This window comes from Triturus cristatus, chromosome 2_1, assembly GCF_964204655.1.
Source record: "Triturus cristatus chromosome 2_1, aTriCri1.1, whole genome shotgun sequence".
Classification (NCBI taxonomy): Eukaryota; Metazoa; Chordata; class Amphibia; order Caudata; family Salamandridae; genus Triturus; species Triturus cristatus.
In genome coordinates, this window is record NC_140581.1 from 412,361,023 (window position 1) to 413,446,779 (window position 1,085,757).

The 1,085,757-nt window shown below is 45.2% G+C and overlaps 2 protein-coding genes and 1 long non-coding RNA gene across 4 annotated transcripts; all 3 read left to right on the forward strand.

Annotated features, from left to right (window-relative positions):
- The first annotated feature begins 336 nt into the window (after positions 1-336).
- On the forward strand, positions 337-655,986 carry RGS7BP (regulator of G protein signaling 7 binding protein). The gene is made up of 6 exons (XM_085631636.1): positions 337-626; positions 44,728-44,894; positions 425,250-425,380; positions 466,722-466,869; positions 517,719-517,789; positions 654,366-655,986. Exons 1-6 carry the CDS (start codon positions 474-476, stop codon positions 654,455-654,457), a joined length of 762 nt encoding a protein of 253 aa, XP_085487762.1. The 5' UTR covers positions 337-473; the 3' UTR covers positions 654,458-655,986.
- A 52,242-nt stretch (positions 655,987-708,228) lies between these two features.
- SHISAL2B (shisa like 2B) lies at positions 708,229-906,878 on the forward strand. Of its 2 annotated transcripts, XM_085631644.1 has the most exons (5): positions 708,229-708,497; positions 843,803-843,960; positions 883,800-883,865; positions 906,212-906,275; positions 906,789-906,878. In XM_085631644.1, the coding sequence occupies exons 1-5, from the start codon at positions 708,304-708,306 to the stop codon at positions 906,793-906,795; spliced, it is 489 nt and encodes a 162-aa protein (XP_085487770.1). In that variant the 5' UTR covers positions 708,229-708,303; the 3' UTR covers positions 906,796-906,878. The 2 variants fall into 2 exon arrangements, with proteins under 2 accessions (XP_085487770.1, XP_085487779.1); XM_085631653.1 differs by lacking the exons at positions 906,212-906,275; positions 906,789-906,878 and having other exon boundaries at positions 708,232-708,497; positions 883,800-885,494.
- Positions 723,665-724,614, forward strand: LOC146865386 (uncharacterized). Its single transcript, XR_014970109.1, has 4 exons — positions 723,665-723,771; positions 723,879-723,943; positions 724,035-724,152; positions 724,512-724,614. It is a non-coding gene; the product is annotated as an uncharacterized LOC146865386 (long non-coding RNA).
- Positions 906,879-1,085,757: the final 178,879 nt, after the last annotated feature.

A 1,085,757-nucleotide genomic window follows, 5' to 3' on the forward strand; every position in this document is an offset into this window, starting at 1 on the left:
GAAGCCGCAGCCGGAGCTCCGGGCATCCAGGCACACGGAGACCTGCGAGTCTTGGCTCTGAAAGCCTTCCAGTTCTGAATGGAAACTCTCAGTTACAAGACATGGCTGTGTGTGTTTCCATGCCTTAAAATCGATGTGCTGAGGAAGGCTCGTCAGCATGACAGCATTGGGATATTTCTGCAGGCACTGAGATGCTGCTGAAGAGAAGTTGACCTGGTTTTTTCATTTTGGTTCACGTTTAGGCGAGCGTTTTGTTGGCACTGGAAAGCGATGCTGCAAGGCAGGGCAGCCGCCTCTTTTCAGCCCTCTCTCCTTCAAGCTGAAGGTTACCAGCAACCGCTCCAGCCGGCCCCGGCTCTGTGAACGCAGCGTGTGGAGCGCCCCGGCCCCGGGCTCCTTGCTGCGGCTCTCCGCCCCGCCCGCCCTTGCTCTGCTGTCTCGGCGTAGCCTTGGTTTTTGGTGGATGTGTCTGCATGAGTTCTGCACCGAATGGGCGCAAAACCCGCCCCCGCTCGGCCGGATCTCTCTTCCAGATCAGCGGCAAAGCCTTCCCCCGAGACACTGAGCGCCGGGGGAGCTCCGAGAGCGGCCACCGGACTCTGCGAGCCCTGGACGTCTGCAAGATGGTGGGTACCGAGCATTCAAGCCCTGCGCCTGGCGTGCATGTCTAGAAACGCTGCTCTGCGCCGCGGCCACTCCCCCCGCAGATTTACTATTCCCCTCACGTGCGGATGCACTATTTTTAAATCTGCAGTCCCCCTCGCCCAGTTCTTAATGACTGGGGAGAGGCGATGATAGGCAATTAAATCCGGCGCTCGCGAGGCTGGTGGGTGTCTCGAAGGTGGTACCCGTACGTGTTTGTGAGGTGGCTGGTAGCAGGCGGACGCATACGTGTGGTAAATGAATGCTAACTAAACTGAAGTTGAAGCGCATCAGAAATACACTAATCATTGGAGCATGTGTCTGGGAAATGGAGCGGGTCGTTTATTCTGTATATTAACTAATTCATGCTGGGCGGTCTCAAGTTGAAAGGCACATTCCTTGAAGAACTTCGAATCAACTGTGTTTTATTTGCTATCTGGCATAGGGGGACCGGTACTTTAAGGCCCGAGTCCTTCCTCTGCCTGCTATTCAGAGAGGGAGAGCGTCGGCTGTATCCTCCTCCCAGTAGTAGTACTCCCTCCTGCCCGTTCTCTTACAGGTAGCACGGCCACAGTCAAGAACGTCAGTCTGTTTCGCAAGGGCTTCATTGGACTCGAACCGTAGATCCCTTCTTTAGTTAGAACCACATCTAATCAAGGTCAGAGGAGAGCTCCAACACAGTAACGGATTGCCCACACGGCAGCTTCGCCTGGTACCCTCAATAGGAACTTCTTTGGCTTGTTCCACTCTATTGCCTTCCAGCATATGACTCCTTCTCCCAGAGCTCCTCCCTGTGCCTCCCTCTGCCCTGTCTCCTAGGTTACAAGGCTCCTAAGTAATGTGCTGAGGTTCATAGATATTAACTGTTTGCCAGCCAGACAGCTGTATCAAAGTGCTTTTGCATAGAGATACCCAGACTCCCATTTCAGTCACTGGCGTTCTGAACACTTGATGTGAGACAAAAGTGCCCACAGTTTAACATGACTGTTCGATTCACGACAATGTGCCTCATACTTTATTGTAGCTTATTCATAGCCTGTATAATGAGAATCTTCAAGACGCGCTCATGTTTAGAGCGAAGCATCATACTTTGGGTTCCTAATACTTGAAACACTTACGTGGAGTTTGTGTCATGGGCCGCTTAGTGCTAATACATTGAAGTGGTGTTGTTTCTCATTGTCACTGTAGTCTCCTGGCCGGTAAATTGTATATTATCTTTTATATATACATCCTAAAGACATTTGGAACCAATCTGTTGGTTAGAAAAGTATGTCCATTTAGTCAATTACACGAAGTAGCTTACCTGCCAAAAATATACTAACAACAAACATACATGGCCGAAGGTCAAATGTTCAAGCGTGCAATAGGTTTAAATCTGCTACGAAGCAGCTCAATACAATTATATTAAAAACCTTCTCACTTTTAAAGCTAGAGAAGAACATCTGTTATGAACCTGCATGGTATGGAATGTAGTAACAAGTACACAATCTAATATGTCATGTACTATGCATTGACAACGCTCTTTCTTCTACTCTCCTCCTTTGTGTGTGCTGAATCAACAGGATGAGCCATACAGTCACTCAGACAGGCAATGCATACCACTAGTCTCGGATGTTGATGGAGACCATGGGTCAAGTGTTGGTCCTGTATGTGATGCGTCTGCACCATACCTCCCATGGAGTCCAACTTACAAAATGTCAGATCTTGTTTGCAAAAAATCCTTTTTTAATGCACACCACATACACAGGATCCAATGAATTTTGATCACCAGCGCTCTTTTCAAAACATTCCCATAATGCATGTGCCATGCTAGCATCCCCTTGGATATTCTAACTATGAGCTTGTTACATTCCCCAATGAGGCTGACATTAGTTACTTGTACTTTCTTTTTCATATAACAGCAAATAGCTGATAACACGATGAAGCAGCCCTTTTACTGTAGATTCCATTGTGAGTACAGAGGTTTGTCTGACATTTCTTTTGCTGAATGCAAGCTTTTATACACCTCTAGCAAAAAGTTAGAGGTGCATAAAAGCTTGGATTCAGCAAAAAAATGTTTTTCACTATTTTAAAAAGAAGTACTGTTGTGAGGAAATCAACGGCCCAGTTACAAAGTAAAAATATGTTTTTGGCTTCTGTTTACCACATCTTATCTATGTTATTCCTGCATCTATTTCTTCACAGATATTGGTATATTAAGTCTTTCCATGGTGTCCTTGGATGCTTACCCAAACTCTGGGTTTAATGTGTAAGAGGTGTTACAGGAAACAGCATAAATAATGCACAATAGGTACAAAAATTAAATAACATAACCAGAGAATGGGATTTCAAAAAACTCTTCCTTTTTCTTTCATTTGAATAATTCTAAATCTAAAATAAGTAGCACTGCAGAGGCAGGGGTAAAACAGTGATAACCCTACCTAGGTTTTTATGGATACAGTTTTATTGATACAGTCCTAGAATAGATGAAGACCTGTTAAAGTCTGTGGTATTTGCAAGAAACTCACCTGACAAACTGAGAGGCAGGTGGTAAATTATTTTTGTAAATTCTTTATGACAAAAGCTGCTACAAAACTTTTGTCAGGAATGCCACGCAGCTGCAGAGCAGACAAATCGTTAACTCTCTCCTGTCTCCTTCTTAGGCAGTATAGGTCAAGTTCAAGACTTACTCTGGGGGCACACAGTACTCACTGAAGGCCACAATGGTCCCTCGATCTGGCAAGCTGCAGTTAAGTTGTTTACAAGGGATTAGGCTACCCAAAAAGGTTCTTGCAAAATAAAAAACGATTGTGCAAACAACTTGTATGAAACTTTCATCCTTAAAGAAATCCACTCAAATTTCCAGGCGTGATGACTGTCAACTTGGCATACTTCAGTGGATTGTTTCTTTGGTGAACAATCCAGTGATGTATGTGTTAGGCATGTCAGCCTTAGGATGGTCTTCCCCTAAACCCTTTGCCTTCCTCCTCCATTTTTCCTGATCTCGTTTTTGCTGCCCATAGGTCTCAGCTTACTTTACCACTACTAACCAGTGCTAAAGTGCCTGTAGTCCCTGCTTAAAACATGGTAATATTGGCTTATACCTAATTAGCATATTGGATTTACTTTTAAGTCCCAGTAAAGTGGTGCTAAATGTGCACAGGGCCTGTAAATTGCATGCTACTAGTGGGCCTGCAGCACTGATTGTGCCACCCCCTTATGTAGCCCTTTAAACATGTCTCAGGCCAGCTGTTGCAGCCTGCGTGGGTGCAGTTTTAAAATGTAATTTCAACTTGACCAAGTAACCCTTTTACCAGGTCCAAACTTCCCTTTTAATACATATAACTCACCCTTAGGGTAGGCCCTGGAAAGCCCAGAGGACAAGGTGCAATGTATTTAATGAGTAGGACATGCCCTCTCTAAGTTTTACATGTCCTGGTAGAGAAAACCCTTACATTAGTTTTTCACTACTGAAAGGCCTACCTCTCCCATCTGATAACATTCGTTCCCTTATTACATTTAATAAGGGACTTTCCAAATGAGAAGAGGTAACCAATTCATGTTTTGTGTCCCTGGAATCCCAATTTAAAATTCAAATTTAAAGTAAAATCAGATTTTCAATTACAATTCTTAAAATCTTCAACATTAGTTGCCATGTTCCTGCCTAAGCCATTTAGTGTCTGTGGCCTGTTTCTAGTCACATGACTGTGTGTAGCTGACAATTGAGATTTGTGTATTCATCCTAGACAACCACACACTGTAGGGAGCATAGGTGTGCCTGAATGGGCCATCTCTGGAAGGATGGGAGGGAGGAGCCGGGCACAGCCCCACTTACACCTTAATAGGCCATGCCCTGCCTCCACACAAAGGGCTGCGTATGCCCTTTAGTTAGTCTGGAGCCAGGACAGGTAAGGCAGGACTCCCAGGGACTTCATAGGGAAGCCTCTAGAATCTTCTCCCCCACTTCAAAGGCAAAACTGGGTACACATACTGGATCTCAGAAATCACTACTTTAGTACACTCCTGGACCTTTGGATACTCTGCCAAGAAGAAGGACTGCTGAGCTGTTGAAAAACTGTCACTCTGCCAGACTGCTGCCCTGCTGGACTCCTGCCTTGCTACTCTGACCTGCTGCCCTCCAGCCTGGGTAAGAGGGGTTGGACCTGCATCTCTTGAACCCAGAACCCCAGAGTGACTTGAAAGGCTAGTTGACTGGCCCCCTGACTTGAGCTTCAATATCAGAAGGCTCCAACACCCTTGTTAATTCACCTGGGCTCTGCCATTTGTGAGTCCACCCTGTCAAGTGGTGCCACCCCAGTCCTGGACCCTTGGAAGTGAGCCTAATGTGCTCTGACAGCCTCTGTGGATCCAGCAGAACCAGTGCATCGCTTCTGCGTGACGCAACCCCATGCAGAACATACGCATTGCTGCTGCTGTGTGGATCAGAACCGGCGCAAAGACCCTCATTGCAGCCCATCGCCACATTGGAACCGCCACAGTGCGAAGCATCCTCAGCACAGGTCCTCGCATCTCATTACAACTCCGGGCTCCACATTGCAGCCTCGCAACCAATGGATCGCTTTGACTGCGTGAATCATCCCCGACTTCAGGCTTCGCAAATGCAAGCCCATGTCAACAGGATATTTGACAATGCAGCAGGAACTCGCACTGCAGCTTCGCCACATCTCGGAACCAATGCATCTCTTCGGCTGCGGAACGCATCTTCGATGCAGATCCTTGCAATGCTCCGCAAACCAGGATTTAAGATACTTTGTCCAGCAGGCCTAACTGGGTCCCTGTAGCCGGCCCGCACTACATTGCGGTCACCCTGAACTTGTGACTTTGTCCTGGTCCGGCATGACCAGATATCTACAGTTGGCACTTAACGCCTTCAGGCACTATTTTTATCAACAATTTTTAAATTGAATATCTCCGATTCTACTGATTGGATTTTTGTTGTTTTGGTCTTGTTTTATTTATAAAAAAAACGACTCTATGTTTCTACATTTGTTGTGGGCTCTTTTTGTGGTGTGTTTATAGTGTACTGTTTGAAATGTTGCACGAATACTTTACACATTGACTGAATTAAGCCTGACTGCTCTGTGCCAAGCTACCCGAGGGTTGAGCACAGGTTAACTTAGGGTTTACTTGTGACTTCATCCTGAGAAGAATTGTGATTGTTGCTTGAAAAGGGTTTCAACCCCCCTCAACCAATAAAGTATTTGCTTTCAGTGTGCATGACAGAAAAGTGTAAATTTGCACTTTTTTGTTACCCATTGTGGATTTTGTTTCTCTCTTGAGAAATTTCAACCCCCCTACACCAATTTAAGTTTGTACATTTTTCTTTCCTTCCCTGGAAAATGTATTCACTCCAGATTTTCACAGGAAAACATTTGTGTCTGTTTTTCAGGGTAAGAAGCAGTGTATTAACTCTTTGTGAATAATGGCAGAGCCTCTTGGAATTCCCACTAGTTCGCCTGAGCACCCATAATTATGACTGGTGGCAGATGATTGAGGCGGCACTGAATTCTCTGAATTGTCATCAGGGAATTTCTTGCAAATATATCCGTTTTTACACTTTGTTTCCACATATGTATACACAAATGCATGTGAATCAGAGCCTATGTCTCTAGGCTCTGTTCAGTGGGATCTGGACCAAAATAAAGCTGCCTTGCAGGTGTAGATGGTCACATAGGGCTTGGAAGTCTGACCATTGTACAAAGGTAGGGCTTCGAGCCTCATTTAGAGTTGGGCAGAAGTGAGATATTTGCCAGAAAAACAATAGGTGTCTTCTCCTCCACCTCTGTATCCCTTCAGCTGATTTATATTGTGAGAGGAAAGGTAGCATTTAAACCACCCGCTCTTCCTTCGAGGACCACCTGCATGTGGGTCTTCTGCTGACAGGAAAAGCATAGGAGACGCTACAGAGTTAAGTGTGTCCCATCTAGCATAATTCCCACTGGCAGACCTAAAGCCCATGACTGCCATTGAAACCAAGATGGTCTTAGACAGAAAAAAAATGTAATGGGCCTTCTTTACTGATTGTTAACTCCCATCATTTAGGGGCATTAATTATGTGAGCTTGGACTCTGCTTTGGAAAGATAGGAGATGTGACTCTACAGTACCAAAGCTTCAGTCGCTATTTTTCCCCAGGGGATCTGCACACACTAGACACGTTGCAGTAGTGAAGAAGGTTAAATATAATCACACAAAGTTCCAGGTAGGGATATGTCTCTGAGAGGCCTGTGCTTTGTGCAAAGTCTACGGAAGTAATGAGCAGCTATATTCGGTCACATTTTCTTTCGTTTTGTTTACAGATTTTTGTTTACTCACCAGTGGGCAAGGAGCCCCGAGTTTAGTATGAACATCTCAACAAGGTGAAATCCGACTTGTGAGAGCGTATGTACAGAGCTGGGCGATGTGCTAGTGAAACACTTTTTGGCCGTATTTAGAGTTTGGTAAACAGGGTACTTAATCAAAACTTGGCAAATGTCTCCTGTGCCATATTTACAGTGCCATTGCCTATAATGCGCTTGTAATGCAGCGCACAAGACATCTGCCACGCTTGTGGCGTAGTACCCTGTCTTCCAAACTATAAATAAGGGGCCATGTTTTTATTGGTCTGGTGCATAAAGTTCTATGTTTATAGTGGGATGGATTTAGGGCTTGGTGGGCCTGAAGACTGCTAACCACGTTACTGTTGTTATGGCTTAATCAGCGTTAGTTCCTGCGAATCAGGCAGCTCTTCTGGGTAAATGCCTTTCTCTCTCTTTATGTATACTGGCAGTCACAGGACTCAGGTAACTATACATTTGTTTCTACTGTTGGGAGTCATAGTTCTCAATAACAAACCCATCAAAGGGTGGTTTGAGTTGCAGAGCAGAGGTGGTCTCTAGAATTTTGTCGGGCAAGTGGTAAACGTTTGTGAGATTTCACAGAGCTCAATACATTTCTTGGTGTTGTGCAACTGGACAGAATTTTGCAGGATGGATAGATTATTTCTTTGTGACATGGGGAAGTCATGGTAAATAATCTTTTCAATGCACCATAAGTGAGTGACTTTGAAAACTGCAGAATTTAAATATAGTTTTGCAGAACGATAAAGAACCGTCTCATAGCATTCTTGGGAAAACGAATGAAAAATACTGCATTTTAAAACACACCAGGTCAGGAACATTGGTGAAACCGAACAAAAAGTATATATCTTTTACAATGGTTTTCTGTGTTTTGCCCCACCCTTGTCCCCAAGAAAGGTATGAGAAAGCACGTGGCAGGTGGTGCTCCTTTGGTTTGAAACATCTTTATTGTGGTTTATAAACAGTACATTTCACATTAAATAATGGCATATAACATTTCCGGACAATAGGCTGCTAGATATCATTAACAGAATGCGCTTCAGGCTTCTCATATCAGAAAGACAATTGAAGAGTACCGAGGCAAATCAGGGATTTCAGTTCTTTGTTGTTTCTATCCATGTAGTTCACAGATGGCCCACCTTTAGGTTACACTTTTTAATGATCCTCATTGTAAAACCTCTTATTTGTTCCGATGCCAATATATTCCATATTTTGTTTAACCACATGAGCTCTGAAGGGCTTCATTCCTTACCCCAAAAGCTTGATATAACCATTTTTTGTCATCAGAAGTTGCCTCTGATTTCCACAAGGTTAAATTCTGTTTTGTACACATGTTTTCAATCTAAAGTACCTCTCATGCATTGCTTCCCGTTCTTTATCTGTTATTTTCGTCTTCTAGTTATATCCCTATTACCTTCCAGTCCTAATACTTAAAAAAATTGTTCTTGGTCCAAGACCAGTGCAGTGATAGAGATCTGTAGGTCCCACACTGGAAGTATGATGTCATCCATGAAAAGACTTACCCTGTTCTCTTCTCCCCAACTAAATTCCATGTGTAGCTTTGTATCCGTTATATTTGCAGCTAGCATTTCAACTCCAAAAGTAAGTAGTAACGGGTTTAAGGAGCATCCCTGTCTTGTCCCCCTTAGAACCTTATTTTCGTAGAGATAGATTTTGATTGACAGTAGGCATCATTTTCCAAGATCTATTTGCAATTACAAGTTGCAGTTATTGCATACACCATTATCTTTCCATGTACGCCAGTCTGTACGATCAAGTCCGTTTTGGGTCCAGGGAGAGCAGCTTAGCTGACTCCCTTGTTCACTTTTTGTGGTATTTTAAATGGGCAGGCTGTCCTTTAGAGGTGTAGCCCAACTGCTCTGCCTCTATCTGTCTCTTTAAGATGTGATGTGATAGTATATTGTCTAGTATTGAGATTAGTATTTGAATGAAAATCTTGGTATACAAATTGATCAGCATGATGGGTCTGTGAATGAGAAATGGCCATTTTGGGTATAGTAGTTATTTACACTTCTGACACGGTAGAGTTTATTTTCTCAGTAACAAATAAGGCATTATACAACACTTCCCTACGTCCTAGGATTGTATTTTCCATGTGCTATGGAATAGGTCTATCATACTGGTCCTGTGGATTTGTGTATTTTCAGTGTCCAAGGGTGTGGAATTTAATAAAATATCTACTTGTCCATGGGGCAGGTTGCTTCATAAATATTCTTGTCCTGTAACAAAATCCACTTGTCCCTTTGGTGCCATGTAGTGCAGCGAAAAATTATGGCAGCAATCTCATTATATAAGAGCACAGAAAGAACAACAAAGTTCAACAAACAATGAAGAAATGTTGGTTTAATTCAAAAGATGTTTTCATCAGTACAAAGGGCGCCAGCCGACACGTGTTTCGTCAACAGTAGACACGTGTTTCGTCAACAGTAGAACAACTGTGACTCTACCTTATTTTTAGAATTATTCTGTCACCTAATTAACCGTGCTCTTTGATTGTTTTGATCATAATTGCGTTTATGTTTTGTCACCACCATGTTGAATTCTATTGTCACTCCTCTCCTTTTGCTTTTGGCATTTTTTTGATCTATTATCATATTGTTTCCCAGCACTGAAGAGTCACAGTTGTTCTACTGTTGACGAAACACGTGTCTACTGTTGACGAAACACGTGTCGGCTGGCGCCCTTTGTACTGATGAAAACATCTTTTGAATTAAAACAATATTTCTTCATTGTTTGTTGAACTTTGTTGTTCTTTCTGTGATCTTATTATCAAAATTGTCACATGTGCACAGGATTTGCTTACAATTGTTCTGGCATGGGCTCTCGTCCACACCTTATACAGGGGTTTTGGGTATCCCCCTGACCTGTTTGCACCGTAAAGCATTGGTTCTTTGTTCTTCTTACTTCATCTGTCCGTTTACCTGCCTGAGCGCCATTTATCCTGTTTTCAAAAACCCTCTCTGGTCTATACTCATTATATAAGAGCTGTGATATAGCCTCTCTGATTATGCCAGGGCTCATACCATAGTAGTGTTTGAATACTTGCAATCCCCTTATGTTGCCACGTTTCCGCAGATCTACATACTGGGGCTGAAGGTAGTGGTAAGCAAGAGTTCCAGAGTTAGAATGCCCTTTTGAGTCTTTGCAAACATACTAACTTTCATGTTTTAAGGGTTTTCAACAACTCTTCTCTAATCTTTTCCCATACTGAGAAATGTTGGAAATGTACTCCTGACAATGGCAGACTTAAACCTTTTTCCAGAGTTGGGAAAAAAAGTAGTTGGAGCGAAAGTGAACTTGCAAACACTCAGATTTTTACATGACCAAATCTACACATGCATATTTGCTCATACTAAAATGCAGTTCACAAATATTTTCTAGGAGTACTATCTCTTGTTCTACTTCTGTAAATTCTTGGGAATTCATGAAAGCCGTAAAGCTGCACTTAATGCAAGGAAATATACCATGAGTCCACTTTTGAGACTTTATTTAATAAATGGGCCCCTAATTTGGTCTGGCATTGACCATGACTTTTTACGTTTATTAAAATTCTGTCTCTTTCTCTGTATCGGCTGGCTTCACTGTGAGTAACGGCTCTTTCACAAGGAGCATATCGGCACACAAAGTAGTTTTGTTCAATGCCAGTAACTACTGTGGCAGTATATGATTTTTGAGACCAAAAATAATTTTTTCTTTTGCCAATGTTTGTTATAGTGGTGAGGACCCATCAGCTTCCACACCAATAAGGTTTAACAAAAACCATGGCAAAGCAATTCACACATTGAGAAAACTAAAAAGCTGACCACCAATTTCAGACCTACTGACTTTGTCAATGCTTGTTTATTTTTGTTAGCCATAATTTTTATCGAAACTGGTTACACTGATTTTCCATTATCAATATTTTTGGGAAATACTAGCATGCATCAACAAATGTTACTAAATGATGCTGCAAAGAAATGGTAACAGAAATTTTACAGTAGTTTAGCATAATGTTTTTTTTTTCCTGCTTTCATTTTTGTATGAACATTTTATTTTGAAAGCAAAGATTCATCAATCTTTCTTTCAAGCTTCTGCAAATATTTGCATCAAATCAGAGAACATTCTGGGAGCATTATACATAGCCTCATATTGCTAAACTTTGAAAACGTGTGTACACTTTTTTATACTGGAACCATTGTCAGTAGTTCAGTCAGAGCTTACAACATTTTCTTAGAGCATTCACCCTAATAATAAAGGCTTTCAATTAAAGAACCATAAATACAAGTTTGAACATCATTCACATATAGACAAAAATATTACCTTAAGTGCAGACAGTGCCCTTCCCTGATCCATAATGCGGTATTGCAAATTGGCAGTCAAAGGGTTTGTGCTACAGGGGGTTGGGCCTACTTGTCCAAAGGACAAAATGAACATGAATACATGTTGCCCTGGACTCCAAACAATATGTTCTGGGTGCCAAGCTGTAGGAATTGCACATCCCTGAGTGTCTTAATTGTCATCAATATTATATCTTTCATGATGCGGATTTCAATGTCTTCCCTCAGATGAGTAGGTATCACCAGCACTCGTGTGATCATCATATTTAAATTGATGTTGATTATCATTGTCATCCTTGTATTGTGCCTGTTTGAAATTGTGAAAGATCGCAGTTTTCGCTCCATCTGTTTCTTCCAAAGAACCTATTGTGTCAGTAAGTATAGTAATGTGTGATTTCAGTTTTTTTCACTTAGCTTGGATGCCAAGGTACCAGTGCTGCTGGAACAATTTTCAGAGTGAGGGTGCAGCCATCAGAGTTACATTAATAAAGTCATAGGGAATGTGAAAAATCAGAGGTTTCACAAATAGCAAGCATAGCAATGAGCCATGCCAATTCAGCTACAGAGTGCTGGAGGTGTAGTACGTGGCTAGTGGCGTAATTTGGAGCTCACTGTTACAAATATATTACTGAAACATGGTGTGGTAGGAACACTGTCATTTCTGGACAGCACGGTGTCCATTGAAATGGCAACACAATTCGTAATGCCATGCGGTTCTTCTGATACATTTATATAGCACTCAAACAATATATGGAAATTGGATTTCTGCAAATATTTATAATTTTCACATCGCCAAGTATTGTCTCTTAATTTGTTTTGATCCTTTTAAAATCTTTGTTTCTGTCACACTTCAGAATTACAAAAAATGTGTATCATTTGCACTTTCTTATTCACTGATATATCTTGAAATATTTGTTAAGTTAATTTACAGGTGTTAAAATGTTACTGTGTGTTAGAAAAAAATTGAAGTCCTACAGCCTTTCCTTTCACACTTCCTGTACGACAGCAAGATTCTCAGGTAGTTTACTTTACAAAATTCTTTGACTTTGCAGTGTTTGAAAGAAAAGTAAACACCAATCTCCATATTAAAGGAGGAAGCAGCCAATTTGTCAGAAGACCTAGCTTGACATTTGACCTTTGTCTATGAACACAGCAGATATGACGAGATTAAAGCAAAATGTAAAGACGTCTTTATTGCTCATTCATCTTTGGAGCTCCAGCCTGGTTATTGGGGGAGGGGGGGCTCCACCCTACCTACTTCTGTTGCCCATGCAAGGTCCTGTCCAGCAGGTTATAAACAAGAGACAGAAATGTATTTTAACTCTCTTGAATGTATAGAAATAAAATGGGGACTTTGTCTCTTTCTAATCCCTTATGCTCCTGTTGTACGCTATCGAGTAAAACTGTATAGCATTTTCATTTTATAACCTGTTGTTATTACATTACCTCTTTCCCTCTGCTTTTAACACATCCCACACCCCCTTATTATTTATCTTAAACTTTTATGTGGCTTTAATTCTACTGTTACCTGGGCATGTTCTCGGGTTTGTTAAATTGCCAAGTTCTGAAACATTAATGCCTCTGGCTGCTTCTGTGGGACTAAAGTTGAGATCTATCCTTGTATAAGGCCAATGTATGTGTGAGTATAAGGATTAATCTCTCCTCATTGGGTGAATTGGCCTCCATAATTCAAGAAGGCACAATCCCTCCTATGGGTTACACCAGCAGGCTGAAGCCCGATTGAAGAACCATCTACATCCGCAAACATTGTCAAGTTCATGTTTCCTCCTTTCTGTATATTTTTGTATGCTATCCTCCTTGATTCCTTCATTGTCTCTTGTATGAAGTGTGCCTGTTTCTAATTGAGACAATGACCGAGGCAGTCGTCATCATTAATGTTTCTGTTTCTCCATTTTATTTTATATGACGCGTCTTTCTCTTTGTGATTACATCCACTGATTGGGAAAGACATCAATAATAACATAGCAACTCCTCACATTTTAGTATCTTGTTAAAGAAGTACTGCTGGCTTTTGTACAGTAAACATGCTTCTTGTTGGCAGATTATACCACTTATCGGGTTATTCATCAGATTCTAGGCACCTGTTTTCTTCTTAGAGGCATTCAACCCCTTCATATTAAGTGTAGCTATATGCACAATTGTACACCCAGATCCAGTAGAACATACTTATCTCTATTGCATTTGTGTTCACCTCTTCAAACCTTCAGCCTGTTGCGTTAACCCCTCCCACAAGACCCTTGAATGCCCTCTTTGAATTTAGAAACCATAATTAATTAGGTATTTCTGAAGTTAAAACATTCCAAGCAATACCTCAAAACGCTGGTGTAAATGATAATAATAGGCTGTCTGCTCATCCTTTCTCCCTGTCAACTCAAGCAAGTTAATAAACCTCATCTACATACCCAACGTCTTAGATCCCATATTATAGCCAAAATGCACCTCTCCCCAGCAGCGGCCAGTACATATAGGCTGAGGGGCCACCACCCCGTCCCCTTTTCACAGGCAAGAAGAGTGTATGTCAGGTTTAACAAAGGTCAGCTTAGCAGACAGTCTTGTTCAGATCAGGCAGCCAGGAGCTAGACATGTACTAACTACACAGGCTCCTGGCTGCCTGAGCTGAACTTTGCCAGGCTGAGGATTTCACAGCCCTGTGGGAGTGAACTCTTCAGCCTGGCAAAAGTGCCTCAAGGCCCTCCTCCTCGTGATGAGGGGGAGCGTTACCCATTGCCTCGGACCTGGGTGCTTCAATTTTAAGCCTTGAAGTGCCCAGGGTCAAGTGTCAATCAGTAACACCTCGTCACAGAGTGGGGTAGGGTCAGCAATCTCACTTATCTCATTGGCTGACCTGGGGCCAGCCAATGAGGGAAGGCAGCAGTCCCAACCCTCCTGAGATCTCCAAAGCTTGGGACTGCTGCCTTCACACTTTGGCTGACCTAACGTGAGCCAATGAGGAAAGTCAGCAGTTCCTACTCTCCTGGGACCTCCAAGACTTTCCTCTCAGAGATCTACATGTAAGATAAGTTGTATGTGTTTTTTTTTATGTTTGGTGCACTTGTGCCTGCTTGTATGACTGTATGTGTATCTATTAGTGAGTGTTGTGAATGGGTGTATGGCCATGTGTAAATGCATGGGTGTGAGTGATGTGTATGTGAGTGTGTGTGTGCCCCCCAACAGGTAAAATTACCATCTGCCACTGCCTCTCCTCTCTTCCAATCTTTTACCAACAAAATCAGTCATCATCTTGTCTGTTGCTCCTCCGATGTCTTTCCATTATATTTTTGTGTGTTGCTTTCTTTACATATATCTTGGGCATTATTGCTTCCAAGACCATTTCACCTCTGGGAACTACCCTGTCATGAGTCTGGCTCATCTTGTGAATTCAGTTTCAATATTCTTTTCCCTTATTCCTCATTGAGACTTGGTCGGATTTAACACCTATTTCAAAATTCAAGCCAGAGGTAAAAATCAACTCGACTATATCAACTAGAGGGGGAAATGTTTTGGAAGAAATAAAATATGAAAACCTGGTGCCACAGCAGACAACAGCAGAGAGCGTCACTCAGCTATACAAGGTGAAAGAGCAGTACAGGTCAAGAATTCATGCTGCTATAAAAAGAGGTGAAGGGTTCACTTGAGAGCACAATGCATAACCTGTAAGGTCATAGTTAAAGGAAAACCTGCATTTGACAAGCTGAAAGGAATTTATGGCCTTAGCACACTGGCACATATTCTGTGTTTTCAATAGATTGAAACATGATTAGGCAATGGAAGCAGGAGACTGAATTAGCCAAGAACACATGGAATCTGATAAGAGGTCTTAGGAGCACAGTGATAAAGGACACACACAAATAAATATGCATTCAACCCCAAATACACATGCATGCAAAAGTAGAAGAATAGTTGGTTTGTTAAGCATTGTTAGAACTGCAATAAAGGATGTGTAGTGAATTAGGTTAAAGTATAGGGGCACAGGTGACCTCATGTTTTTCTATACCTAATGTGTACCAATATGTAACTGCCTAGTAATTCATTGTTTAAACTTTTGAAACCGGCATTGTTTAACTGGATATAAAAATAGCTGCCAGTGAAGCAGCAAACTGAGAATGGCTGTTTACTTGTGTGAAGACGTATGTCTCCCTGTCGCGATAGTAAAGTGCTGTTTTTACATTGCCAAGAGGAGCCTGCCTTTTTCTTCATTATGAAGTTACTCTGCTGCAGGTTTCTTGCTTGAGACTTCTCCCAATAGCATACAGCTATGGTGGGAAAAGCTACGAAGAGTCTTGCTACAAGGTGGTAGGCTCGGCAGAGGTCCTCCATGATTAGAATTTACTGCACATAGTTGCTATGCTCAGAGCCTGTCTGCCACCAAACACATCGTCGTCTACATCCCAGGCTTGCCCTTTATTCAACATCTCAGACATTTGGACAATATTCTGCAGGAGACCTCAATTGCTGGGAAGTCTCAGGTGTCATGACCTTGAGAAACCTATTTTATGTGATGGCCACTTGTTGTCCATTGCTTCCCTAGAAGACCAATTCAACATTCATAGAGGACAGTTTCTAATATACAGAGCCCTGGCCCATATTTTACAGGCAACATGGTCCATCACTGACGTAAAGCCTGTCGTGCACTCCTCATTCAAACCTTTTTGGTGAAGGGAAATGTTAGAAATACCATGAGATGGCTATATGATGCTTTCCAGCACCACACACACATATGCTTACGGCTTCTCTGCAACGCGAGTGGTCCATGACAAGGAATAGGAAAATATAGTTGAATATCCCCAGTCTGGTTCACAAAATGCGAAATGAATATTAATTCCAATTCCACATCTTACATAGGGCTTACCTATCCCGTCATAATTAACAAATTTACCCTGATGCTAATGCCTCCTGTGCATGCTGCACTACAGTCTAAGTTGACCTCTGCAACAATCTCTGGACCTGCGTGTCAGTAATGCCCTTCTGGTCAGAAATCCTGGTTACACTAATGCACCCGAGGGAAGTCATGGTTAAGCTACGACTACGCTTGATGCAATACAAGATCTTGCATAGAGTATACTTTGTCAGGGCGTGCCTTCATACCATAGGAGAGCAGACCCACCCAGTTGCCTGAGAGGTAAAACCCAACGTGGCACATACATACACACATCATGGGAATGTCTTCTTATAGAGATCTATTGGGACCAGATAGTGGGGGAGCTGAGCGCGATACTGGAGGCACAACTCCACAGGGAGGCCAAACATGTGCTGCTGGGAGTCTCCACAGAAATTGATCTACCTTGTTCTAAACTTTTATTATGCGACCTGGGACTGGTAGTGGCCAAAAGACACGTTACTAGATACTGGGGAGCTCCTGATCTCCACACACTCGTAGAATGGAGGGCAGTATGGATTTATATATGATCGCAGAAAGGGTGACATATAAAGCCCGGGGCTTCACCAAAAAGTTCCCCAAGATCTGGACCCCATGGCTGAGACACTATAGTCTAGAGATAGGAAATGATGACCGTGACAACAGTCGCACACCGGATTGAGTCAGAGGCACGAGACGGAGGGGGACCAGTGGTTACTCCCCCAGGCCGAAACCCACACGCTGGGGAGAGGGTGGGTGGGAGGCACTCTGTCCCTGTATCCCTCCTGGGAACAACCTGTGAAAAAGTGTGCTGTCAACCACTGCCGCTCACTAATTCTTTAATTTGTATCAGTAATTCAAATCTACTATGTGCAATGTATCTGTTTCAGTGTACTGGCAACCTTGGTATTATTAAAAACAGTTCTAAAAAAAAAAAAGAAATCCTGACTACACTGAGGAACATTAACGGGTTGGTAAACATAGTATCTCGGGAAGCCTGCACCCTGGGTTTATATAAAAGGCCCCAACAAAAAGTAACATCCATGCTTGCTTCCTAGACCTTAGCTTACTGGCAGCTGAACAGGTGATTACAATGCAATAGAAGGCTGTGCAACACCCCCCGACCCTCTCTCAAGAGTTGGCGCTAAGCTACCAAAAAATGGGTTGAGACAGAAAGCAGGACCTTACATAAAGAAGAATCCAGAGGCCTGTAGAAGTGCCCAATTGCCAACGTCTGGGATGCCCTTCTACTGACCCTTAAATGTGGCCTCAAAATGGCACTTTACAGCCCTGAACTACTGGGGTCAGCTGACTCCTTCAGGTCCAAGCGTAGATATACACTCCAAATTGTGACAGTACTTTCTTCCCCACCTTCCGCAGAAAAGGCTTCCTCTCAATAACATATTCTTTAATTGCCTTACTCACTGTAATGGATCACATGGATCTTACATCTCCCTTGCCAAACCTCTCCTTTCCCTTATGGCTGGCTCCTCGACCCTTGCTTGACCCTATACTAGTTATTGTTCCCTATCTTTTTGTTCACATCCCAATCACGAACATTATACCACAATTCCATTTGATTTCATAAATACTTTATAGGGCAGCTTGTGTAGCAATTGGCGCCAACCCTTGGGATGGACCCTCCCCTGAGTTTAAGATCCATGTTACTCCCTCAGTAATGACCTATCTAGTAATCTTGTTGTTACGCCAAAGTATTGTTCTGAATGCTATTTGCACAAATGTTAAAAGGCCATTAAAGATGGTTGGAAAAAAAATTGAGATGACAAGAATTCACACACTGAGAAGAAGTAAAAACAATCTTGTGAGACATACTGTAGATGCACCCCTTCTCACTAAAGTAAAGACTAGACACAACATTCAGCTATCAGAAGAACTTCTAGTTACAATGTCAAAGAATCCTCCTTCTATAAAACATATGAACGATCACACTGAACAGAAGGAAAAAGACAAGATCAAAGAGTCCAAGGTTACATATGATTTAGATTTTTTCAACTTCTGGGTCTAAACCTTGATATTCACTTGGCACTAGGTTAGGTATGTTGCCCTGAATATCTACTATTCGAGTTGGTGTCCTATCTACAAACTTCTCTCCCGCCTTGGAACCAAACCTTCTACAACATGCTAAAACTAATTAGATAGTACAATATTCAACTAGTAGGACCACAATAACTGGCAACAAGGCTTTCACCAGTCCCGACATCCAGGGTGGCAGAAAAGAAAAACATCTGGTGAATCAGTTATCTGGGGCACCTCCTTTATCTACCATTCAATTCTGTAGATTGTGGAAAGTTTGTATAGCCTCTGACAGTGTTCCATTATCCGCATTGTTTGCTGGGATGAAATTACAACAAGCTGTTCCTATCCTGGCACATACCCTTCCTTGCATGGCTGTCATCAGGTCAAGTACATTACAGTGCTGCATTATCATCATTCTCATAGCACACAGCAGCTCTTCCTTTATGGCACTGAATCTATCTTTTGTACTATTGATGCACTTGAGGAGCTCCCCTCAAGTTATCTGTAATGATTCAGCTGTTGCCTGAGCCTCAACAAACTGCAGAATTCTCCCAAAGAACAGCTGTGCATCATTAAACAACTAATATTCTTCAGAAATATCATTCCACGTGGTAGTGTCATAATAAGCTGCAGTTCTCTTCCTTTGATGATGATGTACCAAAGTTGTTGAACAGTTCATGGTCTTTTCATGTAGAGTTGATATCTTAATTTCAGGAATTACCAAGTCAGGGGCGTGCAAGTTGACCAATGTGCTGAGGCCACCCCAGTTCAGTGGTAATTGGGCGTAAAGTAGTGCCCTACACTGCTATTAATAGTCCATGAGGCTGGAGGTGCCCCCCTGCATGTTGGTGTTATCTATTGTGGCTCTACATTTGGTATTGCGTCCTACATTAACAGTGCCATTTCTTCTGAAACACAAAAGAAAGAGCTGTTAGTCTCATGACTGTCTGAGGTCTATATTATCTATCCAAATGTAACACGCAATGTTGTTGTCCCAAATATGCACACATTTTTTTACTGCATCCTAACATCAGTACCATTCCATAAAGACATGACTCTACAGAAGAATTTGATATCAGAATGCCATTGATTATGGGCAAAAACTGATCCAGTGACTCTACATCCTGGCCTACAAACACAATCTGGGGGAAAGGATTTACTAAGTAACTATTACACTACGTGAGCGTGTGTGTAACTCCTAAAAACCATAAGTCTAAAACCATCTTGATCCCGTCTACAGTAGTAGGAGGACCTCTCAGGCAGGTCTCTGTCATGTTGGCGGGACCGCTTCCATTAATTTTTATTCCCTCCTTACATTCAGGGATATTGTCCTACTGGGACCAAGCCTGTTTTGGTCTGGGTGATGTAACTGAGGTAACACTCAAAGGATACAATTCACAAAAATGTGTGTTTAGGATTTTAAATCAGAATCTAAGATAGCTATAGGCCTGTAGGAGGCTGGGTCTGTGGGGGATCCTCACAGGATTGAGTATAGAAACTAAATGGGACTCACAAAGGGTTGGTCACAGTTGTCCCTCAGCGATTGCCATTTCATACATGAAGGCTACATTGGGTGTTAAGATATTAGCAAAAGTTTTTTAGAGCTGTATCTGGAATCCATCCATCCTCAGGGTTTTGCCACTAGTCAATTCTCGTATGTCTTCGTTTATGTTTTATGGTGTGATGGGACCGTCTATATTTCCTGCTGTCTAGGGAGGTGTAAGTCTTGTAGGAGGGTTCATATTGATAGATTTTCTACGCTAGTTCTGCTTTTATATAGGTGCAATAGTAATAACAAGCCATATGGATGGCCTGCTGAGAGTGGATAACTATATCCCTGTGAAGTTGAAAGTTCCATACTGCTGGTTTGCTAGCCATGCTAGCAATCTACTAATCTTATCCCCTTCAGTATGAGCTCCTGTGAAACAGGTGGCGTAATCGAGGCTTCCATCAGCATAGCCTTATCCTCCGTCAAAGCCAGGAGGAGATCCTGAAGCTACTTGCTGTCTCTCAAGCCATACAAAGAAGTCTTATCAACTCTTGGAAAGGATCGTTGTTATGCATGCTGTAGTCATCAATCACTTATTGTATTAGCTAAGACAATAATTGACTGATGACTACAGCATGCACAACAATGCTCCTTTCCAAGAGGTGATAATGTTTTGATGACCAGGTCTGAGTGGCGGTGGGACCTGGGAGAGTAGAGCGTTACAGACACGGGACTTTGGTTTGAAAACATTTCTAATACATTCCACCAGTGCGCACATGTGTGGAGCCCTCATCGCCTTCAGGAAGGAAACATTGCATACAAAGTAGTCCTCTGCCATCTTAAAGTCTCTCTCTTTGGTCCCCCTAAAACTGACTACAGAATACAGACTACAGAGTGTATACAATGGGTCTGCAAAATCACTTTAAAAGCCTCCCATTCAACAGATGGAGCGAAAACCAAGTCATCATTGTTATCAAAGTATTCCTGCATTCTCCATGCAATGGTTCTACGGAAGGCCCTGTTCTCCAGCATGGGCCCTGAAGGGCACCATGATGGGATGGGGTTGGGTTTATAGCCTAGTTAAGGGTAAGTAATAAAGGGTTGAGGTCAGATACATCTCTAGGTAATCGGAAGAGGAGAGGAGTGAGGCTGTGTGTACTGAATATATAAACCTATGCAGACTTACAAAGGGATCATGGGGAGGGGAGTAAAAAGAGTAAAGCCAGACATCTGAGGTATGATGTTGCCATATGTCTGTGAGGGACAAGTGCTGAAGCTAGCATGATAATATCAGACATGCTGGAGAGGTGGATGTGACCTATCAAGAGAGATGTCTAGGACGCAATTAAAATCACCCCTAAGATGCATGGGACGAATCTGCCCAACTAGTCTGACAGGCGGTTAAGAAATGCCAGCTGCCATGTAGGGGGACGTTAATGCTACATATACCTACTGGGTCTCCATGTAATGTGCCCTCTACAAGACCAAATCTTTCATCTTGGTCTGCAATGACCATACCTACATAAAAGTGACACCTGCTCTCAACCAACTGAGAGCTTCCCTATTGTATGTTTAAAAATTAGTTGTGACCACCTAACCTCACCATTCCTTTTGAAGTTTGGCCACTCTATGTGCCTGTTATGGGATTTTTGGAGCAAGGCTAGGTGAACTCCTTTCCGCTTTCGAAGAAAGTGTGTTTTGTACCGCTTACATATTGTGTGAAACCCCCTAATATTCCAAGTTATTAGTGAGAGCCCATAAAAGCATGCCATATAAGAAAGGGTGATAAATGTGTTCTAGTCTTACTGAATCTGTTAGTGCTATCATAATTTGTGGGTATATATGTTCCTCCCTCCACCCACCCTGCAGGAAGCAAGCATGAGTCCTTGACCCAAAAGAAAATTGAATAGCAATAAGCTGAACCACAAACTTGAGCACAGAAGGCAAAAGGTCCAACATCCATATACATACATCAAGTTCTTTGCAGGGTGCATGCTAATAGGCCCTTCTAAAACTTGGGGTCCCAGCCTGGCGCTTCCCGAATTCCAAAGAGAATTTTAGTGAAAATAGTGTCGAAAAGCACAAAGTGCCAAGTGTGGGTATCTGGTTGCACCGGACCAGGACATTGTCACAAGTTCAGGCTGGCCGTGATGGAGTGTTGGCCGGCTACAGGGACCCAGTTAGGCCAGCTGAACAAAGTACCTTAAATCCTGGGCTGCAACGCGGTGTGTGGATCCATGTCAAAGGTGCGTTGTGCAGCCGAAGCAATGTGTCAGTTCTGAGATGTAGCAAGGCGGCAGTGTGATTTCCTGTTGCATCATCGTCAAGGATCCCGTCGTCGGGGCTTGTAATGCAAATTTCGGTGTCAAGATGTTCCTTATCAGCTGCGAGGCTGCAATGCCGAGTCCGGCATCATTATCGAGGCAGCCATCGGCGAGAGATGCAAGGGCCTGTACCGAGGCTGTGTTGTGCAGCGGCAGTTCTGAAGGCGATGCAGGCTGCGCCAGCGATCCAAGCCCTTGTGACAGGTCCAACGCACACAGCAGTGGTGATGCATCGGTTCTGTTTGGGGATGCGCTGCTCAGCAGAGAAGATGCGTCTGTTCTGCTCGGTAATGCGCCACTCAGCAGAGAAGATGCATCAGTTCTGCTAGGGGATGGGCCGCAGAGCAGATCCATCAGTTCTGCTTGGGGATGCACCGCACAGAAGAGAAGGTGCGTTGGTCCCAACGGCAAGCACCGTAGGCTCCAGGAGTAGGGTTGCACCACTTCGCAGGGTAGACTCACTGATGGCAGAGTCTAGGTGTAGGTGCAAGGTTGTTGGAAGCCTGTTATATCCCTGAGGCTTCAGATTAGGAGGTAAGCCAGTTAGCCCTTGGGGTTTAAGAGATGCAGGTCCAGTCCTAGGTCAACACATCAGGGCAGCAGTTCCTTCGGAGCAGCAGCCCAGCAGAGTGGCAGTCCTTTCAGCAGCACAGCAGTCCTTCCTGGCAAACTATCTGCAGGTCCAGAAGTGTATTGCAGAGTTATTGTCTAAGGTCCTTCTTTTATTCCCTGGTGCCCTGGTTCTGGGAAATGGGAGAAGCTTCTAGACAGTAGCTCTGAAGAGCACTGATGACTTGCCTTCCCCGCCCTGTCTCCAAGCTGGCTGAAGTGACAATGCAGAATTGTAGGCCCTTTGTGTGAAGACAGGACACTGCGTATTCAAGTGTAAGTGAGCTTGGCCCAGCTCCTTTTCACATCCAGCCAGTGATGGCCCTACCAGTTACACCTAAACTCCCATTGTGTGTGGCAGTCTAGGAGGAATACACAAAGCCCAACTGCCACTACACTCAGTCATGTGACCAGAGATAGGCTGCAGGCACAAAGTGGCTAAGAGAACAAGGAGTGTGCGGTTCCTATGTGGGGATCTAGGTCTTATAATGTGGTGAATCAAGGGGAGTTCTGCTTTTAAGAGCAAGTGCTCTCACACACCCCTTGTTGTGTCATGCTTCATCATCAGGCAGCTCCTCATTGGGCCAGCGCTGCAATGCCCAACGGGCCCCTCGGGGGGGGCTCTTTACCGGAGTTCTTTTCTTTTTTGCTGATATGGAGTGTGAGGGTGGGTGAATATATGTGAGAAGAATGGGTAAGGAAGGTGTGTATTAAAAATGATTAAGGGGATCCAAAGATAATTTAATTGTTGTGTCCCTTTTTCAGAGCCCGGTGTAGGTCGGAAGCCTGAATTGCGCTGCGACAACTGTCCTTCGGCACGCACAATCGCGTCTGCCCTGACCGGTCCGACTGGTGCCCCATGTTTTGACATGCTTTATTGACATGGTAGAGTGCCCATGACCAAACATGGCCTGCCCAATAAAAATCTTAGCAGCAACTGCCAAACATGCCACTGCCATATTCTTAGGCCACCATTCATTCCATTGCATAACAAGTGGCATCACAATTTACATAACATTTAAAAGTATACATGCAATGTAATTAAATTAAATGTCATATTACAACACCTTCTCCCTTGCACAACTAAAAATAAAAATAAAATGAAAGTAAATTGGAATTAACTAAAATAAAATTAATACATAAACTAGTCATTGAATCTGCTTGGCATCTTGACGACTCGTGAACCAACTTTTCTCACCACACTTGGAGGCTCATTCCCTGCTTGATCTGAGCCACTGGACGTTGGATAACAGTCTCCGCTATTTTAGTATTTCTCACACCTTCTGACTGTACCCAACAGACCAATCAGAAGCAGTATTTTTCCTCTGCCTAATAATGTTCGTTTATTCAGGGAAAGTTTGACAAGCTGCCTTCTATTCCACCAACCGTTGCCCTCTATAAAAATGGAACTTTCAGTGACTTTTTCAACTCGAACTGGCAAAGAAAACTTAGACTCTCCCCTTTTTTACTTTTTTTGGATTCTTGATTACCCTCTGTCCACGATGCAAACATTGTTGTCAAGAGAATGATGTTTCTCATCAAAATATATTTCCATACCAGCTTGTTTCAATGCTACAGTGGCAGAACCTTCATCACTCCCACAAGAATGTTGCAAACCTTCTTGCTCAGCTTTGTTCCTTAACCAATTAGGGAAAAAATAAGTGTGCACCTTACGTCTTCTTAACAATGTCAGTTGGGCTTCCTCCGAAGTACTATGAGGAATCACATTTTAATCACACTCTAAAAAGAAAGGGATGGGAGGATCACGCTTTCCCCAGTCCTCTCTAAGTTATACATCTAACACACACAAAAGGAAAAGCTATCATATTAATCATTTTGTCGCAATCTGTGTTAGGGAAACCTTAAGGGTTTATTAATACTGCCCTTACCCACTAGTTAGTGGCATGCTTCATCATTGGGTATTTTTTTAAAAAACACACTAGGGATCCATTTTGGTGAAGCAGTAATCAAAATAAAACGATCTAGGAGGGTATCCTCTCTTTTCCATTTATTCCTGGGTCATTCCTGATAGGGTTAAAAATATATGTTTCGGGTGTACTTAGGGAATTAGCATCCCTGTCACCCTCTCTGCTTTTATCGACATGTTTCTGCCAAATTCTATAGCCCACTAGGGGTCATTGCCATTGCTCAGGATCTAGATCAAATTAAAAATATTCAGGAAAAAATGAAATGACAGCATTGGCACTTAGAGAATCCATTAAAGACATTTTTTTTCTTCGAGTAATAGGCAATCAACAGGATCAAATACCTCATGTTGTGCTGAAGTAACGAACATGAGGTATTTGATCTTGTTGATTGCCTCAGACAGCATCAGGAAAAGATACCAAATGCAAAGGAGTTTCTCTGGTCTTCCAATGCTTAGCTGAAAGAAGACATTTGGGGAATGTATCAATAATATGCTTAATATTAGCATCCAGTGAAGGCCACCAATAAAATAGTTTCAACCTCTGGTAGGTCTTAGAAATTCCTAAATGTCTGTGATGGACCAACAACACAGGTTCATCTGTCAAACTCTCAGGTGACACAAGCAACTCACCATGCATAACCATTGACCATTGTCAATACTTCTGAATTCTGAGCAAATGTTTTTAAATCCCCAAATAAACATCTACTCTTAGGCCAACTGTTCATTACAAATTGCATTATTTGCTGCACATTTTCATCACGCTGACATGCCCCAGACCACTTTTTGCCGAAATCTTATCACACTCACGGATGGCATCCAGGGCCGCATCCATGCACATAGTATCATCCATAACATCCTCACCATCATTTTCCAAGGTCGTACAACATAAGCAATTTGCTTGAAAGGTTTTACCACTAGGAAGATGTTTAACTTCAAAAGTGCACTTTTGAAGCTTTGAAAACAGCCTTATTAAATTGGCAGATGCATTGCTGGAAACTTTCAAACTGAGAATGTGTACCAACAGCTTGTGTTCAGTATATAAATCAAACTGACACCCACAAATGTACATTCTGAACTTATGTACTGCCATATACATGCCTGTGCTACTCTTTCAGTGGTGCTGTAGTATGTTTCTGATTGCTTAAGTGATCTCGAAGCAAATCCCACTGTTTTTTCCTTGCCTATCCACTGACTGAGGACTGGCCCAAACCAGTTAAACTGGCTCAACCGTGATCATGCACCTGCTACCTGCTTTGTAAGCATTTAAAGTTGGAGCTTCCGCAGTAAGTTCTTTCATTTAAAAAAAATACTTCCTCCAATTTCTTCGAGCAAGTAAACTTTACCCCCTTTCTAAGTAGGTTGGGTTGTTAATGGTTCCACAACCTGGGCATAACCTTGCACAAACCGGCATAATATCCATCTTACACAAGAAAAAATCTGAGACAGTCTCTGTCCTTAGGTGCCTCCGCTTCCTTTATGGCTTTTATGAGACAAAATATAGGTTTTATGCCAGAAGACGAAATCCTGTGACCTAAATATTCCAGCTCCTGCACACCAAATTGACACTTGTTTTGTCTGATAGCCATCCCAGTCTGTGCCAAAACCTTCAAGATATTCCTTAAAATCCAATTGTGAGTTTCTTTGTCTTTTGCAAAAGTCAAGATATCATCTTGAGATGCCTGTATGCCCTGCATGTGACCAAATAACTCATCCATCAATTTTTGAAACATCGCTTGCCGGTGAAGCTCAACAAAATGGATGCCTGAGGTATTTGTATGCCCAAAAGACGTCAGAAATGTGGTAAGATCTTGTGATTCGGGCATCAGTGTAATTTGGTAATATGCAGAACACAAATCAATTATAGAAAACATTTTGGCATCACCTAAGTTATCCAGAAATGCATGTATTTTGGGAACAGGATGACAATCTATAAGTATGTTTTTGTTCAATGTGCACAAGTCATCGCACAATCTTATCTCACCTGAACTTTTGCTAGCTACCACAATAGGAGAAGACTCAGGTGACTCAATAATACCTTCAGAACACATAGCCTTCAACAAATTCTCCAACTCCTCCTTAACACTAAGTGGAACATTCCTCACCTTGTGGGCTGCAGGTTGTGCACTTAGTTAAAGTTTAATGTGGTGTTCGAACTCTTTAACCACACCCACTTGTTACCTAAAGAAATTCCCAAAGTCCGTCAAAATGTTCTCAGCATCAAGAATAGCCTTATCTACACAAGCAATGGGTAATTGCACCTGCACATCTTCTTCAACTTAGCCTTTGGATAAATCCCCTACAGCTGCTGGAGTTTGAGCTCTAGGTACAAACCCATTTTTGCCAAATCTTGTTAGCCAATTATGTTCCTCCCTTTCATAGCTACGTACACTTTAGTAGGACTCATTCTTCCTAAACACTCTACCCTTGATCACATCAGACAAGCTTACGTTATCTTGCGCTCTACTTCACTTTGCTAAATATTCGTTCCACCGTATTGTGCATCATACGGTGGTGGATAGGGACTAGGCTGATACAGGAGCACTCCAAACTGTCTTGAGTTTAAATTTACCCAAAGTGACCATTCTCATATAGATTGTGCGGTGTGTATTTTCATCTTGGTAGTTGGTAGAAGATATGTAGGCAGCTAATGTGCTGCTATTCTCGCCTGCTGTTCTCCCTTCAAAGAACCCCTTACTTCTTCTGACAGCAGATAAAATAGGTAAAGAGGTCTGAGTCAAATGGTGCACCTTTTTACAAACTGAACATTCTTGGCAATAGATGAACTTCATAGGAACCGAGAGGCCACACTGCTTGAAATATTGACAGTAGGCTGCAGCGTTCAGTACTGTCCCTTACAGCTGAACTGCTGGAGTTAGCACCGCCTAGGCAAACAATACTAAAGATGCTACAAGTTGGGTCTTTAAATTGCATAGTATATTTACGAATGTCTGCGCAGAAATAGTACACCCTGCTCATAGTTATGGCAGGCTGATTTAGAAATGACTATAGTCAAACATCGTTGGCATTATGTGTAGAAGGAATGCATCTACTATTGACACAAACATGTGCATTTTAAACTTCTACATCAGATTAACTTTATTCCAACCCACTTACATAAATTCGATCCTGAGACAGTGTCAGACTGGGACAAAATTAAGCCCAGATACCAAAATAAAAGTGGGCCCCATTGTAGAACAAGATAACTAAATAAGTGACCCACATTTCCAAATCAGGGCAGTTTTGAATTTGTAAAGGTCCGCTGTATAGGTATTTTGTAAGGAATGGGAGACTGCATGGATTTGTGCCTGCTGTAGGCAGTGTTTGTAGTGTTATCAGAGAGAGCAAGAGTAAAAACTGGCCCACCTGGCCAGGAAACCAGGACACATACTACTAACAAACTGGGCTACACTGACCTGCCTGACCAGCCTTTTGGGTACTGCCAGATTGCCCTATAGGCCAGTCAGACCCTGTCCCGCAGTAAGCTCTGCCTGCAATCCTACGTGAAGATTTCATTCATCTACCTCAATATTGCCTGAGCATTCCGCATTTTGGAAAAATGGTGATAGAAATGATACATGATTGCTCAACTTTCCCCATGGCCCCTAGACGTGGGTATTGCTACTGGGATATGCAGAAGTCTGCGGTCTAGTCTAAGGCTCACAACTGGCCAACCAATCAATGGTGATGTCCAGGTGGGGCCCTCTTCAAAGATAAAAGAATGGGTAACATTTGCGGACTTCTACAATGACAGTGTTGGTATGCTCGACTTTACAGCCTTTAACAGCACTTTCACCTGATATTTGCAGAACTTTACCAGCCTATCCCGAAACAGTACAGTAAGCAGTCATTTGCATATCTGTTTAAAACTTGTATCATAATGTATGTTTGCTTGTAATAACCCTATGAAAATAGGTCGTAACATCTGAGTAAGTATATTTGTGGTGTTGGACTGGGCTTTTCTGGTTACTGCTAGAATGAGCTAGTTACTGCACATCCGTTTTCTTGCTTTCTTTTTAGGTCTCGCCTGGCGAAAGCAGAGCCTGCGCTGCTCTCGTCAGAGAGACCTTTTGGAATCGATTCTCCGCTGTGGGCTCATGCACGCGTCTGCATGGACAAAGATGGCTGCTCTCGCCATCTGTCCAATGCAGACAGCATGCGCGTGTCTGTGGGACAGTGGACAGTCCCACGCCATTTTGTCGTCCCATCGTACACACTCACGCGCATGGCAGCGTGCATTTAAATAGCGCGGCCTTAGCGAGATCGCTTTCACTTTCGCGCCGCCGCGATCCCTTTCATTTTCGCGCGGCCGCGCAGTATCCTCCTTCTCCCAACGACTGTCTTGTCTCTCTTGGCAGTGTCCATCACTCTCTTGTACAGGGTCTATCTTTCCTCCTGGTTCTTGTTGTTATGGGTCTCTGCTACAGTGTCCACTTTATAAGCTATGTTGGCACTATCGGCCCATTAACAGTGGCTTGCACAAAGATCACATCAGAGGCATTAGCAGACTTACTGGAAATATTGAACACACTAGCACTGTTCCTATATACTAAGTGTGATTTGTGCATTGACTCAACATAGTTCACCGAGATTTCTGCATTTGAACATTCACCCACTGAACTAACTAGCTGACACTTTGCGTGTGTTTTATTGGAAGGAACCTATGACCTGCAAGGGTACTCGCAGCTCTGTGCTGCTGGTGCATTAGCCCACTGTCGCTTTTCCGCACGCTCCCGCTATTAGCATAGTATGTCCGTTTGAAAACTGTGAGTGTCAGGGTTCTGCGAATCTTTGCATCTGTAGCGTTAGCCCATTGTTTTATTTCCGCACGCCTCCGCCATTTGCACATTTTCGTGGACCCTTTAAGCTGCAGGTTACACATATTTACAGCTGGTGTTATTAGCCCAGTCCTCCACCTATTCACGCTCCCACCATTGATATGGTTACTGGGGTTTGACCTTTACCCTTCAGAGGACATGTCAAATATGCTGTCGGAAGAACAGGTAAGGTTGCAGAGGTTATGACCTGTGCGGTTGCTGCAAACTGGCATTCCAATTGCTGGATTTCACATCACAAACTTTACACCCTTAGCAGTGAGCCATAAACTTTCCCGTACACATTTCCTATAATATGCCGGAGTTCATTTTCCTAACTACTGTTTACTAGGCTTCAATTTAGGCCTGGCAGCCATGATTTAAAACAAGCATTGGCATAGCCAATAGGTTTTCGCCTTTGGGACCCTATAAGTATTTAGTTATGCAGCACAATATCCTTACTGCAACAACATTAACTGTTGCATGGCTAAACACTTATAAGGTCCCAAAGGTGAGACCTATTGGCTATTCCAATGCTTGTTATTGATTAGACATGGTTGTTTTGTGGGGTCGTGGGCGCAGTATTATAGTTTTGATTTTGTTGTGCCTGGGCTGACAATTAATATGTTATCTTCCAATGTTTTGTTCAAAAGCCTATAAACAAAGTGATCTCTCCAAAATAAAAGTAAAACAAACAAATACAACTTTAGGGGTTTATGAGACGGTAGTCAAAACATTGTCATCAGAGATTCCTGCCATTGAATCAAACACTCAATGCGCGATGTTTGGATAGTGACATATGATAGCCACAAATGTTCCTTCTAACATTGTAGGCAGCAGCCAGGCTCGCCACAGTAATAGCCGTGCCAGTGTGACTTCAAAACTAATGCAAAGCGACGTCTTGTTCCACTGCCGAGTGTCCTTGCACTTGTTCCAGATGGCTTTTCCTCTAAATGCAGCATACCATTGAAGTAACCGGATAATATCGTTATTTTGAAAAAATGCCCTACCCAGTTAAGAGTGACTCTTACCACTTAATCACTTTATGAATGCCCCTAATATTCCACCCAATTAAAATATTGTAATTATTTATTAATTATGGCATTGATGTAGTGCAACCTAGCCAGAAGGCAGCAGTGTGCTTCAGAAACAACCAGTAAGAACAGAGAAAATGAACCCTAGGTGACGTCACGCATGTTGAGTTCAGTCAACAGCCAATTTATCCTTAAAGGAAGACGTGAATGTTTTTAACGTAATTAGTAAGTGATCCTCACTTAGAAGTGAGTTCCAGGATTTTGGGAACTGTTAGTGAAAGCTCTTCCTCTATACAACCAGCACATCTGGGCAACTGCTAACAAATGTACTTGTTTGTGGGCGTCCCATGCTAATTAATATTGTTGCTAGCGTCCAATTAAAAATGCCGAATTGTCTTGCAAAACTCAAATTGCAATTCAAAGTAGAAAGCAATTTCCCAACACCCTCAATCAACAGTTTTGGTGGCTCGACCTATTTCCGCAGTCGAAATAAATTTACTTATGTGCTACATAGCAATAATTTGATTACTGTTTTCTGGGTGAAAATGGACCGAGACTAACTTTGAATGCGCAAAGACGAATAGTTTTTTATTGTTCTTGGACTTTCAGGGTAATCTTGTCTTGGAATGGCCAATTCCTCCAACTATTATATTTGCTCACTTGAAACCAGGCAAGTAGATAATTTTATTGGAATAAAACCATATGTTTGCACAAACAGCTTTGTGAATCGCGTCCCCTTTATTCTAACTTAAACTTCGTCTGTTTACATTCATCCTGGGGGTTCGTGAAAAACCATGACTTCGTTATGACTCAAGTGTGGATCTTACTTTAGACCTTGGAAATTATGGTTTCTGCCTTCCATTATTTTGCATGGAGCTGGACAAATAAACACGTTTGTGTTGCTGCTAACATAATATCTTCTTCACATTGCTACCTGTAGGTTAAAAGTTCTTAGCAATCATTATAGTTTAACGGCGTTGCATTTGTAGGCCTCGGGGACCAAATGAAGCAATCAAAGTATGACCAATCTAAGTCCTCTTTCAGTCATAAAGGTTTCCATTGACATGCCAGGGTGGCATCTGTTTTCATAAACTGTCTCCCGACATTTTCAGGGAGATCCACAACCAATGTACTGCAATCACGAAGAAGTGAAAAGTGCCTTCCCAACTTCAGCCCTATGCTCCAAGGCAATAGCCCCGTTCAATAAATCTAATACCTGCATCTTCAAATAATCCACATTCGATTCTGCTTTGATCTCCATATGTCTGGCTTATAAAAGTGTCCTAATCGCTTCCAGCAGATTGACATCCAAAGCACTTATTATTTTTTTCCTCCAGTGGCACCACTTTAAGTTTATAAGAGGCGTTCCTCATTAGGTGCATTGCAGTTCTCTGCTTCATTCTTGGATATCTGGTTGAGCTTGCTTTGAAGACTGGATTTGCTTGACCTATGTTATTCATGACAGACTTACTGCACGACTCTGTTGTTGACCCCAGATATTACAACCAAGAGTGAGCTTGATTGTACCCAAAGAACTCTAAAAACCAATAGTCACCCACACTGTTACCGGCCATAACTCACCTAATAGTGAATCCTCCAGCCTGTATACTCCAGTGTGTCTAGGCATGACATCCTCATAGGCTCATTTACCTCAAAAACGTCTCTTTATCGTTTTATTTGTATTGCTTTATACCAAATGATGTTGATATTATGGGTTATTTCCGAGGTGTCCTCCTGCATTGGCAGCAGTAGTTATAACAGGTCACAGGCTTGACAAAACAAAGTGGTCTTACTGATTTATACATAGCTCTTGTGCCTCTAAGATGTCCTTTGACCCAAGCAATGGTCCAAAGCTAGGGATGGGTTGTATGACTTTACAATGTGTGCCTTTACCACACATGCCTTTACTATGCAGCCTTTACCACACACGCACTTACCATGCAGATGCCTTTACCACACATGATTTGCAGAACAGCCTCCACTAATTTGACAAAAACGCTCGGGGAGTGTTTGTACAATTTATTATCCTCCTGGGATCTCACCTGTTTCAGTTAACAACGTAGTCCAAATGTAGCCGGGTTGCAGCTGAAACACGTTCAATTATGTAATTTCAGATGTTTTAATCAAATGGGGGAGAGAGAGAAGCTATGATCCATTCAGCTGTTGCAGTGATTTTATTAGTGATGTCAGAGAACATGTCATGAGTGATGTAATATTTGAGAATATAAGGTGAGGGTGAGACTAATAGTTACTTTACGGCACGATTTATAGTTACTTGATATAACTATAAGTGGTGAATTTCAGTTGTTTTTTAAATTTTAAAATGGTATTAACTGACGGCTTTAATTGACATTTTCCCCTAACTATAAAATCCTTTTAACTTTTGTTTTTTTAAGTGAATTCCTAAGGTTTTTTATGCAGATTAAGATATTATTACCATACCTAACTATAACGTCTGTTGAACCTTTGCTTGTTTTAGTGAATTTCTAGGACTTTTCTTAACATAAACTAATATTTTATTACCATATGTAATGCCAACCCCATGCCTTTTTCTGTGCCTGGTCCCTGCATCCTATGCCTGCAGGCAGCCAACCCTATGCCCTGCATGGCCTCACGGGCAGGCAACCCTATGCTTCATTTGGCATCTGACTGTGGCCAACGTGGGGCTGGCCGGGGGCCGTACCTGTGTACAGGCCCTGTGTCAAACCCCTTGTGGGCAGGCAACCCCACGTCACGCACAGTCGTCACCCATGCTGGGTGTGGAGTTGGTTGCGCGCCACGCCTTGTGCCAAACTCCCACTGGAGCCTAACCCCCGCTGCACATGAGCTATGTGCAGCAGGGGCTTGTGCTCTGGGCCTAGCGCCCAAACACCCGCAGGCACGCATGACTGAATGTAAAGGGTGTCATTTTAAGTAAGGCATAGCTACTGACTTTATCAAAGTGTCAAGACGCCAAAATATAAAAAGTGTGACTATTGGCTTTATGAAGGGTGCAGAATAATAACATACTTAAAGCACATATACTGTCTTTCTCTAAATGACCAAAAATTAAATTCACACAGTTCAATGTTTAATAAAATTGAGCGTCATTAAAAAATGTAATGAAGCTGGCACTGTGTAAAATGGGGTGGGTGATCCCAATCACTCTCGGGTCTGCATTGTGGGAGTCCAGAATGGCACAACGCTCCAACCAGTACTACAATGTACCAGCGTACCAGGTCCCAGCAGTCTACCAGAGCCCCCTCCTCCATTTTGGCAATTCCCACCATAACAACATGGGCCGCCACAGTTCTTCCATAATAGCAACACCCCTTTTTTAGACAGAGGTTGGGGCAGAGGAAGAGGGCACAACAGAAGAGGATCTCAGAAGCAGGTCCAATGACAAGACCAACCGGCTCACAATATAGAGACCCACAGCAAAACACGAGGCAAGAGAAACTAGTGGTTAACCTCTCCCATCGTTCATTGACAAAGCAAGAGCAATCAGTGCTAGAGATGGGCTTAGAATTTGTCCCTACCCCTAGGGTGGACAAATTTAGACACCACTGCGAGGTACAAAATCTATTTAGAGAGATATGGCTTAAAACTTACTTCCAAGACAGGCCCTTTGAATGAACAGGATGATTCAGGGTTGAGGAACCCTTCTACCTTTACCCCAAAAAACAGCATGGTACCCGTGGAGGTTTTAGCATTTGAAAAAGCTGTGCTTAAAGAACTAGCCCTACCCCAGAGCCAGACCCCCTTTCACAACCTCTCTAAGTCTGAGCTGAAAGCGGCAACAAGCCTCGCTGAGGATACAACGATTACAATCAAACAGGCTGACAAAGGTGGGGCCACTGTAATTCAATCGACTGTCGACTACGATGCAGAATGCAATCGTCAACTCCAAAACGACAGATACTACACCCCCATCACAGTGGACCCCACCACGCGCCTTACCACTACGATCTCCACAATGGTTTACGAGGCTGAAACCAATGAATGGATCAGCCAAAAGGAGGCGGATTTTTTGACAACCAAGGAACCGAGGGTACCATACTTCTATACCATCCCTAAAATACACAAGGGTACTACCCTGGTTCCAGGCTGCCCTATAGTCTCTGGAATTGGCTCACTACTGGAGCCACTCTCTAAATTCTGTGACTACTTCCTACAGCCAATAGTGAGACTCCCGCTTTTGTAAGAGACACCACAGACATCCTCAGAATTATTGAGGAGACCAACATCACTGATGAAATAGATCTACTCGTCACACTTGACGTGGAGGCTCTATATACTAATATCCCCCAGAGAGCTACACTATCAGTCGTAGAGACTGCACTGAATGCATTGGAATAGACGTCGCCAACCCCTGTGTCCTTCATCATTCACCCCTGGTTCAACCAGAATCAAGAAAATCATTCTAAAACATTGGGCGATTCTAGGTATAGGTGACTTATGTGTTCCTAGGCCTAGGTTTGTATATAAGAGGACACGCAATCTCAAGGACATCCTGATACACACGAGACCCACACAAGCTAGATCAACTACACAAAGAACCCTGTGGGGACTCCCTCCAGTAACAGGGCACCATCCGTGTGGCTCCTGTGCAGTATGTAAACTCACCTATGCGGTTAAGGAGATCTCTCTCTCTGCCACCTTCAAATGGACATTAACCCAACATACCAATTGCAACACCACACAGTGTATCTACATGGTCACTTGCCCGTGTGGCTTGAAATACATAAGGTTGACAATGCAAACAGTCAAGACCAGGATAACAGAACATAAAAGCAACATACGTTGTCAAAGGGTCACCATTAGACTATACACACACTTCAAAGATGCCAAACACCCCCCTTATTCACTTTGGTGGGTTGTCTTGGAAACACACACGCAGATATTGCAGTCAACTCTGTTTAGAATAGAGCAGAGATGGGTCCACAGACTTTCAACGCATTGCGAAGGGCTCAAAGATGATATCCCATGGGGTTCACTGACCTAGATTGTACCCCCATATTCTGGACTGCCTAAACTGTATATGTGCCAAGAATTACCATGCATGTACCGATACCTGTCTAGTATAAATTATCCCCATATATTAGTCTAATCTGATGTGTGCCAATATGTACCATGCATTGACCAGTATTTGCGTAGTGTTTTTACGGCATTGCTTTCCAATCTGAACACCAATTGTGATATTCTGCACAGGATATACATATAACACCTTCGGGCACTGATGGCGACCTATATGACCACCACTGAGACATTGACCCTTTGATTCGATGATGCGAGTTTCAACTAGCATCAGTCATCAGTAGGCGCCGACTTGCCCATTAGCCACAGTCTCCCTACACATTCAGTCCCCCACACTAGCTCGGCCACATATTGTTCGGTGTGGTGACCGGCTACTTGAGTAATTCAACCTCCCACTAATTACGGGGGCCAACGAGGTTACATGACACCACTGTATTAATTCTGTGTGTAACTAAATGCAGTATGTAACCTGACTTGACACACCAAGATGGCCACGTCAGTTACTGCAGACTACTCTTGTCTCGGTCAGCATTAATAACAATTTGTAATTTTCATTTGTTACTTTTTGTAAACTGCTCGATTTTTTTAACCCACCTTCATCACAATACTGATGGGACACCACCACGTCATTAAATTCATACTTCCACAGACACGATTACTCCAATGCCTGAGTATGCGTCTCCTTTTTGACTAACTTAAGATGGCCGCGCCATGTACCACTGGCTCGGACCTCCTTCCATCCTCTAACCCAAGTCTCGCGAGTACCCCTAGACACACGAGATTGTTCCCGTACCGCCGGTGATTGGGAAGTATATCTGCGCCCCAGACACGGCGCAGTTCACCATCCCGGTTCCGGTGGCAGGGTAGATGACGAGATGAGCGTTTACCGAACGCTGGTGAGTAGAAACCTCTTTTTCTCACATCCTGGATACCCATGACGCAATGGACTATTACATAGGTGAGTTCACACAGGGGGGGTGAGTTGAGGTACCGTGTCGCACCCTTAAACTTCCCTTTGGGCCATCTGCCCGTGTTTTACCATCCATCGTGTTTGCAGCCCTTGTTGCTTTGACTTTTCGGTGGTGTTTACTTCCTGCCACCTTTTGCCAGCACTCGTACCGTCTTTTGAGTGACACAGCGCATAGCCCCATTCTACCTGGTACACACGGGACTCCGGTTGACAGCATGGGGCAGGTCAGTCACGACTGGATCTTCGGCACCTCCCACCTGTTAACTGCCCATCGAACGTTACTGTCGCCTAGGCACTCTTGGCTTGTTCATTATGGGGTGTTTTTTAACTGCATTCAGCTTTCTCTTGCCTTACCTTACCCATATAGGACACAAATTGGTGTCCTTTACGACCACTGGGTACTGTTGCAGTCTACCTTAGACAACAGTTGTGGTGAGCATCAGTTCTGCCTTATCTGTTATTTTAACCTTCACTAGATTGACCTATATCCTATACACTTGGGATTTTTAATACATTACCAGTGCATGAGTTTTTATCCTAAAGCTTCACCACGAGCACGTTGTGGAGCATGTGTGTATGACTGTATAATACACCCAGTACACATACATCTATGTTGTTTTTTGAACAGATTAATGAGATACTTGATACGTGTGTTGCTTACATCTACTTTTTGTCCCTACCTTTAGGTTATTTACCTGAAAACGTGGTATGTAGTAATTCCCTTATCACGTTGTGTAGATAGCGTTTTCCTGGTCCTGAAGAAGTGCCTTGATCCTCCTGACACCCAGGGCACGAAACATGTAGACCGACTGAGAGTAGAGCGTACATAGCTAGATACATAGCCTCTAGTTTACCGCCACTCTCCATGTTTTTAATCAGGCAGTTTACCTTCCTGAATAAATCACTGTTAGGACTAACTGACCTGTTTTAATCCACTCCCTTCACATCTACATACACTAGGCCTCTTACCCCCACTGCACTCAACGGCAGGAACAAAAGATCCCCGCTAAAGAGCCCCGTACTGGGTGCCGGTCGGGTATTGCAGCGCCGACCTGATGAAGGGCAGGCTCATATGATGAAGCATGACACCTAACTTGCTAGGTGTGTGAGAGCCCTAGTTCCGAAAGGGGAATTCCCTCCCCTTCCTTGTGATTACTGTGGGATCATCATCCCTTGCTCTGATCCCACCCTCTGTATCTCACTGTTCATTAACTTTGACTCAGAGGAACTCCATACCCTTCTTGCTCACTATACCCTTGGGTCATGTATGCTGGACCTCTATAAACATGCCCCTCCGTCTCTCTTATTGGAAACATAGTCCAGAATGTTGGCAGAACTGCGTGGGGTGTAAGGACACCAACAGTGAGACACGTTAAGCATCATAAAGCTCAGGGACTTGTGAAATGAAGCAGGATGGCTGCCCTTCAATTTAATTTAATTAAAGCTTATAACGCACACTAATCACCCCCAAAGGGGTATATCCGCGCTAGAGCAGTACAAGAGCAGAGCCAGCAGACAGTTAAACAGCAAAAGTTTTAAGAAGTTTCCTAAAGATCATCACATCTTCGAAATGTATGGGGCAGTTACTTCCATAACAAAGGGGCCATATAGGAAAAAGCTTTGCTTCCTGTACAGGATTTCTGTATGTGTGGCAAAAAACTCACTTTTGTTATTTGACAGTTTCCATCCTAAAGCCTTGCGTCAAAATTTGCCCTTCGGGCATTTTTTACGCATCAGGAGCAACTGTTCAACGATGGATAAATACCATGAACACGCTAAAGTATTATCAAATCAGCTTGTTACCAGACACTATCCTAAGAAATTGGTGAAACAATCTCTGAAACGTGCGGCGAACAACAACAGGGCTGCGTTGCTGGAACTTAACAGCCCAAAGGAGGCGATGAATAGGCTTACCTGTGTCAACACTTTTTGCAGTTTCTCTAATCAGATCAAGAAATGCATTTTGACAAACTGGAAGATATTGAACATCGGAACAACACCTTTGCCATGCCCCCTTTTTGCTTTTAAACGAAGCACCAACATCAGAGATAGACTTATACATACTAGCCGACGTGAGACCACTAAACACCATCAAGATACATTGTGGGGTCTGCCAGCTGTACGTGGTCATTTCCCTTGCGGTAGTTGCACCGCATGTGCACATACTGCACACACTACAGAAATTGACATTGGTACACCGAGACCGTGGATTCTGACTGATCACACAAACTGTAACAGCAGTAATTTGATTTATCTCATCACTTACCCTTGTTTACTCCGGTATGTTGGGATGACGACACGGAGAGTTAAGACACGCATTTTAGAACATAAGAGTACTGTCTGTTGCAGAAAAGTCTCTACCAAACTGACTCAGCACTTTGTGACGGCACGCCATACTCCTCAAGATCTAAGATGGACTGTGTTAGAACATCCTTTCATTCCCTCACATGTGACAGACATTTCCTCTTTTCTGTTCAAAAAGGAAAAGGGTTGGGTTTATAAACTAGATACTCACCAGTCTGGTCTCAACAATGACATTCCTTGGGTATCCCAATAGAATTCTAGTCCTATATGGAACCATGTCCAACAGCTACCCCACAGTCGTTGTGACTGCGAATGGAAGATTATTTTGCTATAGCCTGTTCTCGTATTCTAGTCCCTTTAGGGCCATTTATTTTCATGTGGGGCTCTCTGGCTATGAGACAAGGCGCTTCTGATAGAATTCTAGTTCTATATGGAACCCTGTTCAGTAACTACCCTACAGTTGTTGTGACTCCTAATGAAGAATATTTTGCTATGGCCTGTTCTCGTATTCTAGTCCCTTTAGGGCCATTCATTTACCTGTGGGGCTTCCTAGCTATGAGACAAGGCGCTGCTGATTACAGAGATATTTTGCTTGCATTGCCTGGCTAGGCTTGTGGTGTATGCGCTTTTCAAGTAAACTGTATGTTATTCATATGTACAGCGTTTCTGTCTTGCCTTTGTGGAACATGCGCTTATTGTGGCTTTCTCACTATGTACAGGAGTATTGACATTTGTATCATTGATCAAGTGCGATGGAGCGTCTTGACACACATGACCTTCCGTTCGCATTTTTCGCGAGCAGTTTTTAGTTGCACCTCTGCTCCCCTGGAAATTGTTCATTGCTATGTGGGTACTTGTATGAGATGAGCCTCTTTGTTGTCCGTGGTGATTTGTCTGTTGGGATGTTTTGCTCACACCGCCGTGTCGGACTTACAACAGCATACGCCTTTCACTTGAACCATACACTTCATATGCGTATATGCGCAGTATCTTCGGTTTTGCCCATTGTAGGTTGGCCAATAAGACGCATGCGCTGTATGTAGTAGTCTCGCTCCGCGCATGCGCACTAGTGTCATCGTTACTGCGCATGCGCGGCCAAGAACCTGGAACATCACCGGTTGCCGTTTAAGATTGATTGAGAGGGGTATTTAAGAGCGCGGTTCTTGGCCGTTACTTACCTCCGGCAGCAGGCTCTCCAGGTCTAGTGGTACCGACGGATAGGTGAGTGGGTTGGTACCCTTCTGCTTCAAGCCCTAAGAAAAATCGCGTTTGTTTGGGGACTTTTGTTTAATTTGCTGTGCTAAACCGCCAGGCACTTACCACACGGTTTCTGTTTGTTTTGCATTCATGATACAACATGAAGTTTAGTATTAGCCCTTATTTTGAGGTGAACTAGGTGTTTGCCAACCATTAGTAGTATAGCTATGATGGTGTTTTTATTCCTGTCACTTATGAGTGGGGCGAAGGGCTGTGTGAGTAGCAGTCTTTTGATCTTTGCTCCTTCATACTAAACTTATTGTGGTAAATATTGAACACTGATATTTCTATGGGTGAACCCCTCCTATTGTTCTAGTTAACAGCTCTACACACTAAGTACATTTTGAATGATCAATACAAGTAGTTATTCTTTACTACTAGACGATCAATGTCTTTTGAGCTTTTACTTATTCATATTCGCACTCTACATACTTCAAAATGTATTTTTTGTAGAGCGGTGCTGCCTTCCTGAGCGGTTGCCAGGTAGAGGTGAGGTCCTGTACCCAGCCTTGGCGGGTAAGATGTTGACTTCTTTTAATTATTGGGTGTGCAGATCATTTTCAGTGCGTATTCACATTGCTGAGACATATTCATGTATACCTATATGTGTCATCTCCTTTTCCATTACAGGTATCAGCAGTTATTGATAGAGGCCAATGACAGTGCTCTAGCCCCATATCCTTGCAAGTTTTTCTTTCTTCACTTTATTATTGGCAGTAGCTTTGATGTTAGGTCCTGACGAAAGCCTGATCCAGTTTGGGTCTTCTAGGGCTGAAACATGTTGACCACCTAAACCTACACCATAGCGGTTTAGATCCATACTGCAGGTGTACTGCTTTTTTAACCCTGACAGTAGGCATCTTTTGATTAAAGTATGGTTGTGATGCCTCCTAGCCAGTTTTAATTATCACCGCTTTTCACACATTCACAATTTCTTTTTTGCGCTGCATCCTTACTCATACATTTTTGCTCATCATATGTGGATTTAGTCGATCCTCAACTATCTAAAAACAAAACATCCCTGAGCTCCTCCCTCTCAGTGAGGGGGTTGTAGCCCCCAAAGGAACTAGGTTTTCCTTTGGGAGGAGAGTCCCTATGATGAAGCATGTCACCATTGGTGAGCGAGGGATTTCGTCCTGAAAGGGATCTGCCCTTAGTAACACCTTGATTATTCATTCTAACCAATTAGGTCGACCACTACCCCACTGGTTTAGGTCACAACTTGGAGGTAGTTTTCTTTTGCTTTGTTGTATTTATTTTTTGTTACTAGCACTGCTGGTATGTGTGCAGACCCTAGGATTTCTACGTTTGTTGAACCTATTTAGCAGCCTAGAGGGTGCCCCCAGAAATATGTGAAGATATGGGGCCGATGGAAGGAACATGAGGAGGAGTGAAATGGGGCTGTCAAGACCCCGGTGCCAGTTCTTTGAGTGACACCTGGGGTTATGTATGGTAAATTTGAGATGCTTACTGAGAGAGGTACCACAATGCGTTGATTCTATGTTGATCTCTGCTCTGACACTCAGTGTCCACAGACGTTGATATATACTCCTGCAACACGTGCTTTCTCGCTGCTGTACCCCGGATGGATGTGATCATTGTTTATGTACTGTTATAGATGTTACAAAGCACTCAATAAAAGAATATTTAAAAAAATATATAATACAGCTTTATTTAAAAAAAAAAAAAAAACATTAAAATGTTTCATTTTAACATTTTTCAAGCTACATAGAGTAGCCATGTAACCAACTACAAGGGGGGGGGGGGCTGAACACCAGCTGAAGAGCATAGAGCTCCAGTTATAAGCGCTTTACAAAATATGATAAGCTCTCTTGGGGTCATGGATTTAATGACTTAGGAGACTTACTGTTTTTTTAAAAAATTTTAATGTTGCTGAGGGCTGCTGCACTTCCTGCACCCCCCCAAAGTTTTTGTTTATTTTACTGCTGAATCGCTATTCCACCGCAAATTTGCGGTAACATAAAAAAAATATATATAAATAGTAAAAACAACCCCTGACCCAGTGTTTCGCTCTACTTAGAGCTCTTCAGAGAGGTATAGCTTTGACCAGACACAAGGGAGCACCCAGTAAAAATCAAAACAATACCCAGGATTTATGGCGGATTTATTTCCAGGTGGTGACTGCCATGCATGGCAGTCACCATCTGAAAATAAATCCGCCATAAATCCTGAAATCGAGAGAGTGCTTCTTTCTTCGCTGAATAGCGAAAGCCTGTTTATATGTACCGGCGTGGCTCTGCCGGATGAGAACGCACCACCCCTGAACCAAAGAGCGCCAACGTCGACCTGTGAGCCAGCCGGGGATATATATATATATAAATATATATATATATATATATATATATATATATATATATATATAACTTGGATTCCGTTACTGCTGCAGTTTTTCTTCCACCAACAAAACGGTTACAGACCACGGTATGCGTGCAGAAATTAGTTTATTCGTTTCGGCTTTTCCAAGCCTTGTTCACATGACATCCGCTACGTCAGTTACTAATACTTTTAAAGTGACTGGTGCAGGGTGAAAACGTGCAAAATACGCAAACATAGACAACATATAATGTATACATACTCCTGTATAGTCTTTCTTTTCTACGGCAACGCTTAGTGACTCCACGTTTTAATAATCGGTCCATTGTTACAGGAGACGAAACGCGTCGGCTATGGCTTTCTTTTGCTATCAAGACTGTGACATTCCATACCTGTGATATGATGTAATAAAGAGAAGAATTATTTAGAAAATCAAAGTGACTTCTTGGAAATTCCTTTAAATATTATGGACTCTCTTTAAATAGTGCTGAACCCATTTGCATGTAGGTCCATTGTTACACTCTATATTGGTTTTTTGAGTATGCTATAAACTTGGATATTTATCCTATTTTGATTCTGATGAGTCACTGGGTTAGACGGTTTGGAAAATGCTTTGATATTATGAAGCTAGCAAAACATTGGTCATATATGGAAGTGTGGAAGAGGTGTGGCGCCGCGGCCAGGGTGACTGACTCCGGAATCTGGGGATCACGGTTCGATCCCCGGCGCCGGAGGCAGATTAGCCCAGCACCATGTGACTCTGGGCAATAGCTTGCTTAATCTTCCCGACGGCCCCCAGCGCCTGATTGTTCGCGCTTTACAAATGTGGATTATTATATATATGACCTATACATTTAAATATCATGTATACAATCAATAAGACCGCTATAAATATCAATATAAATATATATGTGAATATGAACTTCAAAGTTAAAATCAATATAAATGTATAAATATCTGTATAAATAAATTTTAAAATCTCATGTAAAATACAATCACAATCTTGCTAAAATGGCATCATTGTCTAAAATCCAAGCCGTTTGGAGTCTTAGTCTTGTGTTGCGTTTTACTAAAGTGCAGGTGTGAAATACTGTGGTTATCTGTGATCATCGCAATACCGGTGCACACTTTGTAATTTGTTGTATATGTTTTTTGCTGTATTTTTTTGTCTGATCTTTCTCTTTACTTTTCTTTCCTTTTGTTGTTCCTGGTTTTAATTGTAACCCCTTATGAATTATTGCACCCTCATGTATTGCCTCACATAACCTAAAGTGCTATGTGCCAGAGTGATAAACTCAAATTTTGCTTTAAAACCAATTTATAAAATATTTCATGGTTTAAAATTCCATTGATAAAATGTTTTGTCTTCACCATGACCAATATTCACGTGATAATTAGATTAATATGTGTTTGGCGGCTAAGTTTTCAGTTCAAGGTATATATATATATATGTTTTTACACCATGATTCTGCTTTCTTTGTTTGAACATTACTTATTGTTGGTGGTGTTTCACTATTAACATGTGATAAAGACAGGAGTGCCAAAACGTGGCAGAGTTTGTGTCACATTAAAATTACTGAATCACAACCTTCTTGAGTGAGCACTTTTGTTTGCGCTGTAAAATATATGTATCTTACATATGCCTACCATGCGTGGTAAAGATATGCGTGGTAAAGGCTGTTTACCCTAGGGTTGTCGATCATTCTACTCTTGCCATCCCTTACATCAGCACCTGCAGCACGAGGGTACTTCACTTCGAATGTGCTGCCCTCTAACAACTGAGCACGAATCACATATTCACCAGCATAGTTACCCAGCGTCCTGCCTTTAATAAAACCTATTGCTCTTCTGTGGTTCTCTGTGTTCTACTTTCAAACGTTTCTCGGATACCAAACTAGGAATTATTGCGACAAGTTCAACATATATAAAACGGCTTTAAAGTCATAGAAATGTACAATTATATATTTAAACTTTTGACCCAGTGACAGCATCACACATTATACCTCTTCAGTTTATATAAATCTCAGATTATAATTGATGATGTTATGTGACAAGCACTGGTACATTCGTCTCACTCATTGCTCACAGCAGTCTCTATTAACAAGTGTACATTTTCTACCTTTACCCAGCTTCAAAAGACTTTGGGTCTGATTCCGATCTTGGCAGATGGGATCTCCGCGGATATTCCGCCTGCTGTATTACTAGTTCCGTAGGACAGAATGGAATTATAGTCAGGCGGACGGGATATCCGTCACGAGTAACGCTATCCGCCAAGATCGGAATCGGGCCCTTCATATTTGAACTTTCAGACAGCGCCAGGAATGTATCTATGTTGTATAGGAATACTATATATGACAAACACATACTAAATGATACAGCTGCCAGAGGGTTTATCTGAAAATAAAGGGGTTGTTTGTTTTTCAGCTTGTCCAGGATTTCAATACACAAGTGGCTCTGTACCGTGAGTTGGTTATCTCCATCGGGGATGTGTCTATGAGTTGCCCCTCTCTGCGGGCGGAGATGCATAAGACTCGGACCAGAGGCTGCGAGATGGCTCTGCAGGCCCACCAGAAACTTGCTGCTATCTCCGGGTAGGGTTAGCTCTTCTGAAATACTTTCTAATTGTGTAAATGAATTGTTTTTTTTTTTTTTAGGTTAAACAGCCTGAGCATTATGCAGGCTCATTACGTTTTCGCGACATGTTCTATGTGCTATGCAAAAGTAACTCACACTTTTCGAAGGGTCAAATTGTGGTGTTTTCTGCAAGCCTTTTATTTTCTGTTACAAATTCATGGTAAAACTTGTATGGATCTCATATTCTCTGATTCAAATAGAATGTGCCATAGGAGCATCACAAAGGCTTAACTCTCATTTCAGATTACCCTGAAATCTGAAATATAACTATTTCAAGTAGCTTACAGCATTATACAGGCCACAAGTTGAGTTCAGATGACTCCCTACTGTTGACATAGACGGGCTGAGTCACACGGAGGAGTAGAGGATGTATGTTTTATTGTGAACTCTGGGATTTAAGTAGGCAGATGCTCCATCCACCAACTTTGTTTTTCACCCCTCCCCAGCCTCCCCATTTAGTGCTGAGGAACCTCAAAATTACTTCCTGTGATTCCTAAGCAGACCCTTCTGACTGCCCTCCTAGATCCTCCGGCCTGTCAATCATAGGACTGCCAGGTGATGGTTGAGGTGCCCCCATTCACTGCAAGGCTACCACCTGTGACTGCCATGCTAGGCTTCATATTTCTAAGCAGGAAAAAAAACAGTGACCTGGCATGCAGGGAGTAATTAATTGTTTATACTTTACAAACTTCCACTCTGGGAGATTGTTTGGAAACACAAACAATTGATTCTGAGAGGCCCTAAAAGATATGGCACTTAACTCACCTTAACTGCATCTGCCAAACCTGTGCATGCATTTAAGGCAGATAAATCCCTGGGAGCAGGCAGAAATCAGTAAGGCGGGCGATCTGCCTTCTCTAGAGAGCCTAGTTCTCTGTTGGTCTGGTGGGCTGCATAGGGAAACACCCACTTTTTACTCATTGTGCGGTAACAGTGATTCTAGTAAGTTCAGGAACACACTTCCACGCTTTGACACTGGCTTAAGAACGCGGGTAGGATTTAAACACAACACCAGCCATTATTTCCTACAGGATATACACCCAGCATATTTTACATATCTACTGAAAATGGTGGGTATCGAATATATGTAGCACGAACCAAACATGGTGCCACGTTTAGTCATTTTTGGTTGGACTTTTTGTGGTTTTATGTGATGAAATCCCCAAATGTTTTTTTTTTATGTCTAGAAATATTTATTGCATTTACTAAGCTACATCAGATCACTCCTTGAGATGGATTTGTATCCATGTAGCCCGCTAAACTAGTGTAGTGTCTCACTCAATGAATAAAAACATGATTTAAAACTTCATATACCGTGTCATAGTTTTAGTCTATCGTAAATAATTGCGCTTGATTTCATGTTTCATATCTTATGTCAAAATCATCTGCAGTTTGGAATGTGAAGAATAGCAGACTAAAAGTGCATATTTACTTAAAGAAATGTTCAGTTTCTTAATTTATATTCAATTGTTCAGCATGCATGTAGATTTGTACTTTTTTATTTCATACCAAACAAATTATTAAATATTTATAAACGTAAGCATCAGTAAGCTACTATAAACCAAAGGCACCGAGGTATTGAAACAAACTCTGGGGGGTCCCTAGAGCTGCAGGGATCGGATTTCTGATTCACTTACTCAAGGACTTAGTTCAATCAATCAGATATGAATTAAAAGGCCAGTTGGACTGCAGCGCTGACACTAACCAGCTAAGAAATCCTGTGCAGGAAGTGCTTTCAGGTTACTATCAGTGACTCCAAACAAGTTCAGGGACACAGTGGCAATTCAAACAAGCTCATTCATTTAAGAATAACACTCAAAGATAGCACTTAGAAATGGGGATATGTAGTTTAAAATGTTTATTTTAAAAACCTTAGTCTAGTGTATAAAATATCTACAGTAACCACACAGAATTCGAAAATGACAGGAGTTAAGGATGTAACAGTCAGCGAGAACAAGGTACATTTTTCTAACATTGGTAGCAAGTTTCTGACATCCTAAAAGCTTAATGCTTTTCCTAAATGCTATGCTAAACCTCAGCTACAGCATTAAATAGCTAAACCTCCCTTGACAATTTCATGGACCTTTGAATAGGATGCCTCCAGCACAGCTTCTGGAATCAACTCTATGACATAGAGGGGGCTCTGGCAATCTGGTGTGATCTCTGGCGATAGTACTGGCGTGAAGACCTCTCCTGGCCAAATCCTGGAAATTTTATACTATTTGACCACTGATTGCATGTGATATGTACAAAATAAAACAGGTATTAGAGACATTAAGCCTACTAACATTGGGCAAAATGTGTCCGCTGGATCCACATGTTGATATCAGGCGTCCATATTTGTAAATAATAAGCTTACACTTTAAGGGGCCATCTTGTAATGACTACACCCATTAATATAAACAAAAACTTCAACGAACAATGTTGTTGTCTATGATGATATCAGCATAACTGCACATCTACTATCAGGGCTCGAAAGATCCACTCATCCCCGCACACTATAGCAAGCCAGATTTAATCAGGATTAGCTATTTTTAGGGCCTATGTGCCCTTTCTGGCAAGGAGGAAGACAAACTGACTTTTGACATTACGGTTAGGTTGAATAGGTTTTTCAAGTTACTAGACCTGCAGGTCTAGTAACATTTTCAGGATATTTCGAGCCCTGTAATTAATAATAAAAGAATAGCTAACAGCACATATGGAATAAAAAGAGGCTAAAAGAGTTAGCACTGTCATACGAAAAGTATTGAACATTATAAATATTTTGCTCAACGTTATCATGTAAAATAGCATATAAACATATTTGAATGAAGCATTAAATTGGATAACACATTGTAGTACATCATTTTAGAATGATATGCGATTAAATGCTTAAAAGGATGACATTTAAAAAACACTTTGAAAATATATGTGTTGATAAAAAGCAAACTAGGCCACATATTTGGTTGCAAATTAATGCGAATGGGTGCAAAAATATAAGAAGGGTACACACTGTCTGTTTTATTATGTCTTACCATGTTATCTTTGAAGAGCTCAAACAGTTATTTTCTTTTCTTTTGGCTGGCAAATGATTGGGGATGTTGGTTACTTTCTCCCCATTGGTGATGGTGTCTGGTAATCAGCTGAGTATCCGGGGGTTTTTGCCACAGTGCTCAGTATGTTTGCATAGAAGCGTTCAGCTGAAAAGCTAATTTTATGCTTTGATTTGCATTCACCTGCTGTGGACCAAGGCACTGAAAATGATCCTGAATACTCAGAGTACCTAGGGATGATGCCATCGCAAGTACCTCGATTCTGGTTAGATCAGTGTCTCTAGCATCTAAGTGGTTGTTGCTGAATCAGACATTAGGACTTGTCTGTCATATTAATTACACTTCACGATTGGCAGATGCAATGCATAGCAATAAGCTTGGTGTAGCTTCAGCAGTTTCAGAAGTCGTTTCATGTTGATCGATGTCATGGGGGCACCTCCAATAGTAGTTGAAGTACTGAATCTTGCAGGCAATATATGCACCCGCAAACCAGTCTCACTTGAGGAGCCCTCCTATTATGAACGATGAGAGTCTAGTACTCACTCACCACCGATAGCCATTCAAAGCCAAGATAAAATTCCAGGGTTGCATGACATTTTCTTTTCATTGGATAACCAAATTTCATGTTGTCTGTTGTACTGGCTTATTTATTTACTAGAAAGATGAAAAGGATTGCAGGAAATCCGCTCAATGAACTGCAGTATTGAGGATGGAATAATGAAAGAACTAGTTTTTAAAACCAGTCGATATGCCACATCCAGCAGTTTCGGAAAAGGTGTCTCATGTCTGTGTTATTGAAAGAGCTAAAGATCATGTGCACAAAGTCTTCAAAATGGGTAGAATACTGGGTCTGCAAGAGTCTCTGAATCTCTGAAGCAGGATGGGCTTTTTGTAAGTCAATATTTTCTGCCACTGAGGTTAAAGGACCCTCTTTTTGTATCAGAACTACAACTAGTTTATTCACTATGGTTGGCTTTTGGCCATTCCACAACACATTTCATTGGTTAATATTAAATAAGAACCATTGTTCAAAAGTGTGTGTTGGTGTGATTGAAACAGATGCAACTGATGGTGTACAGTTCAGACCTGGCTTCAAAATGGGTTCAAATCCCTTATAAAGTGATTGAATTGCACACGAGTGAGTGATGTAGAGAGTTTGAGCATCCAGATGTCCTTATGAATACTTGATTCTCCTGAGTTAGGCAGAAGAATTCAAACCGTAACTCCCACATGTGGTGAAGAAAGGATTATGCTTTTTTTATACCAACCTCAACGCTCGTATTTCTGCCACTCATCAAAGTGAAATAATGTTATGGGAAGGGAGATTACTCCATGCAGGAGCCATGCGATAGGTGTGTTATGTGCTACAGAAAATGGGCTTCTTCTATATGCTCTATGCGTAAGGGGTATAAGTAGCTTCTCTTTTTGACATGGTCTTTTGAGTTAAAACCAATTTATATGGTTCAAACAGGCACTTTATTTTGGGAATCTGCTGAAGTACTTTTCTAGAACATAATGTCTGTAATGTCCAACTTCGCTGTATAATTGCACACAGCTCCGTCTTTCTATGTTGCATAAGACTTAAGTCCTCTTTTAGAAGATCATGAGGTGAAGATAATATATTATTTATTATAATAACTAGGTTTGTTTTGTTATCCCAAGTCTGAAAATATTTTGTCTCTAACATTTCTACTTCTAGTTCATGCAAGATAGCTGTGTGTTTTTCTGTCCATTGTTTTTCAGAATACATTGAAAAAATCAAAGCATATAGGGTCTTAACTTGCTCTGCATAGTGCGACAAGTAAGTCCTCCCGAAGTTAAGAAACTCCCCAAGGCCTTCTAAATGTCTTAATGTGTTTGGAGGTTTGAAGTTAGCACACTTCCGCAAGAAGTCTTGTGCAAGAGCCTTGGCCTCATTAGATAATTCAAAAATTGAAAATCACTTTCAAGTAAGCAATTTGGGATTTTTACAATTCATTTTGCAATCGTGTCTGGTCATTATTGGAGAAGGCAGTTAGATACTTGCTTTCAGGCTCTATGTTTTGACTGAAAACCCATTGGATTGGAAATGTCCAGTGTTGTTTTATATTCTTTTCTTACAAAGTTTGTCATGAGTCAGTGGAGTCAACGTTTTGTACAACGTAAGTGCATTTATGTGAGTTTAAGTATTGATAGTCTAACAGACTCCTATAGCATCCATCTGGTTTTAAGACGGGAAGAAAGGGGTGATCATTGTTAAACTATAAGGTATTATACTGTGTTGATATTGTAATTGATCTAAAAATGGCTTTCATATTGCGCTTTGCTTTTGGCTTCAAAGGATAGCGAGTCTGCATTTGGGGATCACTCCTTAAAGGAATGGCATGTGGAATAGGATCTTTATCTTAACCTTCATGCTTTCTATACAAGGATGACGACTCTCTCAAAGCCCAGTCCCTGTATATATTTCCCTGATATCTTTAGGTACTAAGGAGAGAAATGCTACTTGTATTATCGCCCCACCTCGAGTTGCATTCCTAAAAAGTACTGGAGGATAATATTCCCCGGTAAAAAGGATGTTGTAAGAATAAGGCAAATGGGCCAGAATCCTGCTTTAATTGTACCCGGTATGGTTTATATTTACATTACGAATTTTGTCTGGAGGAATTAAATGTCTATCTGGAGTTTGAGCTTTTATATATTCATCATTCGGACTCGCCATCCAAAACTCTTGGAGAGTCTAATTAACACTTCTTCTTTGCTGACTAGAAGTTCTGTCACCCATGTCCCATTCCGCAGAAGTATATGTAGTTTGAACGGCATGTTTTTTAGCTAGCCTGCTGCTTTTTTGTGTTTGGAGTGCGTCTTGAAGTCTGAACCTTTCTTTTCCTTTTTGACTCTAACCTCGGCTTCACGTCCTGATTCATCTTTAGGCTTGCTATGTTCTTCTTTTCTGTGATACTGAGCCCGTCCACTTCTTTCTGTCCTTGTACTCTTAGAGGCCAGAAACTTATTTTTGAAAGAATGCTGATACTGCTCCAGTGTTTTAATTTTATCACAGTCCCTCAGGTTGTAACCACTCTGGCTGAACTCTTGAGTTGGTGGAGATCCTGTCCATTGTTTCTGTTTCTTTTTAATTTCAGGTGTAGTTTTTTCCTGTTCACGCTTAGGAACGGAAAAGATTGGTTTATAGCCAAAGCCCCTGTTTCTCGACGAGTGTTGCTGTGAATGATTGAAGAAACTGTTTCAAAATTCACCATTAATTTCAACCCTAAATGCAGAGTTGGCGCAGCTCTGTGTTCATTCTGTTACTTGTTTCGATACATCTGGAAGAACCGCTAATGAGGGTGTACTGTGCGTAGGAGTGTAAATACACACAAATATACTTAACCAGGTGTTGTACTCCACTACAGGAGGTATACTTTCAAGGGGAAGGCACCCTGTCAGAAATCTATGCTTGTTTTTGGATGGTGTGTGAGGATAGACAGCTGGTTGATCTTGTCAGAGGTCCAGAAGGCAATTTCATTGCGCTTCACGGAAACCTTTCCCTTGATAGCGTTTATAGTCTGTGGACTAATTGTATCTACAGCAACCTGCGCCTGTGGCACAGTTCCTACAGGAACTGCCCTGCCTGTCCAATTCTGCAGTGCATGCTGTCTGCACAGAGATACTATTTAATGTAATAATCTAGCAACTTCCCTAGCCTGTAACTGTTGTGGATTAGGAAGAGGCGTGTATCCCGCCAGTACATAAGAGGTAACCCCTTCATGACTGGGAACACCCAGTCTGACATTCTAATTTGTATGTGGCAATTGACCAGCAAGCCAATTTTGTTTTTCCTGGTAAGTCAAAGGATTTTCAGGGACTTAAATGCCCTATATTGGGCAGGCACAGCTGCCGGTGTATATGTGTGCAAATGCCCTGTTGCGGTATCCTAGCGAAACAAAATCTCAAAGGCATATGCAGCATGTGCATTGTCCACAAATGTTACTTAATTTATATAGTTTTACATAGCGCTAGCCAGACCCGTGGGTATCAGAGCGCTTTACATACACAAATGGACATGAGGATGCATAAAGATAAAAGCAAAGACATAATACTTATGTATCCAGTGAGGGGAGAAGGACACAGGACACAGTCAGAAAACCACCATCCTTGAAGGTCAAAGTGAGGGGGGAGTCCACTAGGTTATTGATGCCTAGGCAGGTTGCCTTGGTCGATAAAGAATTGGTTGAGGAGAAAGAGTTTTAGGTCCTTTTTGAAGCAAGAGAAGGAGGAGTTGCATCTGAGGTCAATAGAGAGTGGGTTCCACATCATGGGTATGTTGCCAGAGAAGGACCGGCACTGGGTTGTTTTATTTTTCAGTTTCGGAGGGATGAGAAGAAGAGAGTTGGTGCTTCTCAGAGTTCTGGATTTTCCTGCTTTTACTAATTTGCTGTTTAGGTAGTTTGAGGATTGGGTTAGAAGGGCCTTGTGAGTGATGCAGGCCAGTTTGAAAATACATCTACCTTCCATGGGAAGCCAGTTGAGTGCGTTGAGGGTTGGTGAGATGTGTTCAAATCTTTTTACACCAGTTATGAGTCGGGCTGCCATGTTAAGGACTGACCTTAGTGGGGCTAGGGGAGCCTTTGGTGACCCTGTTAGGATGGCATTTCCATAGTATAGTTTAGAAAGGTCTAGGGATTGTACAATTGTCTTTAGATCATCTTGAGGAATGAAAGGTTTAATTTTCTTGAGGTGTTTTAGAGAGTAAAGCGCACTTTTTGCAGAGTTCTTGATGTGGTCCTTTATTGACAAGTTCTTGTCCAGGGTAGTGCCAAGTGACTTTACTGAGCCGGGTAGGATGAGGTAGCAGTTTGGAGCATCAAGCTCCTTGAGTCAGACTTGAATTGGTTGGTGGTTACTTTTCGGAGAGAACAGTATTAATTCCGTTTTGTCTGTGTTCAGTTTTAAGTGGTTTGCGTTAAACCAGGTTTGGATCTTCGTTAGCGTGACATTGAGGTGTCGGACGTCACTGGGTGATTTGATTTTGTAGTATATTTGTGTGTCATCAGCATATAGGTGGTAATGAACCCCTGCTTGTTTCAAAATAATTGCAAGGGGTTCCATGAAGAGATTGAAGAGGGATGGTGAGAGGATCGATCCTTGAGGGACTCCAAGTTTGACTCGTGTTGGTACAGAGAGGCAGGAGTTGATTTTAATCTGTTGCGAACAGTGCTGAAGAAAAGAAGTGAACCATTCTAGTACTGTTACTGTACTCCCATTATTAGGCACACCTCTGTCTTTCAGATTTTTTGTAACTGCTGCCCTGTAATTTACTCCTATTGCAACAGGAGCCACATTTTAAATGTAAAGATTCAAAAACATGAAAGTCAAATAGTAGAAACCACAGATTGTGGAAAAACCCCTTATAAGAGTCAAGGTTGACAAACCTACATAAAACAAGGAGGGGTCCTGTGGTAACCAATATTAGCATTATGTCATTATAAAGGTTCCTACTATAGCGAAAGGGTTGGATAGTGAGTAGGAATCATACATCAGCAGGTACATTTGAGATAGGAGGAAGCATCGTTCAATAGCTGTATCATAAGCAAGACTCGGGTATCATACAGCATAAGGCATATTTGAGTAGAAAGCTCAGCACTTTACCAGTGGGACAAGCGTAATGTTTGCAGCAGATGGTGGAGTTTCGCTAATAATGACTGAATAGCAAAACTTTAGGAATAAAGAAGCAACCGATGCACACTGTGTGCCAAATGATACAACATCTCCAGAGCTACAGGTTTGGATTTCTAACCTACCAACAAAAGACGTGTTTCAGTGAGGGAGAAATGAATTAGAAAGCCAGTTGGACCGCAGTCCTGGCAGTAACCCCCCACTGAAGCAGTGTTTTCAAGTTACTATCAGTCCCTTCAAACAAGTTCACCATGGCAATCTAAACAATCTTTTGTTTATGTATAAGACATTCAAAGATAGCTCTAGATGTGTCTGAAGCCTAAGGTACAACTGGAAGGTTCTGATTTAACTGCGGCAAAGAGTGTAGTAAAGATTTCCAGTCACTCAGACTTGAAAAGGGGATAAAGGATGAAGGGACATGTTAGAGAAAATATTCTTAAGTGAGAGAAGAAGGAGTTTCTAAAGGTAATGTAGTAATATGTACGTTTCCTATGCCCAAACTGATGTATTTTTACATGCAATCACAAAGTACAAAAACCTACTGCTGAAACAACTGTTATAGGTGTATTTTGTAGAGTACACATCCACTACTGTTCCTTATTGCAGTCATAAGATACTCTTGTTTGAGAAGGGAAAGTTGATACACTTGTTTGAGAAGGGGTGAGGACTCCTTATAGGCATAACTTAAGAACAGATGTAGATGTAATTTAAGAGAGTCATGCCAGTTTTGTGAATAGGGTATTTAGAATTTGATTTGCAAAGAGCGTTTTCTGACTTAGGACTGACTTACACCCGTAAAAAGGAGCATCTCAAACTTTCAAAATCTACACCATATTCCCAAAAGTTTAAAAAAGAATGTGTTTAAACAGTAAATGAAGTCTTTTCCTAACTTAGCATGCTTAAGTTTACTCTTAAATTTCACTTGAGGGCTTATGTCAGGGGAGTGGTTAGGTAAAATCCCGTATACCCTAGTGGTGGGAAAAGTGTCTTAGGGCCTGATTTAGATCTTGGCGGAAGGGTTACTCCGTCACGATGGTGATGGATATCCAGTACGCCGAAATATAAATCCCATAGGTTATATTGGGATTTATATTTCGGCAGACGAGATATTCGTCACCATAGAGATGGAGTAAATTGTCCGCCAAGATCTAATTCAGGAACTACATCTGTCCAATGTGTTATATGTGTAATTTTCACAAAAATTCTCTCTGCCTGTGAGGGAAAAAAATATCTTACATCTGTTTTTATGAATCTGGTCCTTGATGGATTTTGTTTTTTTAGTAACAAATTTTATTGGCATTTTCTGAATATATTAAACAGTCACAGTGATAAGTAAGGAGTGTGACCTGGACTCGTGCATCTTACACAGTGAAACAAGACAAATAACAGCCTATCTGGTTTATAATCTAGGAGATATCATGCAAACAAAAATGTATGATATCCATATGAGTGATAGAAAGAAGTACGAAAAGTGAGTTCCAAATATCTAGGGCAATCATGACCTAACGGAAAGGAGCAAAAAGGGGGTGGGAGGGGGGGGGGGGGGTCAGCTGAACAAACAAACAATAGGATGAATATAGGGTGTACTGGAATGCGGTATTTAGTTGGAAGAGCGGTAAAGCGGAAGAGGGCATGCGGTTGACGGGGCAGGCGCATTATATACTGGAGCTCCGCTGGCGTATCGTTATGTGAAGTTGCAGCGTATGTTGGATGAAGAAACCCTAAACAGACAGAGATGACTCAATTCTCACCAGACAGGGCCTCGCCGGGAGTGGGAAGTAGGCGCCCATCCACAGCTATCATTGGGCTATCCTTACACAACAGGTCTCACACCTGCACATGTTCTGGACTACATCCGCCCTTTTGTATTTCCAGCTTCATAGCAGCACTCCCACATTCCATCCAGTTGGATAGCTCCAGCCTCCATTCCAAGAGAGAGGGCCCGACAGGGGACTTTCAAGCCATAACGATGTACCGATGCACCAGAACAAAGGTAATGTCTGTGAACTTAGACATGATAAGCCCAGCACAGGGTCTGGGGAACTAACCCAGCAGGCACACAACTGGTGTGCTTTCGAGGGTTCAACCCATAGTGACATTGACGATGGCTTTTGCTGTCTTCCAGAATGGGGTAAGAGTCGGTCAGTCCTATGCCTTTTGAATTAAGTCCAACCTCTAGTTGCCACTTGGGGCATGCCGCCTGGTTCCCCGGAAACATCCTTTTGAGTCGACTAGGAGTCAGGTACACCCTTTTCAAGTAATAATATTGAATCAGTTTAAAGCGGGCATTGCGGGAAGTCTGAGGAGTATAACACAGCACTTTTGCCAAGTCCCTATCTGTCAGCTCCCGGCCCAAGTTCATGGCCCAGTTATCCCGCAAAGGGAGGGGTCGCACTTGGTCTTAATGAGCAGAGAGTGATACAGCAGCATGATCGCGTGGGCCTGGCCCGTTGTGGTGCAAATGGTCTTCAGACACGCATGTTCAATAGGGTACAGTCCCTCGACGCACCAGACCTGCCGAACAGTAGCCGCTACTGCACCATATAGGAGAAACTGATGAAGGGGAATAACAAACTCAGCAATGAAGTCCTGGAAGCAGGGTAGTTGGCCATTCACGTACCAGACAACGAGTCAATCCCCGACGCTCCCTCTCACACAGACCAGCCCAATTCCCCATTTGTGCGGGAGGTAAGGCAGTATTGCTGATGGGAGATCTCTGGCGTAAGGAAGTTTTGTCTTTGTATGCTGGAGTGCTCGGGCCCAGGAGAAGAAAAGGGTAGACAGCATAGGACCCCCGCCTCCCTATGATGGCAAGGATGCAAGGCTAGGAAGACAGTCGCCAGGATGACACGGGTAGAAGTGGTCGGCGGGCTCCACCAGCCCCAGCAAGTAGATGGATACAGAGTACAAGTGTGTGATTTATATACGAACACAGACACATCCTTGAACATATATTCATAAAAAATACATATTGCATGAAGAAAAAAATGGAGTACCTCCCATCTTTCAGAAAACTACTTGAAAAGCATTGTTTAAAACCTTAAAAAGACTCACATTGGCAGAAAATGGTTGGCTGAGCAAACCATATTTCACATACCACCACACAGTTCTCATGCCTGCATTCAACATCACAATTGACATTTCAATCACAGCATTGATGATATCATTGATTACATATGACAAAATACATTTTATCATCACTGACATCCATGTATAAGCATAAGCTAATATGTTGTGACTAGTGGGTGCAAGAAAAGAAAGGATAGAAAATTACTGAAGACTGCGCCCTGTATGTTCAGTCTGCTAAGCATGACCTCAGGCCATATCCAGTTGGTACTGGGGTAAAGTTTGAGAGGGCAGAACAGAGTTAAAGTGCATACCTTCTGCAGAGAAAGGATCTAAATGAGTCAGTTGTGCTTGTAGGTAAAGTTCATTGGCTACTGGTGACTTGGAAGAGCTGAGTACCTTCAGAGGGTGCTGGGATTAGAATATCTGTACAGAGTGTAGTTAGAAGGCTATGCCTTGTGTCTATCACCTGTTGAATATGTCCTCAGTCTGCGTTAAATGGGAGCAGGCAGTATGGAGTGGGTTCTGAGGGTGTGAAAATTTGACCTAGAAGTAAATAGGGGTGCACAGGGCATGGCAAAAAATCTGCAGTGTGCTGGGGAAGTAATAGAGTGTGTAGGGCTTGGCTGAAAGCCACATACTGATTCTACTATTGATTGAGCACTGTGATAATGTGAATTATTATTTGGGAAGAATTTGCATCCCCACCAAGTAATAACGTCACAATAACGTACCAGGTCCAGTTAGGTCTCAATAATTTACATCTATGCCCAACCCTTGGTGGTTGTAGATCAAAGCAGACAAGCTTAATTTAGGAGAAATGTGTAAAGTATTTATCATTACCAAAACAGTCAAAATATTAAAAACGCAATGGTATAAAAATCTCTCCCAGTTTATAAACATAGAGAATATTTTAATGAACAGAATAAGACCAAAACTACAAAAATCCAAAAGAATGAACAAGAGACAAGAATTTTGTGTTTTAATTATGTTTTAGCACTAAAAAGCACAAAGCCCCAACCTCAAGCAAATGATTGTGCTAGACCAGGTTAAAGTGAAAAGTTAAGGCCGACTATGATGGAGGACGGGTTGAACCAGGTTTGAGCAGATCAGAATTTTTACCTTCTGACTTGGCTTGTGAAATGGTAGACAAAAAACTTCAGTGGGACAATGCAGTAGGCTGCGGCCGAGATGAGTTCCATGAGGCCAGATAGCCGTCAGACGAAGAGGCAGGGAAACCTTTGACTTTTGCCTAGAAAGCCCTCAGCTGAAGAAATTAAAATTTCGAGCCGAAGGAAGGTCCCTTGTCAGCCGGATAATTTTGACGAATTCGGCTTCGGATTAAGTCACTTTTTTGCATTAATGTAACAGGGTAAGGGTGTATGCTGTAGCTGAAAAGAGCTCCATGAGGCTAGATACCTTCTCTGTGATGTCTCGCTCAAATGGATTTGCTGGTGCAAAAAAACTCAGAGCGAGACCAACCTGAATTTTTGACCCAGTGGCAACGCACCTTGATATGACTGACTTAGCAGGTTTCTCCCGGTCTTCAGGCAACCATTCTTTAAAAAATGTTCTGATTGCCAGGGCCTTGGGGTCTAAAATTTGGAGATCAGAACTCACTCCAGAAAAAGCCACCAGCAGGGTCCAGGGCAGGTCCGGTTGGAATTGGCCAGTTGTGCTCTTCAAGAAGGTGGGCTTAATGTAGCTTTTGTGTCCATGATGCTTAAAAGCTAACTGACCCAGTCCACTTTTTTCTCTTGGGTACAAGGGAGATCAGGTCCAACCCTTTGGGGCTCTCTCTAGTCCTGCTACCTTCCACAGGTCCAGATGTTTTCTGAGGATGCCACTGTTATGCCCAGAGACAGGCAGCCTGTGGGTGATGGAAACTCTCTAACCGTTGGGGAAAATGTTCTTGGGGGTGCCCCTACCCACTTCGACAGCACTTCCTGTGTGATTTACTGTAAACTATCTTCACAGTGCCCCTCTGAACCCAACAAGGCAGAAACTATTGTGTAGAGCTCCCTGTGCCCACCCAGAGGTGTGGCTATAATAATCAGTCAGCTCACTGTCATTTCTGTGGCCTGCCCCTTTTCCACTGGGATTGGTGCCTGGCTGGCTAGCAGGACAATGAAGGGGGCAGGCCTAGGTGTGAACTACATCTGCCTGTGACAGTGTAGGTACCTTCTCAAGTTAATTAAGTTTATGGGCACAGCCCAGATGGCCTTCATGTCGGGGGGAAGCATCTCTCCTCTCACAAGCCCTTTGTCCACTCTGTGGGAGCAAAATACATCACATCACAGGAGAGCCATTAGCAGTCAGGTGACACTGATTATTGTCAAAAAGGCACATTTGTCTTAAGCAAGAACATGTAAGATTTCTTAAAGTGGCATTTTCAAAATTGTTATGTTAAATCCGACTTGACCATTAGATTGCTATTAAAATATGCTTTAATACTTTTTCTAGCTAGTCTGAAACTGAAACATTGTATTATACGGTTTTATAATATAAACCAGTGCTTTTCTATGAGAGAGTCAGCCTTGCCATAGTGAAAAATGATTTTGAGAATTTTTCAGCGCTTGGGGACATGTAAAACGTAAGTACACGCCGTACCTTTTAATCACTACGCATTCTGCCCTGTGGGCATGCAGGGCCTTTTTTAGGGGTGATTTACAAGTATTAATAAGAAAGTTTGAAATCTGGGAAAAGAGTTATTTTGCCAGGTTGAAGTGACAGTTTTAAAACTACACAATTAGGCTTCTGGGGCAGGCCTAGGGTTATGTTGTACATGGTCACTTTAGTGCTGGTGACACAATAAGTGTTGCAGTTCACTAGTGCCATTAAGCTTATATGCCCTCGGTAGCCGGGGTAACATGTACTAGGGACTTATAGTATAGGTAAGTTAAATCTGCCAATCAGGGTTTTTAACCAATTCTACAATTGTTTAAGGGGTCAGAGCACATATGCTGGGGCCTGGTTTGCAAAGTAACAGTGTACAGAGTTCAAAAACCAGCCGCATCAGTTAAAGAAAAATGAGGGTGATCATTGGTAAAAGAGGCGTTTACTTACCAGAGGCTATGCCTACAATGTGGTTAGAGAGACAGAGTGTAGACTGTGGCGATGATATCCTGTGCCAATTTGTGGTTGGTTAGTAGGAGACAATGCAGGGTGTGGTCCAAGTTCACACTCTAAGCATCACATCCACATGAAAGGGTTGTATGCAGGATGTGGCATACAGAGTACTGCATATTTAATTCATTTAAAGTCAAAGGACCTTATCAAGTGCATGGTTAGCCAACAAGCTTCTCAGCACTAAGGTATGTTAGGCACAACACTGAGGTTTGAAGCAAATAGATGGGTCCTAAGTTGTTCCCTAAAGCTAAGTAAGTTGTCATTTGATCTGAGAGTAGGAGACAAGGCATTCCACAGCTTGGGGGCAAGAAAAGCAAAGGGGTTCCCTCCGCACCTGTCCTTTTGCACCCTAGCAATGCAAAGCAGGTGCAGGCTGCTAGACCTGAGTGCTCTATTTGAATGATAGGGGCTGATCAGCTGATTGACAATGCGAGATCCCGTCTTATGTCTCGCGTAATGAACTACACACAGAGCTTTAAACTGAAATCTCTTGCTAATGGGTATCCAGTGCAGAGTGGTGAGTGCTGGTGAGGCCGCCTTCTGAATTACCTGAAGTCTTTTGATGACTCAGAGGGAACTTCCCTAATAGAGGGAGTTTCCGTAGTGAAGGCGAGATAGACTTAGGCCTTGAACCACTACTCTTGGGATGGCAACAGGTAGCCAGCTAAGCATTTTCCGCATGGCTCGTAATAGGCCAAAACAGCTAGAAGATAACTTCCAGGCCTAGGCACCCTTGGTTATTGTACCATCAAGTGTGACACCCACGCTTTTTACTTTTGCCTTGGAGGAGGGGTGATTGCCCAAAAAGGATGGCCAGCTAAGCAGGTTCCAGAGCGATGGGTTGTTGCCAACCACCAAGTCCTCTGTTTTATCGAGATTTAGGTTCAAACAGCTGGCAGCCATTCAATCAGCAACTTGCTTTAGGCAGATATTAAGTTGTTGGGAGACAATTGGTCTGTTGGGAGTTAAAGAGACAATAATCTGTGTTGTCCTCATAGGACACCATAGAAAAACCTAATGGTGCAGATTATGTCTGATGGAGGTCGGACATGCAGACTATAAAAGCAACGGGCTCAAAGAGGAGTCTTGCGGAACACCAAACTTCAAATGATGGGTGACAGAAAGAAATGGCCCTTCATTGACTTGAAAACTACAATTGTTTAAACAGGAGGAGAGCCGTTTTAATGCTGTCCCCATAATCCCTGCCTCTCCCAACCTCTGCATTCAGATTGGATATGAGACGGTGTCAAATGCTGCACTTAGATTGAGGAGGATGACGGCAGCTGACCCACCATGGCTAAGGTCCATTTTTAGCTCCTCTGTCACAGCAAATATCACAGTTTCCACGCAACATTCTGGTTGGAATCCAGTTTGAGCACAGTGTAAAATGTCATGAGCTTCCAGGAATGTCAAAAGATTATTGTTAATTACTTGTTTCAGGATTTTGCTGACTCCAGGGAGGAGAGAGATAGGCCTATACCTCTCGGCTTACTCTGGGTTAAATGATGGTCTCTTTAACATAGGTCTAATGATTGTGTACTTCCATGAGTCTGGTATGCTGCCACTGTCCAGGGACAGGTTACAAATGTCAGTTAGTACTGAGATAATAGTACCCCTGCCTTTCAGCAAAATGTTAAGGGGGAAGGGTCCAGGGGGGACCCTGCTTTTATGGTTTTGAGTATGTTAGTAATTTCCACCAAGCTGACCTGTGGAAACATAGTAAGTTCTACTTTGGTACAAACAGCTGAGATCTTATCACTGATCTTGTCTCTAAGATCTGAAGTCCCAGCAAGGTGATCATAGATGATATTTGCTTTTGTAAGAAAGTAGTTCTGAGTAGCTTCCCCCCCAGGCTGGGGAGGGTGCTACAACTGGCGAGGAGTTAGGGGATAAGAAACCCGAAGATTAACCGTGTTCTCCCAGAATGTTTGCTGTGGTCCAGCAAACTGCTTGTGCGTGCCGAGTGTGCCTCAGTCGACGCTTGACGTATGTGGAGTCAAAATGCAACTCCAGCTTTGTAAAGTAGTTGAAGATAATGAAAGCTTCACTGAGAAATATACACATCGTTGGCCAAAACCACAATCTAAAGCTATACAATTTAAGGAGTGATAACGCTAAAGGTGGATACAACCGGCTTTTGAAAGAGCAGCAAATTGCAAGATATTGCTGCAAACAGAAGTGCTGAGAGGCAGAGATCAACCAAGTGTCAGACAGTTCAAAGAGACGCCTAAATGCAAAGCAAGTCAAATACAAGAAATGGTCACCTGCTTACCAGAACTGAGTAAAGAGGGTTATCATACCACAGCCTTGGTGGAAGTGGCCCCAGAAGACATGCCTGGGGTTGTAATTACAGACCGGGTCCATCCGTGAAGTGGTACACCACAAAAGCTGCAGAGTGGGGCTCAGAACAACTCCAGAGGTCTTAAAAAATCAAAAGGCCGAGAGTGGCAATCGGAATAGTTAAAGTTTGTTTTCCCAGTGGAGACCAAGAAAGAGTCCACGTTTCCTGTAATTATCCAAGATGACCCAGAGGTCAGCACATTGCAAGGCCTCAGAGATGGTGTGCATAAACAAGATCACTAAGCAGCATTGGAAAGAGCACTACTTTCCATGTCAGTAAGTTTCACCAATGGTTACAATGCCGCTGCCTTCCTGAAACCACCACCACCCTTCAATACTGCCAATAAGCAAAAATATTGGTGACAGATTAGACTGGAGGAGGGTGACTTTCCTGGTTTTATGAAAGAGACAGTCCCTTAACTAAAATGGACACTTAAGTCTTTACCTATAGACAGACGATTGTACACGTAGGCTGAGTGTTCACTAACTCCCTCCAGCCGCAGAGGATATATTGGCCTGAAGACCCTGTAATCCTCGTAGTAAGACATTTGTCTGACAATTGATTACAGTGCTACCATGGACTGAAATATCGCGAGACCCTTCATCTCTATTGTGACAAGTATTGTTCAGATGTGTGTAATGAATCAGGGGCATGTACTGGACTAGGAGAATGTAATGTTATCTGTTTATGTAAGTAATAGGTAGGCCCGCCGTCGACATGTGCTGGAACACTTCAGGGACACCTATCCCTTACCCTATATATCGTTTTCCTCCACTTTTGTTGCTAGGGGATTCTATAACCAGTAATATAACTGCATACACTTTACCTTTAGCTTCAAGCCTTCCACTTGCAATGACTAGACACCAAAATATACGATAGAGAATGCTGATGCATATATTTGGTACCAGATCGAACCGGGCCCCTGGCCCCATCCAGCTCTTATTAGTCCGCAGGTAAAAGTTTGCTGCGAAAGGTTTGGGACTTCTGAGAATCGGCTTCTGCAGCCAGTGCACCATCGATATAGTTCCTAGGCCCTAGTAAGGAAGTTGCAAACCTCCACGGCACCCCTTGTCATCCATTATTTCTCACTTATCCCTGTTCTTCCTCTGTGTGACAAATAAAGGAACCTTCAAAACACTGCAACACGTTTCCAAAAAAACCAACTTTTCGACTACCACAATGGCACAAAAGAGATGTTTCCTGAAATCACTCCCAGTGATATCCCTAAATATAAATGGTATGGCTAGTATACGAAATGGAGAAAAAAAACTACCATATATATGCTTGAAAGATGCGCACATGGCACTCATCAAGAGATGCACCTGCCAAATGCTGAATCAATCAACTAAAACGAGGAGGGGTGGGAGTGGTGATAAGTAGTAGCTGCTCGGAAGGAGCCGCTGCCCACACACAAGACACCACCCCCTCCCACACCTAAGAGGTGGGGAACTGTAAAGCTAATAAAGACATTTCTCCACACGTGATACTGCAACAAGACAAACAAGGCAGATTTGCCCTTGTAAACTTTAAAATAATGAACACAACAGTAATTGTAGGCTTTCTATATGCGCCAAATACTAATTAAAGAGAATATACCTTACAGTTATCTAGACTTCTGGTAGAATTTGGTGCAACAGGACTCGTCTAAGTTGGGGACTGGCATTTGCAACTGGACCCACACATAGACAAAACAAATAGGATGGCCTGGAGACATGACAACGATGGAGCCATCTTAAAAGACGTTCAGTGGGCCTTTTGCCTTGCAAGTGTTTGGAGATTATACCATCCTACCGACCAAGAATACACATTCTCATCTGAAGTACATAATACTTCATCACGTAATGATTAATTTCTGTGACAGGTATGACTTCTCGATGACATTGATTCATGAGATATGTTAGAGACTGAGAATTTCTAACCACAATCCAATACTCATAGAACTAAAACTAGGCCACTATATGACACTCTTCTCATTGTGGAGGATACTGGCAACATGTCCAAATACATGGACAACAAAAAAACATAGGCCACACTTTAGCACACACAGACTTAACAATCTGACATCAGTCTCATGCACAAATGCTGGGAGATGGGGGGTAAGACCAGCTGGCAGGGGCAAATGATTAGCGACTCTGCTCTGGCCAAAAAGTATTCCTTATATGAAAAAAGCGACTAAAATCCTTCATAAGTACCCTCACAGTGCAGTGCCATGTGAATCTAACCACTGAACACCTCTGCCAGCTGGAAGAAGAGAAGCTCGCACTCAGCCCACAACAGATTTAAAAAAATAGACCAAACCGGCAAAATTCCAATTAATAGAACCATAGATATTGGATTTTAAAATGTTTAGTGAAAATAGTGCCCAAAAGCACAAACCACCAACTGGGGATATCAGGTTGCACCAAACCGGGGCAAAGTTATAAATTAGGCCGAACACGATGGAGCGCGGGTCGGCTATAGGGACCCAGTTAGACCCAATGTACAGAGTACCTTACATCCTAGTTGCGGATCATTTTGTGAATTAACGTTGAAGATGCACCACGCAGCTGAAGTGATGCAGCGGTTCCGTGAAGTGGCGAGGCTGCTGTGCGAGGTCCTGTTGTGTCGTCATCTGGCATCCGGTTAATGTGGCATGCATTGAGAATTCTGGCATTGGTGTAGCCGAGCGCAGCAGGCAATACGCAGGTTCTGAGTAGCTACGAAGCTGCAATGCAAAGTTTCTTGTCACTGTTGAGGCTGCCATAACGACCAGGGCTGTGGATGCACCGGTATTTGCGACATATCCAATCCACGCAACAGCAGTGAAGTGTCGTTTCTGCTCAGGGATGCGCCGCTCAGTAGAAGAGATGAGGCTGTTCTGCTCATGGATGCGTCAATCAGCAGAAAAAAAGCTTTGGTTCCACTGGTAAGCACCATATGCCTTCTTCCAAGTGTCCAGGTATGGGGTGGCACCTGAGTCGAAGTGCAGGTGCAAGGTTATTAGGCGCCTGTTATGTCCCTGAGACTTCAGATTAAAAGGCCAGTCAATTAGCGCTTGGGTCACTTTGAGTTCTGGTTTAAAGTGATGTTGGCCCAGTCCTTCTCACCCAGGCAAGAAGGAAGCATGCAGCAGGTCAGTGCAGCAGACCAGCAGAGTGGCAGTTACTTAGCAGCACAGCAGCCCTTCCTGGCATAGAATCCACATGTCCAAAAGTGTACTCAAGTGGTAGTGTCTGAGGTCATTCTTTTATACACAGTTGTGCCTTTGAAGTAGGGATAAGCTTTTAGAGGCATGCCTTTGCATGCCTCGCCTTCCTGCCCTGGCTTCAGTCTAGGTACAGGGGGTATGCAGCCCTTTGTGTGGAGACTGGACACAGCCTATTCAGATGTAAGTGAGGCTTGGCCCAGTTCCTTCCTCCCATCCAGCCAGGGATGGCCCACTCACTCACACCTAAGCTCCCATTGTGGAATACACAAAGCCCAATTGCCAGCTACACCCAGTCATGTGACCAGAGACAGACTGCAGGCACCAAATGGCTAGACAAGAAAATGCCAACTTCCTACAAGTGGCATTTTCAGAATTATAATTTAAAATCCAACTTTACTATATGTTATGATTTTAAGTTGTCAGTCCAGAGACACCAAATTTGAAGGGGTAACTCTTCCAATTTGGAAATTACACATATAAAATGTAATAAGGCAACTCCAATGTTATTCTATGGGAGAGATAGGCCTTGCAGTAGTGAAAAACTATTGTAAGAGTTTTTCACTAACAGGACATGTAAAACTTTAAAAGTACATGTCCTGCTTTTAAATACATTGCACCCTACCCTCTGGGCTGTCCAGGGCCTACCCAAGAGGTGACTTGTATGTATTGAAAAGGAAGGATTGAGCCTCGCAAAATGTTTATTTTGCCAGGTCGACATGGCAGTTTGAATTGCACTCACAGGCACTTCAATGGCAGGCCTGAGACATGTTTAACGGGCTACTTAAGTGGATGGCTTAATCAGTGCTGCTGGCCCACTAGTAGCATTTAAATTACAGATCCTGGGCACATGTAGTGTGCTGTACTAGGGACATATAAGTAAATTATGTATGCCAATTGAGTATGAGCCAATAGTACCATGTTAAGAGGACAGAGCACATGCACATTAGCGCTGGTTAGCAGTGGTAAAGTGATCAAAGCCCTAAGGCCAACAAAAACGAGGTCAGAAAAATGTAGGAGGAAGGCAAAAAGTTGGGGGGATGACCACCCTAAGGCCGAAAGGTCTAACAAGGAGAAAACACTGGCAGACTTCATGCATGCCAATTACATCATGGGGAATCACAAATAGTTGTTGCAGCTGCATGAAGCGAGAATGGTCCTTTGCTGACAAACCCAATGGATATTTCAAATGCCTTTGCCTTATACTATAGATCCCTGTATTATTTGGACCACACACACCACAATAGCTGAAGAGAACTTTGCAAGAGTCCTACATCTGCTCACTCTCATACCAAAAGGGTGGGAATTGATAGAGGGCGAAATCACCAAAGAAGAGATAGCACAATCCAATGCTGACCTCCCGAAATGTATACCCCCAGGGGGAAACAGTGCCACTAATTAATTTTACAAAGCCAGATATGACTTGCTAGTATCAATGCTATATGATGCATTCAAAGAAATTTAAACAACAGGAAACTAAGGTCACATTTGTAATAAGGTCATAGTATTGCTTACACCAAAGGAGGGTATTGTGCTCCAAAAATGTATTAATTACTGCCCAATCGCTATGCTCAATACTGACATAAAGATCATAGCAAAGATTCTTACAACGCAAATCTGCAAAGAAATATTGTTCCTCATACACAAATCGCAGATGGGATTGGTTCGAGGCTGTTCATACCTTAATTACATGAGAGCATTCTGACACCTACTCTGGAATGTTTGAAACAGCCTGCAGGAAACACTATCAGTCTCTTTAGATGCTGAAAAGACATTTGACTTGGTGGAATGGGCTGCCTTTTTACAACCATGACAAAACAAGCTTGGATCAGGACGTCATTTCGAAGTTCAAGTGTCTCTAGTCTATACTAATACGACGGCCAGGTTAACAGTGGTGGGTTTAGATCGCATACATTTCCCATCACTTGTTGCACTCGGAAGGGGATCCCCCCTCCTGTTCATACTACCCTTGAAGCCCTCATCAGTGGTTTTATAACGATACCCCTAAATTAAGGAAATTCAAACTTCATGTGGTCAAGTCAAAGCATTTTTATGCACAGAAAATATACTATTCACGATTACTGAGCCTGACACAACCCTTCAAAACCTCATGACAGTAATCTAAACATTTTAGTCCTTCTCAGACTGTAAGATTAACTGAGGGAAATGTGAAACTCTTCCAATGTCCTGCATCACCACAAAAGGCTGCTGGGCTTCAAGGGATCTCAAATGTTTAGGTAAACACATAAACAGAGGTCTAGACCAAATTAAAGTAGACAATTTGAATGCACGTATTGGTAACACAACACCCCTGGAATAAGATCTACTATTTTGGCAAGAAATTACAAAGATATGTGGGGACCCATGCGCTCTAGATTAAAGCCTCGAAATCTTCATGTGAGTACCACATCGGTGGCCACCAATGCACTCCAGATTAAAGCCAGAAAATCATCATGTGCATACCACATAAGATGGCCGGCACATGCCACATATATCACTTAGCACACATGTTGTCACATATGGTAAATTACTACCTGACACAGACCTCCATCAGCTTTGGGTCCTCTTGAAAAAATCTGCTTTAAAGGGACCACAAGGCCTGATACCTTTATAATGTGCACAATCTCTCCTAATAAAACAAGCATTTGCAATGCAAATAGGTCTCGCATTTTTGAGTTAGAGCTATTGACATTGTAAATGGCAATGTTTTTTACCTACACGTTTTATTTTTGGAGTGAAAGTATGTAATGTGAAAAATCCCTTGGAAAGGTCCTGCACTTTGTAATAAATATATTAAAAAAAAGACGCAAAGTGTGGATTGTGTCAACAATTGTTTGGCACGTACCTCATGGGTGAAGTATTGCCACACATGCACACCGTGGTGCTTTACTAATGCGAAACTCATTGAAAAAAGTAGTGCTTACAGACTAACCAACACGATCGGGATCGGAGCATGTGAATCCGAATCCCGGCTTCTCTTTCAATTTCTAGACTATTTGACTCACTCTCCTGTGTCTTGGTTATCCCCCAAACACGGGGTGGCAATTAAGTTTGCCAAGGGGGCAGGGGGGCTTTGGGGGTACATGAAAATGTATTCATTTCCTAGTTGTCAAAGGTCGCCCGGTGCTATTAGTTAAAAGTGTGCAGATTTCATTAAGTAATTAAGAGTACTTTACTCGCATCTATGAGAAAATCGACATTAACTAAACAAAATGCCAGAATGCATGTTAGTTTTCACAGTGTTTTAGATACTACTGGTTGCTTAGTTTCATTGCATTAATTTTTGTATTTACTCTTTTACACAGCATAGTTACCTAACCCTAAAGCCCCGAGTTGTTAAATGACCCATAGAAGGGAGTGTTTTACAGTTGAGCATATGTGTCCAAATGTAAATTTGGTAGTGCCATGGTATTTAACTACACGTTCAAAACGTACGGTATTGTGGCTGTTGTTTGTTTGTAAACAACCACCTCTCTGAATGTGTTTTTTAACACAGAGCTTAATCTACTAGACAGTGCTCACAGTCGGGTGACTAAAGCACAGAACAAAATGTGTTCATTTATCCTGAGTGTGCAGGCACCCGGAAGGTTTAGGTGCCTGCCCGGAGAGGCTAGGGATCCCAGCGCTTCTACAGACTCTGCCGTGCTCCTCTGCACCAGCATGGCACAGCTCAGAATCTGCCGCTTCTGCTAAGAATATGTGAGGGGGATGAGGTTGGGGCATGTGGGAGTTGCCGGCAGATTTCCAGGTTATTGAAAGTGATGATTCTGATGTGAGGCAATGGAGATTGACTTTGTCTGTTGGTCTGCATCAGTCTATTTCTCTACCATCTACCGGCCTCACTGTCATTTATCCATTCATCTCTCTTTGTTAGAGGTGCGCGAGCCAATATATTAATTAACAGGTAGAGCCAGCCGGAGACGAGCCAAGCATATAGGAGCCAGTGGACAAGCCGTGAAAATGATCGGCATGTTAATTATACAGTAAACATGATGTAAATGTGCGATAATGCCTCTTCAGGATTCACAAAAGTGCATTTCTTTAGCGCGTCACCTCAGTACACAAGATTATAGCACTGAATTGAGAGGAAGTTATTAAAAGTGCTTGTTTTAAGCATGAGTTAAAACACTGCCGCTCCTCCCACCCGACAACAATGCCATTTGTGAACTAAGAGGCGTCAGTTGCCATGCATACCCCGAATGTTGCCTAGAGTCATATTATATTTAGACTAACATTAAAATCTAGTTCATTAAACACGAGAGGTTTTTGTACAGCACGCATTTTGAACTCGCATATTTCAAGGTGGCAATAATAAAGATGAAAACGGAAGTGCCGGCAGGCAAGAAAACACGAACGGGAGTGGAGGGGCGGGGAAGGTTGAGAAGTCACAGACTGAGGGAGGGGGCGGTGGGGTGGGAAGACAGGGAAGAAAATAGTGTTAGGAGTAAAGGGGCCAATAGCCATGGAAGGATACAAATGATGAATGAGGAGGGACTAACAACCCTCAAACCAATCGGAAGGCAGCATTTAAGACAAAAGTCAATGGGCAGAGAGTGGGCGGAGTTTCCACGAAGCTTCCATACTACAGTATATACTGCATGTCTCGCAAAGCGATGGCAGCGCATTCGTGCTGCAACGCTAGGTGAGACCTGAAAGAAAATAGTGTCAGTAGTAAAGGGGCCAATAGCCATGGAAGGATACAAATGATGAATGAGGAGGGACTAACAACCCTCAAACCAATCGGAAGGCAGCATTTAAGACAAAAGTCAATGGGCAGAGAGTGGGCGGAGTTTCCACGAAGCTTCCATACTACAGTATATACTGCATGCCTCGCAAAGCTTTGGCAGCGCATTCACACTGCAACGCTAGGCGAGACCTAATGAAAACAAGCCGATAAAGACCTGGGTATACGCCATCTTGTACACTCCATGCTGACCCTGTGATATAGGAGGTACCAGTTTCCAGCAGCCCCACTGCAAACAAGTGTGGATTGCATGTATAGAACACATGATTCTGGACAGTAAACTAAAAACATTTAATGAACTTCGTACAGAATTGTCATTGTTAACGACAGTGTATTGGCAATACCTCCAGTTGAAACACTGTCTAGATGGCAGGTTCAGGGGACAGCTAATCAGCTTACCCACAGTGCATTTAACATTTATTACATACAAACTTGAGGATAGTGCCAATAGTGATGTCTGGCATCTACAACCTCATAATGTGACTTTTTTTTCTCCTTACGGACGTTAATGCAGGCTCCACTACACAAGGATTAGGCAGAGGCAGTCTGGGAAGATTTACTGAATAATCATGGCAGATAATTAAAGAAAGCCAATCCAAATTTCTGTATTTCAGGGTAGTCCACGTATGGTACTGGACCCCATGTAGGCTTCACAAAGCAGAGTTGTTAATCTACTACAACTGTTGGCGCTGCAGGGCCCTTGGTTGTTACTTATCACACGCTTTGTGCATCGTCTGACTTTGACTCATTCTAGACTAACATATGGGGTGCCTCTGAAATGCAAGCCTCGGTGCACCTGGGCCTGCTTCACGACGTAGGTGCCCTGCTAGGTAGGTCGCTCCCCCCCCCCCCGCTGCAGCTCCACCTGCGCTCCAAGTGTCCTGTGCCCTTGGCTCCTCTGTACTCCGCTGCCGATTTTTCTTTTGTCTTCCCCGCTCCTGTGTGCCTTTGTTCCCTGGTGCCCCGCTGCCCATTTTCTCTTCTGTTTCCCCGCTCCTGTGTGCCGCTGTTCCCCGGTGCCCCGCTGCCCATTTTCTTTTTGTTTCCCCCGCTCCTGTGTGCCTTTGTTCCCCGGTGCCCGCTGCCCATTTTTCTTCTGTGCATTCCAGCCTCTGCATCCCCTGCGGCCCCACCCTCCGTGCCCATTCGCTGCCCCATGCCACCTGCCTCCCGCCACCCAGCTGCCCCTCCCTCGCACCTCCCCTTAAAATGGCGGCTGCGGCGCTGGAGCGGCGCTGGCGCACTTAAGGCAAGCCCGTCTGCGCGCGTCCGCGCCTGGACCGCGCCCAGCGCCAGAACCTCTGGCCCCCACACCAGCCATGAAGACCGCCTCCGATACGAGGCCAGCACCCTCATCGCTCTCATCCCAGGGCGGACCCCCACCTGCTGCAGGCCACCCCGAAGCGCACCCACAGTCCCTTCGCATGCCGAAACTGCAGCTTCTCCTGCATCAAAGACGCAGAGACACCCGCCACGACAAAACACAACCAGCTGCGATGCATCCTGATCAACACCCGCTCCGCACGCAAGCACGCCGTCGAGCTCTGGGACCTACTCGACACCGTAGCACCAGACGTCGCCTTCCTGACCGATACCTGGATAAACGAAGCCTCCTCTCCAGACATCGCCATAGTCATTCCCGACGGATACAAGATCGCCCGCAGAGACCGCACCAATAGAGCCGGAGGAGGAATCGCCATCCTCCACAAGAAGACCATCAGGGTCTCAACTAACACCGACGACACTCTCAGCACTGCCAAACACATGCACTTCCAGATCGGCACGGACCCCCAGACCACGCTAAGAGGCACCCTTGTATACAGACCACCCGGACGCCGACCACAATTCTGCGACGCCATCGCCGACTTCATCAGCACACACGCACTGACCTCCACCAACTACATCCTCCTCGGAGACCTGAACTTCCATCTGGAGAACAACAACGACAGAAACTCCTCCACCCTGATAGACAACCTCGCCAACCTCGGACTGGAACAGCTCGTCACAACGCCGACCGACATCACCGGACACACGCTCAACGCCATCTTCTCCTCAAGCCCCCACGTCTCCTTCAGCCACGTCTCCAAACCCACCTGGACCGACCACCACTGCATCCACTTCACCTTTCGGAAACCCGTCGCACATCACCACATCCTACAGATCCCCCGTCGCTGCTGGGGCAAGATCACCGAAGTACAACTACAGACAAACCTCGCACTCAACCCACCGACCAACCCCTCCAACCCCGACGATGGTGCGCGCACCCTCAGACGATGGATGGACGACTGCGCCAACACCTTAGCCCCGCTGAAAAAACAAACCCTCAAAGACACCAGCAAGAGAGCCAACTTGTTCACCACGGAACTCCTAGCGTCAAAGCGCACCTGCTGGAAGTTGGAGAACATATGGCACAGCGAGAAGTCGCCAGGCAGCCGCGCAGCCCACAAAGACGCCATCCGCAACCACCACCACCTCATCAAGATCGCCGACATCCACGATAGCTTCAACCCCCGGACGACCCTAACAAGCCCCAACGCGCCGGAACCACCACCACCCACCGAAGACCTGACAACCTGGGCCAACGTGAGCACCGAAGACACAATCAAGACCATGGGCACAATTCACTCCGGCTCGCCGTCTGACCCTTTTCCACACCACATCTTCAACAAAGCCGGAAGCTCCATCGCACCCCACCTGCGCAACATCATCAACCTCTCCTTCGAGACCGCGACCTACCCTGAAAGCTGGAAACACGCCGAGATCAATGCCCTACTGAAGAAACCCAAGGCGGACCCGAGCGAACTCAAAAACTTCCGGCCCATTTTCCTGCTTCCGTTCCCAGCTAAGGTCATCGAGAAGATAGTCAACATCCAGCTCACCCGCTACCTCGAAGACAACAGCATCCTGGACCCCTCCCAGTCAGGATTCCGCAGCAACACAGCACCGAGACCACCCTCATCACCGCCACAGACGAAATCAGGATCCTACCGGACAACGGTGAGACAGCGGCCCTCATCCTTCTGGACCTCTCCGCCGCCTTCGACACCGTCTGCCACCGCACACTACGCACACGACTCCATGATGCAGGGATCTGAGACGAGTCCCTGGACTGGACCTCCTCCTTCCTCTCTGCAGGAACCCAGAGAGTCTGCCTCCCCCCGTTCCGATCCGAAGCCTCCAAAATCATCTGCGGCGTCCCGCAGGGATCCTCCCTCAGCCCGACGCTGTTCAACGTCTACATGGCACCTCTCACATGCATCGTCCGACACCATGACCTCAACATAATCTCCTACGCCGACGACACGCAACTGATCCTCTCCCTCACCAAGGACCCCCTCACCGCCAAATCCAACCTCCACCAGGGAATGAAGGCCGTCGCTGACTGGATGGAGGATAGCCGCCTTAAGCTGAACACAGACAAGACGGAGATCCTCATCCTCGGGCCCAACCCCTCAGCATGGGACGACTCCTTGTGGCCCGCATCGCTGGAGACACCCCCCGCACCCACCAACCATGCACGCAACCTGGGAGTCATCCTCGACTCGAAACTCACCATGACCAGACAAGTCAACGCTGTCTCCTCCACCTGCTTCAACACCCTCTGTATGCTCCACAAGATCTACAGATGGATCCTGACAAACACAAGGAAAACAGTCACCCATGCCCTAGTCAGCAGCAGACTCGACTACGGAAACGCCCTCTATGCCGGAGCCCCGACCAAGCTCATCAACAGACTGCAAAGAATCCAGAATGCCTCCGCACGCCTGATCCTCGACATCCCGCGCCGCGACCACATCACCCCCCACCTGAGGAACCTGCACTGGCTCCCTGTCGACAAAAGAATCTCCTTCAAGCTCCTGATCCACACACACAAGGCACTCCACAAGACCGGCCCAGCTTATCTCAACAGTCGCCTCTCCTTCTACGTGCCCACAGGAAACTCTGCTCCGCAGACCTCTCCCTGGCTACCGTCCCACGCATCCGTAGAACCACAGCTGGAGGCAAATCCTTCTCCCACCGCGCCGCCAAGACCTGGAACACCCTCCCCCTCATCCTACGACAAACTGAAGACCTGCTAGCCTTCAGGAGACAACTCAAGACCTGGCTGTTCGACCAGTAGCATCAGCTCCCCCCCTCTCCCCTCCCTCAGCGCCTTGAAACCCTTGCGGGGGATGTAGTGCGCTTTACAAATTATTGATTGATTGATTGAGAACGGACAATTTATGGCTGCCCATGGCTTTGGCGATAGCAAAACTTTATATCTTGCGACACTGGAGACAAAGCCACTACATCTCGTATCGAGTAGACTTATTGACTCTCCCAATGATTTTTGCCAGTACTGTTCCCCATCAGCAAAAAAGGAAGAAAAATGTTTTTTGCCAGTGTTGTGATGCATGGGCAAAAAAAGGCTTGATAACGTGTGTGTGTGTGTGTGTGTGTCATTGTGCATACTCCTAGGTTCCATGACCCTACATGAGCCCACTTTGATGACATCATGATGCGTGTGCGCGTATACGGCATGAAGTAGCTGTCATTTTGAATTATTTCTTTACTTTCCATTCCAAGATGGTGAATGCCAATCTGGGAGCAGTAAATAAATAAACGTTAAATGTACAGGGCAACGGCCTGTAAGCATACTGCATCTGCCGGATGTGCCAGGAATATAATTAAACAAGCATTGGCATAGCCAATAGGTCTCGCCTTTAGGACCTTATAAGTGTTTAGCCATGAAACAGTTGCATAACTAAACACTTATAAGGTCCCAAAAGCGAGACCTATTGGCTATGCCAATGCTTGTTTTAACTGCTGCAATCTATTGAAGCCTCACGGAGAACATCAAAGCGGCCGTGGGGCCGCGAAAGTGATCGCGATCACGATCTAACATCAAAGCGGCCGTGCGGCCGTGAAAGTGAAAGTAATACCGGTCAAGCGCGGCGTGCGCGCCCGCGCACATGCACTGTAGCTCTAGGCTGGCCTGGTAGCACTTTTTGGAGCCCTCACAAAGGGCCATATGTAGGAAGCCTAATACCGGTCGGTAACGGCCGATTTTCGGTAAATATCCCGTTACCGACCGGTATTTAGGCTTTTGGTATGTAGGGGGCACATTTCAGGATTCGGTAATTTACCGAATCGGTAAAATTACCGAATCGGTAATTTTACCGATTCGGTAAATACCGAATCCTGAAATGAGATGTAGGGGGAGTGTGTCGTTGGTGTGGGGATTCGTTATTTACCACCAACTAAAAGTTGATGGTAAATGACGAATAGCTGTGAAAAAGTGTTTTTGTGCACTTTGAAGTGTGCAATGTGGCAGACATACATGCCCTTAGGGCATGTATGTGCGCCACATGTGCACACATGGACGAATCAGGGGTGCCACAGGGTGTCAATGTGACACCCTGCCACCCATGATGATGCCTCCCCCATTACCGATTCGGTATTTACCGATTCGGTAATGGCTACTGGCTTCCCATTCAATCCTATGGGCCTCCAGGCCCATAGGAATGAATGGGAACCCAGTAGCCATTACCGAATCGGTAAATACCGATTCTAAAATACCGACACTTACCGATTCGGTAATATTTTACCTACATTACATTTACCGATTCATAAATACCGAATCGGTAAAATTCGGTATTTAAGAATCGGTAAATGTAATTTACCTACATATGGCCCAAAATGTCTCGCCAGATCAGCGCATGCGCTGGGTCAGGCGAGACCTAAAAACTAATTATGAAAGTGGCAAAAGGGCCGAAAAGTGGGTGAAATAAAATGCTTGTGGAGTAATGGTGAGTGCAAAGAGGTGGAAGCAATGGAGGAGCTTGAAACGAGTGAGTTGGGGGTAGGAGGATCTACACCAAGCAGAGTAGAGGAGAGGTATTTGCGAGGAAAGCAGTATACCAGGGTGAGAGCAAGAAAATACATACACTACTATCGAGTACTAAAAGAGAAAGAAATGTGTGAATGTGAGCATTAGAAGGATACAAGTCATCCAATCAAAAGTATAGTAAATAATCAATACTCCAGGGGGTGTACAGACACAGGAAGAGGACAGGAAGCATTTGAATAAGAAGCACGCAAATGTGATTCTCCAGAAATGCAACCTGTGGTAAGGAATGGGTTGAAAGCTGTCTGTTGGGGAGACTCAACAATTAAACATAGCAGTGACTGGTCCTTTTGAAGTGGTATTGTGTACAGTGATTACGTGCTGTGCCAGTCCAAGATGGCGGACACTTCTAAATGAGGAGTTAATCATGGAAAGGTAAAACAATCATACACTATGGGCTTATACATTTCTAGATGGCTACCGGGTTTAAAAGTAGTGGCTATGCTTTATTGGAATGCAGTGCAGTGCAAATGAAATGAGTAGTAGAGGATCAGCCCAGTAACATTGTCTAGGAATAAAACAAGCATTTGCAATGCAATAGGTCTCGCAATTGCGAGTTTTTGAGCTATTGGCATTGTACATGGCAATGCCTTTTATAAAAAATTAAAAGGTATTTTCATTTACAATACCAAAAGCAACACGTATTGCATTGCAGAGTGCGGTTGTCCGTGAAGCGGGCGCCGCGCTCATTAAAGTAAAAAAAAAAAAGAGCACGGTGTCCCTGAAGCAGGCGCCGCTCTCATTACTAAAGTTAACAAGAAGGGGCCCTGCCCAGCCGCCTCCTGCCACCAAGCACCTTCGATCCTGCAGCTCTACTCATTTAAATCAAAGAAAAGCAGCAATTTGATTTTGGGCAAGCTGCGGCGGCCCGTCCTCTGGGTGCGTGTGGCACATTGTGAAAGTTGCATAGTTACCCAAAAAAACAGCTGCCATTGAGAGAATAGCTTGTAGCACAGCGCCAGAGCTGCTGACTTTGAGCTGGGGATTTAGGGTTCGAACCTTGGTGTTGGCTCAATGACCTGCATTTTTTTCCAAATTATGTAATTGCACAGCTCTTCTAATTTATATTAAAGAAAAGGAGCGATCCCATAGCTCTACTCATTTAAATTAAAGAAAAGAAGTGATCTGATTTTGGGCACGCTGCGGCGGCCTGTCCCGTGGGTGCGTGTGGCACATTGTGAAAGTTCCAAAGTTACCAAAAAAACACGGCTGCCATTGCTAAAGCTGGCCTTCCACTAGTGGTCTTTTGATTGATTAACCAAAGAGTTCTCCCGAAGGGCTTATGTGAGCAATATAGTAAGGACACGGGTAAATGGCCCAGTCCTTATAGGCGGTAACAAATTGAGACAAAGCGGAACCAATGAGGAACTAACAAGCCTCATAATGAATCGGAAGCTAGCGTTTACGGATGACAATGACAAAAGCCAATTAAAAATATGGGCGGCTAGTGGGCGGGGCTTCAAAGCCATACTCCATTACTGCATGCCTCGCAGAGCAAGTAGTGAATGCGCGCTGCCGCTAAGCTAGACCTAAAAAGAGAAGAAAATTAAAAAATGCCCCACTAAAAGATAAAATGCAAAACTAAAGTGATTGGCTCTGAAGCACACTGTTTTGCAGGCAGGTATGTCCTTGTGATAATGCAGAATGCTGTAACTCAGAGAGCAATAGAAACAGTGCTGAAAGCAGGCGCAGCTTTTGACCCATGCTATATGCTGTCTTGGGTGAAAGTAGAATTTGAGTGGCACTCAAACAGATCAATCTATTAAGAGGGCTGACTCAAAGTTTCTCTATGTATGCATGTATTTTTACAATATTTATTTTATAACAAGAGCCCGGAAGACAGCTAAAACTTGCAGTCTGTATCTAAAAAGTACCTTAATACACACATTGCAAAACCCTACACCTAAAATTACAAACATGTATGAAGTTACAGTTAGCAAAACAATATACACCCTCTAATAAGAGGCCTAACAAGGATTATACAAGTCCTTTTACTGGCCTGTTACAGTAATCTCTCTGATTCCATGTGGTAACATTTCTGTCTACAGGTTTTGACACAGTGTGATAACAATCTAGATATCTTTAACATCTGTATTTCGCTATTGTTAAGCCAGCCGTGCCCCTTTACAGTAACTTGTCATAATAAACAGATAAGGCTATGCTATGAGAATTTTTTTCTCAATGAAGCAATCCTAGATACAAGATTGGCTCACGAACCTGGATGCCATAAATTGCTCTCTTACACTATCCAACTCTGTAAAGTCCTTGGGCATCACTCTGGACAAAAACCTTTCTTTGAAGGACCACGTCAACAACTCTGCCAACGTAGCGTTGTACACTCTTAAACATCTCAAGAAAATCAAACATTTTATTCTGCCCGATGATTTTAAGCCGGGAGTGCAGTCTCTAGTCCTCTCAAAATTGGATTATGGCAACGCCATCCTCACAGGAACTCAGAAATCCCACCTTACCCCCTAACAACAGTTCTCATCACAGCTGCCCAGCTGCTAACAGGTTTGAAACTATTTCAGCACATCTGACCGGCCCTCAAGAAACTCAATTGGCTTCCCAGCAAAGGACGATGTATCTACAAAACTTCTTGCATTACACATAAAGCCCTTCACACTCACAACCCAATCTACCTTGGTTCTAAACTTTCCAAAGCAGGAAGAGCCATGGCTCTGAGAAGCTCCAACTCACTTCTTCTCATTCCTCCCAAACTGAAAAAGAAATCTTCACAGACTCGCTCTTTCTCTGGAAATGCTCCTAGGATCTGGAACTCACTCCCTAGAGATCTCTGCCGCAACCAATCCTTTTCATGCTTCAAACGGGACCTTAAATACCTACTGCTAAACAAATTCTTTAATACTCAAACAATCTGAGTTATGTTCCCAAAGATCACTCCCAATGCTTCCAGACCCTTTAAGGAGATCTTTTGATTGTTTAGTCTTCTTCTATGTCTTTCTCACCATTAACATAAGCTGTGCAAATTGTCCTCATATTCTATCTACCTTGACTGCACAAAGCTTTTTGTGGTCTGGATATATGAATTTACTTCAATTGAACGATCTTCATCATATGTAAAGCGCTCTGATATCTTCGGGTCTAGCTAGCGCTATATAAACCGTTTAAATAAATAAATATACCTTATCATTGGTGTGTCACTGCTACCGACTTAGGTCTGTAGTAATGAGCATATATTTCTCAATAAGACAGCCTTCAGAAATACAGTCATAACATTGCAAATATGTAAAGATTACATTTGTCAAATATATATATATATCCCCTGCTAAAAGGGCCTAACAAGAAATAGCACAGTGCAAATCTTCTACTCTCAAAGTTTCTCAGACAGAGTGAGCAACACCAAAACCCTTGCTTATTACTGTCGTTTTCCATGTCACATAATACCGGTCTACAGGCTTCAAAGCTGTGTAATAATAAGCTACCCTTAAAAGACTATTGCCTTTAACAAATGCTAACACAATAATTTTCATGCCTCCTGCCATCCTAGCATTTCATAATAAACATATCTGAGTTATGGCATCTGATGTAATATTCCTCAATCAAGCAATCAGGGCTAGAGCCTTTGTCAGTGTATTGAGCCTAAGCTTTCCAATAAAGCAATTATCAGGCAGAAGAGATAAAATTACAAACGTGTACAAAAAATAGTTGGCAAAAAATATTGAACCCCTTTGAAAAGGGCCTAACAAGGAGCAGCACAGGGTATTGAAAAAATCTTCCACAAGAGGGATAGTCATAGGATGAAAGCAACACAAAATCTCTTGCTTACTACAGTAATCCTTAAATTCCACATTTTTGTGAAAATCATGTGTTAAAGTCAAGAGACCTTAAAGGTGGATTGATATTACACATGCTAAAGCTGGGAAACAGGTACTTTGTCACTTAGAATCTTAGAGATTACTGTAGTAAACAAGAGATTTTGTGTTGCATTCGCCCTATGACAAGCCCTTGAGGTAGAAGATTTTCACTATGCACTGTGATACCGCTTGTTAGGCCCTTTTCAGAGTGTAGCTAGTTACCTACCCTCAAGGCGTTAGCTTTATTAACCTCTTCATCCATGCTGTCTATTTAAGTGTCTTAAACCAACATTCAAGAGGTAGCTTCGGGACTGTTGGGAGGCATTTAGGAGATTTTAAGACCCCAGATAGGCCTATGGTCTTGATCAGTGACTCGTAACCTGCTATTGTCAGAATGGTTGACTGGACTCCCAGAAGACTACACTGCTGCTACCCGAGGACTACCCAGCTGTTTGAAGGCCTGCCTTGCTGCTTGAAGGAGAACTGGACCATCTTCTTGAACCCAGTACCACCAGGCGTGAGTCCAAGGGCTATTTGACTGGCCTCCTATGTGAGCTACAGGGACATAATAAGCTCTTTGGGCCTTGAACCCTGCACCTGGTCTTTGCTGGAGTGAGTCCTAACTCCCCTAGTGCTACCCCCCAGATCCTGAACCCTTGGTTGTAGTGGTGGTGGTACTTCTCCAAAAACTTGGGGCTTAGAAACTTTTTCATCAAAAAGTGCCCTGAGAACCGACAGAAGACCCGGACCTACATGCAAGCTGATACACCAAAGATGCATCACTGGTCTGCCTGACTTCGCAGTAGCTCCCACTATGTTCTTCTCTGTAGCAGCAAATCCTGATCAATAGGACCTCTCAGCAAAGGTATCCTGCCTCGCGGAGCCCTCGATGGCTACAGCTTCACCCCTCTGGAGATTTTAAACTTCCAAAAAAGTGACCAAATCCAAAGGTAAACATTTTTCACAGTGACTCCATCCAGTGGCTCCCCGGTGACGATGCCTCCTCCATGAACACTGTCTGCTACCTTGCCCCGCTGAACACTACTTTCTCAGGAACGTTTCTTCAACATTTCTTCTTGGTCTGAAGGTACATCGAGACCGGGACAAATCCACCTTGTGTATCCGACCTGCACTTCATTACAGTCGGCCTTAACTTTTGACTTTGCCTCAATCTCGTGCGACCAGATACTTGCCGTTGGTGCTTGATCTTTTAGAAGCTATTTGGCACTAAAAACGTTAAATATCAATAACTCCAGTTCTACTGATTGGATTTAATTTGCTTTGTTGTCTTTTTATTATTTAAATTGTACTCCTGATTTCCAAATTTGTGGTGTTTTCCCTTTATTATTTTGTGTGTTATGCAAAAATACTTTACACATTGCCTCTAAGTTCAGCTGATCTGCTTTTGTACCAAGCTACCAGAGGGTTAAGCACAGGTTAATTTAGTGACTTTTGTGGTTCAACCTGACAAGGATTTTAATCCAATGTCAATTAATAATTGTGAGGTATGAGAATATCAGGGCCATTAATCAGCGGCAGTGGGGCTCCATTATTTTGCGTTAAGCTACTGGGGGCCCTAAGGATTTCCCAACTCAAAGGATGTGGGCAAAACATTTTGGTAAACTGTGCCAGTGACAATGGATTGAATTTCAAGACAGCGTTACATGGGGTGTTTGGAGACTCTGTGGTGAGTACGAAAATCACACCATAGCAGTTGTGCTACTGCAGATAAGGACATTACTGTTTTAAATAAGTGTAACATTTAACTCTGAGTCTCTTCGGTATTTAATAAGCTGAACTGAGTTTTAGCCATGCGCTCAAGAGCTAAGCGTCCTGGTAAGATCACGGCTCTCAAAATGGGCTTCACTTTGAGGATCAACATTCGCATTCTTTGTTTCGCTATGCAAACGTCTCCTGCTATAATACATGATTGTCAGGTTGCCCCAGCCATGGTTTGTGATTTAATTCACCACTGCATTCTGGTAGTTGTAGACTTCATACACTTGATCTACTCAAACTGTATTGAGACAGGGGAGATGAATTATTTATAAAAGAAAAGGCTAGCATCAGAAATACACTCCCAGCAAACAGACCCACTTTCCAGCCCAGCTTTTCCTTCTCGAATGACTGTTTTCAGATGAGTTAGTCCACGTGCTTCAATTAATGTGCAGCAAGACAACAACACCCAGAATGCACCGATTTGTTAAATGGAAGCCTAAGACTGGAAAAGTGGTGCCTCCAGCAAGCACTGGTCTAGCAATGCTCCTGTTAGTACAAAGTGTTTGATATAAAAAAAGACCCAGCTGATCAAAGACAAAAGAAGGAGTCTCCAAAAGTTGTTGAGACAGAGCTCTTAAGATTTCTGAATTCCTCTGTGCTTAGTTTAAAGATTCTGTCACTTGTATTCCTGATGATCTCATTATAAATTCAGGACTTCAAGTTATGTTATGTTAAAAATACTTATAGAGCGCTTGTACATACAAGGGTTTCTTGGAGTTGTGATAACCAGGAGGGAAAGGAGAGAAGGATGAGGCTAATCAAAAGCTTGCTTAAACAGCCAGGCCTTCAAAAGCTTTTTGAACCTCAGGAAGTTAGTTTCGACTGTAACCGAGGAAGGGATGCGGACTGAGAAGCTGGGGGGTCCTCGTGTGGTTGACAAAGGAGGATCTTGGAGCTGGAGTAAGAACAAATCTCTTAATTCTGCTTACTGCAAAGGCTAGAGCCTAGTCAAGAGTGAATTTGTGAATAATACAAGCCATTTTAAAAAGAGGTGTCTGAGGGGGAGCCAGCAAAGCATTATTAAGCCAGGAGAGATATGTGCATGTCTTTATAGTTTACAAGTAATTCTCGCTGCTGTATTTTGAATGATTTTTAACTTGTGTAAAGATGTTGCAAGGAGACCCAAATACAGGGAGTTCGCATAGTCCAAGTAGGACACAATTACTGCTGCAATAGCTGCTTTTAAAGGCATAGGTGACAGCAAGGAGCGACCTTCTTAGTAGATTTCAATAGACTGAAGCACTTCACTGTGAGTGCAGTGATCTAGGGGAGCAGGGACAGTTGCTTGTCTACCACGATGAGCAGGCTCTTGGCAGAGGCCGCTGGGACAGGAGGGGCATAGGGCCAGTAGGTGTTGGCCCAGAGGTCCATCTTGTGATTGAGGTTAACCAGCTCAGTCTTATCCGTGCTTAGCTTGAATGAGTTAGTGCCCACCCAGCTCCAAATGAACTTCAGGGTCGATTGAAATCCCTGATGGGACTGGGAAGTACCCACAAGCCGGAAGATGAGTACCAGCAGCAAATGGAAAAGCGAACTGACTGGGATATTCACTTATGAATTTGGTAAACTCTGTCAAGTCAATGGGTATACCTCTTCATAGACTTTTTCAAACAATCCGATATTACTGAAAACGTGGGCAATTTGTATGGACCCAAAATGATTTGCAGAAATAAGAAAGAAGCAGGCTGTAGGCACACAAAACACTACTGCTTCAGATCGCGTTAGTATGCATGTAGTACTTTCCTTACTCCCTTAGAGGTAGCATGGACAGCTACAACAATACTCTCATGTTTTCATGGCCCATGTATGAATATCTGATCCAAGTTTTTCCTTTGCATGGCTTTTGTATCCGTGTTCTTAAAACTATATTAACATTAAAGTCATGGAATGCAAAAGAAAAGCTTGGACTGGGTCCGTTCCCACGCAAAAAAATGGGAAACATGAGAGTTCTGCAAAAGGGGAGCCAGGGAAATGGGAAATATGCTGGAACTAAATATAAAGCATGCCCTCCTCATTCTTCCAACCACAGCAACCTTAGTAAGATTGGAGGGTAGGGCAGGTATCTCAATTAGCTGGTGTGAAAGGTTGGGTAGAGTTGCTCACGTTTAGTATATGTCCAGACTCGACTATATGACATGTCACTGACTCCCCGCCACCCCTACTGGCCTTTCTGGTTCAGAGGCCTGCCAATAAGTTTCCTGATTTTGGACACATCCACGATTGGCAGCACAAGTTAAGGAAAGCGGATGGCTTACTGCATAGCTGCATGTCACTGCTGATCACAGTGCATCTGGCCCCATTGCCATTGCACAGTGCTGTGCACGTTGTGTATTCCTGCAAGTTACAGTGAAAGGGAGCTGCGCGGGGATATGTCGCTTTCATGGGTATTGAAAGGGAACGCTTCGATGCTTTGTCTGGACGGCATTCAGTGGGTACCTACTGCTGAGGGCAGTCAGTCATCATTAGAGCACTGGAAGCAGTGCACACTGGGAGCAGGCAGCATTCCCAGGGCCCGTTAAGCCACCCTCAATATCCATCTTACACTGTGATACCTTTTGCATTATTGTCCGCGAGGAGTTGTAATGCTAAAGCGACTCGAATGCTGGGAAGGGCGGCTCTCCTGTGCAGCTCTCCCTCACTGCGTTTGCTTGCATGTGGAAGGAGGTCTGTGCCTCATTAACATTAATGAGACGGGCCTTGCATGCCTCACTACACGCAGCTCCTTTGTGCAGTGAAGAATGACTAAAGGCTTGCTTCTCAAAGGGTGAGGCTGCTAATCGGCCCTATCTGAAACTCCCTGCACCTTCATACAAGGTTTGCTTCCGTGATCAAATAATTAGTGTTAGCAGCAAATGGCTTCTCAGTATTTCCACTGCACTCCTCACCAGCAGGCACTGAAAATTCCGCCTTATATGAGACGGTGTTAAACATGCAACTGCATTTAGTGAGTACGTGATTTCATAGCTGTATACCATACAGGGGACATACAGGGGACACAGATGAGTCAGTAGCTTATAGAGGTTCTTCTCCGTTTCTTCTAAGACATTTGAAACACGAAAGATATCGAAATCTGCTATCTTCATCCAACAGACCATTTCATTTCTTTTTAGGAAACGTTTTATTGATTTTATAATGAAAAATGATCAAACGTATCAAGAAAATCAAAATCAGCAGCCACTTTGGAGCAAGTATGACTCCTCCCCGTCGAACTCTCCCATCACCCTCTTCCCCCGTTGGGTACAAAGGGTATTAACCATAACATAGATACGACAATATCCCTCTGGATTTCAACAGGCTATCCCTCCCTTCCTTTAGTTCAAGGATTGTCCCCACTGTTTCCTGTTCAGCCACCACCCAACACCTTGCTACCCTTCCGCTCTAATGCTGAGAGGCCGGTGCAATAAGATCGCATTGTTTAAAGCCAGTACTGGGCGGAGTCTTGTGCTCACCCATAGAGTGGTTCTTGGTGTTAGTAGCTTTTCCTACCCAGATTCCCGAGTCAGTATACACATATAGATATGACTGTGGCAGTGACCGGGGAGTGTGGGGGACTTGGTGGCAGTTTCCCTCCTAGAGTACGACGTGTAGGTATCTCCTTTGTCTTAGTATCTCCTGATTCATCCGAAACGCAGGGTTCGTCCGCAGGGTGTATGTCCACTCATATATATGTACTTCATAGTATTTCCAAATGTTTGGGAGGGCAATGCCCGCCTCATATACAGATCTATGTAGTCTGAAGAAGGTGTCAGGGATTGCGAAGAGGCTGTTTTGCAAAGATGTAAGTGAATCTGGGTAGTGCACTTATCTTAAATAAAGTCGCTCTTCCCATGAGTGAGAGTAGTATGGTTTGTCGGTATTTATGTCAGTCCCCAGCCTCTTCAACAGTGGAGCTCTGTTTTCCGCTTAATGCATATGTTCCTCTCTAGAGATCCACAGACCCCAGTATTTAAAGTGTTGAGTTGCCAATTTCAAAAGAAGGTATAGTGTGTCCCCAGCCATCCAGCTTCCTCAGGAATATCAGTGATGTCTCCTAGTTAATCCCCTACCCAGAGTAAGAGACATAGATAGTGAATATTTCCTCAAGACGTCTTGTTCCGCTTATAAAGCGGGATATCGTCTGCGTACAGCAAAATTCGGTCCTCCCATGATTCACTCCAGCCCCATACCTGGGCGTCGACCTCGATCCATTTAATGAGTGCCTCTATGGTATGGCTAACAGCATCGGCGACAGGTGGCATTCCTGTCACGTGACCTTCTAGATGGGGAATTCCCAGGACAGGGTTCCATTCACCTTGTGTCTGGCCCTGGGCTGTGTATACAGAAGTCAGATCCATTTCAAATATTTGGGCCCGAATCACATTTTCTCCATAATGGTGAACAAAAACGACTACTGTATGGAATCAAATGCTTAGTTCGCTTCCAGGGACACGATTGCCAGTGGGATCACCAATTTATCCTCCACTACTAAGCCATGTCGGAGGTTCAGTTTGGTTGACCTGTGGGATATGAACCCGTTTTGGTCAGGGTAGACCAGGTCCGAGATCAAGCCCTGTAGTCTGTTCACCAAGGCCTTGGCTACAAATTTGGTATTTGTGTTAAAAAGAGAGATTGATCTATATAAGTTCCAGCGTTCTTGAGTTTTGCCTGCCTTAGGGATTAAAACAAAACAGTGGTTGCGGTTCAGAGGTCTCTTGGCAGCTCCCCCCCTTTATATGCTGCAGTATACATATTGTGCAGTGGGCCTTTCTATCCACCTGCCGTTCTTTTGAAAAATTCTGCTGGGAGCCTGTTTGGACCTGGAGTCCTCCCAGAATGGAGCTGCGTGAGTGATGGGAGTATTTCATCTTGTGTGAGGTCAGTCTCTAGTTCTAGAGCAGCTGTTCTCTCAAGCCGCCTACTAGGACACTCCATTGGGAATTTCCCCAGGTCCAATTCCAGGACTGTCAACTTACTGTCATAGAAGTTCTGCATATATTCTGACATTGTGTCTGCTATGTCCTTTCTGCCCATGACGGTCAAGCCATTCAGTGCAATAATGCCTCCAATATGGCTTCTTTCCTGGTCGCCCTGACTCAGTCATACCAGATGTTTCCCCGCCTTCCCCCCTAGGACATATATACGTTTCTGCTTAGCGATATGTGCCCATTTAACTTCTTCTGTGACCAGAGAGTAGAATTCTTCCATTTTGGTCAGGATGCATAGCCCTGTGGTGATTGATGGTCTTGAGTGGTACTCATAAGTTCTTGTTCTAAATCTGTCCCTTCTTTCTCCTATCTCGTCTGCTATGATTATCTCCCAGATGGTGGCTTTGTAAGCCTCCCATCTGATTAGTGTGCCTGTCTGTCTCAGGATTTTCTTTGAAATAGTGCTCCAAGGCTTTGTCAAAGCATACCACTACCTTCTCATTTGACAGGCGCTACAATGCTATTCTCCAATCTGTCCTGCCTTGCAGTTTTGTTGTTGTCAATGTGATGCTCAGCAGTGAATTGTCTGATATCCCCTGTGCCTTACATTCTGCCTCGGTGAACCTGTGGAGTTTGGTCAGTAGTGTAAGGGAGTAGTCTATCCGCAAATGGGTGTTATTTGCCCCGGAGTAGTAAGAGTATCCTCTGTTTGTCCCATGGAGTGATCTCCATAAATCCTCCAGTCGCATTGCCTTCGCAAAGTCATCCAGTTTCCCGGTGTGAGGGTTACGGGTCTGAGTGGGGGTAGTCCTATCTAATTGTGGGTGCATTGTCATGTTGAAGTTTCCCCCTATTATAGTCACCATCTGGGGCAGATCCCATAGTAGTTGTCCCAGGTGATGCAGGGTATTACTATCTTGCTCAAAACAAAGGGGATAGAGGAACCTCTCCTAATCCGTCCTCCCTAAATCACTAAACACACAGACAAAAGGAAAAGGAGGAAATGAAAATATCTGGTCAGAATATCACAAAAGAAAAACACAAGGTTTGTTAAAAATTGCCATCACCAACTAATAGTGGCATGCTTCATTATAGGGCTTGCTGACAACATCCCTGCGTAGAGCAACACCTGGGTTGGAGCAAAGGGATATGGGGAAGACAATACATACATTTATATAGAGGGGACTATTGTGCAGAACTACAACAAAGACTGTGATTAATACTGACTCAGGAATGTCCTCAATTACCTTTAACCATGGACTCCTTGGATATGATTAAAAGATTAAGGACTGTGATAAAAAAAGGGGGGTTATTATTGCCCCTTCATCTCTTCTTTCTAATGGTTGTTGACATGTTTCTGCCCACTGCAAACTGCCCACAATGGTCGTGCTGCCTTCCTCTGGACTAAAGATCACAAATAATGGTACAACTCTTCCTGAAACTTCTGGTTAGGGAGGTATAACCAATTCTAGTTTTATAAGTAACCACACTGCACATACTTAAAATTTCAATGTTCTATCCTCTGAAACTAGTGTGCAATTGGGAGCATCTCCCTATAGTCACACAAACCTCAAGGGCACAACAGTGCTCATAGGCGCCACTCGTATAATTATTCACTTTATTGCTGTTTGGGTGCTGCATAAATACTTTACACATTGCCTCTAAGCTAAGCCTGACTGCCTTTGTGCATTTATGCTTGTGTGGATTTTTTAATTAGGATCGTGACCCCTCTGGATCCTGATGCGTAACCCAAGTGACTTGCCACTGTGTATTGTGCCCTGCCCAGGGGGCCTCAGTTGGATCCCTTTAGGTGTGTTTCTTGTAGGAACACTACAATCATGGCGTAACATGGCATTGCTTGGGTCATCCTTCCCACTTAATTTTGCTGCCCAACCCCTTAACATTCCATTTGTGCAGCCTAAGGACATTTGTTTTGAAAGTGTGGCCTATTGTTCTCCTTGTCGTGGGTATGGTATCTGCCCAGGTAGGGTGTTTCGTTTCCCTGTCCTGTATACTCTACTATGGCTGTAAGCTGGTTAATGGTAACCTTAACAATATCCCAACTCCTCTCCCTCCCTACCTTACCCAGCTGGGGTCTTCGAACTGACCACCCCCCCAACACATGCTATGTCCATCTCCCAACAGAATCAAAGATTTGGAGTGTTAGCATCAGCGATTGTTGCCCTCACACTCCAGTGCTTATCTAGGGGTGGTCCCCCGCCAGCCCACGGGTTGCACATCAGTGTACTGTCTCTTGACCACGGTCTGCAACGGTTACACTCAGACGATCTTCTCTGAGGTCATCGGGGTGGCTTTTGAGGGGTGATCAAAGTTCTCTGTCAAATTTGTCGTCTGGGTTTATTTCCGATGATCCCCCATGGTCATTCTCAAGGGCTTCCCTTTTATTGGTAGTGTCCAGGGAGTGTTGGTATCCATTTGTGCTTGTACTGTGGTCGATGCCGTTGGTGACTGCTACCGTTGTGCCGTGAGGCGTTTTTTGTGTTCTTGCATTTACAGTACCTGGTATCTCTCTGTCGTTGTCTCGGGTGCAATACCCCCTTCCCACCAACCAGTTCCAGACATCCTCTCCTGCTGTGAAGAACTGCGTTTCACACTGATATAGTATACGGAGCTTCTCTTGAAAGAGAAGAGCGTAGCGGATGTCCAGTTTATGGAGGTGTTGTTTGACTGTTCAGAAGCATTCTCTTTTTAATTGGACTATAGTTGTATAGTTAGGGAAGATGTTTACCTTAGCTCCCTCCATCGCATCCGTGTGCCCATGCCGCTTGTAGAATGGCATCCCTGTCCTGAAAATTCAGCAGCCTGGCCACCATGGCCTGCGGTGGGGCTCCAGGGGACAGTGGCCACCCGGGGTCCCTGTGGGCCCATTCGACTGTGAACCACTTTGAGGTTTTCCCCTTCAGGACCACCGATGCGAGCCACTCTGCCAGGTAGAGTTCGAGACTTGGGCGCTGGAGTCTTCCCAGGATCTCAACTAGCAAGATATTGTTGCAGCAGGATCAGCCTTCGGCATCATTCAACTTGTTTGCCAAGGTGGCTACTTCTCTCTCCATTGCCCGTAAATGGGCAGTGTTCTCCGACACTGTTGGGTGGACCCCTGCCATCGTTCTTTCTGCGTCCATTGCTCTGTACGCTTTCTTCTTATGGTCAGCCCTTAGTAGGTGAGTCAATGTTGTGTTCCAGAGCCATCTTGGACCTCTTTTATCGCCATCATTATGGGTTTTGCATGCATTTCAGGCCCTTTTCTGCAAGTAGAGGCATTTGTTCTTTGCCCCGAGTTTCTGTGCATGTAGTACGTTCCCCGCTGGTTTGATCATTTTGGGGTGGACCATGGGGTTTCTCTCCTGTGTCGGTCGCGCTTTGCTGAGTGTCTAGGTATGACGCCCAGACGCAGTCACCTAGGCCCTCTGTGAGCCACCACTGGTGGGCGCTGCAGTCTTGTTATCGTGGGAGGGCTGCCTCCCCGGCCCCTCTCAGTCTATTTGGGGTAATGGGCCCGAATAGTTGTGTGGTGGGAACAAGCCCTCCTAGCTTTCCGCCATACTTGTACATGTTGGTTGGTGTCCCATGCAGGTGGCCTATCTGTTGACAGGTCTGTGTCTGACTCTCTGTCGCAGGGAGCCTGTCCAATCTCCTGGCTCCTCGGCGACAACACGGGTGCTTTGTTTTCTTGCCTACCAGGCGATTCCCCTCTGGTCGTGGTGGCAAGACAAGGTGGGGTTAACACCCACCCCGTGTTTGGCAATCAGGAGGCCGAATGCCCAATTTCAATAATCAGGCCCAGGGGATCCCCTGTGTTGGGAGCCTCGGCCGCGTATTGGGACACGCCTCTTGCTCTGGCTTTCCCCTTTGCCTTCGCCGCTGCCCGGAGGTTTCCAACCACTGCTGTGTTGAGTGTGTGGGAGGTGGAGCGTGAACTCTCCCCTCCGGCTGCTACTTCTTGCCCCGCTCCCCCTCATATGGGTGGCGGTGCTGGGCTCGCGCAGTTGGATAAGATGGCGGCCACCCTTCCTTGAGTCATCCCATGCCCTGCTTGCCAGTCACCTCCCGCTCCACCTCGACCTTTCCAGTGGTTGTCTAGTTCACTAGAAGAAAACACAGGGCAGGCAAGAGAAAGTTAAACTAAGATAGGTGCCACAGAGTACCCAGCCATGCATAGATATGTTTATCCATATTGGACATTGTTTCAATTTCTGAAGGATAGGAGAGTTTGACACTTCACTTCTGGAGGGGGGCTTGAAGAGAGTTCCACAGAAAAACCCCTGAGACTGAGAAAGAGAGACCTTCCTTGCTGGAATTGCAAAATAAAACTTAGAGGAAAGAAACAACAAATTGCTGGGTACCTTTAGAATCCAGTGTGCAGAATGAAGAAAAGTTTAATGGAAGGTGCAGGGAATGTTCCAAAGGTTTTTGAATTTGGTTAGTTTGTTTACTGGCAGCCAATTGTGAGCTTGGATGGTTTGATAATCATATCCCCATGCAGCTCTGCTGAGCAGGAGATCAGCAGCACTTTTAATAAGTGGATTTGGGAGAAGCTATAACCTCCAAATGAATGCTACCACAATATTCTAGTCATCAGGAGCAAAAGGCATTTATGATGATTAAACTGTGCAAGAAGCAAAGAGAAATGGTAAGAATATTTACGTAGTTTTAACGTCCAAGAAGCAGTGTTGAAATATTAGTAATACCAGATGGACAGTTAAGACATTTCCCTCTACCATGTCTTCTAGGTCACAGGCAAAGGTAGCATGAGTCAGCAAGGTTCCAAAGACAAAGGCTCAAGGGATTTACTCCAAAAGTTAAGGTGGTCGTTTATACATTACTGAGAACCTAAAGACTAGAGGCCTGATTCTCAAACGTAAACGTACAAGTTTGTGCAAGTTTACTCTATTTCGGTATTCACAAAACTGCAATTTAATAGTAAATCTACGATTGCAGAGAGTCCTCTGTTCGGGTGGAGAACTTCCCACATAAAAAGATAGGACAGGCCTTTGTTTTCCAATAATATACACACACACTCATGCTATTTAGGATGTGCTATGATTTAATGAAATGGGAGTAGAACTCCACACATAAAAAGATAGGACTGGCCTATATTTTTATGTGCAGAGTTCTCTGCCCGACTGCAGAGCCTCTGTAGTCGTAAGGTTACTATTAAATTGCAGTTTTGTGAATACTGAAAAAGAGTAAACTTACACAAATGTGTAAATGTACCTTTGTGAATCAGGTCCTCGTTGCTATAGGACAGAATGGAATTCTCCCAATTCATCAAATTCTAGCGCATCCTATATATAGTAGGACTGTATGTGCATTATTGGAAGTCAGAGGATTTAATATGTCATCTAACAGACACATATAGAGAATAATCAAATAAGGTTAAAGAAAAAAGTAGGAAGGCCACAGCTTTCTGTAGTAATATGACTGCAAATGGATTTAACATTGTCCTAACCTAAAGAACGGTTCCAATGACTTCTTGAGTAATGTGAAGAATACATCACATTTCACAACAAACCTAATCACCTGTAGCGAGAGGTGTCAATGAACTCCAGTAAAACAGGAGTGAGAGTAAGTGCTGGAGACTGCAGGATTCTTATCCATGGTGAAGCAGAGAGAGGCTGAGCATTAGCTTTTGGAAGGAGTTTAGAGAGCTTTGTAGCAGAAAGAATTTGGAAAGTATGGGGATTTGGAGCCATCTATTGGAAGTACATTTAGAGTCAGGGTGAAGAAGAAAGGGTATGCCCTGGCAAAGGCAGTAGCAAAGTAACATATATTCCGAAAAATATTTTTGAAAGATTGGGTGCGCTGATGGCAGAATTGTTGTGACGGGGCTAAATGAAGTTATACTGACTGTTTCAAAATCCTGACTCATGAGAGATTGTAAATATGCCTGTGCCGTAGGGTGTCATGAACTAATCCAAATAAAATGTAATGCATACATTGATTTTTTTCCTCAATGTGTTTTGTGTATTCTCATCTATTTCCTGTACAGTATCCCAGGAGCTGCTGAAAATAAGCCTGGTTTGTCTGATGATGCAGCTGAAACCATTTTAAATTATCGCACATCACCATGTATCACTAATTAAACAATCACCTCCTCTCCTTCAGTGTTAGCACGTTGCCACTTATAACTGCATTTGATGTTACTCAGAGGGTGCTGACTTAATTTGTCACAATAATTTAAATGTGTTAGTCTTTAAGGGATCTTGGTTATTTTCCACGTATTGTCCCATATTGTCACTTTTTTCTAGTATTTCTGTGACGGTTCGACTTGTACACCGTCCTATAAGCCATGATAATACTTTTATACAATGGATTACTTTTTTTTATTACTTCTATGTGTTATCTTCACTCCGACACCGAAAGTATAAATAAAGAGGTTTATTCGTAACTAACCAGCTACAATGGTCCAGCAACTCCTGTTACAAACCTTCAGGCACTGCAGTTATCCTTTAACATTACCCAACATTCGAATCCAATATTCTGGACCCCAACGCCACTAGAAAACACTTACCGAAACTCGGTTGATCAAACGATGTTAACATACATCCCCCTTTTTAAAGAAAACAAATTAACTGAAAAGAACAAAAATTAAACTTGAAATAACAATAGACATACATAAGTGCAAATAACTGTGAACATATTAGAAATCCCAACATTTGTTTACATACAAAATCCTGTAAATACTTAGAAGGCTTTAAAGTTCTACTAGATTTTCTGACAAAATCAGGTAGCGACCTACAACTATTGCTTGACTCAGAAACAGAATAACAACCTTCAAATGTACTTGAAACCATATCTCAAACATTCGTCCCATTGGTCAGTTCCACACTCGACTCTTGATTAAAATCACTACTACCTGCAAGTTCATTACAAGTATCAACAATACCTTCATGCACATGATTTAATTTAGAATCATTCCCTGAATCATTGCCCAAATTCACATTCATTCTCAAGCTTGAATCTTCACTCATGCACTTTTGCCACATTCCTTGCTTCTACATCATTCCTCTTGAACCACCATTATCCATTCTCAACATGAACAGACTTTTTTTTTCAAATAAATGATATGCATCTCAATTGAAACATTTGGATTGAATCTTCCTTACATTACCATGTTTTAAAACCATGACCAAATCCCTAATGTAGAATTTTAGATTTTTAACATGACATGTGGAATCATATTGATTCATACTTTTAACTAGGCCTGGACAAAAATGTCGTTCCGTTCGCGGAAATTGCGATAATTTGACATTTTCGCGTTCCGCGGAGAGCGCGAAAATGTCAAAATTTCCGCTTTCCGCAGCTTGGCGATAATTTGTTTCTTGCTTGCGCTGTAAAATAATACATTCTCGCGCGCGCGCGATCGCCTTACCTGAATCCCTGCGTTCGCCGACAAGTTTTCTTGATCCGGTCGCGTTCTCCATGAGATGTTGGATTGTTTTTAGCCATTTGCGCTGTCTCGCGACAGTTCACGCCCGCAGTGATGTCATGCGTCGCGCGATCACGTCTTTCTTCTCGCGATCCTGCACCGCGAGACAACTCAAAACAAGATAGACGCGCCCGCGAGCAACCACATGGGTAAGTTGGCGACCCGCAACCAGGCAGAAAATCTCGCGAACATGCGGGGAAAAAAATTCTGCATCTTCGCGATATTTCCGCTTGTTTGCGATAATTTGCGAAAGTGGATTTCGCAAATTCCGCCCACCCCTACTTTTAACCTGGATTTCCTTTATCTTATTATGCACATCATCCATTTTAGTGGAATTCTCCTTGCTTAGCCAATCTCAAATATACAATGGAGAAAGCTTAGGCACAAGATCTTTGAGCCTAAGAATTTTATAAGGACTAACTCCTTTGGTGGAATGTGATGTTATAAGGTAATGCTTAAATCGTTCCATCAAAGCAATACTCGCATCTAGTTTAGCACTGACAGCTAGCTGCAAGGTATCCTTAACAATTCTGTTCACTCCGTCTACCATTCTGTTAAGTTGTAGATTATAAAAAGACACTTTGATATGTTGGATACCCATAGTAGCCAACTTTTGTTATATTTCACATAAAACTAACTAAGTGCCATTATCTGAAACCTCAAACCTAGGGTATCACTCCAAACAATGTGCATTTTCCAGAAAATCAATGACAGATTTAGTATTTGGAGTCCCAATCTATTTATGATAAATCCATTTTGAATGCAAATTCACCAACATTATTATGCAATTCTCACCTACAGGTATACCAGCAATCGGGCCAACAAAGTGAATGACCAGTTTCTCTCATGCTTTTTATGGGTATGCTGTGAAAATGAGTGGTGATACACAAACCATAACACTATTGTCTGCATTTCTACATACCCAAGAAGAATCATTGAAAATTTCAATTGAAGAATCCATGGATGGCCACCAATAATGCTCTCTCAACCTTTATTTGTAGATGTTATCCTCTTTATTTCTATTATTTTCTTGTCCCTTTCCGATTCCTGTAATCAACATTCTTTATAAATCATACCATTTACTACTGAGACACCACCAATCAATCCAATTACACAATCCACTTCAAGGATAATTCTAAACATTTTTGGCTATTTTGATAAAAGATCTGCCCTTGCATTCTCTTGCCAGGTATGTGAATAATCTGAAAATAGAACTCTTGTAAAATAGATAGAAGATGTACCAATCTGGGAGAGGCCTTACCTAATCCTTTCCCACCAAGCAAATACTGCAAAGGTTTGTGATCAGTACAAACAAAAAGAACGCCTTTGAAAGAAATATTGTCCATTGGCCAAATTGATTTACAGGGAAACTCTAAAAGAACTTCATAAATCTATGAGGGTTGCTAGAAGAGACTACTTTGTAAATCGAATTAATTCAGCGGAGAGCTCCTGTAAAGAAATTTTTAGGCTAGTTAGCTCTTTCACTAAGTCAATAGTCCTTGAGAGAGTAAGATATCCCCGTCACCGTCATTGTGTGCAAAACTGTCAGACTTCTTAGAGGATAAAATCCAGAAGGTTTATGATGCCTTCATGACTAGAATGGAAACAACTGAATCAGAAGATGTGGAAACCCATGAGGAGGAGATTTCCTTCTCAGAATTTCCCCCATCTCAGAACAGGAATCCCTGGTAGAGATCCTGAATTTCGTGCCCCCCTAAACTGTGGAGAGCACTGGCTCACCTTATCAATCCCACCTTGAACCACCTATAAAACATATCACCAGCAACTGGCACTTTTCCCGAGTCTTGGAAGCATGCTATGCTACTGTCTCTCATGAAGAAGCCCAATGTTGACCTGGGTGAGTTCCAAAACTATCGCCCGATCTCACTACTTCCAGCACCAGCTAAGATGCTGGAAAAATTGGTTCAACTTCAATTGACCAATTTCATTGACAGGTGCGGCATTTTACATGAGACGAAGTCTGGATTTCGGGGTGGCTTCAGCACAGAGACAGCTTTGCAGGAGGTGGCAGAGTCTATTAGAATGACTGCAGACACTGGGGTCTCAGCCATGCTAGTGCTCCTGGAACTGTCCGCAGCTTTCGATATGGTGGATCACCTAATCCTACTTACCAGGCTTAAATGTGCGGGAGGGAAGGGGCAGCTCTTTTCTGGCTACAGTCCTATCTTACTGGCTGCAACCAAAGGGTCACTCTTTATCCTTTTAAGTCAGAAGCCAAACCTCTACGGTGTGGGGTACCGCAGGCATCGGCCCTGAGCCCTTTACTCTTTAATGTATATTTGGCTCTCCTCTTCTCGCTCATTGCCAAATGGAAAATCAAAGTTATTTCCTATGCGGACAATATCAAGTTGGTATTCTCCTTCAAGGACCACTCAGTTAACTCCTTCTGAAGATTCAGAGGCTGTCTAAAGGACATCGCCTGCTGGATGAACAATAATAAATTAAAGCTCAACGCAGAGAAAACTGAGGTCCTGTTTTTTAGCAAGTCAGCCCCCCCGTCGGCCAGACTGTGGTGGCTGGATGAAATGGGACTTCCCTCCTTCCCCTCAACCGCTGCAAAAAACCTATGCGTAAAATTGGAATCCGACCTTACGTTCACAACTCAAGTACGGCATATTACATCCTTGTGCTTTGGTATATTGAGAAGCCTGAGAAAACCTTTACATTTATTACCAGAGAGTTGCTGCAGAATCATTGTTCATGCCTCAGTGACATCGAGGCTGGATTATGCAAATAGCCTCTACCCGGGGCTGACTGCATATCTGATCAAGAGATTGCAGATGGCGCAAAATGCAGCTGCAAGATTGATCAGAAGAGTACCTTTTCAACAATACATCTCCCCGCATATTAAACAGCTTCACTGGCTACCTGTAGCAAAATGGATAGAATTCAAGGCCCTGACTGTAGCTTTCAGGGTCCTGAGAGGCAATTGTCCCAGCTACAGAAGAAAACAAATTTGCCCCTATCAACAAAAACGTTCATTAAGATCGAACTCCCAGAATTTGCTTTACATACCTAGATATGCAAAGGCAGGCATTGAGGTAGATCTTTTACTGTGGTTATGACCAGATTATGGAATTATGGAACTCTCTCCCGGTTAAACTTCGCCTAATCCAATCTGAATTGGAGTTCAGGAAAGCTTTGAAGACCTGGCTATTTAGCCAGAATTAGCCCCTGGCAGATTTTCTCTCCTTCTTGCCTGCTATAGCGTCGGGACACCTCTGCTGGAGGTAGCTGTTGCACTTTACAAATGTATTATTATAATTATTATTAAAGTACAAACCTACAACTCCAAATATACCTAAATGTTCAGTAGCCCATACACAAACTAAAGCCTCACATTCCATTGTACTGTACTTTAATTCAGAACCCCTCAAATGCCTAGAAGTGAAAGTAATAGTGTTTTCTTTTATTCCTAACTTCTGACTGAAAGCAGCACTAATCCCATTCGAACTAGCATCAACTGTAACAATGCATGGCAAACCGTCTTGAAAAGGTTTCAGTGCTGGTGCTTCTACAATCATCTTCTTAGTTTTTTAAAATTATATATTATGCTCCTCTCACCAATCACATTTTACTCTTTTTCTAATTAACTTTTTAGGGGTTCAGTTACCTCTGCAAATCCTTCTACAAACTGTGAATAATACTCACACACTTAACTTGTTCCACATTTTCTGGGATATGCGTTTCACTTATACCGAAAGAAAAACCACTCTTGGTTGTAATACCTTTTGATGAAAGGTGAAGACCTGAACATTTCACATCTTCATTAAAAAAACTTGCTCTTGCAATTTAACTGTCATACCATGTTCATCTAAAACCTTCAAAACCTGATCAATTACTCTATTGAGTGCTTCTTTTGTGTTAGCATGAATGAGGATATAATCTTGGAATACATGCACCCCCCGCATCCCATTAAATATGTTAAACATAAGTTTCTGGAAAGCAGAAGCAGCTGATGCTAAGCCATACAGCATTCTTTAAAAACCCATATGCTCCATATGGTGTAATGAATGTGGTAAGTGATCTAAAATCCTCAGTCAATTCAATTAGATGGTATGCTGATCTTAAATAAATTGTTGAAAAAGATTTAGCATCACAGAGCTGTGCAATAATCTCAAGAATCTTGGAAAGAGGATGACAAAAATATGGATTATTTTATTCAACGGTCTAAGATCAGCACACAATCAAATCTCACCAATTTCTTTTTCCGCCACAGCAATTGGTGTAACCCATTGTGTTGAATCCAAAGGTTCAATTACTCCATCTTTCTTCAGTTGTTTAAAATGCTCAAATACTTGTGATCTAATACTCAATGGAATACTCTGAACATTGTGTCTGACCGGAATTGCAGACTCCTTCAGAATAGTTGAGTGTGAAAACCCTGTAACACAACCAAGTCTTAGTTCAAACACACATTTGTGAGAATCCAAAATATCGTGTAACTCTTTGTTCATCAAAGATATCAACGAAATAGCACATGAAGGACCAGGGATATACCATTCAAAAACTGCCTTATCCTTCCATCCTAAAATGTTGTATCTGTTTTTTACAGCATAAACCTTAGTATAAATATTTCCATCTTTATATGCAACACTTCCCAAAAGTACCCCAGCATGTCAGTTTTAGTTAGGCTTAAAGCTGCTCCACGACGCTGAAATAAAATATAAAAGGATGACAGGACTAAAAGCTGAACAATGACGTTGAGATAACTATGTAGACAGGCGGGTGTCTCAGCAGAAATACAAAAATATATGAGAAAAAGAATAGCTCAGTCCCACACATTGTTTTTCCGTCCAAACAACACTATGTTTAGACATCAATCTCTCAAACAGTTCACAATTCCGCACATCCATAGGGAAAATCTCTTGACTAACACGTAAAAAATATGCAATGAGAATGCAAGCAATTACACCAGTTCACCGACAGGCAGCCAACCTTTATGTCAGTATTGACTGTTTCACTGATCATATCAGCATGATGAATGGCACTAACCCAATGGTAAATCTTCATACGTCCACAGTGAAAGGATGCTGCGTGTTCAATGGTACACTTGTTTACATTTACATCAGTGACAACTTGACTATGAAACCAACAGCGTGACCATGCAGAGATGTCCATTACCCACTTGCCTGACTTATAAGTCATGCAATTTCCTACAAGCATATCGAATACCTTCAGTGTGGGAATCACCATAAACTGAAGAATTCTTTTCTGATACGCAGCCCACAATGGTGGCAGGAAGTGACATGAGTCTAGTGATCAAAGATCTTAAATGCCGATCCTGCTCATGGTCTCTGTAACGAAAGTCGAAACAAACGGATGCCTGTCCTCAGGTGAGTTCAGTTCATCGCCAAATCGTTATGTTCACTTCGACACAGAGCTTATAAATAAAGAGGTTTATTTCTAAATAACAAAACGCAAACCAGCAAGGAGAATCCACTGCACCGGCTACAATGGTCCTGCAACTGCTGTTTCAAATCTCCAGCAACTGCTGTTATTCTTATACATTACCCAACATTCTTACCCTACATTCTGGATCACACAGAAAACATACCAAGACTAGGTTGATCAAAGGATGTAACACTATGCTGTTGCCTTATTCTAATAAAATGTTCTAAGATCATTTTAATCATAATGCAGGGAAGGAATTTAACTTACTGGTCATTGCATATTCACATCCACCATTTTTCTTTACCTACATATGACCTTGGTAATACTCCTTACTGCACAAGTTCTGCTGAAAATTTGCAGACTTCCCAGCACCCTAGCTTTGTATGATTAACTCAGATTTTGTCCCTCTTTTCTGAACTATCACTGTAAAGCAAAGAAACCAAAAACCAACCTGGTCCCTAAACCCCTGGTGCCCGCCTCAGTTCCCTCTTCTTCCATCTCTATTTTGGATTTTCCTGGGGCACTGGAAGCCTTTCAAGCAGTGATGACTAGCTTACTGGATTTAAAACTGGGCCCCATTGTGGAGAGGTTGACTCGGATTGAGACTACCTTAGTATCCCGGAACACTATTGACTCATCTCCTTTGCAAGAAGGGTTAAAGCCTAACATGAGTCATAGTATTGGAAGGGACCCCGGTGCACGGACAAATACGATGAATACCAATGTGGACCAGGGACAAACTCATCCTCAGATACAGTCTGTAGCACAGTCTGTAACACAAGGGGGGCTTGGAGCAAGGACTAAAGGCACACGTGAGAGAAGGGATACTCCTGCACTGGCAAAGGTCACGGATGAAAGTCAGTGTCCAAGGCCCCAGTTGTTTGGTTGTAGAGAGGCTCAGCCACCGAGATTTCCAGTTATCGATCTGCCACCTGAATCCACCCCGTATGTAGTAGTGTTGGGGAATGTTCCATCTCTGCCTAGTGGGATTAATGAGGATTATGGCCAGTTAAAAAATAAAGTTCTGCACTGGCTATCTGACAACAGCGTCCTGGGTGCACGGGTGGCTAACAATATTCTCATGGTGCGTAGGGTCAGCTGGATTGGAAGCTCATGTAAACTGGGTTTGGGCGATTGTGTTATCATTAATTTTGACAGTCCACATCTTGCTGGTAGGATTTTGTCTAGGGATACATACCCTGCTTTATCAAATGTTGGATCGGTTATCAGGGCCTTACCACTGTTTTTTTTTTATAAACCTGAATCTATCGGGGATATTAGGGAAGTTCATCAAGATGGGAGGTTCTAAAGCATTTGTGCAACTGCCGAAATCTTTAGCTAAAGTCACATTGTTGCCAGGCTGCCAATATATCGCCCCTCCCTATGCGGAGCTCAGTAATAGATTCGCCTCATTGGCAGGGATGGAGAGTGCGATGGATTTAGGAGCCTCGATCCCTATAGTAATGAGCTTATTCTCAATAAACAGCACTCCCTAGTGGTAGCCGAGGGGGGCCCATGCGTATCTGTTAATGAGTTTGATCATAACAAAGTGCATTCCCTAGTGGAAGCCGAGGGGGCCCCTAACGTATCTGTTAATGAGCCTGATTCCAACAATATGCATTTCCGAGTGGTAGCCGAGGGGGTCCCTTGCGTATCTGTAAATAACATCATATCGTGAAATATTGCAGGCTTGGCCAACAAGTTTCATGACCCTTGTGATTTGTTTACAAGAAACGTGGTTGGTGGATTGTGATTATTCCTGGAGGGATACAAGGCTTTTTTTGTGCCAGCCTCACCCTCGGTGGGTGGAAGACCTAAGGGTGGCCTTGTTATTTATATATCTCTGGCGGTTGACTGCCAGATCAAGGTTGTGCCGTCTCTAAGTCCAGGGATACAGGCGCTGACACTAAAAAGGGGCGCAATGGGACTGGGTCTCATTAATTTTTACAACTCTGTGTCATGCCTATCAGGCGTCTGTCATATTACTGCCCTGGGCTCTTTCTTAAGGCAGTCTTTTGGTCCTAATTTACATAACTTAGTGGTTTTGGGTGATTTTAACATCCATCCTTGTGGAGAACTATCACTGTCATATGTATTTCTTCCCAATATAAGCCTCCCAGAACTTTCAACTATTAAATACCTTATTTGACACCTTTTCAAACTCATGTTCATTCAAGGCTCTTCCTCTCCCACAGATAAAAAGTTAGAGATTACTGGATGTAGGGCATTGAGGAGCCAATGCTGCATGTTTACAAGCAAAAAATTCTAGATACTCTCCAATAACATTTCTTATATGTCAGTCACATTTACATTGCCAAGCTGATACCTAGTTTCTGTATTTCTCAGATAGGTGTACATGAGGAGATTATGTTGCAGTGGTTGCTCGCCCATTGGGATATGAGTGGCCTGCCAGAGACCCCAGGTGTCATTCACTGTCCCATGCTGGAGGTAGTACCACTTACATACAGTACTTGTGAATGACTGGAAGCAATTGTAGCACAACAGCTTATGTATGTTGGATCGAGCAGTTCACCACAGAGGCATTGTTTAGGTTTGATTGGTGTGTAGGAGAATCAAAGTGCTTAAAGAGGGCTGAAGTCTACACTACTACCCACAGTGCTCAACCAGAGTGCACTGCATCCTCGCCCAAAACAATGCTGTAGATAATTGTATGCTATATGGTGAGTAGCTGCATATTCCACTTCTAAGTGAATGAGCGCAGAGCCTGCCATTGAGGAGGTGGGGATGCCTTTCTTTCTTCCTGAGCCCCTGCAGGTCCAATCTGGCTTTGGCTGCTGACATGGGCTTATAAGGTAGGAGGAAACAGGGGTGGAGGTTAGGCACAGTAGATGGGATCTTGTGGCACAACCAGGTAAGTACCTTTGTTAGTGTTGGGTAGGGTGAGTTTACAGCTTTGTGTGCACATGAGTGAGTGTGTGCTCGTGTCTGTTTGAGTGCAGGTCTATCTGTCTGTGTGTGCCACATGCCCAGACAAACAGATCTATCGGACTTCCCTTCAAAGCCCTCTTCACATCTTATCCTGTATGAGAGGGTTTCCAAACCTGTTTTATAAAATGCCTATGTGTCTGTAAAATACACCCACTTGTTTAGCAAGCACATTGAAAATGGCACCGCCAAAAATCTATTCTTACACAACAATAGTGATTTTTGCAAAGCGTGCTGCTTAGGTCATATGTTTGTGTTTATTTTAGTATTTTTAGGACACCATTGGAACTAGAGAGTCATCAGTTTATTGGCTGGGTATGATGTTTAGTTTTACAAACCCGTATAAATCCACTAGCGCAGGGGGTGGGGGTGGCTGGCCAAGCAAGAGGGTGTTTGAGGAATTGCAGCGCTCCCACTCAACACCCTCTATTCTGCAATTCCTGCCCCAAAATTGACAACTGTAGTTTCCACCAGATGCTATACCACTGATGACCTCTAGCCCTTTTCAATATTTAGGTTTCCACATTTCCCATTACCATGGTTCTCGACCTCAATATAGCTCCTTTCCTGAAGTGCATGCACAGTGATTGTGAGGCTAAGGCTTAACTGCCGTTCAATTTGATGTGGAGGGGGATACAAGATGGTGATACTTTTTTTTGACACCAAGACGAATTTCCTATTGGTTCTCCCATCCCTCTTCTTTCTGGACTGGCAGAGTCCCCAGGATATTGTATACCAAATGCACCCTTACTGCGTGCGAGGGTGTCTTGGGCGTCCTGCATCTAAAATTACACTATTGGGTAATGCAGATGATGCCAATAAGTGACCGGTTATTTGGTGGCAGAGAGGACTCCACTTGGAGACTGGAGCTTGAGGCGCTCAAGAGATTTAGGAAATTTACTGTATTACATGGTGACCGACCCCTTGCACAACTCTATACCACATTAAATCCATGGGCAAGCTCACCGCCCAGACGCCTCTGTGGCTTGATACCCGACTAAAAAGAGTGGTGGAGCCACCAGCTTTCCAACCATGGAACTTAATTGGTATTTCAAGATTGGGAGACATGTGGGAGCAGGGTCATATTAAGTGCTTTGAGGTTTTGATTATAGAATTTGGTCTATTCAAATAACAATTGTTCTGGTATCTCCAAATCTGCCCTACACTTGACATATTTACGGCAGACTGTGTTGGATACTAGATTTCAACCCACTTGAGCGAAAGTTAATAATGTCACTGCTTGGTAGGAAAGGAATATCAAGGCTGTACAGATTACTGTTATTTAATGACCCTTACTCCATGCATGGTCTTAGATCTCCATAGGAGACTGACTTGAGGGAAATTGAGGACATTTAATGACAAGAAGACAAGATGTCCAATGGCTTATTATCCCACCAAACCTCAGATGAATTCACTTCCGGTACTTCCATAGGGTTTGTTGTTGCCTGGTCAGACTATGGAAGGTGGGCAGGGCCCCTAACTCTGAATGCATGTACTGCAGAGATCCTGGGGGCACTTTGTGTCATGTCACCCGGGTCTGCCCCACTCTAAGATGTTTTTGACAACACATATATAGGGACTTATCCAACATCATTGTCATACCTTGCGTTACAGAGCCAAATGTCTCCTGTTGGGAATACTGCTAGAGGGATGGTGTGACTTTAATAGTCAAAGTACCCTGGCAGCCATATGATTCCTCATTGCCTTGAAGGATATCATGGCTTTAGAGGAAATCAGAACCCTCCCCCTTCCCTCACTGCCCCCTAAACCTTTGGCATAAGAGCATGGATTTTTGTGCGAGAGTAGAAAAAGATATTCATAAATGGAGGTGATGCGAATGTAAAACATCAAAAGAACTGGGGTCTATGGCTGGATAGAGGTATTAGCCCCACGTGAATGAATGGACTGTTTTTTTAGCAATTGTGGTACCTTACAATTTATATCAGCCGTAAGAATATTACTTGTAGGTATGCTGATGAACCAAGCTTATTTTTCTGTACTGCCACTAATTTCGTACCTTGGAAAACAAATAAACAGATATGTGAGCAAGACTGCATGACAGTCGAAACGCATAACAGGATAAAACATCGACCATTGGATTTACCACCCTGAGTGATCGTCTTCTTTTGCCTTGTTTGAGATTTGAAGTCCGGCACGCTCTGCTGGCTTGAGCGATCCTCTCCCCGCCTTTATATATATATTATATATATATATATATATATATATATATCCCTCTCCACTTCGAAAAGTACGGAACAGCACTCACGTTGGTTTTAATCCACGTTAGGATGTATTGCGTGCATTGAATTCCTAACAAACAGATGCGTTTCAGCATAAGCCTTCGGACACTGACGAAGGTTTATGCTGCAACACATATGTTTGTTTTGAATTCTATGCGTGCAATAAATCCTAACGTAGATTAAAACCAACGTGAGTGCTGGTCTGTACTTTTCGAAGTGGAGCAGGAGATGTAGCTGTTTGCCACCGCAGGGACCGAGCACCCGTGCAAGAGTGCAGATACACTTGCCAGCAACGTGGAGCAAGTATATATATTTATATAAATCTATATATATATATATTCACTTAAAAACCATAGGTTTCACACATGTTATAGTTAGGTGGATATTTCACTCATAAAAAACCAATGAAATTCCCCCGTTATAGTTAGTTCAGATAACTATAACTCGCGCACCCGCAATCCACTGCTCATGACGTCACATATTACATCACTCATGACATGGTCAGTGGCATCACTCATGACATCACTGATGACATCATCCTTGTGATAGAGTGGCGGTCGCGCGAGTTATAGTTATCTGAGCTAACTATAACGGGGGAATTTCCGTTTTTTAAGTTGGGAGATTAAGTCCCTTTGAATCCTGAGGTCCCTAGGGGCAAAATAGCCCACTAGGTATGTCCAGTAAGTGCCATTGCAGAGAGGTGTAAAAAGGGGCACGGCCTGCACCACCTCTCTGCAACGCAGAGCAGTGGCGCTTACTGGAAGCACCTGGTGGGCTAGTTGGCCCCCAGGGTCCCTCAGGATTGAAAGGGAATTATTTCCCCAACTTAAAATGCGCCATAGGGCGTGTTTGCACACGTCACCTCAGGCCCCGTCCCCTCCCTTCACCACTGTGTAAACTCGCCCTGTGGCCGTTCTAAGTTGAGAGATTAAGTCCCCTTGAATCCTAAGGGTCCCTAGGGTCAAACTAGCCCACTAGGTACCTCCAGTAAGCGCCACAGAGCTGCGTTGCATAGAGGTGTAAAAAGGGGCGTGGCCTCAGAACACCTGTCTGCAACGCAGCTCGCTGGCACATACTGGAGATACCTGTTGGGCTAGTGGGCCCTCAGGGACCCTCAATATTGAACGGGAATTAATTCCCCAACTTACAACTGGCCAGGGGGCGCGTTTGCAGAGTGCTGCAAGGAGGGGGCGTGGCCTCCAGCGCGATGCCGGTCTTTTATTTATTTTATTTTTTTAAGAAGGAGGGCTGTGTGGCCCCCCTTCTTTTTCTAATTTATTGGCCCTGGGGACCCCATCCCCCAGGGCCCGCACCCTAATTTTTTTTGTTGAAAAAAATTAATTTGGCCCTCCCAAGGCCTTAATCGGCCCCGGGGACCCCAACCCCCGGGTCATGGCCTTTTTTTTTTTATTTAAAAAAAAAATATATTTATAGAAACACCTAGGACATGCTGGACAAACCGTATGTACCTATCACCATGACGATTTGTGTGATATTCATTAAAAGGCAAGTATGCATACAATGAATCCACGTGGAATGTATTTACACCGCTAGTGAAGCTCTGACGTGCCCTACCGTGCCTAATCCCGGCGCCCCCGACGGTGGGTACTCTCCAAGTAGACACCCTTGTCGTTTATTTATACAAACATGGGTAGCTGTTGACGGGCACATTTAATACACATGCACACCAAGCCATTCAAAGGAGATTCGACAAAAATTCGACCAAACTATGCAAGAAACCCCCCTCACGGTTAATAAAACACACATCCACCGCCGGATGTGTAATACTTTTTATTTTACTCTCTGGAAAGGAGACGAACCTCACTTGAGAGTCACAGCGTGCTCCTGGCTGAGCCCAATGCTGTGTTACACCCACCAGTGCCCGCCGAGTGCCACACACCTCTGTGTTGTATTCCACCAGCTAGTGCGTATGCTATGACACCCTCTAGCCCATGTGCACTGTAACACCACCCCGTGAATATGTCATGCCACACTTGCCTTCGCACAGGTTATATTGCCCCATCTAACGTGCCTTCCTCGATGCCTATGTTATAACGCACAGCGCTATGCCATACATATTACAATCTGGGATCCATATCTTTGTCACAGTGCATATGCAACGTTACACTCCCCAGCAAATATTTTATATTACAACTTTAGAGACTAGTTAGGTTACACAACACTGCCCTGTGCATATTACACTCCAAGGCGCATATCGCATAGCACGCGCTAGTGCCTGTGCTATCTTGCGCTCTACAATGAATCTGTCATTGCGCACAATGTATTGCATATTATATTTCACGCCCCGGTTCATCTTATATCACACTTTTTGGTGCATAGTTTATACCATATACTATATCTAGTTTTCATTTTCAATCGTGCTCTCAGGACTATGTTCTATATAACACTGCGTCCACCTACCCCTTTCACGGGCATTACATTTTGCGATGGGGGGTGGAGGGTCAGGGGGTGTTTCTGCCAAGTGAGCCCGGACTCACAGTCACAAACATCCTCTTCTTCCTGAATAAACGTGAGATTATGCTGCATACTTGTTCATATTTTAAGTAGTTCGCACAGACACACATTTTAAAAACAATAAAGTTCCTAATACCCACCTTCTCTGAACAGTTTGCTTGCTGCCCCATCCACCTCCTCCCTATCCTCCGTTGTCTGAATCCATGGACTAGCTCCCTCCCTCCTGCAATGCATGGTCTGATGTGCTGCCACTGCCCTCCATTTAGCATGATGTACCAGTCCACTCCTCCTGCCCTCCATTGCCCAATTCTATTGCCCATCATTGACCTCCTGCTTAGCCTCTGTGCTTAGCTTGCTGGCCCTATTCTCCTTCCCCCTGCCCTCCAATGTCTTTGTGCATGCCCCTGCTCCATCCTTTTTGCCCACCATGTTCCATGGACCTGCCACTCCTATCTACTCTGAGTGTTCTGTTGAGCTGCCACTCCCCTCCCACCTGCCCAGCATTGTCAGATGACTGTAACCTGTCCCTACCACCTCCACCCTGCCTGTCCACATGCCATGCCCCTATCCCCTGCCTCCTGTCCTCCATGGTCCATTTTACTGCCACACCCTTTTGCCCTCCCTGGTCTGTTTTGCTGCAACTGCTCCTCCTGCCTGCCCCGCGCGGTCTGTTGTGAGGCCTCTTCCCCTGAACTCTCTTGTCTGTGCCCAGGTCCTGACCCTCCATTCAATCCTCCATGGTCCTTTGTGCATGCCCTGCACCCTCCTTTTTGCCCATCATAGCCATTGTGCTGCCACTAACCCTCCCGCTTGCCATGCATGGTCTTCTGTGCTGCCATGGCCCCTTCCACCTTCCCTGTGTGGTCAGCTAGCTGCCCCTGACTCCCTCCCACCGTCCCTCCATGGTCTGTGTGTATGCCATCATAGTCTCACTGTTGCTCTCCATGGTGTGTCTTGTTTCTAGTGCCCATCCTGCCTGACCTCCATGGTCATCTTGCTGCTCCTGCCCTGCCCCCTTCCCCCCAGCCCTCTGTTTCCATGTGCAGACCCCTATTCCCTCCCTCCTGGCTTGTCTGTTTCATTGAAATGCCCCTGATACGTCCCTCCTGCCCTTTATGGTCTGTTATACTGCAGCTTTCTCTCCTGTCTGTCCATTATGGTCAACTAGCTACCATTGCCTCTTTCCCCTCTGTTCTCTGTTGTCCATGTGCATGGTCCTGTCCCCTCCCTATTGCTTTCTATGGATTGTTGTGCTGCACTCCCGTCCTGCATGCCCTGTGTGGTGTATTGTGCTGCTGCAAACCCTGATGCCTGCCCTGCAGGGTCAGCTTGGTGCACCTCTCCATGTCCCTCCTGTCCTCTGTTAACCGAGTCCATGTCCCTACCCCAATTCCTCCTGCCTACCATGATCCAATGTACCATACTTGCGAACATTTTGAACTTGGTAAGAGGGAGATTTTGAAAAAAAACTGGGGTATTGATTTTCCCCTTTGAGTTACATTGAAAAAGAGGAGATTGTAGACAGGAGACAGATCAAATAAAGCCCATTTGAGGTTAAAAACATTGGACGTTTCCTGGCTGAAACGGGTCTGTTGGCATGTATGGTTGTACTACAGCTGCCTCTTCCTTCTGCCCACAATGGCCTATTATATTGCTACAGCCTCTCTTGCCAGTCCTGTATTGTTGGTTTGTTGCCCCTGCCCCCCTTTCCACTGCTCTCCATAGTCTGTTGTGCTGCCACTGCCCTTCCTGCCTGCCCAGTGTGGTCAAATTGTTGCCTCTGCACTCTCCTACCTGCCTTCAATTTTCAGAGTCCGTGCCCCTGGCCACTGCCTCTCAACAGTATCCCAATGAACAACTAGATTGCTAACATTCTATATTTATTACAAAAGTCTGGAACGCCTGACGTCATCTTGATGTAATCAATACTGTAATCCCTAGAGCATTTCCTTTAGAAATTACATATATGAGAGCGTCTTATTTGCTTCAAAATTATGGTTAGTGCTCTAAAAAACTAAAATGAGAACATATTTTCTGAGTTTTCAAATAGCGACAAAGAACTTTTACATTATTTGTAATCTTTATGTTTTTTTATCCAGTTGACCACTTGGTTAAATGTTGCACCTAGGGGAGAGGATGTGGTGTTACTTCCAGAGCTGCAGACTTTGCAACTGGGGAACCAGGTTGGAGTTTGTCCTTCAGCTCAACATTCTGCGATTCTGGTCAAATCACTTAATCTCCCCATGTCTACAACCAAAATGAATTTGATCTTGTGTGGTGTAACCAATGCTCATGTAAAGCACTCCAATACCTGACAAGTCTGGGTGATATTTGTGCTGCATTTGGGCTCTTTTGTCTCTGGTGGCCATCTTGGGAGATTTATTTGTTATGAAGTTTCCTAATTTCCTCATTTACTGCAGTCTACTCAGCAGGAAATGCTTTCAGTTTTTTACTTTGATTCCATCAAGAAGGTATTCAGATATGTCACACATTGCCATAAATTCTGATTGTTAGCACTCTAGTTGCTCATTAGATCACTGTAGTAAAGCTACTGCTCACCACAGAAGTCTGCTGCTGGTATTAAAAGTTCATGTTTCAGTCTGCATATCAGAATTTTTTAATGAAATAGAAGAGGATTTGAGAAGTCACTCAAAATGTGCCCTAAGTTTTCTTTCTTCAGCATTAATCATAATTTCTATGGCAAAATGAACCCCCTCATTGTGTTCCTTTTTAAATTAAATGTTTTAAGTGTTACCAGTTTATTCCAATCAAGATGGCTTCGGGTGTTCCATACTTTTGTCATATGTAAGACAGTAAGCGCTCTAGTTGTTCTTAAGAAGACTCTGGGACATTCTGTCATTGGGCTATACTTGGGCTACATCTGGGTGATATTTGGGCTACATTTGGGCTCTTTTGTCTCTGGTGGCCATCTTGGGAGATTTATTTGTTATGAAGTTTCCTAATTTCCTCATTTACTGCAGTCTCCTCAGTGGGAATACTTTCAGTTTTTTATTTTGGTTCCATCAAGAAGGCATTCAGATGTGTCACACATTTGCCATAAATTCAGAATGTTAGCACTCTAGTTGCTCATTAGATCACTGTAGTAAAGCTACTGCTCACCACAGAAGTCTGCTGCTGGTATTAAAAGTTCATGTTTCAGTCTGCATATCAGAATTTTTTAATGAAATAGAAGAGGATTTGAGAAGTCACTCAAAATGTGCCCTAAGTTTTCTTTCTTCAGCATTAATCATAATTTCTATGGCAAAATGAACCCCCTCATTGTGTTCCTTTTTAAATTAAATGTTTTAAGTGTTACCAGTTTATTCCAATCAAGATGGCTTCGGGTGTTCCATACTTTTGTCATATGTAAGACAGTAAGCGCTCTAGTTGTTCTTAAGAAGACTCTGGGACATTCTGTCATTGGGCTATACTTGGGCTACATCTGGGTGATATTTGGGCTACATTTGGGCTCTTTTGTCTCTGGTGGCCATCTTGGGAGATTTATTTGTTATGAAGTTTCCTAATTTCCTCATTTACTGCAGTCTCCTCAGTGGGAATACTTTCAGTTTTTTATTTTGGTTCCATCAAGAAGGCATTCAGATGTGTCACACATTTGCCATAAATTCAGAATGTTAGCACTCTAGTTGCTCATTAGATCACTGTAGTAAAGCTACTGCTCACCAGGGAAGTCTGCTGCTGGTATTCAAAGTGCATGTTTCAGTCTGCATGTCAGAATTTTTTTATGAAATAGAAGAGGATTTAAAAAGTCAAAATGTGCCCTAATTTTTCTTTCTGCAGCACGAATCATAATTTCTATGGCAAAATAAACCCCCTAATTTTGTTCCTTTTTAAAATAAATGTTTTAAGAGTTACCACTTTATTCCAATCAAGATGGCTTCAGGTGTGCAATATGTTTGTCATAAGTAGGACTGTTAGCGCGCTAGTTGTTCTTTGAAACACTCTGGAAAGCTGCAGTAGAACACAAAGGAATCAACTGACAGTCTCTGCCCTTGTTGGATGTACATGTTTTACTGAGAATGTCAGACTTCATTCTCACATGACTAAGAAATGTAATGTGAATTTACAGAAAATATGCTCTCAGTTTAGCTTATAGATCACCTTCTAAACGTCTGTGGGAAAAGCATGTGAAAATAGTTTTCTCTCAAACATGATTCATGATATCCCAGCAGAAGGCTTTTTCACATGGTAAAATCACCTTAGAACATAACACAATTCCTAAAATGAGTATGGTACCATCAACAAATGATTTATAATGTAACTAAAGTCTTAAAACCTTCTATTAACTGCAATGCTTTTTAATGAGGTGCTATCATGTATATTGGTCCCAAGATGGCTGCCAACACTTCTTGGATGAAGTGCTGACAGCCAATCAGATCTCACGATGAGATGTGTGGTTAGGCTCCGCCCAGATATATATGTGATTTTACTTTTGATTTTCTCAGGAACTACTGAGCGGATTTACACCTTTTAAGTAAAAGGCACAACTCTGAACCAAAGTCTACCTTTCTGCCAAATTTGGTGTAATTCCGTTCAGCAGTTCGAGCTGTAGCTGCGTCAACAGGTCCTATGGGAAATTGCATGGGGAAAACGCGTTTTGAGACCCCGCTTTTTTCTCAGCCCCCGCTTGACGAATCACCACGAAACTTTCAGGATAGGAGCGGACTGGAGCTGGCCAAAAGTTTGGAAAATTTTGCGAAGATTCGTCAACCGACGCCAGACTTATGGGGAATAGAATGTTGCGGATTTCCTATGGAAAATAGGTCCTAAATATAACTACCTACTGGTGACCGCCAGTAGGTAATATATATATATATATGTATATATATATATATATATATATATATATATATATATATATATATTCACTGAAAAAACCATAGGTTTCACACATGTTATAGTTAGCGGAAATTTTACTGATAAAAAACCAATGAAATTGCCCCGTTATAGTTAGTGCTGGCAACTATAACTCACGCGACCGCAATCCTCTGCTGATGCTAATACTGTATTTAGACACTTATTTGCCCATGTCTTCTTCCATACATTTTTAGCTATACATATATTACAAATATTTTTTTTTATAAAGACACATATGTCATCAGCAGAAGATTGCGGTCGCGTGAGTTATAGTTGCCAGCACTAACTATAACGGGGCAATTTCATTGGTTTTTTATCAGTAAAATTTCCGCTAACTATAACATGTGTGAAACCTATGGTTTTTTCAGTGAATTTGCAAGGTTTTTTAAATGCTAATTCCTAACTATAACGTGTATGAAACCTATGGTTTTTTCAGTGAATTTGTACGGTTTTTTAAATGCTAAGTTACTTTACGCCATTCGAGGCGTGCGCGCCCACTTAACGCAGTGCGTTCCGTGCACGGTTTTTATCAACTTTAATAAGCCCTGTACATTTGGTGGCCTTCGGCCACCAAAAGCACAGGGGGTGGGGTCAATGTGGATAGTGTTTTTTTTATTTCGATTTTATAATTTCATGTTGCCAAAATATAGTTTTTTTACTGATGTAATAAGCCCTGTACATTTGGTGGCCTACGGCCACCAAAAGCACAGGGGGTGGGGTAAGTGTGGATAGTGTTTTTTTTATTTCTATTTTTTACCGTACGCTTACGGTAAGCGTACGGTAAGCGTACTCTGCGAAATTGCCGAAAAAAAAATAAAACCGTTTTTGCTCTTGGGGGATGTTTGGGGACTCCCTCAACATGACTATGTGGGAGGGAGTTGTCAAAACAGCCCCGTAACATGTTTTTGGGCATCATGTTTGATAAATAACACTCAGTGCGAGAGACAAAATGGCGGACGCCGCTTCCTGGTTTCGGCCGATTCGAATGTTTACTAAGATCTAAGAGCCAATCAGAATCGCGCTCGCGCACGCCACCGTACGCTTACCGTACGCGTACGGTAAGCGTACCGTAAGCGGGCTCAGATATATATATTGATTTAAAGGCTATTTTCTCAGAATCTACTGAACAGATTTACACCAAACCTACAAAAGGCACTTCCTTGACCTACGGACTACCTCTCTGCCAAATTTCTAGTAATTCTGTTCAGCCGTTCGGGCTGTAGCTCGTTCTAAAGGTCCTATGGAATAATGCATGGGAAAAACGCGTTTTGGGACCCCCCTTTTATCTCAGCCCCCGCTTGACGAATCCCCCCGAGACTTTCAGGGTAGGAGCGGAGCGTAGCGCCCCACCTATTTTGAGAAATTCGCGAGGATTCATCGACCGGCGCCAAAGTTATTCAAAATAGAATGTTGCGGATTTCCTATGGAAAAGGGGTCCTAACTATAACTACCTACTGGCGACTGCCAGTAGGTAATATACATATATATATATATATATATGTTTACACTTTTCCCTAAAACTGCCTTTGTGTTTTCCAACATATGCCAAAGGCAAAAATGGAACTGGTCCAATCATTTCTGTCCACAGATTGACAAAGCAAGAAAGCACGTCAACAAATCTGTTTCTGCTTTCCTCCGTGACTATGGTATGGGTGCCATTTTCCACAACAACTTGCGTTATGACATGCAAGACATTTATAGAGGAGATGGTGTGCACTTCAATGATGAAGGGAACAGAGTCTTCCTCTTGAACCTTAGACTCTGCATCGGTACTTACTTGTAGGTACCACTTAAAAAATGACTTCATAAACACAACAGCTCTTTTTAGAGCTCCCTAATATCTAAACTCTTAAATCTGCTTTTCATTTATTTTTTTTTATTTATTTTTTACCGTACGCTTACCGTAAGCTTACCGTACGCGTACCCCGTGATTTTTTTTAAAATCAATAAATGTTTTTTTTGTACTTTCTGTCCTTCTTTGACCCCCTTACAAATGTTTGGGGGTCTGTAACTCTCCTCATTGCCCCCTTTCCTTGTTTTCACTCTTTTTTTTCAGAGTGAAATACACAAAATGGCGGCCGCTGCTTCCTGGTTTCGACCGATTCGAATGTTTACTAAGATCTAAGAGCCAATCAGAATCGCGCTCGCGCACGCCACCGTACGCTTACCGTAAGCGTACGGTAAGCGTACCGTAAGCGGGCTCAGATATATATATTGATTTAAAGGCTATTTTCTCAGAATCTACTGAACAGATTTACACCAAACCTACAAAAGGCACTTCCTTGACCTAGGGACTACCTCTCTGCCAAATTTTGAGTAATTCTGTTCAGCCGTTCGGGCTGTAGCTCGTTCTAAAGGTCCTATGGAAAAATGCATGGGAAAAACGCGTTTTGGGACCCCCCTTTTATCTCAGCCCCCGCTTGACGGATCCCCCCGAGACTTTCAGGGTAGGAGCGGAGCGTAGCGCCCCACCTATTTTGAGAAATTCGCGAGGATTCGTCAACCGGCGCCAAAGTTATTCAAAATAGAATGTTGAGGTTTTCCTATGGAAACGTGGTCCTAACTATAACTACCTACTGGCGACCGCCAGTAGGTAATATATATATATATATATATATATATATAACATATTTAAACTTTACAGAAACACACAGTCACTGGATGATGTCATCAGTGATGTCATCAGTGATGTCCTTAGAGATGTCATCCGTGATGTCACTGACCATGCCATGAATGATGTAATATGTGACATCATCAGCAGTGCATTGCGGGGGCACGAGTTATAGTTAGCTCAACTAACTATAACGGCTGAATTTCTCTGGTTTTGTATGAGTGAAATGTCCAACTAACTATAACGTCCCTGAAACCTGTAGTTTTTTCAGTGAATATCTAAGGTTTTCTATATGCTAATTTCTAACTATAACGTGCCTGAAACCTATGGTTTTTTTGAGCGAATTTCAAAGATTTTTTAAATTCTAATTTCTAACTATAACGTCCCTGAAACCTATGGTTTTGTCAGTGAATATATATATATATATATATAAATATATATATATATATATAAATATATATATATATCCCCTAACACTATAGCGGCTTGCAGTTTTCGTTGCCATTCATTTATTCCCATGGAGGCTAAGGACACTTTGGATTTCACAACGCAGTCTTCTTTGCCGTCTGTCAATGAAAATGATGTGCAAGAAAGCACTACATATCATTTGTGAGTTTTTTTGTCTATGGGAGAGTGGAGGAGGCATGACTATGTACCTAACGTAGGTAGAGGGCTTTATAAAAACCAAGACATGTTTTTGAACAATGCATTGCTGTATATGTTTTGTCGTGTCACAGTGTATCATTTGCTTTTACTCTGCTTTAGAGCTGAAAAGATGTGATGTGCCACTGTACCTCTACCTCGGTTTTACCTTTTGATAATGTTAATTTTGTAGCGCTTTGACAGTGGCATGTTTTGTAGCAATACTTGAGAGGGCAAGTAGGACAGGCTGGCCAAGGCAACCTCTGCTGCTTATACTGTGACAAAACTGTGGCGTCATCAAAGCATCTCATCACAATGCTCCTTCTGACAGAATGAAATAGTGATTTTTTTTTTTTAATTCTTTTAATTGATTACAGGTTCAACCTGTGACAATACGGTTACAAAATAAAGGATTGTTATACAATTATGCTTCCCATTACATTTTGACCCTTCCGTTGTAGCTATACAGTTATTACAGTGAATAGTGATTCTTTTGATGCGTATGAATGCATTGCCCTCTTCGGACATGAGGTCCTGCTTACCCGTAGGACCTTAGATCACAGCTTTTGTCTTAGAACCTCTTTATGGGGGTGGAGGGATGATAATTCACCACCCCTCTGTCAGCGAGTAGAATATGCATGAATGACCCTAACAGTTCCCCTCTCAGATGCCTGCCTGTCACAGTAGTGTACCCCTTAAAGTCCCCAAGTTGCTTTACTCCCCATGGCCATCCAGCCGCTTTTGTCACTGCTATCGTTCCGCTCTCTATGCAGCCTGTCGGCTTGGTGGTCTCAAGATGAATGTAGCTGTTCCTGGTTCCCTGTGTACTTTGGCATTGGAGCCTTCTTGAGTTATTGTACCCAGTGATTTGTCCTGCAGTGAGGCATTAAGTTCTATGACTACTTCTTAGGTTTCGCCTGCACAGCACTTGCCCTGTGCTTGTGAAATCTCATGTAATAGAAAACAAAATCTTAACAGGGACTTAGAGCGGCCCATTACTTACCCTTGGTTGGCTCCCACGTCACTCTTGTTTCCTGTCTTCTAATTGATCAGCAGCACCTCTTAGCCTCTGGCTTCTGAGTTTTCATCCATGTCGCAGAACATGCACCAAGTTCTGCTTCTAGTGGCCAGTGTCCTTCCACTGGCTGCAGGGACTCTTTTTTAAACAGAAAATTCTACCTGGACTCCAGGGCCGGACTGGGAACCAAAACCAGCCCTGGCAAAGTGCTCGGCCGCCCTCCCCCCCCACTCCCCCGGGGCTTGGGGGTGCCGCCGAGCTCTTTGCCAGGGCCGATTTTCGGCCGATTTTGTTACAGGGCCGATTTTGCAGCTATGCTGCAAAAACGGCCCTGTTACAAAAACGGCACCTAGGGGCCCAAAACCGGCCCCCACCCGTGCGGCACACCGGGGGATTGCCCGGTGCCCGCTACGGCCAGTCCGGCCCTGCTGGACTCTTAGAGAAAGCACATGCCTGCAGTTCTCTCTTCACCCCAGCCCACTCCTCCTGCTCCCTGTGATTTCCCCTGCACCCCCGCCTCTCACTCTATTTGACTCAAAGGTGTTGAAGCGCTTTACATGAGCATCAGTTACATTACACAAAGAAACATTAATTTGTTTTTTTGATCGTTTTTTTTTAGCTAGGGCAGAATATGTGATTTTCCAAGAATCACAGGCTGTTGAGTCGACACCGAGACTCAAACCTGCTCCCCAGTTCCATAGTTGCAGCACTGGCTGTTATGTTACATCTTCTTCTCTCACATTCTCACACACATTCAGAGCCTCTTTCTCAAACATGCAACAGCCCCTCTCTCACACAGGGGTAAATGTAAGAAGCCCTCTCTGACAGTCTCACATATACACACACACAGCCTCTCTCTCACAAACAACCTTTCACGCAAACACAAGCGCACTGCCTCTCTTCTACTCACTGGCACAGTGGTGTAACAATGGTCCCCCGCAGCCCCTGTGGAGCGAGGGAGCCCCAAGCTCCAGGGGTCCCCCTCAGCACAATACCCTGGCGTGACAGTTCCTAACTGAGTCCAGAGGGGGGAGCCTCAATGTAGTTTGAAGGGGGGGTCCACTCAAGTTTTGTTACGCTAGTGCACTGTCAGTGTATTTATAAGTTACCTTCTCTCAGAGTCTCTTAACACACTGGGTGCAGTCGCTGGCCGAAACTCTCTCCCAGCTCTCTCTCTCTTCGCAACCCAGTGGGTGAAAATTCTGCTCCACTGGCGGAGTTTGCGGAGCTTTGCCTAATCTGCGCTCCGCTTGGATCGCAGTGTTTCGGCAAAACTCCACCAACTGCAGCGTGTTAAGAGTTTTTTCTCATGCATGGGTGGTCGCAGCAGGTCGCAACCATTTGCATTGAGAAAGCTGCTGCTCGAGTAGAAAATCTACTCAAGCAAAAGGAAGATGCAGCGCTCTCTGGCATGCTGCGTGTTGCTGTTTGTGCTGAAATTACAGTGCGGAACAAGCTCCTGGCGATAAAAAATAAGCGTGAGCAGCACTATGTGCGGAATTCCAAAACAGCAGAATCCATTTTTTTCGGAAGAGAAAATAGTCTGTTTATTTACCCGCTCTGTAATAATTCCGATTGTAAAAAAAAAACAGAAAGCAAAAGGAGAAAAGAAACATCCTCCCTGTGCCAGTGTGTTTCCTTGGTTATTTTTGGCTTGCTGTAAATAGCTTGGATGCTGAAAGTCTGCGCGTCAAATTAACGTAGATTAAACAGATTTATGTTATGTACATGACATTCGATAAACACATCCGTTACACTGTGCCAGTCACCTCACACCTAATAGTTACGTTTAGTAACAACGGCAGAATCCTTTTAATTAAACTTGCACCCTTTGCCTCTACGGAACAGTGCGTGGGTGAAACTTCTACCTCTGAATCTAAACCTCCAAGGATTAGGATAACTCGCCCTGCAAATAAACATTTGACCTGTCATAAAGCCAAGGCTCTGCAATAAACGTGTGTTGTTTCATTGTTTCTGAGAAAGCACTGCACCATATTTGTATCTCAAATTGTATAATTCTAAAAATATAAATAAGTAAACCCAATCCATCGGCCATCCACCTGTCCTTCCATTTCTGTCGCTCTGCGGCACACTTATGCGCGCAAGCACGCACGGACAAGCGCACATATGCATACTTTCATATGTAAAAGCAACTTCAATCGTCAATCAGTAACTGCATTTTGTGTGCCTATCGCTTCAACCCTCATTCTACAGTGCCAGTAAAGCCCGCTCTTATAAAGTATGTTGCGCTTGTACTGGCAGCCTCGTACTGCTATTATTTTCTTGACTTTCAGACATGTTGCACATCAGCCTGCCCTGCTGTGAAACATGTCTAAAAACATCTTTCTAGGAGTAGAAAAGGAAAGTACAGCTCCATATTTCATTGAGAGAGGGTTTGTCGATAGAAAGACATATTTCTTCTGGGGAATAGTAACTTTGCAAATGCACTTGTCGTCGTTTGCTCGCAGTAATTATCCATCTGTTCCTAGAGAAAAAGCTTCCTACATTTTGTGAAGTTGGACTACTGGAAATCTGTGATTGTCATAGGTTTGTAGGAGTTCTCATGTCATTCCTTGAGAATCACCTGAAAAGTCAGAAATTTCCAAGTGTACAGGAGAACTTTTGGAATAGATAAGTGAGTGGATTATGTAAATCGGGCATAAAATTATAAGTAAGGAGCTGTTCGTGAAGTAAACTCGTAAGATGCACTTTCGACAAACAGCTGTTCATATCCGTTTTTTTTCACCACCGAAGCCCCCTGAACACGAATGTCAGTTATGGATATGCATCAGTCTGCGGCTGAAGACAGACGGTCTGAAGATAGGCGAGTGACACACAGGGGAGAAATGTGCCTGTGATTATCTCTGGCTTTCTGCTTCTAAGTCCAGCATACTCCAGTGTCCCCCTTTTATAGGGTCGCTACAGTGCCTGGAAGGATGTGGAGCTCAGAACAATCTAGGAAATAGCAAGGCCTCTAATCAATGTTTACGAGTGCACATATATCGGTAAATCGTGGATATTTCCAGTGGTTAGAACATTCTCAGCAGCGTTGTATGAATGCTGGAAGTCAAAGGCTAATCACGTCATTGCACCCAGGAGGCCCTGTTGTTAGCATGATTGGTAATAGTGTTCCATTATACCCCATCAAGTACAGCTGATGTCTGTTTTATGGATCCCTGGGTGCTAGGGCATAAAATGTTGATCTTTGGCCGTCATAGGTTTGCTGTAATGGATCCAGTGTCTGTTCCTGTAATAGAAACCTGTGCACTCCAAGAGATGATTTCGAGCTGCAGTGTGTGTGAGCATGAGTCATTTGTGCATTACTCTCGCTTTTCGAAGAGATAGGAATAGTACCAAATGTAGCCCGCTGGCAACTGAAGGCCCAAGTGTGGCCACGAATCTGGGGTTAGAAGGATTGAGTCTAGTGCGGGAGATCCATCATGTGTTGTGATTCTCTTATGAACTTATCCTGTTGGTGTTCTCTAGTTGTCACATCACAGGCAAGCCAAGGCCGCATGATCCCAAAGTTCAGTTTTAGCTCTTAACCTTTTCAAGTAGATGCAAACTCCTATTCCGTCAAGAATTGTTTTGATCACTGTGGTTTTTATTTCTTAAATCGGATCTGTTTACCTCTCTCTGTGATCTGACTTGCCTGTACTCATCAGACATAGGGTCGCTGTAATTGATGTCTTATGGTTTTCGTAACTGAGCTGCATGTAACCATTCCTCTTAGCTAATGTGTGCGTGGGTGTGTGTGGGTGCCAGATGCACGACTCGCTTCTATCTCTTTTATATTATTCTTTATTCTCTCAATCAAGACTAATCATTGTGCTATTCTGCTTCCAATCAGATTCGGCATATGTTTAACAAGAATGCAATATAATATTAAATTAGAATACGTTTGCAGCACTTTCCTTTATCAAACACGAGCAAGAATGCCATGTCTTTCTCTTTTCTCCTGTTTTTTCCTTGCTTGGTTTTGGACTACTATTGGATTACTTCACCCTTCCTATTTATGCTGAATTTTGTTTTGTTAGCTTTAGGACTCTGTGCACTTTAGCACTGCCAACCAGTGCTAAAGTGCTTATACTCACTTCCTAAAACATGGGAACATTGGCTTACACCTGATTGGCATATTTAATTTACTTATAAGTCCCTAGTAAAGTGGTATACCATATGCCCAGGGCCTGTAAAGTAAAGGCTTACTAGGGGGCCTACAGCCATTATTTTGCCACCCACATAAGTAGCCCCTTAAAACATGTCCCAGGTCTGCCATCACAAACTACATGCAGTTTTAAACTGCCAGTTGGATTTGGCAATATTACCCCCTTGCCAAGCCTTCAACTCCCCTTTTATTGCATATTTCACCGCTAAAATAGGCCCTTAGTAACCCATAGGGCAGGGTGCACTGTAATTAAAAGGTTGGACATGTACTTCTACATTTTACATGTCCAGGTAGTGAAAAACTCCTAAATTAAGTTTTTTTATTTTATATTTAAACCCCTCCGTCACCACAGGTGCCGCGCCCTCGACAGGGAGTTGCTGCAACGGTTCCGACAAGATGAAAATTATGGACTTAGACCAGTTTATTTGATACCCTGAATAGCTGCCGAAGAGATCAAAAAGTGTCAGTATTTTGGCCTCCGAGAAGTATGGTTGTGAGATGTACAAGAGAACGTCATCAGTATAGAGGGAAACATGCTCGACCCAGACTTCGTCTTCCCTGATTCCCCATATCAGTGGGTCCTGGTGAATCCTGGCCACAAGTGGTTTGAGTGCCAGGGCAAAATTCATGGGCGAGAGAGGACACACCTGTTAAGTTTCTTTTTTCAGGGTGATGGCACGAGATGTTGTCTCGTTGACACGCACTCAGGCCAAGGGGGCCTGGTAGAGAAGCCTAGCCCACCCCCAGAATTTCGGTCCAAATCCCAGTCTGGTCCATGTGGCAAAGATGTATGGCCATTCTAATCTATCAAACACCATTTTAATATCTAGGGCCATCAGCACCGCCTGTTCTGCATGGGGCAGGCCAGTCAGCATGGGGCAGGCCAGTCATCTGGAGCACACCGTAAAGATGGCTCAAGTTATTGGAGGATGTGTCATAATGCTGGATTGTTCTGGATGTACGATGTTAGTGATGACTTTGCATAGATGTGTCGGCAGGGCCTGTGCTAGCACCTTGGCCTCTACATTTAGTAAGGATATAGGCCTGTAGGAGCCATAGTCCGTTGGGGTTTCCTATTTTTGTGTATAACCACAATTTTGTCTGTTCGTTGATCCTCTGGCAGATAGCCGTTTTCACGGGCCGCCCGAAACATCTCAAGCACTGGTTGGGTTATCTTATTCGCCAGTCCCTTATATGACTCTATAGGCAGGCTGTGGGCCTACCGCCTTTCCACACTGAAGGCGCTATCAGTTTCTCTTCTGTCAGGTCCACCTCTAGGGCCTCTCTCACATCACCCATGTTTGAAGGTCAAGTTCCCTTAGAAACTCTTCGCCCTCTGCATCTGTCCTGTCGCTCATGTGGGTGTATAGGTCCTAGTAATAGGCCGCGAAGGTGTCTGCTATGGCCGCATTGGACTATTGCATTTTACTGATCCCGTCCAGAATAACCAACGCCCAGGACTGGTCCCTGTCTCTCATCTCTAGTCAAGCAAGAAGTTTGTTGGCCTTGTCTCCCTCATCGTATAACCAACGCTGCGAAGCCAGTGCATGCTGCACACCACATTTTCAGCAAAGGCCCATAAGTCCTCCTGTTGTAGGTGTAGCTGGCAGCACAAGTCAGTTCATCCCTCTATCAATACCTTGCTTTCTATGGCTGCTATATCTTTCTCTATGGCCTCACATTCAATCTTGTTTTCTTTTCTTTTCTCCCCCATCCCAGCCTGTCCCCGGATAACTGTCTTGAACGCTTCCCATGGAACACATGTGAATGTTAAAATCCCCTGATTCACTTGTAAGTAGAAATCTGTATCTGGTTCTGGGCTTCTCTTTAATATCCCTATCTCGGAGAAACCAAGGGTCAAGTCTTGGAATTAAGGTAGCATCACACGCTGGCCACGCAGCAGGGCTCCAACTAGGAATCAGAGACCCCCCGTGCATAGTGTGTGGCTGTTCTGAAGGCAGCCATCTGCGTGTGGTGGGTAAAAATTTGATCAAGTCAGGAGAAGCTTCCGCAAGTAGCTGAGAAGTACATGCATTGTTTAAGCTGTGGGTCATGTTCTGTCCTCAAATCTGTCAGTCCCAATACCAACACGAAGGGCAGCAGCAGTTCCTCATTGACCTGTGTGGGGGCACTGCTCCTTCTGTCTGACTTGGGCTCCATGACTGCATTCATATCTCCCCCAAGTATAAGGGTACCCTTTGGCATTTCTGGGAGTAGGGCACTGGCTCTTGTTAGAGTCGTGGAGTGGAGCATTAGCGGCGCACAGAGGGAGCAAAAATTTAGCATGATGCCCTCCCAGGTTCCAGACAGGGCTACATAACAACTTTGAGTATTGTGCCAAGTGTGTAACGGGGTGAGTGGCGGATACTTTCTTGCCAGTATACCTGTGCCTCTTGAGTCTGTCATGTAGCCCACATGTGCCAGTATTTATTGAACCAAAGCGGTCCAGGACTTTGTAGTGGTTACCCCGGAAGCGCGTTTCCTCCAAAGTATTAGGTCGGGAGCATGCCGTCACAAATATTGAAGGATGAGCGTGCGTTTACCGTTGACATTCCATGTCCAGGTGTTTAATTACAGTTAGTGTTCCCTGCAATTGGCATGTTGGTATAGTGTGAGTGGATTCATATCTTCTGAGGGAGGTAGTATTATGATCAGACCCCATGCCTAGCCTACGTTGAGGCATCCCTCTCCCTTGCCCTATGTTAGATGTAGGTCGATGTAGATGAGCCAATAAACTAAGTGACAAAATTCAATATTTGGACCCCCTTAATTCCCCCCTCCCTGCGTCCCTGGATCGTGAGTTTAAAACCACCCACAGTCCCAACTTGCAGAGTGCCTGTCGCCCCAATATACATATCTAACAGTGAGGGTACGCTGCACCTGTCAATGTGAATGGGTTCAGGATTGATGTAGTCAGCATTACATCCCCTTAGACTGTGAACGTATAACAGCTAAGTAATTTCTATGTGTCCTGCGCCCTATAGTGACCTCTCATAGGCCAGTCGTACCAGACGAAGCGCATATGTGCCAGTGTCTAAGATCAGTAATGGGGATTCATACCCTTTCGCCTCGCACAACATGCCACCATTTCACCAGTTTCGTATGACCATGGAGGTATTTGCTTATGGGTCCGCGGGGTGGTCTCGGGCCTACAGCACAGTCTGGTCGGGGCACTTCGGGATCAATGTCCAAGGGTGTGGTCCTACGTTCTTTACCCTCTTACTGACCAGCCACTCTCCAGGCTTCTATCCAGTCCTAAGCCTCCTTCAGGGAAGCTAAGTGCAGCATCTTGCCATCTGCAATTACTCAGCGTGACTGGATTCAATATCATATATCTGATCCCTTTGTCTCAAAGTGTTTTTTTAACTGACTCAAAGTTTCGCCAATGTCGCTGCACCTGGAGGGTGAAGTCGGGGAAGAAATGAATAACTGGGTTATCAAAGTGAAGATCGCTGTGGGTGCAAGCTGCTTGCAGGATCTCATCTCATCCCTATAATTGAATACTTGGGCTATGATTGTGTACGGGGGCGCTTTGGCAGGGTGGGGTGCCCAGTTCTCTGTGCGCCTCTTAAATCAAAAATTATTTGGACAGTCTCTTAGAGCGGAGTGTCCTCTAGGAAGAGATGAGCACTCAGCCCCACTATCCCCTCAGGGACACCCACAATGGATGTTATTGCACCTGGCTCGCCCCCGTCTGGTCCTCCAGTCGGGCTGTGGTTATGGCGTACTGTTTCGTGAGCTTATAAACTTGTTCTTCCAGTCCCTTTGTTCTAGAAAGCAGACCATTGATGTGTGTTTTGGCCACAGTTATTTTTTCTGCAATATTTCAGACATCTTCTCGCAGCAGGTTAACGTCCACTGTGACAGTATCTAGTTTAGGTTCCAGCATGCCTCGAAGTTCCTTTATGGCAGCCATAAGTTCATGCAGGGAAGGTTCGGGTAAGGCGTGGGCCTTTTGGCCGATGTTAGCACTCGTCTCCTCTCCCTCCGTGCTACCAGCCGCTGTCATGATGACTGTGTATTTGTCAAGGCTGTTGGTCTGTGTAGGTCTAGGGCCCCAATTCCTTACCGTGTCCCTGGGAGCTCCATGGAGAGCCAATATTTCCTTAGCTTCCCCCTCACTACGGCCATTTATGGGGCCCTCTTCCTTTTCAAGGCCACTAGGGCTCTGTGGCTCCCCCAGCAGGGGTCTTCCGCTACATTCTGTCCCCGTTCTTGTGCCACAGCCATTGTTGTTGTAGCCCCTGTCTTCCGTCACACCGGGACCTGCAGTCGGGGGAGCAGAGGAGGTGCAGGGCGAAGCCGGCATTAGTCTCCCTTGATGAGATGAGGGTACCCCGATTTGTCACCTGCAGGGCTGGCCGTCAAGCAGAGGAGGAAAGTTGCTGGGTCTGTCATCGCGGGCACCCCAAGTCACACCCGCTGGGTGTCTCCACTGGGGGCAGGGTCCACGTAGGGCCAATCCTGTTTCTCCAGGGGCCCTAGGATATTTGTGGTCTGGCAATCGGACATGGTCGTATCGCAGCTGGGGAGATGAGCAGGAACAGCCGCTTTGCTGGTCTCAGCCTACACCTCTCGAGGGCCTGATTACTTCAATGGGCCAAGGGCCCAGGTGTCGTCTAAAGCTTCAGGTCTCTGCCGCGGCTCCCTGACAGCAGGTAGCTGGCAGGGTGCGATAGGCCTGGCTGCCAGTCCCGGCTCGGCTCTCCACTGTCTACTGGGCGGGCTCCGTCTCAGCTGGGGAGGTGCAGTTGCAACTGCTCCTCCGGTCATGATTTCCCTCCCCCAAGTGCCCACTTACTTCAATGGGCTGAGGGCTCAGGTGTCGATGGAACCGCAAGGCCATGTCCGAGACTTTACATTGACTCCAAACATATCACAGCCACGACTTCTACTGCCTACGGGGTTCAATCGACGGCTGATCAATGGCAGACCTCGCCTCAGGCCTGCGGTATATCAGTCGGGTCGCACAGCGCCCGGGCCGTGAGCCTTTTCTCCGCTTCCACGTTGTCTCCGACAATCGGATGGCACGTAGCAGCATGCTGGGCCACCACCTCAACAGACAGATAGTTATTTTTGGGTTGGATGTGTGTCGCTCACTCAGCGTGTGGCTATCTTGGTTGGCAGTTAGCCAACCACCCCCCCACTTGAAGTTTTTTCTGTTTCATGTCATTTTATTTACTAAAAGAAACTGGTTGGAGTTTTTCTTGTGGTGTATTTTCACTTTACTACTGCTTGAGTGCTACATACATTCTTTACTACACATTACCTCCAAGCAAAGCCTGACTGCTTTTCTGCCAAGCTACCAGGAGATTAAGCACATGTTTATTGTGTGAGTTTTGTGGTTCACCCTGACAAGGTTTGTGTTTATTATTTGAGTGGGTCTTACACTCCTCTCAACTAATTACCCAATATCTTACACTGAATATCAACATTTTTAAGTGTTATATTGCAACATCAAGATAATCATATTCATTTAGTGGCTAAACTGCAAGAATGTGAAAACACCCAGCTTTCCTTTCTCTCAAATCCGAGCAAAGGGTTCAATAAAAGAAGGAAACTGGAGAAAGAGAGGACAAATCCTTGTCACATTCAGGGCACGGGGCTCTCGGAGCAAAAAAAAAACTCTGTTGGAATATGATTGATCCCAGATGAGTTGCTTCTGCTTCTACTCTAATGATGTGTGAGTGAGTGTTTCTATTGGACCAAAGGTTCCAATAAATTATTTTTTGGGAAACGGTCAAGCAGTGACACATGACTTTTCGGTCATGGTCCACAGTTCAAAGTGGGATGGTGAGGCTGTTTGTCAATAGTCCGACATCTTTGGGTTGATGTTTAGAGGAATGTCAGATGGTATGACCCACTTAAGTCTGGGTATTTATTCTCCAATGCATGTCTCCTCCTGCCTGTTGATGGTCTGGGTCCCAAATGACTAATCAGCTTTGTCATGATTAATGCTAAGGGGGGAACGTGGCTTGACGCCGATGTGAGGGGAAGCGGACTCCGGAGCTCCGTCTGCGGCTTCCCTCCACCTTCAATGATCCTGGAATGCTGAGGTGGCCCCTTACCACACAACTGGGTGTGGAAATCCTGGTGCCCATGTCAGATCACTGCTGAGGGGCATTGGTGCAGCTAAGGGGGTGAAAAAGCAGCTGAATCCCCTGATGGAGCTCCTGGCGCGGCACAGCTAAGATGGCGGCCAAGTGCTGAGACGGAGACTCTCATCGGCTGTGGCAGCGGGAGATCTGCACTCTGTTTACGAGCGGCTGCACAGTACGCCAGAGCACAGACCGCAGCGGAATACTGCAGTGGCGACCACCCAGGTGGAGCGAACTGGAGTGGCGAGATCGCTTGAATCTCCCGGTGCTGTCTTGCGCCCCCAAGATGGTGGCTGAGTAACATGGAGAGGAGACCTGGCACCGGAGGAGGCGAAGAGCAGCCTGAGGCGGTGAAGCGGAGAGGTGTTGCTTGCGGGAGAGAATACTGGCCACTGGGATGCGCGCCTCTAGCCCGGAACCCCAGCATTGGGCCGTGAGATAGCGGAGAACATTGGGCAGTGGCACTGAGGACAGAGGCTGTTGGAAGACAGAGCGGCTGGGAGGTGCTCAGAGGCATAGAACTACAGCGCAACACTACAGGGATGGCGATCCTGAGGGGGACGACTGGGGAGGCGAGGAAATCGCAGGAGCCTTCCTGCATTGCGTTGCCCTCCCAAGATGGTGGCTGTGGGCCACGGATCGAAGACCTGATGCCGGCGGTGGTGCACAGCAAGATGAGGTGGTGCAGTGAGGAGATAGCTGATCACTGGAGGGCCTGCTGGTTGTTGAGACATGCACCTGGTGCTGGGATCCACAACATTGGGAGGTGAGGTGGTGACAGACCGGTCCCGCTGCGCAGCGACAGAGTGCAAGTACTTCCTTCGTTCACATCTACATCCTCAGGGCAGCCACAGGTCACCCCTAATCCTCTCGCCGCGAAACTGTGCATATTGGTGAAATTGTTCGTAAGCACTCCTGTGGTCACGTGCAAGCTAATCACGATGTGGAGAGTATCCAGCAAGAAGGGGCTTGTGGTCCTGCGCATAGAGGGAGCAGAACAACATACTGATGACGACAAAGATGTGCCAGAGAGGCGGACAGAAAGTGCTCCTGGGGACCCTACCCTAGCTGACATTATGCAGGCCATCACCTCATCAAGAGAAGCGATGGAGACAAAGATAGACTCAACAGGAGCAGATCTCACCCTGCGGAAAGATGACCACCGTAAACTTAAAGAGAGAGTGACCCTCAATGAGAAAACTATGGAGGAAATCCCGGTGGCGGTTTCTACGTTACAGTGTGCTCTGAAAGCTGTGGAAACCAGGCTCAAGGTGTTGAAGCTAAGGGCGGAGGACAGTGAGGGGCGCTCCCGTAGGAATAACCTGCGTATAGTGGGGATTCTGGAACGAGAAGACGGGGCTGATGCGTTGCAGTTCCTGGAGGCTTGGCTTAAGGCGGAGGTAGCCCCGGAGGGTCTCTCCCCCTTCTATGCGCTTGAACACGCCCACAGAGTTCCAGCTCGGCCGCCCAAGCCTGGAGCCCCTCCCCGCCCGCTGGTTGCGAGGCTGCTTCACTATCGGGATCGAGACCATATACTGCGACAAGCACGAGAGAAACAGGACTTGCAGATTGGAAATAGTAAAGTGATGATCTTCCCGGATTTCACAAGAGAGGTGCAACGCCAGGGAGCTTCCGACCTGTCCGTCAAGCGGAAACTACGCCAGTTGCAACTCCCCTATGCCATGCTGTTCCTGCCACGCCTCTGGGTGATTGATAACTCAGAAACGCATTTCTTTACTACCCCGCATGATGCATGGGAATGGCTATCGATCACTCCTCCGCCTCTTCTGAGAGCTCTTTCACCGCAGGGGCGTAGACTGGAGCTGGACAGAGCGGTGCAAGTGGTGGTGGAAATTAGCCATGGAGACACTAGCCAGAACAGGAATATCAGTGGGACGGACAGATCTGAGGGCTCACGGTCGAGCTGCGTACATGGGGAATCGAATGCCAAACTCCCGGACATTACCCCTCAAACTGCGGACGGCATAATCTGAAGCATGCCCATCAGGTTGCATGAAAAGGGGATTCCTGCTGTTGGGAGATGACTTTTGCTAAGACCTGCGCCTAAGGATGGCAGCCTGGGGGCACTGCTGTAGAAGTTGGGGTTACCACCTGAACTAAGAGAGTGGGTGGGAGGCCTGGGGGAGATCTGGGTCGAACAGGGTTAGTTTACGCCCGCCACCCTTTGTGAATAACTGTTCACGTGCAGTAGTTTGGATGGGAACTTGTTTGTTTGTACCTGTCCTGGGGAGGGGGAGTTGGGGAGTTCTTATTGTTGAGGGGATTTGGTTTGGGACCAGGCATGTCGCTTTGGGGGGACTACTTCAAGTTAGGACATGGCTCGCACAGTGGGACCTGCCATAGGTATTAAATGTATATCTTGGAACGTTAGGGAGATGCACACCCTGATCCGGTGTCATAAAATACATTCCTGATTAGGAGAGGGGTACAGAGTGCCCTATTGCAGGAAACCCATTTATCGCAGAAAGAAGGAGCTGCATCGCAGTGACGATGGAGGGGGCAGGTGTTTTATACTACGGACTCTGGTCTGGGTGCGGGCGGGAGTCCCTTTTCAGTTTGTTAGGCAAATAATAGACCCAGAGGGAAGATTCGTAGTGGTCTCAGTGAGATTGGATGGACGGGATATAGCGATAGGGAGTATCTATGCCCCTAATATAGATCAGCCTGCATTTTTAGCGCAACTTTTACAGACACTAGCATCGGTGTAAACTGGATCAGTGCTGTTAGGGGGGACTTTAACAGTATTACTGATGTCAGTTTGGACCGATCCCACCCGCCACTTCCTACGCTCCCACACACAGAATTGCTGAGGCTAGACGAGACTGGCAGCGCCACTGGGGGTTGACGGACACCTGGAGAGTCCAACACCCGGGGGAGAGAGATTATTCCTACTTTTCTGCCCTACACGAGTTACACGTTCACTTAGACTCGATCCTGAGCTCCCCGGATGTTCATGGAGGGATCAGTCTGAGTGAATACTTGACTAGGACAATTTCTGATCACAATCCCCTGCTGGTATCCTTGGACTGGGTACGGATTAGGACTAAAATCCCTAGTTGGCGTTTAAACCGGAAGCATTGGAGGGTTCGGTGTTTCGGGCCACGATAAGCACCACTATTGAGGATTATTTCCTCGCTAATGCCAATACAGCGACAAGCCCACTCATTGAATGGGATGCTTTTAAAACCGTTATTAGGGGCCGTTGCATTGGAGATGTAGTGGGGGTGCGGAAGGTTCTCCTGCATGATGTACAATACGCGGAACAGCGACTTAGGGAGGTAGAGAAGGATAGACCGGAGAGAGTGGATAGGCAAGCTGACGTCCTTGCAGCCAGAGAAATATTGGCGACACAAGTAGACAAGTTGTGTTGTTTCGATTATAGGGCCAATATTGCTCGGGCCTATGATGAGAGAGATAAGTCTGGAGCGTTCCTGGCTTGGCTGGCCGACCCAGCACGCAGAGGGACGACAATACTGGAACTGCGAGGGTGGGACGACGAGGTCTGTTATAGCCAGTGGGATATTAATCTTCAGTTTTGAGAATATTATACTGACCTGTACCATAGTAGGCTTAACCCAGCAGTGCTAGATGAGGTGGGATTTCTAGAGGATTTAGAACTTCCTCAGATTGATGCTGAGGCTGCAGAGACCCTAGGTAGAGAAGTTGAAATTGTAGAGGTACGGGGCGGCATCAAACACATGGCCAGGAATAAGACACCGGGGACTGATGGGCCCCTGATTGAGTTTTATTGGACGTACGTAGACATATTGGCTCCCCAATTGGTGGCCCTATATAATAGAGTGAAATGTGACAGCTATCTACCCGCTTCAACGAGGGAAGCGGTAATCATTCAGCTTTTAAAGCCTGGCAAACCATCTTGGGTCCGCACTGCGTATTGGCCCCTCACCATGCTCAACTTGGACTATACGATCTTAAGTCTCATATTGGCAAGCCGACTGCTAGTCCACATGTCGACAATCATACATGTGGACCAGGCCGGCTTTATTCCGTCTAGGAATACAACGATGAATATACGTAGACTTCTACGAATTTTGGATGTGAACATGTACAACAAAGAGGAGGCATGCATTTTATCAATCGATATTGAGAAGGCTGGAGTGGCCATATCTGAGAGCGTTCGGGTTGGGAGACAGCTTTGTAGCTTGGACGCCAATCCTATAGAAGAATTCTACCGCTAGAGTTAGAACAGGAGGGCTGATTTTGGATGCCTGCTTGGTGGGCATGGGAATGAGACAAGGTTGCCCGTTGTCTCCCCTCTTGTTTGCGCTGGCGGTGGAACCTTTGGTCATGCACGCTAGATCAGGCCGCCACTATCAGGGACTAGAAGTGGTGGGACAGCTCCAATATAGAGCACTATATGTGGACGATCTCTTGATGTTTCTAGCTAACTCTGAAGATGCTTTACGAGGAGCCAAAGATCAGTTGGGTAGACTGGGAAGAGTTGCGGGTCTTAAGGTAAACTGGACCAAGACTTGCTTTTTCCCTGCTATTGCAGAGAGGGCTGGTCCACTAGAAACAGAAGGTGTGCTGTGGGAAAACGGATGCCTGACTTATCTGGGTGTTAAAATATATCACAACCCTGTTGATTTACTGAAAGGCAACATAGGGAGATCAGTACGAAGCGTCAAAAGTAATTTTGAGTTTTGGGGGTCCCTCCTGCTGTCAGTGGCAGGTAGGGTAGTGCTACTAAAGATGGTCACGCTGCCTACACTGCTCTATTATTTTGGATCGCTGCCACTCTGGATCCCGCACATACTTTTTGCCCAGCTCAACACCCTGATCACGAGGTTTCTGTGGGGCACCGGAAGGCGGAGAGTAGCGCTTATCACTATAATGAGGCCCAGGGCAGAGGGGGGATTTGCCTATTTTCATGCAGCTCAATGGCAGTGGTTCACGAAATGGATGGCGGGACGTCTCCCGAATGTAGAGCACCCTGGAGATTCAGACCTGAGTTTGCAGCTCCTATCCCGTGTGTTGTTGCGCCCCCTCTTGAGGGATGGGGCGGCTCCTTCGGATCTACGGGCAGTGCACCAGTGTTGGAATCGGTCCTGTGGACGGGCGCAGATAAGATCCCCTTATGCGCCAGAGATTCCGTTGTTGGTCTGCAAGGCACTGCCCCATGGTAGGGACTGGCATAGGCTACGGACATGGGGGGAGGCGGAGATCTCTACTATCGGAGATTTATATGAGGACAATACCTTGCTCCCTTTTAATGATCTATTAGAGCGGTACGACCTCCCAAGAGGGGATTTCCTTCTACATGCTGCCCTGACGGCAGCTATCTGGAAACATTGGCGGGAGGGACTGGTGGAACCTCAGACCTCCCTGGTTTGTCAGTATATAGTGATTTAAGCAGTCACTTGCCTTTACCGACGCCTCACTCAGGAGACACGACGACCCCTGACAGCCCTATGTCTCAAATGGGAAGCGAACTTAGGCAAGACCATCGACGAGAAACCATGGGGAGAACTGGTGGAAAGGGCTTGGAGAAGTTCTAGAAATGCTCGCTTCCAGCTGATTCACTACTTTGTCCTCCACAGAGCGTACCTTACCCCGTGTAAGATTAATGAATATTTTGGGGCCCGATACACTTGCCTGAGGTGTAACCTGGAGGATGCATGGTTTTTACATATGTTTTGGGACTGGCCGCTTTTGGGAGAGTTCTGGAGAGAGGTGACAACCAGGTTAGCGGACACGATGGAGCTTGACATAGCGCTGACACCAGGGTGCTGCCTCCTACATTGGTTCCTCACACTGCCAGGAACAAGGTCACTAGCAAGTTTATAGACCTGGGGTTGGTGTTGGCCAAAAGGGAACTCACAAGCCATTGGAAGGTGAAAAATGCCCGTAACATGCTGAGGTGGACAAGGGAGCTTATAAGATGGGCAGACTGTGAAGGGATCTGCCGACTACAAATGGCCCAAAGAACTGGGAGCAAAAACACATTGGAGGCGGCGAGGGCATGGGTGGCATTAGTGGAGGTATTGAAACAGCCGTGCGACGACAATGATGTACACCCTGACGATGCAGTCCCTGTTGTGGGGGATTGAGCGCTTGATTTATTGGGCGACCCGGACTGATGCCCATGGGCTTGGACTGCCCAGTGAAGCTACTGAGCAGTGTGACCCCACTGTGGAACTACAGTACCGAGAATAATATGCCCTTTGCACTATTGGACTGACCAGCATTATCATGCAGGGAATCCGGTGACTAAGTGACATGCCTGGGGGCGGGGAGGGTGGATTTTTGGGGGGGAGTGGTTTTCTTTTTTGGATTGTTAGGGGTCAATTGAGGAGCAGAATACTGTGATGATACCTACCAAATAAGTGCGGTACTGAGCACTACAGAACTGGAGAATTTAGGCTGCATTAGGTGCACCACAATTTCCTTGCGCTGGAGCAGGAATAATGCCTCCTTGCGGAAAGACAACCTGAGATTAGTATGCATAACTATAGTAGGATGTACACTGGTATCACAAATTAATAAAAATCTGTTTGGAAAAAAAAATGATTAATGCTATTTTGCCTTCTAAATAACATTTGAATTTCTCTCAGTGGGCCCTCGGAACATGCTGGTTTATGTTTATTTTAATTTAGATACCTTAAAACCTCTGTTTTCGCTATTAATAATTCGAAAGCCAAATAGTTGTCCAGCGTTTATGCATCTAAAGGAACTTAATCTAAACAAAATTCCTCAATAAAGACTGAATCTTTCCAACATTTTCTATTTCTTCTTTTTTGCATTCCTTTACCTTTGGTCTTATCTAAAATGTACCTTTTTGGGCGTGCCTTTAAAGGCACCTATCAAAACAATGTCTGCAGCAAGTGGTTTTCTGTGCCTATCTCAAAATCTCTAGAAGTGTCCTTTTAGCAGCTACAAACTTGGAATTTGACCACTAATAAAGGAACTATGGGAATCATATAGGAAGGTTTTATGTGCTTACTTTGCTTCCATTAAGTAAATTGATTTCCCTTCTGCTTGGTTTATGTCTAGTATTGCCTGTCAGAAAGCACTAATCTTGTAGTCCAGATCCAGCATGAGCAATGAATATCCCTGCACCTTTCTGTATCCACAGCCAACCCCACGCATTAACAATGTGTTTGTTAACTGGAGACCCAGGGAATCGGGAATCGAATAAGACAAAAAAGGGACAGTGGATATCTCCACTCTGACTCTGCACTTGCAGGGTACTGATGTCTGTGTAGTGGATATTTAAAGAGAAGATGTATGTCTTTAGTACGTGTTGATTAAATTGAACCATCTATCACTTTCTATAGAAATAATATAACTTCAGAATAACTCAATGTTTCAGACTATGTGTTTCAAGTGAAAACACTGTGTTTGACTTGGCCCTTTTTGCACGGCTATCCTCAAACCCTCTGCTTCTTCCTCCTATTTTTTCCTGACCTGTTGTTGTTGGTTTTAGGACTCTGGGCACTTTACCACTGCTAATCAGTGCTAAAGTGAACATGCTCTCTGTGTAAATTGTGAACATGATTGATTATTCATGATTGGCATATTTGACTTGCTGGTCAGTCCCTGGTAAAGTGCATTAAGTGTGCTAGGGCTGGTAAATCAAATGCTACTAGTGGGCCTGTAGCACTGATTGTGCCATCCACATGAGTAGCTCAGACCTGCCACTGCAGTGTCTGTGCGCAGTTGTTAACTGCAAAACACACAAGATGATGGACGGAATGTTGCACGTTGGCAAAACATTCACCCCCAGTCACAGATCTGGGTTTAATCCATCGTTATTTTGCTCACCATGCCATCCTAGGACCGGAATCAAGCATCCTAGGACCGGTTGCAGGGTTTCACCCCTCTTCAGCCAGGATAGCTTGACTTCAGTGGCGTAGTGAGCACTTGACCCACGTCTGGGCATACCCTTCCCACATAGGGCGAACAGCAAAACACACAAGATGATGGACGGAATGTTGCACATTGGCAAAACATTCACCCCCAGTCACAGATCTGGGTTTAATCCATCGTTATTTTACTCACCATGCCACCCTAGTTCAGGCGTGGCCATATGCAAATCGGTCTCGACCCTGTGCCTCATGGGAACAGTCCAGCCCGAACTGCCAAGCCATGTCTTCCCTGGACCGGAATCAAGCATCCTAGGCACGGTTTCGGGGTTTCACCCCTCTTCAGCCAGGATAGCTTAACTCCAGTTCGGGCTGGACTGTTCCCATGAGGCACAGGGTCAAGACTGATTTGCATAAGGCCATGTTTGAACTGGGGTGGCATGGCAGTTCGGGCTGGACTGGTCTCATGAGGAACAGGGTCAAGACTGATTTGCATATGGCCATGTCTGAACTGGGGTGGCATGGTGAGCAAAATAACGATGGATTAAACCCAGATCTGTGACTGGGGTGAATGTTTTGCCAATGTGCAACATTCTGTCCATCATCTTGTGTGTTTTACAGTTGTTAACTGCCATGTCAACTTGGCAAGTGCACCCACTTGCCAGGCCCTAACCTTCCCTTTTCTTACATGTTAGTCACTCCTAAAGTAGGCACAAGGTACCCCTGTGATCAGGGCTCAGTGTATGTGAAAAGTAGGACATGCCCTGATGTGTGTGGTATGTCCTGATAGTGAAATACTGCCAATTTCGTTTTTCACTATTGAAAGGCTATCTTGCCCCATAGCACAGAATGGGGAATGCTTTGTAACAATTTACAAGCATATCTTCCCATAGGGGTAAGATTGAAAAATAACGTTTAGGCTCTCTGAACTCAGAATTTAATATCATATCTTTTACTAAAGATGGTTTTTAAATTGTGGGTTTAAAAATGGCACTTTTAGAAAGTAGGCATGTTCTTGTTTAACCATTCTGTGTGGCTCTGCCTGTTTGTGTATTGACTGTCTGGTTTTGGAGTGACAGGGGCTGGGGAGGTGCATTCTCTCAGAAAGCCACCGGGGGAGGGGATTGATGTGTTCCCTGCTTTTCCTGAATGAGTCAGGCTGGGCTGAATAGACCTGGGGTGCATTCAGAGTAGTACTCACTAGCACCTGAGTAGGCCCGGTCTGCATTTAGAGTGGTGGGAGGAGATTTCCCTTGCAGCACCTGAATAGGGCCTGTCTGCCTTACACAATGCTGCCTCCACCTCCTGCCGGGCAGCTGCACAAGAGAGGACAGAATTGGTTTAGACTGAGCTCAGAGACTCTTGCACAAAGAGAACAAAGACATTTTGGGGTATAAGTATTAGACCTAAAACCCCTGAACCTTAGACTACTTCTGGAATCAAGAGGAACCTTTGCTGGAGAAACTGTGAAGTACTGCCTTGCTGTGCGTCTGGGATTGGCCTGCAGTTGCTGTTTTCTGCCATGGAAAGGAGAAGGACTTTGCTGTATGCTGTGTCCCTTGCTTGAGGAAAGTCTCCAAGAGCTTGAGTAGAGCTTGCCTCCTGTTTTGAAGTCTCAGGAACACAAAGACTTCACTCCCAGCTTCCCTAAACTTCCTTGCTGGGAGTTCTGACCTGCCGAGAGCTGCCTGTGACTGTCTTGGGCCTCTGGAGGTTGTTTCTGCTGTGTGAAGCTGGAAAAGCAACGCAACGACAAGGAAATCGCGCATTGCTCTTCTTGGGACAGTTTTTCCAACGCAAAGCCATGATGCGAGAAGAATCTCCACGCATCGCCACGACGCTGCCGAAACCAACGCAGCCCTAGTCGCCGTGGCAAGAATCGGCGCATCGAGAGATCACGGCTGAAAAGGTAAACGCAGCGCCGTTTACTGCATCATCCGCCTCCGCATCCTGGATTTCCACGCATCATCCCGGTGCATCAAGTTTTCCCCTACGCATCACCCGCGGATCGGAGTAGTCTCAGAATCGATGCATCGCTTCCCCCTACAGACCGAACCCAATGCATCGCTCCCCTGTGTACAGCGGAACTGTTGCATCACATCCACGATAGTCTCAGGAACTACACATCTCTTTGTTTTTCGATGCTTCTCATCGCTGCAGCTTGGTGAATTTTGTCACAACAGGTACTATGCAAGAAATTATGCATCCAAAGTTTTCTATGGACTCAGTTGCTAAAACCTTTTGAAAGTCATTTTTCTTAATACTTTTATGTTGGATTTTTGTCGTTTTGGTCTTGTTAACTTTAGATAAAGATACTTTATTTTTCTAAACTGGTGTGGTGTCCATTTGTGGTGTTATCACTGTGTTTCTGTGAGTGTTGGTACAAATACTTTACACATTGCCTTTGGGACAAGCCTGTCTGCTCATGCCAAGCTATCAAGGGGGTGAACAGGGGTTATCTAGAGTGTGTATCCCCCTTACACTGACTAGAAGTAAGGGTCCCTAGTTGGACAAAGGTACCTACCTCTCTCAACTAGAGACCCCCATTTCTAACACACTGATATTCCTGAAACCAGAACAAACCAGAATGAATATGTGACTAATTATTGTCACTCTGGCCTTTGATATAAATATCACTCTCCTTTCTGACAAGGTAACTACCATCAGCTTTAAAGTCAGGGTAGAGAGGAATGGCGAAGGCAATAGCAAAGAAATATATAGTTAGAAATGTATCCATGAATGACTGGGTATGTTTATTGGAGAACCGTTGGGAAGGGATTGATTTAAATTATGCTGACGGTTTAGAAATCATGACATGAGAGATTGTCAATATACCTTTGCCGTATGGTCTTATGAACTAACCCAAATATAATATAATGCATACACTGATTTTTTTCACAATCTGTTTTGTGCATTGTCGTTTGTTTCCTATACTGTATCTCAGAAGCAGCAGAAAAGAAGTACCTGGTTTGTCTGATGATGAAGACAATGCAGCTGAAACCATTACCATTGTGACTAAATACACACCATCATGTATCACTAATTAGACAATAATCTCGTTCCATGTTTGCACTTTCCACTTACAAGTGCTTTTGATGTTGCACCGAGGCTGCTGATTTAAATTGGCACAATAATTTACATTCTTTATTTCTAATGCGATATTGGTTATTTTCCACATATTTTACTATATTACCTGAAAATATACACTCTTCATGTAGACAGCCTTTACAGACAGAGTTTCTGATGTTCTTTTGCTTGTTCTTTCATTAGGCTGGCAAGGCCTTGCAGTGGGCATGGTTTGTTAGCCCATTTGACCTTTCTGTATTTACTTGACCAGCTGTCGCTGTGTAAGTCAAAGGTTGTGATACATTTTATATAAGGTTTGACGCCCATGTTTCTCCCAAACAGTTTGATATGCCTCAATTGAACTGAACTTGGTCTTGATGTTTGTCATGTGAACGCCCATTGAGCCAATGCACAGCTGTTCTTTACGATTCTTGATGCTAAAAGCTGTCTTCCCCATTGCAATTATGTGAGCATGTCGTGTGAGTGAACTGCAGGCACTGTCAGTATACTGCCCTACATCACCTTCTTTCCAGACAGATTGATAGTGAGGGTTGGGCGGCTTTCCTACACAAAGTTGTGACTCCCTTTAACGCTGGCCAATTGATTACTCTGCCAGTGTGTTTTTCTCCTCCTTACCTCGGAAGATCAGGAGAGACTCCATTGACTTCACCCTAAGAGTGCTTTTACAGCAACTGCACAAAAGACCATTGCATGGATGATCAGCTCTTTGTGGGTTTTATTTGGGTAAAATAAATTCTGCACATAAGAGAACCTTGTTGAGGTGGATATTCTGCTGCACTGAGAATGTGTTCTCATCTATCCAAAAAGCAGCCCCCTGAGGTTGATTCCACCAGGGCCAAAGCCATGGCTTTGGCTCAAAGGCTGCCTATTCTAGACATCTACCAGGCTGCAACATGGGCGTTGATGCATATGTCCACCAAAGACTCCTGCCTTGACAATCAAGTCTGTTGTGAAGATCACATCAGCTGCTCGGTTTTGCAGGACAGTTTAATCTGAGTGTGCTCCCCAGGCCCCCTACCTTTGAAAGGTACTGCTTTGGTATCTATCCTAAAGATGAGGAATGTGCGGCTAGAAGTATCCATCAGAAGAACACGTTACTTCAGTAGTGCTCTACTCTTTCTGGTGAATACTCTATCTAACTGCATATTTCTCACCTCCCTCCGACCTCGCATATCACAGAGTGGCCTCTTTACCAACTAAAAAGGTTCTAAGTTAAGAATTCAGAACACTGTCTCAATTTCTTCTGCGCTCCACGTCTGAGGGTGCAGCTAGATAAAGTTACAAGAAACTGACATTAGAGTGCAGGGGTGATGCTTAGGTGTGACTACTCTGTAACTTCTGGCACAATGTGGAGTCACCGTCGAGCACTACAATGCCTCTATTGGCATGCAGTAGCATTACTGGAAAATGATCTGAAGTCAAATGGCTGGGGATATTTTAAAGGTGAGGAATCTGTGGTTAGATAGAATATCTTTAAAACAAGGGAGTGGGCCGCACACAACAAGGGGACAGAGCACTGTATCAAACAGTAAAATCTAACCCCCCTTTGGAAAATCACCATACTGCATACATATACTTCACACACTTTTTCAAACCCCCTACAGGCAAATGTCACACCATAATTTTTCCAAGCAAAACCAATACCACAACAATATAAAGAAGCACAAAGCTTAAATGGCATGTTTATGGTGCGACATTAGCTTGTTGGGTGTTTTCTTGCTATGTTGCTTCACTTTCAGTGAGTTTTTTTGACTAACCACCTTGGAGGAGCATCTCTTCAAATGGCTGGACTAAGTGAAGTAGGAAAAGTCTCCCAGTAACAGGCTGTTGTATCCAGGCTTACATTATCAGGAATATGCGGGTGAAGGTTAGGTAGATTGAGAGGCTTTCAAAGTTGGGTAATGTGTTGGAAGGGAGAGAATGATGGAGAGCGCAAGTTTGTTGATGATAATGGCCTGAATGCCTATTTAGAGTTTGCCAAAGATATCACATGATGTTTGTGTGAACCGATTTTTAATAATGTGGAGTATGGTAGTTTTGTATTGAGTGAGATTACAATGTCAGTGGCATTTCAGTTAAAGAGCAGAAGGGAGCGGTGTTATTGTAGGTACATGTCTTAGTGACTGTTAGGCTCACCATAGTTTGGTTTGCAAGTGCACTTAAACCTGCCTTTTTAGGTCTCGCCTGACCCAGCGCATGCGCTGGTCTGGCGAAACTTATTGAGAGGGCTCCAAAAAGTGCTACCAGGCCAGCCTAGAGCTACAGTGCATGTGCGCGGGCGCGCGCGCGACTTTTACCGCGATTACTTTCACTTTAGCAGCCGCACGGCCGCTTTGATGTTTGATCGCTATCGCGATCACTTTCACTTTTGCGGCCGCATGGCCGCTTGGCATAGCCAATAGGTCTCGCTTTTGGGACCTTATAAGTGTTTAGTTATTCAACTGTTGCATGGCTAAACACTTATAAGGTCCCAAAGGCGAGACCTATTGGCTATGCCAATGCTTGTTTACTGTGTCGCCTAGCAACCCAGCAAGGCCACTAATACTGTTAATGCATTTATGCCTAGCAATCGAATGCACCCCACTCTTGCTCTAAGTATACCAATGTTGGCAAAAGGTGTTGCTGCTTATGAGTGGTGGTTTGTAGGCTATGAAACTCACCAGTGGCAATCCTGCCAAATCCATGCTACAGTACAGCACAAGGACGACCTCTGAATACCCATGGGGAACTGCTTCTGATTCAATTTAGCAGTGCTGGCAGCTATGCAGAGGATATGTTAATGTATTGCAGGCAGTTACACAGAAGATAATTAAACAGAAAGTTTGTTCATGAAGATTTGGCACACATTAGCAGGTATGTGGTCTGAGATAGAAACATTAGGCAGAGTTTTGGTGTGGTAAAGAGGATATCGAAGCAGGAAATGAATAGTAAGATTCTGCAAATGGTTCACACCATTAAGGCTGTCTTTCTCCAGGGTATGATCCACTCAGAAAGGTCAGGATTGAGACATTGAGTTCCTAGGTCCAATAACAGTGTGTTTGACAAGGTTTTTTACAGCACATGTGAAAGTTTTGCCATGGGCTTCAAGGGTTTGTGTTTCTTGATTCTTTCAATATGTGGCAATGTTGCTGCAAAGATCTCTTTGCGACCTTAGATGGCCAGTAGGTTCACTTGAAGGATTATTGTGTAAGGTGGACAGCTTTATAGGTAAAGCAGCACATTGTGAATTTGATTCTAGCCTTGATGGGTAGCCATTGTGGGTTGGTCAGAATTGGGGAAATATAAAATATTTTAGTGAAAGATGTGCATCTGGCTGTGTATATTGTGCAAACACAAGGAGATGATGGACGAAGCACTGGAACTTTTCAAAGACTCACCCCCAGTCACAAATCTGGATTGAATCCATCATCTTTCTTTAGCTCACTTCGCCACCCCAGTTCAGACACAGCTATATTTAAATCAGTCTTGACCCTGTGCCTCATAGGAACAGTCCAGCCCGTACTGCCAAGCCATGTCTTCCCTGGACTGGAAACAAGCATCTTGGGACCGGTTTCGGGCTAACAGTTCTCATCAGCCAGGCTAGCTTGAATCCAGTGGCAAAGTGAGCAAGGGACCCATGTCTGGGCATACCCTGCCAACTTAGGGCGATCAAAGCAAACACAAGGAGATGATGGACGGAGTGCTGAAACTTTTCAGACACTCACCCCCAATCACAGATCTGGGTTCAATTCATCATCGCTCTTTAGCTCACTTCGCCACCCTAGTTCAGAAACAGCTATATGCAAATCAGTCTTGACCCTGTGCTCATGGGAACAGTCCAGCCCGAACTACCATGCCATGTCTTCCCTGGACCAGAAACAAGCATCCTGGGACCGGGGCGTTGTGACAGTGTTCTTGTCTTGGATCTCAGTCTCACTACATATCACCCATGTGATCCGATGTAACCATTTGAGGTTATTTAGTTAGATCAGAGGCAAACTTGCTCAGGACTTTGTCTCAAACCAATGCAGTTTTTAGGCATTGGTCCTCAACCTTTGGTGAGCTATGTGCAGCATGTGAGTGTCACAACAAATAGTGAACAGCATCTGGACCACAAAAATACTTATTGATGTAGAACTATTGGCAAATTGATTGATTCATCAATTAATACTGAAAGAAACTTCTACCGACATATTATATTGAATTATATATTGAGAAATATAGTAGTTAATGCATTTTAAAACATATTACAGGCCGTTAACACTGATCAAAATGCGATTTAAAGACCAGTATAAGGGAGCTGGAGGTTATTTCCATAGATGTGTTTTTTCAAAGTGAATGGCAAACTGTACATTTTAAGGCACATATAGCCTTAAAAGACATTTAAAAAACTATATAGGCTTTGTGATTTTGGATTCTCCTTCAAAGGGATTTTGGGATAATCAAGTGCCAGATGGTCTCTGTCGAAGCACATTAGACAGCAAGTCAGAAACAATTGCAAGGATATAAAGAACACTTTAGAAATGCTGATGATGTCCTTCCGACTGCCAAGTATTTTTTGGAGAACTTTAGCCCCAACGTTTGCTTTTTAAATTACTTTTTGACAGCAACATTGATAAACCTTGTTAGGATTTAAATATAAAATCTTTTTTGAAGTTCTCTTTCAGTGAAGGTTTGGAAACGTTTGTGGCAGATGATGCACTTTTAAAGCACTGTTAGACCTGGCACCTTGGCGTGGGTCTACCTTCCATTTTTTGCTGTTGCCTCATGTTTTTTTGCTGGTGTTAGATGCTTTGGGCACTGTGCCACTGCTGTCCAGTGCCACAGTGCAAGTGCTCCCCATTGTAAATTAATTTATGAATTAGTGATTCCATGATTGGTTGGTTTGGTTTACCTGTCAGACCCTAGTACAGTGCACCAGGAGTGCCCAGGGCTGGTAATCCAAATACTGCAGGTGGGTTTGCAGCACTGGTTGTGCCACCCACAGAAGCAGCCTGTAAAAGTGTATCTAAGGCCTGCCATTGCTTTTTTTTTTTTTTATTTCACGTTTACTGCCCGCTCTGCCCCTTTACTGCTCTGCCCGCTGCTTCCTCGTCCGCTTGCCTCTCTACTGCCCACTCTTCCCGTGCCTGCTCCCCTTCTCCTCAGCCCCCGGCAGACTCCCCTCTCTTACCCCAGTCCTCCTGCCTCCCCTGCCGGAGCTCTCTGCCTCTGCGCCCGGCCTCGGCACTGAGCACCTTTGGAGCACCGCCCCCATTGCAGAGTCTGCGTGCAGTCTGGTACTGTCATGCTGACTGGGCAAGTGCACCCACTTGCCAGTCCCTAAACCTTCACTTTTCTTCATATCAGACACCCCTATGGTAGGCCCAAGGGCAGGGTGCATTGTAAGTATAAGGTAGGACATGCCCTGGTGTGTGTGGCATGTTCGAATAGTGAATTACAGCCATTTTCGTTTTTCACTATTGCAAGGCTATCTGTTCTCCATAGGTCCGAATGGGCAGTTTGATTATTACATCTTATAATCCTAACTGACTCAGGGAACATGGTAGAAATTCGAATTTAGTATGCCTGAACTCAGAATGATAAAATACATCTTTTAGTGAAGTTGGTTTTAATATTCTGTGTTTGAAAATACCACTTTTAGAAAGTAGGTATTTTCATGTCTAACCATCCAAACCTGCCTCTGCTAGGCTGTGTATTCCTTGTCTGGATTTTGAGTGACAGGGCTGGGGGATTCCAGGAGACAGGGTGAGTCAGCACAGGGCTGAATAGAGAGATATGCACCTAGATGGGTGGGAGAAGTTGCACCTGGGACCTGAATAGGGCTGTGCCTTCCCTCCACAATGCTGGCTCCACCTCCTGTGTCTGATGTCTCTGCCCTGCACTCCGAAAGGAAGGAAGGAAGGAGTCATGTAAACAAAGTGCTCCAGGAGTGACCAGAACGGGTTGGGACTAGGCAAAGGCCTCTCTGCCTTCAGAGAACAAAGAGAAACTTGATATAAATATTGGGGCCCAAACCCAAGAACTTTAGATCACTTTGGAAAACAAGAAGAAACCTTTGCTGAGGAGTGGAACCAGAAGAAACTGAGGAGAGACTATCCCTAAGCTGAAGTGCTGCTTGGGGGATTGGCCTGCAGTGGTTGCCCGACTGCCAAAGAAAGGAGAAAGGACTTTGTGTGCATTTTCATTCAACTTGTGAAGGATCTCCAAGGGCTTGGAAAAGAGCTTGCCTCCTGCTGAAGTCTCAGGGACAACAGACTTTACCCACCAGCTCCCCAAGAGTTCTCTTGAAGTGCCTGCAGCTGTGTTGGACTTTTTGAGGACTTGCATGTCGCAAGGAGCTGGAAGCGCGACTCAAGAAACAGAAGCGTGTCGCCGAATTGCCGCTTCACAATACAAAGCGCCTCGCATCGCCAGAGAAGAGAATCGACGTCGCCGCAGACGCCGCCGCATCTCTGGGAAGTGGGTCGCAGAAGAATCGTTGAGTCAACGCAGGTCCACTGAAACACCTCTCATCGCCAGGAGAGAGGATCGATGTTGCCGCAGACGCCACCGTATCCCTGAGAAGCGTGTCGCAGGGCCTGTCGCGGCTCATCACCAGAGAAGAGGATCGACGTCACCGCATACTCCGCCGCATCTCCGGGAAGCGTGTCGCAGGGCCTGTCATGGCTCATCACCAGAGAAGAAGATCGATGTCGCCGCAGACGCCGCCACATCACCGGGAAGAGTGGCACAGGGCCTGTCACGGCTCGCATCGTTGTGGAAGCAACTCACATCACCAGGGGAGAGGATCGACGTCGCCGCAGATGCCGCCGCATCACTGGGAAGCGTGTTGCAAGGCCTGTCGCGGCTCGCATTGTGAGAAAACATCTCGCATCACCAGAGAAGATGTCGCATCTAAGGTACATTGAAGTCTGAGTGCCGCATTTACCATCTTAAGAGAACTAAGCTAAATTCTACCATTTTAAAGTAACAGTATTGTGGATGTTTGTCGGTTATGGTATTGTGGTAAATCTATATAAAGAATACTTATTTTTTATATCAAACTTGTGTGGTGTCCATCTGTAGTGTTTTCACTTGATTACTATATGTGTTCACAAATGCTTTACATACTGGCTCTGAGATAAGCCTGTCTGCTAGTGCCAAGCTACCAAGGGGGTGAGCAGGTTTTTTTTTAGGAATGTACCCCTTTACCCTGACTAGACGCAAGGATCCCTATTTGTCACAGGTACCTACCTATGCCAACTAGAGACCCCCAAATCTAACAAGCACATTTGCCAAACCTTGGTAGGATTTAAATGTATGTATATGTTGGTATTTATACTATGTGAACTTAGCTGGAACGACACGGAGCACTATCTATTAATGTGGATTGCTCAGGGACAACACCAGATCATATTCATAAATTGGGATTCCACATGTTTGAATTGTGTAGTGACATTACATTTCACATATATTTTCTATTGAATAGATGTTCACAATTAGTTACAATTTTACCCACATGCAAATTAAGTGATTTGCCCAGCATCACACGATTTCTAGTCAAGGACCTGGACTGGAATTAGATCCCAGCTCCACAGGTTCCAAAGTGAGCAGCTTAACCATGAAACCACAAGGCTCTATTGTGGCAAGTAGGGAAGCCATAAACCAATTCTGCCCAAACTTTCAAGGTACTGCTTTTCATGTCTCATGAGTTAGCATACTCTACTCTGCAAGTTTTCTTAATGCTTCCAGTGTGCACACTTACCAAACTCAAAAGGGGGAAGACCCCGGCACTCAGCTGATTTATACACAATACACATTCGATTTGAAATTAATCATACGTACTGCAAGTACCAAATCGTAGAGAGAAGAACCAATTCCCATGGGGAGTTTTTCCCCACTAGCTGAATCAAATAGTCTAAGTGATTGTGCGACTCATTATCCACCACTACCTTGTGTATGAACTAGACTTACCAAACTCACTAGTTTGCCAGTTAGCACTTTCCATTATGGTTGTTAGCACACATATGTTTCCATAATTATCCAACTAACAGACTTTGCAGTTTTAATATAATGCCTATGTATCACTTTACAGTTTTACACAATTCTGTAGCAAGTGCACATTAGAAACTTCCTTAAGGTCGAATAGCAAATTCCATAAAACCCAATTAGCATATGTTCAGTTTTATAATGTATCAGCTAGCCCAATTTGGTATTTTCCAAAAAGCCTCAGCAATGCAGCCATTGCAAATGCCATGATGCTGTAGTTAGCCGAATTCTTGATATTGTCCTTGCCATGGCTAGCGGGATCATTCTTCACTATATGCTCCAATAGAACCCACCCTAGATGTGGTAAACCAGTGGATGATGAGAGAGAGAGACACAGGATAATTGAGTACTACACCTCAGTCAGTTCTATACAAGATTACATAAAATCAATCTGTGTCAATGGTTTTCTCTTGGCTACACCATAATTTGAATCTTCTCTATATAAAAATGAAAGGGAACCACACAATCTCATTGTCTCCCAAGTAAGTATCATACTGAATCTTAGACTTCAGTGGGAGCTTGTGTTTCTCTTTAAGAGGTCATACTCCATCTGTAATGGTGTTGCAACAACATTGCCTCAAACCCTGGGGTCATGAAAGATTTGTGTTTCTGCCTCAGCTTACCCCCGGGGAATAGTTGTTAAAGTACCCACTGTAAGTACAGAATCTGGAAATGCTCCATGTGATACCCTTCACAACAAAAAAATGTTAATGCTGTGTAACACTAAAAAGAATTTAAATGATATATAAAGCTACTGGCAAGCAACATTTTATGACCTTGATTTTTAAAGTGGATCTGCAGCACCTCGTCAGAGGGGTCACGGACTCATATGTTATGTTACATTTATTTCTGAAGCTCACGTATACCCGGTGGTGTCTGGGCGCTATCTCAACTGAAACCTCAACCTGAGATACTCACTGGGACATGAAAAGCCATGTTTTGAGAGCTTTCCTAAATGGGAGCAAGTTATTCATGGAGTTGATGTGAAGGGGCAAAGAGTCCCAAGTTTTGGATGCACAAATCACAAAACTTCTTCCACCCTAGGAAGTGAGTTTGAATTTTGAGATCATTGCATTCTTGCTTTCAGTGGAATGTAGCATTGTAGGTGGTAGATACCATTTGAATTTATTTTTCAGGTAGTCAGGTCCTATTTTGTGTAGTGCTTCGAAAATGATGCAGAGGGCCTTAAAAAAATCTGTCTAACTGGTAGCCTTTGTAGCTGCTTGAGTGCCATGGAAGCAGATTTAAACGTAGAAATTCCTAGCAGCAGTCGAGCAGCTGCGTTTTGCAGTGTTTGCAATTTATTCATATGTAGCTGTTGCACGTTAGTGTAGAGGCCATTAGAGTAGTCAGTTCTCCAAAGAAACATGGATGTAATCACTGTTTTCTGAAGATATAAAGGAATGTAGGGGAGAATCTTCTTTAGAGCCCTAAGAGTATAAAAAAGAAGCGGATGTAACTGCATTTACCTGAGCACCACAGGTAAGTTTATCATCAACTATTACTCCCAGTTTCCGGATTTTTCTTACTGGGGTCGGAAGGATACCCAGTTCCTGAGGCCACCACGAAGAGGACCAGAGGGAGATTTGGTTACTGAACAAGATGACCTCCGTTTCTCCAGAGTTTAGTTTCAGGCATTTTTTTGCATCCCTTCGCTGACTTCCTGCTTACAATCGTTGAATTTAGTGCCCGTGTTCTGCTCATCCTGAGTCAGATAAACCATGATCTGAGTATAGTCGGCATAGGACGCAAGTGAGAACCCGAATGATCTAATGAGATCGCCCAAGTTTGTGACATCATTGTTAAATAAGGTGGGGAAAGACTTGTGGAACCCCACAAGGAAAAGAAAAACGTTCAGAAGTAAATTCGTTAAGTGCCACCGATTGTTGAAGAAAGGATCTCAGAAGGTAAAGGGTGATTCCTCATATTCTGATATTCTGGGGGCGGTGAATCAACAGTTTGTGGTTGACAGTATCTAAAGCTGTAACTGGTTGCAAACATATGTTTGAAAATATCAGTTAAAATGGCAGCAATGGTGTTAGGTGCTAATTTGACCACCGACGGAGGACACGGAAGCAAAGGGGACCCAGACTTCATAGTTTTAATAAGCAGTGTAACCTGTTCAGTTGTGGGTTTCAAGAATTTCACGAAGGAACCAAGCTTGGGAGCAGTTGTGGGTGGAGTTGTTTCCTCTAACAAAGATGTTTTAGTGGAAGAGAATCTATTGTATTCTACTTTGTTTTGAAGAAACTGGCTAAGTCGTTACAGAATGATTGGCTGCTGGTTGCTGGATTGCTGCTGGGAGTGGAGGTTAACTTGTTAACGGTTCAATAAAGTTCTTTCACCAAATTTTTTGCAGCCAAAATATTTTGAGAAAAGTTGGAGGATTTTTCTCTTTCACGCTGTGTTTTATACTCGGCCATATACTGCTTGTAAATTTATTTCTCAGACAGAAGGTGGTCTTTTCTCCACTTACGTTCGTGCCTTCTGCATTTTTTTTTTTTAGTTCTAAGATTTTCATTAAACCATGGTGTGAATGTTTTTTGTCTCTTGGGACAGGATATCGATGTGTTCACTGCAGCACAGATCCATGCTGAATAATTTTTGACCAAGGTATCTACATCCTCTGTCAACATAGTCTTAGACTGCGTCAAGACCTGATGAAGTTGGTCTGGTAGTATCTTGTGTGAGGGGCAAGTAGTTTGTTCATTAAGAAGGCTTTTCCCTGTTTGTGATTCTGGCCGAAGAAATATATTAAACATTACTGCCTGGTGTTATCAGCAGGATGCTGATGTTCATTAGCCAGAGATTATGTGTGAAAATCCCATCTAAACAATGGCCTGCAGAGTGGGTTGGACCTACAGCTGTCTGATTGAGGCCCGAGCTGGACGTCAGATCAAGTACAGCTTTTGTGTCTTTGTCTGTGGGGTCTTCTAGATAATAATTGAAGTCTCCTAATAGGGTAACATCATTGGCAAGTGTCCCTGATTCTGTAGTGTAGTTCCTATATTCCTGATAGGCCCTGCACATCGGAATAATATACACTATAGTTTTGACATAGGACTGAGGTCAGTATGTCTCTATCGAGTACATTAAACTTAATTACTTGTGTGTGCCAGCTAACTCAGAGGTCACTAGAAACTTCTCGAATAAACAAGAAGGAATTAGTTTCTCACAACCGCATAAACATGACAACTTTGTTTCCCTTAGAATCGGAACAATCTCAGAATCGTGGAAACAATAGATAACAGTTTCACTCAGTCAATCGTGCTTGCTTCGTTTCTACAGAGTTACACAGAAATAGATAGACGGGCGTTTCAATAAAAAGGGTTTATTGAACAGTCTTTTTTCTCGTGCAAGAGATATGAACTGCTATAATCGTAAGACAGAATGCGAAGTAAAATATGTACAGTGTTAGCAGTAAGATAAAATAATACTGCACTAGCATGGTTTATAGCTCTGACAGATATTCATAAAAATACATACATAAATAACACAGGCTAAAATGGTAATACTCATCTGATGCTTCTAGCTAGTTCTACCCCAGTGTACCTAACTCAAGTGTAGTACGAGGTAAGAAGTAGGTGCTGTTTGTCCATAGTCTAGTTTAGCTATAGTTGCCAAGATTTGCCAAAAGTCCCTCTAGGTTCTAGTCCGCTCCATACCTTAGAATGAGTGAGGTTGTAATCTCTTTCCGAGTCTTAATCTCTAACACCCCGCAAGGGGAGTCAGAAACACTGGAGCTGGATTCTCTGCGAGGAGGATGACAGCGTCTGGTCAGTGCGTCAGGCGGGGACTTGACTTCCTTCCGAACTTGCCGTGGCGAGCCGCGTCGTACAAGTAGGCAGTCGAACCGTGGTTTGCCATGGTAAGTGAAGGTATATTTATACCTTGAAGGTGTTTAGGAATGCCAGTATTGACGTAAAAGTCGGGCAGAAGAATGTCATGAATGAACCCCTAATGAATAGATGTTTATGCATAATAAATGAGTTCTTGGAGAAATCAATATCCAAGCAAGGGGAAGTCCTAAAGGCTTAAGAGTCTGGTTTTCCAAGATCTCGTGACGTAGATGAACGGATGTAGGTGGCCAGGCCTGTATTTGGTTAGCATGGATAATGCCTAAATAAGGGTAGGATTTCTATGCCTAAATATGGGCAATGCGAATTGTGCCTATATAAGGACATAAATCGGGAAACCTGTATACGGTATCTAAGTCGACACACAACAATTCCATTATAGTACTCAAGGCCTGCATGAATGTATGTCTAGAGTAAGGAAGATGATAGATAAGAACCCTATTAAAAGATTGCAAATTAGTAATTTCTATAGAGAAGGAGAGTGCTTCACAGTGCAAAAGTAATACTGGCTGGAAGATTGCTGACATATTCATATAATAAATAATGACTAGCCCGCTGCCGCTTCTCTCGGGTCTGTCAGCTCTGTAGATTACATATCCAATATCCAACCGGAGTGGCTATATCCATGTCTGAGCCAGACGTCAGGTCTGCCCATGTCTCTGTCACAAACCGAATGGCTAATTTATGTGCAGCGTTGTGGGTGGCTAATGGGAGAGAGCCTGGCTGCCTGTTCCTGCTTCCTGTTCCTGCCGGAGGCAGGAGAGCAGAAGCAAAGGAAGACACGGGATCCAGCCGGCAGAAAGGTATGTTTAATTATATATTTTTTGTATTATTAAATTAACACCCCGCGTGACCCACCCCTCCCCGCGTGACCCCGACCCGCCACCCGCAAGTCATGCCGGCTGCGGGTGACTCCATGTCATCCACTGATCAATGGCTCTGAGGCAACTGAAGATTTTTGAGTTTCCAGTTTCTCTAGAGCTTTCCAGTTAATGTATTTGTGTGTCATCTGCATAGTTACAGCAAGTGAGCTGAAAATAATTGATCATTGCTGGTAATGACTTCATTAGATGTTGAAAAGCATGGGTGAGATGATAGAGCCTTGGGGACCACTACTTTTGTAGAGTACAGTTTGGATGAGAAAGGTGGGGGGGTAAGGATGCCATTTGTTCGGTTTTGAAAGTAGGATGTGATCAAGTTGAGAGCAGTCCCCTCTATGCTGGCTTCGTAGAGTGTTTGGATTAGAGTGTCATGATGAACTGTGTCGAAGGCAGCTGAAAGTTCCAAGAGAAGTAGTTCAGCAACCCAGTTCTGGTCTACTGTATATTTAAGGTCATCCCAGATTGCATTGAGGGCAACGCCTTTGCCTCTTACTGGATGGAGTTCTGTCTGGAAGTCTGATAGTATGGAGTCGTCTTCAGTGAATTGTGACATCAGGGTGAATGCTGCTTTTTCTATCAGTTTGCTATGGAAAGGTCCATCTATATCTGTCTGTAGTTGTTTGGGTCATGTGGGGTGAGTTTTGTTTTCTTCAATAATGGACATATGTACACCTTTTTAGGTCTTCTGGACAGACTTCTGTAATTAAAGAATTATTGATGATTGCTCTGACTGGTGTGGCAGCAGAGATAGTTAAAAGAACGTTCTTGAAGATTTGTGGTGGACAAGGGCCAGAAGGGCAGCCTGCTTGCTTTGATAAGATACATAAATTCAGTTTCAGTTAAAGAAATGTAGAGACTGGGTTAGCCTACCTTTGGAAGGGTTTGTTATAAATGGGTAAGTCCTGATGGTTTTCCTTTGTTTTTAATAGGAGTCCAACATAAGTGCTTTGGTTGTGTAATGATTTGCCAGTTTGTCAGTAAATCTTTGAGAAATGGGATGAGTTCCTTCTGTGCATTTAGATTTACGGAATTTTGTGAGAATTTTATTTAAAAAAAATATTTGCACATATTTATTTAGTTTTTTCAATTATCTTTGAATAGTATCTTTTTTTAGCTTTTTGAATTGTGGACTTGTATATGCTTTTAAGTCTGAGTAGGTGAAGATTGTATTGATTGTGATTTGTTTAGAGGCAGGCGCATTGCAGCTTTGCAATTTGTTGTTTTATCTTTTTTAGTTCTGCATTCATCCAAGGTGCTTGTTTTCTTTTGTCCTGTTTTGCTATTTTTACTAGTAATAGGATATCAACAGCTTCCTAGAGCCACTGATAGTTTTTTAACTGAATTTGTTGTGTCTAGATCTGTGTTGGATGTTAGTTGTATTTTTAAGTATTCAAGATTGAGTTTGTTCCACGGTCGATATGTGGTTTCAGGTAAGGTTGCCTTAAGTTGATTTGTGGTGTGTTGTGTTGGAATGCTACCAGATTGTAGTCAGACCATGTGGCTGGAGTAATTCTTTGAAAGGTAACTAGTTCTGGATTTGCTAAAATAGCATCTAGGATGTGTTCAACGATGTGTGTGAATGATCTGACGTAGGTTCAGTGTGTCTAGGCCACTGATGATAGTTCTTGGATGGGGCATATTGGGTTTGTCAAACCATATGCTTAGGCCACCAAGGATGCATAGGGTGGTGTGAAGTGTCATAAGGTTTGAAACTGTGTCTAGAAATGTGTCTGGAAATGTTGCATTGCTAGGTGGTGGTCTGTAGAGAAGGAGGCAGTTACAGGCTTGAAGTAGATGTAGGGTTGCATTTGGTGATGATGACCTCACAACCTTTTATGGAAATGTAATCAGCTTTGGTGAGATTTATTATGTCTTTGACTATAACAGCTAGTCCACCTCCTCTTTTGCCTATGCGATTTTATGTGACAGTTTGATACCCTGGAGGAAAAGCTTAATGCAATACTGGAGCCATGTCATCTCCCAATCATGATTGAGTTTTGAAGAGTAAGTCAAGTTGTGTGTCAGTGTGTAGGTTGTAGATGTAATGTTTGTTGTTAGAGAGTGATCGAGCATTTATTAAACGGCAGTCTACAGATTGTGTTTTGGTGGTGGTGTGACCTTGTTTTCTAGAAAAAAAAAGTGAGTAGTATTCTTTGAACTAGTAGCAGGTGTATTATTATTGTTTGTATTATCTTTATCAAGATAGCAATAGTGTTGTTTGTCAATATTGTAATCGTCTTCCAGCAGGCTTAGAAGACATTTTGTTGGGTCTGTGTGTGCAGATGGTGGAGATGGTGATACGAGTGAGTTGGTGGGCTGTGTTGTTTTTGTGGAGTAGGCTTGTTGTGTAATAGACATAGAGATACAAAGTTGTGAAGAATGGTATGTTGTTTATTTAATTTGCGTTTCTTTGGGGTGGAAGGTGAATGGGTTGGGATGGTGGTGGAGCAAGTCGGTTATATTTTAAGGTTCTTAATTGTTCAATGGAAGAGAGGTTGGTAAATTAGTGCCGTTGTGTTGGGGAGTATTTGGGAGTAAAGTTGGTTTAGAATCATCAGTATTTGTGTAGTCATGAGGGTAGGAGTGGGTGTTTGTTTCTATTTTGTGACAGACTGTAGTATGAAACATTGTGTGTGTGTGAGAGAGAGAGTTTTTGATGTGCTGGTTTGTGTGTTATGTTTTGTTTTTGTGGAATAGTGAGAGGAGATATGGATGTAGTGAATTTTTGTGACGGATTTTAATGTAAAGTACTGTTGGTGAATGAACGTTGAATGTTCAAAGGGGGTGGTGCTTTGCATTGGAAGAGAGTATATGTGATGTGTGAGAGGAGATGGACAGGGGTTATGAGTGTTTCCATTAGATTTGGTAGCAGACAGAGGTAGTATTTGTGGTGGAGTGGAGTGTAAGGAATGTTTGGTTGTGTGTTTTTGGTAAAAAGAGGAGGGTGTTGTTGGTAGATCTGAGAGAGGGTTGAGTATAGTGTTGGTTGTGAGGGAAAGGTGCCTGTTAGGAGTCAGTAGAGGGTAGAGCTGGTGTGTTGTAAGAACAGAGAGTGTGGGTTTGAAGGCATTAAGGTTATGTATAATTTGGGTTTGTGTTGTGTTGGTGATGTGTGGATTTGATAGTGGTGTAGGACAGAGTGGTGGTTTGTATGAGAGTGAAGGTACCATTGTGTGGCAGTAAGGGTAGAAAGGGTGTATATAAGTGGTTTGTGGGGTTTTGTAGTAGTTGTTGAGACATTGAAATGTGGTTAGAGTTGATTTGTTGTAAATGAGCAGTGTGTGTTTGCTGAGACTGTGTTTGTATATTTGAGGATGTGGCTTAAGGTAGTTGCAGTTAAGTGGAAAAAGATCATCATCTCTGGCCCTAGGTCTGACCCAGCCCAAACAGGCAACTATCCTTGTCCTTTCTACTTTTAGCCTCGACCCCTGGGTTGAGACAACCCGAGCCTTAACGTTAAATAGCCCTAGATCAAGTGACCTTGCTGCAATAGGAACCCTAGCCCTAACTCTAGCCATAAACATTAAAGCCCTAGATCCAATAGAAAGCCTAGTTTTAGGAACCAATCAGAACATAGATGTAACAACCAATAGGAAATCCATTTAAAGAGCACGTTATCTTAAAACTTAAGGGCCTGTGCAGGTGTGGGGGGGGCCTGCTTAGATGCCTGAGGCCCAATCACTAAAGAGCAAACTGGTATGTAGGGGGCAAGGAGGTGGTCCTATAGTCAGAATCTCTAAAGTCAGAAAATAGGTGTTATATGGTGGGAGCATTAGTATTCCCATATATCCACACCTGTTTTTTTAATACAATCCCAGGCTTACTAAAAGCAGTAAACCTGGGTATGCGCAAAATGGCGCGCCTACCCAAGAGAGGTGCAACAGGAGAAATATCTTAATTTTTCTTTGTGACTTCCTCTTTCTGCAGCATACATACAACGAGAAATAGGCCTCTGATTAGTGTTTTTGGGCAGGAAGGTATCCCTTCCTGAACAAACAAAAATCATGCCCACAATCAGAAGCGCAACTAGAGCCAAATTTCAGGGGGGGCTGACTCTTGCAGCAATATGCAGAGTGGAGATGCAGAGGCTCCAAGAAGGGGTGAAAAACAACAAAGCCTCGTTAACAAGTAAATGGTCTTTTAAAGACCTGTGAAGTACTCGGGTACGGCTGTGTGAGTGCCCAGTAACCTGTCTCAGCCGGGCTGACACACACGTGGGGGGGGGGGGTCTGAAGCCCTTTGAGCCCAATGAGCGTTGCGCGCCTGCCCACAATGCAGGCACCCTTGCAGGTACCTGAGGACCTATGCATGTTGTGAAATAGATATTAAGTTGTAGGTCATTATTATATGGAGCAGCTCAACCGCAGCCTAACTGTGCTCTACACAGGCACACAGGTGGCAACCTGTTCGAAAAGGTTTTAAATGCATGCAGCGGGTGCTGTGAAATCTTAGCCTAGGTGCTGCATCATTTCACAATCTTGAGGGCCGCCAGGGATTCAGCCTGTAAATTGGAAAAGTAGCTCTTAGTTTGATCTCCACGTCAGACTAATATTCATGAAACAGCTGCTCGAGGGTGGCAGCATAGATTGTTTGAAGTGGAATAGAAACAGAGAGTCCTGCTACTCTGTGTTTTTTAGGTCACCATAAAAAGACTGGATATGAAGGAAATTACATCTGAATGCCAGTCACACTTACTTTCTGTTCGCTATTGCTTGATGTTAATCTGTTGTTCCGTTTTAAAAAACACCATTCATTGCACTGATGCAATCTGCCTGTACAGAAAACGGTGTTGTGTTTTGCATCGCTGCCAAAGATTTATATATTATGAGTACGGGGCATGCTAGTGCTGGGTAACAGTTTTCTTTAATGAACAAGCTGCATAACTTTTTTTGGGGGGTTTCAGAATCCTCTTCACAAATGTGCGTTTGGACGACTCATCTTCACTGCAGATGTTTTAGCTTCAGCGAAGGCCCCTTCCCTCCCACATGCCTATTTCCAGAGTATGTGCAGCAGTCGACTCAGGGACGCAGCAGACTTTTGTTTGATTGATGCAGTTTGATGAATGATAATACTTAGTTTTATTCATGGTCCTGTGTAGAAAGCTCCACTGAAAGCTTCCTGGCTCAGACAGCCTTGGGAGCAATTGTATTCACAGCTTGAACGTGCAGCGTCATGTGTGGAGGGCTCCTGGTCTGGAGAGGTTGTTCGTGTGTTCAGCACTCTATGCGTAGGAACCAGTATCAGGAGGATACTCCTGTGGAGGGGAGTGGAGTGGGCAAGTTTCTTTGCCGCCTTGTGCAGTTCCTGAAGAATGAGAGCAAGGGGGCCAGTGAAAAGGTCCAAAGGATTTCTGGCATAGGGATCATTACGGTCAGCAAAATAATCCTGTGTTTACTTACCGGTCCTTCTCTCGCCATGATAAATCACATAGTGAGGCCACTGTGCCTCCAATCGCACCAATTTCCAAAAATATAAAATTCCCTCCTTCTTGCCCATACCAAGCCCAAACACCACACGGTTGGACTGGAGGAAAAATGCCGTGAGGGATGGCCAGATTGATCACCGCAAGAGAACACAGTAATGCTATTACCAGAATGTAAGACCAGCTTTTCCCCTTCGTTCCTCTCGTCGTGATGAATCACATATTGAGATGTACCCAAGCCAAGAAGTGGACCAGGACAACTGCACAGAATATGCAAACACACATTTAACGCATAGGCAAAAAACTGTTTACAACAGAGAAGCCAGAACCTTGGAACCCAACAAATCTGGAACCTCGGGACCCTGGACCACCAGATAATGAGTTACAAAGGTAGAAGGAACATCCCAAGTGGAAGCCTTCCAGACCTGCTACGAAGCATCCTGCACCGCATCCATGGAAGCAGACATGCCCCTAGAAGACCGCCCTTGTATCCCCAGGGGAGAAGATAGACCATACTGCTTATATGCCAGCAGATTCACAGGCTTGATTCACCTGCTCACCGTCTGCGTCGAAGGCTTACCCACCCTTCCAGGCGGGACCGAAATTCACAAATAATGCAGAGAAGACCCGGAACTCCTTCCCCCGGGCCAGGTAGATCAAAACCACCCTCCGCAAATCAAGCGAATGAAGTGCCACCTCCTCAGGAGACTGAGGATCAGGAAAGAAAACCGCGAGAATCACTTCCTGCTGAAGATGAAACATAGAATTCATTTTGGGCACAAATCTTGTAACCAACTGAAGAATAGTCCTGTCCTCAAGCACCCGAAAGAAAGAAGACAAACAAGACAGACAGCCTAGATTGCCAAGGTGGTAGGCCGAAGTTATGGCCACCAGAAAAAAACCTTCACGGTCAAAAGACATAACCTCACAGAAGAGGATACTGAAGAGCCTGCAGTGCAAACTGCAGATCCCAGGAATGACATACAACCCACTGAACTTTAAGAGTGGTACGGCTAAGACCCAGCTGAAAACCACCCTGGAGAAACTCCCAACACCTAAGGAAGAGAAACAGAAAGTGGAACCAAAATCTCCAAGCCGTCACCTTGAATTTCACAAACAACTGTACCTGGAGACATGGAAACTTCAGGGGGAACGGGACCAATGGAAACCGCCACTCCAACCTCACCTTAATATCCATTAGAAGAGGAAATCAGATAGAGCGGGTCCATGCCAAAGCCAACAGAGCAACCTGAGCCCTCTCCCTCTGTGTCCGGATCAGAAACCTCTGGATCAAAGGAAATGGAGTGAAAGCAAACATCAGGCCCCCCTGGCCAAGGACACAAGAGGGTTTGACAGCTCAGAACTCCTTGACTAAAGATGGCCCTGAGACACCCCACAGACGACTTAGTGCATCTGAACATGTGATCCGCAATTGCAGATAAAGGCAGAGCTCTTGTTCCTCCCTGTTGATTGATATAGGTCTTGGCAGTGTCGTTGTCCATCTGAATGATGATGTCTTTGCCCCTCAGTGAAGGAGGGCCACCCGAATCGCCTCCAGTTGGAAGATCGAGCACTCTGGAAGACTTACTGTGGGCCATTGACCTGGAGAGCCTCCGACCAGGCCCTCAAACCACGCTCGCTGGCATCTGTAGTGATGATCACCGGTCTGGAAGGAATAAGGAAACCCCCTTCAGGATGTAAGAAGTCACCAGCCACCAGCAGCCGCCCTCCGGATCTCCTCTGTCCTAGGCAGAAGACATGACAAATCCTGTACCTTCGGAACCCAGTGCCTTAGAATGAACCTCATGAGGACATTGAGATGCCACCGTGCACAGGGCACCAAGAATACGTCTGGCAGCCAGAGAGTCCTGCACCTTCATCCAGAGCAAGACCTCCTGAACAGGTGCCGACAACAGATCATCCAGATGCGACTGAATCTTTAACACCCTTGAGTCTGGCAATGTCACAATGCCCAGATCCTTCCGGAACTGGTCCCCAATGAAAACAAGATCTTGAGTCAGAGCCAGCTGATAGTTCTTCACATTCACTAAGAAGCCATGAGATGACAGAAGAGCCAGCACTGTCCTCACATGAAAACAGGTAAGGGGAAGAGACAGCCCCCCTGACCAAAAAGTTGTCTAGCTAAGGGGAGATGGATATTCCCTGCAGATGTAGAACGCTATCAAGGGTGCCAATACTTTGGTAAACACTTGAGGAGCAGACTTCAGTCCGAACGGAAGAACCTGGAACTGGAAATGCTGTGACCCCCACAGCAAACCTCAGAAACTTCTGATGACTTGGATGAACAGGAATGTGGAGATACCCATCCTGAAGATCGATTGCTACCATGAAGTCTCGAGGAGACACCAGAGGAACGAGCTGCTGTAAGGACAGTAGCTTAAAAGGTATGGACACCACCCATTTGTTAAGGTGTTTTAGATCCAACACCGTCCAAAACTCTCCTGATACCTTCGGTACCAGGAAGAGGGTAAAATAGACCCCCTGGCTGACCTGATCTAGTGGCACTGGGATCATTTCCCTATTTTCCAACAAGGTCAAGATACCAGCCAGCAGGGCTTCCTTCTTCACAAGATTCTTTGGAACTGGAGTAGTGATGTAGCCTGTATCGGGAGGAGAAGTGGCAAATTCATTGAGATAGTGGTGCCGCGCAGTGCTACTCACCCATTTGTCTGAGACAGAAAGCACCCATGCTGGAAGAAATTCTGCCAACCATCCACCTACAGGCCTAATGTCTACTAGACTTTCGTAGTCAGGGCTTCTGATTTGAGGGCTTCACCTTGAAAGGAACATCCTGCTCTCGTAGGTTGTAACCTCTTCCTCCGGAACGAGTATAATCGGTTGTCCTTATGAGGAAAATTCCCCGTCTCCATGGCATCTGAGTGATTCCAAGTCTTAGACAACTTGTTGGAAGAGTATCTGTGTGACCAGGTGTGCTTCTGATCTTCAACAATCTCCCTTTCAAACCATCTAGATGATCACCGAACAGCTTGCCCCCATCAAATGGCAACTTAAGAAAAGCAGACTTCGCTGCCAAATCCGCCTTCCAATCCGGCAACCACAGGTTATGTCTAGCCATGATAGCCAATGAGGAAGCCACAGACGCGGCCTTGATTATACCTGCTGAAAAATCAGACAGGAATTTATCCTGTTGTTCCATATGTACAAGGACATCCGTTACACTGAAAACCTCCTGCATAGCCTCCCGCAAGACCTCAAAATGCTTCACCAAGGACTGAACTGTTAATGCCCCATACAATGCTGCTCTGAGCACCAGATTAGAGGCAGTGAAAGTCTCCTTAAGTCCACCATCCACTTTGCGGTCTATATGATACGAAGAAAAACAGTCATCATGATTTAAAGAGGAATGATCAAGGAGAGGGGCCAGGATAGAATCCACCTTGACAGAATGTGGCAACGGCTTAACCCCTTCTTCGAAGGCATAGGACTTTTGAAGAAAACAGGAAATATGGCTTTGTTCAGGCTCTTCCCAGGACTTGAAAATCTCCTCCTTAATCTTAAAAAGCAGTGGCAAAGCCAGTGCCGCAGGCATGGCAAATTGCAGAAAAAGATCTCAGCAGCCCCCTCCACAGGAGGTGGCACCATGCCCAGATTGTCTCTGGTATGTGACAGAATGTCTGCCAATTCTTCCCTGAATTTTAACTTTCCACCAGGTACCACATGTCTCTCTGGCTCAGAAACAAAAGAAGAATCGGAATCCTCATCATCAAGTATGGACGAAGTACGCTTAGCCTTACGTTTGGAGAACAAGGGTTTGGTAACTGCACATCAGTCATGGCCTGTACTGCCTATGCCGACAGGGATATTGAAACCTCTTGCTGGTACATTCTGATGACAGCTGCGGCCGGTCCACGTATGCGCGGATTGGCGGGGATAGGCGCTGCGGGGGTTGTCAAAAGACAACAGAAGAAGGCAAATTAAATAAATAAATAACTCCTATTCCGTCGTCTGCCGACTCCCCCCCTCGCCCCCTCCCCCCCTACCCCCCCACCCTCCCCCGCAGCACCCGGCGCTTACCTGCACCGGCCAGTGTTGTCTGATGATAATCACTCCCCTCTGAATCAGGGGACTGTGACCTTCTCCTCTTCTCACTACACTTCTCCAATACAACTATTACTGTAAGCTAAAGCCTCAATACCCAAAAATAAATAAATGGCAGGCATGTGGAATTCCTATAGTCCGACACCCAGGACATATTGTTTGGGGACAAGGGCAACACTTTTTCATGTGTATCTTGTCCTTTGGACAGGTAGGCCCAACCTCCTGCAGCACAAACCCTTTGGCTGCCAGTTTGTGGTACTACATTATGGATCAGGGAAGGTGTAGATTAATTGTAGTATATCTCCAGACAAGGATGATAGAATATAAGCTTCTTTATTTCTGCACACAGGAAACAGGTGTGTCTCTTCCAGCAGCAATAACAGTACTGACTGGAATACTAACATCACCTGGCAACATTACAATACATTCCATTACTGTGGCAACTTACAATACATTCCAATACCTCAATGAGTTCTAATAAAGAATACAGATATAACAGAAGGGCACTGTCTGCAGTTAAGGTAATATTTTTGTCCATATGCTAATGCTGTTCAAACTTGTATTTTTGGTTCATTAATTGAAAGCCTTTATTATTAAGGTGAGCACTCTGAGTAAATGTTGTAAGCTCTGACTGCACTACTGACAGTGGTTCCAGTATAAAAATGTGTACACACGTTTTCAAAGATTAGCAATATGAGGCTATGTATAATGCCCACAGAACGCTCTCTTTGCAGAAGATTGAAAGCAAGATTGATGATTCTTTGCCTTCAAAATAAAATGTTCATAAAAAAATGAAAGTAGGAAAAATAACATTTCTCTAAACTACTGTAAGATTTCTGGTGCCATTTCTTTGCAGCATCATTTAGTAATATGTGTTAATGCATGTTAGTATTTCCCCAAAAATATTGATAATGGAGAATCAGTGTAAGCAGTTTCAATAAGATTATGCGAAACAAAAATAAACAAGCATTGGCAAAGCCAGTGGATCTTTTAAATTGGTGGTCAGATTTTTAGTTTTGTCAATATGTGAATTTTTGGCATGGTTTTTGTAAAACCTTATTGGTATGGGAGCTGCCAGGCCCTCATCATTATAGCAAAAATTGTTTTTGGTCTCAAAAAGCACACACTGCCAAAATAGTTACTGGCACGAAACAAAACTACTTTGTGTGCCGATATGCTGAGCCGAGCAGAATGCTGTCACTCACAGTGAAGCCAGCCGATACAGAGCGAGAGAGACAGAATTTTAATACACCCAAAAGGTCATGGTCAACGCCAGACCAAATTAGGGGCCCATTTATTAAAGAAAGTCTCAAAAGTGCACCCATGGTATATGTCCTTGCATTAAGTGCAGCCATATGGCTTTCGTGAATTCCCAAGAATTTACAAAAGTAAGACAAGAAACAGTACTTCTAGAAAATATTTGTGAACTGCATTTTAGCATGAGCAAGTATGCATGTGTAGATTTGCTCTTGCAAAAATCTGAGTGTTTGCAAGTTCACTTTCCCTCCTACCACATTTTTCCCAACTCTGGAAGAAGGTTTACGTCTGCCATTGGCAGGAGTACATTTCCAACATTTCTCAGGATGGAAAAAGATTAGAGAAGAGTTATTTAAAACCCTTAAAAATGCAAATGGTAGGTTTGCACAGACTCAAAAGGGCATTCTAACCCTGGAAATTGCTTACTACTACCTTCAGCCCCAGTATGTAGATCTGTGGAAACGTGGCAACATAAGGGGATTGCCAAGTATTCAAACACTACTATGGTATTAGCACTAACATAATCAGAGAGGCTATATCAGAGCTCTTAAATAATGAGATTGCTGTGATAATTTGTTGCCGCAGTACATGGCAAGTGGATTTTCTTACAGGGTCCTCTGTTCTTGGCAGCCAGGCCAATGCTGGTGCTCCAGGCTCCTGTGCATGTGATCTTGATTCTCCTAGATGATGTCCCTCAACTACCAGGGAGACCAACAGACCTGGGTCAGCAGTCCTTGTCACAACAGGCAGACGTTGTGCTGAGTTTCTCCACTCTGATGTACTGATACAGTTCGACAAATTTGGGAGGCTCGAGCTTATCTTTACATTCCGTTTCCAGACACAAATGTGATTGAGTGTCGTAGTCTTTGAAGTTTGTGTTGTGGGGGTCGTCCACTTTGAAGTGCCCACTCCTCTGCCCTGTCCTTTGTCCGGGAAGCAGTCTGTCACAGCAGGAACGACTACAAACTTGATAGTGCCACAACACTAGTCTAGAATCATACCTGGATGTCATTCTCACTGATATATGTTTATCAAAAGGTTATCAGGGCCTTCACCTCAAATATTTATAAATCTCTTATCAGCCTCATTTCCTTCCTGAGATGTGCCCGAGCCTCACTGACCAGTGACCATTTCAAAATCAAAGAACCTTTCTGAAATGCACAAGACAACCTGGCTTACCCTTCCTCCAGTGTGTGTGCCTCACCAAGCTCTCTGGAATGCAGGAAATCCGCAAATCTGTCTGGGATGGCTCCTCCACATGCCTTTCCAAGGCCCTGAGCTTTCAATATGGAATTCAGAGGCCTCGATGTATTGTACCATACATAGGCACATATAGATTAAAGCACTCACACGAAATCACAAACGCACTGCATAGCTCTACATACTAATATGATGTAGGCCAAGTACCCAGCAGTAGAGTGATGTGAACTGTTAGGCCTAACTTCAGTGACAAGAACAGTATGCTGCCACTATTGCGCTTGTGCTACTTAAATCCTGGTTAATGCATAGCCTTTTACCAGTTACAGAGTAATGCTTTGTGCGCCCCTCCGAGTCCGTGAGTCAGACCAAAGAAATGGTGCACACACATGATCCATGGCCGCCCTTGATGAAAAAACAGTCCCAGTGATCCGGATATCGCTGGGGCACTTAGGGATGGGGTGCTTGTCCATCACCATGCAGGGAACTTTTCCATGCCAACATCAAGCTTCTTCTGTCAATGGTTTGTTCAAGTTTTATTCATGTTCTGCTTCTGCCAATGACAGGATACAGCAGGCACAATGGATCAGCTCATTTCAACCACTGATTTAATTTCCCTGTAAGTGACAGCATTTTGCTTGATCACATGTGCAAATCTCCTGAAAATGTGACCCAGTCCTCCAGTTTTCAATGTTCTCTTTTTATAGGTCCAATTTAATTTATTTCCTTCTCCTTTATTTTTATTTGCACAGAACAGGAAGGTTGGTGGCAGAACCCAGCACGCCATAAGGCATGTCAATCCTGAACTACTTCTTTGTTCTTCCATTGAACCCCAGGAGTGTCTAAAAAAGAGTCATTGGCAAAACAAGCAGCTTTTTCCAAGATGGTGGTCTATAGAAGGATGTTTGAGTTTCCCAATCCAAGATGTTCTAAAGTCTTTATCTGAGATGTCAGTTATTATTTACATTTTTTTCTTTTTTTATTCTAGGATAGAAACAATGTAAAACACTGAACACAACAGAATCCGGTGACTCTATTTCCAGACCTCTTTTCCTGTTATATGATAACACCAGAATCGAAAGAGCACACTAAATACGCTGAAGATGGGGACAAAAACAAAAAAGGAAGGATAAATGGAGGAAACAAATTTATACAATCCAGGGAAGAGTTTTTAAGTGAAAGTAAGTGCTTAAAGGAATTTTGTAGGGAGGGTCGATCACCTCATGTTCTAAGCTTCTCTTTCAATAGACATCAAAGCATCTAGTCACCTACACCCATGTAGCCATGAATGTGGCAACAAGAGAGCATCAGGTGGCACACTGTGGAGCACAAGTCTCAAAATGTTGACACCATTAGCTCCGTACTTCCCGTTGGGATGCTTTTAGTCTTTCAGGGTACAACTAGAAAGCTTACACACTCTAAAACACATAGGTTTTATCTTTGTGTCAGACTCTTAGTGTTGCTGGATTCCACACCACCACTGTTGCCTTTATACCCAGCTCCAAGAGATTTTTAGTTTCTTTCTCCTCTGAAGAGCCAGCACACTGAAGTCAGGAAATAGGAAAACCTGTTGACCGTCTCTTTTTAAAAACATTTTTTTATCGTATTTGTTTTGAATAGCCTAGTAGGGCGAGTAGGGGGTCCGAGGAAATTGGTGTTTCTGCAATATCACTCAATTCCTGAAATATCAGTCTCCAGCATTTAGCAACCACTGGACTTAACCAGGCCACATGTAAAAAATCTGTACTCACTCTACACCTGTCACACTCAGTTGTTTCACGCAGTCCATATCTATGCAGACGGGTAGGTGTGTAGTAGACCCTTTGTAAGTATTTAAAGTGAATTAGCCAATGACAACCGTTTAAGGAGACCCACCACGTCGCCTCACAGCAGTATCTCCAGGTGTCATCATTAATGATCATATCCAAGTCAGTTTGCCACTCCAATCACGACTTAGTGTAAAGGTTTTTGCGATAGTTTTGTATTGTTCCGTAGATGCTAGATACCAGCCTGCAGGGAGACTCCGATTTTAAAATCAATATGAAGGGAGCTACTTCCGGTGGCTCCGCCATATCGTCTCCTATGAGCTCACGCATGGCATGACGCATCCTATGAAAATGAAATTGCACTAATGGTGTGACCTCCTGACCTACAGCCTCAATGTCAGCCCACTTACGCACACTGCCCTCCAGGAAGAGGTCACCAACTTTAGTCATATTGATAGTCTTTAATGGCTTAATTACTGCACGGTCTCCGCTCATGGGCAGCCAACCTCACCACTCCATCGGAGTCATTGGAGAATATAATTTTGTGCTCGCCTGTCTCTTCATCAGATCATGCCACGCATGCACTATGGCAGAAATTGAGTCCAGGACGCCAGTTCGGCGATCGAGAGCACGGAATATGCTGGAGGGGAGATTGGTTGGGCCTACGGCCATCTCTCTATGTGCAGATGAGGAGGGTCCAATTGCTCATGTATCCAATGGTATGCATGCGACCTTTGTGCTACTCTATAATAAAGGTCCATATCCGGGGCTCCCAGTCTGCCTAGATTGTAGGAATGGGTAAGGACCTTCTATTGTACCCGTGGCTGCTTTCCCGCCTGTGCCAGTTTCGTCAGTATTGATGTAATAGTTGTTTAAAAAGTGTGCTGGAAGGACCATGGGTATATTTAAAAACAGAAACAGGAACCTTTGGAGGACCACCATCTCCATCAGTGATATTCGCCCAAGCAAAGAGATAGGAAGACGTGCCCAACGGTCCATCCTCCTCGAACTTAGTGACTGCCCTACCATAGTTTTCCCTGAATATTATCTCCGGGTCAGTGTGGATCTGTATACCCAGATAGCGTACCGGGTCAGTAGACCAAGTCAGAGGGAAGTCCAATTCGAAGGGAGAAGGGAGTGTGGTCAATGGGAATATTGTGGACTTATTCCAATTTATTTTTAATCCAGAAAGTTCCCCAAATCGGACAACTTCTCTAAGCATAGGAGGCAAATTAGTCTCTGGATTTCGAATATAGAGGCGAGTGTCGTCAGCGTACGATGATATTATTAAATTATAATTATGAAATCGGATTCCTCGCGGTCCATGGTATTCCATGAGTGCACAGGCAAGGGGCTCCACAACTATAGCGTATAGGAGAGGGGATAGTAGGCAACATTGTATAGTGCCTCTAGATATTTTAACAGGAGCAGTGACCATATCCCCAATCCTTATTCTTGCAGTAGGAGAGGTGTACAGAACAGCTACCAGTTTAATAAATATTTCGCCAACCCCCATTTTCCTCAGCGCCGCCCCCATGAACTCCCATTCTACGGAGTCAAACGCTTTTTCTGCGTCTAGGAAAACTGCAGCCGCCTTGATCTCTGGGTTAACATGTTGTACTGCTCCGAAGAAAGTACACAGATTGTATGTTAAGTTACGCCCCGGAAAAATCCCACCTGCTCCGTGTTGGTCAGTTTCTGAACCAGCCGTGCGAGTCGGTTGGTGAGAATCTTAGCGTATATTTTGGTATATACATTCAATAGCGACAATGGACGGAACGAGGAGCACTCGTCCAGAGGCTTACCAGGTTTCAAGGTAGTGACTATCAAAGCCTCTCTCATTGATGGGGGCATCTCTCCTGATTTGCTAATTTCTTCAAATAGTGTTACCAAATGAGGGACTAGTAGATCTCTGAACTCTTGGTAGATGGCCACTGTTAGGCCGTCTTGCCCCGGGGTGTTTCCCAAGCGCATACGTTTTAGGGCCTCATGAATTTCCCAAGCCTCCAGCGGTCTCATCAGGTATTCACAATGCTCATTCGTGAGACAAGGCAGCTTTATGTGCTCAAGGTAGTCCAGAGTACTACTTTCATCTGCATTAGTGCGAGAGCGATATAATTCAGTATAATACTGGCCAAATTGGTTTGCAATACTTTCGGGATCAGTCAGCGTCTCCCCCTCATCTGTCCAAATTGCAGTAATTGCAGAGGACTCTCTCCTATGGTGCAGCAGCACTGCCAACGGAGCCCACGGGCGCTCCCCTTCCTCATAGACCCTAGCCACAGCATATTTACCCATATGTTTGACTTCACTGTCGGCCGCTTCGTGGTACTCCTCCAATGTCTTTTTTAGCTCTTCTACACTATTAGCTGCCCCTCCACATCACAATCTCAATTCTAGATCAATCATGCGTTTTTCCAGGCTATCTAGTCGACCTCTGATGGCACGCTGCACCCCCGAATGTTTAAAAATTACAATGTCTCTGATGTAAACTTTGAAAGCTTCCCAGACTGTGGAGAACTTAGGTACTGACCGAATATTGTTTGTAAAAAAATCTTCTGTAGCTTAGGCTATGTCTGTTTTGAATGCACTATCGAGCAGGGAATACGGGGGAACCTCCATGTGAACAGGGCAGGTCTCTTCTGTGGGCTGAGCAGTACCAGTAGTATTGGTGCATGGTCTGATAGGGTACGGGGGTGTACCGTGCATTCCCTAACCGATGGGTATAACGCCCTTGCCAGTAGCCAGTATTCTATTCTCGTATGGAGCTCAAGTGGGGCAGAGAATTGTGTAACCCCCCTTGTTCACCGTCTATTTATGTATCAATTCCGTTTATTTACTTTAAGTCACAGTGCCATTTGTTAATACACAGCTGAATGCCTACAACCACCCAGGGGCCGGCGGCGATCAGCAAACATGAAAATCAGTGTTTATACAGTTTGTTGCCTATAACCCTGGGTTCGGCAGTGTTGCTGAGGCAATTTAACAATAAGAAACAAAAATCATCCCGCCACTTTCCCCCCATAGTCCTTCATATGGTACAGCTAAGTGGTTGGTCATATAGAAGTGCGGTATCAGAGGTTTTAATGGCTTGAAGCTTGGAAATCAAGAGGTCTGCTCAGGGTTGTCTACCTGTGAGGGTTCTGGCAGATGGAGCAGTCGGAGTAGTTTGAGATAGGTCGTGCATGTCAGTTTGTTAAATTCAGATGAGAGGATGCAGATAAGGGGTGCCCGTTGATGAGGGTAGGTATCACTCTTCTATTCTAGTGCTAGGGACAGTTTTTCCATACCCAGTATAAACCATGGATTGTGTATCCAGGATGAGCATTCCGGATTCTTGTCCTTGCCCCAAAGGTTGAGGATGACCTGGTGTGCCACTCCTAGCGCAAGCACCATTTGTTTGCCCCTCCATAATCGAAGTGGGAATGTCTGATGATTGGGCAGGCTTAGAATAGTATAGGCAGAGAGCCGTAGGATTGAAGTGTCAAAAGCACAATCAATGTCATTAAGAATATGTTCCCAAAAATGGGTGAGCTTTCCGCAATGACATAGAAGGTGTAGTAGCGTGCCCGTCCCTCCACAACCACTCCATCATTCCTTGGCGCGCCCAAGGTTCTAAGCGCAAAGCCCCGCAGGGGTCAAGTACCAGTAGCATATTATCTTATAAGCCATCTCAGTGCTAGTCATAATATGTGCTGTATGCCGGGTTCGATAAAAGATGCCCTCCCATTCGGCATCTGAAAGCATCCTGCCCAATTCGACCTCCCATCTCAACTGCCCCACGGTTTTAGTGGATGTCCCCCTTGACCAAGCAAGGTGTATAACTCAGTGATGAGGCGTTTGTCAGCTTTCTTTTCGGATTAGCCATTTTTCGACTGGTGTGAGGGGCCTGCAGCGAACGACCTAATAGAGGGCTGCATCACCCAATGTCGAACTTAAAGGTGTTGGATACGATTGGCCTCATCAAGATTGTAATCTGATTTTAGTTTATCGAAGAGAATGATCCCTTGATGGTCAAACATGCAACCTATGCTTTTGCATCCACACTCTTGCCACTGTTGGAATCTGTCTAGTTGCATCCCTGGAGTGATGTCTGGATTGGTTAAGATTGGGGTAATTGGAGAAGGAATGGAAGTGAAGCCAGCTTTAAGTGCTACTGTGGCCCAAACCCGGTAAAACGTTCAGTAACCGGTGAAGAGTAGAGACCCTTGGCCCTGTGTTTCCGGGGAAGCCAGGGTTCCTTCAAAATTTGAGATCCCACCACCGCCTGATCCATGAAGCACAAGTGCTTCTCAGTGAATGGGCAATTCAATTCAACCAGGAAAAGCAATTGTGAGACCTGTCAATATCATGTTAGAAAGGGTACTGCAAGTCCACTTTTACTTGTTGGGCGATATATGGGATGTTTTTGAAGGTGTGTTTTTTCTCCTTCCCGTATAAATGTATTTATTTCAGTTTGCAGTGAACCAAGTGTGGAGGTCAGTGGGAGGGTCTGAAATACGAGGGAGGATATTCATTTTAATGGCAGCAACACTCCAGAACCATTAAAAGTGTAATCGGGACAAATTATTTATATCAGTCCTTATTTGGGTGGTGAGGGCTGCATAGTTTTGTGTAATGGTTTTAGGGACGGAATAAGCTAGTTTAATCCCAAGGTAAGAGATGGAGTCCCCCGCCCAATCAAACTGGAATTGGGCGCTCAGTTGATTTTCATGTGGTGGGGTAACTTATAAATTGAGTATCTGGGATTTTTGCTTATTGACTTTAAAACTGAAGATGTTTTCAAAGTTTTGGAGCTCGGTGACCAGAGCTTGGAAAGATGTAAAAGAGTTTGTAATGGCCAGAATCAAGTCATCGGCATAAAGGCTAATAAGATGTTAGTTTCCTCCTAATCGAATCCCATAAATGTCTGGATGAGAAGGTAGTTGTTGGGCTAAGGGTGCCATGTATAGGGAAAAAAGGTGGGGAAGGGGACATCAGTTAACTTGGACTGTAGCCGTGGGTGTGTTGTATATACTACGGAACCACGTTCAGAACCGATTGCCAAATCCAAAGAGCCCTAGGATCTTAAAGAGATAGGACCAATGGATCCGTTTAAAAGCCTTCTCAGCATTTGTTGAAAGCAAAAGGGCCCCTTTTTGTTTTTGAGTAGTTTTGTTTAGCAAATGAAAGATACACCTAGTATTATCTTTGCATTGGCGTGCAGGCTATGAAACCAGCTTGGTCTGGTTCAGTTCTCCCTGGCATCATGGGGTTAATGCGGTGGCCCAGAATACTAGTAAATATTTTAGCGTCGATGTTTAGAAGGGATATGGGTCTATAGTACCCGCAGAGTGCCGGGTCCTTGCCGGATGACTGAAATCGAGACTTTCAACATGGATTTTGTGAGGGAGCCTGTGGTAGCGAAGAAATTGACTAGGCATATGAGGACCAGAGCTAGTTTGGGGAAAAATGTTTTATAAAATTATGTGGGGAAGCCGTCGGGGTCTGGGGATTTCAACAGTTTCAGGTGGGCTATGGCCGAGACGACTTCTTCAATACAAATGGGTTTATCTAGCGAGTCTGCGTCGTGAGTGGTGAGGTGGTTAAATGGGTCATCTATGGGAAAGTCCTCAAACTCAATTGTAGCATCACCTGAGGCTGTGTAAACGGTGCTATAAAATTTTGTAAATACAGACGCAATTTGTGGGTATGTTCTTCTGTGGACGTGCTGGTACCGATCGCTTGGACCGATCTGGTGTGGATTTCGACCCATAGAGGCAACATAGGTTGAAGCATGTCGACTGACATTTTTCAAGGTGTATTGGATCCATAATCATCCAATCAAGCACCACCTGCCTTTTTAATCATATCCCTCTTCTGTGAAAATAAAGACAATCTACACAAGAAAGATTATATATATATTTTTTAATTATTTTTATTGTGCACACTTCCCATTCACAATTGTTGCATACCAGACAGTCTCCCTTCTTGTGGAGGATGATGAACACCTGGAGTACAGGACACTCAATTAATTCATCCCACTTAATCAAATAAGTGGAGAACCAAGATATACCGCTGTCGTGACAGTGCGGTGAGGCTCTTTACCGCAATTTTTCCAAGAGACTCAGGAAAACAAACTTTGTGATCCATAAATTTTGATTATTTAATATCAAGTCCTAAAGGGCCTGAATGTCTGATTTGACTGAGTCGAATAGAGAGGTGAGGAAGTCCCTGGTAAATGGTGCCAGGTCTGAGTCAGAGTTCCCTTCTGAAATGGAATGAGTGTCGGATTGAGAACCGGTAGCCGAGTCCTTAGCAGAGGCCAGTGTAGATTGGGTAAGCATCTCTGGAACCGACTGATCCCGATTGGTCTTAGAGGTCGTCATCGTGGGTGGAGGTTAAAGGGAGCTCGGTTATGTCAGATTCTTCAATGGGTCCAGGGAGTCCCACCGCAGCGCTTCCAGGTGCGACGGAGCAGTCTTGCTATATAAGAATAAACGTACTCCCAAGTTCAGTAGGATGAGTTGAGCAATGTCTCCCAGTCTAGGATTCAGCGCGCTGGAGGGTTTCTTTGAGGCGGCACAAAGAAAGAAGTACAAGCCCCAAAGTAACCAGGTAGGGCTTTTCTTATCTGTGTGCGTCGAAGTGCAGGTGGGCAAAGGCAGGCTGCAAGAGTCTTCTAGGTTTCTGTTTATGTTGGCTCCAGGATGCGTCCCCGGTCTGCCTGCACCAGACCAGCAGCGGGCTTCAGAAACAGTCAGATGTCTCATTATGGTATTAGTGCTGAGATGCTACGCTAGGCTCCAGGAATGAGATCTAAGAGGCCCGTTGTCCTCCCTCGGTCAGGTCTATTCTGCCGTAGATCTGCCGCACCATCCTACCAGGCCAGAATCCCCAAGGATGACCAGGGGGCCGGGACCAACCAAGGGTGTACTGCTCTTCACCCTGGTGTTCTATTCCTGTCGACATGCACACTTGCACAGGCCTTCTGTGTAAAGAGAGAGGTGCTACGCTGCCATGGGGCCCTTCCACACACTAACCAATGTATGCATTCAACTGGAGCAAAGAATCAGGAGGGTAAAACAGAGACAGACTTGGCTAGACAGAGGGGTAGGACCAATTCCCTTAATGGCGTTATAGTCCAGGCAGATATTTCCAAACTAAAAGCATCTCTCTGAATAGGCAGTTAGTGTTGAGTGGGTAGGAGATGTTCGACAGAGGTCCTTTGAAAAAGATTGAGGACAACGCAAGCCTCCGTAATATGAACTACATGCAGTCTGTTCAAATGACAAGCAGGGAGACTGGAGTAAAGGGAGTTGGAATAATCAATTTGTGCAGAAATCAAAGCCTGGACTGTAGTTTTCCATACAGACATGGGCAGATATGGAAGGGTTTAACAGATGAATTTAAGTACAACAAAATATTTGGATGGCACCATTGTGATTTTCAGAGTAAATGGTATCCCAGAATCAAACACCTAGATTTCTAACATAAAACATAGGAGATGGTTAAGGCCCCAGGTCCTGAGCCCATCAAAAAGAACACCAGCTGAAACAGCAGGATCTCTGTCTAGTTTGAATTCAGTTTCAGAAGGCTTGCATTCATTCATTGTACTAAAGCCCTCATACATGTAGAGAAACGTTTTACACAACGGCAATCTAGGTGTCATCAGCAATTATCATGTTGAAGAAGCCAAATGATCTAATCAGAGTTGCCGGAGGGGCTATATAAATGTTAAAGAGTGTCGGACTAAGCCATGATCCATAAGGTATGCCTGCCGCAAGTGAAGCTGAAATCGTCCGATTAAAATGGAGCTATAAGATCTTTCTGAGTAAAGGGCTTAATCCAGTCCAAGGCACGATCAGAGACTCTAATGCTCGTAATCTGTTCAATAAGTACAGAATGTGCCACCATGTTGAAAGCTGCAGAGAAGTCTGAAAGGACTACCATGGCGGAGCCGCCTGGGTCCAAAATGGCTCTAATGTCCTCCACTACAGGAAGAAGAGCTGTTTCAGTGCTGAGCTGATCTAAAACCAGACTTCACTACATCTAATAGCTAGTTCTCTTCCAAATAAGATGTCAACTGAGCACTGGCATAACCTTCTTAGTTTGGAAAGGGAATAAAGAGACAGGCAAAAAGTTGGAAAGGACAGTTATGTCCACAGATGTTTATTTGGGTAGTGGCACTGTACAAGCGTATTTTCAGCTCTGTGTACGTTTTGCAACAGTCAAAGACTGATTGCAGATTGTCAGGAGATTAGGTGCTAAAATATCTTTATCAGAGGCTAAAATCCGAGTGGGGGAGGGTGGAGGGGGGGGGGGGGTTGTCAGGATCTGAGAGTGAGCCCGATTTTATCATATTCGTTAAGGATCTTAAAGTGTTGATGTACATAAGAAGGAATTCTGCCAAGCGAATCCCGGGGAAGTATCATACAGTATCAGTACTCAGTACTCTGTATATCAGTCCCAGACAGAAACAGTTTATTATTATTTTATTGCTACAAGATAGCTAACGCTTTTCTTTCAAACATAGTAGCCATGTAGGAACTTTAAAAACAGTTGCTGCAATGTAAAATCTTATTTTTTATTGTCTGCATGTGATTGTAATATTTAGGAAGCAGACTCATGTTGTCTTTTTTCGACATTTTCTTTTATTTTAATTTATTTTGCATATGCTTGTTGAGCGTTAGTGCATGAGTTTATTATGGATGGGTAAGTGGGTGAATGAACGGATGCATGACTGCGAGGATGAGTGACTGTATCCTTCTGTGATGAATTAGTGCTTGCCTAAATGAACCAGCGATTGAAGAGGCGCTTTCATTTATAAGAAAGACCTATTGACATTGGCAATGTTTGTTTTCATGGTGGAGTCATCTTTTACTTTGGTCGAGCACACTAGACATCGACATCGCATGGGCTGTAAGTTTCAAGATGTATTTTAGCTTACCAACTACAAAGAGGAGCTTACCATTCGTTGGATTTCTTATCACACATATTTACCTGCTTCTTAATAATGTCTCCGCTTGTCAGTATTGTGATTGCCCCCAACAGTGCGTTGCATCTTTACCGTTGCTTTCATTGGTGGCATCCCTGTTTCTACTGCTTGCTTTTCAAGCACTACTTTTCCTCCTGTGTTAAGCACTCCATGAGCGTGCATGAGTTTTCAAGCTGGCTCCCTCATGTACATCTCTTTCCGAACACTCTGTTTTGCCCTCTGTCGCCTGAGTATTTCTCCCCGCCCCACCACCCCCCGGTTGTTCACCTGTGTACATCTCCCTGTACCCCCGTGTTGCTCGGCTCACCTGCACCCTCTGTGTTGCTTTCCCATCCCTCCCGCCTTCCCCATGTTGCTTTGGCTCCCCCTCACTCCCCTGTGCTGCTTTAGCTATATGCTCCCCTCCCTACCCTGTGTCACTTGCCTTCCTGCCCTCCCCCGTGTGGCTTTGCCTCTCCTTCCACCGTTGCTTCTATTTCCCCACCCCCAGTGTAAATAAAAATTCGTATTGGTAACTAGAACAAAAGAAAATGCTAGAATGTATTTATTTATAAAGTTTTATATAGCGCGAACGTGACCCACGAGGGTATCATACAGTATAAGAACATAAATGGTTGAGGTGGTATACACGCATTCAAATGTGTCAATTTGTACAAAAGAAATATAAAATTTATGAATAACAAACATAGAGGACCGTGATTCTGCAGGACGTTGTACAATAGACAGTTAATGAACATAAGGTGATTGTGCTAGCAAACATACATATTATAACTTCTATCGATTCACAGTTGATATAAAATGTATAGCTGACCAGGGGGACCCACAGCCAACTAAGCTTTAGACTACATACAATTATTGAGCAAAAAGGGCTGTGATATAAGTCTTACATACAGTAGACTCGACCAATCCATCTGAGATAGGCAATGGTAATAGGATCTTAAAGATGACTTGGTGACATCCTATAATTAAAACTTAGGAGTTTAATTTTTTACTTCCTTTTTGAATGCAGTAAAGGAAGTGATTCCACGCACTAGTGGAGGTAAAGAGTTCCAAATCTTTGGTGCAATCCCTGAGAAAGCTCTACAACCAGTTCTCCTCTTATGGAAGGATTGAGGTTTCAGAAGGAAAGTGCTCGCACTTCGTAGTTGTCTGCAGCCTCCAGACCTTTCCAGCTTTAGAGCCAAGTAACTGGGTGTATTGTTGTGACTAGAATAATTTTGGAGGCGCATGCATGATTGGTGCGTGCACCTACTAACTGGAGAAACAGCACTCGTTTCGAAGGCTTAAAAAAAATGTCAGGCTACTCAGCTTCAGGGATGCTGTGCAGCATGGTTAAAAACCATTGGCAAATCCAATAGGTCACAAAGGAGAGAGTAAGTTTTGCTAGTGTTTTTTTTGTTTTTTATTTTAACCATCTGTAATTTTTTTTTTTTTTTTTTACGTTAACAACATCACAATATGCAGGCCAGCACATGCCAGCCAAAATAACACAGTGATGCAAGCAGTAATCCCACCGCTGCCTTATAAGTATGTTGTACAATCTTGATCGGATCAAGAGGGACAGGTTCTGTACAGATTAGAAACAGAGAACTAATTTGAACAACAAGCCATATTAGCAGCAGTCGGCCAACGAACTCCGCAAGGTAGTGAGTGGAGCTTCCTCTGCAGCCCCGCAATAGGGACGCCCTTTGCAACCCCTACATTGGTATAGCCAGGGCTCGAGTCGGGGATACACGCAGGTACACGGTGTCCACCCACTATTTTCACAGGGTGGACGCCGTCCCCCCTGCCAGGAAGTTGCGCCCCACAGAAATATGTTGAACTTGTCCCAGTGTAAGACACCGGGACAGGTTCAGCACCACCTGCACGTTGCCTGCTTTCCATTTCCAGCAGCAACGTGCAGACAGCAAGTGGGCTTTTTCACCTTAAGCCAGGCCAAAGTTAACGGGGAATCAGGCCTCCTTTTAAAAAAATATATATATATCTTGACTGGAGGCGTCCTGGATCCTAACACTCAAATGTAAATGCACTGGAGGGGGAAACAAAGACACACAGCTTGCTATCTCTTCACAGGTACTTAAGGGAGGCATGCTTTTGCCTTTGTTCTGTACCTGTATATAAGTTCAAGACTGTAAAACTGTCAGATTGGGTGGTCTGTCCCAGTATTTCCACAAATAATTTCAATAGCATTCATTTCTTTCTTTCAAAGCGCTACGTCGTGACGTCATGGCATGCGTCATGAGGTCACTTGCATAGTGTCTGACTTGGTCAGTCCCTCCACTTCTTTTTAATGGACTTGTGCCCTGGGTATAACAGGTCATTGAAGAGGTGGGTAATATAATGGAAAGCAGGCTCGGAGACAGCTTGATATTTTGTAGAAAACTTCAGTTAACTTTATTGAAGAAAAGGAGCCCACCTCCTGACGATCCTCTCTCCATCAGTTCCCAGCACCAACTGGTTGAGTTGGAGTTGGCAACCATGGTGAAGGAACACAGAACATGGATCTAAGTACAAACAAATACAGTGTGCATGCTAGGTAACAGCTAGCATGCACATGCATGTGAAAGAAGGATATGAAAGAAAGACTAACCAACACTACAGTCAAATAGCAGAGTATGCAAGTGTGCCAGTGCTTTTAAACCATGAATTTTGTTTATCCTTTTCGACTGCACAGAGCAAATCATTTTCCCCTGGCCACCTCCTCAGGCATCAGCAAGAGAATTCGGGTTTCTCGTCCTGTGGGGTGATAGTTGCCAGAGGGGAGTACGCAGCTAAGAGTTGTCAGCTGGGAAGGAAGTCAGCGCTGGTCTCAGGGGCGTTGTTTGCCAGCAGCTTTACCCTCCTAATGGTTATGTGAATGTTTTAAGCAGAAATATGTCATAATTACCGGCCACTTTAAAAGTAAAAAAAGTAAAGCGAAGAAAAGCTTTCTAACGTTCAATCGGGTTTAGCTTTTAGCCGAAATATAGTGTTGCATGCGGGAACATGAACAGTCGTCTGCGATGTCCTCGTTTGCTTTCTCTGACGAGAACGATTTTCTCGTTTGCTTTATCTGACTCAGGAAGCTTCAAATCCCAGAAAGCAGAGTGCACAGAGATTGCATCTAGCTAACGTCTCGGATTGCGGCGTTTTCTGTCACTTCCTGTACTGTAGAGATCACAACAGCAGCTGTCTTCCGGAGGCCAGCTCCAGGCAACTCGTTCCCTGGTCAGTGATATAAAGCCGACGAATGTCTTCAAACTCCAGGCACTGCAGGCCATTTTGTAACGTTCCCATCAAATATGCAAGAGGTCTAGCATTTGTTAAAGTTAGAGCTGTTGGCGTTGAAAATGACAATGTTTTTTTACTTTTATTTTTTTATTTGCAATGGAGTTAGTATATTTGCATAGCGCTATTGCCATTGCTATAAAAAAGCAAAAGTAAAAAAACATAGTCATTGTCAAAGCCAACAACCCTAACATTAACAAATTCTTGAACTGTAAGGAACAAAAACGTGAGGGGAGAGGGGCATAAAAGGACGAGAGAAAGCGGTTAAGGAAAAAAACAACAGATTAAGAAGATAGTGGGGAGTAGAGGCAAGGGAAAAGAGAAGAAAGAAGGGCAAAACAATAAAGAAACGGGAAGGAGAGGGGAGCGAGAGAAAGAAAAAGTGGTGTGAAGAAAAAGGAGAAAATAAACAGGTTGAGGAATTAGTGGAGAGAAATATTAAAGGGGTGAAAGACCAACAAGCATTGAAAATGCAATAGGTCTCGCCTTTGATTAAGTTAAAGCCATTTGCTTTGCTAATGGTAATCTATAGCAAAGTAAATGGCTTTAAATTAATCCAAGGCGAGACCTATTGCATTTTTAATGCTTGTTGGTAGGGAGATTAAGTGATTTCCCCAGGATCACGGGATGTTGAGGCAACGCCGATGCTCGATCATTGTTCCCCAACTCTGGCCGTTAGGCCACATCCTCAAATTCTGGGAGTTCAGACTAGATTAATTTCAGCTGAAGCAAATCGGCATCTTAAAACAATGTAAGAGTGGGGAACATGAAGTTATCCGGTGATCTTAAATACAAAGTGCCCCGTTTTGGCCGCCCAGCCTTAGATTGTCTCAAGCGCATATTTAGCTTAACTGCTGCCTTCGATTGACTCTGACCGGCAGGCATTACTAATCAATCAATCAATCAATAAGGACTGTGGTAATCTAACTAATACAAGAAACAAACCAGCAAACGCTCGCCTCTGTTGTTGGCCGGAGGGGACACCTCGTCCTCCGAGGGAACACTTCTTACAACGTTGGGGATGGCCATGCTGCACTATGAGAACCATGCCCTACTCGAAAGAGTCAGCCAGCTGGAAAGGTCACGTCACCCGCAGGGGGGTGTTTACAGAAGACAGCCCCTTGATGTTTCCCCCACTGTCCGGGAAGAAAAGTCTTTTTTCAGGTAGGGTAACAATTTCCTAAAATGTTATCACACCTTTATCCTTTCCCTTAATCCGCTGGGAAAGTTACTTGGTTTAAATTATTCAGTGGCCATTTGGCCCCTCAGGCTAGCCACAGTCAGCGCGAGATCTCTTACCCCATCCCCCCCGGAGCGATATCTAGTCCTGGATAAAGTTGGGTATTCACGAGGGCTCACTCGCCTGGTCATCCTTGGTTTCTGACTAGTTTTTATTCCACCTCATATCTATTTTTCTAAACACCCTACACTTTAAGTGGCCATTGCTCACTCACTCTAGAAGTTCTAGAGAAAAACACTTTCCCAACGCCAGATTATTTGTTAAAGAGTCATAGAGCCGCACATCCCAGCCATGATACCCTGCGTTGCCCGTAATTTTGGTAAATAATGCCCCCACCTAAAGCTGCACTCCGTGTCTTGACGTTTGTGCAGGCACAGGCCCCCGACTCGACCCTGCCCAGTGCGCTGACCGTCACTTAGTTTACAGGCTGTTCTCGACTGTGTTAAATTGTTAAAACGGTCACTGTCTATCCATCTACGTAAAACACTCCAAAGTAAAAAAAAACACAAAGGTGTTTGGGGACGGCCCTTTGGCTTTGTTTTCAAAAGTATGTATTTGTTTAGGCCTAGATTGCTCCCCAGAGAAGATGTGTAATGCGATCTGAACTCTGTTCCTAGATGCGTGTCCTCCGTCGAAATCCACGCTTAAGATTCTCTGTGGCTAAAAATACACAGTTATGACTGTTTACTCGTTTAATTGATTGCTTTTGGTATAAAAGTATGGTATTGCTTTCTATAACTTACTACAAAGTCCATTTTGAAGTCATAATCCTTTTGGACTCTGGTGTAAGAACTGTGAATACCACGTGACTCAATGGCGTCAGTGTTTTCATGTCTTCGGTTCCCATTCAGCAGCCCTGTGCATTTTTTTGTTGTTGCATATTTATATAGCGCGAACTCGACCCGGAGGTATTGGAGTGCTTTACATGAGCACCAGTTGCATTACACAAGGACACACTCCTTTTTGGTAGGGAGATTAAGTGATTTGCCCAGAATCACGGGACGTCGAGCCAACGCCGAGGCTCGATCCTTGTTCCCCACTCTGGCCGTTAGGCCACATCCTCCAATTCTAGGAGTTCAGACTAGATTAATTTCAGCTGAAACAAATCGGCATCTTAAAACAATGTAAGAGTGGGGAACATGAAGTTATCCGGTGACCTTAAATACAAAGTGCCCCGTTTTGGCCACCCAGCCTTAGATTGTCTCAAGCCCATATTTATCTTTACCGTTGCCTTCGATTGACTCTGACCGGCAGGCATTACTAATCAATCAAATGCTCGATATGGACTGTGGTAATCTCATACAAGAAACAAACCAGCAAACGCTCGCCTCTGTTGTTGGTCGGAGGGGACACCTCGTCCTCCGAGGGAACACCTCTTACAACGTCGGGGGTGGCCTTGCTGCACTATGAGAACCATGCACTACTCGAAAGAGCCAGCCAGCTGGAAAGGCCACGTCACCCGCAGGAGGGTGTTTACAGAAGACAGCCCCTTGATGTTTCCCCCACTGTCCGGGAAGAAAAGTCTTTTTTCAGGGAGGGTAACAATTTCCTAAAATGTTATCACACCTTTATCCTTTCCCTTAATTCGCTGGGAAAGTTACTTTGTTTAAATAAAAAAAGGGGGAGAGACGTCCCCACCCCTACAAACCAGGCTAAACGGCCCCTTGATAATTATTCCCGGGTCAGGCTTTAGCGGGGCATTACGGCCCGCCGGAGCGTGTGATATTCGCTTTGAGTTTTCGGGCTGTATGTTTTTTGCTGCTTGTTTTGTTTGGGGGGCTACTTTGAGTTTCCAATGACGGGCGTTGAAGCGCCCCTGGACAGGGGTGAACAGCAGCTCGTCCTGGGAGGGGGCCGTGTGTGTGTTGTTTTCACCCTCTTTCCTCCCTTTGTTTGGGCCTGCGTCTACCCAGCCGCCTTGGAGCAGTTGTATCAGCACGTGGCGTAGGACCCCCATGGGCTGGTGCACGCTCCGGAGCCTTTGAAGGGCCTGCCAGGCTTGTGCTGGGGTGCTGTGGTCGAGGGAGGAGGAGACGTAGGGTGTTTGATTGTGAAGCTCAAGCGCAACAAGCCACGCCAGAGAAATTAAAGTTGCTCTTGCAGGACAACGCGATCATTTATTTTCTAACTTTAACACTGAGGAGGGGGGGGAGGGGAGGGAGGACTCCATCATACGGGAAGGCACCTTTACATCTCATTCCTTATTTCAGTTTGGAAAGGAAACGTTACAGAGATATGACTTTTGCTGAATCAGTGAGTGAGAACCAAATGCGCAAAAAACAAAAAGTGAAGCCGTGGGGTTCGCGCCTCACTGCACCGCATTTTCCGAATGGCCGGGGTGAAAGTCGACAAGGACGCCCAGGATGGAGTTTGCTGCGCGTGCCTGTCCTCGACAGAGACTTTTCTCTTTTGGAGCCGTTCCACTTGGACGGACTGCCCTGCTGGCGTAAAAGGTTTATTATCTTCTTTATGGGGCCATCTGTTTCGCCCCATAAAGAAGATAAGAAACCTTTTACGCCAGCAGGAAGTCAGACAAGCCAGTCCAACTGGGACGGCTCTATAAGAGAAAAGTGTATGTCACTGGAAGCTCTTTTCCAATGGCTGGCCACCGTTTAGCATAAACAGTGACGCCAGCCAATGTAAAAGAGGGGCGGGGCTTAAACCCCGCTAGTGAAAGCTACCCAAAAACGTAAAATCTTGCCAGCGATATTGCGCATGTGCGCAGCCTACGCTAGCCGAGACCTAAAAAGGAACAGGAAAAAGATAGACCTTGGGGAAAAAGGAGCAGAAGGGGAAAGACATAAGGGGAATGGGAAGGAGACAGAAACGGAATGTCTTATTATAAAACAATATGAAGGGTGGTCTGAGAAAGAAGACTTAATAAATGCATGTCTCCTCGCCTTGCCAGTAAACTTGCCCTTGGCCCCGTCTCCAGTCCACAGCTCAATAAGGTGAGTACTGGTTCTTATTTCTCTCCACCAAAAACACTGACTTCAAGTGATGGTTCTTCTCAGGTAACATCAGCAGTAGGGATGTTACATCACAGAAAAGTGCATCTTCAGTGTTTACATCACAGGTATGTGGGTCACATTTCTTTTTGTAATGCACAAACTCAGCCTGGCCCTCAAGAAGAGATCATAAGAGCAGCAAGTGGTGATAACAAAAATATGAAGGGGTAAGAGAGAGACACAGGAATAAGGAGTTAGAGTAACAGCACTCAGTGGCAGCAGTGACAGTTACACATTAACAGTGGCTTCATAGCGGGCTCTGAACATATGCCCTAAGAGCAAAGGCTCAGTTTGGAAGAGAGATCTGCGTGTGGGCTGACAGAAAGTCTCTCATCTACTGGCTTCATGCGTTGCAAATTCATTGTACTGCATTGGATTGAACTTTACCTGGAGCGCCCCCAAATTTCCTAAGACATCACACGTTGGGGTAAGTCGCTTTTCTAGTGTTGTTTGCCTCAGAAAAGCAAAACTGCACATGTATCAATGTTAAAGGTTCCCCCGCCAGACATTTAACTACTTGAGATCTCCCCCACACACAAACGCCTCTAAACTTCTCCCCAATCATCTATTACATAGAATGTCCGAGGGTCCCTACAACAGTTAAAAAGCATTGCAAAGTACATCTGTATTTTACACCGACAGTGTATTCAAGTCCAGATGACAAAATAGATGGGTTGAGGCATAATAGGATCTTTCTGTACGCTGCTGGAAGACTGGGTGTCCCAGCAATGTGACTTTGGTGCCAAGTTGGAAGTTAAGGAGGGAGCTCGGGAGACTAGGAGGAAGCAGCAGCAGGATGAGCCATGGACAGGAAGATCTGCAGGACAGTACGCTCTTATATGGCTAGGTACTTTATTTTAGTACCCCACGGCTTCTGGTGCTGTAAAACCATAAGTAATCCAACTTCAAATGAAAAACGCAGCAATGTTCCTGTCTGTGGAACATGTGATACTATGGGTTATTGTGACAGATTTGCAGATCACATGCTATGCTTCTTAAATCACAGCCCCTGTATACCTTGCTAGCAGAATACATATCTTTCAAAAAGGACAACCTGCCAATGAAAACTTGTATTTTACACCCTTTGCAAACAACCCCTTTGAAGCAGCACACTTGTGTAGCTTTACTGACGAGTTCACATTCTCAGTACAACAAAGTAGAGAAACCATGAGCTATTGGCGTTGAAACTATGCCTGGACACACTTGCCGCAACATTAAACACAACACCATATTAACTCCATGCTCACAGAACCAGAACAAGAATCAGATTTTTAGCCCATATTTAAAATGATAACAACTAAACTAAAAGTCCCAGAATGCAGTATAGTTGTTGGTTAACTGTCAACATATGACATGAGGTCACTTGGCAGCTATACTCACCTGCGGTAGCACAGCAAGCAAGAACTCACCTGATTTCAGTACAACAGTCAGTTTCAGTGGCATGGTTGGAGGCACTGGGGGTATAGTTAGACACACAAGGGGGCAAGGTGACTCGCCAGAGAAACAACAAGCCAGTGTCAAAGCTAGAATTTTGGCACTAATGTGTTTGGGTGTGAATAAAACCATTCTGGCCACTTTGCGACCACTTTGTCTTGCTTTATTTAGTGAATTATTTATTTTTTGTACTGTGAACATTTTGTTTCTCCCCATCCAGAGGCTGCATTTCGTAACAGGAAGGGTCAGCGCTGCAATACCCGACGGGCACCCAATGAGGGGCTTTTTAGCGGAGATCTTTTGTTCCTGCCGTTTGGTGCAGTGGGGGTGAGGGGCTTAGCTAGTGTGGATGTAGTGCAAGGGTGAAGGAAGTGATTAAAATAGGTCAGTTAATACTGGAACAAATTTTATTCTGGTAGGTGAACTGCCTGATTATAAACTAAGGAGTGGCGGATATCTAGGGACTATGTGTCTAGATGTCTGCGCCCTTCTCGCGCATTCAATGGAGTGCTGGACACTAACTTGTGGTGTCTATTATCCCGCCGGATACTGATGAGGCAAAGCCCTTTAGGCATTTAGGTTCCTCAACTTCTGTGGGTACTTACCTACAGTGTTACGACGTGGGAGGTAGGTTCCCCTTACCACGATGTGTAGATAGTATTTATAATTTTTTGGTCCTGAAGAAATGCCACTGATCCTCCTGACACCCAAGGCAAGAAACAGGCAAGAAACATATAGACCTATTGAGAGTAAGGCGCAGACATCTAGACACATAGTCCCTAGATATCTGCCACTCCTTAGTTTTTAATCAGGCAGTTTACCTACCAGAATAACATTTGTTCCAGGACTAACTGACCTGTTTTAATAGCTAGGCCCCTTACCCCCACTGGACCAAACGGCATGCACAAAAGATCTCCGCTAAAGAGCTCCTCATTGGGTGCCTGTTGGGTATTGCAGCGCCGACCCGACGAGGAGCAGGCTCAATGATGAAGCATGACACCTAGCTGGCCGGGTGTCTGAGGGCCCTAGTTCTAAAGGGAGGAATACCCCTCCCTCCTTTCTCTGTGGGGCACCCCTGCCCCTCTGAGTAAATTAAGTGCACCTCTCTATCCTTGTCTCTCACTCCCCATAGGAACTGCATACCCTCTTACTACTGGAGTCTTAGCATGGTCCCTGCCACATGCTAATGAACGTAGGTAGAAGGGGAGCAGATCATGTGCTTTAGAAATCTGAAAAAAATTGTGAGTTACGCATAGCATATTTCTCTTTGAGGATTTTAAACAGCAGCGGCCCGTGCAGGTAAGAGCGTGGGGGATTTCGACAGACGACGATGAGGGATAATAATTATTTATTTAATTTTCTCTCGTGGACTTCTGTCGAATCCCGCCACGCCCCCACCCAACTCAGCCACACCGCTCTTACCTGCAGGGGCCGCTCCTGGTTTTAAACAATTTCATGAAGCCTCCTTCTCACACCTCCTCTAACATGGAAATAGCAATGTTTTCCCAGCCCTTGAAGTCAAGAAATTTGTCGGAGCAGGGGAGCCAATTTCTCAACCATAGTGGAGTTTCATGTGTACATTTCTTAACCACCCAATATGTTTCAGTGCATTCTGCCATGGATGTACTGTAGCTTTCTTTATCTCCAGGAGGGAGTCAGGAATGCTACTGTTTTAACAAGCATTAAGTGCACCTCGTCTCCAAGCCTGTCTAATTCCAGCCGATGAGCTGGGTGGTCCCTTTTGCTAAATTTCCAATCATTAATAGCGAGTAAATGTGCCACTCTGATATCTCTGAACCAAAGCTGTAATCACCTTGGCTAACAGGTTGGCCAGGATCTTTGTAAGTATCCTGGCAGTGGCGGCTGGTAGGAAACGGTGGCGGAGGGGAGAGGCATAATGGACGGGGTAGTTAGGAAATAAGAAAATAAAACTTACCTGGTGTGTGCTATCGCCAGCCGCCGCCTTTCCTCCAGCAGGAACCAGGAAAAGCACACAGCCTCTCAGAATCCCTTGACTAATCACAATGCTGCCTTACAGCAGTGCTGTGATTGATCTGAAAACTGCGGTTCAGCGCTCAGATAGGGACTGGGAGGCTGTGCATGTTCTCCACCCAGGCTGTACAATACAGCCTGTGGAGAACATGCAAAGTGCGCATGGCGGTTTGGCCGGCCAAACCATCATACCGCACTTAAGATGCAGCCACCATTCCTCCTCCCACATCGTCAGAGGAACCCGGCCCGCCCGCCCTAACAACCTGGCTGCAGTGCAACTGCATAAACAAACGATAATAACGTTCCGTTATTATCATTTTATTTTTCCTTTGCACTGCTTTAAAGCATTGGGGCGAAGCTCCTCTGCATTAGCGGAGTAGCCGCCCCTGTCTTGCTCTAAATATGGATTAGAAAGATGGGTCGATGGTATGGGTCCGGAACTCTCCCCAGGTTTGGAATCATAAAAATCATGACTCTGCAGAGATTATATGTGAGCTGATAGCTTTAGCTCGCCTCATTGAAAAATGATATTAAGTACTGACTTGTAATTGAAACAACCATTTTAATGAACTTCACTGGAGGGGGGTAGGGGAATACAAGCTAAGAAAGGATCTCCTGTGTCCATGAATGGAACCCATTACCAGAATGTACCTGCCCAGAAGGTCTGTCAAGGTCTGCTCCATGATCAGGGGGAAGGATTTATGGAGGAGGATTGCCACCCACTTAGAATTGGTGGAAATGCCGGAGTAGAACACCCTATAGAAACTGCCTGTCCAGAAAGGTGCAGTTGTTCCCCAGAAGGTATGATTCCTGTACACGCACGGTATTAGGGGAATGGCATTTAATGAAGTGTATGGTTGCCCCCTTGTAATTCTTTTGTTCATCTCATTGACGTTCCAGGACAGGATCTTATATGTAATAGAAGTTGCCTCTTATGTACAGTTGATCATTTGGGGCGTATAAGTAATTAGTGAGAGGAAATCACGTCTGCAACATAAAACCTAAAAGAGCTATAAATAAAACTGATCCCCACCACCAACTCTTGCTCCCCCCTACACTTCTATCCCAGACACATCTGTTGTCCTGTATTAAAACCCTCCAGTAACCATTAATTAACTTGTACTTTAGCAGACAGGCATAGAGGCGGATGGCCTTTCTTTCATGCCCATTTTGATGGCATTAGTGTGCTCTCCTTTAGCGCCCCTGGCCCAGCACCCTCCCCTACCCAACTAGGCTCCAATTCTTAGCTTGTTGTGCATGGCACATCTTTGAGAGGACCAGCTACAAACAGTGGCATATATATACATGAAGTCTGTTACAGCTAGGATTGATTTTCATCCTTTGGGTCAGACGGGCTGTTCAGCCATGCAATCTCTATTGCTTCATCTACACTTTTAGGCCTGCAACTCCCAGTGCTCTGTGACCCCTCCTAATCTTCTTTGCATAGGATCACAGTCTGAATAGTTTACTTGTATGTTCCTTCTGTTGCTCAATGCCTCGTGCCTCCTGTTTTTCTTCCTAGGTGTGGATTGCTGTATTTGTGTGTGCCTTTAGTCATTCGATCCGGCCACACTAACTCCATTATGATGTATCTGTCTAGGATCCCAGCTCTGGCCTCCCTCTGGCCATCTCTTCTCAAACCATGACCAGACCTGATCAAGAAAGCCTCAATAAACAATGTTTCCTTGGAATATAATCTCAGACTTGGAGGGCAAAAGCAACATGTACTTGAGACCTGTATCTGTCAATTTCTGTTTAAACTAGTCAAAAGTTTTTTGAAGACATAGCCTCTGTCTGTATAGTTAGGGATGATAATGATTCACCATGACTCTAATTGGACCTTGTCTCTAGCTCCTCTGAGGGTTATATCTCTATCCCGGAAATTCAGAAACCGAGCTTTCATTGATGTGGGTGGTGCACCAGGCTGGGGCCGAGGACCCAACGCCCAGTGTGCCCTATTGGTGATGAAGCAGATTGAAAATTTGTCTTCAGCTGCAAAAGTTTTCCATCCCCTCCAGAAACTCCATGAAGCATATATTGTTCCTTCTGAAGTAGCCCTCTGCATCGGCTACTCGCTCAATTCGGTTTTTAGAAGACCAGGTAAGCTGTGTTAGGGTATTGAACCTCTGGTGTTCTCCAGGTCACGCCTTTGCCCCAGGCACCCTCTCCTACTTTCCGCAGGTCATGTCTCAGGAGGAAGACTTAATTTCCTACTTCACCTATTTAAGTCTTATTGACGTTCCTTGTATATTGTATCACCTGAATCGATAAGTCTGTTGAAAGGGGTGAAGGTGCCAAGCTGTACAGCTGTGGCACCCTGGCGATTAGCCACATCGTTGTTGACCCCCTTACCACCATACATCACCTTGGTGTATTTGTCCACTTTCCGCTGCTTGGCAGACAGGACATGTTGGTTTCTTGAAATAGGTGAAATGGAAGTGCCTCTTGTGCCAAGAGAGCCAGAAGTGATGTGACAATGGTGTGCCTCACTACAACTGGCCAGCAGGGCCAGCTCCGGCCAGGCCTGGCCATTGACATGACTCCCCCCACCCTCAAAACGACTATATATCCTAGATTCAATAGGCAGGGGTTGTCCACAGCTAGCCCCCAACACAGATGTAAACTCTGGGCTCTCGCAGATTCTAGGCCAAGCAAGGGCACTCAGGGGATCAACAATAGTCAATACATCATCCAGGACTGAGGACCAAGGCTGTCATATAGTGTAAGGCCCCCAATAATTCAGTTGCACCCATCCCACAGCAAATGATCAATCACTATCCTCTCCCTGAGGCTGTCCAGCACACAGGGCCCTACAGGTCAGGAGGCTGATCCAAGCACACAATCTCCTCACCCTTTCCAATAGGATTTTAGAGTAGGTAGCCGGGGGCAGCCAAGGAGTCGAATGAGCCATCTCAAGGTTTCTCTCTAACTCCAGCTCTTCACTTCCGTCAAAGGGTCCCCTTCATCCACAGGGTCAGGGACGAGGGTACGCAGAAACTATCATGGGGGAAGCCTACTCTCGCCTCACCAGGCCACCCCTGGGAGGCACCAAAAACATGCTGCATTCCTAACTTCACCTGCCTGCTTGCCTCACTAGCTCTTCAGCCTACCTGTCAGCGATATGAGCAGCCAGAAGCACTGCCAACTTCCATCGACAAACAGAAGACTGGGGGAGGGGAGGTGAGCCGCAACATTGCCATGAACCCTCCACTCCCTAGCCTGAGCACCGCTACATCCCAACACAAGGAAATCTACTGAAGGACTCAATAGCCCCCCTGCTGCACCTAGATGGAACCTATAGCTTAGATCCACCAGAGCCAGTGCTGCAGTCCTCACTCCACCTTCTATCCAATGGGTGAGACTGCCAGTTCCACATAACTACCAGGGCTCCATCTCCTCGCCCGCCTCAGGCCTGCATGGAACTTGTGAAGTCGTGAGGGGATGGGGGCTTTGTGCGACACAGCAACCCGCAGGCAAACACCACATCATTGGCCCACTCAGCTGTGTGGGGGATGGTGCGTGGCCTTACCGTTGCAGATTAGCCCATTCTCACATTTTGAAGAGGCATAGGGAGATGAAGTGATTTGTCTAGAATCATGGCCAAAACTGAGTTTGGGACGCTAGTCTGCTTGATCCAAGGACAAAAAAGATTTTGTCCTTGGCCACAAATAGAGAAGCTTCAGCATCCATACCTTCATAGCGACCCCCCTTGAGACTTAAAAAGGTGGACGTCTCCCTTGTTTGTCTACAGATGATTCGTGGAATCTATTAAATCATGCCACCTGTCTTGAGTGAGCCACAAATGCGGGGAGTGTTTGTCCCAGTACGGGTAATTCCCTTCCACATGCAGCACGAATCACTACAAACACTCTTCCCCTGAAGTTGGATATTTTTAGGTCTCGGCTGCGAAGGCTGCGCTTGCGCAGTCTCACTCCGAGATTTAATGACTTGGAGAAGAGGGGCTTGAACCCGCCCCTCTTCTCCCCTGTTCTCCATTGGCTGGCCTCTTGAATGCTGGCCAGCCATTGGAGAAGAGGTCAGTCATTCAGATTAGGCCCCGTCCTTTTCGGATCGGGGGGCGTGTTTTTTGCAAGAAGTCTCAAGGAGGAGACAACAGCAAAACACGCCCCCGAATCCGAAAAGGACGCTGCCTTTCTCCGCGGGAATTCTGCTCTGCCTCGGAGAAAGGCGGTGGTGTCTCTTAGGTAGAAGTCACTTCCACCTTTCTACCAGGGCAGACAATTACACACAATACAGGCCTAACACCGTGCCTCTAATGTCTAGGCTAGGGAGACGAGGAGTCCCGGATTTGCCGGGGGAGTCTGGTGGTTCTTCAACATCTGCCCTGGCAATTCTTGCATATTTAGCACCCGTCCCGGTGTTCACAGGGGGTTGGCCGAGCAGAGGGGGCGGGATGTATGTGTTACATTCAGTGCAGGATTAGTTAACAGGCCTCATCGGATGATGTCGTGTCTAAAAGCTGCATGCAATGTTCCTTGTTTGTTATCTGCGTTTTCTATGGCGGTGAGGACTGCCGATTAGGTCTTTCCGTGCCTCACTTTCAAAGCAAAAGGGTAGTCCCACGTCTATGAGTGCACTGTCCCGCTTTTCAATGCTGAAAATCTGGCCACTCTACATCATCGTCCCAAAAGTGTACAATAGCCTCAGGACCTATCCAGCAGCACTGAAGAGGTTAAAAAGTCGTGTCCCGGCCTCTGCCGTTGTCTCTGTTCAGGGCAGCAACGCGCATGCCCCGTCTGAATAAAAATACATCCCGACTTACTCTGCAGCTTGCTCCCTCCCCCTCCCGCATCAGCTTCATGTGACACCTTATCCCGGAACCTCTTCCATATCACGAGCACTCGTTGACAACAGCGGTGGAGCTCTGCATTTAATCTCCGCTACCCTGGGACGCGGACAGCCCGGAGGAGAGACGGAGAACTTGTATTTTGTCGCGGTCTTGAGTTGCGCAATGTTTTCCTTTCTTTGCCGCTCATAGTGGCAGGGCAGGCGCGCGTGAATCTGCTCCAAGGAACACCTGCATAGACGAAAGTACCCACCAGATGTTTGCCCCCCTTCCTGACACGCAACAAAATCAACGACATACATTTTGTTGTAACACTCGTGCCAAAAATAGCCTCCCCAAATGGCTTTTCAAGCTCTACCACCGTGACCCCACCCACTTTCCTCTGCCACACCTTGACCCCAATTTATGGGTTCCAGGAGTACATTTTTCCAGTTCCATCACTGGGGATCACCTTTCTAAATATTATTCCTCCCCCTCATTCGAGAGCTATCAGGTGCGATACTTGACGCCCAAGCCCCTATAGGAGCCATGTGACAAAGGACACATTTAAACACTTCAGCAGCAGTAAAACGCGCAGACAGGCGACCCTCTAGGACGGAATAGGTGTGCAACGAGGAGCGATCAAGCAGACTGGCCCACGTGGAGATTTGGGAATTACCACGGCGGACAGTGACTGAAAGGGGGGTAGCACAACTGGCACAGCCAATTGGGCGTCACGCGTGACTGATTGCCCCTCCCCCGGAAGAATTGCCAGTAGCCCACCTGTTGAGCCAGTTTGCTTTCTTTCTCGTGCACTGTGTATATAGGGGAAATGCTACTTCGGAGCAAACAGTCTGTTCTGCAACATCCTGCTTGAATCAGACTCCATTGTTCAAGGAGCTGCACTTTTCACAAGTTGTCAGGTGGTAGGATCCGGTTTGCCGCCACCACACCTACCCTTTGTAGAAGGCAAGATTAACCAGTCCAGCGCCCTCGGCTGCATTTCTCAAGAAAAGCTCAGCTTTCTTGACACGCGGATTTAAAACGTCAGGGCAGAGAACGAGCATAGCTAAAGCTGTTCTGGTGGTCCAAGTCTCAGAAAAAGTACGACATTTACGCGAGTCCCGTGGGTTTTCCTTCTACGCCTGGAGTACATTTCCAGAGTTTCTTGAATTTGCAGAGGAGCTCAGCAATGCCCTGGGGTGCTGGGACAGTTGCAGTTTATATTGAGTTCACCCGTAATCCTTTTGCAATAAATAATGACACCCATGTGAAACTTTTACACGTATGTAATTCTATGCAGCAGTAGTGCAACTGTATTTAAAACGTATTTTCCTTTTTGTTTCTCCTTGAGGAAAACATTTTCACCACAGAGAAACCCAATTCCCTACATTCCAACTCATTCCAGAGGTGTTCCTCCGTCATTTATACTCTTGACACGGATTCGATCCTCCCCTTGACAGAAGTAAATATCAGGTCATGTCCAGAGTGGGAACAGCTATAGAAACGTTGGTGAACGCCAGCAATCGCTTGTGAGTGTGCACACACTTCCCAGACCATTCCTTGTCTACGATGCCCACTTCCCTCACGCTGGAGAAAATGTACAGAGAAGTGAGAGTGCATGTAATTAAAGATGTACATTCAAGGTTTGAAAACCCCAAATACAGGGCTACGTCACCCACAGACAGGGCTTTAAGTGGGATGAAAAAACTGGAGGGTCTCTCAAAGGGGCGTGGTCAATATAATTAAGGGCGTGGCTTAAAAACACAAACTAAAAGTCAGTATTTAACACAGTGTGCCGCCCGACTTGTATTTTGCTGTTCCTGTCATTGCGTCCAGATCTATGATACAACAAGTCACATCATACCTACAAGTCAGGACTACTGGCTTTGTCAATGGTTGTTAGTTTCATAAGATAAATAAGCAGCAACTATGGCTTGTATATAATATTGAAAAAACGTCCACTTAAAGCCCTGGTGACACCAGGACAATGTTGTTGCTCTTGACTTTCAAAAAGAGAAGGGAAATCCTGAGAGAAAATGACTCTCTTTAATGGATTTCCCTTCCCCTATAACGCTCACCACACGCACATTAAGTTCCTGCTGTCACTGCAGTCCATAAAAAACAAGCATTTACAATGCAATGGTCTCGGCATTGGTAAAGTTAGAGCTATTGGCATTGCTCATGACAATGCCGTTTCTTTAAATGTTTTAAAAACAAAAACATAAATAAAAACAAGCATTTACAATGCAATGGTCTCGGCATTGGTAAAGTTAGAGCTATTGCCATTGCTCATGACATTATTTTTGTTTATGTTTTTGTTTTTAAAACATTTAACCCCTTCAGTGCCACGCCCTTTCCCCCTCCTGTGCCGGGCGTTGCACTAGTGGGTGGGGTTCATGACGAGATAGTCTCGTCATGGGCACAGCGCAACCGTGCTCCATGACGAGACTATCTCGTCATGGGCACTGAAGAGGTTAAAGAAACGGCATTGTTATTTACAATGTCAATAGCTTAATCACTCTCAAATGCGAGACCTATTGCATTTGCACCCACACACAGAGCCACCTACACACACACTGATTAACCTCTTCAGCGCTGCGCGGATTCCCGCGCAGTGCTGAAAGATTTGAGCGCGGGCGGGGCCATGACGGAACGGTTCCGTCATAAGCACAGCCCAACCGGCGTGCATGACGGAACCGTTCCGTCATCGGCATCGAAGAGGTTAAGCTATTGACATTGTAAATAACAATGCCGTTTCTTTACATGTTTTAAAAACAAAAACATAAACAAAAAAAATGTCATGAGCAATGCCAATAGCTCTAACTTTAACAATGCCGAGACCGTTGCATTGTAAATGCTTGTTGCGAATTGAAGCTGGTGTAGGCGAGACCAGGCTCTCCTTGAATTCCGAGTCACTTCCTGTCTGCCTCTAGGGATTCGGAATGGCAAGTGTCCAACCTCTCCCCCCGCCCCCACCCCCCCCCCCCCCCCCCCCCCCCCGCACTCCCAGTAGAACGAGGATCAAACTGTGCCGGGACCGCAGGCTGCTCATCTAATGAGCGATGCCTTTGGCAGGGGCATGCTTTGCGAGACATCTATTTATATTGATAATTATTTATTTTCCTTTCGGATGCTGCTATGCGATGTGCCTTTCAAACCTCACGCGAAGGCTGCCGTCGCTTAACTCAGTTTGGCAGCACATTCCAATTGTCAGCTATGAATCAAAAGAATTCTCTCTCTGCGCCTCTTACTTGTGACAACACACAGTTTAAGGATGTGGGTTTTCCGAAGCGAATTCCCATTTATTTGCTTGTTGCAAAATGCTTTCTCAAATAAGGCTCATTCACAGACGTTCGCACTCCACAGGCGACATATTTCTATTTTAGTTGATTTGTCGTAAGATGTTAATACCCCTCAACAAGGATCACTGTAGAAAGCAGCCGAATGGAAACATGTTTTAAAACTAACTAAAAGCAGAGAAACGTAAGTCAGAATTTTGTATTTGCCTTGAAAAATAATGTTATAGTACATTGCTTTGTGAGTGAATTCAGTAATAGAGGTGCACTTCTACAATCAGTGAGGACAAAGCATATTTAGTGTAGGCAGCGGTTTAATGAAAAAAACGCAGTATCTATGTGAATTCGTTGAATTGGCATAATTCTCTAGTCAGAATAGCGATTTCGTAACATATTACACATTTGTGTGTGGGGTCTAAATTTCCGGACAATAAAACGAGTCCAAATATACTAGTATATTTTCTCTCTCTGGGTTAGGCTTATGTCATATTGTTAATTAGATTTTACTATTTGTGAACCTAATTAATGCTTTATTACAAAATCCTATAATATATTTTGGCACAAGATCGATCACTTGTTTAGTAGAAGTTGAAAGGCAGAATATTTCTAAATCCTGACCTTGGTCAGAAGAGAGGCTTCTTGTTGCATGAATGTACCACCAGCACAAGGACAAACAGGACATCAGCTACACATGAATAAGACAATTCCAGTAAATTCTTCCATTTCCCCGTAGATGCTTTCTCTGAATCGTATGTTATTCTTTTTCAACATTTTTATTCAGAATTTGTTTACTCAATTAGACATAAGTGTTCCTGTTTCTTCTTTCTTAAAAAAGAAAAACCAAACGTGTGAAACATTCATTTTTCTGTGGAAAATGTGCTTTCGTTTATTTAAATTCACTGCATCTTAATTCTCCTGTTCAATTTTTTATTTTGCTACTGTAGTGTTTGTAATTAATGCCATTTCACCCCTTTTTCGTAAAATTGCTCAACTTTTTTCAATTTAACATCCCATCTCAGCATTCACCAGATGAGAAACAAAATTGAGCAATTAACCCACTTAATTGTGCATTTGCTTGACAGAATATTGCAAAAAGATAAAACATTTCATTGTTTTAACGTTCAGTGGCGGCGGCATCTACGGGTAGAGGAAGGGCAGGCGCACGTGTGAAAAGAATATAAAATAACACTTACCTGAAGACGAACACGGCATCCTTTTCTCCAGGCCTCTTCTTACAGGAACTGGATGCTGCAACCCCCTTGACCAATCCTGGCAGTGCTCTCATGCAGCATGAGAGTAGCGCCCTGATTGGAGAGAGTGGCCCACTCGGGGCTCCACAGCACTCTTGAGGCCTGCCTTTGCTCTAACCCAGCTGTCTTAAGACGACAGCTGGGTTAGAGATGTTCAAAGTGTATATGTGTGGCTGGCCGTCCCAAGACAGCCGGCCAAAAAGACATGCACACTTTATTCAGTGCAGACATAGACAGCCCACCCTCCTCCATGCTGCTGTCACTCAGCAGCTGTTACAGCAAACAAATGATGGACGGAATGTAGAGAATGCAAACATTCTCCCCCAGTCAAACGATCTGGGTTAAATCCATCGTTCTTTTGCCCACAACACCACCCCAGTTTGGACTCAGCCATATGCAAATCAGTTTTGACCCTGTGCCCCATGGGAACAGTCCAGACCGAACTGCCAGGCCAGGTCCTCCCTGGACCGGTTCCAGGGTATGTCACCCTTCTTCAGCCAGGATAGCTTGAATCTAGTGGCACAGGTAGCAAGGGACCCACGTCTGGGCATACCCATCCCACTTAGGGCAAAAAGTGTTGCAGCAAACAAATGATGGACGGAATGCTGACAATGCAAACATTCTCCCCCAGTCAAAAGATCTGAGTTAAATCCATCGTTCTTTTGCCCCCTACACCACCCCAGTTTGGACTCAGCCATATGCAAATCAGTCTTAACCCTGTGCCCCATGGGAACAGTCCAGACCCAACTGCCAGTCCAGGTCCTCCCTGGACCGTAAACAAGCATCCTGGGACCGATTTCAGGGTATGTCACCCTTCTTCAGCCAGGCTAGCTTGAATCCAGTGGCACAGTGAGCAAGGGACCCACGTCTGGGCATACCCATCCCACTTAGGGCAAAAAGTGTTACAGCAAACAAATGATGTACGGAATGCTGACAATGCAAACGTGGGTCCTGTGCTCTCCATGCCACTGGACTCAATGTATCCTGGCTGTAGAGGGGTGAAACCCCGAAATCGGTCTTAGGATGCTTGTTTCCAGTCCAGAGAGGACCAGGCTTGGCAGTTTGGGCTGGACTGTTCCCATGAGGCACAGGGTCAAGACTGATTTGCATATGGCTGGGTTGAAACTGGAATGGCATGGTGAGCAAACAAACGATGGATTTAGGCCCAGATCTCTGTACTGGGATGAATGTATGACATTGTTCTGCATCCTGTCCATCAGCTGTTGTTTTTGCATTTGTCACCCTGAGTGGGACGGGTATGCCAAGACGTGGGTCCTGTGCTCTCCATGCCACTCGACTCAAGCTATCCTGGCTGAAGAGGGGTAACCCCGAAACCGGTCCTATGATGCTTGTTTCCAGTCCAGGGAGGACCAGACTTGGCAGTTCGGGCTGGACTGTTCCCATGAGGCACAGGGTCAAGACTGATTTGCATATGGCTGCGTTCAAACTGGAATGGCATGGTGAGCAAAAAACGATGGATTTAGGCCCAGATCTCTGTACTGGGGTGAATGTATGACATTGTTCTGCATCCTGTCCATCAACTGTTGTTTTTGCATTTGTCACCCTGAGTGGGAAGGGTATGCCCAGACGTGGGTCCTGTGCCCCCCATGCCACTGGACTCAAGCTATCCTGGCTGAAGAGGGGTGAAACCCCGAAACCAGTCCTAGGATGCTTGTTTCCAGTCCAGGGAAGACCTTGCTTGGCAGTTCGGGCTGGACTGTTCCCATGAGGCACAGGGTCAAGACTGATTTGCATATGGCTGGGTTGAAACTGGAATGGCATGGTGAGCAAACAAACAATGGATTTAGGCCCAGATCTCTGTAGTGGGATGAATGTATGACATTGTTCTGCATCCTGTCCATCAGCTGTTGTTTTTGCATTTGTCACCCTGAGTGGGACGGGTATGCCAAGACGTGGGTCCTGTGCTCTCCATGCCACTCGACTCAAGCTATCCTGGCTGAAGAGGGGTAACCCCAAAACCGGTCCTATGATGCTTGTTTCCAGTCCAGGGAGGACCAGATTTGGCAGTTCGGGCTGGACTGTTCCCATGAGGCACAGGGTCAAGACTGATTTGCATATGGCTGCGTTCAAACTGGAATGGCATGGTGAGCAAAAAACAATGGATTTAGGCCCAGATCTCTGTACTGGGGTGAATGTATGACATTGTTCTGCATCCTGTCCATCAACTGTTGTTTTTGCATTTGTCACCCTGAGTGGGAAGGGTATGCCCAGACGTGGGTCCTGTGCCCTCCATGCCACTGGACTCAAGCTATCCTGGCTGAAGAGGGGTGAAACCCCGAAACCAGTCCTAGGATGCTTGTTTCCAGTGCAGGGAGGACCTTGCTTGGCAGTTCGGGCTGGACTGTTCCCATGAGGCACAGGGTCAAGACTGATTTGCATATGGCTGTGTTCAAACTGGAATGGCATGGTGAGCAAAAAAACTATGGATTTAGACCCAGATCTCTGTACTGGAGTGAATGTATGACATTGTTCTGCATTCTGTCCATCAACTGTTGTTTTTGCATTTGTCACCCTGAGTGGGACGGGTATGCCCAGACGTGGGTCCTGTACTCTCCATACCACTGGACTCAAGCTATCCTGGCTGAAGAGGGGTGAAACCCCGAAACCAGTCCTAGGATGCTTGTTTCTAGTCCAGGAGGACCTGGCTTGGCAGTTTGGGTTGGACTGTTCCCATGAGGCACAGAGTCAAAACTGATTTGCATATGGCTGGGTTCAAACTGGAATGACATGGTGAGCAAAAAAACAATGGATTTGGGCCCAGATCTCTGTACTGGGTGAATGTATGACATTGTTCTGCATCTTGTCCATCAACTGTTGTTTTTGCATTTGTCACTCAGCAGCAGCCCATCCCCGTCCTGACGCTCTTTTTCATCACTGGGGTTTTGAGGGGATTTTAATTGGGGAGACGCTCCTCTGTTCCAATGGAGGAGCTGCCCCTATTAACGTTTTCTGTTTTAAATGATTTTCCTCGAAAATATTACCATAAATTGTTTATTGTTTATCAAGAACGTCTGAGGTAGAGAGTTGTCACTTTGGATGTAGCTTTATTGGCTTTGGCCAGGCATAAAACTCTGTAAACCAGTGCCTTCTCTGGCAAAGCTTGGCAAATCTATCAGTGGACCTGGAACAAATTGATTTTTAAGTTTCTCATGAGCGGATACTAACTCAGTTCAGTAAATAAATAAGGAAAATGTAGGTATACGGTAGGGTTGCATTTTGCCTCATATGATATACTTTTATATTGAATCACTTCCTAAGGCAGAGTGTGGGTATTTTAGTGGAACAATATGTGTCTGAGATGGCCAATCAAATTTAGCAATCATCATCTGGTTGCAAAAAGACCTCCAAAACATTTAGCTATAGTGCATGAATATTGTGAGTTTGAAATAAAAACATTAAATACAGCTAAGACAAAAATTCGCCCTTTAAGAGTGTACAATACAAAGGAGTTTTATGGTGGAATAGAAAAACTTTGAGGCAGTAAAATAATATTTCATCGAATAACCCTACAAGATAGCAGCCTTAGGCCTGCCATGCTCAAAGGGTTGAGGCTCGGGCATACACCAAAGTCAGAGGACCTATCAAAATGTATTATACATTTACGGGTATAATACTCATAGCTGAGTAGATGTTATCCACTTTCAAAGTACAGATTGCAATAATGTATGACCATGAAGCCTGGGGCCTTTATAAAGCATAAACGTTTGAAAAATTGCTGATCTATCTGTCACCGATACTCCAAGAAAATCAACTCCTGGCTTGGGCTTGTGCAATTGCCACTTATTAGCATTTCATCCATCTCCAAGCAGCTCTTGAATCCACTTTTTACTGCTGTTTACATCACGGGTGATTAAGCTCAGACGATATCTACATTCTACCTCTGTTTACATTACCGCAGAGTAAGCTAGGATCACCACCAATAATAGCCCTTCATGGATAGTTCCTACAAATAACTACAAGCTCTCAAGTCCTCATCCAACTTCCCTTTCTTAGATGCCTCACCATGGCTCAATCCCCTATATTTCTCCAAATGGATAAACTCAGAAAAGGGAGTCCCAGCTCATGAACAATAATCTTCCTCTCAAACCTTTCTATGAATGCTCTGAAGAACTTCAAACATAAACTCATATGAGAATTACTGGAGGCACTATTCTTTGACCAATACTACTGTGGTAGTAAATGTTGCTTAAAGACGGATCTCCTTCTCTTCACTCATCTCCCCTTGCTCTAGAAAGAAATTTTCTTCAAAGAACTGCCTGTGGCCCAAAAAATCCACATGGGGAATAAACTTGTTATCCTGTCTCCCAGTACTCCCAGTGGAAAACTGTCTGTTTCACTCATCAACAACGATAAGATAATGAGTCTGTCATCAGATAAACTCCTGGCTTTCTTTGATTACAAGTTCAACTCACTCAGACACTCTTTTGTTTCTTTATCCACTCCCTCTTCCCTCCTCTCAGAACTCTTCATCCCCCTCCTCACATTCCACCTCTAAAACCTATCCCATTCCCATTTCTCCTCTCCCTGGACTCCTCATTGCCCCCACACTCCTCCCTGAAAGCTATTCTCACCCTTGCCCACTTCTTCCCCTAATGTCACCCTCGCCCCACCTCTCCCTCACCAGGGTATCATCCCCTTTATGTCTTCTCCTTGACTGAACAACCCTCTGCCCTAGATACACTACTCGCACATCCTCTACTCATACACCAGCACAGCAATAGAATCCCTCTCTATAACTCTACCCTATTCTGAATGATCTCACAATCCGAGTTAGGCGGAGCTCTGCCATTTCAAAACCTCATGCCAACCATACATTTCTCCCATTGCCACAGAACAGAACAAAGTAAACTCTTTACTCTCTGAGATGAAATCTTTATCATCCTCCAATCTTCTCCTGTTACAGGCCTTGAATTCCCTGGGTCTCACTCTCAGGTCCAAACTTATCTCCCTGAACCCCAACAACTCCTCTTGAGAATCCCAAGATAACCTCTTCATGACCAATAAAACCTTCCTCACCCCAGGTACTGCAAAAGTTGACTACACTTATCGTTTTAATGTGGACACATAGTCCATCATATGTACCACCCCTCCTAGTTCATGCTCAGCTTCCACTGAGGATAAGATCCTCCACCCACTCAAACCATCACCATCCTCACTTGATAGAAACCGTAACATAGCTCCGCACAGCAGTCCTCACCTCCACGCTACTCACACTTCTGTCAACTTCTCCGGGCCCTCCTCCTGCCATTCCAACCATCAAGTTAGATAGAAATCCAACGTGACTGAGAAATACCCAACTGAACCTCCTACATCTTGTTCATGTTCCCATCAATTTGACACCTGTTTGTAATTCTGTGCCTTGCACCTTCAAATGCCTCCTCCAAAACTGGAGATCAACAGCCAATCACTCCATTTAAGTTGCCAAACTAATACTTTCCAACAACCTCAACATTCTATTCCTAACAGAAGCTTTACCGTCTGCCTGTGATATTCCATAATATTTATCAGTGTCAAAAGCACAACCATCTCTTTGTCGAACAACTGATCAAGTTAATTACTGTAAGATCAACAATCATTGGTAATAACATTTTCCCTGGAGATTTCAATTTACACTGGGGTGACCTATCCGACTCAGCAGTGTCTTACCTAACTCCTTTCTTGAACAACAATAATCTCAAATAATTCTATTGCACTCCCCACCCACATGAAAGGTTCCATCCTTGACCTCATCATCAATAACAATTATCTCATTGAATAGCTAGTGGACTGGTTTGACCACTTCCTTGTCTTCTTTTCCCTCCTTTGCACAAAGACCTCTTGTTGCGGTCAATTTAAGAAACTGAGGACATAGATTAGGGCTTTAGCAACGTGAACCAATCCCACATAGGCTCCAAAATAATCAAAAAAATCTGACCTTCAGAAACATCCAGTGACAGGAAAAACCTAGTAGAGAACCATAACACCATTAGGACAGAAGTCGCAAATGAACTTGCCCTTCTCAAACGCAAAAAACTCCTAAACACTCCCTCATCACAATCGTCCTCCAAACAACTCCTAGGTGAACAAAAGATCCTCATTACTATTAAACAATGAATGTGACAAAACCCCTCAAATGAATTCCTAGAAGTTCTTAAACTTAAGTGTTAAAAATACAACTAGCACACCTTAGAATTAAAAGTGGAATGCTACTGAAGGAAATCAGCACAGTCAAAAATAAACCCGATTAGTTCTTTGACATTGTCAGGGAGTCCACCTCCCTTCGGCCTCATCCTAATCTCCCATCCAACAAAGAAAATTGTGACTACTTTTCTAATTTTTCATGAATAAAATATAGAAAAGTGAGCTATCCATTCCAAAGGCCACTCACACTCTTCCTCTAAAAAAAATGTCTTGCAAATCCAAAGAAGAATGGTCCTGCTTTGACCTTCTAACGGAATACACACTTGAAAACACAGTATCTTCAATAGAGCTCTCCTTTCACTTCGCTGCCAAAATGATCAAAAACATTCCCCCATACCTCATCTAACACAAATAGTCAACTCCTTCTTCAGCTAAGGTGTAATGCTCATTTGCCTAAAAACAGGCCAGGCCACCCTTCTGCTAAAGAAACTGATCTCAACAACTTCCGCCATATCCCCATTCCTAGCCAAACTACTGGAAAGCTGTGTGGTGCACCAGCTCAACAAATACATAACGAAAAACAACCTCTTCGATGACCACCAATCAGGTTTAAGATCCAGCTGCTGCACTTAGACCACAATGTTCAAAATAATTGATGATGCCCTATGCATAATGAATAATGGCGACTCCTGTCTACTAATTCTGTTTGATCTATCTTCAGCATTTGCCACAGTCAACCACTCATCCCTCAAAAGAATTTTAGACGATTGAATGGGACTCAAAGGTCCTGTACTAAGCTGGTTCAAGTCCTACCTATCAAATCACTCCCAACAGGTCAAGCTTCCTAACTCTATCTTCAATTCCGTTCCTGTTTGCCAAGAAGTACCCCAAGGCTCGATGCTTTCAGCAACACTATTTAACCACTAGAGGGAACCCCTTAGCTCTCGCCTAGAATATTAAGAAAATTATTTTCATCGCTATACATATGACACCCAGCTATACTTAATAGTGTAATCTGCCTAGGATCTTACACACGTGTCAGGAACCCTCAGAGATCTACAGTTATGGATGTCATTCCACTATCTCAAACTTAACACTTGGAAAACAGAGTTCCTTCATATCTCTTCACTACACTGCAACTCACCTGCAAAGGCCTGGATAGGCTCCTCAGACCTATTTGGCGCTAATCCATTGCTTGTAAAAAAAAGGTAAAATCCTTGGCCTTTACACTTGACACTAACCTTCATCTACATGCCCATATCAGCGCCATAGCAATGGATGCACAATCCCAAATCAAGCTTCTCAGAGGGATCAAACTGTTAATTCCAGCTGATGGCTCCAAAACGGTAGTGCAATCGAGGGTCCTCTCAAAGTACAGCAGCTCACTTCTAACAGCCATTCACAAAATCCACCTAGCCTCTCTGAAAGCAGCCCTTATTTCTGCTGCCCGCTTAGTCTCTCGAACAAGGTGATCTGATCTCATCTCCCCTGAGCTTCAGGATGCAAGCAGGCTGCTTTTTTCCCAGATATGGGCCCTGTATCTCCCTGGTCCTGCCACTGAGGAAAGCACCTCTTTAGCTGTTGTGATGTGAAGGGCAGCAGAGGTCACGCTTTAGAAGTAAAGACTAATGTCGTCACAGAAGCACTTCGACTTGGTCAGGCCCCCCAGAGCCACTATTACTATTTTAATGAGGCCCTTACGGATACCCTTTTGGTTACTTGTATGAAACTTTGCTCATGTCTGCCAATTAACAAGCAGGTTGTGTGTCACCATTGCACTGCACAACGTGACCCTCCTTTTCTCACTCAACACCTGACGCCAGAGAGTTTGGCATACAGCAATATTAATGTCAATGCTTTTCCTACTACTCCGCCTGATTGCAAATCCAAATGCATAGAGTCATTTGAGAAACTTACTTTTTTATCTACCAGCCTGGCCCACAGATCTGTGAATGCTAGCTGTCTTCTGGATTGGACACGAACAACTGTTGAGGGCAAGCAATGGACACTAGTGTGGCCCTTCAGTGCAGTGCCTTGATGAGGTCTACGGACATCTCGGTGGATGTCCAGGCATCCTCATTGAACATACTATTTGACAGATTATACTTTTTCGGTAGACTCACCATTAGAAAGTTTCAAGGATAGCAGAGCCACAGCATGTCCTTTGACCTTTGTACACCCACAAAACAATTTAACCTGCAATTTTTCCATGTCTGTGGCTACGTTAGAGGGTTTCCATTTCACCAATGGCAGACTCCTCCTCCAACTGTGCAGGTCTGTCTGCCTTTCTCCATGTCGCCTGGGAATGCCCTGTAGTTTCCGACTATTGGGATGGGGTCTTTGAAACTATTCAAGCAGTTACCGGCCAGCCCATAGATCGCTCTCCCCTAGTGATGCTTCTGGGATATGTAGAACAGTCACTCCCGGAATCCCGTCGTTTGACAGCTATGATGCTAGTTCTTGCGAGACGTCGCCTCTTTAAGAGCCCCGATGGTCAAAGACTGGCTACATGACATTACATATTGTCAGGAGCAATTGACACTCTACTGGGACCTTATGCCCTTGGCGTCCAGACCCAAAGACATCTGGGAGCCCTTTAACGTTTGGCTACGGGCCAGTGATACAACACTAGCTTCCACTGAACCCCCACACACTACTGCAGAACCCCTCTTCGATGGGACATCAGCTTAAATATGTTTCTTATTACATATATTGCTTTAGCAGTATTTGGATATGCTTACTTGTACTTGTACCTGATGTATAGGACCAAAGCATGCCTCGTATAATATGGTCTTTTTGTTCTTTCAGGATATTATGTTAATCACCCTACTGTATACACAATGCATACCTGTCTCTCAGTGTCGTCAAGAGCATATGCATAATATTGTAAGATCTATGCCCCTAGTGAACTGTATTGACCATATCCCTGACGGTAATTCCCACCATATATTTGTTTAAGTCTGTTTCTTGCTGTCTCAAAAAAAGCATAAATAAATTAAAAAAAAAAAAAACTGTGCAGGTCTGTCACCCTTTCATGGCTGGGGCCACGGCTCTCAGAGACAACATTCAGAACAGCAGGGACAACATGAAGCTCTATCTTCCTGCCCCATCAGCAGCCACAAAACCTTTTAAGCGAGTCCTTACGGCATACAGCCAACCTGTCAGATGCAGGATCCAATTGTTCCTTCAAGGGTGACAGGCCATCACTTCAGACAAGTGAGTCCTCAAATTTGTCTTGTCAGGGCTATGCCTTCCCATTTCTTTCCACTTCACTGCACCTTCTTCAGCCATCAGGGTGGCTGATGGAGGCCCACCTGTCCGGCTTGCAGCCAGAAGTGCAGGCCCTTTTTTGCCAAAAGCGCCCACTGAAATGATTCTGCCTTGGAAGTAAGAACTGGGTTTTATGCTGTTTCCTGATGTCGAAGAAAAATGGAGGCCTTGGTCCTATTTTAGATCTTTGCCCTTCCAAATGTCTTCATGCAAAAGGAAACATTCAGGATACTGCTACTTGTCCAGGTCCAGTCTACACAAGACCACAGAGACTGTAAGGTGGTGTTGGACCCGCAGGATGCTTATTTTCATATTCCCGTTCGGGAGGCCCACAACCTCTACCCCCGATTCACGGTGGGCAAAAAGCATTCTTAGTTTGCCCTTTTAGGCTCATCAGTGCCCTTTGGGTGCTCAGGAAAGAGACGGCAGTGTTCTCAGCATACCTTTGGAGTTTGGGGTACCAGTCTTCCGCTACCTCGAGGACTGGCAGCTGAAGGTGGGCACATCCCAAGCAGGCGGGAACCACCTCCAGAGAGTGGGCAAACTCCTAACATTGTTGGGGTTCACTATCAATATGCAAAGTCACATGTGACACATTCGCAGCCACTTTTTTTCACCCGAGCTATTCAGGATATGGCAGGGTTTTGTGCCAGGACAAGAGTCCAGACTATTTGGTCTGTGATACCAATATTTAGCTTCTGTCTTAGATCTCAGTGCTTATGGCTATGCCACTCTTGGGTTTGTTGGCCTACTGTATCCTGCTGATCACACATACTAGAAGGCACATGCTGGTTCTGCTGTGAAGCCTCAAATTCCAGTGGGCGCAATCTTAGGGCAATCTGTTGGATTATATTCAAATTTCTTATGAGACTGCAAAAGATCTGCGGTATTGGCTAACGGGCCGACATTGGATAAATGACAGGCCCTTCTCCTTAACCAACACTGAATCTTGCAAAGTTGGCTGAAATTGAGCAATGTTTTTTTTTTTTGTTAAAATTTTTATTAGAAACCGTTGGTACACAATAAAATACAGACAAGGGCCTACAACCACCAGGGCCGGCCGCTATGGAGCCCGAGGGCCCGCAGTGCAACACCACACATTCAAATGAACCAGAGGCAAAGCTCCCGGCAGTTCGTGAGCACATGTAACAGGCCGCGGCCATAGGCCAGTAGCAATCAGAATAAACAGTTTCATTTATTAAATATAAAACACACTCAAGGCAATGAGAGTCCGAAATAGCAGCGTGCTCTTCCCAGGACGGGGAACAACGTGAAATTGAGCAATGTTAAGGGCAACTTGTTAGGTCTTTTTTTGCAGTTGTCGGATCAGCCCTCATTATACAAATCACTGGGTGGTAAGAATTTTGGGGATCCCCAGATTACGGAAGTTTCTATCACAGAAATGTGTAAGAAAATGTGTGATTTTATGAATGTGTGAGGTTAGCAGGGCTTGAGACCAACTTTATCCACACTCCTGCTTTTTCACTCAGAATTTTATTATATTCATATTTCTTTCACGCGAGTAGAGAGAGGGTGTTCTCATCTAAGTTTTGGATGTGTGTTAAATCCAGTTGTTTGAATTTGTGTTCGAGTTTCAGTAGTAAGGCGTTATTTGTTTTTATTTTTCTGCTTGTCAGAGTGCCTCTCGATGTTGCTTTGAGAGCATCCCAAAGTGTCTGAATGTTTATGTCTGGTGAAATGTTGTCCAGGATCTAATTTGATACACTTTCTTCGATTTTCTTTAAATTATTTGGGTTGGATAGAACGTCATTATTGAAACGCAATAATTTGGTTGTGGGTTTGGAGTTGGTCCCGGCAAGGAGACTGCATATGCAAGAAGGGTTGGAGAGCAATCTTGGGGATATGCATGTGTGATCTATTAAGTGTGAATAAGATCTGGAGATGAGAATGTAATCAATTCTTGTATAGGACTTGTTTGGTGGTGAGAAGAAAGTATAATACCTGTAGTCAGGATGTTACTTTCTCCCTCCAGGTGTCTTTGAGATTGAATTTAGAGCATATTTTTTGTAGGATTTTGTGTGACTTAAGTGGATGGTAGTAACAGGTGTAGGATGGTGTCAAGTGGTAGGTTTAACTCCCCGCCTACAATAATAAGGTAATTGGAGGTTAGGCACCCAATATTTTCAGATATTTTGTTCCAGAAGGGAGTGTCATCATTATTAGGGCCATATATATTGACTAGATGGAACAGAGAATCCCCATCACGTAAGGTGGTTATGGTCCATCTACCATCCTCATCTATGGAGCAGGACTTCGTTATTTTTTTAAGGGAATACGTTTCTTTGTCAGTGATTCTCATCTTTTGGAGAGGGATAATGTCTCCTTTAGATTTATAGCGGTAGTCCATTATATTTCCATCTTTTTTACTGGATGGTTCAATCCTTTGACGTTCAAGGAGACAATATTAAGATTGTCTGTAAGCGTCGGATCAGCCATGAGTCTGGTGGGAGTGATGATGAGTCAGAGCACTAAGTATATTAGGATGGCCTAGTTGGAACTGCTTGCATCTATCTCGATGTTGGAGAAGTAAAAGATATCTCCGTGTGTGTAAGCTAGCTGTGGAGTGTATTAGAGGACATAGTCTACGAGTATGAAATGTAATGAAAAGAAAAAGAGATTTATAAAGCGCAATATAATTACCTGAAGGTGCCAAGGCGCTAGCTAATCCAGTATGAAGTGCCGTAGGGTCTTAATTCAGAGACAGAGATTAAACAGCCATGTTTTTAGCGCTTTTCAGAAAGCCAACAAGTGAGTTTTACGTTTTAACCTCTGGGGGAGAGAGTTACAAAGTCTGGTCGTACCGACCAGAAAGCCTCTCCTGCCCCAGGAACTTTTCCTGAACCTAGGGATCACCAAATTCTGGGACTCAGCTGAGCGTAAATGGCGCGTAGGAACGTACTGACGGAGGTTCTGTTTGAAAAAGACTAGTCCTATGTCATGGGTAGACTTGAATGCTATGCAATGTGCCTTGAACTCAATACGTCTCTTTACTGGTAGCCAGTGTAATTGTTTTAGCGCAGCAGAAGCAGATTTGTGCTTGGGAATATCCAGCAGGATGTGCATAGCAGGGTTTTGCACAATCTGTAGTTTATTCAAGCATTTTGTCCTGAGGTTGATGAAGAGACCATTGCAGGGATTGGCTCTGGACAAAACCAGCGCGGAGATCACCAGCATGCGTAGTTTGACAGGAATGAATGGAAGGATTTCCCTGAGTAGTTTTAATGTATAAAAAGATACAGAGGTAACCTGATTCACTAGGCTTTCAAATGTGAGCTTGGAATCAAAGGTGACTCCTAGGTTTTTTACTTTAATTGTAGGGACCGGCAAAGAGCCCCGTTCCGCTGGCCAGAGAGCTAGGGACCAAAAAGTGTTGTTGCTACCAAAGAGTAGGACTTCAGTTTTGTTAGAATTCAACTTCAGTCAGTTGGTGGCCATCCATTCGCCAACTTGACGGAGGCATGTAAAGAACTGTGACGCTGTGTCCGAATGCGAGCCTGTCCCTGATACCACAATTTGGGTATCATCAGCATAGGAAATTGCTGAAAAGCCCAGAGATCTAATCAGCTGTGCCAGGGGCGCAACATAGATGTTAGAAAGAGTCGGGCTCAATGATGAGCCCTTGGGTACCCCTCACAACAATGTATAACTGGTTGATTAGAATTCAGAGAGAGCTACGAACTGTTCTCTGTCAGACTAAAAAGATCTAAGTAAGATGAAAGCTTTTCCTTTTATGCCTATTCTCTCAAGGCATTCCAGTAGTTTTGTATGACTTACAGTGTTGTGTTGAATGTGGCAGAGAGGTCAAGCTGCACAAGTGCTGCATTGCCCCCTGCATTAACTGTCTGCCTGATCTGTTGTGATGCTGAGATCAATGCCAGTTTCGTGCTATGTGGCTTTGTAAAGCCTAACTGAGTGGCGTCCAGGAAAGCATATTTTCTGATGTAGTCCGTCATTGTTACATTCATGGCCTTCTCAACCATTTTGGCGGGCAGGGGGAGTCTTGAGATAGGACGGTAGTTGTAAGGATCTACCCCATCTAAGTTAGTCTTCTTTAGAAGAGGGAGGACTGATGCTAATTTCCAGTTGGTGGGTAATATGCCTGAGGAAAACATTTGATTAAATATAAATATATAGTATGGAAACAAAGAAGACGTGCTGCAATTTTCTCATGTGGTATTAGGACCATAATTGCGGTAGCGATATTGGTACGACCTTTCGATTTTTTGCCATTGGTAAGGTAAAGCAACAATAATGAAGAGACACTATTAAGTGAAAACAACATACAAAACAAAATATGAGAAGAAAAAAAGGAATAGAAACCCCCCTCCCCTACTGCCTTGTCCCACCCCGTCTAGCTCCCATTCCATCCCCATAACATCGATAGAGAGGATGTGAGGACGAAGTGTGTCCATCCCCCCGAAATGAGCAGAAAACTCATACAGAAACATGCTCTATTTCTGAGCCAAATGAAGCTCAGATAAAACTCGGATACAACTCAACAATTCAACAAGGGAGACCATGTGCGAAGCAGGGTTGAGTATGGCTTCTCGATTGGGTTGTAGCTACATAAGAGAAAGTTGTACTATGGTGGATCGTAGGCTCGTGACAATAACAATGTCTGGTAAACAGTGGGTAAGAGCTCAAGCAATGCATTTAGACCCATACAGAGTGGTGATTGATGACAACCAGCTGCATGAGACCGCATCAGAGAATGAACAACCAGGCAATCAATCTAAGTGGGTGTGGAACCGAATAGGGATAGTATACTCATCTGAATGTTACATATGTTAGCGTATACCAGTAACGTTCAGGATCTATAGAGGCAACGAAACGTCCAAAGTGCCATTCATGGTTTCCTCTTGTTGTTGGCAGATCTAGAGCTTTCTAGCACATGGTCAGTGATCGCTTCCAGAAAGTTTGATATGTTTTTGGGGTCCTCAAATGAGTGAAACTTGCCTTTGACTATGACTCTGAATTGTGCTGGGCCTGAAAAAGAAAATTGGAGATTCATGTTTCTTAATCTATCACGTAAAGCCAGAAATCCTTTTCTGGTCTTGGCTGTTGTTTTGGAGTAGTCTTGTGAAATATGTATTTTGCAGCCATTCCAGCTAATGTGGTTGTTCCAGCATGTATGTTAAAAAATCTGTGTGTTGAAAACATATAATTTGCATGCCATTGATCTAGTTGAGTTTCTAGTGTACAGCTTGAAAGTTGGAACCCTGTGGGCCCTCTCCAGTTCGAATTCTTTGGTAAATTTCAAACCAGTGACATGTTGGAGGCAGGTCTTGAGAAAGGATAAGCAGGAGTGTCATGAGTCTTTTGAGCCCTTGGTAATACCAAAGATTCTTAGAGTCTCACTTCTATTCCGGTCTTCCAGTTCGGCAAGGTCTTTTTTCATGTTTTTTGTTGAGAAGTGGAGTGATTGCAGATCTTTGATTGTCTGGTTGGTCAAATCCTCCACTGCACTAATCCTCTGTTGTGCATCCGTTATCTTATTGTTTATAGTATTGATGTCTTCTCCCATTGCTGTCATCTCCATTTGCATGGAGTCCATGTTTTATTTTGTGGATTTTGTGAGATCGTGTACCTCTGCCAGCATTTTTAATATCATGTCCATTTTGCAGAAGTCGATAAATGTGTCAAAGTTTGCCTAGCTGTGTATATCTCACAAGAGGCTACTTCAGTAAGTAACATTTTTATTGTTTTTGATTAATTAAAACCATTACAAAAATGCACTTTGGTAAAAGTCTTATATGTTAAAAGAAAGTAGAAATACATTTCTAAAAGCTGGAAGATTTCCGGTATAAGAGAGGCCTTTGTTCACATTGTACTGGGGACAATCCAATGTCTATACACAGGTTACAGTTTTTGTACTTGCTCAGGGTATCGCTGATTCTTGCTTAGATGCTGCTAATGACAGGAACTTTACTAACTTCCCATTTAGCTGTTGGTCCTTAGGATCGAAACAGGCAATCACGGCCTGTCTCCGGGTTCGAATCCCTAGTTCGTTGAAATGGGTTTTAAGTAGGCCTACCCTTTCCTCTTTAAATTTGGTGCAAGACCATATTAGGTGTTCTATGTCCTCAGTTCCGTCCCCGCATAACCTGCATGTGTTCCCATGCTTCTCTCTCAGCCAGGGTAGAAGGTGCGGTATGACTGGCAGGATTCCTAACCTATATTTTAAAAATCTCTCTTTGATCTTCCTTGAACATCCTAATTTAAAATATGCCTGTGGACCAAGTAGTTTGTTGCTGCTCGATGTCACCCATGCATCGCTCCTGCTGGCAAAGGCGGCTTTGTCTTCAAAGAGAGAGAGCTTCTTGATGATCTTGTTTACTACGTGCTTAAAGTGCGAGTGGGTAGTTTGAGTTTCTCATAAATCGACTAATCTAGTAATGGCCAGTGATTCCTCCAAGTATTTTTTTGGCTGGCGAGGTGGATGCGCTGCACAATTCTTGCCAGAGCGGATGGTTCAATGTATTCCTGGTAGAGTTCTTAATTTTGTGCCAACACTTGATGTAAGAACCTCGCCTTGCAAGAAGTTGTGTGGTTAGGCCGAACTCAAGTCGAATCTGTGCAGGCGAAGTGTAAGACGGGAGGCTTAGCACGACTCTATATGCTTTCGCCTGGGTGGTATCCAGCAGTTTTGTGTGCCTACCCCTCAGGGCTTCGCTGCCGTAAGTGATCGACGGTGGAATTTTTGCTTGCACTACCCGAAGCAAGGGGGAAAATATGGGTCCAGTAAGTTTTGATTTAAGTTGCCTTAGTGTTGTCGCTTTCGCCATCCCTTTCCTCTTGATAGCCTCAAGTTGGTTGGCAAATTGGCCACCTTTGTCAATGATTACCCCTAGATATTTGTACTCTGAGGTGTTCGCAATTGGGTTTTTTCCAAAACCAGGAGTGAGACCGTTGTTTGCCATTGACTGTCAGGGTTTTTGTTTTCATAATATTTACTTCTAGGTGGTTTTCAACTGCATATTCATGCATCTTATTGAGTAACCGTTGTAGACCAACTTGAGTATGGCTTGCCAGGACAACATCATCCGCATATGACATACTGGAGATGGTTTTACCACCTAGTCGAGGCTACTTAAAAGCAGGACTTACTCGTTACGATGTTTATCCCGGCCGCCATTTTGCAATCCGGCAATGTAGGTGGCATGTTTAGGAGAAACACGATGAAGCAGTCTTCATGTATATATGCCGTTGCAACGAAGTTCCTGCTAAGATATAAATGAGGTATTTAATTTTTTTTATGGAAGTCAATAGTCTTCCTCAGTTCAGTACAGGGCCCTTTAGCCTGTGAAGTCTTCATAGAGTTGCATACTCGATTTTCAAAGTCCCACTGAATCTTTGAGGTTTTGTGACAAACTCTCTAAACAGAACAGACTTGAAAATGGAGCTTGCAAAGTCCTCTCATAACAGGGATCACTTTGCCGCCTTTTCTCACTCTCAGATTTTACTTTCACTTATTATCACTTTTTTGAGCTTGTAAATTCACATGAGGGGCAATGCGGAATGCTTCTACTAGTGACTACTAACTACTGCATTGGTAATCCCCTCTAACTTCAGCCTAAAAATATGTGGAATAACATCACTGCTAAAATAAGACAGGTAACTTTCAGTTGCTTTAAATTGTTCAAAAGCTTTTTATCTAACGATTCAAGGGAATTTAAATCCAGGTGTTGGCTGCTTGGATAGAAAACCGTCTTCCTCTTTAAAGTAAATTTTGAAAAGGGTGCTATTAGAAGCAGCTCCTTTACGGTTCTTAGAGATCATACAAGTCTATTTGAAGGAAGTGCAGTCACACGGTTGGTGGGGTGCCAGGTTATGCTGCTAAGATTTAAATGCTAAGCACGCAAGTTTATCTAGAGTGTTATCTATCAGGAGTCAATGCAAGGCAGGCCTGATTGTATAAATGAGTTCCCACTTCCTCATGCTAAAGATCTGTCTAACGTCTGCCTTCTGCACCAACTCCTGCCAAATTATTGCAGTAGATGGAAAGCATGCATATACCGCAATGCAGTAATGTAGATGGGAGTTTATTTCTGATCCTGGACAAGGCTGCGATGAATGAAAAAGGAGAGGGCAGCTGTGACTTATCAATAGAAAATCACTCTTTAACTACACTACAGGATTTGTGTCATATATATATAAACAAGTGGACACTGGTCCTTCTTCAATGTTTTAGTCACGTTTTAAATAAGCTAGCGAACCCTCCCCTGCATTGTTGCATATGATTAAGAGGTTTCTTACCTCGAAACGCGTCATGCTGTGTCTGCCAAAATAAAAGAAATTTAACAGCACGATGGAGTGGCCTGTGTTACGCAGCTGAAGGGTGCGTGTGTCGTTTGTGATTTACAAGGTGTCTGACACACCTGAGACGGGCCCCTACTCGAGAGGCTGTGGCGCTTTTCCTTTGTCAGAAAAGCTTCGTTTGGATTTCTATATAGGAGCGCCCGCCGGCTGAATCATTTGACATTGAAAAGGATTGACTGGCAGGGCCACACTGGGGCCCGCCTCACCTGGGAGATGAACTTTAAAATAGCCAGAGTCTGCTGGAGGATTTGTCCCAAAGCACGCCGTGCTGATGAACTCTTACGTTGAAGGCAAGTGACAATTAACAGAAACCGGGGTGGTCGTGGAATCTTCCCTTGTTACTCGGACCATCGGATGCAGCCACAGTAAGGCACTAAACCCAGTGAAGGCTTTGTAAGCATTTGGTACCGTGTAAATATAAGGTGAAATTTCGCCGAGATCTACATTGAAGAAATTAAGAACTTTGTATACAAGAGAGGCATTCTGGGGATCGCAGTCCTAATCCTTAGGGGCACAATAATGAAAGCATTGAAATTGCACATGTGAAACTTATAATTATGCAATCTCCTGAGAACACTTTACACAAGAAATAAGGGAAATATGTTCCATGCATTATGTGAAATTTGAAAAATACAAATATGAACTGCCTCTTTAACAAACAAGTGGACACTGGTCCTTCTTCAATGTTTTAGTCACGTTTTAAATAAGCTAGCGAACCCTCCCCTGCATTGTTGCATATGATTAAGAGGTCTCTTACCTCGAAACGCGTCATGCTGTGTCTGCCAAAATAAAAGAAATTTAACAGCACGATGGAGTGGCCTGTGTTACGCAGCTGAAGGGTGCGTGTGTCGTTTGTGATTTACAAGGTGTCTGACACACCTGAGATGGGCCCCGACTCGAGAGGCTGTGGCGCTTTTCCTTTGTCAGAAAAGCTTCGTTTGGATTTCTATATACGAGCGCCCGCCGGCTGAATCATTTGACATTGAAAAGGATTGACTGGCAGGGCCACACTGAGGCCCGCCTCACCTGGGAGATGAACTTTGAAATAGCCAGAGTCTGCTGGAGGATTTGTCCCAAAGCACGCCGTGCTGATGAACTCTTACGTTGAAGGCAAGTGACAATTAACAGAAACTGGGGTGGTCGTGGAATCTTCCCTTGTTACTCGGACCATCGGATGCAGCCACAGTAAGGCACTAAACCCAGTGAAGGCTTTGTAAGCATTTGGTACCGTGTAAATATAAGGTGAAATTTCGCCATAATCTACATTGAAGAAATTAAGAACTTTTTATACAAGAGAGGCATTCTGGGGATTGCAGTCCTAATCCTTAGGGGCACAATAATGAAAGCATTGAAATTGCACATGTGAAACTTATAATTATGCAATCTCCTGAGAAGACTTTACACAAGAAATAAGGGAAATATGTTCCATGCATTATGTGAAATTTGAAAAATACAAATATGAACTGCCTCTTTAACAAACAAGTGGACACTGGTCCTTCTTCAATGTTTTAGTCACGTTTTAAAAAAGCTAGCGAACCCTCCCCTGCATTGTTGCATATGATTAAGAGGTTTCTTACCTCGAAACGTGTCATGCTGTGTCTGCCAAAATAAAAGAAATTTAACAGCACGATGGAGTGGCCTGTGTTACGCAGCTGAAGGGTGCGTGTGTCGTTTGTGATATATATATATATATCCAGCAGGCTTCTTAGTTTTCACCGAGCACGAGCCACACCAATACAAATTCGTGAAGATATTTTTATTTTACCGGGCAAAAAAGACGCGTTTTGAGCTATCCAGCTCTTGGTCACAGGACAATATCCTAGGAGTAAAGATCATGTTAGGCCTAAGTACAAAGGGGTCTCCTGTTTTATCTGATGCTTCTAGCCAGGAGAGAGATCTGTAAGCATTTGACTGATTCATTACCTCCTATTGCGGTGGACTGGCTCAAAGCTGTAAGACAAAATTGCTGTATGGATATTGAGCCTAAACCCGGAGGGGCTAATGGAAATAAGATCAAGGCCGGTTTACAAAGATGAAGTGTTATGATGGCCACGATACCAAATCAATGAGGGGTCCTATGATTATGATTATTCCAAGGCGCAGCCAGAAACTGGGCATCTCAGAACTGGTGCTATGCGACACTTTTCTCGGAACAAGCTCCTTGCTTCTCTTGTCGTCTCAACAACGACGCCGAAACTCAGCATTGCAGCGTCCGCGATCATCAGAATCAATGCATCACCTCAGCTGCGCCTCTTATCCTTGACACCAGACTTTGCATCGCAAGCTCCGTCAACAGAATCCTCAAAGTCGACGTATCAGGACCTCTCACTGCAGCCTTGTCGCATCTCGTAACCTATGCATCGCCTATGCTGTGTGGCGCATCTTCGACGCGGATTCATTCAACCCTTCAGAACCAGGATTTAAGGTACTTTACTCAACGGTCCTAACTGGGTCCCTGTAGCCAGCCTGTACTCCATCGCGGTCACCCTGAACTTCTGACTTTGTCCCGGTCCAATGTGATCAAATATCCCCAATAGCGCTTTGTGCTATTTGGTGCTATTTTTCACTATAAACGTTAAAAATCAATATTTCAAAATAGAAAATGCGTATTATCTACCCTCCAAGCTTAGAGCGTTATGACTTTTTGAAGATGCCATACTCCCGTCGGACCCCAATAGGCTCCTTGAGTAACCAGACCAGCCCTCTACGGCAAGCCTCAAGATATGTGCTGCGCGCATATACCCGTCCGCCCACCTAGCCGCTTTTGTTGCTGTATACTTCCTTTTTTCTCTTCTTCCCTCTTCTTCCGACCCTTTTCTGTCCCTTCACTACTATCCACTTTAGATGGGCCTCTTGCCCGTGTTCTTACTGTTCTTGATGTTACACCAAAAAGGTCCTGAGACTTCACACACCACTCTAATATTGCTATATATGCAATGTCACGCAGCCGGTCCACCAAGGGTTGTAGGCGACAAGCTGTGTTTTCAACTGTCTTTTAATGTCTCTACATATTCTTGGAGAGCCTTGGGTGAAACACGGCCGGCCCTAAATGGGTTGTAGGCTTAACGCTGTGTCAGTTTGGACCTCTGTTCTACTTTGTTTGTAGAAAATAAAAACAGATCTTTTTAAAAAAATCAATATTTCTAATTGGATTTTTGTTGTTTTGGTCTTGTTATATTTATTAAAGTCAGGATCTATTTTTCTACGTTGGTGTGAAATTAGTTTGTGATGCGCTTTCACTGTTTTAAGTGTTGCATTAAGACTTTACACACTGCTTCTAAGTTAAGCCTGACTCCTCTGTGCCAGGCTACCAGAAGGTGACCAGAGGTTGATTGAAGGGTTTGCCTGCCTCTTACCCCGATTAATATTGTGGTGTCTGCTTGACCAGGGCTCATACCCCAGTCAACCAGTAACCCAATTTCCAACATTTCACTGTGTGATTTTTTTTTTAATGATATGGTTGCAAGACCCAGTGTGCCATGCATGAAACATGTTGCCACTCAATGTACAGCAAAGTTGTAAGTGGAGTGATCACCCCATGCACTGCAAGTCATAAAAGAGTAAAATATGCATTCTCAGACAAGGACTTACTTATCTCAGGAATCCTTTATAGCCACATTGCCCCTGTAGTAACATGGGGACGGGGGAAGGACCAAACCTGTAAATAAAGAACAATGTTTGGCAGACAGGAAAAAACATTAGGGAAATACAGGACATCCTGGGTTAAATCAAAGTCGAGGGGTCATCAGCAAAAAGGAAAATCACTTACTTTGTCATGGGTAACATGCTTGTATTGGCCATACTTTCTGTCCCATATCTCCAACCGACTTCTCAGCTAGTTGGAGACTTGTTTCCTGTTTTTGTGTACCTCGCTGGTTGCTAAACTTGGCTCCGTGCGCATGCGCAATGAGGTAGGAACCACGCGTATAACTCTAGAATGATAGGAACTGAAGTTCCCAGGAGTTGTGTTTTCTTTCTAATGGGGAAGGGCATCTGTAACACGGGCGCTCTTTAGGAAACACTGGAACTGTAGTTTCCGGGGATCGTGTCTCCTATTCAAACAGATAAGGACTTTGTCGGATTTCTTTGTCACCAGCATGGCCAAAAATACCTCTATTTGTGCTCACAATTAGATTGGGCAAGGAACAGGATGACTAAGGCAATGAAAAAGTCAGCACTGCAATGCAAATCCATGATAATAATGCAGTGTGTCTAAAAATGAGACCTTTGTCATTCTGTATGCTACTACAGAGTTCTAATCCGAAATAGCCCAAAGGACTAAGTGTGCATTTATGCCACAAAGGGGATAGGGATGATCGTCTGGGGGAACCTGATATTATAAGTCAACTCATGACAATGAGTTAAGTTGGTTCCTGAGGAATGTCATAATTGAAGCCAAATGCATGAGTCCCCAGCCTATATACCCATCATTGTTTACACTTTGCCTACCACCAATTTTTCACAGTTTTTCCAAGATTTTGCAAAGTACTGATAATATGGTGATGGTGATGGCCTGTAGCTATTGGCAGTGTTTGGGTCCAAATCTGTTTTTTCAATTTAGGAGTCCCTATACCATATTTAAGTTAAGGAGGAAGTATTCCTGCTCAGAAGGCCTTATTTATTTGGCTCTGAACCAATCGCGCAAGAATGTTTGTATGCTGCTCGAGAATCCTGGTTGGATCAGTGGGTAGGTTAGTGGTTATCAATTAGGTCAATAATTCTGTGACTGCCTGCAATGGAAGTAGCTCCAAAGAAATCGAAGAGGTGGGGATACTTTGGACCAACTCCTTGAGGTATTAGTGTTTCTGGGTGAAATTGTTTGGTCTGATAAGTGATATAAGGTTTTTCTAATTAAATGCACAACTAGCATTACCACGATAAAAGAAAATTAACATGCATTTGAAACAAAGACATTGTTTCAAGGAAAACCTGCTTATGCTAACGTTAGTCAATGTAGGCCTCTAATTCAACATAGCAGACCTGCCTTGCAGCCATCTGTAAGCACACAGTCATCTTTTCATTCCTATCTCTCTCTACACACAGATGATTCATGTAACTAGTATCTTGTAAACAATGTTTTGAGATGTAATCCACTTTCCCAGGCCGAGACTTATGTTTATTTCCTTACGACTCTGTAACACACTGTCTTACTAAGAGCTATTGTTCCCAAGGCCTCACCTATTCGGACCATGGTGTGATTCTCATGAGAACTTGAGCTTTGTATATCAAGTAACAATACTTGTACTAACTAATGAGGGGTCTAGAGGGAACCAGGGATGGGAACTGAATTTTGTGAATAATGTGATTTCGGGACTGTATTGTTCTTTCTTCAACCTGATTGGTCCAATTCAGGTAATATTATTTTGATTGCATTCATCTTGGTTTGCATTGTATTTTGCATTATAAAAGAAGCCCACTCTTGAGGGTGTTGAGCTCACTTTTCCCTGGTCTTTTCGAGGTAACACCTCCTCTGATTTATGACCTGTTATTTGAGCTGAACTGTACTTTAGCTATTTTTATTATTTTCACGTTATTCTATGCTACATGCTATCTCTTGATTGGATTTAACAAATTGACTGATTCTAACGTTTTATTTGCCTATGGGTTAAAACCTTTAAAAAACCTTCTTTGTTCTATTTTATTATTTGTCTACTTTTTATTGTAAAGCCTACTGTGCTTTAAAGTTTACATTGTAATTTGCATTGAAATTTGTTGGTCCGATCCAGATGAGGAGCAGCAAAATCCTTAGGGGATTGATACTGCTACTGGTCCGTCAGAAGTACTTTAAATTGGACATTAGTAGAAAAAATGCCACCACAAGCATCTGACTCTAGCTAGAACAGTGATTTTGTTTTGCATGTGACTTAATTGATTACAGACTCCCAGTACTCTTGTTTGGCAAGCATAATCCAGCCTTTATACAGAACCACACAGTGTATGTGCTTGGTTTGATCTTTAGGAAGACTATTAGGCATAATCACGCACATCCCTCTAACTACTGCACTAGGCTTCCAGCACGCCCCCCCCATCCACTGTGATCAATCTCGGTTTCTCCTGACCCTAGATGGAAAACTTCACCCCACACTAACAACCCCTTTTGGCCCATTAGACAAATGATCCACTGTCTGACAAGGATATTCGCTCCCTACTACTCTCATATGATCCAACGTACTCCGCTAACACAGATAATATGTGTCAAATCAAGACAATCCATGCGGACCCACACAGAGAACCTAGGGTCAACTCCAGATCCTTAAACAACCTCACACAGGTCACTACCATGCAAACTACCATGTTTGACACCAAGCCTAAGCTTAAATGCATGCTTCACAAGTGCAGATCAGCAGTAAGTCAAGCAACAGACATTGCTGCCCTTATCCTCGCACACGATCCTGCTGACTGAAACCTGGCTAAACGACTCATCTGCACCTATCCTTGACATATTACATCATTAGATTAGACAGATCTAGTGGGCAAGGTGGAGGTATCACCTGTATACACTGTAACAATCAATCAGTCAATGCGAATACCTTTGCATCGAAGTTGCATGTAACAGGCAAGTACGCAAATTCCACACGCTCTACCACCCTCCATGAGCCAAAATTTCCTTCATAGAACAAATCATGAAAATCATCTCAACTAACGCAGAGTTTCACGGCACCCAGATCTTCCTTAGAGATTTTAACCTCCACTGGAATGACATGAATGGCCTGGCAGTCAATAGCCTTAAAACCTTTCTAGTGGACCTCAACCTAATCCACATATGCAACTGCCCTACTCACGTCAAGGCAGCAACCTTATATCTAGTCACCAGTAAGGTGAACTCCATTCAGCTTGAATCTGTCGTCCCTTGTGACTGACCACTGCAACACCTTCCTCATCACAGAATCTGTGAGAACCAATAAAGTCAGCTAAAAAAAAACCACTGGCATAGAAGCCTGCGAAACATTAACTTGAATGATCTGACATCCCTCAGTAATAACATCTTGCCCCCTCCTCTGGACATTTCCGATGTCCATAACCTTACAGAGCACTACAACCACTCCATGACGAACATTTTAGACTCGATTGAGCTTTTTCAGAATGTCCTCCAAAGTCTCCAAACCTTGGTACAATGGAAGTTTAATTGCAGAAAGACGAAATCTGAGACTAACGGAACAATTGTGGAGATCTTTTCTGTCCCTCAAACATCTCAGTTATCTGAGATCATTGAGGAACATCTATAACAAATGCATTAGATGTTCTAAAGCTAATTACTTCAGAAACCAACTAAAACAAGCTAAAAATCGACCAATTGTTTGAACTCATCAAGCTTCAATCAAATAACCAACATAACCTTTCCCCAGTGGGAGCCAGTCCACAGCCAAACTGTTCGGAATCTGCTGCCTTCTTCCTTGAAAAGACAACATAGATCGAATATGATTTGCAGTCTGCATTGGAGCAACTGCAGATCACACCACCTATCAGCCTCCCTCCTCCTCGGTTTGTTGTGCCCCCACTCGCTCCGGTTCTCACCCCCAAAAACAATGCTTCTTGGAGCTTATTCAAAACTTTGGATGAAAGCACTATTCTTAAAACTCTTGCAGCACTGAGACCCTCAAACCACTTCAGTGACCCTCTGCCATCGAACTTCTTCAGTGAGATCAAATCACCCTTACTCCCACTTAGGACTAAGATAGTCAGTGCCTCACTACTTCAAGGTTCTATTCCAGATTGCCTATACACTGGGCAGGTCACCCCTATTCTAATAAAACGACTGCAGATCACATTGACATAGACAACCTTCCATCATTTTCAGCATTCCGACTCTGGCGAACCTCCTCTGGAAATGTGTCCACGTCAGGCTATGTAACCACATAGAACAACTGTGGGGTGTCAGTGATAATTAATGAATAGTAACTCTTAAAAGCTCGTTGGTAGTTGGAGATTCTGTTTTCTTGCTGGTGGTAGTAGACATATTCCAAGGCAACTATAAGCAAAAGATGAACTGACCAAATGACTTCCGTTACAGGGTGTAGGGTGATCAAGCTATGAGAAGACAATATGATGTGTACTGTATGTCCATTGACTGTTTACCCCAGTGATGAGAAATCCGTGTCTGATGTTGCTCTGTAGCCCTACTGGTCTGGATTGTCTACTTTGTCAATGTTCCCTTGATTAGCATCACTCATTAGAGAGCAGTAAGATGACTTGACAGCAGTGAGACCTGATGGGATCTAGTAGGTCTTGTAAAATGTGTAGATTACGACTCGGAGATCTACTGATTAAATGACAGTTAAAGGTATAATTGGCAAATTATATGTCTAATTATTCACAACTGTGTCATGATGCTTGGTCCTTTGTCACAAATGTATATAACGTGATTCGCCAAATAATGGCAACCCCATTTCCAATTGTATTGATTCTATCCTCATGGTAGATGTTGGATCCTGGAGGTCTGAATGATGGGATTAGGGACAGGTTTCAATAAATGTTATTGTGCCCAAATTGGCACCAGATATGCAGCCATAGGTTTCTATGACATGTTTAACTGCAGATAGTGTTTAGAAGGTATCAATGTGCTGCATTGTGATCTTTGTGCATTGTGTTAGAGGAGGGCTGCAAACTGTGAGTAGGCTTCACATTCGCAGCTCTGCGAGGCATGCTGTATTCAGGTAGGGACTTGAAGCTCCGCCAACTTCCCACTCATCTTTTCAATTGGCTCCTGTTACTGTCCTTTCTAAATCGTTGCATTTGATTCATGAATAGGCTTAGTAGTCTCTCCTTGGTACCGCCTTGTCTGCATTTGTAACCTCCCATTAGGACCGGACTTTTTACTTGTGTTGTTACACGGTCTGCTTTATCTAGTCGGTGAGCACTATTTTCTTTAATGATTTTCCCCTATTCTACCCACGATGTGCTTTCCTACAATGCACCATTGTTGTCTTCACCGCCTCTGCTGCATTAGAGATACAGCATGACGAGGAACAGGCCCCTCCTTTAAAACCGATGTAATGTCCATACCCTGCCTGGAAGAGACATTAAACTGTCTCCCACTATGAAACTGAGAACTGTCATTAAAATGACAGCTCCTGGGAGAAATAGAACTGCTCATATCAGTCTCTTACCTTTTCCCTAGATCCTCCTTGATTAGACAAGGCCAGATGATGTTCCAGGGATTAAAGAGGAACCTCGGGGAGCAGCCAGTGAGCATGTTGTCATTTTAACAATCCTAGCTGGTTAAGAGTTTGTTATTATTGTTTATAGCCCTAGATGGTTAAACCTGGTGTCGGTGTTTATGACCCTAGGTGGTTAAGCATATTTTTTCATCATTTAAAGCCATAGGTGCTTCACAGTGTGTCAGTGTTTATAGTTCTGGTTGTTTAAGAGTGTGTTGACATTCATTTTATTCTCACAGCTGGGATATTATGGTGCAAATTACAGTTAGTAGTTTAGAAATTCGAAGCAGCACCCCCAAAGGAGTGAGATGATAGAGTACTTATAATAATGGAATTACTACTCGTAATTGTTTGCTGGTGCAGTGCAACAGAGAGAAAAGTGCTATGTAATGGCTCGAGCGGTCCCCTCGGGAGTCCTGCTCTCACATCTAGCTGGGACCAGGTGCACCGCAGACATGAGCCAGTCAGCGTTCAGCTGTTGTCGCCAGCCGTCCTGAGCTCCCAGATCCCTCCATGGTTGATCGCGGCGCTATACTGGGCCCTCTGAGAGGCAGGGTAGGCACTCTCAGGAACCGTGCAGGATTGCATCTATTATGCTGTGAACATGTTACCCGTTCAATTGTCTCATTCATACGCACATTTTATGCTCTTGCTGACTTTTATCTTTGCTGGAAATCTAATAAACACATTTTAAAAATAAAAAAGCACTGTTCCAGTTTAGGAAAAAGTTAAAGACAACCTTATCTCTTTAAAGACCACTACATTACAAAGCATTATTAGTCGACACAGCAGCTCCCTCTCTGGTCATTCGTTGACTTTGGGCTTCCCTTTGACCCTGTCCAGCACTTCACTGCTTTTTGGCTACTTTTGTGCTAAAGAAATACCACAATTACACACACACAGTTGTACTATTGAATATCAACATCGATAGTATTGAAGAATATCAAGGATGGCATATCGAGGGACAAAATATTGAAAGGTAAGGGCATATAGGGAAGTATAGATTTACCATTCCTAACTCCACATGTGCATATCTTGAAGATATATGTACCACGTATGTACACATAGATTGAGATAGGTATACAAAATGCAGACATACCTGTCAAAAATGTTTCTGATATGTTGTCCACAATATTCTGTCCCACTGATATTGTGGGTTACGATATGCAGGGTGCACACCCACACATACAGCAAGGGTGTTGTTAAATGTTGCATTGTGACCATTTTTCCTGCGATCCTTTCCATACTATTAGGAGGTGCTGCAGCACCTCCTGCACCACGAGTTCCAGCGCCACTGAGCCAATGTTTCTAGGTTACGAAGGCTAAAATCATCAATATGAGCCATACCTTACATACCTTCAAGGTAAAGAAGGATGTGAGTTTATGCAATTGTGCTGCATCCTGATGTGTGCCGATGTTTTGTGCGGCTTCTTTTTATTATTGCTCTATCAGTAGGGACTATGCTCCTGTATAGTCGATAGAGCCCTTGAGGTGGGTCTGTGTGATAGTGCTGGACCCCATGGGATATCTAGACTATTTGTTCTCTGTTTTTGGGTTTGTCATGTATGGCGCTTTCACCATTCTTAGCACGCATATTGTATTTTATACTTACTTTAAGGGGCTTTGGGTCAGCCTCTCTCACCCATTAGCTTCCTTTGCTCAGAAACCTCCCGCCATCGTCTTAAGACATTGTCAATATATAATTAACAATAGTGACTCCTCTAAGGTATGATTGACCGCATTCAGTGTGGTGCCAGTGTTACTCAGAGAAATGGTGTCTAATCGTTTATAACAGAAAGTATTTCAGTTCCTTCAAGGAAGCACATATAAGTGGCAATCCTACATTAGAGCCAAAGACATTAAAAATCATGGAAAATAAATCCAGAATACGTTTTGTGGCCACTTACATGTAGTTGATGACTTTTGACCCATGAGAATATCAGCAGAGGGCTATCCTTGTGAGCATCTGAAGCAGTATAAAAATGGGAGGCCCAAAAGGATCCTGACACTTACCCTTCAATGGATAGGCGATATCTAGATCACAATGAAGAATGGATCCACAAAGGTTACCACAAGATTGTGATAGGAAGAGCCAGATAGCAGTTGGATAACACATCAGCAATAATGTTCCCAACCTGTATTAATTGATGTCAGCCAAAGCCCTGATAGATTAGCGTCACATTGGGGCAAAACAATCGAATTTTCCCTGCCACATTTCCAAAGAAATGTCTGTGTTATTGCAAAATGTTATGGAGTCAAAGTCTGATCTCAGTATAGCTTTTACTAATGTCCGATATATATATAAGGACCACAAGTGGTTGTTACAGGATCCCAACAGGCACTAATGCAATGTAGATACCTACCTCCCCCCTCCGCTGACCTGCCCATTCGTCCCATATTACAAACGACATTACTCGGACTTAAATGATACCCGTTAAATCTGTTGTGGTGCTAACTAGCATTTCCAATATAACAAGTACTAGACCACGCAATTAGTGTATATCAGCTCCAAACACATACAACAAACGTCTGCATCTTGATTCATGCACCTTTCTCAGTGAGTTGGTGTGTGTGTTGCCATGCTTAGCTGCGAGTATACTTGAATATCCAGGCCTGATACACCAAGCTTTTTTTGTGTGGAGTTTTAGCGCGAACTAGACCCGAAGGTATCAGAGCGCTTTACATTAGCACCAGTCCAGTTACGTTACAGACTGACACATTCATTTTTCTTAGTCGGGGGAGATTGTCATTAAGTGTTTTTAGGTCGAGCCTATAGCGGCAGCGCGCATGCGCTACTCGCTTTGCAAGATATGCAGTAATGGAGTGGATGCTCTGTGGAAGCTCAGACCACACTAGTATGTGCGCTGATACCTGCACTTCAGTGGCTACCCCACTTTTTAGTCACTTTTTACCTTCACTATATCCCGCCTATGTTTTTAACCATGTCCTAAGACCCTTTTATTAAACTGTTATACAAGGGCCTTTCTTAGTGACATTTTTAACATTCAGTCACTTCACACATAGCACTCACCTCAGATCACAATACCCGCTCTGCTGTAATCAGGCGTTGAAGCACAGGGACCCCAATGATGAAGCATGGTTGGTTGGTTGAACTAGGTTGGTGGGTGAGGGGTCTTCTGAAACATCCACTGGATGTCTGTGCTCCTATACTAATTTACGTGTCACTTTAAGTGACCACATCCCTTTGTGGGCTTGTCCACGTTGTTTATTGCTTAACTCGGGGAAGAGGACGTAGCCCAATTTAACCCTTTCCTCACTCTCTTGTTGTTTATTATTTATCAAGACTATAAACCACAACTATTCGTAGAAGAAGCGCTATATATCGGACTCCAGGTGCTATGTCTGGGTTTTTGGGGCTGATGTACATACATTGCCTAGGGTGGGGTGGGGGTGGTACTCAATTTTAGTCTTAGGACTGTGCTAGCATTCTGAAGTAGTTATTTATTGCAGTCGACTACAAGCAATATAAATCCAGTTTACACTGAAATGTGCATTGTGAAACGGCGATTCGTTATTTGTTGCAGACCCATGTTAGGTTCGTTGCTTCATTTTACTAAATGCATGTATCAGAACTAAAAGAGAAATATTTATTTCACCACTTTAGTTGCATAGAAAACAAGTAATATTTACTAACAGCTGGAAAAAATGTTTTGCGTTTAGGTCCAAGGTACAGCAGAAATAAAAGGGAACCATGTTATTAACTAGTGGCGTGTTAAGTAAGCCACATTTGTAGCACTCTGATGTTTTCCGAGGTTTTAATATTTTGCAGAATGCATTGTGTAAAAGGGGTAAAGAAAATAATTTACTTCGTGTTCGCCTCTCTACCCTCTTTGCACACTCAATAATAACTGCGCGGTGAAATTGGCCTCTCAAGCGTATGACGTGTTCTCTTTAAGCTGACACCAACAGACATTTATCTGGCTTCATTTAGCAATAACCATCCTGCAGTTCTGTCTGTTGGAGTTAGTCCAGGAAACAATGCACTCTGAGCTTTACATTGCATTCTCCCTCTTCCACGACGGTGCGCGTGTGGAAAACAGAATTGAAATAGTTTAGCTGCATCATTCTACATTTTAATGGCCAAATAAACCGTGTGCTCCTGCAGGTCCTTTTGGTGAGACGGAAAAATCTCAAAGTCCACTCGGAAAAGACTAAAGTATAAGCCGGTTACAGAGCTATAAGGACTGTGAGGCTTTGCGGTGCTAAACATTCGGTGCTGAACGGGTCAGTATAGAGCAGAGCTCTTCAAACTTTTGTAGGTTGAGCCCCCCCAGCTCAATTTTTGTAGCTGGTGGCCCCCCCCCCCAAAACCTGACAGAAATTTCTGGAATCTGGTACATTACATAATCGACCGCCGCTCACATATCCTGGGCCATATCCAGCAAATAATGTTCAACACAATAAGAGTGTTTAGTAAAGTGCAGGTTTGTGAGTGGGTGTGCTGAAATGACAGATTATTACGCAGCTCAATCCACCATTACCTAGATAAAATATGCGCAAATTGTTTTTACTAGGATGCTTTGTTTTACACATGACATTGATTGATAACACCACCAACATATATGTGACGGGTGTGCCTGTTTTTCGCCACAGACGGTCAATCTGTGGATGGATTTTTGCTACTGCAGTCCTCAGGTTGTGCTCCACATCCAGGGGCAGATCTACAAGGCACTTCCGAAGCACCGGGATGCGACATATTTACAAGAATATGACGCATCTCTGTGCTTCCCCTTGCGCTGGCGCACAAACTGCAGCCATGCGCTAGCCTAGGCATTCTTGCACCATGGTGTAAGGATGCCTGTGTCGTGGGGAGATTGTTTTTGTGCAGGAAGGGGCACATTCCTAAACATAAACAATCACTACAGGCATTTCCCTCTTTCAATGCATGCTGTAGAATGCAGCACGCATTGAAAGAGGGAAAAACGAGTAGAAATGAAAACATTTCTCCTCGTTGCGCCTCGCTAAGCCACATCTAGGGTGGCGTAGCATTCAGACGCATTTCCAGATTTCCGATTCCTCATAAATCTGGAGATGTCTTGCTCCATGGGTGTTGCGTGGGAACACCCACAGCAATACCCATGGAGCAACCCTTCAACACAAAGTGCTGCGTGTGAAGGGGCCGTATTTACAGGGAGAGGAAAAGTCACGCAGGGTGGCTTTTCCCGTCCTTGTAAATATGGAGGAGCCCCCTGCACCACCAGTACATCACGAAAAGTGACGTACTGGTGGCACAGGGCGCTTGTAAATCTGCCCCCTAGTCTTTAATACTGCAAGTGCTGAGAACCCAATCTCACATAAATAGGACGAGCTGAAAAGCAAGAGAGTTTTGATAGCATTTTCTCTCAAAGCTGAATATTCTGCAGACGTTTTCAGCCAAGACAGGGACTGTAAGGGAGACAGTGTTGTCAGATTTTTCGAGCACTCCCTAACTCAGAGCTGGTACACGAGAAACACATCTTCTCTAGAAATCATTAACAAACGTTTTAGGCAGCATTATAATGGGATAATTGCCCACCAACCTGTTATGGACCCGAAGACAAAGTTGAAAGTCCACAGAGAGGGCGTTGAACGAACACCTAATTGAGAATTCCTAAGTAGTACGATAAGATGCTTGCCTGAAGCAGTTGGGGTTAAGGACACGTCGGGCTTATGTTTAAAAAAATAGAACTAATAATAAATGAATGATGTCTATTTTACTTCAGAGCAATGTTATCTGACAAACTTTCGGGTGGCAGGGACATGTTAAGGATTTTGGGTGCCCTGGGCCAAAACTATTTTGGGGGCCCCTGTTCAGTACAGCGTTGAGTCTAAATGATTTACTTTCAGCTCTGCCTTACCCTCTTTAGCCAGGCTACTAACGGTGCACAGGCACTATGGTTGAAATTCTAAAAGCGTTTACAACTAATATTCATAGATAGTGATGTGTGTTTTCACTGTTGTAACAAAGCAGCAGCCCACTAATTTTACAGCGAATAATATCTGTGACATCCTTCAATTTCTCATATGTGAGGACCCGCTTGGATCTAGAATAAACTTTTTTATGGTTGTTGCTTGAAACAAACATTTCTCTGCAAATAGTAATAGACTTGTTACATCAATCACATTAAAAAAAAAATTAAACAAAACGGTATTTACACAAATCTGTTTAGGAATTATTCCAGGCCATCAGGGCAAAAACAGAGCTGTCTATCAAGTGGCCCCTGGAAAGCTGGATTGCAGTGCATGTAAATGTGTCCTTTTGTAGTTTAGGACGAAAATCTTGATGGGGCACAACATGCCCATACTCGTGTACAGGGGCGCAACTAGACCCGAACTTCGGGTGGGGGCTAACACTCCCAGCCAGGGCTGGCCCAAGCACTTGTTGCGCACAGTGCTTGTGCCCCCTCCCACATTTCCTCCTTCTCCATGAATTCCCTCACTACCACTCACCAACGATGCACATCATCTCTCTTCATTTTGTTATAGCGCTACTAATTGTTTACTCACTCAGTTCTGTGATCTGCATGGTACACATTCTATGAAGCAGGCACATTAACCCTCTGTTTAGTTTAGTTTAAAGGAGCTTGTAAAGCGCCTGGTGACGCCTCTCGGCGTGTCCCCGCTGTGCTGTGTGGGTGGCAGGAGTGCTCATGTGAGTGCACGGGGAGCCATGCGACAGTATGCGAGTAGGGTAAGAGGAGTGACTGCAGGGTGAGCGAGGTGACCATATGAATTTGGGTGCAGATATAAGTGCAGAGTGGGACGAATGAATGTATGGTTAGTGGTGGGCTTATTTGAGTGAGACTGCAGATTGAGCAATGAGGGAGACAGGTGAGTGAAGTGTCACTTGAGTGCAGTTTGAGTAGTGTGCTCGTGTGATTGCAGGGTGAGGTACAGGGTGAACAGTGCAAGTGAATTGTGAGTGCAGAGTGATCACTGTGAGTGCAGGGTAAGTGTGTGAATGGTGTGAGTGCATGAGGATCAGTGTGAGTGCAAGGTGAGCGTGAAAGTGAAGGGCGAGAATGAGGAGCGAGTTGTCTGAATGCAAGGTGCATTCCCCGACATTTGAAGTAACTCAGAATGTTTTTGACGGCAGTGTGGGGTTTCAAAAGTATTATAAACTATTGCTAATATGGCAGTAACCAGGGATCAGTGTGGAGGAAATAAATAATGTGGTAATCCTGCAAAAAACTCCCAGTCTTGTGATTAGGGTTGCCAGCTCATTATTTTGATGTCCCAGGCAGTGCAAAAACAAGCAGTCACCTAAAGCTGTATTGTCAGTACTTGTCCATGCATACTTTGGAACAGCAAAATAGAAATAACTTTTACTTGTTTTCTAGCACTGCCTGAATATTCTATGGCTGGTAATAAAAGGGAACATGCTTCTTTATTTACAGACCAGCAATTTTCAGTCTGTTTAAAAGAACACATGGCTGCAAGGGGTGCGCCCCATACATATCGTCTTCCATTTCAATTGGTAGGATCAGACAGTATATTATGAATGAAGTCGGAGGGGCAAAGCGAACACACTATACTGAAGTAGACCTGCATTTTATTGGGCTATTTTTGGGAAGTATATATTAATATATAGGGCGGGGCAATGGGCAGTCTCAGTGAGACCGACTTGAATGTAGGTGAACTCAGGGTATCACTTCTAACCACAGAAAGCGAGCTTCATAGACTCGTCCTAAGGGGGAAACGCAGTGCCCGAAGGGCTAGTCTGCCAGGTCAGTGTGTGGGCCTGTTTTATGGCTGTTTGTGGACCTGCTTTATGGCCTGGTGGGCCGATTTTACAATTGATTTCCCTGATATAACAAACACAAATGCATGCAGTCTACCATACCTTGCAGTCACTTAAACAGCGTGTCTTTACATGTTTAAACTGCTCCAGTTTGTTAACATGGGCCAGTGTTTAGCTATCGAATTCACTAATGAGGGCCACTTCTATGTTGGTGCTCAGGACTATTTTCTGTCCTAGACCGACCCTGAGCACCATGCAGTCCTTCTACCCTAAGCAGAGTAATTTTTATCTAGCCTCTTATGGAGAATATATTAGGAATATGTTGGCAGAAGAATTAACTAAGCGGTCTGTTCTTCGGCAAATGGAGACATTACCTTTTACAAGGCCTCATGGCTTAGGCTTGGCCGCCAGCGGACGAATTAACCACCATCATCAGCAGGTGGAATGTTTTATATAGTAAGGACCATTGTCTTTCCTTGAGCTTAGCAAGGTAAAGAAACTGGTGCACCACACCCTGAATGGTCATGAGACTGGTATCTTCTGGTATCATTTGGTCCAGTTAGGCCCGGAGAGTAGCACTGCCATTTTACATGCACGTTTTGCTAAGTTGCCTTCTCCTTCACACAATGACTTTTGACACACATTTGCTTGCGTGACAGTGCAGGATTAGTTTCAATTAAACCAGTGCTAAATTTGAGCCGGTGGTTTCCGGTGCTCTGGACCGGCACTTAATAGGTTTCCGTTGCTTGGGAACCAGCACTTAATTGACAACAGCACACATATGACAGTCTGCTACATGGTGGCGCTGCTCATCTAATTTAGAGATGTGCAGAAGAGCGGTTGTTCATGAATACAAAATAAATTAAAAATTACTTATACCGACCTGACCAGCCATTCCTTTAATTATTGAGAGCCCTCGAATAAACTGAACTGTTGCACTTGCAAGCAAAAGATTTGTTTTGGTACCGTTATTGGCAGCAATGACACGGGCAATAGGTGGTGCAAGTTGCAGTTGCCTCCTGGCCAGGTCCCTGGAACTTATTATTTTACAAACTAAGCACTGCATGAAACTACATTTGCTTACAAATTCCTCTTCATAAGAACACTATCACAACACTTTGAACATTCTGTACAAGGCCTGAACATACATTGTACAAATGTGATTGTTTGTTGTTCATCCATCCGCCGACGCAGCTATCAATAGATCATAAACAATGTTGGCCTGACTAAGGTCTTGGCTGGGGGCAAGGATGCTTTTTGTTATAAACAAACAAGCATTTCCGGGTTGGGGCAGAGGAGCACTTGCTGTCATTGTGAGATCACTACACACTAAAACCTCAGCCTAGCTGCTTGCTGATCCCTCTTCAAGGAGGGATGTCCAACCAGTGACCAAGACGGGGACTTACCTACTTTCCTTTCAGGTAATGGGGGTTGGATCATCCAATACGGGATTCTTGGCAGAATGCTTATAAACACCACAGGCATCTAAGTTAGGAAACGCATAGTAGGAGTATGCTATATACTGTTTTATATTCTTACATATACACATTGATTTAGCAAGATGGTGGGACTATATATCTTGTTCACTGTCCTTATTCTGCTAATTACTCTTATCTGCTTCTGTCTATTGATCATTTCAGTACATATATTCTATACAAGAATCATGATGACTCAATAAATATTGAAAATGCCCCTCTGTGTATTCTTTGTATATTTCTCTGAGAGAGAGCACGAGTGACTGAGCGAAAGGGTTTGAGATCCCTGGGGGAGTCTGGGTTGTCATGTTCTCTGGTAGGCAAAACCATTTGCTACCTGTCTGGGTTATGCGGTGCTTCTGGTCACACTGTGAGCTAGCTGGTCTATAGAACAACTTATTGTACGGGGTACTCGGAACCTGTCTGGCCCCATCCCGACGCTTATATTGCCTAACAAAGGCAAAGTTCCTACTGGAAAGTGGAAACTACACAACACTGGATGCAGCAGTACTTAACACTCCGGAAAGTCGCACGTTGTAGTGTTACTCCATTGCAGGTGCTGGATTCATTGCACTAGCTTCTAACAAAAGTCTAACTCCCAGCAAGAGTGGAGCCCACAGGGATGTGCATGGAAAGGCGCTAGTGCAAGGGACACATTACCCCCAGGTCCCTCCGTCCTCGACACCGTCATGGACAAGTGAGATCTACTATCTCACTGACAGAAAAAAGAACGAAGGAATGCTGGACCTACCCTCCCCCTCCCACTGGGAGTACTTAAGGAGTACCGTCCCAGCATTCCTCCTGTTCTTTTTTCTGTCATCCTGACAGTGTGAGGACGCGGCAGGAGCGTGGGCGCTCCTGCCTTCTTTCTGGATATTGCGTTGTGGCTGCTGGGTCTTACCTGGTGCCGGCGGCCCTTCGCTGTTGGCCTCTCCCTCCCTGCTGGGCTTGGGGGGAGTGGCGCGGGCCTCTTCGTTTTCCGGACCTCGCGGCGGTGTAATACCGCGTTGGTTCTCTCCTGGCCCGATGGCCGCCTCTCCCGGCCTGCTGGGCTTGCTGGGGGGCGCGGCCGCACTGCTCCTCTGGATTGGTTGGAGCTGATTCCCCGGCCGGATGTGGTCATGCCTGACTTCCGGTTTTTGAGCGTGGGGACGGAAGTCAGGCGCCTCGAGGTTGCCGGCTTTGGGGAAACTCGTTTAAAACGAGCGTTTGGGGTGAGTACCGCATAGCGGTTGTTATCTCTGGCGATTTTGCTGTTGTTGGTGTGTTCTTTATGATGGGAAAGCATTCCAGGAAAAGACATCACCGGGAGAGGTCTTCCTCTTCCTCTAGTGCTTCCAGGTCTCCCTCACCTGCCAGGTCCAGGCGCCGTGATACTGGTGCTGATGCGCATATTAAGCGCTTGATCAGGGAGACTTTGACTGAGATGGGTGATGCTGGATCCCGTCGCAGGTGTCCTGCTCCTGTTTCTTCGGACTCTAGTGGCGATGAGTCTGCGGGTTTGGGAGATGAGGAGTTAAAGGGCAAATATGTGGACAAGGAGACTAGGACCACGATTGTGCAGCATGTTAAAGAGAACATGGGGTTCCCTGACGGAGACGCGCCTAGTACCTCTAGGGGCCCTTTGTTGCGACAATTTCAGAGTGCTGCCACTGTCGATGTACCTGTCCATCCCTTCATCAGGGATGTTTTGAAGCGCGAGTGGGCTGACCCGGATCGCATCCTGATTCCGCGATTCATGACTAAACTCTATCCTCTGCAGGATATGGCTACTGAACTGCCTGATTCAATTCCTATTGACTCGTTTGTGGCTAGTTTGGTGGGGCGTACTTCCATTGCTGAGGATGCTGTACTAAAGGATCCGGTTGACAAGAAGGCGGATGTGGCGCTCCGTAAAGTGTATTCTGGTTCCCACCTGGCCTTACGGGCAGGCATCTACGGGACTTATGTGTCGCAGTCACTGTTGTCTGACCTGAAGTCCCTCTATCAGTCTATGGATAATGCCACGGACTGTTCTGGTTTACTGGAGCAGATTGAGCGTCAGGTGGAACTACTATCTGATGTCTCCTTTGACGTTGTGCGTGCTTCGGCTCTTTCCGGGGGAGCTTGTGTGGCTGCACGTCGCAGTCTTGTCCTTAAGGACTGGAAGACTGACTCTGCGCAGAAAGCATGCGCTTTGAGGTTGCCCTTTCAGGGTACTATGTTGTTTGGGGGGGAGTTGGAGGCGAAGTTACACAAATTGTTTAAGGAAAAGAAGCATTCCTCTTCCTTTAAGGTCTCTGCTACTGCTCCTGTCCCTTCTAAACCCAAATCTTTCTTTCGCCCTGCTTCTCGTAGACAGTTTGTGAGAGGCCAGGGTAGGTTTGCTTCTGGCCGTGGTCGGGACCGTAAGGCTAAATCCCCTCCTCCTGCCAAGCCGCGTTCCTGACTCTTTGGCGGTGGTTCCCGGGTTGTTGGTTGGAGGGCGGCTGCGCTTCTTCCTGGCTGCCTGGGTTCAGTCTTGTTTCGACGTCTGGGTGTTGGACATCATTCGCCAGGGTTATGTTCTGGAGTTTACGACTCCACCTCCAGACTCGGGTGTTCGGCCGACTCCTTGGCCTTCGAGTCGCGTAAAGCGGTCTCATCTCTCTCTCGGGATTCTGGACCTTCTTCGAAAAGGTGCCATTCAGAAGGTTCCCCCGTTGGAGACGGGGTTGGGTTTCTATTCCCTGGTCTTTCTAGTTCCGAAGAACACAGGGGGTTTCCGCTTAATTTTGGATCTGCGGGTTATGAACAAATGGGTGGCCAAGATTCCTTTCCGCATGGAGACTTTACAAAGGGTAATTCCGTTGGTACTGCCGGGGCACTTCATGTGTACCCTCGATCTTCAGGATGCGTACTACCATGTCTCGATCCATCCTCGGTCCCGCAGGTTTCTGAGGTTTTGTGTTCAGGGACGTCATTTCCAGTTCATGGTCTTGCCGTTCGGTCTCCGGTCGGCGCCAAGGGTGTTTACAAAGGTGGTGGCGCCTTTGGTCGCGTGGCTTCATCTCCAAGGGGTGATGGTATACCCCTATTTAGACGACTGGTTGATCCATGCTCCATCTCGGGTCCTGTTGCTGGAGGCCAGGGAGGTGGTGTGCTCGGCATTGCGGGCCCATGGTTTCCTGATCAACTTGCCCAAGTGTCAACTGACTCCGTCTCAGGACATGGTTTTTATTGGGGCCCGATTCCGTTCGGATCTGAACCGTGTGTTCCTCCCCGAGCCTCGGGTGACGACGTTGGTGTCCCTTGCTCATCGTTTCTGGTTGGGGGGAGCCTTTCCGGTGCGCCTTTGGTTGCGTCTTATGGGTCTGATGGCGGCGACTGTTTTTACAGTAGCGTGGGCGCGGTTTCATCTGCGCCCCCTTTGGGTGTACCTTCTGTCTCTTTGGGATCCCCGGTCCCTCGCTTTGGAGATTCTCATTCCTGTGTCTCCAGTGGTCCTCCCGGTTCTTCTTTGGTGGTCTGTGAGGGATCATCTGTCTTTAGGTCTGCCCCTGCAGTCTTCTCCTTCTCTGGTCTTGACTTCGGATGCCAGCGCCTTGGGTTGGGGAGCGACCTTGGGGTCTCGCTCCCTTCAGGGTCGTTGGTCCCTCCTGGAGAGCCGCCGGTCATCCAACTGGAGAGAGCTCACGGCGGTGTCCCGGGCTGTGATGGGTTTCCGAGCTCTGTTGCTCGATCGGAACGTGTTGGTGCGGTCCGACAATATGGTGATGGTGGCCTATCTGAATCATCAAGGGGGGATTCGTTCGGCGTCTTTGAATGCGGTAGTGGTGCCCCTGTTTTGTTGGGCGGAGGGCCATCTGCTGTCTCTGACGGCGGTTCATCTTCGGGGAGTGGACAACTTTGTGGCGGATGCCCTGAGTCGGTGCTTTCCGGATTCTCTGGAGTTGTCTCTCACCCCGGTTGCGTTTCGGCTTGTGTGCGGGAGGTTTGGGCGTCCCTTTCTGGACCTCTTTGCCTCCCGGCACAATGCTCAGCTCCCTCGGTTTTGCTCCCGGTTTCTGCAGGAGGGTTGCTGGGGGGTGGACGCTCTGTCTCTCCCGTGGCCGTCGCGTCTCCTCTATGCCTTCCCCCCCCTGGCGCTGGTTCCCAGGTTTCTGGCCCGGTTGTGTCAGGAGGATCGGGAGGTGGTGGCGGTGCTACCGTTTTGGCCTCGGAGGTCTTGGTTTCCGACGGTGCGGCTTTTGGCGGTGCAGGGTCCTTGGTTTCTTCCCCTGTCTCCGTCTCCTCTGCGGTCTTCCCCGTGCCTGTCTCTTCTCCGGTTGCGGTTGTCGGTGTGGAGGTTGAAAGGCAGGGTTGGCGAAGGCACAGTTTCCCGGAACATTTAGCGATGGCTCTTCAGCGTTCCCGACGGCCTTCTACCCTTAAGGCTTATGATCGGCATTGGGGTAATTTTGATCGTTGGTGTTCTGCGTTGGGTGTCTCCCCTTTGTTCTGTTCCGTGCCGGTTGTCCTTCAATTTTTGTGGGAAGGTTTCGAGAAGGGTTTGGCTGTTTCTACGCTGCGTGCCCAGTGGGCCGCTGTTCGGGCTTTTCGTTCCCCATGGGGGAATCTTTCGGATGTTGAGGATTTGGTTTCTCGTCTTCTTCGCAGTTTTACTGTTTCCCGGCCTGTGCCTCGCCCTTCTTTTCCCCTGTGGGACTTGCCTTTGGTCCTGCGGGTTTTGATCGGTCCTCCTTTTGAGCCCTTGGATACGGTAGATTTAAAGTTTCTCACCCTCAAGGTGGTTTTCCTGGTGGCTGTCACCTCTGCTCGACGTCTTGGGGAGTTGGGGGCCTTGATGGCACGTGCTCTCTTTCTGTCTTTCACGGAGGGTGGGGTAGTCCTCCGCCTGGATTCTTCCTTTGTGCCGAAGGTTTCTTCGCAATTTCACAGGTGCCAGGAGTTGGTGTTGCCCTCCCTGGGCTCTGTCTTGGATTCTCCCGGTGGTCCCCGGTGGTCTTTGTTGGATGTGTGCAGGGCTCTGCGCATTTATCTTGACCGCACTGCGGGATTTCGCAAGTCGGACTCCCTTTTTGTCTCCTTTGGTGCGACTTCTCTGGGGTGTAAGGCTTCTTCTGTGTCCATCGGCCGTTGGCTGAAGCACGCCATTTCCTTGGCCTACTCTCTGTCTGGTTCTCCTCCTCCTTTGGGGGTTCAGGGTCGTTCTACGAGAGGGGTGGCTGCTTCTTGGGCGGAGGTTCGGGGTGTTCCTCTCTCTGAGATTTGCAGGGCTGCCACGTGGGCCTCTTCTAATACCTTCATCAGGCATTATCGACTCCTCAATCTTTTGGGGGATGATGGAGGTTTTGCATTGGGGGTGTTGAGCTCTGTTCGCTCCTAAATGTTTTTTTCTGCTTTATTTCCAATAAATCTCTGGGTTTGTTTGCTATCCTAGTGGTTTGTTGTGTTTTCTGGTATGAATGCCGGTGTTTGCTTTGGTATTTCTCACTTGTCCATGACGGTGTCGAGGACGGAGGGACCTGGGGGTAATGTCCTATTACTTACCGGTAATCTTCATTACTCCGGGTCCCGTAGTCCTCGACACCGTCATGACTTCCCTCCCTCCCTCCCTGTCTGCCGGCCTTCATTGGTGCTTGGTATTTCAGGAGGAATGCTGGGACGGTACTCCTTAAGTACTCCCAGTGGGAGGGGGAGGGTAGGTCCAGCATTCCTTCGTTCTTTTTTCTGTCAGTGAGATAGTAGATCTCACTTGTCCATGACGGTGTCGAGGACTACGGGACCCGGAGTAATGAAGATTACCGGTAAGTAATAGGACATTAGCCATGCGTGTCCTAACTCATGAATGGCGTTCAGTTCTGTCAGTGCTTAGACACAAACCATAAGTCAGCTTGGAGAAACTACGCCGTTGAAGGCCTAAGGTGAAGCATCCTCTAAATGTCTCCTATTTACAGCGCATACTAGTTGTGTTAATCAAAATTAAAAGGAATTTAACGCGGATAAAATAAGCGAAGATGTGCCAAGTCATCACTTAGGCTGAGATATATTTGTTATCTTCACAGTTTTTAGAGAACCTGTGAAAAGAACTGTTTGACTGGATTAATTAAAGCCATGTGTGGAAACATCTTCTCTACATTACACTTTCGTGCCCCAAAAAAGATGAAAGGCTCTTGCGATTGTTCCTTCTTCGTTAGCAGCGAGCAGTCCTGAAGATGGAGCCATGCATAGTGCAGTGCTAACACTTCTCTTCAACGCATGCGCTGTCAGGTAATGTTTGTGAGGACATCCCCTGGCTCTGCACTGGCATCGCTAGCAGTACAGATCCTGGGCAAATGGCAGCACGTCGGAATGATGGCAGCAGGGCAGGCCACATTTCATTCTGTTTAAACACAGTCCTCGTGATTTATGTTCTACACACACTTTCAGCTGAGGATGTGTCCATGCTTTACAGCAATCACCTGTACACACCATCTTTTCATACACATGACAATACAATAGAATATATTTACATTTTATATTTACATGAAAAGCAGAGCATTGTGCGTGTGTGCTTTTAACTGTTAAGCCATAAGTTTGGTCCAAATTGGTTTTATAAATTGACCGTTCCATGCTACATGTCTCATTTGTGTTTCATGCACTTATTCGATTTTTTATAAATATATTTTTGTTTTTTAGCATCAAATTTATTACATTTTTCGTACCCAAAAAAGCTAGAGTTGTAAGGTTACTGGTTATTAGCATAGATTTATCCTCTGGACCAGTGTTTCACAAACCTTTTAGAAGCATGACCCAGTTTTTAGAACGACACATATTTGTGACCTTCCCAGCATTAATGGATACGAGGCGGGCATTTTTTAAATGTAGATATACATGGTAGTGCACTGTCATTTACAGACAGCACATTTTCCATTGAAATGGCCACTAAATTTGCACAGAAATACAGTTTTACTGATAAAACTATATTGCACACAAATAATTCTTTGTAAAAATTGTATTTCAGTGATAATGTATCATTTGTGCACCACCAAGTAAAGTGTCTTGATTTGTTTTGATCCAATTAAAATCTATGATTCCATCACACTTAAGAATTACAAAAAAATGTTCTTCATGTGTGCTATCCTTAATGCTGAATGTGTACAGTTCATTTACAGATTTTCACATATTGTTATCTGTCACAAAAAATGACATCCTACAGCCTATACTTTCACACACCTGTATCTCAGCAAGATTGCCACATAATTCACTTTACTTTTCTTTTTCTGAGTGCAAGAGGAGAGAAGTTTGTAAACACAAATCCCCTTGTTAAAAAAGCAGCCATTATGCGAAGGAAATACTAATGTCGTACTTTGCAAAATGTTTAATAAAAATTGTTTAAAAAAAAATAAATAATAATAAGCAGCCATTTGTTAGGAGACATAGCCTGAAATTGGAACTCTTTGTTTGAAGCACAGCAACAAATGTGAGAAGAAAAATACAAAATTTAAAGACATGCTTTTTTATTGCTTGGACCTTGGGACCCACCAAATATCGGTCAGGACCCACAGTTGAAGAAAACCTGTGCTAAAAAGAAGGTTCGCTAATGTGTTTTACAAGCACAGTCATTTTTTGGGACTTTAAAAATTGTACTTCCTGAAGAAAATACCCCCACTAACAGTTGTGGAGGCTAACACTGATGTGAAACGGACCCTGTAAGCCATTTCCTCTAAAATTATTAATTGCCTTTCATATCAAAGTGTTTGACCATATCTCATTCAAATGTTGATCATGTAAACAGATTCCATAACGTTTCTAAGATCAAGATTGTCCCTCAGTCTCAGAAGTGTCACATGGTTTATTTACATGTGTGGCAAAGCATCTGAAACACCAGGGGAGATGTAATGCAGTGGCGAAGCTGAGGGGGGGTGCAGGACGGTCCGCCTTGGGCGTCACTTTTTTGGGAGCGGTGGCGAGCCACGAGTGCAAGGTAAAATTTGATTTTTCTTTATTCTCCCTAGCCAGCATCGCTAACCCCCCCCGCTCATTGTCGTCTGTCACCCCCCTCACTCGTCATGGTCTTTAACCAGCACCCCACTCCCATACCCTCCCCCACTCTGAATGGCACTAGGTGGCAAACTAAGGGGTCGCCCCGGACATCAAAAGCCCTAGCTACGCCACTGATGTAATGCGTGACCTGTGCTTAGAAGTTATTATTCTGGGAGAGGATATACATAATAGAGGTCTTTGGAATAGAACAAGCTGTCCCAATCAATAATTTTGTTTTCCTCTATCATTCGTCTACATTTACTTTTTTTAAATAATTTTTTGAAACTAACTTTGTTGTCTGCGATTTTTCAGTTCATTTGAAAAAAACGAGAATAACATATATTCATACACAAATGCCATTTGCTTATATTTTCAGTTACATCACGGATACTAAGCCAATATCGGCTGTTTGCACCCTCCCTACTTAATTCAGAACAAAGTGCCTTTGCAAGGCCCATAATGGGCTTTACACCATTCTGTCAGGGAAAAAGGTTTGTACTTAAGGTGCGTGAAGATTTCTAAAATCCTGCTGGTACTTTGTAGTATGGATAACATAAAAAAAGCCAAGCTCTATTTAACATCTCCAAGGCTGTGATGTTTAAGCATGGCATTAGAATATGAGCTGACTTAATCTCAGTTTAGTTTTCAATGAAAGGGTTTCCAGAGCAGGTGCCAGATCCTTGTAAAGTGTGCTGTCTCGTTGGCCTTCCTATTGCCAGTGGTTGTAATTTGCTTGGCAGATGACAATCATAAACTCGCACAATGTTTCAAATCCATGTAAACTAACCTATGTTGACTAGAAAACATTGCATACATTTAATTTATCAATGTACTCCCTATTCCAGATGACCCATGTGAGTTTACTGGAAGATTTCAATATAGAAAACTCATAAATACAAATTTTGAGATAGGAACCATGAACAATGAATGTTGCTTTCCTCCTTTATTCATAGAAACTCACATGGCCTTTCTCTAGTTCAAGAAGAAACATGAGGATTCTTTAGAATTAGAGTGGGTACAAGGCTTAAGTAAGGTAAATGAAAATTGAAAATCACCCCTGCTTTAGACAGAGAAGACCACTCACTCAGAAAAATTCTAAATCTAAAATTATTTTTTTCAGGGATAAAAAAAAGTGCAGTTTAGATGACCCCAAGTATCTTCCTCATACTGAGATGCAGAATTAGCATTTTGCACAATAGACTTCAAGTCTGGTTAAAAGAGAGAACCTCTCCTCCGACTGCCTGGTAAATGGTGAAATGGCAGATATGAATAAAGTTTGTTCTAAAAAAGGCAACTTGCTGTCTGTTTCTGAAATTTTGATGTTGAGGTAATCAGATGTATTCTCACAGAATATAACGTTTCCACCAATCATAAATTTAGTTTTTTAACTTTCTCATTACCCTAAAACTGGAATCTTTATTTGTGTTCCATTCATCTCAGTTCCTTTAAGAGAAAGGACTTATAATGTTTCATCTCAAGTAATGAGTGCTTGACAGTTAGAGATTTCGAAGCTCTACGAAGATGAGCCTTTTGGGATATTCCTGAGGATGTTATAGATCATAGTTGAATCTTTATCATCATCTTGGGAGAGAATTTCCTTTAGGCAATAATGCAGAATTGCCTGGATTGAAGAGACGTTCCTAATGATTGGTATTTTTGCCTTTGAGTTAGTGCCAGATATGTGTTTGGCTGCTACACCCCAGGATTACAAAAAACAATATCTCAAAAATGCTAATTTACCAAGAGGTCACCTGGCCACTCTCTTTGTTGTCCTTTAAAATATCCTCAAAAGAACACCAATTTTTTGTATTATATAGGGTATCATTCATTATCGCACGCCAATATCAAACTGTGTTTTTCTGATTATGGCAGCATTATACTAATAACTAGTAAATATATGTCACAATTACTGAAAAAGCGTGCAGCTACACGTTAAAGCATGAAGTGGTGTACTTCCCAGATTATTAGAACTGATGCCTCATTCTTCATCTTCTGTAATGCCATCTTCAACGAAAATATTTACATCATTTATGGTAGGTAGGCATTAAAGGCATCCACTAAAATAATGAGTGGATGACATTTTTGGCTTTCAGATTCCCCATGTTCGTATAGTAGTCTATTAAGTGGCAATAACATAGTGGATATTTCCTCCACCAACCACTTCACAAAGTATTTCCTGCTCAATCGTTGCCTCAGTGACAGTTTTCATTCCTCCTGCTTCTCTTAAAAGTTTGTACTGTTTAGTTCTGGGGAAAATGGCATTTGGCTTTACACTGAGCTTTACTGGCTTGACACTTTTTTATCAGTCCTATCCTTTACCAGAAAAATCCCACATTCTTCTTTGACAACATGTCTTAAATCCATTGGTAATCGCCGTTAGTCAACACTGGGATGTAATATTAAACACAAATTTTCATCTTGGGTTTCAAGTACAATGCCATCCGATGTGCAGTAAGGCACACAGTTCATCTTGCACAACAAATAACTGCCCAAAATATTCACAGGTCTTGAATCATATAGACTGAACAGATGATTATTTTCCATTGGCCCTATTTGAGCTGAGACATCTGATGTAACTTAACAATTTGTCTATTACTGATCCCTATTACTTGGACGTCTCTTCCCGAGGTTGTTAGAGTTGGGACTTCTCCTGAACGAACAAGTGGCTCCCTTGACTTTTAAAAAAGAAACGGGATGGCCATTAAATTCACCACCAATATATGTGCCACTTTCATCTACATCCAGGACTGCTCCAAGTCGGCATTCCTCCTCCCCCTCAGGAACTGACATTGTGAATTATTTCCGGAGAAAACTGAGGAAATTCTTCGGAGGGGGCTGTGGGTCCCTTGGAAGAAGAGGGCAGGGCAGAGGCCTTTGCTGCTCCGCGAGGGGCAGCCATAGCAGTGCGTTTGCGCCTAGTTCAGTTTAAGTACCTACATATGGCCTACTAAACACGAGTACGTTTGTTGAGGGCAGTGTTGATAGCCACTCCTGTGTCCCTTAGATGTAATCAGGAGGAGGGTATGCTGGTGCGCACGGTTTGGCAGTGTCTCTCCCTAGATCGTTTTTGGAGGGGGGTTCACACCTGCTAATTGGAGGCTCTGGGTTGGGACCTTCCCCGCTCACCGAAACTGGCCCTGTTACATGTCATGGGCGGGATAGGTGGCAACATCTACAAAATACATTTACTGCTGTTGGGTCTTACATTGGCAAAGAGGGACATAGCGAGGGCGTGGAAAGCACAGAGGCCCCCTTCAGTGGCTGCGTGGAAGAAGGGTTTGGATTTTTGCATGGGCCTAGCGAAACCGATCTTCAAGGCCAGGGGGTGCCCCCACAAACATTTTAAAATATGGAAAAGATGGGCTGACTATCGGGGGTTGCTGCTGGAGCCGGTTCCATTGGCACGGGACCCTCATCTATAGAGATTAGGTTTCTCTTGGGAGGATCCAGGGTGTGGGGCGTGATTTGGAACTCCAGCGGATAGCTCCAATGTAATATCAAAATGGCTCTGTCTAGGGTGGGAGTTTAGTGCGATCGGGGGGGGGGTTTGGGGTTGGGGGGAGTTAGATTTTATTTGTATTGCTCTTCATTTTTGCTCTTGCGTTTCAATATGAAAATGTCAAAGTCAATATAACATGCTCTGATTGTGCAGACGCCTCTGGGTTACAGGGCCCTGTTGTATATTTGCCAATTTACAAATAAAATCTGTTCTAAAAAAAAAAACGGAGGAAATTCATTCCTCAGCATCAGTGAATTCTCTTGATGCCCTGGACTATATGGCATTTTGGTTTTTAATGTTTTGCTGCAACACTGGGGCTTAGGCATACTCATTCGAAACGATTTCTGATTATGCACACTCTGCACAGAAGCCAGTTAGACTGTATGTCTCTCTGCGCGTGGGGTCCAAATTCATTCTGGATTCTATTGACATTCTCATTTCCAATGCCTGATTTTACCAGAAATGCCAAGCACTGCTCTTTTTCAACTCATTAATGTTTGAATTCATTCCAGGATCATTCACCATCCCTCTACCACAAAATTGCATCTGCATCATTCCATTTCCCATTCTTACATCTTGCATCAGAGGCATTTCATTCACTACAGCATTTTCAGATTGAACATAACCCAAATTTGAACCTATCAACTGATTTCGGGCACTCCTCTCAACTTGCTTAGTCTGGCAAACATCAGTTTCTCAATGATTTTTCTTTTAATTTGCAACAAACCAATCACTACTTGTTGGACTTGGCCCTTTTTGCAGGGTCATCCCTGAACTTTTTGCATTCCTCCTGTATTTTGTCTGACCTGTTTTCGTTGGTTTTACGTCTCTGGGCACTTTACCACTGCTGATCAGTGCTAAAGTGCATATGCTCTCCCTATGTTAAATTGATGTATTAATTAGTGACTCCATGATTGGGTTATTTGATTTACTTGTCAGACCAGTACAGTGCACTATGTGTGCCCAGGGCTTGTAAATCAAATGCTGCTGGTGGGCTTGCAGCACTGGTTGTGCCATCCACAGAAACAGCTTGTAAAGTGTGTCTCAGGCCTGCCACTGCAGAGCCTGTGTGCAGTCTCTGACTGCCATGTTGACTGGCCAAGTGCACCCACTTACCAGTCCCTAAACCTTCCCTTTTCTTCATATCAGACACCCCTATGGTAGGCCCAAGGGCAGGGTGCATTGAAAGTATAAGGTAGGACATGCCCTCGTGTGTATGGCATGTCCTAATAGTCAATTACAGCCATTTTTGTTTTTCGCTATTGCAAGGCTACCTGTTCCCCATAGGCCAGAATGGGCAGTTTGATTATTACATCCTATAATCCTAACTGACTCAGGGAACATGGTAGAAATTGGAGTTTAGTATGCCTGAACACAGAATGATAAAATACATCTTTTTAGGAAAGTTGGTTTTAACATTCTGTGTTTGAAAATACCACTTTTAGAAAGTAGGTATTTTCTTGCTTAACTGTCCAAGCCTGCCTCTGCTAGGTTGTGTATTGTGTGTCTGGTTCTGTGAGTGACAGGGGCTGGGGGATTCCAGGAGAGAGGGTGAGTCAGCACAGGGCTGAATAGAAAGATCTGCATGTAGATGGGTGGGAGGAGTTGCACCTGGGACCTGAATAGGGCTGTGCCTTCCCTCCACAATGCTGGCTCCACCTCCTGTGGTGTGTCTGATGTCTCTGCCCTGCACTGTGAAAGGAAAGAAGGAGTCTTGTCAACAAAGTGCTCCAGGACTGACCAGAACTGGTTTGGACTAGGCACAGGCCTCTCTGCCTTCAGAGAGCAAAGAGAAAAGTAGTATAAATATGGGGACCCAGACCCCAAGACTTTAGATCACTTCTGGAACAACAAGACAAACCTCTGCCAAGGAGAAGAACCAAAGGAAGCTGTAGGAGTTGTACTGCCCCCCTGCCAGAGTGCTGTGTTGCTGGGTTGGCCTACAGTGGTGTCTTCAGTGCCAAGGAGAGGAGAAGGAACTTTCAAAGGACTTTCATCATCTTACAGAATATTACTCCAAGGGCTTGAACTTGTGCTTGCCTCCTGCTGAAGTCTCAGGGACAAAAGACTTCACCATCAGCTCCCCTCTGAATTTCCTTAATGGGAATACTATCTTCAGAAGCCTGCGTGTCGCTGGGAGCTGGAAGCGCGACGCAACGAGAAGAAGCGTGTCGCCGCCGCAGCTGTTGTCGCATCGCCGGAGAAGTGTGTCGCCGCAGCATCTCCCCAGAAGCGCGTCTTCATCGCAGCTGTCTGATCACCGGAGAAGCGTGACGCCACCGTGAGGGTCGCTGTCGCATCATCAGAGAAGCGTGTCGCAGGGTCTGTCGTGGCTCCAAAGTACAGAGTCGCCGCAAGGCTGCCAGGGAATGTACGCATCATCTTCACATTGTCGCATCAAGGGCGCCATCTTATCACATCGCACCGGATTGTCGCATCGCATCGAGGTGCCATCTTGCCGCATTGCAACCGGGCCGCAGCACGAGAATCTACGCATCACCTCCTCTCCGGTAAGGATCAAGACGCATCCCCTACTCTGCGCAAGCACGGAGGCACGACACATCGTCTCCCCCGAAGCCAGAAACCGACGAATCTCCAACGCTGCGAGCCTTTTGTTTATTTTGCATTACGCATCCAGATACTTTTGTGAGAACTGTGTCGCATTTACCAACAACTTGGACTAAGTTAATTCTACCATCTTTAAGTCAATTGTGAGTACAGTATTGTGGATATTTGTTCTTTGTGGTCTTGTGTTAAGTCTATATAAAGAATACTTATTTTTATAAAACCTGTGTGGTGTCCATCTGTAGTGTTTCCACTGTATTACTGTATGTGTTCACAAATGCTTAACACACTGCCTCTGAGATAAGCCTGTCTGCATGTGTCAAGCCACCAAGGGGGTGAGCAGGGGTTATCCAGTAGTGTAATCCCCTTTCCCTGACATAGAAGCAAGGGTCCCTATTTGGTGAAAGGTACCTACCTCTGCCAACTAGAGACCCCCAGTTCTAACACTACTGTATTTGGTGAGATTTAAAATGTTATATACACTCTGTCTGCCAGCACATCTCACTTTGCTGTATGTGAGTACTAAGCTCCGGATGCAAATGCATGAAAATACAGAGCTGAAACCCATAGCACCAACTTTCTAAGGCTCTTCGACTCTGCTGTCCTCTTAAAAATCTGGATAAGCTTCTGCTAATTAGCATGCACTGACTCCTTTGGCTCCTGGAAATTTTTCTAATTTTTTTTCTCAAAAATTGTTAATCAACCCAATGAACATCATTGCACCATTTCTCAGGTTCTTCTGGCAACTTTGTAAAATTTGTTGTAAAAACATAATGATCAGCTCTCAACTATGGCACATGCGCACGATTCCCTCCATATACCTGCCTCAATGGAAATTCTGTCACCATCTTTATTTTTGAATTACTACTGGACTCGCTCATTTTTTTCAATTAAATCTTTAATGTGAGCTCTTAAATTCATTAAACCCAATTCCTTATTTCATCCTGGGTTGAATCCATTTTGTAATTTCTTCTCACATTCTTCATTTGTCAGATATTGACCTCGCTGTCCTCATACAATTTTTCTAGCTCATCATTTGCCTCATTTGCACTTCTAGCTGCTTCCCTGATCAAGTATCACATCTTGTAAACATTGTATGACAACAGTCTATTCAGTCAATTGTTCCTTGTAACATTTCTCCAAAGTCTATTTTTAAAAGACCAACATTAATAGTTCTCTCTGTAGGAGTATCTTCGACCACAACCATAGTAATAGGTGGATAAATTTGAATTTGAGTAACAGCTAGTTTATCACTGCTAATACTTGACAATGCTGTCATTGCAGTCTCAAGTGGGGCACTCATTGTTGTGATGCTGCACCTATATCTGGTACTGCAACAGCATCAGGACCAGGCTCTTGACTCTGTATCCCATCAGTATATGGAGGAGGTCTGGAATTCAAAAGACCATTAAAAAAGTTATGCTCCTCATGTGAATCTTATCTTGATTCTGTCTTTCTTTCTTACCCTCACTGGTTTTCTTTTATCTGTTGTTTATTTTACTTTTGCAGGACAAATTCTCACTCCTTCTATCATTTTCTCCCTCTGCGATCTGTCCTGTCAATACTAATTACTCTCAAGCCATTGTTTGAAGGAGCCCTTCACATGCTTGGTCATTTTATTTCAATACTTCTCTGTGGCCATTCAATCCCATTTGTTCAGTGCCCCAAACTGTGCAGGTCTAGGTAACAGCTTTCTGTCATTCATTGTCTGTCTCAGGAAATCTAGCTTTCTATGGTTAAAGGTACCCTCTAAAGTAAATTGCAAGTTTTTATCAGAAGCAATTCAGAAAATCCTGGTGCACGTATAAAACTCAATGTCCGTTATCAGTTTGTATGCAGACGTTCTCTCTGCAGTTAGATTCTGACCCTCAGTAGGAAGTGCAACAGAAACTTTATGCTGTTTCAGGAAAAAATCCATTATTTTGATACAAAACACTCTCAAACAGTCCAAAATCAATCAATCAACCAAAAGAATCAGCAATCGCCCAATGACAGCATGGCTTTGTGGCGACATCTCAATGAATTTACACTAAATAAACAAAATAAACATTTTCTGTTCAACCTAAATAGGAAGAAATAAGCAAGTTAAAGTAAGACAAGTTTCTCAAACCATAGAAAACTAGAGTAGCACTATCACGGTATTGTTTTAGATCACTTTTCACATTAGGCAGACCTGGTCCAGTGGCAATCTACCCTGGCTATGCACTTACTCACGTGCACCTAGGAGCAAAGGACATCAACCTATATTAGACATACAACCTCTTAGAAAGGAAAACTCCATAATTCAGAAAGCCCTAACTGTGTGCATGAGGCACCTCATAAAATACACTACCTTGTGCAGACAGGTTAACCACAATATTTCATGATCTTGGATTTCCACAAATCGATAACCAATAATAAAACAAGACTGTTTTAAAAGCAAAATCACAAATAGGAAGAGTTCATCAAAACAACAGTAATCAAACTGTAATTGAACCAAAAATCTGCATCACATAACAAAATACCTCACACATAGCATAATAATCCAACTCACATTTGAAACCTCAGCAACACGGCAAGATGGCGATCGCACGCCCGGGTGTGCTGGACGTGTGAGCTAAACCTCTCGCTTACCGAGACCACAGGACACCAGGACACGGAGTAGCTGATAACCCGTCTTTCATCGGTCCCTTTTCGGTTGTTGGGAGCCTGCTTATGGCTTATACACGGCTTGTGGCTTTCATTTGAAAATGTGTTAAGGAGTGAAAATCTTTTTCATCTAAAGAAACCGGAAAAAAAAGAACAAAAGGCTCCATGGTGAAAATACCTGCATGCAGCTGCGGCGCTGTCGCTGTCGAAACTCCATAGAGAACGAACACAGGAAATGGAGCAGCTGATAACTCTGTTTTCGTAGTCTGCTGTTCTTTGGAAAATTATCAAGGAGGAAGAATCTTTTGAGAAAAATCAAGCTGATGCAATTTTGAACTCGGGGAAAACAGAAAACGGTGAAAATATCTCCATGCTGGAAGCAGTTACGGCATTATTGAAACTCCGTAGAGCCTGGTGGGCGGTAACCCGCACAGGTGCAGCAGGCTGGGCTCGAAACAAGCAACTGCAGCATAACGTGGATCGTGATCGCCTGGAAGATCGGCTGAATTATACGATGGCTCCTAAAACCACCCGCAAGCAACGCGGACAGGAATTAGCAACAGATTGTGAAATACCAGCGTTAAATCTCGATCAAGGTGAGAGCACTTTAAACAATATTGTCACCGTTACAAAGAAAAATGGGAAGGGGACTCCTGTTAGAGTGAAGCAGACGATATCTGCCTTATTTACTGCTTCAGAACAAAAACAAAAAGGGAAAGCTTCTAAGGCTCGGCAAGAATCTCAGCTGATAGATACAGCACCGCAGAAGGATGTTAATGTTAATGTCTCCAATTTATTGATACAAAATATTGATAGTCATTGTGCTAATCCAGAAGGACAGTACGATACTGTGGAGAGAGGCTCTGTGTTAAATTCGGATGAAACAATCTTGATGAAGAAATCCTTCCCTGGGGCACCGGCTAACGTAATCTCCGCAGAGGTTGAATCTGCTGATTTCTTCTCAGTGTCAGAAAACTCAACCTCTTCGTGTGAAGATTTAGTAGTGCAGTACTCCAAACAGCTATGCATGGAGGGGCCAGAGAGCGAATATGATGAGAATGAACCTGCTGATTTTTTAGAGGAGGAGAGTCCCGTTACAGTTAGAGCTGGGAGTGATATACATGCGCAAGGTGGAACAGAAGATGTATCGGATAATATTACGCTGACTACGATTTATCAGACTATTCTGAGTCACATGGATAAAACTGCACTAGAGAGCCATAAAATCCAAAATTCATGTCGGAAACTGCAAGGCTCTATCCGGAAGTTAGCCAAGGCACAGTCTGACTTTGGAGAAAGATTTACAGAAGTTGAAACTAGGATTTCTAATATTGAGGACGAGCTGGTGAAACAGAAATCGATAACTGAAACCTTGAGCGCCAACAAGGAGGATATACTATGGAAGATGGCGGATTTTGAAAACCGCGCTCGTCGTAATAACTTAAGACTGATGCAGATTCCGGAAGGGAAAGAAGGCCAAGACCCACGTAAATATATAGTGGAACTTTTTCAACAGGCTTTTCCGTCTTTGAATAAATGGGATTGGGAGCGAGAAATTGATCGTGCCCATAGGTTTCCTTTCAATCTCCGATCTGGTCAAATTCCAACCAAACCTAGACCTTTTATTGTAGCTTTCAACAGCTTCCGTGCTAGAGAAGATGTATACATGAGCACCCAACCAAATAAGAAATCTATGGCAGAGGGATTCTCCTTTTTTGCTACACCGGATTATTCCAAATATACAATGGACAATCGCTGGCAATTGCGCCAGTTGGTGCATCTATTTCAAACAAAAGGCGCCCAAGCCTATATTATGAACCCAGCAAAACTTAAAGTGATTCATAAGGAGAAAACTCGCTTTTTCACAAATGTAGGTGAAGCGAAAGAATATTTACAGTCATTGAACGACTCCTAAGTTTATTTAGGTTTATGAAAACTGGAAATTCGGTTAACCGAGATCTATTTAGGTGTAATTCTGGAATTACCTAGGTTATTCTAAAAGTTTTTCTTTCTCTTCTAAATTTCTTTTTAATTTTGACATTCCGGTATGTAGATGGGATAGTAATAATTTTTTGTGTCCTGTGGCGAAGTCAGAGGGCCCATTTAGCTCGGCACCATCGTTAGGACCATAAGTCCTAAAGCCTCGATACAGGGGGGTTTGGGGGGGATGTCTTCTGAGGGAGGGGGGAAGCTTTGGAAGGGAAGGTGGGAGGGGTGGGCCAAAAGGGAAAAAACCATGGTAATTTTCGGTGGCAATAATGTAATGGAAATGTATAAATATAAATATATCAGCTTATGTCGAATACTGAGATTAATATCTATTATGAGTTATTTTGATTTGAGAATTTTGAAATCAACACTGTATGGTGCGAAACACTAAAATATGTTCATTTAATGTATCCGGGCTTAACCACTTTAATAAAAGAAGGAGAATTGCAGCTGAAATCCGCTTTATTCAACCCGACATCCTTTGCTTACAAGAAACCCATCTAGCATGGCATAATAGGAAACTTATAGCAGACTTGGGGTATGCTCTAATTTCTGCCACTCAACAAACCAATAACACCAGAGGGGTAATGATTTTGTCAAAACCTGGTTATTGTGAGATAGTTCATAGTGTAGCAGATAAGTGGGGTAGATGGGCGATCTCTGAATTAAAAGTGGGAAAAGGTTTTTTTACTTTATGCTCTGTTTATGGATCTAATACTGATGAAGCAGAGGTTTTAGAACACTTGAATACAGAACTCGCTAAATGGAGATCCCCTTTAATTATATGTGGCGATCTTAATATTAATTTAAATAATGTGGAACTCGCTGCTGGTTTAGAAAATTATAGGGGTCGTAAACCACGAGTTTTTAAAGCCTTATACGATTTAGTGGCTGATCATGGCCTGGTGGATATTTGGAGTAAAAACTATCCGACGTCCCCAGGGTATACTTATTACTCTGCTCCACACAAGAAATTTGTCCGTCTGGACTATTTTTTCATGTCTACATCTATCCATATCGGGACTAAGATTCAGTTATTCCCCAGAGTTTCATCTGATCACTCCCCTTTGCTAATTGAGATCTCAACTTCAGAAGAGATATATAGATTAAGAAATTTTTCTTATGACCGGAAATTGTGTCTTGATGAACAATATAGAATCCATATGAGCAAGTGGATATTAGATTTTCTCAATATTAATATTGGGTCGGCTAGTATTCTAAACGTATGGGACACTTTTAAGGCCTGTTTTAGAGGAGAGACTATAAGTTATGGCTTGTATCATCAAAACAAACTACGATCTCAAATGAGAGAACTATACAACAATTTAAGGGCTGCGGAGGCAGAGCTGATTAAGGTAATAGGGAAGGAGAATAACTTAGTTATTTTACACGAGGCTGAAGCCAAAATCGCACAATGTCGCGCGAGTATAACCGGAATTTGGACCCAAGAGATTGCACAGAAATACTTAGTACATAAACGCCAGATTTATGAATATGGGGAAGCTATAGGCCGGTCTTTGGCTTTACGCTTAAAAATGAAATCTACCTCCCGCTTAATTGTTAAATTACAGGATCAGGATGGGGTGATTCACGAGGATCAAGGGGAAATATTAAATATATTTCAACAATTTTATACGGACTTATATACTCACCAACCCAACTCTGCTGAAGATCAAGAGTGGGAAGAGGGGATGTTCAACAAGCTAAATAATATTGACTCGGAATTCTTGGATACCCCCTTTTCCATGGAAGAATTAGAGGTAGCCGTTAAGAGTATACCTTTCGGAAAAGCGGCAGGTCCTGATCTAATTCCAGGGGAAGTGTATAAATGTTTTTTTGAATCACTAAAAAAGGTTATGTTAGAGATTTTTAGAATGGCGCAAAAAGGGACCGCTCCAAATACATGGAATGAAGCCTCAATCGTGGTATTCAGTAAAAAAGGGAAGTCACCGGAGCTACCTGGGTCGTATCGGCCAATATCCTTGCTTAACTGTGATAGTAAGATCTACTCAAAGATGATTGCAAATCGGTTATCTAAGGTTATAACCCCGCTTGTATCGACAAATCAACATGGTTTTATTCCTAAAAGAGGCACGGTTACTCATATAAATAGTTATCACTTTATTTGATATTGCAGAGGGGGAACATAGGGATTTAGCATTAATATTACTCGACGCTGAGAAAGCTTTTGATCGGGTGGAGTGGTCATATTTATGGGAAATAATGGAAAGGATGGGGTTTGGGAAGGCTTTCTTAACTTCAATTCAAGCTTTATACAAAACACCTAATGCTAGAATAACCGCTATGGGTTTAAAATCGGAAAAGATTATTATAACAAGAGGGACACGGCAAGGATGTCCGTGTTCTCCTCTGCTTTTTGCTTTATTTATTAATCCGTTTATCAATAGTCTTCAGAAATCGCCCCATATTAAACCATTTATAGTAAAGGATATAGCTTATTCAGTCTTTGCATATGCGGATGATATCGCAATAGTAACGACTGATCCAGGAGAGGCAATCACTGAGATTGAACGTTTAGCTAGAGACTTTGGTGGCAGGTCTGGATACAAATTAAACTCCGCAAAAACCCAAATATTGTGTACACAAAAAATTCAGTTTAAAGATTCACGGGTTACCAATGTAGTTACATATCTAGGTATAAAAATTACATCCCATATGCAAGAGATAGTAGATAAAAACTGGCAAGAGACAACTTTACAAATTAAGCAATCACTGGATAGATGGAGACGACTGCAAATATCTATAATTGGTAAAGGAAACATCATTAAAATGAAGGTTCTTGCTAAAATATTATATCTATTTCGGAGTATGCCATTGCAATTTCCACTTAAATATATATCGAAACTTCAGATTGTTTGTGGGGAATTTTTTGGGGCTCCAGGAAAAGTACGTCGAGCCATGAAATGGCTAACGTTACCTGAAGAAAGGGGTGGACGCGGGTTACCGGATTTTTTACTTTATTACTATGTGTGTTTTTTACAAAGAATGAGATATATGTTGACAGGCGAACCTATGGAGGATGAAGCGGAATCACCCTCGATATTTTTTTCGTTATTAGGAGAACAAGCTAAAGGGTGTCTATTAAAAGAACTTGAGGGTAATTATTACAAGCATACCCGTTTTAAGGTATTGATTTCAGCTTTTCAAGTCTGGAGAAGTGTTAGGAAATTAATGCATTTTGGCAGAATTACTTTTTATACTCCTTTCAGTGCTGACAAAATTCTCCCCTCCGTTTTCTGGGATAATGTTGCTAAGAGTTGGTCAAGAAAGGGTCTTTCAAGAATTGGAGACTTATATAACGGAAATGGAATATTTGCCACATTTATAGCATTATCAGCTAAATATCAATTGCCTCAATATTCCTTTTTTAAATATCTCCAAGTTAGAAATTTTTGTTCAAAAAAACAAATTATACCCTTATCTAATAAATTAGTGGAGGAGATTCGATCTAATTCAAGGATTGGTTCACTTTATTCGATATTGTTGGAGTTTAGAGAGGATGATATGATAAAATACAACATTTACTGGCAAGGTCAGCTAGGAATACCGGAACTGGAGGTTCAGGATACTTTATCCATGTTATGTTATGTTATGTTATTTACTTTTATTACGCGCACAGATACTCGAAGAGTGTCCCGGCGCGATTCAGGGATGACAAAAATAAAACTCGACCCTACGAGAAGAGGTAAGTTTTAAGTAGTTTTTTAAAAGCCCCAGAGTCTTCAACCGATCGGAGAGAAAGGGGGAGCTCGTTCCAGGCGCGTGCCGCAAACAAAACCAGGGAGGCGCCACCTAATCTATGACGCTGGAAACGCGGCACCTTCATAAGCCTGAGGGAAGAAGACCTCAAGATACGCTCCGGCACGTAGAACGAGAACCTTTTCTGAAGGTATCCTGGCCCCTGCCTGTGGAGGGCACGATGTGCAAGGGTAAGAGATTTAAAGACAATCCGGGCTCTGATCGGAAGCCAGTGGAGGGAGCGACGGTAGCCCTGAACACTCTGTCTGGGACCCAGCCCCCCAGCAGGCGGACAGCCGCATTCTGGGTAACTTGAAGCTTATTGAGAGCATAGGCTGGGAGTCCAGCATAGAGGGCATTGGCATAGTCCAAGCGGGACAAAATAAGAGCCCGAACCACAGATTCCCTAGCCGCTTGAGGCAGCAACGGAAGAAATCTTCTCAAAATTTTGAGAAGACCGAAACAACAACCTGTCAGACGAGTAACCTGGCTAGAAAAGGAAAGGTTATTGTCGAAAAAAATGCCCAGGTTCTTAACGGTCTGGCTGTTAGACACAGGTGGTGGGAACTCAGGTGGCCAAATAGCCTCCCTGAATCCAGAGGGGAAGTCACCAAACATCAACACCTCGGATTTGTCCTCATTGCATTTTAAATGAGCCGACGCCATCCAAGCAAAGACCGAGGAGAGACACCTCTGTACAAGGGCCACTGAGGACCCTTGTTTGTCCCAGGTGAACAGAAGTTGCGTATCGTCGGCATATGCAATGACCTTAGCCCCCAGCCCCTCTGCTAAAAAGACCAGAGGAGTGAGATAGATATTGAACAAGAGGGGGCTAAGGGACGAGCCCTGGGGAACACCTGTACCAACTAAAAGTGGTGTTGAAGCCGCCGGGGGTAACCAGACTTGCTGGTAGCGGCCATCCAAGAAGGATTTGATCCAATCCCAGACCGGGCCCGACACACCAATCTTCGAGAGTCTGTCCAGCAACAACGAATGGGGGACAGTATCAAAGGCTGCCGACAGGTCGAGCAGCACAAGGGCAGCCTTCCCGCCGGCATCTAGACAGTCCCGAATTGCTTCAGAGATTTCCAGAAGAGCACCTTCCGTACTGAAGGAAGGCCGGAAACCCGATTGTGCAGGATGAAGGAGATTCGCTCTTTCGACAAACTCAGACAACTGTCTGTTCACTATCTTCTCACAGACTTTAGACAGACTAGGGAGAAGAGAAATGGGTCTGTAGTTTCCTGGTACTGAAGGATCGAGAGTCGATTTCTTCAGTAAAGGGAGGATTTTGGCCTGCTTCCAACGACTAGGGACCCTGCCCTCCTGCAAGGATAGGTTAATAATAAAATTCACTTCCTCATTGACTGTTTCTGCTACCGAGGCCAGGAGTCTTGCAGAGCAAGGATCGTCCGGAGAGCCAGACTTCAGACCCTGAAGAATTCTCAGAGAGCCCGGGAGATCCACCGGGGAAAAGTTGGAGAAGGAGTGAATAGTAGGCAGAATCACTGGAGCAGAGAGAGAGGAGACAGAAGGAGCCATAGGCCCAGTAGAAGCCAGCGAGGCAGAGAAGCTGTTTTGTATCTTTAAAATCTTGTCTCGAAAGAAAGTAGAGAGCGTCTCGCACCAATCAGTTGTTGCCGGAAGGATGCAGCTCTGCGCCACAGGGGACAGAAAGCTTTGGACGATGGAAAAAATTTCTTTCGAGTTGTTCTTGGCTTGAATAATCCGACTGGCGAAGAAAGCCCTTTTAGCAGAAGAAATCGCTTTATAGTAAGTCTTTTGACCTAGCCTGAGTAGCTTCTTCGCTAGCGGACAATAATTACCAAGACGCCAGGCCAGACGCCATCACTAAAGAGATATGTTTAGCCGCAAATCTGAAAGCTCAAGTATACAAAACAGTTTTTTGCTTATATTATACCCCTAAACGAATGGCAAAGTGGGGTAGTAAATATGATGGGAAATGCTTTAGATGCGGGGACTTTGATGCAGATATGTCACATATATTTTTTCAATGTAATAAGTTGTCGCCTTTTTTGACTGCTATTGAGGAATTTATGACAGCAGTATTACATCATCCGTTTAGGATATCTTCAGTATTGATGTTAATGGGAGTTGAACCAAATTTAACTGTTCTAAAGGAGCATAAGAATTTTATTTTTCTAGCTATGACTGTGGCACGTTTATGTATTGCAACAGATTGGTTATCCCCCGATGCACCGAAATTTGAATTTTGGAGAAATAAACTATATAGTATTTATGAGTTAGAATGGAGTTTGTATGCACTGAAGGGAGCTAGAAAAAAACGTATTGGATCATTAACTTGGGGTGTTCTGTCAGATTATCTTACGATATGAAGTATTCCACGGTATCTAGTCATTTTTTATATTTTGTTTGTGCTTCAAAATTTAAAATTGTTAGTGGCTGATTATCAGGTCTATGTATAATTTGTAACGATGCCATATAATGTCCAATGCTTGTGTTTCAAAATCTAAAATCTTCAGAGTCTGATCATAAGGTCTATATATAATATGTAATGATGTAATGTAATTTGTACTGTCACCGAAATTATTGTGGGAATCAATAAAAAAAAAATAAAAAAAAATGAAACCTCAGCAACACACTGTAAACACACTAAAATCACTCTCAGTCATTGAAATCATTCCATCCTATCCATACTTACACTCCAAATCGCTCTGAAACAGTACTGCAAGTCTGGTTTCTTTGCAAAATCCTGATCTGGAAGGATTTAGGACAACCAGGATAAACCACACTGAAAATCCACCATTTCAATTTGGGATGGAAAAAGGAACCCCTATAGAAAAAGGATGTGCTCTTTAACGTGCAGCCATGCTCTGCTACCAAACGTTTTGGGAGCAAAAGGGTACTTCAAAATTGAGACACCCCAAAATTTACCTCAATCACTCTTCCCACAATTTACTGGATCGGAGACGGTGTAACCCTCAATTTCATAAGGCAATGTGTCCCGTGTTAAGGCACCTACAAAAATATAAAAATAAATTAAAATACATTAATTAAGCTGGACCCACTCAATAATTTAATTCACTTTTAGATCAATGGAAAGTTAAAAGGTTTTATTACAAAATTAAAATAATAACCGGAATGGAGACAATGCCATGAAGATTTTTAATTGCAGAGTTAAACAGAGTACGTAAAAATCTGAAAATATTTAAAGTCTTAAAGGTCAGCAAAATCAGAAAAGAATCGGACAGCATCCGTAGTAGAATAAGAAAATATTCTGGGTCACCCCAAAAATTGAGAGGTCTTATAGTCTATTTTTGCATATCAAATCAACATTTCTGCAGATTCATTGTGGTGTAAGCAAATATATGATTTCTTTAGCAAATCAGAGGACAAGAAAAATAAATGTCATTATCTTAACATCTAAGCACTAGCATATTATTTAAATAATTATTCAGCACCCTCTACGCTAATATCATCCGGAAATGTTCTGACAAAATAAGATACATGTCGGAGGCAGAAGCGAGGAGGCCGTATGGGATCTATACTGTGAGATTTATTAAGGTTGTGGAGCAAATTAACATCAGGATGGGGGGGGGGTAAAACGGAAAAAGAAAAAGTCTGTGGATTTTGGCACAGAGGCAACAAAATGACTTTTTGGAATGACAGGATCCAGCAGGGGATGTAGTCCTTCCAGGCCACGAAGTCTGCTTTACTCTGATGGGGCTGGTCGGGTCCCGAAGTTCTCTCAAGAAAGAAAACAAAAGGTGGCGGTCAGTGTATGTGTTCATGGTGATTACTTCTACTTCCACTTTAGTGAGGAGTTAAAAGAAGTAGCGAGGGAACACCCAAAGAAAAGAAGAGAAACCCGGTAAAAGAACGAAAGGGTAGCTGATCAACGTCTCAGCGCGGATAACGGAAAATGCTGAAGAACTAGGGTAACATGCTCAAGTGAGAGTGATTAGGACGTTGGACGTGCGTTGGGGTTTCCTTATGGGTGTCCAAGGCAGTGGGGAAACAGTCCCTTGGTCTACCCCTTTTCCACCCCTTCCTTCTGTCCTCCCTCCGCCCAAATCACGTACCGCTCCCTGCCGCAACTCTCCTGAGTTGCGGCGGCTCATCCGCCTCCTCCGGGATCCATCAGTCTTCAGACCAAACGTCTGGGTTTTCCGGGTCTCCGTCTCTTCCGTCTCCGTTCCCCACAATGATCTCTGGTTTCTCCTCCGCGTCTTCCTCCGATTCGCCAGTGCTTCCTCTGCTCTCCCTTGTTCTCCGACTCCCAGCAGCTGACGGACTCGACACGCCTCCTTCCTCCTTTTTCAGCCACTCCTGTATACTGTCAGTCCTTTCTGATTGGATGTCTCGGATTTTCGTTCCGCCCCTCCAGGGGTGGACCGCTTCCGGGTTATCCTCACCAAGCTGTGTGTTGAAGGAAAAACCCTTGGTTACTGGGGAAGTCCCTTCCAGGTTTTCGTAGTCCTCTTCCTGATTATAGCGGTAAGGCACCCAGGGGTATTTTAATACAGACACCTCGTTAATAGGGAAGGTGTTCGCGGGGGCTTCCTCACAATACTTTTACAGTCTCTCTCTGTGAATGAATAGGTCTTATTGAAGAAGCAGAGGACCTGGCAACATGTTTCCAGTTACATCCGAGGTAGAAAAAGTTCAACAAGAACAGAGCAAGAATTTGTGGGGAGAAGATGGGTGCGGGGGGGAAGCACAGAGTAAGTAACAGAAATTACTTCCATCCTAGTTGGCTTTTTACACAGCTATGTAGCCTAACTACAACATAGATGAAAAAACACTTTTACTCATCATAGAAAAATAATTTTAAAAGCATTTGTAATAAATCTGTTTCAAGATATGAAATTGTGTGTGTAAACGCATAGTACACATTGTTAATGACACACAAAAATGTAAATCTATAAAATTCATTTATCACACTTCTCAAGGTGCGCATTTTTTCCATGACAAAACCTATTGTTGAGGAAAAATGGCAAAACCTCTTCCATTTTTCTGTACTTCCCAGACCCTTCGCTGCTCCCCTTTAATCTCCATTAGCCCTGTTTTTCATTTCTTATTGCCATTTCTCTTCTCTCTCTTCCTTCAATTTACTCATTGTGTTTCAGTATCTTCTTCGCCTCTTGCCTTTCACATCTTACACTGTTTTAAGAAAATATATATTTTATTGAATTTTTAAACCATGACCAAATGCAATCCACTTGTTTTGCGTGTACAGAGCATATTAAGGGGTACTTGTCTCTCATTATACAATAAAGTATCGATCTTTGTCGCTGATACGTTAACGAAAACTTTACACCATTTATAACACATTCCAAAATATCATAGTAAAACACACATATTCTCCTTATATACCCATTACTCACTGACATCTGAGATTGATTCTGCCCGTGGGGGTTCACATATGTTTCCTCTAAATGCATTCCATTTACCCCATATCCTAGGCCACTTCCTGGGGCATCCTCCATGCATATAGACCGCTCTTACCGCCACCATTGCACTGTCCATGTCGCATCACCATTGTCGGTATGTGGGGAGCAGCCCCGTACCCCAGTTCCGGGCTATGTTACGTTTTTCAATTGTCTTCCTGTACCGCAGTTCCGGGCTATGTTACGTTTTTCAGTTGTCATCCCCAGCGCCGCCCAGTCCTGCATCTTAAAGTTCAAATCCGTAGGCTCCCAAATATTAAGGAGGCACCGTTTTCGTTCCGGCGGGACATCTGCCCCTCCCACCCGTGAGATCACACTCATAACTTTTTGCCAGTAGGGTTCGATCTGCGGGCATTGCCATTTAATGTGATAGAATGTACCCGGCAGACCACATTGCCGTAAGCATAGGGGGTCGGGCGTTTGGCCCAGTCGATGCATTGTAATGCGTGTGTAATATATGCGATGGAGGACTTTCAGCTGTATTAGTTTGAGTTTAGAGGAGATCGCCACCTCTCGTGGAGATGCTAATGCCTCCTGCCAATCCGAGTCATCCAGCTCGCCTACATCTGCCTGCCAATATTCCCGTAGGGTCGCCGTGGGGTCTGGTTGATTGTTTATTAGTTTGCGATAAGTTTGGGAAATGGCCTTTTTACTCATGTGATCGGTAAGGATCCTATCTTCTAATGGTGAGGCCTCCGGTAGCTGTGTTCCTGGTGGGATGGTGCCCATCAGTGCGTGTCTGATCTGCATGTATCTGAACAGTTCAGTTGGTGCCAGGCTGTACGTGTCCTGCAAGTGAGCAAAGGTAATGACCTCCCCTTTCACCCAAAGGTCTCCTATTTTGGAGATACCGATGAGGTGCCACTGTTTGAATCCCTTGGTGTTGTGTAGCTTACCTAGCCTTTGGGTTTCCCAGAGCGGTGTAGCCTGCGTTAATGTACCATCCTACCCCAGTGCCAGTGATGTGCAGTGTGCCATATTTTGACCGTATGAGCCGTCAGACCCGTGAGGGTGTTCTTCCTTGTGTTAGTGTATAGGGCTCTCAGAATGCGATCTGTTGGAAGGACATTTCTGTCCATTCGGAAAGCAGACTCTTCCTGCGATGCATGTAACCATTGGTTTATAATCATGAGTTGTGAGGCCCAATAGTACAGTTTTATGTTAGGCAAAGCGATCCCCCCCATCGTACCAGCTCCAAACTAGTTTGCGCATCGCTACATGTGCAGACTTCCCATCCTTGAGTAGATTAGTAACTTCAGCGTCAATCGCTTTAAAGTATGCAGGGGGGAACCGGGAATGGAGTGTTTTGCAGGGCATACAGGAATCTGGGTAATGCCATCATTTTAAAGAGGGCGGCTCTACCCAGTAACGTCAGCGGTAAAGACCTCCAATGTTTCACAACGCGGCGGAATTTTGTTAGTGGTTCCATGACGTTTTCCTCAATGAAATGCGCAGGTTGGGGCGTGATGTATAGCCCCAAATATCTGAATCTCCCGGTTGCAATTTGCAGCTTACAGCCCGGCGGTTGCTTCGGGGTGGGGCCGTGTAGGACGCATAGGAGTGACTTCGCCCAATTTATAGTGTACCCGGAGACCTTCCCGTATGCGGTACAGATGTCCAATAGGCTAACAATGGAACGCGCCGGGGACGTCATATAGCGAGATGCGGCACATCTTACACTGTTGCTAGTGTTTCCATTCTCTTCTCTTTATCACCCCCTTCTCTGCTCTCCAGGCTGCCTATTTCTATCTTTTTGGCCCTTATTTCTCACACCTTCCCCTTATGCATTCATTACATTCTCAAGTTTCCCTGTTTATCTGCCCCCACACGGATCTGTTTATCTCCTAACCTGATCTGCTTCCCCTCTCAAGTAAGAAATAAGACAGCTGACACCTACCTGAAAGACTAGTGTTCCTCTTTTCATTTCTACAGACTGGCTCCATTGTGAATTTCTTTTTGTGGGATGCTTGGAACTCAGTGCCTTACCATTGTTGAGCTTTATAAACTAAGAGAGAAATGCTGGTCTGGTACATGAATTCAGATATATACCACATGATAGTTATAAAAAGCAGATTTTCCCTCATAAGGACTCTTATAAGGAAGAGTAGAAATCCGTCTAATGAGGATTACCAGGAAGTAACTGAAACAGTATGCTTGTTGATTTGTTCAATTTTTAGAGGCCCTTTCAAGGTTTGTGAAATCTGTTTTATTTAATATAAATCTTAAAAGGAGCTTACATACTGCCTTCAGTTTTCATTTGTTTCTTTCGGTTGCCACTCACTTTTTCACTGATTCTATTGGTTGTAGCATATCGGCTCCTATTGTTCTTTGTGTGTTCTTATCAGTGTCCCAAGGCCGAAGTACTCCTATCCATCTGCTTCGAATTTCTTTGTTATTTTTTTAGGAGCGAGCACACCCTCTGCACTACCGCCCTCCTCCCGCTCTCTGCTGTGTGACATTTCCTCCTGTCCAAAATGGTTCCTCTACTTGCGATAATCATATTTTTTCTGAAAGCCTCTGAGCCGCCCCCCATTTCCCCACCTGCCCTACACACATCAGCGGTTAAATTGCATACCTTGCTTTGGTTTCAGGGGCCTCCGTACTGTTATTTAGTTCCTCAATGTGTCTTGCTGCCCTCAGCTGTGATTCATAACTGAGCCTTTTAATTATTCATTGTTCTTTCTCTGTGTCTTGATTTTTGCATGCCCTGTCTTGAGAGCATCATAGTGTCACTGATTCACCACTTGTTTTGACAGAGGAGGGGCTGCGGCCACAATCTGTTGCTACAGTGCAAACCACACCCATCTTTTTTTCAGAACATGCAGAACGGGATAGACCGGTTCATCAACCTATTTTACCATCTCCCATGGGGGTGGGAGGAGATCCCCAGGGCCGGGAATTCAAAGCCTTTTACTTTTTGGCGCAATAACCCACCACCCTCACCCTCATTTCTTCATATTTTACTTTTCGTGCTCTCCCTCCCTCCTTCTCTTTAGCCCACTCAACTTCTCAGCGTGACAGACCCCCTCCCCCACTCCCTTTAAGTAATTTTTTCGTGCAGGCTTATATTTTACTTTTCGGCGCTCCCCCTTCTCTTTAACCCACTAGTTGTCTTTTTATTTTAGTCAATGTTCCCTCTCCGTCTTCCCAATTCCACTCTCGGCATCTGTTGTCATGCTGTCTCCTCCAGAGTACCACCATCCCATGTCGTTTGCTGACCCTCTCCTCCCTCCTGCATCGTTTGCTGCTCTGTATTGTTGATCACAATGAGCACAAGATGTCAGGGCAGTAATTGCCTGAATTCACTAGAAGCTGATATGCGACGTTAACCTGAAAACGATATACCCTACTGACCCCCCCACCCTTCTCTTCATATTTTATTCTTCTGCGCTTCCCTTCCCGTTTCTCTTTAGCCCACTCAGCTTTTCAGCGTGACCCCCCACCTCCACCCTCTGTAGCTTATATTTTACGTTTTGACGCTCCCCCTCCTGTGATTACGGACAAATCTCTTAATCTTCCCGCGCCTACAATACATCAATGTGTCTTTCGTAGTGTAACAAGTGCTCCAATACCTTCGGGTCGAGTTTGTTCTATATAAAACTGCAACAACAAAAAACTGTTGTATGCAAGCAATGATTCTTCATATGCGTTCTTGTAAAACATGAAAGGTCTTGAAATATGTTTCTTTCTATAGGCCCTCATCATAGAATTTAGAAATTAATCTCAAGTACATGTGAAAACTCCTCAGTAAAATAGTCATTTCATATATCAGCACACTACCTATTTTTGTTCTTAATGTACAATATTTCGACTCATTTATTATCATGAGATGATCAGATTTCTGCTGTTGTTTCTTTCACCTTGCTTGTAGAAGGGTTCGCTCCAGTGCCAATACACTTCTCAGACTAGTTTTTTAATTTGATTAATGCCTCTTTGATGTGTCTGCAAATGTTATCTCTCCTTTCCAATCAAAAACACAGCAGAGTGGGCCATCTACTGGGCATGCCTTGGGCTGATTTCCCTCAGCAGATTGTTTTCAAAGTGACAGTTTGCAGCATTCGTGCATTCTTCTTCGTCCTTTGTTAAATATTTCACAGTGGTGAGGTTTTTTTTAATGAATTACAAAAATTGTACAATCGAGTGTGAATGGGCGCAGTCAACCCAAAGTGACATTTTTCAAAAAGTGATACATTATGTGATGCCAATGACATTCAAACAATTCGCCACAAGAGCTTTTTGAAGTTAAATATTTTAATGGAACTTAGACCCATGTGAATAATAAAAAAGAATACTTTGCCTGATCCAATGTCTACACCCAAAAAGACCAAAACTATGAAGCAATAGAAACTAATACCTTTAATGTTTTCATAGTTTGCTCTCGAAGGGGCTATTTCAATAGGTGTCATACCAAAAAGTTGAGAAATGTCGACACTGTTGCTTACAACAGAGGGAATGTCAGTTCCAAAAATGATGAAAGCATGCCTAGGAGTACGTGGATATACATGGTACACCTTGCGACCTGAATGCATCCAAGTTGCTCACAATTTCTTGCAGATAAGGGAAGCAGGCTCAGAACAGTTATGTAAGTTGCCCAACATCACAAGTGAGTAGGTATTCTTTTTGCCGTAGAACAGAAACTTCACTTGGGTGTTTTCAGCGAACTCCCTCCTATTTGCCATTGTTTTCAAGCAACCCTCAGCCCACGATTGTGCATTAGGATTGTCTTATCCCCCTCCCTTTTTTTAGGTCTCGCCTAGGAAACGCATGCGCTGTCTTGCTGAGACATGCTGTATCTCATTTATGGACTTCAAATACGCTCACTATTTTCATTGGTTCTTTTTTCTGCCAGTTGGAAATCCTTGCATTTTAGTGGCGCATTGGCTTTATTTGTCCCTCCTTTGGGTGTGTTTATCACTTCATGGTTACTGCTCCTCTTACATGTCCACCTACTCTTTTGTTTATTTATGTCTTTTTCTGCACACTCTTTTTTTCTTTAGGCATGTTCTTTGGTGTGGGTCAGAATGTGTAATTTTTTCTTTGATGGGGCCTTTTCTTCCTAGAGATCAGCATTTGTAATTTTGTTTCTATTTGCCATTGTTTATTTAATTTTATTTGTTCCGATCGACATATTTTTGTAGGCACGGGGAGAGCCGAAGCCAAGATTAAAACCCGGTTTCCCAGTCCCAAAATCGGCAGCTCTGTACATTACACTACACCCTCTCAGGCCGCTAAGTTGTTTAGATTTGACAGTGTTTATACACTACAGAAGCACATGCGAACTTGACAACCAGTAGGCATGCCCCAATTCTGGGCAGCACACATTGATTGGCTGTGGTAATACAATCTCATAACACAGTGGTTCTTTGTAACGCATTCCTTTGGTTCAACCTGGAAGAGCACAGCTTTATTCTTCTATTACCTTATGCAGTGGTAGCTCTCGCTTTTGTTTGCATCTTAAGCATTTAATACTTAAAGCTTCGGGTGCAAAGCTCCAACTTGTCTCTTGGCAACGACGCTGAAGCTGCAGGAGGAAGGGGTTTGGGCTGGCAGATTCCAATAGTAGGGCTTGTCTCAGAAGCCTGTGCAACCCGTAGCATCTGAGAAGACTTTGGTCTGTGCACTCGGGCTATCCCCCTCCCTCACAACCGGCTGGGTTTAGACACTGGAGCGCTTACAGCAGTGTAATTGCAAATAGGGGGAAGGAGCAATGTGTACATGGGAGAGGACTCCCTGCTTCTTTGCTGAGGGGTGAGTACATTCGTAGCTGTCATGATAACACAAGAATGGTTTTTCATGGGGCGTGTAGCCTCAGGGAAGTGTTGGTGATTGCACGCTTGTTTATGCCACCATGTCCTCGGTGAATACGCACTCACGCAGATCAACTTTCTCTTTGGTGTTAGTGTGCGTTTTTTGCCCGGGTTCCCATGACATGACTTTTTTGGTCCGGGACATTGGCCAGCATGTTCTCAGATCCCATAGTGCTGCTACTTTATGAAACTCATCTGACCTTCTTAATCCTTTTCTACGGTAAAACATTGTTTACAACAATGTTTATACATCACATACCATTACAGCGAAAGTCGTTACAACAACTTGCTGTAGGGGGCAGAAGGTGTTGGGTTTTAAATTCAACACCTTTCCTACTGTTGCACAGACTGGAGTTGTAATAGTAAATTATACTATTCCAAAATCCAGCGCCCCACCTACAGCAAGTCATTCTAGTGACTTGTGTTGTAATTGTATGCGGCGTAACAATGCGGTTGTTGTAATGACCATGTTGTAATGGCATGCATTGTAAAGGCATGCGTTGTAACGTGGCCTATTCTTTTCTATGCACAGGCATGACTCTAATATGTCTTCAGCTAAGAACAGGACGCCTGTCTCAGATGGCATGGGATTGTTTCATTTTAATGAGGGTCGAGTCAATGCGTACATTTTGGGGGTGCCATATAAGGGTAACTTGTACTTTCTTCTTGTTTCAAGAAAACGGACGGATTTATGGCCCTCCAGCAAGCAAACAATCTACAGTCATGAACGAAACGGGACGTGATATTTCGTATTTTTCATAAATTATTTGGTTCCAATAACTATCCCTTCGTCTTGGGGAAGGTGCAACACAACCTGCGGCTTTTAATATTTTTTCGTCCAGCTGTGTGGTTAAGTCAGCGAGAATGAGCACTTCCCTCAGTAGGTCAGACAGCTGGTGGGCCACACACACGATTGGTTGCTACGACCATGATGTAACCATCACTCGACACTGGAGTAATGTAAAGGGAACTCTCATCAACTAACATGCTTTTGTTTGTTTACATTGTCTCTGGGCTATATGCTGGTCTCCCCGGCTGAAGTGCCTTGGGCTCACTTGTAAATCATGATTCTTGCAGGATGCGCTTATTTTTTGGGGCAACCATTGATCTTTCTTAAAGAATTCCAGTTAGAACTGTTAATGACCTTAAATGATTACAACATGGCCCGTGTCCCAATACGTAATTTCACATTCAGCCCGGGTTATCAGTTTACCCAATAACACCTTGGATACTATAATTTGTAGTCTTGCTTTCATGTTGCATCTTTGAGCCGCGTAACTGTTTGTAATAGTTCCATTTGGTATTTTACTACTTAACTAAAATAAATGTATAGTTTTTCACTGTGTGGAGTCCAGTGCCAAACGACCCACACTGTTACTGGATTTTACAGGAACCCGTTCTAACTATCCAATGCAATTTCACATATGCATTACAAGTAACTCAGAGGGTAAATTCAGACCATTTCCTATTAAGTGTGTTATTTTCTCAACACGAAGGCTGATTGTAGTTTATGGAACAAGCTCTGAGTAAGAGCGAATGTAACCGAGGATGGAAATAGGTGGTTTGAGGTGACAAATTCAGCAACCTTTGTTGCACTGCATGCACTCCTTTTCTGCTGCGTTGCAGTCAACACGTCTCAAATATTATTAAAGGGGGATTTGGCTCAGGTCTACTTCTTTGCAGCATTACTGCAAAGTTTCAGAAGCCTAGCAAGGACGGCTTATGTCCTTTAGTCACACTCCCTCTCTCTCTCGTACACCTCTCTCCCGCTCTCTCATGCACACTTCCTGCCTCTCTCATATTGATTCACTTCCGGTCTTCAAGCACGGTTTCTTCCCCGTTCCTTTTCAAGATTTCCATCCCTCAGACTCACCACACTCTTCTCCTCTTCTTAGGTTGTCTTCTGCTTACTGAGGCACACCCTCTTTATGAGTCTGTGGCCTACTCTTCCCTTCTTTCTCTTTCTCACACACTCTTTCTGCTCCTCTGTCTAGAGTTCATTCACCACTTCGTGCACGAACTACCTATCCCTCTGTATCTTCGTTTCTATCTATAGTGTGCAGCTGTCACCCCTATCTATTCTTCATGCCGCATAATTCTACTACACCAATACACTCCACTCCACACAATTCCACCCCAAATAATTCCACAACTAACAATTCTAGTTCAACCCACATAATTCCACTCCAAACCATATACATCCACTCCACTCCACTCCAAACCAAAACACATGGGTAAAAGGCATTGCCATTTACAACACCAGTAGCTCTAATTCTCGCAAATGTGACACCGATTGGAATGCAAATGATTGTTTTTTTTTTTTACAGGTAGCACATCAGCACGGACTACTGTGCAGGCTTAAAGGGAAAAAACTCTACACTGTGGTTAAGGCTTGCCACGTCATCGTACTTTGTTTTTTGTTTTAGTTTTTACCTGCCGTGCAACTTGTAAGAAAGGATTGACAAAGCCAATTCCGCATAGGCGAAACCTATTGGCTTTGCCAGTGCTTGTTTTATTTGGGAGCCAGTCTATCAATCCCATCATAGTGGCCCTCTGAGAGCCTTCAATTATGAGCACTCTGCGAGCAAAGTAGGCGCCAGAAAGGTACAGTGAAGCGTTGCCATTTGTTCAGTCTGAAAATTAAATGAGTTTGCTGTTTTGCAGAGTCGGTAGTTTATGTTACAGGGCATTCATCACACACTCATGCACTGCACTTTAATAATTGAGTCGGGCAGAAACAAAAGCTTCATTTATATTTAAAAGATCAGAGTGAAGAAGAAACCTCTTTAATTCTCATAATGAACATTGCAATTGTGACTCCTGGCGACACGTGTTAATATTTGGCTCTTACATGGGAGGCTCCAAGGCTCAAGTAAAAATCTGTTATTTTTGCGACAAAAAGAAGGCAGTCATAACTTGGTATGAGACTCCTATCTCCACTCGTTATCTACTTGTGTGCTCTGTTCACAAACATTTCGGCTTGTACATCAGTCACGCATCCATAACTTATCCATAGTGAAAAATTCAAATAGTTACGTTATGTTTGGGATTCACAAAGAAGTTTATACATGTTTAAATCACCTAACTCATATGTAACTTCCTCTTTTAGGGCCATATGTATCAAGGCGAATTGCGATCGCAAACGCTGAAATTCGCACAATTTGTGATTCGCAATTAAGGAATATGTAGGATTCGCAAAATGTTTTGCAAATCCTACATACATAGCATTTTGCGATTCTCAAATAGCGAATTTTTGAGAATCGCTATTTGAGATTCGCAAGATGCTATGTATGTAGGATTTGCAATAAATTTTGCGAATCCTACATATTCCTTAATTGCAAATCGCAAATTGCGATTCGCAATTAAGGAATACCTCCCCATTCATTCCTATGGGCCTAGAGGCCCGTAGGAGTTAATGGGAAGACATTCTCAATTTGCGATTCCCAATTAGAGAATTGCAAATCGAGAATGCAATTTTAAGTGTGCCAGGGTGTCAAAATGACACCCTGTTGCACCCCTGAAATAAGCATGCGTGCACATGTGGCGCACATACATCCTAAGGGCATGTGTGTGCGCCACATGCCACTTTGAAAAATGCAGAAATGTAAATTTTTCAAAGAAATCGCAAATTAACACCAACTTGTAGTTGGCGGTAATTTGCGATTCCTTATGCCATATTCGCACAACTTGGGTGCTTCATACATTGCATTTAAGGAATCACAATTTGCGATTCCTTAAATGCATTCGCCAAATAAGGAATCGCCAATTTTGCGATTCCTTAATTTGCAAAACAGTTGTGCTTTCATACATAGCATAACATTCGCCGAATTTCAGCGTTTGCGATAGCAATTCGCCTTGATACATATGGCCCTTTTTTTTGCTTAAATATAGGTGAACATTAGTAGGGTGGCGAAGATTACAAAATATAATCTATTTCTTTTCTTTCCTTCATATGCCCTGCCAGAACAATTTTTCCACACACCAGCCCATGCGATAAACCCCTTTATGAATTCCGTATTGATTCATACATTGCACCCCTTTCCTTCCAAATTAACTAAATTATTGCTGGGTACCAGTTACGCATTTCCAGCCCTGTCTGTCATGGTATGCTCATACCTCCCAGCTCAGAACTTGACTCTTCTGCTTCTGACAACTGCTTCACAAATTGGTTTCTTCCACAATCACTTCACCACTAGTATGATTCAAGTGACATTTTCACTGTCCATGAATTCATGAAACTAATTACAGCGGTCAATCACACATTGTAAAAAGACTTATATAAATCATCTAATTTTACTCTGCTCCACAGCTGAAAATGTCACACGTGTATTCATACCGGCCAAGCTGGATTCTCCCCTGAAGACTTTCCCTAATCACTAAAACTGCCATGCCCAGGAGTAGGCTCAGTGAGCTGACCTGCAACCTGCTCGCTGTCTTCCTCCCTGAAGACTTTCCCTAATTACTAACCTTCATAGTGCCATTATCAGCAACTTCCCCCCACCCACAGTCTGAGCATGCATGAATAAATAAATACACAAGACCACTTTTATTATGGGAAATATTGCTGCAGGTTTATTCCATAGAAAAGTATGCAAAATGGTGGGTTATCTGACGGGCGATCCAAGGGCAGGCAGCTGTACCAACCTATGCTGCCCCGCCCGCCTGATGAGCCAGCACTGTGGGACACCCAATCATTGCTACACCTTTTTGTGATCCTCCTCCTCCGGATCACGTGACACGTTGGTCTCTTATTACTCACGCCCTTTTCAGGGCAGAGCGTAGCAGGGCAAACCCCCGGTTGGTCAGGCCCCCAACCGCCCGAAGGACTAACGGGGCGCCATCGCGGTTTTCCAGGAACCTGCCCTGAGGCTCCTGGTCTTTGGCTCTGGCACCCCTACTGTGCCACGCAGAGGTACCCTTACTGTACCCGTCTGTTTTCAGATCGCCCTGTAACTCCGCCACAGCTCTGGAGGCGGCCCCCATCGCCACCAGAGCCCCCTCCCAAAACAGCTCATTTGTGACCTGCAAACTGCTTTTAAGGGCCTCGTGCATGTCCAGTGGAAAGTATCCATGCCCACCTGTGACAAATTCACCGCATGTTTGTCAACCTAACCTAGGCATACGCCTGGATGGCAGTGGTGACAATGGACCCCATCTTTAGCAAAGTAGCCTTTAACATTAGCCTGAATCAGATCGTGTCTGATGAAACCCAGACCCCTCTGGTCTGCGAACTTACGCCATGAACTGTTCCCTCTAACAGGGATTTTCAACGGCCTCCTCTGACTTAGATCCGTGCCACCTCTGCGAGGGATCATCTCAGACACCAGAGTTCACACTGACCCATGTAGTTGCTGATCTCACCAAAACAGCACATTTCACACATGCGACCGCTCATTTCCAGGCCTCCTGCAAATCTAAAGGAAGAGAACACTCCCTATTGGTGATGGATGAACCCCATCTATATCACAATAGCCCTTGACGTTAGCCTGGATCAGCTAGTGTCTGATGAAACCAAACAACCTTCTGGCCTGTGAACCTGTGCCAAGAACTGTTCAACCTCCTGCGGGAAAGCTCCACTGCCTCACATGACCTAGCCCCGTGCCAACTCTGGGCGACGATTTCAGACACCAAGGCTCACATTGCCCCATCTATTTGCTGATCCCACCTAGCTGTCGTCCTTCTAGCACCGTGTGCGCCTGAACCCCTGTGTTCCCCATTAATGGGACAGCAGCCCACTTGTTAGGTAACCGCTCCCACCCCCGCCTGCCTACTTGGCTATTCGGGCAAGGAGGATTATCCTTAACCTTTGCAGTCCCTTTGCTTTCTAAATCATGACGCACAGGAATGTTCATAACTAGAAGCATGTGACAATGAGCAAGGGTGCCCTCCTGCCCTTGCCATGCATTCCTTATTCCTTATGGGAATTCCGCCAGCGTAGCTCCCTCTGTGGTGAAACCCCCTAGGCATACCAGCTAAGAGAATCTGTCTGATTTAATACAGTGCGCACTGAGTGATATGGTGCCTAACCTTAAGGATTGACTAAGTCCTACCTAACCCCCCTCCTAGAATATTCCCGAAAAGGGGGGCAGAGGCGTTCACACTGCCCACCCTTGGGCAACCCCATAGGTGGAAAATTACCTACTCTGTTAAATTTTGATCATTGTTGATCACTGGACGTGCCAAATGTTCTTTAACATAGTAGCCTTTTGTGCTTGACACCTTGTTTCCCCATTTCTTGGGACAACAGCACACTATGTTGGCTGACAGCGTCACCACCCAGCGAGGCTACCATAGCTAACCGGGCGGGCATTTGAGCTTAACTGCAGGAACATGTCACCTACCCTTGGTTCTGGGGTGCACCTACTTCCCCCGTTGACCAGACGGTTGCACAAACCTCTTTGATTGCTAAACCATGGTGAACACCTTAATGGTATCAAAGCTGGTTTGAAACAATACATATCTTGTGCCCACTATTGGAGACACCTCACTCTTTCGTGCAATTACACTTACGCAGGGCACCCCGCTTGCCTAACTGCCGTCGGATCACATCTGCACAGTACCTATTGTCCATCTCCGACCCTGGATGCTTTAAACTTGTGATGGAAACCAAGAGATCCAGGTCCCTGTTTAGCTGCAGTACACCTTCAGTGGATCCGCTAGGAGATACCACAAACCGCATTGGTCATGTAAACCTTAAATACACAATTTTCACCTGGGTGTACCTCTAAATGAGACAGGCTCCACACAGCTGTAAGGCCAGAGACACACATATATGTATTGTGCTCACTATTGGAGACAACTCACCCCTTCGTGGAGTGACAACTACACAGGTGCCTACACAAATCCCCCAACAGACAAGTTGGCCCTGACTACCTTGTGTTCTGGTGCCAGATTTGGATAGAGACTTGACTCCACTTGCTGCTCCCTGGGAAACACCCAATGCCCGTGCTCTGGCAACAACGCGGCCATGCCCTCGTGTAGCATCGAACCCCTGGTCAACTAAGAGTGCCACTCCAACTGCTTAAACCTACACCTTGACCATGGGTGGAGTCTAGCTCTCCCCAAACTTCTGCTGGTGTAACCCACGGACACGCCTCCGGTTCAGTTCAATTTAGTAATTCATGGCACTGACAACCGCAAGGGCCTACTGCTGGGCTGTGTAAGTGCGGCCCAGGGTGACTTTAAACAATCAGCTTGGTGTGGATGGGTGCTAACATTACCTGGCTTAAGTGCAATCCCTTTGACAATCACTCCTGACAAGATGTGCCAATGCAGGTAGAAGCAAGAGTTAACCAGCCCGCCTTACTTCCTGTCCCAGTTATCTGAGTAAATTAGTGAAAGATACACGTTTGAACTGGCAGCTGATACTGTTACTTATGCCTGCAAATGCTCTGCTCGGAGCAGCCCGCTAGACGATGGCTTCCATTGAAAGGCGGTGCCAACAGCCCTTCAAGCACTTAAGGCGGTACCTCTGAGTAGGGCTCTAATCTAACAGATGCCCCTTGCATCGGATGCCCCTAGGTGGCTAGGCAGAGACTTTGCTTATCCCAGAGGCAGTGTAAATTTAATGTGCCAACCACACTCCCACAGTGGCACACTACAGAAGAGACTCTATACCAGTTTATTTTAATTACCCTTCATATCGTCCATACAGGAGAGACTTGGTACCATCTGCCCCTATTACCCTGTGCTACCAAACCTCGTCATGACAAGCCAATATCACCAGAGTCAGTGCAACCACCTTAAGCCATCACTGTCGATGGTAGGCATGCCCAGCCGGTGAGACCACTCTACATGGACAACGGTTGTCTCACACAAGGCCTGTGTTGCCTCAGCCTCAGTCCGCCGGCAGCACAGTGCCCCACAGGCTACCTCCTGGTTGCGCGGTCAATGCAATCTGGGCATGGCTGACCCATACGCTGGCATTTAGTACTAAGCTTAGTGTGCCGCTGGCTGGTATTTTGCGGCTTCTGTTATTGCCTCCGGATATATACTACCAAACCCCACTACACCTACAACACTCCAGTACCATTGGCTTTAACTATGCTAGTTAGTTGTATAAGATAACTGAAGCCACAATTCTGGCTTCGCTGCGTAGCATATTGAAATTGCTTCCATTCTGAAATGGTGGGACTGTCACCTTTATGTGTTGAACATTGCATTAAATGTCTCCCTTCAATGAATAGCAAGCTCAACCGCAAATGGGACCATTACACTAAGCAACACCACCAAGCAACGGAAATCAACCATACCCCCCTGTAAAACAGGTAAAATGTGTGTGAAACTCAGCCATAGCCAGATGAAACCATAGAAGCAGTTTATCTGGGGCATTGTAGAGACGTAACCAATACTAGACAACCTGTCCCTTCTATCTGAAATTCGATAATCATTAACAGAATGCCAAGTGACTTAAAAAGCGGCATATCAACTGTAACAGCTCCCTGCGGTGCAAAGGCTCTTGCTATAAGAGGGAACCTCAAATAAGGTGCTTTTATTACCTGCCTTCGCATAATCTGCGGTCATGTGACCTTGGCTAGTGGCGAGCTATACCTGAACATAACGGAAAATGAAAAACTCTGGAACTGCAGCCATGAAAGCTAATTAAATGAAGACCACTGAACCGAGGCAATTCCTCAGGAGTTTATCCTCGCAAAGCTGAAGTCATGAGACAATCCACACCTTTAGGGGTACCAGAGCATGTTGAAAAGGATCCCTTAATAGCCTTCTTGAATGCTTTAAGCGTATGATGCATAAGGATGCTTTGACCACCTTTGGAATTGCCTACATTTATGAATGGTCCCTTGATTTTCTGTTAGCCACCGACTGGTTAGCCAAATCCATGTGCATGCGAAAAACACAGTCCCTTATCAAATTGGCACCAACCAAGAACAAGTTCTTTTTATTCTTCTCAACCTGTGGGAGCAAAACTAACATCAACGGTCGCACTACCGACCCACAACGCACCGATTACCGACGCCTACCTGCAAGGCTTCACCATGCGCCTCTTGGGCCATGTGTTCCACACTTACAACATCACTAAAAGGTTTCTTTTAGCTCAAAACAGAACCTCCTATATGCTAAGTGGTAGAGTCACCTATTATTTTCAGTAATATTAGTAAGCTGCTGCTGTGTTACCGTATTGAAAACAAGTCACCATCCCCGAATATTGTATGCAAACACATTTAGAAATTGGAAGAGTGTGTCCGTGCACTGTCAGTAACTTTCCCAAAGTGGGCATAAAAGAGCTGGACTGTATCAAATTCAATGCTGTTCCAAACAGGGACCCCCAAATAAGTTTCTACCAAGGGCAGTTGCTAATACTACAGCATGTGCTGTTGTGCAGGAGTATGCACTCCTGACCTCAAACCTTCAAAATGCCGTGTTAAACGCGCAAGAGCCCCCCACGCATCCTGAAGAAGGCTGTGCATTGGCAACAGAGAGAAGGTATTAATCAATCAATGTGCGCCCGGCAACATCAGGCACGTCTTTGTTTCCTCAGCCGACCATCAACATTTGCTGTAATACGATAACTAAACATCAAAAGCCCATCAGAGGCAGTAACCCCAAAACCTTCTCTCCTCCATAACGAGGGTAAAGGGTATGGCTATCCCATGCAAGCAAAATTCTTTGCATAGCATGTTGTGTCGCCCAACTAGTATATTGCTGTTTCTGCCCTTGCATTCCAGGTATATGATACAGCAAGAACATCATACCTGCAAAATGTCAGGGTTCTTGGCTTTGTCACAGGTTGTTAGTTGCCTAAGGTAAATAAGCAGCACTGTGGCTTGTATATTATATTGAAAAGCTTTCACTTAACGCCGCTGACACCATGATAATGTTGCTGAACTGCCCTAAACATCATTCTCAACAGAACAATGCAGCGAAGGACTCGATGTGCTTCCCTTGAAATGTGCGCATTTCCAATTTCCAAAGGACAAAGCTCTGTATTTACCGTTTTCATAACCACCACAATAATACAGAAGCAGTGGGAAGATAAAGCCACCAGAGACCCGCAGCCCCTCTCGTTCTCACATTGAAGATCACACGTGCCAAGGAAACACAATTTATCACAGTATAAATTACACGGCGGCTCCTCTGCCCCGCAGACGTGAAGGGGTGTAGGACATATCTGGGGCAGGCGCGGGTGAACATCGCAGCTAGCCAGTTGTAATTTCCAAACAGATTTGTAAACACTTTCCCTACTCGATAAACCTGTTTAGTAAATACAAAATTGTGTTTTAATGATCAAGTCCTCTGTTTTAAGAAATCAAAGGGTTTCCAACCTGGTCCCAATCCTACATAATATCCGATTCTTAGATATGCAGCACAGCAAACAAAAACAAACGAGCATATACACAAACTCACATACACGAGAACGAGTGGTGTGAAACAAGCATGTGTTTTCACACATAAGTGAATTTGTGAATCGTAGACCAGCCATGTGGCTGTTTACATGAGTCTGTAAAGAGCTACAAACCTGGGGTCAGCACTCGATTTCTGTATTTGTACACCGGCGCCTGTCTAAAGAACAGGAGAGTTCAAAGACACAAAAAAGGCTTGAGATCAGAATGACAGCGATGTGTCTCACTCTGATGCTAACCATGTACCGATACCAGATGTAACACAACATACCGCGGAATTTGTTTCTCTGCAGAAGCAAACATGTAAACTTAAACAAGATGCAACAGTATGTGTTTCCGCTCAGTCTGTTATACTTAAATATTTGCATCATGCTTTTGAAAATGAACATTTAAGCACGCAGAAGGGCTGGATTCTGTTTGCTTAACAGGGCATTTAATCATGGCTAGGGAAAAGAACAGGTAAAATGCTCGACTCCTTGTTAACATCCATGTTAACCTTGTTAACATTCCAGGTGCCCGTGACCAAGCCTGCGGCTCGCCTCAGGCCAGACCGGGAAACATTGTGCCTTATCGCACCACCCCGCCCACCCAAGGCCACACATACGTGCCCGTGCGACCTGTGACTTGGACTTGTGGCAGGCACAACAACACCACAACAGAAGGGGCCGGTCAGCGCCACAACACATCCACCACCACACGAAGGAGGATGCCCGTGGATGCAACCACCAAACCGCCGACTGCAGACAAGCACCTCAGTTTTGCTGTGTAACTTGCAGTGAGAGCCAAAAGTTCAGAAGCTGGGGGGTGGAGACACATCCTCACGACTAATCTACAACTGGACCGTTACGGGGCGAGCCACCTTATACAGGGTGGATCAAAAGTACACCGCGACCCCCGTGGAGCTCCGGAACTGGAAGACGTCGAGAGAGGCGCCACCAAGCCGCAAACCACCCAAGCTGTGCTCTTGTGCCTTGGACCGCCTCCTACAAGACAACTCCTAGCCACCCCCTCCACCTGGCAGTAACCGGTCTGGCCCGCTTGAAAGCACCGCCAGGTTGCCCCCTTCACCCCATTAGCTAGTGTTAAGAAAGAGGAGGGGGAGGTTGATATGTGGAGAGGCTGTTTTCGACCCCTAGACTCGACCCAAAACAATGTCTAAGTCGGGGAGGAAAAATGCCATAAGGGCACGGACTCACCGCCGAAAACTCTGCCTCCTGACACGGTGCGCAGCAAGGCTCAGCCTTAGAGGCATGCACGTGGCCGCTTTGGCACAAACCCGGAGGCCCAGGGACCTTGAGCAGCTGCCCAGTGCGCCACCGGCATTATTTCGGCGCCCCCCCCCATGGCCCGCAGCTCTTTTCGCAAGTCCCCCCTCAACCCCCACTTAAAAACTCAGCGGCCGCATAGATATCTTGCAGTCAGTGCTGGGACTAAGCCTCTCAGAGAAGACTGTCTACCCGCAGCGGACCAAAACCAGATCTGCTGGCGGTCAAAATATGCCGGGAGGTGTGGTGCGGGGGAGGGGCTTATAAGTGGTGGCCCATGCCAACACAGTCGGGACCACATCCACAAACAACCTCATATCCGGGGAAAATGCTCCACAGGCCTCCATAACACAAACCCCACGGTCACCGCTACGCTCGGGGTAGATGACAACCCCGCTGAAACAATGGCTGAACGCAGATGCACGAGCCTTGCAGCACAGCATTTTCAGTACTGTATTGTTTCCGGTTATCAGCCCTTCAAAGCCTGCTCCTGCTGTTCCGACACAATACGTTTCACGGGGCACCAGCCAGGCGAAATCAAAATGGAATGCCTCTCCATCCCCACCCCCTCCGCGCCTGACTGGTTCCCGGACACACCAATACCATTGGGGTCACCACCGGGGTCTTTCGCGCCACGCCACCACGGCCAATACACAGTACAGCCTAACGCCACAACAGCCGGAGCTACACCGAGAGAGGCAGGGGCGTCACAGAAACCCTGACTCACCTTAATAACCCAGACGGAAAAGCCGGCACGACGATAACACCGGCAAGCTTGGACACTGTGTCCAGACGGCGTGTCGGTGTCTGGCGCAAAGCGCATGCCAGAATGCCGCTGCCCGCGTCCCAAGCAGTGGGACATCAGCAGGGCAGCATGGTAGTGGCCGCCCGTCGGAGCCTTCCCCTTTGCTGCCTCGCGCGCGAGGCTACGCCCACCAAGGTATGACTCCCTATAGTTTGGAGCTGGAGGCGGGCCGTTGGGGGCGGGGGGCGCGGCTTGCCCCCCCCCTACTTAGGAGGCCCGCTCGCCCAGTTCCTCCTCTGTTTCCTGCGCGCCGCTCCAGCCTGGACACGCGATTTCGGGAGGTCGTCGTCCTCGCGGTCGCCGTCCTCGTGTGCGCCGTCCTCGTGTGCGTGGGATGTGCTGCCGTTCGCCTTGCGGCGTGTCGTCGTCGGGTCCGGCTGTTTGTGGTGAGTACGGGCCACTGCCGAGTGCTGCCTTCCTCACTCTTGGTGCTCTGAGTTGAGTGTTTGTGTCGTGACTGTAACGCACGGTCCGGCTGCTGACTGACTCGGTGATACACTCAGTGCTGGTTACTCACCTCATCCCAAGGCGGTGTGTGCCTAACGCCTTCAGGGTTCTCACGGACTGTACCTCGCGCCGGGGCACGCAGACCTGAGCCGGAAGAAGGTCCGTGCATGATATGTGCCTGGCGACACTGAGCGCGCGCTCTGGGAGTGCTTCTCACAAGTGGGGGGGGCTGATCCTCGGGGTATAGAGCTCATTCGGGCGCACATCACACAAGGGTAGGGACGTCACACAGATGCATATCTCATCCGTTTCAGGGTTGTTTCGGCCAGCCTTCGCAGGAGCACAGCGCAGCCCGCCTTAAGCCCCTTCCCCCCCCCCCCCCACCTGGTCTCTGCTATTTTATGCGGTGATACGGGATGCAGAGTTGCGATGCCACTGAGTTTTTCCCTGTTCCCCATGCCCCGCGCACCGATTCTGGCACACTAGGCTGCGGGCCTGAGCTACGCGCTCCGAGCCCCCTTCGCCGCACTTCGCTCAGTCACACCTTGCGTAGCACGTCGTCTCAAGTGTATCAATGTATCTATAAGTGGTCCAAAACTCAACAGGACAACAAAACTGAGGCATGCAGTCGCCAATCTACCTGAAATTATGTTGGTTAGTAAATAATTGTGTGGTCGTTCCTGTGATTTTAAATGTATTTTAAACCTGCATTTCACACTGCTCGCTGATTGTAATTGGTCTAAACCATGGCTCTTACTTGTTTGCTATGTCCCTTACCTCCTAATCTTTTGTTCACGGGAGTTTTATCAGGGGTGTTTCTCCTTTCGGGGCCCGCTCTGAATTTGAATGTGCCCTGAATTTGAATTGTTGTTATTTTCTGTAGCGACACTGCTGAATTCAACATGGCGCAGTGGATCGAAATTCTAACAGCACTAATTCAGAAAAGGTGGTGTTTTAATTTTGTATTATGTTGTAATGATTGTGTTTTTAGCTCCCGCTTCAGGGAGCGTTATGTAAATTTCGGGTCATACTTTTGAAACGAAGCAGGCCGTACCGGCCTTCCATGCTTCTGAGGTAGATAAAAGAAATTATTTTGCACCTTAACGTGTAACATGTTTTGTATTGCGATGTTTGGTGTGGGCACAAATTGCTCATCATTCCTAGTTTCGTAACTTTGAGTGGAGGATAACACGCTGATTGTGTATTTTTTCCATTGTCCGAGGTATCCCAATGCAAAACGTCTGATGTATATACCTGCGAGCTTGCGTCGCGTATCACTTAGGGTTTGGATCTGGGGGGGGCACGCGGCTGTTGCGGGCTCACGGCAAGCGGAATGTGATGCGGGGCCGCCCCTTTTAGTTGTGGTTGTTGGGCGCGCTTGCCAGCGGCGTGGGAGGTTGTCGCGGGATTTGTGTGAATCTCCGGAGATATCTTGGGGGGGCCCCGGCCGTCTCCCGGACACGCTGCGGTTGTTCCCCCGCTGTACCTGGTGGTCTCGCGCCGGCCGGCGCGGTTTCTTCACTCCCCCCCGCTTCATACGCGATGTTTGCGGCACTCTCTCGGCCTGCATGTTTCCGGGCCAGGGGGTCATCGGCATGCGCGGTGAGTTTTGGGGGGGGCAGGGAAGTTCTTTCGGGTCTTGTTGGGCCAAGAGCATTGGTGATTGTATTGCGGGCGCCTTGTTCATGATGATTACTGCGCCAGTGTGAAAAGGAAGAGCGGCTTCCTTCATAATGCCCTGCCCCGCCGCATGTGTGAGATCGCGGGTTCAACCGCTCGTTCGCCTTGGGCAGCTTGTCGTCGGTCGTGTCTGCCGCGTGCCCGGCATGGCGTTCATTTTCCGGTGAGTGGGGCCTCTGGGGGCCGGTTGCCACTGATACTGTGGTTCCTGTATCAGCGCTGTTAGGGCATGTCAGCGCTAGGTAGAGCACAGTTGCTGTGTACCTGTCAGGCAAGTCTTGGCCACATCCCCGTGTCGGGCAGTTGCTGGGCCTTCAGTCTGGCTTTTGTTTGGAGCGAGGCCGGGGGACAGGGAAGTGGCGGTGCGGGGTGCCTGAGAACAGGAATGGCCTCAGTGTTTGTGCGGTTGCGGGCTTTGCACTGCGGTGGATCCACGGCCGTCGGATGTATTATTGGGTATGTTCCTGGGGAAGGATCAGCAGTGTGTACAGTTGAGGTTTTGATTTTGAACAACAGTTGGATATGCGAATAAATATGGCTTAGATGCATCGATAATACGCGCATGTTATAGACGTGTGATGATCCCCGGTGAACATTATGTTCCAATTGCAGTCTGGTCTGTTCCCATATTGTTGATTTCATGTACCCATAGAAAGCACGAAGGGCAGGGTAAGAAAGGCGGCGCACTATTTGAATCGGGGAAATTTGCCTGCACACCATGAGACACAGCATTAGTGGGGTGGTTTTGGGTTCCGGCTGGGGATAGATATATGCCGCCTGGCGGACACTATGGGGATGGTTCTATTACTCGACACGCAATGAGTGTCAGTAAAATTGCTGATGACGCGGGCCATGTCTAATTTATATGGCTCCTCCCATCAAACTCTCGGTCGATCCTGGCCCAATATATGAACTCTGGGTCAGTAATTAACATTCAACGGAGGGGCGAGCCCAGATGGCAGGGGCGTCATTTGTTTTCGTAGCAGCAACGTAAACGGTACAAATTCCGGGCGCTTGTAGTGCAGGGATGTTTACGATGTGGTCTAAAGCATTCTATTTATCTGAAATGCACTGTGTGGTCAAGAGAGATTGAAATTTTCGGGACAAACGCCGAGCACCTTTGTTTCAGACGCATGTTCACAATTTGGTCTACGCCGCCCTGTTTTCGGGACATGCATTGTTTTTGGGTTGTTTAATTGTTGCAGATACGCTCGCAGATAGAGTTCGCGCTATATAAATAGGCAACAACAAAGCAGATTTAACAGCCAGGAGGGGGGAAAGCATATGCCAGAATGTGTAATGTAAATACGGTGCTACGCAAAGCGCTCCATACCTTCGGGTCGAGTTCGCGCTATATAAATATGCAACAATTTTCAGCCGTAAGCGCATAGAATATCTGCTGTGTTCGCCCCGTGTCGCTGTGCTTTGCTGTCATGGGCCTGAGACTGGCAGAGTAGCGTAGGGGCCAGCTGCAGTGTGTCCCAAGCCTGACAACCTGATGATAGTTCTATTAAGCCCCCAGAATGGAACACGAGTGATAATAATATCAGCTTATTTGTTATATAGCGCATCTAATCAGAGCCCAACACTACTTACAACGCGCTGTACATAACAAGTTCTATTAAGGCGCAATTGAATGGTACTCAATTTATCGGGCGCCAAAGGATGTAAGGTCATAGTGTCATCCCAGATGTGATCAGGAAGTGCCAGATTCTTAAGGCTCACAACGGATTATTTGATAAAATAAGAGGTTTCTTTTTTCAAGCCACTATGTCGGTGCCACGAGTCAGGATAACTCGTGCGATTCGTTACCATCCTGGTGAAAGATCAAGAATTTGTATAGTGGAGGTTTTGACTTCAGTGTAGTGTGCAGACGGTTAAATAGGCCCGCTGCAAAGAACGTGTGCCAAGTAGATTTTCAGAGGGTGTATGATGTATAGAGGTCAGCAGGTTACTGTGTTCAAAGGAGGCACCCCTTTTGTCACTTGCAATGTAGATCTTACAGCCCTAATAGTCAACCGTGTGCTACGAACGTTCATCCTAGGGCTGCATTCACACCACTAAGCAGACATCATTAGAACATTGATTAGTGTTGCAAAGAGGGTTAATTTGGCTGACTCGACCGAGCTTGTGCTTCTCCACGCCAAGCAGCCTTAAACTATACTGCCTGCCAGTGGGGAAGGCCATGAATTGCCTACACTTTGAGTCCTTTGGCTTAGGTCACCTTTCCTATACACTGACTCATATGCATATGATTGATTGGCTCGGCGGATTTTGTGTGAGATGCAAAGTCGCGGACACCCTACACGGGTAGGAGTGGCGCTATATAACTAATTAAATGCATCTGAGAGTGGTCATGGAAACGTCGTCATCAGTAACTTCTGGTATTTCTTGCCCTGCGCAATTCAGTTCGTTTCTCTCCAGTTCCCTGGGAAAGGTTTGGGGGGGCCAGGGGGATCTATGACGGGTCTGTACTCATTACGGTTTATGGTAAGCGTTTTGAGAAACATATGGTATAGTTTTTTACTAGTTTAGCTCTTGGCCAATGGTAGTTTTCGTCAGCCAGATTCGGAATAGCTGGTATTGCAGGACACTAGAGGCGGTTGTGTGTATGCCCAAGTTGGGGAATGGCAGGCTTTGCAGATTAATTGCTTAAATGAATAAAGTCGCAGGTTCCAGCTCGAACAGAGCAACTGTTACTAATCGCAATGACATGGGTTCACACGCACTCGAGAGCCCCCCCCTTTGCATTTATTCCCTGGTATCTTTGTCCCAAAATGCAGCATTGATTAGGATTATCCGGTACTAGGGGGGAATCTCGTTGGCATTAGTTCCATGCCGGTGGGTACGAATGGACAAAGTTGTGTCCCAAGTGGTGCAACAGGATAAGGGCAGGTCTATAGGTAGATATATGTTCCCTGGCAGCAGGTGTACAAATATGTCAAGGTTCAGCCTAAATCCCAGTCTCAACCATGATGCACTGGTCAGCTTGTGGAAAGGTGTAACACAGAAATTGAGCGACCACTGTTATTAATGTAAGTTCAACGCTTGAGTCAGGAGATGCTGCTGTCTCTCATCTTCGCCTTGCTATTTAAAAAACAGCTGGGGTAAGGATTCTCTCAAATTAGTCATAGTGACGGCTTAGCGTATATAGAAAAGTCAGCAGCCTGTGCGGTGTTGAGGCAAGTTGTGGGCTTGGGTTTGTGTATCATACATAACATCTTGAAGGTATTGTGTAGTTCCACGCTTAAGTCAAGAGTTGCGGCGGCCTTTCATCCTTAGCCTTGCTTTAGGAAACAGCTGGTGTGATATTTTCTGCAACTCAGTCATAGTGGCAGCTTAGTCTATACAGGAAGGCAGCAGCATGAGCCGTTTTGAGACAGGCGGAAGGCCTGGGTTTGTCTATCATACTTAACATCTTTGAGGTTATTCTCCCTGTTCCACAGGGAGGCCAGGGAAAGCACGGAGTAACATGGGTGACCGAGACTTGGCCTGGCCAGGGAAAGCACGGAGTGACATGGTTGACCGAGACTTAGCCTGGCTTGCCGCTTCTGCGACCTTGTGAGGTTTGTTTATGTATTGCATGAAGGTGACAGAGGCGGTCACTGTGGTTTGATAGGCGCCAGGGCCAGATGAAGGTTCAGTGCAAGGCCACAGTTGGGGGGGCAATTCCAGGCGAAAGCATTAAACCAGACAGCCCTGGGAATTAGGCAGGCGTATGATTAGCTAAGATTTTTGTCAAACTGAGGGAGAACATATCCACCACAAATAATTGGGGAACCAGATATCGCTTTACAAAGCAATGCTGTAGATTTCCGGTAGAATGCTGTATGGATAAGGCCGTGACCTTCCTGGAAGGGGCATTCTTCTTCGACCTGTGTCGAACTGGGAAAGGAAGTAAGGAGGGCAGGATAACTCTTTATTCTACCTGCGTTGGCACATCTTGCCAGGAGTGATGGTCAAAGGTTTTGCCTTCAGCCAGCCCAGGCAACACCCATCCACTCCAAGCTAATTGTTCATGGTGGTTTTGGGCCGCATTTGCACAGCCCAGTATTTGGCCCCTGGGGTTGTCAGTGTTGTGAACTACTAAATTTCACTGAACTGGAGGTGGGCCGGGTTTTACACGAGCAGAAGTTTGGGAGTGCAAGCCTCCACCTAGGGGGTGGCTGGCTGAATCTGATGAACTACTTCAAACGGTTCACAGCACTGCACGTGGGAGAGTGTCAATGACCTGTGCATACTTCAACCAGACACCCGTGTATGGCATGCCCTCAGCCCATAGTAATAATTGAGAGAGCAGAGAGCGACCGGGAGCATGACCAGAGACGTGCTGCTCTCCACAGACATTTGACAGGTTAATGGGCAAGGCTAGCGGAAAAGCCAGATGTAATGTCGTCATTTAAGGCAGACGTGCCCCAGGTATTGGCAAGATAGAGACACTGTCAACTATGATGATATGAACGATATCATAACTGGGGCTCACAACAAATCATTTGATAAAATATGACGTTTCATTTTCAAGCCACTATGGCGGCACCACGGATTACCTATAGCACAGCAACACCGGTATAACAAGGACGGTAGGCAAACCTATTGACCCTTTCCAGCAGCAATAAAGTCCGAAAGCTAGCTCCTATTCATCAAGCGAGGCAATTGTATACGCTGTCCCAGTGGAGAGCAAGAAATGATTGGGATGGACAGCGGGACTAGTATACGACTCTATCGTCCAATTTAATGTAACTTAATTTGCAAATAGAAAGGCTAAAACGAGGAGACGTTGCTAAGATATGGGTCAGTTTGCAGTAAACAATAGGATAATACCTTGTGAAAGGAAGCAAATTTATATACCCGGATGTCAGCTTGCGTTTATATACGTAGGTAAAGTGGCTGAATCACACGCCACCTTTACCCTGCTTGCTGTGCTGTTGGGAACACAATGACGCCAGGAAGGCACTTAATTTGGCCAACTGGAAATCCCAATAGGATTGTAGGTCCATAGTGCCTAATTCACCTATGCCTTGTTATCAATGCCATATTTCCCAGCCTGAGAAACAGATTTAGGTGTTGCTTTTCCCGCTCAGCCTTTCTTGGAGCCAGGGAGTTGGGAAACATTCACATATTTGGGTCCCCGAGCTGAGAGATGTATTCCTCGGCAGCTCAGTCAGTCAAATTGGCTTTATCCGGAGTCATGATAAACGGCGTCCGATTAGCAGTTGCGTTAAAAATGTTTTGCCCAGCCGACAAATCATGCAATCCTCGCAGTAGCAACTCAGGAACCATGACGCTATCAATACATCACCTTTGTAGATAGAGTGGAAATTAAAACCGCGACGGCGCCCCGTTAGTCCTTCGGGCGGTTGGGGGGCCTGACCAACCGGGGGTGTGCCACAACACGCTCCGCCCCTGTCGGAAGGGGCGGGAGTAGGAGACAGATCACGTGACCCAGTGGATGATCTGTAAATAATTATGTGCCACACTGCCGGGCATCGACCCACCGTGTGTGCTGGCTCACCAGGCGGGCGGAGCAGCAAGGGGCTGCCTGCCCTGGATCGCCCGTAAGATAACCCAATTTTATTATCATACTGTGTTGTATGAAATAAACCTGCAGCAGTTCTTCACCCACAAATAAAGTGTCAGTGTAATCTTTGGGTGACGTCTGTGTATGCGTGTTGACTGAAGCGGATGACGGTGTGGTCACTATGCCGCTGCCCGCGTCCCAAGCAGTGGGACATCAGCAGGGCAGCATGTTAGGGGCCGCCCGTCGGAGCCTTCCCCTTTGCTGCCTCGCGCGCGAGGCTACGCCCACCAAGGTATGACTCCCTATAGTTTGGAGCTGGAGGCGGGCCGTTGGGGGCGGGGGGCGCGGCTTGCCCCCCCCTACTTAGGAGGCCCGCTCGCCCAGTTCCTCCTCTGTTTCCTGCGCGCCGCTCCAGCCTGGACACGCGATTTCCCACCCTTTCCACTTACCCCACGTGTCAGGCACAGCGCGTTAGTTGGAATGTTTTAATGTTTTCTTTTGCGTTGCAGGCGGAGTTACAGGGCGATCTGGATGCAGACGGGTACAGTAAGGGTACCTCTGCGACAGGCGGTACAGTAAGGGTACCCCTGTCCGGCACAGTAAGGGTGCCCGAGCCAAGGTCCAGGAGCCGAAGGGGGTTCTGGGAAGACCGCGACGGCGCCCCGTTAGTCCTTCGGGCGGTTGGGGGGCCTGACCAACCGGGGGTGTGCCACAACACGCTCCGCCCCTGTCGGAAGGGGCGGGAGTAGGAGACAGATCACGTGACCCAGTGGATGATCTGTAAATAATTATGTGCCACACTGCCGGGCATCGACCCACCGTGTGTGCTGGCTCACCAGGCGGGCGGAGCAGCAAGGGGCTGCCTGCCCTGGATCGCCCGTAAGATAACCCAATTTTATTATCATACTGTGTTGTATGAAATAAACCTGCAGCAGTTCTTCACCCACAAATAAAGTGTCAGTGTAATCTTTGGGTGACGTCTGTGTATGCGTGTTGACTGAAGCGGATGACGGTGTGGTCACTAAGGTGGGGGGAGGAATAAGGACCCTCCCCTGAGCTCTATCCGCCGGAAGTGACACGCCCAGTGTGCCAAGGCGAAGGACTCCTTCCTGAGTCTAACCCTTGGCCAGTAGGGTGGCGTTTGTGCCCGAATGGCACTAAAGGGCCACCCGTTGGAATGTCCCCCTGCTGGGGCCGCAGACAGCCTCATTCCCATGCCTCACTGAGCTGACCTGTACCTTCTGACCCCTTCCCGAGCACCCCTCCCTTGATCCCCTCCAGTTTGGCTCCGCAGGCACAGCGCCGATCAGGCTGCACTCTGCTCCCGTGGCTGCCTCTCACAGGCCTAGAACTTCCAGAAGCTCTCAGCCTGGAAGCCTCCCGGCCCCTCCACCTCACGCTTAAAAGTATAATAATCGGAGAAACAGAGACTCAGGGTGCAGTCTGAGGTTGCGTGTCTGCCAAGGCGTGCTCACTGGGGCCTGCACATCGCTCACCTGTCACCCTGCTATTACCCCGTCACCCCCACAGGGCTGCAAAGAAAGGTTTTTAATGCATGCAGCCTGCTTTCTGAAATAATCGACATTCTGTGGTTTGGTAACCCTGGATCTTTCTCTCGGAAGCTGGGAATGAGCTCAGTGGGAGAGCAATGTCCACCGGCTCGGAGGAGAGGAGTCTGAAACTCACTGCCCACTGTCTCTTTAAATGTAGAGCACAAAGCAAACATATAAAGGATTAATTGTTGCACCTGAACCATTTCTGCTCCCACTCCCTGGCAACCTCAATGTTCAGAACCATTTAGTTTAGCATGCACAGCGGAACATGTGGGGCCCATAAAGACAGCGTCCCTTCAGCAAAGATGGAACACTTGTTGCATGACCCACATTTGGGGTCCACTGACACTACTTATCGGAAGGTGTAGGGTGCTCACCCAGCTCCCAGGCAACAGTACAGTAATTCACAGCTCAGCACAATAGTTTTCCATCCCATAACTGAGATCTTATCTGTAAATCAACCAAACTGGCCAGCGCACCTCTGGCTATATTTATTTTTTGCAATAGCCAGGTCAAGTGCCTCACATTTGCGTTTCCACTTCCCTTTCAGCTTTTTGTCCATCTCTCTCTCCTCCAATCTTACCTATACCCCTTATTTTTTCTATCTCTTTCTCTCTCTCAACGCTCTCCTCCTTTTGTCTACCTCCTCCCCTCTCACCCCTTCTCCCATTGTCTCCCTCCTTCCCTCTCTTTCTTCCTCCTCCTATTTCTCTTCTTCCTTCTCATCCCTCTCCCTCCACCTTTTACAAATGTATACATATGTAGTCTGCAGTTAATGGCATGTGATGTCTTAATGAACAGCTTGTAATCTACGACATGTGCAAAACACTACAGTATGGTATGCGATGTCACTGTCCTTGTGACTTCAGTGCTAAAAGAATGAGAATAGCTAATGGGCAACTGGCTGACAGCCGTGGTTAGTGCTGTGACCAGGTGTGTGTGTTTCTGTCTCCTCCTTTACGTTTGCGGTTTATTTCTCAAAACCGCCGGGGGTAATTTAAAACAGGTTTCTGACAATCATAAGCTGTTGGCTATGTTGTATGGGAGATTATGCGCCGGCCTCAGCCTGTGACTGGATAATGTAAAATGGTCCTCGGCAGCCTGTCTGCGCGCGAATCAGCTGAGAGTGTGACACTTAGACAGCTGAAATGCCTCAGTGTGTAACTTGTTCACGTTGGGGCTTACACATCCTTCCTGTTGGGCCGGGTCCCACATGGACAGAGAGAACATTTCTGGTGCTTTACAGCAGTTTTATGATGTTCCTGGAGTTTATTGTTGCTCAAATGGGTGTAATTTCTGATATTTATATGTGTCCCTCATCTTCATTGCTTGATTTTGCACGTGAGAAAGTGTCACTCATAGTCATTGAAATGTCACTCATAATTACACAGAAATTATGAAAATGTCACACATAGCAATCTGAAACCTTGGCAGCTATGTAAAGGGTGTCGTTCTACATTATCGCCATAACACATTTCATATTTCACTTCTGCGTTTGTGATTGAAAGAGGCCCACTCCGCCTTTCATTCCAATGAGGCAGACAAAAGAACACTTTCAAATATGGAAAATATATTCAAAATAAATTAACACTAGTGGATCATGCAGCCATGCCAGGACACTACCAAACTTCTGAGCTTCAGTGAGTTCTGTACACGACTGGAACCCACTGACTGCAGACAGCTGCCGATCACGCGCTGCCTAAAGGAATTATTTAATCACACAGTAGGGCGGCTGCATTTCACCACTTTCTCACTTACTTCTCTGCCAGTAATTCTTGCAGCGACTCTGCTCTGCGAGGTGGGCTCAGGCGGCAGGCCTCCAGCCACCATGGGAATTACCGTTTGCCGCCTGCCTCCTCAGTCCTGTGAGCCAGGACAGTCAGGTCCAGTGACAGTCCTGGTCACTCCTGCGGCAACGGTCACTCCAGTTTGGCTCTCTTTGCCAATCAAAATCACCGCGGGCGACGCAGCTGGGGCTCAAATATTTACTGCAGCTCCGGCTGAGTAGCTGAGCCACGCTGCGGCTTTTAGTGCCCCCAGACAGCGCTGCTGCACCATGATGATTTGACGCAAAGTAGCCCAGCAGATCTCACAAGTTAACTCCCAGCAGGACCTGATGTTCCGTCCTCACTGCACACAAGTCAGTGTTTCACTTTCTGCTATTAGTAACTCAGCCAGCGGAGCAAGCCCCAAGCATGAAATGGGAGCAGTGTACGCTGTCAGTTGCCACTCCATTTTAACAGTTTTAGGCAGCGCTAACAGCTTGAGTTACAGCTGTGGTGCTATGCCTAAATGCGTGACAATACATTTCAGTGCGGTGATGCGTGATACTTGGCAGGACTGTTCTTGTGTAACACTGTCACTTGCGCATTTTTCATTTTCCTTTTTGTAGCTTCCTCCCCAGGCTGGGATCATACAAATGAACACGCCACACACAGAGCTTTGCAACAGACATCTTTATTCCTCAGCATACAGTCACACACTGTGCGCATTGCATCATAACTTTCATAACCACCCCTTAAAAGGTTCCAGCAGACTACGTATTGCCTGTTTAGAGTCTGCACAGAACCAAAAGTGTCTTGGCGTACATAATGTTAAAGACACTACAATTTTCACAGCATACAAACACAGGGGTGGCTGCTCTGCTATGGCGGAAGAGCGTAGCCCACTGCCGAAAGGCAGCAGATTATAAATAAAATGATAGTGAAAATATTTTATTATCATTTTATTTTAAACTTTCTCCCCAGTCCGCTGAGTCGAGTGCGGGCCAACCTCTCTATCCCAGCGTCGTCAGCTAGAGAGGAGGAGTGGTAGGTGCACTTTGAGTGCTCATGTCTGTTTGGCCGCCATTTTAGGCCAGCCAAACAGACATGCATGCTTAGCATTTCTCCACCTGGTTGTGTTGCACAGCTGGTGGAGAACCAGTGTAGACTCCCAGGCCCTAACTGGGCAGCATTTCAACCTGCTCAGTACAATCACGACTCTGTTCTCATGTGAGAGCAGCGTTGTGATTGGGTGGGGACAGGAGAAGAGAAGCATTGAGGGGCTGGAGCAGAGGAGCACAGAGGCAGCAGCCGGCAGCGGCAGGTAAGTTCTTTTATGATTATTTAATTACTACCCCCTCCCCACCAAGTGTTATTGGCAGTAGCTGCTACTATACAAACAGCACATTTAAACACAGTGATATTGATCTGCATCTGGCACCCACTTAACACCTGCAATGGATTTCACGGTAGTCATAACCCTATTCTTAGCAGTCCTGAACACCGAATCTAACAAGAGCAGGTCATTCACACAATTGTCCCATGCTTTTTCCTGGCAAGGTTCAACACATGAGCCATCCAATTCCACAAAGGGTTTGAGAAGTAACATATGCTGGCTTAATTACTGTCATGGAAGTAGAAAGTAACTTCTTGTTAAATCAACTGGTTGTTTAAGATTGTCACAATTAAAGTATGTGCCCGTGCAACTGCCGTATACTACGTTTCCCTTTCGGTATTACGTGTGTGCTTATCTTTCTTCTGAAGCATTGAAAGTACAAATAGAACTGGACATGTTTCCACAGTGAGTCAATGTGAAAGGAGAAGCTTGCGATCTATTTAAGTGCATTAGATATGCAAGATATATGCAATAAATGAGTCCATGGCAGTAAGTACAGTACCAATCTCATGCATCCAAGCCTGACCAAAGTCCTATCTGAAAACCTTTGTAATTTCATGCGCATAGTGTAGCAAGCTGGTGAAGCAAATGGGCACATCCTACTTGAAGATTAGTTCTTATCCCAAAAATGTACTCGCACACCTTTCCAAATATGTTTGCATTTGTTGTAGAGTCAGTTATAAAAAGGGAACTTTGAACCCAGCTGACCTGTTGAGTGGTCATTATGGTATGAGGCTATATCCCATGGACAAGGAGATCATTGGATCGCTGTGCATTGTACTTGCCATATTGGATACTGCCAAATTTGGAAACACAAGTTTTTTTTCTTCAGACTTAACTATTTTTCTACAGGAGATTGTGTTGTAGTATGCTTTATGATTCAGCACTCCGTAGGTTCGTGTGTGTATTTTGGTTTTGTTGTGATTGTGAGTAAATACTTCTTTTTGAGTGATCCCCTAATTGAATGATTGTTTTTACCTGGCATATTGTCTTTGCACTATGATACTACCATACACTGATAGAGTTCTTGTGCTCTGTTCCAGTAAGGCCAAGGTAAATTGGCACAGCAATTTGCACCAGGAGTGTGGAAGTTAAATCTTGCATGTTGGCTGCCATATATATTTACAATCCCCACATGTATGACCAAACAAAGTGTGACTTCAAGTAAACCATTCTGGCTATCTAGCTGCAGGTTCTGTTCTGCCTGTTGTGGGTTTGGCATCCCACATCATGCTTCTGTCCACTATGTATGTTGGATTTTTGTCATTTTGGCCTTGTTTGGTTCAGATAAAAATACTTTATTTTTCAAAATTGGTATGGTGTCCATTTATAGTGTTTTCACTGTGTTACTGTGTGTCTTGGTGCAAACACTTTACACATTGCCTTTGGGATAAGCCTGTCTGCTCATGCCAAGCTACCAAGGGGTTGAGCAGGTGTTATCTAAAGTGTCTAACTCCCTTGTCCTGACTAGAAACAAAAGTCCCTACTTGGACAAGGTGCATACCTCTGCCAACTAGAGACCCCCATTTCTAACAAGATACATATGTTGTTTTGTATTTTCAAATGATGCTTATTTTTCAGCATTTTTTGTTTATTTTAATATGGCAATTTGTTATTTGTATTATTAGTTTGGTAGTGTGCCTTTAGTTTATAGGTACACATATTCATATAACAAAAAGTGTTTTTACATAGAACTAGTTGAATTGCTTGTGTTATATGGGAGAGAATTCTCATTTATTTTCTCATGTTACAACATTAATCACACACACAAGCTATTTCTCATGATCCTTGTGGAATTTCATATAAAACCAGAATCTTAAATTTTCTCGGTGAGTGAGGAGTATTTACAACTTTGAGGGAACTTAGTGTCTCTTCATCAAGATTTCTAACTGAGAACACACTGGCTACTCATAAAGAAATCTTGTCCTTGTGAGTGCCTCGTTGCCTTACCTCAGCTTTCAGGCATGCAACAAATGTTGTGCACATGTCATTAGGGCTGAGCTTTTAGTGCTAACGATTATTAGTCAGCACTCAGTAAGAAAGGAATTCCTATAATATAATATGCGGTCTGCTTTTTCATTATTTACTCTGATCATTAATGATCAATGAATTGCCAATCTGCTTTAAAAATCTGCTATAATATTTTTGCATATACTCTACACTAGAATTGTTTCTAACAAAATCTTATAAAATGCAAGCCCAGATTTCTTGTGCATGATATCTTAGGAGAATGGGTACCCACTTAAGCCTGTGTCTCTGAGAGGTACTTTTATGTTGTTAAAGCAAACTCTCTCTGGGTAATTTCATTGGAACTTCATGGGACATAACTTTTCTGTTTTCCAATTCTGAATGGTGAGCTGGTATACCCGTACTTCCTTAGGACTAAGGAAAATCTTCTAGGTGTGATGAGGATTTACTCTTTCACGCTGCATGCCAAGTAGAAAAATCTACTTTTATAGATTAGAAAAATCACCTACAACTGCCGTGCCATACAGCTCACTGGGTGAGGTACTTAGTTTTAACAAATGGAGTATGCTTGATATTAACTGATGCTTTTCTACGGATAGGCTGGGTAGAGACTAAAACTCTGAATTTTCAAATTTTGGGCTGGGAAATGCAAGAAATTGGATTAAAAGTTCCTTTTTATGATTTATCAGAAACCTAGTTGAGTGTTTAAGGTAGATTATGATTTGCAACTTTTAAAAATCGTACTTCGTGTCTGGAAGCCTGGCCATAATAAACAAATCTGACTGGGTTTCCTTTCCCTCCAGTGACAGTATCCAGCATTCTAATGAGGCATAAAAAGGTCAGAGGAGCTTTGTTTGGTAGTCACTGCACATATACCTTGATTTTACAATTTTGGAGAGGGCAGGGCTAGGTAGTATCACAGAGTTCTTGAGTGGAGGCCTCGCTTTTGACTTGCAGATGCAAAAGAGGGCCTGTTCTTCCGAAGCCTTTCATCAGGGGAACCTTCTCTGACAATCGTCTCTGCCATGGTGAAGCCTGTTACCAGATCAGGAAGAGGGCGCGTTTCCCTATTTTCATAGAGATAGATCTGTAAGGGGACTGTAAGCTCCTGAAAGGGGAGCGTGGCCTCTGCCATTTTTAATAGAGGGTTCTGTGAATGTTTACAGTTGGACGCTTCCATGAATATGTATAGTCAAATAAGACTCGAAGTGCAGAAAAGGCTAAATTGGATTTTGTGGGATTTCTGCATTGATTAGCTTAGAGAAATATCACCAATGTGCAAGGACCATGGTGGGACAGCAAATTCATTCTAGTGGTGAGCTGACCAAAGACCAAGGACCCTGATGAGGCAACAAATTCATCCTAGTGTTGAGCTGACTTAATTAGGTATGAATGGCAGCTTTGTCCCTCTCAGATCTTTTGTGACCAAAACTGAAGCCTTCAGTGGGATTTCAGCGACACTAGGGTTACCAATTTTCCCTTAGAAAAATACTCTAAGAGAAATACTGGTCAAGTCTTCCGATTTTTCAAAAACCCAGACATGATGCCAAAATATAGATTTATAGAAAATTGGATGTGTTTATTTTTAATATGGCTTTTCTGTCTCTATCTACTTTAATTATCAGTCAGTGATTATGAAGTCCATATTTGTGACATTTTGATTTCAAAAAAATTCTCACGGATTGATTGTGAACTTTTATTGTGTTTTTTTTAACTTTATTGCTCTGTGGCACCTATCATGCATTTCTGTGTGGAAAACCCTGGTGCTTGTGCTGAAGGTCAGTCGTTACATCGTGTGTAATAACATTGCCGTAGATTACATTGTGGTAATCATATTGTGATTACCTTTACACTGTGATGTTTTACCTTGTGTTACATTCTTTACTACAGTTTAAATGGTAAGTATTATATTATTTGTAAACCTCTCTAAGCGTGAATGTATATATAAATGTGTATATGTATATATTTATATATATATATATGCACTTAAAAATCCAAAGGTTACAGGGACATTATAATTAGGAAATAGAATTTAAAAAACCTTAGAAATTCCCGATTCAGATGGCCACGGAGGGGTTCAGATACCTTGGAATCTTTATCTCCACAGATGTGGTGACTCGCTATGAGAAGAATCTCCTACCACCTCTACAGAGGTTCAAGAGGGACACCGCCATTTGGAAGAGGCTCCCGCTGTCCCTGCTGGGTCGGGCAGCTCTATTCAAAATGATGGCACTGCCGCGTTTCTTGTATGCCTTGCAAAATTACCCCGATTTAGTCCCACAAAAATACTTTGCAGATATCGAGGCCACTCAGAGAGATCTATTATGGGCTGGAACACCGCGCATACCGCTTCGAAAACTCACACTGGGGTGGTATGATGGGGGTATAGCGCTTCTGGACATTCGTAAATATTATTGGGCAGCGCATCTCTCAGCCATAAACCAGGGCACGTATAGTGGCGGAGACGACCCCGGATACGGTATGGACAGGTGGCTCCTCCCGGGGGGCAACTTCGAGGCGGCGCTCTACTCTAAACCTAATAAGTATCCACTCACAGGCCCTACAAAACACTCGGTCCAGCTTTGGCACATTGTGAGCCGCAGTCTGGGATGGGCTAACAAACTTACATTGGCCACCCCGCTCTGGTTTTCCGAAAGGCTGGGTACGTTGGGGCGCACAAAAGGGTTCCATAAATGGGATCTGATAGGGATCTCCTGTATAAAAGATCTATGGGGACCCAAAGGGATGGTGACTTTTGCCTCACTACAGCAAGCCTATGACTTAGTGCACACGGAGTACTTTCGATACCTGCAGGTCAGGCACTCACTCCAGTCTAACATTCCACCTGGTACGATGCTCCCGGAGTCCTCCCCCCTAGAGGACAGACTGCTTGACGGTCATTTACCGGAGAAAGCTATCTCCCTCACATACAAAAACTCATACACCACACCCCAGATCCCTTGTTGACACTTAGAAGGAAATGGGAGGCCGACGGCCTAGAGATTGAGGATGAGGAATGGAGAGAGGCTCTTTCCTCCCCCAAAGAAGTAGCGATATCGGCGAAACTGAGACTGATACAACTGAAAATACTACACCGAGTTTATGTCTCAGGTACACGATTAATACTGATTGGGAGGAGTGCAGACGGGCTATGTAGGAGACAGTGTGGGGAGGTGGGGACGTATCTCCATATAATTTGGGAGTGCCCTGTAATACAGGCATACTGGAAGTGGGTGCATGACTGTATGCGTACAGTCTGGAAGGTTGACTTGCGACCCGAAGTTAAAAGGTGCCTTTTGAACATCTGGGAGCCCACGGACCTATCAGCAAAGGGCAAACTATGGGCGACGCTCGGACAAGTAATTGCAAAGTGCAATATAGCGCGCTTATGGGGAGCGTGCACACCGTCAACGCTCAGTGAGTGGAAAAAAGATATGGACTGGTGTATGCTACAGGAGAAGACAGTTTATGTGGCCCGGGGTTGTCCCCGGAAATGGATGGCAGTTTGGTCAAAATGGAATGAATACCATGGAAACTTGTGTGAACCCCCGTGATCCCCTCCCTTGATGAACCATTAACGCCGTAAGGACCTCTGTATTGTTCATAGCAGGTGTTATATGAGATCTAAAGTGATCTGTTTTGTATAAGAATCTGTGACTGCCACAATGTACAAAATGTGACTGTATATGTGTAAGGACCAACAAGTTGATTTTTTGTGAATAAAAAGAATTATAAAAAAAAAAAACCTTAGAAATTAACTGGAAAAAACAAAGGTTACTGCGACATTATAGTTAGGCTCAGATTTCACTCATACAAAACCAGTGAAGTCCAGCAGTTATAGTTACCTTACGCCCCGCAATGCACTGCTTATGACTTCACATATTACATCACTCATGACATGGTCAGTGACATGATACCCTTGGATTTTGCTTTGAGCCCCGTTGGCTCCTCAGCGACATTAGTAAGAGCACCTCAGGTTAATCTGCCTGCCCTGGGGTTGAGTCCACCCTGGCCGTACCATCTTAGCAGGGTGGGACGATGTGGCAAATGATGAAGCATATCACATTACGTGATTGAGCCATCCTTGTCCAATGCTTGGAAGTGCCTGGCAACCAGGATTGTAGGAGGTAGCAAAAATAGGAAATTAGTAAGGTCCTCTTCCTTATCTTGCTGAGGAGCCAATCCAAGGGTATCATGCTATTTTGGGGTTTATTGTGTGAATTAGGACAGGCATGAGTCCAAGAATGCCCTGAACCTCTCCCCTTTTTGTGATATAGTAATGGCCAGTGACATCACTGATGACATCACAAATTACATCCTTGATGATGCGGGCCTCCCCCGTACTAATTTAATAAATATCCCGGGGTAGTGGTGGTCCCTTGGGTTTGCCCCAGGGAGGTGTTGGACCCAGTGCATGGACATGCACCGAACGTTTATTAAACACTAACCCCCGGATTTGGCCCACCTAGAGGATTCATGAAAAAGACGCCCGGGAGCCCGTACGTCTTTTCTTTTTTCAATTTTGCTGCGGGTCCACCCGTGAATTTGCAGCAAAATGTTATAAAAAAAAGTCCCTATAAGACCCCCCACCATATCTGGGGGTTCAGGGTATTCCTACCCTGCCACCTTTTCTTATGTTTAAATATCTTTGACACTACTGAATGGATTCACACCAAATCACAAAAAGCACACTTTCTGGACCAACCTCTAGCTTTCTGCCAAATTTGGTGTAATTCCGTTCAGCGGTTTGGGCTGTAGTCGTGTTCAAAAAATGAAAAATCCTCATAGACATAACATGGGGGAAAATGCCTTTTGTGGCCCTCCTTTTTCCTCGGGCCCTGCTTGACGGATCACCCTGAAACTTTAGACGCAGCAGCTGAATCAAAAAGGAGACTTTTTTTACCATTTTGAGAAAATTCGTCAAGCGGCGCCAAAGTTAATGGGAAAACAAAAAAAGCTTTTCCTATGGAAACTTTGGTCTTAACTATAACTGCCTACTGGCTATTGGCCGGAGCGTCAGTTTCACTCTATTTCAAAGAGTAAAGTGCATCCAACTGCAGCTTTGTATGGGGGCAGCTTTTCCTCTATTGGCGCAGAGTTAAGAGTTTAACGCTTACATCAGAGCGACTGCCTGGAGCTGAACACCCGCATTGCGGGTAAGGACAGCCTCGACCAAGGTATTTTTTTTAGATACGTCCCAGCGGGTTAAAGGCATACTTTGCCCTATATATCCAGGGGAGTACTGTCCCAAGGCCCTATGAGCATCTGAATTCTTGGTTCTTTTGGGACTTATATACAATTCCCTGGGTTTGCCCCAGAATCCTATTTGCCACCTATCTTACAGGATCCATTAGCATCCTTTTCGATAATATGGAGGACTCTGAAGAGTATATGAAGGAGGAAGACATTACTTACCTCCCTATTGATGACCAATTCTGCCAGGTCATGGACGCCTCCATTTTTAAGGCAGTATCCCAAGTTGTGGCACCCTTGAAGAAGAAAATTATGACCTCCTAACACCTCTGATAGGGACGGTGACCCTAGCAGACTTTGGCGTCTATCTGGTAACCCCTTCCCCTCTGAGAGCGACCCTAGTGCAGATGCTGCTCCCCAAGTCCTAGGCTCCGACTCGGATGACCACTTACACCATGCTCTGCTGAAAGGTTCCCAGCACCCAAGGTGGCCTCCTCTATAGAGGGTTGGTTGCAAAAACATCTAGATAAAGAAGTACAGCGTTGTCTCCGGGCCGAGTGCCCTAGGCCTTCCTTAGAGAGCAAAGTTGACTTCACTCCTGAGATAGATGCCAAGATGGTGACTTTCCCAGTGGAGTTGGTTGTGATCCCAAGAAAGGAATAGATCGCTCCTGGTGCTCATGCAAGGACATGTTGCTGGACGAGCCAGGACCTCTATCCAAGATACTGGATATGGCCGAAGATGCTAAGGCTTCCGGATCCCTAGTTTCCCCAAAGGCCCTATCAAGCTGGGCTCAAAGAGCCGTAATGTTTCTAGGAAACGCCAACTGTGTGATTGCTACAGAATGGCGTAAATCCCTCTTGATTAAAATAGACCTGAAACTGGAGTAATTACGTACATTAGAGGCAGGTCTCATAGCTCAGGGAAGTCTCTTTGGGGATCCATTTATCTGTAAGTTGGGTAAATTTGCATTTACATCTAATTCTCTTGTTAAGGCCCAAACATCCATTAGGAGAATTTTTACACCCCATGTTTTTGCCAGAGCCGGTCTTAATAGGGTGCGCTCTGCTGGCTGTGTCTTTCGTCAAGCATCCACAAGGGGTTCTGACTCCCGCCAAGTACAGTGGCAGGACTCTTCAAAATTCAGCAATTTTTATCCAGTCAGAAGCTATCCCCGTTGCGGGGTGCGATAGGAGGTTCCAGAGGCAATGGCGCCTACAATAACTCCGAAGGTGAGTGTACAAAATTCTGAGGAGTTAAAACTGGAGGGCAGGTTGGTGGACTTTTTGCACAATTGGAAGGCTCTTTCCTCAGATGCTTGGGTTCTTCACACCGTCAAAGGGTTTGAAAAACAAACTCTATGGTTTCCCCTCTCAGTCGCAAAGACCAAAACCCCTCTTTTTTTCTCAACAGAGTTGGTGGACCAAGAGATTGCGCAAGTCTTGGAGAAGGACACGATTGTCCCAACCATTTTACATCCCAGTAGCTTTTTTCAGCAATTTTTTCCTGGTGGAAAAGAGGGATTGAGGTCCAAGCCTCGTCATCAATCTCAGGGAATTCAATGAATGGTTGGTTTACCACCACTTCAAGATGGTGGGTATTCATCTTCTCACAGACTTATTGCAGGTAAACTACTGGATGGTCCACCTGGACTTAAAAAACGCCTACCTCACGATCTCCATCTTTCTCCCTCATAGACGTTTCTGGCCGTTTCAATGGAAGTTACAGATATTCAAATTCACTTCCCTTCCTCTCGGCCTATCATCCACTCCATGGTGCTTCACCAAGCTGTTGAAACGGGTGGTCAAACACTTGAGAGCTCGGGGTTTCAGATGGATTGTGTATCTAGACGATATTCTTATCATGAACCAATGCCCAGTACCCCTGTCAAATCATCTACAGATGACTATGACTGTTGGATTCTTTCGGCTTTGTGCTCAACGAGAAGAAGTCTTCTCTGATTCCATCCCAGACCTTGCAATTTATGGGGTTTGTGGTAGACTCTGTCAAAGCCATTCTGAGACTTCCATCTCGCAAACTTACCAGATTAAAGCACAAGCTCAGGAAAACTCTGTCTAGACCTTCGATCTCACTGCACCAGCTAACCTGCATCATGGGTCTTCTCTCCTCATCCATACAATCTATTTTTCCAGGCCCCCTCCACTATCGGACGTTACAACGTCTGAAAGATTTTCCATCTTCATCAGGGTCTTACCTATTCCCAATCTTTTCCTCTCTCGGTAGAGGCGAAGGAGGAACTGCAATGGTGGGTTTCCCATATGGACGCCTGGACTGGTCGAGCAATTTTTGATCCCCAACGTGATCTCGAGATAGAATCGGATGCCAGTGGCTTTGGGTTGGGAAGCACGCTGAGGAGAGTACTGGTCATGTCATGATTGATGTAATATGTGAGCTCATAAGCAGTGCATTGCGGGGGCGTAAGTTACAGTTAGTTCAGGTAACTATAACTGCCAAATTTCACTGGTTTCATACAAGTAAAATCTGAGCCTAACTATAACGTCCCTCAAAACTTTTTTCAGTGAATTTTAAGTTTTTTTAAATTCTATTTCCTAACTATAGCCACCTTGTAACCTTTAGTCTTTTCAGTGAATTTCTAAATATATATACATAAAAACACACTCCCAACCTCGTGGGAGACGCACATTCTAGTTCATTAAATCCAGTATCCAGCGTGCTGTGTCGAAATTGATATATTATAGTGCAAAACAATGTGCATAGACACAAACCCAATGGGTTTCGGCGTTCAACACGCCTTCATCACAGGAAAAGTCACTGTGAAACAGTACCCAACAGAAATTGAGAGTGTACATTAACCTACAGGACGGGGCAAAAACTGGGCTGAATCAATAAAAACCATTCAGCCATCTTGACAAAGTGTAATGCTTGAGAAATATAAATACAAATGCATGATAAATAAACATTTCCTCAAACAATTACTTAGGGTTCCGGAAAGCCTGACACACATTATGATAGAATCCACTTAATGCATATATGATGGACAGACGTAGTATGAACATGAACTCGTACATTGGTATGGTACAGTACAGTGGTAGGCTGGTGAATCTGGTAGAGTTGCAGCCCCAATATGCCTTGTGTCGGTAACCGATTCAATCAAAACAAAACAAATCTCATCACATAAAATACAATTGCATTTATGCCCCAGTGGGCTAATAGAGGCATGTGTCCAAAAAGAGAATCAAGTGACCACGAGAGCATTTACATATCCTAATGCATTAATCATAATATACATACAAAAATACAAATGCCAGAAAAGAAACCATGCTCACATGATACTCTGTTAACGCTGGTTGCAATTTTGGCCCAAATGAGCTAAAGACGTATAAGGGTCCAGATGGAAATGCATATTTATACAGCTTTATTAAAAGTGAAGGAAATTATACAAAACTTATATAACAACCCTCAACAGCCTCAGGCCCCCAATAAGAAACTCCAAATATAACCACAAAACACATCACAGCATAATCAAGAAATATGTTAAAGGGGATGAAATAAAAAGATCTGTCTTAGCTCACTTGCGTTGAAAACACCCTTGGACAGCCATCGGGCAGCCATAAGTGAAATATATAATAGCACTCTTGCCATATCAGGATGAGGGTCCTGTCCCTATATAAACATAAAAACACAAAACAACAAATTGTTAAAACCAAATGTATTAGATGCAGTAACAGAACCTCTTAAAGAAGAATCATGTACAGTAGTTATCAGAAAATAAAAGGTAACCACAAGAACATAGGCTCCAAAGGGAGAGTCAGTACCCAAGATGAACATACAGCTCCTCATCTGTATTCAAACCAGTGTGGATTTTGGTGTCTAAATGCAGAATATATTTTGATTCCAACTGTCTCAAAATATGCGTTCTGTTACCCCCGTGCCGTTATTGAAACTCTGTCAATGGCGAAGAACTTGAGAAAATAACTTTTACCTTTATGGTGTATACCAAAATGGCGAGCTACAGGATATTGTCGATCAGGATTTTTGATAGCTTGCATATGTTCTAAAACCCATTTTTTTATGGGATGAATAGTACTGCCTACATAGTTATTATCACAGGGGCAGACCAACAGGTACACACAACAGTCAGAATAGCAACCCATAAGCTTGTTGATTGTCCTAGTCCTTCTTAAGAGGGGAGAGAACTATTGCCTGACATTGTGGATAAATCTACAAGCGTTACATTTACCACATCTTTGGAAACCCCTAGTATTGTTGACAGGATTTTTTACAATATCTTTTACCTCATTCCCACTCAGTCTGTCTCTCAGGGACACTCCTCTTCTGTAGGTAATACTTGGGCGATCATTCAATATGTCAGTTAGAGATTTCTCCATAGCCAGAACACCCCAGTGCTTATTCATAATATCCCTAATTGCCCTACTCTTCTGATTGAAGGTAGACATAAACCTGACCTTCTTGTCAGCTTGTGTGTTCAAACCCTCGTTGGGACCAGCATCTCTTCCATACATACTTTCTAGGCTTTAGTAGTAGCAACTTCCAATACCACTTTTCTGTATCCATTCTCCTTGAATCTAGCCATTTCCGTTTGACATTCAAGATGGAACACCTCCGAGCTTCAGTTTCTGTGAGCTTGCAGAAATTCCCCATAGGTAATACTGTTGATGAGGCTTTTATGATGACTATTCTGTGCATGCAGTCCGGTATTTTGCCTGCTGTACTTTTCTTTCCTATGTAGTTTAGAAACCAGCATCTTATCCACAACCTCTACCTTAACATCCAGAAATTCCACACTGTTGTTGCTGACCCATCAAACTTTAAGTTCAACTCATTCTTATTCATGTTGTCATTAAACACTAAGGCCTACTCCCTTCTCCCATTTCAGATCAGGAACAGGTCGTCAATGTGCCTGGCCTACAACACAACATGAGAGTTGAAATCATGTACTGCCATGAACATCTGGTGTTCCCATCACCCAGTTAAAAGGGTGGCGTAGCTGGGAGCAAAGCAAGTGCTCATCGTAGTACCCGGGGTCTGTCTGTAAATCTTGTTGTTAAACCAGAATGTATTTTCTAAGCAAAAATGAATCATGCTAACATCTTATCAAGCAGGGTTTAGGCTGCGCACAAGCATGGTCGATCAAGTCTTCAGACTTTTGTGCATCTTGTGGAAGTATACCAAAATAAAGGGAGGTCATATTTACATTTCTTTCATTGATCAAAGGGCAGCATTCGATCTCAACCCAGCGCACCCTTGCGGGCCTCGTTAAAGAACCAATGTGTACCTTAGGACATTTTGAGTCAGATAAGTAGGTTACATAATTTCAGTTATGCGAGAGTCCGTTGGGGTATGAATGGCGAACTCAAAGAATCGGTCCCCATCAATAGAGGAGTGATGCAGGGATGTGTGCTTGCACCCACCCTGTTCTCACTTGATATTAATGAAGTGGTTGATCATCTTAACAAATCTAAGCACGAGTCCCCAAAACTGCTGAACCCCTATTCCTGCATTATTATTGGCAAACAATACTATCTTGATCTCCCAGACGCCAAAGGGTCTCCACATTTATTGGATGATTTCAAATTATATTGGAATGAAAAGGGCTTAGAAATAAATTTTGGGGGAAAAAAAATGGCCATAAAACCTCATAAGATCTTAAGAAGGAATATCAAGGTCAGTGAACAAAACCTAGAGCATGTATCAAATTTTGCTTGATTCGAGGTTGTTACGGAACATGCAAATAAGCCACTATAAAATGGGCCTCACTCAAGGGCCCAGGACTATTGTAAGTAAATATAATCCATCCACAGCCAAAATGATTACACTGACTAGAGATCTATAAACATAAAGCGTAGGCGGCTGCCTTATACGGGTCTGAGCTGTGGCGTATTGGTAATGCCAAACAACTTGTATCCGACAAGAATACATTTGTGAGAAAGATACTAGGTCTACCAGTGGCGACAACTCTTATTCCTATGTTCCATGATTTAAACATTAAATGGATAGGGCATGTTGCAATTCTGCATCCAATACTTTACTGTATTAGATTATGGACAACTTTGGAGCTGGTAGATTACAGACAGGGCATTAAGGAAATACTGGAACTTGATAGGTCTTATCTTTCCCCTGGTTCCGACATGTCCAGAAATAGCTCAACGAGCTTGGCCTTTATTCCTATTGCATAGCGCCACAATCACTCAAATATACTGGGAATATGTCCTGAATGCTCTCCATCAAAATCTAAACCTAGGTAGACTGACGTTGCAATATCTCATCGTGTAGCCTATACCATGCTTGATACAGTCAAACCTCACTTGGCAAGAATTTTCTACATGAAATTTCGATATGAAGCTCTTCAAGTCAAGCCCTATATTACGAAATGGAAGTTGCAAGATGAAGCAACCTGTACTTTATGCACTTTAGGCCAAATTGAAGACATTGCACATATTTTGTTCTTTTGCATGGCAGACGATAAGATGAGGGAGACATGGATCCATTCATTATGTAAAAGGTAGGAGTTTAGGAAGTATCAAGAAGCCCTAAGAATAATGAAATGGGCTACAATGCGAACATACTTTTTAGCCTGTGTAAGTATTTATTAGCATTTGGATTTGAACATGGTAAAATGGCTTTGAAATTGTAATGCAAAGATGAATATTTTAATATCTGATTTTTAAGAATTAAGTATCTCACTAAGGTTATTTTAATGTAAATACTGTACATAAGCTGTTGTTTTAAGTGAACAAAGTATGAACTGTGAATTTTTGTGTGTGTACTTTTAATGTTTTTTAACAAAAATAATAAATACATCGAGGAATCATGGTAAGAATCATTTCCGTGTGGATTAATAGAGACAGAGATCTTGTCCTCAGAAAATGCTTGTAGGCCTGGATGCCAACAGTGTGCCTGATACTGGTATAGAGACTATTCACGTCTAATGTAATAAGGAGAAAGTCATCCTCCCAGGGAACATCATATATCCTACAGAAAAGGTCCAAGCTATCTTGGATATATGTGGGTTGAGACGATACAAATGAGTGAAGGAAATGGGCTCTATACCTAGATGCATTCTTCAAAAAGGAGCCCCTAGAGAAAACAATAGGTCTCCCTGGAGGGTTACTGGTATCCTTATGAATTTTTGGTATTAGATGGAGGGTTACTGGTATCCTTATGAATTTTTGGTATTAGATATAGAATGGGAATGTTTGGAAACGTATTGTATAAAAATTCATACACCACCCATTCAATCAACCCTTAGTCCCTCCAGTCAATCAACAAATCACCAAATTTAGCATTTGACTTCTCAATATCTTTTTGTGGAAAGAATTTCATAATATTCACTGTTACTTAACCCCTCTTTTAAATAGGCGTCAGCAGAGAGAACCACAACACTGCCGTCCTTATCCTCCTGCCTGATGACAATGCCATGGTCTGTCTTCCTGCAATGCTTTGACAGCATCTCTTTCGATTTCTAGGTCACAAGACTTTTTCAATGAAATTGTGTCTTTTGATTTTGCTCAGATTGTCAGATTTCCACCTATGTTTTTTTGCTACTTTATTAAGATCACTGATAACTAATGCCTCAAAGGTGTCAATGGCATCATATGAGAGAGTCGGATTAAAGATGGACTTGGACTTAAAATCACTCGGGCAACTTTGTCCTGGTTCAGGCCCAAAATTGTCCAAATTCAAAAACCTTTCCTCACTGTTATCACTTCTAGGATCCAAGTTAGCTACAGTAAATAGCAGGTGTTCTCTTTTTATAACATTGGGTCTAGTGTCACTTTTTAAAGCAAAACACATGACGTTTTAATTTTTTGATAAAATGAAACAAGTCAATCCTGCTTTGAGCATGGTTGAAATCATTCACCGGACAGAAAGATAGCCCCAATTTCAAAACCTTCAATTTCAATCACAGATAATGGATGTTGTGAAAGATTTACCCAATTACTAGATATCTCCATCACTGTCTGATTTTCTGGCCCCTTGTTGATATTTCCATGGGAGTTACTGCTGTTCTTGTCATGTCCTCATCTCCTGACTTTTATCTTTCTAGTGATCTTTTTATTGAAACCATGCTCACTACAGAAGGACTTGCATCAGGGCATGTTGAATATCATAATACATACATGACATACGGCAGAGGATAGTACTGCAAAGCAAAAAAGCAATCAGAACTGCAAGGGTGGTTTTAGGGCCCATCAACAAGACCAAAACCCCTAAGCCGTCCTCCCCCCACTGACACAGTCAGGAACCCTCCCTCGCCTAAACAGACCCTGTCAGAACCCCCTGTAAGTCTGCCATGCTCCCCAAATCTTCTCCCACTTCTTTGGGCAACCCCGGCTTTGAAAGACCACTTTTGCTGCTCTCAGGCATCAGCCTAAGTCTGTTTTCCAGTCATGGAGCCTGTTAGGATCTGCCAAACCCGATGCCCTTGCTACGTTCCATTTGGCCCCCCCCGCCGCTAACCCTCACCAGATTTCTGGATAGTTAGGCCAGACTTCTTCCCCCGAGATCATTAGCAAGAGCCACTTTGCATCTATGGGAGCCTCCTAGGCCAGCACCTTGGACATTATCTGTGCCCCCCCAGCCCCCAGTATGCTTGTATTGCTGAGCAGTCCCATATAATATGGAAGAAGATACCTTCCTCGCTACATCCTCGCAGACAGGACGATGTGGACGACCTCCCAATTTTGGCTTGCCTGGTCCTAGAGTAATAGGAGTAATGACGAATACGGAGCTGAACTAGGTGAAATCTAATACGTATGACCACCTCACGAGGCCTTTGCACGACCTCCTGCCACTCATCATTATCTAAGCCATTGAGATCCTCCCCCCAGGCCTCCCTCAATGCCATCAATGGATCGGGCGAGTTATTTACCAGATTTCGATATATATTGGATATAGCGTTGCTGGGGATATGGTCATTAAGTAGATTGTCCTCCAGGAGAGAAGCCTCCAACTGCTTCTCTCCCTCTCGCAGATGTCGTGCAAGGGCGTGCCCCAACTGGAGATAACGGAAGCTCTGTGTTTCGCACAGCTTAAATTCTTGGCTTAAGATTCAAATGTAATGTAGGCCTCATCATGCCTGACATCTCCCAGGTGTTCTATCCCCAGTAGTTCCCACTTTGAAAAACCTTGTAGGCCACCCACTTCACAGAGCAAGTCGCTGCACCATAAGGGTGTCATGTTTGTTAGTCCCCCCCTCCAACCCAAGAATCCCGTGGCCTCTAGCCATGCCCTGACCACTGTCTGCGACAACCCCTTCTCTCCTTCTCTCTCTTCCTCTGATTGAGGAGTGCCTCATGGCTCCCTCGCCCCATTGCCTGACTATCAAACCTATATGCTGGTTCCTTACAATTCACAAAGACCCATTCTTGTATTATGAGCAGTCCATTAATATTTTGCAATGTCCGGTATCACCCTTATAGACCCCATGCTGCAGCTTAGCAAGCGCTATGCAAAACATCCCACTCTGCCACAACAGTCTGCGCACATCGCCCTCAATCTTCTGTAAAAACTCCTTGGGGACTTGATATGGGTCATTTTGGAGCATGTAGTTCAACTGCAGTAGCATCATCATTTTATATAACGCTGCCTTACCCACCAGGGATAGTGGAAGCATGTCCCAAAGTTTGACTTCCCCTTACAATCTCTCCAGCTGCGGCAGGAGATTTTTATCAAAATATTCCCGGGAGTCTCTAGTTATATGGATCCCAAGATACTCAAAGCTACCCACACACAGTTGCGTTTGACAGGATCGAGGAAGTCTCACTTTGCCTCCCGCAAGAACGAAGATCAATGACTTCAACCTATTAATGCGATATCCGGAATAGCTGCAAAAGAGGACACATATGTCCAGTACCCTGCCGATTGAGGAGGTCAGATTAGTCAAATACAGCACTATATCATCTACATACAACGATATATGCTCCTCCTAGTCTCACCCTCCCTCGTTAGCGGCTGATGATACAGAAGCTGAACCCAGCCTCAGATTGTTGGCCCAAAGCAAAACCTTGACAGGGTGGCAAATAGATAATTCCATTCAATACAGTTGAAAGCTTCCTTGGAGGCTTACCTTTATTATGTATGACCACTATCAAGGCAGTCGTCTGATCTGGTGACAAACACCCCTCCTCCCGTTGTTGCAGGGATTCTGCACAAATGCAGAACTATGCACAGGAAATGGGACCTTGGTGTATAGCATGGGTGCTCACAAACTTTCTCTCGGGGGCCAAATTTACAGTGTGGTTTGTGCCCGAGGGCCGCACTGGTGGGGGCGGGGTCAGAGGGGGAGGGGCGGGGCTAAAGCAAAAAAAAATTGTGACCATGAGGTTGAACACAGGTCCCTGCAGCAGACGCCTTCGTCCACTGAGCCACAAGACCCAGCATACACAGATCTCTCTCTCTCTCTCTCCCTCTCCCCCTCCCTCCCCCTCCCTCTCCCTCCCTCTCTCTCCCTCTCTCCCCCTGTCTCTCTCCCCCTGTCTCTCTCCCCCTGTCTCTCTCCCCCTGTCTCTCCCCCTGTCTCTCCCCCTCCATTGCCCTCCCTCCGTCACCCTCCCTCTGTCGCCCTCCTCCCTCTGTCGCCCTCCTCCCTCTGTCGCCCTCCTCCCTCTGTCACCCTCCGTCTCCCTCCCTGTCTCCATCCCTCTCCCTCTGTCTCCCTGTTTCCCTCTGTCTCCCTCCATCTCTCTCCGTCTCCCTCCCTCCGTCTCTCTCCGTCTCCCTCCCTCTGCCTCCCTCCCTCCGTCTCCCTCCCTCCGTCTCCCTCCCTCCCTCCGTCTCCCTCCCTCCCTCTCCCTCCCTCTCTCTCCCTCCCTCTGTCTCCCTCCATCTCCCTCCCTCCCTCTGTCTCCCTCCCTCTCCCTCTGTCTCCCTCCCTCTCCCTCTGTCTGTCTCCCTCTCCCTCCCTCTGTCTCTCTCCCTCCCTCCGTCTCCCTCCCTCCGTCTCCCTCCCTCCCTCTCCCTCCCTCCCTCTGTCTCCCTCCATCTCCCTCCCTCCGTCTCCCTTCCTCCATCTCCCTCCCTCTGTCTCTCTCCCTCTGTCTCTCTCCCTCCCTCTGTCTCCCTCCCTCTCCCTCCTTCCGTCCCCCTCCCTCTCCCTCCTTCCGTCCCCCTCCCTCTCCCTCCTTCCATCCCCCTCTGTCTCCCTCCCTCTGTCTCCCTCCCTCTGTCTCCCTCCCTCTGTCTCCCTCCCTCTGTCTCTCTCCCTCTGTGTCCCTCCCTCTGTCTATCTCTCTCTGTCTCCCTCCCTCTATCTCTCCCTGTCTCTCCCTCCCTCTGTCTCCCTCCCTCTCCCTCTGTCTCCCTCCCTCTCCCTCTGTCTCCCTCTCTCTCCCTCTGTCTCCCTCTCTCTCCCTCTGTCTCCCTCTGTCATCTCACCCGTGTGTGTGTCAGCCCTCAGCCTGGGCTGAGACAGCATCCCAGCGCGCACACACAGCCGCCCTGAGACAGCTTCCCAGCACTCACACACAGCCACACCCGAGTACTTCACAGGTCTTTAAAAGACCATTTACATGTTAATAAAGCTTTGTTGTATTTCACCTCTTAGGCCCCTGCATCTCCACTTTGACAATCACTGGAATCCCCCGGCCCCCACAGAGCAGAGTCTCAGAGTCCGGGCTGCTGCATCCGGCAGTGTTTGCTAACACTATTTAATTTTTTGTTAAAACACACGTAGGATGTCTGCAAGGTCCGTGGGCCGCCGAGGAAGGCTTGCCGGGCCGCTGGCGGCCCGCGGGCCGTACTATGAGGAACCCTGGTGTATAGGGACTGAGTCTTCCCACCACCTTTGTACCCACGGACCCAGGACCGACTAGCTATAGTGTCTCACTTGCTCTCCTACTCACTCCCAGAGAAACAAATGATTAGACACCCCAGAACCCAACACCCCCAGACAGTGGCGGCTGGTGACATTTGAAAGTGTTGAGGTGTAAAATGATTGTCGTACTGCACTGCGTCTGCGAGCCTGAACAACCTACGGTAGATTCTCCCCCCGATAAAATTTTGAAAAAAGACTGGACAAATGGTGCATTTGCAAGCAAATTTGAGGAAGCAGGAAGGTTAATAAAGCAATATGATTGAATTATTTATCATTTAAGAAACTGACAATTTTCTATGCGCTATAGAGAACAATCTTTGCATATGCTGATGTAAATGTGCACAGCTGTTTACATAGGTGTGTCTGGGATTCTAAACACAGGTGACCGGAAGAAGAAAAGGTGGGAAGATTGGTGGCAGCCAGCATGTCTCAACATATGCAGAATTGTACTCGGCTGCCAATCCGTTCATGTTCCCACATGCTCGGTGACAGACACTGAAAACAGTTATTTGGATAACACAGAAAAATGCAGTACGTGGAATTAGATTGGCATTTACCTTTAAACACACTTATGAGCATTGTTGGAAAGATAAGCGTTGAGACAACTTTAAACATTTCTTTAGAAGATGTAATTTTGTTGCTCATTTCACTGTTATAAGTTCTGAGGTGTGAGCCGTGAAAAGACATTATATTTAAAAGTAGAGGACATAAACGGGAAGGGCATAAGAAGAGGTGTGTGCATGTAGGGGGCCAGAAGATGGTAGAGGTCAGTGCTTAATTTGACCCTGTGGTTGTAGGTGGGATCCACCGGCACACACTTAAGGTGACTGGCACTTATTTTCCACATCAGACTTTGACCCAGAGCGAGCGAAAAACACATAAGGGGAAAAGAGGAGGAAGAAAGGGTGATTCCTGTTACTAGAGAGATGAATGTACACAAAGGAGGTAAAAGATTAGGACAGGAAGCATAACAGAAGGATGTGAAATGGTTGTAATGAGTGGAAAAAGAATGCCCTCAAATCTCACAGAATACTTTTTACCCAAATAATCACCAGAACTAGTATTCCTTTTTCAAAGCATCTGAATGTGAACATGTAATAAGGCATAACATCCAGAAGTGGTATGTGTTGTGCCAAATCTTATGTGTTTTGCCCCATTTTTCGAGCCTTTCCTGCCCGCCCCCTCAAGCGTTGGTAGCTTTGACCTGTTGGAATCTTTCAGATGAAAACAGTGGCGGGGAAATAATAATTTTACTTGAAACACCGATCTCCGTGCTAACTGTTGCTGTCTAGGGATGGAATGGGAATTGTGTTACTTTTTCTTAACTCAATGCGTCCTTTTCCACCGTGAAAGACGCTTTAAATGAAATTGAGATCTGCTGCTGAGCATTGTTTCCCGATTACGGGCAGCTGTGGCATAGCTTGCGCTTTTGACTCGAACTTAGCCATCATTGGTGCAGCAGGTGCAGTAGCACCAGGGTTCAGAAATGTGAGGGGTCTACTGAACGTCAATTACAACTACTTTTGTACTAGCCGACCCGGGGGCATGGACTACTGCCCTGGTGAGCATCGGAGCCCTGGGCACCTTTGCCCTTGGCACCTATGCCTGTGGAAAACGTGTAATATTTTACTTGGCATAAGCTGCAGACATTTTCTTTCCTTTGTAATTCTCCCGTTGTCTGTTGCTCGTCTTTTTCTGCCTGTTTGCTGCAACATTAAGGCCCAATAATAGTATAAAAGATTAGGAACTGCCACCACCCCCCCATCTTGCAGTACCGTATTAGGTGCCCTATTTATCCTACACTTAATAAACCTCAGGATGACTGCATCCTATTAGATCATCCCCCACCCCGTATAAATTCCCCACTCCAAGTGCCCCTGAGGATGAGGTTTTTGAAAAGGAGCATTTGTGTTCAGAAGAAAATGATAAAGATAAGCAAATTGGGCGGCAGACTCGGGAAGAGAAAGATAACTTGTGGGATATTGCTAGAGAGGAAGCATGTCGGACTTCTACAGCAATGGCCCTCACAGTTACAGTTCAGACTTGGGAAGACACCAAACAGTTTTATTTTTGTAGAAAAATTCACTTGGGAGGTAATATATGGTTAGCGGCATATTTCTAATGCAACAGAACCAGATGATATAAGTACTGATTATAAACAGTTAGGAGAAGGGACTTCCTTTTTTTCGAACCTACGTGATATGATTAGACGGGTGGTCAAATTACGAGATGACACATTGTGTTTGCGAAAGGAGCAAGAATTAGCTAGGAAAAATAAAGTTGCAGAAGCAGTTCAATCTCAGGTAATGAAAGTAGATGCTTTGGTGGATGCGAATAAACCTAGTAGTAGTGAGTCTGCTATGAAACCTATGGGTGAAGCTGCACCCCTGTATGTTCCTCCGAGGGTGCGGGAACCAATAATGATAAAACTTTGAATGATGCAAAGGGATATTTTATATATAATTGGGTTTACAGTCCTTGGAGTAGAGCTGATGTGATGGCTCTTAAAGCTGCTTTGCCCGACCTCCAGAAAAATCCTGCTGCCTTCTATGAGGAGGTGGAAGGAACCATTAGCTCCTGCATTATGACCTTGCCAGATATTGATATGTTCTTTGGGCTTATTTTGCCTCTTGATATGTGGAGAGCAATACGTAAAATAGATGACAAAGCGGCATTTGGTGACATCTGGGTGGAATTAGAAAGAATAGATGCGGAAAGGGAACCTGCGCAGAAACCTCAGAAGGAGATATTAGATCTTCCTAAAGCGATTGTGACTAAGTTAAAGACTCCCTAAGAAAATAGATTGGCCCACGTTAGCATCCTGTAAACAGAAAAAGAATGAGTCAATTTCTGATCTCTTTTCAAGATTTGAGGAGACATTCCATGATTTTAGTGGTCAGTCATTGGCCGATGATATGGGTAAACATTTGTTTGTTGATAAATTTGTTGCTAATATGTTACCAGAAATAGCTAGTCGCTTAAAGGCCAGTGAGAGTTCTTAGACCGCGGCTTCCCCAGTTTTCCTTTTGTGCATGGCCCAATATTATGAGCAAAAACCAAAGGAAATGATGGACGGAGTGTTGAACATTGCAAGCACTCACCCCCAGTCAACTGATCTGGGTTTAGTCCATCACCGTTCTTTAGCCCACTCTGCCACCCCAGTTCAGACATGGCCATATGCAAATCAGTCTGACCCTGTGGCTCATGGGAACAGTCCAGCCCGAAATGCCAAGCCATGTCTTCCCTGGACCGGTTTCTGGCATTTCAGCCGTCTTCAGCCAGGCTTGCTTGAATCCAGTGGCAAAGTGAGCAAGGGACTCACGTCTGAGCATACCCTGCCAACTTATGGCAAACAAAGCAAAAACCAAAGGAAATGATGGACGGAGTGTTGAGGCACAGGGTCAGACTGATTTGCATATGGCCATGTCTGAACTGGGGTGGCAGAGTGGGCTAAAGAACGGTGATGGATTAAACCCAGATCAGTTGACTGGGGGTGAGTGCCTGCAATGTTCAACACTCCGTCCATCATTTCCTTTGGTTTTTGCTTTGTTCGCCATAAGTTGGCAGGGTATGCTCAGACGTGAGCCCCTTGCTCACTTTGCCACCTGATTCAAGCAAGCCTGGCTGAAGACGGCTGAAATGCCAGAAACCGGTCCTAGGAAGCTTGTTTCCGGTCCAGGGAAGACTTGGCTTGGCAGTTCGGGCTGGACTGTTCCCATGAGGCACAGGGTCAGACTGATTTGCATATGGCCATGTTTAACACTCCGTCCATCATTTCCTTTGGTTTTTCCAATATTATGAGCAACAGGAACAGGAAGCAAAAGGCAGGGAGGATAAGAAGGTTAAAGAATTAAGGACAAAAGTTATGTTGGCTCAAGTATATGGTCCACCATTTAGGGGAGGTGGAAGAGGCAGACGTGCAATGTATACACCTGGAGTGCCCCCTTTTGTGAGGTCAGCAGTATCAGCAGGGAAGGGGAAGTATGAGAGGACGCCCAGGGAATTCAGGAAACCGAGAAGGTACAGGAGCTCGCCCCAGATATGAAGCAGTTGAACAAGGACCAAAGTACTCTAATACTTTTGATAGACGAAATCAATATCAAATGTCTGATTATTCTGCTGATGCTCTAGCAGATTCCGATTATGCATACGGCTGCCTAGGATGGGGTAAGGGACTGGTTGAGGTGCCAGTAGATCAAATGGGTCCTTATGTTGATGCAAACGTCTTGGGATCTACTGACCGGTTTCTGGTTGATACAGGGGCTACTCGTAGTGCTCTGTCTAAAAAATTGCTTCCTAGGGCTCTCCTGTCCAGCACAATGATAACGTCGATAGGATTCGATGGGACACCTACACTTAGCCCACTTTCACAGCCACTTGAATTCAGACTTGATCAATTTATTGCAGCAGGTCCATTTTTGCTTTCCCCTAACACACCGGACAACATTGTGGATATCGAAATGCTTAAATATTTTCGTGCCACAATACGTTGTTCTCCAGAAGGTGTGCGTGTTATATTAAATAACAATTATCCAATGGTTGAGAGATTCAGTCTTATCAATGAGGATGCCGCTCTGGTGTCCTTACCTATTGTGAAGAAGGAACACTGTTATTGTTATCATTTCTTGCCTCCCATCATCACAAAGTCTTGTAAAAGAAATTGCAATATTGTAGACAGCAGGTTACCTATTTAGGTCACCTCCTGTTTAAGGGGGGGCGTGCACTCACACCAAACCGCATTCAGACCATTCTAGACACTCCTGTACCTCGCACTCAGAAGGATGTTTGTGCACTGACTGGCCTCAACATTGTTTTGTAGGCAGTTTTTCACACATTATTAAACCTTTGTTGGCTCTTTTTTGCCCCTCGCATGGACTGCTGAGTGCCAGAGCACCTTCCAACAGTTACGCCAAGCCCTTTGTTCTGCACCAGTATTATATGCCCCAGACATGTTGATGAGTGACTATTTGTACCAGTTAATTGACAGCTTATCTTCTGTTTATCAGCAGGTGCGGGAAGCACTTCCTTTGTGAGCCCTGCTGTGTTGACAGACCACCGTGACATCCTGGTCACCGAGAAAGGACGGGCTGTGTCACCTGGAGGACCTGAGGAAGTCTTCCCGGACTACACAATCCCTGGTACATCTAGATATCTGCTTCGATACAGGAAGAAAGACATTTCAGCACAGAAAGAGACTGTTTGAGCCACTGTCCTGGGTGGTTAAAGACTGACTACAAAGGGGGGTAGCTTATTAGTGACTACTCGTCTCAATGTTAGAGAAGAAACTAACGCCTGCCCAGGACCTAAGGGCACCATCTGTTTTGTTGTTTGCCGATAAAAATGAGCTTGCCTAAGAAGAAGGAGATCGCTGCGACAATGTGCAACCGCTGTACAATCTGCATCCTTGGTCTGACTTTGACTGTTGCCATCTTCGCTACTGTAATGTGGTTAGTGGAGGAAGTAATGCCTGGAGCCTCCTAACCTAACATTACTGTTACATCACTTGCTGCAAAAGAGCACCATCATTTTGATTTGCCGCAACATGAACAGGGATACCGGCAAAATCTGAGAAACAATTAATTTCTGCAAATGTTGCATCAGACACACCAGCTAAGCAATGCTACTAACTGTTGGGTTTGTGGCAAGATTCCTCCTCATTAGAACATAAAAGGAATCCCGTTGTCACCACTGCGATTCTCTCACAATGGCTCATGCCCAGCTTGGTTCAAACTTCTATATGTCTCTAATTAACAAAGTCTGTTACCCCGATGAGAAAGGGGACCCACAAGCCAAAGGAACTGTATGGGAAATGGAGGAGTATCGCAGAGGAAATTCCTCCACACATTATGTTTTCCCCAAAACTCGAATGACCAAGGGCAACGGGCCTTTTGTCATCGCTGTTACTAGAGCCCGAGCAAATCTTTGTGTGAGCAGTTTTGGTAGTATCCCAGTGGGAAAAAGTGACTGTACCACAGTAATGAACATTACTGGAACGAACAATAGCAGTTTTCTATCCTCACATAACACTTATTTAATTTTTGGGAGTAAAGGCTACTATCATCTACCAATCGGATGGTCCGGAACATGCTACGTGTCCTTCTTGCTTCCTCCTGTGTTCCTAGCACCTGCATCTTAACATAAAGATAAAAAAAAACTGTTTAATGGCATTTCCTTGAACCGATTCAAAATCACTATAAATAATGATGAAGTGGATCAAACCGACACTGCATTACAGCAATATGTTGACTTTAATTTAGGACTCTTTTTCTTTGTTGGTGCGACTTTGAATAGCAGGGAAATTAGGCACTTACAAATGTCCAAAATGTAAATGGTTGTTTAGCAATAGACCGAGAAGTCAGCGATATGATGTTGATCGATATACATGAAATCTATCGTACCCCTTTTAAAGCATAAGAAAATGTCTTAGCTTATGCCAAAAGGGCCATCTGTGGAAAACGTGTAATATTTTACTTGGCATAAGCTGCAGCCATTTTGGCTGTGGTGTCGATTTCCTTTCCTTCGTATTTCTCCCACCCTCTGTTGCTCATCTTTTTCTGCCTGTGCTGTCTATTTTAGTTTACTTCCTGACTCAGCTAAAAGCAATGTACGTGGTGAGAGTTTGTAGCTGCCAGTACACCTGTTAACTGTCAATCATTTCTGCTGCCATAAGCACTCCTGCTCCCACTTTGCTGACCAAGTGGTTATTCATCTGCCCTTGTTTGTTGAAAACTATTTCAAAAATGTGTCCTTCCTATTTCTGTTCACAGGCTTACACTGCAGAAAAACCTGTATAAAAGCCCTGTGTTCTGTGACTTCAGTGTACTAACTCAGGCAGCACTTGAGAGTGCAGTGTGGACGTGGTCCCACTCATGAGTGATTAATAAACTTGTTATTTATTCCTACTCCAGTGCTGATCTCTACTTTGTTGGTTTTTGAACTCGTGGACAAAAGGGTGACCCTGTACCCCTAAAAAGGTATATTTCCACATGCCAATGTCTTGCCGTGTGGTGTCTGCGCACCGTCCAGCCGTAAGCCTGCTATAGCCTGTCATGGTTCAAACTACGAGTGATGCACTGAGGCAGGGGTTGAGCAAACAAGCGGGTCGCAGTGGCATCCCTGCTAATAGTCCGTGTGGTCTCCGGCTGGGGGTCAAAGGCGGACTCGAACACTGACTGCTTCTGTACACCTCTGAGTGGCTGCTTCGCTTGAAGTGGCCGGCCAAGAGCCCCAGACTGACCCCGATGCAGATGCCTCGTGTATCTAACTAAAGGTCAAACACACAAACCGAGAGCCATTAGGCACACTGGAATGCTTCTAGTGGCTCCTGCAGGAGACACTGATAAGTCTGCGGTGTTGCTAAGAGACATCACCATTAAAACCTCTCCGGGTCAGAAGCAGCTGATTATAACAGTTTGAGAAACGCAGATGAACTTATGACGGCGGCGCCCATACAGCAGTCAGAACTGACTGCTATCAAGGTGCAGTGCTGGCCTACATAATTTGGAGGACGCGGACAAAGAAGGGTACTGTACACGAATGCAGCAAACGGATTTGGGGACATGGCCAAGCGAGGGCACGTCCCCCAAATTCAGTTGCGGCCGGCATGACGGGTGGGGGGGTCGTGCAGGTTCGCGGGGGGTGAGAGGGTAGCGGGATGGTAATTAAAATTTGAAAAAACATACTTTCCCCGGGTCACCCGCCGCCACCTCAGCTCCTGCTGCTCCTGGCAGGTTCCCTCATGAGGAAGCAGGCTTCCTCCAGCCACTCCTCAAGCCAATCACAATGCTGCAATGGCAGCGTTGTGATTGGTGCAGACGGCGCCCAGCCGGGCGCCTAAAGGGAGGCTATTATTCTATGTAGGCTGCATAGCCTACATAGAGAAAAAGGGAGAGTGTGCATGACTGGTTTGGTTGGCCCCAGGGGGCCGACCAAACAGTCAGGGCCCACAACAGTGGGCAAGCCACTCCCCCCCAGCCCTCGAGCAGGACCGCCTGCCTCCAACCAGGCACTTCTGCTTTCTCGCAGTGCGAGAAGCAGAAACATAAAATGGTAGCTTTACCATGTTATGTTTCTGCTTCTCGCACAGCGAGAAAGCAGTGGGGCGACGCCCCCACGCCCCAATGGATGAGCCGCTGCTGCTCCCAGATCTCTCAGGAATTGCGGTAACAAGACACACCTTTTTGCTCACTCTCTTGTACTCGTCCACAATAAGGTCTGATGGAGACACTAAACAGTTTAAAATATGTAATTTAACTAACGTGCCCTAACATGCAGTATACATGCCACAACAAGCAGCAAAATGCATAATACAAATATAGTCAGCATAGCAGTCAGTCTATAAATCCTGAAGGGAGATGTCATCATAAAAAGAAAATGGAGAAAGGACTATAATGCATAACCTCCCTCCCCATGCTTAGAAGAAGTATTATTATAAAATAGAAGACCTCTGGGCTTTGTCAGCAGACCCCATACCTTAGCCTATAGATGGTAGATCTACATCATGGGTGCTCGTCTCCCTGGAAAGGTCCCTCTCCAAGTGTGTGTTACCTATTCATGCACCCCTCTAAAAACCCAAGTACGCTGTCCAAACAACAGCTGCATCTGTATGTTTTGTCTAAGGCCTAAAGACTGGCCAGAACAAAATAACAAGGGGCATTGTTGTTCGACCTTGCACATAATGTTTAGTAAAAATCCCAGGAACATGCAGAGAACGAACACAGCGATGAGTTCTCATGTGAAAGCAGTCTTTAAAAATATTGCTAAAAAATAAAGATATGTAGTAACATGTGTAAAGCAGCAGGCAAGCTGCAACAAGCTCATGCTAGGCTAGTGAAAAACGGCAGTGTCCTTATGGGCCACGTGACACTGCGCCACATTGAACATGGCTAGCATATGCCGCACCACCTTCTCAATCATCCCTATGAACAGTTCTACCATAGCGCTCACCTCTGGGAGGGTAGCAGCATAAAGTCGCTGCAGGACATCCAATGAGCAGTTATTAAGAGTGTGCCCTGCCTCCCCCTCCCATACTCCCGATCTAACCACAAAGTGGCCCCCAGGGTCCTGCCATGTCAGGCGAATTACGAAGAGCACTGACTGCTTAAGTAAGATCTTCACCCCTCTGGAGTTGGTTGTGTACCCAGCATGGGCGATCAGTTTATAACCGAACCTGTTTAGAGCTCTATACTAATTACCCCTAAGGTGTGTTTCCTGGAGTAGGACGAGGTCTGGGGAGTGCCTAAGCAAATATGCCGCTGAAGTCAAGCTAGCCTGGCTGATGGGGGGTGATGCCCCGAAACCAAACCCATGGTGCTTGTTTCCAGTCCAGGGAGGACTTGGCCTGGCAGTTTGGGCTGGACTGTTCCCAGGGTGGACAGAGTCAAGACTGATTTGCATATAGCTGGGTCTGAACTGGAATGGCATGGGGAGCAAAAATATGATGGATTTAGGCCCAAATCTCTGTACTGAGGTGAAGGTTTGACATTGTGCAGCATTCTGTCCATCAATTGTTCTTTTTGCATTTGTCACCCCGAGTGAGATGGGTATGCCCAGATGTGGGTCTCGTGCTTTCCATGCCCCTGGAGTCAAGCTTGCCTGGCTGATGCGGGGTGATGCCCCGAAACCGGTTCCAGGGCGCTTGTTTCCAGTCCAGGGAGGACCTGGCCTGGCAGTTCGGGCTGGGCTGTTTCCCTGGGGAACAGGTTCAAGACTGATTTGACTTTGGCTGGATCTGACCTGTAATATCATGAGGATCAAAGAAACTATGGATTTATGCCCAGATACCTGTACTGAGGTGAATGTTTGACATTGTGCAGCATTCTGTCCATCAATTGTTCTTGTTGCATTATGCAAATATTGAAGCACTAATGTCTGCTTTATCTTGTTCCCCGGACCATTAACATTCCAGGTCCAAATGTTGAATCCATACCACCCACTACCAACCATGGATGAAGATTCTGTCTCTCTCGGGCTACCGGTCTCCTCATAGCCCGTCCCGTGTTTCCATTTTCCCCCAGCACATATCGACAATCTCCAGAGCATTCGTACCCTCTGCAGATGAGCAAGCAAATCTGGGCAAATAGCAAAGTGAATAGGCATAATCCAACATACTCCCCTCGACGTAAGGATGTTTGATGGTTGAACAAACACATGTGATGTCAGGATTGAAAACGTAACACCCCAAACCCTCCTGTCCCTGCATCCCTGCATTGTGAGCTCAGAATTGCCCTCAACGCCGACTCGCAGAGTGCCTGTTGCCCAAAAATTAACAACTGGAAACGTGGGTGGGCCACACTGCCACATTGTGCTTAGATGACAGAATGTCCTTCCATAAAAACCCTCATCACAAAAAGGGCCTGAGCTATCTAATGTCATCATCCCAAAGGGACAACACCCAATGTCCAGCCGGACCCGGTCTGTATCTCTTTCAATTACCCAATCATCAGCATTTCCACCCTGAGCATGGTATGAATCCCATCAGGAACCTCCCCACCCTTAAGACATTGGGCCCCCCTTCCCGGATTATGCTCAGGAGTCCGAATAAGATGCTTGAAGCTGCCGCCGATCTGGAGAGGCACGATGGTCCGCGTTTCGATCAGTCTCCTGATGCCCAGTTTTTGCTCCTTTCTGCCGCACCACACGCCAGCTGTCAATCCAGTTCCATGCCTCCAAAAGGGGAGTCAAACTTACACATCTTGCCTTCCGAGATGACACGAAGCCTGGCCAGATAGAGCATTATGTATTTAATCTCTTTGTATCTCAATGCTCATTTGACTCTTTCAAAACTGCATCTGGATCTGGATAGTGAAGTCCGGAAAGAGTCTTATGGCCTTGTTGTTGACATGTAGGTCTCCATGCACTCGAGCCGCTTGAAGGATTGCATCTTGATCCCTGTAATTGAAAATTCACGCAATAATAGGGCGTGGGGGTGCTCCTGGTTTTTCTCTGGGGCCCAGTGCTCGATGGGCCCTCTCAATCAAGAAGAACTTAGACAAGCGATTGGGATGAAGGGTATTGAGAATCAAGTCTTCCGAAAAATGATAAATACTGGGCCCCTCTGCCCCTTCTAGGACCCGCACCACTCAAATGTTGTTTCTCCTGGACAGCCCTTGCTGGTCCTCTAGCTGAGCCGCCATGTTGGCATTTTATTTAGTCAGGTATTGGACTTGTTCCTTTAGTCTTACTGTTGTGGACTGTAGTCCACCAATCTGGGAATCTTCCGTCCTCACCTTTTCGGAAATATTGCTAAAGTCTGCCCTCAACAGGCTGACATCTGTAATGACAGTAACTTACTTTGGCTCCATTGTGTTCCGGAGCGCTTGGATTGCGGCCATTAGTTCCCTCAGGGAGGGCTCTTGTGCAGACTGATCTGCTGGCCCGCCGGAGCGTCATCCCCGATGGCACCCTGTGGGGCTCCACCCGTGGGAGGCATTACTACAGTGTACTTACCAATGTTATGGAACTGCATGGGTTTAGGCCCACAATTCCGGACTGTGTCCCCTTCTTCCACTCCGGTAGGCCACGTCCGCCGTACAGCGCCCTATAGTAGGTGGTTGTGAGGCTGTAAAGCTTCCTATGGGCTGCAAGGGCAAGGAGTGTCAGTCCAGTCAACGGGCCAGCAGCGCGCCTTAGGCCCCCTCCTGCACCAGCCAGAGTCGGCCTCAATCTGTTGCCCTGCACGTTTCAGTAGTGGCTTTACAATCTCGCGGGGCCCTCAGCAGCCCAGGCCCCAAGCCAGCCGCTTGCTTTCCACACAATTTCTAGGCCAAACCTCCTACTCCGCCAGCTGATGGAGTTTTCACGGTCCTGCTGCTTTGCGCCAGGGGCCACAGGTCACCAGGCACTCCAGGGGCATCCCAACTGCTGTAAAGTGATATGTGGCTCACAGTGCACAGGCCCCCGGATGCAGTGCTGGGCTCCTCCACATCTCTCTCTCCACTCAAGAGTAATGCAGGCCTCGCACACCGGGCTAAAGGATCTGGGCCAGGCTGCCCTCCCTCCGGGCTCAGCTACTCCCACTCACCGCCTCCTCTGTGCGGCTTCTCCTCATCCACTTGACCGGCATGTTCGTCAGGGACCCCGGCAGGGAGGCCCCCCGTCTTCATCTCGGGGCACATCGCGGGAGCCTCACTCGCCGTATCCCTCGTCCTCCACAGTGCACTGCGGCTTAGTCAGTCTGCTTCTCACAGCCACGAGGCCTCCGGATCTTCGCCGCCGGCACACATCCCATCTACCATCCAATACCAGAATCAGTCGCAGATCTCTTTTTGGGCTCACAACAAACCCAGAACGGCTACCTACTTTAGCACTTTGCGGATTGTGATTAATGGGTAAGGAATTAGTCGCCGACAGCTATGGAGCTGTCTTAATGTGCGGCCATGGCTAATAGCAGTTAGCCATGCCCCCCCCCCGACTTTTCCATGCCGCTGCCTCTACCGCAATTCTTCTTCCAATTCTGCTGGCAGCTCGGATCAGGTATTCCATCTTAAATGTCTAACAATGATGACTAGATTGAAGAAGAGATGCCATTCAATGCTAATTACCCCACATATTACATCAGTCGTGACTTCTTCAATGATATTATTGATATGACTGCAACATTTGCAGTGATGAGAAAACAGTGCATGGCATTCAGTAAATTTCTACATTTTATTAAATTCTATTGCCTAACTTTAATGTCCTGTAACCTTTTGTCAGCGAAAAAAAATAATATACATATATATATATATATATATATGACAGTGATGTCATCAGTGATGTCACTGACCATGTCATGAATGATGTAATATGTGACGTCATCAGCAGTGCATTGCGGGGGCGCGAGTTATAGTTAGGTCAACTAACTATAACAGGGGAATTTCTATGGTTTTCTATGAGTGAAATGTCCAACTAACTATAACATCCTTGAAACCTATGTTTTTTTCAGTGAATTTCAAAGGTTTTTTAAATGCTAATTTCTAACTATAACGTGCCTGAAACCTATGTTTTTTCAGTGAATTTCAAAGATTTTTTAAATGCTGATTTCTAATTATAATGTTCATTAAACCTATCTTTTTTTCTGTTTTTTAATTATCAACCCATTTTCAACTTGGTGAAAACTGCAAATCTCACCACTCTTCCATCGATACCTTATGCCAACAAAATCACCACAAACGAGAGCCACAACTAATGCTAATGAAATGCAAAATAAGCGTTCCCGTGCAAAAAAAACCGAAAATGCCACTTCCCCATATTTTCAACGACCAGCCAAATCTGCAATGCGATCCAAAAAGCAGGCGATAACCGAGTTACCAGTAACAAATTAACATCAACCTTTAACTGGTGTAAGGAGGTCGACTATCTACTTCGACCCAACTCAAAGCCACATCTAAAGACCAACACTTGATAGAGCTACTTATCATGCAGGTCCGACACGCAATAAGGCCACAACACCCAGCGCCACCACCACCAGAACCTCCCCCCCGCACCACCCCCCTACTACCACCAAGGCAGCGCAAAACAGGACAACAGACCTTCCAAAAACACCATGCCCCTTAGCCACGCAATAGCTGAATGTTGGGAGATGTGGCAACCAACTATATATGAAGGAGGCAAGTCACCCTTAACCATTAAAGCACACAATGCCAAGTGTAACACTGATGTGCTGCACAGACCTCACTATGCAAAGCACAAACCTCTCCATGTGGAGATATACTGTTGATACTTGTAGTGTAGTGCACAGTGGACGCAACCATGTTACCTCAGGCAGTGGGGAAGATCACAGTCATGTAGCTGTGTTGTCCCCCCCTGGAAGCGGAAGCGGAGTGGGCTGCTCCAACGTACGCCACTCCAGCATATGAGTATGAATAAATAGGCCAGGCCCTAGGCGTGGTTCACTTGAGGGAAGACCAACGAGTCTGTCACAGCGGCAGCCCTCACCCTGGCACGTGGCTGTCGTCATAACCACGGGTCTCCTCGACACAGGCCCCCTGTGAACCCAGCGGCACAGCACCGCAGACTTATGTCTGTACCGACTACTACCTTCGATCTACATTGCGGACAGCAGCACTCACAATTCAGATGCAGTGGCGATTGCAGATGTCGCAGTCCAGTTCGCAAGACACTTTGCTTCCAGTGCGGCCCGCTCAGACCACGCATCATCGCACGGTGCGCACACGCTGTGTGCTTCAGGTGCTACTAACTCACTGGACCATAAATCATCGCCACATAGCTGTGCGCCCATCCTGACCGCTGCCTCCGCCCTACACTGGGGTTACACGGTTCACAATTCAAGATTAGTAGCGACGCAAATTGTGTAAGACACTGTAATGGGTTAAGAAGACAACATGCTCCCAATCTGTGCAGCTCAAGTCAACGTCACCTGCCTTTGTGCCTTGGCTGACCGCTGCCTCCGGCCTACACTGTGGAAGACCGACGACAAGTGGTGCCAACTAACCCTGTTCAACACAAGCCGATCCCACAGCTGTAAGTGTGTCCTGAGTCCTGAATTGCAGCGACCACAGCACCAGACTCCCTTCGATCAGTGAGGGGTATTTCCATATGGAAGGCCGGTGACACGTGGTGCCACTGAACCTGCACTACGCAGGCCGGTGTGGCCACCAAAGTATGCACGTGGCTGTGGGCCCTTACTCACCGCTGTCTCTGGCCTACACTGTGGAAGACCGGCGACAAATGGTGCCACTAATCGTCTTCAACACAAGCCGATTCCACATGTGGAACTGTTTCCTAAGTCCTGAATGGTAGTGACCCTAACTCCGTGAGACAACCACAGCCCCAGACTCCCTTTGATCGGTGAGGCATATTTCCATATGCAATGGCGGCAACACGTGGTGCCAATAACTCTGTTCAACACAAGCCGAAAAATCCCACATGTGGAACTGTGTCCTGAGTCCTGAATGGCAGTGACCCCAAGTCCATGGCAGCGACCACAGCAGCATACTCCCTCTGATTAGTTAGGCATATTTCCATATGCAACGGTGACGACACTTGGTGCCAATAACTCTGTTTAACACAAGCCGATCCAACATGTGTAACTGTGTCCTGAGTCCTGAATGGTAGTCACCCCAAGTCCGGGGCAGCGACCACAGCACCACACACCCTTCGATCAGTGAGGCATATTTCGATATGCAAGGCCGGCAACACGTAGTCCCATTAACCCTCTTTAACACAAGCCTATCCCACATGTGTAACTGTGTCCTGAGTCCTGAATAGCAGTCACCCCAAGTCTGTGGCAGCGACCACAGCACCGCACTCCCTTTGATCAGTGAGGGGTATTTCCATATGCAACTTCAGACTCCAGTAGGCAACTATCACAGCCCTACACCCTACATATTATCCTATTAGTATCCTCGCTTCAAGATTTTTTTTTTATATCAGTTATAGCTTTACTACAATGACCAAATTAATCTTCAAATGCAAACTAACATGGAATAGCAGTCTACACTACAGGCAGTACAGCTCGCAATTCCAATTTTTAAATGCTAATTTCTAACAAGATTATACTCAGAAAATACAACACTTCGTCAATGTATTCTATACTTATTTCATCTTTTCATCATACGCCTACACTGCACTCAGTAGGGCTCACAATGAAAATTATTTCTTCATTCATTAACTACAGAGTCCACTAGGCAAGTAACTATTACAGGCCTCACATCTACATAATATCCTTTTAGTATTCTTTCTTCTTGAACAGTTTTTAAATCAGTTATAGCTTTAGTACAATGACCAAATTCATTTTCAAGTACAAATGAACACTCAGCAGTCTACACTGTGGGCAGCAGACCTCACAATTAGAATTTTGGACACGTGGTGCCAACTAACACTGTCCAACAAAAGCCGATCCAACATGTGTAACTGTGTCCTGAGTCCTGAATGGCAGTGACCCCAAGTCCATGGCAGCGACCACAGCACCAGAATCCCTTCGATCAGTGAGGCATATTTCGATATGCAAGGCCAGTGACACGTAGTCCCACTAACCCTCTTTAATACAAGCCGATCCCACTTGTGTAACTGTGTCCTGAGTCCTGAATGGCAGTGACCCCATGTCTGTAGCAGCGACCACAGCAGCAGAATCCCTTCGATCAGTTAGACATATTTCCATATGCAAGGCCGGCGACACGTAGTCCCACTAACCCTCTTTAACACAAACTGACCCGAACTTCGTAACAGCGACCACAGCACCACACTCCCTTCGATTAGTGAGGGGTATTTGCATATGGGAGGCCGGCGACACGTGGTGCCACTGAACCACCACCACGCAGGCCTGTGGGGCCACCAACGTATGCATGTGGCTGTGGGCCCTTGCTCACCGCTACCTCTGGCCTACACTACGGTCAGCACGCCTCACAATTCAGATAGAGCCCTGATTCCACATGACGCAGTCCAGTAGTCAAGACAGATTGCTCCCAATGCGGCCCGTCCACACCAAGCATCATCACAGGCTCATACAGTCTCAATACTTCTGGTGCCACTAACCCTCTTTAACACAAGCCGATCCCACATGTGTAACTGTGTCCTAAGTCCTGAATGGCAGTGACCCCAAGTCCGTGGCACTGACCAAAGCACCACACTCCCTTCGATCAGTGACGCATATTTCGATATGCAAGGCCGGCGACACGTAGTCCCACTAACCCTTTTTAACACAAGCTGAGTCCTGAAGGGCAGTGACCCCAACTTCGTGGCAGCGACCACAGCACCAGACTCCCTTCAGTCTTATTTGTTGTTCTTTTCTTTAAATAATTTTTTTTATATGTAATTCTATACATGACTAAGATTCTTCTTTGTCCAACCGCACAGGGACACTTCCAGGCCCAAGAGGGTTGTTGGGGGTATGATGGTAATGTGGGAAGAGGGTGCTTTACCTGCTGATGTGGGGAGAGACAGCGTCAAAGGGGTATCTATCACTGAAAGAACTCCGATATGTTTTCACAAATGCCTTGGACAAATGCCAGCTGACGGACTGAATCACAAAATGGTTTTTCAATGCTTATGTAGTGTGAGTTATAAACAGTTCGCACCCAGGCTCGTAGAGGGCCAGCTGCGGCCTGTCTGCTCGACTCACAGATGCAGTACTATGAGCCGTCCGCATTATTGTAGCTATCCCTGCCCTGTTCCGTCGTATGCCACTTCACTCCACTGCGATTACGTTCCGACGTTGGCCCCACATAGCTACCTGTCGCAGGCGTACTCGCTGTTGGTGTGCAGGTCAGTGGTCTAGTTCTCAACATCTCACAGCCACTCCCTCAGGGCAGGTTTGCACACACACCACACCCATCCGGCACATGCGTCACAGGCCATGTGACCACGCAAATATAATAGATCGACAACGTCACATCCTTTATTGCCGGTGCTGACTAGATGGCGGATGCTCCACGTGTCTCAACCATAAAGAGTCTTTGAAAAGTTGCGCAGAAGGTTAGTCGCACCCTGATCTGTATAGCCATCAGGGGCCTACCACCCCCTTGGCGCGGACTTCAGATGCACAGGGTTAGTACGACCCAAACCTCATATGGCCATCAGGGGCCTACCACCACGTGCACACACTTAAGTTCCACAGGCTTAGCGGCCCCAAAAGCTGATGTGGTCTCCGCCATCGATGACTCAGGACTCAGCGACATGTGTGAGATCTGCCGGACCGCAGAGAAGCTGATGTGGTCTCCGCCATTGATGACTCAGGACTCAGTGACATGTGTGAGATCTGCCGGGACGTGGAGAAGATGATGTGGTCTCCGCCATTCATGACTCAGCGACATCTGTGAGATCCGCAGAGAAGCTGATGTTGTCTCCGCCATTCATGACTCAGGACTCAGCGACATATCTGGGATGCGCGGAGTTTTGACGGGCATGTGGAGTGCCCACTGCTGCACACTCCGGTGGCACCAGGTAATTATTTGCTCATGGATGCGCAGAGGCCGCAGTGCCTCCCTCTCTCTCTCTCTCTCTCTCTCTCTCTCTCTCTCTCTCTCTCTCTCTCTCTCTCTCTTCCTTCTTTTCTTTCTATCTCTCTAACTCTCTATCTTCCTTCCCCCTTTCTCACTCCCTTTCTTTCTTTCCCTCTCTTTTTCTCTCTGGATTTTTTTTCCTTCTCTGTTTCTCTGTACTTCTCTCCTTTAATATGCCCATTACACACGTCCTTATTTTGTGCTTTATTTTCCAGGCTCTGTCGTCGACATCCATGGTCCCCACAGGAGTGTTCCGCCTTCTTGTTTTGTATTATTTTTGTTACATTTTGTTTATTAGTTTATCATTTATATATATGTTAATAAAAAAACAAATTTTGCAAATAGTTTTTCGTTTATCGTTTACATATATATTTATAAAAAAATAAAGTAAAAAAAAAATTATAACGTTTTTGGTTGTTCTCTTCACTGCTGTGTGACTCTTTCTTGTTCTTATTACTGTTATTTGATGGAGCCCACCATGGTGTTAAAGTTTGGGGCACGTATTGTGGGAATACTGGTGATGTCTGCAGTTTACACCAACTTCTGAATAGTGTGTTAGATTTATCTCAACTTTACTTCCATTAAAGTGCTGATAATGAAATGAAAAATAGCCGTTCCCGTACAAAAAGACACAAGGTGCACCTTTCCGATTTATTCTAAATACTATAATTCTGTATTGAATTGCACTGAGGTAGTGGCTGCACTTACAGTGTACACACAAAATCAGTTAAGAACACTCATTGTATTTATATTGATTGGGAATAGTGCGTCAAGTGCTGGATCTTGAAGAGATACACTGCTCAGTTCGTATATTGTTCTGCACACGAAAAAAATCACATCAGAACTTTCACACCAACTGCAATGCGAAACAAATTCCATCGATAAGCCACGTTAGCACCAGGTATTTTACACCTGCTTTCTGCTGGTGTTAAGCAGGACGACTACCTGCACCATGAAACGGAACACAGCCAAGAGCCACACCAGAACACCCACAGGTGCCATAAAATCAAGGAGCATGATGCAGGGATACCCACGAGGGCCACAAGACTCATCGCAACAACTCCAGGACTGCCAACGCTCCCCAAACCCGCATCTGAGCAAGTGTGTCCCTGTGGTCATTGTCTTAGCATGATAGGCACGAGCCCTGCAACATAACAGTGTGCTGTCACCTCAGCGTTGGCAGTGAGCCTGGACATGTAGCTACGCACCCATCCTCCTGCATGCACAACCGGCATGTGCTGGTCCGGAGTACACAGGTCAGCGCAGGGGTGTTCCTATCCGGCAAGGGGAACAGGGTGTCTCGGACATGTCTGTGTACAGGAAGTGCGGTAAGTGTGTCTCTGTGTTCTGGTGTGGCCTGCCACAAGGCCGCAGCACTCGATGTTGTAAAGTACCATGCACCACCTCCAAACGGCACTGTGATGGTGTAGTTTGAATGTAGCAGGACATGCGCGAATAGGCATTACAATGGTGTGCCGTACGTGTGCACGAGATACAACAGCGCACCGTAGAAAAGTGTGGTGGCTCGTGGGAGGGCGAAGCAGCCGTTTGGAAATGTAACACACAGTGAACTCACCCATGTGCCACGTGCTGGGCATCTCATCCATGATAACCACGGTCGCAGACATCCCACAACACCAACCACCGGCCTTTGTACACATCCTGTATGAATGCAGCGTGGTTTTCACTTCTATGGTGTGATGTTGGCGGGTTGTGTGACGTGTGCTCCTTGTTGGTGTGTTTCATTTTGGCCATTGTTTGTCTATACTTGTGCTGTACTTAATTGTGCATGTGTGCCATTCTACCCATCTCCCCCGTCCCCCCACTCCCTGTTTCTTCCTCTTCCTGGTGCTGTTGTGTCTATAATTGTGTTGCTCCACACATAAACACATGAAAAGAACAAATTAGAATAGTTCCTAGATACTTTTAGGTTTCAAAACTTCTTTCTATTGGTTTCTTTTTAATTTTCCATATAAACCGTTTTTTAATATTCAACAACACATAGAAGTCAGAAGTGCAACGTATTCTATCAACACACTTTCTATAACATTCTACAACACGTGCAGGTTAAAAGTTCATCAAATTTTTTAAACTTAACGATATTTTTTTGTTGCAACATTTTCTCTAACATTTAACGGCACGTGCAGGTTAAAAGTTCACGATTGTTTTAAGTTCAAACAGTGCCTTCCAAATGCAAGTAGCAGCTGTGGTTCAGTTGAGCAAATTTTATCCTATGATATGTACTCCACGTTGAAACTGCTTTTTCTTAACCAATCACAAAGATGCTTTTCCACAAAACGAATGTGCACCCTACTTTTAAAAAAGAATGCTTTATAACTCCCAATCACGTATCATTTTGTATGGCAAAAAAAAGTACTTCCCCCATCTTTAAACATATCTCTTATTCTACCAAGGAACTGCATGAGCTACAGACATCTTTCCATACCTTCCAACCATACCTTCAAAATGCTAGTGTGGATCGTAGGACATAGCTATATTTTCAGGTGCAAGAGGTATGCAGAACACAGACGTATTGACTTAGACCTAGGTTTACAAAATGTGGACATTAAATGGTTTACACAGAGAAGATTGAAGTTGCACCAATTGCTACCTTTGGTTAAAACCTCTTTGCATCTTCCACACCCTGACCTCATGAATGTGCATTGTGGTGGAAATGACCTAGGCACATTGACTGGGATAGGTTTGGAAATGCTTATGAAGGACACCTTTGAACACCTCAGCTCAGCACCATGTGACTCTGGGCAAAAGCTCACTTAATAGCTCACATAATTTCCACGTCGGCCTCGAGGGCTTTCAGACCCATAAGTGTGAGTAGTTTGCGCTTTACAAATACCGTTTTGATTTGATACGCGCAAATTTACCTTCGCACTCCCTTTATAACACCCCCTAAGCACCATACACAAGTTACAATGTTCAAAACAAAAGTCCCTCCGAGTAGGTATAACTACATGCTGACACTACTTGACAGATGTGGCACAGCGGCCAGAGCACATGACTTCCCAGCATATGACACACAGTTTGGACTCACGCTTTCATCCCCGACTCCGGCAGCACCTCAGCTTAGCACCATGGGACTCTAGACAATACCTCACATATTTTCCGTACCCCAAGACTTTCAAACCAGTAGGAGTCAGTAGTTCGTCCTAGTAGGTATAAACACATGCTGACACTACTTCCACAGGTGTGCTGCAGTAGCCAGGGCACATGACTTCACACCATAAGACACACAGTTTAGGCTCATGCTTTCATCCCGACTCCCGCAGCAGCTCACCTTAGCAGCATCAAACTATGCAATACCTCACCTAATTTCCGTGCCCAGCACTTTCAGACCGGTAGGTATGAGTAGTTCGGTATCCAAAGATTCGGGTTTAAAGTCTGCAGGAAGAAATGGCGCTGGTATGAGTAGTTCGCTTCGCACCCCCTCTATAGCACACCCTAAACACCACACAGAGGTTACAGTGCTCCTACCCTCCTCTTTCCCACATTTTTCAACTTTTTCCCCCTTACTCGCTTCAACGGAATCACAAAATGGCGGCCAACACTTCCTAGTTGCAAACGCTCGCAGCGCTCGCAGCCAATCAATAGCAAGCTTGTGCTCGTAACGCCTCAGCCAATCAGATGGCAGAATTCCCAAATATCGATATCTGTAAATTTCGATATTTCTCAAAAACTATTGAACGGATTTACACCAAATAAACAAAAGCGTTCTTTCTAGACCAGGACCCTTCTCCCTGCCAAATTTGGGGTAATTCCGTTCACCCGTTCGACCTGTAGCCTTGTCTAAAGTTTCCTATGGAAATTAACATTGAAAAAACACGTTTTGGGACCCCCCTTTTCAGCCCCCCTTGACGAATCACCCCCAAACTTTCAACATAGGAGCTGATCTCAACAAAGAATTTTCACGAAGATTCATCAATCGGCGCCAAAGTTATTGCAAATAGAATGTTGCCATTTTCTTATAGTAACTAGGTCCTAACTATAACTACCTACTGGCGACCGTCAGTAGGTAATATATATACTGTAGCGAGAGAGAAAGCGTGAAAAATGCACCACTAGGCTTTGTTTTAACACAAACTTCGATATGAGATAAGGCCTTACCCTATACTCTGCTGTAGAAAGGGTTTTTCAAATTTGATAAAATCACTGGTATAAACACCAAGATTTTTCAAATTCCTTATGATTTTAGTGAGCAGATGCCACAAGCTAGCACTTCACTCTGAAAAGTGTTCCAGCTACAGTGCAGTTCACCATCTGCTACCTTTATGTGCAGATCACTATCTTGGCCACAGTCCGATAAACACATATCAAAGTGTGTGGTCAAGGTTGTGCATTTAGAACAAATGCTGTTAGAGAGGAATGCAAAACATTGTAAAGAGAATGTTCTTTTGCTCAATAATAGCATTTTTAAAGCATATCTACTATTACATCAAATAATTTTCCCCCGCCTCATGTCCATTAAAGCTAGCTGGGGTGCAAAAATGTGTCTTTGTAAAAATTGGGTTGTGGTACTAAATATGTTAAGAAACACTGCCCTACAGAGAACTAATGGTCAAACAAATTAATTTATTTTAACTTTTTAAAAATACGTATAAATGTAATTAAATGTTAAAACTATATAGAAATAAATAATATATATGTTCTAATTATTTTAGTAACCTTTTTTATAATTTGAAAATAAAATATGAATTTAATTCATAATTAAGTTAATAGTGCTGTAGATTTGTTTATTTTGCTCTACAGTTAAAATATATATATAAAATGGAAAAAAAAGTTTTACGTTTAATATTTCTTCTTTACTTTTCCCCATACTATACCGGCGGGAGCTCTCTTCCATGTGAAAAGTTACTAATAGTAACTTTACTATTGTAAACTAGGCTCCACCCCCTGAATTAAGGACATGTAAGTCTCTACTTTCTAGTAAATTTAAATGATGAATAGCCAAAAGTAGTACATTTGCTACACATGTCGGTCGTAAAGCCTCCGACCTTAGGTCAGAGGCTTTATGACCGACATCGTCGATTTCAATTCCGACCGGCAGATTATGATACAGCCGGTCGCAATTGAAATCAGACAGTCATTCTGGCTGGCTTCTGATGGACTCAGTGAGCCCGTCGGCCAGTCGGAACCTCCCCATAATCCATATGGACGGCAGTTTACGCCGAATCATGCATGTGTAAATCAGTCTATTGGAATTGTTACATATGACAATGTGTAAGAATAAGAATTGCAAGTCACCCATACTAGTAGGCAGCATATTTTAAGAGTGTTTGGTCTGAAAAGTACAAACTTCAAGGTACCACAGTGGTTGGGTTGGCTTTACTAATAAGAATGTATTTTTACCTAAACAAACCATTTTTAGCAACATTAAAATAAGGAAAGGCTAGGGAAGAAAATATAACTTTCAAACCTATACCATGCAGTTTGCATGTAGCTCGTTGATGACAGTTCATAGGTCACTGTGCTGTAGTAGGATTGTAAATTATGAACTGTCAGTAACGTAAGGCTTTCTATGACAAAAGCAGTTACCCGCTGAGCTTTCCGCATAAAATACAGTGCTGTGATCTGCAAGGTATACGTCCTTTGCAGCAGGCATATTTACCCTCTGTGCTACTTTATGATGAGTCAAAACTGCCAACAGACAAAACTCTGATCTCTCTCCAGCAGGAATATTAATCACCAGAGTTATCATGACATTGTTATTGTTGTCTGAAAACTGCTGTACACATAGGCAACTCTGTAGCAGGTGCTTTTAAACCCATAAGTTATTTCTAAACACAGCACCAGGTGCAGCTGCACGGGCGCACTGCCTTGGAGCCGGCACTGTGTGTCATTCTCACAAGACCTATTTAATTAAATTGTGTCTCACTGACTGCCTGTTAATATCTTTGTTCATAATTTCAACACAAGAAAAAAACAGCATGCCTTGAACCACATAGTCAAATAACTGGGTAATATCTGTTGATGGGTGCTTCCATGCTGCTTAAGTATCCCAAACAAAGCATGGTGCATCACACTGGCTCAGGCAACCAAGCCCTTTAAACAATTTCTGTACTGCACCCACCTGTTAGACATGTCGGCCTTAGGGTAGTCTTCCCTCAAACTTTGTCCTGCACTTTTTGCTGAAATTCATTTTTGTTGGCTCTAGGACTCAGTGTAATTTACCGCTGCTAACCAGTGCTAAAGTGCTTATATTCTCTCCTTTAAACATGATGGGGCAGATTTACTACTTCTGGCGCATCTCTGCTAATCAGCAGGGATGCGCCAGAAGAGTTGCGACGCATCTGCCCACCCGTGCGCCACTACTGATGCACCACATTTACAATGCGACGCACTGTGGCGCACAGATGGGCAGATGCGTGTCGCATCCCCCCCACGAAAAGGATGCGCATTGCTGAAGTTGCGCCGCAAGCGCGACGCAGCTCCAGCAAGGCTCGGGGTGCCCCTATACTTAACATGCTGCGTCAATCCTTACGCCTGCTTCAAGCAGGCGCAGGGTTTTGACGCAGCATTGCCGTAAAAGTGACTGAGTGAAATCTTGTATATTTCACTCAGCAACTTTTCGGAGGCGTTCCTTCGCCAGAACGCCCCCCCGTGCAGGAACGCCCACATGTGGCGCAGGGCTTTACAACGTGACGCATCTCCCTAGATGCATCACATTGTAAATAGCCCTCGGGCCTGCAACACTTATTGTTCCACCCACTGTAGCATCTTAAAACATGCCCCAGGTCTGCCATTGCGGCTAGCCTGAATGCAGTTTTAAACTGCCAATTCAACTTGGCAATATAACCCCCCCTGCCAAGCACCAACTTCCCGTTTAATAAATATAAGTAGGCCTTAGGTAGCCCATAGGGTAGGGTGCATTGGTATTAAAGAGGCTGGTCATGTACTTTTAAGTTTTACATGCCTTGGTAGTGAAAACCACCTACATTTGATTTTAATAAGTGCTAACTTTTGATTGGGAGCAGGCAACGTTACATCTTTGGTGTCTGAGAAATTGGAGTTAAAAGTCCATTTTAATGGTAAACTCATATTTTAAGTAACAATTGTGAAAATGCCACTTTTAGAAATGTAGCATTTTCCTGCCCTAAATATTTGGTACCTCCAGCCTGTCCAAGGTCACATGACCTAGTTTAGTTGGCATTTGGACATTGCTTATGCCTCCCACACAGCTGCACAGTTGAAGGTTTAGGTGTGCCTGAATGTCCCATTCAGTGGCAAAATGTGATGGGGCAGAGCTTGGCTGTGCACTGTCTTCACACAGAGGACGTTTCATCGCTTCATTGTTTTTTTAATTTTTTTATATAGATTTCTTTATTAGGTTTTCCTCCAAATCAGCAGACAGTGTACAAAAACAGCCATACATCTCGACCACCTGAGCCGGGGTGGTGAGCGCATCAACAATGATATATTTCATCAAGTGGGCCTAAAATCGTGTATATAGAGGATTCTCCGTCCTCACTGTTCTCTTCATTTTTATGAACGTCATTATAACTCAACTGTAGTTAAACTCCCCCCTACCCTTCCAACCCCCCCCGAAGCCCCCTGTCAATACCCCCCATCCCTCCCCCCCTGCCGGGTCTGGATAACTGAGGTCTATGCATCTTATCGGTTTTGCTGGGTCTCCTTGTGTCTCTCCCCTGTGGTCGGGGGCCGTCCCCCCTATGGAAGGCACCGGCTCTGAGTTTTCTTGTGTGGATTGTGAGGTCTGTCCTGTTATCTCCTGAATCATCGCCCCCCACGCCAGTAGCACCTCGGGCAGTTTGTTATCTCTTCTGGTGTCATGCATATGCCCTTCTTCCGCCAGTGCCCACTCCCTCAGATCTGCCCTCCATTTCGCTAGTAGCGGCCCCTGTTGGGTTAACCAAAGGATCGCGATACGCCTCTTGGCTATAACGAGGCCCAGAACCGGAAACCGCCTACTAGTCTTGCGTTTAGGATCCCGCGGAATCAGGCCCAAGAGATAGGCTCGCGGGTACAGTGCAATTGTCCACCCTGTAATCCTGGTCAGGTCCTCTAGGACCGCCGTCCAGTACGTCCGGATCGTTGGGCATGTCCACACGATATGCGGAAAATCCGCCTGCGCGCTACGGCATCTAGGGCAGTGTGGATCCCTGGAACCATCAATGGCCTGAAGCCATCTGGGTGAAAGGTAGGTCATATGTATTATGTTATACCGGATTTGTTTGAAGCGATTTGCATACCGACACCTTCGGCACACTTTTGTGTATCTCTTCCCAGTCTAGTGTTGTGATCTCCTGTGGACACACCCGCTGCCAATTGTCTTCTATTTTTAAGGTGGCATTCTTTTTATCTTCTCTTAACGCCCTGTAGAGGTGAGTAACAAACTTCCGCCCCCCTGCCATGGTGATCATAGTAACCAGGGTGTGGGGGTGCCCAGGAGCGTCTGGAAACGAGGGCCACAAGTGCCGTGCAGTTGCTGCTATTTTAGCATATTGCAGAAACTGCCCCTATCCCAGCTCAAAGTTGTTCACCGCCTCCTGATAAGTGATACATTTATTGTCCGTGTAGAGGTCAGACAGCATCAGGCAGCCTCCATCTCTCCATTTGTCCGTCGACATAATCTGGTCTATTTGAGCAAAATATTGCTTCATTGGTCATGCAGCCAGCTTGGAGCCAGGGCAGGGGAGTGAGGAAACCTCAAGCACTTCAAAGGGAATTCAGTAGAAACTTCTATTTCAAAGAAGGCATCAGGTATAAAAATTGAACCCTCAGACCCACTCTTCGGACGTGCATATGGTCAGAGGACTGCCTGCTGCTGCGGCCTGCTGTTCTCTCCACAAGACTACTTTGCTGCACCTAGAAATACTTTTTTTGCTGCCTGAAGCCTGCCTTGTACTCTCAGAGACCTGCCCTGCTTCTTGAGCCCTGGTTCATCACTTGAACCCAGAACTACCAGAGTGACTTCAAGCGTTAGTTGGCTGGCCTCCTGATCAGAGCCTCAGGGACAGAAAAGGTTCCAATCATCTTGAACCCACACACTGGACCCAACATTAGTGAGTTAACCCCCCTAAGTGGTTACCCTCCAGTCCTGGACCATTGGTGGGGGTGCTAAAAGTGCAGAGACAACCAAAATCCCAAACTTAAAATGTTTGGCTAAAAATTGCTGTGAGAACCAAGGGTACAAACCTGCTCGTCTCTTCCCCCAAGGTGCATTGCCAGTCAGTCTGACTATGTTCTCTGCAGCAGCAAATCTTGTTTAGCAGTCCTTTACCTAAGGGTTATCCAGCCTTGTGGAACTCTCGTCGGCTGCAGTATGCTGCCCCGTCCTGCTTAAGCTGTTCAGCTTCCAAAAAAAGAGACTAAGTCCAAACCTAGAAATCTTCACCGCTACTTCGTCCAACAGCTCCCAGACGACAACGCTTTCTCCACGGCCACCTCCTGTAGTTTTGTCTCACTGAATTTTACCTTCTCAGAACATTTTCTTTAACATTTCTACAGACCCCGAGGTAAGCGTTGACCGGGCTCAATCCACCTCTTGCATCCAATTCGTGCTCCATTGCGATCTGCCATATTTTTCGACTTTAATCCGGTCTCGCGTGACTCGATGTCTGCTAATGGCGGGTTGATCTTTTAGGCACTATTTCTTACCTTAAAGTTTCAAAATGATTAATTCAAGTTCGACTGATTGGATTTTTGTCGTTTTGGTATAAAGTAATTTATTAAAATGTACTCTGTTTTTCTGAATTGGTGTGCGATTTTCTTTGTGTTGTGTTTTCACTGTATGACTATGTGCTTCATAAATGCTTTACACATTGCCTCTAAGTTAAGCCTGACTGCTGTTATGGCAAGCTACCAGGGGTTAAGCACAGGTTAATTTAGTGACTTTTGTGGTTCATCCTGACAGGGGTTCACACTCCACTCAATCAACAACTCAGTTTCTCACACCACCCATGTACGTCGTTAAAATATTTAACATTTACCTTATTACTGTTGTATGTTGTATGTTTAGTCTTTCATTTTGCCTTCTTTTAGCTTGAATATGTGGCTGTATGTAAACAGACAGATTTTTTTTTGATCAGTGTTTGGTCGCCTACCTCAGTTGACAAACTAATTGGAGTTGGGTTTTAGTTGAGTTTCCTTTTTGTGCTTTTCCACGCCGTGTCAGCAATTGACTATTGTTAGTTTGCTAAATCAGTGTTTGGTCTCTGCAGTCCCAAATCTTTTGCTGATTACACCAGGTGCTTGCTTCTTCTGTGAGTTCACTCTCTGGATTGAGCTCTGTGCATCCTATGAAAGGAAAATAGGTCTATTACCTTGATGTGGTAATTAATGTTTTGAATCGAAGTTACTCTTGCTTCGAAGTTACTCTTGTAAAAATGGTTTCAGTTTTTGTATTTGAAAAGTACGTATTCTTTTGATTTTTTAGCATATTTTCAATGTTAGGGTAATTATCTTGCCAGTGACTCTTCAGCTGAAGATTTATATTTCTTTGATAAAACCTAAAATGTTCAGGGCAAAAAACTACCAAATGTGCCCTTTTTTGAGATCTTATAGAAGAGGTCTTTGATTATTCAGGGTATCAATTGATCCACTTGACTGATCTCCCAGGATGCCTCCTACACTTTAAAGTGAGTAAACAATAATGTGTATCATGTTTCTACCTGTTTACCATTATCTTGGTACAACAGAATTATATTACTACAATGCATCCCAAGACAGTTGAACACATCATTGATTTTAATTAAACACACCTACTCAGCTTGAACATCCTGCTACATTGTGCAGTGGAGTGCGCCAGGGGATGTGAAAAACATTTTGAGGTAGGCTGCAATGTTGCGAAAAGGCCTTTTAAACTTGGATGCCTATGTAACACAAACAAGACTCCCGACATCTTCCATTGTATATCGGTAGCAATCTGTACATTTGCAGTGAAAAGTGTAAACTCAAAGCCAAAACAACTGCTTACTTTCCTTGGGTCTGACTCACCCAAAACATTTCTATCTCTAATTTATAGAAATTATGAGTTTCTGATTAATACTATTGCATTGAAATCAAGATTTGAATGTTATGTTTCATGCATTTTATTAAATTAAAATCAAATCAGTGAATGTAGGAAATTCCAGACTCATATATATATATATGTGTGAATCATCTGTTCTTCAGTGCAAAAATCTTTGCATAATTGCTCCTTCATGTTTTTATTATAGTAGACTAACTCATTCTGCCACCCCCTATATCCAAATTATCCCCCACAGCGTGTTCTCCATTCGCAAACCCCAGAATTTCTCTAAGCTTTTGAGATTGGACTCATAATACAGAACAAGGACCTTAATATAAATATATCAGAAAAGCAATTATGACCATGGTAATGTTATTTGTGTGCTGCAATTGTGAAGACTAATTAGTATGTGGTAACAGCAAGTTGAGTCTTCCCAGTGTGTTGAAACATAGGGTAATTCAGCTTGCTCATGCTGGTTATATTGGTAGAACTGTGACCAAGAAAACGTTACCTCATATGTTTTGGCTGCCATGCATAGATTCGGAACTGCATACTTATTTGTAGGGATTTGAGGTTTGTGCTATTTTAGACAAGTCACTGGCACCCTTGATTCCTCTTGATTCTCATCGTGAGATCTTGGCATACATTAGGAATTGATTTTCTAGGTCAATTTTCAAGATTTGAGCCTAAATTGAAATACATAATTCTGTCACTGACTACTGGACCAAATTGTTTGAATGGTCATTTATTAATGATGCGACTACAGAAAACGTGATTGAATTTTTACAAGGTGTGTTTGTAAGGGAAGATTGTCCTGCTGCGATTATTATAGATAATGGGGTCCAAAATATTTCATATAGAATGAGATCTTTTTATAACCCTTGTATTGATCACATTCAAACTTCCTTCTATCACCCCAAGCCAGTGGCATGGCAGAGAGGATCAATCATGTTATCAAAGATTGTATGAAGTGGGCTATTGCGTCCAGTGCTAAGGTTACCAAAGCATGATCTGGGCTCACAGAAACAACCCTCATCCAGTAGCCAAAGAATCACTGTTCTTTCTGCTGGGAAAGAGACGTTTCTTGACCTCTGTGTGTGGAATGGATGCCAAAGTTTTTTAAGGACAATTTTGAAGATAGCTAGAATAATGAAATTGTCATAGAAAGAATAAAGTTGAGTCAAGAAAAATAAACATGTTACCGTGATAATAAACCAGGTGTGATCAAGGTTAGTGTCAAACTGAGAGACTGCTTCAAAAAAGGAAACTCATTTTGCAAGTCAAAGGAGCCTCAGAGTGTTCTATATCTAACAAGGTGCTTAAAGTTGGTAAAAACATTGTTTGTTTGGAAGACAGAAGGTGGTGGAATGTAAACAGATTGTGTAAACTGTCCAAGGTGTCTGATTGTAGTCTGTCCATTTCCTAGACTGGGGGGTTTGATTTCATGGATGATCGTACGCCATTGGGACATTTGTCAATCTCTTACGTACATGAGGAAATGAGAATGAGTTTGGTGCAAATGGGTGTGGTGGTACTTCAAACAGGAATATTAACACTAGAATTGCTTGAGGTGGTAGGTGAGTTTGGGTACCAGAAAGGTTCCATTACTTTGTTTTTTATTAAAAGTCACATCTCTTTTTGTTTCTCCTCTAAATTGCTCATCCTTCATATCCATATGTTAAATGTGGGATGCTTCACATTTCATATTCAAATGTCCATATGTATGACTTTTGTGGTAAGAAGGGAGAAATGTTGTCATGACTTTAGAACATTGTAATGTTCCCTGTGCTTGGTCATTAGTATGTCATTGTTATATATATGTCTGAGCTGAAACATTTGAGGCAGTTGTTTAATGCACACCACCCGCAGCTGTGCTCTCTATACATTCAAAGATTTGGTTCATCAATAATTTATCTACTGTTGCATTGTCTCTTTAGTTATTTATGACTCTCACTAAGAGCCACTATCATCAGTATGAGATTCTAAATCATCTTATTCACTGCTGTGATGAAGCAACATTGGGAAGCAAAAGTTTGTATGTGTTTACATCTGGAACTTGGAGGAGAGGCCTTGTTAAGATTGGCCCCAACACTACTCAAAATCAAATTCAGATGATTTTGGAGGCCATTCCATTTCATTGTCTATTTGATGTCACTCAGAAACCCCCTTGTTCACTGTTCCCCCTCTATAATTCTTACATTCAAAGCTTGAATACAAGATTCTAAATCTTGTTATTCACTGCTGTGATGTAACAACATTCCTAGCAGCATGGATGCTTTCCTACATATTTTTTTCCGCATGCACATTCATGGGATTCTTGAGGCAATTCTCTAGCTTCATGGTTTTTTTTTGCTTTCTGCCTTGTTTTTTAAAAATTTAGTTTTAATTGCAAATTCCATATTTTAGTTCCTTTACCCTTAATTAAGTAAACTCCTGGGTTTGGACCATGTTTAATCTTCTCTATTTTGCAGTATCTGTCCAATACTAGGTATAAAGGGTTCCAAGTCACACACTGTCAAAAGAAACTGCTAAATGATGAGCTTCTGCTGGAATTATATTTGTATGTTTTTCCTATTAATCAATTTTTATTGATCCTACCCAAGTGTGATCTTTTATATTTTAAATACTGGCGAGATATCATGAAGCAAATGTATTAAAGCCAGTGATTGTATCAGTAAAACAATAACTAATACAATGGGTTTCTTTATGCTTTTTCTACAGGGAAGAGAGAGCTAAATTTTTCAATTTTTGATCAATATTCAGGGTAACTGTACCAATAAAAAAAGAAAAAAGAACTATCAGCTCATTCAACAGTCAGGCATATTGCTTTAATTTTTCAGTACCTTTTCATATTTTTATGCTGCCATTATTAACCCAATATGACTTTGGAAGTCATGAGATAAAACGAAGAAAGCGCTCTCACGGAACACATTCATCTTTGCCAATTAATGCAGGGATATAAATATGTTTCTGTTGCTTTGTTCTCTGTGTGAAGCATGAATTACGGTACTCTATCGATTCCATAAGATTTGCCCGATTAATCCAGGCCCCCTGATAAACCTCTGTAAAATAATTGTTGTCCAGAGATTTTCATTTTTGATTGATGTTTTGGAGTCTTGAGAGAAGTAATTAAGCTCGGGTAGACATTGTTGATCCGGGCCGAATTTTTCTGGATGACATTTTTAAAAATGGCGGATGTATTGCAGTGATAATGTAATATTTCAGGAACCATGAGACCTATATACTTCATTTTGGTGTCAAAATATACGTTTTAAAGGCCAGGTAGTCTTATAGAGAAAGAAAATAACTCTTCAGAGCAACTCTTAGCTAATTTCCAAAATGGCAGCTATAATAGAGGAAGAAGAGACATATGTAGAAATAAAACAAATAATAATGGTTTTTAATCCTTTTATGTATACACCAAACAAGGTTTATGATCTGAATATGAAAAAATATAATGCTTATCCCTCCTGTTTTAGACACATTTTCATAGTTCACTTTATTTGTTTTGGTAATCGCTCACGGTTCATTTGCAGAATGTTGTACATTTGAGAAGAGCATATTGACCAGGACATCTTTTTTGTAGGACAGGTTTTGCAAGTACATGAACGTGTAAATTCTGTGGGTAGCGGATTTAGAATTTCATAGGTTTTAGCACCCCATCAATATCTTCCCAACCAAAATTCATACGGATCTTTCTCTACATATGCATGATCCAAAACATTTACACATCTTCCGATCAAGTAGAACTCTCTTTTAATGTGTTCACGTACAGAATATGGAGTTGGTGGATGGTTATTTAATAGGACTGATCTCTTGAATTCTCTGTACCGAAGATTGTCAAATGTGTGACAGTCAGAACTCATTTTCCACACACACACAAGGTATTTTTCTACGTCTTTAAAGTCATATTCTTCTTCTGTCTCAGCAAATCCTATTAGAAACTTCATAGGTTCAAATGTTAAAGCTCCACGCTTTGTTCCAGTGTTGCTAATAGAGTGTCATCACCCGTAAGAATATGATCCTTGATAAGAACAATGGGTATCTGTGGGTCAAGTTTCTTGTACAGAATATGAGGCGGTATTAAATGTCTTTTCTCACCTGTTCCATAACGTATCCATAACTCTGACAATCCTTGACTTCTGAACATTGCAACAAATCTAAGTAGCACAGTAATAACATCTGTGTCATTTGACAGTACAAAGACTTGATTGGAACTATTTTGAACAGCCCACTCAACATTTGGCACAACATGAAGGTCATCTTCCTCCAATCTGTTGTTAAGTTCTTGAACAATATGGCCCTTACCTTTAGAATATATCTCTGCAGGCACCAACTCCTCATTGACAATCATTCCACTTGCAATAATTGGAAATTCAGTGTTTACTGACGCATCAGCAATGTTTTGGCGAGTTAACATCATCAAGTTCATCTTATTCGATGTTGATTTTCCAGAATGTATCAAGTTGCTCAGGTAAAGGTGTCGAATTTTTAGTGCAGGCAAGGTCAGTTGTTCCACTTGTAGACATTTGTCTGATTCTTTCACATTCTTTGACTGATAGTTCAAGCTAACTGTCAAAGACAATGTACAGTTCTTGCAAGGTGCACACTGACTTTTATATCTGTAGAACAGTCTGAACGACTTTACCGAAGTTTTGCATGGATTAAATCTTGACCATTCGCAATTGTGACCTTTAGTCCACAATGGCAGCAGTTTTCAATTAGGACACCTTTATGAATTGAAATTCTTCAGGTGAAAGTTTTTTTTTATAGCTCTTGTACGAGTTTTTGCTTCACTAATTTTGTTGCAGCATCTCCATCAAATAATGTGTTTGTTGGAAAAAGATCATGCAACAGAATGTCCTTGATAAATTCACCCCTTTCTTTTGCTACGTCCATCTCTATGTGCTTGCGAAAGTTGATTTTTCGTAACCTGTTTCGTAGTGGCTGGTTGGACGAAACTCTTACTATGACAATTTAAGCGTGAAAGTGTAGCTTTAGTGATTATGTCAGACTCCTTTATCTCTTTCAATACAAATCTTTCCTGCTTCAGTTCTGCATATAATTTCGATCCATGTCGAAGGGCCTCTAGTAGACGTGCCTTTATATTGTTATCCATATATTGTTTGGTCAACAGTTGTGTAGTCACACAGGCTCAGTAATTTCAAAGGGGTTTCCTTGCTGCTGCATGAAATGAAGAAGGCTGTCAACATGTGTTTTGAAATGTTCCCCTGTCATTCCTACAAGTTTGTAGTGAGGAAAAGTTTAACGATGATCCATTAATTTTTTTAATTTGCAATTTCTCTAAAAACATTGCAAATAGAAAGGACTTCATTGTAAACTAGCTGCCATTGAGCAACATATTCACTTTTACATGTCTGACCAACAATTCCCTTGGAGCTTTTCCGTGATCTCTGAATCGTCTGTTCAAGTTTCATATCTGGAGCCGCAGCATTGAACCTTCCCTCTCTGTCTTTCACCACAAAGGGCCATATGTATGAAGCTGTTTTGCGATTGCAAACACTGCGAATTGCAAAAAAATGGTGTTTGGGATTGCAAAGCAGAGAATCCCTATGTAGAAGAGCCATCCTGAGTGCAAAATTGCTATAGGCATAGATTCTGCAAATATTTTTGCTAACTCGCAATCTGCGACACGTCAATTGCGAAAATCGCAATTAAGGTGTTCTCAAATTGCGAATTCGCAAAATCAGATGCATGAAGAAATCGCAGTTTGCGATTTCGCGAAATTCGCAATTTTGCTAATCGCAATTACCACCAAGTCTGAGCAGGTGGTAACCAGGTGCAACCTATTTAAAGAGGCCCACAATGCCACAGGGGTTTTCCACAATGGCTGGGCTGTATGTAACAGCCAGGAGGCTGCGAATCAGAGATGCTGCAAAGAGAAGGCGACGCAAGGAAAGGATCTTCAGAGCGCACATAACCCTATTCCAGCGAATTGTGGAGGAGATCCATGTGAACTACAGGCTGGACGAAGACAGCATCCTGGACCTAATAGCGGAGCTCAAACCCATACTAGAACACCCCACACACAGGACACGCACCATCCCCACCCATGTACAGGTCTTGTGCTCACTGCACTTACTGGCATCAGGGAGTTTTCAGGGGCTGATAGCCACAGCAGGAGGGGTCTCTCAGAGTGCACTGTCGCGCTTCTTCCATGCTTTCCTTGATGCAATGGTACAGAGGCTGCATCACCACATCCAATTCCCCAGCACACAACAGGCACTAGACCAGACCAAGCAGGATTTCTAACAGATAGCCCAATTTTCGCACGTAATTGGCTGCATAGATGTCACTATTCTCCCCCTCACAGAATGGGTATGTGTTCAGGAATCGCAAGTCCTACCATTCCCTGAACATACAGGTAGTGTGCAATGCCAAACATATCATCACTGACATAGTAGCGAAATACCCAGGCAGCACCCACAGCACCCATGACTCATTCATCTTTCTCCACATTGGTATTCACCAGCGACTCACAAATGGGGAGTTTGGTGAGGGCTACCTGCTAGGTAAATGCATTGGTCACAAGGACACACCAGTAAAGCACAGAAGTGGCAGGAAAGTGTTTAACCTTATTCTTCTCACCATGCAGGTGACAGTGCGTATGCTGTCCGTGACTTCATCCTGACTCCGTACCTCAATCCAGCCACCGCTGGGGAGCGAAGGTACAACAGTGCCCACAGAGCCACCCGCTGTTCCATTGAGAGGACATTTGGAATACTCAAGAGCCGTTTCCGCTGCCTACATAAGAGTGGAGGAGCACTACAGTACAGCCCGAGACTTGTTGCAAAATCGTGGTCGCGTGTGCCATGCTACACAACATTGCCACCAGGAAAGGCACCACAGTGGAGCTCACAGATTCAGACTCATCAGATGAGGAAGGGCCAGCTCCACGATGCAGGCCGGCCGGTGGTATTGGTGCGGCTGCCGGCCGCCAGAGGCGAGATGAGATCACACAGAACTATTTTTAGGTGAGTAATGATGACACAATGCAACAGATTGGTGCAAAACTGTGTTTTTATTTCCTTCAGTGCAGGAAAGTTTCCGTCACACAGCCTGACGTGCACACTATGTTAGTCCAAAATGCTTACACATGTTCAACACACAGTGCAAGTTTTTTAACAAACATGAGTTAAGATGCAATGGGTTCCCTCACCCATTGCCATGTGCCACTCATGGCTCTTCACCGTATGCGTGCACGGCTTGTTGCTCCTTGCTCAGGGTGTCCACTACCCTCCCCTGAGGCATCGGCTGATCTCCCCTGACGAGCACTATGACGTCTGTCCTGTGGGATGGGTGGAGTGATGCTGCTCCTGCTGGATTGTCCATCATCCTCCAGTGAGCTGGGGGGTCCTGTGCCACCTGTGGCTGCTGCCCGCAGCTGGTCCACAGCATGTGTAACTTGCACCAGGCCCCTGGCTACATCATGGCAGCAGTGTGCCATCTCATGCTGCATGCTGACACAGAGACGTGCCAGCACTGATGTGGCAGTGGACAGCTGGTTTACAGCCTTTGTGTAAATGTCCAGGCGGGTGTGGAGGTGCTGTCTCTCCCTGCTCCTGGCTGCACGGTCTCTCCGCATCTCTGAGCACAGTGCTTCCAGATCACCAGTCATGCCCATGAAGCCCTCTCTCATTTGGGTCATGTGGTTATTGTGCGCAGAAAATTGGCGCTGTATTGATTTCAATGCCTTTGCTTGCAGGCGCTGTACCTTTAGCATGTTGCCTTCAAGCCCTGCAAATACCGTGCCTTCGCCTACGTCAGCTGTGCTGGTGGACGGCTGTGCCCTGGGCCTGGATGACATTCCTGGAGTAGGACGGGCAGGGTACTGTGCTGTGTGAAGTGAGGCACGCTGGCCCTCGACTTGCTGATTCTCTCCACATGTGTCCAGTGGATCTACCTCCAGTGGTGGCAGTGGTGGTACTACGAGGCGCCGTCTGCGTGTCACCGGGATTACTGGGCTGCCTTCCTCCTGCTCCTCTTGCCCTGACTGTTCTTCGGTGTGGAATGCATCCTCTCCTGCTGCCGTAGGTTCCTGTGTTTTTGGTGGTGCTGTGAATGTAAATGCACACATTAATTTGGTGTTCTACCTCACATTGGTTATGGAATTAATATTTCAGTTTGGAGTTACATGGGTCCTATCTGTCTGTTTTTTGCCTTTCCTGATACACACATTCTGATTGTACCATGCTGGGTGTCACTGCTCCACTGTTTGGTGCATGTGACTACAACTCCCATAATGCATTGCTGGGTGTACTTGTGTGCATGCACTGGAGTTGCATTCATGTTTGGTGCCTGGGACTTTCCTGGGTGTGTGGGTGATGTGGTGATGTATCAGGGGAGTGTTAGCATGCTTCTTACCTTGTCTGGTGTCTTGGGGGTCGGAGCTGTCCAGGTCAGCCACGCCACTGATTCTCTCCGGCAGCAGAGTGCCCTCAACCAACGCCTCCAAAGGCGTAGAAGCAGTAGCAGTGGACGTCCCACCACCGGTCTTCCTTGCCTCAGCCAGCCTTGTAGCCACCTTTTCTTTGAATCTCTTGCGCATATCCCTGGGACCACTGCCTGCCCTTAAAAAAGTATTTTGCATGCATTTGCAAAGGGGAAGTGGTCCCCTGGGAACCCCTTCCCCGTTGCAAGTCCATTACCACCTACTTGAAGTAGGTGGTAATTGCAAGTGTTTTGCGACCGCAATTGCGGTCACAAAACATTAGTACATTGTTTTGAGACTCACAATTTGGAAGGGAATGCCCCTTCCAAAAAGCGAGTCACAAAACATATTTAGAGAGTCGTAAAAAAATTGTGACTCGCTAAATGGGCTATGTACATTGCCCAATATGTTTTTGCGTGTGCAAACAGGTTCGCAAACACGTTCGCGCATGCAAAAACGGGTCGTACATCTGGCCCCATACCTTGTAACGAACTAACATAATGGGTGCCACTCAATACTGACTGGACAGTTTTGCTTCCAAAGATTTCAGCCTCAATAAGTGCATCATCTATGCCACATCTACTGAGATAACTTCCTGCACACCGCAACACAACATTTTGTCATGTTCAAAATGCCCATAATTGGATAAAGATTATCAAACTCTACTTAATTGCTCATCTCATGTCTCATGTCAGCTACATAACGGAAAACATATATAATAAGTGATATGATAAATTCAGTTAAATAAGCTTTGCGGACTGCAGCATTAGGTAGTAAAAGATCCATGTCCTCAGCGACTTTGAAACTTTCTGGTAGACTGGAACGTGTTGATGACTTGTAGTGATTTTGCACTCGTTGGCAAGGCATTTGGGTTACAAGTTTGCAGCTATGTTTGTTTATGCCTACAGCTGACACAGCTTGCTTTCCAGCAGCTACCTCATCGGTTCAGTCTTACAAAAAGCACCATGGCAATATCATATCTGCTGGATGTTGCAGACAAAGAGGAGCTGTCTTCAAAATCGAAATTATCAAGAGCAGCAATTGTAAATCCTTTACTTGTTAAGTGACTGTGGGATTCACAATATTTTACAGCATGGGCTGCTAATAAGTTCCTGATCTCAACTATGTCATTATAACTTGTTGATGTACCAATCCTATTCCTTTAAGTGATTAGCTCTCTACTTTTGCACTTCTCATATATCGCGTGGGAAATCACCATGTGTAGCAGAGTTTTCTTTTTGCCGTGATGTAATTCATAAAACATGATTTTGAAAAGACAGTACATTTGCACAGTGTAAGTCGGTTCATGGGATTGTCTTTTACTTCTTCGCTTATATCTTGAAAGCCATCATCAATGTTGTAAGCTTCTGTTCCGAACTCCAGAACTTTAGTGACAATTTTGCTTTGCTGATATTAAACAATTATGTAAATAATGTTAAAACAACATCAGGCATTTTTGTTGACTCCCGTGATTTGCAGAGCTCTGAGTATCACAAGATTTGTCATTAAGTCCAAAATTGAAATTTTTCAGGGCGTTTCTTAAAATGGTTCCTGCTGATTTTACTGTAGCCTGTGATCTTATTTTGGCAGGAGGAACTTCAGGAATCAAATCAAATGAGAACACCATGAGTGGCTCATTGATCTTGTCATTGTACATTCTCACCAGAAAATCGTAATTTCATTATTATAGATCAATTCAGTTTCATCAATGTTCCTCCAAAGCCTACCCCACTGTGCCTCAGGGATGGATCTACCAAGTACCTGTTTCCAAAAACCCATGTGTCGTGGCTGAGGTGTAAAGCTAGTGGAGAACAATAGTGAGTAGAGGAATGATACACACCCCTTGGAACCACCTCCATTTTTGACAAAACATTCCATGGGGTTGAGTTCTCTTGTGGCCGCCTCTTGAGTGTCGGGTGTAAGACCAAGTGTCTGAGTTGGGTATGGTGATAGATTTCAGACACCCGGAGGTGAAAGTCCTGTTGACAGTGTGTGAATGTGAGAATATCATTGTTGTGGAAAAGATCTGAGGTGGTAAGACGGCCCCTGTCCCTTCATGAACCAAAGGGTCCTGGTATCAGAGCTGGGGGAAACGCTGGGTTATAGTGAATCAGCGTAAAGGGGAGGGGAAGGTGTCCATGCTGTCCCATGGTTAATCTCCTCCCATACTCTCAGGGTAGTCTTTGTGGGTGTTCTAAGATATACATTCAGCGGTTGGTCTACTTTAGGCTTCCACAGGAGGTCCCAAATATACTTTCCCTTCACCGTCCTGTCCATGTGGAGCTAATGTTTATCAGAGTCCCGCCCCAACCATTTCGAAATCCCTCTCAATTGGGCAGCTTTATAGTATAGGTCTGGCAGGGCCAATCCCTCGGCGCTCTGCCAAATGCACCGAGAAATGATAGCCCATAAGGGTAGCAGAAATCCTCAATCCAGCTCAATAGGTAGTCCCTGGAAAAAATACAAGAGCCTGGGCAGTACATTCATTTTATTCGTGTGTAAACAACCCAACCATGAGATATACATGGATGTCCATCTCCAAAATTCCTCCCTAAGTTGTTTGAGAAGTGGTGGGGAAGAGATCTGACACTTTGGGGGTTATCTTGATGCCAAGTTATGTGATCTCTTTTTTTCCCCAATTAAAGGCTGTCAGTGCCGCCACTGCTTCCATTTCACACTGTGGCAGGGTGATGTTGAGTAGGTACGATTTAGTTAGATTAATACAGAACCCCGACACCCTCTCAAATTCTCAGAGCTCTGATTGAAATACCATCAGGGTCGATCTCTGGGAGGTTAGGGTCATTAACACGTTGTTGTAGAACAGAGAGATTTTGTGTTTATGTGCTCTGAAAAGAATGCTGTGAATAGCTGGCGTCTCACGTATTTTAGCCGCCAGGGGCTCAATACTGAGGGAAAACAATAGTGGTGCGAGGTAACAACCCTGTTGTTTACCGCTCCCAAAGTGAAATAGTTCTGAAGCCACCCCATTGACCAGTACTCGGGCACTAGGGTGCGCGTACTTAGCTCTTATCATGGCTATGAATTGATCACCGAATCCAAAGCTCCGGAGGATGTGAAATAGAAATGCCCAATCCACCCGGTTGAAGGCTTTCTCTGCATCTAGCGCCAATAGGGCTGCTGGGATGGATTTCTTTTTTTCCTTTCCTACCAGGTGAATAACCTTTCTAAGATTGTCGTGGGTTTGCCGGCCCTTGATAAAACCCAATTTGTCTGGATGGATCAGTTCTGACATTAGTGTCTCAAGTCTGATGGCTATGATTTTTGCTTTAGCTAAGCATCGGGATTAAGTAGTGCTATCAGGCGGTATGATCCACATTCTTATGGATCTTTCCCTCGGAAGTGCTTCACTCATTGAAGAGGTGACTGCCTCTGACGTTGCCACTGCATTAACGAGGGTCACCAGGTGTGGTATGAGCTCAGAACTAAAAGTCTTATAGAATTGAGCTGTCTATCCGGACCTGGGGATTTATGGAGTGTTAGGCCAGCTATTGCTCTACAGACTTCATCCTCATTTATAGGTTCCTGCAACTGTTTGTTCTGTGTTGCCGATACCTTCAGGAGATTCACTCCTTTCAGATATTCGACTTGCTCTGTCTCGTCATAGCTCTCAGCAGTGTAAAGTGTTTGAAAGGATTGGCCAAAGACTTGGGCCCTCTCTGGATCAGATGTTGCAATTTCTCCCGAATCATGTTAAATGTTTCCTATGTATTCTTTCTCACTCTTGATCCTGAACTGCAGAGCGAGCTGGGGTCCCACCTTGTTGCCATGCTCGTACGTCATGTGTTTGAGCTGTAGAAGTGTAAGTTCAGTCCTATTGTTATAGAGCGCATTAAGCTTGCCTCCGAGGGCAGTGACTAACTTTTGACGGGGTAGTGTTGGCTTTTCTTTATGAGCTAATTTCGCCTCTTGGAGTTCGGTTTCCATGGTTAATCTTTCCCGGGCTCTTTGCTTGTTTAGTGCTTAATTCAATGCAATGGGTTTGCCGCGCAGCACTGCCTTAACAGAGTCCCAATTATTCACAGTGTGGGTGTCTTGTGGGGTGTTCAGAAGGAAGAATTCCCTAATGGCTTATCGCAGGTCCTCGCACAATAGCCTATCACGAGTGAGAGATCCTGGAAAGAACCAACGGCGATGCTTCGAGGTAACTGTGTCCCACTGCTGCGTCATTACCACTGGGGCATGATCCGACAATAGTGATCGGATGAAACAAGACCATTTGCAATGCAGAGGAAAGGGCCTCGCTGATAAACACATAATCCAACATGGAGCAGGTGCGGTGGGAATGTGAACAGGTGTATGGGGTGAAGCTCGTGTCAGGCATCTATAGGACCCATGGATCTAAATTCTGTGCGTGTTATCCATTCCCGCATCCCAGGTGAGGTTGAAGTCCCCCATCAGAAAGTTTTCCCCTTCCACGAACCCGCTCAACATTGACATTATGGGGTGCAAAAAGGGGGATTGGTTTGCATTGGTGTTGTACACGGAAGCGCACGTGCACCTTCGACCATGCAACCAGCCTTTAACCATGACCACTCTTCCCTCTCTGCTGGTTTTACAACCATCTGGTTGGGTTGTCAAGTAAATATTTCCATCATCTGTGGCATTTGGCTGGTTAGTTAAGCCCTTTGATGTTCTAGGTAAGTGTAGTGACCACCATTATTAGTCACCCAGTGGAGTCCTCTGTCGTATTGCCGTTGAGTGCCTCGTAGCAGCTTACTGCCCATCCCTCATCATAGTTGTTTCAAAGTCATCCTGTGCCCTGGGCCCCCCCCAACTTTTGGCTTACTGATACTGGTGGTAACTGACTCTGACTGACCCTGGGCTCTGCCTAACCAGGGCCAGTGCTATGCTGAGAGAGACACATTAGAATACAGTTAAAACACCTACATACACTAGGGTACACAATGGTATGGAGGGGTACCCCTGTGATTTGCAACAAAGAGGTACGCAGTTCCTCTACATGCAGGTGGTAACCCAGGCACCCAGAAAGGAGGAGAAATCCTCCTTTTGGAACTAAAGCCCTCACACACCCAGCAAGCTAGATGTCATGCTTCATCATTTGAGCTTGCTCCTCGTCGGGTCGGAACTGCAATACCCGATGGGCACCCATAAAGGGGCTCTTTTTTGGAGATCTTTTGTTCCTGCCGTATGGGTGATGTGGGTATGTGGGCCATCAGGGAGTAGAGCGCCTCTTGACCTTTGTGAGCTTGATAGTCACCTCTCCCCATTATCATTTGTAATCAAGTAGGGATCCACCTAGAATAAAATTGCTCTTAGGATTCCCTACTTGTTTAAAGTCTCACCTTTATAGTACATCTACACGCACACTAGAGGCCCTCACACAATGGTCAACCTATCGCACCGTGTGTTGACTGATATTGAAACAAAGGTTCTAGAGAAGGGTTTGGGTTTTGTCCCTACTCCAAAAATAGATAGATTCAGAGATCTCAGTGAGGTACAGAATTTCTTCAGAAATGAGAGCGTTTTTCCAAGACAAACCCGCCCCTATCCAACAAGATTCAGGGTTAAGAAATCCATCGACCTTTACCCCTAACAGCAGCATGGTGCCCATGGAAGTTGTAACCTTTGAACAGGCTGTTCTTAAAGAACTCCATAATATGACGCATGAACCCCCCTTTGACAACCTATCTAGAGACGAAAGACTAGCGGCTAAGTCCCTTGCTGATGACACCAGCATTACTATTAAACAAGCGGATAAAGATGGGGCTACGGTCGTACAATCCACCACGGATTATGAACAGGAATGCCATTGCCAACTGAATAACAAAAAATTCTATACTCCTATCATGGCGAACCCGACACCTAGACTGACCACTGAGATAGCAAGTATGGGTTTTGAGGCAGAAAACAACGGATGGTTGAGTAAGAGAGAAGCCGAATTCCTGGTAACCAAGGAACCACGCACCCCTTACTTTTACACCCCCCCCGTAAATCCATAAGGGCACGACACCCATCCCAGGGAGACCTATTGTCTCAGGAATAGGTTCTATCCTTGAACCTCTTTCAGTTTTTTGTGATCACATTTTTCAACCATTGGTGAAGCAGACTCTGTCATATGTGAGGGATACGACTGATATACTTCGTATAATGGGAGAGATAGGAGACACATGAGATATTGATCTACTCCTGACATTAGATGTAGAACAGCTCTACACTAACATACCACAGAGGACCACTCTCACAGTCATAGAAACAGCTTTGAAACAAATTGAGTGGTCGTCACCTACACCAGTTTCTCTTATCATGCAATGAGCTACTCTAGCATTCACTGAAAATTTCTTCGAGTTTAAGAACCAACTTTTCCATCAGGCTCAAGGAACTTCGATGGGTAGTACCTTCGCTCCCAGCGTAGCCTGCCTCTACATGGCGGCATTCGAGGAGGAGGTTATCTACCATCAGAGCAACCCCTATTTGAAGAAGTTGAGCCTGTGGAAAAGATACATCGATGATATATTGGTCTTTTGGAAGGGCGATCTTCACACTTGCGAAGAATTTTGCAAATGGATCAATACTAAGAATGACTACCTCAAGTTCACAAGATCCATTTCAGCCACCAGTATGCAATTCCTGGATTTAAAAATCAGCATCCTAGAGGGTCACCTACATACCTCCTTATACAAAAAACCTACTGATAGAAACAGTTTACTGTCATACCATAGCCACCACCCATGAGCATTGAGGGACAATTTGCCGTTTGGGCAATTCCTCCGGATTAGGAGAAACTGCAGTGCAGTCAAAGACTACAAAACTGAGGCAGAGTCACTAGCGGAAAATATGATTGAGAGACACTACCCTCCACAGAAAATTGAGAAATCATTAAAAAGGGCAAGGAACAACAATAGAGAGGCCTTGTTAGATGTGAAACAAAAAGAACCCAGCGATGTCCTAACATGCGTGACCTCTTTTACACCAGGTTCCAACAAACTGAAGAAAACCATAAACAAACACTGGAACATCCTTAACACAGGATCCCTTGACATCCCCAAACCAAGGTTTGCGTTTAAACGCACAAGCAATTTAAAAGATATGCTCGTACACACAAGACCTAAACCAGCTAACTCTAACATGCAAAGAACTTTATGGAATCTTCCTTCTGTACAGGGCCACTACCCCTGTGGCTCTTGTGCAGCATGTCCTCAAACTAAACAGACTAAAGAGATAACATTATCTGATTCTTTTACTTGGAAGATAAACACCCACATGAACTGCAACACATCCCAATGTATCTATCTATTGATTTGCCCTTGTGACAAAAAGTTTGTGGGCATGACCATGCAGATAGTTAAGAACAGGATTTCAGAACATAAGAGTAACATTCGTTTTTTAAAAACTACTACTAAGCTTTACACACATTTAAAAGAACATTACCACGTCCCGGAGAGTCTACAATGGCTAATTTTGGAAACCCATCCACGTATCACACTGTCAGCTCTGTTCAGGATAGAGCAACGATGGGTGCACCGACTAGGGCTAGACCACCACGGACTGATTGGTGAAATACCTTGGATCTCTTTGGCTTAGTTGTACAATCAATAAATGAATCTCTAGAAACCATAAGATAGTTAAATCACTAAATTTACAACACCAACATGTAACATGAATAGGGAGTGCACTATAGGTGAGACATTCCCTTAGCCATTCCCTGCCCAGAACTATGATAAACCTGATCAAATAGTTTTTTCATAACCACTAGCCATCCCAATATGGCCGACATGTTACTCTGCCTAGACAAGTCACGTGGTCCCTCGCAATGGCACCGACTTTGACCTAATGTACGCGCAAACTAAACCATTATCTAAATGTGCACGCGCATTTTACTATATCAGCGGTGTCACTGATGATCATTTCACGATTATTGGCCTGATTGCTCACCCCTATATTGACCCAGGGAGTCTTCCCTAGCACCGTTCACTTTTCAGCCACTGCAAGATGGCCGACACTTAGACACCTGGTCACGTGGTTTACCGCCAAAAAACACCGACTTTGACTTAATGTACGCGCGAACTAGACCATTACTTTATTGTACACGCGCACTTGCTTTCATTAGCGTTTTCTCTGATGGTTACCACAAGACGAATGGCTTGATTATTCACCCCTATAGTGGCCCGGGGTTTTGCCTCTCGCACCACTCATTCTTTTAGCTACTCTAAGATGGCGGACACTCTGAAATGAGTTTTTTCAACAAACTTAAACTGGTCACATGACATGACACGTCAACAGCTGGGGCCGATTAACTTCCCGCCAGCCCTTAATGACGCACCGTTTGCTGCTTTAAAACGGATCCTTACTGACCGTTTGGCACCATCCCGGTTGCAGCACAAAGGGGTAGGTGGTTTGGCGGGTGAGTATGACCTAACACTCAGAAAGAGCATGCACTCTGCAGCAACTGAAAACAGGTAAGCGGCTGGAACTTTTGACAGTTAAGTCGTAACTAAACCTGTCCCCCCTGCTGGACTCTTAGCGGTCGCATTCTTTTTGCGAGCACCACCTGGGTCCGGAGGTGTACGAGGGCATCTGTCACACACGAAGTCAGTGACAGCACCGCGTCACCTTCGTGTGATTTTCTGTGTGGGACTTATGCCCGCGCTATCCCTGCACCCAGCGATAAGGTTCAGGACGATAGCGAGGGTTGCGTTTTCTTACTACCCCGACATACTGCCACACTCCTTGCCATATCCAGTATGTTTGCAATGAGTTGACAACGCTATTCTATGTTTGGTTTATATAGAACTTCTTTGTTATTTAACTCCCCATTGACTGTGGCGTCTCTTATGATTGCCAGACATCCTAATTTAGATGTCTTTACGTAGTGCTGCAACAGATGGGGCGCAATTTTGAAACTTACTAGGTGAGTTTGTGTCTATATACCTCACCACTCCTCACCTAATCACTAAGGATGACTTGACATGAGCATGTAACCTGATCAAATGCTGCAGTGTCTGTTTTTAAACATACGTTACTACTTGTGTATTTTTAATGTCTTTTCTTGACTTCTTCTTGACCGCATACATAAAGCTGTACTAAGAATTAACAAGGAGCTCTTCAACCTCATTGATTTCTTTATGTGGTTGGCACCATACTGGGCAATTGACTTTTGAAACTTAACCAAATGTCGTTTTTATAATCTTTACATGCAGGTTCGTCCCAGGAATTGCGCGTAATATTCCACTTATCTTTTAGCAGTAGGTAGTATCCTCCACACCACCCTAACTCATTCAATTTAATTTACGGGGCACGTTACACACCCCATTCACTGTAGATAGTCACCATTCACGGTCCTGAAGAAACGCCACCAGATCCATTGGGTTAATTGGCGTGAAACATGTCGACCATCAGGGAGTAGAGCGCCTCTTGACCTCTGTGAGCTTGATAGTCGCCTCTCCCCTTTATCATTTTTAATCAAGTAGGGATCCACCTAGAATAAAATTGCTCTTAGAATTCCCCACTTGTTTTAAGTCTTACCTTTATAGTACATCTACACGCACACTAGGGCCCTCACACCCACATCACCCATACGGCAGGAACAAAAGATCTCTGAAAAAGAGCCCCTTTATGGGTGCCCGTCGGGTATTGCAGCACCGACCCGACGAGGAGCAAGCCCAAATGATGAAACATGACACCTAGATTGCTGGGTGTGTGAGGGTTTTAGTTCCAAAAGGAGGATTCCTCCTCCTTTCTGGGTGCCTGGGTTACCACCTGCATGTAGAGGAACTGCGTACCTCTTTGTTGCATATAACGTTGATGGGGCTAGTACGCTGGACCTCTTAAAAAAGCCCTCTGTCCCTCTTTTCTGGTAACATTGTACCCCTGTGATTGGCATGACCTGCCCTATAGGCCCCTAGTATATAATAGGGCAGGGGGATTGAAACTACCTAGAAGTCCACCATGGGGCAACGCAGTTTAGAGGCCAGCAGCTATTTTTGCACTTGCATGTGTGCACTGCTGAAGCCTGGGGTCAGTTTAAAAGCAGCACTCGGTGCCAGGACTGCTTTTAAAGAGTAAATTGTGCCCAAGCTCGATTTTGGGGATTGGAGCACTTAAAAATTGATAACCTACAATGTTTTGGCATATTAGGAACCCCCAGGGTCTCCCCTAGGAGTCTCAGGGGTAGGGGGTCAGATATTTATAAGGTACACACACTTATAAAATGAGTTTTATATGCCCTGGGTTAAGTGAAATTTCACATTTCACTCCCCACATTGTGGTAAAGTGCTGCTCAAATTCGACTTTGATGCTAGAAGCACTGTGGAGGGAGGATCTGCAATATTTCTACAGATTCAGACCCCCTAAAGTCTCCCCTAGTTGCATATGGGGTGAGGTTCCTGTAGATATAAGACAAGTACCTATAAAATATGTTTTTGTAAGCCCTAGTGCTGGAAAAATGGCCCAAGTAATTTTTCCCATTGCAAATCCCCTGTTACATAGGTTAACATGGTAGGAAGTTATTGATTAATAACTCTTGATAGGAGAGGGATAGAAATTCCATTCAAAGACTTCCCAGAATGGTATTAATAAATTCAACAGTATCATATTGTTGAATTTCTCCTAAAGTGTACATAAAGGAAGTTATAAGACTTTCTTGTTTGTAAGTCCAAATTCAGCCATCCAGTGGTCTGTCCTGATTGGTCAGAGTTAAGTGGATTAGCCAGGCTGCCTTGTAGAGGTGATAAAGAGCCCCTGGGGTTAACCAGCTCTGCTGGCAGGGCAGTGTGATGTTCCATAGGAATGCCAGGCCATGGGGAGGAGTCGTAAACTATGTTCTTCAAAGAGAAGTGCAGAGAACAGTGTCATTTACAACTCCGAAGTTCCCACCTTAGACAGATGGCAGGGTTAAGGAAGTTATGAGCAGATGCAGGGGGGAGAGTCTAAGTAAATTAGCCAACCTAGGAGTGTGTTTAGCCAGCTCTTACCTCCTTGCTGGAAAATCAGCCATTATGGATTTGGAAGATTTGATGCACTCTGGGACAAAATAATGCCACACTCTACAGGATGTGGTCATATCTTGGAGGAGGAAGTGACCTCCTGCTTGACCCAGAGAACTTGGAATAAGTATCTGAGGGGGGCAGAGCCCTCCAGATCTGCTGCTTGAAACTTACTGAAGCAAGAAGTGCCCTGTTGAGAGGTTTTGCTGTGCAAAGATTTCTAAGGCCTGACCTCTGAAGCATCTGAAACTACAGCCCTGTGGATTATCTTGCTGAAAAAGAACTAAAGAGGGGACTCCCTGAAAGCTACAGGTTAAAAGAGCTCATCTGGAACTTCACCACCAAAATCTACATCTTGGAGAACTACCAGTGGAATTGTAAGGATCCTCAACTTTCAAGGACCATCTTGGAGCTTCCAGACCCTTGGAGTGAGTTTGAGACACTTTGGGACCCCTTGAGGAACTTCAGGAAGAAGTTTAAGAAGTTTGGAGAACTTTGGAGCAACTTTGGAAAAAAGCTCCATGGAGGGACCGACTTAAACTGGCCAGCCAGGCCGCCTGCCTTCAACCACGAGCCAGCCAAGCCATCCAGGTTCGTCCCACTAAAAGCTCCATAGGTCCAACTTTCAGAGTTTGACCGGGGCTAGAAGAAAACTGAAGCCGGCGAACCCTCACTCGATCCGGCTACATGAGGAGCATCGAGAGACCCTGCGAGAAAAAGCTCCAGAAAAGTTTCTAAGTCCGCTTGTAGAAAACGTGACCGGGAGCAACCGCGAACACCAAGCCACCTGCGTTCCATCGCGTGTCGGCCTAGATTCCTGGGTTGCTCCGCTGAAGCGATCTTGAAAAATTGTCTATGTCCGCTCCAGGGAAGTTGACCGGGACCTCGTCACAAGTCAATCCGCTGAACCCTCACCGAATCCGGACTGGCAGGGAGCTTTGAGGGGCCTCGAGGAGAAAAAGCTCCAGAAAAGTTTCCAAGTGTGAAGGTAGAAACTGAGACCGGGACCTGCTGCAAGCTGTAGCCGCCCAGGGCTCCATCGCGGTCGGCCTGAAACTTTGACTTTGCCCCGGTCTATCGCGAGCAGGTATCACAATATGGTGCTATAATCTTGGTGGTGGATTTTTATTATGTGTTGTGTATTAATTATTTACTGATTTGGTGTTTTTAAATGCTTTACATACCTGTCTTTGAAGTTAAGCCTGTCTGCTCCCAGCCACGTTACCAAGGGTTGAGCATACGAATAATTTTCTAAGACCTATGCTGAGTCCTATCATGTGTTAGTGGCCTTAGTGCCAGTGTCAGACCTACATTTGCCCCTACCAATAACCCACTTTCCAACAGTAGTAAATGCATATAGTCATTCCCATGTGCCAGTAAACTTGAAAACAATAACTCCCCTCCCAAAAAAAACATGACTGAAAACATAAACACACAAAAATTGGGATTCCCAGCCATACTTTCCTCTGATAGAAAAGTGCATTGTGAGAGACATATAGGTCATTGTCCGCTAGTGCAATCTGTAGGTCGCCTAGGTGAGTCAAGGCACAGTAAAATCTTCTAGTACTCTTATAGTGGCTTCATGTAGAGACAGGTTCATCACGAGTGGCGTTAATGAGTCCCTTGTGTCATTTCTCCCCTCGGAAGAGATAGTGTAGGACAGTAAAACCAAAAGACAGAGCACCACCCACAAGTACTAAAGTTCGGCTAACAATCAGATGACAAGGGGGCTCGTCCAATGTACGTGATATTCACACCGGTATCAGAGGTGGTTATATCATTGTTTTTGTTGTGGGTGGTGCAAGACTGCGTCTGCCACAGAGTTCTGTCCCTGATCTCCTTTGTAGCCTCTGGCGGATCGGTTGCAACCTCTCTATTCCTATTCGGAGAGCGGGGATCCCAGCACATTTGCCATTTTTGAGAGGGTGGAGACATGGTGGTTCCCGTTATTATATTATTATAGCTGAATGCAAGCCCAAACCGGAAGGTTGTCCTGCCGCAGCTTATCCGTGACAGGACGAAATTGCATGCGGCGAGCCAGAGTGGAGGGAGCTATATCTTGGTAAAGAGAACATGAGGCACCCTGCTGCCTGGAGGATCACCTCTTTCATTCTAAAAGAGTGGCTAGGACGTCTCGTGGTTGTTTGGTTCCTCCGGGGTTTGGAGGTCCAACTCTGTGGACCCTGTCAATTTTGATTTTCATACCGGCGGAGCCTAATAGTTCAGAGAAGAGGCCTGTGGCAAAGGCCTCCAATCTGGTATCTCTGCTCCCTCCTCCAGATTACTTAGGTGAAAATTATCTCTCCGAGATCTATTCTCAAGGTCTTCAAATTTCAGGGTGGCGGTCTACAATTGAGCATGAAGGAGTTTCACTGTTTCCGACATCTGGCCTGAGCGGTGGTCAAGTTCTTGCATTTTAGCTTCTAGGTCGAGGGTACGAGTATCCACTGAGTCTATGTCGTGTTGAAGTGATGATAGCTGCATTTGGATATCTGGCCGAAGTGACTCCAAGGAAGTATTCAAGTCAGACTTTAGTTCTTCTCGCAGTTCCCTCTTGAAATCCCCCAGGGAGGCGAGGAGATCTTCCTTTGTAAGCGCCATGTTACCTTCCGTACTCCCCTTCAGGGTTTCCTGGCGTGCCTCCGTTGGTGTGAAATAGTTAGAGACATTGTAGGCGGCATAGATTCAGTGACTGCAGATTCCAGGGGGTCTAGAAGTCAGCAGGAGATGCAGAGAAGAGTGGCTCCTATATTTGTGATGTTCCGGCCTAGGAAGGGGGAACCTGGGATGGCGTTCCTCAAGTGTGTCATTTGTCACCTACACCGCGGGTATGACTCTCCTCCCACCCCTCCCCCCATGCTTCAATGCCTCCTTAGCCTTGAGTGCGTCAAGCTCTCTCTGCACCAGCAAGTATCATCCCCTCGGTGGGCTACTCCCTCTCTACTCTTTAGAAACAGTCTCATTCGGCAGGTGAAGCATCCGTTGCCTCATTCCATCCCCCCTGCCCAGTGGTTATGCGTCAAGACTTAGACTGGGTCATGCATGCCTCAGTGGATCCCGAAACCGTAAGCCAAAAATTCCTTCAAGGTTTTGTAATTAGGTCAGTGTCTCGCTCCGCCATCTTAAGGTCAGGCATGCTGGAGGAACACCTCATGCACTTAAGGAGGCAGGTGAACAGTTCTTCAAATGAAGGGGGTCCGTAAGACTGTCCATCCGCCCCCTCCTCAGCCGCCTTGGGGCATGTGGACCACTCCACTCACTGGTTGCTTCAGCAGTGCGTGTGAGTCCTAATGCACCTCGTACGGTTCTGTCATCTTGGGGTCAGGCATGCATGAACACATGGTGGTTGCAGTCCCGTCTTAAGGCCTCAGTCCATCCCGGCACCCAACACCCGCCAGACTCTGGTCAACAGCTTCCAGTGGGGAACCACCACTGTCGCACCTTCCGTGTCCAGCGCCAGATCCACCACCACAGGTCCAGTGCTACAGCGTCTCACTGGCGGTCTAGGAGCTCGTGACCACGACAATAATTAAATTGAATCTGGACTGGCAAGAGGAAGGTAGAGCCTGGCACGGTGCGAGGGGCGGCTGGAGGCCCTGGCTGGAGTGAACGCCGCCGGGGAACAGTGAACGTGGCCGCTTGGGCCGAGCGGCGGTCGTGGACTGACGGAGACCCTGGCGTCGAACGAGCCTCGACCGCACTACCATCTTTGTGAGCGAGGTAAGGAGTATCGGAGGGGCGGCCCCAGGACAGACGTCCAGGTCTCGAGCTGGGCCCAGGACTATCAGGCGGCCTGGTGGGGAGAGAGGCACGCTGTGGAAATGGCACTTAGGCTGCGCGAGTACTGCAGCGGCTGCTGCTAACTCACCTGGCTCATGTTTGCACTGCAAGGAAGGGAGGTTTTGGCACGGGCGCCGACAGGCGAGATTAGCACTGAGGGGGCCTGCTAATCTAAGAAACAGCCCGTTTGCATCCAGGGAGGCCAAGGCACAGAGCGGAGCTGCAGGGCGGAGCAACACCTAGAGCCAGAAGGTGTGAGGGAGGCCTGGTGAATGCGGCCACGGACTGGGCAGCAAGGTGGGCCGCTAGCCATCGCCCCGACCATCCAGAGGCCTGCATTTGAGACCCGCCACGTCGGGGTGAGGGACAGGCCCTGAGTGCAGGCCCGGGACATATCCCCAGAGTGTAGTCCTGGTACGAGAGACGGAGGCCGCAGAGGGCCCGGGGGCTCTCAACAAGGCGGAGCTCAGCCAGCACCCAGCGCAGCATTGAGGAGAGCCTCCCCTGGGGGTGGTGTGCGCGAGGCAGAGCTACGGGCCCCACAACTCTGCCACACTAAGCAGCAGCCTGTTCACACGACTGCCCTACGTGGGAGTGAGGAGTAGTCCTGCCTGTCGGCCTGTCACTGGACTGGGAAGCGAGAGGCTGATATGGAGAAACTGAGTCACTGGGCTGGGCCTCGCAGTGGTGTCCGGGGGACCGAGTGGACTGTGGAGGGAGCGGAGAGGCGTCTCCCGGCCTGAGCGGTCGGATAGCAGGGCCTAGGGCCTCAGAACGCTGCCGCAGAGAGAGGGACACTTTACGCTACCGGTGAGAGACCGGAGGGCAGCTGGTCAGAGGAGGGAGTCTGGAGGCGAGGCGGGGGTGGACTTTGGCGGTGGTTGTTGATTGCCGGACTACAAGGGGATCACCTCGCTCCATAACAAGCAGCAAGAGTGATTCATAGGTGCCACAGAATGCGCAGATCGCCGAGGTTGCCTCCCCCCTGCGCATGGCCTGGAGATGGCCTCGATGAGGAAGAAAGGGGAACATTCACTGAAGGAGATACTCACCAAAGGACCCCCTTCCGGGGACAGAGGGACTAGACCATCCCCGGGCCCGAAAGCTACAACAGACCTAGAAGATGGAGAGGTCCCAATTACCCGCTCCTTCCTCAAATCGCTCTTTAACGTTCTCAGGGAGGATTTTCAAACACTTAAGAGCGAGGTGACAGGCGAGGTCCGAGAGATTCGCCGCGATGTGGATGCTGTCAGGGAGAGAGTCGCAGCGATAGAAGAACGCGAGCTCACCAAAGGAGAAGAAATCGAGCAACTCCAACAAGAGATGATTCGCTTGCGAGATCAACAGTTGGACTTGCAGGCACATGCGGAGGACCTGGAGAATCGGTCACAACAAAATAACATTCGCGTCAGGGGGGTCCCCTTGAAAACAGAAGGGACGGACGTGGCCCAATATCTCCAGGGACTGTTTAGTGACATATTAGGAGAATCCCAGGACTTTGCAATCCGTATCGACCGTGCTCATCGTGTAGGGTTGGCGAGACGGGCTCCTGCCCCTCCTCCGGACATCCTAGCCTTCCTACGGGACTTCCCTCTAAAGGAACAAATTCTACGGGAGGCACGGGCGAAACAACCTTTACGGTACCAATGGCACTCCATAGCTCTATATCAGGACCTCGCTTCTATCACACTGCAAAAAAGGAAGGATTTTCGAGAAGTTACCACCCACCTGAGAGAGCAAGGGGTGGCGTATTCCTGGGGCCACCCATTTTGCCTGATCTTTAAATTGAATGGCAAGCTCCACCAAATCCGATCCCTCCAAGAAGCGTGTTCGATTCTTGGTCTGGAGCATCGAGCCGCGGAGGGGTCACTCAGCTGCACGCAGAGTTCGCCAAGACATGGGTGGCAGAAAGTGGGCCGCAGACGTTCATCCAACTCAGCACGGCAGCCGGACTCAGACACCTTGGCTCAAGAAAGATTGGCGGCACTTGAAACAGTCCAGAAGGGGACCGCTGAGAAGACCCACCTGTGACTCTGCCAGAGGAATTGATTAGCATTACTATTGTAATGGCCGGGGGGGTCGGGGCGGGGGGCCCGCTGCACTTGGTCCACACACTAACCCTGATTTTTTACCTACCACATGCCCACGTTCCTGCGGGATGGGCGTTGGACACTGAGGGGACTCGGGGCTCTTTTAGTTGGGGTTAGGGAGGGTCGGGGCAATTCTGAGAGGGAGAGCAGGGGGGGTTTCTCGTTGAGGGTGGGGTGGGGTGTTGGGGTTAGAGAGGGGGAGGGGGAGGGAGGGAGGAACCGGTGTGCTACACAAGGAGGGGTCAGCTTGGAGCCCGCGCTCACAAGCACTGGGGGTCGAGGGACTGAGAGGCAGACACGAGACGAGGGTGGGTTCTCCTCATCACACTTTGCAGGTTGATTTTGTAATTACCTCATGTCACGGTCCGCGTTGCAGATTCACACCCTTAATGTAAAGGGACTGAATAACCCCATTAAGAGGAGAGCCATCTTATCCTACTTAGAGAATTCAGGGGCGGCAGTGTGCCTTTTGCAGGAAACACATCTACTCCCCAAAGACTGGCATCGTATGAGATCCTGGGCTTTCCCCAACAATTTTTCTCCTCTACGGCAGATGGTGGGCATTCTGATAGCAAAATCATTCCAAGGTACGGTTGGGAGCAAGGTGGCGGAAATAAAGGGCCGCCTTCTGGCCTATACATTCCAGGTAGGGGCGCCCCCTTGGTGGTGGGCTCCATCTATGCCCCAAACTCGGGACAGGAACAATTTTTGAAGGTGGCATTGTCAGAGGTCTTGTGCTCCCAAGAAAGGTGGATGGTGGTGGAAGGAGACCTAAATTTGGTCATGCATGCAGAGACAGATCGGTCGGGGCAGAGGTATGGCCAAACTGGGGCACTATCCAAAACAGTGTGGGAATGGCTCAGGGACAGGGGTTTCCTGGATATGTGGAGGGTGGCTCATCCCCAAATCACGCAATTTTCCTTCTACTCTCAAGCGCATCACACTTACGCCAGGCTGGATCATTTTATTGGGTCCACAGAAGTAAACACATTGGTAGACACAGTCAACATCATCCCAGCTGCACTTTCAGATCATGACGCAGTGACACTGACACTCTCTATACCGCCGTCTCCTTAGACCTTTCGGGAGGTGGAGACTCAGAGAGAATTTGCTTACTAGGGCAGGGGTGCCTCAACAACTACATAAATGCATCACTGATTACTTGGCGACTAATGACTCCCCCGCACATCTCTTTCGGCGCTTTGGGGGGCTCTCAAGGCTGTGGTGAGAGGAGAATTAATCACGATTTCAGCAGCCGGCACCAAAGAGCGAAAAGAAAAGAGGGAACTCCTTACCGCATGGGTGTCAGAGTTGGAACGCATTCACCAACGCACTTGCGTGCCTAGAGTATGGCGCCAACTGAAGGCGGTAAGGGCACAGCTGGCGACCCTCGATTTAGATAGAGCTGAATACGCAGCCCTTCGGCTGAAGCATTCCTACTATGTGGGAGGGGATAAAACGGGACGCCTCCTTACTAGCAAACTTGGTGGGCCCGCGCCCAACGTGCAAAAATACAAGTGCTTCACAATGAGACAGGGGGAATGGTTGAAGGGGACGAGGAGATTGCTGTGGTCCTGTGTGATTTTTACATTGTACGGTCAAACCGCGCAGAGAGGGGAGGGCGGGGAGACATATCTTCAGGGGGCAGCTACGTCAACGCTAAATGCCATGGGGGCCGAAGCACTAAACACTCCCATTAAGATTGACGAGGTGATTGGAGCGATCTCCCGGCTTAAACCTCTGAAGTTGCCGGGCCCTGATGGCTTTTCGGCGGGTTTCTATAAGGCCCTCTGCCCACTACTCGCCCCGATTTTGACGTGGCTGTTCAATTCCCTCCAGGGACCGGGTACCATCCCTGCGGACATATTGGCGGCCGACGTGGTCGTCATTCCTAAGCCGGGGAAGGATGCGACTCAGTGCAGTTCCTATCGACCGATTTCCCTCCTCAACATCGATTTAAAGTTATTTACGGAAGTCCTTGCGGCTCGACTGGCCCAACGCCTACCTGGGATTATCGCGCCGGACCAATCTGGCTTCATTGCTAATCGTCAAAGCAGCGACAATACTACACGTCTATTGCATCTAATAGATAAAGCCCATCGTACTAATATGAACGCCATATTTCTGTCGGTCGATGCTGAAAAGGCGTTCGACCAGGTTGACTGGGATTTCTTAGACAAGACCCTTGCTCACTTTGGCGTGGGAGATAGATTTAGGGCCTAGGTGGCAAGATGCTACGACAAACCCACAGCGGTAATTAGGGTAAACGGGGTGGCCTCCCGGCCCTTTGAGATAAGGAGGGGTACGAGACAGGGGTGCCCCTTGTCACCCCTTCTCTTCGCGCTTTACGTGGAACCCCTAGCACAAGAAATTCAGGATAACCCCGATATCTTGGGTATCCCCTTCTTAGGGGAACGCCATACTGTGAGTCTATATGCCGATGATATTTTGGTGACCTTGGAGTTCCCCGAGCGCTCGGTACCTGCTTTTTTACGGGAGTTGGATGCCTTTGGTCGGGCCTCCGGTTTTAAGGTGAACTTTGAGAAATCCATGGTTTTACATTTGGGTAGTGGGGCAGCCCGACGCGAGGACGATCCACCATGGTACGGAGAGCTACAGTCCCAGGACACCATCACTTATCCAGGGTTAGACCTCGCCTCTTCTGTTCCACGAACGGTCATACAGAATTATGCCACGCTCCTTTCTCAAATTCAGAAAGACCTAAGACAGTGGAAAAAACATTCTTTATCCCTCCTAGGCCGCATTGCTGCCATTAAAATGAATGTCCTACCCAAAGCTCTCTATATTTTTCAGACCATACAGGCCAGGCCCCCACCGGAGACCCTACATAAAATACAAAGCGCAGTGCAGCAATTCATCTGGGCAGGGGCACGTCCCCGTATGAGCAGAGTTCTCTCCTACAGGCCGCCAGAGGAGGGGAGGTTGGGTATCCCGAACTTTCTAGAATATTTTAGAGCATCAAAACTTCGACATCTGGTGGAGTGGAGCAGATCCGAGTCCGAAAAACGATGGCTGTTTCAGGACCGGGCGCTGCAAAGCTCTCCCTGTGGTAGGTGCCTTTCTTAAGGCGCCCGGATAGACCACCAAATCTGAAGGGCTCTCCAATCACAAACACGTTGTTAAGAGTCTGGGACTCGGTGGCAGTCAAGCGCGGCCTCACATCCTTTCCCTCGCCCTTGACACCCATATTCGACAACCCAGAGTTTCCCCCGGACTCGACGCATGAGCTTTCCTACAATGGCGGGCAACGGACTGCAGGTCTGCGGGACACCTCTTCGATTTAGATGGCTTTCTCTCGTTTGCAGACGTGCAGCGATTTTACACAATTGGCGCTCCGCTACAATATCAGTACTTCCAAATTCGCCACTGGCTCCTCCACCCAGAGGTGCGCCCGATGGTTCATAGAAAGCTCACCACATATGAGAAAAGGATCCTATCCAAAGTCTCCGATAAAAAGATGATCACTGAATTATATAGCATGCTGCGTCCTCCGGCTCCCTCCTCACCCTCGGCGGGTCAGCGGCGATGGGCGCGGGAAATCGGGAGAGACTTAACGGAGAAAGAATGGCGGGATGTATATTTTCGGGCTCACCTTACGGCTCTCAATACAGCTAGTAGGGAGGCGGCGGTCAAAGTGGTCACTTACTGGTACCTCACACCGGCCGGGCTGCATAAAGGGAACCCAGACGGCAGCCCGACATGTTGGCGAGGCTGTGACAAGGTGGCTACATTGACTCACCTACTATGGGACTGTAAGGAACTGACTGACTACTGGGATACTGTACTAGATGACGTTGACAAGCACTTTGAGACTGAAATCCCCCGATTCCTGGCCTACACATTACTGGGGCTCCCCAATCCACTCACATATTCGCTGAAATCGATAAAGGGCAAACAGATGGGCCTAGCGATGGGAGCAGCCGTTCAACATATCCTCTCCCTATGGGGCACGAAGACACGACTGACCCACACAGGCTGGCTACATAAATTGTGGTATATAGTGGGCATGGAACGCATTCAAGCCACTCTGACGAACTCTGCAGCCTCCTTCAAAACTACATGGCGCCCACTGCTGTCTCTGCTTGCGCTTGAAATGAACGAAGTGACATGCCCCAAGTATCTTCGACTCCTTCGGCTCACAGAAGCACCACCTACAAATGAAGTCCCTAAATCTGCTTCTTAGTTGGCGACCTTTACCATAAGGTTTTTGAGAGACTCTCGCCTTGCACACCGGTTCGGGGAGTTTTGTTTGTTGCTCACTTTTCATCATCATATCCTGGCTACGGGGGTCGTTCCCCCTCTGGACTTCTGTTGCATTTACCTCCCGCTCATCCACGACAAATTACTGGGGCTCATATGTGGATGTATGGGTCAGGCCAGAAGGGGACGGTTCCTTCGAGTTTACAATATGGGATTGTTAGCGGTACTCAATGCTATTTTTACAGGTTTGCGTATCAAGAAACACAGAGTTAACCATAAAATGCAAAATGCCCCACCGGCCTATGGATGTAGGTGGCGGATGTTGTTATAAGCCTTTAAAACCAATAAAAGATTTAAACCATAAAACTCACATACTCCGTACTCTGTTTTTTTCGGCAATTCCTTTGGCCCTTGTTCTATCTAAACCACAGATAACACATTGAAGATCCTCTGCTTTCTGATTAGTTGTTGGAGGTGGGAGAGGGGTAGCCATCGTTCTTATAAGTGAAATGAAATGAAATGAAAGGGGATTTATAAAGCGCGACTGCTGCCCCAAGGCGTCCAAGCGCTGAGTAGAAAAACTGATTCACTAAGGGAGTAGCTGAGGGAGAAAGGAGTGGAATTAGTTTCTGAACAGGAAAGTTTTTAATTCCTTGCGGAAGGAGGGGAGGCTGGGATTGGATCTAAGGGATAGGGGAAGAGAGTTCCATAGTTTGGCGGCATTGAAGGTGAAGGTTCTGCCTCCTGCTCTTGACCTCTTAATTCTGGGTACTGTGGCTAGAAAGGCATAAGTTGAGCGCAGCAGTTTCCCGGGGAGGTAGGGAGTGAAAAGAGAGTGATTGATCTCCGGGTTTGCTCTGTGAAATGCTTGATGGGATATGCATAGGGTTTTGTATTTTATTCTTTCCCTCACCGGGAGCCAATGTAGTGATCGAATTCCCATTTTGGCAGATTCTTTCCTCGGTATCTTAAGTAGAGTACGTGCCGCACAGTTCTGAATTCGCTGTAGTTTTAGCAGCACGTATTCAGGGGCTCCCAAATAGAGAGCATTATTGAAGTCTATCCGGGACTGGATGAAGCCCTGAATGACCACCTGTTTAGCTTCGAAGGGTAGGAGGGGCAGAATTTTTCTCAGCATACGAATGATACCAAAACACGTTGCTGAAGTTTTGGTAGCCTGGGTATTCAGAGTTAGTGATTTGTCAAGCCACACTCCCAGGCTTTTGATGTACTCCTTCAGGGTAGGTGGTGGGCCTGAACTAGGAGGCCATAGCCGGTCAAAGGCAGTGAGGGTGGGGGGGCCGAGGAGCATGACCTCGGTTTTATCCCCATTTAATTTTAGTGAGGATGCTGTCATCCATTTCCTAACCTCTTCCATGCAGGCCGCTAGGTTATCTCGGGGGGACCCGCTGTTCTTCTGTGCGAGGGAGACCACCAGCTGGGTGTCGTCCGCATATGAAATGATTGTAATACCATGTTGGCTGACAACCCCAGCCAGCGGTCTCATATACACATTGAACAGCGTGGGGCTTAGGGAAGAGCCCTGGGGTACCCCACAATCCAGGGATTTACTAGTGGAGCAGGAGTCGCCGTCAAAGACCTGGAAAGTCCTTCCGCTCAAAAAGGACCTTAACCAGTCAAGGGCGGCCCCGGCAAGTCCCAGATGAGATAGCCGGCCGAGCAGGGTTTTGTGGCAGACAGTGTCGAACGCCGCGCTTAGGTCGAGGAGGACCACTGCCACTGATCCCCCTTGGTCCAGAATCCTTCTGGATTCCTCCGTTACGGCTAAGAGAGCAGTTTCTGTACTGTGTTTGGGACGGAATCCGTTCTGGGTAGAATCCAGTAACCGGTTCTCTTCCAGGAATTTAGTAAGGTGAATATTAATATGTTTCTCCAAAATTTTGGCTATCCAAGGTAGCAGGGAGATGGGACGATAGTTATTTGGGTCCTTCGGGTTGAGGGTCGGTTTCTTGAGTAATGCTCTCACCATCGCCTGTTTCCAGGTTGGGGGCACTATGCCCTTAAGTATTGAGCTGTTGAGGAGTTCCAAAAAAGTGGGGAGGATGACTTGGCTAACCATGTTCATTGTAAGGGGGGGTGCAGGGTCGCGGGGGGAGCCAGACTTTATTTGTGAGGCCAGGGATTGGAGTGAGTCTGAGTCCATTAGTGGGAATTTGTTTAGCGTTGCTTGCGCGGGGGATTCATTCTGCGTAGAGGAGCAAGGTTCAGTGGCTGTGGGTTTAGATGCGAGAGTTGAGAATGAAGAATAGATTTTATTTATTTTTTGGTAAAAAAAATCAGCTAACTCGTTGCATCTATCGATGGGGTTTTCGGCTGGGACGGCCGGGGCGGAGATCTTAGACAGGCTTTTAACTATTTGATAGATTTCTTTTGGTTTAGACTTAGAGGACATGATCTTATCTCCAAAGTAAGTGGATTGGGCTGTGTTGATTTCCAGTTTATAGGTCCTGATGGCTTCTCTGTACCTAATTTTTTCGACGGGGTCGTATCCCATGCGCCATTTTCTTTCCAATTGTCTGCATTGCTGTTTTTTCTTCCTAAGCTCCTCTGAGTACCACGGAGCGGTTACTCTCGCTCTTTTTAGAATAGTTCTCCTCATGGGGAGAACGGAGTCGATGGAGTCCTCGATCCAATTGTGGATTTTGCTGTTGTCAAGTATGGGGTCTTGGGATAAAGATGGTCTTGTGGCAGATAGTAGATTGGACCATTGTTCCAGTGGAAGCTTAGACCAATTCCTCATTTTACGTGGTATAGGAGTGGGGGGAGTGAATTTGTGAGTCTTCCAGTTGAGGGAGATGAGGAAGTGGTCGGTCCAGGGGAGATGTGTGATAGTGCTGACCGAAAGGTTGGGGCAGTTGGTGAAAACAGGGTCAAGCAGGTGGCCCTTGTCGTGGGTAGGGGACTGGATAAGTTGCTCCAGTTGGATCGCAGCCAGGCTTCCGACTAGCTCCATAGTGGTGCCGTCATTGATGTTATCAAAGTGCATATTGAGGTCTCCAAGAATCGTGAAGTTGGAGGATGACATTACGAATTCTGCTGCTAGCGACGGGAGTAGGGAGTGAAAGTCGTTAAGTGAGCCTGGTGGACGATACACGAGGGCTCCTGTTAGACTGTTATTGGGGGTAAATTTCAGGCAGAAAGCCATGCTTTCACAGTCCTGAAAAGGGTCTGGGGTACAGTGAAAATGATACTGCGATTTATGAATGATTGCCAAGCCTCCTCCCTTACCTTGCGTACGATCTCTGCGGGAGATAGTGTAGCCAGAAGGTAGTGCTTGGATCACATCGGGGTCACAGTCCGGAGTCAGCCAAGTCTCTGTTAGAAAGATGGCGTCCGGTGCCCGGTCTTCTATTAATAGAGAGATATCTGCACTGTGTTTTGGCAGAGATCTACAGTTTAAAAGTAGTAAGGAGTAAGTGGATAGGCATTGGGTTTGGTTGTCGTAACTTTCGCAGAAGATTTGGATTCTTGTGATTCCCTGGTTTCAGCTATTTTTTGACAACTTTTTCCAGGCCTTTTTTGATTGTATATGACTTGTAGCACTTACAATGATAAAATATTTGATCCTCTGCACCCATCAGTTTAATTCTTCTGTGAACTTCGTCTTGCCGTATTTCTGCAGCATCTTGAACTCTCTTCTGTCCGGCCGCAGTTAATGTTATCTTTTCTTTCTGATTAGTTTGGCATATGACACATTTTTCTTTGTTGAAGGAGTCCTCAGATTTTGTAGTTAGCAACACTCTCTCAGGAGGTAAAGATCCTCTGCTACCACCTGCATCGCTAATGTTTACGAATTTGAATCAATGGAAAACCTGAAACAAAAGCAATAATAAAATACAGAGCCACCATTTTGTAAAATGGCAGAAGTTTTGATCTGAGGAGTTATTTTCTATCTCTATAAGACTACTTGACCCCCCCCCCCCCAAACCTATGTTTTGACACCAAAATAAAGTATATACGTCTCATGGTTCCTGAAATATTACATCATCACTGAAACACATCCACCCTTTTAGTTAATGCCATCTTGAAAAATTCAGCCCGGATTATCAATGTCTACCCAAGCTCAATTACTTCTCTAATGATACAAAAACACAAATAAAAAATGGAAGTCTGTGGACAATAATTTTTTACAGTGGTATTTCAAGGGGCCAGGACTAGATTGTGTCTTTTCAAGTTAAGGTGCTGAATCGATGAGTGTGAAACTTTATGTATCCTTGTACATTGACCAAGGTTAATACATTCAGACTGTCTAATGCTTAGTAGCAAACTGCTGAGAATTACTCATAGAAAAGTAAGTCTAGACCTTGAGAGGTAAGTTAGTTGTTAAGTTAGTTGTCAAAATTACTACTTAATATTTTGTTTTAGTTAGGTGGTTGGGTAAGAGAGTTGTTGTTATGACAATCAGAATCTCAGCCTCTGGACAAGTGATTTTTTCCTAATAAATAACTTGCCTATTGTAGAGACGATGACCTCACATTTAGAGTTATCCCACAACCAATACTCCAGTGGCCTGCTAAAATAAATAAACAACTTGGACCCTGGCTATGATTTTAGAACAAATGCCTTTTTGGGTGCCAACTGCTGTTAGTGCCCAAAATGGCATTAACACACACATCATGAGTGTTTCCTTCCCTAGTATGTGGCAGATAAAAGGTGCAGTAAATTGTGGGAGCAAATAACCCATATGCATTGTTTGCGCACCTTAGAATGGGGAATAACATGCACCATTGGCATGTTATTCTCCATTTCAATGTGTCTAACTAATAACTGGGTGTAAATTTAGCACCTTCCTAATTTGTGGACACTCCCCTATCGCAAGCCAGCAGATGCACAATTTGCACCCAATTTTTGCAGACCCTTCATGATAATATCTTCTAATAGCTAATATCTTCTAATATGTTAATATTAGAATATTAATATTAATATTATGTAAATATGTTAATATTATAATATGTATAATATCTTTCTAATATCTAATATCTTCTAATATGCTTCTAATATCTGGTCTGCCACCGTGTGACACAAAACTTAATTGTCAAAAACAACAGGAGAGGAAGGGATCAACACGGCTAGTCCCCTCGGTTAAATATCAATAAACAACGAAGCCAGTGTACAATAAGGGGGCACTCAAATCAATGTGGTACATCAATCAATCGAGCCACAAGCCTTAGATTCCCTGTGAACCGTTATGTTCATTTGGAATATGCTTGGCAACATCAGAACAGTACCCAGTGGGTATGAAAAGCCCTCACTCACCAACCTGGTTGGTGACATGCTTCATCATTGGGCTTCCACTGGGACGACCGAATGTCATCCCAGTGTGCTGCGACGCCAGGTTACTGCGGAGCTGGGTTGGTTGTGTGGGGAAAGTGAATTTAAAATAACCAATTAAGTCAAAAAAGAAACTTTATTAATTTTGCTTAAAAGGCAAGAAATAAAAAGGAGTGAGGGTCAAAAAAATAAAAGACCTGGTTCACTCCGTGGCGGTCAACATGTTTCTGCCTCAAGGATTGATAATCGGGCATTCGTCAGGACCAGAGGGGGATGTGCGTAGACCCGGTGGTGTGCACGCTCTAAGGTACACCCAGCCGTGGGCTAATGTGTGAAAAAATCAACAAAAAAACACACTAAATAGTGTGACCTCCGCCAGAAAGGTTAATATGGGGAGAGGAACGAGTTTACTAACGAGGCCTGTCCGTTGGAAGCCTCATGGGTCCCGGTAGGGGGGTAGGAGCAAAATGGCACACCGCCCTTGCTGCTCTCAACCCGCGTTATGCCTAAACAGCCTCTTGCTGCCGGGCCCCCCTACCGGGACCCATGAGGCTTCCAACGGACAGGCCTCGTTAGTAAACTCGTTCCTCTCCCCATATTAACCTTTCTGGCGGAGGTCACACTATTTAGTGTGTTTTTTTGTTGATTTTTTCACACATTAGCCCACGGCTGGGTGTACCTTAGAGCGTGCACACCACCGGGTCTACGCACATCCCCCTCTGGTCCTGACGAATGCCCGATTATCAATCCTTGAGGCAGAAACATGTTGACCGCCACGGAGTGAACCAGGTCTTTTATTTTTTTGACCCTCACTCCTTTTTATTTCTTGCCTTTTAAGCAAAATTAATAAAGTTTCTTTTTTGACTTAATTGGTTATTTTAAATTCACTTTCCCCACACAACCAACCCAGCTCCGCAGTAACCTGGCGTCGCAGCACACTGGGATGACATTCGGTCGTCCCAGTGGAAGCCCAATGATGAAGCATGTCACCAACCAGGTTGGTGAGTGAGGGCTTTTCATACCCACTGGGTACTGTTCTGATGTTGCCAAGCATATTCCAAATGAACATAACGGTTCACAGGGAATCTAAGGCTTGTGGCTCGATTGATTGATGTACCACATTGATTTGAGTGCCCCCTTATTGTACACTGGCTTCGTTGTTTATTGACAAAACTTAATTGGTCGTCTGTGTTTGGAAATCTTAACAAGAACTACATCTTTCTGTGCAGCACTTACCTACCAATTGCACGGCGGAAGTGAGGTGAGTCGTAATTGTGAGCACCCTTTATTGTTTATTGGGAGGCACTTTAATTTTTGTGAGTGCAATGTATGCATTTTATATTCTCAACGTTTACAATCTTGGAGCACTACACGCTTTATTAGGAGAATCTGGCTAGCATGTTAAGAAAGTGAGAGGCCAGTCTGGATGTGACCTGTGACTAAGCTTTCACTTCACCTGTTCTTTGGGACTCAATATAGAGGACCACACTTTCCATTTGTACTTTAGCTCACTTTTGATATGTTGGGTTAGCACAAGAGCTACTGTTCAGGGTTGTATGTCAGAGTATCAAGTTTACAATATCGTGCTACCAAAATATTGTAGCACATATATCAACAACCAAAACTTTGACAAAGCATGTATAAAATACATGTACTACTCTACACATCCACTTACCTTGAAGATTTATACATATCATCAAGTAACATGTATGTGGAGGTAAGTATGGTTAACCTACACTTACCTATATATACTTACCTTGTTGATATTTATTTTGTTGATATAAATATGCAAATGGTGTTTGATGAAACAAAAAATGAATTAAAATGTAAATAACTTAAAACAACAAAACAAGTTCCGTGAAATTACTACAAGTTGGTATTTAAAGCTTTCAGCTATCAGCAATTTACGGCTTAGAAGGACAGTTTCAAAAGAAGATTGCAGGAATCACAGAAGACCAGGGGCTCCACCTCGTTTTACTAGTAAATCTGGAGTTCATTTTCTCTAGCGTTGGCAGCAAACCCTTAGACTAACAAAGAACATAAAAAAAGCCTGACCAACTCTCTTAGTTAATTTTATGAAAGGGAATGAGGCGTGTACATAGGATTGTGAGTGTCCAGAATGTTATTATACCTGGTCAGGTTTGGATACCATTGCAGGGCACTACTGAACTTTTTCATCACTGCCCCTGACGTGTCCGACATTCACTTTTATGAAAGTCCGAGGAGAAACCTGTCAGTTTTTATCTTAGATCAATCATGTACCATAGGTCAGGGTCCATAGCCAACATAAATGGCAGAGTTTACTCTATGAGAGCAAAATCCCTCTAAGGCCAGGATTACCTACCCCAAATCTAGGTATTTCACCTACTTTTCAAGGAGAATCCACACCTCTCAGGAGAACAAAGGGCAAGAATCCTTAAGGTAGCTGCAGCTATAGAGCCATGCAAGGTCCCCAGGAAACTAAGAGAGAGATGTAATGTCATAATTCCCAGCTCTTCTCCGCGTCAGGCCAGAAGACCAAAATCTCCTCTTTCTAATTTTTCTCTTGTGTACTTGGAATGGTATTGAAGCAAGGAAGGACGGTTATTCCAGGGGAGCATGCGGAATACACATGCATTCCTCTATTAGATTTCCTTCTATCTACTTACAGGAATTAGCCTTTATTACTGAGAGACAGGATATAAATATAAACTGTATTTTCGCATACCTTTTTTGACATTTTGAGAGAACTCCCAAAGCCTCTCCACCTATAATATAATTCCCTTTTTCCTCTGATAACAAAGGGTGGTTACTTTAGACCTTGTTTCAGTCTAAAAGCCATTGCAGCTGACCATGGGCAATATCACACCCAATATAATGTAGGTGGAAGGGCTCTCGGATGAAAAATGTGAGGATCTGGCACACTGATCAGATGGCAGATCCATAAATGTTCAAAATTTGTTCTCACTTAGGATTTGTTCAGCTTTAGTTAGTGTTGCCCAGTTGACTTATTATCTATGCAAATCTTCTCTTCGGTTACTCTGGTCAAATAACCCACATTTGAAAACGTATTTAATTTGGCAACGACAGAGAGAGCCAACATCATTTTTACACATTTATGTCAGACTACATTTCACATTTTCAGTTTTCGTTTATTCTATGCTGATTTGGGTTAATTATCTACTCCTATGAGCCTTTGGAGCACCATTAAGGTAAATATGACTATTTCCAAAGAAGAATTGATTGGTAGGGCAAAGATAACACCTATGTTTCTGGATTAAATATACTTAGTTCCTTCTTGTATGTTGACAAAGATGAAAAAACTCAAACTGTGATTATTTATTGCTTGGTTTGTTTTTATTTTTTACACTAAACCTATATTTATACTAGGGTGGAAACATTGTTCACCCTTTTGCAGGTATAGTGTGAGCTGCTTTTTTTGGTAACAGGCTTTCGAACAATATTTACAAAAAATTGTGCTTTACATAAATACTTTAGGTAATTGGCAAAATGTGTTACATATACCAAGTGAGTATTCATGAATAAAACCATCCACAATAAACTAGAAATAGTTTGTTGTTTTGTGGCTTTTTAATAAGGACGTGAAATGCAACTGACTTATTTATTGTATGGCAAATAAATATGTCTGTGCTCATAACTCGTTGATCTCGCTGTGATTAAAATTAAAGGTCAGATATCAGTGGTAACTAAGTACCTGTAATCTTTAAGTCATTGAAAGGGTGAGCCATGAAAGTATGTCATATTGAAACGAGTTGTTAAAACCAGATCCAAATGAGAAATGTAAGAGTAACAGAAAATTATCTTAGTGGGATCTGCATTTTCTCTATTTTGGAGCACAAAACACAGCTGTGTTGAAAGTCACCATTTTGGTCTTAAGTAGCCAGTTCAATTAGTTAATACTCTATTACCTATCCGTATATCAGGATCATTCACATACCTCTTTAGCCGTGTTTTCCAGTAGAAATCTGTGAAAAATAAAATGTATTGGAGGATGTAATTGGTCCATAACAAGGTACAATGAGTAAAGATGGGGACCTTGTTTGAATGGTCAAATGGTAAACTGAAAGGAAGAGAATAATGTTATCCTTATAGTATGGAGTGCCAGAGCCAAGCAACATTTTAAAATAAAGTGCAAAACACAGCGATCTTCACAGTTGTTTCAAAATATACGGCAAGTTGTTTACAAGAATACATATTGAAAACTGAGTTGAAAAAAAAGAAAGAACAATTTATAACAGAGAAACCTCTAAAATCATTCAACCCAAAGTAAAGTTCTGAGTGGTGACAGCATATTGCGTCTTAATAAACCTCTGCACTTGTTTCTTAAGACGAGGACGTTGACAATTCCTCGCTTCCCTCAGGTAAGACCCTGGACTCTTCTGTATAGTTTGATTCTTCAAATAGTATTCAGTGTCTAAATCATTACAATCAGGTGCACAGTAAAAGTCTTACTGATCAATTCATCTCTAATTAATTTTATGGAGTGTTCTTTCTTCCACAAAATGGCTAAATCTACGTTCTTAATATTAGCTTTCATTCTAAATCAATGATTGGGGTGAAACAGTCAATATTGTCTCACTCAATCATAGACAATGTTCCACTAGGGTCCAAAACGATGGCCATTCATTTCAACATAACAAATAAAATATAGAAATTGCAGTAAGCCCCTACATTGGAGTAGTATTCCTTTTTTGAGGATTCCGAAAGACATTGTGAATTCTGCTGCATAACGTTTTCAGACGCCTTATGGATCACATCGAATTACAGCCTCCATTCTTGAGGACTACAATGTACTAACGTTTGTTCAACAGACCAGTAGGAGTCAATAACTGTAAAATGTGCGTCACACAAGTGAAGTAGAGTCTATAGAGAAAGGAGCAGAGCACATTCCAAGTAGGATTAGGAATGTTTAAGAGGAGTGGGCTGAGTGGAATAGACAAAGCTACAAAGTCACAGGAAAATTCAAGCTGCATTGAAAAGAGAACACGAGTGGGTGACAGGTGAGTACATAGAACACAAGTTAAAATAATGCTTTGGCAAAGCCAGTAGGTTTTGAGTGTAAGGGCACATGTTTGGTAGTAATTCACCTTTGAAGACAGAGAAATGTTTACACAGCAGCATGAATGTGTTTGGTGTTGCACTGGAATAATCCACCTGGTTCCTGGGGCAAGCTGTGAATTACTGTAAGTTTCATGAGCTTCTGTCAGAACAGTCTTGAAAACCTATGGCGTTTTAGCCATTTTATTTGAAAAATAATCTCTAAACACTTTTGGTTAGCCCTAGTTTATCAAACATGTATTTGAAATAAGACATCATCATCCCTTTTTTAAATAAATGAATTTCTCACATAATTACTTGGCCGTTCACAGGCTAACTGATACTATCAGTGTGGGTATTCCAATCAAAATATAGATTCAAACATATTGTCTGACCTTAATAATGTGGACACAATATATCGTGGACCAAAATATGTAAGCTAAATAAGTTGTTTTGTAGGTGTTTTACTATAATATTGAGGTTTAACGTGCTTACTTTAATATTGTTTTTATTATTGGTGTTTTAATTTAATATTTCTTATTTTATTTTCAATTACATTGTTACATGTATTTATTATTCTAAATAATATTGTAATGTATATTGTTTGTGGTTGTTGGGTTTATTGGGACTGGGTGGGTAGTGTGTTTTATATTAATATGTTAATGTACCTAATTTATTTTTGTTGTATCTCAATTGCTTATTTGTTTGCATGTTTGATAGATTTTTAAATATTGTATTCCTTTTTAGTTTGCAGGTGATAAGTAATCTGGTAAATATGTTATACATTTTAATTGGTAATTATTTATTTAATTGTTAAATATATTTTTTATTATGTTTTAATTTCCATTTGTGGGTTTTTTTGGGGCATTTCGGTTAATGTTATTGAGTTATATATTCTTATTACAAAATTTTGATAACCAATTTTATTGCCATTTTTAGGAAAAACAACAACAACATAGCCATAGCATCATTTTGACATGTCAAATAGTTCAATACAGTTACAAGAGATTTCCCCATTCTGCTCGTATGGAATATGCCCCCACCCGAACAGTGGACAATCAAACCAACGGCCCCAGCCATTTGCCCCACAAAATTTAAATTGGAATTTATATGTTTAAGGGCCTGATTTATATTTTGGAGGTTGAGCGTCCTCTGTCAGGGAGACGGAGTAAATTACTCTATCCCCATGGCGGAGGTCCTGATGACCAAATGTATAAATGTTCGTCTGGCCAGCAGACATTTAATGTATTGACAGGAACTACCATCCAGGTGGTTCTAATCAATGCTTTGTAACATTGTTATCCAGCTCAGTTAGACATAATAGAGCTGTACAGCAAAGTTACTTTCATTTTTTATTTTCAAAAACAAACCCCAAAATTGGATTTTGTGTTTGGGAATAAAAAACAACAAGTTCCACATGCCATGGGAATTATCTCTCATTGCAAGAGGGGCATTAGGCAGTTTTCACTGCCCGTTACCGACAGGATATCTGTTATTCCCTATGGTTCATGGGAATAGTGGTTTATTAAGTTTTTTGAATGGCTGCTATTCAATAAAGTATATTGCTATTCAATAAAGTGGAGAAAGAATAGCATAATCCTCGCCTCCAGTCCTGACATAGAATCTTTATGGGCTGAGATGCAATGATTTTATCACACACATATATATAGAGAGAGATATTAGATAATTTGCTGTTTTTGAAATTCCACAGTTGATTTAAGTGCTTTATCCAAGTATGAGTGAATATTACACATCAATATTAACCAGTTACACACATTAGTGTTTTGGATATATTGTAATAAAATTGAACTCTAATGCACATTGGCACACTTTGGTAAATTAACGATGAAGGATGCAAAAACTGGTTTATGGACATGTGTACTTGATACTTCCAAATGGCGACCACAGTGCATATTCTCTTTATCACTGCTAGTTTTATTCTTATGTTCATTGTGAGAGTCCTTCATCTAGTCTCAGTTACTAGCACTTTAAAGTGGTTTGTTTTTCAGTAGATTGTATCCATGATCAAGGCCTTCTGTGGCCGAAGCACGTCAGACACATGTGGCATTTCTGACTCACTGCTAATAAATAATGATCACCAGCAACTCGACAAGCGTGTGTCCTTCTTGTCAAATAAACATGTAGTATTTTCTTATATGTTTTATTAAAAAACAACAACAAAAAATGTTCTTAAAGTAATTTAGAATTTGTTTTCAGTGTGTGTTTGTTTTATGGTTGTGTTTGAGGTATACTGTTTATCTATAAATTATTTTTTTAACATGTATATTAAAATTAAAATCTTTGATTTTTTTAAAAATTATGTTATTTTTATGATTCTTTAAATAATATTGTTATATGTCTTTTTTTTATTTGTAATTTATTGATAAAGGTGTAATAAATGTGACTCCACACATAGATGCTTTTTCCTCAATGTTTACTAGATTAGAGTTAGAATAGCAAATGTACCCCTTCTTCATATATGTACTTTCCTCAGAGTTTGATAGAGTGGTTTTAGCATAATAAATATAACCCCCACGAGTATACACTTTCCCTAATGTTTGTTAGACTCTTACTAAAATGTTAAATTTGGCCTCCGCTAATGTATGTAACAACATTTTCTAGAGGAGAATGCCCAGAAGTTTCCACAAAGCTAAACCTTGATTCAAAAAGTCAGAACCCGTTTGATCAATTAAGTCCACTAGGTGGTGAAGCGGTTGAACATGTATTCTGGCTCGCATAAGATCTTGGACAATAACATAAAGCAAAAATAAGAGTTAGATAAGAAGCAAATAGATGTATAGTGACTGTAATTTTTCAATATCTTAAGAGCATCACGATAATATGTATCAGCTTAATACTACATGCTATTTTTCCTCCTATTGCCTCACTTTTACACTCCTCCACTAATGATACCATAAAGCACACATTTAGTGATCTGCCATCCTATGAGCTATCATATCGACTTGCCTTACGCAACAATACCTTTATTCAGATGCTGCACCATTCACATCAGACTAGCAATGCTACAGACTGCTGGGTCTGTGGCCGACTCCCCCCCCCTATCAGAACTATAAGGGAGTTTTGCCCCTTTTTCTCTATCCGTTCACACACAATGGCTCCTGTGGAGCATGGTTTAGTTTGATTAATTCCCTAGATTCGAATTCCGCAGTTTATCAAGACAACTGGGTATGGGGAAACCTGAATTTAGTTTTTGCTTAAAGTCTGCTACCCTAACAAGGAGGGACTTCCCAAAAGAACAAGAACTGATCTAAGAAATGAAGTATATGGATTAGGTAATTTTACACTTAACCTCATGATCCTGAACGTTGAATCTGAAGCTACACCAATCTTGCCCGCCATGTCCGTATTCCCAGTAAAAGAGGAATTATGTATAAGAAAGAATGGCTCCATACACATGGGCCATAGTAAATGCACCACTGTAATAAAATTCAGTGATCAAGGCGAGTCTAAATTTAGAGCTTCTCGTCATTCCTACTTTATATGTGGCCAGACCGCATATATACGCTTACCTCTAGATTGGGATGGTACCTGTTACATAGCATTCCTCCTACCACCTGTTTTCCTAGCTCCTCCTGATTCTCATAGAAATACTCATTTAGTACACAATAGACAGCAGAGAGATCTCCCAATTGTCAATTACACTGAAACAGCATGGGAAAAATACACAGATTTCAATAAAGGTTTCTTTCCCTATATAGGTACAGTTACCAATAGTAAACTGATACGTAGATTAACCAGAACCCTTGAAGCAGTAGTGAACGAAACTATTTCCGCCTTAGGCAATTTAACAGAAGAGCAGTCTGCTATGCGGATTGTTGTGCTTCAAAATATTCTTGTCCTTGACGTTATCCTGGCCGATAGGGGCGGAGCTTGTAGGGTCATCGGATCAAGCTATTGCATTTTTCATACCAGAAAATTCGCCATCTGTATATAAAGCCATAACTCGCCTTCATAAGATTGTAAGCCAGATACACCAGAATCCAGGCACCTGGACTTGGTCCGGTTGGTTTTGGAGTGTATTATCTACCTTTGGATGGAGGGTCCTATCCTTCCTAGGTATTGGCCTTCTCATACTATTCAGTTGCTGTCTATGTCTACAATGTGGACCAGCGATCTGTGGTCTGTGTGCCACATCGTGTATTCCACCACCAAGATTTCATTCAAGATCACGGAAGAAGAAGGAAGAAGAAATGATGCTCCATGAGCAAATCGATGGAATGATGAAGATTGATATCTCTTGAAGGGCAAGTAGGGGACAAGGAGGGAATGTGGAAATGTGGATTTTCCTGATCAGTTATGTCCCCTATCTTGGACCCCAACGGTTCTATATGCATGTTACAAGTACATGTATGTTCCCTCCAGTTCCAGTTTCTAAGACGCAAACATATGTGCGTCCACCGTTAACATGTCCTCTGTCAGATCCGCCATGAATGGGCTGGATATTCGATTCCTAAGTATGAAAGGCCACCGACTTTATATGGCTAATTACTCCATTTTTACAGTTCAGGCAAGTAGGCCCGATTCTGTCCTCAAAGCCTTTCCCTGCTCTCTGCCTCTGACAGCTTCAGCTTGAGCTCGCATCTGTGACCATGAACTCTGTCTCATTCTCTGCGCGGCTCACGAAGCCTGACATCAGCCTATTCTCTGCCAAGAACTGTATTTCACCTTCGAATTATCTGCTTCCCCCTCAGCCGATGCATTCCTGCCTAGTAGCTTAAGTAAACATTCCTCCAGTTACCAAGCAAAAGGCCCGGTTTCTCTGCCCTCATGCAAGTAATTCATAGCCCTGTCATCATGGAATATTCCCATCCCCTCGCATTCAGTGTAGACACTTAGACGCTTGTACACACACACACAGTCAGTATAGAATAGATTCTGTCCGAGAGCCCTTCCCTTGTGGATAACATAGTTCTTTAAACATAGGATATTAGATATGATTTGGGATTAGGTTGACATAACCCCAGACTTTTGTCTCCACATGTAGAGCTAAATGTCAAGTCCCCTTCACCCCCTAGTTGCACGTCAATTACACGTCATGCTGCTGAGCGCGCATCTCTGCCAAGTATTTCTGCTGACATTGCGAAATCATCTCCAGGTATCCACCCACACATGACAATTTACCCCTTATCATCAAGTGGACGCCCACATGGACGCCCACCTTCACGCCTACTTACACGCCCACATGCTCTTATCTCATTCTCTCTTGCTCTCTTGCTTACGTACAATTGAGAAATGTATATATACTGTACTCTGTGAATAATGTTTTGAGAATATCGAGAATACTTTTCAGCCCCGTCCAGATCCTTTTTGGTGATGGAGATATTCTCCCTTTGACTCGAGTTATTGGAATAAAGCCCTTTATGAATCTGATACCACAGACTCAGCCTCTTGCTTTATGCATGATCCTATTGTTAATATTTAAAAGTCTGAGAGCGTGATATTTTATTTACCACAGTATCTCAATTGCTTATTTGTTTGCATGTTTGATAGATTTTTAAATATTGTATTCCTTTTTAGTTTGCAGGTGATAAGTAATCTGGTAAATATGTTATACATTTTAATTGGTAATTATTTATTTAATTGTTAAATATATTTTTTATTATGTTTTAATTTCCATTTGTGGGTTTTTTTGGGGCATTTCGGTTAATGTTATTGAGTTATATATTCTTATTACAAAATTTTGATAACCAATTTTATTGCCATTTTTAGGAAAAACAACAACAACATAGCCATAGCATCATTTTGACATGTCAAATAGTTCAATACAGTTACAAGAGATTTCCCCATTCTGCTCGTATGGAATATGCCCCCACCCGAACAGTGGACAATCAAACCAACGGCCCCAGCCATTTGCCCCACAAAATTTAAATTGGAATTTATATGTTTAAGGGCCTGATTTATATTTTGGAGGTTGAGCGTCCTCTGTCAGGGAGACGGAGTAAATTACTCTATCCCCATGGCGGAGGTCCTGATGACCAAATGTATAAATGTTCGTCTGGCCAGCAGACATTTAATGTATTGACAGGAACTACCATCCAGGTGGTTCTAATCAATGCTTTGTAACATTGTTATCCAGCTCAGTTAGACATAATAGAGCTGTACAGCAAAGTTACTTTCATTTTTTATTTTCAAAAACAAACCCCAAAATTGGATTTTGTGTTTGGGAATAAAAAACAACAAGTTCCACATGCCATGGGAATTATCTCTCATTGCAAGAGGGGCATTAGGCAGTTTTCACTGCCCGTTACCGACAGGATATCTGTTATTCCCTATGGTTCATGGGAATAGTGGTTTATTAAGTTTTTTGAATGGCTGCTATTCAATAAAGTATATTGCTATTCAATAAAGTGGAGAAAGAATAGCATAATCCTCGCCTCCAGTCCTGACATAGAATCTTTATGGGCTGAGATGCAATGATTTTATCACACACATATATATAGAGAGAGATATTAGATAATTTGCTGTTTTTGAAATTCCACAGTTGATTTAAGTGCTTTATCCAAGTATGAGTGAATATTACACATCAATATTAACCAGTTACACACATTAGTGTTTTGGATATATTGTAATAAAATTGAACTCTAATGCACATTGGCACACTTTGGTAAATTAACGATGAAGGATGCAAAAACTGGTTTATGGACATGTGTACTTGATACTTCCAAATGGCGACCACAGTGCATATTCTCTTTATCACTGCTAGTTTTATTCTTATGTTCATTGTGAGAGTCCTTCATCTAGTCTCAGTTACTAGCACTTTAAAGTGGTTTGTTTTTCAGTAGATTGTATCCATGATCAAGGCCTTCTGTGGCCGAAGCACGTCAGACACATGTGGCATTTCTGACTCACTGCTAATAAATAATGATCACCAGCAACTCGACAAGCGTGTGTCCTTCTTGTCAAATAAACATGTAGTATTTTCTTATATGTTTTATTAAAAAACAACAACAAAAAATGTTCTTAAAGTAATTTAGAATTTGTTTTCAGTGTGTGTTTGTTTTATGGTTGTGTTTGAGGTATACTGTTTATCTATAAATTATTTTTTTAACATGTATATTAAAATTAAAATCTTTGATTTTTTTAAAAATTATGTTATTTTTATGATTCTTTAAATAATATTGTTATATGTCTTTTTTTTATTTGTAATTTATTGATAAAGGTGTAATAAATGTGACTCCACACATAGATGCTTTTTCCTCAATGTTTACTAGATTAGAGTTAGAATAGCAAATGTACCCCTTCTTCATATATGTACTTTCCTCAGAGTTTGATAGAGTGGTTTTAGCATAATAAATATAACCCCCACGAGTATACACTTTCCCTAATGTTTGTTAGACTCTTACTAAAATGTTAAATTTGGCCTCCGCTAATGTATGCACTTTCCCAAATGTGTATTAGACTAGAGTTAGAATACTACATCTAACCCCCAGTCCCCCCCCCCCCACCCAGTATTTGCATTTTCTTCAAAGATTGTTGGTCTGCAGTTAAAATAGTAAATCTTAACTCTACCTCTCCCCATTCTTGCATTTTCCACAATGTTTGGGGGACTGTAGCTAGCATAATGAATCTAACCCTTCTCCTGCCCCCCAGTGTACTCATTTCTACAGTATGTTTTGGGATAGAGAATAGAAAATCTGCCCTCTCCAAAGTGTGCATTTTCTCCAATGTTTCTTGTAATAAGTAACAATATTAAATCTCCCTTCCACCCCCATTGTCTTCATTTTCCTTAATGTTAGTTAGATTGGAGTTAGAATACTAAATCTCATCCTTGCATGTATGCTCTTTCATAGATGTTGGTTAATCTGGAATTAGAATGTTGATTTGTATTTAATTCTGTATTGTTTATAAAATATCTAGAGGGTATTTTATTTATTTAACAATATTTGTTTTTTAACTACATGTCTTTCAATTTTTAAATTGTGGTTCTTTTTTGTTAAAATATATATTGATATTTTTCAGTATTTGAGAAATATTCATTTTAGTACAGTGTTCTTAAAGTTGTTCTTTAATGGCTATATATGTATATTTATATGTGTATGTATGTGTGTATATAGTCACACACATATATAGGTATATGCAAGGCTAGACAGGCCTTTCCCCAGGAGGCTAGAAGGGTGAGTAGATAGTTTTGTTACTGCGGACCGCTTTTTGTAGCCGTGCAGCATTTTTGAAAGCACCCATTGCAGACTTCCTTGTATATCAGTAGTTTTCAGGCACAAAATAAAAGTGTCAAGATAACTCTGGTGATTAATGTACGTGCTGGAGAGAGAACAGGGTTTTGTCTAGTGACAGTTATTACGCATCTAAGGTAGCACAGAGAGTTAACATACCTGTTGCATATGACGTATACCATGCAGATCACTAAACAGTATTTTATGTGCATAGCTTAGTTGGTTACTGCTTTTGTCACACAGACCCTTGTGTTACTGTGTAGTTCATAATTTGCAATCATAATGTAGCCCAGTGACCTATGAAGTGTCAACAAAGAGCTACATGTAAACTGCACGGTACAGGTTAGAAAGTTATATTTTGTTTGAGTCTTTTATTATCCTAATGTTGCTGAAAAAGGGTTTGGGTAGAAATAAATTCTTATTGGCAGAGCCAACCCTAACCACTGTGTTAAGTTCTCACTCCTGGGTTTATGCTTCTCCACACCTAGCACTCTTAAAATATGCCTAGCAGTATAGATGACGTAAATCCTACACCTTTGTCTTTATAACATTTCCTATACACTCATTTACACATGTATCATTCATTGTCTCTGTATTTGTGAGTGATGTAAAGTGCTCCAACTCCCTACACTGGTATGAGAGACGCTATAAAACGAATGAAATACATGTGAGAGAGGGCTATGGAGAGATGAGAAGCATTGTTTTAGTGTGATCTTGAGGGAATTACTGAAGAGCCCCAACAAAGATTGTTGAATCTTGGTGCACTCTAAGGTCAATATTTACTATGCTGTAAAAGCTAATATAATTGAATATATAATGAAAAATGTGTTGTAGAATGCGCAATTTTTCCACAAATGTTCTTGGGGGAGAATCCCCCTAAACCCTCTTTGTAGTGGTCAGGCTCACTCGCTGCACTCACCATGCACTGCCGTATAGGCAGGTGGAAACATGCCTTTTTGCATTGAGGCTTGTGCTGCGGCCACCTTATATTCTGTCATAGAACTACAGTGGATGGGAACATGGGGATGTGACAATATTGGATGTTGTTATATAACTGCCAATTGATTTATTTCTGTTTGTTAAAGAGACCTTTTACACACAACAAACAAGCAAAGATCTGAAAACGGTTGTCTTGGAGAGAATTTGAGACAGCCTGTCATTCTTGGGCCACAGAAGTGTGACCTGGCACAAATGGTCAATGCTGTCGGAGTTATCCAATAAAAATAGAAGCATGCTTTTTATTTCAATATAAAATCATTTTTACAGCACTTTATATTAGCAAGGCTATGTATATTAGCAAAGCAAATATGCTTGATCGAACAGAGGAACATAGAAAAGTAAGAAGTTTTGGATTACTTCACAGAAGGGGTCTGAACAAGAAGCTTCTAAGATATATTGCAGTTGATGCAAAGGACAACGTCACACACTTATTTGCTAAGGCCTATGCAAAAGGAGTCAAGATTTCTAAATATAATAGCACTGATAATTCTTTATGGGGCTTTGGGACTGGTGTAGTTCACTCTGTGGAATTGGGGTCCATTAAAACCATTACTAGAATCTCCATCTGCATTCCTTCCAATTATCCATGTAAATCACATATTCGGCATCCTGCCTTCTGAAGGTTTTTCTACTTTATATTAACATGAACCTATTGTATCTATTTCTGCATCTACGTGTTTGAATGGATCAAAGGTACTGTCTGATGATTTTTCTTCACCTTCAACAGTACTGCAAAAGTAGAACAATACCTCTTTGGTCAGGTGACAAGATTAAGAAGTCATATTTCAAACCATTGCTTTCCTTGACGTTGGGTTGAAATTATAACTAATATCCAGCTTCAGCAATGCATGTACATGTACAAAACACAATCTTCTGGATCAGTTCCAAGTTGGGTTAAAACCAATTAGAGGAAATGAATCAGTAATATTGGCAAAAATGTTAGAAAGTACTTTAGGTACGAAATGGGAGTAATTTCTGCCCTGACCGTTCTCAACTTGTAAGTCATGTTTGAACATCATTGAATGTGACATCCTGTTTTCGTAACTATTACAATGATAGGAGTATATTAGCAGTTGTACATCCAGAGATAATATGGCTTGAGTACAGAACAAATCAAGGTAAAAGACAGCATGTTTTTTATGTAGTTCAATCAATCAACCAAAGACATTTATAGAGCGCACTACTCACCCGGAGGGTCTCAAGGCGCATGTGGGGGGGGTGCCGCTACTGCTCGAACAGCCAGGTCTTGAGCTTCTTCCTGAAGGAGAGGTGGTCTTGGGTCAGGCGCAGGTCGGTCGGGAGGGAGTTCCAGGTCTTGGCGGCCAGGTAGGAGAAGGACCTTCCTCCTGTTGTCGCTCTTCGGATGCGGGGGACGACGGCGAGGGCGTGACTGGTTGATCGGAGATGGCGTTTGGGAGCGTAGAAGTTGAGGCGGTTGTTGAGGTAGCTCGGGCCTTGATTGTGTAGGGCTTTGTGTGCGTGGGTGAGGAGACGGAAGGTGATTCTCTTGTTGACGGGGAGCCAGTGCAGGTCTCTCAGGTGTCCGGAGATGTGGCTGCGTTGGGGGATGTCGAGGATGAGTCTGGCTGAGGCGTTCTGGATCCGCTGGAGTCTCTTCTGGAGCTTGGCGGTGGTACCAGCGTAGAGGGCGTTGCCGTAGTCCAGTCGGCTGGTGACGAGGGCCTGGGTGACCGTCTTCCTGGTCTCGGTGGGGATCCACCGGAAGATCTTACGTAGCATGCGCAGGATGTTGAAGCAAGACGAGGAGACGGCGTTGACTTGTCTGGTCATGGAGAGGGAGGTGTCCAGGATGAAGCCCAGGTTGCGTGCGTGGTCTGTCGGTTTGGGTGCGGTGCCCAGGGCGGGGGGCCACCAGGAGTCATCCCAGGCGGAGGGCGAGGAGCCCAGGATGAGGACTTCCGTCTTGTCGGAGTTCAGTTTCAGGCGGCTGGTCGTCATCCACTCGGCTACGTCTTTCATCCCATCGTGAAGGTTGGCTCTGGCGGCGGCGGGGTCGTTGGTCAGGGAGAGGATCAGCTGGGTGTCGTCCGCGTAGGAGATGATGTTGAGGTTGTGTTGGCGTGCGATAGCCGCAAGGGGGCTCATGTAGACGTTGAAGAGGGTGGGGCTGAGCGAGGAGCCCTGAGGAACGCCGCAGATGACTTCCGTGGCTGCAGATCTGAACGGAGGTAGGCGGACTCTCTGTGTCCTTCCAGCGAGGAAGGAGATGATCCACTCCAGTGCCTTCTCCTGGATTCCGATGTTGCTGAGGCGCTGCGCTAGGGTGCGGTGGCAAACAGTGTCGAACGCCGCGGAGAGGTCTAGGAGGATGAGGGCCGCTGTCTCACCGTTGTCCAGCAGGGCTCGGATGTCATCGGTGGCAGCGATGAGGGCGGTCTCGGTGCTGTGGTTGGCTCGGAAGCCAGACTGTGAGGGGTCGAGGGATCCATTCGTCTCGAGGAAGGCGGCCAGCTGCTTGTTGACGGTCTTCTCGATGACTTTGGCTGGGAACGGGAGGAGCGAGATGGGGCGGTAATTCTTGAGTTCGGTGGGGTCCGCTGTTGGTTTCTTTAGTAGAGCGCTGAGTTCGGCGTGCTTCCAGCTCTCAGGGAAGGTGGCGGTGTCGAAGGAGGTGTTGATGATGTCCCACAGGTGGGGTGCGATGACAGCGTCGGCCTTGTTGAAGACGTGGTGGGGGCAGGGGTCGGTCGGAGATCCGGAGTGGATAGAGTTCATCGTGCAGATGGTGTCTTCTGTGTTGATCTGGGTCCAGGCGCTGAGGGTGGTGGTGGGGGGCGTTGGTGAGGTCGTTGGGAGCGTTGTTTGTGGGCTGAAGCTGTTGTGTATGTCAGCGATCTTGTTGTGGAAGTAGGAGGCGAGGGAGTTGCAGAGGTCTTGCGACGGGGTGATGTCGTTGTTTCCGGCGTTGGGGTTGGAGAGCTCTTTCACGATGTTGAAGAGTTCCTTGCAGTTGTGTGCGTTGTTGTCCAGCCGGTCCTTGAATGCTGTTTTCTTGGTGGCGTGGATCAGTTGATCCACGCCACGAGTTATGGTACTCACCAAAAACCCTGCTACTTATGGGTGTGGCACAAGTGCCCGGACTGAGCAGTCAATCATAAACCAACATCTAATAGATGAGAGCACACAACAACAGTAACATTAGATTCCAGTTCTGGAATTCATATCTATGAGACAATTATAATGTGGTATATGACAGCCGACACATGTTTAATCTTGAAAGACTTTCTCAAGGTTCTGGGAGTAAATTACATATGGATATGTCACTCAATAATGGAGTATTTGGTGTGTCCTGATGAATGTATTCAAAAATATTGTAGGTACGGTGGTAGTAAGTTTAAGGGTTGTGTCTGTACCGGACAGTTGGTTTAGAGTTTAAAGTCAATTTTGCCATGACTCAAATATATGAAGGTGAAGGATACAGCCCTGGAGAAAGGTTTACTTTTCTCCAGAATAGAACAGCTTAACACATACCAAATGTATATGACTACACCTCAGTGGCAGTGGCCTGTATTTGGGACTTCCCAGCTAGCAATTAACCTGCATCCTAGGAGTTAAAATATGATATCACATTTGACAGCTGGCATTGGTTTGAAGAGCACATCACAGTGGTGCTTAGCATTTGTTTCCAGTAGATAAATCTCTAGCCAAAGTTGCTAAATTGTATTTTTGAATGGTTCTGCCTCACCTAATGAGTCAGTGGCCCTTACTGACTTCTGTTCTCTAAGCTTGTTTTTATGTTTGCCCTGTGTTGAGAAGAAAGGTAAGAAAGGTTGCTGGCAGAGCCTTTTCCTTTCTGGTGGATAAATCTTTGAATGAACTTTCTGTAGATCTTCTGAAGATAGAACACCGTCTATCTTTTGAGGAAGCTACTAAATAAAAAAGCTCTTTTTCCAAGCATAATTGTGTAGCAGACTGAGTGATATATCTGGTCACCTGCTTGCTGGAGTGTGCCCCATAGCACTGGCGGCTGGTGGACTTTGAAAGTAGTGAGGATGTAAATACCGCACTCAAATTTTCCCAAACTGGCCCAACTTTCCATGAAAGGGTTCAGTAGGAAGGGGGTGTCTCCACAAGAAATGGTTGAAAAAAACAGGGCCAGATGGTGCACTTCATAGCAGAATTTTCTATAAGTTAACTAAAAAATTCAGAATTCTCAAACTGGCCCTAATGAGATATTCCACTTTTTACAAGTGTGATGAGTTTTGTTCTACAGAAAAACTGCTGGTTAAAATAATTGTTCTGTGAGATATGCTCAAACCTTGAACAATGTGTAGTACTGCTTCTTCACCTTCTCGAGATATTTTGTATTGGGGCAGTCGAGGCAATGAAGCACCCTCCTTTACTTGAATATGTACAGGTGGAATAACCATTTGACCCACATCAGTATCTGATTTAGCCCACAAAGTACTGGGTAAGGATGCCAGAGCGACATCCTCATTGATAAGACAAGATCTCTCAACCATTGGCTAATTGTCATTCAAAATAACGCGCACACCTTCCGGAGAACAACGTATTGTGGCACAAAAATATTTAAGCATATTGATACCCACAAGTTGTCCGGTATGGTAGGGGAAAGCAAAAATGGACATGCTGCAGTGAATTTATCAAGTCTGAATTCAAGTGGCTGTGAAAGTGGGCTAGGTGTAGGTGTCCCATCGAATCCTATCGATGTTATCATTGTGCCGGACAGGGGAGCCCTAGAATTTTTTAGACAGAGCACTACGGGTAGCCCCTGTATCAACCAGAAACGGATCAGTAGATCACAAGAAGTTTGCGTCAACTTAGGGACCCATTTGATCTGATGGCACCTCAACCGGTTCCTTACCCCATCCTAGGCATCCCTATGCATAGTCGCAATCTGCAAGGGGAGCAGCAGAATAATCAGACATTTGATATTGATTTTGTCTATCAAAAGTATTAGAGTAATTTGGTCCTTGCTCAACTGCTTCAAATCTGAGGCGAGCTCCTGTACCTCCCCTGCTTCCTGAATTCCCTGGGAGTCCTCTCATACTTTCCCTTCCCCGCTGCTACTGCTGACCTTGCAAAAGAGGGCACTCAGAATGCCAATGTCCAGTCTCTTTACAATAAGCACACTGATCAGGGGACAAATTTGCCTGAGGGAGAGGGGGCACCCCAGGTGAATACATTGCACGTCCGCCTCTTCCACCTCCCCTAAATGATGGGCCATATACTTGAGCCAACATAACTTTTGTCTTTAATTGTTTAACCTTCTTATCTTCCCTGCCTTTCGCTTCCTGTTCCTGTCGTTCATAATATTGGGCCATAGTCAAAAAGGAAACAGGGGAAGACGTGGTCCAAGAACTCTCACTGGCCTTTAAACGACTAGCTATTTCCGGTAACATATTAGCGACAAATTTATCGACAAACAAATGCTTACCCGTATCATCGGCCAATGACTGACCACTAAAATCATGGAATGTTTCCTCAAACCTTGAAAAGAAATCAGAAACAAACTCATCCTTTTTCTGTTTACAGGACGCTAACGCAGTCCAATCTATTTTCTTAGGGGGTATGAGAGTCTTTAACTTAGTCACAATAGCTTTGATAAGGTCTAATATCTCCTTCTGAGGTTTCTGTGCAGGCTCCCTTTCCGCATCTATTTGTTCTAAATGTTCCCAGGTATCACCATATGCTACATTGTCATCAATTTTACGTATCGTTCTCCACATATCAGGAAGCAAAATAAGCCCAAAGAATATATCAAATATCTGGCAAGGTCATAGTGCAGGAGCTGATGGCTCCTTCCACCTTCTCATAGAAGGCGGCAGGATTTTTCCGGGGGTCGGGCAAAGCAGCTTTAAGAGCCATCACGTCAGCTCCACTCCAAGGAGTGTAAACCCAATTATATATAAAATATCCCTTTGCATCATCCAAAGTTTATCATCATTGGTTCACGCACTCTACGGAGGAACATACAAGGGTGCAGCTTCACGCAGAGGTTTCACAGTAACTGTAGCACTACTTGGTGCAACCTCTTCCACCGGAGCATCTACGTTCTGTGCTTGAGTTTGAACTGCTTCTGTACCTCTGTTTTCTAGCTAATTCTTGCTCCTTTCGTAAACGTAATGTTACGTCTTGTATTTTAACCACTTGTCTAATCATATCAGATAGGTCAGAAAAAGGAAAATTCCCCTCTGTTAATCGTTTATAATCAATATTTATATCAGCTTGCTCTAGTTCCTGAAAAATTTGTCTATAATCAATTACCTCCCAAGCAAATTTTTCTATAAAATAAAATTGCTCTGTATTTTTCCACTGCTGAACCATAATTACAATGAGCAATGCAGCATGAGGCCGACGAGCTTCTTCCCTAGCAGCAGTTTTTAATTTATCTTTTTCTGCTTTAGTCAAAGTAGAGCGAGTCTGTCGCCCATCTTGTTTATCTTGTTCTTTGTCGTCTGAAGACAAATGCTCATCGGCAGAAACCTCATCAGGGGCACTTGGAGTGGGAAATATATATGGAGGTGGGGGCGTTCTAATAGGATGCAATCATCCTTAGACGTATCAAGTAGGGAATAGAGAGGGCGCCTAATAGGATACTAGCCATTTACCTCTAATCGACGTTCCCTATCTTCTTTTTCTATTTTTTCCTTCTTTTCTTTATTTTTTAATTCCAGCGCTTTTTGATATATCGTTTTTCGTTGTTCTTTTTCTGCTATAGCTTCTGCGCTCTCTCGTACTTCTTTCTCCCACATACACACACAATCAAACATATCCTGTCTACTTTTTCTTTTAAATAAACACTGCTCTACATATGGAACCTTTTTAGAATCGAATGACCCATTCACTGGCCATTGCAGATCGGAATCTTTCTTTGTGTATTTGTTCCATAGTGGACCGTACATTATGGAAGAAATACCATATTTGACATACATGTCTCTATTAGGTGTCCCTTCTAGGGGAGCCTGCTGACTTTGTTGCAAGCTTACTTTGGTACTACCAGAGCAGCAACACCACCTACGGAGACATGTTTTACAAGTATTATGTAAAATATAACTACACCAAACAAATACTCCTAAAGGAGAAAAATCTCCACAATACCTGCCTTCAAACTTTGCAAAGATTGAATAACAAATCCAAACAAAAAGCCTAGGCAAAACAAATCAAGAGTGCCGCTTCAGCGACTTTACCAATCAGAAGTCTCCAACTCCCACCTGCCGATCTCCGGTTGACCTAATGGTCACTACAGAATTACGCCTATGAAAAACCCAGTTGAGACCGGCCACCACCTGGAGGGTCAAATCAGGAAAACCGGAAAAGTCATGTCAGCCTGCAAAGACAAAGGCCTCCTCGTGCAGTGCGCTTCCTCAGTAATTTTTCGATCCTCCGTTGAGACCACTACTTCGGACGGCCGCGTCTCCGATGGGGCCCCATATTGGGCGCCAACTGTGGAACTGTGCCTAAAAGTGGGCACACTGTTGCAGGGTCACCCTCTTGTCCACGGGTCTAGAGACAAACAAAATAGAGATCGGCACTGGAGTTGGAATAAATAACAAGTTTATTAATCACTCATGAGTGGGATTACATCCACACAACATTCTCAAGTGCTGCAGGAGGTAGCACACTAAATTCATAAACCATGCCCCTTTAATACCGGTTTTCTGCAATGAAAGCATGTGAACAGAAATAGGAAGAACACGTTTTAGAAATAGTTATCAGCAAACAAGGGCAGATGAATAACTACATGTTCAGCAAAGTGGGAGGGGGAGCAGGAATGCTTATGGCAGCAGTAAATGGTCGGCAGTTAACATCTGAGACCAGGAAACGAAATGGACACCACAGCCAAAATGGCTGTCGCTTATGCTAAGTAAAATATTACACATTTCCACAGCCCTGGTCCAATCAGGCTTTGATAGACACTGCAGTAGTAGAACGGAGGCTTCTCTGAGGTGACTAGTCTGTGCTTGCCAGGCAAGCTTAAAGCTCCTCTTCAAAAAACATTAAGACAACACACAGTAATAATTTTTTTTAAAGATACAACTTTAAGGCAATTTTAAAATATCCAGAAATGTATCAGTGGCGATACTCCGAGTTGAAATTGGCAACCAGTGTTACATGAAAGCTGTTCATAAATTGTTTGAATGGGTCGGTGTGTGACACCTTTTAAGAATGTCCACTTTTAAGCAGTCTTAACTGCTTAAAGAACCTTCTCCAGCCAGTACATTGATGCTTCAGTGTTGGTAGCTGAACCACGCCGTGAGGCTCCACCGCCGGCTGAATTGTTTTATCACAATCCCTTTTAATAATGTTGCTTTCATTATGCATTTATCCCACAACTGCATAAGCCAGTCTTGCTATACTATTGCCGAGCCGGCTGGGGGTGAGGGGGCCATGCGCCTTATCTAAAGGCTGGACATATTCTGCTGGGTGAGCTGCAAGCACTGGGGCATTGCTGTTTCAAGGGGAGATCTGTATGGCTTCCTTTGAAATCGGACTGGGCTGTAGAAGGAGCGGCTTCAGTTACCCCAGAGTTTTATTGTCATGTCTTATGCTGGTTTGATGAAGTCCCCCATGTATATCCTGGGGTGGATTCTGCAATTTATTGCAAGACTATGCACTGTCTAATAGAATTAGCTTAGTTTGTTATTGATGTTTGTTCTTAGTTTATTTTGTTGTTGAATTTCAGTATGTAAAATAGTATTTGTGTTTCTTTATAGAGCTATTCAAGGACTGCTGGCTAGTTATAATATCTGTGTGTTTTATTTAATATCGATTTTAACAGTGGTGAAATCTGAGCAACTATTACATTAGTTAAAGATGTAGAATTACATGAAAGGGTGTGATTGAGATACCCTGAAAGGATCTTGCCTCTTCTTCATCTGTAAATAGTGTGCTTCCATCTGATACACGAGGCTAGTAAAATGACTTAATGTCTGAGCCACTCATCGCTTGCACCTGCTGTGACCTTCAAGGCACTAGTTCAATTCGACTTGAAGCAAAATAAGTACACAATTATTTTTTTTAAACCAAGTTCTTTTTAATTGAATAATATCGACGTCTGTTATCTTCAGTGCTCGAACTGTGCTACGAAATGGCAGGTGAAAAAGAAGCTGGTATTAACTACCCCCATTGAAGCCGAATTGGGGACCAAACAAATAAATGCAAAAAGTTTCAACTGGAGAATAGGAGACTACATAGCAGTTCAAATGCTGTATCGACAGTAAAAAAATGTCAACGTACTGCTGGCTGCGGAAATCAACATACCTGGCAGAAATCTTGCCAGACCCTTTATTGTTGTCTCAGGAGCCCCCAGCAGCAGGTGGTGGAGACAGGTACTGTTTTCATCATACAGGACAGCTCATTTTCATGAGAATTATGATTATCACATGCAGTACACTTAGGCCCTCCTAATGCATGAACTTGTATGGAAGGTATGTCCTCACCTACAGGATACCTGCTCAATGTATTTTCCAACCATGTTCTAAGTCACCGATTATTGTTGATGACACATATGGTCGTGGCCCACAACATGCAGTATTGCACAACACATTTTTCGGCTTAAACTAGTTTCCCGTGAGTGTAAAATGAGCAAAAAGAGTAAGCATTACAAATTAAAAAAAACATGCAAAATTAGCAGAACCCAAAGTCTGTATTTACATGTGATTAGGACTGGGGAAAAATAGCCCTGGTCTAGTGGGACTACAGTTCCAATCCGAGCTGTGGTAAGGATGTTGTTGCTCGAGCGCTGGGGTTAGGTTTCATGTAACCACATCATCAGTGAACACCAGCCCCCATCAACAGTGGGGTTGTGGGGTGATTGCATTCTGCAGTCCTCTTTAGCTGCAGCAGAGAACCTGGCAAAGGGGGCAAAGCGGGCGATGAGTGCAGAGGAAACTTGAACCGTTCAGTGTGGCCTGCACTGGCGTCCCAACATTCATTTATAGGTTGAATACGTATCGGTTTAGAAAAGAGTGGTGCTTGCACACCAAAATATGAAAATGAAGCGCACACACGCTCACATTTCCACTAGCTATTTTGCACCATTTTGTTGACACATAGTACACTTGTATTTCGTTTAAATTCAAACAGGGACCCTTCATATTTTTGTTCCATATTGCAGGGGATCAAAACATTTATTTTTAAGGCCCCACGTGCATCCCTTTACCACATTCCCTTCCTCTCCCTTCAAGGATCTTATTAATGCTTGCTCACTCTGGATTTTATACCGGTCTTTCGGGTACTTGTTGTTATCTTTCTATCTGTACAAATGCATGAATACAAGTCCCAGAATGCACAGAATATACGACAAAATGAGCTACTCATGACGTAACCATATATCTATAATGTTTTCCTAGGATCATGCAAAGGTCTCTGCAACGCAAACAGGGCACAGCCTCTAATCCACAGATTTGTTGTGTGTTTATCTTACATGTAGAACTTACCTTAGTTGTAGGCCCCGCAGAGTTCATGTTTTGTTCCTACATTTAGTCCCACATGTCTGTCGCTTCATTTTTTGTTTGGTTTTGGAAATCATAGCATTGTTTAGCCCTGTTAAGTGCCAAGCATCAAGGGTTTAAGTAGTGCATTTCAGTGCCCATCTTTGCGCTAAAATGCATTAATCATGCAATGAAACCTCATCTGTGCCTCCACTGTGGATGCTTTCAGAGAGCTGTTGTATATTTATTTCTGGCATGATTGTAAGAGGAGCGCAGCAACCTTCGCCGAAATACATTACCAAATAAAGCGATGGTTGACCAGAATTGTTCCTGTCCTAAACCAGTAACGTTCTTGGTCAGCACAGACTAATATGAGTGAAGAATGTCAAACGTTTCTTCCTACGTCACAAGCATTCTGTTCGCAAATTAATATTATTGGGGCAAACAGAGCATCTTTGTGGACTAAATGAACCCAAATAAATAGTACAAATGAGTGACGCTCATGAGGGTGGACAGAAGAGGAGAAGAGTGACAATTGAGGAAAGAGGGAGAAATAAAATTAGCCTGGAGGGGGCCGGACAATGGGAGGAATGCGGAGGGACTTAGAAGTATGAATAGACAAGAATAGAGGAGAGAGAAAAAGACAAAGGGAGGAAAGAGATAAAAGAACGGAAAAAAGAAACAAAAAGATTGTGGGGGTACAATGGGATAAGTGAGAGACAAGACAGTCAGAAAGCTAAGCCATGGGAGGTTGGAAAGACAATGGAGGGAGAAGAGATCTAGCGAAGCACAGAGATGTAGAGGGGAAGGAAAGAAGGAGGGAAAATGAAGAAAATACGAATGGAAAGAATATGGTGAGCGGAAACCTGGCGTGAGTGGGGGAGAAGGGAACAGGATAGGGAGAAAGAAAGAAAAGGGAGGAAGGTGGGAAGCTAAAGTTGGGAGAGTGTCTAAAGCACAAAGAAGAGAAAAAGGGAAGGATATCAGAAGTTTCCTGTCTGTAACAACAAAGGAGGGAAAGTTAAGGTCTCACTCACGCAATTCTGTCAATATATTCCACAGACATTTGTCTAGTCCTGAGTTATCACCTTGGTCACTGCAGAGCGCTGGATAAGTGCTCTGGCACCTGGTTTGAAGCTGTGTGCTGGAGGCAAGTCCTCTAGTTTCTAGTGAAGGTGCTCAATCGGGGGGAACGCGGGGGCCCCCCTTTAGAATCTTTCACCTTAGGCCCTGTATGGGGAGGATTGGTGTCAGAGGCCTAATGCCCCCTGGTTTCGGCACTTCATCTATGGGTGGTATTCTTTCTTCCATTGAAGTTCAGCTCTGACTCAGGCCTTAGGCCTGTCCACATCCAGAGGCCAAAAAAGCCCGTGTATTTCCGAGGCTCGCCTTTGAAAGCATTGGGAGCTTAAGGTACTCATAAACAAGTGCAGGAGAATAGTGCCCACCCGCACGTGCCAGGGCCCATTACAGCAGTCAATCATTGCTGCCCATCTGCATGTGTATTGTGGGAAGGATGTGACTGTCATTCAACACGTTCAGTCCCAGTCCAAAATCTTTCACTAGCAGAGGGGTACACAGCAGGAAGAATAGCTGCTATGGGCATCGTGCATGATAGAAAGGCATTGGCCAGTGACCTGAAACAGGCTCTTCAGGAGCGCTGCAGAGTTTCTGACTTAGGCGTCTCTAGACCTTGACAGTGAAAACATCCACATGTCTCCTACTCTTACTGAAAACTTGGTAGCTATGCTAGATTTGACTAGTCTTTACCGGTTGCTGATGATCTCTCGTCCTGGCGGTGTCACTGAGCTATCATTTCATTTTTTTTTAGGGTGGGGGCGGGGGGTTGCATCATCCATTATGAGTTAAAAGCCCACCCAGATCATTGTAGGATCCACATTTTTACTGAAAGCTAATTCAAATAAGAAACTTAAAAAAAAATTACTGTCTACTGCAGAGCAATCATTTGTGCAAGAGCTCCACCTATAGGTCATTTACCACATTGTCAAAGTAAATATTTATAGAGTCGGTAAAGGATAGATAGAAGTGATAACCACTTTTACAATAGTATTCATTTTCTGATGTCCCTGAAAATATTAGCCCTTAATGAATATAAGGTGGGAGATGAAAGAATTCAGAGTAAAATTGAATACAGTGGGCTAGTCCGCGAAGTGCTACATAATGACATGGGACTAGAAAGGCGTTTTCACTGTACATTTAAAAGTAGGATTCAAACATACAAATGAAAAAACACTGTTTAATAATGTTAATTGTTACATTATCGCAAATCTTGATTGCAGAAAGGGCCTGATGTCGCTTTGCAAGTGATAGCAATATACATGTTATCATTACAGAATTAATTCCGCCTCCTAGTCTTCGAAAAAAGAAATTCCTGTTGATGCATATTTATTAACTCAAGGCACACGATTATTTTCAACCAATGAGATATTTGTCAAATAGTGGCAACGTTTTTGCGCTAATTTCATTCTTCGACGTTTTAATGGAACAATAAAGTAAGAAAAAAGATACAGTAAAACATTAAAACAATTATCATTTAATAGTGTTTTATATTTTTATGGCATGACTTTTCAGCGACAGAGGAAATGTGAATGCCATCACCATCCAACAGCCATACTATTATTGTAGTGCTTAGCCCGCTTTTTAAAGGAGAAGATCTCTTTAATCAGGACGTACCACCATTTTATCACTTTTTTTTTATAATTCTTTTTATTAACCATAAGAAGATCGACATTACAGGTTACATACAGAGAAATTGTGCAGCAACGAATACCCAGACACAGTTGTTTACAGAATGCATTCAAATGAGACACAGTGAGTTACAACGTTCACGGCGTAGATGGTTCATCAAAAGAGGGGACAGTTGGTGGGGCTCATATATTCCCCCTATAAGCATTCCATTTGATCCATATAGTGACCATTTTTTGGGACACCCACGTGCAACATCCACTGTTTTTTCTCAGACTATACACCAATCCATATCTGCTTTCCAGGCCTCGATTTTTGGCGATACCTCTGCTCCCCACAACTGTGCAATATTTCTTTTAGCCACCATTAGTCCCAGTGTGACCCATAGTCTGTCTTTGATATTAAGTCGGTGGGCTCCCACACGTTCAGAAGGCATCTTTTTGCTTCAGGCTTTATGTCAACTTCAAGTACCTCACTCATACAGTCATGTATCTTCTTCCAGTAGTTCTGGACACGCCCACACTCCCATATTATATGCATGAATGTGCCTACTTGACCACATTGTCTTCTGCACTTTCCTTCGTCCACTCTTCCCATTCGAACTAGACAGGGCCCGGAGACGTAAACTCTGTGTAAGATTTTAAGTTGAACGAGGCGCAATCTGGAAGAGATCGCCACCTCTCGCGGGGAGGCCACCGCCTCCTGCCGCTCCCCGTCATCGAGCTCCAGCCCGTCTCCCTCCCAGCGCTCTCTCATCAGCCTAAGGGGATCAGAGGTGTTATTAATCAACTTTTTATAGGACAGGGATATCACTTTTGTTGGCAAGTATCCGTCAAACAATCTATCCTCCAACGGCAAGGTTTCCGGGGGACAGGCACCTTTTGGTAAATTTGACATGATGAGGTTCTGGACTTTTCTAGAGTCCAGAGGTGTCAGGGAAACAACACCCAAAAGACCCCTGAGTTCCTTCCTGCCTTGGTGCACAAATAAACAGAGACACGGGCTTCTCGATGGTGGCGTCAGAGACCAAGGTTTATTTACTGCAGGGACACAGAAGTCGTAGGAACCACACAAAGGCAGAATCTAGGAGACTGTTCGAATTGTATAAAGTGGGTCGCTCCTTAAATACACCAAATGTGTCCTCAGGCAGCATTGCAAAAAATATCTTTCATGCCTAGCCCGGTATCCCAAACAAACAATAAACATATACCAAACGATAATTATTTGTAAGTCTCCAGTGTTCGATCAAGTCTTCATGTCAGTTTTCCATTCTTCGACCGATCCTCCCCATCATAAAAATTGTATCCTCCCCATAGTAAAAGCCCAGAAGGAGAGGAGCGGAGCCAGGTGTAAAAGATTGATAAGTAGGATAAGAGATGCTTGTGGGTCATAAACGGGCATGGCTACTGTCTTCGGCCTCCTAATCGTGATCAGGCCAACGAACACAAGAACCAGTATAGCATGATTGGCCTCAGGCAAGGGAGGTAGCTTCTGCCTAGTCACGCAGCATCAGCTTCCTTGGACTAAAGCTTACGTGTCCTTAACAAGGTGATTCAGCCAGGGTCATTGCTTGTCCATTGACTATGTGAGGGCAAGAAACAAAATGGATGCCGTATCTAAGATGGATGCCATGAATTTACAACAGAATGCCCTACTTCTCAGTGAATCCATGCTCGGCCCACAGCGAAAACACTGTCACCTACTAAATGGATCATTTACGGTTCACTGGTACCAAAATCGTGTCAGTACTACGATACCGAACACACGGGTTCGGATCGCTACAGAACCTCAGACCGTCCTTTTGCCCTTACATAGGCAATAACTTACTCTAGTCAGAATCCATCTCTATTCATCAGGTCACTGATATGTTGTTGGAGCATTATTCTATCCCGTGGCGTATCTCCTAAAACAGGTGGTCTTCTTACGCATGTTGCAGCACAAAGGCCACATAAGGCAGGACCACACTGAACGATGAGACAGCATGAGAATAAAAATACCAACAAAACACCAATGACTATCAGAACCTTCCATCCCCACGCAGATAACAGATTCCAGAACCATCCCATCAGTGACCAATCACCTTTGTCTACATGAATAGAGTCAGTGATCTTGTGTAACTTAGAAATGGCCTCATATACTGTTGGCGCATTATTTGGGATAAAGACACAGCAACTCGATTGGATCATCTTACATACTCCACCTTGGTCTGCAAGTAATACGTCAAGGACCATACGGTTCTGCAACGTCATGAGGCGGTCCGCTTGAAGCTCAGCTGTCAGGTTACTAAGGGCACCAGCAGTTTCAGTAATGGTGGATTCAACTACCCGTGTTAGTTGACGCAAGTTCCTACTATTGGCCATGGGCCCCCAGAACGGAAGGAAACCTTTGAAAAAGTCTCCTGCTTCTTGGCCAGCTGTATCTTCCTTGTCGAAGACACCTCTCACAACTCTAGTCTTGTGATAATCCGGTGCAGCAGTGTATGTCGGAGGTAGTAGTAGGGCGATATAACATGAGCCTGAAAAGTCAGCAGGCAGCCATGTATATGCTCTGTCTTTGCAGACAAAATAGGTACCCTTAGCAGCTAAGAATGCAGGGGAAGACTGTGATGGAAAAACGTACGTTTCAGTACAGTCACTCTTCCCTAGTCGAGCTCTCGGATTCCTCCCATTCCCTTGTAAACAGACCTGACCTTGGTGGGGTACGACCCAAATCGGAGTCGAGCTTTTACGCTTGTTTTCACCCAAACTAATGCCATACTCCGTAGCATTCCAACCCATATAAACTCGTAACTCATCCTTGGGAATAAACGGAGTGTTATTGACATCTCTAACCATGTCAGTAATTCCCTTTACCAAGGCTCTATTAGCAGAGTTATACCTAGTGGAACGCAGAGGTCGCGGGGGATAGGTCTCTAGAGCATAGGCGAACATGGTCTGGAATGCCCAAAATGATCCATTATAACTAAAGGGCAGAACCAGATAGGGGATACCCTTGTTCATGGTATGTGGTATCAGACCACACACCCAGCAGTTCGTTGTATTTACTACTAGTTGGTGTTGGTGCAAGAGCTGAATGAAAGTGTTATTTATAAACTCAGAGCGTCGAGCTTGCTCGTGTGCAGGAAAAGGGTGAAAAGAGTGAAGAGAAACAACAGTCGGAGAAACAGAAACATGGGGAGGCACTGTAGATGTGACAGGTGCAAAAATCAATTGGATACCAAAAACGATTCCGCCTACCAAAGTTATTATAACAATCAGAAAGGTCAGAGCGCATTGCATCATGAGACATTTGCTATGCAAAATTTCATACAGTTTTGTCTTACGAGCATTTATCACGTTAGCTCGTCGCAGTTCAGGAAGCTCCATCTTCTACAACCGTTCGCAACGGATGGTTTGTACCTGTTGAAAAATTGCCTCTGTTTACCCTGGGAGTTCCCAAAATAAACAGAAGAGACCGACCTTGTGTCTGGCCCCCTGCAAGTTAAAACAAGGCACACGTTACGACCCTATGGCAACCCAGATTGCAAGGCGAGAGAACGACAAAAACAAAAGGACAAAAAAATTATAGAGCAAACTTCCTGAGTGAATGCAATGTGATAAGATCAAAACAGTTATCACACGGAAAGGTGATTATGCAATGTTATTGGTTCATGGAATGAGAACGTAGGTTATATCTGTACTTTCCAGGCCTTGTCTGATCTTGAAACAGCTGATCTGCAGGTGCAGTAATGTTCAAATCCACAGGTGGCAAATGTTCACTTTGTACAACACTCTGTTCAGGGTTCAAAGGAACAGTTCCTGGTGCAGTATCAGAGTTCTGTGTTTCAGATCGTTTGTCCGTCATGTACTCTGCATCACTGAAGGGGATAAGCCTAGGAACAGGTTCTGTCTTGGATACACCAAATCCCTGTCTAACCCAGTTGTCGTAGGGGAGTGGGAGAGGCACACGCTTCGTATGGGTAGCGTGCACCCAATTCTTCCTGCCAGCCAGGCGTACAGCAGTTCTTGTGGCCAGGAGCACCTGAAACGGACCCACGAATCTTGGCTGGAGGTTCCGGGTCCGTCCAAAGTTCCGCACCACAACCAGATCACCGGGTTTCAATGTGTGACCTGGACTCTCTGGCAGCTTAGGCAAGGATTCAAATACCTGCTGGTGAATAAGACTCAATTTAGCAGTCAGGTCAAAAAGGTAATCAATCAACATTGGATATTCGATCTGTTTGAACTCCTTGGGCCTAGGGACTCCCCAGACATTAGCAGGGCGACCAAACACAATCTCATATGGGCTAAGCCCTACTCGAGAGTGTACAGTCGCTCTGGTGGACAATAAAGCCAAAGGCAGTGCGTCTGGCCAAGATAAACCAGTGGAAGCTTGGATTTTAGCAAGTTTCAGCTTCAAGGTACCATTGTACCCCTCAACCAAACCTGCTGACTGTGGGTGATTTGCACTATGTAATTTTTGCTTAATTCCCAAACCCGTACACACACTCTGCATAACTTTCCCTACGAACTCACTTCCATTGTCCGACCATACAATCCGTGGCATACCATACCTGGGGAAGTACTCTTTGAGGAGGATTTTGGCAGTGGACATAGCAGTGTTATCCTTTAACGGATACGCTTCAATCCATCTCGAAAAAGCACAGACTACCACTAGGACATATTTGAGATTATTACATCTGTCCATGTGGATAAAGTCCAACTGAATCACTTCAAAGGGACAAGAAGGGGGAGCAAAGTGACCAGCTGGGGTTGGGTTTCCCTTGCCAGGATTATGCATCAGGCATACCATGCAATTTTTCACCACTCTCTCCGCGCACTTAGTAATTCCATCGTTCTTCCATACTGGAGCTAACATCTTACAGATCCCTTTCGAACTGATGTGCGCCGCTCCATGCGCCATATTGACTACCGCAAGTACATACGCATCAGGTAGCATCCAACGCTGATGCTCAGACAAATCAATCCAGCATCCACTCGAATCCATTTTACCCGTTTTCTCCTTCCATGCATTCTTCTCATTTTCAGTTGCTTCATTCTGGATTGCCTTCACACTTTCAATCGTATTCTCACACATTCCTGATTCAGCAATCCATCTTGCAGACGTCGCAACGTACATTCGGCTCATCATGTTCTTGGCCGTCTCTTTGGCGACCTCATCAGCAAACGCATTCCCACGGCCAACATCATCCGTAATCCTCCGGTGAGCACTGCATTTCACAATCGCAACTTCATTCGGTAAGGTCAGAGATTCCAACAGGTCATTGACTAACTGTCCATGTTGGATCTTAGTCCCATGGGACGTGAGAAAACCTCTTTCTTTCCACAAGCGACCAAAACTATGTGCTACGCCGAAGGCATACTGGCTGTCAGTAAACACATTCACTCTCTTTCCCTCAGCTAAAATACACGCTCTTGTCAATGCAATTAATTCTGCAGCTTGGGCAGAATTCTGACTCACTCTTGCAGTCTCGACAACCGTACTCAAAGTCGTAACTGCATACGCAGCCGTCACATCACCAGTCTGTAGCTTGAAACATGATCCATCGACATACAAAGTACCATCTGGATCTAGTAACGGAGTATCTTTTAAATCAATCCTACCTTTTGTCTCTTCCTCAGTTCTAAAACAACAGTCATGGGGCTCTGAATCACTCGACTCCTGAGTAGTCGGCAACAGCGTTGCTGGATTCAATATGCTGCATCGCTTGATCTGAATGTGACTTGCCAAAAGTGTCAGCTCATAGCCTGATAGTCTAGCACTGGTGAGGTGCTGAGTTTTCGTTCGATTCATGAGTGTATCCACAGCATGTGGAACCATGACTACTAACATTTTGTTCATGACCAATCCAGCAGACTGTCGAATAGACACTGCAGCTGCTGCTGTAGCTCTCAAACAACTTGGCAACGCTCTGGCTACCGGATCTAATGTGGATGAGAAATACGCACAAGGTCGCTGCTTGTCACCAAATTGTTGCGTCAAGACACTCAACGCACAACCCTTTCTTTCATGGACATATAGTGTAAACGGCTTACTGTAGTCAGGAGTACCTAACACAGGAGCTGAGCACAACGCATTACGCAATTCCGAGAAGCTCTGTTGACATTCATCAGACCATGGCAAAGGACTCGGAACACCTTTTCCAGTCAGAGCCACCAATGGTTTTGCCATGAGAGAAAAATTTGGGATCCATTGTCTGCAATATGACGTAATACCCAAAAACGCACGCACTTCTCTCTGTGTGCTTGGTACAGTCATCTGTGAAATTGCTTTGATTCTCTCTGGGGTCAACCTTCTTCCCTCCTTTGACAAAAGATGACCTAAGTAGGTCACTTCTTGGCAACAATATTGTAGTTTAGAAGGTGAAACCTTGTGATGTAAGTCTGATAAATGACGCAGCAAAGAAATTGTAGCTGTTTTGCAAGTTTCCTTGTCGTCAGCGGCCACTAAAAGATCATCTACATATTGGATCAGAGCAACACCAGGTGGAAGTACAAACGCATCTAATTGACTTTTTAATGCTTGGCTGTAAATTGAAGGGCTTTCACAATAACCTTGTGGGGCGCGCTTGAATCTGAAACTACGACCACCTAAGGAGAAACCAAAAATATCCCTACTTTCCTCGGCTATCGGAATGCTGAAAAAGGCATTCTTCAAGTCGATCACTGTAAACCATGTAGCTGAGGCAGGAATCAACGTCAATAATGCAGTGATATCTGGGACCACAGGAAACTGTGGAACCACTATTTTATTAACCTCTCTGAGGTCAATCACAAATCTGTAGATTGGAGGTTTGGAAGGGTCAGTGCGTTTCAAAATCGGCAGGACAGGACTATTGCAGACATTTCCTCTAGTTTCTTCTATCACATCTTTCTGTATCAAATCTTGCACGATCAGTAAAAGCGCACGTTCACCTTCATTTGAAATCCGATACTGTGAGATTCGTGGGAATCTAACATTTGCCTTCAGACTCACCACATAAGGGGGAATTTCCAGAAGACCTACATCATTAGGACCAGTCGCCCAAAGATTATCAGGGAGAGAACGCAGCTCCGGTGGGAGCTTATCCATCGACAAGTACATTGGAGAGATGACTCTCTTACCCAACGTGAGCTGTACTCCCGAAGGAGAACAGTACAATGTCGCATGCAGGCGTTTCAACAGATCTAGACCAAGCAGATTCTCATTACAACCGGTCGTCAGAATAAGGGGTGCTTCTAGTTGACATGGCCCCACAGAAATTGACAAAGGACCAGAAACAGGGTTGTGAACAGGGGCGCCTGAGAAACCTACTGAAATGTTCGTTGAGCCAGACAAAGGTGCGCCAGGGAGTTTTGCGTGCATAATTGAACTTTTTGCTGCACCAGTATCCAACAGAAACGGTTCAATCACGCCTGATGTAGCTACTGCGACATAAGGTCCACTCTGATCAACTGGAACTGATACTACTCCCTCTCTCTGCCTGTGGCTGTCCTAGTACTCACTTTGCTGAACTTCTTCACTACCTTCATAATAATCCTCAACATGGTATTGGGGAGATCTACCTGATTGTGTAGATTGTACATTTCGCTGATCGAAATAATTAGATGGGCGATCAGTCTGTGGAGGCATAGCACCACGTCCTCTACCTCTAAGAGCTTGCATAAACCCACCACGACCTCTCTGAGCTGGGACACCACTAGTTTGTGAGTGCAGAAATGGACACTCATTCTTATAGTGACCCTCCTTTTTACAATAGGCACACTGATTCCATGCTAACTGTTGTCGGGGAAAACCATAGTCAAATCTTTGGGACATTCCTTGCTGGAATTGTGGCTGTTGCTGAAACTGGGGTCGTTGCTGTGAATCTGACTGATTCGAGCGAGGCGGATACGCCTGTTGCAAAAGAACTTTAGTTTTCAAGTCTTTTGTCTTCTTTTCTGACTTTTCCTTCTCTTCTTTTTCTCTATTTTCGTAGTACTGAGCAGTTGCGAGTATCTGTGCTGTCGTCGACACCGCCCATGCACTCTCAGAATCCTTCAACTTGTTACTAAGCTCAGGCAATAAATTAAACACAAACTTGTCGACAAACAACCTCTGACCTCCCTCAGTACTCATATCTTGCCCACTGTGGTCTACGAAGGTCTCTTCAAATCTAGTGAAGAAATCAGAGACGCTTTCGTCCTTCTTTTGCTTGCACGCTGATAATTTATCCCAGTTGACCCGTTTTCATCAAATTGATTATTCTGCCAGGCAAAGCAGCAATCAGAGGCTCAGGTTTAGCACCACCAACTTGTTGTGCATCTGCCGCTATAATAGCTGGCCAATCACCTCCTAAAGCAACTTGGTGATTCTCATGGCGAATTTTGGCCCATATAGGCTGTGGCACTACATTGCCAAATAGCATTTCGATGTCTGCCAAATTCATGACGCACGCTTGAACTGTCTGCGTTAACTCTTTATAATACCCAGCAGGATTCTTACGCGGGTCCGGCAACGCCTGTTTTACTGCTAATACTTCGGCCCGCTTCCAAGGGATATGTATCCACACTTTATGGAAATGTGCTGGAGCAGCTAAAATATTATTAGCCGCATCGGCTTGAACTGCATCGCGCCATATCGGCGGAACTTCCCTCATCGGATACTGACCTCGCTTCTTCCTAGTAATCGGAGAACCATCAGAGTCCCTTGGTGCTCGAAGAGGAGAATCAGACCTGTATGCCAAAATCAGTTCTATCGCTTCCTTTACTTCCGAACCTATTACCATTCCTGCAGCGAACCTTCTCTGAATATGTATCAAGTCAGCGGGAACGGAATCTAAGTCATCATCATCCCATTCCTCACGCAAAAGGGAACACATCACGTCAAAGACATAACGCTGAGTTGGTTCATTCCATTGCATAAATGTATCCAACACTCTTCGTGCATCATACTTCGCAGCTTTCGACATCCACCTAAGAGCTGTCGAATCTAATATTCCTCGTTCCTGGGGACCAGGAAGCTGACTACGTCTCTGTGTAGAGTCAGAAACGGGTGTCTTAATTAAAGACCTGTAGAGAGGAGTTAAGATATTAGTTACAGAGTCAGTTATTTTCCGACGAACAGAAAGCGGAGTCAGAATGTCTACAGAGTTCGGGGACAAGGAAGCTGGAGCAGATGAAATTGCAAGGGTAGAAGTAGTAGGTAAAGCAGTTTGCGAAACGTCAGGCAAAGACGGAATAGGCAACCCAGGTAGAGGGGGTGCCGGAGGAACATTAACCACAGGAAGAATAGGAGCTTGAATCAAAGGAAAAGGAACAACTATTCCAGGCTGACCAGCAGCCGGTTGCACAACAGGTGGTAACTGTGGTGCTGTAATACCCTGTGCATACGGTGGAGGTGATCTCAATAGGTAAGACAACAGGGGATCCTTTTCACAGTCCTCTGTTGGCTTAGCAGGACACGATGGCAAGGCAGGGTAGCACTTATCAATCGCCAAATTATGTTCTCTATTCGCTACCTCTATTGCTTTTTCAGTTTCGTTGACATGCAACTGCCTAGCAGACTGCATTAAAGTCAACCCTTTCTCTTTCTGTTCCTTCTTCATTTTTCTAATTTCTCTCTGTCTAGCTTCTTTACGCCAAAAGCGAAAAGAATCGAACATTGCCGGCCGGGCTTTCTTTTTAAACAACTTCACTTCTAGATTGTCTAGAATTTTAGTTTCAAAGCTACCATGTGGTGGCCAACTAAGGACACCATCTTTCCTGGTGTAACGGACCCACACTCCATTATAAGTGATGGGACCCACACCATGTTTACAATAGAGCTCATATGTAGGAGTTCCGATCGGAGGAACCGGACACGAGTCCTCCAACCGGGAATCCCTGTTGCAACTTAACCAGGACAGGAAACAATTACTACGGCTAGTCATTACAAACTAAAGTCAAATTCTAGCAAAAATGCGCAAAGAACTTAGGCCTACCAAATGAACCAATACCAAACCAAAGATTATCTTAACAAGAGCAACCAATGATAATCTACAAATCCAAAACGAACGTACCCAGAGAGCAAAAGGATTATCCGAACAAGAGCAACCAGTGATAAATCCTTACAAGAGCAACTAAGAGCAATCAAAACTGGGCGCGACCCACTTAATACTTAACTGAAATATCGAAGACGTCACCAAGGAGAACCCGCCTACGTCTCGCCGTACTAAGGTCTGCACCTCGGGTCCAAGACAGGGCGACAGTCAGGGCAGCGGTCCTCTGTAGCCGTCTGGGAGCGGGAACCTTCGTGGAAGAGATCGTCGGGCCACTTTTACGACATACAGGGATCGATGAAGCGGGGTACCCCCCTCCGTAATCTTCACACGAAGCTTCTCGAAATCTCCAGGCTTTGGACCGGTACCGGTCGACGTCGCCCCACGCTCGGCGCCAAATGAGGTTCTGGACTTTTCTACAGTCCAGAGGTGTCATGGAAACAACACCCAAAAGACCCCTGAGTTCCTTCTTGCCTTGGTGCACAAATAAACAGAGACACGGGCTTCTCGATGGTGGCGTCAGAGACCAAGGTTTATTTACTGCAGGGACACAGAAGTCGTAGGAACCACACAAAGCCAGAATCTAGGAGACTGTTCGAATTGTATAAAGTGGGTCGCTCCTTAAATACACCAAATGTGTCCTCAGGCAGCATTGCAAAAAATATCTTTCATGCCTAGCCCGGTATCCCAAACAAACAATAAACATATACCAAACGATAATTATTTGTAAGTCTCCAGTGTTCGATCAAGTCTTCATGTCAGTTTTCCATTCTTCGACCGATCCTCCCCATCATAAAAATTGTATCCTCCCCATAGTAAAAGCCCAGAAGGAGAGGAGCGGAGCCAGGTGTAAAAGATTGATAAGTAGGATAAGAGATGCGTGTGGGTCATAAAGGGGCATGGCTACTGTCTTCGGCCTCCTAATCGTGATCAGGCCAACGAACACAAGAACCAGTATAGCATGATTGGCCTCAGGCAAGGGAGGTAGCTTCTGCCTAGTCACGCAGCATCAGCTTCCTTGGACTAAAGCTTACGTGTCCTTAACAAGGTGATTCAGCCAGGGTCATTGCTTGTCCATTGACTATGTGAGGGCAAGAAACAAAATGGATGCCGTATCTAAGATGGATGCCATGAATTTACAACAGAATGCCCTACTTCTCAGTGAATCCATGCTCGGCTCACAGCGAAAACACTGTCACCTACTAAATGGATCATTTACGGTTCACTGGTACCAAAATCGTGTCAGTACTACGATACCGAACACACGGGTTCGGATTGCTACAGAACCTCAATGAGTGCATGCCGGACTTGCAGTTATCTGAAATACTCAGTGTCGGCTAGTTCGTATTCCCGCTGGAGCGAAGCAGATGTCACCACCTTGCCCTTCACCCATTGGTCCCCAATCTTTGAGATCTCTATTAAGTCCCACTTATCAAACCCCTTTGAGGTCCCCAGGGTGCCCAACTGCTCCGTATCCCACAAGGGAGTGGCTAGCGTGAGTTTCTGGTCCCACCCCAGGCTTCTGTTCGCTGCGTGCCAAATCTGTACTGAGTGCTTAGTCGGTCCTGTTAAGGGAAACCGTTGAGGTCTAGAGTATAGAGCCCTGTTGTAATTGCCACCCGGCAGTAACCATTTATCTATTCTGTACCCTGAGTCATCCCCACGGCGATAGATGCAATGGTTGATCACGGCTAGGTGGGCAGCCCAATAGTATTTTCTGATGTCTGAAAGACTGATCCCCCCCGTCATACCAACCCAGTACAAGTTTTTGCAAAGCTATGCGGGGTCTACCTTCCCACAGCAGTTCCTTCTGCAGGCCCTCTATCTCTTAAAATATAGCGCTGGAACCAAATTTGGCGAGTTCTGCAAGGCGTAGAGGAAGCGTGGTAATGACATCATTTTAAAAAGCGCTGCCCTACCCAGCAGCGAAAGCGGGTGCGCCTTCCAGTTCGTGACATTGCGCCTCAGTCTCTGCAGGGGGGAAGCAGGTTACACGCGTATCAGAGTTTGGGGTCTGTGGCGATGAAGACACCCAAATATTGAAAGCCTACCCTTGCTACCTGGATAGGACAACACTTGGGCGGGGGAGGAGGATCTCCGCTAAGGACGTACATTAGGGACTTACTCCAATTAATCGTGTACCTGAATATTTACCAAAGTTTGTGAAGATATTTAGCACTCTATGGAGCAACGCTTTCGGGGAGGTAAGATACCAGAGGATATCGTCCGCGTACAAACAGATGCGGTCCTCCCATCCTTCTGTCCACTTAAGCCCCTGTATTATTGGATCTTTACGGATCCATGCCGCTAAGGGCTCCAGGGAGAGGGCGAAGAGTAAGGGCAATAGCGGACAGCCCTGGCAGGTCCCACGACCTGGCGCAAATACCTCAATTTTCTTGTTATTAACCACAACTTGAGCAAGGGGTTCAGTGTAAAGGAGCCTCACCCACCTGATAAAGCAGGGCCCAAACCCCATCTTTGCTAAGACTGCGAAAAGGTATGGCCATTCAGTGGTGTCAAACGCCATCATGGCGTCCACCGAAATCACCACTGCATCTTCCTGAATCGTGGTCAGTCTTCCCAGCACCCCATGCAGTCTTCGCAAGTTGAAGTCTCAGCGCCTTGAGACCCTCACGGGTGAGTAGGGGGCTTTATAAACCCCTGATTGATTGAGTGATTGATTGAATGCGTTATTACGATGGGGCATGAAGCCCGATTGGTCAGGGTGTACCAAGTTGCTTATAACTTGGGCCAGGCAGCTGGCCAGTAATTTAGCTAGGATTTTTGGTTCCTGCATTTAGAAAGGCGATGGGCCTGTAAGATGAGCATTTACCCTTTGGCTTACCCCCTTTGTATATGGTGACCAGTGTTACAACCCTCTGGTCTTGTAGAAGTAAACCCAACTCCCGGCTCTCCTCAAACATGGCCCGTAGGTATGTTGCTATTTTATCCGGCTTTAGCTTGTATAACTCAATGGTTAGACCATTGGGGCCCAGAGCCTTTCCAGATTGAAGGTTTCTGATCGCCTGTGCTATTTCGTCGTTCGTGAAGTCACTATCTAGCATGTGCTTTTCCTCGTCTGACAGAGTGGGCAGCTGAATATCGAGAAGTAGAGCCCGAGAGTCTTCCCCTGGTAGATCTGAGCTTGTTCGATATACAGCCCTATAGTGCTCAGCAAATTCGTTAGCGATTGCCTGTGGGTCTGTTATTGTCCCACCTGAGTCGTCTATCAATTCTGGCACTAGTCTACTCACCATTTCTTTACTGTAAAGCCAGGCAAGCAATTTCCCAGCCTTATCCCCCAAGTCATACACTCTGCCGTCTCTATCCCTCCCTAGTGTTTTGGCCATGTCAGTAGTGATGGCTTTATATTCGTCCCTTTTAAGCTTCAGGGCGTGAAGTCTCTCCTGCGTAACCTCCTCCCCCGTCTCCTGCTCCAGATGGAGGACTTCATTCTCCAAGTGGGCCAGGTCCTTTAATTTCTCCTTACACGCTCAAGCTATTAGCGAGAGTGCCTGCCCCCTCAGTACTGTTTTGAACGCTTCCCATATAGTTTGGGATGTCCTTACCGACCCTTCGTTTTCCAGGAAATAATTATCAGGGGCTTGTAGGAGTGCTTTTTTGACCACAGGGTTTCGAAGCTACCATGGGTTGATAGGTGCAATGCTTCCCACCCTTTTCTCACCCAGGACCAGTTGAGCCCACACCGGAGAGTGTTGGATATCCCTTATGCCATGTGTCTATTTTCACGGATGCTTGCTATCTGAGATGCTAAAACCAGGAGATAATCTATCTGGGGAAAGGCTGTTGTGCGCCCCTGAGTGGAAGGTGTGATGAATACTTTCTGGGTGGTACGCTCTCCACACATCCGTGAGGCCCAAGACGTCCAGAAAGTCCAGGAGCCATCTACATGAGGAACCAGTGTCGCTGGGGGAATGGCGATAGAGAGGTCCCAACACTACTGAATTAAAGTCTCCTCCCACAATTAAGGTGGCCCTCTGGGAGCAAAATCAGGACAGTACCCAAGTCCTTGAAGGTGCGGCCCTGAAGACCTGGCGCGACATACACCACCATCAACGTGAGCCTCTGCCCCTCCCTCTGTCCCGAGACCGCAGTATATTGACCCATCTCATCAATCCAGGTGTGCTGTACGGAAAGCGGGAAGGAGTTTTTGCCATGATACCCACCCCCTGGAGCCCTTGGTGAAGCCAGAGTGCGCCACCAGCCTATAGCCCTATCTATTCAGTGCTTTACAGGAATTGCCTACCAGGTAGGACTCCTGAAGGAATACTACATCCGGGGAGTGTCGTTTGATGTGTTGTAGTACTATGCAATGTTTTAATTTGTCCCTAAGCCCGTTGACGTTCCAACTCAGGAGTTTAAAGCTTTTGTCACTGTGTGCGCTCATTAACACTTGTATGATCCGTGCATTCCTCTTGTTGCCTGCGGATAGACCATGTCGATGTAACCTGTGCTTGTAGTAACCATCCTACCCCAACCCAACTACCCCCTTCCCTGCTCCCCTGCACTCTGGGCTTGAAACTGCCCATCTGACAGACGATGCAGAGTGCCTGTCGCCCAAACTGAAACTAAAAGAAGACTTGTGTGGAGGTGAGACACTCCGCCACTCCGCTCCCTCCCTTGTCTGATGTGCTAATTAGGCTCCCTGGGTGGGGGGCCGGCCAACAACAATAAGGTACGGTAGGGCAAATAAAGATGCTGACAGAACATCACCCCTCAATGTGACACATTGTATCTCTACCACGTGGAGGCCTTTACATACTGCAAATGTCAAGATATGTCTAGAACACCTTACTTTCTGAACACAGTTTCAGCCTTGGCTCTGGATAGGGTTGACATTCAACGAGCGTTGTGTTCTCTTGCTTTTCTCCAACCCTTCAGCCAGTCCGCAGCCACTTCAGGATGATCGAAGAACCAGGCTTTACCATCTGCCTCCACCCGGAGACGGGCCGGAAACAGCATTGTGTATTTGATCCCTTTGTCTCTTAGTTTTTTCTGCACTGCGAGAAATGAACGTTGTTGTCTCTGCACGGTCAGGATAAAGTCCAGGAAGAATGAGATTTCTGCATTTTCGTAGCGTGGAGGCAGGGCCACCCGGGCATTTTGTAAGATGGCATCTCAGTCCCGGAAACTCAACAACTTTGCCAGGATAGGACGCAGAGGTGCAACAGGCTTCGGTCGCCCCCCAGGGACTCTATGTGCCCTTTCGACCACAAATAATTTTGACAGTCTCTTGGGTTTTAGATGTTTAAGTATGAATTCTTCAGCAAATAAGTCGGTCGCCTGCCATTCCGCCTTTTCCGGCACCCCGATAATTTGTACGTTATTTTATCTGGTGTGGCCCTCATAGTCGTCGACATGGTCCTCCGCGAACTTTCTGAAGGTCTGCAGGTCTTTAATGTCTTGCTGCAATTGTGAAGTGTCATCAACAAGGCTACAGGTAGTAATCTCCATCTGTTTAACTTTCTCCCTGATTTTGGTCAGGTCTGCCCTGATGAGCGTTACCTCCGATGTAATTGCGTCCATTCTCTGCTCCATGGACGATCGGACGCCCGAGATTGCTTCCATGACATCTATTAGGGAGAGTTCAGGGAGTACTCCCTCTGGTCCGGCCACCATTTTGTCCTTAGATTGATGCTCTGAAACGCCGACTTCGGTAGAGTATATCTGTCCAACTTGTTTTGTTGGGTCACCTTGGGGCCCCTCGATCCCGACATCTCTCTCAACACTGTTGTGTCTGTCTCTTTCTTCCTAGCAGGAGTGTACTCTCTTTTTGCGGGCGTGCCACTTTGCACCATCTCCGTTGAGGGGTCAAGTCTTTTGGATGCCCAAGACGCCGATATGATGTCGAGGTGGAGGGGAGACCCACCCACGCAGCACCCTGCGGTGGTGTCTGTTATATAGGCCTGTGGTGCCAGGCAGATCAGCTCCCCTCCTCTGCCCCATTCCAGTAGGCGGCCCTCCGGCACCAACCCAAGTAGCGCTATCCAGGCGTTTATACGGGCATTGCCCCTTCACCATTGCTTAATATGGCAAAGTGTAGACCTCCTATGGGATAGAATGTCCGCCTCTGGGTCGAGTCAGCCCACCAGGGCAAGCCGGACCCGGGGTACCCACGCTCCGTCAGGGCGACACAGATCCAGCAGCAGCTCCCACCTGTTTGCGGGGCCGGGCCAGTTTTGCTGCTCTGCCACTGTTGACTGCCACTCACACTTCAGTCACCGGCCACCCGGGGAGACACAGCCCTCCGGGGGCTCCAGGCACACCCGCTCCATGATTCCAGGCTGGCCGTCATTCTGCTCTCGTTGACCGCGGTGCTCAGTTGTGGCCCTGACTCCCCGGGGCCGGAAAGGCTCTCTAACGTAGCTTCGGGGCACTCTCCACAACCTGGACTCTGCAAAGTAAGAAGACCGCCCCAGGCGAGGTCCCGCTCACCCTGCGGTCGTCAAGGGCAGCCACGCTTGGATCGTCCCAGCTTCTTTTGGAGCCGCCGCCTACGGCAGCCTACAAGCTTGATTGATGGAAATCACTGAGGCTAATTTATTTATTGCATATCAACCTTTTTTGGTAAAATGTAAAGATGTGCAAAGTGCCACAAAACTGCTGCAATGGAGGAGTGAAGGGAAGGGAGGGGATCAAGCGGAAAGTATTGTTACCAGGGATTAACTGTCAGTCTCCTAAATCACCACTCCAAGCATGCAGCCAGAGCAGGTGTATGGCCGATGGGAGGGAGGCGGGCTTTAAAGAAGTGGACGACACCTAGCTCCTTAGGAGCCTGTGCTGCCTTCTCCCCCAAAGAGCCTGAAGCCCCAGCACGCTGAGCAGTCTGTTATTTAATTGGGCCTGCTGCTTACTAGAGCAGCAACGCTGATCGCCTCTGCAACTGCTGGTGTCTCAGAGTGTAGTAAGTAGACGCACTCAGAGGAGTTAAGGAAGTCGATTTATTTGACATAAGTATTAATTAAATCCATAAGGGAAGTACATAAAAATATAGATGAATGTTTCTCTGGTCCAGGCTTCTAATGTCGCCAACATTCTAATACACCAACTACATTCTACCTTTCTAACTATCACCTAATAACATTCCAATACGAATCCCAGGCTAATAGAACAAAGGAGGTGAACCAGCTGACTGGGAAGCAACACACACGGTGACCTGCAGCCCGGATCCGGAAGCATGGTCTGCCCATATCAGGAGCACTGACACTGCACTTGGGATGTGGCCGGAAGGTGCCTCCTCTAGGGCAGGCTGTATGTAAGGTAGTGGGTCAAATCAAGGTTCCATGAACAAAAGGCATTTACTGGAGCTGATGCCCGGCTGCTGAGTGGCAATGTGTTGCAAGCGGGCGCCATATATTCTCTTTGATGCACGAAACTTTTGAAGACCTTGAAGAGACCGCTATCAAATGAACTCCTCTGAATTGCGTGACAGATCTCAGGTGGTAGATGATGCAGGGACATTAGTAATATGCATTTCTCTCATCTGAAATGTGTGGCACTTGGCAGGGATGGTCAAAAATGTGCATACATCTTTAAACAGATCCAAAGTGCCTCCCATCTCCAATGGAATGAGCTGGCTTGTTGGTAAAAGATAGCCTCACTTTAACATGGTGACAGTATTTAACCGACTGCCATATGGCTAGACACTTCCTTTATTTCAAGTGCAAGAAGAGGACAACAGGTGTTCTACCTGCAATCTCAGGTGCTGGTGATAGCACTTGGAATATAGGCTCTGCAAAACTAAAGACTAGTGCCTCTGGAAGCTCCTCAACCTTTACTCAAGAATGACTCTGTGATTCCAAGATGGCTGAACCCACATTGTTTACCTCTAACCACCCCTACAGCAGTGAGATGTGACTTTGCTACTGCCCTGCCAGTTTCTATCTCCCTTACGTCTCCTACACCTCTTAGCCCACCTGGAACAGATGTGAAGCTGTTGCAGTGCTGCACAATCCCTTAACAAAAACTACATATACTATAAAATTAAAATGCCTTTTTTCCTCTAATTTTGTAAAATCTGTGTATAGGGTTATAACTTGTAATGTTGTCATACTTTGGGTGATAAAGATGATATTTTACCTCTCCAAAGAAGCTTGCTCACCTCTACATGTCAGTATCAACATCTCCCTCATTCAGGGCTTGTGGGAAGAAGCTCTAAAGACAGACAATATCCTGAAAAAAGATAAGCATAATACCATGAGTACGTCAGTGACAATCATCTCCTGCAAGACCGCTTATTTGGCTTTAGATCATGCTGCAGCACAGAGATGGCTATATTACAAATCATAGACAAAACCCTCCTGACCACACATAAAAGTGACCTACCAAGACTTCACTCCAACCTTTGTTCTTCTGGGTCGCCAGAGTATAAGTTCACCAGAAACGAATGAGTTTCCTGTGGGGTCAGGGTGCCAACAGGTGTAAAACTAAGTGCAACATATTTTGGAAATTTGGAGAGCATCTGCACACAAAATGCAACTTTAGAGTATTTGTCTTTTGGTCGCAGGTATCACTTCTGAGCTGCCTGGAAACACACCACAACCATGTACTTTTAACACCTGGACGTCAGTCCTCCCTCTTCCTGACTGGTTGGTTGGAAGATTGTGCTAAAAGTGACCTTTGTGAGATTTTTTGCATTTTTTCTAAACCATGGTAATTCCCTCCAGTCTCCCTCTTGCATAAACATATGCCTGTCAAGAATTGTGTTCCACTTTGTTTTTTTGGTTGTCTTGAGAGTGTGGGTAACAGACACTGTTCTATGGTTTCAGTGTGTCAATAGGTGATAAACTGTGTGTGTTGCATTTTGGAAATTTGAAAAGCAGCTGCAAGTGATATGCCAGTTTGGGATGCTTGTCTATTGGCCAAAGATATCACCCCAGGCGGTATGGAAAGATACCACAAATATTTATATATATATATATATATATATATATATGCCAATACCATCTACACCTCATAAGGATTTGTTCGTCTAGGACAAACATTTATAAGATTTTCATTTTACTCCCTGAAACATGGTAGTTTTCTTTAGTCTTCTTCAATCAGGAACATATCCCTCCCAAATCTCAACCCAAATATTCTTCTTCTTTTGAGTGTGGGGGTATCAGACATGGATGGTTTCAATGGTCTTGAGCAGGGATCTACTCACCAGACACTCCGAAATGCTTTTGAATGGGGCAGTTCCATGAGATTTGTCAGCACGCTGGGGAAACTACCAATCCCAGAATTTTCTGAAACTTAGCTGTCTGTCACAGTAATGTTCTTAATTGGTTTTAAACAATGTTTGACCTGTGAAGGGAATTCTAGGTAGGTTTGTCTAGGTGCCAGACAAACCTAGGCCCAGACGCATATTTATGTGCACATTAAGAAGCCAGGTGCTGTTTTTGGTTTCTTGCTGGGATGCAGTTTGGAACTAAGCTCTATTTGGATTTTTCTGAGGCTAAGAAAAAATCCAAACAGCATCCAAGCTTATTGTTGGGGCCGGAGTGTGGCTCCTGGCTCCTAGCTGGGGCGGATACACTGTTTTTCCTGATGCTCATTCAGACTCCACCTTGAGTGGTAGACTTTTGTGTGTCTGCACCCTTTGATTGTTGGAGCCAGGCTGTGTTTGGATTGTTTCTGTGGCTAAGAAAAAATATTCAAACAGCATCTAGGCTCCTCACAAGATCACAGTTGTGTATATGTCTGTCTGTGTCTCAGCAGACATTGTTTTGCTGTTTTCTGAGACCAAGAAAAAAAATCCAAGCAGCACCCAGGCTCCTAGCTGGGGCACAAGTGTGTGTCTTTGCGCCCTGTTTGGGTTGTTTCTGTATCTAAGGGAAAACTCCAGATAGCATACAAGCTCCTTGCTAGTTTGCAGATGTGTGTGTGTGTCTGTCTGTGCCTACGCCTTAGCAAGGAGCCAGGCACTATTTTGTTATTTTCTATCGCTCCGAAAAAATCCAGAGAGTGTCCGGACTCCTTACTAAGGTATAAAAGTGTGTGTATCTGCCCTCAAGCAAGGAGCCAGGCTTTGTTTGAGAGACTAAGAAAAATATCCAAACAGCATCTGGCTTTTCGCTGGGCACAGATGTGTGTCTGTTTCAGCAAGGTGCCAGCTGCTGTTTAGATTTTTTTAAGTATAAGAAAATATCCAAACAGCTCTAGGCTTCTCCGTGAAGCACAGATGTAAGTGGGTACACTCCCGAGAAGTGTCAGACAATGTGTGGATTTTTCTTAGGCTAACATTCAATCTAAACAGTATCTGACTCCTTGCTGGGGTGCGGACTTGTGTTTTTTAGGGCTATTCTACTGCCATTGTACACGTTTTTAGTGCTTTGTGGGAGATTTAGTATCAATTTCTGCCAGGGACACACCAGATTACATTAGTTAAAGGAAAGATCAGTACTGAAAATATTATTTTCCACAGACATGGAGAGATCTGGCGACCCGTCCAGTGAACGGGGGATTTAAAAGCAATACCTCCCTCAACACCTCCTGGTTACCAGACCCTACCAATAAATACTTAAGTTGTGCTTCTAACTGCTCCGCAGAATTGATTGGATACATATAGTTTCACTCCCTTATCTGATGTAGATCTATGTAATGTAAGTTTGATTTGGAGACTGCTGCTTGTACCTGTGAGGGTATTTAGGTGCTACATAGGTGAGTGGAGGTGTGTGGTGAGGCTGGGCCTGAGTTTAGGCTGTCTCAGTAGTCCTGCAAGAAGACTAATTAAAAAGCCAGGTCTTCAGCTTCTTGCGGAATTCAAGAAGTGAGTAGGATGCCCTGATATGTTGGGGAAGATCGTTCCAGGATTTGGCGGCTCAGTAGGAGAATGAACAACCTCTCATTCTACTTCTGTGGATACGGGGTGTGTGTGCTAGAGAGAGTGATGCCGAACAAAGTTGTCTGGTGGGTTGGTGGAAGTCAAGTCTGTGATTGAGATATGCGGGTCCCGTGTTGTGTAGTGACTTGAATGAGTGTGTGAGAAGTTTGAACTGGCCGCACTTTTGGATGGGGAGCCAGTTGAGCACTCTAAGGAGTGGTCTGGTGTTGGCGCAGGAGGTCAAGGACGAGTCTGGTGGCGGCATTTTAGATGGTTTGAGGTCTGTGAAAATGATGGGTTGGGATGAGTGCGTAGCTGTTGTCCAATCTGTTTATGATTAGGCCCTTCGTAATAGTACGTCTGGGGTCCAGTGGGAGCCAGTTGAAGATTTTATGTAACATCTGGAGGATGTGAAAGCATGGTGAGGTTGGTGTTCAGGATGAGGCCAAGGTTCCTAGTGTGGTTGGTTAGGGTGGGTGTGGGTCTGGGTTCGGCAGGCCACCAGGTGGAGTCCCAAGGTGAGCTCTTATTTCCAAAGATGAGCACTTCAGTTTTGTCGGTATTGAGCTTGAGACAAAAAATTATCTGGATGTTGTCAGCATAAAAGATGATGTTGATTCTGTGGGATCTCCTGATGTTAACCAGAGGAGTCATGTACATGTTGAAAAGTGTGGAGCTGTGTTATAATCCCTGTGCGACTCTGCAGATGAGGTCCTTTGGTTCTGGTGTTAACGGCTTGAGATCATCTCATTGTGTTCTTCCGGAAAGAAAGGAAGCTATCCATTTGAGTGCTTGTCCTTGTATTCCTGCTGTGTGTAGTTTGGCAGTGAGTGTGTGGTGGGAGACGGTGTTTAAAGCTGCGCAGTGGTCGAGGAGGATGAGGGCAGCGGTCTATCCACGGTCAAGGATGGTGCGTTTGGCACCTGTGGCAGCATTGAGGGCTTTTTTGGTGCCATTGTTATTTCTGAATCTTTATTGCGAGTCATCCAGGAATATGTTTGTGACCTTCTAGGTGGTCAGAGAGTTGTCTGTTGATGGTCTTCTTGATAACTTTGGCTTGGAAGAGAAGCAGCGAGATATATTCATAGTTGCTGAGCACTTCGGGGTCGGCTGAGGGTTTTTTGAGGAGGGTGGTGACTTTGGCGTGTTTCCAGCTATCTGACAAGGTGGCTGTCTTGAGGGAGGTGTAGATGATGGAAGTGAGTGCAGCTCTGATCGTGGCTCTTCCAAGGTTATAGAAATGGTGGTAGTAGGGTTCTGTAAGCGCCCCTGTTGGACTGTCTTCATCACTACTTCAGTGTCCTAGATGAATAGAGGGTTCCATGCTGTCAGTTGGTAGTCTGTCTGGGAGGTCAATGGGGGTGACTGGGGTTTGAAGTTGCTGTAGATCTTGATTATTTTTTCATGGAAGAAGTCAGTGTGGTTGTTGCAGGATTCTTGTGTAGGGGAGATGGCGTTGGTTGCAGCTGTTGGGTTGGTGAATTCCTTGATTTTGGCAAAAAGTTCCTTGTACTTGTTGAAGCTTGATTCGATTCTCAGGGTCAGGGCCTTTTTCTTATTCTCTTTCACTTGATGGGGATAGTATCTAAGTGCGTCTTTGTAGGTGTTTCTGGTTTCACAGGTGGTTTTCCATTTCCTTTCAAGTTGTTTGCAAACTCCTTCGGATTTTCTGAGGTCAACGTTGTACCAGCTAGTTGGTTTGTTGGATCTTTTGGGTTTGGTGTTATTCAGGGGTGCCAGGGTATTGAAGCACGTGGTGATCCAGTTGTTGAAGTTGTTTGTGTCATTGATGTGGTCATTGTTTGGGTATGGGTAATTTAGTAGCAAGGAGTTGAGCCATTCTGTTTCTGAACTTTCTTCCTGCAGCTGCTTAGGGTGTTGCTGGAGTCCGTAGGGGTGGTTGGGGGACCTGTTTTGTGAAAGCGTACAATGTAGTGGTCATTCCATATGAGTGGAGTGATGTGGCTGACATTACCCTTGTCACTGGAGGAGATGATGGGGTCCAAGGTGTGTCCGGCGTTGTGGGGAGGGTCTTGTACGAGGTGGGTGAGGCCGATGTTCTGTAGACTTTCGAGCCAACCTGTGAATTTGGAGTCTGTGGGGTAGTGGAGATGAAAGTGGAGATCACCTAGGCATATGAAATCTTTGGTGCCCATGGCGAGGGATGCGGTGAGGTTGGTGAGGAAGTTGCTGAAGTCTGTGTGAGGTCCTGGGGACCAGTAGGCGAGGGTTCCTTGGATAGTGGTTTTGCTGTCTGTTTGCAGCTTAAAGTGTATGCGTTCCTTTAAAGTAGCTTCTGGGTCAGTGTAAGAGGGACACTTGATGGTGTTTCTGTGGATGATGGCGAGTCCTCCTCCTGGTTTATGGGGTTGGTTCTGGTGTAGGATTTTGTATCCAGTTCGGATGGCTGCGGCGTTGTTCAAGGCTGATGTGGGATTGACCTGGTTACGGTGAGGGAGAGGTGGTCCGGTGTGTTGTAGTCAATGAGGTCTCAAATCCGGTGGAGTGCTTGCTGAGTGAGCGTGTTGACGAGCATGCATGCGAGTGACTATTGTTGTGCGGGATGGCTGTGTGAGCAAAGGTCTAGAGTTCTCGCTTGGTGAGGGGTGCTGTGTATGTGTGTGTGTGTGTGTGTGTGTGTGTGTGTGTGTGAGCGGTGGGAGCAGGTGTGTGGAGGCACATGAGGTGGCAATGCGGGCAGTCAAAGGAACCCACTGTGGACTGAGGTGCGGCCTCTTAGAAGTGTTGTAGTGGCTTCTAGGGTTGAGCAGGTGAAGTTCACCAGCGGTGTAGCTGCAGGAGGCGCTTGGACCAGGGTTCCTGGCACTGGGCATGGTCCAGGCACTGACTTGTGCAGATGGGCTTGCCTTTGTTTTGCAGACGTGTTGCAGCTTCATTAAGTAGGGCCTTAAAGAGTGGGAGGAGCGTGGGGGGTGGTGAGCAGGCTGAAAAAGAGTGAGAAAGTCCAGCTAGAAGAGAAGAAAGGTTCAGGGGGAGCAGCAAGGCAGTAAAACAATCTGCAGAGCAAGTCAGAGAAGAAAAACTGACAGGCGAGACCAAAATGCAAAACAGGGCAGTAAGAGGAGGAAAAGATGCAAAAACGGACAGTTAAGAGGAACAAATGATGCAAATAGGAGCAGTTAAACAGAGACACGGGCAGATAGAACAGATGTCACAAACAAAGAAAGAGTAGTTGCTGAGTTGTGAGGAGAACAAGCAGCTAACTGGAAACCGGCAGGAGACAGACACCAACATGAGTCAGAAGGGCAAGGTGAGGTCAAGGTCGCACTGAAGCAGAAGAGAGATGTCTGAGTTCCTACTCCACACTGCTTTCGATTTAAGTCTGCTGGCAAGTAAAAACTTGACTTGGACACGCAGAACGACATACAGGCACATTTGCAAAGGTCAGGGTAAAAGACCTGCCCTCCCCACCCCTATGCAGTGTGGCCTCTGAAACAGGACCCATTACTTGATGTCAAAGGAACGCAGTCCGAAGCACACAAGTTCTCCAGTACAATCTGTCCTCATCTGCCAGAGGTTCCGACAAACATGCGGAAAATCTATGGGACAGACACCCTGTCTCCTGAGGCACAGCTTGGCCTGCTGCAGAATAGGTGAGTTTATACTTCTGTGATGTGCTGCCTGTCAGGACACCTAGTGATGTAATAGAATGCCAAGGTGGTGAAGTGTCCTTGGATGTCAGTTAACCAGGGGCTGAGCTGGAAGTTACATCTACTCCTTGTGGGGTCCTTCATTTATCGTTCAACCTGGAATAAACCTAGGGTGGCAGTTGGACCAAATTAAGGTCAAAATAAAAATGCAGCATAGCGTTTCTTACCCAGACATTCTCTTTCCAGTGTGCATGCTCTTAGCGTTCCGAAAATATCAGGCAGTCGTTCTCACTAAGGTAACGTATTTACATAATAAAGTGTGGGAACCGACGAGGGGCAACATTTTGTGAGGTTCTCCCTGCAAGAAGTATCCGCCATATTTGTATGGCTACTAATTCATCCAACACACCAATGTGTATCTCGCAAAGTCAGAAGAATTAGATCAATTCCAAACCATTATCATTTGGGACATGGATGTATATTACGTAGTTCGTCCAAAACAATTATTTTAGTACCAAACTTGTTCTTTATTTTCGGGCCTTTTCTAAAGTTTTCGCATTTTTTGTAAGATCAGCAGGAAATATATAGGGCTGATCTCTACTATACTCACGTGCTAATGCATGAATGACTTTCCCCTTTTCCTGGTGGTGACAAATACGATGACTTTTTTAACTGAATGAATAGTTGATATATGTCATTGGAATGTATTGTAAATAAAAATGTGTGTGTTTTTGCATATGTATATACAGCCATGAAGAAGTCACCTCGTTGTGACGAAACACGTGTTGGCTGTCTCTTTGTGAATAAATGTTGCTGATTGACAAACGTTTGGCTTGTGTCTGTCTTTTTAATCAACATTAACTGAGAATATCGAAATTGTGATAACAAATTATTCTATTGAACTTGTTTTTGAGTGCTTGGGTACTAAATTCTTTCTCATGTTTATAGGGAGGTATTCTATATCAACATGTTTTAAGACACCTATGATAGTAAGCTACTATTGTACCATTATAGCACCATCCATATATGGTTCATAAGCCTTGTACATATTTCCTAGACTATAAGACCTGAGATGTGCGGTCCTCCAAACCTCTACTACCTATTCCAATATTGATAATTATATAACTGACTTACAAGGATTTAGTTCATGCATAAAACCTGCTATTGAACTTGCTGGCAAGTGGCTGTTGGAAGGTCTAGCAATTTCATTGCAGTTAGAATTCCGTGGATCACACATTGTTATTGATTCTGATCACATTATTGTTCTCACAATTCAAATGAAAGTAGTCAATAATAAATAATGATAAAAAGTCAATAAACGCAAATTCTTATTTTATGTTTATATTTCATGTGATAAATTTCCAAAAACTGTAACTTAAACAATCTTACTGAAATGTACAAAAGATCAATTAACTCAGCAAGCCATCATTATTCTAATAGTAACAGGTGAGTTCAACAGAGTTTTGTACACAGGTAAAATAATACCTGACCCTCAGCTTGGAGTGGGCTATTCCTAATGTGAATTCTATGTGTATATCTAAAAAGAAAGGAAATGCTCACATTTGAGACCAAATTATTTATTAATATACTAATAATCTAAATGCAGGATTTTTCCAGACATCCTTGCAAAACTAACATATTTTATGGTCTTTTCCCATTGTAGCCTGGAGTTATAATGAGGTCCATAGTGGTATTTCATATTTTTGTGGATTTTTAAACGGGTTAATATCTTTTTTTAATAAAGTATATGTTTTTGTTATAGTCCATGATTGCCCTTCTTGCATTACATTCGCCTCCCGCAGTGAAGCCCGGGCATAGAACAATTTGATACAGTGTTGGCCAGAAAAAGGGCCTAACAGACCGTGTTCCCACCCAGCCATTCTCTGATGGGACTGCACAGGAGAGCCAGGTGTAAACAGCTAAGAAGCTCTCCTGGGCTGAAAACTGCCTCAAGGGACACTTCTGCTGCCCACCTTCCTCAGGCACTGTTTTTCCTAAGACGACCCTAGGTGCACCTAACTATATCACACAGGCTTGGGCCGGAACATTGCTGGTTTCTTTCTATGGGGCATGCACCCTTGTATGAGCCAGTGATACATAATGCATATTGGTGGTGGTGGAAAGGCTATGGCCATATCTGCTACGGGTGGGGGACATCCCCAGCAAATATAGTCCTACCCCCAGGTGATAACGGTTGGGGTCGCCTTCTGGAAGTATATTCCATTCAGTGTGAGAATCGTAGTCCATCTTGAGATCTTCAGGACAAGCAGTACGGGTGGCAGGAAGCAACACATTGCTGTGTACTGTTATATTGTTTAATTTCTGTTGTTTAGGTGAAGATGAGGGATTTTATGTTGTCCTCGCCCCTATAATCTAATGAACATGTGAAATATGCAGTAGTTTGTGGTAGTGGGGGTTTTGCGCCCTCCATGCGCATGGAGATCCAATACCACGAGCTGCCTGCATGTTTTAATTGTTGTTCCACGATCGATGCTGGAACGAGGTTTGCGGGGAACTCTGGATAAGTTAATTCAGTTCCCAGAGGTCTACGCGAGCATCAGAGCCTCGATCGTGGGTGTCTGCACATCCTGGAAATAAACTTCTTTTAAGATCTTCATTTACTACACAGTGTTGTGCACTGTTTGGAGCGGCCATTTCACAGTCTAGCAAAAACAACACCAGCCCTCGAATAAAGTTAAGATTTTAGATCACACCATGAAACACACATGAACAAAAAAAGACTTGTGCATTATATTTCCAAGGGCGAGTAATGCGGGTTTGGTTCACAGCCTAAAATATGACTTATCTCCAAAAAGTTGCTGTCATGTTATTATGATGGTATGTGTCCCATAGCCAGGGCTGCAGCACACTGCCCTCCCTGTTCTTTCCTAACAATAAAAGGTGTTTGGGTCTGTGTTGTACCATAAATAACTTGCACTGGGGGGTTTACTGTACATCATCTTGTGAACGAGCAATAATATAAACATATCACAACGCTTGGCGCGAGATGCAGACAAAACGTGTCACCAAGGCTGTTCTGAAGGAAATGTCAGTGTGCATGCAGCAGCTCGCGGAAGAAACTAAGACGTCTTTCTTTGCTTTTTTGTGTTACAGCGCTGAAGAAGGCGAAATCCACCCCGAAATCTGCAGACTCTACATCCAGTTGCAATGCTGCTTAGAAATGTACACAACGGAAATGCTGAAATCTATATGTCTATTAGGATCTTTACAACTGCAAAGGAAAGGTATGCTTATTAAACGCACGTTTATACTCATTCAGTGTTCATTTTTAGTAGGATAAGCCTATGAGGACATGTCATGAAGACAGCTCATTTCCAGTCCTGTACTTTCGTTAATCAATCCAGTGAATTCTGGGACGGGTAGTCTTAGATTAGACGGGTGGACGATTGAAATATTATATCTGAATGTAATCTTTGGAAATAGGAGAGTCTAGGGCAGGAAGAGTTGTGATGGTGCCTTTAAGTCATATGGATACCCTGTTCTAGTGAACTCAGCAGAACAGTGCCCCATAGTTAAAATGTCAGTATAATAAAGCATCAAGGAGCACTAGTTTTGAATGAGAAAACCTTAAATAGATCGTTTTTTTTTGTTTTACTGGAGATAGGCATACCAATTCGCTTTTTTTTATCATTGTCTTCCCCTAATGCAGCTTTGTTGTTAATAACATAAAACAATCAGGGCTGTGGGGCCGAGGTCATGCTCCCAGGTCTCATTCTAGTTTCAGCCTCCTTCATTGTGGGGGTGGTTTGAACATTTTTACCAGGACTGATTGTAATTTCTGGCCTGGGCCTGGTTTTGCAGTACCATAAATAATTCAGGTAAAGAATCCGGGTAGTTGTTTGCGGACTCTGACTTCAGTTTCATGTCAGCACTCACCTGGCCTGTGCATACACGCATATAACCTAGATGGCCTCCAGACCAGACTTTGCTTTGGATTCCCTTGAAGGCAATTCTAAAAGCTTTTACATATGTGCTAGCCACTTTCTATAAGAATACACTTTTATTTCCCCAAATATTTTATAATCTTTCTTGCTGTTAATGTTTTAACTTCTAAAAAAACTTCAAATCTCATTACCCAGCGTTTCTTCACCACCTGCTTCTTTTTTCATGATGCTGGATTGAGCATTAGACTGCCTGTAACCCAATTCTCTATATTCCCCTTTTAACACTTTAGCAGGACTGACTCACCATCTTCGGGGAGAGGGAGAACCCATTCATGTGATAGTAATGTAAGCAAACAAATCATATGGGGAGCATTACAAAAGGGCGAACATTGCAATATAGCCCGCTAAGAACCTGACAATCCCTAACTGCCAATAGCGGGCTGTGAACACAAGAGACCATGTTTTTCTGAAAATGGTGATTGAATGAGCAAATGCGCTACGAAAATAATTTAATCCAAATGATATGAGTGCTCGTTATGGGTTACAACCCAAAATCATTCCAGTCAGAAATAGGTTCTTCACAAGTGAATTACGCTGCACACCAGAAGAGAACAGCTTTGAGAGAAGTAATGGACACAGTGCGTGGACAGTGACTTTCAGAATCTATTGAATTTGGTCCTTCTGAGTTTCCCCTGCGTAGGCCTGGAAAATATTTGTAAGTCAAAATGTTAACACAAAAGGAGGCACTATAGATATGGATTTAAAAAGTATATATGGTAACTTCAAGAAAGAAATAGAGAAAGATTTTACTATGTAATACAACATCTGATAGAGACTTCTAGCCGCAGATTCCTAACCTTAGAATAATCCCCAGGCGTCTGACTATTTTCAGAAATTGTTTGGGAGCAGTACCCTTGTGCACCAGTAGGTGGCGTCGTTCAGCTCTGCATGGCATCGTCAGCACCAAAGGAGACATGTGCTGTGCCTATATAGGCACCACACCAGTGGAGTGATGTAAGTTCTTTTCTTTCCGCTGCAGTCAGCGGAGATCCAGGAAGAGCTACCCCCCAGTCTTTTTTGACAGACCTTTTTTAAAATTGTTGTCGATATTTTTCAAAGACCTTGTCTCCTGGTACGTTAGGCTGTCCGCTTGAAAAGCTAGTTTCAAACCTTGTGGTACATGTCATCAACAGATGTCGGTGACAGGTCCACATTTGGTGTACCTCTGGTGATTGGAGCGTGACCACAACACCAAGACCTGCGTAGACTGCTGCGCCATGCACCCTTAGCCCTTGAGGGAGCGGTCCTTCAAGCTCTTTGATACTCTGTGTGCGACATCGCGATGCTCAAGATCTCAGTTGAGAGGAAGGTCCCGAGATCGTTCGCGGAACTACCCCAGGCGCTTGTCATCACAGTCAAAGTCGTCTGGGAAATCGTGTAAGTCCCACAGGCAGAAGCAGAGCAAGAAGTTGAAGAGATCTTCAACTTCACCACGTCTGTCGACGTCATCTGATGAGATGAGGGAGCATCGGCATTCGAAATTTAGCTCTGTGGGGGAGCCTGGGCGGTCTCCGCGCCTCCCCGAGTTTCTGGGAGCTGGAGAGCGAGCTCTTCCCAGTTATCAGAATTCTATGAGTCCATGCACCTCATATTTGGGCAGCCCGCCCCTGCTGGAGCAATCCTGGGCCACACTGGCTCTTGAGGGGCCCCAACTGCTCTTCCGCTGGTGGGTACGCCCCTGGCACCAGTCAGGCCCCTTGGATCTGTTGATGGGTCGGGAGCGGTGTCAGTCAAGCCACCTTGATTTTCCCCACCGCCCGCTCCAGTGCCAACGCCCTAGGCGCCACAGATGTCCCACTGCAGCGCAATCTTCGTTGTCATCCCCTACTCCGACACAAAGCTGGATGGGTGTCCCTCACGCCCACGGGGAAGACCCCTCATGTTGGAGCCAGTGCCTTATTCTTTTGATAGGCCTGGATTTGGGGTGAATGGTAGGGTCTGAGGACCCTTATGGCTACCAATACCCTGTAGAAGACACCAAGGACAGAAGTGCTTCAGCTGGGAGTTACCCCATCTGAACCCTTACTCCCAGTGGAGTACTTACAGATGTCCTTCTTGGGGCTTGGTCCTAGAACAATTGCCCGCTTCCTTTGCCTGCAAGCAAAAGTAGCACCTACAGGGGTGTGGAATTCCTATAGCCCCACGCCCAGGACATATTGTTTGGGGTCAAGGACAACCAGTTTTCATGTTTATTTTGTCCTTGGGGCAAGTAGGCCCAACCCCCAGCAGCACAAACCCTTTGGCTCACAGTACCACATTATGAATCAGTGAAGGGCATTGTCTAGAGTTAAGGTAATATTTGTGTCCATATGTTAATGCTGTTCGAACTTGTATTTTTGGTTCAATAATGCTGAAACTCCATTACAAGGGTGAGCGCTCTAAGGAAGTGTTGTAAGCTCGGATTGCACTACTGAAAGTGGTTCCAGTATAAAAATGTGTACCCACGTTTGAAAATTTTAACAATACGAGGCTACGTATAAATGCCCCCATAATGCTCTCTGATTAGATGCAAATATTTTCAGAAGCCTGAAAGCAAGATTGATGGTTCTTTCCTTTAAAAATACAACGTTCACAGAAAAATGCAACCAGGAAAAAAGGTTTTGCTAAACTACTCTAAAGTTTTAGGTACCATTTCTTTGAAGAATCATTCAGTAAAATGTGTTAATGCATGCTAGTATTTCCATTAATAGTCATAATGGAAAATCAGTGTAACCAGTTTTAACAAGATTATGGGGAAACATGAAAATAAACAAGCATTTGGAAAGCCAATAGTTCTGCCATTGTTGGTCAGCGTTTTCGTTTTGTTAATGTGTTTCCTGTTTTGGTATGGTTTTTGCAAAACTTTATTGTTTTAGGAGCTGCTGGGCCCTCACCATTATAACAAATATTGGCAAAAAAAAATAATATTTTTTGGTCTTAAAAAACACATAATGCCACAGTAGTGCGTTGCATTGAACAAAACAACTTTGTATGCTGATGTGCTCCTTGTGAAAGAACAGCATGCTGTCACTTACAGTAAAGTCAGCCAATATATATATATAGAGAGAGAGAAAGAATTTGAATAAAAGCAAAAGGTCTTGGTTAACGCCATACATAATTAGAGGCCCAAATCTTAAAGATAATCACTAAAAGTACACCCAGTGGTAAATGTCCTAGCGTTAGTGCAGACTTATGGTTCTCATGAATTTGTAAGAATTTACAGAAGTAAGCTAGGAAATAGTATGCCTAAAAAATATTGGTGAAATGCATTTTAGTATGAGCAAATGTGCATGTGTAGATTTGCTCACTTGAAAATCTGATGAGTGTTTACAATTTCACTTTTCCTCCAACCCCTTTTTTCTCAACCCTGGAAGAAGTTTGACTTCTGCCCTTGTCAGGAGTAAATTTTCAACCTTTATCAGTATGAAAAAAGATTAGAGAACAGCTGGTGAAAAACCCGAAAACATGCAAATTAGTAGGTTTGCACAGACTCAAAAGGGAATTCCAACCCTGAAATTATTGCTTACCTCTACTTCCAGCCTCAGTATGTAGGTTTATGGAAATGTGGCAAAATACGTGAATTGCTAGTATTCAAACCCTTCTATGGTATGAGCCCTGGCATAATCAGAGAGGCTATTATCAGAGCTCTCATATAATGAGATTATTGAAATAATTTGTTGCTGCGCTACGTGGCGCCAAAAGGACAAGTGGATTTATTTACAAGAGAAAATAGATTTATGAAGCAACCTGTCCCATGGACAAGTAGATATTTTATAGATTTCCACACCCCTGACGTAGAAGCACAAAAGTGCCAACAATGGTTAACTGGTTATGCCAAACTGGACAAAATCACAAGTTCAGGCCTACCGTGATGGAGCATGGCCCGGATACAGGGACCAAGTTAGGCCCGATGAACAAAGTACCAAATTACAGAGCGTTAGGAGATCCTGTGTTGAGGATGCGCTGCACAGTAGCGATTCTGAGGAGTTGTGATGCTGCAATGCGGAGTCCTGTGTCATAGTCGACGATTCCATTCACGAGGGGCTTGTGATGAGAATTTCTGCGTCAAAGATGCGTGGCACACCGGTGGTTCTGAAGAAGCTGTGGGGTTGCAGTGAAGAGTTCTACCTCTTCGCCGAGGATGCCGTCGAGGAGGGGCTTGCGATGCATAGGCCGGCATCAAGTATGTGTCACACAGTGGCAGTTCCAAAGAGACCTCCGGCTGCAGTGCGAGACCCGACGTCATCGATGCCTTGTGCTGCAGCGGTTTTGAAGTGGAGCTGTAAGGAGGTGCTTCTCACTGCGTCGGTTCCGTCCAAAGGACCACAGCTGAGCTGGCAAGCAAAGCACCTTCAAGCCCACTTCCAGGGGTCTAGTACTGTGGTGGCACCACTTGGGGGTAAGGCTCATTGCAGACAGAGTCCAGGTCTTAGGTTCACGGTGGCTGGAGCCTTTTCTGCCCCTGAGGTTCTGATCAGGAGGTCAGTCAACTAGGCCTTGGAGTCACTGTGTTGACCCTTGGTTCAAGAAGCAGGTCCAGTCTTTTCACTCAGGCAGCAGGGGAGCAGAGTAGCATTACTTCTTGCAGAGCAGCACAGCAGTCCTTCTGAGTCTTCCACATGTACAGAGGTGTAATGTAGAGTTGAGTTTGAGAGTCCAGTATTATACCTGGTGCTAACTTTGAAGTAGGGAATGGTTCTATAGGTTTCCATGCACAGAGGTGCTTTGAATTCCTTGCCTTTCTGCCTTGGCTCCAGCTTGTCTGAGCTCACAATAGACTAGTGTCAAAGCCTTTGTGAGTATGCTCAGGCAGAGCCTTTGTGATGTGCAAGTGTGATAGGTGACCGCTCCTCCCCCTCATCAAGTCAGAGAGCGCTCATCTGCTAACACCTATGTTCCTTTGTCTCACTGTTTAGGAACAGTACACAAAGAGCAAGTGATAGCTACACCTAGTCATGTGACCCAGGATACAGGCTGTAGGCACCAAAAGTTTAGGACAAGAAAATGCCAACTTTCTAAAAGTAGCATTTTCAGAATTGTGACTTAAAATGCGAGAGGGGTTTAAAGTAAGGTTCTTTAGACACCAAACTCAATATTCCTACTTTCTCCCAATTGAAAGTTAGCATCTGTTGAATGCAATAAGGCAACCCAATGTTATCCTATGAGAGAGGTAGATCTTGTAGTAGTGAAAAACAAATGTAAGAGTTTTCACTACTGGGACATGTAAAGCTTAAAAGTACATATCCAACTTTTCTAAATAAACAGATCACTGCCTGCTGGGCTGCATCGGGTTTACCCTGGGGGTGACATATATATACATATATATATACTTTTATTTACAAGAGCATGTACAACAGCTCACATCATATATCAGGGACACCTGGGAATTTCTGTACAAGATGCTGAACTTTACATGTCAAAATTACTATTTACTTATCACCCTAGATGTGACTTCATTATATACATCTATAAATCATCATGATGGGCTAAGGGCATTGAAGTATTATCTAGCACGTAGAGGTGTCGAATTTGCACAACATAATATAATGATGACAAATATGGTTGAATTCTACCTTTGCAACAACATATTTCTGTTTCAAAACAATTTGTACCATCAGCTTCGAGGTGTGGCAATGGGGGCCAGCTTCACCCCCAGCTATGCCTGCTTACACATGGGGTGGTGGGAGGAGCTGGTCCTACTAAAGGAACATAGGACAATTGTGAAAAATAACATCAGTGTTTGGTGGAGGTTCATTGATGATCAATTTCAAATATGGCAGGAAACCAAAGAGGATGCAGAAAATGTCATTGCCAGACTTAATGTCAACCAACTTAATTTAAACTTTACAGTGACGGTTAGCACAGAGAGTGTGCATTTTCTGGATGTACAGGTTTTTATCAAAGAAGGAAGAATAGAAACCAAACTTCACAGAAAGCTAACAGCTGGCAATGCAATATTGCATGCGGGGAGTTTGCACCCCCGGCATCTAATTCGGAGCATTCCCTATGGGGAGATGCTTCGTCTAAGACTAATCTGTAGCTGTGAGGAAGATCTCATGCAAGTGCAAGCTAACAGCAGGAGCAGATTCCTAGATGGAGGTTACACGACCCACTGCATTGACGCGGCCATTAAACAAAGTAACGCAGTCTCCAGGGAAACCCTCCTCAAGAAAAACAAAGAGATAGGAAATTAAAAGAAACAAGATGCAGACACTTTCAGGTTTATTTTAGGGTACAGCAAACATGAAAAACACATCAGAAACATCATCAAAAGAAACTGGCCCCTAATATTAGGAGATCCCACAATAGGCCACCTACTTCATAAGAGGCCAGCCATTACCTATAGTAGGGCACCCTCGATCAGGGATGCCCTGGTCCAAAACGAGCCTGCCGGCCAACCCAGTGGGGCTTGGCTTTCCCAAAGAAAAGGGTTTTTCAAATGCAAGACATGCCAGGCATGTCAATTTGGAACCAGCCGAACTACCTATGAAACAGCCTTTGGGGAGCAAGAAAGACCTATTAACAAGGCCCTTACCTGTGAATCTGACTTTGTGGTCTATGTGCTTGAGTGCCCCTGTGGCCTACGCTATATAGGCAGTACCATACCGCAATGCATTGCTGATGATGTCACATATTACATCACTCATGACATGGTCAGTGACATCACTGATGACATCACTGATGACATCTCAAATGACATCACTGATGACATTACTGATGGCATCATCCATGTGATAAATTGATGCATCTTCTCACACCCTAATATAACCTTTGATACACCCACTCAAAATTACAGGCGGCCATTCTCAAAACCATAGATACTCCAATACCAATAACTACATACCCACTCGTTGATTCTTAGGTCTACACACACATCCACTCACTCACCTGTACAGTCACTCATACTTACAGTCACTCAGTACAGGACTATCATATGCATTTATACACCTATTCACTGAAAAAAACATAGGTTTCAGGCACGTTATAGTTAGGAATTAGCATTTAAAAAACCATAGAAATTCGCTGAAAAAACCATAGGTTTCAGGTGCGTTATAGTTAGTTGGACATTTCTCTCGTACAAAACCATTGAAATTGCCCCGTTATAGTTAGTTCAGCTAACTATAACTCGCGCGCCCGCAATGCACTGCTGATGACGTCACATATAACATCACTCATGACATGGTCAGTGACATCACTCATGACATCACTGATGACATCTCAAATAACATCACTGATGACATCATCCAGTGAATGTGTGTTTTTCTGAAAATCAAATATGTTTTATATATGTATATCTCAAGGTCGATGGAAGAATAAATGGGTATATAAGTGTCTAAATGGATGAATTTTTTTGGGGAAAATTGATTCAATAACTGACTGATTAAGTGTATCTTAGTGAATACATGGGTGAGTAAGTAATCTTTAAATATGTAAATATCTGTATCAGTCTCTCACTTTGTGTGTAAGTGGTTGCATCGGTTGTTGAGTAGCTACATGAGTGTCTATCTAGGTTATTAGTTGGTTTTTTGAGTATCAGTATGAGTGTTTGAGTATCTTTATGGTTCAGTGGGGGGTATTACATAGTGCATAGATGCGTGAATGAGTGACTCACTGTTTGTATGTGTTGCAGACAGCATGTGTGCAGCACTGTATGGGTGGATGAGTGTGTGTATGGGTGTGGTAGTGAGTGAATGACTGTCTCAATAGTGTCTTTATGACTAACTGCATATGTTTTAAACTAGTATCCGTGAGTATTGGTGTATATAAGTGAGTATATGTGAGAGATTGGAAGTGTTCCTGTATAAATAAGTCTGTGTTTCTATAAGTGATTGTTTAAGAGCGTAACTATGTGTAAGTTTCTGTAGCAGTAAGTGTGGTGGTGTGTGTATAACTGTATATATGCAATTTAATGGATGTTTGATACTTTGTTTGCATGTGTGACTATGTGTCTGAGTAACTCTATGGATGAGTGTCACTGTGTAACAGGATGTATAGGTGTATAAGTACATATGATGAGTGAGTACATGAATGAGTGACTGTATAGGACTGTTGGTGAATGAGTGGATATGTGTGTAATTCTTGGAATTATTGAATTGGTGTGTTGTAAGTGGTATTGCTATGTCCATTCATTTGAAAATGTTAGTTTCTATTTTTGAGTGTGTGTATCAAAGGTTCTATTATGGTGAGAGGAAGTCTGCCACTCTATCACAAGGATGATGTCATCAGTGATGTCATCAGTGATGTGATTTGAGATGTCATCAGTGATGTCATGAGTGATGTCACTGACCATGTCATGAGTGATGTAATATGTGACGTCATCAGCAGTGCATTGCGGGCGCGCGAGTTATAGTTAGCTGAACTAACTATAACGGGGGAATTTCAATGGTTTTGTACGAGAGAAATGTCAAACTAACAATAACGCACCTGAAACCAATGGTTTTTTCAGTGAATTTCTAAGGTTTTTTAAATGCTAATTCCTAACTATAACGTGCCTGAAACCTATGTTTTTTTTCTGTGAATTTCAAAGGTTTTGTAAATGACAATTTTTAAATGTATTAATTGTTATGTTGATTTTTTGATACTGATTTCCTACATTTTTTTAAACTAATTATTTTTAGATATTTTATTTTTTAAATTACATTATAATTACATTATACATTACATTACAGAATATACTTTCTCAGAATGAATTACTTTAGTTTAAATACTTTGCAAATAGGCAATAGACTTTTAAGTACAGTAGTTACAGTTGTTGCAATGGGCAACAACATTTCAAACACAATGCACCATTGAGCTCAATGTGAATTTCTAGTTAAATGCAATTAGTTACTTTATGGATTACTTTTCTAACCACAGGACTGGATCCTAGATTGAGTCCTTGGACATTGCCTGTAAACAGCTGAGTAAAAGCGTTTTGGTTACAGTAGTGATTTTTAAGGAAAATTATTGTATTTTAAGTTGACACAAATCTTTTCACATAGAATCACCAATGTTATCCTATGGCAGGAAATTCACTTAGCAGGTAAGTAGTGTTATCGTCACTTTTGCTTACTCAGTGGTGGATCCTGGATCCAGCACTGGTGCATCTCCTGTAAACAGTTGAAAGAATGTTTTTAAGTCATACAGGCGATTTTTAAGGAATATTTTTAGTTTGTGAAAATAGACAGAAACTTTTCTGCTGAAAACCAGACAATGGATTCCTATGGAAGGAAATACAACTTACTGGTAAGTACGGTTAGAATTACTTTTCACGGTCAGTGCTGGGCTAAAAGATGCAGCACTGGGTTCTATCCTGATAACAGGTGAGTAAATCGGAATTCGTTCTTCGGATGATTTTTGGTGAAAATTTTAATGTTCCAAAACTCCACACTTGGAAGAATTTCCAAGTGAAACCAGTCAATGTTAGCCTATGGAAGGAAATTCAAGTTACTGGTAAGTATGGTTAGAATTACTTTTCAGGATCAGTACTGGGCTCAAAGCTGCAGCACTGAGGTCTCTCCTGATAACAGGTGAGTAAATCGGAATTCGTAGTACATCCAGTAAGCGCCACAGAGCTGCTTAGCAGAGAGATGTCAAAAGGGGCACGACCTGCACTACCTCTCTGCAACGCAGCGCAGTGGCACTTCCTGGAAGCACCTGGTGGGCTACTTGGCCCCCATGGTCCCTCAGGTTTGAAGTGGAATTTGTTCCCTAACAGGGCGTGTTTGCACACATCACGTAAGGCCCCGTCCCTTCGCTTCATCACTGTGTAAACGCGCCCTGTCACCGTTCTAAGTTGAGAGATTAAGTCCCCTTCATTCCTAAGGGTCCCTAGGGTCAAACTAGCCCACTAGGTACCTCCAGTAAGCGCCACAGAGCTGTGTTGCAGAGAGGTGTAAAAAGGGGCGTGGCCTCTGAACACCTGTCTGCAACGCAGCTCCCTGGCGCATACTGGATGTACCTGGTGGGCTAGTTGGCCCCCAGGGACCCCTCAAGATTGAAGAGAAATTAATTCCTCAACTTAAAACGCACCACAGGGCACGTTTGCACGATGGTAAAGGAAGGGGGCGGGGCAAGACGGTGACATGTGTGCAAACACGCCCTATGGCGAGTTTTAAAATGGGGAATTAATTCCTCTTCAATCCTGAGGTGCCCTGGGGGCCAACTAGCCCAGCAGGTACCTCCAGTATGCGCCAGGGAGCTGCGTTGCAGAGAGGTGTAAAAAGGGGCATGGCCTCTGAACACCTGTCTGCATCGCAGCTCCCTGGTGCATACTGGAGATACCTGTTGGGCTATTTGGCCCTCAGGGACCCTCAGTATTGAAAGAGTATTAATTCCCCAACTTAAAACGCGCCACGGGCGCGTTTGCACAGTGGTGAAGGGAGGGGGTGGGGCCTGAGTTCACATGTGTGCAGACACGCCCTCTGGCGCGTTTTAAGTTAGAGAATTAATTCCTCCTCAATCCTGTGGGTCCCTGGGGGCCAACTAGCCCACCAGGTACCTCCAGTATGCGCCAAAAGGCTGCGTTTCAGACAGGTGTTCAGAGGACACGCCCCTTTTTACAACACTCTGCAACTCAGCTCCGTGGCGCTCACTGGAGGTACCTGGTGGGCTAGTTGGCCCCCAGGGACCCTCAGTATTGACAAGGAATTAATTCCCCAACTTAAACCGTGCCACAGGGCATGTTTGCACAGATGTGAACTCAGGCCCCGCCCCCTCCCTTCACCACTGTGCAAACGCACCCCGTGGCACGTTTTAAGTTGGGGGATTAACTCCCCTTGAATACTGAGGGTCCCTGGGGTGCAACTAGCCCACCAGCTACCTCCAGTAAGCGCAACAGAGCTGCGTTGCAGAAAGGTGTAAAAAGGGGCGTGGCCTCAGAACACCTCTCTGCAACGCAGCTTCCTGGCGCATACTGGAGGTACCTGGTGGGCTAGTTGGCCCCCAGGGACCCCCAGTATTCAAGGGGAATTTGTACCCCTCTGCAAACGCGCCAGAGGGCGCGTTTGCAGAGTGGTGCAATGAGGGGGCACCCCGGGACACTGCAGGAGCTGGCTCTGGGGGGTGGCGGTCCCCAGGGCCATCAAGGGCTCCAAGAGGGGGCCGCACGGCCCCCCTCCCATCATTTGAAAAGTCCCGGGGGTGGTGGTCCCTGGGGTTTGGGGTCCATAACGGACCCCCAAATTAAAAATGTTGTGCCCCGGGGAGGTGGCGGTCCCCTGGGCGTGTGGTGGGCGCTCAAGCCCCACACACAGGTTTTTTTATTAAAAAACATAGCCCCGGGGGTGTCGTTCCCCGTGGCTGGAGGCGGCTATGAGCCCCCCGCACAATTTATGGCGGTCCCCGGGGCTGGGGTGCTCCTTTGGGCCCCCCACTTAAACTATGTTATTGCCCCCGGGATTTGGCCCCCCCGGGGGCTAATAAGTAATATAGCGCTGGAGCCCGCGCTTTGTTTTTTTTTTCATCGGCAAGATCCGCGCACCCTGCGTGCATTTTGCCAATTTAAAAAAATATATATATATTTGGGGGGCCCTGGGGGTCGTTGTGGGACCCCCTGAGCAGGCCTAGGGGGTCAGGGTGTTTCTACCCTGCCCCCTTTTCTCGTTTTGCACGTTTGTTTTTTAGGTTTCTTGTGCCTCGGTTCTACCGAGGCAAAAGATGGCTGCCAACACTTCCTGATTTGGAGTGTTGACAGCCAATTAGAATACAGCTCGTGCACGGCATGGTGCACGCTGGGTGCTCTTACGGTACGCGGATCCTCCGAGGCCATAGATATATATGTACTTTTAAATGTCATTGTCTAAGGAACTACTGAACGGATTTACACCATTTAAGCAAAAGGCACAGGTCTGAACTGAGGACTACCTCTTTGCCAAATTTGGCGTAATTCCGTTCAGCAGTTCGGGCTGTAGCTGTGGCTATAGGTCCTATGGGAAATTGCATGGGGGAAACACGTTTTGGGACCCCCTTTTTTCTCGGCCCCCACTACACAAATCATCCCGAGACTTTCAGGATGGGAGCGGACCGGAGCTGGCCAAAAGTTTTAAAAATTTCGCGAAGATTCGTCAATCGGTGCCAAAGTTATCGGGAATAGAATGTTGCGGATTTCCTATGGAAAATAGGTCCTAACTATAACTACCTACTGGCGTACGCCAGGAGGTAATATAGACACTCACACACCGCCACTCATCCATAAAGGTACTCACACACCTAGTCAGTCATGCAAATAATTAATCAGACTCCCATTTACTCACCTATACGGTTATACACACACCGGCTCACTTACTCATAAAAATACTACCACATTCTTACGCTCATATACAATCACTGATACAAGTACACACTCATCCATACAGCCACTCTCACAATCACACACTCTCACATATAGCCATTTATATACTCTAACACACATATATACTGCCTTTCACATATGTAGTTACTCACACATGTACCACTGAGATATACATTCAATCACTAACATACCCATACATACACTCACCCACCCATACAATCCATCACAGATGCACTCTTAAAACCATGCACCCAGTGAATCACCCACTCACACATCTATGCACAGAGTCATACACAACCCACCCACACAAACACTCTGGCACCCATACAGATACTCAGACAACCAATCAATAACCCATATCGACACTCATGCAGCTATTTGAAAACCCATGCAGCCGCTTACACACCAACAGACAGACGAATACAGACATTCACACAGTCACTAACCCATGCATTCAGTAAGTTATGTTTAATCACTCACTTTTAGAGTCAGTCACACACCTAGTAAATTATCCATTCAGACACTTATACACCTACTCATTCTTCAACACGCCTATCCCTATATATATTAAAACATATTTAAACTTTAGAGAAACACACAGTCACTGGATGATGTCATCAGTGATGTAATCAGTGATGTCATTTGAGATGTCTTCAGTGATGTCATCAGGATGTCACTGACCATGTCATGAGTGATGTAATATGTGACGTCATCAGCAGTGCATTGCGGGGGCGCGAGTTATAGTTAGCTGAACTAACTATAACGGGTGGAATTTCACGGGTTTTGTACGAGTGAAATGTCCAGCTAACTATAACTTTCTCTAAAACCTATGGTTTTTTTCAGTGAATTTCTAAGGTTTTTTAAATGCTAATTGCTAACTATAATGTCTCTGAAACCTATGGTTTTTTCAGTGAATTTCTAGGGTTTTTTAAAATGCTAATTTCTAACTATAACGTGCCTGAAACCTATGGTTTTTTCAGTGAATTTCAAAGGTTTTTTAAATGTTAGTTTCTAACTATGCCTACAGAGGTAAGACATGTGATGAAAGAAGAAACAACGCACAGAAAGAAAAAAATGAAATGCAGAAAGAAGCAACAGAAGTCCACAAAGACGAAGAAAACTGCAGGAAGAAGAAGAGATGTGCAGAAAGAACCAACAGAGGAGCAGAAAGTCCTCCTGTGCCCACAACTTTTTCAGACGGGTACTGGTGGTAACTGAATCTGACTAACCAGGCCTAGAGCCAGTGCTATGCTAAAAGACACTTAGAATACAGTGAAAACACCTACATACACTAGGGAACACTATGCGTTGGGGTACCCCTGTGATTACCATTACCTCCTCTGTAAGACCCTAGTACATAATAGGGCAGGGGGATTAAAACTACCTCTTAAAACGCGCCACAGGGCGCGTTTGCACACTGGTGAAGGGAGGGGGTATCTGAGGTGACATGTGTGCAAACACGCCCTGTGGCTGTTTTAATTTGGGGGATAAAGTCCCCTTGAATCCTGAGTGTCCCTTGGGTCCAACTAGCGCAGCAGGTATCTCCAGTAAGCGCCACAGAGCTGCGTTGCAGAGAGGTGTAAAAAGGTGCACGGTCTGGACCACCTCTCTGCAACACAGCGCAGTGGCGCTTACTGGAAGCACCTGGTGGGCTAGTTGGCCGCCAGGTGCCCTCAGGATTGAAGGGGAATTATTTTCCCAACTTAAAACACGCACATAGCGTGTTTGCGCACGTCACCTCAGGCCCCGCCCCCTCCCTTCACCACCGTGTAAACACGCACTGTGGTCGTTTTAAGTTGGGAGATTAACTCCCCTTGAATCCTGAGGGTCCCTAGGGTCCAACTAGCGCACCAGGTACCTCCAGTAAGCGCCACAGAGCTGGGTTGCAGAGAGGTGTAAAAAGGGGCACGGCCTGGACAACCTCGCTGCAGCGCAACGCAGTGGCGCTTACTTTAAGCACCTGGTGGGCTAGTTGGCTCCCAGGGGCCCTCAGGATTGCAGGGGAATTATTTCCCCAACTTAAAATGCGCCACAGGGCGTGTATGCACACATCACCTCAGGCCCGGCCCCCTCCCTTCACCACTGTGTAAACACACCCTGTGGGCGTTTTAAGTTGGGAGATTAAGTCCCCTTGAATCCTGAGGGTGCCTAGGGTCCAGCGAGCCCACTAGTTACCTCCAGTAAGCGCCACAGAGCTGCATTGCAGAGAGGTGTAAAAAGGGGCACGGCCTGGACCACCTCTCTGCAAAGCAGCGCAGTGGCGCTTACTGGAAGCACCTGGAGGGCTAGTTGGCCCCCAGGGGCCCTCAGGATTGAAGGGGAATTATTTCTCCAACTGAAAATGCGCCACAGGACGTGTTTGCACACTTCACCTCTGGCCCCGTCCCCTCCCTTCACCACTGTGTATACACGCCCTGTGGCCGTTTTAAGTTGGGAGATTAAGTCCCCTTGAATCCTGAGGGTCCCTATGGTCCAACTAGCCCACTAGGTACCTCCAGTAAGCACCACAGAGCTGCGTTGCAGAGAGGTGTAAAAAGGGGCACGGCCTGGACTACCTCTCTGCAACGCATCGCAGTGGCGCTTACTGGAAGCACCTGGTGGGCTAGTTGGCCCCCAGGGGCCCTCAGGATTGAAGGGGAATTATTTCCCCAACTGAAAACGCGCCACAGGACGTGTTTGCACGCGTTACCTCAGGCCCCGTCCCCTCCCTTCACCACTGTGTAAACACGCCCTGTGGCCGTTTTAAGTTGGGAGATTAAGACCCCTTGAATCCTGCGGGTCCCAAGGTTCCAACTAGCCCACTAGGTACCTCCAGTAAGCGCCACAGAGCTATGTTACAGAGTGTTGTAAAAAGGGTCATGGCCTGGGCCACCTCTCTGCAATGCAGCGCAGTGGCGCTTACTGGAGGTAAGTGGTGGGCTAGTTGGCCCCCAGGGACCCTCAGGATTGAAGAGGAATTAATTCCCCAACTTAAAACGCGCCACAGGGGATGTTTGTACACATGTCACCTCAAGCCCCGCCCCCTCCCTTCACCACGGAGCAAAAACGCACCCCGTGGCGCGTTTTGAGTTGGGGGACAAAGTGCCCTTGAATACTGATGGTCCCTGGGATCCAACTAGCTCACCAGGTACCTCCAGTAAGCACCACAGAGATGTGTTGCAGAGAGGTGTAAAAAGGGGCGTGGCCTCTGAACACCTCTCTGCAACGCAGCTCCCTGGCGCATACTGGAGGTACCTTGTAGGCTAGTTGGCCCCCAGGCCCACTAGTAGCATGTAATTTACGGGTCCTGGGTACATGAACTACAACTTTACTAGGGACTTTTATGTAAATTAGATGTGCCAATTGGGTGTAAGCTAATGTTGCAATAGTTAAAGGAGAGATCACAAGCATTTAATCACCGGTTAGCCGTGGTAAAGTGCACAGAGACCAAAAGCCAGCAAACATAAAGTCAGCAAAAACAGCAGAATGGAAAGCAAAAAGTTGGGAATAACCATGCCAAGGATGGCAGATCCAACTTGTGTTCCCCCATCTGAAAGCAGGGAGAACTATCCACCCTAATGAGAGTTCTCATCGATTAGGCAGAAGAACCTGGAGAGACCATCAGCATTGGTGTGGTCCGTTCAAGGGCGATGGCTAACTGTGAAGTCCATTCCCGTTAGGGAGATGGACCATCTCAACAGTTTGGGATTCTCAACCCTCATCTGCATTAGCCATCTGAGGTGTCTCTGATCGATCTGTCTGAACCTGAAAGTGAGCCACAAACAGGTATAATCTCACATTCCACAGTGCACAGACCACTGCAAATGCTTCTTTTCTATTACACTCCACTTCTGTTCCCTGGGAAGTAACCTCCCGCTAATGAAGACTACAGGTTGATCTAGTCCCTCTTTGTTTAGCTGCATGAGCACTGTCCATATGCCATGCTGTTGGGCATCTGTCTGCACAATGAACTCCTGGGAGAAATCAGGGACCTTGAGCACGGGTGCCATGCACATGGCTTTCTTCTGGGTATCAAAAGCAGTCCTGCACGCCTCCGTCCATTTCACCTGTCTGTACTGCTTCTTAGCAGTCAGTTCTGTCACAGGAGCAACAATGGTGCCATAACCCTTGACAAACCTCCTGTAGTACCTGGTGGGACTCAGGCCCTCACCTCTATCTTGTTATTTGGGGGCGCCTAAAATCTGAATTTTGGCTTGGATGGAAAGCACCATGCCTCTTACCACTTGGTGATCCAAGTAGACCACTGAGCCCTGCCCTATCTGGCACTTACTGGCCTTGATAGTCCGGCCTGCTCTCTGCAGTGCTTGTAGCACTTCTATTTGGTGGAACAGGTGGTACTCTCAACTGGAGCTAAAGTCAGCAATGTTGTCTACTAAGCAGCACTGAAATTCTCCAATCTAGTCAGGACCTGATTGACCAACCTCTCGAAGGTGGCTGGAGCATACCTCAACCCAAAGGTCATCTTTTAGAACTGGAAGTGGCCCTCTGGAGTAGAGCATGCTGACCCTTCTTTGGCTCCCTCAGTTAAGGTGATCTGCCAGGATCCAGACGTCAGAACAAACGTGCTGAGGATCTTAGCAGCCCCTAACCGATCAATGAGATCAGGTGATAAGGTGTGCGTCAGTCTTAGATACTGCATTGATTCCCATGTAATCCACGCAGAACGGGAGTTCCAGGGGACCACCAGGGGTGGTACCTGGAGGGGCAGCACCACTGGGCTGGTCCAAGGGCTGCTTCAGGGATCAATAACCCCTAGTTCCAGCATTTTAGAGACGTCTTTCTGTAAGCTGGCTCTCACCTTGTCAGATAGCCTGTAGATCTTATTTGTCACAGGCATACTGTCCCTAGTGTCAGGATCATGGGTACACCTTGTAGTGGGAGGTCAGAGAGAGGCTCGCTCTCCTCCCCCACTCCAACATCCGTGACTAGGAGCATAGTAATCCTGAATCTCTCCAATTGGGGTTTGAGGCAATTAACATGCAGAACCCATAAAGGGTTTCTGGGGATCTTGAGGTCCACCAGGTAGGTGACATCCCGCTACAATCCTTCAACTAATAGGGCCCAGATCATCAGTCTTGTTGGACCCGGAGCTCCACAGACTCCATCAGCCACTGGTCATATCATTGTTTCATACCTTCCTGGCTGGCGTCCAGATTCTCCTTCGTCTTCTTCCACAAGCGCTTCATCTGGGTTCACAGTGCTAGCATCTAGCTGAAAACATCTTGAGGGACTTTCTTGGGAGCTTGTTCCCAACCCTCCTTCACCAGACCGAGAGGCACTTAGGCAGGGTGCCGATACAGAAGTTCAAACGGGCTGCATACAGCCCTCATCTGCTGTACCTCCCTGTATGCACATATCTGGCATGGCGAGAGAACGCCCCACTTCTGCCTCTAGGGTTTCAAACATGCCTGTGATCATGCCTTTAAGGGTCTCATTGAATCTCTCAACAAGCACATTGGTTTGGGGATCATAGGTTGTGGAGAACTTGTATGTTACCCCACACTCGTCCCACATGGACTTCATCTACTTTGACAGGGAGTTGGTACCACGGTCAGATACAACCTCCTTGGGCAATCACATACAGGTAAATGCTTCCATCAGTGTCCTGGTCACTCTGAGGCGTGGCCGATGTCCTCAGACGATTAGCCTCTGGGTACCGGGTGGCTTGGACCACCAAGACCAGGATGAACCTGTTGCCCAGGTCTGTCTTGGGGTCCAGAGGCCCAACAATGTTCATGCCCTCCCTTTCAAAGGCAGTGCCAGTGGAAGGGGAACCAGGAGAGCCTTACGCTATCCTCCTGACTCTCCAGGGGCCTTGCAGGTGGGACATGACCTGCAGAACGTATCTGAGGCCACCTTCATCCGGGGCTAGTAGAAGTGGGTAACAAGCCTACCAAAGGTCATGTCCTGCCCTGGGTGACTTGCCTCGGGGACATCATGAGCCAGATCCACTAGGAAGGTCCTGTAGCACTGGAGGACCACCAACACACGATTTGAAACAGGACCGGAAACCTTAGGCTCGCTATACAGGAGACCATTCTCCAAGCAAATCAGGTGATCACCAGAGGTGTCGGTAGCTTCCTGGGCTCTGGCCTGCTGCTGCAGGACTTCCAAAGTAGGGCACTTCTTCTGTGCTTTGCAGAACTCCTCCCTGGTGAGACCTCCTTCCCTCTGCTAATTGGTCAGTTCAGGTAGGTTTTCCAGGGTGGCAATGTCCTCCCCTGTAGGTTCCGCCTCCTCCCAGACTGTGGTTTTTTTTAGGACTAGGTTTCCCATGTTCTTTGCCCTTTCTCTTTTTTGGACATATCTGGACCATTGGCTCAGGCTCCAGGTCCTCCTGACTGCCCTCTTGGAAGGCCATGAAACTTGTGGTTAGGCACGCCCACTCAGGCAATCCCAACATCTCCAGGTGGGACTGGAACTCCACTTCTTTCCAGATGGTGTGCTCCGGGTCATTACCAAGCAGACAATCCACAGGCATGCATGGACTCACAGCTACCCTCAAGGAACCTCCCCAACCCCCCCCCCCCTTTTTCAGAGGGAACTTGAGGAACTGGATAGGGACTCTCATGGTTGCTAGCCACTACAACCTGGTGGACTACATTGCTCTGAGGACACCTGATGACACCTGATGGATGTCATGCTGGCTTCTGTGTCTGTAAGATCCTCCGTCCTCTGCCAATTGATTGTGACCCACTGCCTGTACTTTTAGTGTTGTTAGGCATATGGGCCTTTGGCACGATCTGTCAGTCACCCAGAGACACAAGAGTAAACTCTGCACTACCCTCCTATACTAACTGAGGCAATCTCCTCCCCAAGTGTTACGCTTGCAAGCTCCTGTGTCTGCCCACTAGTGGGGGGCTGTGCCTGCTTCGAACACTTGGTATCCCCCTTGGAGTGCCCAAACTGATGACACTCATAGCACTTAGGGGTGAACTTCCCTGAAGACCTATGGTCAGGGACCTTGCTATTTTTCTGTCCAGTTGGGGATTTGGGAAGCCTGTCCTGTGAAACTATTTCAGGGACCTTTAGAGAACTCCTTGTTTTTATTTTTATCTCCCCCTCCTTCTGGAGAGGACACTTTCCAACCTTGTGGTGACCCCTGCCAGATACCTTCTTGTTGACCCTGGTTCTGTGCCAGTGGTCCACCTCGTTGGTAAGTTCTCTAGCATCAGTGAACTTGCTATCAATCAGATGTTGGTGCAGTTCTGCAAAACAAAGACTGAATATTTGCGCTACAGCCACAAAATTGTACAGCACCTGGCAGTCTTTCACTTCACTGCCTTTCACCCAACCATCCAGTGACTTGCAAAAAGAATCTACACAATCCACCAGAACTGACGGGGCAGCTCCTGACTGTAACTAGACATCTGCCTGTACTTTTCTGAGGTGAGGCCATACTTCCTAACAAGGTTGTTCTTCATGGGGGATACTTCATCTTTCCCCTTTCTCTAGGGACAGTTGAGCCTCCCTCCCTTCACTAGGTATGTGCCTTCAGAGAATGCCCCCCCCCCAATCCTCCTCAGAAACCCTATTTATCTTCAGAACAATCTCATAGGCTACAACCCACTTGTTGATGTCATCTCCCACAGCCAAGTTAGGCACTAGATCCCTTGGAATGTGGACCTGTTTGTCTCCAGAGGGCACTGAAGGTATGCCACCTACATTAATGCTGGACTCTACTTGCCTAGCCTCATCTTTCTCAGATTTTTGCACTTTTATTTGCTGCATGTTTAGTCTTAAGGTGTCATCTTAGATGAGAAAGTGATTGCTTGTTGTTAGGTGAACTGTATAATATTAATATGCATTTATTATGTTTCAATATTTTAACCTCTCAGGTTGAATATAAATATTATTTGAATCACAGAGTATATTCATAGAACACTAAAAGTATTTACCTATAGTAAGAAACGCATTATTATTTAGAGTACTCTTTGCAAATATTACAATTATTATAATTGTGCCTTAGCTTTGGAAAGCCACAGAGCTTCACAAGATAATAGAGAGTTGCTAATACAGAGTTTGCCAAAAATAACTTTTTATATAATATTACCAGTTAGGTACTGCAGGCCAAGTGATAAAATAATTAAAAGCTTTGCCCTGTTTTTAGATATCAATGCCCCATAGTAAAGGCCGGGCCCAGTTCTGTGATCCAGGCAGAGTGATGATATGTAATGTCTTTGTTTTTCTGTCTTATCTAAATCCCATTTTCATGGGTCCACTTCTAACCAACATATTGTTCAGTCTGTGGTTTGCAGTGAGTTCAGAAAGGTGTGAAAGCACATATCCCTCCAGTTGGAACCAGGTCACAAGGTTAGGGCATTCTGACAAACATTGACATTGAATACAGACAGCGGGGATCTCTATTGTGCCTTACGAAATAGAGAACAGGCAAACCGATGGGGTACGTCCAGTTTAAGAAAAATCTATCCAAAAAAAGTGCCACACCAGTCAGTGTATTTTAATTTGTCTGTGAATTTGTTTGTCTCTGATAAAAGAATGTAAGGTTCAGACTTTGTAAACACCATAGCCCGTTGGAAGATCATCAAGCATTGGTACAAATTGATGTCTCATGATTAGGGTGAAGCCCTACCCGAGGATCAAGCCGTCAGGTTCCTCAGTAGAATTCCTAAACTGCTCTGCACAGTGCTCTAAGATTTTGCATAGATCTCTGGGGCAAAGGTGGACCTTTTTTAAAGTAGAAATAGCCATGGTATTCATTAGCTTAGATGGAACTAAGGTGTTAGTGCCGTTGAAAAGCATGATGGACTGTTCCAAGATTAAGTAGATTTCATAAACTGACACAAATGATCACTCATAACTGGTTTCAATCACAAAAGGAAGGAAGATATCTGAGAGGCTTTCAAGGTAGGAGCAGAAAGCAGATCGATGTAAAACATTCACTTTTAGATGAGACCTCAGTATTGAAATATTTAAAAATCTTATCTCACAACTATTAGGAATATGCGATAAATGTTTAGGCAAGACCAAAAGGAAGCATTTGACTGCGTCTGCTTCACGTTTAAAGCATGTTGTATTTTAAGGCATACCAAATTGATGTGAAGACTGGCAAACATTGCTTGAAATCTGCATAGTGAGGTATCCATTACAAACTGCTCAAGTAACTGCAGTCGTAGCAGCTTCTGCCAGAACTGTTTTAAAATAAGAAGCCAAGCAAGAGGACTCGTTTCCATCATTCGTCTGCATAGGAATTGACATGCCTGGATTTATTTTTAAACACACCTTATTGGGTTTTTCAAGTTTTATACATCATACAAGCAGTACATCTCACACCACCATTAGTCCATGATGCAGTTTGGAACGGTGTTAATCAGTACTATTACATTGATACTTCTATCCAGAATGTATTTCGCGAGACATAGCATTCTTGTGATTTATTATACATTTAACAGATGTTCTTGTTACGATTGCAGCATATTGTCTAGATTCATATGCAAGTGTTTCAACATTATTCCGAAACTTAAGTAACTTTTCCCCCCTTCCCCTCTCAACCCTCCCACTTCTACTGGTCTCACCCCTGTACATGTCATTTTCACTGAATTCTGCCATATCACACCCATCCATACTTGTAAGGCTTGTCCGTACTTATGAATTGCTTATACGCAGTATTACCATATTTAAAGTTGTCTTATTCATATGTGCAGAGACTGAGATGTAGTACACACCTATTCTTCTTGGGCTATGTGGACGGGTGCAGGTGCAAGAGACTTAAATGCTTCCATTATAAGGTCCAATTCCATTGAAATAGGTCGTTTGCGGAGACCCCGGGCCTCTTCTCGTCTTATGGCCCTGCTTTCGGCACTTCCCCACCTTACCACCTCTCCATGCCAAATATACTCAGTGGGGGAGCTGGCTGATTTCCACCTCATTGTTATGCAGCGTTTCGCTATTAGTAGCGCCAGGTCAACAAAGCGTAATTGTACTTTCTGTGTTTTTGGGTGTCTAGTCATACCCACCAGGCAGATGCTAGCCGTTTCCTGGATGGGCAAGCCCGTTGCCATTTTAATGCTTGTGGTTATCTTATTCCAAAATTCATTGATTACCGGGTACGACCATAGCATATGGAGGAGATCAGCTTCCGCCAGTTTGCATCTCGGGCAGGATTGTTGCGAATTGGGAAACATACACTGCAGGCGGTGCGGCAGGAGATAGGCTCTATTTAATACCATGTATTGGATGAATTTAAATTTGGCGTTGCGGGACACCTTTTTGGGGTATTCTAACATCCCCACCCATTCTTTATCAGTAAGATCCTTCTCAAGATCCTCAGCCCATTTATTGCGCACCACAGAGTGGGATCCCTGCATGTGCCCTAATACCTCTATGCAGCCATTTCGTAAGATGACGTCCCTCCCCCATTAAATAAATTGCATGTACCAGAGCATGAGTTGGGGGTTCTACCCTCATTGGAGCCCAGTGCTTCTTGACATAGTGTTGTATTGCAGCATGAGTTAAATATAGGTTACCTGGTACCACGTGTTCTCTGACAAAGTTCTCATGATCTATTAGGGCTCCATCGCTAAATAACGCCCCCACTGTGGCAACCTCCCTTTTCAACCACTCGAGGATTCTGCGTTTGGTAATTAGGCTCTTTGGTGTGGGAATACCGAGGAGTGGTGTGTTATCAGCATACGCGGGACAGTCATGCGTATATTGCAATATCTTCCTCCAGTATGCGAGTGCCGTGTGTAGTAGTGTTAGGACTCCCGGAGGTACTGTGGCCCGGGGTAGCAGCAGTGTGTGCAGAGTGCCTCGTTCATTGTCTTGGACTCTGTAGCCTAGTTCATACAGATTACATCCCGCAAGCCAATAAGACAGCCACTGAAGTTGGCTCGCATAGCAGTACGCTCGAAGATTGGGTGCACCCAGTCCTCCCTTGTCTGTGTCCATTTGCAGTTTAGCTAGGCTTATCCTTCGGCGCCCATTTCCCCAGATCAGTTCAGACATTAAACTGTCTAGCGATCTAAAAATAGAGGTAGGGATTGCTACCGGTAGGTTTGTGAAGTAATATAAAAGCCGGGGCAGGACCACCATTTTTTAAATGGCCACTCGCCCCATCACTGATAATGGCAGCGATGTCCAGAAGGTTATTTGGGATCTAAGAGCCCATATTGCTTTGGTGATGTTACCCTCTATTGACATCACTGGATTTCCCATCATCCATCTACAGTAAGTGACAGCACTGGTTTCTTGCCAGAATTGTCTTTAAAAGAAGAATCCAAGCAAAATGACTAATTTCCATCATCCATCCTCACAGGAAGTGACATCACTGGATTTCTCTTCATCCATCTGCATAGGAAGTGCCATAATTCCTCTCCCATGACCTACTTAATAGCGGCTGCAGCCGAGTGTGCACCAAAAGTAAACCCTAGTCCTCCCCCTCCGACCAATACCCCACTGTGACCCTCAACCCCGTCCACCACGCCACACGCTATTGCCTTGCCACATCACACAAAACTGTGAGAGCGTTCTCCTGCACTTCCTGCAAGTTTTCATGCACTTACCCTCTACCAGCACTCACTGTATCTGAACCAGCGCCAGCAGCACCCAACACACCACTCTGTCATGTTCACACAGTCCTGCAACAACCCGTACAACAATGTGCATTCACATGCATGCTCCTTAATACCTGCTCACTCACCAAAGATGACACAGAGATCGGGGCCTGATGCACAACATCGCCCCAGATCTACTGTTCCTCATGAAAGCCTGACTGAACCCCTCATCTGCACCTGACAATGCCACAACCACCCCACTGGCTACAGGATCGCCAGGCAAGACAGGCTTCACAAGCCTGGAAGAGGAATCACCATCATCTACACGAATACTATCAGGTGCACCACCTCCACAGAAAGGTCATGCTCCCACATGGAAAACTTGTCGTTCCAGCTCCGTGTTACACCTAACTTCATCCTAAGTGGCACTCTCATCTAGAGACCACTTGGACTGTGCACCAACTTCAACTACACCATTATTGACTTTGTCGCACAACTCGCCCTCGACGCAAGCAATTATATCCTACTCGAAAACCGAAACTTTCACCTGAAAGACCACGAAAACCCCAACTCACAAGCACTCATCGAAAACCTTGGAAGCCTGGACCTCACCCAACTAGTAAAGGGACCATCCCATTACACACACCCCCACACAGTCGGTCTATTGAACATAATGAATTGTGTGGATGTAGATCCACAAAATAATCCTTGAGATTACATAATAATTAAAGCTAAGTATAATTACACAAAATTGCATAAAGCATAATCATCTAATAATCAGAAATGTGCACATAGCATTTTCTGGAGCATTTAAACAAGCAGACTCATGACAAAGTGGAGGCTTAGTTTACAGCTTATCGCACTCCACATATGTCAGAGGAGAATTGGCCTGGGTGGTATATAGTGTTCCCATTCACTGTGCATAACACAGGGGGAAAAAGGGAGCTACGCTTTTCCTACAGGGCCTTGCCACTAAAAGAATGCATGCCTTATAAATAACGATGCCTCCAAAGTAGACAGCTCCAACATTTTCCATAGGTGATGAATATCTGTAGCCAATAAAGCAGTCAACATACGATTTGAGGATAACACCCACTGCATTAATGGGCCCTAAATTGGACAGTTCATCGTCTCTAACTAGGGCACATTTAGCCTCATGTCTATGATCCATGAAGGTAATGAAGATGCTCAATTTATTGGTGGTATAGATGTCATTCCATTAGTCTCGTATAGCATATTCCTACTACACACACTCACATGAATTACTACGACTAGTGGAGCACCTATACTTTTTAAGGCATAGAATATTTTTGAAAAACTATCTTGTACCATGCTCTGATACTCTGTGTATAATGGTGGAAGAAACAATAAGCTTGAATTTTCACGTTGGAGGTGGGGCTGAAGTCTCTACAGAGTATTAAGGGGAGTATTAAGGAGAAGGTACAACAGTGATGTGGCTGGGTGACTTATGCGCACAACCGCATTAATTTTTTAAGGCAGTAGTCCAAATTGGTGCTCCAACGATACGAAGCAGCCGCTCCACATTTTCGAGTAGGCCACAGAAAATGCCCCCCAATTACAATCAATAATCCTGAGCACCAATGCTCAAATTACAGATTTCCACAGTATATTGATGTAGATGTGGTGCTCTTTTTATTTTCACTCTTCGTATAGATCCAGTACATCACAATGCAATATGTAGCCAACATGTGTTTAGCCTATGGTGGGTATACCAAGGACTTCATCGGGGCTATTATAGTTAATCCCTACTTCGCTTATTAGGGAATACCTAAATAATCTTCTATATTAACACATTTCTTTGGTCATGGAATTATGATGGTACTTAAACACATGCTACTTTCGGGCTTGGGATCGCTGTATATATTTTCACTGATGGTTATCATCACTGTGGTGACAATTTTGAATCAGAACTACAATGTATAAAACTAAGGACGGTTCTAATTTATCTTGTAGCCCTGATGGAAATCTGTGATCTGAACATTGGTGCTCAGTATTATTGTGATATTAAGAATTTGGCATTTATGGTGAAGGGTAAATTATATTTAGGTCTGCTTTGGTTAAGCACCATAAAGTGAACTTCTGCATCTCATATGGGGAATTATATGTGGTTATGGATAAGTAAAATATAGGCAGTGTTATTTGTGAAAATAATGATAATCAATTTTCAGACAGGAATATTGTTGTTAAGATGGTTTCCTGCCCTCTGGTTAAAATGTTGTAGGTTTTCATAAAATTCTATAAAGATCCTAACTTCTGCCATGACAAATTACTATACTTGGGTTATTGAATTTGAAGATTCTTGCTTTGCAGAAAGGACCAATAGTTCTAATGATCATAAGGATGTGTTTGCAAATTAGGCCACCTCTTTAGAATGAATAAGTGATTCTCATTTGAATATATATGAGGATGAAATGGCTCTTTGAAGTTTGATTCAACAGAGCAGGTATTCGTATTTGGCGAGCAATGCATTAAGTTAGAGAGACATTTTGTGGCAATGTTTGGATAGCTATTAGGCCTCGACAGTGGGTTGAGTATTCACTGCTTGGGATTCTAGAAAGAGGAGGCAGGAACTTCTCTATTGGCCACTGTCAGTCATGCATATGTTGCATTATGTTCCATCTGTTCTAATACCATGACAGTGGAATTACCACAGTTTGCAAGAACGTGGAGCTTCCTTCTGCCCTCAAAGAGGTTGATGTTTCTGTGGTAGAGTTTTCTGTGAATAAGGTGGAGGTACCACTTAAGTAAAAGTTGAAGGAGTCTCATTTTCTTTCACATTTGTCGTCCATTCCTTGAATTCTGCAACCCAGTGCTTCCATAGTACAGTTTATGTGCAAACATACTTGATATCAATCCCACAACTCACTTGCTCCAAGATACCTTGAGAATAATACCAAAACACATTGGTAAATGCATTAGGTTTTGCCTATGTGATTAATAATACTTTTTTTTGGTTGTACATTTTAGCTTGGTGAGCAGTTGTGCAATATAAGTTACAGAAACTTCGTAAAAGTATTATGACTTGTTTATTGAGAAAGGCACTATGTGAATAATGGCATTTTTCACACAATTATGGTTTTGCCGCATTTGCCATATAATCCATCATCAGATGTATAAACTGGAGATTTAAAAAAAAGAAGTTTCTAACTTAAACGGTTCAAAAGGTACTGAAAAGGTACTGAAAACAGTGACGCGCAGTGGTATACCATTTGCAAAGCAATCCTGCCTAGTGCCCCTAGTGATTGAGAAGGCTGGACAAATCCGCCCATTAATCAGGACTTTAGCTGTCGGGAGTCGGTATAATAGACCTATCCATGAGAGAAACAGTGGAGGGAAGCCCATTCGCTGTAGTACACCTAGTAGATAGTCCCACTCAACAGAGTTGAGCGCTTTAGTGGCTTCTAAAAAGACTGCCACCAGTGCTAGGTTGGGATCCACATTATGTAATATGGAAAAAAAGGTACGTAGGGTGTGTGTGATCGGGAAGGACAAGTTTCTCCATTAATAGATTTAATCTATTGGCAAGGATCTTAGCTAGAATTTTAGCATCATTATTGATGAGGGACAAAGGCCTATAAGAATCACAGTGATTCTCTGGTTTCCCGGGCTTCAGTAGGGGGTTAATAAGTGCCTCTCTCATTGAGGGTTGGAGTGTTCCAGTCTCAAGGGCATCTTCATACACCTCTTTTAGGATGGGGGCTAACTGATCGATGTATGTTTTGTAGAAGTCAATAAGTAGCCCGTCTAGGCCTGGGGCTTTGCCGGACTTCATATGCATAATGGCTTCCCGTATTTCATACAGTTCAAAGGGGGCGCACTGGAATTCTCTCTGTGAGTTGCCCAACCACCCCAAGGCTACATCTTCCAGATAACTCTCTAAATTGAGAGAGTCTTGTCTACCTGTGGTATATAGCGCAGAATAATGAGCGGTAAACACATCCAGTATATCAGCAGTGTCTCTGTACAGTACCCCTTCCGAACCTACAGCCTCTAAGACGTATTTAGAGAACCGGGGTTTATGTACTGTTTCTGCTAGAGCCCTGCCGGGGTCTCCTCTATATTTTCGGACCACCCAGTATTTACCTCCGAATTTAGTCTCGTGGTCCGCGGTTTCTGTGTATTCCGAAAGTTTTTCAGGGAACTCGCGCTGGGTCTTTCCATCTGCGCCCATAGAGAGCAGAGTCTCCAGTCTCTGGAGCTCTGCCTCTAGTTTCTTCAATGTTCCTTGGATGTCGTGCAGGACTCCAGAACTTTTCGAGATGCAAAACCCATGGATCGTGACCTTAAAGGCTTCCCAAACAGTTTCGACATTGTCCACAGACCCCATGTTCCTCTGAAAAAAATCTTTGATTTCCTGTCCTAGTTCACTATGGAATGCTGCGTCAAGCAGCATGAGAGGTGACAATCTCCAGACACTGCGTGGAGCACCATATCCGGAGGGGGTCGAGTGTCAGCCTTACAGGGGAATGGTCTGAATATGTTCTCGCTATATGTGTAGCAGTGATTATCGATGGGCCCAGACCTCGTGATATTAGACAGTAATCTAGTTGGGTCCAAGATGCGTGCATGGCTTTGTAGTGTATGCCTTCAGTGGTTTGCGGGTGGACATGGCGCCAAGTATCTAATAAGTCGTTGTCAGACACTATGTCTTGTAGCACCTTGTGTGATCTGTTGTAATGATGTGGTACAGGGTTAGATCTGTCCATGACGGGATTGAGAGTGGTATTGAAATCTCCCCTCCATATAATGTGAGTAGAGCCTATTTCCATAATTTTCCCCAGAGCACGGCAAATAAATCCGGGGTGTCAATATTGGGGCCATAGCAACAAACCGGCCGGATTCTGTACCTAATCGTCCCCATGCAATGCAGTTTTGCCCTTGGTGATCCTGTATTGCGCCAGACAGGGCAAATGAAGTGCGTTTTTTTACAAGAATGGCTGTCCCCCTGGAGTATGAGGAGTAAGAGGAGAATATCCTGTGATCTGCCCATTTACCTGCAAAGGTACTATCATGTTGAGGGTTCAAGTGGGTTTCTTGAAGCAGTGCGATCTGGACTTGATGATGGTCCAGGTATGCTAGCACCTGTCAACGCTTTCGTGGATCGCCCAATCCTCTGACGTTCCATGTGAGAATATGTAAGTTCTGGTTAGATTCTGCGCTTGACATGTAGATAGTCGAGTTGTAATGTGCAGTGTAGAGATCGTCCTACTTTTGCGAAGTCGATAGAATATACGCAGTAAAGATGCCTTCTATGCCTTATTTCTTGTTCTGCGTTATGGCTCAGTAAGAATCCCCTTTTCTCCCCCACCCACTGTGGCATCCCAATCATGCCAGAAAAAACATTCTCTCCCCCTCCCACATACCCCAACTGTTAGAACTGGCACCTTGGCGTGGGTCTCCCTTCCATTTTTTGCTGTTGCCTCGTGTTTTTGCTGGTGTTAGATGCTTTAGGCACTGTGCCACTGCTGTCCAGTGCCACAGTGCAAGTGCTCCCTATTGTAAATTGATGTATAAATTAGTGATTCCATGATTGGTTGGTTTTGTTTACCTGTCAGACCCTAGTACAGTGCACCAGGAGTGCCCAGGGCTGGTAATCCAAATACTGCTGGTGGGCTTGCAGCACTGGTTGTGCCACCCAAAGAAGCAGCCTGTAAAAGTGTGTCTAAGGCCTGCCATTGCAGAGCCAGCATGCAGTCTGGTACTGTCATGCTGACTGGGCAAGTGCACCCACTTGCCTGTCCCTAAACCTTCCCTTTTCTTCATATCAGACACCCCTATGGTAGGCCCAAGGGCAGGTTGCATTGTAAGTATAAGGTAGGACATGCCCTGGTGTGTGTGGCATGTTCTAATAGTGAATTACAGCCATTTTCGTTTTTCACTATTGCAAGGCTACCTGCTCTCCATAGGCCAGAATGGGCAGTTTGATTATTACATTTTATAATCCTAACTGACTCAGGGAACATGGCAGAAATTTGAATTTAGTATGCCTGAACTCAGAATGATAAAATACATCTTTTAGTGAAGTTGGTTTTAACATCCTGGGTTTGAAAATACCACTTTTAGAAAGTAGGTATTTTCTTGTCTAACCATCCAAACCTGCCTTTGCTAGGCTGTGTATTCCTTGTCTGGAGTTTGAGTGACAGGGGCTGGGGGATTCCAGGAGACAGGGTGAGTCAGCACAGGGCTGAATAGAGAGATCTGCATCTAGATGGGTGGGAGGAGTTGCACCTGGGACCTGAATAGGGCTGTGCCTTCCCTCCACATTGCTGGCTCCACCTCCTGTGGTGTGTCTGATGTCTCTGCCCTGCACTCTGAAAGGAAAGAAGGAGTCATGTAAACAAAGTGCTCCAGGACTGACCAGAACTGGTTTGGACTAGGCAAAGGCCTCTCTGCCTTCAGAGAACAAAGAGAAACGTGGTATAAATATTGGGAGCCAAACCCAAGAACTTTAGATCACTTTGGGAAACAAGAAGAAACCTTTGCTGAGGAGTGGAACCAGAAGAAACTGAGGAGAGACTATCCCTAAGCTGAAGTGCTGCTTGGGAGATTGGCCTGCAGTGGTTGTCTGACTGCCAAAGAAAGGGGAAAGGACTTTGTGTGCATTTTCATTCAACTTGTGAAGGGTCTCCAAGGGCTTGGAAAAGAGCTTACCTCCTGCTGAAGTCTCAGGGCCAACAGACTTCACCCACCAGCTCCCCAAGAGTTTTTTTGAAGTGCCTGCAGTTGTGCTGGACTTTATGAGGACTTGCGTGTCGCAAGGAGCTGGAAGCGCGACTCAAGAACAAGAAGTGTGTCGCCGAGCTGCCGCTTCACAAAACGAAGCGCATCGCATTGCTGGAGAAGAGGATCGGCGTCGCATCAGATGACGCTGCATCTCTGGGAAGCGTGTCATAGGGCCTGTCGCGGCTCATCGCCGGAGAAGAGGATCGACGTCGCATCAGGCACCGCCACATCTCCGGGAAGCGTGTCGCAGGGCCTGTCGCGGCTCATCGCCGGAGAAGAGGATTGACGTCGCATCAGATGCCGCCGCATCACCGGGAAGAGTGTTGCAGGGCCTGTCGCGGCTCGCATCGTTGTGGAAGCAACTCGCATCACCAGGGGAGAGGATCGATGTCGCCACATCACTGGGAAGCGTGTTGCAGGGCCTGTCGTGGCTTGCATTGTGTAAAGCATCTCGCATCGCCGGAGAAGGGGATCGACGTCGCATCAGGTGCCGCCGCATCACCGGGAAGCATGTTGCATCAAGAAGAAAAGCGCCACCTTTGTTTATTTGCACCGGATCTTCAACGCATCACCGTCCTTGCAACACTTTCGTTGCCCTGCGTGTCGCATCTAAGGTACATTGAACTCTCAGTGTCGCATTTACCATCTTAAGAGAACTAAGCTAAATTCTACCATTTTAAAGTAACAGTATTGTGGATTTTTTTTCGTTTATGGTCTTGTGTAAAATCTATATAAAGAATACTTATTTTTTTTATATAAAACTGGTGTGGTGTCCATCTGTAGTGTTGTCACTTGATTACTGTATGTGTTCACAAATGCTTTACACACTGCCTCTGAGATAAGCCTGTCTGTTCGTGCCAAGCTACCAAGGGGGTGAGCAGGGGTTATTTCAGGAGTGTACCCCTTTACCCTGACTAGATGCAATGGTCCCTATTTGTCACAAGTACCTACCTGTGCCAACTAGAGAGCCCCAAATCTAACACCAACTCAATAGAAACATTTGGCATTTTTATCTGCAGCAAAGGGGGATCTCGCTCGGGGGGGGGGGACTACTAGGTTTGTGTACGGTTACACCCTAACCTCAGATTTGCGAGTCGTTGGAGAGGCCAAACTCAACGAGGGCAGAGGTACTCGGCACCAAGTGTCATGCAGTCCTAGGCGGTCACTTATCTGGTTTTGATGTTCTGGTCACCGCTATTCGTCGAGACTGTATGTCAGTGTTCTTTGGCTCGACGTGGAGTAGGAGATGAGTTCTGCTGTCGAAGGTGAAAGAAGAAGGCACAGCTTTGTATCAGTCCAGTAGTTCGATGACGGAGGGCATAAAGTTTGCATTATTCTCCAACCGGGGAAGTCGATCCTGGCGATAGTTCCTGTGAAGAGCGAGAGTTGTTTTGATGCCTGGCGCGTTTCAGAAAGTCGTCGACTTCCTGCGTGTTGGTGAAGAAATATTGTTTACCCTGATATGTTACTCGCAGGTGGGCCAGGTACAAGAGAGCGTAATCAATTTGTGCCTGGCAAAATTTTTGCTTAGCGGGCAGAAATTTCCGTCGTTCCTCTTGGACAGTAGCAGTAAAGTCAGGGTAAAGGGTGAACGTGTTCCCCTCAAAGGTGAGCTGTTGTTTTTCGCTTGCTGTTTTGAGTGCCACATCAGGGTCACGGTAATTTAACAAACGCTCGATGATGGGGCGTGGTGTGCTTCCTGGCGGTGGTTTGGGGCCAAGGTAGCGGTGTGCTCTCTCCACTATGAATTGGGAAGAGAGGGATTCTACGCCAATTGTTTCACATAGCAGCCGCTCAATAAACTCCTCCATCCGACCTGTGTTGGTGGTCTACGGAATGCCAAGAATACGAATGTTGTTTCTTCTGCTGCGTGCTTCAAGATTTTCATTTTTTGCAGTGATAATTTTAAGTAATTTGTCCATCTGCGCCACTTGTTTCTGCAAGTGTGACGTGGTATCCTCAGCGTCTGAGATGCGGCAGTCACTTTGATGCGTTCATCATGGCTATCCAGCTTATGGACAATAGCGTCCATCCAATTATTCATGGTATCCATTTTCCCTTCTATGGAGGCATGGCTTTGCTTCATTGTGAGGAGAAGTGCTTTTATGTCCTCATCCTGTGGCTGTGTCGACCCTTGGGCGTGTTCTTCACTGGCATTATCAGGATCGTCTTGTTGCGTGCGGCCACTTTTTTTTGGCTTTGAATGTCAGTCGGGTTTGTTTGGCGTCTGCCTTCTCCGTTTTTGTGAATCTGTGTCAGCTGTGACAGGGCCTGCAGTAAGTCACCTCCTTGCGTGGAGGACGGGCTATGAATGTCCCCACCGTGGGAGTACAGACGAGCCCTTATGGACAATGTCTTTGTTACCAAGGGTGTTGGCAGTCAATACGTTCCCAGCCAGCTAGATGTCACGAAAGAGGTGGGCAAGATCCGTGGCTACTGCTGTCGCTTGTTGATGCAGGGCATGGAATCTTGCACGCGTTCCGTCAGGCACGGATACAGGAAAACATGTATGGAGTTTAGTCCTTTTGGGGCATGAGGTAACTGGTCCCGACAAGAGGGGGTGCTCTGTGGGTTATTTGTGCTGTAGTAGTTATATCCTACAGGGAGGATACGTGTGAGCTCTCAGTTCTATGGGAGGTGGGCCAGCCACAGACACCTCAAGCAGGCCATCCAAGTTTCCAGAGGAGTCACCAGAATCCTCGTGCCTCACACCTCCAAGTGGTCTGTTGAATGTTTGACTGCCAGAAGGGAGGATTGGGGCTCTGTGGGGCTCTTAAGGCCGCGCAGGTTACCTTCACAGCGGGTGCAACGTGCAGGGGCGCGCACTGATGGAAAGGCAGAAAGCAATGTCTGCTGCGGTTAAGATGAAGCAATGGGCAAGAGCACGGCTTACCAGTATAGTTGTACTGCGTTCTGTCAGGGTGATCCCAGCGGTATGTTGGGCACTGTAAGAGGGGGGGTATGCGACTGAAGTCTTTACTGGCATGTACGAACCGAGGATAGGTGGCAAGCCAGGGTCCTTGGATGTTAAGGAGGCCGTATCAGTGCGTTCATATCTAAATGATGGCGTAGGTCGGCGCCTACTTTGGTGTTCCGAGGTCTCGAGGTGAGAAAGCGCAGCTGGGGACAGGAATCACTTGCGGGCCACCAGATCCCAGGGTAAGGGCGTGCAGAAGGTGGTAAGGACTCGCAGCGATTCAGTGCTCGATCCCTCACCCCCTGCTTCTGATGGTGCTGTGAGTCACAGCTATTCAGGTTAGCGGCCTAGGCTCTAAGTGGGCGCCATGGCGCTCGCGCAGCTCGTACTGCCCAAGATGGCTCCAGGAGCTACAGACCGCTCCAACTGTGTATGGAGGAGGATTTGGGGCTTGATGGGGCTCTTCAGGCCGAGCGGGCCTCCGTACAGCAGGGTATAGTGCGCAAAGGTGTGTGATGTCCGCAAGGCAGGGGTGAGTGTCTGTTGCGTTGAAATTGCAAAAACAAGTGGAGGCGCGTCTTGTCAGTACTGCAGTTAAAGCGTGCCGTCAGAATGTTCGTAACGGTATGGTTAGGTGCTCTGAGATGGGAAGTGTAACAGATAGTCTCTGCAGGCCGATATGTCGAACCGAGGAATAGTAGGCCAGCCAAGTCTCCTTGGTGTTGAAGAAGTGGTAACAGTGTGTTTGGATCAAATGGCGCTGCGGGCTGGCGGCTGTCAGTGTTCTGAGGTCCCAAGGGGAGAAGCACAGCAGGGGACAGGGATCACTAAAAAGAGGCACCCGAATGACTCCGTATTCACACCTCATAGCCTCCAGGTCTTGTTATGCATCTTAACATGTCAGGTTGTATCCTAGGACCTCCCAGGCAGGATAAATTAGGCGGATTAGTGGAGCGAGCTGCAGGAGCCTCACGCTAGTGCGGCCATCTTGCTCGTGCGCCACCTATGCCCCATCTCAGTCTGGGAAAGTTAACTAAATGCTGGACTAAGTAATAAAAGTGTAAGATAAAAAATAAGGGTGGCTAGTGAAATTTAAGTATTGATGTGCGACATGGTTGGGCTCTTGCGTAAAACAGCATATTTTATTTTATTGGTATTTGTGTGTGGAAATGTTAGAATTAAAGTATTTACTATTTTGCTGTTTGTACTGCGCTCCTGCCGTTTAAAAGTGCTAGAAATAGCAACTACTCTTTTGAGCGTTTTTACATGAGCCCTACTTCCGTTACACAAAGACACATTTATTTTTGTCCAAATTTACAGTAATGCTGGTGCTGAAACATGAACCAGTTTCCCTAGTTCCCAAGATGGTAGTAATGTGTGACACGGTTTCACTCGGAAATGAGCAAGCCGATGAGCCCAAGTACTTAAAAGTCCAAATAAGTAATAAAAGTATTGTAAAATGAAAGAAATGGAGATGGAAGTGATGTGAGACACGGTTTGAGGGCAAATAAGCAAGTTGTGAAAAGTTAAAGCTGAAATAAGTATGAAACATATAGGAGAATTAAACAAATGGAGACGGCAGTGATGTGCGACACGGTTTCACTCGAAAATAAGCAAGCTGTGAAAAAAATTTGATGGATCAGAGAATCAAAGAAATGGAGATAGCAGTGCTGCTAGGGAAAGTAAATAATATGTCCGATACGGGTTAATGCAGCCAGGGAAAGTAATGCCATAAAAAAAAGTTCTGCACAAAAGCGCATTAACACAGTACTTTGGCAACAGGAACTGATAAGACCCCTTTGAAGATGTATTAAATAAAAGAAATTTCACAAACAGCGCAAGAAACCTAAAAAGGGCCATCCGCTCAATGCACACAATGCCTCACTAACCTTCAACACTATCTGCGGGGACCCCGGAGCACTTTATCCAATATAAGTTCTTAAGTGCTGAAGTTCGACTTTCTTCAGGAAGGCCTTGAAATGTCACTAAGAAAGTCATAATGCCTCCTAGGAGTAGGCTACAGTGGTCAGACATCTTCATCTAGGAATGGCAAAGGAAGAGATTGTAATTATATATGCTCTCAGTACATGAAGTTTTTGTAATGGCACAGAAAAAAAGAACCTTCACAACCCCTTTTGCTATAAGGAACAAAGATGAAGAAGTACAGGGCAATGTAGCCCATAGGCTGCCATTATAAGTGAAGAAAAAGTAGGCTGAGCCTTTAAGAGCAGAGAGACCACCAATATCCCATTATGCTCAACGCGAGGCAGTTCCCTCAGGTTTTTTTTCCGGCTCCTTCTGACAGGACCCTTGGAGCACTAAACTCGACCTTTTTAGATTTTTTCTCCAATTTAAAGTTCACTGTTTTTTGCTTCACTCGACGTCTTTTGTTTCTTTCTGTGGCGCAAAGTATTTTTCTGATAGGAAAGAGGCTTTTTTCCTATTTAAAATGCCATCATTTTTCGACATATGTCCTAGATGTCTCAGAAAAGAAGCTAAAACAGACCCACACGAGGTCTGTTGCGTTGAAATTGCAAAAACAAGTGGAGGCACGTCTTGTCAGTACTGCAGTTAAAGCGTGCCGTCAGAATGTTCGTAACGGTATGATTAGGCGCTCTGAGATGGGAAGTGTAACAGATAGTCTCTGCAGGCCGATATGTTGAACCAAGGAATAGTAGGCCAGCCAAGTCTCCTGCCAAAAGAGCACCGGGGAGATTTTCTAGCAATCGTTCAAGAGGGAGCTATGGTCTCAAATCAAGTCATCAGCGCTGCAGCGGATGCCTTGATTCTATCCTCCCACAGTTACTGCCACGGGATCTCTTTACATTGACATGCGTTTCTGCGATTGACATCTATGAAGCCAGACGCCCAGTTACGTCTACAAAATTGACCCTTTTCCAGTCCTACCCTCTTCAGCTCGCACGCCGATGAAAAAAGGGCGAGAATGAAGACGGAAGTGGATACCTGAGAAACGGTGGAATGAGAAAAATCTAAGGAACAACGGCGTTCATTCCGCCTTTACCACCACCGTTTCCCGACACAGAGGGTTCAAACCCCTCAATAGCAGTTCGGCAGGTCTCAACAATATCAGTGACCTTACCAGTCACAGCGCAAGACACACAGGGGACGAAACTCCCCACAAGCTAAGCAGGAAGGATGACAACCTGCTGCAGCAAAACCTGTGATTTGTATCTTCCCCCTCTTCCGTTACCCACTCTGGTAGGGGGAAGCATTTCAAATGATCTGGCAGAGTGGCAACGCATAACAACAGACGCCAGGGTCTTGAATATCATCAAACATGGCTATCATCTCAGATTCACTGCCTCACCACCATCCATTCCGCCGAGGTCGTCCACGTCTCGCCTCAAGCTTTTACAGGAGGAAGTCAACACTCTGTACCACAAAAAAGTGGTCAAACTAGTCCCTCGAAACCAACGAGGTCAAGGTATCGACTCCAGATACTTCCTAGTGCAAAAGAAAGGCAGACAAGAGTTCAGGCCTATTCTCAACCTTCTCATCTCAAATAAGTGGATCAGGAAGGAAAAATTCAGGATGCTGGCTTTACACAATATTTACACTCAACTTAAACAGGGAGACTGGCCCTGTTCATTAGATCTACACAACGCTTATTTTCATATTCCTATCGTAACAGCCCATCGGAAATTCTTCAGGTTCGTTGTGGGACAGAACCACTACCAATACATGGTTCTACCATTTGGCCTCAACTTAGGGCCCAGGACCTTTTCCAAATGCATGGCGGTGGTGGCAGCACACCTTCAGAATTGCAAAATCTTGTATATCCCTATCTGGAAGATTGGCTGATCAAGGCATCCACCTTCACAGAAGCCCAAGAACATTTCCTATGGACGTGCTAGCTGGTTAATCGCTGGGGTCTGAACGTCAATTTTCAAAAGTCCACTTCATCTCCAGTTCAGATACTACATTACTTAGGAGCTACCATCAACAAAGGTGTTTCCTTCAGAGGAACGAAGGTTATCCATTCTCTGAAAATGTCTCAATCTTCAGCGGATAACCAATCCATCAGTACGTATAGTCTCCGTGCTCCTCAGCTCAATGGCTTCCTGCATGTTTCTGATTCCCAATGCTCACCTCCACATGCGCTTTCTCCAAGAGTGCTTGAAGAACCAGTAGAATAATTTCTCTGGGAACTGGGAGGACAAGATCACCCTCTCAACCCATGCTGTAGTATCTCTTCAGTGGTGGAGTTCCCAGAAAAATCTCCTGAGGGGAATGCCTTTTCCCCACCAGCCACCAACACAGACCATGGTCACGGATGCCTCACTTCTCGGGTGGGGAGCCCACCGGGATCACCTACAGATACAAGGACTTTGGTCCCCGAGAGAACAGACATATCATATCAACCTTCTGAAATTCTGAACAGTACACCTGGCACTCAAGGCTTTTCATCCTTCATTCATGACCAACACCCTACTTGTTCAGATGGACATTACAACCACCATGTGCTACCTGAACAAGCAGGGGGGGAATGCAGTCCAGAGCCCTGTCACAAGAAGCTGAATCGATCTGGCACTGGCTCATCACCAGAAATCTAACTTTGGTAGCTGCGCATCTGCCAGGCGCACAGAATATCCACACAGATGCGCTCAGCAGGGATCTCGATGAAAACCACGAGTGTGTGCTGAACGAAGAAGTCGTGCAAGATATCTTCAGCTTGTGGGGAACACCTTCTGCAGATCTGTTCGCCACATAGGTAAACAAAAACGCTGTGACTTTGCCTTCAGATTTTACCATCCAAGGTCACTAGGGAATGCCCTATGGATCGACTGCTCAAACAAATTTCTTTATGGTTTTCCTCCAGTACCACTTATACCGGCAGTCCTGCACAAACTGGCGCCCACAACAGCCAAGATGATTCTCATCGCCCCAGTATGGCCGAGATAACTGTGGTTCCTGGACCTCCTTCACCGGTCTATCCATCCACATCTCAGGCTGCCTTGCAGACCTGACTTTCTCACAAAGTTCAAAGGCCAACTGCTACGCCCCAGCCTTTCCTTCTTGAGTTTGGCACCATGGCTCCTGAGATAGTACAGTATGGTTAGCTAAACCTGCCTCGGGACTGTGTGGACATTTTAAAGGAAGCAAAGTGACCATCTACACAACCAGCTTATGCTTTTAAATGGAGACGATTTTGTATTTGGTTTTCCGCCAAACAGATGGATCCCACCTCTCACCAGGAGGAAATCATTCTCCCGTATTTTTAACACCTTGCCAAATCTGACCTTCAGTATTCTTCAATCAGAGTCCACCTGTCTTCTCTCACCGCATACAGGAAAAGTCCTTACCAAATCTCTCTCTTTAGGATTCCATTTATTAAAGATTTTCTACAGGGTTTAAAGAAGATTTTTCCTCCCATTAGATGCCCTCCTCCTCCATGGTAACTGAATGTAGTAATTTCTTGCCTCGTGATTTCTCCCTTTGAACCCATCCACAAAGCTTCATTACAGCACTCACATGGAATACAACTTTCCCGGTGGCCATTACGTCAGCTAGGAGAGTTTGTGAGTTCCAGGCCCTTTGCACCTATGAACCTTACACAGTCTTCCACTCTTCCAAAGTAGTGCTGCGCACCCATCCTAAGTTCCTCCCTAAAGTGGTCTCAGTCTTCCACGTAAACCACACGATTGCTTTACCCATGTTCTTTCCAAACCCTTCGTCTCCAGCGGAGAGAACTCTCCACTCGCTGGATGTTAAAATGGTATATAAATTCTATTTGGACAAGATCAACGCCATTTGTAGCCCACAACAGCTGTTTATCAGTTAAGGCCCAGTCCGCACAGGTTTAGCTACTTCTAAACAGTAAATCTCTAGGTGTATTGTTTCTTGCAATCTCTGCTGTTATAAGCTAGCCAACAAATTTCTTTCTGGTAGGCCCAAAGCTCACTCTACCAGAGGCAAGGCAGCTACTGCTGCTTTAATGAGGAACATTCCCTTAGCGGATATTTGCAAGGCAGCTACTTGGAGGTCAATCCATACATTCACTAAACACTATTGCCTGGACACAAAAACTAGGGCAGATGCTCAAGTAGGACAGGCATCCCTCAGAAATCTTTTTACTTAGCGGGGTTTATTCATGATGTTTTCTGTCTACTTCACCGCCTCAGGGGGGGATGAGCTAGCTATTCTATTCATTGCTTATGACTATACATGGAAATCCCCTACGAGAAGGCATAGTTTCTTACCTGTAATTCCAGTTCTCTCGTAGGGGTGTTTCCATGATAGCCATAAGCAGCCCTCCCTCCTCCCCAGTGGAGTGGACAGATAATTTCATGCTCCGTTATAATTGGTTTAGTATAGTCTTCAAAAAGAACTGAGGTAACTGCTTCTGTCTGAGCATGGTGGGATACTGGTGGTCTCTCTGCTTTTAAAGGCACAGCCTACTTTTTCTTTACTTATAATGGCAGCCTATGGGCTGCATTGCCCTGTACCTCTTCATCTCTGTTTCTCATAGCAAAACGGTTTGTGAAGGTTCTTTTTTCTGTACCATTGCAAAGAATTCATGTACTGATAGCATAGATAACAACATTCTCTTCTTTTGCCATTCCAAGATGAAGGACTCTGACCACTGTAGCCTAACCCTAGGCAGCATTATGACTTTCTTAAGTGACTTTTCAAGGCCTTCCTGAAGAAAGGTGACTATTCAATGCTCATGACTATCATGGAAATACCTCATCAAAGATTGTGGCACTTGAAGGTCATCAATAGATCCTCCCTGCTCACATATGAAAGAGCAGGACCAGCAAACATCTCTGAATCTGGCGCAGAGGTCCCTATGGTTATTGGAAGTAATGTCCTCTGCCAACCAGCGGTATAAACTCTCTCTGCCAAAGTCCAGATCAGGCTGTATATTGTTTGAAAGTTCCAAAACTGATGTTTACTTAAATGCATTTTCGTGGATGAAGTAAATCGCACCCACTCGAATAGTAGAATTGCCTAACTGGCGCAGCAGGTAGCCAGGGGCCAAGGGTATTACTGGGTGTCGTAGGAGTGATATCTAATATATTGTGCTGCCAAGATTTGTTGTTTTTCAAAACATTTCAATGAGTGCTCTGTTTCATTGTAGGGTCTGTGTTTGACTAATTAAACTTCTACAACACCAGAGCCTAAATTTATATCATTTAAATAGATGTTGTTTTTCTTTTAAATGATTTCAAGGAAAAGAAGTGTGTTTGGTCCCCAAAATTATGGACTGTAAAATGGACGATAGTTCTGAGGTTCCTATTTTAGAAGATACGTCATCATCGCCACCAGAATCTCAGCCGAACTCGTGGCAAGTTGATGCAGATATTGAAAACACTGAAAGGTATGTATGCCTGTGATTCATATTTTATATCTGTTGCTCCACCTCTTTCTTTCTGTGCTATGTTCTCATTCATTGAGGCCACGATCATAAAGTAATTATGTCATATAATGATAGTATGGATCCTAATGATAGACCTTGTGGCATAGAAAATACCATACACACAAATAAGACAAGAAAATCCTGTCTGGGCACACTTGGGGTAATATTGTAGGTAGGATGCACTGTCCCAGTTTCCGATGCTAACATGGTGTGCTGTGCACATGCTATTACAGATAATGCATTGCCCCGATGTCAGACACAAACTCGTGTGTGCCCTTGAAGCACTGCATTAGCGAAAAGCAGACTGGCTGTATGAAGCAGCCGCTTTGTCTTTCCCATTTCAGGCGGTCCCCCACCTGCACTTCAATGGGGGACACAGATTCCCCTGCAGGTGGTTGCAGTAAGTGACTGCAGGGGTCGCCCTCAGTTGGTGGGAGGGTGCAAGGAGTGTGCTCCTCTTAGTGGATCACATTCAGGACGCCTCCTAACCGCCACTATGTCTTTGCAGCAGCATCCATTATACTGGTTTGGTGCAGATCCAAAGTGTTTGCCTCATTTGCGTGAACCACGCCCCCTTGCAAGTTAAGGAAGGCCCCTTTAGCATAGCACCAGTGTTACATGCATAACAACGGGACACCCAAGGGTCTGCGGTCCCCTAAGTAATACCAAACTGCCCCGAGGCGCAGGAAGCATGCAAATAAACCTGTTACGCCACAGCACCATTTAATGAATACAGCCCATGGTTTGTAAATCTTGAAATAAGAAATGCTTAATAAATAAGGATCAAATCTCCTAACTGTGCAAGATCGATCCACTGACTTACTAGTTTCCCTCCACACAGTTTCTGCAGGGATAAGAAGCTAGCATAAAATGTGACCCCTGCTCAAACACATGCCCCAGAATGCACTAGTGTAGTGCGACCTTCAGCCTCTAACCACACCCCCCTCAAGTTATATGATGATTTGAAACTGTTCTCCTTAGCTTGGCATGTTTTTGGACTTTCAGTAACTGGGAGTTGTAAGCTACTCCAATACCTTTTGGGTCATTTTCTGCTTGGGCATTCAAACCCCTAAAGATCAGAATAGTTGTACTAGGGGATATGGTGTTTGGCTGTCGTCCAGTATCAATATGTAGGAAGGGTGAACCTTAAATGCATTTTGCGAAAAAGTAAATGTGCATTTCCTGTCCAAGCCATATTTAAAGGAAGTCAAGCAAGAGGACTTAATTTCCCATCATCCATCTGCACGGGAAGTGAGACTACTGGATTTCCCATCATCCATCTGCAAAGGAAGTGATGCCACTTCATTTCCCATCAGCCATCTGCACAGGAAGTGTCTTTAACCTGCCAGACAACATAAGCTAAAAGAAACACAAGAGACACCCTCTTCAACCTCACTGATACACTCAATATGGCACAGCATATCACACAAGTAACACACTCCAGTGGTTATGTCTTTGACCTTGTTTTCTCTACTTTACCAACAATCCAGTACAACCACACATAACCCTAGACTGATCTCTTTGCCATCCCTTCTTCCCTGCTCAGCGTCCTACTATCAAACCAAGGTCAACAAAAACGAAAAGGCCAAACCTTCAGATCCTTCAAAGACTACTCCATAGACAACATAATGCTTGAGCTCATCTCTTAACTTATCAACATAACGACTGGTGCCAACACCTTCTAAACAATTTCAACAATTTTTGGGAAAACTATGAAAACCTCCATGCTCCAATTACAGCATGCAAGTGCAAGTGAAAGCTGTCAGCACCCAGGTACTCTATAGCAGTTGCTGAAAATAAATGATCCATCTGCAGACTAGAAAGAAAATGGTAGAAAAACAGAACTCCTGATGAACACTTGATACTGAAATCCTTCAGCGCAACATGCAGACAGCTCATCAAATCAGCCAAAGCAATAAAATACCCACACCACCAGTGAAGCCACCAGCAGAAGCAGACAATCAAGCACTGCATCAGCACCCTACTGGACCCACCCAGTCCTCACTCTATAGAAAAGTGCACTGTCATTAACCTCTTCTTTAGCGGAAAAAACAGAAGCTCCAACATTACCTTGACAACACCAAACCTGCTTCATCTCTTACTTCCACCCTTTGCCGTAGAGTCCTGCAACAGCCAATCTTCAAAGCTCTATTTCGCGCAGATGACCTAGCCAACAACCGGCCCGTCCCTCTCTTACCATTCAACCAGACTAGACCAACACAGTCTCCTCTGCCTAATTCCTCACCCTCTGCATGTTCAGCTAGATCTTTAAATGGCTGTCGGTCAACACCAGACACACCATCACCCAAACCCTTATCTCCAGCTGGCTGGACTATGGAAATGCACTGTACGCAGGAATCAAGTCGCACGTCCTGAAGAGATTACAGACCATACAGAACTCCACGGCCAGACTCATCCTCATCCTCCGCAAGCAAACCCACATCACCCCCACCTCAGGAAGCTCCACAGGCTCCCCATTTAGAAGAGATTCCACTTCAAGATACTGGTCCACACATAAAAAGACCTGCACAACAAAGGACCAGCATACATCAACCACCACTTGAATTTTCATCAACCATCCAGAGAACTTCACTCCACCTCCCATTATCTCTCTCACACCTCTCACGTTGGAGTCACAGTGGAGGTCATTCCTTCTCCTCCCTTGCGTCCAAGTCCTGGAACAACCTCGCTCTTCACCTCCGGACCGCACACTCACTACTGGAATTCAGGAAAGGACGGAAGACCTGGCTGTTCGACTGAGCCTCCGCAGCAAGATCTTCAGCGCCTGGGTACCCTCACGGGTGATTTGCTGCGCCCTGCAAATCATAATCTATTGATTGATTGATACACACAAACTCAACTCCAGCCCTTTGCCACTTCTTATGAAGATGATGTGTTACCCTTGTCCTTAATCTAAGCTCTCTCTCTCTCTCTCTGGATGCTCCCTTGCCCTTACTCACCATTGTATATGCCTCCCACACAGAAGGAATCGTCCCAGAAGCTCTCAAGACAGGCCAAACCCTCCATTCCGAAACACATCTATACTAGACCCTGATGACCTCTCCAACTACCGGCCCATCACTGCCCTATCATTCATAAGTAAGATCATTGAAAAAGTTGTCTATGTTAAATTCCAAGATCATATCAATAATAACCATTTCCAGCAGGACTACCATTCTCCCTTTAGATCACACTTCAGCATGGAGAGAACTATCTTACACATCTTGGACAATGCCGTTGTGACCACAAATGAAGATGATCCCTGCCTCTTGATGCTGCTGGACCTCTCAGTGCCTTCGATTTACTCCCACCTTCAAATGCCCAATGGAATCTCAAATGGGATTCACCAGCCATGTGCTTCTCTAGTTTGCCTTCTACCTTTCCAACAGACACCAGTTTGTTCACATGGGTACTTCCAGTGTCACATAGCTTCCTTATCATCTGTGGAGTACCCCAGGGTTCCATACTGTCTCCGGTCATCCTCAACCTTTACATGGAGACGTTTGGTACTCTACTCACAGATAACAACATCAACATTACACAAATCTACTTGAAAGTCTCCTCTGATTCATACATCCAACACCTCAAACACTGTTTGCACATCATCCAGACCTGGATGTCCCACATGTACCTGAAGCATAACCCAACCAAGACAGAATTCCTGTTATTTGCCAAGAATATGAAACAGTATGAATCTGGCTCAGTGACATGAACCTTGATGAATTTGAACCCCAACTGTTGCCAAATGCCCAGTCACTTACATTTACCTTAGACACCAACCTCACCCTCAAAATCACATTGCCAAAAAACCAAAATGGCCTGTTAACAGGTCTCTCTTCTAAAGAAAGTTAAACTGTTTCATCCAGAAAGCAAATTAAAGCTGCAAATTCAAACCCTTCTACTCTTGCATCTGGGTAATGGTAATGCCCTGCACCATGGCCTCCGAGACTCCAAACTAGCACCCCTTCATGGCACCATACATTCCTCAGCACATTTCACCTAGAGCTTAAAGAAGTAAGATGAAATCACCGCCATCCAGGTTGAACTACATTGGCGCCCCTTGCTGGTCCGCACCTTCTTCAAAACCAGCTACATCATTTACAAAGCCATCATGACCAACACCCGCCTTATCTTGCAGACAGGCTCACCTATCCGATGGTTAACAGCCCACCTGCATTCAAGACTCCATCAGACTGGAAACTAAGAAGTGAGAAAAACAAGACAGCAGGTCACTTCCATCAATGCCCCCCAGGATCTGGACCAACATTCACATATCCATCAGAACTGCCCCAACTCTGCTTCAATTTAGAAAATGAGTTAAAGACCCACCTTTTTAACCCCTTCGATGCTCATGACGGAATGGTTCCGTCATGAGCATCGGTGCCCCTGTGCTCATGGCGGAACCATTCCGTCATGAGGCCAGGGGCACGAATGCTGCACACAGCAGAGGGATTTCTATTTAATGCCTTTGACCTTGGGAGCCGGGGAAGAGCTTCCCCAGCTCCCGAGGCCCCCTCCCTGGTTTCTGTGCAATGAAGATCAGCGCGCACATCGCGCTGTCTTCATTGCATAGAAACCGAAACTGAAATGAGCCTTTAGGCTCATTTCACTTTCACTTTGTATGTGCTCAGGGGGCTATCTCAGCACCCCGGGCACATAGAAAGACGGGAGAGGTATCATTGGAAAGGGGAGAATCTCCCCTTTCCAATGGTACCCCTCCCCAGTGGATCCCTGCTTGGGGATCGCCCCAGGAGGGCGATCCCCAAGCAGGGATCCACCCACTGGACACCAGGGAGGGGGGAGCGGCCCCTTAGGCAAGGGCTTTTGCTCCCCCCAAATATTTTTAGTGCCATTTAGTCTTTTTGCCCCCCCCTGGGGGGCAGATGGGGGCATTAGCCCCAAATCTGCCCCCCACTGGGGAAGAAAGCCCACTATACGCCAGGGATTTATTCTTCCTTGTAAATTGGGGTGGGGGCTGCCCAATGTGGGCATGCCCATGCCCCCACCCACCCTCCACAAAAATGACAGCCTTTCTGCCCCCCCTGGGGGGAAGATGGGGGCATTAGCCCCAAATCTGCCCCCCCGGGGGGCAAAAAGCCCAGTAGACACCAGAGATTTTTTAGGCAAATTTTAATTAGGGTGGGGGCATTGGCCTGCCCGTTTTGGGCAGCCCCCACCCTAATTAAAATTTGCCCAAAAACTCCTTGGCGTCTAGTGGACTTTCTGCCCCCCCTGCGGGCAGATGGGGGCAAAAAGCCCACTAGTTGCCAGGGATTTTTTTGGCAAATTTTAATTAGGGTGGGGACATTGGCATGCCCGTTTTGGGCAGCCCCCAACCTAATAAAAATTTGCACAATAACCTCCCTGGCATCTAATGGACTTTCTACCCCCCCCCCCCCCCCACCCCCACGGGGCAGAAGTGGGCTTTAGCTGCCAATCTGCCCCACCGGGGGGGCAAAAAGCCCAGGGATTTTTTGGGGGCAAATTTGTATTAGGGTGGAGGGTCCCAAAAAGGGCATGCCCATGCCCCTACCAAAATTACAGCCTTCTTGCCCCCCTGGGGAGCAGATGGGACAGTAGCCCCCAGTCTACCACCCTGGGGGGCAAAACACCCACTAGACGCCAGGGATTTTTTGGGGCAAATTTTTATTAGGGTGGGGGCATTGGCATACCTGTTTCGGGCAGCCCCCACCCTAATTAAAATTTGCCCCAAAAACTCCCTGGTGTCTAGTGGACTTTCTGCCTCCCCTGGGGGGCAGATGGGGGCATCAGCCCCCAATCTGCCCTGCCAGGGGGGCAAAAAGCCCACTAGATGCCAGGGATTATTTTGGGGCAAATATGAATTAGGGTGGGGGTTGCCTAAAACGGACATGCTCAGGCCCCCAACCCCTCCCTGCAAAAATTACAGCCTTTCTGCCCCCCGTGGGGGACAGATGGGGCAGTAGCCCCCAATCTGCCCCCCCGGGTGGCAAAAAGCCCATTAGATGCCAGGGATTTTTTGGGGCAAAATTTAATTAGGGTGGGGGCATTGGCATGCCCGTTTTGGGCAGCCCCCACCCTAATTAAAATTTGCCCCAAAAACTCCCTGGCGTCTAGTGGATTTTCTACCTCCCCTGGGGGGCAGATTGGGGCATCAGCCCCCAATCTGCCCTGTTGGGGGGGTAAAAAGCCCACTAGACACCAGGGATTATTTTGGGACAAATTTTAATTAGGTTGGGGGTTGCCCAAAACTGACATGCCCATGCCCCCACCCCCTCCCTGCAAACGTTACAGCCTTCCTGCCCCCCGTGGGGAACAGATGTGGCAGTAACCCCCAATCTGCCCCCCCTGGGGGGCAAAAAGCCCACTAGACGCCAGGGATTTTTCGGGGCAAATTTTAATTAGGGTGGGGGCATTGGCATGCCCGTTTTGGGCAACCCCCACCCTAATTAAAATTTGCCCCAAAAACTCCCTGGTGTCTAGTGGACTTTCTGCCTCCCCTGGGGGGCAGATGGGGGCATCAGCCCCCAATCTGCCCTGCCAGGGGGGCAAAAAGCCCACTAGATGCCAGGGATTATTTTGGGGCAAATATGAATTAGGGTGGGGGTTGCCTAAAACGGACATGCTCAGGCCCCCAACCCCTTCCTGCAAAAATTACAGCCTTTCTGCCCCCCGTGGGGGACAGATGGGGCAGTAGCCCCCAATCTGCCCCCCCGGGTGGCAAAAAGCCCATTAGATGCCAGGGATTTTTTGGGGCAAAATTTAATTAGGGTGGGGGCATTGGCATGCCCGTTTTGGGCAGCCCCCACCCTAATTAAAATTTGCCCCAAAAACTCCCTGGCGTCTAGTGGATTTTCTACCTCCCCTGGGGGGCAGATTGGGGCATCAGCCCCCAATCTGCCCTGTTGGGGGGGTAAAAAGCCCACTAGACACCAGGGATTATTTTGGGACAAATTTTAATTAGGTTGGGGGTTGCCCAAAACTGACATGCCCATGCCCCCACCCCCTCCCTGCAAACGTTACAGCCTTCCTGCCCCCCGTGGGGAACAGATGTGGCAGTAACCCCCAATCTGCCCCCCCTGGGGGGCAAAAAGCCCACTAGACGCCAGGGATTTTTCGGGGCAAATTTTAATTAGGGTGGGGGCATTGGCATGCCCGTTTTGGGCAACCCCCACCCTAATTAAAATTTGCCCCAAAAACTCCCTGGTGTCTAGTGGACTTTCTGCCTCCCCTGGGGGGCAGATGGGGGCATCAGCCCCCAATCTGCCCTGCCAGGGGGGCAAAAAGCCCACTAGATGCCAGGGATTATTTTGGGGCAAATATGAATTAGGGTGGGGGTTGCCTAAAACGGACATGCTCAGGCCCCCAACCCCTTCCTGCAAAAATTACAGCCTTTCTGCCCCCCGTGGGGGACAGATGGGGCAGTAGCCCCCAATCTGCCCCCCCGGGTGGCAAAAAGCCCATTAGATGCCAGGGATTTTTTGGGGCAAAATTTAATTAGGGTGGGGGCATTGGCATGCCCGTTTTGGGCAGCCCCCACCCTAATTAAAATTTGCCCCAAAAACTCCCTGGCGTCTAGTGGATTTTCTACCTCCCCTGGGGGGCAGATTGGGGCATCAGCCCCCAATCTGCCCTGTTGGGGGGGTAAAAAGCCCACTAGACACCAGGGATTATTTTGGGACAAATTTTAATTAGGTTGGGGGTTGCCCAAAACTGACATGCCCATGCCCCCACCCCCTCCCTGCAAACGTTACAGCCTTCCTGCCCCCCGTGGGGAACAGATGTGGCAGTAACCCCCAATCTGCCCCCCCTGGGGGGCAAAAAGCCCACTAGACGCCAGGGATTTTTCGGGGCAAATTTTAATTAGGGTGGGGGCATTGGCATGCCCGTTTTGGGCAACCCCCACCCTAATTAAAATTTACCCAAAAAAATCCCTGGCATCTAGTGGACCTTCTGCCCCACGGGGGGGGCTGATGGGGCAGTAGTCCTCAATCGGCCCCCCTTGGGGGGCAAAAAGCCCACTAGACGCCAACGATTACGCTGGCTTTTTTATGTGTGGGGGTGGGGGCTGCCCAGAATGGGCATTCCAATGCCCCCACCCCCCAAAAAATAGCCACAGTGTTTCTGCCCCCCTTGGGGGCATATCGGGGCAACCCCCTCCCCCCCGATGCCCCCGGGTAGCAGAAAGCCAACTGGGCAAAGAGTTGTTTTTAGCAATATGCCTACCTGTGGATTTTGGGCCCAAGCGCAGCCGGCACATAGGGAAACCTACCAAACCCACACATTTCTGAAAACTAGTCACCCGGGGGCTTCCAGGGAGGTATGGCTTGCGTGGATCCCCCAATGTTTCCTTACCCAGAATCCCCTGCAAACCTCAATTTTAGCTGAAAAAATCACTTTTTTCACACATTTTGGTGTGGGAAAGTTGTGGCATCACCGGGCTCACACAAATTTACCACCACCCAGCGTTCCCCCAGGTCTCCCGGTAAAAATGGTGCCTCACTTGTGTGGGAGGCCCAAGTACCCGCGGCAGGCAAGGGCCCAAAACGTTGTGAGGCGACATCAAAATGGCCTATCGCAAAACAACCTGGTTTTGCAAGGGGGGTCACTTGGGTTTTTGGCCCGGTGCTCTGCGGCCATCTAGGGAAACCTACCAAACCCATACATTTCTGAAAACTAGACACCCGACGGCTTCCAGGGAGGTATGGCTTGCATGGATCCCCCAACGTTTCCTTACCCAGAATCCCCTGCATACCTCAATTTTATCTGAAAAAATCCCTTTTTTCACACATTTTTGTGTGGGAAAGTTGTGGCATCACCGGGCTCACACAAATTTACCACAACCCAGCGTTCCCCCAGGTCTCCCGGTAAAAATGGTGCCTCACTTGTGTGGGAGGCCCAAGTACCCGCGGCAGGCAAGGGCCCAAAACGTTGTGAGGCGACATCAAAATGGCCTATCGCAAAACAACCTGGTTTTGCAAGGGGGGTCACTTGCGTTTTTGGCCCGGTGCTCGGCGGCCATCTAGGGAAACCTACCAAACCCATACATTTCTGAAAACTAGACACCCGACGGCTTCCAGGGAGGTATGGCTTGCATGGATCCCCCAACGTTTCCTTACCCAGAATCCCCTGCAAACCTCAATTTTATCTGAAAAAATCACTTTTTTCACACATTTCTGTGTGGGAAAGTTGTGGCATCACCGGGCTTACACAAATTTTCCACCACCCAGCGTTCCCCCAGGTCTCGCGGTAAAAATGGTGCCTCACTTGTGTGGGAGGCCCAAGTACCCGCGGCAGGCAAGGGCCCAAAACGTAGTGAGGCGACATCAAAATGGCCTCTCGCAAAAACACCTGGTTTTGCAAGGGGGGTCACTTGGGTTTTTGGCCCGGTGCTCGGCGGCCATCTAGGGAAACCTACCAAACCCATAAATTTCTGAAAACTAGACACCCGGCGGCTTCCAGGGAGGTATGGCTTGCGTGGATCCCCCAACGTTTCCTCACCCAGAATCCCCTGCAAACCTCAATTTTAGCTGAAAAAATCACTTTGTTTACACATTTTGGTGTGGGAAATTTGTGACATCACCGGGCTCACACAAATTTTGCATCACCCAGCGTTCCCCCAGGTCTCCCGGTAAAAATGGTGCCTCACTTGTGTGGGAGGCCCAAGTACCCGCGGCAGGCAAGGGCCCAAAACGTAGTGAGGCGACATCAAAATGGCCTATTGCAAAACCACCTGGTTTTGCAAGGGGGGTCACTTGGGTTTTTGGCCCGGTGCTCGGCAGCCATCTAGGGAAACCTACCAAACCCACACATTTCTGAAAACTAGACACCCGGCGGCTTCCAGGGAGGTATGGCTTGTGTGGATCCCCCAAAGTTTCCTTACCCAGAATCCCCTGCAAACCTCAATTTTAGCTGAAAAAATCACTTTTTTCACACATTTTTGTGTGGGAAAGTTGTGGCATCACTGGGCTTACACAAATTTTCCACCACCCAGCGTTCCCCGAGGTCTCCCGGTAAAAATGGTGCCTCACTTGTGTGGGAGGCCCAACTACCCGCGGCAGGCAAGGGCCCAAAACGTAGTAAGGCGACATCAAAATGGCCTATCGCAAAACCACCTGGTTTTGCAAGGGGGGTCACTTGGGTTTTTGGCCCGGTGCTCGGCGGCCATCTAGGGAAACCTACCAAACCCATACATTTCTGGAAACTAGACACCCGGCGGCTTCCAGGGAGGTATGGCTTGTGTGGATCCCCCAAAGTTTCCTTACCCAGAATCCCCTGCAAACCTCAATTTTAGCTGAAAAAATCACTTTTTTCACACATTCTTGTGTGGGAAAGTTGTGGCGTCACCGGGCTTACACAAATTTTCCACCACCCAGTGTTCCCCCAGGTCTGCCGGTAAAAATGGTGCCTCACTTGTGTGGGAGGCCCAACTACCCGCGGCAGGCAAGGGCCCAAAACGTAGTGAGGCGACATCAAAATGGCCTATCGCAAAAACACCTGGTTTTGCAAGGGAGGTCACTTGGGTTTTTGGCCCAGTGCTCGGCGGCCATCTAGGGAAACCTACCAAACCCATACATTTCTGAAAACTAGACACCCGGCGGCTTCCAGGGAGGTATGGCTTGTGTGGATCCCCCAAAGTTTCCTTACCCAGAATCCCCTGCAAACCTCAATTTTAGCTGAAAAAATCACTTTTTTCACACATTTTTGTGTGGGAAAGTTGTGGCATCACTGGGCTTACACAAATTTTCCACCACCCAGCGTTCCCCCAGGTCTCCCGGTAAAAATGGTGCCTCACTTGTGTGGGAGGCCCAACTACCCGCGGCAGGCAAGGGCCCAAAACGTAGTGAGGCGACATCAAAATGGCCTATTGCAAAACCACCTGGTTTTGCAAGGGGGGTCACTTGGGTTTTTGGCCCGGTGCTCGGCGGCCATCTAGGGAAACCTACCAAACCCATACATTTCTGGAAACTAGACACCCGGCGGCTTCCAGGGAGGTATGGCTTGTGTGGATCCCCCAAAGTTTCCTTACCCAGAATCCCCTGCAAACCTCAATTTTAGCTGAAAAAATCACTTTTTTCACACATTTTTGTGTGGGAAAGTTGTGGCATCACCGGGCTTACACAAATTTTCCACCACCCAGCGTTCCCCCGGGTCTCCCGATAAAAACGGTGCCTCACTCGTGTGGGAGGCCCAAGTACCCGCGACAGGCAAGGGTCCAAAACGTAGTGCGCCTCAACAGGCAAGGGTCCTAAACGTAGTGCGCCTCACCACGTTTTGGGCCCTTGCCTGTCGCGGGTACTTGGGCCTCCCACACGAGTGAGGCACCATTTTTATCGGGAGACCCGGGGGAACGCTGGGTGATAGGAACTTTGTGTCAGCCCGCTGATGCCACAACTTTCCCACACACACGTGTGAAAAAGGTAAATTGTTTAGCTAAATTTGAGGTTTGCAGGGCATTCTGGGTAAGGAAACGTTGGTGGATCCACGCAAGCCATACCTCCCTGGAAGCCGCCGGGTGTCTAGTTTTCAGAAATGTATGGGTTTGGTAGGTTTCCCTAGATGGGCGCCGAGCACCGGGCCAAAAACCCAAGTGACCCCCCTTGCAAAACCAGGTGGTTTTGCGATAGGCCATTTTGATGTCGCCTCACTACGTTTTCGGCCCTTGCCTGCCGCGGGTACTTGGGCCTCCCACACAAGTGAGGCACCATTTTTACCGGGAGAGCTGGGGGAATGCTGGGTGGTGGTAAATTTGTGTGAGCCCGGTGATGCCACAAGTTTCCCACACCAAAATGTATGAAAAAAGTGATTTTTTCAGCTAAAATTGAGGTCTGCAGGGGATTCTGGGTAAGGAAACTTTGGGGGATCCACGCAAGCCATACCTCCCTGGAAGCCGCCGGGTGTCTAGTTTTCAGAAATGCATGGACTTGGTAGGTTTCCCTAGATGGCCGCCGAGCACCGGGCCAAAAACCCAAGTGACCCCCCTTGCAAAACCAGGTGGTTTTGCGATAGGCCATTTTGATGTCGCCTCACAACGTTTTGGGCCCTTGCCTGCCGCGGGTACTTGGGCCTCCCACACAAGTGAGGCACCATTTTTACCGGAAGACCTGGGGGAACGCTGGGTGGTGGTAAATTTGTGTGAGCCCGGTGTTGCCACAACTTTCCCACACCAAAATGTGTGAAAAAAGTGATTTTTTCAGCTAAAATTGAGGTTTGCAGGGGATTCTGGGTAAGGAAACGTTGGGGGATCCACGCAAGCCATACCTCCCTGGAAGCCGCCGGGTGTCTAGTTTTCAGAAATGTGTGGGTTTGGTAGGTTTCCCTAGATGGCCGCCGAGCACCGGGCCAAAAACCCAAGTGACCCCCCCCTTGCAAAACCAGGTGGTTTTGCGATAGGCCATTTTGATGTCGCCTCACAACGTTTTGGGCCCTTGCCTGCCGCGGGTACTTGGGCCTCCCACACAAGTGAGGCACCATTTTTACTGGGAGACCTGGGGGAAAGCTGGGTGGTGGTAAATTTGTGTGAGCCCGGTGATGCCACAACTTTCCCAAACCAATATGTGTGAAAAAAGTGATTTTTTCAGCTAAAATTGAGGTTTGCAGGGGATTCTGGGTAAGGAAACGTTGGGGGATCCACGCAAGCCATTCCTCCCTGGAAGCCGCCGGGTGTCTAGTTTTCAGAAATGCGTGGGTTTGGTAGGTTTCCCTAGATGGCCGCCGAGCACCGGGCCAAAAACCCAAGTGACCCCCTTGCAAAACCAGGTGGTTTTGCGATAGGCCATTTTGATGTCGCCTCACTACGTTTTGGGCCCTTGCCTGCCGTGGGTACTTGGGCCTCCCACACAAGTGAGGCACCATTTTTACCGGGAGAGCTGGGGGAACGCTGGGTGGTGGTAAATTTGTGTGAGCCCGGTGATGCCACAACTTTCCCACACCAAAATGTGTGAAAAAAGGGATTTTTCCAGCTAAAATTGAGGTTTGCAGGGGATTCTGGGTAAGGAAACGTTGGGGGATCCATGCAAGCCATACCTCCCTGGAAGCCGCTGGGTGTCTAGTTTTCAGAAATGTTTGGGTTTGGTAGGTTTCCCTATGTGCCGGCAGAACTAGGGTTCAAAACCTACAGCTATTCACTTTGCCAAAAAAGGGTCATTTTTCACTGCAAAATTGAGGTGTGGCCACGTTGCGTTTTGCGCCGTTTCCTGTCGCGGGCACTAGGCTGACCCGCACAAGTGAGGTTCCATTTTTCTCGTAGGACTTTGGGGAACGCGGGGTGGGTGGAAATTTGTGGATCCCCGCAGATTCCAGAACTTTCCATCACAGAAATGTGGGGAAAATGTGTTTTTTTTGTCAATTTTTAACGTTTGCAAGGGATTCTGGGTAACAGACCATGGTGGGAGGCATTCAAGTCACCCCATCCTGGATTCCCCTGGGTGTCTAGTTTTTAAAAATGTATAGGTTTGCTAGGTTTCCCTAGGTGCCGGCAGGGCTAGGGTTCAAAAACTACAGCTAGTCACTTTGCCAAAAAAGGGTCATTTTTCACTGCAAAATTGAGGTGTGACCACGTTGCGTTTTGCGCCGTTTCCTGTTGCGGGCACTAGGCCGACCCGCACAAGTGAGGTACCATTTTTCTCGTAGGACTTTGGGGAACGCGGGGTGGGTGGAAATTTGTGGATCCACGCAGATTCCGGAACTTTCCATCACAGAAATGTGGGGAAAATGTGTTTTTTTTGTCAATTTTTAACGTTTGCAAGGGATTCTGGGTAACAGACCATGGTGGACGGCACTCAAGTCACCCCATGCTGGATTCCCCTGGGTGTCTTGTTTTCAAAAATGTATAGGTTTGCTAGGTTTCCCTAGGTGCCGGCAGGGCTAGGGTTCAAAAACTACAGCTAGTCACTTAGCCAAAAAAGGGTCATTTTGCACTGCAAAATTGAGGTGTGACCACGTTGCGTTTTGCGCCAGTTCCTGCCGCGAGCAGTAGTCCGACCGGCACAAGTGAGGTACCATATTTCTCGTAGGACTTTGGGGAACGCGGGGTGGGTGGAAATTTGTGGATCCACACAGATTCCAGAACTTTCCATCACAGAAATGTGGGGCAAATGTGTTTTTTTTGTCAATTTTTTTTGTTTGCAAGGGATTCTGGGTAACAGACCATGGTGGGAGGCACTCAAGTCACCCCATCCTGGATTCCCCTGCGTGTCTAGTTTTAAAAAATGTATAGGTTTGCTAGGTTTTCCTAGGTGCCGGCAGGGCTAGGGTTAAAAAACTACAGCTAGTCACTTTGCCAAAAAAGGGTCATGTTTCACTGCAAAATTGAGGTGTGACCACGTTGCGTTTTGCGCCGTTTCCTGTCGCGGGCACTACGCCGACTCGCACAAGTGAGGTACCATTTTTCTCGTAGGACTTTGGGGAACGCGGGGTGGGTTGAAATTTGTGGATCCACACAGATTCCAGAACTTTCCATCACAGAAATGTGGGGCAAATGTGTTTTTTTTGTCAATTTTTTTTGTTTGCAAGGGATTCTGGGTAACAGACCATGGTGGGAGGCACTCAAGTTACCCCATCCTGGATTCCCCTGCGTGTCTAGTTTTCAAAAATGTATAGGTTTGCTAGGTTTTCCTAGGTGCCGGCAGGGCTAGGGTTAAAAAACTACAGCTAGTCACTTTGCCAAAAAAGGGTCATGTTTCACTGCAAAATTGAGGTGTGACCACGTTGCGTTTTGCGCCGTTTCCTGTCGCGGGCACTACGCCGACCCGCACAAGTGAGGTACCATTTTTCTCGTAGGACTTTGGGGAACGCGGGGTGGGTGGAAATTTGTGGATCCACGCAGATTCCGGAACTTTCCATCACAGAAATGTGGGGAAAATGTGTTTTTTTTGTTTTGTCAATTGTTTACGTTTGCAAGGGATTCTGGGTAACAGACCTTGGTGGGAGGCACTCAAGTCACCCCATCCTGGATTCCCCTGGGTGTCTAGTTTTCAAAAATGTATAGGTTTGCTAGTTTTCCCTAGGTGCCGGCAGAGCTAGGGTTCAAAAACTACAGCTAGACTCTTCGCAAAAAATGTGTAAATTTTCAGTGTGAAAATGTGGTGTGTTCACCTTAGGTAATGAGCCACTTCCTGTCATGGGCACTATGCCTACCCACACAAGTGAGATACCATTTTTATCGGGAGACTTAGGGTAGTTCAGATTTGTAAAGCAACTGTTATTACCTATTGTTTTTTGATGCATTTCTCCCTTCCAAATGAAAGACATTGTGTAAAAAAAAAGTCATTTTGAAAAATGACCAATAATTGTCATGCAAGTATGAATATTCCCCAATTTCGAAAATGTGCAAATATGCACTGTTTCTAAACTCTGTAATTTGTTCCCATTTCAGAAATACATAGGTGTCTTTCATACCAATTTTTCCATGCATACATTTTCACACTATAATTGCTATATACCCGGAACTAAAAAAAAAACCATTACAAAATGCTGCTCAGTTTTTTACTCTGGGTTCGTTGGGCTCTTGGTGAACCTACAAGTCCTATATATCCCCACAACCAGGAAGGTCCAGCGGATGTAACGGTAAATTGCTTTCTAAGAGATGTCATAATTAGAAGAAGTTACAGGTGAAAACGTTGACACAAAAGGCTGCTTTTTTCAACTAATTTTTAATTTTTTCTATATTTAACTGTTAGTTTCTATAAAGAAACCTTGATGGATCTACACAAATGACCCCTTGCTGAATTCAGAGTTTTGTCTACTTTTCAAAAATGTATAGCTTTTCAAGATCCATTATTGCTTTTCTACCCATTTCTACCATTACCTGGAAGGAGGTTGAAAGCACAAAAAATTGCAAAAATAGGGTATGTCCCAGAAAAATGTCAAAACTGTGTAAAAAAAGTTGGATTTCTGACAAAAATCTGTCATTCCCTAAAAGCTGGAGAAATGGTGATTTCAGCCCCACAAATCCTTTTTTGATATCATTTGCAGAAAAACCCAGATGCTTTCATTTGCAGCCACTTTTCCCCATTTTTCACAAACAAAAACAAAATTTTGCTGTATTTTGACTAAATTCTGGGAACCCTCTAGGAGAATCCACAAACCCTGGGTACCTTTAGAATCCGCATGATGTTGGAAGAAAAGGACGCAAATTTGGCGTGGATACCTAATGTGGTCAAAAAGTTACAGGGGCCTAAGCGCGCACTACGCCAAATAGCCCAAGAAAGGCTTAGCACAGGAGGGGAAAAGGCCTAGCAGCGAAGGGGTTAAAGAACGTAGCTGCACATGCATTAACCATCCACAACACAGCTTCTTCTATTACTCGTTGACTTTATGCTTGTTTTTGATCATGTACAAATCTCCGCTGCCTTTTGTCTAGGTTTGCTCTATAGAAACATCATATACATTTACAAATACATACTCATATACAGAACAAAATCGATCCCATGGGAAGGGGTAAGAATTAAAGGAGCAAAACAGAATATGCCTTCTTGTAAGTTGGTAAGTTACACTGCATCTTTTAAAGTGAGCCGGGACTTTGCCTCTACATATGTCTGGGCTGAAGAATAAGCATATAGCATGCTGTAGGCTACTGGTTCAGGTAAGCTCTACAACCGAGAGCTTATCACTGCCAGGGAGGGGGGCGAGTTCTCTGAACTCTTAAAAGTACTTTTCCATAGACCTACATTGATTCCTTTGGCTCCTATCTAAATGGTTGACCCTATGGACTTTCATTGAACTAGTTAAGATAATTTAGTTTTTAATAGTTTTTTTTCTACCTTAATGTTTGGTTTTGGCCTTAATGCATTTAATTGTGTCATCTGCATTGCATAAAATGTGTTCATCCGTGCACATTTCAGTGCCTCACCTCACCTCATTTTTTGCCTAGTCCAGCTTCCTGGCAGGGATATTTTGTAATCTCAGCCACTGCACATATAAAATACCTAGCCACTCTCCTTTACACTTCCAGAGGGATTTCTTAGAAAAATAAATAAAAAGGGTAGAACATGCTTTGTAGGACAGAATCAGAGTGCATTCCATAAGACGTATAGTAGTGACAGTAATGTTGTATGCCGGAGTCCTACTGGCAGACATCTCTAGGGCAGCTCCCTGAAAAATCCATCACACATTCATCAAGCAATATCTTTAGACCAAGAGTCAGCAAGAAAGTCTGCAATAGGACAAGCAGATTTTCATAAACATATTCAATTCAGTAAGCTTTGTTCTCCGTCTTTCACTTATTCTACAATTGTTGATGCTACTTACTATTCTGTTTCAAACGTGAATCTATGAACGATCCAGTGCCTGAGAAGAAACCAGTTACCTATAGCTGCAGTACTCCAGCATTGGTATCTCTCGTAGATTCACAGGGCACCTTTTTTGCTTTGAGGCTCACCTTGGTTTACATAGGTGCTTTGAAATCTGAGTATGTTAGTCTCCGGGGAGGTAAAGTTCAGACCACTACCACCACATTGGGTTGAGTTTGGTTACATTTTGGTGTGATGAATGTGCTACTAAGCTTACACTGTTCAGTTTTCTCTATGACTAATTTCTGTTCTGTAGTGCTACTATATGTAACCAGAGGTAGCCACCTTGATGATAGGGAATTACTCAAGCATGTGAATGTAAGAAACATACCAACTCTGGAAAATGTACTTACAGGTAAGTAAGGTGTTGCAGTAAGTCTGAGGATCCTCCAATCTGTAAATATAATCTAACTATGAGTGTCTGCTGATCTGATTTCATGGACCTTTAAAGCCTGTGTATATTTATTTTTCTGATAGAAACTTCTAATCGCAGAATTCTCGCATTTAGAATTTTCCCCATGCGTCAGGTTGGATCCAGAAACTTTTCAACTATGCTCCTCGCACCGCTAAGTGGTGCAGTGTCTCTCTACGCTGGCTCCGTACCACCCCAGAAATGACTTAGCAAAGCTACATCTAACTGCTACACATGTTCTCTGATGTCAGTTCCTTTCTTTCCATGCCCTGCAATGTGGATCCGGAGCTCCATTCCCAATTTTGTCAGCCTCCAGCAACTCTTAAAATGTGAAAGTCTAGTCTTCTAGATAATGATACACTGTCCTAAAACTAGAGGTTTCAAATCATGCCTCGACCATTGGAAACGAATGTTGGTCGCAGACTCACACTATGTGTCTCTGGTGGTTAAGCTAGTGGCAGAACTCAAAGTTGCATGACATGCACCCAAGGCTATATGGGACCAGGAAGCAAAGCTGTACATCACTGAACACTAGAAGTCATGGGCCTTGATTAAGTCCCACTCTCGCTCCAAGTCGAGGGCGCAGGCTTGCTCACTCTTGCGAGGCCGCTCTTGTTAGAGTTTATTTTGCTGTTGAAGTCCTCCGGTAAGTCAAAGTCCAAATGTAAATACAAGGTGACGAAGTGTGACTTGGTCCCATCCCGCTACTCTCTACGCAAAGAGAAGATGTGCGGGCATTACAACATCAGTTGGTCTCGCTCTGGATCTTTAGTTGTGGAGTTGTTCCTCAGCTGAATGTGGTGCACCCTGAATTTTCAGGGCTTTTCAGTTATTCTGCAGTAGATCAGAGCCTTTAAGGAGACCATGTTGCAGATATTTGACACTCTCATGGCTCCCTCTGGTGTGTGTTTGAGCACCAAGGCTTCACCGGGTCACTCAATCGAGTTAAAGGTGATAGATCTTTCCTCAGTGCAATCTGACCCCTTTGGACCTAACAGGAGTTCTGTATTCCTCTGGGACAGGCTTCCACCCTGGCTCCGCAACCTGCATAGGTCCTTCCTTCGTGAATGCCGGACAAGTGCCTCCCGCACTTGTAGAGGATCTGGTGCTGGTTCTGATGTGTGACTCCAAACCAACTTCAGTACGATCCTGACCCATGTCATGCTAGAAAACTCACTAAAGCCTACCCATGAATAGGCAGATGGGCGGATGTCACAGACCGGCACCTGGAAATCCTGATTTCCTTACTAAACATCTTCTTCTGAAAGTCTGATGTTTCAGGCTTCAACCAGCAAAGTGCACCCCCACTCATTCTCCAAAACTCCCTCAATAGAGAGTCTAAGAGGGTTGAGGCATTTGGAAAACCAATGTTCTCTATGGCTAGACCAGCATTGAGGCCAGTCTATGCAGTAGTTTTTTGATCAGATGTGCTCACCTCCATTGGGACATGGTCAACAAGATCTTGCTGGCGGTCCCAGAACACCTTTAGGGCATAAATGTCTCAAACCATTCAGGATGTTCTTGACACTATTGATTGTCTGAGAAGGGGGGTTGCAACTAGTGCTGTGCTCTACCAACATGCATGGACGCATTCCTCCGCATTCTCTGGGGAGTTACAGGCCTCTCTCTTGGATATACCTTATGATGGCTCATGCCTGTTCGGTGAAACAGAAAATTCTGCTTTCGAACGTTTCAAAGAGAGCAGGGTCATGACACGTTCTCTGGGCCTTTTGACCCTTGCCAAACAGTTTCCGCACCAGTTTTGGAGATTCTGAGGCTATTCTAGGGGACTGGCATATAGGCAGCGTCGGTCTCCCTAGCTTTTGCTGCAATCACCCCAGTCCTTTTGCAGCCAGTAACATGGATTGGGCAGGCAACATGCAGGTTATGAAGGGCAAGAGACTTCTAAATCCATTTCCCTTCCAGCAACAACCACCAATCTGCTTTAGCATGCCTTTAGCGATACACAACCACTCCGTGGGAGGCGGGATCTAGCAATTTCACATCTGACAGATAGGCCCTTCAGATCATTCAGCATGGTTATGTCCTACCCCTTCTTTCTGCTCCACTGAATCTTACACCACTTAAGAGGGAATCTCACAGGAACACCTGTCTATTAGGTTACAAGACTTGCAAGTTTACTCTAAAAAAAACCCATTGAAATGGTTCTGGATTCAGCAATAGAAGAGGGTTGCTACTTTTGCTATTTTCCTTGTGCCGAAGTAGGTTGGGGCCCTTCAGGCCATCTTAGATCATTGTTCCTGTCGAAGTACAAATTCAAAATGCTTACGCTGGCCCAGGTTCTATCTACATTGACACCATGCGACCTGCAGGACACATATTTTCATATACCCGTCCTGCAGTTCCATAGACGTTACCTGTGGTTGAAGGTAGGCCGGGAGCATTTTCAGTTTGCCATACTCCCTTACATCTGTGCCCCATGAAGGTTCACAAAAGTGATGACAGTAGTAAACGCCCATGTTCAGCGTTTGGGAGTACCAGTTTTCTCCTACCTGGACAACTGGCTGTTGAAGGCAAGCACACCACAGTCAGTCGTAGACCAACTACAGATGAAGGCGAGCTTCCTGATATTGTTGGGGTTCATGATCTACGAGCCACATGTGACTCTTCTGTAAAGGCTTCCTTTCATTGGAGCTGTCCAGGATACAGTCCAGTTCAGGGCCTTCCCTCTGTTGCAACAAGTCCAAGATATTTGGGCTGAGATCCCAATGTTTCAGCCTCGGTCCTGGGACTCAATGAGAGCAGCTCTGTGGATTCTTGGCCTTTTAACCTACTGTATCCTCCTTGCGGACTACGCAAGGTGGCATATGCAGGCTCTGCAATGGAATCTGAAGTTCTAGCGGGCGCAGCACCAAGTTAACCTGTAAGATGCCATTCGGATTCCAGAGGAAACTGCACACGATCAGTAATTGTAGCTGCCTGATTGCAACTGGACCAGCAGCAGAGCCCTCTCCCTTCCTCACACATAGTTGATGGTGGTGATGGATGCCTTACTGCTGGGTTGGGGCAGTCATCTGGTGGAGGTGGAGATCAGAGGATTCTGGTCTCTGGTGGAATCCTGGTTCCATATTAATCTGTTGGAGTTGATTGTCCATTCATCTGGCGTAGAAGCTCTTCCTGCCATCCATCAAATTGAGGCTGCTGCAGGTTCTCATGGACTACACCGTCGCATGTGGTACTGCAACAAGTAGGGCGTATTGGGAGCATGAGCCCTGTGCAGAGAGGCTTTGTGCTTCTGGAGTTGCCTGGAGTGTGAAGGCATTTCCTTTATTTATTTGATTTTATTTTAAAGGTTTCATATAGCGCTGGCTGGACCCTGGGGTATCAGAGCGCTTTACATGAGTGAGGATAGTACAGACATAATACAATTGTTCATAACGTAGAGCTCATATAGGTTCAATAAAAGATAACAAGTAGCATAGTACAAATTAGCATATGTCGCAGCAAAAGAGATATAAAACATAAGTAGAATGGATACATGTAGTCGAATTATATATATTAGCCTGAGGTGGAGGGAGGCTAGGTGGGAGTGGGGTGGACGGAGGGCAGGCGTGAGTGGGGGAAGGGAAAAGAAAATAGACAAAGGAGTGGGGGTAGTAGTGAGGCAAGGGAGTGAGGAAGGAAGAGGTAAGAAAGGGGAAGGCGGGGAGGAAAACGGAGGGGAAAGGGAGAGAGGAGGGAGGAGTAGGGGGAGGAAAGGATTATGTACCCCAGTATTTCTTGAGCAAGTGCATTTTGAGGTCTTTTTTAAAGCTGATGTAGGAGGGGTTACAGCACAGGTCTTTAGGGAGGGCATTCCATATCCAGGGGCCACGTCCGGAGAAAGAGCGAGATGGTCTGGGTTTTTTTTTTTGTCCGGGGTGGGATAAGGAGGAGGGTGTTGATGCTTCTCAACGGTCGGGCGCATCCTGCTTTGTTGAGTTTATCAGTGAGATACAGCGGGCCTTTTGGTGAAGGGCTTTGTGCGTAATGCAAGCCATCTTGTAGGAAGATCTGCCTTCGATGGGCAGCCAATTAAGGGCCTTAAGGTTTGGGGAGATGTGGTTAAATTGTTTGCATACGGTGATTAGCCTGGCCGCTAGGTTTAGCACAGATTTGAGTGGGGTTAGGTGAACTTTTGGGGTTCCGGAGAGGATAGCATTACCATAGTCAATTCTCGAGAGGACAAGTGATTGGACGACCGATTTAAAGTCATCAGCTGGGATGCAGGGTTTGATTTTCTTGAGATGGCCTAGAGTGAAGAGGGCTCCTTTGACAGAGTTCTTTATGTGGGCCTGGAGGGTAAGGCTATTGTCAATGGTGATGCCAAGTGATTTTACTGAATTTGATAAAGTGAGTGGACAGTTGAGGGCGTTAAGGTCAGAGATCCATGATTGGAGAGGAAGAGGGTTGTTTTGTGGAGAGAAGAGAATGATTTCAGTTTTTTTGGGGTTGAGTTTGAGATGGTTGGATTGGAACCAGGATTGGATTTTAGACAGGTGTTAAGGTGTAGAACGTCGGAGTGGGATCTGATCTTATAATAAAGTTGGGTGTCATCAGCTTAGAGGTGGTAGCTGATTCCAGCTTGTTTTAGAATGAGGGTAAGGGGTTCCATAAAGAGGTTGAAGCGAGAGGGGGAGAGAATAGAACCCTGGGGACACCGAGGAAGACAGGTATTGGGTTAGAAAGGCAGTTGTAGATTTTGATTTGTTGAGTTCTGTGTTGGAGGAAGGAGGAGAACCATTTAAGTACCGATCCATTAATGCCAAATCGAACTTTGAGCGCATTGAGTAAGGCAGGGTGGTTAACAGTATCAAATGCTGCAGAGAGGTCGAGGAGAATGAGTAGGCATGTCTCGACATTATCAAGAGAGTGATGGATGTCGTCTACAATATTTAGTATGGCAGTTTCTGTACTGCAGTCTTTTCGGAAGCTGGATTGTAGGGAGTCGAGTAGGTTGAAGGTGTCAATGTGTTTGTCCAGTTGAAGAAGGGCACATTTTTCAAGAGCTTTGGAAAGGAAGGGGAGGTTGAAGATGGGGCGGAGATTATGCAGGCCATTGGGTTCAGCATTGGGATGTTTTAGAATGGGAGTGATTTGTCTGAGTTGGAGGGAGGGAGGGACACATCCCGAGGTGAGGGAGGAGTTGATGATAGAGGTCCAATAGGGAGCAATGATGTGTTTAAGCTCCTGAACCAGGTTAGCAGGCAGAGGGTATTTGGTGTGTGAGGATGGTTTGAGTTTGGAGATGATGTTAGAGACTTCAAGTTCCGTTACGGGTTGGAAATTGTGCCAGGAGGCGTTGTTTTTTGGCTGTGGGTTAGAAAGACTGGTATCCAGAGGGGTCATGGCTGGAAGGAGGAAGGGGGAGTCGGGGGCGTTAATAGGGTGGAAGATTGAGAGGTGGAGTCAGCGATAGGTAGGAGATAAGGTAGGGGTCTGAGATGCTAGGAAGGATCGGTCTATAATGGATATTTTTTCAGAGAAGAAGTTAGAAATTTCTTCGCTTCTGTCAGTTGTGGCCGTCAGGGAGGGAGGGGCAGGGGAAGTTTGGTTTCGAACTATGTTGAACAGCTCTCTGGGTCTATTTTTCGCATGATCGAGTTGTGTACGGAAGAAGAGGAGACCTTTTCCGTGAATATGTGTTTCTTGTATGTGGCTCTGGTGGATCTGAGGAGAACAGCATGGGCGGGAGAAGGGTGTTGTCTCTATGTTCTTTCTCTAAATCTAAGTGCATGTCTTTCGTCATTGAGGTTGGAATTGAACCATGATTTAGATGGAATATTTCTGACGGTTTTAAGTTTGGGCGGGGCAATTTGGTTTAAGACATCAATGACGGTTTTGTTAAAATGTTCGGTGAGTTCATTAGCATTGAGGGAGAGACGGGTTAGAAGAAGTTGAGTTTGGAGTTTAGATTCAAGTTCACCTGGGGGGACTCGATTTAGATTTCTGGTCCACTTTGAGGCTTTAGTGTTATTGGTGGGGGAGCGTGATTGCGATCGAGAACAGAATGAGGTGATGGTCAGACCAGTCAATGGGGATGATGTTGGAGAGGGAAGCCAAGTCGTTGTTGGTTTTGATGGTGTCAAGAGTGGCTCCTTCGGAGGGGTGGGAGAGTGGCAGAGTTGTGTGAGTTCATTGATTTCAAGCAGATTGGTGAGGAGGTTGACTGATGGATCATCAGTCACATTCCAGTGGAGATTGAAATCTCCAAGGAAGAGATTTTTTGAGTTAGAGAGAGATGATTGGGTAAGAAGTTTTGATAGTTCCTCGATGAAGGGAAGTGGGTCACCAGGGGGGTGGTAGTTATTATGCAGTCAAATCGGGGGAGAACCTTGATACTTAAGTTCAGCTTCAAGGAATTCAAAGGTGTTACGTTCGGGGTTTTTGACAAGGGAAAGTTGAAGTTAATTTTTAAAGATAATCGCTAATCCACCCCCTATTCTCTCAGACCTGTCTTTTCTGATGATAGAATAACCCGGGGGGAAAGAAAGTCAAGGATGGAAGTGGAGTGATCATTGAGCCAAGTTTCCGTGAGGAAGGCGATGTCGATGGCTTCACTAAGGATGGTTTCTGATATTTCAATGGTGTTTTGGGCAGCCGAACGGCAGTTCACGAGCATGCATGCGAGGGGTTTAGGGAAGTCTTTAGGGGGAGAGAGAGAATGGATGGTGGTACATCGGGGTGGTGGTCTGGGGAGACACGAGAAGGAGGGGATCTGTTGGTCCCCACGATAACGGGAATGTTGGAGTTAGGGTGAATGTAGGTGGCGGTTTAGGGGAGTCTGTGGGGGGAAAGCGTGAATGGATGGTGGTACATTGAGGTGGGAGTCTAGGGAAGACATGAGAAGGGAGGAATCTGCTGATCCCCACAATAATAGGAATGTTGGGGTGAGGAGGGGGAGGAACGTTAATAGAGGAATTATGAAGGTAGGAGTTGCAGAGGTTATGAAGGTCGGAAGAGGTGCGATGATTTGATGTACGGTGGGGCCTATGGGAATGGCAGCCAAGGGGTGTAGTGTTCCACAGTTTAGGATTAGAGAAGCGTTGTGGTTTCCTTGGCAGTGAACCACCTGGCTGTATCATTGAATGACAAGGCAGACAATGTCAGCTGACAGCATCTGGAAGATAACGACCCACCCCAAGGAGGCACGTGGCTTCTTCCGGCAGTGGGGAGAATCCGGGCCAGATCTTATTGCTACCATTGAGAACACGCAGAGTCAAAGGTTTTTCACGATTGGAAAATGGGACTTCTGTATGCCTTGCTGCACCTCTCTCTCTTGCTCTGAATTCTGAAAAAGATCAGCAATGACCAGGCCCAAGTCATCCTGCTGGCTGCGGTTTGGGCTAGGAGAGTGTGGTGCATGGAACTTCTGAGGATGAGTATCTGCCCTCCGATCAGGCTCCCACCTAAAGAGGATTACCTGTCTCAGCAGAAGAGCAGGGTCCTTCACACGGCCCTTACCAATTGACACCTCCATGTGTGGAAATTGAGCAGCTGCAGTTAACTGCTTTTGATCTGCCACTTGAAGTGTTGGATGTCATTCTTCCCACCAGGCACCTTCCACGAAGTCCATTTATGGCAAGCGCTGGGACAAATTTGTGGCTGGCATAGAGTACCCAAGACAAATATCTCACAAGCTAAGCTGTTATATGTCCTGTTGTTTTTTTTTTAATCTTCAGCCCAGTAATGTCCTTCAGTGGTCACGATTTAAGTTTCTTTGTCATCCCTTTAGGCCTGTTTACATTTACTGGACCAGTTGTTCTTGGTTAAATCACCTGTTGTGATGCGGTTTATTAACATACTATTCCTCTCAAACTGTTTGTGATGTCACAGTGGTACCTTACCTTGGTCTTGACTTTGCTCATGTGTACACCCTTCGAACAGATGCACAGCTGCTCATTGCTTCTTCTGACCTTAAAGACTTTATTCCTAATTGTGATCATTTCAGCTTGTCATGTGAGTAAACTTCAGGCACTGTCAGTGCAAGCACCCTATATCACTTTTTTACAGACAAGTTGGTGCTGGGGACTTGGTGGTTTCTTGCATAAAGTTGTGAGTCCTTTCAACACTGGGCAATCCATCACTCTTTCAGTGTTTTTTTCTCTTCTTCACCCTGCAAAAGAGATGGAGACACTCCATCGTTTGGACCCCAAAAGAGCTTTAAGCATTTACCGAGATTGTACCAAGGACCATTAATTATATGATAATCTTTTTATGGGGTCCTTTGGGGCAAAAAAGGGAAGGATGTGCAGTAGAGGACTCTATGGCTGTAGATAGCCCTCAGCACTGAGATTTGCTACACTCTGCAGCATCCAGAAGGAGTGAGATACCGTTCTGCTAAGGCTTCTTCCACTGCTTTGGCAAGCCGAGTGCCTATCCTTGACATCTACCAGGTTGCAACATGGTAGTCGGTGCTTACATTCGCGAAGCACTACTGCCTTCACAGCAAGGTCTAATGGGAAGGATATTTCACCAGTCCACTCCAAAGACCATCCACCCTTGGGAGATACTACTTTTGTATCTATTCTAAAGGTAACACGTGTTGTCTGTGATTAGAGGTATCCATGGGGAGAAAAAGTTGCTTACCATTGGTAACACTCTTTCTGGATGATACTCAGTCTCACCGCAGATTCCTCACTGCTCTTCCATCTCCCCTTTCTATGAAGTGGCCATTTATTTTATATAAATTAACTTTATTGTTTTTAATGCTTGGAAGTGAACAACAGACAAAAGAGCATCTAATACCCATGACATATAGCTTTACGTACATTTTTACGTTATCGCTGCCACAGATGTTTCAGTACATGTTAACTGCCCCAGTAATAATCCCACCACCTTCCCCAAATCATGATTCCCAGGACATCCTTTAGCCTTATAAATTGGTTCCTCTTGCTTGGTACTCCAATCTTTAGCTCCACACCACTCTGTCAATAAAGGAGGGTCTGGGGATTTCCATTTAGGGATAATTTATCTTTTTCTGATGACTGTGGCGTCGCAATACCCACCAACATATGCTTTCCACGATTGCCCCCCAGATCATGTAGGATGCCTAGCAGGGCTACTCAGCAGGCTCTAGGAACCCAACAAAACAAAGGTTGTTGATCAGTGATCTGTCTTTTGCATCTTCGCCATCTCTTCAAAAGTTGTGGTTACATTGCTTTTGAGTTCTGTGACTATGTCTTTCTGTGCAGAAACTCGAACCTCCACCTCAGAGACTCAGCCCACTACCATATGAAGATCAAGTCTTAGAAGCATTACATCTGCTCCTGCTTCTGAAATCTTAGTTTCAACTGCTTCACGGAATGTCTGAATGACATCAAGAATGGTTTGGATGTCACTAGCGTCAATTATCTTCTGACAGGCAGAGATCCGCACAGATGGTTATGGACTTCTGGAAGCAGAAGTCATGTATTTATCAATTCTTACTTGATTTTTTCCGTTTGGTCCCTTATTCTTCCCCATGTCTGCATTGTGGACCGGGTGAGGGTGAGCACAAGAGAGTGTGAAGCAAGGCAAAGGAGTGGGACGGTTGGTACCTGTGAGCTCACAGTGGGTCTCATCAAGTCAAGATGTCCCCTCAAGCGGTGCCAATGGATTTCTTCCTTCACTGGGTGTTACCCCAGCCCCATGAGGGGCTATCAGTGCCAGGAGATATGATCCCTCAGGGCTGGATCCTTGAGCATCTCAGCAAAACCCTAGTCTCCACCCAAACATCACTGCGGTTGAATATCCAGCTGCAGTCCTGGTGCGGGGCATCCCACTTGCCACGGATATCCAGGTATTGGTTGGCACCAGCTGCTGAAACCGTTCCAGATGTGAATGCTCAGTTCGAAATCTTATGGGAGGGCCCTTAGGGCACGCCACTGAGCAGGGGACACCAGATGTCTGTCCTGTGGTGACCCAGGAGCCCCAGTAGTGTGCGCTGCTTTGCCCTCACAGTAGAGGGCTCTCCTTTTCTGCAGCTCCAGGAACAGGAGCACCAGTCCAGAATATGCAGCCCACTACGTGGATATCTTTTCATAGGTGGCGCAGCAATTCCCAATCTCTTTTACACTGGAGAGAGACAGCCCGCCCCACCTGCCACTCTCCCAAGCCTGGTGGAAGGAGTCTATTTGGACCGTCATAGATTTCCAGGGCGGAGGCCTTCCCACGCTAGGCTGCACTCACTGGGGGAGGCTGCTGCAGGCTGTTAGACCACCTCCTTCGAGGAGCCGTGTCGGCTTGCCTCCACACTGTCAGGTGATGGTTGCCCTCTGTTGCCTTGATAGGGTCTGTTCTTCTTCACTACCAAGTATCGCTCCTCGTATGTTGGATTTCCACCAGCAGGGCCTCAGGACTAATCTTATTGTTCCACCATCATCTTGATTGCAGTGCAGCAGAGGTTGCACAGCTGTATTAGGATCAGGAGGCTACTCTTGCACCTCTGGGCCACCAAAACCTGCCTCTATAACTCAGGAGTCTGTTCAACAGTCACCAGGACTCTTGCAGGGTCATTCAATGGCAGGATTTCAACGTATGGCGAATTAGGTCATGCGGCACTCCTAGAATGTGGACGCCATCTTGACTATCCAAGCCACATTCTGTCAGCCTCTTTTCAATATCTAAAAATGTCCTAAGTTAGAAATCTGCAAACTGGTACTGATGATTTTGTCACACTCTGCATAAGAGGACATGGAAAGTGTTAAGTGAGAAACTTAGGTCAGAGCACAATGATGGCACTCATATGTGGTGCCACCAATCAGCTTGCAAGAGCATTGCTGAGAAGTTTTCTGATCCAGTCTGTGAATCTGCAGTTAGACAGGGTATCCACTATAAAGAGTTCTTACCAAATGTAAGTAATTTGTTCTTCCATCTCACCTGTGGGTAATTCTTATCTCATCTCACCTCATCATTTTTCTGTCGATGGTGCTTATAGTTGATGTGATGTTGTATATGGTTCACGTTTGCAGTCATTTTTAGTCTTCTTGTGTAAATTGTTTTGCTAACCACTCCGGGTCTGATACAGGCTACATAAAACAACAAATAAATAAAACAAGTAAATAAACCTCAAGATAGAAGGATAGTAAAAGAAATGTTGCTGCTCTATAAGTTTAAGATTAGACATCACCATAAAACATTACCATCAATGGTTGTGATTTTATTTCATCACGTAGTTATGCAAAGCAAATATAAATCAAGGCATACACACATAAATGTACAGTTGAACGTTGTTTAAGGATTGGTGCACAACAAGCAAGGTGATAAGTGCATGGGAAGGATTCGTGATGGTGAAGGGAAGGTGGTGTGCAATATTGACATCAGCAACACAAATTTCTTGCCTATCCAGCCGGACAACCGGTAAAACATGTTTTAGAAATCATAACACAAGCAGAAAGACAGATATATAATCTCTGTCCTCTGTGTTCCCGCCCGCACCGTGCATGCATGTTAGCCCTGTTTTACTGCTGCTCCTAGGACTACCAGAGTTACCTCTAGGGCTAGTTTGCTGGCCTCCTGTTCAGAGCATCAGGACCAGAAAAAGCTCCCTTCATCTTGATCCCGCACCCCTTTACCCACCCTTAGTAAGTTCTACCCCCCCACCCAAGTGGTGCCCTTCCAGTCCTGTACCCTAGGTGGTAGTGCTAAAGATGCCCAGATGGTTGTATGTCGGAACCACGCAGGCGTTAATCACGCCTGACTTAATAACGCAGTTCAAACAACAAATGCATCTTTGCAACACATTCCATTACAACGACTTGCCTTAGGGAAAGCGCTAGAGTTGGAATAGTATAATTTACTATTCCAACTCCAGTCTGTGCAACAGTAGGGAAAGTGTCGGACTTAAGTCCATCATCAATCAAACAATGCTTTCCTTAAGGCGAGTCGTTTTAACGACTTGCGTGGTAAAGGAATGCGTTGTAAAGACACATTCATGGTTCGGACTGCGCTGTTAAGGCAGAGCGTGGTTTGAGCTGTGTTTTAAAGGCTGTTTCCCTGCCCAGATAGCTGAAATCTAAAACTTGGGACTTTAGAAAGTTTTTGGTTAAAAACTGCTGTGAGTCCTGAGAAAAGACAAGGACCATACTGCTCGTTTTCTTCCCAAGGGGCATCGCTGATTGGCCTGACTTTGGGCAGTTCCTGCTACATTCTACTACGCAGCACCAAATCCTGTTCAGCTGTCCTTCGGCAAAGGGGTGTCTGGCTTCCTGAAACTCTAGTCAGCTACAGCCTCGTCATGTTGGAGATTTTCAACATCCCAAAAAGTGACTAAATCCGAACTTAGAAATCTTCACCACAACTTTGTCCAGTGGCTCCCTATGATTTAAAAAAAAATCTTTTTATTGTTTTTGATTTTAGTACGACAGTAAACGTAATAAACAGTGTCACATGGTTAGCATTGTATGTCTTTAGGTCACTCACAGCATTTCTTTTGACAACAACATTTTTACAAGTTTGTATTGGTTGGACATGCATGTATGACAGTACCAATTGAATTGTACCAGGACGGTAATCTTCTCTCAGAGTCCAGGCTTGTGAGGAAGCCTATAACCTCTATGCATAGTCATTAACATTGAGTTGCTGGAATGATGTAGAAAACCATGATAAACTGTATTTTTAAACACACGAAGGGAAGGACTTAGAACTTGGAGCTGAGTTGGAGTACCTCCACTTGTGTGTGCATGTGTAGGGGTATGTTGCTTGTTATGTCAATGCCCTTTACTATAGCTATATGCTCCCGTAAATGTGTCAGCGCCTGTCTTAGCGGCAGGATTGGTGTCCTTGGGCACCTCAGGGATTCTAGTCGCATGCGCAGCATTGTCCGTCCGGGTCAGGCGTCAATGCAGGTTGGGCTAGCGGGTCTGCATGTTGTTGCAGAGCTATAAGGATCGCCTCCCAGTATGTTGTTATTGGTATTTTCCTAAGGCCCGTTGTTTCTTCGTGGCGAATCGCAGTGCCCTCTGCCCTAGCCCATGCGAGTGTGGAGTGTCTCCAAGCCTGGAAGTGCGGGGGTCAGGAGCCTTCTATCGTTTTGTAATGAGCCGTTTGGCAGCTATTATACCCAAGTCCAAAAATCTGGACGTGACTTTGGTGCTGTGTGTTCTGCGGAATCGATGCAGCAAGTAAACCGGCCATTCAAATAATAGCTGTCGCTCAGTGCAGGCACGCAGCGCTTCTGCCACGACTCTCCAATAGGTGATAAGACTGGAGCAACTCTGATGCATTTGTATCGAATCTGCGTCTACAACAGAGCATCTAGGACAAGCAGAGTCAGTATGATGAAAGTATCTGTAAATGTTAGCCGGCATGTAGTACGCTCTGTGCATGATGTAATATTGGATCTGCCTAAACCTCACATTCCTGGGGATCTGAATTGGGCTGGCCAGTACCTGTCCCCACTCTTTGTCCGAAAATTGTCTGCCGAGATCCTGCTCCCATTTAAGCCTGAGGGGGTCTAACTTGACCGCAGCATGTTGGCTCAGCGAAGCAGCAAACCACCGTGTCAGACGTCTGCCCTGTCCCACTACATGCAAGTATTGCATAAATAGGTGTGTGGGCGGTTCGGTCGCTAGATCTCCCCAAAGCGCCGTAAGATCAATGCAGGAGGAATTGCCCCATGGGGAGCCCGTCTTCGTCTATCATGGTCGCTTATGGAAGCAGGGCGCCCGCCGCGTGCCACTGTTGTAACTCCGTGGCAGTATACATCCCCTGTCTTTTTGGAGTGCCCTCTAGGGGAAGGGCGGGGCCGTACTGTGTTATGCTACGAGTTATGTAGAGACTCCTTTTGTAATAACTATGCGCTATGCTCAGCCATAGAGACTCAGAAGGCCGTGTACGCGCACATGGGTGAAAAAGCTGAAGAAGCTGAGACTGCGTGAGGGGCGGAAGCGTGGTCTCAGTGTCTGCGCATTGGCGGCCTGCCATTCATCTGGCCACCCATTGATGTTGTGCTGCCAAGTAGTGGGGCTCTAGGCAGGGTGCAACCAGACCCCTTTGGTCAGTGGGCAGATATAGTTTTTGAATCGCTATTCTGTGTCTATTGGAGCCCCAAATGAAGACCTCAACCAACTTCTCCAATGTAGTAAAAAAGGAGACCGGCACTTGAACGGGTAGATTAGTTAAATAGTACAAAAACCTCGGTAAGGCCACCATTTTCACTAACGCCACCCTGCCTGTCCCTTCAAGAGGAAGCGTGCTCCAGAACTACATCTGGGATTTGATGGCCGTTGGCGTCCCACCTAAGTTGACGTCAAAAAGATCCTTAGGCTGGTGATATATTCGGATTCTAAGATATCAGAAAGTATCTGCAATCCATTGCACTCTCACCCCGTTTAGTATGACGCGTGGGTCTAGGACACCTGCGTTAAAGGCGTAAAGCTTGGACTTGCCAATGTTTACCTTTAGTCTGGAAATAGCCGCAAATTCCCGCAAGATTTGGGCCAGGTTGTAGGGTACGTCTGAGATGTCATGAAGGTAAATTAATAGGTCATCCGCATATAGCGAAACCTTATGCAGGCCGTCTCCTAACTGTGTGCCCCCTGGCATCTGTGTCCGTATCGACTCCGCTAGCGGTTCCATTGGAAGTTCAAAGAGAAGGGGGGACAATGGGCAGCATTGCCTCGTCCCCCGTTGCACTGGAATCACCTCCGAGATGTAGGGGCCCGTCTTCACCCTTACCACTGGGTGTGAGTAAAGCAGGCGGACTAATTGTAAGAAGTCAAGGCCTATCTTGTACCTTTCAAGAGCGACGAACATGTAACTCAACTCAAGGGAGACAAAAGCTTTCTCGAGCTCAAGCACAAGGCAGCCTGCCCTTGTATATGTGCATGTGGAGTATGTGGCTACGCGGAAGAAACGGGACAGGTTAAGAGAGGTGCTGCGAGCTGGCACAAAACCATTTTGATCCGCGTGTACCAACGCGGAAACCACCCGTGCCAGCCTTTCAGCCAATACCTTCGCCAACAGCTTATAATCTGTGTTAAGTAGGGTGAGGGCCCTGTAGGAGCTCATGTCAGTTGGGTCTCTGTCAGGTTTGGACAGCGAGATCAGGTGCGCCTCGCATATCGATGGAGGAAGTCGTCCCGCATCTTCGGCGGCTGTGTAGAGGGTGTGCAGTCTTGGTCCTATTGTCACCCAATACGCCTTATAGTATTCCACCGGGAGTCCATCTGGTCCCGGGGTCTTCCCTGTGGCCAGAGACAAAATCGCTTCCTCAATCTCCTCGAGTGAGATTGACTCATCCAGCATGTCGCTGAGTGCCGTCTCTATCTCGGGCAACTGAATGCGGTCTAAAAAGGCTGTCAAGGCGTGCAACTCCCAGCTGCAGTAGAATTGATACAATTGGTGGTAGTGTTGTGTCAGGGCCTCGTGAATGTCTTGTTGCATGTGCATCAGTGTTCCCTCGCTGGTTTGCAGCGCGTTGATGGGTTTGCCGGCGTACTCTTGGCAGATTAGCCAGGCTACAAGTCAACCCGCCCTGATGGCGGTGGCGTGTGTTCGGGCCGTTTGCGCCACGTAATTATGACAGCTGAGACATTCTAGTAGCTCCACATGTTGCATGCCTTCCCCACCCCACCTCATACTGTAGCAGCTGTTTTTATTTTGTGTTTAGTTCGGATGAGAGTTGCCTACGTATGTTCCAGGTCATACCCATGCAATGGCCTCTTGTTGTGACCTTCAAGGCCTAACATTCCGCAAAGGCATCCTCTGCCATATTTTCATTTATCTTAAAATATGTGAGTTGGGCTGTGCCCAGGGAGGAGCAGAATGCTGGGTCTTCCAGTGCAGCAGTTTGGAGTCTCCATGTGGGGGCAAGAGGGCGCTCGACGTCCCAGTACAGTTGTAGTATTTGCGGGTTATGGTCAGAATGTGTCCTGCCTAATTATTCTGCGCATTGTACCAGGGGGAGGAGCGCTGGGGAACCCACTATCGTATCAAGCCGTACATGCAGGCCATGCACCGCTGAGTAGTATGAGTAGACCTGAGTGTGGGGATTGCAGTGGCTCCCTATGATGACGCTTCCCGGTCGGACACCTCCAGCAGCCTTGCCCCACTGAACTTTACCATCTCCAAACATTTTTATTGAAATGTTTTCAAAGTCAGAAAGTAAGCGCCGAGCAGGCCCAATAAACTTTTTGTATCCGACCCGTGTTCTAATGTGGTCGGCGATATTCTTTCACTTAGTCTGAATTTCTTTTTTTTTATGTTGACCTGGTCTCACGCAACTATGTCTGTGGATGGTACTTTGATCTTTTAGGCTGTAGCTTATACCTTAAACTTTTTTTAAAATCATAACTCCGGTTCTACTAGTTGAATTTTAGTTGTTTTGGTGTCAAATATGTATTCATAATTTACATAATTTCTAAATTGGTGTGGAGTTCGCTTGCATTGTTTTTTCACTTTTTATGCTGTATAAATATTTTACACATTGCCTCTAAGTTAAGTCTTACTGTTTTTGTGCTAAGCTACCAGAGGGTGACTTTTGTGGTTCATCCTGACAGGAATTGTGGCTGCTTCTTGAACAGGGGTCAGCCCCATTTAACCAACAACCCAATTTCTTACCCTTATTATAAGTATCTCAGTGGGTTTGTCTCCTTTGATAAAATACAAGTAGAATATCAAATTTAAGTATGTGAAATTTAAGATAGGGAAAGTTATGAGTAGGTGCCATTTTTAATAGACTGGGAAGGAGGAATGTTCTGACCAAATCCCAGTGCTTAAAGGCAAACAGTAAGTAAACAATTCTTTGATATAAAGCGTAAAGTGATTGATTTGTGGCATGGGGCATGGTCGGTCCAATACAGATAATCGTCTGAGAATTACGATTTGGTTTGACTGGAAGGCCATAGTCTGTCATTGAAAAAACTTGCAGTTTATGAAAGCAAAGCCAGTGGCCTTGTTTGTGCTGTTCGTCATATTAAGATTGAAAAAAAGACTTACATTTGTGTAAATGGAAAAAGAAGGCAATGGGGTTAAAGAAATAATATCAACTATATGGGTTAATCAAGAAAAAATAATCATGTTTCCTTCTAGTTTTTATGAGCATTATCGACTTAATTGCCAATTGTTTCTGATATTACAGAAGTTGAATCTAAAACGCATTGCATGGGCTGTATGGCAGTGTGACACTGCTATTCCAAAATTCCTGACTGACAAGCCTGCTTATTTTAAGTGAGATTATTGGACGGTCCTCTGATTAACTGAAAGTCTTTAAATCTCTCAAATCCTTTTGCCTTGATGGCCTCTGAAATGCTGCGGTTAGACAGCATCTTGCTGGGGAACATCCATACTTGCACTGGTATTTGCAAGAAAGAGTCTCAGGGTTGCATGAGGATTGGATGAAATCAATATTAGTAAATTTTTTGAAACAGGATTGAGAATTGATGTTAAAGCTACCTAGCATTGTTACAACATGTATGCAAGCCTTTTGCAATAGGTGTTGTGAAGCACTGGACTCTGGAACCCTAGGCCACTGAGATGCCAGACACGACAGTCCTCATTACCATTGGCCTCCCAATTCCATTTGGACTGTTAATTGCAGTTACCAGCCTTATTGGGATAATGAGATCCACAGGAACTACGCAGATATTTTTTTATTTTCAGACATTTCGAAAGCAGCTGAGATCTCTATGTGAAAATCCAGGAAAAAAATAGGAATTGCTGGGGGAATCTGACCAAGAACTACTGATTCCCCTGTCAATTCATACTTTCTTGGCAGTCTCTCAGGTCGCACTTGTATTGTTCCAGTATCTTTTGAGATACTGGTACTCAGGGTATCAGTAAACCAAAGGAGCCAAAGTTACGGGGAGGGTTAACCACATTGGTATAATGTAAAATGATGGGCCCCCCAGCAGAATGTGAAGAGGGGCCCCTACATCTCACACATCTCCCAGATTATGATCCTGATTAACTGGCCACTCATAATGAGGACCTATCTAGTGGCATGGGTTGTTACGGAAAATAATACACTCAAAAAGTGAGAATTGCTTTTATATTTTGAGTGTGAACTTTTCTACAGCAGTTGATGACCTCGCTTGTGAACACATATGAAGGAAGTCACAAGCAGGGGGTATCCCTCTCCAAAACTGCTCTTACCTCTCTGACAATAAAACTGCTAACGAAAGGGAGAATTTCCACAAGGGTGCTTAGCAAACAACGGGGTGAATCATCCTGTCATTTTTTATGTTTATATCTCTGATTTGGTAGAAGCACTAAAAACATCTTAGGGTAAAAACCAAGATGTTTACCCTTTGCTCTGCATACACAGAAGGACATAGTTGATAGAATATATTATACCTAAGTTTGGAGTTACATTTTAGATAGAATTGGATCCAGGTTTTCAGGGAAAGAGGAGAATCTGTGAAGCACACACTAATGCATGCAATAAATCTAAGTGGAAATATTTTGTCACCGTATGTGAGAACATTCAAAGAAAAAATTGTGCCCATGCAAAACATTCGATCATAGATCACGTCTCAAGTTGAGGCCTGGCACACTTTTAGATATTAAATATAAAATGTGCCTTATTACAACAAAAAAAAGCTGCTGTACGGGGAGAGGATGTTGCCTAACGGCTAGAGCGGTCGACCTTGAAGCTGGGGAACAGGGTTCGAGTGTCGGCAAGGGACGCTCAACATCTTGTGATTCTGGGCAAATCACTTAGGGCCCAATTACGATGTAGGTCGGAAAGCCTCCGACCTCTAGTTGGAGGCTTTCTGACGTGGTAAGAGACTTTCCCACTGACTTGTTGGGTTGCGGTCTGACCTCCCAATTACGATGTTGGTGGTCGGAACGTAAACCAGATGGTCATTACGACTCGGTTCTGACCGGCGCTCCGTGTATTCCTGTCAGTCGGAACCACACCACAATCTCCTATGGACAACATTTCTGCCGTCAGGATTACAATGACAGTTTCCGACAACCTTTTTGTGCTGGCCTTTCTGACATGGAAAGAATATTGTTTTTTTAAGTAAATACTGTTGTTTTAAAAAAATGTTTTATATAGTTTACTTTAAATAACACTATTTAGTATCCCTTTTTTAATAATTTTATATATTAATTATTTTATTAATTTGAGATGTTAATATTATTAAAGTAAATGTTTCAAATTGTTTTAATGTAGTTTGTAATTGTTAACATCGAATTATTTTCTGTAATTTAATTTGTAATTTAGCAGCAGGTGGTTGGGTTTGTAAGGGATTAGGGTGGGAAGTTATTTAAATGATACATTGTTTTTTATTCTTTATTAATTTTTATGTTAATTAAATATTTAATTGGTCATTATGTAAGTTGTTTGTCATTTTAACTATTTTAGGCTACTTTGTGATTTTTAATGGCTATTTTATTTTTGTATAGAGAAATTATTGTTACTTTAGTTGCAGGTTTTAGCGTTTGTAGGGGAATGGGATGGGAAGTTATTTAAGGTCACCTTGTGATTTGTTAATTTATAGTTTATTTTTGTATAGTTAACTAGTGATTGATCTTTTAGTTTCAGGTCATAGGGTTTGTAGTGGAACAGGGTGGGAAATTATTCAAATTATAATGTAAAAAATGTATTTTCATGAAATAATTAATGTGAAGTTTTTTATTGTTTGATTATTAAAAATCATTACAATTAGAAAAAAAGCTTTGTAGTAGGTATATAAAAAGAGAGATATAAAAGTGAACCATGATACAAAAGTTAAAACACTGTGATATATCGAAGTTTCATTGAAACGTGAAATCCCAGGTTAAGTTTACATGATTTTCCAACAACTTACTTTAGCTTAAAAAAGGGTGCAGTCCCGATAAAAACACTTAAAAAGAAACATAGAAAAGGAAGGCAGACTTAGCACTTGTCCCTAAGAGTCCGGCAGTCCTTCATAGTGTTGAGTGTCCCCAGGGGTGAGAGATTAGTAATGGGGTTACAAGCACTCCTCCTGCTTAAAATGTTATCTGCTCGAGACAAATTTGGTGAATCTGATGTTAAGCATCGTGTTTTCCGGGTTCATGGCTACTATAATGGCCTGACAGCAGGATCGGACGCCAAGTTTATTCCATTCGCCCTGCAACAGTATCCTTCTATTGTTGAGTAAGGCGGGGCAGACACATACCATGTGCTCAATTGACTCAGAAATGCACCCACACCCCTTGCACAAGGTATTGTCGCTTGAACTGCGCCAGTTTGGTAGATGATGCAAGAAAGGCCATTCACCCAGACTCAGTGCCAAGAATCTTTTTTTCCATAGTGCTGCATAGGTGTTTGATAAATATGATACCTCTGCTCCGGGCTTATACCCCGACAGGACTGTCCAGGCATGTTTTCTTGTTGCCAGTTGTGCCCTGTCTGAGTGAAAAGACCAGAGTCAGACTTTTTTTTGATACATGTTTTTAGAACCTGCTGGTGTGAGTTGTTTCCCCAGTGTTCATTTACATTAAGCATTTGCCGTGAGTGTTCTAGGTAGCGCCAGTGTTTTTGACCCGCTTGGGTTGATATTTATTGCCACAACCTAGCCTCCAGGCTTCCTTCCCTTGAGTTACTGCACAGCTTGATGAAGGCGCCGGCCCCAACACCATGGTGTTCTAAGAGGCCAAACTCAAGTCTTATTTGAGCTGGGGATGAAGATTTTGATTTGTGAAAGTCTTTCACCAGCATTATCTCCTGACAATATGATAAGTAGTTGGTGATTTTTGTTTTCATAACTGCTAAAAGCAGGCTAAACTTGGGCCAGATAACTACCTTGCAAGCTTCGTCAATTGATAGAGCTTTGGCCTCGACCACTTCCTTCTGTTTGGAAAAAGCACCCTTTAAGTCCATGTAAATCCCCAATTCTTTATAAAATTTTGAGCTTTCAATGATTGAATTGCCATCCGTCACTCGGCGGCTTCCCTTTCCCAAAAGTGATTGTCTTTGTCATTGATAGGTTTAATTCCAGGTTGTCACTAAATGTATAGGGAAGCAGCTGCTCGAGAAGCCTCTGCAAGCCCACCCATATGTTGCTAAGTAAAACAAGATCATCTGCGTATAGTAAATTAGTTATGCGAGTTTCGCCAAGTGTAGGCAGGTGAGAGTTGACATTATCCAGAAGCTTTGATAAATCTGAGATAAAAAGATTAAAAAGAAAGGGAGCCAGCACACGTCCTTGTTTAACACAGCAAGAAGTTTGTATTTTTCTTGAAACGTGAGATCCGTCTCCCAACTTTATGCGAATCCAAGTGTTTGAGTGAAGTTGGATTATTGTCTTTAAAAGTGCTGAAGGAATTCCCCATTTCTGCAGTTTTTAGCATTGCAGACCCCTGGGCACGTGGTCGAAAGCTGCTTAGAAGTCAACAAAGCAACAGTGAAGTGGCATTCTAGAAGCTGAGGCTTTCTCCATAATTACGGATAGGGCAAGCAGATTACTGGTAGTTCCTTGATTTTGCCACAAAACCGGTCTGATTGAAGGGGAGGCGGTGCCCAGAACGACAGCTCTTCGAGCAGCAAACTAGCATAGTATTTGGATTCAACATCCAAGAGAGCTATCATCCTATAGTTTTTCGGGTCAACTCTCCAAACGCCTTTAAAAATTGGGTGGATAATGGCTCCTTTCCACAACTCTGGTATGTGGTGACTGAACCAGCAATAGGAGAATAAAGGGGCTAGTTGGTCTGACCACAGCCTAATGTCTGCTTTGTACAGAGCCTGGGGCAAACCGTTAGGCCCAGGAGCCCCGTCTGGCCGGGCATGGTTTATGATTCGCGCTATTTTTCATCTCAGTGCTTCAGGTGTCTTCGATGCCTTACACGGCAGCTTGGCTTGCTCGTCTTGCTGGTTCAAGGTGACGATGGTGTTTGCAACTTGTGTCTGGACGGCCGTTTCTTCTTGCTGGTCATGCCTTTCAGCACTTATTATTCCTGATAAAGACTGCAGAAATTCGGATGGTATGGGATCAGTAGGTTGTTTCCCTTCATTTTTTGATTCTTTAAAATTATCTATTAAAAAAGATACCCATTCGGCTTCACTTATGTTTGCCCTGCATTGCCCACTAGAGCCCTCTGTCCTCCTGTTCACTAGCGACCAGAATTGCTTTGGATTAGGGATTTTACTGGCTTGTACTAATTTTAGCCAAAACTGATTGGAGATTTTTTGATTATCTTGGTATATCGCTTGCCTAAACGAGCTTGTTTATAAATTTTAAATAGCAGTTGTTTTGAGAAGAACGCCCTTGCTTCAGTTGGTACCATGTCAACTTCTCGCCTTTTTTCTAGAAATGTTTAATAGTTAATTATGTTAAATATTTTTAATTCATTAATTAGTGAATTTAATTAACAATATGTGTGAAATGTATTTTACAATTATTCTTAGTATTAATTTTATTTGTTTGATGTAGGGAAGTGGATTTCTTTTAAAAAGTATATTTGTTGCATTATTGTTCTATTATTCGTTTTTAGGTGTAATCTTATTTTTATTGTATATAATTTTATGTTGTTAGTTATTTAAGTGTTTGTTTAAAAACTGATTAGGATTTGGAATGTTGCTGTGATTAGGATTTGGAATGCTGCTTTATGTAAACCTCCTAAGTACAACACATTCTGTTGCTTAGATTGGAGTGGGAATAGTTAATTCCAACCCCTAGAAGGTCCAACGCTTTCCCTACTGTTGATTAGATTGGAGTGGGGACAGTAAATCTTACCCCTCCAAATTTCAAATGTTTTCCTGCAGTTCCTTAAATTAGAGACAGATTACTTAATGTGATTTCTTTGGTAGTGGTGTTTATTGTTCATTGTTGTTTTTCTAGCATTAGATTTTTTAATGTTTACATTATTTAAAACAAATTATTTTAAGTTTAACTTTTACTATTTTACAATGAGTTTATTTTTCAGTTAAATGTGATACATGTTATTGTTAGTAAGTGTTTATTGGTAATATTATTCATGCAATTCTTAAAATTGTTTAATTAAAACAGTGTTTATATTTTCATTTTTAAAGTAGTTTACATTAATGTTTTGGTTATGTATATGTTAGTTACTTTTTACTTTTATGTCAGTGTAAATATATTTGTACATATATAAATAGTTTAATAGTTTAAATTACTTATAATGCTGTGTATATAATAAAATGTGTATTTTCTTACTTTATTTCGTAAATATTCTGTTCCACGATATTTTTTACACATTATTTTAGTTGTTTACATACAAAGGAGCCGATTCCGATCTCGCTGGGAAAGCCCTACGGCCGACTCGCACCCATACAGCTCTCCGACCGACTCGTGCTCTTGGGCTCCGAGCGACAGAGTACGATGCGCTGCAGCACTGATGGACTCGAGTCCCTCGGAGCCCCATTGAAGTCTATGGGAGCCTGGTGTACGTTGTGTACACAGGCTCCAATAGACAAAAACGCATGTCTTGGACAAGGGCGCCCCCTGACGGGGGGACGCCTCGGTCCCGCCCGCACCGTGCATGCATGTGTATAGGGGACCCTTGGGACCCCCCCAGTGATAGAGTCAGAGGGTCCGAGTTGATCTGGCTGCTCGACGCGTGCATCGTACTTGGTTGCTTGGGAATCGGACCCATTGCGCTGTGCGCGTCAGTGAAGTCGGAGTCGTCCGGACGTCGTCGCTGACGGGTACGAGTCGGTCGGAGCGCGAGGCTATCCTCGCATCGTACTTGCGTGCTCGTAAAGCGGTAGGAGTCATCAGGAAATCGCGTGTACGAGACAGAGTCGCTCCTGACGGATGCTGTCTGGGGCCCTTCCGTCCGAGATCGGAATCGGCCCCTAAGTATGTAAACTTGATATTTTTGTGGATGATATTTTTGACAAAATATTCTTGTGTAACAACATTGTTGTTCTCGATATTCTGTCCTACAGCAGATAAACTGGTACAAATTAGGTAAACTTTTTGCTCAGACACTATTAATGTGTGCGAAAATGATAAATAGTGAAATATCCCGACGAGACTCCTTAGCCTATCATTGCTGCATACTTCCAGTGGCCCTACCCAAGATTAATGACTGGTGGTTATAGGTTAATTTGGCTATCATGAAAGAGAAAACAATGTAAAAAATGGCGCTGGAATTGTGGCCTTACCCAGATGCAGATGATAGGGTCATCAGCTCTCTTCCTGGAGTTCCATATCATTGAATCCATGGGCTAAATATTGTTGACCATGATTAGTGGAGAGCTCAGCTCTCTAGTCTTTTTCTTGTGTTTGAAATATTAGAAAACATAACATGGAGCTGTCACGTGTATATGATGTGGTTGGGGGGTCTGCTGGCTATAGCTCCTACTTCAGCTTTTGCCGCTGCACGGTAAATTGTCACTTCCTTCATATCAAGAACTAACTTATAGTACATATGTTTGGATGTGCAGCCTTAGACTGCAGGCTCTGGGTTCTGTTTGAGCGTTATTGGTTGTACCCCATTATTAATTCCCACATAGCACGAGCAAGGCAGATTTTCACCCATGAACAAAACACTCATGATCAAAAACAGAGGGGTGGATGGGGCTGGAAGCGTAACGGGGGAAGTTTACCCTACCCACAATACGCACGATAATATGATCTGTTACAGTAGAACAATATGGACCGACATCGAAGGAATAGATTTTTTTACTTTACATGTGCAGGGACTACACTCAGCACTTAATGATACTCTATATATGCATATATCAAACAACAGCAGGCACATATTTGCTTCCTGCAAGAGACTCATCTTATTTATGAACTCCAGCGGCTCAGTAAGCGGGTAAGATCTATGGCACTACATACTCCTACATTGCACGAGGAGCCTTATTATGGATTCGCCCGGGGACACTCTTTCAAACCCTACGTACAGTGATTGATAGTGAAGGTAAATATGTGTTTGTAGAAGGGCAGCTGAATGGCAAACCTGTCCTTTGGGGATTTATATACGTGCCAAATATAGAACAAGCAGCCTTTTGGGTAGCCCTAGCTGGGGTCCTTGCACAATGGGTGAGTATCCCATGGATATTGGGGGGAGATTATAATAATGTTCTGGATCTCTCCCTGGATCGTTTGCACCCTCCACTCCCTTGTGCACCAGCCCGTCGGCATTCACAACAGTTCACACAATGCTCCCAACAGTGGCCCCTCCTAGATGCTTGGAAAAACCCAGAATGCTGGCTTAGACCATTTTTTCTAGTTCTCAGACCTTGTTTCATGCCTAGCACATTCTGACTATCTGGGGCGGGTGATTTCCAATCACACTGCCCACAACGTAGATATTAGATGGGATGCACCGCATACCTCGATTACCACTTGGCAACATTTTCAAAAGATATATTAGCAGATGAGGCAGCTTTCTAGGAATAACAACATACACATATTGCCTGTGGTTTTACAGATAATCATGCAACTGCTACCTCCTGTGCCATAGAATGGGACTCTTTTAATGTAGTAACCAGGGGTTTCTGCATACAGAATAAAGCTAGGGTTTGCAGAGAGCTGAATCGGGACTTGAAGGCCGCTGAGGAGGAGGTAAAAAGATTAGACAATAATCAACCCCAAAATGATGTTGGAGAGGGATTACTAGATTATAAACACATGCTTTGGTCAATCGCTAATATAACTGAATTCTGGCGCTCCATACGCACTGTATTGGCTACTGTCACAGAAGTCATAACACTCAATTAATGAGAAGCAACAGCATTGGGAATATTACCCATAAGGAAGAGCCATAAAGTGAGGATGCGTTTTGCTAATCTAGCTCTTCTCTTGAGAAAGCGCCAGCTGACCATGCATTGGCAGGCTCAGCGGGCCACGTCTTTGCCGCTGACCGCGGCACCCGCAGGTGGCCAATAGAGCGGTCGGCGCTCCAGTGTCGGCTGGGCACCAGAGTCCCCTCCCCCCCTGGGGGCAGGGACTCCGGTGAGTCCCCCCCTCTTCTTCCCTGGGCGTGACGCGATGGCGTCACTTCCAGGGGTCATCGTGGCCCAAGGGGAGGCTATATAGCCTTCCCCCACCATGAGGTCGCCCTCTTTGCCACGCTCGCCGCATCGCTCGCCGTCTCGTCCGTCTCGGTGCAGTCCGTCGACGTCTGCTAAGTTCAAAACGGTGAGTGCCGCTCGCTACCTCCCCCGCCCCGGCCCTGTCCCTGAGAAGTACCAGGTCGTACGGGGCCCGTTGGCATCGACTGCCATGGGTGGGGGGGGGGGGGGGGGGGGGCGTGAGCCCCGCTGCATTCCTGCCCGGATTTCAATACGAAGTCATGTTTGAGGGGGCGGGCGATCCGGGCGGCGGGCCTGGGGGGTCTTTAGTGAAGCGAGGCCAGGCAGGGGCACGGACGAAGAGAGCCTCTCTTACCGGGGACCCAGTGCTACGACACCGCTGTCCCGGTACCCTATTAATGCACGGGGCTGAAGGGGTCGACACTAGGAAGATGGGGGCTAAGGAGTCCGTTGACGTCTGCTAAGTGCAAAACGGTGAGTGCCGCTTGCTACCTCCCCCGCCCCGGCCCTGTCTCTGGGCAGTACCAGGTCGTACGGGGCCCGTTGGCATCGACTGCCATGGGTGAGGGGGGGGGGCGCGAGCCCCGCTGCATTCCTGCCCGGATTTCAATACGAAGTTATGTTTGAGGGGGCGGGCGATCCGGGCGGCAGGCCTGGGGGGTCTTTAGTGAAGCGAGGCCAGGCGGGGCACGGACGAAGAGAGCCTCTCTTACCGGGGACCCAGTGCTACGACACCACTGTCCCGGTACCCTATTAATGCACGGGGCCGAGGGGGTCGACACTAGGAAGATGGGGGCTAAGGAGGACGATAAGAAAGTGCGCTTTCAAACCTGGCCTGAAAAGAACATTGGTACGTGGGGGCAAGCCTTTGCCATTTTGGCGGCGGTAATAATGGAAAGGTTCCCGGGCCAGGGCTATTCCAATATGCAAGCATTATCACGGAAGAGGCCGCGAACAGTGGGGGAATGGGCTGGTACCGGTACGACTGTGGCTTTAGGAAGAAAAGGGCCATCTGCCCGGAATTAGAGTGGGACCAACTAGAGGTGAGGCTTTGGGTCATGCACATGGGTAAGCGCGCAGTGGAAGGGACAGCTAAGCCCAGCACCTCCAGCAGCGACAAGAGCAAAGACACAAAGCAGGAGGCGAAGGGTCAGACAAGGAAACCCTTTCGAGGGGAGCGGGGAGGGGGCCGGAAGCCGGGCAACAGATCTCTGTCCAATGGGACCTGCAGGCTATTCAACGCCAGTTCCTGTTCGTGGGGCAAAGCATGCCGGTTCGCAAACAACTGCAGTAAGTGTGGGGCCTCCTACCCTGCCTCCTCCTGCTCCAGGCGAGACAGCTCGGTCCAGCCCTCGGCACGATAGGACAAGTAACCATTGCCCTGCACAGGCCCCCCCCACACCACCCAGAACCTTTTCCCCTCCCAACTACAATACAGGCTGCCCTGTGCCACACGGCGGGGACCCGGACCCTCACACCCCGGGCAAGGGTCCCTCCCCCATCAGCATTGCCAACCTCCTTCCCCTGATCCATGGGTACCCCAATATCAAAGAGGGCACACTCCTCGCGGAGGGCTTTGTGGAAGGTTTTCGGATCCCGTACCTAGACCCCCTAGTGAGCAGGGATGCCGAGAATCTCAAATCAGCGAGGGACCACCCTGAGATAGTGATGGCTAAAATAACGAAGGAAGTCGGCCTGGGGAGGGTTGCGGGCCCTTTCAGCATCCCACCCCTTCTTCATTTCATAATCTCCCCCCTAGGGGTAGTGCCCAAGAAAGAGCCTGGGTCCTTTAGGCTGATCCAGCACCTTTCGTACCCGGAGGGGGACTCAGTTAATTTTTGGTTGGAGGAGGGGAGGTGTTCGGTGTCCTACTGCTCCTTAGACCTGGCGGTGGACATGATCAGGAGGGCAGGGAAGGGAGCGTGGTTGGCAAAATCAGACATAAAGTCGGCGTTCCGACTTCTGCCGGTCCACCCCGACAGCCAACACCTCCTCGGCTTCAAGTGGCAGGGCAAAGTTTTCTATGACAGGTGCATGCCCATGGGCTGCTCAGTGTCTTGTGCGTACTTCGAGGCGTTCAGCTCTTTCCTTCAATGGGTCCTAATGAGCACGTTCGGGGTTGAGGGAGTGACCCACTACCTTGACGACTTTTTGTTTATTGGGGGTGCTGACACGCAGGAGTGCACTAGAGCGCTGCAGTGTTTCCAAGACTTGGCGAAACACCTGGGAGTGCCACTAGCACCTGGCAAAACTGAGGGTCCGGCGCAAGTACTGATATTTTTGGGCATCGAGTTGGACACGGTCAAGGGCGAGTCCAGGCTACCGGCGGACAAGGTACAGACGTTGCGTCAGGAGATTCAGGAATTGCTGGGAAAAGACAAGGCTACCGTGGGTGACATTCAATGCCTGTTAGGAAAACTCAACTTTGCAGCCAGGGTCATCCCCGTTGGGAGGGTCTTTGCTCGGAGATTAGCGAGGGCCACAGCAAAGGTTAAAAAGAAGCACCACTGGGTCAGACTAGGGACAGGTTTGAAACAGGACCTCGCCATTTGGGGTGGCTTCCTCTCCCAGTTCAACGGAACGGTGATATGGCGGAAGCCATGGGTGGACAGTCAGGAGCTAGGCCTATTCACAGACGCCTCGGGGAGGGAGGGCTTTGGGGCAATCCTGGGCGAGAACTGGTGCACCCAGGAGTGGCCCAATGCCTGGCGCAGGTGCAAAATCACCAAGAACATCACCGTACTTGAGCTGTTCCCCATAGAGATTGCGTTACACCTTTGGCCAGAGACTCTGTCAGACAGAAAGGTCCTATTCTGGTCTGACAACATGGCGGTAGTCCAGGCCATTAATGGGCAGACTGCCAAGTGGCAGCTTGTCCTATGCCTGCTGATGGAACTGGTTAGGATGTGCCTGCGCGCCAAAGTTGAATTCGGGGCAAGACACATTGAAGGTGTAAAAAATGTGGCAGCTGATGCTCTTTCTCGTTTTCAGTGGCTCCGATTCAGGGAGGCCTGGCCGCGGGCGAGAGCACAGATGACCCCATTCCCGGCGCACCTGTGGGGGATCCTGCAGTGGGCCAACGACTGAGAACCATGGGGGGGAGATCATTGGCCCCAGGCACCAGGAAGCGTTATGGCACACACATGGCCACTTTCACGACCGTGTCCCATGCATTGGGTATTTCTGCTGCACCAATTGAAAGTAGAGTCAGGGAATTTGTGGTGTGGACTAGGGAGCAGGGGAAAAGTCACTCCTGGGTGGGTAGCCACCTGGCGGCAGTAGGCCACGACGCTAAGCTGTCAAGGGGGGACAGACCCAACAAAATCTTTCGCCATTAGGGCTGCTCTTAAGGGGCGGGCTAGGGAGGAGCCCAGGGTTCCAGACAATAGGGCCCCCATTGATTTTGACATCCTCATGGGCATGCTGGGTGCTCTAGAGGGGGTTACTTATTCCAAGTACGAGGCCACCCTCTTCTCGGCCGCTTTCTGCTTGGCTTTCTTCGGCACCTTCCGAATTAGTGAGCTGGTGGCCAGGTCCAAGTCCGACAGCTCAGGGGATGCCTTAGACATTCTAGATGTGTCCATCATGGACTCCCTGGCGATCCGACTACGGAGGTCAAAGACTGACCAGGCGGGGCACGGGATCGACGTGGAGCTCAGGCCCTTAGGGGACCCTAGGTTTTGCCCGGTCTACTGGGTCAGGGAACACCTGGTGGCCGCCCCCCTGCCCCTGGCTATCTACTGATGCATAGGGACCAGGCCCCCTGACCAGATATCAAATGGAAAGGATCATCAGGGCCAGCTTGTACAGGGCAGGTTTAGCTCAGCCCGAGAAGAGATACTCCAGCCATTCATTCAGGATTGGGGCTGCCACGGCTGCTTTTAAGGCAGGTCTGGAGCCCGGGAGTGTGAAGAAGGTGGGGCGGTGGGAGTCAGACTGCTATAAACGATACGTTCGCCCGTGATTTACCGTGCAAATTCTTTGTGTGCAGTGGAATTGTAGTGTTGATTGTTTTACTTTTGCGTGTATTGACAGAGTCATTAAATTATTAGGAGTGTAAACCGTGTCTCTTGTTTTATTAGGGCTACCGGTTTGGGTGATCGGGCATTCATTTATCTCCAGGGTGGCTCAATGGGCGTCGCACCGGAACTGGATGAGGCGCTTTCCGCAGACACGGTTTGAGTGGATGGGTTTCCCTGGCAAGAGATGGAGCTGGCTCTGGAACAGACTGGAGCAGAGACTGCTTGCGCAGGGGGCCCCCCCAAAATCTTAGTGATTCACCTGGGTGGGAACGACCTCATTGCCCTGGGTAGGAAGCTTCTTCTGCAGGCCATGAAGAGGGACCTAGGCGAGATCTGCAAGCGCGTAGGTCAGTGCGATGTACTCTGGTCGGAGGTGATTCCACGCAGAACATGGCGAGGGGCCAAATCAGTTGAGGCAGTGGAGCACCTCAATGGGGCACCTCAATGGGGTAAATTCACGGACCAGAGGGGCCTAGGTTTCATAAGACATGAGATGATCAAAGAAAATGTGAAAGGTTACTTTGACAAAGATGGGGTTCACTTTTCGCCAGTTGGCATGGACCTTTTTCTGTTAGACCTGAGTGAGGCGCTAGAGTTGAGAGGTTGCAGGTAAGTTACAGCTGTGGTGGGGGGGCCCTGGCGGTGACGGGGGCCACCTCCAGTGCCGTAGCGGAGTTACAGGGCGATCTGGAAGCAGGCCGATACAAAGGGTTCCTCTGTACGGCACCATAGGGGGTGCCTGAGCCAATATCCACGGAGCCTCAAAGGAGGGTCCTGGATGCCGTGTCGGCGCCCCGCTAGTCCTTCGGGCGGTTGTGGGCCTGAACAACCGGGGGGGTTGCTATGCGATGCTCCGCCCTGGAAGGGGCGTGAGTAAGAAGTTACAACGGTCACGTGATCCTGTAAGAGAATCACGGGTAGGTCAGTAGAGGCTGGTTTAGCTCCAGTGCTGCCCGGCTCATCAGGCGGGCAGGCGGCCCAGTTGGTTGCCTGCCCTTGGATCGCCCATAAGATAACCCACCATTACATAACGGTGTATGTAATAAACCTGCGGCATTTGTACCCAATCTAACAAACTGTGTTGTGTGCTTATTATTGGGAAATGTATAAATAATTGGGAGGGTCGTACAGGGGATGCCAATGACGACACTTTGCCGCTGACCGCGGCATCCGCCGGGGGCCAATAGAGTGGTCGGCGCTCTAGTGTCAGCTGGGCACCAGAGTCCCCTCCCCCGCCCCCCCTGGGGGCAGGCACTCCAGTGAGTCCCCCCCTCTTCTTCCCTGGGCGTGACGCGATGGCGTCACTTACGGGGGTCATCGTGGCCCAAGGGGAGGCTATATAGCCTTCCCCCACCATGAGGTCGCCCTCTTTGCCACGCTCGCCGCATCCCTCCCTTCCGCTTACCCGACGTGCTGGTGGCTGGTGGGGGTGGTAGAGAATGTTGTAATGTTTTCCTTTTTTCGTTGCAGGCGGAGTTACAGGGCGATCTGGAAGCAGGCCGGTACAAAGGGTACCTCTGCGCGGCACCATAGGGGGTGCCTGAGCCAATATCCACGGAGCCTCATGGGAGGGTCATGGATGCCGTGTCGGGGCGCCCCGCTAGTCCTACGGGCGGTTGTGGGCCTGAACAACCGGGGGGTTGCTATGCGACACTCTGCTCTGGAAGGGGCGTGAGTAAGAAGTTACAACGGTCACGTGATCCTGTGAGAGAATCACGGGTAGGGCAGCAGAGGCTGGTTTCGCTCCAGTGCTGACCGGCTCATCAGGCGGGCAGGCGGCCCAGTTGGTTGCCTGCCCTTGGATCGCTCGTAAGATAATCCACCATTACATAACGGTGTATGTAATAAACCTGCGGCATTTGTACCCAATCTAACAAACTGTGTTGTGTGCTTATTATTGGGAAATGTATATATAATTGGGAGGGGCGTACAGGGGATGCCAATGACGACACTATGCACGATGGTGCAGAGACCTGAAACATTGGGGTGAAGCAGAGAGTTCTGTGCTGCACTGGGAGGAAAGCCGTAGAATTCACAAACGCCCCATTGCAACGGCTTAGGACACCATGCTAGTAGTATTCGAAGTACTTATGACGGAGAGGCACCCTGCTCAAAATGCATTGTCCCCCTCTCAAAATGCATCCTCTCCTGCTCAAAATGCAGTCTCTTAGGTGGGTGGGCAGCTGCAGACTCCACCTGCCCAACATACCCCTCCTGCCCAACATACCCCTCCTGCCTATTTAACTGCCTACTCATGTAAAATTCTTGTGCGCTTTACTTTGTTCTCCCCCTCCTAGTCTAATCCTATTTAGATTACTGAGGTAATGTGAACCTGGCTCAGCAAAATATAGAAGACTAAACGCTGTAAGATAATAGAGGCTCACTAAAACTTACCTCTTTACTTGTGTTTGACTACATTATATTTCATAGGAAGTGATGCTTATTGAATACCGTGTAATGTAACATTGATTGATTGATTGAAAAATGTCATTAAAAATGTTTGAACACAAACATAGAGCTGTCCTATGCTTAAATATGGAAAAGATTATTGACAAAATCCACATCTGGAATGACGTGACGTAAAACTAATAAGGCCCCAGCTCCGTGACGTATTATACAAGATTTCAATATTTAATATTTGTGTTTAAAATTGTGAAACAGGGTAATTATATATTTAGCACCGGTGACTCTTGTGTGAATCTACCCTGGCCCTGCAGGTTCTGCATTGGTTCGTGCACCACTCTGTCACCAAGAAATTAGTAAATTGCAGGCATGCCTGTCACGAGCCCTCTCGTACTCGATTCCTGCATGAGGATACCTGGGAACAATTAAAGGGCAAATGTTCGCATTCGGCGTAAATGGAGCCATTGTCAGCCATAAACGTGGGTTGACTGTCGTAAATGGCTTTTTAAATCCGACCGTATGAATATAAGCGTGCTCATTTGTTGGATGTGTGAAGCAGTGGTTAACCTACCGAAAAGGGTACAGAGCATCTGTGAATGGTACGTTGGTGCATGCATTAATATTTGGCACGAGCGCCATTTCACATTACAGCAGATAAGGGCATCAAAGAAAGAGTCAGATTTATATAATCAGAAGTGCTTCTGGCAGTCTGCTTTCCCCTTTTTCAGAACATCTATCTTTATTCCTGAAGTGTGGGACTATTTGCAGTGCAGTAATTATTTTACTTTTCATTCCTACAGAGATATGAGAGAAATGAAAAACCTTTTAAGTAAGCTCAGGGAGACCATGCCTTTACCACTGAAGAACCAAGGTAAGTCCTGCTATCTGTATTTTTAATATCAAGGTAGAGCGTCGGCCGCTGAATCATCGGCAGGAGACGCCGCTTACATCCTCGAGCTTGCAGTACTGTTTGTATGCATCCGCCCGCAGGAAAGAAAGAGCTCTTGTTATTGGAGCACAGCAACAATGCCTTTTATAGGCAGGCCAGCAGTTTGGTGGGAAGGACTTGCCAGAGATAAAGTGAACTTCCTCCTCTGTTAATAGCTTGCTGGCAGCAAGGCTTGCCTTCTCAGAAACTGAATGTTCTGACTAGTGGAACAACGGCCACAGTGAGGAGTGTATGAAGGCTATTGAAATATGTTACTGTAACAAGGGTTCTTTTGGAAGAAGTTTATAATGCATGGTGTGATCCACTACATTTTTACTTAATATAAGAATTTATGAGGTGCTCTGAGCCAGGCACACCATGGATTAGAGTGTTGTGTACTTCAGACAGACTCGCATACTGCAAACATTTGTGGCTTAAAAGTCAGTATTAAGGTGTGACTTATAGGATCATTTAGAGGTAGGCAGAAGCAGGACACCCTCCAAACATCGGTCAACATTTTCTATGCCTACATCTCAGGCTCTCACCTCCTTTAGAAGCAGCAGAACTGTATGATTTTCTGGCCCCCACCTCCTTTAGAAGCAGCAGAACTGTATGATTTTCTGTCGCAGCCTCAGCCGGCCATGCCTTCGAGGTGCTTTGCCTATGCGCCACCTAGTTGCTAGTGTAACCGCATTGGAAGGCATGCTAAAACTGTTTTTACCTGCGTGTGACCATCAAGAAAGGGTCAGCAGTCGCAAACAGTAAAAAGCATTGGCAAAGTCAATAGGTCTTCTCTATGCGAGATCTATTGGCATTGTCCATGTGTTTTAGGCATATTGCTCAGCAAGTAAAGAAAATAAAAGCTCTATGACACTGTCAGTGCTGGTGCTTTAATTTCTTTACTTTCAGCCATGTTGCAGAGCAGCCGTGCTGCTGTGTAACTTGGCTAAAGATTTTGACAGAACAAATAGATCTCGCATTGTCGAGACTTTTTGTCTTTGCCAATGCTTGTTATTTATGCTATGGCTTTTTTTCTTTTTGAAACAAAAAAGATAGCAACGAGTTAACAATAAACGTGGCTTATAACTTTCGAATCTCAAATCTAAATAAAGTTACAATGGGGAAAAAGAAAAAAAACTTTTGTCTTCAGACAGGCCAGAGGCGTTTCTTTCTGCTGGTCAATATCGAACTGTTGCAAGCTGCCGCTGACTGAGTGCCCTAGCTCCAGATCCGGTTCCTGGCCTTCCTCTTGCGGCTGTATCCATCAGCAAGCAATCAGGGGGCAGATACAGGGTGGAAAGGAGGTCGGCAGAGAGCCAGGCAGGTGGCAATGAGGTTCCCATACTGTGACCAGCACTCAGTTCCTTGCCTCAGACTGTCTTCTAACCCCCCACCCCAACTGTGAAAGCGACTCACAGGCCCTCCTGCTGTTTTTTCCTTCCCATCAATTATGTACACCAAGACGTTCTTTGTGGTGTTAGAACGGCCACAGTTTATTCACATCATAAGTTGGTACACACTTGTCGTGATGGCATTGGTCATAAACATGCTCATGTCCAGCTTATCTTGGACTACAACTTAAGGCATTTTCGTAACAGGTTAAACAGTGTACATCCTATAATTTATTGCATATTAATAACCATAACTTCCAACTGTCGTGATAGCTCTACTTCTGTCACTTACTTGGTACAGCAGGTTGCTGCTTCGAGGCTTCAATTTGCTTCCGGACATCTGGTGTTCGTGGCCCCATGGCCATGCCTAAGTTGCAAGTGCAGTGCCTGCCCAGCACTGGCCATTTCTTACCCTTTTGTCTGCTCTCAAGTATCCCTGCCGTACGGCATCTCAAGGACCTTGTTCGGGCAATTGCCCTTTTACATCCTTATGTGAACATTATTTCTAATGAATACATCTGCCTGTGGATTCCTCACCTTTTGAATTACCCCTTGTGCAGCATTCCACTGAAACTTTTTTTCATAGCTCTCCCATGTCCACGAGGGTGTCACAATGGAACTGCTCCACTCGGGACTCCGCTTGATGTCATCGGAGCCATAAGGAGACCTCGTCGGCGTGCTGCCGTCAGTTCTGTTTTTCCGTTTCATCGACGAGTAACGGTTTTTCTAGGACTCCCCATTTCTTAGTATTTTAACCTTGTTACAGTCGTCTGTAATTGTAGCAGTGCGATGGCTGCTCAGAAGAAGTCTGGGTTTAAACCGTGTAAGGAATGCGGGAGTCATATGTCCATCATGGACCCCCACGATGATTGTCTTTGGGGCCTGTCATCTGACCACGACATCGAGGGATGTTCTTTCTGTCCCCCTAGGAACCCGGGGCCCTCAAGGAGAGGGAAGCGAAACTGTTCATGGCCAAAGTCAGGGTCCCCAGCTTTACGGCATCACAGGAAGGATGAGATCTCACTTTCCCCTTCACCTCAGGGGACTCCGTCTCATTCTTCGACTCCGAGGGGATCTCCAATGCCCAGGAAAGCATCGCCTTCCCCTCTGACCACTCCGCCCCAGTTCCTCTGTCTCCAGCGCTGCAGCCAGATCCAGCCTTATGACCTCAGGTTGTTCCTGAGCAGACGCTACTGGATCCGTACCCACCTTTTCCAGCTCCAGGTATGGAACCTTTGCATTTCCTAAATGTGATGTATGGCATGTTTGACGGGTGGCTAACCCTTCCGGTGCACCCGGTGGCCCTGTGGGACCTCTGTCATTAAACATGGGCTTACCTCCTCATTATTTCGAGCCAACTTTTACGCCATTTATGCCAATGACCCTGAATTGGCCTCTCCCAACGTCGAGGTTCTCGGTGCCGATACCTCCCCAGGAGGGAATGATGGATTATTCTCTGGTGCTGTCGGGCTCTAGTCTGGCTCCATCTCAACTTGGTGCGGGGCCTACGGCCATTCGTGAATGGCCTCCATCAACGCCGGCTCCGAAGTCACTGGCGCCGCGTCTGGCGCCGCCAATGCCGATACCCAAATTAAGGTCAAGAAGGGAGGCACAAAGGCGTCTGGAGGAGGAAGAATTCCAGGAGCAACAGGAAGAGGCTGAGGAAGGGGAAATAGTGGATCCCATGTATGAGTTTGAAGGGATTCAAGAAGCTTGGGGCTGGATATGTCGCCAAAGTGGGAACTCTCTTCTCCTAAAAGTCTTCCTGCACCGGAGGTCTCTTCCTACCACTCAATCATCAGGAAGGCGGCTGATCTTCTGGACTTGCAGTTGCCCACTGCAGAGATCAAATCGAACATCCTGACAGAGGTTCTTCCCTCTCCTTCATCGGTGATAGAGCCTCTGCTCCCATTTAATGAGGCTTGAACGGAACCCATTCTAGAAGTATGGCAAAACCTGTCTGCCCCAGCTGTGTCCAGATGGGTGGCCAGGCGGTACAAAGTTGCGGCTGGGGATCCAGCTTTTTGATCTACGCACCCTTCTCCTGAGAGATTGGTGGTTCAGGCGTCATGCTCTTCAAAGCAATCTTCAGGCTCTTTTCCACCAACACCTGGGGATAAGGATTCGAAAAAGATGGAACAATCGGCGAAAAAGGCTTTTTCATCAGCCAGTAGAGCTTTAAAGTCGACAAATGCAAAATGCCTACTGGGTCACTACATCCATGTGTTGATGAATTCGGCTAAGGAGGTGATCCCTAAACTCCCAGAGAATGTACAGGACCATTTTGCAGAGGTGCTGTCGGACACTCAAGCTGTGGCCCGCCAGGTTATTCAATCTGGGCTCGACACGGCTGATGCTGTTGCTAGGGCGATGGGTTCCTCAGTGGCAACTAGGAGGCACACCTGGTCGAGAGGGGCCGATTTCTCTCCTGATGTTCAGGCAACACTTTTGGATTTGCCTCTTGATGGCTCTAGACTTTTCTGTACCAAGGTGGACTCAGCACTACAGTGCTTTAAAGACAGTAGAGCCACCGATAGATCGCTAGGTCTGCAGTCTCAACCTAGAAGCTTTGGTTACCGAAGATTTCGGGCTTTGGAAAGGCTACTCCATTTTGGGCCCAGCAGCAGCAACAACAGGTGTTCGCCTGTATAGAACATGTAGATGGAAAGGTAGAGGTCGTCTGCAAGGCTCAGCTCGCCAACAAGTCTCCTCTCCCTCCTCCTCTCCTGTTCCTCCAACTGGCTCCTCAGAGAATCAGCTCTAGATACACCATTTTAGAGCATGTTGGACCCGTGGGAGGTCGTGTGTCCCATTGCCTAGGAAATTGGAAGTCTGTTACATCAGATCGCTGGGTTTTGAATCTCTTAGAAAATGGTTACACCCTTCCTTTCTAGGAGTGTCACCCTCCTGTTCCCCCTTGTCAGGGTTGGTGTTATGAGGACCATCTGTTGCTTCTGCAGCAGTATATTCTATCTTTGCTACAGAAAGGTGCGATAGAGGTGGTTCCGGAGCAGGAAAGGTGTCAGGGATGCTACTCCCTGTATTTCCTGATCCCCAAAAAGGACATGCAATTGAGACCGATCCTAGACCTCAGGATCTTGAATTTTTACCTCAAACAGGAGAAATTCAAGTTGTTGACCCTAGCTCAGGGTCTTCTGGTGCTACAGCAGGAAGATTGGATGGTGTCAATCCATTTACAGTATGTGTATTTTCACATTCCCATCCTGAAGTCGCATTGGAAGTATCTCCTTTTTACGGTGGGATCTCAACATTACCAATTTGCGTTTCTTCTGTTTGGTCTTACATCCACAGCACAAGTCTTCACAAAGGTGAAGGCAGTGGTAGCGGCACATCTCAGGAGGTCGGGGATTCCTGTCTTTCCCTATCTGGACGACTGGCTGCTCAAAGCAAAGTCACCAGAAATGGTGCTGCCTCAGCTGCAAGTGACAACGCTTCAGTTGTTAGACTTGGGTTTTTCGATAAATGTACCCAAATCTCACCTGCGGCCCTCTCAGTGCAACCTGTTCACAGGGGCAGTACTGGACATCACTGTGAGTCGTGCTTTCCCACCTCCCCAGAGGATTCTAGACATCCAGGCTATGATTCCTATGTTTCAATATGGAGCCGCTGTTCCAGTCCTGAAGATTCTACTCTTCCTTAGTCTGTTTGCTTCCTGCATACTGTTGGTCAACAATGCATGCGGGCACATGAGGGTACTCCAGTGGTGTCTCCGCAGGCAGTGGTCTCAGCATAATGGAGATCTCAGAGAAGTAGTCAGAATTTTCAGAGACACTTCAGTGAAGCTGTCATGGTGGTGTGTTCCAGGCAACCTGTCTCAAGGGAAGCCGTTTCTGTCTCTTTCTCAGGTGGCCCCGGTGATAATGGATGCCTCCACTCTCGGTTGAGGAGCTCATCTGGGGGATCTGGAGGTCAAGGGCCTTTGGTCTCCAGAGGAGAGATTGTTTCACATCAATCTTCTAGTATTGTGGGCTCAGGATGGAGGGGGTGGTTTCCTCTGTTGGACTTATTGCCACTCATGAGAACGCGCACTGGCTGTCATTCTGCAGTCTTCAGTATCCGATGCAGGGAGCGGTGGAGGACGTGTTTCAGTTGAACTGGGGCTCTCAGCTTTTCTATGCGTTCCCTCCCTTCCCATTGATTCCTCGGGTTCTTTGGAAGGTTCGCCAAGACCGGGCTCAAGTCATATTGATTGCCCTGGATTGGCCAATAAGGGTGTGGTACGCAGACCTACTTCACCTCTCATTGCACCCTCCGCTCTGTTTCCCTTTCAGGGCAGACCCCCTCTCGCAGTCACAGGGACAGGTTCTACACCTCCAGAGCCTGCACCTTCATGCCTGGAGATTGAACTGGGCAACTTGAGTTCTTTCTCTCTCCCACCGGATGTGGTGGATGTTATATTATCAGCCAGGAGACACTCCATCAAATCTGTTCATTCTGGTAGATTGACCAGGTTCGTTAAATGGTGTGGAGAGAGATCAATTGATACTTTTCAGGTCCATTTATCTGATATTCTGAGTTTCGCTCTTTTCTTGGCTCAACAGGCTTGTGCAGTAGCAACTGTTAAAGGCTACTTGTCTGCCTTATCATCCTTTCTTTGCTTACCAGACCAACCCTCCTTGTTTAAGTCTCCCATAGTCATTAGGTTAATTAAGGGTCTCACTAACAGGTTTCCTCCCACTCCATTTATCATGCCTCAGTTGGATTTAAATGTAATTCCTACTTTCCTGATGGGGTCCCCCTTTGAGCCTCTGCATAGTTATCCGTTGACACTTCTGGGAGCTGGCAAGGGACAGATCAAAAAACTTCAATCGCTTCAGAATGCTGCAGCTCGGATACTACTTGGCTTACCTAAGTATCACCCAACGTCGGCGGCGATTAAGGAACTACATTGGCTCTCAGTCCGTCAGAGAGTGAACTTTAAAGCCCTATGCTTATTGCATAAAGCAATATATGGAGGAGGGGCTGCGGACATCCAAACTCTGTTTTCTCTATACCAGCCCCAACGTTCGCTCAGGTCTACCAATACAGGATTGGTCCGTGTCCCCAGAACAAAAAGAGTCAGATGGAGAGGAACAGGGTTCTCGTACCAAGCATCCATCTTATGGAACTCCCTCCCTGAGATAATCAGGTTAGAATCAAATAGGGCCTTTTTTAGGAAAAGGATAAAGACCTGGCTCTTTCCAAGGTCTTAAGATCTGTTGTTGTCTGCATCATACTCACCCAGCGCCAAGACGCCACGGCAAAGTGTGCTTTATAAATCTTTCAGTCAGTCAGTCAGTCACTTCTCTCATTCAAGACAATTTTTTTGATTGCGATTACTTCTGCCAGGAGGGTTAGTGAGCTACAGGCTCTTAGTTCTAAGCCTCCTTTCACGTTTATTCATGCGGATAAGATGGTTCTTAGGACCAGAGCTGCTTTCCTGCCTAAGGTGGTCACTCCCTTCCACCTAGGACAATCTATCACTTTACTCACATTCTATCCTCCCCCTCATCCTTCTAAGGAGGAGGAGAGACTTCATCGACAGGACCCTAATATATCGGTCAGCTTCTACCTGGACAGGTCTAAAGACTTCAGGCTGGACGACCAATTCTTTGTTGTTTATGTGGGGTAAATGAAAGGCAAGGCTGTCCACCAGAGAACGCTTTCTAGGTGCATCATCCTCTGCATCAAGATCTGCTACGCCTTGGCCAAGGAGCCTCCTGAAGGTATGCAAGCTCATTCCACCAGAGCCTTCTTCTTCGGCTTTGGCTAGAGCTGTCCCTTTTGTAGACATCTGCAAGGTGGAAAATTGGGCCTCTCTCCACACTTTTGCGATGCATTACTACTTAGACTCGGAGGTGTGGAGGGACGGCCACTTTGCACGTTCTGTGTTTCATGATTTTTTGCTATATGTAGGTGGGCACCCTCCTTCCGGGAGCGGGACTGCTTGGGGATTCAATTGAAAAGGTGTGGAATCCACAGGCAGATGTATCCATCAGAGGAACAAGTTACTTACCTTCGGTAACACTTTTTCTGGTGGATACAGTATATGCCTGTGGATTCCTAACTGACCCACCCGCCTCCCTGTTGCCTACCTATTATACCAAAAAGATTTTTGACATGAAATTCTTGTATTTCATTGTTATTCAAGATTTTGTGATACTTATCACTAGGAAATGTCTCTAGTTTAGAATTTCCTTCTACTTTATATGGTATTCTATGTATACTTGAAGAAATGTTGTACAAGTCGTATACTTGTGGAAATGTTGCCGGTTAACCAGTTTGCCTCAAAGGCACTGAAAAAATGGGTGGAACTGATATTAGCACGCCAACGAGGTCTTCTTATGACTCTGATGACGTCACGCAGAGTTGCAGCGAACAGTTCCATTGTGATGCCCTTGTCGACATGGGAGAGCTATGAAAAAATGTTTCAGTGGAATGCTGCACATGGGGTTTTCAACAGGTGAGGAGTCCACAGACAGATACTGTATCCACCAGAAAAAGCGTTACAGAAGGTAAGTAACTTATTTTTCTTGTTCAACCTCGTAACTCCCCGTCGCACTGGAGGTGGTTTACCAACCACCGACAGCTCCCTCCACAACTAGTTAACCCGCAGCTCAAGTATTCTTGCAACGTTCAGGAGGAACACGTTTCTTTCTCCCTAGACGGATGAACCCTGTTGTCTGTATAATCTCTGGGGAAACAACCAGAGAGGAAGGCACATGCCTCTTGGGGAGGGCCCCCCCCCGCCCACTCTTTTAATCTTGTGGCCCCACCGGCAATCGTTCGCTTCAAGGGGGGCTAAATCTTTTCACCTTTGTGGCACACCCAGGGGCCCCCAGACAATTGATCACTTCAAGGGGGGTTCCTCCACGCCCTTTTAACCTTGTGGCACATCCAGGGGGCCTCTGTCAATTGGTCACTTCAACCCTGCTAACCAACTGGCGCCTGGGTTTTTTCAGGCTTACCTGCCGTCCGCTCTCATTACTGCCCCTGGTAGGGGTGTGTCACATCCCCTCACCCGCTGACTGTGCCTCCCTGTCCCGTGTGCCATCTAGCGGACCCTGCTATCTAAAGGTCCGCTGGACCAATGAACCCTATCATCTACGTAATCCCCAGGGAGATCCTGAACAGAATTTCAGTCCGTGGTTGCTCTGCCTCCCTTGTTCATCTGCATATGCCGTAGCTACTATGAACAAAGTGAGTTTAATCATGATACCGTTTCTTGAAAGAGAGTTAGCCAGCGCATCACGCTATGATGCCATTTAAAATAAGAAAACCTTCAACTTTGCGGGGACTGGAAGCTGGTTTGTCACGCCTAAACTTGCTGCTTGTTTAATGCATTAAGTTATGCATCCATCAGTTTGTTAGACCGTTTCACAGATGGAACAAATGTAACAGAGTCCTTGTAAATACCTATCCGTTCGATAACTGTCGCCCGAGCATCCTTATAGATTTGGGGTGTTGAACCATCTAAATTATCCCACTTGCAGCCATGTAATGGCTAGTAGCTGTGTGGGTACTGTACTTGACTGCGCTGGTGGTGACAATTAATGGTGCCTGCTGCAATAGCCCCTTTACGAGAGCCCCGATACTTTTCTCTTCATACCAGTATAGTGTCGGTGCACTTTACACCACACACCCATTACCCGAAATAATTGATCATATGCGTTTAAATTAGTGTATAAGTAATGTCACCTAAGACAGACTACTACAAGGTACAGTAGTCACAAGCCATCCATGCTGATAGGCAGTATAGTTTCAGAGTGCTTGTTCTTACCCCTAAGAATTGATTTCTACCCATAGGATCCCTTTTTGCAACATTAGGATAGCGAATTATCTTTTTGTGTGGTGCTTTCACTGTATTACAGCTTTCAGTGTTGCACAACAACTTTACACATTGCCCCTAAGTTAAGCCTGACTGCTCTGTGCTAAGCTACCAGGTGGTTAAGCAAAGCTTAGTTTCTTACAGAGGACCTGAAGGCTCATATACCCACCAACATATTACTGTTATTGTGTTGGCTGTTATTGTTCTGCATGTGCACTGTTCGCACCACACAACTGTGTGCCAATTGTCTGATGCCTAATTGTACAGTGTAATCACATTGCATGCAAACTCATTTGCCGTGAATAACCCAGGGCCCCGTGGTCACAAAATACAGCCACGGAGCACGAATTACCGAAGACACAAACAAGCAAGTGAATGTTCACTGTCCTGGACTCTACTACAGATTCTGGTCAGGACTCGTCGTCCCCCGGATAGTAAAACTGAAATACCTATACCAAGCCGCCACTCCACGCAAGATTTATGCGTTATGTTTTCTTCAAGAACCTGCCGGCAATACGTTAGCCCTGCTCAAAATGCAATACAGCGGCCCGCTGGCTTCCCTAATGTGTGTTGGCCGAAGAAGCTCAGCTCATCCTTTCCTTGGACTGGCAGGGCTCTGCTTTGGGCACTTTACAGGGCTACCTTTCGGCCTTCTTGGCTTTTCTTTGGCTGCCAGGTCAGCCTTCTTTTTTTTAAGTCCCCTCTGGTGCAGAGGGTTTTGAATGGGTTAACCCACTTGTTCCCCCCTTCTCCCTTTCCAATGCCACAATGGGACCTTCAGTGTGTCCTTACTTTCTTGATGTGCACACCGTTTGAGCCGCTGCATAACTGTCCTCCACGGTTGCTTATCAAAACAGCCTTTTTGGTGGCAATTACCTCTGCCAGGAGGGTGAGAGAACTACAGGCACAGTCTTCACCGCCTCCTTACTTGACGGTCTTCCCGGACAAATTGGTGCTATGTACTAGGGCATCTTTTTTGACCAAGGGTGTAACTCCCTTCCATCTGGGACAGTCCGTTATTCTGCCCACTTTCTATGCACCTCCGCACCTTTCCAAAGAAGAGGAGCGTCTCCACCGTCTGGACCCAAAAAGAGCGTTGTCATTCTACCTTGATCGCTCAAAAGAGTTCTGAGTGGATGACCAACTCTTTATAGGGTACGTGGGAGCAAAGGAAGGACATGATCTAGCCGCGGATTCCTTACCAACCACCCATCCTCCTCGCACTGCGGAATTGTCTTTTAGTGTCAGGTCTGCTGCCCTTCAGGGCCCTAGCTCTTTTTTCACACCTAGGTCAGTCACTTCATGGCTCTGTGCTTCTGGCGTAGAAAGTTTTGAAAATTACTGATGTCAGTGCTCCAGAGTGGTGATTATTTCGACAATGCCGATGTCATGACAACAACGAACACAACATCGATGACATCACGCAGAGTCAACCGACACCACCTACCATTGCACAGGGGTACTGCTAAGAAAAATGGTTCAGATCCAGCCTGACGCCTGTAAGTTCCACGGTAAGGAATCTGCAGCTCGATTATGTCTCTTCCAGCTAAGGCGTTACTGAAGGTAAGTAACTTGTCCTTTGTGACCCACTAGGAACCCCTAATTTAAAAATATGACTTACATACATCAAAAATACCGATTGCCAAATAGTTATTCAGAAAAAAATGCTATTTGGAAATTGATATTCTAAATGTTTGTACATCTGGCCCCTGGTGTTTTTGCAAACTTTTGCAACCGACCCTTCATTTTGCACTGCAACTTATGTGCTACTCTGTTGCAGCACAACATTTTAATTTGGTAGGATTTGCAGATTTCTGCCCCATTACTATTAATCAGAGGGACTTTTGTTTATGAATCCAACTTAATGGGCTGTGAATGCAGAAAATGGCGGCATTGAGGGACAGCAAACTTCCATCTATGTTTTTGCTTTCCCAAAAGGCCTAATTGTTTTATTCCTACCCTTCAACACGTATGGACTGGATGAAAAAAATTGAATGGCAGTGGGGGCAGCATGCAGTGGTCTCCTAGACCATTGTGTTCTCCCTCTTTCTGAAAGGGACAGCTTTCATATTTTGATCACATCTAGAGAGTGATTTGCAATTGCTGATAGAAAGCTCTGATACATGACATTCTGATTTTGAAGGAGTGAGATGGCCTCTTTCATGCCCCCTCTTTCTTCCGAAGGGCAATGACCGGCATATTGCAATCCTGAAAGCAGTTTTCTCCATGCAATGTATCTTTAGAATATTGTGACTTGTCTGGGGGAAAAAAGTTGTGTACATCAAGCCCATTGATTTCTAACAAGAAACTGGCCAGAAAACTATGATACCGTAATGTAAGGCCCAGCACTGGTATCTCCAGAATTGGGGAGATGGCATTATGAATAGAATACAAATACACTGGCACTTTTGCATTGTCAAATTACACAGTCAAGTGATACAAGTACTCTAGCACTAAGCAAAATATATGGTGAGGGAGCTAGACATATTGACCAACGGACCAAAGCCATGCTGCACTGGATTACTTGAATTGTAACTCCTTCTGAGAAGTCTCTACTATTTTGCTTGGTTCCAATGATGACATTTGGCTAATCATTTGTGATTGGTAGGTGGCCATCTTTTCAACAGCTCTTGCAATACCCAGATAAACTTATCAGAACTGCTGGAGGTGCCATTTGAGTGGAGTGTGGGTACTAAAGTCAGTCTACTGTCGACCTGCCACTAGAATTTGGTCCCAAAGCCAGTTGAGATGAAAACTGCTCCAGTTAGCATTACATGCCTCTTCCCTTGTCTCCTTTTCAATCAGCGTCCAAAGGCTTTAAGCCCTGGTCTAATAGTTGAGGGTCAAAGTTACAAATGGGGCATCTACAGTGAATCCTCTCTTTGGACCGGTTTAGACTTGGTTATTCAATACTTCTCCACTCCCCTATACGATCTAGATAAGACGTCTTGATGCCTTTTGTGTCAGTATCCTGGATTCACTACACAAACCTTTCTCTTTCTCACCCCCATACAATAATCTTTCATATTATGAAAATGTTGTCTATGCCAATAAATGAAATACAAAAATCCCATATCTCATAACACCATATCATCTACTTTCGCACCCATGTCCATAAATGGCTTTCTGAACACAAGGTCATGCAATGTGACAAAAATCCAATAAAGGGAACTGGGGATATGAATTCTTAAAGATGTAAGGTAAACAGTATCTATAAAAAGAAAAAGGCAGGTCACTAGTCACTGTTTTTGTTTTACTGTGACCTAGATGCAATTTCAGGGTGACGGTGATGGAGTATGGGTCGGATAACCCAAGCTTGGTCAAAGATTTTTTTCTCTTACATGTTCTCTGAAATGGAAGTGGAAATCCTCCAGTCAGGCAAGGTCGAAGGCTGTATCTGAGAAGGTAACTATGAAGCTAGATAGCTGCTGGGTGAGAAGTCCAAACTTTTCAGTGTTTCTGGAGCAGCTCCTCTTGGTCAATTCTAAGGCTCCCAGGACTTTAGGGACATATCGTAGGAGCCAGAACTCACTCTTTTAGGGGCCACAACCAGGATCCAGTCCAGTTCCATTTTCTACCGGCCAGCTGGCCATTTCATGAAAAGGGACACATATGAATCCTGAGGCCTCCTTTCAACTGCCCAGCTGACCTGCAGCTGGACCTGCCTGAGCCCTGCTAGCCTCTGCTGGAGTGAGTTCCTGATCCCTAGAGTGCCTCCGCAGGTCATGGACCCTGGGCTGGTATTAGACAGAACTCTTCCTGGCCTAACTTACGGTTCCATATGCAAAGCCTCACTGCACAGCTGCAAGCTTCATCGAACCAATGCCCAGGGACGCAAAGTCCTGCAAAGCCTCGTCGCACAGCTGAAAGCTTCACCGGAACCAACCTTGAACAGCACCAAGCCCCGCAAAGCCTCACTGCATATCTGCCAGCTTCATTGGAACTGATGCAAAGTGAAACGGAGTCCAGCAAAGCCTCGCAGCACAGTTAAAAGCTTAATCGGAACTGATGCCAGGCGATGCACAGCCTTGCTGCACAGTTTTATCGGAATTTATGCCAAACTATGTAAATCCTCGCAAAGCAACATCGTGCAGACCTCGCACCAAGAACATAAGGTATAACTCTCAGAGAGTCAAACTTGCTCCCGTGCCCAGCCTGTGCACCTTTGTGGTCAGCCTGAACTTGTGACTTTGTCCTGGGACATCATGACCAGATAGCCTCAGTTGGTGTCTTGCACCTTTTGGTGCTACTTTTATCAAAAACTTCAAAATTTAGTATCTTCAGTTCTACTGATTTGATTTTTGTCGTTATGGTCTAAAAATAGTTATGAAAAACAAATTTGTTTTTTTCTAAATTAGGATTTTTTTTCTGTTGTGTTTTCACTTTATTACTGCTTGTATGCTGCATAAATACTTTACACATTGCCACTGAGTTAAGCCTGCCTGCTTTTGTGCCAAGCTACCAGAAGGTTAAGCACAGGTTAATTTAATGACTTTTGTGGTTCACCCTAAGAGGAATTGTGGCTGTTGCTTGAGGAGTGCTCACACCCCCTGAACCAAAAACACAGTTTCTTACACCAACATTAAATATAAGGCATCCTACCATGTGGTCTACAAGGCCTACTTAGAAGTAACTTATTTAATATTTAAAAGTAGGGTTTTTTCCTGTTGAAAAGGGTTATTTTGACAGGTTCACCTGCAGCATTGAAAGCTGTAGGAGTCAGGTACCTCAGGAAGGACTAAAGCCATGTTTGTTTAGTGATTCTAGAGGATGGCCCAACAAGTGATGCAGTCCACAGATGACATTGCTTTTCATGCCATTGATGTATTGTCCTGTGCTATATACTTTAGCTTTACTGAAAAGTTAAATATGTCAATTGGAAATTAGCCAATTGTATCCTGTTGTAGGAGTCATAACACATACACTGGAGCTAGGACAGCAGTACCCCAGTGTGCAGACATCAACAATCAGCAATACCAGTTTGCAAAAAATGTGTGTTATCATACCACAAGAGGCTCCTTCTTATACTGACATGCCATTCTCCATCAACCATGCACAGGCAATACCTGAGGTGGCATTACCATCATCCATAGGATCTGCATCCAAGTCAGTCTCCATCCAAGCCAATCCCATCTCACCTTCAGTAATGCAATTCATCTCATCTGTTGCTCACATGAATACAGCAAATACTTTATTGCTGGCTTCTCCAATGTCTGCTCCTCAGCATTCTTCTCTCATTCTTACTACACATACCTTGTCTATTTTTTTCTCCTCGGTCATCAAAACAGCAAAGAACAAGAGATTATTTTCTCACCATTGATGTTTTCATCAAATTGATGCCTTGTATCACAGTTCCTCACGTTCTAAAGGCAACCTCTTTACCTGTGTAAATCCTGAACTGCCTTGCCAATACCCACTTCTAGATTGGCCTATCACTTGGATAATCCTATTCATATTGCTATACTTAGGCCCTCAAAATAATCTGCAATATTAATACTCTGAATTAAGAATTTCAGAGCCAAAGACTGATTTAACTTCCTTCTGCAACCCCTTGTAATCCACTTTTCTCCACATAAACTGTGCCCTCCAGGCCTTTGTAGATTCCCATACACCTTTGCACTTGAAAAAGGTCAAACCTAAATATGCTGAATCTTAGTGTATTCCGCAACTGGAAGCTAACAAAAGAAATAGCTTCAAACCTGCAAATGCATGGCTTGAACCAACATCCCTAGCTGACCTGCACATCCTCAAAGTAGCAAACATCACAGTTGGACCTGGCCCCTTTTGCAGGGTTATCCTCAAACTGTTTGCTTCTTCCTCCTATTTTTTCCTGACCTGTTGTTGTTGGCTATAGGACTCTGGGCACTTTACCACTGCTAATCAGTGCTAAAGTGCATATGCTCTCTGTATAAATTGTTATCATGATTGGGTATCCATGATTGACATATTTGATTTACTGTTAAGTCCCTAGTAAAGTGCACTGAAGTGTGCTAGGGCCTGTAATTCAAATGCTACTAGTGGGCCTGCAGCACTGATTGTGCCACCCACATAAGTAGCCCTAACTCAGACCTGCCACTGCAGTGTCTGTGCGCAGTTGTTAACTGCAATGTCGACTTGGCAAGTGCACCCACTTGCCAGGCCCTAACCTTCCCTTTTCTTACATGTAAGGCACCCCTATGGTAGGCCCAAGGTACCCCTCTGGGCAGGGTGTGGTGTATGTGAAAGGTAGGACATGTACTGGTGTGTGTGAAATGTCCTGATAGTGAAATGCTGCTAATTCCGTTATTCACTATTGAAAGGCTATCTTGCCCCATAGGATAGAATGGGAGTTTATATATAACATCTTAGAAATATAACTTCCCATTGGAACAAGATAGAGAAATAAAGTTTAGGCTCTCTGAACTCAGAATTCAATAACACATATTTTAATAAAGATGTGTTTTTTAAATTGTGTGTTTGAAAACACCACTTTTAGAAAGTAGGCATTTTCTAGTATAACCAGTCTGTGTGCCTCTGCTTATTTGTGTATTAACTGTCTGGGCTGAATAGACCTGGGCTGCATTCAGAGTAGGGGTAGGAGTTCTCACTAGCACCCAAATAAGGCCCGGTCTGCATTTAGAGTGGTGGGAGGAGATTTCCCTTGCACCTGAATAGGGTCTGTCTGCCTTATACAATGCTGTCTCTCCCTCCTGCCGGGCAGCTGCACAAGAGAGGACAGAACTGGTTTGGACTGGGCTCAGAGACCCTTGCACAAAGAGAACAAAGACATTTTGGGGTATAAGTATTAGACCTAAAACCCCTGAACTTTAGATTCGTTCTGGACTCAAGAGGGACCTTTGGCAAGGAGAAAAGCTGAGGAGCTGTGAGTAGGAGTACTGCCCCTTTGCTGTGTGCTGTGTGGGGTTGGCCTGCAGTTGCTGTTTCTGCCAAGGAGAGGACAAAGACTGGAACTTTGCTTTGAACCTGCTTGAAGAAGATCTCCAAGGGCCTCGACATGTACTGGCCTCCTTTTCTAAAGTCTCAAGGACACAAAGACTTCACCTCCAGCCCCCCATGAACCCTCTTGCTGGGAGTTCTGACCTGCCAGGAGGTGCATATTCCAGTTTTGGGCCTATGGAGGTTGTTCCTGCTGTTGGGAACTCGAAGACACCTAAGAGAAGCAAGAAAACCTGTTTTGAATGCCGTCAGCGACGCCACCACCTGTACTGAGGCCCGGGGCACTGTTCGTGCAGTGAACAACGTACTATCTGGCCTGCACTGCAGCTCTGACGCCTACAGACGCCTGCAGTTATCGGCTGTTGCCCGACGCCAGAGCTCACACCGACTCCATCATCGTCAGTGCCTTCATTCTGTTTTCGCAGCGTTGATAACCGCTGAGTGTGACTCCACGAACTCGCTGACTTCGCATCGTCACCGGAACCGATGCCTCACTGCCAACGCAACCGTGTTCCCCTGTCCTGGGCTCAACACGTCACCTCTTCGTGGACATGACGCCTAACCTCAGCCATGGCAGCCAGGGAGCCGGCCTCGACCTCGACACCGACGCCTCACTTCCACGACGCCGTACATCGTCACAGACTTAGTTTCCAAGGTACTGTTTGTTTGGAGGTCTGTGTGACTCTGTGCCTGACGCCGTGCTTCTCGTGGTCTGCGTCGTACATTGGATTTATTGCTGTCACGACATCACAACAGCCCCAGGTGGAGGTATTTTTTTCTACAAGCTTTATTTTTGCAATAACCTTTCTAAAAACATATTTTTAATTGTGTATGTTAGATTTTTGCCGTTTTTGTCTTGTTGAGTTTAGAGAAAGATACTTTTTTTTCTCTAAACCGATTGAATGTCCTTTTGTGGTGTTTTCACTGGGTTACTGTGTGTGTTGGTACAAATACTTTACACATTGCCTTTGGGATAAACCTGCCTGCTCGTGCCAAGCTACCGAGGGGGTGAGCAGGGGTTATCTAAAGTGTGTATCCCCTTACCCTGACTAGAAGTAAGGGTCCCTATTTGGGCAAAGGTACCTACCTCTGCCAACTAGAGACCCCCATTTCTAACAATCACGGTACACAATACATTTTTAGTTCCAAAGCGAGCTACTAATTAGATGTAGATTGCAAACGTAAAGCATTATTCAAAATAACTAAAAACTGTTCTGATTGCCCCTATGTCCCTGCTATTCCCCCTTAAATACAGAAATGATCTGGCATTAACATCTTATGATGCAAACTGCTCATACTCTGACATACCCAAAGCTGGAACTCCTGTCTAACGCATTGCAATTCATTCCTTAACTACCATTCAATACTGTCCAAGTCTAAAGACTCATTTCCGATTGTCGCATTTCCTTTCCTGTTGTCTTATAGTGTACCACAGTACAGATGGCTTATTCTTTGTACAGTTAAGTTTGATAGGCATAACATCAGTGCTGGAGTCCAGTTCTTTGCTGTGGGTGAGCTAAGTGATGAGCTGGGTGATGTCCATAATTGCCAGTAGGTTGAGGAAAGTATCTGTTATGGCTTTTGCAGTTCTGTCATCTGTTTAAAGCCAACTAAACCAAAGACCTAGCTGTTGTTTGTACAATGTTGTTTGTAGAGCTTGTGGAAGTTGTGATAAATGTAGCTGTATCACTGTTGAAAATAGAGTGGGTCTGGGTGGTCAGTTGCTGTTGTGTGCATGACCAGGGCATCTGATTGAGTTCTGTGACGCCCACTCCTAAGTGGTTTGGTATATCTGCATATTTGAGGCTGTAGCTTAGAGTGATTAGGACATTCAAGAAATTGGTGGATATCAAGGTGAAACAAGTTTCTTTTCTGAAGATAAAATTAAGTTTGCTGGAGTAGATCAGATCTGCTATATTGGCAGCATGCAGGAATGCTGAGTCTGTTGTGGATTTTGTGTGTTTGTTGTGGATTCTGATGTTGTTGAGATTTCTCGGGTTGAGGGACTGGAATGCCCTTATGTGAAGATTGTGGTGTGATTGAGTTTGAGAGATGGCCGTGATGTGGTGTGATAGTTTAAAGAACATGAATCAGCTGTGTGTGTTCTGTCCCTTATGCCTTTTACCAGGCACTAAAACGCCCACATGGATGGAGCTCTTGGCTTTGTCTGCTTTTTGACTCAATCAAACAATGGAAGGAGTACACCTTCAAAGGTAATTCAATACCTCAGAGATAAAGAGAGGTGCACTGAAAGGAAAGATTTATCCTTTCTTATAGAAGACCCCTCACTCACCAACCTAGTTGGTGACATGCTTCATCATCGGGGTCCCACCCGGATAGCCGAGTGCCATCCGGGTGTGCTGCGACACCTGATTACAGTGGAGCTGGTGTTTTTTTCTTTTTCTGTGGTGCAAGTGCAGGAAGTGAATAAAAAATTGGTCAGATTTAACTCTCTATCAAAAATATTTAATCATGGAGCAACTGAACAATGTTAAAAAAGATCAGGGGATACCATATCAGGTTAAATTGGCCTGAGGTATCGACAAAAAAGTGAAGTGGAGAAATTGTGAAGTAGGTCTGCATGTTTCAACCTTTAGGGAAAACTATCCAGGTTTTCGTCAGGACCTTGTTTACACCAAATTCATACAGGCCACCTTTTTTAGGCAGGGGCAGAAGGGGAAGAGGTCGAAGAAGAGAGATGAACCAGGTACATTGGGAAGCCGAGGACCCAGTGGGCCCCAACACACGGAGCAGAACACTAGAAACCAGAGCGGGGACCAGCAACAGTCGAACCTAGTAACCAATCTGGCTAAAAGACCACTGACAAGTGTGGAAGAAAGAGTACTAAACAAAGGTTTAGGCTTTGTCCCTACTTCAAGGCTCGATAAATTCCAACTCCATTGTGAACTCGCTGGATTTTTTCGGAAACTGAAATTAAAAGCCTACTTTGAGAAACAAGGAGAAAAATCACCTGAACAAGATCCGAATGAAACAGGACTACGATCTAAATCCACATTCTTACCTCCTCCTCATACAATTCCAGTTGAAATCTCGGCCTTCGAACAGGCAGTTTTCAATGATATTGAAAATCTTGAACCTAAAAAACCTTTTCAAAATATCAGTAAGGAGGAAAACGCCGCAATAGAAAGCCTGAGAAACTGCAACACTATTGTTATCAAACCAGCCGACAAAGGAGGTGGAGTAGTGATCCAAGACAAGGAAGCCTATTGCAATGAATGCCTAAGATTGTTGTCTGATGATAAGAACTATCAGAAAATAAGTACGAATCCATCTGCAGATTTGCAACAAGAGATAATATCTCTGACCAACCAGGCGGAAGCCCAGGGGCATATCTCTAAACAAGAGGCGACATTTTGTGTGACAGTGAAGGAAAAATTCCATATTTCTACACGTTACCAAAAATGCATAAAAATTAACTCCCCCCCCCTGATAGACCCCTGGTTGACTAGGTTGGTGAGTGAGGGGTCTTCTATAAGAAAGGATAAATCTTTCCTTTCAGTGCACCTCTCTTTATCTCTGAGGTATTGAATTACCTTTGAAGGTGTACTCCTTCCATTGTTTGATTAGTTTATTCTAATGGACTAGGAGTACCCCAAACACAAGAACCCTTTCTCTCTCAATGTTTTTCTAGTTTAGGCAGCGTACAGCTGTGGGAGTTACAACTTTTGTCTCCTTTCTTCATATTGAGCACTTTTGAACTTTGTGCGACCATGGGCGAGAACCAGGGACTTTCATACTCCACGGAAGAAGTGGATGCTATCCTGGCAGATCCCTCCTTATTTGCTGATGCCAGCATAGCGTAAACCATCTCGCAGACCACAGACTGGGAAAAACTCACTGAAATGAAGCGAAACAGAATAAGAACTATACTGCACGGAACCATCCTGAAGGAATATCTAAGGAACAATATGGCACCGAAAGGTCTTCTAGTCACGAATACACCACTAATTTTTTTGAACGACCCCACCTTTAGAAAGGATTGGGCACAAATCGCGTGGCACTGTACACGTGACTGGATTGTGCTGATTATTAAGACTGCTTTACGACTCTCAGAGACAATGTTAATTGAAATTCAACTGACTGAAAGTCATATAAAAACCACTATATCAGGATACAAGAAAAGACTTGACAAAATCAATAAAGAGATCAACGAGTATAAAGACAACCTTACCCAACAAAAAGTACAAAAATTCCAAAAAGATCTAAAACGGTTTTCATACGTCAAGTGCTATCCATATTCAGATCCTGATTACACCCCTCCAAATAGATCAGACCTGGATTCAGAAGCTTCCAGTAATGATTCTACTGCTAGCAGCAATTCTAGCACAAGCAGCTACCGACAAAAACAAAGAGGAAGTAATAGGGCCCAGGGAAATTGGCCCACTTTCAACACCCAAATGCTGCCAAATTTTCAAGGTCCTTTCAATCAGCCACAACACTATCCAATGTATGGATGGCAACCACCCTTCCCACAGCCCTTGTTTCCACCGAATTCATACAGGCCACCTTTTTTAGGCAGGAGCAGAAGGGAAAGAGGTCGAAGAAGAGAGATGAACCAGGTACATTGGGAAGACGGGGACCCAGTGGGCCCCAACACACGGAGCAGAACACTGGAAACCAGAGCGGGGACCAGCAACAGTCGAACCTAGTAACCAATTTGGCTAAAAGACCACTGACAAGTGTGGAAGAAAGAGTACTAAACAAAGGTTTAGGCTTTGTCCCTACTTCAAGGCTCGATAAATTCCAACTCCATTGTGAACTCGCTGGATTTTTTCAGAAACTGAAATTAAAAGCCTACTTTGAGAAACAAGGAGAAAGATCACCTGAACAAGATCCGAATGAAACGGGACTACGATCTAAATCCACATTCTTACCTCCACCTCATACAATTCCAGTTGAAATCTCGGCCTTCGAACAGGCAGTTTTCAATGATATTGAAAATCTTGAACCTAAAAAACCTTTTCAAAATATCAGTAAGGAGGAAAACGCAGCAATAGAAAGCCTGAGAAACTACAACACTATTGTTATCAAATCAGCCGATAAAGGAGGTGGAGTAGTGATCCAAGACAAGGAAGCCTATTGCAATGAATGCCTAAGATTGTTGTCAGATGATAAGAACTATCAGAAAATAAGTTCGAATCCATCTGCAGATTTGCAACAAGAGATAATATATCTGACCAACCAGGCGGAAGCCCAGGAGCATATCTCTAAACAAGAGGCGACTTTTTTGTGTCACAGTGAAGGAAAAATTCCATATTTCTACACGTTACCAAAAATGCAAAAAAAAACCTCCCCCCCCCCGGTAGACCCATTGTATCGGGTATTGGCTCTCTGCTGGAGCCTTTGTCGCGTTTCTGTGATGTCTTCCTCAAACCAATTGTTCAGAACACCACTACATACCTTCAAGATACTAAGAGCCTGCTTCAACTACTGGAGGATATCAGAGTCAATGATACCACGATATTGGTGAGCTTTGATATCGAAAGCTTATATACTAGCATTCCCCAAGATGACACCCTCGAAGTTCTTATGAGTACCCTTGATGCCACTGACTGGACGTACCGAACACCTAAGAACTTTGTTCTGGAATGTGCCAGATTGGCCTTAAAGAAGAACTTCTTTGAATTCGAAGGCACCCTCTATCTCCAAACGGGGGGTACTTCGATGGGAAGCACTTTTGCGCCGAGCGTGGCTGGACTCTATGTGTTTAACTTTGAGAAGAAGTTTATACTCAATGAACAGAATCCTTTTTTCAGATATATCACCTTCTGGAAACGTTATATTGATGATGTCCTTGCAATCTGGCAAGGACCAGAAAACATCCTGTCCGAATTCTGTCAATGGATTAATACCTGTGATCATAACTTGAGATTCACCCACACCAAAGATCAAAACACCATGATCTTTTTAGATGTTGTGATCACCAAGGAAAACGACCGCCTTGAAACGAGAACTCAATACAAACCCACAGCTAAAAACAACTTATTGAGGTTTGAAAGTTTCCATCCTGGGCCTCTGAGAGAAAATCTTCCATATGGTCAATACTTAAGACTACGGCGTAATTGCAGCAAAACCACGGATTACAAGAGACAAGCCCTGGATCTCACCTCCAAACTATCATCAAGAGGCTACCCTGAAAAAATTCTTACCAAGTGCCAGAAACGGGCACGAAACCAACCAAGAATGGCACTACTTGAAAATAGAGTCACTAAAGAGGTTACGTCACCGTTGACATGTGTGACTACATATAACACGGCATCGAACTTGGTCACTAAGTCTATCAATAAACATTGGACAATCCTTAATACCGGCAATCTTAAATGGGAGAAACCACTGTTCTCTTACAGAAAATCCAAAGCTTAAAGGACACTTTAGTCAACACACGCCCTAAAGTGGTAATCCAAGCACAACAAACTACTGTCCTCAATGCATGGGGTCTACCTGACATCACTGGGCACTACAAATGTGGCAATTGTAGCGTCTGTCACCTTACAGACAACGTAAAAACTTTGGAATTAGAACCTGGTAAGGTGTGGACCTTAAGAACACACACTAACTGTAACAGTACGAACGTAGTTTACAGGATTATCTGCCCTTGCAAACTTCAATATGTGGGCATGACGAGCAGGAAAATTAAACAGCGAATTTGTGAACATCGTAGCACTATTAGGTGCAAAAAATCAATGACGAAACTCACGGAACACTTCCTTGTGAAAGGCCATACAACCAACGATCTGAAATGGACCATCATTGAGCAAATTAAGACAGGAGAGAGAATGCAAGAACGATTGTTTGAAAAAGAACAACGCTGGGTGTATAGACTCTCCACTCACAAAAGTGGATTGAATGATAACATTCCATGGAACTCTGTCCTTACAAAATAGACTACCACTCATCTGGCTAACTGTTAATAACATCTGGTTTAATTTAATCACTGAAACCCACCACGGTTGCATGAGAGTGACTATCCTGGTTGTCTGTTCTTTTTCTTCCTTGTATGAGTGACTCTGCGCAGGACTTAGTCCTTGGGTTATTACCACCATCACCCCATCCAAATAATTAACCGGGATTCGTTTTTCTTTGGGACATTTGTCCCTTATTTTTGCTACTGGGACCCCGTACCTTATATTATGCCAATTCAAGAACCTTTCGTTTTTCACTTGACTAACTAGTTTTTGTGCTCACGGGTTTGGCTCGCCATTTATCAACACGTCCCCTTTAAATTTATTCATTTCATGCCACCGTGAGGTGAGCGTTTTCCTTTGTTTGTTGTTTATCAGTAGCGTCCCTGGTTACCAATCATGCTCTCCCTCTGGGGACAGTAACTTCTATCACACCCTTGTTCTCCTTATGAGCGTTTGCCATTGGTTCTTCTCCCCAGGGTACGTCAACATCGATTGGCTCCCTTCCATCCTATGGCGATCAACCCGGAATTACTTTACTTCCGCATCGACACACACACGGCATCTCGTTCATTGACGGGACGCCGTTGCAGGTCGCGGTTTAGGCATAATAGCGGAACCGTTCTTTCCACGAAGTAAGTTCCTTCACTTCATGTGGGTGGGCAGTGGGCACCACAGAACTGGTCCTTCTTCCTCATGCCGCTTTATCTAACCACTAACCACGTATTCTTCAGTTGTAGATTGTGGTAGGATTTGACAACGTGACCTCGGTATCCTCGAGGCACGCTCTCACCGCAACGCTAGTAAGGCTGGCCCTTACGCTTTTTTTCATATCCCTTTAGTCTTATCCCTGATTACCTCGTCCTCGCACGCATGTTCTTGAGAGTGCTTTTATGTTGTTAAGTTTTGGACTTATTTAGTTGGTATTAAGGACACTCACGTCGGTACGAATCAGTTACAGGCAGTGTGTTTCTTATGTGGGACGAATGGCACCCGTGCTAGTCACCTGACCACTCGTCGCTTTAAATGTGCACCCCGGTATCTTCCTTGTGAGTGCACAAAATCACTTGTCTGTTGCATTCGGATAGATGGAGTGATCACGGGTGAATGTAAGCCCGATACAATGTTTGCGTTTTGTAAATCACAACGGAGCACGGTTATATCAATTCACTGCAGTTGGCAAAACAGTATGACTGCATAGTTAGTCACCAACAACCACATTGTAATAATATTGGTTGACGACTGAGAGGAGCCTGAAACGACAGTTGCTTACAGAACGGATTGTGTTGTGTATATATTGTTTCCTTTTTTTTTTCAACAGGTACATTTCCTTAAGAAATATAAGCAAGGATCACCCCACTGTAAGTACACGAGGGGACTTTCATTCTAACCAAGGGTAGGGTACACCTTAGCGTGTGTAGACCGCCCTGGTTAGCAACATCAGTCCTGACGAAAACCTGGATAGTTTTCCCTAAAGGTTGAAACATGTAGACCTACTTCACAATTTTATCCACTTCACTTTTTTGTCGATACCTCATGTCAATTTAACCTCATATGGTATCCCCTGATCTTTTTTAACATTGTTCAGTTGCTCCATGATTAAATAATTGTTGATAGAGAGTTAAATCTGACCAATTTTTTATTCACTTCCTGCACTTGCACCACAGAAAAAGAAAAAAACACCAGCTCCACTGTAATCAGGTGTCGCAGCACACCCGGATGGCACTCGGCTATCCGGGTGGGACCCCGATGATGAAGCATGTCACCAACTAGGTTGGTGAGTGAGGGGTCTTCTATAAGAAAGGATAAATCTTTCCTTTCAGTGCACCTCTCTTTATCTCTGAGGTATTGAATTACCTTTGAAGGTGTACTCCTTCCATTGTTTGATTAGTTTATTCTAGGGGACTAGGAGTACCCCAAACACAAGAACCCTTTCTCTCTCAATGTTTTTCTGCCTTTTGACTCAGACAGCTGAAGAAGGATGCCCTGCAATCTGGAAAAAGATGGATAAGGGCATGTCATCAGAGACCACGAGGCCAGTCATGATTTCTGCAGAAAGTGAGCTATCATGGCACTGCTTCTTTGTTGATCCAGTTCTCTTCTGGAGCTTTTGTTTCCTGCATCTTGTGATGAAGGAGAAAAATGAAGAATTGAAAGTGGCAAGAGGCTGGAAATGACAGAAGTGGGTAGCAGGAGGGGACTGGAGCAGCTGGCTAAAGTGATGTCGTGCTTTACTTTCACTGGTCAAGTGTTGAAAACTCTGGTCCAGGTCATGTGATCAGTGGCAGAGGAGGCTGTCAGCACTGCTTATTTGACGATCTGGCCATCCTGTGACTGTGAATATTCTATTATTCAATGAGTTGGTCAACCATGTCTCTTATTCTGCGTGATCTGTCAGTGACTTTTGATCCTGTCAACCACTACTCCTTACTTGAACCTCATCACACCTCACTACTCCTTACTTAAACCACACATGGCTCATGTAGGCATCACTGATATAATCTTAAATTGATTCACCTCAACCCTCTGTTCCTGAAATCAAGTTTTGTAGCTAGATTCCTCCACATCATCGCCAACTCCTGCCTCCCGAGTTTCATATGTTTAAACTCTCACTCCCAGGATTTTCGACATTTGCATATGATGCAGCGCTAGGCCAACCCTCTTACCATTGTTATCCGGTGGACCTTTTTTCATCAACTGAGAGGTAAAGGGAGTTAGCATTAAATCAATCAATTTAATTAACAGTGCTCCTCATTTGGCTACACAATAAGGACCAAGAATCAGTGACTATAATTAAGAAGATTTATTATAAGTTAGCAGTCAGGTTAAGATAAACAAATTAGTGCCATGCTGTAAGCATTCAGAATAACAACCAGGTAACCCAACCTCCTAAAGAAGTTTAGGCCTACCAGTAGAAGTGAAACAAGAAGTTCAGTTACAGCAATACAAATAATCAACAACGGAATTTGATGCTACGAGAAGAGTTTCTGGTTTTCTCTTCGATCCATGGGTGAAGTCTAAAATCATCTAAATTAAGTACAAAGAGGATAGTTGAAAGCCCTAAAGGATCTAAAAAATCAGAGAAATGCAGAAAAATAGGGAAGTGCACGAAGGTGTAGGCATTACATAAGCTCGGGCAAGAGCCTTCTTGGGTCAGGGAAATGAGTGTTTAGCCTAAGTTACACTCGGTAAAGAATCAAAGGTAATAAGCATAGAGGTCTAAACCTCTCAAAGTCCAAAGGAAAGTGGAGTAACCTCAGACAGTGTGAACCCTAATTATTTCCACCAGACTCTCCAAAGTAACATCCCTCTGTATGCATCATCAGGCTCCATAGTCCTTTCCATTCTCACTTAGTATGCTGAAACATCAGCGATTTCATGACATGAGAACAGTATTGTCCTTTGTCACCTGCCAGCCTTTGCAACTTTAACAAACAGAAATTTTCAGTTTACACTTTGGCTCTCTATGTCCCTTGTCAAGGTCTTCTTCTCAGGCTCTCTCTCTATCACTAGTACAATTTGTTGTATCTATTCTCAAACTAACAAATCAGGTGAATTGTACCTGTAAGGAAAAGACATGCAAGCAGAAAAAGAAAAACAGCAGTTCAATAAGAAAGAAATATGGGCCTATCAGTGTCAAGTTAGCGTATTAAATCAGTTGTGCACATTTAATATTCCCGTGCACATTTACCTTACAAATAAATGGAAAATATCAGTACATTAGAGTCACGTTACATGTTGCATACAAATGAAATCTTGAGTACGTGGGTATAAGTATGAGTAAGAACTACATTTAAGTGCAAATATGGAACATTAGTGCACACAAGTATTTCTTGTTTCTAAACTAAACACATTTTCACAGTGTGAGAATGTTTATTCAGTCACCTAAACAGTAAATGTAATTTAATGAATTAAGGCACACAGTATATATATAAGTTTCTAATCCTACAGTGAATGTACTTTAATAGTGATGTCCAGTGCAACACTTTACATTAATATCGTTAGGTCACACAAAGTACATGGGCTAAGTGCATGTTTATTTTGCGCATTGTAAGGATAGAGCCAAAATTACGCTGTTCCAGTCCTCCCTCTGATGGTGAATCAAGCCATCACATCAGGATAAGTATCTCTTATCAGATGGACAAATCACAATTTAGTTATTTTAATCATCTTTCTTCTGGATTCCTCCACAAACTTCATGTCATCATAATATTTGCTCTGCCTATTTTCTAGTTCTATGTCTGCTTTCTTTCTCTTCATTCCCCTTTTCACTTGTGCACATTTGTATCCCTTATAGATTGAAAACAAGAATATTCCACAAAGAGCAATAATTAGTAGGTGTTTCAAGATGCTTCCAATAATTCCACTCCGTAAGTTTCCAAACCATCTGCCTATAACAGAAAGTCCATTCCCTATTGCCTCCCATGCTCCTGTTGCTTCCAACCCCTTCAAATCTCTCTTTAAGCTTATAGTGTTCTTAATATATTTCCTCAAGTCCATACTCTTGTCAGGAATCTAAGTACAACATTGTTGAACTTTTAACATCCGACAGCCTCTGTCCTCTTTCGCGAGAAGGACGTCTATTGCAAGTCTACTCTGCAAAACCATGGATCTAATCGCAACCATCTCAGTGTCTATAACTAAAAATCCTCCATCCGTACCAGTAGACAACTTGTCAACTACTCTGGAAAGCTTTCTAATCTTATGCGAATTCAGTATCACTCCTGCAGATGGTATTATAGCACCAAAGATGTCTCCCACATTTTCACTAGCTCTGGCTCCTCTCTTAGTTCTTAAATGTTCTTCCCCTGTTGGATCATCAAGATGTCCCACATGATAGATTTTTGGAAAAACTATTCATGTTCCATACCATCTCCTGGGTAACCTGCAATAAGCATTCTTCTAACAAATATAGTAGACTCCTGGAATAACAGGATCTGCTCCATCCAGTTATAATCCAAAATTTAAACGAATTTCAAAAGTGTAGTCACATTCACTCCCACCTACAAAATAAAACACACAGCTTCCCATGATGTAGTCACTCTAATGATAATGCGGCTACGTTTCCAGCTACCTTATGCTCAAGCTCTTCCTTAGCCCATGTTGTTGCATTCATATGATTTGCTGTTCTACTCATAATAATTATTCTCCTATCTTCTACTGAGTCTATAAATGTCTTCTCAACATCTGTCAATATACAGGTCAGATAATGTCTATGTGCATAAGCTGTAGCGAATGTTATGGTGGGTTTAAAGCAATGTCACACTATATCCAGTGCTTTAGCATCAGGCTGACATTTCAGATATTTCAGCAGAGGAATTTCTGAAGACTAAATAACATTTTTAATAATAATTGCGGAGATGTCCCTTTCCACAGAAACGATTCATCAACAAACTACTGAACACACCAGTAGTCAAGGGAATATGGTGATATGTAATACCCTCTGCTGGAGAGGCAGGCAAATGCATGCACACATAACAGTCCCTAGCATCCATTTTGTCAAAGTATTTATAAAGCAATTTGGAATAAAAATTCAATGAATAGTCTCTTCTAGATCCATCTACATGCATGTTTCTCTCATCTATTGAAGGGAAACTACCGTCAGTTGGAAATAGTAGTTGAGGGGCACTTTTAAACCTAAACTCCATACATGAGACAGTGTTGGTAAGCTCAACATTACAGGTGAATCAAATAATACCCATATCAGAACAACACATAAGTATCTACGTCTACAAGTATTGGGGCTAGACTCCATAGTTTCTCTGAGGTTAGACCATTTGTTTGAAAGATCGCAGCACAGTCTTCTTGGTAGGTTTCCACCTGCGCAAACAGTAAAACAAAGTTCAAGTGTCTTTTCAAAAATATGTACAAAGGTTCTTTGCGAGACTTCCTTAGCCCTATTCCGTGTTCTTCTAAATGGCAACATTATGCTCCTTCAGTAGACTCGGGCCTCAATACACTTCTCAGTAGTTTGGGCAAAATCTATTTAGTTCTTTCAAATAAGTGCACAATTAAAATTCAATAATGATCACATGTAGGATAAATTGATTCAATCTATTTAGTAGCAATGCTATTTCAAAGCTTATTCAGCCACAAAGTTCAGTTTAAGGCGTCTCAGTTCAAAGCAAAATTGTTATAGCAAACAGTCAAAATTCTGTCTCTCAGTCGTTGGCAGCAAGGTATGTCCATTCAGGTGAGGAGTACCTCCAATAGGATACTCTTGCTCTCTTTGCTCTCCTTTCTGCTGGCCCTTCCTCATTGTCACTTCGGCCAGATCTTTCAGTATCCCCCGGGATGGTGTATGGCACATGCACTTCAGGCAAACTGCGTATCCCTCTTTCTTGTCTTCTTGGCAACTTGTCTTCAGGCACAACTCACGGTTACTGCTGTACCAGGGCATTCATCAGGGTCTGAATCTGGCACAGTAAACACTATAGGATGAGACCCAATGGTACCAACTTCAACTGATGACTCTCTCAGACCCCCCCTCAGGCTGAACAAGTGCTGCCCGAGCTCCTTGCTGGTCCACAACAGCTTGACTAACCTGCTCCCTTTGTCTCACTGTAGCCACTGACACTTCAGGGACAGGTGCTGTTAACTCATCTAGGGGACAAGGAACTCTGTGAGTATGGGCAGTGTGTACTGTTGGGCAGACCTCCACACTTCTCAGTTGTTGTAGTGACCAAGATTACCTGGTAAGGGCGTGGCCAAGCAGGGAATAGAAATGGCCGCGTAGCGTCCGAGCTCCGCCGCCCAACGTAGCCCTTCACCATCCTGAATCGACATCCGCAGCACCTGCAAGTGATCCCGAGTGTCGGCTCATCGGCGGAGCCCGTCTGCCATGGCCCGGTGTCTCTACGATCGTCGACAGGCAGCGGGGGCTCCCGCGATATCGTGGCCTTCTCGCCCTTCGGGCGCCGGGTCCTGTGGTAGCGGCTGCGGCCGCCGCGAGGCTCCATTCTGCCCCTCCCTTCACGCCGCTGAAGCTGCGGCCTGTGCGGTGATGTGAGAGCCCCCTCCCCTAGAGGCTGCAGACGTCGCACTGGAGCAGCTCTGTAAGGGCAGAGATTTCTCCGGTCCCGAGGCGAGTCTGCGGAGGTGACAGATGGCCCTCTACGTGGCCCATCCTGAGCGCGCCGGCCGCGGGCCCAAAATGCCGGCGGCGCGGCGCTGGAGGTGAGCACCCAGTTTGGGACTGATGGTTTAGTGGTGCTTCGTGATTGACCGCCGCGCAGACCACCCACATGCGACACGGCTGATGTGCCCAAACCCGGAGTGGTTGCGACCCTGTCTGATGAGAGCTTGCACCGTAATTATAGTGGGAGCAGCCTGGCCCTACCGAGCCGCCTCTAGACCTCTATCAAGATAAGGCCTGGCCCACCTGAGGCGGGCTAACAGGTGACACGCTCTTGCTGCTGGCGGCCTGTGTTGGAGACCTTCTCGCCTTCGGGGTGTGGGTCGTGGAGGCTGCCGAATGCCGCTGAACCAGACGAGAGGTGGATGACCCTAGGTATCTTCAGCTGCTGCGGTGGACTGTGGTTGTGCGTGAAGTTGCTGCGGGCCCTGGTGTGGCATTGCTGGTGACTGCCCATTCGGAGAGGACAGTGGCATATAGGGAGCCCTCCCAGGTACGGATCCAGATCTCGGCGTGAGTCGCCGTCTAACGCCTGGGGGGTGGTGCCTTGATCGTGTGGGCCGCGGGTGTGGGGGGGCCCGGGCTAACCCCCGAAGCACCGACTGGAGAGCAGTGTTAACTGCATTACCTATTCGCTCCCTCCCCCCCCCCCGTTTCCTACCTGGCATTGGTCGACACCTGGAGCCATGACGGACCACGTCAAGGGATCCGGCGCCAGGACAGCGAAGCCGGTCCAAACAAACAAACTAGACAGATATACGTCTCTAAGGACCCGCAGCGAGGACACCAGCAGGAAGATGGTGAACGGGGTGGCCCCGGACCTGAGGAGCAGGAACTTTCCCTTAAGGATGTCATGGATGCAATAATTGGGGTTAAGACCTCTCTAGATTCGATGGCTGTGGACGTCAACCTCATAAGGGGCGACCTGGGGAATCTTAACGAAAAGGTGAAACAGGTGGAAATCACTACTGCCGGCCTGGTGGGTGATGTGGCACAGTTAAAGAGGGAAGTCCACTACCTACAGGACTCTCAGCGCACTGCAGCCCTCAAGCTGGACGACTATGAAGGCCGTCTTCGTCGCAACAACCTCCGCATCATAGGAGTCCCGGAGAAAGCAGAGGGACAGACCCCTGATCTATTCGTTAAGGACCTTATCCTCAAGCACCTGCGACCAAAGGGACTCAGTAAATTGTTTGTGATTGAGCGGGCCCACAGGGTCCCGGGAGGCCGACCCAAGCCGGGCGCTCCCCCGCGGCCTATGTTGGCCCGCGTCCTCAACTATCGAGACCGCGATGTGATTCTTCAAAACTCCAGGGCTGGGGCCCCCCTCCGATATGAAAACGCAGAAATCTCTTTCTTCCCGGACTTCACGCAAAGAGTGCAGAAACAGCGAAGACAATTTTTATCTATCAAACGTGTCCTGAGAGAGAAAGGCCTAAAGTACTCGATGCTGTTCCCGGTCCGCCTCCGGGTTGAGGCGGAGGCTTGGTTCTTTGATCGGGCTGAGGACGTTGCGGATTGGATCGAGTATCGAGACACTAGCAACTCCGGGACGGGAAGAGCCGGCGGCCCTGGTGACAAGGCGCCTACCTGACTCGGCGAGGACTGGTCACGGTACACGGTTGGGGTGGGGGGGTGGGGAGGGGTGGTGAGATCCACGGTTTACAATCTAAAACGGGACTAATGATCTATCGTTGGGGATATGATAAAGTGACGACCATGGTGTGACATAGATATAGAGCAAGGGCATGGGCGCGGAGCTCCCCGATTTACCCCCTTGGATTGTTTTTTTCCTTCTTTCTTTGAACTCCATAGGGCGACAGGCACTCTGCAAGTTGTTAATGGGTAGTTTTGAACCCGAAGGGCAGGGGAGCAGGGAGGGGGGTTGTTGGGTAGGGGGCCTTTTGGTAATTTGTTTTTCGTTAGTTGAACTTGTTGCTATGATGAAGGTGCAGTTCCTTTTTCTAATGGGTATCAATGTCACTCTCCACAAAAGCACTGATGGGGGTGCGGCGTAGCAAGGAAATTAGAATCCTAAGCTGGAATGTGAATGGGTTGGGGGACAAAATCAAACGCAGTATAGTATTACAACAGATTCGGAGGCTGTCGCCGGACATAGTTCTACTTCAGGAAACTCACCTCATTGGCCACACATGCAAAGCCATGCACAGATGGGGCTATTCCATGCACACCCATTCGAGGTTTGCGTCTAATTCTAGAGGGGTGGGCATCATGCAAAAGAAATCATTCCCTTTCTTGCCCGCCTCCACTCATATTGACGACCGGAGTAGATATGTGGGGTTCACGGGCACATGGGAGGGAACAAACATCACCTTCATGTCTGTCTATGCCCCCCGGGGTTGCAGGCCACTACATTCTCAGACCTCAGTGCTGTGTTGCTGACACTGCCAGAGGGACACCTAGTGATCGGGGGAGATTTCAACTCAGTGATATCAGGTACACTAGACAGATACCCCCCCCGTACGTTGCCGCCCACCGCACACTCTTTCTCTAGTTTTTTGGAGGCAATGGGACTGGAGGACTGCTGGAGGGCCTATCACCCAGACAAGATCCAACACACCTTCCACTCAGGTGCTCATAACAGCTTTTCGCGGCTAGATTATATCATCGTTCCAGCCCCGCAGGTGACGAACATACATGAGATACGACACTTGGCATCTCAAGTGCCCTAAAATACGGGCCGGTCTTATTAAATCCATTGACAATTATTTTCTGGATAATGAATGCTCGGTAGACTCCCCGCAGACACTGTGGGAAGCCTTCAAAACAGTAGTACGTGGCGAAGCACTCTCCCTCATATCAGGGTTCAAAAAAGACAAGCTAGCGGAGGTCTCTGATATAGAACAAGATATCTACCGTCTGGAAAATGATCTTGACCCCGATCCCTCGCCGGAGGCCCTCCATGCTCTGCAACTCCGACAGTGGGCATACCGAGCCTTGGTCACGGACCGGGCCAAGATCCTAGGACAGTGCAGACTGGGACGGATTTATGACTGGGGTGACAAAGCCGGGAAATTAATCGCCTGGCTAGACAAAAAGGAGTGAGCTAGCCGACTAGTTCCCGAACTAAGGGATCCTGGAGGATCAGCTATAGTGGATCCTCAAGAAATAGTCGACCACTTTGCAGCTCACTTCCGTACAGTCTACCGCTCCAAAGTGCCATACACTGAAGCCGACACCTCTGAACTTTTGCGGGATATCTATCTGCCGGTATTATCCGATAGTGACTGTGCTTTCATGGATAGCGCCCTTATAGCTGATGAGATCGCAACTGCAATCAGAGCACTCTGCCCAGGCAAGGGCTTGGGGCCTAATGGCCTCCCGATCGAACTCTACAAACTCCGCCCTGACAGACTAGCACCACATCTGAAATCAATGTTTGAGACCAGCCTTGAGCAGGGATCGCTTCCCCTAGACCAGCGAATCGCGACTATCGTCGCGATCCATAAGGAAGGGAAACCCAAAACTGACTGTACCTCCTAGAGGCCTATCTCATTGTTAAACGCTGAGCCCAAAATATTAGCTAAGGTGCTCGCTAATAGACTGATCGAGGTCATTAGTGGCCTGGTGCACCCTGATCAATCGGGGTTTATGCCCCGGCGAAATACCGCCCTTAATCTCCGCAGACTGCGTGGGGTATTGTGCAGAGCGCCGACCCTGCGGGAGGACGCCATTGTTGTCTCCTTGGACGCCACGATGGCTTTCGATACACTCGAATGGCCCTATCTATTCGCAGTGCTCAATAAACTGGGATTTGGGCCGGGCTTTATTCAATGGGTACGATTGCTGTACAGCTCCCCATTGGCCCAGGTAGTTGTGAACAACAGGAAATCTGACTCCTTCCTACTTAGTCCAGAGACACGTCAAGGGTGCCCCCTTTCCCCCCTGTTGTTTGCCTTAGCCCTTGAACCCCTTGCGGCCTGGGTCCGCAGGGATGTAATGATCCGTGGGTTGCGGTGGGCGGCCGGCTGGGAAGACCGAATATCCTTGTACGCGGACGATATTCTGTTATACCTCGCTTCTCCCAAAAGATCCCTTATTGCACTATTCGATATCCTTTCCGTCTTTGGTAGGTACACCGGGTTTGGCATCAACTGGCAGAAGTCTCACCTCTAAGTCTTAAGTGGAGAAGTCCCCCCAATACCCCGAAACTGTCCTATACCAATAGTTTCAGACGGTTTTAAATATCTGGGTATTTTTATTTCACTAGACAAATCTCTCTGTTTCACCCGAAATCTTGTTCCCCCCATACAACGACTAAAGCAAGATATTGCAAATTGGAAATCACTTCCCCTCTCCTTATTAGGCAAAGCGGCCCTCTTCAAAATGATGTCCTTACCCCGCTTTCTTTATGTCCTTCAGAATTCGGCAGATCCAGTACCAAATTCTTACTTTCAACAAATAGAGGGGCTTCAACGAGACCTTCTTTGGAATGGGAGGCCTCGTATTGCTCTTAAAAAACTCACCCTTAGCTGGTTCGACGGGGGGATAGGACTGCCCGACATTAGGAAATACTACTGGGCCTCACATCTAACGGCAATAAACCACTGCATCTATGGGCGGCCTGACGATCCCGGGTTTGGTATGGACAGGCACCTCCTTCCCAACGGTGCCTTTACTAAGGCCCTCTACTCCAAGCCAAATAGATACCCCCTCACTGGCCCCACCAAGCACTCCGTCCACATCTGGCACACGGCGACCGTCTCGCTGGGCTGGACCAATAAACTGACCCTTTCCGCACCCCTGTGGGACTCCCAGAAACTCGGGGACTTGGGCAACTCACAGGGCTTCGATAAATGGGACCTAATTGGCATTTCACACATTAGATATCTGTGGGATAAAAACGGCGTTAAGCCTTTTGACTCTCTCCAACTTCAGTATACCATGGCGGAATCAGAGCGTTTTCGCTACTTGCAAGTACGCCACGCACTGCTAACGACACTGCCTCACGACACTTCCTCACCTGATTATTCACCACTGGAGGACAGACTGCTAGATGGCTATTTGCCCGAGAGGGCCATCTCCTTAACATATAGGAAACTTATTAACAATATGGACGACCCACTGACGCCCTTGCGAGAGAAATGGGTGAAGTTGGACGATGAAAATTGGCAGACCGCAGTCAGTTCAGTTCAAATACTTTATTCAACAAATTAATGTCATAAAAGTAAACAATTCAAACAATCATATAGTACAATTACAGATAAAAATACAGGGTATCGTCAACCAACTCATGGTGAATTACTAAACAGTTAAAAACAGAATTTCAGGGATAAAAACAGTGCATTTCTAAGCATAAAAATACGAGATACGAGCGAGTTCTAAGGGAAATTATGCACAATACCTATCACATGATACATAAAGTGCTTAATACATAGTGCAAATGTCACATACAGATTAAAGTGCGAACATATCAAACAGTACAGTCATAGGATATACTGAGTGCAAAGCGTCAAGCAAAAACAGGACCAAGGAAAGTACTATGTGCAATGTGCCGAGCATACAAAAGTACAAAACTAAAATTACAATATAACCTTTAAAAATCCAGACAGTCAGAAAGCGAAAGTCTATTTCTCATCTTTTTAGAACGTGTGGCTGAGGCCAGAAAGCTGGCAATGTTAAAAATATCCCATGGTGTACTTAGTAACTGCAGGTAAAGTAATGCTGGTCTAACCTGAATAAAGCCCTTCCCTTTCAAAATTGGAATTAAGTACTTATTCCGCATAGTGGAATAAAAGGGACAAAACATCATGAAATGAAGGGTATTCTGGGTAGAAAAATTATCACATTTGCAGGGTGTTGAAGACTCTGGGTTACTCCACTCCTGGAAATCACCTAGCAGGAATGGAACTAGATTAAAACGGAACCTAGTTAAAAGCCAGCGCCTCTGTCTTGTGCAACTGAAAATCCTACATAGAGTTTACATCACGGGGCCCCAATTGATTCACATGGGTAGTTCAGCAGATGGTTATTGCAGAAGGGGATGCACCCAGCTAGGCACGTTCACTCACATAATCTGGCACTGCGACCCCATACAGGCTTACTGGCGAGACATTCACAACATCATGAGCCAGGTACTCGAACTTCCTGTAAGGCCGGAAGCCCCCAGATGCCTCCTCAATATCTGGGAACCCACCGACCTGAACTCACACGCTATACAATGGGTTACACTGGGCTGCATGATCGCCAAAAGAAACATCACTCAACTCTGGGGGGGCAGTGGAAGCCCCAAGGGTCACAGATTGGGAAACGGAGCTTGACTGGTGTATGTTGAGGGAAAAGACAGTCTATGCAGCTTGGGGCTATCCCCGACAGTGGTCTAGAATCTTTTCTCCTTGGAATGCATATCGTGGTTATATATGTGCCCCCCCAGATGATCCCGAATGTGAGAGTCCCCCGCACCATAACTCCCGACCCTCATTCTCCTAAGTCTGTATACTTTGATGCCGCTGTATGCCCTCTCATTGATCTGATGGAACTGTACCTATGTTGAATATGCTAAATATGTTTAATAATAAGAATAAAAAAAAAAAAAGATTACCTGGTAAGGGCCTCACCACAGAGGTTCCAAGCTCAATTTGCGTATGTGCTTCTTCATCATACCCCAGTCGCTGGGACTTAGGTCATTGCACTGCTCCTGTTGAGGCGGGTCTTCAGCCTCTCCAACGTGATGAGACACAGAATGCACCAAATCAGCAACTTTTTTGAAGTAATCAAGAATCTTGTCATTTGTAATGGTTACCTGCATTTGTAGACACAGACGGCAGTCTCATGGCTTTGCCCATGATTACCTCATGGGGTACAATCCTGTCCTCCCATCCGGAGTGCCGCATAGGCTCATCAACACAAGAGGCAAAGCGTCAGGCAGTTTCAAGGATGTCGAGGGTTAGGCTGAGGGATGGAAATATGATTCTTTTTCCTGAGAGGTGTAGGTTGGGAACATGTGCTGTTCTCATAGTAGAGCAGGTAGCACAACTATCGATCAGGAATGATATGGGGTGGTCATTCACTTTACCATCTACAAATGGACCATTCTGGTCTACCTCCAAGGTTGCGCCAACCACGCAATCTTCCTCCCCTTTAGGCACCATCATTGCGACAGATCTGAGCTGTAATATTAATCTGTTTGTATCATAGAGTACTGCTGAGATGTACCCTGATTCACAAAAGGATTTGTTTTTACATTGGGAACCTGATTTGGAACAAATATAGAAACATTTGCATTCAAATATGACAGAGGGGCTTGTGGAGCTTGCATTACCTGATTTTTGGGGCACGTTAAAATGTTGTACTCTACGCCTCTGTACTTGCTGTGTCTGAACCATATTATTACTTTGAGATTGCACAAATCTACGATTCTGAGCCTGATTACCAACATTAAGATGATATTCCCTCTTCCAGAGCCACAACTTGCCGCATATGTGACAAGGATTCTTTTTCTTCAAAGTAGGCACATCAATCCCTGTACTCTGATTATTCGGGACACCACGACCTTTACCTTGTTGTTGAAACCCATTATCACCTTGCATCATGGGAACTCTCTGTTGATACAGTCGCTGCATGGGATAACACATTCCCAACAAACTGCTGATTCTGACCTTGCTGCGCAGCTTTCATCCTTATCATTGGACCTTGCTGGTCCCGACACTGCACCTTTTTCTACAACTACGTTGATTGCCGTTGCAAAGTTTTGTTGGTATATAATATCTTATATTTCGTCTCCAATTCGTCACTGCAGTATTTTGCATAGCTCAATATTTCATCAAAGGGCTTATTCTGCCAACAAATTAAATGCTGTTGAATCACTGAATTAATCTCAGGTTTCAATCATGCACAAACCTGTACACAAAATGTCCGATGTCTTTAGTCTCAATGCTCTCTCTTCCACTATACTGCTTAAATGCCTGCAACATTCTCTCATAATGGGCAGGAATTGTTTCTTTTGACTCTTGGGTTGTTCTATCAATCTTGACCCAATCAATATCTTTAAAAGATATTTTCGATTTCAAAAAGGTAATCTCCTGATGATACTTTTTCATCACCACTAGTGATGGAGCCTTTGATATGGGATGTCTCATAAGCTCTTTCTCAGGCCACTCCTCAGCAATTTTGCATTCGATCCACAAGTCACCTGGAACCACAATATCAAATAAGGTATTCAGATCTTTCCATAGAACTTTTGAAATCTCTACAAACCGGTCAACCGGTCTGCACCATTCTACTGGGTTTTCTATCAATTTCAGAAAATCATTTTTGAATGACACTAAATCACTCCTGCTCCAAGGTATGTGGACATAACCTCCACCAGGCACTTTTCTCATTGGAGTCATGTGTATATCCTCATCCTCCTCCTTAGTTTCAGATAGAGGCAGCTCTAATCTGACTTTCTTTAGTTACTTTTTCTTTGCCCACCTGCCTTCCCATCTATCCAGCTCACTCCATTTTCGAACATAGGCAATTAAATCCTTGATCTCTTATTTCATTCCTGACATTCTCGTGTTAGCGTGATCATGGTCATTAAAGCTTAAACGATAGCTTCTCTGTAAGGCTTTAGATTTCTGTAGGTCAATTTCATATCTGTGAGCCATCTCAGGCAAGTTTCATGAGCCTACTCTGCACGTCAAGTAAAATCCTTACACATGAACAATAGCTCATCATCACAATAGGCGTTTAATTGGGACATGTCAAGATTTCCAAGTATCATTTCATCTAATTCTAATTTTAGTTTAGCCACTTCTATTGTATTTTCCGCTCTCTGGATTTTGAATATTCCTTCCACTTGGTCTGGGATGCCCAATACTCGTCGAGGTGTCTTTATCTCTGAACTAATCATCATGTTCTCGGGCAGTAAGACCAGGTTGTTCTACCGGCGTACTAAGAATTATCTCTCTGCTAAAAGAACCACAATTTGCATCAGGCGGTAAGTTCAAAAGTAACATGTCAGAACTTGACAAACCCCTTGGCATTTCTGTCCTGATGGTACATGTTATTAACACTTTGAAGCACATTTGTGTTGGCCATGAAAAGGGGTGGCGTTTTTTGGGAAAACCTTCCAGTTCGCTCAAACCCTGTCTAATTTACTATATGGTCTGTACTTGCAGCACGTGGGGTATTCCCTTGTGGTGGAACCTAAGGAACTTGAGAAATTGGTCTCATTGTAGAGCCGAAAGGATTGTTACCTGAAGTACTCATCCCAGTAGGAAGAGTCAAATTATGTGTAGCATTTCCTGCTAGTCCAGGTTTATATATAGGAACTGCAGGACCAATTGTGACAGGAACCATTAGTGCATCTGGGGCATTTAACGCAGTTGCATTTAGAGGGGCTGTCATACCTGAACTCTCTCCCATTGAATTTAAACTTACATATGCTGGTGCCGTCATCGCATCAGAATTCTTACCTGTATTTGCATTACTCGCTCCTCCAGTTTGGGTCCCATTATACAGGGGGGACGGTTTAATAATAATTTGGTTAAAAAATCCTCATTTGAATTGCTATCTCTGTCCTCAGCTACGTTTCTTCTTTTTCTTATCCTTTCGTTTACCTTTCTCCTCTTCCTCACTCGTTAGTGAAGGGTATAATCTAGCTCCCTCGGTCATATCAGTTCTCCAAGTTTTCTGATCTGCATCCAATCTAGCATCCCCACAAGTGCATATGGCTTTCTTGACCCTTCCTTGAAATCTCTCTCTCTCTGCCTAAGGTGGGCAATATGTTCCCAGGCATTAAGTGATTTGTATTATGTAGGTCTAGGAGGTGGTTTCATGTCATACGCCTTAAATGTTCAATGATTCTCAAATAAAATGTGCCATAATGGGGAAACATCAAGAGACTATCTTTCTCAGTGATATTATGCCATTGTTCAAGCCAAATACATGTATGAAGACTCACATCTATTGCCATATAATGACCTGGCGTACCTTATCTTCGGGTGGTATCTCTTCTCCCTTCCTCACAGGTATAGTCACATCTCCTCTCATTACACCTTATAATGCTTTAAAGAATTTCATTTTTGTATAGAAATATGCAAAATTCACAAATGAATTTTCGTTTAAACCAGGAAAGGATTTTTTACCCACAAATCTCTGTTTGGTGTTCACAACCAATACCAGCGCATCTCTCTATGACATGTTCAACCAATAGCAGTGCTGCTCTACACCAACTGACCAATACCAGTGCGGCAGACTGTGACATCAATCTCACTCCTTGCAGCAGCTCACCCTCCTTTACAATTCTCCACGAACGTGTTCTCTCAGCAATTTACGCTCAAAACAAATGCAAACAAATTCAACAACTAACTTTGTCTGCTCCGCTAATGAAATAAAAAGAAATCATACACACAAGAAATGGTCTGAAGCAACACTTTCTAGCCTATCCTGATATTCACTTCAAATGAACTCTCGACCGGCAGGGTCTCATTCATATTGATACAGTTCCTCCTGGTGCACTTAAATTCACTATACCAACCACACCTTGAAATCACACAAAATAAAGTCCCTATTTCAACAGTGCTGTCGACCTCTCACGACCAGCACCACAGCAGAGACCTACACTGCAGTGTCTTCTACACTGGTGACCTATTTGCTTATTCCAGGATCTTAGGCCGTGTCAGACCCAATAACCCCTTCAACTTCTTTGCATAAAGCGCCGCATTCACACAACAACTTTATTTTTTAAACATAATTTATTGATTTTCTAAATGTGCAGCGCCTCATACAATTCTTGATACAACCGGTACACAATTAACCCAGCAGGTTGCAGAGTAACATAAACATCTCCAAGCATACAGGTTACAATCCGGACAGGAGCTGCAAGCCAATATGAGATCTTGATATTCTAGTACGAACTCAGTACCGTGTATTTATTGCAAGCAAGTGGCCAACAAACTCAGTGAAAACATTAAACAGCCCCAATCCCCTCTCCCTCCTCCCGCATCTGGCTCACCCTCAGCTGGGCCCATACAAGCCAAGAACACAGCTCTATCTGCATGGTATCTTCCTGTTAAGTCTCTTGGAATGCATGCGATTCCCTCTGGCGAGCCTTGCGCTGTGCGGGTGTCGAGGCGCCATCCACAGCTGCACGCTGAGGGGGAGCTTGTGCCCTAATGTGTGTCATAGTGTTGAGGGGTTGGTGGTTTTAAGAGTTTCCAGCATCAGATCCCATTCCATGGAAATCAGCGTTTTCCGCAGCCTCCTGTATTCCTTCGTACGGATAACTACACTTCCCCACCTAATCACCTCTTCATGCCAGTTGTGTACTGTTGGGGGAAAGGACGATTTCCACCTCATATTGATAGAGCTCTTCGCAATAATTAACGCTAGGTCTACGAACCTGAGCTGTAAATTCCGTGTTTTACAGCGACAGAATAGCCCTAGTAGGCACCATTAGGCAGTTTCCCAGTTAGAGATCCCTGTCACGTTCCTAATATATGTGTGACCTTGGCCCAAAAAGCAACCTGACATGGGCACGTCCACATCATGTGTAGTAGGTCAGCATTGTCCGCCTGGCATCTTGGGCAGTGTTCCTGTGCCATTGGATACAGTAAGGTAGGCCTTGTGGAGGATCATGTACTGTATGAACTTAAAATTGGCATTACGGTACACCCTCTTGGGGTATTCTAGGAGAGAGACTCAATCCTTGTCTGATAGGTCCTTGCCCAGATCTCTAGCCCACTTTCTCTCTAAGTCTCATGAGGGGGATCTCTGCATGCGTGCTGATGCCTCTGTATAGCCAGCTTATCAGGTGGCGACCGTCTCCCATCAGGTATACAGCATGGACCAGCTTGTAAGTCGGAGGCTCCACGCCCTCCGGCGCCTTGTGCTTCTTCACATAGTTGACTATAGCTGCATGTAGGATAAATGGAGCGTGGGACTCCCTGCCCTCCAAGCAACGTTTTCGGGGTCCAACACCACCCCCTGCTCGAACAGCGCACCCACTGTGGAGACACCCTCCCTTGTACTGTGGAGACACCCTCCCTTGTCCAGTTATGTATGCTTCGCCTACTGACCAACCCTGTGGGTGTGGGGATCCAAAGCATCGGGATGTTAGGGGTGTACGGAAGCCACTGGTTTGTATATTGTAGTGCTCTTCCCCAGTAGGCGTGTGCTATTTGAAGCAGTAAGGGGGACCCAGGTGGAATCTTACTCTGAGGTAGCTGTAAGGCGTGGAGAGCGCCCTGGGCCAGAGATTGTGCTGTATATCCCAATTCATGCAGGTTACGCCCCACCTGCCAATACGAAAGCCATTGCAGTTAGCTTGCAAAGCAATACACGTGGAAGTCAGGTGCCCCCATACCCCCTCTGTCCGTCCCCAGCTTGGCTAGAACCACCCTTCTTCGGTCTTTTCCCCAGATCAGTTCCGACAAGAGTGTGTCTAGAGTTTTGAAAAAAGGTAGAGTTAGGGCGGAGAGTAGCACTAGATTTGGGAAAAGGTAAAATAAATACAGCAGGCGCTGTAGCATGACCATCTTGGAGATGGCTATTCTACCCGCCACAGAGAGGGGCAGTGATACCCAAAAAGATATTTGGGTGCGAAGTGCCTTGGTTGCCCTCATCAGGTTGCCATCCAGTAAATCTTGTGGGGCTCTATATATTTTAATGCCCAGGTATTTGAAGGTAGTTGGCGCTACCGGAAGAGAAAGCAGGCCAAATCTAATGGCCTTCAGGTGCTCTCCTGGGCAGAAAAAGAACGTGTGGGACTTATTCTCGTTTATGGTAAGACCCAAGATGTGTTCAAACGGATTAAAAATGCGTGGGGTAGCGTGGGGTAGCCTCCAGGTTATCCTCTAGGTCGTGGATATATAGGATGAGATCATCGGCATATGCTGATAATACATGCGAAGTGTTACCGTTCATCGCTGCCTCCTTCTGAGCCTGATAGCGAGGGGTTCAAGCACTAACACAAATAGCAATGGCAACAGGGAGCAGCCCTGCCGTGTGCCTCTGCACACTGGGTAAGTCTACGGGACATACACTCCTGTATGGGCCCGTGCCGTGGGTGCAGCCGACGGGCTAAATCTTGGCTTAGGATCTTATATTCGGTATTTAACAGCAACAGCGGTCCATAACCAGACCCTGCATTGTGGTAAGGGGGAGGCCCCCAGCATCTAGGGCTGATTGATATAGGCTCTGTAAGTGGGGAACTAATTTGTCTGAGAAAGTGTCATAACATTTTGCCGGTAGGCCATTTAACCCTGGTGCTTTGTTGCTCGGGCGTTACCGGATGGCCTCCTTAATTTCAGTTTTAGTGATAGGACCAACCAAGTCCTTCTGGTCTGCCTTAGGTAGTTGCGGACAGCGAAGGTCATGCACGAAAGATTCTATCGATTTTGTACCAATCCCCTCAGGGGCCCTATACAGTGCCTCATAGTATTCGCAAAAGGCCGAATTAATATCTTGTTCCGTGTTCAATGTTGTGCCGCTTGGTAAAACTATCTCATGTATAGGGGCGGGGGCGGTGCATCACGCAGCAGCCGTGCACGAAGCGCACCAGATTTATCTGCCTCCGCATGTTTGAGCTAGGTATAGGGCTGGTCATCTACTATATGCAGGCTCTCCAGTAACTCTGCATTCTGTATACATGCCTCCTGTAATGCCCCCGCTTTTAGTGGGATAGGTAACAGTGTCCTACTCTAGTTTCTTCAGTGTGTCTTCTACTGTCTGAAGATGTTTATGAATCTCCTGTCGGGCCCCTACAGTGACACTGATAGCAGTACCTTTCACAACTGTCTTGAAAGCTTCCTATTCTATGAGGTGCGGGGACACTGAATTGGTATTTTCGGTGAAATAATTAGTGATGGTTGTGGCCATAGTGTCCCGGAAGACAGCATCCTCCAACATTTGCGGCCACAGCTTCCAAGTGCAGACCGGTGTAGGGACCCTCCCCCATGATAATGTGACCTCCAGTGGATTGTGATCAGAGGGAACAGAGTACCCTGTCTAGCCTCATGTTGAGAAAGTGGGGAAGTGAGTAGAACGAGTATTCTCGGCGGCTTGGGTATCTGAGGCACCAGACGTTGCCCAGCGACCAACCTTCAGCCCATCCACGGAGGGCGTACATTCACACAACAACTTAAAACTTCTCAGCAGAACACCACATAATCACTGCAAAACACTGCAAGCTAAGCATAAGCAATTGTAAGGCGCAACCCTATTAGTACTCACACCTCCGCTGCTATAATTTTTTGACCCCCCGGAACTCCATCATTCCTTCGAATGAGCCATGAGCTTTAGTGATTTGGACTGGGCTTGGGCAATTTCTGAATGGGCACCCTAACTCTCTCACTTCAGTGACGACCCATCCAATGGGCTACCAAGTTAAAGCAGCGCTGGGCCAACCTTCTTACCATTGTTATCCGGCGAACCTTTTCTCATCGACTGAGAGGTAAAGGGAGTTAGCATTAGATCAATCAAATTATTAACAGTGCAACCCAACTGGCTACACAATAAGGACCAACAATCAGTGACTACAGTTAAGAAGATTTGCTATAATTTAACAGTCAGGTTAAGATCAGCAAATCTTAGTATCATGCTGTAAAGGTACATGATAACCACTGGGTAACCCAACCTCCTAAAGAAGTTTAGGTGTACCAGTATAAGACAAACAAGAAGTTCAGTCACAGCAATACAAAAGATAAATACAGAATTTGATGATGAGGGAAGAGTTTCTGGTTCTCTCTTCTCTTCATGGGTGAAGTCTAAAATCATTTAGAGTAAGTACAAACTAAAACCGATGGTTTAAAACTCTAAAAGATCTCAAAAAACAGAGAAATGCAGAAAATGCGGGGACGTGGTGGAAGGTGTCAGCATTTCAGAAGCTCCGTCAAGAATCTTCTTGGGTCAGGGAAATAAGGCTGAAGCACAAGCCACAGTCAGTAAATAGTCAGTGAGAAGAAGCATAGTGGTCTAAACCCTCTCAAAGTCCAAAGGAAAGTGGCGTAACCTCAGAGTGTTTGAACCCTAATTATTTACACCAGAATTTCCAAAGGAACTCCCCTCTGTTCGCATCATCAGGGGCTCCATTGACATTTCTATTCTCATGTTGTAAGCTGAAACGCGTTACAACAAACAAATGATGGACGGAATGCTGACAATGCAGACATTCTCCCCCAGTCAAGAGATCTGGGTTAAATCCATTGTTCTTTTGCCCACTACACCACCCCAGTTTAGACATGGCCATATGCAAATCAGTCTTGACCCTGTGCCTCATGGGAACAGTCCAGCCCGAACTGCCAAGCCATGTCTTCCCTGGACCGGAATCAAGCATCCTAGGACCGGTTTCTGGCTATCAGCCGTCATCAGCCAGGATAGCTTGACTCCAGTGGCGTAGTGAGCACGGGTCCCACGTCTGGGAATACCCATCCCACTTAGGGCGAAAAGCGTTACAACAAACAAATGATGGACGGAATGCTGACAATGCAGACATTCTCCCCCAGTCAAGAGATCTGGGTTAAATCCATCGTTCTTTTGCCCACTACACCACCCCAGTTTAGACATGGCCATATGCAAATCAGTCTTGACCCTGTGCCTCATGGGAACAGTCCAGCCCGAACTGCCAAGCCATATCTTCCCTGGACCGGAATCAAGCATCCTAGGACCGGTTTCTGGCTATCAGCCATCATCACCCAGGATAGCTTGACTCCAGTGGCGTAGTGAGCACGGGTCCCACGTCTGGGAATACCCATCCCACTTAGGGCGAAAAGCGTTACAACAAACAAATGATGGACGGAATGCTGACAATGCAGACATTCTCCCCCAGTCAAGAGATCTGGGTTAAATCCATCGTTCTTTTGCCCACTACACCACCCCAGTTTAGACATGGCCATATGCAAATCAGTCTTGACCCTGTGCCTCATGGGAACAGTCCAGCCCGAACTGCCAAGCCATGTCTTCCCTGGACCGGAATCAAGCATCCTAGGACCGGTTTCTGGCTATCAGCCGTCATCAGCCAGGATAGCTTGACTCCAGTGGCGTAGTGAGCACGGGTCCCACGTCTGGGAATACCCATCCCACTTAGGGCGAAAAGCGTTACAACAAACAAATGATGGACGGAATGCTGACAATGCAGACATTCTCCCCCAGTCAAGAGATCTGGGTTAAGTCCATTGTTCTTTTGCCCACTACACCACCCCAGTTTAGACATGGCCATATGCAAATCAGTCTTGACCCTGTGCCTCATGGGAACAGTCCAGCCCGAACTGCCAAGCCATGTCTTCCCTGGACCGGAATCAAGCATCCTAGGACCGGTTTCTGGCTATCAGCCGTCATCAGCCAGGATAGCTTGACTCCAGTGGCGTAGTGAGCACGGGTCCCACGTCTGAGAATACCCATCCCACTTAGGGCGAAAAGCGTTACAACAAACAAATGATGGACGGAATGCTGACAATGCAGACATTCTCCTCCAGTCAAGAGATCTGGGTTAAATCCATTGTTCTTTTGCCCACTACACCACCCCAGTTTAGACATGGCCATATGCAAATCAGTCTTGACCCTGTGCCTCATGGGAACAGTCCAGCCCGAACTGCCAAGCCATGTCTTCCCTGGACCGGAATCAAGCATCCTAGGACCGGTTTCTGGCTATCAGCCGTCATCAACCAGGATAGCTTGACTCCAGTGACGTATTGAGCACGGGTCCCACGTCTGGGAATACCCATCCCACTTAGGGCGAAAAGCGTTACAACAAACAAATGATGGACGGAATGCTGACAATGCAGACATTCTCCCCCAGTCAAGAGATCTGGGTTAAATCCATCGTTCTTTTGCCCACTACACCACCCCAGTTTAGACATGGCCATATGCAAATCAGTCTTGACCCTGTGCCTCATGGGAACAGTCCAGCCCGAACTGCCAAGCCATGTCTTCCCTGGACCGGAATCAAGCATCCTTGGACCGGTTTCTGGCTATCAGCCATCAACAGCCAGGATAGCTTGACTCCAGTGGCGTAGTGAGCACGGGTCCCACGTCTGGGAATACCCATCCCACTTAGGGCGAAAAGCGTTACAACAAACAAATGATGGACGGAATGCTGACAATGCAGACATTCTCCCCCAGTCAAGAGATCTGGGTTAAATCCATCGTTCTTTTGCCCACTACACCACCCCAGTTTAGACATGGCCATATGCAAATCAGTCTTGACCCTGTGCCTCATGGGAACAGTCCAGCCCGAACTGCCAAGCCATGTCTTCCCTGGACCGGAATCAAGCATCCTAGGACCGGTTTCTGGCTATCAGCCGTCATCAGCCAGGATAGCTTGACTCCAGTGGCAAAGTAAGCACGGGTCCCACGTCTGGGAATACCCATCCCACTTAGGGCGAAAAGCGTTACAACAAACAAATGATGGACGGAATGCTGACAATGCAGACATTCTCCCCCAGTCAAGAGATCTGGGTTAAATCCATCGTTCTTTTGCCCACTACACCACCCCAGTTTAGACATGGCCATATGCAAATCAGTCTTGACCCTGTGCCTCATGGGAACAGTCCAGCCCGAACTGCCAAGCCATGTCTTCCCTGGACCGGAATCAAGCATCCTAGGACCGGTTTCTGGCTATCAGCCGTCATCAGCCAGGATAGCTTGACTCCAGTGGCGTAGTGAGCACGGGTCCCACGTCTGGGAATACCCATCCCACTTAGGGCGAAAAGCGTTACAACAAACAAATGATGGACGGAATGCTGACAATGCAGACATTCTCCCCCAGTCAAGAGATCTGGGTTAAATCCATCGTTCTTTTGCCCGTGGGTCCCTTGCTCTCCATGCCACTGAAAATCAAGCAAGCCTGGCTGAAGACGGCTGAAATGCCAGAAACCGGTCCTAGGATGCTTGTTTCCAGTCCAGGGAGGACCTGGCTTGGCAGTTCGGTCTGGACTGTTCCCATGAGGCACAGGGTCAAGACTGATTTGCATATGGCTGGGTTCAAACTGGAACGGCATGGTGAGCAAAAAAACGATGGATTTAGGCCCAGATCTCTGTACTGGGGTGAATGTATGACATTGTTCTACATTCTGTCCATCAATTGTTATTTTTGCATTTGTCACCCCGAGTGGAAAGGGTATGCCCAGACGTGGGTCCCTTGCTCTCCATGCCACTGAAAATCAAGCAAGCCTGGCTGAAGACGGCTGAAATGCCAGAAACCGGTCCTAGGATGCTTGTTTCCAGTCCAGGGAGGACCTGGCTTGGCAGTTCGGTCTGGACTGTTCCCATGAGGCACAGGGTCAAGACTGATTTGCATATGGCTGGGTTCAAACTGGAACGGCATGGTGAGCAAAAAAACGATGGATTTAGGCCCAGATCTCTGTACTGGGGTGAATGTATGACATTGTTCTACATTCTGTCCATCAATTGTTATTTTTGCATTTGTCACCCCGAGTGGAAAGGGTATGCCCAGACGTGGGTCCCTTGCTCTCCATGCCACTGAAAATCAAGCAAGCCTGGCTGAAGACGGCTGAAATGCCAGAAACCGGTCCTAGGATGCTTGTTTCCGGTCCAGGGAGGACCTGGCTTGGCAGTTCGGTCTGGACTGTTCCCATGAGGCACAGGGTCAAGACTGATTTGCATATGGCTGGGTTCAAACTGGAACGGCATGGTGAGCAAAAAAACGATGGATTTAGGCCCAGATCTCTGTACTGGGGTGAATGTATGACATTGTTCTACATTCTGTCCATCAATTGTTATTTTTGCATTTGTCACCCCGAGTGGAAAGGGTATGCCCAGACGTGGGTCCCTTGCTCTCCATGCCACTGAAAATCAAGCAAGCCTGGCTGAAGACGGCTGAAATGCCAGAAACCGGTCCTAGGATGCTTGTTTCCAGTCCAGGGAGGACCTGGCTTTGCAGTTCGGTCTGGACTGTTCCCATGAGGCACAGGGTCAAGACTGATTTACATATGGCTGGGTTCAAACTGGAACGGCATGGTGAGCAAAAAAACGATGGATTTAGGCCCAGATCTCTGTACTGGGGTGAATGTATGACATTGTTCTACATTCTGTCCATCAATTGTTATTTTTGCGTAAGCTGAAACATCAGCGATTTCTCCCAGGAAAGACATGGTATGGTATTGTCCTTTGTCAATTGCGAGCCTTTGCAACATTAATAAACGGAGACTTTCAGTTGACGCTCTGGCTCTCCATGTCCCTTGTCAAGGTCTTCTTCTCAGGCTTTCTCTTTTTCACTCGTCCAGTGTTGAATCAATTCTCAAACTAACAAGCTGTGTGAGTTGATCCTGCAAGGAAAACCCAAGCAAGCAGAAAATGTAAAACAGCATTTGCTCCACAAAGAAATACGGGCCTAGCAATGTGAAGTTAGCGTATCAAATCAATGGTGCACATTTAATATGCGTGTGCACATTCACCTTACAAATAAATGGAACATGTCAGTACATTAGAGTGACGTTACACGGTGCATGCAGATGAAATCTTGAGTATGTGGGTATAAGTATGACTAAGAACTAATATGGAACATTAGTAAACACATTACACACATTATATTAGTCTTTCTCAATTTTAAAGTAAACACTTTTTAATAGTGTGACGATGTTTATGTATTCATGTAAACATTAAACGTCATTTAATGAAATGAGGCATACAGTTTATGAATGACTTTCTACCCCTACAGTGAATGCACTTTCATAGTGATGTCAAGTACAACGCTTCACATTAATATCTGCAGGATATACAAAGTACATGTGCTAAGTGAACGTTTATATTGCGTTTTTGTGATGTGTAAGGGTGGAGCCAGAATTACACTGCTCCACATGGAGTTTTTAAGAGCACTACCCTGCCAAGTGTTCCATCTACCAGATACAAAAATAATCTTTCCCCTATGTTTTATTGATGACTAAAACTATGGTTTAGTGACAGTGTAGCCCATTGTATACTGGCACATATGCTTCTTTGGAACCCAGTTCTAAACAAATGTATTGGCATCATTAATGAAATGTCAGTTTACACTGCTATCGAATACATATGCCCTATCATAATCATAATCATGTTTGCAAAAAGGCGTGATACTTTGCAGCCAAAGCAACTTTTAAACTACCACCTAATAGGGTTGGAATCAGTGTTGAAGGCATCTTTCACAGTGATGGGATGATCTACTATATAACTGTAGAAACCATGATTCATACGTGTCTCAATGCAAACATTTCTTGCTATTGTACATGTGATAAACCAATGGGATCGATCTCTCTGAACTCCGGTTGCATACCCATTCTTGCACCCAGCATGTATACACTGACAGCCAATGTAATTTCTTTAATGCAGTAATATGTATTGAATATATGAATACATTTCTTTTCCAGCGACATCTCCTGCACTTCAACAATGTATAATGCTACCTTACTGGGAATTGTATATCACACTTTCAGCTCCAATTGTATATTGGTGCTATGAAGAGAGTCCAGATCCTGTCCCAGAAATTAGTTGGAGGATGATCAGTCTGGTACTTAGGGCAGTAAAAATTGCAAAATACGAAATTAACAAAATGCATTTTTCCTGTTACTTCAGACATTCACATTAAATAAATTGTTTTCACTCAACACATTTTGTATTAAGGATACAACAATTAAACATCTAATTTATCAGCAGACATAAAGGCATAGCCCGTCTGCAAAAAGCTGCTCCCAGAGGACAAAAGCTCAGTTTGTCACATGAATTAATTCAAAATTAACTTGCTTTTGTGTTCTCACTCTGTATTTGTACTCCTCTTTTTACCCTATTATAAAACTATCTACAACCGCCTCCCCGTTCTTGCCGCCCATTCCACTCCCGTGGTGGTGTGGGGGGGAGGGACTTCCTTGGTTCCACATCACATCCTAGACTTATTTGAGCAATAGCTTGATGCTTGACACCTTCCCAGCAGAGTAGAGTTGGCCCAGGTGCTCCAAACATCTTGCAAACCTAAACCCAATTAATGTTCCTTCCCCAACCTACTCATTGCAAAACACTGTGATAATTCTATAGGAACTACTTACTGTTCCTACATTGCATACTGCTAAATATGTGATCTGATAAACTTACAACCTCTATAGTTGTTTAATTTCTAATGCTGAACAGGTACAACTGCCTTCAGAGAACTGTGAACTGCCTTCACATGTATATATTTGCAAGCCCTAATATCATCTTGCAATCTTTATATCTCATCAAAGTTTATTAGACTTGCTAAAATGGTTTTTTGCTAATTTTGTATTTTGCTGACTAATACGATGTAGGCAAAGCATCTAGCCTTCTTGAACTATTGCATCAGACTGTTTTATCTTTCATGGTGAAATGTTCCACAAAACTCTGAAATGAAAACATATGCAGTGTATGCCTCACTCCTGCACTGTTTATTACCCCTTTCATCATCTGTTTTCTTTCTTCTTGGTGATTTTATCCTGCACGCCAGGCAGCCATCTTCCCTATTCTTTGACATCTCCAAGCCTATCACTTAACTTCCGTCTGCTAGCCATCCCAAACTAAAGAAGCTCACTTGTTTTTTATTTTCATTCTACTTTTATTCTATAATATACTTCCTCCCCCGTCTGCGGGCCGACCGTCCTTTTCTTTAATTTTTTTATTCTACACTACCTGTTTCCATCCTCTTTCATTGCTACTTACACTCGCTTGACCACCTTTCCCTTGGCTCATCAGTCCCCTCCAATTTACCTTTTCCCAAATCTGGTGCTTCTCTCCACCCTAACTCTACCTCTGTCAACCACTCCACTGCAAACTGACATCTTTGAACACCCTGTTTTCTCTCACTCCATTAATACCCTTTCACAAACCTCCCTGCCATGGCTCATGCCCCCCTCTCTTGTTTACCCATAATACTCTGGGTAACATTAAGAGTAAGTGGAAGAAATATATATTGTCCTGCGACTGTGATAACCTGCCTTTAGGTTTCTCTAGAACTTAGAAACAACACTACCATCAGATTGCTGGTGTCAGGGAAAAGTGGTGAGGCGGGGGGACAGGGGGAGAATAGCGACAATGACAACACAATTTGTTTTTAAAGCAAAGAAATTACCTGGTGCATTGCCGCTCTTCTGCTCCTCTAGCTCCACTGCAGCACTGGCTGAGGCTCCCAGACCCCCCTACAGCCAGTCCAGAAGCTGTTCTCATGCAGTTGGCAGCATGAGTGAAGCACCAGGATTGTCCTGAGCAGCTTGGATTTGCGCTTCCAGAGAGACTGGGAACCTGTGAATGCTGTCTCCAACCCGGCAACGCAGCTCGGGTTGGAGACATCTTAGTGCACATGTCGGTAAGACAGCCGGCTAAATCCACATGCGCACTTGCAGCAGTGCCCACTACTCCTCCTCCCTGGCTGTCATCACATGGCCCAGCACCCAAGACTAAGCCCTGTGAAGAAAAATAAAAAGATAATAAACCTGTTTTATTATTTTAAAAAAATTACTTTTTGCATCTGCTGGCTGGGAGGGTGGCTACGCTCCTCCGTCATAACGGAGGAGCCTCCGCTGCCACCAGCTCTGAATTACTTTATATTATTTTTACTGGCCTTTGTATACCTCAAAATCTGCCACGGAAAAGGAATCACAGTGCATTTGGTTGTCCCAGGATGACTTTGCAAAGTATTCAGGATTTTCTTTTGCAGGTCAAAATCTGTTTGAGCTTGTGTCGATGTTCAATCAGAAGTGTAAATATAAATTCACCTATATCTGGTCACTGTATCATGGTCTATGAATTGAATCCTCTCTCCAACCTTGTTTACCAGTCATGCTCTTCTCTACCTACTTCTGAATTTGCTACCTTTTTAACTTCCTAAGTTGATAAGCTTTGCTTTTCTTTCTGTTACACGGCACCTTATGCCTTCCTTCCAATTTCCCCACTATTTCCTCTTTTCATCCCAACCCTTACCATCTCTTTTATCTTTGAATCTGATCTCCCTGATTGACTTATACCTCTTATACCTCTAGATCAGTGACTACAAAGAGGTCTTCTGTTATTAAAAATAGAGCCTGTTCTCAAGTTTGTGTTAGTACTCTCAGCTCCTGTCTCCCTAAATTGTGAAGTATCAACTAGTGCTATAAATCTGAAAAAGGGCATCATGTCAGTGTCATGTATCCTAGGACACTTCCACATATGAGCTTCGAGTCACTACATCAGGCTTATATATGCTCGCTTGCATTTTCACTTTTTATCATACGAACAAATCCTGGCCAAACAAAACACCATTAAATCTTGATCCCAATTAGATGTTTGCCTGGTGAAGAACTAGAAAAGGTTAATTTCCCTTTGTGTATCTTAAATCAATAAAATAATAGGCACTCTGTTTGAAAACCAAATTAACTAATACTCCTACAGAAAATCTAAATATCACAAGCTTATTAAGATTATATTTTTTGTTTAGTCCTTCCAAATGCAATATGATGTAGAAAAAATATGTATATGCTCTTTTATTTTCATAAAACCCTTCAACAATAATGCTCATACATTTAAAGTCACAGTCAAAAAAGTAATAGTTATAGTTCCTAATCTGCTAATACATTTACAGTTCCTATAAATACTCATTGCATAATATACAAGAAATTAAACATCTAATACACAAAAAATCCCTTCTTTTTTTAAATAAAATTAAAAAACTGTCAACGCGACGTTTCGGTGGACAGTGGAATAATTTTTCACTACCTTCAGGACAAAGATTTTTATAATCTAATCATTCTAAAAGAAAAAGAAATATACATAATTTCTTATACATCTTAAATTCTAAAGGACTCATAGATCAATTCTGAACGTCCATTTGTTTTGAACCAATTGTCCCAGAAATAATCACTATATATCCATATTGATTGATTGTTATATTTAAATACCCACTCTTATTGAATGAGGTATACATCATAATTATATTAGGGAGAATGAATTTCACCACCACTTATTTGCTCTAGCAATTATAAATATTTTAGTTGAGAATAACTCAACACTATAATAATATATATACCTGTGTATCTTTCACTTCCGCAGGATGTCTATGATATACTTTGCAGATCAAATAAAGCAGCCTTGCAGATTCTGTCAAAGCGCCTTTCCATTCAAGGTAGTAATATACTCTACAGAGCACATGAAAAGGAAAAATAGTATGACATTATATTGAGAGAGAAAAACCTTTCCTTGTGTTCTTGTCTCAATGTCTTCAACTAACCACTTCCTTTGTTGTCATGCATATGATGTAATAACTACGGTTACGATAAACTCCTCAGGAGCGTAGTGTATTATAACCTGAAAATAGTATATACTATATTTAGAAATCTGAAAAAAAGTTAGTTATAGATTCCTTACCTTAGAATTATCCCCAAGTGTCAGACTGGATCTGGAAAGTTTTTCGTCAGCACTACCCCTGCGCGTCGGAAGGTGGCATTGGTCCACGCCGCGTCCGTCGCCGGCGTTGTGGTTGCCGGGATGATGTCGCGGTAGATACATAGACGCTGCTCTCGTGCGCTGACGTCAGTTCTTTCTTTTTCTTCACCAGCGCAGATCCGGAGAGAGCCGTACCCCCAGTCACTTTTTTACTGACATTTTTGCGACTATTGTCGACATCGTTTTTTGAGTCTCAACTGACTCCTGGTGCACGAGGGATGCCTGGCTTCAAGGCATGTGGTTCCTGTAACCGACTGATGTCGATGACGGATCCACACGGCGTGTGCCTCTACTGCCTGTAGTGCGACCATGACCCCGAGTTGTTCTCCGACTGCCGAACCATGTCCCCGAAGTCTTTGCGGGGGCAGTCCCAAAAGCTCCTCGAGGCCCGGCAGTCGGCTCCGCGTTGCTCAAGGTCTCGGTCGCTTGGGAGGTCGAGGGACCGATCGCGGAGTCATCATCACTCCTCCTCTAAGTCTTCGCACTCGGGGTCAGGTAAGTCGAAGCACAAGAAGAAGTCGAAGAAGCATCGTCGCTCTTTAACTTCCCCTCGTCCGTCGCCCTGCGTGACGAAGGGTGCGGGTGCTGCCCCTCCTGCGGCTCCACGTGCGGAGCCTTCAGGGTCGACTCCGGCCTTCCCTCCCTTCCCGGGAGCGACCCCTGCCCAGCTTCGTCAATTTTACGAAGCGTTGCACGCCATCTTGGGGCAGCCCAACTCCACCGGCGCGCCTTTGGGCCCCGTGGACTCGGCTGGCTTGGATCCAGGCCTAGATTGGTGCCGGTCGACTTTGTTACACCTCCACCGGCGCCACTTCCACCAGCACCACGTCTGCACCCCCACCCAGTGCCAACCCCGGCTTCTGCCCCAATGTGGAAACAGAGTTAGACCGCATCAACAGACGCCAGATGCGGTTCCAATGGATACTTTTGTCCCTGTGTTCCACCCTGGGCATTTTCAGCCAGATTGGCAGCCAGAGGAGAGTGAGGAAGACTGGGAGGGTCTGGTGACCCTATAACAGACCAGTTGGATTACGATTAGGACTGGCGAGAGGAACTGGGAGATGCCAGTGGTCTGGATACCTCCCTAGACCTAGACATGTTGTCTCCTCCTACCGTGGCTATGGAGGAGGGAGCATCATACGCAGTGGTGTTGCGTAGGGCGGCCGAGGCTCTCCACCTCGAGCAACCTACGGTGGCAGTCAGGACTAACCTCCTGACAGAGGTCCTTCAACCGGCAGCGAGCTCTTCGGAGCCCCTGCTGCCGTTTAATGAAGCCCTCACGGACATCCTTTTGGGTACCTGGTCCAGGCCCAATACAGGGGCTCCTGTAGACAGGATGATTGCCCGACACCGCCGCCCGGCTACGGACGACCCCACTATCCTTTCCCAACACCCCACCCCTGAGAGTTTGGTGGTTCAAGCCAACACTTCTAAAAGCGCCTTCCCTACCGCTCCACCGGATAGGGAACCCAAAAGGCTCGACCACCTTGGGAAGAAAATGTTTTCTGCCGCCAGCTTGGGACTGCGGTCGGTAAACACAGCAGGTTTGTTGGGCCATTACACCCACTCTGTGTGGGATACAGTGGCGCAGGTGCTGCCTCAATGCCTGCAGGAGGCCCAGGCCGTACTCTCCCATTCAGTTGCCGAGGGGAGAGATGCAGCGAAGTCTATCTTCCGCTGTGGGCTGGATACCGCCGACACACTTGGCAGGACGATTTCCATGTCAGTAGCTCTTCAACGCTGTGCCTGGTTGCATTCGACTGGTTTTTCCGGGGATGTCCAATCCACCCTATGGACATGCCCTTTGATGACCATTGCCTTTTTGGCGACAAGGAAGACAACACGCTAAAGCGCTTTAAGAACTCTCGGCCGGGTCCTTGGGCCTCTCCACTACCCACAGGCCGGTGTAAGCTGTTCAGCCACAGCGTGGCTGGGGATGTGGGAACCACCGGCGTGGTTCCTGGGACCAGCGGCCGGGCCAGTCCACCCCCTTCCCCTCTGCAGCAGCCTCCAAACCCTCTTAGTCCGAACTTTCAGGGCCACTAAACGCCAGTGGGTGGCAGGATCCGCCATCACCTCCCCCATTGGCTCACCATCACGTCGAACAGGTGGATTTTGCAAATAGTCCAAAGGGGCTACTCCCTCCCCCTCAAGACTATCCCTCCCTCCATGCCACCTCAGTACTATCGCATGTCGGAGAATCACCTGGCCCTTCTCCAACAGGAAGTTTTGGCACTCTTGGCAAAGGGGGCCATCGAGCGCGTTCCTGCCCCAGAAGTAGGTCGTGGTTGCTATTCACACTATTTTCTGGATCTCAGGAACATCAACCGCTTCCTCCGGAAGGAGAAGTTCAAGATGTTGATGCTCGCTCAGGTCTTTTCTGCTCTCGACCCTGGAGACGATGGTAGCATTGGACTTTCAGGACGCTTACTTTCACATCCCCTTCCTGCCAGCCCACTGGCATTACCTGCAGACCACGAGCGCTTTCAGTTTACTGTGCTTCCCTTTGGCCTTACCAGCGCCCCTCGGGTGTTCGCGAAAGTGATGGTGGTGGTCGCAGTTCATCTGCGCAGATCAGGGCTTCCAGTCTTCCCCTATCTCGAAAACTGGCTGTTGAATACGGGCTCGCCCCAGGCTGTTGTCTCCCACTTCCAAATGGGGTTCTCCATCAACGTGCCAAAGTCACACCTGACCCCCTCTCAGAAGCTCCTCTTCATCAGAGCGGTTCCGGACACGATGCAGTTTCGGGCTTATCCTCCCGAACAGCGAGTCTGGGATATTCGGGCTATGATTCCGATCTTTCAGCCCCTAGTCCGGGTTTCGGTCAGGATGACCCTGAGGCTGCTGGGCCTCATGTCCTCCTGCATCCTGCTGGTCGATCCTGCCTGGTGGCATATGCAGGCCCTGCAGTGGGACCTGAAGTTCCAGTGGGCGCAACATCAGGGGAATCTATCTGATTGTGTCCAGATCTCGGAGGGCATTGCACGACAATTGTAGTGGTGGCTCACGAACCAGGATTGGGACAATGGTAGATCCCTCTCCCTTTCCCAACCAGAACACACAGTGGTGACAGACGCATCCCTTCTGGGATGGTGTGGCCACATTGGAGAGACGAAGATCAGAGGCCTCTGGTCTCCAGCGGAGTCAACATCAACCTTCTGGAGCTTCGGGCAATCCGTCTTGCACTCAAAGCATTCCTTCTCTCTGTCCGGGGAAGAGTAATGCAGGTGTTCACGAACAACACCACCGCCATGTGGTACTGCAACAAACAAGGCGGGATGGGGTCGTGGGCCCTGTGTCAAGAGGCCTTCCGCCTCTTGACATGGCTGGAACAACAGGGCATATCCCTGGTGGTTCAACACCTGGCAGGTTCACTGAACGGCAGGATGGACAAACTGAGCCGTAGGTGCATGATGGATCACGAATGGCATTTTCACTCGGAGGTGGTGAAAGATCTCTTTCAGCAGTGGGGAGAGCCTTGATTAGATCTATTTGCACCGAAGAGAGCGAGCAATGTCAGCAATTCTGCGTGTTGGAATTTCCAAGGCGGCACTCGATAGGCGATGCTTTTCGTCGCGGGTGGAGTTGCGGTCTTCTATACGCCTTTCCGCCTATACCACTTCTGCCCAGAGTGCTGAAGAAGATCAAGCACAACCGGGCCCAAGTCATTCTTGTGGCTCTGGATTGGGCACGAAGAGTCTGGTATCCCGAGCTGCTCAAAATGGCCATCGATCCTCCGATCCGACTGCCTCTTCGGGAGGATCTTCTGTCGCAGTAGCAGGGGACAGTCCTCCGCCCAAACCTGTCCAGCCTCCACCTCCTTGCGTGGAGATTGAGCGGCAGCAGTTGACGTCGTTTGACCTTCCCTCATGGTCTGTGATGTAATCTTGACAGCCAAGCGCCCGTCCACCAAGACGGTATACGCCTGCAGATGGAATACATTTGTGGCATGGTGCACAGCAAAGGCTGTGGATCCCCTTTCTGCCCCTCTTTCTGAGGTTCTCATGTTCCTCCTTTCTTTGGCTCAGCAGGGCTCTGCTCTGGGCACTCTTAAAGGCTACCTCTCGGCTATTTCAGCCTTCCTCAGGCTCCCTGATCAGCCTTCTCTTTTCAAGTCCCCTGTTGTCAATAGATTTCTTAAGGGGATTACTTATATTTTTCCTCCTGTTCCCTTCATAATGCCCCAGTAGGACTTGAACTTAGTTCTGACATATCTTATGTGCGCTCCCTTTGAGCCACTGCATAACTGTCCTCCCAGACTTCTCACTTTGAAAACTGCTTTTCTGGTGGCCATCACCTCTGAAAGCAGGGTGAGTGAGCTGCAAGCACTGTCTTCCAAGCCTCCCTTTCTGGCTGTCCATCCGGACAAGGTTGTCTTTAGAACTAGACCTTCCTTTCTTCCCAAGGTGGTTACTTCTTTCCACATTGGCCAAACCATCACCTTGCCCACCTTCTTTCCGCCTCCGCATCCTTCGAAAGAGGAAGAGAGGCTCCACCATCTGGATCCAAAACGTACGCTTTCTTTCTACTTGGATCTCACCAAACAATTCCGGGTGGACGAACAGCTCTTTGTTGGTTATGTGGGCGCTAAGAAAGGTCGGGCCGCGCACAAATGGACCATCTCCAGGTGGGTCATTCTGTGTATCAAAGCCTGCTATTCTTTGGCTAAGAAGGAGCCTCCAGTGGGGCTGCGCGCCCATTCCACCAGGGCGATGGCAGCTACTACTGCTTTGGGACGAGGAGTCCCCCTAAATGACATCTGTCAGGTAGCTACTTGGGCATCGCTGCACACGTTTACGAAACACTACTGTCTGGACAGCCAATTCCGGAGAGACGGCGTCTTTGGCCGTTCTGTTCTCCAGGACTTTCTGGTGTGAACGTGGTTCACAGACCCTCCTCCGGGGTTGTTATTGCTGGGGTATCTTTCCTAAGGTAAGGAATCTATAACTGTTTCTTTCAGACTAACAAGTTACTTACCTTCTGTAACGATATATCTGTAAGAATCATAGGTTAGTTATAGATTCCTTATCGCCCCACCCATCCCCCCCGTTCTGTGAACTGACTTCTAGTATTAAGGACATCCTTTCATTGCCCTAGTTTTGTGCACCAGTGGTCAATGTCTTGCATGGCTCTACGCTTCTGGCGTGGAAAGTCGTGTAAAGAACTGATGTCAGCGGGCAAGGGTGGCGTCTATGTAGCTATCGCGACGGCATCCTGGTGACCACGACGCGGTCAACGGATGTGGAGTCGACCAACGCCACCTTCTGATGCACAGGGGTACTGCTGATGAAAAGCTTTCCGGATCCAGTCTGACGCCTGGGGGTAATTCTAAGGTAAGGAATGTATAACTAACCTATGTTTCTTACAGATATATTGTTACCGAAAGAAAGTAACTTGTTCTTCTTTACAAGTGTGAGTATTTAATTTTAGAAATTAAGCTGTTCACTAAGTAGAACAGCAGCATACCTCATTTTCTGTTTAGTTATTGGAAATATAATCTAAGTTGCTGATACAATAGATGCATGATCCCTATGTTTTATTTGGGTTTACAGGGGCTGCTTAGAATTGCTGTTTCTGGTACTTCTAATATCCAGCAATCTATAAAATATAAATAAGAAGTGTATCTGATGTGAAGATGATGGCCTCACCTTTATACATGTTCTTGTGTTCTTTTAAACTCATTTTTCAAACAAAAATCCATCTCTTGTCTGGGTAGCAAAGTAGTATTTCAACAAGATATATTAGTGACCTCAACTAACTTCTCCGAAATTCTCATATCTATTTCTCTACCTTTCCACTAGGTACTGACAGGCCTCCTTCAAGTATAGTTCAATCTAATTACTTTCTAATGTTTTTTACACCCTGCTGTATTCCAGCCACGCTGATAATATACATGCATCTTAAAATTAGACGTGCTCTGACATTACCCTGGAATACTTTACCCGTCCTGATAAACCTGTAAGCTTCCTAGCTGCGTCAGGTTCTGTGAAACACGTTCGGTGTTCAAGAAATGTCTGCACGCACTCTCCCATCATAAGCTATCTATCAAACAGTTTTAAAGGGTATTAAGCTAACTGCCCTATCAAAACTAATTTATTCATTTATTTAATACTAATAGCGTCTGTCTTTTTTCTTATATTCCCCAGCTGTCATCTGGCGTATGCTTCTCCTTTCGTGCCTTGTACGACGCTGACTACTATTTATATCCTGTACCCAAGAGCGTTGAAGTAGACTTGCGTGGTTTGCTAAAGTCTGTATTTGTGGCTGTATTTGGGACAAAAGGACAACCAACTGATGGTTGACACTGCGCACTGTGCTAAGGGTAACGAAAGTTACAAATGGTTAATCACATTGGCAAAACGATCAATGAATACAAAAATGTGGCGTTCATGAAGACATATATTTTCAACATATATGTAAAGACAACATCACGTTACATCATCATATAAAAATCAAAATTTGTACATAATAGTGGTCATCTACCACAAACAATTCAGGAGTGAAATATGCTACATAATACTATTAGGTAGTCACAAGATGGTATGTTGGTGAGCCCAATGCATTTCGGGACTAAGCTGTCCCTTCATCAGGGGCGATCTGTGAACAAATACATAAATATCATAATCAATGACAAAAGCTGGGTATTTACATACAAGAAGAGACCATGGTGGAGGAGTTATGAATCATATGTTAGATAATATATGTCGTTGACCCAGACGTGTGATGGACAGACCTTACAATTGCTGCTGAAAACAAGAGGAAATGTACTATAGACACCCAGAAACGTGGTTGCATCAAGCCGATGCAAGTGACTCAGGAGAAAACCAATAGGAATGAAATATAGTGCAAAAAGATAGAAAAAGAAATCCAGGATAAGTATATAGTGTGATGCAAAGAAATATAAAAAATGATGGCTAAAAAAGCCTCACCTCAAGTATTATGTTATTAGATCTTACAAATAGAAATGGAGATGCTCGTGTACAACAATCTGCAAATAGATGAACTGAAAGGCAAAAGGAAGAAAGTGTAAAACCAAGAGTCTGTATAGAAACAGAATCTATAAGGGGAAGAGAGCGAAGCTCTACTTACCGACTGTGTGGTATTATCAAATTATGGGAGGAAAGCTGAAAGAGATGCAAGGAAACATCGTTTTAAGGATGGAACGAAGTGAAAACTATGAGGTACGTTATGACGCTGATAGTGAATGCCCCGAGTATGATTACAATACTCACTTTAAAAAGAACGAGGGAGATGGCGTACCAAGGCCTCAATAAAGTTGGGAGTGTCACATATAGGGAACACGGTGATCTGTAGCGAGTCCAAAACTTCAATGGACTACGTGAAAACGATTGTGCTCGTTCTGGCGCTGAGGCAAGCGCTGGAATAAATGATGAAAATAACGAATGTCAAAGAAGTATGACATGCTACAATAGCGGGTAGTAATAGAGTTACTGGTTTGCTACTGCACTGGTGCAGGATACTTACTCAAGAGTGCCGGTGGCAATGCGAAGACCGATAAACACACTGGCGTCCTGTGGTAACGGCAGGATGTTCAGATGTGGATAGCGCGCCAATAAATGGGATTTGAATAGCGGAAACGAAAGGTCAGGGAACTGATGAAAAGAGAAAGTAGACTAGTAGGTGACGCCATGTTGAGTCGGTGTATCGACAAAACGGCAGAAACGCCGAAGTTGGGAAAAGGCTGAAAACGTCTAATATGGAAAATGAGAAGGAGTGTATAAAAATTTTTTAACCGGTTAAAAGTATGAAATAGATGTGAGCTAGTAAGAGAACCAAGGAAAGAAAACATAAATAAATATTGGAACAGATGGGTATCTGAGTATCTGGCTGATATGAGAAAGTAGGTGACGCCATGTTGAGTCGGTGTATCAACAAAGCGGCAGAAACGCCGAAAATGTGGAATAACTATTGAACATCTAAAATGGTGAATATGGAACAGTGTATAAAAAATGACCAATAAAACGTGTGAAATAAATATGTGCTAGTAAATGAACCGAGAGAAGAAAGCATAAATAAAAAATAAAAATAAGGTGAGATGGGTATCTGAGTACATAGATGATATGAGATGAGTATAATACTAAGGGAAGATGTAGCGTCTAAGGTTTGTGAAGATTTAAAAGAGTGTTTAAAGTGTTTATGTAAACAGGAATTGCCGATGAGGATCGGTATAGTCAGAAAAAAGTCTGCTAATTAGCAACAAAAGGAAGGGTGCATGACCATATAGTAAAGGTGTTGGAAAAGAAGACGGTAGTTAATCACAATGTAAATAAAGAACTAGTACAAACAAGAAATTTTTTTTTTATATTTACAGGAAGCATGATAGGTCTAAACGGTCATTAAGCCCACTCGGGGCTAAGGTCTGCAATTTCTGAATCCAGAAGATCTCCCTGCGTAGAAGTAAATTGGTAGTGTCTACGCCTGGTCTGACATCAATGGTTTCAATAATCTGAAAACGGAGTTGGGAAATTGTGTGTTGCGCTTCTGACCAATGCATGGCGAGACTTGAAGTGCTGCTTTTATTCCTAATCCTGGATTTGTGTTCTGTGATGCGTGTTTTTACTTTCCGCTCGGTTTTGCCTACATAGGCCTTGCCACAAGGGCATTTGATACAGTAAATGACATGGGTGGTATTGCAATCACTGTTGTGTTGCAAGGAAATTTTGGAACCTGATGTGGGATGAGTTAAAATGTTTCCTGTTATTACGTTATTGCAGTGGATGCATGCATGACATTTGCGAGTTCCATGGTAGACCTCAGGTTTCTCAATAGTCTTAGTGGGTTTCAAAAGGTTCCGTAGATTTTTACCTCTGGTGTATGCAAACATGGGTTTCTCCATAAAAAGGTTTTGAAAATCTTGTTCTTGTTGAAGAAGTTCCCACCGTGTGAGAATGCTGTTCTTGATTTTAGTTGAGGAGGTGGAAAAGCTACTGACAAATACAAGTCTTTTAGAAGGAGTACGCAGTTTCTGTTTCAATAGATCTGCTCGTGATGTAGCCATGGCTCTTGTTAGGCAATTATGTAACACCTCCTGTGGGTATCCTCTCGATGCAAATTTTTTGGAAGTGATTTGTAGTTGAAGTGTGCTGTTATTAGGATCCGAACGAATTCTGCGTATTCGAGTGAATTGAGACAATGGCAAATTCGTGATGAGATGGCGGGGATGAAAACTTGAGAAAGTAAGAAGACTGTTGTGGTCAGTGGGTTTATGGAAAACTGTGGTGTGAAATTTATTCGAGGATGTTTTGGTAACTTGTACGTCCAAGTAATGAATAGAATCCTTGTGAATGGTGTATGTCAATTGAATGTGAGTGTGGGTCCTGTTAAGGGTCTCAATCATGGAGATGAAAGACTGCACTGAGTCATTCCAAATCAAAAAGATATCGTCTATATAACGAAAATATAGACAAATTTTAGACCACCATTCAGTGTTTGAGATGATGTTGTCTTGTTCATATTGTGCCATATAGATGTTCGCATAGGCAGGTGCTCCCGAAAAGCCCATAGATGTCCCATTTAGTTGTGCATAAAATTGCTGTTGGTACTGGAAGTAGCTGTTATGCAAGCAAAACTTCAAAAGTTGCAAAATGAAGATCTTCTCAATGTCAATGTCATCCATTTTGAGTAGAGCCCATTCTACCGCCTCAAGTCCTGCTGCGTGTGGGATCGAAGTGTAAAGAGCTGTGACATCAATAGTGCACAAAAAGATGGAGTCTTGAGGATCAATGGTAATCTGTTGGAGAACTTGGAGAAAGTGAGTAGTGTCTTTAAGATAAGTTTTCCAAGATTGTACAAACTTTTGGAGATAATGGTCCAGGAATTTTCCAATGGGATCAAAGATGGATTTGCAGCCTGATACTATTGGACGAAACGGAGGATCATGGGGGTCCTTATGAATTTTAGGGATCATATATAGATGAGGGCGTTGTGGATTGGATGATGATAGAAAAAGCCTTGTGTTGTTGTCGATCCATTCTTGTTCTAGTGCCGCGTTGAGAATTGCACTAAGTAGATCAGAGAGTTGTGCTGTGGGATCACATGATAGTGGCAAATAGGTGTTGGTGTCGGAAACATGTGCCAGAACCTTAGAGTGGTAGTATTCTGAGTCCATCACCACTATGGCGCCTCCTTTGTCAGCCGGTTGAATTGTGATCAAAGGGTTGTTGGACAATTTCAGTAGTACTTGGCGTTCATGTTTTGATATGTTGCTGTGGTGTTTAGGTCTGTAGTTGAGCCTTTCCAAGTCCTTGTTGACCAATGTCTCAAAGCTGTCCAAAGTTTTGTGGGATGAAGGCGGCATAAAAGTGCTCTTCGGTTTAAATTGGTGTTGAGTAGGTGTATCATCTTGTGTGATGTTTGATGTCAAATCATTGAAGAAATGCTTTAAACGGATGGTGCGCATGAATCTGAAAAATTCTCCTTGAGTTTGTAGGTGGTTGGAATGAGAAGTGGGTACAAACGATAGTCCACGTCCCAAAAAGGACTTTTCTTGATTGTTGAGAGTATATGATGATATGTTGATCACTAGTTCACCGTTTTCCCGCTTCGTAAGGCTTTTCCGCTGCCTTCCTTTCCCTCTCCTGGTTTTTCTTGTGTGGTTGATTTGGACGTTTCTCTTGGTGGGGGTGGGCGCCCCTGATCCGTGGCCTGTGATAAAAAAGTGGACGTGGATGCAGTGGAAGAGGTAGGCATGGTATCGATAGGTGCACTAACCCCTGTAGAGGGAGAACCAGCTTGTTGAACAAGGTTCACTGAGGAGGCCGGTATGCGGCTTGTGGTGGTATCTTTTTCTGACGCCAGACTTTCGTCAGAAGTAGTAGGTGTTTTCTTGTTATTAAATCTTTTGCGAGTGTATAACTCGGCCCACGTATAAACCTCATTCAGTTTATAGTCGATGGTGTCGCGTCTGTACTTTCGTAACTTGCCTTCTTGTAGCTCCCTCTCATAACCATCCAATTTTTGGTTTAGGATTTCCAAGTGTAACTTCCAAGAATCTGCTTCCATGCGTAGTTCTAACTCGTTTTTTAAAGAAAAGATTTCTTCTTCTAAATCTTTGATGGTTTTCGACAATTCTTCAATGATTAGGAGTATAAGATCTAATGAGCACTTATTAAGAATTGAGTACCATTTGTCCATGAAAACTGTATTCAGGTGAAAGCGGAATAGCATTGGTTTGATGGCCAGGCGTAGTCCACGCGGAATTCTCTTTGCCTTGTGATATTGAACAAGGGTGGAGGCATGTAGTCTCTGATTAAGCTGTCTCCTAGTAATGAATTCAAGCTGCCGGAGTTGTTGGGTGATAGATCCACCATGGGTGTCCGTGATTTTAACTTCTTGTATGAGTGAATATATTTGGGAGGCCTCATCTGAGGTATAAGCTTTCGTGTTGGCTCTATTATCCGTGATATTTGTAATGGCGTCAAATGACATGATTAACAAGTGGGTGCTGCTGCTGAGACAGAAGAATGCACGTACAAAAAAAGGATGGGCAGCGCACTCCTATTAGCTAGCTGATCAAAAAGTTAATACTAAATGATATAGGTGCTGCAGCGTTATGCTCGCTGTCAATCGAGCATGTAAAAAACTGGAAAAAAGGACAACCAACTGATGGTTGACACTGCGCACTGTGCTAAGGGTAACGAAAGTTACAAATGGTTAATCACATTGGCAAAACGATCAATGAATACAAAAATGTGGCGTTCATGAAGACATATATTTTCAACATATATGTAAAGACAACATCACGTTACATCATCATATAAAAATCAAAATTTGTACATAATAGTGGTCATCTACCACAAACAATTCAGGAGTGAAATATGCTACATAATACTATTAGGTAGTCACAAGATGGTATGTTGGTGAGCCCAATGCATTTCGGGACTAAGCTGTCCCTTCATCAGGGGCGATCTGTGAACAAATACATAAATATCATAATCAATGACAAAAGCTGGGTATTTACATACAAGAAGAGACCATGGTGGAGGAGTTATGAATCATATGTTAGATAATACATGTTGTTGACCCAGACGTGTGATGGACAGACCTTACAATTGCTGCTGAAAACAAGAGGAAATGTACTATAGACACCCAGAAACGTGGTTGCATCAAGCCGATGCAAGTGACTCAGGAGAAAACCAATAGGAATGAAATATAGTGCAAAAAGATAGAAAAAGAAATCCAGGATAAGTATATAGTGTGATGCAAAGAAATATAAAAAATGATGGCTAAAAAAGCCTCACCTCAAGTATTATGTTATTAGATCTTACAAATAGAAATGGAGATGCTCGTGTACAACAATCTGCAAATAGATGAACTGAAAGGCAAAAGGAAGAAAGTGTAAAACCAAGAGTCTGTATAGAAACAGAATCTATAAGGGGAAGAGAGCGAAGCTCTACTTACCGACTGTGTGGTATTATCAAATGATGGGAGGAAAGCTGAAAGAGATGCAAGGAAACATCGTTTTAAGGATGGAACGAAGTGAAAACTATGAGGTACGTTATGACGCTGATAGTGAATGCCCCGAGTATGATTACAATACTCACTTTAAAAAGAACGAGGGAGATGGCGTACCAAGGCCTCAATAAAGTTGGGAGTGTCACATAAAGGGAACACGGTGATCTGTAGCGAGTCCAAAACTTCAATGGACTACGTGAAAACGATTGTGCTCGTTCTGGCGCTGAGGCAAGCGCTGGAATAAATGATGAAAATAACGAATGTCAAAGAAGTATGACATGCTACAATAGCGGGTAGTAATAGAGTTACTGGTTTGCTACTGCACTGGTGCAGGATACTTATTCAAGAGTGCCGGTCTTTGATCCCATTGGAAAATTCCTGGACCATTATCTCCAAAAGTTTGTACAATCTTGGAAAACTTATCTTAAAGACACTACTCACTTTCTCCAAGTTCTCCAACAGATTACCATTGATCCTCAAGACTCCATCTTTTTGTGCACTATTGATGTCACAGCTCTTTACACTTCGATCCCACACGCAGCAGGACTTGAGGCGGTAGAATGGGCTCTACTCAAAATGGAGGACATTGACATTGAGAAGATCTTCATTTTGCAACTTTTGAAGTTTTGCTTGCATAACAGCTACTTCCAGTACCAACAGCAATTTTATGCACAACTAAATGGGACATCTATGGGCTTTTCGGGAGCACCTGCCTATGCGAACATCTATATGGCACAATATGAACAAGACAACATCATCTCAAACACTGAATGGTGGTCTAAAATTTGTCTATATTTTCGTTATATAGACGATATCTTTTTGATTTGGAATGACTCAGTGCAGTCTTTCATCTCCATGATTGAGACCCTTAACAGGACCCACACTCACATTCAATTGACATACACCATTCACAAGGATTCCATTCATTACTTTGACGTACAAGTTACCAAAACATCCTCGAATAAATTTCACACCACAGTTTTCCATAAACCCACTGACCGCAACAGTCTTCTTACTTTCTCAAGTTTTCATCCCCGCCATCTCATCACGAATTTGCCATTGTCTCAATTCACTCGAATACGCGGAATTTGTTCGGATCCTGATAACAGCACACTTCAACTACAAATCACTTCCAAACAATTTGCATCGAGAGGATACCCACAGGAGGTGTTACATAATTGCCTAACAAGAGCCATGGCTACATCACGAGCAGATCTATTGAAACAGAAACTGCGTACTCCTTCTAAAAGACTTGTATTTGTCAGTAGCTTTTCCACCTCCTCAACTAAAATCAAGAACATCATTCTCACACGGTGGGAACTTCTTCAACAAGAACAAGATTTTCAAAACCTTTTTATGGAGAAACCCATGTTTGCATACACCAGAGGTAAAAATCTACGGAACCTTTTGAAACCCACTAAGACTATTGAGAAACCTGAGGTCTACCATGGAACTCGCAAATGTCATGCATGCATCCACTGCAATAACGTAATAACAGGAAACATTTTAACTCATCCCACATCAGGTTCCAAAATTTCCTTGCAACACAACAGTGATTGCAATACCACCCATGTCATTTACTGTATCAAATGCCCTTGTGGCAAGGCCTATGTAGGCAAAACCGAGCGGAAAGTAAAAACACGCATCACAGAACACAAATCCAGGATTAGGAATAAAAGCAGCACTTCAAGTCTCGCCATGCATTGGTCAGAAGCGCAACACACAATTTCCCAACTCCGTTTTCAGATTATTGAAACCATTGATGTCAGACCAGGCGTAGACACTACCAATTTACTTCTACGCAGGGAGATCTTCTGGATTCAGAAATTGCAGACCTTAGCCCCGAGTGGGCTTAATGACCGTTTAGACCTATCATGCTTCCTGTAAATATAAAAAAAAAATTCTTGTTTGTACTAGTTCTTTATTTACATTGTGATTAACTACCGTCTTCTTTTCCAACACCTTTACTATATGGTCATGCACCCTTCCTCTTGTTGCTAATTAGCAGACTTTTTTCTGACTATACCGATCCTCATTGGCAATTCCTGTTTACATAAACACTTTAAACACTCTTTTAAATCTTCACAAACCTTAGACGCTACATCTTCCCTTAGTATTATACTCATCTCATATCATCTATGTACTCAGATACCCATCTCACCTTATTTTTATTTTTTATTTATGCTTTCTTCTCTCGGTTCATTTACTAGCACATATTTATTTCACACGTTTTATTGGTCATTTTTTATACACTGTTCCATATTCACCATTCTAGATGTTCAATAGTTATTCCACATTTTCGGCGTTTCTGCCGCTTTGTTGATACACCGACTCAACATGGCGTCACCTACTTTCTCATATCAGCCAGATACTCAGATACCCATCTGTTCCAATATTTATTTATGTTTTCTTTCCTTGGTTCTCTTACTAGCTCACATCTATTTCATACTTTTAACCGGTTAAAAAAATTTTATACACTCCTTCTCATTTTCCATTTTAGACGTTTTCAGCCTTTTCCCAACTTCGGCGTTTCTGCCGTTTTGTCGATACACCGACTCAACATGGCGTCACCTACTAGTCTACTTTCTCTTTTCATCAGTTCCCTGACCTTTCGTTTCCGCTATTCAAATCCCATTTATTGGCGCGCTATCCACATCTGAACATCCTGCCGTTACCACAGGACGCCAGTGTGTTTATCGGTCTTCGCATTGCCACCGGCACTCTTGAGTAAGTATCCTGCACCAGTGCAGTAGCAAACCAGTAACTCTATTACTACCCGCTATTGTAGCATGTCATACTTCTTTGACATTCGTTATTTTCATCATTTATTCCAGCGCTTGCCTCAGCGCCAGAACGAGCACAATCGTTTTCACGTAGTCCATTGAAGTTTTGGACTCGCTACAGATCACCGTGTTCCCTTTATGTGACACTTCCAACTTTATTGAGGCCTTGGTACGCCATCTCCCTCGTTCTTTTTAAAGTGAGTATTGTAATCATACTCGGGGCATTCACTATCAGCGTCATAACGTACCTCATAGTTTTCACTTCGTTCCATCCTTAAAACGTTGTTTCCTTGCATCTCTTTCAGCTTTCCTCCCATCATTTGATAATACCACACAGTCGGTAAGTAGAGCTTCGCTCTCTTCCCCTTATAGATTCTGTTTCTATACAGACTCTTGGTTTTACACTTTCTTCCTTTTGCCTTTCAGTTCATCTATTTGCAGATTGTTGTACACGAGCATCTCCATTTCTATTTGTAAGATCTAATAACATAATACTTGAGGTGAGGCTTTTTTAGCCATCATTTTTTATATTTCTTTGCATCACACTATATACTTATCCTGGATTTCTTTTTCTATCTTTTTGCACTATATTTCATTCCTATTGGTTTTCTCCTGAGTCACTTGCATCGGCTTGATGCAACCACGTTTCTGGGTGTCTATAGTACATTTCCTCTTGTTTTCAGCAGCAATTGTAAGGTCTGTCCATCACACGTCTGGGTCAACGACATGTATTATCTAACATATGATTCATAACTCCTCCACCATGGTCTCTTCTTGTATGTAAATACCCAGCTTTTGTCATTGATTATGATATTTATGTATTTGTTCACAGATCGCCCCTGATGAAGGGACAGCTTAGTCCCGAAATGCATTGGGCTCACCAACATACCATCTTGTGACTACCTAATAGTATTATGTAGCATATTTCACTCCTGAATTGTTTGTGGTAGATGACCACTATTATGTACAAATTTTGATTTGTATATGATGATGTAACGTGATGTTGTCTTTACATATATGTTGAAAATATATGTCTTCATGAACGCCACATTTTTGTATTCATTGATCGTTTTGCCAATGTGATTAACCATTTGTAACTTTCGTTACCCTTAGCACAGTGCGCAGTGTCAACCATCAGTTGGTTGACCTTTTTTCCAGTTTTTTACATGCTCGATTGACAGCGAGCATAACGCTGCAGCACCTATATCATTTAGTATTAACTTTTTGATCAGCTAGCTAATAGGAGTGCGCTGCCCATCCTTTTGTTGTACGTGTATTTGGGACAGGCATGAGGTAACATATATATAGACACAAAAGACAGGGTTTCAACATATGTGGTAGGCAAAGGCGCCAACAACGAGTGTGCGTATTGTGTATCTTGAGTCCGCGTGAGACGGTGCTACAGAAGGGGGTTAACCCTGAAACCTCTGAGTGATTGACCCACGGTCATACAAACTAGCAACAAGCCTGTGCACATGTATACAGTGTCAACACAGTTTTGCATATATACAGTGAAACTTGAGACAAAGAGTAATGAGTAGTGTTTTATTTTTTTCTTCTTTTATTCCAGAACGGTTGCCCAGCCAACACGAGTTTGTCTGGGGAAGTACCACACGACTTCTTCAGGGATTCTGGCAAAATAACTTGGCAGGTAATCTCTCTGCTGGTTGTACTTCCCTCCCGGCTGGCGAAGGGAAGTGAGTCTTCTTGGAATGACTTTAGCCCGTGGTAGGGGACCTTGAGAAGGAACCTAGTGTGGAGGCTTCATTGAGGCAGCGAATACGCTCTGAGCGCCATCTCCGACATTTTGGTCATGGCACTCACAGCGTGCGGTTGAGGCGATATATAGTAATACATCGTCGGCATAGAGGGAGATGCGATCTTCCTATTCCTCCCTCCACTTTAGACCTAAAAAATCATGGGGTCCCACCTTATCCACGTCGCCAGTGGTTCTAGGACCAATGCAAATAGCAAGGGCGATAATGGGCAGCCCTGTCTCGTCCCTCTACCCAGGGTGAATTCCTTCGATATGTGGCCATTAGCAACTACGTGTGCTATAGGGTTGGTATAGAGTAAATGTATCAATGAGCAAAATTTCGGTCCGAATCCTAAATGTTGAAGGACCACGAAGAGGAAGGCCCATTCCACCGAATCGAAGGCCATCTTTGCGTCCAGAGAGAGGACCGCGGCATCTTCCAGTATAGTGTGTTTTCTGCTCAGCACACCATGTAGGCATCTAAGATTCAGAGCAGTGTTTCTGCCGGGCATGAAGCCAGACTGATCCGGGTGGATTAGTTTGGTGAGATAGGGCGTAAGTCGAAGCGCTAGCGTTTTGGCTAGTATTTTCCCTTCCACATTAATTAATGAGATCGGGCGATATGACGTGCATTCCTCCACTGGTTTACCTGGTTTATGTATGGCTACAATAGTTGCCAGCCGTTGATCTCTAGGGAGTGTCCCTATGTCCCAACTTGTTTCATACATACGTAACAGGTATGGGGCTATCTTGTCTGCTGTGTATTTATATCTCTATTGGAATACCATTCGGACCGTTGGCCTTGCCAGATTGTATTTTAGGGATGGCTATCTTGAGTTCGTCCACCGTAATGTTTGCTTCTAAACTGTCAGTTTCTTGGGATGTGAGCCGCGGCATATGAATATCCTTAAGGAAGGCAAGTGCATCCTGTACAGTGGTGGCATTCGTGGAGGTGTAAACTTGCTTATAGTGTTGTGCCAGTGTATTAACTCTGAGTTGTGGGTCAGATGTAATTTCTCCCTCGTTTGTTTTTATCTGTGCTATCCACCTATGTGCTCGTTCCCTCTTGTCTAACCATGCGTGGAGCTTGCCTGCTTTATCTCCAGATTCGTAGATCCGGTGTTGGGTAGCTTCCATACGGGACTTGGCGTCATTCTGGAGATATTCTCGATATTCTTGTCTTTTCATACGCAGTGTGTGAATGTTCCCATCCGTGGGGTCTGCTGCCCGCTGGGATTCCAAGTGTTCTTACTCTTACTCCAGGGTCTCTATAGCCTGTCTCTTCCTCTTTTTATGTCCCTTAATAAGGGAGATAGCCTGACCTCGTACCATAACGTTGATGGGGAGGAGACTGACGCTTCGTTGTCTTGAAAATAGTGTGTAGTTGCCGTGATTAAAGCTTTCCTGATCTTAGAGGTCAGGAGGAATCCAGGATAGATAGGATATATACGACTTTGAGTAATACAGTGTGCCCTCAGTTCGGCTTTAACCAGGGAGTGATATGAGATTCCCCTGGGTAAATGTGTGGCTTTACCTATCTTGCCTAAGCGGTCTACTGCCGTGAGTATGTAGTCTATACGGGAAAGGCTATTATGAGCACCTGAGTGAAATGTGTATTGCTTCTCACGTGGGTTTTGGAACCTCCACACATCTAGTAGGCCATGTACGTCTAGAAATTCGGCCAGGGGCGAGCTGACACAGTGCTGTGGGCGAATAGGTGTACGGTCTAGTGCCTCATTTGCGGTCATGTTGAAGTCGCCTCCTAGTACTAAGTCCCCATCTGGCAGTGTTTGGAGAAATTTACCCAAATCTTGAAGGGCAGGGCATTGCAGCGCAGGCAGTATATAAACAGATACAAAGTTGATCATACGCCCCTCCCATTGAATCAAGATTGCCGCAAAGCGGCCTGGGTCATCTTTAAAGATACGATGGATGATAAGGGGACATCCTTTTCGTATCAGAATCCCTACCCCCGGTATCCTGTGGGGAACTCTGAATGGGTCACTAATTGAAACCCCCATCTGTCAAGGGCCCTACACAAGGAGCCCATTAAGTGCGTCTCCTGGAGCATTATAACGGCCGGTGACCTGCGTTTTAAGTACTGTAACACCAGTCCCCGTTTTATCTTGTCTCTCAGGCCATTGACATTCCAAGAAAGGAAGGATAACGTTTGCCTTGTGGTGCGTTGTGCCATTGGGTCAGATGATTGGGTATGTTTGCAGTCTTGACATGTCGAGCTACAAAGGTCATTATGCGTCTATTTCTGAAGTGAGTATATGGTGACAGTTGCAGATCAATAACCATTAAAACTATAACATGAGAAGCGTTCCTACGATGGAAATAACCAGTGATCGATAATGTCTTCCCTCCCCTCCCCCCCAGAACACATCCCCTCACTGCATCCCTGCCTAGTAGGTTCAAAACTACCCACCACCCCAATAGCAGAGTGCCTATGATCTCCAACAAAGAATAAACCATAAACGTAGGGTTGTGCCGTGTTAGCGCTTAATAGTCTCTCTCTCCCGGGCCCGCAACATTCTCAAAATCACATCACAGTTTCATAATAGTCCTTACAATATTGTCTCTATTTTGCCACTGAAGCAATGCAACTCAAATTTGTTCATATTGAGCCACTGAGGCTTTCAAATCGGGATCTTTCTACCCACCGTCATATACAGGACAATAAATGAGATATCTACAGACCATTGTAGTCCATTTCGTCCTTCATTTCCCGGAACGTGTGGTATCGCTGCCAGGACTGCCAGATCGGGAACTTCTGGATCTTGATGGGGAGCGTCGTCTGTCTCCGAGTCTGCAGTCAGAGTCTTTGGAATGATATTCGGCATTCCTACTGAGTGTTTCTTCTCTTCGGCGTTGTGACGTAGCAGGGCCCCCTTCAAGCCAACGCTGTGCTTCTTCTGGTGTCGTAAAGAACCAGGATTTGTCTCCATCCAGTACTTTCAGCTTAGCTGGGAAGAACATCATATACTTACGTCCTTTGTGCCGAAGTGCCCGTTTGATGCCTTCAAGGGAGCGGCGGTCTCGCTGCACTTTCAGGGTAAAGTCCGGGAAGAATCTTATCGTCGCGTTTTCATAGGAGAGGTCGCCCTTCACCCTAGCTGCTTGAAGGATTGCATCCCGATCGCGGAAGTTCAAAATACGAGCAATGATAGTGTGGGGCGGTGCACCAGCCCTTGGTTTCGGGATCGGGGCTCTGTGCGCCCTCTCAATAGAGAACAGCGGGGAGAGTCTCTTGGGTTTGAGGTGATTGAGGATAAGGTCTTCTAGGAAGAGGTCCATACTGGGCCCTTCCGCTCCTTCAGGTAACCCCACCACCCGTATGTTGTTGCGACGGGCTCGCCCTTCCTGATCATCCAGGTGCAGTGCCATTTCTTTATGCTGGTGGATCCGTTTTTGAACCTTTTTCTCCAATTCACGTGTTGCGTCCTACAGTTCACTCACATTTTCTTCCGTGGCCGTGACTCTGTCAAACATTTTTCGCATATCCTCCCGCATAAGGTTCATTTCGATCGTGGCTTTATCAATTTTGGCCTCTAAGTTAGTCCCGACTGCTTGTATCGCTGCCATTATTGAGCCTAAGGAAGGCTCTTCCACGGATGTGGCCTACTCATTCACCCCGGTGTCGGATGCAAACTGTCACGGCACTGCGTATTTATCCATCTTGTTGACTTGGATGGAGGTAGTATTGCCTTTTGGGTTCGTCATTGTGTTGCAGAATAGTGAATCCAGACGTCACTTTGCGTTATCAGGACCGCTGCAGTGCCGCAGGGTCGCGGCTGTCGTGGGCTAGGGTGTTCACACACTTCGATAAGTCCGATTTGTCTTGGGATGATGCGACCTTGGCCTGCCAGAAGAGGTGGCTTGACGGTTCAATCATCCACTCAAGAGCAAGCACACAGGGGGAGGGGAGGAGGGCGTCCACAGAACCAGAGCCATCTTGACTGTATTTGAGGCACACTGGGTTGTGTTCTTGTCAATACTTCCCCCTCGCTATCCTCTGGCGTTATGTTGTATCTACTGATCCAGAATAGACAATTCCATGCAGTTGTGACCGGAGGCCTGACTCTGAGTTGCCACCCATGAACAAATTTGTTCCAACAGCTTGGCAGGATCTCCGCTTTTATGGGCAATATTGTAGCATGCAATAGCGGGCGCTTATAATGTTCGCTTTATACTGTCCGCGGAAGGGAGGGGGTGGGGAGGGAAAAAACCCAAGTATAGTCTCCATGTGGTAATGCCCCGGATCTTGCCTCCTCCAGCGCGGCGCTTCAGGCTTAGCCTTCACCCGGTCTTTCCCTCCGCAGCGCCCACGACAACAGCGTCATGTCCGCCAATTAGTTTCTTAACGCTTCTCTGTGCGTCCCTGCTCCCGCCAGTAATATGCCTCTGTTTTGCAAAGTTACGGCATGTTTCCTCCCTTCAGGCTGCCTCTGCCACGTTCTCAATATAGATTCTGGGTTTTCAGCTCCCTTTGTGCCTTTCATGTGGGGGAGAGGGAGGGAAACTCGCCAGCAATTCCCCCCCCCGGGTCTCCCCTCACTGCTTAATCGTTGTGTCCGGGCCGTGGTTTCACAGGTCCTTCAGGGGTCGCGATGTAGGCTCCGATACTAGGCCAGAAGCCGTGGCTCTTTTGTACCGCGGCTCTCCAGCCTCAGGGCCTTGCTGTCGGTGACGTGACTCTGCCCCCTGCCGCCAAGGTCGGAGCTTCGCTGCGTAGTCTGCTAACGGCCCATGTTACCAATTGTTGCAGACAGTTGGAGCTGCGATAACGAGCCCACCACCAGTCCGCACCTTCAGGGGTCCCTTCGGCACTTGTGTTACCTTCGGGGTTGCAGATCAATGCCGGATTTCTTGGGTAATGTTGCGGTCCCCGGCGAAGCTCAAAAGCTACGCCGCCATTACAGTCGGCGCCAAACCACGCCCCCACCTCTTGGGCATTTTTTATATGCTTTTATGCTGCCAGCCTCAGACTTCCTTTCGGAACTCATTGTTCAGGACTATGCCCTGGAATAAAGCTGAGGGTTCTTGTAGTAGGTAGTTTAAGTGATCTCTGGTTGAAAGAATACTGGCAAAATTATATGGACACTACCCTACTATGGCATCAGATGTGTGCAATCTTGGTGTAATTTTTGATTCTGAACTTGTCATGAAGACCAAAAGACCAGTTTCCATGTTGTGCCTGATCACTAAGTTAGCCTGTCTACCTTTAAACTAGATACTGCCTGTCCTTATCTTCTGAAAGTTTCCAATCATCCAGACAACGACCTTGACAAATACCTATGGCAACATAACTCTGGGACACGTTCCCTGTTATCTATATTTCAAGGTCAGACAGTGAATGTGTAATATAAACAATGTAGTCTGAATTGACTTACTTTTGTCATACTGGTATATACTCCTTTGTCTTAAACTATCATATCGGGTCATACCCATATAATTGGAATTGAGTGAAAATTCCCCAATGTAGAGTAAAGGTCAATGGCAATACTATCAAAAGCCCATGAAGTGGCCACTGATTTACAGAGGTCTCCGCCCCAGATTATCGCTCAAGGTCTTGCCAGAGATCCTGCTGGAGACTGCTGGACTGCTGTACTGCCGCAGCATCCCTTCCTGTACTAAGAGCTGATACCGAGCCAGTTCTGAGACGAGATGAGCCTTTAGGATGGTAGGTTGCCTATAACTTTCAAACCATGTTAGTAGAGATGTTCAAATTATTCTTGCTGTTAGTGACATGCATCAGCGCTGTTTCAGTTGATTTCTGATTGGTTATTGCTTGGGTGCTAAACAACAAGATGAGATTGTTGAAATAAACACTTTTAAATATAAAGTGTCTTTTCACAATACTTGTCTGTGATATTCCAAAGAACAAAATTTGGTTTGAATTATCACTGCATCCCTGACCCCTTTTTAACGGCCTGTTAGTAACCCAGAAAGCACAGACACCACATGAACAAGTATGTTGAGCTGGTTGTGTGGGAATAGAACTGGGTCTTGCACTCTCAGTTGCTGGTGCGCTGAACCAAGTTCAGACACCCGTGGATAGGAAAGACATACCTTATAGAACTAAGCCAGAGCCTTAGTTTATGCAACAGACTGTCAAATAAGGTGAAGTTGAATAACCGGTTATCTCGTTGTTTGTCTTTAAAATCCTCGAGAAAAATTATTCAACTACGACCCCTATCTGCCACCAGAGAGTGTACAGGCAGCATTGTGATGAAGGTATAATCATGCAAAAACAAGGTATAATCATGGCTTAGGACAATGCAGCCTGTTGTAGAGAAGCATATGTTTTAATTTCGCTTGTTTTTCCTCTATTGAGGAAACATTTGTGAAGACCTTTTTCCCTGCGGCCCCACAAACTTAGGGGCATATTATCAAGATACAGAGTTAAAAGTATTGCCGCTTTAGTGGCAGAAAACTGCAGCTAAAGCGGTGATATTGGGCTTGATAATATGCCCTTGAGAATTCCCATAGAAGCCCATGTTTTGGTGACAACAGTTTTCTGCCGCTAAAGCATTAACTCCATGCTTGATAATATGCTCCTTAGTTCCGGTCACCTTTTCACCCTGGAAGGGGGAAGGATAGTTACTCTAGTCCTTGATGGAGTCTCTTCAACCATTTCCTGTGTGGTGTGGGGTCGGACAGGAGTTATGAATGCCAGCAAGCTCACAAGTTTGTTGTTGTTGGCAGACTGTTAACCTCCCACTCTCCACTCGTTCTTTTGGGTTTAGCGCTGCATAATTAATTGTATGAAGCATTGGCGTAAAATCGCGCCTCGCGTCAGGAATAAACGGAACTGTGGGGCATATTATCAAGCACGGCGTTAAAATTATCGCCGCTTTAGCGGCAGAAAACTGCAGCTAAAGCGGCGATAATGGGCTTGATAATATGCCGCAGAGAATTCCAATAGAAGCCCATAGAGACTCCAGCGGATCCAGAACGCCTCAGCACGACTCATCCTCGACATCCCCCGTCGCAGCCACATCTCCAGACACCTGAGAGACCTGCACTGGCTCCCGGTCAACAAGAGAATCACCCTCCGTCTCCTCACCCACGCACACAAAGCCCTACACAACCAAGGCCCAGGATACCTCAACAACCGCATCAACTTCTACGCTCCCAAACGCCAGCTTCGATCGACCGGCCACGCCCTCGCCACCATCCCCTGCATCCGAAGAGCCACCACAGGAGGACGGTCCTTCTCCTACCTCGCCGCCAAGACATGGAACTCCCTCCCGACCCACCTCCGCCAGACCCAGGACCACCTCGCCTTCAGGAAACAACTCGAGACCTGGCTGTTCGAGCAGTAGCGGACCCCCCTCCCCTAGCGCCTTGAGACCCTCTGGGTGAGTAGTGCGCTATACAAATGCATTGATTGATTGATTGATGTTCACACCAGAACATGGGCTTCTATGGGAATTCTCAAGGGATATTTTAACGCCTTTCTTGATAATATGCCCCCATATTCGCTCCTACAGGTTACAGGTAGATTTGTGTCCTATAGCTTTGTGAATCGGGGCCATGTTAATCGTCTTGATATCTAAAATAATTTTCTATCACTAGTAATGTCGTCTGCTAATTGTGTGTTTTCCACATACATATGTTGTAGACTTTAAAAGACTTGAAGGCTTCAATTAGCTTTGGTATTTCAACGAAGTACTGTTTTTTTACATTATAGGAAATATTTTTTTAATGAAGTATATTTTGAAAGACTTGTCAGTCAGTCTCTGGTAGTTCCTGTCTGAGCCCACTAGACCATCAAAATGGCAGTGAGCTGTTAATTACACGCGGCGTAATGAACAGTTTCACAAAACTATGGCGCGAAGAATTCTCACGTTTTTCTTAGACTAGGATTCCCTCATGTCCACTAGGTGGAACTCTTGTATCAGTTTTATGATCGGCAGCTCGATTTCTTAGTTGAATATTTTAAAAGACTGTCGTGTTAGTTGAGCAGCAGGGACAGCTCATGCTCATCGTATACTGAAGTGCTCTATTAAGTGTCTAATTCTCAGCCTAAATCTCATGCTTCCATGTTCTCGTTTGTCTTCACAGTTCACTTCCGAATGTTAAATCTTTAACTTTGAGAAAAGCTACGACCACCCACAGGCCAGAGAACAGCTGGTTTCTCATATTCCCATAACTACTGTTTTTTTTTTTTTACTTAGCGTGTAAAACAAGCATTGGCATAGCCAATAGGTCTCGCCTATGGGACCTTATAAGTATTTAGTTATGCAGTACAATATCCTTGGTGCAACAACATCAACTGTTGCATGGCTAAACACTTATAAGGTCCGAAAGGCGAGACCTATTGGCTATGCCAATGCTTGTTTTTTATAGACACAGGGAGGTTATATCATTTGCCCAGAGACACAGGATGCCGAGCCCAAGCTGGAATTAGAATCTGGTTTTGATGAGTGGTGTGTGGTGGTGGTGGTGGTTACTGTTGTTGTATAAGTGTCCTAACACAGCGAACAGCAGTGATTCTGGTCACAACTAAAATGCCAGGACCTCTGAACCGTTATTGTTTAGGCGTGCTTAGGACAGTTTCTTCCTGTAACATAATTCTAAAGCTAATTTCAGTTCCTATGCTTCATACAAATGTAAATTCCTCACCCACTCCCTAACCTTCACTACAAACACCATACCTGCCTCACCCCATAATCTCAAAACCTATGCCCTAATTATCTTTTTAGCCCATGCCAGAATGATATATTTGTTGTTCAAGAATATACACACTGGGCTTTAATTGGGATGAAAAAAACTGGGGGGTCTCTCAAAGAGGCCTGACCAATGTAATTAAGGGTGTGGCTTAAAAACACATAAGCTAAAAATCTTAGTTTAGCATAGTGTGCCGCCCGACTTGTATTTTGCTGTTTCTGTCATTGCATCCGGATATATGATACAACAAGTAATATCAGGCCTACAACAAGCTAGGAGTATTGGCTTTGTCAATGGTTGTTAGTTGCATAAGATAAATAAGCAGCAACTATGGCTTGTATATAGTATTGAAAAAGCTTCCGCTTAAAGCCCTGGTGACACCAGGACAGTGTTGCTGCTCCTGAGTTTCAAAAAGAGAAGGGAAATCCAGAGAGAAAATGACTCTCTTTAAAGGATTTTCCTTCCCCTACAAGGGGTCACCTGACATGTCCTCATACCGTAACTTCTCCACTAGTTAGAAGTGAGCTGTGTGTACACGCACATCGATGTGCCTGCGGACACTACAGTCCGGAAAAAAACAGACCGCATGTGCCAGGGCACAAAACAGAGCTCGATAGAGACCTGTTTCGAGGTCTCCTTAAAAAACACTGCCGATACTCAGCACCGGTGAGACACGGCCCACTTGAAGCCCTGTACACCATGTTGTTGAATGGAGCCCTATCTCTGCCTGTGTTTTTTCTACTGTAGGGGCAGAGGACGTTCCACTACAGTATGGGCTGTCATTAAGCCTCCATTGTCAAGAGTTACTTTTGGAAATTAAATGTTTATTTACAATATGGAATGCCCCACGGGCACATCACACAGACAGTGAATGCCGTCGTGCTACAAACTTGCTAAAGAGGTAGTAAAAACAATAACTTAATACTAGCGACGGCACGGTTTGGTGACGCAGGCAGTGGCAAAAGGTCGCGCATGACCCAGCCCGTGTGTGCCCAGTACAAGCACGGCCCTCTTGGTGAGCCATAGCTGCTCCGACCACTGAGGTCACCTCACACCAGCGCGTGCCAGCACTGCACGTCTGTGTTTACTCACGCATACCCTAGCTGCCTAGGGCCCAGGCGCGCAACTCCCATTGGACTCACGGGGCTTCAGCCCCCCCCGTCGTGTGTGGCAGCCCGGGATGAGACACCTTCCTGGGCAAAAAAGAAGCCGCACCCGAGCACTTCACAGGTCTTTAAAAGACCATTTGCATGTTAATGAGGCCTCGCTGTTGTTTCAGCCCTTCTAAGAGCCCCTGCAGCTCCACTCTGCCTATTGCTTAAAGTTCAGCCCCCCCCGAAATTTTTGCTCAGCCCCCCCCGAAATGTTTGGTCAGCCCCCCCCCCCCCCCCCCCCCGAAATTTGGCTCTAGTTGCGCCTCTGCTAGGGCCAAATAACCTCCATACTTCTTAGTAAATGTTTTAGGGGGGCGGCACACCGACATAACGAGGCGTCTTCGAGACTCGTTTATCAAAATAAATCGTTCAATTTATTTGCAGCATTGAATACTGAACGCCGCGAGGTTAGACGGCTGCTACACTCCTAAACGTGCAGGTCGCGTGCATCAGTGTGGCCGGCCTCGCGCCAGAACCTCTGAGCAGAGCAGCAGCTCCGAGGCTCGGGCATGCAGTGTAATGCAACCATTCTCGGAATCTCAGTCATCTAAGGCAGACGAGGCACACCTCATCCTGGTTTTACACATTACGTTGTTTGAGGTAAACATATTTACAACAGTGCATGCATGTACTCACTTCAAATCTGCAGGTAGTGTGTTTGTCTCGCAATTCTTCTCCGCCCCGTCGTACCAGCTCATCGTCTAGCGAAAATCCGTCTATATCCATCCAAACCCAGCATTAGAACATTTCATCCATCCGTCCATCCATTCATCAAACTTAGCCTCCAACCCACTTATCGTCGGACAGCCTGTGCCTGCTTGAATATCTGGATAGGTGGATACATGGGCAATCTGACCACCCAGTCAATGGATAGGTTCAAAGACAGAGAGAGAGATGGTTCTAGATACTGGGACGAGTGAAGAGCAGGGGAGGGAGAAGCAGAGGGTAGTAGGAGAGTGAAAACTACAGCGCCACTATTCACTCCAACCCACCCGTATAGAGGCCATGGTAGGTAGGTAGGTAGGTAGATAGGTAGGTAGGCAGATAGGTAGGTAGGCAGATTGAGCGATCGATAATAGACCCAGAGAATACAGCAGAAGATATATTTTAGGGTAGAGGTGAGTGAGGGGAGAGATAGGGACATGACGGACCTCAAGAACTTCAGACCTATCACCCTCCTACCCTTCCCAGCCAAGGTCATCGAGAAGGCCACTAATGCACAACTCTCCACATTCATGGAAGTGAGCCACCTCCCAATCCAATCCAGCTTCTGAAGCAACCACAGCACGGAGACCGCACTCATCATTGCCACTGACACATATGCTCCCTCCTAGACTGGGGTGAGATCCCAGCTCTCATCCTACTTGACCTATCGCCCACCTTTGACACTGTCTCCCACTGCACCCTAATGACGAGACTCCACAATGCCGACATCCACAACAAGGCACTCAACTGGATCCATTCCTTCCTCACCGGCCGGACTCAGTGATTCCGACTAACCCCGTTCTTCTCAGAACCTATAGAGGTCAGTGCGGGGTGCCCCAGGGCTCCTCCCTGAGTTCTAGCCTCTACAACGTCTACATGGCTTACCTCGCATCTATTGTCAGAAGCCACAGACTCAACATCGTCTCCTATGCTGATAACACCCAGCCGATTCTCTCCCTCACCAATGAACCCACAACCACCAGAACCAACTTCCACATCAGAATGAAGGGATTAAGTATTCATCTTGGGACTCTCCCCTTCAGCCTGGGATGACTCTTGGTGACCAGCCTCTCCTGGACCCCTTCCCACCCTGATGGACCATGCTCGCAAACTTGGCATCATACTGGACTCATCGTTCACAATGAACCGTCAAATCAATGCAGTTTCCTCAGCCTGCTTCCACACGCTCCACCTACTTTGAAAGACATTCAAATGGATGCCCATAGATTCCAGAAAGACGGTTACCCATGCACTCATCACCAGCAGACTCGACTACGGCAACTCACTCTACAGTGGTGTCACCCAGAAACAGCTCAAGAAACTACAGAACATCCAAAACGCCATAGCCAGACTGGTCCTCAACATACCCTGCCACAGCCACATCATGAAACACCTCCGACAACTCCACAGGCTCCCATTCAACAGGAGAATCACATTCAAGCTCCTCACACAAGCCTACAAAGCTCTCCAGGACAAAGGGACAGCATACCTGAACCACCACCTCACATTCCACATACCTACCTGCCAGATAACTCCTTTCTGCCCAACTCACCCTAGCCTTTGTCCCCAGGATCCACAAGACCAGAACTAGTGGAAGTACATTCTTCTATCTCGCTGCCAAGACATGAAACACCCTGCCCCTTCACCTCAGGCAATCTGTGTTGCTGACCTAATTCAGGGAAGATCTCAAGACCTGGCTCTTCGAATGATCCGATACCCAGAGGGACCAGCAGCCCCCAGCCTCAGGGCCTTGAGACTCACATGAGTGAGTAGCAGCGCTTTACAAGCCCCTGATTGATTGATTGACACGTAGCTGTAGGCAAGGAAGGGAGCACGCGAAAGGGAAGGTAGGCACAAAGTCCATTGTTCGAGTGTGCGACTACTGCCACAGTGATTATAACTGTGAGTACTTTTGCAACTCTTTGATTAAATATTAATCAAATGCACAAAGTTTAGTTCATTTGATGTTAATATCCATGGCGCCAAGTTTGTTTTTGGAATTGCTGCCCAGGTGTAACGCCGTAAGAAAGCTGACAGCCTCACGCAATCAGCTCCACAGCCAAACCTCTGTTAAACATGAGTGTATATTGCAGTAGCGGCTGGCACGGATCACGGGTGGTAAGACGGGCGTGCGTAAAGATAAATAAAAGAAAACTTGCCTCCTCGTGTCTCTCTGCATTGTCCCTCGTTGTGTCATCCCTCTGCTTCAGCTGAAGAGGAAGCAGCCAGACTCCCCTGGCCAATCACAATGTGGGCACTCAGATGCGGAATGGGGGCCTGGGCGTGTTCTCCACGCAGGATGTAATGCAGCTTGCATGGAGAACATGCAAAGTGCTCATGACTGTTTGGCCGACCCAAGACGGCCGGTCAAATATTCATGCGCACTTTACAGAGTGCCACCACTCCTTCCCCTGCTCTGAGAGCAGAGCAGCCCCACCCGCAAAAATGCAAAAACAAATAAAATGATAATGAAGTTCAGTTATAGTCATTTTATTTTTCCTTCATTTTCCCTGCTAAAAGCAGTGGGGCGTCACTCCTGCGCCTCGGCAGAGGAGCCCCCACTTCATGTTGCCATTTTCAAGTACACACAACACTGGACACCAATAGGATACCGCAGTGACGGCCCGTGTAGGGCGTTTTACCGGGGCGGTGACGTGGCGCAGAGGAGGGGCAGGGTGGGGGTTGCAAAATGCGGCAAACGGACGATTTCAGGTAAGTTACGGAAAAAATTAATAAAACGAATTTCGTTGCGCGCGCTGAATAGCATTTGGCGATGCAGCACGCGCAACAAAATTCGTTTTATTAATTTTTTTCGTAACTTACCTGAACTCGGCCGTATGCCGCATTATGCAACCCCCCACCCTGCCCCTCCTCTGCGCCACGTCACCGCCCCGGTAAAACGCCCTACACGGGCCTTCACTGAGAATGAAATAACTGATGCCAATACCCTGGTGTTAGAAGTCACTTAATCCATGATGTGGTAGCTAAACACAGACTGACTCATGGGCACTGACACAGGGAGCGTTTTTGAGAGAAGTCCATAAGGTCATTGGTGGGTGCTGACAATGAGACCTTCGTCAAGCGTTAAACCTAGGGGCAGTGACTGGTGCTTGGATCGTGGTGGGTGCTAAGCGGTGGTTGAAGTGTGCGGGATCGGAGGGGAGTGATGTGTCCATAATGTTTAAATTTAAGCAAAACTGTTCCCTTACTTTTAGTAAAAAGACAACCATCCCTGGACAGTTAATTTAAAGAGCTGAAATGCTTAAACTGAAATGTAAGGAAGGGAGTGTTCTGTGCTGTGAAAACGAGGCAGGGCCAGGCAGCTAAACAAGCCATATTGCCAGGGTACCTGCTTGCCTGACAGAAATGTAAATGAGCGCAACTGGTTAATCTGTAAATGTAAAATGAAAGGGGTGCTTGGAAACCAGCATTGGTCTAAACTAATGGGATCACTTGAAGCGTCCTGATAATACGGATTCATTATTTTTGAGTGGTATTGCAACAGAGTTACCAGCTGAGCTGTGAAGTGTGTACTTTTCAAGGATAGTTATAAAAATTGCACTATGTACAGTCTTGACATTACTAAAATCTGTATTTTGGAAGCACTTGTATCTTAAACACGTTTACACATTTTGTAGTAGCCTATCTTATACTATATGTAATGCAAGTGTAAAATAATGACTTATATATTCACAGTGCTTTCTGTCACAGACAGGGACCTCAGAGCACTAAACATAAACAAGTCACTATTCTCCACTGCACGAACCAGGATTCAGTTTGGATTTCCCACTGATTAACTTAACTTGCATTTATTTTTTATTTGAGCTGTACTTTATTGTATATGTATTTACCTGAAGGTGAAAGACTGTAAAAGTTTCAGAGTATTACGTTTTTGTTATCTACGCCTTTGGCCCCCTCCCTCTTGCTCACTCACCCTGCCCCCTTTGCGCACAGCATCACAGTTCCCATACTTTTTTAAAGCACTTCAACCACTTGCGCTAAACCTAAAGGCGTTAAAAATTGAAGGGTAATGGCTGGTGGTGACAGACGGGGAAGTAGCAGTTGGTGGCATGTGTGAACCCCCATAATTGTGACGGGCACAGGCCTTGGTGTCATGATACGAGGCATGGATCCTGAGGGCAGTGCCAATCGGATCCTGAGGGCAGTGCCATATCTAGCTGTGGAGGGCAGGGTTGGGTGTTACCTCAAGCGCAGCAGCATTTACCATCTCCAATGCCCATGGCAGTCGCTGGCCCTGTTGGCTCTGGCAGGTACTGAGGCCTGAAGACAGTTGCTGATGATAAATGCCTTTTGTGAGTACAGCACATTTCACGAGTTATGATTTTCTTACCCCATGCCTACGTGTTTTGTTTTCAGTAGGGCTGAGCGGGAGTGTTGTGAAGCTTTAAAATTGCACAGTGCCTGGTTATTCATATCCTGGACAAAGACGGGGCCTCCCTCCCATCTTAACCTCTCTCGTGCCTGCCCTCAGCCCCATACCGCCAGCCACGGTACAGGAATAAGCAGCTGTTACCAATGACCCTGAATGTGCGTGGTGCGCCCCGCCTCCCGTTGATGCGGGGGACCGGCCCGACCCCTGGAATGGCGGCGTGCCCGAGTCCGTGCCCTGCCTCTCAAGGTGACATCGCTCTAGCCCCATGGAGTCTGCCCTAGCTCACTTTGTGTGCCCATACCGCGTCCGCCTCTCACCCTCTTCCACTGTCACACGCACGCCCATTGCCGTTCCCTCTTGCCTTGTCTGTCTTTTAGTTAATAGGTGCTTCCTACTTTTTATTCTCAGCGCAATAGCATCCACTTGGAATTCTTTCCAGAGAAGCCATGGACTGTATGGGCCTGGAACTAGTTGGCGCAGGCGGCTGTACAGCAGGGAGAGAAAGAGAAACTCTGCGTGTGCTCTGTTCTGTATTAGTGCAAGTGGCTGCATCGGAGAGGATTCAGAAAGTAAACAAGCACATCCTAGTGACAGCCCCTTTAAAGGGAGAGCCCGGGGGGCTTAAACTACCGAGCCGGTGGTCGGACCTGAAGCTGTCTTCCAGCATTGTACATGGCCTTTGAGGGTGTGAACCCCTGGCTCAGATTCGAACTGCGAAATGCGAAAAAAAACAAGCACGCGAGCCACAGCGAGACATCTGTTTTGCATTATCACGCACGCATCTGCGCACGAGAATTCAAAACAAATGTGGCCTGTGAGGGTAACCGCAAGCAATAGGCCGCATTATCACGCACGCATCTGCGCACGAGAATTCAAAACAAATGTGGCCTGTGAGGGTAACCGCAAGCAATAGGCCGTGGGCAGAGCAAAGGCGGGACATGCACCCGCCTTTACCCAATTGCTTGCTGTCTTTCCCAGAAAGACGCACTGAAGAAAATCAAACCACACACATGAGCGTGTGGTGAGCTTTCCAAAGCCTTTTTACTGTTTACATAAAGTCTTGCCAGTGCAGCGCTTGCGCGCTGCTACAGGCTCGACCTAAAAAGAGTACATGCTTGATGCTCTCAAAGGTGCTGTACCAGAATCGCAAGGAAAAATAATACTTGGGAGACAATTTGCTTTCCATTTTTTGTGTTCCTATGTAGAGAGGGCTAGTTTCCAGTGCTTATGGGCACAATTGGCACTTATTTCTACCCACCAGGACTCTTCATGCTGGCAAGTACTTCTCCTGATGGGGAAAAAAATGAAAGACTCGTACTCGCACACTTCCTATCTATTCACCCTTTTTGGGCCCCACCCAGGTGCCTCCACACAAAGTGCATCATCGGTTAGACTCCCATACATGGCAACATTTCAGAAGAGGAAAGTGGCAGATTTAAATAAAAGGGAACTTTGGGTGATGGAACCCTGGTGACGGGATTTCGGTAGTGGGTAAGAGAAAAGCATGCAGGGGTTGTAAGTGGACTGTAAAATCTGGCGATCCATATACCTGTAACTGAAATAAAGCTACAAACCAATGTACCTGTATCCTGAAGTTTGTATGGACTTAATGTTGATGATGAGTGTTCTTGGACCACCGGTGTTTCTGCGAACCTGTGGTACTGCAGTGGATGTCTTGTAATTACTTCCTCCCACATTGCCGTTAACCCTGCTGGAGTTTCTCTGCTGGAGGGGAGTGGTGAGTACGGTAAGTGTGCTCGTATGGCCAGGTGAGTGCTCTTAGTGCTATGTTCTGAATCCTCGGTCCTAAGGGCTGCCTCTCCTTTTTAGGTCACAGCCTACCAGACAGTGCAGCTGTGTGGTATGCAAAAGACATCTTGGAAAGTTGACCTGGGAATGCATTCTGCCCGTATTTTGCCATTGGCTTTGTGGTTTGCAACTCGCATTTTCTTGCGTTCCATTTGCTGGCTTAGACTCTTCCAAGTTCACTTGCATCTCCTATGCCAAAACCTTATTTATCAGCATTCTTCCAGAGCTCAGTTTGTGTAAATAACCCTGAAAATCTTGTTCTTTTCTCGTCACAAGCTGTGTCTTCCAGAGAGCTCGGTATTTACTTTGCTTTCTGCTGACTTGGTGCACCTCTTATGCAAAATTCATGAGACTGTAACATAACCCTTAAATAGCACATCATGTAACATGCAGATGACAGGTTTTTGTATATTTATGTTTTTGTTTGCCCTTTTTCTCACCTTATCTCCCCCAAATGTGCTTATCCTGCTCATGTGTCGTTCCGTCGTTCTTAGCCATCCTACGCTAGTGTTTTTCTCATGTGTGTTTTCTTAGTTTCCAGCTGTGTTTCCTATCACCAGGTACACATGCGTGTGCAATCGATTTGAGACAGTTTTTTGTGTTTCAGTGGAGGCACCAGAGTCTTATAAGTGATGCAGGGCATTCTCTGTGTCTAAACGGAGGCATTGGCGCATTTTTCTCTTACTTCTTTCTTTTTTTGTTTCACCTTTTCTCATGTCTTATTCGTTGTCTTTCACTCATCTTTATTTCATACTTGCTTATCTATCCTTCTTTGGTGTGTGTGTGTGTTTAGTTCCGTGTTAGTCTGTCTTTTTTGTCAATGTGGATACACCTGCCATCTAGTGGCATTTTCTGGAATAGTTTTTGAAAGTTTCGAAAAACAAGCTTCACAAGGGCTGCGCCATGGGAGCATGTCCGTAATCAGACTCGGGTCATCATAGCCTACTAAAAGGCCCCCCTTTGCCCCCATCAGTTTTGTCAGGTTTGATAGCGTCATCAGGTTCCTGGCATGCGCATGCGTTTTACTGCTTTTAGCAGTGGCATCGAACAATCTGCAACTTGCGACCAAGATATAACAGCCTTGTCCCGTTGTTTGCTCCTACTTCCCTCCAACCATACCGTTTCATGTTCCCTCCCATTGTTCATGTTGGCCCCGCCTCCGGCCGTAACAAAATAAGTAATAAAACGCGGCAATGCCTCCTTTCTAACTTTTAGCCATGCTGCACAGCCACTCTGTTGTACGACATGGCTAAAAGACATTGTCAAAGTAAGTATCTCTCGCATAAGGGAGATCGGTTTGCTTTGCCAATGCTTGTGTTAGGTAGCCTCTATACCCTGAGACCTAATGGGATAGAAGCTTCAAATAACGAGGAAAGCTTCAGAACAGTGCTTTAAATGGGAAAAAATAAGTGCAGGTACTCATTAAAATGAGCTACAGGTTTAGCCAGGGGGCGGGGCTAGGGGCGGGGCTAAAGGCCAGACATGATGATACTTAACGACTTCTGTATTAGTTGCAGCACACACCAAAACACGAGAAATGTGTTGATATAAACAAAGCAAGTTAACTTATTACACAAAATGAAAGAGAAATGCGATAATATGTTAACATTTCCTTTTTTTTTGCAATAGTTGCACCTTTTTTAATGTCATACTGTTAATTGCTGTTTGACACAATACTATATATTTTTAAGCATACGAGTAGGAAGAAACTGAAAATACCCCCACTTCGAACAAAAGATCTTATGGCACCAAGCAAATGAAGCAAACAATCATGACCCTCCCCAGAAGAAACCTCTTGTCTCTTCCATCGATCTATCCATTCATCCTTTCATCCTACCATTTACCTGTTGATGTCCACCATTTAACCTTTACATTCTATTGTCTATTCAGTCTTTCATCAATCATTCAGTTTTTCACCATTCTGTCTATTCACCTTTCATATCCAAACCTATCCATCCATCTCCAAACCTATCCATTCATCCTTTCACTCATCCATCTCTTTATCCACCTTTTCCCTCATCCATCAATCCATTCGCTCATCCATCCATCAACCCTTTCACTCTTTTATTCCATCCACCTTTTCATTCCATCCACCCTTTCATTCCATCCACCCTTTCACTCAATCCCTCCTTTCACTCATCCATCATCCACCCTTTCATTTATCTATCCAATCTTTCACATATCCACCCATCATCAGCTCTTTTAGCCAATCATCCACCCTCTTTCACCCATGCATGCTTTCACTCATTCATCCATCTATTCATCCATCCATACATACATCCACCCTTGCTCACTCATCCATCCACTCACTCACCCACTCACCAACCATTTTTTTCGTTATTTATGAATCTTTGTCGCCGAGCAGACATGTACACACAAAGTGCCACCCATTTTCTTTAAAATACCTCCTGAGAGTGTCTTGATTCTCTCTCTTTCTCTCACTTTTTTCTTACAAAAACAGGCATACAAATGCAGGCAAACACACAAACATAGCAGACATACAAGGGCAGAGATTACTTGAGCACCAGTTACATTACAGAAAGTCACATTAATTTTGAAAACATAACCCCCCCCCCACCAAGGCCTGAAAGACACTGGAGCCAAGGTGCTAACAACAGGCACACATCAAGGCCAATTCACTAACTCTCCCCCTTTCCTAGCAAAATATAGCTTCAGGGCGCTAGCCTGGACAGGGAGCATGGAAGAAAAGCAGAGAGACCCTTAGGCACCATCCCATCGCCCAATGTCCGCCTTCCCAATCTGATGCTGGGTAGCGTGTAATACCCCCCCCCACACACACACACCCCCCTTCGCAGACTCGTGCTGAGAGGTGCATTCATCTCGGGTGTCACGCTGTAATTAGATTTGTGGGGTGGGGGATAGGCTCAGAGTCCCACACCTACAGTGTGATTGACTGGGCAGGGTCTGATTGGACCCTTCAGTTTTATTCACAGAGGGCCGCAGGGCATGCACAACCCTAAACAGCCCTTAAGTGATGCTAATGAGCCGCTGCTGGATTGCTCAGCAGCGGCTCCATTCAGAGGCATACACTGCCCTCCCTCCGTTCTGCCTTCTCTTTTTTGCCCAGCAGAGTACTTTCTGCGCAGCACAGTCTCCAGTGCCATCCAGCCTGCACTGCCTGACATTCCCCTGAGTACCGGTACTGTCCTTGGCGAAGGAAAAGTTCCGGTACTCAAAGGGAGAAAAATAAAAAGTGCCGGTACTCCGTACTGGTGAGTACCGGCCCATTTAAAGCACTGCTTCAGAACCTATTCAAAGAAGCCACCACATCAATTTCAGTGTCCGCGTGTTGTGCCTCTTCTTTTTGTATGTGTGTTCCACTACCTGTGCTATAGATGGTGTGCGTGTGTGTGTATATAGATACAGTAAGCATTCTATTGTACTTATGTGTGAGGGACTCTTAAGTCTGCTGCCTGTGCTGTACATGCCATTATTGAGGGCATGGAGGATACCAATTTGTGGGTGTGTGAGATGAGAGAAGGTAAGAACAGTAATGCGGTTATAGTGAATGAAGTGTTGAAGGAAGTTGCTCATGTTGGCATGGAAATTGGATCTGTGCAGCGAGTTAAGGAGGAAGACAGGGATACCAAGATTAAGGAAAACAAGGACCAACAATCAAACTGTTATTCCTGTGGTAGTTAGAGACACCTTTCAAATAGTCAAGGATGTTTTGCTAGATTTGTAATGTGTAAAAAGTGTGGTGAAAAGGTCACAGTGCTCGAGTGTTTGTGGCAGTTCAATTAAAACACCAACAGTGAATTGCATAGATAATGATAAGAACTGGTGTTGCGTATCAGAGAGGATGGGGTAGTTGATAGTGAACAGGTGTGTATGCCTGAATGTTGTCAGGATTGGTGGCAAAAGTGTAATTGTACTGGTGTACTTTGGGTTACCATACACCATGATTGGAGCAGCATATTTGGTGAGAATATCCCAGAATTATCTCCTAAAGACAGTAATCCTGTAGGTTATGGATGTGTGAGTATAGCTGTTCTTTTGTGATGAAAATCCGAGTTAGAGAAACTGCGGGATAGGCGTATGTAGCCAGACATGGTGACAACTTATTGGGAGGGTGACATCAGGGTGACATGGGGATAACTCTTAATCCCAATTCACCTGAAAGTGTGATGCTTTTGTTAAGGGGGAGATGCGATGTGAGATTCTAGCTGAGTTTCCAGGTGTCTTTGCTGAGCAGTTTGGTAAGGTCAGAAATTTGAAAAATAAGATCATTTTGAAACAGAGTGCTGTTCCTTGTGTGTACAAAGAGAAGAAGGTTCCAAAACAGATGTTGGAATCACTTAATAGTAAAAAAAAAAAATCTGGGAGTGATTGAGGAAATTGAGGCATTGTATTGGCTTGACCCTGTGGTTCATGGGCCAAAGGAGGGTGGCAAAAAGATAAGAATGTGTGTGGATCTTAGAGGCCCTTACACAATATTTCTGAGACCTTTGTGCTTATCAAGGATGTCAAATTTCCCCTTCATACAGAATCACAACTTCTCATGTCATTTGTTACTCCTCTGAGGGCATACAGATTTGTATATTTGCCATTTGGTTAGGTTTGGCTGCTGCATGTTTCCAGACGAGGGCCTTGAGACGCTCACAAGTGAGTTTCCATGCTTTTTGCTAGGCCTAAACCATCCTTTTTAATACATTTAGGTCAGCCCCTAGGGTTGGCCCTACAGCCTAGAGGGCATGGTGCAGTGTATTCAAAAAGTTGAACATACACTTTTAAGTTTTACATGTCCTGATAGTGAAACACTCTTTAACTTGTTTCTCACTACTACAAGACCTGCCTCTCCCATAGGATAATGTTGAGTTAAAATGTTTATTTATTTGAAAAGTTTTATAGAGCGTGGACATGACCCATAAGAGGTATCAGAGCGCTGTACAAAGAAGCAGATAACATTGGCAAGTAAAAGCGTACATAATAAACACAAGATGTGTTAACAAGCACATGTACAAAAAAGAGCAAACCAAACGTGATACCTGTAAATTGGCAAAAATTGCAACATTGCATGAGAGACCCATGTTGTGCACAAGAAACAAAAGTAGTTATTGTGTCTTCAGGTTGATTGTTGCAACTGGTTATTTAGTAATAACCCTTTGAGTTGTTTCTTGAATGAGTAGGACACAGGGTTCGATCTGATCTTGGGAGGAAGAGCGTTCCAAATTCTCGGGGCAAGATTTACATTATTGATTGATAACTTTCAATTGAGAGCAGGTCGGAATGTCATGTTTGGTGTCTTAGAAATTGTAATTCAACGCCTTCTTTAATGGCAAAGTCGGATTTTAAGTCACAATTGTGAAAATGACACTTTTTGAAAGTTGATGAACTTTGTCTTATAGCATTGGTAGTATTATTTTACGTAACAGTGTAACTGTTTGGTTTAGTTGGAGAGCATGCAGAGGGGCGAAGTTCAAGGACTTTGGGAGCATACATGAGTGATTATCAGGGATGAGGTTGGGGCGGGGAGTAAAGGCTGATGAGTAATACTGCATTGATTATTTAGGTATTCTTTATTGTGTTTAACAAGCTCACAATGTGCAGCCAGTTGAACTGTTGTTTTCATTATTTCAGAGACCCCTGACGAAGAGCTTAGGCTCGAAATGTATAGGGCATAGTCAAATGAGTCTTTCCTGGTGTATGATTGACCTGCACATGCCATTTGTGACAGCCTGGATGGGCACACAAGAGGTGCTTGAAAATGTTGAATAAAGAGTGAAGGTGCAATCAAAACTGTCTCCGTAGTGATTATATAAACAGATATGAAGAAGGAAGAAGATTTTTAAATATGTTTGGACTACAGTGGTTAAAATATGGATAACTTATGAGGATGAGAATAAATGGGAAGAAGAATCCCTTTTTCAGCAGTGCGACAGATGGGAACTGTCGCGGTTTGCACACATAGCCAGAGCGCAGCGCGTTACACTCACCACTGCCCCAGTGCCTCCTCCATCCAGCGCGCGGCAAGGTATGGCTGGCGCATCAAGGGAGTTCACAGAGGGCGCACAAGACCGGGACTACGACTCCCGTCAAGCCTGCAGCAAGTGACCCGGAAGTGGTCCACGGCAGTTCCGCTACGTCCCGATAAAGCCCTCCTCTTTGCTGAGGATCGGGGCTTGACAATCCGGATGTAATCCTCAATCGCGGATGGTATTCCCCGCGGGATACCTCTCTTCACGTCGGACCCCAGAGCATTCAGCAGTTTTTACGGACATCCTTGCGGATTCACGGCCCCGAGGCAGTATCTCGTATTCTGCTGCCTGACAGTTCCTGAAGTGAATTGCCAATACCACCGCCACCCGATCAGGCTCCAGAACCCACAAAAGCGTGAGTAGGCAATCCCCTGAGAACTCTGTACTCCCGTTTGCCCACTCCTACCTACACCTGGCGTGTAAAACTTTATTCAATGCCAGGAAACGTGCACAACACTGTTGCTCAGTGTACCTCTCGACCTTGCCAAACACTGAGTGGTATACACACTCATTGAAGCTGTTTACACGAGTCTTCGCTCCCACTCAGCCGTCATCTTGCGGGGAGCCCTTGTGACATTGCAACGCCCAAACTCAAACCAAACCAAGAGGAGAAGAAGAGTGTCTCCTGTTTTAGACACTACGTCATGCTCCTAGAACCCTACCCTTGATTGCAATGCAGCGCCAGCTGCGACACTCCCTTGTAAGTATCCGGGGTGGCAGGGTGCAGGGTCTAACCTGGAGTGCCTGTGATACGTGGAGGGTGGGAGGCGCGTGCTTACTCTCTGCTTCTTGTGTTCCCTCTATAGTTACCTTGGGAGCGTGCCTTGGCCATTACCCTGACCCCTTACCAGCGCAGGACCAGAGACACGACGGCAGAGCAGCGTTTTCTTATTTTATCCACTTCCCTTTTCCCCTGGGGGCTTTCTCAAGCAGTAGGGTTTCCATCCCTCTGCGAGAGTCTGCGCCTCAGGGTCGAGGGGGGGATCAGCTACGCCCCATCGCTCCCGACAGCTTTCTTCTGAGGTTAGTGACACTTCTTTGGTCATAGTCACTAACAACACGACAGATTGTCAAGCCCACGGAATCAGCTGGCCTGAGCGATGGACACCGCAGCGGTCCTATCCACACTGTTGGAGAGCATCAATGCTCTCCAACAGGAAGTGCAGACCTCTCGTAGAGAAACCCAAGAGCTCAGGAACGAAATGGGAACCATACGTAGGGAAGTTGCAGGACTCTCTAGAACAAGCACCCCTGTGACTACTGGGAGGAGTTCTTATATTAAGGATTGGACATTACCGCCTCCCGCTACATCCCTAGGCGCAGGGCCCAAGGGATCCGGTTTCTTTTCAACCCCAGCAAACCCTTCGCCAGCAGTGGGGCCTATCCCTACGGTCCATGTTATACAGGACCCTGGCATTCCACTAGCCCCCCCAGAACGATTCTATGGGGATCCGAAAAAATTTGAAACCTTTCTACACCAATGTCGACTCCATTTTCTTTGCAAACCCGCTGTGTTCCAAGAAGAGGCTTCCAAGACGTCCTTTATGATGTCCTATATGGGAGGCAATGCTTCCAACTGGACCATCCCCTTAATGGAAAGGAACGATCCAGTGCTCCACAACTTCCAAGACTTTTGTGGGGAGTTGCGAAAACTGTTTGATAGAAAAACCCACATGCTTTCCCTGGATCGGGAACTTATGACACTACGGCAGGGGTCCCAGGATCTCCTTACATACATTACCACCTTTAATCGACTCCTAGTGGAAACAACCTGGCCCCAAGACAAACGTACTTCATTATTTTACCAAGGTCTTCGGGGAGAATTGAAGGACGTTCTTTTTCAGGTCGTCCAGCTGCCGCAAACTTGTGAAGAACTCATTGAACTAACCGTGCAATTAGATCATCGTTTGCAAGAAAGGAAAGGGGATAAGAGCAGAAGCGAAACTCGTCTACTCATGCCACGTCCCCGACCGATTGTCGACGACCGCTCCAAAGGGACAGACGGAGCTGAACCAATGCAAATAGGAGGACTCCGTGGTCCTCTGACAGCAGAGGAAAAAGAGAAACGACGGCAACAAAAACTCTGCTTGTACTGTGGAAAAGGGGGACATTTCATACGGGAATGCAGAGCCAGAACTAAGGGCCCCGAGAGGGGATCCAGTCTTAGGACCCAAGCAGTTACTCAACAAGAAACGGAAAACTACTGAACCCAAGTCAGGACAGGGTCTCCGACTTGGGTTCTGACAAAAACACGATCCCTTTTGTTTTGGCGAACACTATTCAACCCTCTGTAGCCCATCTAAACCTTGAAGTCACACTTTGGATAACCTCCGACTCTCCTATCCGAGTGCCCGCTCTGCTCGATTCAGGAGCAACAGGTAACTTCATCGATCAACAATACGCTAGGAACATCGGTGTTCCCTGTGTCCAGAAGACAACTCCTACCCTGGTAAGGGCAGTAGACGGGAAGGCACTGACTTCAGGACCCGTTCGCTACCAGACCAGTCCTCTGGTTATGAAAACCACCGAGGAACATTATGAGACCATCAGTTTTGATCTCATCGACGCCCCTCATTTTCGTCTGATTCTGGGTATGCCCTGGCTGACCTTGCATGACCCTGAGATACGATGGGCGCTTCGTACTATATCTTTGTCCTCCGAGTTCTGCAGATACCATTGCACAAAACCATCCACACTCCAGGAACCAGCCATTCAGACTCAAGCAGCGTTCCTTGCTTCTGGAGCGGAAGTCATCGACCTATGTTGTGCAACCCAGCTGCCGGAAGAATACCTACCCTTTTTGGCGGTCTTTGATAAAAAAAAGGCGACCCAACTACCACCACATCGACCATACGATTGTCGTATTGATTTAATGCCTGGTGCTGACATACCCTGCAGTCGGGTGTACGCCCTCACTGAACCCGAAAACCAGTACCTGAAGAAATACTTGGACGAAAACCTAGAGTCAGGCTTCATCCGACACTCCTCATCTCCCGCTTCGTCCCCTCTCTTTTTCATCACCAAGAAGGATTGTGACGAGTTGAGGACGTGTATAGACTATAGAGCCCTCAACAAAATCACCATTAAAAACAGATACCCGCTACCCTTGATTCCGGTATTATTGGATCAAGTAAAAGGGGCTCAGATCTATACCAAACTGGACCTCCGGGGAGCTTATCACTTGGTACGGGTTCGTACCGGAGATGAATGGAAGACCGCTTTTCGAACGAAGTATGGGCTCTTTGAGTACCAAGTGATGCCCTTCGGATTGTGCAATGCCCCCGCAGCGTTCCAGTTTTTTATGGACGAGGTGTTGCGTGGATTGTTGGATTCCATCTGCATCGTCTACATCGACGACATTCTCATCTATTCCGCAAACCTCCTCGATCATATCACCCATGTAAGAACAGTCTTGGAACTTAGAGAAATGCACTTTTCGCGCACAGGAAATCGCCTTCTTGGGTTATGTAATCAACGCACAAGGCTTCCAAATGGATTCAGAAAAGGTCTCAGCAATAACGCAATGGAGGGCGCCTTTCAGCGTAAAATCCGTGCAGAGTTTCCTTGGCTTCGCCAATTATTATAGGCGATTCATCAAAGATTTTTCTAAGATTATCCATCCCATAACTCGCCTTCTCCGAAAAAATGTCCCCTTCCTGTGGAACGATGAGGCGAACCAAGCCTTTGAGGAACTGAAGCACCAATTCACTCACGCCCCCATCTTGCGTCACCCGGATCCTCGCTTGCCCTTCATCCTTGAAACAGATGCCTCACAACATGCCTTGGGAGGGGTGTTGTCGCAACGGCATCCGACCACCGGACAAATTCACCCGGTCGCCTTCTATTCTAAAAAGCTCTCCCCCAGTGAGGTGAACTATTCGATCTCAGACAAAGAACTGTTAGCAATAAAAAGGGCCTGCGAAGAATGGAGGCATTACCTTATGGGAGCTCACCATACCGTGGAGATCTATACGGATCACAGAAACCTGCTATTCCTTAAAACCGCTAAGGCCCTGACACCACGACAACTGCGGTGGTCTCTTTCTTTTCAGATTATGATTTTATCATCAGATATAAACCAGGGCTCCAGAACGGTAAAGCCGACGCCCTATCGAGAAAAGATGAAACAGCAGAGTCGTTGACAGATGAAACAACGGATGTACCTTCCATCTTGCCCAACAGTGCCTTTTCTGGAAACACCGTAGCGCTGCTAATGTCACCTACTTTTCTTGCAGACGTTAAGACAGCCATGACCCTCCTGAACATCCAACAGTGGCTAGACGAAGACCCCGAAATCGCCTCACCAGTGAAAACCTGGCGTATCATCGTCATACCTTGTATGTTCCTTTGGTTACCCTCCAAAGACAGGTGTTGGCCTGGGCCCACGATTCCACCCTCGGGGGACATCTTGGAGAGCATAAAACCATCGCAACAATAGAAAGATCCTTCTGGTGGCCCACACTGCGTAAAGACACTCGAGAATACCTACGAACATGTGCGGTGTGTGCGCAAAGCAAGGCAAGCCATGCAAAGCCTACAGGCCTCTTAAGGCCCATTCCTATTCCTCCACTCCCCTGGCATACAGTCTCCATGGACTTTATAGTCGAGATGCCCCCCTGTGAAGGATATAACACCATTCTTGTGATCATAGACCATCTAACAAAGATGGGCCACTTTGTACCATTGAAAAGACTTCCCACGTCTTCCGAGCTAGCGGTCACATTCCTGCAACACGTGGTGCGTGTCCATGGCATCCCCAGGGTTCTAATCACAGACCGTGGTACCCAGTTCACCTCTCGGTTCTGGACAGCGCTTTGCTCAGCCATGAAGATAGATGCCCGATTATCCACCAGCTACCACCCTCAAACAGACGGCAAGACAGAACGTTTAAACCAATCCTTGGAGCAATACCTTCGTTGCTTCACACTGCAAAACTCCACTGATTGGTATCCCTTGCTTTGGGCAGCAGAATTTGCATACAATAACGCAGAGCACTCCACCTTAGGATGTTCCCCCTTCTTCTGTTTGTGGGGGTTTCATCCAAATATGCTTCCCTTCGAGTGGCCCGTTACTTCCAAACATCCCACGATTCAAGAACATCATGCCCATCTTCGTATCGTGTTAAAGGACGCCAAGACCCAGCTGCTAAAGGCCCAAAACACCCACAAACGCTTCGCAGACAAGAAAAGGAATCCTGAACCTGTCTATCAGGTAGGGGACTGGGTATGGCTTGCCACAAAAAACCTACATCTGAAAAGGGGGGGTAAGCTTTCGTCCAGATACATAGGACCCTACAAAGTAGTCGAAATGATTAACCCTGTTGCCCTAAAACTATCCCTGCCCCAACCCTGGCAAATACATCCAGTATTTCATGTGTCCCTGTTGAAGAATTGTCCTGCTTCCATGCGACTTCCCCCTAGGCCAGCACCTATTGAAATAGAGGGACAGGAAGAGTACGTTGTCCGACAAGTACTAGACTCCCGGTTAGTCAGAGGGCGAGTGCAGTACCTGATAGATTGGGAGGGTTATGGAGTGGAAGACCGTACATGGGAACCCGCAAGTAATCTCCATTGCCCTCTTCTTGTAGCGCAATTTCACGAGCTGAACCCCGGAAAGCCAGGTCGACCGCCGGGACGGCAGTCCTTGCGAGTGGGTTCTGTCGCGATTTGCACACATAGCCAGAGCGCAGCGCGTTACACTCACCACTGCCCCAGTGCCTCCTCCATCCAGCGCGCGGCAAGGTATGGCTGGCGCATCAAGGGAGTTCACAGAGGGCGCACAAGACCGGGACTACGACTCCCGTCAAGCCTGCAGCAAGTGACCCGGAGTGGTCCACGGCAGTTCCGCTACGTCCCGATAAAGCCCTCCTCTTTGCTGAGGATCGGGGCTTGACAATCCGGATGTAATCCTCAATCGCGGATGGTATTCCCCGCGGGATACCTCTCTTCACGTCGGACCCCGGAGCATTCAGCCGTTTTTACGGACATCCTTGCGGATTCACGGCCCCGAGGCAGTATCTCGTATTCTACTGCCTGACAGTTCCTGAAGCGAACTGCCAATACCACCGCCACCCGATCAGGCTCCAGAACCCACGAAAGCATGAGTAGGCAATCCCCTAAGAACTCTGTACTCCCGTTTGCCCACTCCTACCTACACCTGGCGTGTAAAACTTTATTCAATGCCAGGAAACGTGCACAACACTGTTGCTCAGTGTACCTCTCGACCTTGCCAAACACTGAGTGGTATACACACTCATTGAAGCTGTTTACACGAGTCTTCGCTCCCACTCAGCTGTCATATTGCGGGGAGCCCTTGTGACATTGCAATGCCCAAACTCGAACCAAACCAAGAGGAGAAGAAGAGTGTCTCCTGTTTTAGACACTACGTCATGCTCCTAGAACCCTACCCTTGATTGCAATACAGCGCCAGCTGCGACACTCCCTTGTAAATATCCGGGGTGGCAGGGTGCAGGGTCTAACCTGGAGTGCCTGTGATACGTGGAGGGTGGGAGGCGCGTGCTTACTCTCTGCTTCTTGTGTTCCCTCTATAGTTACCTTGGGAGCGTGCCTTGGCCATTACCCTGACCCCTTACCAGCGCAGGACCAGAGACACCACGGCAGAGCAGCGTTTTCTTATTTTATCCACTTCCCTTTTCCCCGGGGGGCTTTCTCAAGCAGTAGGGTTTCCATCCCTCTGCGAGAGTCTGCGCCTCAGGGTCGGGGGGGGATCAGCTACGCCCCATCGCTCCCGACAGCTTTCTTCTGAGGTTAGTGACACTTCTTTGGTCATAGTCACTAACAACACGACAGGAACTCGAGAGAGATGCCCTTCATTACACTTTTAGAAATTTGGCATTTTCCTGTCCCTAACATTTGGTGCCTGTCGCCTGTTCCTGGGTCACATGAGTGGGTGTAGTGTGCAGGTGAACTTTCATTCATCCCAGACAGCCATGCAATAGAGGGATTAGGTGTGCCTGGATAGGCCATCAACTGGAAAGATGGGGGAGTGTGGAGCTGGGCACAGCTGTACTTGAAACTGAAATGCTGTGCTTTGCCTTCACACATAATACTTTTTACCACTGCATTTTTCATGCAACCAGCTTGGAGGCAGGACAGAGAATTCAGAAAACGTAAAGAACTTCAAAGAGAAACTTTTATAAACTTCTACCACATCAAAGAAGCCACCAGGTTTAAAAATAGGATCCTCAGACCCCCTCTTCAGTTCACTTTCTAGACTTGCAGAAGGACTCTCAGAGGGCTGCTTGCTGATGTGCCCTGCTGTGTACTCCACAATACTGCTTTGCTGCACCTGGAAGGACTGATTTGCTGCATGGAACCTATCTTTAACACTCAGAGGCCAGCCCTGCTAGGGCTTGAGCCCTGCTTCATCACCTGAACCCAGGACTCCCAGAGTGACAACAAGGTCTAGTTTGCTGGCCTCCTGTTCAGAGCCACAATGACAGAACAGGCTCCCACCATCTTGAACCTGCACCTGGACCCAACCTGAGTGGTGCTCCTCCAGTTTTGGACCCTTGATGATGGTGCTACAGGAGCCAAGATAGCCAAAATCCAAAACTTGAGACTTATAAATATTTTGTCTAAAAGCTGCTCTTAGAACCGCAGAAAGACTGGAACCAACCTGCTTGTCAATCTGCCCAAGGTGCATCGCTGCTTGGCCTGACTTTGCGGTAGCTTCCACTACTTTCCCCTCCGCAGCTCCAAATCCTGTTCAGTGGTGTTTCGCCAAAGGGTGTTCGGACTCCAGGATCTCTCATTGGCTACAGCCTCCTGCTTTGTCCCGCTGGAGATTTCCGACTTCTATAAAAGTGACAAAGGGCCTGATTTAGAGTTTGGCGGACGGGTTACTCCGTCACATACATGACTGGTATCCCATCCGCCATATTACAAGTGCCATTGAATATAATAGACTTGTAAGATGGCAGACTGGATATCCGTCATGTTTGAAACTGAGTAACCTAGTCCGCAAAACTGTAAATCAGGGCCCATGTCCAAACGTAGAAATCTTCACCACGACTGTCTATCGGCTCCCCGAAAGCCAGACTTTTTGGCATTGCCAATGCTTGTTGCTTATGGTGTGGTTCTTGCTTCAATTTCCAGGATCAGTCCACTTCTATTGTCAGCTCCTCCACCATGTAATTGTGACTGAGTTTCTTCTCAGGGCAGACTTTTGCTGCATGGATATGTCCAACACCACTCTCACAGCAAACAAGGGTGACTCTTTTCTAAAGCAGATCCACAAAACTTCCAGCAGATGACTGAAGACTTTTTCTGGTGATATTCCCTCACAAGGCTGTGACGCTGGCTGTCAAAAAGCCAGCCATGGAATTCTGCAGAGTTTGTGTCTTACATAACTGTAGCCCTGGGGCAGCATTGAGGAGGTTCTGCCACTTTGTGGATCTATTTTCAGACAGGTTATTCACAATCTTTGTCTTTAGGTTACAACGGCCACAAGGAGTTGAGACTGAAAATCATAACTGGGAGAAACCAAACACACTGCACAATGGGCAATGGGTAAGGAAGCCCTCACACCTCATACTTGTTACTCTCCTGGGGAATGCAACTCCAGGGGAACAAAAGGGCAGCCACTGACAAAAGTCTAACTTGTAAAATTGTGATATCGGGCGCACTCCTTGTTAATCCTAGTAATTAGACTAATGTCCTTTAAAACTCTTCGAGTGCTGTGGGATCCTGTCTCCTGATCAAAGAGGTGTCAATATAAATGAAAAGATGATCCTTCACCATTGGAAGGTATATCCCATATAGCACCCCACTCCACCTTCATTTCCTTCAATAAACGTAGTCAAATTTAAATGTTCAAGCATAGCTATTTAATCTCGCGGTATGCAGTTTCATAAACAGATACCTTGAAACAAAATCTTCAATTTTAACAATTCATGATTGAAACCATTAATGGTACGCTGTAATGGGGTCACAGGGTTATTAATCCCCAATGCATTTCAGGGCTTGCTGTTCTTCAGGGGGTTCTCCCTGTAAACAGAAATGCGGGCTCTTAATATCGTCAGAGCTAGAATGCGTCAACTCAAAAGTAAAAGAGACTGTAGTGTGTTAGACATGCAGTAGGTGAACTAGTGCATATTATATATATATTGCTATCGCATCAGATTTCGCTTGTTGTGTGAAATGCGTAAATAACTAAATTTGCGGCTGCTGTGTCATAAAGGTGGACTTCACTCGATTTTTTGCACTAAAGTAAAATGAAACAGTGGTTTGTGCTAACTTATCCGATTGCATGCGCGTGCTTAAATATCCAAAATAAAACGCGGAAGACCCAACGTAAAAAATGTGGTGCCAAATAATCAAACGTCCGTGAATAACTAAGGTGCAATTCTTAAAGTATTCCCCAACGCATATTATCTTAAAGTAGTCAGAACGGCTCGACTTTCATCAGCAGGGGAAAGTTGGTATAAAAGGTGAACCCGAGCGTGTTGTGCAAAGGTCGTTCACAGTAGTGGTTAAATCGTGCCAGTGTTTCAAAGCTGAACTGCGGCTACAAATAGCCTAAACAAAAAAAGGGGAATAGTCTAAGCAATCATACCTGGATCTACCCGCCAAACGGCAATCTCTATCCCGCGTACCATGTTCGGTCTTTGGAAGTGAAGACTAGCCAACCCGGAAGGGCATGAAATAGCGTTTGTGAGCCCAAATCATAAACACAAAAGAAAGACCCTAAAGTGAGTGCTGGGTTTTTCACTACGAGTAAATCACCGTACAACAAAACCAATATTGTAAAAAACCTTCAAATGGTTGTCGTCTGGAGTTAACAATCTACACAAATACATATTACTGATGTGAATAAAGCCTGTAAAAAAACTTGTTTGTTGCATGAATTACATAATTTGTTTTGGACATGATAGTAAACATAATACTTACTAAATGAGACTACATGTCAATGCATTTCTCATGGTATACATGATAGCACAGGGGTACGATATGGGGTAACTGCAAAGACAATATACTTAATTAAAGGTAACAATTAAATTCCACACGGTCATTCAGACCTTCTGGATGTAACGAATCCAATTTATAAATCCAAAATAGTTCTCTTTGTAGAAGGAATTTCCTGTTGTCTCGTCCTTCTTGCAGTTGAACTTGTTCCAAAATTAAGAACCGGAGCTGACTGATGTTATGTTTGAGTTTATTGAAATGTGTTGCGATGACCGATTTGGGATTATTTAGTCTTATGTTACTTTTGTGTTCTGTTATGCGAGTTTTCATTTGGCGTTTTGTTTTTCCCACTTAAGTGAGTCCACAAGGGCATTTTAGTAGGTACACCACAAAGCTGGTATCACAAGTCGCCGTAACATGTAAATTAATAGGAATACCCTGTGTTGGATGTCTCAAGGTGGTACCTTTTATAATGTTATTGCAACTTCCGCCATTCAAACATGGGATAGTGCCCTTATATGCGTCTTTTAGAACTGCCTTTTTTCATTTCAACAATTGTTGCAAGTTCACTGTACGTTGGTATGCAAATATTGGACTTTGATCAAAGATGCCATTAAAATCTGTTTCAGCTTGTAGCATTGGCCAATATTTTTTGATTGTTTGTTTAATTTTTTGGCTTTTAGTTGAATATTTTGACACAAATACACTTCGTTCTTGTTGTGCGTCTGTTTTTTTTTGAACTTTTAACAATTCCTGTCTGCTTTTTTTGGTGGCTCTTTCGCTGGCTTGATGTAAAATAGCATCTGGATATGCTCGTTGTCTGAATTTAGTTATCACTTTATCTTTGTTTTCCTGGTACAATTCTTCTGTATACGATATTCTTCTAATTCTGAGTAGTTGTGAATATGGTAGATGTTGCTTCAAACTCATTTGGTGGAAACTTGAAAAGTGAAAAAGATTGTTCCTATCTGTGCTTTTAGTGTAAACTGAAGTAAACAGCTTTTGTTCCACGATCTTAACTTCAACATCTAAAGAGGCAATCTTTTGTTTATCCGTTGTGTGTGTAAATTGAATGCGGTCATCAATATTATTCAACATCTGAATTGCTTCCAGTAGTTCCTTTTCTAAGCCTTTCCAAATTAGGAATATGTCATCTATATATCGTAAGAATGTGATGGGGTTGTCTGTCCAGTTTTTTTTAGAAAGGATATGTGTTAATTCAAAGTGGTGCATGAACAAATTTGCATACGCAGGAGCTACGCAATTGCCCATTGAAGTGCCGCTCAGTTGAGTAAAGAATTGGTTATTCCATGTAAAGTAGCTATGATATAGGGTGAAGTGCATCAATTCCATTAAAAAGATGTTTAGATTGTTGTTTTTGTCACTTCTTAGAAGGAAATATTCCAGTGCCTGGAGGCCCAAATTGTGTGGAATTGAAGTATATAATGACTTCACGTCTATTGTACATAGGATGTATTCAATGTTTTCTTCCAATTTCAGATTGTCTAACTTTATTAAGAAATCAGTCGTATCCTGTAGATATGTAGTCATTTGTCGCACAATTGGTTGTAAGTGGCAATCGATGTATTTTCCTATTGGTTCATGTATAGAATTTCGAGTACTCACGATTGGTCTGAATGGTGGATTATGTAAGTTTTTGTGAATCTTTGGTATCATATACAGATAGGGTACACTGGGATTATGTTTGATAAGAATTTTTTTGTCTCTCTCATTGATTGTTCCAGATTGTAAGGCTTTATCAATTATAGTAACTAGAACATCTTTGAAAGCTGTGGTGGGATTGGAAAGTAGTTGCATGTATACTCTTTCGTCTGAAACATGCGAGTGGACGTTATCTAGATAAAATGAGGTATCAAGAATTACAAGAGCTCCTCCTTTATCTGCCTTGCAGCATGTAATAGTCTTGTTATTAGCAAGATTAGAAATTGCGATACGTTCTTTTGTAGTCAAGTTGCTGGTTTTCGATGTCTTGAGTTTGAATATATCATGTAGTTCTTTTTGTAGGATTGTCTCAAATGTATCTAAAATTTTATGGCTTACAGGTGCTTGGAATGTACTATCTGGTTTGAGGTCCATCAGTGTGCCTTGATTTTCAGGTTCTGTAAATGTACTGACATTCTTAAAAAAATGTTTAAGCCGTAAGGTCCTCATAAACCTGCAAGCAAACTTGTGTCTCTAATTCATTACTCTGATAGGTAGTTACATATGACAAGCCCTTCTGGAGTGTCTGAATTTGAAAGTCAGATAACTCTGTTTTGGAAATATTTATGACCAAGTTTTCTGACTCCTGGTTGATTTTGCGATCGGTATTGTGGGGTTGGTTATGTTTTGACCTCCTGGATCTAAGTCTAACTTGCACTTCTATGGAGTCTCCTCCGCCTCGCCACCTTCCCTCAATCTAATGGTGAGAAAACTAGAAAGGACAAAAGAACAGGATACGGCAAAAGGCTGGTTCTGCACATCTAAAGAGAATGCTGTTTCTGTTCCCCATGGGCCTTGGAATCTGACTTGTCTCAAAGGCTTTAGGATGCTAGCAATACACAAATCTAGTCTGGTAGTTTACATCCAAGCCCCATTTTGTGCAGCATGCCTGCAGTAGAAATCCATGGTGAATTCCACTGAGCTCTTGGTCAATCACAACACACACACACCAGGTTCATCCTTCCTTGCACACCAGGTCGCATACATGTGCTCCATCCATGCATACAGAATGTAGCAAAGGACTAAGGCCACATATATCAAGCATTTTTGCATTCGCAAATGGGCCAGTTCTCAGAATTGGCCCACTTGCGAACGCAAAGAATGCTTTTCACATGTATCAAACCCTATTTTGCGATTCGGGAACCTGCTACCGAAACGCAAAATGGGTTTACGATTCGGTATTTGGAAGGGGACTGTTTAGGACGCCCTTCCAAATACCAAATCGTAACGGTATGTATGAATGTTTTGTGACCGTGAATGTGGTCGCAAAACATATGCATTTTACCACCAAATTCAAGTTGGTGGTAACCCATTCACAAATGGGAAGGGGTCCCAGAGGGACCCCTTTGCATTTGTGAATGGATGCAAAAACGTTTTTCAAGAGCAGGCAGTGGTCCCACAGACCACTGCCTGCTCTTAAAAAATGAAAAGGTAACTGTTCTTTTTTTTTCTAATATCATCATCATCATCATCAAAATCTTTATTTCGGTCACTATGGACCATAAAAGATACAAAGAAATACAATGTCAATTTAACAGTAAAACATGAACAATAATAGTTACATGATAAAATATACACTTTTAAGCTGTAATACTAGCTAACATAGCTGAACAATGAATACCTCATAAAAACATTTAAAATGGGGTTTTATCTGGACATGAGGCGATTGCGAATAAACCATGCTGAGGTTAAAAATTTGGCTACGGCACATACAGTAGGGGCAGACAGGTCGGATTTTAGGATTCTGTATGCAGGGCGGTATTCCTTAAAGCCTAAGTTCCTGAGGAGGGGCACAAGCCAGTATTTACGTGGTTTGTTATATGCAGGACAGAAAAAGATCATGTGTAAGTCGTCTTCTCTCGTGAGAGGGCAAGCCTGGCAGTTAGATGTAGTCTGCGTGTTAAGCCAGTGCTCTGTGTATGCCCTCAACGGGAGTGATCCATAGCGCCACTGTAAGTACAATTTGCGTGTTAATGGTGGAGCAACATCATCAAGGACCAGTTCCAGATGGTAATGGTCCTTGAGAGCAATAAAATGTATGGACAACGAGTCTTGACGAAGTGATTGGAATGCTGCCTGTAACTTGTACTCGCGGTAAGCGTCGGCCAATGATCTACGAGAGATCCTTGGACAGGCGCTCCGTGGGTCAAGCCACAACTCTGATTTCCCCATCATTTCAAAGGTGTTCTTGATATATTTAAACCAAGGTATATGCGACACCTTGGGGAAGCGCTGAATTTCTTCTAGTTCTGCTCTATAACTGGATAACTCGAGTGAACTCCAGACTCTGCGCCAGTACATCAAGGGCCTCAGTCCTAATTCTTCAGAAATTGGTCTTAGGCCAAGATCCAATCTCAACGGGAGGAGCGGGGTGCTTGATGGTAAGTTGTTCTCGGTTATCTGTAACTTCTGACATGCTACATGTCCCCATATCTCACCCCCGTAGATTACTGCCCCTCTAGCCTGTGTTTTGTAGATATGAAGAGGTGGGCCGAGAGGCTTGTAGGAGGATCTTGAGATCAGCCTAGTTATACCACCTGCGAGTTGGGCAAGTTTCAAGTTTGCTCTGGTAATATGCGTATCCCAGGTCAAAGATTGATTCAAGGTAACACCTAGATATTCAAATGTAGAGACCCGGGCCAAACTTTCTTGTCCATTCGAGGGGTTTGGGCGGGTTGTAAGGGGTGGGTTGAAGGTCATAAATTTAGTTTTGGTCGCATTCACCTCCAGACCACGAAGCTCACAAAAATTAATGAATCCATTCAAGATTCTCTGGAGGCCCATTGGTGATTTTGAGAGCAGGAGGGTATCATCCGCAAACATGATTGCGGGTACCCTCCTGCCATTCAGCACTGGAGCGTCAATGTAGCTTAGCCCTGTCAGGAAGTCTATAACACCGTTCACGAAGAGGCAGAACAGGGTCGGTGCGAGCACACAGCCCTGTCTGACCCCCGTGTCCACGGGAAAGTTCTCTGTTAGTGCACCTCCCTTGCCACATCTGACTTTAGCATAGTTGCCCTGGTGGAGCCTCATCCGCATAGTTAAGATATCGCCAGGAACATCTAAATCTTTTAGTACCATCCATAATTTTGCACGGGGGACCAAGTCGAATGCTGCCCGCAGGTCGACAAAGACCGTATACAGCGTGCCTCTGCCCACAGTCACAGTTTTCCAGTATAAGTAATTGAATCGGAAAATCTGGTCTATTGTAGAGACTCCTTCCCTGAACCCAGCCTGAAAAGGGCTCAATATATCCCTCTCTACAATCCAAGTTTGGAGACGATTCAATAGTAGTCTACCAAACAACTTTTGTGTGACATCTATTAGGCTGATTGGTCTATAATTGGAAGGGAGCAGAGGGGATCCCTTTTTGAATATTGGGACAATCTCTGCTCCCAACCAAGTATTTGGGACCTCCATGCCGGCCAAAATGGAATTAAATAAGCACAGTAGGTATGGCGCCCAGACGGCTGGTTCATTTTTAAATAAGTCACCAGGCAGTCCATCAAGTCCCGGTGCCTTGCCTGGTGCTAATCTGTCTATCGCATCATGTACCTCCCTTAGAGTAAAAAAGTGCCCTCTGGTATTATCAATGATAAAATTGGACGTCTCCGATTTATTTAGTGTGCTATATAGGGACTTAAAATGATCGGGCCATGCATCAGCTGAGATATTAGGTTCAGTTGCATCAGGTAGTGTATCTGTCCCTGTGTTTACAAGGCGCCAAAATAAGCGGGAATCACCTTTTGCTAATGTCAATTTTAGTTTCTCCCACCTATTGTGTTCCCATTCCTTTTGGGCAGCGCCAATCATGCGTTTGTAAACTGAACGCCTAGCCCTGATAACCTCGATCCCTAAGCCCTCTTTCAGTGCAGCCAGGAGGTTTGTTTTAGCCTTCCGGCATGTGGAGTTATACCATATAGGAGTGTGAGGGCATTTAATGGGTCCTCCCTGCGTTGTAAAAAGAATGTCAGATAGTGCCAGGGTTAGGTCTGTATGAAGAGTCCCCCACTCATTCTTGTTATCGGGGCAATCATTTCGATCAATGACTTCCAGAGCCTTAGTAAAAATAGGAATCGCCCGGGCATAAAGACTGGGGAGATTGTCTGGATTAAGAAGTAATCTTTCCCATCTCACTCTCCGTCGGTTGTTGGTAATTGTTAGGCCCGCCCGAAGTGACGTGGTCTGCTCCCTCATGACCACGCGGTCAGGCAAAATGTATTCTGCTTCAAGAGCGCGGTGGTCGCTATCCACACCTGGCAAAACCCTAAAGTCTTTGATGGAAGACCAGGATGCTAAGGGGACAAGAATGTAGTCCACTTTTGATTCCCTCCCACCCCTGCTAAATGTGTATTTTGGTGGGATATCGGATTTTTTCCGGCCATTACATGCCCGTAAACCGAATTTTAAGGTGAGTGTTGTGAGTTGGACCGCGAGAGGTGTCCATGCTTTTGGTCTAGGAGCCTCGAGAGGAGGTATGGACCAGAGCGCATCCTCTTCTTCGGCCAGGCCATCTAAGAGGCCAGAAAGGGGCTCGTAGTGACAATTGAAATCGCCACCAATTAGGTAGGGCGTATCCACAGGAATTTCGCTTAAAACTAGAGCAAGTTCCTCAATGGTATGGGATTCCGACCCGTGGGTTACTGGGCGGGAGTAAACATTTACCAACATGAGTCTGTTGGAATTGGGCCATTCCAATAGTACCACAAGAATATCCTCTGTGGAAAGTGAATGTAGGACAGCACTGCATCCCAGGTCAGCTGCTAGCCATATTGCCAATCCACCCGAGGGTCGTCCTTTTCCTCCCCATTTTGCTTTCATGGTGAATGAAGCGTATCCTTGATACGTCACCTCATCACATGCCCAGGTTTCCTGGAACATGCAGATGTCCTTGCTCCTGATAAATGTGTTCCATTCTGGGCAGTGTAGCTTGATTACAAGGCCCGCCACATTCCACGATAGCACTTTGATAACGTGGGGGTTAGTAGTGCCATTGGATTCGTCTGTAAGTAGGGTACTACCCAGATCATTTGCTGGAGATATACACATGTCAGGGACAGGGGCTACGGTAAACACCACCTCATCTGGCTGGATATCCAAGATTGAAAAATTGTAGTCTACCAGGTTCCTGGGCTCAGCCTCCGATAGGTTGGGTTCCTTTGTTAGGGCAAGTGGGACACTTTCCTCTTTATTGCTCGTCCTAGTCAGTCAGTCCACCCAATCTAAACTCCCAAATCTATTCTGTGTGGGGAAGTAGTCAAGGTGTGTTTTGTCGTTCGTAGAGGGGATGCCCCTTTTCTCATAGCTCTGCCTATGGCCTCTACATCGTACAAGTTCCCAGTCGCCCTCTCCCTGCACTTGTACTAGAGGTGGGTAAAAGAAAGATAATGGTAGAGCTTGAATTGTGGTTCCCCTGTCACGGTAGGGCCAGTTAGATATATGGGAGACTGTCCTAGGGTCTCTAAAATTGACCAAGACACAGTCTCCCTGTATAGATTTCTTCAGGCCACCCAACCATTGAACTCTTCTTACCATCAAAACCTGGCTACTTGTTCCAACGGGGAGTGGTCTATTAATTGTGAGCCAATTGATAACCTTGTTTTTGAGCGATTCAACTGACTCTTTGGATGGTTCTTTTAAAGCGGGAATACCTGCTAGAATTATAGTATAGGGGCTGGCCTCGGGCGGTAGATTAATAATCATTGGTTTCTCACTAATGCTCCTATTCAAGCCCTTGGTGCAACATGCGGGCGAATTCTTATTTGGGCTTCTATTTGGTATTGAGTCAGAAGCTGGTAATTTGTGTTGAAGAGGCGGTATATAGGTTTTAGAGGGAAGGGTAGAAGGATTCAGACTGGTCGCTGGGGGGGGTAAATTATTCGTCGCGCCACTTGAGACAATATCTGGGGCTGTATTGTCTTTTGCACAGGCAGCTTTTAATGTAGTCATATCATTGACAATACGATTTAGGGAAGTTTCAATTTTCCCCAGACGTGCTTCCAGGGGATTAAGTAATCTCATCAGATTATAGATATCTGAGAGTGTAATGTCCTCCTCACCCAGGGTTGAACCCGTAATATCTGGTTTATTTGAAGACAAATTAAGTGATAGGTGCCCTTTAGATTGTAATGATGTTTGTCGTTTATTAGTAGACTCAGAATTCTTGGCCTGTGGTGCGGCTAGAAGTTTGGTATTTTTACCTTTTTTTCCCCGTGGCGACTGGGGCTTCTTGCTATTTTTAGAAATGGCTCCTTCCCTCACCCCTGTCCCATTGCGGTCGAGCTGCGTAGGCCCCAAACTATTATCTTCCCTACGAAATATGGAAGTATTGGAACTAGTCTTAGAATGGGGAGGTTTAAGTTGGGGGAGGGGGAGGGGCAATATACTAAGATCAACCTGAGATGAAATAGTACAGTCAGAGTTGGAAGTGCCTTGCAGAATGGGACATGGCGATCTAGCCGATTCACGCAATTCATGTAAACCCTCGCTCCCATCCATTTCTGGGCTGACATCAAGTCTCTGAGTCGGGGTTGTTATTGCGGCTAGGGGGCCCAACGATGATCTTCTTACCCATTCGATTTCCTGGGAGATGCGTCGTTCCAGTGTAGTGATGTCCTCAATTAATAGTGTGCCAGCTTTGGCAAAGTATGAGTCCAAAGTACATTGAGGATTCCCAGCAGCACTCTGAGTCTTGCTTCGGGTCTCCCTCATGGCCATTCTTCAGCGGCTATCCTCTAACAGGCAGGAGGGGGCACGGGGGGGCAAAGTGACAGGGTGGCTGACCGAGACCGATCTCGACCGTCCTCGAACGGCCTCAAACGGCCCGCTCTTTGCCCGGTCTTCGCCCCGGTCTGCGTCCCGTGCGCGTACCGCTAGCGCGCAGGGACAGGGAGGATTTAAAAAGAGGGAGGGCGTGGAGGAGGCGGGGCCGGGAAGAGGAATCAGGTGTGCAGGAAGAGTTCGCAGTCCTGTGCGATCAGCCTCCCCGGTGGGTCCCTCAGGTGTCAGCAAAGCGTCCTCTCAAATCAGGCAAGAGCGACCCCAAAAGCGTCCCCGCACTTATCAGCGGCACAGGTGAACAACCAGCCCACGAGCGGCCCCCGCTTCGTAGAGTCGGTCCACAGCGTCCTCAGGGGGTGAGTAGCAACGAACTCAGCAGTATCCCAACACTTTATGGGAAAGCGGGGAATCAGTCAATGGAGGCGGAGCCGGGAAGAGGAATCAGGTGTGCAGGAAGAGTTGGCAGAGTGCACCCTGGGCCTCGCAGTCCCGTGCGATCAGCCTCCCCGGTGGGTCCCTCAGGTGTCAGCAAAGCGTCCTCTCAAATCAGGCAAGAGCGACCCCAAAAGCGTCCCCGCACTTATCAGCGGCACAGGTGAACAACCAGCCCACGAGCGGCTCCCGCGAAGCGGGGGCCGCGAGGAGTAGAGTCGGTCCACAGCGTCCTCAGGGGGTGAGTAGCAACGAACTCAGCAGTATCCCAACACTTTATGGGAAAGCGGGGAATCAGTCAATGGAGGCGGAGCCGGGAAGAGGAATCAGGTGTGCAGGAAGAGTTGGCAGAGTGCACCCTGGGCCTCGCAGTCCCGTGCGATCAGCCTCCCCGGTGGGTCCCTCAGGTGTCAGCAAAGCGTCCTCTCAAATCAGGCAAGAGCGACCCCAAAAGCGTCCCCGCACTTATCAGCGGCACAGGTGGACAACCAGCCCACGAGCGGCACCCGCGAAGCGGGGGCCGCGAGGAGTAGAGTCGGTCCACAGCGTCCTCAGGGGGTGAGTAGCCCATATATCCTATGGGAGTCACAGTTTTATTTTTTTCTGAACACAACTGGTTTTCCTTTAAGGAAATCCGGCTTCATTTAAAAAAAAAAAAAAGATTGCTTTATTTAAAAGCATTCAAGAACATGGTGATCTGCTGACACGAGAAGGCCACCATCCCCATGATTTGAGCGATTCCTAGGCGGTCACAAATTGCGACCTCCCTCATTAATATTATTGTGGTAGGTCGATTTTCAACCCCCTACAAATCGCTATATGAAACTCTTGGAGTTTCATATATTTGTAATAGTGATTACCTAATTGCGATTCGCTGAAAAATCGCAATTAGGTCATCACTATTACAAATGTTGATACATGTGGCCCTAAGTTACATAAGACTGGGTAGAACTTTTGTACTGGTCAGGTCAGTAAGCTGCTCTCTCTTCCACTGGCTACAGTTAAAAATGGCCTATCCTGCCATTATCAGCTAACGTCCTGTCAGTATAGCTAGACTCATACAATCCTGTGAGCTGAGGTAGTCACACGTGCTAGGGAAGGCAAACATGTTGCACCAGTACAAACCAGAGAGCCCTGGTTTGAGTCTCAGTGGCATAACTGAGTTCTCGGCGTAAATACATGATCTTTGTGACTGTAAGTCAGAAACTCGCCAGAGACTTGCTCCTGTGTAAATCAGGTTGGGGTACACACTCAGCATTATGGAGAGAATGGTCTGTCCCAATGACAGTGTCGCCATGTCAGTGTCTCTCTGCGTGAATATCTCAGTGTCAATGGTTATGTTTAGTATCTATGTCTATGTGTAATGGGTGAAATGAAGAGTACACGCACGGTGTAGAGGAAAGTACTCCTTTATTCTAGACAGAACCAATTGTCGCCAAAATGCAGTGGGTTCCTTTGAGCGGTGAAATAAAGAGTACACGCACGTTGTAGAAGAAGGTACTCCTTTATTCTAGACAGCACAAAAAACACTCTCAGCTCCAAGTGTCAGCGAGCAACTGACAAGCCTTGAACCCCCATACCAGAACCCTTTAGAATTCCAACTCTGCCATTCCTAAGAGAACATAGAAAGTCCGAACACAACACTATGCTTCATTCTTCATATCTGTCTATATCTCTGTCATCATTGTCGCATACGTGATGGTATAGGTCTGTCAGTGCTTGTTCCTGTGTTTCCAGATCATGTCACACCAGATGCCCCATTTATGTTCATGTACTTGAATAAGCATTTCATACTCCTGAAATTTCAGGTCTGAGCCACACATTCCACAACCACTCACTGAAAAAGATTTGTGAATCAAACCCTAAAAGAACAAGGGTAGGCAGCGCTCGTTGATACCGGAAGGATCCCCCTCTCCATGTTTTGTGGTGGAGCGAGCCCACAGAGCCTTAGCGGGGTGGCCTCCCCCGGGTGCGCGGCCCCGTCCGATTATTGCTAAGCTTCTGAATTTTGCAGACAGGGACATGATCCTGCAGTTCACCCGATGCCATAAAGACAAGTTGACCCAGGACTCGCAGAATATTATGATATTTCCGGATTATACACGCCTCGTACAACAGTAGCGTCAATCCTTTGTGGCCGCCAAGCGCAAGCTGAGAGACCTCAACATCCAATATATGCTGCTGTACCCCGCACGGATGTGAGTTATATAGAAATCCAAAACTCTATTCTTTGATACCCCGGAAGAGATCTTCAAATGGATGGACGAAACTACCATACTTAAGCCAATTTCTCCGCCTCCACAGGAATCGGACTCCTCTCAGAGCATCAGACAGAGCCACCCGAAGAAACATTCGTCGATGAGACGACATCGCTCATGGATGAATAGGCGCTCCCAGACGCAAGGGGAAGACTCATAAGTCAGCTGAATAAACCCCCTTGTATCTTCCCTTCCCTGTGTTTTTCAGTTTCTCACTCTGCTGCACCCTCTACTTTTCTCATCTCTAGAGGTAGATTTCTAGAATGCGCCTTGAATGTTCTGGCACCAAGTTAAGTGTGGGGAGACACAGGCCATGGTGGGCCTTCATGAGTCTCACTCACGCACTTTCACGATTGATGGTTGGGGGGATGTGGTCTTCAGGGCTCCATTGGCATAGGGCCTACCGGACCCTCCGTTGGGGTCTCGGAAGAGCCTCCGCTGCGACAGATACTTCATGTGCCTCGAAATATAGGGGTGGGGGCAGAGGGTTAGGGATGATTATGTTACACAGGTTATATTTGTTACTGGCTGGACAAGGGCGCGGGCGTCTTCCACACACCATACTCAAAGGCGGTACTATCCCCCAAGATTCATTAATGACTGATACACAGATGGCTCATTCAGGCGAGATACAGGTGATGACCTGGAATGTATGAGGTATGCTGGATACAATCAAGTGGGGCACAGTGTTGAAACAGGCCAAGAGACAGGGGGTTGATATCCTGCTGATGCAAGAGACACACAGGATGGGCAACAGGGTCCCGTGCCTAGCGCGTTATGGATTCGATCAATTATACCATTCTGGATTCACTCGGGGTTCATGGGGTACGGCCATACTTATTCATCACAGGATTCCTTTCAGGTATGCCCAGACATGGTTAGACTCTAGTGGGAGATACACCATAATTGCGGGCACACTATATGGGGAGTCCCTGGTATTAGGCAGTTTTTATGCTTCCACCCCGCTCGGACATCATTTTGTAGAGAAAGTCATAGGATTATGGGGAACCTTGCCACACGGATTGTTCGTGAGGGGGGGAGATTGGAATGACACTATGCATCATATCGACAGGTGGCGCCCCGGTGATAGTGATCGGGCCACAAGTGATTCCAAGTTGTGTCACCTAGCATCCTCCCTGGGATGGTCCGATGTCTGGAGGTCATAACATCCAACTGCCACCGAATACACATTCCTCTCGCCCACACATGGTTCCATATCTCGGCTCGACTATATCTTTCTTCCCGCACAATATGTTCATAAGGCCGCATCTACCTCTATTCTCAGGCTGGGACTATCTGACAATTCACCAGTGACCCTTAAGCTCCACATAAGACCTCAGCGATCCCGACACCGTTGGCAGATGTTGTCATGGCACTAAAGAGAGCCTAAAGACACGACAACACTCCACCAGGCGGTGTTGGAGTATTTCTCCTCCAGTACAGGGTATACAGCCTCAACTATAGTGCTGTGGGAAGCCCTTAAGCCCACTATATGGGGCGTTGATATCAGCTACCATACAGGGATAAATCGCAGCGCCTAGCCCAGATCATGGACCTGGAGACACGACAGCGGGCCCTCGAGGAGGAGATATGGATGGGTGGCGGAGTGCGAGCTCAAAAACAGCTCCTCTTATCAGAACAACAGATCCATCAGATACTCACAAACAAAACCCAAATAGCATGGCAGGCGATGCAACATCGAATATAACAGTGGGAGGATAAATCGAGCAAGACCCTACATCGGCTATGTCAAGTAACACAAGCATAGGCCCCCACACCAATACTCCGGGGTATAGATCGCACCCTCTACACGAGCCCCCATACGGTGGTTCACGCATTCGCTACATACTACACTGACCTCTATCAATGTAGGGAACGTCTATCCTCAGATTCAATATGAGAATTCTTACACGACATACCTCCAAAGCAACTTTCAGATGAGGTGCGCGACCAGATGGACGCCCCATCACCCTAAAAGAGCTCACCACCGCCCTCTACGCCATCCACCCGGCGAAGGCCCCAGGACCTAAGGGGATCCCTAGCGAGTTCTTTCGAGGATGTATCTCTCAGACGGGTCCTCATCTCTTGGAAGCACTGCAGGATCTTTGGAGCTAGAGATCCTTCGGCCCGATTGACGGCATGCCGAAATCGTGTTTTTTCTTAAGTCAGGGCGCCCCACAGAAGACCCAGCCTCATATTGTCCCATTGCGTTACTAAACTTTGAGGCAAAACTTATAGGTAAGATCCTGGCCAACTGTCTACTACCCCACATTACTTAACTGGTCCACCCCGACCAATCTGGCTTCATATTACAACAATCCTCTCGTCATAATATCAGGCGGGTACTTAACGCACTGGCTATGGTACCGAGGTTGGGACGTCTAGTGGCAGTCCTACTCGCGGATATAGACAAAGCCTTTGATTCGCCGGACTGGGAGTACTTATTTCTCCTCTTACAGGCCTTAAACCTCGGCCCCCGAGTCATCTCCTATATTCGCCTCTTGTACACGATCTCTCTGCTTCGCCGGGACGTGTCGGACCCATTCCCCATTAGTAGGGGCACGCGGCAGGGGTGCCCTCTGTCTGCGCTCCTCTTCACGCTTGGTATAGAACCACTGGCGAACTGGGTGCAACGGGACCCCGTGGTCCGAGAATTTCAGTGGTCCGGAGAAGTATTGGATAGGATCGCACTATATGTGGACGATGTCCTATTCTTCCTTACCAACCCGGGGTTTACGGGCCCACGGATACTGCAGATCCTGAGGGTGTTTGGGGATACTTCGGGCCTCTGCACGATTCTGTTCAAGTCCATACTATTTTCTATTTGTGGAGACCAGGGGCGGGGTACGTGGGCAACGCAACTGACGCATCCGACGGTTTAACATACCTTGGGGTCTTCATATCAACAGATCAGGTGAAGTCCTGCGCCCACAACATAAATCCCCTCATACCCAAGATCTGAAATGAGGTGCGGGTCTGGTCACCTCTTTCCCTGTCCCTTTATGGCTGATCGGCAATCTTCAAGATAGTCCGGTTACCGCGAATCCTATATAGGCTCTAAAATTATCCATATGACATTCCCCAATCGTGGTTTAATTCAAATCAACTCACTCCTCAAAACTTTCTTATGGGGCGGTGGAGCTACACGTGTCACACTTCGGACGAGAACTCAATCCACCTACTGCGGCGGGATAGCAGCAGCCGACCTTTTTGCTTATTATGCACCCTCTCGCCTCCTCAACATTAATGAATGGTGGTAAAGTCCCCAAACAGACCCTGCATATGCTGTTGAAAGAATTATGTTAGAAGAACAAGCGTTGCTCGACTTGCTGCAACTGTTTGTGCTACTTGCCACTAGAGTTGTAATCCAGCTGTGGAGACGTGTGGTCCGACAGATGGGATGGGGAGTGAGGTTCCGGACTTTTAAGAGTCCAGAGGTGTCAGGGAAACAACACCCGAAGACCCCTGAGTTCCTCCTGTCCCGGTGCACAAATAAACAGAGACACGGGCTTCTCGATGGTGGCGTCAAAGACCAAGGTTTATTTACTGCAGGGACACAGAAATCATAGGAACCACACAGAGGCAGAATCTACGAGACTGTTCAAATTGCATTAAGTGGGTTACTCTTTAAATACACGCAAAATGTCTTTAGGCTACATTACACGAATATTTCTCATGCCCAACCCGGTATCCTAAACAAACAGTAAATTTGACATCAAACAATAATTAGTCGTAGGTTTTCGGTATTCGATCAGGTCCTCTCGACAGTTTTCCATTCTTTGCCCGATCCTCCCCATCATAAAAATCGTAACCTCCCCATTGTAAAAGCCCAGAAGGAAAGGAGCAGAGCCAGGTGCAAAGGATTGAAATGTAGGATAAGAGGTGTTTATGGATCATAAACGGGCATGGCTACCGTCTTCGGCCTTTCAGTCAGGACAACGGACACGAGAACCAGTACAGCAGGACTGGCCTCAGGCAAGGGAGGTAGCTTGATTCTGCCTAGTCATGCAGCGTCAGCCTTTCTCGGGCTCGAGCTTACGTGTCCTTAACAAGGTGACTCTGCCGGGGTCATCGTCCGTTCATTGACTATGTGAGGGCAAGAAACAAAATGGATGCCGTAACTAAAATGGATGCCACGACTTTACCACAGAGTGCCCTATTTCTCAGTGAATTCATGCTAGTTGCGTAGCGAAAACACTGTCGTGCATATAATGGATCTTTTGCGGTTCATTGGTACCGAAATCGTGTCAGTACTACGATACCGAATTCACGGGTTCGGATCGCTACAGAACCTCAGACCGTCCTTTTGCCCTTACATAGGCAATAACTCACTCTATGTCAGAGTCCATTTCTATGTTCATCAGGTCACTGATATGTTGTTGGAGCATTACTCTATCCCGTGGCGTATCTCTAAAAACAGGTGGTCTTCTTACGCATGTAGAAATGCAGAGATTACATAAGGCAGGACCACACTGAACAATGAGACAGCACGAAAATAAAAATACTAATGCAACACCAGTGACTATCAGAACCTTCCATCCCCACGCAGACAACAGGCTCCAGAACCATCCCATTAATGACCAGTCACCTTCCTCTACATGAATAGAGTCAGAAATCTTATGTAACTTAGAGATGGCCTTGTACACCGTTGGCGCATTATCTGGAATAAAAACGCAGCAACTTGATTGGATCATCTTACATACTCCACCTCGATCTGCAAGTAACACGTCAAGGACCATACGGTTCTGTAACGTCATGAGGCGATCCGCTTGAAGCTCAGCTGTCAGGTTACTAAGAGCACCCGCCGTTTCAGTGATAGTGGATTCAACTACCCGTGTTAGTTGACGTAAGTTTCTACTGTTGGCCATAGGCCCCCAGAATGGGAGGAAACCCTTGAAAAAGTCTCCTGCTTCTTGGCCAGCAGTATCTTCTTTACTGAAAACACCTCTCACAACTCTAGTTTTGTGATAGTCCGGTGCAGCAGTATATGTCGGAGGTAACAGTTGAGCGATGTAACATGAGCCTGAGAAGTCAGCAGGCAGCCATGTGTATGCTCTGTCTTGGCAAACAAAATAGGTACCCTTAGCAGCTAAGAATGCCGGGGAAGACTGTGACGGAAAAACATATGTTTCGATACAGTCACTCTTCCCTAGTCGAGCTTTCGGATTCCTCCCATTTCCTTGCAAACAGACTTGACCTTGGTGGGGTACGACCCAGATCGGAGTTAAGCTCTTACGTTTGTTCTCACCCAGAGTAATGCCATATTCCGTAACATTCCAACCCATGTAAACTCGCAATTCATCCTTGGGAATGAACCGAGTATTATTGACATCTCTCACCATGTCAGTGATTCCTTTTACCAAGGCTCTATTAGCAGAGTTATACCGGGTGGAACGCGGAGGTCGTGGAGGATAGGTCTCTAGGGCATAAGCGAACATGGTCTGAAATGCCCAGAATGATCCATTATAACTAAAAGGCAGAACCAGATAGGGGATGCCCTTGTCCATGGTATGTGGTATCAAACCACACACCCAGCAGTTTGTTGTATTAACCACTAGTTGATGTTGGTGCAAGAGTTGAATGAAAGTGTTATTTATAAACTCAGAGCGTCGAGCTTGCTCGTGGGCAGGAAAAGGATGGAAAGAATGAAGAGAAACAACAGTCGGAGAAACAGGAGCGTGGGGAGATACTGTAGATGCAACAGGTGTAAGGATCAACTGAATACCAAAAATAATTCCGCCTACCAAAGTTATTAAGACAATTAGAAGTGTCAGAGTACATTGCATTAGAAAACATTTGCTATACACTATGTCATATAGCTTTGTCTTGTGCATATTTATGACATTAACCCGTCGCAGTTCAGGAAGCTCCATCTTCTACAACCGTTCGCAACGGATGGTTTGTACCTGTTAAAAACTTGCCTCTGTTTATCCTGGGAGTTCCCAAGACAAACAGAAAAAACCGACCTAGTGTCTGATTCCCTGCAAATTAAAACAAGGCACACGTTACGACCCTACGGTAACCCAGATGGCAAGGTGTGAGAAACAATAAAAAAACAAAAAGATAAAAATTTTGAGCAAACTTCCTGACTGAATGGAATGCAGTAAGATCAAAACAGTTTTCAAACAGAAGGGTAATTATGCAATATCATTAGTTCATAACATGAGAATGTAGATTATATCTGTACTTTCCGGGTCTTGTCTGGTCTTGAAATAGCTGGTCTACAGGTGCGGAAATGTTCGACTCCACAGGTGACAAATGTTCACTTTGTACAATACTCGGTTCAGGATTCAAAGGAGCGGTTCCTGCTGGGGTGTCAAAGTTCTGTGTTTCCGTTCGTGGGTGGTCCGTTATGTACTCTGCATCACTGAAAGGGATGTGCCTAGGAACAGGTTCTGTCTCGGATACACCAATTCCCTGTCTAACCCAGTTATCATAGGGGAGTGGAAGAGGGACACGCTTCGTATGGCTGGCGTGCACCCAATTTTTCCTTCCAGCTAGGCGTACTGCAGTTCTTGTTGTGAGGAGGACCTGAAACGGACCCACGAATCTTGGCTGGAGGTTCCGAGTACGTTCAAAGTTCCGGACTACCACTTGGTCGCCTGGTTTCAACGTGTGGCCTGGACTCTCCGGCAGTTTAGGCAAGGATTCGAATACCTGTTGATGAATAAGGCTCAATTTAGCAGTCAGATCATGAAGGTAATCAATCAACATTGGGTATTCAATCTGTTTGAATTCCTTTGGCCTAGGGACTCCCCAAACATTAGCAGGGCGGCCGAACACAATCTCATATGGGCTAAGCCCTACTCGAGAGTGTACAGTCGCTCTGGTGGACAGTAAAGCTAAAGGCAGTGCGTCTGGCCAAGAGAGGCCAGTGGAAGCTTGAATTTTCGCAAGTTTCAGCTTCAGGGTGCCATTGTACCCTTCAACCAAACCCGCTGATTGTGGGTGATTCGCACTGTGGTATTTTTGGGAAATACCCAGACCCGCACACACACTCTTCATAACTTTCCCTACAAACTCACTTCCATTGTCCGACCAAACAATCCGCGGCATACCATACCTGGGGAAGTATTCTTTTAGGAGGATATTGGCAGTGGACATAGCAGTGTTGTCCTTTAACGGATATGCCTCAATCCATCTTGAGAAGGCACAGACTACCACTAGGACGTATTTGAGATTGTTACACCTGTCCATGTGGATAAAATCCAACTGAATCACTTCAAAGGGACAAGAAGGGGGAGCAAAATGGCCAGTTGGGGTTGGGGTTCCCTTCTATTACAAAACGGTTAAATACCGGAGGGTCAGAGAGAACATTTTTGAGACCGCACAGGATTATATCCCCAAATAAAGTATTAAAGACACTAAGAACCCTGAGGTCTAAAATTACGAAAAAGAAAGATGAAAAGGTGGTGTGTGAATGAGAAACAAAAGCCCAATGCACCTAGTGAAAGGGCAATCCCTTTAAGGACGTAATCCCTCACTCACCCTGGGTGACATGCTTCATCATATGGGATTCTCCTCCCAGAGAAAAATCCTAGTTTCTCTGGGGGCTACAACCCCCTCTATGAGAGGGAGGAGCTCAGGGATGTTTTGATTTTGCACTAAAGGGTGGACTAAATCCACATATGAAGAGCTGGGTGTGAGTGGGGGGTGCAGTGCTAATGAAATAATAGTGCAGTAAGAGTGTGTTAAAACTAGTCACGGGACGGCAAGGAGGAATCTCTTAACACCACCGTACCGATGCTAGATTAAAAAATGTGAGCACCACTAGTTCAATATAACCAATGGTGCAATGCATAAGACAATGGTCGACATGTTTCAGCCTAGGCGCCTAAATAGGCTCGGCTTTCATCAGGACCTAGTTAGCTACTGCAAAGAGGAAAGAATAGTGTGAGAACTACTCAACAAAGGATACCGTGAACACCCCAAAGTTGCTTGTCGGGTGTACGTCTCCTTTATAATTCAAACATCACCTAGACAAAAGAGAATCAATGTAAGAAAAAGTTGGTTGCAAATGCCAAGTAATGAAAATATAAAAATGTGATAACTTAAAGCATTGGCCACTCACCCGTGAAAACTGGGTGGAAAATTGACCTCCACCTGGCAACCGCTCAGGAAGGAACACCGCTCTGAAAGAAGATGTAAGACTACTGAAGAATGGGGTACTTACATATCATGAGCGAGTGTGATAAACATGTGAACTGGACATCTAATAGCGAGGGAGACTGACAGAATCAATGAATGCACGATGTGCTAGTTAATGCAAAAAATGGGTTCACCAAAATGATCTTATTGTGATAGAACCATGACAAGACCACCACATGTCCTGTTAGACTGGGTGTGGTGAGTCTGTGTGTCTAAACAAAGAGCAGAAAAGCTCGAAGTAACTGTGCCTCGTATACAACAAAGCCGTAGCGAGTGACCAGACATACCAATAGAAGATTATAAAGATACCGCCTTAGTAAAATCATAATGTGAACTAAAAAGGAAAACGGAAGGGCGGTGTGCGCACAGCATCAGAGGTTGTCAAAAACGCCTACCTCTCCGTCGGGGAACCAGGCCGGAATGAGCCTGCAGCCGGAGGTCCCGCGGGGCTGGACAGGGTTTGGTTAAGAAGAAATGTGTCGTCAGAATTGGGCCAATCGGAGGACCCAATTCTCAACCACCGAATGGGGGGAGCCAATCAGTGGTGTTCTACCGCCCGTGTGCCAGTTACCACGGAGACGGGTATGCAGCTGACGGTAGAAATCAAGCTGTCAAAAAAATGTGTGTAGGAATGCGCGCCACGGGTAATTAAAGGAAAAGATGACAGCGCTCATTACCAATGTGTGTTAGTTAGAACGAGGAGTTAGGGAAACAAAATGCGTGTCACTGACTCTATGAAGCATGATGTTCCCAATTGGCAGAATCAAAGTATGCTCATGCTAAAGATTCATTATTGAATCCAACACGGAGACGAGCTAGTTAATACGGCACTAGCTCCATGAGGAGAGTCGCTCCGTGAATAAAAGCTCACATCGGGGAATGAATGTGAACTCATGCTATGGCAACAATTCATACAGCACGGCGGAACCTAGTTAAAAATGCACTAGCTCCGCCGGAAAAAATCTTAGCAAAATTGTAACTAAACAGTTGGTGGAAGAGAAAACAAAAGGTGCTCTGATGCCATAAACTATGGATGTCTGGAAAAAGCAAGACAGCAGTAGACTGTCAGGGAAGAATAAATAAAGTCAGTGTTGACTGGCAGCCTGAATATGTAAGACATGGGGCAAATATTAAGTGGCCCAACAAGGCAGCCGCAAAATATGAAAAGCAGCAATAATTCATGAAGTATACCCTATTGGTTATTCCCATATGCAGAGTGTGAAAGATGGGGCCAAAGAGTAAACTGGTGACGCGAAATTCAAAGGGACAACCATGGAATATCGTCATTTAGTCCTTGAACATGCGTCTTAAGCTTGTACACCCACCTTTGCTCGCGTTTAAATAGGAAAGAAGAGCAATCTGTCAGATGGGGTGGTATGAAAGGTTTGTCAAGGACGGTCCAATGTAGGTCATTGGGAACATGATTGACCGCTAGAAAGTGGTTGGTAAGTTTGGTAGAGGAACGACCACACCGTATAGTACTTTTGTGTTCCAAAATACGGGTTTTTATCCGACGGGTGGTCATTCCAACATATCTTAACCCGCACGGGCAAGTTATAAGGTAGATCAAATTTGAGCTGTTGCAGTTACTGTGGCTTCTGAGAGTCCACGGTCTGCCTGTGCCAATGTCGATCTCTTTAGTTACAGAAGTGTGGCTGCATGCCGCACAAGAACCACATGGGTAGTGGCCCACAACCGGTGGTAGACCCCACAGAGTATGTTGAGTGCCTGTTTGATTAGTGCGTGGGCGAGTATGGACCAATTGATCCCTGATGTTACTACTGCGTTTAAACGCAAAAAGAGGTCTAGGCAACCCTACATTACCTATGTTCAGAATTTTCCAATTTGACAAGATGATTTTTTTGATTTGATTGGAGAATTGACAATAGGTGTGTACACAGGTTAGCCTGCTGTCAGATGTATTGGGGACCTTAGGTGCTAAAAGAGTCTCCCGATTGTTGTTCGCGGCGCGTTTGGACGCTCTGCGGATCAAATGTTTAGGATAATGTCTAGCCAGTAGTTGTTTGGATAGATTGCTCGCATGTTCCTTGTATTTATCAGTTGAGGAGCAATTCCTTTTGAGGCGCAGAAACTGGCCGAAAGGCAGATTGTCCCGCAATGCCCTCGGGTGAAAGCTGTCATATTTCAAAAGAGCATTCACCGCCATGGGTTTCCTGTATAGCTCCGTACTCAGGCCACCATCAAACGGGGTTATCAAAATGTCAAGAAAGGGTAGCTGAGTCTTGGAGTACTCACAGGTAAATTTCAAAAAGGGATCACAATTGTTAAGCCAATTCTTAAAGGCCAATAATGAGGATGGTGGTCCATGCCATAGTACGAACACGTCGTCTATGTACCTCTTCCATGTCCTTATTTGATCTTTGTATGGATTGTTGGTACTAAACACATGTTGTTCCTCAAAGACATGAACATACAGATTCGCCAGGCTGGGAGCAAAAATGCTCCCCATTGAAGTGCCTGACACCTGCAGGAACAGCTGTTCCTCAAATTGAAAAAAGTTCTCTTTCATGGCTAGCTTCGCACACGACATTATGAATGAAACAGGAGTGATGGAGTCTGGTGGATTGGCCAACAGGAGAGATTCGATGACATCCAAAGTCTCATCCTGCGGAATGCATGTATAAAGTGACTCTACATCAAATGAGACTAAGAATTCTGTTTCACAATCAAAGGACAAGTCTTTGAGTAGGATCAGGATGTCCTTGGTGTCCTTGAGGTACGTGGGCATTTTGGCCACAAATGGACGTAAGAAATGGTCTGCAAAAGCCGACAATGGTTCCAACAAGGACCCTAGTCCTGAAATGATGGGGCGACCAGGAGGGGGACTCACATTCTTATGTACCTTGGGCAGAATATAAAAATAAGGTACAATGGGCGAGGTGTTAACCAAATATTGAGCTTCATTGGAGGTGATCCAACCATTGGTGCTGGCTTCATTCACTAGGACCTGAATGGTCTTTAGTAAACGTTTAGTGGGATCTTGAGCGAGAGGTTGATAGAAGTTGGTATTACCCAACTGTCTCAAGCATTCGGTGCGATAAGAGGTGGTGTCCATGATGACTGTGGCACCACCCTTATCTGCCGGCTTGATCATGATGGTGTCGTCAGAGGTGAGAGAACGTAAGGCCAGTCGCTCTGACTTGGTAAGGTTTTGATATTGGCGGCTTTCTGAAGCACAGGTGGAAGACACCTGTGAGGTCACCGCTTTTTCAAACGTGAGTACCTGTGGAGGGACTTGACTGGGCAAGGGATTAAATGCAGATTTATTGCGCAAGCCCGTGTTCAAGTCTTGGTCATCGGAAGAGGTACTGGGTTCTGCACGAAAAAAGAAATTCAAGCGGATCTTTCTGAAGAACAGAGCAAGTTCTTGATTTATGGAGAACAAATCACCTTTGAAGGAAGGAACAAATCCTAATCCTTTGTTCAGGAGGGACAATTCATCCTGTGTGAGAACTCTACTGGATAAATTGATGACTAAGTTGTGCTCGTGCTCGGGACCACTGGAGTCTCTCTCGAGCTCGATGACGGGGTTGCTTGTTGTTGATCTGCCCAGTGGACCTGGTTCCGTCTTCTTCCCCTTGACCTGCCTCGGCCAAACCCTAAAAAAGGCTGGTTGGAATACATTTGTGGAGGTGGGGGATAAGGACAAGGTTGTCCAAAGGGAGGAAAGGGGGGATAGTTGTATGGGCCAGGAGGCCACCACTGAGGAGGATACATAGGATTTGGTGCGCCTCTCAGGTTTCTCCTGTTACCCCTACCTCTCTTTATGTTACCTCTCAGCGAGGAATCTTCACCTGAGGCAGTGTCTGACCCACTTGACCAATCGTCACTCCCTGATGTAGAGTAGTCGGACCCATACCTGCGGCCCTGGCGATTGAGTTGAGGGGGCACGTAGTCAGCACTAGTGTATGGGTACACCTTCTCTAGGGAAAAACGGGCCAAATCTTTCTTAAATTTGGTGATCTTAGTCATCAATACCGAGTCCTTAAATTCTTTGTTGTGTTTATTAGATTCCTCTTGTTGTTTCTTGAAAAGAGCGCCTGTAAGTGTCACTTTGATTTGTGATTCCAATGCCTGAATCTCAACTAAGACAGCATCGGCAACTCGTTTGGCAGTGCTTATGATGAGGATTAACCAGTCTCTGGTGCACTTCCAAGCTATTAGGGACCAATCATTGAGAAAAGTTTTGTCATCCAGAAACAATCTGGGAGCATTAGTCACAATGAGTCCTGTGGGGGCACAATTGGCTCTCAAATACTCAGTCATAATTGCTCCATGGATATAAACTCGTGAGTGTGATTTTGATCGCTGATTGTGGGTGATTCGCACTGTGGTATTTTTGGGAAATACCCAGACCCGCACACACACTCTTCATAACTTTCCCTACAAACTCACTTCCATTGTCCGACCAAACAATCCGCGGCATACCATACCTGGGAAAGTATTCTTTTAGGAGGATTTTGGCAGTGGACATAGCAGTGTTGTCCTTTAACGGATATGCCTCAATCCATCTTGAGAAGGCACAGACTACCACTAGGACGTATTTGAGATTGTTACACCTGTTCATGTGGATAAAATCCAACTGAATCACTTCAAAGGGACAAGAAGGGGGAGCAAAATGGCCAGTTGGGGTTGGGGTTCCCTTGCCAGGATTATGCATCAGGCATACCATGCAATTTTTCACCACTCTTTCTGCACACTTAGTAATTCCATCGTTCTTCCATACTGGAGCTAACATTTTACAGATCCCTTTCGAACTGATGTGCGCCGCTCCATGCGCCATCGTGACTACTGCAAGTACATACGCATCAGGTAACATCCAACGCTGCTGCTCAGACAAATCGACCCAACATCCACTTGAATCCATTTGACCCGTTTTCTCCTTCCATTCATTCTTCTCATTTTCAGTTGCTTCATTCTGGATTGTCTTCACACTTTCAATCGTATTCTCACACATTCCTGATTCCGCAATCCATCTTGCAGACGTTGCAACGTACATTCGGCTCGTCATGTTCTTGGCCGTTTCTTTAGCGACCTCATCAGCAAACGCATTCCCACGGCCAACATCATCCGTAATCTTCCGATGTGCACTGCACTTCACAATTGCAACTTCATTCGGTAGAGTCAGGGATTCCAATAGATCGCTGACTAACTGTCCATGTTGGATCTTAGTCCCATGAGACGTGAGAAAACCTCTTTCTCTCCAGAGACGCCCAAAATTGTGTGCAACGCCGAAGGCGTATTGGCTATCAGTAAACACATTCACTCTCTTTCCCTCAGCTAAAACACACGCTCTTGTTAGTGCAATTAATTCTGCAGCTTGGGCAGAATTCTGACTTACTCTTGCAGTCTCAACAATCGTACTCAAAGTCGTAACTGCATACGCGGCCGTCACATCACCATTCTGTAACTTAAAACAAGACCCATCGACATATAAAGTGCCGTCTGGATCTAGTAACGGAGTGTCTTTTAAATCAATCCTACCTTTTGTTTCTTCCTCAGTTCTGAAACAACAATCATGGGGCTCTGAATCACTCGACTCCTGAGTAGTCGGCAACAGTGTTGCTGGATTCAATATGTTGCATCGCTTGATCTGAATGTGACTTGCCAAAAGCGTCAGCTCATAGCCTGATAGTCTAGCACTGGTGAGGTGCTGAGTTTTCGTTCGATTCATGAGTGTATCCACAGCATGTGGAACCATGACTACTAACATGTTGTTCATGACTAGTCCAGCAGACTGTCGAATAGACACTGCAGCTGCTGCTGTAGCTCTCAAACAACTTGGCAACGCTCTGGCTACCGGATCTAATGTGGATGAGAAATATGCACAAGGCCGCTGTTTGTCACCAAATTGTTGCGTTAATACACTCAATGCACAACCTTCTCTTTCATGGACATATAGAGTAAACGGCTTACTGTAGTCAGGAGTACCCAACACAGGAGCTGAACACAGCGCATCACGTAAGTCAGAGAAGCTCTGTTGACATTCATCAGACCATGGCAAAGGGCTTGGAACACCTTTTCCAGTCAGGGCTACCAATGGTTTCGCCATGAGAGAAAAATTTGGGATCCATTGCCTGCAGTATGACGTGATACCCAAAAACGCACGCACTTCTCTTTGTGTGCTTGGTACAGTCATCTGTGAAATTGCTTCGATTCTCTCTGGGGTCAACCTTCTTCCCTCCTTTGACAAAAGATGACCTAAGTAGGTCACTTCTTGGCAACAATATTGCAGTTTAGAAGGTGACACCTTGTGATGTAAGTCTGACAAATGACGCAACAAAGAAATTGTAGCTGCTTTGCAAGTTTCCTTGTCATCAGCGGCTAGTAAAAGATCATCTACGTATTGGATCAGAGCAACACCATGAGGGAGTACAAGGGCATCTAATTGACTCTTCAATGCTTGGCTGTAAATTGAAGGGCTTTCACAATAACCTTGTGGAGCGCGTTTGAATCTGAAACTGCGACCTCCTAAGGAGAAACCAAAAATGTCTCTACTTTCCTCGGCTATGGGAATGCTGAAAAAGGCATTTTTCAAGTCGATCACTGTAAACCATGAAGCTGAGGCAGGAATCAACGTCAGTAATGCAGTGATATCTGGGACTACAGGAAACTGTGGAATCACTATTTTGTTAACTTCTCTGAGGTCAATCACAAATCTGTAAATTGGAGGTTTGGAAGGGTCAGTACGTTTCAAAATCGGCAGAACAGGACTATTGCAGACGTTCCCTCTAGTTTCCTCAATCACATCTTTCTGTATTAAGTCTTTCACAATCAGCAAGAGTGCTCGTTCACCTTCATTCGAAATCCGATACTGTGGGATTCGTGGGAATTTAACATTAGCTTTCAGACTTACCACATAAGGGGGAATTTCCAAGAGGCCTACATCATTAGGACCAGTCGCCCAAAGAGTATCAGGGAGAGAATGCAGCTCCGGTGGGAGCTTGTCCATCGACATATACATTGGAGAGATGACTCGTTTGCCTAATGTGAGCTGTACTCCCGAAGGAGAACAGTACAGTGTCGCGTGCAGGCGTTTCAACAGATCTAAACCAAGCAGATTCTCATTACAACCGGTTGTGAGGATAAGGGGTGCTTCTAGTTCGCATGGCCCAACAGATATTGACAAAGGACTAGAAACAGGATTGTGAACAGGGGCGCCTGAGAAACCTACTGAAGTGTTCGTTAAGCCAGACAAAGGTGCGTCAGGGAGTTTCGCATGCATAATTGAACTTTTTGCCGCACCAGTATCCAACAGAAACGGTTCGACCACGCCTGAGGTAACTACTGCGACATAAGGTCCACTCTGATCAACTGGAACTGATACTACTCCCTCTCTTTGCCTGCGGCTGTCCTAGTGCTCGCTTCTTTGAATGTCTTCATTATGATCATAGTAATCTCCAACATGATACTGTGGAGATCTACCTGGTTGCGTAGGTTGTATATTTCGCTGATCAAAATAATTCGATTGGCGATCAGTCTGTGGTGTCATCGTACCACGCCCTCTACCTCTAGGAGCTTGCATAAACCCAACATTACCTCTCTGAGCTGGGACACCACTAGTTTGTGGGTGCAGTACTGGGCACTCATTCTTATAATGACCCTCCTTTTTACAATAAGCACACTGATTCCATGCTAACTGTTGTCGGGGAAAATTATAATTAAATCTTCGGGCCGTCCCTTGCTGGAATTGTGGCTGTGGCTGAAACTGGGGTCGCTGCTGTGAATCTGACTGATTCGAACGAGGCGGATACGCCTGTTGCAGAAGAACTTTGGTCTTTAGATCTTTCGTTTTCTTTTCTGACTTTTCCTTCTCTTCTTTCTCTCTATTCTCGTAATACTGAGCAGTTGCAAGTATCTGTGCTGTCGTCGACACTGCCCATGCACTTTCAGAATCCTTTAACTTGTTACTAAGCTCAGGTAGTAAATTAAACACGAACTTGTCGACAAACAATCTCTGGCCTCCCTCAGTACTCATATCTTGCCCACTGTGGTCTACGAAGGTCTCTTCAAATCTAGTGAAGAAGTCAGAGACGCTTTCGTCCTTCTTTTGCTTGCATGCCGATAATTTATCCCAATTGACTCGTAACGCTGGCATCAGCGTTTTCATCAGAGTAATTATTCTGCCAGGTAAAACAGCAATCAGAGGTTCAGGTTTAGCACCGCCAACTTGTTGCGCATCTGCCGCTATAATAGCTGCCCAATCACCTCCTAAGGCGACTGGGTGGTTTTCTTGCCGAATTTTGGCCCATATAGGCTGTGGCACCACATTACCAAACAACATTTCAATGTCTGCCAAATTCATGATACACGCTTGAACTGTCTGCGTTAACTCTTTGTAATAACCAGCAGGATTTTTACGTGGGTCTGGTAACGCTTGTTTTACGGCTAACACTTCGGCCCATTTCCAAGGGATGTGTATCCACACTCTCTGGAAATGTGCCGGGGCAGCGACAATATTATTAGCCCCATCAGCTGGAACTGCATCACGCCATATCGGTGGAACTTCCCTCATCGGATATTGTCCTCGTCGTTTCCTAGTAGTAATCGGTGAACCATCAGGGTCTCTTGTCGCTCGAAGAGGGGACTCATCCCTATAAGCTAAAATCAGTTCTATCGCTCCCCTTACTTCTGGACCTATCACCATTCCTGCGGCAAATTTCTGTTGAATATTTATCAGGTCAGAGGGGACGGAGTCTAAATCATCATCTTCCCATTCTTCACGCACAAGAGAACACATCACGTCAAAAACATAACGTTGAGTTGGTTCATTCCATTGCATAAAGGTATCTAACACTCTTCGTGCATCATACTTCGTAGCTTTTGACATCCACCTAAGAGCTGTCGAATCTAACGTGTCTCGTTCCTGGGGACCAGGAAGCTGGCTACGTCTCTGTATAGAGTCAGAAACGGGGGTCCCAATTAAAGACCTGTAGAGAGGAGTTAAGATATTAGTTACAGAGTCGGTTATTTTCCGACGAACGGAAAGCGGAGTCAGAATGTTCACAGGGTTCGGGGACAGGACAGCTGAAGCAGATGAAATAGTAAAGGTGGGAGTAGCAGGTAAAGCAGTTTGCGAAACGACAGGCAAAGGCGGAACGGGCGCCCCAGGAAGAGGGGGTGCCGAAGGAACATTAACCACGGGAAGGATAGGAGCTGGAATCAAAGGAAGTGGAGCAACTATTCCAGGCTGACCAGCAGCTGGCTGTACAACAGGTAGCAACTGTGGTACTGTAATACCCTGTGCATACGGTGGGGGTGAATTCAACAGGTAAGACAACAGAGGATCCTTTTCATGATCCTCCATCGGCTTAGCAGGACATGATGGCAATACAGGGTAACATTTATCAATTGCCAAATTATATTTTCTATTCGCCATCTCCATTGCTTTCTCAGTCTCGTTGACATGCAGCTGCCTAGCAGACTCCATTAAAGTCAACCCTTTCTCTTTCTGTTCTTTCTTCGTTTTCCTAATTTCTCTCTGTTTGGCTTCTTTGCGCCATACGCGAAAAGAATCAAACATTGCCGGCCGGGCTTTTTTCTTGAACAACTTCATTTCTAGATTGTCTAGTATTTCCGTTTCGAAGCTACCATGCGGTGGCCAACTAAGGACACCATCTTTTTTGGTGTAACGGGCCCATACTTCATTATACGTAATAGGACCCACACCATGTTTACAATAGAGCTCATATGTAGGAGTTCCAATCGGAGGAACCGAACACGAATCCTCCAACCGGGAATCCCCGTTGCAACGTAACCAGGACAAATGTAAATGTAAATGTTGTAGACTTGTAAAGCGCACAGCTACCCCAGCAACGGGGCGTCCCGGCGCTGTAGACCGCTGGGGAACCCGTCCTGGCTATCCCTGTGAGATGGTCCCTTTCTGGGTATCTCCAAGGTGAAACCAGGCATCCCCGGCATCTGTGGGGGGCCGTTGTAGAGATGAGGCAAGCTTAATGCCCAGAGTTGCCGAGTGTGTTCCTGGTTAGAGTAGGTACCGAGGCGAGAATTATCGAGTCCGTTTTGACCCTGGTCCACGACCCTGCCGCGTCGGGAATTGAACCCTGGTCCCTGGCCGATTCTCTGCTTACGGGTCTGCCGCCTCTAACTAGTGAGCCACACCTCTCCACAAGAAACAATTACTACTGGTAGTCATGACACCAAAGACAAATTCCAACAAAAATGCGCAGAGAACTTAGGCCTACCAAAATGAACTAATACCAAAACAGAGATTATCTAAACAAGAGCAACCAATGATAATCTACGAATTAAACCAGAGCAACAAGGAACAACCAAACTGAGCGTAACCCACTTAATACTTAACTGAAATGTGGAAGACGTCACCAAGGAGAACCCGTCTACGTCTCGCCGTACTAAGGTCTGCACCTCGGGTCCAAGACAGGGCGACAGTCAGGGCAGCGGTCCTCTGTAGCCGTCTGGGAACGGGAACCCTCGTGGAAGAGATCGTCGGGCCACTTTTACGACATACAGGGATCGATGAAGCGGGGTACCTCCCTCCGGAATCTTCACACGAAACTTCTCGAACTTTTCAGGCTTTGGACCGGTACCGGATGACGTCGCCCCACATTGGGCGCCAATTTGAGGTTCCGGACTTTTAAGAGTCCAGAGGTGTCAGGGAAACAACACCCGAAGACCCCTGAGTTCCTCCTGTCCCGGTGCACAAATAAACAGAGACACGGGCTTCTCGATGGTGGCGTCAAAGACCAAGGTTTATTTACTGCAGGGACACAGAAATCATAGGAACCACACAGAGGCAGAATCTACGAGACTGTTCAAATTGCATTAAGTGGGTTACTCTTTAAATACACGCAAAATGTCTTTAGGCTACATTACACGAATATTTCTCATGCCCAACCCGGTATCCTAAACAAACAGTAAATTTGACATCAAACAATAATTAGTCGTAGGTTTTCGGTATTCGATCAGGTCCTCTCGACAGTTTTCCATTCTTTGCCCGATCCTCCCCATCATAAAAATCGTAACCTCCCCATTGTAAAAGCCCAGAAGGAAAGGAGCAGAGCCAGGTGCAAAGGATTGAAATGTAGGATAAGAGGTGTTTATGGATCATAAACGGGCATGGCTACCGTCTTCGGCCTTTCAGTCAGGACAACGGACACGAGAACCAGTACAGCAGGACTGGCCTCAGGCAAGGGAGGTAGCTTGATTCTGCCTAGTCATGCAGCGTCAGCCTTTCTCGGGCTCGAGCTTACGTGTCCTTAACAAGGTGACTCTGCCGGGGTCATCGTCCGTTCATTGACTATGTGAGGGCAAGAAACAAAATGGATGCCGTAACTAAAATGGATGCCACGACTTTACCACAGAGTGCCCTATTTCTCAGTGAATTCATGCTAGTTGCGTAGCGAAAACACTGTCGTGCATATAATGGATCTTTTGCGGTTCATTGGTACCGAAATCGTGTCAGTACTACGATACCGAATTCACGGGTTCGGATCGCTACAGAACCTCAGGAGGGCAATTAACACAGATGACTCCGTTATGGCACGAGTCCTATCTTCGCCAGGTGGGGTCGCTGGCAGGGTTCCGTACATGGGATCCCATTGGCATAACCAAGCTAGGGGACATCATGAAGGGGGTATTTCAAAAATCCTTACAACAATTACAAGTAGAATTTCATCTTAACCATAACAATTCTATAAATACCTTCAATTGCGACACCCCTTATCCCCAGACATCGCAACACTGACAGAGCTTTCGGAATTCCACTTGCTAGAAGGGCGGCTATTAATGGAGGATATTGGTGCCCATAAGATTAGACAGATATATCAAACTATAGTTACGCATAACTGTACAACATTAAACGCACTCTGACAGAATTGAGAATGCAACATACCTGATCTCTCGGATGATGACTGGACGGAGGCACCGGCGACACCCTGTGGCGCTGCCATAGCATCCCGTTATTGTCTGATACAGTTCAAATTACTACACAGAGCCTATTACACTAGACATCGCCTTTGGCGCATGGGGGTAATACCTTTGCCAATGTGCCTGAGGTGTGCAGCGGAGGCGGGTACCTTCCTGTATGCAGTGTGGAACTGCAATGCCCTCTAGTCCTACTGGCATAAAATACTGACCTGCCTGGGCAAGGTGTTCTCAACGAATAGTCCATCTGATCCCAAAGTCATTCTGTTACATAGCACAGATGGAAAAGGAGGCAACAAGTACAAACAATACTTACTCTTCATCGGACTTACACTAGCCAAAAGGGATGTCGTCCAGTACTTGAAGAGAAGCTCCCCGCCGCCCTTGGAGAAATGGAAAAAAGCTCTGCATTGGTGCATGGGAATGGAATTGGCTGTGCTTCAGGCATGGGGTTGCACAAAGAAACACCGAAGGATATGGCAGAGATGGGCGGAGTACAGGGGTATCGAATTGCCAGCCGTGGAATCCCCAGACACTTTCATACAGAGGGAAAGTCATGTAATGGTGTAGCCCTCGGGCATTAGATACAGCTATCCAGAGGACATACTGTATTAAAGATCAAGAGATGAGGCGGGGGGAGGGAGCCGTTCCCATGCCTAGATAGCCAATGTTATTGTATGTTTTCCTTTCTATTTCCCTGTATTATTACTCTGGCATAATATGACAAAGAGATGTATCTTATTGGCGTGTAGGCCTTGTGCCTATGCTGTACCACTACAAAACTGAATAAAATTTGTTATTAAAAAAAAAAAAAGAACAAGGTTCATGGATGCTAGTTTGAGCCATGTTTAATGTAAACATTTACATATTATTTCGTTGACAGTCCTTTGGATTTAAACACATTTAAAATAGGAAGGACTCTGAACTCCTGCACATATGCACAGTAATTGTGTCTGTGAACTTGTCCTTTGCTCACTAAACAAGTGATCTCCTTTCATTATTTCAGATGACAGCAGCCTCCTGAACCTGACTCCTTATCCACCAGTGAGAAGACGGAAACGAAAGTTCTTTGGATTGTGTTGTCTTGTCTCCAGCTAATCAACACGGCTACGAAATACCAAGACTTCCACCTCATCAATGATTTCAATATAATTTGACTTTAGAATTTATTTTAAAAAGCGCTGTGTGTTATTGGCCAGTTGTGGCATGCCAAACAACTTCACCGTTTTGCAAACGAGCCGCCACGTGTTAACCACAATTGCAATGAATATCGATTTTTGTGTCTGATGGCCTCGCTATATTTGACATGTCTGCTATGAAAAATCCCTGAAGCTGCCAGTAACCTGTATCACAGCAGAACATTATTAGTTTGGAGTTATGCATTCACGATTTTCTATGGTGCTTGATCTCTTCCACTCCACCTTTTCCTGCTCACCAGATCTACAGATGAAATGCTTCCATTTCAGGAGTCAAACCGGAGAAAGATCATAAATTGTTCCCATTTTTTTTACCGACTCTTTTTTTATTTCACCCCGTATGCTAGCATTCAACTGTTCGATGACTAGACGCCAGCATTAAGGATGATAAAACGTACTACGTTCATTTTGCTTTATGTGCAAACTGGGCAAATTATTCACACGCAATGCTATGACTACTGTATATCCCTTAGCATCCTGGTGAAATGTTGTACTAACAATAAAAACAATTGTATGTGTGAAATTGTGAAATGCAGGAAAATGTGGGTGCCTCCAAATGACAGCTATATTACTAAGAAGGAACAAATCTAAAACGGGCACAAATAATCTCATTGTGTTGTGTGACCAATCCTATTTAGTCTTCCACACAGAAACAGAATAATGCCACAGACAAGTTAAAAAGAAAGATTTATTAATTTATAACCACAGATGTATTTTTCTGTTAATATTTATACAGAGGTTAAGGACCTACGCATATATGGAGAGCATGTATGACTTGTAAATACACTATCACAATTACTATATCATGCTTACATGTATTTTATTTCCTTTAAACCCAATGATGTCTTGTCCAAAGAATGAAGTCACCCTGTCTAAAGATGGTGTTCAAAAGTAAACAAATCCCCTGAAATGTAAAGCAAAATATGATCTTAGTTTGTTTTTATGGATGGTAAAAGCATGGTGTCTGCACAGTAACATATTATTACTATAGGGCATGCTGGATTTATCTCAGACTGTAATATATAATACATTTTACATTGTTAATAAATTCTTTTTAGTTAAAAAGATCTTGAAAATTCTTTGAATGCATACCAACTTGATGAAAGCAACAAAGTTTCTAGCTGCAATTGATTACTTCACCCATAGGGATGTAGCCAGTCATTTTGTGGTTGATATAATTTTTAAAGTGCATGTAAAATGATGGCCATTCGTTTTATTGAAGTATTCTAAAATTTTCTATCACTCCTTTTTACTATCAATACCAAACACTAGTTGCCATCCACATTTCATGCCATACAAAATCTAAATATCAGTATCGTTATGCTTCTTTATGTAACTCTGGAGCATATGCCAACTCGAATAAAATGAATTGACATGGATTGTAATTTGAATGAAACCAGTTGACATGGATTTTAAAACATATCAATCAAATTGAAATGGGTTGTCATTTTTCATTATTTTTAACTCCAATGTAGAATCTTGTGAATAGCATTAAGAGGCGGCTGAATCAATGAATGTGAGTAGATGTTAGATATTACATAAAACATCCTTGAGGTCAACATGTAATAATACACAAAAATATATTCAGCTAATAATATTATCAAAACCGATTTCAGTGACAAAAGCTTTAAAAGATAAAAATTACTCTATTTATTAAACATCAGGTATAATTACAAAGTACCATCACCAGGATAATATGGCGTATTCAGTTCTTATCCAAGGGGTGTAAGCTGTGCGTTATGTGTGTATGCAGACTGTTATAGCACAAACGTAGCTACAAAGCAGCTGAGCGACATACAGAGGTAACAAAACGATGTTATTTAATTCAACACTTTCCATTTATTGGTTGATAAATGGCAGGCCAGGGCAGTTTCTGTGAGAGCATTACTATGGTCACTGTTAGACAAATTAACAACCCAACTTTAACCTCTATATTGGAATCCAGGCCACAGTGCACGGTTGGACCCCTGGAACTAATTTCCAACATTAAGCAGTGTTACTTTCCTTAGTTACTGCTTAAAGATCCTTCCATTCTTTACTTTCGAGAAGTTTTTTCTCTTCTTTAAAATCTATTTTCATTGTCAAGTTTTATGACGTTTAGCAAATATATTTAGCAGCTTTACAGTTAATATCAAACTAGCCCTCCGAGGAAGGCCTTTTATACCCACACATGTTTCTTCTTCAATGGCTACATCTCAGTTAAACACTTCATAATCCAGTACCTTACTTTGGTTACTATGATAGGTGCCATAACAATTGTGCCTACTGTTTCCAAATTAGCTTCTTATTATGGCTGTCAATTTCCTAACTTGGGTTAATCATAGTCTTAGCAGCAGATGGAGCCATAGGGAAAAGGGGAAACTATCAATAAGTGGAATGTGATCACTTTCGAATCTAGCAGACACAACAAAGTCTGTAACCATCGTATAGCCTGCGACTCTACAATAACCAATTCGATGCTTGTGCTGTTGGCAGAAGAGTCTGACTGTACCTCTTTATGAAGGTTGCCTTGCTGCGTTGATATTAATTGCAAAACAGCCAGTTCTATCAATCGAAAGGTCAACAGCTTTCTTAATTTGCCATCTTTATGCCCACGCCCACTAGATCTTTGAAAGGTCCACAAATTAACTGCACCACCTATATTTCTGCTGCAGATAAGCACTTTTATGATTACATACTCCAAATAAGGGTTTCAATAGAAGTGGCCTCCTATATCTAAAATAATTATTGTAGAAATAAATCCAACATTAGCTACATATTCCTGCTGAATGTATGATCAACAGATTTAATATTTGCCAAAGCTGTGTGAGAACAACATATCCACATTTCATAGAAGTCGATACTCTTATGAGAGGATCAACTGAATCCAAGGGAGTAGGCAGAAAAATAAAATACCCCCCACTTTGACCCATATATTGCAATAAATAAAAGAGTAAAGTGAGTGACCCCTGTCCCTATTTAGGAAGTGCCATGGAAAACATTTGCAGAAAATGGTGCAAAATTATAAATATTAGAGAAAATGTTTAAAGGAATATGGCCAAAAACTACACATTTACCAGTACTGGCTTATTTTTCTCATTCATCCTTTGCATCCTTTTGTTTTCCTTTCTTGCTTCTTCCCTTCCTTCTTTCCATTATCTTCCCTTTGTTGTTATTCATATTTCATTACATCTTTCTTTCCTTCCATCTATTCTTGTCTCATTCCATCTGAACTTTTTTAGCTTTCTATCCTTCTTCATATCCCTTTATTCTTAGCATGCTTATGTCGTTCCTTCACACCTTTCTTTTTATATTCCATTCATTCGTTATTTCTTTTTTCTCTACTTTCCTTCAGTTGCCCATCCTTTCATCTCACATTTCTTCTTTATTTAAATATCGTTCTTCCTCACCTTCAATTTTTCATACTTATTTCGTTGTTTCCGCCTTTTCTTTTTTCCATCCTTCTTTCTTTTCTTCCTTCCTTTTTCTCCTTTTACATATTTTTACTTATTTCCAGTGTTCTTTTTGTGCCCTCTTTCCTTCATGCTTCTTTTTCCTTCGTTCCTAATTTGTATTTTAACCCTTTTGCCCCAAACTCACCTTTTCTGTGCCTCGTGTTTCTTTCTCTCTGTCACTATTTTAGGCCATGTTTAGGTTTTCTTTTGGTCCCCACCCTGCAGCTGTGATATTGTAGTTTATTCTTGCGGAATGTAGTACTTTCTTCTAACTTGTGATGACCTGCGAGCCCGAGATAAAAGTTAAGAAGAGCCATGAAATAATGTAATCTGCTTCTCTACTACCCCCGCTTAAGCTGGTATAGCAGGTGAGTAACCTACGCCCTTACCTGAATGTCTACATCACACCAACCTAGATAAAGAAATGTTGATAGCCATCCACAAATATATGTTCACCATTTAGAATCCACTGTTTCACCGATAGATCTAGAGATGTTTAATGACAAGATATATTATTACATCCTTTGTCATGATAGGATCTTAAGTATGTAATTCTGTAGAAAAAATGAAATAATACCTAATAATTTAAAATATATTTATTGGAAATACAAATTAAAATAAATTGTTGTTAAAAATATCGAAACAGACAGAAACAGATCTAAAAACTCCTGCTTTTAGAAATAAACAAATGTTTGAATGCATGTTGAGTTAAGGAAGCAAAGGTACAAGGAGGCAGACGGGGCTGGCGCTAGGCATGGGCAGTGTGGGCAGCTGCCCAGAGCCGCGCGCTCAGCTGAAAAAGATGGGGCCCGACTTGCTTCATGTGAAAGGCCGCACTTTAACTTCAGCCCACCTGCTCCTCCAGGGCCTCCACCCGATCACATTATGAGTGTATTTTTAAGCGAGGTGTCCTTACCTTGCTGGTCAGGGTGTTGTGGCATTCCTGAGTATGCAGGGGTGGGGGCAAGGGAAAGACGGGATGGGGGTCGTAACAGCAGTACCAGCAGCGATTATGAAGTCTCACAGTGTCAGGGGCGGGCCGCGCCTCTGTTAAATGCCTTACCTGAATTCTTGTCTGCCCTCTCTGTCCTCTGTATCCAGGCAACAGAAGGCTTCTTTGTTTCATGACCAGCAGGACACAGGTAAGGAGAGGTGGGGGGCGCAAGTAACAGCCAGATCAAACTAGCATGGTAGGGCAGTGTTTTGCAGAGTGCAGTGCTACTGCTTTGAGGCACAGGAGAGGTGCCCCCATTCCCTGGGCCTCGAGGCACTGGATCAGGCTGGAAGGTTCAGTTGTGGGGCTCTCTTCCCTGGACCTTGCAGCCATTATACAGTGCTACAAGGCCCAGCAGGCGAGCCCCTGCCCTGAGCCTCTTAGCACTCCTTAGGCTGCTAGGTCCGGGTGTGGGGCCCCCTCCTGGCTCTTGCGGCCATCATGTAATGCCGTCAGGCCAAGGGAAGGCCTTCCCACTCCTTGGCTATGGAACTGCGAACCAATTTCAAGTCCTGACGTCTGTTCAACATTCTGTGATTCTTGGCAAATCACTTAAATCCCCACATCTAAAAAATACTCTGCCCTTTTTCGATGAAACAGGTGCCTGTGTAAAGTGCTCCAAAGACCTTGGCCTGAGTTTGTGCTACATAAACTGTGCAAAAAACAAAAACCCTGCAAAGCTGTATAACAATCAACTCACGTTTTGGCTGCTACACTCCATACCGAGGGGCAGCTGGAAAACGCAGGGGAGAGTTTGAATTCTCTGTACATTTATGGTGTACGTAGTGCAGAGGAGTTCACATAGCCACTTCGAGTACAGGTGTGGGGAGTGCCGCAGCACCCCCAAAAACAACTGTGCCCATAAACATGCTTCAGTTCCAAATAATAAATAATCCACATTTGTAAAGCGCGAACAATCACCCGTAAGGGTCTCTAGGCGCTGGGGTCTTCGGGAAGATTAAGCAAGCTATTGCCCAGAGTCACATGGTGCTGGGCTAATGTGCCACCGGCGCCAGGGATCGAACCGTGATCCCCAGATTCCTGAGTCAGTCGCGCGCCGCACCTCTTCCACCAAGGAGAATGAGCATTAAAGATGACTTTCAAATGAGCTTTTATCTTGTCATATTTGCTGTGCGTTGAAAGGAAGAGGTAAAATGTCAGATTATGTCTTCAGACAAATTGCTGCTTAATATTTTACGAAGGAGACTGGTTTTACTTTTCTTTCCCTTGAGTGCAAAGTGAGGGGATTTTATAAACTAAAGTATGTGACAGTCTTGCTGGTGACAAGAGAGATACGTATATGATGCATGTTTTGTACACACAACGAAATTTAAACAAACAGGGGGGTATGGAGGTTGGTTGATGGTTACTAAGGGGCCAGCCCATCCAATGTTCCCGGGTCCATGCATGATGTGCTGGGCAGTCCAGGTTCTTCCTTTGAATTCTGGCACTTGTAATCATGTTTATTTCATTATAAAATAGGACTACAGATCCCAGAATTTAAAGGAAAAATCTGGGCTGGAGTAGCACATCAAGCATGGGCCTGGGAACCTTGCGAGATGCGAGGGCCTTGAAACAATTTATGGGCATTAGTAGAGAACATCTTAAAAACTCTTACGGCTGTACAAGAGTTGAGGACTGACTGTTAGGGAGTAGACTGGGTCCTAGCCACAGACATTGTAACCATTTTAACTCAGTCTGGGAAAAGCTGGCTTTATTGGCTGCACTATATATTGTGGGGCAGGCCCCCCGTTGGTCTAGGACAGCGTCACTGCAGAGGTTCTTCTAATGCTTTCATATTTGCATCAGTGCTCTGCCCTTTAAAGGACACCACTCGAAGCCGTAATGTAGCACTACAAAGCCTAGACTAAGGGCCCTTTACCCTGGGCCTTGCAGTCATAGATAATGGGTGTGAAGACTAGAAGAGGGGTCTCCCCCACACTAGGTCTCATCACGGCCAGGATTCAGCGCTGTGAGCCCCAGGGGAGGTAGACAGTCCCCTGGGCTTCATAGCTCTGCATTATGGCTGCAAAGCCAGGCGAGGTTTAACCAAAGCAAGTTAAGCGCATTAAACCCAGGATCAAGGCTTTCAGTGAGGCAGGTCCCTCGGGGTCTCTAGCCAAGCAGTAATCATAATCTGACTTTGAAATAAGTCCACATTGTGCTCTATTTTGATACAGTTTATCGGGCAAAACATTGATAGATATTCCAACAATTACCATGAAAAACATTACAGTGAGCCAGTCATGTCAGCGAGGTTGCTCCCATTTAAATTTCATACATTGTGCTTAATAAGTATTCACATTTTCTTGTATTTTATTCTGATGTGTTTTTCATTGTGCATATCAATCTTGCATTGTGAATACTGTGAACAGACTCGCCCAGAGGTGTTTGTGTGAGCTTAGGTTGTGGATGGGTGTTTATAACTGCCCGAGATTGAGAGCACTTGCGGTGATAATAGAGACTATGGGAGGTGTTCACAGTGGCTGCCAGTGGTTCACAAAGGCGTTCAGAATATCTGTTCATCCAATCATGCTTGGTCCCTGTATAGAGCACAGAAAGTAATGGCGATGTGCCAGTTGTAATTGTAAATATATTAAAATTCATGTAAATCAGTGTAAGAGCAGGGGCGTAACACAGGCCCCCGCATCCCCCGTGGTGCTGGGGGGCCTCCCAGCTGCAGGGGGCCCCCTCGGCACAGCGCACGGGTCTGAACGCTCCGGATAAAATCCGGAGCAGGGGCCCCTCTGTGTACATTGCAGGGGGGGGGGGGGCTTAAACTTTCGTTACATAACTGTGTAAGAGAGGTGTGTCATTGGAGGAGGAAGCAGCGATTTTGGACTCTCATGGCAGGGCTCACCACGGAGTTTATCAATGAAGTGCTGCACTACAGCTTTGAGACCCAGGGAGAAGGTACCCACTGCCCTGGGCCTTGTAGCATCCTCCCCAGCCCGGGAGCATGCAAATTAATATGCCACAAACAGAGCTCTGCAATAGACACCTCTGTTCCTCAGCATACGATCACACACTGACCTCTCATTACTTCATAACCGTTAATAGCCTTAACACCTGCTAGCAATTTACGTAATTCCTCTGTTGAGTCTGCCCAGAACTGCAAGTGTCCTAGCGCACATTCTCACCACATTACATCTCCCCCTTTTTAAAATAAAAAGTACAAACAACAGTCACATTATATTTCTTCAATAAGTTGTTGAGGTGCTGGCACAAGTTGGCTTGATTGAGTGGTCTGATATGGTTGAGATGCACTTTGATTGTGCACCGATGGCACAGGTTCTGGTGCTTGATCTGGATTGTTAGGCGGGATCACCTCATTCATCATTGCAGGCGCTGTCGAACGTTGAGGTAGGTGCTTAAAGTGTGACGAATCCCGTGTCATTGACTTTCTGGGACGATGTTCCGTCACCATGTGTCCTATGCACGTCACAACCCTCAGAGGATCGACAGCAAATGTATTGTCTGTTTTCCACTTTCGTTTCTGCTTAACTAGGAACCAGTCATCTTCATCGAAAAAAATGTCCTGAGCTCGTCGACGCCGATAGCATAGGTTTTCATCTTGCACTTTTGAGAAGTGTCTGTGACATGAACCTTGTCAGTATTCAGAGATCAGTAAGCTGTCCGTTGTGGCAGTTTGGGTCCAATGGCTCTTCAAAATAGCAAGGTGGCAGGACTCTCACCAGTGGTGGAGTGTGGAGCTGAACAATAAGCATGGAAGGCTTGACACAGGGCCTTGTTTAACTTGATTCCCTCCATTGATGCTCGTTGAACTACCCTTTTGAGGGCATACATGAATCATTCCACAACACCATTGGCTTGGGGCCACAGAGGTGTACTCTTTTGGATCTTACATTGTGTTTGACTAGAAACTCCTTGAATTCTATGCTATTGAATAGTGGACCATTGTCAGATTTGAGAATGCCGGGGATACCCCCACGCTACAAAGACATCATCCAGCCTCTCGATGACCTTGTCATGTGTACTTGATGATAACTCCTCTACTAAAGGAAAGCGGCAATACACATCAATGACTACCATGAGATGATGTCTGTTTCCTAAGGGCTCAAAGAAGTTAACTGCAACACTTTCCCTGGCACGTGCAGAAAGGTCATACATTGTCAATGAATGCTGCGTCACTTTGGGTAAAGGCAGTTGCAAAGATGGCTCTCTTGTAGTTCTCTCTGAACTCGCTCATCTAGGCGCGGAACCAACACTTACTCTCTTAGGGCTTACTTGGTGGCTACAATGCCATAATGTCCTTCAGGGGCTGTTTCAATGTCCTACTGTCTTAGGCTCTCAGGGATGACGATTCTCGAGCCTCTCAATACAATACCTTCCTTGGTAACGGTATTGTTCCTCCTGTACATTTTTTAAATTGAACATCTCAGCTAAAGGCCGAGTACTCTTCTTCCACGACTGAGTTAAAATGAATTCTTTGAGTATAAGCATGTTGTTGTGAACATTAATAGCAGCAATAAACCGTTCAACAGATAGGACTACTGGTGTGCTGAACCTCACAATAAAGTTGATGTACTACTCTGCCGTTTTGAATGTCGAACTGTGACGGTGTAGCGGTGATGGAGCAAGTATTCAAGGAAAAGAAACTTGCTCAGATCAACCTCTCGTTAACAAGTACTAACAAATAGAAATAATAGAGAAAAGAAAATGAACATACACATGACATCCATACATGGGGAAAAAGCTTTATGCTTACTTAAATAACAAAGAATAATTTGCTACGTAACTGAAATCCCGCTTGAAACTGAAAATCGTCTTGCGCATTTACGAACCAGTACCGCGCATATAACTGTGTGATTAACCCATGTGAGAAGGGAACTCTCACACATGCGCAAGGAGATACTAACTGTAGGTCTCGAGGCACCGCGTGCCTGGCATATGCTTGCCTGGATTTAAAAGGAGCTGTCGCTTAGCCAAGAAGAAAATAACATAGGATAGAGTGGAAGTGGGAGGTGAACAGTGATAATAACATATTTGAGAAATTAACATCTGTTTATGATTTCTTCATCAATAGTGTACGTATGGGCTTGATGTGCTAAGCCATGGGAAAAGATGGTGGTTTAAACGTAACAAAAGTTGAGTCTGCGCACAGAACAGATGCCTGAGAACGCTCTTCAACTGCAGAGTTATTTAAAATTTGTATCTAATCTGTTTTGTCAATGTGTGTGAAAGGAAATGGTATTGAAAAATGAATAAATTAAATTAGAAGGGTTTACTAAACAAATAATTAGTTAGGAAAAGAAGATCTACAGCATGAGGTGATGACAACTCACCTGCCCCTGCCCAATCACAGGTCATGATTCACGAATACTTGGAACTTCGGAGGGTGGAACATGCAGAATTAAAGAGTGACTAAAAGTTAAGAAAAGTCTTCAATGCTGATTGAGGAGTGGGCGAGAGCTGCTGCTGGAGAAGAACAGACTGGGAAGATTCAATACTGAAAGACAGCCCGATTAGATTGAAGATTTGCGGAAGAATATCGAGGAGGGAGAGAGTATAAGAGAGGGATGCGCTTCGGTGCGTCGGGTTCTAGAGAAGTGTAGTAAGTATAATCCTATCCTGCACCTGTTTATAGTCTTTGTCTCCTGACTCTTTATCAGGTGACCTCCACCAATCCTTTTGGCCAGGGGTTGGGTTTCCCCATTTCACCACTCGGTAAATACATTTCTGTCTTGAATTTGCATATCTTTTGCAAGATATGAATTACTGTGTCTATTGTCTCTTCATCTATCACTCCTAATGCATTAAAGTTGTTGAATGCGGCTGTATATTTGAATGTAATTTGATAAATGAAATTTTCTCTGCCATGAAAGTTGATGGAGTTTGCACTGTGAATCTGTACAAATGAGCGTTCATTTTGAATGATTTATTAGATAAAATGTATTGAATCTTAGTTGGAGTCTGTGATTATTTTATCGAAAGTTAAAAGATAGATTAATGAATTCATTAATATCACCATCAACTACTCGACTAATGGTCCATTGACCAAAGGAAGAGTGTTGATCTGTGAAGGTTAGTTAGACATTGACTAATTCAGATCAAAGTGAAATAAAACCTGACCCCCAGCGAAACAGTCAGGAAACTTGAATGTGTAGGGCCCATTTTGAGTAATTGTTGATTGTGAAATGTTCATCCTGGCCTTTCGCTGGATCAGCGGTGCGTGTGAAAAGTAATCAGCTGGGTTCTGATCTTTACCTAGCTTGTGTACAGTTGTATAATTGTACTCTTGCAGTCGCAACCCCTACCTTTCAATGCGAGGGGGCAGCTTGGCTTTCCGGTTTCCAAAAATTGAGCAATGCTTGGTGGTCTGTTATGATAGTGAAATGCTTTCTGTATTGAAACACATCAAAATGTTTCCATCCCTCAGTCCCACCCTCTTCAACACCTACATGACACCCCCTCGCAGACGTCGTCAGATCCCATGGCCTCACCATAAACTCCTACGCAGATGACTCTTAACTGGTCCTCTCGCTCACCGAAGACCCTGCCAACGCTAAATTCAACTTCTCCAACGCCACAACCAACATAGCCAATTAGATGAGAGACAACTCCCTCAAAGTCAACGCCGGCAAAACAGAAGTACTGATCCTCGGGAACAACACCTCCACCTGGGACCACCGCTGGTAGCCAGCTCAACGGACCAACCCCACACCTAAGGACCATGCACGTAACTTAGGGATCATCTTTGACAGTCAACTGACCATGAAATGGAATGTCAACGCAGTTGCCTCCTTATGCTTCCACTCACTTCGCATGCTCCGCAGATTCGTCAGATGGATCCCAGCCAACACCAGAAAGACCGTCACTCAGGCCCTTGTCGCTAGCTGCCTCGACTACGGCAACGCTCTCTATGCTGACATCTCCACCCAACTCTTCAGAAGGCTCCAGACCCTACAGAAGGCTGCAGCCAGACTCATCCAGGACCCTCCCAAATGGACACACATCGCCCCCCACCTGAGAAATCTCCACTGCCTCCCTATCCACAAGAGATGCCAGTTCAAGATCCTAATGCACGCCTACAAAGCCGTCCATGGCCTAGGACCTTCGACCTAGGTCCATCGACTCAACTTTCACCAACCCCCCAGACATCTGCGCTCTGCTACCCTCGCCCTCGCACACCCCCTGCATCATTGCTGTTTACAGCGGTGGCTGCTCATTCTACATTATGCAAGACAAGCTTGGGTTTTGACTCGTTGGCAGCAGGGCCAAGTCAAGATAATCAAATAGAACAGAAGAGAGTGCCGGTGCTGCACTAAACTTTCAAAGAAATTTTAACAAATGAACTGATTTAAACAAATCCATTTTATCCATTTTTTGATTGATTTTAATCAAAGGTATTTTTATGCAAATTTTTCTTATTATTTTGCACGGTTATATTTAGAGTGATTCAAGCATGTACAAAAAATTACTGATCAAAAAGGACAAACAAAAAGGTGCATTTCAAATATTTACATTACATAAACACATATGAATAACCACACAGCTAGCGTACCTCAGACATTCAGACAATAGACAACATTCAATTTACAATTTACACTTATATGTACAAAGACTAACAACAGGCCATCAGTGAATAACACTTGCACTATTTCAAAAACGTCTATTTTTAAATTGTTTAGCAGTTATTTGGCCGAAGGCGAAGACAAGTCAAGGTGGGTCAACGCGTTTCGAATCCCTTCACCGGGGATCCTCATCAGGACCAAAGCTCTCTGGGAAACAAAAAGACGAACAGCACTGAGTTAGACCAATTAGCCCCTCCGCAAAAGTTTTTGAAGGCCGCTAAACTCTGATCAAGAGCCTTACCTAAAGTTTGAAGTAACGCAACCAAAGCTTTAAATGGATGGTAAAAGAACGTCCAATGGGAAGATCTGTGGACAGCAGAGTAGAAAAAAAGTTTTTGAGAACAGAGATTGCAGACAAGAACACTACGTCTAACCTGATGTCTAGTGGCTGAAAAATCGAAAACTTACTTGCAGGTGTATACGGTGTCTTATGTATGCATCTATAACCCCTTATTCATCCTGGGCGGAGTGGAAAGTGCTAGTCAGGGGCAGCGTGTCAATTAGTTAACCAGCCGGAATCTGCACACCAATAGAAAATGTAGTCGTTAGACCATAGTTCTCCGTATTGTTTAGTACTATTGTCACACGCACACTCACAACCTCCTGCGAGGTCTCTGAAACATAATTACCTTTTTAATCTCGTTGTTCGGACGCCATTGGAACCGACGTGAACCGTGCACGAAGACGAATGCTTGTGTACTACGATGGTGGCCATTTTGTAGTTGCTTTACGGCATCCAATTACAGGGCGGAGCTCCAGAGGTTTCTGGGAGATGTAGTTTGGCCGCGGTTTGTGTCGTTGTAACGGTTAAAAAGCTTCACAACAATCAACATTCTAGGAACAATTTGGAGAATATAAAGGTCAACGTGGTGACAGCCTTTTGAACGTAATAAAGAAATGTGAAGATTGAAAGCTCGGATTTTTTAAGGGTATTTCTCCAGGTTTTCAGGTTGTATTTCTCGGCCAGTTTTTTTTGACGGAAAGCTTTATTGTGCGCCATTAATGGACAAGCTGAACGGCTTTGTGATGCTGGAAACTTGGTTTAGACCAATAACAAGGGTTAGTTCATCGACTATTCTTGCATCCGTATGTTGATAATCATCCTTAAATGGGCTCTTGATGCATTGTAATCCATTTGCCAATTATAATGACCGAGGAAAGAATGTCATTCGGCTTGTTAGGGGGCCCGTTTTCCAAAGATGGGCAAGGATGTATTTAAGGTGTACATCAACACTGAACCCCATATATTGCCTTGTGTATTTCAAACAACACCACATGAGGTGTCAGCAGGACCGGATTTTTAATAGGTAAAAGAGGGCTAGAAGTATTTTTACAGATTATAAATCTCGGATAGCTCATTCAGTCCATCCACTGATGTGTTAAACTTAATGATAAGCATCGCCTCTCTTTTAACCAATTTGGCGTCAAGATCACCACCTCGGTCATCTTGTATGACTTTTGAGATCACAGTCCATCTCACATCTCTTTCTGTGTGGTTGTTGAGATGCCAATGGTTAACCAGCGGAGCATTAGGCACGTTCTTACGTATCCTCGATTTATGTTGTTGTATTCTTGTCCTTATTTCCTGATTTGTTTTCCCAATATACAACTTGTCGCAAGGGCAAAATATCCCATATACTACATACTTCGTTTTACAGTTTGAGAAAGAATCATGTTTCCAATGAACACCCTTGTGGGTGAAATGGTTCCCTTCGATTGTGGAATCGCAACACACACATGTCCCACATTTGTGGTGCCCTTGTATTGGAGGTAAATTAAGAAGACTTCTTATGTCCGGACTTTTAGTTTTTGGTAGTGCAGCTCGGACTAGTTGGTTGGCGATGCTCTTATCTTTTTTAAAAGCAAATAGCGGAGTCTCTTTAAGTGAAACATCAAGATTTTTAATCAGATGCCAATTTTGAGAAATGGTCTTCTTGAGCCAATTTGACGTGGGGCTATAGGTCGTTACACACACAATCCTGTTGGTTTTGGATTTATCCTTTCTCTCCAGCAGTACATCGCGTAGGGTCCACCAAGCTCGTTTAATGGCTTTCTTTAGTAGTTTTTTAGGGTAGCCCCTGGCGAGTAAGTTGTTTTTCAAATTGTCGGCATGATGTAGGTATTCATCTTTGAATGTGCAATTTCGACGAATTCGCAAAAATTGGCCGTACGGCAGATTATCTCTTAAGCTGCGTGGATGATTACTTGAATAGTGTAATGCTTTATTTCTGTCCGTTTTTTTCTTGTAAAGTGTAGTGACTAGACTGCCATTGCTGGGGTAGATCTCCACGTCTAGAAAAGGGATCTTGCATTTGGAATAATTCAGACTAAATTTTATGTCTGGTGTTCTATTGTTTAGCCAGTGGACAAACTCTTGAAGTTCGTTTTCATCTCCAGTCCACGTTAAAAAGACATCGTCGATGTATCGGACCCAATTCGTGATGTGGACTGTGAAAGGGTTGTTGTTATAGACGAATCGATCCTCGTATTTAGACATGAAAAGGACTGCCAGCTCTGGGGCAAAAGGACACCCCATCGCAACGCCTTTAGTTTGCAGGAAAAAGTCATCTTTAAAACAAAAATAGTTGTTCTTAAGGGCAAATGTGGCTAGTTCCAAAATGAAATTCGTCGGGACCTTTTCAGGTTTAGGTCTACTGCTCAGGAATGACTCCAACACTGCCAGACCCTCATCTTGTGGAATCTCCGTATAAAGTGAAGTGACATCCAATGTAGCAAGGAGATGAACATTTTCTTCAAATACCATTACATTGAGTTTGGCCAAAAAATCTGTGGTATCTTGTATGTACGATTTGACGTCCTTCATAAAAGGTTTGAGAAAAAAGTCCACGAATTTAGATATTGACTCATTCAGTGACTCACAACCCGAGACTATCGGGCGTCCTGGGGGACTCCTCTGATCTTTATGGACTTTTGGAAGCACATAAAAGATTGGTATCCGAGGATTTTTATTCCTTAGAAAATCGTATTCCTTTTTACCCAGGAATCCTTGGTCAAAACCCTTCTGTAGAATGTTGAAGAGTTTCCCTTGCAGTTCAGCAGTAGGATCTTTAGTCAATTTCCGATAGCATTGCTCATTGGAAAGTTGTCTCATTACTTCCGTTGTATACCGTTCGGTGGCCCAGATAACAATTGAACCGCCTTTATCGGCCTGTTTAATTACTATAGACGGGTCATTCTTAAGAGAGGCCAGCGCTTCTTTTTGAGCTTTCGTTATGTTAGGTTTAACGAATCTCTTCCTTTTATGTTCTGCTTCGGTGATAGCTGATAACACAACTTTCTCAAAAAGTATCACTTCCTTAGGAGTTTTTGCCGTTGGAGGGCAGAAGGTAGATTTTTTCTTCAGACCCGTTGTTTCGCTGTTCTGTTCAGCAGGGCTATCCAGAAAGAACGTGATTAGACGTATCTTGCGGCAAAATTCAATGAATTCCGTCTTAAGTTGAACGAAATTTGTTGCTTTGGACGGCACGAATGATAAACCTTTTTCCAATACTCCCAGTTCATCCTGTGTCAGCATTTTGTCTGAAAGATTGAAAATCGGTGAACTGTTCTGTACCTGAGGTTCCAGCAAGGGCAAGGCCACTTGTGTACTCAATTCTTGTAATTTTGGCGTCTCGTGGACATTTCCCATGGCTGATTGGTAAATCTTGCTCTTCCTCGTTGTTTCTGTCGGCCCCGTCCTAAAAAAGACGGTTGTTGAAAATTTGGTTGGTAGTTCTGTTGAAAATTGCCGCGCCTATTAGATTCACCTCTTATGTTGGTATTGTCCGTGTCACTCCCACTTGATGATGACTTGGTGTCAGAAAAGGTGATGAACTTTTGCCTCGATCTCCCTTGATAATCCGATAAGAATCTACGTGATTCTGGTCTAGTGTAGAAGTCCAATTGGAGATATGGATAGACTTTTTCCAATGAGAAGGTCTTCCTATCTTTCTCAAACTGGGTGCTCTTTTGGTTGATTGTATAGTCCTTAAATTCTAAAATGTCCTTGTCGACCTTTTCAAGCAGTGCCTTAGCGTCCGTGATTAGTTGGTTGGATTTTATTTCGTTCTCAAGGGCAGCAATTTCCTCCAGCTGATGTTTTGAGAGTCTTTGTGCTGTTTCCACAGTTAGAACCATTAGATCTCTGCTACATTTTGTTTCGATCTGACTGTAGCCTTTTTTATAGATGGGGTCCTCTGTGAAAATTACTGGGACGTTCCGTATTTGAAGGCCACCTGGGATAGTTCCAGCCCGCAGGTGTTCAATTAGAAAATGCCCATGTAGGTCTGTCCTAATTTGTTTTTTCTTTAATCTGATGAGTTTGTCAGATTCGTTGTTGATTTTAGCTGTTGTACTCAATGCGGCAGAAGAGAATGATGGGGGGTCATTTATCAACTTCAGTATGTGTTCCTCACTGTATGCAAATGTGTCACTAGCGGACATGATAAAGTGGAAACAAAGGATGTATAAAGAAACAGTAAAGAAACCAAGTCAGGATAGTTGAAATGAGACTAACCTTTTATGAAGGACGTCAAATCGTACATACAAGATACCACAGATTTTTTGGCCAAACTCAATGTAATGGTATTTGAAGAAAATGTTCATCTCCTTGCTACATTGGATGTCACTTCACTTTATACGGAGATTCCACAAGATGAGGGTCTGGCAGTGTTGGAGTCATTCCTGAGCAGTAGACCTAAACCTGAAAAGGTCCCGACGAATTTCATTTTGGAACTAGCCACATTTGCCCTTAAGAACAACTATTTTTGTTTTAAAGATGACTTTTTCCTGCAAACTAAAGGCGTTGCGATGGGGTGTCCTTTTGCCCCAGAGCTGGCAGTCCTTTTCATGTCTAAATACGAGGATCGATTCGTCTATAACAACAACCCTTTCACAGTCCACATCACGAATTGGGTCCGATACATCGACGATGTCTTTTTAACGTGGACTGGAGATGAAAACGAACTTCAAGAGTTTGTCCACTGGCTAAACAATAGAACACCAGACATAAAATTTAGTCTGAATTATTCCAAATGCAAGATCCCTTTTCTAGACGTGGAGATCTACCCCAGCAATGGCAGTCTAGTCACTACACTTTACAAGAAAAAAACGGACAGAAATAAAGCATTACACTATTCAAGTAATCATCCACGCAGCTTAAGAGATAATCTGCCGTACGGCCAATTTTTGCGAATTCGTCGAAATTGCACATTCAAAGATGAATACCTACATCATGCCGACAATTTGAAAAACAACTTACTCGCCAGGGGCTACCCTAAAAAACTACTAAAGAAAGCCATTAAACGAGCTTGGTGGACCCCACGCGATGTACTGCTGGAGAGAAAGGATAAATCCAAAACCAACAGGATTGTGTGTGTAACGACCTATAGCCCCACGTCAAATTGGCTCAAGAAGACCATTTCTCAAAATTGGCATCTGATTAAAAATCTTGATGTTTCACTTAAAGAGACTCCGCTATTTGCTTTTAAAAAAGATAAGAGCATCGCCAACCAACTAGTCCGAGCTGCACTACCAAAAACTAAAAGTCCGGACATAAGAAGTCTTCTTAATTTACCTCCAATACAAGGGCACCACAAATGTGGGACATGTGTGTGTTGCGATTCCACAATCGAAGGGAACCATTTCACCCACAAGGGTGTTCATTGGAAACATGATTCTTTCTCAAACTGTAAAACGAAGTATGTAGTATATGGGATATTTTGCCCTTGCGACAAGTTGTATATTGGGAAAACAAATCAGGAAATAAGGACAAGAATACAACAACATAAATCGAGGATACGTAAGAACGTGCCTAATGCTCCGCTGGTTAACCATTGGCATCTCAACAACCACACAGAAAGAGATGTGAGATGGACTGTGATCTCAAAAGTCATACAAGATGACCGAGGTGGTGATCTTGACGCCAAATTGGTTAAAAGAGAGGCGATGCTTATCATTAAGTTTAACACATCAGTGGATGGACTGAATGAGCTATCCGAGATTTATAATCTGTAAAAATACTTCTAGCCCTCTTTTACCTATTAAAAATCCGGTCCTGCTGACACCTCATGTGGTGTTGTTTGAAATACACGAGGCAATATATGGGGTTCAGTGTTGATGTACACCTTAAATACATCCTTGCCCATCTTTGGAAAACGGGCCCCCTAACAAGCCGAATGACATTCTTTCCTCGGTCATTATAATTGGCAAATGGATTACAATGCATCAAGAGCCCATTTAAGGATGATTATCAACATACGGATGCAAGAATAGTCGATGAACTAACCCTTGTTATTGGTCTAAACCAAGTTTCCAGCATCACAAAGCCGTTCAGCTTGTCCATTAATGGCGCACAATAAAGCTTTCCGTCAAAAAAAACTGGCCGAGAAATACAACCTGAAAACCTGGAGAAATACCCTTAAAAAATCCGAGCTTTCAATCTTCACATTTCTTTATTACGTTCAAAAGGCTGTCACCACGTTGACCTTTATATTCTCCAAATTGTTCCTAGAATGTTGATTGTTGTGAAGCTTTTTAACCGTTACAACGACACAAACCGCGGCCAAACTACATCTCCCAGAAACCTCTGGAGCTCCGCCCTGTAATTGGATGCCGTAAAGCAACTACAAAATGGCCACCATCGTAGTACACAAGCATTCGTCTTCGTGCACGGTTCACGTCGGTTCCAATGGCGTCCGAACAACGAGATTAAAAAGGTAATTATGTTTCAGAGACCTCGCAGGAGGTTGTGAGTGTGCGTGTGACAATAGTACTAAACAATACGGAGAACTATGGTCTAACGACTACGTTTTCTATTGGTGTGCAGATTCCGGCTGGTTAACTAATTGACACGCTGCCCCTGACTAGCACTTTCCACTCCGCCCAGGATGAATAAGGGGTTATAGATGCATACATAAGACACCGTATACACCTGCAAGTAAGTTTTCGATTTTTCAGCCACTAGACATCAGGTTAGACGTAGTGTTCTTGTCTGCAATCTCTGTTCTCAAAAACTTTTTTTCTACTCTGCTGTCCACAGATCTTCCCATTGGACGTTCTTTTACCATCCATTTAAAGCTTTGGTTGCGTTACTTCAAACTTTAGGTAAGGCTCTTGATCAGAGTTTAGCGGCCTTCAAAAACTTTTGCGGAGGGGCTAATTGGTCTAACTCAGTGCTGTTCGTCTTTTTGTTTCCCAGAGAGCTTTGGTCCTGATGAGGATCCCCGGTGAAGGGATTCGAAACGCGTTGACCCACCTTGACTTGTCTTCGCCTTCGGCCAAATAACTGCTAAACAATTTAAAAATAGACGTTTTTGAAATAGTGCAAGTGTTATTCACTGATGGCCTGTTGTTAGTCTTTGTACATATAAGTGTAAATTGTAAATTGAATGTTGTCTATTGTCTGAATGTCTGAGGTACGCTAGCTGTGTGGTTATTCATATGTGTTTATGTAATGTAAATATTTGAAATGCACCTTTTTGTTTGTCCTTTTTGATCAGTAATTTTTTGTACATGCTTGAATCACTCTAAATATAACCGTGCAAAATAATAAGAAAAATTTGCATAAAAATACCTTTGATTAAAATCAATCAAAAAATGGATAAAATGGATTTGTTTAAATCAGTTCATTTGTTAAAATTTCTTTGAAAGTTTAGTGCAGCACCGGCACTCTCTTCTGTTCTATTTCATTCTACATTATGGCTAAGACCTGGACTGAACTTCCCCTCCATCTCTGTACAGCCCTCTCGCTGGCAGACTTCAGAAAGAGACTCAAGACCTGGCTCTTTGACTGAGACACAAAGCCCTGATGACAGTGCTGCACTTTACAAATGCGGATTGATTGATGTTTGAAGGCCCATGCTACAGCCAGAGTCTCCTTCTCCGGCTGAGAATAGGCACGTTCTGTGTCAGGCAGGCTTCGACCTGCATATACCAAAATGTGTCTTTGAGCATTCCGATGACCATTATGTTTAGCAAGGATGGCCCCCAGTCCCACCGGGCTCGCATGGACTGTGATCTCAGTATGTAACTTAGGGGTCAAAATAGGCCGTCTCCGTTGCATTTTCAATTGCATGTTTTATTCTTTTGAAGCTTTGATCACATTCAGGAGACCACTGGAAAGGGACACTTTGTTTTGCCAAGTCTCTCACAGTAACAAAGCCCTAAATGTACCTTGAGCTATGCCTAAGAAGGATTGCAGCATGGCGACATCTTGTGAGAGCAGGTAGCTGACAGTGCTTGTACTTTATCTGGTCAGGAGTCATTCCCCCATCAGAGAATATGTGTCCAAAGAATTTGAGTTTGGCCTTGTGAAACTCACACTTTGCTGCATTCAGAGTGAGACCTGCAGCAGCAAGTAACTGGCACAATTGTGTAAGAGCCTTGTCATGCTCATTTTGTGTTTCCCCAAATACCAATATGTCAGCACTATAATTAAAATCATGCGCAACAGGTTGAATTATTCAACGTACAACATCCTGAAATATTTCTGCAGCTACACTCTAAAATGGAACCTTTTTTATCTGAACATACCAACATGAGTCGAAAAAGTAGGTATGTACTTACAGTTCTCTTCCAACTCGAGTTGAGTGTATCCCTTCTTTAGGTCAAGATGGCAGAAGACTTTGGCACCGTTCAGTTGCATGATCGTGCCTGCTATGTGTGTGGACTAGGATGTATTTCTCTCTTGACTGCTTTGTTGGTGTGGCGCATAGCAACATAGATTCGCACCACACTTTCACGGTCCCTATTTGGCACTAGCACTATGGGCCCAAGGTGAAGGACAGGTAGGGTACTCAATTATGTCATGCTTCAGCAGTGTTTCTAGTTCTTTCTCAACTGCTTCTTGCAAGTGAAAAGCGACTTGGCAGTGCTGCTGGGCAACTGGGCAAATGTCCTTGTTGATATGGAGTTGCACTTTCATTTTCTTAAGCCTTCCCAGGCCATGAATCAGTGACGGAAACTGACTCACAATTTCAGATTAAGTTTGGAGGTTATGATTGAGGAGTATCAGTCCCATGTCTGCAGCAGTGGCAAAAACTGAGCAGGCATGCACTAGATGAAGTTCCTAGAAGAATGTGAATTGTCGCTTGCACAAAAGTTTTTTTGTCGCATGGTTACTATAAACAACCATTGACTCTGCAATAGTTTGGTGGCAGCCGACATGTATACCTTTGTGTTTGACGGGTTTAGGGATGGCCGAGGAGAGAGGCTATAGCACATTTCAACTGGCTTGTGGTTAATTGATGCACAACTGTCTATGATAAAGGTTATGGGGCAACTGTTGACCTTGGTAGTAATCGTGGGGCACTGTTGTTTCGTTTATTGGTTTGGGTTTATCTTTGTCCTTTGTTCTTCTCTGCAAGCAGTTAAACCTACTTGTGCATGTCGTTATTTGGTCGATATCATCAACGCACATCCCTTTTCTTCAATGGTGCTTGATAATGACGTTGAAGAGGCTTTGTAGGTTTAACTTGATGACAATTGACTTTGTCTGGTTTCTACTTGTCGTAACTGAAGTTGCTTTTTGGCCTTGTGGGCGTGGCTAAAATGCTTCTGGAACCTTCTGCCATCTATTTTCTTTTCTTGCTGTGTTGCAGTTTCTCTTTTGCCTTGCAAACTGTTATGAAGTGGTCTTCCCACAACCTTTGCACATCTGTCCTATAGCGGAACATTTACCTTCATGGGGAAACGAAAACCCACATCGAAAACACAACTTGTTCTTTTTTGAAAACATCGACTTGCATGCATCTACCTTGTACTTCTGCTTGCTTTTTATGACCAATGCTGATTCACTTTTCGCTGTACCAGCTTCCATATCAGCAGCTTGTCGATTTGTTCTTTCGGCCTTTGTAGTCATCAGCACTTTCTCCAAACTGAGTGTCTCAACATGTGTCTTCTGAATGAGTCTAAATGACAACCATCGATGACTCTGAGGCATATGGCTTCGTCATTAAACTCATTAAACTTTCAGTGTTTAATACGAACGTCAAGTCTCTCAACAAACTCATCCATCATTTTACCATCTTGCTGCCTTGCTTGATTGAAAATGTACCTTTCATAGTCAACATTTGGCATCAAATTGAACTGAGTTTCCAAAGCTTCCTTGATTTGATGGTATGATATTTTCTTTATTACTTCTTTCACTCTATTACCAGCAAGGTTCTTTAAGTACTTAATGATTTTCTTATTGTCTGCTTCTTCCAGCACATCTATGAAATCATCGAACGTCTCAATCCATTCAGTCATTCAATCAAAATGTGTATAGCGTGGCTGCTTCACCTGTGAGGGTTTCGAAGCGGTGTGGGGTCCTGCTGCCCCTTCCTAGTGGTTGAGCATCCAGGTCTTGAGGTCCTTCTTGAACTGTTGGAGCAACGGAGGTGCTCTGAGGTGTAGGGGAAGGGTGTTGCAGGTCTTAGCCACCAGGTGGGAGAAGGAGCGGGCTCCACTGTTCGCCCGACAGATGCGCTGGGTAGCTGCTAGAGAGGGGGATTGGAAACGGAGTTCCTTGGTAGGTTGGTGGAAGTTCACTCATTTATTGAGGTATGTCAGCCCTTCGTTGTGTAGTGCCTTGTAAGAGTGGGTGAGCATCTTGAACTGGCATCTCTTCATGACTTGTAGCCAATGAAATTTCCCAAGGTGAGGCGTGATGTGAGTCTGTCTCGGGAGGTCAAGGATGAGTCTGGCTGCGGTATTCTGGGTGAGCTGGAGTTTCCGCAAGAGTAGAGCGGTGATTCCTACATAGATCGAATTGCTGTAGTCGAGTCTGCTAGTGATGAGAGCTTGCGTGACAGTTTGCCAGGTTTTGGGCACGAGCCACCTGAATACCTTCCTATGCATTCGGTGGGTAAGGAAGCAGGCGGAGGAGACGTCGCTGACCTGTTTCTTAATGGAATCTTGGCTGTTGATGATGATACTGAGGTTGTGGGCATGTTTTTTGGGCAGGCTTGGGGTAGGGCCCAACTCAGGCAGCCACCATTCGTTGTTCCATAGGGTGTCCTTGCCTTTCCCAAAGATGAGAACTTCTGTCTTGTCTGTGTTGAGTTTGAGACAGTTGTTGTTCATCCAGATGGCCACATCCTTCATGCATTTTTTAAACCTGTTTTTGATGGTCATTGGGTCATTTGTCCGGGAGAGGATGAGTTGGGTGTCGTCGACGTAGGAGAGGATGTTGAATCTGTGGGTCCTGACCATGTTGGCCAGAGGCGCCATGTATATGTTGAAGAGTGTTGGGCTGAGGGATGAGCCTTGCGGTACACTGCTGGTGATGTTCTAAGGGATTTAGGAGTATGGAGGGATGATGATCTTCTGTGTCCCTCCTGTTCAATTCACCTGGCACTAGTATTCTTCTTCTTGGCGGTGTCGAATGACGGTGATGGTTTCAGGAACTCGGCTACCATATATTTGCGAACCCTTCTGCAGCCATTGAGAAATACTAATCACTTTCATTGCGTAGGATGCCATTGGCCGCTGTGCACTCATCGGCCCCTCAACTGGGCTTAGGTCGTCACACTCGATTCGAGGTCATGTGCTGGTAAGTAAATTTGTACTTTTGTACCTGGTTATTGCTGCCTCTAGCATTTGCTTTGCATGGATGATGACTCTATGTTATGGCCAGCTCAGTATCTCTTCTTTCGGCCTTACCAGTGGGTTCTAGTGGACTTCCCAACAGTTCTCCTCCGCAAGACCTTCACTTTCTTCAAGGGGTGTGTCTGGGCTGGAACAGAACTTTGACTCCACGTATGCTACCTTCTAACTGCTTCGCATCGATTTGGGCACACGTGGCACGCATGAGCAGTTTTCTGTACCGTTGCAAACTCTCAGAGAGAGGAGTCTCTTTTCATTGGGCACGCATCCCCTACTCTTCACCAGATGTAGCATTCTCCCCAGGCCGGAAGCATCCAAATGAATATGGCACACACCGAGCTCTGTAATAGACGTCTTTATTCCTCAGCAAATGATCACACACTGCCTAACTGTTAATACCAACTCCTTAAGAACCTCCCAGCAAGTTACATAATTCCTCTGCTGAGTCCCGCCTAGAAGCGCAAGGTTCTTAGCATATAGTCTCACGACACTACAGGCCTTGCAGAGCTAAATCATTGCAGCGAGGTCCTAGAATGTGACCCCCTTCACTGAGCCTTGCAGCCATTTTACAGTGGCGTGAGGCCCAAGGCAGGCCTCCCACTTTTCTGGGCCGCACAGCACTGCATAGCACTATGGCTGCGACGCCCAGGGGCGGAAACTCACTGCTCTGGGCCTCACAACATGTGGCACAGACCAATGACGGCGTGTACCAATTGTATTTGTAATTATATGCAAGAGTATGAAGGGGAAACACAGCTCCTGTTGAAATATTGACATGTAAAAGTCAAAGGAAATACAGTGCTCACAGGTGAATGGGATGTGTGTGTGTTGAAGTGAAGCAGATGTGAAAAAATATGTGTGGAAGGATAAAGTGAAAAGAGAGTGTGGAAAGGATAGAGATAAGTTGTGAAATATGTAGATGGAAGACTTCAGAAAAATATGGGTCACAAAGAGGTGCAAAAGAAAGTGCTGTGAAGAAGAGAACAGGCATGATTGGGACACTATTGGTCTTAGGGGTATATTTATAAGGACTTAACACCGCCGCCGAAGCATCAATTTTTTGCTGTTATGGCTGCTTTTTTTTATCAATAATACAAACAGGGAAGAAGGGGTCCTAGGGAACTTTTTAAGACCAAACGTGGATATATTCCCCAAATCAAATGAATACAAATAACAAAAAAACTTTGCCTGGCTTAGTAGAACACAACCATGTGAAGAATGACCAGAACATGTGTCTGGGCATTCCTATTAATAGGACTGATTCCCATCACTCACCGAATGGACATGCTTCATCATCTGGGTCTCCTCCTAGCGCCACACTAGTGACGCCAAGGGCTACAACCCTTCAACTATGAAGGGGAGCTCGCGGATGTTTTCAAGCTAATTATAAATGCGCAACAGCGCACTCACAATGGATCCACTAGATGTGAAGAGGTGTTATTTAGGGAGTCTTCTTTCTTTTTGACACGGACAGTTATTTATGTTAAAACTGTCGTTGCACTGTTTTTAACCTGGCATTAGGAGATACCCAATAAAACTTTCCTCTTCTTGTGTTCATTTTAGATATCACTCTCTTACTCACATGCACTGCGTCCATCACTCCCTAAATAACACCTCTTCACATCTAGTGGATCCATTGTGAGACACATGTTCTGGTCATTCTTCACATGGTCGCATTCTAATAAGCCAGGCAAAGTTTTAGACCCGTGGATAATTTTGTGGTTTGTATGGCTTTTTTTTTATTGCCGTATTTACAAGTTGCCGCTAACTGCAGTTAGCAGCACTTTTCTGGAGTAAAAGTGAATTTTTAAGATCGCCACTTCTGTTAGCGGGAGTTAACTAAAATGGAATGCAAGGTAGGCGTTCTTGTGCAAAAACTGCCGCAGTTAGAGGTAGTTTTTTAAGACCAGAAAATAGCTGTTCTTAAAACTGGTGCAAACACTTCGGGCCTCATTTCAGAAGGTTTTGGTGCTGGACAGCTCTGCAAGGGATGTTGCTGCGCTGCCCTACGACAAAACAAAATCAATAAGATAGGGCGCACTCCTGGGCAACAAAATCAATAAGATAGAGCGCACTCCTGGGCTCATCCATAAAAAGTGTTGCAGCGCTGCGACAAAATAGCGTTGCAACACTTCTCACTGCGCTCTTCTTGCAACACCATGGATGAGCAGTATTCACTGTACGGCACTCCATGTCGCAACTAATGACACCCTGACGTATCTGTTAGCGCTAAAGTCACGCATTACTGCAGTTATGTCACTAGCATGACGCAACTCCAGCAATGCAGGGGGCCAGCCTATCCCTGTGGCACTACATCACACTTGCACCTGCCGTGAGGCAGGCATAAGGTTCTGACGCAGTGGCATACTAAATTGTTGCAGTGAAATCTGATGGATTACACTGCCCCACTATGAGGCTTGGTTGCGTGGGAATGCCCACCCTGCATACAGCATGCCTGACGCAGTTATAATGTGGCACAGGGCTTCACAAGGTCCCGCATATGCCTAGATGCGTCACTTTGTAAATACAGCGCAACGATGATAATGATGCACCAGCTGCTTTAAACTGTCGGAAGGGGCTCATGAATGAGCCCCTTCCGACAGTTTAAAGCAGCTGGTGCATCATTTTCTTGACGTACTTGCAGCATTAATTTGGCACCATGTTGTTCGGCTAGCGGTGGATGTGGCAGGGGTGTGTTTGCAGGTTCGGCAGGTGCAGGGTGCACTGGTATTCTTCTGTGATGCTACATGGCAGGCGGTGTGCCATCCAGTGTTGAGGTAGCGGTGGAGTGTCTGAGAGGCAGGGTTCCTGGTGCTGGGCACGGTACAGGGGCGGACGGACACAGACGGTCTTGCCTTTGGCTTCCCTTCAGCTCACCAGTGGCTCACTCGCTGCGCATGGCGCACAGCATCCACCATTAAGTAGTGCTGCAGGGTAGCTGGACAGCTGGGAGGCGGGAAACGCGGGAAAGGACACTGGAGGAGGCGGGCACGCGAGGGTTCGCAGCAGCAATAAGGGAGAGGATAGGGAAAAAGGAACTGCAAAAAAGCACAGAAAAAACAAAGCCAAACACAGCAAAGATAAAAAAAAGAAGAAGGTAGGAAAGCAACGGAGAAGAGCAGAAAGAGGAACAGCAGAATAGAGGGACAGGAGGGCAGTCAAGCTGCAGAGCAGTGACGCTTCACCACTGGACCACCAGGGATGAGCGCAAGCACGAGCCTGCGGGTGGAGGAGGGACTCGAACACCTGTCCTCTGTGTCAGAGGAACCAGCAGCAGCAGATAGGGACAGCACCAGCAGCAACCAGATGGCTCAGCACTGTGGGAAGAGGAAGTCCACTAAGGGTTAGTCCCCCGTACACCCAAAAGCAAACTAACAGGGGGCAAGGAAAGGCAGCACCACCCGGTTGCCTCTTCTGATCTGACAGTGGCGACCAGATTCTGTGTTCCCCAGCAAGTAACAGCAGATTAAGCTGCATACTCAAGGGCATGGGCCAGAACCGTCCCCCGTGCCCCTGACACCCACTGCCACCAATGGCCGATATACGCGACTTGAGCGAGTTAGTGGAGTCTCCCACAAGTCTTGTGCGGTGCCCTCGCTGATGTAGGTCAGCTGTAGCGCAGGGATTCCTCAGGGCATGGTGTGCGTCACCCACAGGCGCTAGGCCTGGGCCCGACATGCCCCCGGGGCCTACTCTTCTACTGGTCCCACCTTATCCTCACCTCGACATTGACACTGGGGCTCAATGCGCTGCACTTTCCCCAAATCTGTGACTCAACCAGCAGGAGCCTAAGCCAGGTGGGATTTCACAAGCCTGGGAACAGCAGGCGCCGCCAAGTCCGCTGGGGAACCTCCCGATGCAGGTGATGCAACAGAGCCCCCTTAGGCATGAAGTTGCAGTGCTCCTGCCACACAAGTTTAGTGCAGCTCAGGGGCGTCACCGTCCACAGCATCCCGGCAGCACCATATCCTCTGGTCTGTGATGCAGAGATGCACGGCCCACCATTGGGAATCTCATCCGTGCACCCCGGTGTAGTGGTGGCAGGTGGTATGTGATGCAGACCTCCCTACGTTGGTGCGCAGGAGCGCCTCTACAGTTAACAGCTCCAAGGGGCGCCAGGTGGTCTTTTCACACGGGTCAGCAACGTGTCTCCATGCGACCTGTCAGACTTCTCTACCAGGTAAGGACGATCGCCGACGCCTCAGTGTCTATTGCTACAGCCCAGCAACTCCACAGCACCTATGCCTCTCACTTCGGGTCCCAGACGCAGGCCCAGCGAGGCCTCCGGGTCCCGGGGGATGAATATATACCATAACATTGCATGCGTTTACAATGCATGCGATTACAACGCGGTCGTTACAACAACCGCGTTGTTACATCGCAGTACATTACAACGCAAGTCGTTACAACGACTTGCTCTAGATGGTGAGCTGAACTTAGGAATAGTATAATTTACTATTCCAACTCCAGTGTGTGCAACAGTAGGGATGGTGATGGAATAGTAAATTACACTATTCCTTAGTTTAGAGCGCCATCTAGAGCAAGTTGTTGTAGCATTGTAATGTACTGCGATGTAACAACGCGGTCGTTGTAAAGACCGCGTTGTAAAGGTAACACGAGGTAATGACCTCGTTGTTAAGGTTGTTACCCCCGGGACACTGTCCGCGCTTTCAAGATTTTGGATGCCATAGTGTTGCAAAGATTGCGCTATAAAAAGTGATGTATCACTGGTTTTGCCCAGCGATGCGCCTCATTTCATAAATTTAGCCCTGATTTTCCTCTTACCCTGGACTCTGACTGGTCATGCTGGCTATTGTGGGATTTGGGGGGGTTGTTTACCTGTACTGGACTTGGCCCTGGCTGCTCCCTTTTGCATTACAGTGGTTTTATTTCCTATTTTTCATTGGAGGTACACTGTTAGGCTATTTTTGCCTCTAGAGGTAAAAAAAAAGTCACGTTGGGCTGACTAACATGAGTTTTTTGCCCGTAAATTGGCCTTCCAACATTTTTGGCCCGCTAACGTCAGAATTTGTAAGGCCTTCACGCTAGTGTTAGCGGCAATTTACACCGCAGCTACCTGAAACTACCGCCATGTAGCAACGTATTGCAAACAGAGCAATAGCTTTTGGTGATAGGCCGCGTTAAGAAAACTGCGGCTAACTAACACTAATGATAACGCTAGTTAGCGGCAGTTCTTGAAAATATACCCCTTTGTCTGTTATTTTCAGAATTGCTATTTTATTTGTAATTATTGACAACGGTGCCAATACTATTACTTCTTTATCTGATGCTACTAACAAGTACTGGCAAAGCCCATAGGTTTGCTGTGTGAAAGCTTTCAAATTTAAATGAAAAGGTACATGTATCTGAAGTCATCTTCATCTCCTATACCCTGTTGCATACTTTTTTGCAGTGATGCCATTCCATTTATTTTTCGCAATGGTCTGGAATTTTTATCATGAACATATCTGGAAACAATCAGTTCACATGGAGTAAGAATATCCATCCTTTTGAGACCTGTGCCTGGCTTTTCTGTCCAATGTGACTAATGTAATCTACTTAATCCAGCTTTAAAATTGACCTATTTCATTTGGAAATGTATCTTTTTATCCATGTTACTGATATTCACGGTAGGTCTCTTTGGAACAGATCAGTGGTTTTGTGATGTCACTTTCTGTGATGTCACTTCTTGTGATATCACATGCAAATTAGAGGGGCCTCACATCTTGCCTTTCGGCCAGGGCCCCAGAGGTCCTTGGACCGGCCCTGTCTGGAGAAAGGGGAGCTTGCTTCTCCAAGAACTCAACACATTCGCTACAGTTAGTGGTTGCACTGTTCTGTATCTTGACAAGGTGACAGTGTTAGACAGAAGACCATTACACTTGCCTGGCCTGACAATCAAAACGGCCTTTTCTGTCGGAGGCTATGAGGTGGAGAGAAGGTTATTGAGTTAGAGAATTTTGGGGCATATTATCAAGCACGGCGTTAAAATTATCGCCGCTTTAGCGGCAGAAAACTGCCGCTAAAGCGGCGGCGATAATGGGCTTGATAATATGCCCTGGAGAATTCCAATAGAAGCCCATGTTGACACCAGAACATGGGCTTCTATGGGAATTCTCAAGGGCATATTATCAAGCCCATTATCGCCGCTTTAGCGACAGTTTTCTGGCGCTAAAGCGGCGATAATTTTAACGCCGTTTCTTGATAATATGCCCCTTAGATGTTTGAGAGTTGGCTGTGGCTATAGCTGTGTGGGCTTTTGTGGAAGGTGGCAGTTAGGGCACAAGTCGAAGGTACACATGAGTAGATCGCATCTACCCACTTTTTTACAGGGTAGACGCCATCCACCCTGCCAAGAAGTTGGGACTCGCTAAAATATGCTTAACTTGTCCCAGTGAAATTTTCAGGTAGCAGGATACATTCAGCAGCACCAGCACGCTGCCTTCTTCCCATTCTCAGCAGCAACGTGCAGGCGGTGGTGGGGCTTTGCTATTTTCACCTCCAGCAGGGCCAAAGATAAAGGCCAAGTTAAGGGGCAATCAGGTCTCCTTTTGTTCCAAAATTATCTTGGCTGGGCACGGTCTGAAGGATAATAAATGCACACAGCTTGATAGCACTTCACAGGTACTTAAGAGAGACATGCTTTTGACTTTGTTCAGTCATTGTATGCACTATAAGAATGTCAAATAAGCCCTAGTATTTACACAAATAATTTAAATTATTTTTTGTAGCGCTATTCACCTCAATGCAGGGTGACAGAGCGCTTTACGTAGCATACACATACATTGAAAATAAATTACATTAGTGTGTAAATCAATGTACAAGATGTGTTACATAAGAAAATGAGGGCCACAAGGTACAGGAGTCACGTCTTTCGTAGCTCACTGTGCTATATTAGTAGGATTATAATTTATTAACTGCAAGTAACAAAAGAATCTCAGTTTTTAAAAAAAGTAACCCACTTAACTATCTACCTTAAAATACAAATCTGTGATCTGCATGTCATATTATAAACACGAGATGGGAAATGTTATCATCAGAGGACGATTTCAACAAAATCTTCGCCACCAAGCCATTGTTTGCGTACACCCGTGGGAAGAACTTCCAGACACTTCTATCTACAACGCGCACCAGCCGAACCACGACTCACTACAAGGGAATGACCAAATGCAACAATTGTGTACATTGTAATAACGTGATCACTGGCAACACATTGACACATCCTTCTTCAGGCAAAGCAATTACTTTAAAACATGCATGTGATTGTAATTCCACGAATGTTATATACTGCATCAAATGCCCTTGCGGCAAAGCCTACATTGGCAAAACGGAAAGAAGAATCAAAGTACGAATCACGGAACATAATAGCAAAATCAGAAACCTGAGTACCTCTTCTCCACTTGCCACCCACTGGAATGAATTACACCACACCATTTCTCAACTACGATTCTAGGTAGTTGAATTGATCAGTACCACTCCTGGCACTGACACGGCTCAAAAACTGCTACAAAGAGAAATCTTTTGGATCAAATACCTGAATACTTTGATTCCATTCGGTCTCAATGACCGTATCGATATGAATTGTTTCCTATGAATATAGATACATTTTCACTCTACATCTTTACAACCTCTCACACTCACATTTCACATTCACAACTCTTATCCTATCTTTTTTTTCCCACTTCAAATCATTAGGGACATGACTATAGGTTGTTACTATGTTATTCCAAGTATGTTTATTTTTTGTGGAACTGTACAATTTGTATATAGTCACAGTGTTTTTATGCTGTAAGAGTTTAGGTTCACATTAAGAGCACTTTATTAACCTACACACCATTTGGATCTCTATTTAAATATACATCTTGCATCTGTCTCATTTATTTTGCTTCTTGTTTTCTTGCCAAAAGACATGTCCCCACAGGCATTATTAATTTCTTTCTTTAACCAGTCACACATGGCATTTCCTATTAGCACGTCTGCTAGATTCTTTGATACATCAGGCTTCACGCCTGCACGGTAATATTTTAAATACATTTTTTGCACTTTTTCGTCAGTCAGTGAGCGCTTCAGTCTACTTTCTCATTTGGACTTCTTATTTTATTCATTCCCGATTCGCGCAACAAGAAGTATTTCTTCGATGTCTATTGCTGCATGTGACATCTCCTCCGGCCGTACACCCTATTAAACACCAGAGTCTTTGAGACCAATCACTGCGTCTGTTCCAGATCCCCCCCCAGATTTTGAATCGAACCTTGAGTACGTCCCGGCTTACGGAAGGAAAGGTACGCGTTCACCCGCATTAGTTTATCGCTTTTGCACTGCCACGTTGCAGTCATTTTGCATTATTTTAAATCACTTCTTTCGTTCCAGTAGTTGAATGGCTAAACTGGCACCACACACCGCACGGGGTTCACTTCTCCCGTAGACAACACAACGCTGCCTTTTCACTCTTTGAATACTAGGTAAGCTCAGATCCTCATCATGATTTGCATTGCCTTGCAGTTACCCCAGTGCTTCCCAAGCGGTTGCGATATGTATAATTTCACTAATCTTTATGTTTCAGATTTTAATTACTCCACTGGTTGCTACATTCGTTTAAGTGATCAAACTGGCGATTTTTGCTTTCAGGTGAGCGCTTTCTAGGTTTGCGCATCACTACTAGTCCACATCTCTAGTTTACTTCACCTGTTAAAATCGGTCCACCAGCACTTGTCCTTTGGCTTCTTTCACATTTCACTTTCAACCTAAATGTTTTCTCACGCGTGTACCCCACACATGGTAAACATACCATTTACACTCAGCTTATTCAATTGCGGTCATCATTTTATCACAAGGGAACTTTCAAAACAGAATTTGTCACCTTCGATTCTAACATGGCTTGAATTGTAAAACATGCTGTGAGTTATCACTAACCTCCACTTGAGCTTCACGTTACTAGGACTTATAGTACTAGGTCTGTAACATGAATATTCATAATGCGTATATCTGGTTCAGGTTGGCCCCTGACGAAGGGATTTTTTTTATTCCTGAAATGCATTGGGCATTCTCCACCAACGAATTGAAAGCAATCTTTATGTACAAAATTGTTATGTCTGTTTAATAATGAACAAGTGTAATTGTATGCACAGTTAAGAAATTATTAACCTGTTGCAATATTGTGAATTTCAAACAAGTCTTTTTCTCTGGAAATCAAATGGTTTACCACTAAAGCTGTTTCGTTTAAACCTTTTTGTGTAAAGTTTTTTCACATTTTGAATCTGCTACTTGAAAAATTTATGTTAGAAAATGTATTCTTGGGGGGATTCCCCAAGCTGGTGAACAGTGCAAGGTACTTGGTGGGTTTTCCCACTTTCCCCTTTTTCTCTACTTTTTATCCCGCAGTGACAGCGGGACTAGTACCTTAGCACCCTAAAGATTAATATGTTTCAAACTTACGTTACAAACAAACTAAATAGTTGTTAACACAAGGTGTGCTCCTTCCCTTCCCTTTTATACAGCTTTGCGGGGGACACATTAACGTTTAATACTACTTTTATTCGAATTTGGGACTAAACAAAACACAAATCTCTCCAGCAAAGCGTTAACTTCCAGAGTTATTTCACCAATATTATTATTATTATTATTCCCTTAGCACACAAAGATCTTTGCAGCAGGTGCCTTAAACCCATTATATATTTTAAAATACAGTCTTTGAAACCAATTAAGCAGAACAAATCTACTGCCATGTTTCTCCTTGTTGCCAATTTCTTTGTGGCAGTGTTCACAAAAAATTATGTATTAGTTGAGGCCCAGATTTTGCGTTGGATTTGTCCCACTTTTTGGCACAACCTTAATTCAAAATCTCATCTGTTAAATCTTGTAATGCACTTAAATGTACTCATAATAGACGTGTTAAACAAATTTGTGGGGTCTTAATATCTGATGTCTTTACTTGTGATGTCATTTCCTGTAAGGTCACTTCTGGTGATGCCAAGTGGAATGTCACGTACCATGATTTTATGCGCTGTGATGTCACACACCATGTCACTTGCATACTGCCTAACTTGAATAGTATCCCCACTTCTTTTTAGGTCGAACCTAAGCAGCATGCATGTGTTCTCTTGGAGACATGCAGTACTCAATATAGGACTTTGATCCAGCCTGCTGCTTACCACAGGTTGACTCCAGTGTTGCTCTGCTTTGCTGCCTTCTAATTGGTTCGCGTCCCCGATATGTCACTTACTTTCCTAGCTGAGGAACACAAACCAAGTACCATTTAATTCCACTAGATTAGTGGCCGTCCGCTGCGATGCAGGTACTAATTATTCAGCCTCCTTGCATACCTCTGCCCTCTTTTTCAAGGTGTGTATTTTTGCTTTCACGTTAGAGCAACTTCTTTTCTGATCCAGTTTTCATGATTTTCAGGTGCTGCTGGCTGGCTTTAACAGTGCTTGTTTGAATCGCCAATACAGTGTATTCTAAAGCTACAGGGTGTTGCTTCCCTTCCACGAAACTAGGTCTCCATCTGCGGTATTTTAAATCTGCACTGCGGTGTACTTCATTTTAATCTCACGGCGCATTTAAAAACAAAACGCGCCATTAACTTGGGTAACAACTGTTCGCAGTGCTTAGAAACGGTGAACGTACGGTATTAAAAATGAGCTCTTCTTCATTTCATGGCCTTTCTTCTAAATATAATGAAAACAGGTGTGGACCTCAGCTGTAATAATGAAATACAGACATTTTTCCTGGGAGGAAAGGATTTGAATGTAACAAAGTATTGACGTCCGCCTGACCTTGTAAGTTCCTCACACAGAATAAATATGGGGCATATCAGCAAGGCGAGGCAATAGAATTATCGCCGCTTTTGCGGTTGTTTTCGGCCGAAAAGCGGCAATAATTTTATCGCCTAATTAGCAAGCTCACACTAACGCGTGAAAACTTGCGTTAGCGTAGGAATTCCTAACGCCCACCTTTGCATCTCTAATGAGATGCAAAGTGGCCGTTCCTGACCTGACATGACAGGAGAAATGTCGCTAAGCGACATTTCTCCTATCATCAAGCCCCACGCTATGAAGCATAGCGGCAAGAAAAGTAGCGATAACCCCTATTATCGCTACTTTCCTTACGCCTGCTTCAGGACTGACTTTTAGCCATGATATCCTATGGAAGGTGGATATCATGGCTAAGTTTGTGAGTCCCTATCATCAAGCTAACGCCACATTGCGTGAGATTATCGCTGGGTTTCCAGCGATAATCTCACGTTGGGCAGTTAGCGTGAAGATTTTTATCGCTTTTGAGATAAACGTCGCTAATAGCACCCTATCTCAGCGATAAAAATCCACGCTAGCCGGCGATAATTATCCTAGCGCTAAGTGCGCTTAGCGATAATTATCGCCTTTTGTTGTTGATATGCCCCATGTAGGTTGGATTCCGTAAAGTGCAATGTGATCCCACCCCAGCCTACCCTACACCTTGATGTCAAACCCCAGCAATTGCCACTAAAAGGGGAGGGGTCCCAACTCCCTCCTTCCCCCAGACACGCTTCATGGAAATCAATGTCAGTATTATCCTTAGACCCATCCGATCCACTCTTCGGAGGAGCCGCTTTCCACAGTCAGAATAAATGATTATTTTGGTGTCTTAAATTGGGAAGAATTCGAGGCAAACATTGCCAGAAAGTCTAATTGAAAGAGTTTGGACAGTACCCTGTGGGTTTTTTTTTTATTAAACCAAAAATGCCCTTTTTAGGACGAGCCTAGCACAGCGCGTCTCTCTTTTACCGCCTCTCTCTCACCATTTCTGGGGCATATTATAAAGACAGGCGATAAAATTATCACCGCTTTAGCGGCAGAAAACTGCAGCTAAAACGGCGATAATGGGCTTGATAATTTGCTCTATGGAATTCCAATTGAAGCCCATGTTAGATGTGAAGGACATCTAACCTGAGCTTCAATAGGAATTCCATAGAGCATATTATCAAGCCCATTATCGCCGTTTTAGCTGCAGTTTTCTGCCGCTAAAGCGGCGATAATTTTAACGCCTGTCTTGATAATATGCCCCTTACTTCTTTAACACTCTTTCGTCTGACTTAGCCCACCAACTGCGAGGGAGCGATAATAAAAGAATCAATGTCAACTCCGCTTATAAATTGGGATACCAACCAGCAATCAAGAAATGCTCAAGAGTACTCAATTCCAAACGTAGAGCCTATTGAGCAACCAGATCGGTGACTGCAAAAAAAGATTTAAAACAAGCGGCAAAGAGTCATGCAACTGTGGTCTGGCAAGTAAAACGTGAACTTACAGATGAAAAATGGCTGAAGATTTTCGAGTTGCTTACTCCCAGTAAATCCCAAGAGTTTTGGCAATATATAAATAAGGTAATCTATGGAATTTCCAGTAGACAGAACTCACTTGATGCAAGTACTTGGTCAGCCCACGTAAAAACTCTCTACACCAACGATTCAAAGAAAAACCCAATTGAAATAACAACTTTCGGGGAACATCTAAATAAAACATCGATTGAATCCACGGACCCCCCAGCCGATGCCAAACTTACTGAAACACAGGCAATACGAACAATTTTGAAAACAATACGCCACAATGGAGCCCCAAACCAAATGGCCTGCCGGGCTCACTCTTCAGAGAGGATATCAACTTTTGGGCTGAGAATTTGGGACAGTTGTATGCAGAGTGTAGGCTCTTGGAGGATGTCCCAGATTCCTGGAGGGGATCTCTATTACATCCAATATACAAAAAAGGGCCAAGCACTGACCCTAAGAACTGCCGCATGATTGCCTTATTGGACGTTGAGGGCAAGGCCTGTGCAAGCACTCTCCTGATGGAACTAATGGATTGGGTCAGTAAGGAGAATCTGCTTCCTTTCAGACCGGGTTTCACCCGGGAGGCTCCACCTTAGATAATATCATTGCCATATCATATTTATTACAACAAACAACGGCCCTGGACAATCAGCCGCTTTTTGCCTGCTTTATTGATTAGACAGCAGCATTTGACGGGGTGGATCGAAACATCCTATGGAAGAAATTGGCCTGTTGGAATATCTGCCCGAAACTACTACAAGCCATCAGATCGCTGTATACGCAAACTTGGGTAAGAGTCAAACTCTTGGGCGAAACAGCCACAGAACAAATCAGCACAGATCACGGGTTAAAGCAGGGCTGTGTCCTTGCCCCGCTGCTTTTTAAACTATACACCGCAGATCTGGGTAACGCACTACACGGAGCAACTCTGGCGACTCCCAGAATTGGGGGAACCAGAATCCAGTTGATACAGTATGCAGACGACCTGGTTCTCTTGGACCATACCAAAGTTGGCCTTCGAAAAGGCCTAACAACACTAGCAGAGTATAATGCCAAAAACAAGCTGGTCGCAAATCCAACGAAATCTAAGATAGTGATCTTTGGCCGTCATCCGAAAAAGAAATTAATGAAATGGAGTCTGGGACCATTAGCATTGACCAGCACACAATCGTACAATTATCTCGGAGTATGGCTCAGTGAAACAGGCTGGCTACAGGCTCATCGGCATAAGCTCCAGCAGAAAGGTAAAATGGCTACTTACGCCATCTGTAAACTTAATGCCACATTGGAAAGTCCAACAACCATGGCTATCCAACGAGTCTTGAGGGCAAAATTACTACCTTCCCTCAACTACGCGATACAGGCGTTCCCAGGCAAATTGGTGCATGATCTTCAAAAGATTAACTGTGCAGCCTATAAAAAGCTATTTTGTCTTCCGCCGTGCACAAGGAACACTCTAATTCACTTGGAATTTAATCTTAACCGAAAATCTTTGGAAGAACTGGCAAGTCTGGCAAAATACTTTTACTTAACCACTGTGGCCCCAGAGAACTCAATGAAGTTTGTTATAAACAAAATATTTAAAAACCCGGGCATCCCGTAGTCAACCGGTCTTGCCTCAGCCAAAGACCTCTTGAACCTAGCTAAAGAGAACTGGGACCCCAATATGATTAAGTATACAACTATTAAAATATCAATAAAAAAACAAGTAAGATCATGCTCTCGAAAACTGGATATTGAAGCTTTGACAACTAGAGGCTTCCACGAGACACAACGCTCCCTTCACACTCCATATGGCCTCAAACCACATCTTACACAGCCGGTGGGGAGGCAAGCCCTACAAAAGATTCTTGCAGCTAGGCTGCACGTGCTTCCTTTAAAATACCTGTATCCTTCAGTGAAAGTAAGACCAGCGATCACGGAGTGTCGCCTCTGCCATTACAAGCGTGAAACACTGGCCCACGTCTTACTATGCTGTCCCGCCCTGTTGTCAATCCGCCGAATCCATCTAAGGCCCATTCTCCTCCAACTGGGCACGCAGACGGCAAAGGAGGCAGTCCTTCAGCTATATTTGCTGGACACGGTGAAGCACATGGCTAATTTTGCTAAGTTCATCTATCATGCCCGACAAGCCCTAACGGACAGGTCAACCATGGCACAGCATGGAATTCATCCGGAGGAAGGCCCCATGCAGTTTGGCTCCCACTAAAAGCTTGTCCGGTGCAGCCAAAGGAACAACATTTCATTGCGTTTTAGAAAACAAAACACCAAATGGTGGTTTTAGGATTAAGCCGTATACATACATTATCATTTTACTTAATTTTAATGATTCTTTTTACATTGATCGTTCCACAAATAAAGTGTCATTGTCATTGTCACTCTTTTGTCTCTGTTTTTACCCTCTCACTCCCTCGGCTTCATTAAAAATCAATTATCGCACCTCCTCGCTCAACAGAAGGAGCCCTAGATGCCGGCGTGTGACGTCATATCGTACAGCAACGGAGAAAGAAGGCGGAAGTCGTGAGCCCAGCACAGCTGAAAGGCCGCCTTCTGAAAATTGATTCGTACACGTTGCTGTGGTGTAGCGGTCTAGTCTGCGGCGCGCACTACGTGCGACGTCAGCGGACTTCCGGCGGCGGCCATTTTAGAATCGGCATTAGCACGCTGATTCAAACGCGATCGGAGCTCCGAACCGGCGCTCCTGCATAGATGTAATTTCCAATAATTAAACCCTCTAAACATCAGACCTGTGCAGCGTCTTCATTGGGGGTGAAGCAATTGAGGGGAAGTGCACAACATTACAATGGCGACGAGGAGGTGAAACGGCCCAGCGCTGCCTCCAGAACCACGTGGTGTGAGACGACCGCATTCGAGGTCCCCTCCACACTTGCAGGAGCGTGGCAGAGTCACGGAGAGCCGCTAAGGGAGCGCAGCGGACGAAGGTGTGGTCCCAGCCCCGGCCTGGTCCATTACGGCGTCGGGGGGTGGCCGAAGCTGCCCAGAAGAGCGAGGGGTAGCGCCACGTGTGCACATGTGGCCAGGCGACAACATACACCCTGGCAGGGGTTGCAGGAGGAAACGCAGGAAACGGACAGTCCGGCCAGGACGACGACCCAGGCGAGGGAAGTTCCAGGGGTACCAGAGCGTCGAGTGCTTCGGGCCCAGGTACGCGGCGAAGGGGGGCCGGAGGCAAGATGAGTGCCTTAACGTCCGCTTTGCCGAACCCAGTACCCTTCCTGATCAAAGTGGGGGTCCCGGAGATGCCGTGGGAGGACTGGAAAAAGTATTTCTTGAACTACCTGTCTGCGCTGGAGGAAGAGGGCAAAGCGGAATTCACGAGCTCGCGCAGGAAGAAGATACTCCTTCATCATCTGGGCCCAGCGGGACAGAGGGTATACGATGACCTGGTGAAGGAAGCGCGGCCCGCAGGGGACGATGATGTGTTCCAACACGCGTTAGACGATCTGGACGCCCACTACCGCCCAGCGGTGTGCACCGCCATCGACAGGTACAATTTCTATCACAGAGCGCAGCGCAAAGAGGAAACAGTCGACGAGTATGTGGCGGCGTTACAGAAGCTGGCTCTAACGTGCAAATTTGGGACCTTCCAGGAAGAGTTGATCAGGGACCAAATCATTATGCATACTGTGAACACTTCCATCCAGGAGAAGCTGTGGGCTAACGGAGACGCACCCCTTAAGACCGTGGTAGCCATGGTGAAGAAAGCAGAAATGTCTAAGAGGTGTGCAGAGGCGGCTAAGCGGGACCGCCTTCCAGAACAGGCGGTGTGCAGGATAGAGGAACGGAAGGGCCGCGAGGGACACATGGCTGCAGAGCAACAAAATGCGCGGACATACAGGAAGTCCACTGCCCGGGGTGCGAAACAGCAGGTACAGGGACAAGGAAGCACAAATACATGCTACAGATGCGGCAGTAGTAGACATGCCGCCAATGACAAAGGATGCCCGGCGTTCAGAGCAAAATGTGCGTACTGTGGCCTGATGGGGCACTACGAGAGGGTGTGCCGAAGGAAATCGCCGAGGCAACTAGTGAAGTACGTGGCACAGGAGACAGGCAAGGAGGATGAGGCCGAAACCCTGGAGGAAGATGAAGAGATCCTGATGGTAGTGGATCAGATATTGGGGATAGACGGTGCGGTCGACAAGAAACCAAGGTGCGACATGACCATTGGGGGAGTAGGAGTCACAATGGTCGCTGACTCAGGATCTCCTTACACGATCATTAGAAGGAAGATATGGGAGGAAGATTTTGCACCGGATACAACGTATCAGCTGCACCCCACAGACATCCATCCCGTGACATTTACAGGGGAACCCAGACCAATGGTAGGTTATTGCCCCCTGACCTTCGAGTTCAAGGGTAGGAAGTGCGACGGGAAATTATACGTAGCGGAAAAAGGACCGTCAGTATTAGGATGGAGGGACCAAGGAGAGCTGGGGATAAAATTGAACCCAGGAGGACGCGTACAAGTGCTCATGATGGAGGAGAATCCAGGAGTGGGAGCACAACAGTGGAAGGAGGAGTTCCCTGAAGTCTTCAGAGACAATATCGGGAAGTTAGCTAAATTTACGCACAAAATAAACCTGAAAGAGGGAGCCCGCCCGGTGTCCCACAGAGTGCGGAATATCCTGTTCCGCACCAGAGCAGAGAGGCAGTACAAGAGGAACTGCAGAGGTTGGAGGACAACGGGATAATCGAAGCCATAGACAATGCGGAATGGTTGGCCCCCTTGGTCGTAGCGCAGAAGCCCAACGGGAAGGTGAGGTTGTGTGTGGACCTCAGAGAACTCAACAAGAACATTGTGGTGGACAAGTTCCCCCTTCCCCGCATCAACGAGATGCTGGCCAAGACCAAGGGTGCCAGGTGGTTCTCCACGGTAGACTTGACATCGGCATACCACCAGATTGCACTCCACAAATCGTGCAACCACCTCACTTCATTCATAACCCCGTTCGGGTGCTACAAATTCTTGCGGATGCCGTTCGGGCTAGCCTCTGCCGCAGCCGTTTTTCAAAAGCTAATGTACCGGCTGTTCAACAAGATGGAGGGAGTCCAGTTCTTCCAGGACGACATCTTGGTGATGGGCACCTCCCGGGTGGATCACGACCAGAAGCTAGCGGACGTGCTGGCAGTACTCAAGCAGAACGGGCTCACAGCCCAGTGGGACAAGTGCAAGTTTGGCATGAAAACTGTCACGTATCTGGGGCACGAGATCAGCCAGGAAGGAATAAAACCCAAAACATCCAATGTGACAGCCATCAGAGACGCACCCACGCCGTCAAGCAAGGAAGAGGTCCGGACGTTCCTAGGGATGGCTGAATTCTACAGGAAGTTTGTGTCCCACTTTGCCTCGAAGACCCACCACCTGAGATCGATCCTGAAGGACAAAACGGCGTTTGAGTGGAAGGAGGAGCAACAGCTGGAATTCGAGAGGATGAAAAGGGAGATATGCGAAGCGGTACCCATTCAAGGGTTCGACCCAACGGCACCCACGGTGCTAACCACGGACGCGAGCGACCGAGGTCTTGGGGCAGTACTAACTCAAAGGTCCGCAGAAGGGAAGACGTCCACAATCAGCTTTGCGTCCCGCACGCTGGCGGCCAACGAATGCAAATTCAGTGTAATTGAAAAAGAAATGCTGGCGGTGGTATGGGCCGTGGAAAGGTTCCGACAATTCCTGTGGGGAGGCAGATTCCTATTACGAACAGACCACAAGCCACTCGTAAAGGTACTCACGTCCAGCGGCCACAAGCACGCAACACCGAGAATCGCCAAGATGACGCTGCGGCTCCTCGACTATGTGTACGATGTAGAGTACATACCTGGGACTAGGAACAGAGTAGCAGACTATCTGAGCAGAGCAGCGGCAAAGGAATCTGCGGAAAAACAAGGCGCAGAAAGTTGGGGAGAGTATGCGGTGGCGTTCATGGGCGACCACGAGAAGGCCATAAGCAGGCAGGAGTGGGAAGAAGAGTACGAGTCAGACGAGAAGGTGAAGGCGGTCAAGGTGTACGTGACGCAAGGGTGGCCGGAGAAGAGGCTACTCGGAGAAGAGCTCAAACAGTACTGGGAGGTCAGGGGAGAACTATCGTTGGGAGACGACCCCTGTTTCCTGTTCCGAGGCAACAAGGTAGTGCCTCCGCAGGCGTTGAGATCAAGAGTCGTGGCCATCGCCCATGAAGGGCATTTGGGAATAGTGAAGACGAAAGGGAGAGTTAAGGAGGACTACTGGTGGCCAGGACTAGACCTTGCGGTGGAACGTCATGTCAGAGCATGCGAACAGTGCAGCAATGCTAACAAGACGCAAAGGATTCTGCACCCACCACTGGGGCGTTTCGAATGTCCGGAAAATCCTTGGGAAGAAATCTCAGTAGATGTCCTGGGCCCAATACAAGACGCCAGCGGTACCCAGAAGTACCTCACCGTGGTCATCGACAGGTACTCAAAGTGGCCAGAAGTCCACGTGGATGAGAACGCGGAGACAGACACCATCCTAGGATTTCTCACGGAAGTTTTCATCAGAGAGGGCATCCCCAAAGGGATCCTAAGTGACAACGGCCCACAGTTCACGTCGACCAAATGGGAGGCCTTCATGGACAGGAATGGAATAAAGGTCAGGCGCACGCCGGTCTACCACCCCGCGGGGAACGGAGCGGTGGAGAGATTCAATAGAGTAATAATGGGATCGGTGCAAGCGGCAATCGGCCAGGGCACCAGCTGGGAGAAGGAACTCCAACGACTGCTATGGGCATACAGGATAACTCCCGCTTCCACAGGCTACAGCCCGTTCCGTATACTGAGAGGGAGAGAACCTTTCACTAGAGACAATGTGGCATGGAAGAAGCTCACAGTGCAGAGTCATTGGTCGCCGGCAGTCGTGCGCAAGAACTTGGAAAGGGCACAGGCCGTGTACACTGACTATTACGACTCAAGGCACAACACCAAGGAAGTAGCACTGGAGAGAGGGGAGTGGGTGAGGGTGAAATTGCCAACACCAGGGAAGAAAGGGGACAGCAAATTCACGCCCCCATTCCAAGTAATGGAACCATACTCCACATCGGCTTTACTATGCGACGGGAAGATATGGGCCCAAGATCGGATGGCGAGGTGTGCCAGGGGCGATGAGACAGAACTGGAAAATGAACTGAACAACACAGAAAGGGCCAGATCAACACCGGTGACAGAATGTGAAAGGAGGAAACCAGAAGGCGGAGTAGGAAGTTCCCCTCGGGGGCCCAGGAGCCCGGGAGAAGGGGGAGCCAGGACGCAAGGACAGGACGCCCAAGAGACTGTGGAGGAGACGGAGCTGGGTGGCCCGGAACTCCGAGAAGCGAGTGGGGCAGCGTTCCCGAGTGGGGTTGACACCACCCCGACCGCAAGCGCAGAAGGCAGGAGAACACGCTGCGGGAGGAGAATAATGCAGCCATGAAGGTTCGAAGAGTTCAGCCTGGACCACAAGTAAGACTGTTCACATTTGAAGAGGGGACTTGGTATGTAGTGTTTATAAAGGAGGGAGATGTGGTCTAGCGGTCTAGTCTGCGGCGCGCACTACGTGCGACGTCAGCGGACTTCCGGCGGCGGCCATTTTAGAATCGGCATTAGCGCGCTGATTCAAACGCGATCGGAGCTCCGAACCGGCGTTCCTGCATAGATGTAATTTCCAATAATTAAACCCTCTAAACATCAGACCTGTGCAGCGTCTTCATTGGGGGTGAAGCAATTGAGGGGAAGTGCACAACATTACAGTTGCTGCTTCCGATAGCATTCACTGGCAGCGTCTTTGTAGGTAAACAGCAGCTGGCTACTCCACAGTTTCGGGTTAGCCTGCTGCCTTCAGGTCATCCGGAAGTCTGCTTTCGCTTTCTTCTTTTCACTTTCTTCTTGCCTATGAGGGCATCAGCCAACTTGATTCCAGGCACAGTTATTCCTGCAACTTTGAGTGACGAGGCTGCTAGAGGGTGAGTCGTAGCTCTTCTGGAACAGTCAATAATCTGCTGGAGACCCATCCATGGGTGGCACATATAGAGTACACACTGCCCTACCTGGACAAAAGCCTCCAGGTACACCTCTAGTTTCTAGCTAGTTCAGTTGTGCCTTACAGTATACATGACAGCATTTCGGACATCCCGATGAGATTTTACAGCACAAAGACAGAATTTTCGATTTTGCAACTATCCCCTTGAGACCGGATTTCACATTTCTGTTACTTTGATTGGTTAGGCACAGTTTACTGGCACTGGAGTACATACAGATAGCAACACTCCGGTTGTCAGTAGCCTCGTGGCTGTCGCTGATGTCGGGCACCATGCTTTGGCTGCCATTGTCGGATCTCCTAGCTTGTGATATGTGGTCTGTGTCTCCAGTGTATTGCCAAGAAGAACAAGCAGCCCAGACCCCGACTGGAGGATGACCCTGAAAACCATTTGCGACGGAGTACACAAGATCGACGTGTACCTGAATGCTGCGCTGGACCTGCTGGGAGGGGGGAAACGGCCACTACAACGCGGCCGTTTCCATGCATTACCATACCCACGCATGCATTACAACGCATGCGTGGTTACAACGAAAAGCCTTTACCACGCATACCTTTACTACGAAATACGTAGTAAAGGCATGTGTGCTAAAGTTTTTTTTAAAAGGGGGGCTTGGGGGATCTCCCCCCCACAAAAAATAGCGTGGGATTAAAAAAAGGGAGTTTGGGGGGCATCCCCCCCCAAAAAACGCACCTGTTTCTGAAGTATAAAGAAAAAGACGTGGAGGCAATCAGCGTCGTAAGAGGAAACGGAAAAACACTTTCGCTTTCTCTTAACGACGTACAACGTCACCACGGAAGATCAAGGAGAGGAAAGGTAAGGAGGAATGAGGGGGTGGTGTCGCGGAGGGGTAAATTTAAGAGGTACATTTTTAGGGTGAAAATCCTTTAACATGAAAATGCCATTTACATGCATAGTTTAACAACGAAAATCATTGTAAATGTATGCGTGTAAAAGGAATTTTTGTGGTAAAGGATATGCGTGGTGATGGCATTCGAGTTGTAAAGCATGCGTGGTAAAGGCATGCGTTACAACGGAATGCGTTGTAAAATCATACAACCCTGGGAGGTGTTGACAGGCTCTGCCAATATAAGTGCAACCATGGTAATAGAGGACAGTGTTGTAGTCCACCTTTTGCTTTTTATATTACTTTTGGGGGAAGAGAAATAACTAGGACTTAATGTTGGAGCCATGGTGACACTGCAGATGAGGGCACTGTCGGTTCCGAGTTAGATGTGTGGTTGTGACGTTGACAAAGCAAGCTGGAGCAAGGCTGCATGATGGCTGGTCTTGTTAGTGTGTGTGAGGGAAGCACATGGGGGAACGTGTGGCAAGGGTTGGGGAATGCTGCGTGGCTGTTGCTGTCAGTTGAGGTGGGATTGTGTTGTATTTAAACTGAAGGGGATGGCACTCCAAATGTGTCTTTGCCATGGAATTTGCGATGTCGTATGGGTGGTCATGTTCCTTCCATAAAAGCCGAGGGAGTGGTGTTGGTGTGGCTGGATGGATAATTATGCAAGTGCTTTCACATGTGACTATAATGGACGAGCAAATATTTTGTGCCATTGGTGTTGGGGCCAAATGGTTTATTTGCCTGTTTCAGCCCTTCTCTCTCTCTTCCCTGCCTCAGCCCTACTCTCTCTCATACCTGCCTCAGCCCTTCTCTCTCCTCCCTCCTTTCTCAGCCACAGTCCTCTCTCCTTCCACTACCTCAACCCCATCTCTTTCTAGCCAGCGCAGCGCCAACTGTTGCATGCCTAAACACTTATAAAGTCCCAAAGGCGAGACCTATTGGCTATGCCAATGCTTGTTATTTATTCAGAGGGATGTACCTTCAGAGGCAAGACGAAATGCAAAGAAGCGCAATGTTGACTTACTGATGATTACAGGTGCTATATAAATACGAATAATATAAGAAAAAGCCTTTAGAAATGTGAGACAGTTCTAAGTTGCGTTTAAACATACACAGTATATTTAGAGGAGGCGGGTTGGTGCAACGTCCAAGTGTTTACCCTGGTGTGTGAGGTGAGGAAAGGTCGATCTTGTAATGTGTAGTAACACTGATGTGAAAGAGTCCAAATTACTTTTTTCTGGCCTTGCTTTCTGTGTGATTAAAAGAGCACACTTCGGGGCAGATTTACAAGAAACTGACACATCTGTATAGATGCGTCAGTTTCCCTGCGCTTGAGTGAAAAACCCTTGCGCCACCATAGATGCGCCGTATTTACAATATGGCGAACTATGGAGCAAGGATTGACAGATGCGTCAGAAATTCTGACGCATCTGTTGACGGAAAAGTCATGCATTGCTGGAGGCATGTCGCAAGCACAACGCAACTCCAGCAATGCGTGTTGCGGCCTATTCACAGTATACACTGCGTCACTACTTACGCCTGCTTCAAGAAGGCGTAAGGTTTTGACGAAGTGGCGTCCTAAAAGTCACGCAGTGAAATCTTGCAGATTTCACTGCGTCACTTTTACAAGGCTTTCCTGCGTGGGAACGCCCACCCTATATACATTATACCTGACGCAGGTATAATGTCACGCAGGGCTTTACAACATGACGCATCTCCCTAGATGCGTCACGTTGTAAGTTTGCCACATTATTTCTGCTGCTGTTGCGCCACAAAAGTGACGCAACAGCAGCGCAAAAGTGTCGCAAGGGGCTTGTAAATCATCTTCAAGCCGTGACAAAGCCTACACGTGTTATCATGAGTTGTGGCAACGTTGTATCTTGCCAAAACATGAAACAAGTTTTATGAGTTTGGACAGCTTTGGCATCACACTGACATATATTGCATTTGTATGTATGTTTGTAGTATTAGTAGGATGTGACGAAGTTGTATAAACAACATGCGACGTGTGACCAGAGAGTTAACTGTTTCAATAAATGTTGTCAAACTATTAATTTTCTGACAGCATGACACCTTGAAATGAATTGATAATTTAGGGCCTCATTTATGAGGCCCCTTGTGCCATCGGAACATCACTTTTTGTGACGCTCTGATGGACAGGAGCCTGCTCCATATTTACGAGGCAGCACTAAGCCACTTTTTTAGGCTTAATGCTACCTCGTAAATATGGCTCACTTTAACACAGTTTTCTGCCTTAAAGGGGCGTGCAATGGATGTTACTGGGGTGTTCCCAGAACATCCATGGCATTTGGCACTGCCCCAGAAAATCGATCCAAGAAGTAGAGGAGGGGATTGGGAGCTGATGATTAGAAAACAGGAAGCAAGATGGATTAGTCTCTGCAGAGCAGTTACTATGGGATTGAATAGCGATACTGAATTACATTATTTTCTGGAAAAAGGCTTGTTGGGTTCACCATGCCATGTCTTGGTTGTATATTGGATCTCCGAGGTTTAGGATATATGTCTTAGGAATTGGGTTGGATTGCACAGTTTAACAATATGGACATTAGTAATAATTATTTTTGAAGATGGTTGTTTATATTTTTTTAATATTGACGTAAGGGTTGTACTCAGGGTTATGGTGGTTTGATTAGGATATTGGTCAATATGTATTTCATGGAGTCGGGTGTAACCACCGCGAAATTTTCAATATTGCATTTGAGGAGGGGGAAGTTCGGTCTTGATTCAGGATTATTATTCGTAGGAATGAAGGAATATACGAATGTTGAATACTACTATATAACGGCTGGTAGTGATACACTGAATTTTTACATGGAGCGCTTAGCTTGGATATGGATCTTTCTCTAGCCACTTTAGTTAACATAGTCCCACATAATGGGGACTACAGATGTTGGGATAGCTTTAAGAATACAGGATCATAGACAAAATACGAGTGAACAGTTGCTGGTTAGTGAATTTGCATTTTTTAATTTCATACGAGCCGAGTGCCTTGCAAAACTGAAGTTGTAGAAGGGAAATTTCCCAGTAAGAGGATACCGCACTCGGTTTTCGAGTTATTCATACAATTAAGGCATTTGTATATTCCGTGGTAGATGGTATTTTATTTTCCTCATGAAGGGCTTCCCCGTTCAAGTTGAAAGATCATTCTGATGGGTAGCGGACTGAACAGGAAGCCAGGTACATTTATTAATGAAAGGGAAAGATGATTGATCAAAGTACAGTAACCGGACATACTTGCTGCAACTTCCGGTTTCAGGCGGGCATAGTGTTTATGAAATGAGTGTCTTGTAAAAATGAATATGCAAAAGTATAATTAGTCAGTGATATGGACAGTGCACTCGGATTTCGAGTGACTCACACATTGAAGGCGTCTGTTTTTTCAATAAAGATGACACTATAATTGCGTTAAGACGGGCTTCCCTGTGCAAAGTTTTTGGATCATTCTACAGGGGTAGCGGACCGGAGTGGAAGCCGGGTGTACGTAATACTGAAAGGGAGAGATGGTTGGTTATAGTGTAGCCAACCGGAAATGCTTGCTGTAATTTCCGGTTTCTGGCGGGCATAACGTTTATGGAACGAGTGTCTTTGGCTAATAAGACGGTGATTGGTTGAACTAGGATAGGAAACAGTTTGTTATATATCCGGTGTTTGCAAATGGAGAATATGGCTAGTAGTGGACCTTAATGAGAACTATGGCAGGGGAATGGTCGCTATTGGTTAATTAACATGAGCTCGGGATTGGACAGAAGTTCTTTTAAAAATAGGTAGTAAGTAAGCATTCTTTGACATCGGGATTTATCGAGCCTGGTAGTCCGTGGAGGGTGCTCTGAATAGCGTTTCTTTACCTTAAACAGGTGAGAATGGGGTGCGACGTACAGAGGATAGATTATAGCAGTCTGGCTGAACAGGCAACAAATGTCTAACAGGGATATTTTCTGTGTGTATTTATTTTGCTGTATACAGATGGTGTGATTAGTGAATTCGTAATGGTATGGGAATTTTGGACCTGGTTAATAGTTCTATGAGCACTCGAAAATCCTAAGAATTGAACTTTATATTGAGGTGAGTGCATTACAGTATTGCGCAACAATATTAGCATGGTGGTGTGATAAGAACAAGGACCTCATGGCTCTCAGTTTAAATTTTCAACGTAATGGATCACATATTAAATTGGACTGAATGGTCTATTTCCTTGCATTTTCCAGGTATTTTACTTTATTTTTGGAAGTTTTAATTCTGAAACCTGAACACTCCAAGGGGCACATTGATGTAAGACTTATCAGTGAATTAATAGGAAGAATTCTTGAATTTGAATAGCAAAGTTTTATTATTATAGCAAAGCAATTAATTAAAGGAAAGTAGGGTGCAAAGTGTGAAGATAATCGCCCTCTTGTAGGGGTTCATTGCAGATACGGATATATGGTGGGGGTGAAGAAGACCTACTACTTTACACATAAATTAAGATTTAACCGAACATTCTTTTGGGTGAGTTTAAGTTGGATTAAATATTATACTGAGGGACCTAGTAATAAAACAGGTTAAACGGTGGCACTCCAGCTCATTTATTCATTAAAATAGTTTTTCGTGATTCCAGAAAATGGATGGGAGAATTATTTTTTGAGTTTAGGACATGGAGATGGTCTTGAATTTTATAATAAATGTATATATAAAAAAATTCCTATACTTTTATGTAATGTGATGAATGTTCCCCTATGTTCTCAGGATGGTGGTAAATAGCCATTTGAACATTAGATTGTTATAGAGGCAGAATGGTGGTGTAAAAGTGTACAAATTACTTGTTGTAGAATGGCATATAGGCAGGCTTCCTGATTGTTAGATTTTGATTTATTTCCTATGATTCATGTCTTCACCAATTCGGTTTGGTAACATTACATATTGCGGAGTAAGACAATCGTTTATTGTACTTTTTCTTTTTTCATACAGCCCTGATGATGTCCCGTAGGGGACGAAATGCGTAGGCTGTGGAGTTTTGCTGTATACATTTGATGGTTAATTTCTTGATGTATTCATATGAAGTAATCCTTTGAGTCAAAAGAAATATACCAATAAAGAAACTGAACTCAGTTGACGAACCAAGAAGCTTGCATTTGGATTGGATTATTCATGGACTACAATATTTGATTGTTAATACCTATGCTATATTAGTGCTCCTCCAGTTTGGTTTTCCATTTATGGTCAGCGGTTTAACTGTGAGCTGCTTGGGGTTGAGCACAGACATCACATTATTGTGGGAATAGTGTGAATGGATGGAATAGTTCACGGTGCATACAGGTGTTTTCCCCTCATCGTGTAGGAAGTTTTGAACCATGGTACAAAGGTGCCTGCGTTGGCGCACGGCAGCCTACTGTGCACCGGCGCAGGGGAAAAGGACAGGAATGCGCCATATGTCATAGACACAGCGCATTCCTGCCCTTTTCTTTTGCCCTACGGCAGCACAGCATAAAGGCATGCTGTGCTGCCCTACGGCAAAACCGCATAAATGAGGCCCTTAAAGGTAATCTTTGGGTAATGTTGACATTATGCCAAAGCGTTACCTTACTTGTAGTCGATGTGGTGTTGATGTGGCAACGTGTGGTTCCAAAGTAGTCATGAAAGGCAAATCTACCTTTTATGAAGTGAGGCGACCCCAGTGTCATGAAAAAAGTATGTAATGTGAACGGGTTTTAGCGGTGTTATATATATTTTTGGGGTGAGGCCTTGTTGACAACAAGAGCAACTATAAACGTATTTGCTGAATTGACGCGCGCCGTCAAAATGTACCTTCCTTTAACGCATTTTTGTAACTGTTTTTTTCGTGTGGACTTACTCCTAAGTAAGAAGTAAGTGTCGTTTTTCAGTGAATTGCATCAAATCTGCAGTGATAAAATTCAGACTTGTCTTTCATAGCATGAAGGTTTGGTGTAACAATTACATGAAAACACATTGCATTTTAGGCCGGGCAGGAAACAGAAGAATTAGCACTTCCCAGCTCTTGTGTCTAAATAGTTTTGTCTGTTGACTTCCGTTTCAAAAGTGCTCTTTAAGGTTAAAATAAATCATGCATGTTTTGGGTGGAGTAGTATTGTGTGTATGTGTGTGTGTGTGGTGGTGTCTTTTATGTTTACCTGTTTGGGTTTTGCGTGCACCTTTACATGTGTGTCGGATTGTTTAATGTTATGTGTACATGTGCTTACTGTTTCCAGACTCGAACACCACTGTACTGGGATGTGGAACAGTGGGATTAACATACTTCAGAGAGGGTTGAACCCCTGAGGTGGCATTAACGTGCTTCAGAGGCGCTGATACTCCTGAGGCTGAGGTTGTATTTTTTTAATAAACTGATTTTATTGAGCTTTGCAACAAAATGTTAACAAGACATATTTAAAGCTTATCAGAGAAACTTTACAACATAAGACCACTTACAGGCTGGGAAATGAGGGTGTGTCATTACATAGAGCGACACTACTCGCTGTCCCTGATTCGCCCCCTTAGGGTAATTGACTGAGACACTTCCCCCAGACTCTACCACGTTTCAGGGGCAACCCTGGGCTTCATAGACTGGTTTGTCCTGTTGTGCACACCTGTCCGCCCCCCTTTGCCATTGTGAGAATGAAGGGGATGTTGGGTTTTTCCAGCGAGTGGCAATATCTCATTTGGCGACCATAAGGGCCGTACCCAAGAATGCGCGGTTGGCTCTATCACCCCCCAGAACCATCAACGACCCAACAAAAGCATCAAAGGGGAGAGGGGGCTTTGAGGCTGGGGTTCACAGGGGCAGCAGCACAGGACTGTTCTTTTCCACAGTGTGAAAGGCTCAGAACCGGCTTCCCTCAAGAAGTGGTCAGAGGTCAGAAACAGAAGTAAGTGTGGACAAAGCGGGTCTTTTTGACTTAAATTGAATGGTTTTGAGTGTTGAGGCCAGTGCGAGCCGTTGAACATTAGATCTAACTCTGCTGTCTAAGGTGCTGTGGCTAGGTGAGCTGTTCCCTCGATACTGAGAGATTGTTCATCTAACACAGGCTAGCTCTGTCATCTGAGGCCAGATCATGTGTCATTTGTGCGGCAATGTTTTGATCGCTTTACTTCATTGTTTAGTCATTTACTAACACCACTGTCTGGGCACAGGTTTCACCTCATCTGTGCCTGTTTGAAACTTCAATACAACAATAAGAAATTGAAATGTGACCAGTCAACCTTTGTGAAGGGCCAACCACTGCGGAGCATCTGGTGTCCCCGCTGTTTAGGTACTTTTCATCCTTATGAGCTAGAAACATGTTTTGTTAATATATTGAGGACTGTTTCGCTTGAGGGACAGCTCTGCTATCTCAAGCCTTACTCAGCAGTGTGCAGCCCGAGAGTAACCAGTGGTATAGCACTGCTGTTCCACGGCCTAGTGAGAGCTGTGTACCCTGACGCTTTACTCCGCGAACGGGGGACAGCTGTTGTTGGAATCATAGAAGCCATGTAACCTGTGGGGTAGCTTTGTTGTTCCAACTGTTGATGATAGCTTTGGAGTCTCGGATAGAACTCTCCTGCCTCAGACATTAATGAGAGGGACGTGACCCGTCGATAGCTCTGCTGTTTAAAGTATTACTGAGAGATGTGCAACCAGAGAAGGAACTTGTATCGAAGGCTTTGATGAGAGCAGTGTAGCCTAAGGCAGACCTGTGATGACGTAGACATGAATGAGAGCTGTGACGCATTTAGGGTAGTTCTGCTGACTCTCGCACTACCTCCATGTGTGTGTAAATGAAGTATTGCTCTGCTCTCTCAGTTGGAAGTGATGGCAATAGAAACTGCGGGATAGTTCTTCAGTCTTGGCAGTCACAGAGTGCACTGTAACCCCAGGGTAGATCTGTTGTCACAGGCCTTATAGAGGTGTGTCACCTGAGGGGCAGCTGTCATCATAATTGCTACTGAGATCTGTGTGTATGCCAAGAAACCGCTGTGCTGCCCATGGCTTCGCCCGCGTCTGTGTAACCTAAGAGGAAGCTGTGCTGTCCCAAATGTTTGCGAGCTCTGGAAGGCCCTGTAGTATTTGCTGGCTCAGACATGAATACGATCCGTATAAACTAATTGGTAGCTCTGTTGTCTGAAACGTTATTGGGAGATATGCAACCTTGGGGGTAGATCTTCTGACTAGGCCCTGATGACAGCAGTGTGACCTGGTGTGGATCTGCGTTGACTCAGACATTAATGAGAACTTTGACGCCTGTGGGGTAGCTCTGCTGACTCTCGTTCTACCAAGATGTAGGTAAACTGAGTATAGCTCAGCGGTCCCAGGGGCTACTGGCTGTAGTGCAAACTGAGTCATGTGCCAGTATTTTGGCATCCGCGTGTTATTGTGTGCACTGGTGGCAGTGTTGTGGCTGCTGAGCTCTCTGCTGGTTTAAATGCAGGACGGAGGGCTTTGGAGGGGGGTGCAATCGGGAAACCCAACGTGGCACGTTCACGCCTTCCCTTTGACTTTTCATTCCCACCGAGCAAGTGCCACTGTAGATAAATGTTAGACTCGAACTCGTGACCTCACAGTCCCACCGGATGTGAGCAGCTAACCCATACGTTGCTGAGTCGCTTCTTTTCGGGAACTTTTGTGGAAATAACTTTGTGAAAATGTTGAGAAAACAACAGGAACAAAAGCTAAAAAAGGTAATGAAACATACTCAGAACATTATCAAAAAGGCATTTACTAAGAGCTTGTGTGCAGCAGGTGGCGCTCGTGAGTCATAGTCTGGCACCAGTTGGTGCTTTATTCTCAGACAAGGTTAATTGGTCTACGAGATTGACCGACAGATCGAATGGTCATTGGAATCGGGTGGAAAGAGAGGAGACTGAGCGCTTCGAGCTGCAGTGAATGCCAAGACTGGAGTTCAGGCAGCTTCTGGCACAGTTCACCCGCCTTCTAGGATGCCAGGGCACCCCGCCGAGGCCTGCTCGAGTTACTACTCTTCCAACAACACCTTTGTGGATCGTTTTGAATGCCCCAGGCGAGGGGATGAGGCGGAACTACTGTACTGCTGCGGCTTTATCGATATGAAGTACTGCTGCGGTGAGCCCGGGAACTACTTTCCGTACAAGCATGGCTACATGTGGACACTAAGGTAAGGCGGAGGAATAGCCCCAGCAGAAATGCGGTCAGGTCTCTTTCTCAGCCTTGGGCTTTAATTTAAACGAACCTGCTGTGCATTCTGGGAGTTTCATTTTTGTTCAAGTTCCATTGTACCGAGTAGACCAGTACACCCAACAATTATGGTTTGTGACAGAAAAGCCCAGGACAGGAGATATCCGCTAACTCCTTCCCATTGATATAATTACCTAAATAGAATAATTTTAAATAATAATATTTTGATATAATGGACACACTTTCTCTATAACCCCCATGTTTGTGTGACATAAAACTGTGCGTGGGACAGTATTACTGCATGGATACCTACAATGGCCACGATGCTTTGAATATGACAATTTAGGTCATCAGACCAAGGGCCTGGGGTCCTGTGATGGGACAAAGGGACGGCCAAGCACATAACTACAAGGCCCGTAATACAAAAGAGACCATAACGCGAGGAAGGCCATACCCCGCCCCACACACACCAGAGTCACTGTTGGTTTCTCGTTGTGCGCTCACACTATGGGCCTTGGTCATGCACTTTATTTCACAACATGTTCGTTATATTGTGGCGGAGTTTGTTTAATGTCACTGTAATGTACCTTGAGAGCCTTAGAAATATGTGAAGTGGGGCGGCTAACATGAAGGAAGTCGCATTGAAAAGCACGAATATTTTTTATTGTACAGGGACAACATTTCAATAAGGAACATTTGACAGGAATTCCTAAATTTTAGAATCTCTGCTGTCAAAAACAGAAAATTCATTTTCACTGACTAATTAGTGTCCTTGAATTCTCAGGATGGCGCGAGCGGTTCTTCCCTCTTTTACCTTTCCCCGCCAGAAGACTTTTGGTCCAGGCATTGATGCTTTCCCAGCTGGACTATGCGAATGCCCTTTATTTAGGAGCCCCACGCCTTACCAATACAAAATTACAGACTGTCCAGAATTGTGCAGCGCGTATGCTATTGAGTATCCGTAACCATCAATTGGCAAAGCCTGCTCTCGCCACTCGGCACTGGCTTCCCACACTGGAGAGAATCAAGTTTAAGGCTTTGTGTATTGCCGATAAGGCATTAGCAGGCAAGGGACCACCCATCACTCGCGCCATTATTCTGGCCCGTCGCTCAAGCAGGGCCAATGCGGCCGGACAGTAAATATCTGGCCGCAATCCCTAAAATAAGAAAGTCAAGAAGTGGAGTACGTCTTTTCTCTTATAATGTCGCTAAGCTATGGAACTCCCTTCCTATTCAGGCTCGGCTTGAGTCTAATCATCTGATCTTCCGAAAACTCATTAAGACCTTTCTGTTTCCCTAATGCCGTTTGGAGTTCGTGAATGTATCGTTCAGAGCTGGGATGTCATCGGGTAGCCATGTGCTCAAGAAATGTTATTTCATTCATTCATTCATTCATTCCTTGTAAATGCGGTAGGCAGCACTTTAAAAAACACACATTGTGATCAAATTCGGAAGAAAGGATAGCGACTTACTAAAATGATTGCAATAGATAATAAATTACGTTTAATAATAAAAACCAGCATAGCAGAACTTTAAAACCATTTGCAGTAGTGTACTCAGCAGGTGCTGGGTCTGGCATTCATTCTAAGGGGAAACAGAGGGCATGGAACAGTGGAGGAGCCATAGTAGGGAGACCCTCCGCCCTCCCACTGAGTATTTATTTATAATATTTGTAAAGCGCTCTGCCACCTGAAAGGTATCCTGGCGCTAGCCAAATAACATGGGAAAAGGAGAGATGGAAAAAAAAAGCATTGGCGTAGCCAATAGGTCTCGCCTTTGTAACCTTATAAGCGTTTAGCCAGAGCTATTGGCTTTGCTAATGTGTCTAAGCTATGTTTTAGAGCAGCGTAGGCATTTTTGTTACCTTATCTATAATTAAGATGATATGTATAACTGAACGACTTATTAAAAAAAGATTCTAAAAAATGTTTTGTGATTTTCTTTTTTGGAACATTGGCAATGTTTTCCTGATATCAGTCTCAGGATGCTTGTTTCCAGTCCAGGGAGGACCTGGCCTGGCAGTTCGGGCTGGACTGTTCCCATGAGAAGCAGGGTTAAGACTGATTTGCACATGGCTGGGTCCAAACTAGGGTGGCATACTGAGAAAAAGAATGATGGATTCAACCCAGATCTGTGACTGGGGGTGAGTGGTTGAAAATCATCTTGTTGTGTTGGCAACTCTTTCCTGTCTATTATGATGGTTGTTTTTTATAGTTTTTTTTTGTTTTGAGTCGGAGGAGATATAAACAGAGGGTAGAGGTTGGGAAATAGTGTGTGAATTATAATAAGAGTAGCAGGAGGATATTGGGGGGAGAACTAACAGATGCCAGAGTTTGAAGATACTATATAGCTGTAACAATGACTGAAGTTTGGAACAGACAAATGACACAACACTTTATGTTCTTTGTCTCCCCCCTGGTGCTTTTAAATGGGTCATGAGTTATTTAAGCACTATCCTACCAATATGAGATAATATTTGTATGAAACAAGAGGCAGTAGTTTCTAGCGCTACCAGGCCATAACAGTCACAGAAGTGCGTTATGCAAAAATGTAGTAACATAGCAATCAGTGCACATTCACGCCTTCTCTGCTCCTTCAGTATCATTAACATCCTATGCACTACACAAACAACATGACAATGACGAAGTCAGGACAAAATGAAAGGCCACCCAAGTGGCAGAAGTCTGCTATGCAAAAACCAATTAACATAACAAGCAGTGTAGTGTCATCCCCTTCCTACCCCCTCAGCACCTCGAATAGGACTATGGGCATTCTATGCGCTATGATATGCTATCACATGGCAGAAGAACCCTATACAGGTAGCAGGTAGCACCACGCAGGAAGCTCAGTGCACGACAGACTCCCCAGGACAGCCCAGCAGCACTGCCAGCAGCAGGATGAGCCAGGCTTCCTGCTCCAAGTCTGTGTGCTTCAAGTGAAACACTCTGTAGCTCCTCCCGATGCAGCGCCAAGTGTCTGCCGAGCGCCTATGCTCCCCCGAACTGGCTGCCGGCCCTTCAAACCACTGTTATTCACTCGGAGGGGAAGTTGGGGCATCTGGTGTCGAAAAACAGAGGAAAGCGCCTCTTTCCGAGCACCAGGCCTGACCCCTCAAGGCTGCTGGGTGTTTCTAAAGGAGTTTTTCTGCTAACAGAGTTTTTCTGTGAGGGCACAACAAATGCTCTGTACGTGTTTGAGTTGAGCGGGCGTGGGCTTGGAAGTGCTCGAGCAGAATCAGCCACAGAAAGGGAGGGGCCAGGATGTGGGGGGCAGAGATGGTTTATGGAGACGGGGCCCTGACTGAGACGACCAGACACGGGAGAAAAGATAAGCACCACAGATATACACCCTCACAAATCATACCTGTGCATATACAAACACCCCAGATATGCACACAGTATGTATCACATTTGTTCACATACAAACAGAAGCACTGCAGATCTACACACTCTCAAATCACATGCGTGAACATACAATCACAAGCACTGTAGATATACGTTTTACAAATCCCACCCATTGACATACAAACATAAGCTCCAGACACACACACACACTCACCTGTGAAGACTGCATTTTCTTTTGCTTTTGCCTTGTCAATTTTATGACAACTGTGCACCTCCTCCACAGACAGAATCTGGTGCAGAATCACAATTGCAAATGGAACATGTGCTCTGTGTGCCTTGTGTGCTCTTCAGAGAGGCATTACATTGGGGGATCATTTATTCTGAACCACTGAGAGGCATGGTGCGAAACCTGCACTGCCCTTAGCCTTAACTACAGAGCTCTCCATTGTCATCTATTACAAACCCCAGGAGCTGAAATAATGCATTATACAAGAGTAACATGCAACATGAAAAACAAAATACAGAAACACAACACAGAGAAAGCAAACACTCCTAGCTACAGCAAGATTAAGTAAAACATGTGAAATGTAAACAGGGATTAAAGTGCTGACATTGATTAACCTTAATTTTACATACATTGTTCAGAAATCAATCAGTGTCAATAAAGTTAAGGGCATGGATATGGGGCCAGATAGGGACCTGTGTTAATGCCCATTTTAAAATTATTTCTGGGTTTGAGACCCGTGGCGGACTGACCTACTTAAAGCCCTGTACACTAGTGAAAACAATAATTTTCACACAACATTAATAACTAAAGGCCCTCTGTTAATGCCTGCAGAGCAAAGCCGGTTGGTAACTTTGACATAAATTAATTGTCTGCAATAAATAGCAACATTTTAGACAATGAAAGTGAGGGATTTAAAAATAATAATCATGAGAATAAACCCATTGGTTTCCATTGCAGCAGAGGCAATTTCAGGTGGCGTAAAAGGGGTGCAAGTCCCTCATAAATCTGCCCCTTTATATGGTTTCCATGTCTGGTAATGTGCTGCTCCGGAAGCCAGTTTAGGGTATTTCAGAACTCAGGGGAAGATTTACAAGCCCCCTGCGCCACCACTACGTCACTTTTCGTGACGTACTGGTGGCGCAGGGGGCTCCTCCATATTTACAGGAAGAGGAAAAGCCACCCTGCATGACTTTTCCTCTCCTCGTAAATATGGGCTCTTCACACGCAGCACTGTGCGTGGAAGGGGCGTTCCATGGGTGCTGCTGTGGGTGTTCCCACGCAACACCCATGGAATAAGACACATCTCCAGATTTACGAGAAATCGTAAATCTGGATATGCGTGTGAATGCTACGCCACCCTAGAGGTGGCGTAGCGAGGCGCAATGAGGAGAAATGTTTTAATTTCTCCTCGTTTTTTCCTCTTTCAATGTGTGCTGCATTCTACAGCACGCATTGAAAGAGGAAAAAGCCTCTTGTGATTGTTTTTGTGCAGGAAGGGACACCTTCCTGCACAAAAACAATCTTCCCACGACGCAGGCATCCTTGCACCATGGTGCAAGAGTGCCTGCGCCGGCGCATGGCTGCAGTTTGTGCGCCAGCGCAGGGGAAGCACAGAGAAGCGACATATTCTTGTAAATAAGTCGCATCTCTGTGCTTTCCAAACTAACGCAGCACGGCGCAGCAAAATGACTTGCTGCACCGTGCTGCGTTACTTTGTTGTAAATCTGCCCCTATATTTGTAGGGTGTTTTAGTTAAAATGCTTTGGGGCATATCTTCTGTGTTAGTAGCTTGGTGTTTTGTGTGCCATATTTTACCAAGGACGCTTTGACTGGTTGATTTATTTTTGTTTCAAAAAAGGGGTGCATAAAAAGTCTTCTTTGGGAGCCAAGGCCACATTCATTGCAGGGGACTGGAACTTGGACTAGAATAAAAATTACAATCCCAAAACGTGTTTTCCCCATGCAATTTTCCATAGGAACCGTTAGTCGCAGCTACAGCCCGAACAGCTGAACAAAATTACACCAAATTTGGCAAAGAGGTAGCCCTTGGTTCACACTCGTGCCTTTTGGTTAAATGGTGTAAATCCGTTCAGTAGTTCCTGAGAAATTCAAAAGTAAAAACATAGATATATCTAGGGCCACGGATCCTCCCGAGCACGAGCTTTATGCTAATTGGCTGTCAACACTTCAAACCAGGAAGTGTTTGCAGCCATCTTTTGCCTCGGTAACCGAGGCACAAGAAAGCAGTGAAAAAAATGCAAAAAACGCGCATCCCGCAGTGAAAAAAAAAAAAAAACGAAGCTCGGGCTTCCGCACTTTGTTTTTAATTAGCCCCCGGGAGGGCCAAGTCCCAGGGGCAATATGAAAATTGGAATCGGGGGCTCAGAGGGGCTTCCGCCCTTGGGGCTTTTCTGAATTATGGGGAGGGGCTCTCAGCCCCCCAAGCCCGGGGACCGCCACCCCCGGGGCTTTAATATACATAGGTGGGGAGCTCAAAGGCCCCCCCCAAACCCCGGGGACTGCCACCCGCCGGGGCTTTGTGATAATATATGCAGGGGGCTCACTGCCACTCCGCAGCTCCGGGGACCGCCACCCCCGGGGCTTTTAAAAAAATAAATAAACCTGTGTGTGGGGGCGTGAGCCCCCCCACACGCCCCGGGGACTGCCACCTCCCCGGGGCACTAAATATTTAACATAGGGGGTCCGTTATGGGCCCCCAAGCCCCGGGGACCAACACCCCCGGGGCTTTAAATTAAGTGGGAGGGGGGCCGCGTGGGCCCCCCTCCTGGAGCGTTGTCATGGCCCTGGGGACTGCTACCCCCCCAGGGCCGGCCCCCAGGGCCGGCCCCCAGTGCCCCCCCAGGACACTAGTTTGCAATGACATGGCAGGAGCCTCGCGGGTCCCACCCTGTCATTGCAAACTACTTTGCTTCATTGAAGCGAGAGCAGGGAAATCTGCTCTAGCTTCAATGAAGCAAAGCAGATTGCTTTTCCACATGGGGAGCAGCATGGTAGCTGCTCCCCATGTGGAAAAGTAATGCCGGCTCCCGCAGGACGCGGGGAGCCGGCTGGGACTGTGGGTGGATTGGGGACCCCCCACGGTCCCCAACGGAGAAGGCCAGCCCCGGGGGACGGGGTCCCTGGGGCTATTAGTGGCCCGGGAGGGGGGCCATGTGGCCCCCCTCCCCCATTACAATCAATAAAAAATAAAAAAATATAAAAAAAGAGGCTGGCAGGAAGATGGGGTCCCCGGGGCCATAATAGCCCAAATTTGAGATTATAAAAAAAAAGGGGGTCAGGCCCTGGGGGATGGGGTCCCCAGGGCAAGTAAAAAAGGAAAGGAAGGGGTGCCACACAGCACCCCTTCTTAAAAATAATTTAAAAAGAAAAGACCGGCATCGCGCCGGAGGCCACACCCCCTCCTTGCACCACTCTGCAACCGCGCCCCCTGGTGCGTTTGCAGATGGGGAACGAATTCCCCTTGAATACTGGGGGTCTCTGGGGGCCAACTAGCCCACCAGGAACCTCCAGTATGCACCAGGGGGCTGCGTTGCAGAGAGGTGTTCTGAGGCCATGCCCCTTTTTACACCTCTCTGCAACGCAGATCTGTGGCGCTTAATGGAGGTAGCTGGTGGGCTAGTTGCACCCCAGGGACCCTCAGGATCCAAGGGGAGTTAATCCCCCAACTTAAAATGCGCCACGGGGCGCGTTTGCATGGTGGTGAAGGGAGGGGCGGGGCCTGAGGTGACATGTGTGCAAACACGCCCTGTGGCGTGTTTTAAGTTGAGGAATTAATTCCTCTTCAATCCTGAGGGTCCCTGGGGGCCAACTAGCCTCTTGGCCCATAGAAATTAATGGGAAGCCATTGCTTATTTGCGACTCGCAATTTGCGAGTCACAAATAAGGAATGTGTAGGAATCGCTATTTTAAAATGCGAATCCTACCTACATAGTAGTTTGCGAGTCCTTAATAGCGATTCGCAAAAAATCGCTATTTAGGACTCGCAAAACTGTACTTTGATACATGTGTGCCAGAATGTTAGCAACTCTGCATTTTTGCAGCCACACATCGGTCAGCCAACCCCCATACTTGGCACCGCTTCTAGCTGACAGTGGCAGCATGAAAACAGGAGAACCACATGTTAGGGTTGTTGATGCCCTACAGTCTAAGAATGAAAACGGAATGGGAGAAGGTGTGAGGTAGTTGGCATACTTACAGAGGCTATTAAGCAGAAAGAAAGAAGTGTGGAAGTAAGGGATTACCCGTGTCATTGATTCATCCCCACCTGGGGGGAGGATACTAACTTCTGTGTACATTGGATGCTTCCACACATGACAACTATTGCTTTCATGCGTGTAATTTTGTCTGCTCTTTTTCCTATGTATACGGTATGACTGATCCATCAACTGTATCTGCTGTAATCTGCTGTAAACTGAGTTTTTTGTTTTAACGAAAACCGTGACTGTGAAAGCTCAAATATAAAGTCAAAGGAAATATGGTTATATTTCTAAAACCTTCAAAGGAACAACCTCTCCTATGTTCGTTGACTTTATGCTTGTCTTTTACCCTTTACAGTGCCCATCTTCTTTTTGGCTGGGTTTGCACTATAGAATTAACACATACATAAACACACAGGGGCAGATTTATGTTTCCTGGCGCATCCCTGCAAATCAGCAGGGATGCGCCAGGAAAGATGCGTCACGCAAGTTTACCCTTGCGCCACCACAGATGTGCCGCATTTACAATGCAGCGCATCATGGCGCAAGGATAAACAGATGTGTGACGCATCTGATGGCGTAAGGGCGGCGCATTGCTGGAGTCGTGTCGCAAGCACGAGACAACTCCAGCAATGTTTAGGGGCTGCCCATACCTAACATGCTGCGTCATGCCTTACGCCTGCTTCAAGCAGGCGCAAGGTTTAGACGCAGCAGCGTCGGAAAAATGACTGAGTGAAATCTTCTAGATTTCACTGCGTCACTTTTCCGAGGCTTTTTCCGATGGAACGCCCACCTTGCATACATTAAACCTGACGCAGGTTTCATGTGGCGCAGGGCTTTACACCATGATGCATCTCCATAGATGCGTCATGATGTAAATAGGGCGCAACGTGGCGCAGGGTTTACGCCGCCGCTGCGTCACAATAGTGACGCAACGGCGGCGTAAAAGTGGCGCAAGTCTAACATAAATCTGCCCCACAGTTCTCATGTGTAATCACAACCATTATCAGATAAACGGAACAAAGGAGCGTGGTTGTATCAAAGACTTTAACTACATATCGTAATTCTGCTCCATCTGACTCATAACCGGAGCATAAGTGTTCTGTTGTTCGCACGATGGTCCTCATTGCCAGGATAATATCCATAATTATTTACATTTGTATAGCTGTATCGCTTCTGTTGAGGCGCCAGACTATATGAATGGTGTACGCTATCTGCATTCATCAATGCCATTACTCACTCACTTACCCAGCCAACCACTCATCCATGCACTCATGGTTTCAACCATTCATTTATGCACTCACCCGTTCAACCCTCCATACATGCAGATAGTCAGTCAATAATTATCATGAGTTCAGTAATCCAGCCACTTATGACCTCACTCATCTATGCAAGCATTTGCCTATTCTGGCATTCACGCTGTCATTCTCTCAAACTTGTCCTCTGACTTTGTGCGACACTCTTTCAGTTTGTTGGTCTGTGCCTAGCAACAACGTCTGAAATGCCTAATTGGGGTCCAGAGGGCCACTAACACGGCCCTTATTAATAACAATCAAGCTTTGAACTTCCAGAAGATACCAAAGTTTAGAAAGGGGCTTTTGAATTTTGACACTCCTGTACCAACATATTTTAGTTATTAAACTACTGCCCTGATTATATGGAGTTGGTGCCCCATGTTATGTTTCAAGAAATGACTGCACACAAACTCTGCATGCAAAAGAAACATCGCACAATAAATCACAACCCACTCCTTCTTGTTTTAGCAAAAAAGGCCACTTTATTAAGACAGGTGTAAACGTTATGTATACAACATTGTAAAACAACTCAAAATCACTAATACATGAAAATATCTCACCGTTCCCCCCACCCCTTAAAACCCCCAAATTAGCTCAACATAGGTTCAAGAAGAACCCCATGCTCATCAAGCATCCTCAATCGAACTGCACTCATGTTGTTCAAGGCCCCATAATTTATCTTCCCCTCCCCTGTGTCCTGTCCCCCCACCCCGAGGGATGGATGAGCCCACTCCAGACTGTTCACCCCCCAAAAACCACCTACAAAATATAAACAAAAAACCTATACTTATTTTATAGTGGTGAATGCTAATGCTTACCATGACTCCTAAAAAAGCTTGCTTATATAAAGCTTCACGCAAAAGGCAAACACCAAAAAAGGGGTGGGTGGCTCACCTAAATTCTCCGACAACCCTAGGCACAGCCGTCGCAAGTGCCTTCCCGCCCAAAACACCTCTATATAAAACCTCCCATTAAGTCCCGCCCCCTCAACTACCTGCACCTATCCCAGTAAGTGGCCTGCTCCATTGCGCAAAAACACCCAGTGGGAGACCGGCTCGTGCCATGCTCCGTCTGGGTCTCCCATTATGGGACGCCATGTTGAGTGTGAGCATCAGCTGTTTGCAGATATGCAAACGAAATTGTCATCAAGCTGCCAAGCGCGGGAGGGTTCTTAAGCACTCGTCAACTAAATTGTCTAGTACAGAACTTTCTCTTAATAAATGCTCCGAAACAAGTGTAGACAAAATTACGTCTGTTTTTTCCACAACATCGCCATGATTGTCCAATATGAAGGAAGTCAACACTCAGTATTATGAACAGAGAAAATGTTCCACAGATGCACGGATTGCTTTCTAGACCCTGTTCTGTCTGGTTGCGGACTGCACAGCAAGCCCAATCAGAACGAGTGATAATTGTAGTAGCCAGCAGCAATGGCCACTCGAACATAGGTGTACTTGTGAGCCACAAGGTCGGAGCCTTGGGCCTTTTTATTACCTCCCCAACACATCACAGCTTCTACCAATAGAGCCACACATCACGGGATGTGTTTTATATGGAAACACCACTAGTTACATTTGTATAGTTGGGATGATCCATCTTGAAACACAACATTTATCCTTCACCCAACAATGAAAATAAATAAAATCAGAACTAGAAAAACATATCAAAACGAAAAGGCCACGTTACAATGCACACGTTTACAACGCATGCTATTACAACGTGGTCATTACAACGCATGCCATTACAATGCAAGTCATTAAAACGACTTGTTGTGTGGGGGGCGCTGGATTTTGGAATAGTATAATTTACTATTCTAACTCCAGTCTGTGCAACAGTAGGAAAGATGCCCCCTACAGCAAGTTGTTGTAACAACTTGTATTGCAATGGCATAGGATGTAAAAACGTGGTTGTTGTAATGACCGCATTGCAATGGCATGCTTTATATCGCATGCGTGGTAAACGATGTTTACCATCAAGAATAGGCCAAGTTACAACACACGCATTTACAACGCGATCATTTAGGAAACATGTGTGAAACACTGACAAAGTACACAGATTCACCTTTATGTCCTCAGCTCCCTGAGGTAAGCGTGCCTAATTCAGGATAAACTCTTTCAAGCTGGTAGATGTCGCTGGTCTTGGTCTCAGGTTATATCTGACCGCTCCTTTCCAACGGACAACACAAATGTCCTTAGCTAGCTCTTTGTGCTGTGTACAGACCTCCCTGGCTGGGCTATCATGAGTGCATGCTCTGGGACTGCCCACTTGATTAGTGGTTGAAACAGTTCAGTAGCAACAGCCATGACTGGCTGTATCAAAGAATGTAGGGAAAACACTTACCCCAGGGCCTCTACCAGCATCGTCATCCATTCCGACACACTCGGTCAATGAAAATCCTGTTGGTCACTCCGCCTGTGGTTCAATTGTTGATGTTAAAAAAGGATATATTCCTAGTAACAGCCTCTCTTCCTTTCCTTACTGCTATTAATGTCCCACGAACAGCTCAGACCTTCCACGGATCGATCTCGAACAACAAACAGAACTTGCTTCCTAGATGCCGATTCCAGACAAACACTAGGGGGCAGATTTACAAGCCACTTGCGCCACTTTTGCGTCACTTTTCCCATGTTAAATGTGACACAAAAGTGGCGCAAGGGGTTTGTAAATCTGCCCCTGGGCCTTCAACTTGGATATGCCTCTGCTGGGCCCTTCTCCTCCATGAGATCATGTAATTCTGTAATTTGCGCTGGCATAAAGCTTCCTCTGCTTTGTCTCTGACTGAAGACAGCTCCACAGTATGAGGAACGGTATCGCCTACCATCCTATTTAGGCACAGAGTGCTGGGGCTTACTCGGGTCTTGACATGTGGAGTGAGCCGGCATTCTTGAAGGAAAAGTATACAGGGCACATTCCATGTTTTATTTGTTGGCTAGGGCAATTTTCAGACTTTTATTCAAAGTTTGCATTAAGCGTTCGGCCTCGCCGTTTGCTTGTGTCCATTTGGGAGTTATCCTCCTGTGACGAATGCTTCTGGATGACATGTAGTCCTTAAACTCCTAACTGGAGAACGGAGTGAAGGAAGTGACCCACTTAGGGCCACCCGGGTCACCACAGACCACCTCTCAGCCTTCCATACTGAATGAAGAGCCAGAGAAACAGTGTAGAATATTCCCCAATAATCGTTTATTTGTATCTGCAGGAAAAGCATAAAGATACATTATGTACATTGCATGATTAGCTAAGAACACGCCCACTGACTTTGATAAATCTAGCTAGCCCAGCCAACATCCTCTGATCGTGTCTTTAAACACTTCAGCTGCGCTGGACACTCTGAAGCTGAGGCCTATGTACCTCCTCAACTACAGATGAGGGGAGAATGTTGTGATAGATCTGGACTCCGGCACCAGCATTAGCTGATGGTATCCAGCTTGGAGATCCATTTTGGAAAACCATCGCAACCCACTTACTTCTGTCACAATGTCATCGACAGTGGGTGTCGGATGCCTTCGCTTGTTAATCATTTGATCAGACAGCAAAAGTAGTTCATGTATATGTCTTGCTGTCCTTCACACTGCATTTGGGTTCTGTAGTTGCACACCTTTACTTACACTACATTTCCGGAACTATATTAAGATGGCCGCGTAATTTCTTAAGTGAAAATCAGTAGTCCCATTTCTATGTCAATCGCGCACCACGTTGCGCGCCCAATCGGTGTTCTTTATGTACCCGACGCGATATTAAATCTCCATGAAATGAAGACGGTTCATCTCGTAAGCGCGTTTGATGAGGCTAACGATATTGGTGATTTAAGATCTTATTCACGTAAGTGCATTTTTCAGCTACAGACCGACTTTCTTGCATCATACATTTATAGTTAAGTTACATCACTTAGAATTCCATTTGTTTCTTTTTGTTTCCATTTCACACAGCACAGACTTGTATTCCGTTTAACGACGCGCTTCGAGTAAGTACTTGGCGAGGCACGTATACATAGGTGAGAGATTTTTCCACCATACCGGACACAAGATATCGTTTATAACATGAGTCACTCAGGGCTTTTTTATTTCTTTCAGTTACACACAGCGAAACCGAATGAAGTGGAATTTTCTAAGCAGGTGTGGCCGGACAGCATAAAGAGGAAAAAAGTCTAATCCCGTATCTTGCACAACTTAGAAAATTTTCAACGCCGTTCCACCCTGTGCTGCGATCAAACCACCAGACAGGTGGGAAACGGGCCTTGACCGAGAGGGAAAACTATGAACAGTTCATTGTTGCAGAAACTAAACTTAGCAAAGGGTATTTCTCGGAACTGGGAAGGATTAGTTTTGAACATCCCACAAAATGGCGTCAGAAAAAGAAAATGGCGTAGTGAATTCTAATTTATACATGGCATTACGAGAGCATCAGCAAGCATAATCTAACAGAGGCACTATTGTTGGTCCAGAGTTCATTCAATAACCCATGGGTGCTCATCACCTTCTCTATTCTGGATATGGTCTGTCTGGCGGTCATGGATTCAAGGATCTCGACATCATAAAACTTTGAAAAGTCATCGATTATGACTAGCATGTGCAGGCCATCTAGCAAACTCCCAAAGTCAGCACTGGTGCGATTCCAGGGGAATGGTTTCTGTGATTAAAAACACAGGCGGTTCTGCAGGACCAGCAGCTTGACACAATGGGCATTGTAATTCAGTCAGTTTTACCAGGTCATCAAGCCCTTGGAACCAATCTTTGCAACAAAGTCTGGATTTATTTTTGACTACCCCTTGATGGGCAGTGTGAGCCAGATCTACCCTACTACCTGCTGTTGTAGTCATTCCAGGTATCCCCAGATGGGGACCTCTCATGACGGACATTGTGCAGTGATAGAAGTGTTAGCCACACCTTCTCAGTGTGGTAAGACACATTGTGGGTGAGCATGTTCCAGTTACATGAAGCTACAGCAGATATTGATAGCTGGTGACATTCATCCATGTTGGTAACCTCTACGATCTTCCCCAGAGAGATGGGCAGGGGCCTTGACCTCTTGACAACTAGTTTGACGGGTTCCTCCACGTCATCGGCAACTCTTCACAGGCTGTGGCTGACCTTGCATGCCTGGATACATTTTGCACTGGATTCTGGGTTTCCGGCAGGTATACGACAGAGAAATACTACTCCTGCAGTTGGAGAATGCACTTTTTAATGCCCCGTGGCAGCTTTGAGGGTGACCCATTGAATAAAGGTATCAGTGTCTTGTGGTTGTGTAAACTATGAAAGGGTGGCCATAGAGATATATATGAAAGTGTCGACATGCCCCAATGAATCACTATTGCTTCTTTCTCTATATGAGAGTACTGCTGTTCCGTGTCTGTCAGAGCACGACTGGTATATGCCCCTTGAGCCCATTCACCATTTTCCTGTTTTTAGGACAGGACTGGCCCACGGGGCTGGCATCCACGGAGAGCTCAGACATGGCGGGGATAAAAAAAAAGCCCAGAGTGGTGTTTTTTAGAAAGTGCCTGTTTTGTTGCTTGAAAAGCTTCCTCTTGGGTGGAACCCCACTCCCAGACAGAGTTTGGCTTTGTCAATTCTTGAAGCGGGCAGTGAGGGTAGTCAAATTCTGAATGAAGAGGCCACTGTACTTGACCATCCCTCAGAAGCTACACACACCTGTAACGCTGTAAAGATCGGATGTCCTAGCCAATAAAAGATATTTCTTTCTGGAGGAAAGCACACTTTTCCCTGTGTGGGATGAGCCCACTGTTCAGTCTTCGAAACATCTCTCATAGTCTGTTGAGATGCTCTTCCAATATGGGTGCATGCACTAGGATGTCATCACTGACTTTGATAAATCTAGCTAGCCCAGCCAACATCCTCTGATCGTGTCTTTAAACACTTCAGCTGCGCTGGACACTCTGAAGCTGAGGCCTTTGTACCTCCTCAACCACAGATGAGGGGAGAATGTTGTGATAGATCTGGACTCCGGCACCAGCATTAGGTGATGGTATCCAGCTTGGAGATCCATTTTGGAAAACCATCGCAACCCACTTACTTCTGTCACAATGTCATCGACAGTGGATGTCGGATGCCTTCGCTTGTTAATCATTTGATCAGACAGCAAAAGTAGTTCATGTATATTTCTTGCTGTCCTTCACACTGCATTTGGGTTCTGTAGTTGCACACCTTTACTTACACTACATTTCCGGAACTATATTAAGATGGCCGCGTAATTTCTTCAGTGAAAATCAGTAGTCCCATTTCTATGTCAATCGCGCACCACGTTGCGCGCCCAATCCGTGTTCTTTATGTACCCGACGCGATATTAAATCTCCATGAAATGAAGACGGTTCATCTCGTAAGCGCGTTTGATGAGGCTAACAATATTGGTGATTTAAGATCTTATTCACGTAAGTGCATTTTTCAGCTACAGACCGACTTTCTTGCATCATACATTTATAGTTAAGTTACATCATTTAGAATTCTATTTGTTTCTTTTTGTTTCCATTTCACACAGCACAGACTTGTATTCCGTTTAACGACACGCTTCGAGTAAGTACTTGGCGAGGCACGTATACATAGGTGAGAGAGATTTTTCCACCTTACCGGACACAAGATATCGTTCATAACATGAGTCACTCAGGGCTTTTTTATTTCTTTCGGTTACACACAGCGACCTTGCACCAGGCATTATCGTCAGCGCGAGACTACTGATCATCACATTTAAACTTATCTTCATCGACCTGCAGCGCAGCTACATACGGGCAAATTATTAGCAATGCCTTTTCAAGGTAATACGAATACATTGATCGGAAAGATTCATAATTCACGTGCTGTTCTTTTTCAATATTCTTTTTCATCACGTTTCTGTTCTGGTAATGGCAGCCATCTGATTCTCTTTCTTTTCGGGTTTCTTTGCATCACATTCTACTTGCATTCTAACCAACAAATTGTCGACAATACTAACACACGAGAGTCGTGTGGTGTTTCTGGTTATTCCATCTGGCCGTTCCTTGTGAATGTTATTTTTACCTTCCAACAAGCAAGTCTTTTATTATTTGAATGTTTTTCTCCCGACATATATAAGGCTACATTATCACTATGTATTTATGTAGTAATATTCATGTATATTTGTATATATTCATTGTAGATTTCCCCTAAAGAAGGGTGCTTAGCACACCCGAAATGCATTGGGAATGGATTTTCTTTGAATGTTAACCGATTAAAATCATCTAAATCAAGATCTCCCCGACAAATTATGAATTTTCTTCTGAATAAAGAAGGATTGGAGAAATTCGACAACTGGCGCTTTCATTAATTATTACTTTCTCTGTGTACTAGTTTGTACTTTTCATGAACTTAAATGTAAACCTGTTTTTTTACGGTCCAGATTACTGCACGGACAACTTGTGAACACTCATGATTGAGTACCCCTGGTAGTGCTTATCGTCCAGAACTACTAGGTCCTGGTTTACTTATTTCTTTTTGAATGGGTGGTCGGGTGGAACAACCTCAAAGTGAGCACACCAATTCTAGAATTTTGTCACACATAAAGATTAATTGATACCTCACATACATTTGTGTGCACTACAGCTGTCATTGTATAATTTGCTGCCAGATGGCCATGTTGGGTAGTCGCATATCCATGCATATGCGAATCTCTCCAGGTTGCTTGGGTTTTCTGGCTATTACGATTGGGGAGACCCATGGAGTTGGACCTACTACCTTTCAATGTCTGCCTGCTCCAGCTTCCGGTGTTCATCTTCCTCTTTTGGGCGGAGATGGAATTCCACACGCCATGTCTCAGTACCACTGGTTGAATTAGTTTTCGATATGGAAGTGTACTAATTGGTCCTTCAGACACCCAATGCCTTCGAACAGCTGTGCAAACTCAAGTAGTAGATTGTCCACACCTCTGGGATGGATACTGAATGCAAACTAGACAAACTGGAATGTCAGAGCCGCCTTTGGTGTCATAGGGGCATATTATCAAGCACAGAGTTAAAATTATCGCCGCTCTAGCGGCAGAAAACTGCCGCTAAAGAGGCGATAATGGGATTGATAATATGCCACAGAGAATTCCAATAGAAGCCCATGTTGACACCAGAACATGAGCTTCTATTGGAATTCTCAAGGGCATATTATCAACCCCATTATCGCCGCTTTAGCGGCAGTTTTCTGCCGCTAAAGCGGCGATAATTTTAACGCCTGTATCTTGATAATATGCCCCATACACTTTAGCTCATGTAGTGTGTGTCGCATGAGAGATTTCAGTTGTGAATACACCTGCCAACCAGAGTGGAGTTGACAAGCCAAAAGCAAATACCTGTGTAGTGGTGGGCCACAGAACAGGCTGCAATGGTAGGCTTGTAGCAATGGTAGGCTTTGTAGAATGGATTGTGCCAAAATGTTAATGGATGTGCCTGCATTTCTTATCCAGTTGGCCACAAGCTAGGCTTTTATGCTTTTGTTTCTTTTTCAATTGCAAACTATATTTGCATTTGTCTAGTCAAGTACAGCCTGACATTATCATCCTAAAATCACTTTTTCTGAAAAAAACAATGGTACCAGAGACAATGATATAAGTTGTTAGTAGCGCCATAATCACCCACAGCCCTCACTTTGTCACAAAAATCAGACCACAGCATTACCACAAATAAGTTTATGTATTAGTAGAACTTTCGGAATGTCTGAAGAATACCTATTAAGTCTTGTAATGCTTAAGCTTATAACTTTGTGTCTCACAAATTGGACCCTGAATAACATCCCTATGAGTTCAACCGTTTATATCTGGCTCAGCAGCCCTGACACTTTTGGACTATGTCACACTGAACAAGAATTAGACCTAAATTAAGAAAACCTTTAATGTATCTATTAGTGCCCAGTTCATCTAGGATATGAACCAGAGCCAGATTTGGTGTTAGGAGAACTGACCATCTGACCTCTGCTGACATCTTCTCAGTTACTTGAGGCCAAAATGCTTTAATTACACAACATTTCCAAACAGTGTGAATCAAATCACCTTCTGTCACGTGACAACGAAGGTAGAGTGGATAGGAATCCCTCTTCAAGAGCTACCTAGACCTGAAAATCTGTTATTTCTGTGCCAAGGTAGCCTTCAAGGTGAATATCTTCTTTACAAATACACATGGTTGATGGAACACTGAAGTAAAAAAGAGGTTGTCCGCGTGCTGTGAGACCCTGTTCCCTACACACGGGTTCCATTTATAGCTCCTAATTTGGTCTTCTGTGTGGCTCCGTTCTGCGGATGTATCAATATATAATAAATACAACAAAGGGGATGCAGGGTGTTCATTTCTAATACCATGTGCAATAGGAAACGGTGAGGATAGGACACCTTTGAACTATACTTGTGCTGAAAGTTTGTGTACAGCAGACAAATATATCTTGGGAAGTGGGCCCAAATTCCATCTTACTCAAAATGGCAAGATATGCTTCAAAGGAACAAAGTTGAATACTTTTTCTTTATTTACCAACAGCACCACCCCTTTCAATGTTTTGGCAGTTTCAGCGACTAGGTATGAAACCACTGTGGTCTGTGTGAATCAGAGTTCATCTGACTTGGAGAGGGCGATTTGCTAAACCTTAGTAAGATCTAAGACTCCATCTTTAAAAAAGAAGTGCCTGTGTGTTGAACAGCCATCTGAACACCGGTTTCAAATGCACAGTAACGGTAGCCAAGCGTATGTCTAAATGGGGGAGGGGGGTGGCATGGCCAAGCAAGATGGCCGACGAGTCGCCTTTCACCAAGCTCCTGCCACCATCCGATGAAATCCTGCAATATCCGCCCTACCTAGAGCCCATCACCTTCCCCCCCCCCCCCCCCAATGCAGCATGCCTTGCCTGGGGGAACAGAGGGGGCACCCATGATCGAAGAAATGGGTGACACTGACACTGTTGACAGACCCTATGACATGCACCCGCATGGAGTCAAGCGCCCCGGAGACGGACCCTTCTGAGCTGCAGACGGCGGACCGCCCCTGGCGCTGCTGAATGGTCCCTAACGGTGCCATGCCAAGGAACAACGGGGCATATCAGCAAGGGCCGGCGATAATTATCGCTCAGCGCTCTTAGTGTGAGGATAATTATCGCCGGCCAACTCTGAATTTTATCGCGGAGATAGCGTGCTATTAGCAACGCTTATCTCCAAAGCGATAAAATTCAGAGCCAAGCTGCCAAATGTGCGATTATCGCTGGAAATCCCACGATAATCACACCACTTTTGGGGATAGCTTGCTGATAGGGCCTCACATACTTAGCCATGATATCCACCTTCCATAGGATATCATGGCTAAGTAAGTTTCAAAGCAGGCGTAAGGAAAGTAGCGATAACAGAGGTTATTGCTACTTTTCTTGTCGCTATGCTGCTTTGCGTGAGGCTTGATAATAGAAGAAATGTCGCTTAGCTACATTTCTCCCGTCATCCTGGGGAGGAACGCCCACTTTGCATCTCATTAGAGATGCAAAGATGGGCGTTAAGGGAAATGGCGATCAGGCAAGGTTTCACGCGATAGCGTGACCTTGCTGATCAGGCGATAAAATTATCGCCGCTTTTCGTCCAAAAAGGACGCAAAAGCGGCGATCATTTTTTATCGCCTGCTTGCTGATATGCCCCAACATTTGTGCTGGTCCCCGGTCTGACTGGGATGACTGAGCATCTGATCGTGACCGGCCCGGACCTGCTGTGTGGAGACCTGCGGCCTACCTGCTCTGGTACTGTGGGGTACAGCACCATGCAGGCTGGGTCAGCGTGTAGAACAATCCTAGCTGTGGGTGTCGCATATTGGCAGTGCAGCCCACTGGGGACTTTTGATTGGATGGACCCCAGTGATCTAACCCGGTAAGAGGTTGTAGGACGACGCAGGAAGAGGACCGTCGAAACTCTGAGCCGACTGCTCCATTGTTTGGTGGGTGCGGCCCAGGGCTGGTGTTGCAGGTGGAGGGAGATGTTCGCCTGGGGCTGCCTGCGTGCCCTGTTGAGGCTGAATGAGACTGCTTATACAGGCAGAAGCGCCTACCACTCCTCCTGTCTACTTGTCGGGCGGTGATTTTGGAAACTGAGGGGCATATTAATATTAGCAAGACCGTCAATAAAATTATCGCCGTTTTAGCGGTAGGAAACTGCCGCTAAAACAGCGATAATGGGCTTGCTAATATGCGTTATAGAATTCCAATTGAAGCCCAGGTTAGATGTCCTGCACATCTAACCTGGGCTTCTATTGGAATTCTATAACGCATCTTAACAAGCCCATTATCGCCGTTTTAGCGGCAGTTTCCTGCCCCTAAAACGGCGATAATTTTATCGTCGGTCTTGCTAATATGCCCCTGAGGGACTGCGTCAATTGTGATGCTGGGAAGCTGACCCTGGGGGACCTGATAGCTCTGTGGCCCAAGGGGCCCAGTAGCATACTGTCTGGTATGACACTCAGGTGAAGTCCAACCTATGCCAAATGTAGTTCTTCCACCCACGCACAGCATACTTCCTGCTTTTGGCACATGAAAACTGTATTGAAAGCATGGTGGGGCGTGGGGGCCTGAAGAGCCGACTGGTGCCCTGTGCCACTTGCCAAACTCCTGGATTTTAGAGGTGAGGGGTGCCCGCTGACCTTGCAGTGGTGTCCCCCCATATAGAGCAGCGGCAGGGACACTATCTGGAAAAAGCCTGTGAGTCTCCGCTGAACGCTGTGGAAAATCCCCTGGCACCACGGTGGGGAGAACAGTGATTTTTTTTTTTGGAAAATTTATTAAAATACCAATAATCAGGAGGCACACAATCAAAACATGTAGATTTCCCTGTAGTCTATCTAAAATGTAGCTTGGATTTTGAAAGACAGCTCTAGGGTGGGCTGTGTACCATCGTCCTCATTATGCACATAACACCTTACAGAAAAACCACAGTATTCAATTACAAATTGCTATATCATATCGTTTCGTCAGGATCTTGTGCTACAATCGGTAATGTGCAGAGTTCCCCCCTATATATGTTCCATCCTTGCCACAGCCGTATCCATTTTTTCGGGCACCCCCTACGCACATATACAGTTGTTTCCGCTACCATAGCTACATCCATGTCTTTACACCATTCTGCGATAGTGGGGCCAGCCACTGCACCCCAGTGTCTTGCGATATTTTTTTTGCCAACATCATTCCCAAGGTTGCCCATGTCTGTCGTGTGATATTAAGGTCTGTGGGTTCCCATATATTTAAGAGGCAACGCTTGGGCTCAGGTGGGACAGGGTTCCCGCTGAATCGTGTGATTTTTCCCATTACCAATCTCCAATACTCCACTATCACAGGGCACTCCCAGATAGTGTGGAAAAAAGTGCCAGGTGCCCCACACCCCCTTAAACAAAGCGGAGTGTCTGCTCTCCCCATGTGGTGAAGTGTCAGCCGTGTGTAGTACACTCTGTGCAGGATCTTAAGTTGTATCAGGCGAAGTCGGGATGGGATTGCCACTTCCCTAGGTGAGGCTAATGCGTCCTGCCAGTCTGTGTCGTCTAGTTCCCCCAGGTCGGCGACCCATTTATCACGGAGTTTTTGCGTGGGGTCAGGTGCGTTATTAATGATTTTCCGGTATGTCATGGAGATTGCTTTTTTGTCCATATGTTCTGTAAGTAATCTGTCTTCTAGTGGGGATGCCTCGGGTAATCTGGTGGATGGCGGGATTGCCGCCTCTAGGGCGTGCTTTATTTGATAGTATCGGAAAAGCTCCGTTGGTGCCATCCCATATGTGGATTGGAGTTGCTCGAATGTAATCATCTTCTCCTGTTTCCAGAGGTCTCCGACCCTGGAGATGCCAATTGCATCCCATTTGTGGAAACCCTTGCTTTTACTCAGTGTGCCCAGTCTGTTCGTGACCCAGAGTGGAGTGGCCTGTGTGATCTTGTTCTGCCAGCCCAGTTTTCTATGTACTGTGTGCCATATTTGGAGGGTGTGCTTCGTCGGACCCAATAGGGCCTGCGGCTTGCCGTAGACTGCACGATACAAACCTCCGTCTCCCATTCCCACCCTATCCAGTCCATAAGCCGGATCCGTATGAGGGATATGGAGCCAATTATTTATTATGGTTAGTTGGGAAGCCCAATAGTAGGTCTGGATATTAGGGAGTGCGATCCCACCATCGTACCATGTTCGACACAGTTTAACCATTGCTATGCGAGCCGGCTTGTTATCCCAATGGAGCTTTGTGACCTCTGCTTCTATAGCCCGGAAGTACGATTGGGGGATCAGGAAAGGGGTATTTTGCAGGGCGTACAGAAAACGTGGCAAAGCCATCATTTTAAAGAGCGCTGCCCTACCTAGGAGTGTTAATGGTAGCGATTGCCAGTACTTCGTGTCCCGCTGCAACCTCTGCAGTGGGGCGTGGAGATTGAGGGCTGTGAATATCTCAAGGCTGTGCGTTATATGTATCCCTAGGTATTTAAAGTGGTCTGTTACTATTTTAACGTTGCAGCCAGCTGGTAGACGAGGTGGGGGGCCATGTAAAACTTAGAGCACTGACTTTGCCCAATTGATAGTGTATCTAGAGAATCTCCCATAGGACCCACAGATATCTAGGATGCAAGACAGGGATCTGCTCGGGCAGGCCAGGAACAAGAGGACATCGTCCGCGTACAGCGATATGCGGTCCTCGTAGTCGGCAGTCCATCGGAGCCCACGTATAAGCGGGTCCTGCCGCACCCATCCCACCAGGGGCTCCAATATGAGGGCGAAAAGCAGTGGTGATAGTGGACAGTCCTGTCGTGTGCCGCGGTGCAACGCAAATTCTCTGGAGATGTGGCCATTCGCCACCATGTGCGCCAGGGGATTAGTGTAGAGGAGTTGTATCCCCGAACAGAACTTGGGGCCAAATCCTAGCTTTCTGAGGACCGCAAATAGGAAGGGCCATTCGACCGTGTCGAAGGCCATTCTAGCATCTAATGAAAGTATAATGGTGTCTTCCTGAATCGTGTGCCTGCGTCCCATAACACCATGTAGACGCCGTAGGTTTAGAGCCGTATTTCTCCCTGGCATGAAGCCCGATTGGTCAGGATGTATTAATTTAGGTAGGTACGGCGTGAGTCGGCTGGCCAAAGTTTTGGCCAAAATTTTGGCTTCCGCATTTATCAGGGATATAGGCCTGTAGGAGGTGCAGTTGTTCTGGGGCTTCCCAGGTTTGCAGATGGCTACTATAGTCACTAAGCGCTGATCTCGTGGCAATTCGCCCCGCTCCAGTCCCGCCTCAAACATTGCTAGGAGATGGGGTGCCAAGGTCGCAGCGCTACGCTTGAACCATTCCACGGGGATTCCGTTGGGACCAAGGGCCTTACCCAACTGAAGTTTATGTATTGCTAAGGCCAGCTCGTCTGCCGTAAGCTTTGCTTCTAGAAGTTGAGACTCTGCCTCCGCTAGTTTGGGAAGACGGATGTCACGGAGGAAGTCATCTAGGTCCTCCTGCGTGTGTGAATGTGCGGAGGCATAGACTTGTTCGTAATGTTGTGCTAGGAGATCTACCACCTACTGTGGGTTCTGCGTGGTTTCTCCCGTGGGCAGGCTTAGTTCTGCCACCCATATGTCCGCGGTCTCACGCCTATCAAGCCAGGCTAGCAATTTGCCAGCTTTGTCGCCCATTTCGTAGATTGTATGTTGTGTCGCCGATAACCGTGACTTTGCATCCTCCCACAAATGGCCTTTATATTCTTGTTGTTTGACCAATAGCCTATGGGCGAGATCATCCGAGGGCGCTGAGCCCAGGTCCCTCTCTAGATTGGCAATCTCGCCCTCAAGTGTCTCCATTTGCTTGTTTTTTTCTCTCTTGTGTTGTGTTATGAGGGAGATTGCCTGCCCCCGGAATACAGTTTTGTATGCCTCCCATAGGGTAAGTGGTGAGGGGACCGAGGGTCCGTTTTCGGCAAAATAATGCGTGGTAGCTTCTTGTAGACCCTTTGCTATTGCTGGATTTTTCAAGTATCCAGGATAGATCGGGTACGTCCTACGTGCATTTTGTGTATGCCAGGTGTAAGTAATGCTAAGTGGGGAATGGTCTGAGATTCCTCTCGCCAGGTGGGAGACCTCCACGAAGTGCGCTATTTCACCCGCCGGTGTCAGAATGTGATCTATTCGTGAGAAGCTGTTATGGGCGCCCGAGTGGTATGTGTATTGTCGCTCCTGTGGGTGACGGTGCCTCCAGACATCTGCGAGGCCCAGTGTCTCCACAAAGTCCGAGTGTGCCCTATGCTGGTGCCGCGGAGGCGTGCGGTCGATGGTGGCATTCAACGTGGCGTTGAGATCACCACCAATAATTAAGTTGCCCTGAGGGAGCTCTAGTAAAAATGCTCCCAGCGCTGGGAATGTCACAGAGTGGAGTGCTGGGGGGTGATAAACTGAGACTACGTTAAGTAGACGGCCCTCCCATTGACATGTTAGAGCCGCGAAGCGGCCCTGGCCATCGGTATATGTCTGTTTGATCACAATTGGGTACTGTTTTCTGATGAGAATCCCCACCCCGCGAGAGCCAGTCGTAAACTCAGAGTGGCCAGCTAATTTGAAACCCCATCTGTCAAGTGCTTTACATGTAGTCCCCGTAAGATGGGTCTCTTGCAATAGTGTTATCGCTGGCACCTTACGTTTTAGATACTGGAGGACTAATCCGTGCTTTAGCTTGTCGCGGAGGCCATTCACATTCCAGGAGATTATGGGCAGGACTTGCATGCGCCTTCAGTCTTGCTGGGGTGTGTTAGAAGTCGTGGCCATGAGGTGTGGTGATGGTGTAGAAGGAATGATCTAAAGGACTGTGGAATTCCGGTGAAGCTGTCAATGAAAATTGATGGTGTGCCTGAAAACCTGACAAAACAAACCAATAAATCAACATGAAACATCCCTGAACAACCCTGGATCCCTCCCCCTCCCTGCTTCCCTGCAAGACAGTATAGAAACTGCCCGCCACCCCAACTTTGCAGAGGGCCTAAATCCCGTTACCCAACACATCTCTGGGGGGTGAAGAGCGTCCTCCAGATGTCCCCGTTTATAGGCCGCAGCATAGGATTGATGGTCCGCAGTGCCTAGTATGGGGAGTTCCAAGGCAGTCGGAGTGCATGATGAATTCTCCATTGCCCCCTCCCCCTACTTCATTTCCTTTCCCAGCCAAGCGAAGCTCGACCTCAGTCAATGTCAATTGAGTTCAGTCTTTGCTGACCCAGTGCTAACTTGCTGCGAATTCGTCCGGATCGCCGCCTCCTGAAGTGCACCCTGGGTCAGCATTTGGCCGATGCCTTCAACCTGCGACCCCCTCTGTCACCGTGAGTGCCAGACGTCAAGGCGGGGACCGCTTCTCGGTGGCCCGGCCACGCACCGCCAATGTCAGCTCCAGTCAGTCGTGGGGTTGCGACCCCAGTGGTGATCCATCGCCGTTCTTACCTCGCCCGGTCCCACCCCGGTCGGAGACTTGTCGCCAGCTCCCGTGCCTCAGCTGCAGTGAAGAACCATATCTTCCCATCTGCCTCCACCCTAAGCTTGGCCGGGAACATCATTGAGTATTTGAGATCTCGGTTTCTTAGCTCCTGCTTGATGGCCAGGAAACTTCGTAGCTGCCGGGCGACCGACGCGGTATAGTCCGGAAAGATGGTGATCGCGGTGTGCTGGTACCTCAGGGGGGGCGCCATCCTTGCCGTCTGAAGGATGAGATCCCGGTCACGAAAGTTGAAGAGCCTCGCCAGGATCAGGCGAGGGGGGGCACCCGGCCGTGGCCTGCCCCGAGGAACGCGTGAGCCCGCTCCACTGAAAAATAGTTAGAGAGTCCTTTAGGCTGCAGGTGATTCTTAATCAAGTCCTCAACGAATAAATCCATGGCGGGACTCCCCGTCCCTTCCGGCACACGTACGATTCGAATGTTGTTACGACGTGAGCGACCTTCGAAATCATCCAGTTTTGCCACCATTTGTTTGTTATCTAACTCAAGCTGCTTCACTTGACTTTTTAATGCATGTGTATCCGTGCTTACTTCTTTCGTGGTCTTTTCTGATTCTGACACTCGCGAACTAAGGTCGCGAAAGTCCGCACGCAGGAGGGTTAGTTCAGTGGCGACCGTGTCGATACGAGATTCCAGTGAAGCATGGACCTTGTTAAGGGTGGCCTTAATGTCTTGTAATGTGACCTCAGTTGTTGGTGCGGGGGCTTTACCCGTTGCATCGTCCGCCGCGGCCATCTTCGGCTCGGCAGCCTCGCTCTTGGCGTAGGCATACTTCTCCAATCTGCTTTGTTGGGTCCCTCTGTGACCCCAACCCCCCATGACGCCCCGCCCAGGAGCGCCCGGTTTTGCGTACCCGGAACAGCCGGTGGTAATCACCGCCGCCTGCCTACGCCTTCTTCCTGGCACGCGGCCTGTCGGGTTTCTCACCAGCCGCAGGGTGTAGCTAATCCCGGGGGGGGGGCGTTCCCAGCGTTGTTAGTGCGGCGAAACGTCCTCGGCCATGGCCGGCGGGGCCACCCAGGTCCAGCCGCCCACGGCGGGATGGTTCCTATCTGCAGGTTTGTCAGTCGCTTGATGTGATGGTGCTCTGAGGCCCTCGGACGCTCCCACGCCGCCACCGAGCGCCCAGAAGGCACGGAGATGGGGCCGAACAGTAGGCGCCCCGGGCAGTCGCTGACGCCCCCGGGCGGATCTTGGTGCCCGTGATGTGAATGGCACTGCCAGTAAGTCCCATTTAAAAATGTTAGTGCAGGGGCTGCATCTGGCCCACAGGCCCCCTCCTGGCGTTACTGTTATGTGGCCCAGGCAGGGGTCGGGTCCTGAGGATTCTTACGGGGTCGCCGCCCCCACACCACGCGCCCCGCCAACTGACCTTCGCCACCGATGCGGTATCGCAGGAGAATGGACCGCTCCTCCGCCTCCGGCCCAGCGCAGGTTAAAGCGGGCGCCGCCTCCCGCCTCGGTGCCACTCGTGGTGCCGTGCATGGTGCCCGGTCCGCAGGGTCAGGCTGCGCTTCACAGTTCCCACTGCACCCCAGGGGCAGAGCGATGCGTGGTCACAATGGAGAGGGGCCGCTCCGCCCCCCTGTCCGGCCGCACCGTTGTTCCGACGGCGGCGCCACCTTTTCGGCCCCCAGGCACTCGAGTCCCCGGCCCAGTGTGGGGTCGGAGGCCGCTCCCTCCGCCGCCTCAGATCTCCGCTCTCAATGTCGGCAGGGGTCCGCCGATGCGCTGCACGGATGTCCCAGAGGTTCCGACGGTCCAGGCGACCAGCCGTCAGCCACTGCCGGCACGGATTGTGGATCGGATGGTAGCTGCGGCCTTCGGGTGTTCCGGAGCTCCGCTACTCTGCGGCCATTTGCATTGGCTGCAGGCCTCGCCCCTGACAACAGTGATTTTTGAAATGATTTCCTTGAGTGGCGGATTGCTGGGCTGGGGTCTTTTAGATAGGTACGAGCCGGTGACGAGGTCTTTTGGCCCCAGTGCTTCACACATGGTGAAATACAAGGTGGCGCGTACCGGTCAGTCCAACGAAAATTTTAATTACACCCATGCCATGCCAACAGTTGATCTGGCTAAAGAGGGGGCACCTAGAGACCAGTCTTCGTGACATGCCAGCCCCAGCCCCATTGATGTCTGATGTGATGGTGGCCATTAATGGTTCCTGTGCTGAATTAGCCACTAAGATTGACTCCGTGGCCATAGATGTTAACCTCCTTTGCATGGATCTTCAGAAAGTGGCAGACAAGGTCACAGTCACGGAAGATAATGTGAGGGTGCTGCAACGTAAAATGACTGGGTTAAGAGAGACAGTGGCATCGCTACAGAAGCTCACAGTGCACATGGAGGAATGCATAGAAGATTCAGAGGGAATATCTAAGAGAAATAATATCAGATTTGTAGGATTTCTGAGTTCTCTAAATACTGGGCTGTTAAGACCCTTTACGTTGTGAGTGAGTATCTTAAGAGTAGTGGCTGGCATTGGGTCCAAGTGTATAGTAAATACCTATAACATGAAGTACCGTGTGGCAATTGTGTGGCCTGAGTTCTAGGATCCATGCCCATGTAGGTGTTATAGCTTTAATATGGAGCATGCCATGCCAATATGAGTATAGACCCCAACTGAAACACCCCAACTGTAAAAAAACACAAATATCACATGATTGGAACATGGGTCCCTTTGTGAGGGCTACTGTGCTTTAGTCCTAAGGAGTACAGAAATAAATGATCCAATATATGGCCAGTGAACACCTCCCTCCCCCCCCCCCCCCCCCCCCCCCACCCACCCCGTACCAGCCAGCCTGCCAGCAGTACCTGCTCCCCTTCCGTTGCTGGTTACCCCACGGGTCATCCGTCTTGGCCAAGACCTCAGGAATCAATTTCAGCGTCGTCTGCTACCCCTCTGCAATCTCTGGTGGATCCGGGTATACAGTTCCTCTCCCCAACCCGCGCCATCGCGGTCTGTGTTTTTTACAATAAAAGTTGGGAGGATGCCATTGCGTGTCCCTCTGAGTTCAAGTCAATGCCTAGGATCTGGCAGGCCTCTATTAGGGACCGTAGTTGGAGAAGTCTCCCATCTAAGCGGAAAATGATGCAGAAGGGGTACCCCCAGGATTAGGCCACCCACTTTTTTCGTGAATGTTGTGTGACTGTCCAAATTTTCATCGCCTCTGCAGCGTAATTGCAGCCAAGTCGGGGAATCATTGCCTGCTCTTAAAAAAAGTTTTTGCATACATTCACAAAGGGGGATGGGTCCCTTGGGGACCTCTTCCCATTTGCAAGTGGTTTACCACCAACTTAAAGTTGCTGGTAAATCTGAATATTTTGCTACCGCATTCACAATCACAAAACATTCATACATGCCTCAGTGATTCGGGATTTGGAAGGGACGCCATCAGGGCCGGACTGGGAACCAAAACCGGCCCTGGCAAAGTACTCGGCTGGCCCCCTGGGGCTTGGGGGTGCCGCCGAGCTCTTTGCCAGGGCCGGTTTTCGGCCGATGTTGTTACAGGGCCGAAAACGGCCCTGTAAGAAAAACGGCCCTCAGGGGCCCAAAACCGGCCCCCACCCATGCGGCACACTGGGGGATTGCCCGGTGCCCGCTACGGCCAGTCCAGCCCTGGATGCCATACACACTCCCCTTCCAAAAACCAAATTACAAACCCATTTTGTGATTCGGTAACAGGTTACCGAATCATAAAATAAGGTTTGATACATGTGAAAAGCTTTTTTTGCGTTCTCAAACAGGCTGATTCTGAGAATTGGCCCATTTGTGAATGCCAAAATGCTTGATTCATGTGGCCCATAGTCTTCTGGTGTGAGAGTGGTGCACTCTGCTCAGGGTCTCCGTCAGGGACCAGCTGGGTTTGGAATTATATATTTCCTATCCTTCTAAATCGGTATCAATCAGCATATTATTGTGGACAGACACGAGCAGCAAAGAGTGGAGGGGATAATTTGGGGGATTGTTACTATCATTGTATTCTTTCTGAATCCGATATATGCAGAAACAGCTGATGTTTCAAGATGTTTTATGTATAGAGCCTACCGGCAGTTGCCAGTAGGTGTTTATAGTTAGGATGTAGTTTCCATAGGAAGAGCGGATTTTCCTTTTCCAATAACTGGCGTCGTTTGACGAATCTTCACGAAAATATCAAAACTAATTTACCAGTTACTTCAGCTGCTGTCATGGTGATCCGTCAAGTGGGGACCAAGAAAAAGGGGGCTCCCAAAATGCTTTTTCTTCATGTTAATTTACATAGGAAACTTTAGACACGGCTACAGCTACAGGCCGAACTGCTGAACGGAATTACACCAAATTTGACAGAAAGGTAGCTGTTTTTCCAGAAAACAGCCTTTTTGTTAAATGGTGTAAATCAATTCAGTAGTTGTGGAGAAATATAAAGATTTTTAAGATATACAACTGAGGATGTGGAGGATCCGCGACCTTTGCCGAGATCTTGTGCTGAGATCTGATTGACTTCAAACCAGGAAGTGTTGGCAGCCATCTTGTGACTTGGTTGAAGCGATTCACAAGATTAAAGTTTAAAAAAAAGGAAAAGCGGGCAGGGTAGAACACCCTGACCCCCTAGGCCTCTTGGGGGGTTCCATAAGGACCCTGCAGAGGCAAAAAAGCCTTAAATATAGGCTCCCGGGTGGGCCACGTCCCGTGGGAAGGCTTATATAGCAATGTGGGGGGGGGGATGCCTATGCGTCACCCTTGCACCCTGGGGACTGTCACCTCCTTGGGGCAAACATATTGAAAGAGATGTGGGGGAACTACATGGCTCCCCTCACCCTGGAGACCACTACCTCCCCAGGGCTAATTATTTAAAAAGTGCAGGGGAGGCCCAATAACCCCCCCTGCAGCCCTGGGGACTGACACCTCCCAGGGGGTAATTGAGACAAATGTGGGGGCCTTGCGGCCATTACATCACTGATGACATCATCCACAGAATCTCTGATGCACCCCCTCACACCCCCATATAACCTTTTATTCACCCAACCCAACTTCCACACTACCATTCTCAAACCCATTTACATACCCATACGAGTATTTACACAGCCCCTTACTGATTCATAGATCAACACACATCCACTCACTCAACTATACAGCCACACATACACCCACTCACTCACTAATATACCACTGACATATCCACTCATACACCCATACAGCCACTCACACACTGAGTCAGTCACCCATAATGCTACTCACATACCTACTCAATCACCCATCCAGTCAATCACACAGCCTCTTACTTACCCATACAGTTACACACACACCCACAGATACTGACACATACTCACATATACAGTCACTTACACAAGCATACAGCCACTCTCACATTCACTCATATACCCCATCACACACCTATAATGCCTTACACTTACCGAGTTACTCACCCATACACCACTGACACGCCCCCTCACCGACACAGTCATACACACACTCACTCACCCAAACAGCCCCACACATACTCACTTACCCATACTGCCACTGACTCACCCACCCGCTCACTCATCATCCACCCACAAAGACACCCATAGAGGTACTCTGACAACCAATCACTCACCCATACAGAAACTCACATACCTGCTCACATACCCATACAGACTCTTAGACACCAAGTGACAGACAGATACAGACCTTCACACAACGAGTCATTCACACATACATTCACTGAGGCACCCAATCACTCAAATATATAGTTAGTCACGCACCCACTGAATCATCCAATCAGGCACTCATACACCCACTGATTCGCCAATACACCTTGGTATATCATTTAACACTCAAATGTGGTCGCCAGTAGGTAGTTATAGTTAGGACCTTGTTTCTATTCAAAAAGTGTTTTTTCTTTTGCCAATATCTTTGGCGCCGCTTGATGAACCTTTACGAAATTTTCAAAACCAATGGGGCGCTCCAGTCAGCTCCTGTCTTGAAAGATTGGGGGTGATTCGTTAAGCGGGGGCCGAGGAAAAAATGGGGTCTCAAAACGTGTTTTCCCCATGTTAATTTCCATAGGAACTTTAGACACAGCTATAGCCCGAACTGCTGAACGGAATTACACCAAATTTGGCTAATAGGTAGGTCTTGGTTCAGAAACCACTCTTTTTTTAAATGCTGTAAATCCGTTCAGTAGTTCCAGGGAAATTAAATTTAAAAAAAAATGTATATATCTGAGCACCGAGGAGGGTTTGTGAACCCTCCCGAGCATGAGCTCAATTCTGATTGGCTGCCAACACTCCAAACCAAAGTGAAAAATGAAGAAAAGGGGGCAGGGTAGAAACACCCTGACCCCCTAGGCCTGCTCACCCAAAAAACGCATTTAAAAAAAAAGTCTGAATTCGCAGTTGGTGCGCAAATCCGGCTGAGAATTTTTTTTAAAAAGAAAGCACGGGCTCCTGTGCTTTGTTATCCTTAAGCACCTGGGTGGGCCGGGTCCCAGGGGCAATATTCATAATGTATGCAGGGGCCCAGGCAGCCAACTCCCGCCAACTCCCCGGGGCTATTTAATTAATGGGGGACCCTCGCGGGCCCCTCAAGCCCCGGGGACCACCACCTCCCCAGGGTTTCTTTGAATAATGAGGGGGGCCTCGCGGGCCCCCCAAACCCCAGGGACCACCACCTCCCTGGGGCTCCTTTATATAATGAGGAGGGCCTCATGGGCCCTCCAAAGCCCCGGGGACCACCACTTCCCCGGGGCTTCTTTAAATAATGAGGGGGTCCTCGCGGGCCCCCCAAGCCTCTGGGACCACCACCTCCCTGGGGTTTTTCAAATGATGGGAGGGGTTCATGCGGCCCCCTTTCAGGAGCCATTGATGGCTCTGGGGACTGCCACCCCCTAGGGCCGGCTCCTGCAATGTCCTGGTGATGCCCACCCCCGAGGACATTGCTGTTTGCTATGGCAGGGCGGGAGCACAGCTCCCACCCTGTCATAGCAAACTCTGCTTTGATTTTTGGACGCGAGAGCAGGAATCCTGCTCTCGCTTCCAAAAACCCAAAGCAGATTGCTTTTGCACAAGGGGAGCTGCATGTCAGCAGCTCCCCTTGTGCAAAAGCAATGCTGGCTCCCGCAGGAGGCGGAGAGCTGGCTGTGGCCATGGGGGGCATTGGGGCTCCCCCCACAGGCCCCAACGGTGAGGCCAGGCCCCGGGGGATGGGGGGGCCACACGCCCCCCCCTGTAATTAAAAATGTTTTAATAAAAAAAACGGAATGGCCGACCCTGGGGGGATGGGGTCTCTGGGGCCATAATTGTCCTGAGGAGGGGGGCCACGCGGCCCCCTCCCAAAAACACAATTAAAAAATAAGGCTGGCCCAGAATAAAAAAAAACAAAAAAGCCTACCAGGCTCTGGGGGATGGGGTTCCCAGGGCCAAAAGTGTCCCAGTAAAGGGGGGGCCCCTCCCATAAAATAAAAAATTTAAGAAAAAGAAACCAGCAACTCGCTGGAGGCCCCGCCCCTCCCTCCATGGCTTTCCACCTCTCAGAAATCCCGCTGTGTGGGGCTTACTGGAGGTAAGAGGTAGGCTAGTTGGCCCCTAAAGGACCCCCAGCAGCGAAGGGGACTTCAATCCCCCTCCAAGAGCGCGCCAGGGAGCGCGTTTGCAGAGTGATGGGCAAAGGGGGCATGGCCTGTTATGAGAACTTAGCAATCCTGCTGTGTGGTACTTACTGGAGGTAATAGGAGGGGTAGTTGGCCCCCAAGGATGTCCTTGGCGGCCAAGTACTGCTCTTGTTACCTCCAGTAAGTCCCTCACAGTAGGATTGCTAAGACATCTTTGGAGGCCATGCCCCCTTTCTCCACCACTCTGCAAACGTGCCTCCTGGCAGACTATGGGATGGGGGGATGAAGTCCACTTTACTCCTGAGGGACTTTGGTCGACAAGAAACCCTTCTGGTACCTCCTGTAAATCCTACACAGCGGAATTCCTGAGCGCTGGTCAGAGGCCCAGCACCCTTACTCTGCAAACGCGACTACTAGTTAAACAAGTGTTTGCAATGTAATAGGTTTCGCATTTGCGAGAGTTTGAGCTATTGGCGTTGTAAATGTAAAAAGTTTTTTAGTAATGTTTTTGGGAGGGGAGTGGATGTACATTGTGTGTAGTGGAATTATGTGGTATGTTGTGCAGTAAAATTATGTGGATAGAAAGTACGTGGTATTTAGTGTATAGGAATTATGTAGAGTGGGATCATGTGTTATCGAGAGTAATTTTATGGTATGGTAGTCTGTGTTGTGGAGTGGTAACCTCAGGTTTAGTCTTCCTCGTTTCCATAGAAGCTCAACTATGAACTCAGTGAGACAAAAAAAGAAGGAATCACAGAGGAGCACTTGTGGACCTAGTCAGAGGTACGAGCAGGGCCACTGGAATTATGCGACTGTTTGGCTGCACCGACTTTCGCACAATTATACATTTTCTGCATTAGCCACATAATTAATCATCTGTTCCCTAATCTACACATTTGAACAAAAAAGCCTTGTTTCTAGCTCAAACGGTTCAAACGTTACCAAAAATGCAGCAACAAGTGTTCCAGCGTGGTGGAAGGCCCTCTGCAAACCTAGAATGGTCACCTGTTACTTATTGCTAAATGTGGGTGTTAAAGTGGTACTAATAGTGTGCAAGCCACTCTTGCTTCCTTTTACGCCTCCTATGCCGCTTTCTGCATTTCTGTTGCTTCTTTCTAAACATTTCTTTCTTTTTCTGCACTTCTCTTGCCTCTTTCTACCCGTCTACTTTCTGCACCTCATTTAGGGGCATATTAACAAGGACGGCGTTAAAATTATCGCCGCTTTAGCGGCAAAAAACTGCCGCTAAAAGCGGCGATAATGGGCTTGATAATATGCCGCAGAGAATTCCAATAGAAGCCCATATTCTGGTGTGAACATGGACTTCTATTGGAATTCTCTGCTGCATATTATCAAGCCCATTGTCACCGCTGTAGCGGCAGTTTCCTACCACTAAAGCGGCGATAATTTAAACGTCGTCCTTGATAATATGCCCCTTGCTTCTTTCTGTACCCCTCTTGCCTCTTTCTGCACCCTTTTTGCCTCTTTCTGCACCTCTGTTACTTCTTTCTTCACTTCTCTTCCTTCTTTCTACACCTCTCTTGCTTCTTTCTGTACCTCACTTGCCTCTTTCAGCACCTCTGTTGCTTTTTTCTGCAGATCTCTTGCCTCTTTCTGCACCTCTGTTTGTGCTTTCTGCACTGCTCTTGTTTCTTTCTGTACCTCACTTGCCTCTTTCTGCATTCGCTTGCTTCTTGCTACACCTCTGTTGCATCTTTTTGCACCTCTGTTGCCTCTTTCTGCACTTCACTTGCTTCTTTCTGCACCTCTCTTGCCTCTTTCGGCACCTCTGCTGCTTCTTTCTGCCCCCTCCTGCCTCTGTCTGCACCCCTCTTCCCTATTTGTGCAACTCTCTTGCCTCTTTCTACACCTCTCTTCTATCTTTCTGCAGCACTCGTGCCTCCTTTTGCACCTCTGTTGCTTCTTTCTGTACCTCTGTTGCTTCTTTCTGCACTCCTCTTGCCTCTTTCTGCACCCTTCATGCCTCTTTCATCATCTCTGTTGTTTCTTTCTGCGCTTCTCTTCCCTCTTTCTGCAGCACTCGTGCCTCCTTTTATACCTCTGTTGCTTCTTTCTGTACTTCTCTTGGTTCTTTCTGCACTGCTCTTGCCTCTTTCTGCATCCCTCTTGCCTCTTTCTGCACCTCTGTTGCTTTTTTTTCTGCGCTTCTATTGCCTCTTTCTGCATCTCTCTTGCTCCTTTCTGCACCACACTTTCCTCTTTCAGCTCCTCTATTGCTTTTTTCTGCAGATCTGTTGCCCCTTTCTGCACCCCTCTTTTCTCTTTATGCACCTCTGTTGCCTCTTTCTGCACCCCTGTTCCTTGTTTCTGCATCTTTCTTGCCTGTTTCTGCACCTCACTTGCCTCTTTCAGCACCTCTGTTGCTTTTTTCTTCAGATCTCTTGCCTCTTTCTGCACCTCACTTGCCTTTTTCAGCACTTCGATTGCTTGTTTCTACAGATCTCTTGCCTCTTTCTGTGCCCCTCTTTTCTCTTTCTGCACCTCTCTTGTCTCTTTCTACACCCCTGTTCCCTGTTTCTGCACCTTTCCTGCCTGTTTCTGTACCTCTGTTGCCTCTTTCTGTACCTCTGTTGCCTCTTTCTGCACTTCTCTTGCTCTTTTTGCACCCTTCACGCCTATTTCAGCACCTTTGTTGGTTCTTTTTGCACTTCTCTTGCTTCTTTCTGTACCTCACTTGCCTCTTTCTGCACTTCTCTTGCTTCTTTCTACACATCTGTTGCTTCTTTCTGCAATCCTCTTGCCTCTTTCTGCAATCCTCTTGCCTCTTTCTGCACTTCTCTTCCTTCTGTCAGCACCCTTCCTGCCTCCGTCTGTAACACTCTTGCCTCTTTGTACACCCCTCCGACCTTTTTCTGCACCTCTTGTGCCTATTTTTGCACCTCTGTTGGTTCTTTCTGCACTGCTCTTACTTCTTTCTGCACCTCACTTGACTCTTTCTGCACCCCTGTTTCCTGTTTCTGCACCTTTCCTGCCTGTTTATGCACCTCTCTTGCCTCTTTCTGCACCTCTGAGTTAGAGGTACTTATAATTAAGGCTCCCTGTTTTCCATTTTTGCGGATTTTTACAGATAAATACAGACAGAAAACAATGTGTTTTCTGTCTGCATTTATTTTTTAAAGTGGATAAATACAGAAAATTGTGCTTCTTTTAAGTGATTCTCTGTGCAGTCTTTCATGAACTATAGGCCAGCAGCTGAGCAGATGGACAGCAAGGGAAATTAAAAAACAGGATGAAATTTCTTTAAATAACAGCATATGTCAACATACATTTATGGTATAATGCTAGTATATACCAGTGGATGTACTGTTATGTAATATTTGGAAGCCTAAATAGCTAAAAACCGACAGACATCATAGTATGAGTGCGCATATATCAGTTAAATAGATATTATATTATAGTTTTTACAACTTCATTTATACGTAAAGTACAAAATAAATATGGATTAATACAGATAAAATGGGCAAAAAATAAATATGGATAAATACAGACGGAAATGGCCAAAAAATAAATACCATAAAACCGGGAGCCCTACTTATAATGCCCCTACCCTATTATGTACTAGGGCCTTACAGGGGAAGTCACGCCAATCACAGGGATACCCCAACCTGTAGTGTACCCTAGTGTATGTGGGTGTTTTCACTGTATTTTAAGTGTCTTTCAGCATAGCACTGGCCCCTGGCCTGGTTAGTCAGAGTCAGTTACCACCAGTACCAGTCAGTAAAAAGTTGGGGGCACATGATGACTTTAAAACAAGGCCTTTTTCTGCACCTCTGTTGGTTCTTTCTGCATATCTCTTACTCCGTTCTGCGCCTTTCTTCCTCTTTCTTCACATGTCCTACCTCTGTAGGCATAGTTAGAAATTACCATTTAAAAAACCTTAGAAATTCACTGAAAAAAACATGGGTTTCAGGGACATTATAGTTAGAAATTATCATTTAAAAAACCTTTGAAATTCACTGAAAAAACCATAGGTTTCAGGGACGTTATAGTTAGAAATTAGCCTTTAAAAAACCATAGAAATTCACTGAAAAAACCACAGGTTTCAGGGATGTTATAGTTAGTTGGACATTTCACTCGTACAAAACCAGAGAAATTAAGCCCTTATAGTTTGTTGAGTTAACTATAACTTGCACCCCCACAATGCACTGCTGATGATGTCACATATTACATCATTCATTACATTTTTGTTTAAATCGTTTTTATTAAACATTTTGCACATTATTTATAAAACATATAGTCAGAACAGCGATCATGCAGCATGTGGAAGAAGAAAGAGGTGAGTGTCAGTAGCACGATGCACAATACCCAGTAGCAACAGGAAAACAAGCATTGGCATAGCCAATAGGTCTCGCCTTTGGGACCTTATAAGTGTTTAGCCATGCAACAGTTGCATAACTAAATACTTATAAGGTCCCAAAAGCGAGACCTATTGGCTATGCCAAGCGGCTGTGCAGCCGCGAAAGGGATCGCGATCAAACATCAAAGCGGCCGGTCAAGCGCGGCGCCCGCGCACATGCACTGTAGCTCTAGGCTGGCCTGGTAGCACTTTTTGGAGCCCTCTCAAAAAGTCACGCCAGACCATCGCATGCGCTGGGTCAGGCGAGACCTAAACAGAGATGTAAGTTATGGCGAGTACTTCAAACCATGAGTCAAATCCCAGGGAGGACAGAGCAGTGCTAGTGAGTCACGGCACCAGGTAGCATGTAAACGATTCAGGTATGATGCAGTTCGAACCTAAGTGGGGACATAGGGCACAACAGAATGAGGACAACATAAGTCGAGGAAGGGTAGGGTTGATTCACCTAAGACCTGCTGCCATACCTAGTGTAGCCGGAGGGGCAAAAACTGCCAGGACCTGGTGACAATGGGGCTTTGAGACAGAAGGGCCAGGTCAGCTCGGGTGTCAGTACTATTCCACATTCCCACCGGTGGGGGGTATACCCTGGGTAACAACCCCATAGAACGTATTCGGGTCCTCTGTGTCTGTGACCATCCCTTGGAATTTGGAAACCATTGTGTCCCACTGAAGCGCTAGGGGGAACATACGAATGCCAAGCAGGTCCTCCCTATGTAGCGCCACACCCTCCACCTTAGCCCGGTTAAGCAGGGATCGGCACCAGGCAAATGGGTGGGGCGACAGAGGGGATTTTCATCGCTTGGTGATCAAGCGTTTGGCAGTTATTAGTCCCAGGTCTAGAAATCGTCTGGCAGCTCAATATTTTTTGTTTCTGCTGAAGAGGTGCAGCACATGGGCCTCCCAAGTAGGGGGAATGGTACGGGAGGTGCAAGATGTGAGGGTGACCGTCACATTGTTCCAATAGTCAGTCAGGACCGGGCAACCCCAGAGCATGTGAAGAATGTAGGCATGTAACTGCCGGCAGCGGGGACAAGCCGCATCCGTGCGGAGGAAGTATCTGTTGATTTGGGTGGGGGTAAGGTAGGCCCGATGTAGTACAAAGAATTGAATTTGTTTGAATCGTTTGTTATGGGAGACGTAGGTCAGGCTGCCCTGGATGACCGCCCATTCTCTATCTGTAAACACCCTCTCCAGGGCACCTTCCCAATGAAGTCGAAGCTGAGTGAGGTCTACCTCCGTGTGTTGTCGGAGAGAAGATGCGAACCAGCGCATGAGATGCCTTCCTGTCCCCATCATGTGAAGGTACTGCAAAGTGTGGTGTGTGGGAGGTTCCTGAGTGAGTGTACCCCATTTGGACGCTAACAAGGCTATGAGTGTTCTATGTAGTAGAAACTGCCCAGGGTGCAGGTTCTCTTCCGCTATAAGGTCCTGGTATGGAATAAGAGTGCCATCCTGAAATAGGTACCCCATGTCATGTATCCCCTCCGAGGCCCAGTGATGCAACTCAGTCGCCGTCGTGTAAGTATCTCCCCATGGAGTGCCCAGCAGTGGGATAGCAGGTGCATACGGAATGGTGGTTCTAGTGAGAAAAAGGCACCTACGGAAGCACTTGTATGCTACAGTGATTAGAAGAGTATCGGGGGGGTCTGGACTGGGAGCAAGGATAGAAAATTTGTAAAAGGCTTCTCTGCATCAGCAGAGGTTGCAAGGAGGCTGTGTCTGGTAAGTAACGGGAGGATATCCACCTGGCGATCCATTGCAGCTGGGAGGCCAGGTAGTAATGTTCGAAGTTGGGTAACGCAAGGCCCCCCAGCTCGGTAGACAGATACAGCTTTCCCATGGACACTCTGTGGCGTGATGTCCCGCACAACTTTTTCCCGTTGTCTGAAGAAAGTGGGAGAGATGATAAGGGGTAAAGTGGCGAAATAGTAGAGAAGACGGGGAAGAACCACCATTTTGACAAGGGCAATAGTCCCTGAGATTGCCAATGGGAGAGTCCTCCAGAAACTCATCTGTGACCGAATCGTCGTGGCAGCCCGGAGCACATTCCCGTCGAAGAGATCGTCTATGGTACGATAAACTCGGACCCCTAAATAGCAAAAAGGGTCAACACACCAGGTCACATGTGTCCTAGTATGTAGCTTGGATCGGGAGCATCTGCCAAGAACGGAGAAAGTATAGATTTCACTGGATTAACTCGCAGTCCCGAGGCACCTGCAAAATGGCAAAGGGCTCGATCAAGTGAGGGGTGATATTATGGAGATCCCGAGCATATAACAACAGATCATCTCACTGCACAGAGAGGAAACAGCGGGGCTCCGCAAATTTCCTATTGCGCAAAGCTAGGATGCCTTCCTCATTGTCTTACAGGCAAGTCATGCACCGGAAGCAAATAATTCCCAAACTGCTGACTCGAGTTAGGCAAACAACGTATGTTCAGGGACGTATTACACTGCGGAACAAAGCCATTCTGGTCAGAATGGACTAGTTCAGGGACTAGCGGGGACAGACGATTGGCTAGGAGATTTTGCCAGGATCTTATAATCTGTGTTCAATATTGCAATCGGCCGATAGGAGCCGGGTGACGTAGTGTCCTTACCAGGTTTCAACAAAGATACCACATTAGCGGTACGCATGGTTGGGGGTAGAGTCCCATCCAAGATTGCCTCCATGTACATTGAATGGAGATGTGGCACCAAATATTCCGCATAGGTTTTGAAAAACTCGGCCGGGAGGCCATCCGGCCCCGGTGTTTTACTGGAGGACAAGGACCGCAATGCGTCTCGTTTTTTGTCTTCTGCTAGGGGGGAGTCCAGCTTCAGGGATTGGTCCACCGTAAGAGTGGCCAACTCTGCAGTGTCTAAAAAGGACCCTACTGCCTCGGCGTTGCCCCTCAGGCGGGTCTCATATAGCCGAGTGTAGTGTTCAGACATCAGCTCGTGAATGTCGCTCTGGGTGCTGCGCTCCCAACCCAGATCATCGAGTAATAATTGTATGGGGCGCTGGGGATGTTCCTGTCTGATCAAATAAGCCAACAGTCTCCCGGCTTTGTCCGCCGCCGAGTGAGAATGGCCCCAATGAGCCAAATAATTATGGCATCTCAGTCGGTCCAGGAGTGCCTTCCATACGGTATGGGCAGTGTCCAGGCGCTGCTGTCGATCCGGGTGGGTGACGGCCTGCGTCTCAAGCAGGAGCAGCCGTTCCTCCATGCAGGATAGTGAGGTGTCTAGTTGTCTGCGGATATTCCAAGTCTGTCCCAGACAATGTCCCCTAATTACTTTATAGGCCTCCCACTCGATGAGAACCGAGTCCGTGGAACCTGTATTGAGTGTGAAATAGCTATCAATCGCTTACTCTATTGAGCTCCGGAAGAGGGGGTCCTCTAGAGCCATGGTCTGCGGGCGCCAGCCCGGAATCGGATGTTACATCATTCATTACATGGTCAGTAACATCACTGATGACATCTCAAATGACATCACTGATGACATCATCCACGTGATGATCTGATGCACCTCCTCATGCCCTAATATAACCTTTGATACACCCACTCTAGAATACAGACTTCCATTTCCATAACCATAGACACACCAATACCAGTTACTACATACCCACTCACTGATTCCTAGGTCTACACACACATCCACTCATTCACCCATACAGTCCCTCAGCCATGCAGTTACTCATCAATACAGCCACTATTATATGCACTCATACACCCATATACACTCACACACTGCCACTCATCCATAGAGTTAATCACACACCTAGTCAGTCTTGCAAAGAATCAATCACATGCCCATTGACTCACCTATATAGTTATACACACACCACCTCACTTATTCATATAGATACTAACACATACTTACTCTCTTATACAATCACTGATACAAGCACACACTCATCCATACAGCCACTCTCACAATCACTCACTCTCACATATAGTCATGTATATAATCCAACACTCCCATATACTGCCTTTTACATATAAAGTTACTCACACATGTACCACTGAGACATCCATTCACTAACTAACATACCCATACACACCCCCACCCACCCACACAGACAATCAGGAACCCATGCAGCTTCTCATGTAGCTACTCACCAACCCATGCAGCCGCTTATACACCAACTGACAGACTGATACAAACATTCACACAGATTAGTCACTAACCCATCCATTCAGTAAGACACGTTTAATCACTCACTTACACAATCAGTCACGCACCTACTAAATCATCTATTCAGACACTCATACATCCACTCATTCTTCAATACACCTTGGCATATATATATATATATATATATATATAACATATAAACTTTATAGAAACACAGTCACTGGATGATGTCATTTGAAATGTTATCAGTGATGTCACTGACCATGTCATGAATGATGTAATATGTGACGTCATCAGCAGTGCATTGCTGCGCGCGAGTTATAGTTAGCTCAACTAACTATAACGGACGATTTTCTCTGATTTTGTACGAGTGAAATATCCAACTAACTATAACGTCCCTGAAACCTATGGTTTTTTCAGTGAATTTCAAAGATTTTCTAAATGTTAATTTCTAACCATAACATCCCTGAAACCTATGGTTTTTTCAGTGAATAAATATATATATATATATCAGCACAGATTATATGCTGAATGAAGAGATCACGCTGGCATATCCTTTTTGCAAAGTGCTTTTAATCCGGACCCCTACACCCCCCCAACAGACGCGTTTCGCCTCGCGGCTTTGTCAATGTCGGTTTACTGTGCAAAACAAACTACACTTTCATATCGTGACGTTTCACGAGATCCATGTAAACAATAAAGATGGACTACAGTACATTACTCAAATGGGGCGGCCATCTTATAACATGTTACATGAAGTGCAATTCCTTTCAATGTCGTTTCAAAAAGGTGCAATGTGCAATAATGTGAAAATTAATACAATTAGAATAGGATAACAACAGCAGGTTATACATTGCATAGAGATAAATATAAGTTTGTTGTCGATTTCATTCAACAAGGTTTCTGATTATGATCTTTCTAGTGTAAACACATAGATTGTTTTTTGTTTTCCCCTCAAATTGATCGTTTTTAATACATTTTATTTCATCTTTCTTGTATTTCTCCCGTGTTATTTGCTGTTGTTTGTTTCTCTATTTTGCCCTGAATGGGCTGATGTCCCAGTATCGATAGGAGCAATCGGACTAAAGTATTCTGATTTTTATCTTAAGTGTATATTAGTATCGTGTCATTTTTTATGATGATAATGCTGATACAAGATTTTAACTTCTAACTCTGTCCTCATATCTCCTTTCTTTCCTGTTTTTATCAATTTTTTTCTTATATTGATTTTCCCGTCTTCTCTCTCTCTCTTCCTCATCTGATTTCACCGTATTTGATCTTGAACCTATGCTTTATAAATGTACCCACAATTCTTCATCATTATTTAGCCCTAGGGGTGATTTTGTTTGGAGATCAATGATAAATTTGGATTCTAAGATCCTGAGTGTCTTCACTCTGTCCCACCTCTCTCTTTTCTATCTACTTGATCTATACAGTAGAAAGTCAATAAATCCCTATTGCTTTGATGGTGTTGCTCGAAGTGTCGCGCCACAGGGTATGTTCTGTCTTTATTTGTGATTGCGCGCATATGTTCTAGTATTCGTTTTTTGGTGGGATGAATAGTACTCCCAATGTATCGTTTCATACATGGGGATTCTAAGCAAAATACAGTGAAATCAGAATTGCAATTCAAAAATCTTTTGATTTTCCTTGTTGGTCTTGTGTCATCTGGCCTTCCTTTGTATGTTAATACCTTCTTGCTATTCTTGCAAGCTTTGCAATGAAGGCAAGGATAGAAACCCTTAACATTTATGGTTTTTCGAGATTGCGATGGATTGGAGAAATGACTATGGACAAGATGGTCCCCAAATGATTGGCAGCGTCTATAGGTTATGGATGGATGGTCGAGGAGATGGCTTTTTAAGATGTAATCAGTTTTTAGAATGTGCCAATTTTTGTTAAAAATGTGCACCAATTCCCCTGATTTGACATTGAAATCTGTGACCATTCTAGCAGGTTCCTCTTTTTTCATTTTTGGTTTTGCTGTCAGTAGATTTTTTTCTGTCCACCTTTGGTGCCTTTTCCGTGGCTTCCCTCAGAACATTATCTGAGTAGCCTCTACTCTTGAACCTTGCAACTGCTTCATCTTTGGCCCCTTGGTAGCCCCCATGTCCGAACAATTACGTTTCAGATGAAGAAGCTCACCAAAAGGGATACTCCGTACTAGGCTTCTGGGATGGTGACTCGTTGCATGTAATACGGTGTTACCCGCCGTAGGTTTTCTGTATAGCCGTGTTTGTAAGTTCCCATTTTCCACAAAGACTTCTAGGTCCAGGTAGTTGACAGAAGTCGCACTGATCGTGCTAGTGAATCTAAGATTCCACTCATTGTCATTCAGCGCGGCCACATACTCCTCAGACGAGGAGCGGTCTCCGCGCCAAACGACAAAGAGGTCGTCTATATATCTTTTCCACAACATGATTTTGTCCATCCAGTGTTCATGGGTGTCGCCCCAGGCCACGCGCTTCTCCCAAAAAGCCCACGAATAAATTTGCGTAACTGGGGGTGAAGCATGTGCCCATCGCGGTCCCTCGTTTTCGTCTATAGAGTTTGCCTGAGAAGAGGAAGATATTGTTATACAAACAGAACTTTATCATGTCTAGCAACATTTCATTATGTTTGTGGTATTTCAATGGTGTCTTATCTAAAAACCATTTTATAGCTGAAATGCCATCTTCGTGGCGTATGCATGTGTATAAATTGGTCACATCTAATGTGATCAAAAGCATATCTGGTTCCCACATTATGTTGTCCATGAGTCTTAAAAAGTCCTGTGTATCTTTCACATATGATGCCAAGTCTTTTACAAGTGGGGCTAAGAAAGTGTCAATAATTCTTGAAGTGTTTTCCAGGAGACTGCCAATAGATGAGACTATCGGTCTTCCCGGAGGGTTTGTTGCATCTTTATGGATTTTGGGGAGATGATAAAAGGTTGGTATGACTGGTGATTTGCATTGGAGAAATAGAAATTCTTCCTCGTTCAGCATTCCTTCATTCTTCCAGCCTTCTAAAATGTTTTGGTATTCCACTGTGCATTTTACATTTTCTGCTTTTTTGATCACTTCATAGCAGTTTATGTCTATCAGCTGTCTCAAAGCTTCTAGCTCATACAGTTCTTTATTGAATACCACCACATTTCCCCCTTTGTCAGAAAGTTTAATTTCGATCTTTGGGTCGGTTTTCAATGATGTTATAGCCTTCCACTCCCTTCTTGAAATATTGGAACATTTTTTCTTTTGTTTGTCCCCATATGATGGTTTTGTCAATTTCTGTAAATCCATAAGTATAGCCTCATTAAAAACATCTATGGCATCATGTTGGGTATTCGGTAACATTTAAGATTGCTGGGGTTTCTGATTTGGGTTACCCCCACTGTTTCTAAGCTTGTTGTTGTCGCATCAATTGTTTCTGCCTGCGTTAGTGCCAAAGATTGTAAGGTCAATAAAGTCTCTAAATCCTTTCCTGACAATTCTTTTGGATTGTCTTGTCTTTCATCAATTCTCTCCATTCTTGGATGTATTGAGAAGATTTTTTGAAATTTCAATTTCCTTATGTATTTGAACAAATCAATTCTTGTTTGTGCCATGTCAAGTTCGGCAGTTGGACAGAACGTTAAGCCTTTCTTTAAAACTGTTAGCTCATCATGGCTCAAAGATCAGTCTGACAAATTGATAACTGTATTGTCTTCGATGTTTTTTACCATTTGCCTCTCCTGCCTCTGCTCCGTGTCACTCTTGGTGATGCTGCCGATGTTTCTTCCCCTCTTGCCCCTCCTTGTCCTACCCTTCCTTTTATTTCTTTGGTTTGGGGAGGGTGGGTTCTTTGTGGGGGTCTTTGTCTTGTTTCTTTGATGACCTGGTACTCGTGAAAAAAGGGGAACTCTGTAGGTCTTTCCCCTTCTCTCTGATTTGTTGTTTGTTCCCCCTCTGAAACGTCAGGATCTGATTCAGAAGTATCTCTTGCCAGTATCCGATATGCCCTGCGCCATTCTTTTCCTTGTTGCATCAAATTTGCGGGCGAAGGTCAAGACTCTGCCTGTTCTGTAGTCTTGCTCATCTCGCTGAAATTTAGTTTGTTTTCTTTTTCTTATGCCCGCTTCATTGTCTTTTAATCTCTTCATCATTGCATTCCTCAAGTCTTCACTGGATTTCCCATCTTTGTCTTTGCTGATCATCTCTTCCAATCTTCGAATTTCTGCCAGATATTTTTCTGTCGCTCCAAGCATATTTTATTAAGATTTGCACCATCCCTTTCTCTGAATCTGCAGTGTAGTCCGCCCATTCTTTCAAAAGTGCTGGATCAGGGTTCTCATAAGATGGTACAGTAAAGATCCGTAAACCTCTTGGGATTCGATTGCAATCTATATAGCGTTGCAGCGATGTAGCCTTCCACCATTTTCTAATTTCTCTTTCTTGTGTTTTTTCTAATTGCTGATATAGAATTTTTAGGTCGCTGGTGGGAAGATTGGACACTATGGCATTGTCAATTCTGGCCGATGTATCGCTCGCGGATTTAAAAATGTCCGCTGCCACAGACTCTCTTTCCTCGATACTGGACATGATTATTTGGCTATTGTCCTTTGCGTGCACAGTTCATGGGGGTTCTAACAGGGGTCCAGATCTTGTATGGATGCCAAACGGGACAGAGGCTCAACTGTACAATTAATGCCGGAAAATGATTAAGCTTACACTTACCGACCGGAGTCTGGAAATGTGGTTGCGTCCTCCGACGTCGGCTTCACTTCCGCTCACAGTACGCGGTTAGCTTATTTTTCCACTTCTCGTCGCTTCTCGGAATCGTTATTCAAATTCCGACTTCCGTATCTTCAGCACGCCTCGGTGCAAACAGCCAAATTAACTTCATGCACCGAACCACACCGCCATCGCTACTCCTGGTTCCCGGGTGCTTCGATCCAGCGGGGGTGAGCCGCGTAATATAACAGCACTATCAGCACAGATTATATGCTGAATGAAGAGAGCACACTGGCATATCCTTTTTGCAAAGTGCTTTTAATCCGGACCCCTAAACCCCCCCAACAGACGCGTTTTGCCTCGCGGCTTTGTCAATGTCGGTTTACTGTGCAAAACAAACGACATTTTCATATCGTGACGTTTCACGAGATCCATGTAAACAACAAAGATGGACTACAGTATATTACTCAAATGGGTCGGCCATCTTATAACATGTTACATGAAGTGCAATTCCTTTCAATGTCGTTTCAAAAAGGTGCAATGTGCAATAATGTGAAAATTAATAAAATTCAAATTAGAATAGGATAACAACAGCAGGTTATACATTGCATGGAGATAAATATAAGTTTGTTGTCGATTTCATTCAACAAGGTTTCTGATAATGGTCTTTTTTAGTGTAAATACTAAAACACACTGTAAAAGAAAAAAAAAATATATATATATTCACTTAAAAAACCATAGGTTTCACATATGTTATAGTTAGGTGGATATTTCACTCGTAAAAAACCAATGAAATTCCCCCGGTATAGTTAGGTCAGATAACTATAACTCGTGCGCCCGCAATCCACTGCTCATGACGTCACATATTACATCACTCATGACATGGTCAGTGGCATCACTCATGACATCACTGATGACATCATCCTTTTGATAGAGTGGCGGTCGCGCGAGTTATAGTTATCTGAACTAACTATAACGGGGGAATTTCATTGGTTTTTTACGAGTGAAATATCCACCTAACTATAACATGTGTGAAACCTATGGTTTTTTCAGTGAATTTGTACGGTTTTTTAAATGCTAATTTATTTATGTATTATTATTTTTTTATATATTTATTTCACAATAAACTACGTATTAAAACATTTTTTTTTTGGGGGGTTTTTCACCGTGCGCGCACGGAGCGCGCACCCCCGCGATTAAAAAAATAAATAAAAATATTCTGCCTTCGGGGTCCTTCAGGGACCCCCTGACAAAGGCTAGGGGGTCAGGAACTCTCTACCCCTGCCCCCTTTTCACGTTCGCCACCTTCCTTTTTCACTCTCGCACTGAAAACAAACAAAATGGCGGCCGACACTTCCTGATTTCGACCGATTCGAACATTGACTAACATGTAACCACCAATCAGAATTACGCTCGCGCACGTTAGGGTGCTCGCACGGTGCGCGCACCCTGCGCGCGTATAGATATTGATATGCTTTTAAATGCTATTTTCTCAGGAAATACTGAACAGATTTACACCAGACCTGCAAAAGGCACTTCCTTGACCTTATGGCTACCTCTCTGCCAAATTTCAAGTAATTCTGTTCAGCCGTTCGGGCTGTAGCTGTGTCTAAAGGTCCTATGGGAAAATGCATTGGGAAAACGCGTTTTGCGACCCCCCTTTTTTCTCGGCCCCTACTTGACGAATCACCCTGAGACTTTCAGGGTAGGAGCTGAACGGAGCGCCCCATTAGTTTTGACAATTTCACGAGGATTCGTCAACCGGCGCAAAAGTTATTCAAAATAGAATTTTCAGATTTCCTATGGAAACACAATCCTAACTATAACTATCTACTGGCGACCGCCAGTAGATAATATACACACACATATATATATATATATATATATATAGAACACCTACTCTCGCCGTAACGAAAATAAACTCGGACTCCAGAGTTGCATGCAGATTCTTTAATATCCAAGTGCAAAAACGACGCGTTTCACCTTTACGGCTTGATCACGCTCGAAGATGCAACAAACCACCATGTTTAAATACATTAATTCAGTAAAAGACGGACTTTCACATAACAGCAGAATCGATGTTACTTGAGCAGCCATCTTGTAAGGTTGTCTCTGTACAGTTGTTTCATTCAAATAATGACATACTAATACAGTTTCGAATGAGTACATGATCATAAAATTGCAATAATTCATTATAATGGTATTTACAAGATATCATGCATAATAGTGCCCAAGTGGGCATAAACACATAATAATTAACCATTCATTATCGGAAGCCTATCAGAAAGTAGGTAACTGCTCGTCACAACTAACATATGATCGTATGCCCTCCAATGATATGGCCCAAATAATATGGATATTTACCATTCTGGAGCAAAAATGATCGATAGCGTGAATTTCATAGTTGTTTATAATCTAATCACCCTAGTGGGCGTAACTCAATAGTCCCAGCTCACATCATAAGAAAATACAATATTCCAATGGAACCCTTATGTGTCTCCTTATAATGGGTGAATACGGTACTTAAATTTATGCTATTGCCTTTATCAATACAATAAAGTTACTCCTGTAATGCCCAAGTGGGCTTAAAGGCAAAAATCGATCAAAAACAAAACATCATATCGAATTGGAACCAAGGTATGTGCAAGCAGATCCTAGATATTAAATACATGTAATCATTGTATTAGACTGACTTCCTTCCTCAATGTTCATGTGACACCGTCTGAAATATAAACAAATATACAATTTAAAATTCTGAGTTGAGTCTCAAAACCGCAGAAGCTAAATTATCACAGTACTTTTATTCATGCAGGTGTACGGCTAGTTCCTCGCTCATATTCAAGCCCTTAGGTGCGAGGCTTTCCAAGTCAACAATATAGCGGGATTCTAATTTCCTCAACATTAGTTCTCGGTTGCCTCCTCTTATTCCCAAGTCAACAGAATCAATTACCACCATACGCATCTTGGTCTCATCTTGCAAGTGCTGATCAAAAAAGTGCCTAGCTACAGGGTACGCTCGGTTATTATTGCGTATGGCCCGTAAATGCTCCAACACACGTTTTTTTGCTGCATGTTTGGTACTACCAATGTACCACTTGGGACATGGGCACATGAGCACATATACACAATGCGTCGTGTTACATGTAAGTTTCTTTCTGATGATAAATTCTCTTTTAGAATTAGGTACAAGTAACTTAACACAATTAGTGCTATTTTTGCAAGCTTTGCATTTCTTGCAACATTTAAAACCTCCATCCATGCTCATCAGATCGCCCTTATTATCAGTGATGTAATTATGGCTTAGTTCATCTGCCAAACAACGACTCTTTCTGAACGTGATCTGTGGGTTGCTGCTTAGATCTTTTTTAAGATGTTCATCCGTGAGTAGCACGTGCCAATGTTTTTTAAAAACCTTGAGTATCTCAGTAGCTTGACCCGAGAAAGTGGTGATAAACCTAATTTTCTCTTCCTTCATTTCTTTCTGTTTGGGATAGATCAGTTCATCACGGGTTTTTGTCGCCACTCTGGAAATAGCATCTTTAACAATCTTGGCACTGTAGCCCCTCTCCCTGAATCTCTTACACATAGTTGCCATCTCCCTTTCATATGTCTCCTTAGTGCTACAGTTCCTTTTGGCTCGTCACAATTCCCCATAAGGGATGCTACGGATCAAACTCCCTGGATGATTGCTATTAGCATTTAAAATGCTATTACCCGCCGTTTCCTTGCGGAATAGTTTAGAGGTCAATAGATTGTTAACGACCTCTAGGCAGACATCAAGAAATTCCATAGAGTTCTTACTAATGTTCTCAGTGAACTGTAGATTGCAAGTATTCAGGTTGAGTTTGTCAATGAAGATTCGAACAGAATCTTCATCTCCACACCAAATGAAAAAAATATCGTCAATGTATCTCAGCCACAGGGCAACATTGTTAAATTCATGCATGTTTGCCACTACCTGCTCCTCCCACCAGCCCATGAACAAGTTCGCGTAGCTGGGGGCGAAGCAGGTTCCCATCGCTGTGCCCTGTGACTGTTTGTAGACGATGTGATTGAAAATGAAAAAATTATTTTTGAGACAAATCTCAATCATTTCCAATATCATTTGAGAGTGGTGTAGTAATGAAATGGATCTGGTCTTAAAAAAATGCTGGATTGCTAGTAACCCCTGTTCATGTTGGATGCTAGTATAGAAGCTACTAACATCCAAAGAGACCAGAGTATAATCCGCCTCCCAATGTATGCCATCAATGATGGTCAGGAAGTGCGTTGTATCCCTTAAGTATGAGGGTAGGGCAACCACATAAGGTCTTAGAAAATAATCAATAAACCTTGAAGTGTTCTCATATAGTGACCCAATAGAGGACACTATAGGTCGTCCTGGTGGATTTTGCCTATCCTTATGTATCTTAGGCAATAGATACAAAATGGGTATTCTAGGGTGAGCACAGTACAGATAGCTGAATTCTTCTTGCTCTAACAATCCCCGGTCCTTCCAACCAACCAGGATCTCCCTATATGCAGTCTTAGATTTTAATACCTCTGCCATGTCAGTTTTATAATAACATTTCACATCCTGGAGCTGTCTCAACCCTTCTAACAGGTATTTGTGTTTGTCCAAAACAACCACATTGCCACCCTTATCCGACTGGCGGATAACAATATTGTGGTCCGCCTTTAGATCGTCAATGGCTGTGATTTGTTTTACTGTCAGATTGTTCTTATTCCCTGATATTTTGTTGTATCTCATTTTCTGTAGGTCATTCAGAACGCCCTTCTCAAAAATATCAATAGCTTCGCACTGTACAGTAGGGAGGAATACAGATTTAGGTTTAAATTAACTCCCTGGATTTTCATCTAAATTCTCACCCCATACCCCCCATTCTGAGTTTATTTTCGTTACGGCGAGAGTAGGTGTTCTTCAAATTATTAGGAAATCCGGTTTCCTGGCTCGGACCGCCCGCTGACAAATCGATCCCATTACCGGAACTTGTGGCTTGATTTACTTTGACGGGAACGATCTGACCCCTTCAGCGACCTGGCAACATCGGGTCTGAGTTTGAATTTGGCGGCTGTAGAGAGTTCGCGACAACACGGAACGGTGTGAAACAGCCTACATTACGAGGTACTGGTGTTTGGAGCATATACTTCTGGGGAAGGCTGTGGGTTTGCACTTCACAGTGCGGACGTGTGCCTGAACAGAGGCTTTTCTTCAACACACAGAGTGCCACTAACGAGGGTATATTTACTGAAGGGCAAGGGAGCGTGGTTTTGGCTGCATATCATGCCGCCATTGAGACACGCAGGAGTTGCATGCGGATATTCGAAAAAATATCATGGCAAGTGCTGTGGAGGCTCAGAGAAAGCAAACAGCGGATAAGCTTTTCTTCACGCAGATTGGCTCTAAAAATAGTGTATCGAATTCCTCTACTAACATCTTGGAAGAAATCAATTTACAAACATTACTGGGCACTTTGGAAAAATTGCACAGAAAGGAACTGGCAAAGTGGTGGGAAGCTGAATCCCTACAGCGATATATTGAGGTTAAAAGAGTCCCTAGAGGACTAAGAATTTTCACCATCCCGACGTATGAAGATCCAGACACAGATATGCTTGAGGAATGGTCAAACAATTCGGCGGAATGTTCAATGACTATGATGCGCATACTAGTCAAATATGCTTTGAAGGATCGTGCCAGACTATTACAAGAGATCGACAAATTGCTAATGGAAATCAGCAAAATTATGTCGAAGGAAGCGTTAGATAATCATTTGGACAGTTTACACAAAAAAATGGATAAACTGGAAGAAGAAATAACAGCAAAAAAACAGAGAAAATTTCTTCGTGACTATAAAGACTACCAAGCTGGAAGAACATTGACTTTTCAAAGAAAGTATGACCATCTCTTTGAGAAGAAAACAGGCATGATGGTAGCTCTCCCTATGGACGCCGGCACAACGGAGGAGTTGGTTGAAAGTGATGTCTCTGATGGGAACGTATCTGATGTATCCGCTTCTGGCTTGAACCAAGAAATTACCAATGACACACAGAAAAGAGGCAATAATTTTTTATTACAGTTCCAATTGTTGAACCAAAACAGGACAGAATATCAACAGGACAGTGGGGCACAGAGAGGACGAGGACGCGGAAACAGAGGAAGAACAAGAGGAACCAACAAGCCAAGAAGAGGAGGAAGCAACGTAGACAGAAGCCCAATGGGAATGGAAACCAGGGGCAAGAAACAACAACAAATATGACAGTTGTGAATCTCTCTCAATGGTCTCTTTCAAATGCAGAAATTGAGACTTTGTCACTTGGCCTCACCTTTTGCCCCACATCAAATATGAATTACACGCAGACTTGTATTGATTTATTTCTGTTTTCGAGAAAACTTAAACTTAAGAAATGGTTCAACACGAAACCTCAACAACAAGAAACTGTAAGTGTTACACACAGAGAAAGTAATCTTAATGTGTTGGACATTGAACTAATGCATGAATTGTATGACATGACAGAGAATGCTGATGTTAGCCAGTCTGTACCCGAATGGGGGGTATGGGGTGAGAATTTAGATGAAAATCCAGGGAGTAAATTTAAACCTAAATCTGTATTCCTCCCTACTGTACAGTGCGAAGCTATTGATATTTTTGAGAAGGGCGTTCTGAATGACCTACAGAAAATGAGATACAACAAAATATCAGGGAATAAGAAGAATCTGACAGTAAAACAAATCACAGCCATTGACGATCTAAAGGCGGACCACAATATTGTTATCCGCCAGTCGGATAAGGGTGGCAATGTGGTTGTTTTGGACAAACACAAATACCTGTTAGAAGGGTTGAGACAGCTCCAGGATGTGAAATGTTATTATAAAACTGACATGGCAGAGGTATTAAAATCTAAGACTGCATATAGGGAGATCCTGGTTGGTTGGAAGGACCGGGGATTGTTAGAGCAAGAAGAATTCAGCTATCTGTATTGTGCTCACCCTAGAATACCCATTTTGTATCTATTGCCTAAGATACATAAGGATAGGCAAAATCCACCAGGACGACCTATAGTGTCCTCTATTGGGTCACTATATGAGAACACTTCAAGGTTTATTGATTATTTTCTAAGACCTTATGTGGTTGCCCTACCCTCATACTTAAGGGATACAACGCACTTCCTGACCATCATTGATGGCATACATTGGGAGGCGGATTATACTCTGGTCTCTTTGGATGTTAGTAGCTTCTATACTAGCATCCAACATGAACAGGGGTTACTAGCAATCCAGCATTTTTTTAAGACCAGATCCATTTCATTACTACACCACTTTCAAATGATATTGGAAATGATTGAGATTTGTCTCAAAAATAATTTTTTCATTTTCAATCACATCGTCTACAAACAGTCACAGGGCACAGCGATGGGAACCTGCTTCGCCCCCACCTACGCGAACTTGTTCATGGGCTGGTGGGAGGAGCAGGTAGTGGCAAACATGCATGAATTTAACAACGTTGCCCTGTGGCTGAGATACATTGACGATATTTTTTTCATTTGGTGTGGAGATGAAGATTCTGTTCGAATCTTCATTGACAAACTCAACCTGAATACTTGCAATCTACAGTTCACTGAGAACATTAGTAAGAACTCTATGGAATTTCTTGATGTCCGCCTAGAGGTCGTTAACAATCTATTGACCTCTAAACTATTCCGCAAGGAAACGGCGGGTAATAGCATTTTAAATGCTAATAGCAATCATCCAGGGAGTTTGATCCGTAGCATCCCTTATGGGGAATTGCTACGAGCCAAAAGGAACTGTAGCACTAAGGAGACATATGAAAGGGAGATGGCAACTATGTGTCAGAGATTCAGGGAGAGGGGCTACAGTGCCAAGATTGTTAAAGATGCTATTTCCAGAGTGGCGACAAAAACCCGTGATGAACTGATCTATCCCAAACAGAAAGAAATGAAGGAAGAGAAAATTAGGTTTATCACCACTTTCTCGGGTCAAGCTACTGAGATACGCAAGGTTTTTAAAAAACATTGGCACGTGCTACTCACGGATGAACATCTTAAAAAAGATCTAAGCAGCAACCCACAGATCACGTTCAGAAAGAGTCGTTGTTTGGCAGATGAACTAAGCCATAATTACATCACTGATAATAAGGGCGATCTGATGAGCATGGATGGAGGTTTTAAATGTTGCAAGAAATGCAAAGCTTGCAAAAATAGCACTAATTGTGTTAAGTTACTTGTACCTAATTCTAAAAGAGAATTTATCATCAGAAAGAAACTTACATGTAACACGACGCATTGTGTATATGTGCTCATGTGCCCATGTCCCAAGTGGTACATTGGTAGTACCAAACATGCAGCAAAAAAACGTGTGTTGGAGCATTTACGGGCCATACGCAATAATAACCGAGCGTACCCTGTAGCTAGGCACTTTTTTGATCAGCACTTGCAAGATGAGACCAAGATGCGTATGGTGGTAATTGATTCTGTTGACTTGGGAATAAGAGGAGGCAACCGAGAACTAATGTTGAGGAAATTAGAATCCCGCTATATTGTTGACTTGGAAAGCCTCGCACCTAAGGGCTTGAATATGAGCGAGGAACTAGCCGTACACCTGCATGAATAAAAGTACTGTGATAATTTAGCTTCTGCTGTTTTGAGACTCAACTCAGAATTTTAAATTGTATATTTGTTTATATTTCAGACGGTGTCACATGAACATTGAGGAAGGAAGTCAGTCTAATACAATGATTACATGTATTTAATATCTAGGATCTGCTTGCACATACCTTGGTTCTAATTCGATATGATGTTTTGTTTTTGATCGATTTTTGCCTTTAAGCCCACTTGGGCATTACAGGAGTAACTTTATTGTATTGATAAAGGCAATAGCGTAAATTTAAGTACCGTATTCACCCATTATAAGGAGACACATAAGGGTTCCATTGGAATATTGTATTTTCTTATGATGTGAGCTGGGACTATTGAGTTACGCCCACTAGGGTGATTAGATTATAAACAACTATGAAATTCACGCTATCGATCATTTTTGCTCCAGAATGGTAAATATCCATATTATTTGGGCCATATCATTGGAGGGCATACGATCATATGTTAGTTGTGACGAGCAGTTACCTACTTTCTGATAGGCTTCCGATAATGAATGGTTAATTATTATGTGTTTATGCCCACTTGGGCACTATTATGCATGATATCTTGTAAATACCATTATAATGAATTATTGCAATTTTATGATCATGTACTCATTCGAAACTGTATTAGTATGTCATTATTTGAATGAAACAACTGTACAGAGACAACCTTACAAGATGGCTGCTCAAGTAACATCGATTCTGCTGTTCTGTGAAAGTCCGTCTTTTACTGAATTAATGTATTTAAACATGGTGGTTTGTTGCATCTTCGAGCGTGATCAAGCCGTAAAGGTGAAACGCGTCGTTTTTGCACTTGGATATTAAAGAATCTGCATGCAACTCTGGAGTCCGAGTTTATTTTCGTTACGGCGAGAGTAGGTGTTCTTCAAATTATTAGGAAATCCGGTTTCCTGGCTCGGACCGCCCGCTGACAAATCGATCCCATTACCGGAACTTGTGGCTTGATATATATATATATATATATATATATATATATATGTATGTATATATATTACCTACTGGCGATTGCCCGTAGGTAGGTATAGTTAGGACCAAGTTTCCATTGGAAGAGCATTTTTTGTTTTGCTTATAACTTTGGCGTTGTTTGATGAATCGTCATGATATTTTCCAAACTAATTCTTTGTTCATATCAGCTCCTATGTTGAAAGTTTGGGGGTGATTTGTCAAGGGGGCCGAGAAAAAAGGGGGGTCTCAAAACGTGTTTTCTCCATGTTAATTTCCATAGGAAACTTTAGACATGGCTACAGGTCGAACGGGTGAACGGAATTACCCTAAATTTGGAGAAGGGTCATGGTCTAGAAAGCATGCTTTTGTTTATTTGGTGTAAATCCATTCAGTAGTTTTTGAGAAATATCGAAAGTTACAAATATCGATATTAGGAAATTTTGCCATCTGATTGGCTGAGGCGTTATGAGCACGAGCTTGCTGCTTATTGGTTGGGAGCGCTGCGAGTGGTTGCAATTAGGAAGTGTTGGCCGCCTGTTTGTGATTCTGTCGAAGCGAGTAAGGGGAAAAAAGGGTGGAAAAAGTAGGAAAGAGGAGGGTAGGAGCACTGTAACCTCTGTGGGGTGTTTAGGGTGTGCTATAGAGGGGGTACAAAGTGAACTACTCATACCTACCGGTCTGAAAGTGCTGGGTACAGAAATTATGTGAGGTATTGCGTAGAGTCTGATGCTGTTTAGGTGAGCTGCTGCGGGACTCGGGGATTAAAGCGTGAGCCCAAACTGTGTGTCTTATGTTGTGAAGTCAGGTGCCCTCTCCGTTGCACCACACCTGTGGAAGTAGTGTCAGCATGTGTTTATACCTATTAGGACGAACGACTGACCCCTACTGGTCTGAAAGTGCTGGGGTACGAAAAATATGTGAGGTATTGTCTAGAGTCTCATGCTGCTAAGCTGAGCTGCTGCCAGACTCGGGGATGAAAGCGTGAGTCCAAACTGTGTGTCCTATGCTGTGAAGTCATGTGCTCTGGGTGCTGTGCCACACCTGTCCAAGTAGTGTCAGTAATATTTTATACGTAGTAGGAGGAAGTTTTGTTTGGAATTTGTATATGGTGCTTAGGTGGTGTTATACAGGGAGTGCGAAGGTAAATCAATACGGTATTTGTAAAGCGCAAACTACTCACCGCTATGGGTCTGAAGGCCCTGGAGGCCGGCGTGGAAATGATGTGAGTTATTAAGGGAGCTATTGCCCAGAATCACATGGTGCTGAGCTGAGCTGCTGCCGGAGCAGTGGATTAAACCGTGAGCCCTGTGCTCTGAACTCATGTTTTCTGGCCGCTGCAGCACACCTGTCTAAGTGGTGTCAGCATGTGTGCATGCGTACTAGGAGGAAGTTTTGTTTTAAACAGTGTGACGTCTGTAGGGTGATTGGGTGGTGCTACAGAGGGAGTGTGAAATTCAATTCTGCCGTTTCCAATCAATGCAGTATTTGTAAAGTGCAAACTACTCACTCGTACGGGTCTGCAGGCGCTGGGGGCCGGCGTGGAAATTAAGTGAGCTATTGCTCAGAGTCACATGGTGCTATCCTGAGCTGTCGCTAGAGTCATTGATCAAAGCGAGAGCTCTGTGCTCCAAAGTCAGATGGTGTCGCTGCTGCGCCACAGCTGTGTGGAGAATAAATTTTGGCGAGGGTGCAGGAGTTGCCGTTACCTGGCCCTAAAATAGCAGGCCTAAGTTGTCAGCTATAAGGCAGCTCTAAAAAGAGCCCTTGTGTTTATTAGTTGGTGCTACATATAAGTGCAGATGCACAGCTTCAGGTTATTCAAAAAAACTCGATTTCCCTGATCTGTGAAGTGTACTCCATCACTTCTGTAGATATCAGCCATATCAAAACGTATGTTGTTGTTGTAGATCGACCCCATTCTATGGTCTCTGAGGTATGCAGACACAGCTTTGTTGACATTCTTTCTAGATTTTTCAATCTGAGGACAAAATTGTTTTGACCATTTCCACTTCTGTCTTTGGCATATATTGGAATATACAAAGACAGTTTGAGGCAAAAGCAACATCAATTGTCGAAAGGTGTCCTTCATTAACATTTCCAAACCCACCCCAGTCAATGTGCCTAGGTCGTTTCTACCACAATGCACAATCATGAGGTCAGGGTGTTGGAGCTGTAAACAGGTTATAACCAAAGGCAACAATTGGTGCTACTTTGATCCTCTCTGTGCAAACCATTTAATGTCCACATTTTATAAACCTAGGTCTAAGTCAATACGTCTCTGTTCTGCATACTTCTTCCACCAGAAAACATAGCTATGTCCTACGATCCACACTAGCATTTTGAAGGTATGGCTGGAAGGTATGGAAAGATGTCTGTAGCTCATGCAGTTCCTTCGTAGAGTAAGAGATATGTTTAAAGATGGGGAAAAATCTTGTTTTTTTTTTACAGAAAATTATAATTGATTGGAAGATAAGAAGCATTGGGTACTAAAAACTAGGGTGCATATTAGTTGCGTGAAAAAAGCATGTTTGTCATTGGTTAATAAAGAGCAGTCTAAACGTGAAGTCCATACGATAGGATGAAATGTGCTCAGCTCAACCAGACGTGCTACTTGCATTTGGAAGGTACATTTGAAACTTAAAACAATGGTGAACTTTTAACCCGCAGGTGCTGTTAAATCTTCGAGAATATGCTGAAAAAAAACCTGATACATTTCATAAAATCATGAACCTTTAACCTGCAGGTGTCGTAGAATGTTCCAAATAGAGAAAGTGGACAAGTCAAGGACTGAAGAGATTTATGAACATTACACAATATGTCCTTTGCATTTGAAAGAAGTAATAGGAAGCAGCATTGAGTTATTTCAAATAAAAAAAGCACAGGGAATTTCAATGAGTGTATGGGAGAAGAGCTTGGAAGCTCGTTGTTTTCCACAGCTGTTTCCTACTGGAGAAGGTGGACGTTATGATGACCGACCTGTACGGATTCCAGCTTCAGAATATCGGACACCAAGATTATATTCTGAAGATCCTAGATTTCGACAGTGCATTACATACATATTTCACCTTTTGTTTGAAAGTGATCTATCTTCTCTATCGTATGCAGTGAACCACATACTTTAAACTGGAGTTCATCAATCACTTCTTTAACAAAAGAATTTGTGGAGAAAGTTCAAGAAACAGATGAAAATTTAGAAGCACAGTTAATCAATTTGATGGCATCGTGGAACAAATGAGTATTGGTATCATCGTCATGGAGAACTCAAGTGTATGTTACGGAACTTAGGTACACCAACATGGTTTGTCACACTTAGCTGTGCAGAGTATGCATGGGAAGATTTTCTTGAGTTTCTAGGAGAAGTGAATTCCAATATAAAAAATGTTGAAATAAAGACTCCTGGTGAACTGTGTTCATTGGATCCTGTAAATGTGTGCAGATATTTTAATCATAGGTTTCAAGCTATGATGTCTTTTATCTGCAATAAAAAGAATCCACCTCTTGGAGAAGTTACCAATTTCTTTTGGAGAAAGGAGTACCAAGCAAGAGGTGCACCTCATATACATGTGCTACTATGGGTCAAGGATACACCTAAATTTGGAACTGATTCTGATGAATCAGTATTGTCTTTCATTGAACAGTATGTGGCATGTGAGATTCCGAGAGAAGAAGGAGATAGAAGGTTGAGACAGCAAATTTTACCTTTTCAAAGTCGCCGTTGTGGAAAGTACTGCAGAAGAAAATACAAGTCTAAAGGAAAATTTTACACCAAATGTGGGTTTGGTTTTTCCACGTCCAGTCATTTGTAAAGGAAGAGTAAATTCTTTGTTTTCTTCTGTAAGGCACACAATAACTCGGAAATCTCCAAAGAATGCCTACAACTTAAAAAGAACAGAAGTGTCAAAGTATAGCAATGACTACAATCCAGTCATTTTAAAAATGTGGAATGCGAACATGGACATCCAGTATGTTGCAGATAACTCAATTGCTGTTGCACGTTATGTTCCATCGTACATAACAAAATCAGAAAAAACTGAGATGAAACAAATGTGGGAAGAAATTGCACAAGAGAAAAGCCTCAGCAAAAAATTGTACAGCTTTACTTTGAAAATGCTTTCCCACCGAGAAATTGGATCCTTTGAATGTTCAGACCGCTTGTGCTCTTCAAGTTTATATTGAAAGTCATGAGGAATCATTTGGGTAAGTTTAGGTTTTGCCTGCTCACGGAATAGAGTGTTGAAATCATTAGAAGAAATGGAATACTTAGCAGCAAATGAACCAGACAGAACAGACATTCTTAAAACTAATATGTTGGACACATACTATCCGAAAAGGAGTCGACATCTGGAACAGCTATGTCTGTATGAAGTACTTCAACATTACAGCTTCAAAATAAATGTTAAACAGAATTTAAAAGAAGGAAAATATGCAGTAGTTGGATGTCATGGTTGTTTAGTAAAACATGCAAAGGGTAATCTTATAAACCACAAGAAACTCAGTTATCAAACTCCAGATAAGCGAGAATTTTACAATTTAGCACTTCTCCAACTCTTAAAACCATGGCGTAGCAAAAATGAATTACTTGGAGACTTTGACTGCAACGAAGATTCTTTTAATGCATGTAAAGATAGCATTGATTTTGTCCCTACACGATCCACCGCACAGAATATACGCACCATTTTCGCGCTATACCATCACCTGGACCCTGACTCTCCAGCAGCGGCGGCACTACTAGATGCTGAAAAAGCTTTTGATTCAGTGGAATGGCCGTTTGTTTGTAGTGCTGCGGAGAATGGGGTTTCCGGAACGTTTTGTGAGATAGATAGAGGTGTTATATCAGGCCCCAATAGCTAGAGTTAGGCTGAATGGACAAATATCTGAGCCTATAGAGGTAAAAAGGGGGACGAGGCAGGGCTGCCCGCTTTCACCGATCTTATTCACCCTGATTTTGGAACCACTTGCTAGCAAGATTCGTCAAAACCATCGGGAGGCAGCTTTACAGTTCAGCTTGCGACCTCTCAACATATCACTATACGCAGATGATATGGTTCTTTTCACACGACATCCAAATATCCATTTGAACAGTCTAATCAGAGAATACATTCGCTTTGAACAATATGCGGGATTAAGGATTAATTGGGATAAATCGGTGGTTATCCCGTTGACACCAGCGACAACTCAACCAGTGCTGGACTACCCTTTGAAATGGCAAACAGACCCAGTGAAATATCTGGGGATCTGGATTCACAGAGACCCAGACCTTGTCATAAGGGAAAACTACGGCAGAGCAATGCTCAAACTGGAGGAACAAGTCGCCAGATGGGCACAACTGCCTCTATCATTAGCAGATAGGATAGCGCTGCAGAAAATGATTGTATTACCTAGATTCTTATACCTCTTCACTAACATCCCGATCTGGCTGACGAATGCCTTCTTTGTAAAACTGCGATCTGTAATGCAGGCACTGACTTGGGCAGGCAAGCGGGCTAGGGTCAGCTGGACGGTGCTGACGAGGCCATACCATATGGGTGGTTTCGGAGCACCGGACTTGCAGTTATATTACTACTGCGCGCAAGCGCAACATGCTCACTGCTGGACTCAAAAGCATGGATACATTGCACACATGGCCGTGGAAACGGACAGTATACAACCAGCTCCACTGATGACTTTCATATCAAACCCGAGGCCCCACATACATAGGAATGCGATACAACCCGTGATGTGCACATCAAAGGCGTGGCATACACAGGCAAGTAGGGCAAACAAGCTGCCGGTGTATGCCCCAGCGCTCCCGCTTACTAGCCATCCCAAATTATCAGTCACACAAGAGAAAAAGATGCTGTCCCTGCTAGAAGACATGAAAATATGCACTATGAAAGATATTTTTCCAAATGGTAGATTTATACAAAGAAACGACCCGTCACTAAGCATACACAACACACCACTGAAAGTCTTTGCCCTTATGCGATTGCAAGCAGCGATCAGAGAGCTCTACAACACTTACCCGGCGGAGCCACCAACGTTAAAGACACTACAGGTTTTACTAGCAGCACCAACTAGGCAGAAATTGGTCACTCGGCTATACAACACGGCGCAATCAGAGCACTGCGAAGTAGACACCAGATCTCTAGCAAAGTAGGAGACACTGCTTGGAGACAAGATAGAGGAGCGGGACTGGGAATATAGTTGCACAGAACTACAACTACTGACATCAAACTGCAACCTAAGGATAATACACTTTAAATTTCTTCACCAATTTTATTACACACCGACTCAACTTTATAGATATGGCCTAAGACAACATGATAGGTGCCACAGGTGCAATGCGCTGAAAGCTGACTTCCTGCACCTGGCATGGGCATGTCCTATGATACATACTTATTGGCAAGAAGTTACGGGGGTGATAACCAAAATGCTGATGGAGCAGGTTCCAAACACGCCCCTGATATGCTTATTGGGGATATATAAATTGAAACTTTTGAGGAGGCGAAAGTTTCTGGCGGTAGCACTCTTACTCACAAAACGACGGGTGGCTATTAGATGGGGTAGTAAAAGGCCGCCCAGGTTAAAGGACTGGCTCACGGACATGTCATATTGTAGGGAAACCATGGAGACGTATTCGGAAGAACTACCTCTTTTGTCAAGACCTCGAGATGTTTGGGAGCCACTGAAACAATATCTTCTAAACATGCAGGTAAACACTGTAGATATATAAATAGATGACACGATATAGACACAAATGACATTTGGATGTGGCTTCTTCTTCTCTCTGTTTGCCCGGGGGGGGGGGGGACGGCTGTCCACAACCCAGGTGTCAAACATTTTATTATCCTATTTTAAAATGATACGCTGATGAAACTGGAGTTGAGACTGTGGATGTCATGCAATGTAGAAATGGTAGTTCCGTGAGCAGCTGGGAATTGTATATCTTTGTCAAATGTATTATTAACGCACACTGACAGTTTTTTGTCTCTGATTTGCACTGCTGGAAAAATAATACAAATTAGTAACATGGTATGTATGATGTGTAACTGTCTTTCGGACCGAATAAAGAAAATAAAAAAATAAATAAAAAAGATAGCATTGCATGTACAATTTTCCCTACATATTTAAAAATGATGAAGTTGAACAGGAAAAGACTATTACAGCTGAAATAGCTAATGAAAGTTCTCAAGATAGTCAAAGTAGTGGTCAATGTAGTCAAGATCCTCTTGGACAACCAATACTGGAAAATGAAGCAGCGATTGCTATGCATGAAGTCGGAATTGCAATGCAACAAGCACATGAGGAGAATATTACATTGGAAAAGTTAGAAGAACAACTAAATGTTGAACAGAAAGAAATATATGTACAAGTGAGAGAACAGATAGAACATGGTTTATTGCATGAAAAAAAAGAATGTGTGTTCTTCTTTTAAACCTCTTCTGATGTAAATCAGTGGTCAAGCTGGGACAGGTAAACGTTTTTTAATTACAGTTTTGACCAGTTATCTTAAACTACTGGTTCACATTTATGTTCTGTGGTAACAGCTCCAACTGGATTAGCTTCACACAATGTTAAAGGAGTTACTTTGCATAGATTACTGATGTTACCAGTTGAGCATGATAATAAATTACAATATCAGAAGTTGTCTGGAGAAGCTTCTCATGAAGTGTCAAGAGTGCTGAAGAAAATTAAACTGTTAATTATTGATGAGGTGAGCATGGTCTCAAACTTAATGCTTGCTTTTGTACACTTAAGATTGCAACAGGTATTAAAAACAGATTACGACGTTCTCTTTGGAGGAAAACATTTAATTGTATTTGGAGATCTGCTACAACTTACCCCTGTAAAAGGAGAACCAGTGTTCAAAACTCTTCTACATGAAGACACAAAGAAATCTCTGGGAAGTATCGAAAATGTGAATCTGTGGTTACATTTTGAATATAAAGAACTCACTCAGAATATGCGACAAGCAAGAGATGAAGATTATGCAAATATTCTAAAAGATGTGAAAATTGGTGTTCTAAGCAAACATGGTAAAGAAGAATTTCAAAGTCGTCTACTAAAGAACTTGTTTACAAATGAAAAGACACCAGCAGAAGTAATGTACAAGAAAATGAAATAAAAAAAGTCTGTAGTTTTCTTAATTCCTACAGTGGAAGAGTGTTATACATTTAATAGAGAGCTTATGAAATTAGAAAATCAAGAAATAGTTCACATTGAAGCTATTGATAAAATCGAGCATCAAGGAACAATGATTCTTCTTTCAGAAAAACTACAGACTTAAATTGGATTCTCTGGAAAAGTCTGTATCAAAAACTGGTTTATTAGAAAAAAATGTAGATGTATGTTTAAACTGTCGGGTAATTTTGAGGGGTAATCTGAATGTAGAAGAAGGTTTAGTGAATGGAGCAATGGGGAAAGTTGTTGATTTTGTGAAATATCAAAATAGAAATGGAATTGAATTCTTGAAAGTTACATTTGATCATATTACAGAGGTAAGACAGATTGCGTGTTGTGCTGTATGTTTTTTTGCTTGTAAAAAGACTTGTATGTTCGTAGAAAACAGTTTCCCTTCTGTTTAGCATATGCAATAACTATTCATAAATCTCAAGGTTTAAGTGCAGATAACGCTTTGGTAGATGTAAGAAGAACTGTGTTTAAAGAGGGAATGGTATATGTTGCATTATCTCGAGTTAGAACGTTGTCTGGTTTGTATTTAATTGATTTTGATGAGAACAAGGTTAGTGCTGATGTTAATTGTGTAAGAGAATATAATCGTTTGAGAAGGCTTTATGCTCCAAGTTTAGGTGATTAGCCTATTTATGAGAAACGTGTTGTGTGTTCAAAATGCAAACATGTTGAAGAATCAACCATGGTTGGAATGCAGAAGTAAAATCAAGAGAAAAAAAAGATGTAAAGAAACAGAAGATACAAACAAGTGATGATGTTGTCGGATACCAATTACAAAATGCTTCTGGTGTCAACTGCTATGGTAATGTTATTCTAAACGTTATATTTTATCTTGAAGATGTTTATGGTAAAATTATGGAAAGTCAGGAAAAAAGATTATGTTCGGCACTTTATACTTTATTTCAAGAATTGAGAACTGATAGAAGTAAGATCCATTCTGCTTCTGGTATTCGCCAACTGTTGGATACATGTACTGGATCTTTAAAGTTCTGTGCTAATATACAACAAGATGCACAAGAATTTCTGATGGTTATGCTTGGAGTACTAGAAGATGAAGGAATTCAGATTGAGAGTTTATTTGGACTCAGTTACAAATGGGAACATAAATGTGAACAGTGTTCATTAACATCAAGCACTATAGTTGACAGAGAACGATTTCTATATTTGACAATACCTGACTGCAAATCTGTACCATTTTCCAAATTAGTAAAAGAAGCTGATCACAAGATGATCTGTTCTCATTGTAAATCAACAATGCTATCTACATTATGCCTACAAAGATATGGAAAATATTTGATTATAATGCTGCAACGCTGTAGACCAAATGGAAGAAAAGTGGAAACCAAAATTAAAAATGTTGTTGCTAGTCAAGTATCTATTTTTGGAAGAGCTTTTTCAACAGTTGCTATTGTTTTCCATGCTGGAAGTACTACCACAAGTGGACATTATAAAGTTTATTTAAAGTGTAATAATGGTTGGAGTCACTGCAACGATACACACTTGTAAATGAAACCGAGATTGCCTTATGAATTACCCAACTCATACTTGATATTACTGAAACAAAGATTTTAGATACATCATTCGGTCTAGTGGGAAGGTGTAAATATACTTTAAGGAATTCATACTAGATGATTTCAAAGCGAAATTTTTGATACATTATTTGGCGTATTGCAATATGTGAACAGAAACTACAAAGTAAAGGTAAGATTTGAAGATTGGAAATAGTATTGGATGTGTTATTTGTGTTGATTTTGTATTATATTTGCGAGAATTAGGGATTTGTTTTTTTTTAACAATCTAGTTGATTGTTTTTTCCCCCTGCTGTTTATGATGAATCTACACTGACATCACTGTAAATAGTGAAGTTAAGTTGAAGCTGATGACAGCAAAAAAAGGGAGAAATTTTTTTTTCTGAATGTTAAAATATTTTGTATTATTTAAAAACTCACTGTAATTTGTGAAATATATTACATTACATAACAGTTTTGCAGTTTATTTTATGTAGTTGAAAAGTTAGAAAAAACAGGACTAATGACAAATAGCGCAATAGTAGTTCGATATTTAAAAAACTTTTGAAATTCACTGAAAAAACCATAGGTTTGACAGACGTTATAGTTAGGAATTGCATTTAAAAAACCTTAGAAATTCACTGAAAAACCATAGGTTTCAGGGACATTATAGTTAGGAATTAGCATTTAAAAACCTTAGAAATTCACTGAAAAAACCATAGGTTTCAGAGACGTTATAGTTAGTTGGACATTTGACGCATATAAAACCAGAGAAATTCGCCTGTTATAGTTAGTTGAGCTAACCAGAACTTGCGGGCCCGCAATGCACTGGTGATGACGTCACATATTACATCACTCATGACATGGTCAGTGACATCGCTGATGACATCTCAAATGACATCACTGATGACATCATCCACGTGATAGTGTGACACACCTCTTCACACTCTAATATAACCTTTGATGCACATACTCTAAAATACAGACTACCATTTTCGAAACCATAGACACACCAATACCAGATACTAGATACCCATTCACTGATTCCTATCTATATATTGTACGCTAGACATACACTCATAGAGTTACTCATACATGCTGTCACCATCCTTATTTATATAGATACCAACACATAATTACTCTCTTATACAATCACTAATACAAGTACACATTCATGTATGTAAACACTCTTGCAATCACTCTCTCTCATGTATAGTCAATTATACACCCCAACACTCACATATACTGTCTAAAAACATATATAGTTAGTCACATATATACAACTGAGACATCAATTCACTAATCAACACACCTGTACACACAGTCAGCTACCCATACAGCCCTTCCGAGATGCACTTTTGAATGTATACAACCAGTGTATTAGCTAATCAGACATGTATGCACAGAGTCAGACACTCCCACTCACCCACATAGACACTCAGACACCCATACAGATACTCATACAATCAATCAATAACCCATATAGACACTGATGTAGCTACTCACAACCCATGCACCTGCTTACACACCAACTGAGAGACTAATATAGACATTCACACAGTTTAGTCTCTAACCCATGCATTCAGTAACATATGTTCAATCAGTGACTTATACAGTCAGTCATGCATCTACTAAATAATCCATTCAGGCACTTCTACATCCACTCATTCTTCAATAGACCTTGGCATAGATATATATGAAAAATATTTAAACTTTACAGAAGCACACATTCACTGGATGATGTCACCAATGATGTAATCGGTGATGTCATTTGAGATTACATCAGCGATGTCATGAGTGATGTCACTGACCATGTCATGAGTGATGTAATATGTGATGTCATCACCAGTGTATTGCGGGCGCGCGAGTTATAGTTAGCTCAACTAACTATAACGGGCAAATTTCTCTGGTTTTATAAGAGTCACATGTCCAACTAACTATAACGTCTCTGAAACCTATGTTTTTTTCAGTGAATTTCTAAGGTCTTTTAAATGCTAATTCCTAACTATAACGTCCCTGAAACCTATGGTTTTTACAGTGAATTTCTAAGGTTTTTTAAATGCTAATTCCTAACTATAACGTCTGTAAAACCTACGTTTTTTTCAGTGAATACATATATATATATATATGTATGTATATATTTATATATATATATACACACACACACACACACACACACATATATCTACATGGAGAGTGTAATCAAACACTGAAATACCTTTCAAATGAGTCGTGGAGGCGAGGGATCAGCAACAAAGAGAATTGTTTTGAAAAACTCAACAGGAACTCCATTCAGCCTCAGAGTTTTCCCCAACTGAGTCTGACTTAAGGCCTCACCAACTTTCTCAGCTGAGGTCATTACTTCAACCTGTTGCCTCGCCTGGTGATTTTGTCACCCAAATCGGTCAGTGTGTCGTAAGCAGGGGTGGACAATGTACAGGGAGTTCCATTATGCGGAATTCCGCAGAGTTGGGTAAAAACTATGGAATTCTGCGGAGTTCCGCTCCGCCCTACTGCCACTCCAGTTAATGGGAAGAATGTCAACGTAGGTTCACTGTTGAGCAGAGTACATGCCGGTGAGTGCCTGCTGGTCCTCATACAGCATGCTCCGCAACTGACTGGTGCGACTGCAACACTCTTCATCTTCAACTCTTTCTTAATGAAGTGGTGGTCATTAAAATAAAAATAAGGTCTCACCTAGTCATTCCTCACCTCCCCTCCTGTGCCCGCAGCAACTTGTTCTCCGTGCCTGTACTGTAGCATCCAGAAGTGATAGGGTGCTCAAGGAACTACGCTTGCCTACTACGCCCACCCCTCTACCGGGAATATGAGCGGCCAGGGTTAAAAGGAGGTAGAGACTTTGTTGGGGGCAGGTGGCCACTTACGCATGCCACGTACACATTGGGCTACCTCAGCTCCTCCCTCTCAGCCCATACAGGGTTAAAACAGCGTGAACCCTCGGAACGCAGGACTGCTGCCATTGGCTGCCTGCCATGAGTCATCCAAACGTGCATCTGTTCCGTGAACGTGTTAGTAATGGACCAGTGGGCAATGGGCATATGTGAATTGTTAGAAATTGGGGTCTCTAGTTGGCAGAAGTAGTAACCTTTCTCCAAAAAGGGACCCTTGCTTCTAGTCAGAGTAAGGGGGATACACACTTTAGATAACCTCTGCTCACCCCCTGGGTAGCTTGGCACGAGCAGACAGACTTATCCCGAAGGCAATGTGTAAAGTATTTGCACTCAAGACACACATTAATACAGTGATAACACCACAAATGGACACCACACCTGTTTAGAAAAAAAAGTATCTTTATCTAAACTCAACAAGACCAAAACGACAACAATCTAACATACAAGTATTAAGAATATTACTTTTAAAGGCTTCAAACAACTTAGTTAATAGAAAACTACGGATGCATGATTTCTCTCAAAGTACCTGTAGTTACAAAATTCTCAAGGCCAAATAGCCGCAGAGACGGTAAGCATCGAAAAACAAAGAGATGTGTCAGTTCCTGAGACCCTGGGGAGGCAATGCAACAGTTATGCATCGAATCCAGTCTGTAGGGTGAAGTGATGCATTGCTTTCGAGACGTTTCTGGTCCACAGGTGATGCGTCAGGAAAACTTGCCGCACAGATACGATGCATGGAATTCCGGGATGCACGGGCAATTAATGTGGCGGGGGCCGAGCGGCGCTGCGTCGATTTCTTCAGCCGCGATTCCTTGATGCGTCGGTTCTTATAGCGGCGACAAGCGCTGTGTCGATTTCGGCAGTGGCGCTGTGATGCTTGCAGATTCTTCTCGCACTGTGGTGCTGCGTTGGGAAAAAAACGGCAGCAAGAAGAGTAATGCCTCGATTTTCTTGTAGTTGCGTTGCTTTTCCAGCTCCCAACAGCAGGAACAACCTCCAGAGGCACAACACAGTCACAGGCACCTCTTGGGAGCTGTGGGTGAAGTCTTTGTGTCCCTGAGACTTCAGAACAGGAGGCAAGCTCTACTCAAGCCCTTGGAGATATTCCACAAGCAGGGAGACAAGGAACACAGCAAAGTCCTTGTCCTTTCCTTGGCAGAAACAGCTACTGCAGGCCAACCCCAGACAGCACACAGCAAAGGGGCAGTACTTCTCCTCCAGTTTCTCCAGCTCTTCTTCTTTGCAAAGGTTCCTCTTGATTCCAGAAGTAGTCTCAAGTTCATGGGTTTTAGGTCTAATACTTGTTCCCCAAAAATGTCATTATTCTCTTTGTGCAAGGGTCTCCGAGTGCAGTCTAAACCAGTTCTGTCCTCACTGGTGCAGTATGACCACAGGGGGTGGAGACAGCATTGTGCAAGGGAGACAGGCCCTAATCAGGGGCAAAGAAATCTCCTCCCACCACTCTAAATTCAGCCAAGGTCTATTCAGCTTAGCTTTGAGTCATCCAGGAAGAGACAGGCACACCTCAAACCTCCCCCCCCCCCCCCCCCAGGGGCTGTCTATAGCAAATCCCCAGCCCCTGTCACTCCAAAACCAGACAGTCAATACAGAACCAAGCAGAGGCACACAGAATGGTTAAACATGAAAATGCCTACTTTCTAAAAGTGGCATTTTAAAACACACAATTTAAAAACCATCTTTACTAAAAGATGCGTTATTAAATTCTGAGTTCAGAGCCTAGACTTTATTTCTTTATCTTGTCCCAATGGGACTTTATGCGTGTAAGATGTTACAAAGCATTTTCCGTTCTATCCTATGGGCAAGATAGCCCACACACACCAGTATATGTCCTACCTTTCACATACACAGCACCCTGCTCAGGGGGGTACCTTGGGCCTAACATATGGTTGTCTTACATGTAAGAAAAAAGAAGGGAAGGGCCTGGCAGGTAGATGCACTTGCCAAGTCGACATGGCAGTTAGCAAACTGCGCACAGACACTGCAGTGGCAGGTCTGAGTTACCTTTTCAGGGCTACTCATGTGGGTGGCACAATCAGTGCTTCAGCGCCACTAGTAGCATTTGATTTGCAGAACCTGGCCAGCCGTGTCCCATGCAGGTTCCAGCGGTGGGGCCGGGTGGGGGTGGATTTCGATGGACATTGACCAGGGAAAATGTAATAAATAATTCATTTTCCTTCGTCATCGTCCGTCTAAATCCCCCCTGATCCGGGCCGACCGCCCCACCGCTCTTGCCTGCACGGGCCGCGGCTGGCCTTGGCACACTTCAGTGCACTTTACTAGGGACTTACCAGTAAATCAACTATGCCAGTCAGGGAGAACCAATTGTAACAACAATTTATACAGGGAGCACTTGCACTTTGACACTGATCAGCAGTGGCAAAGTGCCCAAAGCATCTAAGCCGGCAAAAACTAAATCCAGCACAGCATCAAAAGTACAGGAGGTAGAGGCAAAAAGTCAGGGGAAACCACGCCAAAGATGCCAAGTCTAACATGAATCATGGTGAGAACACCGCTGAGTACACAAAGAGCAGAAGTTGGGTCCGGAGTTGGAGTGCGATGGCATAGGGAAAGAGTAGAGTAGTACTCTAGTTGTTGTTGCTTCTCTACGTGTTGCTTAGTAAAGAGCACACAATGAAAACAACGTTGCAGTGCTGTTTTAATGGCACAGTTTGTAAAGATGTGAACATATGTTTACAGCTCAGGATAAATAAGTAAATGTTTTGCAGATGAGGCCCATATCGATCAATTTTTAAATGTGCTTATTGATGGGCACCCGCGGTAAACTCCACTACGCAGCGGATGGCAGAGCTTTGCTGAACTCTGTGCTCCAAACGGAGCGTGGAGTTGCAAAGCTTCGCAAATCCTGCCGGCGGAGTTTGACGCCCAGACTTAGTCATAGGGAAAATCTTGAGTTCACAAAGTTGGTAGCCGGTAGGAGGTGCTTCTACCTTACGAAAAGAGGAGGCAAATACCTCTGGCAGCCCATGTCTCTCTATCATCCGCTGACTGTCTCCTCTCTGAATCTCACCCATATGCCTCTTAAATCTTCCCTTTTACTAAGCTAATGAAGTACCATAAGTGCAATGTTCTGAGAATATCCATGTTATTGTGGCGTCCCCTAATAATTTTTGTTTCAGGGACAGTTGAGTTTGCAGTGGGGCATTTATTACATCTCTGCTACTGCTCCCATGATATTGGTCCTCAAGATGAAGAATCCGAGCCTCAATGGTGGCCACTGCCTCTCGTTTCCCACTTTTTATTCCAGTAATGTATTCCCTTAGCTTTTATGCTTCCCAGAGTGTCACTAGAGGTTCTATCGATTCTGTACATATCTGAAAGTAAACCTCAGTCTTGTCTCTAACAAAATCTGTAAAGTTTTAGACTGTCCACTTTCATGCATTAATTTGTCACATACTCCCCCGTGTAACTAGTAGGGCAAACTACTGTAAGTTCAAAGGGAGAGTGCTATCTTTTTTTTTTTGTCCTCATTTGTCAATATGCAAAAACCATCAGGAAAAGAGTCCATTTCTACTGGGACAGGGGATCCCGGTCTTTCTGTAAGGAGGAGATGTTATGAACATCCCGGGTAACCTAAGGGAAATATCCCCCCGCCCAGTCAAAAGGGACTGACTTCACTGACATAGGCAAAGACTGTGGCACTAACACAGATAAGCCAAAACCTGTAAAGCATATTATTAATCATAGGACCAGATGTTTTGAAAAAAGGGAAGAAACAGATGACAACAGAAAACATAAGAACCAAAGTCCAATACTGAATTCTAAATAATGGCGAACATGACTAGGATCTATCTAATTTCTATATGTTTCTAACCATTTATCCCATAGTTCCCAGAATCTTGTCTTCTTGCTTAACCTAATCGTTCAATCAAGAGTTGCCACCCTTTGTACTGAAAGGATCCATTCCACCTCTGTCGGGGAACATGGAAGTATCCATTTAATACACGGTTCCCTTCTTGCCAGCAATATTAAAACAAAGATAATAGATTTTTGAATGTTAGTAAAGTTCCCATTATCTGCCGCTCCTGTTAAAACCCCAAAAATGACAATGTTTAAGCTCACCTCTAGTTCTTGCTCTAGGACCTCTGATATAATCTTACCCACTTTCTCCCAGAAGGACTGGATCGAGGGACACTGCCAGAACATATGTGCTTCATTCGCATTTTCTTCACCGCATTTAAGGCATTTTCTCACTGTCTGGCTTCCCATCTTTGATAACCTCTGGGGTGTCCAGTATGCCTTGTGGACAGTAAAGAGATGATTTTTTCTTAGCGGGCAGGTCTCACGTAGCGCCATAAATAAGCCATTGATTCTTGCCATAATAATTCATGATCTTTCTCTGGCAATTCCCTCTTCCAGCTTTCTATCGGTGCATTCTGGGGCCCTTCTTCTTCCTGAATAAACAGCCAGTACCAGTGCGATTTCTTTCTGTACCTTGGGTCGTAATTTTATCCTTGATTCAGCCTCAGAATTCCCCTCACCCTTTTCTTCTAATGTTTTTGCCCAGCTGGCTAGTTGGTAATATTTGAATTTAGAAACAGTGTTATTAGGTACCTCAGACAATCTCTGCCATGAAATTAAATTGGAATTTTCCAGGAGTTGACCCCAGTAGTTGATCCCGCTCTCTCGTAGCGGGATTGCTAGTGAGTCCAAAAGACAAGCCGACGTACCCGGGGAATCCCAGATAGGGGCAGAAACATTGTAATATGTTATTTGTAAAGTAAGTCATGTGTAGTACCAAATCTTGGCTGCATTCTGAAGAATATTTAGTTTAACTTTTTTTTTTAATTTAGGGTGACCGAATTTAAAAAGGAAATATTCTGGTTAAACGTGGGAATCCTTTACTAGAGCCTTTAAGTAGGGGGCTAAGCTGGAGCTATCCTTTAAAAGCTGACGAAAGTTCTTTAAATTAAAGGCTCGATAGTATTAATGCGATTCTGGGACATTTATTTCCCCAGATAAAACTGGTGAACTCTCCTTGTATTTTTTTGAACCATACTTTATTAAACTCTAGAGGGATAGTGTTAAATAGGAAGGAAAACTTTGAAAGCACCGACATCTTTAAAAGGTTAGATCTGCCAAGAAAGGACGATGGCAGCGCACCCCAAGCCTGCAGTTGTTTTCTAACTGATACAACTAGCTTATCAAAGTTTGTCTGTGCTAGTTTTTCCAGATTGTGGACGATTGTACCCCCAGATATTTTATTTCTTTCCTTATCAAACTACTACAGTGTTGTGTGTTCCATTACATCAACTCTATCTTTTGTTGGTTTACAGAGTACCCCGAGACGACTGTAAAAAGATCTAATGTTTCCCAAATAGCCGAAAGAGAGTTGGGAAGATCACCTATAAAGATCATTAAATCATCGGCATACAGACCAATTTTATTTTGACCATCCATTATAGGAAAAGGGGTGGATGTTTTGATTTGCCCTCAGTTTACAAGCCAAAGGCTCAATATAAATGTTAACAAGCATTTACAATGCAATGGTCTCGGCATTGGTAAAGTTAGAGCTATTGGCATTGCTCATAGCATTATTAATTTTTATTTTTTACACATTTAAAGAAACGGTATTGTTATTTACAATGTCAATAGCTTAATCACTCTCAAATACATAGTTGAATCAGCAGACTGAAGTGGATGACCCTCCAATGCCCACCTTCTGCAAAACAGAACCAAAGAAGAAAGCAGGTAAAAGACAACACGGGCAGACGCAAAATTCACTTCCACAATAGTGCTAGCTACACACCGCCACAGGTTTACGCACTGAGGGCAGGAGTGATGGAATCCATGGAAAATCTCCAATGTAGAAGTCTGATGAAGCAATGGATGAGGGCGCACAACTTACTCCTCACTGGTTCTCTGATTTACTCTTTACATTCACCTACTGAAATCAGACAGGGAGGTTTGTTGCGCCGTTCGTTACAAGGAAGGCACATTTTAAATCCAGGGACGTTAAGCACCAATTGCTTGGGTCTTTTCGCTTCCATTGTACACTTTCGATTAATGCTTCACTTCTACAGCGCAACAGCGACATTATTCGCAAAGTGCGCGATCAAACAGTGCTGCAGATTTCCTCCGCTAGCATATTGTTCTACATGTGCATTATTGAGCAGGGAGTTTCAGGATATCATAAAACAAACAACGGGATAAATTCTGCAACTTATTCAAGGAAATGTTTGTTTTAGCTCACGTTTAATTAACTTTTCTGGGAAAAGGCTCTTGCTTTCTGGTTGACAATTTTTTTTTATGTACAGTAAACGTACAACCTGAGCTGTACAAAGCAAATGTGCATAAGAATTCAATGAACAATATTACAAACTGTTAACCTCTTCTGAGAATCACAGGGAAGGAGAAAAACTTGCGGATTGATAAGATGGGCCCAGTTCAAGACGATTTCACCCTTTGCATTACTTCTTGTACAAGGAAGTTCAAGGGTTGGTACCAAATATGTCAACATGAGCTAACGTGACTGCCCACGCCCATCTCTTTCAATCATCCAATCAGATTTACACAGAGTCTTACTGTCTCTGGTCTCAGCGCTGAGAGGGCTGCTGGACATACTGGCATTGACTGCACCCTGCACTGCTGAGACCGGGAGCATTTATGGTAAAGGCCTGGCCCTCCACCACTGTGAAAAAGCCGGGACATTCTGTCTTTCGCTCTGCTGCTGTCGGTTTGAGGCTGCACTTTAGCGGTCTCTTTCCCTGCCCTGTCAGTTTTGCGGAGGGTGCGGCACATAGGGAGGGGTCGTTTTTGCTGGAGATCAGCACATGTCTTTTCTCTGTGACTGTTCAAAGGAACGATCAGATGAACAGTACTGCGTGCAGAGTGGGCAATCCAAGTACATAAACACAGCAAATGGTAAAAGAGTGGGTGGGGGCATACACCACAAGTGCGGTATGGCATACCGAAGCAGGGCTACTGCGGAAGGGAAATCAAGTTCGTATATATATGTCACTCCCTGCACTATCAGCTGACTAACAAGAGCAGAGGGGATGTTTCGGAGGATTCGGGGAGCCGCTGGTGTCCTTGGTTTGGGCACAGTCTTCATGCCCTGGCCTCTCGCCCTTCTGAGGCCAGTTGTATCAGTGGCAGTTCATTGTCAGCCGCGGTGCCTGCGGGCGCTTGGGGTGGGCACAATCGGGTGGTGGGGGGGTGCCTTTGGGGTGTTAAGGGTGGGCGGTTGTTTATGCCAGTCAGGTATGCACGAGTGCTGGGAGATGCCAGAGCGGCAATTTGGGGTGCCATTCAGAGAGGATAGATGTGGTTGCTGGGCTCTGCCCACTAGCATGTGGCCATCTGTGAGGAATTGGAGGTGCTGCGGAGGGTTCAATCAGTGAGGTCAGCGGGTGGGGTGTAGAGCAGAGCGTCACTTTCTAAAGTGGGAGAGCATGAAACGTGGCGGAAGGAGCTCGGACAGGTGGGTCAGGAGAGTAAGGGCACCCCTATGCCCGGGCCCCAGAGGGCCCCACTGCTTTGGAAACGTATGCACAGCAGACCAGCGGTGTGACCTTGTGCCGCGGACGGCTCTCACAGGAACGTGGGTGGGGTCCAGGTACAGTTGGGCAATAAGTGTAATGGATGGCTCAGAGTGCCTTCGCTTGCACAGGACAATAGGGGGCAGGTTTGACGCTCTTGAGGTGTTTATTCTGGGTCTGGCACAATGGTGGTTTGAGCAAGTTAGTGACATGCCGGGCTCCAGGGGCGGATGAGGTGACAGGAGGTCCAAGTGGGGAAGAGGGCGTTCTTTCATTAGTAGCTAAGGAGATGTGTGTCGGTTTATGGGTTGGTCACAATAAAATGGTGTTAAAGATACACAGAGTTTAGGGCCCTATACAATAGCGGTGGCCAGTGGAGGAGTAGAAGCCACTCGAGTAGGACAGCACACGGGGGATGGGGAGCGCTGGGAGGATCAGGAGTCATGATAGAGGATACTGATTAGGGTTTCGACTGAGGCAAAAGCGCGCCAGGGGGAGCAGTAATTTAGGCAGCTAAGGAAGAGGTAGCGAGGGGTCTGGTTACAGGGTTAATGGGGTTTGGGAGGGGGCAAGGCCGTCCAAATGAAGGAATTTCGTTTTGGGAGTGTGCAGTTCATCATTGGACAGTCGGGTGCTTTCAACAGAAGTGTTTAGCCCCCGCCCGGGTGAAAGATTGCTGGAGTAACGGGGATTTGGTGGTACATTGCATTGTAAATGCTTGTTTTAGGAGGGGGGGGAGCTGCTACGGGGGAAGTTAGACCCGATCGGGGGAATATAATGCGGTCTGCATTGCAGAGGTGCGGATCGGATCGCTATTGTGAAAACCGCCCGTGCAAGACGAGGCAGGGGCTCGAAATGAGGGCGCTACGAGACACCTAGAGCTCTCATTCATACTCAAGGCAACAGGCCCAGTCCACTGTATACTGGCTCCCAGTCCCTGTGCAGGAATATAAATCTATGCGGACAGTAATGCTCCTCGGATGCTCACCTCGTTGTTGAATACTTTCACGGCCTCCATGTTGCTCTTTGAGTTGGTGCCGCTGCGAAATCAGAGCGGGGATAGGGGTGTTGTGGTGTATGTCACTGTTGAGGCTCCACTCCGCCCCAGCCTTTGCAGTTGCTCGAGTGACGCGCCCTAGCCCTGCCCCGCCTCCTTCTCCTCCGTGATCCCGGCATGGGCCTCCCGGTTTGATCGAAGAGTGCGGGCCCAGCAGACCTTGGGATCTGTTCTACGCCGAGTGCTGGACAGTGAGGCGCGCGCACACCAGCAGCAAATGCAGCAGCGGCAGCAACGACGACAACAGGCAAAATGGCGGCAGTGCAGCAGCGCCCCCTAGCCGACGGGTGGCCGAGCACAGCAAGCTGCAACCAGACACTCATGGACATAGAAAGAAGACTGTACTCCCGTTGAAACAGAAAAAAGCCAACACGTTGTAAGCAGCCGGAGTTCCTACTTCAATTGAGGGTGTTGTTATAACAGTGTTGCGGAAGGCCAGGAAGTAACCCCGTTCTGTGTTTTAACATGTAAAAAGCAACCAGTAACTATCGTTTACGCAGCTGGCCTGAGAAAACGGGCTGTAGTGGGGGAGAGGGGCTCCTACAAATCAAAACGGGATGGGGGCCGCCTGCAAATTAAACACAAAAAGAAAAAAAAGTATCCTTACGGGGAAAAGTTGACAGGAAATAAAATATTTAAAGGGCAGGAGCCGAGAGCAGGGGGAGAGGACAAGCACACCACCGCCTTTCTCCGAGGCAGAGCAAAAATGCCTCGGAGAAACGCATCGTCGTTTTCGGATTCGGGGGCGTGTTTTGCTGTTGTCTCCTCCCTGAGACTTCTCGCAAAAAACACGCCCCCGATCCGAAAAGTACGGGGCATAATCGGAGTGACTGGACCTCTTCTCCAGTGGCTGGCCAGCATTTAAGAGGCCAGCCAATGGAGAACAGGAGAGAAGAGGGGCGGGTGCAAGCCCCTCTTCTCAAAGTCATTAAATCTCGCGAGCGAGACTGCGCAAGCGCAGCCTTCGCTAGCCGAGACCTAAAAAGGAGAGGAGAAAGGGGGCAGCCCTGTCTAGTCCCTCTTTCAATTTTTATTAGTTTAGTCAAATTCCCGTTTACCAACACCTTTGCCACTGGGTTTTCATACACTGCTTTAATTGTTGCTAAGAAATTTTCTCCAAGGTTAAGACCTTCTATCGTTTTATGCAAAAAGACCCAACTAACCTTGTCGAAAGCCTTAGCCGCGTCTAGTGTCATTACTGTAAGGGGATTCCCACTCATTTTTGCCAAATCAATGGTTGCAATAAGTTCATGGGTTAACTCATGAAGTTGCCTCCCTCTTATAAAACCTTTTTGGTCAGTGTGAATTAGAGACCCTATCACCTTATCCAATCTCTTGGTTAAAGCCTGAGTGAAGATTTTATAATCACTGTTAAGGAGAGAAATTGGCCTGTATGATTCACGTGCCCTCTGGTTTTTGTTTGATTTTAAGAGTATAGTTATTGTGGCCATATCCCAGGACGGCGGGAGACTCTGTCTATCCACAAAGACAGAGTTAAACAACTGTAATAGTATTGGGGCAAGTTCTTCTTTACGCAAGGAATACATTTCATTAGGGATGGCATCTGGACCTGCCGCTTTCCCCTTTTTTAAGCCCCTAATGATTAGAATAATCTCTTCAAGACTGAAAGGACTATTTAGTCTCTCTTTTTCCATTTCTTGCAGAGACGGGAGATCAATTTCTTTAGAGAGTGCTATCTTTTATGCTTTTGATCCAGCGCAAGACTGGGAAATGGGGAACAACATGTACCAATATCCTCTCTGTGTCGCAGACCCGTCGTCACGCACACTCATTCATACACGCAGTCATTGGTGGGGCCCATAACACCAACACTCATACGTCTTTCTCACAAGTCTGCACACACAGGAGGGATGAGAAATTCAAGCGCTGGACATGTGGGGGGGACACCTTATAGCCTATAGGGAGAGAAAAGTCAATTTACAAAATATATATTAGCATTTATCACCTTATAGATCCCAAATCCTAAACATCAAGGCACTCCTCCCACTTGGTCGAATGGACCAAATTAGTTGGATTGGTTGATGGTGATTTAGAACCAGCTAAAACACATTTAAGACTCAGAATCCTTAACTCCCTTTATGAAAAACCACAAACTCATATTTCTTGTTAATCCATATTTGTTTATCTAAATTTTCATAATAATCTATATTTGCATTTGTCTCGTCAAAGTTTAGAATTTCTAGATCAATCCAAGTTAATCATAGAACATCATATTTACCTAATCTGGCTATTTTGGAGTCCTCTAATTCATTAGCTCTGCATAACCAAATTTTTCGTGAATTGTCCGAATAAAGCAGGCTAGAGCTCAAAGTTCAAAGTTCTCTGCTCAGCACGTTACAGTCCCCAATTTTATCAAAGGACCAGAAATCGTGCAAGCATCTATCATAGCCCGTGATTTGGAAAAAGTTTGCAGTCATCAAACGGTCGGGGAGCATCTGGATCATCAGGAAAGGCGTCACGAACGAACGAAGGTGAAAAAGAGATGAATAATAATCATACCCCTCCCTATTCTACTACCCTTTTTATAATAAAATCAAGTTAAAGAAGATACAATTTTAAGCTTTAGGACAGTTGTGATTGGCTGGTTGGGATCGTCCGATTCTTATTCCCAGATTTTCAGTACAGTTCGAGGGGTGATGTCACTTGTTAGCCAAAGTGTCGGCTTGTTCCGGTTTATTGTAAGGTTGATTGTTCCCCTATCTTGGCGAACCTCCAGTTTCATATCCTTGACCAGGGAAACGATGAGCAAAGATCGCTAAAAGGTTCAGGATACATACTCGCACTTGCGCAGTTGATTCCGCGCCTCACGAGACAGTGGCCACTTCTGCCCACGGTGTCAGCGGCCATATTGGATTTAGGCCCAGATGTCAACTTAAGCGAAACAAACACAAAAGAATAATTAATACATAGAAATGGTGATTCTAATGTTAACCCCTTACTAATCCCTTTATGTGTTTATATTTATCTAGCATATAGCGACATTTAAAGCCATTTTATTCACCTTTTTCGATCCTCCTCGAGGATGCAACATCACAAAAAACATATATCATGCAGTATTCTATTACCACATATACTATTATTAATATGCGTACAGATTTTAGTTGTAAAGTTATTTAGCCATGCAAATAGCAAATCCCACATGTAGTTTAAATATTAATAATGTTGATTAGTATACATGCAACACTTATTTAGTAATATTATAGTTAATAGATTATATAATTAGTTTTTTTATTCATGCAAGAATAGAGGAGGTATACAAAATGTTGGACTACGTGCTCCATTAATCCCCCCTTTGGTGATTATATCACCACAATACCTATAATTTTGTAAAATTTAGAAAAAAGAAAAGAAAATGAATTCATTTTATTAGTTCACATTTCTGTTTCTCCAATTTCTTCTTCCCTTGCTTTTCTATACATACTATCTTTCATTTCTTCTAATTCTACTTCTTCAAATTCTCTTTCTCGTTTTTTATTCTCTCTCTTTTTCAAAGTTTCTCTTTTAAAAATGTTCTGTATTTTCTTTCTTTTGCAACATAAACATACTAGTCTTAAAATTAATACTAGAAAAACCAGACATGTTAATGGAAATAGGATCTTACCTATAAATGTACTACCTAATTTCAATAGGAAATCTTTAATAGAAGTTAGTTTCTTTCCAATCTTCTCCCAAACACCTTCAACCTCCAGTGGTGCAATTTCCTCATGCAAATCAGTTATATTTTTAATGTATGACTTTAGATCTTGACTTTCGTCAGGAATGTAAGTACAACAATTGTTGAACTGTCAGCATTCCACAGACTCCACCCTCTTTTGCCAAAAGTATATCAAGGCAAAGTCGATTTTGCATTACCTTGGCACGCATGGCAAGCATTTCTGTATTTACCAATAAAACTCCTCCAGCGGTGCTTGTTGACAAGCGATCCACTACTGTTGATAATTTTCTAATTTTGTGTGCATTCAGAGATATTCCTACTGCTAGTATCAATGCTCCAAAAATGTCTCCCACAATTTCTGACCAAGATTCTCTTTTTCTACGTGTTAATTGACTATCTAACTCATGTACACCATCTCTTCCTCTTCCCACATGAAATATTTTTGGGAAAACCAGGCCTACATAACAGGTACCAAACCAATGGTCTGGTAACCGATAATATACTATATACTTTATTCCCGCAAATAAAATATAATCCAGGAAAAACTGGATAATTTCCTCCTTTAAATCCCCATCCACCCATGATTCGATATGTATCTTGGCAATCACTGTTACCTACAAAATAATTATCATATGCAGTTTGATTCCTTCTAATACACAACTTTCCTTTCTGAGGCCAATCTAGAGCTCCTTTCAAATGTTTTCTCTTTCAACATCCCAGACTGTCTTTTCTTCCTTTCCCTCAGGTATTTTCCTTTGCATTTTAAATCTCCTTTCTTCAACCATATCCAAGAAAATCTTCTCCTCCTTCTTTAAGCTACAAATTAGATTATTTTTAAATATAGATTCTAATGTTAGTTCTTTAGTTTCTAAGAAAAATTCACCTAACACCTTTGCAGTCTTCACTTTATTCAATTTGTTAACTACAGGTACTTGTGAAAATATGTTATCTACATCTGAAAAATAATATTCTAATTTCCCTATTTTGTAAAACAAACTTGCTATTACACTACATGTTATTCCATATGTTACTGGGTGGTGATGGTAAGTCACTCCCTCAGATACAGACGCCGGCAATTGCATGCAGACGTAGCAATCCCTCACATCTATCGTCTTCACATATTCGTATAGTAATTTTGAAAATACATTGTTAGAAAAATCAGTTATAGACCTATCTTTATGGAAGTAATTTCTATCTATTTTAGTCGGATATACCTTCTGAATTTTTTCTACATTAGTTTTATTCTTACTATGTCCTTCTATTGTTTCTAGTGTAACCTTAAATGAAACCATTAGCGCTAACGCACTCCACAGAAGCATTAGTAATCCTGTACAACAACAACACATTTTGAACCATCTTCTAAGAAATACACATTTAGTTTTTCTACTTTCTGTGTTTGCCATTTTCGAAAAATGATCAGTGTCTTTTGACTTAGCCTCTTCTTCTTCACAACTAGTTTTGTCTAACCCAAGGCGCTAAGCACCTACTTGGTTCTATCAGATATGTCTTTTTCTAGTAAATTATTGTCTTTCCATTGGAATCACTTTTGGTCTTTTCAGTTTGGCATTTGATCGTTTTTCACTTTTCTTTCATAATCTTGATACAGAACTTCCTGAACATCCGTTTCTTCTCCAATGTCGGACAAGATAACTCTCAGGATTTCCGATTCTTCGTTTTCCTCAACCCCTTCTGGTACAGTCACCTCTGGATTTTCTCAGCTATCCGCCTCTTCTTTTATTTCAGGCAGCGCCACATATGACCATTCTGGCGACTTATACTTCTGGTTAGGCTTTCTCGTTCTCTTATTTTCCTCTGCTATCGTTTTTCCATCGTTTTTCAATTTTTCTTGACTAGATATTTCATTCACTTGTTCAGCTCTAGGTGAATTCACTCATGTCAATCTGTATCTCAATCTCTTTATTTTGTTTGGCCAAATTTCATCTTTTGCTGATCTTTTCAATTTATTTCCCTTATCATTTTTCTCAGCTCTCCATGCTCTTTTCCTCAGGACTCGACCTTCTGGTACTTCTTCATCACTGTCTTCTGATTCTGTTTCAACTTAACTTTTACCTTCAACTGTTTTTCTTTCCACCACTTCTTTTATTTTCCCTACTTCTGTCCCTCCTCGTGGTTTTTCCACACAATCTTCCTGCTGGCTAACTGTCCCTTCCTCTAACTGGATGTTTGAATTCCCTACAACTCCTCGGGGGTCTTCCGCAAAAATCTTTCCCTCACTCTCTGTATCTGGCACCTGACCATCTACTTCTGTTACTTCAGGTGGAATTTCTCTCAACTTTCCATCAGGGACTTCCTTATCGAAAATGTGTTTAATTGCTTCTTCACTACTTTTCTCTTGTCCAGTATGTACCTGTGCTTGTTCATACTCTGAGTCTGAGCTGGTGTCAGAAATCAGCAACTTCCTTCTCAAGGGAATGTTCTCCGGGCCAAAGGTCAAATTTTCTTCTGACTCCCCCCTTTCAGGATTTTGTCTTGTTCTAGTGTCCTCAGTATCAGATTCAGAACTAGTTTCTGACTCTTCAAAGTACTCTCCTTCCTTGTTATCCACTGGGTTTGAAATTCGCAAGGTATGACTAGCATGAATCCAGTTCTTTACTCCTGCACACTTCACAGCTGTGGTCGTAATTAAAATTACTTGTCGTGGTTTTCCCCAACGTGGGACCAGACAGTTCCTTCATCTGTGCACTTTAATTCTCACCCAGTCACCTGGGCTTAGATCATGAGCTGGCTTCTTTTCAAGGGTGGTGGCATCCGATCCAACCTGATGAAACACAGAATGAACGGAGTCAGCCAACCCCTTACAGTAATCCAACACCAAGTCATCAGAGATAGGCAATAACTTGTTGACTGGTATGAATACATGCCTTATTGCTCTCCCCATCACAATCTCGTGGGGACTCAAACCTGTGTTCCTACCTGGAATTGATCTAATAGTCATGAGTACCAGAGGCAAGACATCAGGCCATTTCAATCCTGTGGCTAAACACATTTTTCCTAATCTGTTTTTAATAGTGCCATTTACCTGTTCCACCACACCAGAAGCTTCTGGGCGATAGGCACAATGTAGTTTCTGTTGTACATTCAATGCTTCACAAATTAATTTCATGATTTCATTATGGAAATGTTTTCCTCTATCTGACTCAATCGTGACTGGAAACCCAAATCTAGGGATGAATTCCCTCAAAAGTAATTTCGCTACTGTAACTCCATCACTTCTTCTTGTGGGATATGCTTCTACCCATCTAGAAAACAGGCAGACCATCACTAAAAAATACCTCAACCTGTTACAGGGAGGCATCTCAATGAAGTCGATTTGCATTCTGGTGAAAGGCCCTCCTTCTCAACCTATTGTTCCTAGACTTACAACTGTTTTTCTTCCAGGATTAAACTGTTGACATATAAGGCCTCTTTGACATAGGCTCTCAGCTACAAGTCTGAATTTTGCATTATACCATGTCTGCTTAAATAATCTAATCATTGAATCTCTTCCTACATGTGTTTGTCCATGATACATCCGTGCCATAGCGGACACCATGCTATCAGGCATAACTGGTCTTCCATCTCGATAAACCCACACATGATCTGTTTCCCTTGGTGCACATCCTGCTTTTGCCCATTGTCTCATTTCCTCATCTCCTGCTTCTTCATGTAACTGCCTCACTTCTTCCCATGTATTCACAATGTTAGTAAACAACAAGGGACATGAATTCATTTCTTTTTCTTTTGCCCGATTGACTGAACTCCGGTTTCGCGCGCAATATTGAGCCATATCGTTTGCATATTGGTTCCCTGCTGCGATGTAATCTCCAGTCTTCGAATGTGCAGCACATTTCACAACAGCCAATTGCTTAGGCAGCTGTATCGCCTCAAGCAATTTCCCAACCACTTCAGCATTCCTTATAGGGGTTCCACTTGAAGTCAAAAACCCTCTCTGTGACCAAATTTGGCCAAAATCATACAAAACACCGAAGCCATATTGACTATCGGTTATCACAGTCACTCTCACATTCTTTCCCAACTTACATGCTCTTGTTAATGCAAAGAGTTCAGCAACCTGGGCTGATTTTACTCCTTTTAGATAAGATGCTTCCATTACCGCTGCAACTGTGCATACTGCATATGCTGCACTCAGAATTCCTTCGTCTGTTCTCAAGCATGACCCGTCCACAAACATCACATAGTCACTTTCTGACAAAGGTACATCTTTTATATGAGGACGTGGTTTGGTACAGAAATCAAGTACATCCAAACAGTCATGATCCACATCGTCTCTGACTTCCACATTCTCAGCATCAGGTAATAACTTTGAAGGATTCACATTCAGACATCTCACAAGGCTTACATTTGTTGCACCTAATATGACTTTTTCATATTTAGTCAGCCGACTATGTGTCATGAACTGAGTGCGGCTCCTTGTTAAAAGGATTGCCACATCATGAGGTACAAACACACGATATCCCATCACAATTCCTTCACTCTGTTCTAGGCTCTTACAGGTGGCTGCTACCGCTTTCAAACAACCTGGCAATGCTACAGCTACAGGGTCGAGTATAGCTGAAAAATATGCAATTGGTCTTCTCAGTTTTCCATGTTTCTGTATTAATACCGAGAGTGCACATCCATTCCTTTCACTGCAGTATAGTTCAAACTCTTTCTCATAATCAGGCATACCAAGTGCTGGTGACTCACACAAACTGTCTCTTAATTTTTTAAAGGCTGATAATTCTTCCCTATTTAATTCAATGGGATCTTTTACATCACTTCTCGTTAGACGTACCAAAGGTTTTGCAATTAGGGAAAAGTTACTTATCCACTGACGACCATATCCAACCATTCCAAGAAACATTATCACTTCTCTTTGTGTCATTGGGGCTCTCATTCCTTTTATTATCTTGATTCTCTCTGCAGTTATTTTCCTCAGTCCTTTTTCAATTTTGTGGCCTAAATATTGTACTTCTTTCTGACAAAATTGCATTTTCGATGGGAATACTTTAAGTCCTCCATCCTCCATCTGCCAGATGATATAGCAATGCTATGGTATCCACTACACAAGCTTCTCGAGTTTTTGACGCTACAAGGAGGTCATCAATGTACTGCACCAGAACCGAGCTCTCGGACATCTCTAGATCTTCTAAGGACTTTTTCAATATCTGGTTAAATATTGAGGGGCTCTCTGTATACCCCTATGGGATTCGGCACCATGCCAAAATATGTTCATCAAAACGGAACGCAAATATCTGCTGACTGTCATGATGCAATGGAATGGAAAAGATAGCATGACACAGATCAATTACCGTATACCACTCCGCATCATGAGGAATCTGATACAAAATCACAGATCGATTTGGTACAATGGGACCACATGACACAACAATTTTGTTTATTTTTCTCAAGTCTTGCAAAATTCTAAATGTTCCATTAGGCTTTTTCAGCCCCATAATTGGTGAATTACATGGACTACTCATTATTTCTCTTAAAATACCTTGTTTAATCATTTTCTCTATTATGGGAGTAACTCCTTCGATTATTTCGGGTGTTAATTTGTACTGAGGAATATTTGGGTAACTTATTCCTTCCTTTACTGTCACTTTTACAGGATCTACATTTTTCATTAATCCCACATCTTCTCCTGTGAAATCCCAGACGTCTGCTTTTACTGTCTTTTTCAGTTCTTTTGGTAGTTCGTCTGGGTTAAATACAGTAAATGCCTCAGTAATTTCGGATTCCATATTAGTTATAGACATTTTATACAGTACATCTTCATCAGGGGTCTCAAATGCTATATCATCGGGAGTGCAAAATACGGTGCAATTCATTTTGCACAACAAATCTCTTCCTAACAAATTTACAGGGCTTGAATCGCACACGACAAAGCGGTGCATTTCAGAAAATTTCCCTATAAAAACTTTTACTGGTTCAGTGAGATACGTTTTAATCTGTCTGTTGGATACTGCAACTACTTGGATTGTTTCGTCCGAGAGAGGAAGATTTTTAACATCAGCTGACCTGCCAGTTGATCGAGTAGCACCAGTATCTACTAGGAAAGTAATATTTTCATCATTTACCTTTCCATCCTCAAAAGGACCTGTCTGGTCTACTTCTAGAGTTGCGCCAAGTACGCACTCCTCTTCCTCCCCTCGGCACCGTCAATAACTTTCTTCCGACTCACTCTGACCGCGTTTGTAGCCAATACTGCGAAACAGCACTAGCTTAGTTACCTGTTCTTTGTTGTAGAATCCTGTCTCATTACTGTATTTCTGAGGATTTACGCTCTGTGGAAAAGGTGGTTTTGGCGCCTGATTCTGTTGGGCAACAACCTGCTGCTGTCGCTGTGGTTGACAACTCACCTCTTTCTGCACCTGCGAATTCAATGATGCATTATCACCATTAGTACTTGGGGGAAATTTACACTCTGATTTCCAGTGCCCTATTCTTTCGCAATTATGACATGGCCACTTCTTTTTGGCTTCTTCTATATTAAATTGTCCCTTTCCTTTTCCAATATTAAATGTGGGTTTTATACCTGTACCATTTGCCTGTTCAATCAATTGAGCTTCCTGTCTTTCTGCCACTTTTACCTGTGCCCACATAGCTTTTTCTTTTAACTTGCGCTGTTTGGCTTCAATTTCATCACTAAAATATTTTGCATGTCTCAGTACTTCATCTATTTTCTTATTTTGCCAATCCACTGTATGTTGCTTAATCATTTCACTTATTTCTGGACGCAGCCCATATACAAATCGGTAAACAAAATGACTTAAATCTTTTTCTCTCAAATTTTCATCACCACTAAACTGCTTAAAGGCAAGGATTAACCTCTCATAAAAAGCGTTTACCGATTCTTTAGCTTCCTGATGAGTTCGGTCTATTTTTACCCATTCAGTTTCCTTGGGAGGTACTTTGTTTTTCAGAAAGGTAATTACCTGTTCATATTTTTTCATAACCTCCTGATCAGGGGCGCCTGTTTTCGGGTCTCCAGGGTATTCTTGTGTAGGCCAGTTTATCATAATCTTGCATTCTGTCCATAAATCTGCTGGTACTATTATGTCAAATAGACTATTTAAATCAATCCATAAAACTTTTGATAACTTTACAAACCTATCTACATGCCTATACCATTCGACTGGATTTTCGTGTAGTAGAGGAAAGTCATTGGTAAATGACAAATATCTTGTCTAGTCCAAGGGACATGTACATATCCTCCTCCTGGAATTTCTCTCATGGGACATTCTGTCACTACCTTTTCTTTTTCTCTTACGGGGAAAGCGGCAAATGTTTTGTCTGAGACATCATCTCGTTTTCGAAACCACCTACTTTTCCATTTATCTACATCTCCCCATTTTCTTAACAAAATGATTATGTATTTAATCTGAGTTGTTCTTCCTGCGGTGTTCAGATTTTCAATATCCATTTCAGAAAAAATCTACTCAGTATGTCTTTTGTAGAGCCTTTACTCTTTCAAAGTCTATACCCATTTCGTTTGCCACTTCTTCTAGTCTTTCTTGTAGATTCCTTGCTCTCCAGGTTATACTTTTACATAAAAATAATAATTCTTCATCCTGATAAGCTTTTAACTTCTCAGTGGGGATAGTCCCTACTATTAATTCTTTCAAAACAATCTTCAGTTTTGCCACATCTATAGATTGTAATTCTGTATCTTTCCGCTGTAAACTCCTCAGCCATTCACTTAATTCTTCTGAAGTTGGCCCTACAGGATTTTTCTCATTATTTGATTGTGCTAAACTCTTTGGTGATCCTGGGACTGATTCTGTTGTCATTATTATTCTATTTAATAAACTTTGATTTACTGTCAAATTTGTCTCTATGGGTTCTCATCTGCATTCTTTCCTGGCCTCTCGGTTTGTTTTTTACTATTATAAGGAATTGTCAGACAATGCTCACTATCCTTCTGTTTATCAAAAATAGGCATTACAGGTCCTATGGTTACAGGAACAGTTACGGCTTTCAAATTTTTAGTCAATTCCCCAATCTTTTCAGTTAATTCTAAAGTGGTTTTCGCTAGTTCAGCTGAATTTTCATTATCCATTTTATCATGTTTCTCTATTTCCCTAAAAGGATTGTTCCTTCCTACTTCTTGTGGTACTGTTTCAAATTTTATATTTCGTGGTGACTCTCTCATTGGGGCACTTGGTGTCAATAATGTGGAATCTGATTGATATGGGGGTGGCTTTTTATAAAACATGTCATCAATAACATCATCCTCCGATTCATGCACACCATACCCTCCTGTCTCTGTATTATTTCTCTTTTCCATACATTTTCTATTGCTATTTTCTTCAGCATTTCTCACAAGAAACAACCCATCAGTCATATTTGCGCTTCGCCATCTCCTCATTCTATCATCATGATTCTCCTGTCCATATGATCTACCAAACATATATTTGTACCTTCCGCCACTCCTCTGTCGTTCCCTCTCATGCATCTCATCTTCCCATTCTGTCAATGCTTCAAACTGTGTTGGTCTAGGTCTCGGTTCTAGATTCATCATTCTTTCTCTCAAATTTCTTAAAACCGCTAAATTGAAAGACCCATGTTCCGGAAATCCTAAAACTCCATCATCTTTTGTATACTTTGCCCAATTGTCCAACCAAATACATGTATGATATCCGTATTTCGCAACCATAAAGGATGCGGGTGATTTTGGTGGGGGAAGCAACTGTCCCTCTCTAGTCACAATCGGTTTGTCCTTTTTAAATAAACTCTTGATCTTTCCAAACCAGGACTTTTTCTCTTTTTCTGGTGGATCGTAATACATTATTTTGTCTTTTCTGTATCGCTAGATTTCCCTACGACTATTCTGTTGTTTTAACCAATCGTAGCGCGACTTACACTAACACACCCATCAGGAGCGTCTATGTCACTTCTGTAATTCTCCAATCCCAGGGCGACTCACACTAACGCACCAATCAGGAGCGTCTACGTCACACTGTAATTCTCCACTCTCAGCGCGGCATACACTAACGCACCAATCAGGAGCGTCTATGTTTCTTACTGACTGGCCAATCCCAGCGCGGTCTTTCTGACGTCAGCTTTTCTCGCTACTCCTGCTTCTGCTGACCCCTCCTTTACAAAATTTATCGGCAAACTTTCTTATGTTCTTTCTGACTCACAAATCTGTTAGTAACGACATAAAAATGCCACCATTATCTGTTTCGCTAACAAAAGAATAGTTAATGGCCTTTCTTACAAGAATTCCGTCTTTCCCGAGAGCAGCGCTTACCTCTGCCCTACTACGAAATCATTACTTCCGTTGATAAAGTAGCACAACCCTCTACTTTACCCTTCTAGCAAGCATCAGCTAACCGTTTCTCTAGAATTAAGACACTTAGTTGGAGATGCTCTGCTCCTGAGAAGTAAAACCAGAGTTTCACAATTAACCTGTATGCTATTTCATTGACGCACTTTCATACGGAAAATGTGGTTCATTCACACAGAATTCTGTCTTTCCGAGAGCAGTGCTTACCTCTGCTCTACTACGGAACCGTTACAAACTTCCGACTTCCTACATCCCAGAAGCCGTCAAACAACATAGAACTCGACGTGACTCAACATAGAGTGTTAATACATAAACCAATACTTTCCCATAATCAATAAGCAATTTACAAGCAATAATCACCAAAACAATAAAAACCATCATACTGCTACCAGAAAAAATGATCCAGCGCAAGACTGGGAAATGGGGAACAACATGTACCAATATCCTCCCTGTGTCGCAGACCCGTCGTCACGTACACTCATTCATACACCCAGTCATTGGTGGGGCCCATAACACCAACACTCATACGTCTCTCTCACAAGTCTGCACACACAGGCGGGATGAGAAATTCAAGCGCTGGACATGTGGGGGGGAACACCTTATAACCTATAGGGAGAGAAAAGTCAATTTACAAAATATACATTAGCATTTATCACCTTATAGAGCCCTAATCCTAAACATCAAGGCACTCCTCCCACTTGGTCTAATGGACCAAATTAGATGGATAGGTTGATGGTGATTTAGAACCAGCTAAAACACATTTAAGACTCAGAATCCGTAACTCGCTTTATGAAAAACCACAAACTCATATTTCTTGTTAATTCATATTTGTTTATCTAAATTTTCATAATAATCTATATTTGCATTTGTCTCGTCAAAGTTTAGAATTTCTAGATCAATCCAAGTTAATCATAGAACATCATATTTACCTAATCTGGCTATTTTGGAGTCCTCTAATTCATTAGCTCTGCATATCCAAATTTGTCGTGAATTGTCCGAATAAAGCAGGCCAGAGCTCAAAGTTCAAAGTCCTCTGCTCAGCACGTTACAGTCCCCAATTTTATCAAAGGACCAGAAATCGTGCAAGCATCTATCATAGCCCGTGGATTTGGAAAAAGGCTGCAGTCATCAAACGGTCAGGCAGCATCTGGATCATCAGGAAAGGCGTCACGAACGAACGAAGGTGAAAAAGAGATGAATAATAATCATACCCCTCCCTATTCTACTACCATTTTTATAATAAAATCAAGTTAAAGAAGATACAATTTTAAGCTTCAGGACAGTCGTGATTGGCTAGTTGGGATCGTCCGATTCTTATTCCCAGATTTTCAGTACAGTTCGAGGGGTGATGTCACTTGTTAGCCAAAGTGTCAGCTTGTTCCGGTTTACTGTAAGGTTGATTGTTCCCCTATCTTGGCGAACCTCCAGTTTCATATCCTTGACCAAGGACACAATGAGCAAAGGTCGCTAAGAGGTTCAGGATACATACTCGCACTTCTGTGCCTCACGAGACAGTGGCCACTTCTGCCTGCGGTGTCAGCGCCCATATTGGATTTAGGCCCAGATGTCAACTTAAGCGAAACAAACACAAAAGAATAATTAAGACATGGAAATGGTGATTCTAATGTTAACTCCTTACTAATCTCTTTATGTGCTTATATTTATCTAGCATATAGCGCCATTTAAAGCCATTATTTTCACCTTTTACGATCCTCCTCGAGGATGCTACATCACAAAGCAACATATATCATGCAATATTCTATTACCACATAATACTATTACTAATATGCGTACAGATTTTAGTTGTAAAGTTATTTAGCCATGCAAATAGCAAATCCCACATGTAGTTTAAATATTAATAATGTTGATTAGTATACATGCAACACTTATTTAGTAATATTATAGATAATAGATTATATAATTAGTTTTTTTTTTCATGCAAGAATAGAGGAGGTATACAAAATGTTGTACTACCTGCTACATCACTTTCTTGGTGGAGCTATTCTATAGTGTGAACTATGAGTGAAGCTTTGAGTGTTGTGTGTAAGGGCCAGGGGAGTGCTCCAGTGTAATAGTCGGGGGCAGCTCCTCTATATGAGCAGAGGAGCGTCGCCCCACAAGCCTCAGAGCCCCAGAGCAGAAACGTAAAATGGTAATAAAGTTTATTTATTGCTGTTTTATTTTTCAGCATCCCGCCCTTAACTAAGTGTCAGGACGGGGCGGGGCCAGCACTGCTGAGTGGCAGCATCAGGGAGCTGTGCTCTTTAAAATGTGCATGTCTCTTTGGCATGCCGTCTTGGTACCGCCAGCTAGACATGCACATTTTAAAGTTCTCTAACCTACCTGTCTTAGACAGCTGGGTTAGAGAAAGCACAGGCCTCCAGTGCTCTTAGGAGCGCTGAGAGAGACCACTCTATCCAATCCTGGTGCGGCTTTCATGCTTTGAAAGCAGCGCAAGGATTTGGTAGTGGAGTTTCCTGCGTCGGGAGCTTCCTGGAAGATACCCGAGGGAGGAGTACACCGTGCTCCGAAGAAAGGTAAGCGATTTTATTTTACTAATATTTCTTTGTGCGCCATCACCACCACCACCCCCAACACCCACAGTACAAGACAACCACCACTGGTATTGCACACAGTAACTTCTCTGACACCAAGGAGTGTCAGAATCATAGGCCAACATTCCAAATGCTTCTAGTGTGTATGGAGGTTGATGATACATTCCTCAGCTGCTTGGTCCTTGGGATAATTTTTTTTGGTATACAAGTGTTACTCTGCATCAAAGAGATGATTTAGCATGTGGCGGTATATTCACAGAGCCTTCTCTTATGGTAAGCTGCTGGTTTGCATTTTGTGATTGAGAGGTTTAAAGTGCGCATGTCTGGCTGGCCGTCACAAGACAGTGGGCCAAAGAGACATGCTCACTTTAAGCTTAAAGTGGCCTGCCCATCACTCCTCTCTGCTGCTGCCACTCAGCAGTGGCCCTGACCCATCTTGACAATCGGTTCGAGATGCGGGTTTGCTGAGTTAATGAAAAATCAAATGGTAATAATGCTTATTATCATTTTATTTTTCATCTGGGAGCATTTTAATTAGTGGGGTGAAGCTCCTCACCCTAACAGAGGAGCCACCCAAGCCTATTAGGAGTCTGTTGGAAATTCATCTAAAATTAGTTAACATTATCTGGGTTATGGGAGTCATGACCTGTTCTCTTCAGCAGATGTTTGATGTAGGTTGTCTTAAAATCTTTTGAAAGGGTGTTAGAACTAAGAGACTATTTGAGGATGGACCTGGCTGGGCAGATGAGCTTGAAACGGGATAGAGAGAGACAGACAAAGAGAGCGGTAGGAGAAAAAGTTCCCTTTCGTTATGTTTTTTTCTTGTTTGTCGTCTTTTTTCTTTTTAAAATCTTTGAACAATGCAAGCCTAATGTCTTTAATATATGAGTTGTTTGCCCTCAATAGTGTTCTCAAGTATATGGGGACAGCAGTGAGGGTAATGTACTAAATCAGGCTTTGATTACAGTCTTGTATTTCATTGGCATATCATTATACCCTCTATGTTATTTGAAAAGGTTTTGTTGAGTTTTCACTTTACATGCTTATACAAATATGCAATGTGTCAATCACCATAAACAATATTGGAGCTTATCTCTTCATACAATTACTAGAAAAAGTATGCCATTACATGGTGGATACACTATAACATTAGCATAGCAATGTAGGATGGTACATGCTGATGTGTTGACTCCACAAGGTGTAGATAAGTAGAAATAGAAAAATAAAGAAACATAGAACCCAGAGTTTGTATAACAAACTGTGGCAAGCCTGGTCCTATTGTATAAAGAGTGCAAGTAAGGACAAGTCATGGGGTGTTACTCCTGGTTGCACGAGTTGTCGAGACATCGAGACACATCTCTCAGATTTGAGGAGGCTTATCAAGGCTCTCCACAACAGAACTACTTTATAATGACTGCTAGATATGTTACCAGCAGTTTCAGGGCCAAACAGGTCACTCTTGAGAACCAACCAGCATTGGTTCTTTTACATTTTGGATCACAGTGGACACTTTTGGAGAATACTATCTAGCAGATCAACTTTGAACTGAATGTAAATACTTGGCACTATTTTTGCAACAAAAGATACCAAATATTGACCGACTGAAAGATTTTACCACCGTGTGGAACATTGGAACACACTTTGCAGACCTGGGATGCCATACAGCTCCAGGCTGTGACTTCAAGGAACATCTTCCTTACCCAGGCCTGTTGACCCATGGGATCGTGACAACAGTTGTATACCATTTAGCCTTGAAGAAGTCACTTGTGTGACGAAACACATGTCAGCTTTAACTTGGACTGCAATACAAGTTTCTACAACAAACTAATGACTCCTATTCTCTGATTCTGGGGTTCTTTTTGGCAATAATGTGTATGGAACAATACCATTAATTTACTTATATTGAGTGCTTTGGTACATAAGTTTCTTAAGCCATGGGCTGTGGTTAGTAAATGGACATAGCATGGGTTGCTTAGTTCATGATTTATAGGTGCGTCCAAGGCTTACGCGGGAGTGTTGTGCCTGCAGATGCATCTGGCTATCGCAGCTACAGTGATTTTTTAGGGCCAGATGGAGCTTGATATGGACGGTAGTGTCTAAGGTGGTCTTGTGTCATCTTTGATGCATTCTCTGCGGGAGAAAAGTATTTTGTCCCATAGTGATGCAATAGATCATATAGGGAGGACATGCTCTCCTCATGCTTCAGTAAATCTGACTTCACCTCAGCCCAGTGGGTCACTGTGGCATGCCCGTGAGTCAGTCTGGGCAGTGACACCGCATTCCAAAGCATGATTGACCTCCTAGTGATGAGTAGGGCTAAATTAAGGAATTTGGTCACTTCTCTTCCAGCCTTCCAGGACCTATTGAGCCCTTGATTGTAGCCTTGCAGCATACACAGCTCGCAGCGGCTGGTTGCAGGCAACAGTTTAGTGCAGACGGCACCCCAGAAGTATTGAGCAGCTGGCCTGTCCCAAAACATGTATCAGATGTCTGTAATGGGGGTAGAGTATCTTGGACAGTTGGAGGAGGCTAAGGGGTAGATTCTGTTGACCCTCTCTGGTGTCAGGTAAACAGAATGGAGCATGTTATGTTGAATGTACTTGAATCTAGCATTCTGGGAACTTTTGTGTGGAAGAGAGATAGATCGTTCCCATATCTTTGGTGTAAGAGGGCATCTGACATCTTCCTCCCATTTAACATGACGGTTAGCCAGGCAGTTGCATCTGATCTGGCTTGTCCAGGCATCCGAGATCAGTCTCCTGCCTGCTCTGATCGTGTACAATGTCTAGGTTTGGTGCGGTTGGTAATACCCCAAATGCGTTCCATCTTCGCAGTGAGGTGTCTGTAGGCCGACCTGCTGGAAGATCAAAGTGTTCCATCAGTGAGTCAAAGGGTATCACAGCCCCATCGTGAAACAAGTCTTCAGTACATCTGATCCCAGAATCAACCCATGCTACTGCTGCATTGCCTTATATGAGCAGCCAGAATCTGCATGTGCTTGCCAAGGGAATTTCCTGAGCATATGGTGTCAAATTAGGAGTAACCTTCAGGGCTCTTGTTAGGCTGTTCTGGGTGATGCAATTTAGTAAAAGTTGTATGCAGGATGGATTGAGGGATAAAGAGCCCTCGGACAGGGTCCCAGGTGGTTCGCCCATTGGCATATCCCACTTCTAGTAGGCAATGACTGGACAGCAGAGCACTGGAGTTGAGCCGCTAAATAATACCGTTCAAACACTGGGGCCCCTAGCCCTACTATTTCTGTGGAGAGTTTTAATGTGGATAATATAACTCTGTGCTGTCCATTTAGAGGCTCTTTGGCACAGCGATTGGCAATTTGGAGAAGTGATCAAGTAATTTTGGCAACATCACGAATTTGACAGTGCGACATGGCCCAGCACTGTCAGTGATAGAGAGCACCAGAATGTAATCTGCATCTGAAGAGAGGATACAGTCCTCATTAGGTTCACATCAAGTAGGTCCTTTCTGGTATGATAGATGTTGATACCAAGATAGCGGAAGGTGGAAGCACTTCACACCACCAAGCTGTTATCCATCATCATATTCTGCATTGGGCATCCAGGGTGTAGGGGGAACAGACTCGATTTTTTCCAGTTAGCTCCCAATCTCGACACCAGTTTGAAAATGTGCAGGATGTGCGCAGCCATGTCCACTTGAGCACAGATGTCCTTAAAGAAATAAATATATCATCAGCATAGAGGGACACAATATATATGTTGCCCCCAAGTGGTATGCCTCATTCCCTTCCCCTTTTACACAGGGGGGTGGGTAGGGCTCGACTGCCAAAGCAACAAGCATTGGCATAACCAATAGGTCTCGCTTTTGGGACCTTATAAGTGTTTAGTTATGCAACTGTTTCATGGCTAAACACTTATAATGTCCCAAAGGCGAGACCTATTGGCTATGCCAGTGCTTGTATTGATTCTTATGTGTTTTTGTGCTACATGGACCAAATAACATTAATAAAAATATATATATTTTTCTAACTCACTTGTACGTAATGTATTTGGGAGAACAATGAATTTGTAGGACCAAGTTTTTCTTATCAGTAACTTACTAGCACCAGTTAAAGTTATATTTGGGCAGAGGGACGTGTCCTCACCTTGTTGTCAGTGTCCCTTGAAGAAGGCCCACTTGAACCCAGATGCTGTTGCTAGCTATGGTCTGATCACTCGCCTACAATTCCCAGGGAATTGAGATCTGTTGTCTCCCAGATTCCGGAGAAGGTCAAAACAAGTGTCATCCTAGAAAATTACTAATCCTGCCTCGGCCCACAATGCAGTACAGAGGCAGCCCACCTCCAAGCGCTCTGTGGTCCTCTTCTGATGTCAGAAAATGAGTACCTTTTATGTTTTAGTCCTTTCTGGAACCTTTTACACCTTTTATCACTATACCCTATTCCGCAACCTCTGACCTTAAATGAGCATTGATAGAATAGTTGTGTACCAGTACACTGCATAACTGAATAACAGAGCCCAGTAGGTCCAGTTGAGCCACTCCAAATCCGCAACCATTGCAATTACATTTGTTCTTTCTCAAGACTTCTCCCGCTCACTGGTAAACTCAACCACCACTTGTAGCATTTGGTAGTCTTGCTGGCCGCAAAACACCACTGTCCATCAGTACTTGGACAACAAACACCAAGCTGTACCTGGGAATCTCACCTGGCAGTGAGATTAATCAATTAGAGGACCATCTTGCCACCATCCAGGCATGGTTGTTTAAATTATTCATTAATGTTAATGATTGGTAAATTGTTCAAATACCCCTTTGTGCTAGAAACTGGGTCAGGAGGGGTCAGGTGACAGTAGGCGATAGAGATGACAGAAAAGTAATTGAATGCTAGTTCTTGAGTTGTTCCCTGAAAAGCCTGAGATCTAGGATACTCTTTAATGAAGCCAGGGATTATTCTAGAGTTTGGAAGCCAACATAGCCTGCCACCATGGATGGCCTTTTTAATGACTGGAACTGTTACAATTAGAGAAAAGGTGAACCTCAACCTACATGAGGGATGATATAGTGTAAATGTATGTCTAGGGAATGTACAGGTAGGGATGAAATAGTGTAAATGTATCTCTAGGGAATGTACAGGAAGAATGATGTAGCGTAAATGGGTCTAGGGTATGTTGGGCCCGTGTTGTAAATGGTGTGGTGGACTAAGCAAAGGCCTTTAAATTGAGAATGTTTTTTTAACTGAGAGCCTGTGAAGGCTCTGAAGATGGGGAGACATGTAGAGTAGGGGAGGGCAACTGAGGGTCAGTCTAGATGTGAAGTTCAGGATGATCTGTAGTATATGTAAGGTAATTCAGGAGGCCCAGATAAATGTTATTGCCATAATGCAGGTGAGATGTAATGAAGGCATGGACTATAGTTTTGCAGACGAATCCTGAGAAAAAACATTCTGAGCAACTGAAGGTGGTTGAAATGCGTACTGAAAACCAAAGTGATGTATTTAGCAAAGGATAAGTCCCAATCAAAGAGAACTCGCAATTTCCTGTTCTGGGAAGAGTTGGCATTGGGAGAGCTGAGCTTAGCAGACCACCAAGCTGAAGTTCAAGCCTTTGCCTCCTTGCAAAAAAAGTAGGATTCCGATTTATAACTGTTGGGCTTGAGACACAGGTGTTTATCCAACTAGCGGCTGCACTCAAGTAGAGACAAAAATCAGATTGAGTAATATCAGGATTATTGGAAATGGATACATTCATTTGGGTGTCAACTTAAGATACCAGATTGAAACTGAATGATGGAACAAGGGAGCGAGTGGGAAAATGTTCATGTTGAAGTGGTTCTCATAGACAAGCCCCGAGAAACGCCACGTTCGACTTTGTTTGCCTTGGATTTTAATGGCGGCGTATTCGCAGTGTGAGGTCTATGAGAGAAAGGAGCCTTCCCATCAGAGAGTCTTCTAACAAATACCCATACGGAAGTGTCTTTGTATTACAGAGTGGGAGACGGTCTTGAAAGCTGCTGACCTATCAAGCAAGATAAGGTCAGCAGAGTGTCCTTTTTCCAAGAGCATTGTAGGGTTTTAGTGGAGACCTCCACTAAGGCAGACTCCATACTGTGCTTGGACCAGAAACCAGATTGTGTGGGCTCAGCTCAGTTATTTTCTGCTTGGATAGAGAGCTGGTCAATTCCATTTTTTCTGAGAATTTTGCATTGGACTGGGAGCAAAGAAATAGCCCTGTAATTGTTCCGAATTTGAGTCTGCCTTTGGTTTGTGATGGAGAGGGACAACAAGAGCATGCTTCCAGCCATCTGGAACCATAAAGGAGCTGATGGATAGATTACATAGGGGCATATCAACAACAACCAGCGATAATTATCGCAAAGCGCACTTAGCGCTAGGATAATTATCGCCGGCTAGCGTGGTTTTTTATCGCTGAGATAGCGTGCTATTAGCAACGCTTATCTCAATAGCGATAAAAATCCTCACGCTAACTGGCTAACGTGAGATTATCGCTGGAAACCCAGCGATAATCTCATGTTAGCTTGTTGATAGGGACTCACAAACTTAGCCATGATATCCTCCTTCCATAGGATATCATGGCTAAGTCAGTCCTGAAGCAGGCGTAAGGAAAGTAGCGATAACAGGGGTTATTCCTATCTTTCTTGCCGCTATGCTTCATAGTGTGGGGCTTGATGATAGGAGAAATTTCGCTTAGCGACATTTCTCCTATCATGTCAGGTCAGGAACGCCCACTTTGCATCTCATTAGAGATGCAAAGCTGGGCGTTAGAAATCCCCACGCTAAAGCAAGGTTTCACGCGTTAGCGTGACCTTGCTAATATAGCGATAAAATTATCGCCGCTTTTCGGCCGAAAACGGCCGCAAAGCGGCGATAATTTTTTATCGCCTCGTTGTAAATATGCCCCTTAGTTGGGTGAGTGCCCGACCCAAGATGGAAGGAGCAGTGCCAAGATGTGCCACTAAGAAGTCCTCAGGACAACCTTATAGGTGTTGCTTTTGTCCCCTCTACACCATGGCAATGATCTGCTGGCGTTTCAGAGACCCAACTGAGTACATTCTAGAGCACTTTCTCACCGGATGTCTTCTCAAACCTAATACAATTACTGTGAGATGCAGAGTTCTACACTGGCTTCCTCTGTATGTATGTGTCACATGTAGAACAGAATAAATCGTCAGTAAGTCTATTAACAATCCACCATACCTTGCACATAAGAACAGTATTTCTAGTGGAACATTGACAACACTCAGCAGTGGTATCTCCAGGACTTGCAGTAAGGAAACCATCATTGTCAAAGCAGGTAGGTCTGTATTTAATGTGCTAAAGCATGCAGTGTTTACATACTAGAGCGAGGCACATGGAAGAGAGCTAGCAGGAGAGGCCAATAGAGGCCTTTAGTTCCAGAGTAGTCAATCTTGCAGTTCGATTCAGGCACTAGAGTAGAAGTTGAAGGCTACACTGAAACAGCCAGTAGCATTAGGTCATATGAGTTCTCTTTTGTGCTGACCCATGAAGTATTTGACGTAGTCTCCGGTAAGTAGATGCAAGAGGCTGATTGGAGAAAACCAATAGCTTAAAGGTGTAATCCAAACCTCACTCTTTGTATATTGTTAGCAACAGGTTAAACAGCGGCATTGATTAAACCTATGCCTAAAATGGACTCTAATTCTGCTGTGCCCCAGGATGTGGAATACTATGCCACATTGTCCAACATTCTGCATCGCTCGTGCAGTTCCAGAATGAGCTAAAGACTGATCTCTTGAACTATTAACTTGTCTCTTCATACTCCTCCCATCCCCATCCGCCATTTTCTTTTAAGTGCCTCCTTCCTCTCTGGTCTCCCTTTTATAGTGTCCCCGCAGTTATGTTGTCTATGTCCAGCGAGTATCCGCTAAACCCCCAACCCCCCCCCCCCACACTCTTCCCCACTCTTCCCCTCTCCTAGCCTTCACTTGTATTGTAAACTGTTCTCTTGGACGGCACTGTTGCTTCGTAGCTAGGTTTGTGCTTCACAAATCCAGTAGAGGAATAAGTATATAGAAGTACTACGCTGAGTATACGTTAGCTGTACTCAAATGATCGCCAAGTTTGGCAAACGCATAATTAAACTTTTCTCAGGCCTGCTCATTCGAAGCAGATCAGATCTTAAATGTACTGAATCTTCATAAAGCAAAAAAGAAAATGAGCTGTTGAGTGGTATCGAAACCATTTTAGGAAGATTCGAAATGAAATATTTTATGGACTCGCATTGGATGGCCTCTGAATACAGTCTAGTGTAATGTAAAAGGATAATGAAGGGCACCCAAGATCAGTATTTGTCTAATATAAAATGCCATATATATACAGTCTTCCCATACTTTAATAAGAATGCTTTCTTTGCGCTGAAATAATTTTTTTCCTTAACATTTCTATCCTTGAAAAGCAGGTCCATCTATGCTAGGTAACCACGGCGAATGAAGAAAAAGCATTCTGGCACTTCCACGCCATTGTATCATGAATTGGCATTGCGTGTGCCTAGCGCTGGCATTGCACCAGCTAATCTGATAAAATCACACAAGTCACAGGACGGACATCCTCGCTGTCCTTTCTGTTGCTGGACAGCAAAGTCCCATCCATGACCCCCTCAAAGTATGTCTTTAATTAACCTCCGCTCACCTCTTTTTATCTACAGAGGCCAGTGCAGCAACCTATATATAAGATTTGTGTGTGCACGTGCCAGCCCTTTTATTGTTTTTTTCATTTTATTACTTTTTCATTGATTCTGTAATCGTTTCAGACCATGTGGCTTTCGTGGAAGTTCTGTTACATATACAATTTCAGGAAACCATAATTTGACATCTTAACTGCTGGCTTTTGTCTCTTCTCTTTGCACACCCTTGCTCCTAAGTCTTTTCTTGTAGTGCGAGTGTATTTGAAGGATGAAGACGGAGAGGTGATGCGCTGTGATCCATTGATGCTGTGTAGTCCGTGCCTGGTGTGCTTTTGAAGTTAATTGTGGCTTGGGGGGCCGTGGAATGTATTCATGGTGCTAGAGTAGGGAATTTTACAATAAAACTGACCGTCTCCTTGGTTATTCATTCCCACATTGAGGGAAGCAGACATGTATGCAAGACGTGGCAAGGGCAGAGGCGTAGCTAGAGCTTGTGGCGCCCGGGGCTATCCTTCGAATTGCCGCCCCTGGGGGGGGGGGGGGAGGGGGGGCGGGTTGCTGGGGAAAATTGCCAGCAAGCACTTGAAAGAGGACCGAGAGACACGTAGTATCGCCGCTAATAGTTACCTCGATCATGCAAGTTACATGCACATACATGTCACGGTCCAAGGCTACACAGTTGAATACACCGGTGACTGGCAGTAACTGGCAGTACAAAAGAGAACACACAGACTGCATGATCTATCTGGGGACTCAGAAAAACCGCATGTGACATCCATCAGAGAGCTTCGTGAACAATTACCTGGTAATCCCCTCAGCACAATGCAAACATGCACATACATGACACTGTTCAGGGATCCATCATCTACACCTGACATTAAATGACCATTCATCACGGTCCCTCCATTAAAGCAGTGCACTTTGTGATCTGCATGGTACATGTTCTTTGCAGCAGGCACATTAACCCTCTGTGCTACCTTTCCAGGAGTCAACCCTTCCACTAGACAAAACTGGGATCTCTCTCTAGGAAGAACATTAATCACCAAAGTTATCATGACATTTTTATTGTTTCTGAAAATTGCTGGAGGCCAGGAAGGAGGCAGCAAGTTTTTTTAAACCATAATATACTTGCAAACACTACGCACCCACCTGAAATAGGTACCCAGTGCGGTCACACCGTTCGCACCGCCCTAACCTGCTCAAGGTTCATGTGACCTCAGTGACAGATTCACAGTGACTGGATCACTGTTGCTCTAGGGTGTCCTGCTTCGTATGCCTGTCCGCAAGACTGGAGATGAACTTCAGTATGGACTGTGATGGACAGGCCTTCAAGGTTAACTCACAATTGACACCACTAGGGTACACCTGCTTGTGCAAAGACATCAAGCCTTCTAAGGTCTAGTGGGGCCTTGTAAGGTCTAGCATGGGAATATGCTCCCTCAGTAGAGTGGTCTGGTGGACTGGTCACGAAGGCTGAACCCAGTTCCCCAGTTCCAAATTCGACAGCTCTGGCCATAGTGCCACATCCTCTCCCCCACTGAACACCTTACTGCCCCACTGAGAGAAACTCTCACTGCCTTCAGCTACAACCTAATTGTGCCCGCTATAAACACTTGGATGTGGCTCAATTCAAATTATGCACTTGATAAGAGTAATATGCTGCCTAAAAAAAAAGTAAAAGCAAACACTCATAGGGAATGCAAGATTAAGTAAAGCATGTGAAACGTAAGCAGAAACAACATGGTTACCTTAACGATCTCTCACTCACTATTCAGAAATCAGCGAGTGGTTTTACCTGAAAAGTTAAGGACATGACTACTGGGCCCTGAAGGGAACCGATTCAATGTCCATTGCTTATAACCTTAATAAACGTAAGCAGTATGGTTTAAAAAGACCACATCCAGAAACACAGAGCCATGGTACACATTTTGTTTTCCAATCCACCCATCAACAAGGTATTGCAGTACCTCCAGGAATGGTGCATTTCCCCACCTGGGGACAACAATGCTGTTCAAAGAAAGACGAGAAAACAAAAGTAGCACTTCACTGCAAAGTCTGTAAAGTGAGGCTGATGTGTTTGGATGTGAATAAAACCAATCTGGCCCCTTTGCAACCACCCTGTCTTGCTTTATTTAGTTATGTATTTATTTTTCATATTTAAAACCTTCTATTTCTCTCCATCCCGCTGCACTTTGGAATAGAAAAATGTCAGAAAAAGGGCATATCCCGCAAGAGTTTTTTTCGTTTTTTGGATCCATTTCACAGGGAAGCAACTAAATGAAAGAAGGAAAGAGGTTGTGAACCGTTTCTTCAAGTTACGGTTTTCAGTAAGTGAGGAGCAAGACAGAAAGAAAGGGAATAATAGGAAGAGAGGGGGGGACAGCTGGCAGCACAAATAAGAAGAGGACATTGCCCGAGTCCTATTCCTTCTCTGCCCGTCCCCGAACGTCCACGAAAGCAAGCCGAGCCTTATCTGAATGCCTCCCCCAAAATAGTGCCGTCTGGGGCGGGCCGCCCCCACCGCCCCCCCCCCCCCAGCTACGCCACTGGGCAAGGGCTTGCAGGTTTAACAAGCCCGGCGGAGAAATTAGAATAAAATAAATAAAAAGAGAGCAGAGAGATGTATGTAGAGACAAACAGTGTTAGACGAGAGAGCGGGACGAAGAGGTCATACAATTTATTTATTTATGCGTTTTGATATAGCGCAGGCTTTACCCGAAGGTGTCCGAGCGCTTCACAATAGGGACAGTAACGTTACATGAGGAGAAAATTACAAGTGGCATGTTACAAAAGCAAACGTTACATGAGGAAAAAGTGACAATACAATGTAGAGGAACAAGGGAAGAAAAATAGGTGGGAGACAAAGAATGAGAGAAAGAGGAGCGAGGGAGAGTGTGAGACGAGAGGAGGCTTGGGGTGGAGAGAAGGAAGAAGAGCCGAACAGAAGGGGGCGATAGAGAGATGAAGGAAAATAGACATGGCGAGAAAATGAGGGGGGGGGACAGAGCACAAATTGAGGTGCACCATTGAGGCGCAGTATGGGGGGAGACCATGAGATGCGGCGGTTGAGAGAGAGAGCGAAATCGAAGGATGTGACGTAAACGGGGAGGGAATGTGAGAGGGAGTGGAAGAGAGAACGAGCGAAGAAAAGGACAAGAAAGAAGATCAGAAAAAAGAAAGCAAGAGGTGGGAAAGATGAGAGCCAGCTCGAGGAGAAGAAGAGGATAGAAAGATAGATAAATGGATGAGCAGGAGAGAGAGAGGTGGAGGCGAGTGGAAGAGGACGGATGAGAGAGGGGAGGGGGCATGACGGAACGGAGAACCAGCTGAGCCATCGGTGCAGAGAGACAGTGAAGAGGAAACACCAGGGATAAAGCCATGGAGGAGTGAAGAAAGAGTTCCTGTTGCGAGGGAGGGCGGAACTGACCGTGCTGGGGGAGTTTGGTGTAGAAGAAATGAAACGCTGGGAGGCGAGTACAGACTGTGAGGGGAAGAGAGCCTGCTTTCATGAAATGAAATATTCTGCAGAGACGAGGTGTTGCGCCGCGGGCAGTCCGCGCTTGTCATATAATTAATAATCTAAACTTCTAAATAAATAATCAGCCCCCCACGGCCCGCTGGTTGCATGAAAGGAGCTGGTGCGCTTCGAGGCGCGTGCCCCGCCCCCAAAAGAAGGAGACATTATAGGAGTCTGCGAAGTTGTGCAACATCATGCGTTATGAAACAGAGGCCGCCTGAAATCATTCCAGAAGAAAGAAAACACGTTTTCAAAACTTTCCTTGAAATGACACGTCAGTGTTCCCTTGTAAGGCTCGTGGGAAAAGCAATGAACTGAATAAAAGCTCAGACTGTGGCGGATACTTCAAGAAATGTAGAAATGTTAAATGTCAAATTTAGCTACTGGATGCGGGTTTTAAAATACAAGCCTCTTCTTCACTGGAAGCTTCTGAAACCAGCACGGTCCGCTTTCACTTTCGTCTCCACCTTCGAATAGAACAATTGTTGCTGCTTTGGCACAGGGACAACAAGACAAGCCCGGCGGAGCGTGGCGCACGCGCTTGGCGGGGGCGTGGGAGCGCATTCCAGGCGGGGGAGCGGACCCTTTGAAGTATATGATGCCGAGGGCGCCAGTGGGCTGAAGCGCTTCCCCAAACGGATTGCATGGCGGCACGATGCATGTGATTGTGCGGGTGCTCGCCATGCAATCCACTTTTGGGAGCCCCTTACTAGAGTCTCGCATAGCGATTGCTACGCAATAGCTAGGCGAGACCTAAAAAGGAGGGGTGCGACTGGGCACCCCTGTCCTGTGCCTCTTCGAGTGGAAAGGGATTCAGAAATAAACTTGCTGATTCTGACTCTTGCTGCTGACTCCATGCACAGCAATTTGATTAATCGCAGCATCCTGCAGCCCAACCCTACCTTGCGCAGCACAGCCAACATTTAAGCCCAGTCAAGCATATCAAAAGCTTGCTCTAGTTCCAGCACTAGGCAAGTTGAGTAAGGCCATTGAGGCTGCACTCCCTATAAGAGTCGGTGCAGTCGACGGATGTTTAGGGATGTAGACCTCCCAGATATAAAATCGTTTTGGTCTGGGTGGACTAATTCAGCATAATATCCATTAATCGCAGTGCTAGATAGAACCTTACTCAGTATTTAATAGTCTCTGCCAAGCATAGCCAGGGGCCTTTAGGGTGCTACATTTAATGAGTCACAACATGGTTTGGGGAGAGGGATCAAGAGGGACTCCTGCATGGATGGGACTAGCTCCCCCACCACAAATCCTGAATTGTACAGCTCGATCAACCTCAGTGCCAGTAGGTGTATGTACGTCTTATAAAACGCTATTAGCAAGCCATCAATTCCAGGAGCTTTTCCTGTGGGACAGTCACACACAGCATCTCGGATTTCTTGTTCCGTGTTCCGGCTTTCCAGGGCCTCAATCCGGTGCGCGGGTAGCGACGGCATCACGTCTATAGCTTGAGGAATGTGAGACTGAGAGGGGAAGCCTTCCGGACCATACAGCACTTGAGAGTGTGTGCAGAAGGATGCAGTATCGCCACCGGAAAATATATTGTTATTGGGGGGTAAGCGCAGCGGATAGGTGTGATAGAGGCTTTGACAGTGTCCTGTTTGATCAACCAGGCTAGAAGCTAGAAGCCTACCGGAAATTTCCCCTTCTGCGTGCATTTTAGCTGGGCGTGCTTTATGATCGATATACCCTAGGGTCTTGATTAATTGGGCAGGTTTTTCCTTGGTAGCAATACGTTCCTGTTTGACAGCTCCATCTGCCATCGTGGACTGAGGAATAGCTGGGAGGCAGGGTTTCGCTCAAGCAGGATCAACAGAGGGTGAAAGCAGCTGCAGACACATGCCAGCTCCAGATGAGCTCCCAGGTCCCGCGGGCCAAGTCTAGACGTTCATCAGGTGAAGTATAACTGAGTAAATAATCCTGTTTCCCAAGGTTTGGGCGCAGCATGGCCAATCATGGGGGTGAGATGCTTCCAGTCAGAGGCCTGTGACCGGATGAGGAGATGTACACAATAGAAGAAGTCACAGAGCGCCAACTCCATGATTGTCAGGGAAACACTGTTTAACACAGCTGGACTAGCTCTCAGCGTGTACGCCACGATACAGTAGATACAGTGGTCACCAAGTCATGGTCTTATATGATTGTATCAGCAGTTTGGGAGCTAATAGGCATTGGGGTCACTGAAGGAGAGCTAGAGTCAATCAATTCCTTGTCTAAGGAATCAGTGCCATAAAAGTCAGAGGCTTTGTGAGGGCAGGAGTCCCGCAGCCGAGAGTCTGTGGACAAAGCCAAGAGTCTCTCTAGTTGCGATTGTGCTATTGAAGGAGGACTGGTGGCAGACCGACTGGGTGACATCTCTCCACAAGTGTGGATCGCTACCCTCTCTTCTGTCGAGTAGCTCAACCATACTGATGTTTAGCCGCCAGGAGCGCCCTTTTGCATCTCACACCTTAACCTCCAGGAAACGTAGACTATCTGCGGCTAGAGATCTTGGAGGGCCAATTTGTTTTTCTTCACTCGTTCTGCAAGTTTCCACTGGTCATCACATAGTATTCCAGTTTCTAATGCTATTGTGTCAACTTTGCCCTCTACCACTGTTCTCGTCTACGCAATCGCTTGAAGGATTCAATCCTGCTTCGCCGACGACAGCTTGCCGCTTTGCTGGTTTCTGGCATCTGTTGTGGTCAGCACACTGTCCATATTCAGGGTGGCCCTCCAGAATTGTGGGAGTGGTGGGCCATTGAGGGGGCTTTTCTAGTCTGCATCTCCGCATCTGTACTAGCTGTGTGGCTCCCCAGGGGCATCTAGCTGATTCCATGATCTACCTAGATAGTACCTCAGCATTCTAGAGTTGGATGGATTTTGGTGAGGTGCAGCGTTATTGTAAGGGCCCCCTCGCCACTGTTCAGGGGGTCCAGAGACCCACCTTACCACCTGGGTCCCCAGAAGGGCGCAGGTCCTGTGACAGGGGAGGCATGAGCAGTCTCCTCCCTCTGGGAGGTGGAAATGCAGATCCTGAATGCCCATGAAGTCAGCCTCTGGGGCAGAACAGTAGTCGAAATCGGGCAGAGTTCCCTGCTGCAGGCTTTCGGTACGAAACAGGGAGAAATAGTCACAACTGCGATAAGCTCAGTTCAGGGAGGTGGGTGGTTCAGGCAAGTTTGCCCAGCTGCATCTGTCAGCCCCATCTGGCTGACACCCCCGCAAGGAGCCTAGGCAGGATGCAGGGCAATCTTGTGCTTACCCCCGTGTGGGCCCTCAGCCGGTGCACATCTTTGCATTTGACAGCAGGTTGCTCAGCTAGGACAGCCTGCGATTCTCACCCCGTGTGGCGAGCCCCCTCTCATCTCTGTCTGGGCTGTGAAGGAGGCGCTGCAGCCGGACCAACGAAGATTCCCCCAAGTACTCCCCCGGGTCCTTGCTGCACCAAGGGGTCCCTGGCAACCTGTTCCACGGTCCTGTAGAGAGCGGCAGCTCTTAACCCACCCCCGACAGGCAAGGATTATGCAGGCCCAGCCAGAAGCTTGCTCAATGTGCAGCTACAATATTATGACACCAAGCCGTGGCCTATCAGTAGCATCTCTAATGGCTATTATTATTATTATATTTGCCATTCTTACTTAGGCACATTTGGGTGGCCATTGGTAAAAACAGGTAGCTAACTTTGGTACAATAATTGAAGAATACACATTTTTTGGATTTATTAAATATTTATAAAGCATAACATTTGCCTCCTGAATGGTTGTACTCTAATGCAGATTGCTACAGCTTTAACTGCCTGGGATACCTAGGGCAACTCTCATTGTATGTACTACTGATTATTGTTGCTTGAACACCATAAGTTGTCCTGGGACAGGCTGGGATGATATTCTTATTGAATATTGTTGCTTCAGGATTTCTCCTTTTTTTGTAGAGGAGTGCCCTCTGATGCAGTCAATGGTCCATGATTTGGGGAGGCTTTGCAGGATTTCGCGTTGCTTCGTGCCTGTTTTTGTGAAGACCACAGCTCGGCTGGCAACGTACTGTCAGGCCCACTTCCAAGAGTCTAGGTCTGGGGTGTCACTACTGTAGGGGTGGGAATCACTGCCTGCAGAGTCCAGGTGCAGGTTTCATATTTAGACTTGGAGCCAGCTTTGAAGTAGGAGAAGGTTCTGGAATTGCCTGCCTCCAGCTTGTCTGGTGGCACAAAAGACTAGTGTCAAACCCTTTGTGAGTGTGCCCAGGCATAGCCTTTGTGATGTGCAAGGGTGGTAGGTGACAGCTCCTCCCCCTCATCAAGACAGAGATGGCCCATTCCTTCCAATACCTATTCCCCCTTTGACTCACTGTCTGGGAGCAATACACAAAGACCAACTGCCAGTTAAACTTAGTCAAGTGATCCAGGATACTGGCTGCAGGCACCAAATGGTTTGGACAAGAATATACCAACTGTCTAAAAGTGGTATTTTCAGATTTGTTATTTAAAATCCGACTTTACCATTAAAGAGGGTTTTAATCCTTTCGCTGCTAGGCCTTTCCCCCCTCTGTGCTAAGCCTTTTTTGGCTATATGGGGTAGTTCACGCTTAGGCCCCTGTAACGTTTTGACCACCTAAAGTATCCACGCCAAATTTGCGTCCTTTTCTTCCAAAATCATGGGGATTTTAAAGGTACCCAGGGTTTGTGGATCCCCCTGGGGGGGACCCAGAAATTAGCCAAAATACAGCTAAATTTTGTTTTATTTGGGAAAAATGGGGAAAAAGTGCTGCAGAATAAAGTGTCTGGTTTTCCCCCTGCAAATGGTATTAACAAGGGGTTTGTGGTGCTGAAATTATCATCTTCCCAGCTTTCAGAGATAGGCAGACCTTTGTCAGAAAACCAAAATGTTTTACACAGTTTTGACATTTTACTCCTTCCAGTTAGTGATAGAAATGGGTATGAAAGCAATAATGGATCCTGGAAAGCTATAATTTCGGAAAAGTAGACAAAATTCTGAATTCAGCAAGTGTATATCCTTCAAGCTTTTTTTATAGAAACTAACAGTTGAAAATAAGACAAATTTGAAAATGAGTTGAAAAAAACAACCATTTGTGCCAACGTTTTTACCTGTAACTTGTTCTAAGTATGACAAATGTTTGAAAGCAATATACCATTACATATGCTGGACCCTTCTGGTTGTGAGGATATATAGGACTTGTAGGGTCACCAAGAACCAGAGGAACCCAGAGCCAATAACTGAGCCGCGTCTTGCAATGGTTTTTCATTGTGTACCGGGTATATAGCAATTCATTTGGTAAAATATAAAGAGTGAAAACTAGATATCCAGGACACCTATGTATTTACAAAATGTGAACAAAATATAGAGTTTAGAAGCAGTAGCTATTTGCACATCTCAGAAATTGTGGGTACCCATACTAGCATGTGATTTATAGGACATTTTTCAAAGTTACTTTTTTTAACACATTGTCTTACATTTGGAAGGCAGAAAGCATAGAAAGTCAATAGTTAATAGCAGTTGCTCTACAATTCTGTATTCCCCTAAGTCTCCCGATAAAAATGGTACCTCACATGTGTGGGTAGGCCTAGTGCCCGCGACAGGAAATGGCCCATAATGGAACGTGGACACACCACATTTTCACAGTGAAAACAGACCATTTTTGAAAACTAGACACCCAGAGAAATCCAGGATGGGGTGACTTGAGTGGTTCTCACCAGATTCTGTTACCCAGAGTCCCTTGCAAACCTCGAACTTTTAAAATAAACACATTTTCCTCACATTTCTGTGATGAAAAGTTCTAGAATTTGCCTGGGTTCACAAAATTCCCCCCACATTGCATTTCCCAAAGTCTCCCAATAAAAATGGTACCTCACTTGTGTGGGTAGGCCTAGTGGTTGCAGCAGGAAACGGGCCAAAACACAACGTGGCCACACCATATTGGTGCTGTGAAAACGGACCCTTTTTGTAAAGTGCCTAGCTGTGGATTTTGAACGCTAGCTCTGCCGGCATCTAGGGAAACCTAGCAAACCTATACATTTTTGTAAACTAGACACACAGGGGGTGACTTGTGTGGCTCTTACCAGGTTCTGTTACCCAGGATCCCTTGCAAACCTCAAACTTTGTAAAAAAAAAAACATTTTACTCACATTTGTGTGACGGAAAATTCTGTAATCTGTGTGGATCCACAAAATTCCACCCACCCCGCATTCCCCATAGTCTCATGATACAAAAATGGTACCAAACTTGTGTGGGTAGGCCTAGTGCCCGTGACAGAAAAAGGGCCAAAACGCAACATGGACACACCACATTTTTACGGTGAAAACTGACCCTTTATTGGCAAAGTGCCTAGCTGTGGATTTTGAACCCTAGCTCTGCCGGCACCCAGGGAAACTAGAAAACCTATACATTTTTTAAACCTAGACACACAGGGGAATCCAGCAGGGGGTGACTTGTGTGGCTCTCACCTGGTTCTGTTACCCAGAATCCCTTGCAAACCTCAAACTTAGTAAAAAAAACATTTTGGCTACAATTCTGTGATGGAAAGTGCTGGAATCTGAGCGGGTTCACAAACTTCCACCCACCTCGCATTCTTAAAAGTCTACTGATAAAAATGGTGCCTCACTTGTGTGGGTGAGCCAAATACCCGTGGCAGGGAAGGGTCCAAAACGTATCGTGGAGACATCAAAATTACCTATCACAAAATGACCTGGTTCTGCAAAGGGGCTCACCTGGGTTTTTGGTCCCATGCTCGGCGGCCATCTAGGAAACCAACCAAACCCAGACATCTTTGAAAACTAGACACCCGGGGGAGTTCAGGAAGGTATGGCTTGTGTGGACCCCCCAACGTTTTCCTACCCAGAATCCCCTGCAAACCTCAAATTTAGCTGAAAAAAATCAATGTTTTCTCAAATTTCTGTGTGGGAAAGTTGTGGGATCGCCGGGCTGACACAAAGTTCCTACTACCCAGCATTCCCACAGTTCTCCTGATAAAAGTGATACCTCACTCGTGTGGGTGGGCCAATTACCTGCGACAGGCAAGGGCCCAAAAGGTATTGTGGAGACATCAAAATTACTTATCACAAAACGACCTGGTTTTGCAAGGGGGGGCACCTGGGTTTTTGGCCCTGGGCTTGGCGGCCATCTGGGGAAACCTACTAAACCCACACATTTCTGAAAACTAGACACCCTGGGGAGTCAAGGGAGGTATGGCTTGCTTGGATCCCCCAACGTTTCCCTACCCAGAATCCCCTGCAAACCTGGACTTTAGCTGAGAAAATCTCTTTTTCCACACATTTTTGTCTGGGATCACCGTGCCGGAACAAATGAACTACCACCCAGCGTTCCCCTTGTTCTCCCAAGTAAAATGATACCCCACTAGGAAAAGGTACCATTGGAAAGGGGAGATTCCCCCCTTCCCAATGATACCTCACCCATGTGTTTCGGTGCTCGGGGGCTGAGATAGCCCCACGAGCATCGAAACTGTGAAACTGAAACTAAGATTCAGTTTAATTTTCATTGTAATGACGTCAGCACACCATGCAGATCATCATTACAAGGAAAACAAAAAATATACCTCAGGAGGTTGGGGAAGCTCTTCCCCATCTCCCAAGGCAAAAAAGAAAAATAGAAAATCCCTCTGCTGTTTACAGCAGAGGGATTTTGTTCAAGTGTGCTGATGACGGAATGGGTCCGTCATGAGCACACTTGCACTTGTGCTCATGACAAAACCATTGAGCACAGAAGAGGTTAAATTACAATTCTTTAGACACCAAACTCGACATTCTTAGCTGCTCCAAATTGGAATGGAACACTTAGTAAATGTAATAAGGTAACCCAATGTTACCCTATGGAAGGGATAGGCCTTGCAGTAGTGAAAAACAGTTTAAGTGTTTTTCACTACTAAGACATGTAAAAGTTTAAAGAACATGTCTATTTTTTAAACACACTGCCCTGTGGGCTGTTTAGGACCTACCCTAGGAGTCACATATGTGTCCCCATTGCCCCTATCTCTCCCCTCGCCATTCCCTTCTCCCTGAATCCTGCCCTGCTGACCCGCGGCCCCTCCCCCCTGCCCTCATCTGTTTTCTGCCTCCCAGCTGAGTGTCCCTCCCCTCCCCTACATAATGCATACCGCTGCGTGGGAGCGCTTGTAAGACCTTGACCTCGGTCACAGGCCTGCACTCTCCCCTGCAGCTCCACTCGCTCCGTCGCCCCCGCTGAGTCCCCAGCCTGGGTTCGAGGCTACTGTTTGCCCACCTGCCACATCACGGTATCTGTTTACCTCTGAGTGTACTGTTTTCTCTTTTTCCCTTCAATGTTGCATTGTTGTCCCGTTCACTGTGTTTCTCTTTTTCCTACTTTTTGTGCATTGTTTTGTGCTTTTTCCCCTCTCTCTCCTCTCACCGTTGCCTTCTACTTGATTCCTGCCGCTGCTGACCCCTCCCCCCTGCCCTCGCCCGTTCCATGCCACCCAGCTGAGTGTGCCTCCCCTCCCCTACATAATGCAGACCGCTGCGGGGGAGCGCTTGTAAGACCTTGACCTCGGTCACAGGCCTGCACTCTCCCCGGCACCTCCACTCGCTCCGTCGCCCCCTCTGAGCCCCCAGCTTGGGTTCGAGGCTGCTGTTTTCCCACCTGTCACATCACGGTATCTGTTTACCTCTGAGTGTACTGTTTTCTCTTTTTCCCTTCAATGTTGCATTGTTGTCCCGTTCACTGTGTTTCTCTTTTTCCTACTTTTTGTGCATTGTTGTCCCCACTACCCCTCTCTCTCCCCTTGCCGTTCCCTTCTCCCTGATTACTACCACTGATCCCCCCTGCCTTCGCCCGTTTCCCGCCTCCCAGCTGAGCGTCCCTTCCCTCCCCTACATAATGCCGAACGCTGTATGGTTGCGCCACTGGCACGCCAAAAGCGTGCCGAGGTCAAGCCCGTCTGCGCCCGTCCATGACCCGATCGAGGCCAGTGCTACGAATTCTGGCCCCCCAGAGCCCCACCGATATGACGCCTCCGCCCTCCTTGCTCTCAACCCCGGAAGACACCCAGACTGCCAGAACTCCTCACCGAACACCACCCATGCACATTTCTCCTGCAGACACTGCCAACGTTCCTGCACCATCTACAGCGCCCCCACGTCCGCCACAGGCCCACGGGATGCCCGCGCTACCTCAGCCCTGGCGTGCATTCTCCTCAACGTGCGCTCCCGCCACAGACACGCCGTAGAGATCTGGGACCTGATCGATACCCTCGTGCCCGACATCGCCTTCTTCACGGAAACCTGGACGAACGCCACCTCCGGTCCTGACATCGCCACCGCAATCCCCGACGGCTACAAGATCCAGAGGAAGGACCGCCCACACCGCCCAGGAGGAGGACTCGCTATCGCACACAAGACCTCCCTCTGACTCACCACCTCCAGCACGAGTGACCCCCACTCCAACACAGAACACCTCCACTTCAAGATACAGACCTCCCCCAGGACCATGCTTTGCGGCACCCTCGCCTACAAATCCCCAGGACCCTGCTCCCTGGCCACTACAGCAATCACCGACCTCGTCGAACCCCACGCCATCACTTCCACTGACTACATCCTACTCGGAGACCTGAATTTCCACCTCGACAACCGCAGCGACCCCGGCTCAACCACCCTCCTCGACAACCTTTCCAACCTCGGACTGAAGCAGCTTGTCAACACCTTCATGCACAGAGCATGACACACCCTCGACCCCATCTTCTCAGGAGGGTCTAATGTCCGCTTCAGCCACACCACGCAGCCCCCCTGGACCAACCACCACTGCGTACATTTCACCTTCAACACCACCACCGTACTGAAACCAGCCCCCCGCCCGCCAGTTGGGAACTGGAGCAAAATCACAGAGGAACACCTCAACTCCACCCTCCTCCTGGACCCCCCATCACCACGGCCAATGCCGCAGCCAAAGAACTCCACCGATGGATCTTCAGATGCGCCAACAAGATCGCCTCCCTCTGCCTCCCCATCAAACAACTCCCCCTGAAAGCCGCCTGGTTCACCACCTAACTCCTAGTCGCCAGGCGGACCGGCAGACGCCTTGGTAAAAAACGGCGAAGCTGGAAAACCACAGAAGACCTAAACAGCTTTAGGAGCGCCGTGAAGGAGTATCACCAGCTCATAAGGGACACCAAATGGACCTTCATCAAGAACAAACTCAACACCAATGCAACCAACACCAAAGAACTCTTCAACGTCATACAGCAATTCACCAAACCCCCCAGCGAGGCCACGGAGGACACACCCTCCCAGGAACTCTGCAACAAGCTCAGCTCTTACTTATATCGAAAGATCAAGGCCCTCTACGACAACTTCAACAAACAGACGCCGCTCACCACCCTTTCCCCCTCCGCCGACCTCCAACCGACCATCACCAGCTGGACTCCCGCCACAGTGGATCTCATCACCACAACCATGATGAAAACCCGGTCCGGAGCCCCCACGGACCCCTGCCCACCGCACATCTACCAGAGGGCCGCCATCGCCCCCGAACTAGGACAGACTGTCAACGCCTCCCTCCAATCCGGCATCTTCCCTGACAACTGGAAGCAGGCGGAAGTCAAGCCCCTCCTTGAGAAGCCCACGGCTGACCCAACGGACCTGAAGAACTACCGGCCCATCTCTCTGCTCCCTTTCACCGCCAAAGTCACCGAAAGCCTCGTAAATGCCCAGCTGACTGCATTCATCAAAGAGAACTCCTTCCTAGACGCCTCCCAGTCCGGATTCCGTGGCAACCACAGCACCGAGACCGCCCTCCTCGCCGCCACTGACGACATCCGCATGCGACCAGGGACACACCGCAGCCCTCATCCTACTAGACCTCTCTGCGGTCTTCGACACCATCTCACACCACAACCTTGCAGCCAGACTGCACGACGCCGGGATACAAGGCACCGACCTCAACTGGATCCGATCTTTTCTCTCCGTCAGAACCCAGGGGATCAGACTACCCCCTTTCATCTCTGAACCTACAGAGATCAACTGCGGATCATCGCTCAGCCCCACGCTCTTCAACTTCTACATGGCCCGCCTCGCTGCCATCGTCAGACAGCATGGGCTCAACATAATATCTTACGCCGATGACACCCAGCTCATCCTCTCCCTCATGAAGGATCCAGAAGACACCAGGATAAGCTTCCAGGAAGGAATGAAGGACGTCATGGCCTGGATGAAGGATAGCTGCCTGAAGCTCAACACAGAGAAAACAGAAGTCCTCATCCTGGGTCCCTCGACCTCTGCCTGGGACGACACATGGTGGCCTTCCACCCTCGAGAGCCCACCCACCCCAACAGACCACGGTCGGAACTTCGGCATTATCCTCGACTCCTCCCTCACCATGACCCACCAGATCAACGCTGTTGCCTCCACCAGCTTCAACTGCCTCCGCATCCTCCGAAAGACCTTCAAATGGATCCCCTCCGAACACAGAAAAACCTTCACCCACGCACTTATAACCAGCAGACTGGACTACAGAAACGCCCTCTATGCCGGCATCAACAGGACCCTTCTACACAAGCTCCAAACCATCCAGAATACCGCGGCTAGACTCGTACTCGGGACCCCTTGGCACGAACACATGACTCAACACCTGCGAGACCTACAGTGGCTCCCTGTCGAGAAGAGAATAACCTTCAAGCTTCTCACCCACACCTACAAATCCCTCCACAACATCGGACCCAAATACCTCAACGAGAGAGTCTGCTTCCACGCACCCAAAAGACACCTCTGATCCGCCAACCTCGCCCTAGCGGAGACCCCCCGCATCCACAGAAGCAGAGCAGGAGGAAGGGCCTTCTCCTATATCACAGCCAAGACCTGGAACAAGCTCCTAGTCAGCATCAGATGCTCCTCGAACCTGCACGCCTTCAAGAAGGACCTCAAGACCTTGCTCTTCGACTGAGCCGGAGCTGCCCCCTCCCCTTCCCCTCCAGTGCCTTGAGACCCTCACGGGTGAGTAGCGTGCTCTATAAACCCCCTGATTGATTGATTGATTGATTGATTGATTGACTTAAATTGAAGGTTTAAACCTAGCAAGAGGTTTCTCTTGCCAGGTATACATGGCAATTTAAAACTGAATTCAGAGGTTGCAATTGCATACCTGAGACATGTTTGACAGGCTACTTAAGTGGTTGGCACAATTACTGTTGCAGGACCAATAGTAGTATTTAATTTACAGGCCCTGGGTACATGCAGTGTCACTTTAACTAGAGATTTTTCAGTAAATGCAATGTGCCATTTGAGTGTGAGCCAAACCATGTTTTAGGGAGTGAGCACATTCACTTTAGCACTGGTTCCAGTAGTAAAGAGCACAGAGTCCTGCGACCAACAAAAATTGGTTCAGCTACAGAAAGGCAGAAATATGGAGGAGAACCTGCAGCAAGGGCCTGGCCCAATACAAATTCTTTTAGTATAAGTCCTCTTTTGGATGCTCCCAAGTAATTCCATCAGGTGTCATTTTAGTGGAGTCATTTGCATGTTCTAAAAGGTTGCTCAGTTATAAATGTCCTAAACTTCTTCTTCAAACTCTGACTCTTGGACATGTCAACCCCAAATGCCACTACTATTCCCTCTATAGCCTCATGAGCGTCTCTGCACAGGAACAAAATATCTTCTATGTTATATTTGTCTATGAATTTCAACTCCAAATTTCCCTTCACAATCTCCTCAAACTCTGTCTGCCTTCGGAACATCCAACGCTCTTGTTGGGACATCTTCCCAGGCTTCCGGCTCAGAACTTTCCTCTACAATGGGCACACTCACAACAGGAGTTGTTACAGTTTGGAATCTCAATACCAATTCCAAGCTAGTACCAGGGGTAGATGTAATGGGGACTGTTGAAATTGTAAGAGCTATTGGGGAAGGGGAGCGTAAATGACAGTAGTACTTGGAACTCCCAGTGGTTAACCTGGGACAACTAGGGGTTACAGTGGTGGACCTGGCACTTTGACAACCCAAAGGGAGAAACCTGGTGTCACAAGGGGCGAGCCTACTACTGGAATGCTCAGATCTACCCATTCATTCACACCTGTGTTGACAGGCTGTCGGGCACTAAGGGCTGATGCTTCCCTCCAGCTTGCTGAGCAGCATTATACAGAAGTGATCGAAAAGTCAACAGATCATCTAAACATCATTACTGGAGTCACTATCACTCATCTTTCTTTTCCTGACTTCCATTTTCCTCAATACTTTCTTCCTTTCTGTTCTGTCTCTTGTTAGTGCAGTGTACATCCTTAAACCTCTAATTACATCTCCCTCCATTCTTGCTATTCTGCATTTAAACTTGCTACCATCCACCTACGGACATTATTCTTAGTTTGGGTATTATATTTCTCCTTTGCATATGCAACACAGTCCCATGCATTCAGAGCCCCATACTGAGCTGGACTGGGTGAGGGTTTCATCTCATACAGTAATCGCCTCAGATTCTCAATCACTCTCAGATTAAAAGTACTATGTTGGGGAAAATGCAAGGACCCTTCATTCACAGTGATCTTATTCCATTGTTTGATCCAAATACACGTGTGTAAACCAACATTAGTTGTCATGTAATATGCGGGTGTGCCCTCTGGAGGGGCCCCCTTGCACTCACAAACAGATATTCTTACATCATAAATAAGAAAGATTTAATTTCTCCAAAAATTTAAAATGTTCTCTGTGTACAGCACAACACAAAATCAGTAAGCTTTGGCTGAAACAACCAGCAGTTCTCAGTCAACCACAATACAAAACACAACAATACTAACACCCAATCTCAGCGTGGCATGACTGAATCGACCACTCACAGAGAGGCACCTTGTGATGTAATGATCTATCCCAGCCCCACACACACATATTAACTGATTAATACCTGTGCGGCACCCTATGACGCAACTCACAGCATTTCCCAGCAAGATCTCACTCCACAGTTATTAACTTCGAAATAGCAAATTAATAAAGCACACAAACAAAACAATAACTCTTGTCTGTTCCACTATATGAAATTTCAAAGTTCTCAGTCACTCTAGGGAAACCGATGAATAACGCCCTCCTGGCATTATTACACACTCAAAGTATAATCTTGACCAGCGGGGATATCACTCTGGCTGGTGTGGTCTACTTCTCTGTGCAAAAGGATTAACCTAACACTAATCGCAGTTAGCACACTCTCACGCTTTGATAGCGTTTCACAGTTTGACACCACAAACCTTAGCAGACATGTACAATATAATATCTATCCTGGAATCTTAATCTTCGAGTTCTTGAGCTCCTTGCAGCAAGCGTGTTTCTCTTTATTAGCACAAGCAATAAGTGCTGAACAGCATTTTAAATCTCAACTTTCAATCTGGAGCCCTTTCGAACCCAAATAGACACCTCACCACGAAATACAACAAACACCACAAATCCTGACAACAAGCAGTCAAAATGCATAACCCTACTATGCTCACACCACTAGCATAATGCAGCAACTTCACGAATGCTGAAACACTGCCAATTCTCTCAAGTGGACCATGGAACCTCGGGGATGCACTCTGGGTTGGGGCAAATTCTGACTGATTCTGGGACAAATCCTAACTCTCTAAGCCTACAGTGAGAACCATCCTCTGTTATTAATAGAAGCAGCATGGATGGGCTCTGCACAGTGCAAATCCTTGGTGCAAATTCATGCACAAACTGAACTCGATTGGACATCTAGTTCAAACTGAACTAGATGGACATTTGTCTCGAATTGAGGCTTAACATCAACAGTTCAACAATAAATCAATAACAGTGAAGCTCATTAGGCCACACAAGGATGAGAGGGAATAGTAGATTTACAAACCATGAAGGTTTCTTAGCAGATTAGCAAAGTTACAAACTCAAATCAATTAGATTGGTCATAAATCAATAATCACCTTAGTAAAGCATGATTCTTGGGGCGCTAGGTGGCGCCAAACCAAGATGGTCGCACTGCAGTGAGGCTCTTGCCAGACCGGGCACTTCCAACATCCTTTATGGCATCCTGACCACGATAAACTGCTCGTAACCCTCACCACTGTGTCCATGAACGTATGCTGACCGCAGCAGTGCCAAGAACGCTGCAATCGCCCAGCTGAAAGCCGAGATATCTGCAGTGGTTCCCCGAGGCGGTGTGCCGTGCCGTTCTGAGACCTGCGTGCGGGCGGCGTTCGCCCGTTGGGAAAACCCGGGGCTTTCGCGGCCTGCACAGCGAGGCGGGAGCATCGTCCCGCAAGGAGCACCGGAGCGCCGGAGGGAGCTCAGCTAACACCTCAGCGGCGGTGACACCTGCACTGTATTCGCGGTGAGCGGCCCCGTGAAGGGCTTATATGCGTGGGAACACGGCCGGACAGGACCCGGCAATTTAGGCTGCATTACCTAGACTTTGGCCGGGAAACACCGTTTGGGCCTGGGACAACGACTGACTCTGCCTGATTAAATATCAGCCTTGTAGCGGCACTATCTTGCCGCGATAATCATCTCTGCCACCGGACGGGCCTACCCTCCCGGAACGGCGTGCACGGACCTCCCACGGCCTGCTGTGTGCCGGGGAGAATTTCTCTATGCAACTCCGGGGCTGGGCGGCCTACCAGGCGGGGGACCGGTAACTGAATTCTGTACTGCCAGCTTTGAAACACGGACACGGATTGCGGCTCTCCGCTGCACGCTGCCCGGGATGGTTGCTGGCACCTCATCAGGGCAGGCTCCCTGGCATTGCTGTGACGGTGCACGGCTGAGCCCCTGCTGGGCCTGCTAGACGCGGCCTACCTCCTCCCGTCACCAAGAAAAGCGCCAAGTGCAAATCGCCTTTCTCTACACCTGCAGGAGAGTCGTGGTGTGGAGTCCCCCTGCATCTCCCGGCCGCAAAAATCATCTCTGCCTCCGGTACGGCCAGAACTGGGCGCACAGACATCCCGGAACCTGCTGAGTGACCGGGGAAGTTCATCACGCGACACCGGGGCTGCGCGGCCTGCCAGACAGGAGGCCGGTTGCGATATTTACATTGCCAGCGTGAAAGTACAGGCTCCGCTTGTGTCACTCCGCTATACACTGCTCGGAGTAACTACTGGTACCGCATCAGATCGAACACCCTTGCGTTGCTGTGACTGGGCTCGGCTGGGCCCTTGCTGGGCCTGAGTGATACGGCCTGCTTTCACCCGCCAACCAAATTGGCGCCAAGCAAAAATCACCCGTTAAACTGCTTGCAGGGACGTCTTGGTGAGGAGTCCCCCTTCATCTCCCAGCCTGTCCTGCCTCTGCCATCTGCTCGGAGGTCTGTGCGGGGGTTGCCTTCACTCACCGGTTTGGCTGGAGGGGGCGGGTAGTCGTATGGTGGACTGACTGTCTGGTGAGCAGTGTGGACGGCATAAACCATTTCTACACGACATCAGAACCTCCAGCACCTAGGGGGCCAGTAACTCATAGGGACGTGTACCAGGTAGGACGGAGCTCGAGTGGCTGCCAAGAACCCACGCACCAGGGTGCAGCCCAGAACCTCTGGGGTAACCTTTCATGAGCCGAATTCATCCGGAACACTGCGTAGGAACACTGCCCTCTGACAGGGCTTTACGGGGTGTAAAGAACGAGGAGGGCGCCCTGTGTGGACATCCCCCGATGCGTATTGGAGCCCCCTGGATCGACGGGAGGTCCCCTTCTGCTAATCTAGCTGTCGCCCTGAGCCCGACCCATCACTGCTCAGCGGGCCTCATTACGACTAAAGTTAAAGTCACTGTTCGTTGTGGGCTTCTCCAAGTCCCTCCTCCTAACTGCCGGCGGCCTAGACCGACACACTGAGCGGCTCAGACCCTCCAAGCTCCTGATTTCTGTCGCAGTGAAAATACTGTAATAGGGTCCCTCGCCTCCCGACTGGTTAGTACCAGCTTCAGATCGAGTGCTACTATTTACGACCTGGCTACCATTTCTACCTCGGCTCCGCGGACGCCTAACCGCGTCATGGGCCGCAACGACGCCAGACAGTCCAAGATACCGTTCGAAACAAGGAAAAACCCCAAGACGACACCGGAACCGGAGAACAGCCCTACCGCCGCTGGAACCCCGGACGATGACTGGAAGTCTCTATTATTGAGCATGAAACACAGCCTGTCGACCATAGACTCAAAGATTGACACCATCAATACTCGAATGGACAGTGTTGTTGCTAAGCTGGATCATCACAATACTCGTATTAAGGAGACTGAGGACAGGATCTTTAAACTGAAAGATGGAGTCACTTCTACCGGTAGACAAGTAACCCAAATGGACAGGCTTCTCAAAATATTTGCGGAAAAGAATGAGGATTTAGAAGCGAGGTCCCGTCGCAATAACATCCGCATCCTTGGCCTTGCGGAGTCCACCAACACTGGGAAAATGGAGGTCTTCGTCGAGAACCTTGTTATTGAGCTATTTGGGAAAGAATCCTTCTCCTCGCACCTCATCGTGGAAAGAGCCCACAGATCCCTGGCTGCCCGTCCTCCCCCTGGAGCCCAGCCGCGGCCCATCATTGCGCGATTCCTTAACTACAGAGATCGGGACGCGGTGTTAAGACGCGCAAGGGAGATTGGTACAGTGGGATACTGTAATATAACGTTGTCCTTCTTCCCCGATTTCACTACATCGGTGCAGGAGAACAGACGGAAATTTGCAGGGGTTAAAAAAAAATTACAAGCCCAGGAGATTCCATACGCCATGCTCAACCCTGCGAAAATGAAAATCTCTCATCAAGGCAAGCACCATTTTTTCCAAACTCCGCAGCAAGTGGAAGACTTCATTAAGCAACACAAGAAGGACCTAGCCAGAGAAGACGCAGAAAGGCGGCGCTCTAGGTCACCTTCACCGATGGCACAACAGGACTGAACATGTCGTGGTGGCAACCCGGACTCAAGTAGACGCCACTGCTGCACTTGCCCGGCCAGAACAATGTATATCCCGGTGAGGTACCTTTTTACTGATATTACTTGAACTGGTATATGTTACATTTTGTGCTCGGTCACCCACGTCCGTCCCACACTGAGAAACCAGGTACATATCTGGTTCCTTGTGGGTGTAAGTAGGGAGGTGGTTGGTAGGTTGGGCGCCCCTAGACATTGTCCCCCAATGGGCGAACCCCAATACACCCCCTCCCTCAGTAGGGTAGGGGCATCGGTTATACTCTTTATGTTTTTGGGGTTGGTACTGTTTGAGGTGGGGGGATGGGAGGGATCTGTGTACCCGGCTAGTTGGGGTTGCCGGTGTGGGTGGGCGTATACTCCGACTCTCTTCTGGAACCGTTGACTCACCAGTTACACACGCATGGAGTTTGGGGGGGGGTAGTTCTTTGGGAGTTTTGTTCTATTTGTGATACTGAGTGCTATGCGAAACTATATGCCATGACTACATGCCACATATATCTTTGTCTGGGTGAATGGGGGACGTAGCTGGCGCGCGGCCGGCTTTGCAATTTCAGCTGGCCTCATGGAACATACGCGGGTTAAATAACCCGAGAAAGAAGAGACAAGTCCTGGGATACCTGGACGGGCAGGGAGTGTCTATTGCCATGCTTCAGGAGACGCACTTAATGAGGGAGGGACCCCCTCATTCGCATCACGCTGGGCTGCATGCAAGGTGTTTTCATCCTACTCGAATTCTTCTAGAGGAGTGACCATTTTGGTGAGACGAGGGATGGGGTTTACACCTGCGGGAACCGAAGGAGATTCTGGTGGCAGATACTGCATGATCTGGGGGAACCTGCACTCACAGACAATACTATTTGCTTGCTACTATGGCCCCAATACGGATGACCCATCCGCATTTCTCACAATGTGGGGCAAAATACAAACCCTGGGTATACCACATGTTATACTAGGGGGCGATTTCAATACTGCACTCAAACCCGCGATGGACAGATCACACCCACAGTTGTCGCACTACACACACACTCAACGCACGTTATTAGACATAGTGGACGAACACCATCTGGTCGATGCATGGAGGCACTCACACCCCTCACTCAGGCAGGGCACTCACTACTCTGCAGTACATTCCACATGGGCACGCATTGACTACATATTTCTGTCGGCGGGCCTCTCCCCATGGTTGGTCAAGATGCTTCATCTTGCTCGCACATTCTCGGACCACTCACCAGTTCTACTTACACTACGCATACCCCTCGATATGTCCCCTTACTTGAGCTGGCGCCTCAACCCTGCGCACCTCACAGATTCAGCCTTCAGGGCGGAACTAGAGCAAGACATAAAAGACTTTTTCGAGCGTAATATAGACTCAGTGTCCAGCCTTACTACGGTCTGGGAAGCATTCAAAGTCACCGTGAGAGGTTGGTGTATAGCTGAAGGGGAAGGAGTCCTCAAATTTCTGCGCGGAGATTTGCGCAAGCTGGAAGCTGAGATACGGCACTTAGAACGCGAGATGACACAGACCACACGGGGGCATGTAGTCGCGGCACAGCTTAGAGAGAAACTGAATGAATACACTGAAGCTGCAGATAAAGAATGCAAGTTCCTAGGGAAACCTTTTGTCGCGTGGGTATATGGCGAGGGTGACAGACCCGGCAGGGCATTGGCCTCCACAGTCAGATCCCCTAGGTACCGAAACTATGTAGCTTCCCTGCTAGACGAACACGGCGTCCCGCAGCGAGACCTCACAGACCAGCTCCGTGTCCTCACTGACCACTACACCAAGCTTTACACCTCCCACAGGACGACACCGATTAACCTACATGAGTATCTTGACGACACTGCAATTGCCTGGTTAGGTCCGTCCCAGCAGAAATTCCTACATCATGAACTTGAACTTGACGAAATACAAGACGCTATAATGTCCATGAAATCGGGCAAGGCACCGGGATCGGACGGGTTACCGATTGACTTTTACAAAGCCTTCATTCATGTACTGGCCCCTATACTGAAACACGTTTACTACTCTGCCCTAGAGGAGGGTACCTTGCCAGCTACGATGCGCGAAGCCCTTATAACATCTCTGTTAAAACCAGGTAAGCCACCAGAGCAATGTGACTCGTACAGGCCCCTCTCTTTGCTGAATACGGATATTAAAATATTGGCAAAGGTACTGGCTACGCGCCTTAATCTCCTGATGGAACGTCTAGTCCTCCCGGATCAGGCCGGGTTTGTCCCGAATCGTGCGACTTCTCACAGTCTGCGCACTCTGCAGGCGGTACTACAGGATATTGATCCTAGGTGTGAGGCTGCCGCAGTTTTCCTAGACGCCACGAAGGCGTTCGATTCCCTTAAGTGGGATTACCTTCTGGCATTACTTGAACGGATGGGCATGCCCTTCAACTTCCTGGACTGGATCCGGCTGTTGTACCACCAGCCTCAAGCTGCGGTCCTGCTCAATGGTGCCCGCTCTGCCCCTTTTGTTATCCGCAGAGGTACCCGGCAGGGGTGCCCTCTCTCCCCAGTTCTGTTCGCGATCGCTATAGAACCCTTGGCGGCCAAACTTCGGCAGCATCACAACCACCGCTCTCTTATCTATCCAGAGCGTCAGCTACTTATTGCATTGTATGCTGATGGCATGACTCTTTACGTTCATAAACCACAAGAAAATCTGAACCCTCTGCTGCGCGAGATCACTAAATTCGGAGCCATAGCAGGGATACAAATAAACTGGACAAAATCAGCCTTGTTCCCCTTGACTGACAAGACCTTGCAGTTCCCTCTAGACTACCCCTTGGTATGGGAGTCGGATGAGATAAAATACCTGGGTATCAGAGTGACCAGAAATCGGGAGGCCCTTATTAGAGCTAATTACGGGACTGTACTAGACAAACTTACGGACAAAATCACTAAATGGATCCATCTCCCGCTGTCAATGGCAGGTCGTATTTCCCTGATTAAGATGGTGGTCCTTCCCAAATTGTTATACCTTTTTACCAATATACCATATAGCCCAGGTTCATACTTCTTCCGGGCCCTCAACTCCCAGTTGTCACGACTTATCTGGGGTGGTAAACAGGCCAGAATTGGGCTGCGGACACTTATGTTGCCTTCTCACCAGGGTGGGTTTGATGTACCTAACTTTCAGCGATACTATGATTGCGCCCAGGGCCACTTCGCTGCCTATTGGTTCCACCCCCCTCCCTTTATGGCACACCTGGCAGTAGAGGATGGGTATATGAGGCCTGAGCAACCTTCAGGATATCTATACACGGAAGCCCGAATAGGTGATCGGGACCCCACCACGGTTGACTGCACTGTAAGGGCCTGGAAACGCATTGCGGACCATATGGAAGTTAAATTCCTATATTCTCCTCGTATGGTCCTGGCACATGACCCCAGATTGAGTGTCACCCGCGAGGAAATTGGTCGCAAAATGCTCACAAGGCTCGAGATTCACACGTGGGGTGATCTATACCACCAGGGGAGTTTTCGCACGGCGGCACAATTCTTTGGTGAGAGATCTCCTTCGGTAATGGATACATTTCTTTACACTCGGCTTCGGCAAAATATCAAGGCAGTCACGCCTGACTTCCCGGATGAGCCGGATATCCTGGCGCCTCTACATGCTCTGCTTCAGGCAGCCACTCCGACACATGTGGTCTCCATGTTATATAAACATGCACAAGCGGCTCCATCGCCCCCCTCCCTTAGAGCGCGTACGGACTGGGACAGTGACCTGGAAGCTCCAATGTCGGACGACCAGTGGGAGGAAAGTTGTTCTCCTACTAATGCAGTGACAGGTAATGCTCGCCTTAGACTGGTTCATTTTAAATTTTTACATCGCCTCTACTTTACCCCTGCCAAATTGTACCGATTCGGACTCAGGGACAACGACCGCTGTATGAGATGCAGGAGAGCAGGCGCGGACTTCATGCACCTGGCATGGACATGCCAGGCCGTGGCTACTTATTGGGTGGAGGTATTCGAGGCCCTTTCTGAAATGATTGGGGTAGTCACTGCACCCTGCCCTAAGATTGCCCTGCTGGGACACTCAAACCCGGCGATAAAGGCACATCGGAAATCTTTTGCGCTGGGACTTCTGTTGGCAAAGCGCCATGTGGCGTGCAGATGGGGACGAGGGCGAGCGCCCAAATTCAAGATTTGGCTGACTACGATGTCAACTTGGCAGGAACAACTTCACAATTATGCTGACCTCTTACCTCACAAGTCACGTCCCAAAGACCTCTGGGGACCCCTCACTACATATCTCCTGCGGGCTCAGAACATGGACGAATCCGAGGTGGACGGGAATAGGGATACAGATAGGGTTAGCCCATCCAACATGCTCTGTCCTGAACCTACTCCACTGGCTACTGCGGCTGATTGATTTCCTCACCTCCCTTATTCTTTCCCTTCCCACACACAACATGCATGGCACTCCCTGTACGTTCAGACATGTTACACGCTTTCGGATATACTTGCACTCCGCAAACCGGCTACACAGGCGGGGTGGGTGGCGGGTCTGTCGTTTCCCTGGATCTTAGGCAAAGTAAACCCTACTCTACGACAGCACACACTGCATGGCATTAAAGGGAGTAGCACTAGGTCACGTTCTCTGATTGGATCATGACTATATCCTCCCAGGTCACTGGATGGGTCAGTAAGGTGCAGGGTGACATCACTCCGGGCTCTGGCTGCACTCTGTAGTGGGATACATTACACTGCAGCTCTGCACTGAACGGTCCTTTACGCCACATACTGAGTATGGTGGACACATTCTGGGAGAGAACAGATAATATTGAACTTACCGGTTGGTTATAAAAGAATAAAAGAAACCTCAAGCATTCAATGTTCGAATACACCTTGCTGATATAACTGCTCAATAATGCATCATTAAACAGCTTTAGTTACATTACTTCGCGGCCGGCCCATATGGGTTGTAGGCGACATGCTGTGTTAATCAGTTGATCCTTTCCCGCGAGTACTTCACGCCTATGAACCTGCATGTTGTTACTGCCGGCCTGTTAACCCAGGTTGTAGGCGAGAAGCTGTGTAATATTTGTTGGTGACCAATAAAGGTTTTGGAAAAAAAAAAAAAGCATGATTCTTTATAGGCAAATGCGAATCAAAATAGCAAATAGAAAGATAGATTAGATAAAGGCTGCTATTTGCACATCAATTAAGATTCAGTTTCCTCAAAAAACAAAATTCCCTAATGCTAAGCTGGGGATTCAAATGAGGTCGGAAGTAAAGCAGCAAGTGTCAGCAAGTGAAGTTTCTGAAAGGCGGATCCAAATAAAGGTTCGAGTACGCAAAACAAAGAACAGATTTGCTTGAGAATTTACCTCAGTGACCATGGACAAAGTAATAGTTGGTCTCAAGAGAGTGGCAAACGACAACTGCTCTCAAAAGAGTAGATAGGAGCATCTGCACTCTAGAATGGGCAGGGGCGTTCTGCTGTACAAATAGCTCAGCATTGTACAATTAAAACATTCAGTTCAACAGAACACAATTCCCCATGGTTCTCAGGAGCCGGGGAACCAATAAAAAGCTAACATTATGCCGATAAGGTGTCTTCTCTCATCTTCCAAGACATCAAACAAAGGAAGCTCACAGCTGCATGACCTTCATAAAACATCTCGTTCAGGCTGAAACATTGCGGTCAGGCTGTCCCCAATGCAGGTGCAAAACCCTCTAGCCTGATTTACAATGGTACTTTTGTGTCCGTTTACAATTTTTGGGGGTATTGACAAACTAAAAGTTTAATTTTACTGATAGTAATTTTACGACTGCAGAGACTCCACACACATGATGGAGAGAGACTAGCACATAAAAAGATTGTCATGTCCTATATTTTTATGTGCAGAGTTCTCTACCCTGACTGCAGAATCTCCACAGTTGTAAAATTACTATTGATAAAATTAAACCCGTAGTTTGGGAATCCCAAAAAATAGTAAATTTATACAAAATTGAACGTTTACCTTTGTTAATTAGGCATTCATTATATAATGTTTGGTGAAATTTACAAGGATAAATAATTTTACGCAGAAACTAGCACATTGACTACAATTCGATTAAACAAAGTTATCGCAGATCACGAATTAGATGAGTTACGCGAGGCTAAAATGCATACACAGTCAGGGAAGGTCGCGGGGATTTATAAGACATACATAGATCAATTAGCTCCCATTCTTAGCAAAGTATACGAAGATTCCCTGGAATCTCGGACACTCCCTACCTCAATGAGGGAAGCCCTGGTAACATCTCTGCTCAAACCAGGTAAATCGCCGACCAATTGTGATTCATATAGACACCTCTCCTTGATTAATTGTGATGCTAAAATCTTAGCTAAACTTACAGCCAACAGACTCAGTCTTCTCATGAATAAATTGGTCCTTCTTGACCAATCAGGCTTTATACCTGGCAAGGCAACTACCCATAACTTAAGGACTCTCTTCACAGTTCTCCATAATATAGCACCGGATCTGCCCCTGGCTGCAATCTTCCTCGATGCCACTAAGGCATTCGACTCAGTCAAATGGGACTATATATTTGGGGTAATGCGGCGAATGGGATTCCCCCCGCTATTTCTATCATGGATACAGCTTCTATACCATTGACCGGCGGCCAGGGTCCTTATTAATGGCCATATCTCCCCACCTTTTGATATCTCCCGAGGCACTAGGAAAGGTTGCCCACTGTCGCCATTACTTTTCGCCCTAGCGGTGGAACCATTGGCGGCGAAACTCCGGCAACACCACCAACACAGGGCGCTCCGGTACAATCTGCAACAGATACTCGTGTCTTTATACGCGGATGCTATTACCTTATACATTAGAAATCCGCAGGAGAATCTGAATCCCGTTTTACGGGAATTCATAGTATTCGGGAAAATATCCGGTATACAAATTAATTGGTGGATATCCAATTTTTTCCCTCTCACCATATCCACAACCAAATTTCCCCTAGATTTCCCGCTAGAATGGTGCGACACCGACTTGAGGTACTTGGGTATCCGTATTTCCCGCGTTAGGGAGGAGTTGATACGTCTTAATTATGGCACGACAATTGAGCGCCTCAGGGAATGTGTGACCTGGTGGATTGCGTTACCACTATCCTTCGCAGGGCGAGTGTCCCTTATTAAAATGGTTATAATTCCACAGTTACTTTATCTATTCTTGAATATTCCTTACTACCCCGGGAGATATTTCTTTCAAGTGTTATGAACTGAAATGATCCGATTGGTGTGGGGGGGGGGGCAAACAATCACGCTTGCACATCCTCATTAGACCCTATGCGCAGGGAGGATATGACATTCCTGATTTTGAACTATATTATATTAGCGCGCAGACTCATTATGCTTTTTATTGGGTACACCCCCCTCCATATATGCCTCAGGTAGCAGTGGAACATTGGTTAGCTGACCCCATACCCATTGAAGGTGCACTCCACAATGCTGTGAACCCGCGGGACAAAGATCCCACCACACTCACATACACGATAACGGCCTGGAATCATATAAATATTATTATGCAAAACCCCATGCTGTATTCCCCATCTCTCCCACTTGTATACCATCCCAATATGCCACTCCTACAAGAGACAGCTTTTCGATGCCTAACAGAGCGTACTCACGTTAGAACGTGGGGGGATCTGTATCTGGACGGCAGATTTCGCACCTCTGACCTCTTCTTCCGAGAGCATCAGCCAACACCCCTAGATATTTTTCTTTACGTGCGTCTCAGACAGGGCATACGTTCCATCACCCTGGAATTCCCGCGGGAACCTCCTCGCCTTATCCCCCTCCATTTAATGTTGAGCGTGACATCCCCGAAGCGACTACTTTCCCAGATATACCACACAACACATACTCAATGGATTAGGTCCCCATGCCCCGCACACGCGCACTGGGATTCAGAACTTGGATCTGCATTGTCAGACAATCAATGGTCTTACTGCTGCACACAGACGGAGCAGATCTCGGCTAGCAGTAGGTTGCGCATAACGCACTTCAAGTTCCTCCATCGCCTCTATTACACCCCTGCAAAGATGCACAGGTTTAAGCTCAGAGATACGGACTGCTGCAACAGGTGCAGTAGCCCAAGTGCAGATTTTCTGCATCTGGCCTGGGACTGCCCTAATGTACATGACTACTGTGGACAAGTCCTGGAAGCCATGGAACAGATGACAGCACTGACACTTGAGAAAACCCCTCTCCTTGCTTTGTTGGGGTACACCAAACACATTCCTAAATCATATCGCAAATTCATCTCCCTGGGCCTGTTAATGGCCAAAAGGCGAGTTGCGTGACGCTGGAGCAGAGGGAGGGCGTCTAAGTTCAAAGACTGGATGTCTGACCTATTGTACTGTCAGGAGCAGCTCTCCAACTACGCCGAGCTGCTTCCTAGAACATCGCGACCTAGAGATATATGGGGCCCCCTTCATGAGTTATCTGATCACACACTCGACGACAAACCCGTCTGACACTACTTCAACGACAGACTCTTAATTTCTGCCCCCATAAAGTATAAGCTTCATTGTTGGGTTGTATGGTGGGTACGGTGTCTAGACCCTCTACTTCCGCCAACCACTCCTCTTGTTGCCAGCTACTTCACCACTTATTAGCCCCAAGATGTGGCCTGTCATTGCTGCTTCACTCGCTGGCTAAAACATCTCTGTTTAGTTTCTGTGATGTACTTATTGTTAGCACTGTGTGCGGTGACATGAATTGTGTTGATACTAAGAGCAATATCTCTAACCCATATTGAGGTACGCTCTGAATGTATATTGCTGTGCTGCTTTAACAAGAACCGCTGTTGTCAGATTATATGTACACTGTTCTGCCTTTGAGTACGTGCTTGCATACTTTATATTTCTATGATGAAAATTTGAAAAATAAAGTTTTAAAACATTAAACTAAATAGTCACTATACAGAAACAACACATTCTTTTCAGTAGAGAGGCCGAACAAAGCCCTTCTTAAAATTATGACAATGACTACCACCTCGTCAGGGAATAAAGTGAGAAGAGAGAAACACAGGTGTTGTTGTTACATGAATCTGTAAGATATCACACAAGCCAAAAGAACCCCTTCCTGGGCCTACTAGATTTATAAGGCATGAGATGGGTTTGGAGGAATCTCTGTGCTTAGACTAGACTTTAACTAGCAGTGGCAAAGACAATAAATCTTGCATTTTTGGCCTACTGGCTTTGATATTGGTTTTTAGCGATGCTGGGCAGCAACCCCTATACAGTGCAGCATTGCTAAAGCAGAAGACACCAAACAAAGGGTGCTATGCAATGCGACTTTGTCATTGTGCAAGGGTATGTCCATAAAATGATGTAGGCACTTTTCGTTTTATTTACCAATCCGTGTTGGATCGGTAAATTAAAATAAAAAAAGTAATGCAAAAAAAAAACAGTTATCGCAGATCAGCTTCTGAAACAAGCGGAAAAAAAATGTGATAACACACAGCAGCGAAAGACGCATTTCAAAGTTTAATGTGAATTAGAACATTGAAATGCTAGGAGCTCCATTGAAAAGAATGTAGGGTATATTATCAACGGCCAGCGATAAATATTGCTGGCCGTGCTTAGCGATACATTTTTTATCGCAAGCTATCTCTGGAATGTATCGCCCTGGTAGCATGTTATTAAAAACGCGTTTCTCCAGGGCGATTAGATTCCAGAGATAGCGAGGTTATCGCCGTTTTGCAGGGAACATCGCTGGAAAACCAGCGATGTTCCCAGCAAAACGGCGATAATGTTGCTGATACGACCCACAGGGTCGTATCAGCATAATCCACCCCCTATGTAAAGCATAGGTAAGTCTGGGTTTTAGCAGACGTTAGATTTTGGCGAAAACCGCCGTTTTCGCCAAAATCTAACGTGTGCTAAAATCCTGTGGGCTGCCTTGTAAATATTGCGATATAAACATCAGCAATATTTGCAAGGTAGTCCATCCGGGGAACGCCCAGTGACGCCCACTTTGCATCTCATTAGAGATGCAAAGGGAGGCGTTGGGAAAAGGGGTGCTAACATGCGATTATGCATGTTAGCACCCTCTTGTAAATAGGGCGATATTTTTATCTCCGCTTTTTTGGCTTTTTAAGCCAAAAAAGCAAAGATAAAGCCCTTGTAAATATGCCCTGTAGTGCTCCGGGTTTCTAATGGCCAGTAGAAGCCCGGAGCGCCAACATTCCAATGTTGTCGTTCACAGCTGTTGCTGTGAACAAAGGCCTCATAGAGCCCAAGGGATTTGGGTCTCCTTGAAGCCTTTGTTTTATTTGTTAGAACATTCTGCTCTTTAGTGGCGCAATGTTCTGATAGTCTTATAGCCCTCCGTAGCTGGGCTACAGGCATTAAAGTCCAGCTCCCTTGTTAAACCTGAGCCGATGCTGGAGCTGGCCTTTAATGGCCGGTATAAGGCTATATTATTTAACTGAAGCCTATATCAACTATGGCTAACTTAATGTGAAAACACTTTAACTATGATTAAATTTAACATGAGCATTACTGTAATGGTACATCTTATCATGAGAATCGCACGGTTATATGTATGTGTGTACGCAGATTAATATAAATCGTCTAAAGCATAAAATGGTGACTTAGCGTCACTGAATCAAAGCCTTGTAAAAATGTCAACTGGTGAAACTGGCAAAAAAGAAACAACTGTCTGCAACCCACTTTATCTTAATTATATTTAGGCACCAAGTCTGACTCTCCTGTTAAAAACCGACAAGCACAAAAGAAAAAAAAACACTTGAAAACACCACTTAAATTGCAATATTACATCACCATTTAAAGAAACTGGATAGAACTGAACATTAAAATGTAGTCCTGATTTCCAAACAAAAAGATTCTAATGTAGAAAAGTTGAAGTATGGTAGTGCTATCTTAGCTCTGAATTCTGAAATTCCATGACAAGTGAAGGCTTAACCCCAGGACTCGGTCAGAATGGATCAGGAGAAGCCACCTGCAGCTGTGAGACTATTCCTGGAGATGTCAGTGTCTGGCACTGACTTCCAAAATAAAAATCAGGATTGCCTATATAACTCCACCGGTGAAGAATATGAAGGGCAAAAGAGCAAACTTGGGAGCACCCAATGGTTACAATACCCATCAGCTTCTAACCCTACATATCCAAAAGTGCGCATGTGACGTACAGTACAAGGCGCATCCTTGCTCTTTATTTGCGCTTTTATCTACAAAGTCTCCCTTAATACTCTGAACTGGAGTAGAAATAAATATATAATGTGGCAGCAATAGCTCAGTCCAACTTTTCAATGCAGCAACAGTCTAGAAGATTAATCAATTAGAAAAGCAATGATGAGTGCTTACATTCATAACAAAAGCAATCCAGGCCACATCAGCCAAGGTGTGAGAGGGGGGGGGGCACAGGGAAAAAGCATAATGGATGTCTAGCAGCATTAACTCGGCCTCACCCTTATCTTGAAGAAGCATCAACTCAAGAAGTGAGAAATGGAAGCAGGAGAAGGGCCGGGGGAAGCTTCCAGAAGGTATGTGCAGGAAAGAGGCCATGCCTCTGCAATACCAAGCCATCTCCTCGTAAAACAACAAAAAGCCTACCAGGAAGTTCTGCAGCCATTCTTACGGATTTCTCCCTCTCACACTGACCAGTGTGGTGGATCCATCACTGCAAGGGCTTCTTGGACTGTGTTTTCTTCCTAGTTTACTCCTTGCATCACTGAGCTAATCCCGTGACCCTCATTTTATACTTATGGCCTTTGCTGCACTGAACACTCGCACACAACACATTTCTTTCTACATTCTCTAGTTGGTCTACTTTCTAATAAGTAAGTGGTCATGTGTAACTTGAAATGTTTGGCTTGACGATCCCTCTAATGCATCAGTCATAACATGGGTAGAGAATGTAGCCTTACGGTTCCAGTCGCTGGGGAACGGGGCTCGAGTCTTGGCAACGATGCTCACCATCCTGTGATTCTGGGCAAATCACTTAATCTCCGCGTGCCTAACAAAAATGAATGTGCCCATCTGTAACGCAACTGGTGCTCATGTAAAGCGCTCTGGTACCTTCGTGTCTAGTTCGTGCAATATAAAACTCCAGAAAAAAAACCTTAGTTGATATCATTATCGATATTAACATGCGAAATGTCACACTTTGGATCATATTTAGACTTCTTAGCTATTTTAATGATCAAACCTACTACCTGATTTACCAAATATTTGAGAGTTCAACGTAACTCTGTTTTATTCATTCCCTCAACCCCAAAAAATATTAAAGAGATCCTTAGCAGTCTTAACTAGTCCAACATCCCTCTGACCACTGCAACAGTTAATCTAAATAAGTGTCCCCTTCAGTGCCTGGTGTACGGATTAAAATGCATCCTTCTGTAACTGGATCACCTAGGCTGCTCATGTGCTTGTGCTCGTTCACGACACAATTAAATTAAGGTGTGCTGATCCTGTTGCTTGGTTCAATACCTACTACTGGGGATCTGCTTCTGTCCTGACATGGAATTTTAGGGGCTTATCAACACTGCCTACAACAGCAGCAACAGCAAAGCAAAGGGGGCATACATCTTTCTGAGACCCTGCAAGAACGAGTCCAGAAGATGGTACTGTGTCCATTCCACTGTAGCCCTAAAAGTGCCCACAGCATCAGGGCGAAGGTGCTCGGCATTGTTTGTTCCCAGGCGCGCTTGTGTGCAGAACATCAATCTTCATGCTTAATCATTTTCCTTTTTGCATCCTGGGATGTACTCAATCATCATATACTTTACATACAATATAAAGGTGTTTATTTGATTGATTATCCTGATATCGTGTGCATATTTTCTATACTGGAAGCCCACAATGATGTTTACTATGTCTTTCTTTCAGCATCGGTGCTCTGATCGGATTGGGAATTGCTGCATTGGTTTTGCTAGCATTCCTCATCAGTGTCTTTGTCCTGTGTTATTTATTTCTCTACACAAAACCACAGAAATTAGATACCGGACTGAAAATGCAACAAATAGAGTCCTCATCTACCCAAGAAGGTAAGGTTAAAAGATTATGCGCTCTTTCTAAGCTGAAATAAAACCACACTGTTGTCTTTTGTACGAGCCTCCATCAGCAAAACAAAATACATGATAAACTTTTTACTTCATAGTTAGTTGCAAATTAATGTTGCCATTACTTTTGCAAGACTATGTCTGTCAGTGTTGTGTTGTGTGTATTGTATGGGGTATGTAATAGTGACATGAGGTCATCTCGGACAGCTAAAGCTGTCTGTTGCCCGACCTAAAAAGAGCCATCATCTCCTCATGTAGCCCTGTCATTTCATATTCACTTCCCCTGTTGCGCAAGTAAAATGTTAGTTTCTGCCCTCTGATGATGCTAGCCACCACATAATGCAGGTTATTAAGTCGCGGCTGCTGTCAATATACAGTTGGGGGTGGCAGGGCAGCAGCAGCAATGGCAAGTGGGGGGGAATGTTGAATAAATAAAATAAATAAAGTACCTGATCCTGGGGCAGCCTCGCGCTCCTCCTCCTTTCTCCTGCTACTCCCAGCAGTCCCTGGGACAGATTCCCCATCCAATCCAGACACTGCTCTCAGCGCCGGGATTGGCCTGAGCGGGCTGCTTTGGTGCTCCGCTCAGGCACAGGGAGTGTGTGACATTTCTCCACCAGCTGTAGAATGCAGCCCGGTTATGGAAACTTAAGTGTGCATGTCTGTTTGGCCGGCATAAGACGGCCAGCCGAACTGACATGCTCACTTAGAAATGCACATAACACTTCATTGCTCCTTCCTACCATGCCCCAGCCCCGATCCTCCCTACACACACTGGCTCAGCCAGCAGCTGAAAAATCAAACATTAATACAATATTTTGTTATTTTTCAGATGCTGGCTCTGAGCCAGTGATGCGACGCTTGTCCGCCATTGAGTAGGAGCCGCCGCTGAGGTTATTGGCAGAATATGGTTCAAACAAAGCTTCCCTTTCCCCCCCTTGCATGCCTTCTAATGAACTCCGTCACTGACCAGCACGCAGTTGCTTTGTAGTCAGGCTTGTACTATATCAATATATACACACATATCTAAATGAATGAATGAGAATGAATGAACGAAGGCTTTGGTATAGCACACGTACTGTAGGAAGCTGACTCTTTGTGCATGGTATAACCACCTAGTGGCATGCCATGTAGAGTTCAGGGATTCCTCAAAAGTGTACAGGGCACAATGTACAACCCAGAGTGCTCTGTTAGTGGTAGTGTTGGCGAGCAGCCTTAGGTCTAACACAGAGGAGTGTAAGACATTTATTGCACAACATTGACCAATAATGGACACACTACTCAATAAGAAGGAGATCAAAACCAATTTTAGATAAATAAGCTGTGTTTGTACTTTATTTTAAGACCAGGATCTTTGCAATAAGGTAAGTACATTTTTAAATATAAAAACTTTTCATTTTCAAAAGTCGACACTTCGAACAATTTCTGAACAGTTCAATGTTATCCTATGGGGAAAACGATATTGGTGTTAAAAAGGTAAGTAGCTCACTTACAGTTCCAGTTTTCGGGACCAAAGAGACACGGGCTAAACTCACTAGGTGGTTTGGACAACCCACGGTAAAGTCTTATCCTTTTAACATATTTTAGACTGTTTAAAACTTGAATTTGGTGTGTTACCTTGTACTCTCCTAGCGATCAGATCGACCATTTAGCTCATATCCTACCTCTGCTTTTTTCTTGTTTGCACCTATAGCTGTCCTTTCCTGTGCACTCGAGTTTCTTCCCAGGACACCAGCACTTGCACTTCCGTCACAGCTATGCAGTCTATCAGCTGCTGCATAGTAGGGCTGATTGGTGGGGTGGGCGGAGGGAACTGTTTAATGGCCGTGATGGAGTGGACGCATGCAGCTGGCGCGCCGCTGGTGAGCCGAAGGCACGCCAAAGGCAAGCCCGTCTGCGCCCGATCGAGTCCAGGGGCCAGGACCCCAGGTCAATTTCAGAATTACTCAGCAGAGGAACTATGGCTTTAGTGCTTTTGGATCACCCACTGGACAAACGGGTGGAAGACATACTGAGGTCGGAGGACATACTAGGGAAACAAGGGGGAGAATGGAGTACGGTCACACTGCCACTTCCCCCTTAAGACGTGGGTCTAGGCAACCCCCAGGGACTAAGGGTAGCAGTTTTAAAAACCCGCTGCCTGCAGAAACACAGCCTAGATATCTCCTCTCTCCTCCAGGATGGCACCACAGACATCCTGGCAGTAACAGAAACCTGGCTAGAGGACACTTCAGCCCCGGACGTTATGGCTGTCCTACCCTTGGAATACGATGTCCTATGGCACAACAGGCAGGAAAAGACAAGAGGAGGGGGAGTAGCAACATTATACAACAAACGGCTAGCTATAGATAAGCCAGCTGCAGAGAGCCTCGAAAGTGCTGACATTTTGGGAGTAAAACTCTGCTCCAAATCCTCATGCCTAGCACTACTGGTAGTGTACCTCCCTCCATGATCGACTCCCCGGTTCAATGAGCTATTCAAGGAACTAGTCAGTGATCTACACTCAAGGTACCAACGACTCCTGGTGCTGTATGTACATCTGACCTTACCTTTGGCGGGGTTTAGTTACTTTCTCGCAGCACTAAGAGACCTGCCGGTGATTATGCGCTCTATATATCCCACTTAACATAACATAAAATAACAAAGGTCAGCAAGGAACAAGGGTCAGGTGAGTACCAAAACTTCATCACCAGCGGCACAGGGGCAGCCAGGTGCAGAGGTCCAAATCGGAGTTCGACCCAATGCGTTTCAATGGAGACTGGGGGTGCTCAAAGTCACACTGCTTGCAGGTAAGTAAATCGGTTGCAGGGGCCAAGCTTTTGGGGGTTAAGTTAAGCACGGGGCGAAACATACACTGCCGGCAGCACAGGGAAGGCCAGATGCAGCAAGTAAATTCAGCATTGGTCGCCCAGTGCTTTCAATGCAGGTTCTGTTTTCGACAAACCGGCTGCATGCGTCGCACCAGAGGATGCAGGAGAATGATCAATGGCAATGTAGGGTGTTGTAGGCTCACTGTTAATTCAGAGCACTTTGCTGGTTCTGTACAAGGGATCCAAACGGAGGAGCTTACCTGTCTCCCACTCGACGCACAATCACTACTCGGCGCACCCGCTTCGCGGGTGCCCCTTCGCCCGTTTTGAGGAGCGGACCACAATCTACGACTGGGAGGTGTCCGGAGGAGGGAATCCGGCATCTGGCGTGTGGCTGCAGCAGGGCTGCGAGCGTGCGGGGACTTCATTGCCCAGAAGTCCCTGCTAGACCGTCAACGAGCTTCCGGTCCGCTCTCCCTGCTGCCCCGCCCCCCGCCCTCCTGAGGCTTAAAAAACTCCTCTTTGCCGCGATTTAAGCGGGACACTTTGCTGGTTCTGTACAAGGGATCCAAACGGAGGAGCTTACCTGTCTCCCACTCGACGCACAATCACTACTCGGCGCACCCGCTTCGCGGGTGCCCCTTCGCCCGTTTTGAGGAGCGGACCACAATCTACGACTGGGAGGTGTCCGGAGGAGGGAATCCGGCATCTGGCGTGTGGCTGCAGCAGGGCTGCGAGCGTGCGGGGACTTCATTGCCCAGAAGTCCCTGCTAGACCGTCAACGAGCTTCCGGTCCGCTCTCCCTGCTGCCCCGCCCCCCGCCCTCCTGAGGCTTAAAAAACTCCTCTTTGCCGCGATTTAAGCGGGACACTTTGCTGGTTCTGTACAAGGGATCCAAACGGAGGAGCTTACCTGTCTCCCACTCGACGCACAATCACTACTCGGCGCACCCGCTTCGCGGGTGCCCCTTCGCCCGTTTTGAGGAGCGGACCACAATCTACGACTGGGAGGTGTCCGGAGGAGGGAATCCAGCATCTGGCGTGTGGCTGCAGCAGGGCTGCGAGCGTGCGGGGACTTCATTGCCCAGAAGTCCCTGCTAGACCGTCAACGAGCTTCCGGTCCGCTCTCCCTGCTGCCCCGCCCCCCGCCCTCCTGAGGCTTAAAAAACTCCTCTTTGCCGCGATTTAAGCGGGACACTTTGCTGGTTCTGTACAAGGGATCCAAACGGAGGAGCTTACCTGTCTCCCACTCGACGCACAATCACTACTCGGCGCACCCGCTTCGCGGGTGCCCCTTCGCCCGTTTTGAGGAGCGGACCACAATCTACGACTGGGAGGTGTCCGGAGGAGGGAATCCGGCATCTGGCGTGTGGCTGCAGCAGGGCTGCGAGCGTGCGGGGACTTCATTGCCCAGAAGTCCCTGCTAGACCGTCAACGAGCTTCCGGTCCGCTCTCCCTGCTGCCCCGCCCCCCGCCCTCCTGAGGCTTAATAACCACATCCAACTCCCGCAGCGCGGGACGCAGCCCGGGCTAAGACTGGGCAAAGACAGGGCCGTTTGAGGCCGTTCGAGACTGTTTGAGGCTGGGTTGGCCCTCCCCCCTGGTCGCCATCCCTAGCAAGGCATATACTATGGCAACTGGATTTTTACGGGTGGGTAACAAGGGAAGCAATGTTGTGGGGACCTTGGATAATTTCATAACTCGAGCAAGCAATGTTTTGGCTTACGAGATTGCCGCCACCGAAAGAAGGTTATCCCTTGACCCTTTATTAGGGAAAAGATCTTCACTGGGTCATATTGCGCTTGCCCCCTCTCCCCCCCCGAACAATTCTGAGCATCCATCATTAAGCGGCCATTCGGTTGAAACATTGATAGGGGACCGATCGACCCCTGCCGACGCAACTTTAGCCGAATCCTCTCTCACTGGGTCGACCCATGATGGCAATCATGCTTCTTCACCTATTGCTAACTGCCCCAAAACAAGGTCTATGGCTGACCGATCTGTCAGAAGCAAAGCCACTGGGTCAATTCCCCCAGTTGTAAAAGCTAAGAAACGAGGGGGTGCTTCAATGACTCATCCTTCAAAAAAAAAACAAAGAATCCAAGCTCCCAACCCTGCCCCCAACGCCCTTACCCGTAGTATAGACCCAAAGAATACCTTGACTCAGGACTCTGTTGTTTGTCCTACCCCTTCAACAATTAGTGAGGGAACTATGGGTGTGCTCCTTCCTAGTAATTTTTGGGATAAATTGGCTGACGTTATTGATGGAAGATTGTCCCCTCTGGTTAGACGCCTTTCTGCAGTTGAATCAAAGCTAGCCCTGATAGCTGAAAGGATCCAATCAGTTACCGTTCCTGCAATACACTCAACAGCGATACCAGCTAGACAAAAATCAGATACACTGCCTTCTAATACCTTGAATAAAAGGCCTACAGCGAACATTAGTCAGAGTATTTCAGCTGAGACCGTCAGGGAATTAGACCCTAGTGAGAATGGCAGACCTTTCCCTCCCGTCCCCTTATCCCCCCCTACTGCTCCTATCATAGTGGGAAGCTCGGTAGATCCCCCACCTCAGCTTCCTACCCCCTCCTTGACTAATCTCAGACCGGACATTCTCTTCAATATTAAGCCCCCTTTGGGACTTGATCTTCCTCCTGATTGCAGCCCATATGTGGCTGTTCTATCAGGTGTACCCGAACTTCCGAAGGATAGAACTGAACCCTACCTATCGTTGAAGTTTAAGGTAATACACTGGATGAACAAATATAGACCATTGCCTTCCACTCTGAATGGAGAAATCCTAATGGTTCGAAGAGTCCCATGGGTGGGTCAGGGCCCGAAGAACATCAGGGGAGACTGCGTAGTTGTAACGTTCAAAGATCCAAGGGTCCCACAACACGTGCACAAGGGGGGTTGGGCAGACACCGCCAACGGAATTCACACCCTCCCCCTCTCCCACTTCTATCCCCCAGGTTCACACACCCATGGGAGGGATATAGCCAATGCCCAACTAGGCAGACAGAGATGGGGTTTTGGTCAGACTGAAATCCATGGTGCTGAGACTCATAAGCTCCAATATAATATTCCCTGCCACAATAGGTTCAGTACTTTGGATTGTGTAGACTGACTGAAGCTTAGTTTCCCTCATGGGCCTGCTGTTCTGCCTTTAAGGGACTCCACCCAGAGTTTGGTTATTCCCCCATATTCCCCGGTCCCCAAGGGTTATGTGAGTAGGGAACCCCTGGTTGATGATTATGCCCTATGCTTGGGGGGAAAAACCCTTAGACCTCTCTTGCCACCATTGGTCCAACAAAGCCTAGGGAAATCTGGCTCCAATTTGGGAAAGGCTGAGGGTCAAGGTACTATATCTATCTTGACCTCGACAGACCACAAGGACGGTCAATTTGCAGTAGGGCAAATAAATCGATCAATGGGGAGCCAAATGGATCCAACCCCTCACACCTCAACAGCGTTGTGTTCCCCTACCTCCGTTACTAACAACCCCATTCTACCGCCTCCCACTGACTCCTCTAGATTTAGAGGTAATAACAGTGCTAGTTCAGTTACCCCCCTGACTACAACCTCAATCCCTCGCACGACTCTCCCCGGCACTTTCTCCATCAGTCAGACTGCCGGGTTGAATATTCTTTCCTGGAATGTGGCCGGTTTGTTACGCTTGCTTGAACTCCCCGATTGGGGGGAGTTCATTGATAGACATGACATCTGCTTACTTCAGGAGACTTGGGCATTGACCCCTTCTCATCGTGCAGGGTTTGCTACTTTTTGGGAACCCGCAGTAAAGCAAAAGAAGGGTAGACCGTCGGGAGGGCTGCTCATTTGGGTTCGAACACACTTGGGATATGCCATCAAAAAAAAACGTACTGAATCCCCAGACATTATGTGGTTAGATATAACCATTCAGGATAGGGGTAAGATGAACTTGATAAGTGTATACTCTCGCCCAGTGAGCTATGGTCAACTGTCTCCCACTCTGGCCAGCTTAGAGGCCCTCCTGAATACGATTTCTAACCCTGAAAACTTTATTCTTGGTGGAGATTTTAATTGCCACTACGAGCCACTGAATGGCTTAACTGTGCCAGTAGCACAGGAGGAGGATCAAGCATGGGACATACCTCCACCTAATATTTATCCCACTAAGGCTTGGACGCCTCTGGTCCTCCAACTTACACAAATTACACTCGCATTCTCAGTACGAGCCTGTAATGGCAGGTTCCCTCTAGATAGTCCAGGCAAACCAACTTTCGAAAGAAACGGACAATCCTCCATTATTGATTACATCATGGTTAGTACGGGCCTGTGGTCCAGGACCTCGAATTTCGAGGTCATTAAACGTTACGAAAGCGACCACAACCCCGTAGTTTTATGCATGGAGGGTTTTAATACTCCCCCCACTACTACTAATGTCTCACCCATTGTTTTACCGCTAACTACTTTCGATGGGGCACGAAGAATTAGATGGGAGAAGATCGTTCAATCTGAAAGTGATCTCGGTGTAATGTACTCAGAGATCTATCCTCTCCTAGTGAAAGTAATGGGAGAATCGACTATATCTGAGGGTAATGTAAATTTAGAACTAATTGGATCCACCCACATCGAACTCTGTGCCATCCTTGGGACCCACTTTAGCCGAGCTATTAAGACCAACTCGGCGCTAACCAGGGGGAAACCAACCTGGTTTAATAAAACATGTAGGGAAGCAAAGACATTGCTCTTGATAACCCTCAAGAATGGTAATTTGCTGGATATCAAGGAAGCAAGGGCCTCCTTTAAGAAAATCTTGTATGATGCGAAGCAAGAGTGGGAAATCACTAGATGGGAGGAGATCTATTCTGCATTGAAGAATAGGGATTTCAAATCCTTCTGGAATTTGGTTAAGACAGGATCATCTGCCCCTACTCAAGCATTTCAACCCAATCTTGGGGAAGAAACTTGGCGTATATACTTTAAAAATCTATACGCCCTCAATGATCCCACTGAAAACAACCATTCCACTAGCCCCTATGTCAGCACCCGTACTTTTCCGGGGCAGCCCGATATGTGTACATTCAGCGAGATTAGAGTGGCTCTTAGTAAAATACTTCCCAATAAAGCCCCCGGCCTAGACAAGATCCCTGGAGATCTTTTTAAAAGCGAGCCTGATATTTGGGTACCATACCTTCATGGTCTCTACAACGCAATCCTAGGAGGAATGCCATTACCAACTACATGGGTTGGAGCCGAGATAATACCAATTCATAAAAAAGGCTCCCCACTCGATCCGGCTAACTACAGGCCTATTAGCCTCATCGATGTAGCACAGAAGATTTTTGCCCGCATCCTTCTAGGGAGACTTCAGACATGGATGGAGGACTCCAACATTTTAACTCCCCTACAGGTGGGATTCAGAGCTAAGATGTCAACTGTGGATCAATTGTTTAGGCTGCAATTGATCCACTGGAAAACCATCATCCTCGAAGGGGGCAGCCTTTACCTCACGTTTGTTGATTTAAAGTCTGCCTTCGATATGGTGGACCGCAGACAGCTTTGGGAGCTATTAAAGGAGATGGGTGTACCCCTATATCTTTGTGACTTACTAGAGCGACTCCACAAAGACACCTTTGCTAGGGTTAGGTTTGGATTAAAGGGTGAACTCACATTCCCATTTGGGGTAGAAAAGGGGGTGAGACAGGGGTGTGTCCTCGCGCCAACTCTTTTTGCCTTATTTCTAAATGGGCTCGTTGAGGAAATTCTGAGCTTAAGCGATATTGATGCCCCCAAGTTGGCGGGAAGGAAAATCCCTACACTAATGTTTGCTGATGACACCTTGCTTCTCTCCAGAACTCCCATGGGGATGGGAAGAGTTCTGGATGGTTTTGCATCCTTTTGTAGGAAAAGGAACTTAGCCATCAATGTAAGCAAAACCAAATATATGGTGTTTCATGCAGACACTACTAACCACCCTACACCCAAACTGGACGGCCAGCCCTTAGAACGAGTCACCACATTTGATTATTTGGGACTGACCCTTAATAATAAAATGACCTGGGGAACTCAGATCTCTAAAGTAAACTTGAAACTTGTCCAAATAACCGGGGGAATTACAAAGATGTTAAAAAACAGCCACCTCAAATTGATCAGCCCACTTGTTGAGATTTACAAAACTCAGGCTCGGGGCGTTGTAGCCTACGGAGCAGAACTATGGGGCCATACCCCCTCCCCGATTTTACTTAAGTCAGAAAACAAATTTTTTAGAAATATCCTTGCACTTCCAACGAGCACTCCTATGCAGCCACTTAGGATGGATTTAGGCCTCCGACCGATTACGGATATGGTTGCTTCCAGACCAGTAATGTATTGGCGCCGCCTGTGGAGTACCCCTGAGTTGGTAAATTTTCAGGAGGAACTGAAGTCCATTTTGTCAATTCCAATGGCTGGCGCCATTCCCTGGCTAGCTCATATAAAGAAATCACTCAGGGAGATAGGGAGAGAAGATCTCTGGCATTCGCCTGAGCACGCATGCTCTTCTCTTCCAAAGCGATCCCTGGCTAAAATCCTGGAGGAAAGAAATTTGACCCACCTTATTTGTAGTGCTACCATAGCTAATTTGACCTCTGCATTCTTAGAGGCCAAAATTAGTTATAAATTTGAGCCCGTAATAGACCTGATACAACCTGTCTTGGCCAAAAAGTTATACCTTCAGTTCAGGCATGGCTCCCTCCCGCTTTTTTCAAGAACAAATAAGTGGTCGGGCTCAGCCCGGCAATCTTGCCCTGGTTGTGGTACCCCGGAAGAAACTGAAGCACATGTTCTTTTTTTCTGTCCGGCATATATCTTTCCGCGCAGAAAATGGATTATCCAATTGGCCAAGAATATTGGGGCTAGACATTGTATGGAACTCCACAGGTTGTTAAAGTATGACACCTCTTCCCTATATGCTACTGTAATCGCAAAATTTCTTTTTTCAATGTGGCTAATTAGAAGGAAACTGCTACCTCACCAAGGTTAACTTGATCTTACTATCTGCATTTTATTATTTGTTTTTATACCATGAAATGTTGAATGACAGTTATTAGATTATTGTTGTATTAATTTTTTAATAATATTATGTCTTTTATGCACTTTTATGGCTAAAGCCGAAATAAAGTTTTCTGACTGACTGAATTCAGAGCACTAAGGCGCAGGGGCGTCGGGTGCAGGGTTCCCTTTTTACATCACAGCCTTGTTACTGGAGACGGTTGCGATCAGGGGTAGCCTCTGGATTCACACTGCAGGCACCGCCGTGGAGATCAGGAGAGGTCAGCCAATGCTGGACATCAAGGTCAGGATCTTTGGGGAGACTTCACTGGACAGATGAGCCACTCAGACTCGGGTGGTGGGCGCCGGGTACAGAGTGGGCAGGCGTCACAGTTCAAGCTGGATCTAGAGCCCTTGGAGCAGTGGCGCCTCCTCCGCTATGGCAGAGGAGCATCACCCCACTGCTTTTAAGCAGTGTGAAGTAGAAACATTAAATGATAATAACTTGGAGTTATCATTTTATGCTTTGTGCTTCTTTACAGGTGGGTGGGCGGGGCTACTCTGCTCTCGGAGCGGCGCAGGGGAGGAATGGTTGGCCACTCTTAAGTGCACATGACTGTTTGTCCGGCCCTCTCGGTCCGCCCAAAACAGTCACTGCGCACTTTCCCTGTTCTCCATGTAGGCTGCATTACAGCCGGCGTGGAGAACATGCCCAGGACTCCATTCCCTGGCTGAGCGTCCAACCAGGACGCTTGGATCAATCACAATGCTGCATTGGGGCCTGGCTGTGCTTCTTGTTCCTCGAGTTCCACGAGAAGAGCAGGAGTAGGGACGCGGGATCCGGCTGCAAGGTAAGTTTATTTTAATTTTATTTTTTATCTTGCACCCCCACGCAAACCCTTTACGCGACCCCCCTGCGTGCGCCCCCCTCGCACCCACCTTGCCACCCACCACCTATGCCTGTCGCCACTGCCTTGGAATAGATTTCTTCTGGACAGGTCTTCTGTCCCTGGGAGATTGGAGTCATTTTTGAAGGCAGCAGTCCTGCCAGAGTTTTCAGAGGTCGCTGACTGCAAGACAGGTCGCAGGTTCGCCAAAGCGAGAGACAGGCCAGTAGGGCTGGGGCCAAGGCAGTCGTCTTTAGTCTTCTCTGCAGTAATGTCGTTTTTCTTCTTAGATTGTCGCAGATCTAGTTTCCAGGTCTGAGGTAGTCATCTAAATAATACATTTAGGGGTGTTTTAAGGGATGTAGCAGGTAGGGCCAATGGGCACCTTACCTGGGGTCACTGCACCCTCAATTATGCCACCCTCCTGTGGGAGGGGCTTAGACCTAGCCCTGATTGGAGGAGTCCCCTCATCTTCAAGATGGAGGGGACTGAAAAGTGAGCTTAACTTCACCTCCTCTACCTGAGGGGTGGAGTTGGCAAAGGTGGGCACACCTCCTGGTCTCTCTGAGTTTTCCCACAGGGTTTCCCACCCAAAGTAGGGGTGTAAACCGGGGCTACAATCTGCTACTAGCAGCAGAGGCTGGGGGTTAAATTACAAAGGCAGCAGGCCTTTGAAGCTTTCCCATCGAGCGACACCTCTGTCGAGGATGTACATTGTTTCTGGTCCCAGAGAGCAGAGGCTATCCACCCATGGGTCCAGAAACATGTCTGTGTATGGGAGGCTGCCTAAAGCCAGTCAGTGCCAACACCAGGGTCGGTACGATTTCAGGGGGCACCTCTGAGGTGCCCTCTGAGTACATGTTTTAATAAATCTCACAATGGCATCAGTATGAATTTATTACAAGTAGCTGTTTGGTACCAAACACTCCTGGTTTCAGTGAAGCCATCATGGTGCTGTGAAACTCGAGATATCGGGCCCGATTAACAAAACTAATCTGAGACAAAATCCTAACTTTATGACTTTCGGTATTCACAAAAGGCATTTAGGAGTAGTAAAGTTAGGATTTTGTCTTCAGTTTGTCTTAAGTTTGACTTAAGACAAACTTAGGATTTTGTCCTAAGTTTGTCTTAAGTTTGACTTGAGTTTGGCTTATGACAAACTTAAGACACATTTAAGACAAACTTAGGATTTTGTCTTAAGTTTGTCTTAAATCAAATTTAAGACAAACTTAAGACAAAATCCAAAATTTGTCTTAACTCAAACACTGAAGCATTGCCCCATACATTAATCGGAATCCAGCTATAAATCAACAGTAAGACCACAATGGAATGTAGTATTTGCATAGCTGGAGTGATGTGGAGGCATTAACTACAAGCGTACAGTAGCATGATGCATGGTCACGAAATAGAACAAAGATAAACAGTAACTAGCCTGACCCAAAAGCGAAAGCAAATGAAATGATAGTCCATCCTGGATTGAGCCAAGGGGTACTGAGTGTGTGGGATCCCATGCTGGTGGTCAGGAGCACCCGTCAAAAGGACAGTCTGGGTGCCTGGGCTGGGCCAGGAAGTGGGGCCTCAACAGAGAGTGCTCGAACAGAGGGTAATAGGCGAGCTTGTGAATCTTAGAGGGCACACATGAGCCACCCTGGCGAGGTGTAGTATAATCTTTGAGGCATCCATTAAGGGAGAAAATCATAAGGTCCCACAAAGGTAGGGTAAAGCTTTTTCTTCCTTCCTCAGGGAGGTGGACTCCACTTTAGCCTAAGGTGGCACGCTGGCATGCTTGTGGGGTATCCCAGTCAAGGAGGAGGCCAGGAGGGGGACTAGGTCCAAAAACCTACTAGCTGCTTTGTCTGATTTGGGGCGTGTATAAAGCCCTAGTGTGCAACAGTCCAGGTCGAATAAGCCCTGGTGGCCAGTGGAGGATGGAAGTATAGTGGGAATCCTTCCCCAGTATATGCTTACAGTTAGACAAGCCCAAAACATATGCCTGATGTCCACTCCAGGAGCAAGGTAACGGGAGCACTCTGAGTTAGCCATTGTATAAACAGTACTCAACAATGGAGGAGTAATGCAAGCAAGATGGAGACTGTTGTGTTGAATGTCTTCCCACTACACTCCAATTCCTCCATCCTTCCCTCCTCTTGTCACCTACTTCTTCCTCTTCTCCTTTCTTGTCTTCTTCACCCCCTTCCTTCCCTTCATCTCTTCCACATCCTCATACCTCTTCTTCTCCTACTGCAGCTCGAGCTTAACCCACTGTGTTATCTACCTGCTATTTAAAACTGCAGCCTAATAATATACAAAAAAACTCTGGAGCAGAAGTCCAAAAATGTATTACATTCCAGTGTTTAAGTTTAAGTTAGACCAGCATTTCAATGTCAGATTGTTGCAGGGATTCTGCCCAAAAACAGAACTATGCGCAGGATTATTGGACCTCGGTGTATAGGGAACAAGTCATCCTACCACTTTAGTACCCATGAGCCCAGGACAGACTAGCCATAGTGTCTCACTTGCTCTCCTACTCACTCACAGAGAAACAAATGACACCCCAGAACACAACACTCCCAGATTTCTCAGGAATCTCAGTAACAAGACACACCCTTTTGTTCACACGCTTGTACTTAAATGTAATAGTCTTTATTGTTTAAGTTAATTAAAACCATAACAATTCCAATAAAATTAAGCAGTCTGCAGAGGAAAATATGCTGTACATGTTAAAATCTTGATTACCATTAATAAAATTTACAGCTTTTGATAACATCATATAAAGATAGTATTTGCACCAATGTATATACATGTTAGACTTATTAGTTGTCCGCTGAAGAACCAGTTACAAATAGATAAAACAATATTAAACAGTATATCAGAGGTTTCCTCTTTTTAGTAAAATACCATTTAAAGTACCAATTAAAATCAATTTTTCATATAAAAGTAAAAACTTTACCAGTCTAAAATTAAGTTGCGGATCATATGGATCAAGACACTTTAGTGTAGCTGACCTACAGGTGCGTATGCCCCTATTTTTAAAAGGATTTTTTAACAATAAAATATGATTTAATTTTAAAATGGGACATATACAAATCAGGTGAATGAAGTCCTGCTTCGGAGCACCACATAATGTACTTGACGGCGGACCACTGTATTTCCAGAGGGGTTGATCAGCATTAGTCGGTAGTGCCTCAAGACGTATTGCTAGCAATTTCCTTTTTAGATGTATGGAATACGTTATGCCCAAGCAAACCGCTGGTTGTAAGATCGTATGAGATTGCAGTACCATCCAGGCATGAGAGCGCTTGCTGAATATAGTTTTGTCCTCCGTTAACAAGTGCCTTTTTGCTGCTTTATTTATTAGTTATCGAAATGTTGTGAATTGTAAATTCAGGTTACATAACTCCGACACCTTCGTTAACTTTATTGATAACTGCAAATACTTGTGATAAACTGATCATGAATTATTCTCTTGAGCTTCCCAAATGGCGCTATTAAGCCGATTCTGGCAGTTTAAACGGATTTTGTACCATAGTTTTATTGTCGCATACATTCTTGCTAGACGTTGTTGCAGTAAACCAAATTCTAGGCGAATCTGCGCTGGAGAGGAATTTCTCTGTAAAGCAAAAACTGTTCTATATGCCTTGATTTGCATTCTCTCAAGGACTGCTGCTTCCTTGCCATGTTGCACTTCAGTAGCATAAGCTAAAGTCGGCAAGAGCTTCGCTTTAACAACAGCCAATAATGGTTTAAATGATGGACTGCTTAAACACTTCGCTATTGAGCAAAAGGTATATATCAATCCGTTTCCTTTCTTGATTAAACCCGAGGTATTTATAATTTGTGACTTCCTCCAAGTTCACTTATTATCATGACCTTAGTTTTCGCTATGTTTATTTCTAGTAAGTTGTCCTTTGCGAAATTCCTCAATATGTCAATCCCTCATTGAAGCCCTACTTTCGTTTGACTTAACAAAACTATATCGTCTGCATAAGATAGATGCGTTAATTGTAAAAGGCCTAGGCGTGGAGGATGTAAGTTCGCCTGGTCCAGCTTGGGTGAAAGATCGGCCGTAAATAAATTAAACAGGTGAGGGGCTAAAACACAACCTTGTTTCAGGCCATTTTCTGTGTGTATTTTCCTCGTAAGTCTAGAGCCATCTGCTAATTTGACTTTAATCCAGGTGTTTGTGTACAACTGCATTATGGCTCGGAGGATGTGCGTTGGAAGCCCCTACTGCCTTAATTTATTCCATAAGATACCTCTATCTACACGATCAAATGCAGCTGTGAAGTCTACAAAGCATACATGAAGGCTTTTCCGCTGTTGTATGATCTTATCTGCCATTAAGCCTAGAGCTAGGATGTTTGTAATTGTGTCCGAACCCCTACGAAATCCTGACTGATTTATGGAGATTATGTTATTAGTTTCCGACCAATGTACCAAGTCTCTGAGAACTAGAGAGGCATAGTATTTGGCTTCTGAGTCCATTAGCGAAATCAGTCTATAATTTGCTGGTTCTTCCAGGTTGCCTCCTTTACACACAGGGTTGATTATGGTGCCCTGAGCTGCTCACCTTGTTGTATAAATGTGTCAAAGGCGTAGCCCAAAAATCCGGATCCAATTTGAAAATTGCCTGTGGGATGCCGTTTGGTCCTGGAGCACTATCCATTCTGCCTGACCTTATTATTTTAAGAAAATCATCTTTTATAAATTGTGAAATGGAGTTTTCAATCGTGCTGTTTACAGTTGTTTTTACATCATGGAATATTCCCGATATTCCCGATGTCCTTCCAGCGATATAAGGTAATCTAATCTGTTCAGTTTGACTATGTAAAATCAGATGGTTAGTGTCCCTTGGCATTAGTTCTAAAATTGGGTTGTCATCCTTTACTGGTGAGTGTTTAATGATGTTTTTAGCTTCTTTCCTCTTTATATCCACTTTCCCAAAGGTGCTTATTAAATGTTGCATCCAGACCTGCTCTGAGAGGCAAGGAGTATTAATTATTTGTTTTGGTCTCGTGAGACAATTAACCTGTTCCCAAAATGCTTTTGCATTTGACTGATTCGCATTAAAAAGCAGCTTGGACCAGAAGTTATCCGTTTGCATCTTTCTGTTCTCCCAAATTTCCTTTTTATACTGTTTTTTAAGAGATTTTATTCTTTTCCAGGTACTATTAGAGACAGTTTTTTCCTTTGTAGATTTTACCAATACTCTCAGTTCTTTCCTTGTCTTCCAAGCTTTATTCCCCATACATTTAAGAGGCATCTACCATGCTTTTATTGCAAAATTTCTTGTAGGAACGTCACTAAGCAAGTTTCTTTGGAAAGTTTCCCAATGGGCTATCAGAGACCCTTCCCTGGGATAGTGTGTTGTTACCAACTCCTTTGCTTTGGCAGCTATCTCAGGTAGGGTATCAGTCGTCCATCTTATACGCTTTAGATTAATTGTTGATATTACTAGTACTGACGGCCGGGCTTCCATAACTTGTACTTGTCCACAATAAGATCTGACGGAGAAACAAAACTGTTTAAAATATTTATTTTAACTAACATGCCCTAAAATGCAGTATTCGTGCCACAACAAGCAGGAAAATGCATAGTACAAATACAGTCTGCATAGCAGCTAATCCATATATCATGAATGGGGATGTCTTAATGAAAGGACAATAGAGCCTAACCTCCCTCCCCTTGCTAAGAAGCAGTATTATTATATGTTAGATCTCTGGGCTTTGTCAGCAGGCCCCATACCTTAGCCTACATCATAGGTGCTGTCTAGCTCTTCTCCCTGGAATGGTCCTTCTCCAAGTGTGTGCTACCTATTCATGTAATCTAATATAACCAAAGTACGTTGTCCAAACAACAGCTGCATCGGTGGGTTTTGTCTAAGGGCTAATACCTGGCCAGAACAATATAACAAGGGGCATTGTTGTGCGACCTTGCTCAATATGTTCAGTCAAAATCCCAGGAACATGCAGAGAGTGAACACAGCAATGAGTTCTCATGTGAAAACAACCATAGAAGTTATTGCAAAATAAAGTTGTGTAGTAACATGCGCAAAGCAGCTAACTTAGGGGCTCATTATGATGGTGGGAGGATCGGCGGTGGCTATCCTCCCGCCATCACAATGAGATTTACTCACTGCCAAATTAGGATGGCGGTGGGTATCGAGGCGGATGCAAAGTCCATCTGCCACTTTTCCGCTGGTGACAATTGTTACGATTGCCTACCGGGCGGAGCAAGGCCACTAATATGGTGGCGGTGCCTAGCAGGCGCCGTCCGCCATATTAGGATCAGAGTATTGGACAGGCCTTTCCACGGCGGCGATGCCGCCATGGAAAAGCTGGCAGGGATTGGCTTTGGGGGCCTGTTGTAGGCCCCCTCTGTGTGGGGGGGGTGGAGGGGTGCACTCACTGGGGGGGTACCCATGGTACCCTTGCAGTTCCATGCACCATGTGGCAGACACTGCGTGGTGCCTGCCTTGTGGTGCAGGGAAATGCTGTGCATGCTCTTTTACCATTGCAAACCGTGCTGCAGCCATCAGCATCGTCTGCAATGGTAAAAGGCTAGGATGCCTAGTGGATTGCACTGGTGGGACCCCCGCACGTCTGGCGGGCGGTCCCATCACCATTATGATGGCGGACAGACTAATGTACGCCCACCATTATAATGAGCCCCATAGTGAAGACGACAATGTCACTGTGGACCACGTGACACCCTCCCTTGGCCAGGTTGTTAGCCGTATGCTAAAACAAAATTAAGAGGTAAGCAGAGGCAAAGCGACATGGTGGTATCCCAATTTGAATAGTTGTGGTCCAAAAAAATAACAATAATACTAACTAAAAACTATATCCATTCATAGCGAATCTTCAGAGCCAAAAATCTTGCGGGAAAAGCGCAATGCCATAAACTCTAATATGTTGTCTGAACCTTCCATAGTAAAAAAGGTATGCCATCCAATTATGTAAGTCAAACAAGCACACATGCTTCTCATATCCAGAGGCGGTTAGGAGCACATCAGGGCAACCTGCATGAACTTTGATAAAACTGCGATCCAAGAGGTGCTGCGCACGAGCACAGGTACTCAAGTCTGCCGTTGGTCCAAGTAGAGGATCGCACACCAGGTGCCTACCCATGCAACAGTCCTGGTGATGGGCCTTCAACGGACCCATTAACAGTTCATAATCCAGGGCAGCGTGTGTTGTATTGGAGAGGCAGACATCCAGGGCCCATTGAAACGGGCACCAGAGACAGTGGAACACAGGTTGCATACAGGTGAAGTAGGCATAACGGAAGGTTGGCCAATAATAGATGTGTAGAGCTTTCAACAGCATTGCACCAAAAAGTTGGCGCGTCCGATCATGGTACAGCTGCAACTGGACCGGGTTTGGCAGCTCCACAGATTGAGAAGCCATTGCAGAGCAACACTAGAAATACAAGCATGCCGCAAATCAGCAGGAGCACCAGGAGAAACCGGCCAAAAGTGCTGGAAAAAAAAAATGGATAAAAGCTGGTATTACTCCAAAAATAGTCTGAAAAGAGGTGACGAGACCTGATCCCACAAGTTTAAAAAAGTGGGCAAGGCCCTCTGTATCAGACGCACTAAATATTTGGTGAATTATTTCACCAAAATGGAGTGGAAGATTCGTGTTTAGCAGTGACTGAATCTCACTTGCTTAGCTTATTGAAATCTGCTTTCAAAGTCGAAATGGAAGGCTAAAGCAAATTATCTACAATCCCATGCGGGTTGGAAACAGGACATTGCTGCAACATGTAACACATTGTGAAACTGTTACTATATACGGGGTGCCTGCCCATAAACCGCAGCAATTGTGATCATTTAGAAGCAAATAACTGCAGTTAGAAAGCAAACTTAGTGCAGGAATAATAGCTGGGACTGGGGTCCCTTTTAAAAAGCATGCCAGATTAGGGGCCAAAACGTTGCAGGCACCGTGCAGTTTTACTTGTTTGCAGACTAGGGTGTGTCCTACTGTAGAATCACAATCCTCCCCTGTAAGGAAAACCTCCTTATCTGCTCCTTGACACCAAAATGTGATGGGCAACGACCATAATCAAGAATATAGCTACTCCCAAGGGGCTCATATCTACCAACTGGATAGTGTTTCATGCAGGCCGTAAACTGGAAGAGTGAGATAGGCAATGAGATAACCCCATGGATTAACCACACAGATGAATCAGTTGTAACTGTTCTAGTTTTTCAATATGTAACATTGTGTATGTTGCATCCTTCATTGACATCAATTTCTGCTTATCTGTGAAATTAAATGGTAAAAACTGTGCGGAAGCATTCAAGTAATCCTATGGTACTTTCCCACTTTTGAGTGTTTGCAAGGTCCAACCAAATTGCATTACAGAACGTAACTGATTTTGACCATGGTACAAAACAGACACTTCATTTTGAACAATGTCGATGACTGATGATACAATATTATCCAAATATATATACGAGAAGACAGAGTATTAATGCTGTTATCGACAACTGCAAGAACGTTTTCTAAATTATCTTTGTCAATTTGGCGCAGGCTTCAAAATTCATTATATGCCACATAAACAAAAAAGTTTGCTTGAGGGGACTTTGGACCCAAAAAAAAATCAGCAAGATCAATTTCACCTGATAAAAGGGAAATATGCTGTCCCAACCACTGTTGACATAATTTACCTACAGAATATGTGGTAAAAGTATGGGAATGTGGAAAACGAGGATCAGGTCTACACTGTTTAAACCCTTTTGTGATATTCCAAAAGCGTAATTGACATGCATTTGAACTCGTTGGCCACAATAACCATCCCAAGGGGTCAATATTGGAAGAGTTGAGTGTGCCATTCTGAAACATGACAGTTAATTCCTCAATTGAGTAGTGGATATATATTTGCCATTTGTCATAAGCAGCCAATAAAGGAATGGAAGGAGTATTTAGATTTTTAGCTGTGGCTAAACCAAAACAAGTAGTCTATTGTACCGTCTCATTTAAAAATATGACCTGAGATGGTATCAGACAAGCGCAATGCAATGATTCAGTGCCCTGCATTTGACAAACTTTGGTACCCCAAATAGATTTTAAATCAACCATGTCCTTCCAGTAATCCTAACCTTTCATGGACAAATCAGAAGGACAAGGAGTAGACCAATTTAGTATGGGTCAACATAAACCTGGTTCGGGTGGGTATGTTGAGTCTATAAAAATAGGACACCGGGTCAAAAAGATTGTAACCAGTAAAATACATAAATGTACTCCGTTGGGTCTTTGAGCTCCCCGATAACGGGGTTGGGCAATGTTCCCACTGGGTATAATTAAAATATGGTCTCTGAGTATTGGTTTTGTGAAACAAATGAAGGCCATAATGTTGGTAACACAATAAATCTGCATAATTGGCAGAACTCAAATACAAATCCTCAGCGTCAAAAGCAGTATCATATTTAAGATCTGAAAACAATGAATAAACTGCGTTAACATCCCAGTCATCTGAGTGTATTCCAGGCAAAACTGCATATCCTAAAAAAAAGGCGGAATACGTATGGAATGTTCAAAGTCTCGGCTGGGCCGCGGATATCGAATGGTACTTTGTCCCAAACTATGCCATCAACAACTGAGAAGGCTGACATATTAACTAGGGTTTGATCTCTTTTCATTTTATGAGATGAAGTGTGAGGGGCCAGAACTCCGTTAACCAAGTTCATCACAGCAGAGCGTTCAGGTAAGTAATGGCCATTAATCAACAGGAAAAACACAGTCACAAACCCAATCCACATGAAGAGGAACACCATCATCAGCACCATCCGGATATATGTCCAGGGTGGGACCAGGGAAGTCTTTTTGAACCAGGAGATGAAAAGACTGGTATGTGTAGGAGGCACTGCCACAGACGACGGTAACGAAGATGTATCAGAAGAAAAGCTATTACGATCCATATAGTAACCACTGGACCCAAGCTGAAAAACAGGGGCTGTTCTTCATTGGAAGGTGAATGAATTGTACTTTCAGGAATGTCAATTATAACTTCAACTGGAGCCGAAGCATACTCATTACCCACAGTTGTGGATGTAGAAGGTAAAACAGGCAGCACATCAATTGAAGATTCCATGCCCCCCTCCATTTGTTGAGGAGACGTCGAGGAAACAGAAGACAGCTGATTCAGTGAAATATCCCGACACGGAAAGCTTGTCGGCATACTATTCAGTATTGGTCATATGATGTAGCTTGACATGCTCGATTGAAATGTAACGATTCTCCTTACGACCAGGCAGTGAAGGCAGAATCACAGTATGGGTGCCTTTTAAACCAAGGACTCTGACCAGTGCACGGTATGATGAACCAAATTCTTTTTTGTTCTCCACCTTCTCTCGGACGACATCTCCAACTTTTGGAAGCCAGCCAGAAACTGGAATCAGCACAGCTGCATCATGGAAGAGGGCAATTGGGCCTTTGCTTGTGAATCACGATCCTTTGGTAGATGCTGTAACATACAATGGTTATCTGCGTCAAACGTTGTGGCAGCCGCCACATCGTCTAGACGATCTAGGTCTGTCACACACATTGTAATGCCAAAGAGCATTTCGTATCCGGTCCTCCCACCCAGAGATCTTCTAGGGAGATATTACGTGCACATTAAACTCCATATAGATGAGTCAACCAGCCCCGACCAGTACCTAATACGCTTGCTGTTAAATATTGCTTTAAGTCACGTTTCATCCGTTCCAAAACAGAACAGCCCTCAGGCCAATATGGAGACGAGAATTGCACCTGCACCCCAGAGACTTCATCGCATCCCTGTAATCCTTGGAGGCAAAAGCAGGACCGTGGTCAGAATGGAAGGTGCCACAGGCAAATGTTCCTACAAAGACACACAAATCACGCAAATCTTTTATAACAGTTCGACCATCAGCACTATGTTGCGGCCAAACCCAAAGGAATCTTGTGCACGAAATCAGTGCAACCAACTTAAAGCATTATCAGACGTTAAAGGACTGCAGTGATCAAGATAAATACAACCAAATGGTTGATTTGAAATGTATAGTTGAGTGTAGGGTGGACGTGAAACAGTTGAAGGCTTAATCTGTTGACAAATTTCACAGGAAAGAGCATATTTACATGCCTGTTGGTACAAACCACGCCACCAAAAACGTTGCTGCAAAAGCAAAATAGTTGCTGTCACTCCGGCATGTGCAGAGGTAACGCCTTCATGTGCAGCCACTATCAAAGAAAGTCTGCAGTCCTCGTTGGGGATCCCCTACGGATGGAATAGTCACAAATGGAATTCGATCAGATGACAAGTGGTATGTATAACGTGAAGCAGAATCTTGGGGAAACTCAGGAGCATATGTACAAGCCCCTATCGCCACCACAAGATCACTTTTACGGACGTTGTGGTTACAATAGGGCCTGTGCCGTATGTACAAGGCAGCGTTAAGCCACTCCATTTGGCTTAACGTTGCCTTGTACATAAGGCACCCTTTCACGCTATGGTTAGCATTAAAAGGGCGTGCAGTGAGTGTTTTACCGAAATACCCATTGTATTTGCCGTGGCCCCCTATGTACAAGGGTGGCGTACATAGGAGGTAGCGCCAAAATTAAGACCAGGAAAACCCTGGTCTTAAGTTGGCGAAACCAGGAGAAATGCAAAATGCCAAGGTTTGTTTATGTACAGGAACGTGTCCCTTCCTGTACATAAACAAACCTTTAAAAAATGCAATTTTATCACTTTCATGAATGTTGCATGAAGCAGCACACATGAAAGTGACAGAATTGCATTTTAGGATTGTTTATGTGCAGAAAGGGACACCTTCCTACACATTAACAATCCACCCCTGCACGCAGACACCCTTGCACTTTGGTGCAAGGGTGACTGCGGTTGGTGCCAAGTTGCTCCACAACTTCCTTGTACATATCCCCCTCAGTTCCCTCCTTCTTCTCAGAAGATTGAATATTATCATCAATTTTAGTCATTGACCTAGTGACTGCTGCTACTGAACAAGTGGCTAAAGCAGATTTGGCCACCTCATAAGCCAGTGAATTACCAACAGCGTGTGCTCCCACACGTTGGTGGCCCAATGTATGGATAACATGTGTGAGTGGCAAATGTTCTTTAAGAGCGGCCACTCGGACCAAAAGCATAAAATTGCCCTGCCTTCAGAATCGCGAAAATCATTTTGTATCCAGAAAAACGAATTGTCATTTAAGGATTGTACACAGTAAAACGAATCACACAGTACAAGTGTTTGAACTTCTGATTCAGCAAATTCTAGAGCCAAAACCAAAGAACGTAGCTCAGCCAATTGAGCCGTGCAATCTCCAAGAGATTGTGTGTGCACCAAGGAAGATTTGAAGATCGAGCCAGCCACAATTGCGCAGGCTGCAGAATAAGCATGTTTAGAACCAATGGCTGGCTGCGCAGACCCATCAGTGTAAACGATGCATTTGAACTGATCAAGAGGAAGTAATGATAAAGGTGGAGGATGAACATGTTCATATTGTAAAAACTCCTGTGCTTGCAAAGAAGGGTCAAAGATAAAGTTGACTTCACCTGACGTCAAAGAACTAGCCCATTGTATCCAACGTGGATGCAAGGCTTTGGAATTTGAGACACTAGCCTTCGTGACTGCTTCTGAAGCAGGCACTGGTGAGACCATGAAAATGTGTTTACCCTGAGCCAAAGAGCGTTCTTTCAGAATCGCCATCTAGACCTCTGTCAAAATCTTTTCTGGAGAAGAGAAAAGCATCTCGGCTGGAGTATACAAATGCAATGTATAAGCAATGGGGACAGTGTCCACTTCTTTGAAAATCCTTTTGTGAATCCTAACACTCCTGGTACAATCCGCATGACCAAATTAGTAGTATTATCTCTCATTAACAAAAATTGAGTAGCCAGCAGATCAAACTGCAAAGACCTAAGTACTGCTGTATGTTCCGGAGGCCAACTGAAAGATGAAAAAGAGGGTTTTATCAACGCGTATAGCGGTTTGATACACTGAGCATAATCAGGAATGTAAGTCCTGCCAAAATTCAGAAAACCCAGCAAAGACTGTAATTTTTTAAGGGTAGAGGGAGACTGCAATTGAGCACATTTCTCCAAAAAGTGGGGGGCCAACCCCTTTTCTTCGTTATTCAGTTCATAACCAAGGAAAAGTACTGCCAGAAAGGCAATGTAGGATTTAGCAAAATTAAACTTGTAGCCTAACTTTGCAAAATGTGTGACAATGCGATCAACGCACATAATATGAGGATTCATCTCATCATCAGTCAAATAAATGTCATCCACATACGAAAAAGCATAAGGGTCAATCTCATGTAAAATAGAGACTATCAGGTACATGCATCAATGCATCGATGTAGGAATCGCTATAAAATTAGTGATTCCCTAACATTCCTTAATTGAGACTCGCAAATTGCGAGTTGCAAATAAGGAATGCCTTCCCATTCTTTCCAATAGCCCTACAGGCCAATAGGAATGAATGGGAGATTGCATGTGCAATTTGCGAGTACCAATAGGTACTCGCAAATTGCGCATGCAATTTCAAGGGTGCAGGGGTGTCCAAAGGACACCCCGTTGCACCCCTGAAATTGCTCTGTGCACACATGTTGCACACATACATGCCCCAAGGGCATGTGTGTGTGTAACCTACAACTTTGAAAAATGAACCTTAGTGCATTTTTCAAAGTTTTTGCAAATTACCATCAAGTTCAACTTCATGGTAATTTGTGCACCCTAGTAGCGAAATCGCTATTTTAAAGTGTTTCTTGTATTGCATCTAAGGAATCGCAAAATGCGATTCCTTAAATGCAATCGCAATTAATTGCGAATTCTCAAATTGCGAGTGCCTTGAACCTTGGTGCATCGCAAATGCCCTTTTTGCGGGCGCAAATGGACGATTTTTGCAAATCGCACCGTTTGTGCTCGCAAAAATGGTTGATGCATGTACCTGTTTGTGTGCCGCAAACACGCCAGGGCTATTTCTATATCCCATAGGCAATCTCGCATATTGTCTCTGATTGCAGAGCGCGCTGAATGCGGTCAAATCGCGGCTCTCAGGAGCCAAAGAGTGGCTGAAAAATCAATTAGAAATATCCAAAGTGGTTTTGTACTTTTTTTGCGAACAATGTTGTAAACTAATGCAGAGCTATGGGTGTGCTTAACTGCAAAGGTACAAACATGACTGTTCAAATGTCTGTAATCTAAAACTATACGATATGAACCGTCTGGTTTCAATATTGGAAAAAGAGGATTATTCATCGATGAAACACAGAGTTCAGCCACACCCTGATATTCCAGTTGTGTCAAGATGTCACTTACGGACGCTTTTGCATCACGTTTAATTGGATATTGTGGTTGGGGCTGAGGTGTAGAACGCAAAGGAATCATATGAACTGGGGAATCCTCATCCCAACCCACCTGATTGCGATATAATGCTGGAGCGAAGGACAATGCCGACTCTGATACATAAGCCAATTTAATGTCATCAGGTATGTATTGCAAAAAACTTGGTAGAATAACATCTTTCCCCTTGGAGGAAGCTAGGACAAAAGGGGAAGGCAAATCAACCTCTGCCAATAAAATATCATAAGAAGTCACATTCTCCCAAGACTGCTTTAACCGGGCGTTTAATATCCAGTGCCGGCTCCTCGTGGGAGTGCTGCAGGGCGGCGGGGTGGGGGAGTGGAAGGGTGGTGGGTAGTAAACTCCGGCATACAGCCGAACGGAGTAAATAAATAAATTTAAAAAATACATTGAGCGCTGCAAAGCCAAATGACGATGCAGCACACACTATGTAATTTGTTTCATTTATTTATTTAGTTATTTACCCAACTCCATTCAGCCGTTTGCCAGAGTTTACTACCCCCCACCCTGCCCCTCCCCCACCTCACCGCCCCGCAGCACTGCCTCGAGGAGCCGCCACTGTTAATATCACCTTCAATTTTGAGGCTTACTTCATAAAGCCTATCAGGAGGAGCAACTCGAGTATCAGCTGTCTCTACAGTAATAAAAGTATCAGTTGCTTTTGCTTCCAGATGCTTGTGGATTGTCTGCCGCACTATGGTAACCTCTGCCGTGCTGTTGAGGATGGTTACCACCCAACTCCTGTCAAGGAGCAGGGTTCTCACCACCTGAGGCATACTTTGCAGTCAAAGCAGCAACATTTTTCTTCTGAAATGGGGCACGATATTGAGGTGGTTCCTCCTGCTTGACTTTTACATCAAAATGGTGCTGCGGGTCACGCCTTGTATGCAATCCTGACGCCTTCCTCCGCCGAATTGTTGGTCCGACGATTCCTGAAAGGAACGAGGAGAATGAGGATCAAGAACCTGGAACCTCTCGGGTGTCTTAATTTTAGAGCGGTCACACAAATTAAATCTACGCTCAGAAGCGTCAGGTGGAGGTGAACCTGCACGTGAACCAGGCTTCTGTTGTTGCTGCTACTGGATTTTGTTCCAATCCTTTTTAGGAAAGACTGGACGAACCTCCTTTTCAGGAGGGGGTTCACTCTGTGCCTGTGTAAATGGTCAAATCCCCAAGCTATTGCGACCTAAAGATGTATACACATCTGCAATAATAATCGGCAACTGTCGTTGCCGGTCCACTTCCGCCACTGCCACCAGACGTTAACGTGCTTGTAAGCAAATCGATTCATCTTTAATGTTGGCCAGAATCATATCGGAGACAATAGGGAACATTTCCACTAACTTCATCCCCAAGTCCAGGGCTAGACCAGCCCTGTGCCCATCCTGTACCTTCTTTAGAATGTTCGGCAGAACGCTCATGGAGGGGGTGCCAAAGCACAGTGTATACACTGAAGCAAACACTGTTGCCCAGGTGGTTCAGTCAGTTAAAGAGGGAATCAGACTACTCGGTAAACTCATTGTAAGGATCCTGTGCTTTTCAACAGGAGCCTTGTTGGGAAGAACTGCTTCAAGTTGCTCAAATTTTTGCGCAAGCCAAATAGCAACTCATCACAATTTTAAAGACGTTTGCCCATCACCAACTTAATCATTACGGACTAATCACAAGTCCACCGTCGTGTCCTGGTGGTTCAGGAGCAGCTCCAGCTGGAGCTGCCTGAAGTGCACGAGACATAAACTGTATGACACATCTGTGACTATGAATCAACTGTGTATATAACAGATGTAGCTCTGCAATAGTGACATTGAGATAACTGGGATGTGGTGTAAAACCAACCAAAACCAGCCAAGTTGCCCCATCGATGGACAAGGGCCCTATACGAACAATAGAGAGAGCATGAGGAAGGGCCCCATTAAACCAAATGGTATGCTCCCAGGACGTTAACGGAACTTCAATTAATGCATAAGGACGAAAAGCCACCAGAGGAGCCGTTTTCGTATATTCATGAAACAAATTGTTATGCCCTTCTACCGTGGGAATCATAACCCAAGAATAGAAAACATCGAAGCAGTAGCTGGGTCTGCCTTGACAACAAAAATAAAGGAAGCCCTTGCATTGGGGACTCTGTGTTGAGTCAAGTGAGCTGTAACGGCAGCGTGGTTAGGTGCCGCAATGGCGACCGGTTGTGCCATGTTTATAAAGAAAGCAATTAACAAAATGGGAGCACAAAAACAGGGTCATAAAACCTTTTAAACTTCAAGCTTGAAAACCCTATAGAACTAGGGATACCCTACAAATACAGGAGGCAAAGCCCCCCCACCACAGACATCTCCAAGAAATGGTGAGAGGGTATTGTGGACAAGCACAAGCGCTACTCAGGCATCTCAAGAATAAGTACCAGACCAAACGTTGGCGTCACCATGTTGCAGGGATTCTGCCCAAAAACAGAACTATGAGCAGGATTATAGGACCTTGGTGTATAGGGACTGAGTCACCCTACCATCTTAGTACCCATGAGTTCAGGACCGACTGGCTATAGTCTCTCACTCTCCTACACACTCATGGAGAAACAACACTCCCAGATCGCTCAGGAATCACAGTAACAAGACACACCCTTTCACTCGCACTCTTGTACTTGTCCACAATAAGATCTGACAGAGACATGAAACAGTTTAAAATATTTATTTTAACTAACATGCCCTAACATGCAGTATACGTGCCACGACAAGCAGGAAAATGCATAGTACAAATACAGTCAGCATAGCAGATAGTTCATATATCATGAAGGGGGATTTCATAATGAAAGGACAATCGAGCCTAACTTCCCTCCCCTTGCTAAGAAGCAGTATTATATGTTAGAAGATCTCTGGGCTTTGTCAGCAGACCCCATACCTTAGCCAATAGAGAGTAAATCTACATCATAGGTGCTATCTCGCTCTTCTCCCTGGCAAGGTCTCTCTCCAAGTGTTTGCTACCTATTTGTGTAATTCAATATAACCAAAGTACGTTGTCCAAACAACAGCTGCATCTGTATGTTTTGTCTAAGGGCTAAGGCCTGGCCAAAACAAAATAACAAGGGGCAATGTTGTTCGACCTTGCTCACAATGCTCAGTCAAAATCCCAGAAACACGCAGAGAGTGAACACAGCGATGAGTTCTCATGTAAAGACAGCCATAGAAGTTATTGCAAAATAAAGTTGTGTAGTAACGTGCGCAAAGCACCAAGCAAGCTGCAGGATGCTCATGCTAACTTAGTGAAGATGACAATGTCCCCATGGACCACGTGAGTACTATTTTATTTGTACTTAACTTCTACGGGAACTCATTTATAGGTGGGCCTCTTCAGTCAACCTTGACAGTGCAGCCAAGGTCACATTGCATACTGGTTTGTGCTTCATTTGTGTAAAAGTGCACGGGACCAACATGTTTCTTATGTGCCTATTGCTGGTACGTTTTCATCTCTGTTTTCTTCCTTTGTCACTGTTTCTGTAAGTTTCACTTACTGCTCTTTCTCTTTTTTCCCTTTTTATCTCTAGCTCTGGCTCAAAGTGTGATGAATAAAAATAAGTCCCGAATTTAAAAAACAAACGTTGGTGCCCACAACCTATAACCACCGGCACAAATGAAGCACTATTGGTATTTCACCTGAGGATCTCAGCATGCAAAGCTGTGACAAATTAAGGACTGTTTGACACATAACACGGGTCACTTCACAACTATGATTACTTTATACCACAACAAACATGATGAAAGCTAAGAAGTCACACTGGTGGTTGAGAGACTTCGCAGCCTCATCTAGGAAAATACAAAAGCAGTACGTAATAATGGTCCTGATTCACAAGGGTGTAACACTTGCTGTGATAACTTTACAACATTTTGGTATTTACAAATGACTGAGTGTAATAGAATTACACTTGAAGTTTGTGAATGCTATAAGTAGTAAAGTTACTACAGCAAGTGTAAACTTACACAAAAGTGTAAGTTTACCTTTGCAAATCAGGCTCACAGAGTCTGTTTCACAAAGGTAACCTTACACTTTGTAGTAAATGTACTACTGTTTTGGCAGTCAAAATCTAAAATTGTAATTTTACTACTAGTAATTTTACCAATAGTAAAATAACACTTGTAGTTTGTGAATACCAAAAAGTAGTAAAGTTATGACAGCTAGTGTAAACTTGCACAACAGAGCTCACTTTTGTGAATCAGGGTCTATGATTTCAGTAGGTAAGTTGAAACAAGAAAGGCACTACTAGCTCTGGTGATTTTGATGCCATTGTTTGATATCCCTCACCAGTGTTTATTTCTAAAAAATGGGGACCGCTCTATTCATGTCAGCCTCCCTGAAACACCCCTGAGAATGAACATAAGACACTCCATATTTACTGCAGCAAGTATCTGCTGGGGTAGTGGGAGTGATAAGGAGTTCGCTTGTTAGACCAGTCAGTCTTAGACAAGGTCTTCCCCTAAACATTTTGCCTACTTATCTGCAATTTTTGCTGGATTTAATTTTCGTTGGCCCTAGGACTCGGTGCATTTTACCACTGCTAACCAGTGCTAAAGTGCTTGTGCTCACTCCTTTAAACCTGGTTTGATTGGCATTTACCTATATACCTATATGTTTAGGCGCTATTTTGAACATAAATCTTTAAAAATGTATAACTCCAGTTCTACTGATTGAATTTTTGTCATTCTGGTGTCAAATAATTTATTAAAATCTACTCTATCTTTCTTTTAATTGGTTTGTGATATTTCTTCTGTAGTGTTTTCACTTTATTGCTGTTTGTGTGCTGCATAAATACTTTACGCTTTGCCTCTAAATTAAACCTGGCTGCTGTTTGTGCCAATCTACCCTGGGTTAAGCACAGGTTAATTTAGTGACTTTCTATGGCTCACCCTTCAAGGGATTGTGGCTGTTGCTTGACCAGGGCTCACACCCCATTCACCCGACAACCCAATATCTCACACAGCTCTAGCTCCCAATCACTGACAGAGGTACAGACCCAGATCTGAGCGAGCAGCCCTTTTCCATGCTTGGCCATTCAGAGACCTACTGCTGCTTAGACTTAAGTTACATGTATTGGAAATAGGAAACTGTGTATATGAGGAATGAAGAAGGTAGTAAGGAAATAATGAAAAAATGCTAAATTAGACAAAGAAACGGAATAAAGACTAGTGAAAAGATTATAAGATATTCACTGGGAATGGAAGTATGTTAGACCACAACTCCATTGTCCAAAGGTTAGATTTCTTTATTATTGCTTGCTGCTACTGTGTTTCACCAAACATGTTACATATTATGTATTCAATCCCACATACCCACTCTCACTTGCACAAATGTTGTAAACGACATTTTAACAAAACATTAGGGCTCCAAATGAATAGCACTGGTTTTGATATCTTTCTATCGTATGGTAGTGAGGAAAACCGTGTTTTGCTTGTGAACATCTTCGGACCAAATGCAAGGTACAGTAAGGGTCCCCTATCACACCCCTCTACCATTTTTCCCCATTAGTCTTGCCTTCATGAATCCTCAGAGAGCAGAACTATCCCACATTTTACAAAGACCCTCAACCCTTTACTTTAAACAGCAGAGGTATCCAGTAGGTAACAAAGACCTTATATAAAAACATAATACAAAAAACAGGAGCCCATTCCCCACACTAGTACAGTATTTATAGGCGGTAAGTCCATAGATTAAGATGTACCCACAGACCAAACAGAATATTTAAATAATTTTTTCTTTCATTTTCATTTATTTATCAAAAATAATGTTTGTGCATTATAATATAAATGCTGTAGTGGAATCACTACTAATGTTCATTAGATACATATAAAACCAAACACATTGTAAATTCAACTTTGACACAATGAGTGATTTAAAAAAGACAAGCAATCATATGCCCGACACAAAGAAAGCAATTAAACAAACAAACAATGCATATAATGAATCCATACATATAACAGCAACCCAAGCAAAAAAAATGCACAATACAATATAACATACATAGAAAACAATAAACAGGACAAAAAAGCGCCGACGTGCGTTTCGGAGATCCCAAGATATTCAATGAGCTCCTTCCTCAGGGCGCAAATAGCATTGCCGTCTTAGTAGAAGTAGCCAAATGGATTGTTTTAGACTGAATAATAACTTACATGTCGGGCTTCAGCCACATAACAAGTTGTAGGTCTGTGGAGCACAAAAATCCAAAATTTAGCATAGTGACAAAAATGCAAAAAACCACAAGAACTGTTAGAGCAAGGAAGCAATCCCAAGAAAGGAAAAAATAACCAAAACTAAAAAAAGAAAATCCATCACCCAAAAAAAAGTGTGAATTGCAGAGTAGAGGTGACAATGTGAACAATGTAGCGTTCATTATAAAAACCGAGCACTTAATAAAGAGAAAGAGTAATACATAAAAAAAGTTATCGTACTTAACAAGGGAATTATCCCGGCAAAACTAATTAGCCACAGGTGTAAGCATAGCGTTTACACGTAGTAGGTCAATTGAAGCTGGAAACTCGAGCCGGAAGACTAATTCTTAGTTGAGAAGGACACGCACTAATCAGAGTATGCCGGTCTACAGGTAAAAAATGGCATCCAAGGACTGAAAGGAAAACCAAGGGATATTGATATAGAGAGAGGGAGATATATCCATAACCAATCCACAAACAAAACTCTGTAGAAGCAATAAACTACACACCGCATAAAGTAGCGAGAAATGCAGGAAGTTCTATCAGGGACACTAGCAAGCATACTAGAGTCGGTATGGAGAGAGAATAAGTGTTGCCCCAAAACTGTAAAGCCACGGGTTAGTCGTAAATCAAATGCAGTAAATACCCAGTTTGCACAGCATTCCTCGGGCGTCTTTAAAATCTATGAACATAAACCCATAGGCCAAGTATAAATGAGCAGTATTAACTCGTCTCGGAAAGTCGAGAAAAACGACTAGCAGGCGTACAGAAAACTTACCGCGTACGGCCCCAAACAAGTGCCATAGAATAGTCGTAGGTCGGAGTAGATATAAAGCAAACCAAATTAGCACAGCAATCCTCGGGCGTCTCTAAGATCTATAAACATAAGCCCATGAAACCCAAGTATGAATGAACAGGATAAAATCGTCCCGAATAAAAGAGAAAGTCGACTAATAAGCCTGCTAGTAACTTACCGCGTGCGGCCCCAAACGAGTGCCATGGTAAGAATAGAGAGTCCCGCAGCTGGCCACCATTCGCATCAGAGCCAAAGTTCAAACTGCACTGCTAAAATACCTACCCAGCAGAGAGAGGGGAAGAATCACGTGACGCGTGAGAGAGAGGCCACCTAATAACAATAGAAAGCGGACAGTCGAGCAGAACGGGGATGCAGAGTAAAACCAAAAGAAGGACAAATGAGCAGCCAAAGAATCGGCCATATTAGCAAAATAATAATAAATAAGAAGAAACGTGTAATCGAGCAATAAGGGAAAAAAAGGTAGCAACAGAAAAATAAGCAAGTATGCAGTCAAAAAAGTATACTTTTGTAATCAAAAAAATTTATCAGCCATCTTGAAAAGATGTATCAGCAGAACATAAACAGATCGGAAAATAAATATTTTAGATAATGGCATTCTCCCACGGGAGGGACTCATTGAGTCCATTATCAAATGTTTGAAGAGTGTAAATCCAAAACACCTCTCTTTTACGCCTTAGAGTATCAATATTGCTGTCTGTAGGGGGTAGTATATGTTCGAGAATGGTCCAACGGAGATCCCTCACTGAATGTCCACACTCCATCCAATGGGAAACCATTGGGGCTCCAGTACGGTGATTTAATATAGCTGATTTATGTTCGCTAAATCTTACCCTGAACTCTCTGCCGGTTTCACCTACATAGCCTTTACGGCAGGGGCACAGGATGAGGTAAATCACATTACTAGTGCGGCAGTTGGTCATGTTCTTAAAAGTGAAAGTTCGTTTGCCACAAGTAAGGACATGTCCTACAATGGCAAACTCACAGGCGTGACAATTGCCACATTTGTGTGTTCCCATTACAGGGTTACTTCCAAAAATAGATTTCTGAATGAACCTATTACTTTGGGGTTCCCTTGATTTGACCAGAACATTTCTCAGATTTTTGTTGCGGCGAAACGCAAAATCGGCTTGGGGAGAGTACTCTTAAGAGAGTCCGAATTAAGGATGTGCCACTGGGTGTTAATGATCTGACGCACCTTATGATTGATATTGGAGTGAGTGGTGACACATACGATTTTATTCTCTGTTTTGGTTTGTTTAGTTTGTAAAAGAGCCATTCTGTCATAATATTTTGCTCTTTTATATGAGTCCCTGACAAGCCTGTAAGGGTAACCTCTATCCAAAAGTTTGGCTTTAAGTTGTTCAGCATGAAGTTCGAAATCTTTCATAGTAGTACAATTCCTGCGGTACCCCAGGAATTGACTAAAAGGAATGCTATCCTTCTGACTACGTGGATGGTAGCTGGTGTATTGTAAGAGAGTGTTGCGAGCTGTGGGCTTGGTGTAAAGGGAAACCTCTATCTCCTGACCATTGACCTGGATCCAGATATCTAGGAATTCGATCCTTTCTTTGCTGATATTAGGGCTAAATCTGAGATGTTGATTGCAAAGATTGATCCAAAGCATAAATTCTTCAAGTTGTTGCTCAGGGCCTCTCCAAATAAAAAAAATATCATCAATGTAGCGGTGGCAACATAAGATGTTCTCACTAAAAGGAGCTACTTCATTGAAGACATGTTTGGTTTCGAAGGATCCCATATAGATGTTGGCAACATTAGGAGCACAGGCAGCGCCCATGCTTACTCCTTGAATCTGCTTCTAGATATTACCCTCGAATTCGAAAAAGTTTTCCTTGAGGACAATGGCCAGACACTCTAAAACAAACAGATGGTCACAGTTAGTATCACCAGTCTCTAAGGCACTCTTCACAGCTACTAAAGCCTCACTTTGAGGGATATTAGTATACAAGGCCTCAATTCCATTGAGACCAGGAAATCAGTGTGAGGGTTGAAAGAAAAACCTTCAATGATACTAATAAGGTGACCAGTGTCTTTAATAAAGCCAGTAAGTTTAGATGCTAAAGGTTGTAGGTAAACATCTACGAATTTAGAGAGAGGTTCAGTCAGGGACCCAATGGTGGAGACGATAGGTCTGAAGGGAGGTGAGATAGAATTTTTATGGGTCTTAGGAACCCCATACAGAATGGGAATTTTGTGAAACGGAACATTAAGATAATCAAATTCCTGTTCACATATGTAGCCCCTTTCTACCGCTCTTTGGGTGATTTCTAAAATCTCCATTTTAATTCTCTGTTCCGGAAAAGACCTGACTTTAATATAGTGTTCTGGTACACTAAGCATGGTCTCCATTTGCTTTTTGTAAGCAGTACTATCTAGCACTATAATGCCGCCCCCTTTGTCAGAGGGTTTTATGGTAACATCAGTGTTATCAGCCAGATGTTTGAGGGCTTGATATTCGGCATAGTCCAAATTGTATGAGGGTTTAGGAACATAGGTGAGTAGTTGATGGATTTTGTTACTAACCACTCTTTCAAAGATGCCTACTTCAGCGCCAACCTGGTCAAGGGAAGGCGTAAAAACCATCCCTTAGTAGGTCTATTCCTCATGGAATATCGAAGAGAGATGCTAAAAACTCTTGGGTTTTCCAAGAATGGAAAATAAGGCAAGCTTGAAGCCCAGACGTGTCACCCTTCTAGCCTGGAATGCTCGCTGATAGACTGTCGATCAGGGATTTTGAAAAGCCAGAGTTTGCTCGAGTTATTTTCATTACTCCCATTAGTTTCGACAGTGCAGCTCTAATTTCCTCTCTCTTTCTCTAGCTCTGTCCCTCATATCTCTCCTGTCGTATCTCCTGTCCTCACTCATACTTATCTCGCTCCTGAGTATTAGTTTGAATTTATTATTTATATAAAGTGCACCACTACTCCTGTGGTCTTTGGCACAGCTCCTGGAAAATGCCCTGTGTCATGGGAAAACATTTGTAGGTTAAACCTCATGGCAGACTAGCCATGTTTTCACCATGATCTTATCATACTTGCCTGCAGATGGTACATAGGTTTTACTTGCAGAAAATGGAGACCGTGATGATTTTTTGTGCGATGGACAATGTGTGGGAACTTGAAGGTTATGCTTTATTTAATAGGGAATGTTTCAAGTTTTTACTCAAATTCTCTCCCTAGATAGTAATAACAGAAAACGCTGCGCGTCCACAGCTAGAAAGCAGATTATCAAATATTTGGGAAGCACCAGGTACTATTATAATAGTGGGCAAGGTGGGAGTACCATTTTGTGAATGAGCTAATGAGCAGCAAAGTAGGTGTTGCTGTTGTATTTACTTGAAAGGCCAGGGTATGATGCATATTGAACTTTGGTGAACCTCAGACAAAGATGATATACAATAGTAAAGGCACCATAAGTCAATAGAGCTACTAGAATCAAACAGATCAACTTCTGTTGAGCTTCTGAGGACCTTTTTGAGATCCACCTTGTTATACCAATCATACAGCTGTGAAAACAAGCATCTGTAATTGTGTCTATGTCTTCAATGTTTGTATAAAATGTCATGGACTCTGATCAATATTACCAGGACCCTCACATACACATTATAAAAGATAGGCCATAACGAGGAACCCTGAAGCACACTGCATGACAAGGTGTGGATCGTTGAAATGAAAGGGGCCTATTAACTCTGCTTCTTATATGATAAGAAAGATATCAGCCAATTCTGGGACATGTCCTTTAGTTCAAGAGTGTCCGTATAGGCAAGACAGAAGGATTTGGTGATGTATAATATCAAAGCCCACCAAAAGATCCACTAGGCTTGAGGCAACAACACCACCACTATCCAGTATGATATTTAAGTTATCTAGTACAAACTCCAGCCCGATTTAGAGGGTTATTTCAAGTCTAGCAGATGCGGGACATCCACAGATGTGCAGAAACTCTAGTTGGCTGGAATTTCCATCACCACCAGATATTTCTGCATATATATTGAGAGAAAGAGAGAGATCGATCCCTTGGTAGGGAGGAGCTTTACATGCTCCCCCATGCCTTGGTAGAGGATCGGGACAGGGCCAGGCTGCACGGAAGACGTTTCTCAAAGCTGTTTTATCTGCTTAATTCTCTGGCCAGTAAAACTGGGTTCAGAGTTTCCACACCTGGCAAATCTGGTTGCAGGAACAACACTAACTGTGAGAAGCTGGCCTGGTATATGATGTATACTTATGTAAGTGGACACCTAACACCAGTCCAGACAACCCTTATGGTGATTTAAGAGATCTTAGACAACCTTAGACAGCCCTCTAAGTGGTAGCTGTGGAGAAGAGCCTTCGGGCTTAGTCCAGAAGGAGTATAAAGCAGCTTGTTTTTACCAGAATGCAACCTTATAGTATAGATTAAGTAAAAAAGAACCACACAAAGTATTTATAAAAATATGTATTTATTATATAATACTCTCTAACACATAGAAAAATCTCTTACCCAGAGATATGCACAATGCATACAATACTTTAGCAAAGAAACACAGTAAATAGCACGAAATACACAGTGGCCTGGGGGGAAGGGGGAGTGGTGCAAACCATATACTAAGAAAGTGGTATAAGAACCCTGACTCGGGTCAAGACAATATCGAGAGGACGTAGAAGTGCTGGGGAGAGCGTGTACAGTGTGGTAACACAACCGTGTGCTCCGTACAACTATACGTGTACATCGAGGTGGATTTTTAAAAGATTAAGGACCCTTCCCAGTGGACCCTGCAGAAACCCCGTGGAAGACAGAAGGTTGGAGAGCCACCCCACCTGTGGATACCCTAGCACCCACGTTACCTACACCAGGGAAGCCGAGTGCATATAAGTGACGTGCTGTCGGAAATCGCAGTCGAAACCGGACTTCGCGAAAGTACTGCGGTTGAAGAAGGAGAAAATATCCGGTGGAATCCAAGGATGGATTCTAGATGAGAGGTACCTGCAAGCAGAGGAGACAGAGTCTATGTCACTCAGAGGTGACCAGGAGACTCGAAAGACAAATGCCCTCCGATGTCGGGTGTTGCAGGATGGATGACGATGAACTTGACTCTGCAGCTGTGAGGACCAGGCGTCGCTGAGGAGGACCAGGAGCCGCGCACAAGCTGTCCCACAAAGGATATCAAGTGCTATGGGGTCGGTGTCCGGCGGGAGCACCAACAAGCCTTGGCAAATGCAACCAGCGCAGGAAGTGACGAAGGAGCAACGTCGGGACCAGCAATTTATAGGAGACTCACCACAATCAGGAGAGTCAAGACAGGGCCCGAGAAATTAGGGGAGCGCAAAAGAAACAAGTGTGACCCTCAAGTGGACCCAGAGACCAGAGGCACAGGAGTCACGAAAGTACTTCAAGCAGCTCACCAAAAGATGCAGGCCACAATGCACGGGATATGGTGTGGCTGAAGATTCTAGTGCTCGAGATTGGGGCTACTTGGAGCCTGAAGATCTTCTTGGAAAGAAGTCAACAAGCCTTTGCAACTGCATGTTGACACAGTGCACAGGGGTTCAGTTTTTGCAACCCCCACAAGGGATACTGGCCACAAACTAGGTGAGAGGGCAGGGCATGCTTCAGGAGCTGTCGAAATCCACCCCTATGTTGCAGAACCTTTCGGAGTCCGGAGGAGCTCAGGATCAGCAGACCGGTCAACTTAGTTGCGTTGCCTGCAAATGCAAGGGAGTGACTCCTTCACTCCAAGGGAGATTTATTCAAGTGTCTTTGATGCTTCACATGCCTTGGAAGGTTCCTGTATGATGCACAGGCACAGACGATGCAGCAGACTAGAAGGGCAACGAAATCAGGCCCAAACGAAGTCCAGTGAAGTCCATAGTGCTCAGACGGTAGAAGAGCAGTGGTGTCAGATCTGAATCTTATCCCATGACGAATCTCGGGGCTTACACCCTGGAAAGCCCTTCAGTACTCTAGGGAAAGAGTTGGGAAGGTTCAGGGGACCCTCCCAGGGGAGAGTATGGACAGGGGGGAGTTTACTCCCATGTCCTTTGTCCAGTTTCGCGCCAGAGCGGGAACCAATGGCTCCCAGGACTAGTTTGAACTGGACTATGCACAGGGACACCAAATGTGCCCCTCATGCAGACTGAGTGGCGCTGGCAAGCGTACCCATCCCATCCCAATACAGTAAATCCTGTCTGGGAGGTGGCCACACCTCCCTCTGACAGGATGCCTATTGTTCTGCCTTCCCCTGCTCGAGCTTGGTTCAGTAGCAGGTGGCCAGAATCCTGTCTCTGGGCGACAGCAACCATTTTGTGCTGTCCGGGTCAAGAAGGGTGCTACCGGGAACACTGAGAGTCTTAACAGAGGGCTCTTCCAATGCTTGGAATAATACCTCCCACACCGGAACGATGTGGGGGTATGATTCCAACATGTTTGATACCAAACATGATAGGATTTGTTTCAACCGTTTTTGAGATGGCCATCGTGTAATTACGCGGTGCCCCTCTATATAGTATATGGCTACTTAACTGACAACCTAGGAGAATGGACTCCTTAGGCTGCAGGGGTGTCCTGCTCATGCAGGGGACCCTCTCAATTACAACCAAGCACCCTGCCTTCAGGATTGGAAAGGCCTGCTATAGGGGTGACTTATAGGTTTTAAGCGCAGTAACCCTAGATATAGGAAACCTATAGCTTTAGTAAGTGGTGGTAGCGCCAGCTTACACAGGCTGCAATGACGGGCCTGTAGATCCATTTTGAATGGTCTCTCTTGGGTGGCATAATATCTGCTTCAGCCCATGGGAGGCATCTGGGGTACCAATGCCCTGGGTACCTTAGTACCATATACTGGGGACTTATAAGGGTACCCCAGTATCCAATCTGGGATGTATATAAGTACTGAACTCAACAGGTTATGGAGGAAGCAGATAGACTGGGTTCCTGATCAGCAGAAACCCAGTCAGACTAGTCAAATACAGTTTAGCATCAGGCAAAAAGTGGGGGTAAACATAGAAGCAGATCCTACTTTCCTACACCAACTTATAACTGTGTGAAGAGGAATTCCACAAAGTAATAGGCACTTTACACTCTAAAAAGGGACGACGAAATATCAGTCTATTTGTGGCAGATGTCCTGCATCTCCTAAATTCTAAATAATTCCTTTAGAGCCTTAAGAGCTGGCAACCAGACTTTAAGGTATCCACAATGACATGGCTCTCTAAAAGCATTGTTATATGTTTAGTAACATATAATTATCCATGATCTTAGCTACAGGAGTGAGTAGAGTGATATGACCATGAGTAGAGGGTGACTTAGAATCCATTATATTTCAGTAAAGAATTAAAAACTTGCTACTTGAAGAGCATTGGGTGTTTGCAGTGTCAGGCTTACAGCACAGCTAAATTAGCCTACTCTTCAAGCCCATTTTGTGGTCTCATGTCTCCTCTCCTCTGGTCCATGCAGAGGGTTCACATCACCAGCCAAATGTCTTTCTTCTGTGTCATTCCGTTCACAACAAGTACATTGTCCTTCTTACTGGTTATTGCTTGTTGGCAGGCTGTTTATCATAATAAAGGAAATGCATTACTAAGATGGAGAATGACATTTCCTTGAACGTAATGTAAAAACTGAGGATAAAGCAGATTACATTTCTATATCCAAAAAGCAGATAGTGTATGCATTTTTAGAGGATTATACATGGATGGTGAACTGTTTTCTTCTTCTTTAATGATGTATTGCATGACCTCTTTGTTTTTTATTATCATTACTAGATGCAGAGATCCAGAGGGAGAGATCTTCGATTCCAAAACACGTGGAGAGCAGTGAACACAACAAAGGTCAAGGGATTATTGAATGCAGCTGAAATAATAGGTCCTAGTTTGCGTGCCTGGAGATTGTATGGGAAGACTATCCACTTATGTGTCTAAAGCGGACATTTAATTACTGCTTTGAACTGAGAAGATGATGATATGTACTGTGATTAAATTACTCAGTTGACACAGAAAGTGCATATTGAGATTTCACTACACCCTTCTGTAGGGCAGATTTTATAATGCCTACAGGCAGTGTTGGGAAATTGGATTTGATCATGGGTTTATTTCTTTGTGCCAAGGTTCTGTTAGTAAACGGCTGTCCCTCTACATAGTACATGGCATCACCGGTAAGTGAACATTGTCTTCACAAACGATGTCCTGCTGCATTGTAACGAAAAAAGAAAACCTTTAAATAAGGACATGGAAATTCACATCTGGATTTCTCTAGTGGTCAGGAAAGCTCTCTAATTTGTCGTATCGTCTGAATAATGGACATGTCTGCTGTTAACAAACTGAGTACTTCGAGATCTAAACATAAATTAAGTTCTTTTTACACCTGGGAATCAGTGAAGACATGGGTAATGGGCAGTGCCATTGGGACATCAACACTTGGCATCTGAGAATGGAAATCTCAAAATAAATCCAACGTAAAGTTTGGATTGACACCTTCTGCAAAATGCACATCCTTGTAATCTGCTGAAACCCATGAGATGTTGTTGTGGTAGAGTTTTGGAATATGATCAGTATACCTGTATATTTATAAGAAAGTGACTTTTAGTACAAGCCTTGCTACAAAGCCACTGAGTCCCGTACACAATGGAGTGTTACAGTGGGTAGTGCAGATGAATTGGGAGAGTGAACAGGGAGTGTTGGGATACAGCATCATTTGTAATGGTTTACAATGGCAAGTCTTAAAGAGAGGGTCAAAAGACACTTGATGATGGACAGAATGCAGAGCAAATCAAACATTCACCCCCAGTCAAGAGATCTGGGTTAAATCCATTGTTCTTTTTGCTCACCATGCCACCTCACGATGACAGATCTCACGGTGACAGATCTCTGTACTGGGGTGAATGATTCACATGGTGCAGCATTCTGTCCATTAATTGTTGTTTTAGCATTTAACAAGAGGGTCAGACAGCAAACATAAGGCCGTAGCTGTGAGCAGGAGAAAGGGTGAGGTGGGAAAGGGTGATATTGGGAACTCTTCAAGGGTAGTTCAACATGTGCGTAAATACCACGTGAACTGTTCTTGCTTGAAGAGATTGGTTTTCAGCTTTTCGAGCAGGTGGAAAAGCGATGGAGCCTGGGTGATCCGGACATACACACCATTCCATATTTAAGATTGTAGCAACAGAATGCCTGCCATCTTGTCTTCTCCTTCCTAAATTTCCTGATTTAAAGCATGGTGAAGTTGATGCTACAGTGTGTGCTCCACCCAAGGTCCTAATATTGATCGGTTGGTTTTCAGAGTTGAGTGCCTTGTTGATGTTGCATCTGATCTTAAATGTGATGCATATGTACAGTGGGAATCAGGGACATTCAGTGAGTGTCAGTATTATCCTTCCATACTTGTGAAGAACGTTGATTAGGCATTCAGTTCTGTCAAGTGAGATCTGTAAATCTAGATGTTTCTAAAAAGCATTCACACTTCGTCGATGTTGTCTTTTCTGATTCAGCAGAGAAGTTACTTTATGTTTCTAAGAAGTACATTTATCCACAATAGAATGGGCAGGGGGGTGTGGCTTCGACGCCAAGAGTGATGGCCGCACTTCTGTAGAGCTCCGAAAGTCCCAGGGCTTCTGCCCCTAATTAATCCGTAAACATATCCGCAAATGAGGTGAGATCGAGGCGCTGATGCATCATGCCAGCACATAGAGGCGACGACGAAGCTGTGGTGTGAAAATTGGCACTGGCAGCGTGAACCGAGGATTGTGGACCAAGACGGGTGCGAAGCATCGGCCTTAATTTCTTGGTGCGGCCGGCCTAAAAGGAAAGGGGAGGGGGAAGCGTAGCAACGCGTCTCACTGAACGCGTAGCCCAGATCAAATCCTGCCATCGGTGGTGCAAGGCGCCGTCAGGCCAGAGACAAATCGAAGTACAGAACAGGGATGCAGCAGGAAAACGGATGCTTTCAGCCAGTGAGCCGCTAGGACGGAAAGGCGGCCGACTGTGGTGAAGAGGTGGAGCGTTAAGTGCGACACGGCATATCCCCTTCCAGAGTGACAGCACGTTGGTGGCAGCCAGGTACTGGTCACATTTCTCGGAATACGTGGTCAAATGAAGTAAGTGCCCTGGGTGAGTTATTGCAGAGAAGACTCCAAAGACTCAAAATGGCATTGTGTGGGTGATGAACTGGGAGAATCAGTTGGGTGCAAAAGAATAAAACCACAACCGCGGAGCTGGGTCAGCAACCGACTGATGCATGCATACCAGAGCAGTGAGACGGTTGGGGTGTAACCACCAGCCTGCGCGGTGGAGGCAGAAATCAGCGCAGGGCCAACTGAGAGCGCAGGGGGGCTTCCCATTACCTAAGACACAATATCATGGGTAAATAAGCGACAATCCACAAAGAGGTGCAAGCAGCAACTGGCTCATGTAATACCCGAGTCCAGTGGGGCATTGGATAACAGAGAACAGTACCCCTGACAAACATCACTCCATGTTTCACTATATGGGGAAACAGACTCCAGCACCCTATGGGCCAAGACATAAAAGGGGATGAGATGCCAGATCATAGTGGACTCCTAGATGAAACAACAGAGCAGTAAAGGAGTGCTAGGGAATGTGTAGGCCATGAAGAATATATGATCAGACCCGGCCTGAGTAGACCAACGGCGAATAAGTTGCGATGTCCGGGGGTAGAGGTGCAAAATAAACCCTCCCGGCCAAACTAGATAAATTTGCGACGCAGAAATGGTCTGACCTAGAGGTCACTGGTAAAGGGAGTGACGAAATGGCACGGGGTCCGGAAAGTGAAGATCTGTCCCTGAGGGATATAATGAAAGCCATAGTCGGAATACGGGCATCACTGGAATCGAGAATGGATACGATAATGACAGAAGTGACGCTGATGAGGGCAGACATGCATAACATTAGCGAGAAAGTAAGGAACGTAGAGGTGGTCACGGTGGAACTTAGTGGTGACAGCAAAAAGATGCTAAAAGAGCTTCAAGACACTAGCCAAAAAAATGGAGAGGCTCCTGGACGTTTATGAAGGGCGGTCCCGAAGAAATAATGTAAGGATACTTGGGATTCCAGAGAGGGTGGAGGGGCAGACAGCTGATCTTTATGTAGAAACACTTATCTGCGATTACCTCAAGCCAAAGACGTTATCTACTTTCTTTACTGTTGAGAGAGCACACAGGGTTTCTGGGGGTAGGCCCAAGCCAAGTGCCCCTCCTAGGCGGATGTTGGCCAGACTGTTAAACTTTAGGGACCGAGACAGTGTACTACAAACTGCCCGCACGGCTCCACCGATAAGGTACGAGACAGTGAAATTGCCTTCTATCTGGATTTTACCATAGCAGTGCAGAAAAAAAGGAGGACTTTTCTAGAGATCAAAAGGCAGCTGCAAGACAAAGGAATCAAATATTCCATGTAGTTCCCAACGAAACTTAGGGACGAGGTAGAGGGGAAACCATGGTTCTTCGACACTCCAGATTGGCAGCGGACTGGCTGGAGGTATGGCGGCCGGCGAAGGATCACAATGCCGGAAAAGGAAAAGGTCACAACGGACCTGTCAAGCCCCCGCATCAAGGAAGACGGCAAGATGCAACAACGACGGAGATCGAGGGTGAAGGTGTATTTGACCGAGAAATGGTAGCACTCAGAGTCGCCATGGAACTGAGACGAACTGAGAACGATAAGTGACTAACTTTGTGCTGGTTAGATGTATGGGTGAACTTGATAAAAGATGATTTGCTGGGGTCAGACCCGGGGGAGCCGGCCAGCAGCCTACCCCCACCAATTTACTTTTAGTTAGTTTACAAAGGGCGACAGGCACTATGCATGGTTGGGCAAGTGGGCAGTTCGATGCCCGGAGTGCAGGGTGCAGGGAGGGGGGTCTGTGGGGTTATTTGTTATTGTTATGTTTAATTGTTACAGATTCACGTAGCAAAGTGGAGGGCACAGAAGAGACGATGTTGGGCACAATGGGACTAATAGATACTATTATATGGGGAGAAATACCTACCCAATTTTCCCCTAGATGCTGCCCGGGAGATCTGGAAGGCTAATAGATATGTTCTATTTAGCAAAATGTGATAGACAGTCATATGGGAACCGTGAATGAGAAGAGATTCTGGCTTTTGTCATGGAATGTAAATAGGGTAAGGGATAAACTGAAGGGAGGAGTAATGTTACAGCTTATCAAGAGGCATACCCCTGAAATAGTACTGCCCCAAGAAACCCACCTGATAGGTAATATGTGCAAAGCCCTGGGGCAATGGGGTTTCCAGCTTGTGGTACACTCTGGATTTAGCACGGGTTCACCGAGAGTGGGCGTATTAAAAAGAAAGGGGCAGATTTACAATGAAAGTAACTCAGTGCATTCCGCAAGCTATTTGGCTGCGTCGCACGGAGTCACTTTCAAAGCACAAGGATGCAACATATTTACAATAATATGTCACATCTCTGTGCATCCCCCTGCGCTGGCACTCAAACTGCAGCCATGCGCCGTCGCAGGCACCCTTGCATCATGGTGCAAGGATGCCTGCATTGTGGGGAGATTGTTTTTGTGCAGGAAGGGGCACCTTCCTGCACAAAAACAATCACTCCAGGCCTCTTCCTCTTTCAGTCCGTGCTGTAGAATGCAGCACGCATTGAAAGAGGAAAAAACAAGGAGAAATGAAATCATTTCTCCTCTTTGCGCCTCCCCTGGGGAGTCGTAGCATTCACACGAATTTCCAGATTTACGATTCCTCGTAAATCTGGAAATGTGTCTCGTTCCATGGGTGTTACGTGGGAACACCCACAGCAACACCCATGGAACGCCCCTTTCACGCAAAGTTCTGCGTATAAAGGGGCCATATTTACAAGAACAGGAAAAACATCGCAGGGTGGCTTTTCCTGTTCTTGTAATATATAGAGCAGTAAGATACTCCAGCAGTACGTCACAAAATGTGAAGTACTAGTGGCGCAGGGGGCTTGTAAATCTGCCCCAAAGTCTTTCCCCATGACGATTGACCAGGTATACAGAAACTGTTTGGGGTGATATGCAGCTGTGTCTGGCAGCTGGGAGGGCGAAGTGCTCAACATAACATCAGTGTACTTACTGCCAGGCCTGCAGGAAATGGCATTAAGGGACTTAGGGAAAGTGATGTTGACATTCCTCACTGGGAGATTGGTGCTGGGGGGAGACATTAATTCCGTAATTTCGAGTAGCCTAGATCGTCACCAACCCAGAGCAATTAGCTCCTCAAAAGCAGTACTTCCACATTTTCTACATGCACTGGGACTGGTGGATATCTGGAGGGTTCATCACCCCAATGAATTAAATTTCACCTTTTATTCGGGGGCTCACAATAGCTTTTCTCGCATCGATTACATCCTTACCCCTTCGGACCAGGTCAGGTATATTCAGCAAATCACGCATCTAGCGAGAGGTATTTCAGACCATTCTCCACTATGGGTGCAGGTTGAGACAGGGAAAAGTAGCAGTACTAGAGTAGCACCTATATATCCATGGCAACTTCTCAATACGAGAATCAAACAAAAGGTTAACCAGGAAATTGATCACTACTTTAAAGAAAATGAAGGAACGTTAGGATCCGCACAGACCCTCTGGGAGGCCTTCAAGACAGTGATACGGGGACATGCAGTATCACAGATAGCAGGAGCAAAGAGGGACAATAATGCAGTGGTACTCCGATTAGAGCAGGAGATTGCAAAGTTGGAAAGTGAAGCCACTAGACAGGAAGGGCGGAACAGTGCACACACTCTCAAACTAAAGCAAACCGAATATAAAGATGCAGCAAGAGAGATGGCGAAAACATTGGACAGACACAAGTTTGGGCGCATTTATGAATTGGGGGATAAAGCTGGGAAATTGTTGGCCTGGCTCAATAGGAGAGAAATGGCTAATCGGCTGGTCACGGAGTTGGTAGGAGATACAGGAGACAGTCTTAGGGACACACAAGACACTACTAATGAATTCGCTAGGTATTATGAGCAGTTTTACACATCCAAAGTGACAAGGCAGGATAGCAAGGCACAATAGCTGCTGTCGGAAATGCAATTACCAACGTTAGCAGAAGAAGACAAAGCCTCGCTAGACAGTGATCCCGCCCAGGAGGAAATAGCCCAGGCCATCCGGAATCTTCAGTCTGGGAAGGCAATGGGTCCAAACGAGCTACCCATCGAGCTCTGCAAACTGAAACCAGATAGAATAGCCCCATACCTCAAGTCCATGTATGAGGAGAGCCTGGAGAAGGGTTATCTCCCACAAGACCAGAGGATAGCCATGCTAGTTGTGATCCATAAGGAGGAGAAATCTAAACATAAATGTTCGTCATATAGACCCATTTCATTACTATATGCCGAAGTTAAAATTCTGGCCAAGCTACTGGCCACCAGGTTGGCCCGGGTGATTTCCAGGCTGGTTCATCCGGACCAGTCCGGCTTTATGCTGGCCAGGAATGCATCACTGAACTTGCGACGGCTACATGGGATTATGGGAAGGGTGGACACTTTAAGAGAGGATGGGGTAGTGGCCACCATGGCGTTTGATATTATAGAATGGCCATTCCAGTTTGCGGTTTTGGAGAGGCTGGGCTTTCGCCCAAAATTCATTAGCTGGGTGCTTCTCCTATATTCAGAACCGCTTGCCCAAGTAGTAGTTAACAACAAAAAATCTACTATTTTCCATCTTCATAGAGGGATGCATCAGGGGTGTCCTCTATCCCCATTACTTTTTGCACTGGAGCCTCTAGCTTGCTGGATCCGTAAGGACCCTATAATTCGAGGATTGAGATGGGTGGAGGGCTGGGAGGACCGCATATCCCTGTATGCTGATGACATCTTGTTATATCTGGCTTTGCCAGAGAGATCATTGCATAGGGTTCTTAACATATTCACAAATGTTGGTACCTATTCTGGGTATGCAATAAACTGGACAAAATCGGTAATATTTTTGTGCTGCACGGCGACCCTCCCATCCTTCCTAGGGATTGTCAGGTGACAATAGCTAATGACGGATTCAAGTAATTAGGGCTGCATATAACTAAAGATCCTAAACTATTCTATACTGCCAACTTGTTGCCGCCACTACAGTGGCTAACACACAATGTGGAACATTGGAAAGCGTTGCCGCTCTCCTTACTGGGTAGAGCGGCACTATTCAAGATGATGTAATTAACACTTTTTTTATGCATCCTTCATAATTCGTCGGACGTAGTCCCAGTGACTTACTTCAAAGCTGTGGAGAATGCGCAGAGAGCGCTGCTCTGGGGCAATAATCCGCCACGAATATCATTTCCGAAATTGGTGCAAAGCTGGTATGACGGGGGAATCGGGTTGCCCAATATAAAAAAAAACTAGTGGGCGGCTCAATTAGCTTCCATCAATCACTGTATTTATCAACCTCACAACAATCCAGGATATGCGATGGATAGGTGGCTTTTGCCAGGGAGTAATTACACGCGAGGATTGTATTCCAACCCGACGAAACTAGGGTTGACATGGCCTACATATCATGGGGTACAGGTGTGGCATATGAAACAGAAAAGCGTGGGATGACAAAGACCATAATCCTGGCCCCCCCACTGTGGGATTCAGAACAGCTGGGATCCCTCTGGAGATCGAAAGGCTTTGATAAATGGGACACTATAGGGATATTGCGGGAGGGAGATCTCTGGAAAAAAGGAGCAGTGGTGGCTTTTGAGACATCACAGCAAGAGTTTGAGTTAGCAGATAACGAGAGGTTCAGGAATCTGCAGCCATGGCATGCATTGAAAGCAGTAGTGCCCGGAAATGTGTCACCGCCAGAGGCCTAACCCCTTGAGGATATGCTCCTGGATGGGTATATGCCACACAAGGGAATTTTGCTGCCTTATTTCAAGTTGATTAACTACTCCCCTGATCCACTTCCGCAGCTCCGTGCAAAGTGAGAACGAGATCTTGGGGAATTGGAAGAGGAGGAATGGCGGGATGCATTAGCATCGCCCAGAGAGGTGGCGATATTGTCAAAACTGAAGCTAGTACAATCGAAAGTGCTGCATAGAATATACTTTACAGTACCCACATTAGTCAGGATGTGACACAGAGAGGACCCTAGTTGCAGACGGAACTTTGGTTGTGAGGGTACGTTCCTGCACATACTATGGGATTGTCCGTTTATAGGTGGGTACTGGGAACCCAACATCAAGTGCATGGGGGAAGTATTGGGAGTACACTTGGAACCAAAGCCTAAATGGTGTCTACTAAATGTATGGGAGTCAACAGACCAAGGAACTAAAGAGAGATTGTGGGTGGGTGGCCCTGGGGGGAATGGTAGCTAAAAGGAACATTGCGAGGAAGTGGTGGGCACAAGATGTACTAACACTGAGGGAAAGGATTGGTGTATGTTTCGTGAGAAAACAATGTATGTTCCAGGGGTGCCCGAGAAAGTGGATGCAAATATGGAGTAAATGGAATTCTTATAGGGGAGAAATATGCACACCGCCCAAATTACCGACACAAACCTCCCTAGATGGCTTGGAGGTGTAAAGGGCGGGAACTACCAATGTATGGTAGCCATTATTTACCGCAAGTGACTCTAATGTGCCATATTGATGCTGAAAGAAAAGTGAATACTGCATTACTCGTGAATCTGTATTGTTTATTGTTTGTTCTGAATAAAAAGAAATTTAAAAAAAACAACAATAGAATGGGCTCTCCCTGGAAAGCTGCTATAGTAACAGAAAGGACCAGATGTAAGTGTTATTATCCATGCGTCACTATAGACACATCCAGGACTGCTAACTGAAAAATGCATCATTAATTAGGTAACAGACCAAAGACGTTGATTGAGCCATCCTAAGATGTGCAGGTGTGTTGTATTAATGTTATGATAATTGACAATAAATGTAAGGGACCAAAAACGTTTCCTTGGTGTTCCGTATAGGTTTTGGAAATCTCAATGGCATTTCTTGTATTTCCTGGAAATAGCATGATTAGATATAGAGTCTCTACCCAGAGATGGAGATGGGGAGTATTACACAAGTCAACATCATTGTACAACATGTAATATAGAAACATGAGAAGAAAGAGGCTCACAGGCCCGAGACAGGCTTTCCTTGAATGACTGAGAGGGCTTCTCTTGATTAGTAAAAGTGAGCTGGAGAAAGAGAAGGGCTGTCTGTTCCCAAAAGTTGATATTCTTCTTACAATGTCAGAGGATTGATAGTACTGTGAACATACAGCTAAGTGTTCTCTGTTAAACTACTTATACATATGGCAGTATGGTAAAACGATATTGAGGTATTAATATGAAGCTGCAATCAAATCAACTGCAGAATATTGACTGCCACTAGATCCTCAAGATAAGTATGTACATGTAAGTGTACATTTAGGGGGATATTCTCAAGAACGTGTGATAACTACCGCAAAAGTAGCTTAACGCAACTCTTCACATCGCAGTCTATCACGGGAAAATAACATCGTGTTAACGTGATATTCACAACACAGCGGCACCATGCGATAGACCCACCACAACACGTCAAATGAACGCGTTAAAACCAATGCGATGCCACAAAAATGCAAAACACCAACGTGATAAAAGTGGCGATGAAGCAAATCGCAATACAAAAATCTGCGAAAACCAGCCACAGGCCTGCAATCCCCACACGACATGCGGGAAAATGCACTATAACATTTCGAAAAAAAAAACACATACAAAAGCCAAACAACAGCGAAGCACAATGGAGTCAGCCAGAGCAAGCGCAGAGGACAACCAGAACCCCACAAGCCCCCTGGAGGACCGGCCTGGGACCTCGGGGTCAGGGAAGGGCAAGGAGAAAAGGTTCAGTCCGCAGGAAAACAGGATCCTGATAACGGAAGTGATAGAACACCATCAACTACTGTTCGTCACCTCCACTGTGCCACTGGCAACTAAAAATGGAATATGGCAGACCATCTTGGACAAGGTGAATGCAGTCAGAGTGCTGAAAAGGACAATGGAAGAGGTCAAGAGGTGCTGGAATGATGACAAGCGCAAAACCAAGCAGAAACTCGCAAACAACCTAAAGGCAGCAATGCAGACTGGAGGTGGGAGCCCAGCGCCACAGGAAAAGCTGGACGCGATGGAGCAAATGGTGTCCACAGTCATCAGTGGGGAGACAGTGGCAGGAGATGGGGGCCCGGACACTGTTCAACATGACCGGACACAACAGCAACAGGGTGAGTACCGAATAGGGACTGGGGGACGTGGGGAGATGGGCACAATGGCACACAGGCACAAGTAAGCATTGCACATCTGCGGACAAATCATGCCCCAGACCCCCAACTCCCACCAAGAGACCAATGCACCCAAGTATGCAACATCGCAGCATTGTATAAGCACAGAAGTCAGAGGCACACCGCAAGTAAGTGATAAGGGGCAGCCAAATCAGAGCTGCAGGGGCGACTCCCCCAAAATGCGGCGCACACACATCACATGCAGAGCACATCAACATTGACAACGATGTGGCACAATCCGCAACACGTCCACAACAGAACAGACGACACAACTGGTGCCGCTTGTGGGCAGAAGCTGGCCAATCACATATGGCATTGCAGGGAAATGTGAGTTGACAATGTACAAGTACAAACACACATCTGTGATGTTATACACGAAAAGGTTCAGCACTATTCAACAAGTTATAGCAGTTAACATCAATGTTCAAGAGATAGTGGGCACACAAGAAAGAATGTCCAAATTCCTGATGTAGATTTCTTAAAGGATTTTCTCTTTATTATATTTTTTCTTTAGAACAGAAGACCATAGCCGGCGCATTTCGTCTCATGCAGAGACTTCTTCATGGCTATCAAAAAAGACATACAAATACAATTTTAAAATGTTTTTTTCCTACATATACAAAAACACACTCACTACATATTAAAAAAGAACACATATATATATATACATGAACTGTTAACAAGTATGTACCATATATAAAAATAAAAAGTATTGGTATAATATAACTTGACATTTTATATAGATCTGTTTCCAATAGACGACAGGGACAATTATATAATGGAGTGACATGGTTTAGATTCCATTACAATGTAAAAACACACAAAATAGATCGAAAAAACAGTGATGTTCATCAAAAAATGGTAATGGTCGATGTCATACCTTCACAAAGTATCAAAAGTATGTATTCACACAGGCGCTGTCAATTTCAACCATATATTAGGGAATCCCAGTTTCCATAAACCTTTATATGATGAACAATATCTAAAACAAAAATGTGTTGGCTATGAAACCATATCTATTACTGTCCACTGGGCTTGCATATATATTTCTATTGATTATATTAGCAATTAAACATATGTATACCTAGACAGCTTCTTAGTCCATCATTTATCCATTTATCTATTAGCAAATTCACATTGTCATACAAAAAAGGAAACTCAGGTTGACTTTCACACAGGGGACAAATGTTATGTAAAAAGATGTTTCTATGCTATTTTGAAACAAGAGCCAAAGATATTTACAAAAGTCTTCATTTTTTAAAAATTTTAATTTAGGATCAATGTGTATTTATTTAATCGCTTGATGACACACATCACGGGCGCTAGAAAGTTTCAGATCTAGATCCTGCATTCTCGATTACAGGCATTTTTAGCTCCACCGCACATGGAGAAATGCAACCCCTGTTGCTTACGATTGCCGAAATTAACATGTGCACGCAATCGCCATTTTGAACAAACTTTTCTCGCAATATGCACTGTAGGATGCAAGAATATTTTTAAAGTGTAATCAGGGATCTGCTCATGACCTAATAAGTATACGGGCTATGTCAGCATCTGAAGTTTTTTTTTTAAAACATACCATAAAATGATTGATTGTTAATACACATCATGAGAGCTGGAAAGTTTTACATTTAAATACTACATCCCCCACGATGGGTATTTTTTAGATCACCCACCCATGGAAAAACATAACCCCTTACATTGACGATCATAAAAATTAACATATGCATGCAGCCGCCATCTTAGACGACCTTTGCTCACAATGCATATAACGGGATACATGAATAATTTAGAGCAAAACCTCGGCTCTACTCATAGCCCAATAAATATAGGAGTTATAGCAGCATATAAAATGCTAAATGCGTAACATGCATCACAAAACACTCATTGTAACATAACCAACGTCACCGATTAATTATTCCACAATATACAAACCTAATATACCTCACGAGCAATAGCTTGGTAGCCCGCCACATAGGTGTACCACAATTACAGTTTTAAAGACCGAGCTTCTAAAAGCCGGCTTTTTTGATTCCCTCAAATGGATATATACGACAGCTGTTGCATGATAACAACAGAAAACGTGCATGAACGTTGCGAGCATAGCCCCTTTTGTTGACGATCACAAGAATTAGCGTATACATGCAGTCGCCATCTTAGGCAACCTTGACAAACAATGCATTTAACGAGATACATGCATAATTTAGTGCAAAGGCATGGCTCTTACTCTTGGCCCCATAAATATAGGGGGTTATAGCAGTATATAAAATGCTAAAAGCATAAAATACATTACAAAACGCTCATTGTAAAATAACCAAGTCACCAATTCATTATTCAACAAAACTCAAACCCAATATAACTCACCAGCAAAGGCTTGGTGGCCCGTCGTGTGCGTGTTCCACAGTTACAGATTTGAAAACTGAGCTACTGAAAGCATTAGCATTTTATATACTGCTATAACCCCCTATATTTATGGGGCCAAGATTAAAATTGTTAAATCACTCAACCGGAAATGTGAAACAGCTGTTGCATGGTAACAGCAGAAAACGTGCATGGACGTTACGAAATGGTCTTATAAACAGGGTGGCCATCTTGGAATAATATTGCGTCAAATATAAAAATATGAATGCAGACAATTCTCAACTATTAGTGCAGCTCACTATATCTAATTAGTGAGCCACGATATGGATATACTAATATCCCTCAATTTTAGAAAAATTCGTAACATGCTCCAATATAAGCGAAGCAAGGATTTTAAAAAAGCCATTGGTTCTCAAAAAAGATTGTTTACTATTACATTAACATCACTATAGAAGCGAGTGAAAAAACATGCTATAATTGAACCTTTTCCAAAGGCGACATCTATTTGCTGGCTTCATATGGAAACTAAGACCGATGCAAGAAAACCGTCGGCCATCTTTAAGTCGTGAACAATGAAAACACCGCTATGCTGAATTTAGCGATTTCTCTAGTGTCCCTAATGTGGAATTGTCATTTTCGATTGGAAATTACTGAAAAACAATCAATTTCAGTACACACCTTTAAATGTATTAATACACACTCGACCTGATGTAAAAACAACCGTGTAAGTTGTAAAATCAGTTTAAACAATAGCATTCACACGGTTTATAATGAGTCATCATGATCAAGAAATTTACATTTGACATTCAATAACAAACTACTGCAACAATAGTATTTATGGTTGTAATACAAAAGATCATAATTTTTGACCAATCACATAAACGATGTATCACATGATTCTCCAGATGGTAAATGAATATCAATGCATTATAATTAAACGTATTTAACCAATTCAAAAAAAGGAGAAACAACAATTATTTCAGTGAACAATTAGTCAGTATTTCTACATAGTTGCACAATGACTCCAGATGTTTTATACAGCAGTCAATATGGTATAGCAGAGCAATCAGTAAATCACCTATTTAGGACTATATACTTTTATTTCTAGTCAACACATTCTCAAGATTGTAATTAAAGAAAGTGATGTAACTTATTAATAATATTGAGTTCAAACATATTTGTCCTAAGGCGGCATATCCAGGATGCCTCTCGCTGTCTAAGAATCAATTCCCACAAAAAGTGATGTTTTTATCATGGGGATGATCATGAAGTATGTGCATGGCGACTGGGTATTTGACGTCAAAGTTTTTTTTATAGATCTTACATGTTCTTGAATTCCAATTATAACAAGCTAGGTCAATTCCACTATAAATACATCACAGACCAGTAGCAGAGTTAGAATGTCAAACAAAGTTCATAAATCAAAAACTTTTGCAGGATATTCACAAAAATACGGCGAGGATGAAATGACGATCCAACTAGGTTCCAATACAGTCGACAACAGCGTTATCAGGCGCTGTCATTCGCTTTCTGGTCACATCTCGGGAGATTCGATTTTGCTACTTGTACCGTGACTACCCCTTGACTGCAGTACGCGATTTGATTCCGAAACTCATTGTGGGGGGAATCTCGTATACTCCCCTAGTCATACATATGGATGTACCCAGCTACTCTACATGCGATATTGGATCTTATCATTAATCCTACTGTGACCGTATTGTCACTACTGAATGCTATTCTAGTTCTTATCTTCACTCAATGGGGTATATCTCTTTGTGCAATTACACGGACGTACCCTGCTACTTAGCTTTTTAACATTGGACTACACCATCATTCTTATGGCTCTCTAGCTCACATGCCTTGAAAAAGTCTTTGTACTTATTTGTGTACAGACGAAACACGTGTTGGCCATTTCTTCGTACACCACATGCATTGAAGATCATTAAAATTCATCGACTGTATTGGAACCTAGTTGGATCGTCATTTCATCCTCGCCGTATTTTTGTGAATATCCTGCAAAATTTTTTGATTTATGAACTTTGTTTGACATTCTAACTCTGCTACTGGTCTGTGATGTATTTATAGTGGAATTGACCTAGCTTGTTATAATTGGGAGTGCTGTTTAAGCCAAATCTTTTTGATAATTCTTGGCATCCGTGTTTCCACGCTGCCTATCGCACTTCTTGGTAGTAAGTGCTTCTGGCTTAAAGCACCCATTGACATTTTGAATTTTTACTTTTGTCTCTACTTTATTGTTTGGACATTTAATTGATGTGCGGTCCATTCCCAATCTGGGTACACTACTACCTTTCTGCTTAGTATATGTTCTTGAATTCGCAGTTTGAGACTGCGAATACTGCTGCCAATGTATGCCTTTTTACAAGCACATACAATCATGTACACCGTATGAGTTGTGTTGCAGTTGATGAAACAATTTATAGAAAACTCTCTTGTTTGACTACTGCTGAATTTTTTAAGCTTGTTCTGACTGAATTTACATATGCAGCAATTACCACATGTGTAAAAACCGAGTGTTTTTTTAGCTAGCCAAGTGGAGGTAGTAATCCGAGCACTTCTGACATAGCTGGGACTTAACATGTCTTTTAACGTCCTGCTCTTCCAATAAACTACTCTAGGTTTATTAGATATTATATTGCCAGGAAGGTTTTCTGGTTCAGGCAAATACCAGTTCTTTCTCAAAATGTTATAGATGTGATTACTAAAAACATTATATTCTGTGATAAATAAAACTTCTGAATCATGTTTATTACCACATTGATTTTTTTGGCATTAGATACTAGAGCCTCATTCCTATTTAAGGTCAAGGCTCTTTTCTCTGCATTATCTAAACATGCTTTATCGTAACCCCTCGTGGAGAAGTTTGTTTTGATCTGATTAATATTCCTAGTAAAGTCTTTATCCATACTACAATTGCGCCAAGCGCGAACCATCTCACCATACAGTATAGCTTTGATGGTGAACTGAGGATGAGCGCTGGTAGCATGTAGATAACTGTTGAGCGACGTCTTCTTCCTATATATGTCACTATGTATATTAGTCCCACTGATGAATAGTCTCAAATCACGAAACTCAATGTTGGTCTCTGAGTATTGAATGGTCAATTTTACATTGAAGTTATTCTTATTTAGATACTCATGGTACATATTAAGATTTTCCACCGTGCCATGCCATATCATAAACACATCGTCGATGTAACGTCCATAGAAAATTACATTATCACTCCACATATGGGCCCCTGGTCCCCAGACATGCTCCACCTCATACAGCCCCATAAAGAGGTTAGCATAGGATAAAGCAACTCTGGAGCCCACGGCCGTACCCTGTTTTTGTAAAACCCACATGCTGTTATGGAGAAATGCATTTTGTGTCAGAATCATCTCTGCCATATTTAACAGCATGTCCGTATGTTCAAGATGTTGTGCTCCTCGTTTAAAGAGAAAGTGTTTGAGAGCTCGCATACCTTCCTGAATTTGAATACAAGTATATAAACTTTCAACGTCCATGGACACAAAAAGTTGATTTTCCTGATCCCATTTAAAGTCTTCTAGTTTACATAGAAGATCAGAACTGTCCCTCAGATAGGAGGGTATATTTTTGACAATGGGTTATAAAAAATAATCTACATATTGGGCAATGTGTTCAGTAGGCCCACCATTTCCAGAGATTATAGGCCTCCCAGGTGGAAAGGGGCCCCCTTTATGGATCTTTGGTAAGATATAAATACAAGGTGATCTGGAATGGTGGGCCTGTAAAAATTTGTATTCATGGTCGGACAACAAACAGGATTTATGCCAATCCCATAATTTTGAATTAATGTCATTTTCTATTTGAACAATGGGATTAGACATACATTTCTCATAACATTGTGTATCATTTAACTGCCTGTCAATTTCTTTCAGATAGTCACTTAGGTTCATAAGGATGATATTACCGCCTTTGTCGGCCTCTTTGATGACAAGACTTTCATCATTTTTTAATGTCTGTAAGAGTTTACACTCCTCTTCCCTTAGATTGTTATTATGTATACAGCACCTACTCTTGTAATGCAAGTCCTCTAGTTCGTGAAGTTCAGTAGTGACCTTTTTATAAAAAGCATCTATAGCTGATTCCTGTATTTGAGGTGGCATAAATTTAGAGCTCGGGCGTGAACCACTATCTATTGTATAATCCTCAAATATGCCCAGATTGTTGGCCACCTGTATAACATCTCCAACATCTTCTTCATCATACAGTGACGCAAGCAAATGTGTATTGTGTATATCTGCAATAGATGGTCCGTTATTCCCACTAGCACCAGATAAGGGCACATGATGTTCTTCAAAAATACTTTTTTATTTTTTATTTACGAACAAACTTAAACAAGTCTGTGTGTACATTTACAAAATCACATTTGCTGGTTGGGCAATAATTGAGTCCCTTACTCAGAACCAGCTGTTCCTGAGAGGACAGTTGTTTAGAGGACAAGTTGACAATCTTTAGTGCAATCAGAGGCAACATCAGAACCAACTACTTCATTTGGCTCACAGCAAATCATTTTTTGTTGTTCACATTCTGTTCTCTGGCCTTGGTGCCTGCCCTGGTGTTTTTTGCCACCCCTCCTCCTGCGTCTTCGTTGGATATTTTTGTACGGTTCCCTAACCGATATCTCCGGACCTCTTGTAAAAAAGCAGAGGGAGGATCTGTGGCTAAAGCACTGCTTGTCCCTTCACCTACATCACTTTCCAAAGAGGAAAGTGAAGTGTTAGTGGATGAAATACTAACTGATTTATCCTGGTTCTTCTCTATTGTTTGCGGTTTCGTGACTAGGTCATCATATTTTCTCGCAAACGTGAAAATACGTCCCCTTTTGTAGTCTCCTTCATCACTTTGTATTTATTTCTGTTTTTTTTCCTTTACATACAATTGATAACTATTTAGCTCCTTTTTCAAAATCTCCATATTCTTTTGTACCACTTCATTTAGACTGCTCTCATTAATCTCTTGCTCTAGAGTCCTGATTTCCTCCTTGATTTTAGATACCTTTCTTTCTGAATTAGTAATTAACGTCCCCATCATCTTATATGATGCCTCATATAGTCCTTCCTCCCATTCTTTAAGGAGATCAGGGTCCAGATCTTCGAAATTCGGAAAGATCAGGATCCTTAGTCCTCTGGGAATGCGTCTGTTCTCAATATATTTTTTGAGGGTGGCTCCATCCCACCATTTGCCCAATTCATTTTTTTTAAGTTTCCCTAGGCGCATTAATTTATTTTTCAAACCCTCATTCTTATTTAAGGGTAAATCTTTGTGTGCTACAATGGTTTTTGATCTATCACTGAAAAGGTCATCCAGCAACCCTTCTCGTTTGTCATCATAATCCATGACTTAACTAAGATGTAAGAAATTATTATTATTATTTTTTTTAATATTTGACCTTCAAAAGTCAGTGCTGGCAGCCCACAAAAATAAATACAATAGAAATGAGGGTAGAGGCTATAGAAGATCGCACCTGACAATTAAATGTGTCCTAGAGATCACATGAAGTGCAAAGAACCAAGGAGCACTCCCCTCTACGCTCCTTAACTAGGAAACAAATCCTATGGCAACATTTTACACAAAAAGGTTCAGCACTATTCAACAAGGTATAGCAGTTAACATCAATGTTCAAGAGATAGTGGGCACACAAGAAAGAATGTCCAAATTCCTGATGTAGATTTCTTAAAGGATTTTCTCTTTATTATATTTTTTCTTTAGAACAGAAGACCATAGCCGACGCGTTTCGTCTCATGCAGAGACTTCTTCAGGGCTATCAAAAAAGACATACAAATACAATTTTAAAATGTTTTCCTACATATACAAAAACACACTCACTACCTATTAAAAAAGAACACACATATATATACATGAACTGATAACAAGTATCTTCCATATATAAAAATAAAAAGTATTGGTATAATATCACTTGACATTATATATAGATCTGTTTCCAATAGACGACAGGGACAAATATATAATGGATTGACATGGTTTAGATTCCATTAAAATGTAAAAACACACAAAATAGATCAAACAACAGTGATGTTCATCAAAAAATGGTAATGGTCGATGTCACACCTTCACAAAGTATCAAAAGAATGTATTCACACAGGCGCTGTCGATTTCAACCATATATTAGGGAATCCCAGTTTCCATAAACCTTTATATGATGAACAATATCTAAAACAAAAATGTGTTGGCTATGAAACCATATCTATTACTGTCCACTGAGCTTGCATATATATTTCTATTGATTATATTAGCAATTAAACATATGTATACCTATACAGCATCTTAGTCCATCATTTATCCATTTATCTATAAGCAAATTCGCATTGTCATACAAAAAAGGAAATTCAGGTTGACTTTCACACTATATTTACTATGGTAAGACAGTTATAAAATCCATAGAGGAGAGAACAAGAACTAGAGAAACCCCTATGGATTAATATAAAATGTTTTAAAGTTAAACAGTGCATCTATATTCATAAGTATTCACCAAAAGAAATAGCAAGTAATATTGATTCGTCCCATTAAATAATCAATGTATATGGGAGTTTTGCCAGAAATCAATAACAACTCTAAACATATGTTAATGTAGAGCCAAACTTTCTGGTATGACCTCTCGTAAGTAGAAGATCAGTATACAGAGCCCTAATGCCAAACATTAGGTGTTTTCCATCTAACATAGAAACAATGATTTTAATAGGCACATATAAGTCTGAAACCAATCTTTCATCCCTGGAATCCCATTCAATTCAAAGATCGATATATATGGCACAAATGTTATGCAAAAAGATGTTTCTATGCTATTTTGAAACAAGAGCCAAGTCTACCAAAGATATTTACAAAAGTCTTCATTTTTTTTAAATTGTAATTTAGGATCAATGTGTATTTATTTAGTCGCTTGATGACACAATTCACGGGCGCTAGAAAGTTTCAGATCTAGATCCTGTATTCTCGATTACGGGCATTTTTAGCTCCACCGCACATGGAGAAATGCAACCTCTGTTGTTTACGATTGCCGAACTTAACATGTGCACGCAATCGCCATTTTAAACAAACTTGTCAATATGCGCTGTAGGATGCAAGAATATTTTTAAAGTGTAATCAGGGATCTGCTCATGACCTAATAAGTATACAGGCTATGTCAGCATCTGAAGTTTTTTTTAAAAAACATACCATAAAATTATTGATTGTTAATACACATCATGAGAGCTGGAAAGTTTTAAATTTAAATACTACATCCCCCACGATGGGTATTTTTTAGATCACCCACCCATGGAAAAAACATAACCCCTTACATTGACGATCATAAAAATTAACATATGCATGCGGCCGCCATCTTAGACGACCTTTGCTCACAATGCATATAACGGGATACATGAATAATTTAGAGCAAAACCCCGGCTCTACTCATAGCCCAATAAATATAGGAGTTATAGTAGCATATAAAACGCTAAATGCGTAACATGCATCACAAAACACTCATTGTAACATAACCAACGTCACCGATTAATTATTCCACAATATACAAACCTAATATACCTCACCAGCAATAGCTTGGTAGCCCATCACGTACGTGTACCACAATTACAGTTTTAAAGACCGAGCTTCTAAAAGCCGGCATTTTTGATTCCCTCAACCAGCTATATATGACAGCTGTTGCATGATAACAACAGAAAACGTACATGAACATTGCGAGCATACCCCTTTTTGTTGAGGATAACAAGAATTAGCGTATACATGCGGTCGCCATCTTAGACGACCTTGATAAACAATGCAATTAAAGAGATACATGCATAATTTAGTGCAAAGGCATGGCTCTTACTCTTGGCCCCATAAATATAGGGGGTTATAGCAGTATATAAAATGCTAAAAGCATAACATACATTACAAAACGCTCATTGTAAAATAACCAACGTCACCAATTAATTATTCAACAAAACTCAAACCCAATATAACTCACCAGCAAAGTCTTGGTGGCCCGTCGTGTGCGTGTTCCACAGTTACAGATTTGAAAACCGAGCTACTGAAAGCCGGCATTTTCAAATCACTGAACTGGAAATGTGAAACAGCTGTTGCATGGTAACAGCAGAAAACGTGCATGGACGTTACGAAATGGTCTTATAAACAGGGTGGCCATCTTGGAATAATATTGCGTCAAATATAAAAATATGAATGCAGACAATTCTCAACTATTAGTGCAGATCACTATATCTAATTAGGGAGCTACGATATGGATATAATATCACTCAATTTTAGAAATTATGTTGTCGAAATGTCCACTGTCCCGCATCAAATAGGCAGCTCCCCACAAACAGTCACAATGTACACTGTCATGCACTGTGAATGTAAACATGTACAATGCGTCAACATACATGTGAACCCAATGTTAAACTGCATCTCCCCTTAACATTGCAGAGGGAGAATCAAAACCTCCTGCAGAGCAGTCCCAATCTCTCTTCTCTGATGACGAAGAGGACCACCACACCTTCGACTCAACGCCCTCCAACAGCTCGTGGAGAGCCTCCGCAGCCCACTTCCAGGAGCAGGGCAACCCAGCTGCTGCGAGGAGAACCCACCCCCCGCACAGTACACACAGCAGGCAGCACCCACCACCAAGGCTGCCTCCCAGGACCCCCACGACGAACACATGGCCTTCCAACGCCGTGTGTTGGGGTGCCAGGAGAAGCTGGCTGAACAGGTGCAGGTGGGGTTCGACCGCATGGCAGACAAACTTGACACCATACGTGGGTGTCTAAGTCACATCAGGGACCACTCACAGTCCCTAACGGACACCGACAGTCCGCTCAATGCCCTCCAATGGACCATGGCTGATGTCGCCAGAGTCCTGACTCTGTGACAAGAACGACTGTCTAGTCAGAGTGGCTCCAGCGAGCTCGCCCAGGAGTTGGGACTCATGCGGAGGCTCATGGAGAGCATGGAGCGGACACGGGCAGAAAGAGCGGCTGCACACGAGCGAGAGGTAGCTGGGTCCCTCAATGCCATAAAGACCCTTCTCATGGCATTGCTGCCACAAGGCCTGGCGCTCATGCATGCTGCTGCAGGTGGTCCGGAATGGTGGCATTAGTGTGAACCCTGCTGGACCGCAGTGTAGGCCTGAACCAGCGGGCAGTGTGGGCCTACCGACACGTGGCGTCGCCTTGCGGTTCACAGAGTTAGTGGCACCTCTAGGGCTGAGCGGGTGTGCAGCCTGCGATGAGGTTGAGTGCTCTGATATGTTCTCTGCCATAGCGAAATCAAGACCCAGAATCAAGTGCGTGACCTGGTGGCCCGTGGTGTGGGGCTTCATGATGTGGAGGGTGTCATGGTCGTGGGCCCCGGGCTTGGGGCTCCCAGCGGCAAGCGGTGGCGGAAGGTGAGCAGTGAGGCCTGGTTGTGCAGGGGCAGGCCATCTCTGCTGGGAGGCGGGAGGGGCTGGGGTGCAGCTGCCAGTGTGCGCAGGGGCGGGCAAGCGATGATGGCGTGTGCTACTGTATGAACTCTGCCATTCATGTCTCTGGCAACTGTTTCAGATGAGGGACCTGGGGGACTGCAGTGTGTCCCGGCATGTGGTTGGAGACACACCGGTGGCTGCAGGTGAGCAGTGAGGCCTGGTTCTGCATTGTCGGCACTCTCTCTCCCTCTCTCTCTCCCTCTCTCTTTCTCTCCCTCTCCCTCTCTCCCTTTCTTTCTCTCTCCCTCCCTCTCTTTCTCTCTCGCTCTCTTTCTCTCTCTCCCTCTCTTTCTCTCTCCCTCTCTTTCTCTCTCTCTCCCTCTCTTTCTCTCTCTCTCCCTCTCTTTCTCTCTCTCCCTCTCTCTCTCCCTCGCTCTCTCTCTCTCTCTCTCTCCCTCTCTTTCTCTCTCCCTCTCTTTCTCTTTCTTTCTCTCCCTCTCTTTATTACTCCCTCCTTCTCTCCCTCTCTCTCTCTCTTTCTCTCTCTCTCTCCCTCTCTTTCTCTCTCCCTCTATCTCTCTCTCTTTCTCCCTCTCTTTCTCTCTCCCCCTCTCTTTCTTTCTTCCCCCCCCTCTCTCTCTCTCTCTCTCTTTCGCTCTCTCTCTCTGTACTTTGATGGACGCATACAACTTCTTATTTGTATTTCTGTCTTGCAGGCTGTGACTTACAGAATGCCCAGAGAAGACCTGCCGTGCCTCTTCAAGATTGTTGTTTTTTGTTTCATCTGTAATAAAGTTTTTATTTGGATTATATGATTTGAATGTATGATTTCCATTTTTCTGGCCACACCTGTATGTTTGGTGTTATGATTGTGCGACTTCAGGCGATTTGTTTGGTTCATAGTTTCGTGGTGTTGATGTGCATTCTCTTTGTCCAAAGGGAGGGGGGGTGGGTGGTGGGGTCCTGGGGGTGGTAGCGGTGGGTGTTGTTGCCCTATTGGGGTTCCGGGCTGCATGTTCAGTTGCTTGGGAGCATCATGTTTGGCTATGGGTTGTGCTCCCTTGGCTGCTGCCGGTTGTTGTCCCACTTTACACCAGGTCAGAGCAGGTGTTAGTTTCCTGCTGCTAACGTGCCTTATCACCTGTTTCGGGATCTTATCGCTGATATGGCTGGTCGTTTAGAATGTTGTGGAGTGGTGTTGTCGTGGCTTTTTTCTCGGGAACGCCTACTCTGCATCTCATTAGCGATAGTTGCCGGGGTCATCTGTGGCGATGTTTTTTTAGGATGCTATCGCCTGAAAACTGGTTATGTCGGCTGTTAGCACCATCTTGTGAATGGAGCGATAAATTTATCGCGACTTTGGCTGCGCTAAAGTGCCGATAACTCGGCGATAGGTCCTTGAGAATATGCTCCTTAATGTCTAGCTTAATGAACAGTTCTTTAAATCCCCTAGGCTTCTCATCCTTTGTATCCTGTATTTGCTGCATTAGCACCTTCAGTTCTAAACAATATATCTACATATTCCTCCCTTTTCCAATGTCTTTAGCCATACTGACTACAATGTGTTCCCAGGTTTCTGTTTCCAAAGGAACTTAAGCATTGTCAGGCTTAGTAACTATAAACAATGCGTTTTACACTCCTTCTACGGAGTATGTTCTGGGGTGCTCAAGTTGTTGCTTGAGCAAGTGGAAGTGTGTTCATTGACCTTGCGATTACTCTTTCTTCCCGCTTGTTTTACCCATGCTTCCTGCACTCCATCTTGAGTGCATTCTGATGCAGTAATTTTTTCACCAACAAGTGGAAGCCGGTTCTCCCACCTTGTGGTAACGTTCTTAACATCTGTCCCGCGTTTTGACTCAGACTCGCTTATTTTCGGGATTCAGCTACTCCTGATTTATTCTTTGCATAATGGATTCATGTTTTGGCCTTGAATGGGGCCTGTGTGGGACTTTACTCTCAATTCCTGACAATTTTGAGAGCATTTGGTTCCTGTTTCTAATTGTCCCTACCATGTGAGGTAAGATAATTAACCCTTCTTGCCTCACCTCCTCCAGATAATTCCTTTAGCATTTTTTGCTGTACTTCGCTAACCAGGTAGCTGTACTTTCTCATTACAAGAGGTTCTGCATGACTACTGCCCATGTGAGTATTTCACTTCTTCCTTCTTGAGCTCTTGGTTTGAGATAGTCATTATTTATTTATTTATGTTTTCCCTTTATTTGATTTTCTTCATATTGATCCACTTTTTCAGATTGAATTAGCCTTTGGGTCCAACTATTTGTTTCCTCCAACCCATGCCCTGAGGCCCTGGCCCTTATAAGAACACCGCCACCCACCCCTTCACATTTGTTCACTTTTATTTCTGTTTCATTCTTTTATTAATCTCCTTTTTAGGCCAAGTGCTTGACTAACATAGGGGCGTGGCTTGGCGCCCTTGGAGCAGGACATGAACTAAGGTACTTCCGGCTCGACTCAACCACCTGGAGGCATCCTGACCTCCATCCACCTCATCTGGCCCAACAAGACCGCAGCAGCGGACCCCTGCATGACTGGGGACCAGCTGCCATTAGAAGGAACACAACTGCTGCAGTAATACTAACACTTGGGCCAAAGGGGGGGCGTAGCATAGACCAGCTGTACAAAACATAACCTCGCTATACATTTGTTCACCTACCTTGCCTCCTGCCCCCACCCCTAAGGTTTCCCCTTTTTCCTTTCCTTGCAACTATTTAGAAAACCCCATTCAGTCATTAACTGTTGAACTTTAACCCAGTAACCTCTTCCCTACTTTCCAAAACATCTACCTAACTAAGCATTTCCTATGTGAACTTCCCCTTATTGCCTGCACCCGGAGTAACTTGTTCCCAACCTTAAACTTAACCTGCAAACCTATAAAATCTAGTTACAAAATGCCACACACCTGCTTCAAGCAACAATCAAAATACAACTTCTCTCCCTAGCACACCTGTGCACAAAAAAGCTGTCAAAATCCCCAATTACTAGCTCAACTAACCTGAGACCCCCCCCCCCCAGCAAAGGGAGGGTGGAAGGGAAACATTCTTCACAAGCCCACAGCCCTACTAACCCTGCACCCCCAAACTGGCTGCTGTGTCACCTTATTAAAATGGTGCCACGGTCAACAAAATGTCCATTTTTAAACCCCCCTACCCCTAGCCAAAATGAAGCCCAACACTCCCAATTGGGCTCTGGGCTGCACCATGGCCCAAAAACCCTGAGGGGGGCAAGCCTCCCTGGCGGTCCCCCCACCACAGCCCCCTTCGGGCCAAAGGGGGGGGCGCAGCATAGACCACAAAAACGCGCTATATGTGTGAAAAAGGCTGCTTTATTGAAGACCGGTGCACCTCACAAACATCAACCTTGGCCTTTGCCACACAAAACTAAACCTCGCTATCCATTTATTCACCTTGCCTCCTGCCTCCACCCCTAAGGTTTCCCCTTTTTCCTTTCCTTGCAACTATTTATAAACCCCCACTCAGTCATTAACTGTTGAACTTTAACCCTGTAACCTCTTACCTACTCCCCAAAACATCTACCAAACTAAGCATATCCTATGTTAACTTCCCATTATTGCCTGCTCCCGGAGTAACTTGTTCCCAATCATAAACTTAACCTGTAAACATATAAAAACTATTTACCAAACGCCACTCAGAAAAGTCCCTGCCTGCCCCCGACTTTTCTGACCCCCCCAAACTAGTACTTCTTAGGATACCTTTTTATGTCCAATGACCCATCTAAGACCCCCTTAATCTGTATGAGGTATAGCTCCATCGCGACAAATGCACCCCATCGTCCCTGAAAAAATAAACCACCGAGTACCTATTTGCGGGATGCTCCACTCTCCCACTACCTTCCTTATCACAAAACAGTCTCATATCCCTATTGATTTTCGTCCTGGCTATATCTATTGCTGTGGATCTATCGGCCCACCTCCACTGTCTCCTAGAAATAAACTCTGACCAGAAGATATAACACCCTGACCACTGCTGTTTACTCTTCAAAAGGCTCCTTTCCATTTGTTTCAACAGAGCCAAACCCCTAGAAACCACTAGGTCATTTTCTCCCAGGTGTACGATCAAAAGATCCGGAGAAATGTTACCCCTGATTAACTTTTTTAAACCCAGAATCAATTCATGCCATCGCATTCCACTCTTCCCCTGCCAAGAAACATTAAACAACGATGTGTCCAATACAAGGCTCAAACCTTTTCCTTTGTCCAATTCATGGTGCTCAGACCATTTAACGAAATAATGCCCAACTATCCAGGTGGACAGCTCCACCGTTGCTGGCCCCGCCACAGCACCTGAAAAGACACGTGTAAGTATATGGAAAACTATGCCTCCCCCAACTTAATGCATTTTCTAAAACATTCAGATGTCCATCGCCCCAAGAGGATTATCCTGTCCTTCTCCCAGCCCTGCTTTTCTGTGTCCGTTGTAACACCGATCTGAAACGAGTGCATACCATATTCGCCCGGGGCCTCCTCTAAAAACCACAAAGCTCTCCACATCACCCACAGTAGCTGCGCCGTTGACACAATGTGTCCTGAGACCCTGCAAAAATCCCCCCACTGCCTAGAGCGGACCACCCTCTCAATGTACACCCCCAAACGGAAATATGGCAGTCCATCGTCACCAACGTCAATGCAGTCGGAGTGTCGAGTAGGTCAATGGAGGAGGTCAAGAGGTGCTGGCATGAAGTGCACAGCCAAACCAAGGAGAAGCTTGTCGCCAACTGGAAGGCAGCAAGGGCGAATGGAGGTGGGAGTCCTGCGCCACAGGAGGAGCTGGATGAGCTGGAGGAAATGGTGGCCACAGTCATCAGCATGGAGACGGTGGCAGGAGTTGGGGGCATGGACACAGCTTGATATGACCTGACCCAACAGCAACAGGGTGAGTAACGAACAGGGACTGGGGGGACTGGGGGAGAGGGGCACAATGGCACACATACACAATTATGTGTAGGACACTGCACACACACAGTGACTGTGGAACATGTCCCTCACTCCTGTGGCACACTGCAGCACACACACATAGCAATAACAGCACATCCGACGACAATGTGGTACAAAGTGCAACACCTACACTGCAGAACAGAGGACACAACAGGTTCCGCTTGTGCGTAGTAACTGTCCACTCACATCTAACATTGCCTGTCACTGTGTGATGATATTGTACGGGTACTACCACACATCCATCATGTAGTCGAAAATCCCACTGTCTGCCATCAAATAGCCAGCTCCAACAAGACAGTCACAATGTGCCTTGTCATGCAGTCTGTATGTCAACATCTGCTAAGCATCAACATACATGGGAAACTCTGTTAACCTGCATCTACCCTTAACATTGCAGAGGGACAATCAACACTTACTGCAGAGCAGACCACAAACCCCATCAGTGATGATGAAGAGGACAACCTGCACATATGTCAAGACACCCTCCAACGGATAATGGACAGCCTCCGCACCCCACCCCCAGGAGCAGGGCAGGCCAGCTGCCTTGAGGTAACCCCATCACCTGCACAGACCACACAGCAGGAAACACAAACCACCACGGCTGACTCCCAGGACCCCCATCAACAATACATGGAATTTCAATGCCATGTGTTAGGTTGCCAGGTGGAGTTGGCGGATCAGCTGCAGGTGGGTTTCAAGCTCGTGGCAGCCAAACTCGAAGCCATATGTGGGTGTCTGAGTCCCATCAGGGACCACGTACAGTCCCTAACGGACACGCCCTGTCCGCACCATGCTCACCGACATTCCTTGGCTGACCTCGCTGGGGCCATTACTCGGATACAGGAATTGTCTAGTCAGACAGGCACCAGCGATGAAAGCACAGAGTTGGCACAGATGTGGAGGACAATGGAGACCATGGAGCAGATGCAGGCTGGAAGTACGTCTGCCACGGCTGAACACCAGCGAGATGTAGCTGGGATCTTCCATGCCCTGCAGTTCATCATCTTGCTATCGCTGCCACTGAGCGAGTCCCAGACAACTGCAGCGGGAACTTCGACACACACATCTCCAACCCCTGATGTGTCAGTGGCACACAGTGATGCAGCCCCATCACCTTCGCACCCTAATATGTGATGCAGCCATTACACCGCCACACACTCCGGACACACCGGACACAGAAGAAGTATCAGATGAGTAAGAAGTAGATGGTAATTGCTATGTGAGGAAGGAGGTAGTAGCATCCATCACCGCCAGATGGCCTGTCCCTGCCTGGTTCTGCCCTATGCATCATGCCCTCGGACAACACATTCCACTGACCCCCGGAACACTCTGCGACATCCACCCGGACCCCGACATGGACTGCCACTTCTTCACTGCTTGACAATTACACAGCAATCCTGCTGCCGACGACACTCTCCCTCTTCCAAATCACCTTTCAATCCCCAAAGGACTCTGGTTGGCCCACCACTGGGCTTCCATGTTATGTGGGCTTGGATGGCCATGCACAGCTCCAGCTCCATCATTCTCCAGAATGTGAATAAAACATTCGAAATTACACAGATGTGTCATGACTATGTTCACTCACGTATGAAAGTATGGCTGGATGTAGGGACAATGATTGCACAAGAAGGTACACCCTGGTGAATGACATCAATGTGCATGTTTATCCCTGAGACACATGGCCAATTGGATGACTGTGAAGGTGAGCACTAGCTGTGTCCCCTTGCACATTAACAACAATCTCACAACCCCTCAATGTAGGCACACGTCCATGAATTGAATAGGGCTGTGTGTAGGAATGAACAAATCGGTACCAGGCCAGTAGTGGTGTCCTACATCACATGTGACAACGGAAGTTCACGTCGCATACCTACTCACACACATCTGTGTGGACTCATTCTGTCATGATTTATGACATTGCTCCACATGGTCAGAGGTTGGACACCATACTCACATTGCTGAAGACACGTAAGTGCACAAGTCTGCCAGCAGCTATCCCAAAACAATGTCTGGCTCACAGAGGTGGAGCTGTCAAAAGGGACCCACCCCTATTGTACATTCGTCAGTCAGACCCTCCCTGTGTAGGGACGATGCTCATTGTGGCACACGAGTGGTCAATCTAATCAACACTCATCACAGTGAAGTTGGGTAGACTTTATTGGCAGGTGCGTGCCAGTACGGACAAGGCAATGGCCACAACATGCAGGGACATGCTTAAGACACTTACACACAGCATGGGAACATGTCGAGGTGCAGGAGATGGGGAGGCAGGATTGAACACCATTCATTACTAATGGCAACGGTCTCAGCCTACCTTGCCTTGCTGGACGAGTCATGTGTTTGGCATCTGCCCATTGCCCCGTGTGAGAGGTTCGACTCACAGCCCATGGGGTCTGCATAGTGCTCTGCCACAGGACTGCGCTGACTGTGCTCTGCTGACAATGATCAGGGGAAAGGGTCCGACACGGTCACATGTCGTGCTGTGTTGCCATGTGTGTGTTCTCCCCCCAGCAGTGTGTCCGAATTGGTAACGTTGCCAAACGACGCTGTGCTGCTCCGACCATGGAACTGCATCACCTTGAACAGGTTGGTGTACACATGCGTAGTTCCACGCACATGCATTCAGAGTCCAGATGAAGGCAGACATGTCCTCTGTTGTGGTGGGATATGTGAGTATTCCCCACAATGCAACAAGGTGTTGGGACCTGTGCTGTGGGTGACAATCCGATGTGGCTGCAGGAACGTAGTTACTCGTCCATGAATGCTGCTTCATGTGCAATGTGTTCCAATAGTACGTCGTTGTCGGGTTCTAGGAACACCAGGGTCAGCCAGTCCATTAACTGGTCCGAGCAGATGTGTTCAGCCACGCTGTTTCCCCAATCCGCAACACAGCCCAATACGAGGTTGACGAGGTTATTTTTATCTGCATTCTGTCAGGGATTGTACTACGGAGCTGTGGTCAATGCTACAGGTTTTTTCTTAATTGTTTTAAAAATACTTTCATTGCGTGTTTGCACAGTTCTTTTCACTCGTGATCACTTCTACCAGTGGGTCAGCACTCTAGTCTTGACGCTGCCACGTCTGCGCGGTCACGCTCATTCGGCTTCATAAGCTCCAATGACGCGACCGCGCAGCAGACGTGTGCAGCGGGTGTGCCGCTGGCGTGCCGAAGGTGCACCTAAGGCAAGCCCGTCTTCGCCCGTCCGCGCCCGGTCAGGACCAGGGCCACAACCCCTGTTGGTGCAGCCAGGGAAAACTTTATTTATTCCAGTAATGAACTTAAGAGCTACAGAGCAGCTTCAACTAGTAAGTGCTTACACTCCATGCTCCCTGATGGCTCTACTAAAGAATGTAAATTCTGCCAGTTTAAATTATGTCCTGTATTCAAAGCCTATGTAGGCCCCCCTAGTAAAAATACTGTCAGGATGTTGCTTCTTAACTGTCGCTCATTTGCTAAGCATGCAGAGGAAATTCACCTACTGTTAGAAGAAGAAAGTCCTGATATGCTTTTTTTGACGGAGCCATTGTTCAAGCCTTGCCCTCTGGATATGCCATACATAGGCTCGATAGGGGAATAGGGAGAGGAGGTGGATTAGCCATCATTTATAAAGACAAATTTAGTTGTCGTACCACCTTTACGATAAGTATATCTCACGTCAATACGCTCTCTGGCATTCTAGTTTAACGCCCCCCAGGCCCTTCAGCCAATTTTTGTAAATCACTCCCTGATACTGTTGCAGGTCTGCATAGCTCCCTCATAGCCTACTCACAATAAAGGCCATATCCTTGAACCTATCTTTTCTAACGCCCACAGCCTCTTGGTGAGTGACCCCACTCCTCTTCCATGGTCCGATCACTACCTCATTCCTTTTACCTGGACAGTGCAAGATGCTCCCTTACCGGCTGAAAAAAGCATCAGGCTCGTACGCCCCTGGGCAAAATTGTCGTCTGATTTATGGACTACTTTTTTGAAGGATACTGCCCCTACGATAGATTCTAGCCCAGTAACTGCTAATGATGAACTTAATGAATGGTTAAAATCATCGCTTGATATGATTTTGCATAAGAGACGCACTCATAATAAAATAGGAGCTCACCATAATCTCTAGTATACGCCTAAACTACGAGAACTCAGGCAGGCTACTAAGATGCTAGAGAGAAGCTGGAGGAAAGATCCTACAGTTAATAACAAAACAAAATATAGACTCGGAATAAGGACTTACAAGCTTGAAATAAAATTAGCCAAATCTTTCTACTATGAAAAGAGTATTACTTCAGCAGCAAACCGCCCTCGTGAAATTTTTAAAATTGCCAAAGCACTTTTTATTCCCCCTCCCCCCCCTATTGTTATTGCAGACATTCCTCTACGGTGCAATTTAATTGCAGAATTTTTTAATGATAAAATACAATCTATTTATAAATCTTTCTCTGCAGCTTCTGCTCTACAGACAGTACACCCCATATGCTCTCCCACTTATCTGTTGGAATTCATTCCCCCTTTGAATCTTATGTCTCTTCAGGGGATCCTGAACCAACTTAAATCTGGAGCGCCTTCCGATGTTGTCCCCCCCTAGCATTCTAAATCGAGTATCCGAGACTTGAGCTCCAGTGATTCTAGAAGTAATTAACGCTTCTCTAGAAAAGGGAATGGTACCCCCCCTCTGGAAACAGGCTATGGTTAGTGCTCTTTTAAAAAAAACTCACCTTGATCCAGCGATATTAGCCAACTATCGCCCTATTTCGTTGCTTCCAGGAATAGGGAAATTGGCAGAGAAGCATGTAAACACCACAATTTCAACATTTCTGGAAAATAATAATTGCTTTCACCCTACTCAGAGGGGATTTAGAGCCCAACAGAGTACTGAGACCGCACTTGTGGTAGTGGTGGAGAATTTAAGGAAAATTTTGGATAGTGGGGGCTGCGCTGCGCTTATTCTGCTCGATCTCAGCGCCGCCTTTCACACGGTTAACCACCAGCTACTTATTCAAAGGCTCAGGAAGGCTGGAATTGCTGGCTCCGCACTGAAATGGCTACAATCCTTTTTAGAAGACCGCTCCTTCGTAGTCTTTGAAGAACATTTAATCTCAAAGCCAATGCCTCTTAGATGTGGGGTTCTTCAGGGCTCATCCCTGAGCCCCACTCTATTTAACGTGTATATGAGCTCTCTGGCGGAAATATTAATACCCTTCAGCATCCAGATTGTCACGTATGCGGATGATACCCAGTTAGTGGTATCACTTAGTCAAGAGGATAACTCAGCCCCAAGCCTGGCTCTATGCTTGCAAAAAGTCTCCGGATGGATGGATAAATCTTATTTGAAACTCAATGGAGAAAAGACTGAATTAATACTTCTGGGGAATTTTACCTCACCAACAATAGCCCCTTCCTGGCCCAATTGTCTTGGCTCTCCGCCTTCTCCCAAAGCTGAAATTAAGAGTCTTGGAGTGCGGGTGACCTGCTGTTATGGAATACTAAGAATGCTCAAAAAATCCTCCCTCTGCTCCCGCTCCCTGTTAGAAGAGTGCTGGTCCAGGCACTTATTCTGTCTCGCCTGGACAATGCCAACGCTCTTTATTTAGGAACTCCTCTCTCTACTATTAAAAAGCTACAGGTTGTGCAAAACTGCGCAGCACGTTTACTTACCAACTCTTCAAAGCGTATGTCGGCTAAACCCTCGCTCACTGCGCTTCACTGGCTGCCACTTTATGATAGAGTTCATTTCAAGGCATTGTGCATCATAAAACCCTCTCAGATAAAGGTCCACCCATTATCAGATCCCTCATTCAGTCCTACCGTCCTTCCAAGTCACTTAAGCAGTTAGCAGCAGTTCCAATAATAAAGAAAGCGCGAAGCGGAGGACGCCGCTTTGCGTACAATGCTGCTAAACTGTGGAACAACTTGCCTTTGTCGATTCGCTGTGAACCGTATTACCTTACCTTCCGCAAGCTTTTAAAAACCTTTTTATTTCCTTAATCTCTTTCTAGCTTAAGGGTCCGCACTAGCGCTGGGATGCCTCCGGGAAGCCATGCGCTCCAGAAATGCCTTGTCATTTCAATTCAATAGGGAAGCGCCTCGATGTGGTCACTGCACACGAGGAGTTGTGCAACCTCCCATGCGCAACTGTCAGCACATATGGCAAAGATCAGTGCATCCCATGCACGGCTATCCCGGTGACACTCCTGGTCGTGGGCCAACAGGGGGCGCACTGTCAGGTCATAATCCAGTTCAGCTACCGTTGCGTTGGATAGGCAGACCTCCATGGGCCACTCGAATGTGCATGTTCGACAGTGGAACCAGGGCTGGATGCAGGTGAAGTAGGCAAGACGGAAACTCAGCCGGAAACGAATTCGCAACACTGCCAGTGGCAGTGTTCCCAACAAATGCAGCATTCGCGCAAGGTACAGTTCCACGTGACAGGGGTGGCGCATGTGCCCGGGAATGCCTGCCATTGCGTTTGTTGGGCTCATGGCACCGGCACTCCTCAGACCAGCGGAAGGGCGGTGGGCGATATGCCACAGCTCTGGGCAATGAGTCGTATGTGTGTGCAACGTTTGGACGTATGTGTAGTTTATAGCTAATGTGTCAAGGGACGAGTGTGTGTGGGGTGTTTGCACTTTGGTGTTTCATTAGCACAGTCTGTAGTGTGGGAGTCGTCGGAGTATAGTATGGTATCTCATGCATGGTGTGCCAGCCGCATTCAGGACCAAGGTCGGGGGTTAGGTTGGCCTTCAGCCTTGTGTGTTGAGACAAAGGGGCTTTCATTCCTGATTTCAGCCTGGCTACTGCTTGCATTTCCTAAATGTGATGTGGAATAATTCGCACTGACTTTGATGCCAGGCCTGTGATCTGGGGTGCACAGATTTCGAGACACACTCAGCTGTTGGCATGTTTGCATGGGCCAAGGGCCCGATTAGCCTTGCGCACCTTGTTCAGTCTCTCTTTTTCTCTCTCTCCCTGTCTTTTGATGAGTGCCTGACACACCTTCTTATCTTGGATATTGTCTTGCAGGCTGTGAGTCACAGATTGTCCACGGATGCCCCGCCATGACTCTTCAAAATAGTTGTTTGGTGACAAATTAGGATGTGACATTTAAATGTAAATTTGATACTTGTATAGCGCACTACTCACCCGCAAGGGTCTCAAGGCGCTTGTACGAATACCGCTGTGGAACCCATCCTGGCTTTCCCTGTGAGGCGTCCACTCCTGGGCACCCCCAAGGTGGAGGCCAGGCATCCTTAGCATTGTGGGGGCCGTTGTGGAGATTAAGCAAGCTATTGCCCAGAGTTGCAGAGTGGGACTCCATGATTGGAATAGGCACCAAGGCGAGAATTATCAGGTCCGTGGAATTTTTGAGCCCAAGACCCGCCGAGGCAGGGAATTGAATCCTGGTGCCGGGCTAGACCTCTGCATCAGGGTCTGCCGCTCTAATCATTGAGCCACACTTCTCCACATTTGGTTTGGTCTTTCAATGGTGAATGTGTGAATCAGGGTGTCAGTGCTCACATGTATGTTGATTGTTGCAATTGTGCGACATCAGGCGGGTGCTTTTGTTCATGTTTTCGTGCCATTGATGTGCAGTGTCTTGGTCCGGGGGAGCTGAGGGGTGCCCGGGGTGGGGCCCGGGGGGAAGGTAATGTGGTCCTGGGGGTGGTGGCGGTGGGTGTTGTGGCCCTCTTGTGTGTCCGACACGCATGTTCAGTGGCTCCATGGCATCTGTTGTTCTTCAGGTGTGGCTCTAGGCTGTGCTCCCGTTTGTGGTGCAGGCTGCCATCCAACTTTGCACCAGGTCAGAGCAGGTGTTAATTTTCTGCTGCTAACGCGCCTTATCGCATGTTTCATAGTCTTTTCGCTGATCTGGCTGGTCGTTGAGAATGTTGAGGAGTGGTGTTGTCGCGGCTTTTTGCTCGGGAACGCCTACTCTGCATATCATTAGCGATAGTTGCCGGGGTCATCTGTGGGGATGTTTTTTGCGGCTGCTATCGCAGGTAAATTGGTGATATGGGCTGTTAGCACCAGCTTGTGAATAGAGCAATATATTTATTGTGACTTTGGCTGCGATAAAGTACCGTTAACTCGGCGATAGCTCCATGAGAATATGTCCCTTTGTCTCCTATGGACCACATCCCTGCCGGCACCGGTTTCCTGCAGTTGCATGCTTCCGTCCCTAGACCATGGAACTTCTCCCACTGTAAACGAGACAAAGCATCCGTAATGTCATTGTCCACCCCTGGCACATGCCTGGCTTTAAACAAAATATTGTGTTTTAAATAACTGAGTACAAACACGCGCATCAGCTTGAGTACCTGGGCATCCTCGCGGATTGCTTATTCCCCTCTTGCACCACTGCCATATTGTCCACCCTAAAAATAACCTTCCTGTGTGCCAAATCCTGAGCCCACACTGTAACTGGACTACTAGAGATAATAACTTCAAAAAGGCGACACTTCTCCCCCTTTCTTCCAATGTCATGGCCACTCTTCGGCGCACCGTCTCCCCTGCCAATATAACCGAAAACCCCTTGCTCATTTTGCATCTGAGTATATGTGTACATCCCACTTCTACTCTTTGGGCGAGGCTATTGGGATGCAATGGAAATCCTCCAAAAGTTCGTGCCACATGCGGAAATCCTCCTTTGTCCCTGCAGCCAAGCACATGTGATGATGTGGCAACGTAAGGCCAGCCAATGACCTTCCCAATCTCCTACAAAATGTCCTTCCTGTCCGTACTACTCTACATGTGAAATTAAGATGTCCTAACAGCACCTGTACCTCCCTAACCGTCACTTTTCAACTAGCCAGCATGTTGTCTATCAGCATCATAATATGCAGCTACTTTTCATCAGTAGGCATGCCTCCATCGCCCCTGAGTCCAATGCAATGCCCAGAAATGACAACACCGTACTGGGACCTTGTGTCTTCTCTGGTGCCAGGGGCACCCCCATCACCCCATGAGCTCTTGAAAACTTGTCAGCTGTTGCTGACAGTCCTTTGAACCAGGGTTGACCCACCAGGAAGAAGTTGTCAAGGTAGTGTGTCACCGTCTCTTTACCTGTCTGCCACGAGAACACCCATTGCACAAAGGAGCTGAAATGCTTGAGCAAGACACAGGATATGAAACAGCACATTGGTAGCGCTTTGTCCACAAATATTTGCCCATCAAACTGTATACCAAGCAACTGAAAATCATCGGGGAGTACTGGCAGTAAACGGAAAGCAGACTTTATGTCACATTTGGGCATCAGAGCTCCTGTTCCTACCCTTTCCACAAGTCCTCTGGGTACGTCTACTGATGAATATGAAACTGATGTCAAGTTCTCAGCTATAAAATCATTAACTAAAGCCCCTTCCAGCCATGAGAGGCGTTGTTTCAATCTAAATTGTCCAGGTTCTTTCTTGGGTATCAATCCGAATGGTGAAATTATCAAGTCTCTCAAAGGCCAATCTGTGAATGGGCCTTCCATACGCACTTCTTCAACTTCTTTAAACAGTTTGCCTCGCACTATTGTCTTGTGTGAATTCACTGATTTTAAATTGGCTGCCCACCTGGTGGACCGTGGACCCTCAAACCCGAGCCTAAAACCTTCCTTAAACCCGACACCCGATAATGTGGCATCTTCCTGGGAAGGATAGTATGCCAACCAATGCATTGCATTAAGTATTGTTGTGTAATGGGTGTACGAGCCTTTTTCCCATAGAGCCTTGTGCTCCTCTACCTCCCCTGCCCCCTGTATTATGCTGGGCACCTTGGCTTAACTGCTGCCCCTGCCTGCTGTATCCTGTCCCATAGTATTGCGCCAATAGTTGCCTACCTGCACACTTCGAGCATTTGTGTCTGAATTTGCAGTACTCCCTTGCACATGATCCTTTATTAAGGTCCCAAAAAGGCCCTTGCACGCCCTCAGTGTTTTAAGTTGTGTATCTCACCCCCCCTTAGGTGGGGTGGTTCTGTAAGTGATGGTACACCAACGGAAGCCCACTGGCCTTATAAGTGGTTTTCCCAAACTTAACTGGCCCCATTGTTTGCTGATACAAGTCTGCGTCTATCTCACCCCACCCTGCCTCTGTATCCCATGCGAGCCTTGCCCTGAATTTTTCATCATAATGGGACCAGGCGTAGCTCCCATATGTCATCTGAGCTCTCCTGATCAGGACCATGTATTTAAAAAGGGAGACACACCTCTCTGGGTATTTCTCACAGTATAGGCTTGCAAAAATCCAGAAAGCCGCCAACCAATTCTAAATGGTCATGGCTACATTAGGCCTTTTGGCCAATTACAGTTCTTCTTCTTTCAAACCCTCTTTTGCCTGTAGCTATCTGTGCAGCAACTTCAGCATTTCTACGTACTCCCCTTTCCAAATCTTTTCCTTCGTAGACAACATGAGGTGAGCTCCTAGTGGGTTCATCACCCCCATGTTCTGCAACCTCTTGAGCTTCATCTCGTGGCTCTCTTTTACTTCATCTGCCTTCACCTCTTATTCCGACCTTGTCCCCCTGGTCGTCTCGTCCTTGCCTGCTGCCGTCTCCCGCCCTCCGTCCTGTCGACTTCCTACTACCCCCCTATGTTTTTATCCCTGTCCAATGTATGTGTTTCCAGACCCACCCCTATATCCTTTACATATAAGCCTTTCAGCAGGCGCACCCCCCCCCCCCCATGACACCTCTATGGGCATCCCTCCCCACTGAAATATTAACTTTGGGAGACCTTAAAGCACCTTGCCCTTCTTCGCCCTTACCTGACATAAAGATTGGCGTTCTCACTGGATCCAGCCGCTTAACCAGTCGTGCAATGGGTCGCACCACACTGTCCTGGGCTACATGTGGTCTTTTATTCTCAATCTGTAACACAGTAGGCACATTATTACTGCGCCCCCCCTATCCTTCTTGGTCTCCCTCCTCGTCCTCAACAATCTCCACCTCTTCAATACCATCCTCATAGTAATCCAACTGCAGAGGCTCTTCACCTATTATCTTATGCATTTGTGCCTCAGCCCTTTCCCGCCTACTGGGAATTAGCTCCTCCAGATCTAAACCTGGATACCGCTGAGCTGTAAACCGCCCTTTAGACCCACTTCTGGGCTCTTGCCCTGTCTCTCCTGCCGCTGCCTCCGGGCTACATCGACCCAACGGGGTTGCTGTACCACCGATAGCACCTCCGTCTGCCGTTTTACTGTGTCCTGCCCGTCCCTCGATGTGCTCTGGCTGTCTGCCTTTGACAGTGCCATCCCTTCTCCTCTGTAACAGGGAGTCACATGTGACTCACCCTTTTCCGTTACCTCCCATTCCTGCTGACCCTGGAGTTGAAAAGGAAGGTCTGGCAAGCCAGGGTTAATGACCCCGCCTACTCCTGCCGATCCAGAAACCGGACACCACTGCTAATCCCCCACCCCACGTCTGAGCTGTCCCCATCTGCCCTTTCACTGTCCTCCTGCTCTGGCTGTCTCGCCATTTACCTCCCGCCCCACAGAATGCCCCCCGCCGTGCTGGAGCCCTCCCTGGTCCATCCCCCCAGCACGTATATACTCTGGCTGGTAGTCTACACCCCACGACCCCCACCTACACCCCCAGCCTGCTCCTCCTTGTCACTCCACTTCAGCATTGTTGCCACTATGGCAAACGCTAGTCCCCATTCCTGTCCCTCCTCCATGCTCCCTAACACTCCCCTCTTTTTCCCCCTTTTCCAGCCCATGGGCCGTGGATGTCCCCCCCAAGACCATCCCCCCTCCTATGACCAACATGACCTGAGCCCCGCGGGGGGCCCTCTCTAACCACCCTCCCAACTCCAATGATGGTGTTTGCCCCGTCTGCTCTCCCTGTTGCCGGGCCTCCCGCCACCCCTCCCTTCCATTCATCCACCAATCCCTTGTCCCCTTCCCAGTCCCCCAAAACCCAGCTGCTTCCCCCCTCTTTCCTTAACCTCTTCCACCCACTCCACTATGCTCCCCACCTTCTTTTCCTCTGCCTGCCCTCTCTCATGTCCCCTCGCTTCCACTCGTTTGGGAGTCTGCTGCCTGTTTCCCGGCCCCTGCTGGCCCTTCCCACTGCCAATAATCTGTGGCCCCTCCCCCTCCTCCACCGTCTTACTCTTGCCTTTATTTCCCCCTTTCCCTTCTTTGTGTCACGTGCGGCCTCAGCAGCCATCGCTACCTCTTTTTTGATCCCAATGCAGGCCCCACCTGCGCCCTTAGCAAATATGAGTGCGGGGCGCCGAGCTGTGCCCCACCCCACCCACATAGTATGTTGGAGCGTGCGGCTGCTCTCCTCTGGCGGCCGCTCACACCTACCGGCCTCATGTTTTCTCCTTTCCGGGACTGCGGCGGTGAACAGGCCCACACCACCGCAGATACCCCGTCTGCTGTCTGACGTGCCGGACGCTCTTTCTGCTCCGTCTGCACAAGATCCATGCACCCTGCTTTGGCAAGCAGGCGCATGGGTTCCACCACCCTTGGGTCAATCGTCTCAGGTAAAGACGTAATCTAAATCTCCACCAACAAAATTCTTCACAAACCCACTGCGCTACTAACCCAAACCGGCTGCCGGCCCCCCTAACCCAAATGAAGCCCAACGTGGCCAATTGGGCTCTGACCTGCACCATGGTCCAAAAAACCTTGGGTGGCAAGCCTTCCTGGTAATTGGCCGCCCCCTAAAGCTCACTTAGCCTCGACCGGCAACAGTGTGGCCTCGCACAAGATGGCAGACTGCCCTCAATGCTAGCTCAGGGTCCCCTGTGAACGACACCTCCCAGTGCCCCATCCCCTTAATGCCCATTTCATCAGGCGACAGCCCTTGATCCTCGGGGTGGCCCACAGAGAGAGAGAGAGCCTTTCCTGGCACCACCCGCATGTGATCACCGCACTGCGCCCAGGAAACGTCATGTGCGTGGGCGAGTTGGTAACCATATGACCGGGCCTGAATGACCAAAACTGGATACCTGGCACAGCTATGCATCACATCAAGACCCGTCAACGGGAGTCTTACCATGCTCCAAGGGACTTTTGCACCCTGCTGTTGAGAGCTTTGGGGCATTAAGCTATAGACCTGGCACATGTGGGACCGTGGTGCAGCCTCTCAAGGACATGCTGTAGCCTACACTGCTTGTTGCTATTCCTGCAGACCCCGATAATAAACCTTTGGCAAGAGTAATTGACACCCCTTCCCCGCCAATAAACACCAGATTGCACTAAGGAACCACTTTGGATTTATGGCACTAATTTGCTAAACCTACTGTGCGTCTCTGCCCGGGGGACCCCCCTCCCTATGTTGCCCTGACCAGTGTGCCTGACTGAGGACCCAGGGAACTGTGAGCTGTGCACCTTGGTTTCCCCACCCTTTGGAAACTGGTGGGGCTGGCGGATGGGATAGCCTGGGTTACCTTGGGATTCCTGCTTGTCCTTTTGCCTCTCTCCTGATGTTGCCCACTACTACTGCTTCCCAAGCCCGGGGTCCATACTTTGATGGGACCGAGATCCTACCTGATTGATGTACAAAAGAGAATGATGCTCTAAGTTCCTGGGAGCACAGTACCCAGTCTTGGTGCCTACCCTGAACACACTCCTACAGGCCATTGCTGCATCCAGAGAGGCACTTGAACTGAAGATTGATACAACGGTGGCAGACATGGGCCTATTGCGAGATGACCAGTGGCAACTAGCTGAATGAATTACTGCTATGGAACTTGCAGTGGATGACCTAACCCCGGAAATGGCGTCAGTGCTGCCCCGGATGTTCACTATAGAAACTAAGATTAAAGCTTTAGATACCAGGGCTGAGGATGCCGAAAATAGGATGCATCAGATCAACATAAGAATTATTGAGCTCCCGGAGCGTGTTGAAGGTATTGCCATAAATATGATCGACGGCCATAAATATGATCGACTTCCTAGAAAAATTAATTAAGGAAGAGTGTCTCTCTCCTTTTTATGCGCTAGAGCGAGCTTACCGTGTTCCGGCTTGACCTTGTCCGGAGCAGCTCCACGCCCAGTAGTAGTGAAACTTTTACACTACAGGGACAGCGATCATATTCTGATTCAATCTAGAATCCGTGGGGATATTATGGTTGAAAATCACTAGTCATGTTCTTTCCCGACTTCACAAGAGAGATCCAGAAACAAACAGCTTCATTCACCGATGCCAAAACATACCTTCGTCACCTAGGCCTCAAGTACACTATGCTATTTCCAATGAGACTAAGGGTGACTGCAGGAGACAAAGTGCAATTCTTTACGTCACCACAAGCGCTATGGGAAGGGTTGGATTGCTTTCCTCAACACGTTGTTACACCTCATTAAAAAACAAAGAAGACAGCCGGCGGCTATGGGCAAGTAGGACCTTTCTGGCACCGTTACCCCCACTTTACGCCTGGTGTCAGTATGTTTTGACTGTAGTTCACTGGGATTCTGCTAACCAGGACCCCAGTGGCCGTGCTCTCTTGCCGGTAAGTACTTTGTTCACCCCACAATTGCAATACTGGGTACCATGTAAGTCCCTAGTATATGGTATCAAGGTGCCCAGGGAATTGGTACACCTGGGGTCTCCCATGGGCCGCAGCATGTATTGTTCCACCCATGACAGTCCATGCAAACTGTGTCTGTAGAGCTGCTATCGCAGTCTTTGTGAAATGGTGCTTGCACCTTTCACTTTAGATATAAGGTTTTCCTTATATCCCGGGCACTGCAATTTAAACCTATAAGTCACCCCTAACGTAGGTCTTCAGTCCAAGGGCAAGGTGCATAGTTCTAAGTGAGTGGGTATCTCTGCTAGGTCAGAGTTACACCTACAAACCCGGAACTCCATTCGCTGGGCGTTGTAAGTGCAGGGCAGCCAATTTTAAGGTTTCTAGTAGACACTGGCAAGTCGGGATGTCCAAATACATAATGGGTGCTCCGAACCTGGTCATATTTGGTATCAAACATGTTGGAATCATGCAACTACACTGATTCCAGAGTTAGTTTTATGATACTATGGACAGGGGGGTTCCTTTGAGGACCCCCAATGGCTACCTGTGTGGCCTAACAGGGTCTACCTGCCAGCCTGCGCTGCTCCTGGCTTCAGACAATGTTCTGCCCCTCTGCTGATGAACCTAACTCTGGCAGGGAAAGCTGAACAAAGGATTTCCTACTAAGGAGAGGTGTGACTACCTCTCCTTTAGAATTAGGTAGGGTGGGGGCGCTTCCAAGTGCCACCAGACTGTATTGAAGGGCACATTTGGTGCCCTCCTTGCATACACCAGTTTTGCCCAGTTCAGGAGCCCTTGGCTCCTGCTTGAAACTACACAAAGAACAGTGGAGTGCCCACCCTCCTGTCCAGCTTCTCCCTAGGGAGATGCACAGAGTTTCTCCAGGTGGGCACTTGATTCTGCCATGTTGAATCTTGGCCCCTGGGAGCTTCTGCCTGGCTAGGCCAGCTGGGTAGTTTCCCTGACATCCCCTGATAGGTGGGTCACCGCAGAAGATATCTTTACCCCTTTTACCCAGTGGGTAGTGGAGGCGGTAGCTGCCATAAGCGGGAGGGGGGCTCTGCTCCACCATCTCTTAACAGTGAAGGTGAAGTTGACAAGACACTGATTCCGATGGGTTATCTGCTTCCTCCCAATACTCTGCTAACTCCTTGCCCAAGATTACGCCTGGCACTTCCAATAAAATAATCTGAGGAGGCTGATCTAGACTGGCTATGTTCGAACACTCATGAAGTGCTGATAGCAGTAATGATTGATCTGCTTCAATATCCTCTCTTTTTCCTACTTTACAACTGTGCTGATTCTCATGCAGGGCCCGCATGTAGTAATGATTATCCTGCTTGTCCCTTCGAGTGGTGGGATGTTCGGCTGGGATGCACTTCTACAAGTGCCTCCCATATTCTAGTTGTGCTTGTGATGCATGCACTTGTGTTAGTTGTTTTTCAACTGGTTTGGACGGGGAGTAGTTTGCTTCTGATCCTAGGGATGGGGTTTTGGATTGGTTATTGTTTATGGGATGTTTGTTGGGTTTCCCCTGCTTGCAGTTCCGGAACACTATTAATGGAGAACCAGACCCATATCATAAAGATGAGGGTTAACCCCCACCCACCTGAACACCTGCCTCATTATGATAGCTCTCCCCAATGGCTACTCCCTTGACTTTCAACTTTATCTTCTGGAATGTCCGATGCCATCACAATATGTCCAAGAGATATAAAGTTTATACATACCTTAAAAGACGAGGAGCTCATATAGCCTTGCTGCAAGAAACCCACCTTACGGTCGCTGAATTGTTAGCCCTTCATGGGAGATTGGGGGACCAGCTATATGCAATGACTTATTCGGTCTTTGCCCCGAGGGTTCTGTTGTGGGTGAGACAACAGGTACCCTTCCAGAAGACAAATTAACTCATAGACCCAGAAGGCAGTTACATAGTAGTTAAGGGGAGATTGGTGGGATGTGACCTGGCCATAGTTGAAGTGTATGCACCAATATAGATCAGGGGGATTCTTTGTTCAGCTCTCTAGAATATTCGACCCCTATTAGACTCAAAACATACTACTGGGAAGAGACTTCAATAGCGTTGCTAACCACACCCTTGATCGGTCCCACCCAATACTAACATACTTCCCGGTGACCCGCTTTGCGCACACTTTCTCAGACTAGCAGAGGCAGTGGGGACTGGTGGACTCATGGAGATGCCTCTGCTCTATGACATGTGACTATTAATTTTACTCGGGCATGCAGAAACTTCATGTTCGCCTTGATACCTTTCTCTGTGCGCCAGCTGTCCCTGAAGCGGTTCACAATGTAGAATGCCTATGCTGAACGGCCTCTGATCATAATCCGGTATTACTTTCCCTGAATTGGTAATGCAAACGCCCTTGCTTCCCTGACTGGTGGCTGCTGGGTGAAGCACTGGATGATCTAGTCTTTCAGAATAACATCAGTGAAGCAATAACCAATGACTTTGCTAATAACACTGGGATGGCTGCCTCCTCTCTGATTGAGTGGAACGCTTTTCAAACAGTTGTCAGGGGCTGGTGGATTACTCAAACAGTGAGAGTGTGGCAGGCACTAATGGGTGAAGTTGAGGACCAAGAAAAAGTGCTGAGATACCTCGAAAAGCGTTAAAACAAACAAATGATGGACGGAATGCTGACAATGCAGACATTCTCCCCCAGTCAAGAGATCTGGGTTAAATCCATCGTTCTTTTGCCCACTACACCACCCCAGTTTAGACATGGCCATATGCAAATCAGTCTTGCCCCTGTGCCTCATGGGAACAGTCCAGCCCGAACTGTCAAGCCATGTCTTCCCTGGACCGGAATCAAGCATCCTAGGACCGGTTTCTGGCTATCAGCCATCATCAGCCAGGATAGCTTGACTCCAGTGGCGTAGTGAGCACGGGACCCACGTCTGGGCATACCCATCCCACTTAGGGCGAAAAGCGTTACAACAAACAAATGATGGACGGAATACTGACAATGCAGACATTCTCCCCCAGTCAAGAGATCTGGGTTAAATCCATCGTTCTTTTGCCCACTAACCCACCCCAGTTTAGACATGGCCATATGCAAATCAGTCTTGACCCTGTGCCTCATGGGAACACTCCAGCCCAAAATGCCAAGCCATGTCTTCCCTGGACCGGAATCAAGCATCCTAGGAGCGGTTTCTGGCTATCAGCCATCATAAGCCAGGATAGCTTGACTCCAGTGGCGTAGTGAGCACGGGACCCACGTCTGGGCATACCCATCCCACTTAGGGCGAAAAGCGTTACAACAAACAAATGATGGACGGAATGCTGACAATGCAGACATTCTCCCCCAGTCAAGAGATCTGTGTTAAATCCATCGTTCTTTTGCCCACTACACCACCCCAGTTTAGACATGGCCATATGCAAATCAGTCTTGACCCTGTACCTCATGGGAACAGTCCAGCCCGAACTGCCAAGCCATGTCTTCCCTGGACCGGAATCAAGCATCCTAGGACCGGTTTCTGGCTATCAGCCATCATCAGCCAGGATAGCTTGACTCCAGTGGCGTAGTGAGCACGGGACCCACGTCTGGGCATACCCATCCCACTTAGGGCGAAAAGCGTTACAACAAACAAATGATGGACGGAATGCTGACAATGCAGACATTCTCCCCCAGTCAAGAGATCTGGGTTAAATCCATCGTTCTTTTGCCCACTACACCACCCCAGTTTAGACATGGCCATATGCAAATCAGTCTTGACCCTGTGCCTCATGGGAACAGTCCAGCCCGAACTGCCAAGCCATGTCTTCCCTGGACCGGAATCAAGCATCCTAGGACCGGTTTCTGGCTATCAGCCATCATCAGCCAGGATAGCTTGACTCCAGTGGCGTAGTGAGCACGGGACCCACGTCTGGGCATACCCATCCCACTTAGGGCGAAAAGCGTTACAACAAACAAATGATGGACGAGGGGGCGTGGCTTGGCAGCCGACGGGCATGGACGCGTGAGCGACGAGCTCCGCATCCAGCCCAGCCATTAATCCTGAGACGAGTGTTCCCCGGGCGGTTTGACGCTCCCGGAGGGCTCCCCCTGCCACCTCGGGACCCCTGGAGCAGTCGGACGGAGCGGACCGCGGCGCAGTGGGCGGACGCGGCGACGGAAAGGTGACGGAGGCGGGCGGCCGCCGGCCATCTTGGGCGGCCTCTGAGGGGACGGGAAGCAGCGGCCCACAGTGCTGGCGGAGCGGGCCGGAAGTGAGGCTGCATCGGCCGCGAGCACCGGAAGTGCCGGCCTGGTCCTGCTGGAGAGTGGCGGCGGGGATCACCCTCGGTGCGAAGCTTGGAGCTGAGGAGCCAGCAGTAGAGAGTGACCTAGAGGCGGTGGCGGCATAACGGAGCAGTGGCGACACGGCGGAAGGCTCTGGGCTGGTGGCGGCGAAGGAGGACCTGGGCCTGGGGCGCCCGCAGCGAGACGCCACATGCTAGGTGGGCCAACACGGTGGGTGCAGTGACCCCTTGGTGGTAGCGGCTTGACTGCCCACAGGCAGCGAACGGGCGGTTCTGGCCCCTGGGTGGTGCGACGATCCCGACGCCGCTCGGAGGACGGTGGAGAGGGCCGGACGCGGCCCTGGACTCAGCGGCTCTAGCGGCGACTGGTGGCCTCCCCGCTGAGGAGCCTGGTGAGCAGAAGGAGGGCGCTGGTCTCCCGGTGGACTGCAGGCACGGTGGAGCGGGCCCCTGGGGCCGACGAGGGGATGCGCTGCCCGCAGGTCTGGGGAGCGGCCCGGAGGCCGCCTGGGGAGAGCCTATCGGACGCACCGCCTGGTCGGGAGCATGGTCAAGCCACGACTCAAGCCGGGAGGGCAGTCGGTGGAGTCGGCGGGGGACCCTACCGGTGGCGGCAGGGGTGGCGCTGGCGCCGAATCTGCGGCGGGCCTACAGCAGCGACAGCTTGACCAGATCTTGCAGGCCATAGCGGACACAAAAACGGCGCTGCAGAATGATATCGCCCAGGTATCCTCGGACCTGGGGCTGCTCCGGGCGGATCACAGGAAGCTGGTGGACAGGGTCAAGACCACAGAGGACAGGATGGACCTGGTGGAGCCAGCGCAGAAGGTACTGGAGGATCAGACAGCGGATCTCCTACGGCGAGTGGTGACTTTGGAACAGAGGGCCGAGGATGCTGAAGGTTCAACCGCCGCAATAACATTCGCGTGGTCGGGCTACCGGTAAAGATCGAAGGGGGAGATATGATAACCTACCTGGAGACCTGGCTGCAGGAGGTGGCGGCGCCCGAGGGACTCACGCGGTTCTTTACTCTGGAGAGGGCGCATAGGGTACCGGCCCTCCCCCCGGACCCGGGCAGGCCGCCCCGGCCGGTGGTGGCCCGACTGCTGCATTACAAGGACCGGGACATTATCCTTCAGAGGTCCAGAACTTCGGGACCCTATCAGGTAGAGAACGCTCGGGTCTCTATTTACCCGGATTACCCCATGGAGGTTCAGCGCAGACGTACCTCATTCCTGGCGGTGAAGAGAGCACTGCGGGAAGAGGGGCTGCAATATTCTTTGTTGTTCCCGGCCCGTCTCCGAGTGGTGATGGATGGGGAAGCTGTCTTCTTCACTGACCCTGCAGCAGCCTGGAGTTGGTCGGAGTCGGCCAGGCCCCGAGCGACGGCGCATGATGCCGGAGAGGGGCCACGGGGTACTCCGACGAAGGCCCGTCGCACCAGACGCAACAGGGCGAGGACAGCGGGGGCCCGATCTCCGGGTGCGTCCCAGACGGCACTGGAGAGGCGAGCCGCGCTGCGGGCGGTCTCTGTGATCTCCGGGGCCACGGCCTCCCAGCCCAGCGAGGATTCGGGCTCTGGGAAGGGCACGGAGGACTCCCATTCGGATGGCGCTGTCGATGAAGTGGAGGTGCTGCCAGATGTTACCCCGGGGACGGCAGATGGAATGTTGGACGCTTGAAGGTTTGGGGTGTGCTTGGGCCCTGAACTAAGGGACTTGGGTTGGGAGGACTGGGTACGTGTGGAGAGGGACACTGCTTCGGGCTCGCTGGGGCCTACGGAGGGCCGAATAGCGGGTGGCGCCCATGGCTGGACGGTCTGGAGAATCTGGGGGACCCCGGGGGTGGGGGTGGGGGAGCCTGCGGGGGATGGACTGCTGGGGGGGGTGACATTGATGGAGTCTGGGCATGGATGCTTTGGGGAGGACCACTGTCAACCCGTCAGGCGTAGAGTCACCACCTCAACCTCACGGACATAGTGAGACTCTGGTGGCTACCAGAGTATTTGGTTTCTGTTTGGGGGAGTATTTGGATGGGTGACTGCGGTTTAGAGCCTGTTCTGGGAGGGGTGGGGATTCGGGGAGTTGGGGTGTTTTAGGGTGTCAAGGGATTGTCAGTGTGCCTCGGAGGGGTAGGATGGGATGGTTGGTCCGACGATGGGATGGGGACCCCCCTTGAATTGAGAATTGTGACTTGGAATGTGAGAGGGCTCACCTCTATGGTGAAGAGACATAAAATCCATGCATACTTAGTGCGGAGAGGGGTCCAGGTAGCCTTCCTTCAGGAGACCCACTTGGATAAAGAGGAGGGGAAGGCATTGCAGCGGCGCTGGCGGGGCCAACTATACTACACCACCTTCTCGAGGTTTGCTCGGGGGGCCCTGATCTGGGTGAGAGCGGGTGTCCCTTTCCAACCCCTGATGACATTGGTGGACCCGGAGGGCAGGTTTGTGGCAGTGCAGGGGCGGCTGGATGGGAGGGACTTGAGCATGTGTAGTGTATATGCCCCTAATGTAGACCAGGCGGCGTTTTTCTCCAGGCTGTCAGGGCAGTTGGCGGCGTATTTGACGGGGCCGGTTGTGCTGGGAGGGGACTTTAATTCTGTCACGGATGTGGAGTTGGATAGATCCCACCCCCCCCCTGGCACAGTCGGCGGTGCGTCGGGTGGCCACTGCTCGGAGTAGCTGGCAGGGCACCTGGGGTCTGGTGGATACCTGGCGCGCTCATCACCCGCAGGACAGGGATTACTCATTTTATTCTGCCCCCCATGAGCTGTATGTCAGATTGGATGGTATTGTGTGCTCCTCGGACGTCCAACCGCTGATGCGACATAGTGAGTATCTAGCGAAAACTCTCTCGGATCATAACCCCTGTCTGGGGGTGTTGCAGTGGTCCAGGCAGCGGCAAGCTATTCCCACGTGGCGTCTTAACCCTCTGCTCCTGGAGGACCCGGTCTTCCGGGCTGAGGTTAGCGACTGCTTAACACAATATTTCGAGCGAAACTCGGGTACGACGGCAAGCCGGGCGACGGAATGGGACGCGCTCAAGGCGGTGGTCAGGGGGGTCTGTATCTCGTCCACGGCTGGGGTGAGGAAGTCGCTGCTGAAGGAGGTGGAGGGGGCGGAGGCCCTGCTGCGGGCGGCGGAACTGGCGCATCAGTCGGGGACCAGAGAGCTGGCTGCGGTCGCTGAGGCGCGCGAGGCGGTGGCGGTGCAGGTGGAGAGGCTCCGCTGCTTTGACCATAAAGGCTACCTAATGAGAGCGCACGCGGAGCGTGATAAGGTGGGATCCCTTTTGGCTTGGTTGGCGAATCCGGCGGCCCGGGGGGAACCGATACTGGCCCTGGCTGACGCGGGGGGCGCCCCGGTGTATTCCCAGAAGGGGATAAATCAACTGTTCGCTGGCTATTATGCTGGGTTATACGACAGCACCATGGCGGGGGAGCCAGAGGGCCTAGCGGACTTCTTGTTGGAGGCCCGCCTGCCTCGCCTAGACCCGGAGGTGGGGAAAGAACTTGGCGGTGCCATTTCGCTGGGTGAAATTCGGGCGGCGATTCGACATATGGCGCGCCGGAAAACCCCGGGGGCGGATGGGCTGCCTGTCGAGTTCTCTGCGGCGTTTTCAGACCTGTTGGCCCCACAGCTGCAGGCCCTCTACGGCGAAGCTTGGCGACGTGGGCGTCTACCCGCCTCTGCTCGGGAGGCGATTGTGATCCCCTTATTAAAGCCCGGAGGGAAGGCCGATGCGCACACGGCTTATCGGCCGCTCTCCATGTTGACGGTGGACTATAAGATATTGAGTAAGGTACTGGCGTCGCGCCTCCTGGGTCATATGGCCGCCTTAGTCCACCCGGATCAGGCGGGCTTCATTCCTCGACGTAGCACTGCCACTTCTGTGAGAAGGTTGCTGCGAGTGATGGAACTGGACCGGGAGGTCTTCCCAGAGGCCTGTACGCTGTCGGTCGACATAGAAAAGGCCTTCGACAGTGTGGAATGGCCTTATTTGTACCGAGTGTTGCGAGAGTTCGGTTTGGGGGAGGACTTTGTGCGCTGGACCTCGTTACTTTATAGCGAGGCTACAGCCCGGGTGAAGACAGGGGTCACTATATCGGCCTCCTACCAGGTCCGGAGGGGGACGAGACAGGGGTGTTCCCTCTCCCCCTTGCTGTTCGCGCTGGCCATTGAACCATTGGCGGCTCATGCCCGACGAGGGGGTGCGTATGTAGGGGTGGCCTTGCGGGAGGATACGCATTATATCTCCCTCTATGCGGACGATCTACTGATGTTCTTGGAGGACACGGCGGGTGCACTGGAGGGAGCGGTGGCCTTATTGGAGGTGTTTGGTCGGCTGTCCGGGCTTAAGGTCAATTGGCGTAAAACCTGTTTGTTCCCGCTGTCGCGAGGGGGACAGCCCCCGCAGGCGTTAGGCCAAATCCGCTGGGAAGGCAGCTGTCTCCGATATCTGGGGGTTAACATCTATCATACCCAGGCTGATTTGCTGGACGGTAATGTGGGTAGGGCGCTTCGTGGCCTAAGGGGTAGTATGGGATTTTGGAAAACGCTCCCGCTCTCGTGTGCTGGGAGGGTGGCGCTGCTGAAAATGGTGGCGCTGCCGCGGCTCCTTTACTATTTTCGCACCCTTCCAATATGGATCCCAGCGTCGTTTTTTGCGGCACTGCGGGTACTCACCACGAGCTTCATTTGGGGTTCGGGAAGGCGTCGAGTGGCGCTGACCACCTTGCGGCGACCGCGGGCAGAGGGAGGCTTGGCGGCTCCGGACTTCGAATGGTATTATCTGGCGGCCCAGCTCCAGTGGCTCACACAGGCGGTGGCCAGGGAGTACAGGGGCCCGGACGGTCCCCAGGGCAGGCTAATCCCGCGCCACGTGCTGGCCTTTATAGTCCTTCACCAGAGGCTGGACCTCGCCCAGCTCACCATGGAGGAACGTACCCTCCGGTTATGTTGGAATAGATGCCAGAGAAAGGCCGCCATAGTTCACCCCTATGCCCCTGAGATCCCCCTGGGGATGTGCACGGCGTTCCCGCATGGAGGAGACTGGTCGGGGTTGGCGGTCTGGGAGGAAATGGGGGTCCAGATGGTAGGGGATCTATTTCGAGAGGGAGTACTGCTGCCTTTCCAAGACTTGCAGGACTCTTATGGGCTTCCGCGGGGAGACTTCCTGCTCCATGCGGCCTTGGTGGCAAGCCTTCAGAGGCATTGGAATGTGGGGCTGTCGGAGCCCCCGACTGCCACGGGTTGCCAATATGTGGTGATGGCGGCGGGGACGACCAAGGCCATCACATGCCTTTATCGTAGGCTGTCAACGGAGAGCCTCCCCCCATTGGGCGCCTTGAGGGGAAAGTGGGAGGCGGACCTGGGGAAGGAGATCCCTGAATCCACATGGTCCACGCTGGTGTGGAGGGCATGGAAGGGGACGAGGAATGCCAGGTTCCAGCTTGTCCAGTTTTTTACACTACACAGAGCGTACCTGACGCCGGCAAAGGTTTTACAATATTTCGGGGGAGCGCACTCTCAGTGTCCGCGGTGCGGGGCGGACGGAGCAGACTTTCAACACATGTTTTGGGCCTGTAGGCAGTTGGGGGACTACTGGGAAGCGGTGGTGGAGTGCCTGAACCAGGTTACGGATCGCTCCATTGGTCCGGAGATGGGCACCTGCTTGCTGCTTTGGTTCCCCCACACCCGTCGCACGAAGGTCACGAGCAAATTCTATGATCTAGGGCTGATATTGGCCAAGAGGGAATTGACGCTGCACTGGAAATCCCGGGGGGGACCCAGTTTCCTGCGCTGGAGATCAGCCCTGGAGCGCTGGGCGGGGGCTGAGGGCACGCTCCGGGTGCAACTGGCCCTCCGGCGAGATGACGAAAAAGCGCTAGCGACAGCCCGGGCATGGGAAGCGTTGGTGGTAGAACTCCAGGGGCTGATGTCCGAGCCGGGGGAGGAAGGGAGCGGGCCTGATGAGGAAGTGGTAGGGGGGATTGGGGAGTAGTGGAGGCGACTGGCGGGCCCTGACCGACTGCACTCTGGAAAGGGTTGGGGGGGAAGGTATTGTGGCTGTAGGGAGAGGTGGGGCTCCTGTATTGCATTGATTGAGGGGAGGGGAAGCATCGAGCGTGGGACCGGGGTAGCAGACGGGGGCACACTGACAGAGGGTGGGGGGCGGGGGGGGAAGGGGCCGGGTGGGGCAACTGATTGGAAATGCTGGTATATGTGGGGTATTTCCTGACTGGGCGGGGATTGAGAGCTGGTTGTTGTATTGCTGTGTATGAAAACAATAAAAAATGTTTCAACAAAAAAAAAAAAAAAAAAAAACAAATGATGGACGGAATGCTGACAATGCAGACATTCTCCCCCAGTCAAGAGATCTGGGTTAAATCCATCGTTCTTTTGCCCACTACACCACCCCAGTTTAGACATGGCCATATGTAAATCCGTCTTGACCCTGTGCCTCATGGGAACAGTCCAGCCCGAACTGCCAAGCCATGTCTTCCCTGGACCGGAATCAAGCATCCTAGGACCGGTTTCTGGCTATCAGCCATCATCAGCCAGGATAGCTTGACTCCAGTGGCGTAGTGAGCACGGGACCCACGTCTGGGCATACCCATCCCACTTAGGGCGAAAAGCGTTACAACAAACAAATGATGGACGGAATGCTGACAATGCAGACATTCTCTACCAGTCAAGAGATCTGGGTTAAATCCATCGTTCTTTTGCCCACTACACCACCCCAGTTTAGACATGGCCATATGCAAATCAGTCTTGACCCTGTGCCTCATGGGAACAGTCCAGCCCGAACTGCCAAGCCATGTCTTCCCTGGACCGGAATCAAGCATCCTAGGACCGGTTTCTGGCTATCAGCCATCATCAGCCAGGATAGCTTGACTCCAGTGGCGTAGTGAGCACGGGACCCACGTCTGGGCATACCCATCCCACTTAGGGCGAAAAGCGTTACAACAAACAAATGATGGACGGAATGCTGACAATGCAGACATTCTCCCCCAGTCAAGAGATCTGGGTTAAATCCATCGTTCTTTTGCCCACTACACCACCCCAGTTTAGACATGGCCATATGTAAATCCGTCTTGACCCTGTGCCTCATGGGAACAGTCCAGCCCGAACTGCCAAGCCATGTCTTCCCTGGACCGGAATCAAGCATCCTAGGACCGGTTTCTGGCTATCAGCCATCATCAGCCAGGATAGCTTGACTCCAGTGGCGTAGTGAGCACGGGACCCACGTCTGGGCATACCCATCCCACTTAGGGCGAAAAGCGTTACAACAAACAAATGATGGACGGAATGCTGACAATGCGGACATTCTCCCCCAGTCAAGAGATCTGGGTTAAATCCATCGTTCTTTTGCCCACTACACCACCCCAGTTTAGACATGGCCATATGCAAATCAGTCTTGACCCTGTGCCTCATGGGAACAGTCCAGCCCGAACTGCCAAGCCATGTCTTCCCTGGACCGGAATCAAGCATCCTAGGACCGGTTTCTGGCTATCAGCCATAATCAGCCAGGATAGCTTGACTCCAGTGGCGTAGTGAGCACGGGACCCACGTCTGGGCATACCCATCCCACTTAGGGCGAAAAGCGTTACAACAAACAAATGATGGAGGGAATGCTGACAATGCAGACATTCTACCCCAGTCAAGAGATCTGGGTTAAATCCATCGTTCTTTTGCCCACTACACCACTCCAGTTTAGACATGGCCATATGCAAATCAGTCTTGACCCTGTGCCTCATGGGAACAGTCCAGCCCGAACTGCCAAGCCATGTCTTCCCTGGACCGGAATCAAGCATCCTAGGACCGGTTTCTGGCTATCAGCCATCATCAGCCAGGATAGCTAGACTCCAGTGGCGTAGTGAGCACGGGACCCACGTCTGGGCATACCCATCCCACTTAGGGCGAAAAGCGTTACAACAAACAAATGATGGACGGAATGCTGACAATGCAGACATACTCCCCCAATCAAGAGATCTGGGTTAAATCCATCGTTCTTTTGCCCACTACACCACCCCAGTTTATACATGGCCATATGCAAATCAGTCTTGACCCTGCGCCTCATGGGAACAGTCCAGCTCGAACTGCCAAGCCATGTATTCCCTGGACCGGAATCAAGCATCCTAGGACCGGTTTCTGGCTATCAGCCATCATCAGCCAGGATAGCTTGACTCCAGTGGCGTAGTGAGCACGGGACCCACGTCTGGGCATACCCATCCCACTTAGGGCGAAAAGCGTTACAACAAACAAATGATGGACGGAATGCTGACAATGCAGATATTCTCCCCCAGTCAAGAGATCTGGGTTAAATCCATCCTTCTTTTGCCCACTACACCACCCCAGTTTAGACATGGCCATATGCAAATCAGTCTTGACCCTGTGCCTCATGGGAACAGTCCAGCCCGAACTGCCAAGCCATGTCTTCCCTGGACCGGAATCAAGCATCCTAGGACCGGTTTCTGGCTATCAGCCATCATCAGCCAGGATAGCTTGACTCCAGTGGCGTAGTGAGCACGGGACCCACGTCTGGGCATACCCATCCCACTTAGGGCGAAAAGCGTTACAACAAACAAATGATGGACGGAATGCTGACAATGCAGACATTCTCCCCCAGTCAAGAGATCTGGGTTAAATCCATCGTTCTTTTGCCCACTACACCACCCCAGTTTAGACATGGCCATATGCAAATCAGTCTTGACCCTGTGCCTCATGGGAACAGTCCAGCCTGAACTGCCAAGCCATGTCTTCCCTGGACCGGAATCAAGCATCCTAGGACCGGTTTCTGGCTATCAGCCATCATCAGCCAGGATAGCTTGACTCCAGTGGCGTAGTGAGCACGGGACCCACGTCTGGGCATACCCATCCCACTTAGGGCGAAAAGCGTTACAACAAACAAATGATGGACGGAATGCTGACAATGCAGACATTCTCCCCCAGTCAAGAGATCTGGGTTAAATCCATCGTTCTTTAGCCCACTACATCACCCCAGTTTAGACATGGCCATATGCAAATCAGTCTTGACCCTGTGCCTCATGGGAACAGTCCAGCCCGAACTGCCAAGCCATGTCTTCCCTGGACCGGAATCAAGCATCCTAGGACCGGTTTCTGGCTATCAGCCATCATCAGCCAGGATAGCTTGACTCCAGTGGCGTAGTGAGCACGGGACCCACGTCTGGGCATACCCATCCCACTTAGGGCGAAATGCGTTACAACAAACAAATGATGGACGGAATGCTGACAATGCAGACATACTCCCCCAGTCAAGAGATCTGGGTTAAATCCATCATTCTTTTGCCCACTACACCACCCCAGTTTAGACATGGCCATATGTAAATCAGTCTTGACCCTGTGCCTCATGGGAACAGTCCAGCTCGAACTGCCAAGCCATGTCTTCCCTGGACCGGAATCAAGCATCCTACGACCGGTTTCTGGCTATCAGCCATCATCAGCCAGGATAGCTTGACTCCAGTGGCGTAATGAGCACGGGACCCACGTCTGGGCATACCCATCCCACTTAGGGCGAAAAGCGTTACAACAAACAAATGATGGACGGAATGCTGACAATGCAGACATTCTCCCCCAGTCAAGAGATCTGGGTTAAATCCCTCGTTCTTTAGCCCACTACACCACCCCAGTTTAGACATGGCCATATGCAAATCAGTCTTGACCCTGTGCCTCATGGGAACAGTCCAGCCCGAACTGCCAAGCCATGTCTTCCCTGGACCGGAATCAAGCATCCTAGGACCGGTTTCTGGCTATCAGCCATCATCAGCCAGGATAGCTTGACTCCAGAGGCGTAGTGAGCACGGGACCCACGTCTGGGCATACCCATCCCACTTAGGGCGAAAAGCCTTACAACAAACAAATGAAGGACGGAATGCTGACAATGCAGACATTCTCCCCCAGTCAAGAGATCTGGGTAAATCCATCGTTCTTTTGCCCACTACACCACCCCAGTTTAGACATGGCCATATGCAAATCAGTCTTGACCCTGTGCCTCATGGGAACAGTCCAGCCCGAACTGCCAAGCCATGTCTTCCCTGGACCGGAATCAAGCATCCTAGGACCGGTTTCTGGCTATCAGCCATCATCAGCCAGGATAGCTTGACTCCAGTGGCGTAGTGAGCACGGGACCCACGTCTGGGCATACCCATCCCACTTAGGGCGAAAAGCGTTACAACAAACAAATGATGGACGGAATGCTGACAATGCAGACATTCTCCCCCAGTCAAGAGATCTGGGTTAAATCCATCGTTCTTTTGCCCACTACACCACCCCAGTTTAGACATGGCCATATGCAAATCAGTCTTGACCCTGTGCCTCATGGGAACAGTCCAGCCCGAACTGCCAAGCCATGTCTTCCCTGGACCGGAATCAAGCATCCTAGGACCGGTTTCTGACTATCAGCCATCATCAGCTAGGATAGCTTGACTCCAGTGGCGTAGTGAACACGGGACCCACATCTGGGCATACCCATCCCACTTAGGGCGAAAAGCGTTACAACAAACAAATGATGGACGTAATGCTGACAATGCAGACATTCTCCCCCAGTCAAGAGATCTGGGTTAAATCCATCGTTCTTTTGCCCACTACACCACCCCAGTTTAGACATGGCCATATGCAAATCAGTCTTGACCCTGTGCCTCATGGGAACAGTCCAGCCCGAACTGCCAAGCCATGTCTTCCCTGGACCGGAATCAAGCATCCTAGGACCGGTTTCTGGCTATCAGCCATCATCAGCCAGGATAGCTTGACTCCAGTGGCGTAGTGAGCACGGGACCCACGTCTGGGCATACCCATCCCACTTAGGGCGAAAAGCGTTACAACAAACAAATGATGGAGGGAATGCTGACAATGCAGACATTCTACCCCAGTCAAGAGATCTGGGTTAAATCCATCGTTCTTTTGCCCACTACACCACTCCAGTTTAGACATGGCCATATGCAAATCAGTCTTGACCCTGTGCCTCATGGGAACAGTCCAGCCCGAACTGCCAAGCCATGTCTTCCCTGGACCGGAATCAAGCATCCTAGGACCGGTTTCTGGCTATCAGCCATCATCAGCCAGGATAGCTAGACTCCAGTGGCGTAGTGAGCACGGGACCCACGTCTGGGCATACCCATCCCACTTAGGGCGAAAAGCGTTACAACAAACAAATGATGGACGGAATGCTGACAATGCAGACATACTCCCCCAATCAAGAGATCTGGGTTAAATCCATCGTTCTTTTGCCCACTACACCACCCCAGTTTATACATGGCCATATGCAAATCAGTCTTGACCCTGCGCCTCATGGGAACAGTCCAGCTCGAACTGCCAAGCCATGTATTCCCTGGACCGGAATCAAGCATCCTAGGACCGGTTTCTGGCTATCAGCCATCATCAGCCAGGATAGCTTGACTCCAGTGGCGTAGTGAGCACGGGACCCACGTCTGGGCATACCCATCCCACTTAGGGCGAAAAGCGTTACAACAAACAAATGATGGACGGAATGCTGACAATGCAGATATTCTCCCCCAGTCAAGAGATCTGGGTTAAATCCATCCTTCTTTTGCCCACTACACCACCCCAGTTTAGACATGGCCATATGCAAATCAGTCTTGACCCTGTGCCTCATGGGAACAGTCCAGCCCGAACTGCCAAGCCATGTCTTCCCTGGACCGGAATCAAGCATCCTAGGACCGGTTTCTGGCTATCAGCCATCATCAGCCAGGATAGCTTGACTCCAGTGGCGTAGTGAGCACGGGACCCACGTCTGGGCATACCCATCCCACTTAGGGCGAAAAGCGTTACAACAAACAAATGATGGACGGAATGCTGACAATGCAGACATTCTCCCCCAGTCAAGAGATCTGGGTTAAATCCATCGTTCTTTTGCCCACTACACCACCCCAGTTTAGACATGGCCATATGCAAATCAGTCTTGACCCTGTGCCTCATGGGAACAGTCCAGCCTGAACTGCCAAGCCATGTCTTCCCTGGACCGGAATCAAGCATCCTAGGACCGGTTTCTGGCTATCAGCCATCATCAGCCAGGATAGCTTGACTCCAGTGGCGTAGTGAGCACGGGACCCACGTCTGGGCATACCCATCCCACTTAGGGCGAAAAGCGTTACAACAAACAAATGATGGACGGAATGCTGACAATGCAGACATTCTCCCCCAGTCAAGAGATCTGGGTTAAATCCATCGTTCTTTAGCCCACTACATCACCCCAGTTTAGACATGGCCATATGCAAATCAGTCTTGACCCTGTGCCTCATGGGAACAGTCCAGCCCGAACTGCCAAGCCATGTCTTCCCTGGACCGGAATCAAGCATCCTAGGACCGGTTTCTGGCTATCAGCCATCATCAGCCAGGATAGCTTGACTCCAGTGGCGTAGTGAGCACGGGACCCACGTCTGGGCATACCCATCCCACTTAGGGCGAAATGCGTTACAACAAACAAATGATGGACGGAATGCTGACAATGCAGACATACTCCCCCAGTCAAGAGATCTGGGTTAAATCCATCATTCTTTTGCCCACTACACCACCCCAGTTTAGACATGGCCATATGTAAATCAGTCTTGACCCTGTGCCTCATGGGAACAGTCCAGCTCGAACTGCCAAGCCATGTCTTCCCTGGACCGGAATCAAGCATCCTACGACCGGTTTCTGGCTATCAGCCATCATCAGCCAGGATAGCTTGACTCCAGTGGCGTAATGAGCACGGGACCCACGTCTGGGCATACCCATCCCACTTAGGGCGAAAAGCGTTACAACAAACAAATGATGGACGGAATGCTGACAATGCAGACATTCTCCCCCAGTCAAGAGATCTGGGTTAAATCCCTCGTTCTTTAGCCCACTACACCACCCCAGTTTAGACATGGCCATATGCAAATCAGTCTTGACCCTGTGCCTCATGGGAACAGTCCAGCCCGAACTGCCAAGCCATGTCTTCCCTGGACCGGAATCAAGCATCCTAGGACCGGTTTCTGGCTATCAGCCATCATCAGCCAGGATAGCTTGACTCCAGAGGCGTAGTGAGCACGGGACCCACGTCTGGGCATACCCATCCCACTTAGGGCGAAAAGCCTTACAACAAACAAATGATGGACGGAATGCTGACAATGCAGACATTCTCCCCCAGTCAAGAGATCTGGGTAAATCCATCGTTCTTTTGCCCACTACACCACCCCAGTTTAGACATGGCCATATGCAAATCAGTCTTGACCCTGTGCCTCATGGGAACAGTCCAGCCCGAACTGCCAAGCCATGTCTTCCCTGGACCGGAATCAAGCATCCTAGGACCGGTTTCTGGCTATCAGCCATCATCAGCCAGGATAGCTTGACTCCAGTGGCGTAGTGAGCACGGGACCCACGTCTGGGCATACCCATCCCACTTAGGGCGAAAAGCGTTACAACAAACAAATGATGGACGGAATGCTGACAATGCAGACATTCTCCCCCAGTCAAGAGATCTGGGTTAAATCCATCGTTCTTTTGCCCACTACACCACCCCAGTTTAGACATGGCCATATGCAAATCAGTCTTGACCCTGTGCCTCATGGGAACAGTCCAGCCCGAACTGCCAAGCCATGTCTTCCCTGGACCGGAATCAAGCATCCTAGGACCGGTTTCTGACTATCAGCCATCATCAGCTAGGATAGCTTGACTCCAGTGGCGTAGTGAACACGGGACCCACGTCTGGGCATACCCATCCCACTTAGGGCGAAAAGCGTTACAACAAACAAATGATGGACGTAATGCTGACAATGCAGACATTCTCCCCCAGTCAAGAGATCTGGGTTAAATCCATCGTTCTTTTGCCCACTACACCACCCCAGTTTAGACATGGCCATATGCAAATCAGTCTTGACCCTGTGCCTCATGGGAACAGTCCAGCCCGAACTGCCAAGCCATGTCTTCCCTGGACCGGAATCAAGCCTCCTAGGACCGGTTTCTGGCTATCAGCCATCATCAGCCAGGATAGCTTGACTCCAGTGGCGTAGTGAGCACGGGACCCACGTCTGGGCATACCCATCCCAGTTAGGGCGAAAAGCGTTACAACAAACAAATGATGGACGGAATGCTGACAATGCAGACATTCTCCCCCAGTCAAGAGATCTGGGTTAAGTCCATCGTTCTTTTGCCCACTACGCCACCCCAGTTTAGACATGGCCATATGCAAATCAGTCTTGACCCTGTGCCTCATGGGAACAGTCCAGCCCGAACTGCCAAGCCATGTCTTCCCTGGACCGGAATCAAGCATCCTAGGACCGGTTTCTGGCTATCAGCCATCATCAGCCAGGATAGCTTGACTCCAGAGGCGTAGTGAGCACGGGACCCACGTCTGGGCATACCCATCCCACTTAGGGCGAAAAGCGTTACAACAAACAAATGATGGACGGAATGCTGACAATGCAGACATTCTCCCCCAGTCAAGAGATCTGGGTTAAATCCATCGTTCTTTTGCCCACTACACCACCCCAGTTTAGACATGGCCATATGCAAATCAGTCTTGACCCTGTGCCTCATGGGAACAGTCCAGCCCGAACTGCCAAGCCATGTCTTCCCTGGACCGGAATCAAGCATCCTAGGACCGGTTTCTGGCTATCAGCCATCATCAGCCAGGATAGCTTGACTCCAGTGGCGTAGTGAGCACGGGACCCACGTCTGGGCATACCCATCCCACTTAGGGCGAAAAGCGTTACAACAAACAAATGATGGACGGAATGCTGACAAATCAGACATTCTCCCCCAGTCAAGAGATCTGGGTTAAATCCATCGTTCTTTTGCCCACTACACCACCCCAGTTTAGACATGGCCATATGCAAATCAGTCTTGACCCTGTGCCTCATGGGAACAGTCCAGCCCGAACTGCCAAGCCATGTCTTCCCTGGACCGGAATCAAGCATCCTAGGACCGGTTTCTGACTATCAGCCATCATCAGCTAGGATAGCTTGACTCCAGTGGCGTAGTGAACACGGGACCCACGTCTGGGCATACCCATCCCACTTAGGGCGAAAAGCGTTACAACAAACAAATGATGGACGTAATGCTGACAATGCAGACATTCTCCCCCAGTCAAGAGATCTGGGTTAAATCCATCGTTCTTTTGCCCACTACACCACCCCAGTTTAGACATGGCCATATGCAAATCAGTCTTGACCCTGTGCCTCATGGGAACAGTCCAGCCCGAACTGCCAAGCCATGTCTTCCCTGGACCGGAATCAAGCCTCCTAGGACCGGTTTCTGGCTATCAGCCATCATCAGCCAGGATAGCTTGACTCCAGTGGCGTAGTGAGCACGGGACCCACGTCTGGGCATACCCATCCCAGTTAGGGCGAAAAGCGTTACAACAAACAAATGATGGACGGAATGCTGACAATGCAGACATTCTCCCCCAGTCAAGAGATCTGGGTTAAGTCCATCGTTCTTTTGCCCACTACGCCACCCCAGTTTAGACATGGCCATATGCAAATCAGTCTTGACCCTGTGCCTCATGGGAACAGTCCAGCCCGAACTGCCAAGCCATGTCTTCCCTGGACCGGAATCAAGCATCCTAGGACCGGTTTCTGGCTATCAGCCATCATCAGCCAGGATAGCTTGACTCCAGAGGCGTAGTGAGCACGGGACCCACGTCTGGGCATACCCATCCCACTTAGGGCGAAAAGCGTTACAACAAACAAATGATGGACGGAATGCTGACAATGCAGACATTCTCCCCCAGTCAAGAGATCTGGGTTAAATCCATCGTTCTTTTGCCCACTACACCACCCCAGTTTAGACATGGCCATATGCAAATCAGTCTTGACCCTGTGCCTCATGGGAACAGTCCAGCCCGAACTGCCAAGCCATGTCTTCCCTGGACCGGAATCAAGCATCCTAGGACCGGTTTCTGGCTATCAGCCATCATCAGCCAGGATAGCTTGACTCCAGTGGCGTAGTGAGCACGGGACCCACGTCTGGGCATACCCATCCCACTTAGGGCGAAAAGCGTTACAACAAACAAATGATGGACGTAATGCTGATAATGCAGACATTCTCCCCCAGTCAAGAGATCTGGGTTAAATCCATCGTTCTTTTGCCCACTACACTACCCCAGTTTAGACATGGCCATATGCAAATCAGTCTTGACCCTGTGCCTCATGGGAGCAGTCCAGCCCGAACTGCCAAGCCATGTCTTCCCTGGACGGGAATCAAGCCTCCTAGGACCGGTTTCTGGCTATCAGCCATCATCAGCCAGGATAGCTTGACTCCAGTGGCGTAGTGAGCACGGGACCCACGTCTGGGCATACCCATCCCAGTTAGGGCGAAAAGCGTTACAACAAACAAATGATGGACGGAATGCTGACAATGCAGACATTCTCCCCCAGTCAAGAGATCTGGGTTAAATCCATCGTTCTTTTGCCCACTACACCACCCCAGTTTAGACATGGCCATATGCAAATCAGTCTTGACCCTGTGCCTCATGGGAACAGTCCAGCCGGAACTGCCAAGCCATGTCTTCGCTGGACCGGAATCAAGCATCCTAGGACCAGTTTCTGGCTATCAGCCATCATCAGCCAGGATAGCTTGACTCCAGTGGCGTAGTGAGCACGGGACCCACGTCTGGGCGTACCCATCCCACTTAGGCGAAAAGCGTTACAACAAACAAATGATGGACGGAATGCTGACAATGCAGACATTCTCCCCCAGTCAAGAGATCTGGGTTAAATCCATCGTTCTTTTGCCCACTACACCACCCCAGTTTAGACATGGCCATATGCAAATCAGTCTTGACCCTGTGCCTCATGGGAACAGTCCAGCCCGAACTGCCAAGCCATGTCTTCCCTGGACCGGAATCAAGCATCCTAGGACCGGTTTCTGGCTATCAGCCATCATCAGCCAGGATAGCTTGACTCCAGTGGCGTAGTGAGCACGGGACCCACGTCTGGGCATACCCATCCCACTTAGGGCGAAAAGCGTTACAACAAACAAATGATGGAGGGAATGCTGACAATGCAGACATTCTCCCCCAGTCAAGAGATCTGGGTTAAATCCATCGTTCTTTTGCCCACTACACCACCCCAGTTTAGACATGGCCATATGCAAATCAGTCTTGACCCTGTGCCTCATGGGAACAGTCCAGCCCGAACTGCCAAGCCATGTCTTCCCTGGACCGGAATCAAGCATCCTAGGATCGGTTTCTGGCTATCAGCCATCATCAGCCAGGATAGCTTGACTCCAGTGGCGTAGTGAGCACGGGACCCACGTCTAGGCATACCCATCCCACTTAGGGCGAAAAGCGTTACAACAAACAAATGATGGACGGAATGCTGACAATGCAGACATTCTCCCCCAGTCAAGAGATCTGGGTTAAATCCATCGTTCTTTTGCCCACTACACCACCCCAGTTTAGACATGGCCATATGCAAATCAGTCTTGACCCTGTGCCTCATGGGAACAGTCCAGCCCGAACTGCCAAGCCATGTCTTCCCTGGACCGGAATCAAGCATCCTAGGATCGGTTTCTGGCTATCAGCCATCATCAGCCAGGATAGCTTGACTCCAGTGGCGTAGTGAGCACGGGACCCACGTCTAGGCATACCCATCCCACTTAGGGCGAAAAGCGTTACAACAAACAAATGATGGACGGAATGCTGCCAATGCAGACATTCTCCCCCATTCAAGAGATCTGGGTTAAATCCATCGTTCTTTTGCCGGTCCTAGGATGCTTGATTCCGGTCCAGGGAAGACATGGCTTGGCAGTTCGGGCTGGACTGTTCCTATGAGGCACAGGGTCAAGACTGATTTGCATAAGGCCATGTCTAAACTGGGGTGGCGTAGTGGGCAAAAGAACGATGGATTTAACCCAGATCTCTTGACTGGGGGAGAATGTCTGCATTGTCAGCATTCCGTCCATCATTTGTTTGTTGTAACGCTTTTCGCCCTAAGTGGGATGGGTATTCCCAGACGTGGGACCCGTGCTCACTACGCCACTGGAGTCAAGCTATCCTGGCTGATGACGGCTGATAGCCAGAAACCGGTCCTAGGATGCTTGATTCCGGTCCAGGGAATACATGGCTTGGCAGTTCGGGCTGGACTGTTCCCATGAGGCACAGGGTCAAGACTGATTTGCATAAGGCCATTTCTAAACTGAGGTGGCGTAGTGGGCAAAAGAACGATGGATTTAACCCAGATCGCTTGACTGGGGGAGAATGTCTGCATTGTCAGCATTCCGTCCATCATTTGTTTGTTGTAACGCTTTTCGCCCTAAGTGGGATGGGTATTCCCAGACGTGGGACCCGTGCTCACTACGCCACTGGAGTCAAGCTATCCTGGCTGATGACGGCTGATAGCCAGAAACCGGTCCTAGGATGCTTGATTCCGGTCCAGGGAAGACATGGCTTGGCAGTTCGGGCTGGACTGTTCCCATGAGGCACAGGGTCAAGACTGATTTGCATAAGGCCATGTCTAAACTGGGGTGGCGTAGTGGGCAAAAGAACGATGGATTTAACCCAGATCTCTTGACTGGGGGAGAATGTCTGCATTGTCAGCATTCCGTCCATCATTTGTTTGTTGTAACGCTTTTCGCCCTAAGTGGGATGGGTATTCCCAGACACGGGACCCATGCTCACTACGCCACTGGAGTCAAGCTATCCTGGCTGATGACGGCTGATAGCCAGAAACCGGTCCTAGGATGCTTGATTCCGGTCCAGGGAAGACATGGCTTGGCAGTTCGGGCTGGACTGTTCCCATGAGGCACATGGTCAAGACTGATTTGCATACGGCCATGTCTAAACTGGGGTGGCGTAGTGGGCAAAAGAACAATGGATTTAACCCAGATCTCTTGACTGGGGGAGAATGTCTGCATTGTCAGCATTCCGTCCATCATTTGTTTGTTGTAACGAGATACCTCGGAAAGCAGAGACTGTGAAATCCGGCATTCAAGCAGCCATCATTAGAAGCGAAGGAATTACTATTAAAAATCTAGCACAGGGTAAAGTGCCCGATGCAGATGGCCTGCCGGTTGGGTTTTTTGCTACCTATAAGGACACTCTAGTGCCGAAGCTGTTTGACCTTTACACTGAAGCTCATGACATAGGCCTCCTCTCAATCTCCACATATGTGGCACTTGTTATTCCACTTCTGAAACCAGGTCGCCCTCCCATGGATGTCCAAGCCTAAGGCCCCTTGTCCATGCCAAACATGGACTATAGGATTCTTAGTCGAATATTGGCAACTGCCTACAACCCCAAATGTCCATCCTGATTCACGTCGATCAAACCGATTCTATCCCAGGGCATAACACAACGCTCATTATCCTGAGGCTCCTCTCATTTATGAATGATAACTCTGTGGACAAGAGAATGGCAGCAGTTATGGCAATAGACACAGAAAAGGCCTTTGACAGCCTGAGCTGGAACTTCCTCTATCGGGTCATTGCACGGATGGGTTTAGGCTCCGGGTCTCTACAATGGACTAAACTCCTTTACTCAGGTCCCACAGCGCGAGTCCGCACTGGTAGAACAAAATCTGACTCATATGCAGTAGGTTGTAGAACCAGACAGGGATGTCCCTTCTCCCCATTACTGTTCACAATAGAGGTAGAACTACTGGCCTGCAGTGCGCTCACAGGTAGATTTTCTCGTGGGCTAGAGGTTAGAGGACACTCTCACTAAGGGGCATATTTACAAGCCCCTTGCGCCACTTTTGCATCACTTTTAACATGGGAAAAGTGACGCAAAAGTGGCGCAAGGGGCTTGTAAATATGCCCCTAAGTGTCATTGTATGCTAATGATATGTTGCTGTTCCTCTGGGATGTAGAACTAGACTGTCCTGGGGCAATAGATCTATTGGCACGTTTTGATACAGTGTCGGGCCTGCACATTAACTGGCAGAAGTCCCATTTATTTCCGCTCTGTAGTGACACCATCCCGCCCCAGAACCGGCGCTGCCTCACCTGGCACACTGCCTGCCTGAAATACCTAGGAATTAAAGGATATCATGATCACCAAGACCTGTTAGATGGTAACATTGGAGCAGCTGTTGGGGCGCTCCGATCCAGTGGTAATTTCTAGAAATTATTGCCATTATGCATCAGCAGTAGGATAGTGGTGGCCAAGATTGTGGCACTCCTGAAATTGCTTTACTTTTTCTCCACTTTGCCTCAGCTGGTTCCTCGCCGTCGGTTCTGGGACTTGGACTCCTTATAGTAGGAGCTCATCTAGGGGACGGGCAGACGCAGAGTGGCATTGTCCAACTTGCAGCACCCTGTGAAGGAGAGAGGAATGGTAGCACCAGACCTAGCTAACAAATGTCATTACCTAGAGTAAGTATACAGCAAACCACTATTTTATAATACTAATAATTGCTCCTGGTTCCTGCCTAGGTTAATTGGGACGTCCCTTGTTTTGCTATACAGTTCTATGAGTAGACACTGGGCTGTAAGAGTATATATTTGTGCAATGCTTCTTGTACCCCTTTATGTAGGCCTCCTCTTCCTTTTTCCTGTGCCATGTCTAAGAGAGAAGCTCTAACGTACACTAAAGAAGACAATGCAGAAATTATTAGCAGCCCTTACCTTTTGTCCGCTCCACCACCTTGCACCTTCCTACCTGAACAAAGGTAGGCCCTGGAGGGCTGGCCAAGCATTCATGTGCACTTGGAGTGGGCAAATCACTCCTCCCCTGCCCGTGGCAGCAGAGCCACACCTTCCAGAGCCACGGGCAGGCATGTTTCTTATTGCGAGAGAGCAGCCTTGATGAAAGTGTGACTAAAGGCGTCCCTTTTCCCCCTTATGGACTAAGTGTCTGAATTAGGCTGACAATATTTTTCCAAGTAATAGACCAATTAGGTGCTGTATGTGTATTTCTCTTGATATTTTTTTGGTTACTATACCACATGTAGCAAACTTTAAGACTTAAGGAGTGGCACCAGGGAATCCTAGGTCCTGAAGAAAAGCCTTGGGGGCTTAAACCTAGTTGACGAACGATACTCAGGGACATCACCCCGTAGGAGACGATGTGGAGTCCATGGCTTCTGACAATGGCTGCAAGCAGGGCCATGTAGATGTTGAAGAGTGTGGGGCTCAGTGAGCCCTAGGGAACTCCAGAGCTGATCTCTATAGGTTCTGAGGAGAATGGTGGGAGCTTGACTCTCTGGAATAGGCCGGTGAGGAAGGAGCGGATCCACTCTATAGCTTTGCCGCTGATGCCGGCGTCATAAAGTCTTGTGCAAAGGGTGTGGTGGGAGACGTTGTTGAAGGCGGCAGAGCGGTCCAGGAGAATGAGTGCTGCGGTTTCGCCTCAATTGAGGAGAGTGTAGATGTTGTCAGTTGCCGAGAGGAGTGCAGTCTCATTCTTGTGGTTGCTTCTGAAGCCTGATTAGTAGGGGTACAGAGAGGGGTTTGCTTCAATGAATTTGGTGAGTTGAGCGTTGATGACCTTCTTGAGGACTTTGGCTGAGAAGGGGAGCAGAGAGATGGAACTGTAATTCTTGATGTCCGTCGGATCAAATCGGATTTCTTCAGCAAGGTGTTGATCTCAGCCTCTTTCCAGTTTTCAGGGAAGGTGGCAGACTCAATGGAGCAGGTTATGGTACTGCAGAGTTCAGGGGCGATGGTGGTGCCGGCTCAGTTGAAGATGTGGTGGGGCAGGGATCCGAGGGGGCTCCAGAGTGATTGGTTTTCATGATCCTTAGGTGATGGTTGTGAAGGTGTCGTAGATATCTATGATCTTGCAGTGGAAGAAGGTGGTAAGGTTGTCGCAGAGGTCTTGTGAGGGGAGATGTTTATGGCCTCTGTGCTGGCTCAGGCAAATTCTTTGATCACAGTGAAGAGGTGTTTGTTGTTGTGTGCATTGGCATTGATACGTTCCTGAAGACTTTGGGGCAGATTTATGTTCCCGGGCGCATCCCTGCAAATCAGCAGGGATGCGCCAGGGAAGATGCGTCACGCAAGTTTGCCCTTGCGCCACCGCAGATGTGGCGCATTTACAATGCGGTGCATCGTGGTGCAAGGACAAGCAGATGCAGGACGCATCTGCCGGCGTAAGGTTGGCGCAGTGCTGAAGTTGTGTCGCAAGCGCGATGCAACTCCAGCACTGTTCCAACCTACCCTATCCCTAACATGGTGCGTCACGCAGGATTTGACGCACCAGCGTCGGGAAAGTGACTACGTGAAATCTTGTAGATTTCACTGCGTCACTTTTCCAAGGCTTTTTCTGACGTAACGCCCACCCTGCATACATTAAACCTGACGCAGGTTTAATGTGGCGCAGGGCTTTACAATGTGACGCATCTCCCTAGATGCGTCACGTTGTAAATCTGGCGCAGCATGGCGCTTGCTTTGCGCCGCCGCTGCATCACAAAAGTGACGCAACGGCGGTGCAAAAGTGGCGCACGAGGCTTGTAAATCTGCCCCTTAGTGTGTAGTGATGGCGGTTTTGAAGGCTGTGTGGTCTGCCGAGGTCTTGCTGCTATCATCTTCTCTTGAGCCGTCTTCAGATGCACCTGGACTCTTGGAGGGTGGGGGAGAACCAGCTGACTTTTTAGGAAGGCTGCTTGCCAGAGGGTTTCCTGAGGGGAGCCAGTGAGTTGGGGCAGTCAGAGATCCATTAGTGGAGGTTGTGTGCTGAGGCGTTGGCGTCATCGGAGGTCGGCAGTGGGGTTTTGCTGAGGGAGCGAGTTGGTATTCATAGACCTTGTTCCAGGTTCTGTGCAGGTAGCGGTGGGAGTGGTGGTGTTCAGTGGGTTTGGTGAAGGGGAAGTGGATGCAGTTGTGGTCTATGCAGTGTAGTTCGGAGGTGTGGCTGACGGAGATGTTGTTGCTTGCAGGGAAGATGGGGTCGAGCATGTGTCCTGCTGAGTGGGTTTGGGAAGTGGACAGTTGTTCGAGTCTGATGATGGCAAGGTTCTGCAGTAGGGATGAGGTGTTACTGTCATTGAGGTTGCGGAGTAGGATGTAGTCCCTTGAGGCGATGGCTTGGTGTGTTATGAAGTCAGCTATGGATTAGCTGAAGGGGGGACCGGGTCTGGAAGGTCTGGAGACAAGGGAGCTGTAGAGGCTGGTGCTTGGGTTGGTCTGGAACTGGAAGTGTAGATGCTCCATGTCGGGTGACTGGTCGTCGAAGCTAGTTGTGACGCAGAGGGTGTTTTTGTGTACAATGGCGATGCCTCCTCCTGGGTATTTGGTGCGGTCTTTGTGGATGATTTTGTAACCGTCTGGGATGGCGGTTGAGATTTTCAGGGCTGAGGTGGAGTTATTCCAGGTTTCCGTGAAGAAGGTGACGTCAGGTAGATGGAGTCGAGCAGGTCCCAGAACTCTACGGCATGTTTGTTGAGGAAGCGTGTGTTGAGTATGATGCAGCTGAGGTGGTCGGATCCGGTTCTTGCGGGTCGTCCTAAGCCCAACAAAAGTACAAATTTTGCAAAATTGGAGGCAAGCAGGCAAAAAATTTGGGGGAGGCCATCCTAAGGCTGTCTGGTCTACCAGTGCCTTTGATTCAGTGAGAGGTCACAAGGAAAGGGTCTGGGCACATCTCAGGAAGGAGATGGGGCTGATAAGAGAATCATAAAGAGTAGGGCTGGAGGCCCTGGGCTAACCTTTTGATGCACATATCACTGTGGTTGACGGTATTTGTGAAATCTAGTCACTCCCATGGCCTGTGTTGTGGGACTATCAACTTTGGGGATGCTCCTGCTGTGACAGACTGCTTTCCAAGAGAAAGAGGGAGCAGAGGAGTGGGCACTTCATAAGAAGCAGAAACCCAACATAAAACTTCAATAAATCTGATCCTAAATCACATTTGGTGTATGAAAATGGACTATGAGAAGGTGAGTTTTAGATGCCAGACAGACTGTGTGAACAGGGGAAGCTCTGCAAGATTTCTGCCTGTGACCAGGACTGGGGGCCAAGGGCTGATAGTCTCCGTATTGGGTATAAGGGACATCACCCATGGAATCCAAGACCACCTGCTATGGACCCTGGAGCACCAACTCCTGACTACTTGCCAAAACCAGTGTGCCCTGTGACGCAGAGCAAGGTCCAGTGGGGAGCCCTATCCAGTGGACTCCCTGTGCGAGATGTGAGAAACCAGTTGCTGGACCAATCAGGTCATTGCCTGGGTGCAGGACAGAGTTAGTGACCCCCACATGCCAGAAGAGGGTAACTGTAAAATTAGCTGTGTGTCCTGCGGCACCAATTGGGCCTAAGCCCTTGTGTAGTAACGAGGCGGCAACCCCATATGCCAGGCAGGCTGCCATGGAAAAGACTGCTGTGCAGTAAGGGCTGAAGCCTTGTGAGGTAGAGTTGCAGTGACCCTATATACCAGGAGGGGCTGCGGTGGAGAATATCACTGTTCTAATCGAGCTGAAGCCCATGGACTGTGAGTTGCAGTGACCCGTGTATGCCAGTGGGATCACCAGGAGCACCAAGGACTGAGACTTGTTCTGCCACTACTGGAGAAATGAGAGCGTTGTGGGAGCACTTCCACACCATCACCCAGGCAAGGGACCTCAGACCGGATCATCATAGCCGCTTCCAATTAGGAGACCAACCAAACACTTACCACACAGGAGGAGCTGCAGAGGGCCTTCGTTCACTTCAGAAGTGCGACTGAGATTCTGCCCCCCCCAGGGCTGCCGCAAAGGCCACGTGCGGCTGACTCACCTAACCTTAGCTGCAGCCATTGCATGTGCGTGTGACCGGGGCACACTCAGGAACTCTGCATGCTTCACAATAGAGTTCCAGCGCCACTGCGCTTATTTAGCAACATGTTCCTTCAGGACCAACAGCCCCAAAACAAGTCTCACCTGGTAAACAGTGGCGCTGGAGCTCTATTGACTTTAAGTTAGAGGCATAGTGGACTCTTGAGACTCAAGACTACTAATGGGGCACACCCTGGATGATACTGATAGTGAATGGGGAATACCCACGATCGCTAAACGTGAGAAATGAGTGGGACATGGAATCACCACAGAAACACTAGAACCCCGACCTCAGGGGAGGGCTGTGTAATTGTTTGTGGATGTTGTATTTTTCCTTTGTGTGGCTAGCATTAGAAATAAAATGCTTTGCTTTCTTTTTCATAAAAGTGAGTACTTGGCTGAACAAAGATTTATTGCTGCTGCTACGCGCATTCTGAGTTGTGAACCTATGTTTACTATCCTGAATCTACATCCCCCAAGAGAGAACCTTGGACTGCCCGGACCACACTATCCTTAGAGTCAAGTGCAGAAGGGGTATTTGGCCCAATTGTTCAGTATCCATAGAAGGACAAGCACCAGGACTTCAGGAGTAAAAGGCCTCAACCTTCATAGTTCTGCCCATTTGCCCTTATGTGCCCCTTGGCCCTCTGAAAGGGATTCTGATAGTAATATTTGGAGAACAATGAGATTCTATGGCATAGGCATGGCGATAAGACACTAAAGGGGTGAAGAAACTATGACAATTGGAATTGAAGTACATCATTCAACAACAAAAAGAACAACTATATGTAAATTTATGATAAATGCAGGTAAGTAACACTCATGAATTATCAGTAAAGCTTATGTATTACCTATAGCATATCAAATGGAATATGCTTGTGTGATTACTGGTATAGTAGGATTCCAAAATCAAACGGGACAACAAAGCCAAAAATCTGCCTAGCGAAGAGGATTTAAGTTACAGATAGTACTGCTTATCGTCACAACCACAACAAGAAATTTGGTTCTAAACAGAGAAAATACCACCAGGATTGTGATAAATGGACAGCAATGAATTAAGATAAACAATGGTGTGAATATAAATGACTGGTACACTTATCCATGGAACATTGGGGAGTGATTACACATCAAAACTATTCTGATCACTAAGGTCGTAATATATAGACACTGATGGGTTAGACTGCCAACTTTTGATATGATTATACTGCTGTACACATGTCCCTAGATTTGAATCTGGATTTTAAAAAATGTATTATAACTAGAGAGTGTATTAGTGGATTGCACTAGTAGGTCCTACATCAACAATTTTGAAAAAAGGAACTGAATAATGACTTTGGATGTAAAATAATGTATATCAATTGATTGTTTATATTTACTAGCTACTAGTTCCAGAATTCCGCATGGTAGACCGGACAGGATCAGCCATGAAAAATACTGTGAGGGTCAAAACACGTGGGTGCTGCTGTGATGTGCCCTGTCTAAAGGATATTGATGTTCCAGTACACTGAGTGCAGCGATTTGCATTGGATTAATATAAATCTTCCAGTAGCAATAGCCACTGGGTAGTTATAGTTAGGTCTGCATTTCTATAGGAAAAGCATTTTTTGTTTTCCTCATAACTTTGGCTGTGTTTGATGAATCTTCACAAAACTTTCCAGAAAAAAAAGCCTCATCTACCTCAGCAAATTCCTGGAAAGATTCGGGGTGATCTGTCAATTGGAAGGTGAAAAAAGGGAGACCAAAAAGCATTTTCCTAATTAATTGTTCCATACGAAAATTGAATAGCGTTATTGCAAAAAACAGATTTATACCAAATGTGGCAGAAACCTAGATTTTGGTCCAGAAAGCCTGCTTTTCGTGATTTGGTGTAAATTCATTCAGTAGTTTTTTTTTTTATTAATAATGGTGAGGGGTCAGGTAGGACCCCTGGGGTCAAACTGAACATTAAAGAAAGGCACGGCTCCCTCCCTTAGACTGTAAAGGCCCTGTGGACCCCATCCCCTGAGATCAGCTCAATTAATGTGTCCTAGGCGGGGAGCCCACCAAGTGGACATAGTAGTTTGCTCCCACCTGGCAGGAGCATTTTTGAAGCTCCCGCTGACTGAGGTCAGACATGCGTACCGAACCCAAAAGAACATGAAGGCTTGCCTGTTCTCACTTGGCAGGAGTTTTAAAACTGCTCCTGCCAGGTTGAAGCAGACATTTGTTTCCCTGCCTGCACTCCTGTGGCAGGAAAACACACATTGCTCATGCCATTCAGGGAGCCATCTGGAGCCCAGGGCTCCTGCCTGGGACCCTATCCCCCGGTGGGGTTGTGTAAAATAAAGGGACGTGGCACACAACCCCCTTCCCTGAGCCTTAATAGGGCCAGGGATCCCATCCCTGGGGGACAAATTCCATAAAAAAGGGAGGGAGAAACAGCCCTTGCCCGAGCCTTAATATGCCCCACGAACCCCATCCCCTTAGGCTGAATGCCACAAAAAAGGGGAGGAGCCACATGGCCCTCCTTCCGAGCCATAATAGACCCCAGGGACCCAAACCCTTGGGGCAAACTGAACTATAAAGGGAGTGGGACTCGCGGCTCCCTCCCTGAGACTGTAACGGCCCTGGGGACTTCATTCCCCGGGAGCAGGCTCGATTACTGTGTCCCAAGTGGGGACTCCTTTTTAATGAGTCATGTTTGAGTGTAATAGGGTGTGCCAAGACAATGTTTCAGTTGAGGTTGTCTATGTTCTCAATCCTCATCACTGGCACATTAAGACATCATCTCACCAAGTTCAATAATCATTTTACAGAAGGTTTTCCGAGGGTTATGTAGGTGTTTTTACATCAAAGAGGTGATTGTAAACCAGAAAAATAGTGTGATCACTTCTTTCAATACTGTATAACATTAGTATTAACCATTAAAAACATTTAATGAGGCACACAATCCCCTGTGTGGAGTCTGAGGAGTCCGAAGGGGCAGTACTTCCTGTTTGGCTCTCACGTACTACTGAAAATCGTATTTTTGAAATTGTGTTGATAATATGATAATAGTGTTTTATTGTAATTCTGAACGAAGTATAAATCTAGAGGTTTTGTGAAACTAGAAAAAATGTATTATGTATAGCACCATTAGAAACATACACTAATGTTTTTTACGATCCTGCGAGATACCCGCGAGCTACTCACAAGAGGTCCGTGAGAGCAAAGACACACCCATGAAACACATTATGATTAGTTCCTATCAATTTCATTACCTGCAAAAGGAAGAATCCATCCTTTTAGCCTCATTTGTGTTTTAGCTTTTGGTGTGATCAGACGTACCAGATTTGTTCGCTTTTCACTTTGTTCTCTTTTCACTTTAGAAATCTTTTGTTTGAGAAATTATAATGTCTTCCTCTGATTCACATGAGCAGAAAGGAGCAGTTCCGCCCCCTCAAGCTGCTCAACTTGCCAAATATTCTCTTGTATGGAAAGGTTTTGAGATGAGAGTAGGAGGTAAAAAAAGGGCCTGTTAAGTTTGTGACTTGCAAACTTTGAAATAAGGAGTTCAGAAGATGATCAAGGAAACAATACAGCATGGGCACTACTGGTATGTGGGTGCATTTAAGATTAAGGAATCCATGCAGACTTGCAGGAGCTTCAACATCTTTTGTACCTGGAGACATAGTATCAGCGCAGGTACTGTCCAGTCAACTGGATAACAACCCTGTGTATGTAAATGAGGCTCTTTTTTGCTTTTTGTGTAAGCAGATTATTTTTTTATCTGAGACCATTAGAGTTGCCCTAGTAGCCAGCACAATATAAAGGCAACCTTTTTCCCTCTTCTATTCCCCCCACTATCCTTCTCAATCCAAACAACTAACTAACATGTCCTCCACTCAAATTACTTACATATTTCACTATACTAATTCACCACTAATCCTTTATGGGTTCCGGAGTAGCATGCTACTCTCAGAAAAAGCGCATTGATGCCTTGTCTGGGGTAGTAAGTGCTAATTAAGTGCAAACCTTTTTCCCTCTATCCCTCCCCTATCCTTTTCAATCGAAATAACTTACTAACATATCCACAACTCAAATTACTTTCATATTTTCACTATACTAATTCACTACTAATCCTTTATGGGTTCCAGAGTAGCATGTTACTCGCCAAAAAAGCACTTCAACACCTTATCAGGGGAAGCAAGTGCTAAGTAAAGGCAAACCTTTTCCCCTCTTCTATCCCTTCCCTATCCTTCTCAATCCAAATAACTAACTAAAATATCCACCACTCAAATTACTTTCATATTTCACTATACTAATCACACCACTCATCCTTTATGGGATCCAGAGTAGCGTGCTACTGGCAGAAAAATTACTTTGACTCCTCGTATGGGGCAGTAAGCGCTATTTAAATGCAAACCTTTTTCCCTCTATCCCTCCACTATCCTTTTCAATCCAAAAAACTAACAAACATATCCACCACTCAAATTACTTTAATATTTTCACTATACTAATTCACTATTAATCCTTTATGGGTTTCGGAGTAGCGTGCTACTCACTGAGAAAGCGCTGCAACACCTTATCAGGGTTAGCAAGCGCTATATAAATGTAAACCTTTTTCCCTCTATCCCTCCACTATCCTTCTCAATCCAAGTAACTGACTTACATATCCACCACTCAAATTACTTTCATATTTTCACTATACTAATTCACTACTAATCATTTATGGGTTCCAGAGTAGCATGTTACTCACCGAAAAAGCACTTCAACATCTTATCAGGGGAAGAAAGTGCTAAATAAAGGCAAACCTTTTCCCCTCTTCTATCCCTTCCCTATTGTTCTCAATCCAAATAACTAACTAAAATATCCACCACTCAAATTACTTTCATATTTCACTATAGTAATTCACCACTCATCATTTATGGGTTCCAGAGTAGCGTGCTACTGGCAGAAAAATTGCTTTAACTCCCCGTATGGGGCAGTAAGCGCTATTTAAATGCAAACCTTTTTCCCTCTATCCCTCCACTATCCTTTTCAATCCAAAAAACTAACAAACATATCCACCACTCAAATTACTTTCATATTTTCACTATACTAATTCACTATTAATCCTTTATGGGTTTCGGAGTAGCGTGCTACTCACTGAGAAAGCGCTTCAACACCTTATCAGGGGTAACAAGCACTATATAAATGTAAACCTTTTTCCCCCTTCTATCCCTCCTCTATCCTTCTCAATTCAAATAACTAACCAACATATCCACCACTCAAATTACTTTAATATTTTCACTATACTAATTCACTACTTATCCATTATGGGTTCTGGAGTGGCGTGCTACTTGCAGAAAAAGCTCTTCAACGCTTCGTCAGGGGTAGTAAGCGCTATATAAATGCAAACATTTTTCCCTCTATCCCTGCACTATCCTTCTCAATGCAAGTAACTTACTTACATATCCACCACTCAAATTACTATCATATTTTCACTATACTAATTCACTACTAATCCATTATGGGTTCCGTAGTAGCATGCTACTCACAGAAAAAGCACTTTGACGCCTTGTCGGGGGTAGTAAGCGCTATACAAATGCAAACCTTTTTCCCTCTATCCCTCCACTATCCTTCTCAATCCAAATAACTGACTAACATGTCCACCTTTCAAATTTCTTTCATTTTTTCACTATACCAATCCACTACTAATCCTTTATGGGTTCCCGAGTAGCGTGCTACTCACCGAAAAAGCACATCAACACCTTATCAGGGGTAGCAAGCACTATATAAATGTAAACCTATTTCCCTCTTCTATCCCTCCACTATCATTCACAATCTAAATAATCAACTAACATATCAACCACTCAAATTACTTTTAATATTTTCACTATACTAATTCACTACTAATCCATTATGGGTACTGGAGTCCGGTGCTACTCATAGAAAAAAAGTTTCGACACCTCGTCAGGGGTAGTAAGCACTACATAAATGCAAACCTTTTTCCCTCTATTCCTCCACTATCCTTCTCAATCCAAATAACTAACATATTTTCCACTCAAATTACTTTTCATATTTCCCTATACTAATTCACCACTAATCCTTTATGGGTTCTGGAGTAGCTTGCTACTCTCAGAAAAAGTGCTTCCACACCGTGTCAGGGGTAGTAAACACTATATAAATTGAATTACAATACAATGCAAAAAGTGGCCCACAGGCAATGGTTTTTTTAGAGGTATTATTTTGTTCCAAGTTATTTTTTCCAGGTTTTTTTAAAGGGAAATTTGCCGATTGTTTTGCATTTTTGATGCACCATCTTGCTCTGAGCTCCTCTACATCTCTGCATGAGCTAGACGCTGGGGATGCATTGCCTTTAATGGCACAACTTTCCTGTTGTCCCTATACTGTATTGTTTACTTGTGCCCCTACTGAACTCCTTATGGCACAGCTTGCATTTTACATTCTTGGCAGGCACCTTTTTCTCACCAGGTGCCATCTCAAAGAACTGCCATGTGATCAAATCCTTGAGTGGTTGAGATGGTCCAGCTTCTCTATGCAATATGAATATATGAAAGGCACTCAATGCAATGAAGGACAATAGTTAATATCTTATTCAGGGGTGCTTCCGTAAGGGGGCTGGCTGTCTGGACAGACCCAAAAGTTAATAAAGGATTTTGCAAGTATAAGAATCTTGCTACGGAGCAACCTTCCCTAAAGGCTAATGCTACTAATTTTAGATACATTGAACTCAATTTACAAACAATTTTATAACTGGTGATATTCAGTATCAAAAAACAATTTTTACATCAACATAATAGTTTTTCAAAATAACATTTAATTATTGTTTAAGTCACAATAATATTTTGCTCATTTCAATTGTACATGGGTCAGAAGTTAATCATATTCATGCTCGCCCAATGCATTTCGGGCCTTTTAGCGGCCCTTCTTCAGGGGTAATCTAAAAACAAATGAAAATAATTGCAGTCATTTTAACATGTGAGTGCAGATAACAGCTGTTACACACCAGAAATCCTTTTAGGTCTAACAATACATAACGTAAATGTATTATGAAATACAGACATGATGCTCATTTTTTATGGGTCTAAAAGAGTCAGAACGTAATCATTCTGTAGAAAAAAACACCCTGCAGAAACCAGTCTCCCAAAGTGATGAAATGATACACATAAACACGTGTTTAGGGAAAACCCCACGAAGGTGAGCATACCTGATTGCCATGTAATTAGACGCTCTGTAGAACAAGAGGGAGAAAAAATACCCATCCTTAGCAAAAAGAACAACACAAACTCTAAAAAGTCGAGACTCAAAATATGGGAGTCGCCCTTAAACTAACCTTAACTCTGGAACTAATTCTCGAATCCTGATGCCGCCGAACGGTATCTTAGTCTCAATAAAGATTACTGAAAGAAAAAATCACAGGGGCGAATTACCATCCGCGTTGCTGAACACAATACCGCTGAAACTGCTCCGGTTTACAAAGAGAGCATCCGCTCACCTTTTTAGAAACTCTTCGAAGTAAACGGTACCAGACCAAACTCAACTTGTGCTCCTCTACCGATGTGGAGATCAGTATCCGCGTCTACCATATATGGAGAGAACACCACTAACAACAAAAACGGACTGAAACTGAGTAATTCACGTATCTACGCGCCCACCATTTTAGAAAGGGAAACCACACTTCCCGTAACCGGGAACCTCACTGAGTAAACAATCAGTATTAAGTAAACACGGACTGAACCTAAGTAATTCACGTATCAACGCGCCCGCCATTATAAAAAGAGAAACCACACATCCTGTAACCAGGAACCACGCTAAGTGAACAATATATAAAATAAAAACCCGAACTGTGTTGGAAAACCAACTTCTATGTGTGAAATACAAGGAAAAATATAAAAAGGTGAAAAAATAGGAAAATAAAAGAATAGGAAAATAAAAGAAATTAAGAGAAACGTTCTAACTGCAGATAAAATTGTGAGCATTAATATGAAATCTGTCGACATGTCTCCAACAAAGTACAATACATCTGATTACAGAAAACATCCTAAATCCACTTTCTCATTGATCCCATGGGGATCTTGTGTATTTAGCCTCTTTATCCAAAAAATCTCCCTCTGCAAAAGTGTTTTTGTTAAATTTCTGCCAGGGGTCGGGACCATTTTCTCTATCACTTGGAATTTAGGCTGTGATATGGAGTGTTTACATGTATTCCAATGAACTGCTAGACTACTTTTGGGATTAACGTTTCGAATCGTGCTTTTATGCTCTGAAATTCGTGTCTTAATCTTTCTCTCTGTTTTGCCTATATACAGCAGTCCACATGGACATTTTATGGCATAAATCAAGTTCATAGAGTCACAGGTAGAATTGTGACATAATTTTATAGCTTCCCCTGTGAAGGGGTGATGTACTTCATTTCCAGTGATGACATTATTACAATGCACACAACTTAAACAACGTTGTGTGCCTTTGTATTCTATTCCATTGGTATTAAATGTAGTCGAAAGGATTTCTTTAATGTTTCGCGAGCCCTAGGGAACTCCAGAGCTGATCTCTATAGGTTCTGAGGAGAATGGTGGGAGCTTGACTCTCTGGAATAGGCCGGTGAGGAAGGAGCGGATCCACTCTATAGCTTTGCCGCTGATGCCGGCGTCATAAAGTTTTGTGCAAAGGGTGTGGTGGGAGACGTTGTTGAAGGCGGCAGAGCGGTCCAGGAGAATGAGTGCTGCGGTTTCGCCTCAATTGAGGAGAGTGTAGATGTTGTCAGTTGCCGAGAGGAGTGCAGTCTCATTCTTGTGGTTGCTTCTGAAGCCTGATTAGTAGGGGTACAGAGAGGGGTTTGCTTCAATGAATTTGGTGAGTTGAGCGTTGATGACCTTCTTGAGGACTTTGGCTGAGAAGGGGAGCAGAGAGATGGAACTGTAATTCTTGAGGTCCGTCGGATCAAATCGGATTTCTTCAGCAATGTGTTGATCTCAGCCTCTTTCCAGTTTTCAGGGAAGGTGGCAGACTCAATGGAGCAGGTTATGGTACTGCAGAGTTCAGGGGCGATGGTGGTGCCGGCTCAGTTGAAGATGTGGTGAGGCAGGGATCCGTGGGGGCTCCAGAGTGATTGGTTTTCATGATCCTTACGTGATGGTTGTGAAGGTGTCGTAGATATCTATGATCTTGCAGTGGAAGAAGGTGGTAAGGTTGTCGCAGAGGTCTTGTGAGGGGAGATGTTTATGGCCTCTGTGCTGGCTCAGGCAAATTCTTTGATCACAGTGAAGAGGTGTTTGTTGTTGTGTGCATTGGCATTGATACGTTCCTGAAGACTTTGGGGCAGATTTATGTTCCCTGGCGCATCCCTGCAAATCAGCAGGGATGCGCCAGGGAAGATGCGTCACGCAAGTTTGCCCTTGCGCCACCGCAGATGCGGCGCATTTACAATGCGGTGCATCGTGGCGCAAGGACAAGCAGATGCAGGACGCATCTGCCGGCGTAAGGTTGGCGCAGTGCTGAAGTTGTGTCGCAAGCGCGATGCAACTCCAGCACTGTTCCAACCTACCCTATCCCTAACATGGTGCGGCACGCAGGATTTGACGCACCAGCGTCGGGAAAGTGACTACGTGAAATCTTGTAGATTTCACTGCGTCACTTTTCCAAGGCTTTTTCTGACGTAACGCCCACCCTGCATACATTAAACCTGACGCAGGTTTAATGTGGCGCAGGGCTTTACAATGTGACGCATCTCCCTAGATGCGTCACGTTGTAAATCTGGCGCAGCATGGCGCTTGCTTTGCGCCGCCGCTGCATCACAAAAGTGACGCAACGGCGGTGCAAAAGTGGCGCACGAGGCTTGTAAATCTGCCCCTTAGTGTGTAGTGATGGCGGTTTTGAAGGCTGTGTGGTCTGCCGAGGTCTTGCTGCTATCATCTTCTCTTGAGCCGTCTTCAGATGCACCTGGACTCTTGGAGGGTGGGGGAGAACCAGCTGACTTTTTAGGAAGGCTGCTTGCCAGAGGGTTTCCTGAGGGGAGCCAGTGAGTTGGGGCAGTCAGAGATCCATTAGTGGAGGTTGTGTGCTGAGGCGTTGGCGTCATCGGAGGTCGGCAGTGGGGTTTTGCTGAGGGAGCGAGTTGGTATTCATAGACCTTGTTCCAGGTTCTGCGCAGGTAGCGGTGGGCGTGGTGGTGTTCAGTGGGTTTGGTGAAGGGGAAGTGGATGCAGTTGTGGTCTATGCAGTGTAGTTCGGAGGTGTGGCTGACGGAGATGTTGTTGCTTGCAGGGAAGATGGGGTCGAGCATGTGTCCTGCTGAGTGGGTTTGGGAAGTGGACAGTTGTTCGAGTCTGATGATGGCAAGGTTCTGCAGTAGGGATGAGGTGTTACTGTCATTGAGGTTGCGGAGTAGGATGTAGTCCCTTGAGGCGATGGCTTGGTGTGTTATGAAGTCAGCTATGGATTAGCTGAAGGGGGGACTGGGTCTGGAAGGTCTGGAGACAAGGGAGCTGTAGAGGCTGGTGCTTGGGTTGGTCTGGAACTGGAAGTGTAGATGCTCCATGTCGGGTGACTGGTCGTCGAAGCTAGTTGTGACGCAGAGGGTGTTTTTGTGTACAATGGCGATGCCTCCTCCTGGGTATTTGGTGCGGTCTTTGTGGATGATTTTGTAACCGTCTGGGATGGCGGTTGAGATTTTCAGGGATGAGGTGGAGTTATTCCAGGTTTCCGTGAAGAAGGTGACGTCAGGTAGATGGAGTCGAGCAGGTCCCAGAACTCTACGGCATGTTTGTTGAGGAAGCGTGTGTTGAGTAAGATGCAGCTGAGGTGGTCGGATCCGGTTCTTGCGGGTCGTCCTAAGCCCAACAAAAGTACAAATTTTGCAAAATTGGAGGCAAGCAGGCAAAAAATTTGGGGGAGGCCATCCTAAGGCTGTCTGGTCTACCAGTGCCTTTGATTCAGTGAGAGGTCACAAGGAAAGGGTCTGGGCACATCTCAGGAAGGAGATGGGGCTGATAAGAGAATCATAAAGAGTAGGGCTGGAGGCCCTGGGCTAACCTTTTGATGCACATATCACTGTGGTTGACGGTATTTGTGAAATCTAGTCACTCCCATGGCCTGTGTTGTGGGACTATCAACTTTGGGGATGCTCCTGCTGTGACAGACTGCTTTCCAAGAGGACGAGGGAGCAGAGGAGTGGGCACTTCATAAGAAGCAGAAACCCAACAGAAAACGTCAATAAATCTGATCCTAACTCACATTTGGTGTATGAAAATGGACTATGAGAAGGTGAGTTTTAGATGCCAGACAGACTGTGTGAACAGGGGAAGCTCTGCAAGATTTCTGCCTGTGACCAGGACTGGGGGCCAAGGGCTGATAGTCTCCGTATTGGGTATAAGGGACATCACCCATGGAATCCAAGACCACCTGCTATGGACCCTGGAGCACCAACTCCTGACTACTTGCCAAAACCAGTGTGCCCTGTGACACAGAGCAAGGTCCAGTGGGGAGCCCTATCCAGTGGACTCCCTGTGCGAGATGTGAGAAACCAGTTGCTGGACCAATCAGGTCATTGCCTGGGTGCAGGACAGAGTTAGTGACCCCCACATGCCAGAAGAGGGCAACTGTAAAATTAGCTGTGTGTCCTGCGGCACCAATTGGGCCTAAGCCCTTGTGTAGTAACGAGGCGGCAACCCCATATGCCAGGCAGGCTGCCATGGAAAAGACTGCTGTGCAGTAAGGGCTGAAGCCTTGTGAGGTAGAGTTGCAGTGACCCTATATACCAGGAGGGGCTGCGGTGGAGAATATCACTGTTCTAATCGAGCTGAAGCCCATGGACTGTGAGTTGCAATGACCCGTGTATGCCAGTGGGATCACCAGGAGCACCAAGGACTGAGACTTGTTCTGCCACTACTGGAGAAATGAGAGCGTTGTGGGAGCACTTCCACACCATCACCCAGGCAAGGGACCTCAGACCGGATCATCATAGCCGCTTCCAATTAGGAGACCAACCAAACACTTACCACACAGGAGGAGCTGCAGAGGGCCTTCGTTCACTTCAGAAGTGCGACTGAGATTCTGCCCCCCCCCAGGGCTGCCGCAAAGGCCACGTGCGGCTGACTCACCTAACCTTAGCTGCAGCCATTGCATGTGCGTGTGACCGGGGCACACTCAGGAACTCTGCATGCTTCACAATAGAGTTCCAGCGCCACTGCGCTTATTTAGCAACATGTTCCTTCAGGACCAACAGCCCCAAAACAAGTCTCACCTGGTAAACAGTGGCGCTGGAGCTCTATTGACTTTAAGTTAGAGGCATAGTGGACTCTTGAGACTCAAGACTACTAATGAGGCACACCCTGGATGATACTGATAGTGAATGGGGAATACCCACGATCGCTAAACGTGAGAAATGAGTGGGACATGGAATCACCACAGAAACACTAGAACCCCGACCTCAGGGGAGGGCTGTGTAATTGTTTTTGAATGTTGTATTTTTCCTTTGTGTGGCTAGCATTAGAAATAAAATGCTTTGCTTTCTTTTTCATAAAAGTGAGTACTTGGCTGAACAAAGATTTATTGCTGCTGCTACGCGCATTCTGAGTTGTGAACCTATGTTTACTATCCTGAATCTACATCCCCCAAGAGAGAACCTTGGACTGCCCGGACCACACTATCCTTAGAGTCAAGTGCAGAAGGGGTATTTGGCCCAATTGTTCAGTATCCATAGAAGGACAAGCACCAGGACTTCAGGAGTAAAAGGCCTCAACCTTCATAGTTCTGCCCATTTGCCCTTATGTGCTCCTTGGCCCTCTGAAAGGGATTCTGATAGTAATATTTGGAGAACAATGAGATTCTATGGCATAGGCATGGCGATAAGACACTAAAGGGGTGAAGAAACTATGACAATTGGAATTGAAGTACATCATTCAACAACAAAAAGAACAACTATATGTAAATTTATGATAAATGCAGGTAAGTAACACTCATGAATTATCAGTAAAGCTTATGTATTACCTATAGCATATCAAATGGAATATGCTTGTGTGATTACTGGTATAGTAGGATTCCAAAATCAAACGGGACAACAAAGCCAAAAATCTGCCTAGCGAAGAGGATTTAAGTTACAGATAGTACTGCTTATCGTCACAACCACAACAAGAAATTTGGTTCTAAACAGAGAAAATACCACCAGGATTGTGATAAATGGACAGCAATGAATTAAGATAAACAATGGTGTGAATATAAATGACTGGTACACTTATCCATGGAACATTGGGGAGTGATTACACATCAAAACTATTCTGATCACTAAGGTCGTAATATATAGACACTGATGGGTTAGACTGCCAACTTTTGATATGATTATACTGCTGTACACATGTCCCTAGATTCGAATCTGGATTTTAAAAAATGTATTATAACTAGAGAGTGTATTAGTGGATTGCACTAGTAGGTCCTACATCAACAATTTTGAAAAAAGGAACTGAATAATGACTTTGGATGTAAAATAATGTATATCAATTGATTGTTTATATTTACTAGCTACTAGTTCCAGAATTCCGCATGGTAGACCGGACAGGATCAGCCATGAAAAATACTGTGAGGGTCAAAACACGTGGGTGCTGCTGTGATGTGCCCTGTCTAAAGGATATTGATGTTCCAGTACACTGAGTGCAGCGATTTGCATTGGATTAATATAAATCTTCCAGTAGCAATAGCCACTGGGTAGTTATAGTTAGGTCTGCATTTCTATAGGAAAAGCATTTTTTGTTTTCCTCATAACTTTGGCTGTGTTTGATGAATCTTCACAAAACTTTCCAGAAAAAAAAGCCTCATCTCCCTCAGCAAATTCCTGGAAAGATTCGGGGTGATCTGTCAATTGGAAGGTGAAAAAAGGGAGACCAAAAAGCATTTTCCTAATTAATTGTTGCATACGAAAATTGAATAGCGTTATTGCAAAAAACAGATTTATACCAAATGTGGCAGAAACCTAGATTTTGGTCCAGAAAGCCTGCTTTTCGTGATTTGGTGTAAATTCATTCAGTATTTTTTTTTTTAATAATAATGGTGAGGGGTCAGGTAGGACCCCTGGGGTCAAACTGAACATTAAAGAAAGGCACGGCTCCCTCCCTTAGACTGTAAAGGCCCTGTGGACCCCATCCCCTGAGATCAGCTCAATTAATGTGTCCTAGGCGGGGAGCCCACCAAGTGGACATAGTAGTTTGCTCCCACCTGGCAGGAGCATTTTTGAAGCTCCCGCTGACTGAGATCAGACATGCGTACCGAACCCGAAAGAACATGAAGGCTTGCCTGTTCTCACTTGGCAGGAGTTTTAAAACTGCTCCTGCCAGGTTGGAGCAGACATTTGTTTCCCTGCCTGCACTCCTGTGGCAGGAAAACACACATTGCTCATGCCATTCAGGGAGCCATCTGGAGCCCAGGGCTCCTGCCTGGGACCCTATCCCCCGGTGGGGTTGTGTAAAATAAAGGGACGTGGCACACAACCCCCTTCCCTGAGCCTTAATAGGGCCAGGGATCCCATCCCTGGGGGACAAATTCCATAAAAAAGGGAGGGAGAAACAGCCCTTGCCCGAGCCTTAATATGCCCCACGAACCCCATCCCCTTAGGCTGAATGCCACAAAAAAGGGGAGGAGCCACATGGCCCTCCTTCCGAGCCATAATAGACCCCAGGGACCCAAACCCTTGGGGCAAACTGAACTATAAAGGGAGTGGGACTCGCGGCTCCCTCCCTGAGACTGTAACGGCCTTGGGGACTTCATTCCCCGGGAGCAGGCTCAATTACTGTGTCCCAAGTGGGGACTCCTTTTTAATGAGTCATGTTTGAGTGTAATAGGGTGTGCCAAGACAATGTTTCAGTTGAGGTTGTCTATGTTCTCAATCCTCATCACTGGCACATTAAGACATCATCTCACCAAGTTCAATAATCATTTTACAGAAGGTTTTTCGAGGGTTATGTAGGTGTTTTTACATCAAAGAGGTGATTGTAAACCAGAAAAATAGTGTGATCACTTCTTTCAATACTGTATAACATTAGTATTAACCATTAAAAACATTTAATGAGGCACACAATCCCCTGTGTGGAGTCTGAGGAGTCCGAAGGGGCAGTACTTCCTGTTTGGCTCTCACGTACTACTGAAAATCGTATTTTTGAAATTGTGTTGATAATATGATAATAGTGTTTTATTGTAATTCTGAACGAAGTATAAATCTAGAGGTTTTGTGAAACTAGAAAAAATGTATTATGTATAGCACCATTAGAAACATACACTAATGTTTTTTACGATCCTGCGAGATACCCGCGAGCTACTCACAAGAGGTCCGTGAGAGCAAAGACACACCCATGAAACACATTATGATTAGTTCCTATCAATTTCATTACCTGCAAAAGGAAGAATCCATCCTTTTAGCCTCATTTGTGTTTTAGCTTTTGGTGTGATCAGACGTACCAGATTTGTTCGCTTTTCACTTTGTTCTCTTTTCACTTTAGAAATCTTTTGTTTGAGAAATTATAATGTCTTCCTCTGATTCACATGAGCAGAAAGGAGCAGTTCCGCCCCCTCAAGCTGCTCAACTTGCCAAATATTCTCTTATATGGAAAGGTTTTGAGATGAGAGTAGGAGGTAAAAAAGGGCCTGTTAAGTTTGTGACTTGCAAACTTTGAAATAAGGAGTTCAGAAGATGATCAAGGAAACAATACAGCATGGGCACTACTGGTATGTGGGTGCATTTAAGATTAAGGAATCCATGCAGACTTGCAGGAGCTTCAAAATCTTTTGTACCTGGAGACATAGTATCAGCGCAGGTACTGTCCAGTCAACTGGATAACAACCCTGTGTATGTAAATGAGGCTCTTTTTTGCTTTTTGTGTAAGCAGATTATTTTTTTATCTGAGACCATTAGAGTTGCCCTAGTAGCCAGCACAATATAAAGGCAACCTTTTTCCCTCTTCTATTCCCCCCACTATCCTTCTCAATCCAAACAACTAACTAACATGTCCTCCACTCAAATTACTTACATATTTCACTATACTAATTCACCACTAATCCTTTATGGGTTCCGGAGTAGCATGCTACTCTCAGAAAAAGCGCATTGATGCCTTGTCTGGGGTAGTAAGTGCTAATTAAGTGCAAACCTTTTTCCCTCTATCCCTCCCCTATCCTTTTCAATCGAAATAACTTACTAACATATCCACAACTCAAATTACTTTCATATTTTCACTATACTAATTCACTACTAATCCTTTATGGGTTCCAGAGTAGCATGTTACTCGCCAAAAAAGCACTTCAACACCTTATCAGGGGAAGCAAGTGCTAAGTAAAGGCAAACCTTTTCCCCTCTTCTATCCCTTCCCTATCCTTCTCAATCCAAATAACTAACTAAAATATCCACCACTCAAATTACTTTCATATTTCACTATACTAATCACACCACTCATCCTTTATGGGATCCAGAGTAGCGTGCTACTGGCAGAAAAATTACTTTGACTCCTCGTATGGGGCAGTAAGCGCTATTTAAATGCAAACCTTTTTCCCTCTATCCCTCCACTATCCTTTTCAATCCAAAAAACTAACAAACATATCCACCACTCAAATTACTTTAATATTTTCACTATACTAATTCACTATTAATCCTTTATGGGTTTCGGAGTAGCGTGCTACTCACTGAGAAAGCCCTTCAACACCTTATCAGGGGTAGCAAGCGCTATATAAATGTAAACCTTTTTCCCTCTATCCCTCCACTATCCTTCTCAATCCAAGTAACTGACTTACATATCCACCACTCAAATTACTTTCATATTTTCACTATACTAATTCACTACTAATCATTTATGGGTTCCAGAGTAGCATGTTACTCGCCGAAAAAGCACTTCAACATCTTATCAGGGGAAGAAAGTGCTAAATAAAGGCAAACCTTTTCCCCTCTTCTATCCCTTCCCTATTGTTCTCAATCCAAATAACTAACTAAAATATCCACCACTCAAATTACTTTCATATTTCACTATAGTAATTCACCACTCATCATTTATGGGTTCCAGAGTAGCGTGCTACTGGCAGAAAAATTGCTTTACCTCCCCGTATGGGGCAGTAAGCGCTATTTAAATGCAAACCTTTTTCCCTCTATCCCTCCACTATCCTTTTCCATCTAAAAAACTAACAAACATATCCACCACTCAAATTACTTTCATATTTTCACTATACTAATTCACTATTAATCCTTTATGGGTTTCGGAGTAGCGTGCTACTCACTGAGAAAGCGCTGCAACACCTTATCAGGGGTAACAAGCACTATATAAATGTAAACCTTTTTCCCCCTTCTATCCCTCCTCTATCCTTCTCAATTCAAATAACTAACCAACATATCCACCACTCAAATTACTTTAATATTTTCACTATACTAATTCACTACTTATCCATTATGGGTTCTGGAGTGGCGTGCTACTTGCAGAAAAAGCTCTTCAACGCTTCGTCAGGGGTAGTAAGCGCTATATAAATGCAAACATTTTTCCCTCTATCCCTGCACTATCCTTCTCAATGCAAGTAACTTACTTACATATCCACCACTCAAATTACTATCATATTTTCACTATACTAATTCACTACTAATCCATTATGGGTTCCGTAGTAGCATGCTACTCACAGAAAAAGCACTTTGACGCCTTGTCGGGGGTAGTAAGCGCTATACAAATGCAAACCTTTTTCCCTCTATCCCTCCACTATCCTTCTCAATCCAAATAACTGACTAACATGTCCACCATTCAAATTTCTTTCATTTTTTCACTATACCAATCCACTACTAATCCTTTATGGGTTCCCGAGTAGCGTGCTACTCACCGAAAAAGCACATCAACACCTTATCAGGGGTAGCAAGCACTATATAAATGTAAACCTATTTCCCTCTTCTATCCCTCCACTATCATTCACAATCTAAATAATCAACTAACATATCAACCACTCAAATTACTTTTAATATTTTCACTATACTAATTCACTACTAATCCATTATGGGTACTGGAGGCCGGTGCTACTCATAGAAAAAAAGTTTCGACACCTCGTCAGGGGTAGTAAGCACTACATAAATGCAAACCTTTTTCCCTCTATTCCTCCACTATCCTTCTCAATCCAAATAACTAACATATTTTCCACTCAAATTACTTTTCATATTTCCCTATACTAATTCACCACTAATCCTTTATGGGTTCTGGAGTAGCTTGCTACTCTCAGAAAAAGTGCTTCCACACCGTGTCAGGGGTAGTAAACACTATATAAATGGAATTACAATACAATGCAAAAAGTGGCCCACAGGCAATGGTTTTTTTAGAGGTATTATTTTGTTCCAAGTTATTTTTTCCAGGTTTTTTTAAAGGGAAATTTGCCGATTGTTTTGCATTTTTGATGCACCATCTTGCTCTGAGCTCCTCTACATCTCTGCATGAGCTAGACGCTGGGGATGCATTGCCTTTAATGGCACAACTTTCCTGTTGTCCCTATACTGTATTGTTTACTTGTGCCCCTACTGAACTCCTTATGGCACAGCTTGCATTTTACATTCTTGGCAGGCACCTTTTTCTCACCAGGTGCCATCTCAAAGAACTGCCATGTGATCAAATCCTTGAGTGGTTGAGATGGTCCAGCTTCTCTATGCAATATGAATATATGAAAGGCACTCAATGCAATGAAGGACAATAGTTAATATCTTATTCAGGGGTGCTTCCGTAAGGGGGCTGGCTGTCTGGACAGACCCAAAAGTTAATAAAGGATTTTGCAAGTATAAGAATCTTGCTACGGAGCAACCTTCCCTAAAGGCTAATGCTACTAATTTTAGATAGATTGAACTCAATTTACAAACAATTTTATAACTGGTGATATTCAGTATCAAAAAACAATTTTTACATCAACATAATAGTTTTTCAAAATAACATTTAATTATTGTTTAAGTCACAATAATATTTTGCTCATTTCAATTGTAGATGGGTCAGAAGTTAATCATATTCATGCTCGCCCAATGCATTTCGGGCCTTTTAGCGGCCCTTCTTCAGGCGAAAAATCTAAAAACAAATGAAAATAATTGCAGTCATTTTAACATGTGAGTGCAGATAACAGCTGTTACACACCAGAAAACCTTTTAGGTCTAACAATACATAACGTAAATGTATTATGAAATACAGACATGATGCTCATTTTTTATGGGTCTAAAAGAGTCAGAACGTAATCATTCTGTAGAAAAAAACACCCTGCAGAAACCAGTCTCCCAAAGTGATGAAATGATACACATAAACACGTGTTTAGGGAAAACCCCACGAAGGTGAGCATACCTGATTGCCATGTAATTAGACGCTCTGTAGAACAAGAGGGAGAAAAAATACCCATCCTTAGCAAAAAGAACAACACAAACTCTAAAAAGTCGAGACTCAAAATATGGGAGTCGCCCTTAAACTAACCTTAACTCTGGAACTAATTCTCGAATCCTGATGCCGCCGGACGGTATCTTAGTCTCAATAAAGATTACTGAAAGAAAAAATCACAGGGGCGAATTACCATCCGCGTTGCTGAACACAATACCGCTGAAACTGCTCCGGTTTACAAAGAGAGCATCCGCTCACCTTTTTAGAAACTCTTCGAAGTAAACGGTACCAGACCAAACTCAACTTGTGCTCCTCTACCGATGTGGAGATCAGTATCCGCGTCTACCATATATGGAGAGAACACCACTAACAACAAAAACGGACTGAAACTGAGTAATTCACGTATCTACGCGCCCACCATTTTAGAAAGGGAAACCACACTTCCCGTAACCGGGAACCTCACTGAGTAAACAATCAGTATTAAGTAAACACGGACTGAACCTAAGTAATTCACGTATCAACGCGCCCGCCATTATAAAAAGAGAAACCACACATCCTGTAACCAGGAACCACGCTAAGTGAACAATATATAAAATAAAAACCCGAACTGTGTTGGAAAACCAACTTCTATGTGTAAAATACAAGGAAAAATATAAAAAGGTGAAAAAATAGGAAAATAAAAGAATAGGAAAATAAAAGAATAGGAAAATAAAAGAAATTAAGAGAAACGTTCTAACTGCAGATAAAATTGTGAGCATTAATATGAAATCTGTCGACATGTCTCCAACAAAGTACAATACATCTGATTACAGAAAACATCCTAAATCCACTTTCTCATTGATCCCATGGGGATCTTGTGTATTTAGCCTCTTTATCCAAAAAATCTCCCTCTGCAAAAGTGTTTTTGTTAAATTTCTGCCAGGGGTCGGGACCATTTTCTCTATCACTTGGAATTTAGGCTGTGATATGGAGTGTTTACATGTATTCCAATGAACTGCTAGACTACTTTTGGGATTAACGTTTCGAATCGTGCTTTTATGCTCTGAAATTCGTGTCTTAATCTTTCTCTCTGTTTTGCCTATATACAGCAGTCCACATGGACATTTTATGGCATAAATCAAATTCATAGAGTCACAGGTAGAATTGTGACATAATTTTATAGCTTCCCCTGTGAAGGGGTGATGTACTTCATTTCCAGTGATGACATTATTACAATGCACGCAACTTAAACAACGTTGTGTGCCTTTGTATTCTATTCCATTGGTATTAAATGTAGTCGAAAGGATTTCTTTAATGTTTCGCGACCTTCTATAGGCGAACACAGGTTTTTCAAGAAAAAGATCTCTGAAATCTTCCTCGTTTTGTAACACATCCCAGCGATTCATCAAAATCTTTTTGATTTGCCTAGAACTTGTGGAATATGTGGACACAAAAACCTGTCGAGTTGATTGTTCCTTAGGTTTAGTCTGCAGTAGATTTTCTCTGGTTCTTTGTTTAGTTTTTGTAATGGCTTCTCCTAGAATGTTTTCCGGGTATCCCTTGGATGAATACCTTTTCTTCATACAGTCAATGTTTTTTTGGAACGTTTGTTCAGTAGAGCAGATCCTTTTAGCTCTCAAAAATTGTGAATATGGAAGATTGTGCATCAAATTTTGTGGATGAAAACTAGAATATAATAGCGCATTGTTTTTATCTGTAGGTTTGTGGTAAATTTCCGTATAGATAATACCATCAGTTATTTTAACAAGTACATCCAAGAATGGAAGTGAGTGCTCATTGATCGTACTTGTGAATTGAATGTGTCTATCCTTTTCATTCAGTTGGGATATCTTCGTCTCCAACATTTCAGTACTGTTTTTCCACATGATGAATTTGTCGTCTATGTATCTCACATACAACAGAAGATTATCCATCCATTCAAGGTCACTGTAAATGTATTGGTCTTCAAAATGAGCCATGTAAGTATTAGCATATGCAGGTGCCCCTGCAAAACCCATAGATGTACCTTTGAGTTGTAAGTAATACTGATTATTCCACTCAAAATAACTATGGTGTAAACAAAAATGTAACATTTCCAACAAAAAAACTTTGTCTGTCTTCAGGGTAGTTTGTCTCAGTAAAGCCCATTCTACTGCTTGCATCCCTCCCATATGGGGGATAGAAGTGTATAAGGATTTCACGTCCAATGTGCAAAATACAATGTTATTAGTTATCTTTACATTCTGTAGTTTTTGCAAAAAATGAGTGGTGTCTTTTATATAGGATGTCCATTCCTGAACAAAAGGTTGTAAGAAATGGTCGATATATTGTCCAATAGGTTCAAAAATGGTTCCACACCCTGTGACGATGGGTCTAAAAGGTGGATCAAAAAGATCTTTATGGATCTTCGGTAGCATGTATAATCCAGGTTTACTTGGATTTTCTTTGGTTAGAAACAAGCAGGTGTTCTCTGTGATCCATCCCATATCTTTGGCTTTAATGAGAATAGTATTCAAAGTGGCAGACAGTTGGTCTATAGGGTCTCCATCAAGAAGAAGATATGTAGAGGCATCAGAAACATGTTCTAGTACCTTTTTGTTGTAGAAAGATTGATCCATAATAACGATAGCTCCTCCCTTATCAGCTTTCTTGATGTTAATATCTATATCGTTGGCAAGGGTTCTCAAGGTGAATTGTTCTTGTTTGGTGAGATTGGTCTTAGTTTGACGTTTGACATTGACTTTGGAGAGATCTTTTTTTACCAAATTTTCAAAAGCATCTAAGATTTTATGCGATACGGGTGCTTGAAACGTAGACTTGCGTTTGAATTCTTCAAATTCCTTTTCACGATGGTTAAACTCTGTGATGTTAAATGTAGAAAATAAATATTTTAATCGGAGAATCCGCATGAATCTGAATAGCGTTATCTCGTTCTCCAATGCATTGGTCTGATATGTAGGGACAAACCCTAATCCTTTGTTTAGAATCCTGATTTGGTGGTTGGCAAGTTCTTTGGAGGAAATATTAACTACTAGGTTGTTTTCTGACTCCTCAGATTTTGTCTTGATCTTTCTTTTGCTTCTCCTGGTTTTCCTCCCATTTTTCCTGGTAGTAAATTGCTGTCCGTAACCTGGGCTAAAAAAGATTTCGACGTCGAAGGATGTACATCAGTTTCTTCCATAGATACAACCTGAGTTTTTTCTCGCGGTTTTTCTAGGTTCGGCGGTGGTCTGTTAATGTTCGTATCTGTATCAGTTGCCAAACTTTCATCAGATGAAACATTCGGATTTTTCTTGAAAAATACCCTCCTTTGGGCATATACTTCCGCCCAGTTCGGGTTTTTTATAGATTGTTCACTTAGCGTGGTTCCTGGTTACAGGATGTGTGGTTTCTCTTTTTATAATGGCGGGCGCGTTGATACGTGAATTACTTAGGTTCAGTCCGTGTTTACTTGATACTGATTGTTTACTCAGTGAGGTTCCCGGTTATGGGAAGTGTGGTTTCCCTTTCTAAAATGGTGAGTGCGTAGATACGTGAATTACTCAGTTTCAGTCCGTTTTTGTTGTTAGTGGTGTTCTCTCCATATATGGTAGACGCGGATACTGATCTCCACATCGGTAGAGGAGCACAAGTTGAGTTGGGTCTGGTACCGTTTACTTCGAAGAGTTTCTAAAAAGGTGAGCGGATGCTCTCTTTGTAAACCGTAGAAGTTTCAGCGGTATTGTGTTCAGCAACGCGGATGGTAATTCGCCCCTGTGATTTTTTCTTTCAGTAATCTTTATTGAGACTAAGATACCGTTCGGCGGCATCAGGATTCGAGAATTAGTTCCAGAGTTAAGGTTAGTTTAAGGGCGACTTCCATATTTTGAGTCTCGACTTTTTAGAGTTTGTGTTGTTCTTTTTGCTAAGGATGGGTATTTTTTCTCCCTCTTGTTCTACAGAGCGTCTAATTACATGGCAATCAGGTATGCTCACCTTCGTGGGGTTTTCCCTAAACACGTGTTTATGTGTATCATTTCATCACTTTGGGAGACTGGTTTCTGCAGGGTGTTTTTTTCTACAGAATGATTACGTTCTGACTCTTTTAGACCCATAAAAAATGAGCATCATGTCTGTATTTCATAATACATTTACGTTATGTATTGTTAGACCTAAAAGGTTTTCTGGTGTGTAACAGCTGTTATCTGCACTCACATGTTAAAATGACTGCAATTATTTTCATTTGTTTTTAGATTTTTCCCCTGAAGAAGGGCCGCTAAAAGGCCCGAAATGCATTGGGCGAGGATGAATATGATTAACTTCTGACCCATGTACAATTGAAATGAGCAAAATATTATTGTGACTTAAACAATAATTAAATGTTATTTTGAAAAACAATTATGTTGATGTAAAAATTGTTTTTTGATACCGAATATCACCAGTTATAAAATTGTTTGTAAATTGAGTTCAATCTATCTAAAATTAGTAGCATTAGCCTTTAGGGAAGGTTGCTCCGTTGCAAGATTCTTATACTTGCAAAATCCAGCTTCTCTATGCTCATCACTATCAGATGAAGACATTTTGGCAACATACTGCATACAAATAGACGAGTAGATCCTCCTAGGGCTTTTCAGATGCTTCCACACCAAATGAGAAAAGGAGGGTGACCACTCCTTTCAATAATTCATGGTATTAGGGTTAACCAATCAAATCTTTTTAGGTCTCGCCTAGCGTTGGTGCGTGCATGCGCTGCTCGCTCTGCGAGGTGTCTTGTAATCAATAAGATTTCTGAAGGGGACTTGAAGCGCCGCCCATCATTTATGCTAAACGCTGGCCTCCAATTGAAAATGAGGCTTCTTGGTTAACGCCCTGTCTCCTTTTGGCCCCGCCCATCCGGACTGGATCGTTTCCCTGCGGAGTTACACCGCCACCTTGAATTAGTCAGTGGGCACTTTTTTTCTCATTCGTGCAATGGTGACAGCTTGTTATTAGTTGTATGTTCATGCTGAGTGCAGGCACTGCGCTCCATTTATTTATTTATTTGTTCATTAATTCGGAGCATGGTGCTCGCTTTAGGGACACTGTGCTCCGTTTATTTATTTAATTTAACTTCAATTCGGAGTGCGGCGCCTGCTTTAGGGACACCGCGCTCCGTTTATTTATTTATTTTGACTTCAATTCGGAGCGCGGCGCCCGTTTTAGGGACACTCCATTTATTTATTTTATCTTGTAATAATGTGGCGCAGCGTCGCAAACAGACCGTGGCACCAGAGTCCTGTTTTCAGTTTTTGCTCCTTCCGGGACCAGAGTATGAAGGTGAAAATAAGCTCTCCTCGCTCCCCCTCCACTCTTCGTCTGTGGTGAGGATGGGAACTGCGTAGCCCCCTCTTCATTCCTCATGACCCACCCCCAAATGAGAATAAGAGGCAGTCAGCCTTGGACCCTTACTGCGGGCCCCAGAGTACTGACCAGGGGGTCGGGTGGGAGTAAGGGACAGCTTCAGTGTTAAACCCCCTTCAGCCCCATGAGTTTGCCTCCCAAGGGGAGAGAAGGAGGGGGTTGGGGGAGTCTGTGCTGGCTTGTCTTCCCTTCTCTACCGCCAGTCTCTCTTCCCCTCGCCTCTCCCAGGCTCCACCTCATCAGGTACGACCCTGCAGCGACAACTGCTCCCCCTCCCTTTTCCTGCACTTCCAGGCAGCACTAAAAACACACTGTCCCTGGGCGCATTTTTGCCTACTCCTCCACACACGGAGTGCTTTCCAGTCCTCTATGGCTATGGACCGTGTTTCGAGCCATAGACTAGGATCCTGACCTCTGCGTTCTTTAAACCCAGCCCTCGGATCCTGCTGCCCCCCTTCCCTTCCCACCCCCGACCAAGGACTCAGAAAACTACAACTGTGCTCCCTCTACAGCTCCAGGCATCCAAGGAGGGGCCCTGGCGTCGCGCCTCCTCCTTGAAAAGTTGACGAAAGCTGGTTTATTATTGGTCTCCCAGGCTGCACCATTAGTACATCTCTCGCAGTCCAAGGTTGGTGCGAACCATCATTTTAAACTTCTATTTCTTTCACGTTGTTGAGCGTTTGAGCCGTTACCTACTCCATTTGCTGTCAGTCAGATGGGTTGTCCTTAAACACCCGGACTAACAATAACACTATTTTTATATCAACTTCTCCTGCTCTGAGGCTCTGTAAAGTTTAATGATACTCTCTTTACTGACATCAGAAAGGGGGGTTGCCTTGCCAGGGTTCAGACTCTGCTGCTCTGCCGTTCAGATGTGTGAGGTGAGTGTTAAGTCGCTGAGCCATCCCAAATCCCTCTCTCCCCCCCAACATTACCAGAGTGCAAAGAATTTGAAAGACTGGGCTAGAAGAACCAACCACTCCTACCTGTTATCTGGGAAACAGTGGAGCTCTGTAATAAAATGTACTTGCTTTGTTCACCTTCAGTGTTGTGTGATTTAACTAGCAGCTGAACTACTATTACAGAGATCTGAAGTTCTACTGGACTTGCATTTCTGATGTATGCTGTAAAATTACAAATCGCAGATTGCAAAGAAGACAGAACTTAAAATTCCATCATGAGTGCCCATAAAACCGCCAGGCACCCCCCTCTCTTCTAGTAATTAATCAGCAATGTCACGCTTTAGCTGTAAACTTAGGGGGATATTCACAAGGATCTATCGCTGACTTAACAGCACTTTATCGCAGCCAAAGTTGCGATAAATTGATCGCCCCATTCACAAGCTGGTGTTAACAGCCCACAGCACCAGTTTACCCGCGATGCAGCCGCAAATAACATCGCCACAGAAGACCCCCGCAACTATCGCTAATGAGATGCAGAGTAGGCGTTCCCGTGCCAAAAGCCTCGACAACACCACTCCACAACATTCACAACGACCAGCCAGAACTGCGATAAGAACACAAAACAGGCGATAAGGCGCGTTAGCAGCAGGAAAATAACACCTGCTCTGACCTGGTGCAAAGTCGGACCACAGCCTGCACCACAAAAGGGAGCACAGCCCACAGCCACATCTGAAGGGCAACAGATGCCATGGAGCCACTGGTCATGCAGCCCGGACACCCAAGAGGGCTACAACACCCACCGCCACCACCCCAGGACCCCAACCCCCACCCGGAACAGCCCCCCCGACCACCACAGAGGCAGCACAGACAAAGACAGCGGACCCCCAGAAAACGCACCAGCCTCACAGACCCAACACCTGATAATGTCATTGCCCACTACAGGCTCAAAAGGACAACCATCGTACGCATCCTGACCGACAACGCCCAACAGGCTGATGGCACTAACACAGCAGACAACCAACATCCCACCCCACACAAAGCTGCTGTCTGCACTGCACCTGTTGGCCCCTGGCACCCCCCAACCAATAACTGCCAGAGTCAGAGGAGTCACACAGCCAGCCACATCCAAGTCCCTCACACCTGTCCTGGACATCACCATCAGCCTGGTACCCCATTCCCTATACATCTAACACAATGCGCAGGATCCGCTGGACACCAAGCAAGTACCATACGCCATAGCTGGATGCATGCACGTGTTGGGGGCAATTCACAGCACACATTGCATACCTGTGCCCCCTGCCGACACAGCACACAATCACCGCAACAGAAAGCACACGTGTCACATCAATGTGCAGGCAACATCTGAACCCCGTGGAACCTCCACCAATGTTGCCTCCAAATACCCAGCCAGTGTGCATGATTCCTCCATCCTCCGACAGTCCATCAGCAACCAGCGTTCCCAGGATGGCACCAAGGGAAATGCTAAGCCCCTTGGCAAGTTCCAAATGAACACCCCACTCACCTCAAATCCACAAACATGCAACTCACAACTCTGGCAATGCGCACGTCACAAGATCAAAACCAACATGCAAAACAACATGCCCACCCACCAGACGTGACAGAACAACTCACAATGGTAACCTGGGCAAGCCTTGAACATGAGCCATCAATGGCATGGCACCTCAGCCACACACTAGCCGAATGTGGGGAGAGGTGGCAACCAGGGATGTGTGAAGGAGGCAGGAGAACCATGATTGGGAAAGTACACAATGCCAAGAGTGGCGGAGATGTGCTGGACAGACCGCAGTATGCAGAACACACCCATATCCATGGCGACATACATCTCTGGTGTCTGGAGAGTAGTAGACAGTGGATGCAACCATGTCACCCCGGCCAGTGGGGGAGTTCGCAGAAATGTTGCCTGTTGCGTCCCCCGTAAGCATGAGTGGAGTGGGATAGCCCAGCATACGCCATGCCAGCGCAGGGTGTGAATAAAAAGCACGTAGCCCTGGGCGTGGTCCTCTTCCGGAAAGCCGAACTTCTCTGCCAGGGCGGCGCCTCTCACCCCGCCACGAGGCCGATGCCGTCCTTGTGAGCGAAGTTGCCTGCAATCCTGTGTGCCTGCCGTACCCCAGCCCGCTGGACCCCGAACCCGTCAGGACCGCCGCTGCTCAGTCAGGCCACACTGATCACCTGCCGACACAGGCGTGTGTTACGGAGGGCCCACCACATGCCGGCGCAAGCTCCAAGCCCAAGGCCCGTGACCTTGGCAGCCTCCTCAGACCATCATGGCCTCCACGCCACAGGCCCGCTTTACTCCTTTCTCGTTGACGTACTCTACTGCTGCATCCGGCCTACACTACGGTCAAGTAGGTCACACATTTGGAACTGAGTCTTGATCACACCATGGCAGTGAACATTATTTAAGGCAGAGTTCATGTCACTATACTCCCTTCGATGTGGTGCCACCAAGTCTGTGCATAGCGGTACAAAAGGGGGTGGTGATGGACGGAGCATCCGAACCAATCAAACACTCACACCCAGTCAACAGATCTGGGTTTGATCCATCACCGTTCTTTAGCCCACTCTGCCACCCCAGTTCAGACATGGCCATATGCAAATCAGTCTGACCCTGTGCCTCATGGGAACAGTCCAGCCCGAACTGCCAAGCCATGCCTTCCCTGGACAGGAAACAAGCTTCCTAGGACCGGTTTCTGGCATTTCAGCCGTCTTCAGCCAGGCTTGCTTGAATCCAGTGGCAAAGTGAGCAAGGGACTCACGTCTGAGCATACCCTGCCAACTTATGATGAACAAAGCGGTACAAAAGGGGGTGGTGATGGATGGAGCATCAGAACCAATCAAACACTCACACCCAGTCAACAGATCTGGGTTTGATCCATCACCGTTCTTGAGCCCCCTCTGCCACCCCAGTTCAGACATGGCCATATGCAAATCAGTCTGACCCTGTGCCTCATGGGAACAGTCCAGCCCGAACTGCCAAGCCATGCCTTCCCTGGACCGGAAACAAGCTTCCTAGGACCGGTTTCTGGCATTTCAGCCGTCTTCAGCAGGCTTGCTTGAATCCAGTGGCAAAGTGAGCAAGGGACTCACGTCTGAGCATACCCTGCCAACTTATGGCGAACAAAGTGGTACAAAAGGGGGTGGTGATGGCCGGAGCATCAGAACCAATCAAACACTCACACCCAGTCAACAGATCTGGGTTTGATCCATCACCGTTCTTTAGCCCACTCTGCCATCCCAGTTCAGACATGGCCATATGCAAATCAGTCTGACCCTGTGCCTCATGGGAACAGTCCAGCCCGAACTGCCAAGCCATGCCTTCCCTGGACCGGAAACAAGCTTCCTAGGACCGGTTTCTGGCATTTCAGCCGTCTTCAGCCAGGCTTGCTTGAATCCAGTGGCAAAGTGAGCAAGGGACTCACGTCTGAGCATACCCTGCCAACTTATGGCGAACAAAGTGGTACAAAAGGGGGTGGTGATGGACGGAGCATCAGAAACAATCAAACACTCGCACCCAGTCAACAGATCTGGGTTTGATCCATCACCGTTCTTTAGCCCACTCTGCCACCCCAGTTCAGACATGGCCATATGCAAATAAGTCTGACCCTGTGCCTCATGGGAACAGTCCAGCCCAAACTGCCAAGCCATGCCTTCCCTGGACCGGAAACAAGCTTCCTAGGACCGATTTCTGGCATTTCAGCTGTCTTCAGCAGGCTTGCTTGAATCCAGTGGCAAAGTGAGCAAGGGACTCACATCTGAGCATACCCTGCCAACTTATGGCGAACAAAGTGGTACAAAAGGGGGTGGTGATGGCCGGAGCATCAGAACCAATCAAACACTCACACCCAGTCAACAGATCTGGGTTTGATCCATCACCGTTCTTTAGCCCACTCTGCCACCCCAGTTCAGACATGGCCATATGCAAATCAGTCTGACCCTGTGCCTCATGGGAACAGTCCAGCCCGAACTGCCAAGCCATGCCTTCCCTGGACCGGAAACAAGCTTCCTAGGACCGGTTTCTGGCATTTCAGCCGTCTTCAGCCAGGCTTGCTTGAATCCAGTGGCAAAGTGAGCAAGGGACTCACGTCTGAGCATACCCTGCCAACTTATGGCGAACAAAGCGGTACAAAAGGGGGTGGTTATGGACGGAGCATCAGAACCAATCAAACACTCACACCCAGTCAACAGATCTGGGTTTGATCCATCACCGTTCTTTAGCCCACTCTGCCACCCCAGTTCAGACATGGCCATATGCAAATCAGTCTGACCCTGTGCCTCATGGGAACAGTCCAGCCCGAACTGCCAAGCCATGCCTTCCCTGGACCGGAAACAAGCTTCCTAGGACCGGTTTCTGGCAAGTCTGTGCATAGCATCACAACCACATGTGTCTGTGGACCTACGTGGACTACTGCCCTCGGCCTACGCTGTGCACGAGTAGGTCACAGAATTGGAACTGAACATCGATTATTCAAAGACAGAATACATATCATTGCGTGCAAGGTGAGGCATAAGAGGATGACGTGTTGCAGTCCGGAGGGAATAGGATCATCGTTACGGAGGTGATCGAACACTACCGACAACTGCCCTGGTGTCACTAACTCTGTGTATCGCGAGCCAATGACACGTGGTTGTGGGTCACTGCTGACCACTGCCTCCGGCCTACACTGTGGTCCAGTAGGTCACAGAGTCTTGATTTAGCGATGGCGGAGTTCATATCAGTGTACCGGCATCATCGCAGACTGCACCCCCTCTCAGCCCCGGTGCCACTAAGTCTGTACCCCGACATTCAATGCCTTCTATTTGGTTTTCAAAACACATAATAAAAAGGCATTGGGCCACATGCATCAACGAGAAAACTGCTCGCAAACTGGCAGATTAGCAGAATCTGCCCCTTTGCGACCGGTATTTTTGCATTTGGGATGCATCATCCCATATGCAAAAATCGCTATTTAAGGAATCTCTAAATAGCGATTCCTTAAATTGCGATTGCATTTAAGGAATCCCAAATTGAGATTCCTTAAATGCAATGCATGAAAGTTTAAAAATTAGCGATATCGCTAATAGGGGGAGCAAATTACCATGAAGTTGAACTTCATGGTAATTTGCAAAAACTTTGAAAAATGCACTAAAGTGCATTTTTCAAAGTTCCATTTTACACACACATGCCCTTGGGGCATGTGTCTGTGCAAGATGTATTCATATGCAGATTTCAGGGGTGCAACAGGGTGTCTTTTTGACGCCCTGGCACCCTTGAAATAGCATGAGCAATTAGCGATTCTCTAATTGAGATTAGCAAATTGAGAAAGTCCTCCCATTCATTCTATGGGCCTCTAGGCCCATAGGAATCAATGGGGAGGTATTCCTTAATTGCGACTCGCAATTTGCGAGTAGCAATTAAGGAATGTTTAGAAATCGCTATTTTGTAAGCGATTTCTACATGCATAGCCTTTTGGCATTCCTTATTAGCGAATCCTTATTTTTCGCTATTAAGGAATCGCAAATGGCATTGTTGATGCATGTGCCAGATTGTAATTTACAATGTTAATACCTCAAACTCTGGCAAATGCGAGACCTATTGCATTGCAAATGCTTGTTACTAAATATGTCTCTTCTCTCGCTGGAAGATCACAAGCCTCTCCCAAGATGGTCACAAGATTGTATACTCATTAATATGGTTTTATAGTGTTGTATAGAGAAGTTATTGAATAGTTCTATGTGTATTTAGTGCAGATAGTGAAGAAGGGTGCCATTGATCTATCTATATCATATTTATTTTCATTTTATTATAGTGGATGAGTCTTGCAAGAGGCTGACCTCAGGTCCACAATACGCCATGTGTAGTCCGAGGGGGTAGAACTTTCTCTTTCACTCTCACGAACAGCTTGCGAGACCGTATTTTTGGAAGCTAACTTCATGGTAGTATCTCTTTTTTTTTTTTTTTAAATATTTTTATTATGCAGTTGGATACAATCAGAAGGAACAGAAGGACAAAAAGCAACAAACATTCTTTTTTTTTTTTTTTTTTTTTTTTTGAAAAACCTTTATTGACATTTCAATCAATAACAAGTATGGGCCTACAACCCCCCGGGGCCGGCCGCTAAGCAATCAGAGCAACAAAGATCAAATGTTAACACAGGTAGCACCTCGGGGAGCAGAATCTTCATGCTAATATAGTCTGGCCAGTGAACAGCGCAGGTAGGACACCAGGATAAAAAGGGTTTTCATTTTATAATGTAAAAAGACAGAAGGATCAGGTGCCGAACAATTTCCCAACAGCGACAAGAGGCAGGCAGAATGATAAACGTAAGCAATAAACAGCAATCTATTGGATCACTGGCGCAGACACAGGAAATTCAGGATGAAGAAGAATATCATGCCCAGCTGCGCCTGCAATCCCCTGCCCTAAAGCCCAGAGAACACCCCGGAAATTGTGGCACACATGAAAAGGCAACGATTCACAACAAAGGAGGTGTACCACGCTGATCCCAGAAAAGAGAAAACAAGAAGAATCAGAGAAGAAAAAGGAGGCCATGGAAAAAAGAGATTAAAGACTAAAGAATCCCCCCCCCCAACCCCCCACCCTGCACCTCTGCAGATGAGTACGGCCCCCCCCCCCCCCAGCAGTGTGCCTGTCGCCCTGGAACCAGACCCGAAATATAGAAGAAACAGGGAAAAAGGAGTAAGAAAAGACCCCCACCAAAAGGGAGTGTAGAGAGAGTGTTAATAAACTGGAGGAGGGCCTTCAAAACATGCCCCCGGCGTCTCCCTCCCGCACATTATGTTTCCCCCAAAGCAAACAGTAAGCAACACAAAATCGACCATGTCAAAGAAAGATGGGGAGCATTTTGCACCTACTATACCGACAGTTATACCATGAGAGCACGCAACCCCGAGCCCGCCCGCCTATTAGCCGACCACCTCTGATAGATCATTCTTATCCTTGGCCACTCTTGGCAAATCCGCCCATGCATACCCCTCGACCCGGCGCCATGTCCAATGCTACACGGTAAAGGAGCGTCCAAAAACGACCAGGAAGCGATGCACCCCGGTGGGGTGGAAGTCTCTGAGTACCAACCCAGTCAGCATTGTGGAGGAACGTCTTTCCCAGTGCTGCCCCAGGATCTGCACTGCACACAAGGTCCAGGAAGGCGGAATCAGCCAGAGTAGACGACCGTTGCTTGAGTTTTCCCCGGGTCGCCGGAGGCCGCGCACCGGACAAGGCCACCCCCCCCCACTCAGGTCCAATACCTCCGGGACAGATCAGACCCACAGCCAGCCGATCACACAATAGTAGACTGTCCGGAGTTTCCAGCTGGTCACTAGTCACAGGGGTGGCCCCGACATTGTCGTCCTGAGTGCAGTGCAGGAAGTCCCTGTGTATCTGAGGACAGGCAGGCCGCAACTGTCCCAACGCTGATGCCACACCATCAAGCCTACTCCCCAATACCCAAACGCCATGAAGCAAGGTGGAATGAAGGGCACCGAGAGCCTCGAGAAGGTCACAGTACCCCAGCACAGCTCTCTGCGATCGCTCCGCTACGCTCCCCAGAGTCGCACACTCCCGCTCCTGCTGTGACCTGGTGGACAGGATGGTAGACTTCATCGTGACAAGATGGCCGCCGAGTAGGTCCAACCCGTATTGGGACCGGGACCCAGGGGCAAGCACATCAAGGTCCATGTCGCTGGCAAACAGGGTTCCGGAGGCAGACCAAGAATGTATCCGTTATGTAGTCACAGGCAACCGTCGTCCCCACCACGGACCAGCGCCCGCGAAAATCCGGGAGCAGCCCGCAGGAATCAGGGCGAGTTACGGGCGGCGTTCGGGCAGCTCACCGTCGAAGGCAGAGGCAATCACCGGAGAGTCGAGGAACTGCCACCCCGGGCATGCACTTGTTCCGCTCCGCTTAGTGGTAGGAAGCGACCACGGCGAAATGTAGGCCGATAGTCGCACCGATCCGGCTGTCCGACTCCACCCAGTCACCAAAGGCCGCTGTTGTTAAACTGCCACCCGGCCAAGGTGTCCACTCGAGGTCCCGGCTCCAGGGCCGCACAGGCCGCAAATTGCAAATACCCGTTTCTCCGGCGGTACAGCCGCCAGAAACTTCGGAGTCACTCGATCGGTTGCCGCTCTCATTCACAAACACGGGCGCATAGCGCAGGCTGAGGATCTAATGCAGGATATCCGTGCGGGATACGGAGGTTCACGGAGCCGGGAGTCTACGCTGCAGTCCCGGTCGCCATCTTGGCTCCTCCAACAAACATTCTTAACCTAGACATAAGTTTGGCCAACAGAAAAGAAAATAGAACAAAAGGCGAAGTAGATATTCATTCACAATGCCAAATCTTCTCCCTCCCCTGGTCTCACAGCAATCCATTCGGATATGGGGGACCAGATAGACTCCCCAAAATCCCTACTTTTCTTCCCTTTCTGAGCATACAATAATAGCTCAATATTATAAATGCCCAATAATCTTGATAACCATAATTGAAATGAGGGAGCATTTGTGTCCTTCCAACCTGAGGAAATTAAAATCCGAAGAACAGCTACAGAAACGAAGACCAGAGCTTCCTCGGCCTTTCCAAGATTTAATCTATTGTCTAAACCCAACAGCATCAGAGAGGGAGATAAATCAATTCTTAAACCTAATACTTCCTCCCAAAATTTGACAATTTCTCCCTGAACAGCAGTTAAAGAGCCACAATTATAAAACATATGCAATAAATCAGCAGGTCCCATATTACATCTGGGGCAAGAATCATCTTCCCTGACCCCCCAGGCGAAAAGCTTAGCGGGAGTATGATACAGATCAAATACTGTCTTGTAGTGCTGTGCCCTCAGATTCGTAGAACGAAATATTTTTTTATTCATATATAATGCCATATCCAAATCAATATCAGGGTTCCCTAATTTAGCTGCAAGGGTATTTTCCGTTTTCTCCAGATCATCTTGTATTTCACCCAATAAAGACATATAAATAGTTTTAATACTCTGACCCCCTTTCAGCAACAAATCAATCAAAGGAAATTTTGACAAAAATGGGATCTTGGGCCTTAAAGTCTTAAATGAGCTGACTAGTTGAACATAAGAGAGCCAGTGACATGAAGGGATAGCGGCTCTACGTTGGAGGACATCAAACCCCTCAATCCCATCTACACCCAGTATATCCCCTACTGTCTTAATTCCCTGCACTTTCCAGGCCTGGAGGTTCCTTTCTAGACCCAGCTTCAAAAATAAGCTAGAGTTACAGAGATGGAGATACGAATGAATCTTAGGAATTTTACATAACCTGGAAATAGCCCTCCAGAGCCCCCATACTCCTTCCAAAATCTTGAAGCGGGCCCTTTTATAATATCTCCGATCGACTTCACACATCAAGAGACCTAATGCTTTCCTGCCCACTAACAACTCATAGATTGAGGGTGGTTTCTGGATGTCAATGTTTACAGGGTTATGAGATGGCCTTGACTGAAAAAGAATAGACATTTGGGTTAACAAACATGACCAGTGATAAAGCCCTAACCTGGGTAATGCGAGCCCCCCCCTCTCCCTCGGAAGAGACAGTAAGCTCGTAGAGCGCCTGATTTTTCCATACTGCCAAATAAACCTTATAAAAATTGATTCCAAGTTTTTAATGACTTTCTCCTCGACTAAGAGGGGGATAGCACGAAACAAATAAAGTATCTTAGGAAACATAGTCATTTTAAGAACATTAACTCTACCAATCAGTGACAGGTGTAAGACATCAATTCTTTTTAGATCAGACTCAATGGATTTACCTAATGGAATAAAATTCTCCTCTATAATTTTATCGACTGATGCATTGATCCTAACACCCAAATAATTTGCAGAGTCCATAAATCTGGAGTCTGATTTAACAATGTTTCTTGTACATATAATTTGGGTTTTAGATTCATTTAGCAAATACCCAGATTGACACCCAAATATTCTTGCCAGTTGGGCCACGGTCACCAGTGTCAGAGTACGCTCCACGGAATCCAGCGGCGGCAGAAAAAAGGCTCCACCTCCTGATATCACCAACACCCTGGAGCAATAAACAGGGTGTTCGAGGGATCAGGCGAGGGAAGGGTAAGGGAAGGAACAGCAAGGGAGTTAGGATCTGCAACAACAAAAACAACAAAGAAACAATGGCATTAGACAAGTACGTACATCCCTACTCTCATGAATTCTCGCTAAAGGATATTCGTGATACCTGGAATGATGAAAGAAGAAAACTCCCCCATGAAGTCTTCAGGGCCTTTATACCGTTCTGTAACACAATAGCACAAGCATTAAGGGTATTCTCTTCCCCACCTTCAGACACTCTGCACCAGCACTGTTTTACACCACACGTACCACAGGCAAAGACCTCCTATGCCTTGCTTGGGGGAAATGCATGTTCCTTGTAAACTCAGGAAAAACAAAAGAAAGGTGTAGCATCCATGAAGTCCCCTCCTGGGGTTCTAAGAGTCAATACAGGTTTTGTACCCGCAAATCACAGTTCACATGGGTTCATAGGGGTTCAGTCCGAGCTCCTTGTATCCCAAAGGTATCCAAACCCTGATAAAAACAAATGTCACGAAATTCAACACACACGGTAGCGAGCAGTCGAACTCACCGCCCCGCTCCGCTGCGCTTCCCAACTCCAAGAAAAAAACACAACAAACAAAGAGTCTCTGCTTCCTAATACCCCAGACGTAGAACCGGAACCTTACTTCGGATTCCGTCACCCAGGGGTTTCCAAAGTAAACCAAGTCCCGGAACCGCGAGAGCTAACCTGCTCTGTTGCGGTACTCACGATTCGCAGCTAATCCGGCCTTGAAAGTCCTCGCCGGTGCTCCTCACAACCAACCTCCTCCGTAAACAGCGCTGGCGTCCTCGCCGGACACAACGGAAGCAAGAAGCAGAATTACGCGCGCCGGCTCCCGTCATCCAAGCGCCTTTATTCACACTTCCGCATTGGCCTCATGGGAAATGTAGTTTTTGCCTCGGGAATCAGCGAGGTAGGCGCCGCTGTGCCTGATTCCTGACAGTAGATCCCTCCTCCTAGCGCCTTCCAGGGCCGGGTTTCCCCGGAAAACGCCGATGAAATGACCGTACCGCAGCAGGTGCATGTACGTTGTGTCGGGGTTCCCATGAGTCTTCCTCAGCTGTGTACCCCTTCCAAGCCACCAAATACCACAACGCCCCTCTTCTCCACTTGGAATCCTTGATGCTCTTCACTTCGTACTCCCATCCCCCATCACGTAACACCGGTGGGGGGGCCCTTCTGCGGGCACCAACGGCCGGTTTCAGGAGCTGACAATGGAACACTGGGTGGATCCGTAACGACCCGGGCAACTTCAGTTTGTAGGTCACCGGATTTATTTGTTTTACAACTGCATATGGGCCGATGAAACGCGGATGGAAGATACTCCTTAATTTGAACCGGATGTTCTTGGTGGATAACCATACCCGATCCCCCACCTGATATTTCGGCCCTTCGCTCCTATGCCGGTCTTCCCACCTTTTATATGTCAGTTTGGCTTGCTGTAAATGGGTCTTTATCTTGCGGTGTATCTTATGTAGGTTCTTGATCTGATTCACCACCGATGGCTGGCTTGCTATTTCTTCTGGAATCGTAATCGGCAGGATTCGGGCATCGTATCCAAAGTTGGCGTGGAAAGGGGAATCTCCTATAGAACTATGTTGGGCGTTGTTGTATGCCAGTTCGGCCATCCACAAGAGATCAACCCAGGATTCCTGTGCCTCTTTCGCATAACACCTGAGGTATTTCTTTAACGTTTGGTTCAGGCGTTCTGTCTGACCATCGGTCTGTGGGTGGAAGCTCGTTGATAAGGCAGATTCAATATGCAGCGCCTTGCACCACATTCTCCAGAACCGGGCTATGAACTGGGGTCCCCTGTCGGATACGATCACTTCCGGGATTCCGTGTGCTCGGATAACGTTGTTCAGTAGCAACTGAGCCGTCTGACCAGCTGTGGGTAGATTTCCACAAGGAACGAAATGCCCCATCTTTGTGAGTCCGTCCACTACCACCATAATGGCGGAATACCCCTTCTCAGGTGGCAGTCCTGTGATGAAATCAAGACTGATGTTTCGCCACGGTAGCCTGGGGGTCGGCAAAGGTATGAGCTTCCCTCTCTTCTTAGTGTTCTCCGTCTTGGCTCGGGCACATTCCTCACACTCGTTAACCCAAGAGGTCACATCTTTGTTCCAGTTCTTCCACCAGAAACGGCGTTGCATCAACTGTAATGTTTTCTGGATTCCGGGATGTCCTGCCAATAGAGACTCATGGCACCAGGTAAAAGCCTTCAGACGGAGTTCCTTGGTGGGAAGATAGAGCTTGTTTCCCTGAAAAGGCAACCCATCACGCACTGTACGCCCTTCTTCTTTCTGAGCCCACTCATGCCAAACGTCTTGGGTAGCGTGTCTTCTTACGCACTCCAAGAATTGATTTACCGTAACCGCACAGAGCACCTTGGACGGATCTATGATGGAGTCTGGAGTTGAGCTTTGTGCGGTGTCGCTTATCGAGTCCTGTCGCGACAGAGAATCTGCCTTGCGATTCTCCACTCCAGGACGGAACGTGATTGTAAAATCAAAGCCCGCAAAAAAAAGCATCCATCTCATTTGGCGCTGAGAGAGATGTCTAGCTGTTTTCATAAATTGGAGGTTCCGATGGTCCGAATATACCGTGGTGGGGTGACTGGCCCCCCACAGGTAATGTCTCCACTCCTGAAATGCCTTTTTTATAGCTAACAGTTCCTTTTCGGCAATGGTGTAGTTCTTTTCTGCCGAGTTGAGTTTCTTTGACAGATAGGCCACAGGGTGTAGTTGTCCGGTGTGTTGATTCCTTTGTGACAGAACCGCACCTATGGCTTCCTCGGAAGCATCCGCTTCCACGATAAATGGATGTTCGGGTCGGGGATGCGCTAGCACCGGGGCCGATGTAAATGCTTGTTTCAGCGAGCGGAAAGCCTCTTCTGCTTCCTGTGACCACTGGAAGGAAGTGTCCTTTCTTAGAAGACGTGTAATGGGAGCAGCGAGTTTGGAGAATTGAAGGATAAATCTCCTATAGTAATTAGCGAAGCCCAGGAAGCATTGCACATCTCTAACATTCTTCGGAGCGGGCCAGTCCTGTACAGCCTGAACCTTCCTCTGGGCCATGTGCAGACCTTCTGGACATAGCATCACCCCCAAGAATTCTACATTGTCTACCCCCAAACTCGCATTTACTCAGCTTACAAAAAAGCCCGTGCTCCCGCAGTCGCAACAACACTCGACACACATGACTAACGTGATCCTTGACCTCTTTTGAATAGATGAGGATGTCATCTATATACACGACAACAAACAGATCCACATAGTCCTTTAATACATCGTTTAGAAAATACTGGAATGCCGCCGGGGCGTTGCAAAGGCCAAACGGCATAACAGTATATTCAAACAACCCGAATCTGGTCTTAAACGCCGTCTTCCATTCATCCCCCTCCCTGACGCGTACCAAATGGTACGCTCCTCTTAGGTCGAGTCGAGTATAAATAGATGCCTCCCTGACTTGATCAAGCAAATCCGGTATTAGGGGCAATGGGTATCTATTCCTTACTGTGTTTTTGTTTAGTTGTCTATAGTCCACACATGCCCTGAGATCGCCATTGGCCTTAGCTATGAAAAATAGCGGAGAAGCCGCCGGGGATCTAGAAGGTCGAATAAAACCTATCTGTACGTAATGATCCAAATATTCTCTCAAGTACTTTGTTTCCGGCACAGATAACGCATACACTCTGCAGGATGGAATTGTAGCTCCCTCCACTAGATCAATGCGGCAGTCGTATTCTCTGTGTGGAGGCAATTGTTCTGCATTACTCTCGCTAAATACATCACTAAAGGAGGCATATTCCCTAGGTAACTGCGTTTCTTTCTCCGCTGCTGTGGCTACTACATGTGGATGTGTTAACTCCTTAGCAGCTGAGAGATCGAACGGTACTAGATGACTTGTGCATTCTTCTGACTGAAACCGAATGGTCTTGTTTCTCCAGTCAATGGTAGGATTGTGGTATCGCAACCATGGCATCCCCAGAATGACTTCGTATTGAGGTGCCTCAATAATGTTCAAAGACAACTCATCTAGGTGCTTCTCCTGTTGGACTCTGAGAGCCAAACAGATCTGTTCCGTTTCCTCTATGATTAAACCGGAATTCAACGGTTTTCCATCCACCGCCAATACTTCCTCTGGCATTTCCTTCACTACTCTTCGGAGTTGAAGTTTCTTTACCAGGCCGTCATGGATAAAGTTTCCAGTGGCCCCGGAGTCTATCATCACCTTCACTGGGTGGCTTTGTTGCCGGTTCTCCAACATCATGTGCAACACTATGTGAGACTCAATCTCTCTAACACTAGTGGTGGCCAAAGACGGTATCTTCCAACCCTTTCCTGCAGCCTGTTCCTCCGCTGGGCCGACGGGTAGCGTTGAGGACACAGTCGTACTTTTATTCCGGGGCCAGACCCCTGCCTGTTTTGGTTTAGAGGGGCATTCCCTTACGTAATGACCCCCTTTTCCGCAATACATGCATAACCCATGCACTCGTCGATTTTCTCTTTCTTCTCTAGTCAACGGTGTTCTAACCGCCCCTATCTCCATCGGTTCTGACACCACCACCTGAGTGTCCACCTGTCGTCTAAAGTTCCTCTCCGGGCGACTGAGTCCTTTGTCCCACCGCCTTCTATCGGCCATGCGGCCGTCCAACCGTAACGTTAGACTAATCATTTCTTGGCACGTAGTAGGCTGGGGATCTATCTGGGCTAATACGTCCTTTAACTCGTCCCTTAAGCCCTGGTAGAACAAGGACATCCTTTTCTCCTCCGGCCACGCCGTCTCAGCTATGAGTCTGTTAAAAGTAGTGAGATATGTGACCAACTCATTCTTCCCTTGTTTCAGTGTAAGAAGCTCCTTATCTGCACTAAACGTGGTGGCCCTTCGGTCAAAAACCTTTTCAAATTCCTCTCTAAAGGCATCCCAATCGGACAGGACTGTGTCGTTGTTCCTAACCAATGGTACGGCCCAGTTGGCCGCATCCCCTACGAGGTATGAGATAGCAAATGCGACCCGTGAGTGGTGTGTAGGGAACGAGGCTGGCTTACAAGAGAAATGTAGCAGTATCTGTGTCAGAAACACCTGTACTTTCATCGGGTCTCCTGTGTATTTCTCTGGACAAGCCAAAGGGATAGGCGGAGGTACCGTGACCTGTATCTGAGATGCTGATGGAGAAGAGTCAAACGGGTTCCGAGACAACCTCTCTACCTTATCCCTTAAGGCAGCAGTCTCTGCCTTGGAGGCCGCCAATTCCTGTTGTACTGACAACAGCGCCTGAAGGACCTGGTCCATGGTCGCCATTTTTTCTACCACCCCTGGATTGGGCAGAGCTGAATTCGTGGGCGCGTAATTCTGTCAGAGTACGCTCCACGGAATCCAGCGGCGGCAGAAAAAAGGCTCCACCTCCTGATATCACCAACACCCTGGAGCAATAAACAGGGTGTTCGAGGGATCAGGCGAGGGAAGGGTAAGGGAAGGAACAGCAAGGGAGTTAGGATCTGCAACAACAAAAACAACAAAGAAACAATGGCATTAGACAAGTACGTACATCCCTACTCTCATGAATTCTCGCTAAAGGATATTCGTGATACCTGGAATGATGAAAGAAGAAAACTCCCCCATGAAGTCTTCAGGGCCTTTATACCGTTCTGTAACACAACAGCACAAGCATTAAGGGTATTCTCTTCCCCACCTTCAGACACTCTGCACCAGCACTGTTTTACACCACACGTACCACAGGCAAAGACCTCCTATGCCTTGCTTGGGGGAAATGCATGTTCCTTGTAAACTCAGGAAAAACAAAAGAAAGGTGTAGCATCCATGAAGTCCCCTCCTGGGGTTCTAAGAGTCAATACAGGTTTTGTACCCGCAAATCACAGTTCACATGGGTTCATAGGGGTTCAGTCCGAGCTCCTTGTATCCCAAAGGTATCCAAACCCTGATAAAAACAAATGTCACGAAATTCAACACACACGGTAGCGAGCAGTCGAACTCACCGCCCCGCTCCGCTGCGCTTCCCAACTCCAAGAAAAAAACACAACAAACAAAGAGTCTCTGCTTCCTAATACCCCAGACGTAGAACCGGAACCTTACTTCGGATTCCGTCACCCAGGGGTTTCCAAAGTAAACCAAGTCCCGGAACCGCGAGAGCTAACCTGCTCTGTTGCGGTACTCACGATTCGCAGCTAATCCGGCCTTGAAAGTCCTCGCCGGTGCTCCTCACAACCAACCTCCTCCGTAAACAGCGCTGGCGTCCTCGCCGGACACAACGGAAGCAAGAAGCAGAATTACTCGCGCCGGCTCCCGTCATCCAAGCGCCTTTATTCACACTTCCGCATTGGCCTCATGGGAAATGTAGTTTTTGCCTCGGGAATCAGCGAGGTAGGCGCCGCTGTGCCTGATTCCTGACAACCAGGGCCTGTTGGGGGTTAGTAGTTATCACCGCCAGATCATCTGCATATGCCATAATCTTATTTTCATAACCATTACAGACCACAGGACTTATCAAAGGGCTCTCTAATATCTGCCGAATAAGTGGGTCGATATAGAGGGCAAAAAGAATTGGGGAACAGGGGCAGCCTTGACGCGTGCCTCTGTTAATAAAGATTTTCTCCGAGCACTCCCCCATAACGACAATCCGTGCAACTGGGTCAACATACATTGCCCTGATCGCTTGGATACATTTCTCACCAAAGCCTCTTCCCCTTAAGATCTGCCAAGGGTACGCCCAAGCTACGCGATCAAAGGCTTTCTCAGCGTCGAGCAGGATCATGGCCATCTCACCCCCCATGACAGCCTGGGCATCGAATAAGGCTATTGCCCTCCTAATATGATCTGTAGTACCTCGCCCAGGCACAAATCCGTGCTGCCATGGGGAGACAAGGTCGCCAATGATCCTGCCCAACCTCCTAGCCCAGATTTTAGAGTAGAGCTTCGTGTCGGCATTGATCAATGAAATGGGACGATAAGACCCAGGTTTCTCAGGAGGTTTCCCTTTTTTGTGAAAAACAACTATATTGGTCTCCTTCCATGACTGCGGGACCTTTCCTGTGCAGATTACACCATTGAAAAGATCGATTAGAAGCGGGGTGATCTCAGCTTCCAGGCATTTATACACCTCAAGAGGAATTCCGTCGGGGCCCGCTGCCTTACCCAAGGCTGAGTCATGCAGGGCAGCCAAAATCTCGTCCCGATTAATATCCCTCTCCAACTCCTCCCTTAGTGAGTCCAAGATGCGAGGACCTTTGTCACTAACTTTTGCATTTTGGGCGTCATTTAACTTCTCGTCAGTGTAGAGTTTTTGATAAAAGTTCTTAAAGACCTGTAAAATATCTTTGGCATCAGAGTACTCTACCCCACTTTCTTCGATCTTGGAGATAATATTTTTAGATTTCCCTTGCTTAATTTGTAGAGCAAGAATTCTGCCTGCCTGTTCGCTCGTCTCATACCGTTTAGCCCTGGTTGTTTGATATTCAGACATAGACCTCTGCATCACCAACTTCTGTAATTCCGCCCTAGCTGCCAACAATATCTTGTAGCTCTCATTGCTATCCCCTCCTTGTACAATATCAAAAGTGTGTTGTTCCTCCGCAACAGACAAATTCCTACCAAGTATTTCGATCTTACTTCTATCTTCCCTTCTCAGCTTTGTTGCGTAGCTTATTGATTCGCCCCTGAAAGCAGCCTTAAAAGTCTCCCATACCCCGTTTCGTGATGTGCTATATCGATTGGCATTAAAAAAATCCACCACCCATTTCCTTATGTGTTCGATAAATCGATTATCCGACAATAGACTCCTTTCAAAGGTCCACCTTGACCGGGCCTTTCCTTCCACTGCAATTTGATACGTTAGTACTAGGGGATTATGATCCGACAACAGCTTTGGAAGTTTCGTAATTGCCACCCTATTGATTGCGGAAGATGATACCAAAAAATAATCAAGTTTTGAATATTTTTGAAAAGGGTTTGAAAAATATGTAAAACCCGATTTAGCAGGTTCCTTGGCTCCCCAAACATCTACCAATCCATGTGAGTTTATAAGAGCCTTTATAGCCCTAAAAACTCTCGGTTTCCGTCCCAAATAAGCTGACTCCCTGCACCAATCAAAGGAGATATTCAAATCCCCACAAAATATTATAGGGGTGATCCAGTTTACCAACTCCATTTCTAGAAAATCAAAAATCTCTGGATCATCGCTATTTGAACCATATACCACACATAACGTAAAACCCTTTCTCATCTCGACCAGAAGCCATCTCCCACTACTGTCAACTTTAGTTCGCCTAGCTCCACCCATGGATATTCTGGCTAACACAGCGACCCCCCTAATAGTCGATGATTGGGTTGTACATGATAGCAACTCGAAACCATTTAGGGACATAAGGCTCCTTCTAGCCCAGGGGAGATGGGTTTCTTGAAGGCATAAGACGTCGAAATTATTATATTTCACATATTGTGCCATTTTATTGCGCTTCCTCCAATCGTTCAACCCTCCTATATTGACTGAACACATTTTAATACATGCCATCCCAAGGGTCCGTCTGTACATCCAAGATCACCTGTACCTTAAACCGATTACCTCTTAAAAAAATCATACCCTGCCTACGCAGAAAACCATCTTCCAATTTTTCCAACTGCAAATTTTTTGTTTGATTACCCCCCCCTGCCCCCCCCAGTGAACCCACCCCCCCATGGTCCTACCGGCCTCAGGTCCCTGAAGCCGGCACCCCATCCCCCACCCCACCAACGCCACACACCAATCCCCCTCTGGAAAGCGCTCAGACCTGGTCTGTGCGTATGATGGAAAGCAGAGATTGCAGTGAGGACAATCTAAAAAAGAAAACAGATTATCTTAACCCTATTTGGCGAGGCCGAACCATACTTCCTAACCAAAATAACATTGGATACTCGATTCCCCTTAACAATTCAGTCCTCTAATATGGCCATAAAAAGAGACGAAAGTGAACACAACGCCAAGTTTCTAACAATTAGAGTTATTTGCCTAAAGAGTCCAAGTATTCTTTTGCCTTGATTTCTGAGGCAAAGAATACAGTTCTGCCTTCATTGATTATTTTCAGCTGGGCAGGGTTTATCAGAAAGGCTTGGATCTTTTTTTCTTGAAAAGGTTTGATCAGCTCCCTCAGCCGCCATCTGCGCTCGACTGTCGCATGGCAGAAGTCCGGGCGCACAAAGAAAGAAAACCCTTCACCACTCCTTTTAGCGTCCGGTCTGGCTTTTTCTGCAATGGATTGTCTTAAGATGAAGTTACCAAAGAAGATTAACACTGCCCTAGGTTTATCGCCTTCCTTGGCACTCTTGCGGAGTTTATAGGGAGTGCGGTGAACCCGTTGAATTTCAGTAGGCCAATTCCAGCTTGAGAGCTCTGGGAATGCTTGCTCGAAAAGTTTGATGATAAAGGTTTTGATATCGGAGCCCTCAACTCCCTCAGGGATACCCAGAACCCTCAGATTGTTCGGACGCAGCCTGTTCTCCATCTCCTCCATTTTCCACTGCATATCTGTCACCTGCGCATAATGAGAATTCACCTGACTAGTTGCTGCAGCTACCTCAGTCTCCGCCGCGACAATTCTTTCCTCCAAATTAGAGACTCGGTCCGCGGTATTTGTACATACTTTTGAAAGTTTCCTGACCACACCCTGAATCTTCCTCATGGCAGCCTGAGCCTTTCGATTGTCCTGACGGGTCTCCTCTCTATGTAAGATTATCTCCTTGTGAATAGTTTCCAATATGGTTAAATGGGTAGAATCTACATTGGGAGACCCCTGCAGAGCCAACTCCGAAGAATGATCCCAGCTAAGTTCACGTTCAGAGTTGGCCAGGATTCTTACGGTTGGGCCTACTGGGGGTCTGGATGTAATTGCCGATGGATTTGTTTCTAAATCGCTCTCTGAATCTAGAAAGGAACTACGCTCGTCATCGTCTTCTGACCATTCTACCCCTTCAGAGACAGAGAAGAAACACTCGCTAGAATCTTTTTCTTTTTCGACGGGAGTGATACCAGGGCCAGGACCTAAGCCCGCTCCATGATTCAGGTGGTCTAGCTGCACATATTCCTGTGATTGAAGACCAGTATGAGCCATAACTGAGTCCTGCACAGGGGGGCCTGTTTTGCCAATTGAGGCTTCAAGGGGTAACCTATTTTCCACCATATGCATCCCCTTAAGCTCTTCACCTCCAAAAAAAACGGCATCAGGGTTTGCCTTATTTAATGATTTTAATACTATAGGCATTGCCTGCAGTGGGCTTTCAGAGACAATAGGCTTATCACCCTCGGTTTCAGCTTTTTGAATAGTGTCCACCTCCAGGGCCTTTGCCTTCACAGCCTCGCTCTCCTTACCCGTTTTAGTGAAGATATCAGCAATCGAGGCAGTCAGAGAGGCAGCCTGAAGAGATCTCCCGGTATGCTGCTTTTTTTTTCCCAAAACGGTGGAGCATTTCGTATGGGAGTCATCATTAGAAGGTAAGGCACTGCCGTTATCATCGCGTAGACCCTTTTTCCTTTGGGTAGCAGATTTCGCCCCCGATGCAGCCTTAGGACCCATATCTTCGAAGCCCACTGCCTCTTGTCCGAAGCGAGAGCCCGCTGTGCTCCGTCTGACTCCTGCCCTGCTTCGCGGCTTTGCGTCCGGGCTCCGCCCTCCTGTGTTTCCGCGTCTGTTACAGCGTCCGCAGCGTCCACCTCCCGATGCGAGAGCCACAGACAGAACAGTCCGAACGATTTGCCTCCCCGAGCCTCGAATAATCAGGCAGGTAAAAAACATTGGAGCCGTAATGAATACAGGGGACTCCTCTAACTCCAGGGGAAAAAGATCCGCTGAAACTACTCGCGGTCAGCCTCGTCCATCCGAGCCCTCACTGCTCTCTCCGCAACGGCTGTTAGCAAGCCGCCATCTTGCTTTCTCCGCACCCACCCAAGGTAGTATCTCATAAACGAAGCCTGATCCTCCCACTCTGCTGAAACTGACATGAAATAACCATACATAACAACATTTCATACCTACAATACGTTTTTTTTACTATCTTGCAAGCCTCTCGCAAGACGGCCGCGAGAGGGCAAACACACCTATATAAGACTTTTGATTGGTTATAATGAAAGTTTTACATTACTGTAAGTAGAAATCCATCGGCGTAACTTTAATAAGTAGTGGCTTCAGATGTGTAGGCTAGGGATGCAGACTGCAAGCCTTTCTATATAAATAAGCTAGTCTACTGCTCACTTTGTGAGACAATCATTTTTGCCTACGAATGGCTAGACACAACCTTGTCCAGGCACACAGATGCCCACCAAAAGAGTGTATATATTTTCCCCTTTTTCGTTTTACGTCCAAGCTTTTATTTGCTGGTTTCTTTATTTTTTAATATATTTTATTTATTGAGTTTTTATAGCACGGACTTGACCCGAAGGCATCAGGGCACTTAACAGACTTTGCACCAGCAACAAATATCTGAGATACATTTGAAGTAAATTCATGTACATAGTGCCAGAAAGTGACAAGGTGTACAGAATTGCATAAGCAGCACTACGTAAGAATCATTTGTAGTGAAATATAGATACATGTTGCCATTATGTGACAGGCATACAAGAAAATTAAGGAAAGATGCCGATATAATTTTGAGGTAGTTGCAGTATACATAATTACATACCATTTTACAGGGCATCGCGGCGGTTGTACGATATTGTTTGAGGGGTAGGTAAAAAGAAAAGTACATATTAACAGCCAAAATGGCAAAGCAAGAAGGATCAGTCTTTGAGATGGACGATGTAGCTCTGTGGTAGTTGGGGTAAGGCCTCGTTAGGGCAGGGGGGATTAGAGGCACAGTTTTCCCCAAGGTAGTGTTACAAAGATTTAGTTAGCGGGTGCTGGGAGAGTGCCCACAGGCTAGTCAAGTACTCTAAGGGGGTGGATTTATATATTTATTTAAGAGTAAGAGGTTCAATTTCTTATTGAAGTGAGGGTAGGATTGATTTTCCCGCAGGTCCTGGGGCAGGGAGTTCCAGATTCTATGAGTGTTCCCATAGAACGAGTGGGTGCAAGATTTCTCTCTCTTAAATTTTGGTGGAATCAGGAGTAGACTGTTTGAGCTCCGTAGAGATCTCTTTTGACCGGCTTTTGATAATTTATTTGTGAGATACATTGGTTTTTCAATGTAGAGCGTTTTGTGAGTTATTCAGGCAGTTTTTAGTATGGCCCTTGACTCGATTGGTAGCCAGTTGAGTTGATTGAGGGTGGGAGTAATGTGGTCAAAAAGCCTTCCCCCCTGATATAAGTCTGGTGCAGCTAGGAGAGCAGCTTTCAATGGGGCTAGGTAGGAATTTTTGGCGTCTGTGACCATTGCATTTCCATAGTCCAACTTAGGTAGGACTAGTGATTGCACCACCATCTTTAAGCCTTCTATGGGTATGAAGAGTTTGACTTTTACAAGGTTTTTCAGCATGTAGAAAGTGCTTTTTGCAGAGGCATTGATATGGTCTTTTATGGTTAGGTAGAAGTCAAGTGTAATCCCAGGTATTTACCAGAGTTGGAGATGGACAGTTTGATGCCATGACGTTGTTAAGCCAGGTTTCTATCTGAAAGGTTTTTCCTTTGCGTTGGATGAGAAGGGGTTCCGTTTTGTTGGAGTTGAGTTTGAAGTGGTTGCTGGTATGCCAGGCTTGAACTGTGATGAGTGTTATGTAGATGCTGGATGTCTTTGAGTGACAAGATTTTCATGTAGAGTTGGGTGTCATCTGCATATAGATGGTAGGCTATTCTGGCTTGCTTCAGGATAATAGCAAGGGGTTCCATATAGTGGTTTAATAGGGTAGGAGAGAGGATTGATCCTTGGGGGACTCCCTGTGAGCCTGGAGCTGTTTTTGAGGTTGAGTTGTTGAGCTTGATAAACTGAGAGCATTGGCTTAGAAAGGAGGTGAACCATTTGAGGACAGTCCCATTGGTGCCAGCACACTGGGAGAGGGTGTTTAGGAGAATGTCGTGTTTTACAGTGTCAAAGCCGGCCGAGAGGTCTAGGAGGACTAGGAGGCAGGCCTGGCCTCCTCCAGAGGTTTGTGTAGGTCGTCTATGATGTTTAGTATAGCCGTCTCTGTACTGCAGCCTTTCCTGAATCCGGATTGGAAGGTGTCAAGTAGGTTGTATTTATCGATGTGATTGTTGAATTGAGCAAGCACACATTTTTCCATGGTTTTGTTGACGAGGGGGAGGTTGGTTACTGGTCTTTAGGTATTAAGGCTGCTTTGGTTGGCATCCGTTTTTTTGATGAGGGGTGTGAATTGGCCGAGTGTGAGGTGGGCCGGCATAGAACTGCTCGACATTGACAGGTTGATGATTTTAGTCCAAGTAGGAGAGATAATGTGCCTGAGGCTTTTCACAATCATGGCAGGGAGGGGGTCAGGATGGGAGATGCCGGCTTTATGCTAGAGAGAATGTGGAGGACCTCTTCTTCAGGGGTATAGTTAAATTTTGACCAGGCTGCATTGTTTTTCACTTTCAAGAGGTAGTAGAGGTTGGTGAGCTGTATTGGGGTGATGTGGAGGCATCCTGTCATTGAAGGTAGGGCTGTGGGTGAGCCCTTTCCACAAATAGCATCTTTGGTGCACTGTGGAGAGGCTCGGTGGGAAGATGAGATTGATATAAGGGGAAGAATGGTCATTTAGGCAGGTTTCAGTTAAAAAGCAGATGTCTGTGTTGTGTTGTAAGATGATGTCAGCTATAGCAGTAGCACGATTGATTGCTGCTCTGCAGTTTAGTAGCATGCAGCTGGGCTTGAGTGAAGGTCTTTGTTCAAGATGACTGGGGTAGCTGGTGGTTAATTGAGAGGGCGGTCTAGTAGGGCAAGATATGTTTGTGCTCCTGATCGAGCTAAATACCACCGGGCTCTTGCAGAGAGCGGTTTGGCTGGGGGAATTTCCTTGGGTGCTATTTAGTAATTCAGCCTCCTGCTGCTACATTTGTGTAGATGTGTTGCGTTTAGGATTGCGTTCCATGCTCTCCATGCCACTGGAGTCAAGCTATCATGGCTGATGAGGGCTGAAAGCCTGAAATCGGTCCTAGGATGCTTGTTTCCAGTCCAGGGAGGACCTGGCCTGGCAGCTCGGGCTGGACTGTTCCCATTGGACGCAGGGTCAAGACTGATTTGCATATGGCTGGGTCGAAACTGGAAAGGCATGGTGAGCAAAAAAACGATGGATTTAGGCCCAGATCTCTGTACTTGGGTGAATGTATGACATTGTCCTGCATTCTGTCCATCAATTGTTCTTTTTGCATTTGTCACCCTGAGTGGGACGGGTATGCCCAGACGTGGAGCCCGTGCTCTCCATGCCACTGGAATCAAGCTATCCTGGCTGATGATGGCTGAAAGCCTGAAACCGGTCATAGGATGCTTGTTTCCAGTCCAGGGAGGACCAGGCCTGGCAGCTCGGGCTGGACTGTTCCCATTTGGTGCAGGGTCAAGACTGATTTGCATATGGCTGGGTCCAAACTGGAATGGCATGGTGGGCAAACAAACGATGGATTTAGGACCAGATCTCTGTACTGGGGTGAATGTATGACATTGTTCTGCATTCTGTCCATCAATTGTTCTTTTTGCATTTGTCACCCCGAGTGGGACGGGTATACCCAGACGTGGGTCCTGTGCTCTCCATGCCACTGGAGTCAAGCTTTCCTGGCTGAGAGGGCTGAAAGCCCGAAACCGGTCCTAGGATGCTTGTTTCCAGTCCAGGGAGGACCTGACCTGGCAGCTATGGCTGGACTGTTCCCATTGGGCGCAGGGTCAAGACTGATTTGCATAAGGCGAGGTCCAAACTGGAATGGCACGGTGAGCAAAAAAAACTATGGATTTAGGCCCAGATCTCTTTACTGGGATAAATGTATGACATTGTTCTGCATTCTGTCCATCAATAGTTCTTTTTGCATTTGTCACCCTGAGTGGGACGGGTATGCCCAGACATGGGTCCCGTGCTCTCCATGCCACAGGAGTCAGGCTATCCCGGCTGATGAGGGCTGAAAGCCCAAAACCGGTCCTAGGATGCTTGTTTCCAGTCCAGGGAGGACCTGGCCTGGCAGCTTGGGCTGGACTGTTCCCATTGGGGGCAGGGTCAAGACTGATTTGCATATGGCTGAGTCCAAATTGGAATGGCATGTTGAGCAAAAAAACTATGGATTTAGGCATGAATATCTGTACTGGGGTGAATGTATGACATTGATCTGCATTCTGTCCATCAATTGTTCTTTTTGCGTTTAGGATTGCGGTGGGAGGCATGTTTTTGGCAGGGTTGGAAATTACTGGTGGTGCAAGGGGTTGGGACAGGATATGGGTATTCTTTGCCTCTGTGCAAAGAGACGAGATTTCATCTGGAATAGTGTTGATTTTGAGTTTGAGACGGGCTATTAAGGGGACCGGTAGAGATATGTCTGGGACAGCAGTGGGGAGGGTAGTGTGCTGGGGCACGCCAGTATCTGGGGCTAAGGAAGGAGACAGCCTGTTCGGGGTGATAGACTAGGGGTGTCACGAGCGAGGTGTGAGTTGGGTTGGCTTTTGGCCATAGGGCCGCAGAGGTAGATTTTGGGGGTGAAACCGTATCATCCAGTTTATTAGTACTGGTGGTGGGTGGAGGGGGTGTGAGGGGCGGAGGTAGCATGGGGGAATTTAGAGCCGTGGCAATAGATTGCGGAGGTGTGGGTGCATGGATCTGCTCACAGGGAGAAGGGGAGGCCTTGGATTATTGGTAATGGGGAGAGGGGTGGGGGTGGGACTAAAAGGCAGGGAAGCGCAGAGTGTTGTGAAGTATCGGTCGAAGATGGTTAGGTTTTGCTCTGAGGCTTGGACTAGGATGTTCCCATTTCTGTGGATGGCTATTGTCAGTTCTCCTTGAAAGTGTGACCTTCACACAGACCTCCCACTTGGATAATAAAGGTTGTTAATAGCATATGGAGAAGAATTGTTCTCTGCTGAATAATTTAAAAAGATGAACAGGTGTATGTAGTATGTGATGGGAAAGACTAACCTATTCAAGATTACCTGCTATGTCTATTTAGTATCGTATACAAAACTGCACAACTATACTCAGTAACCTTGTTTCACAATGATGCTTATTTGCAGTATGGAAACAGTTACATTTGTATTAGAAAGTGTCACTAGAGGCATACTATTCTCCAGTACAAAGATGAATATTGTATTAGAGAATGAGGAGACAGTGGCATTTCCACTAACACTTCTCTCCAGCATGATCATTGTATGTAGTCGAGTTTAGTTAGTAACTTCCATGTCTGCTGAAAACTATCAGTTCAATTATGGATGTAGATAGAAGGATGCAGATAGACAATGGACTCTCCGTTTAGAGCTGTCCTTAGTATAAAAGACATAAGGAGTAGTATGTAGAGAAACAATGTGCTCTCTGTAACACCTCTTCCCAAAGTGATGGGTGTATGAGGAGAGAGTAATCTCTTTACAAAGACATCTCACTAAGCTCAAACATGCATAATACAGTTGTATTAAGAGTGCCAGTTGTAATGAGTGCCAGTAGAATATGAGTTAATAGTGTTGTCTAGTATGGGAAGTATTTGGATGAGAACTGTGTAAGTAGAGTGTTCTAAATCAGTACAGTATATACTTACACCATTGTTTGTTCATACATGTGAGTAGTACAATATGTAGAAAGATTAGGGTCTTTTTTTAGAGCTCTTCTCAGGCTATTGATGGTTTGTAGTAGGGTGTGGAGAAAGAATGACCTTTTCTGTTTCATTTGGAATCTGATAGAAGAGAACAAATGTAGTTATTTTTACTCTGTATATTTTACTGGTATAATGTAATTATTAAATGTATTCATTTTTCTTCAAAAACATTTTTATAGTGTTCTCAGCAATACACACAGACACACACACGCTCATCTCAAATGTTTGTTTTTCTAGCAAAGTTTGTAAGCATAGGATTACCACGGTGCCATCTATGCTGAGCTAAAAAGGGACAAAGTATTTCGCCATTTCTACAGCAAAGTCTTTAAGCATAGAATTATCACAGTGCCTTCTACACCAAGATGTAAAGTGACAAAAGTCTTTTCACACTCCAGGCACAGTATTACAGTTTTGGATTGGTAAAATACCATCCATGCCAACCTGGAAGAAATAAAACCAACCCCTGACATGGGGTTCACTCTCATTATAGCACTTCAGAGAAGTTTATCTCTGTCCAGACACAAGGGAGCACCCAGTGTAAATCAAAACAATACCCTTTCAGGCTTAGAGTGGCACATGAACTATGAAAAAAGAAGCAGGGAACTCTGGTTAGTTCCCAAGTTTAGAAGGAGAACAGCTTCTATAAAGAGTACTCTACAACTCTAGCAACACTCTGAATCTGCTCACCTCAGATGTCTGTTTTTCTAGCAATGTTTTTAAGCATAGAATTAGCACAGTGCCATCCACGCTCAGCTGAAAAGGGTCAAAGTATTTCACTATTTCTACAGCAAAGTCGTTAAGCAGAGGACTATCACAGTGCCATCTACGCCGAGCTGTAAAATGACAAAAGCTTTTTACCACTCCCAGCACATGATTACAGCTTTAGATTGGTAAAACAGCCGCCAAGCCAACCTGGAATGAATAAAAGCAACCTCCCACACATGTATCACTGTCATTATAGCTCTTCATAGAGATTTAGTTGTATCCAGACACAAGGGAGAACCCAGTATACTTTAAGACACTGTGCTAATCCTATGCTTTATATTACCAAATGGCGGTCGGCAATAGGTAGTTATAGTTAGGTCTGCTATTCCATACACAGAGCGTTTTTTGGTTTGCTAATAACTTTTACCCAGTTTGACAAATCTTCACAAAACATTCTAAATCAAAAGTTCATCCACCTCAGCTCCTTCATGGAAAGTTTCTGGGTGATCCGTCCAACAGGGGCCGAAAAAAAAGGGGGGGTCCAAAATGTAAATTCACCATGCATTTTCCATAGACTTCTTTAAGACCGGTCATAGCAAAAACCTGCTGAACAGTATTACACCTAATTCAACAGGAAGCTAGATCTTGGTCCACGGATTGTGCTTTTAATGATTTGGTTTAAATCCGTTTAGCTGTTTTTGAGATACTATGGATAAAAAATAATCGTATATTTTGGAAGTTGGGCTGGCTAGAGTGCAGCGAGAGAGCGAAATCAAAAAAGTATTGATCCCTGTGATTGGTTGAGAGCCCAGTTTTTTCAATGAGCCTTTATGTTCTTGCAGGACTGAGAGGCTGGCTGTTGGAATGTGAAGATTTGGAAGTGCTGTGGAACAGAATTAAAAAACGGTATAAGGGGTAGCAGAAAGGCATGCTGTACCCCTAGATTTAGAGGGGAGCTGTCTAAAGGCTAACTATTGTGAAGATAATAAGTGTATATTGTTTTTAAAAACAATTTAGGATCATCCAGGGCTCTCACAGGATCGTGAATAGTAAAAAGGAGTAGATTTATTTATTAAGTTTTATATAGCGCGAACAAGATCCCGAAGGATATCAGAGCGCTTTACAATATGATGGGAGGAAGAATATAAATGCAATATCAGCAGATGAGATCTCACTGCACTATATTAGTAGGAATGCATATTGTGGTCCTTGTTTTTGAGAGGAAGTGTGCAAGAGATATGTACTGTGGTGACTAGAAGGTTATTTTTTTTTTTTAAATGCTATGATCTCGCAAGACTCTCGCAGGATCGTGACCAGCAGGTCCGAGTATGTGATGTTTAACTACACTCTGCTATGCACACTTGTTACTGTATGATAGAGCCTTACTGGAGATGGTGTTTATAAGACTCTACTATTTATGCTCATTGGTTTGAGGCGAGTTGTGAGTAGGGTTAAGGCTCAGCCAAACATGCTAATACACACACCCATCATCTGATATAGAGGTCTGGTAGGAGAGACCACTCCTTCCCCACACCCTACTATGCACACCTATAATTACAGAGAGAGGTCTCAGCAGAGACGCCAGTCCCTTCACACACCCTATTACGCACACCTGTCATCTGAGAGATAAGTCTGGAAGAAGAAGTCAGTCCCTCTCCACATCCTACTACACATCCATTATTACAGAGCGAGGTCTCACTAGAGAGGCCAGTGCCTCCACATACCCTACTACGCACACCTGTCATGTGAGAGACAGCTCTGAAAGGAGAGTCCATTCCTTCCCTAGACCCTACTACACACACCTACCATTACTGAGAGAGGTCCCAGCAGAGAGGCCAGTCCATCCCCACTCTCTACTATGCATACCTGTCATCTGAGAGAGAGGTCTAAAAGGAGAAGGCACTCCCTCCCCACATCCTACTATGCACACCCATCATCTAAGAGAGACTTCTGAAAGGAGAGGCAGTCTTTGTCCACACTCTACTATGCACACCCATCATCACAGAGCGAGGTCTCAGCAGAGAGGCCAGTCCTTCCCCACACCCTACCATGCACACCTGTCATCAGAGAGAGAGGTCAAAAAGGAGACTGCACTCCCTCCCCACACCCTACTACGCACACACATCATCTGACAGAAAGATCTGGAAGGAGAGCACAGTCCCTCCCCACATCCTACTGCGCACACCAGTCATCTCAGAGAGAGGTCTAAAAGGAGAGAGTAGTCCTTCTCTACACCCTACTTTGCACACCCATCATCTGAGAGAGAGGTCTGAAAGGAGAGGACAGTCCCTCTCCAAACCCTACTACGCAAACCCATCATTACAGGGAGTGGTCTCAGCAGAGAGGCCAGTCCACCCCCCACCCTCCTACACACACCCCTCATCTGAAAGAGAAATCTGAAAGGAGAGGCTAGTCCCTCCACACAGCATACTACGCACCTCAGTCATCTGAGAGAGAGGTCTAAAAGGAGAGGGGAGCCGATCCCCATACCCATCATCTGAAAGAGAGGTCTGAAAGGAGAGACCAATTCCTCTAAACACCTTTCTACACACACCCATGTTTACAAAGAGAAATCTCAGCAGAGAGGTCAGTCCCCCTGCACACCATACTAGGCACACCAGACACAAAAACGATTGCTGGTGACATGTCTTGATATTAGAGTTCCAATAACTGAGCAAATAAACAATTTCTCCATGTATATTTATCTGTTTAATGCTCACACATATTTTACAAAGATTTTGAAAACTGTGAACCATATCGTGTTATGTTACAATAAAAACAAACCTTCCGCTCCTAAATTAATGTAAGAATACTACCTGTATTATTAAGTCCTTTACCATACATACTTTCACAAAAATAGTTAATTTACATTAAAGAAAAAAAAACTGAAATTCACTGAAAAAAACAAAGGTTAAAGTAATGTTATATTTATATGTAATAGAAATATCTGTTTTCATTTTTAAAAAAAAAGAAAAGAAAACTTTAGAAATTCAGTGGAAAAACCAAAGGTTAAATTAACATTATAGCCAAGTGAACTTGACAGTGTGAACATAAACGTTTTGAACTAAAAGAAACACAGAAAATCACCAGTATAGTTAGCAGCGCTATCTATAACTTGCACTCGGCCATGTACTGCTTATGACCTGACATATGACATTACACATGACATGTTCTATATCATCATTTATGACTTAATACTCACTTTACGAGAAGGACATGTGAACACGGGTAATGAGTGTCAAGTGAGCCAAACGGTCCCACATTAGTTAAAACATTTTTTTTATAACAATATCAGGAAAGAGGAAAACATGAGTGATCACCAAGCCCTAAGAAAGAGGCAAGAGATGGGAATGATGAACCAACTGGGGAATCCCAAAGGGTTGTAAATACTGCCCTCACCCACTCAATGAGTGGCATGCTTCATCATAGGGCTGCTGAGACTCTGCGACACAGACCAACGTCCGGGGAGGAGGGCAAAGAAAAAGAGAATATAGAAAAGAAAGAAATCAATAGATAGGGATCCCTTACGCAGAGAAAAATTCTAAAACTGTAAGTACCCGATACCTTTATTTTGGATCCCACTTGGCAGGATTAAAAAGAACAATAAAGAAAGGGGGTGGCAGGATATAGGATGCGCTGAGTTGTTAAGAGCCACAGTATACAAATCAGAATGCTCAAGGATATAGGTAACGGCCACCCGCCTCAACCAATTGTGTAGACAAAAGCCCACATGTATAGCCAAAAGAAAGAGTTAATATCCTGAGCAATAAGTGTCCAAAGTAATCAGAACAGTCCACATTGGTATTTGCCACAGAATTTTTCTTCTGTTCTTTATTTTCATTTGACACAGTTCAACATAGATGTAGATTCTAGCCAACACGTGTTTCGTCTATATGGAGTAAACCACAAACTTCTTCAGGGCAGACTGCAATAAAGCCTAGTCACAATAGTAGTATAAAAAATACTCAAAGGTACATTTTCCAACAAGTGTTTCGTCTATATGGAGTAAACCACAGACTTCTTCCGGGCGAGGAGCAATAAATATGAAAAAAGGCCCAAGTTACAAGTCAAGAATTGCTGAGTTACATTAGTCACAGAAAACAAAAGGATAGTTTGAGTTATTGTATGCAAGGGTCAGCGAGCAGAGACCCATAGTCAGAAACACCCTCATGGTGTTGAGAAGAGAGAATAAAATGTAAACCGGAATCACATGACAGTATAGGCAAGCAATCTTCATGCTCAAATCGAAGAAATTAGGTAAATACTTCTAAAACCGCCACCGAATTGTGCAAAAATATGAGAATAAGCTCAAAAAGTAAAATTACTAGAGAATATGTGAATAGTGATGTAAGGCAAGCATGGAAGGTGGGTTAGTGAAGCAAGGAAATCTGGGATGTGAAAACACAAACCATGCGTTCCTCCAATAGTGCGGAAACGGTTATCAACCACTCACCAAACTGCAATAAAGCCCAGTCAGAATAGTGGTATATAAAATACTCGAAGGTACAGTATCCAAGGTAGGAACGCCAGTAACGTCGGAAAGCGCAGTGGTTCAAAGATCTATATCGGATTATTAAGATGACAAATTAGTCATAGTAAATGACTAATGGAAGCAGATTACATGAGCACTTGCTGTTCAAAAAATTGTCATTTGTAGTTGTTGTGCTAAAACTAAAAACCATACTCACATAAAGAAAGTGAACAGAACTACAATAGCAATGCACTAGATTCTCAAGTTTCAATCGAAACTCAATGAACGATCTCCTAACAGTAATAACTGGAATTGAGCGTTAATGCCTAGAAACCATCGTCCAGCATATAATGATGATAATAGTAAGAGTCCAATAGTCAAGACATAATCATATCCAAATAAGCTGACATGAGCTTGTATCAACCATAATCTATCTCCCTATCAGACGTAAACTAGCATTTACAAAGTGTAACGAAAAGAAGTGTATTAACCCCACAATTATTGTAATGCGGCATGACTGCCATATGTTTTAATGTAAAAACAGAAGGCACACATACATAGTCACACTGTAATTATAGGTGACAGTAGAGTTATTGACAAAACATTATAAGGGAAATATCCAAACTAATTGGCAATCAAATTTGTAATCTGATAATATAATCAAAATTATCGCAAAGGGTGTGCTCTCTATGCGCATGTAAAAAAAAGAAAAGACTGGTAGTAAATGCGGGAGACATGAAAATCAAAAAAGTTGCCCCAGCCCAGTGAATGCAAGCCACTACTAACCTCATGAAACCTCACTACAATTGCAAAATACATAAGCATGCCACAATATTGCGTGCGTGTTAAGCCGTAAGAACGAGCATCAAAAAGTGCATAGTCTAACGTGTAACTACTAGCCTGTAAGGTGAAAACAATTAGAGTACCTGTTCAAGTCTGGACATATTGAGAGCCGTCTGCTAAGTGGGCCAAGCTAAACGTGCAATCAGGAAAAAAAGAAGTTCACAGAGTCAAGTTACCTGAGAGACATGAAAATCCATGTGGAGAGTGCTCCCCGGGAGGTACGGCGTCTTGTAGCTGCGCCATCTTGAACTTTCAATTTATAGTGGAGAGTAGTAAAAGCGGAAGAGGGACAAAGCGTCCACCATAAAAAGAGCGGCAGATAATGGTCGCCATATTGCCATTAGATTGCAGTTGTTAAAAGGCCTCAAAACATTATATTGGCCACAGAATGTAGGAAACCATTATAAGTATAATTCATCAATAATCGGAATTGGCAGCCCACTGAGAATATGTAATTGGGAAATACTGTGTAATATTAGCAGTAAATGTCGCACAAACCAAATATAATCGCAGAGCAAAAGAAAGTAGGAAACCAATGTAACTATAATTCGGCAATATTCGAAATCGGCAGCCCACAGTGACTAAAGTATGTAAGTGGGAAATACTGAGTTAATATTATCAATAAATGTCGTGCAAACCAAATAAAAACGCCGAGCAAATAAAGCTCTAAACATTAATGTCAGGAAGCGAAACAAGTAGAAATAAGCGGCTAACGTGAAAGTAAGGTAGATATCGAAGTGACAAAAGAGCCAGACATGTTAAATAATTCATTAGTTATAATGTTGAAAGCACTATGTATAAGCAAACAGAGGACTGTGCCCCTCATAGTAAAAACTGATATAAATGTACAAAACCGCTTTGTAAGCGGATATATAACGCAAATGTAATACAAGTATAAATAATAGCATATGAGCTCTAAACTCCAAAAAGAAAAAGTGAGAATGGTACAAAGAATTGACCAGCATAAGAATTAGGTCAATGGCAAAGTATCAACAAAACCAGACATATTAGGTGACTTGAGTAAGGGACGTTGATCATGTGGCATGCTCAATGTCAACTAACAAGGTAAAGAGAGTTGTTTGTGAGAATAGGGTTATGTGTCAATTCTTTGTACCAGCTGGTGTTACCCAGTTGCCCCAAGATCTCTGTATCATACTTGATCTTATCCATAACGACGATGGTCACATCTTTGTCGGCTTCCTTAATGATTATGGTGTTGTCATTACTTAGGTTTTTTAAGGCAGCCCATTCCCTGAATGTCAGATTGTTCATGTGATGTGATGTGATTCATGCTCTCTGCCCATTTGTTCAATTCTCCATTGATAATCTTATGGAAGGCATCAATGTTATTCCCACTCAACAGTTGCGGAGTCCATTTGACTTGGCTTTTAAACCACTGTCAACACTGAGATTCTTGCAGCATTCTAGATCCTGTAATACCTGGTGAATCGTGATCGGGTCATTCTCACTTTCAGTTATTGAAAGTAACATCGTAGTGTCATGTATGTCCTGGATATCTGGTGACACCAGATTAGAACAACACTTTGGGGGACTTGTCTATCCAGGCCATACACGACACTACGAGGTTACTTTCAACATTAAAGACACTAAGCATATTCTTAACATTCTTAACGACTACACCTGGGAGGCAAACATGCTTCTTGTTACCATGGATGGGGTGTCATTGTACTCTAACATTAGTCACCAACATGGTCTGATTGCACTACAACACTTTTTAGAAGACCCATAGAATTGATGGAACATTCAGAGATGCTTATCGCCATGGCAAAACTCATTCTTGAGCACAATGTTTTCTTGTTTAATGGTCAGTGGTATCGACAAATCGGTGGGACTGCTATGGGTTCCAGATTTGCACCGTCTTTTGCATGCCTCTTCATGGGGTGGTTTGAGGCAGTGCATATCTGTAGCCCAGACGGAGTCCAATCGCATGACTACATATGTTATTATGGTAGATACATAGACAACTGTTGTTTAATATGGACAGGAGGTCTGGAAGAGGAAGAATTACAGAAATTCTATGTGCACATGAATAACAACATATACAATATGGCATTCACTGTGGCGTACAACAAAAACAATATTGTCTTTCTGGATGTAGAACTGTACATACATGAGGGTAAGGTTTGTAGCAAGATGTTCAGAAAGGCAACATTTTGCAATGCTGTATTACATGCTGACAGTGCTCACCCAAGATACCAAGTCAATTCAATCCCATATGGAGAACTATAGTGAAGGCAGTGAATTCTTTCAATGTGCAGCAGATATAGAACATAGGTTTCTGACAAGGGGATACAACAAGGACATCATACAGAAAGCTAAAAGGAGAGCAGTTAATTTGTTTAGGAGTGAAACACTGAGAACTAAGACCAAACCTGGGGAGAGTAATCTTGCCCCCGTAAGATTAGTGAGTGGTTATCGCCCATGGTCTTCTCATGTCTGATACAACCCTTCAACCTTTTGTAATGAACTATCCTAGTATCACCTACCGTAGAGGTAAATCGATACAAAATATCCTTCGCCCTAGTTATCCTAGGGTACAAGATGAGGGACAAACATGGCTACACAAGCGCAGTACAGGGTCATTTACATGTGGTAACTGCAGCACGTGCAGATTAGCGGTATATGACATACATGACTTTGAATACAATGGTTCTAAGACTTATCACATAGCCATACATATTGACTGTACTACCAAGGTTGTGGTTTATGCCATTATCTGCAAGTGTGATAAGGTATACATTAACAGTACTATCAGAAGCCTCAAAGATCGCATCTTTGAACACTACAGGGCCCTGAAGAATGGCAACACCAGATATCCTATTGCTGTTCATGCTCTTTTTTTAAAATCTGTTTTTGATTTTTTAATGTTCCAGAACATTAATACAGGTAATAATAGACAGAACGTACAAGAAGAACAAAAATAAAGAGCAACAGTCACGTCCAATAGTTTATGTTCCATACTTTTCGTCATGTACATTTTTCCATTTCTAAACAGTACAGATTTTCCCATCTTATCCCTTTTTTGTTTTGCGTCATACAATCACATAATTGTGCGCACCATTACTTGTACCATGTTGTTATTACCATATTTTCTTTTCCCATTGTTAATATAGTACAGATGTATCTGTTGCAATAATAATACTGTTCTTTAAAAATCCTCAACAGAGTCATTCTGTATTGTCCTGCACAGGTGTATCTGGGTCGGACCGCCGCGCAGCCTAATAGGTCCGCAGGGGGTCCCATATGTCTCGTGGCCGGGTAGTAAGAGGCATCAACTCAGCATATGCTAGTAGCTGATCTTGACAGTATCTAAGATCTTGTAACCAATCCTTAAACTTAGGGGACCTCCCCCTTCCCCATTTGCATGCTATTTTGCGATTGGCCAGCAGCAGTCCTAATGACGCATATTTTCTAAAGGCGACCTCAATGTCTGCTGTGTATCCTAGTACCGCTATCAACGGTGTGTCTGGGATAGGGGCGCCCATCATCTGCCCCCAAGCCTCCAGTACTTCTTTCCAGTATTGCTGGACAGCCTCATACTCCCAAGCCAAATGTAAGAACCCCGCTCCTCCCTTGCCACATCTATCACAACAATCAGTGTCACAAAGCTGAAAGCGGTGTAGGGTAGCTGGTGTATAATATATTCTATGCAAATATTTGAAGTGTATTATATGTAATCTACTACTTGCTGACACCTTCCCAGTCTGCTGGCAACAATAAATCCACTGGTCATCACCGATAGGGAACCCCAAGTCAGCCTCCCACCAAGCTCTTGAGCTCCGACCCCAATCAGAGCTGTTTGCCTGGGTGGAGGGGTACAACATAGACACTACGTGTGCCGGTGCAGTATTTTGTAATAGTTGGTGGAGCAGGGCCATTATCTCAGGTTCAGCAGGGAAATCTGGGGTGGTAGTCTTTACATCTTGTTGTAAGCGGATATACAGAAAGCGATCCATAGGGGTTGGCTGGTATTGTCCAAAGAAACCCTCTCGTGTGCGGAAGTTGCCATTTTCATATAGATTTCCCCATTTCAGTTTCCCAGCCCTGCACAACTTCTGTTTACATCCCCCTTCATGTGTAACCAGTAGATTTGGATGATGTACTGTGCTTACTTTGGGGGAGTAAGCTTTGGCGCCCGTACACACTTCGCAAGATTGTGCCATGCTTTGTTTGTTAAATCTACTGTCGTTGGGTTTGCACCCCATTTCGCCTGGAAGAGGAGCCCAAACACAGCGTGATCGGGACAGGGGCGGTGTATCTCTCTTCCACTGCCAAGTGTGGCAGGTAAGGGGGCGGGTTTAGCCAATATGCAGCAAAGTGCGCCTGGGCACAGTGAAAGTAGAGCTCCATATCTGGTGCCTGAAATCCTCCTCTATTAAATGGCTGAGTCAAGAGTTCCCACTTCACCCAAGGCTGCTTACCTTCCCATACCAGCTGACCTAACTGGGTCCTAAGAGTTTTGAAAACGTATTTGCTTGGTGCATATGAAATGTTTATGAATAAATAAAGCAGTTTTGGAAGTCTTCTCAGTTTGGTCAAGAAAATGCGTCCTGCCAATCACAGGGTCATAGCATTCCATCTGGTGATGGAGTCTGTTAGGGTTTCCAGCATGCAGCCATAATTGCTCTGCATCAGCTCTTCCTTATCTTTTGTTATATTGATACCTAAATATTTTATCGTGTCTTTGCACCATTTTAATGGGTAGTCTGGGATAAACTGTCGAGTGTTCGCTGTGAGAGAGAAAATCTGGAACTTCTACCAGTTAATGTTAATACCCGAGATCCCTCCAAAGATTATGAATTCTCTAAGCAATGGATTGAGGCTAATGCCAGGGTCACGAAGGTATAGTGTCATATCGTCAGCGTAAAGTGATATTAGAATATGTCTGCTTGAGTATGGCAGTGCATATTCCCTGTGGTGCTGTCTGAGCCTGGCTGCCAGCGGCTCAACAGCCAGTGCAGAAAGCAGTGGAGAGAGCGAGCAGCCCTACCGCGTCCCTCTTGTGATTCGGAAGGGGGGAGTACAACCCATTGATTATTATCCGTGCCTGCGGCTGAGTGTACAGCAGCTGGACCCAGGCCATAACGGGGTGGGGAAACCCATTTGACGGAACACACTCAGGAGATAATCCCATTCTAGAGCATCAACTGGCACATGCATCAAGCTAAAATGTGCTCGCAAAATTAACGAATAGCTATTTACGAGCGCATTTTAGCCTTTCCCAATGCATCAACCAAATAACACAAAATCGCAAATATACCGAATCGCTAATACCGGGAAACAAGATATAGCGAATCCTTATTATCGAAAAAAAAAAATGCGTGAGCAATTAAAGATTCGCAAAAAAAACTCGCATTGCAATGCATGAAAAATCGCAAATAGCGATTCCCATGAAATTCGCAAATTAGCAAGTGCAGATTAAGGGGAATCAGAAGCAGCAGACGGCTATTTAAACTGACCAATGAGGCCATAGAGGCCTTACACAATGGCGGCACTCTACGTGTTTGCGAGGAGGATGAGGATCCATGCAGCAGGCCAGGCCAGAAGGAGAATCCAGGAGAGGATATTCAGCCTGCGCATCACTCTGTTGGGACAAACTGCTGAGGACATATATGATAAGTACCGGATGAACGCTGCTATGATACTTTACCTCATAGCCGAATTGGAACCACTAATGCAGCACCAGACACGTAGGACCCATGCAATCCCTACCCATGTCCAGGTGCTATGTTGCCTGCACCTACTTGCATCAGGAAGTTTCCAGGGGGTAGTGGCAGTAGCTGGAGGGGTATCACAAAGCTCCCTCTAACGTTTCTTCAGATCCTTCCTGGCTGCCATGATGACTCTGATCCACAACCACATCACCTTCCCCACAACCCAAAGGGAATTGAACCAAACAAAACTCGAATTCTATCGATTAGCCCAGTTCCCTCATGTGATTGGATGCATAGATTGCACCCACATAGCCATATGTCCACCAGCAGTCAATGAGTATATCTTCCTTAACCGGAAATCGTATCACTCAATCAATGTCCAAGCAGTGTGCAATGGGAAAAACATCATAACCGACATTGTAGCGCAATATCCTGGGAGCACCCATGATTCATACATCTTCTGACACAGTGGCATTCACACACGCCTGCTCAGGGGGGAATTTGGCGAAGGACACCTGCTAGGTAGACAATATACTTATGCACACAAATTTATTCTGAAATGGCAATGCATACCTGACACTAACATCGTGCTTACTACCCTGTAGGTGACAGTGCATACGCCGTGAGCGACTATATCATGACTCCATACTTGAACCCAGCCTCCCCACAAGAGCAGCGGTACAACGCAGCACATATCAGGACACGTAATGTGATCGAACGGACATTTGGATTGCTCAAAAGTCGCTTCCGCATCCTGCACAAAACTGGTGGAGCGATGCTGTACCAGCCGGAAACCTGCTGTAGGATAGTGGCAGCATGTGCAATGTTGCACAATATAGCTTCAAGGAAAGGCATACCCAGAGAGGCGTACAACACTGAGGACAACCAGCCCCCTGTACACCCACGACACCCGCCTCCTGCAAGCTCAGCGGAAGGGCAGAGGAAACGTGCAGAGATCACCCAACATTACTTCAGAGGTACGTAATAATGAGACAAAACACTCGTATTCTTGAACTGCAAAGTTTTAATTTGCACGTGAGCAGGTAGTGGTGTGTGGCTAAACACAGATGTTGCTTAAGAGCACATTCACTGCATGTACCAAATCACAAATTAAATAAAGTTTTGGACTTCATTCCCAGTCCCTATGAATGTCTTGAACACGGTTACGCCACCATGGAAGATAGCCCGGAGGTATGTTTGTGTTCAGCGCTTCCTCCCACGCACACCGAGACGTCTTTCGCCTGCATCTGCATCCCCACGCAAGTGTAGGTGTTGAACGACGTGTACTGCACCTCCTGTCAGTGCTGACTGGCGCTGACATGCTGCTAAGGCTGGATGCCCCCTCACTCCCCTCATCTCCTGTGACATTGCTGAACCCACCAGTACCAGCCTGCAACTGTTCATCAGCAGTGGTTACTTGGCCAAGGGCCCTGGCCACATCCCCACAACAATGCCCCATGTCAATTTGCATTGCCACCGACCTCCGTGACAGCAGTGCAGTCGCGTTGCACAACTTATTGTTCCATCTGGTATACCCAGCCAAGCGCGCCATGAATTGGCGATGCCTCCTCCTCTCTGTGTCATGTCCCTCCTCCATCACACGTGCAAGCTCCTGCATTGTGGCGTTAGTGTGCCTGTTGCCTTCCACAACCGCTTGAGTCAGTTCACTCACGCCATCTGCCATGACTGAAATGTTCTTGTTCATCTTCGTCATTTGCAGGTTGATGGCTCCCATGTGTCGTGCTTGCAGGCGCTGCACCCTCATCACCTGAGACTCCACACCTCCCCACACATTTGGAGTTGCTGCCTCCTGTGCTGCTATGTGGCCCCTTGACCTGCGTCTTCGTGTCATCCGGACCTGTGCCTGAGGTGTGGTGGTGGTCCTCACACTAGGCTGGCTTGGCGCAGGGGCCCTTTCAGGATCCTTATGGCTCTCCATTGTCTGAAGAGAAGGGACTGTAGCCCTGCATCTTGGGGGTGCCTGGGATGTGCTCGGTGGTGTGACAGGTATCGCAACGGCAGTCTCTGCAGTGGTCTGTGTGCTCTCCCCACATTCACTGTCATCAGTGTCTACTTCTTCTGCACCTGTGGTGTGAAACAGTGCAATATTAATTTGTGTTGGTGCTAATGTTTTTCCCATTAAATTTTGTTTGCTCTTAAGTTCTCACAGTCTGTAATCACTGACTGCAATGCATTTTTGGAACTATGGCCTCACAATCTGGAATTTGACTACCAATTTGGCTCAGGAGACTACAACTCCCATGATGCATTAGAATCTCTATGTGAAATGTGGACTGGAGTTGATTACAGCCGATTGGCTTTTTATTACAGTATGTGCACAATTAGTATTTACATTGATATGTATATTTTAGTGCCTCTTACCTTGTGTACTACAGGCCTCACCGGATGTATCCAGCTGCGTTACTCCCACAGCAGCTTCTGGCAGGATTGTGCCCTCCACCAGGTCCTCCAGGGCTGTGTTGTCTGGGACTGTTGAGGGTCCTCCTCCAGTGCTCTTCGCCTCCTTCAGCCTCTGTGCAATTCTCTCCTTGGCACGGCTCCGCAGGTCATACCACCTTTTTTTCAGCTCGTCTATGCTGCGGTGTGTCACACCCACAGCATTGACTTTGTTCTTGATCCGGTTCCAGGTCCTTCTTTTTTCTGCCTCTGGAACTTTTAGTGAGAGCTTCCCAAAGAGCTTATCATGGCTCTTTACCACCTCTTCAATGAGGTACTCTAGTTCCCTCTCACTGAATTTTAGCTTTCGCTTTCTAGCCACTGCCCCCTCTTCTGCTGATGTTTGGGCCATTTTTGATATCTGCAGGTGTCTGGAAACAATGTATTTCTTTTCACAGCACTCCCCCAGCACTCTGCTTCCTGCTCTCACTTCCTCTGGGCACAGACTGCAGCATGGGCTGACTGACTTCCTGGTTGTGAGGTCATCAGCCTGCTCACAATGCGACTCGGTAAAATTGCGATCTCGCTAATTGCGAGATCGCAATTTGCCATCTAGCAATTAGCGATATTGCTAATTGTGAGATCGCAATTTGTGTGTTCCACGGGATTTGCGATTAATTTTGGTTTTATCGCTAATATGTTTTGCGATTATTTGCGATTCGTTATTTAATCGCTATCTGCATCATGCATAGGTAATAGCGATTCCTTATTTGCGAGTCCCTAAAAATCGCAAATAAGGAATTGCTATTTTTATGCTTGATGCATGTGCCTGCAAATGCCTTAGTGGCATCCAAGTCGAAAACAGAGGACAAAGGGACCCTACTCACTGAGGAACCAGGGTAGTTAAATTAGTATCAGAAACTGTGGTTCCTGTGGAATAGTAAAACCAAGTATTGGTAATACAATGCACAATCGCAATGGAAGGGTTAGAGTGATGGCAGAGGAAAAAGAAACCACATACACCTATGGTATGGTTTAACAGAGTTGTATATTATATTTCACAAACAATACAATGAAAAGATAGTGCGTAGTGCCCCCAGTGAACAGAAAAGCTAAAGTATTGGTGACAAATTGTGACAATTTTTACAAGGTTTCCAAAGTGTTACAAAAGTCAACTATCTGTAAAACTATACATAATGAACAGCAACTATATACAATGATACATGCTGATTTGATGGTTCGCTTTTCTCTTTTTTGTCGATGACGTTTCGACCCTTTGTGCAGTGTAGGGTCTCACCAGGACCTAGGAATTTAGGGACATCTAGGAAAATAAAAATAAAATAAGGGGGGCTGTATTGTTCAGTAACTGACACAGGGCCCACCACCGCTCACTCTTCAGGGGGGAACAGCGCACCTTGATGCTTGCAGTTATTCTTTCTGCTTCTCTCTTAGCAGCGAGGTCCAGCCTCTTGCTCGGTCGCCGCTCGTCAGCAGCGCTCAGCTCCCCGGGCGGCGGCCACTTTAGGACCCACTCGCCGATCTTGAGACGCGAGCCTCTGTTCCCAGTGCGAATGTCACTGCGTCACAGTCCGTTTCTCTTCCACGGCGTTCCAGCAAATTAATTACATCGCCGGATCGTCTTTTTGGCACCTTTTCTGCTCTACCGGGACAGGATAATACTGTTTATGCGCTCTGGGCTGCAAGAGCCTCACGCAAGTGCGGCCCTCTTGCTCGTGCGCCCTCTAGCGCCTCCTGCAGTTCATGCTCTTGAATGCAAAGCATAAGGCACACACATGTCCTTTAAATTTCATGGTGTAGAAACTGTTATATCAGATGTCAGGGGAGGTAACCGTGAGCTGAGACTCAGACAGAGAGAACCTCGATGAATCATGCAATTGCGAACCGTTGAAAAAGGCCTCAAAAATGACAATGTACTACAGTACTTTCTGGGTGTATGATGTTACTATTATATCCTGACTAATGAAATGTTACATATCTCTGACTCCTCTGGGTATGTTATGCCAACTATATGCCATGTTTAATGTTATAATGCCCATAATATTCTTTAGAATCATTCCTCCCCTCTGTTGCATTTACTATTGCTCACCAGTTAATGACATATCAAATGAAATTATTTGTTTGAATTGTACTCTCTATGAATATGGGTTCCTTGTAGGGACACATGACCAAGGTTATTCAAACTATGACCCAAACGTCATTTTCATGCATTTATATGGGACTTGTAATCTAATATTGATTGTGTGACTCCTAAACACATACTGTGGTGTTTATCGCTCCTAGCCTTTCTATATTTGCATGTTCCTCTTATTTCCACTTGCATTACTCAATGAGACATTGTATCAATAAACAACTCTCTTTACCTCGTTAGTTGACATTGAGCATGCCACAGGATCAATGTCCCTTACTCAAGTCACCTGATATGTCTGGTTTTGTTGTGACTTTGGCATTTACCCTATTCTTATGATGGTCAATTCTTTGTACCATTCTCACTTTTTCTTTTTGGAGTTTGGTGCTCATATGCTATTATTTATACTTGTATTACATTTGAGTTATATTTCGCTTACAAAGCGGTTTTCTACATTTATATTAGTTTTTATTACGAGGGTCACAGTCCTCTGTTTGCTTATACATAGTGCTTTCAACATTATAACTAATAAATCATTTAACATGTCTGGCTCTTTTGTCACTTCGATATCTACTTTACTTTCACGTTAGCCGATTATTTCTACTTGTTTCACTTCCTGTCATTAAAGTTTAGAGCTTTATTTGCTCGACGTTTTTATTTGGTTTGTGTGACAATTATTGATAATATTAACCCAGTATTTCCCACTTACATACTTTAGTCACTGTGGGCTGCCGATTCCGATTATTGCCAAATTATACTTACATTGGTTTCCTACTTTCTTTTGCTCGGCGATTATATTTGGTTTGCGCGACACTTACAGCTAATATTACACAGTATTTCCCACTTACATATTCTATTCTTAGAGGGCTGCCAATACCGATTCTTGCCGGTTTATACTTATATTGGTTTCCTACATTCTGTGGCCAATATAATTTCATCAACTGCAATCTACTAGCATACTTCGTCAATATGGCGGCCATTACCTGCTGCTGGTTTTATTGTGGACGCGTTGTCCCTCTTCTGCTTTTACTACTCTCCACTAAACATTGGCAGTTCAAGATGGCGCCGCTAAAAGACGCCATACCTCCCGGGGAGCACTCCCCACGTGGATTTTCATGTCTCTCAGGTAAATTGACTCTGTGAACTTGTTTTTTTTCCCGATTGCACGTCTAGCACGGCCCACTTAGTATGAGCAGATGGCTCTAAATATGTCCAGACTCGAGTCGGTACTCTAATTGTTTTCGCCTTACAGGCTAGTAGTTACACGTTAGACTCTTCGATGCTCGTTCTTAAGGCTTAAAACGCACGCAATATTGTGGCATGCTTATGTATTTCCGCAATTGTAGTGAGATTTCATGAGGTTAGTAATGGGTTACATTCACTGGGCTGGGGCAAATGTTTTGAATTTCGTGTCTCCCGCATTTATTAGCTGTCTATTTTTTTTACATGCGCATGGAGAGTACACCCTTTGCATTAATCTCGATTATATTGTCAGATAACAAATTTGATTGCTAACAAGTTTGGATATTTCCCTAATAATGTTTTGTCAATAACTCTACTGTCACCTGTAATAACAGTGTGACTATGTATGTGTGCTTTCTGTTTTTACATTAGAACATATGGCAGTCATGCCACATTGCAATAATTGTGGCATTAATGCACTTCTTTTCGCTACACTTTGTCAATGCTAGTTTGCGTCTGATAGGGAAATAGATTGTGTTTGTTACAAGCTCATTTCAGCTTATTTGGATATGATTAGGTCTAGACTATTGGACTCATACTATTATCATCATTGTATGCTGGATGATGGTTTTTAGGAATTAATTCTCAATTCCTGTTATTACTAGTAGGAGACTCATGGATATCGTTCATTGACTTTCGATTGAAACTTGAGAATCTAGCGATCTTTGAACCACTGTGCTTTCTGTAGATATGTGAGTTCCAAACTTGTATACTGTACCTTTGTGTATGTTATATACTACTAATCTGACTAGGCTTTATTGCAGTTTGGTGAGTGGTTGATAACCGTTTCTGCACTATTAGGGGAACTCATGGTTTGTGTTTTCACCTCCCAGTTTTCCTTGCTTTGCTTTCCCACCTTCTATACTTGCCTTACATCACTATTCACTTATTCTCAAGTAATCTTACTTTTTGAGCTTTGTCTCAATTTTTTGCACGATTCGGTGGCAATTTTAAAAGTATTTACCTCATTTCTTCGGGTCGAGCATGAAGATTGCTTGCCTATACAGTCACGTGATTCCGTTTGACATTTTCTTCTCTCTTCTCAACACCATGAGGGTGTTTCTGACTTTGGGTCTCTGCTCACTGACCCTTGCACAAAATAACTCAAACTGTCCTTTTGTTTTCTGTGACTAATGTAACTCAGCAATTCTTGAATTGTAACTTGGACCTTTTTTCATATTTATAGTTTCTAGCCCTGAAGAAGTCTGTGGTTTACTCCATATAGACAAAACACGTGTTGGATACTGTACCTTTGAGTATTTTATATACTACTATTCTGACTAGGATTTATTGCAGTTTGTCCTGAAGAAGTCTGTGGTTTACTCCATATAGACGAAACACGTGTTGGCTAGAATCTACATCTATGTTGAACTGTGTCAAATGGAAATAAGGAACAGAAGAAGAATTCTGTGGCAACTACCAATGTGGATTGTTCTGATTACTTTGGACACTTATTTCTCAGGATATTAACTCTTTCTTTAGGATTAAAAAGAACATTCATATAGGGTTATATGGGAAAGTAATGACACCATTACCCCGTCTGTCAATTCAACATGTTTCTGCTGTAGATTGCCGCCAGGTAGGATCGATGGCATTCATCAGGATATGGATTCTTACGAAGGTTATAATTAAGTACCCTCCTAGTCAAGTCACCATCTGGTAGGAGACTCGTAAATGGCTCGTAAATGCGTACCTTTGAAAATAAACACCAAGGTTAGGTATGAAAATTGTAGCTCATATAATAGCTACATCATCTCCTACCCCCACCTCGGGCTAAGCAATCCTTTCATCAGATGAAGATGCTAATTGCACAATTGTGATACATATAAACAGGATACAGAGTGAAAGGACTTCCGATGGATGTCCCATGGGTTTGTAAGTATACAGTTTTCTGATATTGATAATAATTTTAGGCCTAGCTGAAATGGCATTAACAAGGAATTTCTTTCAATATCAGGACACTCTATACTTAAAAAACCCATGGGACATCCATGGGGAGTCTTTTGCAACGAGTGTAGCCTGTTTATATGTATCACAATTTGAAAAAGAACCCATTTACTCAGATCAAACCCTTATTTCAGCTCCATAAGGGTTTGGCATCGTTACATCGATGATGTGATGCTCATCTGGCATGGAGATGTACTGTGAGCCAATGATTTTTTAGCTTGGCTTAATGGTTGGAATCCATTTCTGTTTTTCATTCCCACTGTCACTACAGTGGCCCTTCCGTTTCTGAATCTCATTATAAAACCTCTGAATGGAAAACTGAGAAGTGACGTTTTCCACAAACCGACAGACAAGAACAACATGTTGTCTTTCGAGAGCTTTCATCCCAAATCACTAATGGAAAATCTCCCATATGGACAATTTCTTTGCTTGAGGAGAACCGCTCCGATACTCATGATTTTGAAAAGGAGGCTGAAGCGCTGAGTGTGAAATTACATGACCGAAATTACCCAGAACACGTTATTAAAAGAGCAAACAAACGAGCAAGAAATAATAACAGAGACTCACTTCTGAAAACAACTGAAAAACCCAAAGAAGACAGGAATGTGTGCGTAACTACCTTTAGCACAGCATCCAATTGCATTAAGAAGATTATAACCAAAAATTGGCGTATTCTAAATACTAATGGCCTGAATCTCAAGAGCCCACTGTTCTCTTACAAAAAAGTGCAAGCATATGGAATGCGCTAGTACATACTAGAACACAACAACAGAAAGGAAAAGAGGATAGAATCCCAACATATGGAGCCCTGACCCACGTTACCAGACATTACAGTTGTAGTTCTTGTAAAGCAAGTCCACTTACTACATTTACGAAATCGGTCAACTTGGGACTGAGATACACATGGGAACTGAGGAATCACACCACGTGCAATACAGAAAATGTCATTTATTTGATCACCTGCCCATGTGGCTTACAATATGTAAGCATGACCACCAGATGTGTCAAAGTCAGAATACTGGAACATATAAGCAACATTAGATGTCAAAAAACCATGACCAAATTCACTGCACACTATGCACAGAAAAAGCACACTGAAAAAGATTTAAAATGGTTAGTTATAGACAAACCATTTATGCCCCCAACAACTAGGGATAAACCTAAAGTGTTGTTCCTTCGGGAACAAAGATGGATCCACAGACTTGGGAGTGCTGAAAATTGATTAAATTATGCCATTCCTTGGTACCATTTGCAAAGTATGAGGTGAATCATATTATATAAATAATTGAGGATTATACCTTCACTTTGGAGGCTAAGTAGTTTAGAGCATTCAGAGCCCATCACCAATGGATTATAAGAAAGATGTATATATTCTTGCCCCGCATAGGGAATAATAATGCGATGCCTTCACTGGGAACTACCTAGATGAGATGAGGTTGAAGAGTATTGGAATTGGCAATCTCCAAGCCCATCAGGGGTTAGCCATGCAGTAGGGCATGACTAAATACATTGGAATACGCGACATGCATTTGTATTATTATAATACATTGTCTGATACTATTACCACATTGAGGGACATGGACAGTCTGGGCATTGGTGTCAACATCGAATTAATATTGCCCCTGGTAGGAAGAACCAATTCTAAAATGGCTGCCTCCATTTTCATTAATCATACATGGACCTGGAAAGGGGGCGGGTCACATTTAGACACGTGGGCAGAAATGCCGACAGACTTAGGGGGCCACAGTACTCTCTGTCGGCACCGTCAGAGAGATGAGAGTGGCCGACTAGGAGACACCTGTACCTTGGAGTAGTAAGTGGGATACGGAGGATTACAGGGCCAAGAGGCATGCGTGAGTGACTATACCAATCCATAATTTCTATGGAAGGGAGGTTGATTGCGAGTTTTGAATGAAATGATTTGCGAGCAAAGGCATAGTGGAATGCACGGAACAGTTGTTCCGAAAATCTACACTGTACCATCTCTGACTAATGAAATGATCAGCTAATCTTCAAGTATAGAAGAGTTTTGAAAGCACGAGAATGACATAGTTTTATACATGGAACAGATATTTCGAAAACACACAGAGCATCGTCTCTGACTGGCGATAAGTTCAGGCAAACTGCCAATTCTACATTGTTTCATGCTCTACTTTCTCTGACCCTCGGATGACCTGGTTACCTGTAAAAAACGGGAGGTAACTCAGACGGAGCTGCAGAACTTTAGCATGATACGAGGACTCAAGAGATCTTCTAACTTCTTAAATTATTGCATTTATGTTTGTGCTTGTGTGTGGAACTTTATCATATATTTTGCTTATGCAGTGAGATGGACTATATAAAGGAAAAGGGAGTACGTAACAATGGGTCTGCTTGATATACAAGTCCTACAAGGTATTCACTATTAACAAGGAGAGTGATACTTTGGTGACTTTTCATTAACAAACAGGAGGCAATTAAGGCAGTATCTACCCTGAGAGATAAACAGATTATTCTTCATTTCGGAGTGTGACTACAAGACGGTGTCCCCACTTTATCCCTGAGTTAGGATCATCATTGATGAAACTAGGGTAAGTGGGCCATAATTGAGAGTCCCTGGGCACGTGTAAATAGATTAGATCACTAGTAAGGTATCTCACTAACTTCCATTAACTGGAGATATAGTTTTAACCTCCAACAAGTAAAGGAGATCACACAATTTGTGCAATTAGCATCTTCATCTGATGGAGGGATTGCTTAGCCCGAGGTGGGGGTAGGAGATGATGTAGCTACATGAGCTAACATAATCACACCTACCCCTGGTGTTTTTCATAGGTACACAGACAGTGTGTGTCTACAGAAAGGGGAAGTATAGAGTTTACAAGTCCCCTACCAGATAGTGACTTGACTAGGAGGATACTTAAATATAACCTTCGTATGGGATCAGTATCCTGATGAATGCCATCAACCCTACCGGGCGGCAATCTACGGCAGAAACATGTTGATATGGCAGACAGGGTAATGGTGTCATTACTTTCCCATATACCCTTATATGAATTTTCTTTTTTTATCCTGCCAAGTGGGAGCCACAATAAAGGTATCTGATACCAACTTGAACAGTTTAAGAATTGTTCTCTGAGTAAGGGATCCCTATCTATTGATTTCTTTCTTTTCTATATTCTCTTTTTCTTTGCGCTCCTCGCCGGACATTGGTCTGCATCAGGAAGTCGCAGCGGCCCTATGATGAAGCATGCCACTTATCGAGTGGGTGAGGACAGTATTTACAGCCCTTTGGGATTCCACAATTGGTTCATCATTTTCATCTCTTGCCTCCTCCATAGAGCTTGGTGATCATGTTTTCCTCTTTCCTGGCATCATTATAAAAAAAAATTGTAACTAGTTTGGGACCGTTTGGCCCACTTTACAGTGGGGAATAAAAAAAGGGACAGTCTTTACCCTTGTTCACATGTCCCTCTCGTAAAGTGAGTCCTATAATTTGGTGGGAGAACGAGGGAAGGCTCAATCTCTCTTCCCTTCTTTTTGTGGATTTATCGTTTATGACATCACTGATGACATCATCCAAGCTTCATGTTCCCACATATTGCTGTATAAATAGCTATGGGTTTACATGTAGCATACTTCACATTAACAATCAACCACAAATATATGGGAAACCCTTATTAAGTATGGTGTTAAATCTGTATATAACTGGTATTGAATGCTAATTCCAAAACAAATGCCCTCCAATGGACAGCCTTTATCTGTATGAAACCCTGACACATACCAACCCTACATTAAGAAATTAAGCTGATATCAGTAGGAGAACTGAGTTCTATAAACAGTGCTTGATCTATAGAGAGAGTTTACTCTATACAACACTGTTTGCAAAACAATGAAATGTTCATAAGAGATACACCATAGACCATTAAAAAATATCTCCTAAGAACAGTGCACACTCTATTCAACAGCTATCAAAATAGACACTGCACGTTATAAATAACTAAGATGTGAAGGTGCTAAACATTCTACCATCTTCATTGTCATACTATTTTGAAAACTTTACAAATATCCCATCTTCTGAAGCAAAAGAAACACACATAAATAGGTTGATAACTGGTTCACACAGTCTTCAATGTTAAGTAGAAATTGTCCCATACTCCATCTCCTCTACATTAACAGCTGCAAAGGGTATCCAAACAATTTTGTCTATGATTCCCCTACATTAGCGGGACAGAAAATCCCAGGTTTATTCTATGCCGACAACATCCTTTTATTAGCTCAACCAGGATAGGGCTGCAGAACTTAGTGAATAGCTTTAATGTATTTTGTATAGACTTCAGCCTGGAAGTAAATGTTGCTAAGACCAAGGTGATGGTATACACAGAAAGGAAGCGGCTTCATGGTGTGGTCTCATTGAATAAAGAGACTCTGGAAAGAGTTGCTGAGATTGATTATTTTAGTGTGAGCTTGTCGGACTCTGGATCCTGGCTCCTCCAGATAATTAAAAGCTCTCAGGCCACAAGTCACCGATCAGGGGCCACTATTAGAATGGCAAAAAAACACAGTGGTTCCCAGTAAAGCCTGCAGTAGACATCTATAAAATACAGGTAAGGAGTGGAGCTCTGTATGGGGCAGAACTTTGGGGGACACTGTAACTGGAGCACTCTGGGCGTCAAGGAGAGCAACTTTCTCAAAAACCCCCCTGGTTGCCCCTAACATTAGATCTTGGAATCTATCCTGTTGCTGAAGTTGCAGTGTTAAGACTGCTATTGTACTGAGTCAGCTTATGGACCACTAGAGAACTGCAAAGTTATGGCCTTGGTTATGTTATGCAGTGCAAACAAGCAGTGCTGAAGATCAAGTGGTTGAAAAATATAAAGAATACATGGTGTGAGCTGGGACAAGCAGAGTTCTGGGATAACCCATCGGCTATCCAGACTAATGTTGTTCCAATGGTTAGACAAAAATATGGCAAATGCACATAGAGGAACATTGATCGATGTTTTTTGATACATAAAACTGTACCCAAGGCTGAAGAGTTCTTGGATTACATTAGCCCTTAACGTCCCTGCAGTTTGTTTTCACAGTTCAGGTACAGCATCCTCCCCGTTGCTGCCTTTGCCACACGTTCGTCTAATGCGGTAGATTGTACCAGTAGCTGTAAATGTTGTACCAGCACTGATGAACAGACGAGCACCTACTCTTTTTCTGCCTTAAATACGTCTTGCCCAGAAGGAGGTGGATCACTCCCTTATGCAGAAGTTTGTCAATTGCAGACCAAATTAGTGCCCTCAGGATCTGTAAGCATGAATCCACCCAAGTAGTAGTGGTCTTAGTCTCTAAATTTATTTTTGCAGCATGGGCCATTAGACAAAAATAACTATTCCAATTCTAAGGGCTTTTGCTAAGAGACCTTGAGTGATGTTGATATATGTACATTTCATATTTTGTGTTTTTCTACAGTACATTCTTTTATGAATTTTAACAAGTCAGAGCTGTTTCATGCATGTGCCATTTTCTACATTTTTTTAAATCAATGCATGTAACTATCAAAATGAATGGTGCATTGTTTTATTTCTTGTGTGAAAATGAAATAATTCATTTAGATCTTTCAATAAGCTTTGAACGTTGACTACCTCTTAATAACATATAATTTACTGTTTGAAGTTGAAGAGTTGGACATTTCACAAAATCCAATCTTTTTACTAGATTGTGCATTTTAGTGTGGTGCACAGACAGCATCTGTATGTGATGGAAACTACTTTAATTTCAAAATCTTTATTTGGATATAAAATATCCATAAAAGCACAGATCATATCATAGTAGAAGGGGAATAAACAATCCATTAACATGAACATAATAAAACAAAGTCATACATGACAATCAATTTAGCATAAAAACAAATATTTACAGAAGGCCCCATAAGTCAATTAAATATTATAAACCAATTAACTATATAAAAACTGATTCCATCAAATTCATATTGAGCCTAACCACAACATCTACTAGTGATTCAATAAAAACAGAACGTCATAAGGTGCACATTGAATTTCGTGTGCGCACTGACAATTTTAAAAAGGTGCTTACACGAGCAGTTAGCTCATCATCTTCTAACTTACAGATTGTTAAGTAAGCTTCCTCTAGGTGTATAGGTCAAGTGCTCTTAAAAAATGGAATCAAGAACTGGTTAGTGTATAGCCTATAAAATTTGCAAAAAAATAAAAAGTGGAGTGTTGTCTGCCCACTCCTATCATCACATGGTCGAGTAATTGATCCAGATTAGCAATATACCCCAAAGGAAAACACAGTAAAAATGTAACTGTTACAGCCCTTAAACTAAACGATAATTCTCTCTCCCAACGTCCTATCGGCTTTAAGAGGTAACTAGATGGGGTATTTGATTCGTCCGCAATGGGCAAATAACTTTCCACTGACTTTTTTTGGACCTCTCTTTCAAATTTTAGTGTTCTGTAGTGATCATATAAAGCCCCCGAATCACTTTTTTATTCGTATCAACAAATTCATCCGGGTTTTTAAAAATCAGTGCATGGTTGATACTACTTAAACTATCCCTTACTGCAGCAAGCCATGGTATTTCTTTTCCCTTATCACACTTAAGGGAGTCTTCAATAATCTCTCTGGTCAGCGATGCTGCAGGATTCTTCCAGATCGCAAGCCACAAAAGAGCGGGTCGTGCCTTTATGTAGTCTTCCACATAGTGTAATTTTAGTTCAGCGCAAATATACTGTGAGGTGGAAATCGGGGCTCCCAGTACTTTCCGACAGAATCTGTTTTCTTCAAGTTGGATACTATTGCACTTAGTGTGTTCCCATATTTCCGCGCCATATGTTGCCGTTGGAATGCACTGTGTTTTGTAAATTTTCAAGAGTGCTAGTATTATCTCTGTCTTTTTAAGCTGCGGTAGACTAATGATCGAATTAATAACTTTGGAAAACTTGTTCCGGCTGTATGTCACATGGTCTACCCAAGAACTATTGGCGGAGAAAACAAGTCCAAGGTAGGGAAAGGTGCTGGTGCAATATAGTTTTTGAGCATCTACGATAGTAGAGTTTAAAAGATACTTTTTTGCCCCACAAGACATAATAAATGATTTTTTTAAATTGGTACATAGATCTAGACTACCCATAAAATCCACAAAACCCTGTACTAAAATTCATAGAGCATTTGGTGTTCATCCCATTAAAACAGCGTCATCAGAATACAACAAGGTGGGGGCTAATTTGCCGTTAATTTTGGGGACATCATTAGTAAGTACGATCAGAGATTTATGCAAATTGTTAATATAATAAATAAAAAGCAGGGGGGACAAAACACACCCCTGCCTTACACCTCTGTCGATTCTGATGTCCCCTGAAACTTCGCCACTCTTATTGATCCTTACACGAGCTCGCAGGTCCCTGTGCAAGTATGCTAAAAATTGGACTAAAACCTCATCCAAGTCGTATTCTAAAAGGATGGACCATAATAGGGACCTATTAACAAAATCAAAAGCCGACGTAAGATCCATAAAAGCCAAATATATAGGGTTTGCTGGGCTACGGTATATTTCCCGATGATTGAATTAAAGTTGAAACATTGTTCGATATTGCCCACTTTACTTCGAAATCCCAATTGGCACGATTGTAAAATACAGTCATTCTCGGTCCATGTCCTTATTCTGTTATAATACAAAATCCTCCCTAAAATTTTCATTGTGTTGTCTATTAGGGAGATTGGCCTATAACAGTTAGGTTGAGATCGATCGCCGTTTTTAAAAACTTTTTAAAAACTGGCACAATAATGCTTGTAGACCAGGTACTTGGGAGTGGTGTCACGTGGTTTTAGGCCACTCCCTATTTACAGTGCTAAGTTAGCTCAATCGAGTTAGCTGTTGGAAAAACATCTTGTTGCTTTTGCTGCCTTTGCACCCGACACTGTTGTTACATGTTATTCATTTGAGAAATGCAGACTCACTCTTGTCTCAAGTGAATGTTATTTATACATCCTTAACAGTTGCTAGTGCCCTTGGTCTGTACATCGAGTAAAGAACTGTTCTAGGACACTAGACGGTGCCGGCTGATTATGTTCAGGGTGATCGTACCACTGTTTAGTCACAACATGCACGCAGCTGCAAATACCAGAATGTCGTGGGCTTTAATATCACAGCGCAGCATATTGTTAGGGCATTTCGATAGAAGAGCTGAAGCAGAGAACACTGAGCTGATCCTGTGATGTGATACACCTAAGCTGATCTATACGGTATGGGGTCCCCTATGCAAGCCTATGAGACCTTCTAATAGTCTAATAATATTTTATTAGTTGCTAGAGAAAGGAGGGTGGTTATTTTCCACTGTCATTATTAATATGATCGCTCCTTTCATTTTCTATGGTATTGTAACAATGCTAATGGTAATGATCTTAACCATTTGTCTGCTTATGTTAGCCAAAGTACTGTATAACAGGACTCGAGGTTTATGAATAAATTCTTTAAACTTTACTGTGTCTTAGTTATTCTGTTGTGGACTGATATATATGTGCAAACGGGTATTTCGGGTTCCCACCATTCCTGAGAATAACTAAGTCGCATGTTCTGGGTTGTCTATACATTGGGACCGCCGAGCTAAATCTCGGATAACGAATGTGACACTAAGCTAGTCGGATAAGGGGTTCTTAGTTCTGAGGGGAGTTTCTGGTACACCACAATTCTCTAAGGTTCTGGTTTCCTGCGCATAGTTCTGTGCATACGCAGAATCCCTACAACATGGCGCACCTAACGTTTGGTCTTAATATCTGAGATGCCTTAGTAGTGCTTTTTATTAGTCCACAACGCCCTCACTCTGGTTTCCGGATAACGGGAGTGACGGTTTAACCTACCTAGGTTTTAGGCTATAGGTTCTTTCAAGCTTGATAATAAAAAAGGTTACACTAATCTAAGCCCAAGTGCTACTGAAGATTTCGTTGTATCTTCTTTTTAATCCTAATGGCGGTAGATATTCCCGCTCATAGTAGGGTGTCTCTGCGTGCTCATTTGAGGACGTATGGGGTGCCTGATGACGGGATGGCAGTGGTGTTTGTCGTAAGTGCAAGTGCCACTTACCCTTATGAGTTGTTTTACTCTTGGGTTACCTTTGAGGCTGTGGAAGATACAGATAAAACGTTCCACAAATACACTGCTACGCAGGTGCCTCTACATTATACCCCATATATGGCTTTAGAAATTCCTATTTCAACCTGGCAGCACACTATTTGGTTTAATGGCGCCCTCCCCCACACGGTCACCCCGGCGAGACTGGGTCCTTTGTCAATTGAAGGAGCTACTTGGCCGGTACTGGCCGGACATACACCTCATCCACGCTACCTGACGGTAGGAGTGGATAGCTTACGTATACTACACACGACCTTGATTACGGTCCATAGGGCGTTAGTGCAGTATGTGTCGCGCACTGTACAGGTGGGGGCACCTGCAGTTGCGGGACACGGGGCTGATCACCATCATGCGGTTGTGATCAGTCCTGTAATGGTAAACGCGGTTGTTGGCAAGCGCCCCCAGAATAAGGATGAGTATCCTTATTGGCTTGCAGAGAAATTCGATCAACTGGAAGCCGTGTTTCGTAACACCAGTCCTGTGGATAAACACAGGATACTCACTATTACTTTGCCGAAAGAACTAGTCCCGGACATTGTCGATTGTGACAATTGGGGCAAAGTCTTTGCCGCGACCTATTCGAAGTGCTTCGGTCTATGTCGGTACTACCTTCCGTTATCAAGAAAGTCCAGGAGGACCATGGGGCGGAAGCAGCTATTGAATTGGGAATGCGGCTTATCGACAGCTTCGATATAGTATGTTCCATGATTATGGGAAATCTCAAAGGAGATGCCATGCAGTTTCAAGTGGGAAACATGATGGCACTTATTGCGGATGACGATAAGCTGAGGGAGTTTGCAAAAGTTATTGCGAAAGCCTATAGGATGGTTGGACGTAGTGCCCTAGGCGTGAAACCAGTCATCAAAATTCCTGATGTAGTACAGCACACTAAAGTGAGTTCGTCTACAAAAGACGATAAACCCAACTTTCCAAAACAAAATTGGCGAGCTAAAAAACAAGATAAACAGCAACAGAAACAGGAGACTCGTCCAGCGTCCCCAGTTCAGCCATATGTTGAACGCACTTATGATTTGCGTGATCGTTCTCGTATTAAGTCACCTGATAGGTTTCAGGTTCCTGACTAGCGCTCTCCTCGTTCTTCACAGGAAACGGCGGCTTCACACTTTGGTGGAGGAGACCGTGGGAGAGGCCGGGGTGCTCAAGGTCGAGACCAGCCCCGACAGGCGGACGGAAAAGGCAAGCAGGAGGATTCTGCACGTCCACGTCCTCCGTTTCAGAAAAAGAAGGTTGCTGCAATCTCAGCGAAGTATGCCTCAGATGGTGCGGACACAGCTTCTGAACATGAAATGGGCGCTGACGCTGCTAGACAGCGCGGCGGAAGTTACAGTAGTGCGGGGAGCACTGCATCCATTTCTGGAGGCGACAGCAACTAAAATCTATGTAACAGTAGAAACTGCTGATACTCGCGTAGCCCCCCCTGAGAGATTATTTGACGTAGTCCTCAATATTGAGGGTGACATACAACGAAAAATTAACGCGGTATTTTGGGATAATCTAACAACCACCTATGATATACTATTGGCGGAGAAAGATTGTCCCCCGGCTTTCGTTCTAAACGCTCCAAGGGGGGAAGAAGTCATTCTTCCTTCTTTTGGACACGTAGTGCCCAAGGAGGAGTCTAAGAAGTTGGCCGAGGAGTGGACGCGGGTGCTTGCACCTGCGTTGTATCGTAATCAGGTGGGGTGGGATAAAAGTTCTACCCTCCACGAATTTCCATTACGGTCCGACCCCCAGCCTCAGCCCCAATACCCTATGCGTCGTGAGGCTAGGTCTCACGTCGCGGCTATCCTTGAACAATTAGAATATCAGGGAGTAATTGAAACGTGTGTGTCATCCATGAATAATCCTTTATTCACTGTAACGAAGCCTGACGGATCGTACCGCCTAGTTTTGGATTACCGGCACTTAAACTCGCACTGCCGGAATTGTGCGGTGCAAAATACCCATAGTTCAGCTCTCGTCGATAGTCTTGTGAGAAAAAGGTTCAAAACCACACTCGACTTGTCCAATGGTTTTTATTGCCATAACATATCCCCTCATAGTTATGAGTGGACCGCTTTTACTTCGGGTGGTAAACAAAAAGTGTTCAAAAGGCTACCAATGGGCTATAAGAATAGTCCAGGGGTATTTGCTGCCCGTGTGGTCTCTCTCTTAGAGATGGTAGACCCGGAGGCGTACTCGTACGTTGATGACATCTACTTAACAGACGACGAGTTGCTTCCACACCTTGCTCGCGTGGACAACATAATTACTATGTTTGCGGACTTTGGTTACAAGTTTAACTTTAAGAAGTCCCACATTGCCGAGTACACAGTTTTATTCTTGGGGTACGAACTCAACAATGAGGGCCGAGGCTTGGCTCCGCAGTTCCTTGAGAAATGCGCACGCCTTCGTATCCCTACGACACTGAAACAACTACAATCATTGCTGGGCTTTCTGAATTTCGGTCGTACCTACATTCCTGAATATGCCCAGCGTATCAAGACACTATATGCCTTGGTGCAACCTACTTTTACCAAATCTTGCTGGCTGCCAGAACATTCGGCTGCATTACACTCTTTGCAGTCTGACCTTCTTACTGCAAAATATTTACAGACTCGTGATAACCACACAAACCTGGTCATAAGAATTGTACCGGGTGTGGAGGGGTTCACGTACTTAACATACAATGAAGGAGACACTGTCCCCATTGCTTACAAATCTCATTTATATACTTCGGCTGAAATGCGCTTCTCCACTGTCGAAAAAGTTTTGACAGCAGTTCAGATGGCAATCCTGAAAGAACGAGCGCTATCACAAGGGAAGCGCATGATGGTGGTAACACCATTTCCTGCCTTAGAGGCAGTCACTAAAGCAAGTGTGCCGAATTCTAAAGCTTTGCATCCAAGGTGGATACAATGGGCGACCTCCTTAGCCTCGCCTGATGTCGAATACATCTTTGACGCAGGACTTCAGACTCAGGAGAGTTTGGAGTATGAATTAGTTCATCCGGCTCCACTTACATTGCGCCCGTTGGAGGAGTTCCATTGTGTCATATACACTGATGGGTCCGCGCAGCCCGCAACTGGATCAAGGCACGCTTATTCAGCGGCTTGCGCAATTGTTGTTGGTACTTTCGTGAATGGAGAATTCATACAGGATGCGGTGCATACGCAGACTTTGGGTGATTGTACCGCACAATTGGCGGAGCTTAGAGCGCTGGTGCTTGCACTGGAGTTTGCTGATTACAGAGTCACAACTCTTATAGTGAGTGATTCTTACTATTGTGTACAATCTTACAACGACAATCTGATGTTTTGGATCGCGAATGGATTTCGTGATTCAAAAGGTAGCACAGTGAAGCATAAAACGCTTTGGGCTAGGGTGGCTGAACTAAAATGCAGTCGACCCCTTGTGAATGTTATTCACACTCTTGGTCACCAACGAGTTGGCGTCCATGCTGTCGGTAACAGTTTGGCTGACGAGGCAGCTAAAACAGCAGTGGCAACATACTTAGTAGCAGCAGTTACAAGATCCAAAAGTAAGATTGATGATGACATCTTGGCAGCTATTGCTGCATCAGAGACTGGGACGAACTTCCCTAGAGGTTTCCCTTCTCGATACCATTATCACTTAAGTCCTGATAACGTCCCGTTAGTGAGGATTAATGATGTTGGGGATAGGGTTATTCCCAATTCGGACTGCAGGCCCGCATTGGTACAAGCTACGCACGAGGGTGTTGCGTCTGCGCACGCCGGAGTGTCCGCAACTGTGTCACTGTTGCAACAGCGTTATTGGTGGTACGGTTTGTACAAACATACACGGACTTATGTCCTCAATTGTGGGATTTGCCAACAAATAAAGCCATCTACGGTGGCGCGTCCACCACAAACGCAGCTGCATATATCTAATCAACCACTAGCGTGTGTTTATTTAGATCACTGCGGTCCTTTTTCCTCGGACACTGCGTACAAGTATATCTTGGTTGCAGTAGATTCGTGCACACGTTTTCTTTGGGTGTGGCCACACAGGAGTGCTGATGCCAGGACTGTCATCAAAGCATTGCGTGTCTTTATAGGGAGTTTTGCATGTGGCACCCTTCACTCTGATCAGGGCCCTGCGTTCGCCTCTAAGGCTTACAAAGAAGCTATGAGAAGTTTGGGGGTCCAAGTCAAATTTTCGTCTCCATACCGGCCTGAGGGCAATAGTGTTGTGGAACGAATGAACCGTGACCTAAAGCAATCATTGACAGCCAGGGTGTTAGGTACTGGCAAAAACTGGCTAGCCCATTTGTATGACGTCCAACGTGCTCTTAATAATCTCCCTAGAAGGTCTCTGGGTGGGAGGACCCCGTACATGATGCTCTTCGGAGTTTGAATGTTTGTCCCTGACCTTGAGGGTCTCGACATGGCGGCGGAAGCCGCGCCTTTTGACTTAGATGACCACTGTACTGTCTTACAGAATCTTCAAGAAACAAGAGACACTCTAGCAAAAGAGCACATATCCTCTGCGACCGAAGCTGGACTTCAGATTCCGGTAGTCGGCTGGCTACCCAGAGTTGGTGATCTGGTCCGTGAGAAGGTGGAGAAGAAGAAGGAGTTTGGCCCCTCTTATCGTGCACCAGTGCCGGTGCTTGGAGTTGAGGGTACCCGCACAATTGTTTTGCCTCCGCTTCCTGGTCACAGAGACAACAGGTACATTTCAGTTGACAATGTCAAGCTACACAGGGTGGCCGATACTTCATAGTCTGACACCTTCAGTTTCTTGCCCTTCGATGATGCGCAGTTCTGTTGTGGTGCCACCATCTGACATCGTGCCTGAGGTTGCCATTGAAATGCAAGTACTTTCTGATTCTGCTGTTTCACCTGCGGATGGTGCTTTGCCTGATGATGCTGAGTATTCTTATCCTGCTGATGTCCCTTTGTCCCTTTTGCATTCAACTGACATTGTCCAGTCTAATTCTTCCTTTGGAACTGAATCATTGACTTCCACTGCCCCTTCCAAATTTTCAAAATTTTTTGCCTGGTTCAAGAGACAATTTTTGGTTCCCCCCTGGATTTACATTTGGCTGGTGCTCATTTGCAATTTTTTGTTCATGTCCATTGGTTTTGTGGTAGTGTTTTTTAGGCTGATAAATGGACACTACCTGAATGAACGTTCTACAATTAGATTAATTAATGGAACTTTGGCCCCACATTCATCGTCGCACATCATGAAGAGGGACCAGACTTTTGTAAATATCACCGCCTGGCCTGTCCGTGATGGAATAGCATGGGATGCAGTTAAATTTCAAATTCATGGGCCCACGGAAGTGATTAATGTGCCATCTGTCTATCGTGTTTCTATGGGTGATGTGGTGAAGCAAGACATTCGATCTGATGATTGGGATGTTAAAACTATAGAGACACTGTTTTCTGATTTGAAATACTATGCCGCATTTGATGCTGAGGATTTGTATTTGAATAATGAAAACTATGCAGAACAGTTTTGTTATCAACATTATGGCACACATTTTCTTCATAGGACGAACACATTTCGTAGTTTAGTCAACTTTACGCAATGGGAACATTGCCCGACCCCGAAGATTGGTAGTTCAAAAACATTGATCGAAAAATGTTCGTATTTTTCGGATTTCAGTGTATCCAATAATGCATCTTTTTATTTTAAGCTCAGAGACGAACCTATTTCAAAGGTGCGTTTGACCCACACTAAATTGTTGTTTTCTAAGTCCTTCATGGACGATTCGGCAATTGGAGGGTATGACGTTTGGAAACATACTATTGATCTCAAATCGGTTTGGGGAACTAAATCTTGGCAAGTACAAGGTACAGAAGCTTTACATCGTGCCTGCCTCATCCCTAACCACATGTTATTTTTAAATTCTACAATTTTTCAGACAACCTGTTTGGGATTGGCTATTTCTAAAAAATTAAGTTCCCCCTCAATCCCGGATCTGGGTGCTTATCCTGGTTGGGAAAATCACACAGATCTGTCCCTTACTATGTTGCAGTCTTTTATTTCCAATTCCACCTTTAATATTAGTGCATTGGACCCTAAAGGTTGGTTGGTATGGCAAAAAAGTTCGGATACCTGTCAACGTAGATTTTTGGGGTTGATTCCCGGGTACATACAGGATAGAGTAGACCCTTGTTTTTTGTCCTCACACACTGTCACTACCTACTCGGTAGGTAAATTGTGTCAGTCATGGTTGCAACATTCCACATTAGAATCAGTTAAATTTCACTTGTCCCGTTTGCATGACAAAATTGATTTGAATGATTTTGTTAAAGGTCCCGCATTGGGAAGATCCAAGAGATGGGTGTATGCTGTTTACAACGAGGTTTGGAAGTTGTCGCAGATTGAGGCTGCTTCCAGGCTCCGTGCTATTGACCAGGCCAATATGGAAAAAGTGTTGGCAGTAATAGATAATAGTATAAATACCTTATCTTCGAGAATATATACATTGGATAACATTGTTTCATCTGTTGTAGATATTGTCCAGGACGATGTGTCTGTGTTGTATCATGGTCAAAATCAATTGCGTTCGATAATGCAATTTGCATGGACTTTGCAGACGTTAAAGGCGGGGAAAGTGCCGTGGGATTATATGAATATTTCTTCTTTATTCCGCCCATTTAATCTGACAGCAAAGCAGCAATTCATGTCCATGAAAGATGCTACGTATTCACTACTGCATATAGAAAAGTTAGAACCTTTGCCTTTTTCTGTTGCTGAGTCGGATTATGCTGTGTGGCTTATCCATGGGATGGTCACTCTACCGATTTCTATGTATAGGTTTAGTTCGTGCATGAAACATTATGCCTTAGGCAGATACGAAAAACTTGGTTCTGCATTCTTGCATGAGGTCTGGTCTCTCCCATTTACATATCGCTGTGAGAGAGACGGCAAAGAAGTTTATTTGAAAGGTGAGGAGTGTACGTCTGCTCCTGATCATTCTGTAGTATGTAGACATATCCAATTACATGGATCATGTAATATGAATGCCCCTAATTTAGCTTGCGTATTGAAGGGCATTCCTGTGCCAGTTATAACGCCGTCATTTACGCTGCTTGCTAATGGTAGTTATTTGCTTTTAAATAGTGAGGCTTGCTGTGGGATGTTAGCTGGAATTCCCTATATTGTTTCAGTTTCACGGAGAGTAATTTGCTGTAATAACGTGCTTTTCCCACCCCCGCAAGGCCGACTGGATATATCCATCTGGCCGACGATTCCAACCTTGAAAGCAGAGTTCAATAGGATGAGCAGAATAAGGGCTCTTTTGTCTCAAAAGGAGGTTGCGTTGACTTCGTCACGTGAAACATTTCTCCTTCAGGTGGCGAACACTCGCACGGAAGTTCAAGCGCTTTTGAATACTGACCTCCCCCTACATTTTGGCACACTAATACACACTATCTTCAATGCTTCTTCTACGACTGGTCTGGTCCATTTTTTTAAAATTGTAGGCTCTGGCCTTGTGACGTCTTTCCAGTCTATCTTTGGTATAATACCAGCTATTTTTCATTCTATTTTTTCTGGGGTTTTCGGAGGGTTTCCTCTGATACTCGCATTAATTGCTGGCATACTCCTGTTGGTCTGCGCACTACGCTATGGCTGCACGACTTGCGCTACTCGACCACGGATTCAGCCTGTTCCATCTGCGTAGCCGGATGTGGGAAACTTATGGGACTTTGCCACTGGCTACCTTGAGTGTCGCGTATGGATTATCCTTCCGGTTCCCGTTTTTCACTTGTGTACAGCCTGTTTTTCACTGTCTCGAATGTCCGTTCCAATGGGCTCTGGATATGTGTCTGTCAAACTTGGTGTCACCTGACCTGGATTTTGATCGACTGATGTATCCCTTAGTGGTTCATGAGTTTGACTGTTCTGGAGTCGGGTTTATGGCCTTGGGTGCGGCGCATGGAGTCCTTGGATTATGGGATATCGAGAAAGCAGCAGTTGACTTCTTGGCACGAAGTTACATCGAGATGCCTGCTTCTTGTCCACGTGGAGTGCTTGATGCTCATTTCCCTGTGGAACACGTGTGTTCTTTTTCTTTGCTGAATTGGATGACAGCCAATTTTGCGGATGACTCCAATGAGTTTCTATTGGAAGCTGCAGCTGCATATGCTGCTTATACTTTCCTGAATTGACTACCGGATGGCGAGTTCAATGGAGTGAATTTTTTTCTATCTTCTCACAAACGATCGTTGGCCTCTATGGACGATGGATGGTGTTTTTACATTTTTTTTCTCTCTCTCTCTCTTCTTCGAAATTTTTTCTTCCTCTCATTTTCTGAACTCACATTTCAAGTTCTTTAGTCTGCATCGTTGATCTTGAACTCTGCGTTCTGTTGGAATATTCACCCCTGGTTGTACAGTGGTTCGATCAAAGGGGGATGTCACGTGGTTTTAGGCCACTCCCTATTTACAGTGCTAAGTTAGCTCAATCGAGTTAGCTGTTGGAAAAACATCTTGTTGCTTTTGCTGCCTTTGCACCAGACACTGTTGTTACATGTTATTCATTTGAGAAATGCAGACTCACTCTTGTCTCAAGTGAATGTTATTTATACATCCTTAACAGTTGCTAGTGCCCTTGGTCTGTACATCGAGTAAAGAACTGTTCTAGGACACTAGACGGTGCCGGCTGATTATGTTCAGGGTGATCGTACCACTGTTTAGTCACAACATGCACGCAGCTGCAAATACCAGAATGTCGTGGGCTTTAATATCACAGCGCAGCATATTGTTAGGGCATTTCGATAGAAGAGCTGAAGCAGAGAACACTGAGCTGATCCTGTGATGTGATACACCTAAGCTGATCTATACGGTATGGGGTCCCCTATGCAAGCCTATGAGACCTTCTAATAGTCTAATAATATTTTATTAGTTGCTAGAGAAAGGAGGGTGGTTATTTTCCACTGTCATTATTAATATGATCGCTCCTTTCATTTTCTATGGTATTGTAACAATGCTAATGATAATGATCTTAACCATTTGTCTGCTTATGTTAGCCAAAGTACTGTATAACAGGACTCGAGGTTTATGAATAAATTCTTTAAACTTTACTGTGTCTTAGTTATTCTGTTGTGGACTGATATATATGTGCAAACGGGTATTTCGGGTTCCCACCATTCCTGAGAATAACTAAGTCGCATGTTCTGGGTTGTCTATACATTGGGACCGCCGAGCTAAATCTCGGATAACGAATGTGACACTAAGCTAGTCGGATAAGGGGTTCTTAGTTCTGAGGGGAGTTTCTGGTACACCACAATTCTCTAAGGTTCTGGTTTCCTGCGCATAGTTCTGTGCATACGCAGAATCCCTACAACAGTGGGGCATTAATTAGGTTACTAAAAACAGTTAATAAAAGGGGCGCCCCGAAATCAGGTTTAGACTTAATCAAATCTATAGGCCGCCCATCAGGGCCTGGAGCTTTAGTCCTCAAACTTTGATATTGCGTTCGCGGGAGGATCTGAAAATGCTTCGCTCTGTGATGGTAGTGAATAAATCATCGAGAAGTGGGCTTCCCACGCCTCGCTTTTTACATTACAGCTTATAGAAGATACTGCTTGAGCGAGAGATCTCATATTTTTAACTGCAGCCCAGAAAGCATTCCCATTATTTAAGAGGGCGGCCTCTGCTAGGGCATCCCAGCGCTCGTTCATTAGCTCTTCTGTCCTTCGTGAGACGGCTACCGTATACTTTTTCCTTAAGGATTTAACCAAGGAAAAGTCTCTTGGGGTTTTTCATAATGCTCCATGCAGCTGTCTATTAATTAATGAGAATTCACCATTAAACCACCTTGACCTGGATTCCGCTCTTGACATTGGTTTTGATAATATAGATTTAATCCCCTTACATAATTTTGCAAAGTCACCAACTACCACCCAATTAGGATCCTTGTGAGGATGCCCCTGGAGGCGCTTCCGGTACGCGCGCTACCCCTGCAATAAAACCCTCATGGGCACCTTACCGTGCTAGCCAGGCAGGAGCGACAGAGAAATCCAGGAAGGAACACCACCAGTAACTGCGGACTTTTCCCTCGTCTCACCGCCCGAAGAAGGAGGGGACCCGGAAGCAGCCGTCCGGTGGAGAGGCGGGCATAAAAACAAGACAACCAATCGGAGCAGCCAGGAGAAGGTCAAGATTGGCAGAAAAGAGAGGCGCCAGGCGTGTCATGAAGGTCAGCTGCTGGGACGCAGAGAAAGCGGGAGAGCAGAGCGGACGTTGAATGACCGGAGACGAGTGCGGCGGCTGTTGCTGACACCAAAGACAGCGGAGGACCTCGAGGATTGGACCGAGGACTGGTGGACCCCGAAGGAGGCGTTTGAACCACCGCAACTCAGGAGAGTTGCGGCAGAGAGCGGTACGTGATCTGGGCAGAGGGAGGAGAGGTGGGTGGGCAGGTTAGAGGGAGACCCTTGCTTGCAGGCGGGTTTCTTTCTACATCCCTCCACCTTGCAACTTGCTGATTGTGTGTCCAACCCTCACATCCGAATAGAATGATTTGGAGGCTGGAGTGTTATAGATCACCTACCCTAAGCACTACCGGTCTACTGAACTTCCTTTCTTTTGGTTATCTCCACCCCCCTTCTGTTTTTTCCCCCGGATTTTCTCCCTCACTCCTTTGGCCAGTCCCTCACGTGGTGTGGTGGAAGTCATATTTGGTCGAGTAGGACCTGTGTACTGACCGCTGCATCCTCCTTTTTTTTGTAGGAGCTGGAACTCCGGGATCTGACCAGATACCCCCTGAAGCGACGAGGACCCCATTGACGTTGGAACCATCCAGTGTGTGCTACACTCTCTTTGCCTGTGCTGACTTAACAGGACTACCTGTGCTGACTTAACAGGACTATTCTTTTCATTTGTTACCCTCCATCCTGACCGTGCCCTCTTACAAACTGCTGGAATTGAGTTCTAGTCCCCTATCTGTGCTATATCAACAGAACTATTGGTTTGTGTCTTTCCCATCCAACGTGTCAGTGACTCTTATCCTTAATAAAAATCACAATATAGATCCTATACGGCCTCCTCGCTTCTGCTTCCGACCGTCCCTCCGACACTTGGTGTCAGAAGTGGGATCGGAGGAAATGGAGGCCCTAGTAAAAAAAATGGCGGAAGGGCAGGAGAGGCTCGAGAAAATTATGGCTCGGTTTCTAGACACGGCAAAAACCGAGAGGGAAGCCCTTCACAAGACCGTTACAGGACAGGGCCAAACCCAAGAGACTACTATGGAGAAACTTGCTGAAGTGCTCGGTCAACCCCGAGGATTCACAGCACCGCCATCGGTGGTAGTCCAGAAATACGTACGAGTAGAAGACCCGGATTTCTTCCTTTCCAGTTTCGAGAGAATGGCCCGAGCTGCCCTGTGGCCAGAGGATAGGTGGCGACAATATTTGGGACCCCTTCTCACTGGGGACCTCCAGTCAGCCTACCAGGCCACCAATCCCCTGGGAACCACCCCCTATCCGGATATCAAACGGTTTATACTTGAACATATGGGTATCGATGAGGAGACCTACCAGATGAGGCTCCGACATATCCGTGAGGGACCACAAGAAAACCCCAGAACCCTTTGCTATCGTAGAAAAGACATGGCCGACCGAGGGCTCAAACCGTTAACCTCCTCCAAAGAGGACATATTAAAGAAGATATACCTCGAACAGTTCCTCACTTCGTTACACCCTTCCATTCAAGGATGGGTTCGCCAACACGTGGACTTATCTTTGGACAAAGCCGTAGAGATCCCGGCGGCGTTTTTCCGGGCGCAAGAGCAGCAGAAAGGCAAAGAGGAGGGGAGTTGGAAACAGCCTGGAAATCACCCCCTGAGAACCCCAAGACCAATCCGCTACCCCCGGAAGCCGGAAACAGTGACTGTGATGCCTAACCCTATCCCTCCAACCCCTAGACCGTCTGTTCCGTTAGGACCTCAATGCTTTCATTGTGGTGCATTTGGGCACATTGCGCGTGTGTCCACAAAAGGAGGAGCCTATGGAGATTGTATACACTCGAGCTCTATATGGTTCTCCAGAGGGTAACCCCCATCATTTCCACAGGTCAGTGGCCATTAACGGAGAACCCAGAAATGCCCTGGTGGACACAGGATGCCGCCAGACCGTGATGAGACCTCAAATGGTGCCAGGGGTACCAGCAGTCACCACCGGGGTTGTCAATATACGGTGTATCCATGGGGACAGTAAGGACTGTCTCATGACTGATGTGGCTATACAACATCAACCAACCCAAAACCCCGTAAATATGAAAGTGGGTCTCATCCCTCACCTACATGATCCCATGGTCTTGGGAACTGACTACCCCCATATACATACCCTGCTACACGACACCTGGAAGGAAGGGACGGAGTGGAGAAAAGAAGCCCCGTTTTCCCAGGTCGCAGACCCTGGCTGGAACCAGGGGAAAGACAGGAAGAGCAAACAGCAAAGGAAAAGAGAAAAGAAAAGCTGGAACTCTGCCTTTCTGACCCATACCACTCCTGCCCTCTGGGAACACAACAGGAACTTCCACTCAGCACAGCGGGAGGATAACGCTTTACAGAAAGCCTGGAGACAAGCAACCGAGCAAGAAGACCCTCTCCAAGTAGGTCCTCAATTTTATACCTAAAAGGGACTGTTATACAGAAAAGGGGGGAGAAACCTACTTATACAGCTACTAGTACCCCTTCCTTTCTGAGAGAAAGTCCTGTACCTGGCCCATAGCTACCTATTGGGTGGACATTTTGGGGGAGTGAAAACCAAAAAAGCCATCTTAGAACAATTTTATCGGCCAGGTATTTACCAGCAAGTCAGGAAATACTGTTGTGAATGTGCAATCTGTCAAAATAAACAGTCACTCCACTCCACCTCGAGTACCCCTGAGACCCCTACCCGTGATAGACATCCCCTTCTCTAGGGTTGGTATGGATATCCTTTGCCCCCTTTTACCCTCCCATAGTGGTTGCCGCTATATCTTAGTCTTGGTCGACTATGCTACACAATTCACCGAAGCTGTTGCCCTTAGACAGCCCAACACTACTCAAGTGGCCAGGGCCATGATCAATATTTTTTCCCGCATAGGCTTCCCAAAAGAAATACTTACCGAACAGGGTATCCCCTTTACCTCCAAACCTATGAGACAGATATGTCAGCAACTGAACATTAAGCAAATTCGCACAGCCGCCTATCACCCCCAAACGGATGGCCTGGTAGAGCGGTACAACTCCACCTTAAAAACCACCCTGAGAAAACTGCTCAACCTAGAAGCACGTAAATGGGAAGAGATGTTACCCTTGGCTTTGTTCACCATAAGATACGGACACCAAAAAGCCTGGGATATTCCCCTTCTTAATTGCTGTACGGGCGACCACCGCGTACCCTTATGGACATGGCGAGAGAGGAGTGGGAAGAGGAAACAGATACTTCAAAACCCCTGTTAGAATACGTGGCCTGTCTGAAGAGTCAGCTGAACCAGGTACGAGCCATTGTGCGTGCCAACCTAGAGCAATCCCAGGCCACTCAAAAGAAACAGTATGACAAAACCTGCCAAAGATAGGTCCTTACAAGTAGACTATGAGGTGTTGCTCTTACGCCCAACCTCTGAGCATAAGCTATTGTGCCAATGGCAAGGTCCCTTTAAAGTGGTAGAAAAAGTAACCCCGGTCACGTACAAGATAGAAATGGATCCCTCTGGTAATCACACCCAGATTTATCACATTAACCTTTTTTTAAAAATGGCAAGGCGCTGCCCCTGTGCTAATGACAGCCAAATCAGAAAACCTAGCAGTACAGAGTATCGACCCTGAATTACCTGAGTCCCTCAAACAGGAGCTAGAAGAGGTGTTGCTTCCTATCCGAGAGATGTTTTCTCTGGTACCAGTCAAAACCACCCTTGTGGAACATGAGATACACACCATCCCGGGGGAAACGGTTCGCCTACAGCCCTATCGTATCCCAGTATCAAAGTAAACAAGATATCTCAATTCGATGCATATCCCCTCCCTAGAGTCGATGAAATGATAGAAAGACTTGGAAAAGCCCAGTTCATTAGTACGCTGAATCTTTGCAAGGGCTATTGGCAGGTGCCCCTACGAGCCCAAGATAGAGAGAAAACAGCTTTTTGCACGCCTAAGGGGTCATTCCACTTTCAAGTGTTGCCATTTAGGTTACATGGGGCACCCGCAACCTTTCAAAGACTCATGAACAAACTGTTACAATCCCATGGAGATTACTCCGCAGCCTACCTAGATGACATAATCATCTACAGTGACACCTGGAAAGATCACCTTTATCACTTGAACCAGGTTATTCGAACCCTAGGGGAGGGAGGATTAATCATCAATCCGACCAGGAGCCATTTGGCAGCTAGATCAGTAAAATACTTGGGTTACCTATTGGGAGACGGTTGCATCAGACCACAAGAAGAAAAAGTGGCAGCGATTGCACAAATCCCCTTTCCCAAAACCCGGAGAGATCTCAGGGCCTTTTTAGGCCTAGTAGGTTATTATAGGCGGTTCATCCCCTGTTTTTCACAGATTGCCGCTCCCCTGATTGATTTATTGAAAAAACCCATACGAACAGAGAAGTGTCTAAGAAACCCCTCTCCCTCTGCAACACAATCTTTTCATAAGCTGAAACAGCTCATTACCTCTAAACCCCTTCTCTTAAGTCCTGACTATGAGAAACCTTTCATACTACAAACATATGCCTCCGACAGTGGCATCGGAGCGGTATTGTCCCAAAAAGATGACAACCAACAAGAGGGTCCCATCCTCTTTATAAGCCGCAAACTGTTCCCTAGAGAAACCAGATACGTGGTAATCGAAAAAGAAGCCCTAGCCGTCAAATGGGCTGTTGAGGCCCTTCGCTATTATCTTGATGGTAGGGACTTCTTCCTCTACACCTATCACGCCCCTTTTGAGGGGCTGTCCCAGAACAAAGGACGCAACCAGCGGATTCTACAGTGGTTCTTGGCTCAACCCTTCCGGTATACAGTTCACCACCGAAAAGGAAAGGACCAGGCCAATGTAGATTACTTGTCCAGATATCCCAGGAACCCTTTTCTTGTGAACAAGAAAGTTAGGGAAGGGGGATGTGAGGATGCCCCTGGTTGCGCTCCCGGTACGCACGCTACCCCTGTGATAAAACCCTCATGGGCATCTTATCGTGCTAGCCAGGACGAGAGCGACAGCGAAATCCAGGAAGGAACACCAGAATGTCAAGATTGGCAGAAAAGAGAGGCGCCAGGTGTGTCATGGAGGTCAGCTGCTGGGACGTAGAAAAAGCGGGAGAGCAGAGCGGACGTTGAAGGACCGGAGATGAGTGTGGAGGCCGTTGCTGCCACCGAAGACATCGGAGGCGGAGACGCAAAGAGCCTCGAGGATTGGACCGAGGACTGGTGGACCCCAGAGGTGGCGTTTGAACCGCCGCAACTCAGGAGAGTTGCGGCAGAGAGCAGTACGTGATCTGGGCAGAGGGAGGAGAGGTACGGGGGCAGGTTAGAGGGAAACTCTTGCTTGCGGGCAGGTTTCTTTCTACATCCCTCTACCTTGCAACTTGCTTATTGTGTGTCCAACCCTCACATCCGGCTAGAATGATTTGGAGGATTGGAGTGTCATCGATCACCTACCCTAAGCACTACCAGTCCCCTGAACTTCCTTTCTTTCTTTTGGGTATCTCCACCCCCCTTCTGTTTTTTCCACCGGATTTTCTCCCTCACTCTTTTGGCCAGTCCCTCACGTGGTGTGGTGGGAGTCATATTTGGTCAAGTAGGACCAGTGTACTGACCGCTGCTTTCTCCTTTTTTTTGTGGGAGCTGGAACTCCGGGATCTGACCAGATACCCCCTGAAGCGACGAGGACCCCATTGACGACCAAGGCTACCGATTCAAGTTGGAACCATCCAGTGTGTGCTACACTCTCTTTGCCTGTGCTGACTTAACAGGACTACCTGTGCTGACTTAACAGGACTATTCTTTTCATTTGTTACCCTCCATCCTGACCGTGCCCTCTTACAAACTATTGGTTTGTGTCTTCCCCATCCAACGTGTCTGTGACTCTTATCCTTAATAAAAATCATAATATAGATCCTATACGGCCTCCTCGCTTCTGCTTCCGACCGTCCCTCCAACACTCCTGTAATGACAGACATGAATCGATGAGACTCGGATAGTCTCTAATCATCTTGGAGAAAAGATCTGTATAATCAACTCCTTGCCAAACCAATCTTAAGTTATCGGTAGAGGGTGTCAAATTCCTTGCACCACACTCATTATTATAGTTTGGTTTTTGGGCGATTCTTAGTTCTATTATAATCAGATTGTGGTCGCCATGAATAGCAGGGACAACCATAGCTTTGATTAAACAATCCTCGAGAGTGGGAAGAATAAAAATATAATCTATAGTGGTGGTGCTACCCCTTCCTCGAAATGTTGGTTACGGGAAGTCACCATTATAATTTACTTCAGCAATTTCCATCACGTTTAACAGGTTATGTTTGTACAAGTGGTCGCGTAGTTCAGTACCCCTATTACATCGATGTACCTTGTTGCTAGTCCCTATGGGTAGCATAAGATCACTGGGTATTTTTGCATTAAAATCACCCCCCAGACAAATACCCACAGTGTTACCAAGTTGTAAAGATGCAATAAAATTAAACAGATTGACAAAATTTATATTAGGTACAGAATAAAAATCAATGTTATAAAAATTAATTAAACATATGGATATACCCCTTTTATATACTGCCACTTGAATTTTATCATCTTTAGTATCTTTCACATTTATAGTACCTCCAGCCGCAGCATTCACCCAGATTGAAAGCCTGCCAGATGGGCGGCCAAGCTTTGGAGTGGGAGCAAGTGTATTGTGACATTCAAACCCATCAATATATAGGTATTTTGTTGCCCATGTCTCCTGAAACATAAGAATATCCTGCTCCTGTACTAAATCTAACCACTTTGGTAAAAGTACTTTAGACTCTAAACCTGCAACGTTCCAACTTAGTACTTTCAAGTTACAATCATTAATTAGCTTGTTAGGTAACACAGAGCGATTCACATCTATATCCATAAGGGGACCAGCCTCATTAAACAGTACATGATCTTTAGGCTCCGAAGAGCACACATCTGTGTTCATTTATAGATCAACTTTATGAGACAGAACATGACCCATTAGCTCAGGGGGATACACGTGTATGTTCATTCGGGGATCTGCTTTGGTGGTTATCAAGTGCGGTATTAGTCAGTCCTAGCTATCTAAGTCAGACAGAGGTGAGAACCTGTTATACAGGGTTGGGTAGGGATTATTTGTCAGGGGCCCAGGAACTGGCTTATAGAAATAGCCTAACGGTAATGTGCAAATATGTGTGGAATTAAAAATAAAATCTTCCCTTGCCCTCAGAAGTGATCTGACCATGGGTGGTTTGCGAAAGTTAATCACTATGCAGTCCCCCTCAATATTCTTTGGTGACACCCCCACCCACCCAACTCTTCTAACCATAATGATGTTATACATGTCTGACACCTTAAACCTCCTGTATTTAGATAGCCAATCCACACATGTATTTTGTAGTTGAAGCCAAGTTTCCCCCTGTTCTTTCTTTAGAGTTGGTACCCCTGCCAATTCAAAGAGCCATTACCTGGCTTGGGGTTCTCTCTAGATAAACCGATAACTGGGTCAGGCAGGCTAGTAGAGGGCAAATTCTGAGGAGTCCTAGATATATTACGTGTGTTAGTAACATGGTGCTGTTTTCCCAGTGCTTCATTAGGCTTAGGTACAAAAAGATCCTTAACTTTGCTACAAGTTACACATGTTACACAGGAATTACCAGATGGAAAACCTGTAAGCGGAGCTGGTAATGAAATCAGAGAGTCAGGTCCTGAGCCAACATCTGGGCCAATAGGTAGCACCCACCCTGCAATAGCAACATTATGAGAAGACTCCCTTTGACCAGGTGTATTATTCATCACAGTTTCCAAATGATCTAAACGATCCCAAAGGGAAGTGAAGTTCCCATCTAATAGTTCCTTAAACCGTCCAAGGTGGAATCTGCAGGAGTATTGGGAGCAACATCTCCAGGGAAACTCAGTGTTAGCGGGGGAACAATATCAGTATGCGTACTAATGGAATTAGTTTATACGGCCTCCGGCTGCGCAGCTCGGGACCCTTTTTGGTATTTTTGTTTCTGAGTACCCACACCCCTCTTTCTCTTTTCCAAAGTTGCTCTCTTCTTTTCCTCACTATGGGGTTTAGAAGTCCTTGTCCTTGTGGCTGTGCTTGGTCTGTCTGGAGTAGCCACAATGGGTATATCCAAATCAGGTACAGAGGGGGGCTGAGATGAACTTTGTGACAAACTCTGTGGGTTCGTAGTCAGACAGGTTTGTAAAGCACCACCTAAGGTAGAAGTACCTGGTGATAAGCGTCTCTGCAGGGTAGAAGGGTCTAATGACAGTCGCCGTTCCGTCAATTCAATCTCATGACTGAGCATTGATTCAGCCCTGATAAGAAAGGCATCCAAAGTCCCCACTACTCCCTTACGTGTACTCATTATGGAATACTAATTTCAAGTGCTAAAAACCCTACACAGCATGAGATACAATAGTCAAAAGGGGTTTATAACACTAAATGCCACAGTACCTGCTATCTGTGAAGCCTTAATCCACTGTCCCACTTGTTAGATGTTAGAGAGGGGGGCCCAGCCTCCTCCGGGCTCCGACGTGCACGGACGGGCCCGCCCTTGGCCCGGGCGCAGCCCGGGCAAGTCCACGCGCGACCCACGCTGCGGTAGCCCTGGGCTGTTTTTATGCACCACTGGGCGCGTCAGCAATGCGATTGCGCCTCCTGGCATGAAGCCTTGTGGGGAATGCAGTCCCCGAAGCAAAGTGCAGCATGGCTGGTGGGGGACAGAGCCCCAGGAACAAAGTGCGGCGTTCGGTCAGGTCCAAACGGGCTCCCACGCTGCGGGAGCCCTGGGCTGTTTTTATGCGCCTCCGGGCGCGTCTGCAATGCAATGGCGCCTCCTGACGCGAAGACTTGTGGGGAATGCAGTCCCCGAAGCAAAGTGTGGCGTGCCTGGTGGAGGACAGAGCCCCAGGAACAAAGTGCAGTGTGCGGGCATGTCCAAACGGACAGCGGGAGCCCTCGGCTGTTTTTATGCGCCTCCGGGCGCGTCTGCAACGTGATGGCGCCTCCTGGCGCAAAGCCTTGTGGCGAATGCAGTCCCTAAAGCAAAGTGCAGCGTGCCTGGTGGGGGACAGAGCACCAGGAACAAAGTGTTGCGTGCGGTCAGGTCCAAACTACTACTGGAAACTACTATCACAAATCAGTTTTGATAAGCAAGCCAATCAATGTCCTCGGAGGTTTGTCTGTCTGCTAACGCGATAAGGATCAAGGCATTGCAGTAGTTTGATTCTTTGAGTCACAGTTCCTCTAATGTACTTGTTTAAAAAGAGTCTAAGTTTGTCAGTAGACTGTTGTCTTATGTTGCATACTTTTCTACTCTTCCACTTGAAAACTGGCTGTTGAGGATGTTGGCCTAATACTTCATTGGTTATTTCTTGATAAACATTTCAATACACTAGTTTTTCCTTCATTCATTTCAAATGCACAACCATCTCTGCCAATTGCAAACACTAACTCATTTTCCTGTAAATAGCCTTCCTCATTAAAAAATGCTTCACTAAGGGAAGTGTGTTTCCACTCTTCCTGGAAAATAGTGCAAAAGTTTGTTTTACTAACTTGAACATTTTGACTTTTTTTTAAAGTGAATTAATCAGTTTATCTAAACATCTCATTCTCTTCAAAATGAGAATAAATAGTTTTCTCTTTAAAACAAAGGCCTTGTCTACTAGACACTCAGAAAACTCTTTCTGCTTTTGTAATGCTTTTCTACTTTTCTCTCTCTTTTTTCTCCTCGTAATATTTAATATTACTCTTCTACGAAAGAACGTCTGACGAAGTTGTTTGAATTTATTCTTCTTAAATCTGTCTGGTTGGTCTGTTCCTTTGCTGGCATTATGTTTTTTAGAAAAACAATAGGATTTTTTTCACATATGTTAACAGTTCTTAATTACTGTGTACTCCTGCAGAATAAAGTTTACATGTGTTATTATTTTTTTCATAAAAGACTGGGTGGTCTTACTTGATTTCAGTCTTCTTTTACCATGTTTTCCTTCCTGTGGCTGTGTTCCATGTTTGGAGACTTGTTTGTAGTACTACTGATTTTTTCTTTCTTTTTCTGATCTTTTTTTAAAAAAAACAATCTTTATTGAGTTTTTGTGGTACATTGCGTCAAGAGCCGATTGCATATATTTCAGATACAATACACTGCAGAGTAGTACACCATATCCAAACAACAATACAGACTGTGAACATACAGACTAACCAAAAACTTGGCACAAACTACATAATGTTTCCCCCATGCGAGAAGTATCTATTGGGTGTGTGTATGTAGCCAGGATGTCCCACCTTTTTTTCTGCTCTTTGATGGCATCTTTAATCAACTGCAAGCCCTACAGAGAAAATAAACAACATATGATAGGTATATCGGCTTCTCACATAGTTATTACTAAAAAAGTCTGATTGTAGCATGGTTCAGTTTACTAAGAACACCGTTTTTAAACACACGTTTAAACAGACTGAAGAGTTTGTGTGGAATAACTTAGATAAATACTAGGACTTGTATTAACATATTGTAAGAGAGTGAAAATTCTGTATGCTACAGTTTGATGAAAGAGTGGCTCTTATTCTTATAACTGTATATGCTCTCTATTTATGACAACATGCCCTCTCTGGTGAGACCTCTCTGCAATGTGAAGGCTGGGGGTGAAAGGCTTTACTGAGAATACCATCCCTCTGAAAAGACTGATTCTGTGAGTGAATATGGTGATAGGTCCAGGGCAGTAAGGCCATCCTATTTAGTGTTACCTGAGAACAGAATAAATTGTCTGTGTAGAACTGATGTCGGTGCTACTACATTTTAACATGCTGTACAATCTGCATAGTATACTTTGCTAATTCACTAATTCTATGTCATACTACTGTATAACAGCAGTCTCTCTAGTGACACCTTAGCAGGAATGTCATGTTCTGTGTAGAAGACCTTAGAGAACTACTAACTGCTGTGTTATATGGGTATACAAACAGCAAGCTCTCTACTAAGATCCCTGAGCAGGGTGTGTGTGAAACGTCTCAGAGAAACACTAGACTCTCTGCTACTACATTTTACAAATACACATTGAAGATAGTAACGTGGGATGTAAAGGTACCTTTGTAATACAATTCTATACTGAGTGAATTCCTCAAAACATTTCCACTCAACTAATAGGTCTGTTGAGGTTAAAGGCTGAGTTCAAAAGGCTTTAGTGAGTAATTCAGCCATGTACAAAGGTGTCTCTTTTGAGAGAACATGTTGTATTAATGGATTCACACACAGGAAAGTCTCTACTGATATCTCTAAACAAGGTTTTAGACAAACACTAGACCCTCTGCTCGTAGATTTGAACGGGGTACATATTGTGTGTGGTAGAGTTTAATGAAAGATGTACTCCTTCTTATACAAGTCCATACGGACTAAATAATTCCCTTTTATAACAACACATCTACTGACACCTGTCTACATGGTAAACAGTGGGTGTGAAAGGCTTTAGTAATAAAGCCACCTGTCTCCAGAGATCCTTTCTCAGAGTGAACAGTGTGTTTGAGTCAGTTTCCAAAAAACGGGGCATATCAGCAAGGGTTTTATCTTCCCTACGCCTCCCTTTGCATCTCTAATGAGATGCAAAGTGGGCGTTCCTTCCGAAAATTACTGGAGAAATGTCTCTAATCGACATTTCTCCAATTATCAAACGGCACGCTAACAAGCATAGCGATAAGAAAAGTAGCGCTAACCGCGGTTATCGCTACTTTCCTTACGCCTGCTTTTAGTTTGACTTAGCCATGATATCCAATGGAAGGAGGATATCATGGTTAAGTATGCCGTGCCCTATCAACAACGTAGAGCCAAACGTTGTGCGATTATCGCTGGAATACCAGTGATAATTGCACATTTGGCAGGTAACTCGGGTATTTTTATCGCTCTGGAGATGAGCGTCGCTGATAGCGCGCTATCTCCGCGATAAAAACAAGCGATAGCTGACGATAATTATCCTAGCGCTAAGTGCGCTTAGCGATAATTATCGCCGATTGTTGATGATATGCCCCAACAATCTTTCTACTGACACGTCTGAAATGGAGAAAAGATCTGTGTAGAAGTATCCATGGAAACATTTGCTCTTCTATTATCACATTTTAAGAGGGTGCACATTCTGAATGGTAGAGATTGATGAAAGATGGGCTCCTTTTGTTATAGGTGTATACAGAGTAAGTGTAACTTTTATATGAAAACCTAACCTGTCTGATGAGACCTCTCTTCAAGGTAAAGGCTGGGGTGTGAACGGCTTTACAGAGAAAGTCATTCCTCTGTAAAGATGTTTTTCTATGAGTGAATAGGGTGTTTGGTTCACTACAGTAAGACTACCCCCTCTAATGATTCATCGGAGCAGAATAGATAGTCTATGCAGAAGGGTTAATAGAAAAACCGGGCCCTCTGCTAGTACATTTCAACATGCTGTACGTTGTATATGATAGAGTTTGATAAAACTGTGATTTTAAGTCACAATTCTCAAAATGTCACTTTTAGAAAGTAGGCATTGTTTTGTCCTAGCCATTTGGGACCTGCAGTCTGTTCTTGGGTCACACGATTGGGTGTAGTTGACAGTTGGTCTTTGTGTATTCCTCCCAAACAGCCACACAATAGAAACTAGGTGTGCCTGAATGGGTTATCACAGGCAGGATGGGGGAGGAGCTGGATAGGGGAGGAGCTTGCAGTTCAAAAGACTGTGCCCTCCTCGCACACAAATAGCTCTTCACTAGTCTATTATGTGTGCAGACAGACATACTGGGACCGGGCAGGGTGGAAGGAAATTCCAGACACTTATGTGAGGAGAAACCTCGCCCACTTCAAAGGAGGCCCCGAGTATGAATATAGGACCCTCATACCCACTCTTCAGTTCACTCCTGGACCTACGGAAGGACTCTCCAATGGCTGCCGGTTGCTATGGCCTGTTTTGTACTTCAGAGGCTGCTTTGCTGCACCAATAAGGACTGTTCTGCTGCCTGAAGCCCCAAGAGGTCTTCCTGCTGCTTGAGTCCTGGTCTTCTATTTAGCCGAGAAATTTCAGAGTGATTCCTAGGGTTAGTTGACTAGCCTCCTGATCAGAGACTCGGGGACAGAAAAGGCTCCAACCATCTGGAACCCGCTACCTGGACCTTGCCTGAGTGTGTCCTGACCCTTCAAGTGGTGCTTCTCCAGTATTGGACCTTGGAAGTGGTAATAAAGGTAACCAGATAGCCCAAATCCATAACTTGAGACTTAAAAACTTTTCGACCAAAGACTGCTCTGAGAACCTACAGGAGATTGGGACATACCTGTTTGTCGATCCACCCAACATGCATGGACGGTTGACCTGACTTCGCGGCAATGCCCACTACGTTCTTCTCAGCAACATCAAAAATTATCAACGGCTCCTCGCAGAAATGTTAACCGGCCTCGTGGAGCCATTGTTGGCTACAGCCTGCAGCTTTGTCCCGCTGGAGATTTCCATCTGCCATAAAAGAGACTAAGGGCATGATTTAGATCCAGGCGGACGGGTTACTCTGTCAGAAGAGTGATGGATACCCCGCCGCCAACACATAAATCCCATAGGATATAATGGGATTTATATTTTGCTGGACAGGATATCCGACAGTGTTGAGACAGAGTGATCCGTCTGCCAAGATCTAAATCATGCCCTAAGACAGAACATAGGAATCTTTATCCAGCTGCTCCCAGACGACCACACATCACCCTCGGAGATCGGCAGCTGCCTTGCCTCGAGGAACTTTTTTTTTCATACTTTTTTTCTAAAACTTCTTCTAAGTAAGCAGAGACCAGGCCCAATTCAGTTTGGGTAGCCAAACCATGGTACATTGGGGTCGGCCGTACCTTTCAACTGATTGGATTTTTGTCATTTTGGTGTCAAATAATTTATTACATTTTACTCAATTTTTCTAAATTGGTGTGTAATTTTGCGTATGTTGTTTTCACTTTATTACTGTTTGTGTGCTGCATGAATGCTTTACACATTACCTCTAAGATAAGCCGGACTGTTTTGTGCAAAGCTACCAGATGGTTAACCACAGGTTAATTTAGTGACTTTAGTTGTTCACTTTGACAAGTACCCGGTTTGTTTCTTGAGAAGGGCTCACACCCCCCTCAACCAACAACCCAATTTCTTACACACTGTCACTCAATTAGTGGCGCAGTGTGTGCTGCAGTCCACTAGTGATATTTAACTTACAGGTCAAGGGTACATTTTGTACTATATACTAGGGGTTTAAATATACCTATTAGGAGTATAGCCAATTTCGAGAGGTTTTAAAGGTCAGAACACATGCACTGGGGATTGGTTAGCAGAGTCCCAGTGCACAGAGTCACAAAACAGCAGCATCAGTCCAAACAAATGGGGTAATCAAGCAATAAAAGGTGTTTTCATAGAAAACATCAATTATATTAATTTGCATATGGGCTAAACATGTGCAGAGATTGAAAGTGAGGGAAGCAGCAGTTGCATCTAACAGCTGTCATAGGCCATAAAGCAAGCAAGGAAAATGGTCCCCCACCACAGAGTTTGGGTAATAAATCACTGCCATAATTGGGGTGTGATGTAAAATTTGATATATCCATATTCAATATCACTAATTCATTTAGACTGAATCTTTATAACCTTGTGTTCAGGCCCATAAGAACACAACAACCACTTAAAATGATCAGGTCTTCTGATAGACCTTTAAGGAGAGCCAATAGGGATTCGATAACGAAAAGACGGATAATATTTCCTCATGAGGACCTATAATGAAGAAAAACCTAACTAACAGTCATAGTCACAAATTGCAATATGTCAAACACACCAATAAATAACAAACTTTGATAACTTATCAAGTCACTTTTATCTAATATTTCAAAATATTTCAAAATGTCTCAATGGTCAATTACACAACTACATTAGTATTTATTTTTAATCTTCGTTATACATTAATACGGGTAATTTACAATAAGGCAGCAATGCATAATAAAAATACATCAATTCAATAACAAATGAGAGGGAGAGAGAAAGAGAGAAATAAGGAAAAGTACACTGCAAATTTCAATATGCAAATTGATTCTAATACGAAGCTAGAAAACTAATGCACAACGTTCAATAGTGTAGAAGAGCTAACCGTTCAGCCAAAATGATATAGCTTAAGGCCACATCACCAGCCAATGAAGTGCAAAGTAATCAGGACAGCCTCAGTCAGGTTTGCCAGACAGTAGCCAGCCAGAGTAGCGCACAGAAAATAGCAGCAAGGCTCTCCTCTCATAGATAAAGCTACTATCCCCTAAAAAATCTTTCTTGCAGAAATAATTATACCCTAAATGACAAATATCCAACTCTCTAACGTATCATTTTCCTTTTCTTCCCGATCTTATTGGTTTTCAAAATAAGGTGATCCTCATCTCATGTTGGTCTAAGACTCTTAGAAGCAGTCCATTGTAAATACGAAAGATGTCATCCTTTCGCGGCAGCAGGAACAGAATCTTGCAACGTGATCGACGTCTTCGTGCACGTTTCACATTAGCTTGCAACATTTGTCGACGAATCATTCATAGAGGGGTAAATATTTCGCACAGAAAGGAAATTCCTAGAGAGTAGTTTGTGCACAACTAAACAAACTAAACAGCATTTCAGAACTAGTGAAGGACAAAATACATTACTTTTGCGGCCTGCATTTTAAAAGAGGAAAATAATCCTAAGGAATAAAGCATACTTTATTATAAAGAAATATAAAGAAAATACATAATGAATTTGTTAAAAGTGAAGATTCATTATTCTGAGTAAACTCATAAGCATAATCCAATTAAGCCCATTAATAATTATGTCTCTCATATGTTATAAAGAAAAGGAAATAAGTATTTCATGAAACATTTTCCATAAGCATTCTGAATATTATTTTCGTAATTCTACATAAAAGCTTTTCTAATGTAACATTTTATTACAGTCTCTCTCTCATAATGCTTTTAGTCCACATAAAAATTATACTCTATATTATTCATGTTTTTCTGCATGTCTAAATGTTATGTTTATTACTAAACGTGTTGAGATTTGTCTTTGCACATTTTTCACGTAATTTCATAAAAAAGGTCACCCAGGTTATTAGTTTTTTCACACCATTAGTCATCTGTTTTTGTTAATAACACGAACATGAGCAGATCTGATCAAGCAGGATTATTTCACAAAAATCATGCTTCATCAGGTGCAGCAGGCCCCTTATGCTCCAGGGCCCTTTGCGTCATTGAGCTACATTACATGCTCCACAATGGCATGGATGAAGTCACCAATCAAGTGCAGTAATGGCTGAAAGCAGATTTGCTGTTACCAATTGCTACACTCAGTTGTGAGGCCCTCTAAGTTTCCTCGGTCCACCGGGTTTCCTCAGGGGCTTCTTTTCTTCAGAACATATATATGTAGCAGCAAGTTGATGTTGTCACCAGTTACTATTTAGAATACACAACGTTCTTGTGTAGTAGGGCAGCCATCCTCTCAATGCCACTTATAGAGGCTTGTGCAAGAATACCATTCACCACCTACATCTGGAACCAAATTAAGCAGTGGCTTTTATTCTTCACTTAAACAGAAAGATAGCACTTAGCACAAAACCCGTGGCTCATGTAACACCACCCATTGTCATGTCAAACGTATTTTAAGGTTTTATGCCTAGTTTATTGAAAGAGCACTGCTTAGTAGGATCCAACCTAAAAAGAGAAAGAAACACATGGTACACACATGGTAGTGCCTTAGTGAGCACAGCAGTCAAACTATCACCACGTAGATAACCTACCACACCCTGGGGATATATACTCTGTTGCGAACGAGCAATCCTACACAATGCCCTAATTAAAACTTGCACAGTGCGCCTCGAAGGCCATTTCAGGCTTCAAAAAACCCTAAAGTCACAGCTTCTCTCTGAAGCAGCATCAGGTGGTTTTGGTCGTGTTACAAATCCAAACAGAACACAAAATACGTAAGCAGTTGTTTTGTAGATTTGGCCCAGGGTCAGAACCACTTGCAAGAAATTAACAATTGATTCTGTTCTAGCAATTAAATGCACCTGCCATTACCTGCCACAGAAAACACTAGTGTCCTTCGGTCACCAACAGGGCCACTGGAATGATGCAATTGTACGGCAGCTGCAATTTTCACATTAATTCTAGCTTTGACGCATTTCCCACATAATCCATCACCTGCAGCATAATCTGCAGATTATTATTTTTTAAAAAAAAGTATATTCTAAATCACACGATTTAAAGTTACTGAAAATGAGGCGACACGTGTTCCAGCGCAGTGGAAGGCCCTATGCAAAGCTGGACTGGTCACCTTTCTGTTGCTTATTGCTCTATTTGGGTGTTAAACTGGTACCAATGAGGTGCAACCAGTGCCCATACAGTGTTACCAAGTTTAAAAATGACAAAATAATAAAGTAATACTATTGCAAAATTTGCAGCGTCTCATAATTTACTCAACCCTGCCGCATAATTTGGTCCTCTCCTGCTGCATAATTTCGGTGGCCTTAGTTGGTCACCAGTAAATTGTCACTTTCCTTGGTGAGTAGATTGCAACAAGCTTCCAAATCTGTCGGACACACACACAACTGCTCTCGATAAGTGTGATAAATCTTGATAATAAAGCTAATTAGCTCTCCTGTAACAATCCCTGTAAAGCAAGTGTAAAGACGGTGTTGTTCACCCATGAGTTGAAATTAAACAAGTACAGTAGCATCCAAGAATACAAAACTTGCTGGCTTGTTCGCGCTAACAGAGCATACTTTATGTACTAAGCTCTTACTGTATTTATTTTTACTCTCCAATGACAAGTAACTAGCTTTTGAAGAGTCCCATTTTCATAAAGCAAATAAATGCTTGCACTGACTAATATTGTTCCAACTATAATTTAGAAAGCTAAAATGCCAAACAGCGTAACTTTAATAAATAGGCTGTGCGTGTGCTCCCCGCGTCACAATGTGTTTCTCAGCAAGCGTCTATGTCGCACTGTTGGTTTAATTGCTTGTCCCAGAAATATTTCCCACATGGCTCTCTCTCCATGAGGCACATCAGCAGCTATAACTGTGCTCAATAATTTGACCCGAGAGACCTATTAATTTATGAGTCAACTGTAATTTCTTTCCTCTAATTCAACGTAGACTTTTGTCCTCGTTTCCGACTCAAAGTGGTAATCGTTAGGATCAGCGTGGCGCCAATCTACCTCAGCCTGCCGCTGCGCATGACGAATGACGCAGCGGCGTAAGGTCACCCTCCCGTTGGCAAGTCAACTGTTATCCTGGAAGTGTAGGTATATTGTGAAATGTTGACCATGCTAGGTATATTATGAGCTGTTAATTAAAGAAAACCCGCAATTAGGGCAAAGTTAACACTCCAACAGTCATCCAAGCACTGGGAGGTTTTAAAAACACACCTCGCCTGCTTGCATGTATTATAGTCCAAATAAGATAATGAATACATTTAAATGTAGAGCTGCTCTGTTCGTGAGCATCCCTTTGGATAATCATAGGTGACATCTATGTCATGTGTATGTAGATAAATCTAGATGACATTCATGTTAACGTCTGTGATTATCAATCTTTTGTAACCTGTACTAGAGCCTGCTTATGAATGTGGTTGCTGGGATTAAGTTTCTACCTGACTCCAACTCTAGACAACTGAAGTAAGAATACTTTTACAAGTGGCAATCTGGTAAGCATAGAAATGTATTCAAAGTACTTGACACCCACAGCCAGGCACTCCCGCTGTATACCAGGATCTCCGCCAACTGATTAACGTTGGTGGAATCCTGGCACACATCGTTCTGCGCCCGATCATGTAATTAATTTTAAACATATACAAACAGCTCGAGTCACTCTCGTGCCATCAGCACGAGAGTGCTCTAAATATAAATGCACAATATTACAACTTCTCTGTTTCCACAACAATACAAGAGAAATGATGGCAATGCAAAGTTGAACGAAACCTGAAAAGAAAAACAAATGATGAATAAAAGTGAAATAATGTAACAACAAGAAAATATTTTTTTTTCCCTAAGACATTACATAGTCATTATATTTGGCAGGCAATCTCCTTTGACGAGTACTCAAATCAACATGTGAAGAAGATGCCAACCTAGTCATATCATGAGAAGTAGAATCATGCAAAGTGGTTTGTGTATTAAAACACTGACCAGTAGATTTTGCAGAATCCTCTTGAGATTAAGGATCATGCAACCAGTTAGACCAGTCACATTGTTCCAATTCCTGTTTGGATAACTTAAGTAAAGAGGTAACTTGTGAGTCTAAAAGCTGCACAAGGGATCTCTTGTTCCACCACCCCCTAGAACCAAGTAGTGCCAAACCTTTGCTCACATCTGTGACTTGTACAGGAGAGGAAAACTTAGCCATCCCCTTAATCACTTTTTTTTGGATCTTTAATAAGAACCCAATCATTAGGTTTCAAATCGGTATTGTTGAAAATTTTCCCTTGATCATGAACAGATTTCATGTAACTTTGTTTTTTCTAAAACTCGAGATACAAGATGTTTGTCAATAGGTGTACTCTTGACGTGTTTACTTTGCAACCAACTGGGACACAAAGTAGTGTGAACATTTTTACCTCTTAACAAAGAAAAATGGAGGAAGACCAGCGGTGCAATGTGGCGAAATGTTATACGACCATTTCTTGTCATCAAGAAAATCTTGAACATCCCTCACTGAGGAAAGGGCTGCTTGAATGGCATCCTTAACTAATCTATTTGCTCTTTCCACCAGACCATTTGAAGATGGTGAATATAATGCAACTTTAAAATGATTAACATCCTTCTCTGCTAAAAATGCAGAACATTTCTGAGAAATGAAATGTGAACCATTGTTAGTAACCACAACGGAAGGTGAACCTTCAATGGAAAACACTTTCCTCAAAATTTTATTGTATTGGTGGAACTGGGAGAATCACAAAACATATGATAAATCCATTTGGAATGATAATCAATCAATAAAATCAAAAACTTTAAGTCATGAGATAAAAGGTCATATGGACCTGAAAAGTCAATTCCAACCTTGTCCCAAGGTTTATTCGGAAATGGAACAGGATGCAAAGGCGTATTCATGACTTTCCATTTTTTATCTGACAAAAGGCATTCTGGACATGAATCAATAAAAAACTTGACTTGGGCTTCTAAAGAAGGCCACCAATAATACAACTTAATGAGTTGCGAGGTTTTTGAAATACCTAGGTGACCATGATGTGCACATTTAATGATGTCCTCTCTTAAGCTTGATGGGGGAATAAAAACATCATGTCTCATAACCATGCCATTGACCAAGGAGAGTTCAGAGGGAACCATTGAAAATGCTTTTAACTCATTGCAAAGTTTCCTGCTTTCAGGCCAACCCTTTACGATATATTGCATGACAAGTTTGAGAGTATCGTCCTTGCTATAAGCTTCTAACCAAACTTGTTCAGAAATATTTGGGCATTCTCTAACAGCATCAAGTGCCGCTACAACACAATCTGTGTCTTCAATAGTTTCAACATCCGAATTATCTTGAAATGCCATGCGTGAAAGGCAATCGGCCCTCAAATTCTTTCCACCAGAAATATGCTTGATTGAAAAATAAAATTCTTGCAATTTTGAAAGTAATCTGACCAATCTGGCTGAGGTCCTCCCAAGCCCATTCCCATTGAGTAAATGTGTAAGGGGTTTGTGGTCGGTGAATAATTCAAATTCACGCTCCCAAATGTAATTTCTAAATTTCTCAATTACCCAAACGCTAGTGCCTTGCGTTCAATTGTACTGTAATGAGTCTCAGAAGACTTGAGCATTCTCGATGAAAATGCTACAGTGTGTTCCTTTCCAGCAACCTACTGACCAAGAACTGCACCCAACCCTGTGAGACTGGCATCCACCATAATGAAACATTTGGAATCATCTTGAAAAGCAAGAAGTGCGGGTGCTTCAACAATGAGTTTTTTGGTTTGATCAAATGAAGAAGATACTTCATCAGACCAAAGAAACTTCGAACCCTTGCGCAATAAGGAACGCAAAGGCTCAACAGTTTGTACATATCCCTTAACAAAACGAGCATAATATTCTGCTAATCCCAAAAATGATCGAAGGGAATCTTTGTCTTGAGGAGGAACAGCCTGACTGATAGCCTTAATGAGTGACGACTTTAATTTGATTCCTTGAGATGACAAAGTATGGCCTAAGTAATCTAACTGTTGTCTACCAAATTGACATTTATCAGATCTAATGGTCATGCCTGCATCGTTCAATTTGCCTAAAACACAAGTAAGATTTTCAAATGTGTTTCCCAATCTTTAGCAAAAACTAAAATGTTGTCTTGATAGGCCTGGACCCCAGCATGTCCTTAAAAAGATTATCCATCATCTTCTGAAAAACACTAGCTGCGGAGGCCAGGCCAAAAGGAAGTCTGAGGTATTTGTAGACCCTAAAGGGTGTGACGAAAGTGGTGAAATCTTGTGAATCTTTTGTCAATTGAATCTGGTGATAAGCTGAGCGAAGGTTTATTATGCAGAAAAATTTGGCACTCCCTAAGCTGGCCACAAGTTCATGAATTTTGGGAAGGGAATGAAAATCAATTAGAATGTTTTTATTTAAGGTGCGTAAGTCCGCACATAGCCTGACCTCACCAGATTTTTTCCAGACAATAACGATGGGGGAAGCCCATTCTGAAGAATCACATGGTGCAATGACCCCTTCATCACATAATTCCTTTAGTACTGACTTAAGTTCATCCCTGGCACTAAGGGGTAAAGGGCGGACCTTGTGTACAAAAGGTTGGGCATTAAGCTTAAGTTTAATTTGATGTTGAAATCCTTTGACAGTGCCTAACGTGTTGAAAAACAAATTGGGAAACGAGTCCCAATTTTTTTTTTTACATCGTGTGAATGATCAGTACTATTGATACAATTTAATGTGTTTTCTTCCTTTTCTGACCAACCAGCTGGGAAATAACCTTGAGGAGGATCGCCAAGTACAATGGGGTTGTCTGACCCAGGAACAAGGTGCTAACCCATTCTAGCAAGATCCTGCCAACCAATTATATTACGTCCTCTAACTGCGACATAGACTTTTGTATAGATAGATCTTCCTAGACATTCTAACCTTGAATTAAAGTAACCTATTATTTCAATATCGTATTCTCCGAATGCCTTTGGATTGATGCCAGTTTTGGTTAATTCAATGGAACCTTGCCATTTCTCAAGAAACATGACATCAGATAAAATAGTTATAGGCGAACTCGAATCTGCCATAATAGGGATCTCAATTTTCCCAAATAATGCAACACCTAATGGACCTTTGACGTAGTGGGTACTAAAAATTGAATTACATTCAATTGAAACAATCATGTCATGAAATTGCTCTGTACAATCTTCAATAGACTCTGTAAATTCCACGCTATTAACTCTTGTAGGTCTCTTAGCAGATCTACAAACACCTTGAAAGTGACCAATTTTTTTGCATAAATTTTTTTTTTTCCGAGGATAGTTGCCAAGGTGTGATCTGGGACCACAGCTGTAGCAAATTGTGGTCACTTTTTTGAAAGGTTGTTTAAATGATTTGTTCATGTTAACAGTGTTGATGGAGTTTCCAGAATCTGATAAAGTAGGCTTGAAAGAGTTGATGGATTGATCCTGTTGAAGGACTTTGGAAGTAACAATCGACCTCTCAATGCTTTTTTCAATGTCAATTGTATCTTCTAAAGAAGGTTTTCTACAGCTGAGAAGACGCTCTTGTATTTTTCTTGAATGACAAGAGAAAACAAATTGATCACGGATATATATCTCTGGATCTGCCTCAAACTCACAAGTTGGCGCGAGGACTCGTAAGGCTGCAATGTATTCATCCACTGATTCATCCTCGCGTTGTTTTCTTCTATGAAAGTTATGTCTTTCAAGCATAATGTTTGGTTCTTGATCATAATGTCTTGCGAGGCTAGATAAAGCTTCTTTGGAAGGATTCCAATGATCTGCATCCCCAGCTTCACCAGGAGGAGTGGGAAACTTGGGTAAGTTTTCAAATACATGTTGTGCTGCAAGTCCTAAATATCCATAAAGAATTGCAACCTTGCGATCATGAGAAAATTTTACAGCATCTATGGCAACAATATGGTTTTCTAAAGCTTTAACCCATTGACGCCAAGGAATACTGGGTTTGCCAGGATGTTGAAAAAATGGAGGAGGTTGAGCAAATTGTTGAGAAGTAGCCATAACTTTTAGAGAATAAGCAATAAATAACAATAAAGAGCAAGTGAATTGTGCATAAAAATTATTGTAAATGCAATTTTACTTACGAATATCATGAAGGTGTGCCTATCACCGAAAATGAAGGCTCCAATGTGAGTAAACAGTAAAATAATAGATAAATAAGGTGAGCCTATCACCGTGTAATAATAGTCAAAAGGCTGAATAAATTCTGTAAATAATGAAGACTAAAAGGTATGCCTGTCACCGTGTAAGTAAACAGGCTGGATCACACCTGCGTCAGAATCAGCTGTAAAATCGTCAAGGAGCGTCTGTGGGACCCAGAAGTGTTGCCGAATTTTCACCTTGTTCCCTGGGTCAGTTAGGATTATATGATGTTATAATCAAACTGCCCATTCTGGCCTATGGGAGCAGGTAGCCTTGCAATAGTGAAAAACAAAATTGGATGTAATTCACTATTAGGACATGCCACACACATCAGGGCATGTCCCACCTTTTACATACAATGCACCCTGCCCTTGGGCCTACCTTAGGGGTGATTAATATGTAGAAAAGGGAAGGTTTAGGGACTCGCAAGTGGGTGCACTTGTCAAGTCGACATGGCAATCCCAGACTGCACACAGGCTTTGCAATGGCAGGCCTGAGCCATATTTTGCAAGCTGCTTCTGTGGGTGGCACAACCAGTGCTGCAAGTCCACCAGCAGCATTTGATTTACAGGTCCTGGACACACATGGTGCACTGTACTAGGGTCTGACAAGTAAATCAAATAAGCCAATCATAGAGTCACTAATCCATTACAACAATTTATAATAGGGAGCACTTGTACTTTGGCATTGAATAGCCGTGGCAAAGTGCCCAAAGCATCTAGACCAGCAAAACATAGCAAAAACACAGGAGGCAACAGTGAAAAAATGGAAGGGAGACCCACGCCAATGGTGCCAGGTCTAACAGCACGCCACATCCCGGAGGCCTCCCACACGCAGAAGGGACTGTGGGACACGTGCACGGCAGTGCAGTGTCTGAATCAACACGCCAGAAGCCAAGTGCAGCACAAACACAGTCACTGGCAGTACCTGGGGCTTGCAAAAGCTACACTGGCCTTACTCCCTGCTCTCAAGAGGATAGAAAGCATGCAGTGACTGGTACAAGCAAAGGCCAAAAGGACTATATACCCTACGCCCTAGAACAAAGGGGGGAAAAAAGGGGGGAAGGAGGAGGAAGGAAGGGAGTGCAAAACAGGCATTCACGTGTAATCATGCCAGCGTCACAGACAGCACAACATGGTGGACGAAAACCAGGACCAGCAGAGAGCCCCTGTACTCTGTACCCTGTACTACCACCGTTCAGCGAGCTAGAAGACCTGTTGACCGCATCCTCATGATGGAGGATCTGGATAGAAAGGCTAAACAACTTCTTCGTCGCCACCTGGGAGACCGACTAAGTGGTGAAAAGGTCCTTACTCCTCCACTACGCTGAAGATTATATTTTCAAGTTGTTTAAGCATCGACTGAACACAGGCATGGGCACGGATTACGATGAGGTGGTGCCAGCACTCAATGTGCACTTCGACCCGCAACTTAACCCCGATTTCAAAAGGTTCAAGCTGCGCCAGTTGAGCAAGCGGGAAGGGTAGTCGATTGATGCGTTCTACGCCCAGCTGGCTGAGCAGACCAGCACCTGCACGGTAGATGGCCAGCCAAAAGAGATAAGGGCCCAGATCATCCAAGGATGCCGGGACAAAACGTTGAGGCCTTATTCTACGCCAGCCTGAGATAAGCTTTCAACATACTAATATTGGCATGGTCTCAAGACATGTCCGCAGCCCAGCCCACGAAAGACCGACGAACGTCAAGATGGAGCGAGCTGACGTGCTCCACATGAAGGCACGAAGTGACACATCCTAGAAAAAAAAGCCCAAACCGTCTAAAGGAAGGTGCGGGTACTGTGGGCGCGAGATACACGCAGGAAATGAGTGTCCCGCACAGGGAAGACCTGTGCCAACTGTGGGATCCCCAACCATTTTGCGGCCATATGTAGAAAGAGAAACCAAGGGAGAGACAATAGAGGACAAGGACCGCCCTCGAGAGCGGTGCAACAGCTGTCCATCACAGACCCAGCACAGCGGGAAGAGCCGCAAGGGTCCAGTCGACGATACCAGAGACCGGAAGACTCGTCTACGGAGTAAGACGAGGAGGAGACCTACCTGATCTTGTTCAAACGAGAGCTCAAGCGCCACAGAAGACCTTAACTGACATGCTTGATCAAGATTGCGGGATCTGAAGTAAAAGCCATCATCGACACCGGAGCGTCGGTGAATGTAATGGGCCTCCAACAGTATCGCCACCTCCAGCCCAGGCACCTCTCACACCATCCCGGACCAAGATATTTGCTTATGGGAGCCAATCCCCACTGCCACTAAAAGGGAAGATATCCGTACCTGTGAGGTCCTAAGAACAAGAAGTGACGACGACTATCCACTTCATAGACAGGGAGGCAGATACCCTGATCAGCAGCCACACGACGGAGGACCTCAGACTGGTATCATTCACCAGAACCGTCTGAGCGCACCAGGTTGACGACGTCCTGGACCGATTTCCCGAACTATTCTAAGGGCTGGGGCGCATTAAATGTGCCCCCATTAAACTGCATATTGACAAGGCAGTTACCCCCGTGGCCCTGCGACACAGGCGATCCTGTTTCACCTGAGGCCCCTCATGGAAAAGAAACTCGAAAAGCTAGAGCAGCAAGAGTAATTGAAAAAGTCTCAGTCCCAACACCATGGGTGTCCTTGATGGTAATCACAGAGAAGCCCAAACAACCGGGAGCTATACGGCTGTGTATCAACATGAGGCCGCCCAACCGCGCCATCAAGCGCGAGCGCCACATCACGCACATGATGGACGACATAATAGCAGGTGTCAACGGACCCCACTGGTTTTCCAAGCTAGACTTGAAAGCCGGGTACCACCAGCTGCCATTGGCAGAGGACAGCAGGGATCTCACAACATTCAGCACGCATCTGGGGCTACGACGGTATAAACGACGGAATTTTGGAATATATCCTCAGCACCTGAGGTATTCCAGAACACCATTCGTGAACTGCTCTCCAGCCTACTTGGGGTCCTCAACGTCAGTGACAATATCTTGATCCACTCCGCCACCGCAGCCGACCATCACAGACACCTGAAAAACACTCTACGACACATCTGTGAACATGGCGTGACACTGCATCGGGAGAAATGTCTGTTCTTCCAACCAACACTAGAGTTCTTCGGACACATTTTTAACCAGGAGGGCATCCAAATGGATCCGCGGAAGTCTCAAGCAATCCGAAGTGCGCCGGCCCCCACCATGCCTACCGAAATCAGAAGCTTCCTCGGCATGGCTACTTACTGCGGGAGGTTCATCCTGGACCTCGCAACCCTCACCAAGCCCCAACGGGCTCTCACAAAGTCCCATGCCAAGTGTACCTGGGGAGACGCGAGGAAGAAGCCTTCCAGAACATCAAGGACGCCCTCCTTGGAGAAGGCAAGCTTGCCTACTTAGACCCAGCAAAGCGTATGGAACTACTGGTGGACACCAGCCCCATGAGGCTAGGAGCAGTTCTGGCCCAAGAGCGGGAACAAGGGAATGTGCGACCCTCTTGTTTGCCAGCAAGACTCTGACTTCTACGGAAGTCAGGTACGTGCAAATCAAGCAGGAGGCGCACGCCATCAAGTGGGCTTGCAACCACTTCCACCTGTACTTGAGCGTCCACCCCTGTACTTGAGCATAACTGACCATCAGCCGCTAGTGCCTCTCTTCAAAGGCTCCACCCCCTCGGATCGAGCAGTGGGCCATCCAGCTTCAGCCTTACCACATGGAAGTGGTCTATCGACAGGGGGCGAAGAACCCAGACGACTTTTCATCATGACACCCCCCACCGGGAGAAGAAGCACACAGCACAGAAGGGTCAGAGCAACACATCCAAATGATCTCAGTCACCGCGTGCCCCCAGGCAATGACGATTGAAGACATCAAGAGGGCAGCCGAGCAGGACTCGATATACACCCGGACTCTCCAGGCCATCCCGACTGGAACGTAGAAAGATTACCTCCAGCAAGCAAACGCGTGGACTCCAGAAGACAAAGAAGAGCTGACCAAGATATGGAGGGTGCGGAACGAGTTGAGCGCCACTCAAGATGGACTACTTCTGCGGGGCTTACGCCTCATGATTCCCCAAGTGCTCAGACAACAGGCGACCCAGTTAGCCCATGGGGGTCATCAGGGTAATACCAAGATGAAGCCCCAGATGAGAGAAACGGTCTGGTTCCCAGAACTTGAGACAATGGTCGAAGACTTGGTTCGTCGCTGTCATGCCTGTCAAATGACCAGCATGCATGAATGGCCTGCACCGGTGATAGCAGAAGAAGCATGTACCGATTTCTGGTCCAAGACTTTGGTAGTTTCCCCGGAGAGAGAAGCTCACTCGTCCTGGTAGATACCTACTCAAAGTATCCGATAGTTGAGATTGTCTCCTCAACCGTCTTCACTCATGTAGCGTCTGTTCTCGAAAAGGTACTCGTAACTTTCGGATTCCACGCCAAAATTCAGAGCGATAATGGGCCACCATTCCACAGATCTGAATTCGCCACATTTCTCCGCCAATGCGGGATTCACCACCGAAGAATCACTCCTCAGTGGCCCCAGGCTAATGGGGACGTGAAAAGGTTCATGAGAACCCTAAACAAAATGCTGTGCATGGCCACAGTCGAACAAGCGGACCCGTAGCATCGCCTCAACTCATTTCTTCGGGAGTACCGGAGCACCCCACACTGCATGACACGGTCCCCAGGAAGACCTGATCCCTACGTGTCCGGGGTGGAGGCCTCCACCCCACAACGTGCAAGACACCCAGGCCCAGCGGGAACGGCGGAACGACTGCACCAGCAAAGGCCGTGCCGAGCCAAGATTTCTACTGCCAGGAACGACAGTACTACTCAAGGATCGCCGAACAGGCAGAAAGTTTCAAAACCACCCATGAGCCCGGTACCTGGACAGTGGTGGCCAACAGCGGTACCATGGTGATCGCCCGGAGAGGAAGTGAAGGGATATCACGCAACATCTCATGGTTTAAGGAAGTCCCATCCACATCGGCAGAGCTAGACTTCTGGGCCTCTCCAGAATCCGGCAGAAACGCCCATAGCTCTGCAGAGGAAGGCTACGGAGACCCGGACCACACTCAGCCACCGGTGGTATCTCAACAGCCTCCTCCGACTGAGCCATCTCTGAGCGACCCGCCTCTGAGAAGTCAGCCTCATCGTTATAGCCTCAGACCCAATCCTCGGCCCAGTCAATACCCCCAGGACTTAGCCTGTTGAATCCTAGAGACTGCCATCAAAGACCAACTTGGGAAGGGATGTAGTGGGTCAGCGTTCCTTTCTTCCTGGCGTGTGTGCCGGATGTATGAGCATGTCATCCGCGGGCCAGGCGTGGCCCGCAGGGTTAATAAAAGGGGAGGCGCCGTGGCTCATCTCCCGGACGGTATCTGCTGTGTGTGTGTGCTTTCATTGCCCAAGCACCCAGGGCTCATTGATTCCGATTCCACCCCACCTCCCGAGATCATCGGCCTATTAACCCGACACCGTAAGATACTGGACAACATAGGGCTGCCTGATAATTTAGAAGAGGGGAAGAGGGTGGCAGTGGGATAGCTTCCAGCTCCACCACCTATACGCTGGCACGTGACCTTACCCCCCCTGCCAGGCATAGGGAATATCAGCGATTTCTCGCTATCATATTTTAAATACACTTGCCCGTGTACTACCAGAATGTAACATTTTCTATATTGACCTACAAAAATATGACTCCAGAAAATTGACTACCACTCAATTAACATAGTGGCATATATTATGCAGTCGATGTTCTTATAGTTTTATATTTATGACCTTAGTATTCTGACATACACTCATGGCCTACAAATGGACATCAACTAATTAGGATAATTACTGTTACTTGTGCTTCACTCAGTAGGTAATACATCTATTTTGAGGAGTAAAGTAGTATTCCAGCATACACCTACATCGAAGAAGGACACATGGGTAGACGTTCTCCTATTAGGCAGGTTCATCTTCTAAATAATGCAGCAGTCATACTGGTTCCACTATTTTAGCACCATGTCGGCACTGAGCAAAAGACTCAGACATGGTAAAGGTCATGACCGTTTTTTTTGTTTTTTGTTTTCGCAGTTTTATATAGTGCGAACTCGACCCAAGCACAAGTTGCATTACAGACTGACACATTCATTTCGGGCATGAAGAGATTTAGGGGCATATCAGCAAGTGCCGTCGATAATTATCGCTAAGCGCTTAGCGCAAGGATAATTATCGCCGGCCAACTCTGAATTTTATCGCGAAGTTAGCGTGCTATCAGCAACGCTTATCTCCAAAGCGATAAAATTCAGAGCGCAAGCTGCCAACTGGAAATGCAGCGATAATCGCACAACTTTTGGCGATAGCTTGCTGATAGGGCTACACATACTTAGCCATGATATCCACCTTCCATAGGATATCATGGCTAAGTCAGTTTCAAAGCAGGCATAAGGAAAGTAGCGATACAAGAGGTTATCGCTACTTTTCTTGTCGCTATGCTTCTTAGCGTGAGGATTGATAATAGGAGAAATGTCGCTTAGGAACTATTTTAGCACCATGTCGGCACTGAGCAAAAGACTCAGACATGGTAAAGGTCATGACCGTTTTTTTTGTTTTTTGTTTTTGCAGTTTTATATAGTGCGAACTCGACCCAAGCACAAGTTGCATTACAGACTGACACATTCATTTCGGGCATGAAGAGATTTAGGGGCATATCAGCAAGTGCCGTCGATAATTATCGCTAAGCGCTTAGCGCAAGGATAATTATCGCCGGCCAACTCTGAATTTTATCGCGAAGTTAGCGTGCTATCAGCAACGCTTATCTCCAAAGCGATAAAATTCAGAGCGCAAGCTGCCAACTGGAAATGCAGCGATAATCGCACAACTTTTGGCGATAGCTTGCTGATAGGGCTACACATACTTAGCCATGATATCCACCTTCCATAGGATATCATGGCTAAGTCAGTTTCAAAGCAGGCGTAAGGAAAGTAGCGATACAAGAGGTTATCGCTACTTTTCTTGTCGCTATGCTTCTTAGCGTGAGGATTGATAATAGGAGAAATGTCGCTTAGGAACGCCCACTTTGCATCTCATTAGAGATGCAAAGCTGGGCGTTAAGGGAAAGGGCGAAGAAGCATGGATTCACACGTCAGCGTGTCTTTGCTAATAGGGCGTTAAACTTATTGCCGCTTTTCGTCCGAAAACGGACGCAAAAGCGGCGATAATTTTTTATCGCCTTGTTGATAATATGCCCCTAAATGATTTGCCTGGAATCACGGGATACTTGAGCCTCCTGCGAGACTCGAATTTGGTTCCTCAGCTTCAAAGTCAGCCGCTCTAGCTTACCTTCATGGATACTTGTTTGAGATGGTATTCCATACGTGCTTGCCCCAGCGCAATACCAGCCATCTCTCTCCCCCAACTCTCTCAAAGCACAAGTTATCAAGGATTGTGGGACAAAATCTACCCGTCTCTGGTTTCTGGAAATGAGACCTTCATTGCAAAATCCAGTATCTCGCGCCATCCTATGAGCGCTTGCCTCTTAGCATCACTCATCCAGTGGGGCTTGGAACATCGAGAGGAACATAGCGGGTGCAATGCATCGCATGCCTGTCCACAGATGGTTCTACTCGTCGATCCAGAGAAGTACAATCTTTGGAATCTATGAGGTAGAACAAACAACCCTACAAAATACTTGAGAATTTAACAAACCTCAGCACCCGGGGCCTTGTCATCTAAACTGGGCCTAGAGAGGCAGAGAAACGGAAATGAACGAAAACATCGAGGATTTTCAAGGACTTTATTAGGGGACCCACGGGCATACATAGGTTACTAGGCCCCAATTGTATCAACTGAGGTCGTTTACTAGTGTCATCTTGGGGTCCCTTTACTATTATCACCCCACACTGAAAACCAAGTACACACTTCCAGCACTTGACTCACAAGGTAGCTAAGGCAAAGCAGTTCAAGGTCCCTCTGGGTGGTGAAGTGGGTTGAAAACTCAGGATCGCGGATAATAACACTCAATTATTCATCATCCAGTTGTTCCTTTTACTTCGAAACAAGAGAAAAGTACTTGAATGCACACAAAGCTAAATATTACACATTTAATCACAAATATATACACAAAAGATAGCTACTGATGGGTAAGTAGAATGAGAGTTGGAAAAACAATTCAAAACTCTTCCTAAAAGGTGTCCCACAAATAACCACGGTACAAATATTTTAGTCTAACATTTTATCACAGAAGGGAACTAACCCCATAAACTTACTCAGCTAACATTATCTGTCAGGGACACAGTGACAGATTAGGTGTGTGCAGATCCTAAAATGTAAAATCACAATGCACTAGCTGGGTCTATTGCAATATATGAACTCTTCACAATACACACAAGTAGGCACACAGACTTTATCAATTAAATCATACTCAAAAATAAAGGCCTACTGCTTTCGACAATGCATTCAGATTTGGTAAATCAGACCTACAAGCTTTAACACCACTGAAATATTAACCTAAACAACCTTCAAGTAGGCTTAGAGAAATAATAACCATCACCAGGTCTGAAAAAATGCATGTTACTATGCTCCCCCTAGAGAGAAAAGGAAATGTATTTGCCACTACAGGAGTCATGGGTCCTCTGTGACTCCCGCCTGCTGAGGCCTGTGTGTTTAAATGGTGACTAATGGAAAGATTTAACATACTGGTTTAATAAATGTTGTAGGGGGGAAATATATATTTATCGTGAAACTAATGAAGTGAAAAATCAAAATTAATGTTTAGAAGACAGATGTGCCATAACATCATGTTCATTTGATAGTATTTTAATATCAATAGTCTTTTACACTATTCATGTATTAGGAGATTTCATTCGTGGTGCATTTGCATTTGTGCACATATTTGTAACCCAGTGCACTTGCTAAAGTTCACTATTAATTTAAGGACTAATGCGTGTTTAGTTAGCTTCATGTAACTTCATTCTAACCTAATGTTATATTTCAGGGCAGGTTCACATTGCTGTCTCACATTCTGTTTGTATTTGACCTTCACTGTGGAATGTTTGGCTGCATTTGTTTCCATTACAGGTGTACAGAGCCTTTTTAGTTAGAAAAGGAGGGTTTGTTCTCTTGTAAGATAGCAAGATCCGAGAGGATGGAGTTGGCAGAGATAACCACAGTAACAAGCGGTAACAACGGTAACAAGCGGAGAATTGAATTCTCATGCAGGGGGAGAAGACTGCCCAAGGATGAATTAAATTGTAACTTATAGATGAGAGAAAGAAAGTGGTAGTGTCCAATCTCTGCTGGGAGCTTGGAAAAACACCGAAAGGAGAGTCACATGGGGTTATCTAGGATTGAATGCAATTGATATTATGCTGTGTTTAGTGAGGGAGAGGTTAGACATCCTGAGACTTCATAGGGTACAGATCTATGCTTTTGCATGCGTAGCTTCTAGCTACTTTAACCAAAATGCTTGGAGTATTTTCTACTGAAGACTTCAGCAGCTAACACCTTTATTCTTCATTGAATTTAATCAAAAGGTTTAGAAAAGTTGGTCAACCTAAAAGCAGCATAGGGAGAGATAGGTCTGATGCAGGGTGAATCCCTTCAGGAGATTTGGATATGTTTTGTTTAGTTGTACTTCTGTACCCTTATGCTGAGATTAGTATATGTAAACCAATTTTTGAATTTATGAGTAAAGTTTCACTAATCCTATTGGCAGTTATGGTCTGCCTTATTTTGGGGCCAGGTTGGTTGTACTGTAATTTGAGATTTGATGACCGATTCTGATCTTCTACCTCTCATTCCAACAATAAAAGATCCACTGACTTTTAGGTAAATGTGTAAATGGACCCAAGCTCTCACAAGGGATGACCGAGATCCAACAGCTGATAGAATTGTCGGATGGTTGGTTTGCGAAGGAGAAGAAGACAGGCCCTAACCTAGAATAGTCTAGACCGAACCCTAGTGCCCCAAAGAAATCCAGAGCTCGGAATCGAGATGCGTAGAATAGAGGGAGTTCCAGTGGCATATGTCAGAGCAGCGACAGTGGAAGAGTGAGTATCCATGGGATGTGTGTGGATTATGTTTAAGATTGCAAGTAATTACAATGGGTAGTAATGACTTCTTGTGTTAAGAGCAAACAATGTTGAAAAATTCGCTAATTTTACCTAGTTGGTTCTGCATGGGTACAGTAGCACCCTACTATCATGGATGCTTAAAACACGTTGGTACACATGTACCTTTGTGTGAACATGAGAAACCGTAGTACCAAAGCACTCGCAAAGCAGTCCCAAAAAATTGTTTTAAACTTTCACAACAATTTGTAATTTGGTTACTGCTGACTCTAAATTGAAGACAAAAGCCAGATGGTTGTAGACCGTAAATGTGTATTGAAGCCAGGAAAAACAGCTGACACGTGTTTTGTCATGAGGTGACTTCTTCAAGCCTGTGAATATGTATGTACCAATACAGTCATTTACAATATGTTCACAAGACATACAATACTTCGCACCAAAAAGTAAATATTATTGCATTTTATTACCAGAAAAACTAGGACGGAAGTAATCCATCGTTTGTACCTTTACATAGTGATAAGACTGGTTCCATTCATGTGTTATCTAGAATTAAAATAATTCAAGCATGACAAATGTGTGATCTACACAGAAGAGATAGACTAAGCATTCCATCAGTGTCTGGGGCTCTGAATACATGTATTCCCCCAAGAAGTGAAAATGTGTGAAAAAAGATTAAGAAATGTGAAATATCATCGGGGCTGTTGTGAAGAGAATAGGAAGAAAACCTTTGAGGAGAGAGAAAAAAACAGATCGCAAGAATCATCTTTCATTGACCTAAATTGACCTTAATTTACAGTTGATTGGTCAGAGGTTGCGAAAATGGTTTAGGAAATAACTCGAAAAGTTAAAACTTAAAAATAGAAAAATAGCATGAGCCACATAGAATCTGTGGTGTGCATTGGACAGAAAATACAAATTGAAGTTTGGCATACAGTCATTAAGGTGAAGATTGTTCGGCGTTCTCAAAGTTCTGATAGGATTGGGTGTGTCCAAAATAGTCGTGCTTCAATTTAAGTCAATGACCTCCCGTCCAGTAACAGGTCACAAGAACTCTACCATAACAAATAGAGTATATGTTCATCTATTTTACAATGTGAGTAAGAAAAGCCGAATAAGGGGAAAACAGATATACAAGTATGTTCAGCTGCCCACCTGAAAAAATTAGATTAGATTTCATGACAAATGTTCTTTACTTAGGACACAGCATTGTGAAAGATGCGAAAAAGGTTTCACAAGAGAGAATATCAGTAATCATGCAAATGAATCCGCCTCACACACAGAAAGAAGGCAGGATGTTTCTGGGAATGGTGAGCTATGGTCGCCAGTGTATACCCAGCTTTTCCCTAGTGGCCAAACCTCTACAGAAGTTGACACACAAGGATGTGTCCGATCCAGTGCTTTGGGATAATGATTGCATGAATGCATTCCTAGAGGTGAGTGAAAGCCTTTGTCGCACTCCTGCCTTAGAAATGCCAGATTACAAAAAAAGCGTTTTTGCTCTTTTACAGTGAAAGAGAAGGCTGTGCGCTCTCAGTATTGACTCAGAATCATGGAAATGCCCATAGACCAGTTGCCTACTTCCCGGCTACTCTAGATCCAGTAGCATCAGCATTGCCCGGATGTCTCAAATCCATTGCTGCAACAGGTGTCAGTTTCGGAAGATGCAAAAGCATCATAATGGGTCACCCTTTAACTATATATGTGCCTTATTCTGCAGAAATATTCTAGACAAGAACCTGTACTCAGTATTTGACAAATAGCAGGCTCACGAATTATGAGCAGATTATTTAGGCAGTGGAGAATATGACCTTAAAGAGGTGCTCTGTTCTAGACCCTGCCACACTGATTGCGATGAAGATGAGATCAAAGTAGAGCTTGACTGTCTCAATGTCACTGAACTTTGCACAAAACCACCCTGATATTACTGACGAACCATTGCTTGAACCCGAGTTCTCTGTTTGTGGATGGCTCTTGTCTTAGAGACAATCAGGGAAATTTGAGGGCTGCCTATGCTGTCTTTACCGGTATTGGAGTGGTAAAATCTTGTGGGGGCATTGGTGGCTGACAAAGCTTATGCTTTAGCTGGATCTGGTGTCATACCCCCATCATAAAAAATATGGCCAAAGAATTTGAGTTTTGTTGTGCGGAACTCACATTTCTCAGCATACATAGTTGAACCGGCATCAGGAAGTAAATGACACACTTGGGTAAGAATGTTATCATGTTCCTTTTGTGTAGGTCCAAATCCAATATGTCAGTGCTGTAATTGAAAGCATTCATGACAGGTTGTATGATAAGACAAATGACATCTTGAGAAAGTTTTGCAGCTGATGACGCACCAAAACTTAATCGTTTATATCTCAACAAATCAATATGGGTAGAAAAGTGGTAATGTACCTGCAATATTCTTCGAGTTCCAATTGATATTGCTTTGTTCAGATCAAAGCGAGATATGACTTTGGCACCATTTAACTGTGCAATTATGTCTGCAATGTGCAGACCGGGATGTTGTTCTCTTTCAACTGCCTTGTTAGCTTGCCTCATATCAACACAGAGGAGTACTGTTCCTTTACTGTCCCTTTTGGGCACCGCCACTATGGGCGAAATACATACAGTTGGACCACTCGATCACTCAATAATAATATGCTTTAGTAATGCCTCAAGTTCTTGCTCAACAGCTTCTCGTAGATTAAATACAATTTGTCTATGTCTTTGAGCAACAGGACAAAGGTCCTTATTTATATGCAGTTGCACTAACATGGTTTTAAGTTTTTCTAAACCATGAAACAACTACGGGGACTACTTACTACTTCGTCATGAGCATTCATGTTGTAGTTCACATTTATCAGTTCCATATCAACAGCAGTAATGAAACTGAGTAAACAGGCACTGGACGCAGTACCTTGAAGTCATGAATGGGTGTTTTCTCTTTTTGTGTCTCATGGCTGCTACTATTGAACCTTGACTCTTTAATGGTGTTGATGCAGCCCATTTATATACTTTGGTCTTCCGTAGTGTGAGATGGGGCTATAGTGTCAGTTCATTGTACTTCTTCTCAGGCATAATGTTTATCGACACCACTGTCGATAATAAAAGGTATGGAGCAACCATTTACTTTACTTTTAGTATCATTTTTGGACAATATTTGAATGACTTTTTGCGGTTTTACTCATCAACTTTTCTTTAACACGTATTCTTTTTTGCAAGTGGCCAGTCCAACATGCACACATTTTCCGAGGGTAAACATCGCACATCCATCTTCCTCACTGTTACTTGACAATTAAACTAAAGAACTCTTGGATGAAAATTTATACAAGGATCGATTTCGTTCAGTGTCGATTTGCCTCAGCTGATGTTGCCACTTGTCCTTGTGAACGTGCGTAAAACGTCGCTTCTGGAATGTTCGGGTGTCTATTTTGTTTTCCCATTGTGACACACTTAGCTTTTCCTCTGACTTGTAAACCGTTATAAATAGTTCTCCTTCCCACAGCCTGTGCATATTTGTCCAATGGCGGGACATTTGCTGTTGTGTGCAAACGTCTAAAGCAACGCTTCCTTTTCCATGGAGACATCACTTTGTGCCCTTCAGCTATGCGTTTCTCCTTTCTTTTCACTCTCATGACTGACTCACTCTGGGCACCTCCAGCCTCTATCTCAGCAACTTGTCGATGAGCACGTTCTTCAGCTGTGGCAACCATGAGAACTTGCACTAGACTAAGGGTTTCCCTCAGCATTTGTCGTTTGAATGAATCTGACAGACATCTGCCAATAACTCGGCGATGTATAGCTTGTTCATCATTGAATTAATTGAATTTAGTGTTTGGTGAGCATATCAAGTCTCTCAACAAATTTGTCAATTGTTTCACCAGCTTTCTGTCATTCCTGAATGAAAATATATCTTTGTAATCGATGTTGAATTGAACTTGAGATTTAACACTTCTTTGACCTCAGTGTGTTACTTCGTCAGTTCGCTGCAGTTTCCATATTACCTCTTTTACTAATTCACCGGCAAGATTTTTGAGGTCTTAGTTTTTTTTTTTTGTGCATTTTCAAATACATGCAACTTATGTGCAATGCGTACAACACTTATCCCCCTCCGTGTGACAACAATAATCATTGAGGTTACATCATAGCATACAACAAGAAGCATTGTTTTAATCCATACCATTTCACGTTATGCTAAAGAGCTTATAGGGTGCACCCCTGACATCTACAGCATCTAAAGGGTTAGTCAATAGGTAAGTTGTCAGTGGGGACCAGACATCCTTGGGCCGAGAGGGAGCTGGTAGTTCCTCGGCATAACATGCAGTTGATCCCTGCATAAATACCAAGTCATGTATCCAGTCTCTAAATTTGGGGGCTTTTTTACTATCGCATGATTGTGCTATCTTCCTCTTAGCCATGAGCACTGCTATCAGCACCAGTCATCTATTCTTTGGTTTGAAACGTTTCACTAGCCCCAGCAGACAAATACGGGGGGAGCACTCCACTTCCTCCATTATGATGTCTGTTAAGGCTTGTGTGACCAACAACCAGAATTCCTTAACCCTGAGACAATCCCATGCAAGATGATTGAAATCAGACTCCTGTATCCCACACCGTTTTCACCTAGCTGTGTCACGCATGCCATACCTTTTTAACTAGAGGGGCGTATAATACAGCTGCTGTAGATATTTGATGTGAATAATGCGCAAGTTGCAGTTTGCCGGGAGTCGTTTTGTCATCAAGCAGCTAAATTCCCAATCTTCATCACTGAGAACACTACCCAGTGCCTGTTCCCATCGCTCTCTTGCCTGGCTGAGTACAGGCGCAGTGTCAGATTGCATGGTTTTATATAGTTGGATGACCAGCCTGCCCTGCGAGGGGCCTGCCAATAGTGTCTGCAGGGGACTTAATGTGTCTGGTGCAGCGGGGTGTTTTGTATTGAAGGCCTTGAGAGCCTCACGTAATCTATAGTATGTGAAACCTGACAATAGTGCTCCCTGATGCCTATCGCTTATCTGGGCCATCGTGATGAAGGTGCCCTCTGGGTATATATCCCCCCATCGTAACTATATCCATATCCGGCAGAATCTCCTGTGCCCGTTTGTCCTGCGTCACTGAAAATTTAGGATGATGTTCTATTGGAAAAGCCGGGGCATATACAAGCTGTCTACCCACACGTTTCGCAATAGCACGCCATGCCTGTGCCGTGCAATCCGCAGTGCACATGTCTTTAAAGGAATATGTAGCATGCAGTTTTGAGATTAATGCCACTAGTGGCTCCGGACCCATGTCATCTGCCTCCACGGCGACATGCGGAATAAATGGTGAAGGGAAGAACCAGTAGCGAGCAAATTGGGCCTGTGCACATAGATAGTACAAGTACATATCAGGCGCCGAGAACCCCCCCCCTGTGAGTATGGCCTTGAAAGGGTACTCCAGCTACATCAGGATTTCTTGCCTGCCCAGACCAGATGTAATATAGTCGAACGCAACCGTGTGAGGAATGCCCTCGTTAACTTAACAGGGATGTTTGTGAAAAGATATAAAAACCGAGGTAAAATGGCCATTTTTGTTACCGCTATTCTATCTGCTAATTAGAGAGGTAGGCCGATCCATCTATTCACCAGTTCTTCCATGGAGGTCAGAGCTCTGCCAAAGTTTTCTCTCAGTACCACCTCTGGGTCAGAGTGCACCCACACTCCCAAATACCAGACAGGGTCTAACGACCATTCGAGTGGTAAATCCATCTGAAACTGCGGCGTATTAGTTGTGAGTGGAAAGACAGAATATTTTCCCCAGTTAATTTGTAGCCCTGATAAGTGTTCATATTTAATGTATTCCCGGATGAGAGGATGCAGATTCACTTCCGGGTCTCGGATATACAGAACCATGTCATCAGCATACATGGAGATTATGAGAGGGCGTTGACTAAACTGAAGAGCTGCATTTGCGTATCTCTGCCGCACAACACACCCCAATGGTTCCATTACAATGGCGAATAAGATAGGGGATAGCGGACACCCCTGTCTTGTCCCTTTGTGTATGTGAAATGGTTGAGAGTGTAAATTGTTAATGAGTACCTGCGCCAATGGCGCTGTGTAAAGAATCTCTATCCATCTTATAAAGGGGAAAGTATACCCCCATCTAACTGAATCAAAAGCCTTAGCAGCATCTAGAAATACCACCACTGCTCTGCACTCCGGGTCCAGTTGATGTAAGACCGCAAACAAAGTGCGCAGGTTATAGGACGTGGACCGGGATGGTACAAAACCCGACTGGTCCGTTAGGACCAAGGCAGGCAATAGTGGACGCAATTTAGTGGCAATGACTTTAGCAATTATTTTTGTGTCGATATTTAACAGTCAGAGCGGACGATACGACTCACAGTTGCCTGCCTGCCTGCTTCCCTGGTTTCAGCAGAGTTACTATTAGGGCTTCCCGTAGAGTGGGAGGAAGCCGACCTTTCTCGGATGTCTCGCTGTACATATTAACCAAGCGTGGGGCAAGAACGTCCACATACTCCTTATGAAAGGCCATCTATACCCGACGCCCTGCCCGATGGTAGCTTACGTATGACGTCTTTCACGTCCTCTACAAGTGTTTGCATTAGATACTCCCATTGTCCGTCTGAAAGCCAAGCTAATGCTATTTCCTCTTAAAAGTCCCTAACTTCCTCACCGTCAACTTCCTCCCCTGAGCCATAGAGGGAGGCGTAATAATCATGGAAGCATCCTACGATATCTGGAGTATTATGGTATATTGTCCCATCCGGCCCTGTCAATTCCGTGACCTAGTCCTGAGTTCTCCCCCCCTTGAG

Bases quoted from the DNA above. Each gene is read 5' to 3' on its own strand.
- SHISAL2B (XM_085631644.1), top strand. From the start codon at position 708,304: ATGCCAGGGCACCCCGCCGAGGCCTGCTCGAGTTACTACTCTTCCAAC. The intron at 843,961-883,799 runs GTAAGGTTAAAA...TATCATTACTAG, and splicing joins GTCCTCATCTACCCAAGAAG to ATGCAGAGATCCAGAGGGAG. The intron at 883,866-906,211 runs GTCAAGGGATTA...CAACTGTTTCAG, and splicing joins GAGCAGTGAACACAACAAAG to ATGAGGGACCTGGGGGACTG.
- RGS7BP (XM_085631636.1), top strand. From the start codon at position 474: ATGAGTTCTGCACCGAATGGGCGCAAAACCCGCCCCCGCTCGGCCGGA. The intron at 627-44,727 runs GTGGGTACCGAG...TTTGTTTTTCAG, and splicing joins CCCTGGACGTCTGCAAGATG to CTTGTCCAGGATTTCAATAC. The intron at 517,790-654,365 runs GTAAGTCCTGCT...TCATTATTTCAG, and splicing joins TTTACCACTGAAGAACCAAG to ATGACAGCAGCCTCCTGAAC.